At 41.1% G+C, this 1,153,433-nt stretch overlaps 1 protein-coding gene and 1 non-coding gene across 4 annotated transcripts; both read left to right on the top strand.

Moving 5' to 3' along the window:
- The first annotated feature begins 210,683 nt into the window (after nucleotides 1-210,683).
- On the top strand, nucleotides 210,684-1,001,225 carry NLGN1 (neuroligin 1). Of its 3 annotated transcripts, XM_038743239.1 has the most exons (8): nucleotides 210,684-211,142; nucleotides 234,899-235,703; nucleotides 236,120-236,179; nucleotides 445,394-445,453; nucleotides 454,676-454,828; nucleotides 991,332-991,544; nucleotides 995,972-996,761; nucleotides 998,964-1,001,225. In XM_038743239.1, exons 2-8 carry the CDS (start codon nucleotides 235,211-235,213, stop codon nucleotides 999,784-999,786), a joined length of 2,592 nt encoding a protein of 863 aa, XP_038599167.1. In that variant the 5' UTR covers nucleotides 210,684-211,142; nucleotides 234,899-235,210; the 3' UTR covers nucleotides 999,787-1,001,225. The 3 variants fall into 3 exon arrangements, with proteins under 3 accessions (XP_038599167.1, XP_038599168.1, XP_038599170.1); XM_038743240.1 differs by lacking the exon at nucleotides 236,120-236,179; XM_038743242.1 differs by lacking the exons at nucleotides 236,120-236,179; nucleotides 445,394-445,453.
- LOC119935025 lies at nucleotides 986,788-986,923 on the top strand. Its single transcript, XR_005453064.1, has one exon. It is a non-coding gene; the product is annotated as a small nucleolar RNA SNORA7 (small nucleolar RNA).
- Nucleotides 1,001,226-1,153,433: the final 152,208 nt, after the last annotated feature.

Raw genomic sequence — 1,153,433 nt, 5'->3', positions numbered from 1 at the left:
CCCCTAACTGTGGGGGTCCCTCAAGGTTCAGTTTGGGGCCCCTTCTATTCTCTATCTACCCCCACTCCTTTTGAGAACTCATTTGCTCACATGGCTTCAAGTACCACTTCTATGTGGATGATACCCAAATCTACATCTCCATCCCTGATCTCTCTCCCTTTCTCCAACCTTGTATTTTCTCTTGCTTTTGAGACATCTCCACTTGGATGTCCTCTCATCACCTCAACCTTACCATGTCCAAAACAGAACCCCTTATTTTCCCACCAAAACCCTGTCCTTCCCCTGACTTTCCTATCACGATAGATTGCCTCACCATCCTTCCTGTCTCTCAAACCCATAATCTTGATGTTATCCTTGTCTCCTTTCATTCATTCAACCTACCTATTCAATCTATCACTAAATTCTGTTGGTTTCACCTTCACAACATAGCTAAAATCCACCCTTTCCTCTCCATCCAAACTGCAACCATTTTAATCCAATGACTTATCCTATCCCGCCTTGAAAATGGTATAAACCTCCTTGCTGACCTCCCAGCTTCCTGTCTAAGTCTCTTTGCTGACCTCCCAGCTTCCTGTCTTTCCACACTCCAGTCCATACTTCACTCTGCTGCCCAGATAATTTTTCTACAAAAATGTTCAATCCCTGTTTCCCCACTCTTTAAAAACTTCCGATGGTTTTGAACCCATCTCTGCATCGAGCAGAATCTCCTTACCATCAGCTTTAAAGCATCAGTCACCTTGCCCCCTCCTACCTCACCTAGCTAGTCTCCTACTACAACCCAGCCCACACACTTCCCCCCTGTAGTGCTGACATTCTCACTGTACCTCAGTCTCATCCATATCACTACTGACCTCTAGCCCACATCCTGCCTCTGGTCTGGAACAGCCTCCCTCCTCAAATCCAACAAATAATTACTCTCCTCCACTTCAAAGTTGTATTGGAGGCCACATCTCCTCCAAGAGGCCTTCTCTGACAAAACCTCCTTTCCTCTTCTCCCACTCCCTTCTACATCATCCTGACTTGCTCCCTTAATTCATTCTCCCTCCCAGCCCCACAGCACCTATGTGTATACCCATAGTATATTTATTTATATTCATTTCTGCCTCCCCCTCTAGACTGTAGTTGGCAGAGAATGTGTCCCAGTAAGCACTCAATCAATATGATTGATTGATTGATAAGGACAGAGGTGGGGTAGATGGAAACTGTTAATGAGCTATAAATTGTCATTTTTTGAATTGGCATCTTGTCTTTGCTTGAGAAGCAGTGTGGTCTAATGGAAAGAGCATGGAGCCAGGAGAACTGCGTTCTAATCCCACTTCCACCACTAGCTTGCTCTGGGACCTCTGTGTCTCAGTTTCTTCATCTGTAAAATTAGGATTCAATTACTCTCTGTTAATCATTTTAGGGTCGATCTCGCCTGCTGAATTGTAATCTCCATAAGGACAAGCACCATGTCTACTAATAACATTGTAGGTTGCGGTCCTCAAGCCAATCTATTCATTGTGCTTCAGTCTAAACTGTCTTGACACTGACATCTTGCTCTTGGGAGAACACTAAGTATAGAGCAATACAGAAGTTTGTAAACAGTAGATGCTCAAGTACAATGGATTGAATTATTGATTAATTATGAGAATCACTTTTAAGTATGAGGTAGCACTTTATGTAATACTCTATGAGAAGCAGCCTGGCTCAGTGAAAAAGAGCACGGGCTGTGGAGTCAGAGGTCATGGGTTCAAATCCTGGCTCTGCCAATTGTCAGCTGTGTGACTTTGGGCAAGTCACATAACTTCTCTGTGCTCAGTTACCTTATCTGTAAAATGAGGATTAAGACTATAAGCCCCCCGTGGGACAACCTGATTACCTTGTAACCTCCCCAGCACTTAGAGCACTGCTTTGAACATAGTAAGCTTTAAATAAATGCCATTATTATTATTATTAAAATCTAACTTTCTTCCCAATAATTTTATCACTTATTTGTGAATTAATACAAATTTCCAGGGAGAGTGTCTTGCTCATGCCTTAAAAAATAGCTATTCTAGTTAATTTTCAGTATTTGTTAGTTTATTTGGAGGCTTTCGATGCTTCAAGCTTATTGCATAGGAGGTAGGTATAAGGAATTGACAAAGCCATAATGAGCTTAGCTGGTTTTGTTTTTTTCTTTTCACCTTTCTGTCCTGCAAAATTAATTGTGGGTGCTAGATCCAGAGTTTTTTTTTTCTTTCACACTCCTCCCTCAATACTTATGGAATAACTGAGAGAACTGGAGTTGAGGAGTATTGCTCAGCCTCCAATAAGGGTGAGGAGAGAATGTGGGTAAGGAGCATAAAAGGTTGTCACTTTCCATTTCCTCTATTTCTTATTATCCCCTCATTTTGCTCTCTCCATCTTCCATCTAAAAGTCAAAACACTACGTACACAAAGAAACTTTCAGCGTCAATGGTTTTAGTAGTGGCTGACAGACCCAGCTGGGCCAGTTTCTATTCTCTGACACATCCCTTTTTCCCTCTTTCTCTCTCTGTCTTTCTACTCTTTCTCTTTACTCTCTCTCCCTGTCTTTCTATAACTGCCACCCTGCCGTTGCGGGCCCAGTCTCTGTGTGTGTGTGTGTGTGTGTGTGTGTGTGTGTGTGTGTGTGTGTGTGTGTGTGTGTGTGTGTGAGAGAGAGAGAGAGAGAGAGAGAGAGAGAGAGAGAGAGAGAGAGAGAGAGAAACATGGAAAGAAGCAAAGCCACTATCATCATATATGCATAAAGCAAGGACTCGCTTCCAAAGGATCAGCTGGCTCTCTGGAGCCTGGCTTCACACACACACACACACACACACACACACACACACACACACACACACTGGGAAGGAGGGGAATGGGGGAGGAAAGTGGGACTTAAAATCACCACGAAGGCGGTAGTAGGAAGGAGGAGAGTGGAAGATGTATTTTGCTTGGTACTGGAACAAGACATCACAGTGCATGTTGAATAGTGCAGGTCTGCGTGTGTGTGTGTATGTGTGTGTGTGTGTGTGGTGTGTAGTGTGTGTCTACAGGTAGCAGCAGCAGCAGGGGAAGGAGAAGGGGAACTCAACTGCAGCAGCATTTCTGACTGATTTTCGGAGGAGATCGTTCGCTTTGCTGACCGATGGAGAGCCGCCGAGAGATCTCCTCATCCACTTACAATACGCCCCTTTTAAAAATATTTTTTGGGTTTCAAGTGTATGTTGTGGGGCCCGTCTTCCCTGGCCCTTTCAACTAAATCGTCTTGGGAATTCTATCTTTCGAAGCAGGTTTCGTATTCCTGGTACGAAATCGTTGGATATATTTTGCTCGCCAAGTTTACCCCCCCATCCCCCTCCCTTATTATAGTGACATCTTTGGTCCTTTTCTTTTTTGTTTTGTCTTGTTTTTGGATTACCTTCGGGAAATATATATTTATTTCTGTGCAGAGACTGTAGCTATATAAATACACATATGCCTGCCGAACGGCATATTTTTGGCCCATTTCCAAGGAATCGGAATGTTTTGGAGCTAACGGATCCTGAGGACGTTCTAACAGCCTTCCTTTTGAATCGGTTTTAAAAAGGGGAGGGGGAGAGCAGGAAGAATTTGAGTAAAATGCAACCATCGTTTAGCTTCACATTAAGCGCTGCGAAGTATTTATGATGGCAGATCAGGTGCAAACGGGGCTTATAGTATAAGGTAAGGGAGCTCTTCCATCTATCCGAAGAAGCTACGTTTTCCTTAATCCAGTGGATTGCTAGTAACTTGGCTGCTCCTCTCCCCCTTTCTGTCTCTTTCCTCTTTCTTCCTCCTCTAAGGGTCTCTCTCCACCCTCTCTGCCCCCTTTTCCTTTCCTTTTCCTTTTTCCTCTCCTTCTACTCCCCCCTTTCCCTTCTCTTTTCCTCCCCCTTTTCCCTCTTTCCCTTCTCTTTTTCTCTCCCTTTTCTCTCTTTCCTGCCTCCGGTTCAACTGAGTTATGTGGCAGGTTGGAGGAGATAAAGAGGAGTCATTGTGTGATATGTCCCTTTTCATTTTTCTTCATTTGGGGTTTAATAATTTTTTCCTTGCTCTTCAGCTCTATGCCTTATATTTCCGATTGTAACTTCTTATTTTAAGGTTTTTCTCCAGGAAACCCAGTTGGATGCTCAGTATTTTGAGCTTTCTTGGTAACTTAAGCGAATACAAGCTCTTCCTATGCCCTTTTCCACTGGCTCTCCCGCCGCGCGTTGCACTTTGATGGACTGCTCAGCTCCTTTAAGGCTGAGGTTCATTTAACACGCAGATCCCTATTTGCATTTAAAAAGAAAGGATCGCGGTCGAAACTCCCTCGGGAGGACTTGGTAGTGGATGCAAAAAAAAAAAAAAAAAATCCCCTCCAGCAAATGAATTTCATCGAGAGGTTCAGCTAGCAAAGAGTTTCGGAAGATGGTGCTGAGTCTGTGTCTGAGAAAGTACATGAGGTTTGATGGCTTAGTGAAGAAAAGTAAGTCCATGCTTGCTTTAAACTGGGAACAATTCATAGGAGCGGTTGCTTGTCAAGGGGAATGGAGAGGAGAAGGGATAACAAGGAGGGATCCTCTCTCGGCACCCCTTTTCCCACGGCTGGCACTGCCACCCCACATCCTGGTCATCTTGGGCTTCTCGAAGCTAATTTCTAGGTTGGTGAACGTGCCCGCAGCGTCTCCCTTGGTCTGGCTTGCTGAGGTTCCCCCCGCCCCCCACCATCTCGTTTCTCTCGCTTTGGGGGCTTTCCCGGAGCCTTCGACTTCCAGCCCCATCCTCCCGTCCCCCGCTTCCCACCCTTTCAGCTCTCTCATTCTCTCCCCCTCCTCCCGCTCCTCCCTCCTCCTCCTCCTTTCTCCCACTCCCTCCTTCCACCGCCCCCCCCGCTTCTTCTCCCTCCTACTCCCCTCTCCCACTCGTTTCTCCCACTCCTCCCTCTCGCTCCCTCCTCTCTCTCCCTCCTCTGGCTCTCTTCTCCCTCTCCCTCTCCCTCCTTCCCACTCCTCCCACCTATTCCTTTCTCTCCCTCCCTGCTCCCTCCTCTGGCTCTTTTCTCCCTCTCCCTCTTCCATATCCCTCTTCCCACTCCTCCCATCTATTCCCTTTTCCCCCTCCCCTCTCCCTCCTCTGGCTCTCTTCTCCCACTCCCTCTTTCCTTCCCAACCCATTCCTCTTTCCACTCCTCCTTCCCATTCCTCCTACTGACACCCTTCTCTCCCTCCCCTCTCTCTCCTCTGGCTCTCTTCTCCCACTCCCTCCTTCCCATCCTTCTTCCCCCTCCTCCCTCCCATTCCTCCCACCTACTCCTTTCTCCCCCTCCCTCCTCCTATTCCCCTCTCCCCCTCGGTGCTTCCTCTCCCTCCCCCCACTCCCTCTTCCTCTTCCCCTCCCACCTCCCCATAACCGGTTTACCCCTTCGTCCCTAAATCTCGGGGCGCGCGGAAAAGGGGAGAATTGTGTCTCTGATAACGGAACAGAAGGAGATGGACGAGGATGAGGGAGAGGAGTGCAATTTTTTGTTTCCTCCCAGGTTCTGAGTTGAGCAGGAAGCGCATTGGATTTATGTGGAGGGAGAAGGGAAGAGGAGCAGGTCCTGGAGGGTGAGGGTGACATCGGGAAGAGGCAGGATGTTGGTGTCTGTGTGTGTCTGTGGTTATTGTAGAATCAATCAATCAATCAATCAATCGTATTTATTGAGCGCTTACTATGTGCAGAGCACTGTACTAAGCGCTTGGGAAGTACAAATTGGCATCACATAGAGACAGTCCCTACCCGATAGTGGGCTCACAGTCTAAAAGGGGGAGACAGAGAACAGAACCAAACATACCAACAAAATAAAATAAGTAGGATAGAAATGTACAAGTAAAATAAATAAATAAATAAATAAACAGAGTAATAAATATGTACAACCATATATACATATATACAGGTGCTGTGGGGAGGGGAAGGCGGTAAGGCGGGGGGATGGAGAGGGGGACGAGGGGGAGAGGAAAGAAGGGGCTCAATCTGGGAAGGCCTCCTGGAGGAGGTGAGCTCTCAGGAGGGCCTTGAAGGGAGGAAGAGAGCTAGCTTGGCGGATGGGCAGAGGGAGGGCATTCCAGGCCCGGGGGATGACGTGGGCCGGGGGTCGATGGCGGGACAGGCGAGAGCGAGGTACAGTGAGGAGATTAGTGGTGGAGGAGCGGAGGGTGCGGGCTGGGCAGTAGAAGGAGAGAAGGGAGGTGAGGTAGGAGGGGGCGAGGTGATGGAGAGCCTTGAAGCCCAGGGTGAGGAGTTTCTGCCTGATGCGCAGATTGATCGGTAGCCATTGGAGGTTTTTGAGGAGGGGAGTGATATGTCCAGAGCGTTTCTGGACAAAGATAATCCGGGCAGCAGCATGAAGTATGGATTGAAGTGGAGAGAGACACGAGGATGGGAGATCAGAGAGAAGGCTAGTGCAGTAGTCCAGACGGGATAGGATGAGAGCTTGAATTAGCAGGGTAGCGGTTTGGATGGAGAGGAAAGGGCGGATCTTGGCAATGTTGCGGAGCTGAGACCGGCAGGTTTTGGTGACGGCTTGGATGTGAGGGGTGAATGAGAGAGCGGAGTCGAGGATGACACCAAGGTTGCGGGCTTGTGAGACGGGAAGGATGGTAGTGCCGTCAACAGAGATGGGAAAGTCAGGGAGAGGACAAGGTTTGGGAGGGAAGACAAGGAGCTCAGTCTTCGACATGTTGAGCTTTAGGTGGCGGGCGGACATCCAGATGGAGATGTCCTGAAGGCAGGAGGAGATGCGAGCCTGGAGGGAGGGGGAGAGAGCAGGGGCAGAGATGTAGATCTGGGTGTCATCAGCGTAGAGGTGATAGTTGAAGCCGTGGGAGCGAATGAGGTCACCAAGGGAGTGAGTGTAGATTGAGAACAGAAGGGGACCAAGCAGGAACCGTCTTCCTGTAGAGTACCCCTACGTAAACGGTGTGTGTGTGTGTGTGTGTGTGTGTGTGTGTGTGTGTGTGTGTGTATTGTGTGTTGTGTCCTGATGCCTCTAAGGTATACATGCATCTAGAGTGCTGCGTGCCGGGCACCGGAGGCTGCAGATTTTTTGCTCAGAAGCAGAGAGAAGGCGCCAGGGGAAATCAGGAGGCCACCGAACAAAGTGCAAAGACATTACCTTAGTGATCATGAAAGAGTGAAGGGGATTTACTTGAAAAAATATTTCAGCTGAGATGTAGTGACAGGACTAGGTAACCTTCACAATTGCATCCTCAGTGGCAGGTTGCATTGGATGTTTGGCTCCCTATCTTTACTCCAGCCTGGTTCCTGGTGTTTTATTCTTTCATAACCTACTCTTTGATCATCTAGACAAAAGAAAGTTTTTCTGGGAAACACTTTTCACTTTTGGGTCCAAAGGAATGATTTCACTTCGTAGAAACCTTGTTTTAAGTTGTTAATTGCTCATGTACTATTAGCAAAATTCCACAGGGATAATCAAAGACTCTAAGCATTTAAAGTGTTCTGTACTGATTCCTGTTTGTCTTAACTAAATTCTTTGGTGCTGAAAAGGTCCTCGCATTAAATTTAATTACTTTGGTTTGAAACTTTGAATAGGAATCATCCATAGTGGATGGGACTTTACTGGTAGTGTATTATGGGAAGGGAAAAAAAATGTATAAAGCCTGTATTTGGGCCAGTTGAAATTGTCCAAAAATAATCACAAGTTGGTATTCATACATGAATTATATCCCTGTTTTGCTTCCATGTCATAATTAATGATATTAGGTAGAGGACCCAATCAGTTAACAGTTGAATTGGAGCTTATACTGAAGACCAGTGATTTATAACACTTTAATACCTTCCCCTTTCACATTTTTTATAATAAAAGTAAAGCAAACTGAAATTCAAATAAATGAAGCGAGTTACACTATTATAATTGTATATTATAGTCCCTAACTGTATTTCTCAAAATAATGAGCTATATTCAGTTATTAAAAGGTTCTTAGGTATAAAAATGCCATTAATAAAACGTATGGTTACATATGTTCAACTGAAGAACCTATAAAACCATTACAACCCAGCAAAACGTCAGCTCTTTTATGAAGAACTTGTTTTCGTAATACAGGTCATGAATCATCATCAGTGAGTGGTATTTATTGAGAGCATACTATGTGCATACTTAATATTCTAATGCTTACAATATTCTTGGCAAAGACAACCTAAACTTACCTATGTGTAGATTGATAACTGTGTTTCAATGTGAAAACAGAAGATAATTAGTACCCAGGTCTTCTGATTACATGGTTTGATTAAAGAAAGAAAACATTTTCTGTAAGTCCATTGATTCAACTGTTCGCCTTTCCAATCCTCTTAAACATAGCAGGAATTGTGGTGTCCAGTCTTTCAGAAGAATGTATTAGACTTTCAGAAGAATACATTAGTATATGCATTCCTTCCTTCTCTTTCCCACCCCTGTCCTTTATCCTTGTTCTGATACCGTTTTGTATGTCAACTTTCTCTCCATTTATGGGTTTATTTTATTTATTATTCACTCCAGTTGTAGTACTTTCTAGCATTACATAGAGTGTTGAGTTTCCTTCTAGAAGAAGAAGCAACTGTTGGTGAAGATAGTACATCTCAGAATATAGGTGTAATATGTTCCATAAAAACGTGGGTATATTGTGAACTATTGTATGGTAGGTAAGCTTTCCCAAAGAGTTAAATGTAACTGTTTGTTTCCTATTCCAGAACCAAACCTACTTGCTGATTGAGTCCTTCTGGGTACCGATCGATCATATTAAATGATAATGTTAGTATTTGTTAAGAGCTTACTATAGGTCAATTCCAGTTCTAAGCGCTGGGGTAGAAACGAGCTTATCAGGTTGGACCCAGTCCCGGTCCTACATGGGGCTCACAGTCTTAATCTCCATTTTGTAGATGAGGTAACAGAGGCACAGAGAAGTTAAGTGACTTGTCCAAGGTCACACAGCAGATAAGTGGTGGAGCCAGGATTAGAACACAGGTCCTTCTGATTCCCAGGCCCATGCTCTATCCACTAGGCCATGCTGCTAAATGAGTGCTTACTATGTGCAGAGCAGTATAATAAGTGCTTACGAGATTTCAATACATTGTAGACCACTCCCATTGCTCCCTCCCCCCACCCCTTCCCCACCACTATTCCTAGGGGTTTTATTGATCCCCATGTATTCAAAACATGATCCTCAGCACCCCCACCATCTAACCCACCTACCCAATATTTTTTTTAACCAGTGACTTGCATGACATCTGCTTAAGCCATGTGACACTTCCACTGTTCCCAACAGGAAGAAGGCAGGAAAGTGTTCAGAGGGGCTCCAAGTTGGAGTCGCACTGACTGGACACCTGAATCCCAGCCAGGCTTCCTTTTCCAAAAGCATTCCATCTCACTGTTTTTTGTCAGCTCCCTACAGCTTAGAAGCCTCCTGTGTCCACATGGAGGCCAAGTCTTGCTTTAATTCAGGGCTATTTCTGGCTCTGCTAAGGCACAGGAATTCCCCAAACTATTGTTTCTTCCTCTGCCCCACTGAAGGTAGCATAGGATTGGGACAGGAGATAAGTGGAGTGGAGCTGCAGTCAATGACAGAAACTGGGGAGGGTTTCTCATGCTTCAGTAGAGAGCAGCTGCTGGGGCTATGAGGTTGTGGTGTTGAGGTGCTGAACATTTCTGACTGAAGAATGATCTCAAGCCTTCTACTCAAGAAGCAGCGTGGCTCAGTGGAAAGAGCACGGGCTTTGGAGTCAGAGGTCATGGGTTCAAATCCCACTCCGCCAATTGTCAGCTGTGTGACTTTGGGCAAATCACTTAGCTTCTCTGTGCCTCAGTTACCTCATCTGTAAAATGGGGATTAAGACTGTGAGCCCCCCGTGGGGCAACCTGATCACCTTGTAACCTCCCCAGCACTTAGAACAGCGCTTTGCACATAGTAAGCGCTTAATTCATTCATTCATTCAATCGTATTTATTGAGTGCTTACTGTCTGCAGAGCACTGTACTAAGCGCTTGGGAAATACAAATTGGCAACATATAGAGACGGTCCCTACCCAACAATGGCCTCACTTAATAAATGCCATCATTATTATTATTAATATTACTAGGCAGACAGGCCCAGCAGGAATCCTGAATGTCCTCTGGGCAATGTGGGCAATACAGAGCACAGCGGCAACAGGGCGGCAAGTGTAACAGTTCCATCCTAGTATGTGTACCGCTCCACTGGGTCCTGCACATGTTATAATAATGATAATGATAATTATGGTATTTGATAAGCACTTAATAATAATTATGGAACTTGTTAAATGCTGACCATTGGCCAAGCACTGTTCTAAGTTAATCAAGTTGGACACAGTCCCTGTCCCATATGGGGCTCACAGTCTTAATCCCCATTTTACAAATGAGGGAATTGAGGCCCAGAGAAGTGAAGTGACTTGCCCATGGTCACACAGCAGACAAGTGACAGAGTAGGGATTAGAACCCAGGTCCTTCTGACTCCCAGTCCCATACTCTATCCACTAAGCCATGCAACTTCTAAGTGCTTACTATGTCCCAAACACTGTATTAAGAGCTGGGGTTCAAGATAATCATGTCCTACATGGGACTCACATTCTAAGTCAGAGGGAGCACAGATATTGAATAGCTATTTTGCAGATGAGGGAACTGAGGCACAGAGAAGTTAAACGACTTGCCCCAGGTCACACAGTAGGTAGGTGGAGGAGGCGGGATTAGAACCTTGGTCCTCAACTCCCAGGCCCATACTCTTTCCGTTAGGCCAGGCTGCAAACCATTTCTGGGCACTTCACAATGTGGCACAGCCCTGCCCACTTACTGGATGGTCGTTCTTTGTGCCCCAGTGGAAATAGCACCAGCAGGAAAGGGAGAGCGCAAGGGGAACTGTGCATCCCACTGGCACTTTAATTACTGGTTCTTGGTTTTGAAGACTCAGGACAGAGGCCAGTCCAACCTCGATGATGAAGATGGTTTTGGTATTTGTTAAGCACTTACTATGTGTCAAGTTCCATTCTAAACACTGGGAAACATACAAGATAGTCAGGTCGCTGTTGCATACGGGCTCATAATCTAGGTAACTGAGGCACAGAGAAGTTAAATGACCTCACCAAGGTCACACAGCAGACATGTTATGGAACTGGAATTAGAACCCGGATCTTCTGACTCCCAGCCCATATTCTTTCCACTAGGTCATACCTGCTGCTCTTTCTCAGTGGGTAACTCTGTCATCGTCTAGTATGCGGCTATACTATATTGAGTTGTCCTTCATATTCAAAGAAGACACCACACATGCTGAATTCACCTATGAGTGTGTTTATGACTAAATAATAATAATAATAATGGCATTTATTAAGTGCTTACTATATGCAAAGCACTGTTCTAAGCACTGGGGAGGTTACAAGGTGATCAGGTTGTCCCACGTGGGGCTCACCCTCCGCCCTACCTCCTTCCATGCCCCACAGCACCTGTGTATATGTTTGTACAGATTTATTACTCTATTTATTTTACTTGTACATATTTGCTCTTCTATTTATTTTCTTAGTGATGTGCTTTATTTCTATGTATTCTGATGACTTGACACCTGTCCACATGTTTTGTTTTATTGTCTGTCTCCCCCTTCTAGATTGTGAGCCCGTTGTTGGGTAGGGACCGTCGCTACATGTTGCCAACTTGTACTTCCCAAGTGCTTAGTACAGTGCTCTCTACACAGTAAGCACTCAATAAATACGATTGAATTAATCAAGTGAATGAATGAATAATCCCCATTTTACAGATGAGGTAACTGAGGCCCAGAGAAGTGAAGTGACTTGCCCAAGGTCACACTGCTAACAATTGGCAGAGCCTGGATTTGAACTCAAGACCTCTGACTCCAAAGCCCAGGCTCTTTCCACTGAATCGTGCTGCTTCTCTAAAGGCTTGAGTCGAGACTCAGACAGGGACTGGCTAAAAAGGGCAAATATTTATTTATATGGCTAGAGAGACAGAGAAAAGGGAGAATATCTTTCACAAATACCAAACGTGATACCAAACATTGGTATTTTCTTTCTGAAAATAATATGTATAAATAATAATGATGATAATGATAAGAAAAATAACAATAATAATGATAATGCTATTAATAATGGTATTTGTTAATAATAATGATGGTATTTGTTAAGTGCTTGCTATGTGCCAAGCACTGTTCTAAGCGCTGGGGGAGATACAAGGTAAACCAGGTTGTCCCACGTGGGGCTCGCAGTCTTAATCCCCATTTTACTGATTAGGAAACTGAGGCACAGAGAAGTTAAGTGACTTGACCAATTGGCAGAGTTGGGATTAGAACCCATGACCTCTGACTCCCAAGCCTATGCTCTTTCCATTGAGCCATGCTTCTTCTCAAGTGTTAAGCACCTACTATGTTCCAACCACTGTTCTATGTGCTTATAGAGGGGGAATGAGAGAAGGAGGTAGGCTGTAAACTCCTTTTGCATGGATCACATCTACCAACTCTGTTGTACTTTATTCTCTCAAGTGTTTAACACAGTACTCTGCACAGTACTCTGCAATAAATCACATTGATTGAGGAAAAAAGATGTAATAATAATAATGTGTGTAACTGATTTCCTTTTAAAAAGAATATATATAGTGCATATATATATATACATATATATACATACATATTTTATATCACCTTTGGTATTTGGTACTGTTGTATAAATCATTCATTTAGGTTCTTCTAAAGTTACTCCAAGGCAATATGTGGATTTATATAAATTTCTTAAAATGAATTTTGTTGTTCTTTAGGAGAATCCATAGCTAGAGTTAGATAATACTCTTGCTTTTCAGTAGGTTTTGATTACTTGTTAAAATATATACCAAAAACAATGTTAAATTGATGTTGTATTTAACAATATTGACATAGAATTAATCAATTGTGGAAAAGCATCATTGCCTAAAAAGGTTAATAACCCATAACCTTGCTTCTCTAATTTGTACACTTTAAAACAATGCAGCCATGTCAAGAATAATGAACAAATATGACCAGACTTCCATTTTGAGATTTCACTGACCCTGCAGAACTGTTATAATTGTATGATTTCATTCAATTAGTTTCAGGCTCTTTGATCAATGCTTTAACAATCAGAATTAACATATTATATGTTCGTAACAACTATAGGCATTTCTATACCTGGGCAGTTCAAACTGTGTACTTGAGAAAACTGAGAATCCATGATTCTTCAATTTTATTCTTACTTCAACTTTAACAAAAAAAGTTTGAGCCGTAATGTCTTCAAATCCACTGCTTCTGAAAGATATAGCCATGACATGAATAGAGGCAGATGTGATTTAAAACAAAACGAGAAGCAGCATGGCTTTAGTGGAAAGAACACGGGTCTGGGTGTCAGAGGGCCTGGTGTCTAATTCCGACTCCACCTCTTGACTACTGTGTGACCTTGGGCAAGTCACTTATCTTGTCTGTGCTCAGTTCCCTCATCTGCAGAATAGCGATTCATTCATTTATTCATTTAATCGTATACATACCTGTTCTCCGTCCTACTTAGGATAGCGAGCCCCATGTGGGACCCGATTATCTTGTATCTACCCCAGTGCTTAGTACAACACTTGTCACATAGTAAGTGCTTAACAAATACCACAATGAATTAATTGGTCTTTCCCCTTAACCACGACTAGGTGTGTTCATAATGCTAGGAGACATCCATATTTAATCCATTCCCTTGCTATCATTGGGTAATACTTTTCTAGGAGCTTGGGAGTCTGTGACTTGGGCATCCAGCTTGGCATAAATTACTGATACAGGTGCTGGTTTCCATAATCTTCTCTCTGTTTATGTGAGAAATCACTTTCGGGCTCTCATATTCTTCCAACAGAATTTTAAAAATACAGTAATGTACGTTGTGGTAGTTCTGCTAATAAGACTTGAAGCATGAATAAAAATTTACAGATTGAAATTAAATAATATTGTTGATTCAAGTTTGCTACTTTCTCCATAATATATCAAATTTTATGGGAAGGGAAAATCTATTGCTTAAAGCCAATCAATTGTTGTTGTGCACTAAAAAAACTCACACAAACCTATTGAAAATAATATCGCAGAGCAAAAATATTGGTAAACCTCCTTTGAAAATGACTTTTAGTAAGGTGCCAGGTTGTGTTCCAAGTTGAAATTTCTGCAGTGAAAAGAAGACTTGAATGCCAATTTGCAAATGATTTTTGTTGTGACCACTTACAGGGATCAAGTAATTTGGGAGTACATCTTTAAAAATTAGGTTAATATTAACATAATTTTTGAATTTAAATGTATGTAAACAAATATACATTTAATGAGGTTCATTAAGAATGAAATTTTAAATGACAATATTTGCATTTTTATATTTTTTGTAGATGGTTCCACTACATTTAGTGGGTGGCACCACTTAACAACTCCTGACCCCTGAAATTTGTGTTTACCTGTGTGTTTTTGTTCCATTGATTTTTGTCACACCTGAGTTGTCACAAAATCCACCTGGTCGAGGAACAATACTTGGAATTGGTCCGATCATTCCATTGATGTGCAGCATACATGTCGGCAGTCAATTGATTAAACCATATTTGTTGAGCCCTTACTGTGTGCAGAGCACTGCATTAAGAGCTTTGAGAGAGTTCGGCATAACATAATTGATAGAAATGTTCCCTGCCCAATACGAGCTTACAGTTTAGAATGCGAACATGAAAATAAATTACAGATATGTAAATAAGTGTTGTAGGGCTGAGGATGGGGGTGAATAAAGGGAGTATGAAATCCACATCACAAGTATATGCATGCCCTGGTAGTCATTCATTCATTCATTCATGCATTCAATTGTATTTATTGAGCGCTTACTGTGTGCGGAGCACTGTATCAAGTGCTTGGAAAGTACAATGTGGCAACAGATAGAGAAAGTCTCTACCCAACAACAGGCTCACAGTCTAGAGGGGGGAAATAGACAACAAAACAAAACAAAACAAAATGAGTAGACAGGTGTCAATATCATCAAAATAGATAAATACAATTATGGATATATACACATCATTAATAAAATAGAGTAATAAATATGTAGAAATATACACAAGTGCTGTGGGGAGGGGAAGGGGGAAGGGCAGAGGGAGGGAGTGGGAGTGGCGAGGATGGGAGGAGGAGCAGAGGAAAAAGAGAGGGCACTCAGTCTGGGAAGGCCTCCTGGCCTTCAGTAGGGTTTTGAAGGGAGGAAGAGAGCTAGTTTGGCAGATGTGTGGAGGCAGGGCATTCCAGGCCAGAGGTAGGATGTGGGCAAGGAGTTGATGGCAGGACAGGCAAGAACGAGGCACAGTGAGGAGGTTAGCAGCAAAGGAGTGGAGTATGCAGGCTGGGCTGTAGAAGGAGAGAATTGAGGTGAGGTAGGAAGGGGCGAGGTGATGGAGAGCTTTGAATCCAATAGTGAGGAGTTTTTGCTTCATGCAAACGTTGATAGGCAACTACTGGGAGATTTTTGAGGAGGGGAGTGACATGCCCAGAGCGTTTCTGTACAAAGTTAATCTGGGCAGCCAAGTGAAGTATAGACTGAAGCCGGGAGAGACAGGAGGATGGGAGATCAGAAAGGAAGCTGATGCAGCAATCCGGTTGGGATAGGATGAGAGACTGAACCAACAAGGTAGCTATTTGGATGGAGAGGAAAGGGCGGATCTTGGCGATGTTGTGGAGGTGAGAACGGCAGGTTTTGATGGTGGATTGGGTGTGTGGGGTGAATGAGAGAGCAGAGTCAAAGATGACACCAAGGTTGCAGGCTTGTGAGACGGGTACCTTGTGTCTACCCCACTACTCTATGTCTACCCACTTTACATTCAGAGATAGGTCTGGATTTTATTCCCCCTAAAGCCCTTCTCTCTGCTCAGTCTAACTCTCAAGTATATGTTTTTTGTCCAGTGAGTCTCTACTACCTCTCTCAAGTCCTATGCCTCCACAGCGCCAGTAATAATTACAATAATTAAGGTATTTGTTAAGTGCTTACTATGGCCCAAGCGCTGTTCTAAGCAATGGGATAGTTACAAGGTAATCAGGTTGTCCCATGTGGGGTTTATAGTCTTAATCCCCATTGTACAGATGAGGTAATGATGATGATGATGGTATTTGTGAAGCACTTACTACTGAGCCACAGAGAAGTTAAGCAGCTTGCCCAAGGTCACACAGCTGACAAGGGGAAGAGCAGGGATTAGAACCCAAATCCTCTGACTCCCAAGCCCACACTCTTTCCACTAAGCCACGCAGTTTCTCCAGTGTTTCCCCACTCCAGTTCACACTTCACTCTGCTGCCAGAGTCATTTTTCTAAAGAATCATTCTACACACTTCTCCCTTTCCTTCATTCAATTCATTCACTCAGTCATATTTGTTGAGCACTTACCATGTGCAGAGCACTGTACTAAGTGCTTGGGAGAATACAAAATAACATCAACCAGACACGTTCCCTGCCCACAATGAGTTTACAGTCTAAGTTCCCAATTGTTGCCCATCCATCTCTTTATTAAACAGAATAATAATAATAACTGCAGTATTTGTAAAGTGCTTTCTGTGTATCAGGCACTGTACTAAGTGCTGGGCTGGATACAAGCAAATCGGGTTAAACGCAGTCTCTGTCCCACATGAGGCTCACAATCTTAATCCCCATTTTGCAGATGAGGCAACCGATACACTGAGAAGTTAAGTGACTTGCCCAAAGTCATGCAGCAGACAAATGGTAGAGCCAGGATTAGAACCCAGGTCCTTCTGACTTCTAGACCCATAGTGTATCCACTAGGTCACACTGCTTCTCCACACAACTGACTTCAAAGCACTCAGTCAGTTCTCCCCTTCCTACCTAACTTCGCCCATCTACCACTGCATACCCCCTCACACACTTCACTCCTCACACACCAACCTATGTACCGTACCTCAATCTCATCTCTCTTTCCAGTTACCCATGCTCACGTCCTCCTTCCAGCCTGGAACTCCTTCTGACCTGGAACTCCTTCCTCTTTCATGTCTGACAGGCCATCATTTTTCCAAACTTCAAAGCGCTACTAAAATTTTATCCCTTCTAAGAAGTCTTCCCTGACTTAGTTCTCATTTCCCCATTTTATTCCTCTCCCTACTGCACCATCTATGCACTTGGATCTGTATTCTTTGAGCACTTAATAGTCAGTCAATCAATAAATCATACTTATTGAGCACTTACTATGTGCAGAGCACTGTACTAAGCACTTGTGAAAGTGCACTACAACAGAATTAGCACATTCCCCGCCCATTCAGCCCATAAAAGTTATATACAAATCCTTATATTCTCCTGCTTCCCCTACCTGTAATTTATTTTAATGTCTGTAAACCCCTTGAGAAAAGAGATCATGGCTACCAACTTTTCTGTGTTACTCTCCCATGCACTTAGTACATTGCACTGCGTATGGTAACTAATCAATGAATGCCATTGATTGGTTGATAATAATAATGATGGTATTTGTTAAGCGCTTACTATGTGCAAAACACTGTTCTAAGCACTGGGGAGGTTGCAAGGTGATCAGGTTGTCCCATGGGGGGCTCATAGTTTTAATCCCCATTTTACAGATGAGGTAACTGAAGCACAGAGAAGTTAATTGACTTGCCCAAAGTCACACAGCTGATAGTTGGTGGAGCCAGGATTTGAACCCATGACCTGTGACTCCAAAGCCCGTTCTCTTTCCACTGAGCCATGCTGCTTCTCACAATCAATGCAGGGAGTAGGAAACACCATCCTCAGATGGTGTTCTCTAGATGGCTAAGACTCCTGGGTTCTGCCCTCCCTCCTTTTGCCAAGGTGCAGGAACTGGCTTAGCTTTGACCAGCTGGGTTCCCTCTCATTGCTCTCCACCAGTTCTCACTTATACCCAAATATTAGCTTCCAGTTTCAACATCTCAGACTCTTCTCCTCAGCTGCAAATGCCTTTGGGCTGAATCCATATCCGTGTTGATGGACTGGCTATTCTAGTGGAGAGAGTTGAGGAACTGCGATACAAGGAGGGAAGATCAGTGCTGACAGACAGAGGTAAGAGGGGCGGTAGATGGATCAAACCACACTGACCCTCCACCATAAGGGGCAAAGAGGCAGAATCAGGAACTAGGCATCTGTCCAATGGGATCCTGGTTAGGACCCTATAACACTGTCCTGCTCTGTTCCCTGCTGACCACCCCAGTGGTATAAAACTTAGTGAGGATTGTGCCTGATTCTGTTCCCCCCCCTCCGCAAAAAAATAAATATTGGGTAGCAGAGAGGAGGACTGGGTAGGCAAGTGTGGAGAGGGTGCATAGGAGTAAAGAAAGCCCCTAGGAATAATAATAATAACAACTATGACATGTGCCAAGCACTGTTTTAGTCGCTGGGGTAGATACAGGATAATCAGGTTGTCCCACTTGGGGCTCACAGTCTTCTCCATTACTGTAACCACAGTTACAGATGAGGTAACTGAGACACAGAGAAATTAAGTGGGTTGCCCAAAGTCACACAGCGGACAAGTGGCACAGCTGGGATTAGAACCCATGTCCTTTGACTCCTAAGCCCGTGCTCTTTCCACTGAGCCATGCAGAATAGGAGAGGGGAAGGGCATGGAAAGGAAGGGGAAGGGAGTGATCAACAGTGTAAATTTTATTTATTTGGAGGTTTCAGTGCTAGTTCAGGTACAGAACTCCACATATTGCAGGTAAACATATGAGAAAATAAATCAGTCAAATTTTCTAAATATCTGTCAAAAATGTATCTGGGGACATGCCTATAGATGACTTGCAAGTTCCTCCCACTAAATGATGAATTCCTTGAGGGCAGGGTTCATTTCTACCAAATCTATTGCATTCTCCCAAGCAGTCAATATAGTGTTCCACACTCAGTAAGCATTCAATAAATACCACTGGAGATATGCATGTTCTTGGCATTGATGAAGTTTGAGTATGAAAACTCAAATTTTTCTAATACCAGATTCTTCAAGAACATAACCATTGTGCTATAGGGGATCTGACTATACATTCATTGGGAACAGGAGGTAAACATAGATACAGTTGATAAAAAGTTCTGGAAGGGCATGATGTGCCTGACTATCTTTTTATCAGAAAGTCTAATTGCTGCCCCATCCTCTCTGCTTCTTGCTGACCCTCTTTGGATTTTGGCATAGATTTCCTGCCCACCCTGTGCACCCTCAAAGTGGGCTTGCCCATGTCTCCCCAAAATTTCCTCCTAGAGGATTCTTTTAGTTTCTGTTTCATAAATATGTCCAGGACTGAACTCCTTATCTTCCCTCCCAAACCCTGTCCTCTCCCTGACTTTCCTGTCACTGTAGATGGCACTACCATCCTTCCTGTATCACAAGCCCGTGACCTTGGTGTCATCCTCGACTCTGCTCTCTCGTTCACCCCTCACATCCAATCTGTCACCAAAACCTGCCAGTCTCACCTCCGCAACATCGCCAAGATCTGCCCTTTCCCCTCCTTTCAAACCGCTACCCTGCTGGTTCAGTCTCGCATCCTATCCCCACTGGAAGATTGAATGAATGAATCCTCGACTCCACTCTCTCATTCACCCCACATATCCAATCCATCACGGAAACCTGCTGGTCTCACCTCCACAACATCACCAAGATCTACCATTTCCTCTCCATCCAAACCTCTACCTTGCTGGTTCAATCTCTCATCCAATCCTGACTGGATTACTGCATCAGCCTTCTCTCTGATCTCCCATCCTCCTGTCTCTCCCCGCTTCAGTCTATACTTCACTGTGCTTCCCGGATTATGTACAGAAACGCTCTGGGCATGTCACTCCCCTCCTCAAAAATCTCCAGTGGTTGCCTGTCAAACTACAAATTAAACAAAAACTCCTCACTCTCAGCTTCAAGGCTCTCCATCACCTCACCCCCTCCTACCTCACCTCCCTTCTCTCCTTCTACAACCCAGCCCACACCCTCCTTTCCTCTGCCTCTAACCTCATCACTGTGCCTCGTTCTTGCCTGTCCTGCCGTCGACCCCTGACCTGGAATGCCCTCCCTCCACACATCTGCCAAGCTAGCTCTCTTCCTCTCTTCAAAGCCCTACTGAGAGCTCACCTCCTCCAGGAGGCCTTCTCTGACTAAGCCCCCTATTTCCTCTCCTCCTCCCCATCCCCCCATCCTACCTCCTTTCCCTCACCACAGCACTTTTATATATTTGTACAGATTTATTACTCTATCTATTTTACTTGTACATACTTACTATTCTATTTTGTTAATGATGTGCATATAGCTATAATTCTATTTGTTCTGATGATTTTGACACCTGTCTACATGTTTTGTGTTGTTGTCTGTCTCCCCCTTCTAGACTGTGAGCCCGTTGTTGGTTTGGAACCGTCTTATATGTTGCCAATTTGTACTTCCCAAGTGCTTAGTATGGTGCTCTGCACACAGTAAGCGCTCAATAAATACGATTGAATGAATGAATGAATAAAATGTAGCCAAGCTGCCACCACCTGTGACAGGAGATGCTTCCTCAGCTTCTGTCCATGTTTTCTGTGACTGCAGAGTCAGAGAGTTGAAACTCAGCAGGACACTGTAGGACAGGATGGTGATAGTCCCCTCCTTCCAGAAATTTCCTTTTCTCTACTCCTTGTTTGTCCTCCATATCTCATTCAAGAGAAGGGGCTTAAAATAGGGGAAGGGGCTAATGAGGCTATACAGTATATTTCAAATACTATCTTAAGCCCTCTTGTTTGTCTAGTTTCATCTCACTGCACACAGATAAACAGCATGGTTTAGTGGAAAGATCATAAAGCCAGTAGACCAGGATTTTAATCCTGGCTCCACCACTTGCCTGCTGTGTAATCTTGGGCAACGCAAATTGCTTCTCTATGCTTCCAATTCCATCATCTGTAAAATGAGCATTAAATAAATGCCTGCACTGCTTCCATATTAGACTGTGAACCCCATGTGGGTTAGGGCTTATGTCCACTTGATTATCTCATATCTTCCTCAGAGTTTAGTACAGTATTTGCTTGTAGTAAGTGCATAACAAATACCATAATTGTTTTTACTCCACCCAGGAAATTCATATGAAGGAAATAGTCATCACTGAAGGACTGTCTAACACCTATGCTTAGTGTCCTTATCAAATCCTCCAACATGGATGCTAAAAAAAAAAAAGTGTACCCAACGGGTCCTCTTTGTATACTTGTTTAACCCCATTGCCAGTGGGGAATTAATCAGATAGGATATCCCCATTCTGCCACAACCAGCTTTGCCATAATAAAGCAATCTTAGAATCTTAATGAACTTCTCAGGGCAGCCGAATCACTAAACAATTTCCCGAGCCTCGATCTACTGATGTAGGAAAATAGTCAAAGAAAATTAGCGTTAGCGTTGCTGAAGACAGATAGAGAATGTATATTAGTAGCAAAGGCGAATGGGTGTTAAAATTTCTGATACTTGTTCTTTTCACTATCATTGGATCTTAAGGATAAATAAGTTTCCCTCCTGACAACCAAATCCCACCTTATTAACCAGCCAGTGAACTGTCTCTATGATGTTTTTCAAAAGAAAAGGAAGCATTAAAGAGTTGTAAGTTATGAAATGGAATTATGTTCTATTTTTCCACCTGTATAATGCCATTTTACTTTCCTTGGAAAATAAAAACACAAATTGAATATGTCAAACCAGTACCCACCCAGTTCTCCTGTCTTGCCTACCCAGTATGATCTCTCTACCATTTCATGAAAAAGAAAGCACCCTACAAAACCAATTCATTTTCAGGATGGGAACTGGAATAGCCAGCAGCTGGATAACTACAGCAGAGTTGCCAGAAAAAGAGAGGTGGCAGCTGGTTTATGGAGCTTTTAGGAGGGGTGTCTTTGTGCAAAATTATAACATTGCCGGGACATGGTACAAGCTGCTTCCCACAGACAAGATGGTCACATTTCTGGATGATGTTGTAAAAGAAAAGGTAGAGGAAGAGGTAGATTATCTCTTTTGCATGACTTCACCTTCTCAGTCTATCTGCCAGCCAAGGAGAAACTTATGGGTCAAGTAAGTAAATGTAGTAGGTGCAAGTAAATGTAAGTAGATGTAAATGCCATCAACAGATATGTTTAAATGTGTGTGTGTATATATATAGTATATAAATATAATATAATTATATATAGTATATATATATAGTATATAATAGTATAGTATATATAGTATATATATAGTATATAATTATATACTATAATTATATAGTATATAATTGAGAAAGAGAGAGTACTTCATAGATTGTGAGCCCTGTAAGGGACAAGATCTGTGTCTCATTCCCACCTTTGTACCCTTTTCCCAAAACTGAATACCTTGCTTTGGACACAATAAGTGCTTAATAAATATTATCATCATTTCATTTTGGGAGAATAACAGGAGATTGGGGAGGTCCAATAAGCTTTCAGAATGCCTATATACAACAAGAGATTTGGGGAAAGGTTCAATATAAACTCTCTAGAGCCCTGTAAACCATTAAGAAACCCAAGAAAAGCTCCATCTTTGTATCGATGCCCAGACTACAGATTACAGGTTGCAGAGCCCCTCAAGGCATGCAGTTAATCAATCTCTGGTCAGCAATATTTCAACACATCGTACCTAAATTACTTGAGTCTCCAGTTGTGGTCATTCTAGACTGTGAGTCCACTGTGGGCAGGAATTGTTTCTATTTGTTGCTGAATTTTACTTCCCAAAAACTTAGTACAGTGCTCTGTACACAGTAAGCACTCATTAAATGATTGAATGAATGAATGAATTCTCCTCACAGTTCCTGTGTAGTAAAATGTTGTGTTGAGCAGTTTTTCCATTCTGATAAACTAATTTAATTCTAGGATCACACGGTTTATGTTCCACTTTACATTTGGTGTTAGGGAGGGCTCCTAGATCAAGCTAATAAATCATTCTGGTAGCTTAGTCTGGCTTCTGTGACCCCCCCAAAGTCCAATTCAGACCTCATCTTGAAGGGAGACTGAAGCAGACAGAAGTAGGGGAAAGACCACAAGAGCTACACCATTGGTGATGAAAATTTCCAACTGCAGAATAATAATAACAATAATAAAAGTAATAACAATTATGGCATTTGTTAAGTGATTACTATCTGCCAAGCACTGTAATAAGTGCTGGACTGGTTACAAGCAAATCAGGTTGGACACAGTCCCTGTCCCACATGGGGCTCCCAGGTCAATTCCCATTTTACAGAAGAGGTAACTGAGGCACAGAGAATAATAGTAATGATAATGATGGCATTTATTAAGCACTTACTACGTGCAAAGCAATGTTCTAAGCTCTAGGGAGGTTACAAGGTGATCAGGTTGTCTCACGGGGGTGACAATTGGCAGAGTCTGGATTTGAACCCATGACCTTTGACTCTGAAGCCCGTGCTCTTTCCACTGTGCCACGCTACTTCTCGTAAATGAAATGAGAAGTTAAGTGACTTGTCCAAGGTCACACAGCGGACAAATGGCGGAGTGGGAATTAGAACCCATGACCTTCTGACTCTGAGGTCCGTGCTGTATCCGCTACATCACGCTGCTCCTCTGAGCAGAACCATCTAAGGGGTTCCCTGAGGTGGGCAGGATCAGCAGGAGAAGTGGCTAAAGTGGGCGGCAGAGACTATAGAGGATACCAAGGCTTCTCCTTTGACGACAGCCTGCTGATCTATCACACCGTGGCACAGCATCAATAAATCAATGATATCTATTGAGCGCATCTTATGTTCAGAACACTGTACTAATCTCTTGGGAGAGTACAATCCATTAGAGTTGGTAGATATGATCCCTGGCCCACAAGGACTTTGCAGTCTAGAAGGGGGTCTTACAGTACTCTACTGAGGTCATTTTGGCCATAACTGCATTTTGTACATAAAATTATTGTGTCTGCTTGACTCTGGCTATCTACTCAGTTAATGCACCCACAGTAGCGACAATACAGAACCTTACATTCCAAATCATCACAAGGAACACCACTGGTAATCATACTGTGCCCTCATTCCATTATATCATGGGGCCTTACATTCAACCTGTGCCATGCTGGCAGGAAGGACACAAGTAGTGGCAGCCACTACACGATTTAAGAAGTTTGGAAGGCTCTAAACTATAAGCTCATTGTGAGCAGGTAATGTGTCTTGTCATTGTCTTATTGCACTCTCCCAAGAACTTAGTACAATGCTCTGCACACAGTAAGCACTCAATAAGTACGATTGACTGACTGAATGAATGCAGTGGCCGCTGTAGCTTTAGAAATGACTGTGGCTGCAGCTGTGACTGTTAGAATCTGAGCAGCAAGGAATACAAAACTGCTTCTCTAGCCACCTTACCCTACTCCTCTTTTTTTTGTTTTTACCATTTTCCTTGTATTTTATGTTATTTTGTGTTTTTATCATTTAGTCTTTCCTCATACTTCTGTCGTTAATTCCCTCTCCCCACTACTTATTAAATTATGAGCCATATAAGGCCTAGGGATGCTGTCGTTTCTCAATGCCTTTTTTCCTAGTGTTTCGTACAATGCTTTGCACAAAGTAGGCACTTAATAAATACTACTATCACTATTGCCACCTCTCATCACTTCCTCTCTTGGCTTCCTGATTTCCCAACTCAATCCAGCCTGCATATTTTGCTCCTCTAATGTCAACCTACTTGATCATGTCTATCTTGTCACTGATTCCTTGCCCACGTCCTGCTTCTGAGTCCTGCTGCTTCAAATCCCTGCTCCGCCAATTGTCAGCTGTGTGACTTTGGGCAAGTCACTTAACTTCTCTGTGCCTCAGTTACCTCATCTGTAAAATGAGGATTGACTGTGAGCCCCCCGTGGGACAACCTGATCACCCTGTAACCTCCCCAGCACTTAGAACAGTGCTTTGCACATAATAAGTGCTTAATAAATGCTATTATTATTATTATTATTATTATTCTGGCCTGGGACTCCCTCCACCTTCATATAAAATTGACTACCAGTCTCCTTTCCTCATAGCCTTATTAAAATCACATCTTCCTCAAGAAGTTTTCCCTGACTTAGCCCTCATTTTCCCAATCCTTTTCCCTTCTCTCTGCAGTTGGATCTTTAAGAGCTCCTTATTCACCCTGTCCTCAACCCACACCATTTATGCATACATCCACAATTTATTTTTATGTCTGGCTCCACCTCTAGACCCTAAGCTTCTTGTTTTGTGTTGTTTTCTGCTGTCGAGTTGTTTCCCACCCATAGTGACACCATGGACACAGCTCTCCCAGAACACCTCACTCTCCATCTGCAACTGTTCTGGTAGTGTATCCATAGAGTTTTCATGGTAAGAAGGTGGAGCACTTCCTCCTCCTCAATATCCTGTCAGTCCTCAGTTTTGCTGTCATAGAACAGTCTAGTTTCCCCTGCTATCTTTCTGACCACTCCTTCTCAATTTCATTTACCATTTTCTCTTCTATCTCTCATCCCTTTATCATGGCATCCCCTAAATCTCTATTCTACGTCTTGTACTTCTCTTGCTTTACACCCGCTCTCCGGGCAGCTCAGCTGGTCATACGGCTTCAACTTTCACCTGTACACATACCTCTCAAATCTATTTTTCTAGACCAGATCACACATCTGACCTGCAATCCTGAATTTTTTCGTACCTCCAGAATATCTCGTCTTGGCTGTCCTGCTGGCAACTCAGACTCAACTAGTCTAAAACTCTGAATGCCTAATCTTTCCTCCTGAAGTCTCTTCTCCCCCTCACTTTCCCATTTCAGTCTATAATCCCTCATCTTTCCCTACCATCTTGGTGGCATCCTCAACTCTTTGCTATTTTTTACCTCTCTTGTCCAATTCACTGCCAAATTCTGCAGAATTTTCCTGCACAACATTTCCTAGATCTGTCTTTTCCTTTCCCTACAAACTCTCTATCCCTCCAATGCTGCTTCTGTTAGACTATTTCATGGTTCTCCTTGCTGGGCTCCAGCCTCCAGCCTTCAGCCTTTCTGCTTCCAATCTATACTCCATGTTGCTGCAAAGATCATCTTCCTGAAGCATCACTCAGCCCCCACCTTTCCTCTCCTCAAAACCCTCCTTTAACTCTCTGGGTCTCTTCACATCAAATGGAAATTCTCAAAATCAGTTCCATGGCTCCCCCCACAAGGTCTTATCTTACATATCTGTTTTTTCTGAGTAGTAATAGTAGTAGCAATAGTGCTTATTTAACACTTACTTTGTGTAGAACACCATGTTACCTGCTGGAAAAGAATATTTAGGTAGGAATTAGATCCTTTGAGGGGCTCCTTCCCCTCTAACTATAAGCTCATTATGGGCAGGGAATGTGTCAATTGTTATATTGTACTCTCCCAAGAGCTTAGTACAGTGCTCTGCACTCAGTAAGTGCTCAGTAAATATGAACGAATGACTAATTGATTGGGTTCACAGGGGTCACAGGTTCACAGGTTGGGGAGAAAACTCAAGGCAGCCATTTTGGGAGGAATGAAACAATAAGACATTAAGACAGCATAAGGAAAAGGGACAAATACACAACATAAAATAAAAGCAGAATTTAGTATCACTTCATTATTCTGTATTTCAAGGGCATAATACAGTGGCATCACAAAAAGTGGTGCACTCAGTGAATGCTGCTGCAGCTGCTACTACTATCACTACTACCACTACTATTAATAATAATTATGGTAGTTGTTAAGTGCTTACTATGTGCCAAGCACTGTTCTAAGTAATGGTGTAGATACAGGGTAATCACATTTTCCCATGTGGGGCTCACACTTTTAATCTCCATTTTACATATTAGGTAACTGAGGCACAGAGAAGTTAAGTGATTTGCCCAAGGTCACCCAGCAGACAAATGGCGGAGCTGGGACTAGGACCCATGTCCTCTGACTCCCAAGCCTGTGCTCTTTCCACTGAGCCATGTGACTTCTCATACTACTAATCCTTGGTTTAAGGTGGGTAACAACTTATTTGATAATTCCAGCTCTCAAAGTCAAACTGCTTTGTGTGATAACTCTTGCCATGTTGCTTCACTCTCTCTGTCTCTATCCCAGAGAAGCTACTTCCCTTCCAGATTCTATTTTCTTTCTTTTCTGATCCAGGCAAAGACAAATGAGTACTGTGCAGGTAGCAGTATTTCAACACAGCAATTTGTGGTCCAAGAAAATATTGGGTCATATGTAGGATTTTCCTGATGTAGGCCAGAATAGTCTGTTGAGCTATAACAGATTCTTGGCAGATTCTCACACTGCAAATAAGGTTTTTCATTGCTTTTTCAAACAGCGTAACATGAAATGAACTGGGTGGTGCCTACTGCAGTGATTGTCTTTACTTTGATGATCAATCAATAATAACAATAATGGCATTTATTAAGTGCTTACTATGTGCAAAGCACTGTTCTAAGCACTGGGGAGGTTACAAGGTGATCAGGTTGTACCGCAGGGGGCTCACAGTCTTAATCCCCATTTTACAGATGAGGGAACTGAGGCACAGAGGAGTTAAGTGACTTGCCCAAAGTCATACAGCTGACAGTGGCAGAGGCGGGATTTGAACCCAAGACCTCTGACTCCAGAGCCCGTGCTCTTTCCACTGAGCCATACAATGGACACAATCAATAATAGTATTATTTCATTAAGTGCCTACTGTGTGCAGAGGACTAGATTAAGTGCTTGGGAGAAATGGTGATAGGAAAGTTCAGGTAAGACATATTCATTTCTGACTTGACTGTCCTTACCATCATAAAATAATCTTAGAGTGTTGGTAAACAATTCAAGATGGCCAGATTTGCTGAAGTCCAAATCTGCTGATGGTGTCAAATATTTATCAGGGTCTCTGAGTAGTAGCAAAGCCTTGTTACCTACCTTTCTCCGGAATCTAATGTATTGATACAAAGATCATGACTGCTTTTGGGCACTTTATGAAATTCAAGGAATACTGAAGCTACTCCTGTAACTGCCCCACTTTTGTATAATTTTTTTAATCTTTAAAATGGGTGTGGGACTATTATGTGGGTCACATAAGATTTAAGTTCAATGATAAGGAAGGGGGGGAAAAAGGGAAGACAACACTGAAATAATAAGCAATCAGTGAATTAATTCCACCTCTGCTGTGTTCTTGTGGTCTAACACTTCTGTTCCTTCTTCCCTGCAACAGTATTAATGAATCATTAACTCCCCAATCTGCTTTATTATCTTCTCACTCTTTTAATCATTCTCCTCCCCACAGCACATAGTTATAAGTGCTTGTGTGGTACAAAAATAATCATTTTTTCCTCCTTAAAAGTTGAGGTGGGGCAGTGATTCAGTGGGGGCAATTATATAAGTAAAAATTCACTCATTCATTCAATCGTATTTATTGAGCGCTTACTGTGTGCAGAGCACTGTACTAAGCACTTGGGAAGTACAAGTTTGCAATGTATTGAGACAGTCCCTACCCAACAGCGGGCTCACAGTCTAAATATGGTACATAGTTAATGATATTCTTCAGTAGTTTGTCCATTAGCATTGTGACTAGGATCTTGCTGGATACAGCAATGAGAAGTTCAGAAATTTAGTCAATTTTCTCACCTTTAGTCTAGAAGATAGTGATTATAGTGTCATTTGTAAAGTCTAGTAGCGGTTCCTCACTATTCTACCTCTTGAACCCAAAACTTGAATCTGTAGCCTGAAACTTTGAACCTGCATCCCAAATATTTTCCTTGAAAATCATAGGAAATGAGTTTTCAGAAATGCAAATTATTATTACTACTACTTATGAATTGATGCATATTCAAGATAGGTAAATTATACTTCATAAGTAGGAATATTCTCATTTAAGTTGTATTGTGAACTTTCTTAGAATTAAACTTATCTACAATACTTATAATTTTCTACATTCTACACCATTCTCCAAAGTCCCATAAAGGAAATAATCTCTGACACTCTGAATTATCCTCATTTTTTAATGGTTGACACTTTTTCTCTTTGGTGGCAGTCCTGATACTTTAACTTACCCATTGCAATAAGGCCTTCACACCCAAACTTTGCTACATTCAACTTTCTGCCTTTTATTTTAAAAAATGAGTTGGGGGAAATGAATGCCTCTAATTAACCCTATTTATTTGAAAATTAAGCTAAAACTAACTTCAAATGAAATTTCTATGAAAGCAAAGGGCTGGCTAGAGATTTCCATTGTTAAATTGGCAATACCCTTTTAAAAATACAAAATGTTAATTAAAACCGGCTCAGTTGTGGATGAAAAATTCTTGAAAAATTCTTGGACTGTAGAGACTTGGGCGAAAAAAGCCACATGTCAAAATTATGTAAGAGCATTAAACCTATTTCTTTTCTCATTTAAGATATGATAATTGATTAAAATAGTTTGTAAAAGTTCATTAGTTTTCTACATTGTTAATTAAATTTTATATTGCAGCCTGGGGACCTTGAAATGGACAGAGAGATGAGTACACATATTGAATCCTTGGACAGTCTCATTTTCTATCATTGAATTGAACATCATTCAACTTTTTCATGGGCTTATTGGAAGTGTCAAAATGTACAGACTTCTGCAATCAATCAATCAGTCAATCAATGCTATTTAATAAGTGTTTACTGCATGCAGAACACTATACTGACGACTTGGGAGAGTAAATCCAATAGAATTGGTAGACACCATCCCTGTTCACATGGAACTTACAGTCTAGAAGTTGAGACAGACATGAAAATAAATTAATGACAGGAAATATGGAAGAGTGTAAGGATATTCACAGATGTTCTGTGGGGTGGGAGCGGAGGGACTATCAAGTACTTATGGGTCATGTTATAATAATAATAATGATAATGATGGTATTTTTAAGCACTTATTATGTGTCAAACACTATTCTAAGTGCTGAGGTAGATTCAAGTTGTTCCATGTAGGGCTCACAGTCTCAATCCCCATTTTACAGATGAGGTAACTGAGGCACAGAGAAGTTAAATGACTTGCCCAAAGTCACACAGCTGATAAGTGGCAGAGCCAGGATTAGAAACCATGACCTCTGACTCCCAAGCCCGAGCTCTTTCCCCTCAGCCACGATAAGTATGTAGGTGACGCAGAGAGGAAAGGCCTCTGGAGATGTAATTTTAGGAGGGCTTTAATGGTGGGCAGGGTGGTGGTCCATTGGATATGAAGGGAGAGAGAGTTCCAGGCCAGAGGAAGAACACAAGCAAGAGGTCATCTGCAAGGAGAGGAGATGGAGGTCAAGTGAGCAGATTGGAGTTAGAGGAGCAAAGTGTTTAGGTTGGGTTGTAGTAGATTATCAGCGGGGTAATGTCAGAGGAGGAGAGCTTGTTGAGTGCCTTAAAGTCAATGGTAAGGAGTTGATGCAGTGGTGGATAGTCAGCCTTAGTAGATCTTTTAGGAATTGGGAGTCATGGATAGGACTTTTTTTAGAAAAATAATCTGGGACACAGAGAGGAGAATGGACTGGAGTGGAGAGACACAGGAAGCAGGGATATTAGCAAGAAACCATTGCAGCAGTCAAAGCACGATATGATCAATCAAACAGTCAATTGATCAATGGTATTTATTGAATGCTTACTCTGTGCTGAGAATCGTCCTATTTGGGAAAGTACAATACAATGGAATTGATCAGGGCTTGGATCAGAATGGAAGTAGTTAGGATGGAGAGGAAAGGGCAGATTCTATGGATGTCGGGAACATAGAACCAACAGGACTTGAGGACAGATTGAATACGCATGTGGAATGACAGAGATGAGTCGAGGATAACAATGGTTCTGAGCTCATGAAAAGAGAGAGGGTGGTGGTGTTGTCTACAGTGATTGAAAAGTTAGGGGAAGGTTAGAGTTTGGGGTGGGGATGATGAGGTTAAATATACCCTCTGCCTCTCCTTCCTATCTTCCAACTTCCAATGGTAGTTGGAATAGAATTAAAATCTGAATTCCATATCCTTGAACTCCACTGAAGCTGCACTCTCCAAGACTATCAGTGATCTCCTAGTTGTCAAATACAATGACTTTTACTCCATCGTATTCCTCTTTGGCTTCTTGGTAGCCTGTGACACTGGAAACTATTCCCTTCTAGCAACATTATCTAATCTTGGCTTCACCAGCACAGTTCTCAAATGAGAAGCAGCTTGGCTTAGGGGATAGAACACAGGCTGGGCGCCAGCGCCTCTAACCCGGGCTGGTATTGGGAGTCAGAGGTCATGGGTTTGAATCCTCCCGTTGTTGGGTAGGGACTGTCTCTATATGTTGCTGATTTGTACTTTCCAAGCACTTAGTACAGTGCTCTGCACACAGTAAGCGTTCAAACCCTGGCTCCGCCAATTGTCAGCTGTATGACTTTGGGCAAGTCACTTAACTTCTCTCTGCCTCAGTTACCTCATCTGTAAAATGGGGATTAAGACCTTGAGCCCCCCGTGGGACTACCTCATCACCTTGTTAACTCCCCAGTGCTTAGAACAGTGTTCTGCACATAGTACGCACTTAATAAATGCTATTATTATTATTAATAATAAATACGAATTAATGAATGAATGAAGTCCAGCTCCTCCACTTGTCAGCTGTGTGACTTTGAGCAAGTCACTTAACTTCTTGGTGCCTCAGTTACTTCATCTGTAAAATGGGGATTAAGACTATGAACCCCACGTGGGACAACCTGATAACCTTGTAACTACCCCAGCCTTTAGAACAGTGCTTGGCACATAGTAAGCACTAACAAAATGCCATTTGTTGCTGAATTGTACTTTTCAATCAATCAATCAATCAATCAATCAATCAATCGTATTTATTGAGCACTTGCTGTGTGCAGAGTACTGTACTAAGCACTTGGGAAGTACAAGTTGGCAACATATAGAGACAGTCCCTACCCAACAGTGGGTTCACAGTTTAGAAGGGGGAGAATAAAACCAAACATATTAACAAAATAAAATAAATAGAGTAGATATGTACAAGTAAAATAAATAAATAAATAGAGTAATAAATATGTACAAACACATATACATATATACAAGTGCTGTGGGGAAGGGAAGGAGGTAAAACGGTGGGGATGGAGAGGGGTACGAGGGGGAAAGGAAGGAGGGGGCTCAGTCTGGGAAGGCCTCCTGGAGGAGGTGAGCTCTCAGTAGGGCCTTGAAGGGAAGAAGAGAGCTAGCTTGGCGGATGTGGGGAGTGAGGGCATTCCAGGCCCGGGGAATGATGTGGGCCGGGGGTTGACCGCGGGACAGGTGAGAATGAGGCACAGTGAGGAGATTAGCGGCAGAGGAGCAGAGGGTGTGGGCTGGGTTGGAGAAGGAGAGAAGGGAGGTGAGGTAGGAGGGGGCGAGGTGATGGACAGCCTTGAAGCTGAGGGTAAGGAGTTTCTGCCTGATGCGCAGATTGATTGATAGCCACTGGAGATTTTTGCGGAGGGGAGTAACATGCCCAGAGCATTTCTGGACAAAGACAGTCCGGGCAGCAGCATGAAGTATGGATTGAAGCGGGGAGAGACACGAGGATGGGAGATCAGAGAGGAGGCTGATGCTGTAGTCAAGACGGGATAGGATGAGAGATTGAACGAACAGGGTAGCGGTTTGGATGGAGAGGAAAGGGCGAATCTTGGCAATGTTGTGGAGCTGAGACCAGCAGGTTTTGGTGACGGCTTTAATGTGAGGGGTGAATGAGAGAGCGGAGTCGAGGATGACACCAAGGTTGTGGGCTTGTGAGACGGGAAGGATGGTAGTGCCGTCAACAGTGATGGGAAAGTCAGGGAGAGGGCAGGGTTTGGGAGGGAAGACAAGGAGTTCAATCTTGGACATGTTGAGTTTTAGGTGGCGGGCAGACATCCAGAAGGAGATGTCCTGAAGGCAGGAGGTGATGGGAGCCTGGAAGGAGGGGGAGAGAGCAGGGGCAGAGATGTAGATCTGGGTGTCATCAGCGTAGAGATGATAGTTGAAGCCGTGGGAGTGAATGAGGTCACCAAAGGAGTGAGTGTAGATCGAGAACAGAAGGGGACTAAGAACTGAACCTTGGGGAGCCCGCACAGTAAGGGGATGGGAGAGAGAGAAGGAGCCTGCAAAAGAGACCAAGAATGAATGACTGGAGAGATAAGAGGAGAACCAGGTGAGGATGGAGTCTGTGAAGGCAAGGTTGGATAGCGTGTTGAGGAGAAGGGGGTGGTTCACAGTGTCGAAGGCAGCTGAGAGGTCGAGGAGCATTAGGATAGAGTATGAGCCGTTGGATTTGGCAAGCAGGAGGTCATTGGTGACCTTTGAGAGGGCAGTTTCCGTGGAATGTCGGGGACGGAAGCCTACAGTGCTCTGCACCCAGTAAGTTCTCAATAAATACGATTGAATGAATGAATGAACAAATAGCATCATTTTTTTTCCAACTGGTCTTCCTCCAAAATCTTTCATCATTCTTAATTCCTGAATTTTAGGCCATAGAAGAGGCTGTATAGAAAAATGTGTTAGACAAATATGTTTGCTTTCACAAAATTCCACACTTCCCCTGCAATTCTTGAACAATTTAACAGAGCTACAGGCGGGAGTAGTGTAATTTTCTTGTTGACTCATGACCATTGTTCTTCACTGTCATAATTCCTGAGGTGAAGTCTATATAGTCACTTGTTTTCTCTGAGTACAGAGAAAAAACGATATGTTAAGATTATGATTAGTGTTGTAGGCTGTTGTGTTTTAGAATTAATGAAATAAATTGGCAACACTGCAGTGCTCTAGACAAAGCGGAGGCTAAGGAGGAAATGGAAAAAATAAAAGTTTAGCTTAGGTCCATGACTCATGCTTTCAATTCCACTGACCCAGGCAATCACATGACCACTGACCTGGCCTTAATTATTGACTAATAGCTGACCTTTATGTACTCTTTCCTTCAAGGAAAGTAAGTTGTACACACTGGGAGAATGAAGTGAGATGGCATTTATGGAAAAAATGGGTTCCTGGCACCTCCTTTGCCTTGCAGAGCTTGGCTCTGGAAAAAAACAATTGGGCTAAAAATACACTCTTTCTTGTCCTTCTGAAGGGAGGATGTGGCTTCAGGGAGGCTGGAAGGTGTTGGGGTTTAATTTTTGACCTTGAGTTCAGTTTAAGAGGTCTTCTTTGATCACAGTCAAAAGTCGAAGTGACAGCCAGTTTTCTCCTGGTCCTCTGCAATGTTGATCTCTTTCCATTATACCCACTGGGTACACAATCATTTCTGTTACTGTGACTATTGCTGCTATTATTATTACTACTAATAATAGTGGTATTTGTTCAGCCCTTACTATGTGACAGGAATTATATTAAGCTGTAGGGTACAAACAAGCTAATCAAATTGGACCCAATCCATGTCCTATTTAGGGCTCACAGTCTTAATCCCCATTTTACAGATAAGATAACCAAAGCACAGAGAAGATGAGTGACTTGCAAGAGCACACAGCAAAGTGGCAAAGCAAAATTAGAACCCAGGGCCTCTGACTCTCAGGCCCATGTTCTATCCACCAGGCCATGATGATTTATATTGAGAAATTAGCCATCTTCACAGGATATATGAGTGTGAAATTTGTATTAATAGTGGTAGTGGTAGTAGTAGTAGTAGTAATAGTTGTTTTAGCAGTAATGGAGAAGCAGTGTGGCCTAATTAAAAGAGGGTGGGCTTGGGAGTCAGGAGAATCTAGGTTCATTCATTCATTTATTCATTCAATCATATTTATTGAGTGCTTACTGTGTGCAGAGCAATGTACTAAGCACTTGGGAAGTACAAGTTGGCAACATATAGAGACGGTCCCTACCCAACAATGAGCTAACAATCTAGAAGGGGAAGACAGAAAACAAAACAAAACATGTAGACGGGTGTCAAAACCATTAGAATAAATAGAATTATAGCTATATGCACATCATTAATAGAATAGAGTGGTAAATATGTACAAGTCAAATAGAGTAATAAATCTGTACAAATATATACAAGTGCTGTGGGGAGGGGAAGGAGGTAGGGCGGGGTTGATGGTGAGAAGGAGAGAAAAAAGGGGGCACAGTCTAGGAAGCCCTCCTGGAAGAGGTGAGCTCTCAGTGGGGCTTTCACATTTGTATGCTGTGTGAGCTGGAACAAATTTCTGAACTTCTAAGTGCCTCAGTTACCTCACCTGTAAAATGGGGATAAAATTGTGAGCCCTGTGTGGGACAGGGACAGGGTGTGACCCGATTATCTTGTATCTACCCCAGCTCTTAGTACAATGTCTGGAACATAGTAAGCTCTTAACAAATACCACTATTGTTATTAGTACTAGTAATAGTAGCTATAGTGAATGCATACCGGTGCAGGGCACTGTACTAAATTATTGGGACACTACAGTCTACCAAATCTGATAGACATATTCCCTGCCCTCAAGAAATTTACAGTCTAGATGAGGCCTCAAAATAAATATAATGTGGGAAATTGCCCACTGGTTAAAGCAAGTCTCAGGCATTTTCATTGACTTCCTTGGATCTTGGCTAAACCTAATGGTTCAAGATTTGACACTAATTCTTCAGTCAAGAAAAATCCCATTAGTGTCCACTTCCCGTGGATGGTACATAGATAAACTGAGTAATGCTGGTGTAAATGCTTTGAAATTTTCAGAGGAAAAGGGCCAAATGAATTCCAAAAAATGTGTCTGACCCAGTGAGTAAGAGTACTTTATATTGAGCAAGTTATTTCCCGAGCAGTCAAGTGGTTGCTAAATGGGAACATACCTAGTGGTGACTGAAGTGTTGAGCCTAGGCCACCAATTATTTAGCAGCCAGGATTTCGTTCATGTGAAACCATGAGAAGGACCTCTTTCCCAGTTCTTTCTTCTGTCTCAGACAGAGCAATGAGATAATTATTTATAATTTTGAATAACCGTTTTTGCTCTTCCCAACACAAGTTAATAGATCAGAAATAGCAAATAGTTCATAAAGGAAGAGAGAATTATATTTCTAAATTGTTACTCTGCCGATTTCTTAGTACTTCAGCAAGAAGAAAGCACTGAACCTTCCTTAGCAAGTTCTGGTTAAGATCAAATTGATTCCATGGCCTAGTGGAAAGAGCATGGGTTTGGGAGCCAGAGGAGCTAGGTTCTAATCCCACCTCTTCTGATTGCTTGCTTGGGCAAGTCACTTCATTTCTCTATGCCTCCATTTTTTCACTTGTAAAATGGGGATTCAATTCTGGTTCTCCCTCCTATTTAAACTGTGAGCCCTATGTGGAATAGAGAAAGTCCAGCCTGATGAACTTTTATCTACCCCAGCACTTAAAACATTGTTTGACACATAGAAAGCACTAAATAAATACTATTATTAATTATTATTTTTATTATTATTGTTGCTAATATTATCATCATAATCCCCCAAAGCTAGCCTAGGACAGACTCCTATATAGTGAAGTCCAAATAGCCATCCTGAAAATAGCACCAGAGGGAGCTACGAAGCTGCTTTTAGCCCAATCTTCACCCAGAATGTCAAGCAAAAATGATTAGCGTGAGATTTGGAAAAAAAAAATGTTTGAAATAATTTTTTAAGGAGTAATCCACTTCAGTTTCATTCCTTAGGAAAATGGAAAGTGGTAATTAGCTGGGTGCATCACTAAATAAATGAGGTGTAAGAGATCTTGGATGAGATTTGCCTTTAAGAAAGCTTTGAAGGTAGGGAGAGTGATTGTTGGTATGAAGAGAGAGGGCATTCCGCAGCATAGGCAGGACGTGGATGAGAGAACAGCAGTGAGATAGACGAGACTGAAGTACAGTGAGTAGTTTGGCATGAGAAGAGAGAAGTGTGAAGGCTGGGTTGTAGTAGAAAATGAGGGAGGTAAGTGTGAGGGGGCAAGGTGATTTAGTGCTCTAAAGGTGATGGTAAATTTGATGCAGAGGTGGATGCAGAGGTGCAGTGATTATTGGAGATTCTTGAGGAGTGGGGAAGCGTGGACTGAATATTCTTGTAGAAAAATGACAGGTATCAGAGTGACATGTGGATTGACATGTGGTCAGGAAGGAGGCTCATGCAGAAAACAAGGCGGGTTAGGATAAGTGCTAGGATTAAAATAGTAGCAGTTTGGATGGAGACGAAAGGGCAGATTTTAGCCATGTTATGTAGGTTGAGAAGACAGGATTTGGTCACAGATTGAATATGTGCGTTGAGTGGGATAGTTGAGTGACCAAGATTACGGGCATAATATAATAATAATAATAATAATAATAATAATAATAATAATAATAATAATGGTATTAAGCACTTACTATGTGTGAAGCACTGTTCTAAGCGCTGGGGGGGATACAAGGTGATCACGTTGCCCCACATGGGGCTCACAGTCTTGATCCCCATTTTGCAGATGAGGTAACTGAGGCACAGAGAAGTTAAGTGGCTTGCCCAAGGTCACACAGCTGACAAGTGGTGGAGCTAGAATTCAAACTCATGACCTCTGACTCCCAAGCCCATGCTCTTTCCATTGAGCCATGCTGCTTCTCATGAGGAGAGGGCCTGTGGAGAGGGAGGATGGTGGTGCTGTCTCAATAATGAAAATGTCAGGGAGAGGGTAGGATTTGGGTGCTGTGATAAAGAGTTTTGTTTTGGACATGTTATGTTTGAGGTGTCAGGAGGACATCCAAGCAGAGATGTCCTGAAGGTAGGGAGAGATACGAGACTGGAGAGAGGGAGAAAGATCATGACTGGAGATGTAGGTTTGGGAATCCTCTGCAAAGAGGTGTTAGTTGAAGCCATGGAGAGAATGGGTCATACAAGGAAGGTTTGTAGATAGAGAATAGAAGGGGCTATCAGAACAGAACCTTGAGGGGCTATCACAGCTAGTGGGTAGGAGGCAGAGGAGGAGCCCGCAGAGGAGACTGAGAATGATTGGCCAGAGAGATAAGAGGAAAACCAGGAGAGGACAGAGTCAGTGAAGCCAAGGTTGGTTAAAGTCTCCAGGAGAGGCGACTGGTCCACTGTTTCAAAGCAGTGGAGAGGTCTAGGAGAATTAGGATGGAGCTGAAACCATTGTATTCTTCAAGAAGAACATCGTTGGTGACCTTTGAAAGTGCAGATTCTGTGGAGCGAAGGGATCTGGAGCCAGACTGGAGGGGCAAAAAGAGAGAGTTGGAGGAGAGGAGGTGACACGGTGGGTGTAGAAAACTCACTCGAGTGGTTTGGAGAGAAATGGAAGGAGCATCTGGGGCAGTAAGTGGATGGAGAAGTGGGGTCAAGGGAGCATTTTTTTAGAGTAGGGGAGACATAATCCTGTTTGAAAGCAGTGGGGAGGAAGCCGTTAGAAAGTGAACAGCTGAAGAAGGTGGTGGTCAGGGAAGGAAGAAGGGAGGAGGTATGTGTTTTTATAACGTGAGAAGGAATTGGTTTGGAGATGCCGATGGAGGGGGGTGGAGTTTGAGGCAGGAGACCTCCTCTTGAAATACTGCTGGAAAACATAAGGGAGTTGAAGAAGGGGCAGGAGGCAGTAGGGACTGGAGAGGAGGAGGAGGGGGGGGTTTAAGGAAGTCATGCCTGATGGGTTCAATTGTCTCAATAAATTATGTAGCCAGAACATTTACAAATGAGGAAACTAAGGCCAATATCACATAGCACATAGTTGAGAAGCAGCATGGCTCAGTGGAAAAAGCCGGGCTTGGGAGTCAGAGGTCGTGGGTTCTAATCCCAGCTCGCTTGTCAGCTGTGTGACCTTGGGGAAGTCACTTAACTTCTCTGTGTCTCAGTTACCTCATCTGTAAAATGGGGATAAAGACTGTGAGCCCTATGTGGGACAATCTGATTACCTTGTATCTCTCTCAGCATTTAGAACAGTGCTTGGCACATAGTAACAAATGCTAACATTATTATTATTATAGCAGGCAAGTGGCACAGGCAGGGATTAGAATTCAGTTCCTCTGAGTCCCAGGCCCGGGATCTTTCTACTAGGCCAAACTGTTTCTCAGTGTAATTCAGTGATGGTAATTGGTACAACCTGAAACTCTTCCAACCTGAGTCTGAAATGGGGGTTTTGGAGTGGATACAAAGGCAGAGCTTGTGTCACATGGTTCCAGAAGTCAAAAGGCTGTCAAGAAAAAACAAATTAGGAAAGTAAGCATGTCCATGGAAGATGACTGAGGCAAACTGAGGAGATGAAAAACCTCTTGCAATGCCTAATCTTCTTCTCCTTAATCAGATTTCAGTATTGACTCTTCCTCTTCTCCACTGCCTATTCCTTTCCTTGCACCTGCAGCCTGGCCGAACCATGCCCTTTATGACATTTAAAGCCATTCCCCAAAGCCTCCTCCTCCTGGAAGCATTCCCAGATTTGTCTTGCCCCCATTGCATCCCATCAGCCACTACAGCACCTCTGCATGTGTTTATTTATAATTGATTTATTTTTTCTTTGAATCTATCCTCTCACCCTATCAATTCTCACATATTCATAAAAATTATGTCCTTACATTTCAGCCATACTGGTGTAAATTTAATATCAAAGATTGTATTTTTGGATTCTTTTGCTTGTTCCCAAAGTGTCTAGTACAGTGCTGTAAAGACAAGATGTAATCAGTCAATGTTATATATCGAGTGTTCAATATGTGTAGAACACTGTAATAATTTTTTTATGGTATTTGTTAAGTGCTTACTGTGGTCCAGGCATCATACTAACTGCTGGGATAGATAACAATCTAATCAGGTTGGACACAGTACACGTCCCACATGAGGCTCAGTCTTAATTCCCATTTTACAGGTGAAGTAACTGGGGCACAGAAAAGTGAAGTGACTTGCCCATGGACACACAGCAGACAAGTTGGGGAGCTGGGATTAGAACCCAGTTCCTTCGGACTGGGATTAGAAACCAGTTCTTTCTGGCCCATGATCTGTCCACCAGGCCATGCTTGGGGAAATTTAGTTCGGTAGAGTTTTTAGACATGGCCCCTGTCCTCAAGGACCTGACAGCCAGGTGTGGGGAGGCAGACATGAAAATAAATTAAAGATAGGGTAAATGGCAGAATATAAAATGCACACAAGTGCTGTGGGGCTGGGGGTGAACTATCAGAGTGCTTAAAGGATACCCAGATAAGTGTATTTAATAAATATTCTGGAAGATTTCGATGACACGTCCAGTTGCTTGAATGATTCAATAGTGTAATTTACAAACCAAATGGAGTATCATGGCCTAACAGTGAGTTGCTGAAAGGTCCATTAATATCAAAGCAATGAACCTTCTAGCTTCGCTAGGCAGAACCTGTGAGGACAATGCATGCCAGAATAGTTACTGAGACACCTGCTGTACATGGAGCTGAAATGGGGAATCCATGAGTAGAGAGAGCAGAGTAAATGCTTTATTAAATGCGCAAATGATGCAACTAAGGTAGCTATTCATACAATGTCACAATGGACTGTGCAGTTTGCAGCTGGTCTGTCCCCTGTCTAGTACGAATGCAACATCAGGCCCACAAATATGCACTGTCTTTATTTTAGTCTCCCAGCATCCCTCTGATGAAGCTACTGCCACCAAATTGAACTCAGAGAGAAGCAGCAATGTTTGGAGCAACTGAGAAGGGAAATCCAAGTTTCCAAAGCAGGTGGAAAGGTGAGGAATCCTCTGGAGGAGCACTCGAGGTTCGGGCAAATTTGGTATTATTATTAAAAATGGCATGTATGACATTGTTATGTTACACTGCATTCCCAGCATAATGCATATCACATTGCTTCTGTCTAGCTCTGATATTTTTGAGAGCCGGCAGTGGCCACCTTAAAAGAAAAGCAGAAGTAGACTGCTGGGAGACAACAGACCAGTGTCACATTGACACTCATTATGGACTCCCAAAGATATGCTTCTTCCTTGTCCAGAACATCTGACTCGCTTTAGTTCCATAAATTTTCTGTCCTGATTTCTCTGTCATGTGACACAGGAACAATCTGGAATTGCGAGTTTCCTCAGATCCCATCGGTCTGCACCATCCCTCTAGAAAGGGCCCTAGCTGTGGTAGCCTAAAAAAGCCAAACTTCTGACACATTAGATGCCTTAAATTCACCCTCAATCCTATGGCCAAATTCCTACAGACTCTGACTGCCACTGGTCAGCTCCATTCCAGTGCATTTTTCCAGATTGGGGTACAAACACACACAAAAATCAACATACACACAAGGAACAGGCAAAGAAAGGGACAGTAGTACACAGGCAGAGGAGTGTAGTGACAGAGAATAGCAGTAGGGGAAAGAGAGAGGAGCTAAGGAGGTTTTGATAGATGACTTTTAACAACAGGGTGTAGTGGATAGAGCCTGGGCCTGGGAGACAGAAGGTCGAAGGTTCTAATCCTGGCTTCACCACTTGTCTGCTGTGTGACCTTTGGTAAGTCACTCCACTTCTCTGGGCCTCAGTTACCTCATCTGTAAGATGGGGATTGAGACTGTGAGCCCCAGGTGGGACATGGACTGTTCTGACCCTATTTACTTGTATCCACCCCAGCACTTAGTACAGTGCCTGGCACATAGTAAGCACTTAACATTATTATTTAATTGATAGGTTTGTTTTTATCATATTTGATAAGCATTTACTATGTGCCAGGCTTTGTACTAAGCCCTGGGGTAGATATAAGATAATCAGGTTGTACACAGTCCTTGCCCCATATAGACCTGACAGTCCCTGATATCCATTTTACAGATGAAATAACTCAGGCACAGAGAGTCAATCCATCAGTCAATTGTATTTACTTAAACTCAAGTAATTTTAATTTTTTTTAAATACTCAATTGCATCTATTTATTTATTTACTGTGTGCAGAGCACTATACTATGTGATTGGGAGAGTACAGTATAACAGTGGAGCAGAGTTGGTTGAAATGTTTCCTGCTTACAAGGAACCTACAGTCTAGAGACAAGCATACAGTCTAGACAAGTTCTGTGACTTGCCCAAGGGCATAGAGCAGGCAAATGATGGAGCTGCTATTAGAACCCAAGTCCTCTGACACCGAAGTCTGTGGTCTTTCCAAGAGGACACACTGCTTCTCTAGTTGTTACTAAAGTGGGTTATTTTCCTTTGCTAAAATAGCTCTTAGAGTTTTCAAGAGCAGCTACCAATTCACCTACGGTCTCAATGCTACAAGACTGTTTTGGTAAGTACAGTTTACATTGATTATTTCTTGTTATGCCCTTCACTGCCTTAAAGCATGCATATTCGTAAGATTCACAGGTACTAGGAGGTTGTCCTATTTTGGTGTTCCTCTTCTAGCTGCATTAATTTCAAAGATATTGTTATAATCATGAAGCCTTGTTTAAGGAAAAGTTTGAAGACTTTAAATGCACACCTGTGATGGTGTATTAAATGGACACTGACATTTGAATTAATTATGCCAAATATGGACAGATGGGAATTAACTAATCAATCATTCAAGTAATCATAGTCACTGAACACTTACTGTGTGCAGAACACTGCACTAAGCAATTGGGAGAGTACGGCATGTCCGAATTAGTAGACATTTTTTCTGCCCACAAGGGGCTTACAGTCTAGAGGGGGAGATAGACATTTAAATACATTATGGATATGTAAGTAAGTGCGGTGGGGCTTAGGGTGGCGTGAATAAAGGATACAAATCCAAGTGCAAGTGGGACACAGAAGGGAGAGCAAGGAAAATGAAGGCTTAGTCTGGGAAGGCCTCCTGGAGGAGATGTGATTTGAATAAGGCTTTGAAGGTTGGAAGAGTGATTGTCTGTAGGTTATGAATGGGGAGGGAGCTCCAGGCCAAAGGTAGGACATGGGCAAGGGGTTGACACTGAAATTGAGGCACAATGAGCAAGTCGCTGTTAGAGGAGCAACGTAAATGTGTTGGGTTGGAGTAGGAAATCAGTGATGTAATATAGGAGAGGTAAGGTGATTATGTGTACTAAAGCCAATGATAAGGAGTTTCTGTTTGATTGAGAGTTGAATGAGCGACAACTGGAGTTTCTTGAGGAGTGGGGAAGAAAGTCTAAAAAGCTTTATTTCCTCAATATTCTTTTTTTGTTTTCCTTCTTTTTTATTCTTTCCCTAGTCTTGTTTAGATTTCATTTTCACTCAGCATAATTTTTTCCTCATCAAAAATTTGGTTTCCTTTTAGAATTTGTTTACCATATACTTTTACATTTAATGGCATTCTCCACAGTTGATGAGCATATTAATCTTGGTGGTTAAGAAGTCCTTGGGTTTACTTAAGAAATTTTGTATTTGTAGAAAGGGCAATATTTAGTGAATCTTGCTCTCAAATGTCAGTACTAAGACATCATTCTTATATTTAAATGTGGGGAGGCTGGTTGGCTCCCAAATGATCTCTGAATATTTTTTCATAGCACAAGACAGGGAATCAGAGATTAATGACTGCATGGAAAATCACACATAATTCATTCAGTTTAAGAAAGTTAAACAAAAGACAAGGGAAATCACCCAACTTTAAAATGTCATATATGCATGTGTCAGTATTTACAAACCTTAGAATGCTGTAAAATCCATAAAATAGTTGAGCTTCACTAAACTCCCAAACCTGTAAGACGTTCCAAAGAGGTAGTTGTCCTGGGAATTCTAAAATGTGGTGTTAAATATTTCAGAAAAAAAAAAAATTGGTCATGGACTTAGTGTGTAATATAGTGATATTTAAAACTTGGAAAAACTAGAATGAGGTTACAGTCATCCATCTCGAGAATGACAGAAACATGGAAGTAAAAATAATTGACACCTTGTTAAATTCAATGTCTTAGGTGCTGACTTGAGATGTAATTTACTCTTTTTTATGAAACCAAGAGTTAATATCATTTAAACAGCTCCATACTTTCTTAGTTTTGCAAACATAATTTTATATAAAAATCATCAATAATGAACTGCAAAGCCTCCTTATTTGGTAGGTATCCTGTTTTTGGTTTTCAAATAATTACCTTCTTCGTGAGTATCAGCAAGTATCTTTGGTTAGTTATTTAAATAATCGTTAAGACTGTAAGCTCATTGTAGGCAGGGAATATGTCCGCTTTTTGTTGTATTACACTCTTCCCTGCACTAGGTACAGTGCTCTACACATAAGCGCTCAATAAATACTGTTGAATGAATGAATAAGATTCCAATTTTTGTTCATTATTTTGAAAGTCATTCTTAATGTTTTAGTGCACATATCTGAAAAGCAGACCTGACAGAAACAAGACACTTGAAATATTTTTGTGAATATTTTCAACTATTCAGCCTTTATAATCACCCTAGATTATAAAAAAATATATATATAATTTCCTGCTCTCACTTCAGGGGCCTAACACTATAGAGACAAGACAGATTCCAGAACAAAGTCCTCTGGGAATTTTTAAGATTGCAAGTAAGCTCTCCCTATTTTACTGGGGGAGTATTTCAGGCTAATGTCAGACTCTCCATCTCAACACCCCAGAGTCAGAATACAAAATGTTTGCCCATTAGGGACACAGCAAGATACTGAATCAGACCAATGATGCAGCCAGCCCAGTATCACTATTATCGACTGTGGCACGTGGTGAAACAATGGGACACATCCATCCTAATAGCTGGAGAGGCAACGTCTAATATCCCTAATATTTTCCTCTAGTAATTCATTATAAACCACTTGTTCGTGGATCTATCATAACCAGATCGCAACAAATCCTATTCATCTAGAGAGAGATTAAGCCTCAGTAAAAACAAACTCTTGAGAAACAAAGAGCTGATAATCTAATCACCATGTGGAATATTTATGTGCTTGCAGTGTTGCTGATATGGAAATTCATCAGATTGAGGGTGTCCTGTTCAGGAATTGTGCCAATCACTATCTCATAATCAGCACAGTCTTTCAATGAAGGAAATATTGAATATGCATATGTCAATATTTGAAGAGCTGAGAATGCCTTTAAGGTTGAACACTCAACCCCTAAATAGGGGTTCCTCTTTTATTATATCACTGCCAACAGGACTTGAGATATGTTCAAATCACTTAAGTTATGTAAAGTCCTAAGTACTGGCCTAATCATCACCTGGTTCACTTCTGTTCTGACTAGCAAGAATATTTGCAAGGAACTTCATGACAACTCCGTAGCATCCATCAATCCATGGTTGATTGAAGCAGGGGATGCAGTGTGGCTCAGTGGAAAGAGCATGGGCTATGGGAGTCAGAGGTCAGGGGTTCAAATCCTGGCTCCACCAATTGTCAGCTGTGTGACTTTGGGCAAGCCACTTAACTTTTCTGTGCCTCAGTTACCTCATCTGTAAAATGGGGATTAATCAATCAATCGCATTTATTGAATGCTTACTGTGTGCAGAGCACTGTACTAAGCGCTTGGGAAGTACAAGACTGTGAGCCCCCCGTGGGACAACCTGATCACCTTGTAACCTCCCCAGTGCTTAGAACAGTGTTTTGCATGTAGTAAGCACTTAATAAATGTCATTATTATTATTATTGCATTTATTGAGCACTTACTATGTGCAGTGCTTGGGAGAGTATATAGCAATAGCATACTGTGTTCATCAGTAAATTAAGGGCTTTCCAAGTTGCTAAATACCAAACTGTCATAATTGCATGGATACTTACTACAGTGCTCTGCACACAATAAGTGCTCAATAAATATCATCATCATCATCATCAATCGTATTTATTGAGCGCTTACTGTGTGCAGAGCACTGTACTAAGCGCTTGGGAAGTACAAGTTGGCAACATCTAGAGACAGTCCCTACCCAACAGTGGGCTCACAGTCTAAAAGTGATTAATACTAAAATGTAATTCCTCAAGCACCAGTGAATAAGAGATGCAAAAATCCAGAAGTTATTTGGAGGAAGACAAATAATGTTTTGCAGACCACATATTCAAGAAGCAGATATTCATTCATTCATTCATTCATTCAATCATATTTATTGAGTGCTTACTCTGTGCAGAGCACTGTACTAAGTGCTTGGGAAGTACAAGTCGGCAACATATAGAGACGGTCTATTGGGATGAAAACATGGAGTGGTGAATTTAAAGCTCTGCAGTCTAGTATCCTATAACTAACATAAGATCACCTGACCAAGTGGCATAGATCTATACCCATCTTACCAAGTTTCCATCAGAAAATAAATTTTTTCAGAAGAACATTAATGAACTTAGAGAAGCAGCATGGCTCAGTGAAAAGAGCTGGGCTTTGGAGTCAGAGGTCATGGGTTCAAATCCTGGATCCACCAATTGTCAGCTGTGTGACTTTGGGCAAGTCACTTAACTTCTCTGTGCCTCAGTTACTTCATCTGTAAAATGGAGATTAAGATTGTGAGCCCCCCGAGGGACAACCTGATCACCTTTTAACCTCCTCAGCACTTAGTACAGTGCTTTGCACATAGTAAGTGCTTAATAAATGCCATCAGTATTATTATTATTAACTTATCAATCAAGTTGGTACTATTTGCAGAACACCATACTATGAGCTAGAGAGACTACAGTATAAGAGATAGAAAACATCCCTGCCCATGAGGATCTTCTTGCAATATACAGCTTTGCCTCATTTAAGTTTGAGCCAACTTTATGGGAATGTTAGAATCTATCAGTGGTATTTTTTGAGCATTTACTGTATGCTGAGCAAGGTACTGAGCACTTTAAAGAGTACAATATAAGATATGTTCCCTGCCCACAGAAGATTGCAGTCTAGAGGGGGAGACAGACATTAAATTAAATTATTGGTATTTATGTAAGTGGTGTGGGCCTGGGTTTGGGGATGAATATCAAGTACTTAAAAGAATGCAGAATCAAGTATGTATGTGATGCAGAAGGGATCGAGAGTAGGGGAAATGAGGGTTTAAATGGGGAAGGCCTTTTGAAGGAGATATGATCTTAATAAGGCTTTGAAGGTGGGGAGAGTTGCCATCTGTTGTACATGAAGTGGGAGGGGATTTCAGGGAAGAGGGAGAATATGGACAAGAATGACTATTTTAATCAATCAAACACATTTATTGAACATTTACCGTGTGCAGAGCACTTGGGAAAATACAACATAACAAAGATAATAATAATAATAATAATAATAATAATAATAATAATGGGGTTTGTTAAGTGCTTACTATGTGCCAAGCACTGTTCTAATTCCTGAGGTAGATATAAGCTAATCAGGTTGGCCATAGTCCCTGTTCCACTTGGGGCTCACGGTCTTAATCCCCACTTTACAAATGAGGTAACTGAGGCACAGAGAAGTTTAGTGACTTGCCCAAGGTCACACAGCAGACAAGTGGAGCCAGGATTAAAACCCACACCCTCTGACTCCCAAGCCTGTGCTCTTGCAACTATGTCATGCTGCTTCTGAAATGGTAGACATGTTCCCTGCCCACAACAAGCTTCTAGTTTAGAGTCTAGATTTCCTTAGTACTTTCAAATATTTCTCACTATGTAAAACTCCAAGAGTAAGAAATGATTTGTACTCTACTGTTTATAATGTAGTAAGGAGTTCTATGAGGAAGGATACTCTGATATCTATGTAACTTGCCTGTCCTGTTAATGTGGGAATGTTACATTGCCAGAAATCTACAAGGCCTCTCCTCTGTGTCTCTGTCTTCATACCTATCTCCTTTTCTATAGGGTAAGAGGTAAGATTATTACTATTTTCTTCCACCTCTTTGATCTTATTGTAATTAGATTGTAAACATCTTGAGGACAGGGATTAGATCTACCACCTCTACTGTACTGTACTTTCCCGAGAGTTTAGTACAGTGCTCTACCCATAGTAAGTGCTCAATAAATACCATTGATTGATTGATTGATTGATTACTATTCTATTTATTTTATTTTGTTAATATGTTTTGTTTTGTTGTCTATCTCCCCCTTCTAGACTGTGAGCCCATTGTTGGGTAGGGACCGTCTCTATATGTTGCCAACTTGTACTTCCCAAGTGCTTAGTATAGTGCTCTGCACACAGTAAGCGCTCAATAAATACGATTGAATGAATGAATGAATGAATGAATTAATTGGTAGGTTGATGGAGTCGGTGTTGAGATAGATGAGATCGTGTTACAGTGAGTAGATTAATATTAGAAAAGGGAATTGTCTGGGATGGATTGTAGTATGAAATCAAGGAGGTAGAGTAGGCTGGGGAGAGCTAATTTCATGCTTTAAAGCACTATTTTGTCTTCATTATTCAACAGGGAAGGGGTAGCTGAGGCACAGAGGGCTCTGGGGATTTTTCACAGGCCAAATTTAGAGGAAATCTAGGTGTAAGTGTCTAATGTACCAAAATGAAAGTGTATTGTGAGAATTTCTCAAAGTGCTCAATGCTAAGCTCTTGGCATAGAGAGAGTGATTTCAAATATTTTACTAAGAAGCCTCCAGAGATTCAGTTAATGAGATTATTGTTTGTACACTGACTATGGTCTATATACTTTTAGACAATGCTGAAATACTCTAGACTTAGTTTTCTATTTTTTTTTTATTTTAGAAAATGCGGTTGTAGTGTCCAGTGCCTTTCAGCAAATTTTTATTTCTTTTGTCCTTTTTCATTTTCACATGAAAATCTTCAGGTACTTTAGGCAATAAAAGTAATATTAAGCCTTTGGGCAGTTTGTGTTTTAACTTACAGAATCATGCAGTTATGCAGGAGAGGGACTTTTCTTTCCCTCATATATATTTCACAAAAAGGAATAAACATTAATATTTGATGGATATTAATCCTGAAGTAATAGAAATGTCACTGACCTTATTCAACCCTTAGGAGTTTGAAGCGTGCCTCAGTGGAAAGATCATGGACTTGGGAGTCAGAGGTCATGGGTTCTAATCCTGCCTCCACCACTTACCGGCTGTGTGACTTTGGGCAAGTCACTTAACTGCTCTGTGCCTTAGTTACCTAATCTGTAAAATGGGGATTAGGATTGTGAGCCCCACATGGGATAACCTGATCACCTTGTATCCCCCCAGCACTTAGAACAGTGCTTTGCACATAGTAAGTGCTTAACAAATACCATCATCATTATTATTATTATTATTATTATTACAGGTACTGGGCATGGCTCTGTAAAAACACTGAGTATTCCAGTAGGCATTCCCATGTTCATACGTCCTTCTATTCACAAGCAAAAATGTAATTCAGAAGACTGGATTCATCAACAATGGTATTTATTAAAAGCTATTTGCAGAGCACTGTACTAAGAGCTTTGGAGAATATAATACAATAGAGTTGACAGACACAGTCTCTGCTCACGTGGTCTAGTGGAAAGAGCATTGGCTTGGGTGTCAAAGGACATGGATTCTAATCCTGCTCTGCCACATGTCTGCTGTGTGACCTTGGGCAATTCACTTCACTTCCTCACTGTGCCTCAGTTGCCTTATTTGGAAAACGGGGATTAAGACCGTCTCTATATGTTGCCAACTTGTACTTCCCAAGCACTTGGTACAGTGCTCTGCACACAGTAAGCGCTCTATAAATAACGATTGAATGAATAAATACGATTGAATGAATGAATGGATGGGGAGGGTCTCCTTGTCTCCTCATTCATTCATTCATTCATTCAATCGTATTTATTGAGTGCTTACTGTGTGCAGAGCACTCTACTAAGCTCTTGGGAAGTGCAGGTTGGCAACATATAGAGACGGTCCCTACCCAACAGTGGGCTCACAGTCTAGAAGTCTGGCTTGATGGTGGGGAGAATCTAGAAGTCTGGCTGGATGGTGGGGAGTCTCCCTGTCTCCTTAGACCCCTCCCCACTGGGCTGGATGGGGGTTAGGGGGGGTCTCCCTGTCTCCTCAGATACCTCCCTGCCCTGGGCTGGATGTCTATTGTTGGATAGGGACCGTCTCTATATGTTGCCAACTTGTACTTCCCAAGTGCTTAGTACAGTGCTCTGCACACAGTAAGCACTCAATAAATACGATTGAATGAATGAATGAATGAATGACTGTGAGCATCAGGTGGGACAGGGACTGTGTCAACCCGATTACCTTGTATCTACCCCCACACTTAGAACAGTGCTTGGCATGAAATAAACCCTTAACAAATATCACAGTTATTATTACTATTATTAATATCTACATAAGTGCTGGGGGGTAGAGCCCGTGGCAAATATCAAATGCCCAAAGGTCACAGATCCATGTGCATAGATAATGCAGAGGAGAGAGGGAGCTAAGTAAAAGAGGACTTAATCAAAGAGGGCCTCCTGGAGAAAGGCCTCTTGGACTCCGTGGAGAAAGACATTTCAATCAATCCATCCATAAGCTGTGTTTATTCAGAGTTCATGCTGAGCAAAAGCACCATACTAGGTGCTTGGGAAAATAAAATAGAGTTAAGTAGACATGAACTCTTGTCCTCAAAGAGTTTGCAATCTTGTCCTCCTTATCCTCAAATGGTTGGCAATCTAGCAAGGGGGATAGCCATCAAAACAAATTACACATAGGGGAAATAACAGAGAATAAAGATAGAAACATAAGTGCTAGGGAGGTGAGAGGGTGGGGTGAGTACCTAAGAGGTCTGGGATCATGGACTCATGTTAATAGGTGACACAGCAGAGAAGTAAGCAGGTGGGGGGAATAAGAGATTAGCTATGGTGTCCTGGAGATGTGATTTTAGTTGGACCTTGAAGAAGAGGAAAGTGGGAATCTATTCGATGGGAAGGGGGAGGAAATTCCAGAAGAAGGCAGAGCCTGGCCAAGGGTTAGTTATGAAATTATTTTAAAAAAGTTTTAAACCTCTATTTTCTGGCCTATACTTCTCCCACAAGGTCATTAAAGAATCACTACCATGTGGAGATGATTTTCAGCCTGAAAGACAGACACAGTGATCACATTCTGGGTACCAACTGAGGAGTCGAGCCCCAGAGAGGCAAAATGACTCACTACAGCTACTTTAAAACTCCTGCACCTGAGTGGATGGGAAAAGGCCGTCTGGGAGACTTTGCTCTTCCCAGTTTAGTTTTTATTTAGGAAAGTGTGGTCTCAGCAGGAGGCTTTGTATTCTGGTGCCTATTTACACCTGGGAGATGTAGGATGTTTAGTTTTCCTTCCATCCAGTTCCTTAGCTCCATCTCCAAATGAGGTTGAGTGTTTGCAAGATAACACAGCGCAACAATCTGAAGAAAGAAAGAAATGAAGAAAAGGGAGTCAAGGTGAGAGCTAGCATGAACTTTAATTTTCAGAGATGCTGAAACTTAGCTCAGTAAATACCATTGATTAATTGATTAAGAATCCAAAATCAATTGGGTTAAGGATTCTTGGTTGATTGAGCATAGGTTTCAGGTGCTCTGCAAGCATTTAGTATAGTGCTATGCATACAGTAAGTGCTTAATAAATGTGATTGAATGAATTTTATGAAAATATCTATTTTCCCAAAGTGGCTTTGTAACTTCATGCCACTGTCAGGGTATAACTGTAAGTTACTGACTTGTAACCTGGGTTTTTGAAGGGAAGTGTGAATAAATACATATATTCATGTTTAATGTCAGGTTCATTCATTCAATTGTATTTATTGAGCATTTACTGTGTGCAGAATACTGTACTAAGTGCTTGGGAAGTAGAAGTCAGGTTATTCCTGACTCCCATTAACCTTTGGAATATGTGGTCCAACTTTCATGGCTGTTTCCTTTTTTTTTTTTTTTTTGGCTCTATGACTGGATGGAGATTGAAAGGTTAACCAGATTAACACCTGTGTGGGGTTTTTACCATTTTCTCTTGGTTTCAGTTCATGGTTTTTAGTAACATTACTTTAAATTTGAAAGGCATGCATACTTGTCTGTCTTGAAGATGTTAGAGGAATGATGAACATTATCCAGATGTTCTTAGATGGCAAATTTAAATCTTATAGTGATATACTTGCAACTTTCACTAAAGTAAGCAGAAGGGTAGTGTAAAGCAACAGATTTGAACTAAGAGTTGACTGAGTCCCAAAAGTCCATATATAAAGGAAGATTAAGTAATGTATTTATTAAGCACTTACTTTTGTGCCAATCACTTGAAAAGAGTACTCAGATGGGAACTGTTACTTGAGGGTTTAATAGCCCATGAATAGGAGGAGTAGGGTAGGTTTGGGAACACACTGGGAGCAATGAAACACTAAACAGTAAAACAGCATAAGGGAGGACAATTATATAAGCTCACTGGGGGCCGGGAATGTTTCTACCAACTTTGTTGTATGGTACTCTCCCAACCAATTAGTGCAGGTACTCAACACAGAGTAACCTCTCAATAAATATAATTGACTGATATGCCGTGTACCAAATAAAAACAAAAGTCAGTAGGGAGATGTGGCTAATGGTGCAGGATTTCTCCTTGTGATTCTGAGTGTCCAGCAATGGCTCCTGCACCCGCTAGCTTTCCCAAGGTTAGATGAGGCTTTGTGCTGCATGTGATGTTCTCATTCCCAATGGAGCAGTGGAAAGCAGGATGGGATGGGGTTGTTTGCTGTGTGACCTTGGGCAAGTCACTTCACCTCTCTGGGCCTCAGTTACCTCATCTGTAAAATGGGAATTGAGACTGTGAGCCCCATGTGGGACAGGGACTGTGTCCCACCCAATTTGCTTGTATCCACCCCAGTGCTTAGTACAGTGCCTGGCACATAGCACTTCACCAATACCACAATTATTATTATGATTATTATTAGGAGGGAACCTTTTGCTCCCCCTGAGTGGCAGGTAGGGAAGGAAGTTTGCTCAATTGCAATGGGCAGCGGGAGGAGAGGGGTTAAAGCAGTGATGGTACAAAGCATGCAGCTTACGTAGTGGGTAGACAGGGCTTCGTCAGCTGTGGTAGAGGGGAGCACGTTCAGGGGTTCAAGGTTACAATTCCTAAATTATCCCTCCTTTTTAGGATGTGAGCCTCAGCTGGGACAGAGACTGTCTGACCTGATTAAATTATTTCTTTCCTAAAACTTAGAGCAGTGCTTGACACACAGTTAGCACTTAACAAATACTACAGTCATTACTATTATTAGATGCTTCACTCAACTGGAAGCAAATGTGTTTGAAGAGGCACAACAGCTGCTTTAATACCCCGCTAGGGTCAGGCTGAGAGGTCCTCAGCCATGGTATAAAGGCCGAGGCTGGTGTTTCATTCTTCTGTAATGGAAGAGATTTGTTAAAAAAAAATGTTGGTCCAAAACCTAAGCTATCGGGATGGTGAATAGCTGTTCGGTCTTATCAGTGATAGAAAATGCTCCACAAATATCAGTGAATGAACACATAAAAATTCAGTTCTCTCCCTACTTATTTTTTCAGAACTTCCAGATTTGTTCTTCTACTTTTAATGGTAACTGAGGCTCAATTTTTTAATCATCTCTCTAACACAAGAGTCATAGGGAAACGCCAACTTTTAACTCTTGCCATTTTAACTCTTACTGGTTAGACTATATGGTTAGTAGGGGATTGGATTCAGGAAAGACTACAGGTGTAAGTGTGCAGAGCGGAAATACAAGTTATATGGAAAGTCACCACCAGAAATCTAAAAATGTAGTAATAATTCTATGCCACAGAATGGCTGTATTTTACTGTAATGTCTGTTCACTATTTAACTGTTTGGAAGACTGAATCAATGACATTTATTGAGAGCCTACTTTTTGCAGAGCACTGAATTAAACACTTGGGAAAGTACACTATAACAGAGTTATAGTACACTATAACAGAGTTCCTGATTGAGGCCTGCTTTGTACAGGCCTCTTTTCCTTATGGTCTCCTCCTCTCATTGAAATCTGCAATCTGCAAGTTGCAATCCCTGCCCACAAGGAGCAAGAACTCTCCAAATAGAGCATCTAATTTTATACCATGCAGTGAGAGGCCAACACAACTTTTGATATTCCCAAATCCCACAAAGTTAAAGCCATACTTTAAAATAATAATAATAATTTTGGTATTTAAGAGCTTACTTTGTGAAAAGCACTGTTCTAAGTGCTGGGGAGGATATAAGGTGATCAGGTTGTCCCATGTGGGGCTCACAATCTTAATCCCCAATTTACAGATGAGGTAACTGAGGCACAGAGAAGTTAAGTGACTTGCCCAAAGTCACACAGCTGACAAGAAGTGGAGCTGGGATTTGAACCCATGACCTCTGACTCCCAAGCCCAGGCTCTTTCCACTGAACCATGCTGCTTCTCTACTGAGCCATGCTGCCTCTCTAGTATCTCATGCTGTGTTAAAATATCTTTCTGCATGCACAGAAATTGTGTAAAGTGGGCAAGGGACTTAGAGCGGGGAAGGGAGGAGAATCATGGACCTTGTACTCTTATGTTTGCCCATGAGCAGCCAGAAGAAGGACAAGGATTGATGGGGCAACAGGAATCCAGGTGCAAAGGTGCCCCACAAGGTCTGCAGTTGATCCTTTAGCTCATTGTGGGAGGGAACATGTCTTCCCATTTTGTTATATTGTACTTTCCCAAGCACTCAGTACAGTGCTCTGCAAATGGTGTTTAATTTTATCTCGATCCTGTGAGCAGTCTAGATCTGATCCCTCCGTAGCTTAATAATAAGATAGTAATGACTATGGTATTTAAGCGCTTACTATGTGCCAGGCACTGTACTAAGCCCTGGGGTGGATACAAGCAAATCGGGTTGGACACTGTCCCTTGACCCCAGTGGAGCTCACAGCCGGAATCCTCATTTTACATATGAGGTAACTGGGTACCAGAGAAGTGAAGTAACTTGCTCAAGATCACCTAACAGAGAGGTAGCAGAGCCAGGATCAGAACCCGTGACTTTCTGAGTCCCAGACTTTATCCACTTTGTCATGCTGCTTCTGGCTTGCAGGTATAGCTTAGTGGATAGAGCACAGGCATGGGAGTCAGAAGGACCTGGGTTCTAATCCTGGTTCCACCACTCATCTGCTGTGTGACCTTGGGTAAGTCACTTAACTTCTCCTGGCTTCAGTTATGTCATCTGTAAAATGGAGATTAATACTGTGAGCCCAATGAGGGACAGACACTGTATCTAACCTGATTTTGTTGTATCTATCTACCCCAGCACTTAGAACAGAGCTTGACCCATAGTAAGAACTTAACAAATACCCTCAGAAAGATCGGGTCTGACTTCGGACAGGAAGTGACTTAGGCAGCCACCTCAGGGCATGTCAGAGGGGATGGCGACACAGTGTTGGGAAGTCAGTGTGGTGGGATTCTGATGAAAAGTTTGATAATGTCTAGATTGAATCAAAAGTAGTATCTCTGCAAATGAGGACCTGAGAAAGAAATGCATTCACTCTGGGCTAAGTAGCTTGAAATTTCATTGTGGACAGGGAACATGTCTACCAACTCTGTTATATTGTACTCTCCCAATCACTTAATGTAGTGCTCTGCACACAGTGCTCAATAAATATGATCAATTGATTGACTAGTCGTCTTTATGATACCATTATGGTATGCTATGTGTGTTCACAGTCTTACATAATGTCATCTTAAGAAACAAGGAGCAAATGGCAAATTTTTCCCCTCCTCAGGCTAGCCAAACTTCTGAAGCTGATCCTAGTAGTGGGAGAAGCACAATAGTGAATGTTGAGGGGAAAATGGAGGACAGCTGTGGGTGGGAACCAGGATTAGCATTAGGCAAGTGTAGGTTCTGACTTTCCTGATGGTGAGGCAGGAAGGAAGAGATTTAAAGAATGGATGGTTTCCCCAGATCTGAGTGCAGAGTGGTTCCTGATTGAGGCCTGGTATGTCTGGAAATGTGGGCTACTTCCTGACTCTCTTGCCATGACCTTTAGGAAAAATAAGTCGGGGGTTGGGTTTGGTCATTAGGCAGTCAATCGTATTTATTGAGCACTTACTATACTTGTACATATCTATTCTATTTATTTTATTTTGTTAATATGTTTTGTTTTGTTCTCTGTCTCCCCCTTCTAGACTGTGAGCCCACTGTTGGGTAGGGACTGTCTCTATATGTTGCCAACTTGTACTTCCCAAGCGCTTAGTACAGTACTCTGCACACAGTAAGTGCTCAATAAATACGATTGATTGATTGATTGCAGAGCACTGTACTAAGCACTTGGGAGAGAATGCTATGACAGGTACATTCCCTGCCCACAATGGACTTATAGTCTACAGTTCCAGGAAGGGCCTGTGGTCTTGGATCCATTTGACTGTTTCAGAGCTGAAACAGAATGAGAGGAGGAGACCATAAGGAAAATTTAATATTTGGACAAAAATAGGACTCAAGCAGCAAAGTTGTAATGATAATGGTATTTAACTGTGAGTTTAAGTGCTTATTTTGTGTCAAGCATTGGAGTAGATGCAAGATAATCACGGCCCACATGGGACTCAGAGTCTAAGCAGGAGGGAGCCCAGTTCTGAATCCCCATTTTGCAGATGAGGGAACTGAGGCACAGGGAAGTTAAGGGAGTTGCCCAAGGTCACAGAGCAGGTACGTGGCTGCATCAGGATTAGAACCCAGGTTATATGACTCCCAGGCCTGTGGTCTTTCCACTAGGTCACACTGTTTCTCTATTAAGCCCTTACTATGTGCTAAGCATTGGGGTATAGATGGATTTGCAAGGACTTCAGGAACAAAGGTGGCAAAGGCTTATCTATGAGCCATTTTCAGATCCAATTCGTACTTTACTCTGCTGAAGAGATCATTTTTCTACAAAAACTCTTTGGCTTTTATTTTTCCACTCCTTAAACTCCAGGGGTTGCACATCCACTTCCATATCAAAAAGAAACTTCTTATCACAGGCTCTAAAGCACTCAGTCATCTTGCCCACTCCTACCTTACCTCCCTAATTTTCTACTACAACCCAGCCCACATACTTCTTGCCTCTAATGCCAACTTACTCACTGTACCTTGATCTAATCTCTCATCACAAATTTCTTGTCCAGGCCCTGCCTCTAGCTGGGAATGCCCTCCCTCTTCATATCCTATAGACTCTCTTCCAATGTGAAGCATTATTGGAGGCACATCTCCTCCAAGAGGCCTTCATTTCCTCTTTTCCCACTCCCTTCAATGTCACCCTTGCACTTTGATTTTCACCTTTTATTTATCCCTCACTCAGCACCATAGCACTTCTGTACATTTCTGTTATTTATATTAATGGCTGTAAGCTCATTGCGGGCAGGAAAAGTGTCTAACTAATCTGTTGTACTCTCCCAAGCACTTAAGTGCAGTGCTCAGTAAATATGATTGCTTAGTGGATTGATGATTGCCCATAGATGACAGCTTTTGGGAAAGGAATATGTCTGTTATATTGTTAAATTGTACTCTCCCAAGTGCTTAGTCCAGTGCTCTGTGCACAGTAGTGCTCAATAAATATGATTGAGTGACTACACAATCCATTTCTCACGTGGGGCTCACAATCTGAGGGGCAAACAACAGACCTTTAATCCCCAGGTACAGATGAGGAAACTAAGGCAAAGAGAAGTTAAGTGGCTTTCCCAAGGTCATACAGCAGGCAAGTGGCAAAGTTGAGAATAGGACCCAGGTTTGCTGGCTGCAGACAGTAAACTTCTTGTGGAGAAGGAACATGTCTATCAGCTCTGTTATATATACTCTCCCAAGTGATTTATACAGAGCTATACATACGGTAAATGCAAAATAAGTATGATTGATTATCACCTAGGCTATGCTGCTTCTCACTATAACCTAGGTCTAATGAGTCCTATGCTTTTATCAGTAGGAATGATAAATATCATCACTGTTGGTGCTGGTACCTTATTTCTATTGTCTACTAGTTGGGGAATACAAGGAATCTGGGAATATCCCTGATTTACAACTCTTGACTTTTTTTGTGTGTAAAAGAGCATTACTCTTCTTATTATGTGACTTCCTTTAAAATCCATAACATTTCAGTGCCATGAGATAAATGCATTAGTAACAAAAACCCTAAATTAGTCTACGTAGCATTAAATAGGAGCACAATGCATAGGAACAATAAATTCATTTGAAAATGCTGCTCACTATAATAATGGTTCAGACTTGGAACTCACATTTTTAAAAGAGATGTGAAGAAATTGGACAGAGTTCAGAGAAGAGCAAAAATTATTCGAGGTAGAAAATGGGTCCTGTGTGAATGGGTTAAAGAAGTTGAAATCATTTAGGATAAAGTAAAGAAGACTGGACAGTAACTAAAACTTGTTTCTAAATGTAGGCGGGGCAACCAGCTGTTCTTACTGCCATAAAAATAAAAGAGAAAATGCTATTATATTTTGTCGAGGCACAAGAATAAATAAGCTTTAATGTTACTGATGGTAGACGATAAAATATCTTGGTGAGAAAGACTGTAGAGTCTCTTTATTTTCGTTACTGGAGTGTGGAAGGGCTTAAAGAGGATTTTCCTGGAACCAGGGGATGAGTCAAATGACCTCTTGAGGTTAATTCGAGTAAATTCTTGTATTGGGAATTGTTTCCAACAATTAACCATGCACCAACCTCATCAGAAGAAGAGAAGGTCATTATGTTTCAAACAGGGATGCTGCTGATCCAGGCAGCATTCTAGCAGAGATAATAATAATAATAATAATAAAAATGGCATTTGTTATGAGATGTGTAGGTTTACTGACCTGTTGTGCATAATCTGGGAATGGGAAGTATTGGCTTCAAAGAGTTGCACATTTTGCATCAAGTGTACGATCAAGGACAATCTTGCCTCACAGGATAACTATTGCGGGGAATATCTCTCCTAACCACTACTGGCATATTCTAGTGAATCTTCAAAATAATCAGCTAACCAAAAAAAGATACTTCTCGAAAGCAAATAGAGCTTTCGTTCAGGATGTGGTATTAGTGGCATGGTCTTTGCCACTAGTTATATCAAGGACAGAACGAGGGTCTATTCATGGTCTCTCTCACCTTCACCAAGGCTTTCAACTCAGTATGTGATAATCGCTTATAGGCCATTGTTAGGTTTGCCCAGTAAAGTGTGTATGTGCTATTTGTAGTTGAACTGTTGAAAAAGCAATAAGAACAAAATTACTCCAGATTGTAACGAGTCATGGATGTGGATAAAGCCTGCTTCTTGACATACTTTCCTGTCACAAATTGTGCCAACCAAGGTTGCATTATTGTACCAATGTTTTTTACCAAAGTGTTCACAGTCTTGATAACTGATATGTTCAAGTGCTTGATGAAGATGATAATTGTGGTATTTCAATCAATGGTATTTATTGAATGCTTACTGTGTATTCTTGGGAGGGTACAATACCATAGAGCTGATAACCCACCAAGGGTTTACAGTCCAAATGGGGGGACAGACATTAAAATAAATTACAGATAGATGAAATGAGAGAGTATAAGGATATGTTCATAAGTGCTAGGTGAATACCGAGTACTTAAGGGGTACAGATCCGAGTGTAGAGGTGACACAGAAGGGAGGGTGAAATAAGGTATGTAAAAGCTTAGTCAGGGAAGCCTTCTTGGAGGAGATGTGATTTTTAGTAGAACTTTGAAGTTGCGGAGAGTGGTGGTCTGTCATCAGCTTAATGGAAAGAACAGGGGCTTGGGAGTTAGAGTACGTGGGTTCTAATCCCAGCTCTGCCACTTGTCTGCTGTCCGATCCCTGGCAAGCCACTTAACTTCTCTGGACCTCAGTTACCTCATCTGTAAAATGGGGATTAAGAATGTGAGCCCCACAGGGGACAACCTGATTACCTTGTATCTACCTCAGTGCTTAGAACAGTGCTTGGCACATAGTAAGCGCTTAACAAACACCATAATTATTATTATTGTTTTAACCTCAGCACTGTTCTAAGTGGTGATACAAGATGATCAGATTAGATACAGTCCCTGTCCCTCATGGGGCTCAGAGCCTGAGAGAGAACAGGTACTGAATCCCCATTTATCAGATGAGGAAACTGAGGTACAGAGAAGTTAAGTGACTTGAACTAGGTCACCCAGCAGATAAGTGGTTGAGCCAGAACTAAAACCCAGGTCTTTTGGCTCCTAAGCCTGTGATCATTACACTAGTCTATGCTATTTTGCAAGGCTTGGCAGGTAGGGCCTACTTATACTCACTTAGGCTGTGGACTCTTGAATTTGTAACGACTTCATGCCAGGAGAAAGCTGATAAAGACTCATCTGTGAGCTACTATTTGCAGATGATTGGGCATAATGGCTAACCCTTATAAAGACCTACAATTGCTCACTTTATTTTTGGAGTGAGCTGCCAAATGCTTTAGATCAAATCATGTTCTAGCCAAAACCCAGCACCAGAGTGCCTATTCCAGTGGTATCTATTGATACTGTCTTCTTCATTCACTCATTCATTCATTCAATCAATCGTATTTATTGAGTGATTACTGTGTGCAAAGCACTGTACTAAGGCCTTGGGAAGTACAAATCGGTAACATATAGAGACGGTCTGTACCCAATAATGGGCTCATAATATTAATAATAATAATAATAATGATAATAATCATAATGATGGCATTTATTAAGCGCTTACTATGTGCAAAGCACTGTTCTAAGCACTGGGGGATACAAGGTGATCAGGTTGTCCCACGTGGGGCTCACAGTCTTAGTCCCCATTTTATAGATGAGGTAACCGAGGCACAGAGAAGTTAAGTGACTTGCCCAAAGTCACACAGCTGACAATTGGCGGAGCCGGGATTTGAACCCATGACCACTGACTCCAAAGCCCGAGCTCTTTTCACTGAGCCACGGTTCATAGTGTGGATGGGAGAGACAGATAATAAAACAAAACAAAACAAAACAAAAACAACAGACAACAAAACAAAACAAAAACAAAACAAAATAAAACAAAAACCAAACAAAAGAAAAAAACAAAAAAAGCAAAAAAACCAAACCAAACAAAAACAGAAGACACAGTCTTCTATGCTGTGAGCTCATTATAAACAGGGATTATCTCTATTTGTTGTTGAATTGTACTTTCCAAGCACTTAGTACAGTGCTCTGCACACAGTAAGCACTCAATAAATACGATTGAATAAATGAGTGAATAATGTATAGCTTTATAGTGGCAAAAAAATTCTGCCTCTTGCATGCCACGCTCTTGCAACATCAATCAACGGCATTCATTGAGTGCTTACTGCGTAAAGAACACTGAACTAAGAAATAAGGTTAATAGGCACGATCCTTGGGCACAAGGAGCTTACAGAAATGTTATTTTTGTAATAATAATAATTGATAACCATTGTGGTATTTAAGTGATTACTATGTGCCAAGCCTTGTTCTAACCACTGGGGTAGATACAAGGTAATCAGGGAGGACACAGTCACTGTCCCACATGGGGCTCACAGTCTTAATCCACATTTTACAGATGAAGTAACTGATGCACAGAGATGTTGTCAAATTAACTTGTTCAGCTCTAGTTGCACTATGTGATGCATATTGCTGGCATTGAATGACAAAATCACATCCCAATCATCAATTTACTGCAACTTTGTAGAATTGATGGTACCAAGGTGATGATGATCAGAGTTTAGTTCTGATGGTGTGGTCAACTGGTGTTTTTTTTTTTAATGGTATTTGTTAAGTGCTTGCTATGTGTCAAGCCCTGTTCTAAGTGATGGGCTAGGTACAGGTTAATCAGATTGGACATAGTCCCTGTCCTACCTATAAGGGACTCACAGTCTAAGTGGGAGGGAGAACAGGCATTTAATCCCCATTTTACAGATGAAGCAACTGAGGCACAATAATAATAATAATAATGGTATTTATTAAGCGCTCACTAAGTGCAAAGCACTGTTCTAAGCGCTGGGTAGGTTACAAGGTGATCAGGCTCACAGTCCTAATCCCCATTTTACAGATGAGGGAACTGAGGCACAGAGAAATTAAGTGACTTGCCCAAAGTCACACAGCTGACAAGTGGTGGAGAGATGTGATTTGAACCCATGAACTCTGACTCCAAAGCCCGTGCTCTTTCCACTGAGCCATTCTGCTTCACTAAATTAAGTCACTAAATTAAGTGACTTGCCCAAGGTCACACACGCAGTAGGCAATTGGCAGACCTGGGATAAGAATCCAGGTCATCTGAGACCCAGCCCTGGCCTCTTTCCACTAGGCCACACTGTTTCTATTGTTGAACAACTGAAGGATGCAAAAGATGGTCACTCTGAGAAAGCTCAGCTCTAGAAAATAAAGACACTGAAGGAACAACCTCAAAACATGTTACACTGCCATTACAACTTGGAAATCCAGGGCCCAAAACGGGCCCTGTTGGCCTTAAATCCACCATTAGATTATTCGGTCTTATTACATACGTAATGCTGAAGCGCAGAAGACAAAAGTTAAAGGTGATTTTAAGCACTACAAAATAACTAGTGATAGCCTTCACTTGAACAGTCTGCAGTTGTCATACCCCTCCCCATTTAGGTTCGTTTTTATGTGAGAAGCAGAGAAACAGCATGGCTCAGTGGAAAGAGCACGGGCTTTGGAGTCAGAGGTCATGGGTTCAAATCCAGTCTCCGCCAATTGTCAGCTGTGTGACTTTGGGCAAGTCACTTAACTTCTCTGGGCCTCAGTTAACTCATCTGTAAAATGGAGATTAAGACTGTGAGCCCCCTGTGGTACAACCTGATCACCTTGTAACCTCCCCAGTGCTTAGAACAGTGCTTTGCACATAGTAAGCACTTAATAAATGCCATGATGATGATGATGATGATGATGATGATTATTATTATTACTATGTGCACTTCATAACACACCAGAAGTTACAAGACTGAGGCTTTGCCTGGCATTTTCACCTGGAGACTCCATCATTACCATCATCATCACATTAGGGCCTAGATGCTACCTATGGAAATTGAAAGGAGAAACAGAAGTGGGGCCTTTTAAGGGTCTTTTAGCAGCACAGCAGAATCGGGCAGCATCAGGGATGCCATGGCAACCATGGGCCACCCTCCCAGCCTGCAGGCAAAAAGGACAAATGATCATTACTCCTTAGAGCCATTCATCTACACCTTTGCCTTGCTCCCAGGGGATCACTGACTGGCTCTTCTGCTTCCACCCTGGCAAGCAGATAAGAGGAGGGAGTAAGTCTAATGCAGGCTTCCAACCTCTGCTCTCATCTTCAGTCTGCTGAGGGTTCTTCCGTGAAATACAGCCTTAAGAAAACTCACTGTAACTCGAGACCCCGTGGTTGCGCCTTGTTATGTTTTGTGTTCAACAATTGCAGCACCTGGCCCTTTTTCCCCTTTTACTTTTTTATATCTCTTTCCAGGGGCCGTTTATGGTCAGAGAGCCACTCTCTTCTCGATGACAATGTGCCACGTAAATCCATCCTCAGAAATTGACTGCTGCTGGGCAACTGGTATGCAGTATTGTTTGAGACTTTATTTTACCATCTCCTTAAAACACTTCCTTGCTTTTGGGTTTGCCACACAATAAGCGCTTAACTAATATCACCGTTTTAATTATTATTAGACCTGTTCCTACCCAAGGACATTTTTCATAGAAGACAAAAGACTTTTTCAGATAGAAATTTCTAATGCACTCCTAGTGACAATTAGAACCTTCCCTAATCAAGCCCTTTTTTCCCCTAGTCCCTCTCCCTTCCTTCTGATGCACTTGGATCTATATGATGATGATGATGATGATGATGGCATTTGTTAGGCGCTTACTATGTGCAAAGCACTGTTTTAGACTGTGAGCCCACTGTTGGGTAGGGACTGTCTCTATATGTTGCCAACTTGTACTTCCCAAGCACTTAGTACAGTGCTCTGCACACAGTAAGCACTCAATAAATACGATTGATGATGGGGAGGTTACAAGGTGATCAGGTTGTCCCATGGGGGGCTCACAGTCAATCCCCATTTTACAGATGAGGTAACTGAGGCACAGACAAGGTAAGTTACTTGCCCAAAGTCACACAGCTGACAAGTGGCGGAGCTAGGATTAGAACCCATGACCTCTGGCTCCCAAGCCCGGGCTCTTTCCACTGAGCCGCACTGCTTCTCATCTATATCCTTTAGGTACTGGATATTCACCCCATCCTCAGCCCTCTCCCCCCCCCACATTTATGTACACAGAGGAAGGGGAGAACTAATGTGATTTTGTAATTTTCCAATTGAATTTTGTACAAAGCCTAAGGATATGGGCATATCTGCAGACAATTTGCTGTGATGTGATGCTGGAGGGAAGTCTACATGTTGTTTTGTATTTCAATTTCCTCTTAGTTTACTCAGATTTTTTTACAATAAATATTGACATTGAACTTCAAACTGGAAAACATTTGTAAGACAAATGTTTTCATGCATTATACAGATTCTCAGTTGTTCAGCTTTTAAATTGATAAAGCAGCTTCCCGTAGTGCTGTTTTGCAGGTTGAGATCTTTAAATTTTAATTGCTTTAAAGCTTGCTTACAGATTAAGACAATGTATGTTTCACTTTTTGGACTTTAATAAATTTTAATAGGTCTGTATTAATAACTTAGCCTTGGGAATTGTTATTTTTCTGGTTTGAAGTCCATTTCATGTCTATTATATGATATCTATGGTCCCCTTAGGAAACCCAAAATTCACAATGATGATACTCATTTTCTTTGTAACCAATAGGTACAGATCTACTTTTAAAAAATATTTTGTGATATTTTCCACAAATTTTCATACAGTTGTCAAAACACCTCCATGTCTTTCTCTTTTAAATAATCAATTACATTTATTGAGAAGCTATTGTGTGCAGTGCCCTCTACTCAGAACTTGGAGATACAAAAGGATTATTAAACACAATCCCTACCATCAGGGAGCTTACAGTCTAGTAGAGGAAGCAGATACGAGAATAAATTACACATAGGAAGACGTCAGAGACTATACATCTAGGTAAATGTATATATGTCTACATAAATGTTACAGGGATTATAGTAACTTTAAGGCTAAAGAGGCATGGAAGGGCTGAGGTGGCAATTGGGGGAAATAAGATGTTATACTGGTGGGCAAGGATCACGTTTAGTGATTATATTATGCTCCTAGGTGCTTGGTATGGTGCTCTGCACATAGTAGGTGCAGAGAAGCAGCGTGGCTCAGTGTTAAGAGCCCGGGGTTTGGAGTCAGAGGTCATGGGTTCAAATCCCTGCTCTGCCAGTTGTCAGCTGTGTGACTTTGGGCAAGTCACTTAACTTCTCTGGGCCTCAGTTACCTCATCTGTAAAACGGGGATGAAGACTGGGAGCCCCCCGTGGGACAATCTGATCACCTTGTGACCTCCCCAGCACTTAGAACAATGCTTTGCACATAGTAAGTGTTAATAAATGCCATCATTGTTATTATTATAATAAATATAATTGATAGATTGATCATAAAGACTTTGAAGATGGGAGGGTTTGAAGAGAGCTGTAGTTAGTCCAATTTAAAGTGAGGGCAGGGGAAGAGAAAGAAGGAGGGGATGTACTAGGATAGGAGGAGGGTGTTGGCAAGAGGTCTGCAATGGGAGAGATGAGAATGAGGCACAGGGAGAAGGTTCTCTTTTTCTGAAATTTTTCCTAAAGGATAGTTCCCAATTTATCTAGCGTAAACTTAAAAAAAGTATCTTACCTGCAAGATCAATTACAATATTTGAATTCATACTTAAGTACGTTATAAAAGTGAGTGCATTAAATTATTTGGATGTTTAGTTGGGCCACTTACAGGCGTTCTAAATTATTTTTAGAGTTCTCCTTTGAATATTTAATTCTTAGACTTTAATTCTTTGTATCTAATTTGCAGGATTTTCACATGTTGAGAACGAAACAAACAAAAAAATATGGATAATCGACCTTACCTTTCTGATTTCCTACTACAACCTAGCTTGCACACTTCACTCCTCTAACACCATCCTACTCACTGTACTTCAATCCCATCTATCTCACCACTGACCCTTCATCCATACCTTGTAACTACCACAGTGCTTAAAACAGTGCCTGGCACATAGTAAGCACTTAATACATACTATTATTATTATTGTTATTATTATTATTATGTCTTGATTCTGGCTTGAAATTTCCTCCACCTTCATACCTGACAGATCATCACTCTCCCCACCTTCAAAGCACATCTCCTCCAAGAGGCCTTCCCCAACAAACCCTCATTCCCTCTTCTCCCATTCCCTTCTGTAAAACCCTTGTACTAGGATTTTTCCCCCTTTATTTACCCCTTCTTCAGCCCCATAGCACTTATGTACCTACCCATAATTTACATTATATTAATGTCTGTCTCCTACTTCACACTCTAAGCTCACTGTGTGGAGGGAACGTGTCTACCGACTCTATTATATTTTACTCTTCCAAGTTCTTAGTACAATGCTCTGCCCACAGTAGGTGGCTCAATAAATATAAGTGACTGATCATGAACTGTGGTGTGCAGAAAATTTTACCCTGGAAGCAAACCCCCATGTAGATATGTTAATGATTAAAAATGGCTTTACTGCATCAAGCAGGCACATTACCAGCTGACAACAACCTAAAAAAACCCAGATAAAGTATCAGCTTACCTCAGGGAAGCCCATAGGTATAGCTAAAAATCTGTATTTGCAACACAGAGTTACCCCCTCCCCACCCCACAGCACTTGTATATATATACATATATGTATATATATATATATATGGATATCTATAATTCTATTTATTTACATTAATGCCTGTTTACTTGTTTTGATGTATATCTATATCTATATCTATAATTATATTTATTTATATTGATGCTATTGATGCCTGTTTACTTGTTTTGATGTCTGTCTCTCCCCGTCTAGACTGTAAGACCATTGTGGACAGGGATTGTCTCTATTGCTGTATGGTGCTTTCCAAGTGCTTAGTGCAACGATCTGCACACAGTAAGCGCTCAATAAATATGGTTGAATAAATGAATTAAATGTTATCACAGAGTTCTGTTTGCTAGGGAGCATGCTGAGCTGCAATGCTATGATACTAAAGGTAAGACGGCATAACATGTAACAAAATTCTGAAATGAAGTCAGTCTTGTGTTATCAAAGGTATACTCATCAATCCCGCTGCACTGAATTGGGCATTTGAGGAGAATGTCTGCCTGTAGAACATCCTAGCAGTAACTGTATGGTGGGGCTGAAACTGGAAAAGCCAAAACAAGCAAGACAGAGGAGGCATTTTAAGAAGGCAAATAAAACCAAGTTTCATATAATGCTAAATCCCCAAAGAAAAAACGGAGTTAAATGTCACAGATAATCTCAGGGGACTCACTGTAATCACGAAGAGAGTGACTCTTTGACTCTTTGTGAGCAGAAACTTCGTAAGGCTTGAGAGTCAAGTTACTTAGACTGCAGGATGCAGGTGGGACAGGTTCTGTGTCCCACCTGGATAAACCTTTTTTATCTACCCCAGTGCTTAGAACAGTGCTTGACAGATAGTAAGAACCTACCAAATACTATAATAATAATAATACCATAATACCATAAGAATGGTACAAAAGTAGAAACATTGCCAGCCTGTTGGGCAGGGACCGTCTCTATATGTTGCCGACTTGTACTTTCCAAGCACTTAGTACAGTGCTCTGCACAAAGCAAGCGCTTAATAAATACGATTGAATGAAGCTAAATGCATGTGCTGACCAGGAACAGTCTTTGTGTGTGCACAGTGTGGAGGGACCTGTGGATCCCTCAATTTTTTTTTAATTCATTTTTTCAACACACACACACCAATAGTTTAATGTCACAATCAGTTTTGTGAGAACCATAACTCTTCTCTGGTGTTGTCAAACTGTTTTTGAGAAAAGATTGACATTCATCTCTGCTTTTGAACAATTTATGGCATCTGAAGGAAAAGAAAATTTAGAATAAAAAGGGTCTGCTGTGCCACTTTCTGCAGCCCTGTCTAATATTGCTAAGTCACACAGAGATTGTAGAAATTTAAAATAACAGGGTCATGTACAAAGCTTCTTGTTTCATATCTTTCAAACATTTGTACTGTATAATTTCTTAGGCATTAGTAATAAAACTGTGTACATTTGACCTAAAACTGGATTCATGGCTTTGCATGATTGATGGAATTCAGTTTCTACTGTCTAGCAAAGCACACTGGTAGAGTTACTGCTGTGCATCCAGTTTGGCAGGTTGCAATATTTATAAAGTGGAGGATAAAATTTTGGGTGCTAGTTGACATTAAACAGATTATAGTTGTCATATTTCCAAGTCCAGTCCCTATTTTCTATTAGAAGAGCGCACTTTGTTCTTTCATTTTCATCCTCCAATATTTCCAGGATCATGCTGAATCTTCTAAGCCTGTGTCAGTTTATATTTCTGGAGTTCTTAGGGATTTTTTAAGTTTTGTGGGACAGGATGTAATCAAACTGCTTTCTTCATGCTCCATAGCAATCCCGACGCCTGGGGAATTTTTTCATTGGTTTAAAAAAAAGTTAACTTTGAACATGTTCTAGTATCTATTTTTGGCATAGGTGACAATGTAGTAAAACCTTTCCCTTGTTGCTAGCCAGGAGAGTAGTTGAGAAGACTGAGAAAGGAACATCCACTATCAAAGAAGTTATACAGTCCCAGTGAAACCAAGGCAGAATACTTTACTTTCTCCAAAAAGAAGGGGCTTTGTTTCACATTTTGGCACTTGATTTCCTCACAGGAAATGTTTAATGTGCAGCTAGGATTAAGTGGAGGTCATGACCAAGTGTCTTGTGTATTTACAAACTTTGACCTAATTCTTTTTCACTTGACCTTCAGTGAGATAATTTATTTAACTTGTAAAAGTGGTGCAAGTGTTGATTTAGCTTCCTCCTGAGTTTACATTAGGAAAAAAGAACTTATTTTTAAATGATTTGTTGTGATGTTTCTCTCCTGGAATGTGATATGTATGTCATTAATAGATTCAATAGCTTCTCATATGGAACAACAATTTGGTTTGCTGTCTAATTGCCACTTCATTTTTCTGTAAAAACTTCCTGAAAATAGATTTTATGAATGAATGAATGAATATGAATTTTAAATGGACTCTTGGGAGAGTCATGTAGCACATGGCTATGTCCAGTCTCGGCAAAATAAAAAAGAAAAGGAAATTGATGTTTGATATCAATATAAAATATTGTTATTTTGCTACTCATCTAAATGCAAGAGTATTACATTCCTTTTTTCTTTTTTTGGATGCATCATAAACTATATCTGATTTAGAATTGTTTTTGTAATACTGTCAAGTGGGTAGAAAATCAAACAAAGCTTGTTAAGTGAAAAAGACATGACATATTGAAGGATGGAAAATCTTGACTGTTTTCTTAATAACAATACTGATAATTGTAGTATTTGTTAAGCGATTACTCTGTCCTATGCCATGTATCAGATAGATATAAGATAATCAGGTTGGGCACAATCCCTATCCCACATGAAGTGCACAGTCTGAGAGAGGATGGACCAATTTTACAAATGAGGAAACTGAGCCACAGTGAAGTCAAGTGACTTGTCCAAGGTCACATGGCAGGCAAGTAGCAGAGTTGGGATTAAAAGCCAGGATGTCTGATTCTACCCCAACGAGTATTGTTTTTATAAGTAACACATATCAAATATGAATTTTAAAATAGTATTTAAATTGGAGATCATAAACCTTATTTTAAAAAAGGCACATTTCCAGAATTTGTTTGCATTATATGAAGTATTTTTTAGGATGAAACTACACAAGAAGTGATGGAAATCCAACAGAGGAAATGTGCATTGAATAAATTAAATATAAAATGATGTAATTGTATTTGATTAGTATTTTAGTATATAGTATTTGTATAGTATTTTATAATAATAATAGTAATGATGGTATTTGTTAAATGCTTACTATGTGCCAAGCACTGTTCTAAGCACTGGGATAGATACAAGGTAATCATGTTATCCCACATGGGGCTCACAGTCTTAATCCCCATTTTACAGATGAGGTAATTGAGGCACAGAGAAGTTAAGTGACTTACCCAAAGTCACCTCATTTTATGGCATAAAATAGGGCATTTTGGAGAAAGTATATCCTTAGAGTCGCTATGAATTGGAAACAACTCAACAACAATTGATGATAATAATAGTAACAGTATTTGATCCTGGTGTAGTGTTTATTTTGAAAATTTGTGAAGAGGTGAAAAAGCAACTAATATAATGCTTTAAAGGAGACCCAGAGATAACTGGACTTATCAATTTATGTCCTAACTGGATTGCTTAGTTAGGAACTAAGCGTATAGAAGCTGCATTTAATAATAAGAATAATAATAATGATGATGGCATTTGTTAAGCACTTACTATCTGCAGAGCACTGTTCTAAGTGCTGGGGAGAATACAAGGTGATCAGGTTGTCCCACGTAGGGCTCACAATCTTAATCCTCATTTTACAGATGAGGTAACTGAGGCACAGAGAAGTTAAGTGACTTGCCCAATGTCACACAGCTGACAGTTGGCAGAGCTGGGATTTGAACCCATGACCTCTGACTCCCAAGCTCGTCCTCTTTCCATTGAACCACGCTGCTTCTCAACAGCCACGCTGAGTTCTTATTAAGAATACCATGTTCATTGTTTGATGCTACAACTTGAGGGATTCATTCATTCATTCAATCGTATTTACTGAGCGCTTACTGTGTGTGCAGAGCATTGTACTAATAGCTTGGAAAGTGCAATTCAGTAACAAAGAGAGACCCTCCCTGCCCACAACAGGCTCACAGTCTATGTTAAAGAGCTACGGAAATGATTCGAGGCAGATATTTTTTTCCCTTTAGAGAGGTGCTAAAGTAGGATATAAGTCCTCTGGTTCATGAGATAGGAAACAAATACTTAAAGTGTCCAATAAAAAGTCAACAGGAACATGGGTACAGAAGAATGAACACCTCTAGACTGTAAGCTCACTGTGTTCTGGGAATGTGTCTGTTTTTATATTGTACTCTCTCAAGCACTTAATACAGTGCTCTGCACACAGTAAGCACTCAATAAATATGATTGAATGAATGAATACGTAGGCTTAGTGAATTCCAGCTTACAGCTGGGTGTGTTTTCTGAAAATAAAAACCTCATGGAGTACTACTATTAGGAAAGGAGTGGTTCTTTTCCTCCAAATTCAAGGAATTAACCTTTTTGTGTGTCTAGTATTGTTGGGATTGTGGGTTTCACAGTGGCCTTCATAGTCGAACACACAGTCATTGGTGAATTTCACTATTGGTGATATTTTTGAATATGATGGGAAAATATGTATATGCTATGAAAATGAAACTGAAGGGAATTCTCCAGTTTCAATATGAAAACTAAGTTGAGCAGTTTTATTCCTCTGATTTGCCCAAGGTCACACAGCAGACGAGTGGCAGAACAGTGATTAGAACTCAGGTCCTCTTACTACCAGGTCTGTGCCCTATCTACTAGGCAACACTGCTTGTCTCCCCCTCTAGATTGTAAGATCATTGTGGGCAGGGAATGTATCTGTTTATTGTGACACTGTGCTCTTCCAAGCACTTAGAACAGTGCTCTGCATACAGTAAGTGCTCAATAAATATGATTGTCTGGCTGCTTCTCCATTGGATGATGAAAAAGGGTTTGGAATCTTTCAGTAAGCCATCCATTGAGGTTTATATTTCATGGGTTGAACTAGGCATAGCTCATTCATTCATTCATTCAATGGTATTTATTGGGCACTTACTGTGTGCAGAGCACTGTACTAAGCGCTTGGGAAGTACAAGTTGGCAACATATAGAGACGGTCCCTACCCAACAGCGGGCTCACAGTCTAGGAGGGGGAGACAGACCACAAAACAAAATATATTAACAAAATAAAATAAATAGAATAGATATGTACAAATAAAATGAATAATTAAATGGAGTAATAAATACGTACAAACATATATATGTATATATGTGTATCTGTATATATATATATATATATATATATATATACACAGGTGCTGTGGGGAGGGGAAGGAGGTAAGGTGGGGGGATGGGGAGGGGGAGGAGGGGGAGAGGAAGGAGGGGGCTCAATCTGGGAAGGCCTCCTGGAGGAGGTGAGCTCTCAGTAGGGCTTTGAAGAGAGGAAGAGAGCTAGCTTGGCAGATGTGCAGAGGGAGGGCATTCCAGGCCGGGGGATGATGTGGGCCAGGGGTCGACGGTGGGACAGGCGAGAACGAGGCACAGTGAGGAGATTAGCGGCTGAGGAGCGGTAGGGATTGTAGTGATTCTAGTAGTGATAGGGAGAATAGCTTCTCCCTATTGTTTCAAGTAACATATTCCCTCTTTAAGAATCATAAATTTCAGTTAAAATTTGCTCTTGGGTTTAAAATTTTATACAATAATAAGAATAATGTTGGTATTTAAGCACTTACTATGTGCCAAGCACTGTTCTGAGGTAATCAGGTGGCCTCACATGGGGCTCACAGTCTTCACCCCCATTTTACAGACGAGGTAACTGAAGCACAGAGAAGTTAAGTGACTTGCCCAAGGTCACACACCTGACAAGTGATGGACCCAAGATTAGAACCCACAACCTCTGACTCCCAAGCCTGTGCTTTTTCCACTAAGCCATGTTGCTTTAAGGGAGGTCCAGGATGAATTAACATTTAGAGACAGACTCCAAAGTGGACATGAATGATGGAGAGTAATGGAGAACTGAAGGAAGGCAGGAAAAATAAGGGCACACCATTTTTAATGGAAGACTTGTATTCTCAGCCCTGTCTTCTACAACATCCTTTCCCTATACATTTTATTAGAATGCTATTGGGAATCACATGAGAGAAACATGTGCATAAGAATGCATAAAGGTGCTGGGCATAGTGAATACTTCAGCTCAAGTTCTCCTCTTATTAAGGCTTAACACTGCAAGCATGCAACCCTCCCATTCTAGGAGAACTGGGTGAAATGCTAAATAAAGAACAACTTCTCCATTCACATACCACTGCCATTGACTCGCTATGAATTCTGAAAGAGAGAGAACAAATGTGAGAGGTTGGTAGCATAGAGCTCTGTGAATGGAAAGGCAGGAAAGAAGAAAGCAGTGGTCAGATTCATTCATTTGTTGAATCATATTTATTGAGCGCTTACACTGCGCGGAGTCCCGTACTAAGTGCTTGGAAAGTACAATTTGGCAGCAGACAATCCCTACCCAACAGCAGGCTCACAGTCTAGAATGTGGGCAGCCTTTCAGTTCATCTGAATTTGGGTCCCATCTGCCCAGGCAGAATATCTCAGGCAAGTGTAAAATGATGACAAAGTATTTGAAGCACACTAGAGAAATCATCTGGTCATTTTGACTGGAAAGTTCTGGTTTTAGGTTACATCCTCTAGGCCCCTTCCGGCCCTTTGATTCTAGATAGCTCTTGAGTTTGGAGACTGTTATATATTCCAGCCACCCCAAAAGTTTTGCAGAATTAACCCAGCTCATTAAACCTCCACTTCCAAATAAGTGGCTGAGGTTTAATTTGCATTGGAGTACCTGTAGAAATCTAATTTTAAATGAAATATTTTTCCACTCCCAAAATAATTAAAATTTTCAATTATCGGGGTGTAATTAGGATTTAGTTAGCTGGCTTGTTATGCTTATATGCCATTGCATTTGGTGACTACAGAGATTGGGACTATAGTATATGTTTTTGAAGTCTGAGCCAACTTTTCAGCCCATAAAAAGATAAAACAATTAATGAATTGGCTGTTTTTACCACCATTTGCAGATCTTGGAGAACTAATAGAATCAACTTGGCGGGAAAAGTTTCCCATTCACTAATATAGAGGTTGATTATATGTCACTAGAATATTCAAAAAGTGCTGAGTTGGACAGTCCTCCAAATCTTAAAGTACATCCCTCCATAAAGCTCTGTGGATTATATTATAATGCTCCTCATTTCCTCCATCCTCTTCCCATCCTTTAGTTTTCTCTTGGTCTGCCAAATATGTGATCAGTATATGTATCCATTTAGTTACTTTCTACCAGCAATATTTATATCCAGGCAATTTCATCATCAGTGGTGTTTATTGAGCTCTTATGGACATATAAATTATGTGCGTAACTTAAAAATATGTGCGCTAAGTGCAGTGGGGCTGAGGGTGGGGTGATTATCGAATGCCCAGCCAAGCTTCTAGTCTTGCAGTACAGTTAGTATTTGTACTGGAAGACAGTTTTGTGTCAGACATAAGTGCAGCAATGTAGTGTAAGGTTATAGTTACTACTATTACTACTACTACTACTACTACTACTACTACTACTACTACTACTACTAATTGTGTTTTTTAAGTGCTTACTGTGTGCCAGACACTGTATTAAGCACTGGGGTGGATATGGGCAAGTCAGTTTGGACGCAGTCCGTTAACCTACATGGGGCTCACGGTCTCAATCCCCATTTCACAGATTAGGTAGCTGAGGCACAGAGAAGTGAAGTCACTTGCTCAAGGTCACATGGCAGACAAGTGAAGGAGCTGGGAATAGAACCCATGACCTTCTGAATCCCAGGCCCATGCTTGGCATGCTGCTTCTCTTGGTCGGCAACCGCTCCTTAGGCTTTTTGCCCCAGTGCCTGTCTCTGCCACTCCTTGCAACTGGTTCATTTCACCCTCTCATTAGGACCTCTCATTAACTGGTAACACGGACCAAACCCTTGGTCTTAGCCACCTTGCCGTTCTTCCCCGACTGGCAGAGGATATGTCTGTTTATTGTTATACTCTCCCAAGTGTTTTGTACAGTGCTGTGCCCAGAGTATGCACTCAATAAATATGATTGACTGATTGATTGACCCTGTAACAACATTATTTACAAGGTAAAATAGTCTATCATTCCGTTGTTTTCAGTCCCCATCATTGTGAACATAAATAACAGCAGGAAAAAAAAGTTTAAATCAACATTTTATTCTTCCTTTTTCTTGTAAAGCAAAATTGGTCATTGATGTTTTGGATGAATCTTTCATTTACAAAGAACCACATCAATCAGTGGTATATACTGAATCAATCAATCAATTAATCATATTTATTGAGCGCTTACTGTGTGCATAGCACTGTACTAAGCTCTTGGGAAGTACAAGTTGGCAACATATAGAGACAGTCCCTACCCAACAGTGGGCTCACAGTCTAGAAGGGGGAGACAGAGAACTAAACCAAACATAGTAACAAAATAAAATAAATAGAATAGATATGTACAAGTAAAATAAATAAATAAATAAATAAATAGAGTAATGAATATGTACAAACATATATACATATATACAGGTGCTGTGGGGAAGGGAAGGAGGTAAGGCGGGGGTGATGTAGAGGGGGGCGAGGGGGAGAGAAAGGAAGGGGCTCAGTCTGGGAAGGCCTCCTGGAGGAGGTGAGCTCTCAGTAGGGCCTTGAAGGGAGGAAGAGAGCTAGCTTGGTGGATGGGCAGAGGGAGGGCATTCCAGGCCCGGAGGATGATGTGAGCCGGGGGTCAATGGCGGGACAGGCGAGAACGACGCACGGTGAGGAGATTAGCGGCGGAGGAGCGGAGGGTGCGGGCTGGGCTGTAGAAGGAGAGAAGGGAGGTGAGGTAGGAGGGGGGCGAGGTGATGGACAGCCTTGAAGCCCAGGGTGAGGAGTTTCTGCCTGATGTGCAGATTGATTGGTAGCCAATGGAGGTTTTTGAGGAGGGGAGTGACATGCCCAGAGTGTTTCTGGACAAAGACAATCCAGGCAGCGGCATGAAGAATGGATTGAAGTGGGGAGAGACATGAGGATGGGAGATCAGAGAGAAGGCTGATGCAGTAGTCCGGACGGGATAGGATGAGAGCTTGAACGAGCAGGGTAGCGGTTTGGATGGAGAGGAAAGGGCGGATCTTGGCAATGTTGTGGAGCTGAGACCGGCAGGTTTTGGTGATGGCTTGGATGTGAGGGGTGAATGAGAGAGCGGAGTCGAGGATGACACCAAGGTTGTGGGCTTGTGAGACGGGAAGGATGGTAGTGCCGTCAACAGAGATGGGAAAGTCAGGGAGAGGGCAGGGTTTGGGAGGGGAGACAAGGAGCACTTACTGTGTGCAGAGGACAGCACTAGACTCTTGGGATAGTATACATCAGAGTTGGCAGACATGTTCCCTGCCCACAAGGAGCTTACAGTCTAGAGGGCGAAGCAAACATTAACACAAATCAATAAACTGTTGATATGCACACAAACTTTGAGGATGGGGCCAACACTAATTGCCAAAAGGGCACAGATTTGAATGCGTTTCTCATGGTTCCTTTGAGTCTCCAACAGAATATAATGAATTTTCTCCAGCAAATATGATAGGTTCGTATTTTCATACCTCAAGTTTTCTAACTGTATAAATCAAATAAAAGGCCTGGAGAAAGCCATTTTTTTAATTTTCTTTTCAGGAAATGAAAAATTCTAAGATACACTCTGGATTTTCTTAATGCGTTAAGTAGCAGTATGAGGCATATTATTAAAGATGTCGGAAAGTGGTCCTGAAATTAAATAAGGATCCTTTGTATCAATCTTCAGATTATGAGGATAATACAATCTTTTTTAAAATAAATCATAAATTGTTCATTCATTCAGTCAGTCATATTTATTGAGTTGTCACTGTGTGAAGAGCACTGTACTAAGCAATTGGAAAGTACAATACAACAATAAAGAGAGACAATCACTGGGCTTACAGTGTAGAAGGGGGAAGACAGATATCAAAACAAGTAAACAGGCATCAATATAAATAAATAGAATTATAGGTACATACAAATATACATAAATGGTGTGGGGCAGGGAGAGGTGGGGAAGAGCAAAGGGAGCAAGTCGAGGTGAAACGGAAGGGAGGGGGAGCTGAAGAAAAGGGGGGCTTATTCTTGGAAGGCCTCTTGGAGGAGGTGAGCCTTCAGGAAGGTTTTGAAGAGGGGAATAGTTGTTGTTTGGCAGATTTGAGGAGGGAGGGCATTCTAGGCCGGTGGTAGGATATGGGCCGGAGGTCGACGGCGGGACAGGAGAGAATGATGCACAGTGAGAAGGTTAGCACCAGAGGAGCGGAGTGTGTAGGCTGGGATGTAGAAGGCGAGAAGGGAGGTGAGGTAAGAAGGGATAAGGTGATGGAGAGTTCTGAAGTGAGGAGGTTTTGTTTGATACAGAGGTTTACACAAGTCCACTCAATCCATACAAAAAAAACCCCCACAAAAAATTCATTCCTCCTTGAGAACAACTTGCCGTATTTCCACCCTGGCTTCTGATTCCTATTATACCCTTCCACTGAGGCATATAGTTGTCATTTTCTTCTTGAGCCACTTCTGTTTACACCAATGACATACTTCCGACAAATGGTTACCATGGAAGTAGTCAAGCAACCAATGAAACTCACACTTCTGGAATGATGCTATAAGCAAATGTTGTTGACCTATTAATAATTCTATTTCTAAGTGACTTTTTGGCCCACAACACTTGTTCTGATAACTTTTAAAAAGTCAGAAGCTTTTTCCTAAGGCATGTTGATTGGAATTTGACACTCAGATGATGCTTGGAAAGTGGTCCTGGAGATTTTGCTCTATTTTCCTTTACATTTGGAAAAGAAGGGATTTTCCAAAAAAGCCTTTCTGTAGCCTCTCTGAAGAGTCGGGTGTATATAACAAACTACCAGAAAGCAAAATAATGTTGAAGAGCTATGTTAATCCACAGTAAAGGCACTGGGAATTGGCTGAAAGCTATTTTTTTAAAGGGCAGAAATAGAATAGACCTGGCTTCATGGACATAACTGAATATTTTCCCTGGCACATAGATGTTTAGCAAAAATTATGGAATTTGCAGCTAGTTATTCATCACATATAGGTGCCAAGATGTACTGCTAAGATGAGAATGGTAGGGAATTGATTTAAAAGATGCTCAATTAGCAGTGGAGATTTCTAATTTGAGAGGTGTGTGAAGCAATAGCACATTTTTTTGGAGAGCAAATCAAGCTCTGAAAAGGACTGGCTGAGCCTTGAGCAAACCACATAATAGCTCTGTATCTTATGTTTCTCACCTACCAGAGTTAGAGCGGTAATACATATTTAACTTTTAAAATATTTAAAACATTTAAATATTTGTCCTGAGTATAACTGTCTTGGAAAGGGTCTACCAGAGTGCTCTTAAAGCTGAAAATAGTTTTTCTGGTCCAGAGATAGCAGTGAATTATATTAAGTCCCCAATAGAAAGGAAACAATGTGGCCTACAAAAAAAGAGCATGGGCCTCGGAGTCAAAGAGTTCTAATCTTGGTTCTTCCACTTGTCTGCTGTGTGACCTTAGGCAAGTCACTTAAAAGCTCTATGCCTCCATCTCCTCATCCTTAAAATTGAATTTAAATCATATTTGCACCCTTTATTCACCCCTGTCGCAGCCCCAGAGATTATCTGAACTTATTACTGTACTTATCTGAAATTTATTTTAATGTCTACCTCCCCCTTTAGACTATAAGCTCCTTGTGGGCAGGGAACGTACCTACAAACTCTATGTTGCACTCTTCCAAGCGCTTAGTACAGTGCTCTGCACATAGTAAGCACTCAAATACAATTGATTGCTTAATGAATGCTTTGTGTTGAACTGTAAACCCTATGTTGGACAGGGACTGTGTCCGACAATTTTTAGATATGTAGCTGAGTACTTAGTATAGTGTTTAGCACCTGATTGACAGTAAGCTCTTAACAAGTACCATTAAAAAAAATCTCTGATTTTAAAATTGTGAATTGTCATCAGGGGATAGTTGGATGATCTCAGATGTGGTAATGCTTAGGGAAGAGATGATTTCCAAGGTTACTGGAGCCCAAGCAAGACAGACATATGTACACAGAAACGTACATATTCAATTGCAGTATGAGTTTCTCAGTCTAAGTAGGAGGAAGAACAGGTATTTAATTTTTACTTTGCAGATGAGGAAATTGAGGCCCAGAGAAATTAAGTGTCAAGGTGAAGGTCATACAACAGAAATATGGAAGAACCAGGATTAGAACCTGCACCCTGTCCACAGTGAGTACAGTGCTCTGCACAGATTAAGTGCTCGATAAATACCATTGATTGTTTCATGTAGCTGTCCATTTTTCTTTCAAAGAAGGCACTGCTGATGGTAAAATTCACCTATGACCATGTGTGTGTCTGAGAAGGCCTATGGGGGACCTACCCTCCTGGCCACACTGCGCACATGAAAAGCTTGTCTACCAGTCAATCAACTGGTGTGGTAATTATTGAGCCCTTACTGTGTGCAGAGCACTGTACTAAGTGCTTGGGGAAAATGCAATATAATAGTTAGTAGATGTGATCCTTCCCCACAAGGCTTTTACAGCTTACAGGGGGAGGCAGACATTAAAATGAATGCATTATGAAGCAGCGTGGCTCAGGAGAAGCAGTGTGGCTCAGTGGAAAGAGTATGGGCTTTGGAGTCAGAGGTCATGGGTTCGAATCCTGGCTCCACCAATTGTCAGCTGTGTGACTTTGGGCAAGTCACTTCACTTCTTGGGTCTCAGTTCCCTCATCTGTAAAATGGGGATGAAGACTGTGAGCTCCCCATGGGACAACCTGATCACCTTGTAACTTGCCCAGTGCATAGAACAGTGCTTTGCACATAGTAAGTGCTTAATAAATGCCATCATTATTTTTTTATTAATAATAATATAGTTATGGTATTTGTTAAGTGCTTACTATGTGCCTGGCACTGTACTAAGTGTTGGGCTGGATACAAGCAAATCACATTGGACACAGCCGCTGTCCCACGTGGGGCTCATTCATTCATTCAATCATTCAATCATATTTATTGAGCTCTTACTGTGTGCAGAGCTCTGTATTAAGCACTTTCAATCCCCATTTCCCAGATGAGGTAACTGAGGCCCAGAGAATAATAATAATAATAACAATAATAATAATCATAATCATAATGGTATTTGTTAAGTACTTACTATGTGCCAAGCACTGTTCTAAGCACTGGAGGGGTTACAAGGTAATCAGGTTGTCCCACGTGGGACTCACAGTCTTAATCCCCATTTTACAGATGAGATAACTGAGGCACAGAGAAGTTAAGTGACTTGCCCAAAGTCACACAGCTGACAAGCGGCAGGGCCGGGATTAGAACCCATGAACTCTGACTTCCAACCCCGTGCTCTTTCCACTAAGCCATGCTGCTTTTCTAAGTAAAGTGAAGTAATGAGAAGTAAAGTGACTTGCCCAAGGTCACAAAACAGACAAGTGGCGGAGCCAGAATTAGAACCCATGACCTTTTGTCTTCCAGGCCCATGCTGTATCTACTACACCATACAAACTGTCTTCATCTTGATGCTGTTACTGGCACTTTTCCCGTACCTAATGTGCAGCAATGATCACATTCTCTTACTACATAATCAACTGTGGGAGTAACATTTAGAAATGTTTTAGACTAATTGTCATAAAGCAAAATTACATTTGCAAAAGAGTTTATAAATTAATATCTGTGATTTATTTTTATTAATGTCTGTCTTCCCCTCTAGACTGTAAGGTCATTGTGGGCACGGAATGTGTCAGTTTATGTTGTATTATACTCTCCCAAGTGAGCAGTGTGGCTTAGTGGAGAAGAGCACGGGCTTTGGAGTCAGAGGTCATGGGTTCGAATCCTGGCTCCGCCACATGTCTGCTGTGTGACCTTGGGCAAGTAACTTAACTTCTCTGAGCCTCAGTTACCTCATCTGTAAAATGGGGATTAAGACTGTGAGTCCCATGTAGGACAACTTGATCACCTTGTATCCACCCCCAGCGCTTAGAACAGTGCTCTGCACCTAGTAAGTGCTTAACAAATGCCATCATCATTATTATTATTAATAGAATAATAGCTACTGTGGTACATGTTAAGCATTTCTTATGTGCCAAGCACTTGGGACACAATACACCCAGATCAGACACAGATTCTGCCCAACACTTGGCCAGCCTTGCATTCTGGGTTTGTTGATATTTGTGAAACACTTGTACACAAATTATCCCCTTAATAAAATCTTAGTTATCGTTCAATGCTCTAATAATATGAGCTCTTTATGATTTATGTAGTTGTCCTTTGTGCATGAAAAAGTTATAATTGATGGTGAATTTAACATAAGGGTGCATGTTTGACTAGACTGAGCTTCTTGCGGGCAGGTACTTAAAACATTTCATATGAGTGCTGTGCACACAGTGAGAGCGATTGATTAAAAGGACACTGTGGGACATTGACATATGAAGAAATTGGACAAGAGTAAAATACCCGAACAGTAAGTTGAATAGAGAAGCAGCGTGGCTCAGTGGAAAGAGCCTGGGCTTGGGAGCCAGAGGTCATGGGTTCTAATACCATCTCAATCAATCAATCAATCGTATTTATTGAGCACTTACTTGTCAGCTGTGTGACTTTGGGCAAGTCACATAATTTCTCTGGGCCTCAATTACGTCATCTGTAAAATGGGGATTAAGACTGTAAACCCCTCGTGGGACAACCTGATCACCTTGTATCCCTCCCAGCGCTTAGAACAGTGCTTCGCACATAATAAGCACTTAACAAATGCTATCATTATTATTGAAATTGCAAAATACTAATCCAGAGAAATATTTTAAGGATCTGGTGGATAAATACAAAACCTCAATACTTCAACCCTGACACAAGGAAAGGAGAGATAGATTATTCATTCTATCATTCCATCGTATTTATTGAGTGCTTACTGTGTGCAAAGCATTGTACTAATCACTTGGGAGAGTACAACAAACAGACACATTCACTGCCCACAACAAGCTCTCAGTCCTGAGGGGGAGACAGACATGCATATACATAAAGAAATAATGAATATAAATAATTATGATAGAAATAAATAACAAATGTTAGCCTGGAAGCTTTATAAGGATTTTGAAACAAAAGAGATAAAAGGGAAAAGAGGACCAGGTACAGCAATCGACAAAATGTAAAATCTTTGTATGTGCACAAGTGATTTTCACTCACTGATGGTGATGGTAAATTCTCTGATTTTTTTTGTTCACCCTCAGGGGAGTCTTGTTTGAGTTCAAAAGATGAATAGACGTGTGATGTTAACAGTTCTCTAGACTGTATGCTCCTTGTAGGCCGGGAACATGTCTACCATCCCACCTCCATCACTTGTCTGCTGTATGGCCTTGGGCAAGCCACTTAACATCTCTGTGACTCAGTTACCTCGTCTGTAAAATGGGGATTAATAATAATAATAATAGATAATGATGGCATTTGTTAAGCGCTTACTATGTGCAAAGCACTGTTCCAAACACTGGGGGAGGATACAAGGTGATCAGATTATCCCACATGGGGCTCACAGTCTTAATTCCCATTTTATAGATTAAGACAGTGACCCCCAAGTAGGACAATCTGATTACTTGTATCTACCCGAGCGCTTAGAACAGTGCTTGGCTCCTAGTAAGCACTTAACAAATACCATAATTATTATTATTATTATTACCAACTCTGTTGTTCCCAAGTGCTTAATACAGAGCTCTGCATACTGTGAGCTCTCAGTATAGGCCAGGATCGATTGATTGTTGTTGAATATGTGTATGGACAGTTCATGCATTACAAAGGCAATAACGCTAGTTTAGGGGAGGAGAGGCAAGCAGCGTGGCTCAGTGGAAAGAGCACAGGCTTGGGAGCTAGAAGTCATGGTTTCTAATCCCGGCTCTGCCATTTGTCAGCTGTGTGACTTTGGGCAAGTCACTTAACTTCTCTGGGCATCAGTTACCTCATCTGTAAAATGGGGATTAAGACTGTGAGGCCCTCGGGGGACAACCTGATCACTTTGTAACCCCACCAGCACTTAGAACAGTGCTTCATACATAGTAAGTGCTTAAATGCCTTCACTGTTATCTTGGGGATCCCTTTTAGTAGTTCCCTACCCTATCTGGAGTGACCAGTGCAGTACAGGATAGGGCTACTCAGACAGACATCCAGGTTGCTGCCTCTTTGGAGACCAATATCCTGGACCTCCTTGTGTAAGACTTTTTAGAATGCAGGTATTGGGAATGAATTGTGAGTTGGTCGGTTAGATTGTAAACTTTTGAGAGCAGGAATCGTGTCTACCAACTGTATTGTGCTCTCACAAGTGCTTAGTACTGTTCTCTGCACACATGTCCTAAATAACACCATCAATTGATTGATCAGGGTCTGAGTGTGTTGTTGGGGCAGCAAAAACAGGCACATAGCTTTCTGGTTTATATGCAGTTAAGTGAGTAGTTGCCTTTATGTTCACACTGGCTTTGTCAATCGGGGCTTAGCAGGGAAGTGGGGGTGGAATTTACTGTGTGGATATAAACACCAAAAGGAAAGAATCCTCTTTTTTTTAACGGCATTTGTTAAGCATTTACTATGTGCCAGGCACTGTTCTAAGTGCTGGGGTAGATACAAGTAGTCAGGTTGTCCCACATGGGGCTCACAGTCTTAATCCCCGTGTTACAGATGAGGTAATGGAAGCACAAATAAGTTAAATGACTTGGCCAGACAAATGTTGGAGCCTGGATTAGAACCCAACATCTTCTGAATCCTGGCCTGTGCTCTATCCACTGGACCACACTGCTTCTCTCTGGATCTAGACTCAGATCCTAGCAGCCAGAAGACAGTCTAAGCAATGTAAGCCATGTCTAATGTTTAGGTATTTTTTTTCCCCAAGGTTTTCGTCCTCCAGTGGCTTGACCAGGAAAGGGGGTGCTTCTTGGAAAAGTCACCCCTAATTCTCTCAATATCCCCGTGGATTGAGTGAGCAGTTGTCTTCATGTTCACACTGAGCTTTCAGTGGATTCAGGTCAATGGAAAATGATTCACAGAGGCAACATTTAAGGTGGTGGAGCCCTTTGCAAATATCTATTTTTACTAGCAGTTTCAGTAATTACCCTAAAAATTAAACTTCATATAGTTCAGCATTTCCGTTATAATCCCCAAATGATTGGTTTTGAAAGAAACAAGTTGTTTCCATCTGCACTCTAAAAATCTTTTGTTATGAGAGATGGCATGTCATGACTAACTAGACAATGCTAGTATGTAAATCCTAATTGAAACAATGCATCTTAGAGATTCGTTGTTTCACAAAAGGCAGAATATTCCAAAGGAAATCTATTTATTTTAGATAAGTACATTCCATTTCCAAGTTCAAAGTGTAAGAGTCTCTCATGTGAAGAGAAAGCAAAATGCTTGAAAACCAGCAGGGGAGGCAACACATCCTAAAAATTAGAAAGTATGTGCACTGCTCATTAAAACACAATTTCTTTACATCCAGAAATTGTTTTTTCTTCCCCTCTAGACTGTAAGCTGCCAGTAGGCAAGTACTTGTCTACCAATTCTGTTGTATTGTTCTTTCCCAAGCACTTAGTACAGTGCTCTGAGCACAATAAGTGCTCAACAAATAATTCAGGCCTGAATGAGAACTGAGAATGAGAACACCTATATCCTTAATTGCAATATTCTTGCCTTCAGTAATAAAAATGAATGTAGGAATTCTATTTTGGTAATTAATGGAGGCCCCCATTTTCTAATGTATCAGCTCCTTAATGATGGCATTTATTAAGCACTTACTATGTGCAAAGCACTGTTCTAAGTGCTGGAAAGGTTACAAGGTGATCAGGTTGTCCCACTGGGGGCTCACAGTCTTAATCCCCATTTGACAGATGAGGTAACTGAGGCCCAGAGAAGTTAGGTGACCTGCCCAAAGTCACACAGCTGACAATTGGCAGAGCCAGAATTTGAACCCATGACCTCTGACTCCAAAGCCTGTGCTCTTTCCATTGAGCCACGCTGCTTCCCGAGCTCCTTGTGGTCAGTGATCCTGTTTACCTACTCTATTGTACTGTGCTCTTCTAAGTTTTTAATACAGTGCTCTGCACACAGTAAGTGCTCCCTAAATCCCATTGAAGAGTAACTGAACTTTCCCAATGGGATGAAAAGCAAATTCAAAGGGACCATTATTCTCACTGCTTGTAGGAGGCTTGGTTGTTGGGCTTTAAAAAGAATGCAGGGTTTGTGGAAAGGATTAACTCCCTGCTGTGGAAGATAAGTATTGAAATCCTGAAAATGTTGATTTGCAGAAAGGCTATTAAGAATGAGTGCAGCTCTCCTCCTTTCCCCTCCCCAACTTCCTTTAGCCTGCATCCTTAACTAGACAGGATGGCAAATTGGAGCTAGAGGTCTTAACCTTTATGTGACGCTATTTTCCCCTTGGTAATAATATGACACCTTTTTATTTCAGGCGAAATCATTTTTTAAAAACTGCATCTGCTCATAAATAGTTCTGTTTAGGGCCAAATGACAGCACTAGAGATGTATTCCAAAAGGCAATGTAATAAAACCTTAGAGCGTTCATCTTTTCTTTCTTTTTTCTTTCATCAAGCGATCATTTCCGGTCTATTTTAAAGCCTTCGTTTCATGTTCATTCCCCAAAGAAGTGTTGGTTAGTCAGCTGTTCAGCATCTTTTTGCCAGTCATGAGGACAAGTGTACTGTGCTTTCTTTGGATGGTATTGTGCCAGTGGACTAATATAACACAGTGTTCCCTTTAATGAGGTGGCAGATTTCCTGAGTCAGAAAATGAAGAACATTACATTGGTCTGCAGTCATTTGGCAAGGGGATATCCTTTCCATATGAAATTTCTTTCCCTTGGGTGAAAGCAGTTCTGCTGGTATTCTGAAGTCTAGATCTAACTGGCAATACAATGAATCTTTAGTCCAAGTAGACTATAAAACAGACCTGAAGTTTTCAGATCCATTACCATGCTTTTCAGATGGGGTGGGGAGGAAAGGGGGTGGGGAGGAAAGGGGGTGGGGGTGGGGTGGCCAACTCTCTCATTGACCCCCTCCAATCCGGCTTCCATCCCCTACATTCCACGGAAACTGCCCTCTCAAAGGTCACCAATGACCTCCTGCATGCCAAATCCAATGGCTCCTACTCTATCCTAATCCTCCTCGACCTCTCAGCTGCCTTCGACACAGTGGACCACCCCCTTCTCCTCAACACGTTTTACAACCTTGGCTTCACAGATTCTGTCCTCTCCTGGTTCTCCTCTTATCTCTCCAGCTGTTCATTCTCAGTCTCTTTTGCGGGCTCCTCCTCCATCTCCCATCCCCTTACTGTAGGGGTTCCTCAAGGGTCAGTTCTCGGTCCCCTTCTGTTCTCGATCTATACTCATTCCCTTCCTAACTCATTCACTCCCACAGCTTCAACTGTAATCTCTACGATGATGACACCCAAATCTGCATCTCTGCCCCTGCTCTCTCTCCCTCCCTCCAGGGTCGTATCTCCTCCTGCCTTCAGGACATCTCCATCTGGATGTCTGCCCAACATCTAAAACTCAATATGTCCAAGACTGAACTCCTTATCTTCCCTCCCAAACTCTGCCTTCCCTCTGACTTTCCCATCACTGTTGATGGCACTACCATCCTTTCCATCTCACAAGCCCACAACCTTTGTGTCATCCTCGACTCCACTCTCTCGTTCACCCCTCACATCCAATCCGTCACCAAAACCTGCCGGTCTTACCTCCACAACATTGCCAAGATCCGCCCTTTCCTCTCCATCCAAACCGCTACCCTGCTCATTCAATCTCTCATCCTATCCCAACTGGATTACTGTATCAGCCTCCTCTCCGATCTCCTATTGTCCTGTCTCTCCCCACTTCAGTCCATACTTCATGCCGCTGCCCAGATTGTCTTTGTTCAGAAACGCTCTGGGCATGTTTCTCCCCTCCTCAAAAATCTCCAGTGGCTACAATCAACCTACACATCAGGCAAAAACTCCTCACCCTGGGCTTCAAGGCTGTCCATCCCCTCGCCCCCTCCTACCTCACCTCCCTTCTCTCCTTCTACAGCCCAGCCCGCACCCTCTGCTCCTCTGCCACTAATCTCCTCATTGTGCCTCGTTCTCGCCTGTTCCACCATCGACCCGTGGCCCACATCATCCCCCTGACCTGGAGTGCCCTCCCTCTGCACATCCGCCAAGCTAGCTCTCTGCCTCCCTTCAAAGCCCTACTGAGAGCTCACCTCCTCCAGGAGGCCTTCCCAGACTGAGCCCCATCTTAGTTCTCCCCCTCCTCCCCCTCCCCATCCCCCAACCTTACCTCCTTCTCCTCCCCACAGCACCTGTATATATGTGTATATATATATTTGTACATATTTATTACTCTATTTATTTGTTTATTTTACTCGTACATATTCTATTTATTTTATTTTGTTAATATGTTTTGTTTTGTTGTCTGCCTCCCCCTTTTAGACTGTGAGCCCACTTTTGGGTAGGGACCATCTCTATATGTTGCCAACTTGTACTTTCCAAGCACTTAGTACAGTGCTCTGCACACAGTAAGCGCTCAATAAATATGATTGAATGAATGAATGAATGTGTGTGTGTGTGTGTGTGTGTGTGTGTGTGTGTGTGTGTAAATCATCATTACACTATTTAGCTATCTTTTTAGCTGAGTCTAGCCCTAAGAACCCACCTCACATTTAATCCTGGAAGATAACGATTGTCATATCATTATCATTGCCCTTGATTCTCCCATCATTAACATCAAATGTAATAATATTGAGTACCGCAGATTTTGTTTTTCTTACCGGAATACTCAGGCATTTAAACCAATCACCAGTGCCCACTGTTCATTCAGTCATTCATTCAGTCATATTTCTTGGGCACTTACTGTGTTGGGGGCACTGTACTAAGCACTTGGGAGAATACAATGCAACAATAAAAAGACACTGTTCACCCTGAACACAACAGAATGATGTAAAGGGTGCCTACTATGTGCAGAGTGCTTTACTAGTCAGTCAGTATAACATCCCATATCCAGTTTATCTGATACCTAATAATAATAACAACGATGGCATTTATAAAGTGCTTACTATGTGCAAAGCACTGTTCTAAGTGCTGAGGTAAATACAAGGTAATCAAGTTGTCCCACATGGGGCTCACAGAATTAATCCCCATTTTCCAGATGAGGTAACTGAGGCACAGAGAAGTTAAGTGACTTGCCTATAGTCACACAGCTGACAAGTGGCGGAGATGGGATTTGAACCATGACCTCTGACTCCAAATTCCGGGCTCTTTCCACTGAGCCATGCTGCTTCTACCCTCAAGGAGGTTCAGAACTAATGAGGGAGGGTGGAAACACAAAATACTTTACTGCCAGGTGGAAAAAGAGTTGTAGTTATAATGAGAAAATGGAAGAGAATTAAAAAATAAGATTATAAAATAGTATAGTGGACATATCAATGTGTACTTAAGTGATAGGGGTGACTGTAAGCACATATACTCAACCCCAAAAAACCTAAGGGTCCACACTATTCAACCTGCCCTTTCACTCCTTCAACAGTGTCTCCTTAGTACTGATAATAAAAGGGAGAATGTGATCTGCTGAGGAAAAAAAAATTGGGAAAGGCCTCCTGGAGAAGGTAGGATTTCAAGAGTTTAGAAGCAGTATGACCTATTGGATAAAGCATGGGCCTGATAGTAAGAAGAGCACAGATTTTAATCCCAGTTCCACAACTTGTCTTCTGGGTGAACTTGGGCAAGCTCTTTGTGCCTCAGTTACCTCATCTGTAAAATGGGGAGTAAGATTGTGAGCCTCATGTGGGACAGGGATTGTGTCCAACCTGATTTACTTGTACCCACCACAGTACTTAATATATTGCCCGGCACATAGTAAGTGCTTAACAAATATCACAGTTGCTATTATTATTGTTATTAATATTAAAGCTAGGGAGAGTAGTGATCTGGAGATTCGAAGAGGAGAAGGGGTGGGAGTCCAGGTCAGGGGAAGGTATGAACAAGGGGTGGGCAGTGGAGAGGTGAGAGTGAGGGATTCTGGCTGGGCAATAACAGGTGAAGAGGACAGAGAAACAAGAAAGTGAGAGCTGGCTAACAATTCTTGCTTGATGCAGCAGGAAATGGGTCACCAATGGAGGTTGATGAGGAGGATGGAGATGTCACCTCTAGACTGTGAGCGCTCATTGTACACAGAGATTGTCACTCTTTATTGTTGTATTGTACTTTCCCAAGTGCTTAGTACAGTGCTCTTCACATAGTAAGTGCTTAATAACTATGATTGAATGAATGAATGTGAGCTGAATCATGTTTTGGTAGGGATTGGCACCAGGGAGGAGACTGGTTCAGTAGCCTAATAGGGAGGTGACATGAACTTTTTTAATGGTGTTTATTAAGCACTTACTAGAATAGTCAAACACTGTTCTCGTCCCCCTCGTCCCCCTCTTTCCCCCTCGTCCCCCTCTCCATCCCCCCCATCTTACCTCCTTCCCTTCCCCACAGCACCTGTATATATGTATATATGTTTGTACATATTTATTACTCTATTTATTTATTTTACTTGTACATATCTATTCTATTTATTTTATTTTGTTAGTATGTTTGGTTTTGTTTTCTGTCTCCCCCTTTTAGACTGTGAGCTCAGTGTTGGGTAGGGACTGTCTCTATATGTTGCCAACTTGTACTTCCCAAGCGCTTAGTACAGTGCTCTGCACACAGTAAGTGCTCAATAAATACAATTGATTGATTGATTGATTGATTGTTCTAAACGTGGAGTGGATTCAAGTTAATTTGGTTGGACACAGTCCCTGTCCCACCTGGGACTCACAGTCTAAATAGTAGGGAGAACAGGAGAATGGAGGCACAGAGAAGTTAAATGACTTGCCCAAGGTCACACAGTGAGCCAGAGATGGAAGCCAATTCTTCTGACTCAGGCCTGTGCTCTTTCCACTTGTCTGTGCTGCTTCTCAACTTTTTTTTTAATAGTATTTGTTAAGCGCTTACTATGTGCAAAGCACTGTTCTAACTTGAATCAGAGTGATGGCCAGGTGAGAAAAGGAAGGGAGAGACCCTTGAAATATTGTGTAGAAAGGATTTAGAGACAAACTGAAAGTACTGGTTTAAAAGCAGAAGTGAATTCATCCATTCATTCTTTCAATCATATTTATTGAGTACTTACTGTGTGGAAAACACTGACTAAGCGCTTGGGAGAGTACAGTATAACCACAAATAGAAAGATTCCCTGCCCACAATGAGCTCATGTTCTCAAGGGAGAGACAGACATTTATATACATAAATAAATACATTACAGATATATACATAAGTGCTGTGGGGATGGGAGGGAGGATGAATGAAGGGAACAAGTCAGGGTAATTCATTCATTCAGTCATATTTATTGAGTGCTTACTTTGTGCAGATCACTGTACTAAGTGCTTGGGAAGTACAAGTTGGCAACATATAAAGATGGTACCTACCCAACAACGGGTTCACAGTCTAGAAGAATAATGCCGAAGGATAGATAATGCCGAAGGGAGTGGAAGAAGAGGAGAGGAGGACTTAGTAAGGGAAGGGTTCTTGGAGGAGATGTGCATTAAGTAAGGCTTTGAATTGGGGGAGAGGAAATATTTGTCTGATACAAGGAGGGAAGGTGTTCCTGGCCAGATGTAGGATGTGGGCGTGAGGTCGGTGGTGAGATAGATGAGATTGAGGTACAGTGAGAAGGTTAACATTAGAGGAACAAACTGTATGGGCTGGGTTGTAGTAGAAGAGTCACGAAGTGAGGTAGGAGGGGCAAGGTGATTAAGTGCTTTAAAGTCAATGGTGATGAGTTTTTTGCTTGCTATGGAGGTGGAGTTTCTTGAATACTGGGGAAACATTGTCTGAACGTTTTGGAAGGAAAATGATCCAGGCAGCAAATGGAATATGGACTGGAGTGGGGAGAGACAGGAGGCAGGAAGGTCAGCAAGGAGGCTGATACAATAATCAAGGTGGGATAGAATAAGTACTTGCATTAATGTGTTAAATTAAACATTAACAAGCATTGTATTAGTGGGGAGGGGGGTCAGGAGATATTCTCTTTGACCTTCCAGTGCCTTTGACACTGTCAACCACCCCCTTGTCCTAGAAACCTTATTCAACTTTGGTTTCACTAACACTGTCCTCTCCTGGTTCTCCTACTATCTCTCTGGCCCTTCATTCTCAGTCTCTTTTTGTGGGCTCCTCCTCTGCCTCCCACCTGCTACCTGTAGGAGTCCCTCCAGACTCAATTCGGTGCCCGCTTCTGTTTACCATCTGTACCAGTCCCTTTGAGAACTCGTTCACTACCATGGCTTCAACTACCATTTCTATGTAGATGATTCCTAAACCATCTACAGCTGCAATTTCTCTCCCTCCCTGAAATATCATATTTCCTCCCCCCATCAGGACATCTCTACTTAGATGTCCCACTGACACCTCAAACTTAACATATCCGAAACAGAAATCCTCATATTCCCACCTGATCTGTGTCCTTCCCCTGACTTTCCCATCAATGTAAACAGAAACATCATCCTCCATTTCTCACAAGCCCATAACTTTGGTGTTGTCCTCGATTCATCTCTCTCATTCAACCCACATATTCAATCTGTCACCACATCCTGTCAATTCAGTCTTCACAAGATTATTAAAATCCACCCGCTCCTCACCGTTTATTAAAATCCACCCATTCCTCACCATCCAAACTGCAACCAGGTTAATCTGAATACTTACCCTACCCCTTCTTGATTACTGCATCAGCCTCCTTGCTGACCTTCCTGCCTCCTGTCTCTTTCCACTCCAGTCCATATATGATGGTGCTGCCTGTCATGAGCCCATTTCATGCTATGAGGCACTTATTCTATGCGTCTGTCCCTGGTCCTCCCTCACCCCATCAGGCATTTATTCAGTAAGTCCACCTGGTATTATCTCACCCCATCAGGCACTTATTCTATAAATTCATTCCTGGTCCTATCAGGCACCTATCCTATAGGTCCATTCCTGTCTCACCCAGTCAGGTAATTATTCTGTAAGTCCATCTCTGGCCCTGTCAGGCATCTATCTTATAAGTCCATCCCTGTCTCACCCAGTCAGGCACTCAATGACAGGTCAAATCACAGTGAAACCAAACCACCATGGTATATAGCAGAAAGCTTTACTCAATTCTTAGTTTAATTGGAGGGGTAAAAGCATATGCGTGTGAGCACACACATGCACACACACACACACACACACACACACACACACACACACACCCCGCCCCCACCCCCACCCCTACTCTGCCCGACTGTTTCCCTAAGGTCATGAAGGTGGTATCATGTTGGAGGAGTTGGAGGAGTCTGGCTGCTCTCCTCAGGTCATCCTGGTGCAAGTCTTTAGGTGTTTCTTGGCAGCCATGCCGCATACATCTTGGCTCAGGTGGTCTTTGCCACCGCCCGGGTTCAGATTTTTTAGCTAATGGAGACCACCTACTTCAGTTGTTCAGCCCCCTTATTCAGCACGCACATCGTCTCCTTCCTCTCTTTTTTTCTGATTGTCCCCCACCCCCCATCCATTTTATTCACTCATGTTGGTTGTTTCAGAGGGGTTGTGGTGGGTCCTGATTCACTGCTTTGACTTGCCTTTTGTCTCTAGCCTGTTACTGGGTAAACCCCGTGGGCTGTTTTTGCAAGGTAGCTTATCTCGTGTACCTCTGGCAGTCCTCTTTTCATCCGATGGCAAGATGGTTCAGTGCCTCCTCAAGGTCCTCCTCCCATATTATTAGTTCCTCCCCCAATTCCTTCTTTCATGTTGTTGTTCACAGGACCAATTGATGGTAGCATGTAAAATGGTTTCTATGTTACAAAATGAAGTCACTCATGCTCACTGCACTGCCCAGACCATTTTTCTACAAAAACATTCAGGTCATGTTTATCCACTTCTCAAGAACTTCCAATGGTTGCCCATCCACCTCTGTGTCAAACAGAAACTACTTACCACTCGATCATCTTGCCCCATCCTATCTTATACCTCACTGCTTTTCTACTACAACCAAATCAACACTCCTATAATATCAACCTATTCACTTGTACCATGCTCCCATCTCTCTCGCCACTCATCTCTCTCCTGTGTCCTGCCTGTGGCCAGGAATGTCCTCTCTCTTCTTATCCAACAGATGATTACTCTCCCCTCCTTCAATACCTTATTGAAGGCACATCTCCTCTAAGAGGCCTTCCCAACCAAGCCCTCATTTTCTCTTCTCCCAATTCCCTTCTGTCACCCTTGCACTTGTATTTGCATGCTTTATCCACTCCTCCCTCAGCCCAACAGCACTTCCATACATATTTGTAATTTATCAATCAATCAATCAATCGTATTTATTGAGCGCTTACTATGTGCAGAGCACTGTACTAAGCGCTTGGGAAGTACAAATTGGCATCACATAGAGACAGTCCCTACCCAACAGTGGGCTCACAGTCTAAAAGTATAATTTATGTATAAAAGTATAATTTATGTATGTAAAAGTATAATCACAGTATAATTTATGCATTTATATTAATGTTTGTCTCCCCATGGAAGATGTAAGATCACTGTGGTCAGGGAAGGTGTCTACCAACTGTAGTTTATTCTACTTTCCCAAGTCCTGAGTACAGTGCTCTATACACGGTAGGTACTCAATAAATACAATTGATTGATTCATAAAGTATGCCATGGGCCAAGCCAGAGGCTGTGTTTTGCCAGTACAGTGGGAGCAACTGCTTCAGGGCCAGGTCTGCACCTAATTGGACACACAAATAAGAGCTCCCAAATCTCCATGGAGTCCCCAATCCAGATGTTTCAGCTCAGCACTGGAAAAAGAAAAACTTTCTGCTTTAATGTAATTAGAACTGAAATTGGAGCAACAACACATTCTTTTACTAGTGTGCCTTTCTGAACCATTCCAAATTACTTGGGGCCATTCCTTTAAAATCCTCCCTACCTAACTTCTTCTTCTCAATTAACCCACTCAAGGGGGCAGTGATTAACATAAATTGGTACTAGTTACCCCCACCTCCACTTACCATATCCTTTATCCAGTCCTTAGCTCTCCAACTCTGCCTCTAGGAGGATTCTTGTAGAGTTATTTGTCTGTAAGAGGTTATCAAGTAGACAGTGAAAAAGGGTGTTTGATATTGAAGAGGAGTTTGAGGACTAGGGGGAGTAACAGAAGTCTCTTTGCAACAGAGGTGACTCTTGTTTTCAGTCGTGTGTGTGTGTGTGTGTGTGTGTGTATGTTTTACATTTACTTTATGGGGTGCCACCCTCTTATGGGGAGTCACTATGATGGGGATGAAGGAGACTTCCTGCCACTCCTCCTCCTTCCCTTCAATCCCTACTCTACAGCAGCCTTTGTTTTTGGAAGAGAAATCCACAAGAAGAGGCATAGTGAGGAAGGGAGAGGAGAGACACATCACAATCAAATCGTGGTATTTATCGAGCACTTCCTGTATGCAAAACACTATACTAAGCACTTGGACAATACAGCTGAGTTGGTAGTCATAATCTCTTTACCCAAGGAGGTGACACCACGTTAGAGAAGGAACGTGGCTCAGTGGAAAGAGCACGGGCTTTGGAGTCAGAGGTCATGGGTTCAAATCCCGGCTCCACCACTTTGGGCAAGTCATTTCACTTTTCTGGGCCTCAGTTACCTCATCTGTAAAATGGGGATTTGGACTGTGATCCCCATGTGGGACAACCTGATCACCTTGTAACCTCCCCAGCACTTAGAACAGTGCTTTGCACATAGTAAGCGCTTAATAAATGCCATTATAAAAAAAAAGGCGAGATGGACATTTAAATGAACTATAGGCCAGGGAAATACTATATAAGGATATTTACATATCCCTATGTTATATAAGTACTTTCGGGCTTGTGTGAGTAGTTCGGGCTTGTGTGAGTAGGGTTATATAGCCAAAGTGCATAGTTAACAGAAGGCAGCGTGGCTAGGGGTAAAGCCAGTTGGTCATGGCAAGGACTTCTAACTTTGGATCTAGCCCTTTCCTCCTTCCTCAAATGCTATACAAATCAATGAATTGTATGTATTGAGTGCTTACTCTGCAAAGCACAGTACTGAGCCTTTGGAAGAGTAGAATATAAGAGAATTGGAAGACACATTCCCTGCCCACTCTGAACGTATGCTCTAGAGGCAGAGACAGGATGTGTAAATAAGTGCTGTGGGGCTGAGGGAGGGATGAATAAAGGATGCAAATCCAGGTTCACGGGCGACCCAGAAGGGAGTTAGGAGTCAGGGAAGGTCTCTTGGAGGAGATATGCCTTCAATAAGGCTTTGAAGGTGGGGAGAGTAATTTTCTGTTGGATATGAAAGTGAGGAAGCTCCAGATCAGATGCGGAATGTGGGAGAGAGGTCAGCTGTGATCAAGGTACAATGAATAGGTTGGTAATAGAGGAGTGGCGTGTACAGCCTGGGTTGCAGTAGGAAAGCAATGAAGTTATGTAAGAGGGGCCAAGGTGATTGAGTGCTTTAAAGCCCATGATAAGGAGTTTCTTTTTGATGTGGAGATGGATGGGAAACCACTGGAGGTTCTTGAGGTGGGGGGAAAAGTGGAATATATATTCTTGTAGAAAAATGATGCAGACAGCAGAGTGAAATGTGGACTGGAGTGGGGAGAGACAAAGACCTCCTTTCTGATCCTGGTTGCCAGGGCAACCCATGACTTCTCTATATCTCTCATGTGGAGGGGAATGTGTATGTTTATTGTTGTGCTGTACTCTCCCAAGCACTTAGTACAGTAAGCACGTTGCACATAGTAAGTGCTCAATAAATGTTATTGAATGAATCTCTGCCGTCACTGTCTGGGGGCACTAAAATGGCAGCCCAGAGCATCACATGAGAAGGGAGGAGGATGAGGAAAGATGGGTAAGCACTAGATGCCCCAGTCCCAGGACCTGAGGACACTGGGTTGGCCAGGGGTTGTTCCAAAGAAATGTTCTCAGTTGAGCAGACTTCCATGTGATACTATGGCCACACGCATGTAACAAGTGGTGCAACGACATCACACGGAATGAGAGTGGGTGGCCAACTATATGCTTAGTGTAGCATAATGATATCACTTGGAATGTGAGAGGGGGACAGATCTTGCCCTGCTTCAAGGCTGCCAAATATCTTCAACCAGCACTGAATGAAGAGGTGAAAACCTGACTGGAGAAGGCCAAGGAGAGAGTCAGTGGAGAGGAAGCAAAGGCAGTACGTGTAAAAAATAATCTTCAAAGAGTTTAGATAGAATGGGAGCAAGGGGCTGGGTCAATAGCCAGCAGGAACATTGGGGTCCAGAAAATCCACCAACAATCCACATTGTTCAGTTCTTGCTGTGTGCAGAGGACTGTACTAAGTGCTTGGGAGAGTTCAGTACAACAGAGTTGGTTGTTTTAGTGGAAAGGAGCTTGGGCCTGGGAGTCGGAGAACTTGGGCTCTAATCCCAGATCTACTACCCGCATGCTGTGTGACTTGGGGCAAGTCACTTAGCATCTGTGCCTCAATTGCCTCAACTGTAACATGGTATTTTTTAAGTGCTCATTATGTACCAAGCACTGTTCTAAGCACCAGGGTAATGATAATAATAATAATAATTATGGTATTTGTTAACTGCTTACTATGTGCCAAGCACTGTTCTAAGCACTGGGGTAGATACAAGGTAATCAGGTTGTCCCATGTGAGGCTCACACTTTTAATCCCCATTTTACAGATGAGGATACTGAGACACAGAGAAGTTAAGCATCTTGCCCAAGGTCACACAGCAGACAACTAGCAGAAGTGGGATTAGAAACCACATTCTCTGACTCCCAAATCCTTGCTCTTTCCACTAAGCCACGCTACTTGGACGCAGTCTCTATCCCACTCGTAATCCCCATTTTACAGATAAGGTAACTGAGGACCGTCAAAGTTAAGTGACTTGTCCAAGGTCTCACAGCAGGCATGTGGTGGAGCAGAGATTAGAACTGAGGTCCTTCTGACCTCAGGCCTGTGCTCTGTTCACTAAGCCATGCTGCTTCGCTATGGGGAGTCAATAACTGTTCTCCCTCCCACTTAGATGATGAACCTAAAAAAGAACAGGGACTGAGACCTACCTGATTAATTTATATCTATCCCAGGGCTTAGAACAATGCTCGATACATAGTAAGGTCTTAACAAATACCATAGAATAAATATAAATAAAACAAAATTAGAGCCATTAGGAATGTTTGAAGGTAGAGGGAAAGAACCAACTGAGAGTTGAAAGATGACAGTATTATTAAGTAAACAAATGTGTATTGCTACAATGCAATGAAATAGTGTTTGACACGTGGTAAGTTGCTTAGCAAATACAGTTAATAATGTAATGATCATGTCTTAAGCAAGCTAAAAAGGCAGTTTTTATTTTCTCAGAAATTTCCCTCTAAAAGAAACTGACAAAAGTCCTTTTACTGAAGGGAAACAGAAAGAAAGGAAGCAAATTGTTTATTGAGATGTGCTTACTTACATTGAAAACCTAGCAGAAAGAATTGGTGCCTGTTGGTTCACTGGTAATTGTGATTATGAGCCAAAGCTAGATCATGCTCAACAATTGGTAATAATAGTAATGTTGGTATATTTAAGTGCTTACATACCCAGTGCACTGTTCTAAGCACCAGGGTAGATACTAGCTAATCACGATGGACACATTCCCTTTCCCACACGGGGCTCACAGTCTTAATGGTTTTTCTAACTTATTTGAAAAATGCTGTTTCTTTCCCCTTTTTTTGCAATTTAATGCTTATTAGTTCCTCAGTCAAAAGATATGTTTCTTGTAGTCAGACAGTGAAGGGGGTCATTCTGGTTATTTTATATGGTTTTTCCTGTTGAAGCCTATCGTCTTTGAAAGTAGTCCTTCTGATGTGATAAAGCAGAACAGTGCTTCACACATAGTAACTGCTTAACAAATGCCACTATTATTATTATTACCTAGGTTGTCTATAAAATTCTAGTACTCTTCAATACCTGATCTCTCTCCTACTGAAACTGTGAGCCTCATGTAGGAAAACAACTGTTTCCATCCTGATTAACTGGTGTCTACCCAACGCTTAGAACAGTGCTTGATACATAGAATCAAATACCAACCCTCCCCTGAAAAACATAACAAATACCATACCATACTACTGTTTAATACTAGTATAATTTAATCGACTTGGGCAGAGAATGTGTCTACAAACTCTGTTGTAATGTACTCTCCCAACCACTTAGCACAGTGCTTTTCAATCATTCAACAGAACTTGAGTGCTTACTGTGTGCAGAACACCGAATAAGCACTTGGGAGAGCACAGTACAACAGAGTTGGAAGACATGTTCCCTGCCTACAGTGAGCTTAAATGTAGAAGGGAGGGAGACATTAATATAAATAAATTATGGCTATTTGCATTAGTGTTGTGGAGTTGAGGGTAGGGTGAATGGCAATTGCCCAAAGGGTTAAGATCCAAGTACATAGGTGACACAGATGGAAGATGAAAGAGGGTTTTATTGGGGATGCCCTCATGGAGATGTAGCCTTAAAAAGGTTTTGAAGGTAGGGAGAGTGCAGTAAGCAAGCTGATGATAGAGGAGCGAAGTGTGTGGGGTGCGCTGTAGTTGGAGATTAGTAAAGTGAAGTAGGAGGAGGCAAGTTGATTGAGTGCTTTAGAGTGGGTGTTAAGAAGTTTCTGCTTGTTGTGAAGGTGGAAGGGTAACCTGGAGGTTCTTGAGGAGTGAGGAGATGTGGACTTCCCACTGTAAATACTCAACAAATTTCCCTGGATGATTAATTGATTGATCATAGAGAAGCCTGAACAGCTATTTTGTATCAAGCTTTCTTATGTTTTGTTTTAATGATATTTGTTGAGCGCTTACTCTGTGCCAGGCACTGTACTAAGCACTGGGGTAGATACTAGCCAATCAGGTTGGGCATAGTCCCTGTCCCACACAGGGCTCACAGTCTTAATCCCCATTTTACAGGTCAGGTAACTGAGGCACAGAAAAATTAAGTGACTTTTCCAGTCATGCATCAGACAAGTCGAGGAGCTGGGATTAGAATCTAGGTCCTATGACTCTCAGGCCCATCCTCTTTCCACTGGGCCACACTGTTTCCCTAGTTCAGTGTTGGCACACTGTGTCTAACAAATACCCAAATTATGATTTTAATTATTATTAAGGATTGGATCATCCCTAGTTCTGAAGCTCCTGGGATCCAGATCAGTTCTAAAGATTCTCCGAAGAGTTTGGATCTTCTCTCTCCCTCTCTCTCTCTCCCTCTCTCTCTTTCTCTTTTCATGGTACTTGTTAAACAATTTGTACCAAGCACTTTACTAAGCCTTATCATCAATAGTATTTATTGAGCGCTTACTGTGTGCAGAGCACTGTACTAAGCGCTTGGGAAGTACAAGTTACAAGTACAAGCCTTATGTGCCAAGCATTGGACTTAGTTTGCTTGCAGACCTAATCCTGCCTGCTGCTACAATTTTTCTTGTCGACTGGAGCTAACTCAGCATTTGGGTGGCTTTGGTCCTGGATTCAAGAGACCTCCTAAGTGTCCTAGTTCATACCAGTCTACATCCTAATTCAATGAATTCGTCAAAAAACAGGAAAGCCACGCAAGCAGAAAAACCTTGCTAAAATTATATCTGCTTAAGTATACGTAGAAAGGCAGATTGGGTACAATATTGGACCTTGATTGAGGATTGCTTCATATTTCCTTGTTTTATACAGCATCAGTCAACTGTTCCATTTTATGAATATTTGATTCATAAAAAAACAAATACTTGGAAGACAAATCATTTGACGTTTAGCCCCATAAAATATCTTTGTGATTAGGTCTTTTTGCAACAAATATTGTAATTATCATTTATAGTTTCCAGTACCAGAGTTTTATTGTTTACAAATTGTATTTTATCCCTTCATTCTACCCAAGTAACAGATCTGAGATCACTTGAAATGCAGACTAGTTAAACTCTGTTCAATCTACATAAAATGTCTTAACAAATAATAATAATAATGATGGTATTTGTTAAGCACTTACTATGTGCAAAGCACTGTTCTAAGCGCTGGGGAGGTTACAAGGTGATCAGGTTGTCCCACGTGGGGCTCACAGTTTTAATCCCCATTTTACAGATGAGGTAATTGAGGCACAGAGAAGTTGAGTGACTTGCCCATAGTCACATAGCTGACCATTGGCGGAGTCAGAATTTGAACCCATGACCTCTGACTCCGAAGCCCGGGCTCTTTCCACTGAGCCATGTTGCTTCTCCACAAATCAATCAAATCAAATCAAATCAAGTCAAACAAATACACAAAGACTTACTAATTGCTAAACAAAGCTTCGAATTAATGGAAAAAATAATAAAGATACTGAAATAAAGAAAAATGAATTTTCTGTTTATGATTTCATTACAGTACATACTCAGTTTAGAGCAGCCCTTTTCTGAATCCCATTCCATAATTTAGTGTATCAGAAGAATTTACTTTGGTTGAAATGATAGTCAGTTTCCTTAATTTTCAATAGAGAAATCCCATGAAGGCCTGCCAAAGGAAATAATTATATTATTTAATTATTCTATTGGTTATATTATGTAATTATTCTGTCCATTATCTGGTGCCCTGAACTCTTGGATAAATATTCCTGGCTTATTAATGACTTCAGACTACACTGCCAGATGCCATGCTGCTTAGTTCATTCACGATCACTTTACTAGTAAGTTAAGCAAGATCAAAAGGGTACTAAGTAATTAGAGTACTGTGTTTCTCTAGCACAATCAGGTTGTGTTCTAACACTGTTGCTGTTATAAGGTGCTTAGTTCTGGAATTTAGTACCATTGAACAATATAGCAACAAAATCCTGTAGAACAGGCCTGACAACCCTTGGCAGGCACACTGGATTAAGCATGCCAGGCTATTCATCATGACGCACCAACCTGTGGAGCGACTGCCAGTAACTGCCACTTTTTCCCAAGCTCCGGGGCTTTGTGTTTTCTGAGCATTGTCCCCATTATCATTTCCGGGTTCCTGCCATCCAACTTGATTCCCTGTCAGTTTCCATTTCCTCCGTGTGCATGCCTCAGACGGTGAGACTGGGATGCCAGAGGTGGGATATAGACCCAGAGGCAGCAGAATTGTATGGGTGGGAACAGAACAGGCCAGAATCTGAAAGTAGCAGGAGTAGCTGGCTCACCCAAATACTAAATCCCAGGAGATCAAACTGGCAGCAATTTTCGCAGTAGAAACTTTAGCATCTTTTGCAATAAGAAATGAGGTGTAGTGGGGAAGTTGAAGGAAAGAGATGCTGTGGGGAGGGCACAAAGAAAGGATAGAAAGAGGATTGATGTTATTGATGCCTCTCTACCTGTTCTGTTTCGTTGTCTGTCTCCCCCTTCTAGACTGTTGGGTCGGGATTGTCTCTATCTGTTGCTGAATTGTACTTTCCAAGTGCTTAGTACAGTGCTGTGCAAACAGTAAGCGCTCAATAAATACGAATGAATGAATGAATGAATGAAAGGAAAGGAGAGCAAATGGAAAGACAGAGAAAAAAAGGAGCGATGTAGAGAGGGTTAGTGGAAAGGGAAAGGAGGAGAGATTGGAAAGCTCCCTTCAGCATCCTTATTTCTCAAAGTTCTACCAATTGGGCTTAGGAATTTCAATCCTGATAGCATTTTGCCTCATCTCTGCAAGGAGGACAGACAACAGAGGATGGTAAACAAGGAAAAACAAAAATTCTTGGGAGGGTGTCAGTCAGTCAATCATATGTATTAAGCACTCACTCTGTGCAGAGCACTGTACCAAGCGCTTGGGAGAGTAACATATACCCGACACAGTCCCTCCCCACAACGAGCTTACAGTCTAAAGGAGAAATATGTGGATTGCTATGTGAAAAAGTGGATGTTCGGAAGTAAGTGGGGAGTAACTAGGAGCTGATACAGGAGATACATGATAGGATAGGAGCAAGAGTGAATAGACAGGGCATAGTAATTACATTTTGATTAATAGTAATAATAATAATAATAATAATAATGATAATAATAACAATGCAGCATGGCATGGTGGAAGAAGCACAAGTCTTGGGGCCAAAAGATCTGGATGCTAATCCCACTCCATTATTTACTTGCTTAATGGCCTTGGGCAAATGAAACTGCTCTGCCCACAGTAAGAGCTCAATAACTATGATGGAATGAATGACCTCCTCTGGGCCTCATTTTCCTGTTCTATAAAATAAGGATTAAATGGGGTGTTGCTGTGGGAACTGCTGAGTCAGCATGGGCCCGCTTCTACCTCACCAGCAATGCCAAGACCCCGCCAGCTGTCCTAGCTAAGGCATCAGAGGCCATGGTCTGGGAGCAAGAAGCATTGTGGCTCAGTGGAAAGAACCCAGGCTTTGGAGTCAGAGATCGGGGTTCAAATCCCAGCTCCACCAATTATCAGCTGTGTGAGTTTGGGTAAGTCACTTAGCTTCTCTGTGCCTCAGTTACCTCATCTGTAAAATGGGGATGAAGACTGTGAGCCCCCTGTGGGACAAACTGATCACCTTGTAACCTCCCCAGCACTTAGAACAGTGTTTTGCACATAGTAAGCGCTTAATAAATGTCATTAAAAAAGAGAGTCTGTTAGTTTTGGCTGCTGAAGTCTTCCTCACTCCCGTGGAGTGGTCATGACACTTCTGGCCTGAGACCTGGGCTGATGGCCCTTGGCCTCCTGGGGAGGGGAGGAATTGGAGCCACTGGTGGTTCCCCTATGACGAAAATCACCATCATTGACATTGATTTGGAATCTAGACTTCTTTTGGGAGGCAGACAAGCATGGAACTGAGACACAAGGGGACAGGGGTCACACCTCTCTAGCCTCAAGTCCCTTTCCACTGGCTAGATCCATAAACCCAGCAGGGGCGGGGGGACATATCAGACAGACCTCTCTCCCCCTCGACAGAAGCCCCCAACTCTCACCCTAGCCTTTCATGCCTCTCTCGACTTCCACACCCTGTGGTAGCCAGGGCTTGGGAGACGTGAAAGTACATGAGTATGGGAGGCATCTTCATAATATTAATGACGGTGATAATAATAATATTTTATGGCACTTGAAAAGCACTTACAATGTACTTCCCAAGTGCTTAGTACAGCGCTCTGCACACAGTAAGTGCTCAATAAATAAAAAAAAAAGGGCGAAATAATGATCTAAGAGCTGGAGTAGATACAAGTCAATCCGGTTGGACACAGTCCCTGTCCCCTATGGGGCTCAGACCATTTTAAAGATGATGTAACTGAGGCTCAGAGAAGTGACTTTTCCAAAGTCACACAGTGGACATGTGGTGGAGCCGGGATTGCAATGCAGGTCCTTCTGCCTCCAGTCCTGTGCTGTATCCCAAAGCCACACTGTTTTTCATGCCGCTTCTACCTAGTCCAACAGCTCCTGAAGCAATTTGTGTTAGTTTGGGAGGTAGGAGAGAGCACCATCAGCTTTATGGGATGGCTCGCTTTGAGCAGACCTGGATAGACAGCAGTATTTGAAGAGTCCCTTGCCTGAAGGAGTTACTGCCTCTGCTACTTGTCTGCTGTGTGACCTCAGGCAGGTTGCTGCATTTCTCCAGGTCTTTCTCCTCAGTTGCAAAATGGGAATTCAGTTGTTCTCCCTTCCCCTTGGACTGTGAGCCCCAGATGGGACAGGAACTATGTCCAACCTGATTAACTTGTTTCTACCCAGGCACATAGTACAGTATTTCATACATAATAAGTAATACTGAACTCCTTATCTTCCTTCCCAAACCCTGTCCTCTCTCTGATTTTCCCTTCACTATGGATGGCACTACCATCCTTCCCATCACACAAACCTGCAACCTTGGTGTTATCCTTGATTCTGCTCTGTCATTCACCCCCCATATCCAATCCATCACCAAAGCCTGCTGGTTTCACGTTTACAATATTGCCAAGATCCGCCCTTTCTCTCCATCCGAAACCCTACCATGCTAGTACAATTACTCATCCTATCCCAACTGGATTACTCCATGGCATCCTTTCTGATCTCCCAACCTCTTGACTGTCCCCACTTCAATCTATACTTCACTCTGCTGCCTGGATTATCTTTCTACAGAAATGCTTTGGGCACGTCATCTCCCTCCTTAAAAATCTCCAGTGGTTGCCTATCAACCCTCATGTCAAACAAAAACTCCTCACCATTGGCTTCAAAGCTCTCCATCACCTTGACCCCTCCCACCTCACCTCCCTTCTCTCGTTCTCAATTCCAGCTTGCACACTCTGCTCCTCTGGTGCTAACCTCCTCACTGTGCCTTGTTCTCACCTGTCCTGCCGTTGACCCGGGGCGCACATCCTACCTCTGGCTTGGAGTGCCCTCCCTCCTCAAATCAGCCAAACAATCACACTTCCTGCTTCAAAGCCCTACTGAAGTCTCACCTCCTCCAAAAAGCCTTCCCAGAGTAAGCCCCCCCTTTTTTCCTCATCTCCCTTCCATCCCCGTCACCCTGACTCGCTCCCTTTGCTCTACTCCCCTCCCCACCCCACAGCACTTGTGTATACAATGTACATACCTATAATTCTATTTGTTTGCATTAATGTCTATTTACTAGTTTTGATGTGTATGTATCTATAATTCTATTCATTTGTATTGATGTTATTGACTCCTGTTTACTTGTTTTGATATCTGTCTCCCCCCTTCTAGACTGTAAGCCCATTGTGGGCAGGGATTGTCTCTATTGCTGAATTGTACTTTCCAAGCACTTAGTACAGTGCTCTGCACACAGTAAGCACTTAATAAATATGATTGAATGAATGAATTAATTAATGGTATTTAGTGAGTGTTTGCTCTGTGCAGAGCACTATATTAAGTGCTTTGGAGAGTATAATACAGCAAAATTAGAAGACATGTTCCCTGCCCATAAGAAGCGTTTCAAGATTGTGACCTCCATGTGAGATATGGACTGTGTTCAACCTAATTATCTCGTATCTATACTATTGTGTAGCACAGAGTAAGCCCTTAACAAAAACCATTAAAAAAATGCCTAATATATGAAGCCTCAGCACACTGATATTTTGGCATTGATTCTATTTTATGATATGCAGTGTGGAAAAGTAAAATTAATAAGAACTCAGTATTTGCTGACAGATGGATCACTTTTTCACCTTTATTCATTCACTCATTCATTCATTCAATCGTATTTATTGAGCACTTACTGAGTGCAGAGCACTGTACTAAGCACTTGGGAAGTACAAGTTGGCAACATATAAAGACGGTCCCCACCCAACAGCGGGCTCACAGTCTAGAAGGGGGAGACAAATTTATCATTTTTTGCCCCAGATTTATCAGCAGTTGGGGGAAGAAAAATAAAATGGACTGTGTTTTATATACTTGGAGCTGTCTAACCAGATATTATGATAGCTTATTCAACAGAAAGCTACCAAGAATTGCCTTGAAAATAATTTCCCAAAAGGAAATATTTTTGAGGTAGTTCAACCTGTCTTGAAATAAATTGCCATGGGGCTTCAGCTTGATATGATTTAGAGTATCAACAAAAGCTCAGGATTTGTGCAAAAGTATCAATTAATATTTGCACTACCTAAGCTATCGTACAAATCAACTGATAAATAAATAATAGCACAGAGTCATTCATTCAATCCTAAAAGGTCAGATAGTATGGCACTATTACTACCAGGTATGTAAACAGTTAATTCTATGTTTAGCACTTAATTGCAAACAGCACACAATTTATTCAGCTATATTTGTAATGTTCTAGCCTACAAATTCTAGCCTGACAGGTAGGACAATAACAGTAATATACTTAATCATAAAATTTAATTTGTGAGGTCAACCCATATAATAAATAATGATGCCATTTCTTAGGCACTTCCCGTAGACTAAGCGTGTGGCTTAGTAGAAAGAGCACGGGCTTGGGAGTTAGATGATGTGGGTTCTAATCCCGGCTCTGCCTCTTGTCTGCTGTGTGACCTGGTGCAAGTCACTTAACTTCCCTGTGCCTCAGGTACCTCATCTATAAAATGGGAATTAAGACTGTGAGCCCCATGTGGAACAACCTGATTACCTTGCATCTACCCCAGCACTTAGAACAATGCTTGGCACATAGTAAGTACTTAACAAATACCATCATCATTATTATTACTATCGTACTAGATTATTAGATTAGATGTAGTCCATTTACCACATGAAGCTCATTGTTTATTTTATCCTCATTTTATAGATAAGCAAACTGAGGCCCAGAGAGGTTAGCTGGCTTGTCCAGGGTCACACACTCCAGTGGCAGAGCTGGGACTGGAGCCCAGGTTTTCAATCAATGAATGAATGAATCAATCAAAAATATTGAGTGCTCACTGGGTGCAAAGCACCATACTAAGTGCTTGGGAGAGTACAATATAACATTCATTCAATTGTATTTATTGAGCGCTTGCTGTGTGCAGAGCACTGTACTAAGTGCTTAACAGAGTTCTTAGACACATGCCATGCCCTCAGTGAGTCCAAAGTCTAGACGGGAAGACAGACGTTAATATAAGTAAAAACATTACGGATATATAAATAAATGCTGCGGGACTGAGGGAGTGGTGAATAAATGGAGCAAATCAGAGCAACTCATTAGGGAGTGGGAAAGAGGAAATGAGTTCTTAGTGAGGGGAGGCCTCTTGGATGAACTTTCAATAAAGCCTTGAAGATGGAGAAAGAACTCCCTGTTCTGTGCTCTGACCAAAAGGCCACAATGCCTTTCATTCCATATAAATCAATAATTAAAAGCAGTCAATTCCATTTATCCAATTTGGCTACTGTTTGGAGCAAAACTTTTACAGTTAGCATTTCAATATATATACACTATTTATCCACTGTCCATAGACTTCTCTAAAAAAAGATATCAGCCTCTGGTAATACTTATCTTTTGAAAAATATAATATTCATATAAAGCCTGTAAAAAATGAATGAGAACGCTATGCTTTCCTCGTAGCTATGTTGAACTTCTTTGAAATATGTTATCTGTGTATGAAAACATCAATTAAAATATTCATCCCTGACATATGAAGGTTGATTTATGGATTAAAACCTTTTAAGTGCTGTCCCATTCCTTTTACTGGCCTTTTTCTACAAAGAATTACTGCTCTCTGAATGCCATAGCATTTTATTTCCTGTCTTGTACTTTAACTTTAATTTTCAAAACTATCTCTTCAAAGGTTTTCCATGGATTTTACTCACTATTACTATGTTTTAATTCATTTTTCCCCTCTGGCTTTGAGACAATAAAGAATGATAATAATAAAAATTGTGGCATTTGATAAGTGCTTCCTGTGTGTTAGGCACTGTATTAAGCACTGGGGTGGATACAAAAAGCAAATAGTGTTGTACACTGTCCCTGTCCCATGTGGAGCTCACAGTCTTAATCCCCATTTTACAGAGGAGGTAGATGAGGCCCAAAGAAGTGACCTGCATTCGGTCACTCAACAGACATTTGATGGTGCCGGGATAAGTCCCTCGTGACCTTCTGATTCCCAGGCCTGTGTTCTATCCACTATGTCTCGCTGCTTTAGACTAAAGCTGCATGTAGAATAAAATAAATACTACAGGCACTAAAAACCTTTCCCATAGAAGACATTGCACTTCCATGAAATTATTCTACAGTTTGCTATTCAAAAATTAATAGCATACAGTTTAGAGTAACCTTATCTATATATGCCTGTCCTTCAGATTTGAAAGTGCATGACTGATAGATTTTTTCAGTGAATGCAGATCGATCAATCAACTGGATCTCAGTGTACACTGTCCAGAGCACTGTACTAATCGCTTGGGAGAGTAAAATGTAACAGAGTTGCTAGGCATGTTCCCTGCCCACAACAAGTTACAGCCTAGAGGACAGAGTGGGTGGGAAGGCTAATTCATTATTTAAAATCCCTTCCTCGTAATGGGTGAATTAGGAATACTCCTTACCACACTTTTTCATGTGTTACCCACAGTGTCTGACATTTTTGTTTCTTCCTATCAAGATTTTCCTTAAGTTTGTGTCCCTTGAATCATCACGCTTCTGATTGTTGAATACCAGACTGTCCTGGCTCCTTCTGCCAACTGCACCCAGGCACGCTGTTTGGGTTCTTGCTTCATTATATTTTTGAAAAGTATTTTTGCAGTTCATCATTTCTTTAGCTACCCCATTTCAGCTCAAATAACAGTTGTTTAGGTATTCTCCTGTCATCCTTTTTCTTCACATGTCCTGCTTGGATTTCTGCCCACTTGATATCTACCCCACCCTCAGTTCTACAGAACATGCATACATATCTTCATACTCTCCTATTTTCCCTACCTGTACTTTATTTTAATGTCTGTCTTCCCCTCTAGACTCTAACTCCTTGTGGGCAGGGATCATGTCTACCAACATGAATAGAAGCAAACATGGTGTACTGGAAAAAGCATGGGTTAGGACTCAATGAACTTGAGTTCTAATTCTGGCTCTGCCATTTACCTGCTTAGTGACTTTGGGCAAGTCTTTTAACTTCTCTGTGCCTCAGTTCCCTCATCTGCAAAATGTGGATTCAGTACCAGTTCTCTTTCTCACTTAAGATTCTGAGCCCCATGTGGAATCTGAATATCTGTATCTACCCAGCGCTTAATGTAGGGTTTGGCACATAGTAAGCGCTTAACACGTACCACAATTACTATTATTTTTATCACCTACTCTATTCTTATCACCTGCTCTCTCAAGAACTTAGCACAGCAAGTGTTTGATAAATACCACTGATGGAGCAAAGCTGTGATGTGCTGAATACTGAATATTAAAACACTGTTGGTATGGCTGCATGGTCTGTGACTCTGTCTTGCCTTTTGATGTTCAGTATTGAACATAGCTGGTTTTGGTGGAACTCCTCTAGAATTTGATTGTGCTATTTATGATAGGTTTGGATCTCACATTATGAAGAAAGTTGAACATTGCAATTATTCTTTGAATCTTGGTGACTCACTGGCAATGCGCTCTGCCTTTGAGGAGCTCAAAGAAAAAATTACCTTCCTTGGTCCCATCCTTGTTTGTCCTTGCAACATTGCATAACGTGTCACTGATAATAATAATGATAATTGTGGTATTTGTTAAGCTCGTACTATGAGAAGAAGTGGCTTAGTGGAAAGAGCATGGGCTTGGGAGTCAGAGGTTGTGAGTTCTAATCCCCGCTCTGCCACTTGTCAGCTGTGTGACTCTGGATGAGTCACTTAATTTCTGTGTGTGCCTAAATTACCTTATCTGTAAAATGTGGATTAAGACTGTGAACCCCACCTGGGACAACCTGATTACATTGTAACCCCTCCAGTGCTTAGAACAGTGCTTGGCAAATAGTAAGCGCTTAACAAATACCATTATTATTATTATTATTGTTATTATTATGCGAAAGGCACGGCTAAGCACTGGAGTGGATACAAGCAAATTGGATTGGAAACAGTCTCAATACCTACATGGGGTTTAGCGTCTTAATCTCCAGTTTACAAATGAGGTAATTGAGGCCCAGAGAAGTGAAGTGACTTGTCCATGGTTATACGTCAGACAAGTGGTAGAGCCTGGATTAGACCCCCGTGGCCTTCTGACTCCTAGGCCGGTGCTTTATCCACCATGCCACGCTGCCCGCACCAGGTTTATAGTCTAATAAATTATGGATATGCAAATAACGCTGAGAGACTGAGGCTCAGGGTCACGCAGGAGTTCAGTAGCAGAATTGACTTTACAATCCAGGTCCTCTGATTCCCAGATCCGTGCTCTTTCAACTAGGCCACACTGCTTCCCACCTTCTTCAGTTCTCTGCTCAGAGTAGCCAATCGATTAATAAATGGTATTCACCTAGAGTACTGTGCACAGGAGAGTACATTAGAGTAAGTACAGTCTAGCCAGAGGAAAACAGACAGTAAACAATACATTACATTTTTCCCTTTTAGACTGTTAACTCCTTGTGGGTGTGTAACACACTAAACACTCAAATCCCACGGACTGATTGACATGCATATCAATCCTGTGAGGGTGGGAAGCGTAACTAAGTACTTAAGAAATAGAAGGATAGAATGAATGAATCAGATTAAACCTCACTGAATGAGTATTCCAAATGCACATCTTTGTAATTCACAACAACATATCAGCCTCTAGCACTGACATATGTATTTATCCCCTTCAGTATTTACATATATATGTATATTCAATTGTGCATTCAACTTATTTTGATTTTCCAATTTGAAAATACTGTTGCATTTATGTCTCCAATTAGAGTGTAATAACCTTGTGATCAGAGAATGCACCTCATGCCTCTGTTGTAACTTGTTCACTGCTAAATACAATGCATCGCAATGAGTGGGTGTGTAATAAATACAATTATTGCTAATACCCTATCAGGTTCTCTCTTAATCGGCCTTGAATACCATCAAATGTTATGATGTCCTTTTGAGCCTTCAAAATTCAGTGTCCCTTCTGAAGCACTCTCTCTCCCTCCACCTTAATCCCTCTTTTCCAATAAAGGTATGCTTCCATTTAGCTCACACTTCCTATTTTTAGGATTTGATAACAAGGACCAAGTTATATACTAAATCCAATAATGGAAACCTTTATGATTAAAGTTACACGTCCCCAGAACTGTGATTAAAGCAAATCTAAACAGTTTATCAAGAAATGCAAGTTGTTTTAAATCAAGCAGTGTATTTAAATGGTAAAATTATGGGTAAGGTAGGATATTAAAGAGTAGGTGTTGTGTTCTAAAGGCCAGGATTAAGTGAACAAAAAGTATTTTGCTCTTGCAACCAGCAGAATGTTTTATTCAGTTTACATTAAACTAAAATGAAACTCTACTCTCATGGGCTGAGAACACATCTCTTTTGACCAAACTAAACATTTCAAGTGTGGTAGATTAGGAGAAGAGCTGCAATTTCCAGAAATGTAATATCCCACAGGCAGTGCTACTGACACTGATGGACTGGAATTTTGTTTAATATAGCACCTTGCTTACTCAAGGTATCAAAAATTGCTCTAAAAATACAGTACCTGTGTAAGCAAACATAGCAGCCAGTAGGCATTTGGTGATCTGTCATCCATGCTAGTAGGCAGCACAATGAAGTTGTTCTTTTCTAAAAACTAGGAAAGATTAAGAGGCAGATAAAGTCCTCATCACTCTCAGTAGAATCACTATCCTTCCGAGCCATCTTCATTCCCAACTTCTCCTTAAATTCCTTCACCCAATCTATCTCCAAATGTTGTTTTGTTTCCTGTTCATTATTTCTCAGTTCTCCCCTTTTTTCTCTGCCACCGTAGTTTCAGGCTTAGCCACCTCACTCAAGGATGGGTCAGCATCCTTTCAGTCTTCCTGCTTCTTATTTATCCCTATTCCAATCTCCCCTCCACACTCCCACAGTGCTCAGTACAGTACTTGGCATGGAGTAAGTGCTCAATAAATATCATTGATTGACAAAATAGTCAACATTATGCTCCTTGTGATTCATTCTACTTCTCAGAACTCCACAGTCATGTCTGATCCTGGTCTTTTAGACATTCCACATGCCCTTCTTCACCGGATCTCACTCTCTTTTCACCCCAAAGGACATGCACTCCCCAGCAGCCAGGGATACTTATTTTTTTTTTCCTGCAGAAATTATGCTTTGACAATTCCATGCACTCAAACAAGACAATGTCACCACTCTTCCTCCACTCCACCAAACCATCCCCTACTTTTTAACAATTCCATTTCTTAACTCTTTTACTGAATCTTTTAGGATTAGTCTTCTAGACTATAAGCTTTTTTTCTGGCAGAAAATGTATCTACCAGTGCTATTGTATGGTATTCTTCCAAGCATTTAATACAGTGCTCTGTATACAGTAAGTGGTCAATAAATACCACTGATTGATAGATTAGTCCCATCTGTCTCCATTCTCTTTAGAACTCCTCCTTCCTCTCAGATTAACCATTGCTATACCTGCAGTTACTTAACATTTCTTGGTATATCTCAATACTGTTGTGGATAAGGTTTAAGGTGGTTTTTTCCTAGACATTTTCTTTTACACTCATTCTTTTGCAGCTACCTTCCTTCTCCTACATTCTGTATTATAATAATAATGATGCCATTTATTAAGCGCTTACAATGTGCAAAGCACTGTTCTAAGCACTGGGGAGGTTACAAGGTGATCAGGTTGTCCCACGGCGGGCTCACAGTCTTAATCCCCATTTTACAGATGAGGTAACTGAGGCACAGAGAAGTTAAGTGACTTGCCCGAAATCACAGAGCTGACACTTGGTGGAGCCGGAATTTGAACCCATGACCTCTGACTCCAGAGCCGATGCTCTTTCTACTGAGCCACGCTGGTTCTCCAAAGCGTGTGTTATCACACAAAGGATGCCCCTCCTACCTCACCTCGCTTCTCTCATACAACCCAGCAGCATATTTTTCTCCTCTAGTGCTAAATTTCTCACTGTGCCTTAATCTCACCTATCTCGCCACCAACTCCTAACCCATGTCCTTTCTCTGGCCTGGCATGCCCTTCTTTCTCAAGTCCTACAGACAATTACTGTCCCCTGATTCAAAGTTTTACTGAAGGCCCATCTCTTTCAAGAATCCTTCCCAGACTAAACCTTTCCTCATTTCCCACTCCCTTCTGCATCACCCTGACTTGTTTCCTTTGCTCTCTCACACTCCCAGCTCCACAGCACTTACGCACATATCTGTAATTGTATTTATTTGTATTCATGCCTGTCTCCGCCGCCCTTAGACTGTAAACTCATTGTTGTCAGGGATTGTGTCTGTTTATTGTTGTACTGTACTCTACTTAGCACTTAGTGCAGTGCTCTGCACACAGTAAGCCCTCAATGAATATGAGTAAATGAATGACTGGCATAGAATTACAGTGACTAGCCATACAAAAGTCAGCTATAACTGGTCTATCATTGTATTGGGAGGAAGATTCGTGGTAACATTAGATTTTCCCTAAATAATTCTGAAATGAGATATGGATAAATTTGAATTTGAGAAGTCAGATCCAACTGTCAATATACCCCTACATACACAAGCTTTTTTTTCAGCATGCAAGCTATTATAGTTTTATAAAAATATTCAAACTTTTAAGAGGTTGAACCAAAGAGCACATTGCAGAATCTTCTACAAGATAATCATTATCTTTCCGCAGCCAGACACTGCCAGTCAGGGAATGCTGTTTTACAGTGAATATTTTATCACTGAATTTCATTCATTCCTCCCACCCTGAAGAAGGATGGTTGCTGGATTTTAAGATCTGAGTTTTCTGGGAAATGTAGTATCCAGAATGGTAAGTGAGGCCCTTTGACATTATATTTTATGAGCATGAGCATTGTTACTATTCTCCAAGACACCTAAGCATCCCTTCTCAGTCAACAAAGTCACATTTCCTCCTGAGTAAATGATCCCTTTCATCTGTGAAGAATGTAGCCATTAATAAGCCTCTCCCATGAATAACTTATAATAATTACAAGGATATGTAGTTATTTAGGTATTAACCAGTTTTGTTTATTTCCCCTTTGATTTGTGATATCAGATAGAGTTGCCTGCAATTTGCATGTTGAGCAGGAGGATGGATTTGCCTGCATCTGTTATTTTTGTCTGTGCGAAGCTCTCAAAATGAGACCATCAGGAACACTGAGTTCACAAATAGCTGGGTTTCATCTTGCTTTGCTTCTACAAGTTTCCCTTTGGAAGTCAGCTGTGGTGGTAAAATAGCATTCTCTGCAAGCAAGACAGGTACAATAGGCACCGCAGATTGGGAAAAAAGTTTCCTGAAGAATGATAGTGGGTGAATTCTAAGGTTTAGATCCAATCAATCTGCATTCCTATCTGCCACACTGTTATTTTTGTTACATCAGTGTATTTTTCCAGCTTTCATTAACCCTCCAGATTTTGAGAATGTCATACATCCTCTTTGAAGGGAAGCTTATTTTAAAAGTAATTCTTGTTTTATTCTCCACATAAATTGATAGAATAATTTTGGACAATGGCTTTCACATTCCAAATAATAGTAATAATAATCATAACAATATTAATATGTGTCAGAAACTTTATTAAGCACTGGAGTGCGTACAAGCATATCGATCTGGACGCAGTACCTGTCTCTCAGAGGGCTCACAGTCTCAATCCCCATTTTACAGATGAGGTAACTAAGGTTCATAGAAGTGAAGTGATTTGCCCAAGGTCACACAGACAAGTGGTGGAGCTGGGAGTAGAACCCAGGCCCTTCTAACTCCCAGGCCCGTGCTCTATGTTCTAGGCCATGTTACTTCTCAGCACCGATATATATATATATATATATATATATATATATATATATATGCATTTGTCCATCTTTAAAGAAGACAACACTAACTGTGAAATTCCCCCAGTTAGCGTATGTGTGGATGAAATGGCCAGCAGGACACACTATCCCAGCCACATTTTGCACAGGATAAGCTTTTCCCCTGTGGTGTTGTCATGTTTGAGTTCTGCAGCATCTGATGCTGTCTTTTCTTCTGCCTCCTTTTCTCTTGTTGCTTAAAAAGCATCTGTGTGAAAAGAGCCCCTCCCTTCTATACTGAGAAACTGACTTTCAGTTTTCCATTAGGATCCACATTGACTGGGGCTTTGTTATAATGTATCTTTTTTAAAACATTTCCTCTGCCCTTCTTGTAATCAGCTTCCCAATTTCAGCTCTCCATGTAGCTGCTGTTGTGCTATCCTCCTTTTGTTCCTTCTCTTGGCATGTGCCACTTAGCATAGCTGTATTAAGGTGAGTGTAGCTTTAATGCTTGGTGACTGCCTATGCTTCAGAGCTTCACTGAGTGTGATTTTTATCGTACCATTTCATATTGAAAGTAGCCTGTAAATGACACTGATGGAATTGCTCAATAATAATAAAAAATAATAATTATGGTATTTGTTACGCTCTTACTATGTGTTCAAAGTGCTGGGGTAGAAACAAGATAATTGGGTTGCCCACAGTCCCTGTCCCACAGAGGGCTCACATTCTTTATGCTCATTTTTCAGATGAGGGAACTGAGGCAGAGAGGTTAAGTGACTTGCCTAAGGTCACCCAGCAGACAAGTGGCGGAGCTGGAATTAGAATCCTTGACCTTCTGACTTCCAGGCTGGTGCTGTATCCACTAGGCCATGCTGCTCAAGGAGCCGGATGGGGTCTAGGTCTAACAGCTGTAGAGAAGTTTGAATAATACTACAGTTATGAAGAACTTTAGGTTGATCTGAAGCCTGACAGCAGCTGCTACCACAATCTGCTTGACATACCAAGGAACACGCTGGACTTTTTAGTTCCGTTTTCTATTTCCATGTATATCATTGTGATGTTGGTCAATGCACCTTCTGGATGGTAGAATTATTCATTCATTCCTTCATTCAGTCGTATTTATTGAGCGCTTACTGTGTGCAGAGCACTGTACTAAGCTCTTGCACTGTACTAAGCACTTTTGTGACAGCATTTACTTCTGTGTTGCCAATATGCATTTTTTTCATTGTGCATTTGCCTTCCCAGAGATAGGCTGATTTCTCAACTGGGTTTTATTTAGACTTATCTTTTTTATTAATTTTTTTATGGAATTCACTCAGTGCTCACTGTGTGCCAGGCACTGTCCTATGTGCTGGGGTTGGTTACAAGCTAATCAGGGTGGACACTGTATATGTCCCACATGGGGCTCACAATCTTAATCCCCATTTTACAGATGAGGAATTGAGGCTGAGAGAAGTTAAGTGATTTGCCCAAGGTTGCACAGCAGACAAGTGGTAGGGTTAGAATTAGAATCCAGGTCCTTCTAACTCCCAGGCCTGTGCTCTATCCAGTAGCCCATGCTGTTTCTCATGCGTCAATGTGAGGATCACACCTTGTGGTTTATGAGGCAACAACTGGCTGATACAGTGAAATTGTCTACAATCACTTGCAAGTGTTCTAGGTTATTGGGATTAAGGGGACAATAATCTGCATAAGGTAATATGCCACATATATTGTGTAATTTTATTTACTGACTGAGTGTGTAAATGACTAAAAATCATAGGCTCTTCCTTTCTGTTGTTCTCTAATTCTCCTCTACCTTTCTTTCAGCACCACCATTCTTCCTGTCTCACATCCCTGTAATTTTGGTGTTATCCTTGACTCCTCTCTCTCAAGCAACCCACATATTCAAACTATCACTAAATCCTTTTGGTCCCACCAGCACAATATCCCTAAAATCTGTCCGTTCCTCTCCATCCAAACTGCTACCATGCTAATAAAAGCATTTATCCTATCTCACCTTGAGTACTATATCAACCTCCTCGCTGATCTACCTGCTTCCTGTCCCTCCCCTCTCCAGTCCATACTTCACTCTGGTGCTGGACCATTTTTGTACAGAAACATTCAGTTCATGTTTCCCACTCCTAAAGATTCTCCAGCAGTTATCCATCCATCACCGTGTCAAACTGAAACTCCTTACCATCAGCTGTAAATCACTTTGCTCCCTCCTGCCCTACCACCCTACTCTCCTACTCTCCAGTCCACATGCTTCGATCTTCTAATGCCAACCTACTCACTGTACCTCCATCTCATCTATCTTGCCGATAACATCTCACCCATTTCCTTTCTCTGGCCTGGAACACCCTCCTTTTCGTAACTGACAGACAGCTCTCTCCCCACCTTCAAAACCTTACTGAAGGTATGTCTCTTCCAAGAAGCATTCCTTGACTAAGCCCTTATTTCCTCTTTTCCCGCTCCCTTCTTTGACACCCTGACATACTCCCTTTATTCATCACCCACCCCTCCAGCACTTTGTTCATATCCATAATTTATTTATTCATATTAGTGTCTGTCTCCCGCTCTAGACTGTAAGCTCAATGTGAGGAGGGAATGCGTCTGTTATATTGTTCCCCCAATGACTTAGTACAGTGACCTGCACACAGTAAATGCTCAATAAATATGATTGATCCACATTTTAAAACACTGTCCTTTATAGGCTCTATATTTCCATATTTTGAAATCAAAAAATATTGCTCTCCTTTCTACAGTTTTATTGGTATATGGTTCCCAAGATTTTGCATTTTCAACCTCAGACTGAAATTCTGCATGTGTACAGAATGTTATTGTGTGTAAAATCAAGTGTTTTATACTATATTATTCCCATTTGTCTTCTAATTCTGCTTCTGCTCTGTTGAACAATAAGATGTGAAGCTCCATCTGGTTTGTGCCCGCACCACTGAATGTATCTCGGGTCCTATTCATTAATGTACCATGCACTATTTAATGGAATGTACACATAAAAAGTTTAGGTCTTACCAAAAATGACTGTATGCCACAGCTTTACAACTCACTGAGGACTTCTAAACTTGCATGTAAGCCAGTAATTCTCTCCCCTACTAGAGGGTGTACAAGTCAAACAAGATGAGCACTTATTATTAACAAGAGGGTATTCCTTTGGTGACTCTAACAAGAAGAAAAAAAAATGTTCATAGAAAATACAAACCTATTTCAAATTTAAAAGGTTGGTTAGCTCAAGTCAGAAGTACACTTTTCCAGTCTATATAAACCTCACAAATCTGGTACAGAGGCAGTTCTTTGGAGAGGAAGGGGTAGATTCCTGGGTAGGTTCTGTGAAGACAGAACTGCCTGTTTTGATGACTGACTAAATGTGAGGGTTGAGGGAGAGGTTAATAAAGAACAGTAGAGTTTGCAAAATGGGAAAGATTGTGGTGTTGTTCACAGTGATGGGAAAGTCAGGGGGAGGACGGGGCTTGGTAGGCAAGGCAATGAGTTTAATTTTGGATATGCTTAGTTTGAAGCGTCAATGGAACATCCAAGTAGAGCTATCTTGAAGGTAGGAGTAAATGAGAGTTTGAAGAGAAGGAGAGAGAACATGCATGAAGAAGTAGATTTGGGGTTCATATACATAGAGATCATAGTTGAAGTCATGGGTGTGAATAAGCTCTCCAATAGAGTGAGGAATATTACTCTTCAGATCCTTAATTTGTGTCATTCAAGTGGCAAGAAGCCAGCAATACTGCTATGCTCTCTATCTCACAAGCCTTGACATTATCCTGTCATTCAACCCACATATTCAGCCTATCACAAAATCCTATCTGTTCCACCTTTACAAATCAGTAACATTCACCCTTTCCTTTCCATCCAAACCTCTACAATGCTGTATCCAAGCACTTAGAACATTGGCCTGAGAGTCAGAAAGTCATGGATTCTAATTCTGGCTCCAACACCTATCTACTGTGTGACCTTGGGCAAGTCACTTTACTTCTCTGGGGCTCAGTTCCCTCAACTGTTAAATGGGGATTGAGACTGTGAGCCTCACGTGCTACAGTGTCCAATCTGATTTGCTTGTATCCATCCCAGCACTTAGTACAGTGTCTGGCACATAGTAAGTAACAAATACCATAATTATTATTATTATTGTCCCGTCCCACCTTGACTACTGCATTAGCCTCCTCACGGACCTCCCTGCCTCCCGTCTCTTCCCACTCTAGTCTATATTTCACCCTGCTGCCCCAATCATTTTTCTATAAAACTATTGTTCAGAACTGTGAACCTCCAATGGTTACCCATCCACCTCCTTATCAAAAGGAAATTCTTTATAACTGGCTTTAAAGAAATCAATCTCTTTGCCCCCTCCTATCTTACTTCCCTGATCTCCTACAACAACCCAGCCCGCATACTTCACTCCTCTACCTTGATCTTGTCTACCTTGCTGTGGCTCTCTCGATCTTATTTATCTCACTGCAGACCCCTTCCCTAGGTCAAGCCTCTGGCCTGAACACCTTTCCCTGTTGACAGACCTTCACTCTCCCCACCTTCAAAGCCGTACTGAAATCACTTCTTCCCCCAAAATAACAATAATAATAATGATGGCATTTAGTAAGCACTTGCTATGTGGAAAGCACTGTTCTAAGCACTAGGGAGGTTACAGGGTGATGAGGTTGTCCCATGGGGGGCTCACAGTCTTCATCCTCATTTTACAGATGAGGTGACTGAGGCACAGAGAAGTTAAGTGACTTGCCTAAGGTCACACAGCTGACAATTGGCAGAGCTGGATTTGAACCCATGACCTCTGACTCCAAAAAGCCTTCCCTATTTGAGCCCTATATCCCCTACCTTGCCTCTGTGTTGCCCTTGTATTTGTATCCTTTAAGCACTGATATTCACTCCATAGCAGTTATGTGCATATCAGTAATTTATTGTAATGTCTGTCTCCCCCTCCGGACTGTGTCCTTTTTGTGGACAGGAAACACGCCTACCAACTTTGTTATATTGTATTCCCCCAAGCACTTATAGAGTGCTCTGCACACAGTAAGCACTCAGTGACTATGATTGATTGATTAAGTTCCTTGTGGGTAGGAAAATGGTCACTTCTCTATTTTGCGCTATCCAAGTACCTAACACAGTGTCATAAACCAAGGGGGTGCTCAGTAAACACTGCTTTGACCAGACTTTTGTCACATTTTTGGCTAACTTATTTTCTCATCATTGCTTCCTGAAAATAGAATTTCATTTAACTCGGTGAGAGAGTGAATTGAAAGAGCTTATATATATTCATAAACTAGTCCTCAAGGGTAATGACTTATAATGACTTACATGGCATGGATGGTGATGATAATGAATAATCTAACATCTTATTTCTGTATTTTTTGATGCCCCTCTGACCTTTGTTGGAGTGCAACTCTTGTGAGTTATTTGGTTGAGGGATGAATTGCTTTCCAACTAACATGATGTCAATAATTAATAAAATCATGTACAAATAATTGAAAGGTATAACAATTAAGGAAGTAGATTTAACCAAGAGCATTTAACCAAGAGAGTTACTGAATTAAGAAAAATAACCCTAAATTTATGGGAAAAGTGCCAGACTGTTTATTGTAGAGTTTTCAAAAGGAGAACTTCAAGGAACTCCTCACTCTCAGATTCAAGGCTGTCCATCACCTCGCCCCCTCCTACCTCACCTCCCTTCTGTCCATCTACAGCCCAGCCTGCACCCTCCACTCCTCTGCCGCTAATCTCCTCACCGGGCCTCGTTCTCGCCTGTCCCACCATCGACCCCCGGCCCACGTCCTTCCCCTGTCCTGGAATACCCTCCCTCCACTCAGCTGCCAACCTAGCTCTCTTCCTCCCTTCAAAGCCCTACTGAGAGCTCACCTCCTCCAGGAGACCTTCTCTGACCTTCTCAGACTGAACCCCCTTTTTCCCCTCCTCCTCCCCATCCCCCCACTCTGCCCTACCTCCTTCCCCTCCCTACAGCACTTGTGTATATTTGTACAAATTTATTACTCTATATATTTTACTTGTACATATTTAGTATTCTAGTTAGTTTGTTAATGATGAGCATATAGCTATAATTCTATTTGTTCTGATGATTTTGACACCTGTCCAGATGTTTTGTTTCGTTTTCTGTCTCCCCCTTCTAGACTGTGAGCTCGTTGTTGGGTAGGGACCATCTCTATATGTTGCCAACTTGTACTTCTCAAGCACTTAGTACAGTGCTGTGCACACAGAAAGCACTCAATAAATATGATTGAATGAATGAAGGGAATAGGAGTCTGGGGAAAGAGCTTGGGCCAAGGAACCAGAAGACCTGGGTCATAATCCCAGCTGCCAGTTGCCAGCTGTGTGACCTTGGGAAAACCAATTAAGTTCTCTGAGCATCAGTTTCCTCATCTGTAAAAGGAAGATGCAATACCTGTTCTCCCTAATACTTAGATTGAGACCCATATGGGGCAGCAGCATGGCTCAGTGGAAGGAGAATAGGCTTTGGAGTCAGAGGTCATGGGTTCAAATCCCAGCTCTGCCACCTGTCTGCTGTGTGACTCTGGGCAAGTCACTTCACTTCTCTGGGCCTCAGTTACCTCATCTGTAAAAAGGGGATTAAAACTGTGAGCCTCCCGTGGGTGACAGGTGACCGAGGTTACCTGATCACCTTGTAACCTCCCCAGTGCTTAGAACAGTGCTTTGCACATATTAAGCACTTAACAAATACATTATCATAATTATTATTATTATTATCATTATTATTATGTGGTTCAGGGATTGTGTCCAACTTGATTACCTTGTGATTTGCCCCAGTTTTTAGAATGCTTAGACTGGGATTGGGACATAATTAGGACTAATAAATACCATAACAAATATTAAAAATGCTACAAAAGGAATAACTGGATATCATATTCCTAAAAAATCTAGAAATCTTATCCCAATTTAGGCAAATCTTCCCTATCATGGGTCACATTAAAAAATACAATTGATAGTTTATTGTAAGGCCTGTAAGTCATATTTAATGACTATCTGTCATATATGAAGGGGGAAGGAGTACCAGAGGTCAGAGGGAGGACATGGGTGAGGGTTCAGCAATGAGATAGATGAGTTCAACGTTCAGCGAATAGGTAGGCTGTAGGGGAATGAAATGAGCATTCTGCGATGTAGTAGGAAATCAACAAGGTAAAATAAGAGGGAGCAAAGTGATTGACTCCTTTAAAGCCAGTGGTAAAGTGTTCCAGTTTGATGTAGAAGTGGATGAGCACCCACTGGAGGATATTGAGAAAAGATGTGGACTTATTTTTTCTTTTTTTAATGATCCAGGCAGTAGATTGAAGTATAGAACAGATTGAGAAGCAGTGTGGCTCAGTGGAAAGAGCCTAGGCTTGGGAGCTAGAAGTCATGGGTTCTAATCCCTGCTCCGCCACTTAATGATGGCATTTGTTAAGCGCTTACTATGTGCAAAGCACTGTTCTTGTCAGCTGTGTGACTTTGGGCAAGTCACTTAACTTCTCAGAGCCTCAGTTACCCCATCAGTAAAATGGGGATTAAGATGGTGAACCCCACGTGGGGCAACCTGATCACCTTGTATTCCCCCCAGCGCTTAGAGCAGTGCTTTGCACATAGTAAGCACTTAACAAATGCCATCATTTTATTTATTTTTATTTGTAGATTGGAGTGGAGAGAGAAAGGAAGCAGGGAGGACAGTAAGAAGGCTTATGCAATAGTCGAGGTGGAATAGAATAAGTGCTGGGTCAGCGTAATAAAGATACTGCTTCCACAATCAATGCCTAGGCTGATCACGACCTCTTTTTGTGTGCTGCAGATAGGCATTTCCCTACCCCCACCCTGGATCCCACGCTTACATCAGTTGCTTAAATGTTGCCTACTTTTTAGAATATTACTCATTCTGTCCCTAATTTTTTCTCATTTAACTGGCAAAGAGCCAGAAATACCGCTCTCCTCCCTATCTCACAGGCTCGTAACCTTGGTATTAGCCTCGACTCATCTCTCTTATTCAACCCACATATTCAATCTGTCACCAAATCCTGTCAGTTCTACCTTCACAGTAGTTCTAGAATCCACCCTTTCCTCTCTGTCCAAACTGCTACTAGGCTCGTCCGAGTACTTTTCCTATTCTGCCTTGATTAGTGCATCTAATCAAGACTTTAAGACTGTGAGCCCACTCTTTTAGACTGTGAGCCCACTCTTTTAGACTGTGAGCCCACTGTTGGGTAGGGACTGTCTCTATATATTGCCAACTTGTACTTCCCAAGAGCTTAGTACAGTGTTCTGCACACAGTAAGCGCTCAATAAATACAATTGATGATGATGATCTGACTTCTTCCAGCCTGCCAGAGCTGGGGATCAGGGTCAGGCCAGAAGGAGGTAAAGCTGTCTGCAGCAGGTGGGGAGGAAGTGAGCCTGGCCATGCCTCCCTGGAGGTGAGATCCGCCGCCCCTCTTAGGGAGAAGCATTGTGAGAAGCAGAGTGGCTCAATGGAAAGAGCATGGGCTTGGGAGTCAGAGGTCATGGGTTCAAATCCCAGCTCCGCCAATTGTCAGCTGTGTGACTTTGGGCAAGTCACTTAACTTCTCTGTGACTCAGTTACCTCATCTGTAAAATGGGGATTAAGACTGTGAGCCCCACGTCGGACAACCTGATCACCTTGTATCCTCCCCAGAGCTTAGAACAGGGCTTTTAACATAGTAAGCACTTAACAAATGCCATCATTATTATTATTATCCCCAACTTCTGAAGCCAGGAAGTGCCACCTGCTGACGTGTCTGGGGTGCCCAAGGGTGGGGGAGGAGCCTTCTTGCTCACTACCCTGCCACCTGTCTCTCTCTCCACTCCAGTCCATACTTTGCTGCCAGATCATTTTTCTTTAAAAAAAAAAAAGTTCAGTCCACGCCTCCCCATGCCTCAGGAACTTCCGATGGTTTCCCATGCAGCACTGCGTTAAACAGAAAGTCCTTATCATTGGCAATAAAGCACTCCATCAGCTTGCCCCCCTCACTGACTTCCTACGATGACCCATTCCACCCACTTTAATCCTGCACACTTGCTCACTGTGCCTTGGCGCTATCTCACCACTGACCCCATCCCACATCCTCCTTCTGATCTGGAACTCCTTCCCCCTCTCTATATAACAGGCCACCACACTTCCCACCTTCAAAACCTTATTATTCTCCTACTCCCTCTCCCTTCTACATCACCCTGGCACTTGGATTTGTATCCTTTATTCATTCCTCCCTCAGCCCCACAGCACTTATATGCATGTTTCCCATTTATTTTAATGTTTCTCTACTCCTTTAGACTGTAAGCTCCTTGTGGGCATGTCTTATATATTGCCAATTTTTACTTCTCAAGCGCTTAGTATAGTGCTCTGCACACAGTAAGCGCTCCATAAATACAATTGAATGAATGGATGAATGAATTATTAAAATCACATCACCTCCAAGAGGCATTTGCTAATAAAGCTCTCTTTCCCTAACCCTCTCCCTTCTGTGTCGCCTTTACACATAAGATCTTTAGTCTTTCAGCACTAAGTAGACACCCCAGCTTCAGGTCCACAGCATTTACATACATACTTATATTAACATCTCAATACCATGTTTCCCCCTCAAAACCATAATCTCGTTGTCGGCCGGAACCCAATTCTCTTGTACTGTACTTTCCCAAGTGTTTGAAACAGTGCCCTGTGCACAGTGAAAGCACAATAAATACCATTGATGATGGTGTTTTAAATGTAGATGGGGTACAGTGAACTGGCATATTCTCATAAACAGCTTATCCAGCCCTCATTTCCCCTACTCCCTCTCCCTTCTACATCACCCTGGCTCTTGGATTTGTATCCTTTATTCATTCCACCCTCAGCCCCACAGCACTTATATGCATGTTTCCAATTTATTTTAATGTTTCTCTACTCCTTTAGACTGTAAGCTCCTTGTGGGCATGTCTTTCCAAATCTCTTATATTGTACTCCCCCAAGTGCTTAATACAGTGCTCTGCACAGAGAAAGCACTCAACAAATACAACTGATTGATTGATTCTACAACTCTAGCTGGTCCTTTCACCCTCTCAAAGAACTAAAATCATCACCTCCTAACCTAAGGATAAGTGTTCAATCAATCAGTCAATCAATCAATCATATTTATTGAGCACTTACTGTATGCAGAGCACTGTACTAAGCTCTTGGGAAGTACAAGTTGGCAACATATAGAGACGGTCCCTACCCAACAGTGGGCTCACAGTCTAGAAGGACAACAGCATGAAAAGCCAACAAAATCAGGACTGATGTGCAACTCAGTAGGTCACAGTTAATAGATCCTTTTCATCATGTCACATGAATACCTATAACTAGACTCCTATAATTGTATAATATCGAAAATCTTGTCAGATATTTGAATAAGTTACTTGATCAGCGAGTCTTGTCTAATTACTAAAACTGACAGTTGGAAGTAAATGTTAAATGTCAGGACTTCAAGCATTACCCACATAAAATAGTGTCAGTTTGGAGCATCATATTTCAATTTTGTATATGTAATGATATATAAATAGCATTATCAGTCATTTATGAGCCTAAAGATGAGTGACAGATTAGTAGATCAAAAGAGCTACTCAAAACAGTAATGGACACCATTTTGATTAAATCCTTGTGAAATTACTAACGAATGCCCAGGAATGGATTTGCATATATATCAAAAAATGTGATCCATTGAAGCATAAATTTGCATTTTTATAAATTGCATCATTCTTATTTTCTTCCTGAATGGATCCTCTGTTAGATTAAAGTCGGCGTATGCAGTTAGCAGGAGGATCAGAGAAGCAGCGTGGCTCAATGGAAAGAGCACGGGCTGTAGAGTCAGAGGTCATGGGTTCAAATCCGAGCTCCGCCAATTGTCAGCTGTGTGACTTTGGGTAAGTCACTTAACTTCTCTGTGCCTCAGTGACCTCATCTGTAAAATGGGAATTAAGACTGTGAGCCCCCCAGGGGACAACCTGATCACCTTGTAACCTCCCCAGCGCTTAGAACAGTGCTTTGCACATTGTAAGCGCTTAATAAATGCCATCATTATCACTATTATTATTATCAAAGACCCATACATAAGGACAAATTTATCAATAAAGGGGAAGTAATACTTGAAGTAGTGTGGAAAGCAGCATGGCCTAGTGAATAGAGCACAGACCTGGGAGTGAGAAGACTTGGGTTCTAATCCCAGCTTTGCCAGGTTTCTACTGGGCAAGTCGCTTGCTTTCTCTGTGTCTCAGTTTCCTCAACTGTAAAATGGGGATTTATTAGCTATTCTCCCTCATACTTAAACTGTTAGCCCCTTATGGGACAGGAATTGTGTTCAACCTGATTAAGCTGTTTTTACACCAGTGCTTAGAACAGTTCTTGACACTGTAGTAGGAACTTAAATAAATACCATAATAAAATACCATAATATGTGTGTCTTCCAAAACTTCCCATGTATAAACATGTTTTAACCTTGGTTTGTGTCCCAAAATTACCCTGTTTATTATCCATCTTTAGTAATTCAATAAATGTATTCAGTAACCTTTATACTGTTACATATATCCAGAATGACAGAGCCTCAGAAGTGAAATAGTTGCAATCTACACTTAAAAGTCCAGTTTTCACCAATCAAACCTGGAAAGAAAATCCCTCAGAAATTAACCATACCAAGTTCAAATATGATTTTTTAAATAAAAGAATATCAAGCTCATTCATTTATTCATTCAATTGTATTTATTGAGCGCTTACTGTGTGCAGAGCAGTATACTAAGTGCTTGGAAAGTACAATTTGGCAACAGATAGAGACAGTCCCTTCCCAACAATGGACTCACAGTTTAGAAGGGGGAGACAGACAACAGAACAAAACAAGTAGACAGGTGTCAATACCTTCAAAATAGATAAATAGAATTATAGGTATATACATATCATTAATAAAATAGAGTAAAAAATATGTACAAATATACACAAGTGCTGTGGGGAGGGGAAGGGGGAGGGCAGAAGTAGGGATTGGGGTTGATGGGGAGGGGAGGAGGAGCAGAGGAAAATGGGGGGCTCAGTCTGGGAAGGCCTCCTGGAAAGTTTAAAAAAATGACTAGTATCTAGGAAGAGAGTCTTAAACCAATATAAATATATAGCATGTAAGTTTTTAAGGCGGAATTTTTCTTCTTGCCAAATCCGGTGGCCTCTGCTCCACTTTAATCATCCTAGAACACTAAGTCGCCGTTAACACTGTGGACCAACCCCTTCTACTGGAAATATCATCTAATCTTGGCTTCACTGACACTGTTCTCTTCTGGTTCTCCTCCTGTCTCTTTAACAGGCTACCCCTATGCCTCCCACAGCCTCTCTGTGGGAGTCTGTCAGCGTTCTGTTTTGGGTCCCCTTCCATTTTCCATCAACACCCACTCTCTTGGAGAACTAATTCACTCCCATGGCTTCAACTATCATTTTAATGTGGACAGTTCCCAATTTACATCTCTCCCGCCCTACATCTCCAGTCTCATATTTCCTCCTTCATTCTTTCATTCATTCAATAGTATTTATTCATTCATTCATTCAATCATATTTATTGAGCGCTACCTATGTGCAGAGCACTGTACTAAGTGCTTGGCAAGTACAAGTCATCATCATCATCATCATCAATCGTATTTATTGAGCGCTTACTATGTGCAGAGCACTGTACTAAGTGCTTGGGAAGTACAAATTGGCAACATATAGAGACAGTCCCTACCCAACAGTGGGCTCACAGTCTAAAAGGGGGAGAGACAGTCCCTACCCTGTGCAAACCACTGTACTAAGTGCTTGGAAAGGTACAATACAACAATAATAATTCTCATTCCCTGCAGGGCATCTCTATCTGGGTGTCTCAATGACATCTCAAACTTAAAATGTCTAAAAATGAACTTCTCATCATCCAATCCAAATCCTGTCCTTCCCCTCGCTATCCCATCACTATAGTCAGCACTACTCTCCTCCCAGTCTCACAAGCATAACATATGCATTATGCATTGAAGCAGCATGGCTCAGTGACAAAAGCCCAGGCTTGGGAATCAGAGGTCATGGGTTCTAATTCTGTCTCTGCCACATGTCTGCTGTGTGAACTTGGGCAAGTCATTTCACTTCTCTGAGCCTCAGTTACTTCATCTGTAAAATGGGCATTAAGACTGTGAGCTCCAAGTGGGACAACCTGATCATCTTGTATTCCCCCCAGTGCTTAGAACAGTGCTTTGCACATAGTAAGTGCTTAACAAATGCCATCAGTATTATTATTATCCTCCACTCATCTCTCTCATTCCATCCACATATTCAATCTGTCATCGAGTCCTGCCAGTTCAACCTTCACAACATTGCAAAAATCCACACTTTTGTCTCCATCCAAACTGCTGCCATGTGAATCCAAGCACTTATCAGATCCCACCTTGATTACTGCCACAGGCTCTTTGCTGACCTCCCTGTTTCTTCCCTCTCCTGCTTCACTATGCTACCTGGATAATTATTCTACAAAACTATTCAGTCCATGTCTCCTCACCCTTCAAGAAGTTCCAGTGGTTGCCCATCCACATCCACAACAAACAAAAACTCCTTACCATTTCCTTTAAAGGACTCAATCACCTTTCCCCTTCCTATCTTACCTCACTGATTTCCTACTCCAACCCAACATGCTCAGATCACTCTCCTATCACCAAACCTACTCACTGTACTTCAGTCTCATCTATGTCACTGCTCACCTCTCTCCCACATCCTGCCTCTGGCCTGCAACTCCCTCCCCTTCATATCCAATAGAACATGACTTTCCCCACCTTCAAAGCCATTTTAAACTCACATCTCCTTAATGAGTCTTTCCACAACTAAGCCCTCATTCTCCCAACCCCCTCTCCCTTTTGTGTCACCCTTTTTTGTGTATTTGGTAAGCTTTTACTATAGGGCAAACATGAGGACTCCAAGTCTACGTAGGAGGGGGAACAGTAGAACTGAGGCACAGAGAAGTTAAGTGACTTGCCCAAGGTCATACAGCAAAATTTTGGCAGAATCGGGTTTAGACCCATGTCCTCTGCCTCCAGATCCATGCTGTTTCCACTAGGCCGTGATGCTTCTCAAGCCATACTTTTCTTGCAATTGGGTTTCTACCCTTTATTCACCCCACCCCCAGCCCCACAGCACTTATGTAAATAGCCATAATTTATTTTAATGTCTCTCTCCCCCTCTACACTGTGAGTTCCTTGTTACTGTACTCTCCCAAGTGTTTATAACACTACTCTGCATATTGTAAGGGCTCAATAAATATAATAGATTGGTTTCTTAGCTTGGCCTGCATATCACATTCCAAGATTTTGTAGGCCTCTTCTCACTGTGAACATGCTGAACTGAAAGGTGTTTTTGCCCCAAGTGCACTTTAATCTCTGAATCATTTTCATCAAACCTGTCTTCATAAGTGTCCTTGCAGTTCCCAAGTTCTTATTGGCTCTCTGGCAGGCAGTAAGTTGGAAAATTGTCATTTTGGGACCTACCTGGAGTCTCCTTGTATCTTGCATCCACTTCCTATCTGGTCTTTCCAAATCTTCCTGAGCGGATCTTTCTGTACCCCCATGGCTGCCAGGGCTTTCCCCAAGGAATCTAGGGAGCAGATGGTGGTGAGCAGTCTGAGACTGTGAGCCCACTGTTGGGTAGGGACCGTCTCTATATGTTGCCAACTTGTACTTCCCAAGCGCTTAGTACAGTGCTCTGCACACAGTAAGTGCTCAATAAATATGACTGAATGAATGAATGAAAGTAAACTATCAGGAGCAACACAACACTCTGATGTCGGGATGTTTCCAACCTCATCATCAACTCACCTGGGGTTCCCCTCCATTCCTTGTATAGATATCCATGGGCAATTAGTCTTTACACAAAGGGAGTCTTGATAACCTACAGGAAAAGTGTTTTACATATTTCACTTTTCAAATGAACACGTTCTTATTTCCCTGACTTACATATATATATGCACACACAGTTTTGGTTATCTCACACTCATGCTATTAATTGTTGCAAAGAAAATCCTATATTCAGTCATATTTCCTTGCACAGTCTGTCTAGTTAGGACACATATTCTATTTGCATCCCCACGTTTAAAAGGATGTATTCACAGGTATGCAAATTAGCATGGTTGCTATATCAGCATGTAAGCAGGTTTTTCTCTAGCCCTTGCTAGCTGACACAGAATACCATTTTTATTTTTTAGACAGGAGGTTGTGTTATTTATATTTGGCCAGCCTCAACTAGATTTTCCTTCATGGCTAGCTTGCTGTGCTCCATTTAGTTCTGTAATTTTTATGGTATTTGTTAGGCCCTTATTATATGCCAGACACTATACCAGGTGCTGAGGTAGATGGAAGTAATCAGTTTGGACAGAGTCCCTCACCCACAGTGGGCTGACAGTCTAAGTAGGTGGGAGAGGAGGTATTTAATCCATATTTTACAGATGAAGTAACTGAGGCACAGAGAAATGAAGTGCCTTGCAGAAGATCACACAGCAGACAAGTGGTGGAGCTGGGTTTAGGACCTTTTTCTCCCAGATCTGTGCTCTTTCCTCTAGGCCAAACTGCTTCTTGGTTTTTCACATTTTCATTTTGTGCTCAGTTTTTTATTCCAAGATGATGTACCAGTTTTCACCTGAGAAGCTCTACACATAATCCAAATATCTCCCTGGCAAACCAGAAAGTCCTTCTGACACTAAATCAGGGTAACTAGGCAGTGCACTAGCCGATGGAGCATAAGTGATAGAGACAGAAGTTGTCAATACAATTTAAAACTCCATCTTCGTTTTAAGGGGATTGACAGATACAAGTGGACAACCACTGGCATTAAGGTTTATGTCCAGTTGAAGCTGTGGGCTGCCCAACCTTTGCTGGATGGAATGAGAGAGGGGAATAGATCCTGCTGCTGCTATACTGTGAGTTGAAAGGGGGCATTGGAAAACATGGAGGGCAAGATTAGAAATGTAATGAAAGACAGTCTCAAGGATGTGATAAGGCAGAGGCCTGTTAGTAGATGATTACAAAACATACATTGGCCATGCATAGGGCAGGCTGGATGAACAAGATACCAAAGGCAGTTTAGAAACGGGACAGTTAAGCTCACCTGCACCATGACGTAAAGATATTTTTATGCAGTCCGAGGAGATGTCAGTCAGACTTCTAGACCGTAAGCTCACTGTGGGTAAGAACTGTGTCCACCATCTCTTTTGCATTGCATTTTCCCAAGTGCTAGTACAGTGCTCTGCACACGATAAGCATTTATTAAATACCATGTCAATTTATTCTGCTTCATTTGCATGCATGAATAGGATCTCATGGCCAGCGGTGCCACCTTCAGAATCAATAGCATTTATTGATTGCTTAATTAATCAGTGATGTTTTTTGAGCTCTTACTGTATGCAGAACCCTGAACTGAGTGCTTGGGAAAGTTAGGACATATGATACGCACTTGAGTTGTTTTCCCAGTAGTAGTGATGGTTTGCACAGAACCAATCACAACTTCTCACCCGGTGTTCCTGAACAAGTAGCATAGTGCCTGAACCAGTAGCATACATTAAGAGACTGATTTAGGTTAGTGATGTACGCTGTGGAATATAATATCTGTGTGCATTCTCTGCAGGAGCAGACACTGCTGTGATATTTGGCACACCCAATCAGCATATTAAACCATTATAGGGCAAACACGCTATCAGAGCACAGTTCAATTCATTCATTCATTCAGTCATATTTACTGAATGCTTACTGTGTGCAGAGCACGGTACTAAGCTCCTTAAGCGGAATCAGTGTAATAGGTGTGTCAGTCATACGTCAGTGTTTTCAGTCACTCTTGCACACCTGGATAAAATTGCACCATATTAGAAATCATCTTAGAAAATATAGAGTTATAGACAACCTCGGTTTTCTAAGCTGGTGCTATTGATAATATATAGATACACATATATTATGCATGTATATATATGCACACCCATACACATGTAATCAGGTATGTATATTAATATAAACATATTATAATGACATTTTGTTAAGTGCTTCTTATGTGCCAGGCACTGTACTGAACACTGAGGTAGATACAAGTTAATCAGATTGAACACAGTCCATGTCCCACATGGGGCTCACAGTCTTAATCCCCATTTTATAGAAGAGATAACTGAGGCACAGAAAAGTTAAGTAAGTGGCCTGAGGTTACACAGCAGAGAAGAGGCAGAGCTGGGATTAATACTCAGGTCCTTTTCACTTCCGGACTTGTGCTCTGTCCACTAGGCCATGCTGCTGCTTATCTACATATATCCATGTACATATACATAAGAAGCAGCATGGTCTGGTGGATAGCGCATGGACCTCGGAGTCAGAAGGTCATGGGTTCTAATCCCAGCTCCACCACTTGTCTGCTGTAGGACCTTGGGCAAATAACTTCACTTCTCTGGCCCACAGTTCCCTCATCTGTAAAATGGGGATTAAGACCGTGAGCCCCATTGGGGACAGAGACTGTAACCAACCCCATTATCTTGTATCTACCCCAGTGCTTAGAACAGTACCTGGCACATAGTAAGCTCTTAACAAATACCATAGTTACATGTCCATTATTTTATCTAATATCATCTTTGCTTAGATTTTTCTCAATCAAATTTTCTATTCATTAAAAATAGTCTCAGTATGATATGGCTTTTCTTCCCATGCCCCTAAAAATTTGGGACACTGATAGTTTCCTGCCTCAGATAACCTAAACGCCTGACCCAATTTGTTAAATGTGAATAGAATATAACCGAGTTGATAGACATGTTTGCTGCCCACCACAAGCTTACCAGAATGTAGATGCTATTCAAAATAGGGAAGAATTAATCTGAGTGCACCTTTATGATGGTACATAAGATTAAATTTTTTTGGTGATAATTGGATAAATTCTTTATCCTGACCAATACATTATCATTGTTCTTATTAAAATAATGCTATAATGAATGTTTTTCATGAACAACTGTGTCCTTGAATGTTAGAATCTTTGTTGGGGTACCTAAGCAAATTAGATTTTTCTTATTTCCTTGTTGCCCAGCAACCATTTCTAAATATATAGTCTTTTATAGTTCTATATTACTTTAGAATAAAGCCTATACTGGAACTTAACCCTGGTACTGAACAATATGAGATGAGATACACCCGGTTTGCTTATGGGATCGGTTATGTTCCAGGTTTGGCAAAAGAAAGTTTTTTATAAATATATTTGTACTGATTTATTAGGTTAATTTGGTCAAGTATTTTAATTTCTTTGCCTCAGTCATTTGCAATTGTTACATAGAAACACTATTTGATTAATTTGAGTCATTAAAAATGTAAGCAAAAATCGAGAATTTTAGATGAAAAATGGTCAGAGATGTCATGGGTTTATCACTTGAAATGTCTTTCTTCCCCTTAACCCAGCTTCTTATCCCACTACGTGGTTAGCCGCTGATATTTCTGATTTCCACTATTAATCTGTTTTTGGAGTTGATTGAAGTGGAGGGAAAATGTCAGTGTTGTCGGCCAAAAGTCAGTGTTGAATGTCTCACCCAAACACGATGCAATTCAAATAGCTTCATCCAATTCCAGCTGGGTCAGAATGGATGCTCATGGCTAATTGAAAAGTCCTTGTGGCTCCAAATGTGCCACTGGTGGACATCATCAACGTTTGTTCCCTGCCTTGTTGCTGTAACAATTGTCGCAGTCCTTCCAGACCAGTACAAGTAGATGAGTAACACATGCTAGATAAACATGAAGTGTCATGAAAAAGTTCTGAGGTGTTGCGATTTCTGTTAATGTATTCACTTGAATCTTGTCAGATATTTGTCAACCTCTCCAATCTTTTGTGTTTTCAGAGGAAAAGTCTTGTCTATATTTCTTTGACAAAAAATGTGTTTCTCAGCCAGGAAACTCAGACATCCTGACTGTTTTGAATGTTTTGTTTTTTTATGAAAGCATTTTGGTTGTCTTGGATGGAGCATTTTAGACTTTTTGAGATTTTTCTTGTCTTCATGAGGAATTTCCATATTCTTCTGTAACATATCTTGAGAGAAAAAGATGTGGAAAGCTGGCAAATGTCACCTACTGAAGTTGATGGCTGTCATTCCATCTTTGGGAATTTTCTTTCTTCTGAGAATCTAAATTTTAGATTTTGTATTGGGAGCTCATGAATGTATTGAACACTCATTCAATTCTAATTATTATGCCATTACATTTCAGTATTCTGATTCATAGCACTGAACTGCAGCTGGAAGGGTTTTTCTGCTCTGTCTTTCCAATGTGATGTTTAAAAAGGAAGGAGCTTGAACTGCAAATGGTACAGTATGCAAAGAGTTGTGCCTGTACCAGCTCTACTCAAGAATAAAACTGTACATTCAGTAAGTGCTGAGTCTTTTACTAATTAGCATTAAATATTCATTCAGTCATATTTATTGAGAACTTACTGTTTGCAGAGCACAAGGTCTTCATCTCTCCCAGCCACACACTCCGCTCCTTGGCCACTAACCTCCTCATTATGCCTCGTTCTCACCTGTCCCACCATCCCCAGACTGAGCCCCCTTCTTTCTCTCCCCCCCTCCCCATCCCCCCGCCTTACCTCCTTCCCCTCCCCACAGTACCTGTATATATGTTTGTACATATTTATTACTCTATTTTGCTTGTACGTATTTACTATTCTATTTATTTTATTTTGTTCATATGTTTTGTTTTCTTGTCTGTCTCCCTCTTCTAGACTGTGAGCCCGCTGTTGGGTAGAGACCGTCTCTATATGTTGCCAACTTGTACTTCCCAAGCGCTTAGTACAGTGCTCTGCACACAGTAAGTGCTCAATAAATACGACTGAATGAATGAATGAATGAATGAATGAATGAATGAATGAATCGACCCCCTGGCCCACATCCTTCCCCTGGCCTGGAATGCCCTCCTTCCACACATCTGCCAAACTAGTTCTCTTCCTCCCTTCAAAATCTTACTGAGAGCTCAACTCCTCCAGGAGGGCTTCCCAGATTGAGCTCCCATTTTCCTCTCCTCCTCCCTTCCCATCACCCCAAATGCCCTACCTCCTTCCCCTCCCCACAGCACTTGTATATATTTGTACATATCTATTACTCTATTTTACTTGTACATATTTACTACTCAGCTTATTTATGATGTGCATATAGCTATAATTCTATTTATTCTGACAGTTTTGACACCTGTCTACATGTTTTGTTTTGTTGTCTGTCTCCTCCTTCTAGACCGCGAGCCCATTGTTAGGTAGGGACCATCTCTATATGTTGCCGACTTGTACTTCCCAAGAGCTTAGTACAGTGCTCTGCACACAGTAAGCGCTCAATAAATACGATTGAATGAATGAATGAATGAGAGCATAATACAACAATAGACACATTCTTTGCCCACAACGAGCTTATAATCTGAGAAGAGGAGACACATTTGCAGAACACGTTTTAAATGGGAGTAATCTCGTTCCCTTTCTTTTTTGACAAGCAACAGCATTTGTCAGATGGAGTGGTGCCTTGGCCTTTTTTCCTTTTTGGCAAGTTCAGTTCGCTAGTATGTGCCCTTCAAAGGTGCCCAAGAAAACATCCCTGAATGACAGGCACTTTATTGGGCACATCATCCTTGCCAGAAAAGAGGGAGAAAAGATTTACCTCTGGGCGTAGTGAGCATAGTGGCAGTGAGCCTGTGTTCTGCTCTGCTCAGATAACTAGTCATCTGGGTGACTAACATTCAGTTAATTGACAATCTCATTTCCAAATATGCTGGTGGCATTCCACTCTTCCCATATCACGGACAGAAATGCTGGCCAATGGAGCTCTACGATACCCTCTTGTATTTACTCCTTGTCTCTCACTATTTGGGTCCTAGTCAGCTTGGGCATGTTAAATAATCACTACATTAAAAAGTGGTGCAAATGTTAAGTTTTATTATTTGCAAATACAGATGAACAGTGCTATGAGGATGCATTCATTAGGCAGTTATTTGTAGCTTCATTATATTTTTGCATTCCATAAAACTGTTCCTAAAACAAGACAATTCTGAATATGATAGATTCTACAAAATGAAATGCCACAAAATGGAAAAAATAATATTCGATTTCCCATAAGGCTGAGAGAGAAACTGTGAGTCCACAGCTTCTACTTTACCAAGATAAATTCATTTATGAGACTTGTTAACAAATAAGAAAAATAGTTGCTGGGGCCTCAGCTGTATATCCTGAATCCCTTCCGCCCTACTCCCTTTCCCTTTTGTGTGATGCTTGCACTTGGGTTTGTACCCTTTATTCACCACTACCCTTAGATCCACAACCTTTATGTATGTATCAATAGTTTATTTTAATGTCTGATTGTAAACTTGTTGTAGGTAGAAAATATGTTTCTCACTTTTGTTTTAGTCTCCCAAGGGTTTACTGCAGTTCTCTGTACCTAGTAAGCACTCAATGAATAACACTGATTGATTGACGGATTGATTGTCTCCCCCTCTAAATTGTAAGCTCCTGGTTGGCAGGGAATGTGTCTACTAACTGTTCTTTTGTACTCTCCCAAACACTTAGTACAGTGTGCTGCACACTGCAAATGCTCAATAAATACAAATATTTGAATCCCTCTTCTCCACCACGACTCTGTAGAGTACCTGGGACACCAAGGACCTGGGTCGGTAGAGGACTTCCATTCCTTTCACCTTTTTCATCAAAATTATCTCTTCTGTCTCTTCTCCTCCCTCTCTCCCTCCTTCCCATCTCTTGTGCACCTGGCATTTCCAACAGTTTGATGTAATAGCAAAGGAGAGACTGTTTGCAATGTTTTGTCTTTGCTCCAGGCTCAGTCTTTGAGGTACAGAGTTGGGTTTGTGGCAACAGTACCAGTTGCTAGGTGACTTCACATGAAACCTGCCTTAAATTATGATTTTTAAATGGGCATTTGGTGTTTGATAGTAATTAGGGATTGCAAAACTCATATTTTATTGCATTCTCTCAACTGGTGGATTTGGTTATACTAAAGGGATTTGTTCCCATGTCCTCCAATTTAATTTCTGCCTGACTCTATCTCCTCTAATTCTCTCCTTGACCCCCTACAATCTGGCTTCTGTCCCCTTCACTCCAATGAAACCACCCTCTCAAAAGTCACCAATGTTCTCCTTCTTGTCAAATCCAACAGCCTCTACTCCATCCTAATCTTCCTCGCCCTCTCAGCTGCCTTCGACAGTATGGATCACCCCATTTTCCTGGAAACATTATCCAACCTTGGCTTCACTGATTCTGTCCTCTCCTTTCCTCTTACCTCTCTGCCCTTTCATTCTCAATCTCCTTCATGAGCTCCTCCGACTCCCATCCCCTAACTGTGGGGGTTCCTCAAGGTTCAGTTCTGGGTCCCTTTCTATTCCCTATCTACACCCACTCACTCGGAGATCTCATTCACTCCCTGACTTGACTCCTCTCTGTCATTTTACCCACATATTCAATCCATCACTAAATCCTGTCAGTCTCACCTCTACAACATAGCTAAAATCTGCACTTTCCTCTCTATCCAAACCACTACCATGTTAAGACAATGACTCATTCTATCCCACCTGGATTACTGCATCAGCCTGCTTGCTGACCTCCCTTCCTCCTGTCTCTACCTGCTCCAGTCCATACTTCCCTCTCCTGCCTGGATCATATTTCTACAAAAACATTCAGGAGATGTCACCCTACTCCCCAAATGACTTTGGTGGTTGCCCAGCCACCACTGCATCAAACAAAAACTCCTAAAAATTGGCTTTAAAGCACTCCACCACCTAGCCCCCTCCTATCTCACCCAGTTCCTCTCCTTCTACAACCCAGCTCTCACACTTTGTGCCTCTAGTGCTAACTTTTCACTGTGCCTCGATCTCACCAGTCTCGCTGCCAACCCCTCATCCACATCCTGTCTCTGGCCGGCAATGCCCTCCCTCTAAAATCCTATAGAAAATTACTCTTCCTCCATGCACCCTCCACAATCTTATTGAAGATACCTCTCCTCCAAGATGCCTTCCCAGACTAAGCTACACCTTTGCTCATCTCCAACTCCCTTCTGCATAGCTCTGATTTGTTCCTTTTGCTCCCCGTCCCATATCCCACAGCCCCACTCTACTAATGCATGTATCTTAATTTTATTTATTTGTATTCTTGTTTTTTCCCACTGCCCCTAGACCGTAAGCTCGTTTTGGGCAGGGAATGTGTCTGTTTATTGCTTTATTATACTCTCCCAAGTGCTTAGTACAGTGCTCTGCAAGTGAATGAATGAATGACTGAATATCCTCTGTCTCCTTACCCTGGAGAGGAGTCGATGAGAAACCATTAACTTCAAACCATTTGATGAAAAGCTCCTTATGGAGGGAATGTGTTTTATGTATCTCTGAAATATTTTCAAGTTTTTAGGATGGAGATGGTATGTTCACTAAATAGGTGCTCAATAAATTCCATTACTACTTCTACTACAAACACTCAAAGTCGTGAAAGACTTTTTTATGGTATTTTTTAAGTGCTTACTATGTACCAACACTAGAGAAGCAGCATGGCTCAATGGAAAGAGCCGGGCTTGGGAACCAGAGGTCATGGGTTCAAATCCCAGCTCTCTGTGCCTCAGTTACCTCATCTGGAAAATGGGGATGATGACTGGGTGCCCCATGTGGGACATTCTGATCACCTTGTATCCTCCCCAGCACTTAGGACAGTGCATTGCACATAGTAAGCGCTTAACAAATGCCATCACTATTATTATTATTATTATTATCACCAGGCACTGTTCTAAACATGGGGGTAGATGCAAGCTAATCAGGTTGGACACAGTCCTGCCCCACATTGGGCTCACAGTCTAAATCCTCATTTCCCAGATGAGGTAACTGAGGCACAGAGAAGTGAAGTGGCTTGCCCAAGGACACCCAGTGGAAAAACTAGCAGAGCTGGGATTAGAACTCAGGCACTTGTGACTCCTAGGACTGTGTTCTATCCACTAGGAAGTACTTGTATTCCCTTTATCTTAAGTGAAGGAAGATGTTTTTAATTTGCCTCCAGGTCAGAATAGGACAACAAGTGAAGAAAGAGCATGTCTAGTTTATGATTTTGGAAAAAAAAAAGGAATTCAGGCCTTTTTTGTTATACCATATGTACAGGAACCGAAGCGAATGAGGAAAGAGGGAAGAGAGGTTGAGGGAAGTGGGCCATGTCTCCAAAACATGTTTTAATTTGTTTATTTTTCATTTAGTTATTATTTTTTCATCCATTAGTCTCCATTATCCATTCCATAAGCCTCCCAATATACATTGTATATTTTAAAGTAATTCCAGGCCATTATCCAGAGATTGTCACTCTCCTAAAATCAAAATTTCTGTCTCTTTCTGAATTGTGTTTATTTGTACTCTGTTTATTTGTACTCTGTTTATTTGTGCCATATTTTAAATAATCACATTCTGATCAACAATAGAGAAATGTCCTGGATAGGTTATGTGCCATGTTATCCAAACCCAAAACAACTCCTTCCCCGTTCTGGATCCACAAACAACATCGGTGGTGTCCAGGTACTGTCCCGGAGCAGTGCTAAGTATTCAACAGCAAGTGACACCTGTGTTGTGAGTAGAGGGAGTTAGTGATGTTGAGTTGGTGCTCAAGTCCTCTGCAGCATCTTGTTTCCTGATAGAATGCTTTACTGTCCGAAAATCAACTGAATCCAAAAAAACTGCATAACAAGACCCAAAGATCTCCTTAGAAAGAAAGGCCCAAAGACCTCTGTAGGCTATCTTATTATCCCAGACTTGGGCTCACATTTTCTCACCTATGGCTAGTGTGAGCACTGCCCAGAAGGCTAAGTAATGTTGGCCGCTTCTCTCTCCATCCCATTCTACATGGCAGGATCGGTGTGTCCTTCTATGCTACGTACACTTGGCATGACCATTCAAACAAGTATCTTCTTATGTAAAACTCATAACATTTGCCACTCACGTTTACTCATATCACAGATGTCACTTGCTGTTGAATACCTGACACTGCTCCAGGACAGTACGTGGACACCACCGACATTGTTTGTAGATGTAGAACAGAGGAGGAGTTGATTGGGTTTTGGATAGCATGGCACATAATGCATCTAGAAATCCAGAGGAAGGAGTGGATTTTGGAAATAATAATAATAATAATGATAAAAATTAAGGCACTGTTAAGTGCTTACTATGTGGCAAGCACTGTACTAAACTCTGGGGTAGGTTAAAAGATATTCAGATTGGGCACAGTACCTGTTCCACATGGGCTCACAGTCTAAGTAGAGGGAGTAGGATTGAATCCCCATTTCACAGGTGAGGTAACTGAGGCACAGAAAAGTTAAATACCTTGCCCAAGGTCACCCCAACAGACAGGTGACAGACATGGGGATTAGAACCCAGGTCATCTGCCTTCCAAGTCCATGCTCTTTCCACTAGATCGTGCTGCTACTGGAGGACATGAGCTCCCCAAGAGACTGAGTGCAAATTGAGAAAAAAGGGAATCCAGAATCAAGCATTATTATATACATAATGGTATTTGTTAAGCACTTACTATGTGTCAAGCACTGTTCTAAGCACTGGGGTAGATACAAGCTAATATGGTTGAACATACTCCCCGTCCCACATGGGGCTCAAAGTCTTAATCTTCATTTTAGAGATGAGGTAACTGAGCCAGAGAGAAGTTAAGTGATTGCCCAAGGTCACACAGCAGACAAGTGGGAAAACAGGATTAGAACCCAGGTCCTTCTGATTCCCAGGCCCATGCTCCATCCTTTAGGCCAGTTTTGTGGGATACCCACAGTTACAGAATGGGAGGCAGAAGAGGAGCCAGTGAAAAAGATAGAGAAGGATTGTCCAGAGAGGAAGGAGGCGATCCAGGAGTTAACTGGGTAGAAATACTACGGTTTGGTAGTGTTTTGAGAAGATGGGAGTGGGTCCACAATGTCAGAAGCATCTGAAAGTTTGAGGAGGATTAGGATGGAATTGAGTCAGCTAGATTTACATGAAGATCATCGATCTTGGGAAACACTTCTCCCTCTCAGTGGAATGAAGGGGCAGAAGCCCAACTGTAGAGAGGTAAGAAAGGAATTGGAGAAGAGGAAGTCGAGTCAATGAGTTTATATATATATATATATATATATATATATATATATATATCTCCATTCAACAAGGTTTAACAGCAATAGAAGAAAATTGGAGTAAAGTATAGACGGTTCAGTGGAGTCCAGAAAATATTTTTTTAGGATAGGGAGACATGGGCATGCTTGACAGCAGCATGGGAGTAGCCTCAGAGGGTGAGCGGTTGAAGACGGCAGTTTGTAGGAAGAAGAGTGAAGCACACATGTTTTTGTAAAGGTAAAGAGGGATGGGGTTGGGAATGCAGTTAGAGGCAGTAGATTTTGAAAGCAGTCAGGCAACCCCTTAAGAGATGGCTATAGAGGATTAGAGGGGGTGATGAAGCTGAGAGGAGGTTTGGGGGACTTCATGTCCTGACTCACTCCTCTTCCCCTCACTCTGTCATTGTCAGTGGTCCTTTTTCCACAATAGTCTTTCTTCTAAAGTCTCTTCTAGACTATCAACTAGCACTCTACTCTCCTGCAACTGCCCTGATGGCTTCGTCTCTGTGGCCCTGCGTTTTCTGCCTTCCCAGATATCTATTAATAATAATAATGATAATAATAATAATGATGGCATTTGTTAAGCGCTTACTATGTGCCAAGCACTGTTCTAAGTGCTGGGGTAGATACAAGATTATCAGGTTGTCCTACGTGGGGCTCACAGTCTTAATCCCCATTTTACAGATGAGATAACTGAGGCACAGAGAAATTGAGTGACTTGCCCAAAGTCCCACAGCTGACAAGTGGTGGAGCCAGATTTAGAACCCATGACCACTGACTTCCAAGCCCATGCTCTTTCCACTAAGCCACACTGCTGCAATTCTTCTAACCCCCTTTCTAAATTACAACTACTACTCTCCTTTTCTTCTGTGGTCTAACGATCGTAGCCAACAGTTGGCCTGGAGTGATTATTGAGCTAATCTAGGCACTCAGGAATAAGCTCAATTGAAGATGATAATAATACTGATAATAATAATATTTGTTGAGTGTTCACTATATGCCAAGTACTTTAATAATAACAATAATAATGTTGGCATTTGTTTAGAGAAGCAGCGTGGCTCATTTGAAAGAGCCCGGGCTTTGGACTCAGAGGTCATGGGTTCGAATCCCGCTCCGCCACATGTCTGCTATGTGACCTTGGGCAAGTCACTTAACTTCTCTGAGCCTCAGTCACCTCATCTGTAAAATGAGGATAAAGACTGTGAGCCCCACGTGGGACAACTTGATCCCATTGTATCCCCCCAGCGCTTAGAACAGTGCTTTGCACATAGTAAGCACTTAATAAATGCCATTATTTTTATTATTATTGTTATTATTAAGCACTTACTATGTGCCAAGCACTGTTCTAAGCACTGGGGTAGCTACAAGGTAATCAGGTTGTCCCACGTGGGGCTCACAGTCTTCATTCCCATTTTACAGATGAGGGAACTACGGCTCAGAGACTTGCCCAAGGTCACACAGCAGACATGTGGCAGAACCGGCATTAGAACCCGTGACCTCTGATTCCCAAGCATGTGCTCTTTCCACTGAGCCACGCTGCTTTACCAAGCACGAGATAGATACAGGACAATCAGGTCTCACTCCGGGTTCACAGAGTAAGAAGGAAGGAGAATGGATATTGAATTCCCATTTTGCAGATGAGGGGACTGAGGTCCAGAGAAGTTAGGTGACTTATCCAAGGTCACACAGCAGACTAGTGGCAGAGCTGGTATTAGAACCCAGGTCCTCGGACTCTCAGGCCCTTGCTCTTCCCACTAGGCCATACCACTTCCTGGTATTCAGTTCATTGAACTCTTACTTTGTGCAGAACACCGTATTAAGTGCTTACCAAAGGAACAGCTTCTACTTTCTATATGTCAAGGTCTACTTTAACACCAATGTAATATTTCATACAGTGAATTAGCCCCAGCTACGAAATTAGTGTGAACCACTGATTGATTTTAGTGGGGCTGAACCAAAAACAGAACATTTGAGGTGAAAAAGGATAAACACTTGGAAGAAAAAATCATTTAGACAAAAGTAATAGGTTATGTGATAAGCATCACATTAGACTGGAACAAAAGTTTTCACACAAAAAAGAAAGTGGGAAACATTTGCTTAAGTTATCAAATACAATGTATACATAGCTCCTAAATTAAAATACTAGGTTAGTATTGATTTTTCTATTGCTTAATTCCTATTGATCTCATAATCTCCCTTCTAGACTTTTAGCTCCTTGTTCTCAGGGAACATGTCTACCAACTCTCCTTTATTGTACTCTCCCAAGCACTGTGCACACAGTTTGTGTTGAATAATTACAACTGATTGATTGATTAAGCAGACAGTGAATCCAGAAAGAAGAGAGATAATGCCTAATTCCCACCTGTGTATTCTATCCCAGTGCTTAGTACATTGCTTTGTACAGTGCTCTGTACACAGTAAGTGCTTAACAAATACTAATACTACCACTACTATTGCCAAAGAATATTGCCAGTAGGCAAAGTGCCCAAGCAACTCTGCATAGGGATTTAATGCTTATTCTACTTGGGCAAGGGCAGGAAAAGGTGCTGTATTATATTTTCAATGACTCTTTCATATGGTGGACTAACCCCTTCCACAGTGTCATGAAAATGAAGGACAGCTAAAGAGATTCAATAAAGTCACTTGATTAGCTGTTTTTGACATTACATTAGTTGCATGTCTCCCTTAGCAAACTCTACATCTAACAGCAATCTCAAAATTTTGGTCTTAATTTTGGTCTTATTCACAATAGGTAACTGCAGAATGTACTTTTTTTTGCTGACCACAATAAGTTAATATTTATTTAAAGTGAAATAACTTTTCACCATCACTTAATTGCAAAGTTAAAACGATTATTTGAGGTCATGTTTTTCTCTACTCAACCTCCTTGTTCCTTTACTTCTGTAAAGTGTCCAGATTTGAGGACTATTCACTCATTCATTCATTCATTCAATTGTATTTACTGAATGCTTACTGTGTGCAGAGCACTGTACTAAGTGCTTGGAAAGTACGATTCAGCAATAATGAGAGACAATCCCTGCCCATAACGGGCTTAAAGTCTATGTCAGTTGCTTTGAAATGTCACATTATTTCATCTGTTGAACACTAAGTACATCAGAGTAGATGCATAGTTGCAAAGGATTCATTCATTCATTCAATCATATTTATTGAGTGCTTACTGTGCGCAAAGCACTGTACTAAGCACTCGGGAGAGTGCAGTATAACAAAAAACAGACACATTCTCTGCCCACAGTGAGCTCATTGTGTCCACTGGTGGATCCCACTGAAACACATGATAATCAATGGTGGGAAATAGAAACTAATGAGTTTCAGGGATGGTAATGAAAGTAGATCTATAAGGCCTAGACACACTTTCTATAATCACAGTTACTGAATTAAGAAACATTTCTGTCTGTCAGAAAGTACAAATCAATGAATTTGGAAGGAAAACAAAAATTTATGCCTGATAGAGATTTGGTTTAAGGTGTAAATACATTAAATACACTATCTTGTATCTACCCCAGCACTTAGCATTGTGTTTTACACATAAGTGCTTGACAAATACCACTAATTATTATTGTTTTTGTTAATAATAATAATCTCACAGAAAGAGATTAAATTAATTACTGATTTGGTTTCCTTTGATACTAATTTACATCACTGTTTTCTCATAGTTATTGGGTTTCTTGACTCATGAATTAATGATAAAAATAAAACTTTCAGGAATAACATTAATATTTTAAAAATGTAATGAACAATGTTACTAATCCATGGGGAAAATAATTTTAAAGGGGAAAATAAGATGATTATCTTAACTAAACTTAATTACATGTAGACACAGAATATTCCATGAAAGTGTATTTTCATCATGTTTTCTCAGGGCAACAGAACCATAAATGCCTTTCCCAAGCTCTGAAACTTGCTATTTCATAAATCCTTGATAATCAATTGATCTTATGGAAATTGATGTGATGCTGAAAATAATTCAGATGACCAAATCTTTTTCATTATGCGAATAAACTGTGTGCATGCAACTACCCTGAGTTTATAAAACTACTTTTCTCAAGCAGACCAATTTCTATGATCACTGTGAATTTATAACCTGAAAGACATTCTACTCACATTCTATTTCATAGGTTTTAGCTGTGTTTTAATATTGCCCAGTCTCTCCCTTAAAAATTATGAACAGAGAAATTAATAAACTTTAAGGTTTTTTTAAACATTTTAGTTGCTCTAAAATGGGCTTGCGCCCTCTTTGAAGATTAAATTGTGTTTTCGGACTATTGAGGCAGCTAGTCATGGATCTGTTTTTAAGAGAGAAAAATTAGCTGAGGTTGGACTAGTTATCTGTACTGATGGGAACTATTTATTGAAACCTAATGTGTAGTACTGTACTATGCATTTAGACCATCTATATGGAGATGTATTAGACAAATTTGATGTTGGACTCCCTATTCCTACCAACTGGAAATGGAAAAGCCTTGATCCAGCCTTTAAGAATTCTATCCACATCAGATAGATGAGAAGCAGTGTGGCCTAATGGAAATAGCACGGTCCTGGGAATCAGCGGGACAGAGGTTCTAATCCTGGATCTGCCACTTGTCTGCCGTGTGATCTTGAGCAAATCACTTTTCTATGCCTTAGTTACCTTATCTGTAAAATTTATTCATTCATTCAATCGCATTTATCTAGCCCAACTGTGTGCAGAGCACTGTACTAAGTGCTTGGGAGAGTACAATACAATAACAGACACATCCCCTGCCCACAATGAATTTACAGTCTAGAGGTGGGGAGGCAGACGTTAATAAAAATAAATAAATTACAGATATGTTCATAAGTACTGTGGGGCTGGGAAGGGGGAAGAACAAAGAGAGCAAATTAAGGGGAGAAGAAGAAAGGGGGCCTTAGTCAGGGAAGGCCTCTGGGAAGAAGTGTGCCTTCTATAAGTTTTGGAAGTATGGGAAAGTAAATGTCTGTTGGACATGAAAAGGGAGAGCGTTTTTGTGATAACCATGTGGGACATGGACTCTGTCTGACCTGATTTGCTTGTATCTACCTTAGCACTCAGTACAGTGCCAAAGTAGATTCTCAATATATTCTGACAAGGGGGTGAAAGCTCTGCATAGGATTTTAAAGGTTGTGGCCATAGAAGTTACACAAGTTATTGGTAGATTCAATATTGGAACTAGAAACTTTTATCCTTTTGCATCAGGTTATGTGTGATTTTCCTTACTTTTAAGCAGGTCTAAGAATTATCTAATCAATATTCACAAATCCAGTTAATCTCATGATCACTACATTTTTCTTCTTTTTCTCCTAGCACTGATGTATAAAAGGGTTTTACAAAGACATCAACACCAAGGCCTAAACTATTCTTCATTATGCCATCTCCACCTACTCTTATGTTTTGCTACACCTTGCCTGTCAACTTCCTTAATATCCTGCGTTTGGCAAGAGTCAACATCCATTAATAATAATAACAATAATAATAATGATAATAATGACATTTATTAAGCACTAACTTTGTGCAAAGCACTGTTCTAAGCACTGGGAAGGTTACAAGGTGATCAGGTTGTCCCACAGGGGGCTCACAGTCTTAATCCCCATTTTACAGATGAGGTAACTGAGGCACAGAGAAGTTAAGTGACTTGCCCAAAGTCACACGGCTGACAATTGGAGAAGCCAGGATTTGAACCCACTAGCATCACTTGGTGATGACATCATCAGTTGTGTTATTGTGACACAGCAGTAGGGATAGACGAGGTTTTGTAACATTTAGCTGTGGTTTATGGCATTTGCCAAGCCCTTACTCTGTGCCATGCACTATATTAAGTGCTAGGGTAATAATAATAATAATAATACTGATGATAATTATGGCATTTATTAAGAACTTACTATGTGCCAGGCACTGTACTAAGCACTGGGGTTGATACCAGCCAATCAGGTTAAACACAGTCCCTGTCCCAAGGGGGGAATCACATCATAGTCAACCCCATTTTACAGATGGGTTAACTGAAGCACAGAGAAGTGAATTGACTTGATCAAGGTCAAATAGCAGATAAGTGGCAGAGTAGGGATTAGAACCTGTGACCCTCTGATTCGCAGTTCTGTGCTCTATCCAATATGCCATGCTGCTTCTCATGGTGCAGATGCAAGGGTAGATACAAGCTAATCAGGTTGGACACATGCCATATCCCACTTGGGCCTCACAGTCTTAATCCCAATTTTACAGATAAGGTGACTGAGGAACAGAGAGGTTCAGTGGCTTGCCCAAGGTCACATAGAAGACAAGTGGTGGAGTCAGCATTAGAACCCAGATCTTCAAAGCACATCACGCCATCACTATTATAAAGCCAAGCTACAAGGCTGTAATTTGGAAAGCCAGATAGATAAATGACAACGTTAGAAGAAGCAGTTTCAATTTAACATTGGTATAATTTAATGTTCATCATAAATTGAAAATAATACTGATATCAAATTGATGTGTAGGGCAGGTTCTGGCAAGAATTTTGGTAGCCGCCCAAGGCTAAACAACCTTTTCTTACTCTGCTGAATGCACAATTGTTTTGTCTTCTACAGCTGAGACATGATCTCCATGGCTTATAATTATAAAAATATATTCATTTTACTCCCTGAATGGGAAGAGGATGTGCAATATTTAGAGATAGCCAGAGGTTTTTTTTTCTTGTACAGATCACTTGTAGAATATGCACATTGAGTCTTGCAGGAAAATAATGTGGAAGGAACTCAACATAAAGCACATAACTCCCATTGTTAATAACTGATCTAGGTTAAATTATTGCAAATTGCAGGATTAAACATCCCCCTTTTCTCCATCTTAAATTATTTTTGACTTGAACTCATTCTCAAATACACTAATGTACTTTTATATTTGGTTTGAACAGGAAGGGAAAGCAGAGAATTTTAATGTGACAGAACAACTCCAGAGGGCTGCTTACTCTCCCCCTTCTAGACTGTGAGCCCGTTGTTGGGTAGGGGCCGTCTCTATATGTTGCCAACTTGTACTTCCCAAGCGCTTAGTACAGTGCTCTGCACACAGTAAGCGCTCAATAAATATGAGTGAATGAATGAATGAATGAATTATTATTCTACTCATCTCTAGACTGTTGGGTAGGGACCGTCTCTATATGTTGCCAACTTGTACTTTTCAAGCACTTAGTACAGTGTTCTGCACACAGTAAGTGCTCAATAAATACAATTGAATGAATGAATTTATGATTTGCCCTTGTTGGTAATGTTTGATTGCACAACCTATATTAGAAATTGTACAACTACCTAAGAGAAAAAAAAGAAACAGTTTCTCAACTAATTTACTAGGTTTGATCCAAATAAATATGTGAAAATCTACAGCTGGGTCAATCAATTTTCATATCCCTCAGAAAATAATTAACTGGAGGGACCAGCTATAGGCTCAAATATAGTTCTCTCTTTTTTTTAATTTTACATTGCAGATTGTTACAAAAAGCAATAAATTGCTATTGGTTTAACTAACTCACTTTCCTTTTTAATAACCAACCTCAAGGCAAAATAATTTTGCAAAAACTTTAAGGCTCATTTATTGTGAATGACATGAATGGAACAACTCTCTAATCATTTTCATTGTTCTCCCATGTCACAACTGAATTGTAAAAGGAATAAAGACACTTCTGGTATAACACATTCATTTTGCTGGACTGGATCCTGAGGGAGCATCTAGGGTATATTGGTAGTTTCTTTAACTGTCCTCTATATAGTATGTTTATATTGTGTAACATAGCATGTTATATATAATTGGTGTATTATTCCTATATAAAATATAATATGTAGGTACATATAGGGTTCTATAGAAATTATAATTTCCTTTGGTCTCAGTTAAAATGTGCATGCATTTAAATCCGGTGGCCTATTTTCAATTAGAGGTATATGTATCAGCCTAAAAAAAATTTCCATACTATAGATGTTGCCTTTGACTGCATTATTACCTTTGTTACATGTCATACACTAGTACTTACATTATTATTATTATTATTATTATTATTATTATTATTATTATTATTATTTAATCATTATACTTGTTTCACATAGTCCTGGAACGTTTTCGTTTCTTCCATTGAAATCATGATGTTTCCTCTCTGGCTTTGGCTCCCAAACAGTAATGCAATTTATTATTCCTGGGCCAACCTCTGTACTAGTCTCCCACTGTCTTCCACTATGCAATATCATTCAAGATTTCATTTCAAGTATATTTAAAGTGTTTGCTCTTGTCACCTTTTCTACTGTTACCCGATTTTAGCTCATCAAAGGGCAGTTGGTATTAAGGTATTCTACTGTCATCTATTCTTCCCAAAATCCTATACATTCTCCCCACACATTCCACCCAATGAAGACATGATCAGACTAGCATTACTTTGACGTTGGTGATCAGAGAAGCAGCGTGGCTCAGTGGAAAAAGCATGGTGTTGGAAGTCAGAGGACGTAGGTTCTAATCCCGGCTCCACCACTTGTATGCTGTGCAGCCTTGGGCAAGCCACTTCACTTCTGTGGGCCTCAGTTAACTCATTTGGAAAATGAGGATTAAGACTGTGGGCCCCACATGGGACAACTTGATTACCTGTATCAACCCCCATTGCTTAGAACAATACTTGGCACTTAGTAGGTGCTTAACAAATACCATTATCATTATTATCATTATCTGATGGACTTTCAGGACCTCATTTGTTTGTGGTTCTGTGAAATAAATTTAATATTATGTAAATGTACTATTAGTGGAATTGTTCTAGAACTTGAATATAGCTTCTAGGAAAGGTTCAGGTCTCAACCTCCATTAAGGCAGATATTAACCCTGAATTGAGTGAAAAAAATTGCTCTTATATCTTCCATTTGGTTTGAGTTCATTCATTCATTCAATCGTATTTATTGAGCGCTTACTGTGTGCAGAGCACTGTACTAAGCGCTTGGGAAGTACAAGTTGGCAACATATAAAGACGGTCCCTACTCAACAATAGGCTCACAGTCTAGAAGGGGGAAACAGAGAACAAAACAAAACATATTAACAAAATAAAATAAGTAGAATAAATATGTACAAGTAAAATAAATAAATAGAGTAATAAATGCGTACAAACATATATACGTATATACAGGTGCTGTGGGGAAGGGAAGGAGGTAAGGCAGGGGAATAGGGAGGGGGAGGAGGAGGAGAGGAAGGAGGGGGCTCAGTCTGGGAAGGCCTCCTGGAAGAGGTAAGCTCTCAGTAGGGCCTTGAAGGGAGAAAGAGAGCTAGCTTGGTGGATGTGGGGAGGGAGGGCATTTCAGGCCCGGGGGATTACGTGGGCCGGGGATCGAGGCGGGACAGGCGAGAACGAGGCACGGTGAGGAGATTAGCGGCAGAGGATTAGAGGGTGCGGGGTGGGCTGTAGAAGGAGAGAAGGGAGGTGAGGTAGGAGGGGGCAAGGTGATGGACAGCCTTGAAGCCAAGGGTGAGGAGTTTCTGCCTGATGCGTACGTTGATTGGTAGCCACTGGAGATTTTTGAGGAGGGGAGTAACATGCCCAGAGCATTCCTGGACAAAGACAATCCTGGCAGTGGAATGAAGTATGGATTGAAGTGGGGAGAGACAGGAGGATGGGAGATCAGAGAGGAGGCTGATATAGTAATCCAGATGGGATAGCATGAGAGCTTGAATGAGCAGGGTAGTGGTTTGGATGGAGAGGAAAGGGCGGATCTTGGCAATGTTGCGGAGCTGAGACCGGCAGGTTTTGGTGACGGCTTGGATGTGAGGGGTGAATGAGAGAGCAGAGTCGAGGATGACACCAAGATTGTGGGCTTGTGAGACGGTAAGGATGGTAGTGCTGTCTACAGTGATGGAAAAGTCAGGGAGAGGGCAGGGTTTGGGAGGGAAGACAAGGAGTTTAGTCTTGGACATGCTGAGTTTTAGGTGGTGGGCAGACATCCAGATGGAGATGTCCTGAAGGCAGGAGGAGATGCGAGCCTGGAGGGAGGGAGAGAAAGCAGAGGCAGAGATGTAGATTTGGGAGTCATCAGCATAGAGATGATAGTTGATGAAATGTTGCATCACACTTCATCTTTGAGTCTTCCAACAGACATGGTAGCCTTCTTGATTCAATCCACCCCACCCTTTATTATTATTATTATCATCATCATCATTATAACACTTGTTAAGGACTTTCTATGTGCCAAGTATCGTTCTAGGCACTGGGGTAGATACCAGTTAATCAGGTCAGACACAGTCCCTGTCCCAAAAGGGCTCATGGTCTAAAGAGAAGGGAGAATGGATATTGAATCCCCGTTTTACAGTTAAGAAAATTGAGGCCCAGAGAAGTTGTGACTTGCCCAAGGTCCCATACCAGATAAGTGGCAGAGGTAACATTAGAATTCAGGTCCTCTGACTCACAGGCTCATGCTCTATCGACTAGGATTTGCTGCTTACATTGTCAATCCACTGTCAATCCCCCTATGCCTGTCCTTGAATCTGGGCAGCAGGATATCCAGGTAAAAGAGTTCAGTCACAGCACAGTTCTATGATGCTGATATTGATTCATGGCTGTGTGTAGGGTTTGCTAGGAGTGGGCAAAACGTTGAAATTCAGACTAATTTTAAATCTATAATGTGTTTCTAATTCTGAAAAATAACTCATAATCATGCTGCAATAAGGAAAGCATTGTGTTGTGTTTTTGTTACATGGTGGACAAGAAGTGAGCTGCTCTCAGGAGTGGCCTGGTTAGGATTGCTGGATAGAGCACCTCTTTGAGGGGTTTGTTTGGCTTTTATTTATTGTACTTCTGAGTGATTGTGACATCCTGGGGTCCACATAACTTTTCCTCCTGCTGAAATAGGTCTCAGAACCATTTAGGAGAACCAGTATAATAATAATGATTGTGGTATTTGTTAAATTATATGTGCCAGGCAGTGTACTAAGTGCTGAAGTAAATAAAAGATTATTGGGGTGGATACAGTCCCTGTTTAAGGGGTCACAGTCTTAATCCTCATTTTACAAATGAGGGGACTGAGACACAAAGAAGTCAAGTGACTGGCTCAAGGTCACACAGCAGACAAGTGGTGAGCTGGGATTAGATTAGATTAGAACCCAGTCTTTGCTCTATCCACTGGACCACACTGCTTCTCTCTTCTCAGAAGATGTCTGATGATGTCCACCGGGTCATGCAGTGCTCCGGATTTTCCTTTCTAAGGGTTCACAATATTGGGGCTCGATATCAGTCCACCTGTTTAGATTCTACCACCACCCTTGTCTCTCAGGCAAGCATAACCCTGAAGAGCCCTGGGATCATGCAGAGATCCAGTCAGTCATCTTCCCTGCCAAGGTTGGCTGCATGAAGCTGGGAGGAATCTAGTCTTCCCTTCAATCAATCAACCCATCAATCAATGGTATTGATTGAGCACTTAGTGGGTGCAGAGCACTGTACTCAGCACTTAGGAGAGGACAATAGCCTAATTAGACATGATCCCTACCCTTGAGACAAACAGGTCTCTTCAGCACCTCAGAACTGCCCGAGTCCCCACCACAGGCAGACACAAAGGTTAGAACTCTAAATGGGATTTTCATAGACAAATTGAAAAGATTGTTAGTTGGTTAATTAGGAAGAAATTGAGTAGAATTCTGATCTGAAATGCCTTTTGCCTTTTCCTTTTCTGTAATACTTTTTCCCCTTTCCCAGACACTCTCTACTTTTCTGGGACACACATTTTTCTGACCCTTTCTTCTCATCTTCCTCTTTCAAGCAATCACAGGTTGCAATTTACTCTCTCTGGATCCTTCCCACAGGATTTCCTGATTCCAGGGAAGAACTGCTCCTAACCCCTATGATTGTTTCTTTCCCCCCGCCCCCCGCCACTGAAGGATAGGGGTCTCTCTCCTCTGGGATCTTAACCTCTGGACCTTAGGGAGTAATAATGATAATAATGATGGCATTTATTAAGCACTTACTATGTGCAAAGCACTGTTCTAAGCGCTGGGGAGGTTACAAGGTAATCAGGTTGTCCCACGGGGGGCTCACAGTCTTAATCCCCATTTTACAGATGAGGTAACTGAGGCACAGAGAAGTGAAGTGACTTGCTCAAAGTCACACAGCTGGCAATTGGCGGATCCGGGATTTGAACCCATGACCTCTGACTCCAAAGCCCGGGCTCTTGCCACTGAGCCACAGTAGCAGTTACCACTAGTAGGCACCATCTTGGTGCAGTTCAATGTACTAGGCCTATGGGAAATATAGAATAAAGAAGTGTCATGTTCCCTACCCTCAGGGGGCTTACATTCTACCTGCAAGATAAAAGTATAACTTTTTAACAACTGAAGTGGTCAAAATCAATAATGGAGTACACATACGGAGGTGATTGTAAATACATTCATATGTCCCAGAGTTGGCTGAAGTCATGATATGATATTTAATAATTGGGGAATAGGAGGTGAATTTTCAGAGGGCATTGAATATGGTCTGTCTAAAGTGGGGAAGTGGGGAGTTCCCCAAGTCAGTGGGGAGATGGAGGCAAGAGTGATGTTCAGCTAGAAGGTTAGCTTGGGAGAAACAAAGACAGTGAATTGGGGAAATAGAGTGTAAGCAGATGGGTAAGTTGGTGTCATATGGTGGAGCGACTTGTAGCCAATTGTGAGGAGTCTTTTTTTTAATTCAAGGAGATACTGGAAGCCCATAGAGGGCTCTGAGGTGATGCGACAGTGGTCATGTCTACCAAGTCTGTTACACTGTACTGTCCCAAGTACTTAATAGAGTGCTATGCACACAATAAGCACCCAACAAATATCATTGATTGAATGAATACTGTGAGTCGAGAGATGCTTCAGGAAGAACTATCTCGTCCCTTGAGGATTGCTTCCCCAATTTCTTATTTGAAATAACTGAGGTGCGTTTTCCCCAATTACCTAGGCCACTTTTTTTTGCAAATCCTCCCTTGGAATTGGTTGTGATCCAAGGTAAGCACTTGATAAATACCTGGTACTTAATTCAATTTGTCTTCCCTCAGGGTGGAAGTCACTAGGCTTACACTTCTTCCTCTTCCAGGATCTTCTAAAATTTCCTCTTCTCCAATCTCTCTGAATGTGGGGCTAGATTGGGTAACTCATGAAAGAAAATGATTGAGTGGAACTCAGTATAGAGAACTGCACAAAGGAAAGAAAAAGATAGACAAAGATATGTCATAAGATAATCATTATTTATTATCTATGATGACATAGGCATTGCACTTTGTACATCTCAAATTGATATAACAGATATGTAATACATATGCTTGTGTTTTAGAACATCAATTTTATAATTACCAAAAATTTTGTAAGAACTATTTGCCTGAGTCATGGAGAGTCCTCTACTGTTCCTTTAATCCTCTGGACATTGTCTTGATTTTGACTCTGCTGTTTGTGTTGTTTCCATTCTAATGTTACTGTTGTTTTTATCTGCCGTCCACCCCTATTGTGGTGCGAGATTTGCGTGGGACGGATATGTGTCTAGTATGTTATTTTCATATCTACCTCAGTGCTTAGCATGGTATTGGGGACACAAAATTTAATAAATATTGCCACTAGGGGAAAACAATAAGTTTTGTGTAACATGGCAAAATGAGAAATTTGCTTCTGAGCACATGCGTATATTCTAACTAAATGGAGTTTTGACAGAAAAATCCAGTTCAGTGTTATCTACATACTTCTAAAATTTTGAGGTGTCTATCAACTAACTCTGATGTACTGTTCCCTCTCAAGTGCTTATTACAGTGCTATGCATGCAGCAAGCACTCAATAAATATCATTGAATGATGACTCAGTCATGATATTTCCCTGGAAAATTCCCCTGTAAACAATTTATCATATATTTGAAAATTTGTAAAAAGGTACATAGTGTCTATTTCATACTTTGCCTGTTCAAGATGATTGGATCAGCAAACCAAGTTATTTTCTTATCCTATGTCCAATGTCACATTACCTATTGCCAATTTAATTCAGTAGTTCCTAAAATCTAGGTCATGATTTCTAGTATAATTAACTGACTTGATCTAAAGTTTCCTGCTGTTAGTCTAGTTGACCTTTTTCCAGGCTCTTTAACAGAATGAATAAATAGAAATCTCTGTTCAGTTTTTATTCTTACTTTGGTTAGTTCTTTTGGCTAAATGTTTGGCTGGTGTTGCCCTTTTATTAATGTGGAGAATTTATCAATTAATTCTCATTTGGGTTTCAGAATGCTGGTACTTTAATTGCACAACTTTCTACATGTGAATCAAATTTAGTTTTAAGCAAATGCCTTCCCCATTCAATTTTGATGGAAGAGTCTAAATAGTTGCTTCACAGCTTTACTATTTCTTTACACTTCATCACTCTTCTCCTGCCAGATGCTGAGTGTAATTATATTTTAAAACATCTTTGTGTATTAGCTGAGATTCTTTGCGCTATTTGGTGCTCATTTTTCTATTTGACTTTTGCAAGTATTTTTGATTGCCTTAGGCTTTTGTTGTCATTTACATAATCCTGCAGTTTTCCAGATCATCTACCTATTCTAATAGTCATTTCGTCCCTGATATTGTTTTGCTTTCTTTGACCCACATGGGCTCTTCATTTGCAACCCACACTGAACATGTTTTATTCAAACAAGCATTAAATCTAATCTCTTATACTTGATTTTCTAGACCCAAATTCAGATAAATATCCTTTAAATAAACTCTTTCAGTTCCTGCTTTGTCAAAGTTTATTCCTTTAATTCATCGCTTGACCAATCTTTGGATAATCACATAGCCATAAAGCATTTATGAATGTCCCACCTCACAGCTCTCCAAGTTTTCAAAGGCTACTATGACTTTTGGCAAAACAGATTCTCCTGATAGATCCATATATTCCCCCTCATGAATTTTTTTCTCATTCTAGATTATATTCAGTAATCATACTTCTAGGCTCAGGTGCTCCAGAAGGACCAGGAAAAAAAGAAACTGGACTAGCCGAGTGGCTTAGTGGAAAGAGACTGGGCTTGGGAGTCAGAGGTTGTGGGTTCTAATGCCGGCTCCACCTCGTGTCAGCTGTGTGACTCTGGGCAAATCACTTTACTTTTCTGTGCCTCAGGTACGTCATCTGTAAAATGGGGATTAAGACTATAATCTGACAATCTGATTTTCTTATATCTACCCCAGCACTTAGAACAGTCTTGACACACTTAACAAACACTATTATTATTATTATTATTATTATTATTAAAGCCTACAATGAAAATAATTTCTGAAATAATCAAATACAAAACATTCTGTCATTTTATACCTGGTATTCTACTCTCACCTCTCAGGGTGGTACCTGGAGAGTTTACAGTACTCTATCAGTTGACTACAGGAGAAGAATACCCATTCCATTCCTAGCTTGGGCAGTGGCTAGTGAGTGGAAGGCCATCTGCTACAAGTCAAAACTCACCTCTGCTGGGCAGCAGCCGCATGGGAGAGAGTTGAGGGCAGAGACTGTACCAGAATGATTGCAGATGGAATTGGGAGATTCTGGGAGAGATGTATTCATGGCTTCGCTATGGGTCAGATACGACCGAGAGCTTAAGACAACAACAACAACATTCAACTCTATTCAGTGTATCGGTATCGTGCTTGGCTTCCAAAATGATCAGTCAATTGTTCAAATACATTTCAGGGTATTCATTTTTATTTTGATTTCACTGTGACAATTTGAGTTTGCCCATGTTTTCAAACCTTCCCTAGCTACTATACGGTGTTAAATAATTGTTCGGCCTAGAAAAAGTAAAGAAAACCTAGCATCTATGTGAGGATCAGGGGGTCCAGGAAGATCAGAGGCAGACTTCCCCTAAACAGAATAGAGGTGGACGGGTGCATTGTTCATTGAGTGGTGTGAGGGAGGAGGGAGGAATCTTATATGTGAAATCCTTTGGGTAGGAAACCTGTGTGTGCTACTAGTAGTAGTAGCAGTAAGGGCACTTAAGAAGGGCCCACTGGGTGTTCTGTGAATATTATTTCACCAACTTGCCTTCTGATGTAATTTGCAAGGCAAGATTTAGGATCTGAGTTGAGTAACTCACTCACTACTTTGGTTTCACAGAATAACCCAGATATTGAAAAATCAATTTCAGTTTTCTCACTTGTATCATTGGTTCTTGCTCCCTAATATTTCAATAGACCAATGCAATTTTCTCTTATATTGTCTTTTCATTTCAAAAAAGATGGATTAAAACTTCCTTTCTTTCTTTTTCTCACCTACCATATTTCTCTCTGTTTTATTAATGCTGGAATCTGGCCCAGTGCATTGTTTGGCTGCTCATTGCTTATTTTTTTTTTTAATTCTTGTTTACCTTTGCCAGCAGTCTAAACAAATTCATTTTCCTAACATTTATTAGTATATGTTCTGATTTCTCAGAATAGCTTAATCGAATTTACTAGAAATCCCATAGTTCTAATCACTTACTGATAAAGTTGCCAATTATTTAACTGGTCAAAACAATTTTAGTCAATCTAAAGTTCTCCTCTAAATTTTACTTCTTTAATGCCCTGGAAATGGCTCTTATTATTAAATTATTAGTTACCCTGCCTCATGTCACTTATGGCTCCTGTATAGTGATAGAAAACTATATGCCATTCGTGACATATAAAACCAAAATGCCTTATCCCCTGAATTGGTTTCATATGCTGTTTGTCTACATGAATACTTTCAGCTGGCAGTCGAGGTTGATGTATCATATGGGTTCAATTTTTTCCAATAGTGTTGCTAAAAATCTTCAGGATGATTCTCTCAGTTAGAGCTTCTGCTATGAATACTCAGGTCAATGTATCAATTAATGTAGGTTTTCATGTGTGTCTATGACTGTTTTATGTTTAGAGTCCAAGTTCACAAGACTGACCATTGTCTGATATAGTCCAAGATAACACTGGAAAAACAACCCTTTTATTAAAGAGTGGCCTTCAAACCACCCTTCTAGCAGCCTATTTCATAATAATAATAATAATAATAATGTTAGTATTTGTTAAGCGCTTACTATGTGCCAAGCACTGTTCTAAGCACTGGAGGGGATATGAGGTAATCAGGGTTGTCCCACGTGGGGCTCACAGTCTTAATCCCCATTTTACAGATGAGGGAACTGAGGCCCAGAGAAGTGAAGTGACTTGCCCAAATTCACACAGCTGACAGGTGGCAGGGCCGGGATTAGAACCCATGACCTCTGACTCCCAAGCCCATGATCTTTCTACTGAGCCACGCTGCTTCTCTATTTGAGCAAGGATCCCTGCCCATAAGCTTCAATGTAAGTAACAAATTATTATTCCTCTGTGAGACTGTCTATCAGGCTCCTCTCAGGACTAGCTGATGCTGCAAGTCTAGTTTGGTCAATTAATTGTAACATTTCTTAGGCACTCTCAATGTGCAAAGCACTATGATAAATGCTGTGCTGTTGACATAAACAGTATCACCCTCACAAAGATCTAACAATTTAAATGAAAGATAATCTCATTGTGGACAGTGATTGCATCTACAAACTCTATAGTACACTCAATCAATCAATCAATCAATCAATCGTATTTATTGAGCGCTTACTATGTGCAGAGCACTGTACTAAGCGCTTGGGAAGTACAAATTGGCAACACATAGAGACAGTCCCTACCCAACAGTGGGCTCACAGTCTAAAAGGGGGAGACAGAGAACAGAACCAAACATACCAACAAAATAAAATAGGATAGAAATGTACAAGTAAAATAAATAAATAAATAAATAAATAGAGTAATAAATATGTACAACCATATATACATATATACAGGTTCTATGGGGAAGGGAAGGAGGTAAGATGGGGGGATGGAGAGGGGTACGAGGGGGAGAGGAAGGAAGGGGCTCAGTCTGGGAAGGCCTCCTGGAGGAGGTGAGCTCTCAGCAGGGCCTTGAAGGGAGGAAGAGAGCTAGCTTGGCGGAGGGGCAGAGGGAGGGCATTCCAGGCCCGGGGGATGACGTGGGCCAGGGGTCGACGGCGGGACAGGCGAGAACGAGGCACAGTGAGGAGATTAGCGGTGGAGGAGCGGAGGTTGCGGGCTGGGCAGTAGAAGGAGACAAGGGAGGTGAGGTAGGAGGGGGCGAGGTGATGGAGAGCCTTGAAGCCCAGGGTGAGGAGTTTCTGCCTGATGCGCAGATTGATTGGTAGCCACTGGAGATTTTTGAGGAGGGGAGTAATATGCCCAGAGCGTTTCTGGACAAAGATAATCCAGGCAGCAGCATGAAGTATGAATTGAAGTGGAGAGAGACACGAGGATGGGAGATCAGATAGAAGGCTGGTGCAGTAGTCGGCTGGTGCAGTAGTCTCCCAAGGGCTTAGTGTGGTTAAGTGTTTATGAAATACCATTGATTGATTGAACAAGCAAATGCAAAGTTACACAAAAACTATGAGGTATTAGGTGAAAATGAACAATATAAAGTAAATAATAGAATGAATAAAAGGAATAGTTAATGTAGTTTGTTCAGCATTCCATGCAGGTTCATCTGTGGTTCAATTCCAAAACATTCTCAATGTTGTCATATTAAGAAGGCTAGCTTCTGCCTACCCTTCTCCCCTATAGAGGTGAGGCTAAACTCCCATCAGATGGAAGGAGGATGATATCTCTACTCATCCCTCTGGACTGGAAGCTTGTTGTGGTCAGGGAACATGTGTACTGACTCCGTTCAATTGTACTCTCCCAGGTGCTTAGGACAGTGCTTTGAACACAGTAAATACTCCTTAAATATAGTTGATTGATTCATCAGTCACTTCCACCAGACTCCAGGGCTCACTGAACAACATCACTCAGATTAAAGAAGTCCATGTAGCAAAACCAGTAATGCATCAGTGCAGTACCTCACAACTCAAAGAATAGGGAGACTTGGAAGATTATGTGGTAACATCCAAATCAAGCCGAAGTCCAACAAGTAGTAGATGATCAAGCACAAGAAATCTAAAGTTCTATTATCTTTACACAGATGATTCCCAAATCTATCTCTCCAGCCCTGCCTGACCGCTCTCTTTCTCTGCAGACTGTGAGCCTGTTGTTGGGTAGAGACTGTCTCTATATGTTGCCGACTTGTACTTCCCAAGCACTCAGTACAATGCTCTGCACACAGTAAGTGCAGAGCAATAAATGCAATTGAATGAATGAATGAATGCAGACTCAAATTCCTCCTGCCTTCAGATGATCTCCACTTGGATGTCTGCCCAACACCTCAAACTTACATTTCCAAAAGAGAACTCCTAATCTTCCTACCCAAAGCCTCTCCTTTCCCTGACTTTCCTATCACTGTAGACAACTACACCATCCTCCCAGTATCAGAAGCCCCATAGCTTTGGCATTATTCCCTGACTCATCTCTCTCATTCAACCCACACTTTCAGTCTATCACAGTATCACCTTCACAATATCTCTAGAATCTATCCTTTCCTCTCCATTCAAACTGTTACTATTATGATCTAGCAATTGTCATTTCCTGCCTTGACTACTGCATCAGCCTCCTTGATGACCTCCCTGCCTCCTTTCTTTCCCCTCTTCAGTCTATGTTTCATTATGCTTCCTGAATCATACTTTTGAAAAAATAACAATAATAATAATAACAATGAAGGTATTTGTTAAGTGGTTACTATGTACCAAGCACTGTTCTAAGCTCTGGAAAAACAAGAAAAAACAAAGCAACAACAACAACAAAAAACAATTCAGTTTAAATCTTGCTACTCTTCAAAAACCTACACATAAAACACAAACTCCCCACCACTGGCTTTAAGACACTCAATCATCTCTCTCCCTATCTTACCGTGTTGATCTCCTACTACAACCAAATCCACATATTCTGCTCCTCTAACATTGATCTACTCTTCTTCAATTTCTCTCACTGGTTCTGATCCTTCCTCTGACCAGTAGACCAGATCGCCTCATTTCTCCAGGATATCTCCACTTTGGGGTCCTGCTGGCCCTAAAATTCAGCATTTCTGTCCCCATAAATCCTCACTTCCTTCTAACTATCCCATCTCATTCAATAAGATCAACATGCCCCAATTTACCTATATGCTCTCTTCACCTGTGCTTCACAATTAGTTAGGCTTCATTTAATCAGTCGTATTTATTGAGAGCTTACTGCGTGCAAAGCACTGTACTAAGTGAATGTTTGGGAGAATGTAATACAGTAGAGTTCTTCCAGAGCTAACTGAATGAACCGTATCATGTTCTTATACTCTTCACCTTCAAAGTCCTCCTCAAATTACTTCTTAAGGAAGCCTTCCCTGACTAATTATCTTCTCTAAGACTCAGTTCCCCAAACTGTAAAATGAGGATTAAGACGGTGATCCCCATGGGGGCAGAGACTGTGTCCAATCCTACTATGCTGTATCTGCCCCAGGACTTAGAACAGTGCCTAGCACAGAATAATAATAACAATAATGGTATTTGCTAAGTGCTTACTTTGTAGCAGGCCCCATGCTTAGTGCTGGGGTGGATACAAGCAAACCAGGTTGGACACAATCCCTGTCTCACATGGGGTTAACAGGCTCAATCCCCATTTTACAGATGAGGTCACTGAGGCGCAGAGAAGTGAAGTGACTTGCCAAAGGTCACACAGCAGACAAGTGGCAGAGCCAGGATAAGAACCCATGACCTTCTGACTCCCAAGCCAGTGGACTATCCACTAAGCCATGTTGCATAACAAATGGTAAGTTCTTAACAAATACCATAATTATTATCATTACCTTACCTCGCTGATTTCCTACTACAACATAGGCCACAGATTTGATCACTTCACTTCTCTGTGCCTCAGTTCCCTCATCTGTAAAATGGGCATTGAGACTGTGAGCTCCACGTGGGACAAGAACTGTGTCCGACAATTTGCTTGTATCCACCCTAGGGCTTAGTAAAGTGCCTGGCACATAGTAAGCACTTAACAATATCATTATTATTAGTAGTAGTAGTAGAGTAGCCTGCAAACTAAGTGATCAATTATTATCATTATTATTATTATTATTATTATTATTGTTAATAATTTATTTGTTAGCACTTACTATGTCGCAAGTGCCATTCTTTGTGCAGAGCTAGATGCAGATTAATCAGTTTGGAAACAGTCCCTGAACCTCATGAGGCTTACAGTCTAAGTAGGAGGAGAGCAGGTGTTTTATCTACATTTTCCAGTTGAGGAAATTGAGGCAGAGAGAAGTTAAGTGTATTCTCCAAAGGGCTTAGTACGGTGCTTAAAACATAGTAAATGCTCAATAAAAATGATTGATTAAGTGACTTGCTCAAGGTCACACAGCAAGTAATTGGCAAAGCTAGGATTAGAATCATAAGCCTTGACTCCCAGTTCCTTACTCTTTCTTCTACGCCATGCTTCTTCTCAATAAGCACTATGAATTAATTGATTAATGTTTCCATTTCAGTCCCCTTACTCATGGCATTCCCCTTGCTTGGAATTCTCCCCAATCCAAACCCAGCAGAGCACAGCCCTCCACACATTTAGAACCACCCTAATATCCCACCTCTTCCAGTAAGCCTTCCCCAATTAATTCCCAGCACTTTAAGACATATGAAGCCAACAGCAACTTCTTGCACTTACAACTTTATGAATAACCATTCTCAGCACTTTTGTATGTTTTTCCAACCAACTGTAAGTCAATTATTTTAACTACTAAAAATAAAAATAAAAATAAAAATGTTAACACTCTAATGTCTGATTCCACCATTAAAGCATAAACCCCCTATGGCCAGGAGCATGACACTTAGGTTTTCTACTCCCAAGCCTTTAGTATATTGTACTGCATCCAGTGGGGGAATCAGTCAACAAAACTTCTACCACAAAAACTAAAAAATTAGTTCCCAGAATAAAGATAATCCACCAGTATTGAAGCAACTTTCACTGCATTAAATCTTCATTGGGTTAGATGTTCGATGAGATACTCTAAAGCAGTATAACCAAACAGCTGCTAAAGAGTTGAAGACAGAACCACAAATTACTTGGGAAAGTCATGAAATTTGGGATGAAGCCACAAAAGACAATGAACACTGTTAAACATTCTGCTTCAGTCTGCCCCAGTATAATAGTTTTTCCATAGTCTCTCACTTGAGGTTACTTTTCTTCTGTGCCAGACAACAGCTACTGCGGTACTGCTATGCTATGGTATTGTCCGAGAAGCAGCATGGCTCAGTGGAAAGAGCCTGAGCTTGGGAATCAGAGGTCATGGGTTCTAATCACAGCTCCACCACTTGTCGGCTGTGTGACTTTGGGCAAGTCACTTAACTTCTCCGGGCCTCAGTTGCCCATCTGTGAAATGGGGATTAAGACTGTGAGCCCTGCATGGGACAACCTGATCACCTTGTATCCCCCCAACCCCGGTGCTTAGAACAGTGCTTTGCACATAGTGAGTGCTTAACAAATACCATTATTATTATTGTACAAATGTGCAGCTCCTTCTAACCAAGTTAAAGGTAATACAGCTTCAATTTTGAAGGGCTAACACCTCTTTAAGGTCTGCTCATTTGTAATCTTGTTTTATTTGTATTATTAAGTATGCCATATGCATGAATGTTTTATAGTGGATATAAACTTCTGAAATTACATTTCCCTCAGGAAACTTTCTCTGATTAATCTCTCATGTCTATATTCATTCAATTGTATTATTTCACTTCTAAAACGCCTTTTGTGGAGTGGCCAAAGCACTTGAATACCTACCCCCCCCACTCCCAACACACACACTCCATTTAATTTACATATCTTTACTGACTATTGCTTCCTTCTACCTGTAATTTATTTCAGTGTCTGTCTTCCCCACTAGATTATAAGGTCTCTGAAGGCAAGGATCATTTCCATGAATGCTATCGTACTTTCCCACTACTTTGTTCAGTTTGCATCAACAATTTGTGGAGCTAAAAGCTGTAGAAAATCCAAGTCTGGTAGTGTTCTTGTAGATTGGACACAGTCAAGGCTTTGCAGTTTGAACTTCTCTATAGTGTTTTCAAATGATAATCTGGCTTTCTTGATTTAGTTTTATATTCAATTTATCAGAACATTCTGAGTATCTTAGTCCCAGATAGTAGAAAATTATGCTTGCTTTCAGCTCTGTATCAGTAAAAAATATCTTTGGTTGTAAATAGATGTAAACTGGTACATCTAAGGATCTTCAGGCTGATTTTTAGTCCATTGCTCTATTTCTGTCTCTGAAAAGTGCCCGTAATTTTGCATGTACAATTGTAAGTGCACTTCCATTGTACGGCAATCAGAATAAAGCAGATTCTGTACCGTTGTCTCAGACACTTCTTATGATTCTCACAGCATGTTGATCTGGAAGTTTCTCCAAGAATCAAAATTCTATTCTAATACCTCCTTTTAGGTTATTTTTTCCTCAAACATTGCTATGCAAAGTCGATTTTTTAAAATTAGAGCTATTATGTAGCATTGCTTTACTCTTTTATGATGGATGTAGCCCAGACATGAAATAACAGTGTCTCCAGTAGCTGATTATCAGACTATTAATGAACATATTCAGTTTTTCCATCAAAGTTTTGAAAATGTTTAAGAGGTTAAAGAATAATTATTATCATTATTATTATTAAGTGTTTATTATATGCCTAGCACTGTAGTAAGAACTGGAGTAGGTACAAGATAGTGAAGTGGAATATACTCCCTACCCCACATGTGGCTCACCCAGGTATTGAATCCCCATTTAACAGAGAAGGGAAACTGAGACACAGAGAAGCTAAGTGACTTGCCCAAGATCAGACAGAAGGCCCGTGACAGAGCCAGGATTAGAAGCCAGGTCTTCTGACCCCACAAGCCCATGGATTTTCCACTCAGCCATGCTGCTTTTAGAGATCATGCTTTGTCTCCCAGCATGATGTATCTTTGGGGGCCACTTACAACTTAAGGCATTCAGACCCCCATCTGTATAACCTGCTCTTTGCACAGTTTATGAAAATCCTTAGGTTGTAAGGACCTTGAGGATAAGAATCTATGTCTACTAAAGCTACTGTACTCTGCACATAACAAGTGCTCAATAATAAGAATGATGGCATTTGTTAAGTGCTTACTATGTGCAAGGCACTGTTCTAAGCACTGAGGAGGATACAAAATGATCAGGTTGTCCCACATGGGGCTTATAGTCTTAATCCCCATTTTACATATGAGGTCACTGAGGCACAGAGAAGTTAAGTGACTTGCCCAAAGTCACAAAGCTGACAAGAGGTGGAGCTAGGATTAGAACCCATCACCTCTGACTCTCAAGCTTGGGCTTTTTCCACTGACCCAACTGCTTCCCCAGTAGAGTTGATTGATTGATGGAGCATTAAGAATCTGATAAAAAATGAAGACATGCTTCAATTCCTAAATTTGACAAAATCCCTGTGATAGTAAGGCAGTGATGAGTCTCCTTGAGAAATATTTATCAGGTGGTGTTTTATGATTTAGAAATGAGGAGGAGTGTTTATTCAACATACTTGTACAATGCTCTGCACAGAGCAAGCACTCGATACATACCGTTGATGATGATATTGAACAGTGAGGAAATGCCATAGAACTTGTCATCTTCAAGAAAACATAGGAAGAGCAATGAGTGTAGGTAATTTGGGGTTTCCCTTGGCCTCCCTCCATCACTGGCAAGCTCCTAGTCAGAATCATTTTCAACAGTCTACTACTGACTATGTTTTGTTTTGTTGTCTGTCTCCCCCTCCTAGACTGGGAGCCCGTTGTTGGGTAGGGACCGTCTCTGTATGTTGCCGACTTGTATATCCCAAGTGCTTAGGACAGTGCTCTGCACACAGTAAGTGCTCAATAAATACGATTGAATGAATGAATGAATGAATGAATGAAGAATATCATTTATCAGGTCCTTCTGAATTTCTGTGTGGCCTTTGAATAAAATGCAGCCCAACAAATACATGATTTGAAGCAAAACAGATATAGAAGTGCCAAAGCTGATTATTGATAGGAAGTAATCATTAATCTGAATTTTATCTCTAGTAATAATATCAATCAATCACGTTTATTAAGTGCTTACTGTGGTCAGAGCACTGTACTAATCACTTGGGAAAGTACAAATATAACAGGGTTGGTGAACACATTCCCTGTCCAAAATGGGCTTCCAGCCTAGAGAGAGATGATAATAATACTAATGATAATAATATACGCTAAGTGATGATGATTGTATTTGTTAAGCACTTACTATGTGCCAAGCACTGTTCTAAGTGCTAGGGTAGATACCAGGCAACCAGGTTGTCCCACGTGAGGCTCAGACTTGATCCCCATTTTATTCCTTCCTTCATTCATTCAATCATATTTATTGAGTGCTTACTGTGAGCAGAGCACTTTACTAAGTGCTTGGAAAGTACACTTTGGCAACAAATAGAGACAATACAAGGGGCTCACAGTCTAGAACAGGGGAGACAGACATCAAAACAAGTAAGCAGGCATCAATATCATCAATATAAATTAATAGAATTATAGATATATACACATCATTAATAAAATGAATAGAATAATAAATACGTACATATATATATATATACGAGTGCTGTAGGGTGGGGAGGGGGATAGAGAAGAGGGAGTGAGTTGCAGAGATGGCAAGGGTAGGAGGAGCAGAGGAAAAGGGGGTCTTAGTCTGGGAAGGCCTCCTGGAGGAGGTAAGCTTTCAGTAGGGCTTTGAAGGGGGGAAGTGTGCTAGTTTGGTGGATGTGGGGAGGGAGAGAATTTCAGGACAGAGGTAGGACATGGGCCAGGGGTCGACGGCGGGACAGATGAGATCGAGACACAGTGAGGAGGTTAGCAGCAGAGGAGTGGAGGGTGTGGGCTGGGCTGTAGAAGGAGAAAAGGGAGGTGAGGTAAGAAGGGGTAAGATGATGGAGGGCTTTGAAGCCAATAGTGAGGAGCTTTTGCTTGATATGAAGGTTGATAGGCAACCACTGGAGATTTTTGAGGACATGCCCAGAGCGTTCCTTTTGAAAGATAATCGGGGCAGCTAGGTAGCGGTTTGGATGGAGATGAAAGGGTGGGAGGACATTCAGGTGGAGATGTTATGAAGGAAGGAAGAGATGCAAGCCTGGAGGAAGGGAGTGAGAATTTTACAGATGAGGTAACTGAGGCACCGAGAAGTTAAGTGACTTGCCTAAAGTCACACAGCTGATAAGTGGCAAAGCCGGAATTAGAACCCACAACTTCTGGATCCCAGGACCGTGCGCTTTTGACTAAGCCACACTGCTTCTGTATGCCAAGCACTGTACTTAGAGCTGGGGTAAATACAAGATAATAAGGTTCCACACTGGGCTCAGAGTCTAAGTAGGAGGAAGAACAGGGATTGAATTCCCCCATTTTGGAACTGAGGCACAGAGAAGTTAAGTGACTTGCCCATGGTCACGCAGTAGGTAAGTGGCACAGCCAGCATTTAGAACTCAGGGCCTCCGACTCCTCCTGTCTCATCCTCTTTCCTCTAGACTCTGCTGCTTCCCCGTGGCCTAGTGGCTAAAAACAACTAAGGATTTTTTGTTCAAAGTAGCGGCCACAGCACCTGTGATCATACTGATTCTGAGTTTCCCCTTTTCTACTGTTAATCTCTGATTATAAATTAAGCACTTTGGGAGGAGTATAAATTATTTCTAATTCCTAGGGACTCTTTTGTGTTGGTTACATTATGCAATGAATTAAATGGTTCTCTGGTGGTCTGAAACAGTTCAGACTCTTAACAGACATCCCTAGGGACTTTAATTGATGAGAGAGTTGAACTGAATGATAGAGATCATTAAGAAGTAAAAAATTATATAATGCGAACAACATGCAACACACTATTCATAATATAAAATTGTACAAAATAATAGCTATAGGGTTCAGTTTAAAAAAATCCTGATTTCCAATTCTTCCTTATAATTTCAGGGTTTGCACACCTCTGCTTATAAAATGCTTTTGTGCCCTGTGATTTCAGCAGTCAAGGTGCAGCTTTGAAAGGATATATAAGGATATAGGAGCAGATAGAAAAGGGTTATGATAGACTGTATGCTCCTCTTGGGCAGGGATCATGTCTACTAATCATGTTGTATATTCCCAAGCTCTTAGTTCATTGGCCAATATACAGTAAGTATTCAATACATATCACTGATTAATAATTAATTAGCCCATTAATCAATAGTATTGAGCACTTACTGTGTGTAAGGCATTGTATTAAGCACTTGGGAAAGTGCAATATAACAAGAGTTCTTGCACTAGCTAGGTTTTATCAGTGGGAGTAGCAAGAACATGAAAATTTGGTTCTGAAGAGACTCTGCCTTTCTACATGACCATCTTTCCTACAAGGTTATTGGCTTCCTCGAACTGCCATGCAGTTCATGTCCACGATGTCTGTCTCCCCCTCTAGATTGTAAGCTCAATGTGAGCAGGGAATGTGTCTTTTACATTGTTATATTGCAGTGTCCTAAGAGCTTAGAGAAACAGCATGGCTCAGTGCAAAGAGCATGGGCTTGGGTGTCAGAGGACATGCGTACTAATCCCTGCTCTGCCACTTGTATGCTATGTGACCTTGGGCAAGCCACTTAACTTCTCTGTGCCCCAGTTAGCTCATCTGCAAAATGGGGATTAAGACTGTGAGCCCATGTGGGACAACCTGATTACCTTGTATCTACTCCAGCACTTAAAACAGTGTTTGGCACATATTAAACACTTAATAAATACCATAATAATAATTATTATTATAATTACTATTGTTATTATTATTATTACAGTGCTTTGCACACAGTAAGCACTCAAGAAATATGACTGACTGACTGATGGGCATCAGTGGCATAATAGTTTCTAAACTCTGAGAGTATTCAGTAATTCCTTGCCCTGTAAAACAGCATGGAGATAGGATGGTATTAGTGGAATTTTTTTTGCCAAAAAGGAGAGCAGAAAAATATGAGAATGGACTGGGAGAGAGTACAGGAGACACTGGCCCACCATATTTCTTTCAGTCAGTTGTATTTATTGAGTGCTTACTGTGTGCAGAGCACTGTGCTAAGAACTTGGGAGAATACCAATACCACAATAAACAGACATGATCCCTGCCTACAACAAGCTTACACCTTGCAATAGATGACTCGATCCCAACCCATTAAATCAGTCATTCAATCAATGATGTTTACTGAATGCTTACTGTGTGCAGAACATTTTACTCAGCACTAGGGAGAGTACTATTGTGTAAGTAAACATAATCCCTGGCCTCAAGAAGTTTACAATCTAGTCAGGTTATTCAGGCAAGCAACCAAATATAAGAATATGTACCTAAGTGATTTGGAAGGGGATGGGCTGAGAACCTAAGTGTTTAGTGGGATGATCTAAGTGCTTAGATGATACAGTAGGGAGGGACGGTAGGGTGGGGAATTTAAGCATTAGTCACAGAAGGCTTCATCATAATAATAATAATAATGGCATTTATTAAGCACTTACTATGTGCAAAGCACTGTTCTAAGCACTGGGGAAGTTACAAGGTCATCAGATGTGCTTTTTAGTAGGGCTTTGAAGATGGGGAGAGTGGTTGGTTGTTGGATATGAAGGAAGAGGAAGTTTCTGGCAGGAGAGTGGGCATGAGCACGGGGTCAGCAGTGAGAGAGATGAGAGACCTGCACAATGAGTAGGTTAATATTACAGAAGTGAAGTGTGTGGGTTGAGTTGTAGTGGGAAAAGGGTGAAGATACTGAAGGGAGAGCTGATTGAAGCTTAAATTCAACTGTGAGAAGTTTCTGCCTGATGCAGTGATGGTTGAGCTGATATTGGAGGGTTTTGAGGAGTGTGAAGACATGCAGAATGATCTTTTAGAAAAATAACATGGATAGCAGAGTTAAGGACTGGAGAGGAAAGAAGCGCAAGATGATGGGAAGACTGATGCAATAGTGGAGACAGGATATGACAACATCTCGGACCAGATTCGGAGCAGTTTGAATGGGAAAGAAGGGGCAAAATCTAGAGGTAGTGTGGAGCTAACATCAGTAAGATTTGGGGACTGACTAAATAATGTGGTTGAAGGAGACAGAGCCAAATCAAGGACGATGTTAAGGTTGCAGACATGTGAGATAGCGTGGTATAATCAACCATGATGGGAAGTTTGGAAAGAGAAGAAATTTTGGGTGGGTAGACGAGTTCATTTGGGGGCATGTATAGTACAAGCTGTTAGCAGGACATCACTGGAGATGTTCTGAAGACATCCAACATCCAAAGCCCTTTCTCTACTATATTTCTTCCTCATTGGTCTAATGGCCAAAGGAGATAGAAGTAACTGAGGCTAATTTCATCCTTATTATTAATATTATTAAATATTTAATCTTATTTTCTTAGCAGTGGTATTTATCTGTTTCTATTGATACTGACAAAATTTTCATGACATCTTTAGCCCAGATAAGAGAGATGTGAAAAAATAGTCAATTGATGAGAAATTATTTTCATAAAGACTCAGTTGTCCTTAGTAGTAGTAGTTGTAATAGTAGTGATTTCTTTTATGATGTTTGTTAAGCACTTTCTGTGTGCCAGGCACTGTTCTAAGCACTGGGGTAGGTACAAGATAATCAGGTTGGACACGGTCCCTGTCCCACATGCGTCTCACTATCCTCATCCCAGTTTTATAGTTGAAGTAACTGAGGTACAAAGAAGTGAAGTGACTTGTCCAAGTGACTTGTGACGTCACACAGTGGAGCTGGGATTAGAACCCAGGTCCTTCTGACTCAGAAGCCCATGCTCTATCCACTAGGCTATGCTGCTTCTCTGACGTGTTGGTGTTGGTGATGGCGTTTATTGACAAACAATGTGGAATATATTTTAAAAATGCAAATTCAGTGTACAGTGGTTCCATTATTGTAAATGTGCCAAGTAGTTAAATTTCTATACACAGCTCAAAAAATGTTCCCTATTTTGCAGGACAGTTGGAACTTACAGAAACTGTTTACAAACTGGGTCTATGTGATGTAATCAAGTACGTCAGTGACCCTTTGAATTTTAAAAGAGAACAAAATTCAAATATGTGTAAATTCCAAGTTACCCTTAAACTTTTGCATCAGGTAAAGAAGGTGAAATATTTAGTAGAATTAGGATGACACAAAAATATTCGGAGAGTGAGCTTTATAAATGATAGATAATATAGTTCAGTTGATTTCCACGGTCATTTCCTAAACACTGAAGAAACTTCAGGGGAAACTCCAGGAAAGAAACTTGAAGCTTCTTCCCTGGAAGAAGAGAATAATCCCAGTTCCTGTCTTTTTGGTGTCCTTTAACTTTAAATTTTTTTTGTTATCACTTTATTTGCCCTTTTGGCATAATAAGTTTTGATTACGAGGGGTTTTATAATCTGCCCCTGAAAGACAATAAAAAAATAGGTCTCGGACCAATAGTAATAGTTGATTCAAGAGAAAGATGCCTGGAAAATACATTTAGATATTCTTTTTCAGAAAAGTTCCTGAAACCTGATTCTATCAATTTATTGAAGCCCTTTGCTGCGGCAAGAATAATCACAAATGTTTTCATCATCTGTAATGAGATGTTTAAAAATTGCCAAATGTTATCCATGAAGGCTTATTGTTTTCTTTGAAACATCATTTGATTTTGCTGAAACAGCTCAAATAGGGCCATAAGCTTGCCCTGGAAAAAACAGTAATCCATATATAATAGATCAAATATCTACTATAAAATATCTATGTAAAATAAAAATAAATGTCTCTTTTCCCTCTTGCTTAGACTGAAAGATCCATGAGGAACAGGAACCTGAATCCCACTGGGTTATCCTATATCTACTCCAGTGTTTAGCACAATGCTTGACAAATAGAAGCAGTTTGGCCCACTCCATAGAACTCAGGCCTAGGAGTCAGAAGGACCTGGGTTCTAATCCTGGCTCTGCCATTTGCCTGCCGTGTGTCCTTGGGCAAATCCCTTCACTTCTCTGTGCCTCAGTTACCTTATCTGTAAAATGGGGATTAAGTTTGTAAGCCTTCCGTGAGACATGGACTATGTCCAACCCAATTTGCTTGTATTCACCTCAGTGCTTAGTACAGTGCTTGGCACATAGTTAGTGCTTAAGAATACTACAGTTATTATTATTATAGAAAGCACTTAATAAATAATTATTGAATCATTTTAGTATGAAAGGAAGACTGGTTTGACCTTTCTGATCTTACACAGATTGACTCTAATGCTGACTGGCAGTTGTTGTTCCACTAGGGATGTGTTTTGTGGTAAAGGCAGTCATTTTAAGAAAAGTTCAAAAAAATTATTCATAAAATGCCTCTGCAATTCTGCCAAGCCATAGACTTTGTTAGTTGTCCTGGATGGGAACGAGCTTTCATTTTCATGGGTGGTAAAGGGAAATGGGGCCCCATGTACATTTCCATCTAGCCTGAAGAGCTGAGTACCTGAAATTTTTGGAAAGGTAAAAAATTTGATTTTTCAAAATGCTTCCATACCACTTACAGTGATATAGGATTAGAAATGGTCGGCACCTGGGCATTTTTTGACCTATTGAAGTGAAAACTGTTGCTCTCTTCATTCCATTATCCTGCAGTAGGTTGACTCTATTAACTTCATATTACAGCAGCCGGAAGAATTTTCTATTTATCCGTTACAGCCAGGAAAATTGCATTTCAAATGTGATGCAGTATATAAAATTTATGCATTACACTAATACAATTTTACTATTTTTGAGGAGTCAGGATAGATTTGTCCAGCACAAGGCTAAATAGAAATGCCTTAGACATGAGCTCAGCAACAGATTAGCCTATTGAGGATGGCGGAATTTCAGTTCAATTTTTAATAGCTTTTCTTTAAATCTATCAGTGTGAGCATTAGTCAGTCACTTAACCTGCTCAAAGGAAAGCGCTTTAAAGACCCAGGAAGCTGGAAACCAGGGTGAGACTGCAAGTGTGTCATTCCCCACTGGCTTTGGAGGGAGCAAAGCAAGACACGGAACTGGAGCTGCTTATCTCCATCCTACAAGGGGCCTCATACTGGGGGCCTCGTCTGCAGTCTCCGAGTTGAAAGAGGAAATGATTAAGCATTTTACATCTTCAATGACACATCACTGGCTTTTAAGAATTGTCTCAGTGGGACCTAAAAAGAAATCCCACCTGTCTGTGTGTTAGGGGAAGCAGTATGGCTTAATGGAAAGAGCATGAGCTTGGGAGTAAGAGGATGTGGGATCTAATTCTGGCTCTGCCGTTTGTCTGCTGTGTGACCTTGGGGCAAGCCATTTAACTACTCTGTGCCTCAATTACCTCATCTGGAAAATGGGGTTTAAGACTGTGAGCCCCAAGTGGAACAATTAAATTACCTTGTATCTCCCCCAGCACTTAGAACAGTTCTTAGCACATAGTAAGCACTTAACAAATACCATAATAATAATGATAATTATTATTATTATTATTAGTTCTTCTCCTCCAAGAAGGTTTCCCTGACTAAACCCACCTCTCCTCTTCTCCCACTCCCTTTTGTGCCACTTTTACTTGCTGCTTCGTTCATCCTCCCTCCCATCGCCACAGCACATATGTATATAGTGTGGCTCAATGGAAAGAGCCCGGGCTTGGAAGTCAGAGGTCATGGGTTTGAATCCCGCCCACATGTCTGCTGTGTGACCTTGGGCAAGTCCCTTAACTTCTCTGAGCTTCAGTTACCTCACCTGTAAAATGGAGATTAAGACTGGGAGCCCCACGGGGGACAACCTGATACCTTGCATCTACCCCAGTGCTTAGAACAGTGATTTGCACATAGTAAGTGCTTAACAAATGCCATCATTATTATTATTTATTTACTTATCCATTTATTTATCTTAATGTCTGTCTCCCCCTCTAGACTGTGAGCTCATTGTGGGCGGGAATGTGTCCATTTGTTGTAATAGCATGCTCTCCAAAGTGCTTAGTACAGTGCTTTGCACAAAGTGCTCAAAAATATGATTGACTGAATGAATGAACTAGTTAACTTTGCAAGTCAACTTGCACACCACTGGGGCTTCATTGTTCTTACTATTCTTTCTGCCTGTGACAAACCTGGCATACCAGAATTTTTCCCATCTTTAAATCCTTACTAATATCATATGTCTTCCAGGAAGCCTTCCCTGACTAACCTCACATTCCTCCTCCCTATGTTGTCTCCCTACTGCCTCACCGATCAGTCAGTCAGTCAATCCTATTTATTGAGAGCTTTCTGTATGCAGAGCACTGTACTAAGCCCTTGGGAAAGTTCAGCATACCAATAAAGAGACACAATCCCTACCCATAATGAGTTTACAGTCTAGAGAGGGAGACAGACATTAATATAATAAAAGAATTACAGATATGTACATAAATGTCAAGCACTGTTTTTTTGTGCTGGATTATTCATTCATTTATTCAATCGTATTTATTGAGCACTTACTGTGTGCAGAGCACTGTACTAAGGGCTCGGGAAGTACAGTTCAGCAACATAGAGAGACAATCCCTGCCCACAATGGGCTCACAGTCTAGAAGGGGGGAGACAGACATCAAAACAACAGGCATCAATAGAATCAATATAAATAAATAGAATTATAGATACATATACAAATCAGAATAATCAATCGATCATATTTATTGAGTGTTTACTGTGTGCAGAGCACTGTACTAAGTGCTTGGGAAGTACAAGTTGGCAACATATAGAGACAGTCCCTATCCAACAGTGGGCTCACAGTCTAAACGGGGGAGACAGAGAAGAAAATCAAACATACTAACAAAATAAAATAAATAGAATAGATATGTACAAGTAAAATAAATAAATAAATGAGTAATAAATATGTACAAACATGCATACATATATACAGCTGCTGTGGGGAAGGGAAGGAGGTAAGATGGAGGGATAGAGAGCGGGTCGAGGGGGAGAAGAAGGAAGGGGCTCAGTAAGCAGGCATTAATATGAATAAATAGAATTATAGAATATGTAATAGAATTATAGATATTATAGATATGTACATATATGCACAGGTGCTTTGGGGTGGGGAGGGGGGCAGAGCAAAGAGGGTGAGTCATGGCGATGGGGAAAGGAAGGGGAGCTGAGGAAAAGGGGAGCTTAGTCTGGGAATCAAAAAAGTCTCAAAAAAGTAAGTAAAAGTTAAGCCTGATGAACACAGTCACTGCCCCTCATGGGCTTATAGTCTAAGAGGAGGGAGAACAGGTATTGAATCCCCATTTTACAATTGAGTAAACTGAGGCACAGAGAAATTAAGTGACCTGCCCCAAGTCACCCAGCAAGTAAGTGGCATAGTCAAGATTTGAATCCAGATCCTCTGACTCCCATGTCTGTGCTTTTTCTATTAGTCCATGCTGTTTATGATGCTTAAACATACAAAATAGCATATTAATACACTTTTTAAACTTGGAATTCATTCACACACAACTGCGTTATAGGTAAATAAATTAGAAGGGTTTTAATGGTAGAATATCAAGTATTTTTACTAAAAGTTGAATCAAGTAAAAGAATAGTTTGTCTTCATTCCCATGTAGCATGAGGGTAATAGTTTATTATAGGGAGGCACAGACTGGTAAATACAAGTTTAGGCAGTGCCTTCTTACCTGAAAAACCACACTGGTGCTCAGCAATATATTTTGGAGAAATGTACTCAGAAAGTACATTTCTCAGAAAGAAGAAGGTTCCAGCTGATATTTTTACTTGCCCTTATCAAAAAAAAAAAAATCCATAAGGGGAATGGGGAATTGCCATGACTTACTACTTCATAAAATTCTTCCTGTAGTTATCAGGTAAAACCAGCTCTGACAGCTATTTTAATTTTCTAGAGGGACTAAGAAAGGAAGAGAAAAGAATGAGAAATGAGAAGGATTGAACAATGAAAGGGGTGAGAATGCTTCACTCCCACTGCAACACTTTGCTCCTCTAATACCAACCTACTTACTATGCCTCATGATCATCTTCCACATTAGCAACTCCTTGCTCATGCTAGAAAATATTCCAGGTAATGAGTCAGGTTAGACCAGCCTTTTATTCATTTTGTTGCAACAAAAGGTCAGTGGCTGTTTGGTAGCCAAAGACAAACAACTGAGGATGAGCCCATCCTTATATTTCCCGCTGGTCCCCCTTCCCTTTGGTGATGCAGCACCAAATCCCTCAGGTCCTATTTGTTCGTGTACTGGATTGGCACATCACGTGCCATTCTGCCCCTGTTTGTTGTTGTCTTCACTAGCCTCTCATGATACACAAGCTTCAAGCTCCTTCATTATCAGCTCTGGGTCATCCAGCAGTCACCTTGTGGCTGAAGATGTCTTCAGCAAGAAGTCTTCAGCAAGCGTCGGTGTTGGGTTTCAAGGCTATGGGCTGCAGCCAGCAATTCATTGCTGTTAGGGTTTGCTGATAATTTGGGGCCTCAAGGCTGAGGGCTGCGGGCAACAATTTATTGCTATTAGGGTCTGCTGATAATTTGGGACAGCCTGATCACCCTATATCCCCCCAGTGCTTAGAACAGTGCTTTGCACATAGTAAGCGCTTAATAAATGTTATCATTATTATTATTATTCCCCATTTTCCTGATGAGGGAACTGAGGCCCAGAGAAGTGAAGTTCACCTCCTCCCGGAGGCCTTCCCAGACTGAGCCCCCTCCTTTCTCTTCCCCTCCTCCCCCCCATCCCCCCTCACCTTACCTCCTTCCCCTCCCCACTGCACCTGTACATATGTATATATGTTTGTACATTTTTATTACTCATTATTTATTTACTTGTACATATTTATTCCATTTATTGTATTTTGTTAATATGTTTTGTTTTGTTGTCTGTCTCCCCATTCTAGACTGAGCCCGCTCTATATGTTGCCAACGTGTACTTCCCAAGCGCTTAGTACAGTGCTCTGCACACAGTAAGCGCTCAATAAATACAATTGAATGAATGAATTTGGGGCCCCAGGACTACTGGTGGTGGGCAGTGATTGGTTGTTGCTAAGCGTGCTGATAAGGTAGATCATGGCCTAGCCAGTCACCGATTTCCTTGGTGGAACTCAGCACAACTAATAAGTATACATATTCAGTGACAGTAATGCATACACAAGAGCTAATCAATATACATATTCAGTGACAGTAATATTATTATTAATAATAATAATGATAATGATAGTATTTACTAAGCACATATATACATGAGCAGGGTTAAGGCTCAACCACACTCACATCTTCCCTCCTTCCTGCAACTCCCTTGCCCCTCATATGGGTAGGGACCTTCTCTATATGTTCCTGATTTGTACTTCCCAAGAGTTTAGTACAGTGCTCTGCACACAGTAAGCACTCAATAAATACGATTGAATGAATGAATGAATATGTGACAGATCACCACTTTTCCCATCTTTTAAGCACTATTAAAATCATATGTCCACCAGGAAGTCTTCCCTGACTCCCACCCTGTTACCTCTCCCTGTTGCATCACCTTTGCTCTGCATCTGCATCTCCTAAGCACTTTCATTCATTCAATCGTATTTATTGAGCGCTTACTGTGTGCAGAGCACTGTACTAAGTGCTTAGGAAGTACAAGTTGGCAACACATAGAGACGGTCCCTACCCAACAGTGGGTTCACAGTCTAGAAAGTGGGCTCACAGTCTAGGGCTCACAGGCTCACATATTTATCCCATTCCAACCCCCACAGCACAAATGTATGTATCCTTGTAATAATAATAATAATAATGATGATGATGGTATATGTTAAGTGCTTACTATGTGCCAGGCACTGTACTAAGCACTGGGGTGGATACAAGCAACTTGAGTTGGACACTGTCCCTGTCCCTTGTGGGGCTCAGAATCTCAATCTTCATTTTACAGATGAGGTAACTGAGGCTCAGAAATCAGCGTGGCTCAGTGGAAAGAACCCGGGCTTGGGAGCCGGAGGTCATGGGTTCTAATCCCAGCTCCGCCACTTGTCAGCTGTGTGACTTTGGGCAAGTCACTTAACTTCTCTCTGCCTCAGTTACCTCATCTATAAAATGGGGATTGAAAACTGTGAGCCCCCTGTGGGATAACCTGACCACCTTGTATCTTCCCCAGAGCTTAGAACAGTGGTCAGTATATAGTAAACGCTTAAGAAATACCATAATTATTATTATTACAACAGAATTAGCCAACATGTTCCATGCCCATAATGAGTTTACGATCCAGAGGATATAATAATAATAATAATGGCATTTATTAAGTGCTTACTATGTGCAAGACACTGTTTTAAGTGCTGGGGAGGTTACAAGGTGATCAGGTTACCCCAAGGGGGGCTCACAGTCTTAATCCCCATTTACAGATGAGGTAACTGAGGCCCAGAGAAGTTAAGTGACTTGGCCAAAGTCACACAGCTGACAATTGGCAGAGCCAGGGTTTGAACCCATGACCTCTGACTCCAAAGCCCAGGCTCTTTCCACTGAGCCACGCTGCAAGTGCCATGGGGCTGAGAGTGGGTGTGAATAAAGGGGGCAAATCCACTATACCATGAGAAGCTGTACCATATGGTGGTTAGAGCTCTGGCCTAGGAGTCAGTAGGTCATGGGTTCTTATCCTGGCTTCACCACTAGTCTGCTGTGTGACTTTGGGCAAATCACTTCAATTTTCTGTTCCTCAGTTACCTCATTTTAAAATGGGGATTGAGAATGTGAGCCCCACGTAAGACAGAGACTGTTTCCGACCTGATTTGCTTGTATCCACCCCAGCGCTTAGTACAGTGTCTGGCACATAATAAGCACTTAACAAATACCACAATTATTATCATTATTATTATCCAAGTGCAAGTATGATACAGAAGGGAGTAGGAAAAGAGGAAATAAGGGCTTAGTCAGGAAAACTTTCCTGGAGATGTGCCTTTAATAAAGTTTTAAAAGAGAGGAGAGTGATTGTCCACCAGATATCAAGGGGAATGAGGTTCCAGGCGAGAGGCAGGGCATGGATGAGAGGTTGGCTGGCAAGATAAGGATTTTCTGCTTGATGCAGAGGTAAACCTGTTCTGATGTGTATATATATATCTATAATTCTATTTACTTATATTGATACTATCGATTCCTGTTTACTTGTTTTGATGCCTGTGCCCCCCCTTCTAGACTGTGAGCCCGTTAAGGGCAGAGATTGTCTCTGTTGCTCAATTGTAGTTTCCAAGCACTTAGTACAGTGATCTATACAGAGTAAATGCTCAATAAATACAATTGAATGAATGAATAAATGAATGAATGGCCAACAACTGGAGGTTCTTGAAGACTAGGGAAACCATTGTCTGAATGCTTTTGCAATCAATCAATCAATCAATCAATCAATCAATCAATCGTATTTATTGAGCACTTACTGTGTGCAGAGCACTGTACTAAGCACTTGGGAAGTACAAATTGGCAACATATAGAGACAGTCCCTACCCAACAGTGGGCTCACAGTCTAAAAGGGGGAGACAGAGAACAAAACCAAACATACCAACAAAATGAAATAAATAGAATAGATATGTACAAGTAAAATAAATAAATAAATAGAGTAATAAATATGTACAAACATATATACATATATACAGGTGCTGTGGGGAAGGGAAGGAGGTAATATGGGGGGATGGAGAGGGGGACGAGGGGGAGAGGAAGGAAGAGGCTCAGTCTGGGAAGGCCTCCTGGAGGAGGGAGAAAAATGATCCAGGCAGCAGAGTCAAGTATGGACTGAAGTGGTGAGAGATGGGAAGCAGGGAGGTCAGCAAGAAGGCTGATGCAGAAATTAAAGTGGGCTAGGATAAGTTGATTAATGTTCTAGCCGTTTGGATGGAGAGGAAAGCGTGGACTTTAGCAATGTTGTGAAGGTCGAACCAACAGGATTTGGTTACAGCTTGAATATATGGTTTGAATGAGAGAGATGAATTCAGGATAACACCAAGGTTATACAGGCTTCTGAGACTGGAAGCATGGTGGTGCTAGCTATAGAGATGGGAAAGTCACGGGGAGAACAAGATTTTTGGGCATATTAAATTTGAGGTGTCAGTGGGACATACAAATAGAGATGTCCTGAAGGCAAGAGGAAATACAAGAGAGCAAAGATGAAGAAAGATTAAGGCTGGAGAGGTAGATTTGGCAATCAACTCCATTGTTAGGCTGTCGAGTCATCTCCAACCCATAGCAACAGTGTGGACACATCTCTCCCAGATGCTCCACCTCCATCTGCAATCGTTCTGGTAGTATATCAATAGACTTTTCTTGGTAAAAATACAGAAGTGGTTTACCATTGCCTTCTTCCATGTAATAAAGTCTTCACCCTCCACTCTCTCCCATGCCGCTGCTGCCCAGCCCAGGTGAGTTTTGACCTGTAGCAGATTGTCCTCCACCTACCAGCCACTGGCCAAGCTAGGAATGGAATGGGTAGGCCGCTGCTTGACTCTCCCACCCATAGTTGAGACTGGTAGAGTAGTGGAAACTCTCCAGGTGAGACTCTTGAGAGGGACAACTCCATAGAGATGCTAATTAAAGCCATGACAGCAAATAAGTTCTCCAAGGAGTGTAGGTGTAGGAGTTGTGATTTCCAGTTAGGAAGGAGGTGTGAGCAAGAGAACAGCAATGAGAGAGGTGAATGTGAGATACAGTGGACTTGAGTGGACTTGTAAGGTGAGGTTGACTTGAGAAAAAGAAAAATTCCAGGTGGCATAGAGAGGAAGAGGAATGAAAATAAGGAGCTGGGAAAGAGCTGACTAAATGCCCAAGTGTCTGCTTGTTGCTGAGAGAAACGTGAGATCACTGTGAAGGAGTGGGGTTGGGACTAATGGACAGATTTGAGAGTCAGCTGCATAGAAACTGCTGAACTCTCCCAAATGCTTAGAACAGTGCACTGCACAGTGTAAGCACTTAAAAAATACAATTGATTAATAGAAGCGGTAGTTAAAGTCTTGAGAGAGGATGGGGTCCTGGGCTCTTCCCACTAGGCCACACAGTTGACATTTATGATGATTCATCTAATTTGCTGAACAGTTACATTTTAAAAATAACTAAAATTTGGCCTTGCATCATCATCATCATCAATCGTATTTATTGAGCGCTTACTGTGTGCAGAGCACTGTACTAAGCGCTTGGGAAGTACAAGTTGGCAACATATAGAGACAGTCCCTACCCAACAGTGGGCTCACAGTCTTGAAATCAATCGGCAATATATAATTCTGGGCAATTTATCTTACTCTACTCTTTCAGTTGAAATATTTGGCACTCTCTCTTTAAGCAGTAGAGCTTCAAAGAAAAATTAATCCTGAGTCTTGCTGAATCCTCCTTGTTTTCATACTACAAGACATGATTGGTTGCCATCTGAGTTTCATCTCCTCCTTAGTTACAGTTTTATAAATTCTTTATTAACTCAGCACACTCTGAGGAGGCTATTTCAGCCTAATTTGTTCCACAGGTGCTTCTCTTTATAAAGAATAGCCTTCGCACAGGCTCAAAAGAATGATTTGGGGTCATTATCCCTTTGATAAATGGACTCATCACTAAGCAGGTGTTTCCCCGAAGGGACTGTATCATGCACAAAAGTGCCATGTAGGAGCTTCTGACCCCGATTGCCCTAATTTTTTTCAATTTATCCAATATCATCTCCAGAAATATAGCCCCAAATCAGCAATGAACCAACCTGATGATTTTGTGTTGGGGTTATCCACTTATTTTTCCTCAGGTTGCCACTAAACGTAAGTTCTCCTCCCCAAAGTGAGTATTATGTGTCAGGTTCTCTAGAATCAAGTTGTTTATGGGATTTATATGAGAATAAGGAAAATACAGACAATGGGTTAGTGGTTTAAATTCTTCCCAGGCCCTCTGTAATCAGAGGTTGTTAGTGTTCTCTTGAGGACTATGTAATATGTTCGGAGTCTGAATACAATTCTAAGCACTAGGAAAGGATTTGAATTTAGACAGGAAGTTAGGTCTAGGAGTCAGAAGTCTGAAAATTCAGGGATGTAGACAGTGTCTAGAAAAGCCCAATTAATTTTACTTTTGAAATTCTACTATTGTGGCCCAAATCTTTTCTTATGGGGGAAGAGATAGGAATTTTCCCTTTCCCCAGGATTGGGAGTCAGGATGGAACACTGTTTATTTCCCTTTGAGATCAAAGTGATGTAGTCCTGGAGAACAAGGTGTGGGTGTAAGAGACTATCCGATTTATTCCAGATTTAAAGGGTTTCTTTTGGGAGAGTTGCACCAGGGATCGAGTAACTTGATTGCTTTTTGGTGGAATGATCTTGCTTTTTCATCTTTTTTTTCTTTTACCATTGGGCAAATATGTTTTGTCTAAAGGAACCACTTTGTAATTGGAAGTTATAAGTATTGTAATGATAGTGATAATGTGATGATAATAGTATTGTTTAAGTGTCTACTGAGTTCCATGTCATGTACTCAGAGCTTGGAAAATACAAAACAGAGAATTGAGACAGTTCCTGTGGACAAGGAGCTTTCCACTCTAATGGAAGGCTCTTCCATCTTCAACACTTACCTATATCCATTCTCCCCACTTTATTCAATTTTGCATTCAATTATTCATTTGATTAATGTATTTGAAAATATTTTAATGTCTAAGATGGCTGGTGGGAAAGAGTGGCCCAGTGGAAAGCGTTTAAGATTGGTAGTCAGAAGATGCCTGACAGCTGTGTGACTTTGGGCTAGTCAAACATTCTCTGTCTCTCAGTTTTGCCATCTGTAAATACCTGTTCTTCCTCCCCCTCTTTGAGCCCCATGTGTTAAGGGGATTGTGTCCAATCTTATTATCTTGCATCTGCCCTAGGGTTTAGCACAGGGCTTGGAATATACTAAATGCTTAAAAAATAGCAAAGTTATATGTTGGATCTCTTTGATGGGGTGCTGGGAACTAATGGGCAAGTGAGATTGTTGGAGGAGGTGGGATGAGGTAGGATTTCACGAAGATTTTGAATTTGAGAAGTACTGTGAACTTTTGGATTTGGGGAGGGAGGGAGTATTGATTCTGGGGAATAGTTTGGCCTAGTGAATAGAGCATGGGCCTGGAATTCTGAAGGAACTGGGTTCTAATCTGGATCCTCCACTTGCCTGCTGTGTGACCTGGGGAAATCCACTTAACTTCTCTGTGCCTCAGTTACCTCATCTGTAAAATGAGCCCCACATGGGACAACCTGATTACCTTGTATCTACACCAGTGCTTAGAACAATACTTGACACATAGTAAGTGCTTAATAAATGCCATAATATTATGCAGCAGTATGACTTGCAGGGAAGGGAAGTTAGAAGCAGGTAGGCCAGTGAGAAGATAGATGCAATACTTTAGTCATAATAATAATAATAATTTTGGTATTTGTTAAGCACTTACTATGTGCAAAGCACTGTTCTAAGCACTGGGGAGGATACAAGGTGATCAAGTTGTCCCATGTGGGGCTCACAATCGTAGTCCCCATTTTTATAGATGAGCTGAGGCACAAAGGAGTTAAGTGACTTGCCCAAAGTCGCACAGCTGACAATTTGCTGAGCTGGGATTTGAACCCATGACCTCTGATTCCTAAACCCATGCTCTTTCCACGGAGCCATGCTGCTTCTCATACTATAACTAGAGCCTAGACCAAGGAGCAGATCTGGAAGATGGGGTAGCACACAGTAGGTGCTTTACAAATATTATATAAACAAAAATGTGTACACTCTAGAGGGCTACAAGAAAATTGGGTTGGCTACAGGCCATGTCTGACATAAAGTTCACTGTTTTATTTCCCATTTTACAGATGAGGGAACTGAGGCAAAAAGTTGACTTGGCCAAGGTCACACAGCAGACAAGTAGCAGAGGCCTCAGTTCCCTCATCTGTAAAATGGGAAATAAAACAGTGAACCTTATGTCAGACATGACCTGTAGCCAACCCAATTTTCTTGTAGCCCTCTAGAGTGTACACATTTTTGTTTATATAATATTTGTAAAGCACCTACTATGTGCTAAGCACTGTAGTAGATACAAGTTAATCAGGTTGAACACAGTCTATGTCCCACATGGGGCTCACAGTCTTAATCCATATTTTCCATATGGGGTAACTGTGGCACAGAGAAGTGAAGTGACTTGGCCAAAGGTCACACAGCAGACAAGTGATGGAGCTAGGATTAGAACGCAGATTCTTCTGACTTCCAGGCTCATGGATTTTTTTTTGTGGGCAGGGAATATGTCTGCCAACTCTGTTGTACTGTGCCCTCCCAAACCCTTAGTACATTGTTCTGCACATAGTAAGCACTCAGTAAATGCCACTGATGATTATGATAATATCTACCCCTGTGCTTAGTACAGTACCTGGCACCTATGTGCTTAAGAAATACCATATAAATACCATTTATTGAATGTTTGCTGTGTAGGGTAAGCGATTGGATGAGAACAATACAATAGAGTTGTAAACCCTCAAGGATCTTACAATCTAGTGGAGGAGCTTATAATCTAACAGCACAGGCCTGGGAGTGAGAGGACTTGCGTTCTAAGCCCGGCTCTGCCATGTGCCTGCTGTGTAACCCTTGTCAAGTCACTCAACTTCTCTGAGCCTCAGTTCCCTTATCTCTAAAGTGAGGGTTCAATATAATAATAATAATAATAATGATAATAATAATGGCATTTATTAAATGCTTACTATGTGCAAAACACTGTTCTAAGCGCTGAGGAGGTTACAAGGTGAACAGGTTACTCCAAGGGGGGCTCGCAGTCTTAATCCCCATTTTACAGATGAGGTAACTGAGGCACAGAGAAGTTAAATGACTTGCCCAAAGTCACACAGCTGACAAAAGGCAGAGCTGGGATTTGAACTCATGACCTCTGACTCCAAAGCCCATGCTCTTTCCATGGAGCCACACTGCATCTCTGTAGTCTCTCTCCTGTATGTAGTCTCTCTCCTACTTACATTGTGAGACCCTGGTTGGAAAGGAGCCGTGTCTGATATAATTATCTTGAATGTTCCCCGGTGCTTAATGAACTGCTTGGCACATAGTAAACGCTTAAGAAATGACTATTACCATTATTATTTGGGAGTTATCTGCCCAAAGATGCTGGTTGAGGCCACATGAAGTGATAAGATCCCCCCCAAAATTAGTACAACAATAAAGACATCCAGAACAGAGACCTGAAAGTCATCTAAAATGATGAGGAAGAGGGGCAGAAGAGGAGGATTCAGGGAACAAATGAGAAGGAGCTGTTTGAGAGATTTTTGTATACTTTCTTCCCGTTTAAAATGCAATTAGAATTTATTCAGGTTTCTCAAATGTTCTGAGGCCCTCAAACAAAGCTTTTCTAGAAGTTCACAGCATTAGATAGATTCTGAAATAATTCAACTGTTGAAGTAATAATTGCATGTAGATTGGAAGCCATCAAGATGCTAGGAATATGATTTGGTACAGTCGGGGGTATCCTGCTAGCACAAATGCTGCTTTTTCCTGGATCATTATGCTAATGGATTGACAGAGTAGTATGAATATCATGCTTTTGGATGAGATTTACAATTCATAAACTCTATTCTCCTTTTGCGGCTTCAGAGGGCACGACATAAAAAGTGTAGCTTACACCACAGTCTGTTGGTCAAATGCAGTAGCATCTTCCCTGCCTCCTCTCCCTCCCATATTGTCTGCTTGGACGCATCTGGTTTGAGCAGAGACTATTGGGCTCTGATTGCTCACTTGACTTCATTCCTATCTGCTCTAGTAATAATAATAATTATAGAATTTTTTATTTGCTTACTATGTGCCAGACACTGCACTACAGCAGATACAAGCAAATTGGGTTGGACACAGTCCCTGTCAGACATGGGGCTCCCAGTGTTAATCCCCATTTTCCAGGTAAGGTAACTGAGGCAGAGAGAAGTTAAGCAACTTTCCCAAGGTCACAAAGCAGACAAGTAGCAGAATCGGGATTAGACACCGGGTCCTTCTGATTTCCAGGCCCATGCTCTATCCACTAGGCCATGCTGCTTCTCCTATCTCAGTAGCTTCCTGGCACTGGGAATGCTGAATAAGTAGGAACGATCAGCACAACGAGGAGGCTAGTCTGGGCACAGGGAAGTAGCCAAGACTCAGGAATCCCTCATTCTGTAAAAGCTTTAGGAATATGGGCACCTGCATTTCCTGTCCATCTCCCACTCTTTCAAGGCTTGCGATCTTCATTGCAGTGATCTACGGCAGGGGAGAGATGGCTGTGTGGGGTTTGGGTGCCTAAACCCTCCCTGAGGAAATCTGTTTTTTGTTTTGTTCTTGTTTTGCTTTTTTATTGTATCTGTTAAGTGCTTACTCTGTGCCGGGCAATGTACTAAATGCTGGAATAGATACAAGCTAATTCATTTATTCATTCATTCAATCATATTTATTGAGCACTTATGGTGTGCAGAGCACTGTACTAAGCGCTAGGGAAGTACAGGTCGGCAACATATAGAGACGGTCCCTACACAACAACAGGCTCACAGTCTAGAAGGGGGAGACAGTCAACAAAACAAAACATGTAGACAGATGTCAAAATCATCAGAGCAAATAGAATTAAAGCCATATGCACATTATTAACAAAATAAATAGAATAGTAAATATGTACAAGGAAAATAAATAGAGTAATAAATCTGTACAAATATATATACATGTGCTGTGGGGAGAGGAAGGAGGTAGGGCAGGGGGATGGGGAGGAGGAGAAAAAAAGGGGGCTCAGTCTGGGAAGGCCTCTTAGAAGGTGGGGGAGAGGGGGAGGAGGAGAGGAAAAAGGGGGCTCAGTCTGGGAAGGCATCCCGGAAGAGGTGAGCTCTCAGTAGGGTTTGAAGGGAGGAAGAGAGCTAGCTTGGTGGATGTGTGGGGGGAGGTCATTCCAGGCCAGGGGAAGGACGTGGGCCAGGGGTCAATGGAGAGACAGGTGAGAACGAGGTACAGTGAGGAGCTTAGCAGCAGACGAGCGGAGGGTGCAGGCTGGGCTGAAGAAGGAGAGAAGGGAGGTGAGGTAGGTGGGGGTGAGGTGATGGACAGCCTTGAAGCCAAGAGTGAGGAGTTTTTGGTTGATTCGTAGGTTGACAGGCAGCCACTGGAGATTTTTGAGGAGGGGAGTAACATGCCCAGAATGTTTCTGAACGAAGATGATCCAGGCAGCAGAGTGACGTATAGACTGAATTGGGGAGAGGCAGGAAGACAAAGTCCCTGTCCCACATGGAGCTCACAGTCTTAATCCCCATTTTACAGAAGAGGTACCTAAGGCACAAGAGAAGTGAAGGGACTTGCTCAAAGTCACATAGCAAAGTGGGCGAGTCAGGATTAAGACTCTCAGGCCCATGCTGTATTCAGGAGACATTGCTGTTTCTTATCACTGTTGACATCACTGCTTTCATTGTGGGATTAAAAATTTCATTCATCTCCTGCTATGTTGTCAGCAGGAGGCAACCCTTCTTAATTTTATTTTTCTGCTTCTGAGAGTCAGCGCTATAAGTGAATAAGCCTTAGGGGAGGGTCCCAGGCAAGCCAGGTGTGTGACATGAGGGCTCATTTGGTGGTCTTTGAGATGAGATCAGTGATTCTTCCCCAGATAATTCCTTTGTTTGCTGAGGACAAATTGTACAGTTTTCTGTTTGGGCTGTGTGGGGATTTGGGAGGGGACAGTAGATATTGGTGTTTGAAATTTTTTTTTTCCCTGAAGAAAGTCTCCATGTAGATTAAGTTGCGTTAGCTTGGGTACTTTACCCGAAGTCCAATTTGAAAACAAAGGACCTCAGTCCAGCCACTGTGCCTCTACGAGAACTGTGAATATATCATCTTTTCATTCATTCACTAGATCATATTTATTGAGCACTTACTCTATGTAGAGAACTGGACTAGGCATTTGGGAGGGTATAATGCAGCAATTCACAGACACATTCCCTGTCCACAGTGAAATTTAATTTTGGAATCCCCTGGCTGAGTTTACCTAGGGAGGCATTTTTAGAGGATTTTTTTCAGTGTGAATATCTTTTTTTTTTTAATCTGCATAGAACAAGAAAAATTCTCAGATGCTAAATATCATCTGTAAGTGTTGCCCTAGAACAGAGATATGACAGTGGGAATGAGATATCCATGTCACACTCTCCCAGGCGACACCACCTGCTGATCCAAGAGGCCTTCCCTGAGGAAGCCCTCCTTTAATCTTCTCCCACTCCCTTCTGAATAACCTTGACTTGCTCCCTTTATTCATCCCCCCCACGCAGCCCCACTGCATCTATGTACATATCCTTAATTTATTTATTTATATTAATGCATGTCTCCCCTTCTAGACATTAAGCTCCTTGTGGGCAGGGAATGTGTCTTTATAATAATAATGGAATTTTTATTAAGCGCTTACTATGTGCCAAGCACTGTTCTAAGTGCTGGGAAGGTTACAAGGTGATCAGGTTGTCCCATGGGGGGCTCACAGTCTTAATCCCCATTTTACAGATGAGGTAATGGAGGCACAGAGAAGTTAAGTGACTTGCCCAAAGTCACACAGCTGACCATTGGCGGAGCCGGGATTTGAACAAATGACCTCTGACTCCAAAGCCCGTGCTCTTTCCACTGAACCATGCTGCTTCTCATTTTATTACTGTTTCTCATCTGTTTATTACTGTATTGTACTCCCCCAAGTACGGTACTCTGCACGCAGTAAGTGCTCAATAAATACGACTGAATGAATCCAGCAACCCGGCTCCCACTTCCCTGCCCATCTTTAAACTTTCTCTCTCTTCTCGTGGACCAGTGAAAAGATCGCAGGCCTGTGAGATGGGAGACCAAAATTCTCATCCCTGCCTCTGCCACTTGTTTGCTGTGTGATCTTGGGCAAGTCACTTAAATTTCTGTGCCTCAGTTTCCTTATCTGTAAAATGGGGATTAAATACTTGTTCTTCCTACCTTGTTCTCCTTTAGACTAAGCAGGAGAGGGACTGTGTCTAATCTGATTATCTTGAAGCAGCATGGTGTAGTGGATGGAGCTTGGGCTTGGGAGTCTGAAGGGCATGAGTTCTAATCCCAGCTTTGCCACTTGTCTGCTGTGTGCCTTGACCAAGTCACTTAACTTCTCTGTGCCTCAGTTACTTCATCTGTAAAATGGGATTGAAACTGTGAGCCTTAAGTGGGACAAGGACTGTGTCCAACCCAATTTGGGTGTATCCACCCCAGCGCTTAGCACAGTGCCTGGTACATAATAAGTGCTTAACAAATACCATAATTTTTCATTATTGTTATTATTTATTTATTGCATCTACCCCAACACTTACTATAGTGTTTGGCTCATAGTTAACACTTAAGAAATGGCATTATTATTATTATCATGGTTATAGTTACTTTTATTCCCCTCCTCATCAGAGTTTTCAATTTATCTCCCTATTTCCCAACCCATTCATAGAACTTTAGTTTCTCCAACCCCTGAATCCACTTCCTCCATCTCCACAGTACTGCCACACTTTTCCTTTTATCTACAGACCAAGGCCATTAAAACAATGAGAGTTTTTTTAACTTCTTCTAGACTGTGAGCCCACTGTTGGGTAGGGACCGTCTCTATATGTCGCCAACTTGTACTTCCCAAGCACTTAGTACAGTGCTTTGCACACAGTAAGCGCTCAATAAATACAATTGATTGATTGATTGATTCTTCCCAGCAAGGCTGGCCTATTCACTGGATATAGCTCCCAGGACAGCTCTAGATGTAGGGGTCTGACCAAGGCCATAGGGCTGGGGAGCGCTCAATAAATGCAGTTGTTGTGGGCAAGGAATGTCACTGTTTATTGTTGTATTGTACTTTCCCAAGCCCTTAGTACAGTGCTCTGCATACAGTAAGCACTCAATAAATGCTATTAAATGAATGAATGAATGATTAAATGAATGGTATCTGAGAGACTTCTAGAGTCCCTGGACCACCATGCTTATTTTACTTCCTCTGAAGTAAAAATCAGCTAACCTGTCATAAAACTCAGCGAACCAAGTCTATGAAATCACCTACTAATCCTCCTGCAGCCTGAGAGCAGTAAGGTTATTTACCTGACTAACTGCACCTGATTTTATTTGTAAACTCCATAAAGAAAGAGATCATGTCATACAACTCTCCTTTACTCTTCAAAGCACTTAGGTCAGTGCTCTGCACATAAATACCGTTGATTGATTGATTGTTTCTCCAAACTAGATCGCATGCTATTTTTTGGATTTCATGTTGTGCTCAGTACTATGACCACAGGTAAGATTGGGTAGAGTTTTGTTCAATAGATAGATTTTTTTTCTCTACCTTTAATCAATTACTGATATTTGTGTGCTTACTGTGTGCCGAGCTCTGGGAGAGTACAATTCAGTAGCGGAGGCTGAGCTCCAGTGAGGCCTGGCACTGATTAATTCCCAGTAACCAAGTGGAAGAGAATGAAAATTGAAAATTAGAGATTTGCCTACTATTCTAATTCAGAAGGACACTTTCATCCCGCCTGCATGCTGTGCTTAACTTGAAATTTAACTGTGAACTACCATATTGCAGCTGATACTTACATTCTAAATGTGGAAAGAACAAAACGATCCAGTTTAAAGTTTTGAACTATTTATTAATTTTTTTTAATGAAGGAAGGGAGGCAATAGAGAGATCAGGCAGATTCATGAGCATTAAGGGTCACATCCATGCAGGAAATCTGTCTTTCCCAGTAATGTCTGTAGTGTCTTTCATCTAGTCTGTAAACATAGCCCACAAAAAATAGTTGCAGATTTCTCCTTAATGGAATTGACATATGGTACGACCTGTGTTTGCGGCATCAAGATGTGGGTTTACAATTCATTCATTAATTCAGTCATTTATTGAGTGCTTACTGTGTGCAGTTTACAATGTACTAAGTTCCATCAGAATGCAGTTTTTCATGACGTGAAGTGGCTACGACTTTGTCAGGGAATTAGGGAATGTCTACCCGCTCACTCAAACCTGTTTGATTTCAGGATGCCTGCTGTGTCAGGAGGAATTGTTTATGTTCAGTGATTTATGTTCAGTGGGTAAGCAGCGTGGCTCAGTGGAAAGAGCACGGGCTTTGGAGTCAGAGGTCATGGGTTTGAATCCCAGCTCGCCAATTGTCAGCTGTGTGACTTTGGGCAAGTCGCTTAACTTCCCTGTGCCTCAGTTACCTCATCTGTAAAATGGGGATGATGACTGTGAGCCCCCCGTGGGACAACCTGATCACCTTGTAACCTCCCCAGCGCTTAGAACAGTGCTTTGCACATAGTAAGCGCTTAATAAATGCCACTATTATTATTATTATTATTTTTATCTATAGATGTGCATGGGCATTACATGTCATGGGTGCCACAGCATGAGCTTCCTTCTTTTTTTTTCTAATTGTACTTGTTAAGCACTTACTGTGTGTCAGGCACTGTACTAAGTGTTGGGATAGATACAGGCTAGTCAGGTTGGACACGGTCCATGTCCCACCTGGAGCTCACAGTCTTCATTCCCATTTTACAGAGGAGATAATTCAGACGTGGTGAAGCAAAGTGACTTGGTTAAAAAGCAGACAAGTGGCCAAGCCAGGATTATAACCCAGGTTCTTCTAACTCTCAGGCCCATGTTCTATTCCACAGGCCCTACTGCTTCTCTATCATGGATTTACCTAGACTGTGAGCACCATGTGGAACAGGGACTATGTCTGACCTGAACTGTGTGTGACCTGACCTGATTGAGAAGCAGCGTGGCTTAGTGGAAAGAGTACAGGCTTGAGAGTCAGAGGCCATAGGTTCAAATCCTGGCTCCGCCACTTGTCAGCTGTGTAACTTTGGGCAAGTCACTTAACTTCTCTGTGCCTCAGTTACCTCATCTGTAAAATGGGGATTAAGACTGTGAGCCCCACATGAGACAACCTGATCACCTTGTATTTTCCCCAGCGCTGAAAACAGTGCTTTGCACTTTAATAAGCGCTTAACAAATGCCATCATTATTATTACCTTGTGTCCATCCCAGCACGTAACACATGCTTGAAACATAGTAAACACTTAACAAATGTAATATTAATAATCTAATGAAAATGCCATTTCTCAGATTCTAGAAGAACTGACTGTATTTTTTTCAAACCACATTACTTTTGCCCCCTTCCAACTCAGACATGGGGAGCTCACATTTTGTTGGTCTTTTTCATACCATAGGAGGAAGACATGCCTCACAGATGAGAAATTCTTTGCCATCATATTGTCTGTAGATAGCTATGGATCCTTTCAGAAAATTAGGCCAGAAACATTTTTTTGCCATTTTTTTTTGTACTTACCACATAACTTCCAGTCACCACTGAAATCTTGAAAATTAAACTATCTTTCCTTCCAGCAGGGTGGGATTATTCATCCATATCAGCTTTTAAGGTACGTTATTGGCTGCATCAATATGTTGTGCCCCATCCGATACTGGATCTTTTGTAAGAAGAAATGGAAACTTTTGCTTTGTTTCAGCAATAAATCAATGGTATTTACTGAGTGCTTACTGTATGCAGAGCTCTGTACTAAGAACTGTACTAAGGAAAGTAAGCAGCATGACCTAGTGGAGAGAGCACAGGCCTTGGAGTCAGAAGACATGGATTCTAATCCCGGCTCTGCCACTTGTCTGCTGTGTGACCTTGGGCAAGCCACTTAACTTTTATTTGCCTCAGTTCCTTCATCTGTAAAATGGGGATTATTAATAATAATAATAATAATTATAATAATAATTGTATTTGTTAAGCATTTACTAGGTGCCAAGCACTGTTCATTCATTCATTCAATCATATTTATTGAGCGCTTACTGTGTGCAGAGCACTGTACTAAGCGCTTGGGAAGTACAAGTTGGCAACTTATAGAGACGGTCCCTACCCAACACGGTTCTAAGTGCTAGGGTAGATACAGGTAATCAGGTTGTCCCACGTGGGGCTTACAGTCTTAATCCCCATTTTACAGCAGACAAGTGGCAGAGCCAGGATTAGAATCCATGTCCTCTGACTCCCAAACCCGCGCTCTTTCCACTATGCCAAGATTAAGCCTCTGAGCCCCGTGTGGGACGGGGACTGTGTCCAACCTGATTTTCTTTTATCTACCCCAGTGCTTAGAACAGTACCTGGTGCAAAGTAAGTGCTGAACAAATGCCATTATAATTGTTATTATCAATTATTACAATTCAACAGAGTTGTTAGATGTGACAGAGTTGTTAGAGAAGCAGCATGGCTCAGTGGAAAGAGCACGGACTTGGGAGTCAGAGGTCATGCGTTCTAATTCTGGCTCCGCCACTTAGCTTTGGGACCTTGGGCAAGCCACTTCACTTCTCTGTGCCTCAGTTCCCTCATGTGTAAAATGGGGATTAAGATTGTAAGCCCCAAGTGGGACAACCTGATTTTCTTGTATCTAGCCCAGCGCTTATAACAGTGCTTGGCACATAATAATAATAATGGCATTTATTAAGTGCTTACTATGTGCAAAGCACTGTTCTAAGCGCTGGGGAGCTTACAAGGTCATGAGGTTGTCCCCCGGGGGGCTCACAGTCTTAATCCCCATTTTACAGATGAGGTAACTGAGGCACGGAGAAGCTAAGTGACTTGCCCAAAGTCACACAGCTGACAATTGGTGGAGCTGGGATTTGAACCCATGACCGCTGACTCCAAAGCCCGCGCTCTTTCCACTGAGCCATGCTGCTTCTCACATAGTAAGCGTTTAACAAATACCAACATTATTACGTGACCCCTGCCCTCAAGGAGCTTACCCAACATCTTTTACAAACCCTAAATTTACTTTTGAAAGAGATGAAGGAAAAGTAAACATTTCAAACTTTTGAGCAACTGAAGTGATTGTATAATCTGTCTCCTTGTATATCCACTTTAATTTAGTTTTAGCAAACAGTATATTTTTTTCTTGTTTACCAGTCCATATTCCTCTACTTGTCTGTCAATAAAACAGATGCCTCTCATTTTAAACTCAAATTTACTTTCCCTCTGAATGAAACTGGGGCTCTCTCTTTTTTATTAGTTTAAATTATTTACTGGATAAAATTTTAAATCATGAAATGTAGGTTATAAAATCTTTGTCCCAGTTATTTATGAGGCTTCTGTTAGCAATAGAAGATGAACAAACATATTTCAGGACAGAATTCGGCCAGTTGACAATATTAACTCTCTAAAGCCCAAGACCAAGTACATTTCCTGAAAATGATATGAAGCACTGAAGATTAATGTACATTTTCATGTCCACTAAGAATCCGGGTCTTCCTCCTCTGCCACAGAACCCATCATATTCTTTTTCCTGTAAGCAGCCTGTGTCAGTGGTGTACTGCTAACTTGTCACCATTTACTCCATCCAAATGATGCTAATTTGCAAAATGGACTGGGATTATGCTACAATAAAAGGGCTTCTCTTATTGTAGAATGTAGATTTGTAAATGTCCTCCACAGGTCTAGCACTGATTCCAGACAAGATTTGACCATTCTGTAAATTGCCATTTGGACAGCCCAGCACTCTACCCTTTTTTTAAGCCTTACTGAATTCATATCTCCTTCAGGATGCCTTCCCTGACTAATCGCTCATCCTCCCATCCCATTTTCCCTCTTTACTGCCTCATCCGTGCACTTAGTTCCACCTCCTAAGCAGTTAGATATTCCCTGACTCCCTCAGCGCATATGTACATCTCGTTTTTACACAGTTGCTTCCCCTTACCTGTAATTTATTATAATGTCTTTCTCCCCTGTTAGGCTGCAAATTCCATGAGAGCAGGAATCATATCTACCAACCAAATTGTACAAAATGCTTAGTACAAAGTAAGCTCCTGATAAATACCATTGATTGATTTGATTCTGTGCACTGTGACCTTCTAGCAGCCTGAAAGAGTTGAAGTAGGTTCTCAAAATGTCTATTTTCTTGAGGAGACAGTTATTGAATGGGAGAATCTGACTTGCTGGAAGCCATATTTTGAAGTAAAAGTAGTAGTACTGTAACAGTGAAGGATGGGCCTGGGAGTCGGAGGACCTGAGTTCTAATTCTGGCTCTGCTCACTATGCTGTACTCCTGGTGTGGAGCAATTTCCTTCGCCAAACTCAACATTTCACCAGCCTTCCCAGCACCAAAATCTTCCTGAAAGCCCACCTCCTCCCAAAAGCCTTCCTAAGTTATTTTCCCACCATCCCAAGTAATCAGAAATCTTTACTACTTGCATACCTACTAATATCCATCTCCAGCACTAATAGTGTTTGTTTATTCAATTGCATATTGAATTAGTCTAATAATAAATAAAATAAAAATAATAACAATGACTAGCAGGGAATGTTTCCGTTGCTTTGTTTTCTGCTCTCCTGAGCCCTTAGTACTGGACATTGCAGACAGAGAGCACTCAGTAAATGGTATTGATAATCACTGTGGTATTTGTTAAGCATTTACTATGTGCCAATCACTAAACTAAGCACTGGAGTAGACAGAGAGTAGAAAAGGTTTTGAACCCCCATTTTGCAAATGAGGTAACAGGCTCAGAGAAGTGAAGTGACTCACACAGCAGACAAATGGTGGTACCTGTATTAGCAACCATGACATTTTGAATCCCAAGCCTGTGCTCTTTCTGCTACACCATGCTGCTTCTCAGTGGGTCAAGAGAGCAGAAAGGTAAGAGATGGGTAGAGGGTGAGGGGTTTTTGCAAGAAAAATACTGGAGGCAGTGGAAGCTTTGGAAGAGAGGAGGCATGTGAGATGAAAAATGCTTCAGGAAGATAATCTGAACAGCATTTACAATATGAATCGGAGAGAAGCAGCATGGCATAGTGGATAGACCACAGGCCTGGGAGTCAGGAGGACCTGGGTTCTAATCCCAGCTCTACCATTTACCTGCTGTGACCTTGGGCAAGTCACTTCACTTCTCTGTTCCTCAGTTTTGTTTTATGCTGTCGAGTCGTCTTCGGCCCATAGTGATGCCATGGACACATCTCTCCTGGAACTCCCCATCTCCATCTGCAATTGTTCTGTTCATGGATCCATAGAGTTTTCTTGGTCAAAATACGGAAGTGGTTTACCATCACTTCTTTCTGTGCAGTAAACTTGAGTCTTCGCCCTTGATTCTATCCCGTACTTCTGCTGCCCAGCACAGGTGAGTTTTGACTTGAAGTGGATTGCCTTCTACTCTCTAGCCACTGCCCAAACTAGGCATGGAATGGATATGCCTCTGACTGACTCTCCCTCCTGTAGTTGAGACTGGTAGCATACTGAAAACTCTCCAGGTGTGACCCTGAGAGGAGAGTGCCTCAGTTACCTCATCTATAAAATGAGGGTTGAGATTGAGAGTCCCATGTGGGACAGGGACTGTGTCCAACCTAATTAACTTGTGTCTTCCCCAGTGCTTACTACATTGCCTGGCACAGAATAAGTACTTAACAAATACCATTTTTTTAAAAAAAGGTAGAGGCTGGAAGCAGGGAGGCCTGCAATGAGCCAGATGCACTAACCTAGCCTTAGTAGGACCTGAATTTAAACCAAAGTGAAGTTATTTGATCAAGAGGAAGTGAAGGATCTGGGAAATGTTCTGCAGGAAGATCTGGCAGGACTTGGTAATAGGCTGAATGTGGAAGTTGAAGAGTAAGGAGACCAGGGTGACTCTGAGGTTTCAGGCTTCTAGTACAGAGAGGTTGGTGGTGTTTTTGACAGCTAGAAAAGTTAGGAGGAAGAGTAGATTTAGGAAGGAAGTCATAGTAATCTTAAGAAAATGGTGGGATATGCAAATGGAATGTAAATAAGGTGCAATAAGATGTGAAATTTTAGATTACATGAGAGGTCAGGAATAAAAAGGTATATCAGGGAGTCATCTGCAAAGAGACAATAGTTGAAGCCATGGGAAGGGAAGTAGCGTGGCCTAGTGGAAAGGGCATGGGTTTGGGAGCCAGAGGACGTGGCTTCTAATCCTGGTTCTGCCACTTACCTTCTGTATTAAGCATAAAACAGCTGTTCTATCCTCTTTTATCTTGCATCTACCCCAGTGCTCAGTAGCATTCTTGGCACATAGTAAGTACTTAGCAAATGTAATTTTTATTTATTATTATTATCATTGTTTTCCCAAGAATTGGGTGTAGAGTCAAGAGAGTAAGTGATTCAAAAGGGAACCTTGTGAGCACTTACGATTTGAGAGGTGGAAGAGGAACTAGTGAATGAAACTGAGAAGGAGCAATCAGAGACGTAGGAGGAGGAGGAGGGAGGGTTCATAGTACATGTAAGATGCATTTAAATATAGAAGTCCCTTATTTTCCCGGTATTTTCCAATTGTGATGCCCTATGGATTTCAATACAAATAACTTCTATGGTTACAGATTTCTGCAATCCAGTTAGACTGATTCACTCAGTATCCACAGCTCTCATTTCTTTATGATATTTGTTAAGCACTTATATGACATGCACTGTACAAAATAATCAGGGTGGACACAGTCCCTGTCTCACATGGGGCTCAATCCCCAGTTTAATCCCTATTTTACAGATAAGGTAAATGTGGCAAAGAGAAGTGAAGTGACTTGCTCAAGGTCATGCAGCAGAAAAGGGGCCAAGTTAGGATTAGAACCCCGGTCCTTCTGACTCCTGGATCCATGCTCTACTCACTAGGTGACACTGCTTCTCTGCTTCTCACTTGATCCAATTCCCCCATGCTATTTGGGAAGCCGAATGGGGAAGAGGAAGGAAAGAAGGCAACTGTAGCTCTGAATAAACTTAATAATCACATCTTTTATTTCGGGTTTTTTTTTTTTCCTGGAGAAGTAGTAGAGGAACTGGAAACCACAAGAACTGTTAGGTAAAAAAAAAAAAAAACAAGTGAAGACTGTACCTCTTCCATTGCTGCCAAGATAGGCACGGTGATATTCATTCATTCAATTCATTTAATCTTATTGATTGACCACCTACTATGTGTGGAGCATTGCACTAAGCTCTCGGGAGAGTTAAACAGACAAATTTCCTGCCCACAACGAACTTACAGTCGTTCATTGTAAGTAGGTAGGTCATTCCTTCCTACCTGCCACTGAGGGTCCCTGTGCCCATCACACTCGTGCGTGCTCTCTGATTCTCCCATCCCTACCAAGGCTTTGGGCCTATTTTGTATATCTGATTGTGTTTTGTTTTAATATTTATCACTTCTGTTGTTTCTCTGTTTCCAATCCCTTCTCCCGACTTAAAGTCATATTATGAGACTGCTGAAGGACAGGGATGGTGTCTAATTCCCACCTGGACATTCTCTCCCAGCACTAGATACAGCACTCTGCACACAGTGAGGACTTAATATACTATTACTACTACTAGAACTATTACTAATAAGAATAATTGTGGGATTTGTTAAGTCCTTACTGTATGCCAAACATTGTACTAAGAGCAAGGGTAGATACAAGGTAATCAGGTCTCATTTGGGGCTCACATTCTAAGCAGGAGCGAACATAGGTTTTGAATTCCCATTTTGCAGGTGAGGGAATTGAGGCACAGAGAAGTGAAGTGACTTGCCCAACGTCACACAGCAGGTAAGTAGGGGAGCTGGGATTAGAACCCAAGTCTTCTGACTCCGAGACCTGTGTTCCTACCAACTGGTGATCATATCCGTGAAGCAGGCTGGAACCAAATGTAAATCCTCTAGAGTGTAAACTCAATGTGGACAGGGAACATGTCTACTAACTCTGTTCTGTTGTGCTCTCCCAAGTGCTAAGTACAGTGTTCTGCACACAGTAAGCACTCAATGAATACGATTGATTGGTTGATTGGTGTACATGTTTACAGGAAGGCTAGAGTACACAACACCTCAGGTTGCAAGGTTTTGGGTTGTTTTTTTTTTTGTTTGTTGCTTTGTTTTCAAAGTAGTGTTCCTACTGTAGCCACTTAAAGCCAAACAGCATTAGCCTCTAATTTTTGAGGCACTTTGTTATTGCTAAGAAATATTAACATCCTAAGGAAGTGTTTAAGGCAAAAAATACGATATTATTTTGCAATAGAGGTAAATAGACCACAAGGATTTGAATAGAACTAAATATATGTGAGCAACTGTGGTTAACACCATATTAGCTAATTTATTTTATTAATAACTGGTTGTGCGTGTGTACATATATATATATACACACACACACTCAGTATAAGTAAAGCTCATTCCCATAAATATGTACTAAGGGGACTGAGAAGAATGATGCATAACTGACACATTCCACTTTGCTCACATGTAAAGATAGATCCCTCCTGAAATAAAGGTTTGGTGCCTCACAGGGTCTCTATTTTTATTTAGTTCACAGAAAGATTGAAGTTCACCAGACACAGCCCTATGATGAGCCTTTTCCAAATTTGATAAGGCTGGCAGTGTTTAAGCCACCTTTTAAAGACCCTTTGACATTCATTAATTTTTAGACTGTGAGCCCACTGTCGGGTAGGGACTGTCTCTATATGTTGCCAACTTGTACTTCCCAAGCGCTTAGTACAGTGCTCTGCACACAGTAAGCGCTCAATAAATACAATTGATTGATTGATTAATAGCAGCCGAATAGCTTGTGCACAAATCAAGACAGCATGGCTCAGTGGAAAGAGCCCGGGCTTGGGAGTCAGAGGTCATAGGTTCTAATCCCGGCTCTGCCACTTATCAGCTGTGTGACCTTGGGCAAGTCACTTAACTTCTCTGAGCCTCAGTTCCCTCCTCTGTAAAATGCGGATGAAGACTGTGAGCCCCAAGTGGGGCAACCTGATCACCTTGTATCCCTCCAGCGCTTAGAACAGTGTTTCGCACATAGTAAGCAGTTAAAAAATGCCATAATTATTATTAGTATTATTATTATGTGGAGGTGCCAGGGAAAAGCGTGTGTTTATGCTTATGTGTTTATATTTAAACCCTTTTTCTGTGACATCGGACACAGGTTCACTTTCACTTCGCCCTCTGCTGGCTGATCATTAGACCAGAATTATTTTTAACGAAGAAAAGGCAGAATCCTCCAACTCCCAATCAAACTAAGGGCTTTCTCCGTTGATATCTATTTTCCCGGAGGAGATACTGAAAAAGCACAGCTGAGTTTAAAGTGAGACCGTTCAGATTAGTTGTTCTTTCACTCTCCAATCTTTTAAAATAGGAGCAATTCAGTTTCTGCTGTCTGAAAAAAAGCAATGTCTTGCTCCTAAAAGCAAACTAATTATACCAACACTTTACCAAGTGTACGTGTGTATTTACAAATAATTTTAGCTACATTTTTTTTCCGTTGGAGTCTATGAAATACAGAAGGGAAATGAGTTCTTAGAAAATAATTAACAGACTCTACCTGGGACCTCTTGGAAATGTGTAATTTAAATGTGACAGGCCTATTTCAGCTTAGCTAGAGGCACACAGTATGCCTGCAAACAGTAAGCACTCACGAAATACCACTGATTGAGTGAGGCAATAGTGGAGTCAGGGTATGACTGGTATGTGTCCCACATGGGACAACCTGATCACCTTGTAACCTCCCCAGCGCTTAGAACAGTGCTTTGCACATAGTAAGCACTTAATAAATGCCATCATCATCATGTGAAAGGATATCAATTTTGTCACAAATACAAAATATTCTTTCTTATTTCATTTGGGTTGCTCTAATAGCTGCCTTTAAGGAAAAGATAGTATCTTATTGATAGAAGCTGGAGAAGCATAATAGTAACAGTAATAGCATTAAGAGCTTACTCTATGCCAAACACTAAGGTAGGACACAGTGCCTGTCCCACATGGGGCAAACAATCTAAGAAGAAAGGAGACTAGGTATTTAATCCCCATTTTACAGATGATGAAACTGAGGCACTGATAAATTAAGTAGCTTGTCTGAGGTAATACAACAGACAAGCATCAGAGCTGGAAACTAGAATCCCAGTTTCCTGGTTACCCTCTCTGATCTTTCCACTAGGTCAAATACGTATTACTAATTACTTTGTTGGCAAAATTAGACCCCAAATATTTTCAACCTTTTGATACTATGCATTTCTGTGGAATGAGAGACAGAAGGAATGCACCCCCACAGGAGACATAAAATGTGAATGCATTTGAAACAGGGTAGGGGGAGGGAAAACAGGGAAGGAGATCGGTTTTCTGATGGTGTGATCATTTATAAAAGTGAGGCTGAGAAGCTGAAATTTGTTCACAGTTTTGCAGCAACTAAATAGTACTCCTGGAAATGGTATTCAGATCTCTGGATTCCCAGATCAGTATGTTGTCAAGAAGCATACATTGATTCATTGAGGTGTTTTGACAGAAAGAAATGTTTGATCAGCCTTGACGTAGTATAACCTTCCATTGTGCATCAACCTTCCCAAACTTGAAACAAGCTGAGTTGTGTGCTAAAAGGGAAATGTTTGTACTTAATAGGCACCGTAGCACATCATCAAACGATTACATTGACCATGCAATGGATGGCACGTTATCTCAAGCAAGAAGAAGGTGACAGCCCAATCAATCCATTGCTGGCAGAAAGAGGTGTCAGATTGGTGCAGCAGATCCCACTGAAACAAAGGAAATTATGCAGATTGATGTAGCCTCCCTTGCTTCCAACAGTAGTAGGTTGTACCAATCCAATTAATCCCTTCTGCTGGAGGGGAGGAGATACAATTCTTTGAGTAATGGAAGCTGCTCCAATTGGTGAAATGAGATTTGGATGAGTGCAGGAGGGAAAATAATAACAATGTATTATTAATTATTAATCATATTATATGTGCATATATAATAATTATATAGTATACATAATACTTATAAAGGTTATAATAAATCATATTATCATTAATAATTATTTATTAAGTGCTTACTATGTGCCAGGCACTGTACTAAATTCTGGGATAGATACAGATTAATTGAGTTGGATACAATCACTGTCCCACATAAAGCTCACAGTCTTAATCCCACTTTTACAGATGAGGGAACCGACGCATAGAGAAGTTAAGTGACTTGCCCAAGGTCACACAGTAGATGAGTGGCAGAGCTGGGATTAGAACCCATGACCTTCTGACTCCCAGGGCCATGCTCTATCCACTAGGCCATGCTGCTTCCTATGGGATGGCTCTGTAGTCCAGTGATCAGGGTGGGACAGGGGAACTGATGACTTCTAAAGCAGCATGTGAGACCTGCTCATTTTAGCTCGAGAGGGCTGCCACGATAGCAACAAGGTTTTGGGTCACACTGTTTTTCCTGTGGATCATGAACAATCTCTGCAGAGCATCCCCAGAGTCCATGAGCTGATTGAAAGGAAGGGTCCATTCTGATCAGTGTAGACAAAACTCTAGCAGGTGAGGCTGTGACTGCAGCAGCCTTCCTTCGCTGAAAGAACCTGATCTAAGCAGTCTATCTTACACAGATCTTTCTGCCTGATAAGAGGAAGCTGAAGCCAAGTAAATCTTGTTCACTGACAATCCAGATATATATATATATATATATATATATATATATATATATATATATATATATATATTTTATGAAGGAAGTAGACAGGTTGATTTCTAGTTTGGGATATATAGAGATTAGTGTTTTCCCACAGTTTCATTTTAGGTGCTTTATGTTTGAGGATTTTCGGAGGTTTTTGAGCTCCAGAGATGTTTTTTGGTAATATGTAATCTCTCTGGCATTATACCTGTGTTCAGTGGGGGAGAATTAGCCCAGAGTTTACATATGATTTATCAGTGGCATTTGTTAGACAAATACTTTGTGAGAAATCCTGTATTTGGCACATGTGAGCTTTTAGATTGTGAACTCCCTGAGGGAGAGCAATTGGGTCTAATTCTCACCTGTGAATTTTCTTCTGGCACTTAGTACAGTGCTCTGCACCTGGCAATCACTTAATAAATGTAATTCATACTATGGGAGAGTATAATTGAATTAGTATATGTGATCTCTGCACTCAAAGAGGATGAGACAGATACTAAAATAAATGACGGACAGGAATCATAGATTTGTATTAAGTGCCTCCTGGAGGAAATGTAATTTCAGAGCGGCTTTGAACAAGGGAAGAGTGGTCTGCCTGCTGTGACTGGGGAGGGTATTCCAGCATGGGGGAGGGCCTGAGAAAGTTACTGGCAGTTGGAGAGACAAAAATGAGGTTATCTTGAAAAGTCCAAAGAGTGTGAACTGGTGTGCAATGGGAGAAGAGAATGCACAGGTAGGAGGGTGAGAGCTGATCAGGGCCTAAAACCCAATCATCAGGACTTTCAGTTTATTGTGGAGAGAATAAGAAAACATTGAGGTTTTTGATGAGTCGGGAGTTGGACACAGAGTGACGGTTTAGAAGAATGATCTGGGCAGCGGAGGGAAATGTGGACTGGGGAGAGTAGTGGCTGGAGCCAGAGAGGGTAGGGAGGAGGCTGATGCACTAGTCAAGCCATGTTATACAAGTTCTTCAACAAGCCCAGTGGCTGTTTGAATGAGTGCTATAGAGCCCTATATTAAACTTGGGGAAAGCTTGGCCTACTGAAATTTCCCATTAGAATTGGGAGGCTTCCTCCATGGTAGAACATTATAATTAGTACATGCCTGAGTGTATATAAGCTTTAAGACTTCCCTTTCACCCAGATATTCTTTGAAGTTGGAATAATACCTGGAGTAGCAGAAAATGACCAAAGTACAAAGTGCATGTTCTAGTGTCACCCTGCAAAGTCACTTCAGGCTGGAATAAGGAAGCAGCATCACCTAGTGGAAAGAGCACAGGGGATTCTGAGAGACAGAGGATCTGTCTTCTAATCCCTCTCTGCCTTGTGACTTTGGACAAGTCACTTAACTTCTCTGTGCCTCAGTTCCCTCATCTGCATCCATGTGAGCCCCATGAGGGACCTGATTTCTCTTATGTTCCCCAGTGCTTAGTACAGTGCTTGGTACATAGTAGACACTAAAAAAAATCATTATTATTATTATAAGCCACACAGCCTATCTCACCTAGTGCTCCAGTCATGAAACTAATCTTTACTCATTAAAGCAAAAAGGGCATTTTTCCAGTTTTTGTCCTAAATTTGGACTGTTCGCCATTAGACCTCCTAGTTATATATAGGTTAATTGGGCAACAGAGCATATGTTATTGGACAAAACTGATGCAAATCTAGGGCAGGGAATTTGGGAATTAAGTAAATAATAATTAAATAATATTAAAAAAATCATTTTCAAAGTGAAACTTTTCAATGATGCAGCTCATTCAATTGGGAAGGATACCTTTTTTAATCCTTTAATTGCAAAAATTGAAGCATATGCAATCCTTTCTTCCAACTTGGAAACAGTAAGGGAAGGGAGAAATCTAATGGGTAAATGAATAGGAAATGGAAACTGTCTATTTTTGGCAATTGCTGAATCCCTATTTGTTGGGTTTAACAAATTAAGGGGACAGAGCACCCCCAAGCCCTGGGGATAGGCACAGGGATAATTCATTCATTCAATTGTATTTATTGAGCACTTACTGTGTGCAGAGCACTGCACTAAGCGCTTGGGAAGTATAAGTAGGCAACATATAGAGACGGTCCCTACTCAACAATGGGCTCACAGTCTAGAAGGGGGATAATGATTCGGTCGTGGTTTCATGAGCTCAAAGAACTTTGGTGGGGAGAGCAGGCAATGGACAATCAAATCGATCAATTGTATTTATTGAGTGCTTACTGTGTGCAGAGCACTGTACTAAGTGCTGGGGGAGACTCGTTTATAACAAAGTTGGTATAAATGTTTCCTGACCACAAAGAGCGTACAGGTGCGGTGAATGAAGGATGCAAATCCAAGTGCAAGGCGACACAGAAAGGAATGGGAGAAGATGAAGTGAAGGCTTAGTTGGCGAAGGCATCTTGAAGGATATGGGATTTTAATAAGGCTTTGAAGGTGGGGATAGTGGTCATCTGTTGGATATGAAGGGGGAGGGAGTTACAGGCCAGAGATAGGATGTGGGTGAGGGGTCAGAGGTGAGATAAATGAGATAGAGATATAGTGACTAAGTTGACATGGCAGGAAAGAAGGACACTCAAGAAGACAATAATGCAAGTACAACAAAAACAATTAATTAGCAACTTAGACCATAAAAAAACCCAAAGGTGTTTTGCACTTTTATGGGGAAACATACCCACTTTGTTTCTCACAACATTTTGAAGCACCATTTTGGGGGTTAAGAGCAGTTCATTTTCAAGTTTCTATCTGTTACCCAAACACTCATGTATCCCATTTTCACAATAATTTTAGACTCTCACTCTGCCTCCTTCACATAAAAATAACAACCATCTTTCCTTTCTCATAATCACTCCCTCTCCCCTCCCTGTTCAACCTCTAACTGTAGCCATAATTTAAATGTTTGTTCAATTTTGGACCTCAGATTCAGAAGTAGCATAGTTTGGCCCTAAAATCCACAAGGTTTCCTAGATGTACTAATTGATAGCTAAGTACCTTGCTGTACTCCCTTTAGATATTTTTTCCCACCTTCAGTCCTACAGCACCTATATATGTATTTGCAATGTTAGTGTATTTCTTTGTCTATAGACTGTAAACCCATGTTCCATTTGCAGGAAACATGCCTACCTACTCTGTCCTGTTGTGCTAACCCAAACAGTACATTGCTCTGTACACAGTAAGCACTCAATAAACGCATGAACCTAGGAGTCAGTAAAGACAATTAATTCATTGATTAAAAGATCACAGCATGAATTGCAATAGCGTAGTCTAAATGATAACACTCTCCTTTCAGCCCACATGTCCCAAAGCATCTGAATCCATGAGAGTGCCTCTGGGTAGAGCAAGATACAATATCTTTCACTTACCATGGGCCTTTCTGTATTATTTCAGAGATAAACTGAGTACTTGGGGAGATAATAACAATAATTAATAATTATGGTATTTGTAAGCACTTACTTTGTTCCAGGGACTGTGCCAAGTGCTGGGGTGGATACAAGCAAATCGGGTGGGACACAGTTCCTGTCCCACATGGGGCTCCCAGTCTCAACCCCTATTTTCCAGATGAGGGAACTAAGGCCCAGAGAAGTGAAGTGGCTTGCCCACAATCACCCAGAAGACATGTGGCAGAGCAGGGATTAGAACCCATGACCTTTTGACTCCCAGTCCTGTGCTTTATCCACTAAGACAATTTTAGAGGATCCCTGGGCCATTCGGGCAGAGCAGTTTTAAGAACCATTCAAGGAGATTCTCATAATAAACCTTCTTATCATCCATCAATAATCAATGAATTGACACCATGTCAGATTTTGTAGTGAACATAAAGAAAAAAACACATTGACTGCAGGAAATTTTGTGAGAAAGCTATAATGGAGAAATTGAGCTCATTCTATTTTTATATAATTCATCCTGGTATTTTTAGCAGAAAGGGGAAAGAAGGGCAGGGAATTGGAGTAGAGGAAGGCATAAAGCAGAGAAGTTTAGTGTCAGGTCAGTGGAGAGATTTGTTCATAATCAATGAGAGGCAGCACTGCCTAGTGAACAGAGCACAGACCTATGAGTCAGAAGGACTTGGGTTCTAATCCCAACCCTGCCATATGTCTGCTGCATGACCTTAAGAAAGTCACTTAACTCCTCTGTGCCTATAACCTCATAGTAAAGTGGGGATTAATACTGTAAACCCCATCTGGGAACTCAAAATCTCTTCAGGCAGTCAGTCAATAGTATTTATTGAGTACTTACTGTGTGCAGAGCACTGTACTAAGTGCTTGGGAGAATATAATATAACAATAAAGACACATTCCCTGCCCCCAACAAGCTTACAGTCTAGAGGGGGAGATAGACATTAATATAAATGAATAAATTACAGATATGTACATAAGTGCTGTGGGGCTGCAGAGGAGGATGGTTAAATAATAATAACAATGGTATTTGTTAAGCACTTCCAGATATGCCTCCTTTTTTGAGACCCACACTGGGGCAGAGCATTTTTTAAGTGTATATGCTACCAGAAATTTTCATGGTCATACAATTTGAGCTTGGAAGGGAATTAGTGGAAATTCTTGTCCATTTGGTAGTAGAAGTCCATCTAAGCTATCTGAGCTGGTGGAGAATATCCCATTTTTAAAAACATTCAGAAAAGTTGTTCTCATAATCTCCCTGGGAGATCCTCCTGAATGTTTAATAACTTTCATTTTCAGGATTTTTTTTATTTAAACAAACACCTCTTGTAGTTTGGTTTTTATTCTCTGCTCAGAGGAGATGAAAGAAAGTTGAATATCATTCTCTGTGGAAAGACCTTTCCCATATCTGATATTCTTGACTGAAATGTCCTGTTTCCTTCCTTTGTCTAAGTTATGGGGTTTTGTAACCCCAGTTCCTACATAATAAGCTCCTTTAGGGCAGGGATTACATATACAGTGCAGTGCTCAGTCAATACCATTGTTTGACCAATTGATTGATTTAACTCTTCCTTGTAACTCTTAGTTTTCCACTTCTTTTTTAATCATTATTATGGCTCTCCTCTCAACCCTCCAAGGTTTATTCACCCCTTTTCATTATAGGCCTAAAAGATGAACATAGGACTCTGAAGATCTGAGCAGGGTTGAGTTCAATGGTAAAATTTAAGCTGGAGGGATTTATTTTATATAAAATACCCAATGACAAAATTAAACCCAAAATGAAGAAAAAAGTAGCATTTGGCTGAAATATTATTTTGTGAAGCTATTTTGAGACACTTTCCATTCTGAATGAGGTAGAAGAAGACTGAAGAGTCACATTTCACTGCAGCATGGTATGGCAGTCAAGACTGTGAAATCATGAGAAGCAGCATGACTTAGTATGCAGAGCATGAGCCTGGGAGTTAGAAGGACCTGGGCTCTAATCCAAATCTACCATATGTCTGCTGAGTGACTTTGGACAAGTCACTTAGCTTCTCTGGGCCTTGGTTATCTCATCCTTAAATTGGAGATTAAGAGAGTGAGCCCCATGTGGGACAGGGATTAAATCCAACCTAATTAATTTCTATCTACCCTAGTGCTTAGAACAGTGTTTGGCCCATAGTAAGCACTTAACAAGTACCATAATAATTATTATTATGTGGCAGTGGAGTCTGCAGTGTATTCATACATAATACCTTTGAATATATTGATTTACAGACTGTCCTACCTAAGCATTTACTCATAAACATATATTTCCATTGTCTTTGTCCTCCTATTATTTTGTCTGTCGCTCATGTTTAGACTGTAAACTCTTTGAGGATAGGGAATATCTCTTCTTTATTGTACTTAATGTAGTGCTGTACATACAATAAATGGTCAAAATAAATTTTTATTTGATCGTGGTCCAAGGTTAAAAAAACAAGGTGATACTAGGAAGAATAAATAAAAGTTCATTGCACTGAATCATCAAGGGTTATACTCACTTTATACTCTGTTCTGGTTCAAGCTTATTATTGTGTACAAGTAAAATGAAATTCAGAGAACTTGGAAATTCAAAAGTAGATAAAGGTTGAGAAGTAAACCCTATTAGAAAAGATTGATATTCATTTAGCTGAAAAAGAAAATGCTGAGGGTAACTAATAGCTGTCCTTAAGAATATGAATCTCATGTGAACATAAGGGACAATAATGTCTGCTCCTGTCTAACCCTTCTAGACTGGGAGCCCACTGTTGGGTAGGGACCGTCTCTATATGTTGCCGACTTGGACTTCCCAAGCTCTTGGTACAGTGCTCTGCACACAGTAAGCGCTCAATAAATACGATTGATTGATTGATTGATAAGAAACATATTCTGTTTCCCTGAAAGGCCGGTGAAAAGAAAGTAGGACTAAAGAGAAGAAGGAAGAATTTGGATTAGATTTTGGGAGGCTATTCCTAAACAAAATTGGAAGATGTTACAAATCTTGTATAATTTTCTGAACATTTTTAACCAAAGGCTAAGAAACTACTTTTAGGGGATGATTTAATTCAAGTACAATATTGTTCAGAAGCAGAAGAATAAATGTGATTACCTCTGATAATTTTTCATTCTTTTTATGCTAACCCAAGCTGTTGCTGACTTGCTGAGCTTACTATAGTTTCTGAAGTTAAATGTTCCATCAGCTATGTGGAGTTACGGTATCACCAGAATCTTACTGGTCTTCTTGCATGGAAGTATGTGTCAGTTCTTTAACTACTGAGTATTCTGGAAATGATTTGGCCTCTTTGGTGTCTGTCCTATTAATCTGGTTACCATGGCACTATCCACTGATGAGATAAGACCAGAACTATCATTTCACTTGGCAGTGCGTTGATATGTTTCACAAAGACACAGAAAATCATGGATAAAATTACAGGCTGCTTTGTTGAATGAGTTTAAAGAACTATCTTAAAGAATTTCCACCTAGCACCAGGGAAAAACCTCCTGTCAATGATAAGAGATTGGTAAGCTCTTACCAAGTGTGGCTATCTCAGTAATACAATGATAGATACAGAAACATAAAGCAGAATCAAGAAAACTAACATATCTTTGTAAGTTTGCATCAAATCCGGGTCAAGCAAAAGATTAATTGCATGTGTATATTGTCTAATTATCTATCCAAGTGTGTTAGAATATGATACAAAATGTAGGTTGTTGTAGAGAAGGAGCATGTCTAACAACTCTGTACTTTCCCAAGCACTTAGCACAGCACTCTGTGAACAGTAATTGCTCAATTAATATGACTGATTGATGGATGGATTGATAATCCCTGTGCTCGAGGAGTGTATAATCTAGTTGGGGAGATGGATATTAAAATAATTATAGGTCGAAGAAACCAAGAATAAATATCTGTCCTTCAGAGTTGTGGGAGTGGGGAGTGGAGTGAGTTTGTAAATGCTTAGTGAGTTTGGCCTTAACATGCATAGGTTATTGAGGGGAGGGAGGGATGAGACCTTAGTCATATTGCTATATTGCACTCTCCCAAGTGCTTAGTACTGTGGCTTGCACACAGTAAATGCTCAATAAATAAGATTGACTGACTGACTGATTGATTTTAGTTGAGAACTTAGTTTGGGAAAACGTATTTAAGAAGCAGCAAGGCCAAGTGGAAAGACCACTGATCTGGGAGCCAGAGGACTTGGGTTTTAAGCCTGGCTCTACCACTTGTCTGCTGTTTGACCTTGGGCCAGTCACTTAACATCTCTGAGACTCAGTTACCTCATCTGTAGCAGAGAAGCAGCATGGCCTAGTTACCTCATCTATAGCAGAGAAGAAGCATGGCCTAGTGGCAAGAACACAGGCTTGGGAGCCAGAGGTCATGGGTTCTAATCCTGGCTCTGTCACTTGTCTGCAGTGTGACCTTGGGCATGTCACTTAACATCTCCGTTCCTCAGTTACCTCATTTGTAAAATGGGGATTGAGACTGTGAGCCCCATGTGGGACAACCTGATTAACTTGTATCTACCCCAGGGCTTAGAACAGTGCTTGGCTTATAGTAAGCACTTAACAAATACCATAATTATTATGATATTATTATCTGTAGAATGGAGATTAAGGCCGTGAGCCTCGTGTGGGACAGGGGCGGTATCTAACCAAATTGTATTTGCCCAGCACTTAATACAGTGCCCAGCACATAGTAAGTACTTAACAAATACCATAAGAAACAAAGTTCACCTTTTCCCATTCCCAGCACATTAAAAATTTCCAAGTTAGAATTTTTTTAGAATTTTTAAGATTGATAGTATACTATTATAAAAGTATCACTAAAAGAATATTTGAGGAACACCCATGAACTATTAAGCATTTGCTGCCTGGCCTGTGCCTGTTTTAAGAGCCAGACAAAGTGTCAGGAAAAAGCAAGTTGGGAACAACCCTTTTCTCTGCCTGTGCTAAAAACAGTTTTTGCTTTATGCTGGAAATGACTGATAATTCTTTATATGGACAAAGGAGCACCACTTCCCATCTCATGCTGAGATGTAAGTAGCTAGAGAAAAAATACATAGTGTAATAGTGTAATGTAAAATTCGGAACTGTTGAGGGTTTTGTTCTATTTATGCATCTATTTCTCACATTTTTACTGCAAGAAGCTAAATTATGCAGCCATTAGTGATGCCAGGTCTGTAAAATGGTGTCTTGGAAAATTTGCAGCTGCAGTACCCAGTTTAGATTTAAAAGTTCACCAAGTTTCATGAGTTCATGGCTCCATGATGCTCTGAAACACATAACTGTTGGCCACAGAATTTTCCAAATCTTGCCAAAGAGACTGCCTGGATCCTTTCTGCTGCTGAGCCCCAGGCATACCATGTAAAAATCACACCCAACTGGGGAACACCTTTAGACCTTGCTCTACAGCTCTAGGTGCATGAGACCATGATTCTGTTTGCTTGGCTCCATTAGTGTCCGAATTTTAGTACGAGAAGGGATTTATTTGAAATTCATTTTTTATACTGTCCATATAGAGGGAATGGGACTTCAATTTGCAGATTATAGGAAACGCTGTTCATAAAGATGAATAGCTCAGAAAACTATATGGTTTGGACTACGGTATCATTTTTTCAAAAAAAGCTGTCATGTTTTTAGAATCTGATCCACTTTAACTTGGAAACCTTTATTTTCTGAACTTGAGCATAGCGAAAGATTTTACGGGACAAATAGGAAGATTGGAAATTCAATTTCAAGGCCAGTGCCACACATTTGGCAGCCCTGACTCCTCCTGGGCTTGGACTGGGCTGCTTCCAACCTGAAGGTGGGGTGAGGATCGAGGTGAAAGGAGCAGGACAGCTCACTGGTGCAATAATCCATTTTTAAAACTCCCCCTCCCTCCCCCAGCGACTCTCCTTCACACTATTACTTTAGGCTGCCGTGACTTATTTCCCCTGACTGGCATCCTTTGCAAATCCGTGGCCACGGGAGAACACCCTGCCTCATCTACCCCTGAAACTGCCTATGGGCAGAAGCACAACTAAAAGAGTCAAGCTTAAAAAGTCAAAAAGCAGAGGAGAGAAAAAAATTGGAGGCCTCTTATTCGGTAGTCAGACACGATTAAACCTACTTTCTGTCCAGAGCTGTGTTTAATTAAGGAGGCTGAGCTGTCTTTGTGTTTAACTGTCGAGGCAGGATGCTGTTTTAAGGGGGGGAAATGAGGGTGGGAGGGGGAAGAGAGAAAAAATGGGATTATTCGCATTCTAGTTTGTGATCGCTAGGGGTATCTTTGTTCCATTTTTCATCCAGGACCAATTTGGAGTTGAAACCTATATTAGGGGAAAAGCAAGGTCCTCGGCATTTTTCTGCGAGCAGGGCACTCTGAATCCAAAAGATTATTATTTTTTTAAAAGCCCAGTTCTTTCAGTCACCGGAACGGGGCTACGAAATCACTCAACTGGGCATAAGCAAAGGAGATTCCTTTTTTGGGGGGGAAGGGGGGCAGTTTCCCATCGAGATAAATCTATCGGATTAGTAGGATTATCTGATTGCAGCTGAAAGAAGTAACGCTGTTTGATCATTTGTATTTCTTGCCTGATGGTCGGATTTAAATGGAGGTGGCTCTGGGTTCGGATGCTTCTGGATCGTTGGGGCATCTGGAAGGGAAGAACCACCGATCGATACGGTTCGGAAGTGTCCGGGGGTGATTTTTTGGAAAAAGGAAAGGAAAAGAAAATGACACCCCGAGGTTGCGGCTGCTAAAAAAAAAAAAAAAAAGGGAATAACGGAGCACGAAACCACGGGTGGCTGGCATCGCAAAAAGCCTTCTGTGAACTGGTAAATACTTTGATGCTTTTCAGTGTTGGATTTGACAGTGAAGTGCGGTAAGGGACCGTCTCCCGGAAGGATTGGAAAGGGGATGCGGGGGGGGAAGTGGGGGCGGGGGGCTTCTGCCTCCATGGATTGATCATGCAAGGGGTAAGTTGGTGGCTCGTTATTTGGGGAGGGGGAGGCTGCGATGCTCTCTATTCGGGGGAGCTGAAGGTGAAGCCGTTGGGGTGCATTGCAAATTGGGGGGCAGGGGGCAAGGAGGCACTTCCCCACCGCCCACAGGGTGGTCTTTCCGCTAGCCTCGATGGAGCCCCCGAAGACCCGGCCTTGTGGAGCTGGTGGCCCAAAGCAGAGCAGCCCTAACAGCTCGCAACTTTGCGTTTCGACAGCTCCCCCCCGCTCGGCAGGTCCCTTCTGCATCTGGTGTCTTTTGCCCCTCTAAGCCCTCCGAGAGGTAACTTAACGTGAGGAAGCCACGGTGCGGAGAAGCTGAAAAGCTGAATACGGTGGGGGGTTTTATTTTGTCTTTTAAATACCCCTCCTCCACACTCACCCCCTCTAAAAAAAATTAATGAAAGAATTGTCGATGCTGCTGCTGCTTCTCAGGGAATTAATTTTTTTTTGGGGGGGGGATTTGCCTTAACACACACACACACACGCACACACACACACAATCCCTCTTTCTCTCTCTCATACACTATCTCTTTCTCTCTCCTCTCTTTTTCCTCTCTCTATTTCTTTTTCTTTTCTCTCTCTTCCTCTCTCTCCTCTCTCCTTCTTTCTCCTCTCTCCTTCTCTCTCCTTTCTCCTCCTCTCTCATCCTCTCTCCTTTTCTCCTCTCACTCTCCTTTTCTCTCCTTCTTTCTCCTCTCCTCTTTCATTCTTTCTCCCTCTCTCTCCTTCGGTCTTTTTCCTTTTCTCCTTCTCTCTCCTCTTCTCTCTCCTTCTTTCTCCTCTCCTCTTTCATTCTTTCTCCCTCTCTCTCCTTCTGTCTTTTTCCTTTTCTCCTTCTCTCTCTTCTTCTCTCTCCTTTCTCCTCTCCTTCTCTCTCTCCTCTTTCCTTCTTTCTCCTCTCTCCTTCTCTCTCTCTGTCATTTTCTCTCTCTTCCTCACTCTCTCCTCTCTCTGTCTTTCTGTCTCTCTCTGTGTGTCTGTCTTCGCGTCTCTGTCTCTGTCTCTGTCTCTGTCTCTCTGTCTCTCTCTCTCTGTCTCTCTCTCTCTGTCTCTCTCTCTCTCTCTCTCTCTCTCTCTCTCTCTTTCTCCCCCAGTAGCTGATAGAAGGGGCTTTACTCCCAGATACCGTTAGAAGAGCCTCGAGTGGGTCCGTTTGCTTTGTGGAACCTCTTTCCCCCGACATTCAGCAATGAAAGCAAGGGGGAACTTTCCTTCAGTTGAATAAGTCGAAGATGCGCAGGGTCGTTTTTTCCAAGCTCCACGGATACCCTGCATTCCCGGGGGACCCAGTCCATCCTCTCCAACCCCACTCCCCCATCGCCGGCCCGGCTTTCTCTCCTGATGGAGAGATGCGCTCGCTCCCGAGCTTTTCCCGGACATTTTCTGGCGTCTGGATCCTACGCTTTTAAATACTGTTTCTTCCTCTTCCTTCCCTCTCCCGATGGTGGGGGAGGCCCTTCTCTTCAGTCGCAGAAGGAAAATCAATTTTCAGCGGGTTGAATTAAAATGCATCCGTCAGGTTTTTAGTGGCTTATGGCCCAAACTAAAAGTTACCTTGAAATCAGGAAAGACAAAGCATCTCAAAGTCACCCGAGGCTCCTTGTGGCTCCGGAGTCATGACATTAAAATCATTTCGAAGGAAAACAACTGTTTAAGAAAAATAGATTCGAGGATGGCAATCTTGTGACAGTGAAGACTCAAAACGGACAGCTTTTATCTCTGATGACTCGCCTCCCCATCCCCATCCTCTTTTAAGATTAGAGTTTCAGACTGGGGTTTTGTTTAGAGTCCTTTGTTTTATTTGTAAATTTCAGGAATTTAAAAGACTGGCATACAAAATGACCTTAGTTCCATGCAATTTATATGAAATCTACTATTTTGCTACGGATTTTAGTGTTCCAAGCTTTCTTAAGGACCATCACTGCAATATGAGCTCGAAGCAAGTTTAGCACAGCGAATGGTTTTCAAAAGATACTATTTACAGTGCTTTGTTTCAATTCGCATAGCTACACAATGAAGTATATATGTCAGCATGTTTTGGGTAAGACGCTTTATTCTCAGATATGCCCACTGAATGACAACCCTTCAATGTCAGCTAAAAACTATCATAGTGTATATTAGGGAAACTTGAAAGTATTCAGGTTATACAGGAACAACTCTGTAGAGTCTCATAAAATTTACCATTTGATTTTCTTGGTGCAGCACATAAATGGAATTCCAATACCAAGGAAGGACACATGTACAAACCACACTGAGTTAAAAACCAACAGTTTACTACCATCTTAAAGTACATCCACTTTAGGGGGAGAAAACACAGAATTCACAAATTATCCAAATATTTAGATGGAAAATGAAGCCATTGAGCCTTAAATGCACTCATAACTTTTGGGGTGTCTTATTGAAGATAACAGTTGCTAGCCTAGGGTCCCTGTATGATTAAATGATTGATATTGCATGTATTCCTTTATCTCATATATCCTGGGGGTTATTTGCAGGTTGTAACCGGGAAGAAGGATGAGCCATGACATAATTGTACTAGCTGGGCTCACCACTAGATTTTACCAACTCTCTTTTTCTGGTGGATACCTGAAGCAGAGAAGGCAGCCAGTAACTGCCAAATACTCCAAAGCATGCATGCAGAGTATATACCCTTAGGGATAAATGAATGAGGACATTGGGAGACAGGCGTTTTCCCTGTTTTTTTCAGCCTAGCGGAGCCTATGACTATTAATATTTATCACCTTTGACAAAATGGACATGCTTTGAGCTATTTAGTTGAAGATGAGAAAGTCTGTAAAGAGAAGATAATAGAAGGATTACGAATTGATTTGAGAGTGGGAGGAGGATTAGAACTCACTGAAAGGACTAGGGATTTTTGTTCATTTCTCTATCTCATATCAGCATTTACTCTACAATTCAGATAAAAGCAAGTACCAATTGAAAGATGTGTCAATAGTGGGTAAACCTCACCTCTGTCAAGAGTAAACAAATCTCCTACTCTGATTTGCATTTTTATTATGGACCTCAGGCTTGCAGCTGCTAAATGATAACTTTTTTTTGTGCAATTTTCCATGTCTAGCAGATATTTTTTCAACTAAATAAATGCAGGCTTGACGCTGAAAGGCAGGGAAATAATTTTGGGGTGTGAAGAGTGAAAATCAACATACTATTTTGCTAGTAGGACAAAAGCTATTCTATATTCTATTACAAATGATAGCCATTAATAAATGAAATAAAAGATGGTGCACTAAAGTAACTACCATTTAGTATTTATTGACCACATATTGATCTGTTGATAAACCTTAGTGAATAAGAAATCTGATTATGTTTCTTCAAAGTTAGGACTGCTTTGTGGTTCGTAATAAGAAATGGCACAGGATTCTCAACAGTGTCTCTTAAAATACATTTGCACTTATCACTGTGGGTTTTCACATGTGTTTGGGCTTAGATTTTCACAATTGTCAATTTATTTGCTGATTTATTGGTTTCAAAACTGAGAGCAGTGATTTTGAAACTGCACCCCACTGTTATGTTTTGCCATAATGAGGAACCAATTTTTCACAAGAGAATATTCAGACTGTCAAATGCAAAGGGCAGTCCATTTTTAATACTTCTTGAAATTCTCCAAAATGACCTTCCAAAAGATGTCATTGATGCAGTTTTAAATCTCTTCTGATACCTGATATCTTGACACCTAAAGTACAAATTGGACATTAGGGAATCTAGAATTTCGTTCTTGAATATTCTATTAAAGAAAAAAAAGAAACACAATTTCCAACATTTAAAGAAACAGTAAATCAGTTGTACACAGGACCACTTTGACCATTGAAAGAAGAAGCAGCTGATATGGGCCCAATAGTCCCAGGCTGCTTCCAGAGAAATTTTACAGTCATAACGGTAGTACTCTCTTTCTCCTCCCATCTTTCCTCTCCTCTTCACCTCCACGGCATGAGATTACATGGCAGTTCCAACCCTTTTAGGAGATTGAGAGTTTATCGCATAGTGGCCATTGTTTTATCAATACGGCAAAGATTGTATAGCGAGGAACCCCCAATCTTCACATCTGTATGAGTATTATTACAGTTCTCTTTAAATCTCCCTCCTACTTAGGCTGTGAGCCCCATGCATGGAACAGAAACTATGTTTATCCTAATTAACTTGTGTCTACCCCAGTGTTTGAACGATAGTAAGCCCTTAGCAATTACTGCTTAAAAATAAAAGTCCAGCAACAGAACCATAAAGTACAAAAAATTGTATGTCAGCCCCATAAATCAATGAATGGTATTTATTGAGTGCTTACTGTGTGCAAAGTACAAAAGAACAGAGTTGGTAGACATGTTCCCTGTCCACAGCAAGCTTGCAGTCTAGAGAGGGAATGAAAGACATTAATGTAAATGAATTGTTTGTAATATATAATTTATAGATATGTATATAAAGCGTGGCTCAGTGGAAAGACCATGGGCTTGAGAGTCAGAGGTCATGGGTTCTAATCCCACCTCTGCCACTTGTCAACTGTATGACTTTGGGCAAGTCACTTAACTTCTCTGTGCCTCAGTTACCTGATCTGGAAAATGGGGATTAAGACTGTGAGCCCCATGTGGGACAACCTGATTACCTTGTATCCCACCTAGCACTTAGAACAGTGCTTGGCCCATAGTAAGCACTTTACAAATGCTAATATTATTATAATAAAGTACTGTGGGGCTGAGGGTGGGGTGTATATAAAATGGCCAGAGGTCACAGATTCAAGTGCAGATCCCATCCAAGGGCATACAAGCACCTGCTGGGAACTTTAGTTTCAAGATCTGTTCTAGAATGAGAAGTTTGGTTGAGGCCCACAAAAGCACAGCTGGTGCTAATTTTGTGGGATGGTATATTCTTTGAAAGTTGACTCAAAGAAATAAGTTTGGTACTAAACACTCCACATTTGGGCACTTAAATGGTATCTCCAAACTAACAAGTTTCTGATTCCATCAATGTTTTTACCATGGATGGAATTTATGTTGACATAGAATGGTGCTGGAGGAAGATGAAACTGGCTTGCCAGTCCTTTAATACTGTTTTTCCTCATTAGATTCAACCTTGTGTAGTGAGCTAATCTAATTGAAAAATTCACAGAAGAAAATAGTAAGTCACAGGAAGAATATGAAATGATTGTACACCAGACTTTCACTAATGGTTGGTTATGTGACTTTTTTTGAAAGAGAAAAAAAAAATTCTACCTACTCCAGTAGAATAGGATGGATTTTTTTTTGGCTATGGCCTAACACATTACCATTGCCATTACTAAAGACTTTATAGATCAGAGATGTGTCAGCATGTTAGCTTTAGCAGTAACGCTCTTTTGTTTGAAACATTATGGGCCTTACAGCTACTTTCCCATACTGACAGTCATAAAACGTTCAAGTTCTCATATTTATTATTTCATTTTCATTCTATATATAGCAACAAAGCACTGCAATATATGAATGGGTAACCAAAAAATGACAGGCAAGCGTGAATGGGACTAATGAGTTTTAATAATACACATATTAGGGACTGCTAAAGGAAGTTTAATTAAGAAAAACAAGTTAAGCATGAAATTCATTTTGGAACAAATGCAAGTTGCAGCTCCAAATGTATAATCAAAGCACAGCAATGCTACACCACAAGAAATAAATTTCCAACTGAAACATGATCCATTTAATGGAGCCCAAATATTAGAACCTAATATTAGATGATGTATGCTAGTTGTAATATACAAATAGAGAATACTTGTTCAGAGGGGGTTTTTTATCAGTAGATTTTGTAGAAAATTCTAGAGCTAACAACTCTGTATTAAATCAGTCTCCGTAATGCTGAAAATCCCAGTAGGATCTTTCCTTTCCTTTTCAGTGGGTCACCGGCGAGATACTGAACACATAGCTGTTCTGAGTTTTATCTCACTATATTTCTGCCTGTATCTTGTCCTATATGCTCTAGCATAAATTGTGTTCAACTAGTGCTCAGGTGAACAATCCATATGCCATCGTTTCAACTTTCAATTAAACTGCAGAATTATGAACAAAATAGTTTTCTTCATTTCTAGCATTTAATTGTCTAAAATATGAAAAACTGAGTAGTCTTTGGAAAACTTGGCAAACAAATATGCCATAGAAGGAAATAACATCTAACTACATTTATTACATTTTGTCATAAAATGCTAAATGGCTTTTTTCATTTCACATAATGGTTTGTTCAGTAACCAAATTGCACAGAACTAGGGTTGGGTATTCAGGAGATAATTTAATTCTGGTATTATCAACTAGTCAATCAATGATATTTACTGAGCATTCCCTGTCTGCAGAACACTGGACTAAGTAATTGGGAGAGTATGATGCAACAGGAAGTCCAGCTGATTTAGAAGTGACTTTAAAATCCAAATAGCATGGTGGTATTCGGGACGAGTTTTAGAGTTGTTAATGAAGAATTCACAACAGTGCCAACAGTGTCAGTCAGTTGGTCCTCACAATGAGAAATGCTTAGTAACTAGTTGTTGACTGAATTTTTGGTCTGATATAGATAGAACTGGTCTTGGATCACCACCAATTTACAGATTCTTTATGGGGTACTTAATAATCACCAACATCAATCACAGAAATCAAAACACATTATAATAGGTGGGCCATTTAATGGTTAACTATAAGCTGCAAAAAGAATAAAGGCTCACTTCAGTTCGCATTGTGTTCCGAGTCAGTGCACCTGTCATTTTTAATTTAAATCTGTATTACTTGGCTGTCCAAAACTTTACACACAAGTGACAAGTGACAGAGTTATCCATCCTTTTTCTTAAGGGTAAAAATCACCATTTTCATTGAATTCATTTTCTGCACAATGTCATCAGGTTCTAGTGCATCAAGTTAAAAAAACAAAAAAGCCAAGCAGTGTTAATAGAGAGATACTTTACATGGGTGCAGAATGTATGAGGATGCTTTAAGTAAACCTAGATTTATTAAAATAAAAGGAGGAAAAATAATGAAAGGAATCATTTTATGAGCTTTTATACAGACTTTTGTATTTTCATTTTGATAAATTATTCATCATGAAGTGATAATTTGAAATGTAAATATTGGGGGCAATATAATTTTCCAAAAGGTACATAAAAGTCATGAAAAAGATTTGATTGCTCAGTAATTTTCTGCATTTTATCAACCTACTCCCAAATGAGAAGGAAAATGAAACTCAAATTAAAAAAGAAAGAGCAAAGTTTAATTTTTGACTATGAATATTCATTTGTTTCTTGTTTACGGTCTGAATTATGCAAGGTGCATTAAACAGCACATGGTACTGTGTGTGCATGTTTTAATACATACCAATCAACTCATTTATGCTCAGTTAGACACCCTGAAGTGGGATAGATTTCTTCTTTTTGTTAGGGCTTAGGTAGAAGAGGTGGAAGGTTGGGGGAATAGTTAATGAGATATAGTACAGTGCCTTTCACCTCTTAATCATTGACTGAGCTCTAAGGCAGGTGAGGAGCGACAAGAAGTCATTATCATTGGTTGTTGTCATTTGCAAAAGGTCTTGGTGGTCTTAGTTCAGTTCTTAGTAGCAGTTGTTCATTTTACAGAAGCCACCTCTAGATTTGGCAGTCTCTGAAGAGGCTTAGGGCTGAATGAGCATAAAGATTTAACTGCCCTCTCACTTCTAATCATCCTATTGTTAGGTCAAGATAGACACATCCAGGCAATGGAGTGTGTTTAGAAACAAGACACAATCTCTGCCAAAATTGTAGTGATTATTTGCCCAAAAAGGACTTTAATAAAGCCAGGCATCCAGAATAGCAATTCACTGCTCTCCTTAACAAAAAGAGAAAACAGAAACAACTCCCCTAAAAAAAAATCATAGAAAAGGAAATGAGGAAGCTAAGAATGCAGCACTATTCTAAGATTATTTTTCCATCCTGTTAGAAGATGCTGGAAGATAAGTTGGAATTGCTGGCTGGTGACTCAAAGGGAGTCAAAAGTCTCAGTGTATTTTTTAAAAATGGTATTTGTTAAGGATTTACTATGTGCCTCATCTCTCTGGCCATTCGTTCTCAGTCTCCTTCAGGCTTCTCCTCTCCTTCCCTTCCCCTAACTGTGGGGGTCCCTCAAGATTCAGTTGTCGGTCCCTTCTATTCTCCATCTACATCCACTCCCTTGGAAAACTCATTCACTCCCATGGCTTTAACTACCACCTTGATGTGGATGATACCCTCCCTAATCAACATCTCCAGCCCCGATCTCTTTCAGTCTCTCCAGTCTCTCATCTCCTCCTGCCTTCAAGACATGTCTACGTAGATGTACTCCCAGCTTAACATGTCCAAAACAGAGCTCATTATCTTCCCACCCAAACCCTGTCTTCCTCTTGACTTCCCCATCACTGTAGATGGCACCACCATCCTTCCTTCCCCCCAAGTCCATAACCTTGGCTTTATCCCTGACTCCTGTCTATCATTCAACTCAAATATTAAGTCGGTCACTAAATACTGTCGGTCCCATCTTCACAAGATTGCTAAAATCTGCCCTTTCCTCTCGATACATACTGCTATCGCATTAATACAATCTTTCATCCTATCCCACTTAGATTAATCCATCAGCCTCCTTACTGACCTCACGTTCTCTCGTCTTTCCCCAGTCCAGTCCATACTTCACTCTCCTGCCCAGATCATTTTTCTACAAAAACGTTCTGAACACATCACCCCGCTCCTCAAAAAACTCCAGTGTTTGCCCATCCACATCTGTATCAAACAGAAACTCCTCTCCATTGACTTTAAAGCACCCCGTCACCTTGCCTGCTTCTACCTCCTCACCTCACTTCTCTTCTCCTACAACCCAGCCCACACGCTTCACTCCTCTAGTGGTAACCTTCTTACCGTGCCTCAATCTCACCTATATCAATCAATCAATCAATCAGTCGTATTTATTGAGTGCTTACTGTGTGCAGAGCACTGTACTAAGTGCTTGGGAAGTACAAGTTAGCAGCATATAGAGACAGTCCCTACCCAACAGTGGGCTCACAGTCTAAAAGGGGGAGACAGAGAACAAAACCAAACATGCTAACAAAATAAAATAAATAGAATAGATATGTACAAGTAAAATAAATAGAGCAATAAATATGTACAAACATATATACATATATACAGGTGCTGTGGGGAAGGGAAGGAGGTGAGATGTGGGGGTGGAGAGGGGGACGAGGGGGAGAGGAAGGAAGGGGCTCATTCTGGGAAGGCCTCCTGGTGGAGGTGAGCTCTCAGTAGGGTCTTGAAGGGAGGATGAGAGCTAGCTTGGCAGATGGGCAGAGGGAGGGCATTCCAGGCCAGGGGGATGACGTGGGCCGGGGGTCGATGGCGGAACAGGCAAGATGGAGGCACAGTGAGGAGATTAGCGGCAGAGGAGCGGAGAGTGCGGGGTGGGCTGTAGAAGGAGAAAAGGGAGGTGAGGTAGGAGGGGGCAAGGTGATGGACAGCCTTATAGCTGAGGGTGAGGAGTTTCTGCCTGATGTGCAGATTGATTGGTAGCTACTGGAGATTTTTGAGGAGGGGAGTAACATGCCCAGAGCGTTTCTGGACAAAGACACTATATCACCAATGACTCCTAGCCCACATCCTCGTTCTGGCCTGGATTGCCTTCTCGCCTCTAATTTGACAGAGAAGCACTCTCCCCCACTTCAAGGCCTTATTAAAGGCACTTCTCCTCCAAGAGGTCTTCCCAGGCTAAGGCCCACGTTTCGTCATCTCCTACTCCTTTCTGCATCACCCTGACTTGCTCCCTTTATTCGTTCCTCCCTCCCATCCCCAAAGCACTTAGGCATATGTCTGTGATTTTATTTATTTGCATTGATGCCTGTCTTCCCAACTGTAGACTGTGAGCTTCTTGTCAGCAGGGAATGTCACTATTTATTGTTGTATTGTACTTTCCCGAGCACTTAGCATAGTGCTTTGCACACAGTAAGCACTAAATAAATACAACAGAATGAATGAATGTGCTGGGCACTGTACTAAGTCCTGGGGTAGATACAGGATAATGGAGATGGCCACGACATGTCCCACATAGGGCTAACCCCATTTTACAGATGAGGTAACTGAGGCACAGAGAAGTTAAGTGACTTGCCCAAGGTCACACAGCTGGCAAGTGGTAGAGCCAGAATTAGAACCCGTGTCTATGCTTTATCCACTAGGCCGTGCTCCTTCTCATCGTATCACAGTATATCTCACTGATAAGTTCAGGTGGATTTGAAAATCCATCTTAAGGATCTGCACAGATTATTTATTTGTACGAATCAATTTAAGGAGTCACACATTGATTTCTAAAATGCATACTATAATACTTAATAAAAATGCATTTCAAAAAAGAAAATATTTTTCATCTTCTTGTTGGCTATATTCACTATGGCCCAACCCAACATCAGTTTGAAAATAACAAATCATAGATTATCCTTGTGTTATAATGATGCCAAGAGTTGTCTGAATTGTAAATTAGCTAAAATTAGAGGGGCAAATCCCAGTAGTACTTTTTATTGAAATTTAAGGCGTTTAAGGAGACAAACATTTTAGTGGACTCAGTAGGCTCACAGTAAGCACTCCCTAAATACAACTGAATGAATTTCGGTATTTGGCACAGAGAAAGCACCTAACAAGTATCATTATTTTAAGCATCCATAAGTCCATGTATACTGATGCACTAGGTGTGTGGCCGTACAAGGGCATACCAGTGACATAAATTTGTGATTGATGAAGTGGCTGAGATGATAGTTGGTGGACTCTGACCTAGGGAGAAGGAAAATTAATTGGGGAAGGTCTACTGGAAGGCAATCTGCTACAAGTCAAAACTCTTCTTTGCTGGGCAGCAGCAGTATGGGCGAGAGCCGAGGGTGGAGACTCAGGTTTACTGCATAGAAGGAGGCAACAGTAAGCCATGTTTATCAAGAAAGCTCTATGGATACACTACAAGAACAATTGTAGATGGAGTTGGAAGGTTCTGTGAGAGATGTGTCGGCGTCACTAAGGGTTAGAGATGACTTGACAGTGTAAGACAAGACTGGAAGAGATATATCTTTTAAAGGGCTTTGTATTTAAAACTGGGATCAGGAAAACTTGAAGTGGGAGTCAAGTAGGAGATAGGAAATGAGTCAAAGGGTTGAAAATGGAAGATTTAAAAAAATAATGCACAATGACTTGAAAAGAGTGGAGCTGGGGTGTAATTGGAGAAAATCTTTGATAGGAGAGAGTTGAAGGAATGCCTTAAAGTCAATGTTCAGGATGATTCCTAAATGTGGAGAAGAATGGATGACCATCAAAGGTTTTTGAGGAGTGGGGTGACAATGGATTGGGAAAGCAGAATTTAGTAAAGTGGAAAGCCTGAAATTCAATCTAACAATTAGTTGGATGTGCCAATATTGGGGTAGAACGAGTAGCATATGATTCAGAAATATTAATCTTGTTTGAATTGAGCTACCCCTACTGTGTCCTTGGCTCCATAGAGATTTGTATAAAACTGGGACACTTTTCCAGGGAAATTTTCTCCTTAAGTGCCCTGTCTGCTGTTTTCTCTTCAACTGCTCTAACGTGAAACCTAAGAGTGGGTTGGAATCAATAAATCTATTAATAATATTTATTGAGCTCTAATTCTATGCTGAGCACAGCACTAAATGCTGGGGCGAGTTCAATAGAGTAAGTACAAAGAGTCTCTGCCCTCCAAAAGCTTTCAGTCTGGCAGTGGAGACAGATATTACATTAAACTACAGAAAGGGAAGCTACTGATTTTAACAATATGTACATAAATATGGGTTCTTGGAGGATGATTAATACCTAAATGTTTAGGGGGTGGGGCTAATTGCATAGGTAAGGCAGTCAGGAGGGAAAATAGAGTTGAGTAATGAGAGCTTAGTCAGAGATTACTTTCTTCAGGAGAAGGGATTTAAGAAGGGCTAAGAAGATGCCGAGGGTTCTGGTCTATCAGCTGTGAAAGGGGAGGAAGTGTTAGTCAGGAAGGAGGACTTGTGCAAGATGTGGACAGCAGGAAAGACCAGAGAGAGAGATACATTGAGTAGGTTTTGTTGAAGGAGCAAATTGTGTGGGCTGGGAGAGGAATGAAGAAAAGTAAAGCTGAGAGTTGATTCTAACTGAGCTTCGAATCCGATGATGAGGAATTTCTGCTTGATGTGGAGCTGGATGGGCAAATGCAGTGGCAAATCCACATGCTTTCAATGGTCTACTTCCAGCCTGCCTAGCTTCTGGAGATAATTTGACATTTCTGAAATAGTTGGGTATACTTGACTCCCTGTAGTAGTGATGTATTGACATTTTATTGCTTCCTTCCTTCTGCAATTTATTTTATTAATACTAATAATAATAATTGTATTTATTAAGCGCTTACTATGTGCAAAGCACTGTTCTAAGCACTGGGTAGGTTACAAGGTGCTCAGGTTGTCCCAGAGGGGGCTCACCGTCTTAATCCTCATTTTTCAGATGAGGTAACTGAGGCCCAGAGAAGTTAAGTGATTTGCCCAAAGTCACACAGCTGACAACTGGCAGAGATGGGATTTGAACCCATGACCTCTGACTCCAAAGCCTGTGATATTTCCACTGATGTTGGCATGCTTCCTTGAGGATAGGGATAGTGCCTACTAATTCGAAGCAGTGTGGCCTAGTAGGTAGAGCAAGTGCCTAGGAGGCAGAAGAACAAGGGCTCATTCATTCCTTCATTCATAGTCGAGACTGGTAGAGTACTGGAAACTCTCCAGGTGCAACCCTGAGAGGTAAGTAATTAAAGTAGGATAGGATAAATGCTTGGATTAATGTGGAAGTAGTTTGGATTAGAGGAGAGGTGTATTTTAGCAAGGTTGTGCAGGCCAAACCCACTGGATTTAGTAACGTTCAGGTATGTGGTTTCTGACACATTATTCTTGTATACAGGATAATCAGCGTGGCTCAGTGGAAAGAGCACAGGCTTGGGAGTCAGAGGTCATGGGTTCAAATCCTGGCTCTGCCGCTTGTCAGCTCTGTGACTTTGGGCAAGTCACTTAACTTCTCTTTGCCTCCATTTCCTCATCTGTTCAATGGGGATTAAGACTGTGAGCCCCACGTGGGACACTGCATCAGCCTCCTCTCTGATTTCCCATCCTCCTGTCTCTCCCCACTTCAGTCTATACTTCACACTGCTGCCCGGATCGTCTTTGTGCAGAAACGCTATGGGCATGTTACTCCCCTCCTTAAAGATCTCCAGTGGCTACCAATCAACCTGCGCATCAGGCAAAAACTCCTCCCTTGCAGCTTCAAGGCTGTCCATCACCTCACACCCTCCTACCTCACCTCCCTTCTTTCCTTCTACAGCCCAGCCCATACCCTCCACTCCTCTGCTGCTAACCTCACTGTGCCTCGTTCTTACCTGTCCCACCGTCGACCCCTGGCCCACGTCCTCCCCCTGGCCTGGAATGTCCTCCCTCCGCACATCCGCCAAGCTAGCTCTCTTCCTCCCTTCAGAGCCCTACTGAGAGCTCACCTCCTCCAGGAGGCCTTCCCAGACTGAGCCCCTTCCTTCCTCTCCCCTTCTTCACCCTCCCCATCCCCCGCCTTACCTCCTTCCCCTCCCCACAGCTCCTGTATATATGTATATATGTTTGTACATATTTATTACTCTATTTATGTTACTTGTACATATTTATTCTATTTATTTTATTTTGTTAATATGTTTTGTTTTGTTGTCTATCTCCCCCTTCTAGACTGTGAGCCCACTGTTGGGTAGGGACTGCCTCTATATGTTGCCAACTTGTACTTCCCAAGTGCTTAGTACAGTGCTCTGCACACAGTAAGTGCTCAATAAATATGATTGAATGAATGAATGAACAAGCTGATCACCTTGTATCCTCCTCAGTGCTTAGAACAGTGCTTTCCACATAGAAAGCACTTAACAAATGCCATCATTATAATGCTTAGCAACATTAGATTGGAGTTTAGATAAATTTTCTCCTGCACATATTTGTCTGAAGGAGAAGATACTCTCCAGTAATTTACTTTTTTAAAAATATACACAGCCCCATGCAGACATGGCCAATAGGTTTTCAGTTGGATGATGACTTCTTTTAAAGGTTATATAGCCTGCAATATGTGTCTTGCTCTTGTACTCAAAGATGAAGTTAGAATTTTTTTAATCATTAGTTATGGAATGGCAGTAAAGAAGCACCTTAAGGTGCACCATAGAAGAACAATTGAAATAACTTGATTTCAATTACAGTCACATCTATTCTTATTCTTCAGACAGGACCCATCGTAGCAAGCTCATTAGCACTGGAGCCAGAAGTCCAGTTCTAATGAGAAGCAGCCTACTGGCTAATGCATGGGCCTCGGAGTTAAAAGACCTGGGTTCTAATCCCGGCTCGGCCACTTATCTGTTGTGTGACCTTGGGCAAATCGTTTCACTTCTCTGTGTCTCGGTTATTTGAACTGTAAAGTGGAAAGTAAGATTGTGAGTCCCACTGCGGACAGGGACCCAGTCAATCTGATTAGCTTGTATCTACACCAGTTCATATTACAGTGCCTGGCACATAGTAAGCGCTTAAAAAATACCACTGGGAAAAAAAGTCTTAATTTGGTCTAGTAGAGTGCAAGAGTGGCCAGAGATACTGGCCTGGAGGTGAAAGACCTACAGAAAGAACAAATAATCCATCATTTTATATTTAAGTGTGATAGATACTTCTGTTCTCCATTCCTTATCAAGCTTGGAAGCTGGCTGACATTTTAATTACACCACTTTTCTCCTCCTCTGCTGGACATTTGTTAGAGCAAGGAATGATCGATTAATGTCCAACAGAGAGCAGATCTCTCATGAAGGTGTCCATAGAATCCTGGATCATGATGAATTCACTCACTGGGTTATCCTGGATGGGCCTACAAAGCATTCAGGTGGATGATCAGTTGGATGATTCAGTTGGAGAAGCAGCGTGGCTCAGTGGAAAGGGCCCGGGCTTTGGAGTCAGAGGTCATGGGTTCAAATCCCACTCCCCCACTTGTCAGCTGTGTGACTTTGGGCAAGTCACTTAACTTCTCTGAACCTCAGTTAGATCATCGGTAAAATGGGAATTAAGACTTTGAGCCCCCTGTGGGACAATCTGATCACCTTGTAACCTCCCCAGCGCTTAGGACAGTGCTTTGTACATAGTAAGCGCTTAATAAATGCTATGATTATTATTATCATTATGATCAACATCCATAAAGTAACTGGGTACTACCATATTTGCTTTTTTCCTTACAATCTGTTATTGGGTCATAGATAGATCTGCCCATGCTGCTATACCAGTCAGTCATATTTTTTGAGTGATAACTGTGTGCAAAGCATTGTACCTAGTGTTTGGAAGAGCACAATATGACAATAAACAGACACATTTCCTGCCCACAATGACTTTACAGTCATAGATATGCACATAAATACTCTGGGTCTGGGAGGAGGGATGCATAGAAGGGTTGCCACGAGAGGGACAGAATTTCCACTGACACAGGTGGCCAAGAAATATACTTTCCCAAACTGGAAGTTTGTAGGCAGCACCTTGGGGTAGGGGTTACGTCTACCACCTCAGGTGTATTGTACTTTCCCAAGCTCTAGCCTATAGCAAATTCATTCATTCATTCAATCATATTTACTGAGTGCTTACTGTGTGCACAGCACTGTACTAAGCGCTTGGGAAGTACAAGTTGGCAACATATAGAATTGGTCCCTACCCAACAACGAGCTCACAGACTAAAAGGGGAAGACAGACAACAAAACAAAACATATTAACAAAATAAAATAAATAGAATAGTAAATATGTACAAATAAAATAAATAGAATAATAAATCAGTACAAACATACAGGTGCTGTGGGGAGGGGAAGGAGGTAGGGCGGGGGGATGGGGAGGGGGAGAGGAAGGAGGAGGCTCAGTCTGGGAAGGCCTCCTGGAGGAGGTGAGCTCTCAGTAGGGCTTTAAAGGGAGGAAGAGAGCTAGCTTGGTGGATGTGCAGAGGGAGGGCATTCCAGGCCAAGGGAAGGACGTGGGCCGGGGTCGACGGCCCCTGAGTAAATACTCAGTAATTACCATTGATTGATTCATACTGGGAATGCCATACAATACCCTGGTCACCATATTTTAGGAAGAATACTTGAATCTGAAAATGTACAGGGAAGAGGGCCACTAAAATTAACATAGGGATAGAGCAGCTTCTTTTGGAGATTAGATTAAAAATATTATAATTCTTCAATCTGGAAAGACAGGGATTGAAAGGGGGTATGATAAAGTTTTGGGGTTCAAAATGGGAGCTCCTAAAAGTCTTACAGAGGGATGTTGAAGGGGATGGCAAAAAGGGGTGCTAGAAAATGAAAGGCTTAAAGGAGGAGGAAAAGAATAGTTAGGGTAAAAGGAGAAGGAAATTGGAAAGGGAAAGAATACTGTAGAACCTTACCCTTTCCTCTGCCACAGTTTGCAAACAAACTCTTCAGTTGGCATGCTCCTCTGATGGCACTTGATGCTAACCTTTAAGCCAAGCCTTACCTACCAATGTTCACAACTCCAGATTCTCACCTTCTCTCCACTGCTGCTCATTGACTGGCCCCAGCATTTCTATTTGAGTTGGGCAGCCATGCGGAGCTCTTGCAATGATAAATGGGCAAGAATCCGAAGGCCAGTGCCAATTGTGACAGCCATTGGCCTGGCAGTGGAGAAGTAGAGAGGGGATGGAGTGGGGAGTGCTGAGGTTAAATGGATAAAGTCGGGGGCAGGAACACAAACTCCTCCACTTGTCTCCTGTATCACCTTGGGGACTTAACTTCTCTGTGCCTCAGTTACCTCATATGTAAAATGGATATAAAGACAGTGAGCCCCATTTGGGACAGGAACTGTGTCCAACCTAATCACCTTGTATCAGTGCTTAGAACTGTATCTGGCATATAGTGAGTGCTTAACAAATACCATTAAAAAATAATAAAAAAGTAGACGTAGTGCAGGAGCAGGCGTGGCACAGAAGCCTGCATACGATAAGCAGCATGGCATAGTGAATAAAGCTTGGATCTGGGAGCCAGAGGACCTGTGTTCTAATACTGGCTCCACAATCTGCCTGCTCTGTGACCTTGGGCAAGTCACTGAATTGCTCTGTGCCTTAGTTTCCTCATCTATAAAATGAGGATTCAGTGCCTTTTCTCCTTCCTTTTCAGAGGGTAAGCCTCATTTGGAACAGGAATTATGACCAAGTTGATGATCTTCTGTCTACCCCAATGCCTATTGTAGTGTTTGGCACAGCATAAGCACTTAACAGTTATTATTGTTATTATTATTATCATCATTATTCTTATAAGGAGTAGTGTGGGTGGGAACAATGATAAAATGGAATAGTAAGGGATCGGGTCAAAATGACCCTAGCATAACTCTTCTGTTTTGTTTTCTCCTTCTCTTTTCATTCATTCAATTATAAGTACTCAGCACTTACTCTGTGTGAGCACTGTACTAAGTGCATGGGAAAGTACAATATAGTAATAAAGAGAGACAATCCCTGCCTACAACAAGCTCACAGTCTAGAGAGGGGGAGATAGACATCAGTACAAGTAAACAGATATCAGTATAAAAAAATAAAATTACAGATATATGCTGTGCTGTGGGTTGGGGAGGGGGGGAAGAGGAAAGAAGCAAGTCAGGGCGATGTCGAAGGGAATGGGAGATGAGGAAAAGTGGAGCTTAGTCTGGGAAGGCCTCTTGGAGGAGACATGCTTTCAGTAAGTCTTTGAAGGTGGGGGAGAGTAATTGGTGGATTTGAGGAGGGAGGGCACGTTCCAGGACAGAAGCAGGACCTGGGCCAGTGTCGCAGCAAGACAGTCAATATTGAGGCACAGTGAGAAGGTTAGCACCAGAAGAGCAAAGGGTGCAGGCTGGGATGTAGAAGGAGAGAAGGGAAGTGAGATGGGAGTGGGCAAGGTAATGGAGAGCTTTAAAGCTAATGGTGAGGAGTTTTTGTTTGAAAAGGAGGTGAATAGACAACCACTGGAGATTTTTGAGGAGTGGGGTGACATGCCTTGAACATTTCTGTAGCAAGATAATCCAGGCAGCAGAGTGAAGTATGGAATGAAAAGAGAAGGAGCGGGGCGTGATAGGAGGTTGGGAGTTCAGAAAGGAGGCTGCTGTAGTAATCTAGGTGGGATAGGATGAGTGATTGTACTAACACTGTAGAATTTGGATCAAGAGGAAATGTTGTGAAGGTGAGCCCAGCAGGAATTGGTAACAGATTGGCTATGTGGGTTGAATGAGAGAGCGGAGTCAAAGATGATGCCAAGGTTATGGGCTTATAAAATGGGAAGGATGGTTGTGCCATCTAAAGTGATGGAAAAGCTTGGGAGAAGACAGGGTTTAGGAGGGAGAATAAGGAGCTCTGTTTTGGACATGTTCAATTTGAGGTGACAGAAGGTCATCCAAGTAGAGATGTCTTGAAAGCAGGAGGAGATGCAATCCTGGAGAGAGGGAGAGAGAACAGGGGAGGAGATGTAGATTTGCGTATCACCACATCGAGGTGGTAGTTGAAGCCATAAAAGTGGATGAGTTCTCCAAGGGAATGAGTGTACATGGAGAATAGAAGGGGACTGAGAACTGTACCTTGAGGGACCCCCCACAGTTAGAGGATGGGAGGGAGAGAAGGAGCCCATGAAGGAAACTGAGAATGAATGGCCAGAGAGATGAGGAGAGCCCTGCTCCCTCTGCAATAATTCCTCTTTTTTTTACCACAACGATTGTCCAGAGTTTTGCCACTGCTCCTGTCACTATAGTCCCACCCCGTGCCCCTGCTCTATAGGTAGAGTCTTTCTTTCTTTTTCATGGAAAAGCACACATCTGAGTATCAGAGGATCTTGGTTGCAATCTTGCATCTACCACTTGTCTGCTGTGTGACCTTGGGCAAATCATTTAAGTTCTCTGTGCCTGTTACCACACCTGAAAAATGATTTTCTCCCTGTTATCCCTCCCATTTACTCTGTGAGCCCCAGGTGGGACCTGATTGTCCAGCATCTACCCCAGGACCTGGCGCATAATAAGTAGTTAACAAATGCTACAGTTTTATCATTATTATTATTATTACCTCATTGGTACCCTCTTCCTACTTGTACATAGTAAGCAGTTAACAAATGCTACAGTTTTATCATTATTATTATTACCTCATTGGTACCCTCTTCCTACTGCTCCAGCCAACTGACTCCATGGAAATAGTAGCAGTAGTGGTGATTCTTTTTTCTTCTCCTTTCCCCTTATTTCTCTTCCTGTTCTACTCCTAACCCAGGCAGCTATTTTATACCTAATTTTAAACCAATTAGAATGCTTGGAGTTGGATAAGCAGGTAGCAACAGTTAGGAAACATGGGTTACAACTTTTACCCAGCATGCTTGGGATTAGCTCACCTTCTGTCTCCCTATCAATGGTACATTTACTTTTGTTAGCATAAGGATTTTTGTCAGTAGATATAATTTTCAGTACTGCAAAGATGATCTGTACCATATTCTGATATATGACTCCTGAATAATATTTCTTGAACAAATAGAGCCAGAGATTTTATTCTATCCTCTGTTCTTCAACATGAGGGGAATGATCCGGGTTGGAAAATTTAGCTTGTGAAAAACTGGACAATTTCTGATTGTGTAATGGCTTGTCCCCACTTTCCTGGAAATTGAAGAAAATAGGAGAGGGAATATCTGACAAGTCTACTTCTCCTAATGATATCAGGGGTGACATCATCTTTCTCCAAGAATCTTTCATCTAGGACTTACATCATCTTTCTCCAAGAATCTTTCATCTAGGACTTAGAATCAAGGGATTTTAAATGACCAGCTGTGCAGTACTACCCATTTTTGGGCAGGGATTGTCTCTGTTGCCAAATTGTACTTTCCAAGGGTTTAGTACAGTGCTCTGCACACAGTAAGCACTCAATAAATATGTCTGAATGAATACTACTTTGACTCTATTTCAGTACTTTGTATACAAAATAATTGAGAATATCTTAAAAATAATGTGCCATCATACCAATAACATTCATGTTATCAAATTAAGATAAAAGTTGGGAAAATTGATTTGAACATTTAGGGTTGAATATCTAAATTATATTTGTGTCTATTTCAGCAGTTCAAAACAACCCTAATACTTTGTACATAATACCTAAAGTGCCCAAAGCACATCTGAACTCATTTCTTTTAGTGCACTGAAGTTTAGAAAAAAAACTTATTTGAGAGCCTTTATCACAAGGTGTTAAGAAATAGCATGATCGTTCAAAACCAAAGGTTTTTTTTGTATTTGACTCAGGAGCAATGAGACTTTGGTAGTATTAGAACTGGATCCCTGTGGTCTTGTGATCATTCACAAATTTCCCTTCCCCTACTACCAGCATATCATAAACCATGCCTTCCAAAGTACTGTTGTAAGTGAGTGTTGGTGGGAAACACTGATAATTTAACCAATCACTTACTTTCCCACCACTGAACCTGTTGTCACTGATTCCTAGCAATCTCTGTCACTTATCTGCATTTTTCCCAATTTAAGCTCCTAATGCTGGGCTCAGACCGCTGTCGGTACTCAATAAATTTTCCTGTTAAGCATGATTCTGATGATCATGTGGAATGCCCAGGATCTAAAGCAATCAGTCATATTTATTGAGTGCGTACTCTGTGCAGAGCACTGTACTAACCACTTTAAAGAGTACAGTACAACAGAGTTGGTAGATACATTCCCTGCTTCCCTGCCCATAATGACTTCCAGTCTAGAAGGGGAGAACTGTATTACCATAAATGAATGAATTACAAATAAAAATAAGTGCTGTGGGGCTGAAGATAGAGTGAATATCAATTGCATAAGGAGTACAGATCCAAGTAAATAGGCGATGCATCAGGGAGAGGAAGTCAAGGAAAGGAAGGCTTAATGGGGGAAGGAGGGAGGAATTCTTGGCAGAGAGGAGAGTGGTGGTCTGTAGTATATGGAGAATGGAGGCGGAGAGAAAGGGGAACATTCCACATTGGAAAGGAGTTGGTGGCAAGATAGACAAGACTGAGGCCCAGTGAGGAAGCTTGTGCTAGAGGTGTGAAGTGTGCAGGCTGGGCTATATAGTAGGGGAGCAGTGAGGAAAGATAGGAAGGGGCGAGCTGAGTGAGTCCTTAAAGCAGATGGTAAGGAGTTTCTGTTTGATTCAGAAGTGAATGGACAACCATTGGAGTCACCCTGGCTACCCCAGTGGAAATTCCACCTTTGATTAGCAGTCTGAATGACAGAGTAAATAGGGAAGTTATTTGGAAATGGCTTCTTCGCTTGATTTCTCCTTGGACAAATCACAAAAATAACTCGAGATCAGTCAGTGACTTCTAATAGTGGGAGAACTTCCTATCTATGAGTGGAGTGGAGTCTAAATTAAGAAAAGGAGTGACATAAGAACAGTTTGGAGGATTTAAAAGGATATTTTCAAAATGTGAAAGAGCAATGACTAAAATATGAGGATGTACTGTGGTACCATAAGATTGACTATGAGGTAAATGATTGTTGAGAATTATCAGGTTATTTTTCATTTTCTTACCTAGGGTTCCTGAAATATGTCTGTTTGCCTGAGAAAACTATAATGTGAAAGGGGGAAGTAAGAACACTGCAATTGTCTCTCAGTAATCTTACAGCAGTTTAAGCCACATGTAAACATACTCCTAACTTAGGGAACTGATTGGAATAGATAAATCTTGGGTAAGTGCTGTGAGCCTGAAGTAGGAGAACTGTGTTTCTAAGCTTGTCCTTTGTATGCTAATGTAGTTTCACAGCATAGGTATTAGAATTATCACAGAGAGAAATTCTCAAAGAAGTATATCTTCTTATTGCTTTCTGAAGTGGATTGTTGAGATCTAAAGGAACACTAAACACCAACCAAGTCTCCTGCTGTCCTGTTTAGTTTTTATGATCTCCTTTTAATAACACAGTCTGCAGGGCACTTAGACTGCTAGACCAGCACTTCTATAGAAATGTTTCTATAATACAAGAGGGGATAAGAGAATCTCAAATACAAACCAACAATAATATTCCCAGTGTAAGCATTTTACAATGTGGCTTATACAAGGAAAGACTGATTTTCCGAGTTACATACCGTTTTTCAGTTTAGGTATGTTACCCTGGGAATTATATTTCAGTTTAGATATGTTACCCTGGAAATTATATTGCATGGGATGTTACATTTTATTATGTTGTGTTGCAACAGCTGAACCATGTAGAGAACGTTTGGTGCTCAATCAACTTGAATGAGAAAGACATAATGATCAGGTTTGATAGTTCTTCAAAAATTCAACAAACTTACTATGCAGCAAGTATTTATAACTGAAGCAGTATTTAACTTAAGTTCATGATTACAAATAATGTCCGTTTTGACTCAAAATTGTATTTTTAAGAATGTTTTCTGGTACAAAAGTGTTTGTTGGAAGATAATGGTTTCTATGATTATTAAGAATTACAATTACATTTTTCTAAGTACATTTCCTTAGCCAATTAAAAATTAAAAAAAGACTTTTTAAAATGAGCACAGTCAGCAATACCCGGAGCACTATACTAAGCACTTGGAAGAGTACAATACAATAGCACTGGTAGACAAGCTCTCTGCATTCAAGGAGCTTAGAGTTTAGTGGAGAAGCCTTCAGTCTAGTAGTGGAGCCTTCATTTAATCTAAGGAAGAAAATAGAAGTTCTTAAATTTTAGCAGTAGGGATGTTCATCCCCGATTTTCTGTGATAGTATGGAGGAAGAAGCTTCAAAGACCATTAAATAAGAATCCTATCTTGCTAATTATAGCACTGGTACTGAATTTTTTCTAGGCTGTTTATTTCTGAAGTGATAATTTTTTGCTTGAGATTGTTTTAATTTTGAACTTCTAATGATATTTTTATAAGAACAAATGATTGTTTCTTTCATTATGCACCCATATCATTATGATTTCACAACTCGATCTATCATGATCCAGGGTACTTGACATTTTCTGTGGATTTGAAACCAACCACAAATGACTTTGCATAGCACATTGCTCTGTAAACAACTGAGGTGATTTGAGACTGAAAGAAAAACAAAAAACATAATAAAAACAAAAAGCAGAAAACCTTTGAGAATAACTGTGACCTAGTGGAAAGAGTATTTACCTGGGAGTAAGAGGACCTAGGTTCTAATCCCACCTCGGCCACTTGTCTTCTGTGTGACTTGGAAAAGTCACTTTACTTCTCTATGCCCCAATTACCTTATCTGTAAAATGGGGATTTAGATTGTGAGAGCTAATGTGGACAGGGACCATGTCTACCCCAGCACTTAATACAGAGCTTCGAACATAGTAAGCATTTAAGAAAAACTATAAAAAAAGATTTAGTGGCCTGTCTTTTTAAAATTCTGGAAACTCAACAGGCGACTTGATAAAGATAAGACATTAATCGGTATTTCACCCGTCATCTCATAGAATCATAAACTACTTAGGTAGAACTTCACTTACTCTAGCCTCCATTAATGTACACATGTATAGCAACTTGTAAAATATCTAGTCATCACTCTGTCCACATTAGCTTTTTTATACTAACGATTTATTTTCATTTCCTCCAGGATATAGACCTGCAGTTAACTGGATTTGATTTACCAGAAGGGAATCTGTGGTAAATGGCCACTCTCGTTATACTGTTGCCATGGAAAACCAAATGGTCAGTAACAGGAAGCCTGATAAATAGTGCTGAGTCAAGATGCCACTTCAGTAAACGCGAAATCCATGAAGATACCTGCTGAGAAAAAAGCCTTTTTGAGATTTCCCAGCCTGGCGCTCCTTTAGGAAATCTGATCTGTTCTCTTCAGTGGCCCAGGTTTTCTCGTGTGGATACAAATACAATTGCTTCACTGTAACTCTCCAACTGATGTGGAACCATGGCATGGCCAAGATCCATGTGGCTGAACTGCTACTGGAGAGCCATTTCGGTTGGCCGGGCCCACACAGGATTGGAAGTCGCTTTTGCTGCCTGTGTGCTGGGATTCCTGTTCCAGGCTGCAGCTGTGTCCTCCCAAAAATTGGATGATGTTGACCCACTGGTGACTACCAACTTTGGCAAAATAAGAGGGATGAAGAAGGAACTCAATAATGAAATTTTGGGGCCTGTTATTCAGTTCCTTGGCATCCCTTACGCAGCCCCTCCCCTGGGAGAGCATCGATTTCAGCCTCCTGAACCTCCGTCGCCCTGGTCCGATGTGAAAAATGCCACCCATTTTGCTCCGGTGTGTCCTCAGAACGTCATAGATGGCAGGCTGCCCGAAGTCATGCTTCCCGTGTGGTTTACTAATAACTTGGATGTAGTTTCCTCCTATGTTCAAGATCAGAGTGAAGACTGCCTCTATTTAAATATATATGTCCCAACTGAGGATGGTGAGTTCATTGCAGGAAAAACAGGGAGATCGTCTTTATTTCTACTCTAATTCTAACCACTAATAATTCACGTGTACTGGTAGCACGCATGGCTTTTCTTGTTTGCATGCAGGTGTTTTCCATGTGTGCATGCTGCTGTTTTTGTGTGTGCATCTGTTCTTATTTTTCCCTCAATTTTCTTTCCCACACAGCACGTGTATTTAGGTGGAAATTGGTTCCTAATTCACATTTCCCACCCACTGACCTCTGAGAAGATGCATCAACATTGACCCATTGCATGTGCAGGCCCAGCTATTGGGAATCCCTCGAACTCAAATAAATGCAGGAGCCTATTTAAGTTAGATAGCAGTATTGCATGCTCCGACTGTCTGTGATGGAGCTCTATGTTATTTTCTAGTCTTCTATTCATTTTTCAGTAAAAAGAATATCCAAGGAATGTGCCAGAAAACCCGGCAAGAAAATTTGTAGAAAAGGAGGTATGTATAAAAGTGGAAACAGAAAATGGGGGAAAAAAAATACCAAAAACCTTGCAGAAGAAGAACAAGAGACACACCTTAAGGATAATTTGCTGATGTTCTGAAGTGCAAGGTTAGGTGATATCTTGTATTTAATGAAGTCTATCAAGGAATAAAAAGATAGTTAAATGGAGGATGGTTCCAATCAGATGAGCAGATAACATTTGTGGAGTTCAGTTACTTTGATGTATCTCTTACTGTTCGGTGTCGGTTGTATTGACAGTAGTTGTTGTGTACTTCTATCTTCAGTTTAGAGAAGTATGATTTGCTTGAGATGCTGGATTTTCTATTGCTTGGACACAACGTTATTGGTGCCTATAGGCTTGTACAACACCACAGGGTAGAATTGTTCATAGGAAAATAAAACTGACACATTAACGCTAATTTTACAGTTTTAGACAGTTGGCCCATACAGTAGTGATTTTAGTGACTTTTTTGTGGTAATTGTTCATTCAATTGTATTTATTGAGCGCTTACTGTTTGCAGAGCACTGTACTAAGCACTTGGGAAGTATAAGTCGACAACATATAGAGATGGTCCCTACCCGACAACAGGCTCACAGTCTAGAGTTGTTAAGTACTTATGAGGTGCCAGGCACTGTGCTGAATGCTGGAGTAGATTCAAGCTAATCAGATTGGACACAGTTCATATCCTCATGGGGATCACAGTATTTATTCCCATTTTATAGATGAGGTAACTGAGACACAGAGAAGTAAAGTGACTTACCCAAGGTCACACAAAAGACCAGAGGTTGAGCTGGGATTAGAAAGCAAGTCTTACTGACTCCCAGGCTTGTTCTCTGTCTATGAGGCCATGCTGCTTCTCGCACTAACTTTCCTGAGGTATATTCCTGTAACTTTTGTTAATTTTAATGAGTGAGGAAATAGGAATAATTGCTTCTGTACCATCATCTACTGTTGTAGGTTTAGTGAAATGTGGAAACATTTTGACATTGGAATGCAGTAACTTATGTTAGCTTAACCATCACATTTTTTTAAACATAGAAGATTTAGTTTTTCTAGTCAATTTCTAGGGATAGTGGAGATTTCATCTCGAACATTTAGTAAAGCAGCAATCAGAACTATGGCAATATTTTTATATTTATGTTAAACAATTTAAAACATGAGAAATAACTTATGATTCAGAAGCTACAACGAAATCACCCCTTAAAAGCATCAATTCGTTAGAGTGTGGAAATGTAGAAGTACACAGTGCCAGCTGCAAACTTACTGAGATTAAATCTGAGTTTGGATATCCTGACCACACTTCTGGATCATATGCTATCCTCACAGGAAACCATGACTTGCTAAGACAGGAAATTACTTATTTCATCTTTTTAGCACCCTGGGCATCTTTCAGACGATCAAGAAACCATGTTTTTTTATTGTTTTTTAATGGTGCTTGTTAAGCACTTACTATCTGCCAAACACTGTACTGAGCACAGAGGTAAATACAAGTTAATCAGGTTGGTCACTGTCCATATCTCACATGGGGTTCACAGTCTAAATGGGAAGAAACAGAACTTAATCCCCATTTTACAGATGAGGAAACCAAGGCACAGGGAAGTTAGGTGACTTGTCCAAGGTCACACACAAGACAAGTGGCAGAGCCTGGATTAGAACCCAGATTCTCGGACTCTGAGATCAGTGATCTTTCCACTAGGCCACCTTGCTTCTCTGGTGATGATTGATATCTAGGTGTTGCAAACCCCAGTTTTTCATTTCTTGAGAATAATTTTCACCTAGTGTTCTTAACCTCTCGTTTAGACTTTAAGATTCTTTTGGCTGAAGAAAATGTCTACCAACTCTGTTGTGTTTTACCAAGCACTTAGTAAAGTGCTCTGCATATGATACAAGCTCAGTAAATATCATCAAATGATTGACTGATGTCACATTTTGGTAATGGAAATGCAGAGAGGGGATGCAGTTGGTTCAAATCTAATGTTGGGTGTTTGAACAACCTGACAAAAAATCTTATTTACCCCATATGATAATAACTGCAGCATTTTACATGTCTATAACTAATGAACAATGCTGCAGTGATTATTATTATGCATTTCATCAAGCATGTGTAATGAGTTGAGCGACTTCCAGTTCCTGTAACAAAGATGTTGATGCACAAAGTCATAAAGCTGCTTTTTAGAGAATGAAGAAAAATAGAGTATAAGATCATATATTTACAATCAAGATAACTATCAGGATAGAAGAACAAGTTTATGAAGAAGTGACCTTCCTTCCTTTGTCCCTTCCCAATAAGTCCACATTGTGATCCATAGAACCTACTTTTTTCTGTGGTTAATTTAGTCTGTGAAACTTTCACCTGCAGAGTTGCTTATTCTCAATGATATTCACTCAGGAAAGAATCCTCAGCACAGTTGTTCTAGGTTGAAATTAATGATTCAGTTGCAGATATTATTATTTCATTCATTCATTCAATCGTATTTATTGAGTTCTTACTGTGTACAGAGCACTGTACTAAGCACTTGGGAAGTACAAGTTGGCAACAGTGGTATAGACTGAGCACTTACTATACGTAGGCCACTGTACAAAGCTCTTGGGGGAGTACAGACAAGGCTGCCTGCCCTCAAAGAGCTTGCAGTTTAGAGATACAGAATAAAAGTAGTTTTCTGAATTACCAAACACTCAAATATCATATGTTTTTAATTAATCCAAGTCTGACTTGGTAGTAGGAAGCAGATAATGTGTGAGGACAAATTAAAGTTCTGAGTAATGAACTTTATTTGAAATGGTAACGTGAGGACATATATCCTGCAAAAATAGAGTTTTAGTTAGTAAGGAGACCTAAAGCTACAGGAAAGTCCATTCCTGGAATCAACTGATAGATGATGCTTTTTAGGTAGTGTGTGATGCTTTCTAGTTACTTTCTTCTTTGTCAAAAAATTATTATTTAGGCACTCCTGAGCATGTTAATGTGGCCCAAATCAATATTGGTTGCTGTCGATATGTATATATGCAATCTTTCAAATGAAAGCTTTATAGTCTTTAGAGCATTCTAGATATGCCACTAAATATGTGATTTAAGAGAAAGCTTGTTAAGGATAATTTCAACGTGTTAATAAATGTCGACTTATCAATACTTGCTAAATGCCGACTCAGTATCCTCTTGCCCACTCACTTTAGAGTTGGTAGCCAATTAATAAGTGCACGCAATTTTCTGCCTATTTTTTCCAAAGAACCACCCAGTATTTCCTACTGAATCCAGGGTTTGTAATAATTTTCTACTAAACCGATAATGCAAAATCATTCCAAGAGAATTCTGTTCTTCTAAATTATGCTCCAATTGCAATTTTCACTCACATTTCGTACCGTTTTTGTGGTTGTTTTAGTCTTATATTCATTACTTTTTGGATACTTCATCTGATCTCTTTGGTTGAGCTAAATAAAAATTAGAAAGAACACCAAAGAGCAGTTCATGGAAATAGTAACTTAATCCAATTCAACTCATCTTTCACCTAGGGAAAGTGTCAACCAATTCTGTCATATTTAGTACAGTACTCTTCACACAGTAAGTGCTCAATAAATAGATTAGATTGACTGATAATACTTTATCTCTTTGTAAAGCTAAATCTCAAATGTCCAAGATAAATGAATAGACTTGTAGGTCTCCTTCCCATCTCTCTCTCATCCTCCTCCCTCTTTTCTATGGTACTTTTTACACACTTACTATGTACCAGGTACTCTACTAACACAGTCCATGTCCCACGTGGGGCTCACAGTCTTAATCCCCCCTTTTATAGATGAGGTAACTGAGGCCCAGAGAAGTGAAGTGAGTTGCCCAAGGATGCAAAACAGACAACTGGCAGAGCTGGGATTAGAATCCAGGTCCTTTTGACTCTCAGGCCTATGCTCTATCTACTAGGCCATACTGCTGTGTGTGTCTCTCTCTGTCTCTGTCTCTCCCTCCATTCTCCTCTCTCTCTTTCTCTTTCTCTCTCTCCATCTCTCTCTTTCTCCCTCCCCCTCCCCTCTCTTTTTTCCCCCTCCCTCTTCCTCCCTCCAGAAGGTTCTCCATTCTTGGAGCAAGAGAGATTAGCCTGGTTAGATCTCTAACCAGTCTAAAGTGAACGTATATCTGGAAGAGCCTTCAAGTGAAGCGTGCCAAAGGCAGGTAGAGAAAGGAGAGAAAGACAGTTTACATAACTCCCTTTTAAATGAAAGGATTATGTCAAAATCCTAAAATATTTTGAGTAAGGAGGATCTGCCTTTGCTTCACAAGAGGAAATCAATCAATTGTATTTATTGAGAGCTTACTGTGTGCAGAGCACTCGACTAAGCACTAGGGAAGTGCAAGCTGGCAACATATAGAGACGGTCCCTACCCAATAGTGGGCTCAATCTTTTCCCCTTAGCTCACAATCTCATCCTGCCCCACCTTAAGACACTTTAAGTGGTGGATTTCTGGTACAGTTTAGTTGGTTTCACATGCATGTCACATTTTCTTCTAAGATTTTGACATATTTTATTACAACAGAATTAACCTTAATTTGAATAGATATGGATTCATTCATTCATTCAATCGTATTTATTGAGCACTTACTGTTTGCAGAGCACTGTACTAAGCACTTGGGAAGTACAAGTTGGCAACATATAGAAACGGTCCCTACCCAACAGTCGGCTCACAGTCTAGAAGGGGGAGACAAGGAACAAAACCAAATATATTAACAAAATAAAATAAATAGAATAAATATGTACAAATTAAATAGAGTAATAAATGCATACAAACATATATCCATATATACAGGTGCTGTGGGGAGGGGAAGGAGGTAAGGCGGGCAGGAAGCGGAGGGGGAGGAGGGGGAGAGGAAGGCGGGGGCTCAGTTTGGGAAGGCCTCCTGGAGGAGGTGAGCTCTAAGTAGGGCTTTGAAGGGAGGAAGAGAGCTAGCTTGGCAGATGTGTGGAGGGAAGGCATTCCAGGCCAGGGGGATGACGTGGGCAGGGGATCAACGGTGGGACAGGCGAGAATGAGGCACAGTGAGGAGATTAGCGGCAGAGGAGCGGAGGGTGCGGGCTGGGCTGGAGAAGGAGAGAAGGGAGGAGAGGTAGGAGGGGGCGAGGTGACGGACAGCCTTGAAGCCGAGGGTGAGGAGTTTTTGCCTGGTTTTATTATATGGATAATAAACTACATCTATACTATCTTCTGGTGTTATTAAAGTCAAACTTTTTCTAGAACATCTGATAAATTAACAATGCAGGATCCTGTATTTTTCATTTTAAATTATTAGTGTTTTTCATTTTTCAATGTTTGTATTATTTACTCTCCTCACATCAGTCATTAATTTTCTTACATTGTTATATTGTGTGGTTTATAATTGTCTCTGCTGGTGGCTCAAACATCAATTGAGCTGGACACTTTAAGTATTGGATTGTATTCTATTTTTCAATAGTTTTATTTTTAATCATTTTATTTTTCATTTGGCCAGAATTATAGTGTTTACACTTTTTTATGTGGATATTGTGTGGAGCAGTATTGCATAAAGGAAAGGACCCAGGTTCGAATCCTGGCTTTGCCATTTGCCTGTTGTGTGACCATGAGCAAGTCAATTAACTTCTCTGTGACTCTGTTTCTTCATCTGTACAATGGAAATTAGATCCTACACACTTCTCCTTAAATTTAGAGTGCCATGTGGGACAGGGACTGTATCCAACCTGATTATTCATTCAATCGTATTTATTGAGCGCTTACTGTGTGCAGAGCAGATTATCTTATATCTACCCCAAGATTGGCCTAGGGAAGAAGAGTGGCCTACCAGATAGAGCGTGGAGATGGGAGTCAGAAGGACCTGGGTTCTAATCCTGGCTCTGCCAATTGTCTGCAGTGTGACCTTGGGCAGGTCATTTAACTTCTCTGGGATTCAGTTCCCTCATCTTTAAAATGGGGATTGAGACTGTGAGCTCCATTGTTGGATAGGGACTGTGTCCAACTCAATTATCTTGTATCTACCCCAGCACTTAGAACAGTGCCTGAAATATAGTAAACAGTTAACAAATACCACAATTTTTATTATTATTGTTTAGTATAGTACCTGGCAAAGAGTTAGAACTTAAAAAATACCATTAAAAAATACCCCAGTGATTTAGAGCCTTATTAAGATTGAAAACCACTTGGCAAACTGTAAACTGGACAGGGAGTGTGTCCAACCTGATTAACGTATACCTACTCCAGCACGTAGAACAGTGCTTGCCACATAGCGCTTAACAAGTACCATAATCAGTTTACGATAGTTGATTATTTAAACACTTGAGAGAGTATAATAGAGTAAGTTGATTCCTCCTGCCTTAAAGAAGTCCAGAACAATGATCTTTTAATGACATATTTACCTCACTGGAGGTAGATCCAGAGTAACTGAGGCGGAGCATCAGATAGGAAAATGGTCAGGGTAGGAAACTGTCAGCACTGCCACCATCCAAGGAGTGGGGAAGCTGATGGTCCTTCTCAGGTTTGATCAGTCCAGTATGGATATGTTCCTAAGCTGACAAGGAGGAAGAGGTGAAGAAGCTTCTTCATCCTTTGCCTTTCTGCTGTCCTGCTTTTGTGGCCCCAACGGTGGCCACAGCTCCTTCCCATGATTTTAGCCCATTGGTCCTTCCTTAGAAACTAAGGGTGAGATGACAGAACCCCAATTCATGATAATTCCATCCAGCTCTAATGTTAGTACCCCTGCCCTGCCTACTTTCTAAATAGTTAAATCATTTTCCTATTGGCTTCAGTGGGCTAGCTCACTGCCAAACTTGGGATCACAACCAAATGTAAACCAAGTGAGTCACGGACCCATGCGGGTGTTGGCACTTACAGCTGGTATTCCGCCATCATGCCCACTTTCAGCTGCAAATTCTCTGTGCAGCACAGGACATTACCCTCTTCAGTGCTGATACATGTTCTGAATATTTATGCTATTTATATGCCCTGCACTTAGAGAAAGGTTTCTGGTAACTAACAGATGATTTGCCACAGAAATTTGTAATATGTAGATTATTAACGAACCACATTCTAGTTTTAACCTCATTTTCTGTAAAATCCTTTGCAAAACAGATATCAATACTTGTAGTAATGTTGGTATTTATCAATCAATCAATCAATCAATTGTATTTATTGAGCGCTTACTGTGTGCAGAGCACTGTACTAAGCGCTTGGGAAGTACAAGTTGGCAACATATAGAGCCAGTCCCTACCCAACAGTGGGCTCACAGTCTAGAAGGGGGAGACAGAGAACAAAACCAAACATATTAACAAAATAAAATAAATAGAATGAATATGTACATGTAAAATAAATAAATAGAGTAATAAATACGCACAACCATATATACATATATACAGGTGCTGTGGGGAAGGGAAGGAGGTAAGACGGTGGGGTTGGATAGGGGGATGAGGGGGAGAGGAAGGAGGGGGCTCAGTCTGGGAAGGCTTCCTGGAGGAGGTGAGCTTTCAGTAGGGCCTTGAAGGGAGGAAGAGAGCTAGCTTGGAGGATTTGCGGAGGGAGGGCATTTGTTCTCCCTCCTACTTCAACTATGAGCCCATGTGGTACCTGCTTATTTTGTAATTATCCCTTCTTAGTACAGTGCTTGGCACATGGTAAGCACTGAACAAATACTATCTTTATTAATGTTATATTGTTATTATCATTATTATTATTATTGTATCTCTGAGCCCTTTGTGATGGGGTTGCCGTTGAGCAATGAAATGATCATAAAAATCAACCTATGGAAATGCAGAGGAAAAGCATAAGTTCCAGAGTTTCCAAAATTAGAAAATTAGTCCTTGAATAATTTAGTGTCAGCTTTCCTTATGTAACTTTCTGAATTCCTTTGAAATTCTACAGAAATGCCTGTGTCACAATACAATTCCTTTAGTCTCTTCCATTAACCATTTGTTTTAATCAATCAACCAGCGTGGCTAAGTGGAAAGAGCCAGGGCTTGGGAGTCATTGGACGTGAATACTAATCCCAGCTCTGCCATCTGTTTGCTGTATAACCTTGATAAGCCACTTAACTTCTCTGTGCCTCAATTACATCATCTGTAAAATGGGGATTAAGACTGTGAGCCCCACGTGGGACAACCTGGTTACCTTGTATCTACCCCAGTGTTTAGAACAGTGCTTGGCACATAGTAAGCATTTAACAAATGTCATTATTATCATTACTATTAATAATAATAGTAGTTATTGGGAGAGAACAATGTAACAGAATTGGTAGATATAGTCCCTGCCCACAATAAGCTTGCCGTCTAGAGGGGGAGACAGGCATTAAAATAAAAACAAATTATGGATATGTACATGAGGACTATGTGGGAAAGGGTGAATAAAGGGTGTAAATCCAAATGCAAGGGTGACATTATATTATAATAATGTTATATTCCAAAATGATATCAATTTCAAAATTACAATATAATTTTGAAAATGATTTACTGCTCCTTTTTCTTTTCTCCCATATTTCCTTTGCTTACAAAGGTGCTATAAGTGAAAAAGACTGCTAAATGCTGATATTTATTAAGTTAATTATAATATTTATTAACAGATCACTATGGGGATAACCATGTGCTAAGCACTGAGGTAGATTCCAAATAATTACTCAGGTACAATCTCTCTCCCACATAGTGTAAAAGGTAGCATGTGTTTTGAAAAGCCAAGACGGAACTTTTACTTTACACATATTTTATTCTTAATATAGTGGTTATTATATTTTCATTTTTCCTATAAGTGTTCATATTTTAGCACATTCTCACAAACAACTATTTTAAGATTCCAGGTCATACATGCATCTTCTTTTTCCTTTCTGCCCATTTGGCTCTTTCAGGTTCACTTTATTCAAAAGTCTTTAAACTTGTCCCTGACTATTCATTTCCAGCAAACGTTGGGGTTAACATGGTCTAGACTTGCAACCTCTTTTCTGAATCCGGGATGATGGGATTGCTTTCATGCAGTAGATGAGGATCTGGGAGATGTCTTAGCATCCGTACATGGAAACCGGAGATTACCTAGGTTTAATTTGACAGACCTTTTCAATCAGCAAGTACCATAGCCACTCTGACACCTAAGTGTTGGATGCAAACACTGAATCACCTTGTCACACAGAGTGGTAAGTATATAGAATTTGATACTTTAGGAAATGTTTCGGGTCATCCATAGTAGATTATTAGATGGGAAGTTAAGAATGCAAAGAGGACTGTTACGGGTGTTAAGAGAGTAGACCACAGTTCCTCTGTGCATTTTTTGGTCACTATGGGAGACAGAATACTGGGCTGGTTGGAACACATGTCTGTCAATATTGCCTTACTTATCTTCTTATGTTCTTTACCCTGTTGATATTCATTCATTCATTCAATCATATTTATTAAGCGCTTACTGTGTGCAGAGCACTGCACTAAGCACTTGGGAAGTGCAAATCGGCAACATATAGAGACAGTCTCTACCCAGCAACGGGCTCACAGTCTAGAAGGGGGATTTTGAGGAGGAGGCAGGCTAAAATGGTCCCATTTCCTCTCCACTGTGATAGCTGGTAGGTAGGGATCTAGTGTAAACACTTCTTGGTGGGAAAGGCCCACTGGTTGTCTCAGGAATGAAGGACTTTATAGTGAATTTATGTCTTCAGAGACATATTGTTCGACGTTCAAATAGCTGATGCTTTCTGAAATAGATGATTCAAAGCCTACTGCAACTGCCCAAGTTAGCTTTCCGTGGACAGTTGAAAGTATGAAATTTGTGATGAATCTAATAGAGTAATATTAAGATATGGGACCAAAACAAAGTTAGAACTATGTGTACCTAATATATTGATAGTAGAAATAATGCTATTGTCACAACAAATGAACAGTCTATGCTCTTACTGCCACTTTCACATAATTTAATGTATCCTACATAAATGTCATTATCAAATCTAGTTCATAGTAATTCTTGGATAGTATTGTCACAGTTGATGATTCTTTAGAGCTCTTATGTTGTTTTTTTAACTCAAATTGTTTTGGAAAAGTTACTTTGTTGATCAGTATTTTTCTATGTTTGTTTCATTTCTAGTGATCCTAACTAGGTAGGTATTGTCCGTTGTTGCTTACAGAATGATTGGCTTTCATATGTTATATGATTGTTGAGGGCACAAAGAACATAATTGATGCGGAAATTTGCTTGAGATTTTGGAGTGAGAGTTAATATAATCCAGTACACAAGTCTTATCTTTGTTATGTCAAATACAGAATAAAACAGCAGGGATGCACCTGTTCGTTGTTACTAGTCTTTGTAGGTGTTCTAAAAATTGTATTTCCTTTACTGTAATAACATTTAAATATTACAAAATGTTAATGTATTTTTAATAGCTTCAATGTCATCTTGCAAAAACAGGGTACTTTTACATACATCACCATGTATTGTAGTAAAGTAATTCAAAATTGATAGATGGAAATATTTTACCAAAATGCAGGTTTGCTCTAGTTTGGTTTAAAAGAAAATGTTAAATATACCAGTTTTTTTTTCAAGTAATCTTCAATGTTAAATGGTATTTCTATGAATTTTCAAACAGCAACAATAATTCGCCAGTATTAGCCAACACTGCTTTCTGATTCAAGTGAAATTATGCTCTTGTCCAACTGTTATTACTTAGGTGGTGGTTTGTGCAATAGTCTAGTTTTTTTAATGCCCTTATTATGCACTTTTGCTTATCAAATGAGAATTCCCTTTTATTTTCCACTGAAAAATCATATTTACAATTTCCTGATGCTTCCGCAGCCTTGCAGACACTCATTCAGGCACATTCACCTATATTCAGAGCTTCTCACTGAAAATAACAGTAACCTTTTGGAAGACTCATCCAATTGAAATTGAAGACCTATATCAATCCATCAATGGAATTTATTGAGCATTTACTATGATAAAAGCACTATATGAAGCACTTGGGAGAGGCAATACAACAGAATTAACAGACATATTCCCTGCCCATAACAGGTTTACAGTCTACAAGGGAAGACAGAGATTAATATAGATAAATAAGTAATTTATAAGATATAATTTAAAGATATGCTTACGTAAGTGCTGTGGGATTGGGGAAGGGGAGAATATTAAATATCCAAAGGTCACAGATACAAGTGCATTGACAATGTAGAAAGGAGAGCTAGCCAGCGAAAAGAGGACTTTATCAGGAAGGGTCTCTTGGAGAAGTTGTGACTTTAACAATGCTTTGAAGTTGGAAAGATTAGTGGTCTGGCATATATGGAGGTGGAGGGTAATCCTTCCAGGCAAGGGGGAGGATGTGGGAAAGGGATTGGTGGTAAGATAGACAAGATAGGGCTCAGTGAGTAAGCTGGCTCTAGAGGAGCAGAGTGTGTGGGATGGGTTGTAGCAGGGGATTAGTGAGGTGAGGTAGAATAGGGCAAACGTTGGAATGCTTTAAAGCCAATGGTCAGGAGTTTCTGTTTGATGTGGAGATGGATTGGCAGCCATTGGAGGTTGCTGAGGAGTGGGGAGATATGGACTGAACTTTTTTTGATAAATCATCAATGCAAAGAGTGAAGTATGAATTGGAGTGGGCAGAGACAAGAAGCCAGATGTTCAGCAAGGAGGCAGGTGCAGGAGTTGGGATAAGATAAGTGCTTGGATCAGCATGGTAGCAGTTTGGATGGAGAATGGATCCATGTAAAGAATGGATTTTAGCAATATTGTGAAGGTAGAACTGACAGGATTTGGTGACAGATTGAATATGTGGGTGGAATGAGAGAGATGAGTCAAGGACAACGCCAAGGTTACGGGCTTGAGAGATGGGAAGGATAGTGGTGTTGTCTACAGTATTGGGAAAGTTGGAGAGTACAGCATCTGGGTGGGAAAATGGGTTCAGTTTCGGACGTGTAACTTGAGGTGCTGGCAGTATATTAGAGTATATATGTCTTGAAGGCAGGAGGAAATGCGAGTTTGCAGGGAAGGAGAGAGGTCAGGGCTGGATACGTAAATTTGGGAATCTTTAGGTAGGATGATATCCATCATCAGTCCAGAGATAATTCCCTGAGAATCCAATGGGAGTGCAGAGGGCTTGAGTCTTTGTGCTGATGCCAGATATTACCAGTATGATTCAGGACACTGCAAATCCACTTCTTTTAATTCACAGTCTTGCATTGTACTGTAACATTGCCACACCAAAGGCCTGCTGGGAGCTGGACTGTGTTTGGAATAATGCAACATTATAAAACAAAAAAACCAAGGGAGACTGAGCTGCACAGGAACCAGATTTTAGGGTGTATAAACCCATGGAGTCAATAAGAGGTGACTCTAGTTTGAGTCAGTGCCTTTAATGGATTCAGAATGTATCATGTACTAAGCTGTGACACAAAGAAATCAGTATCACTTTGATGGCAACTGGCACTCATGTCTTATGGTTCATTTTGGGAAAAAAACTGGGAATATGGAGATGAAACCCTACGCCCCTCAGTATGTGTGGTACCAGAAAGGTTTGACTCCCCTTTCCCTACTCCTGTCCGGAGCCCTGTCTAAATCAGCCAATGCCGCAGGAGTTTCTACTGCTGAGATGGTTGAATGCTATGCTGAAGGGATGTATGGGCCCCATATTTGAGGTTGGGTGGAAGTACTTCTATCTCCCCTTAATGGATTGGAGGAACTGGCACTCAGCAGGAATGAGTATAAGCTTTTGTCTGGGTAAAGTAGCACGGAGAAGCAGCGTGGCTTAGTGGAAAGAGCACAGACTTGGGAGTCAGAGGTCGTGGATGTGGAGTCAGAGGCCTACTGAGAGCTCACCTACTCCAGGAGGCCTTCCCAGACTGAGCCCCTTCTTTCCTCTCCCCCTCGTCCCCCTCTCCATCCCCCCCATCTTACCTCCTTCCCTTCCCCACAGCACCTGTATATATGTATATATGTTTGAACATATTTATTACTCTATTTATTTATTTTACTTGTACATATCTATTCTATTTATTTTATTTTGTTAGTATGTTTGGTTTTGTTCTCTGTCTCCCCCTTTTAGACTGTGAGCCCACTATTGGGTAGGGACTGTCTCTATATGTTGCCAACTTGTACTTATCAAGCGCTTAGTACAGTGCTCTGCACACAATAAGCGCTCAATAAATAAGATTGATGATGATGATGATGATGATCCCGGCTCTGCCCTTGTCCGCTGTGTGACCTTGAGAAAGCCACTTAACTTCTCTGTGCCTCCGTTACCTAATCTATAAAATGGGGATTAAGACTGTGAGTCCCACGTGGGACAACTTGATTACCTTGTATCTACCCCAGCGCTTAGAACAGTGTTTGACACATAGTAAGCACTTAACAAATGCAATTATCATTATTATAATTAAGTAAAAAGACAAACCAGGGGTAAGACAGGTGGCTGGGGCAAATGATGATAATAATGATGATGAAGATGATGATAGTTGTTAAGTGCTTCTTAACTGTCATGCACTTTTCTAAGCACTGAAGTAGATACAAGCTAATCAGGTTGGACATAATCCCTGTCCCAAATGGGGTTCACCATCTTAATCCCCATTTTATGGATGAGGGAACTGAGGCATAGAGAGTAAGTGACTTGCCCAAGGTCATGCAGCAGACAAGTGGCAGTGTCAGAATTAGAACCCAGTTCCTTCTGACTCCTAGGCCCTTGCTCTATCCACTGGGCTATGTTGGTTCTATGACCACATGACCTCATACCAAATTCCAATAGGAAACTCCAACCCCATAGTTTTGGTGGATATTTGTTTTTTAGTCTGAAATAGAATTGAAACCAATGCATATTTTTAGACCACAATTATGCAGATAATTTTGCCTGAGTAGGCACAGGCTAAGAACTCTAACATCAGCCTTCGTAAATAGACTCAAAGTGGAGAGGCAGAGTATATCAAACTTATTTTAGGTCCACTATCTGAATTCCATCAAGCTTGTTGATAATATCCATTAAGCCACCCTGCATTTTCTAGATACTGAACCCAGTTTCAAGGCCACTTCCCCAAAGTGCCTGTGTGTATTCCAGAAAATATGATAAGCATTTGGGGAGATATTTTAAATCGTTCCTATCACTGGAGGACTGTACATGACACTGCATCTGTGTTTAGATCAGAAAGCATAAACGGTCTCTCTCAGTTGCTTGTTACTTGCTACCAGGAAATAAGAAGTTCACTTTTTACCAAAGCTTTTTTGTTAGATTATAATTCAATACAATAAACCTCACTTTTTGTGGAACAAAATGGTCCTATTTTTTTGAAGTTATCAATTATATTAAAGGAAAAATTGGAGGTACCAAGGAACTGAAAATATTTCTTGAAAAAATCAGATCACCTAATTTTCCATGTTAAGTAAAAGAGAGGAAAATTCTCCTCTGACTGTGGTCTGAATGAATGTTAGAAGTCAGTAAGTAGGAATCTTGTACATAATTTACCCAGTTCCTAGCATGTAACACACCCAAAATCCCCTACAATTTCAAGAACCTTTGTGACATATGTTTTTTTCTAATGTGTAAAGCTGCATTTGATTTTTAAGGAATTGTTCCCAGGAACAGGATTTGTGACATTGAGAGAGCAATGAGAAAAGGATACATAATTGACTAGGATTATTGACTTCTAGAGAAGGTGTAAAAATTTTTGGTTGGAAAGATAAAGATGGTTCCTTCGCATTCAAAAACAACAAAATTGGCTGTTGCCAATTGGAAGAAAAGTTGAATAGTCCATTCCAGACTGTCAATACTATAAAACAGAGATTTGCTAAACTGATACACTTTCTATTTGCATCAGCATTACCTAGTGGATAAAGTGTGGTCCTGGAAATCAGGCACACCTGTGTTCTAATCCCGGTTTTGTCATGAGTCTGCTATGTGACCTTTGGCAAGTTCATTCAATCATATGTACTGAGCGCTTACTTTGTGCAAAGCACTGTACTAAGCTCTTGGGAGAGTGCAATTCAACAATAAACATACATATTTCTTGCCAACAATAATCTTACAGTCTAGAGAAACTTGGTTGGATGCCGTGAGATAGGTGGCAATGCCTTAACCTTATTATATATATATGTATATATACACACACACACATATATATATATATATGTATGTATATATATGCATACATAAATATATTGTAAAGGCCACTAGGACCTCTGCATTCTTCTCAACGGGAGTGCTAAATCACGTCACTTCTCTGTGCCTCAGTTCCCTCATCTGTAAATTGGGAATTAGGACTGTGAGCCCCGTGTGGGACATGGACTGTGTCCAACCTGATTATCTTTTATCTACCCAGGCACTTAATACTGTGCTCGGCATTTAGTAAGTGCTTAACAAATACGATTAATAACAACAACTCCTGCTCCTGTCTTCAGGGCTATCATAATTCCATTTTCAGTACATGTCTGTATTATCACAGCCTTCCCCCAAATCTCTCCTCTTACAGAGACCCCACATTTCTGATCCTGCACATCAGCCTGATCTTTCTGCCACTGTCCCCCACCTGTCTTCAGTTATGCTCCATTTCCTGAGATGATACTACACTTTATACTGAAAACATTGGCTTGACCTTATTGTCTAGGCTTTGCTTTGCTATTCTTCTGTCCTTCATTTTCCTCCTGTTACCTGCCTCACTTAGCAATAATGGAATGAGTGTTACATAGGTTCTCCATACGAGTCATGCACAGATTTTGATAGGGCTTCTTTTAGTGGAAGTTGTGGGGTGTTGAAAATGCATTACTTGTTTTAAGGCTAATAGCCCTTGGTTCCATGGGCTGTTTTCATCAAACCAATTGTGATGGTACTGCATATCGGTACTAACTGTTTACTCATCGACAGATACTAAACTGGTATCCCTTTGCTCTTTACTTTGTTAGTAGCAGTTAAACAGGGCTGTTGTATTGTCCGAAAACCCTTGTGGTCGCCTTAATTCCTTTGCAGTTTAATGTTAACTGACTGAATAGTTGGGTTAATGCCCTGTGGCACACTCGTTATATCACAGGTGCAGTATCAAAACTTATAAATTGGTCGTCATTCAAGTACCCTATTCCTTGGGCAGCAATAATGATACGACAAGCTGTCAAATCACTCTGTCGAGCAATGACAGGTTCCAAAAAGTTTATGAAATAATTGAGATTCTTTGTTGAAAGTTGGAAGATTTATTAGACTAAAAAATTATTAATCATATTTTGAGAACCATAATTATCACATTATTGTAATCGACCATGAATTTATTTTTAGTCTTCCTGGTTCATTTAAGAGTCATTTGAGAATCAATATTAGTCATTTGACTTTTCAATTTTTCCTTTTCTGAATTTTAAAATGCACCATATGTTCAGAAACTCACTGAGCTTTCCATTTTCCCTTTTCCAAGGTGTGTGTGTCTGTACGTTTACGTATTGTGGGGGTGGGAGTTTGTGTGGGCTTGTGAAAAAGACATGTGACGTGGAATACCTAGCTTTTTGCTGCCTCTCTTCTTGCCATTCCATCAGGAAATTTCCTACACAAACTATTATGTATATAGGAAAAGGAATCTGGTGGAACAGGGCAATTTTCTAGACCATTCAAATTCCAGAACAAGTGGTTGAGAGAAAAAGAGTGATTTTGGCTTGAATAATACAAAGAGCATATTCACTAGATAATTGCTCAACTCTCAATTCCACATACTGCACCTTGGTAGGCCAAGCCCCAGTTCACTATTGCCTTGAGAAATAGACTGAGATATGCAATTATTTTCACAAAATAAACCATTAGCGCAATAAACAGATGACATCGTAAAACTTGAATTCAGTTCTTTTTCAGAGGGCTAAATTGGGTAATTTCAGGCCCGTGCCAATCCTAGTCAGTGAATTCATGGGTGGGAGAACACGCATTGAGCTCCTTCACAGTCCTAATTTAATTAAGCTGCAGAGTACAGGGTTTTTTGCTATTGCAGATGTCTATATATCACAAGGTGTTACAGTAACTCTTGATAGCCCCTCCCTCGGACTCCCTGGGTAGAGAAGCAAGATTGCATTGCTTCAGAATCCTTGGGGAATGCATAGGACTCGTACATCCTCACGGAACTGTCAAGAAGGCTGGAGCATCTGTTCCGATGTCATGGAGATTGGGTACTCATGCCCCATTCATCATTTCTTAGCCTTGTTAAGGGGTATGCAGGTGCTCAGAGGGGCTGTTTTACAGTCATGTGCCTGGGCCATCCCTTGGTAAAAATATATTTGGGTTTTAGGCTTTGAAGAAGACTGACTGTACATGGATCTAGAACACAGCCTATATTTAAAGGAACTCTTTTTTTACTGTGGAAAACTGAATGGAACAGAAATGTGTACTATGTTTCCATTGTTAGAAAAATGCATTCACCTAGGCAAGTGCAAGGAGAACATGATAAACACAGATCCTTTTCCTGTGGAAATAATAATAATAATAATAACTATGGTATTTGTTAAGTACTTACTGTATGCCAAGCACTGTTCTAAGCACTGGGGTAGATACAAGGTAATCAGGTTGGACACAGTCCCTGTCCCACATGGGGTTCACAGGATTAATCCCCCTCCTTTTCCTCTGTTCCTCCTCCCCTCCCCATTGCCCCAACTCACTCCCTCTTCTCTACCCTCCTCCCTGCCCCACAGCACTTGTTTATATCTGTACATATTTATAATTCTATTTATTTTTATTAATGATGTGTATATATCTATAATTCTATTTACTTATATTGATTGACTCATTCATTATTGATGCCTGTTTACTTGTTTTGTTTAGTTTTGATTTTGTGAGCCCGTTGTTGAGTAGGGATTGTCTCTGTTGCTTAATTGAACTTTCCAATCACTTCGTACAATGCTCCACACTTAGTAAGCACTCAATAAATATTATTGAATGAATATATGACTGAATAATCCCCATTTTACAGCTGAGGTAATTTAGGCACAGAGAAGTGAAGTGACTTGCCCAAGGTCAATCAGCAGAGAAATAACGGAGCCAGGATTAGAACCCATGCTCTATCCACCACACCACTTGCTTCTCCCAAAGGACAGGAAGCAACATGGCTAATTGAAAGAGCACGGGCTTGGGAATCAGAGTACCTGGCTTATAATCCTGGCTCTGCGTCCTGTCTGCTGTGTAATCTTGGGTAACTCATTTCACTTCACTGTGCCTCATTTATCTCATCTGTAAAATGGCGATTAAAACTGTGAACCTATGTGGGACTTGCACTGTGTTAATCAATTTTATTTATTGTATGCTTACTTTGAGAAGAGCATTGTACTAAGCATTTGGGAGAGTACAGTGCAGCAGCAGAGGTAGCAGACACATTCCCTGCCTATAATGTGTTTACAGTCTGGACCGGGAGACAGACATTAATACAACTAAATAAGTAATTTATAATTTAAAGATATGAACAGAAGTGTTCTGATGTTGGGGTGGGGAGAATATCAAATGTCAAGAGGTCACATATCCCAGTGCAGTGATCTTTCAGAAGTAAGAGCTAGCCAGAGAAAAGAGGACTTTATCAGGGATGGCTTTTTGGAGAAGATGTGACCTTAGTAAGGCTTTGAAGCTGGAGAGTGAGTGCTGTCTGGTGTATATGGAGGGGTAGGGAGTTCCAGACTAGCTGAGGATTTGGGGAAGGGATTGGTGGGGAGATGGATGAGATAGAGGAATAGTGAGTATGTTGGCACTAGAGCAGCAGAGTGTGTGGGCTGGACTAGAGTAGCAGATCAGTGAGGTGAGTAGGATGGGCTGAGTTGATTGAGTGCTTTAAAGTCAATAGTAAGGAGTTTCTGTTTGATGTGGAGGTGGATGGACAGCCATTGTAGGTTCTTGAGCAGTGGGGAGACACTGAATAAACGTTTACGTTGACAAATGATTCATGAAGCAGAGTGAAGTATGGATTATAGCAGGGAGAACAAGGGGCTGGGATGTTGGCAAATCATACTTTCCAAGTGCTTAGTACAGTGCTCTGCACACAGCGCTCAGTAAATATGAATGAATGAATGAATGAATGGCGAGGAGGAGGATGCAGGAGTCAAGTTGGGATAGGACAAGTGCTTGGATCAGCATGGTAGCAGTTTGGATGGAGAAGAGCAGACAGATATTAGCAAGTTCTGAAGGTAGAACTGTCAGGATTTAGTGACAGATTGAATATTTGGGTGGAATGGGAGACATGAGTTGAGGAGCACCTGTTCTGACAAGGCAGATAGTGGTGTTGTCTTCAGTGATGTGAAAGATAGAGGAGGATAGGGTTTGGATGGAAAGATAAGGATTTCAGTTTTGACCATGTTTAATTTGAAGTGTCAGCAGAAACATCCAATAGCTATGTTTTGAAGGCAGGTGGAAATGTGAGATTGCAGGGAAGGAGAAAGAAAGGGCTGGAGGTATCGATTTGGGAATCAACCTGCATAGAGATGGTAATTGAAGTCATGGGAGTCAATGAGTTCTCCAAGGGAGTGGGTGTAGAGGGAGAATAGAAGGACCTAGTCACTTTTAGACTGTGAGCCCACTGTTGGGTAGGGACTCTCTCTATATGTTGCCAACTTGTATTTCCCAAGCGCTTAGTACAGTGCTCTGCACACAGTAAGTGCTCAATAAATACGATTGATGATGATGATTGACCTAGAACTGGACCTATTATTGTTAGAAGGTGGTAGGCAGATAAGGAGCCAGCAAAAGAGACTGAGAAGGAGCAGTCAGAGGTAGGAGGAGAATTAAGAAAGGATAGTGTCAGTGAATCCAAGGTGGGATAAAGTTTCAAGGAGAAGGGGTTTGTCCAGTGTCAAAAATGGCTGAGAGGTCTAGGATTAGGATGGAGTAGAGGCTGTCAGATTTGGTAAGAAGGTCATGGTTATCTTGGAGAGGGCTATTTCTGTGGAGTGAAGTGGGTGGAAGTCCAGTTTGAGGGCATCCAAGAGAGAATTAGAGCAGAGGGAAAGGAGAAAAAGGGTGTAAACAACTCAAGAAGTTTATAGAGAAATGGTAGGAGGGAGATAGAGCGATAACCAGAGGGAGCCATGGGATCAAGGAAGGATTTTTTTATGGTACAGGATTCATGTCCAACCTGGTTATCTTTCATTCATTCATTGAATCATATTTATTGCATGCTTACTATATGCAGAGCACTAGGTTAAGTGGTTGGGAGAGTACAGTAAAATAATAAACAGATTCCCTGCCCACAACAATCTTACAGTTTAGAGGGAGGGAGACAGATATTAATATGAATAAATAAATTACAGATATATACCTAAGTGCTATGGGGCTGGGAGGGGGGAAGAACAAAGGGAGAAAGTCAGGGTGATGCAGAAAGGAGTGGGAGAGGAGGAAAGGGGGTGGGAGGGCTTAGTCAGGGAAGGCCTCCTGGAGGAGATGTGCTTTTAATAGGGCCTTGAACGGGGTGAGGGCAGAGTGATTGCCCATTGGATTTTAGGAGGGAAGGCGCTCTGAGCTAGCTATAGTCCTGATTGTCTCAAGAACAATGAATCTGAAACATAAACCCTCTTAAGAATAGTGCCTTAGGCTAGGTGAGTGAATGACCTGATAACCAAAAATTGAGAGGACTGTGTGGGAGACCAGTTGTCTGCCTTTTATCTTCCTATTTAGCTGTAAAGATCTAGAGGTGAATTTTATTAGTATTGGGACAGATTGGACCAGAAGGAGTATAAAGGTTTCAATTCAAGCAATCTAATGTGAGGAACCTTTCTAGTGTTGAAGCAACAATTTGATCTAGTCATAGTTACATCCAACCTTAGGCTAATCTTGAATCAAAAAAACAGAAAATGCAAACTCATACTTTCTTTAGACCATAAATGAAAATGAAATCTAGTACAGCTACTTCTCTTCAAATTACACTATTAACCAAAAATCGCTAATGGTAAATAATAATAAGAATAATAATAATGGCATTTATTAAGCACTTACTATGTGGAAAGCACTGTTCTAAGTGCTGGGGAGGTTACAAGCTTATCAGGTTGTCCCACAGGGTGCTCACAGTCTCACTCCCCATTTTACAGATGAGGTAACTGATGCACAGAGAAGTTAAGTGACTTGCCCAAAGTCACAAAGTTGACATTTGGCAGAGCTGGGATTTGAACCCCTGACCTCTGATTCCAAAGCCCATCCTTTTACCACTGAGCCATGCTGCTTCCCCAAATGAGAAGTAAATAAGAAGTAGTGTGGCCTAATGGACAGAGCTTAGGCCTGGGAATCAGAAGGACCTGGATTTTACTTCCAGTTCTGCCATTTGTCTGCTGTATGACTTGGAGCAAGTGACTTAACTTCTCCATGGCTCAGTTATCTCATCTGTAAAATGTGGATTAAGACTGTGAGTCCGATGTGGGACACGGACAGTGTCCATCCTGATTAGCTTGTATCTAACCCTGGGCTTAGAACAGTAAGTACTTAACAACTACCATTTGTCCCGAGCTCCCCTGGTTCAAACCAACCAGGACTTCCCTGGACCAGGGAATCCTTGGTGACAGGTAGTAGAATTCAAACCACAACTCTGATCATCAAGGTTACTGTGAAAAGTTTTTGACATAGTTTTACCAACATGCAAGGAAGTGACACATACACACACTCTCACTCACTTCACTCCACCAAGGGTCCAATACCAGTCAGCTGGTCAAAGGAGCTCGTTCTGCCAATGCTTCTTCTTTCTGCTTCCTAGTGCTGCTGCCTTCTGCTGCTTTCAAGTGCTGCTCTCTGGCTACTTTGGCTTCAGTGCTGCCTTCTGCTTCAGGTGTTTCCCTCTGCTTGTGCCTCTATGCGATTCAAAAAGAGAGCCTTTTATCTGCCTTTGGTGTTGCACCTGGTGTATACCTGGCAGTCATTGATCAGTCTATATTGGTCAACCCTCTCTTGACCCCACTGCCCCTTCAAGTTATTACCCTATTTCCTTCCTACCCTTCCTTTCCAAACTCCTAGAACCAGTTGTCTACACTCACTGCTTCAAATTCAACTCCAACTCTCTCCTAAACCCCCTCCAATCTGATTTCCGTCCCCTACACTCCACTGAAACTGCCCTCTCAAAGGTCACCAGTGACCATCTTCTTGCCAAATCCAATGGCTTCTACTCTATCCTAATCCTCCTCAACCTCTCAGCTGCCTTCAACACTCTGGACCACCCCCTTCTCCACAACATGCTATCCAACCTTGGCTTCACAGACTTGGTCCTCTCCTAGTTCTCCTTTTATCTTTCTGGCCGTTCTTTCTCAGTCTCCTTTGCGGGCTCCTCCTCTCCATCCCATCCCCTTACTGTGAGGGTTCCTCAAGGGTCAGTTCTTGGTCCCCTTCTGTTCTCTATCTATACTCACTCCCTTGGTGAACTCATTCGCTCCCACGGCTTCAACTATCATCTCTTAGCTGATGACACCCAAATCTACATCTCTGCCCTACCCAACAATGGGCCTTGTTGTTGTACACGGGATCACAAACAGTCACTAATAAGGCAGCTTGTTGTGGGCTCACCACACCATTTTATTATTGAGGCAGATTAACAACTAGAGTTTCTTTACTACAAAACAGAGGTAGAGACTTTCCTACTGTTCTGTAAAGAAGGAATCATTCATCATTCAACTTTGTGATACAAAGGAATAATGTATTAATTAGTGTCTAAAAAAGGTCATGCAATTTTCAACACTACGTAACTTACTCCAGGAATTTTCACTGGAAAAATTAGCAGATAAAGAAATAATTTATGACCAACATCAAAACATTCAATCAGTGCAAGATTCCATGTTCATTCAGTTGTATTTATAGAGTGCTTTCTGGGTGCTGAGCACTGTACTAAGCACTTAGTAATATTTCTCAGTAACATAAATCAGAGTACTTAGTTTTGTGTTCATGCAGTCTATACTGCTTTTAGTATCACTCAGACTCATTACTGAGTTCTCCCTGAGAGTCTTTCAGTGAGGGGCCGGTGATCCATTAAGCATTGTGAAATACTCCTGAAAGATATTGTTAGGTGCCCACAGGCAGGTACCATGCAAGATTTATAAAGAAAGTTTGTTTATCATTTTAATTACCTATTAAGGCCCTTTGCTATTCCCTAAAGAAAACAACAAAGGGATGGCAATTAAAAAAAGTGATTAACAAAGTATTATATTAAATGTATAGAGAATACTCCTTTCATCTCAGAGGACCTAGAGCCCAAAATGGATTTGCACCAATTGGAAAGGTGGAGTAGTTATATAATAATGATGGTATTTGTTAAACTCTTACTATGTGCAAAGCACTGTTCTTAGTGCTGGGGGGATACAAAGTGATCAGGTTGTCCCACATGGGGCCCACAATCTTAATCCCCATTTTACAGATGAGGTAACTAAGGCACAGAAAAGTTAAATGACTTGCCCAAAGTCACACAGCTGACAAGTGTCAGAGTTGGAATTTGAACCCATGGCCTCTGACTCCCAAGCCCAGGCTCTGTCCACTGAACCATGCTGCTTCTCTAGTTATATTTGTCCCATATCAATAATTATAGTATTTCCTAAGTACTTACATGTACTAAGTACCGCGTTAATTCTGGGATAAACCCTGGATAATCTAATTTCACACAATCCCTGTTTCATAGGAAGTCAAAATCTTAAAGGGAGAGAAGGAGAAAACAGGTATTTTATCCAGTATTTTGTAGATAAAGAAACTGCACTACAGAAAATTCAGTGTCTTTCCCAAGGTCACTCAGCAGACAAGTAATAGGTTTCCTGACTTTCAGTCCTGTGCTCTTTCCACTAGGAGTTCTGTGTCATTTGTTGTTTAGAGGCACCGAAAGAGCAGTAACAAGAGGAGGTTGGGAAAAGGTCAAGTTTTTCTTTGCCCTCTTATGTCCAGTTTCCTAATTCATCCACCAGGCCAAAACAATTCAGGAGATCATTTCTTTGTGTGACTGGGCTTATGTCGTCAATGATATACGATGCAAGCTACTTAGATGTGTTTCATTTATTATTAGGTTAGCATTAAAGTTTCTCTTCTTGAAATTAAATCTTTTTTTATTGGAATTCTTTTCAATCTGTATTCATATTTCAGATGACTTCTAATGATGAAGTTTCTTCAACATTTTGATAGTCTTATTTTGATCAATTTCTCAGCCTATAATTTAATTATTCTCGGGTATTGTATTACTACCAGAGAATTTTAAAAAGTAAGAGACTAGTCACTGTAGTGTCTAGAAAATATTATTATGCTATAACAAGCAGCCTGGCTTATTGGAGATAACATGGGACTGGGAGACAGAAGGACCTGAGTTCTAGTGCTGGCTCCACCACTTGTCTACTGTGTGACCTTGGTCAAGTCACTTAACTTCTCTGTGCCTCAGTTACCACATCTGTAAAATGGAGATTGACTGTGAGCCCAGTGAGGGACATGGACTTTGTCCAAACCGAATATCTTGTATCTACCCCAGTACTTATTACAGTGTCTGGTACAAAGAAAATTCTTAAAAAATACCATTTAATAAAAGCAATCAATCAATGGTAGTTGTTGAGCACTTACTAAGCACCTTGGTGAGTGCCATACAGTAGAGTAGGTAGACATGATCCCTGACCATAATAGATTAGAGTTATTTTATAATTAATTCCACCATAAGGCTTACACATGCTTCCAAAACACTTGTCCCAGTCGGGGTGATATAGGGGGTCAAGGGGTGCTAAATCCTGTGATGGCCTATCTTGAAAAATGCCCAAGCATTCTTCTACCTCACCAGGGATGGGTACGTCACAAGCCCACTTTGTTTCAGGGTGCCCCAAGGAAAGGATGTATGAACCACTCTGAAATGCTCAGCTACCCTGTTGTCATATTTTTTTACATTGTGAATGAATCAAGTTCATGACTATTGCATTGTAATTAAGCAGTGCCAGAGCACTGGAGTTGCAAGTGACTCAGAATTGGGGTTAATACCCATGGGTCCACCTTTTCTCCCTGTGATGGCCAGCTCTCTGGACTCTAAGACAGTCAGAAATGTTGTGGAACCAAGAGCAGTAGAGTGCACAGGACTCTCATAACTAGTCTTTTCAGGCCATGCCAATTTAACCAAATAAACTACTATAGGAGGTAAATGCTAGTTTAGTCACTGAATAAGTGACCTGATGATTCAGTTATTTCTTTAGGAAGTTTCGCATTAATGTTAGCTAGAAAAATATTTATACTGATTACAAGGCTAGCCTTCAACTTGACCTGTTGTTCTAATGGAAAGAACATGGGGCTAGAAATCAGAGGACCTGTATTCTAATCCCAGCTCAGCCATTTGTACTTATGACCTTGGGTAAGTCACTTATCTTGGCTTCAGTTTCCTGATCTGTAAATGGGGATGAAATACTAGTTCTCCCTCTCCCTTAGACTGTGAGCCTTATGGAGGATGGCTCATGTTTGTCATGTTGATAGGGACTGTCTCTATATGTTGCCAACTTGTACTTCCCAAGCACTTAGTACAGTGCTCTGCACACAGTAAGCACTCAATAAATATGATTGATGATGTCACATCATGATAATATTCATGTTATGATTATCATGTATCTACCCCAGTGCTTATTATTGTGTTTGGCACATAGTTATTTTTTATTATTATTCAAAGCAGAATTACTGATTGGTTTTCTGCTTGGCTGAGTAAATAAAGAATGAGACATTATCTGCTTGATTTGCTCCAAGCCCTGAGCCCAGTGGATTATTCAGGCCCCAAAACCCACTTTGAGATTTGGCCAGGTTTTGGCAGAGTTAATTAAGAATCAGGACTAATTATAAACTAAGCTCATGTCTCTGAAAGAAAAGAAAGAATAAAAGTTCCCAATAAATTCTTCATGTTTTTTTCAATGCTGCTATTTCACTGATTTTTTCTTAACTAAACCATAACTATAGATGAAATAACCTATTTGCAGGGTTATGTGGGGGATGGGCTACTGGCTCAGCAAAGTAAAACACTGGCAGAGGTATAAAATGAAATCTAATTCCACATATTTTACAATATAAAGCTATGTAAACCTTTATATTTGTTCTCATAATTAAAACCTGAATTCTTTAACACCATCATGAGTTTATGCCAACATCTAGGACCATTTGAAAAAACCTTTCATTTTTCCACAGCGATGCTCTTCCATGACATTTACTATGACCAAGACATTCAGCTTACAGATTTCAGATACTAACATACTGTCATTATTTGGAATGAAGAAATGCGGACATTGTTACTGCCTCCCATTTTTTTCTGGTTTTATTTTGCCAAAGATCATACATATTTTATTGCCAGTTCATGCCGACTTCCTGGGATGTGATTAATGTTTGTCATAATGACAATTTTGAAAGTTTCTTCATTAGGTAAAACACTGTTGTATGTTCATTGTATTGTTGGTGAACACCATTTAGATATAGTTTTTGAGAGTTATTAATATGAAGTTGTAGTTACCAAATTCAACAGTTTAAGTATCGTTATTCAACTTGTTCAGCTTATTAGATTGTTAAATTTTGCATAGAAAATCATTAGAATGTTTAATGTAGTGAAGGAAATTCTTGGATGTAGAATATGTGGATGTAAATCCATCATACCACATTTTTTTTTTGTCCCTAAAGCTTCACCAAAGCCACTGAAATATTAAAATACCCTGAACTAGTTGAGTCAGTTTTCTGGTAGGATTGGAGTTATGCTCTTGACATGACCCTTATTACAGAAAATGTTCTTGGTAGTATGCAAGCCCATAGCAAGAAAAGGGAGCTTCCAAGTTCCATGAAAGAGAGCTGTCAGGGGGTTTATAGGGAAGGGAGCATGAATTACAAACCTAGGCTGCAAAGGGTTTGTTCTGCCTACACTTCCCAGAAGTTACTGGAAAATTCTAGGAGGAGAGTGACTCCTTTGCCAATAACCAAGAAGCCCAAAACCCAGGAGACAGGTAAAACTCTCTTGAGGAGAAAGTGGCAAGCAAAGTCATCCTCTCCTGAACTCCTGGGTTGGATGCTGAAAGATCGGTTTCTGATTGAGAAAACATTCTACGATTTCTGCATGGAAGTGTATTCCTCTTTGAATTACACTTGGCCAAAAAGTGAAGCTAAGGCAAGTTGAATTGGGTTGATTTTTAGGCTAAGCCCTTTTGAACAGTCACTTTTTCAAGAAAAGCCAACAGGCAAGAATGTGGTGAACCTCATGGGTCCTGATCCATAGCAAACTGATTCTCAAATCGAGCCTTTGCTGTTTTAAAGTACCCGTTAAAGATTACTTTCTAAACCCCAAATTTGGTATTTTTATCTTGTTCTTTCCAATTAGTAGTACTGATTAAATCTTGATTTTGATTGTTATCTTGCTTAGGAGTTAGGTTCAGCTATGATCTATGGGACCTTCACAGAATCATCAATAGGTACTGGCTAGATTTTCCATTTCCATATTTTCTGTTGATCATCCTAACTATAGGGCAGTTAATTTTGGTTCTAGTTTGAAATTTTACAGCTAGTTGGCCCTAATTTCCATCTCATGAAGAAAGAGCTTTTGAATTTAATTCCTCTGTTGGGTGCATGTACACAACTATTTTTTTTTCTGTCACTGCATTGCATTCTATCCAATCAGGTAAGGAATTGTATTTAATAATAATAATGGTATTTGTTAAGTGCTTTCTATGTGCAAAGTACTGTTCTAAGCACTGGGGTAGATACAAAGTAATCATGTTGTCCCACATGGGGCTCACAGTCCCCATTTTCCAGATGAGGTACAGAGGCACAGAGAAGTGAAGTGACTTGCCCAAGGTAGCATAGCAAGCAAGTGGCAGAGACGGGATTAGAACCCACATCCTCTGATTCCCACACCCATGCTTTTTCTAATAAGCCATGCTGTTTCTCTAATTTAGTAAGCACTTACTATGTGCGGAGCACTGAACTAGGAACTTTAGTCTTTCCAAACAGAAGCACGTTATTTCAATCACAACAGCATCCTATCCTAAACTTATTTGAAAACAAACTTTATCAATCAATAGGTCAATCAGTGGTATCTATTGAGTGCTCACTATATGCAGAACAATGTACTAGACTGTTGGGAGTAAGTAGTGGCAGCCCATTCCCTCCCACTCGGAGCCCCGGAGCCCCTCAGCCTCCTTGTCAGTGGCTTTGAAGGAAGCCGTCTTCTGATGGAAGAAGGTCACTCCACTAACCTGGGACCCACCGCTCCCCCCAAGACTTTGAGTTGAGAAGCCCGGAGGAATCTCTTGAGGAATCCAGTGATCCTCAAGCCCAGTTCCATCGCCTCCTCCAGGATCAGTAGGACCCATGGAGAATGAATTTCAAATCCAGTTCTGGGACCCACTAAAGCCGTGCTCGGAACTGTTGAAGCTCTCTCTTTTTTTATGTTATCTGTTAAGTGCTTATTGTTTGCCAGGGACTATTCTAAGTGCTGGGGTAGGTGCAGGGTCATCAGGTTGGACACCGTCCGTGTCCCACATGGAACTCCCCATCTTGATCCCCATTTCACGGATGAGGTAACTGAGACACAGAGTAGTTAAATGAGGGGAAGCCCACTTCGGTTCCATCCCCGTGTAATGCAAAGAGATTCCCCCTGCCAAATTATCTCCGGGTCGCTTGTGACAATTACTTTCCCCCACTTCAAAGCCTTATTGAAGGCCCATCTCCTCCAGGAGGCCTTCCCTAAGCCTCCCATTCCTCTTCTCCCACTCCCTTCTGCCCCCACTCACTCCCTTTGTTCAACCTTTGTTCAAAGAGAAGCAGCGTGGCTCAGTGGAAAGAGCACGGGCTTTGGAGTCAGAGGTCATGGGCTCAAATCCTGGCTCCGCCAATTGTCAGCTGTGTGACTTTGGGCAAGTCACTTCACTTCTCTGTGCCACAGTTGCCTCATCTGTGAAATGGGGATTAAGACTGTGAACCCCCTGTGGGACAACCTGGTCACCCTGTAACCTCCCCAGTGCTTGGAACAGTGCTTTGCACATAGTAAGCTCTTAATAAATGCCATTATTATTATTATTATTACAATACAATAGACATGGTAGATACAATCTCTGCGCTCAAGGAGTTTACAGCCTAGTATGGAAGATAGATGTGAAAATAAATTATAGATAAAGGAAATGGCAGGACATAAGGACATATATGTAAATACTGTGGGATGGGGTGGGATGAGAATCTAGGTGCTTAAGGGACACAGACATAAGTGCATAGGTGACACAAAAAGGTGGGTGAATAGGGAGGGCAAATAATGATAATTATGATATTTGTTAAGCACTTCCTATATGTTGAGAACTGTTCTAACTGCTGGGGTAAACACAAGTTAATCTGGTCCGACAGAGTCCCCAACACTAAGCTCATTGTCTCCCACATGGGACTCACAATCCAAGTAGAAGGGAAAGCAAGCATTGAATCCCCATTTTACTGATGACAAAGCTGAGGGACAGAGAAGTTAAGTGACTGGCCAAGGACACACAGCAGGCAAATGACAGAGCTGGAATTAGAACTCGGGTCTTCTGATGATCAGGCCTGTGCTTTATAATAACAATAATAATAATGATGATAATCAAAGTATTTGTTAAAAGCTTACTATGTGCCAGGCACTGTTCTAAATTCTGGGGTAGATAGAAGGTAATCAGGTTGTCCCAAGCAGTTTGGCCCAGTGGAAAGAGCCTGGGCTTGGGAGTCAGAGGTCGTGGGTTCTAATCCCCATTCTGCCACTGATCAGCTGTGTGGCTTTGGGCAAGTCACTTGACTTCTCTGTTCCTCAGTTACCTCATCTGTAAAATGAGGATGAGGACTGGGAGCCCCAAATGGGACAACCTGCTGACCTTGTATCATCTCCAGCATTTCGAATAGTGCTTGACACATAGTAAGCACTTAACAAATACCATTATTATTAATTATTATTATATTATTAATAATGATAATAAAAATAATCCCCATTTTACAGATGAGCTGAGTCACAGAGAAGTTAAGTGGCTTGCCCAAGGTCACACAGCAGACAGGTGGCAGAGCCAGGATTAGAATCCACGTCCACTCACTCCCAGGCCCGTGCTCTTTCCACTAAGTCATGCTGCATCCACTAGGCCAAGCTGAAAAGAATGCTTCTGGGAGGAAGTTTGATTTTAGTATGGCTTTAAAGATGGAGAGAGCTGAACTCTGTCGTATAGAAAGGGGAGACAGTTTTAGACCAGAAGGAGAACATGAGCAAAATGTTTTTTTCTTTAGCAAAAAATCAAGAAATCCAGTGCATCCTTCTGCAGCCTGACAGCTACACCTCTGAAATTGAAGATCCACAAATCTGTAAAACTGTTCCCCATCTATAGCATTGTAGGCCCTGGGATTGACATAGATGCTGTAGTCTGCTCCGCAAGCAATTTCTCAGCATCATTTAAGTGGCTCACTCAACATAATAACAAATAGCACTAATTGTGGTATATTTTAAGAGCTTACTATGTGCCAAGCCCTGTACTAAGCACTGGGATAGATACAACATAATGAGGTCCCTCATTAGGCTCACTGTCTAAGTAGGAGAGAGAACAGGTTTTGAATCCACATTTTGCAGATGAGGGAACTGAGGCAGAGAGAAGTTAATGATTTGCCCAAGGTCAAACAACAGACAAATGGCAGAACTCAGATCATCTGACTTCCATGCCCCCATTCTTTCCACTTAGACCATGCTGCTTGTGTTATGCCATGCTGCTTCTCATCATGGCAAGGCAAAATCTTGAATAATAAGGTCTGAAATGAAGACAGTTTACCAACATTAAAGCAGCGCTTATCACAGTAGATTTTCTTAAAGAACTGCGGGTGTGTGGAGTGAATGAAACACTAGCCAAGTGTGAAAGTAGGTTTTTCAGCCCAAAGTAGGGGAAGCAGTGCTCTAAGGATTTTGTGAAGAGCACTCTTGGATAATGGGACCTGACAGCTTAATTTTGAGAGGCTAATGCAGCAGACAGACTAGGGTGAATGCTACAATGAAGAGAGGGGTGACTCTTGAACAAAAGCTTCAAGAGGATCGGGGGCTGAGTCAGTATTGAAAAAGCAACAGATTATTCAAACAAAAGACATGTCAGTCCAACTAGTTGTAAATTCCTTGAGAAAGAGGCCAAGTCTTTTACCTTCACTTCACACACCCACTCTGTGGCTGTTGCTTAATATTATGGAATGAATAAATGAAAGAAGAGGGGCAGGCATGGTAGAGACTGTTGGTCATGTATCAGTCTTTCTAATCAAATTCTGATAGGACTGCATCACTTTTCTTCTCAAAATCTTTAATGGCTACCAATTTCTTTTCATATGAAAGGAAATTCCTAATTGCTGGCTTCAAGACTCTCCTTCAGTGAATAGGTTCTCTAACAGTCAACTCCCTCTTTTCTTGTTCTCTTTCTCTGCTACAAGCTTGTTGTGGGCAGTGAATGTGTCTGTAATGTTGTTATATTGTACTCTCCCATGCACAGTGCTCTGCACACAGTAAGCACTCAGTAGGTACATTTGACTGACTTATTGACTGACTCAACTCCTGCTCTGTAGACCACACAAGGAAGTTTCTAACTGATCATTACTCAAGACATGAGAGATCCACATACTTCCAATTACTCATGTCTTTTTTTCTGTGCAGAACTCCCTCCTCAGCTCTTCTAACCATGTCTGTTCCTTCCTTCAAAGAACTTCTAGAAAAGCATATCCTTGGAACAAGATCCACAGACTAATCATTCACTTTGCAGTTACGTCCACTGGCTTCTTTAATATTAATTAGTGCATTTGTTCATTTGTACTTATCACTTGTGTCTGTTCTGCTATTCTTCTGTCTATTGTGCATTCTCTGATATGCATCTATTGTCCCTCCTGGTCGAAGCCAAAAACATGCTTCAATTCTAGACTTCTATGCCAAGTATAATTTTGGGGAGAGAATTCCTGACAAATTTAGAGGACAGGCTGGATGAGGCCTTTGACTTTGTTGCTAACATGTCACCATGAAACACTTGTAAAATATGGAGTGAACAGGAACCATTCCTTTTCATAACGTCAATATCCAAAAAAAATCTTTAATAAATTATTGGTTTTTAAAAGGTTCTTTGAACACTCATCCAGGCTTGTGATGATCTGAATTGATCTTTGCTTCAGAGATTGGCTTTCCACAAATGCAAAAACTATTTGTGAGTTTTAGGAGGCCTTCCCTGACTGAGCCCCTTCCTTCCTCTACCCCTCGTCCCCCTCTCCATCCCCCTCATCTTACCTCCTTCTCTTCCCCACAGCACCTGTATATGTGTATATATGTTTGTACATATTTATTACTCTATTTATTTATTCATTTTACTTGTACATATCTATTCTATTAATTTTATTTTGCTAGTATGTTTGGTTTTGTTCTCTGTCTCCCCCTTTTAGACTGTGAGCCCACTGTTGGGTAGGGACTGTCTCTATATGTTGCCAACTTGTACTTCCCAAGCGCTTAGTACAGTGCTCTTCACACAGTAAGCGCTCAATAAATACAATTGATTGATTGATTGATTCCCAAGGGACATTCTCCTAAGATAAGGTTCTTTGAAAATTTTAGGAGTTCTGGATATGAAATAGAAAATAAAAATGGGTCCTCTGTATGATCTTTATCTACTTATATCTGCCATTGTATTTTCATGGTGTAACCTGCATGTTTGGAACTACTGACTTTTAATGAACCTTCAGAGACTTTTCCTCAATTCAAAATTTTAACCTTTGATCAAGGTTATTCACACATTGCCCAAGGACCTGTGAGGAAACTGCATGTTTTGCTGATAATGCTAGTTTGGTCTAAAGGACTGTTTTTAGCTCCTGAAAGATTTGAGTTAGGAAAGATACATTTCTTTCAAATAATATACCTGCCGCTGTAGATATCCATAATTGGCAGAAGTAGGAAAAAAAACCTGAATGTACCTCTCACACGACCCAGAGCCACAACTCAATGTCAGTTCCTTTCACTTTAAATTTGTATTAAGCTTTAAATCAGTTGAATAGCTTTCACAAACATAGATGTTTAAATCATATTATATCACTTAAAGATCAAGTCCAAGATTGAAATTGTTTATCCCAGTCTGGGTAGAGAACTATGGGATTCTGTGACCTCTGGACTATAATTTTTACATTCATTTTCTAAATTTAAAGCACTTTCCAGGTGTTGAAGGTGTTTCCAAACAAGATAATCTTGTCTCACACACACAGTGTTAAAACAGGGCAAATTTTAACTCATAATGAATTTTTATGTTTTCCTCCTTTTACTCACCATATTTCATCCTTATGCAACTGAGTCATAAATTCTTCAAAAATGCAATTTGTAAAGGAAATGTGGTCATAATTCTAAAATTAGTATCATATAAATGCACTTTCAATCTTTTTAATTTGCTGACAACATAAGGATTGTTTTGGAATATATCTACAATGTTTGTCTTTTAACACCGAAGGTAGAAGAACTAGAATTTCCTCTAATTTAAATTCTGCTTTACTGTGGAACACAATGAAGCATTAGTAGAAATGGGAAACATTTCTTTTTCTATCAGTAGCATTTTCTTTGTGACTTAGATTCTTTGTCATAATAATAAAAATGATCATGATTATGGTATTTGTTACATTCATTCATTCATTCAATAGTATTTATTGAGTGCTTACTGTGTGCAGAGCACTGTATTTTATGCCACCCATTGTAGTAAGCACTTGGTTAGATACCAAGGCAACCAGGCCATACATGGGTCTCACAGTTTAAGTAGGTAAGACTGGGATGGTATCTCACCCGATTTGCTTGTATCCACTCGATGCTTAGTACAGTACCTGGTACATGGAAAGCACTTAGCAAATACCGTTATCATTATTATAATAATAATAATGATCATTAGGAGTTGTCTGTTGTGAATGGTTAAAGAGCTACTTACAGCACTATAGTCAGTAACCAGCATGACTTAGTGCGTAGTACACAGGGCTGGGAGTCAGAAGGATCTAGTTTCTATTCCTGGCTCCACCATATGTCTGCTGTGTGACATTAAGTCACTTCACTTCCTTGTAAAATGGAAATTAAGACTGAGCGCCCCGTGTGGGACAGAGACTGTGTCCAACCTGATTAGCTTGTCTCTACCCCAGCTCTTAGTATAGTGCCTGGTACATAGTATTTACTTAACAAAAACCATTGAAAATGAAAAAGAAATTACTATATAGGGAAATACTATTAAGCTCCCACCTCACTACACAGGTGGCTTGATCTTAAGCAGAGATTTCTTGTGTGAACTTCTGAAGAATATTATTATCAGAATGGCAGAAGAATATTATGAAGAATATTACTGACCATACCTTCTTAGAATTGAAATGCAGCTTCAGACTACAATGGCATCTAATATGCCCTTTGCTGACTATCAAATAAAACAGGAAATCAGGGAACACCAAGATCTCTCACAAAGTGCATAGATTTCAGTTATGCACTGAACACAATTAATAGACATATTTTGGCAACAACAACAACAAAATGATAACTTCTGAAAGTTCATCAGCAATTTTACTCTTGAAGGCTTACTATGTGCAGAGCACTGTACCAGCTGTTGAAAAAATACAATACAACAGAATTGGTAGGCATGTTCCCTGCTTGTAAGGAGGGGAAAACAGGCATTAAAATAAATTGTGGATATGTGCAGAAGTCCTTTAAAGGGTACAGACCCAAGTGCATAAGTGAAAAAGAAGGGAAAGGGAGAAGGAGAGATGTTTCGTTTTGTTGTCTGTTTCCCCCTTCTAGACTGTGAACCTGCTGTTGGGTAGGGACTGTCTCTATATGTTGCCAACTTGTACTTCCCAAGCACTTAGTACAGTGCTGTGCACACAGTAAGCGCTCAATAAACACGATTGAATGAATGAATGAATGAGGGCTTAATCAGGGAAGGCAGCAGGCATCTTGGAGTACATGTGATTTTAATAAGCTTTGAATGTGGGAAGAGTGAGAGCCTGTCATATATGAAGGGGTTCCCTTCTGTGATGAATCAATAGTATTTATTGATTCCCTAACTTGTGCAGGACACTGTACTATGCTTTTAGAAGAGTACAAGATAAAGTCCTCAAGATATTTAAAATTTAGTAGGCAGACATGCATTAAAAAAAATACAGATAAGAAATAGAGGAAATGAGGAACATGACCAAGAGTTGGTTTTTAAGTACATAAACTATGGCCCCTCTCAGGGTAGCACCTGGAAAGTTTCCTGTACTCTACCATTCTCAATTATGGGAGGGAGAGTCAAGCAGAGGCCTACCCATTCAATTCCTAGCTTAGGCAGTGGCTAGAGAGGGGAAGGCAATCTGCTACGAATCCAAACTCTCCCATGCTGGGCAGCAGCAGCATGGAGAGACTCGAGGGCAGAGACTCAGGTTTACTGCATGGAAGGAGGCAGTGGTAAACCACTTCCATATTTTGACCATGAAAACTCTTATGGATCTACTACCAGAACGACTGAAGATGGAGGTGGGATGTTCTGGGAGAGATGTGTCCATGGTGTTGCTATGGGTCAGAGACAACTCGACAGCGTAGGACAAGGCAAGACAAAAGATATGTACATAATATGAGCTCCAGAAGCTTAGTACAGTACCTGGCACATAGTAGTGCTTAATAAATATCATTGAAAAAATAAAAAAAAATACTTGAAAGTGATTAAGTGACTAGGGGAACAGAAGTTATGAAATGGCCGTTGGAAGAGTAAAAACTAGAGAGATTAGTGGGGGAGAGCCTGCTAGGGGATAAAGAGTTAAATCAAAAGATTTTAAGTATTTAGTATAGTGTGTTCTGAACAGAGAAAGCCCTCAATAAATACCACTGATTGATTGATTTACTGATGGAGACAATTGTGCAGTTTAGGATTTGAAATGGGAGCAAGTTCCAGGCACTGAAAGAGGAAAGGAAGAAGAAAGTATATGGGAAAGAAATCAATGATGGAAGAGATAAGAATGAGTCACAGTGAGTAGATTGGTTTGAGAGGAATGAAGAAGGTGACCCAAAGTACTGTGGGAGAAAAGAGTGCGTAGTAGGAGAAAGATTACTGATAGAGTACCATAAAGCCAGAGGCTTGGCATTCCTGTTTGATGTGGAAAAATGGATAACCTCTGAATTTTTTTTCAGGAGTGGGGAGACTCTGTAGAAAAATTATCTGGGAAGCATATCTGACTAGAGGGATAGAGACTGGAAGCAAGGAGAACAGTGAGGAGACTGATGGAGTAGTCAAGCCAAGTTATGGCAAATGCCTGGACCAGAGAGGAAGGGGCTGACTATCAGAATGTTCCACATGGTATGACTGGCAGCATCAGAATTAGAGACCTATTAACCAATAAAGAAGGTAAAGCAGGATTGAACACTTGATCCAGTCCTAGTCAACCTATTCTACCCAGCACTGCTTGTGGATGCAAAAATAAATTGAGTATGAAGTCAAAATATGACTCCCAATATCTGGAAAACTCACCTCAACAAGCTGATTGAAAGAAGCATCCAATCCCCTTGAATCCCTCTTACAGGAGTTCCTCTGTTCTAATGGCCATGCTCTTTTTTCCACATAAGAAAACATGCCAATGTTGAACAGCTTCTCAGAATAATTAGGTTTGCTAGTTATAGAACATCTGAAACCTAACCAGAGCTCAACATGAATGTCTAGTTGAATGTTGTCAATGAAATACATTACTTGAGTAGTGCATTGTGTAGAGATGATAAGAAGATACAAGAAGGTAGCAAACAAAATTAAAAAGTCTAATATTTCCTTTGAGAAGTTTGAGGCATCAAGATTAAGAAAAAAGAGAAGGTTTACACGTAATTCTAGTATCCTGCCTTTTACAAGGGTGTGAAACCTGAACTACCACAAATAAAATATTTGAATTTTAAAGAAGTTTCATGATGCATGTATGTGGCTACATGGAATACTTAATATCAAGTGTCAAGAAAGGATCACAAACCATGATGTCCTGGAGTGTAGAAATTAATCAATCATTGTCATTTAATGAGTGCTTACTGTCTGCAGAGCACTACATTAAGATTTACTAAGCACTTGGATAGTACAATAAAATACTGTTGGTAGACATGAGAAGAGACAACCAATATCAAAGCTGTCTTGCCATACCAACTCCCAATGGCTAGGACATTTGTGAAGAAAGGAAAATAACAGGATGCCCGAACAACCTATCTTTGATGACCTGTAGAAGGGTGGACATGAGAAATAGTCTAAGGAAACAGTAAAGCAAAACCTCAAACAATGTGGCATAACATAGACAGTGGAAAGACAGCACCAGTTGGTGAGTCATATTAGCATGCCGGAATCAGAATCTGATCCTGAGAGGAAGAAGTAAAAAATGCATTAGGCACTTTGGGTAATAAATGTAATTTGCAGAGCAATCTTTAGGTGCACCATTATAGAAGGAATAGCCAATTAGTCACTGGGTCATCAGCATGACCAATTCAGTAATAATATCTTCTTCAATAGGATCTTTGAATTTCAAGGATGGTTCTCTCTATACATACCTATGCATACTGCGTAGAAAATAAAATACTATGTGAGGAAAAAGAGTCATGCATGTATTAGTAGTTTAAATCTCTAAGAGCACCAAGCAACAATTGACCAGTGACCTATAAAGATATCTTCATGCAACTCCCTGAAAACTGTTTCATTTAAATGGTTAAGCTTTTTGCTTCTCTTCAATTCCATTAAGTATAAGATCTGGGAAGTGAAAAAGCATCATCAAGGCTATCTCGGTAACTTTAAGCAAGTTGCTTTTATTCCATTTCAAAGCTGCAAACTTTTTGTCAGAGAACTAGGCTGGAAATCTGATTTACTCTTTGTTTGAGAATACTGCTAAAATTCAATGCAGTCCTCTTAGCTTGGGCAGTAGAAACCAAACAACCTGTCCACGATCCATGAGGCACAAAATTATTTGCATCCTGCTCCTTACCCTGAAAATGAAAGCATCTAACGAGGGAGAAAAATGTGGATGGGAGGCATTAATCCTGAAACATACTGGACAGGAATTTCTTCAGGCAACTTTGAATCCCAAGCCCCATCCCTTCTGGCTTCTTGAATGGTTTCTTGTAACTCCAGAGCCTATGATGTAGTGTTAGTAAATGTGACAATAAATTCACACCTCAAGTGACTGTGACAGTGATAAGTCCAGGTTTAAAAGGACAAAAAGAGTATTTTACCCCAAACTGAGTGAAGAAATAGCTGTCAGGAACTTGCAGAATTGAAATTCTAGGACCATTAATTGCATCCCAGCACCACCTATTAATATTATTGATGTGATTACTGAACTGGAAATCTTTCCCTGAACAACAACAACAAAAACAAACAAGCAAACAAAAAAAACTACACATAAATCTGGCACATACTCCCAAGGAGCATTTTTTTTTTCTTCATGCAGCCCAAAGAGAAAATAAATCAAATCTAGATTTTTGTTTTAGGGTTCTATAATTTCCTTATGACAGAATTTAAAAAATAATGAACTACCATGATAGTTATTTTCATTATTAAAGGACTGAAAGCTTTGGATGAGGACACCAGAATAGGATGTTTGGGATAGTTGGGTAAATCAGTTGCTAAAGATTTACTGACCATAGACCTGAAACTCTAAAGCATAAGGCATCACTGGGATTATCCCAAGAAGACTGTCCAGGGGAAGGCTACTTTCTCTACTGCCCAGATTGAACTTTCTGCCACTGACCAAGTCTTTCAAAGTGGTGGGAGGAGCCAAGCTTCTGCAGATGTCCTAGTACTAAGAGCTTTAGATGTGTGATTTTCCTGCTAGCTTATTTCTTCATGGTTCATGGATGAGAGTGTTAGGAAAGACGCCCTTTGAAGGTCTTTGCCACTGGCCATGTGTGTTTTGGGGAACATAATCAAGGAAGCTGAGAGCCACAGACAGGTGTTTAATAATTTTGCTATAAGATTGTAGTGATAAAGTTCTTTGAGCCATATGAACAACTAACAAGAAGCTCAGAGGCCATAAAATATGGAAGTGATGCCAACTTATATGAACCCATGCAAGTCAAATACCAATCAGTCAGTCAATCATATTTATTGACCACTTACTGTATGCAGAGAACTCTACTAAACGCTTGGGAGAGTACAGTATAGCAATATAACAGATACATTTCCTGCCACAATGAGCTGACAGACTAGAGGGGGAGAAAAACCTATCCTTATTCTTCAGTTTAATTAGCTCTCTATTAGGGTGCTCTTAGGAAGGCCACAGGTGTATTGTTTCAAGTATTCTTTCAAAACAGTTCTAACCAGAGGCTTGTGCAAAAGGAAGCAAAAGCGTGGACTACAAACTTCTCTGCAAATAGGGGGGAAACCCCCACCCACCCAGGGAGCAGAACTGAATTCATTCAAGGAGAACATAGAGACAATGTCAGGCAGTTGGAGTTTCCAGTAGTGGTATACTGTCTGCTTGGGGATCAGGATCTGGCTGGCACCAAATCATAAAAAAATTATGAAATATTTATCTCTGTTGAAACTATACAAAAAAATCTTCATATAGCTTCATGATTGTAACACTTTGGGTCTGGTTTCTGTTTAATCGGATTACCAAGCTTGGCCTTGGCAGTTTTCAATTATGGCTTTAAATATTACCTTGTAAACTTGACTTTGGTATTTTCTATTGTTACACTTCTCAATTTGAGGTACTGATTGAATCCCAACTTTGGTCTTTATCCTGTTTGGGAATCTGACTCAGATAAGGTGGCTGGGACCCTGATAAAACTCTTAACTTGATCCTGGCAGAAGCTTATAACACCATATTTTGTTTGGGTTGCCCTAAATAAAGGTTAGCCAATTTTGGTCCTAGTTTGGTGCTTGGTATTATAAATTATTGATATTATGTCTGTTTCCCCCCTCTTGACTATAGTAATAATACTGATGGTATTTGTTAAGCACTTACTATGTGCAAAGCACTGTTCTAAGTGCTGGGGGGATACAAGGTGATCAGGTTGTCCAATGTGAGGCTCACAATCTTAATTCCCATTTTACAGATGAGGTAACTCAAGCACAGAGAAGTTAAGTGACTTGCCCAAAGTCACACAGCCGGTTAGTGGCAGAGCTGGGATTATAACCCCTGAGCTCTGACTCCTAAGCCTGTGCTCTTTCCACTGAGCCATGCTGCTTCTCTGCTTGTTGTGGGTAGGAAAACACTTCCATCAATTCTGTTGTACTCTCCCAAGTACTTAGTATCATGCTCTGCACACCATGCTCTACACCATTGTGATGATATACAGCTTAACTGCCCAATTTCAATCTCATGAAGCAAAGGTTTCTGAGTGTAATAATTACATAACCAGTACTATTACCCAGAGTTGTTGTTTGGACTACCAAGTAAGATTGACACTAAAACCTTTTGCAAAGGGAATTTGAATTTGGAAGTGCTTAATACCATACCATCTCGTGGAATTTTAATGCGTCAGTTGAAAAACCTATATTTGGACATAGTCATTTGTTACGCAATAACTTTACTATTTTTCTTTAAGATAGGGTGGTTTATTTGAATTTTGTTCATTGAGTTGCTTGCATTTGGAAAGCTATTTCCTTGCTACTGATGTAAAAACAGTGATACCTACTTATTCATTCATTCATTCAATTGTATTTATTGAGTGCTAACTGTGTGCAGAGCACTGTACTAAGCACTTGGGAATTACAAATCAGCATTTAGCTAGTTTCACAACTTTGCCTATACTGGGATATATAAAAATATTAACCATGTATGAGACATTTAAGGATCAACTAATTAGATCGAAATCATTCGACTCTTGGAAATTTCCAGTGTAGCTTTAAAAAAACCAAAATAAACAAAGAAACAAAATAAACCTTTAAACTACTTCTACTTCTTTTGAGATCATTTAGAGTATTTTGTTTTTAACATAAAAGGGAATCAAGGCTCTTTGATCCCAGGTTCTGAAATGTCCAAGCAATTCTATCAAAATGATTTCTAACTTTGTTGGTTTGTCTTTGGGAGTGGGGATTTTTGTTGAATATGCAGTTCTTGCTCAATGGATTGTCTTAAATGCACTAGCTAAGTTGCTTAAACATTGGGCTATATTTAAACAGATTTTTACTCTGTTAACTTCTTTATTAACTGTGCCCCTCATCACCCTCACATACATTTTAGCATGAAATTACAGTGCCTGGAGATCTTATCTTCTACCCTTCATTAGCAAGTGTGAACAGGGTAAGGAGTTCAATTGTTTATTCTACTTAACGAATACAGTGAACATCTTATTTTCCTTGAACTTTGTTGGTACAAAACTCCAATCTTCGGGATACAAAGGTAGACAAGTATTCTAGTAAGTGGATGTCCTAATCATTGTGCTGAAACCTTTCTGACACCGACAGCTAAAGCAGTTGAAATATGTATCATTACGTCATTCCCTGAACTAAATGGAGATTTTATCTTTCTTCTGCACTAAAATATCTAGAGGAATGCAAAGGAGTTTTCCACTGTACAATGACTCACTCATTAAGGTCAATTGACACTTATGGAACACTTGTCCTAGATATCAGTGCTATTGGCAAAAGCTAGTTATCAAAGAAAAGGAAAATTATGGCACCCTTAGTCCAATAATGCTTTTATGTTCTCTTCCCAGGAAGTAATACTTAAGAGTCACTGCATAGAGGAAGAAATGTGCTGGCATTGATATTGCCAAAAAGTTTTAATTCACCAAGGTTAAAGGAGTTAATGAAATATATTTGGGAGGGAGTCGAGTCACGATGTGAAAATAGATCTCCTGAAATAAGAAGCAATGAGACCAATTGACTCTGAATAATCTACACCTTACTTTGCGAGGTATCCTTCTTTGAAATCTGCATTCAAATTCAAATCTTTTAATTTTCCTAAATTTGGTTAAGAACCTAGTTAGTTTTTGGATCAACCATCTTGTGTTCAATAATATGTGAATACCACTTAGGGTAAATTTGAAATAAAGTTTTAGGTGATAGGGAATCTTTTGGGTAATGATCTTTCAACATTGCCATGACCAGTCACATTGTTATAAAGTAATTTAATAATAATTATAATATTTGTTAAGTATTTACTAAGTGCCAAGTACTGTAGTGTGGCTTAGTGGAAAAAGCACGTGTTTGGGACTCAGAAGACATGGGTTCTAATCCCACCTCGGCCACTTGTCTGCAGCGTGACCTTGGGCAATCTACTTCACTTCTCTGTGCCTCAGTTACCTCATCTGTAAAATGGGGACTTAACACTGTGAGCCCCAGGTGGGACAACCTGATTAGCTTGTATCTACCCCAAAGCTTAGAACAGTGCTTGGCACATAGTAAGCACTTAACAAATACCATTATTATTATTGTTGTTACTATGTGCTGGGATAGAGAAGCAGATCTGACTCAGTGGTTCCATAAAAAGGGATTAGTGAATTACAAACCGCGACCTGTTTATCAGGCAAAGCCCTTCACGGTGACCTGATAATCAGCTGCTTTATCACTGTGTCTAATCGATTATGTATGTGGTTGGAATTAGGAAGTCAACAGCCTAGTGACAAAGAGGCAGAGCTAGGAAGGGCAAGGGTGAGTCATTCCGTGATTCCCCACTCCCCGTGATTCCCCCCTCCTAACCCTCCTGCAGCACCTCAGTGTTTTCCCCCCACCACTCTCTGTCTTCTGGAGGAGTGGTAGCAGCACACTACATTTGGAAGCCTCCTGCCTTCCTTTTCTGTCCTTCAGAAGGGCAGCAGCAACTTTGGCAGAACATTCCTGGAACCCCTCTGCATTTCCTTTCTGTTTTCCAGGGGGTCAATGGCAACAGTAGCACAACATTCCTGGAGCCCTCTCTGTGTCTCCTGTCTTTCCTCTAGAGCACTGGCAGTGGCATAACAGCTCCAGAGTCCACCCATGACTCCCCTTTGTCCACTGGAGGAGCAGCAGTGGCACAAAACTCCCAGAGTCCTCCTGAGCTTCTGCTGTTCTCCAGAGAAACAGCAGTGACTCAAGGCCCCAGAGCCCACTGTCTTTCAGGGAGCCAGTGGCATCAGCAGCATGATTCCCCTGGAAACCCCTGCACCCCAATCTGTCCTCTGGAGGAGCAGCAGTGGCAATACCCCAGGAGCCCCCCTGCACTGCCCCTTGGGCCTACCGAGTGGTGGAAGCACACAGCCCTGAGCCCGTTGCATATCTCGTCAACCAGAAGGGTCAAGGCTTACAAGGGCCAGGAGTTATGGCAGCAGACAAGACCACCCCTCCACCTCACCCCCGAGGAGTCAGAATGTAGCATTCTGAGATTCACAGGGGTGTGTGAGGGTCATGAGGACAAGAGTTGGGATGCAGCATTATGAGACTTGAGCACTTTCCAGCCACATTGCCTGAGTCAGATTGCATCCTATGACTGGTCGATGTCACTTAGAAGGGGAGGGAGTTCCTTAGTGGAACCACCTTCAACTAGGTGGTGGGAGATTAGATGGGGTGCCCACGCACATCTGTAATCCAATCGAATGCCTCTTATACAAATAACAACCCTGCCACATGTCTAATTCAGTCCCTTTACCACAAGATGTTCACAATCTAAGAGTGAGGGAGAACATCACTTGAATCCCCATTTTATACATGAGGAAACAGGCGCAGAGAAGTTAGGTGCCCTGACTAAGGTCATACAGCAGGGAAGAGGTGGAACGAGGAATAGAACCTAGGATCCCTAACTCCCAGGCTCATGCCCTAGATCATTCTGCTTCTCTTAAGATCTTAGCGATTACCTCAGGATACCTAAACCTGTTAGAATCTCTCAGATTTCATTCTTACTAGTGGAATCAAATCAATTATATTTATTGAGTAGTTACTGAGTGCAGAACACTACACTAGGTGCTTGGGACAATACACTCCATTAGAAAATAGAACACTATTTTCAACTGTTCACTCTCCAGTGGCTCCTTCCCCACTGTTTTCAAATACGCTCATGTCTCCCTTAGCCTAAAAAAAAAAAAACCCTCCTTCCAGATCAACCCATTTCCCTACTATCATTCCTCGCCAAAATCTTGGAGTGAGTCATCTACATCCACTGTCTCTAGTACCTTGCTCCGATTCCTTCCTTGACTCACTCCACTCTAGCTCTCGCCCTTTTATCTCTGCAGAAAATTCAGTGTTAAAGGTGACCGATATACTCCTTCTTTCCAAATCCAACAACCTCTACTCCAAGCAAATCCTCCTCGACCTTTCAGTTGCCATCGACACTGTCAGCCACCCCCTTATCCTGGGAACATTAATTATCCAGCCTTGGCTTCACTGACCCAGTTCTCTCCTGGTTATCCTTCTATCTCTCTGGCTGCTCCTTCTCAGTCTCTTTCGCAGACTCTACAGTTACATTTATTGAGCGCTTACTGTGTGCAAAGCACTCCTGTACCTACCAAGTCCTAACTGTGGTAGTCCCTCAAGGCTCAATTCTAGGGCCCCTTCTATTCTCCATCTACACCCACAGCCTTGGAGAACTCATTTGCTTCCATGGCTTTAGCTACCATCTCTATTTGAATCACTCCCAAATCTACATCTCCAGCCCTGATCACTATCTTTCTCTGTAGTCTCACATTTTCCTCCTGCCTTCAAGACATTTCTACTTGAATGTCCCACTGACACCTTAAACTTAACTTGTCCAAAACAGAGCTCTTCATATTTCTACCAAACCCTGTCCTCCTCGTAATTTCCAGACCATATTGATGGGACCACCATCCTCCCTGTCTCACAAGCCCATAACCTTGGCATAACCTTACTCAAAACATGTCAGTTCAACCTTCACAACATAATTAAAATCCACTCTTTCCTTTCCATCCAAACTGCTACCACTTTAATCCACCTACTTACCCCTTTAATCCAACTACTTATCCTAGTGTGGCTCAGTGGAAAGAGCACGGGCTTTGGAGTCAGAGGTCAGGCGTTCAAATCCTGGCTCTGCCAATTGTCAGCTGTGTGACTTTGGGCAAGTCACTTAACCTCTGTGCCTCAGTTACCTGATCTGTAAAATGGGGATTAAGACTGTGAGCCTCCCGTGGGACAACCTGATCACCTTGTAACCTCCCCTGCACTTAGAACAGTGCTTTGCATACAGTAAGCACTTAATAAATGTCATTAATCTTAATTAATAATGATAATTAACATTATCATTATTATTATCCTATTCCTTGATCACTATATCAGCCTCCACACTGACCGTCCTACTTCTTGTCTCTCTCCACTCCGACTCCACTCCATACTTTACTTTTCTGCCCAATTTTTCTAAAAAAATGTTCAGGCCATGTTTCCCCACTCATCAAGAACCTCCAGCTGTTGCCCACTCTGCATCAAACAGAAAGTCCTCTACTCAGTCTCCTTGTCCCTGCCTACCATAATAATAATAATAATGATAGCATTTGTTAAGCGCTTACTATGTGCCAGTATCCTGGGGAGAATACAAGGTGATCAGGTTGTCCCACTTGGGGATCGTGGTGTTAATCCCGATTTTATAGATGAGGTAACTGAGGCACAGAGAAGTTAAGTGACTTGCCCAAAGTCACACAACTGATCAATGGTAGAGCCAGGATTAGAACCCACAACCTCTGACTCCCAAGCCCGGGTTCTTTCCAATGAGCCATTGCTTCTCTAACTCACTGATTTCTTACTACAATCCAGCTTGCATACTTTGCCCATCTAATGGTGATCTACTATATTCACTGTACTCAATATCATCTACCTTGCCACTAACACTTCACCCATGTTCTGCCTACAGCCTAGAATTCCCTCCCTCTTCATATTCGACAGACTATCACTGTCCCCGCCTTTAAAGCCTTATTCTACAAAAGGCGTTCCCCAATTAAGCCCTCATTTCCTCTTCGCCCACTTCCTTCTGTATCATCCTTAAAATTAATATAATAATAATGATGGTATTTGTTAAGTGCTTACTATGTGCCAAGTATTTCTCTAAGAGCTGGGGTAGGTACAAGGTAATCAGGTTGTCCCACATGGGGCTCACAGTCTTAATCCTCATTTTACAGATGAGGTAAATGAGGCACAGAGAAGTTAAGTGATTTGCCCAAAGTCACACAGCTGATGTGGTAGAGCCAGGATTAGAACCCACAACCTTTGCCTCCCAAGCCCGTGTTCTTTCCACTAAGCCAATGTGCACACTTTGTTTAATCTTCCCGCATCCCCATAGCACTTATGTACATATCCATGAATTATTAATTTACATTAATGTCTGTATCCCCCTCTAGACTGCAAGCTCATTGTGGACAGAGATTGTGTCTGTTGTATTATATTCCCCCAAATGCTCAGTACAATGCTCTGCACACAGCAAGCACTCAATAAATGGGGATTGATTGGTTGATTGCCTTAAAATTGTTGTGAGCAGTCTCCTACAGTGTCATCAGTTCTGATGCTTAAGATGAGGAGTTGTGATATAAGAATTACAGGGTAAGTTTATAAATCTGGTAAGCATATTTATGATTCAACAAAGTTTTTATAAAATATAAAATGCACGTTTGGTGCCTGTGGATGGCAAAATGACAAATCCACTTATATGGGAGGGCAGATCAACCTAGACTAGCCAGAACAGAAATTTTCCTATTGAAAATAAAGAACTCTACTGACCAATACCAAATTGGGTGCTCTGGGAGATAGTAGCTACCTCTAGAAGACACAGCTTACAAGGTGATCAATCAATTTATTACTTGATAGTATATTTTGAGTGTTTCCTGTGCAGTGGACTGCACTAAATGCTTGGGAGAATATCCCATAACCTGAAGGAAATAATGTCCATGTATACTTTGTGTTAGCAAAATTTTCCTTTTTACACTTTTTTCAATTTTTTCCTTTAGTTCATTAATTTCACCGAGCTCAACCCACTCATTTTCTTCCGAAATCCATTTTTTTCATTTTAAAAGTATTCCCTTGTGTGGGCAGTGATGCAGCTTCTGAGGTGAGCTGCTTAATGGACATATAACATCCTACAGAAATACTGCTAAATTGCCCTTCCTATGTTGAATATTGCTCACATACCTAAGGGAGACATGAGTCTATGGGAAAGGGAGTTCCAGGCCTGAGGGAGAATGTGGGCAAGGGCTCCAGGGTGGGTTAAATGAGATTGAGGTAGAGAGAGTAGATTGTTTTACAGGAATGAAGGTGTGGGTTGAGTTGAAGTAGGAGATCAATGAGGTAATGTAGGAGGGAGAAAGCGCTCTCATGTGAAATCTTCCTGGCCATGGATATACAAACATATCTTTATCCCATATCTACAAAGTGCCAAAAACTGACAGGTTGTTTAGGTTATCAGGTCTCGGTTTCTTCTGGTTGGGCCTGGAATCCCAAGTGGAACTGGTTAAATACAGAAATCATGAAGAGAATACTGGTAAGGCTATGCAAATCAAAATTCAGTTCTCGTAGGCTTATCTGCTCATCATTTCTATCTTCCTGAAAACTAACTCCAAAACCAAAGAGGGAGAGAACAAGAAAAGGAAGGTTATAGTCAATATATCTTAGGCATAACTTCAGTTGGGCCTTACTTAATTTCTTTTAGACTTTGCGTCTATGGACAAGTGCTTATTTTCACAATGGTAGTAATGATTTATTAAACCTCTCTTCTGACAGATCAAGACAATTGGTCTTGACAAGGTGTAGACAGAAAGCAATAAAGAAAACAATCCAGTGAAATCAAATGTAGGGGCCACTGTTACTTCTCCTGAACTTCAAGGAGAGCAACTTGGTGTCCTAGTAGGGTTCTTCCATCTCTCATCCTTTGATGGCACGGCACGTCATCCCCCGGGCCTGGAATGCCCTCCCTCTGCCCCTCCGTCAAGCTAGCTCTCTTCCTCCCTTCAAGGCCCTGCTGAGAGCTCACCTCCTCCAGGAGGCCTTCCCAGACTGAGCCCCTTCCTTCCTCTCCCCCTCGTCCCCCTCTCCATCCCCCCATCTTACCTCCTTCCCTTCCCCACAGCACCTGTATATATGTATATATGGTTGTACATATTTATTACTCTATTTATTTATTTATTTATTTATTTTACTTGTACATTTCTATCCTATTTATTTTATTTTGTTGGTATGTTTGGTTCTGTTCTCTGTCTCCCCCTTTTAGACTGTGAGCCCACTGTTGGGTAGGGACTGTCTCTATGTGTTACCAATTTGTACTTCCCAAGCGCTTAGTACAGTGCTCTGCACATAGTAAGCGCTCAATAAATACAATTGATTGATTGATTGATTGTGTGGTAGAATATTGTTATCAGAGCACCCGAGGCCAGCTATTTAAACAGTGGTTGGCAGTAATATGGCACAACATGAGTCTCACAAGTCAGCATTCAGTTCACTGGTTGCCATGTTAACAGAAAATTATCTCAGAGTAAATTTATCTGTGTTTATATTCTAGAATATTTAGGGTATCTAGAATATTAGAATAATAGAATTCTAGAATCATGCATAACCTAGCATGTTGCAGCTATAGTTTGACACCTTTTCCCTACCGGGCCAGTATGTTTTAGTTTCTGCCCTTTAAATATATTTGCAATCCATTCCTGTGTTCAGCACTTTATACTCAAGACTTTATTTTTCTTTGCATATTCAGTTATTTATTCAGCAATATTTGCATTACTACCTGTTTCATCTCCTTTCCCATTATTTGTAATTGGCAGAAGCAGCATGGCTCAGTGGAAAGAGCCCGGGCTTTGGAGTCAGAAGTCATGGGTTCAAATCCCGGCTCCACCAGTTGTCAGCTGTGTGACTTTGGGCAAGTCGCTTAACTTCTCTGGGCCTCAGTTACCTCATCTGTAAAATGGAGATGAAGACTGTGAGCCCCCCATGGAACAACCTAATCATCTTGTAAGCTCCCCAGCGCTTAGAACAGTGCTTTGCACATAGTAAGCACTTAATAAATGCCATCATCATTATTATTACTGTAAATAATTTATTTCTTTCTGCCTTGGGGTCAGGGAATGTTTATCTTGCTTTGTTGCACTCTCTCAAATGCTTATTTTAGTGTTTCATTTATGAAGCCTAATGGAAAGAGCACAGAAATGGGAGTTGGCTCTACCACCTACTTACTGTGTGACCTTGGACAAGTCACTTAACTGTGCTGTGCCTTTGTAAAATGGGGATTAAATACATGTTCTCTCGCCTACTTAGACTATTAGTCCCATGTGGGAGAGGTACACTGTCTGATCAGATTATAATAATAATAATAATGATATTTGTTAAGTGCTTACTATGTACCAAGCACTATTCTAAGCACTGGGGTAGATACAAGATTATCAGGTTGTCCCATGTGGGGCTCACAGTCTTAATCCCCATTTTACAGATGAGATAACAGAGGCACCAAGAAATTAAGTGACTTGCCCAAAGTCACACAGCTGACAAGTGGAGGAGCCAGGATTAGAACCTGTGACTAATAATAATAATAATAATAATAATAATAATGGGATTTATTAAGTGCTTACTATGTGTAAAGCACTTCTGACTTCCAACCCCGTGCTCTTTGATTATCTTGTTTTTAACCCAGGGCTTGGTTTTGTGCTTGTCCCACTACTATAGCTGAAGTCATTAATGCATTTTTTAGCTGACTGAGAGAAGTAATACATGTAGGAGGACCCCAGCATACTCAAAGAAAGCATCTCCAGAAGTACAAATAATATGCTCTCTTCTCACTTGTAGATAGGGATCAATAAATGCTGGAAGGCTGTTGCATTATTTGAGATGTCTACCAATCAGTTGTGAACAACTTATTATTAATTAATGTTCTCTCAGGAAGAATGCGGCATTTTCTGGTAAGAGTACTTAAGGGGCATATTTTGTGTATATATATATATATATATATATATATATATATATATATATATATATATATATATATATTCAGTAATTTTTTCTCTCCTCCCTAAATATCATTCTTCTACCAGAGGACAAATTAAAGCATCTTTCATTTTAAACATGATTATTATGAGACTAGAAGCATGATTAATTTCAAAGAACAGAAAAATATCTTGAGACATAGTCTTGAAAAAGTATTGCCAAAAAGGTCTTTGACATTTTAGGTGTCAGTTGGGTGTACAGTCTATTACATCAAACTATAATGCAGTTTTAAAATTATATGTTATGCCTATGATTTGGGGGAGCTCTTAGTGATTGACTCAGAGTCTAATCATCTGACATGGAAGAGAAGGAGCATGGCTTAGTTCATTTATTCATTCAATCGTATTAGTGGAAAGAGCACGGGCTTGGGAGTCAGAGATTGTGGGTTCTAATCCCGGCTCTGCCACTTATCTCAGCTGTGTGATGTTGGGCAAGTCATTTAACTTCTCTGTGCCTTGGTTACCTCATCTGTAAAATGGGGATGAAGACTGTGAGCGCTAAGTGGGACAACCTCATTACCATGCATGTACCCCAGTGCTTAGAACAGTGCCTGGCACATAGTAAGCGCTTAACAAATACTAACATTATTATAAATTGAGGGTCCAGTATCCTGAACAGGATATTTCCTTTTTCTGCCAGTCTTGACATGTTCCCTGCCAACAGTAAGCTTACAGTCTAAAGTATAGGTAAATATCATGTACTTAAAACAGGGTTGGAGAAAGTTAAAAGCAAAAAATATGTCAAAACATGATTAAAATCACGGATGATTAGAATGGAATAAATCATTAAGTATAGCCCAAAGGTAGTCATTAAGATTTAAGTGGCAATCAATCAGTGGTCTTTATTGAGCACTTACTGTGTGTGGGGAAACACAATACAATAGCTAGGGTAGACACATGGATCCCTGCTCTCAAGGAGCTTATATTCTAGGGAGGAATTTACAATTCATAGAAAACCACCTCAGTGGAATAAGGAAAACAAAATCCAGATTGTAAGTAAGACACAAGATATAGGTCTCTTGACTGTAAGCTCGTTGTGGGCAGGGAACATGTATTGTACTGTATTGTACTATTGTATTGTATTGTACTCTTCCAAGCACACAGTAAACAATCAGTAAATATCATGGATGGTGACATCATATTTCCCTCTTAATATCTATCTGGGCAATGCTTACCTCAAGTGGCAAGAGGGCAGAAAATCTGCACTTCTTTATTTCCTTATTTGTGGTATTTGTTAAGTGTTTACTGTGCCTCAGGCACTATACTAAGCACTGGGGTGGATACAAGCAAATTGGGTTGGACCCAGTGCCTGTCACACGTGGGGAATTCAGTCTCAATCCCCATTTCACAGTTGAGATAACTGAAGCACAGAGAATTGAAGGGACTTGCCCAAGGTCCGGTAACAGACAAGTAGCGGAGTCGGGATTAGAACCCATGACCTTCTGACTCCCGGCCCAGGCTCGTATCCACACAGTGTGCAAATGTACAAGATACTTCCCTAGCTACCCATTCACGAATGCAGTCTTGCTCTCAGCAGGGTCATCTTCTAACCAAAGGGCAGTCAGATATCAGTGGAGTATCAAAGCTGTGAGAGAAGATGTGAAAACAAATGTTTATAGACTATTCAAGAATAAAGGAGTACCTCTGCTAAGCAATGTTTCAGGTAAACAAGTTTGAATGACCAAATTAATGGTTGATGTGGCAAGGTTCTGTAGCAGTTTATCCAATTATTTCAGAGGACTTCACAAATAAGAGTCTTTCCAAAAGATGGGAATCTTTTTGGGTATGCTTCAGTGATTATAGTCGAGAGAGCAAGAAAGGAAATAGGCAATTGCTGGGGCATGTTGTGGGGTGAAGGGATAACATACTTTGGGGAAGAATATAAGCATGTTTAAAGGTAGAGAATTTCAAAACTGCAGAAGGAGAGCGAAATAGCAAAGAGAATAACAGTGGGGGCAACGATTTAATATGTGAGAGAGTGGACCCAAAAGCTTTCAAGAGCCTTGGAAAGTACGTGGGCCCAAGAGTCAGAAGACCTTTGTTCTTATCCTGGCTCTGCCACACGTCTAGTGTGTTACCTTAATCAGGTCACCTAACTTCTCTTGGTCTCAGTTTCCTCATCTGTAAAATGGGCATTGAATACCTGTTCTCCATCCCATTTAGAGTGTGAGCCCCATGAGGGACAAGGACTGTGTCTGGCTAATTGTCTTGAATTTACCCCAGTGCTTAGTACAGTGCTTGACACATAGTAAGTGCTTAACACATATTATTGTATTATTATAGTAGTAGTAGTAGTAGTAGTAGTAGTAGTAGTAGTAGTAGTAGTAGTAGTAGTAGTAGTAGTAGTAGTAGTAGTAGTAGTAGTAGTAGTAGTAGTAGTAGTAACTACAGGCAAGAGATGTCATAGGAGACATTTGGGGAGGACCACATTAAAGATGTGATGAGGGTTTGCCAAAGGAACGTTGATGAGAGAATAGTTGTACGTACTAATGATGAATGAGCAGAGTTATAACATAGAAAGAGAAATTTCATGAGTTTTGGGTGGATACAACCATGCTCAACCTGAATGAGGGCAAAAACAAAGGACATTAACTATGGAAAGTGATGTAGGGGCAAACAAAAGCGTCAAGAATGCTGGGTGTAGGTAGGTGAGGAATGAAATACGTCAGAGTCGGCAACTTACGAGTAGAAAGTGAATGAGGGCAGACCAATATATGCAAGCTCCTCCATGATTCAAAGACAAAAATAAAGACTGGTGATCCATATTAATGTCAATATAATCTTGGCAACTCTCCATAGGTTGGATTATAATGAGCAAAGTACTCTCAGTTCTGCCAGAATCCATGTATTTTCACTTTATATTTTGGATAGAACCTGGCAGCAGATTTAGGGAATGTTATTTAAACAACGTATATCCACCTGGACATAGGACAAATTGATGTCACATCAACTCAATTCTCTAAAATTAAGTGAAAGGGAAGGTTGTAGATTTAATTATGAGGAGTGACAGGAACAATATCTTAATATGAATTATTGTCCCATAACTAGATTATAAAATCCTTGATGGCAGGCATCTATTGCATTCTCCCAAATCCATAGTACAGTGCACTGATTAGTTGATTGCCTAATATTCTAACTTGTTAATTACAATATAGGGAATGAAGTCTATAGCAACAGAAATGATGGTCCAAAGTAAAGCATTTGCTTATGCATGAAAGAACAGACTTACTCAATTCACCATTTTTAGAATCTGGGAATTAGTAATACTATTATTTTTATTTTTCAGTCAGAAAACGTCTATCTCCTAAAGGAATGCAATCCAATAAATGGGAGTGCACATTTTAATTGCAAAGTGGTACCTAGGAGCTCTTTCCTTTTAGCAACCTATTGGCAAGCTGGAGGAATATTCATTTTGTGGGGTGCTATCATCACATTGCGTACCTTTATGGAATTTTAATTTGTTTTTGTGCCCCCGCCAATATGTTGTTAAAAATGCATACTTCTTCACAAAATGAAACAATTGGGCAGAATCACTACTGAATTATGTATATGTCTGAACTAACAGAGGACACTTCAAATAGTAAGGCCCTATCCTTCTGCAAAAATAAGAATTAGAGTTTTTTATCAACACATTTTCAGTAGCCATTCATACGTTTGTTCACTTCCCAGTCAGACCACAAAGTGGAATTTGAGATTTTCAATAATTCCAACATGTTTGCTGCTGTTTTACATTAATATAGTTACAATTTATAGTCCTTCTTTCTACTACAAGTTAATATGAAAGTTAATAATCCAAATTCTATATATACATTTCCCAAATGGAATTTATATTTATGAACTGTAACAAAATAAGATACTTTGCTATGCCTCTGAAATTATCCACAGAAATCATGTTTGCCTTTTCCTCCTTACAACTCAGAAGGACCTGTGTTCTAATTCCGCCTTTGCCACTTGTCTGCGGCATGGTCTCAGGGAAGTCATTTAACTTCTCTCTGCCACAGTTACCTCATCTGTAAAATGGGGATTAAGACTGTGAGCCCCATGTGGGACAAGGACTGTGTTCAAACTGATCAGCTTGTATCTACCTCATCATTTAGAACAGTGCTTGACCGTAGTAAGTGCTTAACAAATACCATCATTATTGTTGTTATTAAATGATTGAAGATTTTGTCTCTAGGGCTAAATTATGGCAAAGGGAAGAACTAAACTGGTGGTAAAAGTACAAGGCAAATAGAAGTGAATCTGAAACCTCCTTGTGGGTAGGAATTGCTCTTTCAACTTTGTGTATCATACTTCCCAAGCACTTAGTACAAGGCTTTGCACATGGTCAGTGTTCAGTAAATACAACTGATTGCTTGATTATCAGTCAAATGAAGTAGATAATACATGAGGTAGGTAAGGGCAGCGTGGCTCAATGGAAAGAGCACTGGCTTTGGAGTCAGAGGTCATAAATTCGAATACCGGCTCCACAAATTGTCAGCTGTGTGACTTTGGGCAAGTCACTTAACTTCTCTGGGCCTCAATTACCTCACCTGTAACATGGGGATTAAGACTGTGAACAACCGTGGGACAACCTGATCACCTTGTAACCTCCCCACTGCTTAGAACAGTGCTTTGCTCGTAGTAAGCATTTAATAAATGCCATCATTTTTATTATTATTATTAAGTTTGGAACAGCCATTGGCAAAGTTTACATGCAATCAAGATCATTGGCGTGATGCAGAGTTAAATGCTGTTGTTGAATTCAGTTATCTTTTACCTTTTACACAGTGTCAATGGTAAAAGATAGACAAGGAGGAAGAAAGCTAAATGAAAAAGATCAGTGGATCCTTTGGGACGCTCAAAGATAGAGTATGGTGCCAACCTGGTACCGAGATGCAAACTAAAGTGATAATAATCAGGATAATTCTTGAATGCCGCTAACCTTTAGCTATAGGGCAAACAAATACATATACACTCAAACACTATTGTTAGGTAATACCTCGTTAATCAATAATATTTGTTGAACATTTCTTTTTACATTCTCCCAAACACTTACTTCAGTGTCCATCACTTATGTTTTGATGAACACTGAACTAAGTGTTTGGGAGAATGTAATACAATTAAGTTGGTTAATTTGATATTTTATTCTAGGAGTTTACAATCTAGTGAGCTTACAATCTACTCTGTCTCCCTAGGCAGACATTTAAATAGATTACAGATTGGGGAAGATGTAAAGTATAAAGATATGTATAGGAATAATGTGGGGCTGAAGGTTTAATGAGGAGGAGATATAGTTTCAAGGGATGCAGAAGGGAAGGTGAAGAGGGAATATGGTTTTAGCAAGGATTTGAAGATGTAGAAATCTGTCAACTATGAAAGGGGATGCAATTTCAGGCAGGAGAAGGGACAAGAGTACAGGTAAACAAAGAGAAAGACAAGATGAGGTCATCATCATTATCATCATCAATCATATTTGTTGAGCACTTACTATTTGTAGAGCACCATACAAAGTACTTGGGAGAGTAAAATACAAAACAGTGAGTAGAGACATTCCATGCCCACAGCAAACCTACAGACTACAGGGGGAGACATATATTACTATAAATAAATTTTGTATAGTAATAATAATAATAATAATAATAATGACATTTGTAAAGTGCTTACTATGTGCCAGGCATTGTACTAAGTGCTGGAGTGGATACAAGCAAATAGGGGTGGACGCTGTCCCTGGTCCCACGTGGGGCTCAGAGTCTCAATCCCCATTTTACAAATGAGGGAATTGAGGCCCAGAGAAGAGAAGTGACTTGCCCAGGGTCACACAGCAGGTTAGTGGTGGAGCTAGGATTAGAACTCATGACCTTCTGACTCTCAGGACGGTGCTCTATCCACTCTGCCAAGCTGCATCCCATCTGGACTTCCCACTCTTTCCACAATTGAAAGTGCATTCAAGCAGAAATTATCTCTTCTTAGCCCCGACTTGCTTAGTTCTGATTTTAGGTTCAGTGGCACATTTGTTAAAGTACATATGCATTTTGGTGATAGGTCCTGTATATGGCTGTGTCCCATGGATGTAATGTGGGTGATTGGAACATGCCTGGACTTTATAAAAATATATGTGCAAAATATCTCTGAATGGTATCTAGTGTGAATAATTTTGAAGATCCATGGCTTTTACATATATGCATATACACATGCATACATTTGTGTATGTTACAGGTTGCAACGTGGCTTAGTGAAAGGAGCATGGGCTTGGAAGTCAGAGGATGTGGGTTCTAATCCCGGCTCCACCACGTCTGCTGTGTGACCTTGGGCAAGCCGCTTAACGTCTCTGTGCCTCAGTTACCTCATCTGTAAAATGAGGATTAAGACTGTGAGCCCCATGTGGGACAATCTGATTATCTTGTATCTACCCCAGCACTTATTATGTGCCAAGCACTGTTTTAAGTGCTTAACAAATACCATAATCATTATTATTGTGTGTGTGTGTGTGTGTTGTTTCAGTGTCATTACTCCAGGCGTACTTCATGTTTCTCTCACTGGCCTGCTAAAAGATAATTCTAATATAGGTGCCTTATTTTTATGTATGTGTGTGTGTGTGTGTATGTGTGCGTGTGTGTGTGTAAATCATCGTGAAAGCAACTCTATGAAATAAACATGAAATAGGCTTGGTGTATTGATATTAAAGCAGTATATCCCTTTCAAAAGCAAATAGTCTGAGATTAGGAAGAGAGTTGTTCCCTTTGAACAGGGAGTTCCGTAGTTTTAGGCAGCAACAGATATTCTGTCCTACAGCAGTGCTATGATTAGAAGATCAATCATTCCTCAACGGGAATTCTCTTCATGATAGCTTTCGCTTTTGAAGATGATGCTTGTTCTCCTTAGAGTATGCAGTAGAATCATAGATATCCTGAGGGTTAACCTCATTAGTGTTCCAGAAACAAATTAGAAACCACCACTTCAGAAGAGCTAGCTCTATGAGTCCAATAATTTTATTTACAATTTGAGGTGGTGCTACCTTGGTGTCTTTTCAGCTAAAGGAGAGCAGCATGGCCTAGTGGAAAGAGCACCGGCCTATGAGTCAGAGGACCTGGGTGGGTTCCAGCACATGCCTGCTGTGTGACCTCAGGCAAGTCCTATAACTTTTCTGTGCCTCAGTTGCCTCATCTGAAATTGGGGATGCCTATTCTCCCTCCTACGTAGATTGTGAGCCCTGTGTGGGACTGCCTGATTATCTTGTATCTTCTCCAGCACTTAGAAAAGTCCTTGACCCACAGAAGTGCTTAACAAAATTATTGTTATCATTATTATCATTATTCAAAAATGTTGCAGCTTTACCTAAGGGTATAACTCATGACTCTCAATCTTTGTTGATTCTTGCCAGTTTATTTAATCTCCCCACAAGATTTTAAGCTTGTAAGATTTTGAGAAGCAGTATGATCTAATTCCCAACTGCATACTCTCTCACAGCACTTAGTACAGGGCTCTGCAACCATTAAGAATTTCATAAATACTATTACTGTTAATGAAAAAATCATGGACCTGGGAATCAGAAGGGCTGGGTCCTAAATCCGTCTCCACCACTTGTCTTCCATGTGACTTTGGACAAGTTTTATAACTTCTCTGGGTCAGTTACCTCATCAGTAAAATGGGGATTAGACTATGAGCCACATATGGGACATGGAATGTGTCCAATAATAATAATGATAATAATAATGGCATTTATTAAGCACTTACTATGTGCAAAGCACTGTTCTAAGCGCTGGGGAGATTACAAGGTGATAAGGTTGTTCCATGGAGGGCTCAGTATTAATCCCCATTTTACAGATAAGGTAACTGAGACACAGAGATGTTAAGTGACTTGCCCAAAGTCACACAGCTGACAATTGCTGGAGCCGGGATTTGAACCCGTAATCTCTGACTCCAAAGCCTGTGCTTTTTCCATTGAGCCACGCTGCTTCTCTATCTGATTATTACAATCTGATTAGCTTGTGTCTACCCCAGCGCTTAGTACAGTATCTGGCACAAAGTAAGCATTTAACAAATACCATAGAAAACAGAGCTATTGTGGAAGTCGATTTTCAAAATCACCAGCCCTGCACAAATTCTTTTTGGATGGTAAAATTTGCATTGCTCCTACCAGTATTCACTATTGCTTTTCTCCATGACCTAGACTTCCATATTTCCTTTCAATAATCCAAATTTGATTAGGTTAAGAAAACCCTAGCTTCTGTAATCATATTTCACTCTTGGATTAAGTAAACCTGGTGCAGTGTAGGTGGGTTGGTCATAGTCATTAGAAAACTTTCAGAATTTCAGAGTTGTGATTTTCAAAACATTTTTAAGATGTAGAAAATGGTAGTGTGGTATATATGGAGTGAGAGGAAGTTACAGGCCAGAGCTAGGATCTAATATAGGGTTTGGAGCTAAGATAGATGAGTTGGGGCAAGTGAGCAAATTTGTACTTGAAAGTTGATGGTAAGGAGTTTCTTTTTCTTGTGGCAGTGGATGAACAGCAACTGGAACTGTGGATTGAACTTTGTTTAGAAAAATGACTAGGGTAACAGAGTGAAGCAAGAATTGGCATTGGGAGAGAAAGGAGGCAGGGAGGTCAGCAAGCAATAGGCAAGAACAATATGATATGGTAAGTGCTTGGATCAGTGCAGTAGCAGTTTGGATGGAGAAGAAAGGGCAGATTGTAGCGATGCTGTGAAGGTTGCCCCGACTGGATTTGGTGACTATGTGATTGACTATGTGGGTTGAATGAGAGATCTGAGTAGAGGATAATACCAAAAGTATGGTCAGTTTAGATATCCTTATATTCTCTCATTCTCCTATTAGTAATTTATTTCAATGTCTGTCTATCCCTCTAGACTGTAAGCTCCTTGTGGGCAGGTAACATGTCCATCAACTCTATAGGTATATCTCTATATCAATCAATCAATCGTATTTATTGAGCGCTTATTGTGTACAGAGCACTGTGCTAAGCGCTTGGGAAGTACAAGTTGGCAACATATAGAGACAGTCCCTACCCATCAGTGGGCTCACAGTCTAAAAGGGGGAGACAGAGAACAAAACCAAACGTACTAAAAAAATAAAATAAATAAAATAGATATGAACAAGTAAAATAAATAAATAAATAAATAAATAGAGAAATATGTACAAACATATATACATATATACAGGTGCTGTGGGGAAGAGAAGGAGGTAAGATGGGGGGAAAGAGAGGGGGACGAGGGGGAGACGGGTAGAGGAAGGAAGGGGCTCAGTCTGGGAAGGCCTCCTGGAGGAGGTGAGCTCTCACTAGGGCCTTGAAGGGAGGAAGAGAGCTAACTTGGTGGATTGGCAGAGGGAGGGCATTCCAGGCCCGGGGGATGACGTGGGCCGGGGGTCGATGGCGGGACAGACGAGAACGAGGTACGGTGAGGAGATTAGCAGCAGAGGAGCGGAGGGTGCAGGGTGGGCTGTAGAAGGAGAGAAGGGAGGTGAGATAGGAGGGGGTGAGGTGATGGACAGCCTTGAAGCCCAGGGTGAGGAGTTTCTGCTTGATGCGCAGATTGATTGGTAGCCACTGGAGATATACTTCTGTATGGATATCTCATGTTTGTCTACTGGAGAAGCACTGTTGTCTAGTATATAGGCCTGGGTGTCAGAAGGACCTGGGCTCTAAATATGGCTCCACCACTTTTAAGCCATGTGTCCTGAGGAATTCACTCACTGCATCTCAGCTACCTCATCTGTAAAATGGGGATTTAGACTGTGAGCTCCATGTGGGACAGGGACTGTTTCCAACTTGATTAGCTTGTTGTTGTTGTTGTCCTCAACAACAACTCTCTCCTCGACCCCCTCCAGTCTGGCTTCCGTCCCCTTCATTCCACGGAAACTGCCCTCTCAAAGGTCACCAATGACCTCCTGCTTGCCAAATCCAACGGCTCATATTCTGTCCTAGTCCTCCTCGACCTCTCAGCTGCCTTTGACACTGTGGACCATCCCCTTCTCCTCAACACGCTATCTGACCTTGGCTTCACAGACTCCGTCCTCTCCTGGTTCTCCTCTTATCTCTCCGGTCGTTCATTCTCGTCTCTTTTGCAGGCTCCTCCTCCCCCTCCCATCCTCTTACTGTGGGGGTTCCCCAAGGTTCAGTGCTTGGTCCCCTTCTGTTCTCCATCTACACTCACTCCCTTGGTGACCTCATTCGCTCCCACGGCTTCAACTATCATCTCTACGCTGATGACACCCAGATCTACATCTCTGCCCCTGCTCTCTCCCCCTCCCTCCAGGCTTGCATCTCCTCCTGCCTTCAGGACATCTCCATCTGGATGTCCGCCCGCCACCTAAAGCTCAACATGTCGAAGACTGAGCTCCTTGTCTTCCCTCCCAAACCTTGTCCTCTCCCTGACTTTCCCATCTCTGTTGACGGCACTACCATCCTTCCCGTCTCACAAGCCCGCAACCTTGGTGTCATCCTCGACTCCGCTCTCTCATTCACCCCTCACATCCAAGCCATCACCAAAACCTGCCGGTCTCAGCTCCGCAACATTGCCAAGATCTGCCCTTTCCTCTCCATCCAAACTGCTACCCTGCTCATTCAAACTCTCATCCTATCCCGTCTGGACTACTGCACCAGCCCTCTCTCTGATCTCCCATCCTCGTGTCTCTCTCCACTTCAATCTCCACCTCATGCTGCTGCCCGGATTATCTTTGTCCAGAAACGCTCTGGGCATATTACTCCCCTCCTCAAAAATCTCCAGTGGCTACCAATCAATCTGCACATCAGGCAGAAACTCCTCACCCTGGGCTTCAAGGCTCTCCATCACCTCGCCCCCTCCTACCTCACCTCCCTTCTCTCCTTCTACTGCCCAGCCCGCACCCTCCGCTCCTCTGCCGCCGCTAACCTCCTCACGGTGCCTCGTTCTCGCGTGTCCCGCCATCGACCCCTGGCCCACCTCATCCCCCGGACCTGGAATGCCCTCCCTCTGCCCCTCCGCCAAGCTAGCTCTCTTCCTCCCTTCAAGGCCCTGCTGAGAGCTCACCTATTCCAGGAGGCCTTCCCAGACTGAGCCCCTTCCTTCCTCTCCCCCTCGTCCCCCTCTCCATCCCCCCATCTTACCTCCTTCCCTTCCCCACAGCACCTGTATATATGTATATATGGTTGTACATATTTATTAATCTATTTATTTATTTATTTATTTATTTTACTTGTACATTTCTATCCTATTTATTTTATTTTGTTGGTATGTTTGGTTCTGTTCTCTGTCTCCCCCTTTTAGACTGTGAGCCCACTGTTGGGTAGGGACTGTCTCTATGTGTTGCCAATTTGTACTTCCCAAGCTCTTAGTACAGTGCTCTGCACATAGTAAGTGCTCAATAAATACGACTGATTGATTGATTGATTGATTGATTAGCTTGTATCTACTCCAGCAGTCAGAACTACATGTCAAAATTGACACATAGTAAGTGCTTAACAAATACCATCGTTATTTTTATTAACTCTACAGTATCGTTCTTTCCCAAGTACCTAGCACAGTGCTTGGCACCCAGTAAGTGCACAATAAATGCCACTGATGGATTGACCCCTCACAAAAGCCAGGATCATACAATTAAGCACTATAACAGTAACCAAAATCATGATCTACATTTAATAACATTTTAAAGCACCTACCAATGGTAAGAACATTGCAAAATACTCTCTAGGGCTTGTGGTCTTGCACAGAACATTTTTCTCTGTGATGCCTATTTGTTTTGTTTTGTTGTCTGTCTCCCCTTCTAGACTGTGAGCCCACTGTTGGGTAGGGATTGTCTTATCTGTTGCCCAATTGTACTTTCTGAGCATTTAGTACAGTGCTCTGCACACAGTAAGGGCTCAATAAATATGATTGAATGAATGATTGCTCTCCTTCCTATAGTTCCTCTTCATTCTGCCGAGTTTCCCAGATTTCTGCAGTGATTTTTTTTCTCTAAATCTACGTTTCTTTTATACTTTTGAAGAAGGCAGGTCAGTAATTTTCTATCTATCCTAGTAGTTTCCATCTCAAGCTATTTTTTCTTCTCTCTTCTCTTTGATAAGTTGTTCTCTTCAAAGGAATATTTTTAGTAGTATATTCAAAAATACTTCCATCTGATCTTTGCAGAACCAGTTAGAACCCAGCATTTCCCCAGATGTGGAGAAACAAGTTATTTTTGATGTTATCTTGTTGAAATGTCTTTCATATTAAATTCTAGGCCTCACAGAGAAAATACATGGGTAAATAGAAAATAGATGTTTTTCAATATACGTATGGTGTCATTTAAATATTTTTATAAATAGCCCCATGGCTTTCTCCAATTAAATTCCTTGTCACATATGTGCATCCCTCTTCCATTAAAGATTGCTCTGTCATCTCTCATATAGACATTTGACTTGAACCCAAAGACCTTCAACCCGGTGATAAAGGACATCAGGCCCTCATAAATTTGAAGGTGTGTTGACTTATGTTACATTGGGACTAGTGGTCTCTACAGAAAATAAATTAGAACTGCTCTATGGTTATCTGGACATCTCTTCGTGTCTCATCGGTAATGCCAGTAAACTCGAACAGTAGACTGTAAATTCATAGAACAGGAATTAGGCCTTACACTGATTACAGTGGGTCATTCAATAAATATTTATTGATGATAATGGTGATGATGATAAAACTCCTGAACTGAACACACCTTTCAATTACATTTCTTTAAATTTGAAAGTAATGACCCCTAGATCCCCAGTGCTATGTAGTTTCAAATTTGATACTCAAATACAAGTCTTTAGTAAGAGAAGCAATGCCAACAGAGCAATGGACTATTAAATCAGGAGTCAGATTCCATCTCTCATTTAGCAAACGAATAGCTGCTTGGCCTTGAGAACGTCACTAAAACACACTAGTATTTGGATTTCCCTAAAACCAAAATGGGAGTGATGTAGTATATTAATGAGCTCCCTAGTATATTTTGAGGAATAATAATAATAATACCAACTTATCAAGTACTTTGAGAAAGTAAGAGGAAAATCATTATATAAACTACAAATGACATAGGTTCTAATTCACTGCTTTGATACTTTCTAAGCACCTACTACAAAGTGAGTGCTCAATAGACTGAATTTAATTTTTTGTAAATGTGTTATGACCACTACAATAATTCTGTTGTTATGCATTTTACAATGCATAATGGATATAAGATAGGAAGCTAGATTGGAGAAATATTTATTGGCAAAATGTATACTGTTTTCAACAAATCCTGTGCAAACATCAAAATGTCAGCTGCAGTATTGGGTGGGAAAATTAGTAACATTTGAAAATGTATGAGTGTTTCAAGATACCATTATATATGACAACCAATTTTTAGTTTCTCCCCTAAGGGAAAGATGTTTATCATTAAAGTTGATATTAAATGTCCAACAACCTTAGCATGGAGATGAAAGACATATTAAGCCCATGAAGGATCCTTTTTCCTAATATACAAGATATTGTAATATTTCTTTTGCAAATTAAGACGCAAAACTATCAATATTTATTGAGCACTTACTTTATGTGGAGCACTGTAGTAAGGCTGGAAGGAAGGAAAGGAGGAGAAATGACTCAACTTAAGGTCATAGTTCATCCACGATAGAGCTGAGGTTGTCATCCAGTCCTCCTTTCTTCTGTCATGGATTATTTTATAACAGATTCTGGCCTTTGTGGCATTGTCTTCTAATCTTTTTCATGTTTCCTTTAACATGGACTATGTAAATGTTCCTGAAACTCTGTCTTTTGTTTGCATCTTTACCCTCTCCAGTGTCTTCCTGCTTCATGGGTCATTTTAGGATCGGGAAACAATTCTAGAGAATCACAATGAGTTTGTTTTTGATTATTTAGTTGTCAGAAACAGACTTTAACAGAATGAAGAAATTGTGAGAATGTTACAGATTATTTTTAAGGACTCTTTATGGGAATTATCAATTCCAAGTGAACTTGTCATGGTTTTTATAAAGACAATATTTCCTGTCTTTTACTGTACTCCTGGCCTAAGCTAGACAAAGCCCAAGAGTATTTTGGACATACAAATTAGGAGTACCTATAGAGTAAATCTTTGGGTTTCTAGGAACAGGTTGGGTTTTTTTTCCAAATCTGAGTAGTTTAAGCTCATAGAGGCTGAAGATGAATGACTTTCCGGATCTTTATTTCTCACTGTTTTTGCCCTTATCCTGATAGTGAAAACTAAGATGCTGCTTATTGGCAATTCTAATAGTTGTGGTTAACAAGGTCATTAAGAGAAGATAGAATTTATGCAAAGACAGGCACTAAATCATTTTCTGGTAAATTAACTTTTTTCTGATCTCAGAAATCAGTTTTACCCCTTCACAAAATAATTGCAATATCATTAAAAATCCTAGAGTAAAATTAAAGTCATTGAGAATGATGGGATAAGAACTCTGAAATTTCTTACAGCTAAAACACTAATCAATATAAATTTCAAAATATAATATCTAGGTTAGTTAGGGTAACAACTAACATCTTGTCTTATATGGCATCGTCTCTGACCCATAGCAACTCCATGGGCACATCTGTCCCAGAACTCTCCACCTCCATCTGCAATCATTCTGGTAGTGTATCCATAGAGTTTTCCTCGTAAAAATATGGAAGAGGTTTACAATTGCCTTTGTCCATGCAGTAAATGTGAGTCTCTCTCCCTCGGCTCTCTCCCATGCTGCTGCTGCCCAGTATAGGTGAGTTTTGATTTGTAGCAGATTGCTTTCCACTTGCTATAATAATAATTATGGTATCTGTCAAGTGCTTACTATGTGCTGAGCACTGTTCTAAATGCTGGGGTTGATACAAGGTAAGCAGGTTGTCCCATGTGAGACTCACAGTTTTAATCCCCATTTTACAGATGAGGTAACAGAGGTACAGAGAGTTAAGTGACTTGCCCAAGGTCACACAGCAGACAAGTGGCAGAGCTGTTATTAGAACCCACGTCCTCTGACTCCCAAACCTGTGCTGTTTCCACTAGGCCATGCTACTTCTCTACTTGCTAGCCACTGCCCAAGCTAGGAATGGAATGGATATTCATTCATTCATTCAATCGTATTTATTGAGCACTTACTGTGTGCAGAGCACTGTACTAAGCGCTTGGGAAGTACAAGTTGGCAACATATAGAGATGGTCCCTACCAAACAACGGGCTCACAGTCTAGAAGGGATATGCCTCTGCTTGACTCTCCCTCCCACAGTTGAGACTGGTAGAGTACTGGAAACTCTCCAGATGCCATCCTGAGAGGAAACAACTATCATAGTTGGAGCTAATACCCAAGTTCCTTGACTTTAAACCTTGGATTCTTTCACAAAGCAAGACTTAATACTGGGGAAGTGCTGGGTTCCTACAGTCTCATACATTTCCCAGGGACAGGAATGTCTTCAAGCCAAGCAATCAATTAATCATATTTGTTGAGCACTTACTATGTGCCGAGCACTGTACTATGCACGTGGGAGTGTACAATATAACAGACACATTCCCTGCCCACAAGGATCTAATGGTCTAGAAACGTAGACAGACTTAAATGAATAAATTATGGACACTTACATAAGTGCTGTCAGGCTGGGTCGGGGAGGGATGACTAAGGGAGGAAGTCGGGGCGATTCATAAGACAGTGACAGACAAGGAAAAGAGGGCTTGGACAGGGAAGGCCTCTTGGAGGAAATGTGCCTTCAATAAGTCTTTGAAAGGGGAAACGTGAAGTTTGGTGGGTAACGGATCTTGAAGAGGGGATGCTCTACTATGCCCACACTCCATGCCACTCCTAAATGTTTTGCTTCCCATGACCATTAGCAACTAGTAGTTGATCTGGACCTTTCTCTTAGCCTGACTAATTTTGGCTCATCCCCAAACTGTGTGAAGACTCTCTCCAAAAGAGCCAGGGAAGCAGCATGGCTCAGTGGAAAGAGTACGGGCTTTGGAGTCCGAGGTCAGGGGTTCAAATCCCAACTCCACCAACTGTCAGCTGTGTGATTTTGGGCAAGTCACTCTGTGCCTCAGTTGCCTCATCTGTAAAATGGGGATTAAGACTGTGAACCCCCTGTGGGACAACCTGATCACCTTGTAACCTCCCCAGTGCTTAGAACATTGCTTTGCAAATAGTAAGCGCTTAATAAATGCCATCATTATAATTGTTATTTTTAGGGCTTCAAAATAGGTCCCAGTTTTCTGTAGTAAATTCCAGGAATCAATCCCATAATCCCATTTCAAATTAATAACAATAATAATAGTAATAGTATTTGCTAAGCACTTACTATGTGTCAAGCATTGACAGTTGATTTGCTAGTGTTGGGCATCAGGGTCATGGCAAAGATTCAAAGGCGGATGATCAAGTGATCAAAATATTTAATCAAAGACAACAGTAGAGACTTAGGTTTTTACTGTGTGGAAGAAGGCATTTTATATTTTTATATTATATATAATATATATATATATTATATATATTTAATATATTTTATATTATGGTATTTGCTAAGTGCTTTCTATTTGCCAAGTACTGTTCTAAATGCTGGGGTAGATACAAGGTAATGAGGTTGTCCCACGTGAGGCTTACGGTCTTAATACCCATTTTACAGATGAGGTAACTGAGATACAGAGCAATTAAGTGGCTTGCCCAAGGTCACTCAGCAGACAAGTGGTAGAGCCGGGATCAGAACCCATGTCCTCTCACTCCCAATCCCGTGCTCTTTCCACTAAGCCACACTGCTTCTACACTTCGGTATTTTTTACCAAGAAAATTCTATGGATACACACACCAAAACGACTTCAGATATGACAGAAGATAGGACGTTCTGGAGAAAATATATATAGTCGCTATGAATCGGAAAAGATTCAACAGCTTTTGGTGATAATGATGATGTGTCAGGCACTGTACTAAATGCTGGGGTAGATACAAGGTAATCAGGTCCCACATGAGACTCACAGGCTAAGTAGGAGGGAGAACAGGTTTTGAATTTGGCAGATGAGGGTTCTGAGACCTGAGCTGTTGAGTGACTTTCTCAAGGTCACACAGCAGACAAGTGGTGGAGCTAGGATTAGAACCCCGATCCTCTGAATCTGATGACCAGGCTCTTTCCACTAGGCAATATTGCTTCTCTGGCTTTAGAGGAGGAGGACGATCAGTTGCATTTATTTGATATTTTGCCGTCAATCAATTAATCAGTCAATTGTATTTATTGAGCTCTTACTGTGTGCAGAGTACTGTCCTAAGCACTTGTGAGAGTGCAGCAGAGATGGTAAACACATTCCTTGTCCACAACAAGCTTACAGGGGAAGATGACATTAATATAAATAAATAAATCGCAGATATGTACATAAGTACTGTCACCAAAATGCAGAGCATGGATCTGGGAATCAAAAGACCTGGGTTCTAATCCAAGCTCTGCCGTTTGCCTATTGTGCGACATTGGGCAAGCTCTTCTTAAAAAATTAAAACTAGCAAATTCTTCCTACTAACTCTTCTAGTGGAATTTGCACCAAGACATTTCTGGTACCTGATTCCCACAGTGTGTCACTCAATGTATTTGTATTTTTTGAAAATATTTCAGGGGATTTTGTCAAATATTAACCTGACAGTGGTCAAATTCATTAAATGTAACTTTTATGCACTGAAGTTAGTTGGCTCAAAGTCTCCAAGGGTAATATGATGTAAAAGATACACACTACATTACTTTACTGAAAGGCCATTAGCTGTCCTCAAATCAAGCCTTTGAAGTTATTGAGGCTCAAAGGAAATATGTTTGAGCTAGCCAGAAGTTTCAAAATGTCTTAATTTCCTTAGAATATTCAGGTATATATATATTTCATATATATATATGAAATAATAACTGCATAACTTTTTCTAAGTATTTTAGCCTTTTCTCAGGCTAATTTCCACAGCTGTGAAATTTAAAACTTCAAATGATTTATTGTGCACATTTTATTTAAATGTTGGATCTACTTTTTTTTTTCTGCTATATCCTGGAACTAGAAGTCAGAACACTAAGGCATATTTAAAAAGAAAAAATAGAAAAATAGACTGATGTCTGAAAAATAGACTGATAGACAAAGAAATAGGCTACTTTAAAAGACAGTTATTATTTTTTTGAAACTGTTTTGAATCATTAAATACCAAAAAAGATAGGTTGATATTTAACTAAGGCAGCTTAATTCATGTTGGCATTTTAATCTTCTGTGGAAAATCAGAGTCAGGGGATTTCACTGTCATGTTAGCCTTCATTATTAGAATGCCCAAGGGTTTGTTTCTTTATACTGGCCACTGATTTAATAGCTTACAGTTTGCATACAATAAAAGATAGCTGCAGGAGCTGCAGTGGTTGTCCCAGTTGAAAATCAATTATAATAAGTTGTCACTAATGTGATAATAGATTCAAAGTGAGGATTACTTAGTAGTTACTAATTACAACTCTGACACAAGAACCCAATGGACAGAACTGAATCACTTTGGCTGTGAGATTGAGGTGCTCTATGAAGGATAGTTTGTAACCCATCAACGCGTGAAGGTATGGCTTTTGATTGAATGAAGTCACTGATGCAGTTAGAGTCATGAAGAATAGCAGTGCTCCCAGATGTGATGGTATCCTGCTGAAAAATTTAAGCCAAGTGGGGATATTCTGTTCATTTCCTTGCATATACTCTTCCTAAACATAGGGAATCCCGAGGAAATGTCACAATATTTTAAAGGTACAAACACCATCATTACCTTAAAAGAAAGGCGAGAGCTGACTGTAGAAACACTCGGGAGGTCACATTACTCTCAGTATCTAGCAAATTCCTAACCAGAGTCCTCCCATATTGATTCCTGAAGAACATCACTGTCTTATGTTCCTAATCACGATGAAGCTTCAGATCACAGAAAAAAACATTGTCATCTTTGTTTTTAACTACTGAAGGTATGCAAGGAAAAATTTTGAAACAAACGCGGAGATTGTAGATTTTTCAAAAGGTATGCGGTGTAATCAAAAGAGAGAGAGGGAGGGAGAGAGAGAGAGAGAGAGAGAGAGAGAGAGAGAGAGAGAGAGAGAGAGAGAGAGAGAGAGAGAGAGAGAGATTTCAGGTGCTTGGGCACAAATTCCTAATATCTCCTCAGAGATATTGTCAACCTTCTTCATGGGTTTGAGACCTGAATCTACCATGGTGTCAGGCACATTTAACTTCTAGAACCATTCTGCCAATGTCACACATGTGTCAAACCTAGCATCAGTGTCAAGGCAGGATCACAAATATAAGTTGTCAAAATGTTTTTGGTAGCCATTGACATCATCGTCATCATCAATATCACCATCATCATCATTATCTGTGGTTTTTATTGGGTGACTAATTTGAAGATACTAGCAATGAGGCACTTTGTTATATAATAATAATAATAATAATGATAATGGCATTTATTAAGCACTTACTATATCACATCTTTCCTTGATATGAAATTGAAGGAGAGAGGATAACAGCTGGCATATTGCCTCAGTCTCCAGAGAGGTGGACAAAATAAATAGTTTAAATGAATAGTGAACAAAATTGTACAAAGAAAAGAATAATAATAATAATAATTGTGGTATTTGTTAAGTGCTTAAATTGTTCTAGGCATTGTACTAAGCACTTGGGTAGATATAAGCTAATCAGGTTGGTCCCATTCATTCATTCAATTGCATTTATTGAGTGCTTACTGTGTGCAGAGCACTGTACTAAGCGCTTGGGAAGTACAAGTTGGCAACATATAGAGATGGTCCCTACCCAACAGTGGGCTCATGGTCTAGAAGGGGGGCTCATAGTCTTAAACCCCATTTAAGATGAGGTAACTGAGTCACTGAGAAGTAAAGTGAGTTGCTCAAAGTCACACAGCAGACAAATGGCAGAGCTGGGATTAGAACCCAAGTCCTTTTGACTCCTAGGCCTTTGCCTCGGTTACCTCATCTGTAAAATTTGGATAAGGTTGTGAACTCCATGTGGGACATGGACTTTGTCCAATTTGATTATCTTGCATTGACACCCAGTGCTTAGGTCAGCACCTGTCATATAGTAAGTCCTACACAAATAACATTCAGAAACAGATGCATGCTAGCTGTGGACAATAGGGAGCTATGGGACAGATCAACTAAAAGTAATGATTGTGGTACTCGTTATGCAATTACTATATGCCAAGCATTGCATTTACTGGGAATGACACAAGATAATCACATTTTATAGGAATTTGGCTATTAGAAAGGGGATGAAAGTTGTGGATAGAGAACTTGGGAAGTTGTGTCTGGAACAGTGAGTAGCAGTTAATGGTTCAATTTATTTCAAAGCTTAGTATTCTGTATAAGGCTGATGTTAATTATATTTTACGAAGGTTTCTTTTAAGTGATATTGGTTAAGCACTTACTATGAAACAGGCAGTGTAGCCTAATGGAAAGGGCACAAACCTGGGTGTCAGAAAGACCTGGGTTCTAATGCCGGCTCTGCCGCTTGTCTGCTATGTAACTTTTGGCAAATCATTTCATTTATCTGTGCCTCAATTATCTCATCTTTAAAATGGGGTTTAAGACTGTGAGTCCAATGTGGGACAAGGACCGCATCTGGTACATGGTAAAAGTGCTTAACAAATACCATGATAATTATTACAATTGTTATTATTATTAGATACAATATAATCAGGTTGGATGGAGGATTCGTTGTCCAAGAGAGAAAACAGGTCTTGAATTCCCAGATGAGGAAAGAAAGGCCCAGAGAAATTAAATAACTTGCCCAAAGTCATACAGCAAGTGGCAGAACTGGGATTAATTCATAAGGGATTGGAATGGCACGGACTTGCTGAGCAATGATTGATAAGTGTGAAATGGAACCATTTCTAGGCCACAACTATCAACATTTAAAGGTCAAAGCACAGTAAGTAGACGACGACCAGATCATATTCAAGCTGAGATAGGGAGTGAATCAACTCTTTTAGATTTCATGAAAAGAAGTGTCAGTTGATCTTGTTTGGGATGATTTAACCGATAAATCTGGTGGTCTAAACAAAATCTGAGAAATTCTCAAAAAGTAAATTGGCAAAGAAGGAGTAGGCACCAATTTGATAATAATTTTGTAGCACCTTGAGGGCATGGGACATGTCTGCTAACTGTATTATAATTGTCCAAACAGTATAGTGTCCTGCACAGAGTATCACTCAATAAATAGTAATAGTTGAAAAACAATAATAATAATGAATATCATCTTCATCATCATCTTATTCATTAAGCCTTTGCTGTGTGCTTAGCATTTGATTGTAAGTTTGAGTTTAAATTTAGTAGTAGTAATATCATTTATTAAGCATTAGAATGTGCAGAGCCCTGTATTATGTGCTGGGAAAAGACATACAAATGGGAATTAGACACAGATTCTGTCCCTCCAGGCGACAGTATATAAGTAAATAAAATGAAAATAAAATATATTAGTAAATGAGAGTAAAATGGTGACACTGAATATATATATATATATATATATATACATATATATATATATATATATATATATATATATTTACTGAATATATTCTTTTTTCTACCATTACTCCATTTTGGAGATCATTATTTTTCATGGGAATCTGGGTGTTAGAACTTTGCTGTAGTCAGATGTCCTCTTTCTCAAAATTAATGAAGTACACCTGCATGAAGGTGGAGAATAATCCATTGATAAATGAGGATGTGGCCAAAACAAAGATCGTATGCTGAATAGATTATTTCAGGCTATATGATTTTTAATTACCTGACAGGTGTGGTTCACTTTTATTATTTTTGATATGCCTGCAACTACAAAATTAAACCAAACATACTAACAAAATAAAATAAATAGAATAGATATGTACAAATAAAATAAATAAATAAATAGAGTAAATAAATATGTACAAACATATATACATATATACAGGTGCTGTGGGGAAGGGAAGGAGGTAAGATGGGGGGGATAGAGAGGGGGACGAGGGGGAGAGGAAGGAAGGGGCTCAATCTGGGAAGGCCTCCTGGAGGAGGTGAGCTCTCAGCAGGGCCTTGAAGGGAGGAAGAGAGCTAGCTTGGCGGATGGGCAGAGGGAGGGCATTCCAGGCCCGGGGGATGACGTGGGCCGGGGGTCGATGGTGGGACAGGCGAGAGCGAGGTACGGTGAGGAGATCAGCGGTGGAGGAGCGGAGGGTGCGGGCTGGGCTGGAGAAGGAGAGAAGGGAGGTGAGGTAGGAGGGGGCGAGGTGATGGAGAGCCTTCAAGCCCAGGGTGAGGAGTTTCTGCCTGATGCGCAGATTGATTGGTAGCCACTGGAGATTTTTGAGGAGGGGAGTGATATGCCCAGAGCGTTTCTGGACAAAGATAATCCGGGCAGCAGCATGAAGTATGGATTGAAGTGGAGAGAGACATGAGCATGGGAGATCAGAGAGAAAGCTGATGCAGTAGTCCAGACGGGATAGGATGAGAGCTTGGATGAGCAGGGTAGTGGTTGGGATGGAGAGGAAAGGGCGGATCTTGGCAATGTTGTGGAGCTGAGACCGGCAGGTTTTGGTAACGGCTTGGATGTGAGGGGTCAATGAGAGAGCGGAGTCGATGATGACACCAAGGTTGCGGGCTTGTGAGACGGGAAGGATGGTAGTGCCGTCAACAGAGATGGGAAAGTTAGGGAGAGGGCAAGGTTTGGGAGGGAAGACAAGGAGTTCAGTCTTCGACATGTTGAGCTTTAGGTGGCGGGCAGACGTCCAAATGGAGATGTCCTGAAGGCAGGAGGAGATGCAAGCCTGTAGAGAGGGGGAGAGAGCAGGGGCAGAGATGTAGATCTGGGTGTCATCAGCGTAGAGATGATAGTTGAAGCCGTGGGAGCGAATGAGGTCACCAAGGGAGTGCGTGTAGATCGAGAACAGAAGGAGACCAAGCACTGAACCTTGGGGAACCCCCACAGTGAGAGAATGGGAGTGGGAGGAGGAGCCTGCAAAAGAGACTGAGAAAGAACGACTGGAGAGGTAAGAGGAGAACCAGGAGAGGACGGAGTCTGTGAAGCCAAGGTTAGATAGCGTGTTGAGAAGAAGGGGGTAGTCCACAGTGTCAAAGGCAGCTGAGAGGTCGAGGAGGATTAGGACAGAGTAGGAGCCGTTGGATTTGGCAAGCAGGAGGTCATTGGTGACCTTTGAGAGGGCAGTTTCCGTGGAATGTAGGGGACGGAAGCCAGACTAGAGGGGGTCGAGGAGAGAGTTGTTGTTGAGGAATTCTAGGCAGCGCGTGTAGACAACTCGTTCAAGGAGTTTGGAAAGGAATGGTAGGAGGGATATGGGACGATAACTAGAAGGTGAGGTGGGGTCAAGAGAGGGTTTTTTTAGGATGGGAGAGACATGGGCATGTTTGAAGGCAGAGGGGAAGGAACCAGTGGAGAGTGAGCGGTTGAAGATGGAAGTTAAGGAGGGGAGAAGGGATGGAGCGAGAGATTTCATGAGATGAGAGGGAATGGGGTCAGAAGCACAGGTGGCTGGAGTAGAACTTGAGAGGAGGGAGGAGAGCTCCTCTGAGGACACTGCTGGGAAAGATGGGAGAGTAGCAGAGAGTGTTGAGAGCCGGGGGGATGGCGAAAAGGGGGAAGAGACTTTGGGGAGGTCGGACCTGATGGATTGAATTTTGCTAATGAAGTAGGAGGCCAGATCGTTGGGGGTGAGGAAAGGAGGAGGGGGAGGAAGCGGGGGCCTGAGAAGGGAGTTGAGTGTACGGAAGAGCTGGCGGGGGTGATGGGCATGGGTGTCAATAAGGGAGGAGAAATAGTTTTGTCTGGCAGAGGAGAGGGCTGAGTTAAGGCAGGAAAAGATAAACTTGAAGTGAACGAGGTTGGCATGGTGTTTAGACTTTCGCCAGCAGCGTTCGGCAGACATCCAGATGGAGATGTCCTGAAGGCAGGAGGAGATGCGAGCCTGAGAAGCAGCATGGTATAGTGGATGGAGCATGGGCCTGGGAGTTAGAAGGTCACGTGTTCTAACCCTGACTCCACCGCTTGTCTGATGGGTGACTTTGGGCAAGTCACTTCACTTCTCTGGGCCTCAGTTCCCTCATTTTGTGTTAACGACAAGTAGGGTGCAAAATAGGTTAATCGGTGTAAATTGGCCGCAGGGTTCTTGTACCCAGGGTGGTGAAGCGGATAGGAAAAATGACTCGGAGACATGAGTTCAGATAGAGCAGTAAAGAAGAAAAGTGGCTACCAGCCCGTTCACCTCCCGGGAGAGGTACAAGTGATAAGGGAGGGGCATCACCAGAAGTGCCAGCCCTTGCCCCCCCTGCTGCATCGGATGGTCCCTGAGACATTGTGGTGTTCAGTGATGAAACGTGGTAGCAGCCTCACGGAGTCAGGTTCTCTCACTATCTGCATCCAGTGATGATTCACTAGGGCAGAGCAAAGAATAGCGGGGAGCGGTGAGGAGGGGAGAACAAAGGACCGATGCCTTCAGTTCAGGCGTGAAATTGCAGTATTCCACCCTGATTAAAATACCCATTTTGATTTTCAGTTATGAGGATGATGCACAAGAAAATGTAAATGTAAATCTATTTTACTAGACCTATATTGTCAAAGAATGAAATTCAGTCCTCTGGACTCTTGCAGAATCTCAATCAATTGCAATTCCCTGAAACCTCTGAAACTCATATTTGTAATCAAGCAAATCATTCCATCTTTTGAGTTGATACAGGTGTTACATTTTTGGATGAAATTTTAAAGAATCAGTTTGTGTATTAACAGTTTACTGTGTGGTGGGTTGAAGAAATAATTTTCCTAGTTTTCCTATTAACTTCATGAACTCATGAAAATTGCACATTTTCAACTTTTTTATTATCATGAAACGAGATGCTGTAAGCCTACTTATCATTTAGCACTCTTTCTTTGTCTTTGGTTTAGGACCTTGAAAGATTTGGCTAGTTAACCAAGCTTACTTCATGGCACCAGAAAATTTCAACTTTCATACTAAGGTTTTGTGAAATGTATTTTATGAGAAAGAATAGAATATACAGCACTCATAAGTCAATAACTTTGAATTTAACATGAAATAACTAAATAACTGCATTTACTATTTATGATACTTATAAAATATTTACCCCATGTCAAACATTTTGCTAAGCACTAGAGTAGGTGTAAGAGCAACAGAGTAACCACATGGAGCTCACAATTTTAGAGGGAGTGATTTTATTTCCTATTTTACAAATGAGAAAGAGGCATATACGGATTTAGCGACTTACCCAAGGTCACACAACAGGCCAGGGCCGAGCTGGGGCTAAAGTCCTGGTCTCCTGATTTCCAGTCCCAGTCTTTTTCCACTAAGCTGTGATATTTTCCTTCCAACTGATCTTTCAGTGATATTTATTGAGCATTTACTGTGCGCAGAGCAGGGTATTGCCACATGAATGCTCACAACCTGGACTTTTTCAGAGTCAAATACATACAATTTTGATACCCATGCTAATAAGGTGAGGAGATATTATGCCTTATAGTCCCTGTTCTTTGTTTAATGCCATCTCTTTAAACACCTGTGGTTATCTGTAGTTGATGAACTGATGCATACTCACTCATAACTCTCTACATTTGACCAGTTTTCATAATGCATAATTTGTGTCTGCTTGTCTCCATTACTGGACTGCAAGTTTCTTGCAGACAAGGAGCACACCTTCTACTTCTTCTGGGTACTCTCTAGTTTCTTACAGTAGATGTTGTAATGATAATTATAATAAGGTCGATATTTGTTAAGCACTATGTGCCAAGAACTATTCTAAGCCCTGGGCTAGATTGATTACCAGCTAATGAAGTTGTCCCACATGGGGCTCGTATTCTTAATCCCATTGTACAGATGAGGTAACTTAACAGAGAAGTTAAGGGGCTTGCCCAAGATCACACAGCAGACAAGTGGTGGAGCTGGGATTAGACCCATGAGCTCTGACTCCCAAGCCCGTCCTCTTTCCACTAAGCATGCTGCTTCTTGATGGATAAGAACACAGTTGATGTAAATAAAACCTGATGTTGGAATCAGGGTCAGTGACAAACAGGCAATGGGTACCTGATAAAACAATTTTGCTAGCACATTTGTAAATAGGTCAATAAGAAGAGAATGTGTTTTGCCTATGATGGATAATGAACAGGATGGATAATGAACTTACCAGGGCAAGTGAAGAACTGTAGAGTTGAGAAAAACTGCGTTCTTTCATGTTAATTTTGATTGAGTAAGAAGATGCCCAGCAACCAAGGTTATTAGAAACAGCTGGAAGCACTAGATTGAAGGCAGCCAAATTAGATTGGAAAGACAAGCTACTGATGTGGAGGAACTGGTGAGCTTCAACAAAATGGTTCAGGGAGATTAAAGAAGGACAGAGCATTATGGGAGCAATTAACTATGGGAAGTGGAAGGAAGACTGAAGGGTAGAGAGTGAAATGCACTTGAAAGGTAAGAGGGAATTGAAAGGCAAATGGAGTAAATGCATTGACTTTTTAAAAGAAATTTATCCTAGTGAATTGTTATGAAGTTCTGAGCTTTTCTTTTTTATATAAATATTTCTTTTCACTAGATGGCAGATGAAATTATAATGTTCTATAATATTTCCTCTTTGTAATAGATTTCTTGGTGTGTGTGTGTGTTATTGTCCCACCTTGACAAAACATGCCCAGAGATCCTACTGAAACTATACTATTGAAGATGTATAGTGTTAACTCCTGACAGTTTCAGAACAGGGGTTGAAAGGGTTGCTGTGAAGGTAGTGAAAATTGCAATAATTTCCATTTGTCATTCTAAAAACTTCCTCTATTGAAGCATGTTAATTTGCAAATTAATAGAGACTACTCGGGATTGTGATGTGACTTGTTGCAAATTGATAGACTAGAACCAATATTCCACAGGCTTAGGTTTTCCTAACGGTACATACTTTAGAGCTGTAGTTTGTGTAGAGTTTCTATTATTCAAGGAGGAATTGTTTTTTCTTATTCTCTACGAATCACATAAATAAAATCAAACATCTCTTAAATTTCCAATAAGACTAGAATGTCTACCTGATAAATGAACTTATTTTGAATTTGCATGTGATTTTTAAAGAACAAGTATGAGTTATGGCAAGTTTTAACTTTCTCAAAATTCTTTATTCTGAATGTTACTGTGAATCGGTATTATGATTTTATTTAATAGATAAGGGATTAAAGACAAAGAGAAAGTTAATTATTTTCCCAACTCCCCTTGGAAATCTGGCTTACATTTCCAAAGCTGCTGAAAGGGAAGCTTATCTATTTACAAGTGCAATTTTACTTTTAGTGACCATGTTACTTAAATTTTTGCTAAGAAAGTTATTTGTGAATAAAAATTGCAGTGTGAAGCACAACACCTTCTCTGACTTTTCATCTGACAGTCTGGATCAATTAAGATGAGAAGAAATCCATGAGTTTATTTCATTTCAAAATGCCTGATTTTAGATACATCTTGTTGTCTTTGCTCCTAATAGTTTTTTTTCCTCTTTTATTATAAATGGGTTTATTTTTATGAAGGGAGATGTCAGGTTACATTTCTAGTGGGCTTATGTAAGTGAAAACAAGAGTGAGAGGGCACCCCCATTTCTTTTCCTAGACCACATAATACAGCCACACCTACTGCAGCTATCATTTCTGGTACTCAGTTTATTTGAAGAATATGGCCTCTGGATGGAGTGTTGAGGAGTTCATAGGTCTGGTAGATCCCATGATATGTTCCCTCAGTATTCATGATCAACCAGTCAATCAGTGTAATTTACAGAATGCTTATTGTATGCCGAGAACAGTGACGAACCCAGTAAATGGGTTAGTTCTAAAGGTAAAAATTTGGCGGTCTATAGATTGTAAGCTCATTAAAGGCAAGTAACTTGCCTGCTAATTCTAATGAATCATAGTCTCCCAAATGCTTAGTATGGTGCTTTGAACATAGCAAGCACTCAAATTCCCGTGATTAATCTGATCAGATTATAGTTTCCTAATCCCCAATTAGCCAAATGGATAAAACTAGTAGAAGGTACCTTTTATTAAAGTGAATTAAGTGGTTAAAAATGTATGAATTATATCACTGCAGCATTGATGTCTTTGGCTGATCAGAAACTCCATTATCTGGATTAGAGGTTTTAGCCAATCACGCTCACAATACTTAGTAGACCTGGATGGATAGCAGGCCTTCCTCTTCCTTTCTTCTATCCATTTTTCTTCCTATGCCTCTATTCACCATGCTTCCTAGTTACCCTTTCCACTTGCTCTGCTTTCTAGTCAAATGTTCTCTGTATTTTTGTGCTATTTTCAATGTAACTTTTCCCTTCCACCCCAGTCCTCATTCTCCTCCCCTGCTGTGACTACTTACCCATTCCTAATCCTCACACAACACTTCCAAATCCAATGAATGTTATTTTTTTTCAAGGTATTAATGAAGCACTATGTGCCAGACACTCTACTAAGCATTAGGGGTAGATACAAGTTAATCAGACTGGACACAGTCCACATTCCACATGGGACTCAGTCTTAATCGCCATTTTACAGATGAGGTAAATTAGGCATGAAGTGAAGTGACTTGCCCAAGGTCACATCAGACAACTGATGAAGCTAGAATTAGGACCCATGTCCTTCTGCTCTCTCCACTAGGCCATTCTGCTTCTCATGTTCATTTACTGAGCACTTAATGTGCACAGAGCATTCTACTCAGTGCTTGGGAGAATACAATAGAGTGGGCAGGCATTTCCTGTACCCACAAGGAGGGTACAGTCACCAGGTTGAGACAGACATTAAAATAAAAGTCACCAAGTTGAGACAGACATTAAAATAAATTACAGCTATGCTCATGAAGGTGGGGTGAATATTAAATGCTTAAAAGGTACAGAGCCAATTATCACATGGAATATGGAGGTAAATTGGGAGAGAAGGTAGGGGAAATGAGGGTTTAGTTGGGGAAGGCCTCTTGAAGTATTTAAGTAAGGCTTTGGAGGGGGAGAGAGTGGTGGTCTGTTGGGTATAAAAAAAGAAGGGAGTTATAAGGCAGAGGGGCATATAGGTAAGAGGTTGGTAGTGAGATAGACAAGAATGAGGTTCAGTGAGTAGATTGAATTTAGAGGACCAAAGTGCATGGAGTGGGTTTTAGTATGTGAGATAGGAAGCGGACTGCTATTTAATTCTTAGAACAGATGGTAAGGAGTTTCTGTTTGATGTGGAGTTGGATTGGCAATCATTGGAGGTTTTTTGAGGAGATGTGGTCAGAGGTTTTTTTGTTGTTTGTTTTTTTTTTGGTTTTTTTTTTAGAAAAATGATCTGGACAGCAGAGTATAGTTTGGAATGGAGAGAGGAGGAACAGGAGGCAGGGAGGTCAGTGAGTAGGCTGGTGCAATAGTTTGTCAGGATTTAATAAGTACTTAGATCATCATGGTAGAATTTGGAATAGGGCCAAAGGCGTGGATTTTAGAGCTAATGTGTAGGATTTGGTAACAGATTGAATATGTGCATTAAATGAGAGAGTTGATTTAAGGATAATGCCAAGATCATGAACTTGTGAGACAGGGAAAATAATATTGCCTACAGTGATGGGAAAGACATTGGAAGGATAGAGTTAGGGTGAGAAGATGAAGAGTTCTATTTGGACATGTTAGGTTTGTGTTGTCAGTGAGATATCCAAGTAATAATAATAATGATGGCATTTATTAAGTGTTTACTATGTGCAATGCACTGTTCTAAGCACTGGACATCTAAGTAGAGATGTCCTAAAGGCAGGAGGAAATGTGAGACTGAAAAGCAAGTGAGAAATAAGGTCTAGAGAACTAGATATGGGAGTCATAAGAGCAGAGTTGGTAGTTGAAGGCATAGGAGTGAGTAGAAAGGTATCCGTAACTGAGCCTTGAGGGACTCCCAGAGTTAGTGTGGGAGGGAGAAAAGAAGCCTGTGAACTGAGAAACAGCATGGCCTAGTGGAAACAGCTCAGTCCTGGGTTCGTAATAATGATAATAATGATAATTGTTAAGCACTTACTATGTGCCAAGCACTGTTCTGTGTTGGGGTAGCTACAGGGTAATCAAGTTATCCCACTTGTGGCCCACACTTTTCTTCCCCATTTTACCGATAAGGTAATTGAGGCACCAAGAAGTGAAGTGACTTGCCCAACATCACACAGCAGATAATTATTAAAGTTCATGGAAATGGTAACTTAGCTATCTAATTCGACTCACTTTTCACATAGGGAAAGTGTCAACCAATTTTGTCATATTTAGTACGGTGCTCTTCACACTGTAAGTGCTCAATAAATAGATTAGATTGACTGATAGTACTTTATCTCTTTGTAAAGCTAAATCTCAAATGAGAAGCAGCGTGGCTTAGTGGAAAGAGCCCAGGCTTTGGAGTCAGAGGTCATGGGTTCAAATCCCAGCTCCACCAGTTGTCAGCTGTGTGACTTTGGGCATGTCACTTAACTTCTCTGTGCCTCAGTTACCTCATCTGGAAAATGGGGATTAAGTTTGTGAGCCCCCCGTAGGACAACTTGATTACCTTGTATCTACCCCAGCACTTAGAACAGTGCTTTGCACATAGTAAGCGCTTAGTAAATGTCATCATCATTATTATTATTATTATTAAATGTCCAAGATAAATGAATAGACTTGTAGGTCATCTCATCTCTCTCTCAACCTCCTCCCTCTTTTTTCTGGTATTTGTTACTCACTATGTGCCAGGTACTGTACTAAACACTAGGGTCGATACTAGCTAACCAAGTTGGACACAGTCCATGTCCCACTTGGGGCTCACAGTCTTAATCCCCCTTTTATAGATGAGGTACCTGAGGCCCAGAGAAGTGAAGTGACTTGTCCAAGGACACAAAATGGACAAGTGGCAGTGCTGGGATTAGAATCCAGGTCCTTTAGACTCCCAGGCCTATGCCCTATCTATTAGGCCATACTGCTTCTTTCTCTGTGTCCGTCTCTCCCTCCCTCCTTCTCTCTTTCTCCCTCTCTCCCCCACTCTTATTTCCCCCACTCCCTCTCCCTCCAGAAGGTTCCCCATTCTAGGGGCAAGAGAGATTAGCCTGGCTAGATCTCTAACCAGTCTAAAGTGACCACATTTCTGCAGAGCCTTCAAGTGAAGCACACCAAAGACAGGTAGGAAAAGCAGAGAAAGAGGCTAACATAACTCCCTTTCAAATGAAAGGGTTATGTCAAAGTCCTAAAGGTGTTTTGAGTAAGGAGGATCTGCCTTTGTTTCACAAGGGGAAATCTTTTTCTCCTTAGATCACAATCTCATCTTTTCCCCACCTCCCCCACTTCCTCCCTCTGCCCTTCCCCCTTCCCCTCCCCACAGCACATGTTGTATATTTGTACATATTTATTACCATATTCATTTTATTGATGCGTATATATTTATAATTCTATTTATCTATTTTGATGTTATTGACACCTGTCTACTTGTTTTATTTTGTTAATCTGTCTGTCTCCCCCCTCTAGACTGTGAGTCTGATATTAGGTAGGGAATGTCTCTATCTATTGTCAAATTGTACTTTCCAAGTGCTTAGTACAGTGCTCCGCACACAGTAAGAGCTCAATAAATATGACTGAATGAATGAATGAATGACTGAAGTGGAGGAGCTGGGATTACAACCCGTGTCCTCTGACTCCCAAACCCATGCTCTTTCCAGTAAACCATGCTGGTTCTAATCCTAACTTCACTATTTGTTTGCTGTGTGACCTTGGGAAGTCACTTCACTTCTCCGTGCCTCAGTTACCTCATCTGTAAAATAGAGACTTGACTGAGCTCAATGTAGGATATGGACTGTGTTCAATCTGATTATTTGTAATTACCTCAGTGCCTGGTACATAAGCACTTAACAAATACCATAAAAAACACAAAACAAAAAAATAAACTGAGTAGGACAGTCTTGAGAGATTAGAGTGAGAGGACAGTATCATTGAAACCAAGGTTTAATAATGTCAAAGACAGCTACAAAGTCGAGGAAGACTAGGATTAAATAGAGATCATTGGTTTTGGCAAGAAGGAGAGTAATTAAAGAGGGCAATTTCCTTGGAGCAAAGGGTCAGAAGCCAAATTGGAGGGAGTGAAGAAGAGAGAGGAGGTAGTGGGTGTAAACAAGTTGACCAAGGAGTTTAAAGAGAAATGGTTTATTCTCTTCCTCTTAATTTCCCCAATGCCATTTACTGTTTGCAAATAATTGTGTACTTTATTCCTTATCATAAATCTTTAAAATGTGCCTCCATTAACATTATTTTAATTGCTAAAGTATAAATGGTTTTTTTTATATACAATAAGCTCAGTTTGGGAATGAGTTGCATCTACTAGGTCTGTTGTACTTTCCCACATGCTTAGAATGGTCTTCTGAATACAATATCACTGATTTTTATATTTAATACAGACACATTAATGAAAAGTTTTGCTTTACAAAGGAGCTTGATTTCAATAAGCTTTTTTCTTCTAAATAATTTCTCTCTCTCTCCCTGTGGGTTCTTCCATTTTCATGTTGGCCTTACTGTTCTTATCTTTCCACTTCTGTTTATTGTTTTCCCCTTCTTCACGGGTCCCATTGTTCTCATCCTTCCCTTCTTAGTTTGTGGCTCTCCACATTTCCCTTTCTCACTATGCTTGGCCTCCACCACTTTGTCTTAGTTCTTTTTTTTTTTCGATATCAGTTTTCAGGCCATTGACACTCTCATTTCTGTTCTTTGAACCGACTTGCCTCCCTACCCAAACACTTTCTATTCTTTCCCTGCTTGTATACTCACCCTAAACCCCCAGGTGGTGAGTTATCACATTTATATACACGTGTGTATGTTGAAATGTAGAAAAGGGAATATATGAGGCATGCTGTGTATTTATCTACTGGGAGATCATTGTAGTCATTTCACATGAGAGAGTTTCCATTTGGTTGAAATATATTCACTGTAGGCCTGGAAGAGTCCCATGATAGAAAAAGAGCAGCACAAGGTTCTTGATTCAAGAGGTTTTTCCCAGATCTACATCAATGGCTTTAGTGAGAGCAAATATACTGGTGGAATAATAACCAAGACATAGGATGTAATTGTTTAATTATCTCTATACATCTATTTGTTTCACCCCTGGATAATAACCCTTTCCTGTAAGGGATGATAACCATACTTCTAAGGAGTCCAAAATCAGGGCCATTAGATGGAGCATGCTGACTGTGTAAAATCTTAATCTCCAGTTGGCTAATAATGTAATTGGTCTAATAAAAATTAGTGCTTACAAAACAGTCAGCAAGAGAAGAAAGACTAGGGTGTACTATTAACTGCTTTTACAATGAAAGTCTGGTTTGCAGTTGCAGTTTATTATAAATATGATTGAATGAATGAATTAATAATAATAATGATAATAATAATAATGGTATTTTTTAAGTGCTTACTATGTGCCAAGCACTGTTCTAAGTTTACATATTCTATAAACTCTAAGCGCACTGTGGGAAGGGAACATGTCTACTAACTCTGTTGTACTGCATTCTGCCAAGCATTTAATACACTGCTTTGCACACGTTAAGTGCTCAAGAATACTACTGATTGACTAACCTTAGATACCCAGCCTTCCTCCAACCACTGTTCCTGTCACTGAGTTTTGTGGGGGGGCAGGGTGTGTGTGTGTGTGTGTGTGAGAGAGAGAGAGAGAGAGAGAGAAAGATTTTTTTATGATTTTATGTGCTTACTATGCATTAGGAACTCTATTAAGCTCTGGGGTAGATAAAAGCTAATCAGGTTGGACACAGTCCGTGTCCTACACGGGGCTCACAGTATTCATCCCCATTTTATAGATGAGGTAATGGAGGCATGGAGAAGTTAAGTGATTTTTCCCAAGGTCACACAATTCATTTCTATTGATTGAACTTTGAATTTTTGACATTACCTATGAAATATTATTTATATGCTGAGACAGTATTTTTATTCCCATACCAGCTGCACCCCAACTAAAAACTGAGTGTTATTTGCTGAGGATAGCCATGTCCTTTCCCTGGTCTGGAATGCCCTCCCTCTGCACATCTGCCAAGCTAGCTCTCTTCCTCCCTTCAAAGCCCTACTGAGAGCTCACCTCCTCCTGGAGGCCTTCCCAGACTGAGCCCCCTTTTTCCTCTCCTCCTCCCTATCCCCCCCCCACCTCCTTCCCCTCCTCACAACACTTGTATATATTTGTGCAGATTTATTACTCTATTAATTTTACTTGTACATATTTACTATTCTATTTATTTTGTTAATGATGTGCATATAGCTATAGTTCTAGTTGTTCTAATGATTTTGACACCTGTCTACATGTTTTGTTTTGTTGTCTGTCTCCCCCTTCTAGACTGTGAGCCCATTGTTGGGTAGGGACCATCTGTATATGTTGCGACGTACTTCCCAAGCACTTAGTACAGTGCTGTGCACACAGTAAGTGCTCAATAAATATGACTAAATGAATGAATGAATTAGGCTCTCTGACCAAAAGCTTCACATGAATATAGTGGTAAGACAGCAAAAGAGAAGACAGCACCATGTACTGCACACAATAAACATAACACATGAGCCTGTTGTTGGGTAGGGACCATCTCTATATGTTGCCAACTTGTACTTCCCAAGTGCTTAGCACAGTGCTCTGCACCCAGTAAGCATTCAATAAATACAATTGAATGAATGAACCTAGGATAAACTTTTTGGGTGCACCCCGTGTCTGAGATGTTGGGTTATATTCACTGCTTGTCAGCTGTGTGACTTGGGGCCAGTCACTTAACTTCTCTGTGCCTCACTTGCCTCATCTGTAAAATGGGGATTAAGACTGTGAGTCCCACGTGGGACAACCTGATCACCTTGTATCCATCCCAGTGCTTAGAACAGTGCTTTGCACATAATGAGAGCTTAACATGCCATCATAATTATTATTATTATTCAATAATATTAAGCACTTACTGAATTACTCTATTACTCTATTTATTTTACTTGTACATATCTATTCTATTCTATTTTATTTTGTTAGTATGTTTGATTTTGTTCTCTGTCTTCCCCTTCTAGACTGTGAGCCCACTGTTGGGTAGGGACTGTCTCTATATGTTGCCAACTTGTACTTCCCAAGTGCTTTGTACAGTGCTCTGCACACAGTAAGCGCTCAATAAATATGATTGATTGAATGCAGCGCACAGTACTAAGCACTTGGGAAAGTACAATACAACAATAAAGAGTGACAATCCCTGACCAGAACAAGCTCATGGTTTAGAGGCGGGGAGACAGACATCAGTACAAGTAAATGAAATTACAGATATATGCATCAGTGCTGGGGGGCTGAGAGAAGGGGCAAGGGCAAAGGAAGCAAGTCAAGGCAACATGGAGGGGAGTGGGAGATGAGGAAAAGTGGAGTTTAGTTTGGGAAGGCCTCTTGGAGGAGATGGTCTTTTCATCCACTCATGTACTCATAGGTGAGCTTCACTATATTATTTTTTGAATATGAAGGAGATCTTTATAGCTATTTCACTCATGTTTCACCTAGGATTAGGTAGAGATAAAGATGAAGACAGAGGAAGTATCAGAGGAACCAGCAATATAGACCAAATCGTACTGGCAGAGGAGGAAACTGATTACTTAGTATTTGTAGAGGGAGTTTACTGAAAGCTCCCTGAGGACAGGATACATGTTTTTTACTTGTGTTGAACTCTCCTAAGAGCCTAGAACAGTACATTGCGTACAGTGGATGCTCGATATGCATTGCTGAAGGGATGGAAGTTTTAATTCACATCTGCTATACATCATTTAGGTGGGGAACCCTGTGGACATAATAGCTTTATAGTTGAAAGCTGTTCAGGTTTGGGTTGTCGTGAACCCCTTGAGGGTCAGTGGCCATGTCTAATTCCCACCCATGTACCCTTTTTCTGTGCTTAATTCAGTGATCTTTACAGAGTACACATTTGATAAATACTACTACTAGTGTACATCAAGTGGTGTGCAATGAAGAAATGGCAGCAGTTGACGTTCTTTTTTTCAGGTCAGCCCCAAGAACCCATTATAAATCATGGCCTTTAGTTAACAGAGAAGCAGCATGGCCTGGTGGAAAAAGTGTAGGCCTAAGAGCCAGAGAACCTGGGTTCTAATCCCAGTTCTTTCACTGTTGGGTGACCTTGGCTAAGTCACTTGGCTTTTCAATGTCTGTTCATTTGTGAAATGGAGACTAAATATCTATTCACCCTCCTCTTTAGACTGTGAAACCTATGAAGAACAGATATTGTGTACAACCTAATTATCTTGACTACATACTCCCAGTGTTTGGTACAATGCTTGGCACATAGTAAGGACTTAAAAATATTTTTATTACTATTAGCAGGGAAAACTTGGTAAGGTCCTTGAAGTCAGGGATTATATCTATCAACCCTATCATATTAGTCTCTCTCATGTGCTTGTACAGTGCTCTATGCACCATAAGTGCTCAAAAAATACCATTGATTGATTGTGCTAAATCTCAATCTTCCTCAGGTCCTCTTCCACTCTACTGCCACCTTGATGGGCAACGAAGCAATCCTCTGAAGTCTGGCAGTGAGCTGAGAGTGCTTATAATAGTAGTAGTAATGGTATTTAAGTGCATACTAAGTACATTTTAAGTGGATCTAAGGGCATGAGAAGCAGCTTGTTTTAGTGGACAGAGCACAGGTCTGGAGTCAGAAGGTCATGGGTTTCAATTCTGACTTTGACTTTGCCACTTGTCTGCTGTGGGACCTTGGACAAGTCACTTTACTTCTCTCTGCCTGTTACCTCATCTGTAAAATGGGGATTGAGACTGTTAGCCTCACATGAGACAGGGACTGTGTCCAACCCAATTTGCTCGTATCCAGCCCAGCACTTAGTTCAGTGCTGGGCACATAATAAGTGCTTAACAAATAACATAATCATTATTATTATTGTTTTCCAAGCACTCTACTATCAATCATTTATTGCATGCTTAATATAATAATAATAATGATGATTATGGTATTTGTTAAGTGCTTACTATGTGCAAAGCACAGTTCTAAGCGCTGGGGGGATACAAAGTGATCAGGTTGTCCCACGGAGGGCTCACAGTCTTAATTAGCATTTTACAGATGAGGGAACTGAAGCACAGAGAAGTTAAGTGACTTGCCCCAAGTCACACAGCTGACAATTGACAATGGATTTGAACCCATGCCCTTTGGCTCCAAAGCCTGGGCTCTTTCCATTGAGCCATGCTGTGCTTGGGTGTGTACAGTACAACAGAATTAGCAGACATATTCCCAGCCCATAATGAGTTGTGGTCTAATCTCTGGGATAGATACAGTTTGAGCATGATTGGACCCAATCACTGTCCCTCCTGGGACTTATAGCCTATGAACAGCACTGGACAATGTGAAATTCCCAAAGAAAGACTTACAGAAATTCCCACTGGTGAACTGCTCCATTTTGATCAGTCTTTAATGAGAGTTATGTCCTTTCATAGCATACACAGGCCTTTTGAATGTTTGGAAGTTGGTGAGGGAATTGAGGAAAAGGAAAAGACAAACTCTGCAATACTTTTTACCTTAGCTTCTGGCAAGTCAAATAACCTTAATGCTAATGCTAGTGGGTTTGTAGGCATAAGATAAAACTAATGGCATAGTCAAGGTCATGCATAACAGGAAGGCAACCCCGGGGGTCTTTAATAAACCTCAGTTTTCTCATTCTAAAATGGGAACAGCATTGATTTTTTTCAAGAGGTTTGTTGTGAGAAATAATTTTTGAAGGTGATTAGCAAAAGCATTCTAAATGAGCCTTATGCTACCAATGAATTAAGAGGTAAAAGGTCACATTTGGGTGGTAAATTAACTACCTCTATTCATTGGACTGAAGCAGTAATCTAACTGGACCAGAGAGGCCTGAAAGAGCTAATTCACACCCAAAGCTCAGCAAATTTACATGGTTTCACTAGGAAGATGAGATATTTTCAGTTATTCATCTTTTGGGAAATAAATTTATAAAACTCAATATACTACCAAACCAACATCACATGCTTCTGGGAAATGTTTACTATCTCTCTTGGATAAACATATAGTCTGGCTCTACTGGAATCAGAAGACTCAATAGAGAATGTGTGTTTGTGCATGTGAGAGAGTTGTTATAATTTTCTTTACTCAGTGGTCTATTTCTTGGAAAAATATATTTTCATTTTGAAATAAGTCAAGAGAAACATTAGATTAACCTCATTCAATTAAATCATCATGAAAACTGCATTATCATTCATGTGAAAAATTGCCAATAACTTCCTCAAGGATAGAGAAGATGCACCTGGATATTCTACTGAAGCTCACTTTTCAATTATCTTATGGGAATTACCATAAAAATCTACTTTAATGGTGATCAAAAAAAAGCTGAAGTATAGTTGATAATCTTTGAGACTCTTCTTTGCACGTCAACCTTTTGGCTGCATTTTCACGAAATTAAGTACTTGATTTATTCAGAAACATACTGGAAAAAAAAAACCAGTGGTTGCTTGTAGTGTTTACCTGACACGTTTTTGAAAATTTCATACAATTTTCAAAAAAAAATCTGGTAATCCTTTTACATGTGGCAGATGGTGTTTTTGCCTATCTATATTGAAGGAAATGCAGTTGATCTAAAATGTACAGACATCCAAAATCCACAATCCACTATAGTGTAGCCATTGAACATATTTTCCCTCGTATCTTCCCACCAAATTTAAGGAGCAAACAAATATTACAGTAAATGTTCATTATAGTTTATCAGTACTTTTAATAGTTTCTCTGCCAACCCCTTGCCCAAGTCCTCACTCTGGCCTGGAGCTCCCTTCCCTTCCATCAATTAATCAATCAATCATTTATTGAGAGCTTGCTATGTGCAGAGCACTGTACTAAGCCCTTAGAAGTGTACAACAGAATTATCAGACAAGGTCCCTGCCCCGGATGACTTACAGTCTAGAGAGAGAGACAGCCATTAAGATAAATAAGTGATTTATAATATATAATATAAGTTTGTGTACATAAGTCTTCAGGTCACATTTTGAAGTGTGTAGTTGGTGCAGAAGGGAGAGCAATTTGTGGAAAAGAGGGCTTAATCAGGGATGGCCTCTTGGAGGAGATGTGACCCTAATAATGCTGTGAGCAGACCAACAGATCACCATTTTCTTCACACTGAAAGTCTTATTAAAATCACATGTCTTTTAGTAGGCTTTCCCAAACTGAGCTCTCATCTTCCTACTCCCTCTCCTTCCTGCATCTGTATTTGTACCATCTAAGCACTTGATATTCATCCCACCCTCTCCCCAATAGCACTTATGCACTTTAATTTATCTTTAAGGCTTGTCTCCCCCTCTAATAATAATAATGATGGCATTTATTAAGCACTTACTATGTGCAAAGCACTGTTCTAAGCGCTGGGGAGGTTACAAGGTGATCAGGTTGTCCTACGGGGGGTTCACAGTCTTAATATCCATTTTACAGATGAGGTAACTGAGGCACAGAGAAGTGAAATGACTTGACCAAAGTGACACAGCTGACAATTGGCAGAGCTGGGATTTGAACCCATGACCTCTGACTCCAAAGCCCAGGCTCTTTTCCACTGAGCCACGCTGCTTTTCTAATAATAATAATAATAATAATAATAATAAAATAATAATAATAATAATCGTAATAATAACAGTATTAAGTGTTTACTATGTGTCAAGCATTCATTCGTTCAGTTGCATTAAGCTCTTACTGTGTGCAGAACACTGTACTAAGCACTTGGGAAATACAATTCAGCAACAGATAGAGACAATCCTTGCCCACAATGGGCTCACAGTCTAGAAGGGGAGAGACAGACATCAAAACAAGTAAACAGGCATCAGTAGCATCATTATAAATAAACAGAATTATAGATATATACACATTAATAAAAATAAATGGAATTATAATTATAAATAAGTAAATATATACAAAAGTGCTGTGGGGTGGAGAGGGGAGGTAGAGTAAAGGGAGCAGGTCTGGGTAATGGGGAAGGGGAAGCTGAGGAAAAGGTGGGCTAAACATAATACTAAGTCCTGGGGTAGGTGAAAGATAATCAGGTTGGACACAGTCCCTGTATTACATAGGGTTTATAGTCTTAATCCATATTTTGAGAGATGAAGTAATAGACATAAATTCAGTTACTTGTCCAAGGTCACCCAGCAGACCAAGTAATGGAGTCAAGATCAGAACCCAGGTTTGTGCTCTTTCCACTAGGCTATGCTGCTCTAAGCTTCTTATGAACAGGGAACATGTCTACCAACTCACTTATATAGTAATTATATCCTCAGAAATGCTTAGTCCAGTTCTCTGCACTTAGTAAGTGCTCAATAAATGTCAATGTTTGACTGGTACATACCAATAACATTAAAACTTGTAGGCTATAAAGCTTGTAAGGCTATCTTGGTTGAAACGCAACTGATGAGCCAAATTAAATGTTCAAAAATACACTTTTTATTTGGACATAATAATTGAAGAAGGTGATCCTCTGCTGTTCTGCATTTCATATATTGCAGCATATATAAATGATTTTTAAAATAACCCAGTGTTTAGAGTCAAATATAGGGCTCTACTCATGAAGTGTGTTGTTTTTTTTTTTAATATGGGCTGGAGAGCCTGGAACTTGGCATGAAAATGTGCTTTTACAACCAGGTCTATGGAGCAGTTATGTAGGTCCTTAACCTGAAAACTCTCTTGCTTTGTGGAAGAGGACAATTAAAAAGACAATAGTGGTATGGGATAAACAAGGATTGCTGACCTTTTATGTATCTTCACTATCTACCACAGCATTTATCTATCATCTCTTGTTTTCAGAGTAGTGCATTAGGCATTTGGGAACATTCACTGGGATTTAGTCACAGTTACTGCCTTTGAGAAGCGTTAATCTAATGTGGAAGGCAAGTGGAGAATATCTAAAGAATAAGGGCAAGGAAGCAATATTTAAAAACAAAAGTAGAGAGTGAGACAAGGGACCTTGTCAAATTACCCCCCATGTATTCTTTCCCAGCATTTGTTACCGTGCTTTGCACACTAACTGCTTAATAAATAATACTATAATTATCTGAATGCTGAGGGCTGATGATTTAGTAAAATTATCTGCATAATCGATTGGTTCCCCAATTCATTTTCTGGTGAAAATCTGTTTTAGGTATTCATTCATTCTTTCATTCAATCATATTTATTGAGCACTTACTGTGTGCAGAGCACTGTATTAAGCGCTCAGGAAGTACAAATCAGCAACATATGGAGATAGTCCCTACCCAAAAACAAGTTCCCAATGTGGAAGGGGAAGACAGACAACAAAAGAAAACAAGTAGACAGGTGTCAATACCAACAGAATAGATAAATAGAATTATAACTATATACACAATATTAATAAAATATATTAAAATATGTACAAATATACACAAATGCTGTGTGGAGGGTAAGGGGGTAGGGCAGAGGGAGGGAGTAGGGGTGATGGGGAGGAAGAGCAGAGGAAAAGGAGGGCTCAGTCTGGAAAGCCTCATGGAGGAGGTGAGCTCTCCACAGGGCTTTAAAGGAAAGAAGAGAGCTAGTTTGACTAGTCTGACCCAAGCCACATTTTTTAACCTTTTGCTAATTTTTATCCATATGGTGTTCAGTAGGATGAAATGGCAATGAATACGACAATGAGTAGATCACTTAGAGTTCTAAATAGATATGGAATAGATGCAGAATTGCAATCAGTTCAATCAATTGGTTTTTGAGTGCTTACTGTCCTTACACTTAGATCTATGGCGTTCGGGCATTTGATATTGATTCCACTTGTAATCCTTCAGCACTTATGTGCATACCTTTAAATTTTAAATTATATTAATGTTATCTCCCCCTAGAATGTAAGCTCGCTGTGGTCAAAGAACATATCTGCCAAGTCCATTGTTATTGTGCTCTCACAGTTGTTTAGTACAGTGCTCTTCATGATTGCATTGATGTGTATAAAGCACCATCCTAAATGCTCGGGAAAGTAATGAGAATAATTATAATTATGTTGAATAATTATAATTCATTCATTCAATCAATCATATTTATTGGGTTACTGTGTGCACAGCACTGTACCAAGTGCTTGGACAGTACAGTACAGCAACAGAGACAATCCCTGCCCACAAAGGACTCACAGTCTAGAGGACTAAGCACTTACTATGTGTGAAGTACCGTTCCGTGTCCTGGTGTAGATAAAAGTTAGTCAGGTTGGGTACAGTCCTTGCCTCACATGGGGCTCACAATCTTAATCCCCATTTTACAGATGAGAAGCAGCGTGGCTCAGTGGAAAGAGCACGGGCTTTGGAGTCAGAGGTCATGGGTTCAAATCTTGGCTCCACCAATTGTCAGCTGTGTGACTTTGGGCAAGTCACTTAACTTCTCTGTGCCTCAGTTCCCTCATCTGTAAAATGGGGATTAAAAACTCTGAGCCCCCAGTGGGACAACCTGAACACCTTGTAATCTCCCCAGCACTTAGAACAGTGCTTTGCACATAGTAAGCACTTCTGAAATACCATTATTATTATTATTATTATTATTATTATTATTATTATGAGGTAACTGAGGCACAGAGAAGTTAGGTGACTTGCCCAAATTCACACAGCAGACACGCGGTGGAGCTGGAATTAGAACTCAGGTCCTTATGACTCCCAGTCCCCCGCTCTATCTACTAAGCCCCGCTAGTTCTCAAAAACAGTGTGACAGATTTGGTAGACATGATCCCCTCTCACAAGGAGTTTACAGTCCACAGGGAGAGACAGATATTGAAATAGATCAGGGATAAGGGCAGTAGTGGAGTCTAAGAATATCCACATAAGTACTGTAGTTCAATACTGATTTATTATCAAACTTTGTAAATCCCCCAAATGGGAGGAAGCTTTCTCGCCTTAGTTAATTCCAGAAAACACCAGGAATGGTAGACCTCACTGAATGCCCTTGACTTCCTCAGTCCATTCCTGAGTTATTCTTCTGGATATTTCTATTTAATAAAGGAAGTGAAGTCCTGAGAGTACGCAGAGGAAAAGTCATAAGGCTAATCAGAGGGCTAGCTCATAAAATATTTTCCAACTCTAATGTGCAACCATGGAATTAATGGAAGAACACTGATCCAATTTCCTAGGAATTATTTACTTAAAGATTTAATTGACATTTACTTTCTTGTGAGGTATATCACTTCGTTTCATCCCTTAATAATTTTAAAACATAGTGCCCTTATTCTTACAGGCTTATTGATGGTACTCATCTTTGCACCAGTTTCTATGGAGATGCTAATTCTTGTGTGGAGGGGAAGGCAAGCCTGATTTTTTTCCTTTCCTGTGGCTTTCAAACTGCTTTTTGTCTTCTCACATGCAAAAATATAGCACGTAGCATATATGTGCTATATAGCTTTAATTCTATTTATCACGATTTTGACACCTGTCTACATGTTTTGTTGTCTGTCTCCCCCTTCTAGACTGTGAGCCCATTGTTGGGTAAGGACCGTCTCTATATGTTACCGACTTGTACTTCCCAAGCGCTTAGTACAGTGCTCTGCACACAGTAAGTGCTCAATAAATACGATTGAATGAATGAATGAAAAATAAAAACATGTGGTTTTCTTGGGGTAGAGTATAGATTATATGTTCAAATTATATGAACACTTGATTAATCATAAATAATCATAATCAACACTTTGATTAATCAAAGGCTTAGTGAGCCTTTATGGCTCAAACACAACATCATGTACTGCCGTCCATCCACCTACTCACTTGAATTTTTTACACTCAGTATCTTTTGATCACTGTTATTCAGTATATGTCTAAGTGTATTTCCCTATTTCTCACTTTTTCTCCTTGTGTCCCTTTGTTACTGTATCTTGCCATATCGAGCATAAGTCTCTCGATCATTTTCACTATTTTTGTCTTTGTCTCTTTGTAGCTTTAGATTTGGATCATGTGTTTCTTTGTCTCTCTGACCATGCATTTCTTATTTTGCTAGAGAATAAGAACTGAGGGTCAGGAGACCTGGTTTTAACCCCAACTGTGCCTTTTGTCTGTTACATAACTAGGGGCAAATCCCTTAATTTCTCTGTCCTTCAGTTCCCTCTTGGGAAAATGGGACGTAAATATCTGTTCTTTCTCCTCACTACAGTGAGCTTCCTCTTTAATAGGGAAGATAGACAAATATACTCATAAACAGAATAATTGTACAATTGATTAAAGAATATATTCATACCAGTATGGATGTTTGTTATATGTGCTGGGAAGGATTATAAACCAGGAGTAGCCATAGGGCAGCATGAGAAGCAGTGTGGCTTAGTGGAAAGAGCCCAGGCTTGGGAGTCAGAGGTTATGAGTTCTAATCCCAGCTCTGCCACTTTTCAGCTGTGTGACTGTGGGCAAGTCACTTAACTTCTCTGTGCCTTAGTTACCTCATCTGTAAAATGGGGATTAAGACTGTGAGCCCCACATGGAACAACCTGATTACCTTGTATCCCCCTCCAGTGCTTAGAACAGTGCTTGGCACATAGTAAGCGCTTAACAAATACCATCATCATCATTATTAATATTAGTAGTAGTAGTATTTTTATAGGGCTGATAGGCTAAGGGTGTTGGGAATTAATTGAAGGAGATTTGTTATGGAGTTAGGATTTTAAGGGAATTTGAACATGGGGAGAGCAGTTGTCTCTTGTGGGCATCTCCTGAGGGACAATTAGAAATTATTTGGGGATTAAAAAAAGAGCAGTCTGGGGAGTAATTGGTGAAGATTGCTGATATGTGTGATGAAGAAAGTTGGAGGAAAGGTTTGAGGTTGATTGTAAGGAGCTTTACCTTGGTGTGAATTGATATGGAGAGCTATTGTATAATTTTGAGAGGAAACACATTTGCTCAGTGATATATAAAGAGGTTGATCCATGCAGAAATATGAGATCAAGCCATGGTTTTATTGAGCAGAACATTACTGGCATTGTTGGGTGCAGAGCACTGTTCTAAGGTCTTGGGAGAATACAGTACAACTGAGATGGTAAACACTTAAACGTACCATTTTGGGGGGAGACAGACAATAAAATGAGTTATAGATAGGTACAGAAGTGCTACAGGGGAAAGGGTGGGATGAATACCAAGTCAGTCAGTCCATGGTATTTAATCAATCAATCAATCAATCAATCGTATTTATTGAGCACTTACTATGTGCAGAGCACTGTACTAAGCGCTTGGGAAGTACAAATTGGCAACACATAGAGACAGTCCCTACCCAACAGTGGGCTCACCGTCTAAAAGGGGGATTTATTTATTGAGTGCTTACTATGTGTTGCCCTGTACTAAACACTTGGGAGAGTTCAATACAACAAATATTTTTTTGTGTGGTTTTTAAGTACTTACTATGTGCCAGGCTTTGTACTAAGAGCTGGGGTAGATGCAAGTTAATCATGTTGGAGACAGTCCAAAATTTAATCCCCATTTTACAGATGAGGTAACTGAGGAACAGTGAAGTGACTTTCCAGAAGTCACCCAGCAGATGAGTGGTGGAGGCAGGATTAGAACTCAGGTCCTTCTGACTTCTAGCTGACTGAAGCAGCTTGGCTCAGTGGAAAGAGCCCGGACGTTGGAGTCAGAGGTCATGGGTTCAAATCCCAGCTCCCCCACTTGTCAGCTGTGTGACTTTGGGCAAGTCACTTAACTTCTCTGTGCCTCAGTTACCTCATCTGGAAAATGGGGATTAAGACTGTGAGCCTCCTGTGGGACAACCTGATCACTTTGCAATCTCCCCAGAGCTTAGAACAGTGCTTTGCACATAGTAAGTGCTTAATAAATGCTATCATTATTATTACTATTCTAGGTCCACTCTCTATCCACTAGTCCACACTGCTTCTCTAAGAGTGCCTTCCCAACACCCTTAGCTTATCAGCCTTATGGTACCTTGAGAATATAAACTTTCACAGCCCTTGGTTATTATATGTCACACACATCCACACAGGAATGATTTTGTTCAGAAATCACTTGTACACACAATTAGACACATTCCCTGCCCATACCAAACTTCAATCCAGAGAGTGGGCAGACATTAATATAAGTAATTTGAAATATATAATTTAGAGTTATGTACGTAAGTGCTGTGGGTGGGGGGTAAATATCAAATGTCCAAAGGCCACAGATCCAAGTACTTAGGCAATTCTGAAGGAGGAGGGAGTAGGGGAGATGAGAGCTTAGGTAGAAAACACCTCTTGTAGGTGATGGAGTTTAAATAAGGCTTTGTAGGTGGGGACAGTCTTATGCTGTTGTATATGAGGTAGTTCCAGGACAGTGGAAGGGGAAGCTCATAACCTTAGCATTATCCCTAACTCCTCTCTGTCATTCAATCTACATATTCAATGCCTCACTGAATCTTGTCTGCTCCACCTTCACAGCATCACTAAAATCCACCCTTTCTTTCCTTCCAAACTGCTGCCACATTAATACAGTCATTCATTCTATCCCACCTGGATTACTGCATCCTCCTCCTTGCTGACCTCCCAGCCCCCTGTCTCTCCACAATGCTGTCCATACTACATTCTGCTGCCTGGATCATTTTTCTACAGAAACAGTCAAGACATATCAGTCAACCTGATCCTCAGAAAACATCAATGGTTGCCCATCCACCTCTGCATGAAACAAAAACTCCTCACCATTGGCTTTAAAGCACTCCACCACCTTGCCCTCTCCTACCTCACCTCACTTCTCTCCTTCTACAACCCAGCCTGCACACTTTGCTAACCTTCTCACTGTGCTTCGATCTCACCTGTCTTGCCACCTACCCCTAGCCCACATCCTTCCTCTGGCCTGGAATGCCATTCCTCTGCTAATCCAATGGATAATTACTCTCCCCTGCTACAAAGCCCTATAGAAGGTGCATCTCCTCCATGACGCTTTCCCAGATTAAGCGCTGCCTTTCCTCATCTCTCACTCCCTTCTGCATCGCTCTGATGTGTTCCCTTTGCTCTCTCCCCATCCCAGGCCCATAATACTTAGGTACATAAATGTAATTTTATTTATTTGCATTCATGTCTCTCTTTCCCCATCCCCCAAAATGGTAAACTCTTTGTGGAAGGGAATTTGTCTGTTTATTGTTGCTTTGTACTCTTCCAAGTGTATAGTACAGTGCTCTGCACACAATCGTATTTATTGAGTGCTTACTGTGTGCAGAGCACTGTACTAAGCGCTTGGGAAGTACAAGTTGGTGACATATAGAGACAGTCCCTATCCAACAGTGGGCTCACATTCTAGAAGGGGGAGACACAGAACAAAACCAAACATATTAACAAAATAAAATAAATAGAATAGATATGTAAAAGTAAAATAGAGTAATAAATATGTACAAACATATACACATCCATAATTTAATTTATGTGTCTCTTTCTAGACTGTAAGTCTCTTGTGGGCAGATAATGTGTCTGTTGTACTCTTCCAAGTGTTTAGTACAGTGACCTGTACTAAGTACTTACCTGTACTTACATGTCCACATCTCCCCCATCCTAAAAAAACCCCTCTCTTGACCCCACCTCCCCTTCTAGTTATCACCCTATTTCTCTCCTACCATTCCTTTCCAAACTCCTAGAACACTCGCTGCCTCGAATTCCTCAACGCCAACTCTCTCCTTGACCCCCTTCAATCTGGCTTCCCTCCCGTACACTCCATTGAAACTGTCCTTTCAAAGGTCACCACTGACCTCCTTCTTGCCAAATCCAATGGCTCCTACTCTATCCTAATCCTCCTCGACCTCTCAGCTGCCTTCGACACTGTGGACCACCCCCTTCTCCTCAACATGCTATCCAACCTTGGCTTCACTGATTCCGTCCTCTCCTGGTTCTCCTGTTTTCTCTCCAGCCGTTCATTATCAGTCTCCTTTGCAGGCTCCTCCTCCTCCTCCCATCCCCTTACTGTAGGGGTTTCTCAAGGGTCAGTTCTTGGTCCCCTTCTGTTCCCTATCTACATTCACTCCCTTGGTGAACTCATTCTCTCCCATGGCTTCAACTATCATCTCTACACTGATGACACCCTAATCTACATCTCTGCCCCTGCTCTCTCTACCTCCCTTCAGGCTCATATCTCCTCCTGCCTTCAGAACATCTCCATCTGGATGTCTGCCCACCATCTAAAACTCAGTATGTCCAAGACTGAACTGCTCATCTTCCCTCCCAAACCCTGCCCTCTCTCTGACTTTCCCATCACTGTAGATGGCACTACCATCCTTCCCGTCTCACAAGCCCACAACCTTGGTGTCATCCTCGACTCTGCTCTCTTGTTCACCCCTCACATCCAATCCATCACCAAAACCTGCCGGTCTCACCTCCACAACATCACCAAGATCCGCCCTTTCCTCTCCATCCAAACCGATACCTTGCTGGTTCAATCTCTCATCCTATACTGACTGGATTACTGCATCAACCTCTTCTCTGATCTCCCATCCTCCTGTCTCTCCCCACTTCAGTCTATACTTCACGCTGCTGCCCGGATCATCTTTGTGCAGAAACACTCTGGGAATGTTACTACCCTCCTCAAAACTCTCCAGTGGCTGCCAGTCAACCTATGCATCAAGCAAAAACTCCTAATTCTAGGCTTCAAGGCTGTCCATCACCTCGCCCCCTCCTACCTCACCTCCCTTCTCTCCTTCTACAGCCCAGCCTGCACCCTCCACTCCTCTGCTTCTAACCTCCTCACTTTACCTAGTTTTCGCCTGTGCTGCCATTGACCCCCAGCCCACGTCCTCCCCCTGGCCTGGAATGCCCTTCCTCGACACATCCGCCAAGCTAGCTCTCTTCCTCCCTTCAAAGCTCTACTGAGAGCTCACCTCCTCCAAGAGGCCTTCCCAGACTGAGCCCCCTTTTTCCTCTCCTCCTCCCCATCCCTCCCTGCCCTACCTCCTTCCCCTTCCCACGCCACCTGTATATATGTTTGTACAGGTTTATTACTCTATTTATTTTACTTGTACATATTTTTCTATTTATTTTCTTAATGAGTGCATTTAATTTTAATTCTATTTGTTCTGACGACTTGACACTGGTCCACATGTTTTGTTTTGTTGTCTTTCTCCCCCTTCTAGACTGTGATCCCGTTATTGGGTAGGAACTGTCTCTATATATTGCCAGCTTGTACTTCCCAAGTGCTTAGTACAGTGCTCTGCAAACAGTAAACGCTTAATAAATACAATTGAATGAATGAATGAATGAATGAATGACCTGCACACACTAAGTGCTAAAAATACAGCTGATTGAGGATAATCAGAATGGAGGAGACGCCAATTGATTTGGTAAGAGATACATTGGTGACCTTAAAGAGTGTAATTTGCATGGACCAAAGTGGGCAGGGGCAAGATTGGAGGGTGCCAAAGAGAGAATTGGAGAAGCAGTGGAGGCAGAGGGTGTAGACAATTCTCTGAAGAAATTTGGAGAGGAATGGTAGGAGGGAGATGGGGTGATAATTGGAAGGAGCCATGGGGTCAAGGGAGGGCTTTATTAGGAGAGGGGAGACATGAGCATGTTTGATAGCAGAGGGAAAGAAGCTACTGGAAAATGAATGTGTAAAGAGAGGGGACAAGTACTTTGATAAGGTATCAAGGGATGGGGTAGGAAGTACAGGGGAAGAGGGTAGATTTTAAGAGGAGGTGGAAGAGTCAGAGAGAGGGCTGGCAGTTGGAGGGACTGGACAGAGCAGGAAACGTTTTACAGAGGTCATGCCCGATGCTTTCAATTTTATCAGTGAAGTATGTGGCTATGTTATTAGGGGCAAGAGATGATGGGGGCAAGTGGACAGGGGGCTTGAGGAAGGAATTAAATGTCTAAAAAGACATTTTACAGATGAGGAAACTGAGACACAGAGAAGTTAAGGTCACACAGGAAATGAGCAGAGTCAGATTTAATACCCAGGTCCTTTAACCAGGTTTTTGGAAAATAAAAAACAAAGCATTATCTCCCTTTCTTGTCATTTTGTACTTGCACTTGAATATATTTCTTAGATTTGCCTTCACCATACATCCAGTTTTATACCTGATGTGATCTAATTCATTAACTTTTAGAGTTCTATTGATTACATGTCACTGAAATATAGTGACTATCTAGCTATACATACATACATGCATTTTAATAACTATCTGGATATATAAAAACAGAAAACAGGTTTTTAATTTTCTGAGAACTGAGGCTATTGGAATAAACGGGAATATACCCAATAACATTTATAATTAAAGAACATTATTTCATGTGTTAAATGCTAATACAGAATCCATGGAGATTGTGTCATTTTTTGCAGTCTAGGTACTTTTAAGCGGCACGAGGTCTTTCAATATAATTAGCAGAGAATATTGAGCGTAGCCTTATATATGGAATTTATCATTAAATTTAGAGGCTTCTTTATCTCTGTGAGTCTAATCATGTGTGCAGAAGACTAATTGTTAATGGCAAGGTCTTTATTGCTCATAGCTTTCTTTTATTTTAAATGAAATGGTCTGCTTTGTGAGAAATAATTAGGTTTTATAGTCCTACCTACATAGCGTCTTTTGTTGAATGTCTTATGGTTTTGCCAATTCAGATCCCGAGAGCAATTAGAGCCAGTGGCAGTACTATTTCCTTAAATCACACACATATTGTGTTATTGCCTCCTTTTCTTTCTTACTGAAGTAGCAGTTTGAGATAACTCCTTTTTCTTATGAATACACTTAGTAATTGTTAATCAATGCGATGCATTTGGATTGCTGGACACAGACTGGGAATTACAATATATTTTGGAATATAAGATAGACCCTTTATTATTTTTACTGTGGTTGCTATCTGAATTGTAGAAAAAAAATATAAATTATTTACCAATATTTGTCATTTTGTAACTTTAATTTTATAAAGCTAAAATAAGTAACTGTTTTTAGATATTCTACAGCTTTGAAACTTATGAATATAAACTAAGTTTTTAATAGAATACAGTTGGTGCCTTCTCTAGTTTTCACTATGCATTTTGGTTAGAACTCTTTGAGGAATTAGAGTATATTCTTCTGAAAATGTCTCTCTCGATAGAATGTGATTGGAAGAGCATGCAGGCAGTATCCATCTAGGTGCATATATTATAATGTTAGTTTTCCTTAATGAAGGGTTTGTCAGGAATCTAATTCCTCATTATTGAAAACCTCTATCAGAAATTAATGTATTTCTTGGTAACTGTTTACTGCTGAAGCAAATTATGGAGATGATGTAATCAGAATTATTCTAAGGTTGCTTTATATGTGAGAGCTCAAAGTTGTGATAGCCATTCTCTGTTGGAGGATTTTGAAATAATTTGTAAAGAAATCAACTTGTCCTACATTTCAGAATGACATATCTTGGAATGATCATTATTTCTTACATTATAGGGAGAAATAACTATAGGAGTGCTTATTATGAGATATGTGTGTCCTCTTCTTGCTGATTTTCAGTTAATATATTTTTGCGTTTGGTCTTTCTTGCTCTTGAACACACTAGCTGCTGTTTGCCAGAGTCATAATGAATCTATTTTGCAAAGCTTTTTGTTTTGCTTGTAGGGAAAGCACTGACAATACTTTTCTAATTCTACTTGGAGGTAGTTGCTAAGGAAACGACACCAAGGCTTCCATAGGTTTTTGAAAACCTTAAATAAAATCATTTGCTATTAACAACAGACCTAGGCTCTGGCAATGGCTAAACAAAGTTACTGCCCTGTGAAATTCACTGAGATATTGAGGCTATTCCATGACAGTGTAGTTGATTAATTCAATGATGAAAAAATAATGTTGGTATTTGTTAAGCACTTACTATGTGCCAAGCACTGTTCTAAGCGCTGGGGTAGATACAAGGTAATCAGGTTGTCCCATGTGGGGCTCACAGTCTTCATCCCCATTTTACAGATGAGGGAACTGAGGCCTAGAGAAGTTAAGTGACTTGTCCAAGGTCACACAGCTGACAGGTGGTGGAGCCAGGATGTCTATCAACAATGGAATAAAGGAGAGTAGCATATTTTATGCTGTTAAAGTTGTGATATGTAGAACTTGAAGTCAGAACATGCTTCTTATCAGTTGGAAAGCTTTTCCACTCAATGGTCTCTGAGCATCAGAAAAAATCTTTGAAACAGTCTTTGGGAAGCAACATGGCCTAGAGGAAAGAGCATTGTCCTGGGAGTCAGAGCACTTGGGTCCTAATTTCGGCTCCGCCACTCATCAGCTGTGTGACCTTGGTCAAGTCACTTCTCTATTTCTCAGTTACCTCGTAAAATGGAGTTTAAGACAGTGAACCCCATGTGGGAAATAATAATAATAATGACATTTATTAAGCACTTACTATGTGCAAAGCCCTGTTCAAAGCACTGGGAAGTTACTAGGTGATCAGATTGTCCCACGGGAGGCTCACAGTCTTAATCCCCATTTTAAAGATGAGGTAACTGAGGCACAGAGAAGTTGTGACTTGCCCGAAGTCACACAGCTGACAATTGTCGGAGTCGGGATATGAACCCATGACCTCTGATTCCAAAGCCCGGGCTCTTGTACTGTGTCCCACCTGATTATGCTCTAGTGCAGCACCTGGCACATTGTAAGTGCTTCACAAGTACCATTACACATACATGCACATAACCCAAAACGGTATGTAGTAATTACTGAATGCAAAACAAGAAAAACAAAAAACTATGCTGTTCATTCAATCTTATTTATTGAGCACTTACTGTATGCAGAGCACTGTACTAAGCAAAAACATCATGACGTTTATAAATTATTATGGATTAGGCTCAACGTAGGGGCTGACAAGCCTGAAGAAAACAGACTGTGCGTGAGGTAATAGCCAGGAACCCCTACACAAAGCAAAGGTTGTCTTTGGCAACCCCAAATACAATGCTTTCTTTTTCTATGTAGGTATTACACTATCCAATATTGCACAGATTGACAAGAAATAATAATAATGATGGCATTTGTTAAGCGCTTACTATGTGCAAAGCACTGTTCTAGCACTGGGGGGATACAAGGTAATCAGGTTGTCCCACGTGGGGCTCACAGTCTTCATCCTCATTTTAAAGATGAGATAACTGAGGCTCAGAGAAGTTAAGTGACTTGCCCAAGGTCACACAGCAGACTTGGGGGAGTGGGATTAGAACCCATGACCTCTGACTCCCAAGCCCGGCCTCTTTCCACTGAGCCTCTCTGCTTCTCTAAATACATCTTTGGAGCAACAGGCAGTTAATTCCCTAAGAATTCCCTCAGAGATCAAAGAATGTTGGGCCAAAGCAATTGCTTTGGTGGATCTGCCTGTAAAAGTTGTGTCCCAATCAAAAAGACTTTCAGAAAGTCTCTGAGAAGCGGTGTGCTGAAGAACCTTTTCACACTCATATCTCTCTCTAGACACACAACCAGACCTGATCCTATTGTCAGTTGTTTTCGGCCTTATTTTAGTTAGGCCTAGATCTTCTATACACTCCTGATTGTTGGGTCTTCATGCACTTTGATTGTTACTTCATACTAAATAGTTTAGCATTAACCAATCACCTTTGTGATAGCTGGCCAACTGTGCTAAGATATTATCAGTCATTAGTATGGGCACAGTTTCCTAAGCAGATAATAAGTTTCCTAAGCAGGCACATGTACACACAAACACAATCAGTATCAACTAGGGGTCCTTTTTCCTTTCATTAGAAATGATAGGAGTTCTGTGAATTTTTAATTCGCACAGCAAATAGAAAGGCCACTGTTTTAATTCAGGGGGAATGCTTCAATATGAAAATTAGATTCATTACTTCAATGTCAGAAACAGATGGAAAGAAAAACCTACCACTTCATATAATAATATAAGGAAATAGGTCATGGTGCAAATAGTCCTAAATACAATGAACCCATAATTCCTTAATGGTGTCATTTATGGAATTTTCTCACGAAGGTCTTTACTTGTGGTGTCAAATTAAAATAGTATTGGCCTAGTGGAAACAAAAAGATTCACATAAAATCTTGATGTATTTGGATTGAAAACAACATTTCTAAAACTGCATTTGGCAGTTTTTGTTTTTGGAAAAAGATTTCAGATCAAAGTGCCAACTTGGCCTGGGGCAATCAGGGGCCCCAGTTGGCCAACCCCTCACTGGCTATGGCCCTGCCTGGGACGGGCTTCTAGGTCGTTTAGCTGGGCAGCAGTGAGCTCTTGAGACCTCCCTCTGTCAGTGAATCAAAAAGGGACATTTACTGAACATCTCTGGAGCACTAGGCTTATGAGTATATGGCAGGGACAGGTTCCCACCCTCTCCCAAGCACTCAGTCCAGAATTCTGCACTTGGTAGACTTGGAAGCCCCTTGAAGTATGGAAGCAGTGTGGGATTAATAGGTAGATCATCGTCCTGGGGGGCCGAAAGACATGGGCTCAAATCCCAGCTCTGCCACTTGTCTGCTGGGTGATGTTGGCTGGTCACTTACTTCTCTGTGCCTTGGTTTCCTCATTTGTAAAATAGGAATTAGGATTGTGAGCCCCATGTGGGTCACAGGCTGTGTCCACCATGATCCAGTGGCTACCAATCAACCTACGCATCAGGCAAAAACTCCTCACTCTCGGCTTCAAAGCTCTCCATCTCCTACCTCACCTCCCTTCTTTCCTTCTACAGCCCAGCCCACACCTTCTGCTCCTCTGCCGCTAACCTCCCACTGTGCCTTGTTCTCACCTGTCCCGCCTTTGACCCCCGACCCATGTCCTCCCCTGGCCTGGAATGCCCTCCCTCTGCACATCCTCCAAGCTAGCTCTCCTCCCTTCAAAGCCCTACTGAGAGCTCACTTCCTCCAGGAGACCTTCCCAAACTGAGCCCCCTCCTTCCCCTCCCCACAGCACCTGTATACATGTATATATGTGTGTGTTTGTACATATTTATTACTCTATTTTACTTCTACATATTTATTCTATTTATTTTATTTTGTTAATATGTTTTGTTTTGTTGTCTGTCTCCCCCTTCTAGACTGTGAGCCTGCTGTTGGGTAAGGACTGTCTCTATATGTTGCCAACTTGTACTTCGTGCTTAGTACAGTGCTCTGCACACAGTAAGCGCTCAATAAATATGATTGAATGAATGAATAAGAAACCTAAATGTCATGTGGCTAAAGAGTTCCAGAGACCACAGCCAGATATAGACAATTTCTATCATTTCGTACTCTTCCAAATGCTTAGTACAGTGCTCTGCAGAGGTGTGTTCAATAAATTCTACTGATTGATTGAAAGGAGGAGGAAATGTACAGGAATAAGAAGAGATGGAAAAAGGGACAAAGATGAAGGAAGGGCAGCAACAGAGAGTCAGATTCTTTTTATGTTATTTTTAAGCACTTACTATGTATCGAGTACTGTTCTAAACGCTGGGTTGGATGCAAGTTAATCAGAATAGATATAGTCTTTGTCCAACCTAGGGCTTTCAGTCCAATTACAAGGGAGAAAGGGTATTTAATTCCAGTTTTTCAGTTGAAGCACAGAGGAGTTGTGACTTTCCTAAGGTTGCATAGCAGACAATTAGTGGAGCCAGGATTAAAACACAGGTCCTCTGGCTCCCAGCCCTGTGCTTTATTCAGTGGGCTATGCTACTTCCCTGTTCTTCATCCTCATATCTAATAGGGCTAGATAATCTGTGGTCCAGGATGGGTGTGCACTGTTCACTGAGAGTGGATCATTAATGTTCCTGGGAAGAGGAAGATTGGCAAAGTTTGGTTATCAGTGTAACAGAGGGGAGGACATGAGTGGTTTTCTAGCTGGGGCTAAGTGGACTATGATTTATAGGTGTGGAAAGAGTAGGGCTCACCACAATTCCTGTAAGACTGGTAGTGGGCCTTTTTATCAGGCTCATTTTGGCTGCTTTTCTGCGATGCCCTGGCCTGCCCTCATCCAGTGACTGATAAAGAAGTGTGTAGTAGGTATGAAGAGGTGGAATCTGCATCTCCCAAATGGCCCTCCCTTCATTACCTGAGGATTTTAGAGTGGGCCTTAGACTTCTATTGAAAGCCATCACTACCTGGAATCAGATCAGAGCAGCAAAACACATCCAAACTGGGATGCATAATGCTATCAAAAATATCTTAATTTGGAGGACTTACAATATTATGATATCATTGTTCTTGGTCAACAGAAAAAAAAAACCTCCTCAAACTACTACGATCTAGTCAGTATTTGTTTTTTGCTTTCTCCTGCATGAGCTATTTTTGTTTGCATGCTCCTTTCTTTAATTTACATTTCAGGGTTGATAAAAATCAATAGATAGAAGCCATGGAATACCAAGGTCTCCAAAGTACCATAAATCTTAATAGAAGAAATTAAATAAACAATAGTGTTTGGGATATTTTCCCATCTAAAGATGTAATGCTATAGAGTTTATGCAATTAATATTTGCTTTTTTATCAACCCTTAAGTTTAAGAACTCAATGCTTTGCATTGATTAGTTCATTCTAATGCCATTTGTGATTGTCTCTTTGTGATATGTGATAATTACACATATTTAGTATATATAACATTTATAACATGATATATGTATATATATTATGTTCATGTGCTGTATATAACTTGTATTTCTGTCTTTCCAAATATAAACCATTTGTTTATAGTTAGGTGCATGTTTTTCTCTGATCTGATGATATGTCCAAGATCATTTCTTATCATTTGGGCTTTGTTTCAGGAAAAAAATATATAGAATATAAGATATGAATTCAGTAAGACTTGAGGTATTAAGCACCAATTATTAATCAGTGGTATTTACTGAGTTCTTACTGTGTGCAGAGCATTGTCCTAAGAGCTACAGAGAGTACAATGCAACAGACTTGGTAGACATATTCCCTGCCCACAGTGGGGTTACAGTCGATATACCAAGGACGGTGGTTAGAAGAGAATCAGAATCAAATCAGACACAGTACTCTGTCCTATGCAGAGCTCCAATCTAAGATAAAAGAATAGGTAAATTAGTAGCTAAATCTAATTAGGGCACTTAAAAAGCACAGTATGCCTACTGCCAATGCTAAACCCAATGGCCTGTGAGATGATGATTAATATTCCAAAATTATTTCACCATTGTTGAATATTTAGGTGGTTTTGCTGTCTGTGCTTGGGAACTAAAGACTCTGCAATTATAGTCGGTAATCGGTTCATAGTTCAAACGAATGACTTTTATAATAACAAATGGATTATCCTTGGTGACAAAGAACAGGTTTAATTAATAGTGACAAGTAAACTACCTAAATCCAAGGCCTGTTTATCTTAAATTATCAAAGGTATCATACTTGGACCGTAAGACTGGCTTTGCATGGCTGGAATTGCTATATAAAAGTGGTGTGTGCGCGATTCAGTAATAAATGGGATTGACTATAACTCAAAGATGCCAATTTGATTGCCCCATATATTTCTCAAACAGTAGACTGCCCTGATAATTGATATGGTGTATAGTTAATTTTACATATTAGGTACTGTAGGTGCATACAATAAAACATTTATTTAGATAAGTACTATAACACATCATTCATATGCATTAAGTTAATTTGAATTGGAAATAAGAGATCATTACTTTTGGTGGAATCGCAGGGCAGGCAATATTTTGTTGAGCAACCAGAAGGGGGCGCTGAGCACATGAGTGTTTGTAACTGTTTCAGAATATTAATATCATGTTGCATTTCACATCATCTGGCCAATAGTTCTGGAAAAAATTTCTTGGAAAAAAACTAACCATACTGTGTAATTCCGTATGACTGGGTTTTGCAATACTGACATTGTTCACGTATTACTGAAAAACTTTGGCACTAAAGGCTGAGAAAGCATGGGTTCATTCATTCATTCAGTTGTATTTATTGAGCGCTTACTGTGTTGCAGAGCACTGTACTAAGCCCTTGGGAAGTACAATTCGGCAACAGATAGAGATAATCCCTTCATGTGCTGGTTCATGTAGAGATTGGAAAGTCTTCTGGAATTTTTTTTTTAAAAAGCCATGAATCGCATCCATATACTAGGAAATGCCTTGCTTGGCTAGCACAATGTTTGGTGGGCTCTAGCTGTGAAGGGTGGCACTTGCTGTGGTGTGGCTTAAGTTCTCAAAAATCATTTGAAACTCGTATGACATTCAAGAGGAGGAATAAAGGAGGAGCCTTATTCAGAGAGCAATTAGTCTCCATTTCCTTTTTTTTTTTTTGGTGAATTGTAATAATGAAAAGATATTTAAGTGCTTTCTAGGTGCCAAGTACTGTACTAAGCACTGGAGTAGATACAAGATAACAACATCCCACATGGGTCTCACAGTATAAGGAAGGAGGACAGTCCCATTTTGTGGATGAAGGAACTATACAGGATGAAGGAACACATAGAAGTGAAGTGACTTGACCAAGGTAAACATAGCAGACAAGTGGCGGTTGCACATAGAAGTGAAGTGACCTGCCCAAGGTAAACATAGCAGACAAGTGGCAGAGCTGGGATTCAAATTCAGGTTGTCTGACTCACAGTCTGTGTTCTTTTTCACTAGGTCATACTGCTTCATGCTGTAGATATTCTTCATTGTGATCCCATCATATTTAGTGAATAACAAAAAGTGATGGTGTTGATTATTTGTCCTCTAGCCCTGGGCCCTTGGATTAACTTCAAAATATGTGCTGCTTGACTCCCCTTGACCTTTAGCAGCTTGACATTTTTCCAACTTTTCCCATTGGTTTAGAACAACCTTCAACTTTCACTCTAAAAAGTGATCCGCCAAATCATTAAAATCCCATTTCAGTTCTGATTTTTATAAATCTTAGAATACATAGAATCCAGTTGATAACACTTACATAATTTATTAGGAAGTTCCTATTTGCTGAGTGCTAGGAGAGATACAAGATGACATCAGACATAGTCCAAGTCCTATGTGGGGCTCACAAGCTTCTTATTCCAATTTTACAGATGAGGAAACTGAAGACCAGCACAGCTAAGTAATTTACCTGAGGTGACACAGCTCGGTCGGTGGTAGAGCTGGGATTGAAAGCTGCTTTTTTTTAACTCTTTAAATGGTATTTATTAAGCATTTACTGTGTGCCGGGCACTGTAATAAACACTGGGATTAGATACAAACTAATCAGGTAGGCCACAGTCCTTGTCCTATATGGGTTTCACCACTTCCAGCAGTTTACTCTTCCAGTTAGCTCTGCCTCTGTCAAAATGACGCACTCTGTTTTCTACACTTTCTGACTTGTCTGTCACAATGAGTCTATATGTCTAATTGAGTGTCATGTTTGGCACTCAGTATACATTGAGCAATTGAAAATAACAAAAAATACCTGTGAAATGAATATTTTCTCTCCAGATTTCAGAGAGAAAGTACATATTTAAAATGTATTACATATATTCAAATGAACAATGTTAGGAAAATAGTAAGCATTGGCTCTCATCTTAAATTCCTGGAATGCAATGATTGTGCTTCTGTCCTGCTTTCCCAAGAGATTAGTACAGTGCATGGAGTTCAGTAGGTACTTAACAGATACTTTGGTGATGGACAACACTTGTTAAGTCATTCGGCTACATTTCAGTCATATTGCATTTTAATTTGGATTTAATTTTAGCGTTGATTCAAGGGAAGATAGGCAGGTCCCTGAAACAAACAAAAAATGTCCGAGCAAATCAATTCAATGTCAATTCAATTCAAAGTTGAAAATAATATTTCAATTGACAATTAAACCTGAAGGAAATCTCCACTATTTTGTTTTAATGTAGTTTCCATTCCTTCTTTTTTCCTTTAACACTGGTTTAAACCTGAAGGAAATCTCCACTATTTTGCTTTAATGTAGTTTCCATTTCTTCTTTTTTCCTTTAACACTGGTTTAAAGATACTGTCCAGAGAGAGATCCGTCTCCTAAGAAGACTTGCAGAGTTTGAGTATTGGAAAGAGTGACTTTTCTTAAAGCTTAAATCAACTACCTGTCAAGTATGCTTCCCTAAAGAATCTCAGTATTCTTGTATCTCATCCTATTATATTTTTCACATAACATTTTGTTTAAAATATTATGACATGACATAAACTTTTAAATTGCATATGCACATCAGTGATATTTATTGAGTACTTTGTGCAGACTACTATACTAAGTGCTTGGGAGAGTACAATAGTGTTACAAGAGATGACCCTTACCCTTATGGAATTTATAATCTAGTGAGGGAGACATTCATTAAAATGAATACAGATATGTATGGAGAACACTCTAGGATATCATTTCCTTGTGGGCAGGGGATATTACTGTTTATTGTTGTACTGTACTTTCCCAAGTGCTGAGTACAGTGCTCTGTACACAATAAACACTCAATAAATACAATTGAATATTTACACTTCACTAGTGGTGCAAAATAGGAATTCAATTCATTTTATATTTGTTATGCACTTACACTGTGCCAGGCACTGTACTAAGTGCTGGAGTAGATACAAACTAATAGGATTGTGGTGTAGTCCCTCTCCCGCATGAGACTGTTTTAATTCCCATTTTACAGTAGCGATAAGTGAGGAACAGAGAAGTTAAGTGACTTGCCCAAGGTCACACAGCAGACAGGTGACAGAGCTGGGATTCAAGCCCAGGTACTTCTGACTCTCAGTCTCATGCTCTAACCACTAGACCATGCTTCTTTTGAACATTTGGACCGTCTCAATGGTTTTACTTGAAATCAGCCTTTATAGACATTTCTACAATTTACTTTATTTCCTGCAATAACATTTATACTAAAAGAACTATCAAATGCAATGTGATACATCAGTGATTTTGTTTTAATTGACATTCTTTTTAATTTGTAGCAGTTAGAATATAGTTTATATCTGTTTATTAATCCATTATGCATGATTAATGATAATGTGACTATTCTTAACTTACTGTAAGAAAGTCCCAAAGTAGAGCAGTTGATCATTTGCAACAGATGGTAATCTCTTAATATGCAAAAAAAGTACATTTTTATACCCAGGTATCTTTGAAGTAGAACAAGACATTTCCTCTTAATAAAAAGAAAGTGTTACGAAGTTACACAAGCAGTAGCAAATCAAATAGATTAATGATTTTAATGCCTCAAATGAGTTTACAAATATCCAAGTCTAGTCTCTTCAATTTTTAAAGAAATGTCCTACTTCCCTATTTCAGTTTATCTTTACAATATAGGTTACAATATACATTTGTAATTTTGCCAATATTAATGAAATAATAACATTGATAAATTATCGATGAATCATGTAACATTCATTTCAATTTATAATAGGATCTCTTTCCTTATTTTAGCATTTAATTTTAAAAACCTGATATTCAATTGACATATTTTGTCTTGGTATTCTGAAAATTATTGGGGTTCAGTTATGTAGTATGAATCCTACAATTTAACTTTTGTGTGATACAAAATACATTTCAAAGGCAAACACAAGTGTCTGGGGATGTCCTAGTCATAGCAGATAACTTCACCACATATCTACTTTTTAGGTTGGAAATCAGGCATCTAATTGTTGAGTTTCTTCTTAACCTAATTCTATTCCATTTAATCCATTCTCATTCTCTCTTTTACCTCTGTCCCTTTCATAGGGAAGTCTGCTTAACCAGAGGTGGTTTCATTCTTAGTCCACTTTTCCATCTTTCATATCTGTTCTTTATGAAAAATTTTAGTTACTCTATTATTGTTTGCACCTAAGGTTCAAGCTGAGTAAGACTGTTCTAATGAGGAAGTTTTAGTACCCAGTATTCTAGTACTTAATAATACTTCATAGTTATTGTTATTATTGGATTTTTAAAGCACAGTCTGCCTATCTTTGAAAGAGAGAGAGAGAGAGATATCAATGATGGGTCCTCATTCCCGGCAACATCAGGCACAAAAAATGGCTACTTTGTTGTCTTGCCACGCTGATGTCTCTAGAGCTGGCTCTGTTTGTGCGTATGCCCTTCATTGACTGCAGTATGCCATTCTGGTCTAGATATGGCAACTGATTTTCAGCTGGGATGCAACATTGTCTCGGGTTGTTTTGCCATGTCTGTAAAATGTTTTCTCTGTTCTCTTTGCTTCCCATTTCCCAATTTCAGCTTTTCCCTTCAAGGCCCTACTGAGTGCTCACCTCCTCCAGGAGGCCTTCCCTGACTGAGCCCCTTCCTTCCTCTCCCCCTCGTGCCCCTCTCCTTCCCCCCTTCTTACCTCCTTCCCTTCCCCGCAGCACCTGTATATATGTATATATGTTTGTACATATTTATTACTCTATTTTACTTGTACATATCTATTCTATTTATTTTATTTTGTTAATATGTTTTGTTTTGTTCTCTGTCTCCCCCTTCTAAACTGTGAGCCCACTGCTGGGTAGGGACCATCTCTATATGTTGCCAACTTGTACTTCCCAAGCACTTAGTACAGTGCTCTGCACACAGTAAGCACTCAATAAATATGATTGATTGATTGATCCAAGTAGCTGTTTGGGTATTCTGTATGCAGAGCCCTGTACAAAGTACTGGGAAAGTGCATAAGTGGGAATAGACACGGACCTTTTCTGTCAAGGATATAACAATCCGTGTTGGCCTTCATTTTCCTCATATGTCTCACCCAGGATAGCTGTGCTGAGGTAGCTACAAAGCTGGGAGACCAATTTTGATCCTTAACTTAGTTTTTTGCAATCCTGCCCTGCCACTGAAAGTTGAGTATGACCTGCAAATGACTCTACTGAAGGTGGTTAAGAAGTTATATGAGGCTGCTTCAGAGAAGCAGCGTGGCTCAGTAGGAAAGAGCACGGGCTTTGTAGACAGAGGTCATGGGTTCAAATCCTGGCTCCGCCAATTGTCAGCTGTGTGACTTTGGGCAAGTCACTTAACTTCTCTGTGCCTCAGTTACCTCATCTGGAAAATGGGGATTAAATCTGTGAGCCCCATGAGGGTCAACCTGATCACCCTGTAACCTCCCCAGTGCTTAGAACAGTGATTTGCACATAGTAAGCACTTAATAAATGCCATTATTATTATCATTATTTGTTAAGGATCCAGACTTTACATCCTTAGAGAAAGTTGGACAGTGCAACAGATCTGTAGGCCTTGAGTTTGACCTGGACCCAAATACCTTACTGCTGCCATATTCTTCTTAAAAGCATCCAAAAAAAATGTTGTTATTTTTAATTCAATTTTCTACTTCTTTGTCTGTTATGTCATTGGTCAGTGTGCTGTCTAGGTAATAGAATTCTGTGACAGGTTTTAGCTCTGTCTTTCCTCTATTCTCTATCTACACTCACTCCCTTAGAAAACACGTTCATATCAATAGCTTCAACTACCATCTCTATGTGGGTGAATCCCAAACCTACATCTCCAGTCCTGATCTCTCTCCGTCTTTGCAGTATCGTATTTCCTACTGACTTCAGAAAGTGCTACTCCTCAAATTTAACATGTCCAAAAGAAACTCCTCATATTCCCTCCCCCGCAAACCCTGCCCTTTCCCCTGACTTGCCCAACATCACAGCACCAACACCCTCCCCATCTCACAATCTCGTAACTTTGTTTTATCCTAAACTCACTTCTCTCATTCAACACACATTCACTCTGTCACCAAATCCTGTCAGTTCAACCTTCACAGAATCACCGATATGAATCCTTTTCTCTCCATTCGAACTACTACCCTGCATCAGATTTCTTGCTCCCTATCTCCTGTCTCTCACCACCCTGGTCCATATACAGTCTGCTTTCTGGATCAATTTTCTACAGAACCATTCAATTAATGTTTCCCCACTCCTCAAGAATCACCAATGATTGCCAATCCACATCCACATCAGACAAAAAATCCTTATTGTAGTATTTAAAGCACCCAATCACCTTTCTCTTCACACCTTACCTCCCTGATTTCCTACCACAACGCAGTCGGCATACTTCACTCCTATAATGCCAACCTACTCACTGTACCTTGGGTTAGTCTATCTCGTGTTTTACCCCTCTCCTCATCCTGCCTCTGGCCTGGGCTGTCCTCCCTCCCTCTTCCAACAAACGATCACTTTCTCCCCATCTTCAAAGCCTTACTTCATTCATTCATTCATTAATCATATTTATTGAGCACTCACTGTGCAGAGAACTTACTAAAAGTACATCTCCAAGAGGCCATTTCCAACTGAGCCTTCATTTCCTCTTATCCTACTCCCTTCTTCATCACCCTTGCACTTGGGTTTGCACTGTTTCACCGCCCCTCCCTCAACCCCACAGCACTTATATATATTTCCATAGTTCATTTACATTGTCTCTCTTCTAAACTGTATTGGCAGGGGACGCATCTGCCAACTCTGTCATATTGTACTTTCCCAAGTGCTTAGTACTGTGCTCTGCAAACAGTATGTGCTCAAAAAATACAATTGAGCTCCACTATAATTTTTTTGGATATATGTATGGCTTCCCTGGTGCAGTCTTATATATCAGTTATGTGCATACAGTGTTCTAAGTGCTGGGGTAGCTACATTATAATCAGATCAGACACAATCTGGCAAGGATCTTCCAGCAAAGGTGAGGAGCCCCCTGATGGAGAGGGACCATCAGTCAATGTACTTATTATACACTGTGTGCAGATGATGATGATGGTATTTGTTAAGCTCTTACTACATGCCAAGCACTTTTCTAAGCACTGGGGTAGATACAAGGTAATCAGGTCCCATGTGGAGCTCACTGTCTTAATTCCCCTTTAACAGATGATATAACTGAGGCACAGGGAGGTTAAGTGACTTGCCCAAAGATATACAGCTGACAAGTCGCAGAGCTGGGATTAGAACCCATGGCCTCTGATGCCAATGCTCCATCACCTAAGTCACGCTGCTTCTGAGCTAAGCTAGAGAGATTGCAATACAATAGAGTTGATGTAGTGGTGGATGTATTTCCTGCCTACAATGAGCTTATCGTCTAGAGAGAGAGAAGTTAATAGAATTAAATTATGGGCATATGTAGTGTTGTGGGGTACATAATAAGTGTTTCTCATTCCCACCTGTGTATTGTCTCCTAGTGCTTAGTACAGAGCCCTGCACATAGTAAAACCTAAATTAAATACTATTACCACTACTAGTATGATGTCTTAATTGACTGCAGCAATCTGATCTTTCACCTCTATTCTTGAAGATGGTGATGATTGATGCACAGTTTGAAGATAACACCGTAATAACGAAATGAGGTGATTCGATCAGTGGTGTTCATTGAGTGCTTACTGCATGCAGAACAATGTTCTAAACACCTGGGAAAGTACAATCTAAAAGAGTTGGTAGGCACAATCCCTGCCCATAAGGAGATTAGACTCTAGAGAAGGAGACTGCTATTAATATAAATAAATTTTCTATATATACATGAATGTTAGGCAGCTAATGGTTGGGTGAATATCAAGTACTTAATAGGTACATATCCAAAGGCATATGTGATGCAAAATGTAGAGGGAGGCAGGGAACAAAGGGCTTAAAGAATTAGGGAAGGTCTTCTGGAGGAGATTTTTCTTTCTACAGATTATGAAGGTGAGATAGTGGTAGTCTTTCATATATGGAGGGACAGTGATTCCAGGACAGAGGAAGGACAAGGAGTTGATGGTGCGATAGACAAGATTACAAGTGAGTAAATTGGAATTAAGTGGGGTAAAGTGTGCAGACTGGATTGTTGTTTGGAGGGGTGAACAGACTATTGTTTTAAAGCTGGTGGTAAGGAGTTTCTCTTAGAACAGTGCTCTGCACATAGAAAGTGCTTAACAAATGCCATTATTATCATTATTATTATTATTATTACTGTGTGCTCTGCACACAATAAACACTCAATAAATATTATTGATTGATTTTACATGGAGGTGATAGGGTACCACTGGGGATTCTCAGGAGTGGGGAGACATAGACTGAATGTTTTGGTAGAGGAATTATCCAGGCCTCAGATTGAAGTAAGGACTGGAGTTGGGAGAGACAGGAGACAAGGACGTCAATGAAGAGACAGATGCAGTAGTCAAGGCTGGGTAGGATAAATGCTTGGATCAGAATAGCAACAGATTGAATGAGAGAAATGAGTTAAAGATAATGTCCAGGTTTGGGTTTGTGAGAGAGGATAGTGGTGCTGTCTACAGTGATGGGGAGGACAAGGTCTGGGTGGCAAGATGAGTTCTGTTTTGGACATGTTTTTTTATGCAATTCATCACATGCACAATTGTAACATTAAGTAGAGATACAAACATTTTATTTTGATTAGGCTCACTTGTCTCAGAGTTCTGGGACAGTGATCAAGACTGTGAGCCCCACGTCGGACAGGGGCTCTGTCCAACCCAACTACCGAGTATCTACCCAGTGCTTAGAACAGTGCTTGGCACACAGTAAATGCCAAATAAATGCCATCTATATTAGTAGTAGTAGTAGTAGTAGTAGTAGTAGTAGTAGTAGTAATAGCAGTATATTACAGATTCCAGGAACCAGTTGGAACTAAACTGAAAGAACAGTCTCATTTCAAGGACATTGTGCCTTTCTATAATTGTCTCGGACAACCAACAAAGTCCAGCCATATCTTGTCTTAACCTGACCTGTCTGTAATGGAAGCCAATTTTACTTTCCTTTGCAAGTCTATTTGGGGGGAAATCAACCTCTTTCAGTAGAATGTAGGACCAAAGTGTTGTGGAGATTCTGAGAGGATATCAAAAAACAGTGAACTTTTTCAGCTTATATAATTTTATCTGAAAGCCTATGGACACTTTTACACCATAGTTGCATTTCATTATGGAACTCTGACATCAGAGCAGGAATAATTAAAGAGGAGAAAAGTAGGGCTTCAGGAATCTGCCTTTTAAATTTTCCAGTGATTTTTGAAGCAAAAGACAGGTTGAGATCAACTTAAACTTGTGTTTTAATGGCATCCTACGAGTCATCCATGTACTGGAGACAGAAGACAGCAGGAGTTTCACCTCCGGAAGGACCTTGCGGTTGGGCTCCTTTGGAGCTCATCAGGGTTGTTTCATATTTATTCAGAGAGGTCAGTGAATGGATTACATGATATTTCACACTTCCTGAGGCTGAATGCATTATTTCAGTAATACACCCAGCTCCTGCTGGCTTGTGAAAAGTGTTATTTTAATGATGATTATAATGAGGTTCAATGTTGCTGGGAGCCAAGATATATCCTTTTGTCCAAAAGAGAACACGGAAATCAGGGTAAAGTATAATTTAGTTTAGATGATTATTTGATAAGCCTGTCTTTTAATTAGGATTTTTCCCCTCTTCTGCAGTCATTTATTGCCTATTGCTTCAAGATGAATAATTATTACATGTCCTTAGGAAGATATCATAGTTACTGAGACATGGCAAACACAATGAGAGAAGGTTCCCCACACAATCCTGCAGTTTACTCTGACCGACATGAATCAATGAAACTGCAGCTTCGATCTCAAGACCCAAATTCATTTCTTGTATTTGATTTCCCCTCCAGCAACCATTACAAGTTACTTTTTATTAAGTGACTGTTGATGAGCAGATGGCTTTAACCACTCCTTAATCCCTTTCTTGCACTGCTTTATGGTGAGAAAGTGATTAAGGAAACTACACTGATAGAAGTAAATTTAAGCAGCATAATTCTGTTTTGTAATGCCACAGTAATTCTTATAGTTACACAGCACCTTTAGTGAACTTCACTCATTAACAGAATTTGAAGTAATCTGGGTTGAAATGCTAATTTTATTTCCTAGCGGAGTTATAAAAGGCTTCCAATAAAACTGAAAATGTCATGAGAAACAAAAAGCCAGGAAATTAAGGCTGCTTTTTTTCTTTTTTTTACTGTTTCCAGCTGAGGAGGTAGCAATGAAAGGAAACACTTCTTTAGTACTTAATTTTCTCTCATTAATGTCCTTTCTTGGAAAAGTAGTACTGTATCTACTGCCTCCTATTTGACTAGAATATACATAGAAATGAACTAGTTGGATTAATTGAGAGTTTTGCCTAGCCTAAGAATCCAATGTGATTGTGTTCTTATAAAAGAAATGATGGTATGAAGTTTTTATACTGTACCCACCACTGTGCTAAGCACTAGGGGTAGATTCATTCATTCATTCAATCGCATTTATGGAGCACTTACTGTGTGCAGAGCACTGTACTAAGTGCTTGGGAAGTAATAATAATAATAATAATAATGATGGCATTTGTTAGGAGCATACTATATGCAAAGCACTGTTCTAAGCGCTGGGTGAGATACAATGTGATCAAGTTGTCCCATGTGGGGTTCACAGTCTAATCCCCATTTTTACATATGAGGTAACTGAGGCTCAGAGAAGTGAAGTGTCTTGCCCAAGGTCACACAGCAGACATGTGGTGGAGTTGGGATTCAAACTCATGACCTCTGACTCCAAAGCCCGTGCTCTTTCTACTGAGCCATACTGCTTCTCCTACAAATACAAGTTGGCAACATATAGAGATGGTCCCTACCTAACAACAGGCTCTCAATCTAAGTAGATAGAAGATAATCACATAATAATAACAATAATGGGATGTGTTAAGCACTTACTATCACTGTCAATCACTGTTCTAAGTGCTGGGATAGGTACAGACTACTCATGTTGGACACAGTCCCTGTCTCACATCGGGCTCACAGTCTTAATCATAAGTGGTGGAGCCAGAATTAGAACCCAAGTCCTTCTAACTATCAGACCCATGCCCTAACCATTAAGTCATGCTGCTGCAAACACAGAACTCATCATTTCAGACAGAGGGAGGACATTGTATATTAGTCCTGTTATACAGATGACAAAGCTGAGGCCCAGAGAAGTTAGTAATCTGCCACAGAAGGCAAGTGGCAGAGCTGAGTCCATAATCTGGGTCTTCTGACTCAGTCTTGTGCCATACATTCTCCTCCTCATATGCAAAATATGAGTACATAGTCTGCTACATACTTTCTTCTGATTTGAAGTGATTTAATCACCGTACAATCTATTATCATCATTTCCAATGCAAGTAGCTTCCACATGAGCCAGGGATGTTGAGTCAGTTTCAGAGTTTACTTGCTATTTCAAGAGATGTTGAAAGGAATCTTCATTTCTAACCCCGAAAAAAAACTGAATGATAACAAAATAGCTAAGGGAAAGTTCATAAGGAAGATTTGGCTTTTGTCTTTAAACTTTAAAGCACTCAGTCAACTCCTTCCTACCTTTCTTCACTCCTCTCCCACTACAACCAAGCCCCCATACTTATTTCCGGCAACACCAACCTACTCACAGGGCTCCCACTCATCTCTCTTGCCATCAAGAACATCCTCACACCCTCTCTGCCTGAAACTGCCTCCCTCTTCACATCCTTCAGGTCACCTCTCTTTCCACCTTCAAAGCCATATTAAAATCCCATCTCCCCCAGGAAGCCTTCCTTGACTATCTTCTATGTTGACTTTAAAACCAGCCTCCAGTCATCGGTGAAAAATGAGATCAGTGTCCCTTAGCATCTATTCGGCTACTTTAAGAAAACATCTCACAGTCTGGCACTACTTGCCATTCCCATAAGTACAGAATGGCCAGCCATGCCTGTGTACTACTATTTTTAGTGACTCAACCATATTTTACTGCAGGTTGTTCTAAACTCTCAGGGTAATTTAATGTGTTAAGCTTTGATCTGTTGCTCTCAAAAATTTTTCTTTTTTACTCTAGCAATTTCTAGATGGAAAAATGATAAATTAGTATTTGAAAGCCATGTTACAGCATTGTACAGGCAAAAATAACTATATGTATTCAAGGTTTTTATTTACAGAAGGGGAAGTAATAATATTTGTTTGCAAGAATCTGAAATAGTATCATGGGTACTTCAGTACTTTATGCAGAACACTGCACTAAGTGCTAGGAAAGAATTGAGAGGTGGGATTTAGATACAGCCCTTGCCCCTTGGAAACAGTGTGGCCTAGTAGATAAAGCACAGGCCTAGGAGTCAGAAGGACCTGGGTTCTAATCTCAGATCCACCACTTGTCTGCTGTGTGACCTTGGGCAAGTCACTTCACTTCCCTGTGGCTCAGTTACCTCATTTGTGAATTTGGGATTAAGACTGTGAGCCCTATGGGACAGGGACAGTTTTGGAACTGATTTTCTTGTATCTATCCTAGCACTTAGAACAGTGCTTGGCATATAGCAGGTGCTTAACAAATACCAATTATCAGTATTATTATAATTATTATTATTAAAAATGATTACCATTAAAAATGAAAAGAGGTAGAGGGGACTGGAGTCATATACAAAAGATGAAACAAATCACTTTTTGTGAGCTGTGAATGCTTCTATCAACTGTTATACAGTACTTTCCCAAGAGTTTATTAGAGAGCACTATACACAATAAATGTTCAACTGATACCATCGATTGACTAGTTATGCGACCCCCTGCCTCCAGAGGCCTTTCCAGACTGAGCCCCCTTTTCCCTCTCTTCCTCCCCATTCCCCCACCCTACCTCCTTCTCCTCCCCATGTCATTTGTATATATATTTGTACATATTTATTACTCCATTTTACTTGTACATATTTACTATTCTATTTTGTTAATGATGTGCATGTAGCTTCAATTCTATTAGTTCTGACAATTTTGACACCTGACTACTTGTTTTGTTTTTGTTGTCCGTCTCCTCCTTCTAGACTGTGAGCCCGTTGTTGGGTAGGGACCTTCTCTATATGCTGCCGACTTGTACCTCCCAAGTGCTTAGTACAGTGCTCTGCACACAGTAAGCGCTTAATAAATATGATTGAATGAATGAATGGACTGATTCACTGATCACTAAGATAATATGAAGATGAAACCTAAGATAGGTGGGGTGCTGTGGCTACAGGAGCAGGATTTTCAGGCTCCTCATGACTGAGTCACTATCATGGCCACAGAGACCACCATGGCAACCACCATAGTCTTTCCAAGGTTTTGTGGAGACAGTTCCAGGCTGCGGATACTCTTCTCTGGCCCTCCAAAGTGTTAGAAGGCAGGTTCCTAAGAGACATGGTATCCAGGGAAGGCAGGGTGGCGGCAGTTAACTGGAGAAGTCACCTGGTAAGGAGGTCCGGGGCTAGATCAGTTACAACATAAGACAAAATGGGTGGCTTGTGGTACACAAGGCATGCCAGGAACAGAGCCCCAAAACCAAACTAAATACAGGAGAAGTCTGGGGAATGATCAGAGGTGGCCTGAGCCCACGAGGGTGAAGGTTTGCATCATCTCTCCTGTCAGAAATGACACTGAAGTACTTTACACTGCTCTCCAACTTTCATACATTTTACCAATCTCAAGAATTTCCAATTTTTTCCCTTTAGCAATTCCTTATGATTGTTACTTCAAGTTAGAACTCTTCCCTTTGTTATCTAAAGTTATAGGGTATTGCCCCATCCCTTTAAAATGGCATTTTGGTGTTTTAAACAAAGTAGTGAACTGTACAACTAGCAGCTGTCTTAGTGGAAATAGCCCGGGCTTGGGAGTCAGAGGTCATGGGTTCTAATTCCGGCTCTGCCGCTTGTCCGCTGTGTGACCTTGGGAAAGTCGCTTCACTTCTCTGGGCCTTAGTTACCTCATTTGTAAAATGAGGATTGAGACTGTGAGCCTCACATGGGACAGGGGGTGTGTCCAACGTAATATGCTGTATCTATCCCAGCACTTAGTACAGTGCTTGGCACATAGTAAGTGCTTAACAAATACCACAATTATTATTATTTTATTTTTTACCAGTAAAATGCAGTGAAATGTTAAAATTAATAATGTTCAATACACAACAGTAACAAAGACTAAAAGCAGTTTGGCCTAGCGAAGATTGCATGGGCTGGGAGTCAGAAAGACCTGGGTTCTAATCCCAGCTCTGTCACTTGTCTGTTGTGTGACCTTGGCAAGTCATTTAACTTCCCTGTGCCTCTTACCTCATCTGTAAAATGAGGATTAAGACAGTGAGCTCCATGTGGACCAGGGAATGTGTTCAACCTGATTAGCTTGTCTTTATCTACCCCAGCACTTAGAGTGCCTGGCACATAGTAAATGCTTAACAAATGTGATAATTATCATTAGACAATAAACCTATTCATTATCACAGAAGCAGCTTGCTATATCAAAGATCACATAAACCTTGTGGCTGAAACATTAAATTTTGCTTACAATCATTTTTTTTTTCAAAATCAATCTGTCTCTCCATGTAAATGTTGGAAAGGATTGACCACTTATTTGCTAAGAAACTCCCTCTTCACACAAAGAATGAGTGTGATTTTAGAAAATAACACTGGGTTCGATGGAACATAAATAGGATGATCTCGAGAAACACAAATGAATTTACTTGACCAAGTGATCTTCTTGAATCAAGAACATGTAAAAGATGCCTGATTATTATTTTTTTCTTTTTTGGAGTGTTAAGGTTATAGAATTTTGGCTTATAAGGTAATGTCCTCAAACCTGATGCAAAATGTTAGTCATTCTTTTTAACATCCCTGGGAAAAATGTGGCCCCTGGAAAGCCTAATGAGGCCTAAAAGAAAAAGCACGGGCCTGAGAGCCAGAGAACCTGGGTTTTAATTCTGACTCCACCACTTGCCTGCTATGTGGCTCCAGGCCGGTTATGTAACTTCTCTGTAATTTAGTTCCCTAAACTGCTAAATGAGGATACAATGGATGGTTCTCCCTTCTACCAAGCCTATGAGCCCCATGTGGGTACAGGCTGATTGACTTGGATCTATACCAGGGCTTTAAACAGTGCACATAGTAAGCACATTTTTCTTATAGTAAAAGTCACTAAAATTAATTTCATCTTTGGATAAAGCATGAGTGATTATAGTCTTTGAAATGAGAATTAAAGAAACCCTTCCCATTTTTCGATTACTGAAAAAAGTATATTTTTGCCAATATCTTCCAGTTTTACTCTCTCAGCTACCAGCATTTAGTATACTTTGGGTTTTTCATTTGATTGGTCACATTTGACACTGCCCCACTATAAGGCCTTATTTCTTGATGTGTTTTATATGTCTCCAACTGAGCGAGTTTCAGCCATCCCAGACTCAATACAAAAAAAGAGATATCCTTGTCTTTACACTTAAAAAAAACAGAAAAGGACACTTAAAGCAGGCCAAAAATGACTTTTCTTTTTATGTGGTGACTATGTTTAGCAAGCACTGTCAAAAGCTTAAAATGAGCACTAATTTTCTACATATTGACCATTTATGGTGATTTTTTTCCTCAGCTAAAGATGCCAGATTTTGTCATTGTCAAAACCATCAGTTAAAGGTAAATTATGGAACAAGTGTTTCTGAGAAAGGTCAGGATAATGCTCGGGTTGTAATACTATAGGTTGTTCTGACAATGCTCACTGACATATTGCTTTTCAGAATTCCAAGGTTGAGTGCTACTGCTCTGAAGACTTAATGTTTTTTCTATTGTTTGATAAAACTGGTCCATAGTTAAATCCATATAATCGATTTTATGCTCAAGTTTGTGTTCCAACTTTGTATTGGCAGCTTCATAGTTTTCTGTCCACTTTTCAGCAATGCACATGAAGGAAACCAAGGCTGTTGACATTTTACTTTCATGACAGTTCCAGAAAAATAGCAATGGACATTGCAGGACTTGAAAATATTGAGTGAAAAAATTGTACTGAGCTTATGAACTAGTTAGCTTTCTGATACAAACTGCCCTTGTCAGGTTTCAAAAGATGTTGACAGCTCACCTATTAGCCATTGGTTTAACAACGCTATGTGTGGTTGTGTAGGAAAATGAGATCAGGTAGGAACTGTTGGTTCATTCAATTCATACAGTGCAAGTGCTTAGTACAGTGCTGTGCATACAGTAAGCACTCAATAAATATGATTGAATCATATTTTCATTTAATCGTATAATGAATGCTAAGTGCTTCGAAGAGTATAATAGAACAATAAACAGACACATTCCCTGCCAAAAATGAGCTTAACTGTCTAGAGAAATGACCTCTGCTTTGGAGGAGAAAAATGGGAAATGGAAGGAAGAATAGTCTGGAGATATTATGATTATATTTAACACCTACTATGTGTCAATCACAGTTCTGAGTGCTAGGGTAGGAACAAGTTAAGTCAAGCACAGTCTCTTTCCCACATGGAGCTCATAGCCTATGTAAAAGGGGAGAACATGTATTTAATCCCCATTCACAGGTGAGCAAACTGATGCACAGAGAAGTTGTTACTTGCCCGAGGTCACACAACAAGCAGAGAGAAGGTTAGAATTCAGCTCCTCTAACTCCCAGGCCTGTGTTCTCTCAACTAGGTCATGTTGCTTCTATTTGTGCAGTGTTATAAATAAGACATCAACAGCACAATGGGGGTCTAGTATCTTGAGCATGCAGATATCATATAACAGGTCTACTAATTCTGTTATAGCGTACTCTCCCCAGTGCTTAGTAGTATTCTCTGAACACAATACCCATCCAGTAAATATGATTGATTGATGTGTAGCAGCCTTGGGAGCAGGGAGACTGGTAAAACTATGTGAGCCCATTGTTGGGTAGGGACCGTCTCAATGTTGCCAATTTGTACTTCCCAAGAGCTTAGTACAGTGCTCTGCACACAGTAAGCCCTCAATAAATAAGACTGACTGAATGAATGTAACTGAATAAAAAACCAAACATGCAGTTAGTGAAATTATTTTGACTATCTGAATACAGGATATGGATAAAGTAGGGAAGCTTACAGGTGGAAGTGGATGTGAGATAACTCAGTAGCAGAGAAGAAATCAAAGGAGGAAGAAGCTGGGCTGTGGATCTGGAAATCACTCAGCCTTGGAGCTCCAAAGAGGCATTGGAAACAGGCAGCATTCATGTAGACCCCAGAGAGCAGTAGACGCACCACTCATTTCCAATTGCAGATAATTCACCATGCACTTGATGTTAGCCTCACCATCTGGTCACAGCAACATCCACTCTGTGTGTCTCTCAAGAGAGTTTTCTTTAAATTAGTTGCGGCATTTCTGAAATTTTAGGGGTTGCCTGAGCCAATAATTGCCAATATCTCTGTGAGCCATTGTCATTCCCAAAGTTTCCAAAGCTGGCAAAGAGCGCAGCCATATTATATGAGAAAGAGGGGCTGGAAAGAGTCCTCATTCTATTTCTCTCTTATCCACACTTTTATTCGGGATTGACACTCAACCACGCTGACATCTGCCCCAACAGAAAGTGGTGCTGAAAGTGGTACAGAAAGGAACCTGTTACAGGGAAAGTCATATTCCACTGTGCAGGAGTCTCCTTGGTCAAGGGTGCTATTGGAAAAAACAGGAGAAGGGTAAAATCCTCCCCAGGTTTCGATAATGATAGCAAGAAATCAAATGTCAGTGGAGATCATGCACTTCTATTCCAGATGCAGAAGACACTCTAGTATTTTGAGCACAGCTTTGGCATTTCAGCTGAAGATTAACTTTAGCATAACTTTAAATTGTGCCTTTCATTTTGAGGAGGAGCATAACCTAGTGGAAAGAGCAGGGGCCTGGGAATCAGAGGACCTAGGTTCTAATCCTGCCTCTACCATGTGTCTATGTGACTTTGGGCAAGACACTTAACTTCTCTGGGCCTCAGTTACCTCATCTGTAAAGTGGGGATTATATCTTACCCTCTGCTACTTAGTCTCTGAGCCCCATGTGAAATAGAGTACAAATACTCTACAAGTACAAATACTAATTATTGTGTATCTATGCCAAGTCTTACAATAATGCTTGGCACATAGTAAGTGCTTAACAAGTACCATGATTATATTATTCAAGCGCTTAGTACAGTGCTCTGCACACAGTAAGCGCTCAATAAATGATTGATGATTATTCTCATTATAATGAATGATAAACATTTGTATTGAGTACTTTTTAATGGCATTTATTAAGCGCTTACTATGTGCAAAGCACTGTTCCCCCAGCCCTACCTCCTTCCCCTCCCCACAGCACCTGTATAGATGTTTGTGCAGATTGATTACTCTATTTAACTTGTACATATTTACTATTCTATTTGTTAATGATGCTCATCTAGCTTTATTCTTATTTATTCTGGTGACTTGACACCTGTCCACATGTTTTGTTTTGTTGTCTGTCTCCCCCTTCTAGACTGTGAGCCCCTTGTTGGGTAGGGACCGTCTCTATATGTTTCCAACTTGTACTTCCCAATCACTTAGTACAGTGCTCTGCACAAAGCTCTGTGCTCAATAAATACGATTGAATGAATTAATGAATCTGCAGTTCATCTTAATTAGCATTCCTAAAAGTAACAGTGAAAATCAAGATAAGGCTAGAGAAAGGGGATACCTTTTCTGTTATTTTTTTAAGTCCGAATGCTTCAATCTCCCCAAAAGTCAAGCAAAATGAAACAGAAAGATCCCAAACTGCTAGTGTGTGCTGGACTCCATTTTGTCCTCTTCAATTAACATAACTCAATACAAATAGCTATATAATAATAATAATAATAATGGAATTTATTAAGCACTTACTATGTGCAAAGCACTGTTCTAAGCTATATAAATCAACTGTTGTGTACAGCAAGTATTGTCCCTTGAAAAAATCTGATCTCAAGGTGGTCCAGGCACTGATTGGAATTCAAGGAAAGGCATAATTGCAACCATTCTATCCTCAATCAATACTTGATAATTAATTGCCTGGCCTTATGGTGAAAATCATACCAAAAAAAGAAAACAACAAAAACCATCTTCCCTTTTAGGACGGTAGGCTCCATGAGGGCAGAGAACATGTGTTTCTACTGTTGTACTCACCCAAAGGCTTAGTGCAGTGCCAAGCACTAGGTAGGAGATCACTAAATGTCACTAATGGACTGATAACTTCGGTAGAGGATTTTAAAAAATCCCAAACTCCAATTCCAAGAGCTTAGTACAGTACTCTGCACACAGGAAGCGCTCAATAAATACAATTGAATGAATGAATTCTAAGCACTGGGTAGGTTACAAGGTGATCAGGTTGTCCCACGTGGGGCTGACAGTCTTAATCCCCATTTTACAGATGAGGTAACTGAGGCACAGAGAGGTTAAGTGACTTGCCCAAAGTCACACAGCTGACAATTGGCAGAGCCGGGATTTGAACCCTTGACCTCTGACTCGAAAGCCCGTGCTATTTCCACTGAGCCATGCAAAGCACTGTACTAAGCACTGTGCTTGGAAGAGTATAAGAGTAGATAGACACTTTCCCTGACCACAACAAGCTTATTTCTATATTTATTATTATTATTGTTATTATTTCCCTGGCTTATTGTTCTCCCATACTAGCTCAGCATAAAGCAGTTCCTTGATTAAAGTTTTGTTGTCCAGTCACCTCACAAGTTCCACCTCACAAAGGTATTGTCTGTTCAGTCTTGATTTGATGCTGGTAAGTGTCCAGAGTCCCAGTTCTTGTTGCTCATGATTCTTTCTTGCTATTTTCCATTCAGTATATCACCTAAGAAGTACGGATGCAGCAAATGCTCTAGAATTCAGAAAAGTGTAGGTACTACAGTTTTTCAGTAGGTCTTCAGTTTGGTCTAAATCATTATGGACTATTGGCACAAAATTCTCTGAGACTCCCAAAAGAAGAGCTAACTTTCTTGATTCGATTTTCTCTTTGTTATGGTGTCAGTGGGTAATAGAGTCTTAAGGTTGCCGAATGCTAGATCAAGGCTGACACAAACCTTGCCTTTGCCCTTCTTCCTGCCTATTGCTATTTTATTGCACTTTGAACCACTTTTCAACTTCAGCTTTATCATTTGCAGGTTTGTTGGTGACACTATAAAACAGTTTTTTATGGTATTTATTAAGTGCTTACTATTGTCAAGCCTTGTTCTAAGAGTTGGGCTAGATCCAAGATTATCAGGTTGGACACAATCCCTGTCTCACATGGGGCTCAGTCTATATTGGAGGGAAAAGGATTTAATCCCAATTTACAGATGAGGTAACTGAAGCACAGAGAAGTAGAAATAGGACTGACAATGACTCACAAAACTATTGGCAATTATTGGCTCAGGCAACCCCTAAAATTTCAGAAATGCTCCAACTAATTTAAAGAGAACTTTCTTGAAAGACACAAAGAGTGGATGTTGCTCTGACCAGATGGTGAGGCTAACTTCAAGTACATGGTGAATTATCTGCAATCTGAAATGAGTGGTGGTTCTACTAATCCCTTTCCAATGTCTGTCCCTCCTAGACTGTAAGCTCCTTGTGGGCAGAGAATATGTCTACCAACTTGGGTGTATTCTGTTTTCCCAAGCACTTAGTTCAGTGCTGTACACCCAGTAAGAGCTCAATAAATACAATCGCTTGCTTGATTGATCAATTAATTCATTTAATTGTGTTTATTGAGCGCTTTCTGTGTGAATCCTGGGGTCGGCCTGCACAATAAAATGTATAAAACCATGTTGGAACTCCACTAATGATTTCTCCTGCCTTAACATGATGGTATTGAAAGGAATGTAAATATGAATTACGTTCATATTCTATTACAAATGACATACTCATTGTTAATAAATGGAAAAAATATCACCACATGTGGGGACAAGTGGTACTTTCTCTTTTTTTATTATAACCAAATTGGGTACGAATGTCATTATTTCCCAGATACTATATATCAACTGAGCAATAGAATTACTAGACTAGAAACAGGGAAAATGGTTTTTAACATTCTATCTTTTCAATGGATCATCTATTTTGTATTAATCTTATTCAGGTAGTGAGTCTTCATTGCATGCTTGACCCAGTTGAAAGAACAACCTGTGAGTCAGAAAACCTGGGTTCTAGTCCCAACACTGCTACTCACTTGCTCCACATCCTTGGGCAAATTCCTTAACTTCTCTGTGTCTGTTTTCTCATCTGTAAAATGGGAATTAAATATCTGTTCGTTCTATCACTTAGACTGGTAAGTCCCTAGGAGATGGGGCATTGATCCAACCTAATCAACCTAGTATATTTAACAAATGTCACATTTATTATTACTTTTCAGTTTGATAAATAATGAACTCTTTGTATCTGTTCATTATTAATGGCTTCACACTAATCCAAGTGGCACCTTTGTATGTTGGGAATCCTGTTTTCTGCTATAGGATTCCATATCATAAATAAGTTCAACTATTCGTTGAGTAGAATGACTAGTAACTAGAAAGTAATTTGAGCAAGGAATTTATCTATTTTCTTGCCTGCGGCAGACTGCAAGATCCTTGAAGGCAGGGATTATATCTACTAACTCGAATCAATCAATGGTATTTATTGTGTGATTACTGTACTAAGCACTTGAGACAGTTGGTAGATGCATTCCCTCACCACAATGTTGTATTCTCCCAAACCCCTTAGTATTCATTCATTCAATCATATTTATTGAGCGCTTCCTGTGTGCAAAGCATTGTATTAAGCACTTGGGAACTACAAGTTGGCAACATATAGAGATAGTCCCTACCTAACAATGGGCTCACAGTCTAGAAGGGGGAGACAGAGAACAAAACAAAACATGTGGATGGGTGTCAAGTCACCAGAATAAATAAGAATAAAGCTAGATGCACATCATTAACAAAATAAATAGAAAAATATGTACAAGTAATAGAGTAATAAATATGTACAAACATATATACAGGTGCTGTGGGGAGGGGAAGGAGGTTGGGCGGGGATGATGGGGAGGAGGAGAGGAAAAAGGGGGCTCAGTCTGGGAAGGCCTTCTGAAGGAGGTGAGCTCTCAGTAGGGCTTTGGAGGGAGGAAGAGAGCTAGCTTGATGGATGTGCAGAGGGAAGGCATTCCAGGCCACGGGGAGGACGTAAGCTGGGGGTCGATGGTGGGACAGGCGAGAAAGAGGTACATTGAGGAGGTTAGTGGTGGCAGAGGAGCGGAGGGTGTGGGCTGGGCTGGAGGAGAGAAGGGAGGTGAGGTAGGAGGCGGCGAGGTGATGGACAGCCTTGAAGCCAAGAGTGAGGAGTTTTTGCTTAATGCGTAGGTTGACTGGTAGCCACTGGAGATTTTTGAGGAGGGGGGTAACATGCCCAGAATGTTTCTGCACAAAGATGATCCGGGCAGCAGCGTGAAGTATAGACTGAAGTGAAGAGAAACAGGAGGATGGGAGATCAGAAACAGACATCTCTGTACAGAAAGCACTCAAAAAATTCCACGGAGTAGAATAAATTTATTTCTAAAGGCAACCAAGGAAGAAGATTCCATAACTCCAATTACTTTGATTACAAAATGGTAATTCATTTAAATAAGTCAATTTTCTTTTCCTAAGTTTTCAACATATCCTTATTTTGCCTTTTGTGGAGATGGAGAATGCCAGTGACAATTTTTTTTAAAGAATATCTCTAGCCATTTGTTTCCACCTTTTGCCCTCTTTTCACCTTCCTAACTAGTCTGAAGTCTCTCCATTTTCCCTCAGAATCTTAAGCAATTTTTGTGGTTGAAAATCTCCCCAAGGAATGGTCCTAATGTCCTCTGGGTGCTCCTATAGTTTGGTAGACCATCTAACTGCTCTTGATATATACATTTGTATATACGTTTGTACATATTTATTAGTCTATTTATTCATTTATTTATTTTACTTGTACATCTTTTCTATTTTATTTTGTTAGTATGTTTGGTTTTGTTCTCTGTCTCCCCCTTTTAGACTGTGAGCCCACTGTTGGGTAGGGACTGTCTCTATATGTTGCCAATTTGTACTTCCCAAGCGCTTAGTACAGTGCTCTGCACATAGTAAGCGCTCAATAAATACGATTGATGATGATGATGATACCGTGCTGCCAAGACTCAATATCTTCTCCATTCCTCTCAGAGAGGGAAGAGGTTAGCAAGACAATATGGAATTAGATTTTCCAGCATTCTTGGGTGTCTGTACAATCATACTTCTACAAACATCTAAATATATATAAGCTAACATGATTTGAAATCAATGCACTTCTGAACTGCTGTGAGTTACTGGCAGCCATTCTTTCAATGGGACTTCTCCCAAAAGTAACCTTAATTGAAAGGTGCTTTCCAGACAGGTAGCAGTAATAATGGTGGAATGCCTAGTACTACTCAGAGGCTATTGTCTAGAGTAACAAGTTCCATGGGAAGGAGGGAAATATTTTCTGGAAAAAATTACTATAATGTGTATTAACATTATAAGATATATAGACATTATTACAATTGCGTTTTGCAATTTACAAACTATACAAGCACACAACAACTAAAGTAAACAAAGTGACACTTTTCAGTTTCTAGCACAAATTGGGAGTGTCATTTTTCCAAATGTAAGACAAAATTGCTGTGTAAATGATGAATATAAAGGTTGCATGGAGTTCAATGTGAAAAAAATAGCTAAAGAAATAAGCAACAAAGGAACTCGTGTTATAGAATTATCTCTACATGGGCAATCTTCAATGTCTTGATTTCATCACATCCTCTGACTTAGGGGAACCGCTTGATTTGGTAACAGCTACTAGTCAGTCAATAGTATAGAATTGCTTACTGTGTGCAGAACACTGTACTAAGTGCTAGGGAGTGACGGCGCTACCATCCCCGTCTCACAAGCCCGCAACCTTGGTGTCATCTTTGACTCTGCTCTCTCTGTCACCCCACACATCCAATCTGTCACCAAAACCTGCCAGTCTCACCTTCACAACATGGCCAAGATCTGCCCTTTCCTCTCCATCAAAACCGCTACCTTGTTGGTACAATCTCTCATCTTATCCCAACTGGATTACTGCATCAGCCTCCTTTCTGAACTCCCATCCTTCTGCCGTCCCTCACTTCAGTCTATACTTTACTCTGCTGCCTGGATTATCTTTCTACAGAAACGCTCTGTGCATGTCAACCCCCTCCTCAAAAATCTCCAGTGGTTGCCTGTCAACCTTCGAATCAAACAAAAACTCCTCACTGTTGGCTTCAAAGCTCTCCATCACCTTGCACCCTTCTACCTCACATCCCTTCTCTCCTTCTACGACCCAGCCTGCACACTCCACACCTCTGCCACTACCTGCCTCACTGGGCCTCGTTCTCACCTGTCCCACCGTTGACTCCTGACCTACATCCTACCTCTGGCCTGGAATGTCCTCCGTCCACACATCTGCCAAACTAGCTCTCTGCCTCCCTTCAAAGCCCTACTGAGAGCTCACCTCCTCAGGAAGCCTTCCCAGACTGAGCCTCACTTTTCCTCTGCTCTTCCTCCCCTCCCCATCTCCCCTACTCCCTCTCTCTGCTCTACCCCCTTCCTTGCCCCACAGCACTTGTGTATATTTATGCATAGTTATTATTCTATTCATTTTATTAATGATGTGTATATATTTATAATTCCATTTATCTATTTTGATGCTATTGATGCCTGTCTATGGTTTTGTTTTCTTGTCTGTCTCCCCCTTCTAGACTGTGAGCCCATTGTTGGGTAGGGCTTGTCTCTATCTGTAGCCAAATTGTACTTTCCAAGTGCTTAGTACAGTGCTTTGCACACAGTAAGTGCTCAGTAAATGTGATTGAATGAATGAGTATACAATATAACAATAAACAGACACAGTTCCTGCCCACAACAAGCTTACAGTCTACAGAGAGCTTATTGTCCATGGGATGCTTAAAACTACTGTGATTCAAACTGTCCACTCTGCCCATACTCTGCAAGCAGCTTTACAAATGGGTTATTCCCTCTTATACATATTAACAGAGGACAATTTTAATATTGGAGAGCAAATCGTAATTCACCTAAATGATATTCTCCATTAAACACTATACTTAAACTGTAGCTTCCATTAATGGAAATTCTTTGCAAAATAGTTTAAATGCAAGAAAGCATTAAAATTATGAAACTGGATGCCATAGAAATATGGAATAAATTAAACTAAAAGGAGAAGCAATGTCTTGTATTTAGGATAGATTATGGGAAGCTCCACTTAATTAAAAACCTGAGTTAAAGAACACATAACCCAAATAATCTAGCTTCCAAAGCTCCACTTACAAGATAATAAAATTGATTAAGTTATAACTCCAGTCCACTAGTCGGGGAGAGAAAGTAGAATATGAAAGAAGGGGTAAAAATCTGAATTCTTTAGTTCAGCCTTAACATCTAATGAAAGGTCCCAGAGGACCTTCAAATAGCTTAAAATATTTAAACTTCTTTCATTTGAAGCTGAATTAAAGGTGACAGAAAGCTTTCAGGACAGTTTTTTTTTTTAATAGAATTGTGTGGAGAAAATCCTAGTGAAACTTTTTTTTACGAATATTGATCTAGAAATTTTTGAAGTGTAACAAATCTCCAAAATAACTTGTATAAATCTACTAAAGGATTTAGCAATGTAGTATTCTGCACCTCAAGCAATTGCATCACTCCCCACAAAGGAATCATATCAGAAAACCCTCACTTTTCACACTTTCAATCTTATCCATTCTGGAAGAATGGCATACTTCTTGATACCTGATTTAAGCAATGCCATTGTCAGAACACCTTCTTGAAAAATAGTTTTTGAAGTTCTTGGTTTTGTTTTACATAGGGAAGGACCCAAATCAGTTTGGTATGCTTGCTATTTAAATTTAAAACAAAACATTTTGAAATACTATTCAGTTTGGGAAAATAATAAATATACACACATGCAGACTATATAGAAGTATAGTTTATATATGCAAAGATGTAAGAATGCCAATGTCCCTTTACCTCCAATGATTTTAAAGTGTATAATAAATCCTGAAGTGAATTTTATCTATTTTTTTACTTTCAGTCCTCAGTCCAAGTCCCAACCTTACCTTTATATGAATCCAGGTCTTCATTATCTCCTCTGAAAATAAAAGCAATCTCTTCATTAGGTAGCATCAAAATATTTCTTAAGATCATACAAGGCCAAAGAAACATGATTTTTCTACTTCTAAATTAAACATGTATTGAATTTATTCTGCCAAAATGAACTCAGACCCAAATTCTGTCCATGGCATCTTATTTGGAAGAATGCTCCAAACTTATTTAGCAACCGATTTCTTCACTTGAAGCATGTTAGAAAACCAAAATAAATACATTTTTTGACAGTTTTCTATTCCTTATCAAAGCTCAGATCTCAAACAAAGTTGGCAAGTTAATTTAAGCAGGTAATTAGATTCTTCAGGGTTTTGTGCAAGATTTTTAATTGGTCTTGTACATTTTTACTTTATGAACACTGGATGCATATCCCTCTGCGTCTATCATTCATCCAATGATAGAATATTTTTTTTAACCTATAATATTTCCACAGGTTCCTCTCCTCAGGTCCCTAACAGGTCACACACAGTAGGGTCTGAGAGCCCAACTAGATGTTTTTCCATGACTATGATTCATGTTTACAGATCAGATGCAAAGCCTTGAAAATAATAAAGATGGTGACACAATCCCAATTATAATTGCACCAACCGCTCCACTATGATACAGTGTGAGGCTTATATTGAAAAGGAATTTCCCAGAATTGAAGCTCTTCTGATTGCTTTCCACATCACGTTTTAAACAAACACTGTGGTGCTTTAGCCATTACTTGGTTGCCTAGGATACACAGTTAATGTAGGCCTAAGATGCTCCTACCCGCAATACTTTGAGACCATGCCGGCAAGTGCTGCAGATAGCTGCTTTTTAATAAATTAGAGAGTTTTAAGTGAGACTACTAAAAAAGAAAGTTTGTTAGTACGGGGTTTTATAAAACCAAACCACACATGACAAGCAGCTATCTCTTTTGTACAAATGGGAGCACATTTTTTCTCCTCTATCTTTTCTATAAGAAATAGAAAAAGAGAACATGATTGTTTCCAATGAGATGTGACTATTTTTAATCTTTTGATGCAATCCTTGACAAATTCTTAGTAAGTTTAAATTCTAAGGAAAACATTGAGGAAAATCAGAGGTGGTTAGTTGAAGAGACCCACTGTTTCATGGCATCAAATCTCAGTGCTGTCATATCTTTGAATCCAGGTTCAGCTGTTATGAAGCCTTTTTTTGGTGGTTGTTAATCCTGTCCTGCTGATGTTGATTTAATTTAAAGTTGCCATATTAGTAACTACAAATGGTCGAAATTCTATACTTTAAAGGGAAAAATATATTTGTCTAGTGTTGGCATGTGAGATATAAAGAATTTTATTATATCTATTTTATAACATTTGAAGGTGCATAGCTGAATTTTAATGGTATAGTATATCCGTATGTAAATGACCTGTGTATAATGCATGATGACACATCAACAGCTGACATCTTTACTAAATTAAATTCGAATTGTTCTGAATGTATAAGGATACATTATGTCATCCCTTTGAAAAATTACATCACTTTTTGGGCTAACGTACAATGCAAATCAAATAAACCTGAAAATGCTGTTGACTGAATCTGAAGATCAGTATAGAGCCAGCAGGTGGTGCTTGAATTGTAAATGTACTTAGGATAGATATTTGGAAATTGCTGCAAAAAACCTTAAGGAATCGTTTATTCTATTGTCTTGAAAGTTTCATATTTTTAGATATCTGCTCTCATCTCATATCATGCTTGGTGGCTGTTTTGAAGATTATTTTGAGAAACAGTGAGAGTTAATGACTGAAAAACGGGCCTGGGAGTTAGAAGGACCTGAGTTCTAGCATCAGGTCCGCAACTTGTCTGCTGTGTGACCTTGGGCAACTTACTTAACTTTTTTCTATGCCCCTGTTATCACAGTAAAATGGAGATGAAGACTGTGAGCACTGCATGGGATACAGACTATGTCCAACTTGATTAGCTTGTATCTACCCCAGATCCAGAATCCCTATTCCTTCTCTCTCTATTCAGTCCATCTATTTTCTGGATACAATAATTTTGTCTACCAGTGGATTTATATAATTAGATAAAGGGAGAAAAGCCTAATTATGTTGCTGTGTTGGCAGTATTTTCTCAAGCAGGAAAAGGACTGAGATTTGTATTTGTCCTATTATTTTCCCACGGTGTGTTTGATTCCATTTGTCTGGGTCTGCTGTTTGTTTTTGTTGGTTATTTTTGTTGAATATGCAAATATCCTTAATGATTCTTTGTTATTTTAGTCCTCAAACAAGCAGGATAAGAAAACCATAACTAAAACATCATTTCAAGAAACAAAAGAGAATAAGGAGCTAGATGTAGGAGATGTGTTGATCCAGCACTGGGAAAAGGTCCTGGAAAGATGTGATGTAATGTGGACTCTTGGAATTTTCTTATAGACTGAATTATTTTTTTTTTTTCCGATCAGGGTCTCACTTTGGTGCACCTCTTTGCTCTCTTTTCAGAGTTCCTTGAAGACCACATATTTTGGCAGTCCTACTAGATGTAAGATTAGCATTTTCAAGGCCTTGGTAACTGGTTTCCCTTAAATGATGAGAAGCGGCATGGCCTAGTGGATTGGAAAAGGGTCTGAAAGTCAGGACAAGGGTTCGAATCCCACTCCACCACTTGTCTGCTGTGTGATCTTGGGCAAATCACTTCATTTCTCTGGGCCTCAATTACCTCATCTGTAAAATAGGGATTAAGACTGTGAACCTGTTGTGGGACAGACACTGTGTCCAACCAGATTTGCTTGTATCCTCCATAGTTTAGTACAGTGCTTAGCACATAGTAAGTGCTTAAGAATACCATTATTATCATTATTGTTATTGTTATTATTATTGTCATCATTAGTTAGTAGGGACTTTCAGTTGGTGGTTACCTGGAAAGAGATTGTTTTGATGGCTTGTGTTCTCTTCTGTCCCATTTTGAGCATCAAGGTCAAAAGAGAGCATTTCAGTCCTCAATTTTCCCAGTCACCAGCAGATCAGTGGCAACAAATCTGGCATATTATTATACCAAAAACCAAGGGTTTCTGTGCGCTGGGATTGTCTTAAATCTCTTTCAGCTGAGAGGAGGTGATTCTCTTGTAGGAATGGCTGGTCCCTGATGGTTCAGTATTATAGTTTATCGACAACTGAAGATGTGCTACTGAAGGCTCATCTCCTCAAAGAGCTTGTTCCCAGACTAAGACCCACTTTGTCTCATCTCCCACTCCCTCTGCGTCACCCTGATTTGCTCCCTTTGCTCTTGCCCCCTCCCAGCCCCAAAACATATGTATGTGTGTGTGTGCATATATGTATAATATATATATTATACTAATATATATATATATCTGTAACTTTATCCCTTTGCTCTCCCCGCTCTCCCAGCCCCACATTACTTATGTACATACCTGTAACTTGATTTATTTGTATTGACGTCTGTCTCCCCACAACTAGGCAGTAAGCTCACTGTGGAAAGGGAATGTCACTGCTTATTTTTGGATTGTACTTTAAGTGCTTAGTACAGTACTCTGCACAAGGTAAGTGGTCAATAAATACAATTGAATTCATTCATTCATTCAATTTATTGAGCACTTACTGTGTGCAGAGCATTGTACTAAGCACTTGGGAAGTACAAGTCGGCAACATATAGAAATGGTCCCTACCCAACAATAGGGTCACAATCTAGAAGAATCATATAAACTCAGATGCTATACACCTTGCGGTCAGGAATCACACCTACCATCTCTATTGTCTCATACAAGCACTTAGTACAGTACTTTGCACAAGATAAATCCTCAGTAAATACCAAATATTCATTCATGTATTTATTGAGCATTTACTGTGTGCAGAGCACTGTACTAAGCGCTTGGGAAGTCCAAGTTGGCAACATCTAGATAAGGTCCCTACCCAACAGCGGGCTCACAGTCTAGAAGTACCCGGGCCTCCCGCGTGGCAGGCAAGAATTCTACCCCTGAACCACCATTGACTGACATCTGAAAAGCTATTTTCAGTAGGACCTTGGGGGAAAGGTGGAATAGAGGAAATGGAGAGGATATTTTGCGCACATAAAATGGCATCATAATCGATAGGAGGAAGGAGAGACAAAGGAGGGGAATGGAGAGGCTATATTTGATGGGTCGGAGGACAGAAATGGAAGTGTAGATGTGAGTAAAGTAACCAGGGGAAAATCTTCAAATTGATGATCAAGTGCTTTAGTTCTATTCCAGAAACATCAAGAAACCAATGTAGGCTTCTGAAGAAGAGAGGGATGGGATCCAACTGTTCCAGAAAGATCATTTCAGAAAGAAAACTCAGACTCTTTTACAGTGGGAGTTTAGTGGGTAATGACTAGAAGCACAGAGACACAAAGAGGCTGTATGCATAATTGTCAGATGATGATTTGTACTTCTAGTGTTTGTAAGAGTGGTTAAGGAAAGGTGAATATATAATGATGGCATTTGTTAAGCGCTTACTATGTGCATGTATCAGTGAATCTATACATTAAGGAAAATCAGCAGGTAGTAGTAGTAATAGTTATGGCATTAATGGAGCACCTACCTTTTAATGATATTTTTTAAGTATTTACTACATTGCAGGTACTGCACAAAGCACTGGAGTAGATACAAACTAATTAGCCACATGGGGCTCACAGTATTAATCCCCAGTTTACAGAAGAGGTAAGTGAGGCACAGGGATTTAGGGAGAATCATGACAGGATAGAAACAACTATGTTTGGCTATAAAAAATACAAACTAATTAGCCACATGGGGTTCACAATCTTAATCCCCAGTTTACAGAAGAGGTAAGTGAGGCACAGGGATTCAGGGAGAATCATGACAGGATAGAAACAACTATGTTTGGCTATAAAGAAGCAATTTTAAACATTAATAGGAACAATTTCCATAGATTCAGGAAGGTCAAATCCAGATAATGAGACATCTAAAATAAAGAGGAATGGGGATAGTGCTCACGTATTGGTTTAAATGAGAACAGGAGAATGGTGGGGTAAAGTGGACAGATCTAAGCATATTTGAATGCAAAGGGTAAGGAGGCAGGAGTGTGGAAGGGTCAAAGAATGTGGTGAGAGAAATGGGGAAGAATGAAGGGATGAAAAGTTAAGCATCTACAGAAAAGATAGAGGGCTAACCTACTGGAGAAGGGGGAAAAGCAGTTGCCTGAGGGATCGTTGGAAAAGAGAAAATCAAGTAGCTGAAGGGAGTTCTTGGAGGGAGCCTGAGTGTAAAGTCGTCTATTAATGAAATTATCTGTGAGTCACTGTGGGTTCAGGAAGAAGTAAGTAGGAGGGATGAGCTGCTTGAGGAGTGGTTGAAGATCTGAAAAAGCAGCAGAGGTTATGGCTAAGGGAGTCAATGAGGGACAGGAACAAGAACATTTGTTGTATAATTTCATTAAATTATTTGAAAGTCATCTTCAAAATATGTTTGACTAGGTCCTCTTTTTAATGGGCTCATGAATGTTCCTAAAACTTTGGGGCAAAAATAGGAAATTATCATTGTCATATATCAGATCTAGACTGTCGTAGGTATTTTACTTTAAAAATACTACTTTAGATTCTCTGAATGCTTCTATCCTGGAAAATCATATTGGAGTGTCAAAAAATCAACTTATACCACTAACCTGAAAATAATTAGTGCATCAGGCAAAAAAAAAAAAAAATTCTCTTGGCAGATTTTTCCCCCTGAGTTGTCCACGTAATTGTTTCAACTATACTCTTGTCCTAGACATAGCAAACTGCTGAAGATCTGAAAAGTTGCCTGTATATTTCTTATTTTCTACCAGTAGTACTTTTCAGCACCTCCTGTGTGTTCTTGGAAGAGTACAGTAAAATTTGTAATAACAATAATGATGGTATTTAAGTGCTTACTATGTGCAAAGCACTATTCTGTGTGCTGACATAAATACAAGCTAATTAAGTTAGACACAGTCCCTGTGCCATTCTTATTCAATGAGGCCCAGAGAAGTGATGTGACTTGCCCAAAGCCACACAGCAGACATGTAGCAGAGCTGGGATTAAAAAACAGGTCCTTCTGACTCCCAGGCTGGTGATCTATCCACCAGGCCATACTGCTTCTCTAGACTTGTAGACTTTTAGATTTTAAGTTCCTTGAAGGCAAAGACATGTGTACAAGTCTAAAGAGTACATATGTAACATAGAGGACTGAAGTAGCAGTTGTGGGCTATAGCATGAGGAGACTGGAACTAGGGAAGCCACCTTGGAGGAGGTGTGATTTCAGGAGGGTCTTGAAGCTGGGGAGGGCTATGATCCCACTGGACTGTAAGCTCCCTGGGGGCCATGATCTACCAACTCTTTTGTACTATACTCTCCCAAATGCTTACTATCAGTCAGTGGTATTTATTGAGTGCTTACTATGTGCAGACCACTGTACAATAGAGCAGAATTAACAGAAATGTTCTCTGTCCATAATGAGTTGAGTGCTCAGTATAAATTATACTAATAATTGATTGTCAGATAAGAATAAGTAAGAGGAAGGTGGTGGGCAAGTCCCCAAAGGCATAGAAGTCACTGGGAACTTGACAATCATCCCCACCCAGGAATGGGGGTGAGAAGCAGCGTGACTCAGTGGAAAGAGCATGGGCTTTGGAGTCAGAGGTCATGGGTTCAAACTCAGGCTCTGCCAACTGTCAGCTGTGTGACTTGGGGCAAGTCACTTAAGTTCTCTGTGCCTCAGTTGCCTCATCTGTAAAATGGGGATTGACTGTGAGCTCCACGTGGGACAACCTGATCACCCTGTAACCTTCCCAGTGCTTAGAACAGTGCTTTGCACATAGTAAGCACTTAATGCCATTATTATTATTATTATCATTATAATGGCAGTAGAAAGCTTATGGGTCAAGAGCTCCCACCCTTGACATGCTAGGTCATGTATCTACCTGGCACCCCGAGTTTCTTTCCCAGACCCTACTGCGCACAAATTGAAAGATCTGAGATTGCTACAATATTTAATATGTTCCTAACAAGATAACCACCAAAACAAATCCAGTTCAAACTTGCGTTTCTACTACTACTACTTCCATCTCTAGGACACGCCATACTTGACTGTTGGGGTTTCAGACTCAGGTTCTTCTCCCTTTGAAGGGAAGGAAAATTACTCCTCTAGAAGTTGAACTTCAAAACTCCAGAGATTCTCTCTGATCCCTCCTGTATCTGTCCAAGGTGCACAACGTGAGCTCTCCCTTTGTCCTGCTCTTTCAGGCACACAATTTGCTTCCCTTTTCCTCAAAATGGCTGAAGGTCATCTTCTTTCCCCAAACAAACTCCTCTCCTTCCTCCTCAATCCTTTTCCCTGGTTGGTTTGGCTACGTCTTCAGGAAGAGGTACCAAGAAGTGACTCTCCTCACCCGTTCCTCCTGCTTTTAAGTATTGGGGGGGTGTGTGTGTCAGTAGAACTGATTATCACATGGGGATGATAAATAGAGGGGGGATTCTAGAGATCAGAGGGAGAGAAAAGTTGTGCAGAGAGTGGATGGGCTGGGTGCGAAGGAAGTTAGAAGGTTGTGGGCAGAGATGAGGATTTATTTTCATTTTTTATCTGGACCTTTTCCAGTTTATTGAGCAAATAACACAGACATAATAGCTCATACTTTCAGTGATGCTGTAACAATCAATATTTAAAAAGAATATGGAAAATAAAATGCAGTTGTTAACGGGATTTTTCAGGCTTACAAATGAAAAAGAATAAAAATCATAAACATAAATGGAAAAGGAGACACGTAGTGAGAGACTAGAGTTGTTAATTGTGTAAGAATTAGCCAAGAGGTTGTCTTTACCAAATAGATGTTACTTCTCTAGACTGAGTGAAATCAATCAGTCATTGGTATTTTTTGAACACTTACAGTGCTTGGGAGAGTAGAATACAAAAGAGTAGTCACAAGACTGATTGAGATTTAGACCTGTCTAGAGCAGGGATCACCATATTTTTGCTGATTAATTCCTATATATTTTTGCCAAGTGTCCAGTAAAATGACATGGATTCAATGAGCAATTAGTAAATATTAGTTTATGGGACTGATGATTCTAGTTGTGTTCAATCTAATTGACTATCACATCACTCTGCAGTAAATCAGTTGGGTACCCTGAAGTTGATCCTGTCATTCTGTCAATCAACAAGCTTTTATTGATTGCCTCCCTGATCTCCAGTAGTGTATAAGATGCTTGTTGAATATATTAATGATTGGATAAAGTCCTTCGCTTATGGGAGCTTATGATTTAATAAGGAAGTTAAAAAAGACAAATATTCAACAGATAAGCACTTTTTCTCAGTGTTCTTAAAGCAGGATTTTAAAATTAGAAGCAAGTTTTCAGCTCTAATCCTTGCTCTGTCATTGACAGGTAGAATGACCTTCAACAAATTACCCAAATCCCTGTCTTCCTATTTTCTTGAATATACAATCATGGATTTATCTTAAAACAAATCAATATGCTTGCAAATGTTGAACGATGATGAATTTGTGATGGTATCAATCATCCCTGATATTGTTTGTAAAATGATACCATCTCCTGTGGGCCCTTGATAAGATGTACCCTTTACTGACCATGGTAGGAGTGCTAACCTGTATCACAATCTGTCTTGAAGCTTCATGAAGATAAGTTGTAAGGACAAAAGGTCCTTTTGGGGATGAAATTTGCTTTTGCTGTTTTTCTTATTGCTGTTCCACAGGAGGCTGTATCATAATATTCACTCTGGGTGCTAGAATTAATGTTAAATGTTTTCTCTTTAGTTAAGCTGTCACTCTAAAGACAAGAAGTGACTGAGTCTGCACATGGGACTCCAGACACATCCATAGTTATTTACACAAAATATCAAAGGTAAACTGTAGTTTCATAAGTGCCTCTTTACACACTTTTTCAGAAATACTGACCAAATCACCTTCCTACTTAATATCAAATGCTGCTCTGCAAATGTCAGGTAGGAAACCTGTTGATACTTTTGTTTCTCCAGCAACCAATCAATCAGTGAGTGGTATTTTCTAAGTACTTTCTGTGTGTACTAAGCACTTGGGAGAGTACAATATTGTTGGTTGACACGATCCCTGCCCACAGTGAGCTTATGAGCAGTCAGCACTTGTAAGTTGAGCAAAGCATGGTCAATTAGAAATATTTATTTCATTATAGTCAATCGTATTTATTGAGCACTTACTGTGTGCAGAGCACTGTACTAAGCGCTGGGGAAGTGCAAGTCGGCAGCATGTGTTTAATCATTCTACTCCTGTACCTTGCTATGGAACACAGCAAGACATACTGATGTTTCCAATTCTAAATAGTTTTCTTGGGAGGTGACATGCTGATTTAAAGTAGCAAATTAGATGTGCACACCATCATATATTTCCCTTCAGCAGAAGCCTAACCAGGAACGTAGATTCCAGCCCATCATGCCTCTGAACCCACACTGTGTGCACTAAGCCTTTTTTCACAATGTCATCCCGCTGCAACGTAATACTGAATTCCTGAAAATCTCCATGGCAAATATTCATTCATTCATTCAATTGTATTTATTGAGTACTTACTGTGTGTAGAGCACTGTACTAAGCTCTTGGGAAGTACAAATTGGCAACATATAGAGACAGTCCCTACCCAACAACGGGCTCACAGTCTAGAAGGGGGAGACAGACAACAAAACAATTAGGTGTCAATACCATCAGAATAAATAGAATTATAGCTATAAACACATCATTAATGAAATGGAGTAATAAATATGTACAAATATACACAAGTGCTGTGGGGAGGGGAAGAGGGTAGAGCAGAGGGAGGGAGGGAGGTGATGGGGAGGAGGAGTGGAAAAAATGGGGGCTCAGTCTGGGAAGGCCTCCTGGAGGAGGTGAGCGCTCAGTAGGGTTTTGAAGGCAGGAAGAGAGTTAGTTTGGATGTGTAGAGGGAGGTCATTCCAGGCCAGAGAAAGGACATGGGCCAGGGGTCGATGGTGGAACAGGGGAAAATGAGGCCCAGTGAGGAGGTTAGAGGCAGAGGAGCAGGAGAGGAGGGTGCGGGCTGGGCTGTAGAAGGAGAGAAGGGAGGTGAGGTAGGAGGGGGCAAGGTGATGGAGAGCTTTGAAGCCAATAGTGAAGACTTTTTCTTGATTCGAAGGTTGATAGGCAACCACTGGAGACTTTCGAGGAAGGGAGTGACATACCCAGAACGTTTCTGTAAAAAGGTAATCCGGGCAACAGAGTGAAGTATAGACTGAAGCATGGACAGACAGGAGGATGGGAGATCAGAAAGAAGGCCGATGCAGTAATCCAGTCGGGACAGGATGAGAGGTTGAACGAGTAGGGTAGCAGTTTGGATGGAGAGGAAAGGGCAGATCTTGGTGATGTGGAGGTGAGACTGGCAGGTTTTGTGATGGATTGGATGTGTGGGGTGAATAATAATAAAAATAATAATAATAATTGCTTTTGTTAAGTGCTTACTATGTGCCGAGCAGTGTTGTAAGCACTGCGGTAGATACAAGGTAATCAGGTTGTCCTACGTGTGTCTCACAGTCTTAATCCCCATTTTACAGATGAGGTAACTGAGGCACAGAGAAGTGAAGTGACTTGCCTAAAGCCACACAGCAGACAAGTGGCAGAGGTGGGATTAGAACACATGACCTCTTACTCCTAAGCCCCTGCTCTTTCCACTAAGCCATGCTACTACTCTAATGAGAGAGCGGAGTCAAGGGTGACACCAAAGTTGTGGGCTTGTGAGACAGGAAGGGTGGTAGTGCTGTCTGCAGTGACGGGAAAGTTAGGAAGAGGACAGGGTTTGGGAGGGAAGATAAGGAGCTCAGTCTTGGACATGCTGAGTTTTAGATGGTGGGCAGACATCCAGAAGGAGATGTCCTGAAAACAGGAGAGGATATGAGCCTAGAGGGAGGTAGAGAGTACAGGGGTGGAGATATAGATTTGGGTGTCATCAGCGTAGAGATGATAGTTGAAGCCATGGGAGTGAATGAGTTCACCAAGGGAGCGAGTGTAGATGGAGAACAGAAGGGGACCAAGAACTGACCCTTTAGGAACCCCTACAGTAAAGGGATGGGAGGGGGAGGAGGAGCTTGGGAAGGAGACTGAGAATGAACGGCCAGAGAGATAAGAGGAGAACCAAGAGAGGACGGAGTCTGTGAAGCCAAGGTTGGATAGTGTGTTGAGGAGAAGGGGATGGTCCACAGCGTTGAAGGCAGCTTAGTGGTCGAGGATTAAGATAGAGTAGGAGCCATTGAATTTGGCAAGAAGGAGGTCATTCGTGACCTTTGAGAGGGCAGTTTCAGTGGAGTGTAGAGGATGGTTGGATCCACTATTGTTTCAATAGTAAGCCTGATGTCACTGGGAAGATGGTTCAAAAGCCACTGAAACAGCACAAAGAGTTAGAGATGGCAGAGCTTCTCTGTATCAGTTTGTTCCCCAGAGTCTGTATTACGTTTTTGTATGAGAAACACTTTTCCAGATCATTAGCATGTTTTAGGGAACTAGTCTGTAACTGCTTTAAATTCCCTGTTTCCATGGAACATTTCCTATGCAATACTTATGAACTAATACAGTAATTCTGACACAGCCACGTTTTGTAGAAGCCCTGTATATTCAAGTCATGTAATTACAAGTGTTCTGCTGAGATTACTTTGCAGTAACACTTTCATTCATTCATTCATTCAATCATATTTGAGTGCTTACTGTGTGCAGAGCACTGTACTAAGTGCTTGGAAAGTACAATTCAGCTACAGAGACAATCCCTACCCAACCACAGGCTCACAGTCTAGAAGCAGGGAGACAGATATCAAGACAAATTGTAGTTAGAATGTGATTAAGGAATTAGGGGGCATTCTTCCTACAGTGCAACCCTGTTCTTCCCCTCCAGAATGTATGCTCGTTTTTTTTTTAAATGGAATTTATTTAGCACTTACTATATGCAAAGCACTGTTCTAAGCTATGGGGAGGTTAAAAAGTGATCAGGTTGTCCAATGGGGGGCTCAACTTCTTAATTCCCATTTTACAGATGAAGTAACAGGCCCAGAGAAGTGAAGTGACTTGCCCAAAGTCACACAGCTGACAAGTGGGGAGTGGGGATATGAACCCATGACCTCAGACTTCAAAGCCCATGTTCTTTCCACTGAGCCACGCTGCTGCTCATTGTGGTCAGGGAATACGTCTGTTGTTATGTTGTACTCTCCCATGTGCTTAGTACACTGCTCTGAACATGTAAGCGCTCAATAAATGTGATTGATGAGTGACTGAATGTTTGCACTGCGTCTCATGAAACTGAAGAAAAACTGCTTGGGTATCACTTGAGTCTTCAGTGTGGGTGTCAACTACAGCCCAGGTTTTTCTAGTGTGAGGCTTCACAAGAGCACCATCTGCATTGGAGAAAAACTGGGCTGACTCGTGTCTTTGCTGTGATTTTGATAGTAAGCATATTATCAGGAATCTAGCCAAGTTTATTCTGTCTTGCAATCTTGCAAATTAACAAAAATATTCTGAAATACTGGTCAATATTATTACTAGTTATCATTAAATACTGAATTGATACAAGGAAGTAGCACCAATTGTTGAGATCAACAACTGTAAATATCAAGTAACTGGAGCACTTGCCTTCTTCGTAGCAAGCAATAATCAGAGTAGGGCAATTTGATTTTGGAGTTGTTGTGTCCTGGATTGTGGTATCAGTGTTCCTAAGATAACTGGGATATTTTAATCATACTGCTGTTTGGTCAAACCACAAACATCTGAAGAAGCAGGCTTGGTCCTCCAAGGTGGAAGATGAAAATGTGCTAAGATTTAATCCAGATCAACCTCCAGACAGAAGGTTCCTGAGGACCTGGTCTTTTGTCTAGTAGTTATCCTCAGAAAAAAAAGAGGGCAAAGTTGTTTATCTTGACAACTGATGAGGGGTTGTTTGTATTAACTCAGGATTCTATAGAAATCAGGCTAGGCTTCAGGGAGCTGCTGTCACGATGAAAAAGTTATCAGAATCCCTGTGGAAAACCGACTTTAGATGTAAAAGGCTGCATGGAAATGTTTCTGGAGAATGTATAATTAAATGTCGTGCCATGGCAGGAGCAGAGGAAAAAATTAAAGTCCTTTGGATATTTGAAAATCATGAATATTTGACAGGAAATGCTTTTCATGCCTTACTGAAAAAAGAATGTTGCCCTTTTACTAAAGGCATTTGGATTCTGTCATATTGTAAAGGATAAATCCAGTCAGGTACATGGGGTTATTGTCACACAATGCCACAGACTGAACTATGATGGTGATTTGGATTTTTTTATACCACTTCTGCATCATGCAATTCCCCAGAACAGGATTTACATCCCTTCACAATATAAGAAAACTGAGATTTTTCTACAAATCTGACCTTCAGTAGATAGATAAGCAGTATGCTGGCTAATGAAAAGAAATGGCTTCATATTGAACTGCAGCTGCTTAACTCAGAATAGATTCAGGTCTTGACTAGCAATTTATAGTGAAAAGTTGAAAAGTCTAGTGAATCTCTTGATTGAAGAGTTTACAAGCTAGGAGAGAATTTAACAAATTGATGAACCCAGTGATTTGTTTTACCAGGCTATTTAATTTGCAGTGAGAGGATGAAGTAATAGAAACTCGTTTCTTAATTTGCTAGCATCACTTTCAAAACTCTAGCCTGGAAGACAGTTATCTGAGTTGCTATTGTCGGTATAAAGCTTTCTCCTATTAACTATTAGTTTCTAAGCAGTGCTCGCCTAGGGCCTGTATAGGATGTTCCACTGTTTTTCCACGTGAAATTGGATAAGAGCTTATTATCTCAGTGTATTTTTTTAAGCACTTGATATTCACCCCACTGTCGGCCGCATAGGACTCTCTATATATCCATAATTTATTTCAATATCTGTCTTCCCCCCTGGGCTGTAATCTCACTGTGGGCAGGGAATGTGTCTACCACTCTGTTATGTTGTATTCCCCAAGAATTTAGTACTTACTGTTCTGCACAGAGTAAGTGCTCACTAAATACCTTTGCTTGTTTCTCCACCCGTCAAGAACCTCCATGGTTGCTGCTCCACCTCTGTATCAAAGAGAAACTCCTCACCATTGGTTTTAAAGCACTCAAGCAATTGCCCTATCCTTTCACACCTCACTAATCTGCTACTTCAGCCCAGCCCACAAGGTCCAATCCTTTGGCACCAGTTTACTCACTGTGCCCCGATCTCGTCTGTCTCACAACCGACTCCTTTCCCACATCCTTCTCCTAGTCTTCAAACCACCTTCAGACCACCAGTCTCTCCACCTTCAAAGTATTTTTAAAGTCACACCTCCTCTGAGGCCTTCCCTGATTAAACTCTCTTTTCCCTGGCTTGTTCTCCTGTCTGCATCATCTATGTCCTCAGATCTGTGACCTTTGGACATTTGATATTTGCTCCAACTCCACAGAACTCATGTTTAGATATTTTTAAATTATATATTATGAATTGCTTGTTCATTTTAATGTCTTTCTCTAGACTGTAAGCTTATGAACAGAAAACATGTCTGCTAATTCTGTTGTCTTTCCCAAGAGATCAGTACAGTGAGAAGCAGCGTGGCTTAGCGTAAAGAGCAAGCGTAAAGAGCAAGTCTGTCTTAGGGGACAGAAGGTGTGGGTTCTAATCTTGGATCTGCCACTTGTCTGTTGTGCGACCTTGGGCAAACCACTTCGTCATCATCATCAATCGTATTTATTGAGCACTTACTATGTGCAGAGCACTGTACTAAGCGCTTGGGAAGTACAAATTGGCAACCTATAGAGACAGTCCCTACCCAACAGTGGGCTCACAGTCTAAAAGGGGAAGACAGAGAACAAAACCAAACATACTAACAAAATAAAATAAATAACTTATTTATTCTTAATTTATATAACTTAACTTCTCTCTATCTCAGTTGCCTCATCTGTAAAATGGAGATTAAGACTGTGAGCCCCATGTGGGACAACCTGATTACCTTGTATCTACCCCAGCGCTTAGAACAGTGCTTGGCACATAGAAAGCTTTTAACAAATACCATTATTGTTACAGTGCTCTACACATAGTAAGCACTAGAAATGAGAAGTTTATTTCCAGTCCTTTCTGAAGATAAAGGGTGACACGTTTAAGATTGCTGTTTTAGCTTGGAGAGATAATTGAAGGTAAAGAAGGTATTCAGGGTAGAGAATTTCTTTGCACCAGGAATACTCTCCCTAAAGGAGCCAAAGAATCCATGACCAAAAGTGTTCAGGCCATGGGGGTGATTTCTTTTTTTCCAATCTCATAAATCCCAGCTCTAGCTCTGCCATTTTGTTTTTAATCTGATCTTTTCAGAGCTCAAACTTACTATTTTATTAATAATAGTAATAAGTAATAGTAGTAATAATAATTGTTGGATTATTGGATTGTTGGATCGTTTATTTACCATTTGTCAAGGGCTGCAGAAAGTGTTGTGGTAGATAAAATACAATCTGATCAGACACAAACCTCATAAGGACTTCAGAATGAAAGGAGAAGGGAGATCAAGTATTTAATCCTCATGTTACAGATGAGGGAACTGAGGCACAGATAATTTAAGTGACTTTATATTGCTGATTTGTACTTCCCAAGTGCTTATTACAGTGTTCTTCACATAGTAAATGCTCAATAAATACGATTGAATGAATAAATGAATTTGCCCAACGTCACACCAAAGGCAAATGGCAAATGCAGGATTTGAACCAGGTTTCATTCATTCAATCGTATTTATTGAGCACTTACTGTGTGCAGAGCACTGTACTAAGCGCTTGGGAAGTACAAGTTGGCAACATATAGAGACAATCCCTACCCAACAACGGGCTCACAGTCTAGAAGGGGAAGACAGACAACAAAACAACATGAAACAAAACAAAGTATGTCATCATGTGTCGTCATCAGAATAAATAGAAGTAAAGCTGGATGCACACCATCAACAAAATAAATAGAATAGTAAATATGTACAAGTACAAGTAAAATAGAGTAATAAATCTGTACAAACATATATACAGGTGCTGTGGGGAGGGGAAGGAAGTAGGGTGGGGGGCATTCATTCATTCAATCATATTGAGTGCTTACTGTTTGCAGAGCACTGTACTAAGAGCTTGGGAAGTACAAGTTGGCAACATATAAAGACGGTCCCTACCCAACAACGGGCTCACAGTCTAGAAGGGGGAGACAGACAATGAAACAAAACATGTGGACAGGTGTCAAGTTGTCAGAATAAATAGAAGTAAAGCTAGATGCACATCATTAACAAAATAAATAGAATAGTAAATATGTACAAGTATGGGGAGGGAGAGAGGAAAAAGGGGGCTCTCTCAGGCTTGGATACTTTCAACTAGGCCCTGCTGTATCTTGTATTGGAATACTATAGATTCCAAAATGAATAGTGACGATTTGAGGTATGATCTTTTTATCAGTCAAAGTCCTTCAAAGCAAACTATTTGCTTTGGTACATCCTATGTTCTCTAAATGGTTTAAACTTCAAAGTTGCTGGCCTAGCAATGAGGAGACTTTTACCTCTTCTTAGCTACTGTCTGGTCAATTGGAACAGGCTTGAGTATGTTATTAATTGGAAGTGCCCTTGTCAAAATGCATCATATGATTGGCAGATGATTCAAACAAATTAGATCCCATCTTCAGGAACCAGTCAGAGGATGCAGCTCATCAGCCAGTCCTCTAACAGCTCCATCAACTGAGTGGAAGAAGATCAGATAAGGGGACTGGCGTATCTGTATACCAATCAAAATGCCCCTTAGGTCAATAATACCATGTACCCATCCTCCAAAGTCTTATAAAGAATCTGGGTGTGTTCACAGAACCAGAATTTGGCGGGATGGTTGTGCCTCCTACCCAATCAATTAATCAATCAATTGTATTTATTGAGCACTTACTGTGTGCAGAGGAATGTACTAAGTGCTTGGGAAGTACAAGTTGGCAACATATAGAGACGGTCCCTACCCAACAGTGGGCTCACAGTCTAGAAGGGGGAGATAGAGAACAAAACAAAGCATATTAACAAAGTAAAATAGAATAGATATGTACAAGTAAAATAAATAAATAGAGTAGTAAATACGTACAAACATATATACAGGTGCTGTGGGGAAGGGAAGGAGGTAAGGCGGGGGGATGGAGAGGGGGAGGAGGGGGAGAGGAAGGAGGGGGCTCAGTCTGGGAAGGCCTCCTGGAGGAGGTGAGCTCTCAGTAGGGCCTTGAAGGGAGGAAGAGAGCTAACTTGGCGGATGGGCAGAGGGAGGGCATTCCAGGCCAGGGGGATGATGTGGGCCAGGGGTCGACGGCGGGACAGGCGAAAACGAGGCATGGTGAGGAGATTAGCGGCAGAGGAGCAGAGGGTGCAGACTGGGCTGGAGAAGGAGAGAAGGGAGGTGAGGTAGGAGGGGGCGAGGTGATGGACAGCCTTGAAGCCCAGGGTGAGGAGTTTTTGCCTGATGTGTAGGTTGATTGGTAGCCACCGGAGATTTTTGAATCCCTCCTAGATCTTATGATCCTAAATCTGCTTGCTGTGGGCAGGATTGTGTTCATTTATTGTTATATTGTACTCTCCCGAGCACTTAGTACAGTGCTCTGCACACAGGAAGCACTTAATAAATACAATTTGAATGAATGAATAAACAAAACTACTTCCTGCCAGCTGTATTTCTTCCAGTGTGGTTCATAGGGACAGTGACAGTGAGAAGGTGAAGGAGAAGAAAGTTAAAAGTAAAGGTGAAAATGAAAAGAGATTGTGAGTAAAAACAAAAATGCTTCTGGAGTAGAAAAATAGAAAGGGATAGTGACAAAATAAGGAGGGGGAGGAAAAGACCAAATTAATTTCTGCAAACCCTTCTTGAATTTATTGATAATATATGACTGAATACTTTTTTAATTACAGTAATGAATGCCATATGCTTATATGGATATAGTTTTTTTTCAAATTTTTCTAGAAAGTTAGTTAACTTTTTCCAGGGTTAGACAAAGTGGAGAACCTCCTGGAGTTAGCCTTCCTTTGAACGTGGCTCATACTTAGGAAAATTAGTGTTGCAGGTGGATATTTTTATAAAACTGACTTTTATAAAACTGATTGTTAAAAGATGACACTATGGATGGATCCTAGTCAATCATTCAAGTGTAGCGGAAATGATCTACTGAATTATCAGTTCCACCTATAAGTGCTATATTCCAAACTTGCAGGGCCTGTTGCTACATTAAAACTGTCTCTTGATATCTCACTTTAATTTTCTGAAATCTCTGCTCAACAAGAATAAATCCTGATCTAATTTTGATCTAATTCTGCAGTCTGAGCTGCCTGAGCCAGTTAGTAATTATGGTATTTAAGTACTTACGATGTGCCAGGCACTGTACTAAGCACTGGGGTGCATACAAGAAAAATCAGGTTGGACACAGTCCCTGTCCCACATGGGGCTCACAGTATCAATCCCCAATTTACAGATGAAGTAACTAAGGCACAGAGAAGTGATATGACATGCCCAAGATCATGCAGCAGACAAGTGTCAGAGCCAGGATTAGAACCCATGAACTTCTAACTCCCAGGCCTGTGCTCTATTCATTATGCCACATTGCTCCCCAGAACAGCGCTTGGCACATGGTAAGTGCTTAACAAATGCCATTATTATTATTATTATTGTTACAGTGTTTGAGACTGCTTCACCAAGCCTTCAAAGATTTTATCTGCCTTTTATACTTATTCATACTCCCTTAAAGCTGATGCTTGATTATCCAGTTATCAAATTGTGTCGTGGTGATACAATACAATTGAATTTAATCCAGTGCTGTTGAGTTGGACTAAATTTCTAGGACCTTGTTTCTGGAAATCTGGGTGGGTCAATTGACAGACTATGGCTGTTTTCTGGGAGGTTCTCTGGAATCTTGTTGGAGTTAGAAAGCAGTCTGCATGAATCCAATGTCACTGTCTTCATTCTTGAGGATGATATTACTGTGGTATTTGTTAAGTGCTTCCTATGTGCCAGGCACAGTACTAAGCTCTGGGGTGGGTACAAGCACATCAGATTGGACAAAGTCCCTGCCCCATATGGGGCTTACTGTCTCAATCCCCATATTACAGATGAGGTAACTGAGGCACAGAGAAGTGAAATGACTTGCCCAGGGTCACTCAGCTGACAAGTGGCAGAGTCAGGATTAGAACCCATGACCTTCTGGCTCCCAAGCCCATGCTCTATCCACTACACCATGTTCTTTCTCGGCATGTTCATTTCAACATGTCATATTGGTGATGCAGGAATACCATTAGATTCCAGTCTTCTGTCATTTTTCAATATTTTGATTATAGTATTGATTTTTCTCTTGTTTTGGAATAGTCATGCCTTTACTATTTTGCCATCATATAAACTTTCTAAGGGCTCTGACTGATAGTGGAAGATTTCTGGAGGAAATTCTGGTAATTCCCTTGTCATCCCAAGTTTTAGTCTTTTCTGCAATGGCGAGGGTTGCATTGCAACTCTTCAGTAGGTCTCAAGCAGGAAATATCACTTATTTGCTGATGTGTAAATAATCCTTAGTTTGGTGTCAATCTGTGTTTCCAGAACTCTTCAGCATTTGTAGCCTACCCCTCACATCATGTGATTCTCATATTAATCTGCATGTCACAGAACAATTCTTTGTGAGTTTCCCCTTTTGTTATAATCATGAAAGCTATAAGATGTTGATGATATATTTATTTTTTTCTGCAAGTTGTGTTTTCTTAATCATATAAAACCAGACCTCATGGATCTCCTGAATAATAATAATGATGATGATGGTTGTTGTTAAATACTTACTATGTGCTAAGCGCTGTTCTAAGCACTGGGATAGATACAGGGTAATCAGGTTGTCCCACGTGGGGCCCACAGTCTAAATCCCCATTTTACAGATGAGGTAATTGAGGCACAGAGAAGTTAACTGACATGCCCAAAGTCATACAGCTGATAAGTGGTGGAGCTAGGATTAGAACCCACAACCTCTGACTCCCAAGCCCGGGCTCTTTCCACAAAGCCACACTGCTTCTCTCATTCTTTATAAGTGCCTGGCATACCGTGTCTCACGGAAGTGCCAATTTGCAGTTCACTTTAGCGAGTGAAGAATTTAAAATGAACTGATGTGATGGTTTTGATGCTATCTTTTGATTCATATGGTACATTGCCATCTCAATTTCAGAGATTATAACTTGTTGGTCATTTTGCAGAGCTGTAATGATCTGTTCCTCCTGGATACCTGATTAATGAATTTCCATTGTTTGAACTTCGGGTCCAAAGATCCAAATTGTTTGAAATTGTTTCAAATTGGATCCAAAAGACCATGTTGGTAAATATAAATTGATGTTTGGCACCTGCAGTGAAAAGTAGAGGTCTTCCCCATGATACAACTGGGGTATGTTTCTTGTTGCTATATTTTTTCAAACTTGATATGATCACCTAGCTTAGCTAAGTTTTGACAAATAACTTTACAATGTACATCTGCCCTGATCTTCCTGTCTGCTAAATCCTCCCCCTCTGTTCTTTGCAGCTTTCCTGCTCTTCTCATATTCTAACTTCAGCTCCATTGGCCCCATCTACCCAGTTACCCAAAACATCTCAAGCCCTCATGTTTCATTATTTTATTTTCATTATTAAAACTTTAATTCTAGCAAGAACTGGCTCCCTGCTTCAGCCACACGGAGGGGATCAAGAACAGAGGAATAGATGGTGATGGTGGTGGTTATGGATGAGGACTGAGAATTTAACCAGAAGGGGGAAACAACAGGACTACAAGTGGGAAGGAGAAGGAGGAAAAGCGGTAATGAGAGCATTTTCGTCCAGTCACGTGGACAGCAGTGGCCACTGGCCTCCCTTTTTTGAGAAAAGAAAAACAAAATGAGCAAGTGGAGGGTTAAGAGGAGTGAGTTTGTGGTGAGGGAGGTAGGGCAGGAAAGTGGAACATGGGAGAGGAGAAAATGAACAGGGTGAGGGAAAGAGGGAATAGAAGGGAGTTGACCTCCAGTGATTCGATAAAATATCTACAGAAAGGCCTATTGGGTTAAATCAGCAAAGAGGGTGTTACCTGAGATTCATTAATTCAGTCGTATTTATTGAGTATTTACTATATGCAATGCATTATACTAAGCACTTGGGAGAGTACAATATAACAATAAACAGACATTCACTGTCCAGAAAGAATTTACAGTTTAGAGACAAGATAGAATAGATCATTGTCTATCAGTTAATCAGTGGAAGTTTTGGGGTGTTTTACTATGTGCAGAGCATTATACTGAAGTGCTTGGGAAAGTACAATACAGAAGAGTTAGAAGAAGCGACCCTGCTCACAGGAAACTTTGATATTTAAGGTTTTTGCTTTTTAAGGGTAGATGAATTTTTTCACGTTTTCAGCATCACTAGTTATCTAGCCTTTGAAATCTCTAGCGGTCTATACGGAACCTTATAGGGATTTTTTTTTAGGTGTGTGTGTGTGTATGTGTCCTCATGCTGCTTTGCCACTTTTGAAGAATGTGCACTGATGGTGGTAGCAAAGCGATTTTACTCATGGTAAAAAAGATGATACCTGAGGGTGCAGGAGGAAATAGAATGGAAAGGAGAGGAGAAGAATTCCAGGAACAGGTTAGGGAAATTGAGTCAGCACTACTGAAAAGAATGGGGAGGAGGAGCAAGGAGAAGTGGGAATGGGCAAAGGATTGAGATGGGGCAAGGTGGGTTTACAAATTTGGCCTTAAACATATCTGGTAATCCAGAACTTAGAGGCCATGTAATTTCACCAAGAAGAGAAGGTTCATTAATCATTTGATTATGTTTTTGAACTAGTTATCGATAAACATGATTTGAATACAACGGCTGTACACTCTGAAAAGGGGAGGCTTCTTCAGAAGAAAAGTATCCAGAATGTCTGATATTTCCCAGTGCTGTGATATATGTCTAGTTAAACTGAGATAAGTGGTTTTATTCTTTGTGGATGCTTTCATCATTATGTGTGTTGCATGAAGCAATGATTCATTTCATTCTGTCCTTTAGTTCTTTCTATGTGATGGCAAGTCAAGATTAAAGCTCATAAGATGTGATTTTCTGTTAGACTGTACAAATTGAGATGGCTAAGAGCAAGTCTACAATTACTATGTGACATTATTTGAAAATAGGTCTTCCAAGATTAATGGTGGGGGAACCAGAAAAAGATTCATATAATTCTAAACATTTCCCACTAGTTCATTCAATCATATTTGTTTTTTGTGGGGTTTTTTAATGGTATTAAGTGCTTACTACATGGCCAGACACAATACCTGTACAATGTAGTACAGTGTTAGATACAAGATAATCATAATGGACAGGCTCTGTCCAACATAAAACTCAGTCTTAATCCCCATTTTACAGATAAGATAAAAAAGACACTGAGAAGTTAAGTGACTTCCCCAAGGTTATGCAGCAAACAAGTGGTGGAGTGCTGATTCCTAGGCCCATGCTCTTTCCATTAAGTGAAGCTCCTTCTCTAAATGCCTACTGTGTGCAAAGCAATGTACTCAGTGTAGGAAAAAAAAATCACAGATAAAAATTAGACACAGTTTTTGGCTCTTAAGGGCCTCACAATCTAAGAATAAAGGGGAGGCGAGAACTGACAGTGGGCATGTGAAGACAAATGAAGCAATAAAAACTGAAAAAAAATCTAAAAAGATGAGGACAATGGCATGGAATATTATCCTGCCCAGAAACAACTTAGTCTGGCAGAAAGATGTGCTAAACTGAATTATGGATAGGAAGCAGTAATAGTTTTTAAGATCTATATGCAAGTACTACTGGTGATTGACATTGCATTGGTCATTATTTATGTGCTTAGATGGTGCAAAAGTGCTGAAATGTGAGTTGCAGGTAAAAAGGTGGGAAGAATAGAAATTCATTAGTGAAGAGGACTTTATAGATGGGATGATCTGTCAGATGAAGGAGAAAGTTCCCTGCAGGTGAGCGAGCATGAAAAATAGACTGGTAATAGAGAAAAAAAGAGAATGAGGCAAGGAGCCCAGTGGGAGAAAAGTGGATAAGTAGGACGACATATCTGAATGAGTAAAAAGAGTTTCTGCATGATGAGGAGAATGAGTCATCAATGGAGGCTTTTGAGGAGTGGGGAGACCTGCAGAATGATATTTTAGAAAAATGATCCACTTTAAAAATATACAAAAATTAAATATGGAACTGTAGAGGAAGATAACTGAAAACAATGAGAAAACAAGGTTGCTGATGCAGTAGTCCATCTGGAATACATACGGTGGCTGTCTGGAGAAAGAAAAGAAGGATCTTGGAAATGCTGTGACGGGTGACCAACAGCATTTGGTGACAGTGAATATGGAGGTTGAAAGAGAGGGATAACAAGTGCAATAATATAATAATAGTAATAACTATGGTATTTGTTAAGCACTATGTGCCAGGCACTGTACTAAACATTAAGGCGGAAATAGGGTTGGACACAGTCCCTGTTCCACATTGGACTCAGTCTCAATCTTCATTCTACAGATGAGGTAACTGAGGCACAGAGAAATGATTTGCCCAAGGTCACACAGCAGGCTCAGGATAGTGCTGAGAATATAACTCAGGACCTTCTTACTCCCAGGCCTGTGCTCTATCCACTACATCATGCTGCTTCCCAGGTTTACAGGTTTGACAGGCGGAAGGATGGTGATGCCTACTGTGATGGGAAACTTTCATGGGTGGATAATTTGGGAAGCAAGATGCGTTTAGTTTTGGACATACTGAGCTTGAGGTTTCAGGACAGGGCTTTCAGGGAGTGATACTCTGGAGGCAGAAAGAGATGTGAAATTTCAATGAATGAGCAAGGTCAGGATATAGTGTTTGTAGTTGAAGACGAGGGAGCAGAGGAGCTCCTGAGAGAGACAGAGTGTGTACATTGATAAGAGGACCTAGAATGAGCTTTGAAGAACACCCATGGTGTTAGCAGGTGGATGGGAAAGAGAGCCTGCAAAGGACAATGAAAAGGATCTGTGATAGGGAGGAGGTAGGAGAAATAGGAGAGAATTGTCAGAAAAGCATATGTTTCAAGCTGATGGGAGTGTTCCAGAGTTGAAGGCAGATGGGAGGTCAAAGACAAGTAGGACAGAGTACGTTTGAGTAGAATATCATCAGTGACCTTGGAACGAGAAGTCTAGGTGGAGTGATAGGGTGATATGATCTGAACTAAATATTCACCGCTTAACGCCTCATTTATTGATTTCCAGTAGAATAAAATCAGTACTGTGGAACTGGCTACTGCCCATGAATCTCAAAACTAATTTGTGATCCAAAAATAGGTACAGGGATGTACAGTGATTTGTTTAAAAAGGAAAGATTGAAAAGAGGGAATCAAAGGGAATAAGAATTATGGAAAGGAAGGAAGACGCATAGGAAAAAAGCAAGACCAGCTAAGAGAAAAAGCAAGAAAATAGAGCCTGGAAGACAAATGGCATGAGAAAGAAAACATCTAAAACAAAACTCATTTGTCTCTCCCCTTTCTAGACTGTGAGCCCGCTGTTGGGTAGGGACTGTCTCTATATGTTGCCAACTTGTACTTCCCAAGCGCTTAGTACAGTGCTCTGCACACAGTAAATGCTCAATAAATGCGATTGATTGATTGATTGTCTTAATACTTATTTTTCACAGAAACAGAAGCGCATCTCCTTTCAGCTCTTCTTTATTGATGCCTTTGGTGCCAAAGGGAAAAATATAATGCAAAATATTAGTAGTAAGGTGTGATTTTTTTTTTTCAAAAAGAGGAATATTGTGACTGATACTGGAGAAGCAAAATAATGCCGAGTATCTGCACTTTGTTTTAGAGAAGGAATTTGAAGAGATGAGACATAAAAAATGCTGAACTCTGAGAGATTCAGATCCTTTGACCCCAGGAGATAGGATTAGCTTCTTAATTCTACTGAATTGGTTCATATCGAGTGGTGCTTATTGTTTGCTGCTTTAGAGAGAAGAGCTGTGGTTAGATATTGGCTTCATTTCCCTCTCCAAATTGCTTCATCAGCATACTAGTTGCCACACTGAATGAGAATACACAGTTTAGGGTATTTGTTAATTGAAGGTTGGCCTTGGTAAGATGTCAGACTGGATATAGTGAGGAGACATACATGCCAGTATACGACAGGATTAAGGGCCTGGAATTGTGGTTTTATTATGAATTGTTAAATTGTGATTCAAATGCAGTTTCTTGAAAGGAGATAAAATGACATTGCTCTAGCCATTGTTTAGCTGTATCTAGAGTACCCCAATGCAAAAGAGGGGAACCTTTGACAAAGCTGTCAGTGAGTGTTTCTGCCTCATTCCCAGCTCATCTCAGGACTCTGGCAACACCTGGAAATTTCTGAATGAGGCTAAATAGGTCTGGAATAGTAGCCTGTGAACTTTGCCATTTCCCAATTCCTATCCTACTCATTTCCCTCCCCTTTACACCTTCCATGTGAATTTATTAACTGAGCCCTCCAAATGGAATCCCAGATCTAAGTAGAGGCAGCTGCTTGTGTAGGTGATGATAATGATAATTATGGTATTTGTTAAGCACTTGTTATATGCCAGGCTCCGTACTAAGTGCTGGGGTGTATATAAGTAAATTAGGTTGGACACGGTCCTTATCCCGAATAGAGCTCACAGTCTCAATCCACATTGGAGAAGTAGCGTGGCTCAGTGGAAAGAGCACGGGCTTTGGAGTCAGAGGTCATGGGCTCAAATCCTAGCTCCGCCGCTTGTCAGCTGTGTGACTTTGGGCAAGTCACTTAACTTCTCTGTGCCTCAGTTACCTCATCTGTAAAATGGGGATGAAGACTGTGAGCCCCCTGTGGGACAACCTCATTACCTTGTAACCTCCCCAGTGCTTAGAACAGTGCTTTGCACATAGTAAGCACTTAATAAATGCCATTATTATTATTATTATTTTACAGATGAGGTAACTGAGGCACTGAGAAGTGACATGAGTTTCCCAAAGCCACACAGCAAAGTAGTGGAGTTGGTATTAGAATTCATTATTTTTCTGACACTCTCAGGCCTGTGCTCTATCCACTACACCATGCTGCTTCCCATTGATGAAGGCTAAACTCTTCTAGTTGTCTGGGGACAGTGGTCTAGCGGCAAGAACATGGGTTTGGGAGTCAGAGGATGTGGGTTCTAATCCCGGCTCTGATAGTTATCTGCTGTGTGACCTTGAGCAACTGTGCCTCAGTTATCTCATCTGAAAAATGGGGATCAAGATTGTGAGCCCCATGTGGGACGGGGACTGTGTCTAACCTGATTACTTTGTATGTACCCCAGCCTATAGAAAGTGCTTAATGAATACTATTATTATTACTGCATGTATCATTTTAACCTTTTTTACTTCCAGTATTTATCCTTTATTTAGACATACCTAAAATGTATTTTTCTCTAAGGTATTAAAAATTTCTTTGCATGCTTCTACGGGTGTTAGAAGTTCTAGCAAGATAGGATTATTATGTCAAGGGCTAGTTTGATTCCTGCAATATGCAGCATTAGGTGAGCATAACTTCTCCAAATTGCTTTAAGGGAATAGATAATGAATGTTGAGAGGTTTCTGCATAATGCAACTTTTATTTAGTTGACCCTATAATATCAAAATAAACTGCTACCTAAGTAGTGGAAAATGGTAACAGTTGTTTTTGAAGCCCAAATGTAATTTACTTTTATCCTTAATATTTAATAATGTTATTAATATGTAAAACAATGGTGGTACCTAACAAGGATCAGTGACTTGAATAAAATAGCAAGTATCCTGTGCTTGTGTATCATCTATAGTATATCTCCTGTTCATAGCACAAATGTTTTAATTGATTAGTCACAGGGTTTGTACTCTTTTAAAATGTTTGATGTTTTCTTTATTGAACAGCCTGTTCATCATTGCTCATCATCAGGATCCATGTTATTTAAGTGTAATAACCTAAGTTGTTATGCTTTTTAAGTGTAATAACCTAAGTGTGATCTCCTGGGTTTCTGTTCCCCTGCTTTTAAATCACCCCAAAGATGGCACCTATACGTCATTCATTCATTCATTTATTAAATCGTATTTATTGAACACTTATTAGTGTAGAGCACTGTACTAAGCACTTGGAAAGTACAATTCAGAAACAGATAGAGACAATCCCTAACCAACAAATCCTGTCATTCTCTCCTCTCTCCGGCACCAATTCTGAGCGGGATATTCTCGTCCCTACTCCCTCTCCTGATCTATTGGATTCTGCCTCCTGATATGGTTGCTTGCACACTACTTCTTTCTTGCTCCTGCTTCCATTCAATCTATGATATCTATTGAGTGCTGTGTGAGCACTGTACTAAACACAGCCCCCTGCCAAAGCTGGACTCTCTCATCCAGAGGACAGCTTCTGCATTATTCTCTTCCACACCTGTCTGGATCGCTTCTAGGTCCATAGGTGCTCACTCCACAGGGGCAAGGGATGGCCCCAATATCTTTTGGGTGCTGGACTTTGAGCACGCGTGCTCATTCCAGGTTCTGAAAAGACACCTAAGGGTTTCTAATCATGGCTGAGAGACCCAAAATGGTAGCTTTATGACCTATATGTCTTAATTAACTCCCTCTCCTAATCACCACTTCTTCTAAGATTCCTGCCCCTCTAAAGCCTCAGCAGTCAAAATGAAAAATTGGCCCCTCAGATTAGGTTCACGTTTTTCCACCTACCTACTCTCTCTTCCATTTTTCCACCTTCCCATCTTGCAAGTCCTTTTCCTCTGCCCATCCTCTGGATTCTACACCAGAACTAGCCTGAAGTTATGACTGTGGCCAAAGGATCTTATCTACTGACTTTTACCCTATGTCCACAGGGTTAAGAAAATGGTTCCCTCCTTTATGTTCTTTATTCTTTTCAGAGCATGATCTATTTGAAAGAGTGCTAATTTGAGATAATTGGAGTAGTTAGAAGCACTAATCCATCCAGGAGATCTGGGCTCTAATCCCAACTGCTGTCACTGGCCTATTGGGCGACCTTGGGCGAATCACAATTTCTCTGATCTTCAGATTCTTCAGCTATAAAGAATAAAGATGATACTCTACACACCTCAGATTATGAACCACATGTAGGGCACATGCTTTGTCTAGTCTGTTATCTTTACCTATCCCAAATTATACTGCAGCGTAAGAACTGTTTAATAAATACAAAACATATGCCCAAGACTGAACTCCTTGTCTTCCCTCCCAAACCCTGCCCTCTCCCTGACTTTCCCATCACTGTTGACGACACTACCATCCTTCCCGTCTCACAAGCCCACAACCTTGGTGTCATCATCGACTCTGCTCTCTTGTCCACCCCTAACATCCAAGCCGTCAACAAAACCTGCCGGTCTCACCTCCGCAACATTACCAAGATCCACCCTTTCCTCTCCATCCATACTGTTACCCTGAACGTTCAAGCTCTCATCCTATCCCGTCTGGACTACTGCATCAGCCTTCTCTCTGATCTCCCATCCTCGTGTCTCTCCCCACTTCAATCCATACTTCATGCTGCTTCCCGGATTGTCTTTGTCCAGAAACGCTCTGGGCATGTTACTCCGCTCCTCAAAAATCTCCAGTGGCTACCAGTCAACCTATGCATCAGGCAAAAACTCCTCACCCTTGGCTTCAAGGCTGTCCATCACCTCGCCCCCTCCTACCTCACCTCCCTTCTCTCCTTCTATAGCCCACCCCACACCCTCTGCTCCTCTGCCGCTAATCTCACCGTGCCTCGTTCTCGCCTATCCCGCTGTTGACCCCCGGCCCATGTCACCCCCCGGGCCTGGAATGCCCTCCCTCTGCCCATCCGCCAAGCTAGCTCTCTTCCTCCCTTCAAGGCCCTACTGAGAGCTCACCTCCTCCAGGAGGCCTTCCCAGACTGAGCTCCCTCCTTCCTCTCCCCCTCCCCCCCCCTCCCCATCCCCGCGCCTTACCTTTTTCCCCTGCCCACAGCACCTGCATATGTTTGTACATATTTATTACTCTATTCATTAATTTTATTTGTACATATTTATTCTAATTTTATTTTATTAATATGTTTTGTTTTTTTCTCTGTCTCCCCCTTCTAGACTGTGAGCCCACTGTTGGGTAGGGACCGTCTCTATATGTTGCCAACTTGTACTTCCCAAGTGCTTAGTATGGTGCTCTGCGCACAGTAAGTGCTCAATAAATACGATTGAATGAATGAATGAATTATTTACCTTTCCTTCCTGATACATTGCTTTTCTGGAGTCAGTCTGCCTACTGTAAACAGCATGGCATAGTGGATAGAGAATGAGCCTGGGAGTCAAAAGACTGTGGATTCTAATTCGGACTCCACCACTTGTCTGTTCTGTGATCTTGGTCAAGTTGCTTCATTTCTCTTTGCCTCAGTTATCACATTTGTAAAATGGGAATTATGACTGTGAGCCCCATGTGAGGCAGGACTGTGTCCAACCTGATTTGCCAATATCCATCCCAGCGTTTTTACACTGCCTGGCACACAGTAAATGCTTAACAAATACCAGAATTATTATTATCATTATTATTATTACCTGAGCAGCACGGCCCATTGGAAATAATATGGGCGTGGAGGCCTAGTTGTCAGAAGACTTTGGAGTCCAGTCCTAGCTAGTCAGTCAAGGCAGTTATATTTATTGAGTACTTATTGTGTGAGGAGCACTGTACAAAGCTTTTGGGAGAGTACAATACAATAATAGACACATTCCGTGCCCACAATGACCTTACAGCCTAGAGGAGGAGACAGACATCAATATGAATAAATAAATTACAGATATAAACATAAGAGCGTCCCTGGCCTAAAGTAAGAACTTGGGCCAGTTGCAATATCTCTGTGCTTCAGGTTTCTCATCTGTAAAATGGGAATAAGATACCTCTTCTCCCTTAGACTGTGAGGTATGTGTCATGGGGTTTCTGTCCCATCTGATGATCTTATAACTAACCCATTACTTAGTGCAGTGCTTGACAGATAAATATGATTTTTATAATTGCTATCTCTAGTCAAATGCCAAAAATATTATGTGTGAGAACATTATTGATTTTTGATACAAATTATTGATAATTGGTAATTTCAATATCATTCATATTATTAGTAATTATATTTTCTCTTTGGAATCTTCCTGCATTGCCCATTTACTGGCTATATGGGGAGGATGAAAGATTGTGTATCCCTCTTAAACTAGTTGCAAGAGTAGATGGTGTTTTGGTTTGTTTTTATTATATGAATGGGTGGGTTAACTGACATGCATATGCATGGGGGTTGCCCATTTCTCTGAATGTATATGCAGACATACTAGGTGGTGTGTGTGTACGGGTGTCTGTGTGAATGGACATGTGGAAAGCGGACAATTGTAAAGAGAACATTATCTTAAAGGGAGGGAGTCAAAAGAAAAATGTATAGGCCTAACACAGTCCAGCTATCTCTACTATGTTAATATAAAAGCTGCCAGTGAGCTACTCATTGCAGGTTGAAAAAAAATAGCACTTTTTCATTTGGGTTATATTAAGTCACACAGCTGACAAGTGGCAGAGCTGGGATTAGGACCCATGACCTCTGGCTCCTAAGCGTGTGCTTTTTCCACTGAACCACACTACTTCTCTGTAGATGTAAATATACTTTTCCACCTCTGGAGCAGAACTACTCCAAATTCCTTGAGAAAGCTGTCTACAGCCTCTGCCTCCAATTCCTCACCTCAATTCTCTCCTTGACCCCTCAGATCTGGCTTCTGCCCCCTTAATGCCACTGAAACTGCCCTCTCAAAGGACACCAGTGATCAACGTTTTGCCAAGTCCAAATGCCTCTACTTCCTCCAAATCATCCTTGATCTTTCAGCTGCTTTCAGCACTGTCAACCACCCCATTCTCTAGGAATTATTATGCAACCTCAGGCTCACTGACACTGTCCTCTCCTGGTTCCCCTCCTGTCTCTCTGGCTGGTTATTCTCAGTCTTTGTGGGACTCCTCCTCTGCCTCCCAGTCTCTAAATGAGCCTCAAGTCTCAGTTCCAGGTCCCCTTTTATTCTCCATCTATACTCACACTCTTGGAGAACTCGTTCAAACCCATGGCTTCATCTCTCTGTGGATGACTCCCAAACTTACATCTCCAGGCCTGGTGTCTCTCTTTATCTGCTATCTTGTATTTCCTCCTGCCTTCAGACCATCTCTACTGGGAATTCTTACTTGATATGTCCAAAACAGAGCTCCTTATTTTCCTTCCCACCCAAACTCTGTCTTCCCTATGACTTTCTTATCACTATAGACAGCACCACCACCTTCCCTGACTCATTTCTCTCTTTCAACCCACATATTCAGTCTGTCATGAAATGCTTTCGGTTCAACCTTCACAGTATGGCTAAATATGCCCTTTTTTCTCCATCTAAACTGACACCATGTTAATCCAAGCACTCATCCTATTCCAGCTTAATGCTACATCAGCCTCCTCGCTGACCTGTCTTTCCCCTCTTCAGTCCATACTTTGCTCTGCTGCCTGGATCTTCTGTTTTGCAGAACTATTAAGTCCATTTCCCCATTCCTCAAGGACCTCCGGTGGTTGGTTACCAATCCACATCAAACAGAAACTGCTTACCATAAAGCACTCAATCATCTTGCTGTCTCCTATCTCACCTCTCTGCTCTCCTACTACAACACAGTCCACACACATCACTCCTCTACTGCCAAACTATCTACTAAACCTCAGTTTCATCATTTTGCCACTGACATATCACCCAAATCCTGTCTCTAGCCTGGAACTCCTTTGATATTTTTTTTATCTGACAGACGGTCACACTCCCTACCCTCAAAATATTATTAAAGGCACAACTCCTCCAAGAGGACTTTCCCACCAAACCTTCATTTCCTCTTCTCCCATTCCCTTCGATATTGTCATAGCACTCGAAATTACACCTTTTATTCATCTTTCCCTCATCTCCACAGCACTTGTGTTGATATCCATAATTGAATTTATATTTGTCTGTCTCCCTCTCTAGACTGTAAGCTGCTTATGGGTATGGAATGTGTTTACCAACTCTATTACAGTATCCTCTCCCACATACTTAGTACAGGGTTCTGCACATTAGTGCTCAATATAAATATGCTTGATAGAATCTGTAATTATTTTAAATATGTAGTTCAGTACCTTTCCTCCAAATCACCCCTTCCCCTCCTCAATCACCCCTCCTCTCAGCCCCCTCTTCAACTTTACCATCCTTTCCAGTAGTATCTCCAGAAGATATCTCCTGCCTCCTCTCAACTGCCATCCTCTCCACAAGTGCATCAAACCCCATTCCTTCACACCTAATGAAACCTCTCGCCCCTTTCCTCCTTCCCTCCTTAACTTCTGTCTTGAACTGCTCACTCTCTAATAGCTTCTACTCCACTGCCTTCAAATATGCCCATGCATCCCCATCCTAAAAAAACCCTCCTTTGACCCCACAGCCCCCTGTAGTTATTGTCCCATCTCCTTCCTACCGTTCCTCTCCAAATTTCTTGAGTGAGTCATCTAGACTCACTGCCTCAAATTTCTCTCCTCCAACTCCCTCCTGGATCCCCTCCAATCTGTATTCTGCCCCTTTCACTCCACTGAAGTTGCCCCCTCAAAGGTCACCAGTAATCTCCTTCTTGCCAAATCCAATGGCCCCTACTCCATCCTAATCCTCCTCGACCTCTCAGCTGCCTTTGATACCTTGGACCATCTACTTCTCCTTGATGCATTATTCAACCTTGGCTTCACTAACTCTCTCCTCTCCTGGTTTTCCTCTTATCTCTCTGGCTGTTCATTCTCAGTGTCCTTCACAGGCTCCTCCTTCCCCTCCTATCCCCTAACTATAGGGGTCTGTAAAGGTTCACTTCTTGGTCCTCTTCTATTCTCTACCTACACTCACTCCCTTAGAGAACTCGTTCACTCCCTTGGCTTCAACTACCATGATTACACCCAAATCTACATCTCCCCAGATCTCCCACCCTTCCTCCAGACTCATATCTCCTCCTGCCTTCAGGACATCTCTATTTGGATGTTCTCCCACCACCTCAAGCTCAACATGTCCAAGACAGAGCTTAGCAAATAAATATGATTGAATGAATGAATAGTAAACACTTAACAAATACCATAGTAATAATTATTTTTTTTTCCACAATCCTATTTCTGACCACAAAATCAAATGGATAAGAAACAGTCATCTAAGGATCATTTGATATGACCAACCTTTACCTTCTGCTATAATGTCCCCTTCAATCTCTCCTTCGTTGCCAGATCCCTCACTTTGGCTTTGTTTGGTCACAAGCTTGTTGTTTATGGTAATTAGTAAGCACTTACTATGTGTCAAAGACCATTTAAAGAGCTGTGGTAGACACAAGTTAATTAGATTGGACACAGTCCCTGACCTGTATGGGGCTCACAGTCTAGGAAAGAGAACAGCAGCATGATGTAGTGGAAAAAGCACAGGCCCGGGAGTCAGAACGTCATTCATTCAATCGTATTTATTGAGCGCTTACTGTGTGCAGAGCACTGTACTAAGCACTTGGGAAGTACAAGTTGGCAACATATAGAGATGGTCCCTACCCAACAACGGGCTAACAGTCTAGAAGGGGGAGACAGACAACAAAACAAAACATGTGTTCAGGTGTCAAGTCATCAGAATAAAAAGAAGTAAAGCTGTTCTAAGATCTGGGGAAGATACAGGTAATCAGGTTGTCCCACTTGGGGCTCACAGTCTTAATTCCCATTTTACAGATGAGGTAACCAAGGTACAGAGAAGTTAACTGACTTGCCCAAAGTCACACAGCTGACAAGTGGTGGAGTGGGAATTAAAACCCATGACCTCTGACTCCCAAGCCCCATGCTCTTTCCATTAAGCCACAAGCTTTGATGTCTTTCTTCCCAAATCTAGGCTCTAAACTCACTGTGGGTAGGGAATGTGTCTGTTTATTATTGTATTGTACTCTGTGAAGTGCTTAGTACAGTGCTCTGCACACAGTAAGTGCTCAATAAATACGATTGAATGAATGAACAGTAAGCACTTTGAATACTCCTTCCTAATCCTCTTTGACCATTCAGCTACCATTGACTCTGTGGATCACACCCTTCTCCTGGAAACACCTTAATTTGGCTTCACTGACACTGTGACACTCCACCACACTTGTCCTCCGAGAGTTCTTTCCCAACTAAGCTCTCATTTCTCCCATTTCCTTTCCTTCCTGTATCTCCTTTTTAATCAGTTAGTATTTACCACTCCCTCAGCCCTATAACACTAATGCACATCACCATAATTTAATTCCTGTCTGTCCCTAAAAACTGTAAGCTCCTCTGGACAGAGAATGTGTCCACCAACTCTGTTGCACTGTCCTCTCACATTAATTGATTGATTGCCCCTACTATCTCTCTGGCTGCTCTTTCTAGGTCTCTTTGGCCAGCATTTCGTCTGCCTTACATCCCATAACTGTGGGAGTCCCTCAAGGATCAATTCTGTGTCTCCTTCTGTTCTCCATACACACCCGCTCCCTTGGAAAATGTATCCACTCCTACAGATTTAACTACCACCTCTGCTTGGGTGATCCCAATCTGCAACTCAAGGTTGACCTCTCTCCTCTTATGCAGTCTCACATTTCCTCCTGCCTTCAGGACATCTGTCTTGTCTCACCTACATCTCATACCTAACATGTACAAAACAGAACTCGTCATTTTCCCACACAAACCACATCCTCCCTCCTCCTTTCCCATCACTGTAGACAACACCTTCGTCCTCCCTGTTTCCGAAGCCCTCTAACCTTTGCATTGTCCTAAATTCATCTCTTTCATTCCCTTTATCATGAAATAATGTCGGTTCTTCACAACACCTCTATATTCTGCCCTTTCATCTACACCAAACTACCACCACAGTGGCAAGAGCATGGGTTTGGGAGTCAGAGGTCATGGATTCTAATCCCAGCACCACCACTTGTCTGCTGTGTGACCTTGGGCAAGCCACTTAACTTCTCTGTGCCTGTTACCTCATATGTAAAATGGGGATTGACTATGGGCCCCATTTGGGACAACCTGATTACCTTGTATCTACCCCAGTGCTTAGTACAGTGGTTGGCACACAGTAGACACTTAACAGATACCATAACTATTATTTTTATTACTTATCATATCTGGCCTTGGTTGCTACATCAGCCTCCTCACTGACTTCCATATCTTCTATCACTTCTCTCCATGTCTACCACCTCTGTTATGATGTACTTTCACAAGTGCTTAGTACTAATAATGATGGAATTTTAAGTGCTTACTATGTGCAAAGCACTGTTTTAAGCTCTGGGAGGGATATGAGGAGATCAGATTGTCCCATGAGGGACTCACAGTCTTAATCCCCATTTTACAGATGAGGGAACTGAGGCTCAGAGAAGTTAAGTGACTTGCTTAGTACAGACCCCTGCACACCGTAAGCACTCTATAAATACAATCAATTGATATCCAGCCAACTCTGGGGTCAAGGTAGAGGAGAGGGAGAGTAGGGGAAATAAAGGGTTTATTTTGAAGGCTCTTGTGATTGTAATAAGGCTTTGAATGTGGGAAAATTGTTAGAAATAAAGAAGCAGCGTGGCACAGTGGAAGGAGCCTGGACTTGGGAGTCAGAGGTCAAGGGTTCTAATTCCAGCTCTGCCACAGGCCTGCTGTGTGACCTTGGGCAAGACACTTAACTTCTCTGAGTCTCAGTTACCTCATCTGTAAAATGGAGATTAAGACTGTTTGCCCCACGTGGGACAACCTGATCACCCTGTATCCCCCCCCCCAGCGATTAGAACAGTGCTTTGCACATAGTAAGTGCTTAACCAATGCCATCATTTTTGTTGTTATATGAAGGGTGACAGAGTTCCAGACCAGAGGGAGGATGTGGGCAAGAGGTCATTGGTGGGACAGATGAGTTGGAGGTTTACAGAGAACGTTGGTGCTACAGGACCAGAATGTGAGTGTTAGATTGTAGTAGAAATAAGTGACATTAGGTGGGAAAATGTGGGAAAATGTTGATTAAGTGCCTTAAAGCCAAGGTAAAGTGTTCGTGTTTGATGCAGAGGTGGATGGGCCACCGCTGGAAGTTTTTGAGGAGTGGGGGAAATATGGACCAATTCAGGTAGCAGAGTGAAGTATGGACTGGAGAGGGGAGATATAGGAGTCAGGGAGATCAATGAAATGATTGATGCAGTAGTCAAGGAGGAAAAAGATTAATGCTTGGGTCAGCAAGGTGGCAATCTAAATGGAGATGTGGGAAAGGAGAGAGCGGTAACTGTGACACACCATCATTGCAAGTTGTGGTTTGGTCTCTGCCCTTGGGACCTGTGACATATCATTTCCTGTCACCCACAGAGTCTCTCTGCTAAAGTGGAAGAGGAGAGAGTAGTGAGGGCCCCCAGGGCTACTCTGTGGATCTTGGACTTAGCAGGAGCTGAGCAGGAATTGATTTAAAAGTTGATTTAGAGGACTGAGTGCTTACTGTGTGCCCAGCACTCTATTAAGCAACTGGGAGAGTACAGTAAAGTAGACCAAATCCTGATAGACATTAAAATAAATTACAGATAAAGAAACAGAGTATAAAGATATGCACATACATTTTAGGGGTTGGGAGGGGTGAGGTGAGTACCTAAGTGCTCAAGAGGCATGGACAGGAGGGAGGGGAAAGATGAGAGAGAAATCAGGGAAGGCTTCCTTGAGGAGATATGCTTTTAAAAGGGCTTTAAAGATGGGGAAGTGTTGATCTGCTGAGGATGAATAGGAAGGGAGTTCTATGCAACAGGGGAGAAGGACATGATTGCAGCAGGGCCCATGGCTAGAGCACAGGCTTGGAAGTCAGAAAGACCTGGGTTCTAATTTGAGCTTGTTTCATGTGTTATCTTGGGGAAGTCACTTCACTTCTCTGGGCCTGTTACCTCATCTGTAAAATGGGGGTGGTCCTGTGTAAGACAGGGATTATGTCCAACCCAATTATCTTGTATCTACCCCAGCACTTGGTACAGTGTCTAAGTGCTTAACAAATGCCACAATTATTATTATTATTATTATTATTATCATTATGAGAAAAAGACACGTCAGGCACAGTGAGTAGGTTAATTCTTGGCATGGGCATTGTTGTCTCAGCTGCTGTAAATGCAGGTGATTATCCTCTGGGCTATATTACTAATTAGTTCATTGGAGGATTGTAGAGCAGCTTACACTATAAGGATTTCCCCTTCCTTCAGGCACATTCTGCTCCACATCAATTTCAAGGTTACAAAATAGCCTAAACTACAAGTATTTCCCCTTCCTTTAGCCGTTATCTGTTCTAAACATACACAAATATATACCCAAACATAGCGCCCCTCCCCTTTATCTTCTGGCTTCCTCTGCCATTTCTCCTTTGCCATTCAATACAGAAATAGGCAGTCCTTTGAAGTAGAAAACAAAAGTAATGCTTTCAGCAACCTTATAATCAGAATGCACTGGGGAATCCTGCACTCCTGGGTATGCATAGTTGCCCTTGCTATTTGAAGAAGATTAGTCCCAGGTAATGTTACCACACAACGGGAGAATCCCTTCATTTAAAGTGGATGAGGTATTTACTCAGATTCAGTTGCTTACTTCAGTATCAACCAAAAAGCTATTATGATGGTAATAAAAATAGTGCCTAATCTATTAATGAAAAAATACAGGTTTTGGCATCATCATCATCAATCGTATTTATGGAGCGCTTACTATGTGCAGAGCACTGTACTAAGCACTTGGGAAGTACAAATTGGCAACATATAGAGACAGTCCCTACCCAACAGTGGGGTGATGTAGTTACATAAACCTTCATAAAGAGAGTACAATTGATTTATTGTTAGTAATATTGCAATTAACATTATTATTGCTATTGTGATTATTGCATGCTTTCTTCAAACATAGCAGGGTACTAAGTGCTAGAGTGAATAAAAAATGATAAATAAGACTTGGTCTAGTCCCCAAAAGGGATCATTAACATCATCTGTAAATATTGTGTATGAAGCAGTGAAAATATAGCAACTTGTAAGTGATTTGATATTATGATAGAGTTTATTACATTTATTGCCCATTGTCAGGTTTTTCCCTCTGGCTGAGTTACTCCCTGGTGGTAAATTAGCCGTTTTGAAGGTGTATTAACTCTTTTATTCATTCATTAATTCAATCATATTTATTGAGCGCTTACTGTGTTCAGAGCACTATACTAAGTTCTTGGGAAGTACAAGTTGGCAACATATAGAGACGGTCCCTACCCAACAGTGGGTTCACAGTCTAGAATGGTCTTTCAGACCATTATTGCTGCTGTGATTTCAGAGGTACCTAGGTGCTCCCTACAAGTACCTAATATAAGATTAACTTGCACTCCAAAGGTAACAAAACCAGTTATTGATTATACAATAAGAACTTCTGCATTCTTTCATTCCTCTGCCAGAAGAATATTGCGAACATCATCAGAAATAAAAGATGTCTCTCTCATAGAGGAAAGAGGGAGCTAGAGAGACATAGGGAGATTGAGAGACTCAGACTTAGTTGTGAAAGTGGCATAGAAAGAGAGAAAAGGAGGGAAGATTAGACATAATTTTTATTATAGTTACAGAAGTACTGTTATTTGTGTAGATATGCACTAAAGAACAAGAGTATGTTAAATCAGGAAGTAAAGATTTTAGACTAAGGTGTTACAAAAATTAGGTAGGCAGCATTGTCTAGTGGAATAAATCAATCAATCAATTGTATTTATTGAGTGCTTACTGTGTGCAGAGCACTGTACTAAGTGCTTGGGAAGTACAAGTTGGCAACATATAGAGACAGTCCCTACCCAACAGTGGGCTCACAGTCTAAAAGGGGGAGACAGAGAACAAAACCAAACATACTCCGCAGAGGAGCAGAGGGTGTGGGCTGGGCTGTAGCAGGAGAGAAGGGAGGTGAGGTAGGAGGGGGTGAGGTGATGGAGAGCCTTGAAGCCCAGGGTGAGGAGTTTCTGCCTGATGCGCAGATTGATTGGTAGCCACTGGAGATTTTTGAGGAGGGGAGTAACATGCCCAGAGCGTTTCTGGACAAAGACAATCCAGGCAGCAGCATGAAGTATGGATGGAAGTGGGGAGAGACACGAGGATGGGAGATCAGAGAGAAGGCTGATGCAGTAGTCCAGACGGGATAGGATGAGAGCTTGAATGAGCAGGGTAGCGGTATGGATGGAGAGGAAAGGGCGGATCTTGGCAATGTTGCGGAGCGGAGACTGGCAGGTTTTGGTGACGGCTTGGATGCGAGGGGTGAATGAGAGAGCAGAGTCGAAGATGACACCAAGATTACGGGCTTGTGAGACGGGAGGGATGGTAGTGCCGTCAACAGAGATGGGAAAGTCAGGGAGAGGGCAGGGTTTGGGAGGGAAGACAAGGAGTTCAGTCTTGAACATGTTGAGTTTGAGGTAGCGGGCAGACATCCAGATGGAGATGTCCTGAAGGCAGGAGGAGATGCGAGCCTGGAGAGACGGGGAGAGAGCAGGGGCAGAGATGTAGATCTGGGTGTTATCAGCGTAGAGATGATAGTTGAAGCTGTGGGAGCGAATGAGGTCACCAAGGGAGTGCGTGTAGATCGAGAACAGAAGGGAACCAAGCACTGAACCTTGGGGAACCCCCACAGTAAGAGGATGGGAGGGGGAGGAGGAGCCTGCAAAAGAGACTGAGAATGAATGACCGGAGAGATAAGAGGAGAACCAGGAGAGGATGGAGTCAGTGAAGCCAAGGTCAGATAGCGTGTTGAGGAGAGGGGGGTGGTCCACAGTGTAAGTGTGGTGTGGTGGTCCACAGATTAAGAGTGTGAGCCCCATGTAGGACGGACACCATATTCAACTAGATTAACTTGTATCTACCCCAGAACTTAGAACAGTGCTTGACACATAGTAAGTGCTTAACAAGTACCATAATTATCACTATTATTATTACTGAAAACTTTGAGAGACATGAGTTTGCAAAACATGACATGATGGCTTTAGGTGGTATAGTTGACCCCATCCGTTCAAAGAAAATTAACACAATGAGGACATATTGAAATAAAATACACAGTTTAGTGTATGATCTAATTGCCACTTATTTACACTTAAGTTGGTCATGTTCTAAGTCCAATGTCTGTGAAACTGGTTGTGAGCTTCAGCCCAGGTTTCCTACTTAACTATATTTTTTCATGATTATTATCATCATAATTATTATCATTATTTTCACAGAATGTCTTAAATTGCAAAGGGCAAATTGAAAAAGACAAAAGTCCCACATGCACTGAGGCTCATGAAAAAACAATATCAATCTTGGAGGATCAATATCAGTCAGTTCACATATGGCATTTATTAAGTGCTTACGATGTGCAGAGCACTGTACTAAGTGCTTTGGAGAGTACAGTACAACACAATTAGCAGAGACGTTCCTTGCCCATAACAAGATAGTAGTGTTTCATTACTTTGTATGGTCACTTCGCTGCTCTTGGGTCCATGTATATGAAATTAGGCGTTTTTATCTCTTTTGCCTCAGTAAAGGTTTGTGATACCAGAAAACTTTGTTTCTTTTATCTAACTGCAAAATTAAATTATATAGAAAATTGAAAAAAGTGGGGAAATGACAAAAAAATAGAAAATGAAATATTTCAGATTTCATTCAATATTAGCAATAGAAGATGCATTATACTCTGTAGAAGGCACAAAAGCCATTTGGTGAGATAAATATGCCTCATAAAAACCACTGATATAGGAAATGTCATGAATATTTGAGGTATAGTATATTTTAAAAAATAGAAATGTTTAGTTTTTATTAGAGTGACCAAATGATGAAGGGGAAAAAATAACTTTTAAGGCAATGATGACATGAGAGTGATGAGACTAATGAATTTTCATATTTGGAGCATAATTAATTAACAATTATCATGAACGGAATACAAACTATCATGTCAAATTAATGGAAGATGCTAGATTCTTATAAAGCAGACAAGGCCATTTTCCCAGGGAGAAATGGAAAACTGTGTCATGGACGTTAAAGAGTCACCTGGATGAATTATTTTACTTTGAAATTTTACCTCCCAAAATACAATTTTATCCCCAAATTTGTCTTTCCTTTTGTGTTGCCTTCATAGAATTAGAGAAACAATTAGAGCTAATGTGAGGAAGAAGTCAATGAAAAACCTTACTTACTTTTCACATACACAGTCTGTATTTCACTCTGCTGCCCAAATATTATTTTTCATCCATCCATATTTTCCCTATTCTTCAAGAATGTTCATTGATTGTCTATCCATTGCCAGATCCAACATAGGCTTTTATAGGCACGCAATCAGTTTTCTCCCTCCTGTCCTAACTCTGACCTCACACCAAAAGTCAATCTGCATCTTTTACTTGTCCAACATTACCAACTCACTTTCTCATCTATCCAGCTGCTAGTCCATGGCCTCCATCTGTCTCTAGCCTGCAACTTACATCCAACAAACCACCATCACCCCTCCTTCAAAACTCTCCTAAAATTCCATCTCCTCCAAGAGCTCTTTCCTTGGCTAAGTTCTCATTTCCCCTACTTGCCCCCAACTTTTCTCTTCCTTATGCATTTGTATCTGTACTCCTTTAGCACAGACTCACCGCATCCTAAGACCCACAGCACTTATGTACTTAACCATAATTCATTTATATAAATGTCTCTCCCTCTAGACCGTAAGCTCCATGTGTGTCTACCTGTTATATTATTTTGTACTCTCCTAAGTGCTCAGTACAATGTTCTGCACAGAGTAAGGACTCAATAAATATGATTGGGGAAAAAAGTTGTCTTAATATTCTAATGTATTTTAATTTATTATGATACCAGAATTAACCTTTAAGAGATGGGTTCATTTTAGAAGATTTCAGATCCATAATTAATCAATCAATGGTATTTTAGTGATACCGTTTGCAGAGCACCATACCAAGTGCTTGTGACCATGCAATAAAATAGAGTAGATGTGATATCTGACCACAGAAAGCTTACAGGCTGCAGTGGGAAACACTTAGAATAAATTACTGATGGATATGTTTATAAGTGCCATGAAGCTGGGAGAAGGGTGAATTTTAATGTGCCTAATGGATTGAGATCCAAGTCCAAAGATGGCACAGAAGGGATGGTGAATAGGGGAAATGAGAGGGCTTGAACAGGATAGACCTCTTGGAGGAGATAAAATTTTAGTAGGACTTTTGAAGGAGGGGAGAGCAGTGGTCTGTCAGATATAAAGCGGGTGGAGAATTGCAAGCCAGAGGGAAGTCATGTGTGGCTTATTGGAAAGAGCAAGGACCTGCAAGTCAGATGATGTGGATTTTAATCCTGGCTCCACCACTTGTCTGCTGTGTGACTTTAGGCAAGCCGCTTAACTTCTCTGCGCCTGTTACCTCATCTGTAAAATGGAGATTAACACTATGAGCCCCATGTGGAACACCCCCTTCCTCTCACTGCCCCACAGCACTTATGTATATATGACTATATTTATAAGTCTATTAATTTATATTGCTGCCTGTTTACTTGTTTTCATGACTGTTCTACCCCCCACCCCAATACTATAAGCCCATTTTGGGCAGGAATTGTCTCTCTATTACTGTATTGCACTTTAAGTGCTTAGGGACTTACAATAGAATTAGGAGAGCGAACAGGTTTTGAATCCTTATTTAACAGTTGAGGAAATCAAGGCACTGATGCCAAGTGATTTATCCATGGTCAAACAGCCCACAATTAGCACCAACAAGATTAGAACCCACTTCCTATGACTCTCAGGCCTGTGCTCTTTCCACTAGGCCACCTCCCCTCATTCTACCCACTCCACCTGTGTTTCTTACTCCATCCCTTTTCAGATTGTCAAGGCAACTGCCCCCTCCTTTCCTTCCTCCCTAACCACTATCTTCAACTGTTCACTTTCCAGTGACTCCTTCCTCACTCCTTTCAAGCATACCCATGAATGGGGAAAAAAACCCGATAGTTGAGTATGGGGGGAAAAAACAGCTCCCCCATGAGCATATGGCATCTTGCAGTTATTGCCCTATTTCCCTTCTACTATTCCTCTCCAAAGGTGTCTACATTTGCTGCCTCCTTTTTCTGTCTTCAAACTCTTTCTCTCAACCCCCTGCAATTTTGATATGCACTTCATCTACTCCATGGAAAAGGCCTCTTTAAGCTAATCAATGATGTCCTTCTTGCCAAATTCAATGACAATCTGCAGGCTTTGAATGGGGGCGGGCGGCACATGCCTTCTGGAAATATTGTCTAACCTGGGCTTCACTGACACTGTCCTGTCCTTGTTCTGTTATTTTTCTTACAACTCTTTCCATGCTTTCACAGGCTCTTCCTCTGTCTCCCACTCTCTAACTGTGGTGGTGCCTCTAGATTCAGGTCTGGGTCTCCTATTCTCCAATTATCCTCAGTATCATGGAAAATTCATCACGGCTCTGCCACTTGTCTGCCGGGCTAAAATGCATACCCCATTTTACAGATGAGGTAACTGAGGCCCAGAGAAGTGAAGTGACTTGCCCAAAGTCACACAGCTGACAAGTGGTGGAGCCGGGATTTAAACTCATGACCTCTGATTCCAAAGCCCGGGCTCTTTCCACTGAGCCACGCTGCTTCTCCAGTAGTAGGAAAGTAGCAAGGTGATTGAGAACTTTAAAGCTGATGTCAAGTGACTTCTGTTTGATGTGGAGGTGAATGGGCAACTACTGTAGGTTTCTGAAGAGTGGGGAAACATGGACTGAATGGTTTTGTAGAAAAATGTCCCTGGAAACAGAATGAAGTATGTACTGTATTGTACGTTCCTAAGCACATAGTACAGAGCTCTGTACACTGTAAGCAGACAATAAATTGCATTAATTGATTGATTTGAGAGGTAGGGATGTATGGACTAAAGCTTTTCTATAAAAATGATTTGGGCATCAGAGTGAAGTACAGATCAAAGAGAAAGCCGATGCAGTAGTCAAAGTAGCCTTCCCACAGTGAGCCCCCTCCTTCCTCTCCCCCTTTCCATCCCCCCACCTTACCTCCTTCCCTTCCCCACAGCACCTGTATATATTTATATATGTTTGTACATATTTATTACTCTATTATTTTACTTGTACATATTTATTCTACTTATTTTGTTAATATGTTTTGTTTTGTTCTCTCTCTCCCCCTTCTAGACTGTGAGCCCACTGTTGGGTAGGGACCGTCTCTATATGTTGCCAACTTGTACTTCCCAAGTGCTTAGTACAGTGCTCTGCACACAGTAAGTGCTTAATAAATACGAATGAATGAATGAAAGCAGGCTGAAAGTGCTTAGACCAGTGTAGGGGAAAGTGTGAACTCCAGAGTTGTTGTCAAGGTAAAACTGACAGGATTTGTAATCAATTTGTACAACTACATATGTTCAATCCTCTTTTAATATTTTAAATTTTTATTCTATTCTGTAATTTTATTTTATTATAATAGAATCAATCTTTAATTTGAATAGGTCTGTGTCTAGTCCTGTAGAGCCAGCAGCTGGAAGTTTGTGTATTGAAGGCCAACTTTTTCTAAAACACCTGAGACACTAGCTAACAGGAGCATATATTTTTCATTGAACTTAGTATTTTGTAAATTATTTTGATTGCTTTCAATCAACTTGAGGATGCAATTAATTAATTTTCTCAAATGGATATTTTCCCTGGGGCTCATAAATGGCCTTATCTGGATAATAAGCACAAATATTTCCAGTCATATTAAAATTGAAAACAATTTAATAAACTACAAGTATTTCTGTTCATTATTATAGGATTTCTTTCATCCCTGGCCTTGAGCATATTTGACTACATTAAATAGAATAAATGAAAGCACTTCTTAAGGTAATAAAAGGCTTTAATAACATACTTGGGAGTGGGTCCTCACCATCATCATCTATGTGGATGATACCCAAATCTACATCTATAGCCTTGATCTCTCTCCCTGTCTGCTGTTTTGCATTTCATCTTGCCTTCAAGACATCTCTATCTGGATGTCCTCCCATCACCTTAAGCTTAATATGTCCAAATATAACTCCTTAGCTTTCCACGCAAACCCTATCCTCCCCATGACTTTCCCATCACTGTAGATGGCACCACCATTCTTCGTGTCTCACATGCCTGTAATGTTGGCATTATCCTTGACTCCTTTCTGTCACTCAACATAAGCAGCGTGGCTATGAGAAGCAGCATGGCTCAATGGCAAGAGCCCGGGCTTGGGAGTCAGAGGTTATGGGTTCAAATCCCAGCTCCGCCATATGTCTCCTGTATCACCTTGGGCAAGTCACTTAACTGCTCTGAGCCTCAGTTACCTCATCTGTAAAATGGGGATTAAGATTGTGAGCCCCACATGGGACAACCTGATCATCTTGTATCCTCCCCAGCGCTTAGAACAGTGCTTTGCACATAGTAAGTGCTTAACAAATGTCATAATTATTTTCATTATTATATTCAATCCTTCACTAAATCCTTTTGGTCCCACCTTCACAACATAGGAAAAGCAGCATGGCTTAGTGGAAAGAGCATGGGCTTGAGAGTCAGAGGACATGGGTTCTAATCCCCACTCTGCCACTTGTTTGTTGTGTGACCTTGGACAATCCACTTAACTTCTCTGTACCTCAGTTACCTCATCTGTAAAATGGGAATTGAGACTGTGAGCCCCATGTGGGACTACCTGATTACCTTAGTGCTTGGCACATAGCTCTTAACAAATACCATAATGATTATGGTGATGATGATGGTAACATTACTTAAAATTAGCCATTTCCTCTGCATCCAAACTGCTACCACATTAATACAATCACTCATCCTCTCCCACCTGGATTACTGCACCAGCCTCCTTTCTGACCTCCCATTCTCCTGACTCTCCCTACTCCAGTCCATGCTTTACTCTTCTGCTCTGATCAATTTTCTACAGAAACATTCCGGACTTGTCACCCCACTCCTCAAAAAAATCCAGCGGTTGCCCATTCACCTCTGCATCAAACAAAAACTCCTCACCACTGGCTTTAAAGCACTCCACCACTTTGTCCCCTACTTCAACTCGCTACTCTCCCACTACAACCCAGGCCACACACTTTGGCCCTCTAATTCTAACCTTCTCATGGTGCCTTGATCTCACCTATCTTGCCACCAACCCCACACCCACATCCTGACTCTGGCCTAGAATGCCCTCTCTCCTCAAATCCTACAGAAAATTATTCTTCCCAACTTCAAAGCCTTATTGAAGGCATATCTCCTTCTGGAGGCCTTCCTTGACTGAACACCCCACCTTTGCTCCTTTCCCATTCAGTTCTGCATCTCCCTGACTTTCTCCCTTTTTTCTTCTCTCCTCTGAGCCTCAAAGCACTTATGTACATATATATAATTTATTTATATTAATATCTGTTTCCCCTGCCTCTAGACTGTAAGCTTGTTGTGGGCAGGAAATTTGTCTGGTTATTGTTGTATTGTACTTCCCCAAGCTCTTAGTTTAGTGCTTGGCACACATTAAGCACTCGATAAATACAACTGAATGAAGTGAATGAATAATCAACAACAGTTATTGAGTGCTATGAAAATTAGGCTCCTTCTAAGGCCCCTTAAAGAAATGACAGCTAAACTATACTAGTACCAATTGTTGGACAAATTTTTTCTTTTATTTATGAAATTGAAAATTACCCATTTAGCAATTATTTTAATTGGTTTGCACCATTTTGGTTCTGTTTTTTTTTTTCTTGGTAACTGTGCCCCTACGCTCACCTCTTCAATTGTTCACCACTTCAATTGTTATGTTTTTCACCCATATTCGGTCTTTGAATAATTTGTAAGAGATTTTCTCTTGCATTTTATTTTGTTCAAGAAGAATTACTCAATATAAAAGAAATAAAGTGCTATGTAACACCAGAAGATACAGAAACATGCATTACTGATATTTTTTTCCAAATAGATTACAAAAATAGCACCTATTTATAGCTTTTGCTTTGAAATTTATATCTTGTTTCACAATATTGTGCTTCATAATATGGAAAATTTAGATGAGGATACTAAGATGTAGGATTTAAAAGCTTAATGGAATAAATTGTCCATTTATTCAACATAGACAATTATGACTTCATATTCTACAGGGAGTGAAAACCTCTCTGTCTGAGTTCCATACTTTCTCCATCTGGTTTGTAATTCCTTTTTTTAAAAAAATCTTTTAATTATAATTCCCTAAGAGTAGTTGCATTTCAGAGATTATCAAAAAGACTAAGGAACCTTCTGCAAAAACTTCATTTTGTTAACCAATACATAATTTCAGTGTTTGGTGATTCCTTTCATTTTTTTTTTTTTTTCAAACATGCCACCCTCACAAAACCTGTGAACAGAAATATTAGAATTTTTTAGCATTTGTGGCACATTTCGATTCTAGAGAACAGTAGATTAATAACTCTATATGTATTTGGAATTATCATTTTAAACAGAATAACTGATAAATTTACTTGATTTCAGTTCAGTGAATTCATTTACAACTGCTGTACCATGTAAATTACGTATGCCTCTTTGTTAGAGCTTTAGTCTTTAAAACGTTCTCTTTGTATGTGCTTATTAAACTGGTTTTCCATTAGTTTTGATATTCCATTTTATTTTATGACAATTTGACTGAACAGGCAGGTATAGTCTTATAAAAAATACTGTTCTACTCTTTCAGTTCAGATATATCCTTTCATGAATATATCAATCATGGCTATTGATCAGTAAGAAACAAAATCCATAGCTCATTTATATTAGCCACCATAATGTGGTGTCCAATCATTAGATATAGAAAGAAAATTTTCCAATGCTAATGGATTGTTTCCAGTTTCCTTTACAATGACATAATGAAAGGTTGACTAATTTACCTCTTCCGTAAGCACTTTAGAGAGCATTTTTATTTCTATGGATTTTTTATTTTATTTTTGCATTTAGCAAGAAAATGTGTAATAGCTATCAATAATTGTTTTCAATAGTTATGTTTTCACAGCAAACTATAAAACATATTGTTTATGAAGATAAAATGATGTTATGGTTACTTTAACATAAAAATAGTGATATTTTTGCATGGCATTTGCAAAATCTTTCATTAGAAAATATTCTTGTTCTGGACACAGTTTACAAATTCTAATTCCACCAATTTGCATACTATAATGCATAGTTCTAGTCAAACGTTCAGTCAATCAATATTTATTGAGTGCTTAATGTATTCAGAGCACTGTAGTAAGTGTTTGGGAGATTGCAATATGACAGGGTTGGTAGACATGTTCCCTGCCCACAGTCTAGAGCGGGCAGAAGACATTAGTATAAATAAATGAATTACAGATATGTACACAAGAGAAACAGTGTCACCTAGTTGAAAGAGCATGGGTCTGGGTGTTCTAATCCCAGTTCTGCCAGTTTTCTGCCGTGTGACCTTGGGCAAGTCAAGTAACTTCTTCATGCCTCAATTTCCTCATCTGTAAAATGAGAATTCAAACTGTGAGCCCCAAGTGGGACATGAACTGTGTCCAACCTGATTATCTTGTATTTACCATGGTACAGTGCCTAGCATACAGTAAGCACTTAACAAATACCAGAATTATTGTTATTATTAGTGCTGTAGGCCTGAGGCAGGGGTGAATTGAGAGAAATTCAAGTGCAAGGGTGACAAAGAAGGGATTGCGAGAAGAGGAAATTGGGGCTTAGTCGGAGAAGGCTTGTAGCAGGATGTATGCCTGCAATAAGTGTGAGAATGTGGAGAGAGTGATTCCCTGCTGGATATGAAGAGGGAGGTTGTTACGGGACAGAGGCAGAACATGGGCGAGAGGTCGATGGTGAGATAGATGAGACTGAGGAACAGCAAATAGATTGGCATTAGAGGAGCATAGTGTGCGGCTTGGGTTGAAGTTGGGAGGCAGCAAGGTAAAGTAGGAGGGGCTTAGGTTATTGCTTTAAAGCCAATGCTAAGGAGTTTTTGTTAGATGTGGAGGTGGATGGGCAACCACTGAGATCCTTGAGGCATGGGGTAACATGGACTGAACATATTTTAGAAAAATGATCTGGTCAGCAGAGTGAAGTATTAACTGGAGTGGGGAGAGACAGGAGGCTGAAAGGTCAGCATGATCCCCGTTTTACAGATGAGGTAACTGAGGCACAGAGAAGTTAAGTGACTTGCCCAAGTCACACAGCGGACAATTGGTGGAGCCGGGATTTGAACCCGTGACCTCTGACTCCAAAGCTCATGCTCCTTCCACTGAGCCTCGATGCTTCTCTGTAATAGATAGATATGTAATAATAGATGAACTATTAATAATAACTTGCAGCTGTAAGCCTCTTTTGGCTCTATCCCTAACTCATGCCTTTCATTTCCCCATCTTCCATTTTATATTCCACAGCTCCAGTACTACATCACCCACTCTGCAGACCTCCCTGCCCAAGCTGGGAGACTGGTCTGGGTAAGATGGAGGAGGAGAGGTGGGCAGGAAAGATGATGGAAGAGGAGGGTGGCAATGGAAAGACTCTAGGATTTTTTTTTGAGTCCCCATTTTCTAAGTAGTCCCCTCCTTCCCCACCACCTTCAGATTATCTCCACCTCTGAGCCTCGTCGTCAATTACTTCTAGCAGAGTAGAACATTCTAGACTGAGCCCGCTGTTGGGTAGGGACAATCTTTATATGTTGCTGACTTGTACTTCCAAAGTGTTTAGTACAGTGCTCTGCACACGGTAAGTGCTCAATAAATACGATTAAATGAATGAGTGAGATGGGATAAATGCTTAATTAACTTGGTAGCAGTTGGGATCGAGAGGAAAGGGCAGATTTTAGCAATGTTGTGAAGGTTAAGCTGACAGGATTTAGCAACAGATTGAATGTGTGGGTTTTGAATGAGAGAGATGGGTTGAGGATAATGCCAAATTCAAATCTATGGTTTTCTTTTATTTGGTTTTCTCATTTTTAAAAGTAACAATATCTTGAAGAAGGACAGGTAGGAGGGAGTAGTATTGTAATTTTCAAAGGTTTTATACTGTAAATATTCTTTATGAGATGGTTTCAAATGGCTTAAATTGTCCTCATGTTTAGAAGACATTCCATTATACATTAGATGTGTGTTATCTCCTATTTTATACATCTGATTCAATTCTATCTCTTCAAACCAGTGAGCTTATATTTGTCAGCCTCAAAGGGGAAAATAATATAATAACTGTGATATTTGATTAGTGTTTACTATGTGCCAGGCACTGTATTAAGTGCTGGGGTAGATAAAAGATAACCAAATTGGACACAGTCTCCGTAGCCTTGTGAGACTTAATCTAAGAAGAGGGAAAAACAGGTATTGGCTCTTCATTTACTGATGAGGAAACAAAGGCAGAGAAGTTAAGTTCATTCAGTCATGCTGATTTAGAGCTCACTGTGTGCAGAGCACTGTATTATCTATTATTATTGTTACATTTAAGTGCTTACTATGTGCCAGGCCCTGTACTAAGCACCAGAGTGGATATAAGCAATTCAGAATGGATACAGTCTCTGTCCCACAAGGGGCTCACAGTTTCAATCCCCATTTTACAGATGAGGTAACTGAGGCACAGAGAAGTGAAGCTGCCTGCCCAAGGTCACATTGCAGACAAGAGGCATAGCCAGAATTTAAATCCATGACCTCCTGACTCCCATGCCCGTGCTCTATCTACTATGGCATGCTGCTTCTCTGTACTAAAGGGCTCTGTACTTGACTAAGCACTTGGGAGGATACAACAATAAACAGACATATTCCCTGCCCACCACGAAGTGACTTGCCAAGGTCATACAGCACCGTGCCTCGTTCTCGCCTGTCCCGTCATCGACCCCCGGCCCACGTCATCCCCCCGGGCCTGGAATGCCCTCCCTCTGCCCATCTGCCAAGCTAGCTCTCTTCCTCCCTCCAAGGCCCTACTGAGAGCTCACCTCCTCCAGGAGGCCTTCCCAGACTGAGCCCCTTCCTTCCTCTCCCCCTCGTCCCCTTCTCCATTCCCGCCATCTTACTTCCTTCCCTTCCCCACAGCACCTGTATATATGTATATATGTTTGTACATATTTATTACTCTATTTATTTTTCTTGTACCTATCTATTCTATTTATTTTATTTTGTTAGTATGTTTGGTTTTGTTCTCTGTCTCCCCCTTCTAGACTGTGAGCCCACTGTTGGGTAGGGAATGTCTCTATATGTTGCCAGCTTGTACTTCCCAAGCGCTTAGTACAGTGCTCTGCACACAGTAAGCGCTCAATAAATATGATTGATTGATTGATTTATTCACCCTCAGAGTTTCTATCTTGCCACCTTCTTATGTTTCAGATACTGGGACAGGGGACTCTGCCAACTGGGAAGCAGGAGACTTGGGTTCTAATTTTTGTTCTGTCATATCCCTCTCTGGGCCTCAGGCTTCTCATCTATGTAATGAGTTTCTCTACCCCTTAGATGGTATTCCATCCTACTCACTGCACCTACTTTGGGTCTTTGCACAGAGTAATAATAATAATGACAGGTATGGACAGGGTAAAAACAGAACTGAACACCAAATCCCACAACATCAGCTGGAAAGCAGATGGACTGGGGAATTAGAGGACCTGGGTTCTAATCCTGACTCTAACAATTGTCTGCTATGTGTTCTTAGGAAAGTCATTTCACTTCTCTGTGTTTATCTGTAAAATGGGGATTAAATCCTACTCCTTCCTATTTAGAATGTGAGCTCCCTGTAGGAACGGAACTGTGTCCAATCTATACAGAGCTTGGCACGGAGTAAGTAAATAGCAAGAAGATAGGAAAAAAAATGAGTACTAATGGCACCCAATGAAGTTTGAAGATGGCAAACTCTAAACAAATCAAAGGAAAATTTGTTTGCATAATAGATGGTAAGTAGAGAGAACAGCATGGCATAGTGGATAGAGCACGGGCCTGTGAATCAGGTCATGGGTTCTAATCCTGACTCCACCACTTGTCTGCTGTGTGACCTTAGTCAAGTCACTTTATTTCTCTGTGTTTCAGTTCCCTCCTCTGTAAAACGATGGTTGAGATTTCGAGCTCTACATGGGATAGGGACTGTGTCCAACCCGATTTGCTTGTATCTACCCAGTGCTTAGCACAGTGCATAGCTTAACAAATACCATAATTATTATACCATAAGAAGGTGTGCAGTCAAAATATTTGGTTCCAGTATGATTTAGTTAAGTGCATAGATTAGAGGAACCTCAGGTTATTAAAGGAAAAAAAAGAATGTTCAAAAGTAATTCATTAAGGATTATTCTGTTCCTGCAAGAATTTTTTACTGCCACTGTGAGAGACAGAATTTTGGGCCAGATAAGCCATTATACATATGGCAATTAGCTAGCTACTGGGACCTTCCTAGGATTATATTTTCATTTGTAAACAACAGTAAAAGGCTTTGCCAGATGCACCTTTTTTTCAGGGAATAACACCTTGCAAAAATGGAAGGGATTCCCACATCACCACCCTCCTTGACACTGGCACTAACCTGGTCTTGGTTTCAATCATTCTGACACTTTCATGCCCTTCCTTTCTATAGAAAGTATCCTTACTCCCTTGATACAAGCTGATTGAACTAGTCAATTTTTATTCTGTTTTTTTGCCTTCCTCTTCCTCTAGAAGCAAGGGAGAGAGAATCTTTTTTTTTAATAAAAGTACATTTTTCTGCATCTTAAATTCTAATAAAGAAGTTTACTTTCATCTCTCCCAGCTCCTTCTCACTTCCTCATCCACTTTCCCATTGTTACTCAAGAGATCTTCCTCCTGTTTTCAAATTTACCCATTCTGAGGATTTGATCCCATCTCTTCTTACCTCATACAAACACTTGCACCGGATGACTATTGCCTCCATGGCTGCCATTTTCAACTGATCACTCTCTGATACCTTCTTCCTCTCTGCCTTTAGTCAATAGGTTAATCAATCAGTGATATTGAGCACTTACTGTGGAGAACACTTGACCACAAGATTATAGTGTAGAGAGTAAGACAGACATTAAAATAAGAATGCTTTCAGACATTCTCATACTTCCCCTATGTTAAAAAAAACCCAAAAACAAACTTCTCTGGACATTACTGTAGCATCCAGGTTTTTTTCATTCATTCATTCAATCATTTATTGAGTGCTTGCTTTGTGCAGAGCACTGTACTAACTGTACTAAACGCTTGTAAAGTTTTATATAAGAAGCAGCATGGTGTAGTGGATAGAGCATGAGACTGGGAATCAGAAAGTGATGTGTTATAATCCTGGCTCTCCCACTTGTCTTCTGTGTGACCTGGGGCAAGTCACTTCACTTCCCTGGGCCTCAGTTACCTCATCTGTCAAAAGGGGATGAGACTGTGAGCCCCACATGGGACAGGGACTGTGTCCAACCCAATTTGCTTGTATCTACTCAGGGCTTAGCACAGTGCATAAGTTAGCAAAAACCATAATTACTAAACCATTAGATGGTGTATGGTTAAAATATTTTGTTCCAGTATGATTTAGTTATGTACATAGATTACAGATCAGCGCTTAGTGCAGTGCCTTGAACTTAGCATGCCCTTAATAAGTACCAGAATTATTATTATTATTATTGTTATTTATTCCATCTGTCCCCATACTACACTCCTTATATGGACTGTTTATACTCTCACCAACAACCTTCATCTTGCTGAATCTAATGGACTCTCTGCCATTCTAATCTTTCTTTATTTCTCTCGGCTTTTTTCAGGGTTTTTTTGTTATTTAAGTGCTTACTTCATGCTGCACTGTACTAAATTCTGGCATAGTTACAAGATAATCGGGTTGGCCAGGTCCCTGTCCCACATAGGGTTTAGAGTTCTAATCCCTTTTTTACAGATGAGGTAACTGAGTCAAAGAAAAATTAAGTGAGTTGTCCAAGGTCATATGGCAGAGGTGGTATTAGAACCCAGGTCCTCTGACTCTCAGGCCCAAGAACTTTCCACTAGGCCACATTACTTTCATCAGTGGATCACTGTCTTCTAGGAACACTCCCTAACCTTCGTTTCCTGGAACAGTCCTCTCCTGCTAATTTCTCTCTGGATGTTCCTTCTCTGTAATCTTTGCTAGCTCTTCCTTTGTCTCCCAATATTCTGAGTATCCTCTTCCTCTCAATTTATGCTTATTCCCTTGAAATTCTTATCTCCTACCATGGTTTCCACCAACATCTCTCTGAAAATGACTCCCAGCTGACTTCTCCTGACCTCTATTCCTCTCTGCAATCTCTATCTGCTTTGCTTCTTGAGCATCTCTACACCGATGTCCCACTGTCCCCTCAAGCTCAGTATACCTAAAATTGAACTTCCATCTAAATCTGCTCTTACACCTCACTTTTCAATCACAATTAAGACTTACTGTAACCTTGGCATTATCCTTAACTCTCTGCCTCTATTGCACCATTATAAGTAGTCACCAAATTGCATCAGTTTTTCCTCCGCCACCTTTCCAGGAAATGCCACCATTCTGGTTCAGCCCCTGTAACCGTCTTGTTGCTGACCTTCCTGCCTCCACTCAACCAGTTCTATCCCTACTAATGAAGCATATTTATCAGCTCTGTTCTATTGTACTCTCCCAAATGCTTAGTACAGTGCTATACATAGAGTAAAAACTCAATAAATACAGTTGATTGATGACTATCTATCTAAGATTCTCCCTCACACTTAGCTCCTCTAAAATCAACCCATTTATTCCGGTCTTTCACAGTCAACTCATTACTTCTTCCTGCCTGGAACTACCTCCCCTTCCCATCTGACAGACTACTACTCTCTCATATTTTAAGGCCTTCTAAAATCTCATCTCCCTGAGTAAGCTTTTCTTGACTATCTCCCTCTTTACTGCTTCTCTTATGCACTTAACTATTCAGCCCACACCCTCTTACCAGAACACATGTGCCCTTATATTCTATAGTTTCCCCTACCGGTAAGTTATTCTAATGTCTGTTTCTCCTGCTAGATTGTAAACTGGAATCAAATCTATTAACTCAGCCCATACTTCATTCCTCTGCCTGAATCATTTTTCTAAAACGTCAAGCCACACATGTCTCCCAAGTCACAGAAATCTCCTAACAGTTGTCCAGCCCTTTCTACTCTTGATTCTTCTCAAGCCAATGTACTCACTATGCCTCATATTCAGGTCTTCCATTGCCTGCAGTGTGGCTCAGTGGAAAGAGCCCAGGCTTGGGACTCAGAGGTCATGGGTTCTAATTCTGACTCTGCCACTTATCAGCTGTGTGACTTTGGACAAGACACTTAACTTCTCTATGCCTCAGTTCCCTCATCTGTAAAATGGGGATTAAGACTGTGATCCCCACGTGGGATGACCTGATCACCTTGTATCCTCCCCAGCACTTAAAACAGTGCTTTGCACATAGTAAGCGCTTAACAAATGCCATTATTATTATCATTATTATTATCATGCAGACTTTTACTTTCCACATCTTCAAAGCATTCACATCTTCTCCAGAAGACCTTCCCCAATCAATTTCTCAGCTCCCATCTTATATCCCCCTGTTGACACTTCAGCACTTATATGCCAACTATGCACTTTCTGTTCAGTCTTTCCTTAGTAAAACCTATGTACATGTCATAAATTCATATGTTCTCTCCCTCTCTGCAGTCTCACATTTCCTCCTGCCTTCAGGACATCTCTACTTGGATGTCCTGTAAATATCTCAAACTTACTATGTCTAAAATAGAACTCCTTATCTTTCCACCCTAACCCTTTCTTTCCTTGGCTTTTCCAGCACTATCAACAGTAACATCATCCTCCCTGTCTCACAAGTCCATAACCTTGGCATTAACCTCAATGCATCTCTCAACCCACATGTTCAATCTGTCATCAAATCCTGTCAGTTCAATGTTCACAACATCGCTCAAATCTGCTCTTCCTCCCCATCCAACCTGTTTCTACGTCAGCCAAGCACTTCTCCTATCCCATCTTGCTTACTGTACTAGATTTCTTCCTGACCTCCCTGTCTCCTGTATTTCCCCACTTCAGTCTATGCTTCACTCTTTTGCCCAGATCATTTATCTGTAAAACCACTTCCCCATTCCTCAAGAACCTCTTTATATCCACTGTATGTATGAACACTGGATACTGACCATCCACTGTATTGAACAGCCACAAACTCTTTACCATCAGCTTTAAAGCGTACAATCATCTTGTCCCCTCCTACCTCACCTTCCTGAATTCCTACTACAACCCAGCCTGGGCACTACACTTCTCTAATGCCAACCTACTCACAGTATCTTGATCTGGTCTACTTTGCTGCCCACCCATTACCAACATCTTGCTTCCGGCCTGGAATGCCCAACTTCTTTATATCTAACAGATGATCACTTTCCCCACTTTCAAAGCCTTATTAAATGGACATCTCTTCCAAAAGCCCTTCCCCATCTAAGCCCTTGTTTCTTCTTTTCCCATTCCCTTCTGCGAATCCCCTCACACTTGGGTTTTCACCCTTTAGTCACCCCTTCCCCGACCCCATGGCAGTTATGTACATATCCATAATTCATTTATGAGAAGCAGCATGGCTCAGTGGAAAGAGCATGGGCTTTGGAATCAGAGGTCATGAGTTCAAACCCCGGCTCTGCCAATTGTCAGCTGTGTGACTTTGGGAAAATTACTTAACTTCTCTGGGCCTCAGTTACGTCATCTGTAAAATGGGGATTAAGACTGTGAGCCCCCCGTGGGACAACCTGATCACCTTGTAACCTCCCAGTGCTTTGCACATAGTAAGCGCTTAATAAATGCCATCATCATCATCATCATAGTAATGTCTGTCTTCTCCTCTAGACTGTAAGCTCTTTGTTGGGAGCATCTTTATCAAGAATTTAGTACAATGCTTCTGCACGTAATGAGCATTCAATACTATTAATTATTTTTTTCATACACATTTACATTCTTCTATCTGTGACTTTAGTGGCCTCTCTCCCCTGTTATAATGGCAAGGATCATAACTACTAATTCTGTGGTACCAAATGCTTTGTAAAGTGCTCTATACACAGTGGGAACTGAATAAATGCCCGTTGATTAACTATTTGGATGAAATGTATGGTTAGCTAATCTCTCACCATTGAAATGTTTAAATTATCATGGTAATGAAATAAATTTAGTCACAGATTTTTATGCTTCTCTTTTCCCTGAAGAACTCAAATTTCTACCTCATTTTAAGTGAATAACACTTTACCTAAGATACCAGTTCTTGTGAATTTTGAAAATTACATTTTGCTTAATTTTTTATTTAGAATGACAGCAAAGTTTTTTTGGTATCTTCAGTGCTTCACATCCCTTAAACATGTGGGCATTATGCTTAATGGGGTGTAAAGTTTTATCACTCCCCATTTCTTTCTAAGACTCTGGTATTCAGGCAGTAACAATTGCTGGAGGGACCTTCAGTTAAATATACCCAAAGAGGAAAAAAGGAAATTGAACTATTTAGGCTTAGTATGAGTTGCTGAATGAGATTCATTTCTAGAAGCAGAGGAAAGTCTTTAATTAGAATTTCAACCTGTTTTTCTTCCCAATTTTGTTATTATATGTTACCTGAAGATACTTCATTTGCCTAATTTAAAATAGTGTGACCAATTGGTCCTGCTGATAAATCTTCCAGGAATTCAGTGTTGACAACTTAACACAATAGTCAGCGTTCAGAGTGTGCTTATGGGGAAAATTAGTTTCCTAGCCTACAGCTTTCTCCTTCATTGTTCCTTACACTTTCACTTGTAGTATTTTAAATAGGATAGTAATGAAACTAATTGAACATTGATACAGATTTAACCAATACTTATGGCTCCCCTATTTGTATACTAGGCAGTCTTTCAAGACACTAGAAATTTGATATATAATTCTCTAATGATCCAAGAAAGATGTCTACTTTGCAATACAGTAAGAGTTTCTTAATAAAAGGTACTGGAAGGAATTTGATTCCTTACATCTCAGCTAATTACATGTATGTTAAACCAACAATGATACAATGCAAATTGCAGTTTAAATAAAAGGTTTCTTAGGGTGTTTCTTATGGAATACCAATCTAGTGAATAATTAATTCATTTTACAGTGAAAAGTCAAACAGCACAGTGATGATGGAAAACATGACTTAGAAATATTCTAGAGCACTAGAAGGAGTTATGCTGAAAAAATGCTTTTTATGTATAATTTTTTCAACTTTAGACACAAAGCTGTGTTACCAGGCAGTTGCGCTTTGCTTGAGGATCTTTTTAAGTTCAGGAATCTCTTTCAAAGTATATCCAGCCACAAGATGATGTGCTTGTTAGAGGTGCACTAAAATATGATGTTGAGAAATGTCATCCTAACACACATTTGTACTACTTTCCTGTTATATCACTGCTCTTTCTTCTGCTTCCACTAGTTATATATGTATTTTTTTGTCTCCCCCCATTAGATTTTAAATTTCTTGAGGACAGGAAATGTATCTTTTGCTTCAGTTGTTCTTTCCCAAATAATTAAAACAGAACCTTTCACTCCAGCAGACACTAAATACCATTGATCAGTAAACTGAATGAGTGTTATGAAGAATTTTAAGTGGAATGCAAAAGACTACCCAGATGGAAATGTTCGATTATTGTTTTCTAAGCCCTGGTCTTACAAAACAGAAATATGTATTTTTCTCAATCAGTATTTTCATATTAGGTTTTTTTATGACAATGACTATAGGGTTAGGAATGATCAAAGTCATTTTTTTAAAGTGTCATGTAGTATATTGCACTTAAAGGATTTATTCTAAGTATTCTGTTTTCCTGTTTATGTTTATCTGTTCTTGGTTGCTCTACAAAGAATAGGATTACTAACCTGTCACCTCTAAATGTACTATTACATTTGAAGAGAATGAGTGTCTATGGATGACTGTCCTTTTTCTTTCCCATCAGCAATGTGTGAGTTACAAATTAATAAATGGTATCAATAGGATTTAGTTGTGATTTGCGAAGGTTGATGAGGGGTAAAAATGCTCATTTTGCAAAAGAGAAGAAATTTTCTTGAAAGAGATCTCTTGTCTACAGAAAGGGGTAAAGAGTATCTGGCTAGTCATCACAAAGACAAATGAAAGTGATCAAAATGGTCCAGAAAGTGGATGACTGAGACACCTTTATAATGTGAGAAGCAATTTATGGAAGTGAAGGTTGCACTGACTCCTTCAATATAAAGTTTAATTTACAAAGCTTCATCTTGGACAGCAAAACTCACTTGGGTTAGAACAGTTTGACCCCTGGGTCAATTTTCTTCACTTAAACACACACAATAAAGCATCCTCTTGGACCCATTATAGAGGTGCTTTAAAATATGTCAATTGAAAAAAGGATTCTTTTAAGAAAACCTGCATTTGTTTTTTGGCAGGTAGTAGTAGAGAGGGATGGGCATGGATAGCTTCTAGAATTAACCCACCTAGTATGTTTAATAATGAACCAGATCATACCTTATTCAAGGTGCAGAACACAAGTTGGAAATACCACAGAATCCTCCACTCCCCAAGATCAGTTTAATAATGGAAAAAAGCTATTCTTCCCCAACTTTCTTATTTCACCAACTGTTATCTGTCCACTGGTATTACAGATGAACATGTATTGACTAGAAGCAGCATGGCTTGGAGGAAAGAGCATAGGATTGGGAGTCAGAAGAAGTAGGTTCTAATCCCTGCTCCACGACTCATCTGCTGTGTGACCTTGGGCAAGCCACTTCACTTCTCTGGGCCTCTTCTGTAGATTAAGACTGTGAGCCCCACGTGGGACAACCTGATTACTTTGTATCTACCCCAGTGTTTAGGACAGCGCTTGGCACATAGTAAGCATTTAACAAATATATAATTATTATTATGTCCTTGACCCATATTTAGACTTAGGCATTTTGCAGTGCCTTCAATTTATGTTAATAACATGACAAAATACACAGGGATAGATATTTATCTCCCAGTTTTGTGACTTGGTGATTAATTTGTGATTTCAATTTTAATATTAGATGCAAAAGTACTTGTTTTCTAGACAACTGACCACAGGGTACACAATCTTTTTCTTAGTCGTCATTAAAGTTTCTCCATAATTCATGCAGTGATGTTTCTTCTAATGCTTCATTATAATGGGAACTACAGATGTAAACAAGTTAGAATGCACTTGCTTCTATCAGTTTGCTAGTTCTTTTGATAACAAACACTTAAAAATAAATGTACATAAATTGTAAAATAAAAAAATAAAAATTAATAACAAATACACACAAAATAATGATGGTATTTGTTATGTGTTTACTGGGTACCAATCAATCAATCAATCGTATTTATTGAGCACTTACTGTGTGCAGAGCACTGTACTAAGCACTGTTCTAAGCGGTAGGGCAGATACAAGATAAGCAGGTTGTCCCAGGTGGGGCTCACAGTTTTAATCCTCATTTTCCAGATGAGGTAACTGAGGCACAGAGAAGCTGTTACCTGCCCAAAGTCACACAGCTGACAAGTGGTGGAGCCAGGATTAGAACCCATGACCTTTTTGACTCCCAAGCCTGGGCTCTTTCCACTAAACCACACTGCTGCTCTGCATATCTGAGTCAGAAGTGGGGATGTGATTTGTTCAAGAGGTGTTTTGGTGGCTTACAATGTTGTCTGTGTCCTATTCTACTAATCCTGAGGAGAAGGGGTTGAACTGGTCCAACATGGCACCACTTTCCTTTCCCAATCATACAATGCCATCTGACACTGGCCTTGTGCCCACCCACCATGCGGCCCCACTCAAGGCACACCTCCCTCCAACCAGTCATATGGCACAATCTACTGCATGGCCCCAGCGTTCCCTAGTTTGGAATTTGCCTTGGACTGTTGCTGGTCCCAGGAGATTTATTTTAAATGAAAATAAAACAAACACAAATCTTCTCACAGGTGCTTTTCCCTTCCATTTGTGCTTCTTTCACTATTTGAGGGCATCGTTTGTGCATTTTGTCCTTCACCAATGTAGCCTGGCAGTGGTAGTCTCGGAACTCTCTATGATATCTGCTCCATTCCCTCCTGCGTTATTTTTCATGCTACTGGCCGATGAGTAGGGAGATGGTCCTCGGACAGCCCAAAACCTCCAAATAACCCAGATGGGAGAGCCTCAGTTACAGCTACCCCTCCAGTTAATGATGGCATTTATTAAGTGCTTACTATGTGCAAAACACCATTCTAAGTGCTGGGGAGATTACAAGGTGATCAGGTTGTCCCACGGGGGGCTCACAGTTTTAATCCCCATTTTACAGATGAGGTAACTGAGGCCCGGAGAAGTTGTGACTTGCCCAAAGTCACACAGCTGACAATTGGCAGAGTCAGAATTTGAACCCATGACCTCTGACTCCAAAGCCCGTGCTCTTTCCACTGAGCCATCAGGTTCAACCACATACTCTTCCATTTCAGAGGAACTTCACGTACCCCTGTGGTCAGTTTAAAGTCCTTCCTCCCAAGATTTACAGAAAAGCCCACCTTCCTCTTCCCTGGTTGCCCGACTTGCCAGATCAGACTACCCAAGTAATTTTAAAACTCCGAGAAGAAAAATCATTAGCCATTTTAAAATATGGGATTGTCATATTCTGAACGATTTCTCTTGAATGATGTTATAGAACCAAGTGAGACAGTTCTTCTTGGAAGTTATGTGCTTATTGTAAGTTCATGATTTTTAAACAGGAGAACATGTGGGTATTTGATTTCATGTTTTCGTGAACAGAAAAAAAATCATAATTTGTGGCTGAAAGCTGAGTTCCAAAACTTGCCCATTAGATTAACATTTGAGCTAACTGTTATGAGAAGTTAAACTAGCAGGGAGATTTCAAAAGTTAGATTAATTTTTCATGAGACACACTTCAAAATTACCCATCGATGTCATTAGATTCATGTTCACTGATAATCAAAACTATAATACATCAACCTCATCATCCAAACAATGGGCTATTCCTTAAGTTCATTTTAATGAGGATGTATAAATTCAAGATGTTCTACTAATGTAGAATATTCATTAACATTGAGATTGGCTGAAATAATTCAATACAGATTTGTTTCTTGAGTGTCTGTTCAAATTACAGCACCAGTGACATCATTTTGATGATCTCACATTTCACACACTGCTTATTCCCCAACCAGTTCACAGTATGGTAATTTCCATCCAGGGGAAAAAGTAAATTGATCCAAGCTGCTGCTCCCAAAGACAACTGAGACTGGGATTAGAAGTGGCAATCTACTCCCAGACCCCATCATTGTGAATTACTCTTCTAGCTCCAACTGGATTAGGGAGGAGGTGAAAGTACACTGATAACTCTGAGGCAGCCCCAGGAATCATAACTGAATCAGATCTGCCACAAACATAATGAACACAGTTGAGAGTTATGGAGTATAACAAATTGGAAAGAACAGCAACAGCAATTTCAAAAGCTGATGATATTTAAGGCCAACAGGAGCCACTGGACAGATTCAAAGGTGGGGGGAAGCTATGAGATGAATGAAGCATCAGGAAGATGATTTATACAGTAGAGTGTAGTATAGATTGGAGTGGGGGGAAGCTGTAAGCAGAGAGGTCAATGAAGAGATCAATGCAATAGTTGGTAAATGCTATTGATTGATAATAGACAAGGCACATTACGACCAAGGTGGTAGTTATCTGGGGGAACAGGAATGGATGGATACAGAAAATGTTCCATAGGAAGAAACAGCAGGATGCAGCAGTAGCTTCAGTGTGAGAGTTGAAAGATAGTAAGCTGTCAAGGATGTCACTAAGGTTGTAGGTTTCTGGGAATGTGAAGATGGCACATCATTGATGGAGAAGGAAATTTGGGAAGGAAAAAAAGGGGTTAGGAGGGAAATATCCACCACAATCTTCCCTGCCCACTTTAATTGGCTGGTTTTCAGTATTCATCCTGGGCTTTTCACCTCATTGAATTCCCTAAGTGGTTCTTTGGTCAGAAACCTTTTCCAATGATTGGCAGACCTAGAATCTAGGTTTCGTGATTCCCACAGCTGTACTCTTCCCACAGGACTAACAAGCAGAGAAACTACTCCGAGGGAGCTGCATTGCCTAGTGTATAGTGCCTAATGTGTGACCTTGGGCAAGTCACTTAACTTCACTTTGCCTCAACTACCTCATTTGGAAAATGTAGGTTGAGGCTGTGAGCCCCTTGTGGGACCAGGGACTGTGCCCAACCTGATTACTTTGTATCTACCCCAGCACGTACAACAGTGCCTGGCACATAGTAAGCACTTAACAAATATCATTATTATTATTATTATTATTGTCACTTCCAGGTGTGGTGTAGTGGTAAGAGCATGGGCTTAGGAGTCAGAGGACCTGAGTTCTAATCCCAGCTCCACCTGTGTGACCTTGAGAAAATCACTTCACTTCACTGTGCCTCAGTTACCTTAACTGTAAAATGGAGATTAAGACAATAGTGAGCCCCATGTGGGACAACCTGTTTACCTTGTATCTTCTCCAGTGCTTAGAACAGTGCTTGGCACGTAGTAAGTGCTTAACAAATACCATCATTATTTTTTATTATAGAACACAGGCTTGGGAGTCAAAGGGCCTATGGCTCTCTTCCCGACTCTGTCCTTTCTGCTGTGTGACCTTGGGCAAGTCAATTAATTTATTTTGTGCCTCATTTACCATATCTGTACAAATGGGATTAATATTGTGAGCCCCAAGTAGGACCTGGACCACGTCCAATCTGATTAGCTTTTATCTACCACAGCGCTTAGTACAGTGACTAACACAGAGTAAGTGTTTAACAAATACCATCAACTCCCCACCTTCCAAAAAAACCAAAAAAACCCACAAAAAACGAAACTACCAACCATACTAGGTTGTATACTAGGTTACTAGGTTGTACTAGCTTACACTAGTTTGTACTAGTTCACAGTAAGCGCTCAATAAATACGATTGATTGATTGATTGACAATATTGAGCTAGTAAGCAACCTGTTCAAGCTACTGTAGATGACTTTTGAAACTAATACAAAGGGCATTTAAAGACTTGAGATCATGTCAGTTCCATGTATTGAGTCTATCACTTTTTCTCCACCCCATCAGTAAGTTTCCTGTGGGGTGAGAGTAGCATTAGATGTCATTTCAGTGATTATAAAAATGTTCAAAATATTGATATAAAGCATGCTTTTAGTCTAAGTCATTGGAAACTGTGACTAAAATTTGTGAAATAATGACCTATTCCTGAATATGCTTGCCTCATATAGCCTCATGTTTAGCATAGTGCACAAATGACAAAACATGCCCTAGTTGCCAGTTAAAATAAAATCATTTAAAATAGGGGGAAAAAATGACTGCCTGTCAGGTGAGATTCTACATGTTTTAAATGCCTTTCTTAGCTTTTAAGTAACAATCTCTGCAGCACCTGGAAATATTGTTGGTTCCCTTCCTAAGGCAGAGCAAGCTATTGTAAACCCCTGTTTCTGAAAACCATTGTAGGTTTTACAATGGGGAAAGACTATTACTGCTCTATGAATGTAACTATGAAAGAGATCACAATCTGTGCACAGGACTGCACAGATTGAGCCTCTGGTGATTCTTCAGGAGCATAATGCTTTGAAATGTGGGTGTTATCTCTTATTAACTTTAAATGAATGCCCCAGAAGCCACTGAATGTTCAAATTTCCAATGCTGTTGTGAAAGAATTTTGTTGTTGGATTTGGAACATTTACTGGTCTAAGAAAAAACTTGTCATTCGAGAACAGATCTTTCATAATCTTGCAGCTTCTTACCCCTGATGGACTCTTGCAATCAATTTATCCTTAGAAATTTGAAAGGAAATGGCTTCTGCTAAAATGGCTTGTTTTTATTTTGATGATCAGGTAGCTAAAGTTTTCTCATGGAAGCCCAGTTTCAATAGTTTTCAGTTTCATCTTTGAAGTTTTATAAATAACCATTGTAATATGTATAATATAATGCACTGCTAGTTATATCATCCTGAGGCAGTACACTTTGTATTACACAGAGTAACACAACCACGTTTTGAGCATGCTGTAAAATGTCATGTGTATGTGGCTAAGAAGGAATTTGTGAAGATTAGAGAGACCAGGCTGAAGGTCATCTATATTTAAATATTTTAAATGGATAGTCTTATCTGGTGTACATTGTCCTTCCTTCCTTCCTCCAGGGAGACTTGGCATTATCACTAGATAAAGAGTTGAAAATTTGTATTGTTCCTAACCTGTCAACTCTCACCTTAATGAGTATTGTAAAATAAAGAAAAGAACTACTGTGACATTTTGCTTTTAAAATCACTGTACTCTCCCAAACTATACTTTATTCTGTAGCTGAATTTATTTTCATTGGATATTTCCTACTAAACAATTTCAGGTTTACAGCCGTCAATCACTAAATGATCATAGGCCTCGGGCATTGGAGTCAGAGGTCATGGGTTCAAATCCCAACTCCGCCAATTGTCAGCAGTGGGACTTTGGGCAAGTCACTTCACTTCTTTGTGCCTCTGTTACCTCATCTTTAAAATGGGGATTAAGACTGTGAGCCCCCCGTGGGACAACCTGATCATCTTGTAACCTCCCCAGAGTTTAGAATAGTGTGTTACATATAGTAAGCACTTAATAAATGCCATAGAGAAGCAGCGTGGCTCAGTGGAAAGAGTACAGGCTTGGGATTCAGAGGTTATGGGTTCAAATCCCGGTGCTGCCAATTGTCAGTTGTGTGACTTTGGGCAAGTCACTTACCTTCTCTTTGCCTCAGTTATCTCATCTGTAAAATGGGGATTAAGACTGTGAGCCCCACGCGGGACAACTTGATCACCTTGTATCCTCCCCAGAGCTAAAAGAGTGCTTAGCACATAGTAAGTGCTTAACAAATGCCATTATTGTTATTATTATTATTATTGGGTAAAGTCATTTATTCATAACTAACTTAGGTTTGAAGGCGGTGTGGCCCATAGTGGAAAGAAGATGTGGGAGTCAGGAGGCCCAGAGTTACTTTCTGAAGAAAGAATTCTCTGGGAAAGGAGGATTTATTTGTACTTAAGGCTCCAAATCATATTCCTTGTCTCATGTGTATCATGATTAAAACCAAACCATTTTTGGAACTCGCTTAACTAAACTATGTGGCTTGGTCAGAAGCAGTGTCGCTCAATGGAAAGAGCATAGGCTTGGGAGTCAGAGGTCATGGGTTCTAATCCCAGATCTGCCAATTGTCAGCTGTGTGACTTTGAGCAAGTCACTTCTCTGTGCCTCAGTGACCTCATCTGTAAAATGGGGATGAAAACCCACGTGAGACAACCTCATCACCTTGTGTCCTCCCCAGTGCTTAGAACAGTGCTTTGCACATAGTAAGCACTTAACAAATGCCATTATTATTATTATTATTATTATTATTATTATTATTATTATTTCCAGTGTTCACCCATTTCTTCTATAACATGCAGGTTCCCTTCTTGCAAAATCTCCCTTTAAGGTAAACTTGTGCTGTGTTACTTTCCAGCTGTCAAACCTTGCCCTTGCACATCTGCAAATGAATCCTGATATTTCAGCACACACTGTGTACCTAAGGGCTCATGGTATAGGATCAAGTAGCAGCATGGCTTAGTGGAAAGAGCACAGGCTTGGGTTCTAATCCTGACTCTGTCACATATCTGCTGTGTGACCTTGGGCAAGTCATTTAATTTCTCTGGGCTTCAGTTCCCTCAGTCCCTGGGATTGGGACTGTGTCCAATCTATCTTGTATCTACCCCAGCACTTAGAACAGTACTTGGCACATGGTAAATATTATTATTATTATTAATAATAATACCCTAACATTATAACTCAAACATGTAGTGGCAGAACTAATCCTGTAACAGACCACTGATGTACCCAAACCAGGATTCCATCCTCATCATTAGTCCTCTAGACTATAAACTGTTTGTGGACAGGGAATGGATCTATAATCTTTGTTGTATGGTACTCTGCAGCTCAGTGCTCTGCACACAGTAAGCACTCAAAAATACCACTTAATGAAGGATGAACCCTCAAATGTAGTCTCTAAGTCACCATGAATTTATCTCTCTGTAGCAACCAATCATCAATCGATGCTATTTATCAAGCATTTACTATGGGTAGAGCACTGTACTAAGTGCTTGGGAGAGTACAATACAAAAGAATTAGACGTGTTCCTGGTCAACAGTGTGTTTACAATCTAGATGGGGCTATAGATGTTAATATAAATCATTTGTAATATATACATTAAAGACATGTATGTAAGTGCTGTGAGGTTGAGCGGGAAGCAAATATCAAATGCCCAGAGGTCACAGTTGAACTAGTTAAACATCCTCAGTCATTCTAATGTACATTTTTTTCCTCTCTTTTTAATGGCATATATCAAGCGCTTAATATGTACAAAGCACTGTTCTACGCTCTGGGGAGGTAACAAGGTGATCAGGCTGTCCCACAGGGGGCTCACAGTCTTAATCCACCTTTTACAGATGAGGGAACTGAGGCCCAGAGAAGTTAAGTGACTTGCCCAAAGTCACACAGCTGACAAGCGGTGGAGCCGGGATTTGAACCCATGACCTCTGACTCCGAAGCCCGTGCTCTTTCCACTGAGCCACGCTACTATCTCTCTCTAAACCATTGTGACTCTCTTGTCCATTCATTGTTGTAAGTCTTATGTAAACCCACTGTTTTACTTTTCCTATATAGAAACAAATGCCTTATGGTCGCCACCCATTGTGTGGAAAAGTTTTTTCTTATTGTGTGTTTTGAACCCATGGCCTTCACATTTCACTGACTGCCCTCTTGTCCTAGTGTTTGGAACTATACTTTTTTCCTTATTAAGCAAAAAAAAAAAATTCTTGCCAAGGTTTGGGTTCCCACTGACAAGAAAGAAAAATGTATAGCAATGCAGTTTAAAAATTAGATAATCATTGATTCTTAGCATTGTAAAGGACCTTGAAAATCTATAATTTATTCGCTAAGTTTGGTTAAGATCACATTTGTCTATTCCAGAGAGATATAAATCTTCATTATGTCTCTGATATGCTTAGTAACCTATATGAATGTCAATGTTCCAATGTCAATGTTTAGTAGCCTCCATTGTCAGGAAATTTTTTTCTTATTTCTAACAAGTCTTTGGACTTGATATTTTTGTAGCATATTTGATGTAACCCTTTAACTCTCACTATATCTAAATTAACCAAGATACTTTACCTGTGAAACATTTCCTTTTTTTTTTTTTAATTTACTGCTTTTAGGCTTGGATTTATTGTAGATCGTGTTTGGACCAAGCTATTCATATTACAGTAGCTAAGAGCTGAACTCATTGGTTTACAGTTAATAATGAAAATTGGTTTTCATTAATACTTTCTTTTCAATCCCTAAGAGTTGCAATTTTGATTATTGTTTGTCTATCATGTAGGTCTATCTGGCTAGATGAAATAAACAAATCTTTGTGGTAGTTGCTGATATAAGAATAATCACCAAAGAATAATAACTTTTCAAAAAGTTTCTCCCTTGATCTATTTTGTAAATGGTAATTATGAGGTAATGATTGTGATGATTTCAGTGAGTGTATATAGTTGTTCTTCATAGTTGAAGATGCCACAAGATGCCTAAGTGCATGTGAATTTGAGAAATGTACTCAGAAAAGTATATTAAATATCCAAAATACAGAGGTTGTGAACTGAAATGTTTTAAAACTAATTTTAGATGTTGTTCTATGACTTTTCCCTACATATTTGTTACATATTTCAATTTTAGTGGAATTCTTTTTGCCTTCTGAATGACCAAATGATTCATTGTACACCCTGTCTTCCTAGTCTCATGGAGAAATTACCATATCTCATTTGAGAAAATATAATATGGTAGAATGCTATTTAGTTATTCTTCTGTCACCATTTGATAGAAAATGTTATCTCAGTAAGAAACAAGATTGCTCCTTTTAGGAATTCAGCAAGAGATTTATCCAATTAATAATTCATTTAAAATGAAAGGAAAAACATACTTTGTACTTATCTTGTCAAACAGTTTAGAAAGAGGCTATCTCTTTAAAATAAATTACAGATAGGGGAAATATAAGAGTATAAGGATAATTGCTACCGGACTAAGGGTGTGGTGGCTACCAACTGTTTAAAGAGTTCAGATGGATATGTTGAATGGGGCAGTAAATTTGGAAAGATGAGAAGTTCTGGTTTATGCATACTGATCTTATGGTAAAAGCAGGACTTCATGTGGAATTGTCCTGAAGTCAAGAGGGAATGTAAGATTGTGGAAGGTGTGAAACTTAGTGAGATATATTCGGGAGTCATTCATATAAAGATGGTACATTAAACCATGGAAGCTGATGAAAATTGTATGTAAAGGATAATGATCAAAATGAACAGTTGAGCAGTTAAAGTGTAAATTAGTTAGGTTTGTCATTGTTTAGTAAAATGATCAGTTATTAGTTTTCATAATAATTAAGAATAATAGACAAAATCATGTTACTGATGTATAGTGTATATCTTTCCAGGCATTTTTACTCAATCAGCAGTGTTTATAGAACAGTTAGCTCTGTGTTGAGTGCTATATAAGCTCTTAAGAGAGTACAGTGCAAAATAATTGGCAGACATGATCCCTCCCCTCAAGGAATTTACAATCTAGTAGGGGAGGCAGATATTCGATACATTAGAGGTAGTGGGAAGCAACCTAGGTTAAAGATATGCTCACAAGTGCTTAGAGGGTGAGAGCTCAAGTACCTAGGTGACACAGTAATCTGCTATATAGCAGTCAACTTCACCCAAAATGGTATATTCTTGGGAGTTGTCCTTTTTTTATATTTTAAAAAGGAAAATATAATCCTAAAATTTCACACAAATTAAATTCAACTCCTTGAGAATGTCAGAAGAATGTTTGCATCTACTTTAATCCATGAATTCTTTGAATCTCAACTTGTATTTTGAAAAGTGATAAGATTCAAATATTGTTTAAAAAATAAAACTCGGACCCTTTTGGTAAACTTTGTCCTGCAAAGATACAATGTAAAACCTGGTTTTAAAATCTAAATTATGGTCCAGTAGCACTGTACATCCTGCCAATTCTTTCTTTTCATCTAAAGTTTCCTATTCTACATATGACTGTTATATAAAATTATGCTCAATTTGTCCCATAAGACATAAGAGAAATGAAAAGAAGGGGAGCATTACATAGTTGTCATTAGCAAGTGGTTTACAATGTATTGGGATCAGAGCTTTATAAAATCTTGGGAAATTGTTCTTTTTCAAGGGACAAATTTCCCATGACCAACTGAACTACCTGGTGGTCTTCCTCAGATATGCAGGACATAATGTTTAGATTACGTCAGCTGAATCAAACCCATAATGAATGAATTTATAATCAGTTCTCATGTATTTGGGAGCTGAAGCATATTAGCCTTTCATCAAAGGGAATGACAAAAAGCAGCATTAATATGTGTGAATGGTAATTATTTCAGAGCCCATAATTATTCTTCACTTCAGTTATGACTGATAAATGCCGATATTTTCATGCATTTTGAAAGTAAAAGGGACTGTGGTCAGTTCCTGAAGCTTATATTAATGAACTATGAATCTTCTTAGAAGCAGCATGGCCTAGTGGGGAAAAAAAAAGCATGCCTGGGAGTTAGAAGACCTGAGTTCTAATCCTTGTTTTGCTAGTTGCTTGCTTTGTGATTTTGGGCAAGTCACTTAACTTCTCTTTGTCTTGTTTTCCTCAACAGTACTGTGACGATTCAATGCTACTCCCTCCTACTTAGACTGTGAGCCCAATGTGGGACAGGGACTACGTCCAACCTGATAAACCTGTGTCTACCCCAATGCTTAGAACAGTGCTTGACACATAGTAATACCTTAATGAATACTTTCTTTACAAGCACAAGATATTCTGAATTATGCTTATGGTAATAGAGACGGAAATATTTGGGAACTGAGTGAGTTCAAACTTCATTGTTAGATGTTTCTTTGACTCACTGTTATTTCAGCACTGGGCTCATTATCTTGAAGAGGTACAATTATACTCCCTGCCTTTTATCTCAAACTGAAAGTAAATTCAGTTTACTTTCAGGTAAACTTTAATGAGACATATCTATGTCTAAAAATAGGATAAGAATATATCTACAATATCCCTAGATCAAATAAATAGCTTCCATAGTAATGTTTAAAGGACTCATTCTCTCTCTCTCTCAAGAGAATGAGAGACCCACTTAAACTCCTCTTATTGAATGTATAATGAGCCCAATTTCTTCCAGTACCCTAATTTAGTCTCAGATAGTGGATTTGGCAGTTCAGAAGGCGGAAAAGGATTAACTCTTTCAGATAACTAGGGGTATATGTTAAGTAGTGAGTGTAGCGTAATGCACTAAATGGCCTTCTGACAATGTTAATGGTTCTCCCAAAGCACATATTAACACTAGAGAGTAACTTAAGTATCAGAAAAATTGGACAGATCATTTATAGGTTTAATAAAAGAACAGTTATATTTTCATTTTTCTTGAGCACAAAGACTGACTATTTCTGTAACTGCAAATATGTTTTAGGGAAATAGTGACACTGAAATGAAAACATTTTGGAATCCCTAAATCAGATTGTTTTTTTCACCTCTAAGAGTAATCATTAAAAAGTTAGTTCATAGTTTATTTTTTTTTTAAATTCAGGAGTGTAAATTTCATTAGTATGGACAATAGTTCTAATTTTTTGTATGTTAATGTTAGGAAGGAATCATAAACTCATTTTTCTATAGAATGTTTTCCATTTATCAGTGGTACTAATGGAGAGCCTACCGGGTGGACAGCACGATATTAATTTTAAAAGACATGATTCCTGTCCTCAAGGGGCTTAAATTTTAACTCAATTTTTCAAGATGTAGCTAAGCTTAAAGCTTTGAGAATCTTTCAGAGGTCTCCACTCTGGAAATGCTGCCCTGAAAATCTTGGAAAAATTAGAAGTCTAAATACTACTTGACAGAAATAATCCCCTAGATATTTTGGCCATTTCAATTTACCTAGTTGAAGCAGCCTGTTTTAATGGAAAGAGCAATAGGCCCATGAATCAGAGAACTTGAGTTTTAACCCTGACTCTGCCACTTGCCTGCTGTGTGACTTTGGGCAAGTCACTTAATTTCTCTGGACTATTTTCTCATCTGTAAAGTAGGAACTAATTACCTGTTGTGTCTCCTTTAGACTATGAGCTCCATGTGAGACAGGGATTTTGTGTGACACTTTAAATTTTGTCGATCCCATTGCTAAGTATAGTTTAGTTTTGGTTTCATAGTAAGTGATTAACAAATGCCACAGTTATTATTACCGTTATTATTATTATTATTATTATTTTAGAAAAATGTTAACTCCCAGAAGAATCCTTTCCTCACCTCTCAACTAGTGTCTTCAAATATCTGAAGCCATTTTGTCCTTTGACAAAATTGCCCAGGACAATTTGGGGATGCAGGGAACTCCTTTCCCTGTATTCAGAATTTCCAAACATAAATCCAAGCTACCCTACGTGAACAACCATGTTAGAAACTCCTGCTTACCTAAAAAGCAGAAAATTATGTAAAGTCCAAAGTAATATAGCAATTATGCCTCTAATTATAAATGATAGTCTCCATAAGGAAAAGGTGAGCTTAGGTCCTGAGACTTCCCAAGTACCTGTGCACTTTTTTGTTCTTGACAGGCATATTCTGTCTGTGTTATCAAGTTTATCGATTAAGTAGGAAGTCATGGAGTATTGTCTTCATCAGTTTCCTCAAAACAACTTGGTAAAATTCCAAGGACTCTTGAAGCTGTCTATCACCCTGACTAGGGAGGTGGGGCTAAGAAACAGCTGCTGAAGAAGAAGGTTGGACACAAAGAAGCGTGGCTCAGTGGAAAGAGCACGGGTTTGGGAGTCAAAGGTAATGGGTTCTAATCCTGACTCTGCCGCTTGTCAGCTGTGTGACTTTGGACAAGTCACTTAACTTTGTGCCTCAGTTACATCATCTGTAAAATGGGGATTAAGATTGTGAGTCCCATATGGGACAACCTGATCACCTTGTAACCACCCCAGCACTTAGAACAGTGCTTCACACACAGTATGTGCTTAACAAATGCCATTATTATGATTATTATTATTATTAGTAGTAGTAGTAGTAGTAGTAGTAGTAGTAGTAGTAGTAGTAGTAGCAGTATTTAAGTAGCTGTTCCATTTGTGTATTTAGCTGTGCTCGATCATCAAGATGACAGATGGTTCCTTGGTGGGTGGCGGGGAGACTCTCCATCAATCCAAAGGTCTACCAGGGGCTGCTCAGCCATGCCCAGGACAATTTGGGGATGCAGGGAACTCCTTTCCCTACTTCTGCATTCATAATTTACAACAATAAATCCAAGCTACCCTACACGAGCAACCATGTTAGAAACTCCTGCTTACCTAAAAAGCAGAAAATTACATAAAGTCCAAAGTAATATAGCAATTCTGCCTATAATTATAAATGAGAGTCTCCATAAGGAAAAGGTGAGCTTAGGTCCTGAGACTTCCCAAGTACCTGTGCACTCTTTCGTTCTTGACAGACATGTTCTGTCTGTGTTATCAAGTTTATCGATTAAGTGGGAAGTCATGGAGTACACTGAAGAACATATATGCATACTGCATCCATTTTAATCACTTACAGACAGAACTGGGATTAGAACCCAAATCTCCTGATTACTACAAGAGTGCACTTCCCACTGGACCTACAGAATGGTAATGATTGTAAATATATATTCTACATATCGTTTATTTAAGTAGCTACTTTTTTCTTGACTCATTAATAGTTTTAATAGCTGCTTTATTTTGCATGTGATTACCTATCTGTCCAAAGCCTCCAAAAAATATTTGAGGTGGAAAGAGATAACTCCCTTCATGTAATAGGTAAATATGCATTTAGATAGCCTAAATGAATTTCATTTTAAAAATTAATTTTGTTTAAATAAGTTATTGGGATCACAGAGGGATGCAAATATAAGGTCAGTAGAATGCTTCCAAGTTATCTTCAAATATCCTTTACAAAATATAATTGACTCTATCCAATTCTGGGTAATTGAAAGAAAGGAAAATGAGTATTTGAGATTGTCATTTTCAGGTTCTTCTGCAGGTTCTTTGCTCTGAATAGCTCATGTAACCTTTAGAAAATATAGAAGTTTTCAAGAGGAAACTTCTAGCTTTGGCATTTAGGTATTTGTCACTTGGAAATGAAGTACAAGCTTATATAATGCTTGGAAGAGGGAATGCTTTCCTATTTCCCTTATGTATTCAAAAAGTATAATCTTTTCAAAAATATAACAGCTTTGTTGTGAAAGAATCACCAGCCAATCATAGGATATTCTGCATTCAGGAAGAGTCACTCTAAAGAGAACTCAATTTCATCCTGAATTACACTGAGAGTTTTCATTAGTATAAACTATTGCTTTCATTGGTATTTCATATTCAACAGAATGATTTCTTGCAGGTGTAATTGTAAAAATTCTCTTGTTTAATTTACACTGTATAATTTCAGCAGTTGTTATTTGGAATGACCTTGAAACCATGCTCCTTGAATGTTGTAATAACTTAGGTATTCAACCAAGTTTATGAATGAAATAATTCTTTTTCTTTGCCAGTAATACCTCTGCAATATGATTATATTTTCCAGCACGTCTAATGTACATGTTAAAATGCAACTCTGCTGACTTTTTTTTTGCAGTTTCCAGAGATGAAGCCTTTTTTCTATTCACAATGGAGATTGCAGGTTTCAAGTTGAATTGGAACTACTTTGTACTGTAACAATAGAAAAGAATAGAAATTCTAACATCAAAATGTTTAACAGTTCTCTACTGTAGCATGAGTTTAGAGTTAATGCATGGTTCTTAACTATGTGAACTATGAATACTGGCATATATCTTCCATCTTTTTTTTTTTCCTTTTTTTCCTGTGGTTTATGTTACTGGCATGAGAGATTTTGCTTCCACTATGTGCTGGCTGCCTTTTTTACTTGTGTGTCTTTGTGTATTTAGACTGCTTACTTTCTGCATGCTGATTACTATATGTCATAGAAATTAAATGACCATTAATTAAAAAGGGTAATAGGAGGTTCTGACTGGTTTTATGCTATGTAATCTTATGGCACGTACAATTGCTTTCATCATGGCCTTTACTTCCTTCTGGTAATGTCAATGTATTATATCTAATTGTTATCATTTTTAAGAATAAGGAAACATGAAGGATTACAGCTGCTATTAATATTAAAGTTGCTTTACACTAGGACGCCAATGAAACAAACTGTTTTGGGTTTGAAATAATGACAAAAATGAATGCTACTACATTCCTAAATTTGTTCAAGACATAAGGTCTGTCTGAATAGGCATGTTTTTAGCTAAACAATTTTGACTGCATCTTTGCGAGCTTAATGGTACATCTTCGTTTTCCAATGAAAATGGAAAGGGCAGTCAAAGGATGCAGAATTCCTAGGTCCATGGTTATATTTAACCTAGAGCATAAGGGAGGAGTTAAGCAAATGAAACATATTTAAATCGAAGTGAGAAACTTGATTATAGAATAAACAAAGGTTAAAATAGCCCAACTCTAAATCATTAGAATTCTTAAAATAGTTGACTTTTAACTGTTAACTTTTTTGCCAGAATTACAGGCCTATATCTATCTACATATAGATAGATAGATGTATACACATGATATGTGTTATATTTACCTGTTGTTACTTCACAAGAAATGACACAACTTGTTTGACCTACTTTTTGTTGTCAGCAAGAATATTGAGTCAATTAAGATCCATTGGCTAAATTAAATAGCTATTTTTATTTGTGGTGGACCTTTAAGAAAATAAATTTGTTTGCTTTTTGCACTGATATTTTTATTTGTATACTGCAGGATATTTCCCAAAAGAATGTCCTACCTATGAGTATTTTCTTGGGAGGGATTTTTTTTTTCCTTAGAGAGTGATAATCTACTTCTAAACTAACCACTTCCCTCAAAGTTTTCTTGAGTATTCCTTGGGAATTAGCATTTACAATTATAATTTTTTTTCCCTCCTCAGTCTTGTATATTCTTGAATTGTCTTTTTTCCTCCATTTTCTCCGTTCTCAATCCTAGGTCCCCTTACAAAGAAACAGACAGATGATTTAGGTGATAATGACGGTGCTGAAGATGAAGGTATTTTTTTTTTTTGACACCAACATGATTTGCATGATGAGGCCCCCTCTTCCCCTGCTAAAAGTGTTTTTTCCACCCCTCTCTCATTTTGACTTCTTGTCTATTTTTGATGAATACTTTTTAATTCCCATTTTTGATGTGTTTTGTCTTCTTGCTTACTGTTCTATTTAACATTTTTAATTTTTTTGAAGTGTTATTAAGTTCTACATTTTGATGCCAAACATTACACTATTTAAAGAGAAGGGGCTTTTGTATTCTTGAAAACAAATGAATTTTGATGTTTCATTCCACTTTTTTACCAAATTTTGTCTATATTACTGAACTAACACTATATACATTTTAGTCTTCTTGTACACATTTTTGCATGTTTTCTAACCTTTATTCTTATATCAAAAATATCTCTCTAGAATTGCTCAAAATAGTAAAGAATCCCATCCCTATGATCTGAAAATAAATTGAACTGATAACTGTCAAAGTGTTTCTTAAGCAACAAGTGTACAATATAATAATCCTTGCTGCTTTTTTCAGCATATTAACTAAAGAAATATAATTTCAGAAAAGAGGAAAGACATGACGTCTCTTAAATTATCATGTTCTATAGTTTACAAAATTATATAACTCTCTAATATAGGCTGATGTTAATGATTACACCCTTTTTGCAGTAGATGTTTCCAAAAAAAGTAAACTAAACTATAATTTTTTTTTCATGTTGTGGTACATATGTTACTTAAATTCTGGAATAAGAAAACTTTAAAACACATCTGAACCCATTTTGAATTACAGTTATAAACTTTCAGTAAAATATTTGTATGTTAAAATATTAATTAATAGTCACTGAGGTTCATTTACATTGGCTATTGATTACCTGAACAAAATCAGTAAAGGAACACAGCCTATGAAATAGGAAAAAAAAGTAAAAGCCCTTCAAAACATAAAATATCAAAGCAATGTATTTGAATTCAGCCCACTTATCTATATTATTGTTTTTGCTGATTGCTCAGAATCCATCATAAAGTTAAATACTTAGCAAATACATTTTTGATACAAGAATTGTTTCCTCAGTCAACATTCTTAGGCTTACCATTCCAACACACTAAAACCAGCACATTAAAACTATCAGGACTCTCTCACACTTCACATTCCCATACGATTAATGATACTACATTTATGGTCCTCAGTAAATAAACATAGTTACTAAATCTTGTAATGAATAAGAAAGTCATATGTAATAAAAACCTAAGATGCATCACATTTCTAGCATTCATCTGAACAATATTTACAAAAGGCTCAAATCTCCCAAAAACTCAGTACCTTTAGTCATTTTAATTTGTTAAAAAGCATATCTCAGTTGCAAGGACTATACTTGAACTGTGACCCTATTTTGATAATCAGGCAAATCTGAGGTTTAGATGAGATGATATAATTAAAGAATCCCTTAAGCCAATAGGCTTTTCCCTCCTTATATTAAAAATTATTATTTAAACATTTCTACTTTCACAGGCTAAATATCTACATGAATAGTTCTTAGTTAAAATGTATGTATTCAAGGTCATAGTGGATAACATATTGTTTTGCAGGAGTAGAAGTAGTAGTAGTAGCCATATTTAGTAGCCATGCATAGTGTGAGGCATTGCATACTAACTAGGCACTTGGGAAGTACAGAATAAGTTATAGTTACTGACAATTAAATAATTCACAGACCTTTCTTTCCTTTGTGTTCTCATTACTTAAATGCCCTTTGGGAAAGGTCTGAGACTCTATAATCCTAGAAACCCCTTAAAATCCCAGGCTGTCTAACTTGTAAAATTCAACTGAGAGAGGTAATGCTGAGAACTCTTCTTGATTTAGCAAGAAAAAGAAGTGATAAATATCTATGGCAAGTGAAGCTCATAAACTTCCCCTTGCATCATCAGCCCTAAGGAGTAGAATTATTGTACTCCAATGGTCCAGGCTTCGATGCTTAAGGATATGTAATTTCCCTTTATAGTTGAAATGTAAAAATATTACTATGTATTGTAATATTTTTATAATTTATATATATTTACATGTACCTATGCACACACACATATACACAATTGCACCGTGAGATCTTAGGAAGACAGTAAAAATACTTATTCATGGTAGGGCCAACTAGCTTAGAGCCAGGATCATAGAGATTCCAAAGAAAGACATCTAATTCAGATCCTTGACACAGATAAAGTCCAACTATTCAGACCAGTCTGGGTTAGGCAAGGTGAGATAAGAGGAAGGAAATTTTGGTCTTGGAACTGTTCTGTGTTGAAAAATCCTCTTTAGAGGTCCCTCTTTGCTGCATTTTTGTGGTGATGACATAGCTTGTTAGTCAACATGGTATCAAGATTCACACCAATCTGAAGATCTACAGAACAGTTTTTGTGTCCAACCTCAAACAGCCTACTTGTAATATTGTACTCTACCAAGTACTTGGTAAGTGCTCTGCACACAGTAAGCACTCAATAAATATGATTGGCTGGCTGTGGGATCAGAACTACCAACTAAGGAGTTCTATTGACAAACCCATGTGGCTTACTTAGTATCAAATGAAAAGAAAAGGATACATACAAGTGAGGAAGATAATTTAAAAATCTACTACATCTTGCTAATCCATGCATATAGGACCATAAAAGAATTAAATCAGTTGTGAGAGATGGACCGCTAGAGTGCCCTCAAAGGTATTTACAAAAGGAAGGTGCAGATATCTAAGTAATCATTGAGTTTTGATTCACAAAACAATCATTACATTTAAATGGTTATTAATCTTAATCATCTCTAGATGCAGTGCTTTTAAGAAAATGTAGATTTGATCTTAAATCAGTGTTCTCTTGCTGTTTTAAAGTATTGATTTGTGTTTTTCTTAGTAATTATAATTAATTCTTAATTAACATATTATGAAATAGAAAAACAAATAAAACCTTTATTGGCTACTACCACATATGAACTCATTTTGAAGTACAGTTATAAACTTTAACTAAAATATTTGTACCTTGAAATGTTGATTCAAATAGTCACTAGGCATACCTTTAGGTTCCTTTACATTGGCATTTGATTTCCAGAGAAAGTGATAAAGGAATACAGAGACTTTTAAAAGAAAAAGGCAAAAAAAAAAATCATTGTCATATTTACTGAGTGCTTACATTGTGCAGAACACTATAGTAAGCTCTTAGGAGAATACTATATAATAGTGTAACAGACACAATCCCTGTCCACAGTGAGCTTACAGTCTCGAGTGGGAGACAGACATTAATATAAATACGTGAATTATGGATATGTCTACAAGTACTACAAGTACAAGTCAAGCACTTGGTACAGTGCTCTGCACACAGTAAGCGCTCAATAAATACGATTGATGATGAAGTACTCTGGGACTGGAAGAGGCAGATGAATAAAGGGAGCAAGTCAGGGTGATGAAGAAGAGGGTGGAGGAAAAGGAAAAAGAGGAGCTTAGTCAGGGAAGGCCTCTTGGAGAAGTTGTGTGTCTTCAATGAGGCCTTGAAGCAGGGGAGAGTAATTATTTGATATGAAGAAGAAGGGTGTTCCTGGCCAGATGCAGGAAATGGGCGAGAGATTGGTTGTGAGATACACAAGATTGAGGTACAGTGAGTAACTAGGTAAGCATTAGAGAAGTGAAGTGTGTGGACTGCGTTATAGTAGAGGAATAGCAAATTTAGGTAGGAGGGGACAAGGTGATTGAATACTTTAAAGACTGAGCGCTTTAAATTCTTTCAAAAAATAGACTATCAAAGCAATCCATTTGAGAACAGCCCACTGAACTATATTACTGCTTTTGATGATTGCGCAGAATCTACTGTAACAGTCTGAAAATTTAATTTAAAAGTCTGACTGAATTAGACCCTTTCTTGCTTATTATTGGAAGTGATTTTTAGTATCAATTTTAAAGATAATTGAAAAGTATTTTCATATTTTATCCTATATATTCATTCATTCATTCAATCATATTTATTGAATGCTTACTGTGTGCAGAGCACTGTACTAAGCACTTGGGAAGTACAAGTTGGCATCATATAGAACAAAGGGCTCACAGTCTAGAAGGGGGAGACAGAAAACAAAACACATTAACAAAATAAAATTGAATAGTAAATCTGTACAAGTAAAATAAATAGAGTAATAAATCTGTACAAACATATATACAGGTGCTGTGGGGAAGAGAAGGAGGTAGGGCCGGGGGGAGGGGGAGATAAATTTGGAGTTATACCGACAGATACATTTTGAAGCTAACCCAGCAGTTGGTTTACATTACAATTTGAGCATATTTACCAACAGTGAAGGATTTGTTCATAATGATAATGTTGGTATATGTTAAGCTCTTACTATGTGCCAAGCACTGTTCTAATCACTGGGGGGATGCAAGGTTGTCCCACGTGGGTCTCACAATCTTAATCCCGATTTTACAGGTGAGGGAACTGAGGCACAGAGAAGTTAAGTGACTTGCCCAAAGTCATACAGCTGACAATTGGTGGAGCGGGGATTTGAACTCATGACCTCTGACTCCCAAGCCCGGGATCTTTCCACTGAGCCACACTGCTCCCCCTAGTTCATGTGTTATAGTCTCCTAACACTTTTCAAATCCATCTTGAACCACTATTTTCACAGGAACATTGTAAATTGACTGGAACCTGCCAGTTACATTCTTTAACTGAAAGATCTTCAGTAAAGTAGTTAGCTGCACTTCCAGATGCTGTGGGTGTCACTTTCAGAACATCACAAGACAGTAAGAAGACTTCGAAACCTCAGCATAGGTACCACCTGCTGGCAACCAGAATTGTTTTAAATTACATTATAATGTTGAAGCATATTAAGCTTAAAGTAGTGACATTGATCTAAAGTTCTGAGCTTGCAGTACCTGGATATATCAATTTTCACATTTGTCAACATCAGAAATCAAATTTCATCAGTGTTGCGACCCTCATTGCAAATTTAAATTTTCAAACCGCCAAATTCATTGTTTAAACAGAGCAGTTCTAAGATGTTAAATGTTTCACGTAAAACTTGTACAACTCACACTGTTGCCATTTTCTGATATATTTGAGTCAAAGACAAAGTATTCTCAATTGCAAATTAGTAATTAATGGATACTCACGATGTACTTGATGGCCTGAAAAATAGTAGTGACCTTTGTCTTATCTCTCTAGGTACTTTCAAGGATTTGGCATCAAAAAACAGACCTAAACTCTACCAAACTGCAAAGCATATTTGGTTCCTTAATTAATTTATTCAGTAGTTAATTATTGATGGCCCACTGATCCCCACACTAGAAACTTCACATGGCCCTAGTAGTAGTAATAATAATAATAATAATAATAATAATAATAATAATAATAATAATGTCAAAATTGTATTTTCCAAGTACTTAGTACAGTGCTCTGCACACAGTAAGTGATCAATAAATAAGATTGAATGAATGAATGATGATTATGGTATTTGTTAAGCGCTTACTATGTGCTAAGCACTGTTCTAAGCACTGGGGTAGATACAAGGTCATCAGGTTGTCCCACATAGGGTTTACAGTCTTAATCCCCAATTTACAGATGAGGTAGCCAAGGCACAGAGAAGTTAAGTGGCTTGCCCAAGGTGACACAGCAGACAAGTGGCAGAGCTGGGATTAGAACCCACATCCTCTGACTCCAAAGTCTGTGCTCTTTCCACTAAGCCACGCTGCTTCTCAATGTTATTTTACTGTACAGTGTGGTTGACAAGGAAAATGAAAAATACAAGGCCAGTGTAAATCAAGGCAACATTTCTATTGTAAAACTGATGGAGTGAGCAATTAAGATAGCAGTGTACAAAGTTGTAGTAGTGTCTAACCTTCTAAATTAGGAGAATCGACCTCAGATTTTTGAGCAATTTTCACAAGTGCTACCTCTGGATCAAAATTGACACTGGATGCCAAGTCAAGATAGAGGATCTAAAATATAGGCTATTCACTAGTATTAAGACAGTAATGTTTCACTGGGAGGAACATGTGGAGAGTACATTTGATAATTACGGATTAATAATCTGCATGTTGACTTGAAATAGGGCATATACATACAAACAGCTTGAACAATATGTAGGTGGCTGAATACTAAAGTTCCATTTAGTAAGAAAAAAAGGGCTTAAGTGAACAATACGTTACTTTAAGCAGAGCATAGATGAAAATTCCTAGATCATCAGAGGCCAAGAATGTTTAATTTGTAACATTGTCTATCCACATGACTCAACCATTTAGTTAATGGTATCAAATTCAAAGGCCGATTGTATTTCTTAAAATATAAGTACATTTTTGAAATCACCAATATGAAAGAAAGAATACTCAGATGTAATACTTATTTTCATCATCACCTAACCTTTTACATGAATTACAATCAGGGGAAGTTAAAAGGTTTTCCCTGAAAGGCAGAAAAACTTTAGCTGCACTTGTTTGCTGAGTAGGCTATTCAAACCCACACTTATCTCTACATTTTTAGAGGACACCTCCATGAAGTCAACTGGAGCTTATGTTAAAATGAAATAAATGCTTTTCTATATATCTCAGATCAGAGAATCTCACATTCACTATCTCCCAGCCATCTAAATAAGATGAGAGAATATTGCCTGTCCAGTGATCCTGTTGCTCTTCCTGTTTACTAAAATGACAAAATATATATCACTGCCTAGTATAGTTCGAATGGAATACAAAACAGCTCTAAAATATATTTTAAATCTTTTTTGATGGAACTTAATTACAGGCAATAATGAATGTTCAATTTTTCAATGCATAGTCCTCTTAAAAGGAGATATGGAATAAGAATCCCCATAAATATTCAGAGATGAGCTATTTGATAGGAATATACTGTAATTACAAAATGAATGCTTTGATTCCATTAAAATGCCAAACTCATATTTTCCTATTATACTAAGTAAAGACATCATCTATTGCTCCAATATAAAAGTGTTTTAAGTAAATAATTTTGCATCCTTACCAAAAAGAACAGCCTAGGATTATCTTAAAAATGACCATTTAATCTTTAATATCATGGCCATTTTGACCTGAAAAAAGTGAAGTGATACTCAGTCTTGGTTACAGGATTGAGAAGAGACCTTTAACAAACTTTGTGGAAAAAAGTTAATATTGAATTTGTTCTTATTGGCATCATTTGTGATGATATGAAGCACATTCTCTAGTCCTGACAGGCCAAACTATCAGTTCCAAATTATAAAGACACATTCCCCAAAGAATGCACTGAAAGAGCCTTCTTCATAGTTCGGGCCTTCTTATTTTTTGAATGCCCACTTCATTTTGTTATCACAGATAAAGGCTGGCAAGGTGCTGGAGTATTGTCTTGAGATGAGCAGAGTGGGTCTACCAAGATTTCATTACTTTTCACAGTTGGCAGCAGGGTAATTCTATGTAATTTTAATTAAAGAGGAATTCTGAAACCACCTCCCCCTGTGCTTCCTTCAAGCACACAATTAGCAGTGTACAATTTATAATGTGAAGTCAGTTAATGATCCACTTTAATAATTTATTATTGCACCTGTTTTTTCCAGAAATGCTAAAAAAAGAAATGCACATACACAATCATTTTGAAATTTGAAATGATGATTTTTCCATCCCTAAGTATCAACTCAGTGATTATTGTCAGTACACCAAAATACACTTCAATTTTATTCTTAATTTTCTATCACTAAAATCTACCCATTTTAAGAACCTAAATGATGGCAGAGAAATAAAGTGGGCAACTTCATGACATCTGTGAAATCCACAATAGATAATTGCCAACTTAGGAAATGTAGAAAGATCAAATGGATCTACTATCCCTGACAGTGGAATTATAGATGATCAACAAATAGTTTTTACTATTAGAAAACCCAGTGATCTGGATGGCTTTTCTTTTGTCAGCCTAAACCATATGGTTAATCTATACCATCTAGAGAAGTTCCTTGCTCTGAAGATGCCAAAGTCTAATTTTTATCCTCTGCATTTGGCCAAAAACAGGAGCATTATCTGATTGGAGGCCATGCTTCCTGCCATGTAGCTATATTCACTAGTCAGTGTTAGAAGGCCCTACATTGAGCCCTTTGCCTGCAGGGCAGGCAAGTCAGACCCTGAATGACACTGAGAAATGTAATCCCTCATTCTACCTCAGCCTCCCTCCGCACCCCCTTTACAAATACATGATTACTCTTGGAAAGAAGTCTGCTAAATCACCTATTTTTCACAGGAGAGCAACCCATTTACCCTTTTCCTTCTCACCCCCTCTCATTTCCAGATCAAGAGGGTAAGAGAAGATGGGCCCCTTATCTCTCTAATTACTTACATTTTTCATTTATAAACCAATTTTCTCCTTTAGCTTTGAAGACATGTAGGCACTTTAAAATTCTTCTGTTCATCGTGTACTTAAAAATGTGTTTTCCAGCCTGTCAAAACTATGTTAACAATGGAAAATGAATTAAAAGCTGCATATTTTATCAAAATATTATTAATTTGGAGATATAAAAGGTCACTTTAATATCATGTCTTTCCTTGCCAACACGTGACAAAATGATAAGAATAATTTAAATTACTTTTGCTATATTTAGTAACTACAAAAATCTCATATGCCAGTCAAGTGAGGCCAGAAGTTTAGGGTTTTGCTACAAAAGCACTTACAATTGATTCATTCATTTGATAATTAATAGTTACCTTAAGTAGCAAAATTAACTCATTGCAACTTACAACTTGTTTTCATAATTACCTCCATCTCCTAGCAAATCATGGAAATTGAAAGTGGTTTAATATAATCGTGTTGATTATGTAATGGGGAAAGAAGTGTTTTTAATTTATTTTCAAAGATTCAAATTCAGGAAAAAAAATGTTGGAGGATTTTCGAATCATAATAACCCTGTCATGCTTTGTTCATGTTTCAAAATGTTTGACTGAAAATTCGAAATCTGAAGCATGTTTGAGCAAGTATATTAGTTATGCTCTCTTGATGCGCTTATTGTTGTCATCTCAGAAGACATTTAAGGAATACTTAGTCTCCTACTTCAGCTCTGACTATAAATGTGCATGAGATCATAATTTATAATAGTTCTTATGCACAGTGCTAGAATTTCATATGAGTTGCTTGAGAAACACTTCAAGAATAGTACAAGATATGTATGTAATTTTAACCAAGTCTTCAAGATGTAAAATACACCTTGCCTTTTTTTTGTATAATATGTAAATGCTTTTTCTTTTTCCAGACATTCGGGACAGTGGGGGTCCCAAACCAGTGATGGTGTACATTCATGGTGGGTCATACATGGAAGGCACTGGAAATTTATATGATGGCAGTGTCCTGGCAAGTTATGGCAATGTGATAGTCATCACAGTCAACTACCGACTTGGGGTACTTGGTAAGGTGCTTCTTTTTCCATTACCTGTAAATGTGTGTGGGAGTGTTGTTTTTTATTATTTTTATTATTATTATTATTATTATTATTATTATTATTATTATTATTTCATCCTCACTGGCAGTCTTATTCCAAGAACTTCTTAATGCCTTGCTAGCAAAGTCTCAGAAGAAATTTCTCAGAGATTTGAACTCTATTGTTAGCTAATTGTGATTGTGTCTACAATATGCAAGCATTTTCCTTATATTACTCTACTGTATGTTCCAGGACTTCTCTTCCACCTTTTTAACGGTTGCCTAAATGGACTAGAAATAGTTAAATTCCTGTCAGGGTACTGGTGTGACTATCAATAACAAATTCGCCTGAATTGACATTTGTTTGGGAATTCCATAAACTGTATCACACAATCTGTGGAGTCATATTGATAACCATTTTGTAGAACAGAACTGCTTTCTATGAAAAGAGATGTTTTTTCTGGCCCTATACCAAAATTAATTCCTTCCACCAATGATTTCTTGCTGTCATGAGTATGCAGCCTATAAAGCAATGAAATGCTTAAATTAATGCTCTAGATATAATGATAAATGGCAGTGCTGTTATTAGTCTTGGTTAGAAATGCTGCTTCTATATACATTTTATGAATAATGGCTATGTAAGCAATAAGTGATATAAAGAGTTTTGCCTTTAATAACTATGCATTCATGAAGGTATTTTCCTTAGGGATAACATTGGCTGTAATTAATGAAAGAATTGGTAACCAAGACATTATTTTCTTCATTCCTTTCGATTTTTTTTAAAGAAAATAATACTTCATGATGATACTCTGAGGAGACAGTGTTTGTGGGTAGTAAAGCCTGGAGGTTTCCCATTGATTACCCAGGTACATTTATCCAAAATGAAAATGACCGAAGTGTACTACATTTACATTCTACTTTCCATCCTTATGCGGTGCATGATCTCTTTACTAGAATATATATGAATATGAATTGACTCTTCTAGGTAATCTCTCATTTTCTTTTATAATTAAGACTATTATTTTTGATTCACTAAGTAGAACATATTTCTTTGAACTTTAAACCTTTGGCATTGATGAAAATTTGAATTGAAACTGCATCCAATCAAACTTTTTTGCAATAACTTTATGAAGTGTGGTACAAAAGAGTGCTTTTCTTCATTATTGTTATAAACATTTTATTAGACATGGGACTCTACTTGTCTTACAGGTCTTTGATTTAAAGTCATTCTTGGAATTTCATGTAGCTGTTAGCAGTCTCAAATGGCACTCTTTTTTTTTTGTCTTGGGTGCATCAGGCTGAACATGGTTAGGGGTTTTACATTTTAATCATGATAAATGTGAGGTCATTTTTAAGTATTTGTATTTCTGAAGTTGAAAATTCTAACATCAGTAGTCACTAGCTTGCAGGCTGCTAGTTGAAATAGAATGTCAGAGTTCCCAAATGCTTTCTTCAAGTCCAAAAATTCCATCTTTTGATCTTTGTGCCATCCCCTAGTCTGTTTCTTCTCAGTCAATGACTTATTTATTTCTTAAAACTGATGTAAAGTGTGATCCCTTTGGAAGGAAAAAAATGTATATTACGATTTTTATATGAACATATTCTGTTTAGGAAGTCACCTAAGAAAATTGTCCTAGTATTTGAAGTATTTCACAGTGCACCAATCCAATTGATTGACAGTGTTTTGGGGGGGCTGTTATCTTGTGTCAGAAAAAAAATCTAATAATGTCAAGATAAATAATAGTTAAAATATTTTTATATGTTTTCCCTTTTCCCATCTGGTGAACCCTAAAGACCCCATATATACAGATATACTACTCATTTCTTATCTCTTGCAATCACAAAATGGCCACATACATTTGTCAGATCTCTTAGGAAATTCTTTGGAAGCCTTGCTGATACCTAGGAATCTTAATCTTAATTTCTATTTCTCAACCAATAATGCATTCTTTGAGCAATAATAAGTCAAGGGCAATTCACAACATTGATAAAATCTGCCCTTTCCTCATTTCAAACTGCTAACATGTTGATCCAAGCATTTATCTTACCCTGCCTGATTACTGCATCCCCTTTCTGGCTGACCACACTGCCTCCTGTCTCTGCCCACTCCAGACCAGATTTTGCTGCCCAGATTATTTTTCTACAAACCATTCCCCAAAGAACCTCCAGTGGTAGTTCATCCATCACATCGAACAGGAACTCCTTACCATCAGCTTTAAAGCATATAATCACCCTGCCCCCTCCTACCTCACCTCACTGTTCTTCTACAACAACCCAGCTATCGTACTTCACTCCCAACCTCATCTATCTATCCACCGACCTCTTGTCCACATCCTATCTCTGGCCTGGAATATCCTCCCTCTTCATATCTGACAGACAATTACTCTCTCCACCTTCAAAGCCTTAGTGAAGGCACATCTCCTTCATGTGGCCTTCCCTAAGTTCCTCTCTTCCCCTTTTCCCGCTCCCTTCTGTATCAACCTGATTTGCTCCCTTTATTCATGGCTCTCTCAACCCCACAGCACTTATATGCATATCCATAATTTATTTATATTAATATCTGTCTCTCCTCTAGACCATGAGCTCATTGTGAGCAGTTGTCTACCAACTTTGTTGTAATGTACTCTCCCAAGAGTTTAATACAGTGCCCTGCATGCAGTAAGAGCTCGTTAAATATGATTGAGTTGTGCTTATTTGATTGAAGAATCAGATTCTAATTTCCAGATTCCAATTTCCCTTGAAGCATATGACCTTCTCTAGCAATTGCATTTTGCCATTTTCAATAGATTCTATACCTTCTTGATCCTGAGGTGTATTATCATTCTATTGCCATTTCTCTGACCAGTAGAAGGGAGTTGACAATTGTTAGAAAAACATGAATCCTATAGTCAAATTTTAATTTAACCCAGATAGCTCCTTCCCCAGCCTATTTTTTGAATGGTATGAGAAAATCATTTTATAGATTGCACAGCTGAAGTTACTGAATGAAACAATAGCATTTAATAAAAACTTTGATTTTCATCTTACTTTAAGTAATATCTTCTGCAATTGTCTCTTGCACTGGTTAATAAAAGGTGAAAATTCTGGTAATATTGAACTTCTGCCATATGGTTCAGTTTTCTGTGTGAAGAAGTGTTCACACACTGATTTTAATAAAGAAAATTTGCAAGGGGCCTTGAATGCCAAAAAACTAGATTTTAATGTCAGTTAATATGTTGATAAACATAGCTACATTTATTTCATTAGAATGATTAAAAATTGAGTTAGATTATAAATATCATTCACTACAGTAAACTTTCATTTTTAAAAGCTAATAATTTGTGACATTTCAAAAGAAATATGTTATAATATTCGGTGTGCTCATTCTTCCAGTTCAAGTCAAAAAATAAGATAGTGTTTGTTGCCTACTGCCTTAATACCCATTATACTCAGAATTAAGTTGGTGTGTCCCAGAATAGAGCAAGTAAGAATCTTTCACAACCAACGGCTCTAAGAGGTCTTCGAAGAAAAAGAGTTTAAACCTACTCCAGATCATCAAAAGATTGCCTAGAGGCTGCAGCAGTGATTCATGGAAGCTTTTCCCTAGCTTCCAAGTGAGGAACCTTGTTCAACTTCTGTTCATTTAGCTCTCCCAAAGCCTATATAAATTTACCATTTAGAAATATCTACGGTGAGCCTCTAAAGAACTGAGCCGTGTATCTATGAAGAGCAATATCAAAAAGAGGAAGAATGATTTTGTCAGTAGGCTTTCCTCTCTTCCCAAATTGAGGCTAAGAAAAAGCATCTACAGCAAAATTGTAGATAGATGTAGAAATATGTCAATAAAAGGAATTCTTGTGGTTGCATTAGTATAATGAAAGCAATTTTCCCTGCTGGGAAAGGAGGTGTAGTGATTTTGAAATTCTTTAATTATGCCATAGCTCTTTCAATAGATGTAGCTACATAATCAGCTTAAAATAATATGCATTGTTCTCTTAATATATAACATGTGGCTTTCATTAAATGGTGGTTTACCCTGAGACACTTCTATTTTGCGTTTCAAGGATCAAAGAATTTACATTCTGCCATACATATTTGGTTGTACCATGTAGCTCTCTAATTTCTATTCGATTCTATGATATGAAATATAGTATTAGAGATGAGGAACATCTGATTTTAAGATAGGATTTTAATGTGTCCCATATTACAAAATCAATGAATAATTTACAAACATTACAGGGAAACCTATTTTTAACAGTAGATTCCTGGAAGTCCTCAGTGAACTGTGTGTTTAATATGGACAATCTGTTCAAACCATCTCAGTAAGACAGTTGTCAATCATATTAGAGTGAATGTTTCCAACTGGCTTTGTTCATTTATTTCAGGGTTTACAAACTTTACAATATTTACATTATATGTTGGGCTCACTCTCTCCTATCTTGTATCCTCATTAATCATGAAGAACAGCTATGTTATTGTTATGCAGTAACTTTTCATATAGTTAAAGACTTTTTGAGTTCCATTTTAGTACACTTTTTACTCTCTTCAGTCTTCCCAACACAAGCCACCCAAAACATGGGCCTAAGTTTTTCCACTTCTATTTGGTGAATTTAACATTGGTGGCCTGACCACTAAGAAGCCCCAACTGTGTGTAGAGAAGAGGAAGTGCCATTGTCCTTTCTTCCATGTTCTCCATTATAACCCTGGAAATTCTCCATGATTGAAACTGTTCACAACTGTCTCAAAGAACCTTCTCCTCCGTCGTGAGCCACCCCAGGTGAGGACATGGCAACCTAGGGCGATAGTACTTTTCTCCTACTCTCTCCCAGCACCCTGTGTGTGTTTGTTACTGATCCTTGGTAGAAAGTGTTGTGATATTAAAACATTGATGCTATTTTCAAGAAATGCAAAAAGGAAATTTAATTTAGATGTCTCGAGTTAAATGTTACCATTTTCTATTGCTAAAGTAACAGCTGATCATGCACAAATTTAATGGGTCAAAGGCAAAAAGCTTTCAATGGAATTACTCAACATTCATTATATATAATGTGCAAGCAGTTTTCAGTGTCTATGCTCACTTAATGTGTGCATATTACAGGACTCCAACAAGCGCTTGACCTTGGAAAATTATTCACCTAGAACTCTATTACTTATAGAATTCAGTGTCCTAAGGAAGACATTTTTAGTGCATCTAAATAAAGTGTAAAAGTGCAGTTCCTGAATTGTAAGAAAATAAGACCAATGATGTTAGAAATTGCTTATCTAAGTAACACCACCTCAGACAACCAGTCTTCATGGTGCTGGCATTCAGGCAAGGACCATGAAACCTTTCCTTCTTTCCATGACAACCAACTCTAAATCAAAGATGAAACAGTGAAGTGAGCTTGAAAAATTGTTAACAGGGGAAAAAAGGCAGGCATAATTTGTGGGATTACTGCATCTATTGTAACATCAAATTCATGAATATATTCCCTTTGATATGATCAAGTTTTCTTACATCCAACATTTTAGACCAGGAATCGACTTAGGTTAAATTCCCCCTCCAAGAAATATCCTCCCCTAAGCTTGTGGGGTGTGAATGTGTGTGTGTGGGGGGTGTCCCTTGAGTTTGAAGATGATGCTTCTGACTGAGATTTTATTAGTGTGTATGGATTTGACTAATCAGACCAAGGTATGGCTAAACAGCTCTTGCTCGTGATGTTTGTAGAAAGATGACTCTTACAATACTGTTGCATTCTTTAATCACTGGGACTTCTTGGTGTCACGATCTTCCTGACACCTAGGACTGCCTCCCAACTGCCCCTGCTATGCATCATCCACAGTTTTGTGGACAGAGAACTCATCTACCAACTCTGTTGTACTGTACTCGCCCAAGGACTTAGTACAGTGCTCTCCACACAGTGTCATTAATAAATTCCATTTACCTATTAAAAGTTTTTTTTTAATTTTTGCAATCATTTCTGTGATTACCACAGAGTAGATGTTTTGGCATCATCTATTTTCCTCAGTCTTCTCACTAGTGAAGGAGTTCTGTGATAAGGTCTTTGATTTCATGTTGTTTTGACTGAGTTCTTTTTTTTTTTTTCCAGTGATAGTCTTGCTACTTATTGGGGAAGATGATTTCTAAGTCAAAATGAGGGATCTATGGTAGGTTCAGGTCTCATATTTAGTACATTGCTTTGAATGCAGTAAGCACTCAGTGAATACCATTGATTAATCACTCTATACCTTCAGTTTAATGTGAAGGTATCAATCTCTTTGAAACTCACAAAAAATTAAGGATTCAGAAAAACTTAGCAAGGATGATCCTATCTCCTTGTCAATTTGGCATGACCTGAATGCATGACTTTTTTTCCCCTTCCTTCCCTCAAGAAAACTTCAACTTCTTTTGGCATTACATTTCTCCTCTATCACTTTCAACATTTCCTTTTTTCCCCTACTCTAGACTGTAAGCTTATTATGGACAGGGAATTGTTCCATTAATTCTGTTCTATTGTACACCCCCAAGAGCTTAGTACAGTGCTCTGCACATAAGTGTTCAATAAATAACATTGATTGATTGCTCTTCACACTTCAAATTTTTTTAGATTGTATGCAATGAAGGGCTAAAATTTAGAAGAGCTAATTTTCTTGTCCTAAGCAGTATTAAGATAAACAAGTTTTTGTTTTAGATGTCATCTTTTCTCACATCATTCATTTTCCCACCAGTTTTTTCTCTTATTACTAGTTTTCCTTACACTTGTCTTCCTTTTTTTGCATGCTATTATTCACCTTTTATTCTTTCTTCATCAATCATTGCCTTTTCTCAGAAAGGAAATGTACATTCCTTTAGCTATCTGGGACTCACAAATTAATTTAGAGCTTTATGTGTACCAACCAGTTTCATAATGATGATTTCAATTATTCATTACTAAATCTTCTTCTCCATGGAGTTTTTTAAAAGTATTCATATTCTTCATTTTAAGACTTTTCTTTCTTGGCCAGAGTCAGGTCCCGAGTGGCCAACTCGTTATCCGAGATTATATTAGAGGGTTAATTTCTTGGGGCCACTGAGGGAATGATCAGCACAATTTAGAAACTAGATACTTTAATACACTACATGCAATCAACTGAAAATCAAAGCTTCAGCTATAACAACAAACTGTACTCCGTCCAACCCAGGCATAATGTTTTTCTACCACAAAGTGATCATTCTCGACCAGTAATCAGGTCCTTAAAGAGTCAAGATGGCACGGGTGACTCCAGCATAAGAGGTCTTTCAGGCCCGGCCTGTTTCTATCTTCCCTTCAGAGGACAGTGAACAACAGAACCAATCTCCTTCCCCACCTCATCTTATACTATTCTTGTGGACTGTAATATCGAGCTTCTTCCAGGTATGCTCTTATCTATTACTACCAAATAGTCTGTTCGGTTTTTGGCAATATGTGATGGTAGTGCAGTTTTCTTTCTTCTCTGGTTTTCCTTTCTCCTCTCTGCCTTGGCAGCATGTGATCAGCAGAAGAAGGCTGGGGGTCATGTTTGAGAGAATTAATTTAGGAAGTAGATTAGAGGTTGAGTTAATGTTAAAAAGAGCTAGCCTGAAGAAGTGGGTCTAGGGGTTGAGTTAATGCTGGGTTTTTTTAGCTTAGTCTGTTTTTCTTCAACACTCCATCCTGGCTACAGTAAAAGAGTGGCCTGGCTCCCTTCCAGTGTTGCCAGCTTGAACTTCCCAAGCACTTAGTACAGTGCTCTGCACACAGTAGGCCCTCAATAAATGCCATTAAATGAATGAATAAATACAATTGAATGAATGAATGAATACTACTGGCTGACGAGTGCAGTTTGCAACTTGTGTAAACAATGTCTTAAACAAAGTTCTTCAGCTATCACGTCTTGTGATTGCAGGCAGACAGATAGGCTCCAAGAAAGACCAAATGATAATTTATTCCTCCTATCATTATGGCTATCAATTGTCCCAATACTCTTGTTTCTTGCCTGTACGTGACATATGTCAGACTTTAGGCTGCCAGTGGCTATTTATTGAGCACTTACTGTGTGCAGAGCAGTGTACAAAGTAAGAAGCAGCATGGCTCAGTGGAAAGAGCATGGACTTTGGAGTCAGAGGTCGTGGGTTCAAATAGGTCTGCCACTTGTCAGCTTTGTGACTTTGGGCAAGTCACTTCACTTCTCTGGGCCTCAGTTACCTCATCTGTAAAATGGGGGTGAAGACTGTGAGCCCCCCGTGGGACAACCTGATCATCTTGTAACCTTCCCAGCACTTAGAACAGTGCTTTGCACATAGGAAGTGCTTAATAAATGTCATCATTATTACTATTCATGCCTAGGAAACCAAGAAATACTTGTGTGAAACATAACTAAAAACTATCACTTTTAACTATCGGTGAGAATTAAAATAAAGTAAGTTTTAAAATATATGATGAACCCTATTGAGCTTCCTTGGGTCCTTAAAAATGTGTCCTCACCAGGTAACTATTATATTGGTACTCCAGTTAATAGGATTGCAGTGCTGTAAGAATAATCACATTACTAAAGAGATAAATTCTTAAGCTTGCTTTGAAAAATGTATTTTTTACTTTATTTTTTTCATGCATAGCATACTGCTCTATTATGTATCCACAGAATATAGTATTACAGAGGATTAAATGATAAAAGAGCATCAAAAACTATTATTTAAAATGGGTTTAGGGTCATTCTGAGAGTTCCTATTCATTGTCCTATAAACTACATTCATTGTTATTTAGTGAAAATTGAAGACTGGCCAATTTTCTTTCCTTATGTCACTCCTCAGAATGCTTTTTATCTGATTAATGATACCAAATTGTACAATCTTTATTCATACTTGATATTTAAGTCCTGTTTATTCTTTGTTTGCTAAGTACAATTCATAAAATGCAAAACATAATTTTATATTTTGTTCAACATTTTCTCTTTTATATAAAATGTCATTTTAAAACTTGGGTGCTCAAAGAGCATTCATTTCTGCAATTTATTTTCATATCTTCGCTGAATAAGTTTATTTTTAGGTGTAGGATATTGTGGAATCTCCATATGATTAGGCTGAGAGAGTCAAACAGGAAATCCAGCTGTTCAGAGACATTAATCATAGTTTTCCCTAAGCAGAATATATTGGAAAAGTATTTTCTATAAACTAGGTTTAAAGAAACTAATACGGCCATCCTAAGAACAAACTATGATCATATTTTTTTTAATTTTCCTTAAACTGGAACACTATCCCATGTTTGAGTACCTTCCCTTTCCTATTTCATCTATCCCTTCCCCACTTCACCTCTTCCTTCTAGACTGTAAGTGTGCTGTGGGCAGGGAAGATGTCTATTAATTCTGTTACATTGTACTCTCCTAAGTGCTTAATATAATGCTCTGCACAAAATAAATTATAGCAGACTCATTCAAGATGATCTATATATTATGAAATACCCATTCCCTTTAGGGACCTTCCATAGGAGGTCTTTATTGTTGTTATTATTATTATTACTTTTGTCGTTATTATCATTATCATTATGCCATCCCAGCTCTGAAGTCTTCTCCTACCTGGGATAATATGCCTCACCTGCAACTCTAACAAATTTGTTGTGCCCCTGGGGAATCATCCTCAAGAATCCCCACCTCAGGATGAACTTCTTGATGTGGTTCCCCAGGGCATTCTTTTCCAGGAACTCATTCAGTCATTGTCGTATTTATTGAGTGCTTACTGTGTGCAGAGCACTGTACTAAGCGCCTGGGAAGTACAAGTTTGCAACAAATAGAGACGGTCCCTACCCAACAGCGAGCTCACGGTCTAGAAGGGGGAGACAGGCAACAAAACAAAACATATAAAATGAATAGAATAAATATGTACAAGTAAAATAAATAGAGTAATAAATATATACAAACATATATACATATATACAGGTGCTGTGGGGAGGGGAAGGAGGTAAGGCGGGGGGGATGGGGAGGAGGAGGAGGGGGAGAGGAAGGAGGGGGCTCAGCCTGGGCTCAGCATATAATAATAATAATAATAATATCACTCCTATATGCTAGAGCCCAACATTCTCTAGCAAGTTCATTGTTCCTGACTCACCTTCTAGCTTAATTGCTGGCTTCCAACTAGTTTGATTTGGGGAGCAACTCGAAAATATTTACAGATATTTATCCTTCAAGCTGTCAACGTTTAGTGCCAGTAATATAATACTAGTACTTAAGCTTGTATTCTGAGAGAAACGTTCTACTAAACTCTGTAGGGGGTTTCAATCTAAGCATAATGAGGAAAAGGGATTAGACACTAAAGAAAGGTAAAATGATAGGAACAGATAAACAATGAAAAGGAGTATATGTTAAAAACAACTGAATTCCTAATTTGTGCTACTGAGAGCTCCATAAACAAGTTCTAAAGTATTCCTTTTCTTGAATTAATTTTCCAGTGCATGACTGCCCACCCTTTGAGATAAGCAAATTTATCATATTTTCCATATTATGCTGAGACTTACTATTTATATTTTAAGATGTTTCCAATTTTAGGAGATTATTTTCTGAAGAAACTGATACATAAATAGTTTTGGGGGAATATTATTTATTTATACCTATACCATTTTTTTACTTTTTTAAATTAATGTATTATCCATACATTCTCTTGAATTATAAAAAAGTATAAAATTTTAATTTTTACTCACTTTTATTCTTGCTCTTCATTTTTAAGTCACATGCTTTTTTTTTTTTTCTTTGGGAATGAAACCAGGTCAAAACCCCTGGACAATAAGTGTTATTTTATTCTTCCTGTAAAATTTGTTTAATAAGTAAATTGTGAAGTATTTTCTGAAATCCTTCAATCTGGGAAGTAGTTTCATTATTATTAGTATTGTTGTTATCATATTTGTTAAGGACTTGATATGTGTTGGGATAGCTACAAGATAACCAAGTTTTAATTCTGTTTGTTCTGACGACTCTGATACCTGTCTACGTGTTTTGTTTTTGTTGTTGTTCTCCCCCTTCTAGACTGGGAGCCCATTGTTGGGTAGGGACTGTCTCTATATGTTGCCAACTTGTCTTTCTCAAGAGCTTAGTACATTGCTCTGCACACAGTAAGCGCTCAATAAATACGTTTGAATGAATGAATGAAAACCGAGTTTTAATTCTATTTGTTCTGACAACTTTGACACCTGTCTACATGTTTTGTTTTGTTGTCTGTCTCTCCCTTCTAGACTGTGAGCCCATTGTTGGGTAGGGACCATCTCTATATGTTGCCGACTTGTCCACTTAGTACTGTGTTCTGCACACAGTAAGCGCTCAATAAATACGTTTGAATGAATGAATGAATGAATGAATGAATGAACTAGGTCAGTCTGGCCCTACGTGAGACTCGCAGTTTAAGTAGGGAGAAGAACACCAGGCATGCGGCAGATCTGGGATTACACTCCTAGGTCTATACTCTTTCCACTAGGCCACACGGCTTAGAGTAAGGAAGGGTGGATAATGAACCTGCAGAAAGCATGAGGTGTAGAAGAATGAATAAATTCTTGCATTTTGGGCAAGAGAAATCACCTCCACCTAGAAGGTCACTTTTATTCCTGTTATTCTATTCCATCAACCTCCTCACTGACCTCCCTGTCTTCTGTCTCTCTTATCCTCAGGCTATACTTCACTCTGTTGTACAGACCATATTTCTGAAAAACTGCTTAGGCCTAATCTCCCCACTCCTTAAAAACCTCCAATGATTCCACATTCACCTCAGCTTTAAACAGAAACTCTTTACCACTGGCTTTAAGACAAGCAATCAGCCTTCTCCTTCCTATTTTATTTCACTGATCGACTACAACCCAATCCACACACTCTACCCGCCTAATGCCAAGTGACTCTCTGTACCCCAATCCTGTCTATCCAACCACCAACCACTTGCCTATGTCTTCTTTCTCCCTCCACCTTCACATCCTACAGCCTACCACTCTCCCTACCTTTGAAACTCTCCTAAAATCATATTTTCTCCAAGAGATCTTCCCTAAACTCTCATTTCCCTTATCTGCCTTTGGCTGTGTGTTGATCCTGAACTTGGCTGTGTACTCCTTAATCACTTTGATACTGACCCCAATCCCTGAGCACTTAGGTAAATATACATGTACTGTATTATTTTCCTCTGTATCCGTTTTCTCTATCTGTAGAGAAGCAGCGTGGCTCAGTGGAAAGAGCCCGGGCTTTGGAATCAGAGGTCACGGGTTCAAATCCCTGCTCCGCCAATCGTCAGCTGTGTGACTTTGGGCAAGTCACTTCACTTCTCTGGGCCTCAGTTCCCTCAGCTGTAAAATGGGGATTAAGACTGTGAGCCCCACGTGGGACAACCTGATCACCCTGTAACCTCCCCAGCTCTTAGAATAGTGCTTTGCACATAGTAAGCACTTAATAAATGCCATCGTTATAATTTATTTTAATGTCTGTCTCCTGCTGTAGACTGTAAGCTTCTTGTGGGTGGGGATCGGGTCTGCCCACTCTATTATATTTGAGGTACTCAAGAGTTTAGTACACAATAAATGCTTAAAAAATATCATTGATCAACTGGATGGAATTAAATGTTCTTGACACAATATGTTTGATAGGTGATGCAGAAATTGTGATAATGATAATAATTGTGATATTTAGGTGCTTACTATGTACCAAGCATTGTGATAATAATGATGGTATTTGTTAAGTGTTTACTACGTGCCAGGCACTGTACTAAGCACTGGACAGGATACAAGCAAATCAAGTTGGACACAGTCACTGTCCCACATGGGGTTCACAGTCTCAATCCTCCCATAAACTCCTCACTCTCAGCTTCAAGGCTCTCCATCACCTCTCCCCCTCCTACCTCACCTCCCTTTTCTCCTTCTACAGCCCAGCCCAAACCCTCCACTCCTCTACCGCTAACCTCCTCACTGTACCTCATTCTCCCCTGTCCCACCATCCACCCCTGGCCCACATCCTCCCCCTGGCCTGGAATGCCCTCCCTCTGCACATAAGCCAAGCTAGTTCTCTTCCTTCCTTCAGAGCCCTACTGAGAGCTCACCTCTTCCCCACCCCCACGGCCCTACCTCCTTCCCCTCCCCACAGCACCTGTATATATGTTTGTACAGATTTATTACTCTATTCATTTTACTTGTACATAGCTGTTATTCTGTTAATGATGTGCATCTAGCTTTATTTCTATTTATTCTGATGACTTGACACCTGTCCACATGGTTTGTTTTGTTGTCTGTCTCCCCCTTCTAGACTGTGAGCCCGTTGTTGGGTAGGGACCATCTCTATATGTTGCCAACTTGTACTTCCCAAGCACTTAGTACAGTGCTCTGCACACAGTAAGTGCTCAATAAATATGATTGAAGGAATGAATTTAAAATATGAGTTAACTGAGGCATAGAAAAGTGAAGTGACTTTCCCAAGTTCACACAGCAGATAAGTGGTAGAGATGGGATTAGAACCCATGAACTTCTAACTCCCTGGCCGGTGTTCTCCCCTCTGTGGAATGCTGCTTCTTGTGGCAGGACTTGTATAGATGTAAGCACTTGGATAGATGCAAGAACTAATCAATCAATTGTATTTATTGAGCGCTTACTGTGTGCAGAGCACTGTACTTGGGAAGTACAAGTTGGCAACATATAGAGACAGTCCCTACCCAACAGTGGGCTCACAGTCTAAAAGCACTTGGGTAGATGCAAGATACAGCTTTTGACCCTGTGTCAGCACAGACACAGGCCCTGTCCCATTTGGACTGAGAGCAGCATGGCCTAGTGGAAGGAACACAGGTCTGGGAATCAGAGGACTTGTGTTCTAATCCCAGGTCTGCCTTTTCTGCTGTGAGTCACTTCAGTTCGCTGTGGCTCAGTTACCTCATCTCTAAAATGGGAATGAAGACTGTGAGCCCTATGTGGGACCAGGACTGTGTCCAACCCAATTATATTGTATCTACTGGAATGTAGTAAGCACTTAACAAATACTTCAGTTATTACGGGGCTCACAGTTTATGTAATTCTCTTGGACTGAGTAAAGAAGACTACTTAAATATTCTAGACTGTGAGCCCGCTTTCTAGACTGTGAGTCCGCTGTTGGGTAGGGACCATCTCTATATGTTGCCAGCTTGTACTTCCCAAGCGCTTAGTACAGTGCTCTGCACATAGTAAGCGCTCAGTAAATACATTTGAATGAATGAATGAATAAGAATTCCTTTCAAATCTGACATTTTGCTACTGTGCAAAATACAAGAACTTAAAATACATTTTAGTTTTGTGCAGAACTGGATATTTTCCTTTGAAGGGAAATTTTCCTTAAAATAATAAATATGCTTTCCTCTGGAGTAACAGCAACCTCAGAGGTCTCAAGGTGAACCAATGCCACACTTTGTCTACCCCAGTAAAAGTTGCTTTGATTCTCCCAGTCCAATCTTGGTCGACTGGATCTGTGAGAGAATCTTGGGTGAAATGGCTACAGAACACTCACTCACCCACGAGTCCTCAAATCAGGTCCTGAAAATAATAATAGCAATAATATGCCGGTATTTACTACGTATCTACATGTGACAGGCATTTTGCTCAGAACTGGAATATCAACAAGATAATTAGATAAAATCAAGTAAGTGTCTCACATGAAGGGATAGCAGGTATTTTATTCCCATTTTCAGATGAAGAAACTGAGTCCCACAGACTTAGACTCACTGACTTTAATAATAATGATGATGATGGTATTTGTTAAGCACTTACCATGTGCCAAACACTGTTCTAAGTTCTGGGATAGATATAAACTTGTCAGGTTGTCCCATGTGTGGCTCACAATCTTAACCCCCATTTTATAGATGAAGTAACTGAGGCACAGAGAAGTGAAGTGACTTGTCCAAAGTCACACAGCTGACAAGTGGCAGAGGCAGGATTAGAATCCACGACCTCCAACTCCCAAGCCTGTGTTCTTCCCACTAAGCCATGCTGTTTCTCAATAATGATGGGATTTGTTAAGTGCCTACTATGTTCCAGGCACTGTACTAGGCACTGAAGTGGATACAAGCAAATTGGGTTGAACACAGTCCCTGTCCCACTCTGAGCTCAAAGTCTCAATCCCCATTTTACAGATGAGGTAACTGAAGCACAGAGAAGTGAAGTGACTTGCCAAGGTCACACAGCAGACAAGTGTTTGACCCGGGGTTAGAACCCATGACCTTTAGGTTTCCTGGCTCGGGCTATATCCACTAATCCACTCATCCCAGATCATCCAGCAGGAAGATGTCAGGCCTAGAACGAAAACCCCAGGATCCTTACTCCCGATCCCATGTTCTCTCTTCTAGACCACAATGATGATCCCCAGGAACCCTTGTTTGCAGACTGCTCTAGGGTTTCAAGTTCACCCTATTATAAATTCAGGGATCTGGTTTAGTCTGGAGCCTTGTAGGTTCTTCCAGAGTGAATGAAGACCCCGTAGGCCATTCTGGGGTAATAAAACTTCCCTATCCATATAATAATCATATAACGAGACATTTGTTAAGCATTTACTATGTACCAGGCACTGTATTCATTCATTCATTCATACTCATTGAGCACTTACTGTATGCAGAGCACTGTACTAAGGGCTGGGGTGGATACAAGCCAATTGATTTAAACACAGTCCCTATCCCACATGCTGCTCACAGTCTTAATCCCCATTTTACAACTGAAGTAACTGAGGCACAGAGAAGTTAAGTGACTTGCCTAAGGTCATACAACAGACAAGTGGCAGATTTGGGATTAGAACTCAAGTCCTTCTGACTCGCAGGCCCGAGCTCTAAGCCACACTGCTTTTCTTATATCATCTAAGCCTGCCCTCTCAGGACTACAGGGATATGAATGTGAAAGGTCTTTATCAGGGTGAGAGGTTGGGTTGATTTTTGTGTACATTTGGCAAATTTTTTAGATTCAAAACGGCTGCAAATCTCTTTTCCGTGTCATTATGCATTTAATTTATATAGCAGATAAGATCCATTTTTGCAGGTTCTGTTGTAATTCTTTTAATTTTACCTCTTAAATAATTGGATTTCACTGAGCCTTTTGTCATTTCTCCTATGCCAGACCTACTGCCACTGACTGATCTTGCGTCCCCCAGTAATGTCTATACTGCACTATTTGAAATCCTTCTTCAGTGACCCTTTGCAGTGTATCTTCTGTTTTCCCTACCTAAAGCTGCAATCCACCACATGAACCTTTAAAGAATGCGTAATCTAGGAAAAAGGACATCCATTTAGGAAAGAGAGAAGCCGGCTCCATCTTTGCTAGCAGACTACTATGTGACCTCGGTTAAGTTACTTAACTTCTCTGTGCCTTAAATTTTTTAGTCAGTACAGGACAATAACTATATCTGCCTCTTCCTACTTTATGGGGATGTTGTAAAGATAAAAAATGCAATAAGTAATGTAAACTCTGGAAACACATAGGCCATGCAAATAAAAGATATTTAAAGATGGAAAAAACTGAGCCACATAGAAGTTAAACCACTTACCTGAGGTCACAAAGCTGTTGAGTAGCTGAGCCCAGTTCTATTGACTGCCATCCCTATGCACATTTCACTAGTGCACAGAACTGAATACCATGAGAAAAGTTTGGTTGTTTAACTACGGGTAGAATTACAGGATCTCACTGGTGTTATCCTGTCCTGCCACTTGATGTTGAGTATGACGTAAATATTAGTATCACCCTTCACTTATTCAAACTTCCTCATCATTCACTACACCCCTACTCACAGTCTTTTTTTCCAGGCAAACAAATTTAATTACTGTTCCTTGCGTGGTACCTTCCCACATCCCGAGGTGAAATGTGAGTCTGCCCTTCTTTTTTGCCAAATCTCATCCCTCTTTCCTTCCAATTCTTAATAATCACTTATTCTCTGAAGCCACTACAGGAACTTTAGGAACCCTTGATGTATTTTAATGTTTACATTGTGTGCTATTGCATCTGTTGCTTCCACTTTTACCTATATTTTTATGATTTTGATCTTTGTGTTCAGGTATATTTGGGTTTCCCCATTTCATTAATAAATGGTAAGCTCCTGGTACAGTGCTCTGCACATAGTAAGCAATCAGTAAATACCGTCAATATTTTATAAGTAATAGACCTTCAGCCTCTATCATAATGCTCAAACCAATCAATTATTTAGCAGTATGGCCTAGTGGAAAGAGCTTGGGGGTGTGTGTCAGAGAACCTGAGTTTGAATCCTGGCTCTGCCCTTTGTCCTCTGTGTGACCTTGGACACTTAAGTTCTCTGTGCCTTAGTTACCCCATCTAGAAAAGGGAGATTAAATATGCTCCTCTTGACTTAGACTGTGAGCCCCTTGTGGGGCAGGGACTGTATTCAACATGATTAATCTGAACTCTACCTCAGCACTTAGTATAATGCTTTGGCTCATAATAAGTGCTTTACAAATACCACAATTGTTGGACACTTACTGTGTGCAGGGCATTTTATTAAAAGTCTGGGAGACTACAATAGATTTGGCAGATCCTGCCTTCAGGTAGCTCCTCAGTATTTACTTCACCCAAGTGCACTGAACAGCTACTCTGCAAATTCTGTGGATTAGCAAATGCAGACATATCTGCTCTATCTGTATTCATTAGAAAGTAGCTAAAATACCCAGAGCCAGTGATCCAGGATTCACAGAAATGTAAATGAAAGGACAACATGTTTTCTCTTTAAATCCTTAGGTTGCTTTGAAGGCTGCTACCACACTATTAATATTCAGTTGTATTTACTGAGTGTTTACTCTGTGCAGAACACTATACTAATTGCTTGGGAGAGTACAATAGAACAATAAACAGACACATTCCCTGACCACAGCAACCTATGTTTCTTAGAGTTTACAATCTAGAGGGTGAGATAGACAACACAAAACATTTCAGGAAGGGGAAGCAACAGAGTAACATAGGAGAAACTCTATTTATACATAAAGCACCTAAACAGAACATGTAAACAGATGAGAATAGAGTGCCAAAGGTAACACTGGCTTTCTTGATCCTGTTCTCTATTTGATTGGTTCATTGGAGCATTGTTTATCTCTTTTTTCGGCTCTCTTGTTGGCTATGTTCCTTTTGTGTAGACTTGTTCTGACTCAATCTGATCCATTCTTCCTCTGATCCATAATCTATTTTAATGGCTGTCTCCCCCAATAGACTATAAGCTCACTGTAAGTAGATATTGGTGTCAACCAATTCTGTGATACTGTGCTTTTCCAAGTGTTTAATTCAGTGATCTGCACACAGTAAATGCTTAATAAATACCACTGATTATTGAGTAGTATATAACATGGATCATCATTTCTCGTCACTATGCTGTATGTGTGTGCTTTTCCAGAGTCAGTAAGGATGCTAAAAGGACAATCATCATGCTATTCCTCCATGCATTCTTCATTGCCAGAGTTGGAGATACAATGTGGAGCCAGGTGATTGGTTGATTAATTGATCTAACCCTTTGTGGCATTGCTTATGTGCTTTTGTTCTCACAATTCTCACAGGTAGCTAGTAAAGACCGAGCTGACCCTACTATCAGGTGTTTGTGGCCTAGTGGATAGAACCCAGGCCTGGGAGTAGGAAGAACATGAGTTCTAATCCCAGCTCCACCACTTGTCTTCTGTGGAACCTTGGGTGTGTCACAACTTCTCTGTGCCTCAGAGTCTTCTCTGTGCCTCAGAGAAGCAGCGTGGATCAGTGGAAAGAGCACGGGCTTTGGAGTCAGAGGTCATGGGTTCAAATCCCGGCTCCACCAATTGTCAGCTTTGTGACTTTGGGCAAGTCACTTCACTTCTCTGTGCCTCAGTTACCTCATCTGTAAAATGGGGAGGAAGACTGTAAGCCCCCCGTGGGACAGCCTGATCACCTTGTAACCTCCCCAGCTCTTAGAACAGTGCTTTGCATGTAGTAAGTGCTTAATAAATGCCATTATTATTATTATTATTATTACCACATCCGTAAAATGGCGATTAAGACTGTGAGCCCATGAGTGACAGGGACTATGTCCATCCCAATTTTCATATATCCACCCCAGCAGTTAGTACAGTGCCTGACTCATGGTAAGTGTTTAACGAATACCATAGTTACTTGTAGTAAAGTTGCAGTTGAGACAGGTGCAGATAAAGTCAATTAGTTCTACTTTGATAGAATGAATGAAAGAATAGAGTTACAACTGCCACTGCTACCATACAGATACATGAGGGTGAGTGATGGCCAGGACTACATTGGGCCTTTTTTCTTCTCCCTCCCCCTCTCAGCCTCATCTACTACTACTATCTAGACCCTGGCTAGCACCAAGGGGAATATAGCATGGTGAGGAAGGTGACCACCTGCAAACTGTTCCATCTATACATACACAGCCACCATGCAACAATTTACTTCACCATAAATATCCATGGCTATCAGGTTGTCAGGCTGATTAAACTTTTCTGCAGACTCAGGGTAAGTACAGGTTGGTGGTCTGCAAATGTGAGGGTAGTTAATGATAGATATAGAAATCATGCTTATCATCAGCACTTCCACAGTTGTCTATGGAGTGTGATAATAGAACCCACTGAGCATACTGTTCAAGTGAGAATGGGAATATTTGAGGTGTTCCCACATAGGAAGACAGGATTCCTTAATGTTTGTTGATGCTTTGGGATGGAGTTAGCTAGTAAAAGTAGAAGTATTCATTGAGTATCCATTAGGTGCAATGATCTGGACTAAGTGCTTGGGATGTATTAAAAATAGAAAGTGACAAATTCCTTGCCCACAGGGAATCCTTGGTGATGCTCTAGCACCACTAGAGAAGTAAACTAGAAAGGAGATGGGCTGCAGGCACTTGGAACACCGAAAGTGCCTTTCAAATAGGAATTTAATATCATCAACAAAATGACAAAATTTCTATACCATTGTTTTTCAAGTTCTACCCTTGAGTGCAAAGATATTTTTTATTCAGGCTCCATGTTTTTGCCAACATTTCTCCAAACTGATTTTCTTTTTCTTCTCATTTCTTCTTCTCCCATTACATTCTGCATCACCTTCACACATGGATTTATGTCATTTATTCACCCCTTCCCTCAAACCCACAAGGATTAGTAAATACCCATAATTTATTTATATTAACGTCTGTATCCTAGACTGGAAGCTCATTTGTGGCAGAAAATGTGTCCACTAATTCTTTGTATTGTCCTCTCCCAAACAATTAGTGCTTTTCACATATTAAGTGCTCAATAAATACGATTCCTTGTCTGATTATATTGTACTCTCCCAAGCACCAAATTCAATGCTCGGCCCATAGTAAGAGCTCAATCAATGTGACTGATTATTGATTCCATTTTCCAAATAGTCACACTTCATAAGCATATTTCTCCATTTCTCTGATGTTCAGTTTGGCTAATAAAGTCTAGTTCCTCATTCTCTCCCTCTCCCACTATCAAACTCTCATCAGTTTTCGGTTCTTCCTGCCTCTTGCAACCATTTTAAATCTTACTATTTGCTCATTCCATTCTTTTTCCTGTATGCAAGCCTTCACTTTCCATGCCCTTATAATTCTGAAATCTCTGAGTGTCATAATGTCCAAAGTCCACAAATGACAGCTTTATGCTATGCATGAGGAGGTATATAGTTTCAAAATATTCCAGAAATCTTAAGGGAAACACCTCAACTATCAAAGCCACAGTGCTGATTTTAGTCATAAATATTTATTTTCCTGAAAGTGTTAGGCTGTATTCAATTTGGGGAGCCTGAAGTGCTGGGTCATAATTACTACTTTGGGTACTATTTTTTTTTTTACCCTGATATTCATACCGAAATATTTTAGAGCATTTAGGGCTGTGCTTCTGACACAATTTATGTGTGTTTAATACATTTTGTATTTAGTTACCAACAGGGATGAAAATAATTGCTACTTATTATTTTCTTTGGGTCTTAAAAATGAACAACATATAAGCCCGTTTTAGGAATTTTTGTTTCCAAAAAAATGGTTCTATTGGAGTGAATGTCTCTGGTGAATATGTGCCATGCTCTATATATGAATTCTTTTTTAAATTCAATCCACATCATTCATAGGTATAGTAGAAGACCATAGGGACCCAAATAATAGCTTATAATGCTGTTCCATTTTCTTTGGAAATTCCTAACTTCAATAACTTAGTCATTTTACATATTTTAAAAGTTGTATTGAATCATAGAACAGCTTTTTTTTTTTTCATCTGAATTCAAAACTTGGCCTCACCTTTGTAGCGAAACCACTGTAGATAGTAGGTAGATATTACAAGCTACTCTCTATAGTATTCTGATTCTCCCAAAGGAAAATGAGAATGTTTCTTCTTGGCCTAAGATGATAAACCTTTGGGCTAGGTTGAGTATAGTGCTGAAGCTGCAGGCACTCAGAGGCTAGGGAGATTTTGAGCAACTCCAGGACAACCTGGGAATGCAGATCCACATTGCAACAAGCTCTGAGACTGTGGCCTCATTTTAGGAAGGGAAAGTGTCTGTTTATTGCTATATTGTGCTCTCCCAAGAACTTAATACAGTGTTCTGCACACAGTAAATATTCAATAAATATGAATGAATGAATGATCTGCGCTAAAACGAATCCTGGTGTCCTTGTGTGGGCCCTAATGACCCAAGGTGTGAATAATAGCAGTGATAATATTGGTACTTGTAAAGAGCTTACTATGTGCCAAGCACTGTTCTAAACACTGCAGTAGATACAAGGTTATCAGGTTGGACACAGTCCCTGGCCCATATAGGGCTCATATTCTTAATCCCCATTTTACAGAGGAAGGAATTGAGGCCTAGAGAAGTGAGGTGACTTGACCAAGGTCACACAGCAGTCATATGAAGCCAAGACCTTCTGATTCCCAGGCCAGTGCTCTTTCCACTAAGCAACACTGCTTCTCCAAGCTTTCTCTGAGTTTTCCCCTGTGGTTCCAGTTTCCTTATCAGAGACCCCAAGCAACACATAAATTCCCTGGGAAAGCAGGAGCCAGAAATGTCATACCTCTCAGGGACCCTCAGCTAGCCCCCAAATAGACTAGGAGGTCCGATACCAGAGCAAGTCTCCTGACCAACTCTGGTTCAATCCTACCACATTACCCCAGCCCTGATTGTCCTCCTGAATATATCTGTCTCTAGGGATTATGCAAAATAATCAACCAAGTTTTCCTTGCTTTTTGTTGAACAAAACATGTCAGAAGGAATGAGGCTAATCATCTATGCATCTGCATGGCTGAGTCAATAATTATAGAGCAGGAGGTTTCTGGAGATTCTAGAATTAATAATAATGATGGTATTTGTTAAACAGTTACTATGTGCCAAGCAATATTCTAAGCACTGGGGTTGTTTAAGCACAAGGTAAAAAGACTTAATCCCCATTTTACAGATGAGGTAACTGAGGCACAGAGAATATAAGTGGCTTTCCCACGGTCATACAGCAGATGAGTGACAGAGCGAGGATTAGAACCTACATCCTCTGTCTCCCAATCCCATGCTCTTTCCACGTAGCCACGCTGCTTCTCATCAGTTTCTCTCATGGCTTACCTCTACTGGTGTGCATAGGGAACCTGGTTGGACCCAGTAGCAACTTGGGTATTTGTCTAGACAATACCACAACAAAATGAGACAGTGAACTACATGTAAATAGAGATTGTGTCCACTGTACTGTGCTCTTCCAAAAGTTTAGTACAGTGCTCTTCACACAGTAAGCACCTAATGAATACTGTTGATTGAAAAATACCAGGGTAATGACATTTTGTATTTGATGTCAAGATAATATAATTTCTAATTTGAACATTTATACTAATATCCTTCAGAAGATTATGAAATCACACACTTGGGGAAGGTAAATGGACTTTGTACAAATATTTAATAAAAGTGACAAGGCTGAATAGAACATTTTAGTCTGTGTGAATCGATAATCATAGTCTAAAGCCCTGTGATGAAAATCGTTTCAGTAGGTTTGTATACTTGGTAGATTTTAGCATATCCACTTTAAAAATAGTTTCCAGGTGACAGGTACATCATAGAGTGAATAACTCTAAAGTGATGTATTGCAAGAATTGTTTTTTTCTTTTCGTGTCCTTGTTTCATACTAAATACCAGCATCCCCAGGTTCCAAAAACCCAACAATATGTACAATTCACAGACAGATATGTTCAATCCCCTTTGCTAACACAATGTGTAAGCCCCATCCACAATATTGTGTCCAACCTCTGTAAGTAAATCAATTCCCTCCCTGACTCTTCCTGGAAATAGCATTTTAAAGTTAGATAGCATGGCCTTTGTGAAATAATTCTGAAAATGAGAATCTCATGTAGGACAGGGAGTGTGTTGGGTCGATTATATTTATATCTACTCTAGCACTTAGCACAGTACCAAAACTTCTGACTTGCTCTCTTTATTCATGTCCCCCACCACCGCAGCACTTAGGCTCGTATCTGTAATTTGTTTATACTAATGACCCCCTCTAGACTGTATGCTCACTGTGGGCAGGGAATGTGTCTGTTGTTATAGTGTACTCTGTCAAGTGCTTAATTCAATGCTTTGCACATAGTAAGCACTCAGTAAATATGATCGACTTACTGATTACCTAAATTCTCCCTTTATGCTGCTCCATTCCTGCTCTTCCCGAGTCTGAAGTAATGTTCCTTTCCACAATAGTAGCTGAGTTTGTCCATGGGTCCTGATTAAGCTTCTTTGACTTAAATGGTGGGGATCCAGTCTAATTTGACCCTGATGCCTCCTCTACCCTTTCTCTTACCAGCTCCAATATTATGTCCTGAAGCTACATTTTTGCAGGCTCCAGACTCTCAGCAGCTGCCCCTTCATGCCCCGACTCAGACTTCTGTGGACATTCTGGGTCTGTGTTCCTTCGAAAAGCGGGTTTATATCCCTGAGCCTTTTCCCCTAGGATCTCCACTGGCAGCTGTGAACGACTGTGGGCTTATCAACTTCAACGTCACCACTACTCTCCATGGTGAAGTGCCGACCCCTCTTCTAGAGACAGTCAATCACATTTATTGAGTGCTTATTGTGTGCAGAGCACTGTACTAAACACTTGGGAGAGAGTAGAATATAACAACAAAGATACATATTCCCTGCCCGCAATGAGCTTACACATTAATGAGGTTAAGTTCTAGAGGGGGGAGACAGACATTAATATAAATAAATAAATTGCATATATGTATTTGAGTGCTGTGGTACTGAGAAAGGAGGATGATTAAAGATGAAGCAGATATAGGCTGAGAAAGAGGCGATAGAGACAGAATCTGGACTCTATTTGCTGGGGAGAGAAGGGGAAGGAAAGGCAGCCAGACTAAACAGAGGCAGTTCCCTGCCAACTGGGTCAATGAGGGCTGCTCCAGGACTAGACTCCCAGTTAGAATCCAGGTAGGTCTTTAGAAGCATTTCTGGGTCAGCTCGCAATGACAGCATTGCCCAGGTTCAGCAGGGACCCAGGGTGCCAGACCGTAAATGCTTAACAAATAGCACAGTCATTACAATCATTATTATTATTATTACTACTTGCCAGGCACTGTGCTGATTGCTGGGGTAGAGGCAGTACAGTCAGATCGGACACGGTCCCTGTCCCATATGGGGCTCCCAGTTTCAGGAGGAGAGCACAGTGATTTAATCCCCATTTTGCAGTTGAGGAAACTGAGGCACAATAGAGTTGGTAGATATGATCCCTGTCCTCAAGGAGATCATGACATCCTAATACTCCCGTAACTCCTGGTTACCTTTGACACTGGCCTGGAAAGACTATTGAATCTGGACTTTTTTGGGACACAGCCTGCTACTGATTCTTCTCTGTAGCTCTCTGACCAATCCTTCCTCAATCTCCTTTGCCACCCATTCCCTAACTGCAGGTGTCCTTCTAAGCTTTCTGCTGGGCCCCCTTCTGTTTTTAATTCAAACTCATTCTCTTGTTTGTACTCTTCCAGGTGCTTAGTACAGTGTGCAGAGTACCGTGAGTGTTCAATAAATAATATTGATTGATTAGGGAGATCTTGCCCTCCCCTAGCTTCACCCTCCCCTGGCTTCAAAACGAATGACTGTGTTGAAGTCACAGTCTTCTAGACAGTGAGCTCGTTGTGGGCAGGGAGTGTTTCTATTTGTTGCTGAACTGTACTTCCCAAGCACTTAGTACAGTGCTCTGCACACAGTAAGTGCTCAGTAAATACGATTGAATGAATGAAAGTCCATGGAACTGGAGTATAACAAGTAGGTGATGAGAGGCACTGAATTTGGAGTATGCAAGCATCGGGAAATTCCAGAGGAACAGTGCAATCAATCATATTGACTGAGCATTTAGTGTGCACAAAGCACTAAACTAAGTGTTTGGGAGCATACAATGAACAATATAACAGACACATTCTCTGTCCACACGAGTTTACAGTCGAGAGAAAAGGAAGGAATAGGGGAGAAGGGAGCAGGGTAAGGATCTGTAGTGCAATTTTTATAATAATAATAATGGTATCATCAAGTACTTACTATATGTCAGACACTGTATTAAGCACTGGGATGGATACAAGCAAATCACGTTAGACACAGGTCCCTGTTCCATGTGGGGCTCACAGTCTCAATCCTCATTTTACTGATGAGGTAACTGAGGCCCAGACCTGACTTGCCTAAAGTCACACAGCAGATAACTGGTGGAGCAGGGATTAGAACCATGACAAGCTTATGCTCTATCCACTCACTACTCCATGCTGCTTCCCACTATCATGCTGCTTATTTAATATAATGATGGCATTTGTTAAGCGCTTACTATGTGCCAAGCACTGTTCTAAGGGCTGGGGTGGATACAAGGTAATCAGGTTGTCCCACGTGGGGCTCACAGTCTTCATCCCAATTTTACAGATGAGGTAACTGAGGCACAGAGAAGTGAAGTGACTTGCCCAAAGTCACACAGCTGCCAAGTGGCAAAGCCAGGATTAGAGCTCATGACCTTTGATTCCCAAGCCCAAGCTCTTTCCACTGAGCCATACTGCCTGGTCATTATTTCGGGGCTGGTTCTGTAGTGGAACGTAACTAGTTGCATGAAATTCTTTGGGATCCTGGCCCATGGTACAGCCTTTCATGATAATGCTGTATTTTCAAGGAACATATAATGGGGTACATTGGGAGTTTAGTTTTATCCCACATCGAAGAAGCAGAGTCGCCTGGTGGAAAGAGCACAGGTGTAGAAGTCAAAGGACGTGGATTCTAATTATGGCTGTGCAGTCATTTGCTGGGTGACCTTGGGCAAGTCACTTAACTTCTGTGTCTATTATCTCATCTGTAAAGTGAGGATTAAGAATGTGAACCCAATGCAGAAAATGGACCATTTCCAACCGTGTACCCCAATGCTTGGTAGAGACCTGTACTAAGTGCTTTAACAAATGCCACTTAAAAGAAGAAATTAACAGTACCTTAATGTCCATATTCAATTCAGTTTTGCCTAATATATTCATTGATTCATTCATTCAATAGTATTTATTGTGTACCTATTATAAGTACAGCACTGTATGAAATATTGGAGAAAAATGCAATTAGGCATGAATGAAACTCCATCCCATGGAGCTCACAATCTAAAATGGCCTGGGAAGTTGGCCATAGCTACATTAGGAAATATTGAATGCATAAAGGTAAATCAGTATAAGAATACAAGGAAAATAAAAAAAAAAATAGTAACAATGACACACAAGTGGAGGAGTCTGAAAATGCTCCCATATCATCCAAACTTGCACTATATTTTTGCAGGCCTTGCATCACACCGTGATTTAACTTACAGAAATGAACACCCTCCATGAAGCAAATCTGATATTTGTGTTAATAATTTAGAGGGGTAAAAATTTTCCCTTCCACCTGAAGCTCCCTCCCACTTTCATCTGGCAAACTATTATTCTCCCCATCTTCAAAACACTGTTAAAATCATAGCACCTCCAAGAAGCCTTCCCTGACTTCTCTTAGAATGAAAATGATGACACTTGTTAAGCACTTCCTATGTGACAAGTACTGGTCTAAATGCTGGGTTGGAAACAAGATAATGAGTTCAGGCACAGCTCCTATCCCATACGGGGCTTGCAGTTTAAGTAGGAAGGAGTAGGATTTAGTCTACCTATTTCAGATGAGAAAACTGAGGCACAGAGAAGGTGTGATGTTCCCAAGGTGACAAAGCAGACAAGTAGTTTAGCTGGGATTAGAACCCAGGTCATCTGACTTTCATGCCTGTACTCATTCCACTAGGCCACACTGCTTTCCATCTCATATCCGCATCCTATTCTCCTTACCTAGTGTGTCACCTAGATACTTGAGTATGTAACACTTAAGCACTTAGGTACCTATTACACCCCTGCTTCTACATCATTTCTGTATATACCTTTGAACTCTGCTTCTCTTCCTGTCTATAATTTATCTCAATGTCTTCTTCCTTAGCTAAATTCCCACAACCTTGAAGGCAGGAATCTTGTCCACTAACTCTACTGAATCCAAACTCACAGTACAGTGCTATGTACAGATTAAGTGCACATTAAGTACTGTTAATCAATCATTAATAGAGACTCTCTAAACTTACATAGTTTGGTCATTGCTAAATAGAGGGCAACTTGAGAAAATTAGAGAAAAAGGACACTATTACATGGACTCTTTATTCAATTTGAGTTATTGCTGAATATAAATAAAAACAAATTCCATATCATCATCATCATCAATCATATTTTTGAGCACTGTACTAAGCACTTGAGAAGTACAAATTGGCAACATATAGAGACAGTCCCTACCCAACAGTGGGCTCACAGTCTAAAAGGGGGAGACATAGAACAAAACCAAACATACTAACAAAATAATATAAATAAAATAGATATGCACAAGTAAAATAAATAAATAAATAAATAGAGTAATAAATGTGTACAAACATATACATATATACAGGTGCTGTGGGGAAGGGAAGGAGGTAAAATGGGGGGGATGGAGAAGGGGACGAGGGGGAGAGGAAGGAAGGGGCTCAGTCTGGGAAGGCCTCCTGGAGGAGGTGAGCTCTCAGTAGGGCCTTGAAGGGAGGAAGAGAGCTAAGTTGGCAGATGGGCAGAGGGAGGGCATTCCAGGCCTGGGGGATGACGTGGGCCAGGGGTCGATGGTGGGACAGGTGAGAACAAGGTACGGTGAGGAGATTAGCGGTGGAGGGTGCGGGCTGGGCTGGAGAAGGAGAGAAGGGAGGTGAGGTAGGAGGGGGCGAGGGGATGGACAGCCTGGAAGCCCAGGGTGAGGAGTTTCTGCCTGAAGTGCACATTGATTGGTAGCCACTGGAGATTTTTGAGAAGGGGAGTAATATGCCCAGAGCGTTTCTGGACAACGATAATCCGGGCAGCAGCATGAAGTATGGATTGAAGTGGGGAGAGACACGAGCATGGGAGATCAGAGAGAAGGCTGATGCAGTAGTCCAGACGGGATAGGATGAGAGCTTGAATGAGCACGGTAGCAGTATGGATGGAGAGGAAAGGGCGGATCTTGGCAATGTTGCGGAGCTGAGACCGGCAGGTTTTGGTGATGGCTTGGTTGTGATATGCTACATGACCAAAGAGTTATTTTGATTAGAATAACATGTAATGAATTCTTTATTTTGTTAGAATGTTGTATAATTTTTTTGGTTAATAGGCCCCCAATTGCCTGATTCTTTCCAATGTACTAAAAGTGGGGAACATTTTAAGGCTAATTTGTTTAAGGTCTCATTTATGAGCCAGTACAAATGTCTCAAAGCTCACAATACTTTTATGTATCTATGTTTTATACTGATAGGTTTTTGGGAGGGTCTTTACCAAAATAGATAATATTCTCCTTTACTCCTTATGGCTGACTTAAAATAGTTTACTAAGTGAAAACTAATATCCTATTAGATGATCCTTTGGGAAATTATAATTTTTATTTAGTTCCTTGCAGTACACTATGTACCAATCCTAACCTCTTTCATGATGTTTGGTAAAAAAAAAAAAAAAACAAAAACATAAAAAAACAAGATTAACAGAGGACGTCCTTTACATTCGTCAGGTTTAGAATTTGGTGGATTTTCCTAAGAACGTTAGAACTGCTTAGAGAAAGAGAAAAAAAAGGAATTATTGTTGCTGAGTCAACGTATTCTCTTCTTGAAGAATGAAAGGTCTGGAGATTCTGAGAGAACAAGAGCGTGTGTAAAACTATAATGAGCAAGCAGTCTGGTTTAGAGTGATTTGTTTCACATGCAAAGCCCAACTAATATTGACCTATCTTTCCCCTCTTGCATATTTCTTCCTTTTCCAAGTTTCTCAGGTATTTCTTTTATATTGTCGGGGAATAAATTGAATGGGATAACTAAGGAGCTAGAAATGTTCTTTGTTGAGAGCATACACATGCTTGTTCTATTCCCTAATGGAACTGTTAGTTATTTAACATTGGTAAATAGCATCTGAAAGCCATAACAGTGATTGACATATAAAAGAGTCCTAATTTAATGCACTAGAAGACTAGGGTTGCATTTAACTCATACTGACCAGAGGCCAGACCCTAAATCTTAAGAATTTTATCTGGAAATAGACCTACCTCTCTGGTCATCCTCCGCTACGCGCACGGGAGCGCGAGCGCGCGCACACACACACACACACACACACACACACTCCTCTCTCTCTCTCTCTCTCTCTCTCTCTCTCTCTCTCTCTCTCTCTCTCTCTCTCTCTCTCTCTCTCTCTCTCTCTCTCTCTCTCTCTCTCTCTCTCTCTCTCTCTCTCTCTCTCTCTCTCTCTCTCTCTCTCTCTCTCTCTCTCTCTCTCTCTCTCTCTCTCTCTCTCTCTCTCTCTCTCTCTCTCTCTCTCTCTCTCTCTCTCTCTCTCTCTCTCTCTCTCTCTCTCTCCCTCTCCCCCTCTCTCCCTCTCCTTCAGCCTGCCTGTAACTCCTCCCTCAGTGAAATCCTTTGGGTGACAGAGGACTCATCTTCAGAGTCTTCCTAAAATTGCACCTTCTCTGGAGACTTTTCCAATTAATGTTTTTGGCTCCCCCCCTCCCCCAGGTCAGCATGGTGTAGTGGCTACAGCATGGGCCCAAAGGTCCAAGCTCTGCCACTTGGCTGCTGTGTGACCTTGGGCAAGTCACTTAACTTCTCTAAGCCTCAATTACCTCATCTATAAAATGGGGATTGAAACTGTGAACCCCATGTGGGAGATAGACTGTGTCCAACCCAATTTGCTTGTATCCACCTCAGTGCCTAGTACAGACCATGGCACATAAGTGCTTAACAAATATTAACAGTGCCAAGCACTTTCTAAGGACTGGGGTGGATACAGTCCCTGTCTCATGTGGGGCTCCTAATAGGAGGGAGCAGGATCCAATTCCCATTTTACAGATGAGGCAATGGAAGCACAGAGAAGTTAAGTGACTAGCCCAAGGTCACTCAGCAGACCAGTGGTGGAGCTGGGCATATAAACAGGTCTTTTGACTCCAGGCCTATGTTCTTTCCATTTAACTCTATCCTTTACTTATTAACCTATGTATATTTCTATTATCTTCTCCATCTATCAATTAATAGTGACCATAATCGTGGTATTTGCTAAGTGCTTATTGCTGAGCACTGTACTGAGTGTTGGAGTAGATTCGGTATGTGCCAATTGCACACAGCCCTACATGGGATTCTTAGTCTAAGTTGGTGGAAGAACAGCTATTTATTTCCCATTTTAGAGATGAGGAAACTGAGACACAGAGCAGTTGTGACTTCCCTAAGGTCACATAGCAGGCAAGTGGCAGAGCTGGGATTAGAATACAAATTCTCTGGCTCCCAGGTCTGTGCTCTTTCCAATAGGCCACACCACTTGTGTTTGCCTCTTTTGTTAGATTTCAAAAGCCCTGAGGACAAGGAATAAGATCATGTTTTATACTGCTTGTGTCCTTTCCCAAGCACATTCATTCAATCGTATTTATTGAGTGCTTACCTTGCGTAGAGCACTGTACTAAGCATTGGGAAGTACAAGTAATATACAACAACATAATACAGAACTGCACACAGGTACTTAATAATTACCACTGATTGATCTACTTAGTAGTTGTAGAGCTACTCACCGATGTAACAAAAATTAAAGCTATTTTGAAAGCGAAATGCAATCCGTATAATTTTGGAACTTCTAGCTTTACACTGTTTTAATTTTTAAGATGCATGGCATATCAGGGTGATATGTTTCACAGACTGTACAATTTCTTTGTGGGAACTATTGCTGCCTGTTTATTATGTTGTTAAAAGCCACATATGATTTAAGCCTGAATTATAAATGAGACTCTTCATTTGGTTGGAAAGTTCTTAATAAGATGTGATTTTTGAAAACCCATTGGTCCACCAAGGCTGTCTCACTTACAGTGGCTGGCATGCTTAAATTGACATTAAAAGTACAGCAAAGTACATACATTTTCAAAATTGAGCAGAAGGTGGTAGAGACATCCTCTCTGTTCCACATAATGACTTTTAAGATCCCCTTCTAATAGCTAAAAGCAAAAACAGCTCAATTTTCTCCTTCAAGTTAAGGAGAAATACACCAGGCCAAGCAATGAAGGAAGAATTTCCCTTCTGAATTTTCCGTTAGAACTGAAGAGAAAATGGAGAAGTGGGCATAGGAAAGTTATTTTCTCAATCTTTTGTTTTCTTTAAATATTGCACATACTAAAAATAATGGGAAGCAGCAGTAAACAGCTTCATTGCCTGCTACTGGGAGATCATTACTGAGAGGGTCTAGTCTCTTCAAACATATTTATCCACCTCCTAACCTGAAAAAAGTCCTTGACCCTAGGGCTCCCTCCCGTTATTGCCCAATCTGCCTCCTATCATTCCTCTCAAAGTTCCTTTTGTGAGTTCCCTACATCTTCTGCCTGCCCTTCTTCGACTCAAATTATATCCTTGAATTCCTTCCTTTCTGGCTTCTACCCCATTCAAACTATGAAAACCGCCCTCTCAAAGGTCACCAGTAATCTCCTTCTTGCCAAATCCAATGGCCTCTATTCCATCCCAATTCTCTTCAACATTTCATCTGCCTTCAACACTGTTAAACACCCTCTTCTCCTGGAAACGTTATCAAACCTTGGCTTCATTGACGTTGTCCTCTCCACAACTTTCTGACTACTTATTTTCAGTCTCCTTCATGGGCTCATCCTCTGTTCCCACCCTCTAAATGGAGGCCTCAAGTTTCAGTTCTGGGCCCCTTTCTATTTTCCGTCTACTTGGAAAACACATTTGCTTCAATGGCTTCAACTACCATTTCTAGTAGGTGATTCTCAAATCTCTCTCCTACTCTTCGGTCTCACATTAACTGCTGCCTTCAGAATATATCAACTTGGTGACCCACTGACAACTCAAACTTATCATTCCAAAAAAGAACTGTTTACATTCTCCCACAAACCCTGCCCTCCTGTGACATTCTGATCACTGTACACCGTACCACCACCCTACCTGTCTCACAAACCCATAACCTTGGCGTTGTCCTCAACTCATCTCTCTCATCCCACCCACATATCCACTGTCATCAAATTTGGGCATTTCTACCTTCATAACATTGCTAGTCTCCACCTTTCCCTCTCCATTCAAACTGCTGCCACCTGGATCCAAGCACTTATCCTAACCCTCCTTGACTATGACTTCGGCCTCCTGGCTGCTTTCCCTGCATCCTGTCTCTCCCAGTTCCAGTTTATACTTCACTCTGCTGCTCAGATCATAATTCTAAAAAAATCTTTACCACTGGCTTTAAAGTACTCAATCACCTTGTTCCTTCCTAACTTACCTCACTGATTTCCTACTAAAATCCAGCATCCTAACTTCACTCATCTAACACAATCTACTTATTGTTTCTCACATTCATCTATCTCCCCACTGAAGCCTTGCCTATGTCCTGACTCTTGCCTGTAATTTCCTCCCTAATAATAATAATAACAATAATACTGAATCCCTAGTTTACATAAGAGCAAACTAAGGCAAGAAAACTTAAGTTACATGCCCAAGGTCACACAGCCAGCAAGTAATAAAGGCAGGATTAGAACTCAAGTCCTCCTACGTCCACTCCCATACTCTTTCTACTAGACTACACTGCTTCATTTCTGACTGCCCATCACTCTCCACTTTCAAAGCCTTTTTACAATCGTATTTTCTGCAAGATTCCTACCCTGACCAAACCCTCGTTTCTCCTACACCCTCTCCATTCTGCTTCACCCTTTCACTTTGATTTGTATCATTTATTCACCCCATATTCAACCCCACAGCTCTTGTATACATATAATTTACTTTAATGTCTGTCTCCTCCTCTAGTTTGAAATCTCCCTGTTGGCAAAGAAAATGTATAGTTGCCCAAATGCTTGGTACAGTGCTCTGCATACAGTTAGCACCCAATAAATATGACTGGTTAAGAATTATAACTAAATAAATCTCAGAACTGCATTTCTTCCTCATTTTCTCATTTCAACTATTCTATAACTCATCTTGATTGTAGTACTTTGACTTCCAATTTATTGGCATATTTCAAAATCATTTTATTGTGTCTCAGATCTATTATTGAATATTCCAATTATTTTAAGAATGATTCACTATTTCGTATTCAAATCTTGAGGTTTCTTTAGACTAGGCACATACTATAGAACCTGCTTCATCCAACATTGCTATATACCTTGAGAACGTGTGTGTGTATGTGTGTTTGTGTGCGTGTTGCGAGGGCAAAGATCATTGCTAATCTTTAACCTCAACAGGTACACAGTGATTGGTGACTTCCTAATCTAGGATTCTGATAATTAGCAGTTTCCAGGAAACCTTTTCTATTTAGATTCTTCCAATTAAAACATTGATTTATGATCCATTCCTTTTTTCACATCCTCTTTGTGGTTCTTCAGGCAGGATCTAATAGGTGGGAGAATTTATCTGTTAAGTACTTGCCACATCTAGGTCAGACTGGTAGGGAAATCTGACTGCCCTGTCCTCATGCCAGTGATGCAATCCCCTTTGGTTTTGAGCCTGGAAGAGAGTGTACAGTGTGGGGTGGAGAGGGTGCAGTTTGGATGGGCAACCAGGAGCTGAGCTGAGTCAACCCTTGCTCGGGACCCAGCCAGCTTCCACAATTGGGAGTAAATGGGTGGTCTCCAGGAAGATGGGAGAGGGAGGGTAGGAAGATCATTTCTTACCTGGATGGGATTTAGGGAAGGTTTGGGATTTGTGCTGCCAGCTTTTCTTTGGCTTGCCCGCAAATCTCCATGAATGCTCACTTCCTCAAAAGAAGCTGCTGCTTTTCTTTTTTTCTGGGTGCAAGGTGGGGAGAGGTCAGCACACTGGAACCCAGACTTCTAGTTCCAGGAAGCTGGGGTTAAATGGATGGTGTCCAGGGAGGCAAGGAGGTCTCACTCAGGGGAGGTACGTAAGAGCTTTGTGCTGGAAACTTCGCTATCACCAACCTACCCTTTAAACTTTGAACTCATCTATCCCTGCAATCCTCCCTCTGTCCTGGAACTCCCTCCCTCTTCCTATCCGACGGACCACCACACTCCCAGCCTTCAAAATCCTCCTGAAATTACAACTCCTCAGAGGACTTCCCTAAATATCTCTTCATTTCCTACACTCTCCCTTTCCTCTATGTCACCTCTGCATTTGGCTCTGTACCCCTTAAGCACTTGACATTCACTCCTTCCCTAGCCCCACAGCACTTATGTACATAGTTTTATATTCTGCCATTTCCCCAGGTCTGTAATTTTTGTTAATGTCTGTGTCCCATCTAAGCTGTAGGTTCCTCATGAGCAGGGATTGTGTCTATCAGCCTTAATATATTGTTCTCTCCCAATCACTTACTCATTGTGGGCAGGAAATATGTCTCTTACAATGGTATATTGTACTCTTCTAAGCACTTAGTACAGTGCACTGCATATAGTAAGCATTCAATAAATGAGACTGACTGACTTCGACTTCTTTGCACACAATAAATGTTCTGTAAATATCATAGATTGATTTAATAATAATAATAATAATAATAATGGCATTTCTTCATTCATTCATTCAATCAAATTTATTGAGTGCTTACTGTGTGCAGAACACTATACTAAGTGCTCGGGAAGTACAAGTGGTTAAGAGCTTACTATGTGTGAAGCACTGTTCTAAGTGCTGGGGTGGGATACAAGGTGATCAGGTTGTCAAATGTGGGGCCCACAGTCTTAATGCCCATTTTACAGATGAGGTAACTGAGGCTTAGAGAAGTTAAGTGACTTGCCCAAAGTCACATAGCTAACAAGTGGCAGAGTTGGGATTAGAACCCATGACCTCTGACTCCCAAGAATGGGCTCTTTCCACGGAGCTACACTGCTTCTCTGATTCTAGACTGTGAGCCCACTGTTAGGTAGGGACTGTTTCTATATGTTGCCAACTTGTACTTCCCAAGCACTTAGCACAGTGCTCTGCACACAGTAAACGCTCAATAAATATGATTGATTGATTGCTTCCTAATGAATCCCCTAAACAAACACAAACAGAACCCTGACCCTACTTGGTCAAACTTTAGGATGAAAATTCCCTGAATGTAATGTTTTAAGTTGATGCAGAGGTTTCAAGTACAATTTTGATTAGCTACAAATATAAACAATGTGATTTATTCAATCATTTATTGTTATTGACTAGCACTTTCTTTGTGAAGACCACTAGTGCAGTGGTCATGGCTACCAATACCATTTTACTGTAGTCTCCCAAGCACTTAGTACAGAGCTCTCCTTAAAGTAAGCGTTCAGTAAATGCTATGGTTTGATTGATATTAAGCAGTTGGGAGAGGAAAATTCAGCTGGGAGAAATGTTCCTTACCCTCAAGGAGCTGGAGAAAAGAACAGACCACGGTTCAAATCCTGGGACCTTCACTTGTCTACTATGTTACCTTGAGTAAGTCACTGAACTTCTCCATTAGGTTTCTTCATTTGTAAAATGGGAAATGAATACCTGTTCTCCCTTCCTCTTAGGCTGTGCTGCATGTGGGATAGGATTATCTTGCAGCGTGGCTCAGTGGAAAGAGCCCAGGCTTTGGAGTCAGAGGTCATGGGTTCAAATCCCAGCTCTGCCAACTGTCAGCTGTGTGACTTTGGGCAAGTCACTTAACTTCTCTGTGCCTCAGTCACCTCATCTGTAAAATGGGGAATTAAGACTATGAGCCCCTCGTGGGACAACCTGATTGCCTTGTGACCTCCCCAGTGCTTAGAACAGTGCTTTGTACATAGCAAGTGCTTAATAAATGCCATTATTATTATTATTATTATTGTTATTATTGTTATTATTATTATTATTATCCCAGAGTTTGGCCTATAGTAATACCACAATTCCACCCTCTTTCCTTTCATTCATTCATTCAATTGTATTTATTGAGCACTTACTGTGTGCAGAGCACTGTACTAAGGCGCTTGGGAAGTACAAGTTGGCAACATATAGAGATGGTCCAACCCAACAGTGGGCTCACAGTCTAGAAGGGGGAGACAGAGAACAAAACAAAACATATTAACAAAATAAAATTAAATGTAATAAATATGTACAAATAAAATTAATAGAGTAATAAATGCATACAAACATATATACATATATACAGGCACTGTGGGGAGGGGCAGGAGGTAAGGTGGGGGGCAAGGAGAGGGGATGGAGGGGGAGAGGAAGGAGGGGGCTCAGTCTGGGAAGGCCTCCTGGAGGAGGTGAGCTCTCAGTAGGGCCTTGAAGGGAGGAAGAGAGCTAGCTTGGCGGATGTGCAGAGGGAGGGCATTCCAGGCCAGTGGGATGATGTGGGCCAGGGGTCGACAGCGGGACAAGCGAGGCACGGTGAGGAGATTAGTGGCAGAGGAGCAAAGGGTGCGGGCTGGGCTGTAGAAGGAGAGAAGGAAGGTGAGGTAGGAGGGGGCGAGGTGATGGAGAGCCTTGAAGTCGAGGGTGAGGAGTTTCTGCCTGATGTGAAGGTTGATTGGTAGCCACTGGAGATTTTTGAGGAGGAGAGTAACATGCCCAGAGCATTTCTGGACAAAGACAATCCGGGCAGTGGCGTGAAGTATGGATTGAAGAGGGGAGAGACAGGAAGATGGGAGATCAGAGAGGTGGTTGATACAGTAATCCAGATGGGATAGGATGAGAGCTTGAATTAGTAGGGAAGCAGTTTGGATGGAGAGGAAAGGGCGGATTTTGGCAATGTTGCGGAGGTGAGACTGGCAGGTTTTGGTGACGGCTTGGATGTGAGGGGTGAACAAGAGAGCGGTGTCGAGGATGACACCAAGGTTGCGGGCTTGTGAGACGGGAAGGATGGTAGTGTTGTCAACAGTGATGGGGAAGTCAGGGAGAGGGCAGGGTTTGGGAGGGAAGACAAGGACTTCAGTCTTGGACATGTTTCCTCTTCCTTGTTCCTTTTTATTAGCATTGCTAAAATCGAGCATCAGTAGACTGAAAAAGTAAAGCTTCCTCTGAAATGATCACTCTTGGGGAATTCCATAAACTTGAGAATTGCTGTACATAAAGTTGGATTAACACCCTGGTACCTTTTCAACTCCACAAATCACTAACTACATGAGTTAATGATCCTGTAAAATACACCCTGTAGTGTCATAGTGCCATTATAATATAAAATTTTTATAATTACATGCCCTTTGAATAAACTCTTTTACAATATTTCTGTTCTGATTACACCTCCCATAGAAAACAGTGGCTGGGCTTTGGCCTCCACACTTCAGGAACAATAAATTAATCCCAGTGTTAGTAACATGTGCAGTGCCCACTGCATGTTTTCTTCCCTGCCAGTCATGTTCCTGTTGGGGAATGGAATGAAATGAGCAACTGAGCAGGTAGGAGTGCACCACATTTTTGGGAGCAGTATGGACTAGTGGAAAAAGCAAGGGCTTGGGAGTCAGAGACTGGCTCTTCCACTTTCCAGCTGTGTGATCTTGAGCAAGTCATTTAATTTCTATGTGCCTCGATTTCCTCATCTGAAAGATGGGGATTCAATACCTGTTTTCCCTCATACTTAGTAGACTGTGAACCCCATATAGCAGCAGCATACAGCAGAAGCAGCATGGCTCAGTGGAAAGAGCCCGGGCTTTGGAGTAAGTGGTTATGGGTTGAAATCCTGGCTCCGCCAATTGTCAGCTGTGTGACTTTGGGCAGGTCACTTAACTTCTCTGTGCCTCAGTTACCTCATCTGTAAAATGGGTGATTAAGACTGTGAGCCCCTTGTGGGACAACCTGATCACCTTGTAACCTTCCCAGCGCTTAGAACAGTGCTTTGCTCATAGTAAGTGCTTAATAAATGCCATTATTATCATTATTATAGGGCAGAGACTGTATTGACCTGATTATCTTGCATCTATCCCAGCACTTAGTAAAGGGCCTGATATGTAGTAAGTACTTCATACATTCAATCTTAGTCATTGAGAGCGTACCAGGTGCAGAGCACTGTCCTAAGTGCTTGGAAGATAACAAAACAATGACAGACACATTCCCTTCCCAGAGTGAGCTCACAATCTAAAGGAGAAGATAGACATTAATATAAATGAATAAATTGCAGATATGTACATAGGTGCTGTGGGGCTGGGGGAGAACAAAGAGAGCAAGTGAGTGTGATGTGGAAGGGAGTGGGAGAAGAAAGGATGGGCTTAGTCTGAGAAGGCTTCTTAGAGGAGATGTGCCCTCACTAAGGCTTTGAAGGGGGGAGAATAATTGTCTACTTAATAAAAGCCATTTTTTAATTATTATTGTCATCATTATGATTTGCAAGTGATGGGATTTTACAAGTGAGACACATTCTCCCTTCAAAGCCTTACTGAGAGCTCACCTCCTCCAGGAGGCCTTCCCAGACTGAGCCCCTTTTTTCCCCTACTCCTCCCATCCTCCCCACCCTACCTCCTTCCCCTCTCCACAGCACTTGTATATATTTGTACAGATTTGTTACTCTATTTATTTTGCTTGTACATATTTACTATTCTATTTATTTTGTCAATGATTGCATGTAGCTATAATTCCATTTATTCTACATGTTTTGTACATGTCTGCATGTTTTGTTTTGTTGTCTGTCTCCCCCTTCTAGACTGTGAGCCTGTCGTATTTATTGAGCGCTTACTGTGTGCAGAGCACTGAACTAAGCGCTTGGGAAGTACAAGAGTATGGACTCCCAAGCCCTTGCTCTTTCCATTAAGCCATGCCGCTTCTCTAGGCTAGATAGTAACTACATGAGAAGAGAGTGGTTGACAGTTGAAAACAGTCAAGGAGGCTTAGGGCTGAATCCACTAGATTTGACAAGATAGAGAACATAAGTGAAAGGAGAAAGCAGTCTCAGTGTGTGGGAAAAGAAGCAGAAACTGGATTATAGTGGATGAAGAAGGTGGAGGAAAGGAAGTGTTTATCCAGGAATCCATGAAGTCTTGTCTTATGCTGTTGAGTCATCTCCGACCCTTAGCAACACCATAGGCACATCTCTCCCATAATGCTCCACCTCCATCTGAAGTCATTCTGGTAATGTAGCCAAAAGAGTTTTCTTGGTAAATATACAGAAATGGTTTACCATTGCTTCCTTCCGCACAAAAAAACTTCAGTCTCTGCCCATGAGTCTCTCCCATGTCTCTGCTGCCCAGCACAAGTGAGTTTTGAACTGTAATAGATTGCCTTCCTCTTGCTAGCCACTTCCCAAGCTAGGAATGGAATGGGTATGCCTCTGCTTGACTCTCCTCCCTTAGTCGAGATTGGTAGAGTACTGGAAATTCTCTAGGTGCAACCCTGAGGGGGGTTAGATGAGGGAGATGGGAATAATAACTAACTGACTGCCGTGGGGTCCGGATAAGTGCTTTGTTTTTTAACATGTGGACATGTTTACAGGCAGAGGGGAAGGAGCCATCAAAGACTGAGCAATTGAAGATAGTGGTCAGTAGTGAACAAGAGTGGGTGGAAGTGCTTTCACAAGACAAGTGAAAATGGGGTCAAAGGCACAGGTGATGGGGTAGATTTAAAACATAAATAATAGCATTTTGTGCAGATTTCCTCTTCAGAGATGGCTGAGTGGGTTTGGGGTTGGGACAGAGCTGGTGAGGTGATGGACGAGAGTTTTGCTTTGTTCAAACTTCATGTGACCTTGACTTCTCTGTGGCTCTGTTTCCTCATCTGTAAAATGGAATTTACCTGTTCTCCCTCCTTAGACGGCGAGACCCTTGTAGGGACCAGGACTGTCAGGAAAAAAAAAAAGAAAAAGGAAATGAAAGAATAAAATAAAAGATAATCTTGTAACTATTGCAGCATTCAGTATAGTTCTTGTCACATAGTAAACAGTTAATATGCCACTTAAATGGGTGATCAAACCGGATATGGGTGGGGAGAACATTTGGCTCTATCTCTCAGCCTTCCTTACTCTGATGCCCTCTCCACCCTTACCCTTCCTTGTGGACCATCAAGGGACTGGCAGGTGATGGGGAAGAGTGCTGATGGTTTTTTACCTAAGCAAAGGGTAGTGGTCCATGGCTTCTCCCCTTCACCTTGTAGCAGGAGCTCTGATGAGTAGAGTAGGTCGTTTGACACGTTTCCGTCTATTGCATTACTTCTGAATAGAGAAGGGTATTTCCTATAGCTCAATGTCCACAAAGTATATCTAATTACAATGTGGGACCTGTTAGCAGTGATCAAAAGTAGAGTTGGAAGCTAGTTAAAGGAACAAAGTAAACAAACAAAGGGCCAGCAGGATTTTCTTTCTAAAACAGGAGATACCTCAAATAGAACTTCAGGGACACCAGCTGGGCTTATTGCATTTAGATAGTAGCCCCCTTAGCTACCTTTGTATATGACAAGTTTGGCCAACTTCAGCGGCAAGCAGATAGAGAAAATCTAATACCTCCTTGAAATCTCTGATGATCTCTGAGAAAATAAAGGTGATCCAGTATGGTTCCCATGAAAATATAGCCACTAGTAATCAGTTGGTTAATAAACTTACACCAAAAAGTATTTTGATGTCATGTAAATTCAACTCCTCCAAGAAGCCTTCCCTAAACCTTCCTCTCCTCTAATCCCAATCCCTTATGCTCCACTCTTGCTTGCTCCTTATCTCATTCTCCTTCCCATCCCCACAGTGCAAATGTATGTATCTGTATATGTCTGTAATTTATTTATTTATATTAATGTCTGTCTTCTCTAATAATAATAATAATGATGGCATTTATTAAGCTCTTACTATGTGCAAAGCACTGTTCTAAGCACTGGGGAGGTTACAAGGTGAGCAGGTTGTCCCACGGGGGGCTCACAGTTTTAATCCCCATTTTACAGATGAGGTAACTGAGGCACAGAGAAGTTAAGTGACTTGCCCAAAGTCACACAGCTGACAATTGGCGGAGCCTGGATTTGAACGCCTGGCCTCTGACTCCAAAGCCCGTGCTCTTTCCACTGAGCCATGCTGCTTCCCCACAGTCCTCTAGACTGTGAACTTGTTGTGGGCAGGAATGTGTCTGTTGTTATATTGCACTTTACCAAGTGCTTAGCAAAGTGCTTTACATAGGACATCACTTGCCTGAGGGTGTGATGAAGTCAGAGCAAGGGTTAAAAATTCTCCTTCCAGATTTCCAGTCTGATGCTCATGGCAATAGATCATGCTGTCTTCCTTGTGTGACCGCATTTTAAAATGGAGCTATTTCTTTAATAGATCCTTTCATCGTGCCTGTCCTTTGGTTAGTGTCCCTCTAAACTCTTCCCCACTTTTCTTGGGGTTTCTGAAAAATTTGAAACTTTTTTTTTGTCCATGAACCCCAAACACCAAATGTGGATGAATATTTATTTATGAGTTAGGCATGGCAAAATATAGATAAATACAGAAGTTACATCAGTGAAATTCTAAATCTTTCTTAAGTTAGCACATCTTTCTCTAGTGAATGTTTCACTAAGTGCCCCGAGAGGAAAATATTCAATCACTATTGCACCTAATAGTGTTTTACATAGAGGTGACAAAGGTAGATTTTGAGCACGATGTTCTTAATTGTTGTTTTGTTTTGCTTTTTCTGAGTAAGCTGAAGTCGTTGGGGAAACAGATAGTTGAATAAGTTCCTGGGTTATAGAAATGACTGAAATGAAAAGGTTGTTTTAAAGACATCTTGGTATTGCTTTCTGAGATGACAACTGATGAATAGCTTTGTTTTTCTCTTCTTGCCAGAAAGGCCATTTGATATTACTGGGATTTTTCCTTGAGTTTTTTTTTCCCCCACAATTTAAGTTTGATATATTTTGATTCCCTCCAAAGTACAAATTAAATTTTAAAAAATGAAAGAGCAAAATTGGTGATGAGATCCACATTTCTTCAGCCAAACATATGACTATTTGTAGTTGTATTTATCTAAAAGCAAATGGTTTTATCTCTTGGTGAGAATCTTAACAAAGGGCTACTTGAGGCAAGGGAATGTATCTATCAACCTGTGTATTGTACTCTCCACAGTGCTCTGCACAGTGCCCAGACAAGGATTCAATTTGCATGTCAATCGTGTGGTTGATCTCTGAAGTTGTGTGAGGGCTCTATCAAGCCTAACAACCTCAAGGCAAAGGAGTTGAATTACTCTCCTACATGGTTATCACCTCCCTGTCTCCCCTTTTCCCCACTTCTCCCAATCATATGATAAAATCCCTTAGGTGTCTCTGCTTCCTGCTCCCCCACCTTCCCCGTGCACTCCTCACCCTATGGAGAATTAAATTCTAGCTTCTACAGATAATCAGTTGTTTTATCATGAGGAAACTGAAGCACAAGGAAGTTTAGTAGAATGCTCTGCACTCTACAAATGCTCATTAAATTCCATTGATTGATTTGAGGACCCTAAGGACCTGGGAGTCGGAAGGACATGGGTTCTAATTCTGAGCACCACCACTTGTCTGCTGTGTGAACCTGGGCAAGTCACTTCACTTTTCTGTGCCTCAGTTACCTCATCTATAAAATGGAAATTGAGACTGTGAATCCAACACAAGACAGGGACTGTGTTCATCCTCATTTGCTTGTAACCACTCCAGAGTTTAGTACAAGTGTCTGGCAGACAGTAAGTGCTTAACAAGTACCACAGTCAATTATTATTATTGTTGTTGTTAATAAAACTTTCAGCAGGCAGCTGGAGATAATTAAAGGTAGCGTGGGTGGAGGAAGCTTTTTGAAAACCAAATATCATATCTACCTGATAATTTCTTTGAAATGAAATTTATTTTTCTGCCCTTCTTGTAGAGGGGGTTAGGGGGTCTTCTTTCTCTTGCATCTCCTCCCTCACCTAAAGACCCCTGCTAAATCATCAATTAATCAAATTTATGTCTGCTCTGTGGCCTTGGACAAGTCACTTACCTTCTCTGTGCCTCAGTTACCTCACCTGTAAAATGAAGGCTAAGACTGTGAGCCATATGTGAGACTGGGACTGTGTCCAAGCTGATGAGCTTGTATCTACCCTAGTGTTTCGAACACTGCTTGACACATAGTGAGTGCTTAACAAATGCCATTATTGTTATCATAATTATGCACTTCCTGAGTGCAGAGTGTTGTACTGTTTGGGAGAATGCAATATAACAGTTGGTAGACAAAATTCCCTGCTCACAAATTCACAGTTTAGAGTGGGAGACAGACATTAATATAAATAAATTACGGATATGTAAATAACTACTGTGGTGTGGAGAGAGGAGTGAGCAAATAGGAATAACACAGAAGGGACTGGGAAAAGAAGAAATGAGGGCTTTGTCAGGGAAGGCCTCTTGAGGAGCTATGACTTCAATAAGGCTTTGAATGTGGAGAGTAATTGTTTCTCCTCAGACAAGGTGAGATGGAGAGGTGGGGTGTGGTAGCAAATGCTTCCCCCCCGGTCCCCAACCCCCTCTGAGAGGTGTGGGCTGCTCTCTCCCAAAATACATTTGGAAGAAAATAAACCTCAGAGACTGCTTTATCATTTTTTTTAACATTAGGAAACAGACACAAAGTGATTTGCTCCTTGCTTCTCATTCACTCCAGCTAAGCAGTCCCTCCCACTGAAAACTGGATATATTCTCCTCTGTGTAGCCGAGGCTACTGGATGCTAATTGTATCATTGTCTAAAGTTTCTTCCTACCAGCAGCAAGATTTTTAGCATCCAACACCCCTGGCTGTACAGGGAGACACAGCCACCTGGTAGATCTTTGGTAATTTTGTTTGTCAAGGGGAAGGAACATTGTATGTATTAATAAATTCCCTCAAACGTATTGGAAGTTATTTTGAAGTTTTTTGAGAACTTCCGGAATGAAAAAGAGTGGGTTGTCTGATGCACAACTACATCATTAGGGAGGACCCCCTATTTAAGACTTCTACACCCTTCCGCCACCCACCCCAACTCAAAAATCACTCCAGCTTCCTTGTAAAAGTTTTTGGGCCATTCAGATCGATCAATAAAGTAATAATATTTAATGACAGCTATAATTCTATTTATTCTGGTGGTTTTGACACCTGTGTACTTGTTTTGTTTTGTTCAGTCATTCAATCATATTTATTGAGTGCTTACTGGGTGCATAGCACTTTAGAAGTACAAGCTGGCAACATATAGGGACGGTCCCTACCCAACAATGGGCTCACAGACTAGAAGGGGGAGACAGACAACAAAACAAAACAGGTGGACAAGTGTCAAGTCGTCAGAACAAATAGAATTAAAGCTAAATGCACATCATTAACAAAATAAATAGAATAGTAAATATGTATAAGTTGTTTTCCATTACTCCTTCTAAACTGTGAGCACGTTGTTGGGTATGGACCATCTCTATATGTTGCCGACTTGTACTTCCCAAGCACTTAGTACAGTGCTTTGCACAAAGTAAGTGCTCAATAAATAAGATTGAATGAATGAAAGAATAAATAACGGCTAAGAGTGGAGTGAATATCAAGTGCTTAAAGGGAAAGACTCTATAGGTGCCAGAGTCGGCTTAAAATACAAGTGAAAGTCAGACATTTTAGAATAGTCAGAATAATGAACAACTTAAAAGAAAAATAATAACAATCATAATAACTATGGTATTTGTTGAGCACTTACTATGTGCCGAGCATTGTTCTAAGTGCTGGGGTGGATACAAGGTCATCAGGCTGTACCACATGGGGCGCACAGTCTTCATCCCCATTTTACAGATGAGGCAACCGAAGGCACAGAGAAGTGAAGTAACTTGCCCCCGGGCACACAGCAGATGAGTGGTGCAGCTGGGACTAGAAGCCACGTCCACTGACTTCCAAGCCTGGGCTCTTGCCACTAAGCCACAGTGCTTTAATTCACATTGTTTAAGTAGGATGCAACACTTTGTAGTCATCTTTTCCACTGCCCAGAGCAGTACTCAGCGCAAACTGATGACTGATTGACTCACGTTCCAGAGAGTGATGAAAGACAGAGTAAAAAGCAGGTGGCTTCCTATCAATTCCCAAATACGTGAAAATGTGAGGAGAACTGTTCTAACCCTAGTTCCTACATTTATCTGTTATGTGACCTTGAGCAAGTCACTTCTCTTTTCGGTGCCTCAGGTAACTCATCTGTAAAATGGGAATTAAGACTTGCCGACAGGAACTGTGTCCAACCTGATTTACTTGTATCTACTCCAGCACTTAGTACCGTGCCTGGCACATAGTAGGCACTTAACAAATACCATAAAAAAATAAGTATTAGTAAATTCCCCTCTTTTCCCACCTACGCCACTCCCTGTTTCTCCATCCCCATCTTATATCTGGAATGAAATTCTTCCTCCTGGCTCCTGGCCCATAAGACAAACCCTCTCATCTTGCCCTCCTCTAGCTGTGAAAGGCTGAGTGAGGAGACTGTCCCCTGCCTGGGACCTGGGATGGTCTGGACCACAAATTCATTCAGTGGTATTTATTGAGCGCTTACCGTGTGCAGAGCAAAACATGACTTCCATCTCAAAGTCCGGCTTCCCTTTTACCTGGCACCAACCCCTGTTCAGAAAGTCTAGAGACCTCATAATTTAAACTTTGCAAAGACCTGTTGGGGTGATTTCATAAATGGCTGCTTAATGAGATCATCTCAAAAGAAGATCAGCATGTTGTAGAACAAAGTCCAGAAACAAACATTGTGAAACTTGTAAACACTCAAATGTTATTGATTGATTAATAAATTGTTTCAGAAAATGGTTAGATATATCAATATTTTAGTCAGGCTATCAGTGATTGAGTGAAGGAATGAGCATATGCATCACCAATATCCCTGATGTCTCTGTCACACGCTCCTTCTTTGCTCCTGTACACCTCACCCAGTTTAAATACACAAATTGAGACTAAACTTCAGCCTAGGACATTCATTAATTTATTCAATCATATTTATTGAGTGCTTATGTGGGCAGAGCACTGTATGTGTATATAGCTATAATTCTATTTATTCATTTGGTATTGTCACCTGTCTGTCTCCCACTTCTAGACTGTGAGCCCATTGTTGTGTAGGGCCCTTCTCTATATGTTGCCAATTTGTACTTCCCAAGTGCTTAGTACAGTGCTCTCTGCACGCAGTAAGCACTCAATAAAGACGAATGAATGAATACTAAGAGCTTGGAAAGTACAATTCAGCAATAAGAGAGACAATCCCTGCCCACAACGGGCTTACATCCAACAACAGATTTGATATTTTCAATTCAATCAATCTGTGCTTTACAAATTTAGCATATACTACGTTTAGAACACTGTACTAAGTTCTTGGGAGAGTAAGAGACAATGGTGTTGGAAGACATGATCCCTGCCTACAAGGACTTAATATTCTAGAGGGTGAGACAGGCATTAAAATAAATTACAGATCAGGGAAGTGGCCAGAGTATAGGTTGGGTGAATTCCTTCTCCATCCACTTACAGAGTTACTACACTGCTTACCCCCGAATGGAGGAGTAGACTGGAGTGATAAGGTGTTAGTAGTTGTGCAGTGTTGGCAGTCGAACAAGACTATAGATCAGTATCTACAGCAAGTTCTGCTGCTGGAGAACTAGCTATGTGGGTGTCATTGGTCTGGAACTTACTGCCTGACAGGTGTTCTTTCATGTGATGTAATGTGAGCTTTTCCTCAGCTCCCCCTTCTCTCATCACCTCAGCTCCCTTTGCTCTACCCTCCCTCCCTACCCCACAGCACTTGTACATACCTTGCCAAGCACTTGGCATACATTGCCAAGATCCGCCCTTTCCTCTCCATCCCAACCGCTACCCTGCTCATTCAAGCTCTCATCCTATCCCGTCTGGACTACTGCATCAGCCTTCTCTCTGATCTCCCATCCTCGTGTCTCTCTCCACTTCAATCCATACTTCATGCTGCTGCCCGGATTATCTTTGTCCAGAAACGCTCTGGGCATATCACTCCCCTCCTCAAAAATCTCCAGTGGCTACCAATCAATCTGCGCATCAGGCAGAAACTCCTCACCCTCGCCTTCAAGGCTGTCCATCACCTCACCCCCTGCTACCTCACCACCTTTCTCTCCTTCTACAGCCCAGCCTGCACCCTCCGCTCCTCCACCGCTAATCTCCTCACCGGGCCTCGTTCTCGCCTGTCCCGCCATCGCCTCCGGCCCACGTCATCCCCCGGGCCTGGAATGCCCTCCCTCTGCCCATCCGCCAAACTAGCTCTCTTCCTCCTTTCAAGGCCCTGCTGAGAGCTCACCTCCTCCAGGAGGCCTTCCCAGACTGAGCCCCTTCCTTCCTCTCCCCCTCGTCCCCCTGTCCATCCCCCCATCTTACCTCCTTCCCTTCCCCACAGCACCTGTATATATGTATATATGTTTGTACATATTTATTACTCAATTTATTTATTTATTTATTTTATTTGTACATATCTATTCTATTTATTTTATTTTGTTAGTATGTTTGGTTTTGTTCTCTGTCTCCCCCTTTTAGACTGTGAGCCCACTGTTGGGTAGGGACTGTCTCTATGTGTTGCCAATTTGTACTTCCCAAGCACTTAGTACAGTGCTCTGCACATAGTAAGTGCTCAATAAATACGATTGATGATGATGATGATGATGATACCTATAATTCTATTTATTTATATTAATGCTTGTTTATTTGTTTTGATGTGTATACAACTATAATTCTATTTATACTGATGTGATTGATGCCTGTTTACTTGTTTTGATGTCTGTCTCCTCCCTTAGGTACTGTAAGCCAGTTCTGGGAAGGAATCATCTCTCTTTATTGCTGATTTGTGCTTTCCAAGAGCTTAGTACAGTACTCTGCACACAGTAAGCGCTTAATAAATATGATTGAATGACTGAATGAATCATTCAATTGTATTCATTTAGCACTTAATATGGGTAGAGCACTGTACTAAGTCAGAGAAAGGACGGAGCAGATTTCTGTAAAACCAAAGCGTGGCAGCTACCATAGATTCCAATTCAGAGGCTGAAGGGGAGCATGCTGTGCTCCACAGGTAACATGAAAAATGGCCCCAAGGCCTGAACAGTGCTTGGACATGGTCTAGTGAAGGACTATCATTAGCACGGTCTCTGGTCTCTTCAGGATCTTCAGGAACTGTTTATTTTGGATGGAATTACAGTCTTTTATGATAATAGTAATAATAATAATAATAGCATTAAGTAAGCACTTACTATGTGCCAAGCACTGTTCTAAACACTGGAGAGGTTACAAGGTGATCAGGTCGTCCCACAGGGGGCTCACAGTCTTCATCCCCTTTTTACAGATGAGGGAACTGAGGCACAGAGAAGTGAAGTGACTTGCCCAGAGTCACACAGCTGACAAGTGGCAGAGCTGGAATTTGAACCCATGATCTCTGACTCCAAAGCCCGGGCTCTTTCCACTGAGCCATGCTGCTTCTCTCTTACACTGTTGAGTCATCACCTATCCATAGCAAACCCACGGATACACCTCTCCCAGAATGCCTCACCGCCATCTGCAATCGTTCTGGTTGTGTATCCATAGAGTTTTCTTGGTAAAAATGCAGAAGTGGTTTACCACTGCTTCCTTCCATGCAGTAAACTTAAGTCTCTGCCCTCAGCTCTCTCCCCTGCCGCTGCTGCCCAACACAGGTGACTTTTGACTTGTAGCAAATTGCCTTCCACTTCCTAGTCACTGCCCATGGAATAGAATGGTTATGCCTCTGCTTGACTCTCCCTCCCTTAGTCAAGATTGGTAGAGTGCTGGAAACCCTCCAGGTGCTACCCTGAGATGGGGAGAATGACAGTATCCAGCTGGAATAAGATGAGAGGCCCTCTTCATTCAATTTTCAGTATGTTGGTAGAACAGTCCAGCTGCAATTGTGTATACTGTACAGCGTGGCTCAGTGGAAAGAGCCTGGGCTTTGGTGTCAGAGGTCATGGGTTCAATTCCCGGCTCTGCCACTTGTCAGCTGTGTGATTTTTGGGCAAGTAACAACTTCTCTGGGCCTCAGTTACCTCATCTGGAAAATGGGGATTAAGGCTGTGAGCCCCCCGTGGAAAAAGCTGATCACTCTGTAACCTCCCCAGTGCTTAGAACAGTGCTTGGCACATAGTAAGCACTTAATAATTGCCATCATTATTATTGCTCCAGGGAAGGAGGAGGAGGGTGGTGCGTCATGCTGTGTCACAGTGAACATAGCCAGTTTATTTCAGAGATTTGAGCATGTGAAGCCACATGGCTTAGTGGAAAGAGGAAGGGCCCAGGAATCCAAAGACCTGTGTTTAAATCCTGCCCTGCCTCTAGCCTGCTGTGTTATGTTGGGCAAGTCACTTACCTTCCACGTGGTGCTGTTTTGTCATCTGGAAAATGGACTTTAAATACCCCTCCCCTTTGTACCTCATAGGAGACACAGTCTTTGCCTGACCCGATTAACTTGTATTTGCCCCAGTGCTTAGTAAAGTTCTTGGAAAGTCCTGCATGCTTTCGGTATGCAGGATTCATTCATTCATTCAATAGCATTTATTGAGCGCTTACTATGTTCAGAGCACTGTACTAAATGCTCAGAAAGTACAATTTGGCAACAGATAGAGACAATCCCTACCCAACAACAGGCTCACAGTCTAAAAGACGGGCTCACAGTCTAGAAGTTTATGGCCACTGGAGAAAACCTGAAGGATGATAGTTGTGGTTGCACAATGGTTGTCCAGAACACTGTTCATCTTAAACAAAATGCCTTTTAGAGCCAGCCCAGCTTATTTAACACATCTGCCATAAGTTTCATGATAAGCCTCGACTGAATATATAAGCATTCCTTCATTAACATATTCCATTTTATTGAAAAGTTATTTGGAAGGAAACTTTCAGAAAACACTTTTTAATTATGAAGTGCTTTTTTATGGGAAAAAGGAATTTGATAGGTGTATGTGTATATATATCTATATCACGTACATATATATATATATATATATATATATATACACCTACATGTAAAATTAATTAATAAGCTAGCACCAGACCTTTCTTTGATGCACATATTACTTGAATTTTCAAAATCAAACCAAAATTCTCCTCAGAGGTTATTTAACAACATGGAAAATTGAACATTCTTGATTCTTTCTCATAGAAATAGAAATGAATGACGTGCCACCAACTCTGTTATCGATCCAGTTTACATCCTTCATAATTTTGTCAGCTCTCATCATGCTTCCTCTCAGTCTTTGTCTTTCCAGACAATAATCCTCATTTTTCCAGTCTTTCCTTATTCAGAAACCTCTCCATCCTCCTTGACTGTGATCCTCTTAAACTTCTTCAGAACTATTATGTCTACTCTAAAGGGTGGCTAACAGAATGTATTTGAGCTATGAGTGAATCATGTTGTTACCCAGTGGCAAAAATTAACCCTATTGTTTTATTTTCATTCCCCTTCCTAGTGACGCCCAATATTTGCTTAACCATTTTAATAGAAGCAAATGAATATTTCTTTTTATTCATTTTGAACTTATTGCCTTAAAGTTTTAATGTGTTATTGTGAGATTTGGTTAACAATAATTCTGTCTATCCCCTATGAGCTCCTCTCCTTTCTTTATTTTGTAAACTTAAGACTTTGTCTTTCTAAACTGAACAGCCTTAAGGTCTTGCATCTCTCCTCATAAGGAAGCTGAATCATTTCTCTCATTATTTCAATAGCCTACAGATGTGATTTCTCCAATTCTATAAAGCCAGTCCACATTTCCTTCCGACTCCCGGGCCCATATCTACTAGAAAATACTGCTTAATTTTACAGATGGGTAAACTGAGAAGCAGAGAAGCTAAATAACTTGCCCAGGGTCACACAGCCAGCAAATAGCAGACCTGGGATTGGAACTGAGGCCCCTTGACTCTTTATCCAGTGTTCTTTCCTCTAGGCCCTTGCTTTTGTTTTTTGTTTTTTTTTTGTATGCACATTCTGAGAATTTCTAGCATTTTCTTGGCCTCTTTGGGTTCTGTAGCAAAACCTTTCAATGTTGACGAGAAATTGATAATACTTTTAGAAGTTCAAGGTTTCTTTCCGGCTTTGTGACTGATTGTCTAGAGCCCATCATTATATAGTTATAGTTTAGATTATTTTTTACCTAAATGTATTAATTTGCAAATGCTCATGCTGGAGCTCATCAGCCACTTTTCTGAAGCACTTGATCAGCTTTATGAGGTCTCTCTGCAGTCTGCCCAACAGGGCCTGATATCACCAATTACTCAAGTACTTAAGAATTTTTATCACAGGAGATTAGTCTGTCATTTTGGCGAATCATTTTCTTGAAATGTTTTCTGGCCTGTTGAATACATGAGTTTGGATGGTCTGCCTGTGTTTTGTAATCTTCTAAAAATAAATACATATGAGGTGCCTGTTAGAAAAAATATCAGAACTTGTAACATATTCTTATTGTGAAGTTTTAATTTAGAAATACAGAAATTTGTCATATTGGATTATGTTTGAGATTATTTAACTTGTGGATTTTTGGATTTATAGAATTTGTTTTTTTTCCCCTCAACCAATTATCTTTTGCATGATGCATGATTTCAGATGGAGGTGAGGCTTCCTCAACCAATTATCTTTTGCATGATGCATGATTTCAGATGGAGGTGAGGCATTCTGGGGAGGTATATCTCTTATCAGGTTGTTCCATGGGGGGCTCACAGCCTTAATCCCCATTTTCCAGATGAGGTAACTGAGGCCCAGAAAAGTTAATAATAGGCAGAGAGTCCACAGATTGTTTAGTGACTACTTGGTATTTTCTCATCATTAGTTCTTAATGATGACATAATTCACTTGCAAAACTGGTCACTTAATATACTTTCTTTCAAGGCCCTAGCCTAAAACAAAGATCTTCAATACACTGAAGAGCTGTGGTGGGCCAAACCCACCTCCAAGCTAAGACTTCTCAATTCAAGTCTTTGTATCTTCGCATGAATTGTTTGCTCTCTTTAGGATATCACTCTAGCTGTTAGACATTCCCTCCACTTCTTCTCTCTTCTGCATCACCCTCGCACTTGTATTGGTGCCCTTTATTCAGCCCACGCTCAGCCCCACTGCATTTATGTGCACATCCATAATTTATTTTAACATCTGTCTCCCTGTACTCTCCTTGTAGGCAGGAAGTATGTCTTCCAATTCTATTATGCTCTCCCAGTCACTTAGTACAGTGCTCTGTACAAAGTGCACAAATCTCAATGAATATGATACATAAAGCAATACTTTTATCTACAAGTCTATATCAATCTCTAGGGGGATTTTTCACAAATCTGACAAGGATGGATTTGGGCTTTCTATGAAGACTCAGGCTTTGTGTACATTTTTGCTGTTATAGGCAAGCTGTATTCATTCATGGGCACATGTACAATTTAGTTTTTCTTGATTGTTAAGACAATAGCCTCAGAGATAAGCAAGAGACCATCCAGTGCATTGGTTAGCATGCTCATTTGATCAGGCTTTCCTAATCAGCTTCACAATGAAAATATAATTTATCTTTGCAGATTCATTTTTTATTGGCTATTCAGTCTACTGTTCCTTTACTACTTCCTGGAGTGATTTCTGTTTTTAATGTAAAATTCTACACTTTTAATGGTTGGGCTTTTGTAACTTTAAATCATCTTTATTCCCATTATTATTATTTTTTAAATTAAAGCTCAGATGTCTTGGAATTTTTGTTTATATTTTCCTGATTGAGCCAAAGATTGAAGATGGATATAGGGTTAAAGAGATATAGTTAAGGAGATGTGTCTTTAGAATGAGTAATTACATTTAATTAAGGTATTTTCACAGTTACCTTTTGATTTTATAGAACACTTTTTTTCTGAAAGTACTCTCACATCGCCTATCTCATTTTCATCCTAATCCCTGTGAGGTAGGGAAAGGCAGGTTTTATTATCCTTATTTCACAGATGAGGAACTTTAGGCCTACAAAGCGAGTAAGTGACTTGCCCAAGGTCACCCAGCAGGTTGTACCAAAGCTGTGACTAGATTCTGGATCACCCAACCATAACTTTTCCACTCCACCAGCTGCCTGAAATACTGAAACTGCCGATAATACAGTCCATAACTAATTCTTGTATTTGAAAAATGAATAGCTATTCTGACTTATGAAGATTATTAATAATGATAATGATAGTGCTACAATCAATGATATTTATTGAGCACTTGCTGTGTGTCGAACACTATACTGTTTGGGGGAGGACAATATAACAGATTGGTAGACACGTTTCCCTGGCCTCAATGAGATTACTATGAGCTGAGCACTGTTATAAATAGTTTCAAGATAGTCAGTCAATTAATGATCCCTTACTTTAGGCAGAGCATTGTACTAAGCACTTGGGGTTGGTAGACATGATCCCTGTCCACAGTAATCAGGTTCCATATGGGGCTCCATATGGGGAACAGATTTTTAATTTCTATTTTGCAGATAAGGGGACTGAGGCAGAGAAAATGCAATTTATCCAAGATTTCATAGCAAATACGTGACAGAGCCAGGATTAGAACCCAGGACTCTCAGGTCCATACTCTTTCCACCAGTCCACATTGCTTTCGTCTTTGTGAAGTATAAAGAAGTTGCTTTGCCCACCATTTTGCCTTGTAAAAGCGATATAGACATGATAATTATGGTTTAGGAATAAAGTAACAAAATTTTTAAACCACAGCATAGAATTCATTAATTTTTCTTAGTTATATTTATTATTTGCTCTCTGCCAGGCACTGTACTAAGCACTGGAGTAGATATTAGATGATCAGGTTGGACATCATCCATGTACAACATCATCATCATCAATCGTATTTATTGAGTGCTTACTGTGTGCAAAGCACTGTACTAAGCGCTTGGGAAGTACAAGTTGGCAACATATAGAGACAGTCCCTACCCAACAATGGGCTCACAGTCTAAAAGATAGTACACATAGTCTTAATCTCTGTTCTGCTGAGGCCCAGAGAAGTTAAGTGACTTGCCCAAGGTCACATAGCAGACCAGTGGCAGAGCTGGAATTTGTACCCATGTCTTCTGATCACTGGGCCTATGCTTTTTCCACTAGGGCATACTGCTTCTCCTCTTAGCTCCTTTTCTTTGATCTTTTTATCTCTCCATCGTCTTTTATGTGGAAACATCACGATACATAGAACAAGCAAAAATAATTTGAAAACTAAACAAATTCTTAGAATTTCTAGTTTATATACTACTTTGTGTCCTTCAAATAAGCCCTACATATTGCCTAGTCATTTCATTTGTTGTGCTTTTCAACAAGAGTTGCCACTGGCTTGAAGGATTGTTTGTCGAATTGGGTAGGGGGGACTGCCCCGAGTCTCTTATTCTAATGGATTTTAAGTCCATGCAATACCAAAATATATTTTCATTGAAGCAGTCAGAAGTCAGTAGCCAGTCATAAAGTTGAATTGGCCTCTTCTAAATGTGATAAGAATTTAATTTTTGAGAATAGGAATGACTGAATAAAATATGGCAAACATTCCAAATTGAGAATATCAGATGAAATATCTAGCAATTATACTGACACCTCACATGTTATCGGGTTAATGTTAGGGATATTTGATACTGACAATTTAAATCACAATTTAAATTGAATGAATGAATGTAATGATATCTTTTAGACTGTACACTTGTGGGCAAGGAGCATGTCTGCCAACTCCGTTGTATTATACTCTCCCAAGTGCTTATTTAGTACAGTGCTCTGCACACAGTAAGTGTTCAATAAATACAACTGATTGATTGACTTCAACATGATAAATGGTGAGAGCATAATTGTTTTATGGTGGAGTGCCTAATTCCACCAGTCACTTCTGTAATGAGTGAGTCTTGTCTCTAAAGAACCCCACATTAAGGAGAAATCACGGTGTAACAAATGTTAAATTCTTGCAAAATACCTATTTCTTCTGACACTTCATCATGTCCTATCTAGGCAGACACATATACTTCCCTATTTTTCATTAGCCTAACAGAAACAAATGTTATGGCAGAATCGGTTATACTGCTTTATGATGGGCCATGGTGACCACTAAATAATAATAATAATAATAACGATGACGGTATTTGTGAGGTGCTTACTATGCGCCTACCACATATATAAATATCAATCAGGAAGATTGGTACTCTGTGCTAGTTCCCTGTTCTGGATCCAGTTTTCCTGAACTCTGAGATCCATCCTCACACTCCAAAGATGCTATCACAATGGAAGCAGAGAATGTGAGGGATTGAATTTGTGGCATCATGTTAGCAGAGTAGACTTTGCATGTTGTAGGTGGATTTTCATTCCTTTTCCTGGGATCCTATCTTCCCTTGCCCCAAAACCTAAGCTTGAGCCCCTCCCTGGTCACTCATTGCTTTTCTCTGTAGTAGTCATCGTAGTCCCCAGAATTTAGTATAGTTCTTTGCACATAGAAGACTTAATAAGTACAATTGATTTGTTGATTGATATGTGATGTGGATATGATTTGAATTAGAGGGGTTTCTTTGGATTACAAATGTGTCTGGGAGTCTTACAAAACTACCAATCCCTAATAGAGGAGGTTGAATTATGATCCAACATGGCATCACGTCTCCTATGGTTGATATCTAGCAGTCATATGATGCACCCTAACATCATCCTGGGGCCCTCCCCTCAAGCTGCTCCCAGTCACTTCGGAGATGCTAAAGGTGTATCCCCTTCCACTCACACAGGCCCTCGTGGAGCTTTCCCCTGCTTCCTCTTTGTCCTTTCAAGATACGGTAGCCTGGGGGCTGGAGGAAACAGAAGGGATTGTCCCAGTTGGATAAAATCATTCCTGAGGCTCCAGGACAGAGCTGCGTCAGTTATTCCTCTGCCTCTTCTCTGTCCAGAATGGTTTCAGTGACCTGGACAGGGAGTCTGTGACACAGATGAGGCCATAGTTGTGACAGCAGCTGTAGCTCTTCACACTAGGCCAGGTGAGCCCTGGCTCCGTCCCTTCCTGCAGAGAGGTCTGTCCGTCCCTCTTTGTTGCTCCACTCCCCAGAGAACCAGAGTGGCTATAGCTTTAGTTTTTCATTCTCCTGTTCTTCAATGTCTGGAAAGGCTATGGTGGCCTGAACAGCGCTCAGTTCTGGGAGAAACCACATGCAGAGACTTGGTTCCCCTGACCTTGACCTGAGAGTCTGTGGAAGAATGTCCCACCTCCTCCTTCCCCAACTGCCCCGTGATCACAAAATCGGGTGATTTTGCAATTTAAACTCAGAAGACAATAGGTCAGAAGCCAATATCAACCACACATTTATGGGATCATCTTAATAAAAATTATTAATAAAAATAATAACAATAATTATGGCATTTGTTAAGCACTTACAGTGTGCCAGGCACTGAATTAAATGCTGGAGTAGATACAAGATAATCGGGTTGGACAAAGTCCTTTTCCCACTTAGGGTTCCCGGTCTCAATCCCAATTTTACAAATAAGGTATTGGAGGCACAGAGAAGTTGAATGGCTTGTCAGTTGTCACCCAGTAGACAGGTAGCAGAGCCAGAAATGGAACCCGTGTCCTTACGACTCCCAGGCTGTACTCAATCTGGATTTAGCCTGATTTTATCTATATATCTCTAATTTTATTTATTTGTATTTATGTCTCTCTCCCCCACTCTAGACTATAAACTCATTGAGGCCAGGGAATGTCACCGTTCATTATTGTATTGTACTTTCCCAAGTGCTTAGTACAGTGCTCTGCACACGGTAAGTGCTCAATAAATATGATTGAATGAATGAAATATTCACTGTGCTAAGCCCTTGGGAAGTACAAATCGGCAACATATAGAGACGGTCCCTACCCAACAACATGATCACAGTCTAGAAGGGAGAGTTGATGCATTAATGCATCATAGTGCAGAATGTGCCAGTATGACATGGAACCATAATAATAGTACTGCTATTAGAAGTAGCAACAGCCAAAATAGTAAAGGCTTCTATAAGTGATTATTGTGCATGAAGCACTGTTTTAAACACCACAGGGGCATGATTCCATTAAGGGCAGGATACAGAAATGATTCCTTGTCCACAGGGACTCGCAATCTGGGAGGTGAGTGTAAAGAGAAGAAGGGCAGACACCCAGGGAAAGGACAGCAGGGTAAAGTCAGCAAAAACAACAATTCAATAAAAACAAAGCCAATCGCTCTTTATTACTGCCTGGGAGAAATAATCCTCAGGTACTTTACTGTACCATAGAGGGCCTTGAATGCCACAACTTTTCACTGTTCTAAATGTTGTAAATGTTTCTTCTGCTCATCTTTGACTCTGGAAGGAGTGTGGAGATATTCTCGGGCAATGGCGAGCAGCAGGCAGCGTGCTGTCCTAGTTGTCAGGTTGCTTGCACTAAACCTAAAGTCCTAATGTACTTGTGATTTCATTTATACATGTATTATAGAAGCAGCGTGGCTCAGTGGAGAAGAGCCCGGGCTTTGGAGTCAGAGGTCATGGGTTCAAATCCTGGCTCCGCCACTTGTCAGCTGTGTGACTTTGGGCAAGTCACTTAACTTCTCTGGGCCTCAGTTCCCTCATCTGTGAAATGGGGATGAATACTGTGAGCCCCCTGTGGGACAACCTGATCACCTTGTAACCTCCCCAGCACTTAGAACAGCGCTTTGCACATAATAAGCAATTAATAAATGCCCCCAAAAAAACCTATCACTGAAGCACTAATTCATTCATTCATTCATTCATTCAATTGTGTATACTGAGTACTTACTGTGTGCAGAGCACTGTAATAATAATAATGATGATGGCATTTATTAGCACTTACTATGTGCAAAGCACTGTTCTAAGCACTGGGGAGGTTACAAGGTGATCAGGTTGTCCACATGGGGCTCAATCTTAATCCCTCTTTTACAGATGAGGTAACTGAGGCACAGAGAAGTTAAATGACTTGCCCAGTCACACAGCTGACAATTGGCAGAGCTGGGATTTGAAACCATGACCTCTGACTCCAAAGCCCAGGCTCTTTCCACTAAGCCATGCTGCTTCTCTTCTTCTCTTCTGTACTAACCACTTGGGAAGTACAAGTCAGCAACATACAGAGATGGTCCTTACCCAACAATGGGCTCACAGTCTAGAAGGGGGAGACAGACAACAAAACAAAACATGTGGACAGGTATCAAAACTGTCAGAATAAATGGAATTATAGTTATATGCACAGAATTAATAAAATAAGTAGGGTCGTAGATGTGTACAAGTAAAATAGAGTAATAAATATGTACAAATATATATATATATATATATATATATATATATAAGTGCTGTGGTGGGGAAGGAGATAGGGTTGGGGGGCAATGGGGAGGGGAGGAGGAGAGGAAAGAGGGGACTCAGTCTGGGAAGGCCTCCTGGAGGAGCTGAGCTCTCAGTGGGGCTTTGAAGGGAGGAAGAGACCTAGTTTGGCAGATTTGTAGAGGAAGGGCATTCCAGACCAGGGGAAGGAAGTGGGCCAGGGGTTGATGGCATGAGAAGTGAGAACGAGGCACAGTGAGGAGGTTAGCAGCAAAGGAGCGGAGGGTGCGGGCTAGGCCGTAGAAAGAGAGAAGAGAGGTGAGGTAGGAGGGGGTGAGGTGATGAAGAGCCTTGAAGCTGAGAGTGAGGAGTTTTTGCTTGATTCGTAGGTTGACGGGCAACTGCTGGAGATTTTTGAGGAAGGGAGTGACACAATAATAATAATAATAATAATGGCATTTATTAAGTGCTTATTATGTGCAAAGCACTGTTCTAAAGCTCTGGGGAGGTTACAAGGTGATCAGGTTGTACCATGGGGGGGCTCACAGTCTTCATCCCCATTTTACAGATGAGGGAACTGAAGCACAGAGAAGTTGTGACTTGCCCAAAGTCACCCAGCTGACAAGTAGCAGAGCCGGGATTTGAACCCATGACCTCTGACTCCAAAGCCCGGGCTTTTTTCACTGAGCCATGCTGCCCAGAGTGTTTCTGTACAAAAATAATCCGGGCAGCAGAGTAGAGTATAGACTGAAAGGGGGAGAGACAGGAGGATGGGAGATCAGAAAGGAGGCTGATGCAGTAATCCAGTCGGGATAGGATGAGAGATTGAACCAGCAAGGTAGCAGTTTGGATGGAGAGGAAAGGGTGGGACTTGGTGATGATGTGGAGGTGAGACCATTAGGTTTTGGTAACGGATTGGATGTGTGGGGTGAATGAGAGAGCGGAGTCAAGGATGAAACCAAGTCTGCGGGCTTGTGAGATGGGAAGCAAAGTAGTGCTGTCTACAGTGATGGGAAAGTCGGGGAGAGGACAGGGTTTGGGAGGGAAGTTAAGGAGGTCAGTCTTGGGCATGTTGATTTTTGATGGTGGGTAGACATCCTGATGGAGATGTCTTGAAGGAAGGAGGAGATACGAGCCTGGGGAGAAGGAGAGAGAACAGGGGAGGAGATGTAGACTTGGGTGTCATCAGCATAGAGGTGATAGTTGAAGCTGTGGGAGCAAATAAGTTCACCAAGGGAGTGAGTATAGATAGAGAATAGAAGGGGATCAAGAACTGACCCTTGAGGAACCCCTAATTCATGGGAGTATCCTTCTCCTCCTTCTGCCTATCTGTAATATATTTTACTGGATGTCTACACAAGTTCTTTGAGGTCAGGGGTCACAGCTAGAGTGGCAACATGGCTTGAAGAAGCAGCATGGTGTAGTGGATAGAGCACCAGTCTGGGAGTCAAAAGGTCAAGGGTTCTAATCCTAGATCCACCACTCGACTGCTGTATAACCTGGGAAAGTCACTTCACTTCTCTGGGCCTCAGTTACCTCATCTGTAAAATGAGAATTGAAACTGTTTACCCCACAAAGGACAGGGGCTTTGTCCAACCTGATTACCTTATATCTACCCCAGTGCTTAGTACAGTGCCTGGCACATAGTAAGCACTTACGAAATACCACAATTATTACTATTATCATTATGACTACTAATTCTATTACACTCTCCCAAATTCTTAGCGCAGTGTTCTTTCTACACATAGTAGATAATAATATGGAATAGTATGGAAGCTGTGGGCCCTAGTTGATAAAAGCATGGTTCTGGGAGCCAGGGGACCTCTAATCCCAGTTCCTCCACTTGTCCGCTGGGTGACCTTGGTTAAGTCACTTAACTTCTCTGAACCTCAGTTTCTTCAACTGTTCAATGGGATTCAATACAACTGGAATTCAATAACTCTGCTCACTCCTGCTTGAATGGGAGCCCCATGTGGGACAGGGAGTATGTCCCACCTGGTGAACCTTCCAGCACCCAGAACAGTGCCGAACACATAGTAAGCACTTAACAAATACCATTAAAAAAAGGTATTCAATAAATATTGATTGACTGATACTCGGGTGTCTTCCCTGTCACAAGGTGGAAGTTTCCCAGATGTGGAAGGGTAGTCCTCAGAAATTCACATATAGAGTGATTGCTTTCAATGTCGTTATTAATAACTAAATGATATAAATGCAGATGGAAACAGGAAGTGTGATAAAGAAAAAGAAAAATGTCACTGCTGCTTTAGTGTCTAAAAAAATGTAAACCATTCCTAGTCTTTAGACAATTAACCACATAGGAATACATCTTCTCTGATGATCACTTCCTGCTCTACTGGCCTATCAGCTGAGGTAGTTTAGCATCAAGTCAACTACTGTGTCATCATCATCATCAATTGTATTTATTGAGCGCTTACTGTGTGCAGAGCACTGTACTAAGCGCTTGGGAAGTACAAACTGGCAACATATATTGTTTGAGACTGGGTTTGTTTATTTTTGTTTATTTTGTTTATTTTTGTTTGTTTTTGTCTCCCAGCTTGCATGTGTACCCCTTTAGTTTTCTCTGTAGCATCCATCTGTTTGACAATGTAGCTATCCAGTCTATATAACCTGCCAATCCCAGATGTATTACTATAAGCCTTGTTTAAATGCTGATAACTGACTGTATTTTAGGACCTTGGCAAATTTATCCTCTCAGTTGAGGTTGAATATTGTTTACAGTTGACACTGGTGAAACTGCCCAAGGAATGGATGTGTTTCATAGTCATGCAGAAGGTTGGACCTCTTCATAGTCCTTCGTTTTGGTTTGGATCTCGGCACTCTTTGATCAGCACATTCTGCTCATCTCTTCTTTGATTTTCTACTTTGTCTATCTCTTGATAAGTGGATGGCAGAATTTAGTGACTTGTTGACATCCTCATCTCACTAAGGTTGTTAGACATAACCTGTCTTCTGGCAGGTTCTTGTAATATGGCATTACCTATAAATTCTGAGTGGTTGATTTATAATTACTATACATAGTGGTAGTAATGACATTTATTGAGTCCCTTCTTCCTGAACGCAACACACTGCACTAGTTGCTTGAAATCAATCAAATAATGATACTTAGTGAATGTTTACTGTGTTCAAAGCCCTGCACTTCAGTTAATCGATCACTTTTATTGAGCAATTACTGTGTGCAGACCACTGTACTAAATGCTGGGAGAGTATGAGAAGCAATGTGGTTTAGTGGAATCAATCAATCAATCAATCAATCGTATTTATTGAGCGCTTACTATGTGCAGAGCACTGTACTAAGCGCTTGGGAAGTACAAATTGGCATCACATAGAGACAGTCCCTACCCGATAGTGGGCTCGCAGTCTAAAAGGGGGAGACAGAGAACAGAACCAAACATACCAACAAAATAAAATAAGTAGGATAGAAATGTACAAGTAAAATAAATAAATAAATAAATAAACAGAGTAATAAATATGTACAACCATATATACATATATACAGGTGCTGTGGGGAGGGGAAGGCGGTAAGGCGGGGGGATGGAGAGGGGGACGAGGGGGAGAGGAAAGAAGGGGCTCAATCTGGGAAGGCCTCCTGGAGGAGGTGAGCTCTCAGCAGGGCCTTGAAGGGAGGAAGAGAGCTAGCTTGGCGGATGGGCAGAGGGAGGGCATTCCAGGCCCGGGGGATGACGTGGGCCGGGGGTCGATGGCGGGACAGGCGAGAGCGAGGTACAGTGAGGAGATTAGTGGTGGAGGAGCGGAGGGTGCGGGCTGGGCAGTAGAAGGAGAGAAGGGAGGTGAGGTAGGAGGGGGCGAGGTGATGGAGAGCCTTGAAGCCCAGGGTGAGGAGTTTCTGCCTGATGCGCAGATTGATCGGTAGCCATTGGAGGTTTTTGAGGAGGGGAGTGATATGTCCAGAGCGCTTCTGGACAAAGATAATCCGGGCAGCAGCATGAAGTATGGATTGAAGTGGAGAGAGACACGAGGATGGGAGATCAGAGAGAAGGCTAGTGCAGTAGTCCAGACGGGATAGGATGAGAGCTTGAATTAGCAGGGTAGCGGTTTGGATGGAGAGGAAAGGGCGGATCTTGGCAATGTTGCGGAGCTGAGACCGGCAGGTTTTGGTGACGGCTTGGATGTGAGGGGTGAATGAGAGAGCGGAGTCGAGGATGACACCAAGGTTGCGGGCTTGTGAGACGGGAAGGATGGTAGTGCCGTCAACAGAGATGGGAAAGTCAGGGAGAGGACAAGGTTTGGGAGGGAAGACAAGGAGCTCAGTCTTCGACATGTTGAGCTTTAGGTGGCGGGCGGACATCCAGATGGAGATGTCCTGAAGGCAGGAGGAGATGCGAGCCTGGAGGGAGGGGGAGAGAGCAGGGGCAGAGATGTAGATCTGGGTGTCATCAGCGTAGAGGTGATAGTTGAAGCCGTGGGAGCGAATGAGGTCACCAAGGGAGTGAGTGTAGATTGAGAACAGAAGGGGACCAAGCACTGAACCTTGGGGAACTCCCACAGTAAGAGGATGGGAGGGGGAGGAGGAGCCTGCAAAAGAGACTGAGAAAGAACGACCGGAGAGATAAGAGGAGAACCAGGAGAGGACGGAGTCTGTGAAGCCAAGGTCAGATAACGTGTTGAGGAGAAGGGGGTGGTCCACAGTGTCAAAGGCAGCTGAGAGGTCGAGGAGGATTAGGACAGAGTATGAGCCGTTGGATTTGGCAAGCAGGAGGTCATTGGTGACCTTTGAGAGCGCAGTTTCCGTGGAATGAAGGGGATGGAAGCCAGACTGGAGGGGGTCGAGGAGAGAGTTGTTGTTGAGGAATTCTAGGCAGCGCGTGTAGACAACTCGTTCAAGGAGTTTGGAAAGGAATGGTAGGAGGGATATGGGACGATAACTAGAAGGTGAGGTGGGGTCAAGAGAGGGTTTTTTTAGGATGGGAGAGACATGGGCATGTTTGAAGGCAGAGGGGAAGGAACCAGTGGAGAGTGAGCGGTTGAAGATGGAAGTTAAGGAGGGGAGAAGGGATGGAGCGAGAGATGGAATGAGTCAGGGTTTAGGAGTCAGAGGTCATGGGTTCTAATCCTGGCCCCGCCACTTGTCAGCTGTGTGGCTTTGGGCAAGTCACTTCACTTCTCTGTGCCTCAGTTCCCTCATCCGTAAAATGGGGATTAAGACTGTGAGCCCCACGTAGGACAACCTTGATTACCTTGTATCCCCCCCAGCACTTCGAACAGTGCCTAGCACATAGCTCTCAACAAATACCAACATTATTTTTATTATTATTACAATACAACAGAGTTGGTAGACACATTTCCTGTCCACAACAGGTTTACAGTCTTGAGCGGGAGGCAGATAAAAATAATTAAATTATAGTTATGTACATAGGTGCTATGGGAAAAATACCAAATGCTCAGAGGGAACAGATATAGGTGCATAGATGGAATGGTAGGGAGAGAGAGTCTGGAGAAAGAGGCCTTAATTGAGGAAGGCCTCTTGGAGGAGATATGACCTTAGTGAAAAGTATAACAGAAGAACTACATTATCCGAAACTAAACTTCTCATCTTTCTTCCAAAGTCTTTTCTTGTTCCTATCTTTTCTATCTTGGTTGACAACAGTTAATAGCACTATTGATATAAAGCCTGAAGCTCTTATTTGAGACTTCTGTGGGAGTAACAATTCATTCTCCATTGCAGAACAGAAAACAAGTTTCTTCCACTGCAATTTTATTTCCCATTTAAACTTGCTTCAAATGGAGATGTGCTAAGTGCACTTTGAACTATGTTTAGGAAGTACTCTAGGGAAACAGAGCAACACGTGCTTTGCTGATTGCAAAATAACCTGCCACATAAGCCAGTCACCTTGTCCCCTCTGTGGGTGCATGATGCAAAGACCCCTGTGCTCACCTAGTGAAGTGACAACATAAAAGATAATTTTGCTGGGCTAGAGGATTGAAGTTGTATTCAGCTTCTTTCCTTCCCAATTAACATTACAGTCTCATCCCCCAACGGAGAAGCAGTGTGGTTTCAGTGGAAAGAGCACGGGCTTTGGAGTCGGAGGTCATGGGATCATTCATTCATTCAATAGTATTTATTGAGCGCTTACTGTGTGCAGAGCACTGTACTAAGCACTTGGGAAGTACAAGTTGGCAACATATAGAGATGGTCCCTACCTAACAGTGGGCTCACAGTCTAGAAGGGGGAGACAGAGAACAAAACCAAACATACTAACAAAATAAAATAAATAGAATAGATATGTACAAGTAAAATAAATAGAGTAACAAATATGTACAAACACATATACATATATACAGGTGCATAGGGGAAGGGAAGGAGGTGAGATTAGGGGGATGGAGAGGGGGACGAGGGGGAGAGGAAGGAAGGGGCTCAGTCTGGGAAGGCCTCCTGGAGGAGGTGAGCTTTCAGTAGGGCCTTGAAAGAAGGAAGAGAGCTAGCTTGGCGGATGTGTGGAGGGAGGGCATTCCAGGCCAGGGGGAGGACGTGGGCCGGGAGTCGACGGTGGGACAGGCGAGAGCGAGACATGGTGAGGTGATTAGCGGCAGAGGAGCGGAGGGTGTGGGCTGGGCTGGAGAAGGGAGGTGGAGGGGGCCGAGATGATGGACAGCCTTGAAGCCGAGGGTGAGGAGTTTTTTCCTGATGCATAGGTTGATTGGTTGATTGGTATCCACTCATCCCAACTCCGCCAATTGTCAGCTGTGTGACTTTGGGCAAGTCACTTAACTTCTCTGTGCCTCAGTTACCTCATCTGTAAAATGGGGATTAAGACTGTGAGCCCCCCGTGGGACAACCTGATCACCTTGTAACCTCCCCAGCACTTAGAACAGTGCTTTGCATAATAAGTGCTTAATAAATGCCATTATTGTTATTATTATCCCTCCAAGGACTTTCAACAGCTCACTTTTTAAAAAAAAACTGGGGATAGTCAAGCCAAAAGTTAATGGTATGGAGAAGCAGCATAGCCTGATGGAAAGAACTTGAGCCTGAGGACCTGTTTTCATGTTTGTTTGCTTTAATAGTATTTATTAAGTGCTTACTGTGTACTGCGTAGGATACTAAATTGTGGAGTAGATACAAGATAATTAGATGGGACAGAGTCCCTGTCTCACATGGGGTTCCCAGTTGAAGTGGCAGTTAGAAGAGGTATTTAATCCCCATTTTACAGATAAGAAAACTAAGGTATAGAGAAGTAAGTGTGAATGACCCAAGGTCACACAGCAGGTAAGTGGCAGAGCAGAGTTTGGAGCAAGGTCTTCTGATTCCCAGGCCCATTCTCTTTTCACTAGTCTATGCTGTTACTTTGCTTCTCTGTTCTATTCCTGACTGCCACTTACATACTCTGTGACCTTGGGCAAGTCACTTTATCATCATCATCATCAATCGTATTTATTGAGCGCTTACTGTGTGCAGAGCACTGTACTAAGTGCTTGGGAAGTACAAGTTGGCAACATATAGAAACAGTCCCTACCCAACAGTGGGCTCAAAGTCTAAAAGGGGGAGACAGAGAACAAAACCAAGCATACTAACAAAATAAAATAAATAGAATAGATATGTACAAGTAAAATAAATAAATAAATAAATAGAGTAACAAATATGTACAAACACATTTACATATATACAGGTGCATAGGGGAAGGGAAGGAGGTGAGATTAGGGGGATGGAGAGGGGGACGAGGGGGAGAGGAAGGAAGGGGCTCAGTCTGGGAAGGCCTCCTGGAGGAGGTGAGCTCTCAGTAGGGCCTTGAAGGGAGGAAGAGAGCTAGCTTGGTGGATGGGCAGAGGGAGGGCATTCCAGGCCCGGGGGATGACGTGGGCCGGGGGTCGATGGCAGGACAGGCGAGAACGAGGTACGGTGAGGAGATTAGCGGCAGAGGAGCGGAGGGTGCGGGGTGGGCTGTAGAAGGAGAGAAGGGAGGTGAGGTAGGAGGGGGCGAGGTGATGGACAGCCTTGAAGGCGAGGGTGAGGAGTTTCTGCCTGATGCGCAGATTGATTGGTAGCCACTGGAGATTTTTGAGGAGGGGAGTAACATGCCCAGAGCGTTTCTGGACAAAGACAAAGACTTTACTTCTCTGCGCCTCAATTTCCTCACTCAAATCAGGATTGAATGCCTCTTCTCTCCTACCCTTAGACTATGAGGACCTGCTTATCTTGTAACTATTTCACCCATTAAAAACAGAGCTTGGCATGTAGTAAGTGCTTAACAAATATCAATATATTATATTCCCAAGTACTTAGTACAGTGCCCTGCACCCAGTAAGTGCTGAGTAAATTAGATTGAATGAACGAATATTATATCTTATGTTGCTATAATTATGTTGATAGGAAGGATACATATTTTATAATTTAGACTCTATTTGATTATGATGGGTTACGAATTTCCAACAAAGATGCAAGCTCTTGAAATATAAGCTTAACTCATGAGAAAATTATTTCTTTCTTGTTTCAAAGAAAAAGCTTAAAAGGAATACAAAAAGGTCTCCTAAGATTTCTAGCACAGAAAACTCTCTCACATTGCAATAGTGAATGGATTTTTTAAAAATGAATTAGAACACACAGTATTCAAAATGTATTTGATTTAAGAAAACCGAGAAGGGATTTCCCAAATGCTTTTTTGTACTGAATCTCAAACTTTCCATTTAAAGTTGATACCATCATTGGTAACCATTTGCCCATCCACATTTTCAAGTTATGACATAGATAAAAGAGTTGTTATTGAAATGCAACTTTTATTTCCACACTCAAAGGTTATAGTAATATCTCCTTGCTGTTACCAGTAAAGATTCCAGAAGGAAGCAGCTTAGTCTTTTTACTTCCCTTGAATACTTAGATTTTGGCTTTTCTCAAGTGAAAACCTGAACCTTATCAAAATTGGAAGGTGTCAACCAGTATGCATTTTTTTTCCCATGAAGACACTTTCCAAAAACTAAATTTTATAATAATACCTTAGTAAAAGTATTACCTAAACTATGTATTGGGCAATGACAACTATGACCATGTACTATGAGTACTTTAGAGATTGTCCAATATTTCCATTATCCAGTTTGTGATGTCTGACTCATTCATTCATTCAATAGTATTTATTGAGCACTTAAAGTGTGCAGAGCACTGTACTAAGCGCTTGGAAAGGAGAAGTCAGCAACATATAGAAACGGGCCCTACCCAACAACAGGCTTACAGTCTAGAAGGGGGAGACAGACAACAAAGCAAAACTTGTAGACAGGTGTCAAAGTCATCAAAACAAATAGAATTAAAGCTATATGCACATCATTAACAAAATAAATGGAATAGTAAATATGTACAGGTAAAATAAACAGAGTAATAAATCTGTACACATATATATATACAAGTGCTGTGAGGAGAGGAAGGAGGTAGGGCTGGGGGATGGGGAGGAGAAGAGGAAAAAGGGGGCTCAGTCTGGGAAGGCCTCTTGAAGGAGGTGAGCTCTCAGTAGGGCTTTGAAGGGAAAAAGAGAGCTAGTTTGGTGGATGAGTGGGGGGAGGGCATTCCAGGCCAGTGGAAGGACATGGGCTGGAGGTCGACGGTGGGCAGGTGAGAACGAGGTACAGTGAGGAGGTTAGTGGCAGGGGAGCAGAAGGGGTGGGTTGGGCTGTAGAAGGAGAGAAGGGAGGTGAGGTAGGAGGGGGTGAGGTGATGGAGAGTCTTGAAGCCAAGAGTGAGGAGTTTTTGCTTAATTCGTAGGTTGACAGGCAGCCACTGGAGATTTTTGAAGAGGGGAGTAACATGCCCAAAGCATTTCTGCACCAAGATGATCTGGGCAGCAGAGTGAGGTATAGACTGAATTGGGGAGAAACAGGAGGATGGGATATCAGAAAGGAGACTGATGCAGTAATCCAGATGGGATAAAATGAGAGATTGAACCAGCAAGGTAGCAGTTTGGATGAAGAGGAAAGGGCGGTTCTTGGTGATGTTGTGGAGGTGAGACCGGCAGGTTTTGGTGACAGATTGGATGTGTGGGGTGAACGAGAGAGCATCGAGGATGACACCGACGTTGTGGGCTTGTGAGATGGGAAAGATGGTTGTGCTGTCTACAGTGATGGGAAAGTCAGGTAGAGGGCAGGGTTTGGGAGGGAAGATAAGGAGTTCAGTCTTGGACACATTGAGTTTTAGATGGCAGGCAGACATCCAGATGGAGATGTCCTTTAGGCAGAAGGAGATACGAGCCTGAAGGGAGGGAGAGAAAGCAGGGACAGGGTTGTAGATTTGGGTGTCATCAGTGTAGAGCTAATAGTTGAAGCTGAGGGAGTGAATGAGTTCACCAAGGGAGTGAGTGTAGATAGAAAACAGAAGGGGACCAAGAGCTGACCCTTGAGAAACCCCTACAGTAAGGGGATGGGAGGGGGAGAAGGAGCCACAAAGGAGACTGAAAATATCGTCTTGAGAATATGGTTTCTTAAGAGGTAATTGAGGCAATAAACAATAAAAATATCTGGAGGGTTATTAAATATTTCATTAAAGTGGCCAGTACAAAATATTAATAATAATAGAAGTACTCGATAAATTATAGCAGAGTGGTGACAACTTTTTCCAAGGGTAAGACCAAAAATTTCTTTCAAAAATATACTTTCTTTCCTACTTATTTTTCTTTGTGCTTTTTTTCCTCATTTGTCATAACATGACCCCTGAACTCCACAAGGCAGTCCTATCCTTTTCTCCTCAATTCGGAAATAGCAGTGATATTATTGCACTGAACTTTAAAAGCTGAGTAAATGAAGAAACATGAGTTCTGTCAACTTCCCTTCATTTTACTGGGCTATGCATTTATACTATATCCATCCACCAGCCAAAATAAAAGGACAGAAAGATTTGTCATTTCCTCTTCTGGATTGTTGAATTTCAGGCATCCTTTTCAAAGGCCAAAAAATATGTAAGCTACTGCTTTAATATTACAGTTCTTGTAATCAAGCCTGTCTAGTGCCTAGGTGAAAAGCTTAGATTTGATTTATTTCATCCAATATTGTTATTTGAAAAGGTTTCTGATGTATGGGGTTTTCTTTCTTAACAAAGCTGTCTATTAATATGGGGCAATAATGATAGTTTTAGACTGTGAGCCCACTGTTGGGTAGGGACTGTCTCTATATGTTGCCAATTTGTACTTCCCAAGCGCTTAGTACAGTGCTCTGCACACAGTAAGCACTCAATAAATACGATTGATGATGATGATGATGATAGTTATTGTGGTACTTGTTACACGGCACTAAGCACTGTGCAAAATGCTGGGGAAGATACTGTATATGCAGATTGTCATGACCCCCGCCCAGGGATCGCTCCCCGGCAATATTAGGTGCTCGACCTAAGAGCCCTTAACCAGGGATTTGATTTCCTTATTAATTTGGCCGTTCAAATGACATGTCAAAGAGTCAAACCAAACTCCACTGTTACAGTGGAAAGCTTTATTTTAAACCAAATGAGGGGTTAGGCACATATGCATACCCACACACACAAAGCACAACACCTATATTTATCAATCCAACTGGTTTGCCCCAAGTCTTGGTAAAGATGATCCCATGTTGGAATAAGAATAATAATGTTGGTATTTGTTAAGCGCTTACTATATGTTCAGCACTGTTCCAAGCACTGGGGTAGATACAAGGTAATCAGGTTGTCCCACGAGGGGCTCATAGTCTTCTCCCCATTTTACGGATGAGGGAACTGAGGCCCGGAGAAGTGAAATGAGTTGCCCAAAGTCACACAGCTGACAAGTGGCGGGGCCGGGATTTGAACCCGCGGCCTCTGACTCCAAAGCCCGGGCTCTTTCCACTGAGCCACGCTGCTTCTCCGCTTGGAGAAGAGTTCTTCTCCGCTTGGACGGGTTTCAGGGAGTCAGACTGCCCACAGTTTGTTGTCTTCTGGGCTCAAGTCTTAGATGCTGGGCTGCGGCAGTTGTAGGAGTCTCTGTGCATGGCTTAGGTGGTAAATGAAATGCTTCCATTGTGTTGATTTTAAGCCTGCTTAAATGTTTCTTTCTAGCTTGGCCTTCCATTACATATCTGAGCCCACTGTTGGGTAGGGACTGTCTCTATGTGTTGCCAATTTGTACTTCCCAAGCGCTTAGTACAGTGCTCTGCACATAGTAAGCGCTCAATAAATACGATTGATGATGATGATGATGCCAGCTATCGATCTCACTAAGCCATTGAAATGCACAAAATATGTGTGACGATGTACTGGAGTGATTTTTATTTTTAGTAGAGTAAGAAATTTTGCTCTCAGATCTGCTCTTTTTTACAATCTGGGTGAGTAGACAAATACTCAAAAAGCATTGATTCCCAGAATCCTCAGGTTCTTCAAGACTAACAGTCATTCTGACTGATTTCCTGGAAGTATTGGCTTCGTTGGACCAAGGAGGGAGAGTCAAAATAGCAACTTGCTTTCTAAACAGGGTCGGAAAATAGAGCTGCCTCCAAATATGAGAATCTCCATAATCTGGTTTGTCAGCTCTCAATTTAGGTAATGAGTTGTTTCATTGGATTACTAAAGGTAGTGAGAAGAGAGGCTGCCATGAAATGTGGTTTCAGCCTTGTTTATAGGAGTTTAGAAAATTATTACGGAATCCCAGAGGAATTATCTTCTTGATGAAATAAAAATGTTGTAATTAAGAAGGCAAAAATTATGTTTGCCTTCTCTCTAGTGTAAATAAAGTTGTCAAATTAGCAAGACTGTTTTACTGACTATTTACTCATCAGATCTTACACTCATCCTACGGCATTTACATAGATCCCAATACGATATTTTTTTCCACCATCTGAAATTTATTTTAAAGTCTGTCTCCCCCTGTAGACTGTAAGCTCCTTGTGATCAGGGTTAGTGTCTATTAACTCTGTTGTATTCTACTTTCCAAGCACTTAGTACAGTGTTCTGCCCACAGTGAATGCTCAATAAAATACCATTTATTGATTATGATATTTTAAATATTTCAATGTGCCCCATAATTTTGGAAGTAAAAAAGCAGGAAAAATTATTTCATGCCTCATTTGTGGGAATGAGCTATAAGTAATGCATTATAAATTAGACACTGTTGATTGCCATGACAGCTAGTAGGTGTACATATTGGCAATTTGCTTAAAATATCATCATTTACTGTTGGTATTTTCATTATAATGTGAACTTCCAATGTCTTTAATCCTTTTACATTATGAATGATAAATTTAATATTCTTTGGCATAATCCTCTTTTCATATGATTATTTTATCAAGATTGTTGAACAGGAAAGAAAGCCATTATTGGAAATACCTAAATTTCAGAAACTTGGTAATAGTAAAATTGATCCCACTGATTTGCATATATTTTTATGTCTGTCTTCCCCATTAAAATGCAAGCACGTTCTGAAGAGGAATCATGTTTTCTGCTTCTATTCTAATTCTTCAAGCACTTCATACCTTTCAAGCAGTAAATGGTATTTATTGAGTGCTTGCTGTGTGCAGAGCACTGTGTTAGGCACTTGGAAGATTACAGTAGAATAAATAGTCACTATCTCTGTTCATAAGGAGCTTGCAATATGGGCAATTAAAATTAATTATACGTAGGAGAATCAATATTTGCCTAAGTGCTATAGGGGAACTATTCACTCATTCATTCAATCATATTTATTGAGCACTTACTGTGTGCAAAGCAATGGCATGCGCTGTTTCCACCAAACGCTTCCTCACCATCTCAGGTGGGATGAAGGAGACAGTTGGAGCCCCATTGGAGGGTGAAGGGAGTGGAGTCACCTCATCTGTAAAATGTGGATGAAGAATGTGAGCACCATGTAGAACATGGACTGTGTCCACCTTGATTAGCTTGTATTCGACCCAGTGCTTAGTACAGTGCCTAGGAAATAGTAAGCGCATAACTACAGTTAAAAAAATTGCTATGTGGGGTAAGGTATATAATGAATACATACTTAACATATACTTAAAAAAAAATCCCAACTTTGTCCTGAAATTCCCTGCCCCTTCATATCTGATAGGCGATCACTCTCGCTGCCTTAAAAGACTATTGAAGGCACATAATTATAATAATAAAAGTGATGGTATTTGTTAAGTACTTACTATGTGCCAGGCACTGTTCTAATTGCTGGGGTAGATACAAGGTAATCGGGTTGTCCCACCTGGGGCTCACAGTCTTAATCCCTTTTTTACAAATGGGGTAACTGAGGCCCAGAGAAGTTAAGCACTGTAAGCTTCTTGTGGGCAGGGAACATGTTTTCCAAATCTGTTATATTGTACTCGCCCAAATGAACTCTCTCTCTCTCTACTGAACTCAATTCACTCGCTCCCCTATCCCTTCATCGATATTGTACTCTGGATGATGATGATGATGATGATAGCATTTGTTAAGCGCTTCCTATGTGCGAAGCACTGTTCTAAGCGCTGGGGGCGCTACAAAGTGATCAGGATGTTCCACGTGGGGCTCACAGTCTTAATCCCCATTTTACAGATGAGGTAACTGAGGCACGGAGATGTTAAGTGACTTGCCCAAAGTCACACAGCTGACAAGTGGCAGAGTCGGTATTAGAAAAGTGGCAGAGTCAGGATTAGAACCCATGACCTCTGGCTCCCAAGCCTGTGGTCTTTATACTGAGCCACACTGCTTGGGTCACCGGCACAGTCAACATCCTTGTCTGTTTTTCTTGAGCCACAGAGTTCTGCTGTGGAAATCTAAATTTCAGGCCGACTTCACTTCAAGTTGCTTTAACTCTGCCCTCTCTTCTGCCTGGCAAACATTTCGCCACTCTTATTGACGTCCATGCCCCTCATCCTTGCCAGTTGTTCCAGACATTTAACTCCCTCCTCAGGCTCCTTCTCCCCCTGCCTTCCCCATTCCTTACCCCCAATGACCTGGCCACCTACTTTATTAAGAAAATTGACACCATCAGGTGTGAGTTCCCAAAAATTGTCCCAGCTCCTCGTCAGTCCTTTCCCCTTCCAGAGCTCTCTTCAACTCTCCCATCCTTCCAAGCAGTATCTTTAAAGGAAATCTCCTGTCTCCTATCAAAATCCCCCCCTCCACATGCACATAATAATAATGATGGCATTTGTTAAGCTCTTACTATGTGCCAAGCACTGTTCTCTGATCCCATTCCTTCACACCTTATTAATACTCTTGCCCCACACATGTCTTCCCTCCCTAACAGTCTTCTTTAACTGTTTGCTTTCCAATAGCTTCTTCCCCACTGCTTTCAAAGAGTCTCCCTTAACCCCACGGCTCCCTCCAGTTAACAGCCAATCTCCCTCCTACCATTCCTCTCCAAACTCCTTGAGTGAGCTGTCTACACCTATAGTCTCAAATTCCTCTCCTCCAATTCTCTCCTTGACCCCATCCAATCTGGCTTCCATCCCCTTCACTCCAGAGAAACTCCCCTCTCAAAGGTCACCAATGATCTCCTTTTTGCAAAATTCAATGGCCTCTAATCCATCCTAATCCTCCTCGACCTCTCAGCTGCCTTTGACACTGAGGACCACCCCTTTCTCCTGGAAATTTTATCCAACTTTGGCTTCACTGACTCTCCTGATTCTCCTCCTCTTATCTTTCTAGCTGTTCATTCTCAGTCTCTTTTGCAGGCTCCTCCTCTGCCTTCCACCCCCTAAATGTGGGAGTCCCTCAGTGTTCAGTTCTGGGTCCCCTTCTATTTTCCATCTACACCTACTCCCTTGGAGAACTCATTTGATCTCATGGCTTCAACTAACACTTCTAAGCTGATGACACCCAAATCTACATCTCCAGCCATGATCTCTCTCCCTCTCTCCATGCTCGCATTGCCTCTTCCCTTCAAGGTATCTATCTCTGCTTGCATGTCTTCCCATCCCCTCAAGCTTAACATGTCCAAAACGGAACACTTTATCTTCCCACCCAAATCCTGTACTCCCACTGACTTTCCCATCACTGTAGATGGCACCACTGTCCTTCCTGTCTCACAAATCCATAACCTTAATATTATCCTTCATTCCTCTCTCTTTCAACCCACGTATTCAATCCATCACTAAATCCTGTTGGTTCCACCTTGACAACATTGCTAAAATCCACCCTTTCCTCTCCATCCAAACTACTACCACCTTAATACAATCACTCATCCTATACCTGGTTACTGCATCAGCCTCCTTGCTGACCTCCCAGACTCCTTTCTGTATCTCCTCACTCCAGTCCACTCTTTACTCTGCTGCCCGGATCATTTTTCTACAAAAACGTTCAGGTCATGTCACCCCACTCATCAAGGAACTCCAGTGGTTGCCCATCCACCTTCTCATCAAACAAAAACTCCTCTCCATTGACTTTAAAGCAGTCCATCACCTTGTCCCCTCCCACCTCACCTCATTTCTGTCCTTCTACAACCCAGCCCACACACTTCGCTCCACTAGCGCAAACCTTCCCATTGGGCCTCGATCTCACCTATCTCACCCCTGACCCCTGGTCCATGTCCTGCCTCTGGCCTGGAATGCCCTCCCTCCTCAAATCCTACAATTATTCTTGCCCCATTCTAAGCACTTAGTACAGTGCTTTGCACACAGTAAGCACTCAATAAATAAGATTGATTGATTCTAAGCTTTATTCAAGGCACATCTCTGAGGCCTTCTCTGACTACCTTCCCCGGCTTTCTCCCACTTCCTTCTGTGTTGCCCTGACTTGCTCCTTTTGTTCTCCCTCTCCCCCAGCCTCACAGCTCTTATGTGCATATCTGTAATATATTTATTTGTATTGATGTCCGTCTCCCCGCTCTGGACTGTAAACTTATTGTAGCTAGGGAACGTATCTGTATATAGTTGTATTGTACTTTCCCAAGCATTTAGTACAGTGTGTTGCACACAGGAAGTGCTCAATGAATACAAATGAATAAATAAAAGAAATGCAGAGTATAGTGCTCTACACATAGGAAGTGCTCAATAAATATGATTGATTGATGGATTTGATTATCAAGGCTTTTAGGCTTTGCCTTCTAAATGGGATAATACAGGGCTCCTGATGCTTAACAAAGGGCCATTGAATTTTAGTATTTTAATGGGTCCACAAAAGTTGGGTAGTTATATTTTACTCACTTTCCAGTCTCTTTAATTATCAGAGGCTGCTTACATTACATCTTAACTTTATTTATGCCTCTCCACCACTCAACTGTGTAGGGCAGGTGTACAAGGTTCTTTGGGGAAAAAAAATCCCCAGGGAAAAGTGCACCGTCTTTGGGAACCTTTTTGATTCGAATCATAAGGATGGGATGTGAACATTTACTCTCCTTTTAACTTAGGAATGAACTCTCAATAACTTTTCCTGACCTTTCTTTTATTTTCCAATACATCCCAAATTTCCTGCATCAAATAGAGATGCCTCTAGTCTGTATTCCTATTGTTGGAGCTGGATGAAGGTAGCTCTAGGGCTAAGAGAGAGTTTCTTCTTTCAAAACCCTGCAACTTGCTGATGGGGTTGACAAATTGGTTACCTATAAACAAAACAGTTCAGCAGAGAGAACACTTTGATTTAACTATATTAGTTCCTTCAAGGTAGTCTAATCTGAATTATCTTGAAACTTTCATTTTTCTCAATGATAGCAATTAATCGACATTATTTACAGATGCTTAATTATAGGAAGGAAAGTCAGGTATATTTGCCTAAATGCACAGGGGAACTAAGCTGGCATTAGCTCTTTCCACTATACAAAACACTTCCTCACTATCCCTGTGGGAAGAAGGAGACAGTTGAGCCTCATGGGAGAGGTGTGGAGTTCATCATCTGGTCCTACTGTGTGCAGAGCATTTGGAAGAATAGTTTGAGAGAGGTTTTCATTTGGTCTTTGTGACAGCTATAATTTCACATCATTCCACAAGGTCCTGTTTTACTAGCTCTTGTTCTACGCTTTATTTTTGAACCGAGAAAAACATGGTACTTACTGAGCATTTACAGAAAGCAGAGCACTGTACTAAGTGCTTGGGAATATACAGTGTGATAGAGTTTGTAGATGTGATCCATACCCACAAAGGGCTTATGGTCTTCCAGTTTCTTAAAGTAGGACATCCAAATGATGGTTTCAGATGCACTAAAAAGCTAAAATTCTAGGAGGTTTTACCTCAAAATAATAGCTGATCAGAATTTAAAAACTGTTTTGTAAAACTTGTTATAAATCCTTACTGTGTGGCTTTTTAGAATTGGATTTAAGTAGCTTTAGCACTATTTCTGGCCTTAAAATTGTCCCTAGCCTTTGAATTGTTCTTGGCTGTAGACATGTTAAAATAAATGGTGGCCTCCTTAATTGTAATTGCTGATTTCACTACTATAATGTCTCACATTTCAGCCTCTCTATCCTTCTCCTTAACCTCTCTGCTCATTATCTTATCATCATAGTAGTTATTTGTTCTATTAACAGCATGGTCACTTCCAACTGTTTCAATATGGGCTGTGACTTGGCAATCAGCCTGATCCTTATAGTAAATGATAATAATAATGTTGCTATTATTAGTATCATTATTATTATAATTTGTTGTCAAGCACTCACTATGTACCAGGCACCATACTAAGTACTGGGGTCGATGCAAGACAATCAGGTCGGACACAGTCTCTGTCCCCCAGATGGGGCTCACAGTCTTAATCTCCATTTCACAGATGAGGAAACTAAGGCAAAGAGAAGTGAAGTGACTTGTCCAGGGTCACATAGCAAAAATGTGGCAGAGCCAGGATTTGAACCCAGGTCCTCTGACACCCAGGCCCAAGCTCTTTCCACTGGACCACGCTGCTTCTCAATCTCTAATTATTCATGACTGGAGCAGATAGACTGTATCAGCCTCTTCTCCGATTTCCCATCGTCCTATCTCTCCCCACTTCAATCCATACTTCATGCCGCTTCCCGGATTGTCTTTGTCCAGAAATGCTCTGGGCATGTTACTCCCCTCCTCAAAAATCTCCAGTGGCTACCAATCAACCTGCACATCAGGCAAAAACTCCTCACCTTCGCCTTCAAGGCTGTCCATCACCTCACCCCCTCCTACCTCACCACCCTTCTCTCCTTCTACAGCCCAGCCTGCACCCTCCACTCCTCTGCTGCTAACCTCCTCACTGTGCCTCGTTCTCACCTGTCCCACCGTCGACCCCTGGCCCACATCATCCCCCTGGCCTGGAATACCCTCCCTCCGCACATCCGCCAAGCTAGCTCTCTTCCTCCCTTCAAGGCCCTACTGAGAGCTCACCTCCTCCAGGAGGCCTTCCCAGACTGAGCCCCCTCCTTCCTCTCCCCCTCCTCCCCCTCCCCATCCCCCTGGCCTTACCTCCTTCCCCTCCTCACAGCACCTGTATGTATGTATATAAGTTTGTACGAATTTATTACTCTATTTATTTAATTTGTACATATTTATTCTAATTATTTTGTTAATATGTTTTGTTTTGTTCTCTGTCTCCCCCTTCTAGACTGTGAGCCCACTGTTGGGTAGGGACCATCTCTATATGTTGCCAACTTGTACTTCCCAAGTGCTTAATACAGTGCTCTGCACACAGTAAGCCCTCAATAAATATGGTTGAATGAATGAATGAACACAGTTACTGTTTATGAAATGTGTTTTACCCAGACCACCCCATTTCTTGGTCATGAACTCCCATTACTTACATCCCAAGTTCATGTGCATAACGATCATTCATTCTTTCATTCAATCGTATTTATTGAGTGCTTACTGTGTGAAGAGCACTGGACTAAGTGCTTGGGAAGTACAAGTTGGCAACATATAGAGATGGTCCCTACCCAACAACAGGCTCACAGTCTGGAGGGGGGAGACAGACAGTAAAACAAAACATGTGGTCAGGTGTCAAGTCATCAGAATAAATAGAAGTAAAGTTAGATGTACTTCACTGACAAAATAAATAGAATAGTAAATATGTGCAAGTAAAATAGAGTAATAAATCTGTACAAACATATATACAGGTGCTGTGGGGAGGGGAATGGAGGTAGGGTGGGGGGCTGGGGAGGGGGAGAGGAAAAATGGGACTCAGTCTGGGAAGGCCTCCTGGAGGAGTTGAACTCTCAGCAGGGCTTTGAAGGGAGGAAGAGAGCTAGCTTGGCAGATGTGTGGAGGGAGGGCATTCCAGGCCAGGGGGAGGATTTGGACGTAATCAATCGTGTTTACTTCATTCATTCATTCAATCATATTTATTGAGTGCTAATTCTGTGCAGAGCACTGTACTACTGTTACTACTACTAATAATAATAATGGCATTTATTAAGCGCTCACTATGTGCAAAGCACTGTTCTAAGCACTGGGGAGGTTACAAGGTGATCAGGTTGTCCCACGGGGGGCTCACAGTCTTAATCCCCATTTTACAGATGAGGTAACTGAGGCACAGAGAAGTTAAGTGACTTGCCCAAAGTCACACAGCTGACAATTGGCAGAGCTGGGATTTGAACCCATGATCTCTGACTCCAAAACCCGTGCTCTTTCCAATGAGCCACGCTGCTTCTCCAAGTGCTTGGGAAGTACAATTCAGCAATAAAGAGAGACAATCCCTGCCCGCAACTGGCTCATGTCTGGAAGGGGGAAGACGGACATCAAAACAAGTAAACAGGCATCAGTAGCATCATTATAAATAAATAGAATTATAGATATATACTCATCATTAGTAAAAATAAATAGAATTATAATTATAAATATGTACATATATGCACAAGTGCTGTGGGGTGGGGAGGGGGGTAGAGCAAAGGTCAGGGCAATAGGGAGGGGAGAGAGAGAGCAGTGGAAAATGAGGGCTTACTGAGTGCCAACTGTGTGGAAAGCACTGTGCAAAGTGCTTAGGACAGTATCACAGATTTAGTAAATACGATCCCTCTCTCAGGATCTTATAATTTAGCATAGGAGATGGACATTAAGATAAATTAAAGATAGCAATAGATAATAGAATATAGAGAAACATCCATATGAAGCAATGAGACCCAGGGCAGTTAAGTGACTTGCCCAAGGTCACCGTGCAGTTGGGAGGTATGCCTTTGCACACCAGGAGAGGGTGGTTGAAAGAGATTAAAAATGGGATACGATGGGTTGAGATAAAGTGTCTAAGGAATGGAGGTCTCCGTTCATGGAGAGAACAGTTTTTCAGGAACGGAGGGAATGAGTAGGCAAGCAGATTAGAAGATCTGGTTAGAAAACCACCTAACTGTGGGGGTTCAGTTCTCAGTCCCCTTCTATTTTCTATTTACACTCAGTCCTTTGGAGAAGTCATTTGCTCCCATGGCTTCAACTACCATCTCTTCTCTAAATTGATGATACCCAAATCTACATCTCCTCCCCTAATCTCTCTCCTCCTCTCCAGGTTTGCAACTCCTCCTGCTTTCAAGATATCTCTACTTGGATATCCTCCCCTCACCTAAAATTTAACACATCCGAAACAGAGCTCCTTATCTTCCCATCTAAACCTTGTCCTCTGGATTTTCCCATCTCTGTAGACAGCACCACCATCCTTCTCATCTCTCAAGTCCATAACCTTGGCGTTATCCTTGACTCTGATTTCTCATTCAGCCCACATATTCAATCCGTCAACAAATCCTGTTAGTCTCATCTTCACAATATTGCTAAAATCCACCCTTTCCTCTCCATCCAAACTGCTACCACGTTAATGCAGTCACTCATCCTATCCTGCCTGTATTACTACATCAGCCTCCTTTCTGACCTCCAAATCTCCTTCCGCTTCCCTTTGCTGTCCAAACTTCACTCCGCTGCCTGTATCAACTTTCTACAGAAAGTTCAGGATGTCACCCACCTCCTCAAAAATCTCCAGTGGTTGCCTATCAACCCCCATTTCAAACCCAAACTCCTCACCACTGGCTTTAAAGCATTCCATCATCTCACCCTCTCCTACCTCACCACGCTTCTCTCCTACAACTCAGCCTGCACACTTCACTCCTGGTGCTAACTTTCTCTCTGTTCCTCCATCTTGCCTGTCTCGCCGCCAATCCCTGGCCCAAGTCCTACCTCTGGCCTGGAATGCCCTCCCTCCTCAAATCCAACAGACAATTACTTTCCCCCACTTCAAAGCATTACTGAAAGTACATTTCCTCCAAGAGGCCCTCCCAGACTAAGCCCCACTTTTCCTTATCTCCCCCTCCATTCTGTATTGCGCTGAGTTGTTCCCTTTCTTTCCCCCCACCGTCTCCCAGCCCCACAGCACTTATATATCTATCTGTAACTTTATATTGATGTCTATTCATTTGTACTGATGTCTGTCTCCCCTTCCCCCCTCCAGACCGTGAGCTCATGTGAACAGGGATTGTCACTCTTCATTGTTGTATTGTACTTCCCAAGTGCATAGTACAGTGCTCTGCACACAGTAAGCACACAATAAATATGATTGAGTGAATGACTGACTGAATGAAGAGTTGGATTTTGGAGAGGTTAGGTGAGAAAATTACGGAGTCTGTGATGATGAGATCTAGTAGGTAGCCAAGTGAGTGGGTGAGATGGGATAGGGCAGGATATTTGTGGAGTTAAGGAATGTGATAAAGTGGAAATTCAGGGAATCATCAGTAATTTCCAAGTGGTCCTCCACTGAGGATCAGTAAAGGAGAGGAGAAGGAGAGGAAGAAAGAGTACAATGGAATCAAAATTGCTTAAAAAACTGGAGGTGCGCAAGGAAAGCAGTAGGTATCAGTGAGTAGCTGTAGCACTAGATAGAGGGTGGGATAATTCTGCTTTAAAGAAACAGAGGACAGGAACAGAGAGACTGATATTGTGAAGAAGTGGAGGCAGGAGCACGGACAAAACAAATGGCTTCCATTTCCACAGTGAGCCAGAAAGAGTGGGAGAAGTTAAGACCCTCCGGAGACAGGGGGAGACATTATCATCTGAGGTGAGCCGTCTCAGTGATGGTGAAAGAGGAGCAGTGACTGGGCTGAGAACAGGTCACAGATGAAGGGGACTTTACCCATGATGGAACAAAGGATTATCTCAGGCTGTGTTTAGATGAGGTAAGAGGGTGGAGGCTGGGAAAGGGAATGGAGTAAGGGGTGGAGAATGGATGGGAGTGAGTTGGTGACAACATGCCTCTCTGTAAGGATGTGGGCTGATATCTGGGGACAGAATTAAGGCACAAGCCAGGGTCCCTGGACAAGATGCACGGGGCAAAGGGCCACTCCATGTGGATTCCCATACACAGGCTTCAGGCTGATGTCAGCAGAGAGTATGGAGAGCTCTCCAGGACATGAGTGAGTGTAGATTGGGAAGACTAGGGGACCGAGAACAAAGCCCTGAGCAGCACCCGCAGTTAAGAAGCAGGCAGCAGAAGACGAGCCGGTGAAAGACACAAAGGAGGATTGATCAGGGAGGTAGGAAGAGAACCAGGAGGGGACAGTGTCAGAAAAACTCAGGTATGTATTGATAATTTCTGCTCACCATCATTTTGCATTTAGGGTTTGACATCTACAGCTATAAAGGATTGTGGTTTTTTTCCCCCTCTATTGAGCATTCCCAAGCACTTAGTATAAAGCACTGTACTAGTGAAATATTCAGGAACCTTAACTAAGAGTTGTATGAGTCAGCTTTTGGACAACTACCAACTTAGGCCTGAATGAGATGAAATACTACAGTGGCAGTCACCATGTCAGTATACAGAGCTAGATAGATTTAATATGTGGACAGGCTAACTAAAATGAAAATATTTGTTATCATGTGTAGCAAAAGAACAAGTGCATGAATCCATTTTGATGGAAAGTAACATTGTGTGATGAACTGTATACCGACAGGGTGCCTTTGGAAAGTTTGTGTTTTCTAGGAAGTCATTTCATTGGAGTAAGTTGACCTGAGAAATAAGAACTACATCATTGCTTTGACTTTCTTCAAACATCAATTCTTTATTCTCACTTTCCCTCCAAGTAAGTCTAGAAGCAGCTTGGCTCAGTGGAAAGAGCCAGGGCTTGGGAATCCGAGGTCATGGATTCTAATCCCAGCCCTGCCACTTGCCAGTTGTGTGACTTCTGGCAAGTCACTTAACTTCTCTGTGCCTCAGTTACCTCATCTCTAAAATGGGGATTAAGATTGTGAGCCCCGCATGGGACAATCTGATCACCTTGTATCCCCCCAGCACTTAGAACAGTACTTTGCACATAGTGAGCACTTAACAAATGCCGTTATTATTATTATTATTATTCAATAAATACCCTTATTACTACTAATACCATATGTGGCTATTTGGAAAGAGAATGACTTGGTTTGTAAAAAGGAAACAATTCTTATTCTACCATCTTCATTTCCTGTCAGTTTTTCATTTCCAGGATAAGAATACAACAAAGGTAAAAGTGCAGTGTATTTGAGCAAGTAGAAAGGTAATTGTCACTAAAACTAATGAAGAATGTGCTTTCAGGTGAGAGCAAAGAAATTAAAGAAGCAACAGTAATTTTTAGTTCAGAATTATGATCCATAACTTAATGGTATTTATTGAGCAATTACTGTGTGGAGAGTACTGTACTAAGAACTTGGGAGGTTACAAATCAAGAGCGGTAACAACAACAACAAAAATAATAATAATAATAATTATGGTCTTTGTTGAGCGCTGACTTTGTCCCAGAAACTGTATGAAACACTGAGGTGGATACAAGCAAATTGGGTTGGACACAGTCCCTGTCCAATTGAGCGCTCACTGTTTTCATCCCCATTTTACAGATGAAGCACCTGAGATACGGAGAAGTGAAGTGACTTGCCAAAGGCCACACAGCAGACATATGGCAGAGCCAGGATTAGTATCCATGACCTACTGATTCCCAGGCCCGTCTCTATCCACTACGCCATGCTGCTTCCCAGACACAGTCTCTGTCCTCAATGAGTTTAAAATCTAGAGGATGGGACAGACATTAATATGAATAAGTAATTTATAATATAAATTTAAATATGCATATATACTTAAGTATATACATAAATTTAAATATATAAACACATAGGCACTGTCAGGTTAAGGGTGGGGCAGATATCAATGCCCAAAGGTCACAGATCCAAGAGCATAGACAATGAAGAAGTGAGAGGGAGCTGGGGAAAACGGGGTTTAATCAGGGTAGGCCTTTTGGAGTAAATTCATTCATTCATTCAATCGTATTTATTGAGTGCTTACTGTGTGCAGAGCACTGTACTAAGCACTTGGGAAGTACAAGTTGGCAACATATAGAGACGGTCCCTACCCACCAGCAGGCTCACAGTCTAGAAGGGGGAGACAGAGAACAAAACAAAACATATTAACAAAATAAAATAAATAGAATAAACATGTACAAATAAAATAGAGTAATAAATATGTACAAACATATATACATATATACAGGTGCTGTGGGGAGGGGAAGGAGGTAGGGTGAGGGGGGATGAGGAGGGGGAGTGGAAGGAGGGGACTCAGTCTGGAAAGGCCTCCTGGAAGAGGTGAGCCCCAGTAGGGCCTTGAGACCTTAATAATGTATTGAAGGTGGGGAAGGTGATGGTTTGGTGTATATGGAAAGGGAGGGAGTTCCAGGCTAGAGGGTGGATGTGGGAAAGGGGTCAGTGGCAAAATAGGCAAGATAGGGGCACATTGAATAAGCTGGAGCTAGATAAGCAAAGGGTATGGTTTGGGCTGTAGTAGTAGAGGTAAGGTAGGATGGGGTGATCTGACTGAGTGCTTTCAAGCTGACAGTAAAGAGTTTCTTGTTGATGCGGGGATGGAAGCAAAAACTCCTCACTATTGGCTTCAAAGCTCTCCATCACCTTGTCCCCGCTTACCTCACCTTCCTTCTCTCCTATAGCCCAGCCTGCACACTACACTCCTCTGCCACTAACGTCCTCACTGGGCCTCATTCTCTCCTATCACACCGTTGACCCCTGGCCTACATCCTATCTCTGGCCTGGAATGTCCTCCCTCCTCACATGTGCCAGACTAGCACACTTCCCCCCTTCAAAGCCCTAGTGAAAGCTCACCTCCTCCAGGAGGCCTTCCTGGACTGAACCCCACTTTTCCTCTCCTCCTCCTCCCCATCACCCCTAATCCCTCCCTCTGCTCTACCCCCCCGCCGACCTCACAGCCCTTGTGTATATATGTGCATATTTATTGTTCTATTTATTTTATTAATGATGTGTATATATCTATAATTCTATGTATTTATATTGATACTATTAATGCCTGTCTGTTTTGTATTGTTTTCTGTCTCCCCCCCTTCTAGGCTGTGAGTCCGTTGTTGGGTAGGGATTGTCATAGTACCTTGCACATAGTAAGCACTTAATAAATGCCATTATTATTAGTAGTAGTATTATTATTGTCTCTGTTGCCAAATTGTACTTTCCAAGTGCTTAGTACAGTGCTCAGACAGTAAATGCTCAATAAATATGATTGAATGAATGAATGGGCAGTCAGTGAATGGGCAGTCATTGAAGGTTCTCTAGGAGTAGGGAGACATGGGCTGGGTGTTCAAGAAAAATTGTCTGTGCAGTCAGAGTGAAGTATGGACTAGAATGGGAAAAGACAGAAGACAGTGGGTTCAGCGGGAAGGTATATGCAGTAGTCAAGGAAGGATAGGATAAGTGCTTGATTCAACGTGATAACAATTCAGATGGGGAAGAAAAGGCAGATTTTAGCAATGTTGTGAAGGTAGTACGGATAGGATTTGGTGACAAATGGAATATGTGAGCGGAATGAGAGAGATGAGTTGAAGACAATGCCAATGTTATGGGCTTGTGAGATAGAGAGGATAGTGGTATTGTCTACAGTGATGGGAAAGACGAGGAGTACAGAATTTGGGTTGGAAGATAAGGAGTTCAGTTTTAAACATATTTAATTTGAAGTATCAGCATTACATATTGGCAGAGATGTCTTTAAGGCGTGTGGATATGCAAAATTGCAGGGGAGGAGAGAAGTCAGGGCTGGAGATGTCGATTTGGGAATTATCTGTAAAAAGATAGTTAAAGCCATGTACCCAAAGCCATCATTTACAGGCTGAAAGAGTAATCAAGTGCTCAGAGTGTACAGATCCAAGTCACATAGGTCACACAGAAAGGAGAGGATAAGGGAAATGAGGGCTACTTTCGACAAGGCCCGTTAAATCAATCAGTGGTTTTTATTGAGCGCTTACTATGTGTGCAGCACTGTAAAAAGTGTCTTGGAAGGTATAATGCAACAGAGTTTACGGAAACATTTCTTGCCCACGAGGAGCTCACAGTCTGGAGAGGAAGACAGACATTTATTTAAATAATTAGGTATATGTACCTAGGTGGTGTTGGACTAAGGGTGGGGTGAACATCAAGTGCCTAAAGGGGTCAAATCCAAGTGCATAGGAGACACAGAAGGGAAAGGGAGACAAGCAGAATAGGGCTTAATAAAGGAAGGTCTCTTGGAGTAGTTGTGATTTTAATAAGTCTTTGAAGGTAGGGAGAGTGGTGGTCTGTGGAATTTTGAGAGGGAGGGAGTCCCAGGTCAATGTGAGAATGTGGCAAGGCATCAACAGAGAGATTGATAAATGAGACTGACGTACAGTGAGCAAGGTGGTACTCGAGGGATGAAGTGTGTGGAATGGCCTTCAGTAGGAAATCAGTGAAGTAGCAACAATAATAATAATAATTCTGGTATTAGTTACTACGTGCCAGGCTTAGAACAGTGCTTGGCACATAGTAAGTGCTTAAACAAATGCCATTCTTCTTTTGTATCCACTGGGGTGGATACAAGCAAATCAGGTTGGACACAGTCCCTGTCCCACAGGGAGCTTGCAGTCTCATTCCTCATTTTAAATAAAGTAACTGAGGCACAACAAAGGGACTTGCCCATGGCCATAGAGCAGACAGGTGGAGGAGCTGGGACTAGAACCAATGACCTGTTGAATCCCAGGCCCATGATCTATCCACTATGCTGTACTACGTCCCTTTGTAGCATAGGAGAATGAGTTAATTAAGTTGGACACTGATGAGAGTTTCTCTTTGATGCAGAGGTGGATGAGCAACCACCGGAGGTTCTTAAGGAGTGGGGAGATATGGGCTGAATTTTTTTTAGAAAAATGATCTGGGCAGCAGAGTGAAGTATCTACTAGAGTAGAGGAGTCAGGAGATAAGGAGATCATCAAGGAGGCTGATACATTCGTCAAGGTGGGAGGTAAATGTTGGATCAGCATAGTAGCCATTTGGATAGAGAGAAAAGAGCAGATTTTATTGATGTTGTAAAGGTAGAACTGACAGCAGTTGGTGACAGATTGAGAAGCAGTGTGCCATAGTAGATAGAGCATGGACCTGGTAGTAAGAAAGTCATGGGTTCTAATCCCATCTCTGCTACTTGTCTGCTGTGCAACCTTGGGTAACTCACTTCACTTCTCTGTGCTTCAGTTACCTCATCTGTAAAATGGGGATTGGGACTGTGAGCCCCACGTGGAGCAGGGAAAATGTCTAACCCAAATTGCTTCTATCCACCCCAGTGCTTAGTACAGGGCCTGGCACATGATAAGTCCTCAACAAATACCATAATTATTATTATAATTATTATATGTGATAGGGAATTGATTTTAATAAAGCTTTGAAGGTGGGTTGTGGAGGTCTTGTATATGAATGGTGTGGGTGGAAGTTCCAGGCCAGAGGGAGGACACCGGCAAGGGGTAAGTGGCAGGATAGATGAGATTGAAGTACAGTGAGTAGGTTAGCTGGAGATGTAGATTTGGGATTCATCCGGGTAGAGAAGCTAGTTCATTCAGTTGTATTTATTGAGTGCTTACTATGTGCAGAGCACTGTACTAAGTGCTTGAAGCCATGGGAGCGAATGTGTCCTCCAAGGAAGTGTGTGTAGTTAGAGAATAGAAAGAGATGGAGGACTGAGCCTTGTGGGACTCCCACAATTACAGGGTGGGAGACGGAGGAGAAGTCTGAGGAAGAGACTGGGAAGAAGTGGTTGGAGAGATATGAGGAGAAGCAGGAGAGGACAGTATCAGTGAAACTAAGATTAGATAATATTTCAAGGGGTAGGTGATGATCCACAGTGTGGAAAGCAGCTGAGAGATAAGGAAGATTAGGATGGAGTAGAGGCCATTGGATTTGTCAAAATCATTTGAATGAAAGCTATGGAAATCAAATATTTTAGTCATCTATACTTTTTTTGAAGTTTTATATGTCATGATAATCTGAAAAGAAAGCAATTATGGACAAATCTTCACTTTTGAATCTAATAAAAATTAAGATTGAAAGGTAACATTTCCACTTCTATTAGTACCTATCTTTTTTATGTGTTTGGGAAGCACAGATATGAGTTTACAAATGACAGGTAACTTCTTAGAGTAGTACCTCCAATAATGCTTATAAGAACAGTTTAGGAATTTCAGGTTGCTGTGTCAGAAAGAGAAGACAAAAGCAAAAGCACAGTTTAAAATCATTTCAAGGAGAAATCAAGGTAATTTTGGCTCTGATGATAATGATTCATGAATGTTATAAGATTAGGTGAAAAGATCACTCAGTCAATTAGTAGTATTTGTTGAGTGCCTCCTGCATGCTGAGCACAATATTAAGCATTTGGGAGAGTTCCATACAATAGAACTGGTAATCATAATCCCTGCCCTCAAGAAAGGTGACAAAAAGCTGAAAAATCAAATTCATCCCTGTGGAAGGTGGGATGGTATTACAAAATGTCAAACTTATGTGGCTTGCTGAAGGAAACAAGATGTACAATTTTTGAACGAGGGCCTAAGAAGGATATGAAGATGATCATTTCTGACAGTGCTTTAGTGATTTTTATGAGCTTGAATTGGTATTTAAGTTCAATGGCTTGTATGTCTTTGGCTAACTTTCTAAAGTTTAATAGATCTTACACCCTGAAAGTGAGTTGTTTCTGCGATATTTTATAAGTAAAAATGAAATTAAAATAAGTTTCTGAGAATGCCACCCTTAGTGTTTCTTTCTTTTTTCTCAGTGCCCTTTGAGTACATTTAATTGGTGCTCTTTGACTAGGTTTAGTCATTTGAGACTATGCTATTTAACTTGTCGTAATCTTAAATAAGTATTTTAGGTCTGGTTTTCATAATCTCTCATCTTTTTCCCTTCTCTTTCATTTTTTTTGCACATCACTTGTCTCTCTCCTCATGACCTCTCTCTCCCCAAGATGACCATTTCTTCCTTCTTCCACTACTTCATTCCTTTTTTCCCTCCTCTAGTGTATTTATTTCACATTATTTCATCTTAATTATTTATTTTAATCAGCACTTAACACCCCTGACATGCCACCCTGAGGGAACTGTGGTAGTTTTTCAGGTTGTAAGTAAGAATATTGTTTCTACTACAATGAAATATACACACAAATATCATTTTCTGAGAGCTAGCAACCTATGCCTTCCTAAGCCCTCCTTTCCTCTACTCCCATTCTCTTCTGCATCACCTTGACTTGCTCCCTTTATTCACCACCCAAGCTCCACAGCATTTATGCATGTATCTGTAATTTATTTATATTATTGCCAGTCATGGGCAGGGAATGTCTGATGATTATTGCAATTTACTCTTCCAAATGCTTAATACATTGCTCTGCACTCACTAAGTGCTTGATAATAATGATGGTATTTGTTAAGCGCTAACTATGTGCCAAGCACTGTTCTAAGTGCTGGGGTAGATACAAGATTATCAGGTTGTCCCACGTGGGGCTCACAGTCTTAATCCCCATTTTACAGAAGAGATACCTGAGGCATAGAGAAGTTAAGTGATTTGCCCAAGGTCTCACAGCTGATAAGTGGCGGAGCCGGGATTAGAACCCATGGCCTCTGACTTCCAAGCCCATGCTCTTTCCACTGAGCCACCCTGCTTCTCTTGCTTATTCCAGTTAATTTCCAAATACCGAGGATTCTGAGAAGAGATTCTTATATATTTGTCTATCTTTTTCTCGGTCTACTTCAGAGCATATCATCATTTTACACCGTAAGCTTGTTGTGGGCAGGGAACATTTTCTACAAATTCCATTGCATCGTACTCTCTGAAGTGTTAGTAAGCTCTCAATACCACTGATGATGATGACTGAATAGGAGCTCCTGTGTCAATCAATCAATCAATCAATGTTATTTATTGAGCACTTACTGTGTGCAGTAAGTGCTTGAAAGAATACAGTTCAACAACGGTGGACATGATCTCTGTCCTCAAGGAGTTGAGTCTAGAGGAGGAGGCAGATAACAAAATAATTTACAAATATATGCATAAGTGCTATGGGGTTGAGGGTGGGATGAATTAAAAAGTACAGATTCAAGTGTATTATCAACACAGATGGGAGAGCAAGAAGGGGGAAATGTGGGCTTAGTCAAAATGGGCCTGGAGGAGATGTGATTTTAGTGGGGCTCTGAAGGTGGGGAGAGTGGTCATCTGTGATATATGAAGGTTAAGGGAGTTCAAGCCTAGAGGGAGAACATGGGCAAGGTGTTGGCAGTGAGAGAGAAGAGATTGAGGTACAGATATATGTGTATATGTTTGTATATATTTATTACTCTATTTTACTTGTACATATCTATTCTATTTATTTTATTTTGTTAGGATGTTTGGTTTTGTTCCCTGTCTGCCCCTTTTAGACTGTGAGCCCACTGTTGGGTAGGGACTGTCTCTATATGTTGCCAACTTGTACTTCCCAAGCGCTTAGTACAGTGCTTTTCACACAGTAAGTGCTCAATAAATACGGTTGATTGATTGATTGATTGATTGAGAGTAGGTTGGCATTAGAGTGAAGTGTGTGAGTAGAAAGTCAGCAAGGTAGGGTAGAAGGGAGAGATCTGTTTGAATGTTTAAAAGCCAATCAATGGTAAGGAGTTTGTTTCGATGTGGCACTGAATGGGCATCCAAAAGAAGTTCTTAGGAGTGGGGTGATTTTGGACTGAATGTTGTTTTTGAAAAATAATCCAGATGGTAAAGGAAGTAAGGATTGGAGTTCCTCTAAACTGAAAGCTTGTTCATTCAGTCATTCCTTCAATTGTATTTATTGAGTGCTTACTGTGTGCAGAGCACTGTACTAAGCGCTTGGGAAGTACAAGTCGGCAACATATAGAGACAGTCCCTACCCAACAACAGGTTGTGGCAAGGAATAATAATGATAGCATTTGTTAAGCATTGCTTACTATGTGCCAAGCACTGTTCTAAGCACTTTGGGGGGTGGTGTTACAAGGTGATCAGGTTGTCCCACGTGGGGCTCACAATCTTAATCCCCATTATACAGATGAGGTAACTGAGGCACAGAGAAGTTAAGTGACTTGCCCAAAGACACACAGCTGACAAGTGGCGGAGCCAGAATTAGAACCCATGACCTCTGACTCCAAAGCCACACTGAGCCACGCTGAGACACATTACTTCTCTGGAATGTGTCTGTTATGTCACAATAGTTACATTGTACTCTCCCAAGCATTTTACAACAGTGCTATGCACATAGTAAGTGCTCAATAAATAGCACTGAATTAATGAAAAAGGCAGCAGGGAGGTCAATGAGGCAGTAGTCAAGGCAGCAGATGAAAACTGCTTGGATCAGTGTTGTAGCAGTTTTGATGGAGAGGAAGTGTTAGATTTTAGTGATGTTGTAAAAGTAGAACCAACAGGATTTGATAGCAAATTGAATATGTGGGTTGAATAAGAAAAATGAGTTGAGGGAAATGCCAAAGTTACAGACCTGGGAAACGGAGATCCCAGGCCTTTTGTTGATGCTCTTAGTTTATTTTGACACCATTTCAAGATCCGTTTTTTGGATCATTGAGCATAAATGTTTAGAATAAGTTGAACAGGTTGTTAGAACTAATTTCCATGCCATGCTATACCTCACTGGTGATAGAGAAAGGAACTCATCGTATCTCTCATCCTGTCCGTACTGGATTACTGCATCAGCCTCCTTTAGGATCTCCCATCCTCCTATTTCTCCCTGATTCAGTCTATACTTCATTCTGCTACCCGGATTATCTCTGTACAGACAGGCTCTGGGCATGTCACTCCCCTCCTTGAAAAACCTCCTGTGGTTGCCTATCAACCTTTGCATGAAGTAAAAACTCTTCACTATTGGCTTCAAAGCTCTCCATCATCATCATCATCATCATCATCATCAATCGTATTTATTGAGTACTTACTGTGGGCAGAGCACTGTACTAAGCGCTTGGGAAGTACAAATTGGCAACATATAGAGACAGTCCCTACCCAACAGTGGGCTCACAGTCTAGAAGGGGGAGACAGAGAACAAAACCAAACATGCTAACAAAATAAAATAAATAGAATAGATATGTACAAGTAAAATAAATAAATAAATAAGTAGAGTAATAAATATGTACAAACATATATACATATATACAGGTGCTGTGGCAAAGGGAAGGAGGTAAGATGGGGGATGGAGAGGGGGACAAGGGGGAGAGGAAGGAAGGGGCTCAGTCTGGGAAGGCCTCCTGGAGGAGGTGAGCTCTCAGCAGGGCCTTGAAGGGAGGAAGAGAGCTAGCTTGGCGGATGGGCAGAGGGAGGGCATTCCAGGCCCGGGGGATGACGTGGGCCAGGGGTAGATGGCGGAACAGGCGAGAACGAGGCACGGTGAGGAGATTAGCGGCAGAGGAGCGGAGGGTGCGGGGTGGGCTGGAGAAGGAGAGGAGGGAGGTGAGGTAGGAGGGGGCGAGGTGATGGACAGCCTTGAAGCCCAGGGTGAGGAGTTTCTGCCTGATGCGCAGATTGATTGGTAGCCACTGGAGATTATTGAGGAGGGGAGTAATATGCCCCGAGCGTTTCTGGACAAAGATAATCTGGGCAGCAGCATGAAGTATGGATTGAAGGGAAGAGAGACACGAGGATGGGAGATCAGAGAGAAGGCTGATGCAGTAGTCCAGAAGGGATAGGATGAGAGCTTGAATGAGCAGGGTAGCGGTATGGATGGAGAGGAAAGGGCGGATCTTGACAATGTTGCGGAGCTGAGACCGGCAGGTTTGGGTGACGGCTCGGATGTGAGGGGCGAATGAGAGAGCGGAATCGAGGATGACACCAAGGTTGCGGGCTTGTGAAACGGGAAGGATGGTAGTGCCATCAACAGAGATGGGAAAGTCAGGGAGAGGGCAAGGTTTGGGAGGGAAGACAAGGAGTTCAGTCTTCGACATGTTGAGCTTTAGGTGGAGGGCAGACATCGAGATGGAGATGTCCTGAAGGCAGGAGGAGATGCGAGCCTGGAGAGAGGGGGAGAGAGGAGGGACAGAGATGTAGATCTGGGTGTCATCAGCGTCTCTCCATCACCTTGCCCTCTCCTACCTCACCTCCCTTCTCTCCTTCTCCAGCTCTGCCTGTACACCCTGCTTCTCTACTGCTAACCTCTTCACTGTGCCTCGTTCTCACCTTTCCCGCCGTCAACCCTTGGCCACGTCCTACCTCTAGCCTGGAATGCCCTCCATCCTCACATCCATCAAACTAGCTCTCTTCCCCCCTTCAAAGCCCTACTAAGAGCTCACCTCCTGCAGGAGGCCTTCCCAGACAAAGCTCCCCTTTTCCTCTGCTCCTCTTCCCCTCCCTATCGCTCTTACTCCCTTCCTCTGCTCTACCCCCTTCCCATCCCCACAGACATTGTGTATATTTGTACATATTTATTATTCTATTTATTTTATTAATGATTTGTATATATCTATAATTCTATTTATTTTGATGCTATTGATGCCTGTCTACTTGTTTTGTTTTGTTGTCTGACTCCCCCTTCAAGACTGTGAGCCCGTTGTTGGGTAGGAATTGTCTCTATCAGTTGCCGAATTGTACTTTCCAAGCGCTTAGTACAGTGCTCTGCACACAGTAAGTGCTAAATGACTATGATTGAATGAATGAATGAATGAATGAATGAATGAACTGACTTAACAGCATGGTCAGGTATATAAACTGAGTGTGATTCCACCAGATTCTTTCCCTCTGTTTCTTCTCTTGCTCTCCCCCCGCCACACCCCATTTCTCTCTCTCGCTCGCTCTCTCTCTCTGTCTCCCTCTCTCTCCTTCTCTCCCCCCCCCTCCGTTCCTCCTCCCTCCCCCCCACCCTCTCTTCAAGCACTCAATCACTACTATTCCAATAATACACTTCTGTTTGCATCACCCATGTTTCTGGAGCTCTGCCTGAGTTTTTGTGAGGTAACATTCACCAGAACACTAGGATCTTGTGTTGTGTTATGCTATTGAGTCATATCTGACCCATAGCGATGCCATGGACCTACCTATCACTCCCAGAACGCCCCACCTCCTTCTGCAATTGTTCTGGTAGTGTAATCATAAACCTTTCTTGGTCAAAATACAGAAGTGGTTTACCATTGCCTCCTTCTGCACAGTAAAACTGACTCTCCACCTTCGACTCTCTCCCACACTGCTGCTGCACATTACAGGTAAGTTTTGACTTGTACCAAATTGCCTTCCACTCGCTAGCCACTGCCCAAGCTAGGAATGGAATGGATATGCCTCTGCTTGACTCTTCCTCCTATAGTCAAGACGCGTAAAGTACTGGGAACTCTGCAGGTGTGACCCTGAGAGGGGGAAGACTAGAATAGAGTGACCCCTTCTAGACTGCGAGCCCATTATTGGATAGGGACCGCCTCTATATGTTGCCGACTTGTACTTCCCAAGCGCTTAGTACAGTGCTCTGCGCACAATAAGCTCTCAATAAATACAATTGAACGAATGAATGGAGGTTCTAAAATTGAATGTCCTGCCTCAAATCTTAATTGGCTCCTTCCTACAGATACCAACTAAACAACACAGAGTCATTATTTACCATGCCTCAATCAAGCACATTTATTGAGCACTTACTGTGTGCAGAGCACTGTACTAAGCACTTGGGAGAGTACAATACAACAATATAACAGACACGGTCTCTGCCCATATGAGCTTACGGTTTAGAGGGGGAGATAGACATTAATAAAAATAAATAAATTATGGAATGTACATGAGTGCAGCGGGGCTGGGAAGGGATGTGAATAAAGGGAGCAAGTCAGGACGATGCAGAAAAGAGTGTAAGAAAAAGAAAATAAGGCTTAATCAGGGAAGGCCTCAAGGAAGAAACATGCTTTCAAATAAGGCTTTGAAGAGGGGGAAGGGTAATTGTCGGATATGAAAAGGGAGGACGTTCTGGGCAAGAGACAATAAGTGGGTGAGATGATAGCGGCTAGATGGATGAGATATAGGTACAGTGAGTAGGTTGGCATTAGAGGAGCAAAGTGGGCTGGGTTATAGTAGGAGATCAATGAGGTGACATAGGAGGGGGCAAGGTGGTTGAGTGCTTTACAGCTGATGGTGAGGAGTTTCATGCAGAGGTGGATGGGCAACAACTGGAGTTTCTTGAGGAGTAACGAATCATGCCCTGAACGTTTTTGTAGAAAACTGATCTGGGTAGCAGAGTGAAGTATGGACTAGAGTGGGGAGACACAAGAGGCAGGGAGATCAGTACACAGTAAGCACTCAATAAATACAATTGAATGAATCAGCAAGGAGGCTGATAGGGTAACTGAGGTGATACGGGATAAGTACTTAGATTAACACAGTAGCAGCTTAGATACAGAAGAAAGGACAGATTTTAGTGATGTTGTGGAGGTTGAACCAACAGGATTTAGTGATAGATTGAATATGTGGGTTGAATGATAAAGAGGAATTAAGGATAACACCAAGGTTAAGACTTGTGAGACATGAAGGGTAGGAGTACTGTTTACAGCGATGGAAAAGTCAGGGGAAGGATGGGGTTTGGGTGGAAAAATAAGAAGTTCTGTTACTGGTATGTTTAAATTTGGCGTGATGGCAGGACAACCAAGTATAGATGTCTTGAATGCAGGAGGGAAATGCAAGACTGCAGAGAGGGAGAGTGATCAGGGCTCCAACCCCAACTGCATGTGTATATTTTTATTTATTTTTTTAATCTGACCAGTACATTACCACAGGATTGTCATGTTTCCTGTCTACTTTATGATCAAATCTTCCAGTACCATCACCTGCTTAAATTCCTAACTCTCTGTTCTGAGGGGACTTGCCTCGTGCAAGAGGATCCTGTAACAGCAGACAGAAACAGCATGGACTTGTGGCTAGAGCACAGGCTTGGGAGTCAGAAGGACCTGGGTTCTAATTCTGGCTCTACCACTTGTCTGCTGTGTGACCTTGGACAAGTGACTTCACTTCTCTGTGTCTTGTACCTCATCTGTAAAATGGGGATTAAGACTCTGAGCCCGATGTGAGACAGGGACTGTGTTCAGTCTGATTGGCTTGTAACTGCTCTGGTGCTTAGTATAGTGCCTGGCACATAGTAAGTGCTTAACAAATATCACAATTACTATTATTATAAATATTATTATTATCATTATTGTACCATAGTGGGTGTCACCTCTGGGTTCACTTCTCTTCTGTTGACTTAGATATTTTTCTTTCCTGGAGGAAAGGAATCTTTAAAACTTCAAGGCTGCTGTGAGGAAGCTAGAACTGCTTGATAATAATAATAATAATAATAATAATAATGACATTTATTAAGCACTTACTATGTGCAAAGCACTGTTCTAAGCACTGGGAAGGTTACAAGGTGATCAGGTTTTCCCACAGTCTTCATCCCCATTTTCCAGATGAGGTAACTGAGGCCCAGAGATGTGAAGTGACTTGCCCAAAGTCACACAGTGGTGGAGGTGGGATTAGAACCCATGACTTCTGGCTCCCAAGCCCGGGCTCTTTCCACTAAGCCACACTGCTTCTCTGAACATCAGAGTTCTTTTTCCTTTAGGACTTCTAGTTCAGCAACAATTGTCTATAGAAACCTTACATGTCCTCTGATGGTCAAGGGTTTCCTGCACTGGAGACATGTTTGGGGTTTGGGTGGAAAATTAAGAAGTTCTGTCATTGGTATGTTTAAATCTCCAGTGTCTACCAATCAACCTACGCATCAGGCAGAAACTCCTCACCCTCCCTCCCTCCCTCCCTCTGCCCATCTGCTCTCTTCCTCCCTGCAAGGCCCTACTGAGAGCTCACCTCCTCCAGGAGGCCTTCCCAGACTGAGCCCCCTCCTTCCTCTCCCCCTCTCCATCCCCTGCACCTTACCTCCTTCCCTTCCCCACAGCACCTGTATATATGTACATATTTATTACTCTATTTATTTTACTTGTACATATCTATTCTATTTATTTTATTTTGTTAGTATGTTTGGTTTTGTTCTCTGTCTCCCCCTTCTAGACTGTGATCCCACTGTTGGGTAGGGACCGTCTCTATATATTGCCAACTTGTACTTCCCAAGCGCGTAGTACAGTGCTCTGCACACAGTAAGCGCTCAATAAATACGATTGGTTGATTGTGACCTTTATCAACTTCCTATGTTTACTGAGCCAAGTGAGCTTCTGCCTGGCAATACTGGAGCATATTCATAATCGTGCTGTTGCCATGGCAGCTTGGAGAGAAGCCTAGATAGTCACATGGTTAATCTACAGCCTATTCCCTTGCAACAAGCATATAGATCCTGTGTGTTCTCCATGCATTGAGTTAACGGAGCTCTTTTGCAGTAGCATTTCGCTCCATAAAGTAATTGCAAAGTGCCACTGCCATCTCAATCTCCTGTTCCTGTGCCATGATCACATCCCTCCTGTGGAGTAATCAATCAATCACTGGTATTCATTGAGTGCTTATTTGAAAACCCCTGGGGGAGTACTATACAACAGAGTTGGTCAACACATCCCTGCCCACAGCGAGGGAACCAATACCCCATATTCTCCAAATATACACAAAACGGCCAAGTCCATATATTTTTGGAGAAGCAGCATGGCCTACTGGATAGAGCACGGGCCTGGGAGACAGAAGGATCTGGGTTCCACCACATTTCTGCTGTGTGACCTTGAGTAAGTCACTTCACTTCTCTGTGCCTCAGTTACCTCATCTATAAAATGGGGAATAAGGCAGTGAGCCCATGTGGTACAGGGTCTATGCCCAACCTGATTAACTTGTTTCTACCTCAGAGTTTAGAACAGTGCTTGGCACATAGTTAATGCCTAACAAGTAGCATGATAATAATTATCACTATTAATAATAGTAATAATAAACTAATCAATCAATCAATCAATCAATCATATTTATTGAGCACTTACTATGTGCAGAGCACTGTACTAAGAGCTTGGGAAGTACAAATTGACATCACATAGAGACAGTCCCTACCCAACAGTGGGCTCACAGTCTAAAAACTAATCCACTCATCCCTTCAGGGTAGAGTCTAGCTCAGTTTTAGGTTTAGTTCCTTAAGAAAATTTAAATACACGTGGGCAGTTGCTATTTTTTGGTAGGAATGTGAGCAAGAGAAAGCATGAACATTCCTCATTGGGATGCATTACGAAATTTTGAAGTGACAATTAGTAATTTATTATAAGTGAATATCATCTTTAATATCAAATATGCTAGATTCAGAATGTCCTCATCAGTTGGGAAGTTCTCTGAACAAGGAGTAGGCTATGTCCCTCCCCGGCCATAAAAAGAGGGCTCAGGAATTCAGTAGCCTTACAGATCTCTTCAGGCAAGCCAACCAGGAATTGAATTCAGCTCTCATAACTCTTGCCCCTTGTTTTATTCACTGGACCTTTGGTTTCCCTTTATGGTTTGTAATAAACATTTGGCTGTGAGGAAGGGGCATCATAAGGATTTTAATACCACTGATCCCTCAAAAGTGTTTGTTCAAGAACAATATTGGCTCCGTTTATTCTCTGCTGAGCGTGTTCACTGCTGTGCAATGGCCCAGATTGGTGATGTCCCAGAATGGCTTATAGCCTGAATTTTTCTAATGCCTGAACAAGGCATAGCCAATTAGAGGCAGTAAGAAAACTTAAATTGATTTTGACACATGCACTTGCAGTTCTAAGATATAAGAGAATCAGCATAAGCCCTACTGAGAGCTCCATCCTCCAAGAGGACTTCCCAGACTGAGCCCCCTTTTTCCTCTCCTCCTCCCTATCCCCCCGCCCTACCTCCTTCCCCTCACCACAGCACCTATGTATAGGTTTGTACAGATTTATTACTCTATTTATTTTACTTGTACATATTTACTATCCTATTTATTTTGTTAATGATATGCATCTAGCTTTAATTCTATTTCTTCTGACGACTTGACACCTGTCCACATGTTTTGTTTTGTTGTCTGTCTCCCCCTTCGAGACTGTGAGCCCATTGTTGGGTAGGGATCGTCTCTATATGTTGCCAACTTGTACTTCCCAACCGCTTAGTACAGTGCTCTGCACACAGTAAGCGCTCAATAAATATGATTGAATGAATGAATGGAAAAAGCATGGGCTTGGGAGTCCAGAAAGACCTGGATTCTAATACCGACTCTTCCACTCGCCTGCTGTGTGACCTTGGGTAAGTCACTTAACTTCTCTGTGTCTGAGTTACCTCATCTGTAAAATAGGAATCAAGACTGTGAGTCCCATATGGAACAAACACTGATTTGCCTGTACCTGCCCCAGGACAATACAGTGGCTGGCACATAACAGATGCCACAATTTTTAAATTAATATTATTATTATAAGAACAACAGTAAAGTTGGTTCTCCATAATGTGTGTTTTCACAATGCATCTGGAACAGAATGCTGTTGGATAATTAGGAAACTTTCTTCCAACCCATGTTTATCAGTAGTTGGAATTATAATGGTAATGACAATTATTAAGTACCCACTGGGGACACCACATTGAATTAAATGCTTGGGAAAGTGTAACAGAAGGAAGAGACGTGTCCCCTATCGAGAAAGAGCCAGTGGGTGAAACAGACAAAATAAAGAGAGTAATCAGAATGAATAACTAAATTTATAATTGAAATACATTGATAAACACATTCTGAACCTTAGTATAAATGAATACTTAAATGGTAGAGGTGACTGTTAGGTTGATCTGAATTGCAGTGTTGAAAATTTTTTAGGAAATGCTAGTTAGATAAGGTGGAATTTAGGAGTGTTTTGAATACGAGGGCTTTGATCCATTTGCTTTGGGCAGGAAATGTAACTACCAATTCTGTTATACTGTACTCTCCCAAGCACTTAGTATGGTGCTCTGCACACAGTAAGTGCTTAGTAAATGTGATTGATTGAATTGGGGAAAGAGGAAGTTTTTGTCTAGGAGAACAGTGGGAGGGAGGAGATGGAGACAGGAAACCTGAGAACGAGGTACAGTTAGAAAGTTAGGTTGATAGAACGTGTGTCATATGATAAGAAACTCCTCATTATCAATTTTTATCTTTCCACCATCTTTCCCCATTTTACAACTCGAATCTCTTCATCTGATGCTCCTCAGCTCCCTGTCTTGGCTCCTCCCAAGATCACCTCCTAACTTTCTAGGGTTAGCCTGGAATGTACCCTTCCCCTTGAATTAATCCAACTACAATTCCTCCATTTTCAGTGTTCCTTTTGTTGCGAGCCCCCAGTTTGTACCAACCAGGACCCTCCTCGACCAGGGGATCCTCAGTGACACGTAGTAGAGTTCAAACCACACCTCTGATCACCAGCGTTACCATGGAAAGTTTTTTACTTAGTTTTCCAGCGTGTAAGGGAGTGACAAATATGCACACTCACTCACTCCACTCCCCCAAGGGTCCAATACCACCAGTCTGTGGTCAAAGGAGTCCATTCTGCCAATGCTTCCTCTCTCTGCTTCCAAGTGCTGCTACCTTCTGCTGCTTTTGGGTGCTGCTCTCCTACTGCTTCTGCTGCTTCTCAATCAATCAATCAAGCAATCGTATTTATTGAGCGCTTACTGTGTGCAGAGCACTGTACTAAGCACTTAGGAAGTACAAGTCGGCAACACATAGAGACAGTCCCTACCCAACAGCGGGCTCACAGTCTAGAAGGGGGAGACAGAGAACAAAACCAAACATACTAATAAAATAAAATAAATAGAATAGATATGTACAAGTAAGATAAATAAATAAATAGAGTAATAAATTCTCTGTGTTGCTTCCATGCCTCCATCCTGTCTCCACGGGCCCCGGCTTTTCAGCATGCCCCCTTTTGATTTGAAATGGCCTCCTTTAATGTTGCAGTTATTGATTTTCCAGGCCCATTACCAAGTAGAACAGGGAGAGGCCTTACCTCCCTCCATGCTCCAACCCCAAAAGCCAGCAATTACCTGTCTCAGGTGGAGCCCATGGGTGCATTTAAAAAGTGCTCGGCACATAGTAAGCACTTAACAAATGCCATCATTATTACTATTATTACAAAGTCTCTTCCTTGTTGTTGTTTGTGGGATCACAAACAGTCACTGGTAAGGCAGCTTGCTGTGGACTCACCGTACTCCTTTTCTTCAAAATTCTCCCCGTCTCCAATATTTCCTCAATCGTCTATGATCTCCCCATATTAAAAGTCCTCTTTAAATCCCTCCTACTCGAGGAAACTTTCCCCAATTAATTCCCAACACCCTCATCATGTCAACCAACAGCCAGCCTTAGCACTTATATATTTTAATCCTATCCTCAGAGTTTATTGCCATATGTATGTGGGGTAGGTGGGGAGTGTGGATGTCTATATATAACAGAAAATACTGATATAGAAGTATATAAGTATTTGAAATTATTTATTCAGCTGTTTAATCCCAAAAGTTTATATTACTTCATTATATATCCTTGTTCTTCTTTCCGCCTCTACTACTTGCAAATATTTTGTATCTGTATCACTGCATTCAGTTCTTATTCTATCTGTATCTAAATCATGGTAATGCTCTGCATAAAGTGCTCAATAATACAACTGAATGAATGAATGGTATTTTTCCAAATTAAACTACCAGTAAAAAATTTCCACTCTTCAAGGACACAAGTTGTAATATACAAATTGCTTCTACTGATTATCAGCCCTGAAATAATTACCTTTTAATCTTTATTTTTTTGTTTGTTTGTTTTTATCTACCAGTCAAGGAATTTGGAAAAAAAAATTGAAACTCAGAAATGAGGACCAGCAACTCTCCATTTGCTCAGTTATTGAGTTCAGGTGTTCAATGATTAATAGAATGTGGCTTTTGCAATTTGAGATTTGCTATATGCAAGCAGGCACGTTTATGCTCAATGTTGTCTGTTTGAAGCAAGAATTTACCATTGCATCATTTGTCCCAGATTGCTTTTCTTTCCTTATTGTTTATTGGTAAAGGTGAGTAAAGAAAAGTGTTCCAGATACCATAGGTTCAAGCACTGTTTCAAGTTTTCCAATGTGTTAGTGACTCTAGACTAACTAGACTCAAGGAAGCAGTGTGGCGCAGTGGAAAGAGAGCAGGCTTTGGAGTCAGAGGTCATGGGTTCAAATCCCAGCTCCACCACTGGTCAGCTGTGTGACTTTGGGTAAGTCATTTAACTTCTCTGTGCCTCAGTTACCTCATCTGTAAAATGGGGATTAAGACTGTGAGCCCCCCGTGGGACAGCCTGATCACCTTGTAACCTTCCCAACACTTAGAGCAGTACTTTGCACATAGTAAGTGCTTAATAAATGCCATCATTATTATTGTTATTAGACTGTAAAATCATTGTGGACAACAAATATGTCTTCCAACTCTGCTTTAGTAGTATGTTACTCTGCACACACTAAGCACTTAATATATACCACTGATGGTGAAGATGATGATCACTGAGACTGGTCTCTTTAGCTGTTACAGATGTTTTATTTTTGCAGAGGGCAGGAGCACGCGCTTAGTGTTGAGAGAAATGAGGAACCAAGTTTTTGGGCTGGTTTGTAGCAGAAGAGGAGTGAGGATAAAGGAGGGAAGAGTTGATTCATTGCCTAAAAAGAGTATCTGCTTGATACAGAGTTGGTTGGGCTACCCCTGGAGAATTAAGAGGAATAGGGAGATGTGCATAATGATGTGCAGTGCTTTAGAAAAATGATCCAGGCCGCCAAGTGAATTAAGGACTGGAGATGAGTGTGTCTGGTGGCAGGGAAGTCAGCAAGATGGCAGGCAGGTCAGCTTGCAAATTAGCCATTTTAGCTGGAAATTTACCCCTGGATCCAGCATAACACATCCATTGTAAATGAGCATTTTACTGAAACTTTGCAAAAGGCATATCTATTTCTCATTAAAAAGTAACATGCCTTTGATGCACTTGTTTATTGATTTCCAAAGGAGTGTGTGCCATTGGTTTAAGGAACATTTATAATGGCATTATATACATAAGGGGTCAGATGATCGACTCTCTTGGCAAATACAATGAATGAGTGTTGACACTGAGTCTTCAGAACTAGGAACCCACACACAGGAAATTGTTGTGATGACCATGGTTTGTATTGTGATCCTCAATTTCTCCTCTGCCACATATGTTCCTGCTGGGCCTAGTATGCAACAAGTAAAGAGGTAGGCACAGGTGCAGTACCCTACAAAGTGTGAGCAAAGAGTATTTTTTTCTATACCCCCAAAATCTATTTTCCCTAAACCGACTACAGTATAATGCTATAAAAGCCCTAGTAGCCACAGTAGCCTTAATGCAGCAACAGTTGTATTGACAGCTACTATGTCTTTGCTGCCATAGTACCAGATAATTTTTCTGCTGGATATGTGCACCTTATAGAACCCCTAAGAATATTTCATGGGCGAGAAACCTTCTCCATTGATGGTAGAGCCCCAACAGCAGATCCGGGAATAGAACCCAGAATTACTGATTCCCAGAGCAGTGCTTTTACCTTGATCAACAGTGGGACAGAATGGGCAAAATCATTGGTCCATGTGAAAGTAGGCCAGTGGCATGAACAATAACAATAATAACAACAACAACAACAACAACAATAATAATAATAATAATAATAATAATAATAATAATAATAATAATAATAATAATAAGTTCCATCTCGTGGATCAGTGGAAAGAGCACAGGCTTGGGTGTCAGAGGTCATGGGTTCAAATCCCAGCTCCACCAATTGTCAGCTGTGTGACTTTGGACAAGTTACTTTACTTCTCTGTGCCTCAGTTACCTCATCTGTAAATTGGGGAGTAAAACTGTGAGCCCACGTGGGATAACCAGATCACCTTGTATCCTCCCCAGTGCTTAAAACAGTGCTTTGCACATAGTAAGCACTTAACAAATGCCATCATAATTATTATTATAATTATTATTATCTTTTGGGAGAGGGTTTTAATAAGTATAATTTTTAGTCCTGCAGATCAACAAAAATAACCTTTGCCCATAGGTGGATGTGACAAGTTTGGGAGATATGACTGGAGACCTGTCTACTTGTTTTGTTCTGTTTTATACCGTCTGTCTCCCCCGTCTAGAGTGTGAGCCTGTTGATGGGTAGGGACCGTCTCTATATGTTGCCGATCTGTACTTCCCAATTGCCCAGTACAGTGCTCTGCACACAGTAAGCATTCAATAAATATGATGGAATAAATGAATGGTCAGTGTGCCACTAGCCCACCAACAATCATTTTTTATAATGGAATTTATGGAGTTCTTACACTGTGCAAAGCATTGCATTAAGTGCTTGGGAAAGTACAATAAAATCGAGTTGATCAGTGTGAAACTTCCTCACAAGGAGCTTACAGTCTACAGGGAGAGGCAGACATTCAAATATATTGTCTTTTATACTGTTGAATCATCTCCAACCCATAATGACTCCATAATAATGATAATAATAATGGCATTTATTAAGTGCTTATTATGTGCAAAGCTCTGTTCTAAGCACTGGGGAGGTTACAAGGAGATCAGGTTGTCCCACGGGGGGCTCACAGTCTTAATCCCCATTTTACAGATAAGGGAACTGAAGCATAGAGAAGTTAAGTGACTTGCCCAAAGTCACACAGGTGACAATTGGCAGAGCTGGGATTCAAACCCATGACCCCTGACTCCCAAGCCCACGCTCTTTCCACTGATACACGCTGCTTCTTCTGTTTCTCTTTCATGAACACGTCTCCCAGAAAGTGCCATCTCCATCTGCTATCATTCTGATACAGTCTCCATAGAGTGTTCTTGGTAAAAATATGGAAGTGATTTACCATTGCCTCCTTCCACACAGTAAACTTCAGTCTCTGCCCTCAGCTCTCTTCCTTGCTGCTGCTGGCCCACACAGGTTAGTTTTGACTTGTAGCAGTTTGCCTTCCACTAGCTAGCAGCTGCCCAAGCTAGGAATGGACTAGGTATGCCTTGGCTTGACTCTCTCTCACAAAGCTGAGACTGGTAGAGTACTGGAAACTCTCCAGGTGCGATCCTGAGAGGGGCTCAAATAAATTACAGATAGGGAAAATGGTAGAAAATAAGCACATTACATATGTCCTGTGGGACTGGAATGAGTATCAAAATGCATATCATAGCTTCTGGGCCATTTCTTCTGCATAAATATAGGTGATAGCTGAAAGTGTATGTCCTCATTATTCAACTGGTGACTAAGAGAGTCATCCTGAGGTTCAAAAAGTTTATTATAAAGTCTAATGATTTTCTTAGTAAGTTGACCTATGTTGTTTTAAATTGCCTGGTTGTGTTTTCTTTTTATAAAAAAAAATATTTCATGTCAAGGAGAATTTTTTTTTCCAATTATGTTTTCGAAAGCAGCACAGCTTATGCGAAGGAAGGTAACATTCCTTCATCAACCGCAAGGCAGTGCTCATGGATGAAAAGAATTAAATGAACAAAACAAACATAAGGTCTGGCAAACGACCATGATAGCTTTTCTGTAGCCAACAGGCTCAGTAATAGGGACTACATGTTCTGAAAAACAAATCTGTTTAATTTTGGTATGTTCAATATAATAAGGTTCCTTTAGGTAAGATATACTGCACAAACTTATCAAACAACACAACACCCGAATCCCTGCGATGTTTGGCAAAAACATTAGAATTGCTTGACTTTTCTTTCACTGAAGCAAGAAGAAAAATTTTGAACTAGCAGGAAGAACAAATAGAAAGAGAATGAATGAAATTGGGATAGTGGAATCCTGTGCATATTCTGTGGTGGCTTAAGTAAAATTTTTTGATTAGGGAACATTTTGATAGGTTTTGGGGAATATATTTCATCTTGGTGTTACAGAAGTTGCTGGTAATGAAGAATGCATTCACATTCTTATCATTCGACTGATCCAGGGGTGGGTAGGAACTGGAGTCTCAATTGATATTTTACATCCCCTTGGCCCAGATGATTTAGGAGGCTTTCTCCATCTTGTAAGAAAGGTCACTGTGCATTTAAAGTTAAATAATCTCTTTATTTTCTCTTGAGGAAAAAAGCCCCAACTCCCATGAAGCAATTATTTCCTATAGTGTTAAAATGAGGAAGGTGGGCACTTGTGGGAACCTAGAGAAATATGAGAAAAAGGCATTGGGTGGAAATTGTTACTGCCCTCTGAACTTCAAGAAAAATTGATTTATTACTATGAAATAACAAAATACTCTCAAAGCCTAAACCTTTGGTGCCCTAGTTCGAATTACCAAAAGGGTTTATTTCTAAGTTATAAACCCACCAAAGCAGGGCTTGTAATTGAAATTTTGAGAAATCTTTACAAGTGGCAAAAATACATAGCTAAAACTTTTAAAAGCTCTGAAAACTATATGTTCTATTGCAAATTTTAGTAAAAAAAATATAACTGGTTTCCGAAGTAGCCTTAATTCGTCTGAGTGGACTTGATAATGAAGAAAAAGATAAAGGCTTGCTGGCTTTTTGATGGGTACTTTTAATGGCGACTGTTGTGACGATCCTTTACAACAGTATGAGATAGTTTGGCATAGTGAACAAAGCTATTGCGCAAATTAGACATCAGGAAATCTAATTTCTCTTTCCTGCTTTATTGATGGATTATATGTGATTACATCACATTCATTCATTCAATCATATTTACTGAGCACTTACTGTGTGCAGAGCACTGCACTAAGCGCTTGGGAAGTACAATATTACTGTGTTCTTGGCTTTTATACTGGTGAAATGTTGGTAATACTACATGTTATGAAAATGGTTCTTACCTTTATGGACCTCATTGGGGGATGTTTTTGTGACCTACTTTAAGGTAATTCTCAATAATATTTTAAGAAAAAAGTTTGAAATACTGTTACTTTTATTATTACTATAGTATTTGTTAAAAATTTACGATGTGTTCAGCACTGCTCCAAATGCAAGGTAGGTCAGACACAGTCTCAGTTCCACGTGGGGCTCACAGTCTAAGTAGGAGTAAGAACATGCTTTGAATCCCCATTTTACAGATGAGGAAACTGAGGCACAGAGAAGTTAAAAGACTAGCCCCAGGCCACAGAGTAGGCAACTGGCCGAGCTGGGATAAGAATCCAGTTTCTCTGATTCCCAGGACTGTGTTCTTACCACTAGGCAATACTGCTACTCTACTTCACTCTGCTGCCCAGATTATTTTTCTACAGAAATGTTCAGGGCATGTCACTCCCCCACCCTTCAAAAATCTCGAGTAGTTGCCTATTAGCCTCCATATCAAACAAAAACTCCTCACTACTGGTTTCAAAGCTTTCCATCAACTTGCCCCTTCTTACCTCACCTCCCTTCTCTCCTTCTACATCCCAACCTACACACTCCGCTCCTCTGGTGCTAACCTCCTTGCCATGCCTTGATCTCACCTTTCTCACCACCAACCCCTGGCCCACCTCCTACCTCTGCCCTAGAACTCCCTTGCTCCCTCAAATCCATCAATCACTCTTCCCCCCCTTTAAAGACCTCCTGAAGGTGCACCTCCTCCAAGAAGCCTTCCCAGACTAAGCCCCCTTTTCCTCAGTTCCCCTCCCTTCCATGTCACCTCAACACTCCCTTTGCTCTTTCCCCCCTCTTCCCTCCCCACAGCACTAAAATTCAATTTATTTATATTGATGTCTGCTTACTTGTTTTGATGTCTGTCTTCCCCCTCTAGACTGTAAGCCCATTATGGGCAAGAATTGTCTCTTTATTGCTGTATTGTACATTCCAAGCCTTAGTACAGTGCTCTGTATATAGTAAGTGCTCAATAAATATGACAATGAATGAATAGATGGATAGAGGGAGCCTATGTAACTGCTGAACTCTTTGTAAAAAGCAGTCACCTGATGATCACATATAATTTTCAACAATATTCAGTAACGTTCTTGTATAGCATTAAGATAAATATCCAGTATCATTACTATGGTATTTATTACTTTTTTTATTGTGTGTCAAACATTGCAACAAAAGCTGAAGTAGATACAAAACAAATTGTTTGGATGCAGTCTTTGTCCCACATGAAAATCACAGTCTAAGACATAAGTAGAGCAAGTATTATGTCCATTTTATAGATGAGGAAATTTAAGGCACATAAAGGATAAGTGACTTTCCCAAGGTTACCCAAAAGGTCAGTGGCACAACTAGAATCAGAATCCAAATCTCCTGACTCTCAGTCCTGTGCTTTTCTCCTGATTCTCACTTTTACTATCTTATATTTCATGACATTGCAATATGTCAGGTTATTATCAAAACTCTACATAATTTTCTCTGAAATTTTATTTGAATTTTCTCCTAAATGTCATTGTCCTACCAATCTCCTAGTGGAAATTACCTGCATCCCCAGTTAACTGGGAATTATCAAAGTTGGCCAGCATAGCTTGCTCCTATCAAGGAAGATTTGAGCAAAATCTTTGTCACATCTTTCATCTGCCCATTTTCCCAATCTGAATTTATTTGATACTTGTCTCCCTTCCAAACTGTAAGCTCTTTGTGGACAGGCAGCAGGTCTACAAATTCTGATATATTGCACTTTTCCAAACAGTGCAGTGTTCTGCAGACAGTAAGTCCTCAATAAATACCACTGATTGATTGATTGTGTGCACAATATGACTGGAATTATGTATCCCACATTTTCCTCTTCCATGACACATGCACTCATAGCTGAATTTCCCCATCAGTGATGTCTTTTTCAAAAATAAAATACAACTACGTAGAAAGTGATGAAGTCAAGAGTCCTTGATATCTAAGTAATCACTATTAATGGAATTTCAAGCCATATTAATGAGCTCAGACTAATATCTCAAATACAGGACTCAAATCCAAATTAGTTGAGTCCAGTCCTGTTAATATTATAGCTGCAAATTTTCTTATGGATATGTTGACATTTTTGTTTCTTAAATACCTAACAAAAAGTAATTTATAGTAGCATAGCATCTTCTGCTAAAGCATTTTCAACTCTAATATATGATTTTGCCTTCCACAATATCAGTGAAATATAGAAGAGCAGTACAAATATAATTTTACAAAATGGGAAATTGAAGAATGGACATTAAGCAATATCACATAACAGTACTAGAAAACACTGAAGTACAAAGATGCTGTTACCCAATAGATCAATCACAGACATTTTTTGAGCACTTGATGATTACTAGTGCTGCTCTGGAGAGTATAACAGTATCAAGGAACACACTCCCTCTCTTCAAAAAATGTTAAATTTAATGAGGGGAAAGAGAATAGAATTCTGTATAACTAGTTGAAGATGAAAGAACGTTTCAATGACTTGTATTTGTTAAATGCACTGTACCAAGCACTAGGTTATATGTAAAATAATCAGGTCGGACCCAGTCTCTATCCCACATAGGGCACCTACTGTAAAGGGAGGATGAATGGGTAATTAATCCCCATTTTGTAGTTGAGAAATCCGAGGCAGAGAAGTGACTTGCCTAAGGTTACCCAGAGGATAGTAGAACCCAGATCTTCTGACTTTCACTAGACCACCTTGGCAGAATGCAGTTCAAATATATCAGGATGAAACATCTGAACAAATATGTGTATGGGTGAACATAAAAGTGAACATAAAGTTAAGAATAAAAACGTACATATGTACATGAATGCTTTTCTACAAAAATGGTCAGGATATGTCAACCCACTCCTCAAAAAACGCCAGTAGTAGCCCATCCACCTCCACTTCAAATATAAACTCCTCACCACTGACTTTAAAGCACTCCACCACCTTGCCCCCTCCTACCTCACCTCACTTCTACAATCACACATTTGGTTCTTCCAGTGTTAACCTTCTCACTGTGCCTCAATCTCTCCTATCCCCTAGCCCACTTCCTGCCTCTAACCTGAAACACCCTCTCTCCAGAAATCTAACTTTACTCTCTCCCTCGTTCAAAGCCTTATTGAAGGGACATCTCCTCCAAGAGTTCTTCCCAGACTAAGCCCTACCATTCCTCATCTCCCACTCCCTTCCACGTCACCCTTTGCTCTTCCCCCCCTCCCAGCCCCACAACACTTTTGTACATATCTGTAATTTAATTTATTTGTATTGATGTCTGTCTCTCCCTCTTTAGACTGCTAGCTTGTTGCAGGCAGGGAATATGTCTGTTGATTATTATATTGTACTTTTCCAAATGCTTAGTACAGTGCTCTGCCCATGGTAAGCACTCACTAAATAGGATTGAATGAATGAAGGAAGAGGGTATGATTAAAGTCATTCATTCAATCATATTTATTTATTTCATATTTATGCTTGGGGTCTTGAGAAACTGGGGTTTTGTTCATGAATCATGAAGACTTCTAGGAAGAGGTGGGATTTTAGTCAATCCGTCAACTGATGCCATTTCAAGACTATTTATCCATTGTTAGCAAAATGCAAGGATTGGGATTTTCATCTCTTGAGTTTTACCATAGGCACTCATTTGTCTTGAAGGAACATTCCAGAGAGAATCGGTTCGAAAGTGGCTTTCCATGGAGAGAGGATCCAGAAGCTCTGGCTGGATCAGTTACATATAGCTTTCATGAGCCCTCTACTCTTCAGTCAAGGGAATTAACAATCAGAACCAGCTCAGCTCTTGGAAATACAATGGCCAGGAGAAGTAGAGCCCAGCAACATCCTGTGGAATTGAAAAGTCTGGCTCCATATAAATGTAACTGTCCTGGTCAAGATGGATGGATGGAGCATCAGGGTTATCCATTCCCCATCCAGATTTTGCTTTAGGAAATATGTTCCCAACAATCAATGCATTGTTTCCCATTCATCTCCTTTGTCAAGTTCAGATTTTGTGCAATATTGCACCCTTCACATCCCAGTATAAAATGAAGAATATCAAATAAGTTCCGTAAGTCATTTCTACAGTGAATACTGAAGGCAAGATACACATAGATATTTTACAATGGAAAAGTCATGTTCATTGAACTGAATAAGCTTCAGGGACTAACTCCTGCAAGTCAAACAATTTGTTTTCTTGTCATGTACATACACTACTCATCTTTTAAAGCAATACTAATGGCATGGGACAATGTTCATCCTCCTATTAGATTATATGTCTCTTCAATCAGTCAGATTTACATATATAAACACCCAGATAGGCAGTTAAAAAGTTAAGAAAAAGCAAATCAAAAGTTAAATAATGGGATGAAAGTCAACACATTTTGTAGTGAAATTAAATATACAAATTAAGAGTATTGAACATGAGTATTTCCGCCATGGTTTACCATGTCAGATATACTGACCTGTACAACAAATTCTTCAAGTGTAGCATTTTTTAAAAATATAATTTGTATTATTATCACACATGCAATTTAGGCACTGGATATTACTTTTCACTACAGATTATTCTAATCCCATATAGCGGCTTGAAGCTTCAGAATATTTGATCAATGATGTTCATGTTCTTAGAGAATTATTGAATCCAAGTTATGCTGTTGTCACTGGATTGATTTTATAATGACTATGATTGTCACAAGAGCACCTATATTTTGGAAGAGTGTCTTTGAGGAAAGAGTTTGCATATACTTTCAGTAAATAATTAGAAATAGGAACCCTGAATTATCTTAGTATAGTCACACTGAGAAAATCTATCACACCCAGGTATGACAATGATGACACAATAATTGTCCATTGGCCACACCACGGCAGAGGAAGAAGTAAATATCTAGCTGCTTCTTTTTTATCTTGAGAACTGACTATATGCCAGACATTGTATTTAAGTTCTGGGGTTGGAACAAGATAATTGGTTGGACATAATCCCTGTTCCACATGGGATGCACTGTTTTAATCCCTATTTTACAGATGGGGTAACTGAGGCACAGAGAAGTTAAGTAACCAAGCTCATCACAGGAATATTTTCTGTCCAGAAGTATTCATTAAGATCCAAAGATCTCTCCATAGTGAAATCACCAGTCAAGTTAGAGTTGCTCTGGTACTTTTCCTATTGTTGGGAGGCAAGGTGGTCTAATGGATAGGGATTGGGAGTTAGGAAACTTGGATTCTTGTTCTAGGTCCCGTATTTGCCTATTGTATGTCCTTGGCAAGTCAACCTCTCTGTGTTTCAGTTTCTTCATCTCTAAAATAGGGATATAATATCAGCTCTCCATCTTTGTTAAATTGTGAATCTTGTGCGGGATAAGGACTTCTTGTGTGCTCTGATTAGCTTATATTTACCCTAGGACTTGGCAGATAGAAAGTGCTGAATTAATGACATATAATCTATTTTTCCTTTTGTACTGGAGCAAAATAGGCATAAATGGTAAGTTTTGGTGATTCAATGCTGTGTTGCTGATGATCATATTTTATTTGTGAATGTGGGTGGAGCTGATAAAGCCAATGTAAGATTGACAATCCTCTTGGTTGACAATACTGAACATACTAGCACTATTGTTATAAAGCCTGGAACTCGTCTTTGAAGCACTTGTGAGTGGAATAATTCAGCAGAGAAGAGGTTCCTCTGGGATTAGAACACAGATGCCCTGAAATGTAATCCTCTGCTATTTCCACAGTGTTTCATGATTCTCGATTTTCTTTTTCCTCTCCTTGAATCTTAGTACAATATAGTGAAGTGTGGTATTTGTTACCCTACAATAAGATGAAGCACAGTTTCTGTTGCACAGAGAGCTCATAGTTAAAAAGGGATAGAGATAGTCCTTAATCTCCACTTTAAACTGAGGCACAGAGAAGTTAAGTGATTCATCCAAGGTCACACAGCAGGCAAGTGGTATAGCCAGGATTGGAAGCCAGATCTCCCACCTGTCAGTCCTGTGATCTTTCTATTTGACTTCATTTTATTTATATCCCAACTGGACTACTTCATCAGTCTCCTCACTGACCTCCCTGCCTCCTCCACTGCGGTCCATACTTCATTCTGCTGCCCAGATCACTTTTGTCAAAAAATGAAAAGTCATCCCATGTCTCCCCACTCCTCATGCATTGCCCATCTACTTCCACATTCAACAGAAACTCCTTACCTTTTGGCTTTAAAGCACTCAGTCAGCTCATTGTCTCCTACCTTACTTCACTGATTTCCTACTACATCCCAGATGGCACATTTTGCTCCTCTAGCAACAGTTTTCTTACTGTACCTTGATCTCATCCATCTCATGGCCAAACCCTTTCCTACATCCTTTCTTTGCCCTGGAATCCCTTCCTCATCCATGTACGACAGATCATCAAGCTCTCCAACTTAAAAGCCTTATTAAAATTACATCTCTACCAAGAGGCTTTTTCTAATTAAGACTTCTTTTTTCCTTACACATTCTTCCTTCTCTGTCACCTGTCCATTTGGATCTGGATGGTTTAAGCACCTGAGATTCACTCCATCCTTATTTCCACAGTAATTATGAACAGATCTGTAATTTATTTATATCAATGTCTGTCTACCCCTCTAGAATGTAAGCTCCAAGTGGGCAAGGAATATTTCTACTAACTCCATTGCTTTGTACACTCCCAAGCACTTAATACTGTACTCTACATATGATAAGCCCTTATAAAATACCATTGGTTAATTAACCACACTACTTCTCTTGATTCATAATATTTTTTTTTTCTATCTTCTTGCAATATTATCCAATGTGTTACCCTAGAAATGGAATTCTGTGACAACACTTAACCTTGGTTGCTAATATCACTTGGTGGCATATAGGTTTCCAGGATGGAGTGGTGTTTAATTATGATTGTCAGATTAATTTAAAGTATATATATATATATATATGTATATATATATATATATATATATACAGTATATATGTTTATATATAAAAGATATATGTTTGTATTATATATGTTTATATGTTTTTCTGTTTCTGTTAAATGTCTCAAGTATCTGCACATCTCCTTGTGTATGTGATGTGTGTCCAGAAAGCAGAGAGAAGCCCCGGTAAAGAGCAAGTCATACTCATTCCTTAAAAGCTTTAAGCTTTTTGTTTGGGAAGAGTTACCCAGTAGAATGGAATCATACTCCGATGCCAACTTCCAGATTTCCTGTTACATCCTCCAGCATGGCAGTATAGCATTGGTGGAGCAAGACTGAATCTGGTACACTGCCCTATTTCATTATATTGGGTAATGCTGGTCCTGGGACAATCTGGCAATGATAATGGTGGTGTCTTTCAAATCCAGTCTCATTTCCTCAGTGTTCCAAATATATTGAGGAAGAAGTCTGTGAAAGTATCTAATCACCTACATCTCTTTCCTGGTTGTGTGCCTCAGTTGACCTACCCTCGAATCTGGGTGGTGAAAAAACTTTCCCACTAATCATAGGATGCAGTATCAGCAGTTTATGAGTGTATTTGAAAGCCTTTGAGACATTTTTCCAAAATTGCTAATACTTTCTTTTGGGAATTCAATGTGTCTTAAACAGTTTCTGGGCCCCTTCAAAGTAATCTCTGTTTCTCTTTTTGCCAATATTTCCCCATTTCTTACCATTTTATGGGAAGTAATCAGACATTTAGATATTGATTTTTATAACCCTGAAGTTCTTAGGAGCACTGATCACATCAGATTACGGATGTTTCTCCCCATATGTGAAATTGTAGAATCCTAAAACTAGAAGGAAACAGCAGGATCATTTGGTCCTTTCCTTTCTCCAAGTCAGATAGTTGTCTATTCTTTGCTTTAAGATTTCCAACATTGGATACTCAACAAAATCTCTCCATAGCCTGTTCCAGTGCTCTACCTTTGGGATAATCAGAAAGATCTTGCTTAGGTCCAATTATGTGTCTCCTGCTTTATTTTAAGTCTGATCACAGACTTCTGTAGGTTTGGAGAAAATTGTGTTGTCATCTACCCTGTAAAGCACTTTAATATAGTTGGAAAGTGATAAAGTCATCCTTAGGTTAACCAAGCCCCATTCCTTTAACCCTACTGTCTCATGGGATCCATTTTCCATCATTTTCATCATTTTTGTTGCTATTTCTACACAGCTAAGATCACTGAGAGCACTCCAGCTGAGGACTCTTAAGTTCCATCAATAGAGGCAGAGTACTTTCAGCGTACAGGCTTGATCTGGGAATTTTCTAACTAGTCTAATTCTCAATTTAGTCCTTTTCAGTGCACATAACCACTTATCTTTTAAAATTGTCTTTTAAAATAGCATTGTTTTTCAGACTGACAAGTAAAATTAACCAAGGAGTAAACTAATGCCTGGCAGATAATTGAGACCTACCAAAAACTCACTGCACCCTTTCAGCCCAAGTGCATAATGAATATGATTTATTGGGTAATTGATTGATTACTGTTGTTATTATTGTCACTTATCAAGGAATTTATGTATAGTTCACTTTTATAAATATTTTAATTCTACATATCTTCCTTGAGAAGATTTCACAAAGGACATACACACAAAAATCCCAAATCGATAAATGAAAGAAACTGGATACCTTTACAAAATCAACTCGTTATGATGGAATATATGGATGGGTTAAAAAAAATAGTATTAAACTGCTTATTGTACTCTAGGCACTGTATTAAGTCCTGGGGTACATGCAAGCTAATAAGGTTGGACACTGTCCCTGTCCAAAGGCTCATAGTATTAATCCCCATTTTACAGATTAGGTAACTGAGGCACAGAGAAGATAAGTAACTTGCCCCTGTGGGTAACTGATGGAGTTAGGATTAGAACCCAAGTCCTTCTGATTCCCAGCCCTGTGCTTCACTCGCCACACAAAGGTCTTCAATGAAAGGACTTGAGCAGCTGTGTTTGTGTAGCTCTCTGAGAACTTATTTGTCTTCAGAGTCTGTAAGCTAAAAAGAAAAGCCAGTCAGTTGAAATTGATCAAAAGACATAAATCAGGACAACATTAATAATAATTATAATAATTATGGTATTTGTTAAGCTAGTTATGAATACTAGAGGGAACACCTCCTCTCCTCATGGATTATACTCATCTTTTTCTCCTCTTTTTGCATTCCTGTTCTTTTCCCTTCACCCTTCCTGCCATTCACATATTGGATCCTTCTTGCTATATTTTCTTCCACTATTTCTTTGTCGCTGGTGTTTGGTTCTACAGGCACCTTTAGGTGAATGGGGAAGATTTGTTTATCACTGATTTTGCTTTTATTTTTCATACTATATATTTCCCGTAAATGTACTGCTTTCCCTCATCTTCTCACAGATGAAGCATCCTCACTCTTCTGTTCAGTTACGAGCACTTACTTGTTCTAAACTCTTTGTATAGAACGTTACACCTACTAAGTGCTCAACAAATACAATTGACTGATATATTTAGTCCTTGCGCTTACTGCCTAGCCATTCGAAGTCTTGAAGTAATGTGAACTAACTGATCAAGTTGGAAACCTCCCTCTTTGTTTGGAATTTCCCCATTTTACAGATGAGGTAACTGCGACATAGAGAAGTTAAGTGACTTGCCCAAAGTCACACAGCTTACAAGTGGTGAGCCGGAATTAGAACCCACGACCTCCAACTCCCAATTCCGGTCCCTTTCCATTAAGCCCACTGCTTCGCCAGTGCTTAGTACTGTGCTCAGTACGTTGTAAGCATTTAACAAATAATGTTATTGTCATCATATCCAACCCTGTTTCCCCCTATTCTCAACTGCCTATACAGACCAGGATTCCCAATAGTGAGAGGGGAATTGCAGAATTGTGCTTGGAATAGGACCAGAGTTTTCCACCATCTGCAAATTCACAAGCAGTCTGTAAGAATGAGCTACAATGGATTGTGTTCATAAAATCTATAAAAATGTTTTACTGTCCGCAAATGCAGATGGCTTCCATGCCAGGGTAACTGTGGGAAGAATACCAGGCACCTCAAAACCTCAGCCACTGCCACCTTGTTCTTAAAGCAGCAGTAGCCCAGATGTGGCTTCTGATAGGAAGCAGTGTCGCTTAGAGGATAGAGCATGGGCTTGGGAGTCAGAAGGACCTGAGTTCTAATCCCATCCCTGCCACATGTCTGCTGTGTGACCTTGGGCAAGTCACTTAGCTTCTCTGTGCCTCAGCTACCTCATCTGTAAAATAGGGATTAAGATCCCCATGAGGGACAGGGACTGTGTTCAACCTGATTAACCGGTCTCTACCCCAGGGCTTAGAACAGTACTTGGCACATAGCACTTAATATGTACCATTTTATTGTTAGTGGTACCATTAACCATTACCATTTATTATTAATATTATTTCATACGAAATGAGCCAGGCTACTCCCACATGACTCGCTGCTATCCTCCCGTCTTCTTTTTAAGGCTTGTTTTCCACCACTTTTGATCTGCTGACTTTCTGCTAGAACTACAAAATAACATCAGTAAGATATCAGTCAATCAATAACATTTATTGAGCACTTACTGTGCACAGAGATTGTACTAAGCTCTTGGGAGAATGCATTGCAATAGTGTTGGTAGACACATTTCCTGCCTAGAAGGAGCTTACAGTCTATAGGGAAGGCAAACATTAAAATAAATTATGTATCCAGACATAAGTGCTGTGGGGTTGAGGGTGAGGGGAATATCAAATGACTAAAGGGGGTAGATCCAAGTGCACAGGTGACACAAAAGGGAAAGCTAGTAGGCAAAATGATCAAGGAAGGCTTCATGGAGGAGATGGGTGCACTTTGTAGGGATAGTGGTGTGTCTGTCAGATGTAAAGGTAGAGGAAGTTGGCTTGAGGTGAGGATATTGCACACGGAGACACAGCAGGGACAGCCCCGGTGATACAGTTAAGCCAAGAAAGTTCCAGGAGAGCCCGGCTGGGTAGGAAAGATCTGGGGAGTCCAGATCTCTGGGATAGAGGGAGCCCACCAGTGGGGAGACTGGCTCTGGGCCACGGTCAGGCCAGGGGCAGCTCTGCAGGACTCCAGGAGGGGATATGGATACAAAATAACTAATAATAATAATGGTATTTGTTAAGCGCTTACTATGTCCCAAGCACCTTACTTAGCACTGGCGTGGATACAAGCAAATCAATTTGGACACAGTCCCTGTCCCATGTGGGGCTCACTGATTCAATCCCCATTTTATGGATGAGGTAGCTGAGGCACAAAGAAGTGAAGTGACTTGCCCAGAAGCACACAGCACACAACTTGCAGAGCTAGGATAAGAACCCATAACCTTCTGACTCTCAGGCCTGTGATCTATCCACTAACCATGCTGATAGTTGGAGGAGGAGATAGGAGAAATGGATACGAAGAGTCAAAGCCAAACTCATGTGTCGGTGGCGAGCCAACAGGGATAGGAGTGTTACAGGTTAATAATAATAATAATAATAATAATATAATGACAGCATTTGTTAAGTGCTTACTATGTGCAAAGCATTGGTCTAAGCACTGGGGGGGGATATAAGGTGATCAGGTTGTACCACGTAGGGCTCACAGTTTTAATCCCCATTTTACAGGTGAGGTAACTGAGGCCCAGAGAAGTTAAGTGACTTGCCCAAAGTCACACAGCTGACAAGTGGCAGAGCCGGGATTAGAACCCATGACCTCTGGCTCCCAATCCTGGGCTCTTTCCACTGAGCCAAGCTGCTTCTCATGTGCTTAAGCCTGGCAGCGAATGGGGCAAATGTGGTTATGTGGCAGAAATCAAATCAGTCAGTGGTATAGTTGAGTGCTTACTCTGTGCAAAGCAGAGTCTAATACAAGAGAATGAATAGACATGTTTCCTGCCCACCAGGAGCCTACAGTTTAGAGGGTAAGCATCAGAAAGGTGATTAATCCAGGCAGGCTTCCTGGCAGAGCTGGGTTAACAGAATCAATCAATCAGTCGTGTTCATTGAGTGTTTACTGTGTGCAGGGTACTGTACAAATCACTTGAGAAAGTACAATAGAATGGTATTCCCTGCCCCAAACAAGCTTACACTTTAGAGGGGGCTTACAGTCTAGAGGGGCCTTATGGAGGGCTTTGACAATGGAGTGAGCAAGGTCAGATGGAGGTGAAGTGGAGAGATTTCCAGGCTGGGAGAGGGAACGAGTCAGGAGGGATCACTCCTCTGGACTCTCAACCATGCGGGATTAACAAACGTTTTGGGGTAGGGGCCATGAGGAAACATTTCAGGAAGTGGGACCACTTAGTCTGGGGGAAAGGGGGATGCTCTTTTGTGGCAGCCTGGTGGTTTGGGAGAAGTTTGGATGTGTGTGTCTGGCAGAGGCCCATGGGGAACTGAATGCCGGTTTCCCCATAGCAGCCTGGAGCCCGGAGGCAGGTGCTGGGCCAGATGAGCTTTGCACATAGTAAGCGCTTAATATATGCTATCATTAATGAGCAATGTGGGGGTCCACTTGGCTCTAGCATTCTATGAGCCCCTTGCGGATAGGGATCACATTTCCCCTATGAGCCCCTTGCGGATAGGGATCACGTCTCCCCTGTTATCCTCTCCCAGGCACTTGGACCAATGTCCAGCATAGAGTGGTCTGCTAGTGCTAGACTCTCGATTAAGCAGGCCAATACCTCAGCCCTGCCCCGAGCTGGTCTCCAAGTCCAGTGCTTTGCACTCGGTAAGCGCTCACAAAAAATGATTGAATGAATGAAGCCCATCGGGGAGTGGTCATACTGGACTCCTCTGAAGGGCAGGCTGGACAAAACCAGAGGGAGCAGCAGGTGGGGATCAGATGCACCAAGCCTGGCAGGTAACTACAGTGGAGGTGCAGCTGGAGATGCAATACCGGTACTCCCAGATGCTGTTGGTCCTATACAGCACCTGCATCATGCTGCTGGTAATGATAATGATGATATTTGTTAAGCACTTGCTATGTGCCAAGCACTGTACTAAGCGCTGGAGTAGCATGTAATGGGCCTGGGCGTCAAAAGGTCATGGGTTTTAATCCCATCTCCACAACTTGTCTGCTGCATGATGTTGGGCATGTCACTTCATTTCTCTGGCCTCAGTGACTTCATCTATAAAATGGGGATTCATTCATTCAGTCATATTTACTGAGCACTTACTGTGTGCTGAGCATTGTACTAGGTGCTTGCAAAGTACAGTTCGGTAGCAAAGAGAGATAATCCCTGCCCATAACGGGCTCACAATCTAGAAGGGGAGAGGAGGAGGGGGCGGTTGAGATTGTGTCCAACTTGATTTGCCACCTCAGCGCTTACTATAATGCTTGGCCCAAAGTAAGTGATTAACGAATACGTTATTAATAATAATTATTATTATTATGGTATTTGTTAAATCCTTACTATGTGCTAGGCACTGTACTAAATTCTGAGACACTGGACTAAGCGCTGACGTTATTATTATAGAAGATAATCAGATTCCACGTGGGTCTCACAGTCCATCTAGAAGGTGAACAGGGATTGAAGCCCCATTTTGCAGATGACATAAATGAGGCACCGATAAGGTAAGTGACTTGCCCAAGGTCACACAGCAGACCAGTGGCAGAGCCGGGATTAGAGCCCAGGTCTTCTTGACTCCCAGGACCAATCTCTTTCCACTAGGCCATGCTGCTTCCCTAATCCTGTCCCAGTGTGGAGGCCATCATCAATATCCTCAAACTCAACTCCAACAGTGAGTTTCCCCAACAAGAGCAGGCACCTCTTGCGTCGTGCTGGCCTGGGGCTTCTCCACCTTCCTGGACCTTCTCTTCTTCCAGGACAAGGTAGTCCTTCTGTGGCTCATGAATTTCTTGCCAATGGACAGAGTCGGTGGTCCACAAAAGCTGGAGGACCATGCTGGTCTGCTCCATCATCCTGGCATCCATGGGGCTCATCTTTGTCACGTTCAGCTAGTTTGAAAAATAGTCTGGAAAAAAAATGCAAAAGGTTTGAAAATCAGCCAATTTTATTACAAGTTGTAAAAATCAATTAGCAACTCTGTAGGGGGTGGTTTTCTTCCAACTTCCTTTGGCCTGCCACCACAGTCTCATCACTACTGTGAGGAGAAGCTTCCTCAGGGTTGGCATACTGGCTACAATAATAATAATGTTGATATTTGTTAAGTGCTTACTATGTGCCAAGCACTGTTCTAAGCGCTGGGGTAGATACAAGGTAATCAGGTTGTCCCATGCAGGGCTCACAGTCTTCATCCCATTTTACAGATGAGGTAACTGAGGCACAGAGAAGTTAAGTGACTTGCTCAAGGTCACACAGCTGACAAATGGCAGAGCTGAGATTAGAACCCATGACCTCTGACTCCCAAGCCCGGGCTCTTTCCACTAAGCCATGCTGCGTCTCTATAATAATGACGGCATTTGTTAAGCGCTTACTATGTTACTATGTTAGCACTTACTAAGAGAAGCAGTGTGGCTCAGTAGCAAGAGCCCGGGCTTTGGAGTCAGAGGTCATGGGTTCAAATCCCAGCTCCGCCAATTGTCAGCTGTGCGACTTTTGGCAAGTCACTTAACTTCTCTGGGCCTCAGTTCCCTCATCTGTAAATGGGGATGAAGACTGTGAGTCCCCCATGGGGCAACCTGATCACCTTGTAATCTCCCCAGAGTTTAGAACAGTGCTTTGCACAGAGTAAGCACTTAATAAATGCCATCATTATTATCATTATTATGTGCCAAGCACTGTCCTAAGCACTGGAGTAGATACAAGGTTAGCAGGTTGTCTCACGCGGGGCTCACAGTCTTAGTCCCCATTTTACAGATGAGGTAACTGAGGCACAGAGAAGTTAAGTGACTTACCCAAAGTCACACAGCTAAGAGGCAGAGCTAGGATTCAAACCGACGCCCCCTGACTCCCAAGCCTGTGCTTTTTCCACTAAGCCATGCTGCTTCTTGCTATGGCTATAGGAAAGGAGCCCGGGACCAGGACACACTTCACAGATATTTTCATTTGTTTGTTTCCCGGCCATGAGGAACGCAGCAATGGTAGTGATAGAAGGCTAAAGAGAGGAAGGAGAACAGCCTCGTCTATCATACCTTCCTCAAGACTTGTTGTGTCCGTGAAGGAATTGGTATTGACAGACCAACGGAGGTAGTGATCCATACTTCAATGCTGCCAGGGCTCACACTGAGGCAAGAATTCACACTGGGAGAATCCTATGACCTGTTTCGGAGCCCAGTCACCCAAGAGGAGAATCATCATCATCATCAATCGTATTTATTGAGCGCTTACTATGTGCAGAGCACTGTACTAAGCGCTTGGGAAGTACAAATTGGCAACATATAGAGACAGTCCCTACCCAACAGTGGGCTCACAGTCTAAAATCCCTATGCTTGTTAGTTCCTGAAGGAGTGCTGGCTTGGTCTGTGACAATCCCAGTGTCCTGTAGACACTGAGGAGTACTGAGCACCCAAGAGCTATGAGAGTTTTGGCAAAACATTCTTTTTCCCCTTTTATTAACCATAATAATATTAATAGGAGTAATGATAATGCTAATGATTCCATTTATCACGTGTTTACTACCTAAGCACAGTGGCAGGTACAAGGTTACAAAATTGTACCCAATCTATGGCCCAAACAGGGGTCACCCTCTATCAAAACTCCATTTTATAGATGAGGATACTGAGGTATAAAATATGTCATGCTCGTTGTGGGTGAGGAACATATACACCAACACTGTTGTACACTTTCAGGTACTTACTACAGTGCTCTACACATAGTAAGCACTCAATATATACCACTGATGATAATAAGCACTATATGTTGCCAACTTGTACTTCCCAAGTGCTTGGAACAGTGCTCTGCACACAGTAAGCGCTCAATAAATGCGATTGATGATGATGATTATTTTGAAGTTTGGGACTTTCTGGAAAGTGGAGTAGAGGATTTTTGTTGCAGTCGAGTCTTTATAATGATAATAAAAACATTTTTATTTCAGTGTACCATATTTTAATACTTTGCATATTGGGTTTGGGTAATAGAATTTTAAACTTAAAGAATGCAGTTTTACTTCTCATTTTGGCATTATTCATTCAATTATCTGGTTTCTAATGATTAGACTCTGTAAGTTTACAGTGGCATATACAGGTGTGTGATTATCCAATTTTCCAAAAGTCTTATGTGAAGTGAAAGATCTGTTTCTAATTTGCCAAGCTCAAGTGCAAAGTTGAGGTTTTCTGTGCTCTGGGATTTGCATTATGATTTATCATTTCAGTTTAGAAATTAAATTAGGAAATGATTTGATTTTTGCACAGATTCCTTTTTAAAAATGAATCCTAAATTGCCATTGAGTCATGTTGATTTACTCTGAGAATTGCTATCCTGTCCTTCATGTAGTCTGAGTTGAATTTAAAGGACATTTTCCAATTGCTGTGTCAGAAATGGAGTCATTTGCTTCAGAACATTACTCAGTATGCATTGGAATCTCAGACACATTCTGTCACTCTGAACATAACTTTACACTAAAATCATTTTAATAACAATGCCTTATGAATTTTATGAGCTGGTCTTATAAATGATAATCAAATTGTTCAGTATGTGCTTTTGCCCCCAAAATGTTTGTGCTTCAAATAGTGCTCTACATAAATTGCCATACTGTGTCCTCCAGTAGCTAACTTCCCTGTCTTTCCACTCTTGTTTGGTCCATTCCAATTTCCCTTCCCTGCTGTTCCAATAACTTGGTGACTTCTGGATTGTAAGCTATAGAGTGTAAGCTCCTTGTGGTCAGGGAAAGTGTCTACCGACTCTGTGCGTATTGTATCTTCCCAAGTGCTTAAGTATATTGCTCTATACATGATAAGCACTCAATAAGTACCAGTGATTGAATTTCATTCATTTTCAATTGTATTCATTGAGCGCTTACTGTGTGCAGAGCACTGAGCTAAGCTCTTGGGAAGTACAAATTGGCAACATATAGAGATGGTCCCTACCCAGCAACAGGCTCACAGTCTAGAAGGGGGAGACAGACAACAAAACAAGTAAATAGGTGTCAATACCATCGGAATAAATAGAATTATAGCTATATAAACATCATTAATAAAATAAATTTAGTAAATGTACAAATAAAATAAATACAGTAATAAATATTTACAAATATGTACAAGTGCTGTGGGGAGGGGAAGGGGGTAGGGCAGAGGGAGGGGGGGTGCAATGGGGAGGGGAGGAGCAGGAGGAGAGGAAAAATTGGGGGCTCAGTCAGGGAAGGCTTCCTAGAGGAGGTGAGCTCTCAGTAGGGCTTTGAAGGGAGGAAGAGAGCTAGTTTACTTGCCCTTGAAGAACTTGCAATCTAGTGTTGGAGGCAGAAACGGTGTTGGAGAAGCAGTGTGGCCTAATGGACAGAGTATGGGCCTGGAAATGAGAGGACTTGTGTTCTAATTCAGATCTGCCAATTGCTTGCTGTATGACCTTGGGCAAGCCACTTAAATTCATCTGGTCTCAGTTCTCCTGTTCTCCCTCCTACTTAGACTGTGACCCTCATGAGGAACAGGCACTGTGTCCAACCTAATTCACCTATATCTATCCCCTTGCTCAAAACAATGTCTGACACCTAGTAAGCACTTAACAAATACCATTTAATAACTACAGATAAGTGCTATGGCACTGTGAATACTTAAAAGCTTGTCAGACGTGGGGAGATATGAATTAGTTAAATAAGACACTCATTTAGGAGGGTCTCTTGGAGATGTGATTTCAGAAATGAAAAGGGATATTTCAGGATATTTGGAGGGTGTTAGCAAGATGTTAGTGGTGGGAGAGAAAGGAAAAAGACCCAGAACAAGACCTGAGAGAAATGAAAAGCGTGAGTTGGGTTTTAGTGGCAGAACGTAGTGTGGAATTTGGAGAAAGATTGCTTATTGAGTTCCTTTAAACCAATGGACAGGAGTTTCTGCTAGATCTTCCCTAATGATGATAATACTTTGTTTTTTTACAGCATTTCCATTCCCAAAACACCCTCACATGACTTATGTAATTTTTGCCTTTCCAACAACCCTGTAGGGAGGAGAGCAGGTATTTTTATCTGCAGATGAAGAAACCTAAGAACAGAGAGGTTAAGTGACTTGGTCAAGGTCACACAGCAGAGAAGGGCAGACCTTGGGCACGAACCCAGGTACTCCGGATTCTGGACTGGTATTCTCCTATTACATCACACTGTTGAACCACACACTAGTCTTAAGATTGGAGCCTGCCACCAGTCCCCCTACCCCCCACCCCCCACACACAGCTCCATGGGACAGGAAACTGATGTGAATTAACATTTCTTAGCTTTCCCCAGGGCTTAATTCATTTTTCAGCATAGAACCACAGCCGGCACTCAGATTCTAGTCCTTGCTTCCCAAACGGTTCCAGTACTTCCCCTGGCCATTTCTCTTCTTTACTCTTTTTTTCCTTTTTAAAAAAGAGAGTGGATGCTGTCTTGGATTTCCTCAAGAGCCAAACTGAAGCCTGGAAATAGCTCAGGTGCATCTGCTGATGGTATCCCTTTCTTATCCCCCCTTATCCCTTTCTTATCCCTTTCTTATCCCCCCTTTTAGACTGTGAGCCCAATGTTGGGTAGGGACTGTCTCTATATGTTGCCAATTTGTACTTCCCAAGCGCTTAGTACAGTGCTCTGCACGTAGTAAGCGCTCAATAAATATGATTGATTGATTGATTGATTATCCCTATTTCTTATTAGTGAGATTGGGTGCCTGGAAAACAAGTTATGGGTACCTCCCCGAGACAGACCAGAATCATTCCTCAGGATTCCAGAATTTCAGGGGAATAGCTCTGGTTCACCTGCTGGAGATGGCCATTTCATATTTTCCGGGGACACAACCTCAATTGAAAGAAGAAGTGGAGGTGGGTACGGAGAGTCAGTCAGTAATAATCAGAGTAATATATACTGAGTTTCCACTGGGTAAAATGTCCTATACCAAGTTCCCGGGGCTTGAGAAGCAGTGTGGCTCAGTGAAAAAAGCATGGGCTTTGGAGTCAGAGGTCATGGGTTCAAATCCTAGCTCTGCCAATTGTCAGCTGTGTGACTTTGGGCAAGTCACTTAACTTCTCTGGGCCTCAGTTATCTCATCTGTAAAATGGGGATGAAGACTGCGAGCCCCCCGTGGGACAACCTGATCACCTTGTAACCTCTCCAGCACTTAAAACAGTGCTTGGCACATAGTAAGTGCTTAATAAGTACTATTATTATTATTATTACAAAATAGAAAAGCAACATGTTTCCTGCCCTCAGGGAGCTAGAGAGAAGCTGCTAGAATTGCGTTAGAGGCTCTCAGGCTAGGGTGGGTGCTAGGGCTAGGTCAAGGTCCATGGTTCAGGGACTTTATTTACCTAGCACCTTCAAAATTTGTCTGGCTTACATAGAGATCGCAATGTTTGGGGGCCTGATAGAGTGGTACTATTGAAATTGCTGTTTTCATGAATTCGAAGTAATGTTATCCTTGTTATAATTTCTTTAATTTGCATTTATTACTGAAAGACGGAGCAAGAGGGGACAACGTTGTGTAACTTGGGGAAGGCAATTGGGGAAGAGATGATCCCAAGTGACTACAGTCCAGAAGGGATGAGACCCGGGGACTCGAGAAAAGTTCCTAGCATTGGAAGGAACAAAAGTTCACTGGTTGTTTGTCAGAGTCAATGTTCTTGGTTTTGAGAGATTTGAGAGAATGCATGATGTCTTCTTTATTAATTCCTGAAGCTTATTAACATTCTAAGCCCAATCAGGAAGTTTGAAAGTAATGGGGAGGGTTCCCCCAGTCCTCAAGGTACTGCCCAACCCAGCCACATAAACTGAAGTGGAGATTAGACAGTTGCCCAGTTAATTTGGTCCTTATAGACCATCCACTTGAGAAACAGCATGGCTCAGTGGAAAGAGCAGGGGCTTTGGAATCAGAGGTCATGGGTTCAAATCCTGGCTCCGCCAGTTGTCAGCTGTGTGACTTTGGGCAAGTCACATAACTTCTCTGTGCCTCAGTTACCTCATCTGTAAAATAGGGATTAAGACTATGAGCCCCACGTGGGACAACCTGATCACCTTGTAGCCTCCCCATGCTTAGAACAGTGCTATGCACATAGTAAGCACTTAATAAATGCCATTATTATTATTATTATAATTAAAACCAAACAAATCCTTTAGCAGACCTGAACCATGGTCGAACACATTCATTCATTCATTCAATCGTATTTATTGAGTGCTTACTGTGTGCAGAGCACTGTACTAAGTTCTTGGGAAGTACAAGTTGGCAACATATAGAGACGGTCCCTACCCAACAGCGGGGTCACAGTCTAGAAGAGGTGATCAGGTTGCCCACATGGGGCTCACAGTCTTAATCCCCATTTTCCAGATGAGGTAACTGAGGCACAGAGAAGTTAAGTGACTTGCCCAAGATCACACAGCTGACAAGTGGTGGAGCGGGGATTTGAACCCATGACCTCTGACTCCCAAGCTTGTGCTTTTTCCATTGAGCCACGCTGCTTTTCATGACCTCTGACTCCCAAGCCCACGCTCTTTCCACTGAGCTACACCCAATAGTCTTTCATAATATATCAAATTGACTAAAGATACACCAACTTCACGTTTGGGGTAGGCTAAATCTGTGAGCTGAACACATTTATATTTGATCTCATACCCAGTTGCTTCAATTCTGGAAAACCTGAAGGAGCTAGGGACACCTGGTCTTTTCTGGAGCTGCTTGGGGAATTTGGATGCAGTAGCAAAGCAGTCATAGTGCTCTCTCTCTGCCCCATAACATCTAAATTAGGGGTGAATAAGTCTCTTTGCTCAAGGGCTATTTAGAGATTCTGAAGAAGCAAATCTTGTCACTGCAGTGCCTGGGAAATTTCCTCTTCCACTACCTTTGGCTTACATATCTAATTCAGATTTCTGCTTTACTCTATCCATTCGGGATTCACCATATCCTTGGGCCAAAATTATGGGAGACATCATTTATCAAGAGCCTTGGAAACGGTAAGTGGGTCCTTAACCAAAGGGTGGCATCTTTTTAAACTGGAACTGGCCATTGGCCCGGTGGTTTTGAAATGAGTCCCCTGAGATGCAGGAAGTTGACAGCTTGAACAGCTGATTGGGTTTGGCTACATCAGACCGTTCTGAAAAGGCATGTGGAGTCGAGGCTGCCCCATTTAGGGCCGTCAGGTCTGAGCCAACATGGAACATGACAGAATGCCTTCAGGCATGCTACCCAGATTAACTTTTCATAACTTTGGCCAAGTATTCCATATTTCTGGGTTACCTTGATGATTCTCTTTGGGTCATTCTGCTATTTCTCCTTCTCCCCCTTAAAGAGCTATGCTACTAGTTATTTTTCATTAAGGGTATTAATTTGCTCTTTGACCATTTGAATCTGTTTCATGATAGTCTAAGATAAATAATAACCTTTTAGAATGCATTTTATACTTTTTATAAAACAATTCCTTGCATTATTAAGGGTAATATTTCTGGGGTGAATTGCCATTTGTAATAATATCATCTTTAATGCAGTCCTTCTTTTGTGTTTCCAGAATCTTTTAAAAACCATTTCATACATTTTATAAACAACCCCTTGGAGTGTTAGGAATAATGTTTCTGGGGTGAACTGTCATTTGTAGAAACACCATCTTCAATGCAGTCTTTATTTTGTGCTTCAAGATTACTGGAACATTTACTGAAGAAGACAAATTTTAAAAAATATTCTTAGTATTGCACTTTGTAAAGCGCCAGGAACATAGTAACTGCTTTAGAAATACCATAAAAATCCAAAGAACCAGCATTCATGCAGCATTAGAACTGGATTGGTCCACTTCCCCAGGACCTTCCTTCTTCAGCCCACCACTTTTCTATTTTTCCCATTTTCCCTCTGGCCCCTAATGAGAGCAGGAGGTGAAAAAATGGCTAAGAGAAGATGGAGGTTTGATTAATAGTTTGATTGACTTTTTTTGTATTAAGAAATTGTAGGCAGGAATTGTTTTTTGCTTTTGGTGTACTTTTATGAACAGTGCTCTGTTCATAGTAGGTCCTCAGTACAAGTCTACCGAATAGCATGGAAAAAAACCCCACTGCATATATTGTACTGTGGTTCTGAAAGTATGGTTGGTAAACATTCTCCAGGTGGTTGGTTTATGGAGCACACAATAATAATAATAATAATAATAATAATAATAGTAATAATAATGGTATTTAAGTGCTTACTACGTGCAAAGCACTATTCTAAGTGCTGGGGGGATACAAGGCAATCAGGTTGTCCCACGTGGGGCTCACAGTCTTAATTCCCATTTTACAGATGAGGGAAACTGAGGCACAGAGAAGTTAAGTGACTTACCCAAGGTCACACAGCTGACAAGTGGCAGAGTTGGGATTCGAGCTCATGACCTCTTACTCCCAAGCCCGTGCTCTTTCTACCGAGCCATGCTGCATCTCTAGCACATCTCTATCAATTTTGCAGTTGGGTAACTATGACCCCTTTGACCTCTTTTAGTAGAAAGCTTGGTTAGCATACTGGCTGATTGTTATGGGAAAACTAAAATTATCCAGGTGTGGCAACAGCTATTGGTTAGAAAGAGAACCAGGTGAGCACAGCAATATTGACTGTAGCAAAACTGAGATGCCTCCTGAACAAGGGATTTAAATGCTTTAAATTGCGCTAACTATGTAATGTGATGCTGTCATTGCTGTACCCAGGATTTATCACATAAATCTGATAAATTTAATTTCCATCTCTTCTCCTTCCCCTGTCTTCCCTGTGGTTTTGGTGCATTAAAAGAGCCAAAAGACTGTAATGTTGTTGGGAGAAGAATAGGTTAATGTTTGAATAATCTTGAATTGGCTCTACCTCTGATCTGACAGTTTCATCTAACCCTAGTAGTGCCTCTATTTTATTTGATGATTTTCACACCTTGTAAATGATAAATATGATATGTGTTAGCTACTACAAAAAATACACACATTGGATCTCACTTAGACTAGTTCAGAAACTTCAGTATACAGAGAATAGAGAAGCAGTGTTGCCTAGTGGAAAGAGCCATGTCTGGGAGTCAGAGGAGATGGGTTTTAATACCAGCTCCATCACTGTCAGCTGAATGCAAGTTACTTAATTTCTCTGTTCCTCAGTTCCCTCATCTGTAAAACAGGGATTAAGACTGTGAGCCCTATGTGGGATGTGGATTGTGTCCAATCTGATTATCTTGCAGCTACCTCACCATTTAGTAAAGTGCCTGACACATAGTAAGCTCTTAATAATAATAATAATAATAATAATTATTATTATAATACACAAGATAATTCATTGGCATATGCTAGCTCATATTAATACATGCGTATGGAATTATGTGCTTAAACTCAGGATTTCAGTAAATTCCTATATCTGCTCTGTATCTCCGAAAGTAAACTAGGATATTATAACCATATTACATTTATTAAGAAAGATATCCTGAAAACCAACACAAGTTTTTTTTATTTACAAGGAATAATGGGTTAAGCCATTTCAAACTCCAATGATTTTATGGTTAACACATTTTTTTTTCCTCAGGTATTGTGCAATTCAACAGCTTTTTTCAAATATCAACTGACAGTAGGATGAAAAGATCTGGGACTGAAATAAATCCATATTAACCTAAAACAAGAAACAGACTCTCATCAAAATGCACCCAAAAAATCTGTTCAAACATAAAGCAGGTCTTCAGCAACGTTGGCAAATATTAATGAAATATCTGGGAGTACTCACTCATATAAGTGAGTCCAAAACTATTTTCCCATTTCTTTCTAGGTAAATGTTAAATGTTAGCTTGCCCATCAGATATGTTCAATCAGGTGTTAGTTGCAAAATATACAAGAGGTACCGTCTTGGACATCTAGACAAACCAAAGACTTACTAGAGACAGGCTAATTCATCATAGTGCAGTTGCCATAGCAACAACAATTCTTGGCCATCATGTGATCCAAGCAGTTTCTGTTGACTGGATCTAACTGACTGTCACTTCAGCAAAGGTTCCACTGTTTACCCGTGAAAGAGAAGAGGGAGCATTGAGACTTGTTGAAAAGGCATAATAATAATAGTGTATCTGAAGCTCTGAAAGCATCTCTTTGACTCGATGGCATTTATTTTTATTCTTGAAAAAAAACCCTCTAATTTTTTCACAAAGCTTCCTTATTTATTCACATGTTAAATATGTGTTTCTTTGTTTACTGAAAGAGCAATCCATACCAATGGATTCACAAAACCACAAATATTTAGTACTCTATATGGATATTTCTTTCTGTTCCATTTGCACGCACTGGTAAAATTCCAGTTGGTAGCATCCTCTTTAAGCAAAAGACAACTATATACGTATATGGTACAGGCTGTGCAACATGTTTTTATAGGTTATTTTAAAACTAGATTTTTCCAGCATGATTCTAGTCTCAGGCATGATACTGGAACCAGTTTTTTAAATACCCCTTGGTACCTCATGTTTGATCAATTAAAGAATGGAGGAGAAGAGTAGTCCTGAAAAGGGATTTGAATACTGAATTGAGTTTTTTATGCAAAGTCTAATAAAAATGAAAGACAGTGACCTGGGTGATCAAATTGAAGTATTTTTTTGTTATTTGATTTTGTAATGAAGTAAAGCTTTCCTGGTAAATGGCATTTGTGATCTCTTCAAACATGGTAAATAATTGGGGATGGGGCATTTAAACCAGCATTAACAACTCTTCCCCACTTCTAGACTGTGAGCCTGCTGTGGGCAGGGATTGTCTCTATTTGTTGCTGAATTGCACTTTCCAACTGCTTAGTACAGTGCTCTGCACACAGTAAATGCTCAATAAATATGATTGATGATGATGATGATGGTATTAAGCACTTACTATGTGCCAAGTACTGTTCTAAGCTGAATGAAATGATTCTTGTCGAGACAAAATCCTTTACATGAATGGCAGAATTAAAACACATGCTAATACACATACTCTTATTTTTTAAACTTTACAATATAATTTCTGTGAAAGGTCATCATTTGTTAAAGGGCGACTATTGGTTTAGTCCACTAGAGCACTACTGATTGCTCTCAAGAAGAAACTTGTGTTGTCTGAACACTTTTTAAATTTTTTTATAAAATATTTGTTAAGCATTTAGTATGTGTCAGGCACTGTACTATGCACTGGGGTAGGTGCAAGATCATCAGGTTGGGCACAGCGATGGCCCGCCAGGGGCTCACAGTCTTAATTCCATTTTATAGTTGAGGTAACAGACATAGAAAAGTGAAGTGATGTGATTTGTCCAAGGTCTCAAAGCAGAAAGTGGAAGAACTGGGTTTAGAACCCAGGTCTCAGTACACCAAATTGAGTAACAAGAACAAAACTGTAGACAACAAGATTAATTCATCTCTATTCATTAGAATAGGAATATTATTTGAATGTCAGCCACACATACCAAGATTTGAGAAGCAGCATGGCGTAGTAGATAGACTGTGGGCCTGGGATTCAGAAGGTCATGGGTTCTAATCCTGGCTCTGCCACTTGTCCACTATGTGACCTTGGACAAGTCACTCGTCTGTGCCTCAGTACCTCATCTGTAAAATGGGCATTGAGACTGTGAGCTCTGTGTGGGACTGGGACTGTATTAAACCTGATTAGTTTGTACCAACCCCAGTGTTTAATACAGTGCCTGGAACAGAGTAAGCACTCAACAAATACCATCATTGTTGTTGTTGTTATTATTATGTCACTTAACTCCTTTATGCTTAAGTTTTCTCATCTGTAAAATCAGGATTCAATACCTGTTCTTCTTTCTTCTTAGACTGTGAGCCCTGTGTAGTGCAGGGGAATCATGCCAGTGCTTACTATGGTGCCTGGCACATAGCTCTTAATAAATACCATTATTATCATTATTATTATTATCATTATTATTATTAATTGTAACATTAGTGATAATAAAAATAATAATTTTAGGCAGCACTGGCACAATGGGTAGAGAGTGCAAAAGAGGAGAGTAGAGAGACATATAAAGAAAGGGGGAAAGGATGATAAGGAAGGAGGGAAAGAAAGGAAAAAAGAGAACAGTGCACTTTTTCATAGCTTCCTGAACCATCTCCTTGTACAATCAAGACCAAGGCAGAAGAAGGAGCAGTAGCCTCCTGGATCATCCAAGTTATGACCATTAAGGTCTTGTCCTGACATTTCAGGTAGTTGGTTTTGGTATTGATTAAGCACAAAGTCTGCACTATGCTGTGGGGTACCGCAAACAGACACAATCCCTTGCCCTTACTTGGGGCCCGTAATCTAGGCAGGAATAGGGAATATATACAGATAGTGATGATAATGAATTGCAAAAAAAAAAAAATGAATGTCACAAAGTTAACAAACCAAGGTAACAATGTTAGGGCCAGTGAAAGAATTGATCTTTGAAGTGAGAGTGATCAGACTATCCATTACTTCAGGTAAACAGTCCATAGTAATAATAATAATAATAATGACATTTTATAAGTGCTTACTATGTGCAAAGCACTGTTCTAAGTGCTGGGGAGGTTACAAGGTGATCAGGTTGTCCCACGGGAGGTTCACAGTCTTAATCCCCATTTTACAGATGATGTAACTGAGGCACAGAGAAGTTAAGTGACTTGCCCAAATTCACACAACCATCCCAGCTACCTTAGGCCTCTGGCCTAGCAGGGATAAAGCCCCACCATTCTGGTCTTAAAGGGACTCTGAGACAATTGTTTTAGTCCCTGCCCACCTCCTGCCATACGTGTAATGGGGCTACTGGCACATGATGATACATTAGTCCTGTCTCCCCATCCTAAAAAAAACAACTAGCCATTCCCTTGATCCCACGGCTCCCTCCAGTTATTGTTCCACTTCCCTCCTACCATTCCTCCCCCAAATCCTTAAGTGACTTGTCTGCACAAGCTCCAGTGGGTAAGAAGGTGTCTACCAGCTCTGTTATATTGTACTCTCAAAACACTCAACATAGTGCTCTTCACACAGTAAGCACTAAATATGATTGTTTGATTGTTGGTGAAGTCCAGCACCTCTAGTAGAGGCTACATCCCCAGACATAGACTTCCACATGTTCTAAAAGGCAGAAAAGTCTTACTCTGCTGCTGCATTGTGATGTCCCAACTATTGAAAAATCAATCAGTACTTGCTATTTACTGAGCCCTTACTTTATTGAGCGCTTACTGTGTGCAGAGCACTGTACTAAGTGCTTAATAATGATGGCATTTGTAAAGCACTTACTATGTGCAAAGCACTGTTCTAAGCGCTGGGGAGGTTACAAGGTGATCAGGTTGTCCCACAGGGGTCTCACAGTCTTAATCAGTATTTTAAAGATGAGGTAACTGAGGCACAGAGAAGTGAAGTGACTTGCCCAAAGTCACACCGCTGACAACTGGCAGAGATGGGATTTGAACCCCGGACCTCTGACTCCAAAGCCCGTGCTCTTTCCACTGAGCCATACACTTGGTAGATCTGATCCCGGCTCTCAAGAGGCGTATAGTCTATAGGAGGAGCTTCAGTCTAAGCCTTCTCAGGTGACACCCTAATAAGGTGAAAGCAGCAGCCAACACTAGAGGATAAAGTTGGAGACAGGTGTGAGATAGAGAAGCAGCATGGCTCAGTGGAAAGAGCCCCGGCTTTGCAGTCAGAGGTCATTGGTTCAAATCCTGCCTCCGCCACTTGTCAGCTGTGTGACTTTGGGCAGTCACTTAACTTCTCTGGGCCTCAGTTACCTCATCTGTAAAATGGGGATGAAGACTGTGGGCCCCTCGTGAGACAACCTGATCACCTTGTAACCTCCCCAGTGTTTAGAACAGTGCTTTGCACATAGTAAGCACTTAATAAATGCTATCATTATTATTATTATTATTATTAGATATTACTCTCATCCTTCCTCAGGAAAGTAGTAAAAAAAATAGTGCAGCTTACCTCTCAGGCCACAATTTCTACATTTTTCCATGGGAATTTCCATACCTAGCCAGGGTAAACCTTCAGTCTCCTGAAAACTTGCTCTGCAACAGTGACCAAGAGGTCAGTGATTTTCCTTTTGAATTCTAACTTCCTAGTTTCCACTCCTTCTACCTGTTGGAACTTTCTTATCTTACAGGACATCTTTTCTTATCCCCAACCATAGTTGTGTTCACAGGAGCCAAATTTTTATTTTAAATATTGGAGCAAAAGTTAGGAGGAACTTTTGGGTGAGGGGAGAACTTTGGTAGTTGGGACTTTAGGGTGGGAGATAGAATTGGAAGTTTGGGGGTCTAAGTTCTCAGATACTGTTGTAGATCAGGGATAGGTAAGGCTCGAAGACCAGATGAAAATCCAATTGCTTTGCCTAGGCAGCTTAAATCCTGTAGCGGAGTGGGCTCCAAAACTTCACAGGATTGACTCCTCTAGACTGTAAGCTCCCTCTCTAGACTGTAAACTCATTGAGAGCAGGGAATGTATCCATTTTATTGTTATATTGTACTCTCCCAAACTCTTAATACGTTGTTCTTCACACAGTACACATTCAATAAATCAATCAATCAATCAATCGTATTTATTGAGCGCTTAATGTGTGCAGAGCACTGTAATTGATTAGTTTGGAGCTGACTTCCAGTTTGTACCTTACCCTGATGCTCTCTAGTCTGTGTTCCAGGGTCCAGGTTGTAACTATAAGGTCTGTCACTTTTTGAAGATGGCATGGTAACTTGCTTCTGGCCTCTTTGACTTGAATCCATTTGGAAAGTAAGACTAGGGTCACAAGAAGAGCTCATTGTCAGAGGAGTTGTCACTCAACCAGTCAATTATTGATATTTGAGTTATTACTATGTGCAAAACACTGTACTAAGTGCTCAGGCAAGCACAGTACAACAACATTGGTAGACACATTCCATGCCTACAAGGAGTTTACAGTCTATAGGGAAACTCATTTCCCCTACTCTTTCTTCTGTATCGCCCTTGCACTTGGATTTCTACCCTTTATTCACCCACTCAGAGCCCCAGAGCACTTATATACAAATCTATAATTTATTTATTTATGTCAATTTCTGTCTCCACCTTAAGTCTGCAAGCTCCTTGAGGACAGGAAATGAATCTACCAACTCTGTTATATTGTACTCGCCCAAGTGCTTAGTTACAGTGCTCTTGAAGTAGATATGATTTACCAAAAGCTTTAAAAGCTTCTTAAAGGCTTCAAAATTGAGACAGTGGTGGTCTGTTCATGAAAGAAGACATAGAATGCACCAGAGGGTAAAATGTTTCCTTACTCCAAAGCCTCAATATCTTCCTAGGCCCAACTTTCCCCCTTCCAAAGTGATGTTTTTGTCTATTCATATGGAGTGACTTGGAAGAGCTGTTGTTTTCATTGTTTGTCACCCCAATAAGGCAAAGTATAGATGATATCCTGAATCTTACTCTCTAAATAAATCTGGTTTATTCAGTCAGAGATAAAATGTGTGTATATGTATGTGTGTATATGTGTGTATCTGACTTTCACACTTGAAACTACTAAAATTGATGGCTTATTCATGTATGCTGATGAAAAGACCAACATAATACGTGAATGCATACTGCCCTTTGCTATTTTCAGGACACAAGAGGAAAGTGGTTTAGTGGAAAGACCATGGACAGGGAGTGAGGGCAAATGGAATCTACTCTTGGGTCCACCACCTGCCTGCTGTGTGACCTGATAATAATAATAATAATAATAATAATAATAATAATAATAATAGCATTTGCTACGAGCTTATTTTGTGGGAAGAACTGTTCTAAGCACTGGGGGGATACATGGTAACCAGGTTGTCCCACATGAGGCTCACAGTCACTTTACTTATTTGTGTCTCAGTTTTTCTTTTGTCATTGCTGGGGCAAATACATTAATAAAGGAAGCAAAATTTGTGCTTGAGGTGAAAGAGAATAGACAACCACTAGTAGTTTTTGAGGAATGGGGAGATGTGGCAAGACAAGCATTTTAGAAAAATAATTTGCTTGGCAGAGTGAACTATGGCCTGGAGAGGGGAGGAATTGGAAGTAGGGAGAATGGTGATAGGGTAGATAATAATAATAATAATAATAAAAATAGTGGCATTTATTATGTGTTTACTATGTGCAAAGCACTGTTCTAAGCGCTGGGGAGAATACAAGGTAATCAGGTTCTTTCAACTGAGCTACGCTCCCTCTCTAATGAAATAGATGGAATCGTCAAGCTGGAATATAACAAGTGTCTGAACCAGCATACTAGTTGTTGAGATGGAGAGTAAGTAGCAGATCCTGATAATATGGTGGAGGGAAAAGAAAAAGGATTTGGCAATATATTTAATATGGGTTTTGAAGGAGAGTTGGGGGTGAAGGACCAGAAAAAAATTTCAGGACGAACTTGAGATACAGGGACAACAGAAGTATTGTCGAATGTAATAGGAAAGTTAGATTAAAAGAGAGGATGTAGGAGGCAAATGAGTTCAGTTTGAGGCATGTTCAACTTGAGGTCATCATCAATCGTATTTATTGAGCGCTTACTATGTGCAGAGCACTGTACTAAGCGCTTGGGAAGTACAAATTGGCAACATATAGAGACAGTCCCTACCCAACAGTGGGCTCACAGTCTAAAAGGGGGAGACAGAGAACGAAACCAAACATACTAACAAAATAAAATAAATAGAATAGATATGTACAAATAAAATAAATAAATAGAGTAATAAATATGTACAAACATATATACATATATACAGGGGCTGTGGGGAAGGGAAGGAGGTAAGATGGGGGGATGGAGGGGGGACGAGGGGGAGAGGAAGGAAGGGGCTCAGTCTGGGAAGGCCTCCTGGAGGAGGTGAGCTCTCAGCCGGGCCTTGAAGGGAGGAAGAGAGCTAGCTTGGCGGATGGGCAGAGGGAGGGCATTCCAGGCCAGGGGGATGACGTGGGCCGGGGGTCGACGGCGGGACAGGCGAAAACGAGGTACGGTGAGGTACGGTGTTTAACTTGAGGTGCCAGAGGGACATCTAAATAGACATGTTCTGGAGGCACAAGGAAATAGGAGAATGCACGGGTGGGATATCAAGGGCTAGAGAGACAGATTTGGGAATCATCCTCATAGAGGTAGTAGCCGATGTCATGGTGTCATGTTGTCTTTTTGGTGTAAATAATAATAATAATGGTATTTGTTAAGTGCTTACTATGTGCAAAGCACTGTTCTAGGTGCTGGGGAGGTTACAAGGTGATCAGGTTGTCCCACAGGGGCAAAGTAGGGAGATCTATTGAGAGGCGACTGAGAATGATGAGGGACTGCTTGTGGAGGTGGGAGGGAGTTATGGGTATAAAGGGGAAACCAGGGGAGTTCAAACCTAATGGCTTGGATTTTGCCAACCAAATGGTTGCCAGGGTCATCAGAGGTAAGGAGTTATCAGGGGTCACAAGGTTTAAGGAAGAAGTTAAAAGTCTGAAATATTTGGTGTGGATAATAAGAGTCAAGGAAAGAGGGAGGATAGCATTGCCGTGCAGATGACAGAAAGTGGAGTGGTAGCAAATAAGAAGGAATTTGATGTGGCCGACGTCAGAATATTGCATGGATTTCTGCCAACGGCACTCTGCAGCACAAGGCCGAGACCAGATAAAGGGGACTGTGAACATAATCCAGGGCTGGTGTGTTGTGCAGACATGGCAGAGTTGAGGGTGTGAATTTGTGCACTGAGAGAGGGCAAGTGTGGTTACAGGGTAGAGTAGCAAGTCAAGGTGGGACGTGATGATCTGGAATGAAAGGAGCAGGGCTAGATGTTAGATACCTCTGTGTGTTTGTGGCTTAGTTTTATAGGAAGGATTAGATTGGAGAGAAAGCAAGTTAGGAATTAATAGTAATAATAATGATAGTACTTGTCAAGTGCTAACTAGTGCTAAGCACTGTTCTGAGCGCTAGAGTAGATACAAGTCAATCAGGTTGGACACAGTCCCTGTCCCACACTCTTATTCCCCATTTTTAGAAGTCAGATAACTGAGGCCCAGAGAAGTGAGGTGACTTGCCCAATGTCACACAGCAGACATGTGGCAGAGCCAGGATTAGAACACAGGTCCTTCTGACTTCCAAGCCCATTTTCTATCCATTAAGCCATGATTCTGACTAGTGATTATGGTGAGGTAATTGATAAGCCATGTTGAACCTTAGGTACCAGTAATATAATTCTCAATCTTCTATTCCCAAAACGTTCATAAAGTATACATTTTTTACTGAAAGTACTAAGAGAGAGATGTTCAGATACTGGTAACACATGACAGCCACAGATGTCTTGATAAAGAAGTGTTCATATTGACGGCTTTTATGAAATTTGATGAAGCATCACATTTTAAGGGTTCTTAAGTCCAAAGTTGACATAGTCTCAGGGCAATATGGAAAGTAATAAAAACCAATGTAAATTCAATCTTGTTTGTGTGGAAGATTTTTCTTATGATGGGAAGTATCACACTCTTATTATAAAGGAATTATGCTGTTGAGGTTGCTACATTCTTTTCATGGCTCATTGCTTATGCATTTAGCTGTGATTGTGTTTTACATCGTAATAAAATGCAAAAACTCCCAGTAGAAGGAATTAAATTCCCCATACCTTTTTGTCAGTCAAAACAAGATTACTCTAAGGAAGAATTCCTTTGCTCCACATCGATGCATGAACGATAGGTGTATTTTCGCTTTTACTGTGTAAATGTTTTACAGGCTTCATTGTTCAGGCAGCTCCCAAATGAAGACATAACATGAACAAGATGAAAAATGTTGTAAAGAATACGGCACTTAGATACCTGTTCTCCCTCGTACTTATACTGTGAGTCCCATGTAGGACAGGGACTGCGTCTGACTTGATTATCTTGTATGTACTCCGGTGTTTAATTCAGTACCTGGCATGCTTAATAATTGCAGTCATTATTTTTTATGGAACATTAGTTATTTCACAATTTTAAATGGAATTCCCCTACCTAATGCCATTACACGAGTAATGGAAGCTACCTGAGGAGTATTACTCTATTACTATTACTCTATTACTCTATTTATTTATTCATCTATTTATTTATTTATTTATTTATTTATTTATTTTACTTGTACAGATCTATTCTATTTATTTTATTTTGTTAGTATGTTTGGTTTTGTTCTCTGTCTCCCCCTTTTAGACTGTGAGCCCACTGTTGGGTAGGGACTGTCTCTATATATTGCCAATTTGTACTTCCCAAGCGCTTAGTACAGTGCTCTGCACATAGTAAGCGCTCAATAAATACGATTGATGATGATGATGAGTGAGACTCACTCCTCTGCATATACGTAAATATATTTATAAAATCATCCATATATGAATATATGCATATCAATGTATTTATACACATACATAGTACAATGATAGTACTTGTACCAGACACTAAAAGCTTCAAACTCACTGAGGTGAATAGGAATTAAATTAAAAGTGAATTGGATTTCACTTATGGACAGTGAAATCCACTGGACTTATCCATATGGACTTATTCATTCAATTGTATTTGTTGAGCGCTTACTGTGTGCAGAGCACTGTACTAAGCACTTAGCAAGGGGACCTGGGCCCCCTCACCTACTCCGTCATCAGAGAAACAGTATTGTCTAGTGGAAAGAGAATGGGCCTAGGAGTCAGAGGACGTGGGTTCTAGTCCCAGCTCTGACACGTCTGCTGTGTGACCTTGGGCAAGTCACCTGACGTCTCTGGGCCTCAGTTCCCTCATCTGTGAAATGAGGATTAAGACTGTGAATCCCAAGTCGGGCAGGGACTTTATCCAACCTGATTAGTTTGTATACAAACCAGTGCTTAGAACAGTGCTTGGAACTTAGTAAGCGCATAACAAATACCACAATTATTGTTTATTTAAAAATAATAATAATAACGGCATTTCTTAAGCACTTACTGTGTGCAAAGCACTGTTCTAAGCGCTGGGGAGGTTACAAGGTGATCAGGTTGTCCCACGTGGGGCTCACAGTCTTAATCACCATTTTACAGATTAGGTAACTGAGGCACATAGAAGTTAAGTGATTTGCCCAAAGTCACACAGCTGGCAATTAGTGGAGCCGAGATTTGAACCCATGACTTCTCACTCCAAAGCCCATGCTCTTTCCACTGAGCCACACTGCCTCTCTAGTAACAATAATGACATTTATTAAGTGCTTACTATGTGCAAAGCACTGTTCTAAGCACTGGGGAGGTTACAAGGTGATCAGGTTGTCCCACGGGGGGCTGTGGTCTTAAGACTGTGGTCTTAATCCCCATTCTACAGATGTGATGTAACTGAGGCACAGAGAAGTGAAGTGACTTCAGCCCAAAGTCACACTGCTGACAGTTGGTGGAGTCGGGATTTGAACCCATGACCTCTGACTCCAAAGCCTATGCTCTTTCCACTGAGCCACGCTGTTTCAATGGTATCATTGAACAAACTTACAAGTTAAATGATTCATTTATTTCAGGGAAACTCTGTGAGCAGAAAAAATAGATTTTATTCAGATTGACAGCACGTATTATGACAAGGTAAGAAGGTTTTCTACAAATGATACACCGTCTTGTATCTTTAGTAGTAAAATCTATTCAGTGTCCTAGCAATGACAGCGGTCTGTATTGTCAGGCGAACAGGTTTAGGTAAGCAAAGGTCAAGTCTTGGGTGTAGTTAAAAAGTCCTGGGTGCATAATTTAGACACCTGCATACTTGTCTTTGGGCCATGGGTGCCTACAACAAACTTTGGAGCAGGTAATGTCGGTGAGCACTGCACTGAGTGAATGAATAAAAAACTGTCCTGTAGCTGTTGCTCCCCTCCCTCCCCACTCTGTTTTTCAGCCTTGTCCCTCTATGCCCACTCTCCATCATCATCATCAATCGTATTTATTGAGCGCTTACTGTGTACAGAGCACTGTACTAAGCGCTTGGGAAGTACAAGTTGGCAACGTATAGAGACAGTCCCTACGCAACAGTGGGCTCCCATCTCCTTTAGCCTCAACTCTAACCAATTCTTCTCCACCCAAGACAACTTGGATGCCTTTGTCCTCCTCACTTATTGATGACACATTGATGACACATCTCCTCCAGAAGGCCTTCCCTGCTTAATTTCTCATCTTCCCCTCCTTACGCCCCTCCAAAAATGTCACTTTGGCATTACAATTTCACCTAAACTCTTAAATAGCACATCCCACTGAAGCACTTGGGTGCTTATCTTTGTTCTCTATCACTTCTTCCTACTCACAATTTATTTTAGTATTTGTCTTCTCAATTGGATTGTAAACTCCTTGAGGGCAGGGATCACATATACTAATTCTACAGTACTCTCACAAACACTTAGTGCCCTGTCCTGCACACAATAAGTGGTCAGTATATAAACATTGTTGTTTGATTAAAGACAAATGTAAATAGACAAATAAACATTTGTAAATAAACAAATGTAAATAGATATTTTATATAAGTTATACTATTTTATAATACAATACAATGGGAAGCAGCATGACATAGTAGATAGAGCATTGGGCTGGGTGTCAGAAGACCATGGGTTCCAATTCCCGCTCTGCCACTTGTCTGCTAGGTGACCTTGGTCAAGTCACTTCACTTGTCTGTGCTTCAGGCGCCTCATCTGTAAAACGGGGACTGAGACAGTGAGCCCAAAGTGGGACAGAGACTGTGTAGACTTAGCTTTCCCTTAATATGTCTGTATAGGTGTGTGGTTTGAAATCTGTTGCAATCAATCAGTGCTAATCAATGAGCAATTATTGTGCAAAGAACACTGTACAGAGTCAATCAATCAATCAATCAATTGTATTTATTGAGCACTTACTATGTGTAGAGCACTGTACTAAGCACTTGGGAAGTACAAGTTGGCAACATATAGAGACAGTCCCTACCCAACAGTGGGCTCACAGTCTAGAAGGGGGAGACAGAACAAAACCAAACATATTAACAAAATAAAATAAACAGAATAGATATGTACAAGTAAAATAAATAAATAGAGTAATAAATATGTACAAACATATATACATATATACAGGTGCTGTGGGGAAGGGAAGGGAGTCCTTGAGAGAGTACAGTAAAGTTGGTAGACATAATCCCTACCTTCACGGAGCTATATAGCAAGAAAGACAAGACATCATAATAAGCAACCGAGCACAATATACATAAAAAAATTGAATTAGTTTGTTGTATTTTTCTAAATGCAATATTAATTAAATATCACATTAGGACATTATTCTCTTTGGGAATTGAGTTCAGCATGGTTACTGAAGCTTTGTATTACTAGCAAATAGATCCTAGTCCATTCCTTAATGTCCTTTTGTCTTCTGGGGCGCTCTGAAAATAGTAAGGGTCCTCCGGATTCGAATCCTTGTACTATGTGGTTGATCTCCAATCCCACAGAACACTTGCTTCAGAATTTAATAATTTTGCCCTTGTTTATTTTCTTGGATGAATGTCCAGGTCTTGTCTTATGCTGTCGGGTCATCTCCCTTAGTGACTCCATGGACACATCTCACCCAGAAAGCGCCCCCCTCCATCTGCAATCATTCTGGTAGTGGATCCATAAAGTTTTCTTGGTAAAAATTCAGAAGTGGTTTACCACTTACTTCTTTATCACAATAAACCTGAATCTCTGCCTTCAATTCTCTCCCAAGCTCCTGCTGTACAGGTGAATTTTGACTCTTAGCAGATTGCCTTCCATCCGCTACTGACCAAGCTAGGAACGGAATGGGTAGGCTTCTCCTTGACTCTCCTTCTTGTACTCGAGACTCATAGAGTAGTGGAAACTCTCCAGGTGCAATCCTGAGGTGGGAATGTCTAGGTACTATTGAGCAGTTATTCCAATTAGAACGGTAATTTTTATTCATTTAGAGCCAGAATTGCACTATTTTAGACAAACCACGAAGTGATTTTTCTCTTGTTGGGATGTTTTATTTTGTTTGAATGTGATATAAATCTCATTATTTTGTGTGGAGAAACTCAATTTTTGTAATACGAGTTGAAGTGATACTGTGTAGTCTCTCAGGTGAACGTCTCATAAAACTTTTCCTTTGGGATTTTTATTCTCATTTTGTAAATGAGAGAATCGAAGTGACAGTTTACCATCAGTTGTTAGAGAGAACCTGTTTGGAGGCTCTAGAAGTTTGGGGTAGAATTAGACCTTCTTGTCTTGCTATTTAGTCTCTTCATCAGACAACATGGTTAATATTTTATTGAAGGAGCTATGCTGGGCCAGGCTAAAAGTTTTATGCCCTATCTGGTCAATTCCTTTTGTTGACCAAAAGGTCAAAATGTATGAAATTTCAGTAGATACCTGAAAAATAAACTCTTGTTTTAAAGGCCAATTCTTCCAGGAAATCCACACACATGCAATTTATTTGCCAGTCATCAGGATAAAGAAAAGTATAGATATCAAATTGACAATACCGCTCTAGCTGCTATATTTACCTCAAGAAGTTCAGAGAGAATTAAGACTTCTTTGCATAGTAACTTCTTATCAATGATTCAAGAATGATTGGCCTAAAAGTTCCTAAGCCACTGCCTCAGGGTAGAAGACAATCATGTTTTACTGGTAGCAGGCAGTTAGGAGTCCCAGCTGAGTTGTTGGCACTATATTTTACCCTGATTCATTTCTGTAAAGAAACATCATAAATATATCAATTTTAGAACTTTTTACTATACTTAAGCTAAAATTGTTGCAAGTAGAAATAGACCCATTATTTACATGGCATGAAGCAATATATTTCAAGAGAAATAGCTAGAGAATGAATAGGGAGTAAATTATTTTAGTGGAAGAATCTTTTAAATCAAACAAGCTACAAAGAGGGTGGTCCAAAGAAAAATTTAACCTTATTTTAGCACATTTAGTATAGGCTTATTATGTCAAAGCTGAAGTGCTCCTTCTCGCTCTTATCACCTTAAAACTGTATTAGAGAAAAACTGGTCCCTCATTTCTTACTCCTCTTCCTTCCAAACAAAAGAAGATAAACATAAACAACATTTTGTACTAAATGCAGGGAAGAAATGAATCCATCTCATCTTCTATTCTTTGCTGCCAGGATCAACTTTCTAAAATGTGTTTGGCACCTTCTTGTCCACGTTTCAAACACCTCCAGTGGCACCTTTTTTACTTTTCACCAAGCAGAAAATCTTTTTGAAGATTTTTCCCTCACTGTCATCATCCCCTAAAATCCCTCACCACCTCTCACCCAGCCATGCAAAGGCTGACACATGACACATCCAACTTGTACTTCCCAAGTGCTTAGTACAGTGCTCTGCACGCAGTAAGTGCTCAATAAATACGATTGAATGAATACATCCCATTGTTGGGTAGGGACCATCTCCATATGTTGCCGCTGTGTACTTCCCAAGCTCTTAATACAGTGCTCTGCACACAGTAAGCGTTCAATAAATATGATTGAATGAATGAATGATTCATGTGATGTGGCCACAGGATCTGAGTAAGAAAGAAGCAACGTGGCCTAGTAGGAAGAATATGGGCTTGGGAGTCAAAAGGATCTGGGCTCAAATCCCAGATCTTCAATTTTTCTATTGTGTGATGTTGAGCAAGCTCTTCTCTGTGCCTGTTACCTCATCGGTAAAAACAAGGATTAAGATTTGGAGACCAATGTGGGACAGGGATTGTATCCAACCTGTTTGACTTGCATCAACCACTGCACTTAGAACAGTGCCTGTCAAACAGAAAGTGCTTAACAAATATCATAAAAATAGAAAATCCCAGAAACCTAAGAACAGAGCCATCAGAAACAGAGACCCCGGACCCATCGCTCAGCTATAGTGATGATCTCATCCAGCTCCCACTCCCCACCGCTCCACTGGCCAGAGGAAGAGAAGCAGCGTGGCTCAGAGAAGCAGCGTGGCTCAGTGGAATGAGCTCGGGCTTTGGATTCAGAGGTCATGGGTTCAAATCCCTGCTCCGCCACTTAGCTATGTGACTTTGGGCAAGTCACTTAACATTCTGTGCTTCAGTTACCTCATCTGTAAACTGGGGATTAAAATTGTGAGGCCCCCCGTGGGACAACCTGTTCACCTTGTAACCTCCCCAGCGCTTAGAACAGTGCTTTGCACATAGTAAGCGCTTAATAAATTCCATTAAAAAAAATAAAAAAAACAAATGTGGGCTTATGCTGAAGAGGCTTTCTAGCATTTACTTGGCTTCCAGCTGGTTCCAACAGTCCCAGAGTCCCAAAGTCAGAGTCCACATCAGGACAGTTTCCTTACTCCTGTTTGTGGCTGGAACAGCGAATGAGGGTTCTTGTGGAGCAATAATAATAATAATAATAATGATAGCATTTATTAAGTGCTTACTACATGCAAAGCACTGTTCTAAGCTCTGGAGAGGTTACAAGGTGATCAAGTTATCCCACAGCGGGCTCACAGTCTTCATCCCTGTTTTACAGATGAGGGAACTAAGGCACAGAGAAGTGAAGTGACTTGCCCAAAGTCACACAGCTGACAATTGGAGGAGTTGGGATTTGAACCCATGACCTCTGACTCCAAAGCCCGTGGTCTTTCCACTAAGCCAAGCTGCTTCTCTGAATAGGAACTTGTGAACCTCCTTCCCACTCTCACCCACACTCAGCTGTGGCTCTTGTCAACATACTGGGTCCTTTCTGCTTTTCCAGGCCTCTGAGTGATAGTGCAACCTCCAGTAACCCTCACCACTTCAGGGCCAGCAGTCCAAGGACCCTCCTGGCTAGATGGCCCACACTGTCACTGCCTTGTCAATCAATCAATCAATCAATCGTATTTATAGAACACTTACTGTGTGCAGAGCACTGTACTAAGTGCTTGGGAAGTACAAGTTGGCAACATATAGAGACAGTCCCTACCCAACAGTGGGCTCACAGTCTAGAAGGGGGAGACAGAGAACAAAACCAAACATATTAACAAAATAAAATAAATAGAATAGATATGTACAAGTAAAATAAATAGAGTAATAAATATGTACAAACATATATACATATATACAGGTGCTGTGGGGAAGGGAAAGAGGTAAGACAGGGGGGCTGGAGAGGGGGAGGAGGGGGAGAGGAAGGAAGGGGCTCAGTCTGGGAAGGCCTCCTGGAGGAGGTGAGCTCTCAGTAGGGCCTTGAAGGGAGGAAGAGAGCTAGCTTGGCGGATGGGCAGAGGGAGGGCATTCCAGGCCCGGGGGATGACGTGGGCCAGGGGTCGATGGCGGGACAGGCAAGAATGAGGTACGGTGAGGAGATTAGCGGCGGAGGAGTGGAGAGTGCGGGCTGGGCTGTAGAAGGAGAGAAGGGAGGTGAGGTTGGAGGGGGTGAGGTGATGGACAGCCTTGAAGCCAAGGGTGAGGAGTATCTGCCTGATGCGCAGATTGATTGGTAGCCACTGGAGATTTTTGAGGAGGGGAGTAACATGCCCGGAGCGTTTCTGGACAAAGACGATCCGGGCAGCAGCATGAAGTATAGATTGAAGTGGGGAGAGACACGAGGATGGGAGATCAGAGAGAAGGATGATGCAGTAGTCCAGAAGGGATAGGATGAGAGCTTGAACGAGCAAGGTAGTGGTTTGGATGGAGAGGAAAGGGTGGATCTTGGCAATGTTGCGGAGCTGAGACTGGCAGGTTTTGGTGACGGCTTGTCTTGCTCTGCCTCTTCCCCTCCCTCAGTCTGAGGCCTGTCAGCTCCCGCTCTGCTCCTCCTCATCACCTAGGCTCACCACTGTGCCGGTGGGCCAGGCTCCCGCTCTGCTCCTCCTCATTACCTTGGCTCACCACCGTGCCAGTGGGCCAGGCTCAGGAGAACCCTCTTCTTGCCCAGTGAGCAAGTTCAGCTCTGACACATGCAAGACCTGGATGCTGAAGCCTGGGAAGAGCTGGGCAGTGGCCACTGAGTAATCCAGGGCAAAGAGAAACTCGTAAACTGTGCTTAAGACCTGGAGGGGGTGTCATGCAGGAAAATCTTGAAGCTTTCCTACCCCACCCAACCCTGCCTTTTTTTTTCAGGTGGTATTTGTTAAGTGCGTATTATGTGCCAGGCACTTTACTGAACTCCGGGTAGATCCAAGGTAATCAGGTTGGACATAGTCCCTATCCCACATGGGGCTCACAGTCTTAATCCCCATTTGACAGATGGAGTAACTGAGGCACAGAGAAGTGAAGTGTCTTGCCCAAAGTCACACAGCAGGCAAGTGGTGGAGCCAGGGTTAGAACCCAGCTCCTTCTGAATCCTGGTCCCTTGCTCTATCCACTGGGCCACACTTCCTTCTCTGTGAGGAGCTTCTTGGCTCTGCCCTCTACACCCCCTGATCCCATGGCTCAGTGGAAAGAGCCTGGGCTTTGAAGTCAGAGATCAGGGGTTCGAATCCCGGCTCCACCACAAGTCTGTTGTGTGACCTTGGGCAAGTCACTTAACTTCTCTGAGCCTCAGTTACCTCATCTATAAAAATGGGGATTAAGACTGTGAGCCCCACATGGGACAACTTGATCACATTGTATCCCCCCCAGCGCCTAGAACAGTGCTTTGCACATAGTAAGCGCTTAACAAATGCCATCATCATTATTATTATTATTATTATTATTATCTGAGGCAGAAGTCAGGGATTGGCTGTGCCCCACCAGGCTCTAATCCCAGTTCCTGGTTGGTACCTTGAGGTGCATGAAAATCCCCCCAGTAGCCTCACTGCCTAGCTAGGAAACCATCAAAGGGAACCAGTCATTCAGTTGTATTTATTGAGTGCTCACTATGGGCAAAGCACTGTACTAAGTGCTTGAGACAGTACAATACAACAACAGACATATTCCCTGCCCACAAAGAGCTCACAGTCTAGAAGAAGAGACAGGCATGAATATTCATAGACATAGAAGTAAATGAATTATAGGTATATACATACGTTCTGTGGGGATGTGAGGAAGGATGAATGAAAAGGACAAGTCAGGGTGACATAGAAGGGAGTGAGAGAAGAGGAGAGGATGGAAGGTGGCCAGTGGGAGTGGGTTCAGGCCTCCAGTTCCCAAGAGAAGGCACTCTCAGCTCTGGGGTCAGTGTTGCCCCACTCCACTGGGGCTAGGGCAGGAGCTTCCTCCTAGGGACCCAAGTTGTCCCTTCCCCAGCCAGTGGAGAAGCCAAATCTGAAAAGCAATGCTCAGGACACACAGTCAGTGAGTCATTGCATTTATTGAGCACTTACTATGTGTCGAGCACTGTACTAAGCACTTTGGAGAGTACAATACAACAATATAACAGACGCATTCCCTGCCCACAATGAGTTTACAGTCTAAAGGGGGAGACAGACATTAATATAAAGAAATGACAGATATGTCCATATGCTGTGGAGCTGGGAGGGGAATGAATAAGGAGGTGACGGTACAATCCATTCATTCAGTCATATTTATTGAGCGCTTACTGTGGGCAGAGCACTGTACTAAGCACTTGGAAAGTACAAATCGGCAACATATAGAGACGGTCCCTACCCAACAATGGGAATCCATCCCCACAGCTCTCCAGACTTCAATCAACCATATTTACTGAGTGCCTATTGTGTGCAGAACACTGTACTAAGTGCTTGGGTAAGTACAGTACAACAGAATTGGTGGACACATTCCCTTCTCACAGTGCACTTACAATCTAAAAAGTGAAGAGCTGCAACCTGACTCAGAATTAACTGCCTCTTCTGGTTCTGACCTCTAATTGGGATAGGACCTAAGGGAAAACTACTTAGTATTCATCCCACACTCAGCTTCATAGCACTTTATATGCTTGTCCACAATTTCTTTTAGTGTCTACTTCCCTCTCTAGACTGTTAGCTTTTCATGGGCAGGGAATACGTTTGCTAATTCTGTTGTAGTTTCCTAAGTGCTTAGTACAGTGCTCTGCAGGTAGTAAGCGCTCAACAAATGTCACTGATTACTATTGATTGGGGCTGGAGCCAGCACTGAGGGGCTGTCAAGGCCTGGCCGGGCCAGGCCAGATATTACAAGAGAGTCTGCTGTCTGACACCACCCACTAGAACCTACTTTCAGGCTATTTCCCCTGAAGGGGAGAGAAGACAAAGGACGACACAATGAGGCTCCAGCTTCACTCTCTTCCAGGAGCCAGAGTTGCTCCCTGTAGGGCCACACTGACAGGGATTTCTGCATTCCGGAGTGAGGATTTTGGGCAGTACCCCTCCAGAAGTAGCAAGTGCTCCAAGAAGACCTGCCCCATGGCACATGGATCGGGACAGCTGTGCAGAGTCAGGGCTTCCAGGGCTTAGAGAAGCAGCGTGACTCAGTGGAAAGAGCCCGGGCTTGGGAGCCAGAGGTCATGGGTTCTAATGCCGACTCTGCCACTTGTCAGCTGTGTGACTTTGGGCAAGTCACTTTACTTCTCTGTGCCTGTTACCTCATCTGTAAAATGGGGATTAAGACTGTGAGCCTCATATGGGACAACCTGATCTCCTTGTATCCCCCCCAGTGCTTAAAGCAATGCTTTGCACATAATAAGCAGTTAGCAAATGCCATCATTATTATGAGGAAGGTCTTTCTGGTGTGGATGTGGGCAGGGTCAGCCAAGAGGCAGTCAGGAGGGAGTCGGTGTCAGAACTGGACTCAGCTTCCTTGTGTGGCTCCCTCCTTTCATCCTCCAAGGAAGGGTCACCCAAACCAGACTGGTCCTCTGCACTCCAGGAATTCAAGGGCCAGAGTCTCATAGGAAAGGGTCTGAAAAAGTAGCTCCAGAGCATGTACTCCTTGAGAAGCAGTATGGCTTGGTGGGAAGAGCACGGGCTTGGGAATCAGAGGTCATGTGTTCTAATCCTGGCTCCACCACTTGTCTGCTGTGTGACTTTGGGCAAGTCACTCACTTCTCTGGTCCTCCATTACCCCATCTGTAAAATGGGGATTAAGACTGTGAGCCATGTGGAACAACCTGATAATCTTGTATCTACCCCAGCGCTTAGAACAGTGCTTAGTACATAGTAAATGCTTAACAGATACTATTATTATTAGTAGTAGAGGAACAGGAGTGTTGGAAGGGAGGAACAAGGAGAATCTCCTGAAGAGAGCACAAGCGATAGCCACTTGTTCAAAGTTTAATACTAGAAGCCCACAAGGGCTTTGTGGTTGCGTGAAACTTTCTGGCACTGGTAGGGCTACTGGATACAAAATTAGTCATGTTCAATAGGCCCTCCTTCACTTTGGGGCTCAATGCAAGAAGGACAACTTCCATGTGGTTCTTACAAGGATTCTGAGCCTGTCAAGGATAAAACACTGCTGGTGCTCCAGTCCAATAAGCACTGCCTCTGTCTCTCACTGTAGAATGTGTTGGAGGCTAAATACACATTAGAGTAGGCTGGTGAGCCCAAAAATAGTGATAATAATAATGATGGTATTTGTTAAGCACTTACTTTGTGTCAAGCACTGTCCTAAGCACTGAGTAGATACAAGCTAGTCAGCTGGGACATAGTCCCTGTCCCACATGGGCCTCAAAATTAATCCCCTAGAACAATCTGCTTCCCTTGTTAGCTATGGATGACACTCCTAAACTCCCCTGAAATTTATCAGTGACTAGATATGCTGCCCTGGACTAGAAACTGCTCGTTCCTGAGTTTGACTTGTTCTCTAGAGCTAAGGGTGAGACCCAGAGCCAAAATGGAAGTAATATTCTAGGAATATTCTAGTTCAGAGATCAGTCCAGTTCAGAGAAGCACCATGGCTTAGTGGAAAGAGTCCGCACTGGGAGTCAGATGGTCCTGGGTTCTAATCCCGGCTCTGCCATTCATTCATTCAATCGTATTTATTGAGTGTTTACTGTGTGCAGGGCACTGTTCTAAGCACTTGAAGTACAAGTCGTCAACATATAGAGATGGCCCCTACCCAACAGCAGGCTCACAGTCTAGAAGGGGGAGTTAGGCAACAAAACAGAACATGTAGACAGGTGTCAAAATCATCAAATAAATAATAATAATATAATAGTGATGGTATTTAAGTGCTTACTACGCGCCAAGCACTATAATTCTATTCTTATAGCTATTTATAGCTATGACACTTGTCTGCTGTGTGACCTTGGGCAAGCCACTTAACTTATCTGTGCCTCAGTTACCTCATCTGTAAAATGGGGATTAAAAGTGTGAGCCCCATGTGGGACAACCTGATTACCCTCTATCTACCAGCTCTTAGAACAGTGCTTGGCACATAGTAAGCATTTAACAAATACTATTATTATTATTATTATTATTATTATTATTATTATTATTATTATTATTATTATTTGAGCAGCAGAGTGGCTCAGTCAGTCAATCACATTGACTGAGTGATTACTGTGTGAAGAATACTGTATTAAACTCTGGAGTGAGAACAATATAACAGTGTAAAGGACACATTCTCTGCCCACAGTGAGCTTATAGTCTTGAGGGGGATACAGACATTAATATAAGAGTCCAGGCCTGAGAGTCAGAGGTTCTTATCCCAGCCCTGACAGTTTCCCGTTTTATTACCTTTGGCAGGTCACTTAAATCTTCTGATACATCTGTATGGAATGATATACAACTGTTTTTCTTATTGATTGCTTCCAGAAATATCAGCGGTGATTATCATTCCTTTAAATTAAAACTGTATTTGCAAGGCATATTACCCTGAGTGATAGCAGATATTGGGCCACACTTTAATAATGTCAAATTTATGTCAATTTATGTCACAATTTAGAATCTGACTTCCTGTGTCTGTCTTTCTACCTCCCTCCTTCTCTTCCAAAGTTTCTAAGTTCTTTGTTTCATCAGCATCACCTGGTTTCCTTCATACCTCTTTTTCAGATCTTTTCTCTCTCTCTCTCTCTCTCTTTTTATTGTTTTCATGGTATTTATTACCACTATTAATGAGACATTAATAGTGATGTGCCAGTCACTATTCTAAGCTCTGGGTAGATACAAACTAATGAATTTGGACCCAGTCCCTGTCCCACATGGGCCTCACAGTCATAATCCTCATTTTACAGATAACTGAGACCCAGAGAAGTGAAGTAACTTGTCCAAGGTCACACAGCATTCAAATGGCAGAGCCAGGATTACAACACATGTCCTTCAGACTCCCAGGCCTGTGCTCTATACACCAGGCAATGCTGCTTCCCTGACTTCACTTCCTTTCTGGGAAACCCTCACCCCAATTGTTTAGCAACACGTGGGGCAAATCTGGTTAAGAGATGATTTACATAAGGCAAAGATCCAGGACCATCCCCAGTGGTATTCATTGACCATTTACTGTGTGCAGGAGGGTGCAGAAAGAAATAGAGATAGTAATCAATCAATCAGTTATACTTACTGAGCACGTAACAGTGTGCATAGTACGGTACTACGCACTTAGGAGAGTTCAGTGAAACAGAGATATATTTATATTAAAGTCTATCTCCCTCTCTAAACTGTAATCTCACTGTGGGCAGGGAATGGGTCTGTTTATTGTTCTATTGTACTCTCCCACTTGCTGTTCACTCTGCACACTGTAATAATTATGATTGATGATGATGACAATGACGAGTTGGTAGGCATATTCTCTGCCCACCAGGCTCTTACCTAAAGTCCCTCCTTTGGGTCAATGTGGCAGTCAGTTGCCAGTGGAATTTCTCCATGGAAAGAAAGTGGAATATCAGTTCCACCCTCTTTGGACCAGAAACCAGTCAGGGAGAAGACATGATATGGAGCCAGGAGAAAAAGAAACTATGAGGCGTTTGTGGTATTGGCCTACGTCGGAAGTGGTCGGTTCAGTTGGGCTGTTTGGTGGATAACCTTGGAGGCTGAGGTTTGTGTTATGCAGGAAATGGTGCCAAGATCATAGGAAGCAGCAGCAAAAATAAAAGGATGAGAAACACACCTGTACATAGTTCAATCCAATTATAAACCTATTTGCTCTTTCACACCAAATCACAGGCTAGCTTGATGATGATTAGTACTAGTAATAATGAGCATAACATGATAGTAGTCATTAAATGCTTAAAGTGTGCTGGGATAGATACAGGATCATCAGGTCCCACAGGAGGCTCCCAGTCTAGGTTGGAGGGAGAACAGGTGTTGAATCCTTATTTTACAGATGAGGGAACTGAGGTACAGAGAAGTTGTGTGGCTTGCTCAAGGTCTCATAGCAGGTAAATGAAAGAGTTGGGATCAGAACCCAAGTAAGTCAGAGAACTTACAGGCCCATGGTCTCTCCTTGAACACTGCTTTTTATTGTGCCTTAATCCCTTTTCTCTTGTCATCTAACCCTTGATCACACCCACCCTCCTGGAATTCCCTCCCCCTTTATATGCAATACGCCCTCACTCTCCCCATCTTCTAAGCTTTCCTCCAGGAAGCCTTCTCTGACCAACCTCTCATCTCCTCAACCTTCCTTTGTCTCATCTGTGTCACCTCTACCCTTGGGCCCTTCCCCACCTTACCAATTTTATACCTACCCCAACAGCACTTATGTACTTCTCCTTATTCCTGGCTTTTTTCCCTTTTCCATAATTTACTTTAATGCCTGTCTTCCTCAATAGATTGTATGGTACTAGAAGGCAGGGATCATGACTACCAACTGTACTGTACTCTCCTAAAGACTTAGTACAGTTCTCTGTACACGGTATCAATCAATAAATCAGTGGTATTTCAGGGGTGCCTATCTTCTGCAGAACACTGTTCCATATGCTTTGTATAGTTCAATAGATATAATAGGGTTGTTAGGTACATTTCATAACCAGAAGGAGCATACGGTCCAGATGAATTTTTAGAGTCTAGCTTTCCCCCTTCAGGATAATCCTGTTTAAATCACAAAACTTTAAAGTGAGGTCTGACCTAAAGCAGATGGAAAGGTTTATCTCTCATAAGCTCTGCCCAGCAAGTGAAATCCTGTGCTTTCTTTCCCTGTCAGTGAATAATACGGTCCATATTTTCCAAGTTGTGCAGCTTCCTTCACTGTTTGACTTGATTCTTCGGCTCCTGTGAGGGAGATTTCCTTCTGTCTGTATATAAAATGGGGAAGATAATGGGGAAAATGGGAACGTGGGTACATAGATGAGTTGTTTTCCCCACAAATGGGAACAGAGCCAGATAGGGAAATGGTAAGACTTTGCCCTAGTTGTCCACTCATTTGCTCCTACATTTTTTGCCCTGCACTGAAGAGAATCACAGTTGTGCACAGCAGTCCAGCCGGAGGAGACCGTGATTGGGGGTTAGATAAGCATCTGCATCTCGATCAGTTCAGGGCCAGCCACCCAGGAAGATGGACACTGAAGCAGGACACTGAGCCCATCTCCCTTGGCAAGTTGAAGAAATAACATAATTATCCTGTCCACCATAATTCCTGAATGCAGTTGTTGTCACTGTCTCTCATCCCTTTCACCATAACATTCTTATTTCCCATTACTGAGGGCCCACAAATTGAATGTTAAAACCATTTTTCATATGGATATTGCAGGTTAAGACCGGCATAAATGTGGAATAGTGGGGAAGGGTCAGAGAACCAGCATTGCCTAGTGGATAGAGCACAGGCCTAGGAGTCAGAAGGACCTGGGGGTAATCCTGGCTCTGCCATTTGAATGCTGTGTGACCTTGGGCAAGTTACTTCACTTCTCTGGGTCTCAGTTACCTTATCTGTAAAATGGGGATTATGACTGTGAGGCTCATGTGGGGCAGGGATTGGGTCCAAATTAATTAGTTTGCATCTACCCAGAGCTTAGAATACTGACTGGAACATAGTAAGCACTTAATAAATACCATTAAAACAAAAGAGAGAGAGAGAGAGAGAGAGAGAGAGAGAGAGAGAGAGAGAGAAAGGAGAGAGAGGAGAGAGGAGGGGATGGTGATGAAACAAAGAACTTGGAAACTTTTGAAGAGAAGGAGGGGGAGGTAGAAAGGTAGACTGACACAGGGAGGGAGGAGGAATCAATCTATCAATGAAATATATTTATTGAGCACTTACTGGGTACTAAGCATTTGAGAGGGGCCAAAACAATAGAGTTGGTACTCATACTGGAGTTATTCTACATTAGCTCCACTGATCTTCCTGCTGCTTCTACTGCCTCCAAAAAGGCCACTGAGGCCAAAGGTGGAGATCTTTGTAGGTCCCTTTAGGCCCTACAGATATCTCTATTTGTGGGTTTGCAGGGGAGGACCATGATATAATAATAATAATAATAATAATAATAGCATTTATTAAGTGCTTACTATGTGCAAAGCACTGTTCTAAGCACTGGGGAGTTTACAGGGTGATCAGGTTGTCCCACGTGGGACTCACAGTCTCAATCCCCATTTTACAGATGAGGTAACTGAGGCACAGAGAAGTTGTGATTTGCCCAAAGTCACATAGCTGACCAGTGGCGGAGCCTGTTTTTTGAACCGATGATCTCTGACTCCAAAGCCCATGCTCTTTCCATGGAGCCACACTGCTTCCCCATGGCAATAGTAGGCAAGAGGACATGTGCTGAGAGCAGACTGCATCTGCCATCTCTTAACTCAACTCTTCATCCTTTTCCTGTCCAAAAGCCAGTCAGAATGCTTCAGATTTCCATAGCTCTCAGCCAGGTGAAAACCCCTTCCCTTTTATAAGTATAGATATTGTTTGAACAAACGATGGCACCAAGGATTAACTTTCCTTTTACCCCATCTAAAGGGAGCCATGTAGAAGTAAAAGAAATACAGGAATTAGGAGGTGGAAAATAAAGGCATTGAATTATGCCGCTAAACGAGGTAAGACTGACATTTAATAATGGTCTTTCAAATATATAATTGAAGATGGTTATCTAACTCCTTGATATTCTCCTTACAATGGAACAGTGGGAAATGGGTTTCCACTCCTGTAGGAAGGATTAAGGATTAGAACATAACAATTCTGTCACTGAGTTGTACCAGTTGCCTCCCTATGCACTAGATATTTTTTAGCAGTAGAAATGAGATGGTCATGAACAATGTGATTGCTGCACCTACTAACTATGAAAAGTACCAAAAATCTGAATACGTTAGTGAGCGAATCTCCATTTTGAGGGCTCTATAAAAGCAGAATAGGTTCATATTACTCTGAGATGGTTGAAGTTGCTTCCTATGTGAAGGCAAGGGGAATGAACTAGATTTCTTTCTCAAGCAGCCTTACCATTCTTCCACCAGTCATTAAGTGTGGTTGTAGCAAAGCTTGATCATGAGCCTAGTTTTCTTTCCATCTCGATTCATTTCACTTCCATGATTTCTCTTCATTTACACAGTTTTTCATATCCAGAAAGCCAAACCTGACCTCTGACGTTTTCCTCTCCAAACTACATTTCTGCAGGTTTTCAGGACATCTATCCTTGGATATTCTCTATCTACATGAAATTTAACTGAATTAAGACAGAGATCAAACTCACTTTTTCCTGAATTCCTCAAAGCTGTCAGCATTTTTGTTTGCATATTCTTTTTGTTTGCTTTATTTCCTCAGTGTTTATTTTTCTCACTGTTGCAATCAATCAGTCTTATTTATTGAGCTCTTACTACATGTTTCTCAGAGACATGTTTCTCAGAGTCAACTGTGGATTCTTCTCTCTTCCTCATTACCTTTTACATCCCAGTCATCATCATCAAGTCCCCTACAAAATACATCTTTCTCTTTTGCTTGACTTTCCAGTAGTTCAATTACTTGTCCACATTTTATTGATACAGCTCCGTCTTTAAAACCTCATGCCTCTAGCAGTGACAATTATCATCTTTGAAAACTTTTGATTATCTTATTCTTCTTTTCATAAGCCTATCTATGCTAAAAAATAAAACTTTACTTCTTTACCGTGTATATCTGGATCCTCTATCGATCATCTTCACTCTTTACTTGACAGATTTCAGCTCTGCTCATGCCTTATTTAGAGAAGCAGTGTGGTTCAGTGGAAAGAGACTGGGCTTTGGAGTCAGAGGTCATGGGTTCAAATCCCAGCTCTGCAAATTGTCAGCTGTGTGACTTTAGGCAAGTCACTTAACTTCTCTGGGCCTCAGTTCCCTCATCTGTAAAATGGGGATTAAGACTGTGAGCCCAACGTGGGACAACCTGATCACCTTGTATCCCCACAGCACTTAGAACAGTGATTTGCACATAGTAAGCGCTTAACAAATACTATCCTCTGGCCTTACCTCCTTTCCCTCCCCACAGCACCTGTATATATGTTTGTACATATTAATTACTCTATTCATTATACTTGTACATATTTACTATTCTGTTCATTTTGTTAATCTGTTTTGTTTTGTTGTCTGTCTCCCCCTTCTAGACTGTGAGCCCACTGTTGGGTAGGGACCGTCTCTATATATTGCCAACTTGTACTTTCCAAGCGCTTAGTACAGTGCTCAGCACACAATAAGTGCTCAATAAATACAATTGAATGAATGAATGAATGAATTATTATTATTATTTGAGCCAGGTGAATCTGCTTTCCATTGTTTCCTTTCTTCTTCCCTTCCTCCTCATCCCTCTTGCCCCAGCACTCCCTGTTCCACCATAGATCCTTTTCATGTCCATCCCTTATCTAGAATGCTTTCCTCACTTCTTTTAAAATTTCACCGTTTCCCTTCCCTCCTTCTAAACTCTACTTGAAAATGCACCTCCTTCAATAATATTTCACTGCCAGTTGTGATAGACTCTTGACAAGCATTTTTAGGGCAGCCAACCTCTTCAATAATTACCAAAACCCAAGTCTAATGATAATGTCAATTGCATTTATGAGGCCTGCAGAGATTGAGAATCTCCTTGGGGCCAGAGAGTGTATATAATTCCCAGGGGTACGCAATACAGGTGTGAGCTGTCTAAAGTACATATGTTTGGAATTTTGGCAATCTCTGGGAAACCATATCTGGTTATCCTACATACTATTGAAGGGATCGATTTATGACATGCTCATGAACCTTGTCCTCTGATTAGTTCCTTTAAAAAGGATATGAGTGATTGGAAAATTTGCCAAACTTTCGATGCAGTGAAATCATAGTGAGTTACAGAGACCAAATGAGAGTGACAGAAAGAATGTCCTAAAATGTCAGAATTAGCTTCCTTCTCCATCACCATCCCCATTGCCCTGCCACTTTAATCTTTGCCCAGGCTTCAGATTCTGTGTCCAGGTTTCTTTTCAGGGCAAGGAGGCTTTCATGACCACCACCACTGCTCCCACTGTGAGCTGTAAAGCAGGGTCTCGATCATTGGAAGGTGGCATTGTCTCCATCTGGCTTAGTACAAGCGCTTAGTATAGTGCTCTGCACACAGTAAGTGCTCAATAAATACGATTGATGATGATGATCTGGGTTTTTCCCCTCTGTAACCCCAGCCAGTACAGTTGCCATTCCTCAGATCATCAGAGAGGAGGTGGAGGGGGAATTCCAGGAGTGGTTGTGTTGGTGAAGAGATATATAGAGGCTGCTGCAGAAAGGTTAGGAGCCAGGATCACCATAATGTTCAATCGCCTGATTCATTTATTCATTCATTCAATCATATTTATTGAGTGCTTACTATATGCAGGGCACTGTACTAAGTGCTTGGAAAGTACAATTTGGCAACAGAGACAATCCCTACCCAAAAATGGGCTCACAGTCTAGAAGGGGGAGACAGAAAACAAAACAAGTAGATAGGCATCAAAAGCATCAAAATAGATAAAAAGAATTAAAGATAATACACATCATTAATAAAACAAATAAATAATATATATGTACAAAAATACATATGTGCTGTGGGGTGGGGAAGGGGGTAGAGAAGAGGGAGGGAGTAGGGGTGATGGGGAGGGGAGGAGGAGCAGAGGAAAAGCGGAGTTCAGTCTGGAAAGGCCTGCTGGAGGAGGTGAGCTCTCAGTAAGGCTTTGAATGGGAGAAGAGAACTAGTTTGGCAGATTCATTCATTCATTCAATCATATTTATTGAGCACTTACTGTGTGCAGAGCACTGTTCTAAGTGCTTGGGAAGTACAAGTTGGCAACATATAGAGACAGTCCCTACCCAACAGTGGGAGACGTGAAGAGGGAGGGCATTCCAGGCCAGAGATAGGACATGGGCCAGGGGTCGATGGCAGGACAGGTGAGAATGAGGCCCAGTGAGGAGGTTAGTGGCAGAGGAGTGGAGTGTGCAGGCTGGGCTGTAGAAGGAGAAAAGGGAGATGAGGTAGGAGTGGGCAAGGTGATGGAGAGCTTTGAAGCCAATAGTGAGGAGTTTTTGCTTCATGCAAAGTTTGATAGGCAACCACTGGAGATTTCTGAGGAGGGGGTGAGATGTCCAGAGCATTTCTGTAGAACATTAATCCGGCCAGCAGAGTGAAGTATAGACTGAAGCAGGGAGAGACAGAAGGATGGGTGAGCAGATAGGAGGCTGCAGTCAGGATATGACAAGTGACTGTACCAACATTATTGTTTATTTATAATAATTATTATTATTATTTACTTATTTTATTTTTACATATTTATTTTATTTATTTTATTTTGTTAGTATGTTTTGTTTTGTTGTCTGTTTTGTTTTGTTGCCTGTCTCCCCCTTATAGACTGTGAGCCTGCTGTTGGGTAGGGACCGTCTCTATATGTTGCCAACTTGTACTTCCCAAGCACTTAGTACAGTGCTCTGCACACAGTAATCGCTCAATAAATACGATTGAATGAATGAATGAATGAACAAGGTAGTGGTTTGGATGGGAGAGGAAAGGGCGGATCTTGGTAATGTTGTGAAGGTGAGACCGGCGGGTTTTGGTGACGGATTGGATGTGTAGGATGAATGAAAGAGCAGAATCAAGGATGACACCAAGGTTGCGGGCTTGTGAGATGGGAAGGATGGTAGTGCCATCCACAGTGACGGGAAAGTCAGGGAGAGGACAGGGTTTGGGAGTGAGGATAAGGAGCTCAGTTTTAGATATGTTGAGTTTTAGGTGGTGGGTGGACATCCAGGTAGTGATGTCCTAAAGGCAGGAGGAGATACGAGCCTGGAGGGAGGGAGAGAGAACAGAGAAGGAGATGTAGATTTGCATGTCATTACATAGAGATGACCTCCCCCTTGTCACTAGGCTGGTGACTACCATAGTTTAAACCACATAAACAATGGATAAGGTGGTGACATACTGAGGCAGGTCTTCCATTGATCTTGGAAGATTTCACCAGCTTAATGGGCCATAGTTCAAGATGATATTTTATGAAACCATTCCCACTTGTTTATTAAATCCTAACACTTAGGTTTCTGAACACAATAGATGTTTAATAAATACTAAAATTACTACTCCCTGAAGAAATAATTATATTGACTCCTTCATTCTCATGCATCCATTGAGAAAAAAAAATAATGTCTACTGTGTCCAGCAGCGTTTGGGCATTCTGAAAGATCATTGCTGAAGTAATTCTTCAGTAGTAAGTTATGTAGGATTTGTGTTCCTGAAAAACATTTTGTTACAGAAAACATACTTGATAGGATTTACTACTTGACCATCATGTCCACATGTAAAACAAATTGAAAGTTCCTTGAGGTCAGGGATAGGGTCTTCAAATTTTTCTTCTCTCCTAAGGCCTCAGTACAGAGCTCTGCACATGTTAGGTGCTCAATAAATGCTACTGATTGATTCATCTTCCAACACCACATCACATTCTACCCAGACAAATGTGTGTTGTAGAAAGACTTTGCCTAAATTCCTCAAGAGTCTTTTATAAAGAAAATGAAATATGCATTGTCAGATTGATTTAGAACAGTGCTCAGCACTTAGAACAGTGCTTTGCACATAGTAAGCGCTTAATAAATGCCATCATTATTATTATTGACTCTAGTTAATTAAATAGAATGCTAGCTGGGATCTTGCCAGCAGTGGAGACCAAAGAACTACCCAGAAAATTTCTGGAGTCACTTCTGTCACTCTTAGGTACCAGTGATAATCGTTAAGACAGAAAGGGAATGGGTAAGGTGAAGAAGAATGTGCCTAAATGCAAAATAAATTATACTCTAGGATCACTGCAATCTTGTGGCATTTTCCCACAAAATGAATGAGGAAATACCTAAGTAGATTTCTGCATGGATTATCTCCTCCTTGGTTTTAGATTGTCAATATCAGGAGTTCTGCCAATCGTCATGTTTTTAAGTGTCATGGTGATTTAAATATCAACCAATAATTGACATTTATTAAGTGCTTACTACCAAGTCCTTAGGAGAGTAGACATGATCCCACCTTCAAGGAGTTTATTATCTTGTCTTTACATATTGGTAGATTAGCCCTTTACAATTTAATTTTTAAGTGTCATCCAGTTTCATACTGGACAGTCTGGTTTTACGGTCGGTTCCCTATTAGGCCTTTTCATAACTGTTTTTTTTTAAATATTAGATACTGAGACACCCTCCCTACCAAGGCCACTATGACCTGGTCTCCACTGGTTAATCTAGAAACATGCATCATACACCTACTTTATTTCTATTAGCCTCATATTGCATTTTCCAGATGATCAGGGTTGAACTGATACAAATACTGATTTCTCTTCTCCACCCACCCCCTTTTTTAAAATAAATTGAAGATGTGGATAAAATCATGATGGCCATTATGCCGTGATTGGTACTCACTCAGATTTATTATATCTTTTCCCAAACTATGCCCCATTTGCCAGGTGGAGACAAATTAGGAGAGAGTATACGGTAGAAAAAAGGGTTTAGGGATGAATTTTGAAATGAACTAGTCCACTTGTCCTTTATATTAATATTAATATTTTTCAGTAGTTAAATTGGTAGTGGAAAAACACGAAAAGTCTGTAGTATTCTGATGAAATAGTCAAGACCTCTACACCAAGAATCACAGACGCCTTTTATCCAAGGTATTTAACTAGACAGGTTCAATTTTTGTCTCTTCCTATCCATGAGAGGTACATAAAGGTCTCTCTTTTTTTTGCCCCCCTGTTTTGAAAAGAGCAAAATTCTCCTTTCATAATTCAGTGCCAGGAGGTTGTTTCAGCTGAAAGAAAAACTTGTCTCGGTGGCAAGCAGATCAGTTACCTTCTTGTCATAAAAGATTCACAAATGGAACACCATATGGTTGGTGTAATTTCTTTTGCATTTAGGCACACTCTTCTTCCCCTTCCCCATCCCCTTTTTCTCTTCTACAGATTGTCAGCTAACTTGTACATTCCCCTTAAAGAATCAAAGGTATGTCAGATTGTCAGTTTTGCCCACACAGTAGAAGATGTCAGACTTCCCACTGTGAGTATTTAATTGGAACTACCTTTAGATGAGTGCATGTGCAGTGTGTGACTTTTGATTCAATTATTGTAATGAACTAAGTTTCATATATATCTGTCATTCATGGAAAAGAATGCAGATGTGAGCTAGTGAAACTTCCCCTGCTCATCTACAGAGGAGGAAATCTTTTACTGATCCTATGTTACTGGCACCACCACAAGTGGATTGATTTAGCACTTGGTTCAATCACAAAACTCTCCTGATAGAAAGAAAGATATTGGGCGCTTATCATAGAGAGATTCAAATTCTTTTCGGGTCTGAAAGCTTTCCAAAGAGATGGATGTTTTAGCTATGAAATTGCACCCATTGAGAGATTTATACTTTTGTGTCCTCTATCAAAAATGTAAATTGTGTGTAGCTTCAGGGTAGAGAACGATTATTCTAATTATTATTATTTATTGTTTTGATCCCCAACAGTGCTGCACCCAATGACCTGAAAATATTCGAGTTTAAGAGAAGCTATTAGTTTCATAAGTCCTAAGTGATATTGATTTGTATGGCTAATATTTTAATAATAAAAAGCAAAATGTAAATTTGTAACCTGCTGTGAACGGAAGTCTACACTTTCAATGAACACTGCAGGGACCAACTCATAAATATTCATTAAGCGGTGTCTCTTAGAAAATAAAATTTAAGTACTTAAGGTAATGGATTACAAGTAGGGAAAAAGATATACTGGATCAGCTAAAACGGGATGGAATTAGATTAACCAAATAAAAGAAATAGTTAAGGTTAATTTTTTATCCTAAAATTAAAAAAACCCACAATATATAGGGTTAATAGAATGTGATTACTTTTCCCCAAATTTTTAATCACATATATATGATGAAAAGATTGAACATATCTTTGACCAGGTATTCCTAAATCCAAATATTTTGCATCGTTCAGAGCCATAGCTCTAACCTTATTACTCTGCTCTGGATGATTGATTTTCATATTAGCTTTTTATTTTATGATTTCTAATTAGTAAAGGGGGAGTTTGAAAATTACATGAGAATCAATCTTAAAGGATTATAGGGTTTCTTTAAATAGTACTGCTCAGAATTGGTCAACTCCAACTATATTTGTGCTTGTATGCAAATTATCCAAACAACTTCAGAGTCCCCTTATTCCTTAATAGAGTTTGGCCTGAAGAATAATAATGAAAAGAACTGGGAACATGTCTGCTAATTCTGTTGTGTTATATTCTCCTTAACCCTACGTGGACAAGGACTGGGCCCAAGCCAAAATGCTTGTATCCACCACAGCGCTTAGTACAGTGCCTGACACACAGTAAGTCCTCAACAAATACCATAGTTATTATTATTATTTGATACTGTGTGCAGGGCACTAAGCTAAGCACTGGAAGAGACTATACAGGTGAGAATTAAACACAATCCCTGTCATCATAGAACTCACAGTTTGAGAAGTAGGAGGGAGACCAGGTATTTTATCTCCATTTTTCTGGTGAGGAAATTGAGGCCCAGAGAAGTTAAGTGACGTGCCCAAGGACACACAGCAGGCAAGTGGTGGAGCCAGAATTAGGACCTAGTTTGTAGGCCCTATGATTTCCAGGCTTATTCTCTTTCCATGAATTTAGACTGCTGGGAAGTAATAGGAAATCAGCAAGGCAAGGTAGGAAGGGGAGGGCTGACAATGCCTTAAAGCCAATGATTAGGAGTTTCTGTTCGACTTAGAGGTGTATAAACAAACACTGGAGATTTTGATAAGTAGGGGGATGTAGACTGAACAGTTTTTGTTGTTGTTTTTTTTAGTGACCCAGCATCTAAAGCTATTTTTGTTTATTTCACATGATCCTTTAGAATTCATTTGCTTGACTTTGGTAACAAGAAGATCAGTTGACGCAGAACCCTGGATAATATGTCTACATCTCTCCATACTCCTTTTTCTCATTCAGCTGTCATACCATGTTGCCTGAGGCTGTGTTTTTGCATATTCTTAAAGTGTTTCCTCTGTCCTTGCTTCCAATCTCTTAATTTCAGTTCTCCATAAACGTTTTCTCCTCTATGTGTTATGATGAACATAACTTTACTAAAAGAATAACTTTGTGCTAGGGCCTTTTTGGGGAAGGTGGGGCAGAGTGCTACTATCTTGCCACTGTGTTGACCAACTGGACTTCACATTTAGAAAAGGGAGGAGGAAGCCAGGAGTGCTACTGCCCTCAAACCAATATTATAAGAAAGAGTGAGCTGGAAGATGTTTAGAACCCAGCAAAGGCTGACCAGAATTCAGGCTCTCTTCAAATGACTCTGAGGCGTCTTTCAGGCCTGGATATAGACCTGAAAACTCCTAGTCACAGTCACATAGCTGAGCCTGGCCAGGTTGGTCATTCCTCTGATTTCATACGGGGCTGTCTGACTTGCAGCTCACCTGTAGTCTAAACAATGCTTCTATGTCTGTTTTCAAAATTATAGGTCCTGAGTCCCTCAGCCCCTACAATTCGAGTGCCATAGTCATAACACTTTTCCAGATTTCATGCTGGCCTAGGAGGGGAACACAAAGCCCCTGGAGGAAGTCCCCCAAACTGGAGAAATGCTCTAGGATTGTAATGAATCCGCATATTTCCAGAAAATGGAGACCCTCTAGTCACCAAGTTATATCAAACACCCAGCCTAATACACATGACATCACAGGAATCTTGCTGTCTGGAATATTCGAAGGCCATCAGTGACCACCACCCTAAGTGTACACATAAGTGACTCTGATAGAACAGAAGTATCACCTCTATCTGGCATTTGTGGTGGCTCTAGTTTTTACAGTCACATAGAAGACTGACCAGCATTACAGCTCTGATGAGTTATAGTTTTGTATGAAGTTCCATGCACATTGATGGCACACTGAAATTTTCTGGAATGACAAGCAGGTTGCCTTGATTTCTTTGTCCAACGTTGCATAGGAAATGTGCTTTCTTAACCTATCTAGCTTTGGAACTGAGCCTTTTGCAAGACTCTTCTTTTCTATGCTTTATTCCTTGTCTTTGACCAGTTCATAGCAACAAACAGTCCAGTTTTTAATGCATTCCACCCTGCTCACATGTTCCATATCCCAAACTGGACGTTAGACCCCAAGGTCATGCATCTTGATTAGCGGCCTTCACATTCTTAGATGAGGTGTAGGCAGAGGGTTGACATTTCGTAATGGAAGCTAAATAATAATAATAGTAATGATGGTAATCATAATAATAATAACAATAATGATAATGGCATTCATTGAGTGCTTACTGTGTGCAAAGCACTGTTCTAAGCACTGGGGAGGTTACAACATAGTAACAATAATAATGATAGCATTTATTAACCGCTTATTTGTGCCAAGCACTCGTCTAAGCACTGGGGAGGTTACAAAGTGATCAGGTTGTCCCATGTGGGGCTCACAGTCTTAATCCCCATTTTGCAGATGAGGTAACTGAGGCACAGAGAAGTTAAGTGACTTGCCCAAAGTCACACAGTGGCAAGTGGCAGAGCTGGGATTTGAACCCATGACCTCTGACTCCAAAGCCCGTGCTCTTTCTATTGAGCCATAATAGTAATTTGCCAATTACCATAACGAAGTGCTTGTGTAGATACAAGATAATCAGGTTGGACACAGTCCCTGTCCTACAGTCTAAGAGAACAGGTATTTCTTCCCTATTTTACAGATAAGAACTCTGCAACACAGAGAAGTAACTTGCCCAAGGTCACACATCAGGCAAGTGGCTGAGCTGGGCTGAGAACATGGGTCCTAGATGAACTCAAGTTCCCGTAGCTGAATTGCCCCTCTTGATCTTTCCCCTGGTTTCAACAGTCCAAGATATTCCTTTGCATTGCGCAATCCAATTAAGCAAAATTGCCAAAACAATTGCAAATTCAAGGTGAATCTTCTGATAGAGCCAGACTCCTTGCCTTTTTCACCTGTTGGAACTCAGATTGCACAACTGAAGCAGGTATCATAGATGTGGAAACTGGCAAATTTTGTCAGGGCCAGAGTCACCCCTCCTGATTCCCTTTTGTCAACTATCCAATAAAAGTTTATCCACTTGTGTATAGGATACAATGATTTTTTATCCTTTGGCCTGAAAGTCAAAAGATGGTAGAACTATTGGAACAAAGGGAAAGTGCAATAACAGTGTTCCACACACAAAATATATATATATACATATATATATATATATATGTATATATATATTTCTAGCTACTACAATTGCCTGATGTTTAGTGGCCTTACTGATCACAAATGCTACAAGAGTGTAATCTCTTAAAGGTAATATAGATTATTTTGAAATGTGTAAAATAAAGGGTGGGGAAACTCATTGTTGGCAAAACAAGTTTAGTGTGTCTGTTGCCTTTTCCCAAGTGCCTACAAGAATACTTTGTGCCAGTAGGGAAGTTCAGTAAATATACTTGTCTTACACTGTCAAGTGATCTCCAACCCATAGCAACACCATGGACACATCTCTCCCAGAATGTCCCACCTCTATCAACAATCATTCTGGTAGTGTATCCATAGAGTTTCCTTGGTAAAAATATAGAAGTAGTTTGCCTTCGACTTTTTCCACACAGCAAAATTGCATCTCTCCCTTCGACTCTCTCCCATGCCGCTGCTGCCCAGCACAGCTGAGTTTTGACTTGTAGCAGGTTTCTTTCCACTCGCTAGTCACTGTCCAAGCTAGGAATGGAATGGGCCTGCCTCTGTTTGACTTCCCCTCCCATAGTCAAGACTGGTTGAGTACTGGTGCGATCCTGAGAGGGGAGTAAACACTATGAACCTCACCAAGACCACTTTGTTATTTAAGTGCTTACCCTACACCAAGCATTTCACTAAGCTCTGGGGTAAATACAAGATAATCAGGTCCCATACGGGGCTCACAGACTAAGAAAGACAGAGAGCAGGTAAAGAATCTCCATTTTACAGATGACTTGACCAAGATAACAGAGCAGGATGTGCTGGAGCCAGGATTAGAACCCAGGTCCTATTACTCCCAGGCTCGTGCTCTTTCCACTAGGCCAGGTTGCTTCTCAGCTGACTACAAATGGATGCAGCTTCTGTGTCTAGGCTTCCTAATCTGTGAAATGGGAATTAAATTAATTTTCCCCCTACAACTTGGACTACAAGCCCCCCTGTAGGATAAGGACTGTGTACAACCTAATTATCTTGTATATACCCCAGCAGTTAATACACTGTATGGCACAGAATAAGCACTAAACAAATACTATTAAAAAAAGAAACTTAAATGCCACAATCATTATTAGTATTACTCATAGTATCAGTAGTAGAAATAGTAGCATTTATTAAATGCCTATTTGGTTCTGTGAAAAACTCTTGGGAAGTACAGAATGAAGAACTGTCATGTTCCCTCCTTAAAATATGCTTTCATTTTAATGGGAGAGACAAACATAAAATTATTTTCAGCTACAATTGTCAAAATGAATAATTGAGTGCTAAGGAGGGAATAAATAAATCCGTAGCATGTTACATTCCAAGAGCAAATGTAGTCAAGCCTATAAAGCTTGATAAACATAATATCATTTATTGACAGACTACACGACTTCATTTGAAGAAAGTGAGAATTTTCCAATACGATTTTTTTGCAATCCCAAGCTATTCACTCTCCCCAGCAAGGAGTTCAGTAAGACATTCTTCTCTATTCCAGGTACCTACAGTAAATTAGGAAATTTCGACCATAAAATGATTAAAGGATTGAAAAATTTAACCTAAAATGGAAGGCCAACAGAACTTAGATAATTTGACTTGGAGAGAAGAATTATCAGGGAATATTTATTAGCTCTTTTCAAATACATGAGGAGTTATCATTTAGATAGTACCCAACTGTTCTATCAAGGATTTAATGCAGCCTGACATATTTAGGTTAAACGTAAGGAAGAATTTCTTGACGATGCAGTTAGAAAGGCACATGGACAGCCATTATCCCTCTTTATATTCTCCAAGCCCACAAAAATGGTAATTGTAACCATGTTTTTCCGTCCTGTACAAAGGTTTGGGTACAATTATGACAACTTTCCTTTGCTCAGGATAAAGAAGCCTATTAGGCAAAGGACGTGCAGAAGAAATAAAGGAGGTAAGGAGTAAAGAAATTCTCCAAACGAAATAATGTTCAGCAAATAATATTTGGCTCTGAAGAATGTCTATGCAAAAAAGTGCAAGAGAAAGTTTAAACTACCAATCCAGAAATTACCCACACATCTGGAAACAGCATGGCTTAGGGGATAGACCACAGGCCTATCAGGAGATCATGGTTTCTAATCTAATCCTGGCTTGCCACCGGTTTGCGATGTGACCTGGGCAAATCCCTTCTCTTCTCTGTGCCTCAGTTACCACATCTGTAAAATGGGGATTGAGACTGTGAGCCCCAGATGGACAGAGAATGTGTCCAACCAGATTTACTTGTATCCACCACAGCAATCAATCAATCAATCGTATTTATTGAGCGCTTACTGTGTGCAGAGCACTGTACTAAGCGCTTGGGAAGTACAAGTTGGCAACATATAGAGACAGTCCCTACCCAACAGTGGGCTTACAGTCTAGAAGGGGGAGACAGAGAACAAAACCAAACATATTAACAAAATAAAATAAATAGAATAGATATGTACAAGTAAAATAAATAAATAGAGTAATAAATATGTACAAACATATATGCATATATACAGATGCTGTGGGGAAGGGAAGGAGGTAAGATGGGGGGGATGGAGAGGGGGACGAGGGGGAGAGGAAGGAAGGGGCTCAGTCTGGGAAGGCCTCCTGGAGGAGGTGAGCTCTCAGCAGGGCCTTGAAGGGAGGAAGAGAGGTAGCTTGGCGGATGGGCAGAGGGAGGGCATTCCAGGCCCGGGGGATGACGTGGGCCGGGGGTCGACCGCGGGACAGGCGGGAACGAGGCACAGTGAGGAGATTAGCGGTGGAGGAGTGGAGGGTACAGCACATAGTACAGTGCCTGGCACATAGTAAGCACTTATAAATACCACAATTACTAGTATTGTTATTATGCAGAAACCCAGCCCCATGTTGCTTTGCTTAACCATTCCTACAAGGATTAATAAGGAGTTGAAGATAATTCTCACCATGTATGGGAATGGATCTGTGGCAGGTTTGGAAAACACGACAGCATCTGTTCTTTGCAAAGTCACAGGTGAAAAGTGACTCAGGGTTTGGGATTTTTCTGTCCAAAAGAACTCTCAAACTTGGCTCCACCTCAAAAGCTACATATATTTCCCAATGGCTCCTTTGTTCACTGGATAGTGTAGCTTTCCCACTACCTTCCCTTCAACTTCCTTGCCACCTCCAGAAGATATTCTGATCGGGTGTTTTGAATTCACACTAAGAATGGTACTTTCTAAGATATAATACAAGAAGCAGCATGATGGAATGGATAGAGCACAGGCCTGTGAGGGAGAAGGCCATGGGTTCTAATCCCAACTCTGCCACTTGTCTGCTGTGTGACCTTGGGCAAATCACTTTACTTCTCTCAGCCTCAGTTACCTCCATCTGTAAAATGGGGATTGAGAGGGTGATTCTCACGTGGGACATGGACTGTGTCCAACCCAATTTGTTTGCACTTAGTGAAGTGCCTGGCACGTTGTAAGCGCTTAACAAATACCGTAATTTAGAAGCAGTGTGGCTTAGTGGAAAGAGCATGGGCTTGGGAATCAGAGGATGTGGGTTCTAATTTTAGCTCTGCCACTTGTCTGTTTGTGACCTTGGGCAAGCTACTTAATTTCTCTGTGCCTCAGTTACCTCATCTGTAAAGTGGGGATTAAGACTGTGAGCCCAACAGTGGTCAATCTCATTACCTTGTATCTATCCCAGTGCTTAGAGTAGTGCTTAGCACATAGTAAGCACTTAATACCCTAATTATGATTATTATTATCTTCCAGGAATTTCTGAAGTGGGCCTGAACCCTCTTCTGAGTGATGTTCCAAGTTTCCCCATGTACCAAATGTTATCAGATAAGAAATGGGTATAAATGTCTTTCTGCAAAGATGCATGCAGAGAACATGATGACCCCTCAGAAACAGATTTTTGGCCATTTCTACTTTTGATATCCCTTTGTCTCACAGACATAGGAATTTAGGAGAAAAGGGTGGGTATATAACTGTGGTGGGTCCAAGCCTGAATAGCCTTGGCTTTGTGATAAATCAACCTGGCCCCCGGTCTCCCATCCCATAGAACTCCTACCTAGCAAAGTCCATTTCGGGCTCTAGCCTCAACTTAATGACACAAATGAAATTTAAAAAATAAATTAAAATTATTTACCCACTTATAAAATATCCTTGACATTATGCCTAAAATATTTAATGGGCTAGTCCCAACTGTATAGTTTACAAACAATGTGTTTGTGGAGAAAGAATCTTAAATATGCTAATACATGAGAATTACCAAAGCAGGGTAGAGTTGCATTTTAACAAAAGTTTTCAAATTCCAATTTTTATCTGATAAAATATCACCAGACTGAAAGAAATGACCTTTACAGTCAGATAAATGTTTTAGTTCTTATGAATTAGTATATTGAATTTATTATTTTTCCAACCCTTTAATGTGAATGCCTCATTCTGTTGTACCATTCCAGTGATAATATTACAGCTTTAAACAGGCGCCTTTCTTTCCTCCTGACACCTATCTTACTGAAATTGGTGCCCCGTTTCAGCATTATATTATTACCACCATATGTTATGTAGTCAGCAGAATAATGAAATGGATTTTTAAAATAGCTGTAACTCCAGTGACCTGGCACATCTAGATTGTTTTGTGATGGCTCTGGTACTTCTTTATGTTCCCTGAGAAGAAAATAAGGTCATTCAAAAAAAAAAGCCAATATGACAGGAATATATGATATAAGTAGTGAATGTGTTAAAGATATAGGGACAAAAAGAAGAGGTTGGTCTACACAAAAAATGCTACATGTTTGCATCTGCTAGACTCTCTCCTTGAGGGAAGTGATTATGCCTATCAACTTTGTTGTATTGTATTCCCCTAAGTGCTTACCCAGTGAAGTTCTGTGCCTCAGTTGCCTCATCTGCAAAGTGGAGATTAAGCCTGTGAGCCCTATGTGGGACAGGGTCTCTGTCCAACCTGATAAATTTGTAGCCACCCCAGTGCTTAGTACAGTGCCTGGCACACTTAAATGCAATCATCATCATCACAGTGCTCTGCACACACTAAATGCATAATAAATACCATTGGTTGATTCCTTCTTACTTTCCTCTTTTACTTAAAATTGTATACTAGCAGCTCAGGTTTGACCTGTTTAGCCAACAGAAATGTGCCTGAATTCCTGGACTACAGTATGGTTTTCCAATATTAATCCCTAGTGAAACCTCAAAATGGATCCAGCGGTGCCTTTTTTTCTCTCAGTCCTGGAGCAGCAAATTAGGTGGAATGGCCTGAGTTTCTCAGGAATTTTCTCCTCATGTTGTGTTCAGCAGGTAAAATCTCCGAAAAAATTTTTTCACTTTATGATAACAGTGGGAAGAGCAGAAATCAATTTTGTATATTGAGCCCTTACTGTGTGCAGAGCATTATACTAAGCCCTTGAGAGGGTACAATATAAGAGAGTTGGTAGACACCTTCTCTGTCCACAACAAGCTTATAGTCCAATGGAAAGCTCTACTCATGATCACCCCCACTTTTCCGTATTTCTACTGAATATTGATGATGAAAAAAACCATGGATCTTAAAAGGTAATATAAATAATAATAATAGTAATAATGGCATTTATTAAGCACTTACTATGTGCAAAGCACTGTTCTAAGCACTGGGGAAGTTACAAGGTTATTGGGTTGTCCCACTGGGGCTCACAGTCTTAATCCCCATTTTACAGATGAGGTAACTGAGGCCAAGAGAAGTTAAGTGACTTGCCCAAAGTCACACAGCTGACAATTGGCAGAGCTGGGATTTGAACCCATGACCTCTGATTTCAAAGCCCATGCTCTTTTCCACTGAGCCACGCTGCTCCTCTAAATGAATAAATGAATTTTCCAAGTCACAATGGAACAAAATACTGGGAAAAATTAAAATTATTTTATTTTACAGGGTCTCAGGTCCCACAAACAATTCTTCAGAGAAATAGCCTCTGTCTAGGCCAGTTTCCTAGCTTAGGGAACTGAAGAGCCTTTCTCTTATTCCTATCCGTCTCCTCTTCAGAAAGTGCAGATTTCTCAACCCACTGGCCATGTAGGATTAATTAAATGCAAAAATTTTACCCATTGCATGGGAGGAAATATTAGAGCACATAAAGACAATACTCAGCTATTGCAGTGGAACCAGGAAAACGGAAGCAAAATCATCAAACTTACATGCTTCTATGCTCTCTTCCAGCAACACATAGAGAAACAGTGTAGTCAAGTGAATAGAGAACAGGGCTGGGAGTCTACAGGACATAGGTTCTACTCCGGCTCCATCACTTTTCTGCTGTGTGACACTGGACAAGTTACTTAACATCTCTGGGCCTCAGTTATCTCATCTGGAAAATGAGAATTAAGACTGTGAGCCCCCTAAGTGGACTGGGATATGGGTTATGTGACAAGCACATAGAAAATGCTTAACAAATACCAAAAAAACCCACTTCATCCTGGGCTTTGTGCCAGAACTATATCCCCTAAACATGTAAATGAATAGTGCAGTAGAGAATCTTTACCTTAACTTACAAGGGCTTCCTTAAGTCCTACTTTACTGTGGCAGTATAAAAGAGTAAAGGGGAAAATTTGAGCTATTGAAGGATTTAAAATATAGCTGGTGAACTTTACTTCTGTACCATAAATGTGCACCTGACAGAAGATCAGAAATCACCCAGACAAATCAGCATCTGTGTAAATAGTCATCTAACCAGTTAACATTTCTTCTGAGATTGGCAGGTAGCCTTTTCACTGTACCTTGATCTCATCTCTCTCACTGCCAACCTCTCTCCCACTTCCAGCCTCTGACGTGGAACTCCATCCCTCTTCCTACCTGACAGACATTTATGATCTCCAACTTCAAAATCTTAATGAACACACATCTTCCCAACAGGCCTTCCCTGACTAAACCCTCCTTTCCTCTTCTCCCACTCCCTTCTGTGTCATATGGATTTGCTCCCTTTATTCTTCCCCCTCCCAGCCCCACAGTACTTATGTGCATACCTGTTATTTTAATTATCTATATTAAGGTCTGTCTCCACCTTTAGACTGTATGCTTACTGTGGGCAGGGAATGTAACTATTATATTGTAGTTTTGTACTCAACTGAGTGCACAGTAAGTGCTCAGTAAATGTGATTAGAGCACAGACAAACAATACTCAGCTATTACAGTGGAACCAGGAAAATTTTCTTGTTGACTACCATGAAAAGTATTTAACTGCATGCGCCGTTAGTTTCAGTAGGATTCTTGTAGGATTAAGATACAGTGATAATGATTGGATCACAGTTTTGAAGAATATTAACTATATTAATATTTTAGAGTTTTGCAGGGAGAAATTCAGCCATCTAGTTATTTGAGGAAGAGGTGTGACAGTAGAAAGAGCATGAGGAAGAGCATGGGCTTGGGAATTAAAGGCTCTGGGTTCCAAATCCACATACCTGCTGCTTGGCCTGGGGCAAGTCATTTCACTTCCCTGTGCTTCATGTTACTTCATGGACAAACTGGGGATGCAATACCTATTCTCCCACCTACTTAGGATGTGAGCCCATGTGGGACCATGCTCTATTCGTTAGGCCATGCTGCTTCTCTTAATGTATGTGTGAATGTGTGCAAATGTGTATAACCAAAGTTGTGTGAAACTCAATATTGGTCAGGGACTAATGGATTTTACAGGGTCCCTCACACGACACCCCCTCCCATCCCCAATCCCCAATCCCTGTCCAATCTCCTAAACCATTGCTTTTCCTATGACCAAGGCATTGCTCCCATTAAATCCCCAATCTCCTGCCAATTAACACTTGTTAATTGTTGGAGCTGATAGCTATTAGTAATGAGGATAGTCATAATAATAATAATTTTTTGTAGTATTTGTTAAGTTTACTGTGTGTTGAGTAGTTATTCTTTGTTAACAGTTACTATGTGTTCAGCACTGTTCTAAGCACTAGGGTAGATTAAAGGTAATCATTTTGATTGCAGTTCCCACCCAACATGGGGCTCATAGTCTAAATATAACAGAGATCAGGGATTCAATCCCCATTTTATATATGAGGAAACTGAGGCACAGAGAAGTTAAGTGACTTTCCCAAGATTACACAGCAGATTGGGGGCAGAGTTGAGATTAGAACCCAGGTCCTCTGAATTCAAGACCCAAGCTCTCTCTCTAGACTGTAAGCTCATTATGGTCAGGGAACATGTCTGCTTTTTTGTTGTACTCTGCCACGCTCTTATTACAGTGCCTTGCACATAGTACTCAATACATACCACTGATTGATTGCTACAAGGCCACAATGCTGCTCCATGTGTTCAGCCCTGAGCAGATGGGCAGTACAACCTGGGTTTGCTCTCTTTCATTCATTCATTCATTCATTCAATCATTTATTGAGCGCTTACTGTGTGCAGAGCACTGTATTAAACGCTTGAGAAGTACAACGGGAGCAGGGGAGAGGGGATGGGGAGGACAAGACGGGTGTTCCTGTGAGTATGGGGACCCATTTCCCTTCCTGACTGATGGAAGTTGAGTCGGAGTCTTCTGGACCAGAATGGCCAGGACTGCAGCTCCACACCTCTCCTACACCCTGGCCCTGAGCAGCAGACGGAATTCTGCTTCAGGAAGGGGAATGATTGGGAACACAGTGGACTCCATCAAGCTGTACTTAAGGCAACTCACTGTTGGGGTGTTTGGAACCCCCCCCCCCCAACCTTGTTCTGGAGCCCCCATAGTAACCCGGTTCTGGGGATGACTGTGGTTTGTGCTGAGATTCCTGTGGATGTGCTCATTTAAACCTTGAAATTAATGGTGATGTTTGTGCCCAAAGTAAGTAGTACCAACATAAAATAACAAATATATCACATACACTGAATTAACAGCATTCTTTAGAATGTTTCTGAGTCTCTCCATCTGCATATCCAATAATCTACTTATACATGTTCAGTTGTGCACTGTCCTCTTAGCAGCATAGCAACTCAGTAGCTTGAAGAAGCAGCATAGCTAAGTAGAAAGAGCATGGGCTTTGGAGTCAGAGGTCATGAGCTCAAATCCCGGCTCCACCAACTGTCAATTGTGTGACTTTGGGAAAGTCACTTAACTTCTCTGTGCCTCAATTACTTCATCTGCAAAATGGGTATTAAAACTGTGAACCCCCCGTGGGGCAACCCGATCACCTTGTAACCTCCCCAGTGCTTAGAACAGTGCTTTGCACATAGTAAGTGCTTAACAAATACCATTATTATTATTATTATTAGCAGAATGCTTAAGGAAAATCAAATATGTCTTCTGTAGTCTTTTATCGCTTTTGCCTGTTTATTACTCTGAATCAAAGAAGCATGAATTTGGAATATGAACCAGACATTTAAAGACCAAGTTTATCAGTTGTTAATGTAATGGTTACCTAAAATTGAATGTCTAGATGACTAAAAGCACCTGTAATAAAATACTTTACAGTGTTATTTTTCTGTCTAATCAAAAAAGGTGACTAAAGAGTTCAGCTGAAAACTGAAATCTGAATTTAAAACTAGAGATCATAGTTGAATTGTGATCACGTCACCCAACAACATTGATTTCACACATTCCTCTCCCTTCAACTGACCACTGAGTTAGATTCAAGGTAATCATTTCAGACACAGTGCCATCTCAGAATCTGGGGGACAGGAAAACAAAGTAGTCCTTAATATGAACTTAGATACCCTACTGCATTTATCTTTAGGGTTAAAATCCTTCATTGATCACTAATCACCTGGAGGTGTTTACATTCAACACAGTTTCCCTGAATAGCACAAAACCACAATAAGGATTTTATATACCACAGGAAAAAATCAATGCAACAGACTCTTGGTGATCTTCCTATGAGAAAACTGAACGAGATTTGCCCTTTGTGCTGATGTATATGAGCAGTAGGATTGTCAAAACAGGCAAATGTTTCCAGCTGACTAGAAAACAGTTTTTAACATTTGTTCACCTGTTTCTTCTTTAGCTAATGATATTGAAGAAGAAAAAAGTCAGACCTCCCACCAAAGAAATCAATATAATACAAAGAAAATTAGTTTCAATGCCATCAATTTTCAGCCAAATATACACATTTGCATAAAATTTAGTTCTCCTGAAATAATACTTCCTCCAAAAGGCATTTCCAGATTAAGTTTCATCATCCCAGGTTGTATCACTCCAAAAAGTCACCATTAGCACTTGTGTATGCCTGAGTTAGTGCTTCATTCATTCACTATGTATTCCTTTTTCTATACTCTGCCTATTGTCAATTGTATGTTTTTCTTCCTGTGCCTTTTGATTGTCAATAGTTTATTTCTATCTCCCCCAAAATTGTTACCCTCTCAAGGTGATCCTTGGATCTACTGTATTCTCACTAGTACTTGTATTCTGTTCTGCAGAAAATAGGAACTCAATACAGACATCAGTCAGTCAATCAGTTATATTTTTTAAGTGCTTACTGTGTGCAGAGCACCTTACTAAGCACTAGCGAGAGTACAGCACAACAACATAACAGACGTATTCCCTGCCTTACTATTGATTGATTGCTATTCTTAATATGTACTGTCACCTTAACATTGTGCCTGATCTCTCCAGTGCAACCATTTTTTAAAAGAATTTGCTAACTCTGCCTAGGACATATCAATATTATGTAGCAAACTAACATTGCCCAGGTTTTTTTCCTGTCGTATATAAAATGGTTCTGTGCTATTCAGGGGAACTGGGTTGTATATAAACAACTCCAGGTGAATTAACCCAAGACAAGACTGAGGTTTTTGGAACTACCGAACATTAGTCCTGTTGGAAACCTTATCAGCACTCTTCAGATTGTCACACTGCCTCTCTGGCTTTCCCAATCAATCGATTGTATTTATTGAGTGCTTACTATGTGCAGAATACTGTGCTAAGCACTTGGGAGAGCACAATATTATAGAGGTGGTAGACTCATTCCACCAACAGCACTGTTCCCACACCACACTGTTGTATGAGGCTCTCAAATCCAGCATCAAGACAGGCTGGCTATGCAGATGTTCTTGTCTATCCTGCCATCGACCCCTGGCCCACGTCCTTCCCCTGGCCTGGAATGCCCTCCCTCCACACATCTGCCAAGCTAGCTCTCTTCCTCCCTTCAAAGCCCTACTGAGAGCTCACCTCCTCCAGGAGGCCTTCCCAGACTGAGCCCCCTTTTTCCTCTCCTCCTCCCCATTCCCCCCACCGTACATCCTTCCCCTCCTCACAGCACTTGTATATATATATATATGTACATATTTATTACTCTACTGTACTTGTACAAATTACTATTTTATTCATTTTGTTAATGATGTGCATATAGCTTTAATTCTATTTGTTCTGACGATTTTGACACCTGTCTACATGTTCTGTTTTGTTGTCTGTCTCCCCCTCCTAGACTGTGAGCCCATTGTTGGGTGGGGACCGTCTCTATATGTTGCCAATTTGTGCTTCCCAAGCTCTTAGTACAGTGCTCTACACACAGTAAGCACTCAATAAATATGATTGAATGAATGAATGATCCAGAATCACCAATACTTCTTGTCACAGAACAATCATTTTTACAAATAAAGGTGTCTACCTGGAGACAAGTACAAAGAGAAAACAATCTTGGTCATCTCAAACTAATGTTTTTCTGTTCTTCCCTGCTTAATTCCAACAAAATACCCTGGCTTCAAAACTATAGAGGAAGATACTAAGATAAATATAGAACTGGCCACTTTTATTTTCCCCAGCATGTATTCAGTGCTTTGCACCCAGTAAGTACTCAGTTAAATACCACTGATTATTATTGTGATGTTATGATTTGAATTACTATAGTAAACCCTAAACAATAGTTCATTGGTGTTTATTTTTACAGCACTTTCCATTAAGGAGTCCTCTTTTGTATTTCCCAAGGTTCTGAAACAGATCCCAATTTATAATGTCTAACATCCAGGTTTAGATAAAAAAAATTGGGATCTGTTTCAGAACTTTGGGAAAAAATATAATAGGGGACTCAATGTACGAAATACAAGAATTAATGGTACAGTCACATTTTCAGTCACTAGGACCTATTAAGCACTGAATTGTAAGCAGTGGACCGTGTGTGGCACTGTACTTACTTTTTGGGAGAGTACCACAGAGTTAGAAGATGTGCTCCCTGCCTTCATTGAGCATATCCTAGTTGTACTGTTGGGTATGCCTGTAGACATATCCTGATAAGTGTATCTTCTGTATCAAATTGTGTAGACTAGACCCTTTGTAGCCTGAAACTCTGTGGTACTAGTTTTCTGGGAGGGTTCTGGTTACCATTTTGCTTGTAAATGAAGAGCCGTGAGATCCCATTATAGTTTGTGCACTCATCTCTCTCTTTCTCCTCTTCTTATAGTGGATAATAATGGAGGTATCCTTGAAGTCTTTGAACAGGGCCTTACAGTTCCTTAATGTCTTCGGTATTTCATTAAGTACTGAACTAAGCAATCAATCAAACAATCAATCATATTTATTGAGCACTTACTGTGTGCAGAGCACTGTACTAAGCGCTTGGGAAGTACAAGTTGGCAACATATAGAGACAGTCCCTACCCAACAGTGGGCTCACAGTCTAGAAGGGGGAGACAGAGAACAAAACCAAACATATTAACAAAATAAAATAAATAGAATAGATATGTACAAGTAAAATAAATAAATAAATAGAGTAATAAATATGTACAAACATATATACATATATACAGGTGCTGTGGGGAAGGGAAGGAGGTAAGATGGGGGGGATGGAGAGGGGGACGAGGGGGAGAGGAAGGAAGGGGCTCAGTCTGGGAAGGCCTCCTGGAGGAGGTGAGCTCTCAGTAGGGCCTTGAAGGGAGGAAGAGAGCTAGCTTGGTGGATGGGCAGAAGGAGGGCATTCCAGGCCCCGGGGGATGACGTGGGCCGGGGGTCGATGGCGGGACAGGCGAGAACGAGGTACGGTGAGGAGATTAGCGGCAGAGGAGCAGAGGGTGCGGGGTGGGCTCTAGAAGGAGAGAAGGGAGGTGAGGTAGGAGGGGGCGAGGTGATGGAGAGCACTGAGATAAGATACAAGAAAATCAAGTCAGACCGCAGCCCTTGTCCCACCGTGTAAACAGGAGGGCGAACAGGTACTGAACCCTCTTTTTATAGATGAGGAAACTGAGACACAGGGAAGTTAAGTGACTTGTCCAAGGTCACACAAGCAAGGAAGTGGCAGGGGCAGGATCAGAACCCAGGTCCTGTCACTACCAGATCCATGCTCTTTCCATTAAGGTGACACTGCTTCTCTAATCAAGCTGTAGAACCTATTCCTACCATACTCTGAAGCTGCACTATCATTCTGAGAAGGTTCTGGCTAGGGTCTGGGCTGCAAATAAGGAATATTTGTGAAGGTGACTGTGAAATGTAGCCTGCCTTGCTTGTGGTTCTCAGTGGACACAACATCCAGGCTTTGCCATTCTATAAAGGTGGAGTGCAATGGCCACTTCAGCAACTGTTGGAGTGGAAGTTGGGTCTTCACATATTGACAAGAAAGCTCTGACTGAGTATTGTTTCCAGTGGTGATCACAGTGTTAAGAGTATTATTAGAGTGTTCTTCCTATTTAAGAACAGAATCAGCATGGCATATAGAGTACGGGCTTGGGAATGAGAAGGACTGGAGTTCTAAACCCAGCTTCACCAATTGTCAGCTGAGTGACCTTGGGCAAGTCACTTCACTTCTCTGTGCCTCAGTTACCTCATCTTTAAAATTAGGATTGAGACTGGAAGCCCTGTGTGGGATAGGGACTGTGTCCAACCCAATTATCTTGTATATACCCCAATGTTTAGTACGTGCCTGGCACATAGTAAGTGATTAACAAATACCACAATTATTATTATGATTATTAAGACTCCTTCTTTACCTGTGATGAGGGTGGAGCCGCCCTCACCTTTTAGTGGTCTGTGATCCCATACATATTCCTCAAAAATATATTAAAGTCCTTAGTATGTTTTGTTCTGTATCGCTCTGGATATTTCCAGCTTTGGGGTTCTGTCATTTATGATGGCATTTATTAAGCACTTACTATGTTCAAAACACTGTTCAATACACTGGGGAGATTACAAGGTGATCAGGTTGTCCCACAGGGGGCTCACAGTCTTAATCCCCATTTTACAGATGAGGTAACTGGCACAGAGAAGTTGTAACTTGCCCAAAATCACACAGCTGAAAAGTGGCAGAGCTGGGAATTTGAACCCCTGACCTCTGACTCCAAAGCCCAGGCTCTTTCCACTGATCCATGCTGCTTCATTTGTCACATATATGTAGTAGACTGTTCTGATTTCCATGGGGCAAATTTTGAGAAGTATCACATTTGTCAGGGTTCTGAAGCAAGAAGGGAAGGAGGCCCTGTCACCCATTGTCCGGGAACAGGTTCATTCAGTAATCGGTGAGGCAAGAGAGAGAGAGAGGCTGAGGGATGGAAAGCCTGAGTTTTATATAAAAATTATTCCTTGAGGCGAATTGAACTATTTAGTTGTTTAGGTGCAATGGATTGAGCTTCCCTTTAGGGAGGAATGTAATCAATTATCAATATTCAAGCTTCCCTAATGGAAGGAACACAATCATACGTTAATCGCCATGGGTAAGGCGGCTAGCTCTCACCCATGTGCACTTCCCACTCGGGAAGAGTCCACTTACTTTCCCACATGGGAGGAATTCATTCCATTACCTGCGCACATGGTGAGCGGCTAGTTCTCACCATGTGCTCTCCCTACATGGGAGGAATCCACTCATGATTCCCATCAGCAGCGGGGCACCTGGGTCCCACCCACGAGACACTCACCCATCCAGTGGCTCTTGACTTAGTGTGTTGGTTCTGGTTGCAGAGCGGGCATCTGGCTTTCTGGGTAGAGAAAGACATGGGGGCTGCTGCTGCTGCAGCAGCTGCTCCTCCTGCTGCTGCGCCTATTGGTATTCTAATCCTGAAGGTCAGAGGTGACAGGTATTTATTACCTGTGCCCCTAGGCCATTCCAGCTTCTGGCCTCACTCTATCCAATCTCTGCCCTCCCCACTCCTCCATACCTAATTTGATTGGCATGGGGGCAAGGGACACCTTCTGTATTCCTGGCTTGGGCTGTCAATCTAGCAGTTTTGGTTGTGGGGGTGGTATCCCACCCTCACTTCCAAGTTCCGCCTGCTGGCTCCCGTGGCCATGAGATAGTATTTGACCTGGAGATGGCCGGTACCCCAGGGTCACCTGGGGACAGGCCCCCAGTTAGGGTCAGGCTGAACTCCCCCCACCACTACTTCTAGACTGTGAGCCCACTGTTGGGTAGGGACTGTCTCTATATGTTGCCAACTTGTACTTCCCAAGCACTTAGTACAGTGCTCTGCACACAGTAAGTGCTCAATAAATACGATTGATTGATTGACTCCAGAACACATGCGGTGAGGGGGAATTGAAAATGCAGCTTTGATCTCCAAGGAGAGGGGACTAGGGGTTGTTAGTTCTGCAGCAGCCATAGCTCTCCATATGGTATACATGCCCATTCTCATCCACACCCAGTTACAGACCCAAAGTTGTCCTCCCCGGCTCCTGCTTCTGCCCACCCCTATCCCAGACTCTACAGAAACCCAAAGTCCCCTGCCCTCCCATTCTTGCTGCTGACCCTGCTCACCCACACCCCAGGGAAGCCCCCCCAGGCCACTGTAGACACACCCCCAAGGCCGTAATCCTGGGCATCGCCAACAAGGCTCAGGTGGATGGCCCACTTCACCATCAACACTGGGTGGAATTGCCACATTTACAACGACCTTTTAGCTCCTAAGGGCATTTAAATTGCTTCATTCAGTAAGCCAAAAAACTATGTTGGGGTTGGTCACATATGTGCTATTTGACCCAGTCTCTCCCAAATTAGACCATTTTTTTGTCCAAATTCCCAATCCCATACTGTCCAGTGATTTTTTCTACTTATTGTGCATCACTGCTCATGCTCACTTTGAAATCTCCCCAGAGAATCAGCTTATCAAACCACTGGGATAAGCCTGTTTAGACCTGTATGGAATATTTCTTTCTCCTCACTTGTTATCCTACATTTTTTCCAGTTATGGTGTGGTGTTATTAAGGACTGTAGCTGAGTACTTCCTTTTAAAGATTATACTTTACTAAATGCCTCTTGCAGATTACAGAGACTTGAGACAAATGATTGTCTGAATATCAAGTTCACACCTGAGATCTTTAGCTACAGGATGGAAGATGGCATTAGAAAATGGGTTGCCTGGCACCTCTCTTGGACAGCTGTACTTTATCAGTAAATCTTGTTTCTCTTAGTGCAACTCAATGGCCAACCTTAGTACATATTTGTATATGTTGCTCATCTTTGGCACCTGTGAATAAAACCAGGATAGTCATAGAGAGATAGCATCACCCTAGCGATCAATCAATTGTATTCATTGAGCACTTAATGTGTGCAGAGCACTGTACTAACAGTTTGTGAGAGTACACTAGAACAGAGTTGGTAGACACATTCCCTGCCTACAACGAGCTCACAGTCTTGAGGGGAAGATGGACATTAATGTAAATAAATAAATTACAGATACAATAAATAAACTATAGAATAGTGGGTGGGTGACACTGTAACAAGGCAGCCTATCCTACTTTGAAATGATTTTCCTATTTCTAACTTTTGAAGCATGAGCATTTTGAGATCTAATTAACTGTCAAATTGAACTAGTTAATAGATTACATTTATCACTGCTTTTTGTTATGATATTCTTAAAATATGTTTGGGCAGATTTATATTTATTCAAAATGTCCATATGATATTATGTTCTGCTGCGAGCCCAGAGTTACATGTGCCTTGTCACTTAAGTCAAGGTGGTCACCCAAGGAAGGAGATGTCAAATGATTCCTCACCTCAAGAGGTTTAGTGGAAAAAGTGTGGGCCTGGAATTCAGAGAGCCAGGGTTTTAAACCTGGCTCTGCCTTTGCCTGCAGTATGACCTTGGGTAAGTCACTTCACTTCTCTATGCCTCAGTTTCCTCTTCTACAAAATGGGGACTTAATGTCTGTTCTCCCTCCTACTCAGACTGTGAGCTCCATGTGGGACAGAGATCGGGTCCAACCTGATTAATATGTATCTATCCCAGGGTTTAGAATAATGGTGGACTCTTGGTAAGCGTTTAACAGATACCAACTGAAAAAACAAAATAAACAAAAAAAACCCCCATGTATCTAAAGCCTGGTCTGCAGATAATAATAATAATGATAATAATGACATTTATTGAGTGCTTACTTTGTGCAAAGCACTGTTCTAAGTGCTGGGGAGCTTACAAGGTGATCAGGTTGTTCCACAGGGGGCTCACAGTCATAATTCCCATTTTACAGATGAGGTAACTGAGGCACAGAGAAGTTAAGTGACTTGCCCAAAGTCATACAGCTGACAATTGGCAGAGCAGGGATTCAAATCCATGACCTCTGACTCCAAAGGCTGGGCTCTTTCCATTGAGCCACACTGTTTCCCCTAAGCCACGCTGCTTCCCCTGTAGATATGTATAATCAATTGTACATTTAGGCAGTTATTTATTCTGCTACTTGATCATGTCATATTTGTTCTACTACCTCTTTTATCCTTACTATCACCCTCATTGTTAGTACATAGTTATGTATCATTTGTATTTATTGAGTGGTTACTCTGTGCAGAGTCCACTGGTAGATGCTTGGGAGAGTAAAATAGAATAAGCTGTCATGTATGACCTAGAGGGGAAGAAAGACATTAAAAGAATTTACAGGTAGGGGAAGCAATCAAGTAGAAAAATAGGTATCTTAGTGCTGTGTTTTAGAGTGGCAGGGTAAGTGGCATGAATGCTTAGGGGTTGAGAACTTACATGCAAGAGTGATGCAGTAGTGGGCAAAGTTTAATAGGGAGATAGATTAGTCAAGGAAGACTTTCCGAAGAAATGTAATTTAAGTAGGGCTTTGCGGAATTAGAGAGTAGTTATCTGACAGTTGGGAATGGTGAGGGACTTCCAAACAGGTGGAAGGATTTGGGCTAAGAGGCCAGGTCAAAAGAACAAAAGGCACATTTGAGTAGATTGGTATTAGTAGAGTGAAGTATATGGGGAGGGTTGTAGTCAAAGAGGAGGGAGATGGGAAGTGGGGAGCGAGTTAATTGAGTATCTTAAAGATGATGGTGAAGAGTTTCTGTTTGACTTGAACTCAGAGGTGGATGGGCAACCAGTGGGGGCTTTTTGAGGAAGTGGGGAGATGTGTGTGGAACTATTAGAAAAATAGTATGGGCAGGAGAGTGAAGCATGGATTGCCTGCCTCCCATATTAGACTGTAGGTTGGGATCATGTATTTTGCTTTTGTTGAACTTCCTTTAATGTTTACTGCTCCTCTAGACTATAAGCTCATTGTGGGTAAGGAAGACGCCTACCAACTCTGTTGTATTGTACTCACCCAAGTGCTTAGTTACAGTAAGCACTGTAACTTAGCACACAGTAAGCACTCAACAAATACAATTGATTGATTTCTTAGTTATGTACTTTGTAATCTGTGAACACTAAGAACTACTGATTGAGGCATTCTATCATTAAATGCCACCTTCTTAGATTGCTGCCATTCAATCACTGCCATTAGCACATATGCTTAATTACCTTGGCTTTTATGCATATTTTTCAAATATTCACATGCATTTGTTTATATATTTGTTCTACCATACTTTCGTTTTCAATAGCCTTAACAATTGTAAATAGTCTGCGTCTGTCAGTGTCCCCCATTAGATTGTAAGCTCCTTGAGTGTAAGGATCATGTCTCATTCAACTGTATGCTCTGAAATTTGTTTGACATATGATAGGTGATCAGTAAATCCCACTGATTTACTGAGGGTAACTTTGTATATAATTAACTCACATGCAACAGAGTGCTTTTCAGATGACTGCTATTCCCATCTTCACTGAACACCCTGTTGTTCCACGATGCAATTGTTATTGATTGGTAGAAATACGTTATTGACTTGTTTAAAGATTCTGCAGTCAGACAATAGCAGTCTTGTAACTGCTGAGAAATCGCAGTCTTTTGCTCTAAATCATATTTTTTTAAAAGGAAAAATATGAACTTACAAGATAGAGAACATTATGCACGTAATAAATATGAATTGCTTAGCAGCCAAATTTTATTTTCAGTACCTCCAAAACTGCATGAATCTGTTCATTATTTTTAGAAAGATGGAAGACTGAAGAGTTTAATATTGTATGTATTTTTTTAGAAAAAGATGATGTAGAGATTCTAAATGTCAATGGAAAAAAAAGAGGAAGAAATTCTCAAATTATGCAAATAAGCTGTTAGGGGATATCCATTAATATAGGCAGTGGATAGTTCCTTGTACTGCTCCAATTATCTGTGGCTTGATCACAGTATGTAATCATAATTTGTTCTCAAAACTAGCCAGGCCTGTCAGAACACTGCCTGGAATTAAATCCCTGCTTCTTGTGTGCAGCTTATGAAAGATTTGAATGGCAGGTCATTTTCAGAACACATGACAAACATAAAAGAAATTATGAATTAATTTTAAATTCTGCTTAGCAGAGTCTTATCAAATTGATGGAGCTCTTTGTCTAGCTGAAGTCAGGCATCAGAGCTGATATGCTTAATTAGTATCAGGCATCTCTAAACATTTCTGAATGACAGCTCAGATCATCTAGTCTACCCCCTATGATTTGAAGTCTCTAACATAACAACTGGCTTAAAAAAGTTGATTAGATATGACTTTTGTTCACACCCCCTGAATTAAACACATCTCAAAATTGCTCAGAAGAGTGGGAGTTAGGTAAACAAAAGCCCAGCTCTCACCCTCCACTCCTCTGCTGTTAATCTCCTCACTGTGCCTCATTCTCACCTGTCCCACCATCGACCCCCGGCCCACATCATCCCCCTGGCCTGGAATGCCCTCCCTCCGCACATCCGCCAAGCTAGCTCTCTTCCTCCCTTCAAAGCCCTACTGAGAGCTCACCTCCCCCAGGAGGCCTTCCCAGACTGAGCCCCCTCCTTCCTCTCCCCCTCCATCCCATCCCCATCCCCCCCGCCTTACCTCCTTCCCCTCCCCACAGCACCTGTATATATGTTTGTATTTATTTATTACTCTATTTTACTTGTACATATTTATTCTATTTATTTTGCTAATATGTTTTGTTTTGTTGTCTGTCTCCCCCTTCTAGACTGTGAGCCCGCCGTTGGGTAGGGACCATCTCTATATGTTGCCAACTTGTACTTCCCAAGCGCTTAGTACGGTGCTCTGCACACAGTAAGTGCTCAAGGAATACGAATGAATGAATGATTTTTTTTTTTCCCTTCAACCCAGAATCTCAGCTGCTGAACAGTTACTGTTTCTAAATCCAAGAGGACTATCTCCTTGGCTTAATCTGTCTATAGAATTCTAATTTTCCTAAATGCCTGGCCAGTTAAGTTGGAGAAACATCTGCCAGTGTTGAAATTCACTCTCTTCACTAGAGATTTCCGGGCTTCTTTTCTTCAGGAATTTTAGACACTCTTCATGCCTTCAGGATTGGGCGTAGACCTTTTCAAAGCATTTTTATCTACCTGTCATGAGTCTCTGTGGGGCAACATTCATGTTAAGTGCCAACCTGAAGTACTAAAGAACAAACATTAAGGAGACATATATCATTAATTATGTCTCAAAAACCCTGCTCTTCTGAGCATTTTAAGATTTTTTCTCTCTCCTGTTTCTGCCTTATTCCTTATCATCATTAATGGTATTCATTGAGCACTAAGTGCTTGGGAGAGTACAATATAACAGCACTAATAGAAACATTTCCTGCCCACAACAAACTTATTTCTCAGATAACCTGAGAGCTAATAATAAAATAATTATGGTACTTGTTAAGCACTTACTATGTGCCAGACACTATACTAAGCACTGGGGTGGATACAAGTAAATCGGGTTGGACACAATCCCTGTCCCACATGGGGCTCACAATCTCCCCCGTTTTACAGACGAGGGAAATGAGGCACAGAGAAGTGAAGTGATGATGATGATGGTATTTAAGTGCTTACTCTGTGCAAAGCACTGTTCTAAGTGCTGGAAAATAATGACATTTATTAAGTGCTTACTATGTGCAAAACACTGTTCTAAGCACTGGGGAGGTTACAAGGTGATCAGGTTGCCCCATGGTGGCTCACAGTCTTAATCCCCATTTTACAGATGATGTAACTGAGACACGGAGAAGTTAAATGTCCTGTTCAAAGTCACACAGCTGACAACTGGCAAAGCAGGGATTTGAACCCATGACCCCTGACTCCAAAGCCCATGCTCTTTCCACTGAGCCACGCTGCTTCATAATAATGACATTTATTATGCACTCACTATGTGCAAAACATGGTTCTAAGCACTGGGGAGGTTACAAGGTGATCAGGTTGCCCCACGGTGGCTCACAATCTTAATCCCCATTTTACAGCTGATGTAACTGAGACACAGAGAAGTTAAGTGACCTGTCCAAAGTCACACAGCTGACAGTTGGCGGAGCAGGGATTTGAACCCATGACTCCTGACTCCAAAGCCCATGCTCTTTCCACTGAGCCACGCTGCTTCATAATAATGACCTTTATTATGCGCTCACTATGTGCAAAGCAGTGTTCTAAGCCCTGGAGAGGTTACAAGGTGATCAGGTGTCCCACGGGGGGCTCACAGTCTTCATCCCCATTTTACAGATGAGGGAACTGAGGCCCAGAGAAGTGAAGCGACTTGCCCAAAGTCATACAGCTAACAGGTGAAGAGCCAGGATTTGAACCCATGACCTCTGACTCCAAAGCCCAGGCTCTTTCCACTGAGCCAAGCCCAGAGTCACGGAGCAGACACGTGGCAGAGTCGGGATTAGAGCCCATGACCTTCTGACTCTCGGACCTGAGTTCTAGCAACCACACCATGGGGGGAGGCCTCTGCCCCTCCCTTAAAAGAAGCCACCCTAGGGTCAGGACTGAGGAGCAGTGTGGCTTAATGGGAAAAGCCTGGACCTAGGTGTCAGAAAGACCTGAGTTCTAATTTCGGTTCTGCCATTTGTCTGCTGTGGGACCTTGGGCAAGCCACTTAACTTCTCTCATTTCCCCCATTTACAAAATGGGGACTAAGACTGTGAGCCCCATGTGGGCCAGGGACTATCATCATCAATCGTATTTATTGAGCGCTTACTATGTGCAGAGCACTGTACTGAGCGCTTGGGAAGTACAAATTGGCAACATATAGAGACAGTCCCTACCCAACAGTGGGCTCACAGTCTAAAAGGGGGAGACAGAGAACAAAACCAAACATACTAACAAAATAAAATAAATAGAATAGATATGTACAAGTAAAATAAATAAATAGAGTAATAGATATGTACAAACATATATACATATATACAGGGACTATGTCCAACCTGTTTAGCTTGTCTCTATCAGTACTTAACATAGCGCTCCAGGAGCCAGGGAGGTGTGGATGGGAAGTTGGGAGAAAATCAAGGCCATTCACCAGCACCTGTGAAGCATTTATATTTATAGACCATCAAAAGGGCTTTACCTGAAGTCATATCACTATATAGCCCATAAAGTCCACAGAGGAACATGCAACATGACAATGAAATTATTAGTTACTAAGACAACTTTCTTTGGCCTGAAAACAGGCTTTATTGAGAAATCAATGGGATTAATTAACTTTTTTAAATTGCTGTGCAAATGCATTCACAGGATCTTCATGGAAACTTTGTATCCTCCAAACTTCCAATCAGACGTAGCATTGTCCTTTTTCATTAAACGTATTTGCAAGTGCAAGTCTTTTAGACTGTGAGCCCACTGTTGGGTAGGGACTGTCTCTATATGTTGCCAACTTGTACTTCCCAAGCGCTTAGTACAGTGCTCTGCACACAGTAAGCGCTCAATAAATACGATTGATGATGATGATGATGAAGTGCTCTGAGCCAGTACTAGTTCATGTGGTTTTTTTTCCTCCTTAAGGATTTTGTTTCTCATCTGTAGAAAAATCAGGTAATCAATCAATATTATTTACTTGAGCGTACCGCTTGCAAAGTACTTTAAAGAGTTCAGCAGTGGCCACGAGGAGCAGCTTGGCTCAGTGGAAAGAGCCCGGGCCTTGGAGTCAGAGGTCATGGGTTCAAATCCTGGCTCTGCCAATTGTCAGCTGTGTGACTTTGGGCAAGTCACTTAACTTCTCTGTGCCTCAGTTACCTCATCTGTAAAATGGGGATTAAGACTATGAGCCCCATGTGGGACAACCTGATCACCTTGTAACCTCCCCAGCGCTTAGAACAGTGCTTTGCACATAGTAAGCGCTTAATAAATGCCATCATTGTTATTAGTAGTGGCCATGCTCTCTGGCCTCACTATATTGTGGTGAAAGAAACACACTAAAATTGTAATTTAGACTGGAGTTCCACTATTTATTTATTTATTTTATTTGTTCATATTTATTCTATTTATTTTATTTTGTTAATATATTTTGTTTTGTTGTCTGTCTCCCCCTTCTAGACTGTGAGCCCGCTGTTGGGTAGGGACCGTCTCTGTATGTTGCCAACTTGTACTTCCCAAGTGCTTAGTACAGTGCTCTGCACACAGTTAGTGCTCAATAAATATGATTGAATGAATGAATCAATGAATCATCATCATCAATCAATTTCATCAATGAATGAAATGATAGGGACTGTATCCAACCTGATTAACTATCCCACCACTTAGAACAATGCTTACACTTAACAAATACAAAAATGATGATAATAAATTACCTTTAGGAAGAACAAGGAAAATGGGACTTACTAGAGTATATAGGTTAGGTTCTCCTGATCATACAGAAATAAGGCCTATATAATTTTAAGCTATAACATGCAGACAAACTAAGGATCAGTGTGTGATCAGTCATGAGATATAAGGCTGAAGTGATTTTGACTCTAATCGGTTTGCACAAAATCATGGATTTTTAATCATTGCTGGAAATGTCAATGGGATCCATTCACCTGGCAACACAGTTTTAATAAGCATATGTGGCTTTCTACACAGTTAGGACAGCCCTTCCTATTCTCCCACAGACGCGACGAAACTAGGATTCAAGATAATTTAAAAATGCTTTATACTATTTCTATTCGAGTGATTTCCTAGGAGAATTGCTTAATCCAGTTGCTTATTCAAATTTAAATTAGAGTACATACATTTATTTGATCACTTCATTCACACATCAATCCTTGTTGAGCAGATTATTCTTTCCAAGCCTTTATCAATTGACAGTCATTCAAGATTCAGTTCAAGTCTTACTATTTTCTCTAGGAAAATAAACCATTCCACGAAAGCATCTGAGGCTATAACTCTACTCAAGTTGAAGGCCATTCACAAGCAATTGTATTTTTTATTTTCCCTCTTTTAAAGGTGCTTTGTATCTTGACTTCCCTTGAGTTGGAAAGGAGTTCTTTATCATTTTTATCTGCCCTAAAGGGCAACCTCTATAAACTAGAAAGACACTTATTTTCAGTTAGCTACCCTAAGAAGTCTGGATGACTCTTAGCACAGAAAAGCAGAGAAATCGGGGAAAGTGTCGAGTGAAATAAGTATCTAAAATCACAGCTTCCTGCTGTGCCCTTACCATCATACTTTTAATCACCACTTCTACTGCATCCAAATACTGGAAAGAGCATTTGGAAACTAAACAATGATTTTAAAGTGCATAGCTGTGACATTTTGATATTCTAGAACCACTTTAGGGTGGATGTTTTATTTCTGTGTAATCTTTAGTATCTTGCAGCTGTTGAAGATTTGTTCATTGATTTTTTCTCTGTGTTTTTACTTAATATGTCCCTTCCATCATTAGTAATAAATATTATTTTCTTGTATTTTTTCCCAAGAGATGTTATAGAAAATACAGATAACAAGCCACATGATGAAGACATATTCTGTAGCTGTTAATAATGGCAAATTACTAGAAGAAATACAGGATTCAATATAGGATTGAATTTTTCACTTTTACATTTTAGTATCTCAATAATAATCAGTTTTCTTTTGTTATTTGCATAAATCATGGATTTGAATTGAGCCTTTAAAAAGGCAGTCTGGACTTGGGGTATAAGAATTAACTCCTCCCTCCAGCAAGCACAGAGATGCTAGAGAATTACTTAAACACACAGTGATTTTTCCAGTGAACAGACACAGAATTTTTCAGTCACTGCCCGCATCACCACATGCTCCAGAAATGATAGTGGATTTAGCCAGATGTGGGGTGAATGTGATTTACATATTAATACTAAAAAATTAGGTATTTGTGAAACACTTGCTATTTAATAATAATAACAATGATGATGGTATTTGTTAAGCAATTGCTTTGTGTCAAGAACTGTTCTAAGTGTTGGGGTAGATACAAAGTAATCAGGTTGTCCCATGTGGGGCATTCAGTCTTCATCTCCATTTTACAGATGAGGTAACTGACGCAAAGAGAAGTGAGGTGGCTTGCCCAAAGTCACAGAGCTGATAAGTGGCGGAGGCAGGATTAGAACCCACGACCTCTGACTCCTAAACCCGTGCTCTTTCCACTAAGCCATGCTGCTTCCCAAGCCAAGCACTGTACTAAGTGTTGGAGTAGGTACAGGCTGATCTGGTCAGACACAGTCCTTGACTTATAGTCTAAGTCAGAGGGAAAACAGGCATTTCATACCCATTTAACAGATGATGAAACTGAGGTGCGGAGAAATTAAGTACCTTGCTCAAGATCACACAACAGGGAAATGTTGTGGGACAGCCAGAATTAGAATCCAGGCTCCATGTCCCTAGGATCACGTACTTTCCACTAGGCCACAAAGTTTCCCCATGTTCCTGGGCTCGGCTAAGGTTTGTAGCAGGAGGTGATGTTAGCGCAGGTCAAAATGCACATTTTCAATCCAGCTCTGTGGAATGGTAAAGTCTTAGAAGCAGTCAAGATGATTTAGTAGGAGGTACCCAAGTTCAAAACTCACATTGTATTTCATCGATTTGTACAACCAATCAATTAATCAGACACATTTACTAAGAGTTTTTTGTGTGTAAAGCACTCTACTACCACTATCATTATCAAATATATTTATTGAGCACTGTGTGCAGAGCAGGGTAGTAAGCGCTTGGGTGAATACAATATAACAGAGTTGGTAGGTTCTCTGCCCACAGCAATAATAATAATAATAATGATGATGGCATTTATTAAGCACTTACTGTGTGCAAAGCACTGTTCTAAGCATTGGGATGTTGCAAGGGAAGCAGGTTGCCCCACAGGGGGCTCACAGTCTTAATCCCCATTTTACAGATGAGGTAACTGAGGCACAGAGAAGTTAAGTGGCTTGCCCAAAGTCACACAGCTGACAATTGGGAGAGCCGGGATTTGAACCCATGACCTCTGACTGACTCAAAGCCCGTGCTCTTTCCACTAGGCCATGCTCCTTCTCACTGACAAAGCTCCATCGCTCAAGGGCGAGGCTAGTCGGAGAATTGATTCAAATGTGCCCATACAGCAGGGGGATGGGCCTCAAGACTGGGGTGATGTATTGAACAACCTCTGTTTGGTGTGTAATAGTCGTTTAGATTCTCCCAAGTCATCCTACCCAGAGCCGTGCACTGCTGTGGTTAGTACCGGGCGGTGTCTTTCGGTGCCCGAGCTGACTGGAGAGACTCATACTCTCCTTCACCACCCCATCTACCCCCTCCAAAACACCAAAGCAAGCTTAGAGTCTTGAGGGGCAGACCAGAAATGAACATAAACAAATAAATAATAACATATAGTACAATGGAGTAGGTAGAAAAAAACCTGTCTTCAAGGATTTTATAGTCTAACAGGGGAAGCAGACCTTAAAATTAAATGCAGGTGGAGGAAGCAACCAAATATAAAGATATGTACATACAAGCCAAGGGCTGAAGGTTCAAAACTTGTCTATACATTAACATAATCCCCTGTAGATTATAATGATGTGTAGGGGCAATTAGTTTCAAGTAGACATGGTAGTAGCATCATGCAAAGAGCTGAACTTATTTTTTAGCCTGTATCTACATATGCAAAGTGAAATGGAAAACTGAAGCACTTTTCCAGAAATTTCAGGCACGGATACCATACTGTGAGCCCGCGTGGGACAACCTGATCACCTTGTATCCCTCCCGGCACTTAGAACAGTGCTTTGCACATAGTAAGCTCTTAACAAATGCCATCGTTATTATTATTATTAAGATCGAGTGTTGGGCAACCAGAAGCGTGAACTAAAGGGGTAACAATGATTTAAGGAAAAGATTAATTAGTGAGGAGGGGTGACCCGGGCTCCCTGTGGGACCGGCAAATGGGGGAGTGGACTGGCCCACAGACACCGGTCCCTCCAGCTCTGACCATACGGCCAGAGCTCAAGGCAGGAGCATCGCCTTTGGGGATGCTCTGGCTTGCTGCTGACGGGCTGGCCCAATCGGACTCGGTGTGACAACATTCACACTGCTGATACACGTGGGCATCCCTGGATGTGGTCAGATCCGTGGATCAAAACACACACAAAAATACACAAAAACAGAGAAACAGCATGGCTCAGTGGGAAGAGCCCGGGCTTTGGAGTCAGAGGTCATGGGTTCAAATCCCAGCTCCGCCACATGTCTGCTGTGTGACCTTGGGTAAGTCACTTCTCTGTGCCTCAGATACCTCATCTGTAAAATGGGGATTAAGACTGTGGGGCCCCCCATGGGACAACCTGACCACCTTGTAACCTCCCCAGCGCTTAGAACAGTGCTTTGCACATAGTAAGCGCTTAATAAATGCCATTATTATTATTCTCTGAGCCTCAGTTCCCTCATCTGTAAAATGGGGATTAAGACTGTGAGCCCCCTGTGGGACAACCTGATCACCTTGTATCCCCCCCAGCGCTTAGAAAAGTGCTTTGCACATAGTAAACACTTAACAAATGCCAACATTATTATTATTATTATTATTATTAATTGTTCTTTGTATTTTTACTTTGAGGACAAATATCAAGAGGAGGGGTCAAGGAGATGAGACAAGCACAGAGAGAAGGGGAGAAAGTGAAAGAGATCAGGGAGAGAGAGAGAACAGGGGAAAGAAGGAGAGCTTTGTCATCGTCATTAAGTGCTTAGTACAGTACTCTACACACAGTAAGCACTCAATAAATACTAATGAATGAATGAATCCTCATTACCAATCTCCACTTCCCTCTGTCTCAGTCAGTATAACGAACCACAGATATTTCTGGAAGTCAATGTCATTACTGTCATTAGAGAAGCAGCGTGGCTCAGTGGAAAGAGCCAGGGCTTGGGAGTCAGAGGTCATGGGTTTGAATCCAGGCTCCGCTACTTAGCTGTGCGACCTTGGGCAAGAAACTTAACTTCTCTGTGCCTCAGTTACCTCTGTAAAATGGGGATGAAGACTGTGAGCCCCCCGTGGGACAACCTGATCACCTTGTAACCTTCCCAGTGCTTAGAACAGTGCTTTGCACATAGTAAATGCTCAACAAATACCATCATCATCATTATCATTGCTCTAGGGAACTGCTGCTCCAGCCCTGGCTGAATTGGCTCTTCCAGAAGTTGACCCTGGGGACTTTTCCCCTGTGGTTGGAAATGCAACCGTGGTCAGAATGCTAAGGTCTCTAAGAGTAATGTTAATGTTAATGGTGGCCACAGTGCAATGACTAGGGGAAGCAAGAGGAGGTAACTTATCCCTTCCTCCTCCATCTCCTCTGCTGCTTCCTAGTTTTAGGTTTCCTCCCATTGTCACTGAAAATGGAAACTTAATAATGACCATGACAACTTGTTGGATAGTGGACCAAAATTCCCAAATCATGACTTCCCTGTCACATATCAAGGATTTCTAATTATCCCTATCCTATTATTATTATTATTATTATGGTATTTGTTAAGCATTTACTACACTTTTCCAATTGCTGGGGTGAATACAAGTAAATTAGGTTGGACGCAGTCCATATCCCATGTGGGACTCACAGTCTCGATCCCCATGTTACAGATGAAGTAACTGAGGCACAGAGAAGTGAAGTGACTTGCCCAAAGTCACAGCAGATAAGTGGGGGAGCCGGGATTAGAACCCATGATCTTCAAACTGCTAGGCCTGTGCTCTCTCCACTATGTTCATTCATTCATTCATTCATTCATTCATTCAGTCATATATATTGAGCGCTTACTGTATGCAGTACATTTTGGCAACAGGTAGAGACAATCCCTATGCAACATCAGGCTCACAGTCTAGAAAGGGGAGATAGACAACAAAACAAAACAAATAGACAGGCATTTATAACATCAAAATTGATAATTAGAATTATATATATATATATATATATATACACATCATTAATAAAATCAATAGAATAATAAATATGTATAAATATACAAAAGTGCTGTAGGGTGGGGAAGGGGGTAGAGCAGAGGGGGGAGTGAGGTGATGGGGAGGGAAGGAGGGGCAGAGAAAATGGGGGGCTCAGTATGGGATGGCCTCCTGGAAGAGGTGAGCTCTCGGGATTTAAAGAGAAGCGGCATGGCTCAGTGGCAAGAGCCCGGGCTTGGGAGTCAGAGGTCATGGGTTTCAATCCTGGCTCTGCCACTTGTCAGCTGTGTGACTTTGGGCAAGTCACTTCACTTCTCTGAGCCTCAGTTCTTTCATCTGTAAAATGGTGATTAAGACTGTGAGCCCACATGGGACAACCTGATTACCTTGTATCTCCCCCCAGTGCTTAGAACAGTGCTTGACACATAGTAAGCACTTAACAAATGCCATTATTATTGTTATTATTAAAGGGAGGAAGAGAGCTAGTTTGGCAGATGTTGGAGGGAGGACATTCTGGGCCAGAGGTAGGACGTGGGCTAGGGGTTGATGGTGGGACAGGAGAGAATGAGGCACAGTGAGGAGGTTAGTGGTGGTAGAGGAGTAGAATATGTGGGCTGGGCTGGAGAAGGAGAGAAGGGAGGTGGGGTAGGAAGGGGCAAGGTGATAGAGAGCTTTGAAGTCAATAATGAGGAGTTTTTGCTTCATGCGAAGGGAAGTTTGATAGGTAACCACTGGAGATTTTTGAGGAGGGTAGAGACTTGCCCAGAGCTTTTCTGTAGAAAGATAATCTGGGCAGCAGAGTGAAGTATAGACTGAAGGAGGGAGAGACAGACGGGAGATCAGAAAGGAGGCTGATGCAGTAATACAGTTGGGACAGGATGAGAGATTGAACCAGCAAGGTAGTAGTTTGGATGGAGAGGAAAGGGCAGATCTTGGCGATGATGTGGAGGTGAGACCAGCAGGTTTTGGTGACAGATTGGATGTGTGGGGTGAATGAGAGAGTGGAGTCAAGGATGACACCAAGGTTGCAAGCTTGGGAGACTGGAAGGATGGTAGTGCAGTCCACGGTGATGGGAAAGTCAGGGAGAGGACAGGGTTTGGGAGGGAAGATAAGGAGCTCAGTCTTGGACATGTTGAGTTTTAGGTAGCAGGCAGACATCCAGGTAGAGATGTCCTGAAGGCAGGAGGAGATATGAGCCTGGAAGGAGGGAGAGAGAACAGGGGAGGAGATGTACATTTGGGGGTCACACTTCTTACTGGTTCAACATTGATTCAGTGGAGTTCTCAACTGCTTTGCTGTACATCCCTTTCTTCAACCAGGATACATTTCTATTGGAAAGTTTTGATTTAAGTGTTCTGCCAAAAAAAATAGCAACAGGAAATGTACTTTTCTCTGGATAGAAAATGGGCTTTCATTCCTGTTATTCATTGTTATTAATTTGTTTGATTACACTATTGAAACCAGTTTTATTTTTGAGCATTTGAGTTTCAGATTATGAACTCTTTGAGGGTCAACCTGGGACTGTACCTTCATGCATTTGTACCTTTGTAAGTGTCTAATAAATTGGTAAATTGTCATTCCTTTTGAGAATAGAGACTACCTTTTATTGTACTCTCCCACTTAATGCAGTGATCTGTTGAACATAGGGGCTCAATAATAAGGGTATAGGTGAACATGGAAACCAGATCTACCCTGAAAACATGAAATTGAGCAATTATTCAGATCATTCAGACCAGAAAAATCAATACTGCTTTTATGTGTAAAAAAGCAAAAATACATCTTTTTTATTTGAATTATCCTAATCATTGCCTCTTTTCTCCACTTCACTTTATCTGAGTTGCTCTAGCTATATGGTCATTTAGTGAAGGAGTCAAACATATATTTCCTTTTTCTATTTTATGGCAGAAGTCACATTTTGAAAACCTGAAAAATATAGTTCTTTTAGGGTCACATTTTCAGAAATGGGCTGAATGAATGGGAAGAGTAACTGGAACGAAAAACCATACACCAAGTTGTGCTGGTCATACATGTGCTTCTTTTCTCTCCATCATAGTGAATATGTTTTTTCACGTAGGTGAAAGTTTAGTTTTTCTTCAGTTGCTATTAGTATCCTCATGTTACACAGAGCTGGTTGGCTTTGAAACTAAGTGGTTTGGATACAAAGACTTTACTTCTCATCATTTGCCCAGTTCATACTAGTGAGTTGCCAACCCCTGCCATAGTATTTGTGGTGCCTGGAGACCATCTATGTTGAGTTTCTGTTATGATACCTGACCCCACTTAATGACCCTTAATGAGCCAGGAGGCCACTGTTACTATAATAATTATGCACATATTTTATATGCTAATAGAATTATTAATTTTATGCATATATAGCATCTTTGAATTCAGTTTTTTGTTTAAACAAAGAACATCTTAGGAAATTTATGCAGTGCTCAAAGTGGGCCATTTTTTAAACATGCATTTAAATCTGATTCAGTGCCCAGTGAAATTGAAGACGGGAGAGTACCCACTTGGTTCCACTAGGTTTGTTTTCTCCTCCACTTCTGAATTAGTTTTTAACAAGCTGTCAATCACACATAGACGGTATAGTGTTTGCGAGGAAGAGACAAGAATAAATGTGAATTCAACTTTATGTCTGAAACACCCTAGGTGGGGAAGATTGATGCACCCCCTCTATTTAGAGTCAAATACAAAAAGAGCTTTACCAAACTGGCCACGAGCATATTATATATTTTGGCTATCATGGATTATAGCTATTTAATTAAACTGGATATTGTCAATTTAGCTTTAGTAAACGGTTGGATCTTAACAATTATTTGCAATCTACCAGGTGTTATCCTCTCACATGTTTCATTATAGGTCAACAGAATGGAGTTGAGGGTGAGAGGAGATGTTTTGAGCAAAGAAAAAGAAATGAAATCTCACATACAGGTGGCTTATCTAGACCTGGTGTAGGAGTAAAAGAAATACCAAGGAAGAAGCTATAATCAAAGGTAGCACTTAGGATAGTAGCCCCAGTCTTCACTCATGCTTAGTCCCTAGACTGGACTCCATTAAAAAAATTTTAACTAATATAATAGTTGTAATCAGGAGCCATTATTTATGCTGCCTATATAAACTAATAGTCATTGCTTCCTTTTAAAAATGTACTGAATAGCCTTCTGAAGCTAAGGGTTCAGCATTTAGGGGTTAGTAGTCTTAAGCATCAAACAACGTATTTTCAATTGGACTTTATGGTTTATTTTAACTATGTATGCAATAAATACTCACATTTTAAAATATGAATATTCAAAGATATCTCATTATCTTCCCTTCAATTATTTAGTTATTGGCTCTGAAGAGACATTGGTTCTAAGCTTGAGACAACCAAATGAATCCATTTTCTCTCCTAACAAAAGCAATCAGTTTCAGAAATACATGATGATGTCTGAATCTTCTGGGAAGAAAAGCCCCATGCTGTAGATAAAATATTATTTAAAACTTAATCTTCCTAAATGACTTTGGGCAGGTTATAGAATTTCTGCTTCTTCCTGTTTATGCTTTCAGAGACGAACAAGCTAATTACCACTGCTGTAACTTTTTTGGGAAAAAAGTGGGTATTGATGAACAGGAACTGGGAATATTCATAGCTTTATGTGGAATGCCGTTTATGTTAATTAGCCTTAACAATAATGATAATAATAATAATGCTATTTGTTAAGTGCTTACTATGTGGCAAGCATTTGTTCATTCAATCATATTTATTGAGCGCTTACTGTGTGCAGAGCACTGTACTAAGCGCTTGGGAAGTACAAGTTGGCAGCACTGTTCTAAGTGTTGGGGGAGATTCAAGGTAATCAAGTTGTCCCACGTGGGGCTCACAGTCTTAATCCCAATTTTACAGATGAGGGAACTGAGGCACAGAGAAGTTAAGTGACTTTCCCAAAGTCACAGAGCAGATAAGTGGTGGAGCTGGGATTAGAACCCATGACCTCTGACTCAAAAGCCTGTGCTCTTTCCACTGAGCCACACTGCTTCTCTAATGAGCCTTATGAGGGTAAACCCAAGAAGTAGTCGTGGCACTTACTGAGCCCCTGTTGGGTACAGTACAATGAACTAAGCATTTGGGAAGTTCAAACGAAGCAAGTAAAACATTTATTCATTCAGTCATATTTATTGAGCACTAACTTTGTGCAAAGCATTGTACTGCCTGCCCACAAAGAGGGAGAGCCATAATAGTATTTAAAAAGTGAACAAAATGAACAATTGACTGTTCAATTAAATGTATGTACATAAGTGTTAGAGATGGCTGATGGGTTTTTATATTTGGGATTTGGGGAATTAATCAGAGAATGCACAGTGGAGCAGGAAGTCTTTGAATGAAGGATTTGCAAGAAAAGGCTTTCAACCAATTGAGAAGTTTACTAATCCAATAGTCTTAAAGAATCTACATAGTTTCATGTGATAAAGTCGAATATGGCACTGCATTGTTCTAAAAATACAGTTGAATAAACTTGAAATTTACCAGAATTTAGTACTTAGGATTTGCCAGAGTATTTGTTAAATTTGATGGGATCAGAAATGAAAGCAATGATAATGCCTCGCATAGATAGGCCAGTCATCTCTGAAATTCGAATACACTTTATCTTCTGATTTTTAAGTACGTCTAGCCATCTGTTTATGGAGAGATTTTCATTTCCAGAGAGACGTAATGTTTGACAGAAGTTGTTATTAAGTGTATGCAATTGAAATATTCAGATAGCTACTGGGTATACATGCATCGGCTTGCTCAAGCTTTTGAAACAATTTGACCTTACTATTTCTGATGTGAATTTGAAGGCATGAAAAAGACCGGAGAAAATAGACTTTGAAAACTAAAGATATAACTGGGTAAAGCATTAAAAACAGCAATTTTTTCTTTGATTTCCCTGGCCAGAATTTTTGTTCCGTCATAAAATGGAAATTCTCTAAAATGGTGAATTAATATAGCAATGCATCATGCATTTTTGAAACGTGGCAACCAAATATAGATGTTTCACATACATTTCAGAAGGCATATAGAGATATTAAAGATTAAGCTTTCCGGGGACAGATGCTTTCCTCTCATTAAGAAGTGTCAGATAAGCATATTCCACCCAAGTCACTGAACAGTATATGATGATTGAAAACTATAAAGACTTCTCAGCAGAGTTTTAAAAAATATGTGTGGTAGAAGTACAGGATTCCCCTGACTTCAGACATTTTGAGGTGACGAGCAACACTCAAAATGTTGCTAAATTTCACCCTATTTTAGATTTCAAAATGTTGGTTTCAACTTGACATCACTAGCTTCCTTTAATGCAAGCAGATCCAGAAATTTGGGCTCTGAGGGAAGGTGAATGGAAGATATTGGGAAATAAGGAAACAATAAATACAAAATAGGTGCGGGGGCAGATAGAGAAGTTTAAAGTGGGAGGGGGCAGAGCTTTAAAGCCCTGGCAAAAGGGAGAGGAGGTGAGATCATGTAATTAGTCGGATCTCCAGACAGTAGTAATAGTTTAAGTAGTAATAGTAATAGTAGGGCGTACCTAAGTTGTTAAAGTGGAGTGGAGCATCTTCCATTGTTTGAGAATATAGTTATGGTGATTTTTTAAAAAACAGCATATTCTGCCTTGTTCAGGAACCATCTCTGTCATTTAATACCATTGTTCCTATGAGAAAATTCATTCACACTTGGCAATTTTTTGACTTGAGACAGTTTTAAAGAAACATATTTGTTCATAAGTCTGAAGACTGTCTATATAAAAAAAATGCTTACAGTTGTGGATGATGTGAGATATTTTCTTTTTGTTAGGAACAGGCAAGTAGAATCTTTATGTCTGAAGATGGAAATATAACTGTATGTCATGACAGATTTTAAATTAAATCCCCAGGCTGTATATCAATATTTGACACATACTGTAATGAGCCAGATTTCCCCAGTGACTTGATCTACTACCTATTTGAAATCAGACACCTTTGGAAGCTACAGCGACTCTTTCAGGTCAGGAAATTAATGCTTTCATACTTTAGGCTCTTCACAAAGTGCCTGAGATCACTAGAAGCAGTGGCATGTGGTAGATTTTAATATAGGACATTTAATAAGAATATAACATTACCCATGGAAAATGAATATGGTTTGCAAGAAGAACTATAATCCTGGCTTCCCTGAGCAGCCATTAGTGGAGATGAAAATAGAATTTAAACAGCAATAGTATTCATTTATTCTAAAGTAAAACCACACACCAGCTTGGCTACTGCATCACATATCTCCCTGCTTTCCTCACTTTGTCTCTCCTCCTTCAGTCTATAATTTACTCTGTTGCCTACATCAGAGAAGCAGCATGGTGTAGTGGATAGCACATGGGCCTGGAAGCCCAGAGGTCATGGGTTCTGATCTGGGCTCCACTACTTGCCTGCTGGGTGACCTTGGTCAAGTCACTTACTGCATCAGCCTCTCTGATCTCCCATCCTCCTGTCTCTCCGCACTTCAATCCATACTTCACACCGCTGCCCGGATCGTCTTTGTCCAGAAATGCTCTGGGCATGTTATTCCCCTCCGCAAAAATCTCCAGTGGCTACCAATCAACCTACGCATCAGGCAGAAACTCCTCACCCTGGGCTTCAAGGCTGTCCATCACCTCGCCCCCTCCTACCTCACCTCCCTTCTCTCCTTCTACAGCCCCGCCTGCACCCTCCGCTCCTCTGCCGCTAATCTCCTCACCGTCCCTCGTTCTCACCTGTCCCACCGTCGACCCTGGCCCACGTCCTCCCCCTGGCCTGGAATGCCCTCCCTCTGCACATCCGCCAAGCTAGCTCTCTTCCTCCCTTCAAGGCCCTGCTGAGAGCTCACCTCCTCCAGGAGGCCTTCCCAGACTGAGCCCCCTCCTTCCTCTCCCCCTCTGCCCCCTCCCCATCCCTGGCCTTACCTCCTTCCCCTCCCCACAGCACCTGTATATATGTTTGTACATATTTATTACTCTAGTTTATTTGTACATATTTATTCTATTCATTTAATTTTGTTAATATGTTTTATTTTGTTCTCTGTCTCCCCCTTCTAGACTGTGAGCCCACTGTTGGGTAGGGACTGTCTCTATATGTTGCCAACTTGTACCTCCCAAGTGCTTAGTACAGTGCTCTGCACACAGTAAGTGCTCAGTAAATACGATTGAATGAATGAATGAATGAACTTAACTTCTCTGTACCTCAGTTACCTCATCTGAAAAAATGGGGATTAAGAATGTGAACCCAATGTGGGACAGTGACCTTGACTAACATAATTAATTTGGATCTACCCCTGCATGTAGAACTGTGCCTGGCATATAGTAAACACTTAACAAGTACCGTTATTACTATTATTCTTTCTAAAGCATCATTCTCCCATGTTTTCCCACTCTTCAGAAATCTCAATCAGCTCTCCTATTCCTAATAATGATAAACACTGTGACACCCAATGTGGGACAGGGACACTGTGCACCCTAATTAGTGTATATCTGTACCAAGGCTGAGTGGAATAAGAAGATATGTGTTCAAATTCAGCCTTCTCCACTTGTCTGCTGTGTGATCTTGTGCAAGCCACTTAACTTCTCTGTGCTTCAGTTACCTCATCTGTAAAATGGGGATTAAGACTGTAAGCACCACATGTGACAACCTGATTATCTTGTATCTACCCCAGCACTTAGAACAGTGCTTGGAACATAAGAGCTTAACAAATACCATAATAATAATTGCAGTGCGTGGCATATAGTAAGTGCTTAACAAATACAACAATTATTATTATTATATCCAAAACAGAACTTCTCATCTCATCTTCCACCCCAAGCCCTTCCTCCCCAGGACTTTCCCATCACTATAGGTAGTGCCACCATCCACCCTGTATCACAAGTTAATAACTATGGCATTATCCTTTACTTGTCTTTATTGTTCAACTGACATATTCGATCAGTAACCAAATCCCACCAGATCTACCTTCTCAACAATCTCTAAACTTTGTCTTTTCCTCTCCATCCATCATCCTCCCTGCTGTCCTCCCCACCTCGCCTTTCCACACTCCAGTCTGTACTTCAATCTGCTACCCTGATCACTTTTTCTAAAAAAGTTCAGCCCATGTTTCCCCATTCTTCAAGAACCTCCAGTAGTGCCAATCCACTTCCACATCAAACAGGAACGCATTACCATTAGACTTAAACATTCAATCACTTTTCCCCTAACTTTCTTATCTCTCTGATTTCCTACTACAATACAGCAGCCTCTCTTCACTATATGTAGGTCTTCTCTATCTTGCCATAAACCTCCTCACTACATCTTGCCTCTGTCTGGATCTCACTCTCCTTTCATATAAGATAGCCTTTTCCTCTCCATCCAAACTGCTATCATGTTAGTACAGTCACTCACCTTATCCCACCTAGATTACTGCATCAGCCTCCTTTCTGACCTCCCAACCTTCTGTCTCTCCCCACTCCAGTCCATACTACACTCCGCTGCATGTATCATCTTTTCCTTCTCTCTGATCTCCCATCCTCGTGTCTCTCCCCACTTCAATCCGTACTTCATGCTGCTGCCCGGATTGTCTTTGTCCAGAAACGCTCCGGGCATGTTACTCCCCTCCTCAAAAATCTCCAGTGGCTACCAATCAATCTGCGCATCAGGCAGAAACTCCTCACCCTGGGCTTCAAGGCTGTCCATTACCTCGCCCCCTCCTACCTCACCTCCCTTCTCTCCTTCTACAGCCCACCCTGCACCCTCCGTTCCTCTGCCGCTAATCTCCTCACCGTACCTCGTTCTCGCCTGTCCCGCCATCGACCCCCAGCCCACGTCATCCCCCGGGCCTGGAATGCCCTCCCTCTGCCCATTCGCCAAGCTAGCTCTCTTCCTCCCTTCAAGGCCCTACTGAGAGCTCACCTCCTCCAGGAGGCCTTCCCAGACTGAGCCCTTCCTTCCTCTCCCCCTCACCCCCCTCTCCATCCCCCCATCTTACCTCCTTCCCTTCCCCACAGCACCTGTATATAAGTATATATGTTTGTACATATCTATTACTCTATTCATTTATTTATTTTACCTGTACATATCTATTCTATTTATTTTATTTTGTTAGTATGTTTGGTTTTGTTCTCTGTCTCCCCCTTTTTAGACTGTGAGCCCACTGTTGGGTAGGGACTGTCTCTATATGTTGCCAACTTGTACTTCCCAAGCGCTTAGTACAGTGCTCTGCACACAGTAAGCGCTCAATAAATATGATTGATTGATCTTTTAACAAAAACATTCAGGACATATCACCCCTCTCCTAAAAAATCTCCAGTAGTTTGTCCATCCACCTTCGTATCAGACAAAAACTCCTCACCCTTGGCTTTAAAGCATTTCATCACTTTGCCCCCTCTTCCCTCACCTTGCTTTTCTCCATCTATAACCCAGACTGCATACTTCACTTCTCTAGTACTAACCTTTTCACTGGGCCCTGATCTCGCCTGTCTCACTGCCAACCCCCGGCAGTGTCCTGTGTCTGGCCTGGATTACCTCTCTCCTCAAATCTGACGACCCTCCCCAGCTTCAAAGCCTTATTGAAGGCACATCTCCTACAAGAAGCCTTCCCAGAATAAGCCTCTCTTTTCCTCATCTCCCACTCCCTTCTGCATCACCCTGACTTGGTCCCTTTGCGCTTTCCCAGGCTCCCAGCCCCACAGAACTTATGTATATATCTGTAATTTCATTTATTTGTATTGATGTCTGTCTCCCCTGCTCTAGACTGTGAGCTAGTTGTGGGTAGGGAATATCACTGTTTATTGTTGTTTTGTACTTTCCCAAGCACTTAGTACAGTGCTCTGCACACAGTAAGTGCTTAATAAAAAAGATTGAATGAATGAATGAATGAGCCACCATTCTACCCATCTTCAAAGCCCTATTAAAATCGTATGTCCTTCAAGAGGCCTTCCCTGACTAAGCCAACATTACCCCTTTATCCTCTCCCTTCAGCATTGCTTATACACTGGATCTGTACCCCTTGAAAATTTGATATTCACCCCATCTTACGTACTTATCTGAAATGTATTCTAATAAATATCTCCCCTTCTAGACTGTTAAATTCCTTGAGGGCATGGAACATGTCTACCAGCCCTGTAGTCTCCTAAGTGCTTTTTACAGTGCTCTTCACTCAGTAAGTGCTCAATAAATATGATTGATAGATTGACTGAGAGAATCTGAATTAACATTCGGTAAATTTGTCCATGCTATTCTTGGCACATAATTTCAAATATTGCCTTTTAACATATTTGTTCTTGCTTAGAAAACGTTAGACACATTCAAAGTGAAAAATGTCAGTTGTAAAAGGCGCACCAACTCTTACCTTCTCTTACTCAAGCACTGAATCAGCTTACCCCCCTCTACCTTACCTTAATGATCTTCTACAGCCCAACCCATAAACTAAACTCCTCTAACATCAGGTTTCTCACTGTGCCTCAATATCACCTATCTTGCTGCTGACTCCTTTTCAACCTCCTCCCTCTGGCCTGGAATCTCTTCCCCCACTACATATACTCTTTCCAATTTCAACATCTAATTAAGGTCACATCGCCTTCAAGATAAGTCCTCTTTGCCCCAAAGTCCTCTTGCTTCTGTATCATCTATTCACTTGCTTCTGTACCTTCAGACACTTGGTATTCACCCCATCCTTGGCCCCAAAGCACCTACCTACGTAAATTATTTATATTTGTGCCCGTCTGCCTCTCTTGTCTGTAAGCTCAATGTGGGGAGGGAATGTGTCTACCAACTCTGTTATATTGTACTCTCCCAAGCACTTTAGTACTGTACACTGCACAAATTGCTCATAAATGCCACTGACTGATTTACTGTTTACTAGCTATAGTTCTCTTTTTGAAGATAATCAAAGCAGCATGGCCTAGTGGAATGAAGACATGCCTCTGAGTAAGAGGAATTGGGTTCTATTCCCAGCTCTGCCACTACCTGCTGCCTGACCTGGGACAAGTCTCAACTTTTCTGTGCTTCAGTTCCCTCATTTGCAAAATGGGGATCAATACCTTTTCTGCCCCCTACTTAGACTGGGAGCCCCATGTGGCACCTAATGATTTTGTTTACAAATGCCATTACTGTAATCAGAAATTATTGAAAAAAGGAATTGTCTTGTAGGTGTTATTTATCTTTTCACTTTTGAGATGAATTAAATCGGATTTATACAAAAAAACTCCCCAAACAATGATGGTGTCTATTAAGTGCTTACTGGGAAAGTAGCTGCCTCTCTTGGAAAGGAAGTCAGAAGATCTGGGTTTTAATTCTAGCTCTACTGCTTGCCAGTTGTGTGACCTTGGGAAGGTCAAATTAACTGCTCTGTGTTTCAGTTTCCTCATTTGTAAAATGGGAATTCAACACTTGTTTTCCCTCCCACTTAGACTGTGAACTTTCTTTGGGACAGATAGCATGTCTGACCTGATAACTTTATGTTTTTCCTTGTACTTAGTACAGTGGTTAGCACATAGCAAATGGTCATAAAATACCAGTATTACCATTGTTATTATCTTATTAGTATTATTATTATGTGCCAATTGAGGTACAGAAATATTGTGATATGTCTGAGGCCACATAGAGATCTATAGTTCTATTTATCTATTTTTATGGTACTGATGCCTGCCTACTTGTTTTGTTTTGTTGTCTCTCTACCCCTTCTAGTCTGAGAGCCCGTTGTTGGGTAGGGATTGTCTCTCTCAGTTGCCAAATTGTACTTTCCAAGTGCTTGGTACAGTGGTCTGCACACAGTTAGTGCTCAATAAATACAACTGAATGAATGAATGAATAAGTGGAAGAGTCAGGAACCATATGCCCTGAATCCTGTTCCTGTGAATTTTCCAAAATTATACTTCAAGGAAATTGTCACAGGTCACCAGGTCTATGGTCATCAATGGTCCCACTGTGAATCTCACCTGGTGCCATTATGACAATATCCTTTACCACATCTTTTGCCTGCCCTGGAACTCTTCTTGGCCAAAGATAGGAAGTGCAGGGGAAAAAAAAGTCCACGTACATAATTAGGGTTACATGTGCTCTTTGGAAGAGGAAAGAGAAATAAAACTTTGGCCTAAGTGGCCTTATGTATTACAACTGGTTTTTAGTCTCTTGGGAACTTGAAGTTCACCATTTACCTGTCTGTTATATCTAGGCCTACAGCATTCCAAGAAAAAAAAAAAAGAGAAATAGGGATAAAGGTACTACCAGTGCCATCATAGCAATGGGATACCTAAGGCAAATGCAGATTCCACTGAAATACTTCACTGCTGAACTTATCAGGCTAGCAGTTTAGATCTGCTTGCCCCGGTGAATCTTAGAAACTGATGAATGATATAGAAATCAGATTTCTTTTTGTTTTTCTTCCACGGCTTCTTTATCCTGAATGCCCTTCATTCTTTCTTTATGATGCTGTAAGTGTAAAGGAGAATGGTATTTTTTTGTTTTTAACTCTAACGTCCAAAATTAGCACTTGCTTCACTTTGTTTATTCATGTGGAAAATGGCACGAGGCAGCAAGTAAAATACAATTAAATGTGTTGCGCTCAATAGCAAGTACAGCCATTACTATGTTTATACTTATACATTTAAGAAAATGGGACATTTCATTAATTACCAGTTAAATTGTAGAAGTCTGTTAATTCACTAAATCTGGGTAACTCAATCCACTCTATCAAAATTTTCCCTCAAACAGTATTATTGGATCATTACGAAAAAATAACCACAGTGTACATTTTTTCATTTCAGAAAATATTTTATATGACTAATCCTGCTACCAGAATATATGAGTAGGTGGTATAAGGAACTAAAAAGGGACACCCATCAGTAGTGTGGACAGAATAAACATTGAAGCAAATTCTCAAATGATGCGATATAGGAGAGAACTATTGATCAAACAATAAACAGTATTTATTGAGTGTTTATTCTATGCAGAGCTTTGTACTAAGCACTTGGAAGAGTATGATAGTAGGCATAATCTCTTTTTTATGTTATTTGCCAAGTGCTTACAATGCCCCTCCTTCTAGACCATAAACTCGGTGTGGGCAGGGATCGTCTCTGTTGCTGAATTGTACTTTCCAAGCACTTAGTACAGTACTCTGCACACAGGAAGCGCTCAATAAATGTGATTGAATGAATGAATGCCATGCACGGTACTAGGCAGTGTTGTAGGTGCAAGATAGTCAAGTTGGACACAGTCCCTGCCCAACATGGGGCTCACAGTCTTAATCCCCATTTTACAGCTGAGGCAACTGAAGCACAGAAAAGTTAAGTGACTTTCCCAAGGTCACACAGCAGACTAGTTGCAGAACCAGGATTAAAACCTAGGTCCTTCTGACTCCCAGGACTGTGCTTTACCTGTTTTCTTGTCCTCAAGTTGTTTGCAGTCTAGTGGGCAAAACGGGAAAGATGGACACTTAAGTGATAAACAACAGAGTATAAAGATATGTTCATAAACCCTGAGGGTGGGCTGAAGGGAATGAGTACTCAAGTGGAAGTCGAAGTAGGGGAGGGAATTCGGTTAGGGGAAAGGAGAGGTTAATCTAGAAAGGTCTTCTGGAGAGGATACAATTTCAGAGGGGCTTTGAGAAACCTCTGCAGCTGACAGATTTAGCCTGCTGGCACAGGTGAAAAAGGAGTTGCTGTTCTTGAGAACAGTGGCTTCGTGAATATTAGGATAGCACATACCAGTGGCAAGCCTAGAGAAATTTACAATCAAAAAATGCATCAGCAGAAAAGAAGCTGACTTGATGTGTCTGTGAAGGAGGTTCCCAAATATGAAATGGGAAATGGCTGAGTAACAATAATAACAATAATAATAAAAATAATGGTATTTGTTAAATGCTTACCATGTGCTGGCACTGTACTGAACACTGGAGAAAATTCAAGATAATGGGTTGAACACAGTCCCTGTCCTATTTAGGGCTCACAATATTAATGCCTATTTTACAGATGCGGTAACTGAGGGACAAAGAAGTGAAGTGGCTTGCCCAAGGTCACACAATAGACAAGGGGCAGAGCTAGGATTAGAACCCAGGTCCTCTGACTCCAAGGCCCAAGCTCTTTCCTCTAGGCCACCACTTCTCAGTATAGACATTGTTGAATAGAACTATATTACAGTCATTTCCTTTTGTTGGATTTAGTAACAGTGGATTATGGACCTGTTTATTTTTATAATAACTTATTCACAACATGTTTTATAAAAGTCTGATCCATGAAGGGATTTATTATTTTATCATTACTTTTATGGGTCAAATACCATACTAAGTGATGGGATAGATACAAGATAATCAGTTTGGATAATCAGCCCCTGTCCCATATGAGGTTCACGGTCTGAAGAGGAGACGGAAGAGGCATCGAAACCCCATTTTACAGATGAGGAAAGTGAGGCACAGAGAAGCTTAGTGACACCCAAGATTTCACAGCAGGCAAGTAATAGAGCTCCAGTCTTCTGACTCCAAGGCCCATACTGTTTCCATTAGGCTATGATTCAAACTCAGTTGATCTTTTAAGAAATACGTTTCAACGATCCTAAAAAGTACAGTATTTATCTGGTTAACTTTCTCCACATGGAATTTAGGACACTGATATAGTAGTTCAGTTTTTCTTTTCATTCTAATAATAATAATTATGCTGATTATTAAGTGCTTACTCTGTGGTTAATACTGTAATCAGAGTAAGATAATCAGATTGGACCGAGATCCTTGTCCACAAAAGGCTCACAGCCTAAGAGGCACAGAAATCAGGTACTTATCTCCATTTTATAGATGAGGAAACTGAGACCCAGAGAGGATGGTGGATTTGCCCAAAGATGACATGGCAGATTAGTCATAGTGTTTAGTTAGAACCCAAGGCTCTTGACTCCCAGCCCATACTCTCTCCACTAGACCACACTGACACCCATGGCCTAGATAAGTAAAGTAGATTGAATTTGAATATATTCATAGCTCAAATAATGCCTTGGCATTTGTTAGCACTGCCCCTGAAGACAGAAACTCCATACCATCAGATTTGAAGTACTCAATCACTTTACCCCCTCCTATATTACCTTGCTCATTTCCTAATAATAATTTTGGTATTAAGCACCTACTATGTGCAAAGCACTGTTCTAAGCGCTGGGGAGGTTACAACGTGATCAGATTGTCCCATGTGGGGCTCACAGTCTTAATCCCCATTTTACAGATGAGGCAACTGAGGCACTGAGAAGTGAAGTGACCCACCCAATGTCACACAGAGGACAAGTGGGGGAGCCAGGATTTGAACCCATGACATCTGACTCCCAAGCCTGGGCTCTTTCCACTAAGCCACACTGCTTCCTACTACAACCAATCTTCTCTAATGCCAACCTACTCACTGCAACTCGACCTCACCTATCTCACAGCCAACCCCTTGCTCACATTCTCTCTGTGGCCAGGACTTATCGCCTGCTTAATCTACAACAAACCACCACTCTCCCCACCTTCAAAGCCTAATTACAATCAGTTCTTCCCCAAGAGCCCTTCCCAACTAAGCCCTTATTTCCCTACTCCCTCTCCTTTCCTCATCACCTTTGCACTTTGATCTGTACACTGTGCCTCTATCTTGCCACCAACCCCCTGGCCTATGTCCTACCTCTGTCCTGGAATGCCCTCCCTCCTCAAATCCACCAAACAATCACTCCTCTCCCATTCAAAGCCCTACTGAAGGCACACCTCCTCCAAGAGGCCTTCCCAAACTATGCCCCATTTTCCTCAGCTCCTCCTCCCTTCCCCGTCACCTCGACTCACTCCCTTTGCTCTTCTCCCCATCCCTACCCCACAGCACTTATGTATATATATATAACCCAGACTGAGCTCCCTCCTTCCTCTCCTCCTCCTCCTCCCCCTCCCCATCCCCCCGCCTTACCTCCTTCCCCTCCCCACAGCACCTGTATATATGTGTGTACATATTCATTACTCTATTTATTTTACTTTTACATATTTACTATTCTATTTATTTTATTTTGTTAATATGTTTTGTTTTGTTGTCTGTCTCCCCCTTCTAGACTGTAAGCCCGCTGTTGGGTAGGGACTGTCTCTATATTTTGACAACTTGTACTTCCCAAGCACTTAGTACAGTGCTCTGCACACAGTAAGCACTCAATAAATACGATTGAATGAATGAATGAATATATATATACATATATATTCATTCATTCGTTCAATATTTATATTTATATTATATATATATATATATATATGTGAATATATATATTATATTCATTCAATACTTATATTTATATATATGATTCTATTTATTTATATTGATGCCTGTTTACTTGTATTGATGTCTGACATCCCCTCCTAGACTGTGAGTCCACTGTGGAAAGGGTTATCTCTCTTCATTGATGAATTGTACTTTCCATGCCTTAGTACAGTGCTCTGCACACAGTAAGCACTCAGTAAAAATGATTGATTGAATGAATGAATGAATAAATGAATACCCTTTAAGCACCTGAAGCTCACCCTCCCTCAGCCCCATAGCATTCAGATACATAGCTGAAATTTATTTTAGTATCTGTCTCCCCTGTAGACTGCAAGCTTCTTGTGGACAGGGAACATATATATCAACTCTGTTGTACACTCCCAAGTGCATACTTAATACAGTGCTGTGCACACAATGAGCACTCAATCCATCATCATCAATAGCATTTATTTAGTACTTACTGTGTGCAGAACACTGTGCCAAGCACCTGGTAGAGTACAATATAAAAACATTCCCCTCCCTCACCCCTAAAAAATACTATTGATTGATTTCATTAATGTCTGTCTCCCCATCTAGACTGTAAGCTCATTGTGGGCAAGGAATGTTTTACTGTACTCTCCCAAGTGCTTAGTATAGTGTTCTGCACAAAGTAAGCCCTCAGTAAATACGATTGACTGAGTGACTGATACTAGTCAAGTCATGGATCAAGAACAATGGGAGACTAGCTATTGTAAGATGTTATTACAATTAGAGAAGTAGCATGGCTCAGTGGAAAGAGCCCGGGCTTGGGAGTCAGAGGTCATGGGTCCCAATCCCAGCTCCACCACTTGTCAGCTGTGTGACTTTGGGCAAGCCATTTAAGTTCTCTGTGCCTCAGTTACCTCATCTGTATAATGGGGATTAAGACTGTGAGCCCCACATAGGACAACCTGATTACCTTGTCTCCCCTCCCCAGTGCTTAGAACAGTGTTTGGCACATAGTAAGTGCTTAACAAATACCGTTATTATTAATTTGTCTGACTAGAGGATCCTAAGGCACATCCATGTTTTCCAAAGTTCCGCAAGGCGAATAAATTCTGTTCGACTATGGATGTATGAGAGTCATTTACTGAGCACCCAAAACTAGTCCCACCTCCAATCATGCCTCAGCAATCCTGACATGATCGCAATTGATCTGAGGGTGGAATTTCAGGCTTTTCCATTCCCTCAGTTCTGATCCCTTAATTTCATCATCCCCAGTGGGGTAGTTCATGATTACTCCCAAGGTTCTAGTAGGATGGAAGCATTAGGGAAGGTTTTGGAGGTTGAGGCAGCTCTACCAGCATCCTAGGACACAAATTTCCTAGAATTCCTAAATCAACTTTAAAGTATGCATGAAGAATCAACTGTCATGCCTCGTCAAGAAAGAAGTGAGCAGTGTCATAGGAAATCTGGCTTATTTAATGATGAATATCATCATCATCAATCGCATTTATTGAGCGCTTACTATGTGCAGAGCACTGTACTAAGCGCTTGGGAAGTACAAATTGGCAACATATAGAGACAGTCCCTACCCAACAGTGGGCTCACAGTCTAAAAGGGGGAGACAGAGAACAAAACCAAACATACTAACAAAATAAAATAAATAGAATAGATATGTATAAATAAAATAAATAAATAAATAAATAGAGTAGAGAATATAGAATATCACCCATTCCAAATAGCCGCCTAGCTGGATTATCAATAAAGTCATGAACTATTGAGCCATTAAGCAATGAGCAGCTTTTCTCAGCTGCTGAGAAATTTTGGGGCAACTTTATTGTTGCTTCGTGCAAATATCTGTAATATCCCTTGTAAATGTAGTGCATATCAGTCTTCATTACTCATCAGGAGAGTCTTCTTTATATGCCCTAAAATGCTAATGTTGCAGATTGAATTTCTCAGAATGGCCCATCCTAAGCCTCAGGCAAATATTCAGCATCAGAGAAGCTATCCAGCTTGACAAAAAAGACATGCAATTTTTCAGAAGGAAAAAAAAATATTCAGGAAGGATAAACACTATTTCTTCTTACCTCACTGACTAGGCAACTAAATTAATTATATATAGGTACGGACTTCATTTTTTGCTTTAACATAGTTTGATCTTCACAAAACACCTTCATATCTCATTATAGTATTTTAAGACAGTACTATACTTTGTAATATCTGTACAGGAAGCTAGCAAACTTTGCATGACCACCTCAAATACTTAGAGGTGTCAATAGCAAAATGTTCTGAATTTTCATGTTTTCCTTATTTTTGTAGAAGGAAAATAAGCATTTGCATTCTGACAGTTCCGTCTTAAATTAGCACTACTACCTTTACAGTTGTGATGTACTTGTACGTATTTACTTGTATATATCTACTATTCTATTTATTTTATTTTGTTAATATGTTTTGTTGTCTGGCTCCCCCTTCTAGACTGTGAGCCCGTTGTTGGGTAGGGACCGTCTCTATACGTTGCCAACTTCTACTTTCCAAGCGCTTAATACAGTGCTCTGCACACAGAAAGTGCTCAATAAATACGATTGAATGCATGAATGAATGATGATATTTGGTCCCCACTTTCCCTGCCTCTTAGATTGTGATTTCCACATGGGAGCAGAATGGCCTAGTGGATGGGAGCCTAGGAGTCAGAAGGAACTGGGCTCCAGTCCCGACATTACCACTTCATCATCATCATCATCATCAATCGTATTTATTGAGCGCTTACTATGTGCAGAGCACTGTACTAAGTGCTTGGGAAGTACAAATTGGCAACATATAGAGACAGTCCCTACCCAACAGTGGGCTCACAGTCTAAAAGGGGGAGACAGAGAACAAAACCAAACATACTAACAAAATAAAATAAATAGGATAGATATGTACAAGTAAAATAAATAAATAAATAAATAGAGTAATAAATATGTACAAACATATATACATATATACAGGTGCTGTGGGGAAGGGAAGGAGGTAAGATGGGGGGGATGGAGAGGGGACGAGGGGGAGAGGAAGGAAGGGGCTCAGTCTGGGAAGGCCTCCTGGAGGAGGTGAGCTCTCAGCAGGGCCTTGAAGGGAGGAAGAGAGCTAGCTTGGTGGATGGGCAAAGGGAGGGCATTCCAGGCCCGGCGGATGACATGGGCCGGGGGTCGATGGTGGGATAGGCGAGAACGAGGTACGGTGAGGAGATTAGCGGCAGAGGAGCGGAGGGTGCGGGCTGGGCTGGAGAAGGAGAGAAGGGAGGTGAGGTAGGAGGGGACGAGGTGATGGACAGCCTTGAAGCCAAGTGTGAGGAGTTTCTGCCTGATGCGCAGATTGATTGGTAGCCACTGGAGATTTTTGAGGAGGGGAGTAATACGCCCAGAGCGTTTCTGGACAAAGATAATCCGGGCAGCAGCATGAAGTATGGATTGAAGTGGAAAGAGACACGAGGATGGGAGATCAGAGAGAAGCCTGGTGCAGTAGTCCAGACGGCACTTGTCTGCTGTGTGATCTTTGGAAAGATACTTAACTTCTCTGGGCTTCAGTTCCCTCATCTATAAAAGAGGGAGTAAGACCTCCATTTGGGACATGGACTCTGTCCAATCTGATTACCTTGTATGTACCCCAGCAATTAGAACAGTGCCTGTAGAACAGTGTAATTCATTTATTTATAGTAATGCTTGTCTCCCCCTCTAGACTAGAATTATCTAGAAATATAGAAATTTCTATAAATATCGATTTATGTTTCTAGAAATACCTGAAATTCATTGATTTAAGGACCTGGGTTCTAATCCCACTCCACTGCTTGTCTTCCGGGTGACCCTGGGCAAGTCACTTCACCTCTCTGGTCCTCAGTTACCTCATCTATTAAATGGGGATGAAGACTGTGAGACCCATATGGGACATGGACTCTGTCTAACCGGATTAATAATGATGGCATTTGTTAAGTGCTATGTGCGAAGCACTGTTCTAAGCACTGGGGAGGATATAAGGTGATCAGGTTGTCCCACATGGGGCTCGCAGTCTTCATCCCCATTTTACAGATGAGGTAACTGAGGCACAGAGAAGTTGTGACATGTGGCTCAGTGGAAAGAGCCCGGGCTTTGGAGTCAGAGGTCATGGGTTCAAATCCCGGCTCCACCACTTATCAGCTGTGTGACTTTGGGCAAGTCACTCAACGTCTCTGTTCCTCAGTTGCCTCATCTGTATAATGGGGATGAAGACTGTGAGCCCCACGTGGGACAACCTGATCACCTTGTAACCTCCCCAGCGCTTAGAACAGTGCTTTGCACATAGTAAGTGCTTAATAAATGTCATTATTATTATTATTATTATTAATGTCTGTCTCCCCCTCTAGATTGTAAACTCCTTGTGGGCAGAGAATGTGTCTGTATATAGTTACACTGTTCTCTTTCAAGTACTTAGTATAGTGTTCTGCACAAAGTCAGCGCTCAGTAAATGCAATTGACTGACTGGCACATAGTAAATATCTAGTAAATACCATAGGAAAAAAAATGAGAGGAACTTGTGTCTGATCTGATCTTGAGTCTTGATGTATGCTAGAGCTTGTCCCAGTGTTTGTCACATAGTATGTGCTTAATACACCAATCAATCAATGAAATTTATTAAGAACTTACTGAGTGTAGGGTACTGGACTAAGCATTTGGAAGAGTACAATACAGCAGACACATTCCCTGCCCTCAAGGAGTTTACAGTCTAGTGGGGAAGATGGACATTAATATAAATAAATAAATTACAGATATATATGTAAGTGCTGTGGGGCTGAGGGAGGGGTGAATATCAAGTGCTCAAAGGGTACAGACCCAAGTGCATATATGACACAGAAGCACTAGGGTGTAGGGGAAAAGAGGGTTTAATTTGAGGAAGTCTCTTGAAGGATAATGCATACCATAACTAATTTATAGAGAGGCAAATTAATAATTCTAGATCATTCCACACTTGGTTCAGTTCATGGCACAGTTTGGGGAACAGGCTAGGAAGCAATAGCTCTTCCCCCATATTCTAGTTTGAGTGATGAGGATATTGTTCGGGCAGTTCCCCATGGATGCCTTCCCATGTTTTATAAACCATTACATTCACCCCCTTGTCTGATTTTGTGGAAATACAAGCCTTATTTTGAGTGTCACTGGGTCCACAACATTGCATTGTCTACCAACCCATTTCCTCTCAATGCAAAAATTCCTTATCACAGCCCAGGTGATTGTAAGAATATCAAACTCCACAAATTTAGAGTTGTGGGGAACCAAAGTGTCAGTAGGAGGGCAGGTGTAGAGAAAAGTAAGGGAAAAAAGTCACTGGAGAGTCAATGATCAGCAAGTTTCAATACACTGCATGATTTGCGATGGGAGTGTGATTTGCATAAGACGCATTTGTTGGCTTACAAATTTGTCTGGGCATCCTATGAATTCTACCAAACCTGAGGCAAAGGGGTTGCACTATAATTCAACATGGCACTGCCACGCCCTGTCTGTTATATGGCACAATCGGAGCCAGGCAATGATCGCACCACACAGTCGCTGACCCCAGGGGATTTATTTTTGTTCATTTTCTTAAACAGAAAGTAAACAAACACTAGGTTTGTCATCTCATTTCTTTCTACATGGGGAGATGGATCTCGGACAGCGGAAACCCTTCAGAGGAACTACAGCAGAACTGCTTGTTCCTACTGCTTTCCTGATATGAAGAGAGGGAAAAGGGGTCAAGAATGGAAAGTTCCCCTCATCCCTAGCATGTCTTTTCTGTTCCCTGGTCCAGTATCATCATCATCATCAACATCATCAATCATATTTATTGAGCACTTACTGTGTGCAGAGCACTGTACTAAGCGCTTGGGAAGTACAAATTGGCAACATATAGAGACAGTCCCTACCCAACAGTGGGCTCACAGTCTAAAAGGGGGAGACAGAGAACAAAACCAAACATACTAACGAAATAAAATAAATAGACTAGATATGTACAAATAAAATAAATAAATAGAGTAATAAATATGTACAAACATATATACATATATACAGGTGCTGTGGGGAAGGGAAGGAGGTAAGATGGGGGGAATGGAGAGGGGGGCAAGGGGGAGAGGAAGGAAGGGGCTCAGTCTGGGAAGGCCTCCTGGAGGAGGTGAGCTCTCAGCAGGGCCTTGAAGGGAGGAAGAGAGCTAGCTTGGCGGATGGGCAGAGGGAGGGCATTCCAGGCCCGGGGGAGGATGGGGGCCGGGGGTCGATGGCAGGACAGGCGAGAGCGAGGTACGGTGAGGAGATTAGCGGCAGAGGAGCGGAGGGTGCGGGCTGGGCTGGAGAAGGAGAGAAGGGAGGTGAGGTAGGAGGGGGCGAGGTGATGGACAGCCTTGAAGCCCAGGGTGAGGAGTTTCTGCCTGATGCGCAGATTGATTGGTAGCCACTGAAGATTTTTGAGGAGGGGAGTAATATGCCCAGAGCGTTTCTGGACAAAGATAATCCGGGCAGCAGCATGAAGTATGGATGTGGAAATGGAATGACAACTACCAGCCACTACCATTTCCATTACCAACTACCAACTTCCATTTCCAACTACCATTTCCACTACCAGCAGTGGAAATGACCCCCGTATGTTCGTCTCCCTTCACCCAAACAGTCTCCCACAGTCCAGAGCATGGTGGCGGTGGCGAGAGCAGCGGCAGTTTTCTGTGACTGGCCTGGAGGACCTGGATGAAGGAATCCCAGAATAGGGTCCCCATTGCCTCTGCTGCAGGGAGCAGCCTGGGAAAATGAGCCAGGACACTCTCCTGCTTCCCTTGCTCTGGTCACTGCTCTGGAGCCTGGGAAAATGAGCAAGGAAAATGGAGGAAAATGCACCTGTAGTCAAATTTGTCTCCTTCCCAAGCTTATGGAAAAGTCCCACTTTGTCTTACCCCGGTACTACCCCCTCCATGGAAGACTGGGCCACCTAGTAACTGAACTATAAGATGGCTCCATGAGTAGCCGTTGAAATTTGAGAAGCAGCTTGGCTCAGTGGAAAGAGCACAGGCTTTGGAGTCAGAGGTCAGGGGTTCAAATCCCAGCTCCGCCAACTGTCGGCTGTGTGACTTTGGGCAAGTCACTTAACTTCTCTGGGCCTCAGTTCCCTCATCTATAAAATAGGGATGAAGACTGTGAGCCCCATGTGGGACAACCTGATCACCTTGTAACCTCCCCAGTGCTTATAACAGTGCTTTGCACATAGTAAGTGCTTAATAAATGCCGTTATTATTATTATTATTATTATTATTTGTACCTGCTTGTCATACCGTCTTTAATTGATCAATCGAATTTACCCAGCACTTACTATATGCAAGGCACTGTTCTGCACACAGTAAGTGCTCAGTGAACATCAGTGATTGATTGACTGATTAATGTAAATAGCACTGATTGATTCTAGATCTGGTTTGATTAGATATATTGCAGTTGCATGGAAAAAACATTCCAATTTGTCTTGAAGTAGAGGCATCTGAGAATATCAGATTTAATCTTACATTACAAATAGGCAAGGCCTTCCCAGACTAAACCCCCCTTTTTTTCCTCAGCTCCTCCTCCCCTCCCCATTGCCCTGAATCACTCCCTTTGCTCTATCCACCCTCCTCACCCAACAGCACTTTTGTATATATTATTTATTTATAATTTATCATAAATAAAGAATTCATATTTATATTTATTTATAATTAATGTTCTTTATGCTTAATTCCTGTTTACTTGTTTTGATGTGTATGTATCTATAATTCTATTTATTAATATTGATACTATTGATGCCTGTTTACTTGTTTTGACATCTGTCTCCCCTCTTCTAGACTGTAAGTCCATGGTGGGGAGGGATTGTCTCTCTTTGTTACTGAATTGAGCTCTTAGTATAAGCTCTCAATAAATACAACTGAATGAATGAAAGAATGAACTGCATGAAAAAAGCATTACAATTTGTCTTAAATTAGAAACACCCAAGAATATCAGATTTAATCTTACATTATAAATAGGCACAAGAAATAGTGAATTCAATAATTTATTTGAGTGCACATTCAGATCAATTTTAGAAGAACTATTTAGGTGGGGACAAGATTCGGTCACAGAATCAGATATGAGATGATGCAGATGACAAAGGACTTTGTTCTATTACCAGAGATATAACTTTCCATTCCTCTTCTAAAATAGATGATCTGGCCTTTATGGGTGGACTAACTGATCTATTGCAGCCACATTTTAGAACGGACATCTTGTAGTTCATAAAAGGCTAGGACCTAAAGCACACATGAAGGAATACACTGAAGTATATTGAATCTTCTTTGACATCTTCTTATTGGATACTTTACAACTATAGACAGTGGGTTTTGAATAAAGCACTGTCTTGAATGGAGGAAGGAGAAATTAGGACAATCCCTTTTGCTATAAAAGAAAGTCTTGCATATTGTAGAATAATATACTTGAGTAATAGAATGCATTACATTTGATTTAAATGAAAGAATGTTACAATGTTTGAATCTCTGGTAAATCATTTTATACGGTTCATATTTTATCATTAAATTGGAGGTGATACTTTATGTGAATTGTTTTATAGGCAGCTCTCCTTTCATTCTGGCAAGTTCTTTCTTCTCCCCATATTTTTTCCTCTTTCTCTTTCTTTTCTTACCAGGAAACTTCCATTCTCTCTCTCTGCCTTTGTTTTTGAAGTCTCTCCTCATCTACTTTAATTGCCTACTTAATGATGTTAATTATTAAGCATTTACTATGTGGCTAGCACTGTGCTATGTACTGGGGTAAATATGAAATAATCAGATCATACTCAGTCCTTCTCACTGTGCCTCGATCTTGCGTGTCTCACCGTCGACCCCTGGCCCACAGCGTATCTTTGGCCTGGAATGCCCTCCCTCCTCAAATCTGCCAAACAATCACTCTTCCCCCATTTAAAGCCCTACGGAAGGTGCACCTCCTCCAAGAGGCCTTCCCAGACTAAGCACCCCTTTTCCTCAGCTCCCCCTCCCTTCCGTGTCACCTCGATTACCTCCCTTTTGCTCTTCCCCTCTTCTCCCCGTCCCACAGCATTTATGCATCTGTGTATATATGTATAATTCTATTTATTTACACTGATGCCTGTTTACTTGTTTTAATGTCTGTCTTCCTCCTTCTAGACTATAAATCTGATGTGGACAGGGATTGCCTTGCTTCATTGCTGAATTGTACTTCCCAAGTGCTTAGTACAGTGCTCTGCACACAGTAAGTGCTCAATAAATGCAATTAAATGAATGAATGAATCTGACATGCGGCTCATAGTCCAAGAAGGAGGGCGAACACCCTAATTTTACTGATGAAGTAACTGAGGCACAGAGACGTTTAATGACTTGTCCAAGGTCACACAATGGGCAGTGGCAGAGCAGGGACTTGCACTCCAGAATCCTGGCTCCCAATCCTGTGATCTTTCCACTCAGCCATAATTGCTTTCCATGAGAAGCAGGTCTGAGATTGAACTGGAAGCAACTTGGAGGAGATCCAACTAATGAGTGGATGTCTAGTGGACAGAGAGAAGGGAATTGTCAGAGCATTACTGTTGAGGAAATAGTTAGTAACATAAAGTCCCAGGTGTGAAAAAAGTACATTTTGTGCAACTCCAATGTCCAGCACTCTTCAATCAGCATGCCACTTGGAAGCCTTCCCGATCAAATCAGTGAACCAAGAGATAATCAATCAGTTAATCAAGCATATTGATTAAGTGCTTACTATGGGCACATGAAGTACTATGCTCTTGGAAGAATACAATACAACAAAGTTGGTAGACACATTCCCTGCCCACAGTGAGCTTAGTCAAGAGAGGGATACTGTAAATAAATAAATGATAGATATGTACTTAAGTGCTTTGGGGCTGAGGGTGCAAATCGAGTACAAAGGCAATATAGCAGGGAATGGGAGAAGAGGAAATGAGGGCCTAGTCAGGTAATAATAATAATAATAGTGTTGGTATTTGTTAAGCGCTTTCTATGTGCCAAACACTGTTCTAAGCGCTGAGGTAGATACAGGATAATCAGGTTGTCCCACGTGGGGCTCACAGTCTCAATCCCCATTTTACAGATTTTGCAGATGAGGTAACTGAAGCACCGAGAAGTTAAGTTACTTGCCCAAAGTCACACAGCTGACTAGTGGTGAAGGAGGGATTAGAACCCACAACCTATGACTCATAAGCCCGCTGCTTCTCAAAGCTAGAGGACATCTCAAAGGGAAAGCTTCCTCTGGAGGAGTCCCTCAAACCCGTGTACACTGGGTCCCAGCTAGTGGGTTGATGTGATCTAAGCCACCAAGCTGGTGCTGAGTGGGAGTAGAGTCAGGGATGAGGCATTTAAAACTCGGATTCAAGGTGAAATATGCCATCTTAATATTTGTTTAATTGTATGATTGACTTTTGGTGCAACAGCTGCTCAGAGGTTTCATTTTGTTTGGGTCTTCTGCAAAAAGGCCACCTGCCAGCCCCTGCTCTACATACTCCAGCTCTGGAGAAATGGAAAAGCAAAAACATAATAATAATAATAATAATAATAATAATGGTTTTTGTTAAGCACTTACTATGTGCTGAGCACTGTTCTAAATGCTGGGTTAGATACAAGGTTATCAGATTGTACCAGGTGGGGCTCACAGTCTTAATCCCCATTTTACAGACAAGGGAACTGAGGCACAGGGAAGTGAAGTGACTTGTCCAAAGTCACACAGCTGACAAGTTGCGGAGGCGGGATTAGAACCCACAACCTCTGACTACTAAACCCAGGCTCTTACCCCAGTTTACATTTACAAAATGTAAATTACATTTACAAAATACTCCAGGTTACATTTTTAATTCACCTCAAGTTAACCCATGCTGTTCATTTTGCTCTTTCTTCTCTTGCTGACAAAGCTTGCTCACAGTCCGCTCCACTGCCTGGAACTGGAAATGAAGCAGTTCAGAGCAGTAGTGTGGCCTAGTGGAAAGAAGATGAGCCTGGGAGTCAGAGGAGCTGACTCTTCCACTTGTCTCCTGTGTGACCTTGGGCAAGTCACTTAGCCTCTCTGGACCACACTTACCTCATTTGTAAAATGTGGATTAAAACTGTTTGCCCTATTTGGGACATGCACTGTGTCCAATTTGTTTAGTTATATCTATTCCAATGCTTACTACAGTGCCTGGCACTAGTAATAGTAATTATAACATTTGTTAAGTGCTTACTATGTGCCAGACACCATATTAAGTTCTGGGGTGGATGCAAACAAATCAGTTTGGACAAGTGCCATTAACAAATACCATTAAGAACTTCTTACTTCTTCACATCTGGCAGTCCACCATTCTTTCCATCTTCAAAATCCTTCAGAAATTACATCTCTACCGAAAGACCTTCTCCAATTAATTTTTAATCTCCCCAGATTTTAGTCCCCAACTGCCAACTAAGTATTTCTGTATCACTCATAAATGTTTGTACTCATAATCCTTCACAGCACTTATGTTCTCATTTTACATATGCTAATACTTTTTCCTATGTATAATTTATTTTGGTCCCCACAAGTCTGTAAATTCCTAGAAGGCAGGGACCATGCCTACTAATCCTTTTTCACACTCCTCCAGCACCTAGAATTGTGTTTTCCATGGAATAGATACCCAATAAATACTACTGCCCCTCTCAGGGTCACACTTGGAGAGTTTCCAGTACTCTACCAGTCCCATCTACGGAGGGAGAGTCAGGCAGAGACATATCCATTCCATTTCTACCTTGGGCAGTGGCTAGAGAGTGGAAGGCAATCTTTTACAAGTCAAAACTCACCTGTGCTGGACAGCAGTAGCATGGGAAAGAATCGAGGGCAGAGACTCAAGTTTACTGCACGGAAAGAGGCAATGGTTAATCACTTGTGTATTTTGATTGAGAAAATGGATGGATACACTACCAGAACGATTGCAGATGGAGGTGGGATATTCTGGTAATAATAATAATAATGATGGCATTTGTTAAGCATGTACTATGTGCAAAGTATGGTTCTAAGTGCTGGGCGGGATACAAGGTGATCAGGTTGTCCTACATGGGGCTCACAGTCTTAATCCACATTTTACAGATGAGGTAACTAAGGCTCAGAGAAGTTAAGTGACTTGCCCAAGGTCACACAGCAGACATGTGGCGGACACGGGATTAGAGCCTATGGCCTCTGACTTCCAAGCCCAGGCTTTTTCCACTGAGCCAGTTGGCCATGACTGGACAGCATAAGACAACAACAAACAAATACTACAGATTAAGTGATTGTTTGAATGAACAGTGAAGCCAGAACACTCAGAAACTGCCAAAGCAAGATAAATTTATTTTTTCCTCAGTTTTATCCCCCTACTCCTACAACACGTCTTTTGTGCCAGTGAAGCGCATAAGTAAACTCTTATGTATAAGTGAGCTCTTACGCATAGTTTTTATACCCCATTACTTCCTCTTCCATACTTTGGTATCGGTCTCCTCCACTAGATGGTAAGCTCATGTCCACCAATTCTAATATACTCTCCTGAGTTCTTAGTACCCCGCACTGCACCAAGAAGGTGTTCAATAATCACACTGATACAACTGATTGAACAAATAATAAGGTTTAATATTTGTGAAAAGTAGTTCCTTCTACCATTACAGTAGAACACATTTGGATCTTGATTGTTTCTTGCAACTGTTGAGGTCAGAACAAGTTTCATCTTAGTCTTGAGGCAAGAGGCATGCAACTATTGACAATAAACCAGAAAGAAGGAAATACTTCTCTAAATGAAACCCAATGAGGCCCTATTCTATACAACATATTTTAGTAAAGATTTCATTCAGTCTTTTAAATAGTTAATTATTATGTAAATTATCAGTGTGTTTGGATGGAGAAAGATTTAGAATTCAAATCCTACTGACTCTGCCATTGAATGCCATTATTGCCCCCCTGCTTTCCTCAGTCTATATGAGAATATAATAATCCTGCTTCCTAGGCATATTGTAAGAATGTATTTTTAAATGAGTTGAATTTCTTTCACCTTTAGTAATTATATACATATTATTTTTCTATTATTTTTAATAAGGTTTGGAAAAGACAGATTCTTTTTCCACTTTTTTTGCATATTCCATATTTGAACTTGTAAGTCAAAAATGCTGATGTAGTGATGTCACATCTATATATAAAAATATCTACATCACCATTTGATTGACAGAAATGTTCGTTTTGGCTGAAAATCACATCATATTTTGGTCTAATGAAGCTTTATGTTGACAGCTTTTCAAAAATGCAATTCCACGATCCATTTAATGATTCCTACTAGGGAGTTGATATATATATATATATATATATACGTATATATATATATACGTATATATATATATATATATATATATCAACTCCCTACTAAAATATATATATATATAAATATATATATTTTAGTACAGTAATGATCATTATAGTCCAGGGAAAGTTTATTTATTCTGGACACTTTACTAATGTGTGGAAGCACATTTTAGGGAATTACTCTGCCAAAGGATTTCTTTGTATCTTAGTAGTAAATAGTAGAACAAAGAACTCTTGCTGGAAGTCAGAGAACCCGGGTTCTAGTTCTAACTCTGTCACCTGCCTGTTCTGTGACCTTTGGCCAGTCACTTTATTTCCTTATGCCTCAGTTTCTTTTATAAAATTGGAATGAAATACCCACAGTCTCTCCTACTTATATAGTGAATCCCATTTGAGACAGGCATCATATCTGACTTGCCTATCTTGTATCTACCCCAGCAAATAGTACAGTGCTTTACACATAGTAAGTTTGAGAAGATACCGTTTATTAAATTTGTGTCCTAAGGGCACCTTGATCCCTTGAATTATTTCATTCATTCATTCAATGGTATTTACTGAGGGCTTACAGTGTGCAGAGCACTGTACTAAGAGCTTAGAAAGTACAGTTCAGAAACAAATAGAGACACTCCCTACCCAACAATGGGCTTACAGTATAGAAGACCCTTGCTACACCTCACTAACTTTTTGAACTCTGGCCATTCATTCTCGGTCTCTTTCTCTGCCTTCTCCTTTGGCCTCCAGCCCCTAACTGTAGGGATCCCCCAAGGTTCAGTTCTGGGTCCTCTTCTTTTCTCCTTCTACACCCACTAACTTGGAGAACTCATTCACTCCCATGGTTTCAACTGCCACCTCTATGAAGATGATACCCAAATCTAAACTCCAGCCTTGATTCATTTATTCATTCATTAAATTGTATTTATTAAGCACTTTCTGTGTGCAGAGCACTGTAATAAGAGCTTGGAAAGTACAATTTGGCAACAGATAGAGACAGTCCCTACCCAACAATAGGCTCTCTCTCCTTCTCTGCAGTCTCTCATTTCCTTCTGCCTTCAAGGCATCTCTACTTGGATATCCTCCCATCAACTCTGTCATGAGACTCTCCCCCTTGTCCCCCTCTCCATCCCCACATCTTACCTCCTTCCCTTCCCCACAGCACCTGTATATATGTATATATGGTTGTACATATTTATTACTCTATTTATTTATTTATTTATTTATTTTACTTGTACATTTCTATCCTATTTATTTTATTTTGTTGGTATGTTTGGTTCTGTTCTCTGTCTCCCCCTTTTAGACTGTGAGCCCACTGTTGGGTAGGGACTGTCTCTATGTGTTGCCAATTTGTACTTCCGAAGCGCTTAGTATAGTGCTCTGCACATAGTAAGCGCTCAATGAATACGAATGATTGATTGATTGAGACCTCCCCAGGGGATTGCTTCCCTAAAATTTCAGCCACTCTAACTATGAGCTCCTAACCAAGGATTTGACTCCCTTTTTAATTCGGGTGCTCAAATGACATGTTCCAAAAATAAATCCGAACATCATTGCTACAGTTGGAAAGCTTCATTTTATAATAATACAGAGGACCATTTCAGTAAAGCCAAGGTTGGATAACTTTCCCTAAGAAGAGCAGGGTCCACAGTTCTTAAGTAATAATAATGATGATGGTGGTATTTATTAAGCACTTACTATGTGCAAAGCACTGTTCTAAGCACTGGGGAGGTTACAAGGTGATCATATTGTCCCACGGGGGACTCACAGTCTTAATCCCCCTTTTACAGATGAAGTAACTGAGGCCCAGAGACGTTAAGTGACTTGCCCAAAGTGACACAGCTGATAATTGGCAGAGCCGGATTTTGAACCCATGACCCCTGACTCCAAAGCCCAGGCTCTTTCCACTGAGCCACGCTGCTTCTCTAAGCCAATCAGTCATATTTATTGAGTGCTTATTGTTTGCAGAGCACTGTACTAAGTGTTTGAAGAGTACAATGTAACAATATAACAAACATGTTCCCTGCCCACAGGAAGCTGAGAGGTCAAGGAAGTTTAAGTCTAGTAGAAGCCATTGGAAGTGGCAAACAGAAGGTCTTTGGTGACCTTAGAGAATGACATTCCTACCCATTTGGGCAGGAATTGGGTCTGATCTAACTGTGTTTACCCTAGCATTTAACACAGTGTTTGGCACATAGTAAATGCTTAATGAATACTATCATTATTGTCACTATCATCATCATCATTTTAGGAAAGAAATGGCAATGTGGCACGGCATATGGCATGCTGTGGGAGAAAAGAGAATATAGGTAAGAGAGAGGTAAGAGAGAGGGAGAGCTGAATGCTTTAAAACCAATTATGAGAAGTTTCTGTTTGATTCATAGAAGTGCATGCAGAATGATAGTCGATAAAAAAGAATCTGGGCAGCAGAGGGAAATATAAAATGGAAGAGAGAGAGAGAGAGAGAGACTGAGGTAGGAGGATTACTTAGAATCTTATGTGGTAGTAATGTGGGATATTAGAAGAGTCTGAACCAGCATGGTGGCTGTTTAAATGGAAATGAATTGGCAGGTCCTAGAAGTGTTGAAGAGGAGAAACTGATTAGATTTGGTGGCATACTGAATATGGGGGTTGAAGGAGGACTTAAGGATAATACCAAGATGTAATGTCATCTGTAATGGGAAAGTTATGTGGAGGAGAAGATTTGAGAGAGAAGATGAGGAGTTCAGTTTTGAACATACTGAACATGAAATGCCAGAGAAAATCCAAATATAGAGGTCCTGGAGGCAGAATAAAATTTGAGATTGTAGAAAATGAGAATTGTCAGGGTAATGAGGTAGATTTAAAAATAATATTAATAATAATGATAGTATTTGTTAAGCACTTACTATGTGCCAGGCACTGTCCTAAGCACAGGGGTGGATACAAGCAAATTGAATTAGATACAGTACCTTGTCCCATGTGGAGCTCACAGTCTCAATCCCCATTTTACAGATGAGGTAACTGAGCCACAGAAACGTGAAGTGAGTTGCCCAAGGTCACACAGCAGACAAGTGGTGGAGCGGGGATTAGAACCCATGACCTTCCAACTTTCAGGACCATGCTCTATCCACGGTGCAATGCTGCTTCTCTTTAAGAGATTTAAGAGTCATGCGCATAGAAGTGGAAGTTGGAACTGTGAAAATGAATGACTTCCTCAAGGCAATGAGTGTAAATTTAGAAGAGAAGGGAAACCAGAGCAGAGCTCTGAGAGCCACCTAACATTATTGGGTGGGAGACAAAGGAAGAGTCAGCAAAACACAATGAGAAGTGTTGGCCGCAGAAGTGAAGAACCTGGGAAGAATAATGATGTCAGAAAAACCAAGGTTAGAGAATGTTTCCAGGAAAAGGCAGTGGCTTTGTGACAATTGACTCTTTATGCCTTCACAAAATAAAGGGTACGTGAAAAATGGGGAACGGTGGAGAGCCATCATCACTTTCAGAAAATGAAGCAAATGTAAGAAACAATAATCCAGCTCAAAAACGCAGCTCAGGAGAGTAGTCCCTGGGTTATTGAGAGGCAACATTGTCATTTAGAAGTTGCTGTGTTTACGATTGCATGCTTCAGTGCATACAAAGTACACACCTGTAACTAGAAAATGTGATATTCCACTTGTCTTATGCCATTGAGATGCTTCCGACCCATAGCTACATCTTCATTTTCCTTTCTCATTTTCTCAAGGATGTGAAACATTCACTCTATTAGGTGAATTTCTTCTAGGTGAATAAAGATTAAGAATTTACTTTTTTTTTCCACCTCTGTAGTTCCAAGGATGACAAAAATAATACTGGGAACTGGTGAATTTTTAAATTTCTTCACAGGTCTAGGTGGCGTAGGAATTTTATGGTTTATTTTAGTTTCCCAGTAAAAATTAAATCATATTTCAGGCGGTACAGTGAACTTAAATTCATCTTAGAGGGTATATGTGTCAGATTTCAGTCCTTTAAGTCTAATTTGATCTATTTTTTAAATGAAAACCTGCCAAAATAAAATCTGATTGTCCTTGTGGAGACTAGAATATAGAGTATTCATAAACATAGTAACTAGCCAAGCCAAACTGGTGATGAGGAATGTTGCTAATGTCCATCTTTCCACATAAGACTAGGATCTGATACAGATATCATATTTGGCTAGTTTAGCAATCCTACCAACTTGACTTATCACATATATTTAAATCCCAAGAGCAAAACAAGGTCACTAACAGCATGATCTGGGAGTACCATCAGTAAGGAAGTTGTGCCCACTGAGATTCAGATTCATTGGGTTGGAGTCTGGAAAATGGATGACAGCAAGGCACCTAAACTACTGATGTATGAGCTGAAATAGAATGATCACAAGCACTGTAGGCAAGAAAAATACTTTAAGGACTTCAAGCAATGTGGACTAGCTGCTAGGTGCTGAAAATGATAGTAGCAGGCTGCGCAAGGTGGCATGCAGCAATCAAACATGGAACGGCTCCCTTCGATCAAGCTACCGTGGAGCCGATGAAGTGAATTTATTGAGCTGCAAACAGCGACAGGCTGTATTTTCAAGTATTTCAGGTTTGAATGATTTGTGCTGCTTTATATTGAATACAAACTACTCGGTCTTATGCCCCTATTACCCATGTTCTTGTCCCTTCTATACTGTGAGCCCATTTTTGGGTAGGGACCGTCTCTGTTGCCGATTTGTACTTCCCAAGCACCCAGTACAGTGCTCTGCACACAGTAAACGCTCAATAAATATGATTGAATGAATGAGTGAATGGGTCAAAGTGATCTTCAACCTGGCTTATAGCAGCCTTCTCACTAACCTCTCCTGGCCTTAATCAATCCAAGGTACTTATTAAGCACTGTCTGTGTAAAGAGCACTGTACTAAATGTGTGGGAGTCAGGACAATAAATTAGAGTTAGCAGACCCACTTCCTGCCCAATGTTTTTGTTTTGTTACCCATCATTCAGTATCAATGGACATTGAAAAAATATGTATTTATCATGCTGATAAACTCAAGGAAATTGAGTTCTCATCCTATCCCTGGGTGGCCTTGGGTGAGTCCTTAGCCCTTCTATGTCTTACTTTTTTAATTCGTACAATGGGAAATGCAAAGCTATCCCTCCTATCTCTTGTACCATGATCACTGTGTAGAATTTGACTGTGTCAGATCTGATTATCCTATCTCTAACTCATCACAGTATTGTTGCTTCTCCCAACTTCTCCAAGCCAAAGAAACCCCAGAGTCCAGTTGCTACTGCCTTAGTATCAGAGAACTCTGTTTCTCTTCCCTTTCTGAAACATGGCACAAGGTAGAAGTGTTCCAAAACCTCACCTTGAAATCTCTGCCAACATCACCTTGATTTTTCCAGTTAAGTACCACAAAGACAAGGTTATCTTAGGAGTTTAGCCAATCTGTCCCTATTTCTGGAGGGATTGTGGGTCATAGCTTGGTGCAAAACCTCCTTTCATCATTCTCTACAATAGACAGCATCCTTTTCCTGCTTTGTGCCCTGGTTACATAGAACCAACTTTTCAATATTAATAGAGTGTTTTAATGTGTATATAGCACATGAAAATGAATTACATTTCATGTGCAGTTAACCATTAGAACAAAAATTCAAATCAAACCACCTGGTCCTAAATAGTTCCTGTTACTAGATTCAACTCTCTCTTTCATCCTTGTCTTCCTTACATTCTTCTTCTTCTTCAGGAATTCTGGGGCTCTGTCAGGTCAGTCATCACCAGTGACTTCTAAATATCTTATTAATATTTTTATCCTTCAGAGCAAGGTCCCAAAGAAGGCTCAGACTCATTATCCAAAGCCTAGTGATATCATTTTTGTGCCTCATTTTAATGTAATTTTTCCTTTTTCTTTCTGCTGGCCTTTCCTAGTCCTCTTCTGATTGGCTTTTCAGATAGTTTAGGTGGGTCCAGCTGGTAGAAGATTGACACATTTCATTAACTTTTTTAGTGCAAAACTGCCTTCCTCTATGTGAACACGATTTTGCCTTTCCTAGGGTCATGGCTATTGTGTCTTGATTACTTCCCACATATCTCACTCATGAGAAGCAGCATGGCTTAGTGGAAAGAGCCCGGGCTTAGGAGTCAGAGGTCATGGGTTCTAATCCGGCTCTGCCACTTATCAGCTGGGTGACTTTGGGCAAGTCACTTCACTTCTCTGGGCCTCAGTTAACTCATCTGTAAAATGGGGACCAAGACTGTAAGCCCCACGTGGGACAACCTGAACACCTTGTATCCCCCCCAGAGCTTAGAACAGTGTTTTGCACATAGTAAGTGCTTAACAAATGCCATCATTATTATTATCGTTATTACTTCTAAATCACCCTTATGTCAGCACTCAATTTACTAGCTCTATTTAGCCAGGATTGTTGGCTTTCCTCCTTGTGTGCAATCAAATTTTGGAATATTCCCCCCACCTCCCCAGAAGTGACTCTGTGGAAGGTATTGCTAGGAACACATAGGCCTTTTGAGTCATGCTCTCTGGGATCAGAAGTATAATTTTCCAATAAATGACAGGTATACAATTATGATGACTGTAATGCCACATTTCACCTAGGAGATTTAAAGATTTATTTGTAGCCCTGGAAACTTTATCTTTTTTTAGCATTTCCGGAATCTTAATTTATTCTGCATCAAGAATGTTTGGATGAATATCTGAATGTGTTTTAATTTTAAAATTGCAAGACTACACATGTCATTTTTGGGATTTGTGAAAATAGATCTTTCTGTCCCTTTTATTGGGTGTTCATGCTGTGAAGAAATTGTGACAAAGTGGGTTAATTGAAAAGCTGGTAGGCACTAGATGGATAGCTTGTTGCGGGCAGGGAACATGTCTACCAAACCTATTATGTTAGACTCTCCCAAGTGCTTAGTATAATGCTCTGCTCACAATAAGGTTCAATGAACATGATTGATTGATTGACCTACTTTTACAGTAATAATAATAATAATAATAATAATGACATTTGTTAAGTGCTTACTATGTGCAAAGCACCGTTCTAAATGCTGGGGAGGATACAAGGGGATCAGGTTGTCCCACGTGGGGCTCACAGTCTTAATCCCCATTTTACAGATGAGGTAACTGAGGCACAGAGAAGTTAAGTGACTTGCCCGAAGTCACACAGCAGACACTTGGCAGAGCCAGGATTTGAACCCTTGACCTCTGAATCCCAAAACCATGCTCTTTCCACTGAGCCGTGCTGCAGTAAGCCTGTACACTTCAGTTTCTATGTATGAAAAGTAGGCATTCATTCTTTCAATCATATTTAATGAATGCTTAATGTGTACTAAGCACTTTACTAAGTGATTGGGAGAGTACAATATGAAAATAAACAGGCACATTCCCTGCCCAAAAGGAGCATACAGTCTAGAGAGGGAGACAGACATTAATAGAAATAGATAAATTATAGATATATACATAAGTGCTTTGGGGCCGGGAGCAAGGGGATGAATAAAAGGAGCAAATCAAGGTGATGCAGAAGGAAGAGGGAGAAGACCATAGGAGGGCTTGCTCAGGGAAGGCCTCTTGGAGAAGATGTGCCTTCAATAATGCTTTGAAGGTGGAGAGAGTAATTGCTTGTCAGATCAATCAATCAATCAATCCTATTTATTGAGCGCTTACTGTGTGCAGAACACTGTACTAAGTGCTTGGGAAGTACAAGTTGGCAACATATAGAGACGGTCCCTACACAACAGTAGGCTCACAGTCTAGAAAGTGGGCTCACAGTCTAGAAGGGATCCAAGGATGGAGGGCATTCCAGGCCAGAGGTGGGATGTGGGCGAGAGGTTGGTGGTGAGATAGAAGAGAATGAAGTACCGTGAGAAGGTTAGCACTCGAGTAGCGAAGTATGCAGTCTGGGTTGTAGTAGTAGAGTAGCGAGGTGAGGTAGGAGGGGGTAAGATGATTGAAGGTTTTAAAGTCAACGGTGAGGAGCTTTTGCTTGATGTGGTGGTGGATGGGCAACCACTGGAGTTTCTTGAGGAGCGGGGAAACATGGCCTAATTGTTTTTATAGAAAAATGACCCAGGCAGCAGAATGAAGAATGGGCTGGAGTGGGGAGAGACAGGAGGCTGGGAGGTCAGCAAGAAGGCTGTTACAGTAGTTAAGGTGAGGTAAGATATGTGATTTGGATGGAGAGGAAAGGGCAGATTTTAGTGATGTTGTGAAAGTGGAATCAACAGGATTTAGTGAAGGATTGAATACTTCAGTTGAATGAGAGAGTGGAGTCATGGATAATGGCAAAATTACAGGCTTGTGAGATAGGAAAGATGGTGGTGCCACCTACAGTGATGGGAAAGTCAGGGGGAATACAGGGTTTGGGGGGAAAAATAATGAGGTATTCTTCATTAATTGATTACAGGAGGACTTGTGAATTGTTCAGTCACTATCACTGACCATAGATCTTAGACCATAGACCTTAGACCACTGCAAAGTCACTGAAAAATTCTTCTTTTCTGTCACCATATTTGTAGTTCAATGATCTACATAAAGAATAATGATTTTTCATTTACCTTTGCTTCAGTTTTGTTGTCAAGAAAAGATTCATGTATCCTAACAAACCATTTTTTAAAGAATGAGGAATGTACATTATTTTAAAATGCATTAAATATAAATGTAGCATAATTCTTCTGTTCTGTCAGCTTAAATTTGGTTTCATTTTTAAAGTACTAAAACAGTTATTTTCCCCCAGTATGAGACCCTAAGTGCATTATTTATTATATTCAAGGCATAAAATAGGTTACCAATTCATTTACTATGTCAAAAATTCTATATTGCAGTGGTATTCCTGTTTAAGTACACCATCTTTAGATAGTCTTGAAAATAAAATATATGCTAGACAATTTTTGCCATTTTGGGACTTTAGAAAATAAAAGTAAAAGAAGATTGATTTGAACAGTTTTTATAGATATAGGACACGAATTATTGAGCTATGTACAGAATGCTGTTTGTATTCTAGTTGAAGTTACATACAAAGTTCTCTCAAGCAGCTGTTGCTAGGAAACAATGCCAAATATGGTAGCAAATGAAGGTCAATTTTTCTAAAAGCCATAGCGATTGTTTACACCTTTTTAAAATAAAATTTCAATTTATTCATTCATTCATTGTCAGTCATATTTATTGAGAGCTAACTGTGTCCAGAGCTCTGTACTAACCACTTAGGAAAGTACAATACAATAATGAGTAGTGACATTTCCTGCCTACAATGAGCTTACAGTCTAAAGGGGGGATACAGATATCAATATAAATAAAATTACATAAATGTACATACGTGCTGTGGGCTGGGAGGGGGAAGAGCAAAGGGAGCAAGTCTGGGTGGCGCAGAAGGGAGTGGGAGATGAAGAAAAGCACTGCCTAGTCTGGGAAGACCTCTTGAAATAGATGTCTTGTGAATTCCATCTTCACATGTTAACTTCCATCTTCAACCGCTCACTCGCCACTTGTTCCTTCCCCTCTGCCTTCAAACATGCCCACGTCTCCCCCATCCTAAAAAAACCCTCTTGACCCCACCTCCCCTTCTAGTTATCACACTATCTCCCTCCTACCATTCCTTTCCAAACTCCTTGAACGAGTCATCTACACCCGCTGCCTCTACTCCCTCAATGCCAACTCTCTCCTCGACCCCCTCCAGTCTGGCTTCTGACCCTACATTCCACAGAAACTGCCCTCTCAAAGGTCACCAGTGACCTCCTGCTTCCAAATCCAAGGCTCCTACTCTATCCTAATCCTCCTCCGACCTCTCAGCTGCCTTCGACACTGTGGACCACCCCCTTCTCCTCAACACACTATCCAACCTTGGCTTCACAGACTGTCCTCTCCTGGTTCTTCTCATCTCTCCAGCCATTCATTCTCAGTCTCTTTTGTGGGCTCCTCTTCCCTCTCCCATCCCCTTACTGTAGGGGTTCCTCAAGGGTCAGTTCTTGGTCCCCTTCTGTTCTCTACACTCTCCCCCTTGGTGAACTCATTCGCTCCCATGGCTTCAGCTATCATCTCTGTGATGATGACACCCAAATCTACATCTCTGCCCCTGCTCTCTCTCCCTCCCTTCAGGCTCGTGTCTCCTCCTGCCTTCAAGACATCTCCATCTGAAAGTCGGCCCACCATCTGAAACTCAATATGTCCAAGACTGAACTCCTTATCTTCCCTCCCAAACCCTGACCTCTCCCTGACTTTCCCATCACTGTTGATGGCACTACCATCCTTCCCATCTCACAAGCCCACAACCTGCCATCATTATCATTATTATTCAGGACATCTCCATCTGGATGTCCGCCCGCCACCTAAAGCTCAACATGTCGAAGACTGAGCTCCTTGTCTTCCCTCCCAAACCTTGTCCTCTCCCTGACTTTCCCATCTCTGTTGACGGCACTACCATCCTTCCCGTCTCACAAGCCCGCAACCTTGGTGTCATCCTCGACTCCGCTCTCTCATTCACCCCTCACATCCAAGCCGTCACCAAAACCTGCCGGTCTCAGCTCCGCAACATTGCCAAGATCCGCCCTTTCCTCTCCATCCAAACCGCTACCCTGCTAATTCAAGCTCTCATCCTATCCCGTCTGGACTACTGCACTAGCCTTCTCTCTGATCTCCCATCCTCGTGTCTCTCTCCACTTCAATCCATACTTCATGCTGCTGCCCGGATTATCTTTGTCCAGAAACTCTCTGGACATATTACTCCCCTCCTCAAAAACCTCCAATGGCTACCGATCAATCTGCGCATCAAGCAGAAACTCCTCACCCTGGGCTTCAAGGCTCTCCATCACCTCGCCCCCTCCTACCTCACCTCCCTTCTCTCCTTCTACTGCCCAGCCCGCACCCTCCGCTCCTCCACTACTAATCTCCTCACTGTACCTCGCTCTCGCCTGTCCCGCCATCGACCCCCGGCCCACGTCATCCCCCGGGCCTGGAATGCCCTCCCTCTGCCCATCCGCCAAGCTAGCTCTCTTCCTCCCTTCAAGGCCCTGCTGAGAGCTCACCTCCTCCAGGAGGCCTTCCCAGACTGAGCCCCTTCTTTCCTCTCCCCCTCGTCCCCCTCTCCATCCTCCCGTCTTACCTCCTTCCCTTCCCCACAGCACCTGTATATATGTATATATGGTTGTACATATTTATTACTCTATTTATCTATTTATTTATTTATTTTACTTGTACATTTCTATCCTACTTATTTTATTTTGTTGGTATGTTTGGTTCTGTTCTCTGTCTCCCCCTTTTAGACTGTGAGCCCACTGTTGGGTAGGGACTGTCTCTATGTGATGCCAATTTGTACTTCCCAAGCGCTTAGTACAGTGCTCTGCACATAGTAAGCGCTCAATAAATATGATTGATTGATTGATTGATTGATACTATTTTGAAAATTTCACATTTTTAACGTTCAGAATCATCTTAATTTGAAACACACAATAAGCCTTTTATTAAATCCAATTGATCATTGACCAGATGTTTCATTTTTTATCCTAAGGTTATATTGTTGAATCTAAGCTGCTTTCCATAGTTGTAATTATTATATGTTTTCATTAATCTGATTGTTAGCTTGCTTTTTATTTAGTTGTCTTAGTGTCAATCAATTATTCTGCTAATCCATGCATCAAAGCAATGAAATGTGTTTGGACTTCCCAGGTCTAATGATTTGGTTTAATTTATAACGCATTTATAACCTATTACATAGTTTAACTTTACAAAGTAGCTTTTAAATATGGCATTGTCCCAATACTGTCACTGTGACTAGGAATACAGTGTGCTTTTCCATGTAAAAATCAAAATCAGTGGGGCTATCAGTCAGCACATACTACTCCATCTTTTAAAATTTCAAAATAATAATAATGACATCTGTTAAGTGCTTACTATGTGCCAAGCACTGTTCTAAGCACTGGGGGAGATATAAGGTAATCAAGTTGTCCCATGTGGGGCTCACAGTCTTCATCCCCATTTTACAGATGAGGTAACTGAGGCTCAGAGAAGTTAAGTGACTTGCCCAAAGTCACACAGCTGAAAAGTGGCAGAGCTGGGATTAGAACCCACGACTTCTGACTCCCAAGCCTGTGCTCTTTCCACTGAGCCACACTGCTTCTCTTTTATTTACTTATATTTAGAAGTAATATAAATGGTCCTTTCCTTCTACCTTAGTTCTTTTCTTGCCTCTGTACCTGCCTCACACTTACTCTCTCTTCAAATCCACCAGCCTGAAACTCTCCCCATCTACAAAGTCCTCTTGAAATCCCCATCCCCCAGGAGGATTTCCCTGATTTTCCTTCTCACCATGTAAGATCCTCTCAATGATCAGCTCAACACTTTAGTACTTTTAGACTCTCAATCTCTTATTACAATTTCTATACTGCCAAGATTGCCAAGATCCGCCCTTTCCTCTCCATCCAAACTGCCACCCTGCTCATTCAAGCTCTCATCCTATCCCATCTGGACTACTGTATCAGCCTTCTTTCCGATCTCCCGTCCTCTTGTCTCTCCCCACTTCAATCCATACTTCACACCGCTGCCCGGATTGTCTTTGTCCAGAAACGCTCTGGGCATGTTACTCCCCTCCTCAAAAATTTCCAGTGGCTACCAATCAACCTACGCATCAGGCAGAAACTCCTCACACTTGGCTTCAAGGCTGTCCATCCCCTCGCCCCCTCCTACCTCACCTCCCTTCTCTCCTTCTCCAGCCCAGCCTGCACCCTCCGCTCCTCTGCTGCTAATCTCCTCATGGGATCTCGTTCAAGCCTGTGCCACCGTCGACCCCCAGCCCAAGTCATCCCCCTGGCCTGGAATGCCCTCCCTCTGCCCATCCTCCAAGCTAGCTCTCTTCCTCCCTTCAAGGCCCTACTGAGAGCTCACCTCCTCCAGGAGGCCTTCCCAGACTGAGCCCCCTCCTTCCTCTCCCCCTCGTCCCCCTCTCCATCCCCCCGCCTTACCTCCTTCCCTTCCCCACAGCACCTGTATATATGTATATATGTTTGTACGTATCTATTACTCTATTTATTTATTTTACTTGTACATATCTATTCTATTTATTTTATTTTGTTAATATGTTCTGTTTTGTTCTCTGTCTCCCCCTTCTAGACTGTGAGCCCACTGTTGGGTAGGGACTGTCTCTATATGTTGCCAATTTGTACTTCCCAAGCACTTAGTACAGTGCTCTGCACACAGTAAGTGCTCAATAAATACGATTGATTGGTTGATATACTGGATAGAGGAGGGGCCTGGGAATCAGAAGTTCATGGGTTCTAATTCCAACTTCACCGCTTGTCTGCTGTGTGACCTTGGGCAAGTCACTTAACTTCTCTGTGCTTCGGTTCACTCATCTGTAAAATGGGGATTAAGACTGTGAGTCCTATGTGGGAAAGGGACTATGTCCAACTGGATTATCTTGTATCTTCTCCAGCGCTTAGAAAAGTGCCTGGCACATAGTAAGTGCATAACAAATATTATCATCATTAATATCAATTTGGATAATTTGCTCTTTGAGTCTTTGTTCATTGTATTATTTCTGCTCCTCCATTTTATTGTAATTTTACTTTACCAAGCATTTAGAATGAGCTCTAACTTAAGTGCTCAATAAATAAAATTGATGGATGTGTTAAATGCCTTTAGAGTACAATACAACTGATTCACCGGGCCTACAAGGAGCTTACATTCTAAGGGAGGAAACTGACAGAAGTATTGAATCAGAATAAATAAAATTTAAAGTTCAATTAAAATTGTAATTATTTGGTATCTGTTGAGCGCTTACTATGTGCCAAGTACTATACTAAGTGCTGGGATAGATGCAAGAAAATCAAATTGGACACAATCCTCTGAAATGGGTCTCACAGTTTAGGTAGGAGGAAGAAGTATTGAATCCCTATTTTATAGATGAGGAAATTGACACAGAGAAGTTAAGTCACTTCCCCAAGGTCAATCAGTTAATTGTATTTATTGAGGGTTTTGCTCCATGAGTGCAGAGCACTGTACTTAAACAATCTTTAAACAGTCTTTTAGACTGTGAGCCCACTGTTGGGTAGGGACTGTCTCTATTTGTTGCCAATTTGTACTTCCCAAGCACTTAGTACAGTGCTCTGCACATAGTAAGCGCTCAATAATTATGATTGACGATGATGATGATAATTAGAAAATTACAGTACAATAGATTTGGTAGACACATTCCCTCCCTATTAGGAGCTGACAGTCTAAAATAAATTGTAGATAGGAAAAACAGTGGAGTATAAGGATGTACACAAAAATGTAGTGAGGTTGAGGTGAGTATTAAAGTATTTAAAGGGTATGTAAGTGCAGAGATGACACAGAGGAGCAACACGGAGGAAGGGGTGGGTAAGGGAGATAAGGGCTTAGTCAGGGAAGACCTCTTGGGGGAGAAATGATTTTAGGAGGGTTTTAGAGATGGGTGAATAGAAGGGGAACCTGAATGGAACCTTGAGTGATCCCCCACTGTTAGCACTCACCACATGCCATGTACTGTACTAAGTGCTGGAGCAAATACAAGATACTCAGGTTGAAAACCGTTCCTGTTCCAAATAGGGCTTAGACTCTAAGGAGGAGGTCAGGTGTCAAATCTCCATTTGGAAACTGAGTCTCAGAGAGAAGTTAAGGCCTTTCCCTAGCTTCCATGAAAGGCATAAACAAGGTCAGTGGAAACTGAGCTTGAGGACAGGGGGCTCCCCCAGTCTTTCCTAGTTTTCAGGACCCATCCCATTGGGAAGGGGGAAACTAACAGGACATACAATCAATCTAAGATGCACGGGCCTCATGTTTACTTGATCCTAACGTCACCCCAGGAGTCCCAAACTATCTCCCATTTCATGTTTCCAGATGGAACAGAGAACATCGATCCTCAATTTTGAGCCCTTCCTCTCCGCCTCCGCTTCTATGTCAGCTTCACTCCATGACACTTTGACCGTGGAAAATATTTTTTGGTGTGGGCAGGGAGGGGCTAGATAGGACTAGACACCCTGTTTCTCATCTGCCCTCAGCATACATATCCTCCTTGGGCTAGGAGCACTGTAGGACAGTTGGACCAAGAAGCAGGAATCAGGGCAGTGCTGAGAGTCAGAGAGAGCTAGGGGTCAGATTCAGGTGAGGATATGTGAATGGGAGGCCAGAATGAGTTAAATGACTGGGAGGTGAGGTAGGTAGAGGTGCTGGAAGTCAGAGTGAGGAGAAAGGAAAGGTGATTGGAGGCTGGTGGTTAGAGAGATGGAATTGAGAGCTGGGGCATAGGGAGAGAGGATTGGGGGCTGGGACTTTGGTTGGCAACAGGGGGTTGAGGGCCTGGGGGATTCAGGAAAGGAGAGGGAATGGTGGGATGGGGGTGAGCTTGGGGAGAGGGGATTGGGAGATGGAGGTGAGGGTGGAGAGAGGGGTTTGAAAGACAGGACTCGTGGGGTGAAAGACTTGGCAGGTCACACTTTTCACATGTCTGCTGTGTGAGCTTGGGCAAGTTACTTCACTTCTCTGCACCTCAGTTGCTTCATCTTTAACATGGGGATTAAGACTGTGAGCCCATGCGGGATAGGGGCTGTGCTCAACCTGATGACCTTAGAACAGTGCTTGGCACATAGTAAATGCTTAATAAATGACACAATTATTATTATTAACTCAGATCCTCTGACAGTCTATCCACTAGGCAACACTGCCATAAATAAATATGCTAGTATAAATTATAGCAGGAAGTTTGATGAGATTAGAGATGCTGATAATTAAATTAGGGAAGGTTTACTGGAGGATGAAGCAGGAATTCATAAGGACTTTAAAGGTAGGGGAGGATAGAGAGTTGAGAAGTATGTGATGGCAACTGAGGCACAGAGAAGTAAAATAACTTGCCCAAACTCACACAGCAGGACTACCATAGATTATATTATTCTGATTAATTGTTTGAGTGTAATGGTGATTGTCTTTGAATGTTCACCTTTATTTGAGCATTGTTTCTTGCCTTTTATCCTGTATACAGATTTTTCCAAAATGTAAATTGAAAGGATTTCCACAAAACCACTGGACCCTAAAGAATTTCAAATTCTATATACTTTTCAAAAGTTATGAATCTTTATTGTTTTTTATTTTTATTTACTGCAGGACTACAGTCACTAACAAAATCAAAACTCTGACCGAATCTCTTATTAGAACATCATTGTTTTAGAGTACGTTTTGATGTTATATTTGATTTTCAAAATAAGAAAAGAAATCCACCCTTAGTTATTAGTCAACAACCGCATTTCCAAATTGTGCCTAGGGGATATTCTCCTCTATATTCCCCTCAGACCCAGAAGGATGCTAGAATGGGCCCTATTGAATTTTCAAGTGTGGGAAACTTCCAATTCTGTACAAATTTTTTGTGCCTGATTTCTCTTACCAACTCAGCTCTCTAGATCAATATGTCCAAGATGCTAGTCATATTTTTCATGCAACGCTTCTTGAAGTTTGAGAGATTGACTTCTTTTCTCTTTGACATCACATCCCTGAATACTGAATAGTCATCCCTATGTCTCTAACCAACATTGAAGCATTACATCTAATTTTCTGTAACATTATTGTCCCATTTATTCCTTTTAGCATTTATGTCTTCCATATTTCCCTGACCATGATTTCTCTTTGATACTGTTTCTTCCTGGACTGCGAGCTTTTTTTCCCCCTGAAGAACTGCGTTCTTTATTCTGTGAATTTTAAACTCTCTGAATCCTTATTTTATTTGCATCCATTATATATCCATAAATTTCCAATTTGCTGTCTTTCTAAATTTCATTAATGTCCTATAGCAGATTAGAGGAAAACACAAAGCAAGATTGTATTTAGGATCAATTCTTGAGATATCCCCACCAACACAGTCATAATCAATAATCTTAGTGGGAAGCACTGAGAAGCAGAAGTGAGAAGCTGAATTGAGAAGCAGTAGGGAAAAAAGCATGAGCATGGGAGTCGGGGAACTCTTCCATATGTCTGCTATGTGACCTTGGGCAAGTCACTTAATTCCTTTGTGACTCGGTTATCTCAACTGTGAAATGGGGATTAAGACTCTTGAGCCCAGTGTGAGACAGAAACTGTGACCAACCTGATTAGCTTAATATATACGCTAATATTGTATCACAATTTTTATGGTATTTGGTAAGCACTTCATTTCAGGCACTATTCTAAGATAAATATATGCCTAGCAAATACCATAAAAAAATGTTTGTTAAGCAGTTACTAGTGCCCAACACTGTATTAAAGGTTTAGGGAGCTACAAGATAATCATAGGTTCCTGACCCACAAGGGTCCCAGTCTAAGGGGAAGGGGAAATAGGCATTTAATCTCTATTTCTCAGATGAGGAAACTGAGGCACAGAGATTGACTATGAACTTTTTGTGGGAGGAACGTGTGTATCAACTCTATTGTACTCTCCCAAGCTCTGCACACAGTAAATGCTCGATCAATAAGACGGATTCATTGACTGATGTTAAATGATTTGCTCAAGTTACAGAGCAGGCAACTGGAAGATCTGCGATTAGAACTCACATCCTCTGACACCCAGGTCTATGCTCTATGAAGGAACAGTACCAATAGAAACGCTTTCCACTTGGAGCAGCATGGCCTATTGAAATTAGCATGGGCCTGGGATCTGAGTTCTAATTTCAGCTCTGTCACTTGCCTGTCAGGTGACCTTGGGTAAGTCACTTAACTTCTCTGTGCCTTAGTTTCTTTAACTGTAAAATGGGGATTCAATACCAGTTTTCCCTCCTACTAGACTGTGAGCCTCTTGTGAGAGAGGGACCGTGTCCAGCCTAATTGACGTATATCTAGCCAAGTGTTTAGAACAGTGTACGTGCTTAAATATTATTATTATCAATCTTAGTAATGACAATAATAATAATAATGGCATTTGTTAAGCACTTACTATGTGCAAAGCACTGTTATAAGCGCTGGGGAGGATACAAGGTGATCAGGTTGTCTCACATGGGGCTCAGTCTTAATCCTCATTTGACAGATGAAGTAACTGAGGCACAGAGAAGTTGTGACTTGCCCAAAGTCACACAGCTGACAATTGGCGGAGCCGGGATTTGAATCCATAACCTCAGATTCCGAAGCCCGTGCTCTTTCCACTGAGCCATGCTGCTTCTCTAGTACAAATACCATCATTATTATTCTATATAATATAATTAAAATAAATAATATAATGGTGGTGTCTGTTCGGCGCTTAGTATGTGGTAAACAGTGTTATAAGCAGTGGGGTAGATACAAAAGAATCAGGTTGGATAAAGTCCCTTTCTCACAGTCTTAATACCCATTTTACAGATGAGGTAACTGAGGCCCAAAGAAGTCAAGTGATATTCCAAAGATCACACTGTAGACAAGTGCCGAAGCCAGGATTAGAACCTAGGTCCTTCTGACGCCCAAGCCCGTGCTCTATCTACTAGACCGCATTGATTCTAAAATCATCAGTGTGGACACAGTCCCTGTCCCACTAGAGGCTTACAGTCTTTATCCCCATTTTACATATGTGGTAATTGATGCCCAGAGAAGTTAAGAGACTACCCCAAGGTCACACAGCCGACAAAGAGCGGAACTAGGATTAGAACCCAGGTCTTTCTAACTCCCAGGCCTGTGCTTCATCCATTAGGCCATGCTACTTCAATCAATCAATCGTATTTATTGAGCGCTTACTGTGTGCAGAGCACTGTACTAAGCGCTTGGGAAGTACAAGTTGGCAACATATAGAGACAGTCCCTACCCAATAGTGGGCTCATGGTCTAGAATGCTACTCCCATTATCATTTACACTAGGCTATACTAGATTTAAGCAAATTTTTGGTTTGTACTTCAATAACTGAATTGCACTTTTCCCAGCTAATATGCTGATAGTTTATAGAACTAACTTGCCTTAAAAAAATTGCATTTTTTAAAGGAGTTTTTTCGGATCCCGCATTCTTGGGTTGGTAAACTTTTTAACTTACTATTTTCATAGCTACTGACCTCTGAAATCTTACACTTAAATAGGTGAAATTCCCAGCTGGGCTGATGACCTAAGAAAAAAGTATCATGTGTAAAAGTGATGCATGGTTTGGCAGGGTAGAAGGAAGTAGCAAATGGAGAATTCTTTAATGCATAGGGAGAAAAGGGCCAGTTCCTTATTAACTAGCCAGGAAGTAACCTCTGCCACCTACCACTGAATTTTAATTATCAATTCACTATCCATTCAATATAGTGACATGGCTGTCACATTCAAGGGTTTATCTCTGTTTATAGCTCTTCCTTACAAAATGCCCAACACCTCAAGAGCCATCCCATCTTTTCTTACTCCATGACTATATGGTCTGCCTGCCATTTCTCAGAGGTTAGCAGCTATGTCACGTGAATTAATTTTCAAGGCATTTATGAAAGACCTAACCGCATACACTTCTATATGGTCTTCCAGGTTAATAGATGAGGATGGGCCCCTGTTCATTTCTTTTAGATTGTAAGTGAATGAAAAAAACACACACAGACCACGATCATTTACTTAATTGTTGGGAGACTTCCTTTAACAATGACCAGTGAGCCTCGGTTCTGAACTTCAGGATCAAATACCTGAGCAGAGGAATAGATTATAATGCTAATGGCTTACACAGTGCTATTCCCTTCCTGTTGTCCCTGCTCATCAGTTCCTGCTATGAGAGAATAGGTGGGCAATGTGCAGCACATTATGTATTGGGACCAAAGTGACCAGACATCATCTTCTAGACTGTAAGCTCACTGTAGGCAGGGAATGTGTCTACCAACTCTGGTATTGTACTCTCCTAGGAACTTGATTCAGTGCTCTTCAAACAGTAAATGCTCAATAAATACCATTGACTGAGTGATTGATATTTCCCCATTGTGACCTGTTAGGTGTGTTGCCTTGGTAGTCACTGCAACTTTTGCCACAGTGTACTACTTTTCAGAACCCCTTTGGTCCTTTCCACTTTGCAGAATTCCTTGGGTGGATATTTCAATAATTAAAAAAACCTTTCACCAGTAGTGATATAGCCTTCTGCAAGTAGAACAAAGTCAACAATCCAAATATTCTTATTCCCAGAAGATAGTGCTCTCCACAAGATCCAAAGCTGGGGTATTTATTTAAAAGGCAAGGCAGGTGAAAGGATATTGTTTTGCATCCAAATAGCAAATAGTAATGAGGAGGGTTAAATACTTGAAAAACTCCATATAAAGAAAACTTCGCATAGAAGTATACCATGCCAAGCTGATTCACCCAAGCAAAGCAATCATTTCTTCCACACCATGGCACCAGGCTTGCATGGTCTGACAAACTATTCCTAATTCCCTGATAATATTCTAGGCACACAAATTGTTTAAAGACATGTTATGCCAGAACTGAGTTTATTTAGTGTTTGAATTAAACTTTTGCTAGAGGGAGTTTGAGGTTGAAACACAAGAATTTATTGGGAATAAGAAATGAAATGAAGGAAAGGAAGTCACTTGGTGAAGCTTCATGTGATAGTCACTAAGCAATAATAATAATAATTGTATTTGTTATGCACTTACTTCCTTCTAAGCACTAAGGTTTATACAAGATAACCAGATTGGTCACAGTCCCTGTGGTGATATTTGGTAACCACTTTCTTGTGCTAAGCACTGTACTAAGTTCTGGGGTACATACTAGATAATCAGGTTAGTCACACATGGGGTTCTAGGTTTAAGAGGGAGAGAAAGCAGGTATTAAATCCACGATTTACAGACGATGAAACTGAGGTGAAGTTAAGTGATTTGCCCAAGATCATACAGCAGGCAAGGTGAAGAGAAAGATTAGAGCCCAGATCATCTGGCTCGTAGATTTGGACTCTTTCCCTCAAAGAGCTATTGTGGCACATCCAAATTTTCAGTTATAAAGACACTTTTTACTGCTTATATTTTTGTCTATGCACAATTTACAGCATAAAAGAAGGAAACAAAGCCCCTGAACTCCATGGAGTCTTTCATTTGCTTATCCCTGTGGCAACTAAATTTTGCCCATCTTCCCCTTCAAGTTACAGGGACACATGGGTATGCATTGAAAGGGCTCAATGAGCAATCTTGACATGGGTCTCTGAGACTATGGTATTTTGAAAACTGCATAAATGATCCAGCACTTAAAACAGTGCTTTGCACATAGTCAGCGCTTAATAAATGCCATTATTATTATTATTATTATTATCTCTGGGATCAGGCATTCTAGCACAGTCTTTACTCTGCTAATGCATTTCAGTTTCAACTATAATGAACAACAGAAAACTCAGGGGAAATTATAAATATTGGGTAAAATTAAAGGAAATTGAATTACTTTTAGTGGCAGTGGAAGCCACTGTATGACATAAGATTTACTAAACAACATTTAGGGAAAAAAACACACATTCTAAAAGTGTAGTAGGAGGCAAGGAACACTTAAAAAAAAAGGAACAGAATCTTCACCAAATTACTGCTGTTATTGTCATTGACATCTGGAATAGGCTTCAGTATCCTCTGTATGGGCCTTCAAGTTGAAGAGATGTAGTGCCTTTAAAACTACACTTCTAACAAAGGAAAAGGTAAAATTTCTGTTGCCACTCATAGTTTCAAATGTGCCAATTAAAATTCCCTTTGATTCTATAGTTGAACTATGGTGGGATAGTTGAAACATTAGTTTGTAAATTCCTTGTGGGCAGGGACCATGTTTATCTACTCTACTATATTGTTCTCTCCCAAATGCTTAGTACAGTGTGCTGTGCCCAGTAAGTGCTCAATAATTATCATTGATTGATTGATGGACAGAGCCTGGTTGAAAACTCGCAATGCCTTGTATACAAAACCTTACTTTAAAAGTAGAAATGAGACCTCAATACCTTTATCTAAATTTCAATTTTACTCAGCTCTGCCCTGTCTAAATTACAACTTTTTCCCCCAGTGTCAAACATAAATAGAGGTATCCATTCATTCAGTTGTACTTCTTGAGCATTCACTCCATGCAGAGCAGTGGACTAAGCACTTGGGAGAGTACAATATAACCATGAACAGACACATTTGCTTTGCCACAACAAGCTTACCATCTGAACAGGAGTATCCAGGAAAACAACATCTTTTAGGCTCCAAATATCCTATAGTGTGGCAAAAAGTATTTCCTTATCTCCTTCTATTTCTCCAAAACTGCTCTACACCAGAGAATATATGGCACATAATAAGTGTGGCCTCCTTCAAATTGGTTGTCAGGGAACCAGCCAATATGCCCACCTTTTAAAATTCTCTCTGAAGCCTAGGAATCGGGAATTTGTTTACCCCACACTTAATACAGTACTTTGCAAACAGTAGCTGCTGAACAAATACTACTATTTCCACTATTACTACTACTGTTATTGTTACTACTACTACTATTATATCATTCTTTCAATAATATTGTAATTTGACTATATGCAGAACACTATCAAAGGCACTTAGGACAATAAAATAAGAATAAAGGACATGGTGATCTCTTGAGTTACTTGAGTCATTCATTCATTCAATCGTACTTATTAAGTGCTTACTGTGTGCGCTTGGGAAAGTATAATATAATAATACAGAGTGACAATCCCTGCCAGAACAAGCTTACAGTTTAAAGGAGGGGCGAAAGACATCAATACCAATAAACAGACATAAATACAAATAAATAAAATTATAGTTATTTACATAAGTGCTGTGGGGCTAGGAGCAGGGGGAAGATAAAAGGGAGCAAGTCAGGGCAATGCAGAAGCTAGAGGCAGATGACATAAACTGGGGCTTAATCTGGGAAGGCCTCTTGAAGGAGATGTGCCTTCAGCAAGGCTTTGAAGTGAAGGAGAATAATTGTAGGATTTGAGGTGGGAGGGCCAGAGGCAGGACAATGGCCAGGGGTCAGCAGGGCGAGATCAAGACACAGTGAGAAGGTTAGCTGGGTTGTAGAAGGAGAGAAGAAAGGTGAGGTAGGACGGGGCAAGGTGATGGGGTGCTTTAAAGGCAATGGTAAAGAGTTTTTGTTTGATATGGAGGTGGATGGGCAACCCCTGGAGATTTTGGAGGAGGGGTGTGAAGTCCTGAACATTTCTATACAAAGTTGATCCGGGCAGCAGAGTGAAGTATGGACTGGAGTGGGGAGAGGCAGGAAGTTGGGAGGTCAGTAAAGAGGCTGATGCAGTAATCTAGACAGCATAGGATGAATGATTGTATTAAAGTAGTAGCAGTTTGGATGGGGAGGAGAGGGAGGATTTTAGAGATGTTGTGAAGGTGGGACGTCCTTATGAAGTTACAGATGTCACTTTTCTCTGAGCCGGTCCATGACACTTCATTTTTTTTTTGTTTTTTTTATACCTATACATTCCCTGCACCTTAACTCGCTCCCTTTGGTCTACCCACCACTCCCTGCCCCACAGTACTAGCCCCATAGCTATAGCCCCATAGCTATAAATCCATTTATTTATATTGATGTCTGTTTACTCGTTTCGATGTGTACGTATTTATAATTCAATTTATTTACCTGTTTTGATGTCTGTCTCCCCCCTTCTACACTGTAAGCCCGGTGTGGGCAGGGATTGTCCCGCTTTTTGGCTGAACTGTAGTTTCCAAGCACTTAGTACAGTGCTCTGCACACAATAAGCACTCAATAAATATGACTGAATAAATGAATCCATGTTTAAACACTTAAGCTCACCACTGAGTCCCAAACTGGATTGTTCTACCAAAAACCTATCTTGAAGACACAGCTTGGCAACAAAACTCAGATAATGTGTAATAACAATGCTGTTGTTGTGTTTAAACAAGCATACTTGTGAAGCACATAAAAAGTGATACCAAGTAAAGCAGAGAGGCCTAGTGAAAAGAGCGTAGACCTGAGAGTCAGGGGACCTGGGTTCTAATCCCCCCTCCAGCACTTGTCTGCTGTGTGAACTTGAGCAAGTCACTTAACTTCTCTGTGCTTCAGTTAACTCATCTGTACAATGGGTATTACGACTGTGAACCCTATATGGGACAGGGACTGTGCCCAACCTGATTATCTTGTATCTACCCCTGTGTTTAGACTAACGCATGGCAGATGATAAGCACTTAATAAATACCACCATTAAAAAAAATCTTACAAAGAATAAGATAATGATGATATTTGTTAAGTGCTTACTATGTGCAAAGCACTGTTTTAAGAGCTAGAGGAGGGGGGTACACAAAGTGATCAGGTTGTCCCACGTGGGGCTCACAGTCTTAGTTCCCATTTTACGGATGAGGGAACTGAGGCACAGAGAAGTGAAGTGACTTGTCCAAAGTCACACAGCTGACAAGTGGTGGAGTAGGGATTAGAACCCATGACCTCTGACTCCCAAACACGTGCTCTTTCCACTGAGTCACGCTGCTTTTTTTCTAAGTTTAAACAAATTTGAAGAGATGCAGTTCTAATGATCCCTAAACAACTCAAAGGAAGCAAGGTATAAACATATCCACAGAAAAATTGAATGTTGAAAAAATTTGCATTGGAAACATGTGGCTAATAATTGACCAATAAACTTCAATATGAGAAAATGCAAAGTAATGCAAATTTGTTTAGCAATGTCCCTGGGAAAGGAAGATTATGCTACTCTACATGGGGTGATTGGCAATATTAATGTGTGACATATGCTCTTACACGATATGTGCGTTTCATTCATTCAATCATATTTATTGAGTGCTTACTGTGTGCAGAGCACTGTACTAAGCGCTTGGGAAGTACACGTTGGCAACATATAGAGACGGTCCCTAGCCAACAGTGGGCTCACAGTCTAGAATTCCACTTTATTGCCCACAGTTCCTGGCACTGTTTTTCCTTCTCTTCCTTTGTGCTATATGTCATCCTGAAACCTCTACTCAATGATAGTCATCCCAACTCTCTTTTATTGGCTATTGAAATTAATAGTTTTTTCCCCTGTTTCACTTGTTCAGTCAAAGAAAACAGGTTTTCTAGAATTCCCAAGATCAAGAATCTAAGTCCCCATAACCGAAAACCCGTTTTAATATTGTTTGATTTTGTAATTCACATGTTCAATTAATCAGTAAAATTTATTGAGCACCTACTATGCATAGGGCACTATACTAAACACTTGGAAGAATACATAATAATCAGTAGACATGACCTGATCCCAAGTAGTTTACAGTCTCGCAAAGGAGGTGGATACCTAAATAAATTAGCTATATTGAGACATAACAGAGAGTAATATACTAATGGCATTTAAAATTATATGCACCTAATATGTAATAGAGAAGTAGCATAGCCTAGTGGCAAGAGAATGGGCTTGGAAGTCACAGGACATGGGTTCTAATCCAGACTCCAACCACTTGTCTGCTATGTGACCTTGGGGAAGTCACTTAACTTATCTGTGCCTAGTTACCTCATCTGTAAAATGAGGATTAAGAATGTGAGCCCACGTGGGACAACCTGATAACCTTGTTTCTAGCCCAGCACTTACAGCAGTGCTTGACACATAATAAGCACTTAACAAATACCGTTATTATTATTATGTGTAATTTTAATGATTGTCACTTGGGAGTTCCATCCCCTGGCTGCTCTAGCAGGGTAGATGACAGGGATGCAACTTGCATAGGGTGTGTTGGATTGGAATATGGGTTTATCTGGGCACCCATATCTGATTGTTTTTCTCCAAGTCAGTTGAAGGGGTTGATCAGCGCTTAGAACAGTGTTTTGCGCATAGTAAGCGATTAACAAATGCCATTATTATTATTATTATTATTGTTATTATTAATGAGCCATGTCCTCATGGTCCTCAAAAAACTCCTCAACACTGGCTTTAAAGCACTCCACCAACTTGCCTCCTCCTACCTCATCTCACTACTCTCCTTCTACAACCCAACCTGCACACTTTGCTCCTCTAGTGCCAACTTTCTCACTGTGCCTCAGTCTCACCTTTTTCCTGCTGACCCCCGTCACAGGCCTGGAACGCCCTCCCTCCTCAAATTCAGCATACAATTATTCCCCCTCCATTCAAAACCTTATTGAAGGCACCCCTCCTCCCAGACTAAGCCCCACTTTTCCTTATCTCCCACTCGATTCTGTGTCACCCCGACTTGCTCCCTTTGTTCGTCCCCCCTTCCCAGCCCCACAGCACTTATGTATACATCAGTAGTTTATTATTGTATTGATGTCTGTCTCCCCCAATATGACTGTGAGCTCACTGTGGGCGGGGAATATGTCTGTTTATTGTTGTATTTTATTTGCCCAAGCATTTAGTACACTGCTCTGCGCACAGTAAGTGCTCATTAAGTACGATTGAATGAATGAATGAATTTTACAGATGAGGGAACTTCACAGAGAAGTGAAGTGACTTTCCCCAGGTCATGCAGTAGACAAGTGACAGACCTGGGATTAGAACTCAGTCCTACTGACTCTCAGGCCTGTTCTCTCTCCACTAGACCTCACAGCTTCTCAGTGGTCCACTGGACCTGCGGTAGCAGCCACCCTCAGTTCTTGGACTGCGGGGCCTAGAAGGGAGCCAGAGAGGAAGCAAAGGGGGTGCTAGGAGGGGTTAGAAGTTGTGCTCATTGAATGTTCCACTAGGCCTAGGACCAATTGCAGCCCCCCTGGATCCTTGGGGTGCAGAGCCACAGACCGGGGAAAGAGAGGAGCAGCGTGGCTCAGTGGCAAGAGCCCGGGCTTTGGAGTCAGAGGTCATGGGTTCAAATCCAGGTTCTGCCAGTTGTCAGCTGTGTGACTTTGGGCAAGTCGCTTTACTTCTCTGGGCCTCAGTTCCCTCATCTGTAAAATGGGATGAAGACTGTGAGCCCCCCGTGGGACAATCTGATCACCTTGTAACCTCCCCAGTGCTTAGAACAGTGCTTTGCACATAGTAAGCGCTTAATAAATGCCATTAAAAAAAAAAAGGAGGTGGAAGGAAGGCAGGTAGAAGTTGGCCTCACCAGTGCCCGGGGATTTAGCTTTTAATGATTTTAAATAAAAAGAATTCCTGGCACTAGAGTAGCAGTGTGACTTAGAAGAAAAGAAGATGAGGTAACCGAGGCACAGAGAAGTGAAGTGGCTTGTCCAGGGTCACACAGCGGATGTGTGGCGGCGCCGGGATTGAAACCCAGGACCTCTGATTCCCAACTCCATACTCTGTCCACTAAGCCACGCTGCAGTTACTCTGTGCCAGGCACCATACTGAGTGCCAGAGACTGTGAGTCCGTTGTCGGGTAGGGACCGCCTCTATATGTTGCCAACTTGTACTTTCCAAGCGCTTAGTACGGTGCCCTGCACACAGTAAGCGCTCAATAAATACGATTGAATGAATACAATCTAATCAGGTTGGACACAGTCCCCATCCCACGCGGGGCTCCCGGCCTGCACGCTTTTCTCCTCTAATTCCCGCTTTCTCACTGGACCTCGATGTCGTCTAGCTCACCTCCGACCTCTTGCCCACGTCCTGCCTCTGGTCTGCAACGTCCTCCATCCTCAAATCCCCCAGACAATGACTCTTCCCACCTTGGAAGCCTTATCGAAGGCCCATCTCCTCCCAGAGGCCTTCCCTGACTGAACCCTCCTTTCCTCTTCTCCCACTCCCGTCTCCCCTCCCACTCTCTGACTTGCTCCTTTTATCCCGGCTCTGCCACTTGTCAGCTGTGTGACTTTGGGCAAGTCACTTAACTTCTCTGGGCCTCAGTTACCTCATCTGTAAAATGGGGATTAAGACTGTGAGCCCCCTTGGGACAACCTGATCACCTTGTAACCTCTCCATTTCTTAGAACAGTGCCTTGCACATAGTAAGCGCTCAATAAATGCCATTATTATTACTAGTATTATTATTATTATTACTTAGCGGGTAAAGCACAGGTCTGGAAGTTGGACCTCTCCTAAGAATCAGTGTCTTTTCATGGCGGGAGAGTTTATGTTTTGCTGACGAAGCTTCAAGCTATGCCACATAGGGCTACCCATAATGGAAAGGTCTAAGCCGCAGCATCAGACAAAGTCAATTCACTTGCGCTTGGCGGCAGGGGCATGGGAAAGAGTCAAAGGTGGATGATCCAGTGATCAAAACATTGATCAAACACAATGGTGGGGACTCAGAAGAAGGCAATGGTAAACCACTGCGTATCTCTACCAAGAAAATTATATGGATACACATACCAGAATAACCTTAAGACAGAAGATGGGATGTTCTGAAGAGGTTGTGTCCACGGAGTTGCTGTGGGTCAGAAACGGCTTGATGGCATTTGAAGAAGAAAGAAGTCAGAAGGACCTAATCCCAGCTCTGCTACTTGTCTTCTCTGTGACTTTAGGCAAATTATTTATTGTCTCTGTGCCTCAGTTACCACAACTGTAAAATGGAGATTCAGATTGTCAGCCCTATATGGGATAGGGACCGTGTGCAGCCCAGTTTGCTTGTATCTACCCCAGGTCTTAGAACAGTGTCTGACCCATAGTAAGTGCATAACAAATGCCACAATTAGTAATTATCACTTCCTCCCCACCGCTGATCATATCCACAGGCAGGGGAGGTTTAGCCCCCCAAAAATTCATTTTTTTTTCCTTAGGGCAGCAGCATTGGCAGCTCTCTCCCTTGCTTTCCCTTGCTAGAGAAGAAGCAGCATGGCTCAGTGGAAAGAGCACAAGCTTGGGAGTCAAAGGTCATGGGTTCTAATCCTGGCCCCACCACACGTCTGCTGTGTGAACCTTGGGCAAGTCACTTAACTTCTCTGAGCCTCAGTTACCTCATCTGTAAAATGGGGATGAAGACTGTGAGCCCCACGTGGGACAACCTGATTACCTTGTATCTCCCCCAGTGCTTAGAACAGTGCTTGGCACATAGTAAGCGCTTAACAATTATTATTATTATTATAATTATAATAATAATAATAATTATTATTATTATTATTTCCCACAGTCACAGGAGGGAAAATGGTGGCAGCCAGAGCAACAGCTTTCCGTGCCTACAGTGTCCCAGACTGGGGTTCCCCTTGCTGCGAGTATCAATCCAGTTCACCCGCAAATGCTGTGCTTTGGTTTCAGAGGAAATTCCACCATCATTTTGGGTTCATTCCCTTTGAGTTTCTCAGAAAGTCCTGCCCCCACCTTCCCCAGTCATCCCCTTGCTCGCCAGATCAGGTGATCTAGTAATTCAAACTGAGAGACAGATTGTACCGTAGACATTTTAAAATGTTGGGTGGTATATCATCTTGAAGGATGATATCAACCAGCCTATTAATCAATCGTGTTTATTGAGTGCTTACTGCGTATCAGAAACAGCATGACCTTGTGGATAGAGCGTGGGCCTGGAAATCAGAAGGACTTGGGTTCTAATCCTGGCTTCAGTAATTGTCTGCTCTGGGACCTTGGGCAAGTTGCTTAACTTCCCTGGGCCTCAATTACTTCATCTGTAAAATGGGGATTAAGACTGTGAGCTCCATGTGGAACAGGGACTGTGCCCAAACTGGCTTGTATCTAACATAGCACTTTGGCACATAGTGAGTGTTTAACAAATACCATTAAAAAAACAAACAACAAAAAACACAAAGGCTCTCACCTGAATTCATTCATTCATTCAATCAATCATATTTATTGAGATCTTTCTGTGTGCAGAGCTAAGCGAGATATTGCTGCCCTGTCATGAAAGGGTAATATTCCCTATTCCTTTCTCCCCTGCTTTAATCTTGAAGGATTTTAATGCTAGTTCTCAGAAGACAGACATCAAAAGCGGGAACAATGGAAGGAAAAATTGATAAGACTCAGTTCTGGATCTCCTTCTATTCTCTAACCACACCCTCTCCCTTGGAGAACTCATTTGTTCCCATAGCTTTCAACTGCCATCTCTGCACAGATGATTCCCAAATCCGTAACTCCAGTTCCTTCCTCTCTTGTCCTCTGCAGTCTCTTATTTCTTCCTGCATGCAGGACATCTCTATTTGTTTGTCCCTCCTTCATCTCAAGCCGAATATGTTCAAAACAGAATTCCTCATCTTCCCAACCAAACCCTGTCTTCCCTCTTATTTTCCCAGCATTGTGGAGAGCACTGCAATTCTCCCTGCTTCCTCATCCTGTAACCTTGGGCATTATCCTTGACTCATCTCTCTCAGACAAACCACATATTCAGTCTGTTATCAAACTCTTCCAGTTCTACCTTCACAATATCTCTAGAATCGGCCCTTTCCTCTTTATCCAAACTGCTACCAGGCTGACCTAAGTTCTCTTCATAGCCTTCCTTTTACTGATTTAGCCTCCTCTCTGCCTTATGTTTCTCCCAGCTCCTGTCCTTAGTTTACTGTGCTACCTATATCATTTTCTAAAGAAAATGTTGAATCCATGTCTCCCCAATCTTCAAGAACCTCTAGTGGTTACCCATCCACCTCTGCATCAAACAAAAACTCCTTGTCATCAGCTTTAAAGCACTTAACTCCCCATATCCTACCTTAGCTTGCCAATAATCTACGTACAGCCCAGTCAATACCCTTTGCTACTGTAGAGCTCACTGTACCTCAGTAGGTCTTGTCCATCTTGCTGCCAACCCCTTTGCCCATCTTGCCTCTGGCACGGAACTCCCTACCCTTCCCCTGTTTTGGGAAGCCGCATGGTATAGTGGATGGCATTGTCTCCCCCTTCCAGACTGTGAGCCCACTGTTGGGTAGGGACCGTCTCTATATGTTGCCAACTTGTACTTCCCAAGTGCTTAGTACAGTGCTCTGCACACAGTAAGCGCTGAATAAATACAATTGAATGAATGAATGAATGAATGAATGAATGAAAGAATAAAGCAAAGGCCTTTGAATCAGAAGATGATGGGTTCTAATCCCTGCTCCACCACTTGTCCTCTGTGTGATCTTGGGCAAGTCACTTCACTTCTCTGTGCCTCAGTTACCTCATCTGTAAAACGGGAATTAATACTGTGAGCCCCACGTGGGTCAGGGATTGTGTCGAACCCGATTGGCCTGTATCCACCCCAGTGCTTAGTACACTGCCTGGCACACAGTAAGTGTTTAACGAATCCCACAACTGATATTATTATTATTATTACCCCTTCATATCTGACAGATCCCCACTCTCTCCACTTTCACAGCCCTATAAAAAGTCTTCCAAGAAGTCTTTCCTAAAAAGCCCTTATTTCTCCTTTTGCATCATTTTGTACTTGGATGTGTACCCATACTTGATGTTCATTCTGACCTCATCCCCACAGCAATCGATCAGTCTTACTTACTGAGCACTTACTATTTGCAGAACACTGTACTAAGTGCTTGGGAGAGTACAATACAACAGAATTATTGGACATGTTCCCTGTCCACTTGTGTGTGCATCCATAATTCATATTCATGTCTGTCTCCTCCCCTAGACTTGTGGACAGGTAATATGTCCACTAACCATTGCATTATACTCTCCCAAGCCCTTACTTAGTACAGTGTTCTGCACACAATAAGATCAGTAAATGCCATAATTGACTGACTTATTGATTGACTGATACTCCTTTCCGTACTTTATCCTTCCACTCTGTTTCTCCCCTCTATCCTCCAATTTTTCTTACTCTCCCTTCTCTATTATCCCATTTTTACTCTTCCAAGAGATTTAATCTGATTTGACTATCAGCTGGGTTCATGGGTCTCCTTCTAATTGTTTACTCTATTGGCAATTTGATTAATCTGCAATTATAATGGTAATTAGAGCAATATGTGTCCTGTTGAGATAATGTCATTATGATTTAAATGGTTAATTAGTAAACAACTTACAGTTTCCTGGTGTGAAATATTTTTCTATAGCTTCACACTTACGGATTTATTCATTTTGCTTTTTTTTCTAAGAAAAAGCAGGTCACAAAATTAGCATGTAGTAATTAAAATTGCCTTAAACATCTACATGAGTGTATCCTTTAAGATCATATAATTCGTTTGAACACAGGCACTTGTGCATAGACTATAAGCTCATTATGGGCAGATAATGTGTCTGTTTATTTTTATATTGTAATCTCCCAAGCACTTTCTAGACTGTAAACCCGGTATGGGTAGGGATTATCGCTCTTTACTGCTGAATTGGACTTTCCAAGTGCTTAGTTCAGTGCTCTGCACGCAGTGAGTGCTCAATAAATATGATTGGCTGACTGACAAAACTGGATGAGAGCATGGATGAGAGGCAAAATACGAACTACAAGAACTATTAGCAATTGTCTCAGAGATATTCTTAGTATTATCTTTTGTCCATTGAATAAACAATTTTCTGAATGGTACAGTGTTCTGATTGCTGTGTTAATGTACCACTCAGTGGTGTTTTTGCATATTTACTGGGTGCAGAGTACTGCATTAAGGTCTTCGAATAGGACAATACAACCTAGTTAGTAGAAACTTTCCCTGCCTACAACAAGCTTACAGTCTAGAGAGAGGGACAGACATTAATATAAATAAATCATTTAAAAATATGTACCTAAGTGTTAAGGGTGAGTTGAATATCAGATGTCTAAAGAGTACAGATCCAGGTCCATAAATGAGGCAGAGCCCGCTGTTGGGTACTGACTGTCTCTATGTGTTGCCGACTTGTACTTCCCAAGTGCTTAGTACAGTGCTCTGCACACAGTAAGAGCTCAATAAATATGATTGATTGATTGATTGATTGAGTGGGAGGTCGGGAAAAGAGGATTTAAATGGAATAGGCTTCTTGGAGGAGATGTGACCTTAATAAGGTTCTGAAAGTGAGGAGAGTGACAGTCTGGTGTATATGGAGGCAGAGGGAGTATCAGGCCAGAGGAAGGATGTGAGAAGGGTGTGGGCTGGGCTTTACTAGGAGATCAGTGAGGTAATGTAGGAGGAGAAATATCTGAAACTATGGAGTAATGTCATTGATAACGTTTGATATGACTTGATCAATTTTATGTTTACAGAAATAAAATTTAGGAAGGAGTAAATCATTTATTTTGGAGATGGCAAAACTATTAAAAGCATTTATTTCATTTATTAAAGTCAGTTTATTATTTTGTGTGTGGTTGATGATTAAGTATTTACATGACATTTGAATGGTCATTTTATGATTGATTGGTTGGACCTAGAAATGTTTTCAATTCACTTGCCCAGTGAGTATTAGATGGGTTCTTTAATTGCTTTTATCTTTCAACAATGTGATGCTATTAACTCTACCGAAAGGATAAAACCTTCTCAAGAGACAAAACACCACACCTTCCCTTTAGATCATATATCTTGTTTGTCAACTCTAGCTATAAATATTTATTATGGATTCTTATTCTGACTAGAGGGGCAGAATAATTATAAAGATTATCTGGTCCTGACAGTAATTCTTTTGTTGCAATGTGTCTTCATTTTATTCATGTGAGTTTACTGCAGTGAAGCAATTAAAATTAATGATGATATGGAATTAAGGGGCAAGAAGATTTTCAATCCCTGTGGTATAAACAATTATTTCATGGCCGTTTATTTCATCATCATCATCATCAATCGTATTTATTGAGCGCTTACTATGTGCAGAGCACTGTACTAAGCGCTTGGGAAGTACAAATTGGCAACATATAGAGACAGTCCCTACCCAACAGTGGGCTCACAGTCTAAAAGGGGGAGACAGAGAACAAAACCAAACATACTAACAAAATAAAATAAATAGGATAGATATGTACAAGTAAAATAAATAAATAGAGTAATAATAAATAAATAAATAGAGTAATAATTTCATTTCTTAGTTCTTATTAAATCATGTAAATAAACGGTGAACATTCTGCAGACATATTCATTCATTTTCAGTATCACTAAGAAAATTTTCAAGTTATTGTAATGAATGACATGCAATACTTGAACCTAAATTTCAGTGTCATATATATTCATTATATATGTATATATTTAGTGTCACTATACATCAGTGAGTATATTCAGTATAGTGCTTGATAGTGGCTTATGTGATGTGAAGCAGCGTGGAACATGCCCTAAAAACACAAACTCACAGAGATTTTTATTCAGTCAAGGAACTCTTGTCTTAGTCATTCAAGTGCTACAGGTAGTTTGTAAATGTTACACGGTATGTGCGCTAAATGATCCATCCCATGCTAACCGTATTTGTAGCATGATGTCAGAATGGATTTGGATTTCTGGTTCACAATCCTTGCTTCTGAGAGGACATAAGTCACCGTACCATAAAATGAATATTACTGTTTGTTATCGTGTCAAGTGTTTAAAGATCCTGTTATTTTTTTTTCCTTCTATATGTATGCTGTGGAAGCATTTGGTCAGTAGATGGAGTAGCAGGTTACAAACTTGCTAATTTTCCCATGTGACAATGTTTTTATGAGACCTAGGCAGAGTATACCATTTATTTTTAGCTTTTCTGAGGAATAACTCATGTTTCATAGTCATCCACGTTAGCCTGTTTTGTATTAGATTGTCATCAAAAAAGTAAAACAGCTAAATTATATTTGGATAGATAAATTATTAATAATAACGACATTTATTAAGCGCTTACTATGTGCAAAGCACTGTTCTAAGCGCTGGGGAGGTTACGAGGTGAGCAGGTTGTCCCACGGGGGACTTACAGTTTTAATCCTCATTTTACAGATGAGGGAACTGAGGCCCAGAGAAGTGAAGTGACTTGCCCAAAGTCACACGGCTGACAATCAATCAATCAATCGTATTTATTAAGCGCTTACTGTGTGCACAGCATTGTACTAATCCCTTGGGAAGTACAAGTTGGCAACATATAGAGACGGTTCCTACGCAACACTGGGCTCACAGTCTAGCAGGGGAAGACAGAGAACAAAACAAAACATATTAACAAAATAAAATAAATAGGATATGTACAAGTAAAATAAATAAATAAATAGAGAAATAAATACATATAAACATATATACAGGTGCAGGGAAGGGAAGGAGGTAAGGTGGGGGGATGGAGAGGGGGAGGAGGGGGAGAGGAAGGAGGGGAATCAGTCTGGGAAGGCCTCCTGGAAGAGGTGAGCTCTCAGTAGGGCCTTGGTGGAGCTGGGATTTGAACCTGTGACCTCTGACTCCAAAGCCCAGGCTCTTTCCACTGAGCCACGCTGCTTCTCTCATTAGAATTAGAATAGCAAATGCAAGTACAGGATCACGAAGAAGAAAATAAAGTGAATTAAATATTTCATTTGAACCATTAACTATTAGTGTAGAGGCCTGAATGGCAAATATTGCCCTCAGGTTTAAGAATATATTCACATTGACATTTTGTTTTTTTATATTTGTACTTTGATACAGAAGTTTTAGTATGAAAAAGGCATCTTGTATCTCCTTGTGTTTGAAATACAGGTTGTATTAATTCATTCCCTCATTCAATTGTATTTATTGAGCGCTTACTCTGTGCAAAGCACTGTACTGAGTGCTTGAGAAGTACAAGTCAGCAACATATAGAGACGGTCCCTACCCAACGATGGACTCACAGTTTAGAAGGGGGAGACAGACAACAAAACAAAACGTAGACAGGTGTCAAAATCATCAGGACAAATGGAATTATATTCACAGAGACCCCAGCAAGGCTATGTTCCAGATGACTTGAATATATATTTTATCCCATCCTAATCCTCCTCGACCTCTCAGCTGCCTTTCACCCTTCTCCCAGAAACAGTATCTAGCCTTGGCTTCACTGACATTGTCCTCTCCTGGTTCTCCTATCTCTCTGGCCAGTCTCTTTCATGGACTCCTCCTCTGACTCCCGCCGGGTATTTGTGTGGGTGCCACAGGACTCATTTGTGTGTCCCTTTCCATTCTCTATCTATACCTACGCCCTTGAAGAACTCATTCATGCCCATGGCTTCAACTACTTCTCTAATAATAATCATCATCATCATGGCATTTGTTAAGCGCTTACTATGTGCAAAGTACTGTGCTAAGCACTGGGGGGGATACAATGGGATCAAGTTGACCCACGTAGGGCTCACAGTCTTAATCCCCATTTTTAGAGATGGGGTAACTGAGGCTCAGAGAAGTTAAGTGACTTGCCCAAGGTCACACAGCAGACTTGTGGTGGAGCCGGGATTCGAACCCATGACCTCTGACTCCAAAGCCCGGGCTTTTTCCACTGAGCCACGCTGCTTCTCTATGCTGATGATTCCCCAATCAATATCCCCAGTCCCTACCTCTCTCCTTCTCTGTAGTCCTGCATTTCCTCCTGCCTTCAGGACATTTCTACTTTGTTGTCCCACCTACACCTCAAACTTAATATGTCCAAAAGAGAACTCCTCTTCTACCCTATACTCCCCCTGATTTTCCCATCACTATGGAAAGCATGACCATTCTCCCTGCCTCACAGACCTATAACCTTGGTATTATCTTTGACTCTTCTCTCTCATTCGATTCACATTCAATTTGTCACCAAATCCTGTCAGTCTACTTTCACGACATTGCTAATATCTGCCTTTTCCTCTCCATCCAGACTGCTACTACATCGGTCCAATTAATCAATCATCGCTTACTGTGTGCAGAACACTGTACTAAGTGCTTGGGCAAAATACCATATAGCATAGTTGATGGACATCTTCCTTGCCTACCATTTTACAGTTTAGAGAACCAGCTTTCCAGCCTTAACTGCATCTTCCTCCTTGCTGACCTCTCTGCCTCCTGTATTTTCCCACTCCAATCCAATAAATCCAAAAAACTTTATTATCCAGATCATTTTTCTGAAGAAATTCTTCAGTCCATCTCTTCCCACTCCTCAAGAACTTCCAGTGGTTGCCCATCGACCTATGCGTTGAACAGAAACTTCTTACCAATGGCTGTAAAGGCCTCAATCATCTTCATCATCAATCTTATTTATTGAGGGCTTACTGTGTGCAGAGCACTGTACTAAGCACTTAATCTTGCCGCCTCCTATCTTGCCTCACTGATTTCCTACTAGAACTCAGTATTCTCACTCGCTCCTCTAACACCAACCTACTCACTGTAGTGCTTAGAACAGTGCTCAGCACTTAGAACAGTGCTTTGCACATAGTAAGTGCTTAATAAATGTTATTATTATTATTATTATTATTATTATTATTATTTATTATTACTCCAGTCTCAACTATATCACTGCAGACTCCTCGCCCATATCCTCCTTCTGGCCTAGAACTCCCTCCCTTTGCATATTCATTCTTTTCATTTAATCGTATTTATGGAGCACTTAGTGTATGCAAAGCACTGTACTAAGCGCTTGTAGCACTGGACTAAACACTTGAAGCACTGTACTAATATCCAACAGTTAACCACTCTCCCCACCTTCAAAGCTTTATTGTAAATCACATCATCTCCAAGAGGGCTTCCCTGTTGTTAAACCCTTATTTTCCCTACTCCCTCTCCCTTCTGTTTCATCTTACACTTGAATTTGTACCCTTTATTCACCCCCACCCTAAGTCCCGCAGCACTTATAATAATGATGGTATTTGTTAAGCACTTAATATGTGTAAAGCACTGTTCTAAGCTCTGGCGGGGGGTACAAGCTTATCAGTTTGTCCCACGTGAGGCTCACAGCCTTAATCCCCATTTTACAGATGAGGTAACTGAGGCACAGAGAAGTTAAGTGACTTGCCCAAAGTCATACAGCAGACAAGTGGCTGAGCAGGGATTGGAACCCATGACCTCTGACTCCCAAGCCTGGGCCCCTTCCACTGAGCTACGCTGCTTCTCCGTGTACATATCCATAATATTACTAGCTCACTTCCCCCCTTCAAAGCCCTACTGAAAGCTCACCTCCTCCAAGAGGCCTTCTCAGACTGAGCCCCTCTTTTCCTCTGCTCCTCCTCCCCTCCCCATCACCCCTACTCCCTCCCTCTGCTCTACCCTCCTCCCCTCACCACAGCACTTGTGTATATATGTACATATTTATTATTCTATTAATTTTATTACACATGTTATTTTATATTATGTTTTATTATATGCATATATTATTTATATAGCTATAATTCTATTTATTAATTTTGATTCTATTGATGCCTACTTGTTTTGTTTTGTTGCCTGTCTCCCCCCTTCTAGACTGTGAGCCCGTTGTTGAGTAGGGATTGTCTCTACCTGTTGCCGAATTGTAATAATAATAATGATAATGGCATTTGTTAAATGCTTACTATGTGCAAAGCACTGTTCTTGCAATTGCAAAGCATGTCTTATCTTATCATCTTATCTTATCTTATCTTATCATGTCATGTCATGTCATGTCTTATCTTATCTTACCTTACCTTACCAGTTACCTTATCTTACATGTCCAAGACTGAGCTCCTTGTCTTCCCTCCCAAACCCTGCCCTCTCCCTGACTTTCCCATCTCTGTTGACGGCACTACCATCCTTCCCGTCTCACAAGCCCGCAACCTTGGTGTCATCCTCTGCTCTCTCATTCACCCCTCACATCCAAGCCATCACCAAAACCTGCCGGTCACAGCTCCGCAACATTGCCAAGATCCGCCCTGTCCTCTCCATCCAAACCGCTACCCTGCTCGTTGAAGCTCTCATCCTATCCCGTCTGGACTACTGCATCAGCCTCCTCTCTGATCTCCCATCCTCGTGTCTCTCCCCACTTTAATCCATACTTCATGCTGCTGCCCGGATTGTCTTTGTCCAGAAATGCTCTGGGCATGTTACTCCCCTCCTCAAAAATCTCCAGTGGCTACCAATCAATCTGCACATCAGGCAGAAACTCCTCACCCTCGGCTTCAAAGCTCTCCATCACCACGCCCCCTCCTACCTCACCCTTCTCTCCTTCTCCAGCCCAGCCCACACCCTCCACTCCTCTGCCGCTAATCTCCTCATCGTGTCTCGTTCTCGCCTGTCCCACCATCGACCCCCGGCCCACGTCCTGCCCCTGGCCTGGAATGCCCTCCCTCTGCCCATCCGCCAAGCTAGCTCTCTTCCTCCCTTCAAGGCCCTACTGAGAGCTCACCTCCTCCAGGAGGCCTTCCCAGACTGAGCCCCTTCCTTCCTCTCCCCCTCGTCCCCCTCTCCATCCCCCATCTTACCTCCTTCCCTTCCCCACAGCACCTGTATATATGTATATATGTTTGTACATATTTATTACTCTATTTATTTATTTTACTTGTACATATCTATTCTATTTATTTTATTTTGTTAGTATGTTTGGTTTTGTTCTCTGTCTCCCCCTTTTAGACTGTGAGCCCACTGTTGGGTAGGGACTGTCTCTATATGTTGCCAACTTGTACTTCCCAAGCGCTTAGTACAGTGCTTTGCACACAGTAAGCGCTCAATAAATGTGATTGATTGATTGATTGATTGTAGTTTTTAAGCACTCAGTACAGTGCTCTGCACACAGTAAGTGCGCAATAAACACGATTGAATGAATGAATGAATTTCCCCTCTGGACTGTAAGCTTTGTGTGGACGGGGAACATGTCTACCAACTGTGTTAAAGTGTACTCTCCCCAGTGTTTACTATAGTGCTCGGCACACAGATTTGTAATAGAACCTGATTGAGTCAATATCAGACTTGGTCAGACTCTGCGACACACAAGGACTGTTTCTTAGTGTGAGCACGTGTCCTGTCAGCCATTTTTTCTTTCTTGGCCTGCTGTGCCACTGATCCTAGGAGTTGAAACTAGCAGCTATATAAGGGAGAGGTGATGGGTTGATAATAATAATAATAATAATAATAATAATAATAATGGCATTTATTAAGCACTTACTATGTGCAAAGGGCTGCTCTATGTGCTGGGGAGTTTACAAGATGATCAGGTTGTCCCACGTGGGGCTCACAGTCTTAATCCCCATTTTAAAGATGAGGTAACTGAGGAACAGAGAAGTTAAGTGACTTGCCCAAAGTCACACAGCTGACAGTTGGCAGAGCTGGGATTTGAACCCATTACCTCTGACTCCAAAGCCCATGCTCTTTCCACTGAGACATGCTGTACATGTTTGCGTCCCCTGCATTGAACAAGGAAAGACCATCTGTACCTATGAGCCACTTAACTGTGGGATTGAATCTTGTACATGTGCCCGGCAGGCTCTACAAAACTGATGTACTTTACAAATGTTAAATAATAATAATAATAACATAAAGCAGAAGGCTAATCTGCCAACAGTGGCTTTGCTTGAAAAATAAAAGCCTGTCTCTCTCTTCTGGTCAATTACCAGTTGTATAAAGTGATACTGACTATGGTTAATAACATGTTTGTACAGTATTACCATTGGATGTAACACAGCACAGCTGTGAACTCACTGGGGTTTCCCTAACACAAAACCAGGCAATTAGTATACTCAGAAGCTTTCCCGTTCTAAAATTGAGACTGAGGCCACTTAATTATATAACTCTAAGACAAGATTGGGGATGACCATTTTCTATTCAGTATCATTCAAAGGAAATGCAAGATTAGATAGACACTCAGTCAATCACTGGTATTTTTTGAGCACTTAATGAATGCAGAGCATTGTACCAATGCTTGGGACAGCAAAATGTAATTGAGTTGGTAGACAAGAGCTCAGCCAGCAGGGATCTTAAAATGTAGGGGGAAGATAAACATTAAAATAAATTACAGATAGGGGAAATGGCAGAGCATAAGGATGCAAAACTTAATTGCCTGATTATTAGAGACCACTATGCATGAGCCCCCCCATAGTCCTAGTGTGTGGGGAAAGTACATGATAAAGGATTTACATTAAAATAATCCCAAATAAAATCAGCCTAGGTTTCTTTTTGCCTACGCATAATTTAAGCAAAGAGAAATACAGCATGGTCTAGTGGAAAGTCAGTCAATCATATTTACTGAGCGCTTACTGTGTGCAGAGCACTGTACTAAGCATTTGGGAGAGTACAATATAACAATACACACCTTCCCTCGCCACAACAAGCTTATAGTCTAGATCACAGGCATGGGAGTCAGAGGACCTGTCTTCTATTCCTGGCTCTGCCAAATGTCTGTTGTGTGAACTTGGACAATTTATTTACCTTCTCTGTGCTTCAGTTTCCCCATCTGTAAAATGTGGATTAAATCCTATTCCCTCCTACTTAGATTGTGAGCCCCACGTGGGACAGAGACTGTGTCCAAGCTGATTAATTCATATCTACTCCAGTACGTAGAACAGTGCTTGGCACATTGTAAGCACTTAACAAGTATCATTATTATTATTATTAACAATAATAATAATAATAAATACCTCACTTTATAGAACTCTTCTTCTGGCTGGAAACCAGGATGTAGCAGGCAGGAGCTATATACCAGAATAACTAAGGCTTTTTTTCCAAGTTCTTTCAAGGAAAAACTTCCCCTGCCTTCAAGGAGTGGAGTTGTTCCACTGTTCACTTCCACTATTAGCATAGAAGGCAAACTCGTCCAAGAATATCCTGATAACTTCTGTTAGATGAAATTGGTCCCACTGAATCCTAGGTTTTGTACTGCATGGAATCCATTCTTTCTCCACAATTTTCTTGCCAGCCTAAGCCTTTTTGGCTAAGCTCGTTTAGAAGCAGCATGGCTCAGTGGAAAGAGCCCAGGCTTTGGAGTCAGGGGTCATGGGTTCAAAACCCCACTCTGCCAATTGTCAGCTGTGTGACTTTGGGCAAGTCAATTAACTACTCTGTGCCTCAGTTACCTCATCTGTAAAATGGGGATTAAGACTGTGAGCCCCCTGTGAGACAACCTGATCAGCTTGTAACCTCCCCAGCACTTAGAACAGTGCTTTGCACATAGTAAGCACTTAATAAACATCATTATTATTTGAAATCACACCATGTTAGCTATAACTTCATTTTCTAATCCCCACAAGCAAGACTCATCTACTGGACTAGTTTTAAAACGTAAAAAATGCTTCTAGTTCCCCACAATTCTGAGACTTCAACCCTTTCTGTATTCTCTAATTTTGGTAGTTCATTGTTACAGAATCTCCCAAGTGCAATGCATACATCATACTGAGGTTAGGAGCTACAGAATTACACAGTGTTATTGTATCTGAGTATCTGAAAAATACAATGGAATGCAAGGACATTAAATGAGTTGAACTGAAAGTGGAATAAAGCATTCTATGCAGCATGGCTCAGTGGAAAGAGCCTGGGCTTGGGAATCAGAGGTCATGAATTCTAATCCCGCTCCGCCACTTGTCAGCTGTGTGACTTTGGGCAAGTTACTTACCTTCTCTGTGTCTCATCTGTTACCTCATCTGTAAAATGAGAATTAAGATTGTGAGCCCCCCGTGAGACAACCTGATTACCTTGTCTCTCCCCCAGTGCTTAGAACAGTGCTTGGCACATAGTAAGCACTTAACAAGTACTATCATTATTATTATTATTACTATTATATCTGAAAGCTACAATAACTGCTCAAAATAAATTAAAAAATGATGATATTTGTTAAGCGCTTACTATGTGCCAGTACTGGGATAGATACAAGGTAATCTTTCTAAGCGCGTACTATGTGTCAAGCACTTTTCTAAGCACTAGGGTAGATACAAGACAATCAGGTTGTCCCACTTGGGCAGTGTTAATATCTATCTTACAGATGAGGTAACTGAGGCATGGAGAAGTGCCCAAAGTCACACAGCTGACAAGTGGCGGGGCCAGGATTAGAACCCACTTAGAACAGTGCCTGGCACATAGTAAGTGCTTAACCCTTAAAAAAACAACCCACAACCTCTGACTCCCAAGCCCATGCTCTTCCCACTAAGCCACACTGCTTCTCAAGAACCTGGTGTCCCCCTTAAAGCTGATGGTCAGGGGTTTCTGCAGATGTGGAGTTGGCTGGACAACCATTGGATATTTTTGAGAGGTGGAGAGGCCAGTCAATCAATCAATGATATTTACTGAGCATTTACTGCATATGCACAGAAAAGCATGCAGTAAAGGCCCAGGAGAGTATCATGCAGTTGGTAGACACAATCACAGCCCTCAAAAAAGAGTTGAAGGAAAATATGGGCATCTCAGTTTGATTAGACATGTTGGGCTTGATGTGTAAGAGGGAAACCTATTCTTGGAAGCAGGAGGAAATGCGAGACTGTAAAGCGGAAGAGAGGCCAGGGCTAGAGAGATAAATTTGGGAATCATCTGCTGACAGGCTTCAGATTTGCCAGAAAATATTTAAAGCCCCTGATGTTCAAGACTGTCAGGGCCAAGCTGAGGATTTGATTAACAGATATCAAACATTCCAGCCGTGCATCCAGCCAGAAATCTATGATCGTGGGGGGAAAGTCTTGAAAAGAGAGTTTTTGTCCAAAATGTCTCCCTAAATTGGATTAATGACTTGTTCTAGCTTCCATTTTAGTCCACGTATAGCTTAGGTAGAGAGACTTTGAAGTTACCAAGTGAAAGATTCTTCTGCCTGAGTCTCCAGGATAGCAGGCAGTAGCACAGTTAACAGTCACTTCCAAGTGCTAAGTCATCCTCGCTGTGTCCTCCAAAGAAATTGGCTTTGTCCCAAAGTGAGGGGTAGCTTTTTTCCCTCTAATGGCAGAGGAACCAGCCTCCTCCCAGAATGTACTAAACAAGTCAGGGCATGAATACAGTGGCCTTCCACCAGCCTGTGACTTTGCCTTCTGGTGCTACTGTTGACTGACTGATTGATTGTTTGACTGATGCTCCAAATTAGCAACTGATGAGCAGCCAATGTACTCGCACTGGTGATTCTAGGAACTATTGTACATGAAGTATTTTACCTGACATCATATAATTATGCACTGTACAATTTGTCCTCCTGTACATCTTGCCCATGGCAATAATCTATTCTGGAAATTATGAAAGGAAAAGAAAAAAGACCACAACCTCTATGTTAAACATAACTGTGCAAATGTGAAATGATCCTCCCACCCACAGCCCCCACTGGAATGTAACAGCAGCCGGGGTCCTAAGACTCATGCTCGAGATATGATGAGTGTATCAAATGATATTTTTTGTGTCCTCTTCAGTGCTCTCACAGCACTTCCATTTTATACAGGGATCTGTTGAATTTAGTCTAGACTTAATAATAATAATTATGGTATTTGTTAAGTGCTTACTATTTACCAGGCACTGTATTAAGCAACGTTCTCATCACTACCCTCTGTACTTAACTCAACTCACTCACTCGCCTATGTCTTCATCAATCTCATACTACTAACCCACAGCCCGGGATCACCTGCACAGGCTGCCTTCTTCACTCTTGTGCTCGAGCCCCAGAGAGCTCTCGTGGAAATTTAAATATCAGGCAGACTTTGTTCACTTCCAGTTTATCCTTGCATGCTTTAACTTCTGCCCAGCAAAACCATTTCTCCACCGATATTGACACCCCTGTCCATCGCCCTCACCAGTTGTTCCAGGCATTTGACTCCCTTCTCAGGCCCCTTGTCCCCCCACCACCCCCATCCCTTGTCCCCAGTGACCTGGCCACCTACTGTATTAACAAAATTGACATCATCAGGTGTGAGCTCCCTAAAATCGTTCCTGCCCCTCTGCAGTTCCTCCCCATTCTGGCCCCCTCTTCAACTCTCCCATCCTTCCCAGATGTAGCTCTAGAGGAGCTCTCTTGCCTTCTCTCTAAAGCCATCCCTTCCACATCCTCATCTGAACCCATTCCTTCTCACCTTATCAAAAGTCTTGCAACTCCCTTCTTCCCTCAGCCATTCACTCTCCAATGGCTTCTTCCCCACTGCTTTCAGACATGACCATGTTTCTCGTATCCTAAAAACCCCTCCCTTGACCCCAATGTTCCCTCCAGTTATCGCCCCATCTCCCTCCTACCATTTTTCTCTAAAATCCTTGAGCGAGTTGTCTACACCCGCTGTCTCAAATTCCCCTCCTCCAATTCTCTCCTTGACCCCATCCAATATGGTTTCCATCCCCTTCCATCCACAGAAACCGCCCTCTCAGAGTTCACGAATGATCTCCTTCTTGACAAATCCAGCAGCCTCTACTCCATCCTATTCCTCCTCAACCTCTCAGCTGCCTTTGACATTGTGGACCATCCCCTTCTCCTGGAAATGTTATCCAACTTTGGCTTCACTGACCCTGTACTCTCCTGGTTCTCCTCTTATCTCTTTGGTCACTCATTCCAAGTCTCCTTGGTGGGCTCCTCCTCTGCCTCCAACCCCTGAACTGTGGGAGTCCCTCAGGGTTCAGTTCTGGCTCCCATTCTATTCTCCATCTACACCCACTCCCTTGGAGAACTCATTTGGTCCCAGGGCTTCAACTACCATCTCTATGTGGATGATACCCAAATCTACATTTCCAGCCCTGATCTCTCTCCCTCTCTCCAGTTACCAGCCTTCAAAATATCTCTACTTGGATGTCCTCTTGTCACCTCAAACTTAGTACGTCCAAAAAAGAGCTCCATATCTTCCCACCCAAAGCCTGTCCCTACCTGACTTTCCTATCACTGTAGGAGGCACCCCCATACTTCCTGTCTCACAAGCCTATAACCTTGGCATTATCCTTGACTCCTCTCTGTCATTCAACCCACATATTCAATTCATCACTAAATCCTGTCAGTCCCACTTTTACTACATCACTAAACTGCTCCATTTCCTTTCCTCCCAAACTGCTACCATGCTAATATAATTACTCATCCTACCCCACCTGGATTAGTGCATCAATCTCCTTGATGACCTCCCAGCCTCCTGTCTCTCCCGACTCCAGTCCATATTTCAATCTACTGCCTGAATCAATTTTCTACAAAAATGTTCAGAACATGTCACCACACTCCTCAAAAAATTTCAGTGGTTGCCCATCCACCTCTGCATCAAACAAAAACTTCTCACTATGGGCTTTAAAGAACTCCACTACTTGTCCCCTCCTACCTCACCTCACCATCTCTCAGGGTTGCTCCTGGTGAGTTTCCAGTATTCTACCAGTCTCGACTACAGGAGTGAGAGTCAGGCAGAGTCATATCCATTCTTGGACAGTGGCTAGCGAGTAGAAGTCAATCTGCTACAAGACAAAACTCCCCTGTGCTGGGCAGCAGCAGCATGGGAGAGAATAGAGGGTGGAGACATAAGTTAAGTGCGTGGAAGGAGGCAATGGTAAACCATTTCTGTATTTTTACCAAGAGAACTCTATGGATACATTACTAGGACGATTGCAAATGGAGGTGGGGTGTTCTGGGAGAGATGTGTCCATGGCATCCCTATGGGCTGAAGACAACTCAACGGCACAAGACAGGGCAAGACACTTCTCTCCTTCTCCTTCTACAACCCAGCCCACACACTTCACTTCTCTAATGCTAACTTCTCACAGTTACTTGATTTCACCTGTCTCACCTCCATCCCCTAGCCCACGTCCTGCCTCTGGCCTGGAACACCTTCCCTCTTCAAATCCAATAGTCAATTATTCCCCTGCTCCATTCAAAGCCTTATTGAACTCACATCTACTCCAAGAGGCCTTCCCAGACTAAGCCTTACTTTTCCTCATCTCTCACTCCCTTCTGCATCACCCTGACTTGTTCCCTTTACTCTTCCGCCCTCTCATCCCCATGGCACTCATGTACATGTCTGCTATTTTATTTATTTGTATTGATGTCCATCTTCCCCCTTCTATACTGTAAGCTCGTTGTGAGCAGAGAATGTGCCAGTTCATTGTTGTATTGTATACTCCCGAGTGCTTATTGCAGTGCCTTGCACACATTAAGCACTCTAAAAATATGATTGAATGAATTGAATGAATACAAGCTAATCAGGTTGGACACAGTCCCTGTCCCACATGGGGCTCACAATCTCAAACCCCATTTTACAGATGAGGTAACTGAGGCACAGAGAATCAATCAATCATATTTATTGAGCACTTACTGTGTGCAGAGCACTGTACTAGGCACTTGGGAAGTACAAGTTGGCAACATATAGAGACAGTCCCTACCCAACAGTGGGCTCACAGTCTAGAAGAAGTGAAGTGACTTACCCAAGGCCACACAGCAGACAAGTGGCAGAGCTGGAATTAGAACCCATGACCTTCTAACTCCCTGGCTCATACTCTATCCGCTACGCCTTGCTGCTACTGCCTCATGTTGTTGTTGGATGTTTATACAGCCACTCACCGTGGTAAGCAATGCAGCATTTGGCATGCAACAACAACAAAAAATGCCATAAGAGGGAATTTGTGTGGTAGAAGAGGAAATGTGTGTGTGCGTGTGTGTGTGTGTGTGTGTGTGTGTGTGTTTATATATATGTGGTGGCTAGAGGCAGATGCAAATCTTTTTGCATCCCCCGATTTCCTTCAGCTGGGCAAATGCTAAATAATGACTATGGGTGCCAGAATATTATAATGTGACCAAGACAACCCCAGAGCTGCAGAATTCAAGAACACATTGTCACCTGTCTTAAATATTTTCTTCTAACTACTGCCTTTTTCTGGAGAGGGCAGGTCATTTCTTATTACTGTATCTGTCTTGGTCTGACACATAGAAAGCTTAGGAATTTTGTTACCTGGATAGGATTAGAAATATGAAGGCAAAAACTCCTCACTCTCGGCTTCAAGACTGTCCATCACCTTGCCCCCTCCTACCTCACCTCCCTTCTTTCCTTCTACAGCCCAGTCCGCACCCTCCAATCCTCTGCCACTAACCTCCTCACTGTGCCTTATTCTCTCCTGTCCTGCCGTCGACCCCCGGCCAATGTTCTCCCCCTGGCCTGGAGGGCACTCCTTCCACACATCCACCAAGCAAGCTCTCTTCCTCCATTCAAAGCCCTATTGAGAGCTCACCTCCTCCAGGAGGCCTTCCCAGACTGAGACCCCTCCTTCCTCTCCCCCCACACCCTACTTCCTTCCCTTCCCCACAGCACCTGTATATATATTTGTACAGATTTATTACTCTATTTTACTCGTACGTATTTACTATTCTATTCATTTTATTTTGTTAATGATGTGCATCTAGCTTCACATATTTATTCTGATGACTTGACACCTGTTCACATGTTTTGCTTTGTTGTCTGTCTCCCCCTTCTAGTCTGTGAGCCTGTTGTTGGGTAGGGATGGTCTCTATATATTGCCAACTTGTAGTTCCCAAGCACTTAGTACAGTGCTGTGCACACAGTAAGTGCTCAATAAATATGATTGAATGAATGAAGGAATAGCCAACTGCAACCACCACAGATACCAACTAAGGGGATATATGTGACATCGTCGTAAGATATCATAATGGTCATTTTACAAAATCAATCAATCAACGGTATTTTTGGAGCATTTTACTGTGTACTGAACACTGTACTAAATGCTTAGAAGAATACAATACAAAAGAGTTGATTGACACTATTCTTGCATATAAGGAGCTTACAGTCTTTACAATGGGGAGACAGACATTAAAATACATTATAGATAAGGGAAATTGCAGAGTAAAAGCAAAAGTACCATACATACTGTGGAGCAAAGGATGTGGTGGGCTTCAAAGTGTTTAAGGAGTTCACACTCAAGTGCAAATAGGGTAGGGACATGAGTTTAGTTAGGGAAAGCCTCTTGGAGGAGATATGATTTTAACAGGTTTTGAAGATGAGAAGACTGGTAGTCTATCTGATATGAAGTGGGAGGAAGTTGCAGGTCATAGAGAATATGGGGGCAAGGAGTCAAGCAGTTATTAAATGAGCACTTAATATGTGCCGAGCACTATACTAGGTGCTTGGAAAAATACAATATAATATAATTGGTGGGCATGAACTGTACCTACCTTGAGCTTATAATAATAATAATAATAATAATAATAATAATAATAATGGCATTTATTAAGTGCTTACTATGTGCAAAGCACTGTTCTAAGCGCTGGGGAGGTTACAAGGTGATCCGGTTGTCCCATGGGGGGCTCACAGTCTTCATCCCCATTTTACAGATGAGGGAACTGAAGCACAGAGAAGTGAAGTGACTTGCCCAAAGTCACACAGCTGACAATTGGCAGAGCCGGGAATTGAACCCATGACCGCTGACTCCAAAGCCTGGGCTCTTTCCACGGAGCCATGCTGCTTCTCTAGTCAGCTGCTTCTTTATAGTCAGTCAGTCCATTGTATTTATTGAATGCTTACTGTGTGCAGAGCACTGTATGAGAAGCAGCATGGCTCAGTGGAAAGAGCCCGGGCTTTGGAGTCAGAGGTCACGGGTTCAAATCCTGGCTCCACCAATTGTCAGCTGTGTGACTTTGGGCAAGTCACTTAACTCCTCTGTGCCTCAGTTACCTCATCTGTAAAATGGGGATTAAAGACTGGGAGTCCCCTGTGGGACACCCTGATCACCTTGTAACCTCCCCAGTGCTTAGAACAGTGCTTTGCACATAGTAAGTGCTTAATAAATGCCATCATTATTTTTACTAAACATTTGGGAGACTACAATATAAAAATATAACAGACACATTCCCTACTCACAGTGACTTTACAGTCTAGAGGTGTACTCTCCCAAGCCCTTAGTGCAGTGCTTTGTACACAGTAAACACTCAATAAATTCAATTGATGATGATGACGAGGAGACCAACATTAAAATGTCACAGAATGGGAAAGTAGTGGAGTTTAAGGATATCTACATAGGTCCTGTGGAGTTTTAAGTGGACTGAAAATCAAATACTCAGGGTGTACAAATCGAGTGCATAGATGACACAGAAGGGAGAGTGTATAGAGGAAATCAGGGCTTAGTCAGGGGAGAGCTCTTAGAGGAGACGTGATTTTAGTATTCATTTATTCATTCAATTGTATTTATTGAGCACTTACTGTGTGCAGAACACTGTACTAAGCACTTGGAATGTACAATTCAGCAATAAAGAGAGACAATCCCTGCCCACAATGGGCTTAGAGTCTGGGGATGGGGTGGGGAGACAGGTATGAAAACAGGTAAATAGGCATCAATATAAATAAATAGAATTACAGATATACACATATATACATAAGTGCTGGGGGTGAGGGAGGGGCACAAGGGTAAAGGGAGTGAGTTGAGGTGACGTGGAAGGGAAGGGGAGCTGAGGAAAAGGAGGCTTAGTCTGGGAGGGCCTCTTGGAGGAGGTGCACCTTCAGTAGGGCTTTGAAGTGGGGAAGAATGATTGGTGGATGTGAGGAGGGAGGGAGCTCCAGGACAGAGGTAGGACGTGGGCCGGGGGTCGGCAGCGAAGCAGGCGAAATCAAGACATAGTGAGAAGGTTAGCACCAGAGGAGCGGAGTGTGCAGGCCGAGATGTAGAAGGAGAGAAAGGAGGTGAGGTAAGAAGGGGCAAGGTGATGGAGAGCTTTGAAGCCAATAGTGAGTTTTTGTTTGATATGGAGGTTGGTAAGCAACAACTGGAGATTTTTGAGGAGGGGGTGGTGACATGCCCTGAATGTTTCTGTAAAAGATAATCTGGGCAGCAGATATGGGCAGCAGATATGGACTGGAGTTGGGAGAGGCAGGAGAATGGTAGGTCAGAAAGTAGGCTGATGCAGAAATCCAGTTGGGATAGGATGAGTGATGGTACTAATGTGGTAGTGCTTTGGATGGAGAGGAAAGGGTGATTCTTGACGATGTTGTGAAGGTGAGACCAACAGGATTTGGTGATGGATTGGAACTGTGGGGTGAATAAGAGAGTAGAGTCAAGGATGACCCCTAGTTTGTGAACTTGTGAGATGGACAGGATGGTTGTGCCATCTACAGTGATGGGAAAGTTCGGGAGAGGACAAGATTTGTGAGGGAAGATAGTAAGATAGTAGGGCTTTTGAGGTGGGCAGCTTGTGGTCTCTAGGATAAAAAATAGGAGGGACTTCCAGTCCAGAGGAGGTGTGATTTCAGTAGGGCTTTAAAGGTGGACAGAGTTGTGGTCTCTAGGATAAAAAGGGAAAACCTTCCAGGCCAGAGAGAGAATGTGTTCAAGGTGTCAGTGGCTAGACAGATGACATCAAGGTACAGAAACAAGGTTGGCATTAGAGGAACTGCATGCGTGGATTGAGTTGTACTAGGATTCAGCAAGATAAGGTAGAAGGGTTAGAGCTGGTAAGAAGGGGAAAAAATGATTGAATGCCTTAAAGTCAATTGTAAGAAGTTTCTACTTTCTGTATAGATGGAGTGGAGAGGCTTTGAGGAGTGGAAAGATGTGGATTGAAATTATTTTAGAAAAATGATTCAGGCAGAAGAGTGAAGTATGGACTGGGGAGGAGATAGAGAAAGGAGATCAATCAATCAATCAATCATTTTTATTGAGCACTTACTGTGTGCAGAGCACTGTACTAAGCACTTGGGAGGTACAAGTTGGCAACATATAGAGATGGTCCCTACCCAGCAGTGGGCTCACAGTCTAGAAGGGGGAGACAGAGAACAACACCAAACATACTAACAAAATAAAATAAATAGAACAGATATGTACAAGTAAAATAAATAGAGTAATAAATATGTACAAACATATATACATATATACATGCATGTCAGCTTTCCATCCAAACTGCTATGTTAATCCAAGCAACCAATCCAACCTCGATTACTGTCTTGGCCTCCTTGTTGACTTCTCAGCCTCCTGCCTCTCCCCACTCCAGCCTATAGTTATTCTGCTACCCGGATCATTTTCTCCAAAAATGTTCAGTTCATGTTTCTCCATTCTTCGAAAACCTCCAATGTTGCCCATCCACCTCTACATCAAACAGAAACTCCTTGCCATTGGCTTTAAAGCATTCGATCACCTTGTCCCCTCTTACCTCACCTTGCTGCTCTCCTACTACAGCTGACCTCCCTCCCATGTTCTGCCTCTGTCCCTGAATGCCCTCCCTTATTGTATCTGAAAGACAATTACTCTTCCCACCTTGACAGCCTTATTGAAGGTATATCTCCAAGAGGCTATCCCTGACTAAGCTCTCATTTCCTCTTCTCCCACTCCCTTCTGTCACCCTGCTTTGCTCCCTGTATTCACCACCTTTCCAATCAGCCCCACAGCACTTATGTACATATCCATACTTTATTTATATTAATGTCTTTCTCCCCCTCTAGACTGTAAGCTCATTTTGGGCAGGGAATGTGTCTCTGTTATATTGTTACGTTCTACTCTCCCAAGCACTTAATATAGTGCTCTGCACACACAAAGTGCTCAATCAATACAATGTGATTGATTGATTGATTGACTGATGAGTGAGCAGGCTGATGCAGTAGTCAAGGCAGAATATAAGTGCTTAGATCAGCATAATGGCTGTTTGTATGGAAGGGCAGGATTCTAAAGACATTATTAAGGTAAACTAAGAGTATTTCCTGGCAGACAATATGCAGGTTGAATCAATCAATCAATCAGTGGTATTTTTTGAGAGCTCACTGGGTGCAGAGCACTGTACTAAGCACTTGGGAGAGTACAATACAACAGAGTTGGTAAACATGGTCCCTGCCCACAACGAGCTTAAAGTCTAGAGGGCGAAACACACATTAATGTAAATAAATAATAGATAGATATGTGTATAGGGAAGCAGCATGGCATAATGAATAGAGCATGGGGCTGGGAGTCAGAAGATCATGGGTTCTAATCCCAGCTCTTCCACGTGTTTGTTGTGTGACCTTGGGCAAATCACCTAACTTCTTTATGCCTCAGTTACTCATCTGTAAAATGGGGATTAAGACTGTGAGCCCCATGTGGGACAACCTGATTACCTTGTATCTATTCCAGCCTTTAGAACAGTGCTTGGCATATAGTAAGCACTTAACAAATGTCATCATTATCATCATCATCATCATCATCATCAAGATCAGTGAGGTAAGGTCAGAAGGGGCAAGCTGACAGTGCTTTAGAGCCTATGGTAAGGAGTTTATGCTTATTGCAGAGGCAGATGAGCAATCACTAGAGTTTCTTTAGGAGTGGAGAGACATGGACTGAACTTTTTTTGGAAAAATGATCCAGGCAGCAGAGTGAAGTATAGAATGGAGTGGAGAGAGGCACGAAGTTCAATGAGGAGGCAGTTGCTAGCTCTCTTCTTCCCTTCAAAGCCCTACTGGGAGCTCACCTCCTCTAGGAAGCCTTCCCAGACTGAGCCCCCTTTTTCTTCTCCTTCTCCCTATCCCTCCCACCCTACCTCCTTCCCCTCCCCACAGCACTTGTAGATATTTGTACAGATTTATTATTCTATTTATTTTACTTGTACATATACACTATTCTATTTATTTTGTTAATGATGTGCATATAGCTATAATTCTATTTGTTCTGATGATTTTGACACCTGTCTACATGTTTTGTTTTGTTGTCTCTCTCCCCCTTCTAGACTGTGAGCCCATTGTTGGGTAGGGACTGTCTCTATATGTTGCCGACTTGTATTTCCCGAGCACTGTACTAAGTGCTTACTGCACACAGTAAGCGCTCAATAAATACGATTGAATGAATGATAGGATAAGTTTTTGGATCAGCATGTAGCAGTTTGGAAAAGGAACAAATGAAGGATTTTAGCAATGTTGCGAGGTAAAACTGACAGGATTTGGTGTCAGATTGAATATATGGGTTGTATGAGAGTGTTGATTAGAGTATAATGCCAAAGTTACAGGCTTCTGAGACAGGGAATATGGTGGTGTTGTCTAGAATTATGGTAAAGTCTGAAGCAGGACAGGGCTTGGGTTAAGGAATTCTGCTTTGGGTTGGCAGTGAGACAGGTGATATCATGGTGAGTGAGAAGTAAAACAATTGAAGAGTGATTGTATGCGCTGGATTTAAGTAGGAGATTTGTGAGGTAAGGTATAAGGGGGAGAACTGAAGCCACACTTAAACCATAATGTTTCTCCAGTGATATTCCTGGAGATCCTTCCAAGTTGCAGGACACAGTACCTGGTGCCAAGGTGATGGGTGGCTGGGAAATCAAGATAAAAATTCAGACACAAAGGAGCCTATGCCTTATGCATTTCATGCAGGGGACAGACCGACTGCAAATCAGATGGTCTCATGTAAAATAGTATGATTAGCCACTCTACCTACAACCAAACTGGGTTCTGAACATTTGCCATCAGCAGAAAGTTTCAGTTCCAGCAGAATGTTGATTGTTGAGACCCAACCTTTTTCTTCTTCTTCCTCTCCTTCTTCTTCTGGTGATGATGGTATTTGTTATATGCTTACTATGTGTCAAGTATTGTTCTAAATGCTGGGGCAAATACGAGCTACTCCTTCATGAGACTCACAATCTTAATCACCATTTTCCAGATGAGGTAACTGAGGCCCAGAGAAATGAAGTGACCCGCCCAGGGTCACATAACAGACATGTGGAGGAACCGAGATTAGAACCTAGGTCCTTCTGAATCCCAGGCCCTTGCTCTAAACCACTAGGCAATGCTGCTTCCCCAACTGCTTTCCCCAGCTGAAACAGACAGTTGCCTAAAAATATATTTCCTCGTGTTTGCAGCTCTTGGTGACTATGTCCCAAAACACTAGTAGAATCAGTGGTACAGAGAGAGGAGTATGAAGCCCGCAAAGTAATGAGACAGGCCTTTGGGGTCATAACCCAGAGATGAGGTGAGAAGTGGACAGATAGGCCATTCTTTCAACACTCCTCTCCATTTCAACACCTTTCCATGCCAGATTTAGGGTATTTCTTATTTTAGGGCATTGCCATTTTGTCTGAGGAGGGAGCTCTGAGCCCTCTCTAGTATTGGTAGTTTGTTTCAGTCATAGCTATTTGTCAAACACACTGTCAAAATCCTCCTCCAAATGCCCTGTTGAAAAGAAGTGATAATGAGAAAGATTGGCCAGTTGGGTCTATTTAAAAGAAAAGCTGCCTGGCCTTCTAGAAAGTGTCTAGAGCTGGAAGTCCCATGAAACTTGGATTCTAATTCTGGCTCTAGCACTACATTCATTCATTCATTCATTCATTCAATCACATTTATTGAGCACTTACTGTATTCAGAGCACTGTGTTAAGCAGAAGGCTAATCCATCAACAATGGCTTTGCTTGAAAAATAAAAGCCTTTCTCTTTCTCCTGGTAAATTACCAGTTATATAGAGTGGTACTGACTATGATTAATAACATGTTTGTACAGTATTAACGTTGGATTGGAGAAGCAGCGTGGCTCAGTGGAAAGAGCCCGGGCTTTGGAGTCAGAGGTCATGGGTTCAAATCCCAGCTCCACCAGTTGTCAGCTGTGTGACTTTGGGCAAGTCACTTAACTTTTCTGTGCCTCAGTTACCTCATCTGTAAAATGGGGAATAAGACTGTGAGTCCCCTGTGGGACAACCTGATCACCTTGTAACCTCCCCAGCGCTTAGAACAGTGCTTTGCATATAGCAAGCATTTAATAAATGCCATCATTATTATTGTTATTATTATTGGATGCAACACAGCACAGCTGTGAACTCACTGGGGTTCCCCTAACACAAAACCAGACAATTAGTGTACTCAGAAGCTTTCCCATTCTAAGAATGAGACTGAAGCCATTTAACTATGTATGACTGGGGTGACCATTTTCTATTCAGTACCATTCAAAGGAAATGCAGAATTAGACACTCAGTCGATCAGAGGTATTTTTTGAGAACTTAATGAGTGCAGAGCATTGTACCAATGCTAGGGACAGCAAAATGCAATTGAGTTGGTAGACAAGAGCTCAGCCCCTAGGGATCTTAAAATATAGGGGGAAGACAAACATTAAAATAAACTACAGATAGGGGAAATGGCAGAACATAAGGATTTGTACATAACTGCTGTGGGCCCCAGGGTTGGGGCATCGAAGTGTTTGTGAAACAGAATCTTGATAATTTTGTGAATGATCCAGGAATCAGGGCTAAACCAGATGCCTAAATAGAATCATGGCCAAAGTAAAGCTTTAATCAGTATGAGAATTTGGAAAGACTACCAACTGATGTTAAGAAGGCTAAGAAGGCTTAGAATAATAATAATAGTAACAAAAATAATAACAATAAATTAAGTGCTTACTATGTCAGGCACTGTTCTAAGTGCTGAGGTGGATACATGCAAATCGGGTTAGACACAGTCCCTGTCCCATGTTGGGCTCACAGTCTTGATCCCCATTTTACAGATGAGGAAACTGAGGCACAGAAAAGTAAAGTGATTTGTCCAAGGTCACACAGATGCACTGCTCTAATACACTAAGCAATGCTGCTTCCCCAACTGCTTTCCCCAACTGAAACAGACAGTTGCCTAAAAATACATTTCCTCATGTTTGTAGCTCTTGGTGACTATGTCCCAAAACAGTAGTACAATCAGTGGTACAGAGAGAGGAGTATAAAGGAAGCAAAGAACATTATATATGAGACAGGCCTTTGGGGGCATAACCCAGAGATGAGGTGATAAGTGGATAGCTAGACCATTCTTTCATCAGCACTCACCTCCATTTCAGCACCTTCCCATGCCCAACATAGGGTCGCTCTTGTTTTAGGCCATTGCCATTTTGTCTGAGGAGGGAGCGCTGAGCCCTCACTAGTACTGGTAGTTTGTTTCTGTCATAGCTGTTTGTCATACAAGCTGTCAAAATCCTTCTCCAAATGTTCTGTTGAAAAGAAGTGATAATGAGAAAGAATGACCAGTTAGGTCCAATTTAAAAGGAAAGCTGCTTGGCCTTCTAGAAAGTGCCTAGGGCTGGAAGTCCCAGGAAACTTGGATTCTAATCCTGGCTCTAGCACTTTATTCATTCATTCATTCATTCATTCAATCATATTTATTGAGCACTTACTGTATGCAGAGCACTGTGTTAAGTGCTGGGGAAAGTATGATACAGCAATAAAGAGAGACAATCCCTGCCCACAATGGGCTCACAGTCTAGAGAGGGGGAGACATATATCAATACAAATAAACAGATAATCAATATAAATAAATACAATTACAGATAAATACACAAGTGTTGTAGGGCTGGGAAAGGGGGGAAGAGAACAGTGAGTAAGTCAGTGTGATATGGAAGGGAGTGGGAGATGAGGAAAAGTGGGGCTTAGTCTGGGAAAGCCTTGTAAAGGAGATGTACCTTCAGTAAGGCTTTGAAAGTGGGGACAGTAATTATCTGGCTGATTTGAGAAGGGAGCAAGTTCCAGGCCACCAGACATAAGATGTGGACCAGGGGTTGGTGGTGAGATAGGAGAGATTGAGGCACAGTGAGAAGGTTAGCAGCAGTGGAGGGAGTTATGAGGACTGGTTGTAGAAGGAGAAAAGCAAAGTGAGGTAGGAGGGGGCAAGGAGATGGAGTGCTTTAAAGCCAATGGTGAGGAGCTTTTGTTTGATATAGAGGTGGGTAGGCAGCCCCTGGAGATTTTTGAGGAGGGGGGGTGACATAATAATAATAATGGCATTTATTAAGTGCTTTCTATGTGTAAAGCACTGTTCTAAGCACTGGGGTAGATACAGGATAATCAGATTGTCCCACGTGGGGCTCACAGTCTGAATTCCCATTTTCCAGACGAGGTAACTGAGGCACAGAGAAGTTAAGTGACTTGCCCAAAGCCACACAGCTGACAATAGGTGAAGCTGGGATTTGAACCCATGACTCTGATTCCAAAGTCCGTGCTCTTTCCACTGAGCCACGCTGCTTCTCTAGCCCTGAACGTTTTTGTAGAAAGAAAATCCAGGCAGCCAAATGAAGTATGGATTGGAGTGGGGAGAGGCAGGAGGTTGGGAGGTCAGAAAGGAGGCTGATGCGGTAATCTAGGCAGGTTAGGATGAGTGATTGTACTAATGTGGTAGCAGTTTGAATGGAGAGGAAAGGGCAGTTCATAGCGATGTTGTGAGGGTGAGACCAACAAGATTTGGTGATGGATTGGATATGTGGGCCCCTGAGAGAGTGGAGTCAAGGGTAATGCCAAGGTTACAGACTTGTGAGACAGGAAGAATAGTGGTGCCATCTACACTGATGGGAAGGTTTGGGTAAGGACAAGGTTTGCGTGGGAAGATAAGGAGCTCTGTTTTGAACATGTTACATTTGAGGTGATGGGAGAACATCCAAGTAGAGAGATACCTTGAAGGCAGGAGGAGATGTGAGCCTGGAGAGAGGGAGGGAGATCAGGGGAGATGTAGATTTGGGTATCAGCCCACTGTAGATGGTAGTTGAAGTATTGGGAGCAAATGACTTCTCCAAGGGAATGAGTGTATATGGAGAATAGATGGGCCCCCCAATGTTAGGTGGTTTGACGAGAGGAAGAGCCTGTGAAGGAGACTACGAATAAGTGGCCAGAGAGATAAGAAGACAATCAGGAGAGGACAGAGTCAGTGAAGTCAAAACTGGATAATGTACCCAGAAGAAGGGGCTGATCCACAGTGTTGAAGGCAGCTGAGAGATTGAGGAGGATTAGGAAGGAATAGGAGCTATTGGATTTGGCAAGAAGGCAATCACTGGTGACCTTTGAGAAGGTAGTTTCAGTGGAGTGAAGGGGATGGCACTTGTCTTGCTGTGTGACCTTTGGAACACCAAATGACCCTTCTGTTCTTCAATATTCTTATCTATAAAATGAAAATAAAATTCATCTTCTCTGTTCTCTATCCTGTGAGTCCCTTGTGGGACAAGAACCTTGCCTGATTCAATTGTGCTGTATCTACCATACTGCCTATTATGGTGCTTGGAACATAGCAAGCATTTAACAAATCCCACAATTATTACTACTACTAATAATAATAATAATTATGATGGCATTTGTTAAGCGCTTACTATATGCGAAGCACTGTTCTAAGCACTGGGGGGATACAAGGTAATCAGGTTGTCCCACATGGGATTTACAGTCTTAATCCCCATTTTACAGATGAGGTAACTGAGGCCCAGAGAAGTTATGAGACTTGCCCAAAGTCACACAGCTGACAAGTGGCACTTAGTACAGTGCTCTGCACACAATAAGCGCTTAATAAATATGATTGAATGAATGAATGAATGAAGTGGCGGAGCCGGGATTAGAACCCATGACCTCTGATTCCCAAGCCCGTGCTCTTTCCACTGAACCACTCTGCTTCTCTATTACTTACTTTAAATACTTTATTTTTATTACTTACTTTTACTTTTACTTTTACTTATTACTTACTTTTACTTTTATTACTTCCTTTAATTACTATTAAAGGGAACAGTTGCTAAGGGTATGGATTCTTCATGATGCCCTTTACAACAGTGCCTCAGCATTACCTCCTGTCAGCGGGACCAAAATCTCCCCCTCTGCTCTTTCCATGTTGTTTTTTTGTCTCTCCTTGGAAATTAATAGTTTTTATAAGAATACCAAAAATAGCAAATAGTGTTTTGAAATGTGGATGCTACAACTCTCTTGGCAGTATGGAATTTGGTTGATTCACTTTTGTTGAATAGCACTTAGACGGGGATTCCTCTGACAGCAGTGCGGTAACCCCAGGCCTGGACAATAAGCTTTGAGGACAAGGATAGTAATTGTTACTAAAATAACTGCACTAAGAATAATGTTCATTTTTATGGCTTAAAGAGATTTTTGAACATATCGTCTTAAGTAAGCAAGACTGGATTTGCTCCCCTTCACCTTTTCTCAGAATCCTTTCCTATTATAAATCAATTCATAGATTTTTTTATATCTGACTACACATTGAAATGTTTTCGTCCTAAATTTGAAATTTTAACCTCAAAATACACTTCTGGGTGTGAACAATGATTGACCTAAGAGAGTCATTTTTCTGTTGTGAGAAAGGTATGGAACGATATATGCTTGCAAATGGGAGTTTGGAGAATAAGTCCGCTAGACTGTACACTCCTTAAGAGTAGGGATCATATCTACCAACTATACTGAATTCTCCCAAGCATTTAGTATAGTGGTCTGCAGAAAAGGAACACTCAGTAAATAACATTAATTGAAATCAAGGTAGGGATTGTATGGGTAAATCTTAAAATCATTGTGTAAGCTTTAGAAAGGGTATGGATTAAGTTCAGTATGAACAGTGACTCTCAGAAATAACATTCAAGATGATGATTATTTGTTTTAAAAGGTTAGTGTGAAATTCATATGCTGCCTGAATCTTATATTACTCTGAGATCTTCTAAGACAGTAGCCTTATAGAATATAGATTTGTAAAGAGAGAATATAAAGGCTTATGAAGGGAAAAATTAATCACATTTTCTGATGGAGATGGAGGCAAACTAGACAAGTGGAAAGATGGACCACAAATCATGCAATAGCCTCCTGCTAGAGAAAATCTATTTTGGGTAAGCAAGCATTAGTAAATATCCTAAAATGGGATTGAATGTGTAGAATCAATGCAGAAGTATTATTTGTGTTTTATTTATGACGTGGCTCAAATAATTAATTGGATAATTGCCATTGATTGATTGTAAATAAAAGAGGAATGCCATTAGCTGGAGTTATTGACTTTTCTTGGCTGGCAAGTCCTAAGCATTCTAGCAAATTGTATCCATTGTATCCAGCAAGTTGTAACATATCCATAATTTATTTATATTAATGTTTGTCTCCCTTCTCTAGGCTGTAAACTCACTGTGTTGTACTGTATTGTATTGTACTCTTCCAAACTCTTAGTACAGTGCTCTGCACACAGTATGTGCTCAATGAATACGATTGAATGAATGAATGAATAAATGGAAGGCCTCTTAGGAGAGATATGCCTTCCATAAGACTTTGAAGAAGGGGAAAGTAATTGTCTGTCAGATAGGAGGAGGGAGGGAGGGAGGGCATTCCAGGCCAGAGGCAAGATGTGGGCAAGAGGTTGGCAGCTAGAAAGAAGAGATTGAGGTACAGTGAGAAGGTTAGCAATAGAAAAACAAAGTGTGCAGGCCAGTTTGTAGTAGGAATTGAGCAACAGTTTAGGGCCTGATATCCCTGAGATGGGATAAATCAAGACAACTGTCCCGGACCCCTATGCCTTTAGTAGCTTCACCCTTATCACTGGAGCAGCAGAACTCTCTGATGCATGAGAAATTAATTGGTAAGAAAGAAATCAACCCGTGTGGATCTACACTGCCTCTCAAAACAGTGGCTCACACATTCAGTCCAGGAAGGGCAGGGAGATGGGGTATATGTTAGGAAATTTAAGTATTCCAATCACTGAACGTCCTCCACCTACTCTGTGACAGGCGGTTCGGCACTACTGATGTGTCTTGGGATGCCCACCACCCAAGAACGTCCCTGGCTGGATATGGATCATTGCTAGTAAGATTCTAGAGGATGGGAACCATGTGTTTTGCTACTGGTAAATCAGTATCATAAAAGGCTTTTGATGCATTCAGTAGGTACTCTGCAGACACTCAAATAATACCATTTGTTGATTGATAATATTGGGAAACTAGTTATGACTAATAATAATTTTCGTATTTGTTACAGCATTTACTATGTGTCAAACACTCTTTTAGGTACTGAGGTAGATACAAGGTAAGCAGATTGGACACAGTGCCTGAAACACAAGGGGCTCGCTGTCTAAGTAGGAGAGAGACCATGTATTGAGTCCCCGTTTTACAGTTGAGGAAGCTGAAGTACAAAAAAATTAAATAACTTTCCCAAGGTCAAGCAATAGGTAGGTGGTGGAGCTGGGATTAGAACTCAAGTCCACTGATTTCCAGCCCCATGCTCTTTCCACTAGACTAAAGTGCTTCCATAAAGAAGCCTAAAGAAGAAATATAAATCCCAACTCCAGTGGCGAATGAGAGGGGAAGAGCATGGGAAAACTCTACTTCTCTTCCCCTCTTACTGAGAGTTTGGAGAAAATGCTGAGTAACTAATGGAAACATTTCTAGACTACTCCCCACGTGGGACACATATTTTGCACATGGCTCAGTGGAAAGAGCATGGGCTTGGGAGTCAGAGGTCATGGGTTCTAATCCTGGCTCTGCCATTTGTCTGGTGTGTGACCTTGAGCAAGTCACTTAACTTCTCTGTGCCTCGGCTACCTCATCTGTCGAATGGGGATGAAGACAATGAGCCCCATGTGGGACACCCTGATCACCTTGTATCCCCCCCAGCTCTTAGAACAGTGTTTCACACATAGTAAGTGCTTAACAAATACCATTATTATTACTATTCTTTCTCCCAAAGCAAACGGGTTTTTCTATCATTTTTGCTTAACATGGCAATTTTCTGTTCCTAGTAACTCTAGCAATGCATTTTTTCCATTTTTTCAACTTTGAATAATAATATTAATAATAACAATGATAATAGTGGTATTTGGTAAGCGCTTACTGTGTGTCAGGCACTGTACTAAGCACTGGGTTGGGTACAAGTAAACCGGGACGGACACACCTGATGAACTGACTTGTTTTCTTTCACATCAGTTTTCCAGAGTAGTACACACCTCTTGAAGCCCATCCTTCCTGCTTTCCTTTCTACTTGATTCAAACAATGTTAATCAGCTCAACATCCAGACCTCTACATATAGAGGTAACCCAAAACTAGCTTCAAAACATCTGCACAAAATAATATTCATTCTTCATGAAAATAGTTCCACACACCATGTTATTAGGTGGTCTTCTTATTGGGGTGGGTTCGTTATTCCCCTTGATCCCCCAAGCTCATTGTGGACAGGGAACATGTCTGCAGACTCTGTTGTGTTGTACTCCCCCAAGCATTTAGTACAGCATTATAAATAGAATAAGAAGTGCTCAATGAATACTATTGATTGACTGATTAATGATTCACTTACATAAATCTCTGATCACATTATCTCAATATGTAATTGTAACAAACTGTGAAGTCTTAATAACAGGAAGCTGTCATGTATAAGAAATTCTAGGAGAAAATTGGACAAGAGGATAGAAAATCTATTTATCTTCATTGCTTTTATCTCACGCAGAATTCTTTGTCTTTTTTTTTCTAATCGACAGGTTTAGCAAAGCAGAATTCCCTAAAATGTGGGACTTGGGTTTTAGAGATAATGATGATGATAATAATAATAATAATAATAATAATAATAGTAATAATAATAATATTTGTTAAGCACTTACTATGTGCAAACCACCGTTCTAAGCGCTGGGGAGGTTGCAAGGTGATCAGGTTGTCCCATGGAGGGCTCACAGTTTGAATCCCCATTTTACAGATGAGGTAACTGAGGCACAGAGAAGTTAAGTGACTTGCCCAATGTCACACAGCTGACTGTTGGCAGAGCTGGGATTTGAACCCATTACTTCTAACTCCAAAGCCCATGCTCTTTCCACTGAGCCATGCTGCTTCCTTGCTGCTTCTAGAGATTTGCATTTTGAACTATGAAATTTTGGTAGCAGATTTCTGAAAAGACTTTCAAGTTGAAATTTCTTAATCTGGTTCAGTGACAATTTTGAATGCCTTTTTAAAGAATTTGGCCATCAGCTTCTAAAATTTTTTAGTTATCAAGGTTCTAATGAATAGTATACACTCAGTTTTCACTTTTGGATGGAATTTTGAAGGGTATTAAGGAGTATTTGCTAGGCCACACAAACCTTTTCGATATGTGTTCTGCCGCATTGGAAGAGTGAGTTTGTACATGTTCATTCAGTCATTCAATCACAATTTTTCATTCATTCATTCAATCGTATTTATTGAGCGCTTCCTTTGTGCAGTGCACTGTACTAAGTGCTTGGGAAGTACAAGTCGGCAACATATGCAGTCCCTACCCAACAACGGGCTCACAGTCTAGAAGGGGGAGACACCGTATGCAAAGCACTGTACTAAGTGCTTGGGAAATGCAACAATAAAGAGTGAAAATTCCTCCCACAACAAGCTCGCAATCTAGAGGGGGGGAAAAGGACATCAATACAAATAAACAGACATAAATACAAATAAATAAAATTACAGATCTATCCATAAGTGCTGTGGGGCTGGGAGAGGGGAGAAGAGCAAAGGGTGACACAGAAGGGAGTGTGAGATGAGGAAAAGTGAGGCTAAGTCTGGGAAGACCTCTTGGAGGAGATGTGCCTTCAGTAAGGCATTGAAGCAGGGGTAGAGCCATTTTCTGGTGAACTGGTTGGGAGGGCATTACAGGCCAGAGAGAGACTGGATATAGCATAATAAGTGCTTAATAAATGTCATTATTATTATTATTATTATTATTATTATTATTATTATTATTATTATATAGGCCAGGGGCCGGCAGCAAGACAGGCGAGATGGAGGCACAGTGAGAAGGTTAGCACCAGAGGAGTGAAGTGTGCAGGCTGGGTTGGAGAAGGAGAGAAGCCAGGTGAAGTAGGAGGGAGCAAGGTGATGGACTGCTTTAAAGTCAATGGTGAAGAGGTTTTGTTTGTGTGCCACTTTGGGCTGAGTGAATGCTACAGCAGGAGTAATCCTTAAAGCATAGTTTTACAAGAATACAACCCTTTCATTTCTGGAGAACCATGTTCACTTTCTTTGGTAATTTTAACTCTTAAAACCTTCAAAAAATGTTCAATCAATCAATCAATCATATTTATTGAGGGCTTACTGTGTGCAGAGCACTGTACTAAGCACTTGGGAAGTCCAAGTCGGCAACATCTAGAGACGGTCCCTACCCAACAGCGGGCTCACAGTCTAGAAGGGGGAGACAGAGAACAAAACAAAACATATTAACAAAATCAAACCAATCGAATAAACATGTACAAATAAAATAGAGTAATAAATCAATCAATTGTATTTATTGAACGCTTACTGTGTGCAGAGCACTGGACCAAGCGCTTGGGAAGTCCAAGTTGGCAACATCTAGAGATGGTCCCCACCCAACAGCGGGCTCACAGTCTCGAAGGGGGAGACAGACAACCAAAATATTAGAGAACGTAATGGGAAATAATGACTTTTAAAAAAAGTAGTTGAAATGCATTTCCGGCAGTTACTGATAAAGAATGCGAAGTAGAACTTCCTCACATTAATAATAATAATAATGATGGTATTTGTTAAGCGCTTACTATGTGCAAAGCACTGTTCTAAGTGCTGGGGGGGGTACAAGGTGATCAGGTTGTCCCACGTGGGGCTCACAGTCTTAATCCCTATTTTACAGATGAGGTAACTGAGGCACAGAGAAGTTAAGTGACTTGCCCAAGGTCACACAGCTGGCAAGTGGTGGAGTCAGGATTCGAACCCATGACCTCTGACTCCCAAGCCCGGACTCTTTCCACTGAGCCACGCTTATTGCTGATCCTACTGGAAAGAGGACATACCTGGAACTCAGGAGAGCTGGGTTTTAATTCTGTTTCTCCACCTACCTGTTGTATGATTTAGGACAAGTCACAACTTCTTTGTGCTTCAATGGACTTATCTGTAAAATTGAGGTTACATAACTGCCCTCCCTTTCCCTCAGATAGGGACTGTGTCTGACCTGATTGGGGGAAGCAGTGTGGCTTAATGGAAAGAGCACGGACTTGGGAGTGAAAGGTCATGGGTTCCAATTCCGACTCCACCACTTGTCTGCTGTGTCACCTTCGGCAAGTCACTTGACTTGTCCGGGCCTCAGTTCCCTCATCTGCAAAATGGGGATGAAGACTGTGAGCCCCATGGGGGACAACCAGATGACCTTGGATTCATTTATTCATTCAGTCATATTTATTGAGCACTTACTGTGTGCAGAGAGCTGTACTAAGCACTTGCAAAGTACAAGTTGGGTCTCCCCCAGTGCTTAGAACAGTGCTTGGCACATAGTAAGCACTTAACAGATACTCTTATTTGAGAAGCAGTGTGGCTCAATAGAAAGTGCATGGACTTTGGAGTCAGAGGTCATGGGTTCAAATCCCGGCTCTGCCAATTGTCAGCTGTGTGACTTTGGGCAAGTCATTTAACTTCTCTGTGTCTCAGTTACCTCATCTCTAAAATGGGGATTAAGACTTTGACCTCCCCGTGGGACAACATGATCACCTCACAACCTCCCCCACACTTAGAACAGTGCTTTGCAAATACTAAGCACTTAATAAATGCTATTATTATTATTATTATTATTATTATTATCTGATTGTATTCTATCTAACCCACGGCTTAGAACAATGGTTGGCATATAGAAACATTTAAGAAATTCATTATTATTAAATAAATAATAATAATAATGATGGTATTTCTTAAGTGCTTACTATATGCAAAGCACTGTTCTAAGCGCTGGGGAGGTTACAAGGAGATCAGGTTGTCCCACGGGGGGCTCACAGTTTTTAATCCCCGTTTTACAGATGAAGGAACTGAGGCCCAGAGAAATGAAGTGACTTGCCCAAAGTCACACAGCTGACAAGTGGTGGAGCTGGGATTCAAACCCATGACCTCTGACTCCAAAGCCTGGGCTCTTTCCACTGAGCCACGCTGCCCCATAATAATAATAATAATAATAATAATAATAATAATATACTATATTATATAATGTATAATATGATATATAATTATATATTACATATAATTATATATAATTATGGTATTTTGGTTTTGTTCTCTGTCTCTTTGGTTTTGTTCTCTGTCTCTTGGTTTTGTTCTCTGTCTCTTGGTTTTGTTCTCTGTCTCCCCCTTTTAGACTGTGAGCCCACTGTTGGGTAGGGACTGTCTCTATATGTTGCCAATTTGTACTTCCCAAGCGCTTAGTACAGTGCTCTGCACATAGTAAGCGCTCAATAAATACGATTGATGATGATGATGATATAATATTCTATAGTATAATAATAATAATAGTAATATTATTACTATTACTATATTAACGTTCACAGAGTATCCCCCTCTCAGGATCACACTTGGTGAGTTTCCAGTACACTACCAGTCTCAGCTATGGGAGGGAGGGTCAAGTAGAAGCCTACCTATTCCATTCCTAGCTCGGGCAGTGACTAGTGAGTGGAAGGCAATCTGCTATAAATTAAAACTCACCTGTGCTGGGCAGCAGTGACATGGAAGAGAGTAGAGGGTGAAGACTCAAGATTACTGCATGGAAGGAGGCAATGGTAAACCACTTCTATATGTTTACCAGAAGCAGCGTGGCTCAGTAGAAAGAGCATGGGCTTTGGAGTCAGAGGTCATGGGTTCAAATCCTGGCTCTGCCGATTGTCAGCTGGGTAACTTTGGGCAAGTCACTTAACTTCCCTGTGCCTCAGTTACCTCATCTGTTAGATGGAGATTAAGACTGTGAGCCCCCTGTAGGACAATCCGATCACCTTGTAACCTCCCCAGCACATAGAACAGTGCTTTGCACATAGTAAGCACTTAATAAATGCCATTATTATTATTATTATTATTAAAACTCTATGGATCCACTACCAGAATGACTGCAGATGGAGGTGGGGCACTCTGGGAGAGATGTGTCCATTGCTGGGTAGGGACAGTCTCTATATGTTGCTGACTTGTACTTCCCAAGCCTTAGTACAGTACTCTGCACACAGTAAGTGCTCAATAAATATGATTGAATGAGTGAATGAATGAATGTGTCCATGGAGTCACTATGGGTTGGTAAATGACTCAATAGCATAAGAAAAGACAATCACTGAGCATAAGAAAGACATTTGGTACAAGTTTATTACTCTATTGTACTTGAACATATTTATTATTCTATTTATTTGTTACTGATGTGCATCTAGCTTTAATTCTATTTATTCTGATGACTTGACACCTGTCCACATATTTAGTTTTGTTCATTCATTCATTCATTAAATCGTATTTATCTAGCGCTTACTGTGTGCAGAGCACTGGACTAAGCGCTTGGGAAGTACAAGTAGGCAACATATAGAGCCGGTCCCTACTCAACAGCGGGCCCACAGTCTAGAAGGGGGAGACAGACAACAAAACAAAAAAAAGTCTGTCTCCCCCTTCTAGACTGTGAGTCTATTGTTGGGTGGGGACCATCTCTATGTGTTGCCGACTTGTACTTCCCAAGCTCTTAGTACAGTGCTCTGCACACAGTAAGCGCTCAATAAATACGATTGAATGAATATAGCTTTAATTCTATTTGTTCTGACGACTTTGACACCTGTCTACATGTTTTGTTTTGTTGTCTGTCTCCCCCTTCTAGACTGTAAGCCTGCTGTTGGGTAGGGACTGTCTCTATATGTTGCCGACTTGTACTTCCCAAGCTCTTAGTACAGTGCTCTGCACACAGTAAGCGCTCAATAAATACGATTGAATGAATGAATGAATTTGCCCTTAACCTCAACTAAATTAAGCCTAAGGAGATAGATATCTGTCCTTTAAAACTAAACATGACCTCTTGTATTTACATATTGGAAAAATGCAATTTCAGAAGCATGCATAACTCCATTAAGAATAATGGATGCTTATCATATACTAAAATTCAGGCTTACTTAATATTTTATAGTATTAAAATAAGCCTATGAAAAACATCCACTTTTTCTTATATTTTAAAGTGATAATTAAAAATTTCAAAATGGCATTTGAAATCTTACAGAGCATCAGAAATATGGGCTAATATTTCAAGTTTTGATATTAGGTCATCTTATCAAAGAGTGAATGTTTTTTGGATATAAAATATAAACACTTTGCAACCTGGCTAAAAATGGTTGCTTTGGAAACTGTAACTATTTGCTGAATTGTAGTTATAGCGAATCTCAATTATAACATTCCAATATGGTAGGTTTTTCATATTTAATTAACTTCTCATTTTACAAATCACTTCTTTATTGCTGCTGGAAAGCTTTGTAAAGCCCCTAAGGATTATTCCATGTATTTAAAATATCATCATCATCATCAATCGTATTTATTGAGCGCTTACTATGTGCAGAGCACTGTACTAAGCGCTTGGGAAATACAAATTGGCAACACATTGAGACAGTCCCTACCCAACAGTGGGCTCACAGTATAAAAGGGATATGTACAAGTAAAATAAATAAATAAATAAATAAATAAATAGAGTAACATCCAATTGGATCAAATCCAGTAATTAATACTTCCCAACTAGCCATAAGACTTGGGTTTCTCAGTATTAAATGGAATTATGTACAATATGAATTCATGCAAGTATGAAGAAATATCAATAAGTGCTCTTTTTTTAAGAGTATGATAGTGTTTTTTCAGTATTGACCCCCCACCCATTGATGGGTGAACTGTGATAATGGGAAAAGAGAGTAAATTTATAGGATGATGCATTGCAAAATCTAGGATTAGAATACATTATTGATTTCAGATATCAAGTTATTATGTCTAAATCATAAAGATTAGGTAGCAGTCTCTTTTGGTGGGGTCCAATATTTTGATTCTTAGATAGATCTATGGCAGTTTGAGCGGAAATATTGCTGGAAATGAAGAAAGTCATGATCGCAAAATTGTACTGAATGGAGTCTTCCAAAGGGTAGAGATTCTCTGCCCAGACATCTAACTGGAATTCTGCATATGCTGCAACATTTTTTAGTCGAGATCATTAATAACTCGTGCATATTTAATTAATCTGGTGTTAAAAAGGTCCTTCTGTGGTCTCTTCATGACTTTTTTCGTGGTATTTGTTCTGTGCTTAACCATGTATCAAGCACTGTTCTAACCACGGGGGTAGATAGAGGTTAATCAGGTTGGACATAGTCCCTGTTCTACCTGGGGACTCATAGTCTAAACAGAAGGCAGAAAAAATATTTAATCTCCATTTTACATGGTTGAGAAAACTGAGGCACAGGGAAGTTAAGTAACTTGCCCAAGGTCACACAACAAATAGCAGAGCTGGGATTAAAACCCAGGTCCTTTGACTCCTAGGCCTGTGTCCTCTCCATTAGATCATACTGCTTCTCTGAGAAAGATGGGTTTGGAGAGCTGGGCAAACCCGGGGTCAGCCAGGGAAGGTCTGAATCTTCGAGAGGTACAAAGAATCTTCCTTTTCCTCAGCATCCAAATCAGAAGGTACTAGCTAATTCCCAAATTGGAACATTCACTGCTTAATTTACAGTTATTTGAAAGGGTTTATATTCCTAAATGAATCCTGATTGCCCAAACTCCCCCAAATATGACACAACTGCATGAAAAATAAATTCCTCAGGTGACTTTTTTCTGGGCAGGAGGATATTAGTAAGTCCTGAGCTATGTGATAGCACATTCCTGGGAAAGGATTTCATTGGAGACAATTGATTTACCTGTCCCAATCTGAACTGATTCTCTTTTTGTTTAGTCTCTTCCCTTTAGTCTTTGGGAGAACATTAACAATAAGGCTGAGAAAATTAACAATAAGGTTGCTTTAATCACAATGCAAAGCCTCCGAAGGCAACATCATTTGATCTTCCTTGCTTAGGGCCAAGTCTCCGGGTGCACAAATTACCGTGACTGCAATTAGCTAGTTGCTCCCTCAAAATGAGGGTATAGTTGTCTAATCTAGCTTGTAATTAGCCAATTGCATGTAAATCATTTGTTCCTGAAGATAACTGATGGTGTACAATGAAGACATTGCCCTTTTTAAAATTTCAGTCCTAAATTTACATTTATTTCATTCAAGATATGAATATATTATCCCTACAATTTTAATGCAAAAGTAGAAAAATATCAAAATCTTTTCAGTGGAATAGACATGTTGCTCTACTGCTAAAAAGAAGCATGCTTAGGGATTTATCAGTAATATTGCATATTGTATGTATTTTATTTATTGAACCAGTCTATTATATGTACTAGAGTATCGTTACTGTTCTTGTGACTGATTTTAAATAGCGTCCAGATTTCTTATTGGTTAAATGTTTTGTGGCTAGGAAAATGCAAAATTAAAAAAAATGAATCCCTGTGAATTAAACTTGAGCTTCATCAATATTTCTGGTTTCAACATGAAAATTGATGGTTCTATTGATGATTCATTACACCTTCAATTTGGGTAAAATTTTATTTAGCGTCATTACATTCCCATATAAATCTACAAGTCTAGAAAAAATGAATGTGGGATCCCATTTGTTTTTTTGATGGTAAGGAAAGAAGATAAAATCTAAACCTGAATCTTCAAGGTCAAAAGGTTTTTGTGGCCGGATGCAATTATGCTCAATTTAATGGCAGTACTGGAGTTGAGCCTCTCTCTTATAATTTGTCCAGATCTTTGTTGTATAAATAGAACACATTAATAGAAACCATTTAACACAATTTATGTGTGAATAGTCCATTCAGTAGACTGTTGCTTCTGTCATTTGCTAGAATGAGTAGCTGTAACAGTTTTGCATTAATTGCCAGGCATTGAAGAAAACACATTTTTATTAACATAGTGGCCCTTATCATTCAAATTTACTCTTTAAAATTGACACAAATCCATTCTATTAAATGTTAATACATTCTCCATGCAATTACAATCATAATATTTATTAGATGAATGTATTAACTTCTTTTTTTGTCAGTTGGCTTCAGAAATATTTGACATTTATTTATCCTGTTTAGAAGTCAGTGGGAAAAAAAAACTGTGGTTCTGAGTTATATGTGAGTCATTTCTTACATTTCCTTGGCACTTTTCTGAGAAAAAGTTGTATTACAGAAATGTCTTCACCTGCTGTAAAGTAAATATTTAGAATACATTACCACAGGAAACTGTGCAGGCAGAAAGTAGCAAGAAAGTTTCAGATCAAATCAGTGGTCAATAAATCCACTATGGATTATTAGAACAGAGTGATCTATCGATGCTACTATCAATTGACATTTATTTAGAACTTACTATGTTCCGAGCACTGTACTAGGTGTTTGGGATAGTTTAATATAACAGAGTTGGCAGACAGATCTCCTGCTAACAAGGAGCTTGCAGTGTAGTGAGAGAAGTAGTGTGGCCTGGTGGAAAGAAGATGGCCTTAGGAGTCAGAGACCATTCATCCATTCGTTCAAACATATTTATTGAGCGCTTACTGTGGGCAGAGCACTGTACTAAGCGCTTGGAAAGTACAATTCAGCAACAGATAGAGACAGTCCTTACCCAACAACAGGCTCACAGTCAAGAAGGGGGAGACAGAAAACAAAACAAGCAGACATGTGTCAGTACCATCAAACCATTCATTCATTCATTCAATCATATTTATTGAGCACTTACTGTGTGCAGAGCACTGTACTAAGCGCTTGGGAAGTACAAGGCAGCAACATATACAGATGGTCCCTACTCAACAATGGGCCCACAGTCTAGAAGGGAGAGGCAGACCATAAAACAAAACATGTTGGCACATCTCATCAGACCGGTGTTTTGATGCTGGTTTTACCACTTATCTAATGTGTAACATTGGGCAAGTCACTTACATTTTCTGTGCCTACATTACTTTATCTTCAAAATGGGATTCAATACCTGTTCTCACTCCTATTTAGCTTGTATCTACCCCAGGATACCCCAGTGCTTGACATATAAGAAGTGCTTATCAAATAGTGTGATTAATATTATCATCATTATTATTATTAGAGGGGGATACAGACATTAAAAAATTACAGTTAAGGGAAAATGGAGATTAAAAGGATTATTATTTGAACGAATAAGATTATTCAAATAATCAAATAAGATTATTGTTCGAACGAATGGATGAATGGTCTCTGACTCCCAGGGCCATCTTCTTTCCACCAGGCCACACTACTTCTCTCACTACACTGTAAGCTCCTTGTTAGCAGGAGATCTGTCTGCTGACTCTGTTATATTAAACTATCCCAAACACCTAGTACAGTGTTTGGGATAGTTTGTTTAAAAGTGCTGTGGGGCTGGAGTGAATAGCAAGAGCTTATGTGGTGCAATATAAAGGCGGCCCCTTACATAAAGGATGTAAATCCAGTAAGGCAACAATTAGACAATTTTTCCAAGTACTTCGGTGTCAAAGAGAGAATGCTGACTGAGCCATTGATGTGATTTGGTGTAATGGTATCTGAACTAACAATACCATGAGTTCAATATTCAAAATTCACTGCACATCTAGAATTCCCACTAAATCTAGTTCTTTCACAGTCCATACAGTCAGCTGTGATGGATTGAAAATTATCTGCTTAATTCAGAAGTCCCAGCACCCAAAAACAAAATGCCTGATATTTTTTTCTGTGACAGAAATAATACTCTGCCATAATTTTAGCCCAATCTCTAAACTAGTGAGTGGTTTCTATGTTTCTCAGACCCACTTAACACTTCTATTGATAGACAAATAGTCAAAGTCTGCTTTTCAAACAAAACTGTGATGCTCCAGTGTGAGGTTTAAAGCATTTCTTATGATAGGACACTGAGACTGATACTCTAGCGCTATACCTGGAAGGCAAACAGGTTCCTTTATTTGCACGATCAAAATATGACAGTAGTTGGATCATTACATTCATTCAATATAAATTATATGTCTTAGGATCCTCCAAATTCAAAATGCAGTTTCAGCCAAATATACACCTCCACATCATATTTCACATCCCCATAGAGAGGATTTGATTTTCCTTATCTTACTCTATGCCAAGTAAGTGTTGGAATAGAAATAATACAAGCAGATTGGACAAGTCCTTGACCAACATGGAGTTCACAGTCTAAAATAGGCACAGAGAGACCCAAAGAAGTCAGCCAATCAATTAGCCATGTTTCTTGAACGATTACTGTGAACAGAGCATGAACTTGGGAGAGTATAGTGACCTGCCCATGGTGAAACAGCGAGCAGGTGGTAAAGCCAAGCTTAGAATCCAGGTCTCTTAACTCCCAAACCCATGTTCTTTCTGTAAGGCTATTTATTAATATCTTGAGTGGCATTATGTATTCAACTGAGCACATTGTCATACTGCAAATAAATTCCCCACCTATGTAATTTTTCCGGCATGTTTTACAGTGTTCTGCACTATGAACAAATTATTTGTCACTATAAGATTTTTAGTCACTACAGAAGCCTGATATAAAGACAGGATATGTAAATGTATGAAAGACATAAAACACTTAAAATTAGAACACTTGGAATATATTCCTTGCTTCCTTTCTCAGCACCATGGAAATGTCTTTATCTGTCTAGCCAGAGTATTGAGTGAATTAGTAGTAGCAGCATGGCATAGTGATTAGAGCAGGGGAAGGAGTATGATGTAGAAGAAAAAGCATGGCCCTGGGAGTTAGAAGGCCACGGGTTCTAATCCCCACTGCACCACATATTTGCTGTGTGACCTTGGGCAAGTAACTTCACTACTCTGTGCCTCAGTTACCTCATCTGTAAAATGGAGATTGAGACTGTGAACCTCACACGGGACAATGACTTTGTCCAACTCGATTTGCTTGCATCCACTCCAGAGCTTAGTACAGTGCCTGGCAAATAGTATACACTTAACAGGTGTCATTATTAGTATTAGTGGTAGTAGTATATATTAAACACAGTGGAAGAAGTAGCCTATGTTAATATGAAAAAACATTATTTTAAACATGACTTTTCAAGGCATATTAGATAAATCAGAAAGTAGTCCCATGTATTGCCTCAAAACATATTGACCACGTGTGCGGAGATATGTAATAATCCCTCTCTAGATTGTAAGCGCATTGTAGATAGGGAACATGTGTTCCAACTCTGTTGTATTCTACTCTCCCACGCATTGGTATAGTGTTCTACACAGTTCCCTCTAGACTGTAAACTCTTTGTGGGTGGGGAATGTCTCTTTTATTTTAATGGCATTTATTAAGCGCTTACTATGTGCCAAGCACTGTTCTAAGCACTGGGGCAGTTAGAAGGTGATCAGGTTGTCCCACAGGGGGCTCTCATAGTCCTCATCCCCATTTTTAGGTGAGAGAACTGAGGCCCAGAGAAGTGAAGTGACTTGCCCAAAGTCACACAGCTGACAATTGGCGGAGCCGGGATTTGAACCCATGACTTCTGACTCCAAAGCCCGTGCTCTTTCCACTGAACCACGCTGCTTCAGTTCGTAGCTATATTTTACTCTCCCAAGCACTTAGTACAGTACTTTGCACACAGTAAGTGCTCAAAAAATTTAATTGAATGAATGAATCGCTGATTGATGGACAACACTTCATTGTCAAAAAAGTTGAGTCCACATCTCCCCACTTCTTCCCACTGCCCATCCACTTCTGCATCAAGCAGAAGCTCCTTACCAATGGCTTTAAAGCACAAAATCATCTGGCTCCTTCCTACTTTACCTCACTAATCTCCTACTACAGCCCAGCCCACTCATTCCACACCTCTAACTTCCTCACTTGGCCCCGATCTTATCTGTCTTGCCTCTGACTCCTTTCCTACATCCTCCCTCTGTCCTGAAACTCCCTCCCCATCCATGTACATCAGACTCACCACTCTCCCCACCTACAAAGTCTTATTAAAGTCACCTCGCCCCCTCCTACCTCACCTCCCTTCTCTCCTTCTACAGCCCAGCCCGCACCCTCCATTCCTCTGCCGCTAATCTCCTCACTGTGCCTCGTTCTCACCTGTCCCGCCATCGAACCCCGGCCCACGTCATCCCCCGGGCCTGGAATGCCCTCCGTCTGCCCATCCGCCAAGCTAGCTCTCTTCCTCCCTTCAAGGCCCTACTGAGAGCTCACCTCCTCCAGGAGGCCTTCCCAGACTGAGCCCCTTCCTTCCTCTCCCCCTCGTCCCCCTCTCCATCCCCCCCATCTTACCTCCTTCCCTTCCCCACAGCATCTGTATATATGTATATATGTTTGTACATATTTATTACTCTATTTATTTTACTTGTACATATCTATTCTATTTATTTTATTTTGTTAGTATGTTTGGTTTTGTTCTCTGTCTCCCCCTTTTAGACTGTGAGCCCACTGTTGGGTAGGGACTGTCTCTATATGTTGCCAATTTGTACTTCCCAAGCGCTTAGTACAGTGCTCTGCACACAGTAAGCGCTCAATAAATACAATTGATGATGATGATGATTAAAGTCATGTCTCCTGCAAGAGGCCTTCCCTGTTAACACCCCCTTTTCCCTGACTGCCTTTTCCTTCTGCATCATCTACACACTTGGATCTTGGGGCATTTGGTATTCGTTGAGAAGCAGCATGATGTAGTGGATAGAGCCCAGACCTGGTTGACCAAAGGTCACGAGTTCAAACCCCAGCTCTGCCACTTGTTTGCTGTGTGGCCTTGGGCAAATCACTGCACTTCTCTGTGCCTCAGTTACCTCATCTGTAAAATGGGGATTAAGATTGTGAGCCCTATGTGGGACAAGGATTGTGTCCAACCCAATTTGCTTGCATCCACCCTAGCACTTACTACAGTGCCCAGCATATAGTAAGCACTTAACAGATACCATTATTATTATTATTATTATTATTATTATTATTATTATTATTATTACTATCCCAGAACTTGTGTACATATCTGTAAATTCTTTTTTATATCAATGTCTATCTCCCCCTCTAGACTGAAAGCTCACTGTGAGCAGGGAATGTGTCTACCAACTCTGTTGTATTATGCCCTCTCAGGGGCTTAGAACTGTGCCCCACCTACACCGAGTGCTCAGTAAATACCATTTTTTGACTGATTGATCTTTACTATCATCCTTTTTCCCTCATTTTGCTGTGATTTGGTTAGACATCTCTAATGGGGAGACCAAATTTCACTATTTATTCACCATTGCTTTCTATGACTTTGAAGAGTCAGGCTGCCACTCTGACATCTTGCTTGATGTCAGGTTTATGAATCTGAACTGTATAAAACAATTTATGTGGTTCTTACTGTCAATCATCTGTTTGACAGGTGTATTACGATCAGTTGACAGATATCAGTGTGACATGTCTTTAGTGGAGTTAAGAGAGCAGGGACAGTTTACAATAGCTTTAGAAACCTGTTGTCAGGTAGGAACCGTCTCTATATGTTGCCAACTTGTACTTCCCAAGCGCTTAGTACAGTTATCTGCACACAGTAAACACTCAATAAATATGATTGAATGAATGAATGACGATGTTTTTTTGAGGTTTGGTAGTTCCCTTGCTTTTGAGTCTGAGGATCCCGTGATTACTTCTGGAAGCACTTGCTTAAAATGAGATAAAATAATACATCAATCAATCAATCAACAGTATTTTTGAGCTCTTACCATGTGTGGAGCAGTGTATTAAGTGTTTGGGAGAGTACAACAGAGTTGGAAGACATGCTCCCTGCCTACAAGGAGCTTATAGTCTAGAGAGGCCTGGATGCTACATAAACTCTTAACCAGTTAATACCTCTTGGGCTCTAGTAAGCTGCTATTGATCAAATTAATTTTGTATATGAGTGTTGTACCTTGGGCTTCGCCCAGGGCTGGGAAGCAGTATGGCCTGGTGGAAAAAACAAGAGTCTGTGAGTGAGAGGTCCTGGGTTCTAATTTCACCTCTGCTATTTGTCCGCTGTGTGACCTTGGACAAGTTCCTGAACTGCTCTGTGCCTTGATTTCCTCACCTGTAAAATGGGGGGGTGAAATATCTATTCTCCCTACTACTTAATTGGAAGTCCTATGTGGGACAGGAACTATGTCCAACCTGATTATCGTGTATCTACCCCAGCTTAGTACCGTGTTGGTACATAGTAAGCACTTAAATGCCATAATTATTATTAATTAATTCATTCATTCATTCAATCGTATTTATTGAGTGCTTATTGTGTGCAGAGCACTGTACTAAGTGCTTGGGAAGTACAAGTTGGTAACATATAGAAATGGTCCCTACCCAACAACGAGCTCACAGTCTAGAAGGGGGAGACAGACAACAAAACAAAACATGTAGACAGTTGTCAAGTCGTCAGAATAAATAGAAATGAAGCTAGATGCACATCATTAACAAAATAAATAGAATAGTAAGTATGTACAAGTAAAATAGAGTAATAAATCTGTACAAACATATATACAGGCGCTGTGGGGAGGGGAAGGAGGTAAGGCGGGGGGATGGGGAGGAGGAGAGGATAAAGGGGGATCAGTCTGGAAGGCCTCTTGGAGGAGGTGAGCTCTCAGTAGGGCTTTGAAGGGAGGAAGAGAGCTAGCTTGGCGGATGTGTGCCGGGAACGTGGGCTGGGGGTTGACGGTGGGACAGGCAAGAACGAGGTACAGTGAGGAGTTTAGCGGTAGAGGAGTGGAGGGTGTGGGCTGGGCTGTAGATTGGAGAAGGGAGGTGAGGTAGGAGGGGGCGAGGTGATGGACAGCCTTGAAGCCGAGAGTGAGGAGTTTTTGCTTGATGTGTAGGTTGGTAGCCACTGGAGATTTTTGAGGAGGGGAGTAACATGCCCAGAGCGTTTCTGCACATAGATGGTCCAGGCAGCAGCGTGAAGTATAGACTGAAGTGGGGAGAGACAGGAGGATAGGAGATGAGAGAGGAGGCTGATGGAGTAATCCAGTCGGGTTAGGATGAGAGATTGAACCAGCAAGGTAGCAGTTTGGATGGAGAGGAAAGGGCAGATCTCAGTGAAGTTGTAGAGGTGAGACCGACAGGATTTGGTGACTGATTGGATATGAGGGTGAATGAGATAGCGGAGTCAAGGATGACCCCAAGGTTGTGAGCTTGTGAGACAGGAAGGATGGTGTGCTGTCTAAAGTGATGGAAAAGTTCGGGAGCAGACAGGATTTGGGAGGGGAGATAAGGATATGTCTTGGATATGTTACTAAACTATTACCACTTTTCTTCTGTGTGACCTTGGGCAAATCACTTCACTTTTCTGTGCTTCAGATACCTCCTCTGTAAAATGGGGATTAAAACTGTGAAGCTTATGTGGGACAGGGACTGTGTCCAACGCTATTGGCTTGTATTCATCTCAGTATTCAGTACAGTGCCTGTCACATAATAAGTGCTTAACAAATACTAGAACTATTGTTATTATTATTATTATTATCACCAACATCAGAGAAAAAGATGTAATACCTGCTCATTAATATGTGATTATATTTGAGATTGTGTTAGAGATTGGGCAAGATATATTATTCCAGTTGGAAATTCAGCATAACAATTTACCGTGAAGGCTCTATTATATGGCAACTTGGGGAAACTAGGAAGCACCAGTTAGTCCAAAGTTCTGGTCAACTAAAAACTAAGATAAGGCTTGCCATTGTCATTTAAAGGCTAGCGACAGACTGACGCATAGGATAATGGGAATTAAGTTTAAGAGATTGCTGCAGAGTGTTGGGAGAGGTGGCTGGAGAGAATCAACTTGGATACCTTTTTTAGCTTTAAGGCGAAACAAAGGAGAACCACTTCCAGGTATACAATTTGGGAGTAAATTGGATTTGATTTGATGGGATTATGGGTGTACCTGGGAGTCCCTATGTGATTGTCGTTGAACCCAAGTTAATTGACAACAAGCTCATGTCTCTGATAGGCTCCTGTAGACAGGATCTGATTGATTGGAAAATTTGTCACTCGCACAAAATTTTTTTCTCTTCAATTGCTGCTTAACATCACAGCTGGTAGGAAAAAAAATTCAGGCCAGTAATTTTTATTTCCTATAGAAGACCTGTGCCCCTGTTTTTCAGGTTGGTGGGGACGGTGTGAGTTATCTCCATGAGACTCGCACACCTCTTCAAACCTCACACCACTATATCCCAGCTCCTTTTGATGGGTCAGAGAAGTCTAGGGTATCCCTATAGGCCTCACACACTCCAGATGTTTGGAGGGAATCATGTCTGCTTCCATGGATAACAAACAGAGAGGAAGTTCCAGTGGGCTCTGGGGTTGTCATGCTACTGCTCCTTTGGGAGAACAGAAAGAGGGTGTGTGGAATTGCGGGAGCACTGAGCAACTGCAGGGGGATTAGGAGGAGAGCTCACCGAATATCATCATCATCATCATCAATCGTATTTATTGAGCGCTTACTATGTGCAGAACACTGTACTAAGCACTTGCATCTGTTTTACCCTCCCTCTTCTCCAGGTATACCCCCATATTTCTAGGCTGACTATGTAGTTTAAACCACTTAGATAGTGGAGGAAGCAGTAAGATAAGTAAGTTGCTAATTGGGTCATCTCGAAGAACTTCACCCATAAACCAACAAACCTGATCAACCTGATGAAGGAGCAGCAGCATGGTTTAATGAATAGACCACAGGCCTCGGAGTCAGAAGGTCATGGGTTCTAATACCGGCTCTGCCACTTGTCTGCTATGTGGCCTTGGGCAAATTACTTCACTGCTTTGTGCCTCAGTTACCTTATCTATAAAATGGAGATAAAGAGAGTTGACAGGAATTGTATCCAACCCAACTTGCTTGTAATCACCCCAGCTCTTAGTACAGTGACTGGCTCATAGTAAATGCTTAACAAATTCCATAATAATAATAAAAAAAAAAAACAGGTTGTAGTTCACAATAATGCTAATCCTTCATGGAACCCCAGCTGCTATTCTTCCCAACCTTTTCTGGGCTGATTCTCTCCCTGACCCTTAAGCAATTCATATGATCGTTGATTTGTCAGAGTCTGACACGGGAGTTTTGGATAACAACCATATCCATGCCACACTAATGTAGTAGGTATAAAGAATGGAGTCTTTTGCAAATTGAACAAAATATTTTCAGTTGGACTTCCTGCCAATATTTTGTAAAAATCAGTTTATATCCAGCAAAAATCTGACCATGTATATTCATGCATAAAGTCTCATAGACATAATTTAGTCCAGAAAAGGTACTAATAACTAAAAATATAATTGGGAGGCACTGTGGCCTAATATAAAGAGCAGGATATAGGTCCCAGGCTTACCTGCTCTGTGACCTTTAATTAATCTTAACTTCTCTGTGCCTCAATTTGCTCATGAGAAAATGAGAAGAAAGTGTCTCTTCTCCCTCCCTCGATCAATAAATAAATTATATTTATCAAGTGCTTAATGTGAGCAGAGCACTGCAATAAGTGCTTAGGAAAGTGCAGTCCAACATAGTTAGTAAACATGTTTCTTGCCAAGAGGGAGCATAGAGTTTAGGAATTTACAGCCTAGAGGAGGTGTGAGCTTAACGAAAAACAGGGACTATGTCTGATATAATTATCTATCTATCTATCTAGTGATCTGGTTATATTATCTAACTCAGTACATAGTACAGTACTGTACAAGCACTTAGTACCATGCTCTGCACACAGTAAGTGCTCAATAAATACGATTGAATGAATTATTACAATTATTATTCATTCATTCATTCATTCAATCGTATTTATTGAGCGCTTACTGTGTGCAGAGCACTGTACTAAGCACTTGATTATGACCAAAATCTAAACTGTAGAGCAAAGCAGAGCTTTTATTTGCCATGATCTTAGTTTTACATGGTAGGAAGTATGGCATTAATCTACTGCAAGAGAAGCAGCGTGGCTCAGTGGAAAGAGCCCGGGCTCTGGAGTCAGAGGTAATGGGTTCAAATCCTGACTCTGTCAATTGTCAGCTGTGTGACTTTGGGCAAGTCACTTAACTTCTCTGCGCCTCAGTTACCTCATCTGCAAAACAGGGATTAAGACTATGAGACCACTGTGGGACAACCTGATCACCTTGTAATAGTAATCTCCCCAGCACTTAGAACAGTGCTTTGCACATAGTAAGTGCTTAATAAATGCCATTATTATTATTATTATTACTACTGCAGCCTTATTAATTTTGGAATTACATTTGCAAAGATATTGGGAAATTAAGATGACTGTTCTAGACTTCTGTTGTATTTCAGTAATTTTGAATATGTGTGGTACGAAATTAAAGCATTAAAACAAAGAACTTATTCACCATATGTATTAGGGATGTGCACCTGCCAATGTCTTTAGAATCTCCTTAAAATACCATTAGAATATGTTACATTTCCATTCCTAGAAAGCATAGGACACTCCAACCTTCTCCTTGCAATGTGCCCCTCAAAACAAATTAAGAATGCCACAATTATAATAATAATTACTGTTAAAATATTTTGTGAGTTTTCATTTGCCCTGTTGAAGACCTTCTGTTTCTTAATCAATCAGTGATGTTTATTGAGTACTTACTATAGTGCAAACCACTGTACTAAGTGCTCCTTATAAAGATCCTCTTATAAAAATAGGATCTTCTTCCATATCCAAACAGATACTCTTGAAAGTTTTAAAACATACCTATAATTCAGTATTAATATCAAAGCTTATTAGGAGCCAAGTGACACAGGGATATAAATTATAATAATTATGGTGTTCATAAGCACTTACTAAGTACTGTACTAAGTGTCAACAATTGTACTAAGCACTGGGGTACATAGAAAATGATCAGGTTGGACACAGTTCCCATTCTTCATGCTGGTTCACAGTCTAAGTAGGATGGGAGAACAGGTATTGTATTCCCATGTAACAGATGAAGAAACTGAGGGAGAGAGAAGTGAAGTGACCTGCCCAAGCTTACAATAATAATAATGATATTTGTTACTCGCTTACTTTGTGCCAAGCACTGTCCTAAGCCCTGGGGTGAATACAAGCAAATCGGGTTGGACACAGTCCCTGTCCCACAAGGGGCTTTCAGTCTCTATCCCCATTTTACAGATAAGGTCACTGAGGCACAGAGCAGTTCATTCATTCGATCATATTTATTTGAGCACTTACTGTGTGCAAAGCACTGTACTAAGCATTTAGGAAAGTTTAATATAATAACAAGCACACATTCCTGCCCACAATTAGCTCACAGTCTAGAGAAGTGACTTCATAGCAGACAAGTATGTGTCTTCCCCCTTCTAGACTGTGAGCCCACTGTTGGGTAGGGACTGTCTCTCTGTGTTGCCAACTTGTACTTCCCAAGCACTTAGTTAAGTGCTCTGCACACAGTAAGTGCTCAATAAATATGATTGATTGATTGATTAATTGAAGTAGGGGAGCCGGGATTAGGACCCATGACTTTCTGACAGCCAGGCCTGAGCTCTAGCCGCTAAGCATGCTGCTTATCTAAGCAGGCATGTGGCACAACTGCTATTTAAATTCAAGTCCTCTGACCCCTAGTCCCATGCTCTTATAACTAGACTATGCTGCTTCAGTAAAAATAGTAACGTAAATAATAATAATGAACAATAATAACAATAATAAAAATGAAATAATAATAATAACAATAATAAAAATTGTCATTATCATCATGCTGGAGAAGCAGCATGGCTCAGTGGAAAGAGCACAGACTTAGGAGTCAGAGGTCATGGGTTCTAATCCCGAGTCCACCAATTGTCTGCTGTGTGACTTTGGGAAAGTCACTTAACTTCTCTGGACCTCAGTTACCTATCTGTAAAATGGGGATGAAGACTGTGAGCCCTATGTGAGACAACCTGATTACCTTGTATCCCCCCAGTGCCTAGAACAGTGCTCGGCTCATAGTAAGCGTCTAACAAATACCATTATTATTATAATTGATGATAATTGTAAGCACTTAATGCATGCTACATGTTGTATTATACTCTCCCAAACACTTAGTACAGTTCTCTGCACACAGTAAGCACTCAGTAAATACAATTGACTGATTTGGGATAGATATAAGATGATTAGATTGGATACAGGTCCTATCCCACATGGGACTCACAGTCTATTGGCAAAGAGAGGAATCTAGGGGTTAAAATACTAGATTCTTTCTCCAATTTCTTTACTAAAATGCACCCTAAAAGGGACCTATCAGTCAATCAGTGGTATTTATTGTTTTGGATTCCTACCAACAATATGTTAGAGAATTGTGGTCCTGAGAGACACTCTGATATTGTGACCATGCAGGTTGAAAGAGAGATAAGGGGTTAAATCAGTGAATCAGTGTTATTTATTGAGCAATTACTGTGTGCAGAGAGCTATCTAAGTGCTTGAACAAATAACTTGTTTTCAAATTCAGTAAAACCCCTTAAAACATATCTTGAGAAGACATAGATTTGCCAAGATACAGCCTACATGTTTCTACTAAGCTCCAGGAGACCTGATTCTCCCACTGAGACCTAGTTAGATGAACTAAATTTAAACTAAAAGCAGGGGGAAGTTAATTTGGGAAAAGGCACAGGGGGTGGAGAAAAATCACCTTCTCAATGAGCCCGGTATTAATGTGAAAAAGCTTTCTGCAGTAGGTTATGTGGTTCTGAGAGAAAAAATGAAACCTGATGAAAATTAGCTACACATAAGTGGAACTGAAAAACTAAGAAAATTAAAAAAATGATTCTAACACGATAATGTGAACAAAGGAAAAAATGGCAGAGAAAGCGTGCTCTCATTAGCACTGAGGTGGAATTAAATGGCCAAGCCAAGGAATGTAATCCAGTGCAGCTCTCAATATCAACTAGGACTGGTGTAAATCAATCAATCAATCAATCAATCGTATTTATTGAGCACTTACTATGTGCAGAGCACTGTACTAAGCGCTTGGGAAGTACAAATTGGCATCACATAGAGACAGTCCCTACCCAACAGTGGGCTCACAGTCTAAAAGGGGGAGACAGAGAACAGAACCAAACATACCAACAAAATAAAATAAGTAGGATAGAAATGTACAAGTAAAATAAATAAATGAATAAATAAATAGAGTAATAAATATGTACAACCATATATACATATATACAGGTGCTGTGGGGAAGGGAAGGAGGTAAGACGGGGGGATGGAGAGGGGGACGAGGGGGAGAGGAAAGAAGGGGCTCAGTCTGGGAAGGCCCCCTGGAGGAGGTGAGCTCTCAGCAGGGCCTTGAAGGGAGGAAGAGAGCTAGCTTGGCGGATGGGCAGAGGGAGGGCATTCCAGGCCCGGGGGATGACGTGGGCCGGGGGTCGATGGCGGGACAGGCGAGAACGAGGTACAGTGAGGAGATTAGTGGTGGAGGAGCGGAGGTTGCGGGCTGGGCTGGAGAAGGAGAGAAGGGAGGTGAGGTAGGAGGGGGCGAGGTGATGGAGAGCCTTGAAGCCCAGGGTGAGGAGTTTCTGCCTGATGCGCAGATTGATCGGTAGCCATTGGAGGTTTTTGAGGAGGGGAGTAATATGTCCAGAGCGTTTCTGGACAAAGATAATCCGGGCAGCAGCATGAAGTATGGATAAATAAATAAATGATAAATGATACAGGTGGTATTACTGGGTCATATTAGACAGCTGATTCAGCGACAAAACCTGGCCTGGAAGCAGCCCACAGCAACACTTGATAGCAAATGTGAAAACTGCGGGAATCAATCAATCAATCAATAGTATTTATTGAGCGCTTACTGTGTGCACAGCACTGTACTAAGCGCTTGGGAAGTACAAATTGGCAACATATAGAGACAGTCCCTACCGAACAGTGGGCTCACAGTCTAACACAGTAGTGTTAACCCTACTATCTAATCCAATACTAAGTGAGAATACTAAGAGAAGCAGCATGGCTCAGTGGCAAGAGCCCAGGCTTGGGAGTCAGAGGTCATGGGTTCTAATCCCTGCTCTGCCACTGGTCTGCTGTGTGACTTTGGGCAAGCCACTTAACTTCTCTGGACCTCAGTTACCTCATCTGTAAAATGGGGATTGAGACTGTGAGCCCCATGTGGGACAACCTGATCACCTTGTATCCCTCCCCCAGCACTTAGAACAGTGCTTTGTACATAGTAAGTGCTTAACAGATACCATTATTACTATTATTATTATTATTATGTGAAAATATAATTTTAAATATATTAAAAAATGGAAATTGCTTGTGTTTTGGGGAAGAAAATTTCGGCATGGAGCTTTTTTTATATGTGTGGGGTGTTGGAATATTATTAGCAATTCTAAAGCAGTTGTCACTACTTAAGATTCCTTCAGACATGTGTTTTGTCTTCTGTAGTGGCAGCGACAGGGCGATGGTTCCTGCTTTAGTCAGTCAGTTGTATCTATTGTGCACTTATTGTGTGCAGAGTACTGTACTAAGTGCTTGGGGGATATAATATAATAATATAACAGGTATCTTCCTTGCCCATAACGAGCTTACAGTATAGGGGGTTGGTGCTTGCAAGGTTGGTGTGGCGGGGCTGGCCTCAGAGCAGCGCTTAGAGCAGTGCTTTGCACATAGTAAGCACTTAATAAATGACATCATTATTATTATTATTATAGGTGAGTGAGGTAGTCATCTCAAGGGCACTATTAGTGGAGTGACTGATGACATTAAAGTGCCCAACATCCCTATGCCTAGATCAGAAATGGTGCCTGAGAGAATGTTGGCCTTGGAGGGAACTCAATAGCTCTGGAGCAAGGAAGAAAATAGAGGTCCCCACTTTTCCAGAGAAACTCTCTCAGCTTGGATTTTATGCAGATTTCTGTAGTCATTCATTCTTTCAACCGTATTTATTGAGCACTTTCTGTGTTCAGATCACTGTACTAAGCACTCGGGAAGTACAATTCAGCAACAGATAGAGACAATCCCTACCCAACAACAGGCTCACAGTCTAGAAGGGGAAGATTGACAACAAAACAAAACAAGTAGAAAGGTGTCAATAGCATCAGATTGGATAAATAGAATTATAGATATATATACATCATTAATAAAATAAATAGAATAATAAATATGTACATATATACACAAGTGATGCGGGGCAGGGAAGGGGATAGAGCAGAGGGAGGGAGTGGGGGCGATGGGGAGGGGAGGAGGAGCAGAGGATAAGGGGGGGGTTCAGTCTGGGAAGGCTTCCTGGATAAGGATGTAAGTGCTCTGCGGGAGGAGGTAGGGTGAATATCGAAGTTCTGGGTGGGGGATGTGAACACCAGTGCATAGATGATGCAGCAGGGAGAGTAAGGTGACAAAGTGTGTGGCACAGGTTAAGCTCTTGGTAAATACAACTGCTATTATTATCAATTCAATCATATTTCTTGAGCACTTACTGTGTGCAGAGCACTGTACTAAAGTGCTTGGGAAGTACAAGTTGGCAACATATAGAGACGGTCCCTACCCAACAACGGGCTTACCATTACTAGTTATTATAAAACTAAAACCACAACTACAATGTACCAATCTAAAGTAAGGGAACTTTTCAGGAGTACTAAAAAGAGAAAATAGACAATCAGTGCAGTATTCTGTTGATTAAAAAAGGCTAATGTAAGTTGAGACAAAAGGAAAGTAAAATAAAGGAGAAAAGAAAGAAGAGGAAGAAGAATTTTTGAATTTAAGAACAAGAGAGTGTTGTTGCAATTTTTCAAGTAAAGTTTGTCGAGATTGAGAATTCAGATACATGCACATTTTAATAGGAAAAAAGATTGTGGGCTGAGGCCATCTATAGAACTGTAGAAAGTTAAATGAGAATAATAATTAAATCAGGTGAATAAATATGTGAATTCTTTCAAGAAGCAAGTCATAACAGAAGTGTCCAAGGCTCTTGATTACTGATTAGTTGCAGAAAAACATTTGAGTATATTCGCACATCATAATAATAGATTGGTTTTCAAGTTTTCAAAAATCAAGAAATGATCCTTTAAACTGAGTAAAAAATGAAGGATACTAGCTCAAGGGAAGCAACTAGCCTTGAGAAAGGCCACACCATCACTGAACAAGGTCAACAATTTAATTCCACCTAATTTCAGTCTTTTCTTCCTTAACACTTATGTGAGTAAATGCAAAATTCATTGTGCATCCAGTTATTTTTTTTGCTTCATTTTAAGACTTTTTTAGGTCCATTTACCCCATTGATGTGTAACCTCCTTGTGGGCAAGAACAGATCTCTTGCTTCAGACTTACCTTCCCAAGTGCCTAGTACAGAGCATTGTGTGAAGTGGAGACTCAATCAATATCATTCTTCCTACTATGATTGTTAGTGTTAAAATGGTTACTAATCAGTGAATGCCTTTGAACCCATTGGGAAGAAAATCATTATTCACTGTGATGTCATAGGTTTTGCAATTGTAATAATGGGATTAGACTATTAAACTTAATCTTCTTGACATTGAGAGAGTGTAATAATTGGGGAAAAAATCCTAAAATGTGGGATTATCACTTCCTATGACATTCAAGACTCGGACAAAATAAATCACCAAAGTCTATTTTTGGCAAAAAAGGGACTTTTTTGGGCCCACACTTAATTTTTAGATTCTTGGAATGAAACTGCAATGAGATCAACAGAATAATAATAAGTATGTATAGCAGCAATAAGTTTCTGTCTCCCTTGACCCCAGGAAAAGATCCCTTCTTCCTCTCACTGGAGATAAAGTTTTTCAGTTACCTCACCCTGTTTTTTACACTTAGCTTGAAGTTTAAGATCCCAATAAAGCCTGCAGTTGGGAGTATAACCCCATTTTTCACTTGCCAAATCACACTCACAAAAAATACTATCATTCTTTCTGTCCATAAACCAAACATTCAAAGCATCAGTTGGAGAATGGGAAATTATCTTTTTGAATATTTTGTATTTTTTTATTAGAACATAAATTATTATGCTAAATTTTCAAGAATATTAATTTATAGTGATATCAGTCACCAGTCTCACAATATTCTCATCATTCTTAATATACTTTTTTTCCATACAATATAGAAGCAGCGTTGCTCAGTGGAAAGAGCACGGGCTTTGGAGTCAGAGGTCATGGGTTCAAATCCGAGCTCCGCCAACTGTCAGCTGTATGACTTTGGGAAAGTCACTTCACTTCTCTGTGCCTCAATTACCTCATCTGTAAAATGGGGATTAAGACTGTGAGCCCCCTGTGGGACAACCTGTTCACTTCCCCAGCACTTAGAACAGTGCTTTGCACATAGTAAGTGCTTAATTAATGCCATCATTATTATTATATATCCTTCTTTGTAATTAACTGGAGATGACAGGAATTTCAGAATGTGCATATGCTCTACCTCAAAATGATCATCTCAATGTGGATTTAAAATGTAAAGAATTAAGGAGCCAATAAAATAAAGGATAACAGAACACTGTCCATTTTTTTAGATAGAATAGTGGCCAACGGAACACATAATTTATTGTTCAGTACAGGTGTCAATACCTTATTTGGAGATGATACATTTCTCATTATAAAATTAATGGGGCTAATTGAGTTAAAAGTTAGCATTTTGTTTGTTATTGTACAGTTTGTTTTTTAAAGAACAAAGGGCAGTTAATTTTATGCTTCTATTAGATGATGTTTCCTTTTGCTGTCCAGATGGCTGACACTTACGCCAGGGATCTATGTGATTTTTCAGTGTTGTAAATTTGAAAACAAAATTCAAAATCAATAGCCTTGTAATAAGTTTCTCAATTTTGACTGAATCAATAGAGGTCATTACTCTACAGTGCAAAAGGGCTTTGTATAAATTATATATCAACATCTTCAATGTATATATATGCGTGTATTTATTATTCTATATATATATATATAAATATATATATTATTGTCCTTCATACTCAAAGATCCCTGTAATGGGGAAATTCACCTCTGAGAGCATGTGTGACTGAGAAGGCCAATGTAGAACCCTGGGTATAGGCCAAACTATGTGCAACAAAAAAGTCATCCCCAATAGTGTTGTTATGCTTTTTGTTAAGCTTCTTGTTTGCAGTGCTCAGAATGCTCTCACCTTTATCTCTTGATCCTTACAAATCTTTTTTCTAAAGAGAGCTGCTACTTTCTTGGTAACCAAATACCATGCTGTGCTATATGCACCAACTAGAGAAGCAAATGCCATAGAGGACAGAGCACGGGCCTGGGAGTAAGAAGGTCATGGTTCTAATGCCACTTCTGCCACTTGTCTTCTGTGTAACCTTGGGCAAGTCATTTCACTTCTCTGAACTTCAGTTTCCTCATCTGTAAAAGGGGATCGAGACTGTGAGCCCAATGTGGCCAGGACTGTGCTTAACCCAATTTGCTTGTATCCACCCCAGAGCTTAGTACAATACCTGGCAAATAATAAGTGCTTAAGAAATACCACAATTATTATTATTATTATTAACTGACTCCCATTTTCACTCGGGGTGTCTTACTGTGCCTTAAGCTATTTTCTCTGTCTCCTTGATTTTGGTTTCCCAATTTCACCTTGCATTATTTAAGTGAACTGCTGTTGTTCAGTCTCTCTGTGCATACAATGAAAGCCTAACTTCAATAATTATGGTATTTGGTAAGCATCTTACTTTGTGCCAACACTGTAATTATAGTAGGAGCTTCAATAATAGGAGACTGTTTTTTTTTCATTCCAGAAGTGCATTTTGTTGATCTTGCCTTGCCTTTTGATGACGAGTGTTGTCCATAAATTACATGACAAAACTGCTCAAGGAGGCATATGAGCTGTTCATGTATTCATTCATTCATTCATTCAGACGTATTACTGTGTGCAGAGCACTGTACTAAGCACTTGGGAAGTACAAGTTGGCAACATATAGAGACGGTCCCTACCCAACAGTGGGCTCACAGTCTAGAAGGGGGAGACAGAGAGCAAAACAAAACATATTAACAGAATAAAATGAATAGAATATATATGTACAAGTAAAATGAATAAATAGAGTAATAAATATGTACAAACATATATACATATATACAGGTGCTGTGGGGAAGGGAAGGAGGTAAGGTGGGGGGGATGGAGAGGGGGACGAGGGGATATGAGTCCTAGCCACACAGCAGTAGAGAAGCTTGAGCAGAACCTCTCATCTGCATACTTGCAATAATAATAATCAATCAATCAATCAATCGTATTTATTGAGCGCTTACTATGTGCAGAGCACTGTACTAAGCGCTTGGGAAGTACAAATTGGCATCACATAGAGACAGTCCCTACCCAACAGTGGGCTCACAGTCTAAAAGGGGGAGACAGAGAACAGAACCAAACATACCAACAAAATAAAATAAGTAGGATAGAAATGTACAAGTAAAATAAATAAATAAATAAATAGAGTAATAAATATGTACAACCATATATACATATATACAGGTGCTGTGGGGAAGGGAAGGAGGTAAGACGGGGGGATGGAGAGGGGGACGAGGGGGAGAGGAAAGAAGGGGCTCAGTCTGGGAAGGCCTCCTGGAGGAGGTGAGCTCTCAGCAGGGCCTTGAAGGGAGGAAGAGAGCTAGCTTGGCAGATGGGCAGAGGGAGGGCATTCCAGGCCCGGGAGATGACGTGGGCCGGGGGTCGATGGCGGGACAGGCGAGAGTGAGGTACAGTGAGGAGATTAGTGGTGGAGGAGTGGAGGGTGCGGGCTGGGCAGTAGAAGGAGAGAAGGGAGGTGAGGTAGGAGGGGGTGAGGTGATGGAGAGCCTTGAAGCCCAGGGTGAGGAGTTTCTGCCTGATGCGCAGATTGATCGGAAGCCATTGGAGGTTTTTGAGGAGGGGAGTAATATGTCCAGAGTGTTTCTGGACAAAGATAATCCGGGCAGCAGCATGAAGTATGGATTGAAGTGGAGAGAGACACGAGGATGGGAGATCAGAGAGAAGGCTGGTGCAGTAGTCAATACGGGATAGGATGAGAGCTTGAATGAGCAGGGTAGCAGTTTGGATGGAGAGGAAAGGGCGGATCTTGGCAATGTTGCGGAACTGAGACCGGCAGGTTTTGGTGACAGCTTGGATGTGAGGGGTGAATGAGAGAGCGGAGTCGAGGATGACACCAAGGTTGCGGGCTTGTGAGACGGGAAGGATGGTAGTGCCGTCAACAGAGATGGGAAAGTCAGGGAGAGGACAAGGTTTGGGAGGGGAGACAAGGAGCTCAGTCTTCGACATGTTGAGCTTTAGGTGGCAGGCGGACATCCAGATGGAGAGGTCCTGAAGGCAGGAGGAGATGCGAGCCTGGAGGGAGGGGGAGAGAGCAGGGGCAGAGATGTAGATCTGGGTGTCATCAGCGTAGAGATGATAGTTGAAGCCATGGGAGCGAATGAGGTCACCAAGGGAGTGAGTGTAGATTGAGAACAGAAGGGGACCAAGCACTGAACCTTGGGGAACCCCCACAGTAAGAGGATGGGAGGGGGAGGAGGAGCCTGCAAAAGAGACTGAGAAAGAACGACCGGAGAGATAAGAGGAGAACCAGGAGAGGACAGAGTCTGTGAAGCCAAGGTCAGATAGCATGTTGAGGAGAAGGGGGTGGTCCACAGTGTCAAAGGCAGCTGAGAGGTCGAGGAGGATTAGGACAGAGTATGAGCCGTTGGATTTGGCAAGCAGGAGGTCATTGGTGACCTTTGAGAGCGCAGTTTCCGTGGAATGAAGGGGACGGAAGCCAGACTGGAGGGGGTCGAGGAGAGAGTTCTTGTTGAGGAATTCTAGGCAGCGCGTGTAGACAACTCGTTCAAGGAGTTTGGAAAGGAATGGTAGGAGGGATATGGGACGATAACTAGAAGGTGAGGTGGGGTCAAGAGAGGGTTTTTTAGTTTTTTTTAGGATGGGAGAGACATGGGCATGTTTGAAGGCATATAATATATATATATATAATAATAATAATAATAATAATGATAGTTTTTCTTAAGCAGTTAATATGTGCCACACACTGTTCTAAGTGCTGGGGAGGATACAAGATAATCAGGTTGTCTCACATGGGGCTCACAGTCTTAATCCCCATTTTACAGATGAGGTAACTGAGGCACAGAGAAGTTAAGTGACTTGCCCAAAGTCACACAGCTAAGTGGCAGAGGTGGAATTAGAACCCTCGACCTCTGACTCCAAAACCTGTGCTCTTTCCACTAAGCCACACTGCTTCTCTGGTCCTCCTGGGGCTAATATTATGCTGCTGCCTCTCGTTGTTTGACAGTCTCCCAAAGGACATGTTAGCTTTCATGATTCAGTTTTCTACTTCCTGGGCAGAACCTCTCATCTGCATACTTTCAATGTGTTCCTGGGGCTAATATTATGCTGCTGCCTTTCTTTATTTGACAATCTCCCAAAGGACATGTTAGCCTTCATGATTCAGTTTTCTACTTCCTTTCGGGCAATCAATAGTATTTATTGAGCCTTTAATCTGCGCAGAGCACTGTAGTAAATGCTTGAGAGAGATTAAGTTGTCATAATTCCCTGCCCTCGATGACCTTACAATGTAGCAGAGGAGATAGACACTTAAATGAATTGTGTAGCCTGTGTAAGAATTTTGAGGTAGTATTTAACTCTTTGTGTCTATGAATATGCCTTTCCCAGACCAGACAGGTATTCATCTCAGTTTTCTTTATGTTTATTATCATTCCTGAATGTTTGCCTTATTTGATGAAACTGCTCAAGAATCCACCTCTTTCTCTCCCATCCAACCCCTCCATATCCCGCTCACTCTGTCCCACAACCTCAGTGGACTCTGAAATCCCTGCTCCATCATGAAAATGCTTGTCTTCATCTGTGACTTGTTCCTGACACAGTAACTTCTTGTCCTCACCACCACTGAACTCCGGATCTCCTCAGATAACACTCTCTCCCCTACTGGTAGGGGAGTCTCTAAAGGGGCCCTCATCTTCTCCCACTCACAAGACTCAACAGGAAAGGAGGAGGAGTTGATTTCCTTCCTGCTCTTTAAGTTTGCTTTTGCACCATTCCACCGCCCGAATCTCTCTTTCCCTTCCTTTGAAGCCCATACTGTTTGCCTCTACCACACACTCCTGTTACTAGTCATAGTCATCTATCACCCCTGAGGATCCTCCTCCAACTTTCTGAACCATTTTTATCCCTTTTTCACATTTCTTTTCTCTCTATCTCGTCTCTCTCTCTGTCTCTCTGAATCTCTCTCTCTCTCTCTCTCTCTCTCTCTCTCTCTCTCTGTCTCCACTGATCCTTGAGGTCTTAAGTATTCATTGCGACATTCTCAATGATCCTTCCCTTGCCTGATTTCTACTACACCTCAACTCCACTGACTTCCTGCTCCGTTGCTCCTCATGAGCTCCCCAAGTTGGAAACATGTTTATCTCATCATCTCTAGTCATTGGACAATCTCTATCCTCACTAAATCTGAAATTCCTCTATCTGACCTAAACCTCCTCATCTGCCACATATTCCCTTCCCAGAAAACTGTGTTGTTCCCCAACAGAGACCTCCAATCTTCAGAACCACACCCATTTTCTAAAGTAATCGTGTCCAGTTTGGTCTTTATACCTAAATTACCTTCTCTTAATGAACAAATCAACACTTTCAATCATGCCTCACCACTGAACTCAACTTCCCCGCTTCTCTCAAATCAGTGGTATTTATTGAGCTCTTACTATGGCAGTGTATGATATAGTAGAATTAGCAGCAATATTCCCTGCCCATAACAAGCTTACAGTCTAGTGGGGGAGACAGACATTAAAATGAATAATTAAAATTTAAAGAAAGTGCTGTGGGGTGGGAGGTGGAGTGAATATCCAATGTAAAATGGTGGCAGATCCAAGTGCAAAGACAGTGTGGAAAGGTTAGTAAGTGGGGAAAAGAGGACTTATTTGAGGAAGACCTCTTGGAGAAGATGAGACTTTAATGATCAATCAATCAATCAATCAATCATATTTATTGAGTGCTTACTATGTGCAGAGCACTGTACTAAGCGCTTGGGAAGTACAAATTGGCAACATAAAGAGACAGTCCCTACCCAACATTGGGCTCACAGTCTAAAAGGGGGAGACAGAGAAAAAAAAAACAAACATACTAACAAAATAAAATAAATAGAATAGATATGTACAAGTAAAATAAATAAATAAATAAATAAATAGAGTAATAAATATGTACAAACATATATACATATATACAGGTGCTGTGGGGAAGGGAAGGAGGTAAGATTGGGGGGATGGAGAGGGGGAGTTCTAGACTAGGGGAGGACAATGATCTTCCTGATAAATCCAAGGCTTCTACTTCATCCTAATTTTCCTTGACCTCTCAGATGCCTTCAAAACTGTGGACCAGCCCCTTCTCCTGGAAACATTATCTAATCTCGGCTTCACAGAGACTGTTCTGTCCCAGATCTCATCTGGTCACTTCTCAGTCTTTTTCACAATATTCTCATCTGCCTCCCATTCTTTACCTGTGGGAGTGCTTCAAGGTACAATACTGGGTCCCCTTCTTTGCACTCTCCATCTACATCCATTCCCTTGGAGAACTTATTTGCTCCCATGGCTTCAACTACCACCTCTATGTGGATGATTGCTAAATCTACCTCTCCAGCCCTGAATTCTCCCCTTCTCTCCAGTCTCACATTTCCTCCTGCCCTCAAGACATCTCTTTCTAGATATCCTGCTGGCATCTTGAAATAAAGATGTCTAAAACATACCTACTGATCTTCCCACACATACCCTGTCCTCCCTTGTGTTTTTCCTATCACTGTAGATGATACCACTATCCTCCCTCTCTCACAAATACCTGAACTTGTCATTTTCCTTTTTTTCTGGTGGTTTTTAAGTGCTTACTCCATGCCAGGCACTGTATTAAGTGCTGGGCTACGTACAAGGTAATCAGGTTAGACACAGTCTATGGGTCCCCTACTCCCTCTCTGAGGAGACACCCCACCGCCCCACACCAGCCCTCTTTTTTGTTATGGTATTTGCTAAATGTTTACTGTGTGCCAGCCACTGCACTAAGCTCTGGGGTGCATACAGTTTGGACACAGTCCATGTCCCACATGGGACTCAGTCTTAATCCCCATTTTACAGATGAGGTGAGGCCCCAGAGAGGTCAGATGACTTGCTCAAGGCCATACAGCAGACAATTGGCAGAGCCGGGATTAGATCCGAAGTCCTTCCAACTTCCAGGCCCGAGCTCCATCCACTAGGCCACACTGTTTCTCCCACCTTGTTTGCTGCTTTCAGCCCAGGGGGCAGAGGATCTCCAAAGATACTTAGGACAGGGACTGGTCCTTAGGGTCTGGCTAAACCTGGTCAGGTGGGGGCCTTTGTAGCAGAAAGCTCAGCTCAAAGCTGGGAAAGCAGCCCTAGACTTGGAGGGATGGAGGATCGGGGGCAAAGGGAGACCCGGGGGGAGTCCTCGGGGAACCTGGGAGAATCTCGGATTGGAGCATGAGCAGCCAAGGAGGGTGGGGAGCTGGAGTGATGTCTTAGGGGTCCTTTTTAGCTGCTCTTCACCTCTGTCAGCTCACCCTACTCTCTGACTTTGGGTTCCCAGCCTTCTCTCCAGACTTACCTGGCTTCCCGGCGCTTGGTACAGTGCCTGGCACATAGTAAGCGCTTAACAAATACCATCATTATTGTTATCCTCACTCTCGGCCTCAATATCTCAGGCCCTCCCACCTCTGCCGACCTATGGTCGACCTATGCCGACCTTTAGACTGTGAGCTCACTGTTGGATAGGGACTGTCTCTATATGTTGCCAGCTTGTACTTCGCAAGCGCTTAGTACAGTGCTCTGCACACAGTAAGCGCTCAATAAATATGATTGATTGATTGATTGATTACTATATGGGGCTCACAATCAATCCCCATTTTAAAAGATGAGGTAACTGAGGCACAGAGAAGTTACGAGACTGGCCCATGGTCACATAGCAGACAAGTGGTGGAGTGGGATTAGAATCCAGATCATTCTGACTCTCAGGCCTGTGCTTTATCCACTAGGCCATTCTGCTTCTTCAACTCAGCTTTCTCGTACAACCTACATATTTAATCTCTCACCAAGTCATGTCACTTCTATCTTTACAACATCTGTAAAATCTGCTCTTTCCTTTCCATCCAAAATGGTACTACTCTGATCCAAGAATTTATCCTGTCCTGCCTTGACTACCGCATCTGTCTCTTTGCTGACCTCCCTGCCCCCAACTCTCCCCGCTCCAATCCATACTTCACTCTAACTCTTGGATCATTTTTCTAAAAAAAAAAAACAGAAAAAAACAACAAAAATAGTTGAGTCCACATCTCCCCGCTCCTTAAGAACCCCCAGTGGTTGTCCATCCACCGTTGCATCAAATAGTGGAAAGGGCACAGGTTTGGGAGTCAAAAGATGTGGGTTCTAATCCCAACTGCCGCTTGTCTGCTGTGTGACCGTGGGAAAGCCACTCATCATCATCATCATCAATCGTATTTATTGAGCGCTTACTATGTGCAGAGCACTGTACTAAGTGCTTGGGAAGTACAAATTGGCAACATATAGAGACAGTCCCTACCCAACAGTGGGCTCACAGTCTAAAAGGGGGAGACAGAGAACAAAACCAAACATACCAACAAAATAAAATAAATAGAATAGATATGTACAAGTAAAATAAATAAATAAATAAATAAACAGAGTAATAAATATGTACAAACAACTTTTCTGTGCCTCAGTTACCTCATCTGTACAATGGGAATTAAAAGTGTGAGCCCCACGTGGGACAACCTGATAATCTTGTATCTACCCCAGAACTTAGAATAGTGCTTGGTACATAATAAACACTTAATAAATACCATGATTATTATTTTTATTATTATTGTCATTGGCTTTAAGGCACTCAACCAGCTTAAACCCACCTATCTTACCTCAGTGATTTCCTACCACAACCCAGCCTGTATTCTTTGCTTCTCTAATGCCAACCTACTCACTGTACCTCAATTTTTTCAATCCCACTGCCAACTACCTTGTCCATATCCTGTGTCTGGCCTGAAACTTCTTCTTCCTTTCATATCTGGTAGACCACCACTCTCCCTATCCTCAAAGCCCCAATAAAAGCATGTAAGCTCCTCCTGGTCAGACATCATATCTAACAACTCTGTTTTGTTGCCTTTTTCCAAATGTCTAGTACAGTGCTTTGCATAGAGTAAATGCTCAATAAATACCATTGCTTGAATGATTTAACTGCCTATAAAAAATTTTTGTGAGTTAGGAGAATTTCCCATTGGTACACAAGCATATTCTACCACCTGCAACCAAGTATCTTTTTGCATGACTGCATGGCATAAATTGAATGGGATGGGACCCATCTATCCTTTATTGTATTGATTAAAAGAAACAGAAAGGACCAGATAGCCTTGTTTCTGTTCTAGCCATGATAGTCAAAATTGCTAAGTAATTGCCAGATACAGATAATAATAATAGTAATAATAATAATACTAATAATGAAATGCATTAAGTACTTACTATGGGCCAAACAGTGCAATAAGAACTGGGGCAAATATGAAATGATCAGATCTGCTGATAAACCAATCATATGTATTGAGCACTTACTATGTTCAGAATACTAGACTAAGTGCTTGGGAGAGTACACCACAACAGAATAAGCAGATATATTCCTTGTCCTTAATGACTTTACAGTCTACAGGGGGAGACAGACATTAATATGAAAAAATAAGTAATAAATAATTTAGAGATATGAAATACATGTTGTGGAGTTGGAGGCGGGGAAGTATCAAATATCTAAAGATCACAAATTGAACTGCATAGATGATGCAGAAGGGAGAGCAAGCCAGGGAAAATAGGACTTAATCTGGGAAGTGTCTTGGAAGAGATAGGATGTTAGTAATGCTTTGAAGGTGGAGAGAGTGGTGGTCTGATGTATATAATAATAATAATAATGGTATTTGTTAAGCACTTACTATGAACCAAGCACTGTTCTAAGCACTGGGGTAGATACAAGGTAATCAGGTTGTACCACATGGGGCCCACAGTCATAATCCCCATTTTATAGATGAGGTAACTGAGACACATAGAAGTTAAGTGGCTTGCTTAAAGCCACACAGCTGATAGGTGGCAGAGCCAGGATTAGAACCCATGACCTCTGACTCCCAAGCCTGAGCTCTTTCCACTAAGCCACACTGCTTCTCATGTATAAAGGGAAGTTCTAGGCTAGGGGGAGGATGTGGGAAAGGGGTTGGTGGAGAGATAGACAAGATCGGAGCACAGTGAGTAAACTGGTGCTAGAGGAGTGGAGTAGGTGGGCTGGGATATAATTGGAAATTAATGAGGTGAGAGGATGGAACAAATTGAGTGATTTAAAGCCAATGGTAAGGAGTTTCTGTTTGATAAGGAGGTGGATGGGCAGCCATTGGAGGTTCTTGAAGAGCGGGGAGACATGAACTGAACATTTCTGTTGATAAATGATTCATACAGCAGTGTGAAGTATGAATTGAAGTGGGGAAAGACAGGAGGCTGGGTACTCAGTGAGAAGGCAGAAGCAGTAATCCAGGTGGGAGGACATAAATGCTTGGATCAGCATGATAGCAGTTTGGATGGAGAGGAAAGGAAGTATTTTACCAGTGTTATAAAGGTAGAACCAGCAGGACTTGGTGAGAGACTGAATATGTGGGTGGAATGAGAGAGAGGATTCGAGGACAATGTCGAGGTTATGGACTTGTGAGGTAGGGAGGATAGTGGTGTTGTCCACAGTGATGGGAAAGACAAGGGAAGTACAAGCTTTGAGTGGGAAGATTAGGAGTTCAGTTTTGGACGTGTTTAATTTGAGGCATCAGCAGGACATCCAAGTTGATTGGTCTTGAAGGCACGAGGTAATGGAAAATTGTAGAAAAAGAGAGAAGTCAGGGCTAGAGATGCAGATTTGGGAATCATTTGCATAGAGATCATAATTGAAGCCACGGGAATGAAAGTGTTCTCCAAGGGAATCGGTGTAGAGGGACAATAAAAGGAAACCTAGAACTGAGCCTTGAGGGACTCCTACTGCCAGAAGGTGGGAGTTAGAGAAGGTGACTCACCAAAAGAGACCAAGAAGGAGCAGTCAGAGTGATAGAAGAACCAAGAGAGGAAAGTGTCAGCGAATCCAAATTTGGTTATGGTTTTAAGGAGAAGGAGGTGGAATGTGTCAAAGGCAGCTGAGAGGTCTAGGAAGTTAAAGAATGAAATAGAGGCTGTGAGATTTGGCTAGAAGAAGGTTATTAGTTACTTTACACGTGGCTGTTTCTGAGGAGTGAATGGTGTGGAAATCAGATTGCAGGAGATGTAGGAGCATAGGAAATGTAGACAGCGGGTGTAAACAACTCTCTCTAGAAGTCGGGAGAGAAATGGCAGGAGGGAGATGGGTCATTAACTGGAGGGAGCCGTGGGGTCAAGGAAGGTTTTTTAGGATAAGGAATACATATGCATGTTTGAAAGCACTTGGTGATGAAACCTTTAGAAAGTGAAAAGTTGAAGATGGTAGTTAAAGAGAGAAAATGGGAGAATGCAAGTGTTTTAAAAAGGTATGAAGGGTTGGGGTCAGAAGCTCAGGCGGAGGGGGTAGATTTAGAGATACTGATGGTATGAAATGCTTTGGTAAGGTCTATGAAAACTGCGAAGAGATCTTGCTACTGTTTGCTGTACATAGCCTGATTTTACATGCTGCAATTTCATGTCAGGGTGTGCCATGATAAATGCTAAAGCCACAATCTGGTGTGGGAATATTCAATCGATGGTAGTGTTTACTAGCTGATCCAGGAGTATTCTGGCTAGGTTCTTGCTGACAAGACTGTGAGCCCATTGTTGGGTAGGGACCGTCTCTATGTTGCCGACTTGTACTTCCCAAGCACTTAGTACAGTGCTCTGCATGCAGCGCACAATAAATACGATGGAATGAATGAAGGAGAAATTAATGAGATGCCAAATGTAGTAGCAGGACTGGCTGTTTGATTAATGATATTTGTATAATAGACATAAAGTGGTAAAGTGTTTTAAATCTAGCTCTTTAGTCATCATAGTGTAAAGATTATTACAGGAAGCTGCTGAGAAGATTCTTCTAAATATGCTTATCTTCTTTTCCATATTTATGTGGGATCCCAGAAGAAAACTGGAAATCGAGGGGTGACTACTCCATGAGGGTTTGAAGAAACATTCTACCACAAACCCAAGAGGGGTCTGACACCCAACAGGGGTGGCTACTCAAACTCACGTAATTAATAAGCTTTGTTCTCCTCTCTCCCTCTCCTCTCCGACACAGCAAGTCAGAAGCCTGGGTTGGGTGGGGTATTAGATGTCATCTCTCCTCTTTCCAGAGCCTTGGGAGCTAGATGACAGCGACTAGAGTCTCTCCCCAATCCTGCTTCAACAAGTCAATTTGATTCCTACCGGGCAGCATGAGGGATAGGCAGCCCTATGGCTTGGAGTGAGTTGTACGGCAAATGGCAGGATGGCAGAAATCCAGACAAGGTGTGATGAGGACCGGATCATGGGAATTTAGGGTCTGGGGGTTATGGAGGACACAGAGGAATCACAAAAAGCCAAGGGGTAGGGCAGGATAGGTGAAGTGGTGGTGGGTAGAGGGTGCGACATATATGAGTCAAGAGCTGGGAAAAGGGTTGCGTGCATGACGGGCTTGGACAAAATGTGAAAAAAGTCATGCGTCTATCATCACAAGGTGAAAGATGCCCATCTGCCATGCAGTCTTTGGATTTGCAGCCCTTAACAGCTTGTTAAAACTCATTAAGAGATCTTCCAGCCCAAACAATTGTCCAAGCCTGAACTAGAGGGAAAAGCATTAATACTAGAAAGGATTTTGTAATAAAGCCCCTAAAGTGAGATATCCTTATAATTAGCAACTTGGATTCCCTCATGATCCCAAACAGACCGGATTCTAAAATTCAAGTAGCTTTTCAGAAGGATATTCTATTACTGTCATTAGCATAGAAACAATGAGCTCCTGGGACCCTAGTGGAAGTTAATGAATTCAAACCAAATTTTGTTACATTAGACTGTTGAAATAAGGTTGAAAAACTTTCTTGTGTATTTGGATATTAAGGGATTAATTTCATACCCTATGTTTAACCACTAATATTACATTTGCCCTTTGTGATTTTGTTTTTGCTGGGTTGGAATATTAATGTTCTTCACTCCCCTAAAGATATGTGCTAAATAGCAAAATGATTACCATATGCATTATTATTATTATGTCCTTGCATAATACAAATACTAGTTCATTTTCAGATTAATATAATGCAATGATCTGTTTTATAGATTAGCAAACTGGGAACTCCTCAGAAGAGTATTTTTCACTTTTCAGTACAAGGGAAGTTGTGGAAATTTTCACAGTGTAGAGGCCCTTTGCTGCTACTGCAGTCACCATGACTTAGCTTGCAAAAGGCTATTATAGTTGCTGCTCAGAAGATAAACTGTCAGCCTCATTTTGCCTTCCTTCATGAATCATTTCAAAATAGAAAGATTAAATCTCTTTGTGCACACATAAGTGATAGATGAGGAGAGCATTTTCCTATTCAGACAATTTTAATAAATCAAACAACTTGCTATTTAATATGGTAAATATAAACTTGATCAAATTAATACTAAGGGGCTACCACTTATCTTTGAATGATTTCATTCCCTGAGGGGAATACTGTTCTTGTAGTGTGACTTTTAAACCATTTACATCTTCTTTCCATTTTTCTACATTAAGATTAATTACTTTCTGATTGACATTTTGAGTTGTCCTATTTTCCTCCCACCTAATTACATCCAATCATTTTGTTATCCTTCTGTAATTCTATGACAACTGAAAGTATTGTGCCTATAGATTGATGTTCCACAGCTTCTTATAGTCTTGTAATTTAGGGTCTATTAATGGAGGGCTGGGATTAAAAAAAACCCTACAAGAACTTAATTGGCTTTAAATTGGTCTTAAATTGTGATTAGAATCAAAGAGAAGTAAGTCATTACTTTGGTATTTTTTTATCACAACAAAATTTAAAGTGGTTGTTCTGTGAGGGCGTTCTTCTGGGGGTTTTCCTTAATTATGCAAGCACTGGCTGTCTGACAATAATAGATGAAAGAGTATCGGCTAAAATCAGTCCCTGGATTCTTTTTTTATGAGGCTGGGTTTTCCAAAATAAATTCTAATATTTTAAATACTAGAAAAGGAATTCCTCCTTTTTTGACAATGAAATTAAAATATTGATACTGACAAAGGGTCATTTTTCCACAATCTAGGAGCAAACATCCAGTAAGTAATATTTCTGTGTGTATATATACACACACATATTTGTAGATCATCTGTACACATAAGTGAAAGTGGCAGTCATTTTTTTAACCAAAGATAACAAACACTACATTGAAGTTTCGTATATGCATTTGGCTGTTGACTTAAAAGATTTATACACCAAATGAAATCTTGTCCCGAGCTGTGTTTTCCACTTGCCTGACATGCAAATGTTTTCACAACTGCCTTTTCACATTCCAGTCTTCCTCAGCTTCTGCTAAAGGAAAATCCCATTTTTCTGGATAATTACAAGCTAGGCTGGGTTCTTAGATTCTATCATTTCACAAAAGACCACTGTTGAATCTCTTTGCTTGGGAACATGGCTTCAGCAGGACTTCAGAAGATTTGGTCGTCCTTGTTGTGCATTCCATCTTTCAGTTTACATGCATCGGCAGATTTTGTAACCTGGGTATTATCCATATTTTTCATGTGTACCACCCAAGGTATCTGTGATGAAATGATGGGGTTCCAGATTCATTCATTCATTCAATCGTACTTATTGAGCTCTTACTTTGTGCAGAGCACTGTACTAAGTGCTTGGGAGGTACAAGTCGGCAGCATATAGAAATGGTCCCTACCCAACAACGGGCTCACAGTCTAGAAGGGGAGACAGGAAACAAAACAAAACATATAGACAGGTGTCAAAATCATCAAAACAAATAGAATGAAAGCTATATGCACATCATTAACAAAATAAATAGAATAGCAAATAGGCACAAGTAAAATAAATAGAGTAATAAATCTGTACAAATATATACAAGTGCTGTGGGGAGGGGAAGGAGGTAGGGCAGGGGGATGGGGAGGAGGAGAGGAAAAAGGGGGCTCAGTCTGGAAAGGTCTCTTGGAGGAAGTGAAATCTCAGTAGGGCTTTTAAGGGAGGAAGAGAGCTAGCTTGGCAGATGTGTGGAGGGAGGGCATTCCAGGCCAGGGGAAGGATGTGGGTTTGGGGTTGATGGTGGGACAGGCAAAAATGAGGTACAGTGAGGAGGTTAGCAGCAGAGTAGCGGAGGGTGTGGGCTGGGCTGTAGAAGGAGAGAAGGGAGGTGAGGTACGAGGGAGTGGGGTGATGGACAGCCTTGAAGCCGAGAGTGAGGAGTTTTTGCTTGATTTGTAGGTTGACAGGCAGCCACTGGAGATTTTTGAGGAGGGGAGTAACATGCCCAGAGCATTTCTACACAAAGAACTCTTGGTAATTTTGTCCCTCTATTTGATGTTGCTTGTGACTCAGAGGTAATCACGGTAAAGCTGTTCAATAAACCATGTGTGCCTTCTGTGGTAATTCCAATTTTCACAGACCATTTCAATTGCAAAAGACAAAAACAGAAGACTTGTACCTGGAAGACAGCATGGCCTAGTGGAAAGAATGTGAACCTGGGAGTCAGAGAACCTGGGTTCCAGTCCCAGTTCTGCCACTGTCTGCTGTGCAACCTTCTCTCTGCCTCAGTTCCCTCATCTGCAAAATGGGGATTCAAAGCCCATTTTCCTTCCATCTTAGATTGTGAACCCCATATGAAACCTGTTTATCTTGTATTTACTTCAGTGCCTAGCACACAGTGAGAACTTAACTAATAATAATAATAATAATAATGATGGCATTTGTTAAGTGCTTACTATGTGCCAAGCACTGTTCTAAGCGCTGGGGTAGATGCAAGGTAATCTGTTTGTCTCAAGTGGGGCTCACAGTCTTAATCCCCATTTTACTGATGAAGTAACTGAGGCACAGAGAAGTCAAGTGACTTACCCAAGTTCACACAGCAGAAAAGTGGGGCGCCGAGATTAAAACCCACAGCCTCTGACTCCCAAGCTCGTGCTCTTTCCACTAAGCTATGCTGCTGCTTCTACTACTACTACTACTACTACTACTACTACTACTACTACTATTATTATTATTATTATTATTATCATTATTATATGTCATATATTGTGCCAAGCTGATGGTAAGGAAATTTGTCTAGAGATGACTTCACAGTCTAAAAGCCTTTAAGCATAGATTCCAGCTTTTCCATTGAAAACACAGACTTGATAGGGGGAGATTTGGGGGATGCACAAGTGGGAGGGTGTTTGGGAAAGGTTGATGGACTCTGAAAGCCAACAGGTCAGAGAAACGTGATTTAGAGTTTTTCAACCCTACCCAGATGTTCTGAATTTTGTCAGAGACCTAGAGTGCATGTCTAGGAGCTCAGCCTCAAAAGCTGGGTGGGGAGGTTGCCAAGAATTTCACTCCCTAGCTTGAAAACCCATGTAGGCAATTGGTCCCATTGTCTAGAAGCAGCGTGGCTTGGTGGAAAAAGCACAGGCTTGGGAGTCACAGGTCATGGGTTCTAATCCCCGCTTTGCCACTTAGCTGTGTGACTTTGGGAAAATCACTTAACTTCTCTGTGCCTCAGTTACCTCATCTGGAAGATGGGGATTAAGACTGTGAGCCCCATGTGGGACAACCTGATTACCTTGTATCTCCCCCAGTGCTTATAACAGTGTTTGGCACATAGTAAGCGCTTAACAAATACCACAATCATTATTATTAAGCTCTCTGTGTTGCTTCGTAGCCTTTTGAATTGCAGGAGAGTCACAGTGAATCAGAGGTGAATTCTAACTCTATCTTCCAAGAGCATCTTTGCATCTTCAAATGTGTTAGCAAATACTAGAGGTAAGAGTACTGAAGCTATTATAGCTCTGTTTTACACATTCATTCATTCAGTCAGTCAGTCATATTTATTGAGCGGTTACTGTGTGCAGAGCACTGTACTAAGCGCTTGGAAAGTACAATTCGGCAACAGAGACAATCCCTACCCAACTACAGGCTCACAGTCTGGAAGGGGGTGGTGTGCGAAGGATCAGAGAGCACATCTTCAACTTAACTCATCATACTGTAATGAAATAACCTAAAGATCTTGAACAACACTAATGAAAATGATAATTATCATCATTACTGTTACAAGGATTAGAGCCCTTCCTTCATTAAATATTTCTGTAGGAATGCCATCAGATCCAGATGATTGGCCACATTTCACGGCCTCGACAGAGGTGATAACGTTTTCAAAAGTCAGCATGGAAAATCATGCCTAGACATATTGGAGTTTTTCTACACTTTGTCAGGCATTCTCATAGATGGCAGAAGGCATTTTAGAAGGCTGAGAATTGTTGTTGTGCAATCCCCCCGGCATATATAATCTGAGTGAAAATTATGGGACTTCTTTAGTATGAGTAAATTGCTTTGCCTGGTGGTAGTTAGTGGATTCCGGGACTTTGTCAAACTTGGCGTATGACCACTGTTCATGCTTGCTATTAGTTAGCCCTGCATGTCACATTACAAGGTTGTATATCATACTGAGATTTTGAATCCCAGTTTCATATGGCCAAAGAGAAACCTTGACTTTTTTGTCTGCTTTGACATTTCACAATGACACACTGGATTTTGGAAGTTCCATGAGGTTCTCGTCAGACAAAAATTCTCGAAATAAGATGCAATTTACTCAGAAGCTTACATAACCCATTTCTTAAGATATCATTATTTATTATTATAAAAATACACATTATAATTATTAAAGACTGTTAGGAAGATACAATTATTTATTTATGTTGTTGCCTGTCTATCCCTCTAGACTGTAAGCTCATTGTGAGCAGGGAATGTGTCTACCAACATTGTTGTTTTGTACTCTGCACACAGTAAGCATTCGATAAATACCATTGATGATGATGATGATGATGATTTGAATACATTTTTTGGATTTGATCAATTGTTACCTCCCCAGTTCAACAACCTCTTTGGCTTATCTGCTCTGGTGTGTTTTCAGTGCTTTACATATGTGGCACAAACTGTGGACAGGCACACATCCAAATACATTCATTGCTGATTGTTTAATTTCAGCTCAAGTGGGGAGAGGTTGGGAGAGGATTCACTGTAGCATTCAGTATGAATGTCTGAACTAGTTGAGCATATGCATGGGGAAAATCTTCAAACAGTACAAACTGTTTCTCCAGGGTTGTTGCGATGTGGTAAAAAGCCAGGATAAGACTTCAAGCAATACTTCTTCAATCCTTGTCCACATTATGGAGTGACTGTAATTAGGGAATGCTCAGGAAGCAGAATGACATTGTGGATAGAGAACGGGCCTAGAAGGTCATAAGTTTTTATCCTGCCTCTGACACTTGTCTGCTGTGTTAACTTGGTCAAGACAGTTCACTTCTTTGTGCCTCAGTTACCTGATTTGCAAAATGAAGATTCAAACTGTGAGCCCCAGTTGGGACAGGGACTGCATCCAACCTGATTTGCTTGTATCCACCCCAGCACTTAGTACAGTGTGTGGTACATAGTAAATGCTTAACAAATATTATTATTATTATTATTATTATTATTATTATTATTATTATTATTATTACTAGGTCTTCTCTAAAGACAGTTTTTCTCTTAGGACCACTCACTTTAGTAATGGGATAGTCTTGTATATTTGCAACAGTTGTATATCATTTGCACTAAAATATCATTCCATTTTCTTCTAGGTATAATAAAAATATTTAAATTCATTTTACTTATATAAGTATGTAAATATAAAATATTAGTTGATTAACTGAGTAAGGATGATTTGGCCCAGTGAGGTGACGAAAAACCAATATCACTTGTTCTTTGGAGAGAAGACTACGTGATTGGTGAGTTAGTGTTCTTTGCATCCATAAGGAAGTGCAATTGGAAACTCAGTGGATATATGAGGATGGGGTTTAGGAAAAAAAGGTTTTTAGGAACAAATCATCAATTTGCTAGTGTTATTGCTCATGAGTTTTACCCTGATAGGATTCAATTAGTTTGAAGTTATTGAACTTTGGTTAACTGTTCCATTCTTCTTTCAAAACTGTTAACATTCAAGACCCCTCCCAAATACTGCAATATATTCTTAGGACAAGGTGAGGCATTTATCTTGGAGAGAACCTGCTTCAGATAAATTAGATTAAAAGGCCCTGAATCTGACACATTTCCCATCCAAGTTGAGCATAAATCATCCTTGTATGGATTTAAAGAAAGGGCATTGAGAGTTCAGTGTTGCACTAGAAATATCATTTAGATTTATATGTTTAATCAGCTGATTACAGTTGATTAAAAATGTGAACCATAAATCACACTAGAAAAAAAAGTATCATCTCATCTCCCTTACCCCCACACCCAGATGTTACTCTCCATATCCATAGGAAGCAGAACCTTTTTTAAAAATTTCAAGTAACATAAATAACTGCATTGGTGGGCTACTGACAATTGCCCACTTTCAAGACTTCCCCCAATGACCCTGAAACATCTCTTTAACTATTCTCCAACCCTGGGGGGGTTTGCACCAGCAGGTGTTATTTCACAAAGATATAGAAAGTCATCTGTGCTGGAGAGCAGCGGTATGGGAGAGAGTCGAGGGTGGAGACTCAGGTTTACTGTGCAGAAGGAGGCGATGGTAAACCACTTCCATATTTTTACCAAGAAAATTCCATGGAGACACTACCAAAACGATTGCAGATAGAGGTGGGGTGTTCTGGGTGAGATATGTCTATGGCATCGCTGTGAGTAGAAGACAGCAAGACAGCATAAGACAAGACAATACGGGGGAAAACAGTTGAGAAGCAGTTTCACCTAGGGGATAGAGCACTGACTTCAGAGTCAGAAGGACCTGGATTCTAATCCCTGCTCCCCCACATGTCTTCTGTGTGACCTTGGGCAAGTCACTTAACTTCTCTGTAAAAATGGGGATTAAGATTGTGAGACCTTGTGGGACACGGACTTGTTCAACTTAATTAGCTTGTATCCACCCCTATGCTTTGTAAAGCATCTGGCACATAGTAAGCGCTTAACAAATGCCATTAAAAAGTGTTTTCTAAGTTCTCTGAAAGTTAAGGGCTCATGGGATAACTGCTTAGGCATTGCCTGACGGAAGCATAGAAGAATTCTTAAACCTGACTTGCCCGGAGCCCAAGATCTCACACTTTGTGTGTGATAGGGGCTTAGTACAGTGCTCTGCACATAGTAAGCGCTCAATAAATACGATTGATGATGATGATGATGATGATAGGGGCCTTGTTCTATTCTTCAGATGTAGGGGAGAAAGATGAAGTAGATTGCCTGGACTGGCAAACAGTAAAAGTGAATATTATGATGATAGGGGCAGCAGACAAATAGCCACTACAACTTAGACAATAGATAGTGGAAAAATACGGGGGAATGCTAAACTAGGAGCTGCTTGCTTAGGTGGCTGTGGCAATTCCAGCTTCAGAAAGAATGGCAAGAGAGAGCAAGGAAAGAAATAAATAGAGGTGATGGAGTGTGTAACTAAGGGGAGAATGTGAGGAAAGAGGTAGCAATGAACTGTGTTGCCCATATCCAGTTCTGGAGGCAAGTTCTTGGGCTGGCACTCCATTATCACCTTGATTCTCCCAGGGTAATTCCATATGTCAGTGTAATTATCTGTGTTTTTGATGCTTATCTGGCATATAGTCTGGTTCCAACCACGCTCTTTCACTGAAAACTGCCATCTATTACACTGTGGGAGCCTCTAAAACTGAAGGAAAAGGGTAGAGTTTTGCCATGCAATTTAAAGTTAATTCATGGAAATAAATGTAATAAACAGTACCTTTACTTCAAGTGAAAAGAGAAGTGAAATAGATTCCCATGACCTCAAATCACAAGGGAAAAAGGTTAACTATATTGGGATACATTTGGGACAGTTATATGACATGAAATCATACTAATTTCATAGTATGAACACATTGAACTCTCACTGAAAATGGATTGTCACACTTGACTGTCCATAGTCTCCTTAGTTCCTAAGAACCCATCATCCCTTAGTCCCTTCCAGGAAAACAGGATGTCATTAGACTACTTGAAGCAATTAAGTATCTGGGGCCCAAGAAAAAAAAATGGGGTGGGAGGTGTTAGAAAATGAGCTCTTTGTACATTCCACTGAGTATTTTTCTCAATTAAAAACCACAGATAGGAAGTGACACTGCCTGTTGATGATTCATATTCACCATTTTGAAGTATTTACTCTTGTGGACTGATTTTTTCAGTGACTCATTATTGGCATGAATTATGCTATGTGGTATTTTAGCTGATCCAGTCTCATCATTTATTAATAGAGGCAATCCTCTTAAAAATTCAGATTCTGAAAATTATTTTAAATTTCCACCAGAAGTGCTTGAAAATGCTGGGTTTTTTTTTTTTTGGGGGGGGGGTGCGAGTGACATAGATCAAGAAAACAAGTCCTCCATATCAGTCATGTGGAAATCAATAAAATGAAACTCACCTGTCTGTAATCTTAGGACACACAATTGGAATATGATAATGGAAGGAGAAAACTGGGCACCACAAGGACAGGGCAATAAGGTGATAGTCAATCATATTTATTGTGTGGGGAGCACTATACTAAGTGCTGGGTAGAGTACAACACAACTAAATAACAGACACATTCCCTGCCCACAGTGAGCTTACAGTCTAGAGGATGAGCTTACAGTCCAGGAGATATAAGAACACTGCCATGATTCTGACAGAGCAGGACAATAAGCACTGCTGAAAGAATAGGCAGGGATGTCCAAACCAGAAATCCTCATCTTCCCATCCGAACTCTGTCCTCACTATGACTTTTCTTTCACTGTATACCACACCACCATCCTCCCTATCTCACAATCCCTGTAGCTTTGGCCTTATATTCGACTCATTTCTCTCATTCAACCCACACATTCAATCTGGCACAAATTTTTGCCAATTCTAACTCTGCATTACTAAAATCCACCTAGTCCTCTCAACCAAACTGCTAGCCCACTGATTCATTCATTCAATCATATTTATTGAGCACTTACTGTGTGCAGAGCACTGTACTAAGTACTTGCAAAGTACAAGTTGGCAACATATAGAGACGGCCCCTACCCAATAGTGGGCTCACAGTCTGGAATGGGGAGAGAGAGAACAAAACAAAACATATTAACAGAATAAAATAAACAGAATAAATATGTATAAGTAATTATCATCTCCCATCTTGACTACTGCATCAGCATCTTTCTTCACTGATCCCCCCCACCCCACCCCCACTTCCTGTCTCTCCCTACCCCATACTTCACTCTCCTGTCTGGATCTTTTTTTTCTGAAAAAAGTGCTTTGTCCATATATCCCTAATTCCTAGCTCCAGCCTTTATCCAACTCCAGAAGTTGAATTTCATTTACTGAAAAAAGTGGTTGCAGTTCCCATCCCATAGCTTATTTTTTTTTTCCATTTCCATCTCCTTATGACTCCTTTGTGACATCACAAAACAATTATCTTGCGCAGGTCAGGGATGTTCAGTGACTTCTTGGAATACAGTTTTGCAAATGTGTAATAAGAACCTACATGACTTGGGGTATTCATTGAACTTTTTATCTCCCTTAGGCCATGAGAGATTTGTGAAAATGTAGGCCTTCTTGAACTTCTGTCATTGTTGTGAGCTGAAGAGTTTAGTAAACATCTTTCTGACCCTCCTTTTGGACACTGACCCATTTGGTACACCTTAGCAGGTCTTATCTTGGAAAATCAGTGTCATCTTGAACATGGATACTGTTTTGTGCTTTCAGCACTTGATAACGTAGCTCACTCCAAAGGTATTATTTCTCCAATGGTTTTTTTATTTTCTGTTTCCTTAAATGAGGTCTCACTATCTATTCTGGAGGTGTTTGAAAAGTTCTCACTTGGGATCTGCTGTGACCTTGGTGTTGTGTGCCATTTGTGCATCATTAAAAGGTTGTAATGAAGTTCTGCCGCATACAGATTGTAAAAGGTCAAGCAGAAAGTTGGGAGCCAATGAGGTTGGGAAGAAAAATTGTGCTTGCGGCAGAGGTTGAGGGATTCATTATATTGATGCTATGGGGTTTTCAGCAGAGTAATAACTGGGTTAGCAATAGAATGTAAATCTTCTCAGCCACTTAGTCTGAATCTGCTTCTTCTTGATTTGTGGGGATATATTTTTAACAGAGTACAGGAAAAGTCATTACACTCTCAAGAAAGCCAGTGGAACTGGTAAATGCACTGAAGATGGAAAGCCCCCCGCCCCAAAAGCAGTATTACAGAGATACCTACTAAGTTCCTACACAAGTAGTGTAATCAATTATTCGAGATGAAAAGAGTTATCTTTATGGAATTTAGGAAAAAAAAGTCGATAATTTTTCTATAAAATGGTTTTTAGTGATGCCCTTTACTTGAACCATTCAAATGTAATTCTACATTGCACCAACTAAAATATTTAAAATAGTCAACAACCAAATGAGTAAAGCATGAAGACATATTCTCAGTGTTTTCTCAATCCTTCAAAAAGACGGCAAAATTGAAAAGGTGGGGCTTTCCAGGAGATTAGGGAATTCTAGAGGTTTAGCATCTCTGAGGTAAAATCAGAAAATAAATCAGTAAGCAGAGCCCATGCAGTGTAACTTTGCATATGGAGAAGAATGGTTTCGATTTTAACCACGGCACAAACTATATGTTAATTGAAACCGCCATTTGGAGACTAGATTTCACTAGCAGCACAGAATTTATAAATCTGGGAATAGATAAACTGAAGAAATCAAGTGACTATACTTTCTGGAGCTCAGAGTGAGGCAATGGCCAAGACATTAGAGAACAGGACTATATCCATTAGGGGCTTTCTTGGGGAGGGTCAGTGGGAGACAGAGTAAATCCAGACACTGCATTGGAAAACAGAGAGAGAAACATTTCACTCTCTCTCTCTCTCTCTCTCTCTTTCTCTCTCTCTCTCTCTCCCTCTCTCTTTATATATATATAGTTACCATGGCCTAGTGGCAAGAGCATGGGCTTGGGAGTCTGAGGGTGTGAGTTCTAATCTCGACTCCTCCATTTGTCTGCTGTGTGACCTTGGGAAGTCACTTCTCTGTGTCTCAGTTACCTCATCTGTAAAAAGGGGATTAAGATTGTGAGCCTCACATGGGACAAACTGATTTCCTTGTATCCACCCCAGTGCTTAGAACAGTACTTGGCCCATAGTAAGCACTTTACAAGCACCATAATAATAGTTATTAGTATGTATCAAGCACTTTCTAAGCACTTGGGTAGACACAAATTAATCAGGTCAGACAAAGTTCCTTTCCCACATGGTACTCAGTCTAAGAAGGACAGATATCAGGTATTGAATCCCATTATCCAGATGAAGAAACTAAGGCCCGGAGAAGTAAAGTGATTCTGTCCAAGGTCACACAGCAGGAAACTGGTGGAGCTGGGATGAGAACCAATGTCTTCTGATTCCCAGGCCCATGCTCTTTCCTCTAGGCCATGGTGTGACTGGGGACAAAGCCCCAATATAATCACCACAATTGCAAGCACACACATATACAAATAACCAGACATGCAATTACAAACACCTACGAAAGCACTATTTATCTTTGTCCTTAGAAAACACTAACGGGAAAATGACAACCAGTACAGTTCCTATACACAGCCACTGAGCTCCTGATCTTCTTCAAGTCAATAGTCTCTACTCCACCTTAATTCTCTTCGACCTCTCAGCTATCTTCTACACTGTCAACTACCCCCTTCCCTTGGAAACATTATACAACCTCGACCACTGACACTGTCCTCTTCTGGTAACTGTCCTCTCCTGGTTTTCCTTCTATCTCTCTGGCTCTTCACTCTCACTCTCTTTCGTGGATTCCTCCTCTGCTTCCCACCCCCTCAAGGTTCAGTTCTGGGTCCCCTTCTATTCTCCAGCTATACCCACTTCCTTGGAGAACACATTTGGGCATTTCCTGCCCAAATCCTGTTCTCTCTGTAACTTTCCCATCACTGTAGGCAGCAGCTCCATCCTCTCTGTTTTACAAGCTTGTTCATTCATTCAATAGTATTTATTGAGTGCTTACTGTGTGCAGAGCACTTGTATCAGCAACAATAAACCTTGGTCTTGTCCTTGACTCATCCCTCTCATTCAACCCACAGATTCAATCTGTCATTAAAACGTTTTGGCACAACGTTCATAACATTGCTAATATCTGCCCTTTCCTCTCCATCCAAACTGCTACCACATTAATTCAAGCATTTTCCCAATCCCGCCTTGATTACCGTATCAGCCTCTTTTCTGACTTCGCTGAACCTTCCCACTCCAGTCCATACTTCACTCTGCTGCCCGGATAATTTTTCTACAAAAGCATTTAGTCCATGTTTCTCCATGCTTCAGCAACCTCCAGTGGTTGCCCATCCACCTCTGCATAAAAGAAAAACTCCTTACCATTGACATTAAACTATTCAGTCACCTTGCCCACTTCTACCTTACCTCTCTGCTTTCCTATTACAACTCAGCTGGAACACTTTGCTCTTCTAATGCCAAACTACGTACTGTATCTCAGTCTTGTCTATATAGCCAATGACCTCTCACTCATATCCTGCCCCTAGCTGGAATGCCCTTCTTCGTAACTGACGGTCTTTCTCCCCATTGTCAAAGCCTTAAAGCAGTGTGGCTCAGTGGAAAGAGCACGGGCTTTGGAGTCAGAGTTCATGGGTTCAAATCCCGGATCCGCCAATTGTCAGCTGTGTGGCTTTGGGTAAGTCAGTTCACTTCTCTGTGCCTGTTACCTCATCTTTAAAATGGGGATTAAGACTGTTAGCCCCCTGTGGGACAAACTGATCTCCTTGTAACCTCCCCAGCGCTTAGAACAGTGCTTTGCACATAGTAGCGCTTAATAAATGCCATCATTATTATTATCATCATCATCATCAATCGTATTTATTGAGTGCTTACTATGTGCATAGCACTGTACTAAGCGCTTGGGAAGTTCAAGTTGGCAACATATAGAGACAGTCCCTACACAACAGTGGGCTCACAGTCTAAAAGGGGGAGACAGAGAACAAAACCAAACATACTAACAAAATAAAATAAATAGAATAGATATGTACAAGTAAAATAAATAAATAAATAAAATTATGAAATAAAGACATTCTCCAAGAGGCCTTTCCCAACTAACCCTTCATTTTCTCTTTTCCCACTCCCTTCTGCTCACTCTTGCTCTTGGATTTGCATCCTTTTTTTACCCTTCCCTCAGCCTGACAGCACTTATATACATAGTCATAATTAATTCATTTTTATTAATTCTTGTCTTCCCCTCTAGACTGTAAACTTGGTGTGGGCAGGGAACAGTCTAGCAACTTTTTATATTGTACTCTCCCAAGAACTTAGTATATTGCTCTGCATACAGTAAGTGCTCAATAAATATGATTATTGTCCTGATCCTGGGATTTTTTTATGTGTTGTCCCAGACTATTCCTTGTTTTTCCACTTCCACTAACAACTTTATGCTGGATGCTCTCTGTGACCACAGTTAATCTCAGTATACAAGGAACTGAACTATTGCTGTGCTCATAGAGTCTTCTGAAATTGGAGGAGTATAGAGTCTTTGTATTTGCAAAGCTGGTTCTATAAGAATAAGAAGTCCATACCTTCTAATTAGGTCACAAAAATGAAGGTTAATGATTTATGTTGGAGTGTTCTTGTGTCCATCCTAGTTTGTGTTTTAAATTGCTATTCAAATTGTTTTGCATTATTTTAAATGGTCTCTGTGATTAAAATATTATTTCTCAGCAGATGTGTTTAATCAGGGTTAATCTGAGTTTATAGGTCTTCAGAGTCTTTAGGCCAATTTCCTTATCAGATTCTGGACAGATCCCAGACTTAGCCCTGTTTTTCCTTTCCTCCTCCCCATCCCCCCACCCTACCTCCTTTCCCTCCCCACAGCACTTTTATATATATATATATTATATATATATATATATATAAGTATATATATATGTATACTTATATATTTGTATAGATTTATTACTCTATTTTACTCGTACATATTTACTATTCTATTCTATTCTACTATTTTGTTAATGATGTGCATATGGCTTTAATTCTATTTGTTCTGATGACTTTGACACCTGTCTACATGTTTTGTTTTGTTGTCTGTCTTCCCCTTCTAGACTGTGAGACCATTGTTGGGTAGGGACCATCTCTATATGTTGCCAACTTGTACTTCCCAAGCACTTAGTACAGTGCTCTGCACACAGTAAGCGCTCAATAAATGTGATTGAATGAATGAATGAATGAAATTCATAATGCTTTTATTCTGTTTGAATGCCTGATGTAGACAGTGAGATCCCTCTAGACTGTAAACTCAGTGTGGGCAGGGAATGTGTCTGTTATTGTTATATTGTATATTGTGCCCTCCCAAGTGCTTAGGTCTGTGCTCTGCACACAGTAAGCACTCAATAAGATTGAATGAATGAATGAAAGGGAAAGGCTACTATGACTTCAGATTCTAGGTATTGTAGTGAGGTAAATTCATTAATTAATTAATTCAATCGTATTTATTGAGCACTTACTGGGTGCAGAAGGCGTGGGAGCATACAATACAACAATAAACAGATACATTCCATGCCCACTGGCTAAATCCCACTGTTCTGCCCACAGTACTTGCTTAATAAATACCATCAATTGACCATTTCTTTAGGAGGTTGTGAGTATTTTACAGCCTAGGTGGTGTGGAAAGATTGAAGAGAAAGTGGGGGATTAAAATATGGAGAGATTAGGTCATAATTCGTAAAGGCCTCCTGGAGGAGACATGATTTCAGAAGGGCTTTGAAGATGGGGAGAGTTGAAGTATGAATATGAATTGAGAGAGTTCCTGGATGGGGCGAGGTATGAGTAAGACGTCAGATGGGAAGACGGAGAAAGAGGCACAGTGAGTAGCTTTGTTTGTAAGGTGGAATATAATGGGAAAAAAGAGTGGATGAAAGGGAGACAGAATTGAGTGCCTTAAAATCAAAGGTCAGAGTTTCTCCTTAATTGGAGAAGATTGGATAACTTTTAGAAGGGTATGAGGAGTGAGAAAAAGAGCACAGGCCAGAGAGCCCACTGTTGGGTAGGGACTGTCTCTATATGTTGCCAACTTGTAATTCCCAAGCGCTTAGTATAGTGCTCTGCACACAGTAAGCACTCAATAAATACGATTGATTGATTGATTGATTGAGTCAGAGGACCTAGATTCTAATCCTGGCTCCACCACTTGTCTGCTGTGTGAGCTTCAGCATGTCACTTCACACCTCGGGTCCTCAGTTACCTTATCTGTTGAATGCAGATAGAGACTATGAGCCCCATGTGGGACAGGAACTGTGTCCAACCCCACTTGCTTGTATATATTCCAGCACTTAATATAGTGCCTGGCACATAATAAGTGCTTAACAAATATTATATCATATTATATTATATCATAGTCTGCATCATAGCACAATAATGTATTATACATTACATTTCATATAATACATGTATATTCTATATATGGAATACAATTGCTACAATTGTTTCAGTGCTAAAATCTGCACAGTGCTGGAAAAAACATCATATATTGGTCCAGGTAAATCCTACAGAAAGGAAAAAAAACAATAATGATTAAATAATGAATTTTATTATGCTCAAGCCCACAGTGGGAAAATCAGCTGCTTTTCTCTCCATAATCCAGATATACTAAAATGCAGCTTAATGAAGCCATCCTCTGTATATTCATTAATCACCCTGCAAATACCCACATTCAATACTGCTAGGATATTTTTTGGAGTGGCATCATGAGTAACTTACAGGAATTATTGCTTTTTGGGAAAAGAAACAATGTATTCAACTCAATATAATATTAGGAGAATTTAAGAATTGTTTTGTGATAAATTAAAAGAAGAGATCTACAATTGGTTTAGAAATGGATTTTAAAATCCAACCACCAAATCAGAGATAACAGTGCTAAAAATATTTAAAAACTGTTATCACCAATTGTATTTATTGAGTGCTTACCATGTGCAGAGCACTGTATCTTGGAAGCTATAATACAGTGGAGTTATATCCACTAACATGTTTCCTGCCCATACCAAGCTGGCAGTGCATAGGGGAAGACAGTCATCAATATAAATTAATAATTAATAATATAAATTTATATAATATAATGTAAATCATATAAATAAGTGCAGTGGGGCATAAATAATAATGATAATAATGAGAATAATAATAATAATTGCATTTGCTAAGTGCTTACTATGTGCAAAGCACTGTTCTAAGCGCTGGGGAGGTTACAAGGTGATCAGGTTGCCCCATGGGGTGCTCACAGTCTTAATCCCCTTTTTACAGATGAGGTAACTGAGGCACAGAGCCATGATGCTTCCAAAGCATGGACAACATAGAAGGGAGAGGGATCTGGGAAAAAGAGGGCTTATCTAGGGAAGGACCTCTTGGATGAGAAATGATCTTAATAAGGCTTTGAAGACGGAGAAGTGGTGGCATGGCATACCTGGAGGAGAGGGAATTCCAGGCCAGAGGGAGGATGTGGGAAAGGGGTCAGTGGGGAGAGAGCACATGAAGTGAAGGAAAAATTAGCTGATGACCGGGACAACAGGGAGAAAGAAATGATGAGCCAGGTCTGGGGATAGAAAAGAAACAAAGATCCTAAATTTGAATCCCTGTTTCTCTGTTCTCGACAAAAATATGTCCAACACTTTTTTAAACCTATTGAAGTGCTTTATATTGCAATTGCCTCTGCTTCAACTGACATGTCTCTCTGCAAAGTCTTTGGTTGGGGAGAATCTAAGATAAGGTAAGGTAATCAGTAATTCTCCATTTTGAGAAAATCCATACTCAAGATAAATGATCACATGAGGATAGTAATTGCAGTTACATAATACAGGTAGATCATTAGTACAGTGCTCTGCACATAGTAAGTGCTCAATAAATACGATTGAATGAATGAATTAGCTGTTCTGACTAATCTCTCTAAATCCAAAGTGATAATCAGAACCTGAAATACAGAAACAGCTTTGAGCCAAGCCTTTAGATTAACAATTTAAAAGCTCCTTTTATTTGAGATTGTCACAAGATAGAGCAAATTTTGGCATTTGATGATTTGACTGCAGTGAAAATTGCACAACTATTAAAAAGGCCACTTATGAATGACTGCCCACAAAAGATACATAGGTGATTTTCATTTGACACGATTAAACAAATATTTTGAAATTTAAAATAGTAACAGAATGATCATGATAACATTTATTAAGGATTTACTACATACCAAGCATATTTGGACATGCAGTCTAAGAGGGAGGCTGTTTTAATCTCCATTTTACAGATACAGAAATTGACACCTAGCAAGGTTATAACCCAAGGTCGCACAGGCAAATCAAGTAATCTTTCCAGATGTCACTCTTTTTTATTTCAACTTGCATATTATTTAGAAAGTCAGGCAGACATATACATTAATGTTCTGCTTTTAAGACTGAATTTATAACATATCACCATTACTACTTTCACAATATTTGATTAAGGCTTTGTGGGGCAATGTTCTTTTCTTCACATTCTATTTTCTAGTTACTCTCCCAAGGTCACAGTACAGTGCTTTGCAATCAATCAATCAATCAATCGTATTTATTGAGCGCTTACTTTGTGCAGAGCACTGTACTAAGAGCTTGGGAAGTACAAGTTGGCAACATATAGAGACAGTCCCTACCCAACAGTGGGCTTACAGTCTAAAAGGGGGATAAGTGTGTCCTCTTTGCAAACAGAGGACACGCATATACAACCGATTTTTTGAGTACTGCTCAGTACTTCTTTGCCACCTAAGCCCTTAGATTCCACAGCATTACTAAAGCATGTATCCATCCCTGCTTTTCTTTCTTCGTCCCATCTGCAGTTTATTTTAGTGTCTATCTACCCTGCAAGCACCTTGAGTCTAGGGATCTTGTTACTAATTCTACTGAACTCTTACAAGCACTTAGTGCAGAGTTCTGCACACAATAGATGCATAGTAAATACTGATTTAATTGAGCTAGGACGATTTGTTTTGCATTTTACGTGCCCAGTTTTATTGAATTTTTTATAGTTTACACAGTTCAGAACTAGGTAGGTTTGAAGAAATGTGTTTTGTGAGTACATATTTACTTAAACATTCATTTTGTGTTCATATGTGTGCATATATAGGTGTCCAAAGTATTTGAATATGACACAATTGATGGGAGAATTTGGCGGTGTGTGTGTGTGTGTGTGTGTGTGTGTGTGTGTGTGTGTGAAGTCCAATGTGGGACCCACAGTCTCAGCCATGTTATGTAATGATGATGGTATTTGTTAAGTTCTTATTATATGCTAAGCCCTGCACTAAGCACTGGGGTGGATACAAGCAAATCAAGTTGGACACAGTCCTTGTCCCATGTGGGGCTCACAGTCTCAACCCCCATTTTACAGATGAGCTCACTGAAGCACAGAGAAGAGAAGTAACTTACCCAAGGTCACACAGCAGACAAGTGGTGGAGCTGGGATTAGAACCCATGACCCTCTGACCCCCAGTCCCATGCACTATCCACTACACCATGCTGCTTTCCTTTCTATGTACCCAAAAATGTTGTCTACTGTGCTGTTATTCATTCATTCATTCAATCGTCTTTATTGAGCGCTCACTGTGTGCAGAGCTCTGTACTAAGTGCTTGGGAAGTACAAATTGGCAACATATAGAGATGGTCCCTACCCAACAATGGGCTCACAGTCTAGAAGGGGATGTTATGTTTGATGTTTTGCAGCATTTAATAAATCAATCAATAAATCATATTAATTGAATGCTTAGTGTGTGCAGAACTCTGTACTAAGCACTTAGGAGAGTACAATAAAATAGAGAAGTTCCCTACCCACAACAAGTTTACAGTCTAGAGGGGATGATATATAGTCTTGACACACTTCACATATTTGCCTTCTTGTTCTTTGCATATGTTTTACCGAGAGAGCCATTCCTTCCTTGAAAAGAGTATCCAGTTTCAGCAGTAAATGAGGTAGACAACCAATTCAGAGTACCACATGGCAGGAGAAGCTGTGGTGTTTATCACAATTTTACTAGCAGGACGGAGAGTGAATGACTAGTGGGGATTGAAGTTGGGATCTTTGAATCAAGCTGCTGGAAATTCTGCTCCATTTGGAGCAGTGGGGTAAGGGCAGGCAGTGACAGCACAAAGGCAGAGAAACTCTCTTCTAATGGACTTAAACAAATGGCATATGGCATAGTGGAAAGGGCATGGGACTGGGAGTCAAAAAGTTATGTGTTCTAATCCTGGTTCCACAACTTGTCATCTGTTTGACAGTGGGCAAGTCATTTCACTTCTCTGTGCCTCAGTTACCTCATCTGTAAAATGGGGATTTAGACTGTGAGCCCCATATGGGACAGGGACTGTGTCCAACTCAATTTGCTTGTATACACCCCAGCACTTAGTGCAGTGCCTGGCACAAAGTAAGTACATAACCAAGACTATCATTATTATTATTACTATGTTACTCTGCAATACATGCAGCATCCCATAGTATCCCATCCCAGCATAGTATCCCAGCATCCCATATTTGTACATATCCCATAGTCCATCTTGTACATGTTTACTATTCTATTTATTTTATTTTGTTAATATGCTTTGTTTTGTTCCCTGTCTCCCCCTTCTAGACTGTGAGCCTGCTGTTGGGTAGGGACCTTCTCTATATGTTGCCAACTTGTACTTCCCACGTGCTTAGTACAGTGCTCTGCACACAGTAAGCGCTCAATAAATACAACTGAATGAATGAAATGAATGGTGATTTCATTTGAAATAGAAAAGGAACACAACGCCTGATCAATCAATCATATTTAATAATAATAATGATGATAATAATGATGGTATTTTGTTGAGCACTCCTTGGTGTCATCATTGACTCCGCTCTCTCATTCACCCCACACATCCAATATGTCACCAAAATCTGCGGATCTCACCTCCACAACATCGCCAAGATCTGCCCTTTCCTCTCCATCCAAACCGCTACCTTGCTGGTTCAATCTCTCATTCATTCATTCAATCGTATTTATTCCTATCCTGACTGGATTAGTGCATCAGCCTCCTTTCTGATCTCCCATCCTTCTGTCTCTCCCCACTTCAGTCTATACTTCACTCTGCTGACCGGATTATCTCTGTACAGAAACACTCTGGGTATGTCACTCCTCTCCTCAAAAATCTCCAGTGGTTGCCTATCAAACTTCGGTACAAACAAAAACTCCTCACTCATGGCAGCGTGGCTCAGTGGAAAAAGCCCGGGCTTAGGAGTCAGAGGTCATGGGTTCTAATCCTGGCCCTGCCACTTGTCAGCTGTGTGACTTTGTTCAAGTCAATTAACTTCTCTGAGCCTCAGTTACCTCATCTGTAAAAAGGGGATTAAGACTGTGAGCCTCACATGAGACAACCTGATCTCCTTGTATCCCCCCCAGCTCTTAGAACAGTGCTTCGCACATAGTAAGTGCTTAACAAATGCCATCATTATTATTACCATTATTATTCAAGATCTCAATCACCTCGCCCCTTCCTACCTCACCTCCCTTTTCTCCTTCTACAGCCCAGCCCGCACACTCTGCTCCTTTGCCTCTAACCTCCTCACTGTCCCTCGTTCTTGCCTGTCCCGCCGTCAACCCCTCGCCCATGTCCTTCTTCTAGCCTGGAATGCCCTCCTTCCACACATCCACCAAGCTAGCTCTCTTCCTCCCTTCAAAGGTCTACTGAGAGCTCACCTCCTCCAGGAGGCCTTCCCAGACTGACCCCCCTTTTCCTCTCCTACTCCTCCCCTCCCAATTGCCCCCTTCCTTCCCTCTGCCCTACACCTTTCCCCTTCCTACGGCACTTGTGTATAGTTGTACATATTTATTACTCTATTTATTTAATTAATGATATGTATATAGCTATAATTCTATTTATTCTGATGGTACTGACACCTGTCTACTTGTTCTGTTTTGTTCTCTGCCTCCCCCTACCAGAATGTGAGCCCTTTGTTGGGTAGGGACCATCTCTATATGTTGTCAATTTGTACTTCCCAAGTGCCTAGTACAGTGCTCTGCACACAGAAAGTGCTCAAAAAGTATGATTGAATGAATGAATGAATTATATGCTAGGCATTAAGTGCTGGGGTGAATACAAGCAAATTAGGTTGTCCCTGTCCCATATGGGGCTCACAGTCGCAATCCCTATTTTACAGATGAGATACCTGAGGCCCAGAGAAATAAAGTGACTTGCTCAAGGTCACAAAACAGATGAGTGGCAGATCCAGGATTAGAACCCATGACCATTGAGTGCTTACTTATTGAGTGCTTACTGTGTACAGAGCACTGTACTAAAAGTTTGGGAGAGTACCACCCAAGAATATCACAAACACATTCCCTGCCCACAGTGAGCTTATAGTCCAGAGGGAAAGTCAGATATTACTATAAATAAATAAATTACAGCTTTGTTTATAAGTGTTGTGGGGCTGGGGGCAGGGGTGGTGAATAAAAGGAGCAATTAGGGAGACACAGAAGGGAGTGGGAGAATCAGAAATCAGGGTATATTCAAGGAAGGCCTCTTGGAGATGTGCATTTAATAAGTCTTTGAAGGCGGGGAAAGCAATTATCTGTCAGATGGGGGTGGGGGGGGCCTTTCCAGGCCAGAGGCAGGACATGGGTGAGAGGTAAGTGGTTGGATAAGACGAGATTAAGGTGCAGTGCATAGATCAGCATTAGAGGAGCAAAGTGTGTGGGCTGGGTTGTATTAGGAGGTTAGTGAGTTGAGGTAGGAGTGGACAAGTTGGTTGAGCTGTTTAAAGCCAATGTTTGATGCAGAGGTCGATGAGGAGTGGGGAAACATGGACTGATAGTTACTGTGGAAAAAAGATCCGGACAACAGAGTGAAGTATGGACTGGAGAGGGGAGAGTCAGGAGGCACAGAGTTCAGCCAGGAAGCTGATACAGTGATCAAGGTCGGATAGAATAAGTGTTTAGATTACTGTGGTAGTTTGAATGAAGAGGAAAGGATGGATTATAGCTATGTTGTGAAGGTTGAATTGACAGGACTTAGTGGTAGACTGAATATGTGGGTTAATTGAGAGAGGAGTCAAGGATAACACCAAGGTTAAGGGCTGGTGAGAGAGGAAGGATGGTGGTACAGTCTACAGTGATGGGGAAGTCAGGGGGAAGACTGGATGGGAAGATAAGTAATTTTGGTTTAGACATAAGCTTGAGGTGACGCGAGGACATCCGAGTAGTGCTGTCCTGAAGGCAAGAGGAAATGTGAGAGGGCAGACAATGTGAGAGATCAGGACTGGAGATGGAGATTTGGGTAGCATCTGCATAGAGGTGGTAGTTGAAGCCCTGGGAGCAAATGAGCTCTCCAAGAGAATGGGTGTAGATAGAGAATAGAAGGGGACCCAAAACCAAACACTGAGGGATACCCACAGGTAGGGGGTGGGGAAGCAGAGGAAGAGACCATGAAAGAGTCTGAAAATGAGCAGCCAGCCAGATAGAAGGAGGACCATGAGATAACAGTGTCAGTGATGCCAAGGTTGGATAATATTTCCATGATAAACATAATCACTCATATTTTTATACTAATACCACAAAGAAACCATAACTGCATCCGAACCTTAAAGTCAAACTTCCTGCCTTTAAAGACTGTGAGGCAAAGGTATGTTCTCAATTGAGGTATGGAGTCCTTTTCACAAAGGTTAAAAAAATCAACACTTTTCAAAATCGATAATGCATCTCCTGCAACCATCAACTAAAAATAAAGCATTACTCAAAACGCATCTTTATGGTTTTCTGAAGCCCACATTAGAAATGTAATCTTTAGCTCTGAGAGCTTTTGGAATCATACTTTAGAGTGTACTCTCTTCTGTGTAAACTATCTAGGAAATAGGAAATTCATCTATAAAATCAGATGAGTAATGATTCTAACCAAGTGAAAAGTGGTTATCCCAATCAATTTTTGGAGTTGTTTTTTTTTTTTTACCTAGGAGAAGAATAGCTCAGGAATCAGAGCTACAATATATTGCCTTGATTATTTTATCAACCACTAGTCTGCATGGTCATGTGTCCATATGCCACCCAAACTTATCAGTCCAGGGTGTATTATTCAATTTATGTTCTTTAATAGGCAATAGACTCTTAATCAATACTACCAAGATAAACCAAGGTCTACATTTCTCTTGTGTAGCAAATTCTCATCTAGATGAAGCATGGTGACCTAGGGGAAAAGAACACAGGTCTTTGAGTCAGAAAACTTAAATTCTAATCCTGAATCTAGAGTCTTTTCATGCCGTAGTATTAGCAATGAACTCTAGGTATTTAAGGTATCACAGAACATTTTGGCATTTCCTACTCACATAAATCAAACCAGTCAGCTTTATTTATTGGAAAACCTATATGAGCAGAGGAATCATACTACAGGCCTGAGGAAATATAGGGAGTTAGAATACACCACTCATGTCCTCAATACCTGTCCTCCCTCCTATTTAGACTATCCAACCTGAGTAAGTTGCAGAACTTGGGGCAGTCCTTGTCTCATAGAAAGTGCTTAACAAATGCCACAGTAAAAATGATGGTGATGATGATTAGGGGTTTACAGTCCAGCAGAGAAGGCAAATATAAGGTAAAGGAATGGAGAGATTGATATGTGATGCATAAGTGCTGTGGATGAAAAGTAGGATATGTTAAGATGAAATGTTCAGAAGGCTACAGTATATAAGTGGTCCAAAAATGTTAAGGTGGTAATTGGCAGGATATAATCTGGGAGAATATATAATACAGGAATCAGCATGGCATAGTGGATAGAGCACAGGCATGGGAGTCAGAAGGTCATGGGTTATAATCCTGACCCCATCATGTGTCTGCTGCATGACCTTGGGCAAGTCACTTCATTTCTCTGGTCCTCGATTACCTCATCTGCAAAATGGGGACTGGGAGCCCCATGTGGGAGAGTGACTACGTCCAACACAATTTTCTTGTATCCACTGCAGGGCTTAGTATAGTGTCTAGAACATAGTAAGTGCTTAACAAGTACCACAATTATTATTATTATGATCAAGGAAAGTATTCTGGAGGAGATGGGATTTCCAAAGGGCTTTGAAGATGGGGAGAGCAGTGGCTGATCAGATGTGAAGGTCAAGTGATAACTTGTTTTGTTTCGTTGTCTGTCTCCCCCTTCTAGACTGTGAGCCCATTGTTGGATAGGGACCATCTCTAAATGTTGCTGACTTAGTATAGTGCTCTGCACACAGTAAGCACTCAATAAATATGATTGAATGAATGAATGAATAGCTCATTGAGGGCAGGGAATGTGTCTACCAACTCAGTCACATTGTACTCTTCCAAGCACTTAGTACAGTACTCTGCACATAGTAAATGCTCAATAAATGCCATTGATCAATAAATACCATTTATTGATAAAGCCATTCCAGGGGCGAGGAATGGTTTAGCAAGGAGTCTGAAATGAAAGAGAGAGAGAGAGAGAGATGAGAATTAGGTACAGTGAAAATAAGTTAGCTTTAGAAGAGGCAACCGTGTTTAGTGAGAGAAGACAGAGGGGAAGTATGAGAGAGAGGGAGGTGAACAAGAGTCTTATAAAACCAGAGATCAGGCATTTCTGCTTGATGTAGAGATGAATGGGCAGCCATTGAAGGTTTGGAAGATGTGTGCTGAATGACATTTTAAAAAACTTTGTTCCAGTTCTTATTGTAAAGATTGAAAGTGTAAAGAAAGTGTAAAGAAAGTGTGAAGTGTGTGACTTTGGGCAAGTCACTTAACTTCTCTGGGCCTCAGTTACCCCATCTGTAAAAAGGGGATTAAGACTGTGATCCCTTGTAACCACCCCAGTGCTTAGAACAGTGCTTTGCACATAGTAAGCGCTTAATAAATGCCATCATTAAATTAAATTAATTAAATATATTCAGTGTCATAAAGCAATATATCCAGGCAATGAATAGTATTATGTGCAATTATGTTTCAAAGTAACTTAAACATTAATGCATCTGTAAGGTATTCACTTTTCAACCCAAAATCTGATATTTCACTATGATTTAGATATCCTCCCTCTTCAATGCTTGTGACTCAAAACCTTTTCTTACAACTTGGTGACAATAAATATTTAAATTCTGATAGGATTCTAGGATAAGATTCTTCTAGATTGTGAGCCCGCTGTTGGATAGGGACTGTCTCTATGTGTTGCCTACTTGTACTTCCCAAGCGCGTAGTACAGTGCTCTGCACACAGTAAGCGCTCAATAAATACGATTGATTGATTTGATTGATTTAGGCCAAAACTTGTTTGCCAGAATTATCAAGACAAGTGTTTCATTCATTCATTCGTTCAATCATATTTATTGAGCACGTACTGTGTGCAGAGCACTGTACTAAGTGCTTGGGAAGTACAAATCAGCAACATATAGAGACAGTCCCTACCCAAAAATTGGCTCACTGTCTAGAAGGGGGAGACAGACAACAAAACCAAACGTGTAGATAGGTGTTAAAACCACTAGAATAAATAGAATTATAGCTATGTGCACATCATTAATAAAATAAATGGAGTACTAAATATGTACAAATATATGCAAGTGCTGTGGGGAGGGGAAGGAGGTAGGGCGGGGGGCGATGGGGAGGAGGAGAGGGAAAATGGGGCTGAGTCTGGGAAGGCCTACTGGAGGAGGTGAGCTCTCAGTAGGGCTTTGAAGGGAGGAAGAGAGCTACATTGGTGGATGTGTGGAAGGAGGGCATTCCAGGCCAGGGGAAGGATGGTGGGACAGGCGAGAACGAGGCACAATGAGGAGGTTAGCAGCAGAGGAGCGGAGGGTGTGGGCTGGGCTGTAGAAGGAGAGAAGGGAGGTAAGGTAGGAGGGGGCAAGGTGATGGACAGCCTTGAAGCTGAGAGTGAGGAGTTTTTGCTTGATAAATTTCCATTCTTTCAATTCTTCATATTGTCTGTTGGATGCTCAGTCAAGCCTTCTCAATTTTTAACATGGGTAAATATTAGTGATGGCCATATATTTACTATCACTAAGAAACCTTGCTTGAAATATATTGAAAGAAAAAATGTAAAAATTCCTACTCTGAAGAAGTGAAATAAATATAGTCTCGGTAGTGTGATTTTATGAAAATCATCAACGGGATTATCGCATCATACCAGAATGAGGTGGAACAGTGTATTGTGACCACTTCCACAAGTTTCAGTCAGTCATTTTATCAAATCTTGGTTCACTGGTCAGAGTCACTCTTCAGATGGTAATGTGAGGTCTTAGGTGGCTCATGTTTCAAACCCATCTGCCTTAAAAGATTATGTAGTTTCATTTTTCAGAAATCAGAGAGCGATTTGCATGGGTGATAAAACTGAAGGCAGAGAACTAACATAATAGTTAAAATTGTTAATCAAAAGTTATAAAATAGAATAATTATTGTAAACTGAAAAAGAAGAGGGTAATGTCAGCCTATTAATAAATTCCCTGAGAACACAGATGTTGACATTAAATACACTAAAGCTTTCCTATGAATTTACTGTTTCTTATATTTAGATAAAGTAGTGTCTTATTTTACTATTATTTAATAATATGTCATGTTTTCATGGTGGAAAATTCCATTTAATGAACTTCAAATTCATGACTGACATACCATATTGCCTCCTATAACCTGGAAAAGTCTTTCATTTTTACTGAGATCCAGACACATTAGGAGATTTATAAATTTTATGAACTATTAAATTATATCCTTTTTGCCACCAAACAACTATTTACTTCCAAGAAAAATTAAGATTGTTACCAATGGCCCAGTTTGGAATTCACTATATTGGTAAATTCTTTGGCAAAACAAGATTTCAATGAAAAAGTGTGTTTTCCTATGATTTTACTTTAAATCAGTTTTCAATTTGAATAGTGTTCCTTAGTTTATTTTTTGCTTATACTTAGAAAATGCATGAACAAATTGCAGCATGTGATCTGATTATTTAAATTAAATAAATAATTTTGGCCATACTTGAAATGAAATAAGTGAAAAATACAATGAAAATATGGGAAATAGTGGTAGGTTTACTTCTGCCTTGATCCTTGATATTCAAATTGTGGCAATTTTTCGTACATTTTCTCCATAATATTACAGTGTGTTACATTCCCACCAGCGTGTTCTTTCCAGTGCTTAGTACAGTTTTCTACACAAAGTAAGAACATAAATAATGATAATGATGGCATTTATTAAGCGCTTACTATGTACAAAGCACTGTTCTAAGTGCTGGATACTAGTACTATTAGTACTAATACTACTACCACTACATAGCACCAATTATAGTATGCATTTGTGTGTGTATGTGTGCGTATGCATGCATCTTGTATTTTTTAAAAATGAGACTAAATAAATTTGACTTTGATTCTTTCCTTTTTCAATACAATTTTTCATTTTTCTATTTCCAAGTAAAATTTTGCACAATTTTTGTTACACTTTACTTATAATAAAGTTGTTTTGTTACAGTAAAGTTACAATATAACTGCTATAGTGTATTCTCCCTAACATTTGATACAGTGCTCTACCCCCAATAAGTGCTCAATAAACACAGTTGATTCAGTGATTGATTTTTGGATAGTCCTAGTAATTGTGTTCATGTTTAGGAATCTGAAAATATATCCTGAGGAAATGAGTGGTTATACTATACCATGTATTTCACTGGAAAATAACCTACTACAGGCTCTCAGTGCAATTATGTGTTTTTTGACAATTGTTTTATTTCACTTGATATGCATCCCTGAAGGGAGGCTTAACATTTCTTATAGCTTGTGGAAGCTACTCTCCACAAAAAACAATTCATATAGAGACGTCACAGATTGAATGAATGACTGAAATTATTTTAAAATGGTGCTGTTGTCTTGAAACAGAGAAATCATTTAATGTTTACAAGGATTTGGGGAATTTCACTGAATGTCTTTTGTTTTTTTAACCATAACTTTATTTTATACCCCTTGAAGTAAAAAAATAAGGTGATATGATATCTGCAGTAGGGAAGCTGCGTAGTTGTTGAATCCTTCCATAAATTGGTGCTGTCTCGGGAAAGGGTACAGAATGCCTTTATCATCTTGAACTACAAAGGCAACATGAAAGAAAATGTATAGTGCTGCCAAGTTTTAAGTTACTCTCTCAAAAGATGCCAAAAAACAAACATGCACTTTAGCTCACTGCACTTCGCTATTCTCTAGGATTTTTCATTCTTGTGAATATAAGCAGGCCGGAGTCAAAGGAGATATTTTTTGTGAAGTTTAAGGCTACACTTAGTAGAGAATTGGTTAGATCATTTTAACTACTTAATACAAGCGAACTGGCAGGTGAACAAACTTGCAGAATTCTACAAGCCCAAATGATTCTACAATTCCATAGTGTACTACTATGGAAATTAGGTAATTAATTAATAACATTTATTCATTCCAAAGATAATCATTAGAAAATAACAAGAACAACAACAGTAATTATAATGACAGAGGTTTTTGTTAATTGATTGAATACTATCAAGCACTAAGCCCTGGAGTAGATATTAGGCAAAAAGGTCGACACAGTTCCTGTTCCTCATCGGACTCATAGTCGAAGTAGGAGGGAGAACAGGTATCGAATTCCCATTTTACAGATGAGGAAACTGAGGCACAGAGCAGTTAGATGACTTACCCAAGGCCACCCAGAAGGCGGGGGACAGGGCTGGGATTAGAAACGGATCCTCTGACTCCTAGGCCTAGCCACAAGGCGAGTCACCAAAAGGGAACTTTGACTGCATACATCTACATTCTAGTAGTAGACGTGGTTCACAAATTGACTTTTCCCTTTTAATTATGTAAATAATATTAATATTGTCCAGGAATGAAGTACAGTTGGAATTCCTATTTTGTTTCCTTTAATCCTGCTCTGAAACCTAAATGCCAAAAGAATCTTTTTGTTCAAGATTAACTTTGTATTAAGGTTAAATGAATAATTTTGCAAAGGTTCAATTTGAGTTTGTTCATTTGTGCTGTCCTGCAACATACCTGACAAACAATCAAAAGCAAAAACAATGCAAAATAAAACATACCTTCATTAGTCTCTTTTTTAAAAAAGGGCCCAGTTCTTCAAAGATTTCCATTAAAGATGGGGCCTTAAACACATCACTGATTACCAAGTGTTGGTTAAGTTATCCTGTAAATAGAGGTTTTCTTTAATGACAGATATTAAATAGATTTTGAGCAGGTCAGAGAAGAGGAATGCCATTTCTTAAAAAAGAAAAAGAAAAAGAAAAGGAGAAAAAAAATCGATAGCTTTTAAAGCTCAGAACAGCTTCACTACTGAGATTAATAAAGGCCAAGAATCCATTCTGAATGCATGTAATGACTTCTATTACAAAGGGAAAAATGAAAAAGTTGTTATTACTGACACAGTCAATAGATCCCATCTTAGTATATACTGTATTCTATATATTTTTAATATGAATGCATATATATTTAGAAACTGGTACGTGAACAGCATTCACTTGCCTCGAGACCATAACAGAAGACATTAGGACTTGTGTAATAAATAAAAGAAACTAAGTAGCAACTTCTTTTAGGAGAAATATGAGCACAGAAACAAATATGGTATCCCCAATTTTTCCTGGAATGATTTTTTGTAGTTCTGTATGATATTTATTTTCCCCTATTCTCCATTTGTAAATATTCTATAAATGTATACACTTAAGAACACAAAGAAGACACCAAATATAAACAGTGTCATTTTTTTTTCTGTCTTGGCTGTAAATCTAAATGCCAGTATTTAACTAAAATGGCTATTCTGTTAGAATGAGGACAAATGTTTCAATTATCATGTTTCAATGTAATTATATATTTTATATTGTATTTGTATATATTAGTCGTATCATTTTTCTGAAACTAAGTAAAAATCACTTGAGCACTGACTGTATGTAATAAATATATAGTATATATAGTCATCCTAAACATAAAACTATCTTGCTATACCACATTCATTCACTTTCTTATCATCTAATCATCTTATTTACAGAAGCAGTGTGGCGTAGCAGAAAGAACCCGGGCTTGGGAGTCAGAGGTCTTGGGTCCTAATCATGACTCTGCCACTGATCAGCTGTGTGACTTTGGGCAAGTCACTTGACTTCTCTGTGCTTCAGTTACCTCATCTGTAAAATGGGGATTAAGACTGTGAGCCCCACATGGGACAACCTGATTACCTTCTATCTACCCCAGCGCTTAGAACAGTGCTTGGCACATAGTAAGTGCTTAACAAATGCCATCATCATCATCATCATCATCATTGTTGTTCTTCCTCCTGCCCACAAGTTTAAATAGAAGTGTTAGCTCTAATAATAATAATAATAATAATAATAATAATAATAATACCATCATTATTGCGGTATTTACTGAGTTCTTTCTATGTGCCAAGCACTGCACTAGACCCTGAGCTAGAGACAAGATAATCAGGTCAGACACAATCCATGTCCTATCTGGGCTTAAAGTGTGATGGTTGACTGGAGGGCTGGAGCTGGGTGATTTATTGTCTGTCAAGTATGCTATATCAGATAGACAAAAAACAGCTTCAAATGCATTCAGTCGATCAATCAATGGTATCATCTGCCCTTTCCTCTCCATCCAAACTGCTACCACAGTAGTACAATCACTCATCCTACCCTGCCTGAATAACTGCATCAGCCTCCTTCCCAGCCTCCATCTCTCGCCACATCTCTCCATACTTCACTCTGTTAGATCAGTTTTCTACAGAAATGTTCGGAACATATGATGACATTTATTAAGCACTTACTATGTGCAAAGCACTTTTCTAAGCGCTGGACATATCACCCTGGTCGTCAAAACACTGCAGTGGTTGCCCATCCACCTTTGCATCAAAGTCTCCCCACTATTGGCTTTAAAGCAGTCCACCACCTTGCCCCTTCCTACATCACCTCGCTTCTATCCTTCTACAACCTAGCCCACACACGTCTCTCCTCTAGTGCTAATCTTCTCACTGTGCCTCGATCTCACCTATCTCACCACCAACCACTAGCTCAGGTCCTGCCTCTGGCCTGAAATGCCCACCCTTCTCAAATCCGACAGACAGTAACTCTCCCCTGCTCAAAGCTTTATCTATTGAGAGCAGCAAGAGACCTTCCAGGAAAGTCCAACAAGAGATCTTCCCAGACTAAACCCTACTTTTTCCTTCATCTCACACTCCCTTCTGCATCACCATGACTTACTCCCTTTGCTCTTCCCCTCTCCCAGCCCCACAGTGCTCATGTACATATCCGTAATTTTATTTTTTTTTTGGATTGCTGTCTTCTCCCCCCACCCTCAGACTGTAAGCTCATTGTGGTCAGGGAATGTGACTGTTGTTGTAATGTGTTCTCCCAAGCATTTAGTGCAGTGCTCTGCACACACTAAGTGCTCAATAAATATGATTTAATAAATGAATGAATGAGCAAATTATCTGAGTGCTTCTGAGTGCAGACCATTGGACGAAGTGCTTGGGGAGGGTGCAGTACAATAGAATTGGTAGTCACGATCCCTGCCCTCAAAGAGTTTACAGTCTAGTGTAAACTTCCTTTAGCTAGTAATTCTTTTCAGAGTACATTAGAAGTTCCACAGTGTAAGGCTGAATTTTACATCATAGAATATTTCAGTACATTAGGCCAAATTTAAACTTAATTCTTCAGATGATGGAAAATGTTTACTTTGTGTGTCTAATAAACTGGAAGCATTAAATAAGAATACTTCATAGAAAAAAATTTCACTATATGCGGTAATCACAGATATCAAATGGATTTTACTTCTATTTAGTATCCAAATCAGCATATGAACTACTGTAAACCAGTGCTGTTTGAAATGTTTTAACTGGGCAACCCCAATATTTTAAGGATATTACATGACACTCTTGTGGCTAAATGAAAAACATCTCTCAGCAACCAGTTATGAGGTAATGATGCTTTGATCGCAGTAAATTGGTAGTCTGAAATAGTGTCATGATTCCAATCTTTAGGGTCTTCTCCTTTTCTAACTCTGGTGACCTTAGTAGTTTTTCCTCTCAAGCAATCAGAATTCAAATTATTTACCAATTTATATAGTGCATGTATCCACTTCAATTATTTCAGAGAATAATGTTGATAGCCACTTGAAGGTATACTATCTTCTTTTCTACATCTCAAAGATGAAATATCCCATTATAGATCTTACAATAAGTATGCCTTTGAAAACCCTGGTGTTCTTTTGTTTTGCTTGAGAATTCAAATTATTTTTTAGTGCATTAAATTGCAGGACTAGACTAATTTAGAATTGTAAAATTGTCCTTAACAATATTCGATTTATAAGACCTTCCCAACTCACTTCCGGGGAATGGAAATAATTTTAAGCACAAAATAGAAATAAAGTTTCTAATTAAAACGATTCATTATTTATCATTCATAATATGTAAGGCATCATTTATTTTTTATTAATTATATCAAGCCTCAGCTAAACCTTAATTATTCTAGGGAAAATGATCCAGTGTGGATAATCTATGTACCTTGTTTATCCTCCCTCCTCCTTCTGCTGTCCACAGTTTGGCTATTTCACTGCTCATTAGCCCTGCTTTTAAATAGTTGGAAGTGGGGTGGGGTGGGGGGGATGAAAGCAGTGCTGAAATTTAATCAATTTTGGTACTCATTAATAGCTGTGGTAAAAGACTTGATGGGAAGGATGAAGTTAATGGCTCAATTGACATTTGAGATTATCAGTGAATTTCATGTATGCAGATCTCTCTGGCCATTGCATAAATGAATAGTTGAATACTGACTATATAGAAAGAGAAAATCACCTTACAAATAACAGGAGAAAGAATTCAGATTTACTTTTAGGAAAAATCTAAGCAAACTTAATGCTCATAAAATACCATATTCTTATTCTGGCATTCATATTAGCTACACCTGAACACATCCCAGCTATGAATTAATTGGGTTTGCACCAATTTAAAAGAGATGTGTCTTTTGTCTCATGATGAAATTAAAAATCCCCCTCAAAAATCTTTACAATTATGAGTCCTTATGACTGTCACTCTTTCCTTTTGTGCCTCCTCTGACTATTTGAAATTATCATGTTTTAGTGAAAAGTGTTTCCAGCATTACATTCCATGACTAGGAATGGGCACCCAATACAATATTGTTTAACTGATGGACTTCATTTAATATTGTGTGCTAATTTGAATATCAGAAAATTCAAATGTGTCTGTTATCTATATAGCCTCAAATCCACGTTCTTCAACGAAATGAGATGTTTTGCAAGATGCAGACAATCACTTCCAACTCATTTGAAACTGAAACCATTAAGTTTTCAGTATTTTAGGTCATTTCGACAAGCTGAGTCTGTATTAGAATGCCAAGAGAAAACATGTCATAAATCGTTATTATCTGGTGAAAACTTCACAGGATATTTCATAATAATAATGATGGCATTTGTTAAGTGCTTACTATGTGCCAAGCAGTGTTCTAAGGGCTGGGGGAATACAAGGTGATCAGGTTGTCCCACGTGGGGCTCCCAATCTTAATCCCCATTTTACAGATGAGGTAACTGAGGCTCAGAGAAGTGAAGTAACTTGCCCAAAGTCACACAGCTGACAATTGATGGAGCTGGGATTTGAACCCATGACCTCTAACTCCAAAGCCCAGGCTCTTTCCACTGAGCCATGCTTCTTCTTCATAATGCCTCCTCTCCACTCTCTCCTCTCCTATACTCCCCCCAAAACAAAGAAGCAAACACATGCTACACTACTTTTTAAAATTTCATATTTTATGGGACTGCAGTATTAACCTTGTCTGGAAAATCAGGTAGCTGAAAGAATACACTCTCCCATTCATTTGCATTAGCTGGAGAGGCAAAATGCCAGCAAGAGAGACACAATTTCAGCAAATGTGATTTTGCATAAGAGAAAGAAAAGAGAAAGCTGAGGTATCTCCCTGAAATAGATTTAATCTTCTGAACAATCTTATTTCAATTAAATACCTGCAAGTGCTAGAGGTACATATTTTAAAACTAATGCTTGATGTCATTCCACTGTTGAATATTCTTATGGGAGCAATCTTTGAGTGAGAACTGCAAAAAGTGCTGCAAGCATAATATTGGAATATTTTCCTTTGGTTAGGAAAATATGTGTTTTAACAGAGTAAATGAGAAAATGACTTTGACTCACACAAGCTCATAGTGGGCAGGGAATGTGTCTGTTTAGTGTTATATTGTACTCTCCGAAGTGCTTAATATGGATGCTTTGCACCAATAAATACGATTAACAGAATGAATGAAGTGTGGCTCAGTGGAAAGAGCATGGACTTAGGAGTGAGAGGTCATGGGTTCTAATCCCAGCTCCGCCACTTGTCTGCTGTGTGACTTTGGGCAAGTCACTTAACTTCTCTGGGCTTCAGTTCCCTCATCTGTAAAATGGGGATTAAGACTGTGAGCCCCATGTGGGACAACCTGATTACCTTGTATCCCCCCTAGCGCTTAGAACAGTGCTGGGCACATAGTAAGTGCTTAACAAATGTCATCATTGTTATATACATATCCTTATACTCTGCAACTTCTCCTACCTGAGGTTTATGTTCTCCAATAGAACGTCAGCTCTTTGAGGGCAGAAATCATTTCTACCAACTCTATTATATTTCACTTTCCAAAATGCTGCACAGTAAATGTCATTGATTTATATACACGCACATATAAGAGGTTGTCAGGTCATATTCACTATCTTTGGAGCTCTTATCAAGTTGTAGAGAGTGTTAGACCAAGCGCTTAGTACAGTGCTCTGCACACAATAAGCTCTCAATAAATATGATTGAATGAATGAATGATAGTACCTTTCAATCCACTGAGACCATACTCTTTAAAGCCATCTCCTCATAGTGTAATCCAATCAGTCAAATCGATCAAATGAAATTTGCTCACAAAAAGTAAGTAGAACTTCCTGTACAGAGGAGCAAACAGAGTCTAACATATTCAGATGAATCATCACAAAATAACCAGGAATCTAACACACTTCCATACTTGGAAAGAGAAGGTAAAGGAGCCCTAGAAAAATAGCAGGTATTATTTTAATATCAGGCTCATGAATATCCAGGGTGTAGTTTGGATATAAAAGATGAAATCGTCTTGAAATTGTTAGACCATATTTGAAGAGAAAATAATGAGGGTGCTTTTGTGGGAAATGAGTCAAGGGCACATGTGTGTGAATAAGATTAAGGAATAATTATCTAAATTCACATATTAGTAGCCAAAGTAATCCCAATGCATTAAATGCATAAAGAAAATCCAAAGGAAAGAGATGATGTTGGTTACGGTCCAGAGAATGTAGAGTGGAAACTATTTGTATAGCAGCAAATGCGTGTTTGATTTATTTGAGCCAAAACAGGACTTGTTTTTACGATGCTTGTATATTAGTTTGTTATAACAGCAAACTGTTTATTTGGGGAGAGAGCACTAAGTGCAGGTTACCTTCTTGGTCTAAACATTCTGGTGGACCAAGAAACATTTTCTCTGTTCCTTCTTGACATATCGCTAGCATTTTATCTTAATGCCTTTCTCCAAATGACTATTCGAAATTTCATTAACCCAGTGGTAATTCCTCAGTAACTCTTCCACGGAAGCATGTCATCAGTCTATGAGGTACTATGTGGGTTGCTGGTTCACTACCTCCATTTTGCAAAATAGAATTAAGCATAAATTGAGCCAACTGAATTGAACATTAAAGAATCATCAGCTTATATGGAATACATTGGTTTTATGTGCTGAGCTTTCCCAACTTACCACTCACTAAAAGACTACTGAATATTGGAAAATACAGAGATATACCTGAATTATGCCTTCCAGAATTATCTTGGATAAATCAAATAACCATTCAAATTTCATTCATTCATTCAATTGTACTTATTGAGGTCTTACTGTGTGCAGAACATTATACTAAGTGCTTGGGAGAGTACAGTACAACAATAAGCAGACACATTCCCTGTCCACAGTGAGCTTACTCAAAGAGCTTCAGAACAAATAGCACCAATTCTTTGACTAGGGTTTTAATTTTCCTTAAAAAAAATAGATGGAATTTGTTTGCGACTTGTTTGAGACAGTTTTCAAAAGGTTGAAAAATAAAAACAAATTTACATATTGAAAAAGAAATGGAAATTGCATATTAGCCATTGGGAACTGAAAAATGTAACTAGTCTTCTGTGACCTCCTTCGGGGCAGAGACGGTATCTAATTTTCATGTGGGTCTTTTTCCCAGAAGATGGGACAGTACTCTACACGAAGTCAATAATCTTGGATTTAACATTACTGATAACTGTAGTAGTAAGATCTGTGTTTGGTGAATTCCTTGAATTTTGATATTTTTCATTCAAATTACTAAAAAAAATGAATCAAATTGTAGAAAATATGAAAAACGTAATTTAGAAAATAATCAATAGAACTTACTCTGTATGTATTTAATAGGGAAAGGATATATTATTTATTCCTTCAGTTGATTCATGTCTAAATAATAGAATCTTCTGCTTAGGGTGAAATTCCAAGGCCTGGCAAATCTGAACCTAGCCCAAGTCAAACCCATGCACAGAGCCTGTTCTAGCCTAATCCCCATTAACGTGGCCAAAAGTGACAACTTGTAGACTCTAGACTGTGAGCCCACTGTTGGGTAGGGACCGTCTTTATATGTTGCCAACTTGTACTTCCCAAGCGCTTAGTACAGTGCTCTGCACACAGTAAGTGCTCAATAAATATGATTGATTGATCTTGTGGGACAGGTAGGGAGCAGATTGGAGAAGGGGTCATACAGGTATGATAAAGACACTATGTGTGACTGTCATACTAGAGGTAATGATCTAGTATTTACTATCTTTCATTCATTCATTCAATCGTATTTATTGAGTGCTTACTGTGTGCAGAGCACTGTACTAAGAGCTTAATAATGATGGTATTTGTTAAGTGCTTACTATGTGTCAAGCACTGTTCTAAGCGCTGGGGTAGATACAAGGTAAGCAGTTTGTCCCACGTGGGGCTCACAGTCTTAATCCCCATTTTACAGATGAGGTAAGCGAGGCACAGAGAAGTTAAGTGACTTGCCCAAAGTCACACAGCTGACAAGTCCAGAGTCGGAATTAGAACCCACAACCTCTGACTCTCAAGCCCGTGTTTTTTCCACTAAGCCATGCTGCTCTGCCCCTGTCCCTGGTTCCAGTGAAGACAAGATCTGTAAAATGAGGAGAAACAGCAGAATACTAGTACTAAAAATAATAATAATTATGGTGTTTGTTAAGCACTTACTATGTGCCAAGCACTGTTGTAAGCACTGGGGTAGATACAAGGTGATCAGGTTGTCCCATGTGAGGCTCACAGTCTTCATCACCATTTTACATATGAGAGGACTGAGCCCCAGAGAAATGAAGTGACTTGCCACGTCACACAGCAGTTCACACAGTTCTCTCCTGCCTCTGTCCCCTTGCTCATGCAGTTCCCCTGTCCTGGAATTCATTCCCTCCCCAAATTTGAGTCACCACAACTTTCCCCATATGAAGACCGTCCCCATATTCCACCTTTCCCAACTTTCGAGTCTTGTCCACAAGCTCGAATCACCAAGGTAATCCAGGCACTCAAATTATCCTGAATTTTGCAGCATTTCAGACAGAATGGGTTTATGATCTTGGAATATTTGGGTAATTCACCGCAGAGTATTTTTTCAGTTCTTAATTATCCTTGCAATTTGTGTTTCTAAACCAATGCCTAACCATATTTAGAACACCACAAGGGACTCCATAGTTTTGAACTCCAAGGTTATAAATATAATTTTATTCAATAAATAAATAATATTCATCAGAAGCCTGTATTGTGTACAATGTACCAAGGACACTGTACTAATCACAGAACTAACTGCACTGGGAGAGTACACTTGAAATTATTTCTCATGATTCCTGGTCTCAAAGAACTTTAATATCCTTTGACTGTGAATATTTAAAGAATGATTTTTATTTATCCCTGGGCATTTTCAATACAATTTCTGTCAAGGGTAATCTACGATAATATTATCAAAGTCCATAAGTAACCCCCCCCTGCTTCCTAATTTGCCAATAATGAAATGTAAAGCTATTTATATTGATATGAATGTAGAACAAGATAATACGTAATTGGGAGGCACTGTATCCAACTGTGAATAAAACTACCATGTAAAATTCCTGCCTAGGGCTTAGGGAGATAGCAGTTAACGAAAAAAGAAACTGAAACAGCTTCTGGTGATTTTTATAGATCAAGTACTGATGGATGTGGTTCAGAGGTATGGTAAAACCTCTAATTAAAGACAATAATACCCTCTCATTATTCCTTCCATCCTTCCATACTGGTTCAGACTAATAACAGTGATTCATTTTTAGTAGAGAGAGGAGCAGTTAGATACCTAACCATCAACCACTTAACCAATATAGCTGCTATCAGCTATTAATCAGCTATTAAGAGCTATTAGCCTATTTTGTCAACCAAGCCTTCAAACACCTTCACTGCAGCTATGATTGACTTTCTGTTAACATTCAAATGTTGAAGTCCAGATTTGCTTTCAGTGAATAGGAAACAATAGGACCTTCTAAAATGGGGCAGATTTATCCAGCAGTTTAGTACCTGCCTCTTTTCTTGTGGGTTTTAGTAAAGTAAATAATGAGTTCAGTTTTTTTAATTTCCCATCTTTTATTTCAAATGGGTTTGTGTGACAGCTAGAGGAAATCATCTCAGAATAATCCTAAATGACTTCGTGTTCAGACAATTTGGATTCTTCCCTTTACTCCTTTAGCATTCCCAGTGAGTAGAAAAAGAAGAGAAAAAAAGGTGTCAGGGTAGTTTTGTAAGTCTGAAACTGAGCACACAAATCCCTTCTGTGCAATGTAGGCCACTCCCTGCAATGGACAATTGTCTCTTAGCATTAGTTAGTCAATTAATCAGTAGCATTTTTTGAGAGTTTACTTTGTGCAGAGCACTGTCTGGGCACCAGGGAGGATATAATAGAATTAGTAGGTATGATCCCTGTCCTCAAAGGGGCTTTAAAACTAACTAGGTAGCCAGATATTAAAATCAATTATGGGTAAGGGAAAGCATCTTTTCACTCGTGGCCAAACATGAGATTGCTATCAGAGAGGAACATTGAGATGCTCAATAATCCAAGTTACACAAATAATAATAATGGCATTTATTAAGTGCTTACTATGTGCAAAGCACTGTTCTAAGTTCTAGGGAGGTTACAAGGTGATCAGGTTGTCCCATGGGGGGCTCACAGTCTTAATCCCCATTTTACAGGTGAGGTAACTGAGGCACAAAGAAGTTAAGTGACTTACTCAAAGTCACACAGTTGACAATTGGCAGAGTCAGGATTTGAACCCATGACCTCTGACTCCAAAGCCCGTGCTCTTTCCACTGTGCCACGCTGCTTCTCTACAAATGACAAGTAGAATTTCCCTAGGTCTTCCCAAAAAATTGGCTTTCTCTGTGACATCGGTCAGACTGTTAGACAATCATATTTACTGACCGCTTACAGTGTGTAGAGCAGTATAGTAAGTGCTTGGGAGAGTACAATACAACAATATACCAAACACGTTCCCTGTCCACAACAAGCTTAGAGTCTAGAGGGGAAGGCAGACATTAATATAAACAAATTAGCAGGTACATATCTATGTACATAAGTGCTGTATAGCTGGGAGGGGGAATGAATAAAGGAAACAAGTCAGGGTGAAGCAGAAGGGAGTGGAAGAAAAAGAAAGGAGGAAGGCCTCTTGAGAAGATGTGCCTTCAATAAGGCTTTCAGCAAGGAGATATTGCTCAAAGATTGTATCTGTTGGATGCAAAGAGGGAGGGCATTCCAGTCCAGGGGCAGGACGTAGGCAAGAGGTTGGCACAGAGAGAGATGAGATAGAGGTACAGTGAGAAGTTTAGTGATAGAGGAGTGCAGTGTGTGGGAAAGATTGTAGTAGGACAGTAGGGATGTGAAGTAGGAGGCAGCAAGGTGATGGAGTGTCTTAAAGCTGATGGTAAGGAGTTTCACCAACACCCACCAACAGGTGGGTTTTTTTGTAGTCGGTCAGTCATTGAGCACTTAGGCTGTGCACAGCACTTTACTAAGTGCTTTGGAGAGTACAATATAACAATGTAACAGATACATTCCCTGCCCACAATGAGCTAAGAGCAACCTAAGAACACATTTTGTTGTCTTATGCTGTCGAGTCATGTCTGACCCACTGCGACTCCATAGACACATCTCTCCCAGAACACCCCACTTCCACCTGCAATCATTCTGTTAGCATATCCATAGAGTTTTCTTGGTAAAAATATGGAATTGGTTTACCGTTGCCTCCTTCGACGCAGTAAATGAGTCTCTGCCCTTGACTCACTCCCATGTCACTGCTGACCAGCAAAGGTAAGTTTTGACTTGAAGAAGATTGCCTTCCACTCTCTAGCCACTGGACAAGCTAGGAATGGAATGGGTCTGCCGCTGCTTGACTGTCCCTTCGGTAGTTGTGACTGGTAGTATACTGGAAATTCTCCAGGTGCGACCCTGAGAGGGGAAGAACACATTTACCAGTCTTATTTTGTAGGGAGGTGTCTTCAGGTTGTGAGTTCCTCAGAGGTTTATGAGTTGGAATCTTGCAATCTGTAGTAAAATGACCACCACCCAATCATTGAAGAACGAAAAGGTACTAAAAAGTAATATACAGTGCAGTACACTGTGTCCAAGTGAAGGCAGTATGCAATGGAGATGCCATTTTGTGCAATAGCTGTAATAACTTTCTTCTGTGCATTTGATCACAATAAATAAATAAAATTCAATCCAAGATAATCATTCATATCAACCCTCCTTTATCAAATGGCCTTCAAGAGAATGAAATTCAAATTTCTTTTAAATAAATAATACCTAGGCTTTTTTTTTTATTCCTTTTTCCAAATCCTACAGTTACTTGTATAACTATATGCCGAAATACAATGCACTAAAATGTTCACTGATCACAAAAAGAAAGGAGAGGCTTGGCATGAATTTTGTGGATAGAAATGCCGTGCATGGAGTGTATATATAAGGAAGTTTTTGTTGCACCAACCAATGGCATGATTATGTATAATGACTATATTTAGTTCCTTCCTCTGAATGCTTAATCTACCCAACAGAGTGGGAGTATGGAAACCAAACTGAGTTCTGTCCAATTCGTCTTTGCTGTGAACATATGTTAATGTGGGTATGGATGAGTAATATTTATTTGGTCTGCAATTATTCATTTACATGTTAAATGAGTTTAAATGGCATGCCACATTTCCACGGATTTGTAGTGTTGGAGTCAGTGTGGACCTTCTTTAAACATTTTAAAAGCAGAAGATAGAGTGCATTTGAATATATGTTTGAAGAGTTGCTGAAAATTAAACGGTTAATAATGCCAAACCCTGTGCATATAACCTTGATCTGCTTAGGCTGCATATTTAGACTGACCTAGGTAGCAGAGATGCTGGAATAGCTGGTAAATAACCTCGGTTTTCAGGCCATTCTGATTTTCTAGTGTGGTTTATAATCACCTGATAATTCTTTGGCTGAGCTTTAAAAGCACAGTTATCAGTTTAGTTGTCAGTGTATACTGTTTCAAGGATATTCAGGATATTCTTAGCTATCTGAAATAAAAAGTTGTCAGTTTACAACTATTTCAAGGATATTCAGGATATTCTTAGCTATCTGAAATAAAAAGTTGTCAGTTTACAACTATTTCAAGGATATTCAGGATATTCTTAGCTGTCTGAAATAAAAAAGTTGTCAGTTTACAACTATTTCAAGGATATTCAGGATATTCTTAGCTATTTGAAATAAAAACAGAAGTTTCCAGTTCCTAGTTGCACTCAACATAACTCCGGCCCCATCCCTTCACATTCCTGATTACAAAAATACACATGCCCACGCTTCTTCCTTTCCTTCACCTATTCTTCAGTGGTCCATAGCTCTCTGCTTTCAAACATGCCTAGGACTCTACTATATTTAAACAAAACAAAATAATAATAAAAAAAACCAACTTTGTGAAACCCGCAACACCATCCACCTAGCACCTCATTCCCTCCACCCAATTCTCTTCAAATTCTTTTATTCACCCACTATGTCTCCTCCACCAAATCCTATCCAGCTTTCACCCACCTTTCATTCCACTGAAACTGCTCTTTTAATTGACCAGTGACCTTCTTCCCAAATCTAGTGGACTCTAATGCATCCAAATCTTCATCTATGTTATGTCTGCCTTTGACACCAAAGAAAAAGCTACCTTCTCCAGGGAAAAAAAAAACAAAACAAAAACTTTCCAGTCTTAATTTTACTATAACAGTCCTCTCCTGGGATTTCTAGCTCATCTCATTCTCTTTAAGTAGCCCTTCTTTGGCACCAACTCTCTAACCATAGGAGGGGAGGACTCAAGTTGTGGGTTCCTTTCACTTTTCTACTTAAAATTAATACTTTGGGGAGCTCATCTATTCCCATAACTTCGACTACTTCTTCTATGCTTAAAACTCCCAAATGTAATCCATCAACAAGTGATATTTACTGAGTGCCTAAGATATGCAGATCACTGTATTAAGTGCTTGGGAGAGTACGATTTAACATAGTTGGTAGACATGTTCTCTGACCACAGTGTGCTTTCAGTCTAGAGGGGAAAGCAAGACACAACCATCCCTGGGTGATCTCGAATCACCAGTCTTCCAGTTATTTAGATGGTGAGCCCTGTGGCACTGGGACAGTGTCTAACCTGTTTACCTTCTATCTATCCCAATGCTTATAACAGTGCTTGGCACACAGTTTAGCCCATTCCACACAAACCTTCCCAACAGTTGACAACACCACCATCTTCCTGCCTTTCTTGCCTTCGACTTTGGCCTCACCTTCTCCCTCTCTTTCAATCCCCATTATTTAATCTGTCCCAATATCCATGCATAAGAATGTGGAGAAGCAGCTTGGCTCAGTGGATAGAGCCCGGGCTTGGGAGTCAGAGGTCATGGGTTCTAATCTTGGCTCTGCCACTTGTCAGCTGTGTGACTTTGGGCAAGTCACTTAACTTTTCTGAGCCTTAGTTACCTCATCTGTAAAATGGGGATTAAGACTGTGAGCCCCAGAGGGGATAACCCGATCACTTTGTATCCCCCCCAGTGCTTAGAACAGTGCTTCACACGTAGTAAGTGCTTAACAAATGCCATCGTTATTATTATAACACCGTCAGAATCCACCCCTTCCTTTACTCCAAAGTGCCACCATCCTAGTCCAGACACTTGTCATATTCCCTCTCAACTACTGCATCAACCTCGTCACTGATCTTTTGGCTTCCAACCTCTCTTCCCACCTTACTTCAGGGATCCCACGTCATCCCCCGGGCCTGGGGTGCCCTCCCTCTGCCCATCCGCCAAGCTAGCTCTCTTCCTCCCTTCAAGGCCCTACTGAGAGCTCACCTCCTCCAGGAGGCCTTCCCAGACTAAGCCCCTTCCTCCCTCTCCCCCTCGTCCCCCTCTCCATCCCCCCCATCTTACCTCCTTCCCTTCCCCACAGCACCTGTATATATGTATATATGTTTGTACATATTTATTACTCTATTTATTTATGTATTTTACTTGTACATATCTATTCTATTTATTTTATTTTGTTAGTACGTTTGGTTTTGTTCTCTGTCTCCCCCTTTTAGACTGTGAGCCCACTGTTGGGTAGGGACCGTCTCTATATGTTGCCAATTTGTACTTCCCAAGCACTTAGTACAGTGCTCTGCACACAGTAAGCGCTCAATAAATACAATTGATGATGATGATGATGATCCCTTTTCTAAAGCATCATACTGTGCACAGCTCGCCATTTCTCCAAAACCTCCTTTAGTATTTACTCTGGTCTGCCTCAAACTCCTACCTACAAATTTTGAGGCCCTTGATCAAATCTTGTCGCCTGTACTTATGTTTTGCCTTTCTCCACTACAGCCCAGTTTGAAAGCTTCACTCCTTCCAAACCCATCTACACAACTTTACCTCTCTCTCATATAATAATAATAGCAGTAATGATGGCATTTGTTAAGCACTTACTATGCGCCTGCTGGCAACTTCTTGCTCACATTCTTCCTTCTGCCTGAAATTCCTTCTCCCTTCACAACTGGCAGACCACTGCTTCTGAAATTATGTCTCCTCCAGGAGGCTTCCCCTGATGAAAATGTTATCTTCCCATCCTATTACCCTCAAAACTGCCACTTCAGCACTTCCATGTCATCCAAGTACTTAAATCTTCATGCACTCCAGTAGCTCATATGTACCTATATTTATAGTCTATGGTTTCCTCCTGCCTGCAATTTATTTTACTATCTCCCCTGTTAGACTGTAAAGTCCTTGAGGGCAGGGATGATGGCTACTAATTCTCTTGTACTCTCCTCTTTGTAATCCTAAAGTGTGCATTATATCAAGTAATCATTGATCTTGCACAGAAAGCTGCAGAGAGCAGTAGTATTATGAATATCCTCCAGGGTGGATCAGAACTCTTCACGACCATGGCCTGAACCTCTGCACTCTGGGGTTTGACTTTTTTTTTTTTTTTGCTTTCTATTTCGCCTTATCTCCAAACCACTTCTTAACAACAAATTCACTTCTCCCTTCTCTATTCACTATCTGCTTAATGACCTCTCCCAACCAAGATATCAACAAGATTCCTCCTGAGGGAACTTAAATGAAGAGTCAGGGGGGACTGATTAATACCAGTGATTAGTGGTTAAACTGTTGCTACCCACCACCCTCCAGAACTGGGGAGAAGGAAGAAATGGAGATTACAGACATTTAAAGGAGCAATTCCCCCCCACCCCCACCCCAACTCTGGGACCACTAGGTTACCCTCTCATGCCTTTAAAGAGTTCAGCAGTGGCCATGAGGAGCAGCTTGGCTCAGTGGAAAGAGCACGGGCTTTGGAGTCAGAGGTCATGGGTTCAAGTCCCAGCTCCAGCAATTGTCAGCTGTGTGACTTTGGGCAAGTCACTTAACTTCTCTGTGCCTCGGTTGCCTCATCTGTAAAATGGGGATTAAGACTGTGAGCCCCACGTGGGACAACCTGACCACCTTGTAACCTCCCCAGCGCTTAGAACAGTGCTTTGCACATAGTAAGCGCTTAATAAATGCCATCGTTGTTATTATTAGTGGCCATGCTCTCTGGACTCACTATATTGTAGTGAAAGAGAAACACACTAAAATTATAATTTAGACTGGAGTTCCACTATTTATTTATTTATTTTATTTGTACATATTTATTCTATTTGTTTTATTTTGTTAATATATTTTGTTTTGTTGTCTGTCTCCCCCTTCTAGACTGTGAGCCTGCTGTTGGGTAGGGACTGTCTCTATATGTTGCCAACTTGTGCTTCCCAAGCGCTTAGTACAATGCTCTGCACACAGTAAGTGCTCAATAAATATGACTGAATGAATGCCACCCATTCCCTGTTAATCACAGGGCAATGTTACCTATAAGATGATGATGATGATTTTGTTAAGAAATTCCTATGTGTCAAACATTGCTCTAAACGGTGAACACTATTCTAAGCTATGAGATCCAGACATGATAGCACAGCCTGCCTTGCCATGATGGCTTTGGGAAAAAGTCCATCTTCATCGGGCCCCAAGCAGGAGTTATGTTAGTGAGGGCAAGTGGGGTGCGATTTGTGGCTGAAGAAGCCCTATCAGCCCCTGCTTTGATCCAGCCAGGTTTTTGGGCCAGGTTTCACATGTGAATTCTTTTTCATGTAAACACTTGAAAGAATGCCTTGTGCGTGGTGTATGCTTAATAAATGTTAGTAATAATAACAATATAGTAATGCAAACTCCTGTTTCAGCTACTCAACCCTTAATATAAAGGTCACTTAGCAAAGAGACTTGAAGAGATATTAACCTTTCTCCTCCTATCACTAAAGTTCAGATTCAGAAAAGATAGAAGAGTACACTAGCAAGATGAAAAGAAAATGAAAGGAACGTTATTGTTAATCAACTTAGACATCACACACACACACACACACACACACACACACACACACACACATTTTGAAACCCCCATCTATGGATTAAATTATCCTAGGCAATGGTCATGTGTTCTGAAGCTTTAAGGGTGTCTAAATTCTCATGTAAAGATGAAACGTGTTCCTTCTTTTGTGTTGTGCTGAATCTGTGCTTTTCAGTGTCAACTTCAGTACCACAATTCATGCATCATCTTTACACAGGGCGTGTTTGGGATATGTTGAGAAAGGACGTTGTACTGGCAGAGGACAGAACAAATGTTTAATGAATAGAATAAAGTTTCTGATGTGAGGGGTTGAAGATTGGATTTCAAAAACCTCCGATTCCAGTTAATACGATTTAGCCTCTCTCCTAAGAAGATACAGTTGTCAGATTAATGACTCTTCCTTTTTATGTGTAGGAACAACAAAAATGGACTCAAGGTAATCTTATTTTTTCCCTTACCTTGTCAGGTTTCATTTTGTTAATGCAATGATTTCTAACTATGACTTCTGATGAATTGGAAAAATAGTGTGACTTCTTTTTTTCTTCTAAAATCAGAGGAATATATTTGCTTTGACAAGTTCTGAGTGTTTATAGCATCCGATTATTTTCAAAATATTACAGGTTAAGGTAAGGGGTAGAATTAGTTTTGTGGAAAATTATGGCTTGCCAGTAGATAACACAATCAACCTTTCAAATGCAAACACCTCTTTCCAAATACAGTAGTTAGGAAATGAAAGCCTTATTTAAATGCTAAGTAAGAAAAATGATGACAGGAATAGAAACTTCTCTGAAGGTGAAAAAAAAAGAGAAACTTGGGAAATGGACTTTAAAAGATCTGTCTAATTGTGGTGGTTATCTAGATGTTGATCGGCTGATTGGAGAGCTTCACAGATGTTGACAAGCTGACAGACCAGGGAATTCAAGTTAATGGACAGCTAATATCATGATTGAATGGTAATCGTGGAGTCTGCTCTCTTTGAGGATGGAAAATCAATAGTCTATTAGATTTGTCAGGGAAAAAAAAGGAGGGAGAAAGCACACTATATTTGCTTGCATTGCCAAGGCTACACTAATTAAGCATCCACCTCAAGATGGAGAAGAGTCTGGAGAATTGAACTGGTAATGAGATTCAGGCTTGAACTAAATGAAGCAACCTCACCATAAGGCACACTGACAGACAATTAAACCTCTTTATCAACGAAGAGCCCAACCAGAAATAAAATCTCATAGGGCTGCTATAAAATAAACAAAAAATTGAAATAATTATAAATCTTGGTTCCCCTTGTAGATATGTTTTCTACTTCTATATGGCTTTGGCTTAGTAGTTTGTCATATAGGGTAATGAAATTCTGGTTGTGTCACATTTTTAAGGTTTTTTGTGGGAGGATTTGCTTAGATATAAAAATATTTTCTTCAAGATTTCTGGATTCTTTGGAGGGAATGGTCTCAAAAGAGGACTGCTAGACCCAATTTGAGGGCCTTTTTTTTTCCACTTAGAGGGACATGAAATGAAATCATTCTTTCACCAATTAGAAATTAGGTAGAATGTGGCCAAGGGACTCCTCCTACATCTCATCCGCAAGACAGAATTCCTTTTATTCCTCACAGTCCTGAGACCATCTCCTTGTCAAATTATTTCCCTGATAGGATGAAAGGATGAATGACTGTTTAAATTCTGAAAAAACATTCTGCGAACTATCTAAGGCATTGAAAATGCCATGACTCGTTGGGATAATGGTCTCATTAGCCCCAGGAGTGTCTCTCTGAGTGTGTGGATAGAATGCTTGATGGGAACACAAAATGACTGCCCCATGCACCATCCAAGCTGCCCAAGTTTCGATCTACTAATCAACTATGGACAACTGAACAAACTTGAAGTTAGCAATTGCTTTGAGTCAAGGACTACGTCAAATCAAAACTCTGTAAAACAGAGTTAGTTCCTGTAATGTATCTCATGTGCATTCAATAAAAGTTGATCAATGATGTCAAAATGTGACTTGGCTATTTAGAATAGTATTTATATGTATTTTCCCACCTCTTTTAGATGGTGGGCCACCTGAAGTCTGGAACTATGTTGTTTTCTACTTCCTCTATAATTTCCCACTGTAAGCTCTTCACAATGTCAGTTAATGCTTATTGAGTACCCAAGGTAACTTGGAAAATTCACTATTTAATCATTTGATTAAAATAAGAACATTATTTCATCAATTCTACAGGCAGTAGGTCCCCAGTCTCCAAATCCCCAAAGACTATATCTGTTGGGTAGATGTGTCACTTTCATCAATAAATCAATTGCATTTATAGATACATGCTGTGTGCAGAGCACTGTACAATGTGGTTGGGGATTACATTTAAGGTAGAAGGTCATTTATTGAGAGCTTATTGTGTGCAGAGCACGGAACTAAGCACTTGAGAGAGTACAATATAATGATAAACAGTCATATTCCCTGTCCACAATGAATTTATAGTCTACAGCTTAAAGTCTAGAAAGCAATTTCCCTACCCTCAAAGACCTTACAATGTAGTAGGGGGGTGGGGGTGTAAAGACAGAATGGATGAGATGAAGAAAATAGTGGAAAGAAGGATAGTGAATTTGTAAATGCTTGAATACTACTCTTTAAAGTGGTAGATAGAAAAATGTTATGGTTGGCCCTGAGTACATAAGTAGTGGTGAGACAAAAACCTAATCAAGAAAGCTTCCTGGAGAAGGTGGAATTTCAGGAGGACTTTAATGAATGCATCTACTATTTTCAATATCGCCTGCTTAATCAAAGAGCTGAAGCAACTATTAACCTGCCATTTCTGGTTCTAAACTATAGGCTCAGACTTTTTATGTAGTTTGTTAAGCCTTAGTATGTGCCAAGCACTGTAATAAACACTGGGGTAGATACAAACTAATTAGATTGGACACAGTCCATATACCACCTGGGGATCACTGTCTAAAACCTTATTTTACAGACTAGGGAAGTGAGGCACCAAGAAATTAGATGACTTCCCGAAGGTCACACAGAAAACAAGTGGCAGAACTAGGATTAGAATGCAGGTCCTTCTGTCTCCCAGGCCGTGCTCTATTCACTAAGCTGCTTCTTCCCTGGCAGATACGACAATCAAACTGATTCATTATTATCAATCAATCATATTTATTGAGAGCTTACTGTGCACTGGACATTGTGCTAATCACTTGGAAGAGTACAACCAGCAATATTCTTTGCCCACAACAAATTTATATTCTAGAGGGATCATTGACATATATAAATGAGCTGTAATTACCACTGAACTATTGAATTTAAAGTTATAAACAGAAAAATATTAAATGACATGATCTCTTCCAATCTCCGAGACTTTTAACTTACCCTTTCTAATTTGGAGTCTTTCTTACAGGGGCCAGGGATATTTCAGGTGGCCCAGTGGAAAGTGGAATCTAGATTAGTGCCAGACATGTGACTACAGTCAAGCGAGCTGACACTGGCATTTTACTGGCAGTAGGCATGCTTACATTTTTCATCAGGGTGTAGGAATGTGAAAAGGGAGTTAATAGGGTAGAACTATTGGAGCAGCAGGTAGTTCGTTATGCTCAAAAGTTTCTAGGGCTACTGTGCTGTAGAAATTTAGCCATTAAATTTGTACTGCTGTTAAATCACTCTGAGCCAGTTTTTTTGTTTGGTTTGGTTTAGTTTCTGGGGTGCGGGGGGGCGGCGGGGAAGGTAGGATGGGGGCTGCTGAAAGAGGGGCCTAAATCCAGCCATCATGAATAGAACAAATTTGACCGGTCACAACCCCTTAAACTGGGTCTGGACACACAGTAGTTCTTGATTTTCCATCTGGTTTCCTTTTCTGTAGCTTGAACAGCCAACTAATCTGATCATTTAATTACATGAGAAGATCTCATTTGGATCTGATAGTAATTTTACTGAGTGATGCGTTGCTAAAAATCAACCCAGACCTCCAAGGTGAATATAATTATAATAATAATAATAATAATAATAATAATAATAATAATAACAATCTTCATTAAGCACTTACTATACATCAGGACTGTACTAAGTGCTCAGGTAGATACAAGATAATTAGGTCCCACAGTGGGCTTCCAATCACACAAGTGAGGGAACTAAGGCACAGAGATGTTAAATGTCATATCCAACACAGCAAGTAAGTGGCAGAGCTAGGACTAGAACCCAGGTCTTCTGACTCCCAAGCCCATGGTCTTTCCACTGGTCCATGCTGCTTTTGAAGACTGCTGCAGCTAACCCTGGCCAGTTTCTGTTGGTCTTTAGTGCTGTGGAAGAGCACTGGCTTTGTCACCTCAAACTTAACATGTCCAAAATAGGTCTCCTTATCTTCCCACCCAAACCATATCCTCTCCCTGACTTTCCCAGCCCCGTAGATGGCACGACCATCCTTCCCATCTCACAAGCCCATAACCCTGACGTTATCTTTGATTCCTCACTCTCATTCGGCCCACTCATTCAACCCATCACCAAATCCCGTCAGTTCCACCTTCACAATATCACTAGAATCCGCCCCTTCCTCTCCATCTGAACTATTACCACGTTAATACAGTCACTAATTCTATCCCTCCTAGATTACTGCATCAGCTTCCTTGCTGACCTTACAACCTCCTGCATCTCCCCACTCCAGTCCATACTTAACTCCATTGCCCAGATCATTTTTCTACAGAAGTGTTCAGGACATGTCACCTCGCTCCTCAAAAATCTCCAGTGGTTACCTATCCACCTCCGTATCAAACAAAAACTCCTCACAATTGGTTTTAAAGCACTAAATCACCTTGCCCCCTCCTACCTTACCTAACTTTTCTTCTTCAATAACCCAGCCCTCACACTCTGCTCCTCTGGTGCTAACCTTCTCACTGTGCCTCAGTCTCACCTGTCTCTCTGATGACCCCTGGCCCACATCCTGCTTCTGGACTAGAATGCTCTCTCTCTTCAAATCCACCAGACAATTACTCTCCCCCCTTCAAAGCCTTATTGAAGGCACATCTCCTCCAAGAGACCTTCCCAGACTAAGCAACATTTTTCCTCATCTCCCACTCCTTTCTGCATCTCCCTGACTTGCTCCCTTTGCTCTTCTCCCTCCCCACACACATGGTCCCACAGCATTGATGTATATATATGTAATTTTATTTATTTGTATTGATGTCTGTTTATTTATATCAATGTCTGTCTCCCCGCCTAGAGCTTACTATGGGCAGGGATTGTCACTTTTTATTGTTGTGTTGTGCTTTCCCAAGCACTTAGTACAGTGCTTTGCACTCAGTAAGTGCTTAATAAATACAATTGAATGACTGAATGAATCTCCTTATAGTAACATTACTTGAGAATGAGAAATCAATCCATCAGTCTATAGTAATTCAGGACTTATTGTTCAGCACACTGTACTAGGCAGATAGGATAGTATGTACTTGTGATCCCTTTCCACAAAGAGCATACAGATAGAGTGGGAGAGAAACTGCTGTTTTAATGAATAGTTGTTTGTTTCATTTTTCCTTTCTGGTGAAGATATAATGACATATCTTCATACTTGTACATATCTATTCTATTTATTTTATTTTGTTATTATGTTTGGTTTTGTTCTCTGTCTCCCCCTTTTAGACTGTGAGCCCACTGTTGGGTAGGGACTGTCTCTATATGTTGCCAACTTGTACTTCCCCAGCACTTAGTACAGTGCTCTGCACACGGTAAGTGCTCAATAAATACGATTGATTGATTGATTGATTGATTGATTGATTTGGGGGTCTGCAAAGCTACTTGGCATTTTTGTGACATTGAGTGTTACCACAGCATATTTTTGAACAAACTATTTCAGTGGTTAATTCCTTTATAAGAGTAAGGAATCAAAAGCATGTTTTATCAATATAGTAAGAAGCATATGAAATATGAAGATTTAGTTTTAAATGTAATGATTGTGATGATGGTATTTGTTAGGGGCTTCTTATGCGTCAAGCACTGTTCTAAGCACTGGGGTAGATACAAACTAATCAGGTTGGGCACAGTCTTTGTCCCATATAAGGCTCACAGTCTTAATCCCCATATTACAGATAAGGGAACTGAAGCACAAAGAATAATAATAGTAATGATAATTGTGGTATTTGTTAAATGCTTACTATGTGTCAAGCGCTGTTCTAAGTGCTGAGGTGGATACAAGCAAATCAGGTTGGACACAGTTCCTGTCCCACATGGGGCTCACACTCTCAATCCCCCTCAGTAGTCTTAGGACTTTCAGTCTGGTTCTGTGGCCTCTGGTTGGCAGTTGAGCAGAAGTCGGCATCCCTCGTTCTCCAGTGGTACCCATTTATCAATCTTAATCCCACCTCCAACAGTCTGTTCATCTCTGGCACTATCTGTCATCTTGGATCCATGTGGAGGGAGAGTGGGGCAGACGGGAGAGTACCCAAAATACCAACACACTGGGGAAAAACGGGGTACTAGGTTAATCCAGAGCTGTGGTAGGGCAGGGGTTTGAGGTGTCTCATGGTAGCAGTGGATTCAGGAGCCACTGCAGGCTGCACTCCAGGACTGAGGGTCCTGGGCCGCTGAAGCCGGTCAGACAACAGAACCAGGCCCTGGTTCTGGTAATAGTAGTAATAATTTCGGTATTTGTAAAGTTCTTACTAAAACCAGACACTATACTAAGGTCTGGTGTGGATACAAGCCAAACGGGTGAGATTCAGTCTTTGCCATTCATTCATTCAATCGTATTTATTGAGCGTTTACTGTGTGCAGAGCACTTTTCTAAGCGCTTGGGAAGTACAAGTTGGCAACATATAGAGATGGTCCCTACCCAACAACGGGCTCACAGTCTAGAAGGGGGAGACAGACAACGAAACGAAACATGTAGACAGGTGTCAAAATCGTCAGAACAAATGGAATTAAACTCGATTACGGAACAGGTGAGAATGATGTGGGGCTAACAGTCTTAATCCCCATTTTACAGATGAGGTAACTGAGGCACAGAGATGTTAAGTAACTTGCCCAGGGTCATAAAGCAGGCAAGTAGCAGAGTCGGTATTAGAACCTATTAACTTCTGATTCCCGGGCCTGTGCTTTATAATAATGATCTTATTTGTTAAGCACTTATGTGCCAAGCACTGCTCTATCCACTATGCCATGCTGCTTCAGTGGGTGGGAGGCACTGTGGGTCAGCACGGGGACCCCTGCCAAACAACGGGGAAGCGGCCCTCAGTGGGCACCACACATGAAAGGGGATGGGCCAGGAGAGAGAAGAGGTGGTGTCAGTGGGTCGGCACCCCCACTGTGTGCTGCTGGCCACCTTGGACTTGGGGGGGCAACCATGCGGCTTGAATCTCCCACTCCACAATGCAGAGTCATCCCAGATTGTGGTTTTGAGTGGAAAGGACTGGCAGTGGGGTGGGGAAACCACCGTGGCAACAGAGGTTCTTTGTGAGGGAGTCCATGTTAGAAGTAATCAATTAATCGTATTTATTGAGCATTACTGTGTGCAGAGCACTGTACTAAGTGCTTGGGAAGTACAAGTTGGCAACATATAGAGACAGTCCCTACCCAACAGTGGGCTCACAATCTAAAAGAAGCAGCCTGGGCCTTATCTCTCTGCCCAAGACCCCAAACCTGAGGCAGGCAAGAGTAACACCATGACATGGTGGAAAGAGCACAGAACTGGGAATCAGAGGAACTGGGTTCTATTCCCAGCTCTGCCTCTTGTCTACTGTGTAACCTTGGGAAAGTCACTTGACTTTTTTTCTGCCTCAGTTTTCCCTTCTGTAAAACGGGGACTAAATGCCTGCTCTTCCGACTACTTAGACTGAATCATATGTGTGATAGGGATTTTGTTGGATCTGCATTTACTTTATCTATCAATACTATTTCCTCCTCCTCCTCCCCTGTTTCTTCCTCTTCCTTCCACCTCTTGCAGAATGACATGCAAAGGTCACCATTGCAATGGCTATGGGGCTGTTCCCCACCACCCCAGCTGAAAACAGACCCTAATTAGGTGACCTAATGTGGTCACCTAAAACAACAAACATTTGACTCACACTTCCACTTTGGGCCAAAATATTAACATAGATTAAACATTACTTCTGATGTGGAGATTGATTCTCAGTATAGAATTCTACATCCAAATTTCGATTTCAGCTTGTACCAAAATTGAGGAATACTTTCCTTAGGAAATCTACTTATTTTTCTCTTGTAACTGCCTTATTTTAGGGTAGTATTAAAATAAGAACAAAAAGATGGTCAGAACTGCACAAAGCAAATGAAATTCAGTTCAATCATCCACAAAATCATTTTCATGGATTTCCCATGCATTGTAAATGGAACCTATTAAGCATTTGCAAACAAGAAATCCTAGATTATTTTGAGGAAAAGAAAATCAAAGATTGGGAAAAGAGGCCTAATTGTAGGGCAAGAATAGAGAAAGTGGAGATCCTGATACCCAGGAGCTGGGAAGAAATGAAAGCACCTCAGCAAGAACAAATGAAAGATCACAAGAGTAAAAAAGCCAGGAGTAGATGCTTTGGAGGTTCAGCATGGTACAGTGGATAGAGCACAGGCCTGGAGGTCGGAAAGATGGGAAAACAGTGGTTTGGCATATATGAAAAGCGAGGGAGTTCAAAACAGGTGGAAAAGTATAAGCAGTGGGTCAGAAGCAGAAGAGATAAGAGCAAGGCACAGTGAGTAAGTTTGCTTCAGAAGAATGAAAACTGGGAGACAAGGGATGAGAGACAGAGGTACATGCCATGAATGATGATTCAGATTTAGAAAATTAGCAAGGCCAAGACAAAAACAAAAATAGAGACATAGAAAAAAAACAGAGGAACAGACAGACTGGAAAACAAGGAAATCAGAGGAAATAGAGGCCAGGCAAACCTGGAAACACCTGAGCAGAGAAGCAGAGGCAAAGAACTGGAATCTGAGAAAGATCCCAACAAAGAGATGTAGAGTTTCAGAGTTAGTCTGATGGAATTATTGAACAGTAGTCAGAATACAGAGGTACTGTGATTTTGGTGGGGGTTCTCAGCACTAAAACCCTGCCTAAAGAGCCGAAGGAGGTCTTGTAGCAGTGTGGCTCAGTGGAAAGAGCCCGGGCTTGGGAATCAGAGGTCATGGGTTCAAATTCCTGCTCTGCCACTTGTCAGCTGTGTGGCTTTGGGAAAGTCACTTAACTTCTCTGTGTCTCAGTTCCCTCACCTGTAAAATAGGGATTAAGACTGTGAGCTCCACATGGGACAACCTGATCACCTTGTATCCTCCCCAGCACTTAGAACAGTGCTTTGCACATAGTGAGTGCTTAACAGATGCCATCATTATTATTGAAGCAGTGTGGCTCAGTGGAAAGAGCCTGGGCATGGGAGTCAGAGGTCATGGGTTCAAATTCCGGCTCTGCTGCTTGTCAGCTGTGTGGCTTTGGGCAAGTCACTTAACTTCTCTGTGCCTCAGTTCCTTCACCTGTAAAATGGGGATTAAGACTGTGAGCCCCGTGTGGGACAACCTGATCACCTTGTATCCCCCAGTGCTTAGAACAGTGCTTTGCACATAGTAAGCACTTCACAAATGCCATTATTATTATTATTATTATTATTATTATTATAGGAACAACTGGCCCCCGTCAGTCTAAGCTGAGTCCTAAAGCCCTCCATCTCTTCCAGTCTTCTAACACAGTTTTGGAATGTAAGTGGTATCTTCCGCTCGTTGCTCCACGAGTTCCTGAACCCTACTGTTTCTACCTCCCTTCGACTAAAGCCCTGGTATCTCCCAGAAGGTTAAGGGGTCATCAGCCTACCACCCCCTTCCAATCACTGGACAGAGCTCTAGTCCAGTAACAGAACCCATGACAACAAGCTCTATTTCACTGATACTGATTTTTTTGTAACCAGTAGCATTTGCCAGGTGTGGATTGGGGGTAAAGAGCTGAGCTTTCTTCAGACTAATTGTCATTCTTCGATTCTTTGCTATGCTTTTCATTGAGTTTTGCTGAGAAGAAAATGTACGTTGCTCAGTTTTGCTGAGCTTTCATCATGTGACATTCCTCCATTTTACAGACAGTCTGAAATCCACATAAATAGAAGCACTGTACTAAGCACTGGGGTAGACGGTATATAAGGATTGGACACATTCCCTATCCTACGTGGGGCTCACAGCCTAAGCAGGAAGGGGGAATATTTTTATTTTACTTTTTTATATTTTGTAGTATGTGCTAAGATCTAAGTATGTGTCAGGCACTGTACTAAGAGCAGGGGCAGATACAAGATAATATGACTGGACACAGTCCCTGTTCCATTTGGATCTCACAGTCTAAGTTGAGAGAGGAGAATGTTATCTTGTTTTACAGGTCAGTACGTGAAACATAGAGAAACTAAGTGACTTTCCCCAAAATCATACAGCAGACAAGTGGCAGAACTGGGTTTAGAACCCAGGTCCTCTAAATGCCAAGTTGTAATTTTTCCACCAGGCAGTGCTAATAACAGGCAAGTGACATAACCAGCATTAAAACTCAGGTTCTCTGACTCGGCCTGTGCTGTTTCTGCTAGTTCAAACTCTTTCTTACTAGGCCAACATTCATCTCAGAATAGAGTGGCTCCCCCGGCCCTACCTCCTTCCCCTCCCCACAGCACTTGTATATATTTGTACAGACTTATTACTCTATTTATTTCACTTGTACATATTTACTGTTCTATTAATTTTGTTAATGATGTGCATATAGCTTTAAGTCTATTTGATCTGATGATTCTGACACCTGTCTACGTGTTTTGTTTTGTTGTCTGTCTCCCCCTTCTAGACTTAAGCCGGTTATTGGATAGGGACCGTCTCTTTATGTTGCTGACTTGTAGTTCCCAAGCGCTTAGTACAGTGCTCTGCACACAGTAAGCACTCAATAAATATGATTGAATGAATGAATTAATGAATATCCAGAAATTGTTTCATGACCAAAAATATTAGGGATACATGTACAAAAATATTTAAGAGTTTACTTAGCAAAGTAAGCTATACATTTTGAACATCAAGTGCTTAAAATAGTACAACTAATTTAAATTTCAGTCTGAAACCATGTAGGCCATATATTTGTCCAGAACTGCTTCTTTGAGGCAAGTTATAAATCCCAGAAAATAGCAATTTATAAATAGCAGCACAGACAGGCCTTAACTTTAGCACACAAGTGGCACCACTCAAAAGATTTTTTTAACTTGCCAGAGATGCTCATCTTTATCACTACCTCCCTCTCCCTCTCTATTTTTAGATTAGAAGTTACACAAATCTGCCAAAAGATCAGGCATAGGGTAAAGGAAATGAATCTTAAAGTGAAATGTATTTCCAGTTTCCCTGTTTATTTAGGCCTATGTTTGGTGCAATTTGGGGAATATTCTTGAATGTCCTAATGCGTGTTTTCCTTGTTTTTTTTTTTTTTCATTTAATTGTATTTCTCCTTGCTTGTTTTCATCTAGCCAGCTTTTGGATTCCAAAAAAATTTTTGATGGATTTGAATTCTAGAGAAAACCTACTGGTGGCATCAAGCATTTCCATTTAAAGAGAAAATTTTCAAGTAATTCATTTAAATATGGAACTCAAGAAATTATTGTAAAACCAATCCCTACTCTATTGATTGAAATAATCCCTAATTTTAGAAGATAGGGCAAACGCTCTTAAAATAATAATTATATTTAAATAATGCATCATTATTTAAAATTATTTAAAAGTAGATGTTCTGCATTAGTTTATGTTATTTTTTCTTTGGTGTGTTTCTAAATTTAACTAGATCCATGCCACAAATCAATTATTCTGTTGGAAAAAGGAAAATATAAGACCTTGCTTTTGTTGCAAATTCCAAATTGTACTTCCTATTGGTCACACCTTAAACTATCCAGTCATATTAGCTCTAACATGGGGTTTCTAAAAGTAACAGTGTAAATTTAACCCTAAGACTCATTTATGTACTTTGGTTTGAAATGTAATTTGTGTTCTTCGGTGAAATTCAAGAAGGAAAAATCTGGCTAGATAATCATTTCCCTGTGTATTGGAATTGTTGCCTACATTTTATAGTTTAAGCAAAGATGATGCAAGAAGCAGCATGGCTTAGTGGCAAGAGCCCTTGCTTGGGAATCAATCAATCAATCAATCATATTTATTGAGCGCTTACTGTGTGCAGAGCACTGTACTAAGCTCTTGGGAAGTACAAGTTGGCAACATATAGAGGCAGTCCCTACCCAACAGTGGGCTTACAGTCTAAAAGGGGGAGACAGAGATGGGAGGGGTCACAGGGTAGGATGGGGTGGGAGGGGAGGAAAAGAAGATGGTATTGTGGGCAAGAAATGTGTCTACTGACTGTGTTGTACACTCCCAAGTCACCTGTACAGTGTTCTGCACCACCAGTTGTCAGCTGTGTGACTTTGGGCAGGTCACTTCACTTCTCTGGGCCTCAGTTCCCTCATCTGTAAATTGGGGAGTAAGAGTGTGAGCCCCATGTGGGACAACCTGATGACCTTGTATCTCCCCCAGTGCTTAGAACACTGCTTGGCACATAGTAAGCGCTTAATAAATACAATCATTATTATTATGATCATATTGCTAGTGCTTTAACATTATCATCGACATCACCACCATCATAGTATCAGATGTGCACTACCACCTGCCCAACTCTCTCCAGGTTTGAAAAAAATAATGATGAGGAGTGTATTGGCTTTGCACCTTAAGACCTCACAATCTAAATTGGGGGGACACTACACTCTGAGGAAAACACAATAGAGAACAAACAAGTCACACACTATAGAACAATGAAAAATAAAGCACAGCAGAAACCACTTGATTCGGAGCTAGCAGTGTCGGTACGACTGATCAACTATTCAAGTTCTCAGAAGTTCACGTTGCCATAACATCCCCTTAATCTCCCCTATTTTGAACAATGTGCAAGAAGTGAGTGTGAATCCTTAATTGTGATGGGATTTTTGTTTCCAATTTTAATATTAATCCATAATACCTTGACCCTTCACTTTAGGGGAGAAATCTTTGACGTAGGGAATAGAAATCTTGGGTGTTATCACTGGTTAATTAATTCAAGTGTTCAGTGCTAAGTTATTTGACTTCATGTATACTTTGAAATACATAGTAAACTGGTCTTAATTCACCATAATTAAGGCATTCTTATCAATTTGATTGTTCTTTTGTTTAAAAAGAATATCCATTCAAATATTTTCCAGTCCTCCTCAGATTTTATTATCTGCATTATCATTTGGACAAAAAGGTACCAAACAGCAGTGTTAAAAACAGCCTATTGCAGAACTGAAATTATTTGGTTCAAAGCTCACTACTGTTCAACCATGAAAATCTAAGCATTATTAGTTTTTTCTTTTATTTTTTCTCAAATGTTTCTGCCTTGTTTTCCTTTACTTCGGATTCTTTTATCTGAGAGCACTTTGGTATAACTGAATTCCTTTGAAGATTGCAGTTCAAGGCCAGAACTTCTGTGGTTTTAAGGGAGTTCTCTGGTATTCAACTAAATGTGAAACCATCATTTTACTACTCTGGGATTCAGAGGGCCACATTTGAAACAACTATTTTTTTTATTTCTAATCACTTTTTAAATGTGTTGCAGTTTCAGGATATGAAAGTTATAAATTATTCCCATTTCTTGAAAATTTAAAATTTACATTTTAATAAATTAAATACTAAATATATATGCACATACATGAGCACACACACATTATATAATCCCAGCTCCACGAACTGTCGGCTGTGTGACTTTGGGCAAGTCCCTTCACTTCTCTGGGCCTCAGTTACCTCATCTGTAAAATGGGGATTAAGACTGTGAGCCCCCTGTGGGACAACCTGATCACTTTATAATCTCCCCAGCACTTAGAACAGTGCTTTGAACATAGTAAGCACTTAATAAATTCCCCCTTCTAGACTGTGAGCCCACTGTTGGGTAGGGACTGTCTCTATATTGCCAACTTGTACTTCCCAAGCGCCTAGTACTACAGTGCTCTGCACACAGTAAGTGCTCAATAAATATGATTGAATGAATGAATGAATAAATGCCATCATTATCATCAAAAAGTGATATAAGTAACACTCACACAACCTTCAGTTCATCCATCCACTAATACATCCATTCCTGTGAAATAAAAATGCAAAGCTATCCCATTGTTGGGTGGGGACTGCCTCTATCTGTTGCCAAGTTGTAGTTTCCAAGTGCTTAGTACAGTGCTCTGTACACAGTAAGCGCTCAATAAATATGAATGAATGAATGAATGAATGGCATATTGGAGAGCACATGGTAAGTGAAGAGGAATGCAATGCCCAATGAAAGGTAGAGAAGAATTTAAAACAAAAACAATTACCTTTAGATATTAAAGCATCTAGATGCACAGCAAAAACATTTTTTGGCACCTTATCAACCCGAAAGCGCTATGCATGGCTCTTTCCCCATACAAGATTACTTTTAGTAAATTTAGCCAATTTGTAGAACTTTAAAAAAGTAAAATAACAAAAAAGAGTATGCATTTCTAATGTAGAAGGTTAGTCATTCAATAAATCAGTAATGCTTACTGTGTGCGGAGCAATATAGTAAGCACTTAGAAGGTTATAGTCCAATATAGTAGGTAGGTGTCGATCACATGCCCAAAAGGACCTTTTTTATGGTATTTGTTAAGTGCTTACTATGTGTCAGGCACTGTAATAAACCCTGGGGTAAATACATGTTAATCAGATTGGACACAGTCCCTGTCCCACGGAGGCTCACAATTCCCGTTTAACTGAGGCACAGAGAAGTTAAGTGACTGGCCCAAGGTAAAACAGCATACAAGTAGAAGAGCTGGAATTAGAATGTATAGACTAGAGGAAAAGACAGACAATAAACTAAAGTTAAGAAGGGCATGTACATAAGTACTGTGGGTCTGGGGTGAATATCGAAGTGCTTAATGGGTATATATCCAAGTGTATAGATTATATAGAAGGGACGCAAAATAGGGGAAGTGAGGACATAGGGAAGGTTTCTTGAAAGAGATGTGATTTTAGTAGGACTTTGAAGATGAGGACAGTGATGTCTGTCGGACATAAAGGAGGAGGCACTTCCAGACCATGTAAGTGTAACTAGTGTGTAACTAGTACACACAGTAAGCAGTCAATAAATACAATTGAATAAATTAATGAACTAGTGGAGGTTTTTTAAGATGGGGGAAAAATGGACTGAGTTTTTTTTTTTTTTAATAATCCAGCAGCAAAGTGACGTATGGACTGGAGATGGGAAAAATAGGGGTCAGGGTGGTAATTGAGGAGAGTGACCCACTCGTCAAGGTGGAATTTGATAACTGTTTGGATCAGTGATAACAATTTGGAAGAGAAGAAGGAGTGGATTCTAGAGATGTTGTGAAGGTAGAATTGACAGGACTAGACATAGACTGAATATGTGGGTTGGATGAGAGAAATTAGCCAAGAAAAGGGCTAAAATGATGGGCTTGTGAAATGGAGAATGGTGGTGTTGTCTATAGTCATGGAAAATTCTGGCGAAGGACAGGGTTTGGGTTGTAAAATGAGGAGTTCTGTTTTTGAGAAGTCAGAGGAACATACAAGTAGAGATATCCTGAAAGCAGGAAAAAAAGTGAGACTGCAGAAAGCGGGAGTGGTCAGGACTGGAGAGGTAGATTTGGGAATCATCCATGTGGAGTTGTCAATTGATGTCATGGGAGTGAATGAGTTCTCAAAGGGAGTGGCTATAAGTGGAAAATAGAAGCATATCCAGAACAGAGCCTTCGAGGGACCACCATAACTATGTAGGAAAGGCAGAAGAGGATCAAGCCAAAGAGACCAAGAAGGAGTGGCCAGAGGGCTAGAAAGAGAACCAGGAGAGGACAGTATCAGTTAAGCCAAGGTCAGATGTCCCCAGGAGAAGGGTTTGTCCACTGTGTCCAAGGCAGTAGAAAGGTCGAACATTCCTCCTTCCCATCCCCCTCCACCCTACCTCCTTCCCCTTCCCACAGCACTTGTATATATTTGTACAGATTTATTACTCTATTTATTCTACTTGTACATATTTACTATTCTATTTATTTTGTTAATGATGTGCATATAGCTATAATTCTATTTATTCTTACGAGTTTGACCCCTGTCTACATGTTTTATTTTGCTGTCTGTCTCCCCCTTCTAGACTATGAGCCTGTTGGTGGGTAGAAACTGTCTCTATATGTTGCCAACTTGTACTTCCCAAGTCCTTAGTACAGTGCTCTGCACACAGTAAGCGCTCAATAAATATGATTGATTGAATGAATGTATGAATGAATGAATTAGGATGGAGTAAAGCAGTTTGGCCTAGTGACTAAAGCATAGGCCTGGAAGTCAAAAGGACCTGGGTTTTAATCCTGATTCGACCGCTTGTCTGCTGTGTGACCTTGGGCAAGTCACTTCACTTCTCTGGGCCTCAGTTACCTCATCTGTGAAATGGGGGTTTTGACTAAGGGACGTGGACTGTGGTCAATCTGATTAACTTGTATTTACCCCGTTGCTTAATATAGTGTGTGGCACATAGTACTTAACAAATACCATTAAACATAATAATAATAATAATGGCAATTTGAGTGGAGAGGATGAAAGCCAGCTTGCATGCTCTTGAGAAAAGAATAGGAGGAGAGGAAGTGGAGACAATGGGTGTAATCACTTCACTAGAATTTGGAAAGAAATGCTAGAAGGGAGATTGGGTGATAACTTGGAGGTGCAGTGGGACAAGGGAGGGTTTTCTTATGATTCACTTGCTTACATTAAGGTCATTATGGGCTACTAATTCTGAACTGTACTCTCCCAAATGCTCAGTACAGTGCTCTGCATATAGAAAGTGCTCAATGAATACTATTTATTGACTGACTGATTGGAGTCAAGATGCTAGACCAGATTTCTCTCCTAAAATCTCACTTCCTCCTAAAATCCCAAATAAACTCTCACATCCCAAGTTCAACCTACTCACCAATTATTTCCAACACATGTATTTATTTACGCACATTCTCAGAACTTGTGTGTATGTTTATTTAATTTTATATTTGATTATTTTGATAACTTCAACTGTAAGTATAGTGTAAGATATTAGTGAGTATTGAGCATATCTCATCTCAGTTTATGTGCTTCCTCATGCACTTTTGGAGTTTATCGCGGCCAGTGTAAACTCAGTAAATACAACTACCACTCTCATTTTTTTGCTATATCCCCCATGTGTGTAAATATATTACAGGGAGGAAGTATGTCTCATGCCTTTGGTACACCTTCCCAAGGGCTAGGGGCAGTCACTGAAGTAGATGATCAGTTAATGCCATCACTACTATTACTACTACTATCTTCCAGTTTTATAAACCTGAAATGGTGACTGTGGAAACTGTGATGGATACATGACAGATGCCTGAGTTGTGTTTTATTGGATTACAGGGATGTCTGAATGTCCCTAGATGATTGTCTTCTACCTAGTCGAAGGGCTTGATTTATGACATGCTAATGAGCCATGTCCTCTGAATGATTCCTGCAGAAAGGATCTGAGTTATTTGGAACATAGGCCTATCACACGAGGTAGTTGGACACAGATTAGGATTCAAGCACTTAGTACAGTGCTCTGCACACAGGAAGTGGTCAATAAATACTATTGAATGAATGAATGGGAAATACAGGTAATTTCCCCATTAACCTCACAACACCACAACCTGGCTCTTCAAGGGTTCAGGGTTGGTCATTTCCATGAATCTCACACACTCTTGGGAGCCTCACAGTGCTGTGTCCTGGCACCTTGGAGGTGGTACAGTGTTGGTATGGGGCGGGGTGGGGGCTGTCTTGTGAGTCTTACACACCATGTGAGTGTCACAATGCTATGTCCCAGCTTTCGGGTGTGAGTCGCCATAGCCCATGTTACCTGATACTCCAGAGGCCAGAGAGAAGGCGGGTGAGGAGGAAAAGATCCAGGCAGTGCCGGATGAGTAGGAACAATGATCATGGCATGACCAAACCTTCCTCTTCCTCTGTTCCTCTCCCTTGTTGCTAGGGCAGTGGCTACACAGTTTAAACCACTTAGATCCAGGAGAAGACGGTGAGATATAAAAGCCATATATCTGATAATCTTGAAAGATTTCACCTTATAAATGGGTCATAGTTCAAAATGATGCTGATCCCTCATGGACCCTCAGTGATTACTGCAAATCTGTGGTGAAATGATCGTATTATTGAACTTATCCAATCTTGGCTTCACTGACACTGTCCTCTCCCGGTTCTCCTAATCCTGAATGTTCTTTTTCCATCTCTTCTGCAGGCTTTTCCTTTCATTCATTCTTTCAATCGTTTTTACTGAATGCTTACTCTGTGCAGAGCACTGTACTAAGTGCTTGGAAAGTACAATTCAGCAACAAATAGAGACAATCCCTACCCAACAACGGGTTCACAATCTAGAAGGGGGAGACAGACAACAAAAGAATACAAAACAAGTAGACAGGCATCAATAGAATTATAGACCTATACACATCATTAATAAAATAAAAAGAATAATAAATATGCACAAGTTCTGTGAGGCAAGGAAGGGGGTAGAGCACAGGGAGGGAGTCAAGGTCATGAGGAGGGGAAAGGGAGTAGACTTTTCCCCTAACTCTGCTAGTCCCTCAAGTTTCAGTTCTGGGTCTCCAATTATTCTCCATCTACACTCACACAGAGAACTCATTCACTCCCATGGCTTCAACTACCATCTTTACATGGATGATTGCCAAATCTATATATCCAATTAGTCAGTCAATCATTTGTATTGACTGAGCACTTATTGTGTGCTGATGACTCTACTAAGCACTCCGGAGAGTGCAATGCAACAGAGTTGGTAAACACATTCATCACAATTAGCAACCCTGATCTTTCATCTTCTCTGCAGCCTCATATTTTGTCCTGACTTCAGGGTAGTTTCCAAACGCATAGTACAGTGCTCTGCACACAGTAAGGCCTCGATAAATGCAATTGAATGAATGAATGAATTCTATTTGGATGTCCTACTTCTACCTCAAACTTCATGGGTCCTAAGCAGAACTCCGAAACTTCCTACCTGCCTTTTCCGTGACTTTCTCATCTTTGCAGACAGTACCACCATTCTTTCTGTCTCAGAAACCCTTAACCTTGGCATTACCCTCAACTCATCTCATTCAGTCCACATATTCAACCTTCACTAAATTGTGTCCATTCAACTTTAACAATATAGCTAAAATCTGACCTTCTTTCTCCATCCCGACTGCTACTATGTAAATCCAAACACTTACCCTATCCTGCCATGATTCTTGTATCAACCTCCTTGCAAACCTACTTGCCTCCTGTTTCTCACCACTTCAGTCCATACTTCACTCTGCTGTCTGGATCACTGTCTGGATCCTGTATATATGTATATATGTTTGTACATATTTGTTATTCTACTTATTTATTCATTTATTTTACTTGTACATATCTATTCAATTTATTTTATTTTGTTAGTATGTTTGGTTTTGTTCTCTGTCTCCCCCTTTTAGACTGTGAGCCCACTGTTGGGTAGGGACTGTCTCTATATGTTGCCAACTTGTACTTCCAAAGCGCTTAGTACAGTGCTCTGCACACAGTAAGCGCTCAATAAATACGATTGATGATGATCACTTGCTTACAGAACCATTAAATCCATGTTTCCCTACTCCTCAAGAAACTCAAGTGGGTGTTCATCCACCTCTGCATTAAACAGAAACTCCTTTTCATTGGCTTTAAATCAAATCACCTTGCCCCTTCCTACCTTACCTCTCTGATTTCCTACTAAAACCCATTCTTCAATCTTCTAATGCCAATCTACTCAGTATACCTCCGTCTCTTCCATCTCAACACCAACCTCTCACCCATTTCCTGTCTCTGGCCTGGAACTCCCTCCCCCTTCATATCAGACAGACAATCACTCTTTCCACCTTCAAAGCCTTATTAAAATCACATCACCTCCAAGAGGCCTCCCCCAACTAATACCCTCATTTAATCCTCTACTTGTCCTTTCCAAATTGCCTTTGTGTTTGAATTTGTATCCTTTATTCACCCCACCCTCAGCCTCACAGGACTCCTTTACATAAATGTAATTTATTAATTTATATTAATGTTTTATCTCTTCTTCTAGATTGTAAACTTCTTTCTGTCTTAAATAAATTTATTAGGCTCTTTGTGTCACGCACTGTACTAAGCACTGGGGCAAATACAAGATAATCATGTTTGACTCAATCCCTGTCCTACATAGGGCTCACAGTCTTAATCCTCATTTTGCAGATGAGGGAAGGGACATAGGGAAGTTAAATGATCAGTAGACAAGAAGCAGGGTTGAAATTGGACCCAGGTCCTTGACTTCCAAGCCTGTACTCTTTTCACTATGTCACACTGCTTCCCCTGCTTCTTGTGGGCAGGGAGCATGTCTAACAACTTTTTTTATATTGTATGCTCCTAAGAACTTAATACAGTGCTCTGGACACAGAACACACTCAATACAATTGATTAATTGATTTTCTTAACTGTATATTATTGTCCAGAAAGTAAATTTAGCTTCCAAAGCCTCCAATTTAAATATAATTTTTAGTTTAGACACCAGGAGAATACAACTCATTGTGTGATTGCAAATTCCTTTGTCTGTGTCCATACATTTAACTATCATTTCCATGATTTGTATTCTAGAAATGGTTAATTGAGGGTTTGAAACAAAATAAAGAAGTTCAGCCTGGAAGCCAGTTGACTGCTTAATGCATTTTGGCCTCTGTCATGATTTCTAAGTAAAATGAGTTGATATATTGAAGATAAGGTATATCCTTTTTCAAGTCCTTTGACTGCTTTTTTTTAGTGGAAAGAGCAGTTCTCCAGGAATCGAGGTATGTAAGTTCTGGGCCTAGTTCTGCTGCTTAAGGTCATGAAGATTGCCCATGAACTGGTAGTGTGCTGCACTCCTGCCTGACTATTCTCTTGTTGCACTCCAAATGACTACTTTGTACTGGAAAGAGTAATCAGCAAGGTAGAAGCCAAAATGCATTCCACTGTGCCAATTCTTCATTCTGAAATCTCAGATCTAAGGTTCATCAAATACTCCTGAGGCGAGACTCCATCACTGTCGTCATCACTACTTCTAGTCAATCCGTGTCTAACCAGCCACTGCCCATCTCCCCAACATAGATTTGCTCATCAAATTGAAATTATTGGTCTTTATTTTTAAAGTGTGTTTAATTAACACTGTTTATTACCCTCTCACCAGCAGTATATGCTTTCATGTTACCCATTTGTTTCGGTTATCCTACAATAACCTTCATCTATTATTTCATTCCATTTTACATAACTGAAATTCACATAGGATAGTTTCCCTTTTTTTAGCTAAAAATCAACTTTCTTTTTTCAAGAGTCATCACCTTTTAGTGATCGTACCCTGAAGAAGGGATGAATTAATAGATTTTCTGAACCCTGTAAATATGATCCCAAAATGACCCAAACCATGGTATAATCTGGGTATAATTCATGGTTTTCCTTTAAGAATAGAAATGCTGTGAGTATAGTAATTTTCTCATGTAAGAAGTTACTTTTTTTGTAAGGTACTTTTTTATGGGTCTGGAGAGGGCTGGACATATGGAGAGGGAATAATAAAAATAAAAATATAAAATAATAATAGAATGAAATAGAAATGTACATCTTCACTGATTCTTTGTAGCACTTAAGTAAAAACAGGGTTTTCTTTTCACTGTTATAGATGTAAATCTATCAGGACTCCTAATTCTTTTATTATCTTCAACCTAGACTCAGGGAAGATTTTTTTTCCGCACTTGTTTGAATTCTTATTCTGCAGTAATATCCTCACATAAAGGAATAAATGCAATTCATGATATCCCCAGGACCACCTATCAATCTATCAAATGGTGGTATTTGTTGAGCACTTACTATGTACAGAGCATTGTACTAAGTGATTGGGTGAGTACATTAACAACAGAAATGGTAGACTCATTTTCTGCCCACAGAAAGCTTACAGTCTATAGGGAGCTTACCATGTAGAGGGTATATTTCTCTTTCAGATTTAACACTTTGCCTTTTAAAATAGGATTAGGTTTATATTAAAATGGAGCAAGATCACCAGATATAATATGCCCTTTTATATTGATTATACTTTACTTTCTTTGGAAGATGATAATTACCACTAATAAAACTGAAACCAAACTACTATTCCTTCCCATTTGACTAGGCATAACATGTTGAAATTGTATAGACAGTTCTGTCAGTAGATTGAATCGAGGGCTTAAACATATTTTTCCCTTCTTGGTGATAGATAGGATATCAATTATAACAATTATAACTATGGTATTTATTAAGTGCTTACTGTGTGCCAACCACTGTTTGGAGCACTGGGGCACATACACAATAATTAGGTTGGACACAGTTCCTGTGCCATGTAGGACTCAGAGACTAAAAGTGAGGAAGATTTAATAAACTTTACAGTTGAGGAAACTGGAGCACAGAGAAGTTAGGTGAGATGTCCAGGGTCACACAGCAGATAAATAGTGAAACCAAGATTAGGTCCAAGGTCCTATGACATCCAGATGTGTGCTCTTTCCACTACAACACTCTGCTGGGGTCTTGGAGCATTATTCAAGATACTTAATCAAAATGGTTCTTTCTTGCAAGAAGTAGTAAGATATTTGTGTTATCACGACTCCTTAAGCTTTAGACTGCTTTTTTATTTTTCTGTTTTAAGGTCTCTTAAATGTTGTCTAAACTACGTCCTTGTTGACCAGCTGTGAAGTCACTTCTGTAAAAGGTTTTTAAGGCCATTTTTATGTATGAATGGCTGCCTACTCTTTCAGAGATGATGCTAAGATCATTGATAATCTATCCAGGAATGCAAGTATGACAACTAATTCCTGGAGTTAAAGAAAGGGGTTTGGGGGATATTTTTGTTTTGTTTTGTTTTTAAGGATAGGGAACATATAGGCATGTTTGAAAGCAGTGGGGAAAGAGCTATTGAAAAGTGAATGGTTAAAAATGACATTCAGAGAGGGAATAAGGGAGGAGGTAAGTGTTTTAACAAGGTGCAACTAGATGTGGTTAGATGAGGGGCTAGATTTTAAGAGGAGGTAGGCTCTCCTCTTAAGATACTGCTGGGAAGGAATGCAGACTCAAATATGGAGGAAGAGCATGGTGGAGCTGGAGAGGTGCATGTGAAATTTTTAGGGTGATCAGGCTTAATGGTTTCAATTTTATCAATAAAGTAAAGTCATTAAGGGCTAGAGAAAGGGGAGACAGGAGTGGAGGGGGTTCAAAGAGAGAGTTTAAAGTTTGAAATAGCTTGAGTGAGCATAGGCAAGGTAGTTCAAAAGAATGGAGATGTAATGTAGCTTGGCTGAAGAGAGGGCTGAGTTAAAGTAAATGGGAACAAGTATGAGATGAATTAGGTCATCCTGATGTCTGAATTCCTGCCGGTAATACTGCAGCTCAATTGCAAGAGTGGAGGAAGAGTGCTGTGGGTTGGTGGTAAGAGACCACCAGAGGGAAGGGGGACTAAGTCAATTGATTTTGTTGGTGAGGGTGGAGTGAAGATTTTGCATTTATAAGTTAAGAGAAGGCAGATTTGGTGTGGAGACTAAATGGGGGGATGATGACTTTGGAAATTTGGAGGGGATCCAAAGACTGGATTGGATTACTGCATGAACCTCATTTCTGACCTTCTAACCTCCAGCCTCTCCCCACTTCAGTCTGTACTTCATGCTGCTTCCCAGATTATCTTTCTATAGAAAGGTTCAGGGCATGTTACCCCCCTCCTCAAAAATCTCCAGTGGTTGTCTATCAACCTCCATATCAAAGAAAAACTCCTCACCATTGGCTTCAAAGCTCTCCATCACCTTGCCCCTCCTACCTCACCTCCCTTCTCTCCTTCTACAGCCCAGCCTGTGCACTCTGTTCCTCTGGTGCTAATCTTCTCACTGTGCTTCAATCTCACCTCTCCTGCCATCAATCCCTGGCCCATGTCTTACCTTTAGCCTGCAACATGCTCCCTCCTCAAATCTGCCAAACAATCACTCTTCTCTCCTTCAAAGCCGTACTAAAGGCTCACCTCCTCCAAGATGCCTTCCAAGACTAAGACCCCTTTTCCTCATCTCTCCCTCCCTTCAGCACCACATTGCTCCCTTGTCTCCCCCCTCACAACAGCACTTATGTATGTATGTACATATCTATAATTCTATGTATTTATATTGTTGCCTGTTTACTTGCTTTCATGTCTGTCTTCCCCCTTCTAGACTGTAAGCCTGCTGTGGGCAGGGATTGTCTCTATTGCAGAATTGTGCTTTCCAAGTGCTTAGTATAGTGCTCTCCACACAGCAAGTGTTCAATAATATGATTGAATGAATGAATGAAAGCCTGGAGAGCTCTGTTGGAAGAAAAGACAATTCTGTGGGAAGATGTGTTTGGGGATATAGAGCAGGTGAGGAGGTTGTCATCAAAGAGCAGAATTTCAGAGTTGATAAGCTAGAGATGGAGCAGATAGAAATGATGAAATCAAGGGTGTGTCCAAATTGGTGAATGGATGAAGTTGGTTGGAGCAGGAGACAAGTGGAATTGAGAAGTGAGAGAAAGCTGGCAATGGAAAGGTCTCCAGGAACACTGACGTAGGTATTGAAGTGTCTGAGGATCGGTATAGGGATGAAAAAGGAAAGAAATGTGAAGAAATGATCAAAATGGTTCAGAAAGTTGGAGGTGATACCTGGGCAAGGCAGTAGACAATGGAGATTAGTACTTGGAGTGGAGATTAATACTTGGAGTGGGCGGTAGAGGCTTCAGAGGAAGAGAAAGGGAAATGGGAATGGAGGCTTGGGATTGTATGAAAGCAGCAAGAAAGAAGCCAACTCCCTCTTTCCCAGTGAGTCTTGGGGAGTGGGAAAAAATGAGACCCCTTAGTGATCTTGTCCTTCCATTTGATCTTGCATATAGTACAATTTAAAATGGATTGAGATGGAGTCCTTACACTCTGTCATTTCCAGCAGAAGTGAAGTGGACCATATTTGTTGTTTTTCACTCCCACTTTGATCTTTGAAGACTATTTAGCAAAATGAGAGATTAGGGTTTGTATCAGGAGACCTGGATTCCAATCCCATCTCTGCATGTTGCTTGTTATGTGACCTTGGACAAATTACTCAGTCTCTGTATGCCTCAGTTTTGTCATCTGTAAAATGGAGATTAAATACCCATTGTTATGTTTGTATTTTCTCTGTACATACTAAGTATTCAGTAAATACCATTGATTGATTGGTCTTCCCCAGTTCCTAGTGCAGTGCATCACACATAATAACTGTTTAGTTGGTACATAATTGCAGTTTTCTTAAGACTTATTATCAGTGCGTGGGGAAATACTAGGTTCACAAGGCAATTCCTAAGCATCTTTTTGGTCTTCTGAATGTGCTTTAAGGAAAAGGTTGTTAGCATATAAAGTTCCTGGATGACTGTGTCAAAAACTTTTTATTATGAGTTTCCCCTGTGACTCAGAAGCATATTAGGAATCCAGATCATGTATCCCTTACTGCATTCACAAGCATAGTGAAGAGGGCTGGATTTCCAACAGCCCTGCTTCACTCCAGCAGGGAAGGAAGGAAAAAACATCAGACTGATATCTTTAATCCTGACTCACTGACCAAACTGTTGTGGGGAAGCTTAAGATGCTTGGTGAATTGCTTAATCAGTCAATTGTATTCATTTAGTGCTTACTGTGTGCAGAGCACTGTACTAAGAGCTTGAGAGAGTACAGTATAACAGTAAAACAGACACATTCCCTAACCACCATGAGCTTACAGTCTAGAGGGTAAACAGACATTAATATGATAAATTACAGATACGTAAATACGTACTGTGGGGACAATCCAAGTAGTTTAGAATTTGCCAAATGGTAACAGTACAGGCCAGGGATTTGGTGGTTCTCTGCCACTTTGTCTGCTGTATCACCTTGGTCAAGGCATTTAACTTTGCTTTGTGCTTCAATTTCCTTAACTGTAAAATGGGGATTCAGTATATGTTCTCCAACCTAGATTGTGAGGCCCCCTGGGACAGGGACTGTGTCCAACCCAATTTGTTTGCATTTACCGCAGTGCTTAGTACAGTTCCTGGCACATAGTAAATGCTTAGCAATTACCACAGTTATTATCATCATTATTATTAACTGCTCCCTGATGATAGTCTAACAAAACAACTAGTGAAAACATGCATAATGGTGGAACTGCTTGTACTGCAATCAATCAATCAATCAATCATATTTATTGAGCACTTACTGTGTGCAGAGCACTGTACTAAGCACTTGGGAAGTGCAAGTTGGCAACATATAGAGACAGCCCCTACCCAACAGTGGGATCTTACCTTTATGCAGCATAGTAAATACCCTTCCTAGACTGTAAGTTTCTTGAGGGCAGGGATCATGTCTACTAACTCTACTGAATACTCTCCTAAGCACTTTGCACAGTGTTCTGCAACAAGTAAGAACTCAACAAATACTATTGATTGATTTTGATTTGAAGCCAAACTGAAATTCAACGCAGTAGTCTTTCCAAAGGGATTGCCATAAGAATCTTGCCTGTAATGGAAAGCAGTGAGATGCTCCATTACTTTTCATGGGGAACTTTCTCACCTTTCTCCTTGAAATGGTGATTGGGGTGGCATCTTTAGAAACTGGTGACATTTCTTTAGAGTTCCCTATGTTGAGAAAGAGCTCAGGTGGACTCTTAGGCATCAGGTCCCCTCTTCATTTATAAATTTCTGCAGGTAAGGCTATCAAATCCAAGTGCTTTGCCATTTTTCATAGCTACAGTGGCAGTTGTGGCTTGTTCCCAGAAAACTGCTGTGATGTTACCACAAAGCACCCATCAATGTCGTGTGTTCTTTAAGACCCTTGATTTTTTTAAGCTTTTCAAATAATGGCATCATTTCATTTTCTAATTCCTGTTCTCCTTAGTGATAAAGACAGTATTTCACAACTATTCAAATTATTTCTGAATGTATATGTTCTCAAATGCACATAAATATGAGCATACTTGATGTGTATTCTTAGTAGTAACTGTAAATGACTTAGGTAGTCTTGTATTAGTGTTAGTAGTAGTAATGGTATTTATTAAGTGTTTACTATGTACAGAACAATGCACTAATTGCTGGGAGAGAATGCACAGTGAGGAATTAGACATGGCCCCTGGCCCTCAAGGGGCTCTCAATCTAAGGCTGATGGACTTAAGAATGGAGAGTAAGGGGTGGATTGGGGAAATATCATAGACTCTAAGCTCCCTCTAGACTCTAAGCTCACTGGGGGCAGGAAATGCATTTGTTTATTGTATTGTACTCTCCCAAGTGCTTAGTACAGTGCTCTGAAAACAGTAAGCACTCAATACGATTGAATGAATGCTCTGAACACAGTAAGCACTCAATAAATATGATTGACTTTTGAAAGGAAAAGCTCTTCTGAGAAAAGAGATAAATTGGAAGTGTTTTTCTTCTCCCTCAAGTGTTCAGTACAGGACTCTACACATAGTAAACACTAAACAAATGCCACTGATGATTAAATGTGTTGACATAAGCCCAGGTGGTTACAGTTTCCAGTTTTGAAAGATTATTAGCTTTCACCAAATTCCTGGCTCTTGTGGATACTGCTTTTTCCAATCAAATAGCTCCCACACTGCTCCAATCACTATTTATTGTGCAGCCAGACTAGCCTCCTCACTGGTTTCCCTGACATGAGCCTCTCCCTGCTCCAATCCATACTACACATTGCTACACTGCCAAATCTCTGCTTAGCACACTTCTCTCCCCACTCCTCAAACCCTTCACTGGCTTTCCATCTCCCTTGTCATCAAGCAAAATCGTCTCATGGTGGTTCTTGGGGAGGGAGTAAAGAGGGTTAAGAGAAATACAAGTGTTAACATCAAAGATGGGAAAGAGGGAGAAGAGAGAGTGACAGATTTATGGTAACAAAACAGAATAAGGGAGATTCTGTGTGACATCAATGGTGCTTGTTAAGCACTTACTGCATGCAGAGCACTGTGTACTATGCATATGGGACAGTACAATATAACAGAAGTGCCCACAGGGAACTTACAGCTCTAGCTTACAGCAATTCATGATGTAAAGTGAGAGAATGTAGAGGTTTGTACTAACAAGGCTTGTAATTGTATGTTGCAATATGTTGTATAGTTTGTAAATAATTGTAGCATTGTGGTATGTGTGAATAGTGTGGTATGCTATGCATTTGGTATGTTGGTCCTTAGGCAGCCAGACTAATTCAAGGCTCTAGAAAAAGGTGTCTTAAAGCCTATGAGAGGGGCTTAACAGAACACAGTTTGCTAGACACTTACTGCAGCAACAAAGATATGTCCGTGTCTGGAGGAAGCTTTACCTGTGGGATTGGAGAAGAGAATCGCGGATAGGGACAGCAGAATTCAACCAAGGAGGGACATGGATGGTGGAGAGGACAAGTGAATTTCCAGGGAAAACTCTGGAAACCAGGGAATAATATGAGGGAAAGTTTATGTAGGTAGGTGAGCTGTAGGTGGATACTGATGAGGGTCAATTATCCGGTAGTTACAGGAGTTTACTAAGAGGGTGGCATTATGCTGTGCAGTGTGGATGGGAAGGCATTTAACAAAAAATAAAATTAAAGCACTGGGTAATCTGGGATCTTTCAGCAGCTCCACTGTGGCTCCGTCCAGTGGTTCTCCTCTCGTAATGGGTAGAAGAGGGAGGAGGAAGAGGGCAATAACCAGTGACCCCTGCAACTGCAGCTGCTGCTCCTTTCACCACTGCCAGCCCAATACCCAGATTCACCAAAAGCTGCCCTTCCAGCTTTGCCTTCCCTTAGGAAGCTAGTAGATGCAACACTAAACATGGGGAGAGAGAACAGAAAATTCATGAAGACAGAAGAGCCAAGGTTCTGCAATACTGGCCTTATGAGTCTAGTGTCATAAAACTAAAACAGTATAGATCATTCAGAGATGATGAGAGTGTTGTCTGTTACAACTCAAACAGGGTAAATTGAGTGATTTTGGTAAACTCTTTGCTGTTAGAGTATAGAGACTGAATTGGGTCTTTCAACCTATATATTCTGTGTCCATGTCTTGTCAATTATAGCTTCACAACATTGTTAAAATCCATCCTTTCTTCTCCATCCAAACTGCTGATTCAAGAATTTATCCTATGTCACCTTGACTACTCCATCAGTCTCCTCACTCACCTCCCTGCCTCCTGCATCTCCCCACTCCAGTTCTTACTTCACTCTGCTGTCCAGATCATTGTTCTAAAAAAAAAATCAGCCCACATCTTGCTATTCCTCAAGAACCTCCAGTAGTTGCCCATCCATTAAGTTCTCTATCCATACCTTACCTCGCTGATATCATACAACCCAGCCCGCACAGTTTACTCTCTAACACCAACCTACTTCTCCTCCTTATCTAATGGTCTAGACCCCTCCTCACCTTCAGAACCATCCTAAAATCACATCTCCTCCTTAAGGTTTTTCCCAACTAAGCCCTCAATTCCCCTATTCCCTCTACTTTCTGTATCACCTACTTACTCAGATCTGCAGCCTTTAAGCTCTTGATATTCCCCTCATCTCCACAACACCTATGTACATATCCAAAATTTATTTTAATGTCTGTCTCTTCCTCTAGACTAAACTTTTTGTAGGACAGCTATCTTCATTATTGTTATAATCATTAATAACCATGATTAAGAGATGTGCAATATAATGACTTTGCATCTGTGTGACCGTTATAGTTTCTGAGATAGATCAAATCTCTTTATTTTCCTCTGATCTTTGGGATCTTCTCAGTCACTGAAGAGTACATGCTTGGGCCTCCTTAAACAAGGGGGTGAATCAAGACCATTATTTCTGATTACGCTTTGAAAAAGGTTTTAAAAGAACTTTTATTATAAAAAGGCAATTTACTGTTCTACAAAATTTCTCAGATTGCTAAAATTGTTTCCCCTAATGTCTTTATTATAAAACCATCATTCTGTTCTTCCCACACATAACATTACTGCTCCACAAGGTTTCAAATGCTTCTTTCAGCAAAGACACCAGTTTCCAGGTTAACCCCTTTTTTATGTTCAGGCAGAATTAGCTCGATAATTTTTTTCAAAGTCTTACCTGCAAATAATCATTAGGTTAATGCTTAATTTATTGAATTTATTTGAGATGAAGACACATTTTTCAGACCCCTGCAATTACCAACTTATAGCTGGACAGTAGATATTCCTTGTTAAACGTGGTGATGAAAAGGAGATCACCTAAATTTGTGTCATTAGAGAAAAGTCAGTGAGATAGTTTTAAGGTAGTAATTAAGACAACAGGTAAATATTTGGTAAATACAATTTTAAACCTTAAAATCATTTATTGGTTCCAATGAATAAAAAACACAATAACAATCTTTTAAGTAGCAAATGCATTAGGTATTCATTTATATACTGGGGCAACTGATTTGAAGTTCAATAAGGTCTGACCTTTAAATGTGGCTCAGTAAAAAGAGCACGGGCTTTGGAGTCAGAGGCCATGGGTTCAAATCCCAGCTCTGTCAATTGTCAGCTGTTTGACTTTGGTCAAGTCACTTCACTTCTCTGTGCCTCAGTTACCTCATCTGTAAAATGGGGATTAAGACTGTGAGCCCCCCGTGGGACAACCTGATCACCTTGTAACCTCCCCAGTGCTTAGAACAGTGCTTTGCACATAGTAAGCACTTAATAAATGCTATTATTATTATTGTTATTATTAAGAGCATATTTGCCATTTCAAAAATATGTTCCAGAACACAGTACATCAACAAAGTTATTCAGAATGATACTCTTTGTTTGATAGTTGCCAACTTGTCCTTCCCAAGCGCTTAGTACAGTACTCTGCACACAGTAAGCGCTCAATAAATACGATTGATTGATTGATTGATTGATTGAAAGGGTAGCTTGTCCAATTTCAGGGTGTTAGGGATCCGGGATCCAAGTGTCAGTGTTCTCATTCAGTGGCTAGGTATCTTCTGGATAAGCATGTGATTTCTGTAGAAAAGTTACTCATGGTCTGAAATCTCCAAGAAGCAGATGGAATGTTGAAAACCAAGGTTCCATTAATTAACCACTGTCCCATGCAAACAAGGTCAGCATTTTGGGAGCCATGCCACATTAGTTCTACTCCAAGTCCACCCAGGAAGACTGATGTAAGCTTGTCTTCCTGATAAATTAGAACTTTATACAAAGACAAAATCTCCTGGTAAAAGATTTGTTCTGCCTGACCACACTCATGATGTTTTGACCTTTGGACAATTCCCCTTTTGTCAGCACCACTGAGAAAGAGTTGTCTACCCTTAAGATTTCCTTTGCCACCATTGTCAGTGTTCTATTTCCATAAAAAAAAATGGTAGGCGGTTTTAGTGAAGGACTATCATGAATGTTTTGGATTCTGAAATATCTAGACTTCTGTTACTCAGAACTGTTCGTAAGTTGGGATGACAGAAATGATTTTTTGAAGTTCCAATATAGGTCAGATGTGATGTTTTTGAGAAAATTGTGAATTTTCCGTTACTTAAGAAACAACAAACTTTAGGGTACTTTAAAATATCATCCCCACACCAGTTTTTCACCTCTCCAAATGTTGTTACATATTTTCTTGCTACTATTGGCACTTTATAACACTTCTTGCTTTCTCACTTTTGGCAAGTGTAAGTATGGGTAATGATATTATTTTTTAAGTGCTTCTAGTGGGCAGAGAGTACTATACTCTGGGAAAGTAGACAGAGATGGGAATTAGACATGATCCCTGACTCTCAAGAGATACACAATTTAAAATTTTAAGGGGAAGAAAGGACTGGTGGTAGACATGTAAGGAGCAATGAAACAATCAAATACTAAAATAGCCTACAAGACAAGGACAAATGCACAAAATAAGAACAAAAAACAGCAAAAGTAGCTAGAGGTGCTGAATTTCAAGTTCCTCAAGGCATAGCATCTAAGGCACAACTGTAACCCCAGAGAACACTACAGCAGTCACCAGTCTTTCCAGGGTTTGTGGAAGCCACATGCTGAGGATGCTATTCTCTTTCCTGCTGGGATGGTGGAAGGCAGGACAAGAGGGGGGTTTCTCGATGGGACAGAAAGCAGGTGCTGGTTCCCAGGGATGCAGTAAGTCTGTCCACTGTGGGGAAAACAAGGGTGTTTAGCCTCAGCTTAAATTCCCACAGCCCAGAATGTGCAGACCACACTGGGATCAGGACATCTGAACAGCACGGAGGAAAAGCAGCAAGGTTCTTAGGTGATTCAGTCGGCCACAGTTGTGTATCAAGTAACTTTAGGCCTAGTTGTATTGAAAAGTACAACACCAAGCTTGCAATTTCTGTTTAAAACCTAAAGAAACTAGGCTAACTGAAGGTATTTACTGCCCTTTCCCCCTCCCCCCCTCAGGGTCGTACTTAGAGAGTTTCCAGTCCTCTACCAGACTCGACTAAGGGAGGCAGAATCAAGCAGAGGCATATCCATTCCACTGCTAGCTTGGGCAGTGGCTAGCAAGAGGATGGCAATCTACAACAATTCAAACCTTCCCTGTGTTGCGCTGCAGGGACATGGGAGAAAGTCAAGTGTAGAGACTCAAGTTTACTGCGCAGAGGGAGGTAAACAAGTAAACAAGTATGTAAACAAGTTCCATATTTTCACTAAAAAAACTCTATTGATACACTACTAGAGCAATCGCAGTTGTAGTTGGGGCATTCTGGGAGAGATGTGTTCATGGCATCACTGTGTGTAGGAGATGACTCAACAGCATAGAGAAGCAGTGTGGCTTAGTGGAAAGAGCCCACGCTTGGGAGTCAGAGGTTGTGGGTTCTAATCCCGGCTCTGCCACTTGTCAGCTGTGTGACTTTGGACAAGTCACTTCACCTCTCTGTGCCTCAGTTACCTTGTCTATAAAATGGAGATCAAAACTGTGAGCCCCACGTGGAGCAGCCTGATTATCTTGTATCTCCCCCAGCGCTTAGAACAGTGCTTGGCATACAGTAAGCACTTAACAAATACCATCATGATAATAATTATTATTACTGCAACTAAAACCATTTTAGCCCCTCTTCAAGACAACTGGCCTTTTCTTAAAACAAGGCCACAAAGAACTCATTCATATTTCTCAGTGATATGACAAAGGGGGGCACTTTTTCTCTGATCCTCTGTCTCCCCCTTTTAGACTGTGAGCCCACTGTTGGGTAGGGACTGTCTCTATATGTTGCCAACTTGTACTTCCCAAGCGCTTAGTACAGTGCTGTGCACACAGTAAGTGCTCAATAAATACGATTGATGATGATGTTCCCACAGGCCTGGTATTCCCCAACCATTCAGAATGGATTCTGTGTGGCATGGTTTACATAGACTATAAGCTCCTTGAGGGCAGGGATTGTTTCTAACTGTATTATGCCCTCCTAAATGGTTAATATGGTGTTGTGCACAGTAAGTGTTCAATAAGTATTATTATTATGATTATTAAAAATCATATTTATTGAGCACTTACTGTGGGAAAAGCACTGTACTAAGCACTTGAGAGAATATACTATAACATCGGACACATTCCCTGACCACAACGAGCTCAGAGTCTAGAGGCGAAGACAGGCATTAATATAATTTAAAAAATAATGAATAGATATATAAATGAATAAATAAATAAATTACAGATATATACAGATATTTGCATATGTCCTGCGGGGTAGGGAGAGAGTATGAATGAAGGACTAAGTGTGGGTGGCACAGAAGGGAGTGGGAGACAAGGAGAGGAGAGCTCAGTCAGTCGTTATTCTAGGAAGCAGGCAGAAAGACTGACCTATAAAGATCCACTCCCAACCCATGATCCTCTTTCTCTTTTTACATATATTAAACCACGGTGGCACCAGAACTGCTTAGAACATGGACTACGGCATCATGCCTCTTAGAGGGATTTTTGAGTATTAATAGAATTAAATGTATGTAGACTGTCTAAAACAGTACAAGTTTTAAGCCTAGGATATTACTGTGCAGTTCTCAAGCCAGTTCCATATTTGGTTCCTAAAGAGTCATGAGCAAAACATTTATTCATTCATTCAAACAATCCCTGCCCACAAAGGGTGCACAGTCTAGAAGGGGGGAGACAGATATCAAAACCAGTAAACAGGTATCAGTGGCATCATTATAAAATAAACAGAATTATAGATGTATATGCATCAAAACAAGTACACAGGCATGAATGTAAATAAATAGAATTATTGACGTACAAATATACACAAGTGCTGTGGGGCGGGGAGGGGAGGTAGAGCAAAGCGACTGAGTTGAGGTGACGCAGAAGGGAAGGGGAGCTGAGGAAAATGGGGGCTTAATCTGGGAAGGCCTCTTGGAGGAGGTCAGACTAAAGTACAGCTTTGAAGGAGGGAAGTGTGATAATTTGGTGGATTTGAGGGAGGGCGGGCTTTCCAGGCCAGATGTAGTACGTGGACCAGTGGTTGATGGAGGGACAAACGAGAATGAGGCACGGTGAGGAGGTTAGCGGCAGAGGAGTGTAGTGTGTGGGCTGGGCTGTAGAAGGAGAGAAGTGAGGTGAGGCAAGAAGGGGCAAGGTGATGGAGAACTTTGAAGCCAATAGTGAGGAGTTTTTGTTTGATAGAGAGATTGGAGATTTTTGAGGCAGGGGGTGACATGCCCAGAAGGATGATTCTCATCTTGGATATTCCCCTTTCCTCCTGAGTTAAATTAGTTGACTTGTATCTACAATTATGAAACTCAAATATTAGTTAAACTTACTTTATCTCTTACTTCAATCAGCACTCAGTTGGGGTCTTAAAGTCAGTATGGTTTAGGGAGAAATTTTAGTAAATAAAAAAACTGGAAATAGTGATAATTCTTGGGATCCTCACAAATATGCTCATTGGCTAGATAATAATAATAATTATAATAATTGTGGCATTTGTTAAGTGCTTACTTTGTGCCAAGCCCTGTTCTAAGTGCTGGGATAGATACAAGGTAATCAGGTAGTCCCATGGGGGGCTCACAGTCTTAATCCCCATTTTACAGATGAGGTAATTGAGGCAAAAAGAAGTTGAGTGACTTGCCCAAAGTCACACAGCTGATAAGTGGCGGAGCCTGGATTAGAATTCAAGACCTCCAACTCCCATACCCAGGCTCTTTCCACTCAGCCACACTGCTTCTCCGATGAGCAGCAGCAATAGAAAGAACAGTGGAAATGAAATGGTAAAAGAAAGTTTTTATGATTTTCCTCTAAAGGTGTTGCTTTGAATGACACTGTTTCCATAATTTCTTGTGAAATTTTAATGGAAAACTCCATGTATTTTCCTTGAGAACAATTCTATAAGGAGAAAAAGGAATTCAGAAAATATAATGTAACAACTAAGGTAAATGCCTTGCTGAAACAATATAGTTTTTATCTTTCAGTAAGGATTGAAAACATGAACTTGATGAAATGGAAATAACGGTGCTAGGACCCATAAAATAAGGGAAGTGTTAGTGGTCTGCATCAGCGAGACTGTTTTAAACACTAGAATCTGTGATCCCTAAAAGATTTCACCTGCTTACACCACACATTCAATATACAGAGGAACTAAATTAAGGCTGCTTTTTTGTCATACTCTGTCACCAAAAATAACTATTTCTTTATCATTGTTCTGCTCAGTGTACTTACAGACTTTCTGAAAGATAAATTGTATATGACTTGATATCCTACTTTCTCCTACAGTCTAAACATAGCAGCCTCCACATTTCAATCTGGAATCTCATGCATAATTATGTATAAATGGAGTTTACAACTGATGAGACTAGATTTACAAATCTACGTGATAAGCTAATTTTTGGTGTCCTTGACTGTTTTCTTTTTATAGAAAGAAGGTATAGTTCTAAACTCTTAGAGCAGAAGCTTGACACTGATATTTAATGACTTTGTCTTTTCTAACAGTTTGAAGGGATTGACTTTGTTAAAATGCTAAAGTCATTTATATTACAATCTTAATGATAGAATGGTCAATGGTTTTATAATCTGTCCAATCAATGCTCTGCCAACTAACTCACTGGATCAAGCAAAATTGAAAATTGCTAGTAACTCATGGGATTGGAAAATGTTTCAAGTAGATTTCACTGACATTCTGAAAGGTCATTAGATTTTCTGATGTATTTATTATGATTATTATTGTTATTATTATTAAGGGTCATCAAGTCATTTAATAATAATAGATTTTCTAATTGATCTTAATTTTCCAAATTGGATTATTTTAAGGAGGAATACATTTTATCCAAGAGGGAACATTCTTAGAGAGTATCTTTCACCCTATGCTAATGGAGTACGCCTTTTCTAATCTATTTTTGCTGCCATGTCATTTTTAGCAGGCAGAAGTTTAATGGTAACTTTACAAATTGTTTTTGGACTTTCAAATAATTCAGTAAGCATAAGTATTGCTTCACCAGAAAAAATGTTGTTGATTGATTTAAATATCAGTAACATATTAAATGTTTGTTCTCTTGCCATAGAGTTCATATTGAGAAATAGTTATTGCAGTATTCATTTGTACACACTACTTTATTTTCCCACTTTGGACCACTTGAAGTTCCTCTCAAACCTCTTTAGTTGCTTTATGTTTCCATAATATTTGTTATAGTTTTCATAATCTTTTTGCCAGGTTATTTACAAGGGAACTATATATACTACTCTCTTGGTACCTTAAAATTATTTTGGAGTGAGTTGACTGTGACTGTTAGATCATTCAGGCAATTTGCAAGTGAAAATAGATTCATTTTCCTATCCAGTGATAACATAGATTAGAGAAGAAGAGTAGTCAAAGTTTCTCCTAATCAGTACTTTAAAAGCCAGAAATCAAAAGGTCCTTTAAAGAGATCAGAAATGAGTATATCAAATGTCCTTAGCAGAAAATGTTGTTTACAGCATCATTTTGCTTTTTTAATATCATCATTGTATAGCATCTTTAGTTCCAATGAGTTTCTCAATTTAATTTAGAGGGAGGCTGTGGGGATTTAGTCAGTGGTGAAGATTAATTTTGAGGATCAGTATCATGCTCCTTCCAGGGATTTAACATGCAGCTTCACCCTGCATATAAATTCCCCAAACCTGTGGGGTATCAATATTTAACAAATACTTCACAGCAGTGTTGTGAAAATTCATTACAGAATTTACTATAGTCTAATAAAAAAGCCACATGTTTAATTTTTGGTCCTTCCCCAAATCCACAAGAAAGTGAAAAGGATAGGGGATTAAAGAAAAGAAAAATCATTGAAAAACATTTACTATTAAATATTGTTTACTGGGCCTCTGTTTTAAAATTTTCTCCTCCTTTTCTTTTGTGGTCCTTCTTAAGTGCTCACTATGTGCACTATGTACTGAGTGCTCCCACTCACGTTTTGGGTACCCCACTCACATCCCCCCAAAACCCTGCATCCCTATCACTGACATTCCTCTATAGCTGAAGCTTAGGCAGATTCCCAGAGGTGTTGAGGTTATTGGGGATTAGCCAACTGCTCATCTCCCAGGGCTAGCTGCAAGAAGTTCAAAGATAAAGTGTTCTTTCTCCTACCCATGGGTCTCCCTGGCACCTGGAGCTTCTCCTTCAGACAGAAACCAAGATCTGACATCTCAATAATATTTAATAAGCTTTTAAGAAGTTAAAAAAATGAAAGCAAATTCAGTTCAAGTCACCTTACTCTGGCTCTACTAATTCCCCCTCTAGGACTCTCTGAATTTCCCAGTTATGTTACGTTCTTCTTTCCACCATGGGCAGGAGACTCACCTTTCCAGAGTCCTAGCTGCTGGACTTTGAAAACCTAGGGAACTACTTCGATCCTTCCCTGTGCCCTGTGTCCATTTAGATCCCACAACATGAGGTCTCCCGATGTTCCTACCTACAGGGAGCTTACAGACTGAAGGGTGAGACAGACATTAAAATAAATTACAGATAGAAGAAATAGAAGAGAATAGGAGAAGCAATGTCCCTTGGTGGATGGACCTTGGAATCAGAAGGATCTGGGTTCTAATGCCAGTTCCTTCACTTCTCTGGGCCTCAGTTACCTCATCTGTAAAATGGGGATTAAGAGTGTGAGCCCCATGTGAGACAGGGATTGTGTCCAAACTGATTAACTTGTATCTACCCCAGCGCTTAATAATAATAATAACATTTATTAAGTGCTTACTATGTGCAAAGCACTGTTCTAAGCACTAGGGAGGTTACAAGGTGATCAGGTTGTCCCACGGGGAGCTCACAGTCTTCATCCCCATTTTACAAATGAGGTAACTGAGGCCCAGAGAAGTTAAGCCACTTGCCCAAAGTCACACACCTGACAAGTGGCAGAGCTGGGATTTGAACCCATGACCTATGACTTCAAAGCCCGGGCTCTTTCCACTGTGCCACGCCCCTTCTCCAGTGATACAGCTATCACTTAAAATAGTACTTAGCACGTAGTAAGCTTAACAAGTACCATTATTAGTAGTAATAATAATTGTGGTATTTGTGAAGCACATAGTATGTGCTAGATACTGTATTAAGCGTTGGGGTGGATACAAGCAAATAGGGCTGACCACTGTCTCTGTCCTACATGGGGCTCACAGTCTCCATCCCCATTTTACAGATGAGGTAACTGAAGCACAGAGAAGTGAAGTGACCTGCCTAAGGTCATACAATAAACAAGTGGCAGAGCCAGGATTAAGTCCCAGGTCCTTCTAACTCCCAGGCCCATGATGTATCCACTATGCCCCACAATTATGTGTACAGAGCCCTGTACTATGCACCTGGGAAAGTCCAACAGAACAGACACGTTCCCTGCCCACAACAAGCTTACAGTCTAGAGAGGGAGAGGCAGACATTGCTATAAATATATGAATTTATATTGACTGAGACTGAGCCCCCTCCTTCCTCCCCCCCTCCTCCCCCTACCCCTCCCTCCGGCCTTACCTCCTTCCATTCCCCACACCACCTGTATATATGTATATATGTTTGTACATATTTATTACTCTTTGTACATATTTATTCTATTTATTTTATTTTGTTAATATGCTTTGTTTTGTTGTCTGTCTCCCCCTTCTAAACTGTGAGCCCGCTGTTGGGTAGGAACCGTCTCTATATTTTGCCAACTTGTACTTCCCAAGCGCTTAGTACAGTGCTCTGCGCACAGTAAGTACTCAATAAATATGATGGAATGAATGAATGAATTATTATTAGAGTAGAATTGCCTTTAGAGTAGAATTGCCTAAGTATTATGGGGATGGGATGACTATGAGAGTGTTTCAGAAGTACACACCAAGTACTTTGATGACCTAGAGATTTCAGTGGATGCAGGAATGAGAGCTCCCCCAGATCTTCTGATCTTTTGGGACCACAGTTTTCTCCCAATACCTCAAGATGGCCGTAGTCTCCTCCGTCCCCCAACCTGGCCCCCACAATCCCTGTCTCTGACTCAGCTATGACTTAAGGAAGGGGCATTGTTGAATGACTCTCCTGGCATCCTCCTCTCTCTCCTAAGTGTGGGGCCCAGTGGAACTCTTTCCCTCCCCATCGTCCCCCTCCCCACCCCCTTCCTCTACCCACAGCACTTGTATATATTTGTAAATATATATTACTCTATTTCACTTGTACATATTTACTACTGTGTTTTATTAAAGATGTGCATATAGCTATAACTATTTATTCTGATGGTATTGACACCTGTCTACTTGTTTTGTTGTCTGTCTTCCCCTTCTAGACTGTGAGCCCATTGTTAGGTAGGGACCGTCTCTATATGTTGCTGATTTGTACTTCCCAAGTGCTTAGTACAGTGCTCTACACACAGTTAGTACTCAGTAAATACGATTGAATGAATGAATTAATGAATGAACTGGTAGTCACAACAATACAATTCCTGCCCACAAGGAGTTTACAGTCAATCTCCATGACGTTTCTTCCACATGTGGTTCACATATAAAGGCCCCTTCCTTTGGATGGCCTTGTCTCTTCCTCATCTAACCAAGCTATGCAATATTTGTTTCTGAACTTGATTATCCAGATACATGGCAATGTTTGTAAGAAGGTCCAGCCCAAAAGCATCTGACTGTATGACTGAATAATACTCAAAATCCATCTCTTGACTGTATACCCAATTTTCATTGAATCTCTAGTCTTAGCCCTAAATCCGAGAGATGAATCTACAATGTTAAAAGAAATTGATTGAAAATGGACTTTGCTATTCCACTTAAGATATAATTCAAATAGTTAAATCTAATCCATACATCCTTAAGTGCCTGATTATGTTAGAAAGCTTATCTCTTTCTGTGTGCCCTCATGACAATTGTGATTGGCTAATGCATTTCTGCTTCTAACAATTGAATTCCTGCTATATTCTTTGTTCTTCACTCAGGCCAAAATTCAATAGAACCACTTGAATGCAGACTTGAAGAATGGTCTAAGCAGGGATCACAGAATACAATTAAGCCCATAGTTCCATACTAGGAGAAAACAGGGGACCGGAGGATGCATGGATTAATCTGATTTTACAAAAACAGTCTCCTTAATATATTTAGAGGAAATATCTCAACTGCAGACACCGTAATATGAATAGTATACAATAATGACACCTGGATTACTAGATGCCAAAAATAAACAAACCGCAGCATTGTAGTAGCCCATTAAATCTTCCACTCTCAGTTGCATAACATATTTGCATAACCGAATTGCAAACAGAACAGTATGCATATAACAAAAGAACATTTCTATTAAAGAATATGTGTCATTCAGCAAAGAATATGAAATAACAGTGCTTCAAGCTACCCAACAGAACAATTAGTTTATAAATTAGTTAGAGACAAACATGGCCCATTCAGCAGTCTGATTATAGGAGTGTGGGTGTTTCAGTACTTGTACCAGTTGTAATCTTGCTTGAAAAAATTGAAAGGGACCTTTGAAAAAGATTCATTTAAGAGTGTTTTGATTATCCCTTCAGTTTTGGCAGCTTATAGTCAAAACAGACACAATGGGTCCTTGTGTGATGCACATTGAACATTCCACACATTACCTTTAGAAGTGGAAGTGAGTAATTACCCCTAAATGAGAAAAATTTTTTCCAATATTACTGATAGAAGTGAGAATCTAGCAGCTTGCCTAACTGTATGAAAATTATTTCAAAATGTGGTAAAATCATGTTCATTGGAAAGACTATCCTTTCTTCATCTATCTCATTATGAATTTTTTATTGAATCTGTTAGTAAATTCACTCCTTCCTGGATCACCATGGAACTATGTACTGCCCTCACAGTTCATCTACAGCTTTATTCACACTGGAAAAAAGCTTCAACTGTAAGAGATAGTTACTTTAGTTCAGCCTCATCTTGAAAGATTTTTTTTCACTTTCTTGGATGGTATGATTATGCATATGCTTGTGAAATTGGGCCAGACTTGAACAACTAAATTTTCCTTAAATCCTTATCAGAAAATTTAGAACAGCTATAATTATAGCTCTTTTAATTCCTTTTGATTGGTTTACTAGTTTAGATTACCATTCTTGACTATATCTCCTCTCTAGACTGTAAGCTATCCCGGAGAATGTAAGGAGCAGTGAATATGTCTACCAACTCCATCGTGTTGTACTCTCCTAGGCATTTAATATAGTTCCCTGCACGCAGTGAATCATTCAATAAATGACACTGATTGATTGATTCAGATATAAGATACATGAATACACACACACACACACACACACACACACACACACACATAGGAAGCAGCATGGCTCAATGAAAAGAGCACGGGCTTTGGAGTCAGAGGTAATGGGTTCAAATCCAGGCTCCACCAATTGTCAGCTGTGTGACTTTGGGCAAGTCACCTCACTTCTCTGTGCCTCAGTTACCTCATCTGTAAAATGGGGGATTAAAACTGTGAGCTCCCCATGGGACAACGTGATCACCGTGTAACTTCCCCAGCGCTTAGAACAGTGCTTTGCACTGTTAATACATGCCATCATTATTATTACTACAACCCAGCCTGCATACTTTGTTCCTCTAATGCTAACCTTCTCATTGTACCTCTACACTGTCTATTTTGCTGCTGACCTCTTACCCGTGTCCTTTCTCTGGCCTGAAATGTCCTCTCTCTTTATATCCAACAGACAATTACTCTCCCCACCTTCAAAGCCTTATTGAAGGCAAACCTCTACCAAGAGGCCTTCCCTAATTAAGCTTTCCCTTCCTCTTCTAATCCTTTCTGCGTCACTCTGACTTGTTCCCTTTATTCAACACCCCTGCCAGTCCCACAGCACTTATGTATACATCTATCATTTTATTCATTTATATTAATGTCTATCTCCCCCTCTAGACTGTAAGTTTGTTGTGGACAGGGAATGTGTCTGTTGTATTATTATTTTGTGCTCTCCCAAGCAATTAGTACAGCTCTGCACACAACAAGCAAGCTCTGCACTCAAAAAATACAATTTACCGACCGACTGCTTCGAAATAGACAAAGCACAAACAGAACCACCCTAAATTGTGGGAATACCCTCTGTAAGTCATTTTTTTAAAATGGTATTTGTTAAGTGTTTTCTGTGTGCCAGTCATTGTCTTAAACACTGAGGTAAATACAAGGTCACCAGGCAAGATCACAGTTCATGTCCCACCTGGGGTTCACTGTCTTAAAATCAATTTTACAGATGAGGAAACTGAGGCACAGAGAAATGAAGGGACTTGTCACACAGCCAACAAGTAGCAGAGCTGGGATTAGAGCCCAGGTCCTCTGACTCCCAGGCACAGGCTTTTTCCACTAGGCTACACTAATAATAATAATAATGATGATGGTATTTATTAAGTGCTTACTATGTGCCAAGCACTGCTCCAAGTCCTGAGGTAAATACAAAGTAATCAGGTTGTCCCAAGTGAGGCTCACAGTCTTAATCCCCATTTTACAGATGAGGTAACTGAGGCACAGAGAAATTAAGCGGCTTGCCCATGGTCACACAGTAGACAAGTGGTGGAACCAGGATTAGAACATACATCCTCTGACTCCCAAGCCCACACTCTTTCCACTAAGCCACACTGCTTCTCTAGTGTGGTGATGTGTTTGACTGTTTGCCTAAAATGACATACATTTCTTTACACTCCCCAGTCGAATCCTTTTAAAGGAAAAGAGTCCATTTTCATCCATTTCCTTTAAAGAAATCCAATGATTTAAAGTAATGCAGACCCAAATCCTAAGGAATGGATTTTGTTAAACTGTAAGTCATATTTTGCAATTGCCTTCTCTACTTAACACCTTGAATAGTCTTTTGTAACTTGCATTTTTAGCCATAATACTTTCTTATTAGTAATTGTCATTTCTGACTAATAAGTTGGAATTTGAAAATTTTAGAACTCTTTCAGCCACTCGGTATATTTAGAGCTGAGCTTTTGGTCATTTTCTCATAAATTCTCATTAAACTCATTCTAACAAGAAGTTCTGCCTGACTCTGTATAGGTGTAATATCTTTTACTATGTTTCATAACAAAGGCTATTTTTGACCAGCTAAAAAAATTCATGATTACATTATTATTCCTTGATTTTTCCTTTTTGTCAGCTTAGTCCTCCTTGAAAATGAGTGGTGTATCAATTACCTTTGAACAATTCCATGTGGCAAAAGTTGGGTAAACATGCCCAGACTATTATGTTGTAACTCATGACTTTGTCCCATGCTGTTCCGAAGAACCTAAATTGAAAACTCTATCAAATAGGGAGTAATTGAATTTATTTTTCTTTCTATCATTTAGATAGGCTTCTATAATAGATGAGAGTCTTTGATATTTTCATGGTTCTCCCATACCTAAGGTCACATACATGCATAACCTTAAACTAAATCAGCTGATTTCTTTTTGTCTACACTGAGTTTACAGGGATTTAATTTAGAGAAGCAATGTGGCCTATTGGAAAGAGCACAGGTCTGGAAATCAGGAATCGTGAATTCTAATCTTGGTTCTTCCACTTGCCAGCTACATGTCCTTGGGCAAGTTATTTAACTTCTCTGTTTCTCAGTTTCTTCATCAATAAAATGAAGATGAAATAATTGTAATTGGGACTGGGTCTGATCTAATTGTAATGTATTTACCCTAGTGCTTGACATTTAACAAATACCATCATTATGGTATTGAATATTTGGAACTTTTTAAGGTAAATGCTTGCAAATTTGGGAGGGCTTTTTTTTATTTTTGGAATTTTTAACAAAATGACATAAACATAGAGCAGGAAAGCTAAATGTAGTATACATTGTGAACCAGTTAACATTTTCATAGAAAGTTTAATCTCTAGATGTCCTTCATTTTAAAAGTTAGGTTTCCATTTTGATGATTACTTTCTTGCCCTAAGACCTGTAAATTTTGTGTTTCTTTATAGGATAGAAATAGGCACCACTCTGACTTGTACCCTAATTTTATGTTACTTTTTAATTCCTTGCCTTGAAACATGCACATATATAATTCATCTTTTGCATGCAGTTTTTATGAAGGGAAATGAAAAAATAAAAGACTTTGGAGTTTCTAATATATGCTACCATTATATTTAAGTTCATTGATGATATATTGTTGGCACAATATGCTGGAAAGCAATTTTCAGAAATCAATAGTTTTATTCTCAATTGCTTTTATTTTTTTAATTCAACTTAATTTTTAATTCTAAATCTTGTTTCAAGCTTCCATTTTCTTGGAACATATATTTTTTTAGGTATTAGTGAAAAATGTTCAGCTAATTTAACCTGAATGACTTTTTTCTCTTAATCCTCTGGCAAATCAAGACAGTAGCAGTCATTTTCTTCATACTGAATTACTCTCTATCCTTCCCTATTATTAAACATTGAAGTGGAATTGGCTGAAATGAAATTGAAATTTGACAGAAATTGAGCTTCCGTGCAACCCTTCTTCCAGACATTTGACTCATTACAAACTTAAGAGACTCACGTGAAGTAAGATGAATTTTGAAAGACCAAAATGAGAAAGTTTGCAAATATGTTGCTATTTTAAATAAAAATGCTAATCACTCATATGCATAAGTTTGCAAATGCCATCGTGAACAGCAGGTGTATTAAAAATGAAACTGATTACTCTTTAACACCAAATAAAATAGTTTACTTGAGAAATTCCACAGTATATCTAGTGCTATCATTAATAAAAATGATACATGTTAACATGATGAAACAATTTTAGAACCATCACATGTATTTCAAAAATTTTAATGGAGAGATGAGATTGACTTTTTTATCAGTTTCTTTTATGAATAACAGACTTCAAAGTAATTGTGGGAAAATTGGCATAGAATCATGTTCTTTGTTCAATTAAACAAAGTATTTTTAGGACAAATCTTTCCTGAAGGTTTACTGTGACAAGGACTTTAACTGAGCCTGAAAATGTGATAGAAAGATCATTGTTGAAATGTGTTGAAAGGAAAGCTTACTGTGAAGTACTGTTAAACTAAAATGAACTTTGCCTTTTCTTGGGGGCAACTGTGATTTAAGGAAATGTGGCAGTCAAGAAAGTGAAATGAATTGAGCATAATCCCAGGAAGCTTCATTTTGCAAGAAGCATGAAACTGATGATGGTAATAAATTTTCCAAAAATATTCCAAAAATAATGTTGTAGCTGCTTGAAATAAAATGCATTAAAAGACATTTTAATGCATTTTTTACTCTGTGTTTGAATGGATTTTCCTCCAACGATTTTGGAGAAAAGATAAAAAATGTATTATAACTCAAATAGCATCATTTGAATGTTTTGTTTTTCCAGAAAAAAGATGCATATGGTGTCTTTGCTCAAAGATGAAAATATTCACATTCTAAGGTGATAGCTGTTTATGGCTCTTCCTTTCAAGGGATGTTTGACAGCTGATCCCAGGAGAGGGTCTCAAACTATTTAAATTTTCATTAGGCTACAATATTTGAAATTTTGAAGCTAGACATTAGGCTTTGAGGTGGAGTATTTGATGGTATGAATCTTTTAAGCTGAAGAGCTGGAAGAAATTATTTTAGTGACTTGCCACAGATCATTTGTCAGGGGAACAATGAAGTGCTTGTGAGAACTATAGAGTGGGAATGTACCTGCAAACTTTTCATATATCAGTATAAGGAAAAGTTGCTGGAATGTTGATATAGTTCCAGTGGTGTTTCAAATAGCATAACCACTTTAGAAGAGTTTGGGGTGCTTCTTCCATTTAAGCTGCAGGTATGCCACAACTCTCTCTTCTCTTCTGCATCATCCATGAACTTGGATCTGTGTACTCTTTGGGTACTTGGTATTCACTCACCCTCAAACACACAGCACTGACGTACATATCTGTAATCTATACTGATGTCGGTCTCTCCCTCTAGACTGTAATATCATTGTGGTTAAGGAACATGACTACCAACTCTGTTATAATGTACTCTCCCAAATGCTTAGTATGGTGCTCTGCACAGAAAAAAATTATTCTAGAAATACCATTGATTGATTAATTTCCCTTCTAAGCCCTACTGAGAGCTCACCTCCTCCAGGAGGCCTTCCCAGACTGAGCCCCCTCCTTCCTTTCCCCCTCCTCCCCCTTCCCATGCCCCCCACCTTACCTCCTTCCCCTCCCCACAGCACCTGCATATATATATATATATGTTTGTATGTATTTATTATTCTATTTTATTTGTACATATTTATTCTATTTATTTTATTTTGTTAATATGTTTTGTTTTGTTCTCTGTCTCCCCCTTCTTGACTCTGAGCCCACTGTTGAGTAGGGACCGTCTCTATATGTTGCCAGTTTGTACTTCCCAAGTGCTTAGTACAGTGCTCTGCACACAGTAAGCACTCAATAAATATGATTGATGATGATGATGATGATGTTGCCAACTTGTACTTCCCAAGTGCTTAGTACAGTGCTCTGCACACAGTAAGCGCTCAATAAATACAATTGAATGAATGAATGAATGAATAAATAAATTTGAGATAAAGAAAATAAACTTCTCTATGGGAATAAAAAACTACTGAATTTTTAAATGTTAATATTAAAATGTGAATTTTAGAATGTGAATATTTACATCTTTGAGCAAAGACAGCATTTTTTGTTGAAAAAAACATTGAAGTGATTGATTTGATATCAAGAGAAGGAGCCTCTCTTTGGAGGTAAAAAAAAAAATTGAATTTTAAAATTTAGAAAAATAGTATATAACCTAAGAGAAATATTCTGTTGGAATAACTGGGAGGATTTAACAACAGATTGAATAAGAGAGTTTCAGTTTTAATTTCCTCAGTAATCCTCCTGTTTCCCTACCCTCTCATCTCTTCTCCTTAATGAGGTGCCCAGTACTTCATCAATAAATTTAAACCATCAGGCATGATCTACCTAAAATCTCCCCTGCCTTTCTTCAGTCCTACCCTCTTCTTTCTTCCTCTTTGACTCCCATCTTTCCTGGCAATATCTCAAGAGGATGTCTCTCAACTACTTTTAAATTCTACCCTCTTCATCTGCTCCTCCAACCCCATCCTGTCATATCTTATCACTACTCTTGTCCTTTTTCTTCTCCCTTCCCTAACTGCAGTTTTCAACCACTCACCATCCATTGGCTTGTTCCCTACTCCTTTCAAATATACTCACGCATCTAATCATAAATAGCAAAAACAAAAATCCTCCCTTGACTCATGGACCCCTCCAGCCCAGTTATTGTCCCATCACGGTCCTACCATTCTGCTCTCAACTCTTTGAATGAGTTGTCTATACCAGCTGCTTGTCATCACCTGCAGCCTCTCCTCTGATTCAGTCCTTTACCGCCTGCAATCTAGCCTCAGCCCACTTCACTCCAGAAAGACAGCTCTCTGTAAGGTTACCAGTGACCTCTCCCTCATTCTAATCTTCCTCGACCTATCCACTGCCTTTATCAAAAACTCCTCACTCTTGGGTTCAAGGCTCTCCATCACCTCACCCCCTCCTACCGCACCTCCCTTCTCTCCTTCTACAGCCCAGCCCGCACCCTCCACTCCTCTGCCACCGCTAACATCCTCAATGTACCTCATTCTTGCCTGTCCTGCCATCGACCCCTGGCCCACATTCTCCTCCTGGCCTGGAATGCCCTCCCTCTGCACATCTGCCAAGCTAGCTCTCTTCCTCCCTTCAAATCCCTACTGAGAGCTCACCTCCTCCAGGAGGCTTCCAAGACTGAGCCCCCTTTTTCCTGTCCTCCTCCCCATCTCTCCCCGCCCTATCTCATTCCCCTTCCCATTTCACCTGTATATGTTTGTACAGATTTATTACTCTATTGATTTTACTTGTACATATGTACTATACTATTTGTTTTGTTAATGATGTTCACCTAGCTTTAGTTCTATTTATTATGATGACTAGACACCTGTCCACATGTTTTGTTTTGTCGTCTGTCTCCCCCTTCTAGACTGTGAGCCCGTTGTTGGGTAGGGACCATCTCTATATGTTGCTGACTTGTGCTTCCCAAGAGCTTAGTACAGTGCTCTGCACACAGTAAGCACTCAATAAGTATGATTGAATGAGTGAATGAATGATATGATGGGCCAATCCATCTCCTGGAAACATTATCTAGCCTTGGCTTCCTGGATACTGTCCTCTCTGGGTGATCATCCTATCACACTAGCCTCTACACCTCAGTCTCATTCACTAGCCCTTCCTCTGCCTCCCATCTATTAGCTGTGGAGTCCCTCAAGGATCAGTTCTATTCTCCATCTACACTCATTCCCTTAGAGAACTCATTCTGTCAGAGAGTTTAAATAGCCATCTCTATGCAGATGAGCCCCAAATATGTCTATCTAGCCCTGAATTCCTTTCTCTTTTTCTGCGGTTTCACATTTCCTCCTGTCTCCAGGATATCTCTACTTGGATGCCCCAGGGACAGTTTGAGCTTAACATAACAAAAACACAAGTCCTTATCTTCTCCCCTTCTAGAGTGTAAACTCCTTGTGACCAGGAGTGTCTTACCAACTTTGTTATATTGCATTCTCTCAAGAACTAAGTATAGTGCTCTGCACACTGTATGCACTCAATAAATACAATTGTTTGACTGATGCTCAGCCAAACCCTGTACTCTGCTTGACTTCTCTATCACTACAGATGACAACACAATCTTCCTGGTTACACAAGCTCATAACCTAGGAATTATCCTCAACTCATCTCTTTCATTCAAACCATAAAGTCAATCTGTCACCAAATCCTGCTTGCTCTGCCTTTAAAAAAAAGGGGGGGGCATGTATTTGTTATGTGCCAGGCACTGTACTAAATATAGGGATAGAATCAAGATAATCAGGTTGGACAAAGTCCGGGTCCTACATCGGACTCACAGTCTTAATCTCCATTTAATGGGTGAGATAACTGTGGCACAGAAAAGTTAAGTGACTTGCCCAAGATCATGCAACAGACATGTGGCAGAGACATGATTATTACCCAGGTCCGCTGACTCCAGGCCTGTGCTCTTTTCACAGGACATACCACTTATCACTCTTTCTGAGTTCTGTAGAACCCACCCTGTAGAGTGTAGCTCATTCTAGAATCCACCCTGTCCTCTCCATCCAAATTGATACCATGCTTAATCAAACACTTATCATGTGCTGCTTTAACTATTGCATCAGCCTCCTTAGTGACCTCGCCCTGTCTTTTTCACTCTATTGACTGGATCATTTTTCTAAAATATCATTTAGCGTATCTCTCCACTTCTCAAGAACCCCGAGTGGTTGCCCAGCTACCTCCGCATCCAACAAAAACTCCTTACCATCAACATTAAAGCACTCAATCAACTCTTGAAACAGAAATCAATGCTTTCATCCCCTAAAATACAGGAAGACATAGAAGACAAAAAAATACATATAAATGAGAATGCAAGGGTAGCACTTTTGTTTCTGGATGAATTCTTTGTTAATATTCCTTTCATGTATTTTACAGGAGGAAAAAAAATGTCCTTTCAAATCTTTTCTTTAATCTGCTTTGCATTTGGAATAAAGTAATACAATTCACATCATCACAAAGCTTTTCAGAGATAATAATAACTAGCAGGATGCCAATTTAAAGCCACTCATTAATTGTTTGAAGCCACAGAAGAGGCAAACTATGAGGATGAGATTTAAGGTTTTACCCTGTGGGGATGTAGAAAGCAGTGGTGATAGACAAACTTATTACATCAAGTGATGTGAGAGAGGGAAGGGTTCACTTCAATCGATTTAAATTGAAAATCTTTAAATCTCTAGGAAGGAAGGGTAGTAAAATTTCTGTTTAACTGTAAATGAAGCTTGAGCGTTATTATATGGGAAGTTAATGTTATGGCATTGATTTGGCCAGTAGTTTTTCTAGCAAATCTACAGGGCTATAGTTTTCTGTCATGCTCATCTAGCAGAGGAGTTGGTATGCCATTAGTGTGAGAAACTATTGCTAATCTAAACTTTGCTTTTGAAAAACCCTGTCTATTTGAACTTAAGATGAGCACTGGGTTTTGAAAACTCTTCACTCCCTTTCTCAGATAGTACTCTATCTGGCACACTGAGATCTATAATGATATCGTTCAATAATGCAGGTAATAACGTTTAATAATGTTTAATAATGCAGAGAGGTTTTCCAATTGAAGCTCTATAATATCATAAAATCTCAAAAACAGAAACAAAAACAAGGTAGTGGGTAAGGCAGAAAATGTAGTATTGTTGAGAATCAGAATAAATCTTGAAATATCAAGTGGTATGTAATTTGATATACTAAAAAAAAGTCCTATTGGTAAGAGATTAAGAACTAATTCAAGAACTCCAGTTTCAGTGCAAAACACAACACTGTGAGGTTTCTTCATGAGTTATATTGGCCACTTTTGGCCTGACAACTTCCAAACACTGGAGACCCTGGTTATTTCTATCTGAAAGTTAGGACCATTTTGGCAGTAGATTTGGACTTGAATCAGTTTGCTCATATGTTTCCCTACGGCTTTATAATGCATACACGAACTTGACAGAAGTATCTGATTTTTTCACTTGGCACATAATAAAACAGTCTGGCCTCTCTTCGTTTGAAAGGGTCTGGAGGATTTGGCACTCTTTAAGATATTTATTCCCAAAGGAGATTATGAAAGCTAGTAAATGCTAGTAGCATTCCTCTTAAGCTCCTTGAAAGAGGTGACCACAAAGCTGACTTTGTAGGGTAAGGAAATTCTTCAGTTTCCCGATCTCTTTACAGATTTCAAGAATTAACATTACAACTGTGTTTCTCCAGAGCCACTTAGCTCCTGGAGAAAAATGAAGACCTCTCTCCTACCTCCTATCCCCGCAGATTCAGGACTGAAGTGAGGCTCATACTTGATTCAATCACAAAATCTCTGGCCAGAGTAAACATGGTGTGTCCATATCAACTCAAGCCTAAGAGAGGGATGTTACCAAAGATAACATTGGCAAGTCTTGGAGAGATTCTGGGTAAAACCCTGAGAAGCCTCACCAGACGTGTGACTGCTTCCTCTTTGATCTAGCACAGAAATGTATTGGGGAGGAGGGAAGAAAGGAGAAGGTGGAGTCACCCTGTTGACTAAATAGATAAAAGTTTTGGAAGTGGCCCTAAGTCTGGGGCAGTAGCAGAACATTATCCAATTTCACCATAATAGTCAATCAGTCAAGTTCCCCAAACAGGCAAATAGCTAGCCCTGGGGCAGGTGACCCTGAGATCACTTCTGCTTGAAACAGGCCCATTAAGGCTATCTTAAGTTTGAGAGCTGCCAGATAGTTCATCATCAATTGTATTTATTGAGCGCTTATTGTGTGCAGAGCACTGTACTAAGCGCTTGGGAAGTACAAATTGGCAACATATAGAGACAGTCCCTACCCAACAGCGGGCTCACAGTCTAAAATGGGGAGACAAAACCAAACATACTAACAAAATAAAATAACAGTTGTGCCATGGTGGAGCTAACAGTGTCTGTTATATCTTTATATTGTTTTCTCCCAAACTCTTAGTACAGTGCTCTGCACACAGCCCCACCACATGCCTTCTACGGGACCTTTGGCGCGTCACTTCACTTCTCTGTGCCTCAGTTACCTCATCTGTAAAATGGGGATTGAGACTGTGAGACAGACAAGAATAACATGGATGAGATTGGGAAAATGAGACAGGGACTGTGTCCAACCCGATTTGCTTGTACCACCCCAGCGCTTAGTACAGTGCCTGACACATAGTAAGAACTTAACAAATACCATAATTATTAATATTATTATTAAATATTATTGAATGACTGACTAACATTTCAGTGTGGGATTGTGTTTCCTATTCATATGTTTGTGAGGGTGGGAGAAAAGGACAACATTCCCATTCAATTTTAATCTTGAAAACAACATCACATCAATCACCAACTATCAAATAATTAAAAGTAATGATGATAAGAAATGTGGAATTTGTTATAATCTTACTATGAGCCAACACTGTATGAAGCCCTAGAGTAGATACAAGGTAATCAGGTTACTCACAGTCCCCCTACCAAATGGGGCTAGGGAGTCAACTCTGTTATATTGTATTCTCCCAAGTGCTTAGTTCATTCATTCATTCAATTGTATTTATTGAGCACTTACTGTATGCAGAGCACTGTACTAAGCGCTTGGGAGGTACAAGTTGGCAACATATAGAGACGGTCCCTACCCAACCATGGGCTCACAGTCTAGAAGGGGGAGACAGACAACAAACAAAACGTGTAGACAGGTGTGCTCTGCACACAGTAATCTCTAAGCAAATACCATTGAGTGACTGATTGATGGTCTAAGTAGGACAGGTATTCAATTGTCATTTTATAGATGAATAAACTGAGGCACAGAGATAACTAAGTAACTTGTCCATGGTCTCACAGTTGGCAACAGATCGAATGGGGTTTGAACCCAGATCCTCTGACAACGAAGCCCATGCTCTTTTGATTATGCCATACTAATTCTCCTATATAATAAATGTATATACTGTGGTAGTGTGAGAAGGTCATTTCTATAAGAATGAATAATATCAGCATGACAAAGAACTAAAGAATAAGAAGAACTAAAGAATAACATGGATGAGATTGGGAAAATATTTCAAAAAGAGAGGGATAGGAAAAAAAGGAATTGTTCTTTGTCTTCAAAGACCATACAACTGGTGGTAAATTTTACTTATAAAGCAAGTGTGACTGAGAAAGAATGCAGGACCCTTGGGCCCAGCCATAATATGCAAATGAAAAAGCTATCCTTCATTGTGTTCAGTTTAATATTTGCAATTCCTACTGCTGTTTTTGCTTTTGCATTCCAGGAATACAATAGAATGAAATGTAAGACAGAATCTCCATTGATAGCTGAGAAGTAAAATGTTTTGCTAAAATGAAATTATAAAATATGTGCAGTCTTTTGAATTACTGGCATGAGAAAAAGATTAGAGTTGAATTCAGATGATACAGATATATCCTAAAGACTCCGAGAGTCATCAAGCATGAAGTTGCCGGACATAAATCTTTATCAGAAAAGGTATTACTGGCTTAACACCCAAATACTATAATCTGAAAATATAAATCTAAAATTCTAAAACTGAAAAAAATTGTTTACCACCTCTAATTACTAAAATATTTTGAAAAAAAAAAACATTGATTATCCCTGAATGAGGATATCTACTTGTTTGATAAGAAAATTCCTGTAAAAAACGCTCATTGGGATACAAACCTGTTGGTCTATGCCTTATCCTTGCTTCTGCCTCACCTAGCCCTCAGCCTTTCTACCTCATCTTTTCCTCCCCCACCTGTCAACACTTTCCCTGAAGAAGCTTCTTCCACACTGAATCAAAAACATCTTCCATCTATGGCTACAGTAGGATGTCTTGCAGAAGAAGGAACAGTAGTAGAGAAGCAGCATGGCTCAATGGAAAGAGCACGGGCTTGGGAGTCAGAGGTCATGGGTTCTAATCTCAGCTCCACCACTTATCAGCTGTGAGACCTTGGGCAAGTCATTTAACTTCTCTGGGCCTCAATTACCTCATCTGTAAAATGGGGATTAAGACTGTGAGCCCTATGTGGGTGAGTTCACTGTTGGGTAGGGACCGTCCCTATATGTTGCCAACTTGTACTTCCCAAGCGCTTAGTACAGTGCTCTGCACACAGTAAGTGCTCAATAAATACGATTGATTAATTGATTGATTGACAACCTGATTACCTTGTATCTCCCCCAGCGCTTAGAACAGTGCTTGGCACATACTAAGTTCTTAACAAATACCAAAATTAGTAGTAGTAGTAGTAGTAATAGTAGTAGTAGTAGTAGTAATAGTAGTAGTAGTAGTAGTAGTAGCAGTAATTGCAAACATAAAATCATGGCAACAGTGATTTCCAACTCTTCCATTATGAATATCAATATTATTATTATCATTATTATTATTATTTTCCTGGTTCCACACTCTCCTGCTGTGTAGCCTTGGGCCTGTCATTTAACTGATCCGTAATGATGATAATATTAATGATATGCCTCAGTTTTCTCATCTGTAAATATCTGCCCTCCCTTATCCTTAGACTGTTAGCTCCATGAGGTACAGAGACTGTGTCTGACCTGGTTCCCTTGTCTCTGGCCTGCTCTTAATATTGTGCTCAGCCCATAATGAGCACTTTTGAAATCTTTATTATTATTACTTTTATTATTATTACTTTTATCATTATTACTTTTATCATTATTACTATTATTATTGTTCTGGTGGTTGGTTGCTATTTGTACAAATTCAGGTAGCTTCCTTTTACAACCACAAGTACTTTCACTACATGAAAGGTAGTAGCTGTGCAATTTTTTAAAATAAATTTTCATGAGTTCCTCTTGATAAACTATATAATGTTTAATTATACCAGAATAATTAAGGAGAGTTGGCATTGAGGAATTCGAGGCAGCAAGTGTAGATGACTCATTCTAGGAGTTTGGAAAAGAAGGGTAGGAGGGAGCTAGGGTGATAACTAGAAGGGGAGGTGAGGTCAAGAGAGGGTTTTTTTTAGGATGGGGGAGATGTGGGTATGTTTGAAGGCAGAGGGGAAGGAACCAGTGGAGAGTGAGTGGTTGAAAATGGAAGTTAAGGAGGGGAGGGATGGGGAGAGATTTCATTAAATGAGAAGGAATGGTGTCAGAAGCACAGGTGGATGGAGTAGCACTTGAGAGAAGGGAGGAGATCTCATCTGAAGATACTGTGGGGAAGGATGGGAGAGTAGCAGAGAGGGTTGAGAGCTGGGGGGATGGAAAAGGGAAAACTTTGGGGAGCTCAGACCTGATTGAGTTAATTTTACTAATGAGGTAGGAGGCCAGATCGTTGGGGGTGAGGGATGGAGGAGGGGGAGGAAGAGGGGACCTGAGAAGGGAGTTCAATGTATGGAACAGCTGATGGGGATGATGGGCATGGGTGTCAATAAGGGAGGAGAAATAGTTTTGCCTGGCAGAGGAGAGGGCAGAATTCAGGCAGGAAAGGATAAACTTGAAGTGAACGAGGTTGGCTTGGTGTTTAGACTTTCACCAGCAGCGTTCAGCAGCTCAAGCATAAGAGCGAAGAAGGTGGTCAGTGGAAGTGATCCAAGGCTGTGGGTTAGTGGTACAAGAGCGACGAATGGAAAGGGGAGCGAGCTAATTGAGTTGAGTGGAGAGGGTGGAGTTGAGAGCAGTAATCTGATCATCAAGATTGGGTAGAGAAGATAGGGAGGCGAGGTGGGGTGTGATGTGCTGAGAGTGAGAATTAGAAAAGGATAAAGATGTCATACAAGATCATACTGCAGATCAGATTCCTCTAGGAAGTTTCTTCCCTCTAGGTCATTCAGAAATGATTCAGGCAGAATTATAAATTATTTTAAAAAATAGCATGTGTCCATGTGCTATAGGGAGAAACTTAGGGTGCCTTGTTAAATTATTCATTCATTCATTCAATCGTATTTATTGAGCACTTACTGTGTGCAGAGCATATTCAAAACTCTATACAATCCTTTTGGAAATAAATTGGCCTCATGCGGACTAAATGGTGACTAATTTTAGCTCAAATGGTGTAAAAACATTTTAAAATTCCACTGAAACTAGTGGCATTACCACCCTTAAATATGACTGTTTTTAAAAACTGAAACCCAACTCAGTAGAAAAATAGGATCATTCATTCAATCAATCAATGGCATTTATTAAGTACTTACTGGGAGCAGAGCACTGGACCAAGAGCTTTTTAGAGTCTAATAGAGTTGTTATCTCTAAAGAAGTTTGCAATCTAATGCACTCATCAACTAGTTTCTCAAATAAAAATGGTGAGAAATAAATGAATATATTTATATCTACAATATTGGTCAATCCATGTCTTTTTTGTAAATATGCAGGATTTAAGAAAATTTGGAAACTTTTCTAACCCATCCACAGATTCTCGAATAATTCTGTGTTCCATTATCTTGAAAACAATTTATAACACAGGCCAGTTTGAAGTTCTTTCTTGTCAGAAGTTGCACTGATGAGGTAATACGCAAATATATCATCAGACTAATAGGACCCTGATAATCTATTACCATTCTGTATCATCCAAATTCTATTGCACATTGTAGCACCTGATTGCTGAGCTACATCATCAAAGCACACTTGGCAAGAATTAGAGTCCTGGAAACAAAACTGTTTGGTTAGGTTTTATTTTAAAATGCTTAACACAAAAATTGTAGGGCATGCTTTCTGAAAAAAATATAGACTATTTAAAGCATTTAACAACTGGTGTGTTAGCTTCTTTTGCAACATGAGTGAACGGAAAGGGATTGAAACGGAGGGAAATGCAAGCTGTCTTGTAAATCAGAATGATTTATCACCAGGACTGGAGGAAGGGGAGATGGATGAATGAGGCAGTTGTCCTTTGCGTGAGGCCTAAATCCCGAAGGCTAGGAATCCGGTGGCAGGGACAGCAGTAGAGATTATGCCCGCCAAGCATCTGGAAGGCAGGCAGTCTAGTTAGGGGAAAATGAAGAGGATCTGGGAATGTTTAGGGAGTGGATTTCGGTATAATTCAGAGCCATTAATAATTCCAAGAGTGATCAAGTCTATGGTCAATTTTAGTGTGTTATTTTTCAAATTTACTCTGAGTTCCAGCAATACTTAATAGTTTCTAGAAATTATGTTGGAAATCCCATGAATAGATATCCTCAAATACATCCAAATGGATGCTAAATATGCCTCTACTGCTGATGTCCTAGCTGGTCTTTCTCAGTATGCAATTGTTGCAATATAGAGTATTATTATTATTACTATTATTACTATTATTATTCTGCTGCTCAAAACTGCACTGACTTTCTCTTTCATCTGCAGTTCCTAATGCTCCATGAGCCAGGAACTCCTTAACCTAGAGTCTACCAGATATAAATGTTTCCCATCTTCAGAGCGCTCTGAAATGATCCCACTTTCTCCAGGAAAGCATCCATAATGAATTCAAGGCAACCTAATCACATTAAAGCAATGCTTATCTTCGGTACTTATCATGTAATCTATTCCTCTCCTCATCACTTATATCCACATATGTATTTTATTTGTATAGTCAATTATTTTGTCAGCTATTTCTTTACATGATAATCTCATTGCATCAGGGACCATATCTAGCAACTCTGCTGTATTGCACTTCCCGACGTGCTCAGTATAGTAGGGTGGCCTGGTGGATAGGGCCTGACCCTGGGAGTCAGAAGGACCTGGTTTTTAACCCCTGCTCCGCCACTTGTCTGCCGTGTGACCTTGGGCAAGTCACAGCACTTCTCACAGCCTCAGTTTCTTCCTCTGCAAAATGGAGATTAAGACTGCGAGCCCAATGTGGGACAGAATTGTGCTCAACCCGATTTGCCTGCATCCACCCAAGCACTTAGTACAGTGCCTTCCATGTACCACAGCTATTATTATTATTAGAAGAAACAGTATGGCCTAGTGGATAGAGCAAGGGCTTGGGAGTCAGAAAGACCTGGGTTCTAATCCTGGCTCTGCCATTTGTCTGCTGTGTAACCTTGAGCAAGTCACTTCACGCCTCTGTGCCTCAGTAACCTCAGCTGTAAAAGGGGATTAAGACTGTGAACCCTCATGTGGGACAGGGACTATGTGCAATGTGATTAACTTGTATCTACCCCAGTGTTTAAAACAGTGCTTTACACATAGTCAGCACTTAACACATACCATCATTGTTTGCAGTAGTAGTAGTAAGGTGCTCTGCACACAGTAAGCAATCGATACATAATATTGATTGATTGACTGATTGATTCAACCTGATTTTCACCCTGGTATCTGAGGAAAAGGGAGGTTTCACACTCGAATCACTGGGAAAAGTCTTAAAAATCTGTCCAGAGGGAGAAGCGACTGTCTAATAATGCTACATTACCCCTGAAACCAATGCCATAGGCCTGCATGAGCCTTAGTGACACCCCTAATATTTTCTAGGTCTGGTTAATAATAATGATGGTATTTGTTAAGTGCTTGCAATGTGCCAAACACTGTTTTTTTTCTTAATGGCATTTATTAAGCACTTACTATGTGCAAGGCACTGTTCTAAGTGCCGGGGAGGTTACAAGGTGATCAAGTTGTCCCACGGTGGGCTCACAGTCTTCATCCCCATTTTCCAGATGAGGTAACTGAGGCACAGAGAAGTGAAGTGACTTGCCCAAAGTCACACAGCTGACAATTGGCAGAGCTGGGATTTGAACCCATGACCTCCGATTCCAAAGCCCGTGCTCTTGCCACTGAGCCACGATGCTTCTCTAAGCACTGTTCTAAGTGCTAGTGCTGTACTAAGCACTAGGTAAGATACAAGGTTAATCTTGTTGTGCATAGGACAACCATGCATTTTTCTGTTGCTCTTGTTTTTGACTTTGTGTTTCATTTCTTTTTCCTTTTTTTCCTTTTTTTTTTTTGCCTTTTCCCTGGCTTTTTCAAGTACGTGATCAAGCAAAGCTCTTTTCCAATCCACACAAAACAACACTGAATGTCTGTGGGTGAGGGTACAGTGGTGTCTGCTGCTGTTGAGGTCTGAGAGAAATTTGATTCTGTGATCTCAGACTGCATCTGCCTTCCAACAGCATCTGGGGAAAAAGATTTTGAATGACCCAGTTCAAGCCATAACCATTTCTGCAAAAACCACTCAGCCTCATGTCTGGCTGGTGCTAGGTCTTTTCTTTTCTTCTTTTAGACTCTGGTGTCTGAGCAATGATCACCTTATTACACAGGTCCAAGAATGACAAACTAGTATATTTTCATGGACAACGTATCTCAAAGACATTCACAGTCTTAGACAGAGTCCCACTGTCTGCACGATCAGTCCAACTTTGAACTGAAAGACAGCTCTATAATTTGTACTACTTAATGATGGCATTTATTAAGCGTTTACTATGTGCAAAGCACTTTTTTAAGCACTGGGGAGGTTACAAGGTGATCTGGTTGTCGCACAGGGGGCTCACAGTCTTAATCCCCATTTTACAGATGAGGTAACTGAGAAGTTAAGTGACTTGCCCAAAGTCACACAGCTGACAAGTTGCGGAGCCTGGATTTGAATCCATGACCTCTGACTCCAAAGCCCAAGTTCTTTCCGCCGAGCCATGCTGCATTTTTCCCCATGTTCCCATTATTTGTAAGCTCCTTGAGGGTAGGGAACACAGGTTTTGTTTCCTAAGGGTATAGTATAATGCGTTACACTCAGTAGATGCTCAGTAAATACCATTTGCTGATGGTTTATTTCTGAGGCGTGCTATTCTTATGTTGCAGAGCCCGCTCTGCAGTGATCAGTTTGCTTTGGGCAGGAAAATTTCAAGGAGTTTTGTAGAAATGGAGCCTATAAGTTATATTTCAGGGAAGTCCTCTACCCCAAGGCAAACAAGTTTAGTTGGAAAGCTGGAAAGAACCCTAGAAAGAATCCACGATCCACCTCACATGCAATGAACCTTATTTAAGTCAGTATAGTCCCCTTTTCTGTGACCTCAGTGGGTAGCTGCAAGCTTTGAGCAAGGACCTCTGAAAAGTCACTTACCATTAGCTGTGTCTCAAACCCACTGAATTGCTACTGCTGGACATAGATAACAAACACAAAACAGAGAATGAACGAGCATGGCACGCTCTCATAGAGTTTTATTTTCAGAGGATTTTTTTTTAAATTGCATTTGTTGATCTGCACCTATGTGCCAGGCACTGTACTAAGCGAAGGGGTAGATAGAAGGAAATCTGGTTGGGCACAGGCCATGTCTCACATGGGGTTAATCTTAATCCCCATGTTACTGATGAGGTAGCTGAGGCACAGAGAAGTTAAGTGACTTGCCCAAGATCACGTGGCAGACAAGGGGCAAAGCCGGGATTAGAATCTAGGTCCCTCTGACTCTCAGGCCTGTGCTCTGTACACTAGGCCATGCTGTTTCTCAGGAGTTGTAGAACTCCTCTTTCCCATTTTCAGTGTCTTGATAGTAACAATTTTGTATAGCCAAATGGTGTTCGGTGCCCCATGACCTAAGCATTTTGGGGAACATTTAATAGCTAATTTCTCTCTGAACCTGTCCATCAGTTGTATTTATTGATCACTTACTATCTGCAGAACATTGTACTAAGCTCTCTGAATGTCTCATCCAGAATCCCTAATAGATGTTCACTCACTTTTTTATAGAGTTTTCTTCTCTTCCAACGTACTTCTTTGACTCATTCTCTTTTTAATTTCAATTTGGACATGGGTTCTAAGACGTGGCACTGCCTCTTGAGCATTTGCTTTACTTTTTGTTTTGTTGCACATGCTTTCAATTTCTCAGTACAATTCCACCATAAAACAACTTATCTGAATACAAATTTCACCCAGTTAATCAGCAGTTTTGCTTAAGGGCTTACTTGGTGCAGAGCACTGTTCTAAGCATGTAGGAGAGTACAATATACTTAGTAGACATGAATACTGTCCTAAAGGGGTTTACATTATAACATGGAGATGCACATTAAAATCAATTGTAGATAAGAAGAGATAATACAGTGTATACATAAATGCTGCAGAGGATATATGAAAACTCAAGTGATTAAGTGACACATAATTGCAGAAGTAGTGGTTGGGGAGATGAGATTTTAACCAGGAAAGGACTCCTGCAGGAGATATAATTTTAAAAGGAAATAAAAAATGGAGAGAACAGTCATCTTCTGGATGTGGATAGGGTGGATGTGAGCAAGAGATTGGCAGCATGAGAAACAAGAATGCAGAGAATAACTCATCAGTACTAATTGTTAAATACAACTATTTATGATCCAGGTGCATGGGCATAATTTATTTGGGGTTCATTAAGCATCATTCAAGGAAGTGAGAGCTTTCACATCCCCAGTAATTGTGCAGTTTGCTAATTTACAACTCCCTTGACAAATGCAAGGTTTCTGGAAACCTTTGGTATTTGGATTCTTCCAATTAAAACATTTTTTTATGATGTGTCCCTCATACCCCATCCTCTGATAGGCTCCTTCAGACAAGATCTGATTGGTGGGAAAATCTACCTGTTGAGAGTTTGCCATGATCTGGTTAATGGGAAGCATCATGACCTGGTGGAAGGAATATGGGCCTAGAAGTCAGAGGATCTGGGTTCTAATCCCAGCACCACTGGTTGTCTGCAGTGTGAACTTGGACACATCAACTTGGCTTCTCTGTGCATCAGTTTTCTCAACTGTAAAATGGGAATTTCATACCTGTTCTCCCTCCTACTTAGAATGTGAGCCCCATGTGGGACAGGGATTGCATCTGATCTTATTGTATCTACCTCAGGGCTTAGAACAGTGCTTGACACATAGTAAGAACTTAATAAATACCCATAAATATAGAATCCACTTTTTGAGTCACCTGCTTTGGATAAATTACCCCTGGGAATGAACCTGGGCCAGTTTGGATAGGTTTTTCTCCCCCTTACAAGTATGGTGATATTTCAACTCCCTCTGTTAATTAAAATATCAAGGCATTTATTAAGTGTTTACTATGTGCAGAATACTGTACTAAGCACTTAGAGTCTTTAGTCTGTACACTCCTTGTGGGCAGGCATCATGATTACCAACTCTATTGTATTGTGCTCTCCCAGGTTTCAATAAATGCAATAGATTGAGTGATTCAAATCTGATAATAAACTGCAGAGGCAGGTGGTAACTAGCACCGGTTACCTCTACCCTTAGGAAGGGAAGGAGGAAGCCAGGAGAGTCCCTTCATTTTACCCCTTCCTGAGGGAACAGCATATACATAGATGAGCCAGTAAAAGAGAATAATAATAATAATGGTATTTGTTAAGTGCTTACTATGTGCCAAGCACTGTTCTAAGCACTGTGGGGGGATACAAGGTCATGAGGTTGTCCCACATGGGGCTCACACTCTTAATCCCCATTTTACAGATGAGGGAACTGAGGCCCAGAGAAGTGAAGTGACTTGCCCAAGTAACATAGCTGACAAGAGGCAGAGCCGGGTTTAGAACCCATGACCTCTGACTCCCAAGCCCAGGCTCTTTCCACTGAGCCACGCTGCTTCTCTAAGATTGGGGAGGATGTAGACTGTGATCCTGCTATTGGGTAGGGACCGTCTCCATGTGTTGCTGACTTTACTTCCCAAGTGCTTAGTACGGTGCTCTGCACACAATAAGCACTCAATAAATATGATTGAATAAATGAATGAATGTAGTAGGACCTAGTAGTTGGAATCAGTCAGTCATTCATGTTTGTTGAGCAGTTACTCTATTCAGAACATTGCACTAAGCGCTTGTGAGAGTACAATACAATGTAACAGACATATTCCCTTTCCACAACAAGCTTATAGTCTAGAGAGGGAGACAGAAGTTAATATGAATAAATAAATTACAGATATGCACATAAGTCCTGTGGGGCTGGGATGGGGGATGACTAAATAATAATGATGGTATTTGTTAAGGACTTACTATGTGCAAAGCACTGTTCTAAGCACTGAAGGAACTAAGGGGAGCATGTCAGGGAAACACAGAAGGGAGTTGAAGAAAAGCAAAAGAAGGCTTAGTCAGGGAAGGCTTCTTGGAGGAGATGTGCATTCAATAAAGTTTTCAAGGTCGAGAGAGAGCAGTTGCTGTCATATATGAGGTGGGAGGGAGGGCATTCCAGGCCAGAGGCCGGGTGTGGGAGAAAGGTCAGCGGTGAGATATAGGAGATCGAGGTACAGTGAGAAGGTTGGCATTACAAAAGTGAAGTGTGCAGGCTGGGTTGTAGTAAGAGAATATCAAGGTGAGGTAGGAGGGGAAAAGATGATTGAAAACTTTAAAGCCATTGGTGTGGAAGTGGATGGGCAACCACTGGAGGTTCTTGAGGAGTGGGAAAACATGGTCTGAATGCTTTTTGTAGAAAAATAATCTGTGTAGAAGAATGAAGCTTAGACTGGACTGGGAAGAGACAGGAAGCTGATATAGTAATCAGGCAGGATAGGAAAAGTGATTGGATCAACGTGGTAGCACTTTGGATGTAGAGGAAAGGGTGGATTTTAATGATTCTGTGAAGGTTGAACCGATGGGACTTACTACTGGATTGAATATGTGGGTTGAATGGGAGAGAGGAGTCAGGGATAATGACGATGTTATGGGCTTGTGAGACAGGAAGAATGGTGGTGCCATCTACAGTGATGGGAAAGTCAGGGGGAAGGCATGGTTCAGATGCAAAGATAGAGGAGTTCTGTTTTAGCCATGTTAAGTTGGAAGTGATGGCAGGACATCCAAGTAGAAATATCTTGAAGGTAGGTGGAAACAAGAGGGTGCAGAGAGGGAGAGAGATCAAGGCTGGAGATGTAAATTTAGGAATCATCTGCATAGAGGTGGTAGTTAAAGCCATGTGAGTGAATGAGTTCTCCAAGGGAGTGGGAGTAAATGGAAAATAGAAGGGGATCCAGAACTGAGGGTCACTGGGTCCCTCAGGGCCCACTGAGCCAAACTGCTTCTCAGTTAAGAGAAGTTAAGTGACTTGCTCAAGGTCACACAGCAGTCAAGCAGCAGTACCGGGATTAGAACACATGACCTTCTGAACCCCAGGCCCATGTTCTATCCACTACGCCATGATGTTTCCCCAAATCCATGTGGATAGAACATGTCCCTGGGAGTGAGAAGGACCTGAGTTCGTATCCTAGCTCCCACATTTTTCTGCTGTGTGAGCTTGGGCAAGTCAATTAAACAATCTGTGCTTCAGTTACCTCAGCTGTAAAATGTGGATTAAGACTATGAGTCTCATGTGGGACAGGGACTATGTCCAACCTGATGAGCTTGTATCTACCCAGCATTTAATACTGGCACCCAATAAGTGCTTAACAAATAACAACAACAAAAAAGACATGCTGGTCGGGGTGAGCAAAGGTTGTGATGAGAGTGAAGGAGATGAGGAAGGGAAGGAATTGACCAAAGTTAAAGACTGGAAGAGGACGGATGAAAATCAGTCTTTTTTTTCTCTCCCAAGAAAGTGCATTTGCCTTCTCTAAACTCAGAATAGGACATGCTGAAGGAGAGACAGAATGGGATACTTTTACCCTCTCAATCATTCTCCAAAATCTGTGCATTCAGAGAGTGTTTGTTTCTTTAGTTCATCCATCAGCACACCCCACTTAGACACTTTCCCTCTTCTCAGTGAACATGCCAACCTACCCACTTTCACAACAAGAAATTCGGCAATCCAGGAAATTTGACTCTTACACGCCTGATCTAGAAAATATGTTTCAGAAATTGAATTGAAGTGAAATGAAAAGAAAAAGAAAACAGGTTGAGACTAGTAGATGTCCCTTTTATTTACGGGTTCTAATATAGAACTGTACTTAGAGACAATTTCTGTGAAATAGTATATTTGAGTTGAAAGAAAAGTTCTACCTTGTAAGATAGTAAGAGGATACTAAAGTGAACCTGAATAAAAATATATCATGCTCAATAGTAACCAAAGGAATCCACAGACAAAAAAAAAATATATAAACTAAAATAATTTCTATTAATTCTTCTCTGGATATTTTCTTGATATGGAAATCAAACATAAAACATTGAGTTAGAAGAGACTAGATGATGCACATTCAACAAAGAAAGGCATTGGAAGCCATCATTCTTGAAGGCTGAAGAAGAAATAGGGTTCGTTAACTATTTAGAAATATAGATAAATTGGAGAAAACATTAAGCACTGTAACAAAGCAATTACAATGATAAGCAATCAATCAATGGTATTAATTGATTGCTAAGTGTTCAGAACACTATATTGACTCCTTGGGAGAGTGAGATACAATAGAGTTGGTAGACATGATAGCTGTGCACAAGGATTAAAATTTGCCCCAGTAGGGTTGGGAAGGATATGCAGCCAGGGAAAGTTTCTAGGACAATGAATCGGCACAAAATGCATGTATTCATAAAATAGCAATCAATCAATCAATCAATCAATCAATCGTATTTATTGAGTGCTTACTATGTGCAGAGCACTGTACTAAGCGCTTGGGAAGTACAAATTGGCATCACATAGAGACAGTCCCTACCCAACAGTGGGCTCACAGTCTAAAAGGGGGAGACAGAGAACAGAACCAAACATACCAACAAAATAAAATAAGTAGGATAGAAATGTACAAGTAAAATAAATAAATAAATAAATAGCACATGGTTCAGGGGATGATTCTGCTTCCAATACTCTAAATTAATGGAAAAGAACAGAAAAATCTATTAAAATTCTGGTAAAGAAAAGAATCAAGGGCAAAAGTTACAGAAAAATATTAAATAATCAAATTTCAATAGTACCAACATGATTAGAGTTCACAGAAAAAAGGTATCCATTGTGGAGGTTGTGAGTGGAGTTCACCATTAAATCATTCTACAGTAAATACCTTTTTTGTGCCTCTGCAATATCTCTGAAAATCCCAAAAATGCCATCTCAAATAATTTTTTCTTGCTATTATTTCAGTTTTGTTTGATTTCCCCATATGTTTCTATGACATTGAGAATGTATTTTTCTTATGCACACTGAGCGTGTTAACAAATGAGCCTTTTCCCTGAGTCAAATAAGGAGGTTTTGGTATTTTTTCTCATGTTAGTTGGGTTAACTGTGCAAGTATAAAAATGATGCTGAGAACTAATCAGAATGAATTGCAGGATTCTTTCCTAATGACTCTACTAAAGAGCCATTGTTTTGAACACTGGAGATAATTTATCATTTATTATAGCTTCTAGTGAAATATCTCATTTATGTAACAGAAAACATGGCTTGTAAGATAAGATTTGTAATGAATTAGATCAGCATCTTTCAAGTTTGTTAATTTTTTTTTTGCAAAATGCCAGGTATGTGTCCTCTTCCACATTGCTCAGGCTTTTATTTTGAAAAAGGCAGATTGCAGTTGAACTGGTGTATTTTTTTAAGCATCATAAACTTCTGTTCTCTGCCCTATGATACTGAGCCTAGGGTAAAAGGGGAATGCCACCCAACTATGGGAGCTAGGATCAAACTGAACAATTCTAATCTCCCATCAACCAAGCAAATCAAGAACAAGTCTGAAAGTACCAGGAAGCTTTAATAAATGTGTTCTTGCATAGAAGCATTTTTTTAGCTGCTGTTCTTTAACTGTACGCCATTCACGGAATTGTTTAATCTCTATCACTTGGTTCTTTAATGTTTAGAAAGAAGATAATGGCTGGCTTCTACTTTTTCTTCGAATTTTAAATACCTGTGTCTCAGTTTTTTTCTATTTCTGTTTTAAAACAAATGCTATTATGAAAGCTTATGTTTATACTATGAATGGTCAAGCCAATTATTAACAGTTAGTAGTAATGTTTATTTAATATAATTAATAATTTGTCATTGCTAATTCTCTGTAATTCATGAGCACTCATAATAATTGAAGTGGTCAAAGTATCACATGGCAGCCAATTAGGATTTAACAAGCTCCATCACATCTGATGTCAGAATTTTTAAAAAAGAAATTTATTTTGCAAGTTATAACCCAATTTTTGTAAGTGTGCATTCTTGGAAATGTTTGCTATTTCATAAATGAAGAGACATAAAACATAAATAACATGCTATCTGGACTAAGAATAAAATTTTTTAATAAAGAGACTTAGTTTATGCAAGGCAAGATATATTATGTTAGGTCCCCAGGGAATAAAAGAGGAAACAGGAATTAGTCACTATGCCCGTTGCCAATATTTAAATATCAAAAATACGGGGTTTCTTTGTTTTTCTGTTTCCTAGGTGTGCTTTGTATTAAAAAGAATGCATTACTGATAATGAAATTCACCTAAGAGTGTTTCAGATTTAGAATTTGAAGCATGGCTGATGCAATTTTCTCTTCTTCTTCCTGGTCATTTGTTCTTTCCAAAGGTTTTTTCTCAAAAAGAGCCACTCCTTTCTTGATAGCAGTATACTATACTGGGTCTGTATTCAGCTACTTATTCTCAATTTTTCAACTGGGGTACAGCATTATCTCATATTATTTTACTCTGCCTAAAAAGTTCCCTCTATCCTCCTTGCTGTCAATATTTTTTACCATTTTTGACGCTTTTCAAAATTGTTAAAATTGGCAAAAAATGCATCAAACACCAAACACTATGAGGGTTTAGGAATGATATAAACTCAGATCTTGAATAGGTGTCACAGACCAAAGTGCCTACAACAGAAAATGAGTTAAGAGGCCTCTATAGAGCTCTGTCTCATCCATGATTTTGTACTGGGCGAGTCTGATGCTCAGAACCACATGTATAGTATTTGCCTTTGTGGACACAAACAATCAGTTGATTAAAATCATTTTTTAAAGCACTTACTGGGTGCAGAGGTGCAGAGCACTGTACTAAATACTTACAAGAGCACAATAAGGAAGTAGGCATAATTCTTGTCCTCAAGGAGCTTATTGTCAAGCAGGTACAGACACTAAATTAAATTCCAGATTGGCATAATAGAATATAAATCAATCAATCAATCAATCAATCAATCGTATTTATTGAGCGCTTACTATGTGCAGAGCACTGTACTAAGCGCTTGGGAAGTACAAATTGGCATCACATAGAGACAGTCCCTACCCGATAGTGGGCTCACAGTCTAAAAGGGGGAGACAGAGAACAGAACCAAACATACCAACAAAATAAAATAAGTAGGATAGAAATGTACAAGTAAAATAAATAAATAAATAAATAAACAGAGTAATAAATATGTACAACCATATATACATATATACAGGTGCTGTGGGGAGGGGAAGGCGGTAAGGCGGGGGGATGGAGAGGGGGACGAGGGGGAGAGGAAAGAAGGGGCTCAATCTGGGAAGGCCTCCTGGAGGAGGTGAGCTCTCAGCAGGGCCTTGAAGGGAGGAAGAGAGCTAGCTTGGCGGATGGGCAGAGGGAGGGCATTCCAGGCCCGGGGGATGACGTGGGCCGGGGGTCGATGGCGGGACAGGCGAGAGCGAGGTACAGTGAGGAGATTAGTGGTGGAGGAGCGGAGGGTGCGGGCTGGGCAGTAGAAGGAGAGAAGGGAGGTGAGGTAGGAGGGGGCGAGGTGATGGAGAGCCTTGAAGCCCAGGGTGAGGAGTTTCTGCCTGATGCGCAGATTGATCGGTAGCCATTGGAGGTTTTTGAGGAGGGGAATATAAATATATATACATGTGTGCTAAAGGTACTGTGTATACTCAAGTGCTTAGGTAAAGATGGAACTGCTAAAATGGGAGCAGGAATCATGTAACATGAAAGGCCTACAGGACAAAATTTGATTTTAGTAAAGCTTTGAAGATTGGTGATCTGTCAGCTGTGAAGAGGTAGGGAATACCAGGCAACAGGGAGAATGAAAAAAATCAATCAATATCATTTATGTATTTATTTATTCTGTAATGGTATTTGTTAAGAGCTTACTATATGCCAGGCACTGTTATAAATGCTGGAGAAGATACATGGTAATCAGGTTAGACAGAGTTCCTGTCATCATCATCATCATCAATCGTATTTATTGAGCATTTACTGTGTGCAGAGCACTGTACTAAGCGCTTGGGAGGTACAAGTGGGTAACATATAGAGACAGTCCCTACCCAGCAGTGGGCTCACAGTCTAAAAGGGGGACCCACATGGGACTCACAATCTTAATCCCCATTTTACCGAAGAGGTAACTGAGGCCAAGAGAAGTGAAGTGACTTACCCAAGGTCACACAGCAGACAATTGGCTGAGTCAGAACTAGAACCCAAGTCCTTATAGGCCAAGCTGTTTCTCTTGAGTGTTTACTCCTTTCAAAGCCCTACTGAGAGCTCACCTCCTCCAGGAGGCCTTCCCACACTGAGCCCCCTCCTTTCTCTCCCCCTCCTCTCCTTCCCCTCCCCGCAGCACCTATATATATATACATATTTGTATATTTATTATTGTATTCATTTATTTTACTTGTACTTATTTATTTATTTATTTATTTTATTTTGTTAATATGTTTTGTTTTGTTGTCTGTCTCCCCCTTCTAGACTGTGAGCCCACTGTTGGATAGGGACCGTCTCTATTTGTTGCCAACTTGTACTTCCCTAGCACTCAGTACAGTGCTCTGCACACAGTAAGCGCTCAATAAATACGATTGAATGAATGAATTTGCTGTGTGCAGAGTTTACTCTGTGCTTACTGTAACAAGCACTTGGGAGAGTGCAATGTAAGGGATTTGATAAACATGTTCTTCACCAACAAGGAGGGGACAACGGACATTTGAATAAATTGCGTATGTGCACAGACACGCTATGGGGCTGCAGAAGGAATAAATAAAGTGTACAAATTGAAGTTCAAGGTTGATGCAAAAGGGAGGAAAGGTAGGGGAAATGAGGGTTTATTCTGGGATGGCATAAGGCTTTGAAGGTGGAGAGAGTGATGGTCTGACAGGTATGACAGAGGAGGGAATTCCAGGCCAAAGGCAGGATGTAGAGTAAGAGTTGGCAGTGAGATACATGAGATCAAGGTGAAATTGACATTAACGAAGTGTCTTTTCCGGGTTGTATTAGGAAATCAGTGAGGTATGAGAGGAGGCAAGGATACTGAATGCTTTTAAGGTCAATGGTGATAATAATAATAATGATGGTATTTGTTAAGTGCTTACTATGTTCCAAGCACTGTTCTAAGCACTGAGGTAGATACAAGGTAATCAGGTTGTCTCATATGGGCCTCGTAGTCTTAATCCCCATTTTACAGATGAGGTAACTGAGGCACAGAGAAGTGAAGTGACTTGCCCAAAGTCACACAGCTGACAAGTGGTGGAGCTGGGATTAGAACCCATGACCTCTAACTCCCCAGCCCAGGCTCTTTCTGCTGCTTCCGTAAGAAGGGTCTGTTTGATTTGGAGGTGGATGGCCAACCACAGTTTTTTTAAAGAATGGGAAAACATAGACTGAACTTTTTTCAGAAAAATGATCCAGTCTATCCAGAGAGTGAAGGATAGACTGGAGTGGGGAAAGACAGATGGTAGGGAGGCCAGAAACAAGACTGATGTAGTACTGGTGTAGTAGTCCAAGTGGCATAGGATAAGTGCTTGGATCAGTATGGTAACAGTTTGGATGAAGAGAAAAAGTGGATTTTAGCATTGTGAAGCTAGAGCCCACAGGAATTTGTGGCAGATTGAATATGTGGGTTGAATGAGAGAAATGAGTTGAGGATAATAAGTTATGCTCTTGTGAGACAGGGAGGATGATGGTGCTGTCTACAGTGATAGGGTTATTCATGGGAAAGATAGGGTTTGGGTGAGTAGATGAGGCATTCTGTTTTGACAAGTAAATTTTGATTTTAGTGTGACATCCAAATGGAGATGTCCCAAAGGCAGGTAGAAATACGGACTTCAGAGAAGAAGAAAGATCAGGGCTGGAGATGTAGATTTGGGAATCATCCAAATAGGGATGGGACTTGAAGACATGCGAGTGATCGAGTTCTCCAAGGGAGGGGGTATAGATGGAGAATAGAAGGGTATATAGAACTGAGTCTCGAGGGATTCCCATAGTTAGGGTTTGGAAGGCAAAGGAAGATCTCATGACTAAGAATGAGCTGGCACAAAGATATGAAGAGAATCGCACACAATAGAGAAGCAGCTTGGCTTAGTGGAAAGAGCAAGGGGCTTGGGAATCAAAGTACATGAATTTTAATCCCGGCTCTGCCACTTTTCTATTGTGTGACCTTGGGTGAATCACTTAACTTCTCTGTGCCCCAGTTACCTCATCTGTAAAATGGGGATTAAGACTGTGAGCCCCACGTGGAACAATCTGTTAACCTTGTATCTACCCCAGCACTTAGAACACTGCTTGGCATGTAGTAAATGCTTAACAAATACCTTAATAATAATACTTATTATTATAATTATTTATGAAGGAGGTGGTCCAAAGTGTCAAAGGCAGCTGAGAGGTTGAGGAAAATTAAGATGGAATAGAGGCCATTGGATCTGGCAAGAAGGAGATCACTGGTGACTTTTGAGAAGACAGTCTATTACTGCAGTCCAGCTCTCACCCTTCACTCTTCTAATGCTAATCTACTCACCATACCTCAATCTCACTGCTGATGTCTCATCCACATCCTGCCTCTGGCCTGGCATGTCCTCCAGCTTTGTAGCCAGCAGACAGTTACTCCCTTTAAAGGCTTACTGAAGGCATATCTCCTCCAATAGGCCTCCCGTAACCAAGTTCTCCTTTCATTTTTTTCCACTCCCATCTGCCTCGCCCTGACTTACTCTCTTGACAAACTGGTGGAAACTAGAAGAAAATAGATAAGTAGGATGAAGTTGATTGGGTGTCATAAAGCCAGTAACAATAATTGTAATAATAACTATGGCATTTGTTAAGAACTTACTATGTGCCGAGCACTGTACTAAGTGTTGTGTAGATACAAGATAGTCAGATCAGACATAGTCTCAATTCCTCAAAGTCTAAGTAGGAGGAAGTAGTATTTAATCCCCATTTAACTGATGAGGAAACTGAGGCACAGATAAGTTAAGTAACTTGTCCAAGGTCACACAGCAGGCAAGTGACAGGCCTGGAATTAAAACCCAGATCCTCTGACCCCCTGGCCAATGCTTTCTACACTAGAAATGCCATTTCTGCTTGAAGTGGAGAAGAATTAACAACCATCTCACTTTTGGGAGGGAAAGAGAGATCATATACAGAAGGATTTTTTCCAAAGATGATCTGTGCAGGGTAATAATATATAAACTGGAGAGAGGAGAAACTGGACCCAAGGAGAACAGTATCATGTCAGGCTGTGACCATGCCTGGACCAGTGTAAAGGACATTTAAATGGAGAGAAAGAGGTGGAGTCTGGAAATGTTTTGGTGAAATAATTTAAAGAATTTGGTGATAGACTTGATAAGGATAAGTAGTAGTGGTGGGCTCGTAGTAGTATTAGTATTAGAAGCATCATGGCAGAGTGGATAGAGCACAAACCTGGGAGTCAGAAGGTCATGGGTCTCAATCCTGACTCTGCCATTTGTCTGCTGTGTGACCTTAGGCAAGTAATTTCTCTTCTCTGTGTCTCAATTACCTCATCTGTACAATGAGTTTTGAGACTGTGAGCTCCACATGAGATAGAGACTGTGTCCAACTCAATTTGCTTGTATCCTCCGCAGTGCTTAGTACAGTGCCTGGCACATAGTAAGCACTTAACAAATACCATCATTGTTAGTAACTTGCATTGGGTGACCACTTGGTGCATTTATTCATTCATTCATTCAATCATATTTATTGAGAGCTTACTGTATGCAGAATACTGTACTAAGTGCTTGGAAAGTACAATTCAGCAGTAGAGACAATCCCTGCCCACACCAGGTTTACAGTCTAGAAGGGGGGAGACAGGCATAAAAGCAAGTACACAGGCATCAATATAAATAAATAGAATTATAGATGCATACCTGTCAAAACAAGTAAAAAGGCATTAATATAAACAGAATTATAGATATGTACATATATACACAAGTGCCTTGGGTGGGGGAGGAGGGGTAGAGCAAAAGGAGTTAGTCTTGGTGACACAGAGGGGAGGGAGAGCTGAGGAAAAGAGGGGCTTAGTCTGGACTGTGGCCTGCACTTTACAAGGCCTTAGGAAATACAGAATAATGGAGTGACAAATTCCCTGCAATCAAGGAGTTTATACCCCAATAAAGGAGGCAAACATAAAAGTTTTTACAAGTAGACAAGTCAGCAATTAATAGTCATCTATACTCGTGTATTAAGGAGGATGTTAATAAGTTCATAAGTATTATAGTTGAATGGATGATGAGGCTCAGGCTGCTGGGAAATTAACTGGGGGAAGTTCATTGGAGGAGGTGGGATTTTAGGAAGAATTTGACTGGGAAGAATTGTGTTCTGTCTGATGTAGGTGGAGAGAGAGGGAATTCTAGGCTGGAGTAACAGCATGAAAAGTTAAGTGACTTGCCCAAGGACACAGAAATCAATTGTTGGAGCAGAGATTAGAACCTGGATCTTGTAGACTGGAAGACTAGTGAGTAGGCCCATTATGGGAAAATGCAATGCTAGAGAAGATTTGGGAGGGAAGAAGAGTTCAATTTTGGACATATTATGCTTGAACTGCCAACCGGATAACCTTGTAGAGATGTCCTGGAAGCAGGAGGAGATGTGAGATTGAAAACCAGGGTGGTCAGGCCTAGTGAAGATTTTGGAGTCAGCTGTTTAAAGGTAATACTTGAAACTGTGAGAAGGGGTCATTCACTCAATCAAGGGAATACGCAAGGTTGAGGAAGAAAGGGGATCAGAACAACCACAGTTGGGAAGTGAAAGGCAGAAGAAGAACCAGCAAAAGACACTTAAAAATGTCAGCCTGAATAGGTAAAGGGAGGAGAACTAAAGCGTGACTGTGTTAGAAAACTCAATTATTTTGTATGTATGTTCATTCGTTCATTCATTCAATCATATTTATTGAGCACTTACTGTGTGCAGAGTACTGTACTAAACGCTTGGGAAGTACAAGTTGGCAACATATAGAGATGGTCCCTACCCAACAGTGGGCTCACAGTCTAGAAGGGAGAGACAGAGAATAAAACAAAACATATTAACAAAACAAAATAAATAGAATATGTACAAATAAAATAAATAAATAAATAGAATAATACATATTTTGTATGTTATTTTGTATGTAAATGTGAAGGGAGTTTAAGTCCACAGTCCTTGAAGGCAGCTGGGGGGTTGACGATTAGGACAGGGGAGCATCTGTTTGATTTGGCAAGAAAGAAGACATCGTTGACCTTGGAGAGAGTGGGTTCAACAGAGTAGAGGAGAAGAAGCAAGATTGAGATAGTCAGTAAGGAAGTTGGAAGAGATGAAGTAGAAGCAGTGGGTGAAAAAGCCTATTTAGGGAATTTGGGCAAGACTTGGGAGGAAGGAAATAATTACAGTACTTGTTAAGTGCTCACTACATACAAGGTACAGTTCTAAGTGCTGGGATAGATACAACTTAGGTTGGACGCAGTCCCTCTCCCACATGGGGCTCACAATCCCTATTTTCCAGATGAGGAAACTGAAGCACAGAGAAGTGAAGCGACTTGCCCAAGGTCACACAGCAGAAATGTGGCAGAGCCAGAATTAGAACCCAGGTCCTTCTGACTTCTCAGGCCCATGCTTTATCCACTAAGCCACGCTGCTTCTGGGACAGTAGGCAGTTAGTGCAGTGTGTCCAGCGAAGGTTTTCTTTTCTTTTTTTTTTTTAATAGGGATGGGGGTGAGGCAGCGTCATGTATAAAGGCAGAAGTTGGAGTTGAAGATAGATGTGGGTGCAAGTGTTTATAAAACATATAAAGGGCTAGCATGGGAGACCCAGGTGTAGGTGTATATTTTGAAAACAGGAAGGACATCTCCTCTTAAGAGCTATCCAAGGGGGAGAGAGTAAATGTAGGGTAGGTCAAATACAAAGACATGTGCAGGAGATTTTGGAAAGTTCACATCTAATTATTTGATTTTGTTTGTAAGTGGTTAACAGTGTGATCAGGGACAAGAAGGAAGAGGTGGGAACAATGTGGGGTTTGAGTAGGGAGTTAAAATTCTGAAACTGTTGGTGAGACAAAGGGCATAATAATAATTTAGAAAACTGATAACTATGGTATTAAGTGCTTGCTATGTGCCAGCTAATGTACTAAGTGCTGGAGTGGAAAAAAGCAAAAAGGGTTGGACACAGTTCCTGTCTCATGTATAGCTCACATTCTAGATCCCCTTTTAAAGATGAATAACTGAGGCACAGAAAAATTAAGTGACTTGCCCAGGGTGACATAGCAGACAAGTGGAAGAGATGGGATTAGAACCCATGACCTTCTGATTCCTAGACTTGTGTTTTATCCAGTAGGCCATGCTGCTTCTTGGGAGCTGATGAGAGAAAAGTAATGTTGCTGAGTGGAAGAGAGGGTAGAGAATAGATGAATTTGAACTCAGCCTGGGGCCTGCCACAAGCAGCACTCTACGCTCAAACTAGGAGTGGAAGGATTACCATTAGAGGAGTGAAGTGTACGGGTTGCGTTGTATTAGGAGAGTAGTGAAATACAGTAGGAGGGGGCAAGGTGATTGATGGAAAGAAGAATGTATGCTTAGAAGCTACCTCAGCATTAAAAGGAAGGAAAAAAGAGACCTCAAAAAGCCTTAATTCTCCCCTAATTTAGAGGGGTATAAATTCAGCACACTAAGGATTCATAGGATATAGGGAAATAGTTACTCTATTTTAATTCAATTTATTTTAATATTTTCCTCACAACCTGTTGCACCAGCATTTGCATAGCTTTCAAAATAGTGATGGACCTCAAAGATTTTTTAACTTCTTAGGTTGCCTGAACATTAGTTGTAGGTAATTGAATTGGTTCTATTTTTGAACAACAAAAGAATGGTGAAAACTGCCTATTCCTTCCAAAATTATTTTTAAGTGGAAATTTAAAAATGGATGGCAATCCTAATCAGATAAGCATTCCTTTTAAATTTTGGGATTTTATTTTTAGATGCCCAAATTTCTCCTACATATAACTTGTACTTCCCAAGCGCTTAGTACAGTGCTCTGCACACAGTAAGTTCTCAATAAATACGATTGAATGAATGAATGAATGAATGTTTCAAAATATATGGGTATAAAAGTGCCTTTTCATTTGATAAGTGAACTCATTACACAAATAGTATTATGTAAATGTTTTCACCCAGAAATCTAGTACTCGTAAGTATTTTATCCTCTACATCCCTAATGTAATGTATCAAACAATAACTCATTTGTCAATGAGAGACAGTTTATTAAAATTCAGCAGCCATTTGGCCAGAATAAAACAGTAACAATGTAAAAATTAATGTTGTGAAACTTAACAAATGAGGGAATAAGGAAAGCCTGATTCAGGAAATTGCGTACTTGCCCTCCAGGGCCATTTTTGGGTCACTTGTCTGAAATTTAATATTCCAATTGTTTTACAGGAAGTCTCCAAGTTATTAGGTCGGGAGGGAAGCCAATTACAACTAGGTCACTTCACTATCAAGGCCATTCAATACATGAGAACATGATGTCATTTGGGACCTAAAGGTGAAAAAGCTATAATACGGTCGATCAGTGTATTGCAACTCAGTTTAACAACTAAATTATCACATGACTAAGAACATACAATACTCATATGTTTGTTTTTTTAAAAGAATGTTTAAAGAAGGCTATTTCCTTAGCAGCTTTGAATCACTCCAGTACAAAGAACATGAAAATTTAGCAACCCAAACTTTTCTGAAACAGTAGAAATGGCATAGAGGTTTTTAAGTAGAACTAATTAGTTTCTGGTGACAGAATTAGATTCTGTTTACATGTTTATATTACAATTGATGAAACTAGGACAGAAAAGTGTTTTTGCCCTTTCTAAAATGAGAATAATTGTGAAATACCAAAATACCAAGTCCTGTTATTGAACATGATTAGTATGGGCTTCATCAACCTTGAAATCTTTTTCCTGCTATTCTCCCCTTCACAAGCCTACTATTTTAGCTCTTGTCTTGGCACAAACACAGTTTGAATTCAATTTACAAAGTTTTTCTCAGTTCAGCAAATGTGTTGCCCTAAAGAGTTCATCACTGGATGTTACAATGCCTTGTTTTTTGTTTTTTTGTAGAATTCTCAACGTGTTTCCACATAGCTTATTTTCGTCCTCACAATATCCCTCTTAGATAGGACAAGGTAGGTATTATTACTATGCCCATTTTGCAAAGGAGAAAACTGAGGCATTTAAAGTTTAGTGGCAGTGGTGGAATTAGAAGCCAAGTCCTCCAATTCCAAAAATCTCACTGTTTCTGTGGCACTACTGAAAGGTAGTTGGCCTGTAATCCTAGCTTTGGCCATTCTGAAAGATTCTGAAAGAGCAGACAGTCAAGTGAATGGACTTCACTCGCTAGACTATTCATTTTTTGTGGGCAAGGATTCTGTCTACAAACTCTATTGTAGTGTACTCTTCCAAGCACTCAGAACTTTGCTCTGCACACATTAAGTGCTCAGTAAATACCACTGATTGGTTGATTGAATGATTAATGGTTTGACTATCCCTCTTTTTGGTTCTGTGTGAAAAAGAAGTTGGGATATGTTGGTCAATGATAACCCTTGGCCTAGGACTGACATAAAACAGTGATAGAAGGAAGTTCTTAGAGTCTAGCATTGACAAAATTGTCACTGAAGAAGGAAGGCAGGATAGCAAATTATCACTTTTCATTAGAGTGAGGCTCCCTTTTTTTCAGAATGTGAATTTTTCTCAGTCTGTAAATTGAGATATTTTCAACTTTTGAATACATGAGATATTACACGGTACATTATCAGACGCTTCTAGTCCTATTTTGTAAAAAAATGCTGTTCTCAGCAGGACTATCTGGAGACAGGTCAGAGGCACGTCATTGGCAGTGTGTCCCAGTGCAGAGGTCACAGGACTGGGAGTCAGGAGATTGGTTCAACCTTTACAGCATCGCTAAAATCCTTCCTTTCCTCTCCATCCAAACTGTTATCACAGTATGGTCCCCAGGACTGGTCTATGCAGAGTTCAACATTGTATAAAAGCTTTTGTATGCACTTAGGTACATTTATATGTGTGGGAATCTCCACAGTGTATTTGCAGTCTATCACAGTTCCACCTGCTGTTTTAAAGTAGCAGTTATGTCACCAACACTGTTCTGTTGTGCATGTGGAAAGCCATAATCAAAGTATAGTAAATAGTTGTTTATTAGTCCATAGTAGGTTGTTAGAACTGGGTATTCTTTTTGCTAACCTTGTTAGTAAAAACATAATGAAAATAAGCAGAATAGCTACCTATATCTCCCCACTTCAGAACAAAACATGTGCCTATGCGGGCTATTCATTATTCTTTCAAAAAGGCCCTCTAAGGAGCTACTACTTTCAAAGAACCGCATAGCCTGTGGAAACAATATTGTATAAAATTTGTACCTGTTTAGAAAAGGAGAATAGGTTATGCTTGCTTAGATTTTGACCAAAAAGACCATTACAATTGCTACACTGTGCATATAATTCAGAGTGATAGGGCAACCAAATTGGGAAATTTACTTGTTTAGTGATGCAACCACACTAAAGAGACAGATTATTCAGAATTCCCAAAAAACTCCTTGTTGAGTGAAGGGCAAAAAGTATAATTTATAAATAAGCATGCAGGCACCCGTATGTCCTAAATCGCAACATCAGACAGCACAGTGAGTTGGTAGTAGGAGAAAGGTTGACAGCCGCCTGCTACAAATGCACATGAGGGCAGCTGAAAAGGTTTTCAGAGCAAGTATGTTAAAGTCCCCACTGAATGTCCACACATTTTCTCTAAAAAAGGAATATGGGAGCAAAAGGCAAAATGGAACTACAAATAAGATCACACATTCAATGATGATCAACCAATCAAATGATAACGAGCCTTTATATGTTGTACATATGTGAAAAAAAGCCAAGAATCAAAGCTAAAAGCAAGATACTGTTTGTTATTCCCATTAAAAGAAATCTGTAATTGCAATCCCTCACTAAGGGCCCATTATTTGACTGACTAGTGAAGGAGGTAAATTATGTGGGAAATTTGACTTTTTGGCTAGATAATAATAATGATGGCATTTGTTAAGCGCTTACTATGTTCAAAGCACCGTTGTAAGCGCTGGGGTAGATACAAGATGATCATGTTGTCCACATGGGGCTCACAGTCTTAATCCCCATTTTCCAGATGAGGTGACTGAGGCACCGAGAACTGAAGTGACTTGCCCAAAGTCACACAGCTGACAAGCTGCAGAGCTGGGATTTGAACCCATGACCAATGGGTCATTATTATTAGGTAATGATAATTATGATATTTCTTAAGTGTTTACTATGTGGCAAGCACTGTTCTAAGTGCTGGGTAATGAGGTTGTCCCACGTGGGGCCCACAGTCATCATCCCCATTTTACAGATGTGGGAACTGAGGCCCAGAGAAGTCAAGTGAGTTGACCAAGGTCACACAGCTGATCAGTGGCAGAGCAGGGATTAGAACCCGCAACCACTGACTCCCATGCCCGGGCTCTTTCCACTGAGTTACACTGCTTCCTTTAAGCCTGGAACTGGAAAAGACTAGCAAAGGGAGCTTTGAGAGGGTGCAGAAGGATCCCCTCTTCAGGAATTTGGAAGGAGAAGGATTTGTCTCAGCCAGAGATAACCATCTTGTGGAGTCGGATATTACTCTAAAGCAAACTGTGGGCTGGGCCACAGAGATAGGAACATGCTGACATGTTGTCTCTCCCTTTTAGACTGTGAGCCCACTGTTGGGTAGGGACTGTCTCTATATGTTGCCAACTTGTACTTCCCAAGCGCTTAGTACAGTGCTCTGCACGCAGTAAGCACTCAATAAATACGATTGATGATGATGATGCTGATGTCAGCCTGAACAGAGATGGGTCCTTATTATGGGTCCTTAGAGAAGCAGTATGACTCGGTGGAAAGAGCATGGACTTTGGAGTCAGAGGTCATGGGTTCAAATCCCTGCTCCGCCAATTGTCAGCTGTGTGACTTTGGGCAAGTCACTTAACTTCTCTGTGCCTCAGTTACCTCATCTGTAAAATGGGGATTAAGACTGTGACAACCTGATCACCTTGTAACCTCCCCAGCGCTTAGAACAGTGCTTTGCACATAGTAGGTGCTTAATAAATGCCATTATAATTATTATTATTATTTCTTGGTTTGGGGGTTGAAATAGGGTTGACACCCCTGACCTCCCCAAGCATTAGGCCTAATGCTTGACACTGTAACACAAGGTTTAGGCCTCAATGGAGGATCTAGGAGTGGTCCCAAATATTCAGTGAAGAGCAGCTCAAGTTCTCCAGAGGTAATGGGTTGATTGATAGCTTTACCTGGAGAGTTTGAGTTAGTTGAGCTAGTGAAACATTAGTGAAGCAGTGTTGCCTAGTGGATAGAGCACAGGCCTGGGAGTCAGAAGGAGCTGGCTTCTAATCCTGACTCTGCCTCTTCTCTGCTGTGTGACCTGGGCAACTCACTTCACTTTTCAGTAACTTCATCTGTAAAATGGGAATTGAAACTGTAAGCACTATATGGGACAGGGACTGTTTCTAACTTGACTAAATGGTACCTACTCCAGAGTTTAGGACAGTGCCTGGTACTTAGAAAGCACTTAACAAATACCATTTAAAAAAACCAAAAAAAAAAAAAAAACCCTGAATGGTTGCCAATCAATCAATCAATGCTACCTATTGAGCACTTACAGTGTGCAGAGCACTAAGCACACTTGAAGAATGTAATAAAATAGAGTTGACAGACACAGCCTCTTCCCATAGGAATAAAATGTATCAGACTGTCAGCAAAAGAGTTAAGGAAAGATAGGGTCTACCCTGGGTTTTGGGTAATGTTAGTGCCTCACCCTTGAAGGTGCCCGAAATCAGCAAGTGACAGTTACCGGTTACAGGATCCTTAAAGAAATAGCCATTTAATCAAGACACTCCTATGTGAAGGATTATGTGAAAGATTTGTTTATCCTTTATATTTCTGATCCCTTATGAGGAGCCAGGATGGAGATTCTTCAGTTTGTACCTGCTCCCTGTTTCAGTAGAGGAAACTGTGGGCTTTCATCCCCTCACCCACACAGCCCCTCCACCATGTATTGGTTCGCTGGAGGGGCGACAGCCCTGGGCATCAGGGAATATGAAGGGAATTGCCCCAGGTGGGCCTGACGGCCTGAGGTGCCGGGACAGATCCTTTTCAGTGTGCACACATACCTGCTCATCTCCAGAGAAACCACATTGGCATGATTCCAGTGGACATTTTGCTCCCAGGCATCCAGCTTGTACTGGATATGGAACATCCCTGATCTGCAGCCTGAGTCCCTTCCTCTGGAGCTCCCGGGAAAGTTCAACTTCCCCCTTTCCCTTCGCCACCCTGCGGTCAGACAATCAGGTGACTTTGTAATTTAAACTATGGAGACAATCGATCAGGAGCCATTATAAACCACCCATTTATCAGATCTTCTTGAACGATTTCATCTGATTAACATGTCATGGTGCAAAATGCACCAATCCTTCATGGGCCCTGAATATGGCCTGAACAAGGAGGTCATATTGAGAGAGTTGAGAGAATGGAACAGAGAAAGAGCGAGAGAGAAATAGAGAGCGAGAGAGAGAGAGAGAAAGAGAGAGCTTATGGGAAAAAGGAAGAAAGAAAAGAACAACTAGACAGAGGTTGTGAATGTCTTCTACCACTCCTCAGACCCTACTATTCATTCATTCAGTCAGTCAGACGTATTTACTGAGCACTTACTGTGTGCAGCACAATGTACTAAGAGCTTGGAAAGTACAATTCAGCAATAGCAAAAGGGGGGAGACAGAAATCAGAACAAGTAAACAGACATCAATAGCATCAATATAAATAAGTATAATTATAGATCTATACACATCAATCAATCAATCAATCAATCGTATTTATTGAGCGCTTACTATGTGCAGAGCACTGTACTAAGCGCTTGGGAAGTACAAATTGGCATCACATAGAGACAGTCCCTACCCAACAGTGGGCTCACAGTCTAAAAGGGGGAGACAGAGAACAGAACCAAACATACCAACAAAATAAAATAAGTAGGATAGAAATGTACAAGTAAAATAAATAAATAAATAAATAAATAGAGTAATAAATATGTACAACCATATATACATATATACAGGTGCTGTGGGGAAGGGAAGGAGGTAAGACGGGGGGATGGAGAGGGGGACGAGGGGGAGAGGAAAGAAGGGGCTCAGTCTGGGAAGGCCTCCTGGAGGAGGTGAGCTCTCAGCAGGGCCTTGAAGGGAGGAAGAGAGCTAGCTTGGCGGATGGGTAGAGGGAGGGCATTCCAGGCCAGAGGTAGGATGTGGGCCAGGGGTCGATGGCAGGACAGGCAAGAACGAGGCACAGTGAGAAGATTAGCGGCAGAGGAGCGGAGGGTGCGGGCTGGGCTGCAGAAGAAGAGAAAAGAGGTGAAGCAGGAGGAGGCAAGGTGATGGAGAGCTTTGAAGCCATTAGTGAGGAGTTCTTGCTTCATGCGAAAGTTCACACAGCAGACAAGTGATAGAGGCAGGTAGAGACCAGTCGAACCCAGTGAAAAGTACTAGTAGCACATTAATTAATTCATTCATTCATTCAATTGTATTCAATGAGCACTTACTGTGTGCAGAGCACTGTACTAAACACTTAGAAAGTACAGTTCAGCAATAGAGAGAGACAATCCCTGCCCACAATGGGCTTACAGTCTAGAAGAGAGGATAGCATCAACATAAATAAACAGAATTATAAATATATACATCAAAAGAAGTAAATAGGCATTTACATAAATAGAATTATAGACGTACATATATACACAAATGCAGTGGTGCAAGGAGTGGGATAGGGCAAAGGGAAGGGGCGACGGGAAGGTGAGGGGAAGCTGAGGAAAAGCGGGTCTTAGTCTGGGAAGGCTTCTCAGAGGAGGTGAGCCTTCAGTGGGGCTTGGAAGGGGAAAAGTGTGATTGGAGGATTTGAGGAGGAAGGACATTCCAGACCAGAGGTAGAACATGGACCAGGGGTCGATGGTGGAATGGGCGAGAACGAGGCACTGTGAGAAGATAAGCTCCAGAGGAGTGGAATGTGTGGGCTGGGATGTAGAAGGAAAGAAAGTTGGTGAGGTAGGAGGGGGCGAGGTGATGGAGAGCTTTGAAGCCAATAGTGAGGAGTTTTTTGCTTGATACTGAGGTTGATAGGCAACCACTGGAGGCTTTTGAGGAGGTGGTAAACATGCTCAGAACATTTCTGTAGAAAGATAATCCAGGCAGCAGAGTGAAGTAGCCTGAAGTGGGGAGAGAGAGAAGGTTGGGAGGTCAGAAAGGAAGTTGATGCAGTAATCCAGTGGGGATCTGATAAGTGATTGTACTAACATGGTAGCAGTTTGGATGAAGAGGAAAGAGCAGATCTTGATGATGTTGTGAAGGTGAGACCAGCAGGCTTTGGTGATGGATTGGATATGTGGAGTGAATGAGAAAGCAGAGTCACAGATGACACCAAGGTTATGGGCTTGTGAGATGGGAAGGATGGTAGTGCTGTCCACAGTGATGTGAAAATCAGGGAGAGGACAGGGTTTGGCAGGGAAGATAAGGAGCTCTGTCTTGGACTTGTTGAGTTTTAGGTGGTGGGAGGACATCCAAGTAGAGATATCCTGAAGGCAGGAGGAGATGCAACCCTGGAAGGAGGGAAAGAGAAGAGGGGAGGAGATACAGATTTAGGTATCATTCGTGTAAAGACGATAGTTGAAGCCATGGGAGTGAATGAGTTCACCAAGGGAGTGAGTGTAGATGGAGAATAGAAGGGGAACAAGAACTGACCCTTGAGGAACTCCTACAGCTAGGGGATGGGAGGGGGAGGAGGAGCCTGAGAAGAGGACTGAGAATGAACCTCCAGAGAGATGAGGAGAACCAGGAGAGGGTGGAGTCAGTGAAACCAAGGTGGGATAACAGGTTGAGGAGAAGGGGATGGTGGACAGTGTCATTTCACTTATTGTAAGCTGGCCACAGAACAGATTTTATTAGTGTTAAAAAAAATGAATTCTGCAATTATTTACAAACTCTTGTTAAAAATTAATAGTAATGACTCTGGCATTTAGTAAGTGCTTATGGTGCACCAAACACTGTATACAAGATATAATACTAGATACAAGATAGTGTATTGAATTTGTCCCACTCGGACATGCACATCAATTAAATACTAATACTAATTTTTGGAGAAGCCTTTACTAAGGCAGCATGGCTTAGTGGAAAGAGCCCAGGCAGAGGACATGGGTTCTAATTTTGACTCTGCCACTTGTCTGCTGTGTGACCTTGGGCAAGTCACTTAACTACTCCATGCTTCAGTTACCTCATTTGTAAAAGGGGAATGAAGACTGTGAGCCCCACGTGGGGCAACCTGATTACCTTGTATCTACCCCAGTGCTTAGAACAGTGCTTGGTACATAGTAGGTGCTTAACAAATACCAACATTATTAGTATTATTCTCATTATTATTATTAAGAGTTGTTCTCTTGTCTGTTTGCACATAGATAAAATTTCCAACACGTTATTAATATGTGGATAGGAAAGTATACTTCAAGAAAAGCTACCAGAGCTCAACTTCTTTCCTTATGATTCATTTTGAAAATTAACTGTAAGAACCCAGTGGGCACTGGTGTGTTCAGAGAAAATTTCATTTTTGTCTGATCATTTATCCCTGTATGTAGTTAGCCTGCAGAATTCCACACCTAAGTTCATTTATGGGTGTTCCTATTCAACGATTCAATGCACTCTTTTTCCTTCTGTTATTTCCTCCTATAAAAGAACTGTTACCTCCCTTCATCAATTCCCAAGATTAGTTATCTACAGCTTTTCCCAAAAAAATATTGAGAGCCACCGAGCTGTCAGACAAAGAAAAGCCCTCCACAATGCCTGCTTTTTTGTATTCCATTCCTTTATGTTCTCCTTTGGCAGTTAAAATGGGTTATTTAGATTATGGCAAGGTCTGGCAAGATATTTACATTTCTTCAATGGAACACTGCATTAGCCTTGATTTAGAAGACGTTTTAAAACAAAACTCACTGTGATAAGCAAATTTTCACCATTTTAAGATAAAATATAAAGACTCAAAAAAAGAATATTTTTAATGTGCACTGTATAAAATAGAAATTCTTGAAGCTGTATTGTTCTAAACAGAAAATGTTAATATGCCCTTTGAAGGGTGTTGCATTGTTTAAAGGAGAGTCAGTGACTAGTAACATACTAGGAAGCCATTCTTTGTTGAAAAATAAACCTTTTACCAAATGTAAATTTTGTAACTTATAGGCAAAATGCCCCCAAGTCCTAAATATCCATGCAAACTTTATCATTATGTAATCAAGTTTTACATATTGCTGTCACAAACTAAATGATAATTTAAACATTACAGAAGTAGATTAAAAAGCTTTCTTTTCATGCCCTCTATAATCATTGCCATGAATTAAAAATGCAATGTCATTGAAAGGCTATTTGCTTTCCATCCTAAAACTACCACTTGTTTCACTGTATAAGTGCCAAAGTTTGTGATGGGTAGAATTGCTAGGCTTACAAATTTTGTGGTTTTGTTTAATTATCTTTCCAAAAATGAGCAGCTCTAACTGTATGAATATGGAACTGATTTACAAGATGCTCAGACATTTAGTTCACTTGCATTGTAACAGGAGCTACCAAAATAATTTTGATTAAAATAGGATGCCAAAAGGACAGATAGAACACTTATTGCCCATATATTCTGTGCTATCATTTTGATTAGTAGTAGGTTGTGACTGAAACCTCGAGAACAGGTGTGCAATGGACAAGCAAGCTTTTAAAGTTTTCTGCTTGACAATAACTGTCATCAAATATATCGCTTAGTAAGACTGATTATCACAGTGCCTCAATTGTAATTCATAGGGCGATGTTTAGTAAATTAGTGTCTGAACACCTGAGTGCATGTGCAGCTCCGAGCACATGGCGTGATTTTGGGCACTGGTACATCTCCTAGCCAGGGGTGAAAGTAAGCTGGAAAGCCTGGGGACTTCACACTTATTAAGAAAAAAAAGAAAGAAGCCCTGGGGCAGGCATTCCAGACAGCTCAGTGGCTCAGTGGAAAGAGTATGGGCTTTGGAATTAGAGGTCATGGGTTCAAATCCCCACTCTGCTAATTGTCAGCTGTGTGACTTTGGGCAAGTCACTTAAATTCCCTGTGCATCAGTTACCTCATCTGTAAAATTGGGATTAAGACTGTCAGCCCCAGGTGGGACAGCCTGATCACCTTGTAACCTCCCCAGAGCTTAGAACAGTGCTTTGCACATAGTAAGTGTTCAATAAATGCCATTATTATTATTATTAATATTACTATTATTATTATTGCAAAGCAGAAGCAGTTTCCCACTCTCTTCCCTTCTTCTCCACCAGAGAAGCAGCCATCTCTGACTGTTGCATATAGCTTTAATTCTATTTGTTCTGACAGTTTTGATACCCGTCTACATGTTTTGTTTTGTTGTCTGTCTCCCCCTTCTAGACTGTGAGCCCATTATTGAGTAGGGACCGTCTCTATATGTTGCCGACTTGTACTTCCCAAGTGCTTATTACAGTGCTCTGCACAGAGCAAGTGCTCAATAAATACGATTGAATGAATGAATGAATGTTGCCTTTCCTTCAGTGCTGGTGACAGAGCACAGAAGCTGGGTAGAATCCTTATAATAATATTAATAATAATAATGGTACTTGTTAAGCTCTTACTACACACTGTTCTAAGCACTGGGGGAGATAAAAAGTAATCAGGTCATCCCACGTGGGGCTCACAGTCTTAATCCCCATCTTACAGATTAGGCAATTGAGGCCCAGAGAAGTTAAGTGACTTGTCCAAAGTCACACAGCTGACAAATGGAGCAGGGATTAGAACCCATGACCTCTTACTCCCAGGCCTGTGCTCTTTCCACTGAGCTTCTTGGTATCTCCTTCTCTGTAGGAAGCTGTGCTTTTTTAGCACCTTATGTCCATAGGAAGCAACATGGTCTAGTGGAAAGAGTATGACCCTGGGAGTAGGAGTACCTGGCTCTGCCAGTTGTCTTCTGTGTGACCTTGGATAAGTCACTTAACTTTTCTGTGCTTCAGTTCCCACATCTGCAAAGTGGGGATTCAATACCTGTTCTCCCTTCTATTTAGAATATGAGAGAGGATCTGATGATCTTGTATCTACCCAACTTTTTGATTCAGGTCATCTAGCTGATCAGATCACTTGGGGCGATGGAGAAGAGCTGACACCTCCGATTTAGGATGTTAGACTGGCAACTCCAAGGTGGCTCTGCCACTGGTCTGAAGTGTGACCTTGGAAAAGTCACTTAACTTCTTAATGCTTCAGTTTTTCCATCTGTAAAATGGGAATTCAGTGACTGTTATCCCTTCTATTTCAATTATTAGCCCATGTGCGACAATACCTCAGCACTTAATGCAGTGCTTGGCACATAATAAACACTTAGCAAATATTACCATGATCATCATCAATGGGACACCACCCACGTCCTGGCAATGTGAGCCATAACCGTTCTCACTTCACTGGCCCCACATTGTCCACTTGCCATTCAGGTAAAAGGCATTTTATATTTTTTCCCCTCGTCTTAGTTTTTCACCTCGCTCCCAGGGGCCACCTGGTTTATCTCCCATAATGAAAGCTCTTATGGAAATGTAGCTTCTTCTAAATACGGAGACTTAGAATCCATCAAGTTGAGTCTGCTGCTGAGCTTCAAGTTTGACTGTTCAGCATCGTGGCTCAAATAGACATTTCTTCTGAGAAATTCAATTGGGAACATTGCCACTTCTTGATGAGAGCACAGACGCTGTGTGATAGAAATACCAGCTTCCCTTTTTTCCTAGGTAGGGTAGTGCTTTCGACTGAAATAACTGTAAAGAATAATTTTCAGATGAAGAGAATCTTTTTCCAAAAGGTCAGGGACTAAACAGAATTCTATTTTCCTTTCACTTGTTATTCTAAGTACCTATTTTCTGCGGTATTTGCTGCAATGTTTTTGTTTTCAGCCGAGGTTCGCTATGTCCTCTTACTGTTTGGTTGTGCACTGAAGTCATAATACTAACTGCTTTACAGCACATTCACTTTGCCATGGCAACAAGAGATTCAAATAAAGAATTATGATGTTACAGTGAGGCTGGGCTGAAAGAGAACTTGAGTTGTGCCTCAGACAAAAACCTTTTATTCAAGAATAAATATCTGCAGTTATAACAAAGGTCAACACACTTCTCTCAGCTACTGAAGTCAATGAGAGCTTCCAGTAAAGTAGCTGAGGCTAGAAATTTGGCCCAAGGACAATGCTGAAAGTGACTGGTCAAGTAAATTGCCCTTCTTCTCCTTGTAAAATAGGAAAAAGGAAACTTTCTTTTCGAAGTTTTCGACAAGTTTGGAAGTGGAATTCAAAGTGGAATTACCAGAACAGATTTTTCCATTTAGCATATGCACCTATATGCCAAACACAGATTTAGGATCACCCCTCTGGTCAATGGTTGTGTGGTATTAACTAGCCATCCTGGAGCCCTGCCACTATTGAAAAATCCTGACTCTACACAGGGGAGGAGGTTTTTTTTATCAGCAGCCTTACCTAGCAGAGGGGACTGACTGACCCAATAGGAAGGAAGCATTTACCTCCAACACAAAATCTTAAATCTGAGAAATAATGTCATGTCTTCATTCTCTGGGAGGACTGTCCACTTAATTAATTTTAATAATGACAGTTGTGGTATTTATTAATGATAATTACTATTATCATTATAGTATTTGTTAAATGTTTACTATGTGCCAGGCAATAAGCGCTAGGTGGGAGCTCAGTAAAGTGCTCTGCACACAGTATGCGCTCAATAAATACGATTGAATGAATGATACAAGCAAATCAAGTTGGACATAGTACCTGTCCCATGTGGGGCTCACAGTCTCAATCCCCATTTTACAGATGAGGTAACTGAGGCACAGAGAATAATAATAATAATGGCATTTGTTAAGTGCTTACTATGTGCAAAGCACCGTTCTAAGTTCTGGGGAGGATGCAAGGTGATCAATCAATCAATCAATCAATTTATTGAGCAGTTACTGTGTGCGGAGCACTGTACTAAGTGCTTGGGAAGTACAAGTTGGCAACATATAGAGACAGTCCCTGCCCAACAGTGGGCTCACAGTCTAGAAGGGGGAGACAAAGAACAAAACCAAAGATATTAACAAAATAAAATAAATAGAATAGATATGTACAAGTAAAATAAATAAATGGAGTAATAAATATGTACAAACATATACACATATATACAGGTGCTGTGGGGAAGGGAAGGAGGTAAGATGGGTGATGGAGAGGGGGACGAGGGGGAGAGGAAGGAGGGGGCTCAGTCTGGGAAGGCCTCCTGGAGGAGGTGAGCTCTCAGTAGGGCCTTGAAGGGAGGAAGAGAGCTAGCTTGGCGAATGGGCAGAGGGAGGGCATTCCAGGCCTGGGGGATGACGTGGTCCAGGGGTCGACAGTGGGACAGGCAAGAACAAGGCATGGTGAGGAGGTTAGCAGTGGCAGAGGAGTGGAGGGTGTGGGCTGGGCTGGAGAAGGAGAGAAGGGAGGTGAGGTAGGAGGGGGAGAGGTGATGGAGAGCCTTGAAGCCCAGGGTGAGGAGTTTTTGCCTGATGCATAGGTTGATTGGTAGCCACTGGAGACTTTCGAGGAGGGGAGTAGCATGCCCAGAGCATTTCTGTACAAAGACAATCCGGGCAGCAGCATGAAGTATGGATTGATGTGGGGAGAGACACGAGGATGGGAGATCAGAGAGAAGGCTGATGCAGTAGTCCAGATGGGATAGGATGAGAGCTTGAATGAGCAGGGTAGTGGTATGGATGGAGAGGAAAGGGCAGATCTTGGCAATGTTGTGGAGCTGAGACCGGCAGGTTTTGGTGATAGCTTGGATGTGAGGAGTGAATGAGAGAGCGGAGTCGAGGATGACACCAAGGTTGCGGGCTTGTGAGACGGGAAGGATGGTAGTGCCATCAGCAGAGATGGGAAAGTCAGGGAGAGGGCAGGGTTTGGGAGGGAAGACAAGGAGTTCAGTCTTCGACATGTTGAGCTTTAGGTGGTGGGCAGACATCCAGATGGAGATGTCCTGAAGGCAGGAGGAGATGCGAGCCTGGAGGGAGGGGGAGAGAGCAGGGGCAGATGGAGAACATGTACTCTACTCAGAAGAGTTCAGTCTCTTTCACCCAGGCTTAGCTTCTGTGGCAACTTTGGTGATACTGGAAGGAGGGTATGAAAGGAGGTATTGGGAATGGAAGAAGAGGTAAGGGGAACTGGACTGTAGAATCAGGAAGGTTCTTGGGCTGTTAAACCAGCATTTCCTTCAATTTGCGGGGTTTTATAGATATAGCTAATATATAGTATGAACTCAACTCTGCTATTCTTTTGTTTCTATGTGAAAAATGTAATTCCATAGCAACATAGACCAGACAAAAAATTTTATTTGAAAAGATAAAGTTGCAGTTTTGTGCTTTGATAATAATGTTGAAGTCGCTGAAGTCATTATTGTACAAGAATGATGGTATCATAAGAATACATGAGTTTTAATATAAAGTCATTTCAAGCACTTAACCTGGGTGAACACTTCTTTTAGTGGTATTACTATGTATCAGTCAATGACTCTGTGTCAGACACTGTACTAAGTGCTGGGGAAGATATAAGCTAATCAGGTTGGACATAGTCCCATGTCCCACTTAGGGCTCATAGTTTTAAAACCCATTTTAGAAATTAGGGAACTGAGGCATAGATGAGTGAACTGACTAGTCCACGGTCAGGCAGCAGACATGTGACAGGGCAGGGATTAGAACTCAGGTCCTTCTGATTCCCAGGCCCATGCTCTTTAATATTAAAATGGAACATTGAAAATTCATCCAGTGAACACAAGTCGTGTGGTCAGTCAAAAATTCACCTTTAAACTCCTTTTTTTCTCTTTGATAGAAACAGGTTGTTTTGTTTGTTTTTTGTTTTTTAACCTCAGCTATCTGGATAACTGACACAACTTTTCCACTGCACTCTATATAAAGCCATAGGCCCTTGGTTGGAAGAGGCCTTATTTGTGTATAGCAGAGCTAAACATAGTTTAAAATGCAATTCTTCAAGCTCCGTAGGGCCTCTCACTTTTTTTGGAAAGGAGAAATATTTCTACAACATATCAATAAGGTCACTTTTTTTAAGTCTGGCAATTAATTTTGCCAGGCAATCGAAGAATAAGGTTGCTCCTGTCTAGAAAACATCCTTATTGAACTTTCCAGCTGGTCAGCAATTGGATTGCTGCCCTTGCTAACACTCCTCCACAGTTAAAATTGAAAAGTTGAATTTGAAACTATTAGTGTGCACTATGCTAAGCCTAGAAGATTTTCAGGGCAATGCTGAGTCCCAGAGCAGCATAGGCTTATGAAGAGGTGACTGTGTCATCCTCAATCAAAATTAGGATTTGTGTGTGAGAAGCCTTGTAAAGTTGCAGACATCTGTGATTTAACATCCTTAGAAAATTTGAGCAGTGAATATGAGGCCCGAGTTGTCAGTGCTTTAATACTTATAGATTTTCATCTGCAAAATAGCCTAGGCCACTGCCTAGCTCCCGTTTTCCAAGTTTTAACTATCCTGGCTGGTAAAGCCATTAAAATGCAGATAAACTAAATTTCAAACAGGCTTATTTTAGAAAGCTCCTGTAAATGCTGTGGGATTACCTACTTTCAGGTATCACTTCCAGTTCTATACCAGTTCATTTGGTGAGGATTTAAATGTGCTAGATAATAGAGGACCAGCAAGAATATACTATTGGAACTTATTTATGTAATCATACTGGATAAAATTTCATTTTAAAAATGATGTCCTTGTATTTACAGTATTATCTTTACAGTTATGATTCTGTAATTGTGATGGTTATTGAAAACTTCAAGATGATAGTAAATTATGTGAGAAAAAAATTGATTTTCATCTCTCAGAGTATTTAATTTCAAATACTTCAAGATGCAGCATGGCCTAGTGGATAGAGCACGGACCTCGGGGTCAGAAGGATGTGGGTTTTAATCCCAGCTTCACTGCTTGTCTCCTTTGTGCATCGGGCAAGTCACTTCACTTCTCTGTGTCTCAATTACCTCATCTGTAAAATGGGGACTAAGGCTGTGAGCCCCATGTGGGACAGGAACTGTATCCAGCCTGATTAGCTTGGTATCTACGGTGCCTAACGCATAGTAAGACCTTAGCAAATACAGTACAAAAAAAAAAAAGAAGACAGGCCTTAAATGTTTCCATTCCCAGAGAACACACTGACTTCTACTGCAAGAATGCTCAGATTCCAGATATTAGAGTTGATAAATTACATCTCTTTCTGTCATAGATCTATTTCAAAATATAATTACTTTGAGGTTGCATTTGATTATTTTAAATATGAAAACAGATGTTTAGAATGATATTATTCACTAATTATGCAACAATTTCTTTTATTCATTATGTCTATATTTCTCTAACACCCCAAATCCATAGTTGCAACCAGATTTAATTAGACATTGATTTTGTTTTTCCTTTTTACTCAAAGGGGCATTACAACACCTACTTTAACATTTAAAAACAAGTTTTCATCTTCTTGAAATATTTATAAATCAATAATTTTGAAATCATGGCTACAGTCCACATTTCAATATTTATTTTATTTTGTTAGTATGTTTGGTTTTGTTTTCTGTCTTCCCCTTTTAGACTGTGAGCCCACTGTTGGGTAGGGACTGTCTCTATATGTTGCCAATTTGTACTTCCCAAGCGCTTAGTACAGTGCTCTGCACATAGTAAGTGCTCAATAAATGTGATTGATGGTGATGATTTCACATCCTTCCACATTTCACTTCCTAATACCATATTCTTTTAAATCTAGGATATTTTAAAATGCAACTTTAAATGTCCTTGGAAAAAACTCTCCTTGTCTTTCCACCCTCCTTTTCACAGTCTCCTTCATCTGTAAGAATAAGCTTTAATGTTTAAAGTGAAAAACTGATAAGCGATTGTAAAATTATGGAGCCTTCCAATTTTTAAGATATTCAAAACTAAATTTAGTCTAGGAACATTTTGTTTTAGATTTTCCCAAAACAAATTTAATCAATCCATTGCATTTATTGAGCAGAAGCTAAGGCATTTTGGGAGAGTGATAAAAAATCTTTTAAAACTTGAAAACATTTAAAGAAGTACCGTGGTTCCTTGTGCCATTGACTTCTGAGTTTAAGCCAGGTTTTGAGACCCAGAGAATCGGATGAAGGAGAAGGTAAATATTAGAGTATTGGTCCCGGAGACTTACATACTAAAAATAAAAACAAAAGAGAAACAAAAAAAAACCAGTTTCTGAATCCCAGTTACCCCTTCTCAGAATCTTTCAATTACCGTTCCACTTTCCTACTCCTATTTCTGTCCAACCTCCTCAAATGGATTATGTTTTCCAGCAGTTTCTACTTCCTCTCCTCCTTCTTGACCCTTTTCAGTATGGTCTCTGCCTTTTTATTTCCACAAAGATCATATTCTCCAAGGTCACCAATGATGTCCTCCTTCTTGAAACTAATGCCCATTTCTCTATCCAAATTCTCTTCGTGTTCGTATTTGTTGGGGGGGGCTTATGTGTGTGTGTGTGTGTGTGTGTGTGTGTATTCCCATCCTTCCCAGTTTAATAAGATGCCACTGGATATGAAATTCACCCGTGAGTCCTAGCCTTGTTTGGAATATACAGAGGCTGACCTTTGTTGTACTTGATGTACTTTTTTAGACTGTGAGCCCACTGTTGGGTAGGGACCGTCTCTATATGTTGCCAACTTGTACTTCCCAAGCGCTCAGTACAGTGCTCTGCACACAGTAAGCGCTCAGGAAATATGATTGATTGATTGATTGATGTATGTCGCTTGCAGCACTTAGTGCTGTTTCTGCTTTTGTCTATTGGTTTCACAATCTCTTGAGTGTCTGCTTCAGTAGAGTAGCTACACTCTTCATTGCAGTGCATTGTACTGGTCTATCTACAGCAACTGTTGCTCAGCTTTCAGCTGGGAAGTAGCTTTGTCGTGAGTTTTGTTAGACTGTATCCTTGTACATATGTACATATTTACTATTCTATTTATTTTATTTTGTTAATATGTTTTGTTTGGTTGTCTGTCTCCCCCTTCTAGACTGTGAGCCCACTGTTGGGTAGGGACCATCTCTATATGTTGCCAACTTGTACTTCCCAAGCGCTTAGTACAGTGCTCTGCACACAGTAAGCACTCAATAAATATGATTGAATGAATGAATAAATGAATGAATCCTTACAGAGTTTTCTCTGGCCCTCTGGCTTGGTTTCCCAGTTCCAGTTCACCATATGGTACTGGCTTATGTGTCCAGATGTTAACCCAGTCTGCTCCTGTGTCCAAAGTCTGCTCCTGTTCAGTATAGCTGGAGTGAACATAGCTACAGCATCAGAAAACTGACTTTGGCAGGACTTCAGTGTTTATGACCTTTTCCTGACCTATAATGTTGGTTTCAGTAAGTGTTTAACAAATACTGTAAAAAGCAAAATATAGAAAGAAGGAAACAACAAAGCAAACATGACATACTTATGCTCTAAATGTCTTTAGAGCATAAGTATTGGCTAACCCATTCTTTGACTCTGAGATCTTGACTTTCCCCATTGGCCCACCAACTCCACAAGCACTTTCTATCAGGGTCACTTACAGGCTATACTTCATTCATTCATTTAATCACATTTACTGAGCACTTACTGTGTGCAAAGCACTGTACTAAGTGCTTGTGAAAGTACAATATAGCAATAAACAGACATATTCCCTGCCCACAGCTAGTAGTAATAATTCTGGTATTTGTTAAGCGCTTACTAAGTGCCAGGCACTATACTAAGCGCTGGGTGAATACAAGCAAATCGGATTGGACACAGTCCTTGTCCCACATGAGGCTCACATGGTGCTCACAATCTCAAGCCCCATTTAACGTATGAGATAACTGAGGCACAGAGTAGTTAAGTGACTTGTCCAAGATCACACAGCAGACAAGTGGCGGAGCCGAGATTAGAACCCAGGCCCTTCTGACTCACAGGCCTGTGCTCTATCCACTAGGCCCTCAGAGAACTTCATCATCATCAATCGTATTTATTGAGCGCTTACTATGTGCAGAGCACTGTACTAAGCACTTGGGAAGTATAAATTGGCTACATATAGAGACAGTCCCTACCCAACAGGAACTTACAAGTCAACAAGTAGCTTAGAGTGTGGCTTCTCAGATACAGCACAGATCTGAGATTCAGAAGACTCCACTATTTCTCTGCTGTGTGACCTTAGGCAAGTCACTTAATTTTTCTGTGCCCCAGTTGCCTCATCTGTAAAATGGGAATTTAGACTGTGATCCCCATGTGGAATAGGAACTGTGTCCAACCCAATTAGCTTGTATCTACCCTAGCACTTAGTACAGTGCCTGGCAAATAATATGTCCTTAACAAATACCACAATAATTATTGCCTTTATTATTATATAGTAATAGAATAATGATACATAATAATTTATTGTTTTGAGTAGTGCAATACTGAGGGGAGAAGCAGAAACTAAGAACAATGAGTTATTGGTGATGACAATAGAGCCAGCACCTTCGAGACAAGTAGGTACCTTCCAGGATTTGGGCAGTAAGATTATTTGTATCACTAAAACAAAGAGCCTAATATACTTTTATTCAGGAAAGGGTGAGGGGGATATGCACAGTTGGAAAAACTGTTCTCCAGCTTGACCGAGTCTGAATTTGAATATTTTATATGCAGAAATATACCTGGTGTCTTAGTTGTCTTCCTTAGAAATTGAAAGTAAAAATAATCTGTATTTAAGGACACGAAAGTTGGAAATGGACAATACCTTTAATCTTTAGTTTCAAAATCACAGTTGCCCTGGGAAAATGTCTTTCCGACATCATCAAGGAAACTGAAATTATTAGACTGTAAACTCTAACCTCCTTGTGGGCAGAGGAAATGTAATGCCAACTCTATTATATTGTACTTTCCAAGTGTTTAATATGAGCAAGCACTCAATAAATGCCACTAATGAATTGACTGATTGATAACAGGCAAGGGGATGAATAGAGCCACAAGATGCAGCCTGGATAGGGCACAGTCCTAGAAATCACCCGCTGTTGGGTAGGGACCATCTCTATATGTTGCCAACTTGTACTTCCCAAGCGCTTAGTACGGTGTTCTGCACACAGTAAGTGCTCAGTAAATACGATTGAATGAATGAATGAATGAACCTGGATCCCAGATCTGTCACGTGTCTGCTGTGTGACCTTGGGAGAGTCACTGAAGCTCTCTGTGCCTCACTTACCTTGTCTGTAAAACCAGCATTAAGACTGTGAGTCCCGTGGGGAAAGGGAAGTGTCCAACCTGATTAACTTCTATGTGTCCCAGTGCTTAGAACAGTCTGGCACATAGTAATGGCTTAACAAATACCATTTTTAAAAAGTCATTTCTTAGTGGCCTAATGTCATGTGTCAACCTTTAGTCTCTCACTAACCTTCCCCTATCCTTCATCTCCATCACTCTCCCTTTCAATGTTTCTTGCACATCACCCCACTCTTCGGCTTACACTGCAGGAGAGGGTAAATAAGAGACTCACTGTAAACTCTGAGGAGTAGGACTGTGTGCTCCTTGTGACAGGGATCACCTCTACCAACTCTTGAACTTTCCAAAGTGCTTAGCACAATAATTATATGATGGTACTTGTTAAATGCTTACTATGTGCCAAACACTGTTCTAAGCACTAAGTGCACTGCACATAGTAAGTGCTAAATAAATATGATTGATTGAAATATGATTGATTTGGCCAGAAGGGAAAGGGTAATGCGGGAAGAGGGATGAAATTAGAACATTCTGTCCCTTTACTGCCTTTCTCTTACTCTGTGGAAAGAGCATGGGCCTGTGAATCAGAGGACCAGGGTTCTAATTCTGACTCTGCTACATGTCTGCTGTGTGACCTCTGGGAAGTCCCTCAACTTCTCTGTGCCTCAGGTGCCTCATCTGTGAAATTGGGATTAAGGCTGTAAACCCCATGTGGAACAGGAACTGTGTCCACTCTGATTATCTTGTATCTACCCCCGTGCCTAGTATAGTGCCTGGCACATAGTAAACACCTAACAAATGCCACAATTGTTATTATTATTATTATTATATTCTCTACTTAGTCAGTCATTCATATTTATTGAGTGCTCACTGCATGCAGAGCTCTGTACTAAGCAGTTGGGAGAGTATGATATAACAATATAATTATAACAATTATAGTCATATAATTATAGTTATATAATTATGATTATGATGTTATATCATATCCCTGCCCACAACAAAGTTACAATTTAGAGGAGGAGACAGCCATTAATATAAATAAATAAAATTACAGATATGTACATAATTGGTGTGGGGCTGGGTGGGGGATGAATAAAGGGAGCGAGTCAGAAGGGAGTAGAAGAAAAGGAAAAGAGGGCCTAGGCAGGGAAGTCCTCTTGAAGGAGATGTGCCTTTCATAAGGCTTCTTAATTCTCAACCCTTCTATCTGGTGTATCAATGGTAGAAACTCAGCCCTGAGTAATAATGCAATTTGTAAGGAGAAATAGAGCCAAGCAAAATAGAAATAATTTACATTTTTAGGTTTATTTTAATGTTGAATTCATGGGATCAGAAGGACGAGACTTCCCAAGCTTGAATAGCACATCCTAGGTATTATCCAATATTCACAACCCAGACCTTGACAATGTACTAGAAGCTCTCACCCTTCACAGTCAGAACATTTTTATGTCTAAAACTAACTCTTTCCTGCTGGAGCTAAGCTCATATCTTCTTGTTTCTACCTTGATACAAATGAAGAACATTACCTCATCATCATCTATAGAATTGCTTTTCATATACTGGGTGACTTTGATCATCCTATTTTAAGCTTTCTCTATTCTGGGTGTGTCATTCCTCATAGGTCTTTTAATCCTTTGCTCTGCTCTTTGCTTAACCCATTCAATGATCTCTATAGTCTGCTTAGCTTGTGGGCTCCAAACTAGAGACTGTGCAGTCTACTTGTTCATGTGAGGGGTAAAATGACTGATATTAAATACAGTAAAATGATTTTCTACACCCTATTCTCCACTTAATTCAGCTTTATAATCTGCTGGTTCTTTCTAATCAATCAATAAATTGTATTCATTGAGTGCTTACTGTGTGCAGAGCAATGTACTAAGCACTTGGAAAGGAAAATATAATATTATGACAGACACATTCCCTGCCCGCAATGAGCTTACAGTCTAAAGGATGAGCACACAGTCTAGTACTTCTTAACTGATAACATTTATGTACATATCTTTGCTCCCCCCCTATCTTTAATAAATTCTGGTGCTGGCCTTCTTGAGGACAGGAATCCTCTCTACTAACTCTATTGTTCTCTCCCAAATGCTTACTGCCGTGCTCTGAACAGAGAAGGCATGCCATAAATAAAATTAATTGATTCAGTAGGACCCCAAGGTCGTCAAATTTCGATCTTTGTTTACAGTCAGTCCTGGCTTGATTTCTGTTGTGTAGTAGTGCTGTTTAGTCAGGACTTGCAACTCTCGCTGTGCATTGCCAACCAGAAGTCGAAAGGGTGGTAATGACACTGTTTATTAAAGTGTTTCATAATATGTGCCCATTATGCTTCCTCTTAAGGACCTGAAGTGGTGTGAGTATACTATCAAATTTCATGCCATAATATGGGTGAATGGAATGTGTCTGTTTATTGCTGCATCATACTATCCCAAGCACTTAGTACAGTGCTCTGCACACAGTAAGCTCTCAATAAATACATTTGAATGAATGAACGAACTCCATATGATTTTCCAATACTTCTCTTTCAGGTGTCTTTCATGACATTAAGCCACACCATGGAAATTTCATCTTAAACCATGCTAGGTTACTGTAGCTTTGGTTTTGCAGATATATTGTACTGGTGACTATGAGATTGTGGCCAAGGTTGTGGGGGTCCTGCCTTTTGTTACTGCTGGGTCACCCTTGAGTAAGGAAAGGAAGGAGGAGGAGACTTGAGCAATGGTGTGGCTGGTAGCCTGGCTGGGACCATTTGAGAGGGGTTTTTTTGTTGGTTTTTGGGGCTTGGTTTTTTTGTGATATTTGTTAAGCCCTTACTATGTGACAGGCAACATACTAAGAGCTGTACAAGGTTGGCTACAGTCCACGTTCCACATGGGGCTCACAGTCCTAATTCCCATTTTATAGATGAGGTAACTGAGGCCCAGAGAAGTTAAGTGATTTTCCCAAGGTCACACAACAGAGAAGTGGTGGAGCTGGAATTAGAACCCAGGTCCTTTTGATTCCCAGGCCCATATACTTTCCATTATATGAGGCTGTTTCTCACTATGCCACACTGCTTCTCAAGGGTAAAGGCAATGGCCATTTGCTACTGGTATCCTACTTTTGGTCCCTACTCAAGTTACTGCAGGGAAGCCGAAGGCTGCATTTGAAGGGATTTTACTTTTTATTTTTCTGAGATATGTGACAATGCCTGTTGCGACAGTGTTCTTTCTGTGAGATAATTTAAAATACACCATATGTGAACTCCATTAGCCTTTTCCCTAACAACTTTCCTCCAATTTTTTCTGCTCAGTTTTCCAATTTGTCTTTTTTATTCTTTTTTTTTCGATTCTCCAAGGTGCTAGTCACTCCTCTCATGGAATCCCTGTGAAATAATATGCAATATGCCTCCACCGCACAAACGTTATCGTTAACCCATTGAAACTGCTCTGCCATTTGCAGCAAATCCCTGATGTGAATTTATAATGCCTCAATTTTAATTGGTTTTCATTATCTAAGACACATGTTTGCAAGAGGAATATAAATAGAGTGTTTGCTTTGCTTATATTTTCTATAGTTTAGCTTTTGTTAGCATAATTAGTTCTCCATATTCTCTCTTTTTCCAGGCATTTGAATTGTAGCTTTATATCTTTTTACATATATGAAATATTTAGACTGCAATTAGTGCTGCACTATAGTGTATTAATTACTTGTTTTTTTGTAAAGTAATGCACCAACAGTCTCCAAACAGTGCCGCAAAAGTGCTCTCCAGCAGTATAAGCATTTGTGTGTTTTTATAGATAAGTCCATTATATAGAGTCATTCATGTAGAATAAATGGAAAGCAAAAATAGGATTTATCAGTCTAAAGCCCCTAAGGGTTGTACACTACACAGGAAAATCCAATTAGAACTGCAGGGAGCTTGTTCAATCTCTTAATCGGCATTGCAGCACTGCAGATTAATATTATTATCCTCTATTTAAACTTTATTGCTCCATTTTTCTGTCGGTAGCCCTTTGCTTTGCCAACCCACCTTGAAAAGATGGCAAGCAGAACCATATAATACTTTTTATGACTTTTGGCATCGGTACTGGTGTGTGGCTTGAATGATAAGAGCTATTCTGGAAAAGATGAGGAAACGGCCAACACTTCTGAGTTTCTTTTTTAAGGCATAGCTGAGGACTTCTAATCAAGGAAGCCAACTCGTCTCCTTGCTGGCTACTAGCAACCAATGACTGAATGGTGAACTGAATTTTCTCTGGGAATTCACATAAGGTCCTAGGCTGCATGTCATGCGGGGGTGGTGTGTGTGTGTGTGTGTGTGTGTGTGTGTGTGTGTGTGTGTGTGATGCACTTGCATCATCTCTGACCCATAGCAACTCCGTGACACATCTCTCCCAGAACGCCCCACCTCCATCTGCAATCATTCTGGTAGTGGATCCATAGAGCTTTCTTGGTAAAAATATGGAAGTGGTTTACCATTGCCTTCTTCCATGCAATTAACTTGTCTCCACCTGCGACTTTCTCCCATGCCACTGCTGACCAGCCAGGTGAGTTTTGACTTGTAGCAGATTGCCTTCCACTCACTAGCCACTGTCCACGTTAGGAAAGGAATGGGTATGCCTCTGCTTGACTCGCCATCCCATAGCCGAGACTTGTAGATTACTGGAAATTCTCCAGGTGTGATCCTGAGAGGGGCATATCGGCTGAATGGGTCCTAATATAGATTGGGTCTCAGGTTGACTGAATGACCTTGGATTAGTCACTTGACTCCTTTGTGTCTCAAGGCAAGTAGCAACATGGATTAAAGGCTGAGAATCTCAGGGAACGGGTACTCATTCCTAAGTAAATAACATACTGTTTGGGTTTTTTAAATGAAATTGTTGTCTGACATTTGAAGGTGGTTTTCCCCGATTATCCCATTAATACATCCAATGTTTATTTTCATTGATGAGCTACTAGATATATGCATCAAATATTGATAGGATCTGATTGAGTTTATGGTATAGTCATTTCCCCAGAATGCATTTATTATGTTTAATCAATCAATCAATCAATCATATTTATTGAGCACTTACTGTGTGCAGAGCACTGTACTAAGCGCTTGGGAAGTGCAAGTTGGCAACATATAGAGACAGTCCCTACCAACAGTGGGCTCACAGTCTAGAAGGGGGAGACAGAGAACAAAACAAAACATATTAACAAAATAAAATAAATAGAATAGATATGTACAAGTAAAATCAATCAATAAATAGAGTAATAAATATGTACAAACATATATACATATATACAGGTGCTGTAGGGAAGGGAAGGAGGTAAGACCGGGGGGATGGAGAGCAGGACGAGGGGGAAAGGAAGGAAGGGGCTCAGTCTGGGAAGGCCTCCTGGAGGAGGTGAGCTCTCAGTAGGACCTTGAAGGGGAGAAGAGAGCTAGCTTGGCGGATGGGCAGAGGGAGGACATTCCAGGCCAGGGGGATGACGTGGGCCAGGAGTCAACGTCGGGACAGGTGAGAATGAAGCACAGTGAGGAGATTAGCAGCAGAGGAGCGGAGGGTGGGGGCTGGGCTGGAGAAGGAGGGAAGGGAGGTGAGGTAGGAGGGGGCGAGGTGATGGACAGCCTGGAAGCCGAGGGTGAGGAGTTTCTGCCTGATGAGCAGATTGATTGGTAGCCACTGGAGATTTTTGAGGAGGGGAGTATCATGCCCAGAGAATTTCTGGACAAAGGCAATCCAGGCAGCAGCGTGAAGTATGGATTGAAGTGGGGAGAGACACGAGGATGGGAGATCAGAGAGAAGGCTGATGCAGTAGTCCAGACGGGATAGGATGAGAGCTTGAACCAGCAGGGTAGCGGTTTGGATGGAGAGGAAAGGGCGGATCTTGGCAATGTTGTGGAGCTGAGACCAGCAGGTTTTGGTGACGCCTTGGATGTGAGGGCTGAATGAGAGAGCAGAGTCGAGGATGACACCAAGGTTGCGAGTTTGTGAGACGGGAAGGATGGTAGTGCCGTCAACAGATGGGAAAGTCAGGGAGAGGGCAGCGTTTGGGAGGGAAGACAAGGAGTTCAGTCTTGGACATGTTGAGTTTTAGGTGGCGGGCAGACATCCAGATGGAGATGTCCTGAAGGCAGGAGGAGATGCGAGCCAGGAGGGATGGGGAGAGAGCAGGGGCAGAGATGTAGATCTGCGTGTCATCAGCGTACAGATGATAGTTGAAGCCGTGGGAGCGAATAAGGTCACCAAGGGAGTGAGTGTAGATTGAGAACAGAAGGGGACCAAGCACTGAACCTTGGGGAACCCCCACAGTAAGGGGATGGGAGGGGGAGGAGGAGCCTGCAAAAGAGACTGAGAATGAACGACCAGAGAGATAAGAGGAGAACCAGGAGAGGATGAAGTCTGTGAAGCCAAGGTTGGATAGCATGTTGAGGAGAAGGTGGTGGTCCACAGTGTCGAAGGCAGCTGAGAGGTCGAGGAGGATTATGATAGAGTATGAGCCGTTGGATTTGTCAAGCAGGAGGTCATTGGTGACCTTTGAGAGGGCAGTTTCCGTGGAATGTAGGGGACGGAAGCCAGACTGGAGGGGGTCGAGGAGAGAGTTGGTGTTGAGGAATTCGAGGCAGCGCATGTAGACAACTCATTCAAGGAGTTTGGAAAGGAATGGTAGAAGGGATATGGGGCAATAACTAGAAGATGAGGTGGGGTCAAGAGAGGGTTTTTTAGGATGGGAGAGACATAGGCCTGTTTGAAGGCAGAGGGGAAGGAACCAGTGGAGAGTGAGCAGTTGAAGATGGAAGTTAAGGAGGGGAGAAGGGATGGAGCGAGAGATTTCATGAGATGAGAGGGAATGGGGTCAGAAGCACAGGTGGCTGGAGTAGCACTTGAGAGGAGGGAGGAGAGCTCCTCTGAGGATACTGCTGGGAAGGATGGGAGAGTAGCTGAGAGTGTTGAGAGCCAGGGGGTTGGAGAAGGGGGGGGAGTGACTTTGGGGAGGTCGGACCTGATGGATTTAATTTTGTTAGTGAAGTAGGAGGCCAGATCGTTGGGGGTGAGGGAAGGAGAAGTCTGTGAAGCCAAGGTTGGATAGCGTGTTGAGGAGAAGGGGGTGGTCCACAGTGTCGAAGGCAGCTGAGAGGTTGAGGAGGATTAGGATAGAGTATGAGCCATTGGATTTGGCAAGCAGGAGTCATTGGTGACCTTTGAGAGGGTAGATTCTGTGGAATGTAGGGGATGGAAGCCAGACTGGAGGGGGTCGAGGAGAGAGTTGGTTTTGAGGAATGTATGTTGCCAACTTGTACTTCCCAAGTGCTTAGTACAGTGCTCTGCACACAGTAAGCGCTCAATAAATATGATTGATGATGATGAGGAGGAGGAGGAGGCAGGGGAGGAACCGGGGGCCTGAGAAGGGAGTTGAATGTATGGAAGAGCTGGCGGGGATGATGTGCATGGGTGTCAATAAGGGAGGAGAAATAATTTTGTCTGGCAGAGGATAGGGCTGAGTTAAGGCAGGAAAAGATAAACTTGAAGTGAACAAGGTTGGCATGGTGTTTAGACTTTTGCCAGCAGCGTTCGGCAGCTCGAGCATTAGAGCAAAGGAGGCGGACAGTGGCAGTGATCCAGGGCTGTGGGTTAGTGGTATGAGAGCGGCGAAGGGAAAGGGGAGTGAGTCTAGCTGATTGGAAAGGGTAGAGTTGAGAGCAATAATCTGATCATCAAGACTGGGTAGAGAGGAGAGGGAGGCAAGGTGGGGTGTGAGGTGCTCAGAAAGATGGATGGATTCAAGAGAGCGGAGATCTCTGTGAGGGAGTAATATGGATTTACAGGGGAAAAGAGTGTGAGTGAGGAGGCAGGTGAGAAGATTATGATCAGAAGGAGGGATATCAGAGTTGGTGAGGGTGGACACAGTGCAGTGATAGGAGATGATGAGGTCAAGGGTATGACCAAGTTGGTGAGTGGGTGAGGTGGGGTGGAACAAGAGGTTGGCAGCGTCAAGGAGAGATAGAAGGCGGGAGGCAGAGGAGTCATCAGGGATATCCATGTGGATGTTGAAGTCTCCGAGGATCAGAGTGGGCATGGAAAAGGTGAGGAAGGGGTCAAAATCGTTAAAGAAGTTGGAGGTGGGGCTGGGGAGGCGGTAGATGATGGCTACAAGAATCTGGAGGGGGTGGTAGAGGCGAATAATGTGGGCCTCAAAGGAAGAGAAGGAAAGGGAAGGGGGAGGAGGGATAGTGCGAAAGCGACATTGGGGGGCGAGAAGGAAACCAACACCTCCTCCTTTTCCATTGAGTCTGGGGGAGTGGGAGAAGAAGAGGCCTCCACCGGAGAGAGCAGCAGAAGAGACCGTGTCGTCGGGAGACAACCATGTTTCAGTTAGGGCAAGGAGGAGTAGAGAGCTTGAAAGGAATAGGTCCAGGGTGAAAGGGGTCTTACTTAAAATTGAGCGGGGGTTCCAGATGCCACACTTGGCAGTAGCTGTGGAGGGAGGGGAGGGAGGGGGAAGGGTGCGAGGGGTGGGGAGGGTTTGGATTGGGGGGTAACTGCAGAAAGTAACAAAGTTTTCACAGGTTTTTTTCTCTACTTATATAAAATATGTTTTGAGGATAAGGATTGCTATGGTGAAGAGTTAACTGTTTTGTTCTGTATCAGGCAAGGCAAAATATATTATAATTAATACTCCAGAAAACTGAAGAATTATCCCATTCAGATTAAATCAATTTGTGCAATATTTTATATAGTAAACAGATGGAATGGGTGGCTTATGATGCAAATCATTCATTATTTCATAATAAACATATTCCTCACTCAATCATTCTCTGAGCAAAGGCTCCGAGGTTCAGTTTTAAGTACATATGAAGTATTCTGTATTGGCACACAGCATGAGATGCACCACTCTAATGAATTGATTTGGTAAATATGCCCAGCAAATAAGAATCCTCTTTAGGCAAGAAAATGGTTCCTTTTAGGAGTTTTTGACTTTATTGCCTTTTTCAGGTTGCCTTTTCACATATAAGCTCTCCCTACAATAGAAGCTAATATCTTTCTTCCTTGCCTTCTAGGTGTTGATTATAGCACCCTAAACTGTTGTCTTAAATTCCTTTTCAGTGGAATATTACTGAATTGATATAAATGCTTGGGTTTATTTCTTTTAAAAAATGTCTGCTTTCTTTGCACTATGGGGGATCTGAAGTTTCTTATTTCTGTGTAATAGTCCCATTATTCATTTTTCACATAACAGTTTCCAAATAACCCTAGATGTCCTCCCAATTCCTTGTCTGATTCAACACTCATGAATCAACTATCCTTATGATCCATACATCATAACCGTGCCAGTAATTCTTATTTCCATTCTGGCTTCCTTCATGAACCACAGAAACAGAAAGCTGGAAGGTCTTTGGGAGATCATAGAAGCATAAAGGGTAAATAGTCATCGATGTAGATAAATGCTAAGGGGTTTTGAATATCCTACTTGTCAATACAATAGTGCCATGAGAGTAGAATTGACTTTTTCTAAAGACCTACAAGAGAAACTGATTTGCATGTGTTAACCCATTCCCAAGCAGCAAGTAGCTGTGGGGTACCTAATTTGAGTGAGGTAATTTACCTCATTATGTATTCTTACTAGGAGGTCTTTGTTCAAGTCCTACAGATAGCTTTCCACAGAGATATGTTGTTTTTATTATTCTCTTAGTGCTAAGCTTAATTTCTTTTCAAAACCTAGAGAAGATGTGTAGGGGGAATATTGCTTTGTTAAAAGTTTCAAAGCATTGCACTTTTCCACTGAGAAGTGCATTAGGTGATGGCAAGAAAGGTTGGTTTGGATAACAGTTGCCCAGGCAAAGTTCCTCCCCTGCACCTTCTCTCCCTCCCCAAGCTCCACTTAGTGGATAGACGACGGGTTTGGGAGTCAAAAAGACCTGAGTTCTCGTCCTGGCTCTGCCACTTGCTTGCAGTGTGACCTTGGCAAGTCACTTCATTTCTCTGTGCCTCAGTTACCTCAACTGCAAAATGGGAATTAAGACTGTGAGTCACTTGTGGGACATGGATTTTGGCTAAATTGATCACCCTTTACCTACCTCAGTGCTTAGAATAGTGCCTGGCACATAGTAAGTGCTTGAAAGACAACATTAAAAAAAAATAAAAATCATAGAAACATTTCAATAGAAATGTTTATCAGCTACCTAGATCATTGATTTCTATCTTGTTAGCAATATTCCAGGTAGTTTTCCCCTCTGACTAAATATTTTCAAGCTTTTACTCTGGCTTATTTAAAATGACTCTAGCTTTCTCTTCTTTTGGTTTCTTACAACACTCTGGACTCCAGCTTTTCCAGAACTAGTACATTAATTGCACCAGTAAATGATTCTCTAGGGTCCCAAATAGTTTGTGCTTCACAGTTGCAATAAAAGCAAAATAAGAAATGAGAGAGGAAATAATACCAGAAATCTGGATGTTTTGCGTTTTGGGGTTTGTTTTTTTTGTTAAAATGGCCTGCTCTGATCCACAGTTAATCAACTGAGCACATAGATTTTAGGAATCTAGTAAAGCCAAACAAAATCACACAGATTATATTAGTCAAAACACACAATTAGAATGTTAGGATGCACTGGAAGCCTGGCAAGGTAGACAGACTTTGTTTCAGACAAGGGAACAAGTCCACCTTTTTCTCCCCAGTGTGATATCTTCCTTGCAGCTTTGGGGAGTTTCAAAAAAGATAGTCATGGGCCATTTCAAAAACACTAAAAGTGGCTTTAATTTTCTTTGTACATGTGGTAATTATTCCTTAGCATCACAGAGTATCCATATGTGCTTCACTTCTCTGTGCCTCAGTTACCTTATCTGTAAAACAGGGATTAAGATGTCTACATGTTTTGTTTTGTTGTCTGTCTCCGCCTTCTAGACTGTGAGCCTGTTGTTGGATAGGGACCATCTCTATATGTTGCCAACTTGTACTTCCCAAGTGCTTAATACAGTGCTCTGCACTCAGTAAGCACTCAATAAATACGATTGAATGAATGAATAATAATAATAATAATGATGGCATTTATTAAGCGCTTACTATGTGCAAAGCATTGTTCTAAGCGCTGGGGAGGTTACAAGGTGATCAGGTGGTCCCACGGGGGGGGATCACAGTCTTCATCCCCATTTTACAGATGAGGGAACTGAGGCACAGAGAAGTGAAGTGGCTTGCCCAAAGTCACACAGCTGACAATTGGCAGAGCCGGTATTTGAACCCATGCCCTCTGACTCCAAAGCTCAGGCTCTTTCCACTGAGCCACGCCCCATGTGAAACAAGGACGGTGTCCAACCCGATTATCTTGTATGTACCCCACCGCTTAGTTCAGTGCCTGGCACATAGTACATGCTTAACAAATGCCACAGTTATTATTATTATGACTATTTTTTATTAAATGAATAGTGTTTGCTTTTACCCTCTGCCCCAAATCATCTTTTTATGGTCCAGAGCCACATCAAAATATTCTGACAACTTTTATATTCTATGTCCTTTTAGTATTTGTGATCTCAGGAACTGCTGTTCTTTTGTGACCCATGTCTCTTCATGATTTTCTCAGGCCTTTAGCTTGACATACACAAAGTCTCTTTGCCCACCTTTATGTCAAGGTGAGATTGTGTTGCCACTGTGTACCACGTCGTTAGTAGACTAAGTTTGTTCTCAGACTTTGCTGCTATTTATGTTGGCATCATGAAGGTCAGGATTGGTTTTAAGGGTCTCAACCAGTTCCCTCTACACTTCCTCCGTTGTGAGCCTTTCCTCTCTATCCAGACTGCTTCCACCCTGATCCAAGCACTTATCCTATCCTGCCTTGACTACTAATAATAATGATGGTATTTGTTAAGCGCTTACTATGTGCACTGTTTTAAGCGCTGGGGAGGTTACAAGGTGATCAGGTTGTCCCATGGGGGGCTCACAGTCTTAATCCCCATTTTACAGTTGAGGTAACTGAGGCCTAGAGAAATTAAGTGACTTGCCCAAAGTCACACAGCTGACAATTGGCAGATCTGGGATTTGAACCCCTGACCTCTGACTCCAAAGCCCGGGCTCTTTCCACTGAGCCATGCTGCTTCCCAGATACAGATACTACATCCGCATCCTCACTGACCTCCCGGCCTCCTGTCTCTCCTCCAGTCCATACTTCACTCTGCTGCATGGATCATTTTTCAACAAGAATGTTCAATCCATGTCTACCACTCCACAAGAAACTTCAAAGACTGCCCATCCACCTCCGCAACAGAAACTCCTCACCATTGGCTCTAAACCATTCAGTCAGCTCACACCATCCTACCTAACCTCACTGATCTCCTACTACAGCTCAACCCACGCACTCCGCTCCTCTAGAGCCACCTTACTCACTATGCCCTGATCTTGTCAATCAATCAATCAATCATATTTATTGAGCACTTACTGTGTGCAGATCACTGTACTAAGCACTTGGGAAGTACAAGTTGGGAACACATAGAGACAGTCCCTACCCAACAGTGGGCTCACAGTCTAGAAGGGGGAGACAGAGAACAAAACCAAACATATTAACAAAATAAAATAAATGCAATAGACAAGTACAAGTAAAATAAATAAATAAATAGAGTAATAAATATGTATAAACATATATACATATATACAGGAATATGTATACATATATACAGAATATCTATCTCACCACCAACCCCTTTCCCACATCTGGGCCCTTTCCCCCATCCTCCCTCTAGCTTGGAACTCTCTCCCCCTCCATCTGTGTAGAGAAACAGCATGGCTTAGTGGATAGAGCACAGGCCTGGGAATCAGAAGGTCATGGGTTCTAATTCCAGTTCCATCACTTGTCTGAAGTGTGACTTTGGGCAATCACTGCACTTCTCTGTGCCTCAGTTACCTCATATACTAAATGGGGCTTAATAAATACTGTGAGTCTCATGTAGGACAGGGACAGTCCAACCTAATTTGTTTGCATCCACTCCAGTACAGTGCTTAGCACACACTGGGTATTTAACAAATGCTATTATTATTATTATATACCAGACTACCACTCGCTCTACCTTCAAAGCTTTTATTAAGGTCACATGTCCTCCAAGAGGGCTTCACTGATTAAGACCTCTTTTCCCCAGCTGGCTCTCCCTTCTGCATTGTCTATGCTCTTCGATCTGTGACCTTTGGAAATTTAATTTCCACCCTACCCCTAACCCCACAGCATTTATATACATATCTTTAAATTATATATTATAAATATTTCTTTATATTAATGTCTGCCTCTCCCGCTAGCCTTTTGGAGGAAGCAGCAGGGCTTAGTGGAAAGAGCCCAGGCTTGGGAGTCAAAGGTCAGGGGTTCTAATCCTGGATCCACCACTTGTCTGCTGTGTGAACTTGGGCAAGTCACTTCACTTCTCTGGGCCTCAGTTACCTCATCTGTAAAGTGGGGAACAAGACTGTGAGCCCCATGTGGGACAACCTGATGAACTTGTATCTACCCCAGCGCTTAGAACAGTCCTTGGTACATAGTAGGAACTTAAGTACCATTATTATTACTATTATGTAAACTTATTATGGACAGGAAACGTGTCCACTAATTTTGTATTCCCAAGAAAATAGATGAAGAAGGGTAATGAGGGGCATGAGAGTTTAGTCAGGGAAGGCTTCCTGGAGGAGATGTGATTTTTAGGAGGAATTTGAATAATGGATTCTGTCAAATATGAAGGGGGAGAGAGTTCTAACAGGAGGAAAGGTGTGATCAAGGGATTGATTGTGAGTACAATATAATTAGTAGCAATAGTAGCATTTATTAAGAGAAGCAGCGTGGCTTAGTGGATAGAGCATGGGCCTTAGTGTCAGAAAGTCTTGGGTTCTAATGCCAACTCTGTCGATGTCCCCCGGGTGATCTTGGACAAGTCACTTCACTTCTCTTGGCCTCAGTTACCACGTCCCTAAAGTGGGAATTAAGAATGTGAGCCCCATGTGGGACAAGGACTGTGTCCAACCCAACTAACAGTGCTTAGAACAGAACTTCACCCATAGTAAGCCTTTAACAAGTACCATCATTATTTTTATTGAGCATAGTCTGTTAGGAAAATTCCTAATAAACAATGGTGTTGGCTTACTTATATTTGAACTTACTGATATTTGAGGAATTTGTCGCAAGTGAGAATAGATAGGAATGCTTTGCTCTGGGTATCAAATGAGGTTATGAACTCTTCTACTCTAGGATCCTTTATAATCTAAATATATTCTTATTGTTCTGGAATGGTTATTCATGAGTGACTGAGTTCTGCTTTCTTGTTGAGATGTTTTTTGATGATCTTTGCACCATTTTTTGTAAGCTCAGTGTGGGCAGGGAATGTGTCTACAAACTCTGTTGTACTGAACTCTCCCAAGCATGTAGTAAAGTGTCCTGCACATAGTAAATGCTCAATAAATACCATCAATGACAATAATAGTGATGCCTGAAGACAATTAGCAAGCGCTGATGATGTAAATATAATTTGGGTGAAGTTTCTTCCATAGTATTCCACAATTTGTTTTCCCAATTTAGGTACCAACTTCTGCTGAAAGAAAGGGGCTACTGAGAGAACATGATTTCCTTGAGGTTAGAGATCAATGACATTGCACAAAGAGAGCATTCAATAATGCACTGATTGATTGACTGATTGGTATAAAGTACATCCTGGCTAATAAGAGTACTGGAGTTTATCCAATCAAGGCGTGGGAATGATGGCCTTGGATTTAACAGTTAGCATCTGCCACTGAACATTGGGCAGCCTCCCTCCTACATCTAATCCATATGTGTCCAACATAATTTGCTTGTAACCATCACAGCACTTAGTACAGTGCTTGGCAAGTAATAAGCACTTAACAAATATCATAATTATTATGATTATTATCATTAGTATATTAGAGCATATATTATATCCTCTCCTGACACAACCCTCTCTTCCCCTACCTACTGAGAGTCATGATTTCTGCATGTGTTCTCCTCCTCTAGACTGTAATCTCGTTGTGGGCAGGGAATGTGTCCGGTTATTTTTATACTATAATAATAATAATAATGATGGCATTTATTAAGTGCTTACTATGTGCAAAGCACTGTTCTAAGTGCTGGGAAGGTTACAAGGTGATCAGGTTGTCCCACAGGGGGCTCACAGTCTTAACCCCCATTTTACAGATGAGGTCACTATTGCACAGGGAAGTTAAGTGACTTGCCCGGAGTCACACAGCTCACAATTGGCAGAGCCGGGATTCGAACCCATGACCTCTGACTCCAAAGCCCGGGCTCTTTCCATTGAGCCACGCTGCTTCTCCCAAGCTCTATGGGACACACACCAGAATGACTTTATGACCGAAGATGGGTTGTTCCGAAGAGGGTGTGTCCACGGAGTCGCTAAGGGTCAGAAATGACTCGACAGCATTTGAAGAACTCTCCAAAGTGCATAGTACATTGCTCTGCACACAGTAAGCACTCAATAAATAAAAAGAAGCAGTGTAGCTTACTGGAAAGAGCACAGGCTTGGGAGTCAGAGGTTGTGGGTTCTATTCCTGGCTCCACCACTTGTCAGCTGTGTGACTTTGGGCAAGTCACTTAACTTCTCTCTGCCTTAGTTACCTCATCTGTAAAAATGGGGTTTCAGACTGTGAGCACCCCACGGGACAACCTGATTACCTTGTATCTACCCCAGCACTTTGAACAGTTCTTGGCATAAAATAAGCATTTAACAAATACCATCATCATTATTATTATTGTTATTAAATGTGATCGAATGAATGATTCACCCGCTTGGTAACAATTCTATTTTTTAGGTTATCTGTCATGACCTCTTTGTAAATGACCTGGTGGACTGCTTTTTCCCATCCTCATCAGTCTGTTCTTGGTATGGATCTTGGCTCAGAAGTGTGTCCCATCTCAATGCCCTGGGTCCTGATAATGGAAAAATAATCTTCCTTAAAATGTTGCTCCAGAACTGTGTTCAATCAATCAATCAATGGTATTTCATTCATTCATTCAATCGTATTTACTGAGTGCTTACTGTGTGCAGAGCACTGTACTAAGCGATTGGAAAGTACAATTCAGCAACAAAGAGACAATCCCTCCCCAACAATGGGCTCAGTGTAGAAGTGGGGAGACAGACAACAAAACAAAACGAGTAGACAGGCATCAATAGCATCAATATAAATAGAATTAGAGATATATGCACATCATTAATAAAATAAATAGAATAATAAACATGTACATATGTACACAAGCGCTGTGGGGCGGGGAAGGGGGTAGAGCAAAGGGAGGGAGTCGGGGTGAAGGGGAGGGGAGGAGGAGCAGGGGAAAGGGGAGGCTAAATCTGGGAAGGCCTCCTGGAGGAGGTGAGCTCTCAGTAGGGATTTAAAGGGAGGAAGAGAGCTAGTTTGGTGGATGAGAGGAGGGAGGGCATTCCAGCCCAGAGGGTAGGACCTGGGCCAGGGGTCATCATCATCATCATCAATCGTATTTATTGAGCGCTTACTATGTGCAGAGCACTGTACTAAGCGCTTGGGAAGTACAAATTGGCAACGTATAGAGACAGTCCCTACCCAACAGTGGGCTCACCGTCTAAAAGGGGGAGACAGAGAACAAAGAGGCACAGTGAGAAGGTTAGCACCAGAGGAGTGGAGTGTGTGGGCTGGGATGTAGAAGTAGAGAAGGGAAGCGAGGTAGGAAGGGACTTGTGCAGTCCACTCCACTAATTACTGAATTCTATCTCTGCCTCTCTTCATAGACACAAGTTAAAGTATCTAACCTTGGACCTTTTGTTCTAGAAGGGTTTTATTTCAACTACTGAAAGTTTGGCATCTGATTGGTTTACTTTAAATCCTGGCTTTATCTCTTATTTGAAGTGTAGATTAAAGTTTGTTTTTTCATTGTTTTCTAAGAAGCCCTTAAGTGTGCTATGTAGATAAGATCACCTGATGGCAAATGCCTTATTTAGTAACTACAGTGTGCCTAGAGTGTTAAATAAATTTATACTTTCTCTCCTAAAAAGCCGATGTTTTACTATTTTCTTAGTGAATCTATTTCAAGGGAAAGGCAGGATGATAAATTATTTAACAAAATGTCCACCGAACCGCCAACACTGGGCTGGCTAACTTATTCAGTTTCATCTCTCTATTTTCATCACCTCCCATTCTCTTTCTTCTGCTTAAAGGTAGGAGTTAAGAAATAGGTGGGTGGAATAGATAATGCCTAAGGGCCCTTCTAGGTTTATGCTTTTCTCTTGGCCTAATCTCTTAGCTAGCCAAACCTGTTACTAGCTCTGCATTGTTAAAGAAAATCCAAATCAATCAATTATTTAGCACTTTCTGTGCCCTGCAAATTAAAATAGATGCTGTTATTTAAGATTAAAAAAATTAAATTCTTGTTGTAATAATAGTATTAATGATTTACTTTGGGCAGAGCATAATATTGTGTGCTGTGAAAAAATACACTTGTGAGGGATCACAAGCATTGCTTTTATTATTGAAAAATAGTGGTAAATTCACATGATGCTGTGTATGATTGTAAGGTTGCATATGCATTTCCACTTAGTTGCCTAGGGATATGAAAGCAATTCTACTGCACAAGGGAACTGGAGACGATTGTGGTTGTGGTTCTTTGGCCATGCCTTTACACATGAAGCAATCATCAATAGGGCCGTCATCCCTTCAGAGATGATGTTTACAGAGAGTACAATATAATGGATCTATATTGTACTCTCCCAAGGGCTTTGTACATTGCTCTGCACGCAGTAAGCATTCAATAAATATGATTGATTGATTCAGAATAGCTATCTCTCTTTGGTGGGCGTATTCCTGGAAAAGTCCAAGAGAATTCATGATCTGTCTCGCTCTCCACTATTCCCAATATTTTTTTTCAGACATTTCATAGCATCCTGATGTGGACTTCCAGGCATGCTGGTGAAGGAAAAGTCCTCTGATAGCTCCTGTTGTTTCTGGAAGATTCAGGATTTCAACCCTTAAGATTATTTTATATGTTACAGAACCCAAGCCCTTTGCATAGTGTTTTAGCCAAAGTAGCTACCCAATAAATACTGTCCTCTCAAAAAAAAGTGCAATACAAAACCTATCTCCAATTAAAATAAAATACATGATTTATAGTCCTCAAGAGAGCTTACAATATAAAAATTCAGGGGACAAGTTGGGCAAATTGAAAACATTCAAGACAGAATACTAAGACCACCGATCCAAGTGATAAAAACAAAAGTTGGCAATTAAATTAAGAAATAGCAGACGTATGAATGAAAAGATAGTTGATGCAGGGACCACGCCAGGAAAGTGTGTTCCATTGAGGAAATGCCTCTTTGAAGAGGTAGCTTTAGAGGAGGATTTTGACCCTGCATACAGTAAATAATAAAAACCACTGATTAATCAAAGGTGGAGAAGATCATAGCATTGCAGATTTGAGTAGTAGGGAGTTCTGTGCTTGCTGAATCAATCATTTTTTGAGTGCTTACCGTGTGCTGGGTGCTATACTGAACACTTGGGAGAGTACAATATAACAGAATTGGTAGACAGCCAACAACAAGCTAGAGGAGACAGAAGTCTAGAGGAGGAGACAGATAATAATATAAATACATAAATTATGGATATGTACATAAATGCTGTGGGTTTAAGGGAATGGTGACTAAAAGGTGAAATCCAAGTGCAAGAATGACTGCAGAAGGGAGCGGGAGAGGAGGAAATGAGGGCTTAGTCAGGGAAGACCTCTTGTAGGATTAATGGGTAGACCTACTATGGCACTTATGTACATACCTGTAAAATTATTTATTGAATGCTTGTCTCCTCCTAAATGCTATAAGCTCAGTGGACAGTAATGTGCCTACAAACCTTGTTTCATTGTAATAATAATAATAATAACAATAATAATGGCATTCAATCAATCAATCAATCAATCAATCGTATTTATTGAGCACTTACTATGTGCAGAGCACTGTACTAAGCGCTTGGGAAGTACAAATTGGCAACACATAGAGACAGTCCCTACCCAACAGTGGGCTCACAGTCTAAAAGGGGGAGACAGAGAACAGAACCAAACATACCAACAAAATAAAATAAATAGGATAGAAATGTACAAGTAAGATAAATAAATAAATAAATAGAGTAATAAATATGTACAACCATATATACATATATACAGGTGCTGTGGGGAAGGGAAGGAGGTAAGATGGGGGGATGGAGAGGGGGACGAGGGGGAGAGGAAGGAAGGGGCTCAGTCTGGGAAGGCCTCCTGGAGGAGGTGAGCTCTCAGCAGGGCCTTGAAGGGAGGAAGACAGCTAGCTTGGTGGATGGGCAGAGGGAGGGCATTCCAGGCCCGGGGGAGGACGTGGGCCGGGGGTCGACGGTGGGACAGGCGAGAACGAGGCACGGTGAGGAGATTAGTGGCAGAGGAGCGGAGGGTGCGGGGTGGGCTGTAGAAGGAGAGAAGGGAGGTGAGGTAGGAGGGGGCGAGGTGATGGACAGCCTTGAAGCCCAGGGTGAGGAGTTTCTGCCTGATGCGCAGATTGATTGGTAGCCACTGGAGATTTTTGAGGAGGGGAGTAATATGCCCAGAGCGTTTCTGGACAAAGATAATCCAGGCAGCGGCATGAAGTATGGATTGAAGTGCTTCATTAAGCGCTTACTATGTGCAAAGCACTGTCCTAAGCGCTGGGAGAGGTTACAAGGTGATCAGGTTGTCCCAAGGGGCTCACAGTCTTAATCCCCATTTACAGATGAGGTCACTGAAGCCCAGAGAAGTTAGGTGACTTGCCCAAAGTCACACAGCTGACAAGTGGCGGAGCCGGGATTTGAACCCCTGACCTCTGACTCCAAAGCCCGTGCTCTTTCCATTCATTCAATCGTATTTATTGAGCACTTACTGTGTGCAGAGCACTGTACTAAGCGCTTGGGAAGTACAAGTTGGAAACATATAGAGATGGTCCCTACCCAACAACGAGCTCACGGTCTAGTGGGAGAGACAGACATTAATAGCCACGCCACTTCTCAGCGTGTACTCTCCCAAGTGTACTCTCCCATTGTACTCTCCCAAGTGCTCAGTACAGTGCTCTGCACACAGTCAGGGCTCAATGAATATGACTGACTACCAATCAATGATTATCGAGCGCTTTCTCTTTTTAGAGTATTGTACTAAGCATTTAGGGGAATATAGCAGAGATAACAGAGATGAGCCCATCTGAGACCTGCAGTGCGGCCTAGTGAATAGAGCAAGGTCCTGGGACTCAGAGGACCTGGGTTCTAATCCCGGCTCTACCATTTATCTACCTTGGGAAAGTCAATCAGTTTCTCTAATGCTCCAGTTCCCCCATCTGCAAAAAAAATGAGGAGTCAATACCCGTGCTTCCTCCTATAATAATAATAATGGCATTTATTAAGCGCTTACTATGTGCAAAGCACTGTTCTAAGCGCTGGGGGGGAAACAAGGTGATCAGGTTGTCCCATGGGGGGCTCACAACCTTAATCCCCATTTTACAGATGAGGTAACTGAGGCACAGAGAAGTTAAGTGACTTGCCCAAAGTCACACAGCCGATAAGTGGCGGAGCCGGGATTCGAACCCATAACCTCTGACTCCCAAGACCGTGCTCTTTCCACTGAGCCATGCTGCTTCTCACGCTGCTCCTATTTAGAATGTTAACCCCATCTGGTACTTGATTATCTTGTGTCTACCCCAGAACTTATTACAGGGTTTGGCATATAGAAGTGCTTAACAAATACCAAAATTATGATTATCATTATTATTATTAACAAGACCAGGAGCGGGTGTCTTAATGAAGTTTTTGGTCCTTCAGATTCTGCCACAAGAGTATAAACTGAAGCATAAGCTCACTGTGGGCACCAAACATATGTACCGATACTGTACTTTCCCAGGCTCTGAGTCCAGTGCTCAGAACAGTGTTTGGCACATAGTAAGCGCTTAACAAATATCATTATTATTGTTATTATTATGGTGCTCTGAACATAGCAAGAACTCAATAAATATCACTAAGAAGTGGTGTGGCTCAGTGGAAAGAGCACAGGCTTTGGAGTCAGAGGTCATGGGTTCAAATCTCAGCTCCACCAATTGCCAGCTGTGTGACTTTGGGCAAGTCACTTAATAATAATAATCATAATCATAATAATGGCATTTGTTAAGCACTTACTATGTGCAAAGCACTGTTCTAAGCACTGGGGAGGTTACAAGGTGATCAGGTTGTCCCACGGGGGGCTCACAGTCTTAATCCCTATTTTACAGATGAGGTAACTGAGGCACAGAGAAGTGAAGTGACTTGCCCAAAGTCACACAGCTGACAATTGGTGGAGCTGAGATTTGAACCCATGACCTCTGACTCCAAAGCCCGTGCTCTTTCCACTGAGCCACGCTGCTTCTCACTTAGCTTCTCTGTGCCTCAGTTACCTCATCTGTAAAATGGGAATTAAGACTGTGAGCACCCAGAGGGATAACTTGATCACCTTGTAACCATCCCAGACCTTAGAACAGTGCTTTGCACATAGTAAGCACTTAATAAATGCTATTATTATTATTATTATTATTATTATTATTATTATTATTATTATTATTATTATTAATCAATTGATTCAACATAGCACAAAAGGTAATGATTCCTTTCTGTATCAGCTAAACCCAATTCTGGCTCTGCCACTGCCTTCTGCCTCCCTTGGGCAAGCACTAAACTTCTCTGAGCCTCAGTTTCTTTATTTGTAAAATGGGGATTCAATACCTGCTCTCCCTCTACTTAGACTGGGAGTCCTGTGTAGGATAGGGATTGATTATGTCCGATTTGCTTATCTTGTTTCTACCCCAGTGCTTAGTACAGTACTTGGCACATAGTAAGCACTTAAAGGCCGTAATTGTCTACATGTGTATCCTGCAACATAAGAAGCTGGTGTTTTAACTGTTTGTTAAAGTAACTGTTTAAATAACTTATACTCCTTTGAAAATTCCCTTGACGTTATAAAGATGAAGAGTGATTTTTTTTTAGGCAACTATGCAAAGCTGTAGTCAGTACATTATTCAGCTCCCCAGTAAATAACTTTTCTAACTGTCTTGTTTGCAATGATTAGTGATATTTATTGAGTGCTTGCTATGTATGGAGCACTGGAATGGTATATGTTAAGCCCTTACTATGTGCCAAGCACTGTTCTGAACACTGGACTAAGCGCCTGGGAGAACTTTTAGACTGTGAGCCCACTCTTTTAGACTGTGAGCCCACTGTTGGGTAGGGACTGTCTCTATATGTTGCAAACTTGTACTTCCCAAGCGCTTAGTACAGTGCTCTGCACACAGTAAGCGCTCAATAAATACGATTGATGATGATGATGATGATGATATTGGTACATATGTTCGTTGCCCACAATGCATCTTTATGCAGGAGAACTTCAAAGTGTTGTAAACAATGACATTTTAGATCCAAATGAAGACATAAGGTAAAGCTCCTTGTGGACATGGGAATGTATCTCCCATATCTGTTGTGCTGTAACTCTCCCAAGCGCTTAATAAGGTGCTCTGTACATAGTAAGCGTTCAATAAATACCAATGATTGATTGATTGAAAGCCTCCAGATCTATCTCTTATTCACTCAGAAAGAAACACTCCTTAAATATGAGGAACAACTCTGAGTGAGTAGTAAAGAATGCTGATTCAATTTGTTCTTAATTCTCAAGTTTGGTTATAAGAAAGTATAAAGTGTTTATACTTCTTTGCAAGATTTATCTGTACGTCATTTAAAGGTACTTCAGAATGTGTGATGAGTGTTATGTTCAATGCAATTTACTGTGAAACTTATTTCAGTGTGATTAGGAAGTAAAAATAGGCCTGAGCAAACTTGTTAGGACATTTTCACCTTATCCTTTGACTGCCTTGCATACTCTCTTTTATTCCCCTCTTACTCCCTTAATTCTATGTTTGATGTCATGAACATAATTGTTTGGAGATTGCCAAACATCCCAGAAATGACCTTTGTTTTGAGAATTCAAAGATTCTACTTCTCTTGCTGAAATTACCATGTTCTAAAGGTTTTCATGTACTAGAATAGAGATGGAAACAACTGTGTACAAAACACTCAATTTACAAACCGCTGATTGAATAACAACAGACTATTCTTTTTACTTTGTTCTGCATAATGCAACAAATCGCTTTCCTGTTTATTATTTGGATGAGTTCAGAGTCTTTTGGAAAACAGAAAAATAAGAAAAATATAAATAAACTTCACTCCCTGGCCACATTTGCATGGGGTAGGTCTAATAGATTGAAAAATACTCATGTATTTAACTCTGGACATCTGTTATAAAGGTTTGATCGGGACAAGAGGCAGAATGAACATAAGCATATGTCTCTTCCCTGTCATATTTGTATTGGTACATCCCAATAACATGTTTTTTTTAAGTAACTTCTGGTTGTTTTCTGTCTCCCCCTTCTAGACTGTGAGCCCATTGATGGGTAGGGATTGTCAATATCTGTTGCAGAATTGTACTTTCCAAGTGCTTTGTACAGTGCTCTGCACACAGTAAGCTCTCAATAAATATGATTGAATGAATGAATGAATGAACTATTACTTTCCCTAATAAGAATAATGGCATTTATTAAGCACTTACTACCTGCAAAACACTGTTCTAAGCACTGGGGAGGTTACAAGGAGATCAGGTTGTCCCACGGGGGGCTCACAATCTTAATCCCCATTTTACAGATGAGGGAACTGAGGCACAGAGAAGTTAAGTGACTTGCCCAAAGTCACACAGCTGACAATTAGCAAAACCGGGATTCGAACCCATGGCATTTGACTCCAAAGCCCTTGCTCTTTCCACTGAGCCACGCTGCTCCTCTAAGTAGTAAGGACTTCCTTCTAGTCCTTACTACTTCACACAGGTCTTTGATATTTTATTTGTGACTAGACATTTTGTCCCTGTCTGCAATGTACTCAATCAGTTCAGTCAAAAGTATTTGTTGACCCCTTACTATGTATAGAGCACTGTACTAAGTGCTTGGGAAAGTACAATACAACAGGATTAGCAGGCATGTTCCCTGCCCATAATGAGCTTATGGTCTAGAGGGGGAGACAGATATTAACATGAATGAATAATGTATAACATTCATTCATTCATCCACTTGTATTTATTGAAGAAGCAGTATTATTGTATCATTATATTATAATATATAATATAATTATAATATAATAATATACAATATAATAATATAATATATATTGTATTGTATTGTAGTATTATTATTGTAATATTATAATATTATTGTATTATTGTATTTATTGGAGAAGCAGCGTGGCTCAGTGGAAAGAGCCCGAGCTTTGGAGTCAGAGGTCATGGGTTCAAATCCCGGCTCCGCCACTTGTCCGCTGTGTGACTTTGGGCAACTCACTTCACTTCTCCAGGCCTCAGTTCCCTCATCTGTAAAATGGGGGTGAAGCCTGTGAGCCCCCCGTGGGACAACCTGATTACCTTGTATCCCCCCAGCGCTTAGAACAGTGCATTGCACATAGTAAGCGCTTAATAAATGCCATCATTATTATTATTATTATTGAGCGCTTACTGTATGCAGAGCACTGTATGCAGGTGCTCGGAAAGTACAATTTGGCAGCAAATAGACAGTCCCTAAAAAACAATGGGCTTACAGTCTAGAGGGGAGAGACAGACAAAAAAATAACACAAGTAGACAGGTGTCACTACCATCAAAATAGATAAATAGAATTATAGATATATAAACATCATTAATAAAATAAATATAGTAATAAATATTTACAAATATACACAAGTGCTGTGAGGAGGGGAAGGGGATAGGGCAGAGAGAGGGAGTGGCGGCATTGGGGGGAGAAGAGAAGGAGTAGAGGAAAAAGGGGGGTTTAGTCTGGGAAGGCCTCCTGGAGGAGGTGAGCTCTCAGTAGGACTTTGAAGGGAGGAAGAGAGCTAGCTTGGCGGATGGGCAGAGGGAGGGCATTCCAGGCCAGAGGTAGGATGTGGGCCGGGGGTCACAGGTAGGACAGGTGAGTATGCGGTACAGTGGGGAGGTTAGTGGCAGAGGAGCAGAGGGTGCGGGCTGGGCTGTACAAGGAGAGAAGGGAAGTGAGGTAGGAGGGGATGAGGTGTTGGAGAGCTTTGAAGCCAATAGTCAGGAGTTTTTGCTTCTTGTAAAGATTGATAGGCAACCACTGGAGATTTTTGAGGAGGGGAGTGACATGTCCTGAGTGTTTCTGTAGAAAGATAATCTGAGCAGCAGAGTGAAGTATAGACTGAAGCGAGGAGAGACAGGAGGATGGGAGATCAGAAAGAAGGCAGATGCCATAATCCAGTCGGGGTAGGATGAGAGATTGAACCAGCAAGGTGGCAGTTTGGATGGAGAGGAAAGGGCGGATCTTGGCGATGTTGTGGAGATGAGACCGGCTAGTTTTGGTGACAGATTGGATGTGTGGGTGAATGAGAGAGCGGAGTCAAGGATAGCACCAAGGTTGCGGGCTTGTGAGACGGGAAGGATAGTAGGAGGGGACGGGAAGGATTGAGTATGTAGTACAGTGCTCTGCACACAATAACCACTCAATAAATATGATTGAATGAATGAATAGTGCCGTCCACAGTGATGGAAAAGTCAGGGAGAAGACAGGGTTTGGGAGGGAAGATAGGGAGCTCAGTCTTGGACATGTTGAGTTTTAGGTGGCGAGTGGACATCCAGGTGGAGATGTCCTGAAGGCAGGTTAAAGATATGTGCACAAGTGATGTGGAGTTGTCAGTGGGGTGAATATCAGATGTACAAAGGTCACAGATCCAAATGCATAGACATAGCAGAAGGGAGAGTGATCCAGAGAAAAGAGGGCATAATCAAGGAAGGCCTCTTGGAGAAGAAGTGACCAGCGTGGCTCAGCGGCAAGAGCCCGGGCTTGGGAGTCAGAGTTCATGGGTTCTAATCCCAGCTCCACCACTTGTCAGTTCTGTGACCTTGGGCAAGTCACTTCACTGCTTTGGGCCTCAGTTCCCTCATCTGTAAAATGGGCATTAAGACTGTGAGCCCCACATGGGACAATCTGATTAACTTGTATCCCCCCAGCGCTTAGAACAGTACTTTGCACGTAGTAAGTGCTTAACAAATACTGTTATTATTATTATTAATATTATTATTATTATTATTATTATTAACGGTTTAAAGGTGGAGAGAGTGGTGGTCTGGTATATATGGAGGGAGAGGGAGTTCCAGGCTAGGAGAGGACATGGAAAAGTAGTTGGTGGTGGGATAGATGAGATCAGAATGCTCTGAGTGTAAACTGATGCTAGAGTGACAGATTGTGAGGGTGGGGCAGTAGAAGGAGATTAGTGAGGTAAGGTAGGAGGGGGTGAGTTGATTGAATGCTGTAAACAATAATAATGTCATTTATTAAGCAATTATCATGAGCCAAGCACTGTTCTAAGCACTGGGCACTGTTCTAAGTGCTTTAAAACCAATGGTAAGGAGTTTTTGTTTGATGTGGAGGTAGATGGGCAACCATTGGAGGTTCTTGGGGAATGAGGAGACATGGACTGGATGTTTTTGTTGATAAATGATCCGGGAAGCAGAATGAAGTATGGATTAGAGTGGGGAGAGATAGGAGACCAGGAGGTCAGTGAAGAGTCAAGATGGGATAGGATAAGTACTTGGATAAGCATGGCAGCAGTTTTGATGGAGACGAAAGGAGAGGTTTTAACAATGTTGTGAAGGTAGAACCGACAGAATTTGGTGACAGACTGAATATGTGGGTGGAATGAGAGATGAGTCAAGGACCAACGCCAAGTTTATGGGCTTGTGAAATAGGGTGGATAGTGGTGTTGTCTACAGATGAGGAAAGACAAGGGGACAGACAAGGAAAGACAAGGGGAGGACAAGGTTTGGATGGGAAGATAAGGAGTTCAGTCTGGGACATGTTTAATTTAATTTGAGAAGTAGATATGTTTTGATGGCAGGAGGTAATGCAAGATTTCATGTGAAGCAGCGGGGCTCAGTGGAAAGAGCACAGGCTTTGGAGTCAGAGGTCATGTGTTTACATCCCAGCTCCACCAGTTGTCGGCTTTGTGACTTTGGGCAAGTCACTTAACTTCTCTGTGCCTCAGTTACTCGTCTGTAAAATGGGGATTAAGACTGTGAGCCCCCCGTGGGACAACCTAATCACCTTTAAACATCCCCAATGTTTAGAACAGTTCTTGGTACATAGTAAGCACTTAATAAATGCCATTATTATTATTATTATTATTATTATTATGTAAGGGGAGAGGTCAGGTTTGGAGATGGAGATTTACTTTAGTCTGTAAACTTTATGTGGGCAGGGATCATGTATACCAACACTATTGCTTTTTACTGTTCCCAGTGCTTAGTACTATTTTCTGTACACAGTAGATGCTCAGTTAATTGCATTGATTTTTATCCCTATTCATTAATTCAATGGTATTGAATGCCTTGTGAGTTCAAAACACTGTTCCAGGTTATGAGGAAGCATAAGTGGAATACCATGAACTTGTCTCTACTAAATTTGAAACTATATTTCTCAGAACATTTGTCCAGGCTATGTATGGCTTTGAATTATATTGTTGCTTTTAAAAGGAGTAACTAAAACTTCTTAATTTGGTATCATCTACTATTAAGTGCTCAATAAATACAACTGATTGATTGATTGGAAAAGGTATTGAATAAATCAATTAATTGTATCTATTGGGAGTTTACTGTGTGCAGAGTACTGTACTAAGCACTTAGAAAATACAACAGAATTGCTATATATGTAATCCCTGTCCACAAGAAGTTTATAATCTAGAGGGAAGCTTACTTTCTGGTTCACAATCTACAGTTTGAAACACTGTTTTCAATCATATATATTGAGCACTTACTGTGTGCAGAGCACTGTACTAAACACTTGGGACAGTAGAATATAAGAGTTGGTAGACATCTTCCCTGCTGACATCTATGTTTAATGTAAGATATAAAAATGTGATTTTATTTTTGGTTTGGAAAAAGGCCCAAAATACCATGTTTCTCTTTTGAAATAGAGAGATGTACTTGAATGTAAGCCATTTCAAAATAATCTATTTCCTTGCTTTCCCTTGGATATGTTTGGATTTACCACAAATACAGGAAAAGAAGATCTCTGGCCAAGTACAAAAAATGTTATCTGTCTGTCACTCTGGCAGTTTTGTTTATATTCAAAGGGTAACAGAGAGCATAGGGTTCACCTGTCTACGTGTTTTCTCACCTGTCTACGTGTTTTGTTTTATTGTCTGTCTCCCGCTTCTAGACTGTGAGCCCGTTGTTGGGTAGGGACCGTCTCTATATGTTGCCGACTTGTACTTCCCAAGCGCATAGTACAGTGCACTGCACAAAGTAAGAGCTCAATAAATACGATTGAATGAATGAATGAATGAAGTGTAATTTTAAATCACCGGCTGCGATGTTGCTCTTCTTGGTTCTACCTGTGTCACTGTTGAAATACATCTTTATTTCCTTGTTTACATATAGGGTCTTGTAAATTTAATACTCTCTATTTCCTTTTTATCTACCTCTTTACCTATCTACCTCTAGTTTGTATCTGAACTAAGGAACACAAAAATGAATTATCCATGCCAAATTGATTATGTTTCATTTTTTGCAAAATAAAATCTCATAATATATCATCAATCAGTCAATCATATTTATTGGGTGCTTACTACATGCAGAACACTGTACGAAGTGCTTGGGAGAGTACAATATAACAGAGCTGGTAATCACATTCCTGCCCACAGCAAGCTTACAGTCAAGAGGGTTCGGGATGCTTCCCACCCCCAATACTATGTCAGGCCAACACAGGACAATGTTTGTTTTTCTTTTTTTTAAATCTAGAAAGGGAATATCTCAGAGTACCCAAACTCTTGAAATTTAAATAATTTCCTTTTAATTCCCTATAATAGGAGAGAAAGGAAGAGTCTTTGTTCTCTCTCTAGGATATGACCCAACCTGATTTGTTCAGGATCAACACAGCTCAAAATCAATGCATAGATCACAGTATTTTACCCAGGACTCTACTGGACTGAGTTCAGATTTCCCAGTTCTTACCTGTAACTGTTCACTCTGATATTACTAGCCATGCTGCATCTGATTTTCTCAGGAGTATAGAATTTGAGAAGCAATTTGCACCCACCATGACGGAAGAAAAACAGACTAAATTTATAAGTGTACGTTTTGTGTAGGAGATAAGAATATGTCCAGAGCATTGTCAGACACAAGTCATTTTCTGGACTGAATATTGTTTTTGAAAGTCACTGATGTTCAAATACCTTATAAGGAATATCCAGATCATAGAATGCAACATTTTTTACAGAAACAGCATTAAGGGACGCTACACAAGAGCAGAAAATAGAATTGAATTTTCAATTAAACTATCAGGCAGTCAATCATATTTATTGAACTCATACTGTGTGCAGAACACTGTACTAAGTGTTTGGGAGAGTACAATATAACATTTGTGTAGACATCCAGGCACATTCCCTGCCCACAACTAATTTACAGTCTAGAAGGGGAGACAGACATGCCTGACTGTTCACTTCCTCTTTAATTTTTAGGAGAAGGAATTATACAACTGCTTTTATTAAGTGTCTAATATTCCTTACATTCAGAAGTGCATCCTTTTAAAGCTACTCTTTCTTTTGTAACTTATGAGTCCCTCAAGGTTCAAGGTCTCTGTATAATTTCCACTTGTTTACTCTTTACCAGCACTTTATACACTGTTCTGTATTCAGGGAGTGCTTAATAATTGCTTTTACTACTTCATTTCTGTTGGTACAAAAATAAGTACAAGGCACACTTTACTCCTTCCATATCAACATTTATTCATTCATTCAATCATATCAATTGAGCACTTACTGTTTGCAGAGCACTGTACTAAGTGCTTGGGCAGTACAATTCAGCAATAGAGACAATCCCTCCCCTCACCAGGCTTCCAGTCTAGAAGAGGGGAGACAGACATCAAAACGAGTAAACAGGCAACATTCTTTCTTCCACCCAGAAACACTCATCTAGATCCCAACCACTTAATAGTTTTTCTCTTATTTGCCATCATGCTTTTTCAGAATGTGTTTTAGGTAATAAAGTCTAAATGACAGTAAAGATACACCTTTTGAGCTAACCATCTCTCTAGAAAGTAAGCCATTTGTGAACAGTAATGATGTCTAACAACTCTATTGTATTGTACTCTCCCATATGCTTAGCACAATGCTTTGCATGCCACAGGCATTCAAATAGGAGAAGCAATGTGGCTAAGTGGATAGAGCACAGGCCTGGGAGTAAGAATCAATCAGTCAATCAATCATATTTATTGAGCACTTACTGTGTGCAGAGCACTGTACTAAGTGCTTGGGAAGTACAAGCTGGCAACATATAGAGACAGTCCCTACCCAACAGTGGGCTCACAGTCTAGAAGGGGGAGACAGAGAACAAAACCAAACATACTAACAAAATAAAATAAATAGAATAGATAGGTACAAGTAAAATAAATAAATAAATAGAGTAATAAATATGTACAAACATATATACATATATGCAGGTGCTGTGGGGAAGGGAAGGTTGTGGGTTCTAATCCCAGCTCTGACACTTGCCTGCTGGATGACCTTGGGCAAATCATTTAACTTCTCTTGAGCCTCAGTTACCTTATCTGTAAAATGGGGATTTAGACTGTGAACCCCATGAGGTACAGAACCCCATGTGGTGCATGGCCTGTGTCCAATCTGATTAGCTTGTATCTACCCCAGCCTTTAGTACAACACCAGGCGCATAGTAAGTGCTTAACAAATACCATTTAAAATGCACCATTGATTGGTTTATTGATTGAATGAATAGATGGCTTGGGACAGTGACATTCATTTTTCAGTGGTCTGTTTATCCACCTTTCTAGAATAGTTTCAGATGAACGAGATGAGATTGGGATATAACCTAGGAACACAAAGTACTACAAGAAACATCAGTGCTTAGAACAGTGCTCAGTGCTTAGAACAGTGCTTTGCACATAATAAGTGCTTAATAAATGCCATTAAAAAAAACACAGTCCCTTCATTTGTACATCTGTGCATATAGCTTTAATTATGCATATAGCTTTAATTGCGCATATAGCTTTAATTCTATTTGTTCTGATGATTTTGACACCTGTCTACATGTTTTATTTTGTTGTCTGTCTCCCCCTTCTAGACTGTGAGCCCGTTGTTGGGTAGGGACCGTCTCTATATCAATCAATCAATCAATCAATCGTATTTATTGAGCGCTTACTATGTGCAGAGCACTGTACTAAGCGCTTGGGAAGTACAAATTGGCATCACATAGAGACAGTCCCTACCCAACAGTGGGCTCACAGTCTAAAAGGGGGAGACAGAGAGCAGAACCAAACATACCAACAAAATAAAATAAGTAGGATAGAAATGTACAAGTAAAATAAATAAATAAATAGATAAATAGAGTAATAAATATGTACAACCATATATACATATATACAGGTGCTGTGGGGAAGGGAAGGAGGTAAGACGGGAGGATGGAGAGGGGGACGAGGGGGAGAGGAAAGAAGGGGCTCAGTCTGGGAAGGCCTCCTGGAGGAGGTGAGCTCTCAGCAGGGCCTTGAAGGGAGGAAGAGAGCTAGCTTGGCGGATGGGCAGAGGGAGGGCATTCCAGGCCCGGGGGATGACGTGGGCCGGGGGTCGATGGCGGGACAGGCGAGAGCGAGGTACAGTGAGGAGATTAGTGGTGGAGGAGCGGAGGGTGCGGGCTGGGCAGTAGAAGGAGAGAAGGGAGGTGAGGTAGGAGGGGGCGAGGTGATGGAGAGCCTTGAAGCCCAGGGTGAGGAGTTTCTGCTTGATGCGCAGATTGATCGGTAGCCATTGGAGGTTTTTGAGGAGGGGAGTAATATGTCCAGAGCGTTTCTGGACAAAGATAATCCGGGCAGCAGCATGAAGTATGGATTGAAGTGGAGAGAGACACGAGGATGGGAGATCAGAGAGAAGGCTAGTGCAGTAGTCCAGACGGGATAGGATGAGAGCTTGAATTAGCAGGGTAGCGGTTTGAATGGAGAGGAAAGGGCGGATCTTGGCAATGTTGCGGAGCTGAGACCGGCAGGTTTTGGTGACGGCTTGGATGTGAGGGGTGAATGAGAGAGCGGAGTCGAGGATGACACCAAGGTTGCGGGCTTGTGAGACGGGAAGGATGGTAGTGCCGTCAACAGAGATGGGAAAGTCAGGGAGAGGACAAGGTTTGGGAGGGAAGACAAGGAGCTCAGTCTTCGACATGTTGAGCTTTAGGTGGCGGGCGGACATCCATATGGAGATGTCTATATGTGGCCGACTTGTACTTCCCAAGCGCTTAGTACAGTGCTCTGCACACAGTAAGCGCTCAATGAATACGACTGAATGAATGAATGAATGAATCAAGCTGAAAAGGTCACAGCAGTCATCTTAAGGATATGATGAAGCATTGTTTCATGCAATACCATATAGCAGGGAACTGTTGGGGGACTAGTCTAGCTTATGGCAACCAGGAGAGGGGATCTATCTTTAGGCAGAAGCCTCTGGAAGATTTCAGACAGCCTCCAGGATGGCAAGCAAACTTCAAGCAAAAGACAATCTCTCAGGGATATATAATATGAAAGAGAAGGCAAAAGGGTGATGAAAAGAGTGGACATCGAGGAAAGGGAGAGAGCTGTCCTTTGGATTTGTGTTTAAGAGAAGCTGATATGATAAGTTCTACTCTGACAATTCATTCTACATTATGTGAATGTCAAGGTTTCCCCATGCTGAATTGTTGCATTTGCTAATAGAAGTTCCTGGCACCACTTTCATTTCTACCTTCCTTATGACATATTCTTCTGAAGCCTCTAAGATCATCATGCCATTTCTAATTGACAGATAGCAGGCTGATCTGTCTTCTCTTGCAGTTTTTTGCAAGGTCCCTTTATGTATTTTTTTCTGTTCAGCCTGCCTACGGTTCACAAAAAAGCAGCTGTTGGAGATCCACTGTTTCTGCATATCCCATCCAGCAATGGCATAATGTAAAATGCTGGTGGATTTACTATATTTTAGGACCGTATTGTTTCAGATCTTGTTGTCCCATTTGATGTTGAGCAATGAGTTCAGGTTTGGCTTTAGACATTTGCCACCACCTCTCTAATAAAATTGGATCCCCTTCAGGAATCCTTCCCTGATTAACCTCTTGTTTCCCCACCCTCTTCCTGCTCCCTTCTATGTTATCTGTGGGGTAGACCTGCACTTTTTAAGCACTTTGATACTCACCCTATCTTAGCCCCTTAGTATTTAGGTACATAACGTTATGCTCTTCCATTTCCCATAGGTGTAATTTATGTTGTCTGTATTCCCTACTAAAGATTGAGAGCTTCTTGAGGGCAGGACTCATATCTATCTACTCTATTGAACTGCACTCCTCTGAATACAGTAAGTGCTCAATAAATACCGTAAATTGATTGATCAATCTTTTTAACTTTACTATAACCAAGTTCATTTGCATAGATTTCCTCTCTTCTCCCCACCACCCCGATCTACTCTGGAAATTCTTTTGCACCTACAATACTTGATATTATAGGGATTCTGCAATTCATTTAGGTTTTATGGAAGCATCCAATGCTGTTCACCAAAGAAAAGCTACCAATAATAATAATAATTATGATGGTATTTGTTAAGCACTTACTATGTGCTGAGCACTAATTTGAATAATTCGACTATGTATTGCATTCTAGTGTCCTGGGATTTCTGTAGCACCTTGTTGAGTTCCTGAGACCCATTTTCATTCAAGAAGTAAACAGTCAAATAATAGAGAGAGAGGCTAATTAATTGTCACCCAATTCCAACCGTACAAGAGTAAATATTATTTCAACCACTTCCTAGGTGCTTGTCCATCTTCCCAAGACCTGGTCCTGTAGGATTCATTTATTCATTCATTTATTCAATCGTATTTATTGAGTGCTTACTGTGTGCAGAGCACTGTGCTAAGTGCTTGGGAAGTACAAGTCTGCAACATATAGAGATGGTCCCTAGCCAACAATGGGCTCACAATCTAGAAGGGGGAGACAGACAACAAAATAAAACACGTAGACAGGTGTCAAACTCATCAGAACAAATAGAATTAAAGCTATATGCACATCACATTAGGTTTTCACTTGAGGTTTTCTAAATTCACTGGTGGTCAGCCTACTTCCAGGAGGCTCCCTCAGAGAGCTGTGACAGTTTGAAATAAGCAATGTCAGGAATCTAGAGTTCTACCTCCAAATGTGGATTTCTTGTCAGCTAACCACCCACCCAGCGTTAGATTTCTAATGACTGCCTTTCAGAATTCTTTACCCAGCATTGAATACTCCAAATCCCAACTCCCAGAGCTTTCCTTTTCTTGAAAGCTCATTAAATTCAATCTCTCTGACACCCTCTGTATCTCTCCATCCAGCTGAGCATTGCAGATGTTCCAATCACTTTGGTGTCTAGGCTCTCTGACAGGCAGAGTAGATTAGGAGATTGGCAGCATGAGATGGGTGCCTAGGTGTCACAGAAAGAGCCCTCTTCTCATGAAAAGGACCTCAGGATTCTCTTTTGATTTGAAAGGCTATTAGGAGACCATTTATTGAAGGTTTAATACTATGTATTTAAATAATGTTATACATAAATTACAGCTGGTGGCTGTTAATTATGCTGCCATTCTTGAAATTAAGGAGAGGGAAAAAAACTTTTCTTATTCATGATTGATTGATTTGGAATTTATATAGGTTTTGGCTCTTTATATAATTCACGTAAGCTACTAATTAATGAGGAACAAAACTCACTACATCTATCTGCAGGAGAGGCAAAAGATGGTCAAATAGAATGGGAGGAAGAAGTTAAGATTATCAACTACTCAGATCTAAATTCAATTTTCAGAAAACAGCTATTGGAGATCTAGTTTCAGTGTGGCTATTGCATGCTGATAGATGAGTTACTGATTTTCATTGAGAGGAAATATTGGCATAGATGCAAGGTTATGAGATTGTCCCAATCCCTTATGGACTCATCATCTGTGGTATCCTTACCTTGCAGTTAAGGAAACTGGTACCCAAAGAGATTACACTAGTTGCTTAGGGCCACACAGTAAACCAATGGTGGATCTGATATTTGAACACAAGTCTTCTGCCACTTGCCCCCCATTAGGGGAAATATCTTCAAAGTGGCCTCTAATGTCCAAGACAGCCCTCCCTATCTAGAATTCATTCATTCATTTAATCATATTTATTGAGCGCTTACTATGTGCACAGAACTGTACTACGTGCTTGGGAAGTACAACTCAGCAATGTATAGAGACGGTCCCTTCCCAACAATGGGCTCACAGGGGGAGACAGACAACAAAACAAAACATGTAGAGAGATGTCAAAATCATCAGAATAAATAGAATTATAGCTATATGCACATTATTAACAAAATAAATACAATAGTAACTATGGACAAGTAAAATAAATAAAGTAATGAATCTATACAAATGTATACAAGTGCTGTGGGGAGGGGAAGGAGGTAGGGTAGAAGTGGGGGATGGAGAGGAGGAGAGGGAAAAGGGGGCTCAGCCTGGGAAGGCCTCCTGAAGGAGGTGAGCTCTCAGTAGGGCTTTGAAGAAGTAGGGCTTCTTCTAGACTGTGAGCCCATTGTTGGGTAGGGACCGTCTCTATATGTTGCCAACCTGTACTTCCCAAGTGCTTAGTACAGTGCTCTGCACACAGTAAGTGCTCAATAAATACGATTGAATGAATGAATGAATGGAGGAAGAGAGCTAGTTTGGTGTATGTGAGGAGGGAGGGCATTCCAGGCCAGAGGAAGGACATGGGCCGGGGGTTGATGGCGGGACAGGCGAGAAAGAGGCACAGTGAGGAGATTAGTGGCAGAGGAGCAGAGGGTGCAGGCTGGGCTGTAGAAGGAGAGAAGCGAGGTGAGGTCGGAAGGAGGCGGCGAGGTGACGGAGAGCCTTAAAGCTGTGAGAGAGGAGTTTTTGCTTGATTCGAAGGTTGACAGGCAACCACTCAAGATTTTTGAGGAGGGGAGTGACATGCCCGGAGCGTTTATGTACAAAGATAATCCGGGCAGCAGAGTGAGGTATAAACTGATGCCAGGAGAGACAGGAGGATGGGAGATCAGAGAGGAAGCTGATGCAGTAATCCAGTTGGGATAGGATGAGAGATTGAACCAGGAAGGTAGTGGTTTGGATGGAGAGAAAGGGCAGATCTTGGTGATTTTGTGGAGGTGAGACCAGCAGGTTTTGGTGATGGATTGGATGTGTCGGGTGAATGGCATTGCACTGCTCACCCCAGGAGAGGACGATGGAAGGTGGAAACATTTCTCCTCAAGCTTTAGGAAGTTGTGGAAATTTGAACCTATGGGTAGTCCAACTTGGAGCAAGTAGTATGGCTCCAGAGGGTGAATTCTATGCAGTCATAATATACTGCCATTCATAGCACTGCTGTTAAATTGTTGTTCTTCCTATTGACATTGCCCTGTTCTCCCCTGCATATCTATATTTTCCACCTCCCAAGGGGTTCTCTCTGAATTCACGTCTTCGTATCTTTCCTGAGTGCCGAGTGCAGCATTTGCAAACTAGGCACACTCAATGTGATTTCTATTCTACGTCTTCTCAACACATTGTCGAGACAGTTTAGAGTATGAAATGAAAAGTGATCAGAAGTGTCAATCAATGTATTTTTGCCAAAGTTTCCTTATTCCTAATTTCAAATTTCACAGATAATTTTCTTAAATGAAATTATCAGGAAAAATAAATGATTAAAAACAAGGTGGCAGATAAAGTTGAATGGTGGTGCATTATTACGGTACAGTAATGAAGATACAAGAAGGATATTTCAAGATTGAAATTATGAATTTGGAAAAATAGTCATGTTTCTGCCTAAAAATCAATGTGGAATGGTGACAAAGAGAACCCACTGAACTGATCTGAGGCACCTTAAAGAAGCTTACTTAAAGCTAATTAGCCATTTTTCACAGCCAACATCTAATCCATGTGTACTCGAATTATATCTTAATTGGAGTGCACCAAAGTGGAATTGCCATAAATTTAGCAGAAGTGATTCTAGCCTCAGTGGATTTAGTGTGGCTGTAGCTTTACCTCACTATCTTTACCCCCAGTTTGGGACTGTGATTTGACAACTCATACTCCAATCACTAAAAATGAGAGGGTGAGTATTTGTGATAAGATGGTCGAGAGTTCTATAATCCTTTTGCTGAGCAAAAAAAGGAGTATCTACACAAGCCCCTTGTATTTTAATCTCTATGCTCTGAAGGTTATTATTTTGTTTAACAGATGTGCAGCCAGAAGTAGCTTAATCTCTCCTGATTTCATTTGGGCAGAATAGTTTAATAGCTGTTATTTCTTGAAGTGGCATTTTTAGCATCTGTTATATTCAATTCAAAACGAAATAACCATATTTTATCACCTAATTTAATGGCAAATTTATCATTCTTTAATGTACAAAATATGAATGATCAATATGAGCAAAAGGAGAAAAATTATATGGTAATATGCATAGAGTGTGTTCATTATCAAGGGCTCAGGACTATGTGACGAAAGCTTGGATTATAATAAAAAGAGCATTCAAATCAAATTTTAAAATCCAATTGTTAAAGACTACCATTTGGTGACCCGTAGCCTTTTGTTGTTGTTTTTTTGTATAAACTATTCTTATTCTTTAACCCTTTATAATGCATAATTTCTTGCACAACCCTTTACCTTCATGGCTTTCTCTAAACCTCAATGAATTCTTCCAATGTAAAATGTACTGACCCCAATATCAGAATCAGTTCTGGGCAAGCCTTTGTGTAGAATGGATACAGTGTGGTTGTTAAATGCTCAACACTTAGTATCCAGTTCTCTTTTTTTAATAGTAGTCATAAATTCCTGATTGATGGTCTATTTTGAAAAGGGCTATTAGTGAAATTGTCCAAATTTGCCCTTGAATCAATCGTATTTATTGAGCGCTTACTATCTGCAGAGCACTATACCAAGCTCTTGGAAGAGTACAATAAAAACTGAATGCTGGTTCAATCTCTCATCCTTCCTGACTGGATTACTGCATCAGCCTCCTCTCTGATCTCCCATCTTCCTGTCTCTCCCCGCTTCAGTCTAGTGCCCGGATTATCTTTGTACAGAAACACTCTGGGCATGTCATTCCCCTCCCCAAAAATCTCCAGTGGCTGCCTGTCAACCTATGAATCAAGCAAAAACTCCTCACTCGTGGCTTCAAAGCTCTCCATCCCCTCGCCCCCTCCCACCTCACCTCCCTTCAATCCTTCTCCAGCCCAGCCCACACCCTCCACTCCTCTGCCACTAACCTCCTCACTGTGTCTCGTTCTCGCTTGTCCCGCCGTCGACCCCCGGTCCACGTCCTTCCCCTGGCCTGGAATGCCCTCCCTCCACACATCCACCAAACTAGCTCTCTTCCTCCATTCAAAGCCCTACTGAGAGCTCACCTCCTCCAGGAGGCCTTCCCGGATTGAGCCCCCTTTTTCCTCTCCTCCTCCCCATCCCCCCACCCTACCTCCTTCCCCTCCCCACAGCACTTGTATATATTTGTACAGATTTATTACTCTATGTATTTTACTTGTACATATTCACTAATCTATTTATTTTGTTAATGATGTGAATATAGCTATAATTCTATTAATTCTGACAATTTTGACACCTGTCTACATGTTTTGTTTTGTTGTCTGTCTCCTCCTTCTAGACTGTGAGCCTGTTGTTGGATAGGGACCAACTCTATACGTTGCTGACTTCTTCCCAAGCGCTTAGTATAGCACAGTAAGCACTCAATAAATACAATTGAATGAATGAATGAATGAATAAAACTGAAGCATTGTTAAAGTCACTCTTCAGCTTTCCTTTTGTCTATTTTTTATAAATATTTATTAATCACATCCTTTATGCTAAGCACAGGGGTAGAACTACAGAGCATGAGTATATAGAGAAGAAGCGTGGCTCAGTGGAAAGAGCATGGGCTTGGGAGTCAGTAGGGCTTTGAAGGGAGGAAGAGAGCCCTACTGAGAGCTCACATCCTCCAGAAGGTCTTCCCAGACTGAGCCCTCCCTTTTCCTCGCCTCCTCCTCTTTCCTCCCACCGCTCCCTCTCCCTCTGCCCTACCCCCTTCCCCTCCCTACAGCACTTGTATATATTTGTACATATGTGTTACTCTATTAATTTTATTTGTATATATTTATTACTCTATTTTATTAATGATGTGCATATAGCTATAATTCTATTTATTCTGATGGTATTGACACCTGTTTACTTGTTTTTTTGTTGTCCAGCTCCCCCTTCTAGACTGTGAGCCTGTTGTTGGGTCGGGACCATCTCTATATACTGCTGATTTGTACTTCCCAAGCACTTAGTACAGTGCTCTGCACACAGTAAACGCTCAATAAATATGATGGAGTGAATGAATGAGTGAACAATTTAGTGGGAGAGACTGACATTTAAATCAATTTCCTGTGTAGGAGGCAATAGTATAAGACTATGTCCCTAAGGGCAGTGAAGGGAAACATCAAGGGAAATACATAACTGCATAGGTGGTATGGATTTGAGTACATACGTGATGCAGTAGGGGTGTAAAATAGGGCAAGAAGTTGAGAAATTACTTAAGGAAGATTTCCTGGAGGAGATGTGATTATAGTAGGACTTTGAATATGGGAAGAGTAGTAATCTGTCAGATGTAATGACGGAGGGAATTCCAGGTAGTAGAAACAGCATGAGGAAGGATTTAAAGGCAGGTGAGACAAGAGCAAAACATAGTGAATAATAATAATAATGATAAATTTGGAATTTGTTAAGTGCCTACTATGTGAGGTTCACTATCTTAATCCCTATTTTACAGATGAGGTAACTGAGGCACAGAGAAGTTAAGTGACTTTCCCAAAGTCACACAGCTGACAAGTGGCAGAGCTGGAATTCGAACCCTTGACCTCTGACTCCCAAGCCCGTGTTCTTTCCACTAAGCCATGCTGCTTCTGGTGTTAGAGGAGCAAAATGTGAGCCTGGAATGGGGTTGGAAAGGAGGCAGGATAGATAGCGGGAAGCAACATGGCATAATGATTAGAGCAAGGGCCCAGTAGTCAGAAGGTCATGGGTTCTAATCCCAGCTCTGCCTCTTGTCAGCTGTGTGACCTTGGGGAAGTTACTTCACTTCTGTATGGCTCAGTTACCTCATCAGTAAAATGGGGATTAAGACTGTGAGCCCCAGTTTGCTTGAATACACCCCAGTGCTTAGTACAGTGCCTTACAGCACATTGTAAGTGTTTAACAAATGCCATAATTATTATTGTTATCATTAATTAGTATTATTAGATGGCAGGGAGTGAGCTGATGTGTTCCCCAAAGCCAATGTTTAGGTGACCGTGCTTGATGTGGAGATGGATGAGCAACCATTGGAGGTTTTGGAGGAGTGGAGAGACTGGCGCAAAACAGTTTATAAGAAAAATGATCTGAGCAGCAGAGAGGTGTGTAGACTGGAGAGGTTGAAGCAGGAAGGTGAGCAAAGAAGCTAATACAAAAGATGGGATGGGTTATGGCATCTGATTGAACCAGCATGATAGCGGCTTGAAAGTCAAGGAAGAGGTGGATTCAAAAGATGTTGTGAAGACAGAGCCATTGGTGACTGATGTGGGTTGCAAGAGAAACATTAGACAAAGATAATTCCAAGTTTGTGGGGTTGTATAACGGGAAAGTAAGTGTCCATTAGCTAACCTGAAAATGTTCCAGATATGGGGCAGTGAATGAAGAGTGGGTAGGCCTGAATTTGTTTGTCATCTTTGGAACTAGCAAAGTCATACCTCCATGAACTCTGAACACTCTGGAAAGAGTGTTGGGGACATAGGGATCAAAATAGAATGAATATAATTGCATATCAACTTCATAAAGCAGAGTATATGATCAATCAGTACAGAGCACAGTACTCAGCAGTTAGGAAAATACAATATTACAAAGAGTCGGCAGACATGTTCCCTGCCCACAGTGAGTTTACAGTCTAGAGAGGGGGACAGACATTAATATGAATCAATAAATTACAGATAGGTAGCTCTATGGAGCTCAGGGAGGGGTGAAAAAAGGGAGTAAATCCAAGTGCAAAGGCAATACAGAGGGAGTGGGAGAAGAGAAAATGAGGGCTTAGATCAGGGAAGGCTCTTGGAGGAGATGTACATTGAAGGTGGGGAGGCTGATTGTCTGTTGGATATGAAGAGGGAGGCCTTTCCAGGCTAGTGGCAGGACATAGGCAAGAAGTCAGTGGCTAGTGCTTTGCACATAGTAAGTGCTTAATAAATGCCATCATTATTATTATTATTATGAGATCTAGGTACAATAAGCAGGTTGGCATTAGAAGAGCACAGAATGCAGGCTGGGTTTGGGAGAGCAGTGAGGTAACGTAGCAGGTAGCATGGTGATTGAGTGTTTTAAAGTAGATGTTAAGGAGTTTCTATTAGATGTGGAGGTAGACGGATAACCACTGGACGGTCTTGATGAAGAGACTGAATGTTTTTGTAGAAAAATGATCTGGGCAAGAACAACTACTGGAAGTTCTTGGGGAATGGGGAAACATGGATTAAACATTTTTTGTAGAAATATGATCTGGGCAGCAGAGTGAAGTATGGACTGGAGTGGGGAGAGGCAGGAGGCTGGGAGGTCAGCAAGGAGGCTAATACAGTAATCAAGATAGGATAGATAAGTGATTACATTGCTGTGGTAGGAGTTTGGATGGCTAGGAAAAGGCAGATTTTAGCGATGTTGTGAAGGTTGAGAGACAGGGAAGGTGGTGATGAGAAACAGGGGTAGGATATGGTTTGGGTGGAAAGATGAGGAATTCTGTTTTGGACATGTTAAGTTTGTGTTGTCAGTGTGATATCCAAGTAGAGATGTCTTGAAGGCAAGAGGAAATGTGAGACTGCAAGTCTGATAATAAAACCCATATATTTTCAATCCTTTTTGGAGAGAAAATGTTTCTTCTCCATATAAGGACAAGTTACTAAAGTTTCTTTAAGTACATTAAAATGCTCTAGTCATGCACCTCCCACATTGGAATACAAGTTGAGGAAAGTTACATAGCACTTCATTGTGACAGTGTAATATATGATGCCTTACTACCACATCCTTCTGCCTTCCATGTTTTCTTGTGGTATAATGGCTCCACTCTGCTGTGAGGCAAAAGAACTCTTTTCCTCTAAAGGTTCTCCGGGGGAAAAGCCCTACTCCCTTGAGTGCTAGAAATTTTAATATACTGAAGAATGGTAGCAGCAGTAGCCAAGGCAAAAAGCAAAATGTTAGACCATATGCCATTGTACGCAGAGGAAAAGATAAAATGGAAAATCTTAGTTCTTCTCTAAAAGAAATAACCATGAACAAGACCACAAAGCTACAACAATCTATTGCTCAAATAATGAGATTCTGATGTGGCTAGGCCGTTGCTATAATGAGATATACCACACAATTTGTCTAAAATGATAGGATCCATGAAGCTAATGTATAATGGAGGGGCCCAGATGATTGCCTAAAGTGGTCAGTAACAATCTGATAATGGTATAAATTGAAAGATCTCTATCACAGGTAGAGGAACACTTTTGAAATTGTTCTCTGAGCAAATCGAAATGAATGGGCGTGATTTACCTACAGTGTGAAAAGTAATCAATTCTGCTCCTAACACAGAGTTGATTGGAGGTAAATTGAAATACATATCCCAAACCTTTTTCAGAATTGGCCATGGTACGATTAAATGGAAGATTCTAAATGAAGCAAGTGTACCCAAAGACATTGTGTTATCCCAAAATATCATTTCCTTGCTCCGTGTCACTTAGAGTAAATTGAAGTGGAAAGAAAGAATCCTGCAGTTTTGGTGGATTAGGGATCTACTAGACCAGTAGGTCCCATAATGCTTTGAAAAAGTGGTTGAGGTTTTTTGACTCCCAGATCTGTGCTATTTCCCTTATTCCACATTGCATCTCATCTTGGAAATCCTTTTATCATTATTTTTGTACCTTGGCTGTAGCAAGGAGACAAAGAAAAAATAAAACCAAGTACTACAGACACTAAGTACAGCAAGAAACTATCTCTTTGGGTTCCCAGAGTGGCTGGAATGGTATATGCCATATTGACCTTTTCAGTCACAAATGCACTCATAGATGATCTTCACTGGAGGACACAACATGAAGGTGAACTGCTTAAGCTACATTGATTTGAACGGTAGCAGTCCTGAGTGCCCCCTTCTCATTTTCCTTCACTCAGATGAAGAGGTTAGTTTACGGCAAATTATTAGTTGCATCCTCTAAATGATTCTGCCGTCACGAGCCGCGACATTTTATTGGTTCCTGCCAAGATCTGAAATTTTATCCAAACCGTCCCTAAGAGGCTGAGAGAATGCTTCTGAAAAATTAAAATCAGTATGCTGCCCAGCAATTAGTGGGGCCTTGCTTAAGCTTTAGTAAAATCCCCCTTTATCCAGGTAATTGCAAGATCGTAGTGGGACACAGAGACTGAGAGATCAATCAATCAATCAATCAATCAATCATATTTATTGAGCTCTTACTGTGAGCAGAGCACTGTACTAAGCACTTGGGAAGTACAAGTTGGCAACATATAGAGACAGTCCCTACCCAACAGTGGGCTCACAGTCTAGAAGGGGGAGACAGAGAACAAAACAAAACATATTAACAAAATAAAATAATTAGAATAGATACGTACAAGTAAAATAAATAACTAAATAGAGTAATAAATACGTACAAACATATATACATATATACAGGTGCTGTGGGGAAGGGAAGGAGGTAAGGCGGGGGGAATGGAGAGGGGGAGGAGGGGGAAAGGAAGGAGGAAGGAGAGAGATGGAGAGAGTGTTCCTGATAAAGTCAAAATCAGTACCATTCCCCATCCCCAACCCCTCTACCCGGCTACAGGAGGACTTTGGAGCCCATGTTGCCAAATCTTCTTGCCCGCAAACACCCTGTCTCCTCAGGGCACAGAGTCATGCAGGGGAATGTAGAGGAGGTGGATTGGGGCTGGGAGGGATAGACGCTAGGCTTATCATTGCTGGGGAATTTATTTTTTTAATTTTGAATAGAAACAGTATCCTCTGCCACTTCCATCTGACCAGTCAAAACCACAGATCAGGGAGCCCCAGCACCAGGTGATTTATTTTTTATTTAGGGCAGCAGTAATGGCAGCTCTCCAGCTCCCTCCTCTCCCCTCCTGCAACCCCAAGAACAGCAGTAATGGTAAGAGGAGAATAATAATAATAATGGCATTTGTTCAGCACTTACAATGTGCAAAGCACTGTTCTAAGCACTGAATCAGTTCTCCACAACTGGCAAGTTGAGTCCCAGCTGTGGGTTCCTAGACTGGGGTCCCCCCTGCCAAGCAGGTCAGTTCCAGGTTCCCCCCCACACACTTTGGTTTGGGAGGAATTTTTGTGTGCTTCTGCTGCTATCAACCCGAGTTCCTTCCTCTTGTGCTTTTAGCTTTGATTCTATTTGTTCTGATGACTTGACACCTGTCCACATATTTTGTTTTGTTGTCTGTCTCCCCATTCTAGACTGTGAGCCCATTGTTGGGTAGGGACCATCTCTATATGTTGCCAACTTGTACTTCCCAAGCACTTAGTACAATGCTCTGCCCAGAGTAAGCACTCAATAAATACGATTGAATGAATGAATGAATGAATGCTTCATGGAAAGTCCCACTTCCATCATCCCTGCCCCTATTCCCTCCTCACCAGATTGGATAAGTTAGTAATATAAACTATGAGACAGTTTGCTCATAAGAGAAAAATGCTATCTGATGTATTATCTTGAAGGATTCACCTAAATATTGTGCCCTAGAGACAAAATGGGCCTCCTGTTGTGGAACCACAAATGATCAGTTGTGTCTTCTTCAAATACAAAGGCAAATATGTGGTGGGGTGGGGGATGAGGGGTGTGCACACACGTGTACCAGAAGACTACATCAAACCAGCTGAACTTCAACTGTGGTGTTCTTAATGTTCAAGATTAGATCTTGACATTTTATGCCAGCATCCTGCCCCAGACATTGTATATAGAGCTAAATTAATAGTCATAGAGAGATATTGGGTAGACAAAAGCAGAATGGATGTCAATCTTTGTCTTCAAGCTGATTACTCTTTCCTTCCAGAGCCAATGTTTCATCTTTCCCACCATTGGATGACTTGACACCTGTCCGCATGTTTTGTTGTCTGTCTCCACCTTCTACACTGTGAGCCCATTGTTGGATAATCAATCAATAGTATTCATTGAGAACTTACTATGTGCAGCAGACTGTACTAAGCACTTTGGGATGCCTTCTGATTATATACCTTTAGGTTTTTGATGTTATTTTGCAACTTAATTTTTTAATGGTATTTGCTAAGCGTTTGCTGTGTGTCAAACACTACTCTGAGTGCTAGGTTAGATACAAGTTGATTAGGCCAGATATAGATTACGGCTCACAGTCCAAGTGGGTGGGAGAACAGGTATTGAATTACCATTTCGCAGTTGAGGAAATTGAGGCTTGAAGAAGTGAAATGGCTTGCTCAAGGTCACACAGCAGGCAAGTGGTGGAACCAGGATTAGAACCTGAGTCCTCTGGCTCCCAGGCCTGTGCTTTATCCACTAGGCCACCCTGCTTCTCTAAGGACTCTCCTGCACCCTGAAGGACTCCACTCCCAAACCTTAATTCAAAAGGCAGTTATCACAGATAGGTTTCAGTAATATATATTTGCCAGCTACTGAGCCTTGAAATTAGGAAAGAAGTTAGTTTCCAATGCAGACCGTCCCCTTGGATTCAAACAGCAGTAAGCAGTGAAGGTGGGAAAAAAGAGTGCAAACACCTTCGTTTCCATCCTTTTATTGCTCCCTCTTTCTCAAAAGGCACACGACATTCACCCCTTGCATAGTCACCTCTGTGGTTTCAAGTATTCCTCCTGTGCACCGAGTCAAGAGAAGTTTCAGGCATTGAAATTTAGCAGGGCCCTACTGCATCCTCTGAGACTCTACACACCAGCCTCAATCAGTCAATCAATTGTAGTTATTGAACACTTAATATGAGCAGAGCACTGTACTAAGCACTTGGGAGACTACAATACAACAGAATTAGTGGACATGTTTCCTGCTCATCCTATATCTAGGCTTCAGGAAATACACAGTCTTGGGGCCTCCCTTAGGCCAGAGTCTGGAGAGAAGGGGATTGATTCCCCACAGCAGAGATGATTAAATCACCAGTCCCATGACAACTCTTAGTTTTTGGCTGGGCCCTGCCCAGGATTCGAAGCTGGTCTTAAAAGGGCTTTCCCAGGTGTTAACGGGGCTTTTTCTGGGTACTAGTGTCTAAGTTCTCCTGCAGGACATCTCCTCAAGGACAACACAGTCCATTTCGCCTCTTTGTTTGTGACCAGGGGCAATCCCCATTCACAAAGCCACTCACATGACAGCCTGTTTGCTCACTCATTGCACTTATTGCTCTAACAGGAAAGGGAAGCCGGGGTGAGAGAGGGCAACTGGTGCTGCCCAAATCACGTGCACGATAATGAATTCCTCTGCACGGGTCTCATACTGAAGTCTCAGGACTGAGACAATTTTGTGAGAACACGGTGCTCAAGAGTAGACTATTTTGACAGCTTTAAGCTGTAGACCATTGATGGGCTTAACTGAGCTTCAGTTAGAGCATGATTTTACTATTTTGCAGACCAATTTTCATCCCAAAGTTTTAGCAGGTTCTGCGAAACATTCAGTATATGCCTCCAAGAGAGCTGGAACCATTGCATATTCATATGCAAAGAATCATGGATGATAGTCTGGAGTATTTGTAGGATGGACTGCGGTGTAATACTACTACTACTAATAATGTTGGTATTTGTTAAGACCTTACTATGTGCCAAGCACTGTTCTAAGCACTGGGATAGATACAAGGTTATTAGGTTGTCCCACTTGGGGCTCACAGTCTTAGTCCCATTTTACAGATGAGGTAACTGAGTACAGAGAAGTGAAATGACTTGCCCAAAGTCACACAGCTGACAAGTGGCAGAGCAGGGATTGGAACCAATGACCTCTGACTCCCAAACTTGTGCTCTTTCCACTGAGCCCCACTGCTTCTCTAGTCATGCTGCTTCTGTGTAACAATTTTAGACAGACCCAAACAGAGCCTAATGATAAATGTGGTATTTGCTAAATGCTTACTATATACCAAGCATTTTACTAAGCAGACAAACTAATCAGGCCCCACGTGGGCCTCATGGAGTAAGTAGGAGGAAGAACGTGTTTTGAATCCCCGTTTTGCAGATGAGGGAACTGAGGCACAGAGAAGTTAAGTGAGTTGCCCAAGATTACACAGCAAGGAAGTGGCAGAGCTGAAATTAGAATACAGGGCCTCTGATTGCCAGGCCCATGCATGCTCTTTTCACTAGTCCACGTGCCTTATGAAATGATTGTCAATTCATTTTAGAACTGAATTAAATGTTTTGTATGATGAGAGAGATCTTGATTGCAAAACAACTCCAATTGTTCGCCACTAATGAAGTGGTTTGCTGATGCAATTAAAAAAAATCTGTCAAGCAGTCAATCATATTTATTGAGTGCTTACTGTGTTTACAGCACTGTACTAAGCACTTGGGAGAGTACAATGTAACAATAATAATAATAATAATGATGACATTTGTTAAGCGCTTACTATATGCAAAGCACTGTTCTAAGCACTGGGGTGATCAGGTTGTCCCACATGGGGCTCACAGTCTTCATCCCCAGTTACAGATGAGGTAACTGAGGCACAGAGAAGTTAAGTGACTTGCCCAAAGTGGCAGAGCGGAATTTGAACCCACAATCTCTGGCTCCCAAGCCCGTGCTCTTTCCAATGAGCCCAGCTGCTTCTTGACACATTCCCTGCCCAAAATGAGCTTACAGTCTAGAGGGGGCTATAGGCATTAATATAAATAAATAAATTCATGACATTTAATAAGTGCTGTGGGGCTGGGAGGGGGTGATGAAAAAAAGGAGTAAGTCAGGATAATGCAGTAGGGAGTGGGAGAAGAAGAAAGGAGGGGAGGGCTTAGTCAGGGAAGGCCTCTTGGAGGAAATGTGTTTCCTGTATGGCTTTGAATACAGAGAGAGGAATTGTCTGTCAGGAGGGAGGGTAGAGGCACATAGTAAGCGCTCAATAAATACGATTGATTGATTGATTGATTGATTGATTTGGACGTGGTGTTAGAGGCGAGACAGACAAGAGGTACAGTGAGAAGGTTAGCATTAATGGAGTGAAGTGTGTATGTGCTGGGTTGTAGTAGGAGAGTAGGGAGGTGAGACGGAGGGGGAATTGTTTAAACCTATGAGACAGCAGCCCCATTAGTCTACACTGCCCACATTAACCAGTTCTTCTCAGGATTCCTGCTGAACCTGCCCACCACGTGAACTGGCTTGCATGGTGCCCTGGGGGAAAGCCTTCACAACTGAAGGTACAGTCCCTACAATAACTCCCCTACTGCTACCTGGTGCAACCTTCCAAACTTGGTTTTCTCTCACATGGACAAAGGCTGTGAGAGAGAATTTTCCCAAAAGGCGGCAAGCACTGTCAGTACCAGAAAACAATGTAGATGATTTCTGACTCTTCAAATTCTCAGGATGAGTTTTATGCTAAAATGGAGTATAACAAAGCTCTAAACTTTTATTTCACAGTTTTATTTCCTGTAATGACTACCTCATGAGAACTTTCAAATTATAATAATCCAAAACCCTTTCACGGTGCCATATTAAATGGAAAGGGCTTTGCCTTCCATTACCCTAATTGAGATTTGATGGATCTAATTCATTTTTTTCAATACTTTATTCATTAGAAGAAAAATTTATTACGTTTAAATGGTAAACACTTTTACCTATTACCTAGCTTGTAGCAGTGCTGAAGACCAAATGATGATGATGATGATAGCATTATTGTTAAGCATTTATGTACCAAACACTCTACTAAGGCACTGGGGTAGATAATCAAGATAAATTGAGTCAGTAGTATAGTCAGGACTAGAACCCAGGTCCTCTGACTCTCTGGCACATGCTCTTTCCACTAGGCCTTGCTGCTTTCTCTGTGCGTGGTGCACCTATCATTAAAGTTGATCATATTGATTAAGTGCTTACTGTGTGCAGAACACTGTGCTAGCATTAGGGAGATGACAATACAATAGACTTGACATGTAGACATGCTCTCTGCTTTCAAGAAGCTGTCAATTTAGTAGAGTTTACAACTTACACCTGAATGCAAACACGTCAGTATCTTTAAATTGCATGACCTTAGAACAGTCCTTTATTTGACTGAGTAGATGGTTCTGCACCCCAAGAGCGCACCCCTACAACCCCTTTTCTTTGTAAATATTGTTGAAGAAGTCTCTGATCGGCTGAAGCTCTCTACACTTTTCCTGTAAAATTAGAGGCCAAAAGAGACCAGATACTTTAACTACTTATCTACTTTATAAAAAGTGATTTCTGTTCTTAAATGAAAGATAAAGTAACTACAAACTGCCATCCAGGTAACACTTCGATAAGGGGTACATTTACTGTCAAATTGTGTTTAAAAGAGGGGCATTTTCTTTCACCTTTATCCTTAGTTATTTTTCTCTTCCATGATAATGCCTTTGTAGCCTTTGAAGGGTACTATTGTGTTCCATTTTCCCATAAGAGTCATACAACTGTTATGGCGTGTGACCTCTGGAAAGGAAAGGATTATATTACCATGGGAGAAATTTGAGGCTTGTATTCATAGGAGGGGAGTTTGAATGTTTATTAAAAAATGAAATGTTTTCGGTTGCTATAGATACCTTTTTTCTAAAATGATATTAAATATGATTTATGGCTATCAAGTACCACATTGCAATGAGTGCTAGAGAGCAGCACTAGAACTTAGGGAAAACTGGTAAAATAGAGTATAATAATATAGTAATATATCTTTTTTTATTTGTATGGGACTACAATTTTGCAGATTACATGATAATTTCTGTGCAAATGAGACCACTGAGACCACCCTTATTTTAATAATGATTTATGCAGCTGTCCCTGAGGGCAGAACAAGAAATAGATTCAAGCTGGAGCAGCATTTAAACTTGCTATAGAGAGAATTTCCTTGAAACTAAAGATGTTAAACACCGACTCTAGTCACTAGGGGAACATTTATTTTGGAATTGTGATGGGAAAGCTTTGCATATAAGGATAAAAAAAGTTTTACTCAAAACCCTATTTTAAATGAGCCCATCTTCACTGAACAAGTTGTGGTGATAATAAATAAACTGAAGTCAACACTTTTTTTTCCACTCACTGAGATTAAATTATATTTGCAAGAGATAATTTGTAAGAATAAATACATACCTATTTCTCTAGGATAGATTAAGTGCAAGCCTATAATCGGGTTGGAGGCTGAGTGCTACGCAAATGGCTTCTTAAAATCATGTATTTGATTTGATGACTATGAGGCATAATACTACAGAAAAGTGGAAAACCAAATTACAGAAATGTATTGGGAGGTAAAAGAAAAAACAGAGAAAAAATACTTGCCAGGGAGAGAAGCAAATGAAGTGATGAACCTTAGAGAGCATATGAACTCCTGAGAAATATGGGCTGGACCAATATCAATTAATGTCTTTATTTATTTTAACTAGGATGGTGAAAAAATACAATGATTACTTAATCCATTGGTATGGAATTAATGTTGTGATATAAGAATGATAGTAATAATGATAATAATTGTGGTATTTCTTAAGCATTTACTAGGTGCCAAGCACTGCACTAAGGACTGGGATAGGTACAGGGTAATCAGGTAATACAGCCTCCGCCCATCACGGGACTCACAGTCTAAAAGGAAGACAAAGCAGGAATTTAATCCCATTTTATTAATGGGGAAACTGAAGAACAGAGCAAGCAAGTGGTGGAGCTAGGAATAGAATCTAACTACCAGGGCTGTGCTCCTTCTTCTAGTTCCACTGTACCAATGAAGTGTTTAAAATATATCAGAATAAATAGTAGAAAAGGATTTTTCAGGCATATGTTACTAGACGAATTCTATTTTGTGGAAAAGATTAATATTTTAGATGAGAGTGCAGTCAGTCCTGGAACATTAAAGAAACCACCTGCCCTGAATTTTGGTTTTGGGAAAAAAAATCCATCACAGACATCTGATGTATCAAGGGCATCACAAATGTGTATTGTACCCAGCTCTGCCAGATGTCATTTTTCAGCTCTTTGAGTTGATTCTATTTATTGACTATGCATCATACTCAGCTTGTAAAATAGTCTTTGGGCCTTGGGTATCATAGAGCAGGACATGATTTTATTCTCAAATACCACAATTTTGTGCTTATCCATATTAAAACAGTCCAATAATGTAAATTCATTGTATTTGCAATAGTTGTCACTGTGTTCTCACGAGGCATTTGTTTGAAGGACAGTGGGTTAAAATGAGCAAGAAAGTATATGTCCTCTATCCAGATGATTCCCAAAACTGTATCTCCGCTGCCTCCCCTTCTTCTCCTCCAATTCCTTCACCCGCTCCCTTCTGGCTACTGCCTTCTTCACTCCACGGAAACTGCTCCGTAAGGTCACCAATGATGTCCACCTTGGCATGTCCAGTAGCCTCTACTCCACCCTAAACCTCCGATCTCTCAGCTCCCTTGGACCCTGTGGACCACCTCCTTTCTGGAGACATAATTCAACCTTGGCTTCAGTGATGCTGTTCTGGTTCTCCCACGATTTCTCTGGCCGCTCATTCTCGGTCTCTTTTGCAGGATCCTCCTCTGTCCCCCACCCCTTAACTGTGGCAATCCATTAAGGTTCAGTCCTTTGTCCCCCTTCTATTCTCATCTTCATCCATTCCCTTGGAGACCTTGTTTTCTCCCCAGGCTTCTACTACCATCTTTATGAGGATGTGTCCCAAATCTACATTCTCTAGTCCTGATCTCTATTATTTTCTGCAGTCTAATTTTTCCTCCTGCCTTCAGATAATCTCTACATGAATGTCACTCAGACACCACAAATTAAACATGTCCAAAACTGAACTTCTCATCTTCCCACCCATCTTCTTATGACTTCCCTATTTCTGTAGACAGTACCACCATCCTTCCTGTCTCAAAAGCCCATAATCTTGTTGTTATCCAAATCACCAAATCCTGTCCCTTCTGCCTTCACAAAGTCCCTAAAATCCACGCTTTCCTCCTCATCCAAATGGGATTATGTTAATCCAAGCATTTATCCTATCCTGCTTACTGCATCAGCCTCCTTGCTGACCTCCCTGTGTACTGCCTCTCACCACTCCAGTCCATACTTCACTCTGTCTGGTTCATTTTTCTAAAATAAGTTCAGTCCACGTTTCCTCGCTCAAGCGGTTGCCCACCTACTACTGCATCTACCAAAAACTCTTAAATATTGGCTTTAAAGCATTAAATCACATTGTCCCCTCCTATTCTATCTCACTGCTTTCCTACTACAACCTACACTTCACTCCTCTAATGCCAACCCATTTACTGTACCCCAATTTCAACTATCTCACTGCCTACATCCTGCATCTGACCTGGAATTCCCTCTCCTTTTATATCCAGCAGATCATCACTCTCTTCTCACCTTTGAAACCTTATTAAAGAAAGTTGCATCTCATCCAAAAGGCCGCCTTAGACTAAGCCTTCATATCCCCTACTCTTTCCCTTCTGTGTTGCCCTTCCACTTCTCAATCGATCAATAGCATTTGTTGAGTGCTTACTTTGTGCTAAGAGCATTATACTAAACTCTTGGGAAAGTACAATATAATAATAATGATGGCATTTACTAAGCACTTACTATGTGCAAAGCACTGTTTTAAGTGCTGGGGAGGTTACAAGGTGATCAGGTGATCAGGTTGTCTCACAGAGGGCTCACAGTCTTAATCCCCATTTTACAGATGAGGGAACTGAGGCACAGAGAAGTTGTGACTTGCCCAAAGTCACACAGCTGACAATTGGAAGAGCTAGGATTTGAACCCATGACCTCTGACTCCAAAGCCCATGCTCTTTCCACTAAGCCATGTTGCTTCTATAGCATTATAAGATGCACTCTGCCCACAACGACCTTATGTTCTAGAGGAGGAAGCAGATATTAATGTAAATAAATAAAATTACAGCTATGTATGTTCATTTATTCATTCTTTCAAATCATATTTATTGAGCCCTTACTGTGTGCAGAGCACTGTACTAAATGTTGAAAAGTACAATACAGCAGTAACGAGAGACAATCCCTGCCCACAACGGGCTCACAGTCTACAGAGGGGGAAACAGACATTCATTCATTCATTCAATCATATTTATTGAGTGTTTATTGTGAGCAGAGCGCCATACTAATTGGCAACATGTAGAAATTGTCCCTACCCAACAACAGGCTCACAGTCTAGAAGGAGGAGACAGACAACAAAATAAAACAAGTACAGGCCTCAATATAATAGAATTATAGATATATACATATATATACAAGTGCTGTGGAGCGAGGGGGAGGTGGTAGAACAAAGGGAGCGAGTCAGGACATTGGGGGGGGTGGGGGAGCTGAGGAAAAAGAGGGCTTAGTCTGGGAAAGCCTCTTGGAGAAGGTACGCCTTCAGTAGGGTTTTGAAGGGGGGAAGAGTGATTGACGGATTTGAAGAGGAAGGACATTCCAGGCCAGAGGTAGGACATAGGCCAGGTGTTGACGGTGGGACAGGCGAGAATAAGGCACAGTGAGGAGGTTAGTGACAAAGGAGAGGAGGGTGTTGGCTGGGCTGGAGAAGGAGAGGGGAAGTGAGGTAGGAAAGGGGCAAGTTAATGGAGAGCTTTAAAGCCAATAGTGAGGAGTTTTGGGAGGTGAGGATGAACAAAGGAAGCAAGTCAGGACAACGCAGAAAGCAGCAGAAGAAAAGAAAAAGAAGGCTTCCTCACACTTTTTCCCTCATTCTCCATCCCTACTTTGATCTGTGGGGTCTTCAATAGTCATAGGAATGTTCCTGATGATATTTCCACTGTCTACCTCCTCTCACGCATCTACTCCAGTGACCTCCTGTTCCACCCCACCTCACATACTCACCAATTTAAGCACACACTTGATTTTATAATCTCCAGTAACTGTTCAATCTTTACTCTCACCAGTTTTGGAATTCCTCTATCTGATCACAACCTCCTCATCTGCTCTCTTTCCCATTCAACCACCCCCCACAAATCTGTCCTTTTCCCCCACAGAGAGCTCCGTTCTTTTGATCCCCAATATTCTAGAGCCATTCTACACAATTTTCTCTCCATACTCAAACTACCTTCTCCTGATGCACAAATCAACATTTTCGACACCACCATCTCCACCAAACTGAACTCCCTTTCTCCCCTGTCCCTCCTCTAGTCTCCTACCACTAACCCAAGACTCAAGATCATCTCCATAGTAGGCTTCTTCCCTCCTGCGGAGAGGATGTTGGAGGAAATCCAGACATCTCCCTGACCTTGTCCATCTTAAACTAATTCTTATCTGCTTCAATTTGGCCATCTCCACTGCCCTACAACAATAATTCTCCCTCCTAATTCACTCCCATATCCACTGCCCCCACATGCTGTTCCAAACATTTAACTTCCTTCTCAAAACTCCTGTCCCCCACCCCCACTATCGCTTTGCCCTAATGACCTGGCTTCATATTTCATCAACAAAATCGAAACTATCACTCAAGATCTCCCTAAAATCTCCCTGCTGCTTCTCTCCAATCCCCCACTCTCCTCCTCCACCTTCTTTAACTCAACCTACGTTCCCTGTTTCCCTCCCTTCTTCCCTCATGACTACCATTTTCAACTGTTCACTTTTTAACAGCTTCTTCCCCAGTGCTTTCAAACATGATTATGTACCTCCTATTCTAAAATACCCTCCCTTGACCCCATGGCTCCCTCCAGTAATCACCCCACCTTCCTCCTACCTCCTACCATTTTTCTCCAAACTTCTTGAGAGAGTTGTTTACACCTGCTGTCTCCACTTCCTAACCTCCAGTTCTCTCCTAGATCTCCTCCAATCTGGCTTCCACCTCCTTCACTTCACAGAAACAACCCTCTCTAAGGTAACCAATGATCTTCTTCTTTCCAGATCTGATGGCCTCTACTCCATCCTAATCTGCCTTGACTTTTGACATTGTAGACAACCCCCTTCTCCTTGAAACTTCAATTAACTTTGGATTCACTGACACTGTCCTCTCTAAGTTCTTCTCCTATCTCTCTGACTGCTCCTTTTCAGTCTCTTTTACTGGCTCATCCTCTGCCTCCTGCCCTCTTACAGTAAGAGTCCCTCAAGGCTCAGTTCCAGGTTACCTTCTATTCTCCCTCTACACCCAGTCCCTTGGGGAACTAATTCTCTTCCATGGATTCAACTACCACATTTTTGTGGATGATTCCTAAATCTCTATCTCCAGCTCTGACTTCTCCCTTTCCCTGCAATCTCACACATCTTTCTACATTCAAAAAATATAATAATAATAATAATAATGATAATAATAATGACATTTATTAAGTACTTACTATGTGCAAAGCACTGTTCTAAGCACTGGGGAGGTTACAAGGTGAGCAGGTTGTCCCACGGGGGGCTCACAGTCTTAATACCCATTTTACAGATGAGGTAACTGAGGCCCAGAGAAGTTAAGTGACTTGTCCAAAGTCACCCAGCTGACAATTTGCGGAGCCGGGATTTGAACCCATGACCTCTGACTTCAAAACCTGCACACTTTCCACTGAGCCATGCCGCTTCTCTAAATATCTACTTGAATGTCCAGCTGACACCCCAAATTAAGAATGTCCTTATTTTTCCACCCAAACCTTGTCCTCCCGTTGTCTTTTTCATTTCTATAGGCAACACCACTATCCTCCCTACCTCACAAGCCTTGGTGTTGTCCTCGACTTATCTCTCTCATTCCAACAACCTAGTCTGTCACCAAATCCTGTCAGTTCTACCTACATGACATTGCTAAAACTCTCCCTTTCCTCTCCATCCAAACTGCTACCATGCCTAAGCACCTATCCTACCCCGCCTTCACTATTACAGCTGCCTCTTGGCTGACCTCCCAGCCACCAGTCTCTCCCCACTCCAATCCATACTTCACTCTGTTGCATGAATCATTTATCAACAACAATGCTCAGTTTGTGTCTCCGCACTTCTCAAAAAGCTCCAATGGTTGCCCATCCACCTCTGCATCAAACAGAAACTCCTTACCATTGACTTTAAAGCACTTAATCAGCGTGCACCATCTACCTCACCACATTAATCTCTTACTAAAGCCCAGACCACACACTCCACTTCTCTTGTGCCAGCTTACTCATTGTGCCCTATTCTCATTTATCTCATCACCAACCCCTTTCCCACATCCTCCCCCTAGCCTGGAACTCCCTCCCCATCTATGTATGCCAGACCACCATTCTCCCAACATTCAAAGTATCTCCTCCAACAGTCCTTCCCTGTTTAAGCCCTCTTAACCACTCTTTCTTCTGTGTCCTCTATGCACTTCAATCTGTGACTTTTAGACATATGATATTTGCCCCACCTCCAACTCCAAAAGCACTTATGTGCATATCTTTAAATTATCTAATAAAATTACTCATTTATTCATGTTACTCTCTGTCTATCCCTCTAGATCATAAGCTTGTCTTGGGCAGGGAACATGTCTACTAATTTGTTTGTATTGTGCTCTCCCAAGCTCTTAGTACAATGCTCTGAACATAGTAAAAGCTCAATAAAAATGACTGATGATTGCTTAATAGATTCAATAAGGATTTGAAAGGAGGGAAGAGTAATTGTCTGTTGGATATGAAGGGGGGTGGGAGGTGTTCCAGGCCAATGGCAGGATGTGGGAAAGAGGTCAACAGTGAGATAGACAAGATCTAGGTATAGTGAGAAAGTTGGTGTTAGAGGACTGAAGTTTTTGGGCTGGGTTGTAATAGGAGAATAGTGAGGTGAGGTAGGAGTAGGCAAGATGATTGAGTGCTTTAAAGCCTATGGTAATAAGTTTCTGTTTGATGCAGAGGTAGATGGGCAACCACAGGAGGTTCTTGAAGGGTGGGGAAACATGGCCTGAAAAAGGATCCGGGAAGCAGACTGGAGTGGGAAGGGACAGGAGGCTGGGAGGTCAGCAAGGAGACTGATACAGTAATTTAGGCAGGATAGGATAAATGCTTGGATTAACATGGTAGCAGTTTGCATGGGGAGGAAAGGGAGGAATTTAGTGATTTTGTGAAGATCAAACCAACAGGATTTAGTGATAGATTGAGTAAGAGAGAGGAGTCAAAGATAATGCCAGGTTTTTGGGCTTGTGAGACAGGAAGGATGGTGGTGTGCCATATACAAGGCTGTCCATCACCTCGCCCCCTCATACCTCACCTCCCTTCTCTCCTTCTACAGCCCAGCCCGCACCCTCCGCTCCTCTGCCACTAATCTCCTCACTGTGCCTCGTTCTCGCCTGTCCCGCCATCGACCCCCGGCCCACGTCATCCCCCGGGCCTGGAATGCCCTCCCTCTGCCCATCCACCAAGCTAGCTCTCTTCCTCCCTTCAAGGCCCTACTGAGAGCTCACCTCCTCCAGGAGGCCTTCCCAGACTGAGCCCCTTCCTTCCTCTCCCCCTCGTCCCCCTCTCCATCCCCCCATCTTACCTCCTTCCCTTCCCCACAGCACCTTTATATATGTATATATGTTTGTACATATTTATTACTCCATTTATTTTACTTGTACATATCTATTCTATTTATTTTATTTTGTTAGTATGTTTGGTTTAGTTCTCTGTCTCCCCCTTTTAGACTGTGAGCCCACTGTTGGGTAGGGACTGTCTCTATATGTTGTCAACTTGTACTTCCCAAGCGCTTAGTACAGTGCTCTGCACACAGTAAGCGCTCAATAAATACGATTGATTGATTGATTGATTGATTTATATACAATGATGGGAAAGTCAGGGGAAGGTCAGGGTTTGGGTGGGAAAATGAGGAGTAGTTTTGGTTATGTTAAATTTGAGGTGACAGTAGGGCAATCAAGAGATGTCTTGAAGGCAGGAGGAAATAAAAGACTGCAGAGGAGATGAAAGTTAGGAGCCGGGGATGTAGATTTAGGAATCATCTTCAAAGAGGTGATAGTTGAACCTATGTGAGCAAACGAGTTTTCCAAGGGAATGGGTGTAGATGGAGAATTGAAAGGACTTTCCTGTCACAGTAGACGGCAGTACCATCCTTCCCGTCTCACAAGCCCGCAAACTTGGTGTCATCCTCAACTCCACTCTCTCATTCACACCTCACATCCAATCCATCACCAAAACCTGCCGGTCTCACCTCCACAACCTTGCCAAGATCCACCCTTTCCTCTCCATCCAAACCACTACCTTGCTGGTTCAATCTCTCATCCTATCCCGACTGGATTATTGCATCAGCCTTCTCCCTGATCTCCCATCCTCCTGTCTCTCCCCGCTTCAGTCTATATTTCACTCTGCTGCCTGGATTATCTCTGTACAGAAATGCTCTGTGTATGTCACTCCCCTCCTCAAAAATCTCCAGTGGTTGCCTGTCAACCTACGCATCAAGCAAAAACTCCTCACTCTAAGCTTTAATCAATCAATCAATCAATCAATCGTATTTATTGAGCGCTTACTATGTGCAGAGCACTGTACTAAGCGCTTGGGAAGTACAAATTGGCATCACATAGAGACAGTCCCTACCCAACAGTGGGCTCACAGTCTAAAAGGGGGAGACAGAGAACAGAACCAAACATACCAACAAAATAAAATAAGTAGGATAGAAATGTACAAGTAAAATAAATAAATAAATAGATAAATAGAGTAATAAATATGTACAACCATATATACATATATACAGGTGCTGTGGGGAAGGGAAGGAGGTAAGACGGGAGGATGGAGAGGGGGACGAGGGGGAGAGGAAAGAAGGGGCTCAGTCTGGGAAGGCCTCCTGGAGGAGGTGAGCTCTCAGCAGGGCCTTGAAGGGAGGAAGAGAGCTAGCTTGGCGGATGGGCAGAGGGAGGGCATTCCAGGCCCGGGGGATGACGTGGGCCGGGGGTCGATGGCTGGACAGGCGAGAGCGAGGTACAGTGAGGAGATTAGTGGTGGAGGAGCGGAGGGTGCGGGCTGGGCTGTCCATCACCTCGCCCCCTCCTACCTTACCTCCCTTCTCTCCTTCTATGGCCCAGTGTGCACCTTCTTCTCCTCTGCCACTAACCTCCTCACTGTGCCTCATTTTCACCTGTCCCGCCATCGACCTCCGACCCATGTCCTTCCCCTGGCCTGGAATGCCCTCCCTCCACACATGCGCCAAACTAGCTCTCTTCCTCCCTTCAGAGCCCTACTAAGAGCTCACCTCCTCCAGGAGGCCTTCCCAGACTGAGCCCCCTTTTTTCTCTCCCCCTCCCCATCACCCCCCCTGCCATATCTCCTTCCCCTACCCACAGCACATGTATATATTTGTACATACTTCTTACTTTATTTATTTTACTTGTACATATTTACTATTCTATTTTATTAATGATGTGCATATAGTTATTATTCTATTTATTCCGAAGGTTTTTGACACCTGTCTACTTGTTTTATTTGGTTGTCTGTCTCCCCCTTCTAGACTGTGAGCCAGTCATTGCATAGGGACCGTCTCTATATGTTGATGACTTGTACTTCCCAAATGCTTAGTACAGTGCTCTGCACACAGTCAGCACTCAATAAATACTATTGAATGAATGAATGAATCTTGAGGCACACCCACAGTTAGGAGGTGGGAGGAAGAGGAGGAGCCCTCAAGAGATTGCGAATGAGTGGCCAGAGAGATAGGAGAACCAGGAGAGGAAACTGTCAGTGAAGTCAAGGTTGGATAATGTTTCCAGGAGAAGGGGATGGTTGAGAGCCTTGAAGGCATCTGAGAGGTTGAGGAGGTTTAGGATGGAGTAGAGGCCATTGGATTAGTCAAGAAGGATTTCATTTATGACCTTGGATTTGTACCATTTATTCACCCCACCCACAGCAAGCCCCACAGCATTTATCAGTAATGTATTTAAATTTATGCCATTCTCTATCTAGACTGTAAGCGCCCTGTGGCAGAGAGCATGAATACTGTGTTATACAGTACTCACCCAAGCACTTAGTACAGCTCTGTGCACACAGTGAATGCAAAATAAACATGAATGATTGAAAACTTTCTCTGGGAGGGGATCTGAACAACGTCAATGGGAACTGAAAATATAATTTTCTCTTTTGCTTCTTGTTATGAGAATAATGGTTCTTTAAAAACAGCGCTAGAGAAACAGTGTGGCTCAGTGGAAAGAGCACAGGCTTTGGAGTCAGGGGTCAGGCGTTCAATTCCCGGCTTCACCAGTTGTCAGCTGTGTGACTTTGGGCAAGTCACTTAACTTCTCTGTGCCTCAGTTACCTCATCTGTAAAATGGGGGTTAAGACTGTGAGCTCCCCATGGGACAACCTGATCACCTTGTAACCCCCCCAGAGCTTTGAACAGTGCTTTGCACATAGTAAGTGCTTAATAAATGCCATCATTATTATTAATTCTGAACTTTTAGGCTACCGCTATCTCTAACTAGCACTGGAGTGTTTCCTGCTCCAGGGACTGCTTATTTATGGCTTTGGACACTCAAGAATCTTTTTTGTTTGAAATGGGATTCTTTGAGCTAATAAGTGTGACTCTCTGGTAGGAAGTGGCATGTTTTCAGGAAATCTTGGATTTAGATCTTTGCTGGCCAACACAGTGGTTCTGTCATAACCCGAAGTTGATAGTAGTGAGCCATTCTTCACAGCTTCATTTGGCAGTGGTGAGCCATAAGGGTAATGTTCTTTCAACAAGACAACATACCGTGTGGCTGTTGTAGAATTGCTAATTAAGACATATTTCCTATTCCTTTGGCTTTAATAGATAGGAATACCTGGGGCTAGCCTGCTGGTATAGTTTCACTGGACGCTGGAATTAGCGGCTCGCCTCAGGATATTTCAGATCTCTCTTCCAGCACCGTAGGGTATTGTGTATGCTTAGCAGATGTACTCAATTGCAGACCATATGGCTCAGATATTAGGTTCATGAGCTAACTTGAAACAAATAGAATTCAAATGCATTAGAAAATTAAAAACAAAAATAAATATTGGGAGAGCCATAAACTTTATGAATTTCAGATTAACATAGTAAAATCGATATAACCCCAGATTTGGGAGAAAATAATATTTGTACTTTTATTGCTGCGGAGCCAAAAGATATTTCTAGATTATAGCATTTGTTTTTGAGCCTTTCTTTCATATGATTTAGAGCCTTACGGGTTCACAACTTTGCTTCTGATTAATATGAACATTTCTAATATTGTGGCTTGGCTGGAACCACCTTGTGGGCAGGGATCATGTCTAATAATGATAATAGTGGTATTTGTTAAGTACTTACTGTATGCCAAGGACTGTGTTAAACACTGCATTGAATACAAGATAATCAGGTCTCAAATGGAGTTCACAGTCCAAGTAGGAGGGAGAGCAGGTATTGAATCCCATTTTGCATATGACAAAACCAAGGCAAAGAAAGTTAAGTGACTTGTCCAAAGTCACCCAGCAGACAACTAGTGGCGTTGGGATTACAACCCAGGTCCTCTGATTCCTAGGCCTGTGCTGTTTTCACTAGGCCCACTACTTCTACCAACTGTGTTTTATTGTACTTTTCAAACACTTAGTACAGTGCTCTACATACCATAAGTGCTCAATAAATGCCACTGGTTGGTTGATTTAAATTCAGTCATTTATTGAGCAATTACTGTGTGCAGAGCACTGTACTAAGTGCTTGGGAGAGTATGACAAAACAACAAACTGACACATTCCCTGCCCACAGTGAGCTTACAGTCCAGAAGCAAGATTACAGTCTCATGGGGTTCATTTCTAAAATTAAGAAAATTCCAGATGACCATTTTTGAATGTGTTTCTTAGGTTTAGCATACTCTGAGAAAGGGTCATGTCAATTCTACACAGTGAAGTCCTTCAGACCATTATGGAAATGTACTAAATGATTCCCCAGTGGTTTGAAGACAGAGTTAATTCTCCTCCCAAAGCCAAAGGATTCAGGAAGCATTGATGCTGCTTTATTATGATGGATTACAACTGTGGATTCTGATTTAGCCTTACAGTCTCTCTCTAGCTCTCTTCCTTTCTCTTTCTCTCTCTCTGTCTCTCTCTCTCTCACACACACACACTCTCTTGTAGAAGCATGTAATTGTTAGTAATGTGTTTGAATATGGATTAATATTCCTGGAGATATATCTGTGAATATATGTTGTCATATATATGTGTATATATATGTTAGTGTTTTATTTTAGTCATGATAATAAGAAAATATGCAGTTAAAATCACTACAGGATCTGATTTACTCTTCATGTTTCATCAAACGCTTATAGCCAAAAAGGTGTCTGGTTCCTCTCTTAAAGTCACACTGGCATGCTTCAAAAGATAGGCAATTGATAGTATACCACAAAAATTGGCAGTGTTTGCAGGTATGTTACTGAAGAGCTGTTGTAGTGCTGTAGTGTATTAAAGAGTTAATACACAGAAACAACCAAGGAGTAACACAGATAGTGGTAGAAACAATTTTAAGGAAGCCTTATAAATTGTCAATAAATTTCAAATATGAGAGTCTGTGGAGGTGCTTATTGAGGAGAAGGAAAATTCCCCTGCATTGGGGAGCTTTCAAATACACTTTGCATCATATGGGAGGAAAGGTATGTGGAGGAAGGGTGATGGAAGAATATTAGATTATGCTCTTCTCCAATTTCCAAAAATGGCCATGCCTCTATTGGTAAATTAATTTATTTCCTAGGGTTTGGAAACTTGTTTGGGTTAGAGGCTCTAGAAACATTTCGATCCCAGATGAGCGTCCTTTGTGGGTCTGAGGCCCGCAGAGTCTGTTATGCATCTTCACTCCCCTCCAAAAAGGGAAGTGTCTGAGTTTCAGACATTCATTTGTGATTGTTCAGAAAATATTCCATTCATAGTTTCCATGATTTGTGTTTAGTCATTTTCTTCTAGTTTAATTCTAGGGGACTTAAATCTGTACTCTGATTTAATTATACAGGAAGTTGTCCTTCCTTTGATTATGTCTTTCTCATCTCACAGAAGTTAGAGTCAATCAATCATCAGCTTTTTTATTGAGTTCCCACTATATACTTAGTATTGTCCCGGGCACTGAAGAGGAGAGCTGTAGATTGTATCATCTCATTTAATCAGTAAGAATTAAAGTAGTCCATTTGTTCTACTCTGTTCATTATTTAACTACTCTTTTTTATAGATGCAGGTGATTTCCACTTTAAACCATCTTTAGCATCTACAAAGAGTTATTCCTATGTTGCGATAAAAGGGGAGAAAAACACATTAGAATGCTTTTATTATATCAGAAAAAGATGTCTTTGGTAAAAACCTTATTTTGTTTATAAAATATTGAGGATATAGGGTGGAGAATGTGAAACAAAAATTTAAGAGTTCTTTCTGTATGGACTATTCCAACTGACTTTCAGCTTTTAATAAATTGACACAGTAAATGACTCCTACCATCAGTTGTCTTCCAAAGAGTACTCACCAGGCTCAATATTACTCTTACTTTACTAAAAAGCCGGTGGATCAGCTTAAAGCAGAGTTGAGTAGTAATCGCCTAGTACATATAAAATTCCCCTCTCAGGGTCACACTTGGAGAGTTTCCACTACTCTTCCAGTCTTGACTATAGGAGGGAGTCAGGCAGAGGAATATCCATTCCATTCCTAGCTTAGGCAGTAGGTAGCAAGTGGAAGGCAATCTGCTACAAGTCAAAACTTATCTGTGCTGGGCAGCAGCGGCATGGGAGAGAGCCGAGGTCAGAGACTCAAGTTTACTGCATGGAAGGAAGCAGTACTTCGGTACTTTTACCAAGAAAACTCTCTAGATCCACTACCAGAACGACTGCAGATAGAGTTGGGGTGTTCTGGGGAAGATGTGTCCATGGCGTCGCTATTGGCCGGAGATGACTCGATAGCATAAGACAAGACGAATATAAAATTAAAAGCACTCCCCACAACACTCATCAACATAACTAAGTAGTTAAAATGGCTGTGCTTTTATATGGAACTCAGCGACTGCTTTTTATTTGTCTTGCTACCATGAGAAAACCGAGGCACAAAGAAGGAAAATAAGGTACCCAAGGTCATTCGGCAGGCAAGGGGTGGACCCGGGTTTCCTGCCCCTTTCTATAGTGCCCCCAGCAGTAATAGCACAAGCAAAAAGATGGGGCAAAATACTCCCCTTTCAACCACCATTGCTACTGGTGCTGCTGCCTTTGTCACCATCGCTTCTCCTGCCCACACAATATGGGTGAAGATGTTGGCAGGGGTAGGAAGGCAACCCTCCAGCCAGCCCTATTGGCAGGCCTTGTGCCATGTCCTAATTTACCATTTGTGGACAAATCCACCTGTAGTTTATTTCAATATTCATTCAGTCGTATTTATTGAGTGCTTACTGTGTGCAGAGCACTGTACTCAGAGCTTGGGAGAGTACAATACAACAATAAACAGACATATTCCCTGCCCACAACTATCACTTCATCCAGTTTGTGAGCTCCTTGAGGGCAGCATCAGCTATACCTATTCTTCTGTATTGTGCTCTCCAAAGCACTTACTATAACATTCTGCACATAGTCATTCTTAATAGGTACTACTAATTGACTGGATAAGGAAGTCCTGGTCCCTATGCTGGGTGAACTTGGGTCATTCACTTAGACCCTCTGGTATAGTTTTTTTCTCCCCACAAAAGGTCATCCTCAACTCAGAGGGATCTTGGGAAGTGAGATGAGCTCAGGTAAATTTCCTATGAGTTTGGGTAATAGGAGCCTCCATACATTCATTCATTCATTCATTCAATTGTATTTATTGAGCGCTTACTGTGTGCAGAGCACTGTACTAAGCACTTGGGAAGTGCAAGTTAGCAACATATAGAGACAGGCCCTACCCAACAGTGGGCTCACAGTCTAGAAGGGGGAGACAGACAACAAAACAAAGCATATTAACAAAATAAAATAAATAGAATAAATATGCACAAATAAAATAAAAAAATGGAGTAATAAACACGTACAAACATATACAGGTGCTGTGGGGAGGGGAAGGAGGTAAGGCGGGGGGATGGGGAGGGGGAGGAGGGGGAGAGGAAAGAGGTGACTCAGTCTGGGAAGGCCTCCTGGAGGAGGTGAGCTCTCAGTAGGGCTTTGAAGGGAGGAAGAGAGCTAGCTTGGCAGATGTGTGGAGGGAGGGCATTCCAGGCCAGGGGGATAGCCAGCCATTCTTGAAGTATGACTCTGGGCAGGCAGAGAATTAGGATTTTTGTTTCAGAAAAGGCACTCCTGGTGCTGGCTGCCTTTCAAGAATTTTTAAGTGGTTGATCTACTTAATGCTACCCCCAGATGTTTCTACCAGCTCTACTTTCTCCTTGTTCCCTTCATTCGATACTTCCTCTGCCAAAATTTATGAAAGTTTTTTAGTCGGAGTTCTAGGAGGGGTAGGGGAAGACCATTATCATGGAAATTGCATTGCTCCAGGGAAGGTCTCACCTAAAATTACATTGGAAGGGAGGAGCAGGAATGGGCGCTGGAGAAAAGTCCCAGAATGGATAGATTGGGGGTGGGTCTCTAGATTGGACAGTCAAGGTGTGCATTAGAGGTGGAAAAGAAGCCTCCTCTCCCTCTCCTCCAGATCTAGCACCTCCTGCAAATACCAATCTTCTCTCCAGCTGCCTGGTGAAAGTTTTAGAATTCCCCAGTTTGCTCAGAAAGTCACTGGCCAGTTGGATCAATCAGTGTTATTTAAAGAGCAGCATGGCCTGGTGGAAAGAGCACGGGCTTGGGAGTCAGAGTTCATGGGTTTTAATCCCGGCTCCTCTGTTTGTCAGCTTTGTGACCTTGGGCAAGTCACTTAACTTCTCTATGCCTCAGTTACCTCATCTGTAAAAGGGGGATGAAGACTGTGAACCCCACGTGGGACAACCTGATTACCTTGTATCTACCCCAGTGCTTAGAACAGTGCTTGGCACATAGTAAGTGCTTAACAAATATGAACATTTTTTTCAATTGGGCACAACAGTGTAATAAGTGCTTGGGAAAATGCAGTAGGGGTAGAGTGACTATCAAAGTGCCTGGGAGCATGAAGTACTTAGACAACATGGAAGGAAGGAAAGCATTGTGGTGACAGCAACTCCAGGAGCAGGAGGAAACACTGGATTGTGGGGTTATATTTTTCTGTGCATAAAAAAGAATTTAGGAGTCCTGGCGAGAGAGAGAGAGAGAGAGAGAGAGAGAGGGAGAGAGAGAGAGAGAGAGAGAATACTTCTGAAAAGTCAAAATTAACATTCTACCCCAGCCCCACTTCCTCAACCACAAAATCTCAATCCTACAGCCACCCTGCTGTTGTTGCTGCTAAAGCTGCTTCTCCTCTTGCTAAGCATTAAAGCTATATTCTACAGTAGCCAGGACAGAGAGGAGGAAACAGAAAGAAAAAAACTGAGGTGCAGCAGCTGTGGATCTCTGTTGGCCCTGTCCCTCAGGTGAACCACCCTGGATTGAGACAGAGAGGTGGTTCTGAGAGGAGTTCTAATCCCATCTAGACCACTTGTCGGCTGGGTGATCTTGGACAAGTCACTAAGGAGTGTGGCCTAATGGAAAAAGTGGACTAGTGGGAGTCAGAGGACATCAATCAATCAATCAATCAATCAATCAATCGTATTTATTGAGCGCTTATTGTGTGCAGAGCACTGTACTAAGCGCTTGGGAAGTACAAGTTGGCAACATATAGAGACAGTCCCTACCCAACAGTGGGCTCACAGTCTAGAAGGGGGAGACAGAGAACAAAACCAAACATATTAACAAAATAAAATAAATAGAATAGATATGTACAAGTAAAATAAATAGAGTAATAAATATGTACAAACATATACACATATATACAGGTGCTGTGGGGAAGGGAAGGAGGTAAGACGGTGGGGATGGAGGGGGGATGAGGGGGAGAGGAAGGAGGGGGCTCAGTCTGGGAAGGCCTCCTGGAGGAGGTGAGCTCTCAGTAGGACCTTGAAGGGAGAAAGAGAGCTAGCTTGGCGGATGGGGGGGGGGGGGGGCATTCCCTGTATCTGCCATATATCTGCTGTGTGACCTTGGGCAAGTCACTTCACTTCTCTGTTCCTCAGTTACCTCATCTGTAAAATGGAGAATAAATCCTCCTCCTTCCTACTTAGACTGTGAGCCTCATGTAGGACAGAGACTATGTCCTACATGATGAATTTGTATCTAGTTCAGTCCTGAGAACAGTGCTTAGCACATAGTAAGCACTTAAGTACCATAATTATCACGATTATAATTATTATTATTCTCTCTGCCTCAGTTTCCTTATTTATTAAAAATGGGGATTAAGACTGTGACCCCATGTGGGAGAGGAACTGTGCCCAACCCAATTATCTTGTATGTACCCCAGTGCTTAGTACAGGGACTGGCACATAGTAAGCACTTCACAAATACCACAATTATCATTGTTAATCATTAAGTCTAAATCTAGTTTTGGCTTCTGCAGATGAGTAAATATTAAAACATTTCAGATTTACTCTGGCTGACTAACGTGCATGCAAAACATTTTGAGATTCACAGGAAAGGACTCACTGGTCCCATATAAATTTGTTAGTGATAACAGTATAAAATGCTAAATACCAAAGGATTTACTGTAATAGTCCACTGTCCAAAAGGGGCATGTTCCCATCTAAAAAAGGGTGAAGGTTGTCCCAGTCAAAGCAAAATGGATGTTGAAAAGTTCTCTAGTGAATTTAAGGTTTTGCAGACATCCTGGATTTCTGAAATTCTTTTTTTTTCCAAACATAAATCGTCAGGCTTATAAATAAACATTTTTACCATAGAAGGTACATTTCTTTCTTGCAGGTCCTAAAATCCAGCACACTGCCTTAGAAGAGATTTATTTTGAAGTTACTCTCCAGCCTTAAAACAAGCCTTTGACAGAGGAATATGCCCTTTCTAAAGGGTATCTTAGTTTCCCCGACTCACTTGTGCTCAGATCCCCATCGCCTATTAAATTTGAAGTATTACTAGCGTTGCTTAGTGTGGTGTGTGCTATTCCCCAGGAGTGTTTAATAAATAGTAGTTGCCTGACAGTTAAATAAAATGGTTTCAATCTTTTTCTCATTTGTGTTTTTGCAGGGTTCTTGAGTACCGGAGATCAGGCTGCCAAAGGAAATTATGGGCTCCTTGACTTAATACAGGCTTTAAGATGGACTAGTGAGAACATTGGGTTCTTCGGCGGTGACCCATTAAGAATCACTGTTTTTGGATCCGGTGCTGGTGGTTCCTGTGTCAATCTGCTGACCTTATCCCATTATTCTGAAGGTAACCGTTGGAGCAATTCAACCAAAGGTATTATGCAGGTTGCAAATTTTGACAATTTTGGTGTCTGCATGCCACCAATGTGATATCCCCCATTCATCTTGAGTGTTTAGTTCAACCAAATAATAGCCAACCCTGCTTAATGCATGTTTAAATTGAAGGTGGTAAACACTCTCCTAAGTCTCCTATAGAGCAATAGCAGAATTCTGAGCAACACGTAGTAGTTGGGTTTGCCTAGGGCATATATATTTCCGCAGGAAAGGAATTGTCTGTAAATAGCTATTTTGGACCTGATTCTGCAAGGCATGAACAAGCATTTCTATAGAGAGTGGTGTGCTGAATGAAAATATCTGTAAAAAAACTGCCTAAGAGTCCTCTACCTTCTCACCTTAGACCAAGATATCTGCTTGATTGCTAGAAGGCATTTCTGGTTTCTGCACCTGCAAACTTATTTTTCCTTCTCCCTGACTAGAAGTCCTCATGACAATTCCAGAGCATAGGCAAAGTGGCAGCAAGTGAAGTGAGCTGGGCAATCCTGGCTGCCTGTGTCTCTATTCAGCTATTTACAACTGATGAATAAAAATGTCTGCAATTCAAATTCTGTAATTATTGATTACAACTACAAAGTTATTTGTTAGGCATGATCTACATGCTAACTCCTGAAGCAAACAGAATATGAATCATAACCAACAGGAGACTTAAAATCTGAGGCAGGATCTTCAGGTATATTATCCTCATTTTACAGATGAAGAAACAGGTCTAGAGATGTTACGTTACTTGATTTACCTATGGGGATTCAGCAGGACAGTGGAAGACCTGGAAGTAGAACCAGGTCACTCGGTATCCATGGACTTCTATCAGGCCATGGTTTCTCTCTTTGTTTGACTGAGAACAAGACCGTGAATGTTTATGCCTATGTATGATGTTTAGGGATTTATTTTGCTCCAACTAAGCATTAAGTTACCGAGTGCAGAGATTGTCATTAAGGAGTTCCTTTCAATTGTTTTTCTTGCAATAAATCATCAATCAATCAATCACTTTTACTGAGTTTTTACTGGGTGCAGAGCACTGTAATGAAGAGCTTGGGAAAATATGATATTACTGAGTTGGTAGGCATGTTACAGACTAGAGGAAGAGACAGACATTAATATAAAAGAATAAATTGAGGATATATACATAAGCAGGGCGGGGATAGGGGAGGGGCTGAATTAAGGGGGCAAATCAGGGTGACACAGAAGGGAGTGGGAGAAAAGGAAATGAGGGCTTAGTCTGGGAAGGCTTCTTGGAGGAGATGTGCCTTCAATAAGGCTTTGAAGGTGGGGAGAGTAATTGTCAGTCAGATATGAAGAGTTAGGGCATCCAGACCAGAGGGAGGGCATGAGTGAGTTGTCAGCACTGAGATAGATGAGGCTGAGGTACAGTGAGTAGGTTGGCATTAGGGGACTGCAGTGTGTCAGGCTGGGTTGTAGTGGGAGAACAGTGATTAAAACTGTGAGTCCCCTGTGGGACAACCTGATCACCTTGTAACCTCCCCAGCGCTTAGAACAGAGCTTTGCACATAGTAAGCACTTAACAAATACCATTATTATTATTATTATTATGTAAGATAGGAGGGGGCAAGACAATTGAGTGCTTTAAAGAAAGGATTAAGGCATTTAAAGGAAGGAGTTTCTATTTGTTGTGGAGGTGGATGGGCAGCTACTGGAGGTTCTTGAGCAGTGGGAAAACATGGACTGAACATTTTTGTAGAAAATGATCGGGACAGCAGAATGAAGTATGGATAGACATAGGGAGAGACAGAAGGTGGGAAGTTCAGCAAGGAGGCTGATAAGGTATTCATAGTGGGATAGGATGAGTGCTTTGATTAGCTTGGTAGTAGTTTGAATGGAGAGGAAAAGGCAGATTTTAGCAATTCTGTGAAGGTTGTGCTGACAGGATTCAGTGATAGATTGAATATGTCATTGAATTAGAGAGAGGAGTCAAGGATAATGCCAAGGTCATAGGCTTGTGAGGGAGAAAGAATGGTGGTGCTGTCTACAGTGATGGGAAAGTCAGGGAAAGGACAGGGTTTGGGTGGGAAGATAAGGTGTTCTGTTTTAACCATGTTAATTTTGAGGTGATGGAAGGACATCCAAATAGAGATGTCTTGAAGGCAGGAGGAAATGCAATACTGTCAAGAAGGTGAGAGATTAGGACTAGAAATGTAGATTTGGGAATCATCTGCATCGAAGTGGTAGTTGAAGCCATGGGAGCAAATGAGTTCTGCAAGGGAATGGGTGTGGATGGAAATAAAAAGGATCTCAGAACTGAACCTTGAGTAACACCCACAGTTAGAGAGTGTTAGGCAGAGGAGGAATCCTTGAAACAGACTGAGAATGAGTGGCAGAAAGAAAGGAGAAGAACCAGGACTGGACAGGGTCAGTGAAGCTCAGGTTGAATAATGTTACCTGGAGAAAGGTGTGGTTGACAGTGTTGAAGGTTTTAAACAATTGCTTGTTCATATGAAGAAATAACAAGCAGGTCAAAACAACTCTCACTGAAAATGCACATTTTTCTCTTCACATCTGAGAAAATAATTATTTACTGCTGTGCATGCCCAATCCAAAAATTGTTGTGCAACAAGATACAAATGGAGCTGTTCACTTTGTAAAAATTCATTTATTTTATTCCCTTTTCTACTTTAGAAATGTTAACTTAATTAGGATTAGACTGTGAGCCCACTGTTGGGTAGGGACTGTCTCTATATGTTGCCAATTTGTACTTCCCAAGCACTTAGTACAGTGCTCTGCACATAGTAAGCGCTCAATGAATACGATTGATGATGATTAGATAAGCAGCATTCACGATTCTGCTTAAATACATGAATTATTTTCACTGGGGTTTTTTTTGCCTAAGATGACCACATTTTTGTTCACGTGGTTATCAGGGTATAATTTTTGCAGGAAATCAGGATATCAGAATATCAGTTCTAGTAAGTATAACTCCTCCTGGGAGACAATGCAGTCATGTGGAGGGAATAGTGACGTTAAATCCCTGCAGTCAATCAGAAGCTGTATGGCCTATTGGAAAGAACATGGACCTGGGAATTGGGGACCTGAGTTCTAATCTCTGTTTTGCCACATGTCTACAAAAGCAAGTCATTTAACTTCTCTGTGCCTCAGTTGACTCATATATAAAATGGAGATTAAGACTGTGAGTGACCACTGAGGCTCAAAGAAGTGAAATGACTTGCCCAAGGTCACAAAGGCAGAACCAGTATTAAAACACAGGTCCTGCAGCCTCACAGCCCATGCTCTGTCTACTAGGCCATATAACCATGAAATTTTGTGCGAGAGCTTCTGAAAAATCCCACTACCTCTTTCAAATCTCAAATATTCTAGAGAGATGTTTTATAATGCATATGTATTCTTTGTATTCTAATTTGAAAACAATTTGAAATTCCAAATGTATATGAAAAATGTTGGTATGAGTGATTAATTAGCCCTTACTACTGTTTCAAGTATATTTGTATTTTATTTACATTAATAACAAAATAGTTTCTCTAGGGCCTTTTATGCTGTAGAACATTTGCATAAACTATCCAATAAGTGAGACTGAGTAGAAAACCATGATTAAATATAACTTATATATGATGTTACCAATATTAAATAGTTTATTAACTTTCAAATAGACTCTTGTTTATGCAGCTTATGTAGTCAGTGACTAATTTACAGCAATCTCCATTTAAGATACGTACTTAAAGAAAAAATGCTGCATAATCTTTTTATGGTTGAGGCTGCTTTGGAAATCCTGCAAATATAGTTCTTACTTAATTTTCATACTTGAATAGTTGAGCATGTAGTCAATTCACAGATCCAGGAAGTAGTATTTGAAAAATGATTTGAAATATGCACTTCCCTTTTGTTGAAAAGAGCTATTCATCAGTAATAATTTTAAAGTCAGACACTTTATATGAACAGACATTCAGAGCTAAGTCATATTATGAATTCAGGACATTTTACTGCCTACTTCAAACTATACATAGCAATATGATATGCAATTTGTAAATGCAATAAAATACTATGCATTGTTCATTTTTATTTTAAAACATGGTTCTGAACATTTTATCAATTGATAAATTGAATCATTTCCATTATATCAAACTACTGAGGACTTTTCCTTCAACCCCTGGATCACATTTTAGTGTACTATTTTTCTAAATACTGAAAATTCATTTTACTTTTAATTACATACACCACTGAGGGCTATCTTTGTAAACTGATATTTTGTTATGTGTACTGTTTATTTTAGTAAAAGTTTCTCTATCCATCTTTCCTTCTAGCGATACTTGTAGAATCTTGTATAGGAGTTCTATGAAATAACAGCTATTTTTAAGAAGGAGATCAGACTTTAACTGCTGTTCTTTCCCTTACCAACAATTTGAGATCATCTGAGTATTTTTCTGTTGTTTTCCACAGGACTTTTTCAGAGAGCTATAGCTCAAAGTGGAACAGCTCTTTCCAGCTGGGCTGTGAGTTTCCAGCCTGCGAAATATGCCAGGATGTTGGCTACAAAAGTTGGTTGCAACATGTCAGATACTGTAGAGTTAGTAGACTGTCTACAGAAGAAGCCTTACAAAGAACTTATTGACCAAGATATTCAACCAGCGCGATACCATATAGCCTTTGGACCTGTAATTGATGGTGATGTAATACCCGATGATCCTCAGATATTAATGGAACAAGGGGAATTTCTCAACTATGACATAATGTTGGGTGTTAACCAAGGGGAAGGGTTGAAATTCGTGGAAAACATAGTTGACAGTGAAGATGGCATATCAGCTAGTGATTTTGACTTTGCAGTTTCCAATTTTGTTGATAACTTATATGGATACCCTGAAGGCAAAGATATTCTGAGGGAAACAATCAAATTTATGTATACTGATTGGGCAGATCGTCATAACCCTGAAACCAGAAGGAAGACATTATTGGCTTTGTTTACGGACCATCAGTGGGTGGCCCCTGCCGTGGCTACTGCAGATCTTCACTCAAACTTTGGTTCACCGACATACTTCTATGCCTTTTACCATCATTGCCAAACAGATCAGGTACCTGCTTGGGCTGATGCGGCTCATGGAGACGAGGTTCCTTATGTGTTAGGAATCCCCATGATTGGTCCTACAGAATTGTTTCCCTGTAATTTCTCCAAAAATGACGTGATGTTGAGCGCAGTAGTGATGACATACTGGACTAATTTTGCTAAAACGGGGTAAGTATCAAAATAAAGGAGTACCTTGAAATGAGTTAAAGATTTAGCTCCTCAAGACCAGATATATATTATTTTAGAAAATAGAACAATGAAATTTTTAGTTACCACTAACATTACGAATGAGAATATTCAAATAATTTATTTTAATGTTGGTCTCCCATTCAAGATTTGAACTCCTTGTGCTAGGGAACAAGTCTACAAGCTCTATTATATCGTACTCTCCCAAGAGCTTTGTTCACTGCTCTGCACAGAGTAGGCCCTCTATAAATACCATTGGTTGATTGATTAACAGGCAGGGTTTTGGCAAAAGTTGATTCTTATAACATTATTTTTAAAATGAATTCACTTTGTTTTCCTTTGGAGAATGTTTTAAGACATTATAATGGCTCTTTCCCCAACTTGACAACAAAGAGAGTGATTGCACTTAGAAGAGCATTCTATCCACCTTATTTTTTTGAGAAAAACCTGTAGTTACTTTTCAGGACCTCATTTGAAATGATGATGCATATTTCACATGAGAGTCTAATTGATTTCTATTAGTTCCTAATCTACAACTGTCTCCAGGGTATTTCCGAGTGGCAACAAGAACAATAAGGCATAATAATGGAACACTCAATCAATAAATGGCATTTATTCAGTGCTTACTGAGTGCAGAACACTGTAATAGCCACGTGGGGAAGTACATTACAACAGAGGTGTTAGATATGATCCCTGCTCATAGCCTACAGTGGGAAGACAGACATTAAAGTAGATTAGGATTAGGGGAAAATAGTAGAATATGAGTTATTTACGTAAGTATTGGGGGGCTTGGGTGAGTATCAAAATACTAATGGGGTATACTGCCTAGTGCATCACTGACACATGAGGACAGATAGGGGGAATAAAGGATTAGTCTGAGAAGGGTTCTTAGAGAAGATGTGATTTTAGGAGGGTTTTGAAGGTGGGAAAAGTAGTAGACTGTTGGATATGAAGGGGGAGGTAGTTCCAGGCCTAAGGGAGAATGTAAGCAAAGGATTGGTGGTGGGATAGCTAGATCAAGGCTTAGGTTGGTGTTAGAGGAGCAGAGTGTGTGGATTGTAATAGGAGATCGGAGAGATTAGGTAGGAAAGAGAGATGGAGTGCCTTAAAGCCGATGGTAAGGAGTGTAGCTTGATGAGAACATGGATGGGAAACTATTGGAGGTTTTTGAAGTGTGGGGAGATGTGAACTGAATGTTTTTTCAGAAAATTCATCCAGGCAGCGGAGGAAAGTATGGCTTGTAGATGAGAGAGAGGATGCAGAGAGATGAGTGAGAAGGTTGATCCAGTATTCAAGGAGGGAATTACGATGTGTTGGATCAGAATGATAGGATTTTGACCAGATAGAAATGGCTGGATTATTCTATGTTGTGAAGGTAGAACCAATGGGATTTCATGACAGATTGAGTCCATGAATTTAATATGATAGATGACTTGAGTAAAATGCCAGGTTTGTGGACTTATGAGACAGGAAGGCTGGCGGTGCTGTCTACAGAGATAGAAAAGTCAGGGGGAGACAGGGTTTGAGTGGAAAGATGAGAAGTTCTGTTTTGGACATGTTTGAGGTGTCAGTGAGTCATCCAAGTAGAGATGACTTGAAGGCAGGAGAATATAAGAGACTACAGAGGAGAGAGATCAGGGCTGGGGAGGCTCAACCAATCAATCAATCAATCAATCAATCATATTTATTGAGCACTTACTAACCAGAATTTAGGGACTCTTTGGTTGAAAAGCAGCTTGGCCTAGTGGGAAGATCACTGTCCTGGGAGTCAAAGGACCTGGATTTTTATCCCAGCTCTGCCAATTGCTTGCTCTGTGATCTTGGGCAAGTCACTTAACTTATCTGTGCCTCAGTTCCTCATCTGTAAAATGGGGATTCAATATCTGTTGTCCCTCCTACTTAGATGTGGGACAGGGACTGTGTCCAACATGATTAACTTGCATCTATCCCAGCACTTAGAATAATGCTTGACACATACTAAGTGCTTAATAATTGCTATTATTATTGCTTAACTTAGGTGTCACCCTGTCTGACCTCGGCCTAGTCTACCAAGTTGGAATACACTTAATACTACCATATTGACCCACACAGACTTTACACCCCATGCAATATGCATCTTCAGTAATTTTTGTTTTGAGGAGGATGAAAAAGTTTAAGTACAAATTCTCATCTTTTCTTCCTTAGTGATCCAAATCAGCCTGTCCCTCAAGACACAAAATTCATCCACACAAAACCGAACCGTTTTGAAGAGGTAGCATGGACCAGATATTCCCAGAAAGATCAACTGTACCTCCATATTGGATTAAAACCAAGAGTAAAAGAACATTACAGGGCCAATAAGGTGAACCTTTGGTTGGAACTGGTACCTCATCTGCACAATCTCAATGACATTTCTCAGTATACCTCTACGACAACTAAAGTGCCATCAACAGATATTACTTTCAGACCTACAAGGAAAAACTCTGTCCCTGTAACTTCAGCCTTTCCTACAACCAAGCAAGACGATCCCAAACAGCAACCAAGTCCATTTTCAGTGGATCAGAGGGACTATTCCACCGAATTGAGTGTTACTATTGCAGTGGGAGCATCTTTGCTGTTTCTGAACATTTTAGCCTTTGCAGCATTGTACTATAAAAAGGACAAGAGGAGACATGATGTTCATAGGAGGTGTAGCCCACAGCGTGCGACTACCAATGATCTTACCCATGCACAAGAAGAGGAGATAATGTCCCTCCAAATGAAGCACACTGACTTGGATCATGAATGTGAGTCCATCCATCCACACGAGGTGGTTCTTCGGACCGCCTGTCCCCCAGACTACACACTAGCTATGAGGAGGTCCCCTGATGATATTCCTTTAATGACACCCAACACCATTACAATGATTCCCAACACTATACCAGGGATTCAGCCCTTACACACATTCAACACATTTACTGGAGGACAGAATAACACTCTGCCCCACCCTCACCCCCACCCCCATTCACATTCAACAACCAGGGTATAGCCAGACAAGATGAAACAAACTCTATTTTTTGATGGATTACAGTCAGTGATATTACTGAAGATTACTTGGCTTTCAACCTACAAGACTTACTATTTAAATAAGGAGGAATACTATGTGAATATACATATCAAGAACTTTTGGGGTTTTGAAAAATGAATTGTAAATATACGAGTGAACTTGAAACAAAACTGATCTTAATTGCTTGAAGCAGTTGTTCTGAATGATACTTTTTCATTCACATTCAAGTATTACTTTTTTGAAGATTTAAGTTACATAATGGAATTAGGCATGTGCAACACCAAACAGGAAAGACCTATGACTGAAATTCAAAACAACAAAATATATATAAATATGCACAAGGGACACACTAATGGAATGTAAAACTGTCACCAGTTTTAATTTGGAACTGTTTTATTGTCTAGACCATATTTACATGTTGGAATAAATACACAAAGCACCAATGCTGTTAAAGCCTTAGTAGGGGCTTATGCTGAAATCTGCCAGTAAGACAAAGAAATCCAAACCCTGGCAGATTCAACATTATCACATAAGTGCTGTCAGTATAAAGTTGTGGGGGCAAAGGAAACTGGATATTTTTAGCACGATGTGCATGATAATTTTATATGCTTGGTGGCTGTGCTGCTGATTGACGTAATTAAAATTCTTCTCATCCCATTGGAGTTTTTAATAGAAGCTTCCTTCATCAATTGGCAGAAACTAAAGAAGATTTTCAAGGGTCAAAAGTAATTACAATAAAATAATTCGCAGTAACTTGGATAATAGCAAGAATTAGTTAGTAAGGGTACTTGATGATATTGTAGGTAGAGCAGTGAACACTCGCTGTTGCAAATCCCAGAGAAAAGTCTTTCTGTGTTTTCAATGTTCTTTTTCATTTCCATATAAATAATTTATAGAACTATAACCGCAATGGAACTTGTGCTGAAAGATCTATAATTTGCTGTGGTTTAGTTACACTGTATTTAGGTCATATTGGTAAGGTGAAGTGTGTCCAAAGATTTATTTTAACAAGATAAAGGTGCCCCGGTATTACCACTCTGATTACAGCTCTCAATTATTGATTTACTCATGATGCATGTCAAAATGTTTACTAATACTATTTCAATATAAAACTCATTTCCCTCCTCACATTGCATCTCCTTACCACTGAACTTCATTCACCAGAATTTACTAATGAGATCTACATAGAGAATGATGTAAATGGGGAAGTGATAAGGGAAGTTGACAACTGGAAATTTTTAGTCTTACATGTATGTGTGATTTTAAATGAATGTTCTAAAATCACAAGAAATTCTTCATTCCCCTGTTGTTTACCAGTAACAGTATATCACAGACCTTTCCAAATGTTTGTATATGTAATCAGATGTACATTTATATATAAAAAAATTGAGATGGACTTAAGAGCACATCCCTGATAAATACTTTCTCTCTTACCTGTACTATATTTCTATTAGACTAAAGTTATGTGATTTTTTTTTACATTTTTTCAGATTACTAGCAATTTTGATAGTTTGTAAGATAATGCAAAGAACTTTCTCTGACAAACTAACTGCAGTAACAGAAACATTTCTTTTCAGTTACTCTTTTTCAAGAATGAAAGCTTATTACACACAAAAATTGTATACTACTTGATGGAAATTACTTTGTACTTCTTGGCCATGTTACTGGTCATTGAGTGAAATAAAGATAATCTGGATAATGACTACTGTTCCAATGCTAAGAGACCTGATCTTTGCTCATTAAAGAGCTAAACTGTTTATTGCTGTTTTGTCATTTTTTTAAAACAAGTGATGATTGTCTCGAAGAGTCATTTCTCTAGACCAGTCGGGTTTTTGAAGACAGGTTCAGGCCTTCTACATACAAATCAATGGCATAGTATACATTTATATGATAGTGTATATATATGTATACGATATGCCCCACCTCTATGTCAATCTCATTCCAGTGTAAAAGCAGAATGTACCACTACTAACAGTACTGGTTTTCTATTTTCATTGTATAGTATTCAAAGATATTGTGCCTCTGAAACTTGTAAGTGTTTTCAGCTAGAAAGAAATGAAATCATGTTTCAAATAGTAAACATCAAGGATCAGTAGAGTGTCTCATGGCATGAGAGTGACCTGGTCATAACTAAACTTTCATTTAGTGATAGATAGAAAGTTATCCTTCTAAGTAAATTTAAGAGAATTAAGATATTGAAAAGGATCATAAAAGATGAAATCCTGAAATTTTAAGCACTTTGTTTCATTTTAAACACATACCCACATGCATATTCATGTAGGTGTCAGTCCCCAATTTTAAATGAAAAGTTGAAAGTCTTCAAAATCCAGAGTGGTCTATGTGCAGTTTCTGCCTGATGTGGTTGTACTTTTAGACTGTGAACTGCCAATGTGAACAAATAAAGAGAATTGTTTGCCATTTGATCTTGTTCGATAGGAAGATTGTATTTGCTTTGTTGAGTCAACAAAAGAAAAAAAGGACAAAAATAATGGTAGCCATTAAATAAGAGATAAATGAATATGATTTATTGTGGGTTATTTAACCTTGGCATAACCAAAATTGCATTCTATTTTGTTGGTGGCCAAATATTTATATTTCTATAAAACTAGAAATATATATGTATATGTATGCATATATACATGTATATGTATGTATATATATTATATATACACACACACACAAACACCATATCAGATACTTGTTTGCCTCAGTTTAGAAAAGCATGATTTAAGAAGTAAAACAGAGACCTTTGCAATTTTTATTTCTGTCACACAGAATATCTTATTGGATTGAGCTGGAGTACAAATGATATACCACAAAAATGGTTCTGTTTTCTAATTTATCATTACAGTGACTAAAGTTTCTGAAAGCAAAATGATTTCTCATATTTTAATAGAGAATTTAGAATTGTTTTTAAAGCTGAAACTTAAATAATGAGTAAGATAAAAAAATTCATATATTTTAAAATCAATTTTTAAAATGTAAAATCCAAACTTGCCTGTTCTTTTTACCTGCCAAAACTCATCATGAATAACCAAATTATGTGTGGAATTTTCATTGGTTGAATCAGATTAAACATCAAATAAGCAAACGTTCTTAAAATTGGTTTTTGGAAGTTCACAAAAACAATTTGCACTCATTATTTATTCTAATTATGTCATTTCATCACAGGATATTGTTCTTTTGGCTTACTTAGTTGCTTCAAATAGAGAATTAACACTGATTTCTTTTTCTCCGCTTTCCAGTGAATTTTCTGGCAACTATGTTCGAACCCTTTTTGCCAATGATGAGAAAGGCAATACAAAAACAGTGAAAGTTAGTTGATATATTATACTAGTATTTCAAGGTGAAGTCAGAAAAAAATTGTTGTTTCCTTTCCTTGAGGGCAGAGATTATGTCTACCAACTGCATTGTGCTCTCCCAAGCACTTAGTACAGTGTTCCGCACACAGGAAATGCTCAAAAGATATCCATGATTGATTGAATTCTAACTAAACATCTTACACACTATTCCACTATCTGAATTGAATTGTGTGTCTTAAAGGGAAGTAGCCGCTCAAGGAACAAAGCCATTTACACACACTTTCCCACAGGAAAGCAGAATGCAATTATTTTAGTTGGGTAACCTACTCCAAATTAGATTTTTGAATCCAAAGTAAATTCTTCTCTATTGTATTTAGTGCTTGTTAATACTGATCTAAATATTAGTATTATTGTTCAGGATGAATGGATGTAGGGAATGCTATAAATACGTTCCAGCTTTAAAGACACAACTGTACAAAAGTTACTAGGTTTCTTTCCCTTAGCAAGTTTTACAGAAATAGTTTACAGACAAAAAAAATGATAAATGGAATTCCTGGGAAGGTGTCAAGCATCATGGTAGTTCTTTGATGTTTGTAATTTTGTTTTCCTGTTGTGTAATTAGTTCAAAGTATTGGACTTGTTTTCTTCCTTTTACAGTAATTAGTTGTTATAGACTCACCTTTTAATGTAAGTGAAAATTAGATCATTTGGTTTTATTTGTGGAAACATGATCCCAAATAAATTCAATTAATGGGTACTTCCCTGCTGAGATTTTGTTATCATTCATTTAATTTCCTTGTCAACCTTTCCTTTGGAACAGTGTCTTTTGAGTCAACTCAAAGATAGTCTGGAACAAACATAGCCATATCTCTTTTTCACTTGATAAAAGAACAATATAACCTTCAGATTTCCTTCAGAGGTCTCAAAAGAACTTTCCCAACCAATTGATGTAAGGAGGCCAGACTTTTTTTTCATAAACTTTCAAATTTGATTTAATTGTAGCACTTTGTATGTGAGCCAGAAATTAATAAAATCTCAAAACGGGATGTGCAGAAGATTGAAGGGAATAATCATGTGCTGCACATGAAGAGCCTTCTGGCTAGGTTTTATTTATACTATTGGGTCATTGATTTCTTATTTGCAGATTCTTTGAAATGAAATGGTAAGAGATGCAATGGGATGGTAATGTAAGGGCCCACTATTCTCTAATGAAATGCTTTTCTTGGAAAGGACTTTTTCTTCCAATTTAACTTGATCCAGAAACAGATGAATCTAAATTTCTGTAAAATAAAAAATGCAGCTGTAATATTTTATTTTCAGGAAAACAAAATAAACAGGCAATCAGTATATGAAGTAAAGTATACTACGAATTGTCAATGGTTTGTAATTATTAACTAGAATTAACTTAAGTAACATGGGAACTCCAGATCCAGGAGAACATTTGATTAAGTCATTGTCATTTTTTCTTTCCAGTGGTGTCACTACATAGTAAACCTCTTGCACAGTCCTTACAGATACAGTTTTACATGTCTACCAATGTGCTGATTGAACAATATTAAAAGCTCTGAAGCTATTCAGGCCCAAGTGGTAGTATTTTGTCTGGAATTGAAATTGATATTCATTAAAGCTTCAGTAAATTTTTATAAATATCAAAAACTCAGCAGCTGGAATTATTGCAAAAGGAATGTTTACTAAATGCCATTCAATGGAGTGGAACTATATTCTATATGGTACATTTAAAGGGATTTTTCAGTGAGTGTTTTGAATTATCCTTTTTTCCCCACTCCTACCATAAAATGAAACATATTTCATGTTTTTTTGTATGAGATTGCCATAAGTGATTCCGTTTGTGTTTGAACATCCATGGCTTTCATAAAAAACCATTTATTCTCATTAATAAATATTATCATGTTTTTCAACTGGTGTTGACTATTTTTAAACTCGTGGAATACTGTTTTTGGTTCTTTTGTGCATTTTTATTTTTTATGGTATTCGTTACATGTTTACTATGTGCCAGGAACTATACAGAGTGCTGGGGTTGATACAAACTAGCAAGATTGGACACAGCCCCTGTCCCAGGTGAGGCTCACGGTCTTAATCCCCATTTTGCAGATGAGGTAACTGAGGCACAGAGAAGGTCACACTCACAGAGCAGACAAGTGGCAGAGCCAGGATTAAAACCCAGGTCCTTCTGACTCCCATGCCAATGCTTTATCCACTAAGCCATGCTTTGTTCTGTCATCAACCTGAAACCTAGTTACTAAGATGAGGCACTTTCAGTTTCTACATGTCGCCCACATACATCTGTCAACTTTCTGAATAGATTAGCATAAAACTGGCTTTTTGTTCTATTAGTTCCTTTTGTTAAAGCGTGAATTGCTCTTAGAATCGACTTTCTTAAAAGAGGCTTAAGTGTGTCTGATTTAAATGTTTCCATGAAAAGTTCAATTTGCCAAAGGCAGAGATTTTGCATACTTGTATGAGAAATGTTTCAAGACCCGCTGCAGTTTATGGGTTAGGAACTCTCCAGTAGCTTTATAGGTCTATGCATATGTTAAAATAGTTGATATAACAATGTATTATACAAACAGTATAGTCAAAGTTTCCTTAACTGAGACCCCTAGACTGCGGAAATCCTGTAAAATTCAAAGCAAGATAAAAAGTCTTGTAAATTGGTTATAAATAATGTATTGGTTCCAGACTACCCTAACTGTGGCATTAGGTGCCCAGAAACTATCCTGATAGACAATCCTTCCAATCAGAGTCCATCTAATCAATAATTTCTCCAATGGAGAGGATTCTCTGTACTCCTCCTTCTTTTGTAGAAAATTGATCTCAAATGCAGATTGATCATTTTAGCATTTACGCATCATAGAGATAATTAGACCAAAAATAAATGACTTAATAATCATCATAATCATAATGATCATTGTTAACACCTACTATGTGTAACCAAACAGTGTAATAACAATAATAATTATGGTATTTTTTAAGCACTTCATATGTGCCAGGCACTGTATTCTACTGGGATGGATACAAGCAAATTGGGCTGGACGCAGTCCTGATTCCACGAGGGGCTCACAGTCTCAATCCCCATTTTAGAGATGAGGTAACTGAGGCCAGAGAAGTGAGGTGACTTATCCAAGGTCACACAGCAAACAGGTGGTGGAGCCAGAATTAGAATCCCTGACCTTCTGATTCCCAGGCCCTTGCTCTATCCTCTTCGCCCTGCTGCTGCTGAGGTAGATATAAGATAATCAGGTTGGATACCGTCTGTGTTCCACATGGAAATCACAGTCTAGGTAGGCGGGAGTTGGATTTAATACCCATTTTATTGATGGGGAATTGAGGCATACAGAAGTTAAGTAACTTTCCTAAGGTTAAACAGCAGAAAGTGGCAGAGCCAGGATTAAATTCCAGACCTCTGACTCCTAGTCCCATACTATTTCTACTAGACCACACTGCTTCTCACTTAGGAAATATTCATATTTCCCATGCACTGCCAATGATTAAACTTTTGATACCTATGCCTTTATGAAATCTGGTAAAGAATTTACAGTGGTTTATAAAATTATTTGGCAGCAAAAGAAAATGATTCTTTTTTAAAAAATGGTATTTGTTACATGCTTACTGTATATCAGGCACTGTACTAAGCTCTGGGGTAGAGACAAGATAATCAGGTTGGACAAAGTCCATGTCCCAGATGAGGATCACTACCTCAGCACCCATTTTACAGATAAGGTAACTGAGGCCCAGAGAAGTTGTGACTTGCCCAAGGTTACAGAGAGCAGAACTGGGATGAGAGCCCAGGTCTTCTAAATCCCAGGCCTGTGTTTTTCTACTAGGGCACACAACTTTTCATAATAAATAAACTAAGCAAACTAAATAAATAAATGACATCTCAAATAAACACTGAAAAACATGCTTTTAATGTAATATTTATGTTTTATTTTGGTGGATAGTTATGGAAAGTATGTAGTTTTGCTATGTCATGTATCTAGAATGTGATTTGTTTCTGTTATTTCAGTGTGCTTATCAAGTAGTAAATCTTCAATTTTTTTCCCCTAACAAATCCACTCATGATATTGTTACAAATTTGATTAACATTTGCTAGCATGATTACAGGGTAATACTTTCAAATGTGATTAATCCATCCCAGGAAAAGTAGCCCTTATGAACCCAGAAAAGGCTAATGGGTTACCAATTAAATTAGACACTGAATTGTGCATCTGATGAGGTGGGGATAAGAGAAAGTGCTCTAGGCTACCCTGGATACTACGTTTTGACTAAATGGAGTTCTGTGAAGTGCAGGCTTTTTGCAAAGCATGGAATATGATTTACAAAGGTCACCAAAAGATTCTTCCACAGACCACGGAGGTACTACTTCTCTTAGTACTACTACTCACAGTTTTGTCTGGAAGGTAATGGTTTAGTGGATAGAGCTTGGGCATGGGAGTCAGAAGGACCTGGCTTCCAACCCCAGCTCTGCCACCAGTCAGCTGTGTGACTTTGGGCAAGTCATTCAACATCTCTCTGCTTCAGTCATCTCATCTATAAAATAGCAATTGAGACTGTGAGCCCTATGTGGGATAAGGACTGTGTCTAATCTGATTATCTTGTATCTATCCCAGTTCTTTGTATAGTGCCTGCCATATAGTAAGCACTTAACAAATGCCATTAAAAAAAAGTAATAATAGTGCAGCCTTCAGAGTCCCAGAAACCTGGTTCTACCTCTGGCATCTCAAGCTCCAGTTCAGATTTCCTTTCCTCTTGAATGTTTGGGGTGTTCTCAGAGAGTTTAAAGGCTTCTGATGACAGAATGAAACCTGGATGGGTTAGGACAGAGTAGTAGCAACAGAGAAGTGGGAAAAGCAAAAGTCACAGATTAGAGGGGAGTGTTTGCCCCATCATTGTTGTCTTCCCTGAATCTCCATTCTGTATTGCTGGGGTGTCTTCAGTTGACTCTCCTTGGAGATATGAGTGAAAGAGTTGCAAGACATCAGGAGATGAACCAGTTTGGGCTACTCCTCTGGATTCCAGCTTGAATGCTTTCTTTTTCTCTGGAAATCATGGTTCTTTGGCTAATTTAAGGCTAGTGAAATCCCGGTAGCAAGCTGGACAGAAACAAGGTGATTAAACATTTCCCAGATGGTACAGTCCCCAAATTTGATACAGTCATATGATCCGAAAAGAAAAATCCTCAGTCCAGCTATATTGGGTCCTACTTCAAGTGTGGAGGTGACCCAGTAATAATAATGATGATGATAATAATAATAATGGAATTTAAGGGCTTATTATGTACTGTACTAAGCTCTGAGGTAGATAACAGGTAGATCAGACACAATTCTTCCCCTAAGTGGATTCACAGACTAATAAGGAGGGAAAACAGGAATTTCATTTCAATTTTACGGATGAAAGGGAAGCAGCGTGGCCTAAAACTGTGAGCCCTGTGTGGGATAGAACTGTGTCCAACTAAATTTGTGTTTATCCAACCCAGCACTTAGTACAGGAACAAAGTAGGTGTTCAGTAAATATCACAGTTATTGTTAGTGAATAAAGCAAGGGCCTGGAAGTCAGAAGGACCTGAGTTCTAATCCCAAGGCCTCACCTGGGAGTCAGAAGGTCTTGGGTTCTAATCATAGCTCTGCCACTTGTCTGCTGTGTGACCTTAGGCAAGTCATTTCACTTTTCTGTGCCTCAGTTATCTCGTATGTTAAATGGGGATTAAGAAAGTGAACCCCATGTGAGACATGAACTGCATTCAACCCGATTAGCATGTATCGCACTTTAGTACAATGTCTAACATGTAGTAAATGCTTAACCAAAACCATTTTTTAAAAGTATCAAACCCTCCCCCTCAAAAAATATGAGGAAACTGAGGTACAGACAAGCTATATTACTTGCAGGGAACTGCCAGGATTGAGCTGGCAGGGATGGGGTTGCTACACTGGACCCAGGAGCAGTGGTGGGAGCCCTGCCATAGGAGTTTCAGAGGTAAAGGTAGGTTTGTGTGTGTGTGTATATTTGTCAGTCATTCAGTCAATCATATTTATCACTAACTGTATGCAAAGCACTGTATTAAGTGCTCGGGAGAGTACACTATAACAATAAACAGATGCTTTCCCTGTCCACAATGAGCTCAAAGTCTAGAGGGGGGTCAGACATTAATATAAATAAATTACAGGTATATACATAAGTGTTGTGGGTCTGGGAGTGAGATGAATAAAGGGAACAAGTCAGAGCGACACAGAAGGGAATGAGAGAAGAGGAAAGGAGGGCTTTCAGGAAAGGCCTCAAAGGAGATGTGTCTTCAATAAGGCTTTGAAGCTGGGAGAGAGTCATTGTCTGTGTACACAAGGAGGGAGGGCTTTTGAAGCCAGTGGCAGGATATGGGACAGAAGATGAAGGCAAGATAGATGAGATCAAAGTACAGTGAGAAGGTTAACATTAGGGGATCGAAGTGTGAGGAGTGGGTTGTAGTAGGAGAGTAGTAAAGTGAGGTAGGAGGGGGAAAGGTAATTGAGTGCATTAATGTTAATGGTGAGGAGTTGTTTGATGTGAAGTTGGTTGGGCAATTACTGGAATTTCTTGAGGATTGGGTGAACATAGCCTGAATGTTTTTGTAGAAAACATGTGAACGCTCCCATGTGAGTATGTATCAGTATGTATATTGCTCCTTTGCATTCTCATCCTTGTATTCTCTCATTGTTCCCCATTCCCTCCCAAACGGCTCCTCTCATTCAACCCTCTCTTCTGGCCCCTCTCAGAAGCCTTCCCTTTCTCTCTGGCTCCCTCCTTGTCTGACCCACTTCTCAGGTCATTTTCTTTATCTTTTTTGCAAAGAAAACTAAATGAACCCAGAACTCTGAGTCAGGATTACAACTATTTTTCTAAATTACTCAGTTTCTTCATTTTTTGATGCAAAACATATTTCCCGTGTGACAATTTGAGAGGCTAACAAAGATCAGAATTATTTTGAAACCCATTGCAGAGGTACAACAGATTTCTGTAGCCCTCTCTCACTTTCTAATCATGGCACAATAAAACACGTTCTCTGAAAACTAATACTGTCTACCGTACGGAATCAGGTTTTTAAAAATTATATGTGGAAACTCATATTTTTCCCTAATTGCTGGTTTACAGAGATGATATATACTTTAATAGTGCTGTAGACAAAATGATATTTTTCTTTTCATGTCAGTGTTTCAAGACATAGGCCTTAAAAGCCCAGTGATCCATCACCATGGTTTGTATTCATACAAGCATGAATTAGGAGTTTTCTTTGATGTCTTTGGCCTGTCATATATAATTGTCCCTGCAGTTTAATCTTCATTCAGAAAACTCACCGCTCAAACTGAGGAGATAGCTAAACATTTAAATATTTCATCTTTATTCCATGTTTTAAATTTCTAATAGGAAACAACCATTACAGAACTCTTCGAGATAAAATTTTTAAAAAATCACCAATAGAAAAGCTACTTGAATTTATTGCTGTTCTAAAATACATTTTGAATTCAGTTCACATTAACAATCAAAGCCTATCATTATGTTGCCTTAATTTGGCTTTCCTCCACCTGCCCATCCTTCCACTCTATCTTTTTAGACAGGGAATAAGCCCCTTCTTTTTTCTGTATTGTTCAAGCACCAAGTAATAATAATAATAATAATAATAATGGCATTTGTTAAGTGCTTACTATGTCCAAAGCACTGTTAGTATAGAGCATCACACCAAAGGAGTGCTCATTAAATACTGTGGTTGCTACTGCTTCTACTGCTCCTAATAATAATAGTGATAATAGTAATAGTAATTATTATGGTACTTGTTAAGACCTTACTTTGTGCCAAGCACTGTTCTAAGCACTGGGGTAAATAGAAGTCAATCAGGTTAGCCACAGTACCTGTCCCACATGGGGCTCACACTCGTAATCCCCATTTTATAAATGTGGTAACTGAAGCCCAGAGAGGTTAAGTGACTTGCCCTCCTCCTCCTGCTCATCCTTCTCCCACTACTAACACTGCAAGGATGATACCTGATTAACTTAGTACCAAAGAGTATAAAACCCCATTTTCAGGCACTTAGCTGAGAATCCCCCAAGTTTTCACACTCTTCTACCCCATTGGTCCCTGCCTACTAGCTCTTTCATTGTGCCCCATTCAACCTGCCCAACTGCCAACATTAACACTGAAGACCTCTCCTCTCTTCTGTGGCATCTGTTCTTCATGTCAGATTCTTCTTGGGAAATCCTTCTCCCCTGCTTGCCTTCCCCATAGCTCTTCCCAGGGTCCATGACTATGAACTATTTTCTCCATGTTCTTTGTCTGATATTCTCTTGTCATGTCTCTGCCAGAAGGGAAAAGTTATGCTAATAAAGATATGGCATTTTTCCCCCATAACTTGGACTTGCCAAGAGGCGAAACACAGGGCCGGAGGCTGGTATTCGGCTGTCCGTACTCAGTTTTGTGAAGCTTTAAGATTCCACCCTAAGTGTCCCAGGGTCAAGGCCTATGAGTCGGGAACACTGGGAGAAGGGGCGAGTTAAAGGCTGTGAACTACAACAAATGACATACAGGGGAAAGGTCACCAGAGTGACAGGGAAGGGGTAGAAGTTGCTACTCTGGGAAGGATTTTGTGAACTCAACCGCAAGCTCCTCTTGCTCCGTGGGTGGACAGTGGGAAGTGGACAGTTCTATAACCCCAGAAAGGAGTAGTGGTGGGCAGGGAATGTGTCTGTTATGTTGTCATATTATACTCTCCCAAGCTCTTAGTACAGTACACTACACATAGTAAGCACTTCATAATGATAAGTAGAGTACTTGCTAAGTAATTATTATGTGCCAAGCACTGTTCTTAGTGCTGGGGGTAGATATAAGTTAATCAGGTTGGACACAGCCCCTTTTCTCACATGAAGCTCACACAATTAATCCTCATTTTACAGATGAGGGAACAGAGGCTCAGAGAAGTGAAGTGACTTGCCCAAGGTCACACAGCAGATAGAAGGTCACACAGCAGCACAGCAGAATTCCTCTCCTCCAACTCTTTCCTGGACCCTCTCAAATTTGGCTTCCAACCCCTCCACTCCACTGAAACCACCCTCTCAAGAGTCATCAATGACCTCCTTCTTGCCACATCCAATGGCTCCTACTCCATCCTAATCCTCCTCAACTTCTCAGCTGCCTTTGACACTGTAGACCATCCCCTTCTCAACAGGTTAGCCATCCTTAGCTTCACTGACTCCATCCTCTTCTGGTTCTCCTCATTTCTCTGGTTGTTTATTTTCAGTCTCCTTCGTGGGCTCTTTCTCCCCTCTCATCCCCTAACTGTAGGGATTCCTCAAGGGTCAGTTCTTGGTCCCCTTCTATTCTCCCTCTATACTCAATTCCTTGGTGAACTCAGTTGCTCCCATGGCTTCAACTATCATCTCTAGGCGGATGATACCCAAATCTTTATCTCCTCCCCTGTTCTCTCTCCCTCCCTCCAGGTTTGCATCTCCTCCTGCCTTCCGGACATCTCTACCTGGGTGTCCTCCTGCCACATACAATTTAACAGGTCCAAGACAAAGCTCCTTATCTTCCCTCCCAAATCCTGTTCTCTCCCTGACTTTCCTGTCACTGTGAAGGGCACTACCATCCTTCCTGGCTCACAAGCCCACAATCTTGGTGTCATCCTTGACTCAACTCTCTCACCCCATTTATTCACTCCGTCACCAAAACCTGCCAGTCTCACCTTCACAACATTGCCAAGATCTGCTCTTTCCTCTCCATCCAAACTGTTCCACGTTAGTACAATCACTCATCCTATCCTGACTGGATTACTGCATCAGCATCTTTCTGACCTCCCAACCCTCTGTCTCTCCCCACTTCAATCTATACTTCACTCTGCTACCTGGATTATCTTTCTATAGAAAGGTTATGGGCATGCCACCCCCCTCCTCAAAAACCTCCAATGGTTGCCTATCAAGCTCTGTATCAAGCAAAAACTCCTCCCTATTGGCCTTAAACCTCTCCATCACCTTGTCCCCTCCTACCTCACCTCCCTTCTCTCCTTCTACAGCCCAGCCTGCACACTCAGCTCTTCTGGTGCTAACCTACTTTCTCTCCTGTCCCGCCATCAACCCCTGGCCCATGTCCTAACTCTGGCCTGGAAAGCCCTCCCTCCTAAAATCCACCAATCATACTTCCCACCTTCAAAGCCCTACTGAAGGCTTGCCTCCTCCCAGAGGCCTTCCCAACTAAAGACCCTTTTCCTCATCTTCCCCTCCCCCTGACTCGCTTCCTTTGCTCTATCCTCCTCCCCGCTCCGCAGAACTTGTGTATATATGTACATATATATAATTCTATTTATTTACATTAATGCCTGTTTACTTGTTTTGATGTGTATATATCTACCATTCTACTTATTTATATCTATGCTATTGATGCCTGTTTACTTGTTTTAATGTCTGTCTCCCCCCTTATAGACTGTAAGCCCATTATGGGCAGGGATTTTCTCCCTTTATTGTTGAGTTGTGCTTTCCAAGCACTTAGAACAGTACTTTGTGCATCGGTAGTGCTCAAAAAATACGATTGAATGGATGAATGAATGTGGCAAAGCCAGCATTAGAACCTCAGTCCTTTTCCAGTGCTCTATCAACTAAGCCATGCTATTTTTCAATAAATACAATTTACTTACTGAGTTGGGTAAGGGCTTTGTTGGGGGGTGGGGACTAGGCATGACTGGCTATGGAAATTGCTATTTTGCCACATGCAGCAACACAATTTAATGATTTCATGATGTGGCATGATCACGCTGCACTATGCATGCAACAGGTTGCTATATATCCCATGTCACCTGAGGCACTTAAATCTCTTCCTGCCTCAGAATGCAGAATTGCTGAAATAGCTTACACACAAGACCAAAAATCTGCCCCATTTTAGTACTGTAACCAGATATGACACTGATCACATCCAATTTGGGGGAAAATCAGTAACAGCTTGGCTATTCTCAGTGCCACTATAGACCTCCTTGGGTAGAAGAGAGGTGTGGTTCATTGTATCCCTTATGTTTCAGCTTGATTTAATTCCTTTAATCTTTTCTCAATAATGTTCAAATCCAGAAATTAGAAACTAAAGTATAAAAAGATTTCTCTACAAATTTAAATGTCACTGGCAGTAGTGTTGGGAAATAGTCTTTCCATCAGCCCTTCATATTCACTCCACTTCAGCTCCTCAGGACATTTGCACATATCTGTAAATTTAATGCCTGTCTTCCACTCTAGAAAGTAAGTTCCTTATGGGCAGGGACCATGTCTATCAACTCTGTTATACTGTGCTCTTCCAAATGCTTAGAACAGTGCTCTAGCAACACTAGGTTCTCAATAAATACTATTGTTTGATCAAATCGATTGAAAATTATACTCATTTGTCACTCTAGCTGGGAGAACTGAGGAAGACGGACCATTAGAAAGTGGGGAGAAGGAAAGGGAACAAACACTATTTGATTCACTCCAAGTCATGTGGCATGGCTATTGTTTTTCCTAGTGTGCATCCAGATTTCTCTCTCAGGCTTTCAAATAGAACAGTTTCAGGAAGTAGAACTGTCCATGTTTTGTATAACAGATAAATCAACAAAGTACTTCTGACACCAAATGCTGCTTCATGTTTCCCATCTGCTACAGTCCTTTTAGCTGGTCACCTGGCATCAAAAGACATCCTGGCTTCTGAGCATTTATTATTTCAGAATTGACAGCTGTTGCTGGTGATTCCAAGTTTTCCTTTCTCTTCACCAACTTACTGTCCACCAACCTGCACTCCTTTAGGGGGACTGGCACCTAACATTAGGTCTGGGGCAAACTTGGTGATTTCATCAGAAAAACTGAAGGGGAGAGCAGAAAAACTGAGTTGCACTGAAAAACTGACTTTTGTACAGGTCAGTTCTTTCCAGAAATGTGGAATTGGATGTGTATACAAGATATTTTGGGGTTTTTTCCACAACATCAAAAATGGTTTATTACTAATCTTCCTGCCATCCATACTCACTAAATGTACATCTCCATTTGGTATGTTACCAAAGCTACGGATTAAGGAACTTGCTCACAGTCATGGAACAAGTTAGTGGAAGGATAGAATTGAAACCGACATCTCTTGTCGGCTTTAACAAATGCTTGCTCCAGCAGAGCAGTAATCCCCATGTTGTTCTCTGCCATAAACCTCTTTCAGAGATTGACTATTACATGTTTCACCCACAAAAAAATGTTGCTAGGCCTAAGCAGATGTAACGGGTCAAGTGAGTGAGAGGGTGGGGAAGTGAGTTTCCTAATATTAGAGACAAGAGAGGGCTTTCAGGAGCACCTCCCAAGGCATTAACTCTCACTCTGTAATCTGTTGGGAAATGAACATTATATGACCTAGGATAGACAAAACGTCCTATTGACAGTTGCTTATCTTGTTTGCAATAACAGTCAATCAGTCTGATATTTACTGAGTGCTTGCTGGGAGCACAGCATCATGCTAAGTGTTTGGGAACACACGATGCAACAGAATTGGAAGTTGCTATCCTGGGACACGAAGAGTTTACAGGGAAGACAGACATTAAAGAGGATAAGGAATAAGGAAAATGGTAGAGTATAAGAACATTTATATAAGTATTTGTGGGCTGGGGTGAGTAACGAAGTGCTTAAGAGGTACACAGCAGAGGACATTGTCCAAGCAGAGGGGAAGACAGATAGGAGAAATAAAGGAAAGTAAATAAAGTAGCCTAAGCTGCTTCTCTATTACATGAAATGGCTGTATTTTCTTCTTCTTTGCCTATTGACCAGGTATTATAAAGAAAGGTTATTGGTAAGGACAAGATGTTCTCTATGAGAAGTTAGGCAGAAGGAGAGGAAGCTGTACTTTGAGGGTTGCAACTCGTGGGAGAGTCCTGATTGTGTGAGTTAGATAAGGAGTTTTTGTACCAGAGGTGAAAAAGGACTCCGCTGAACTTGGAAGCAGTAGCTGAGCTGTGTTATCATTCAGTAGATTGAAGCAGCTATCTGTGCAATAAGGAAGATAATGTTTTCTAAAATATAAGGCATTTCACAGGGCTGAACTGAGAAAAAAGGAACACAGATTGGATGCATTGAAACTGAAATTTCCCTTTGATGTGAAGATGTGTAGGCAACTACTGGATTTTTTTGAGAAGAGGAGAGATATGGACTTGTTCTTTTTTTAGAAAAATGATCCAGGAAGCAGAGGGAAGTAGGGACTGGAGAGGGAAGAGACAAAAGGTATGGGGGTCAGTGAGATTAATGCAGGAGTTAGAGAGGGATAGTCTAATGCGTAGATCAACAAGGTAGCAATGTGGGTGGGAACAAATCTACCAACTCTGCTATTTTGTACTCTCCCAAGCACTTAGTACAGTGCTCTTCACACAGTAAGTGCTCAGTAAATATAGTTGATTTAATGATTGATGGGTGGAGAAAAAGGAGCAGATCCTGAGGGATTTGGTGATAAACTGAATATGTGGATTGAATGAAACAAATGAGTCCAAGATAATATAGTAGGGGATAGGGTCTGGGTGGGAAGATGAAGACATCTGTTTTGGACATGTAAAGTTTGAGATGTCAGTGGGACAGCCAAGAAGAGATGTCCTGAAAGCAGGAGGAAATGTAAGATTGCAGATAAGGAGAGAGATTAGGACTGGGGAGATGATTCATGTTAACCAGTTTGGTGTGGAAATTTTCTTATTCCATCTCTATTAAGTGAAATGAACAACAGAAAATGGATTGCTAAGATCAATCAATCATAATTATTGAGCACTTACTGAGTGCAGGCACTTTACTAAGCCCTTGGGAGAGTACAACACAACAATATAATGGACACATTCCCAGCCCACAATGAGCTTATAGTCTTGATGTGGATATAGCCATTAATATAAATAAATACATTACAGAGGTGTACATACTTGCTGAAGAGTTGTGAATTCATTCAATCGTATTTATTGAGTGCTTACTGTGTGCAGAGCACTGTACTAAGTGCTTGGGAACTACAAGTTGACAACATATAGAGATGGTCCCCACCCAACAGCAGGCTCATAGGTCCAGATGGAGCGGCATGGGGGGGAATAGGTCCAGACAGAGCAAGGTGGGGGGAATAATAATTCCAGATGGAGTGGGGGGGAATAGGTCCAGATGGAGCAGCGGGGGGATAGGTTCTGATGAAGCAGGGGGGGAATAGGTACAGACAGAGCAAGGGGAGGGATAGGTCCAGACAGAGCAAGGGGGGAATAGGTCCAGATGAAGCAGGTTGGGGGGAATATTTCCAGATGGAGCTGGGGGAGAATAGGTCCAGACAGAGCAGGTTGGGGGGAATAATTCCAGATGGAGCAAGGTGGGGAATAGGTCCAGGCAGAGCAGGTTGGGGGGAATAGTTCCAGATGGAGCAGGGGGGGAGTAGGTCCAGATGGAGCAAGGTGGGGGGATAACAGGTCCCACCCAGATGGAGCAAGGGGGGGGAATAGGTCCAGACAGAGCAGGTTGGGGGGAATAGGTCCAGACGGAGCAGCGGGGGGATAAGTCCAGATGAAGCAGGAGGGGAATAGATCCAGACAGAGCAGGGGGAGGGATAGGTCCAGGAGGAACAGGGGTGGAATAGGTCCAGACAGAGCAGGTTGGGGGGAATAGTTCCAGATGGAGCAAGGGCGGGGAATAGGTCCAGACAGAGCAGGTTGAGGGGAATAGTTCCAGATGGGGCAGGGGTGGAATAGGTCCAGACGGAGCATGGGGGGATAGGTCCAGATGGAGCAGGGGGCAGTTAGATCCAGACGGAGAAGGGTGGGGGGATAGGTCCTGATGGAGCGGGGGCGGGGGGGGAGAGTAGGTCCAGACGAAGCGGGGGTGGGGGGAAATAGGTCCAGATGGAGCAGGGTGGATAGGTCCAGACAGAGCAGGGCAGATGGCTTAGTGAAAAAAGCCCGGGCTCTGGAGTCAGAGGTCACAGGTTCAAATCCCAGCTCCACCACCTGTCAGCTATATGACTTTGGGCAAGTCACTTAACCTCTCTGTGCCTCAGTTCCCTCATCTATAAAATGGGGATGAAGACGGAGCCCCACGTGGGACAACCTGATCACCTTGTAACCTCCCCAGTGCTTAGAACAGTGCTTGGCACATAGTAAGCACTTATTAAATGCCATCATCATCATCATCAGGTCCAGAGACAGTTCGGGGGGGGGGGGGCAGGTCCAGAGTGGGTGGGGGTGGGGGCACAAGTCAGGGTGATGCAAAAGGGAGTGGGAAAAGAGGAAATGAGGAGGGCGTAGTCAGGAAGGCCTCTTGGAGAAGATCTGCCTTCAATAAGGCTTTGAAGGTGGGAAGACTAATTGGATATGCAAAGGGAGAGTGTTCCAGGCCAGAAGCAGGACCTGTGTGAGAGGTCAGCAGTGAGCTAGATGAGATCTAGGTACAGTAAGTAGGTTGCCATTAGAGAAACAAAGTATGGAGGCTGGGCTTTAATAGGAGAGTAGTGAGGTGCGGTAGGAAGGGGTATAGTGATTTAGTTCTTTAAAGCTGTTGGTAAGAAGCTTCTGTTTGATGTGGAGGTGGATAGGCAACCACTGGAGGTTCTTGAGGAGTGGGGAAACATGGACTTAGTGGTTTTTTTTAGGCAGCAGAGTGAAGTGTTGAGGGGGTGGAGAGATAGAAGACAGGGAGGTCACCAAGAAGGCTAATACAGTAACCAAGGCAGAACAGGGTAAGTGATTGTATTAACATAGTAGCAGTTTGGTTGGAGAGGAAAGGGCAGATTTTAGCTATGCCATGGAGGTTGAGCCAACAGGATTTAGTGATAGATTGAATATATGGGTTAAATAGAGAGGAGTCAAGGATTATGTCAGAGACATGGGGTTGTGAGTCAGGAAGGATGGTGATGCTGTCTACAGTGATGGGACAGTCAAGGGGAGGACAGGGTTTGGTTGAGAAGATAAGAAGTTCTCTTTTGGACATAAGTTTCAGGTTCATTCATTCATTCAATCATATTGAGCACTTACTGTGTGCAGAGCACTGTACTGAGTGCTTGGAAAGTACAATGCGGTAACAGATAGAGACAATCCCTACCCAACAATGGGCTCACAGTCTGGGGTAGGGTAGACATCCAGTTTAGAGATGTCTTGAAGGCAAGAGGAAATATGAGACTGCAGAGAGGGAGAGAGATCAGGGCTGGAGGTGTAGATTTGGGAATCATCCCCATAGATGTGGTAGTTGAAGCCATGGGAGGGAATGAGTTCTCCAAGGGAGTGTGTGTGGATGCAGAATAGAAATGAACCTTGAGGCACTTCCACAGTTAGGGGGTGTGAGGCAGAGGAGAAGCCTATGAAAGGAACTGAGAATGAATGGCCAGAGAGATAAGAGGAGAACTGGGAGAGGACTGTGTCAGTGTAGCTGAAGTTGGATAATGTTTCCAAGACAAGGGGGTGGTTGACAGTGTTGAAGGCAACTGAGAAATTGAGGGGGATTAGGATGGAGTAGAGACCACTGGATTTGGCAAGAAGGAACACATGTATGACTTTTGAGAGGGCAGTTTCTGTAGAGTGAAGGGGATGGAAGATGATTGGAGGGGATCAAGGAGAGAATTGGAGGAGAAGAATTTGAGGCAGTGGCTGTAGACATTCAAGGAGTTTGGAGAGGAATGGTAGGAGGGAGATGGAACAATAACTCGGGGGAGCTGAGTGATCGAGGAAGGGATTTTTAGAAATGAGCATGTTTGAAAGCACTGGGAAAAAGCCACTAGAGAATGAACAGTTGAAGATGGTAGTCAGGTAGGGAATAAGGGAGGGGTCAAGTGTTTCGTTAATCAATCAATCAATCAATCAATCAATCGTATGTATTGAGCGCTTACTGTGTTCAGAGCACTGTACTAAGCGCTTGGGAAGTACAAGTTGGCAACATATAGGGACAGTCCCTACCCAACAGTGGGCTCACAGTCTAAAAGGGGGAGACAGAGAACAAAACCAAACATACTAACAAAAGAAAATAAATAGAATAGATATGTACAAGTAAAATAAATAAATAGAGTAATAAATATGTACAGACATATATACATATATACAGGTGCTGTGGGGAAGGGAAGGAGGTAAGATGGGGGGTGGAGAGGGGGACGAGGGGGAGAGGAAGGAAGGGGCTCAGTCTGGGAAGACCTCCTGGAAGAGGTGAGCTCTCAGTAGGGCCTTGAAGGGAAATCGTTAAGATGCGAGGGGATGGGATTAGATGTGTTGGTGAAGGGGGTGAATTTTGAGAGAAGGCAGATCTCCTTTTGAGATACTGCTGGGAAGGATGAGAGAGTTGAAGAAAGCGCAGAAGGAAAGAGGGACTTGAGAGGAGCAGTGGAGATATTAGGGCGATCACGCATGATAGTTTCAATAAAAGTAAGTAGTCAAGGCATTAGGGACCAGCAATGGGGGAGGCAGGGGACAGGAGGTTTGAGGAGGAGGAAATTAAATGTCTGGAATAACCGAAGAGGGCATGGGTCTCGATAAGGATGGAGAAATAATGTTGTCAGACACAGGAGAGGGCATAGTTAAAGCATGCAAATGTGATTAACTTGAGCTAGATGAAGTCAGCCTGATGTCTAGATTCATTCATTCATTCAATCGCATTTATTGAGCGCTTACTGTGTGCAGAGCACTGTGCTAAGTGCTTGGGAAGTACAAGTCGGCAACATATAGAGACGGTCCCTACCCAACAAGGGGCTCACAGTCTAGAAGGGGGAGACAGACAACAAAACATGTAGACAGGTGTCAAAATCGTCAGAACAAATAGAATTAAAGCTATATGCACATAATTAACAAAATAAATAGAATAATAAATATGTACAAGTAAATAGAGTAATAAATCTGTACAAATATATATACAAGTGTTGTGGGGAGGGGAAGGAGGTAGGGTGGGGGGGGATGGGGAGGAGGAGAGGTAAAAGGGGGCTCAGTCTGGGAAGGCCCCCTGGAGGAGGTGAGCTCTCAGTCGGGCTTTGAAGGGAGGAAAAGAGCTAGCTTGGCAGAAGTGTGGAGGGAGGGCATTCCAGGCCAGGGGAAGGACATGGGCTAGGGGTTGACAGTAGGACAGGCAAGAATGAGATACATTGAGGAGGTTAGTGGCAGAGGATAGGAGGGTGCAGACTGGGCTGTAGAAGGAGACAAGGGAGGTGAGGTAGGAGGGGGTGAGGTGACGGAGAGCCTTGAAGCAGAGGGTGAGGAGTTTTTTTCTTGATTCTTAGGTTGAGAGGCAGCCACTGGAGATTTTTGAGGAGGGGAGTAACATACCCAGAGCGTTTCTGCACAAAGATGATCCGGGCAGTAGAGTGAAGTATAGACTGAAGTGGGGAGAGACAGCAGGCTGGGAGATCAGAGAGGAGGCTGTTAATAATAATAATCATAACAATAATAATGACATTTATTAAGTGCTTACTATGTGCATACGCTGTTGCAGTAATCCAGTCGGGATAGGATGAGAGATTGAACCAGCAATGTAGTGGTTTCTATGGGGAGGAAAGGGTGGATCTTGGCGATGTTGTAGGGGTGAGACTGGCAAATTGCCGGTGATGGATTGGATGTGTGGGGTAAATGAGAGAACAGAGTCAAGGATAATAATAATGGTATTTGTTAAGTGCTTACTCTGTGCAAAGCACTATTCTAAGCACTGTGGAGGTTACAAGGTGATCAGGTTGTCCCACAGGGGGCTCACAGTTTTAATCCCCATTTTATAGATGAGGTAACTGAGGCACAGAGAAGTTAAGTGACTTGCCCAAAGTCACACAGCTGACAGTTGGCAGAGCTGGGATCTGAACCCATGACCTCTGACTCTAAAGCCCGTACTCTTTCCACTGAGCCACGCTGCTTCTCCAGGATGACCTCAAGGTTGCGGGCTTGTGAGACGGGAAGGATGGTAGTGCCATCTACAGTGATGGGAAAGTTAGGGAGAAGGCAGGGTTTGGGAGGGAAGATAAGGATGCAAGCAAAGCTCTGTGGCTCATGCACGTGAATGAAGGAAATGGACTTTGGAGGTGATTCAAGATAGTACATGGACTTACTTTGCCATGTCACATTTTGAACTTCTGTATGGTCCCTACATCTAGTAGATATGTGCTAAAGATGACAGGCTTCTGAAAGATTCTCTGGAACCATATTTAGGTAATGTTTAAATAAATGAGAACTGTACCTTTGTTAGCAAGAATGAAGTAAATAAACTTCGGAGTTAAAGATTAAGTAGGTGGTTATTTTCCATTCAATTGAAAGTGTTCTTGGAGGTTTCTAACAACCACTCATCTCAATTATTCAGCATTCATTCATTCATTCAATCGTATTTATTGAGCACTTACTGTGTGCAGAGCACTGTACTAAGCGCTTGGGAAGTCCAAGTTGGCAACATATAGAGACGGTCCCTACCCGACAGCGGGCTCACAGTCTAGAAGGGGGAGACAGAAAACAAAACAAAACATATTAACAAAATAAAATAAATAGAATAAATATGTACAAGTAAAATAAAGAGTAATATGTACAAACATATATACAGGTAATCCTTGGAATTGTTTGAATTAATAATAATAGTATTTGTTAAGCACTTACTATGTGCCAGCACTGTACTAAGTGCAGGGGCAGATATAAGTTTATCAGGTTGGATACAGTCCCTTGTCCCACATTCTATCATTCATTCAATCGAATTTATTGAGCACTTACTGTGTGCAGAGCACTGGACTAAGCCCTTGAGACGTACAAGTTGGCAACATCTAGAGAGCAGTTGAAGATTAAGTTCCATTAACACTAAGGAAGCTCATAGTTTTGAGAACAATGTGCTATCCTCTCCTCGAAGGTTATTCAATCCTGTCCTCAAGCTGATTTCAAGGTGGATCAAAGCCCCTTTATGTTTTTTGAGTGTCGATAGAAATAAATTATTTTTAGCATATTAATTACTGATATTTTATTCAATGATTTAAGAAGAGTAGCCATACTGGTTTTTTTAACAGAAATTCTTAAAATTGTTTCATTTTTCTAGTAAGTTCATCAACATGTGTAGTGGTTCCTAACTTTTTTCGCTCCGTATTCTTTGGGCTTCATGAATAAAGTTCCTGAACGACATTTTCAAATTCTCATCTCTAGTTCTTCCAGAAATCCTTCTTAGAATGACCTCTCTTTTCCTTCCCATTTTATTCTCTTTCTCCTCTACTTTTCCCCTCAAATTGTACATTAACAGCTTCAGATCCTGAGTTCTCCGCACATACAGCTGAAGTCCCTTGGAAACCATCAGACTCCATAATTTAATGTCTTTCAGGAATAAAAAGAATACTGTATTGAATCATTAATTTCAGGGGTTTTTCTTTTACATTTTCCCCTAGGTATTTCTGTGAAATAACAGGAGGTAAAGCCTATGGTTTTTGAATCATTTCATGGCTTCAATCATTTGGAGTGTGATGAGGCTGATGATGAATATTTATAATGATAATGACATGGCAAGTAGGGAACCTATGTCTTCCATCATTAAAACTATGATCTGTTCCCATTTTTAAGGAAGTTTTAGTTTCATATACCCAATCCTCTTTCGTCATTCAGTTACTGTTTACCATTGTTCCTTCCTGTCAGTTTTGGAGAATTTCAAATTCTGCACATTTATTCTTAGCAACTGATTCTGAATTTGTTACCACTGTTTGCACTTCATAATTTTGTCCAGTTCTTGTTGACTCAAAATTTGGTCCCTTAGTAGACAAAGCTCTCTGGTCCACTAAATTAATGCAATTTATGATTCTTATTACTGATCTCAATGCTACAACATGGGACATTGTCACATGAACTGAGGTTGAATAGGTGTGTGGCACGTTTAATCTTCAGATTATCTTAGTTTATTTTACATATACTGAAGATTATTCTTAGAAATGGGATTGTTGAAGACTTCCACCTTCTTGATTTATGTCTTCTCTTCTAGGAAGAACAACACCCCCATGTCCTTCGCTTCTTTTCTCAGAAGATATTTCCATCTCTTCTAAGTGACCAGCCTTCCCAATGAGGCATAGTCTACTTGGGATTAATTGCATAAATCATTGGCAGTCCCTTTGGTATTGAAGAATAAAAACATTACAATTATTTATGGCAATCACTCATTGCAGTAGAATGCAAGCACCACAGCTTTTATAGGACAACCATCTGGATCACTGGGCATGCTAGAAAGCTCATACTGCGATGATGAGGAAAATGATCAAAAGTATGAATTGACATTGGGAATGTCTCTATTCAATATGAAATAGAGCCTCCAGAGCTCAATTTTGGCTAATGAAAACATTATATAATACAAAACTCCCTTAAAATATGTTTTTATACCCATTACAAAGAAAATTTTGAGGTGGGATGGATAAATTATACAGAGAGAGGAAAAACTAAAAAATTAGAGTGTGTTAAATGGGAAAGTTTTTAAAAGATAGCAGAAGAAAATCCCATCAGACTCTGTCCTTAACAGAAATGACAGCCTAAAGTGGAGGAAAAGTGAATATTTAACCTCCATTTTACAAATGAGTGGGTAGGGACTGTCTCTATATGTTGCCGACTTGTAATAATGATGGTATTTGTTAAGCCCTTATTATGTGCAAAGCACTGTTCTAAGCGCTGGACTTGTACTTTTCAAGTACTTAGTACAGTGCTCTGCACACAGTAAGCGCTCAATAAATATGATTGAATGAATGAATGAAATGAGTAATCTGGGTCACCGAGACATCAATTAACTCACCCAAGGTTGCACAACAGGCACATAGTTAAGCCAGGATATTATGGCTCCCAGTCCTGTGTTTTTTCCACTTGTCTTGTCTTATGCCGTTGAGTTGTCTTTGACCCTTTGTGACACCATGGACACACATCTTCTAGAATGCTCCACGTCCATGTGCAATCATTCTGGTAGTAGGTCCATAGAGTTTTCTTGGTCAAAATATGGAAGTGATTTACCATTGACTCCTTCAGCGCAGTAAAACTGAGTCTCCATCCTTAACCCTCTCATGTGTGGCTGCAGCCCAGCAGAGGTGAGTTCTGACTTGTAGCAGATTGCCTTCCACCCACTAGCCACTGCCCAAGCAAGGAATGGGTAGGCCTCTGCTTGACTCTCCCTCCTACAGTCAAGACTGGTAGAGTACTGGAAACTCTCCAGGCGTGAACCTGAGAGAGACTCTTTCCACTAGGTCAAAGTATATTTTAAAACTAATTCAAAGATGTAAGCGCTTAATGCAGTTCTCTGCACACAGTAAGTGCTCAATAAATACGATTGAATGAATGTAAAAGTGATCATTTATCCTAAATTAAGGGATGATGTAGTCTAATGGAAAGAGCATGGAACGGGGAGACAGGAGGCAGGATCTTAATCCCAGCTTCATCACTGGTTAATCTTGGGGAAGTAAAAGCTTTTTGGAGCCTTATCATTCATCAATCAAACAATGGTATTTATTGGAAGCTTACTATGTGCAGGGCACTGTACTAAGCATTTGAGAAAGTACAGTATGACGATTATTATTATTATGATAGCATTTATCCTTTAAGTTAATATGTCAAACTCAAACAACCATGCTAAGGCTTGTTTTTATAAATAATACTAATGGTTGTGGTACGTTCCCAGCACCGTACTAAGTTCTGGGAGAGACAAAATAATCCAGTTGGACGCAGTCCCTGTCCCACAAAGGACTCACAGTCTTTATCCCCATTTTACAGATGAGGTAAATGAGACATACAGAAGTTAAGTGACTTGCTCAAGATCACACAGCAGATAAGTGGCAGAACTGGGATTAGAACCCAGGTCCTTCTGACTCTCAGGCACCAACACTTCTTCAGAAATAAGTATTGTAATGATCTGAAATTCTGTGGGCCTAAAATATGCAAAAATATAATATGTATATATAATAAAAAGTAATATTTAAGTACTTAGTATGCAGAGTAACTCTATGAGAGACTACACAGGTGAAATAAGACATGGTACTTGTACTTCGGGGAGTTCGCAGTCTAAGAGATTAACAGGAGAGAAGAGACTGGAAACAGACACATTAGGTATAATGAAAGATTAGAATGTAATACAGACAAATACACAAAATGGAAACAAAATCAGTAGGGTGCTGTGTCTGGAAAAGCATAATTTCAGTTTTCTCAAGGCTTAGAGTTCAGGATATACCTGCAGTCACTACAACCACTATAACCCTGTCCTCTCCCCCTCCTCCCACTCCCCATCCCCCCTGCCTTATCTCCTTCCCCTCCCCACAGCACCTGTATATATGTTTGTAGCATTTATTACTCTATTTATTTTACTTATACATATTTATTCTATTTATTTTGTTTTGTTAATATGTTTTGTTTTGTTGTCTGTCTCTCCCTTTTAGACTATGAGCCCATTGTTGGGTAGGGATCATCTCTATATGTTGCCAACTTGTACTTCCCAAGCGCTTAGTACAGTGCTCTGCACACAGTAAGTGCTCAATATATACAATTGAATGAATGAATGAATGAATGAATGAATGAATGAATGAATGAAGTAAGGGAAGCAGCCAAGGACAGACCGAGTCAGATCTCTTGCCAGTTGCATGGTAGCCATGGCTGGAAGCTCTGGTCTGGGAAGTAGAGCAATGACTGTGTGTCCCTGTGGGGTTTAAACAACTCCTGCAGTGATCCCAGATTCTCCTATTCCCTTCGTCCTGTGGAAGTTCTGGCATGCCTGCATAGACTAGGATTGAGATGTATGGATAGAGCATCTTCTTGAGATGCCTGCTGATGATTAGAGGAAACCCTTGCAGCCACAGCAATAGCAAAATAGGAGATAATAATGTTATTGTTATTTGTTAGGTGCTTACTTTGTACCGAACACTGTACTAAGCTCTGGAATAGGCACAAAGTAATCGGGTCAGATACAGTTCCTGTCCCATATGGAGACCTCACAGCTGAAGAAGGAGGGAGAACAAGGATTGAATCCCCATTTTACAGATGGGGAAACTGAGGCATCGGTAATTTAAGTGACTTGCATAAGGTCACAGAGCAGATGAGTGGCAGAGTGGGAGTTAAAACTGAGGTCATCTGACTTCCAGACTTATGCTCTTTCCACTACATTGTGATGCTTCTCAGGAAATGATTAAGGTAGGTAAGGAACATGTTTGTTTATTATTATATTGCACTCTCCCAAGCCCTTGATACATTCTTTACACACAGTAAGTGTTCAATTAATACAATTGAATGAATGAATTATTCTTCCTTAGCCCATCTTTCCCTTTTCTCCTTCTCTCTCTCCACTTATTTTAAAAACCTCTCCTGCCTTTCTTCTTTCTATCTCTCCCTCATTTTCCTCCATTGCCTTCGTTACCCACTTCCCAACTGCTTCAGCATTCCACACCCCTCACCTCTTCCCTCCTGGCCCCTCATTCATGTCCTCCTACTGGATGATAGTTCCCTCTTCCTTCACTTTTGTCAGACCACAGTTTTCTCAGCCTTCAGAATTTTTCAAAAATCCCACCTCTCCAGAAGGAAAGCATTTCCCAGATCACATGCTCCAATTACAGCCTTAGCTCTTACACATTTGCTGTCCTGGGAATCCTGCCCTGGTGACTGAAGGCTCACATAACAGTCTGCACTGCAGCAAAGAACCTGAGCACAGTAATAATAATAATAAAGGCATTTGTTAAGTGCTTACTATGTGCAAAGCACTGTTTTAAATGCTGGGGAGGATACAAGTTGATCAGTTTGTCCCACGTGGGGCTCACAGACTTGACCATTTTACAGATGAGGTAACTGAGGCACAGAGAAGTTAAGTGACTTGCTCAAAGTCACACAGCTGACAGGTGGTGAAGCCAGAATTTGAACCCATGACTTCTGACTCCTGAGCCCAGGCTCTTTCCACTGAGCCACGCTGCTTCTCTAGTTGGTGCAAGATAACCTTTATTGCTATGTTCCTGCTGTCTCTACTTAAAGTGCAGTTAACTTGGACTCAATACAGGCTGAATGACTTTATTATTGATACATTCCTAAAACTGGCTCTGCCCTTTCCATGACAGGGTAGCATACCACGGAATTTTCCAAGCTGCCTATTCATCCCAAAGGAACAGAGCAGGAAGAGGCAGGTAATTTCAAGGGTGGTCAGGTGGGTCTCTCATTCACTGATCCTTGTCTTCTCTACAGGACCCCCGACACCTCGTTTCAACAGGCTTCAACTACAGGCTTGTGGTGTACCCTCTCTTCTATGCCTCCTGACTCTGCTTCTCTAAGCCTTATTGAAGGCAAACCACCTCCAAGAGGCCTTCCTGACTAAGCTCTCATTTCGTCTTTTCTCTCTCTCTCTTCTGTATCACCCTGACTTGTTCCCTTTATTTACAACTCCTCAGCACTTTATGTACATATCCATAATTTATTTATTTTAATGTCTGTATCCACATCAAGACTGTAAGCTCATTGTGGGCTGGGAATGTGTCTGTTATATTGTTGTGTGGTACTCTCCCAAGTGCTTACTAAAGTGCCCTGCACACAGTAAGTGCTCAACAATTATGACTGATTGGTATTAGCAATCCATTTACAGTTGCTCATTTCACTTAGAGATGAAACAAGAAAATGTCTACCCCTAACTGGTTATCACCAGACAGCTCTTCAGTCCCAATCTCTCTCCTAATGGTGCAATCTTATGTTTCTTCCTGCCTTCAGGACACCTCTACTTGGCTGTCCCACTGACATTTCCCCCAGATCATTTCTCAACAAAAACGTTCAGTCTGTATTTCCCCAATAGTCATTCATTCATTCAATCATATTTATTGCGTGCTTACTGTGTGCAGAGCACTGTACTAAGCGCTTGGGAAGTACAAGTCGGCAACATATTCATTCATTCAATCATATTTATTGAGCGCTTACTGTGTGCAGAGCACTGTACTAAGCACTTGAACTTCCAGTGGTTGCCTATTTTTCTCCATATCAAAAAGAAACTTTACACCATAGGCTTTAAAGCACTCAATCATCTTTTCCCCCAGCTTTGTTACTTTCCTGATTTCCTCTATCAATACAGCCCTTCTATTCTCCAACTACACTCACTCCCTTGGAGAAGTAATTCCCTCCCACGGTTTCAACTTCCATCTCTACGTGAATGACACCCACATCTACATCTCCTCTTCTGTTCTCTCTCCCTCCTTTCAGTCTCGCATCGCCTCCTGCCTCCAGGACATCTCTACTTGGATGTCCTCCAGCCCCATCAAACTCAACATGTCTAAGACAGAGCTCCTTAATTTCCCTCCCAAACCCTGTCCTCTCCTGAACTTTCCCCTCTCTTGTAGACTGCACAACCATCCTTCCCATCTCATAAGCCCATAACCTTGGTATCATCTTTGATTCTGCTCTCTCACTCACCCCACATATCCAATTCATCACCAAATCCTGTCAGTCTCACCTTCACAACATTGCCAAGATCTGCCCTTTCCTCTCCATCCAAACTGCTACCACATTAGTGCAATCACTCATCCTACCCCTCCTGGTTTACAGCATCAGCATCCTTTCTGACCTCCCAAACCCCTGCCTCTCCCCACTTCAGTCCATACTTCACTCCGCTGCCTGGATTATCTTTCTATAGAAACATTCAGGGCATGTTACTCCCACCTCCTCAAGAATATCCAGTGGTTGCCTATCTGTCTCCATATCAAACAAAAACTTCTCACTATTGGCTTTAAAGCTCTCCATCACCTTGCCCCTCCTACCTCACCTCCCTTCACTTCTTTTACATCCCAGCTCGCACTGCTCTTCTGGTGCTAACCTTTTAACTGTGCCTCGATCTCACCTGTCTCACCACTGACCCCTGGCTCACGCCCTCCCTCCTCATTTCTGCCAGACAATCACTCTTCCCCCGCTTCAAAGCACTATTGAAGGTATGCCCCTACAAGAGGCTTTACCAAGCTAAGCCCCACTTTTCCCCAGCTTCCACTCCCTTCCGCATCACCCTGACTCGATCCTTTTGCTCTTTCCCCCCTCCCCACCCCACAGCACTTATGTATATATCTATAATTATATTTATTTATATTGATGCCTGTTTACTTGTATTGATGTCTGTCTCCCCCTTCTTTAGATCGAGTCAGTTTTGGTCGGGGATTGTCTCTCCATTCCTGTATTGTATTTTCCAAGTGCTTAGTACAGTGCTCTGCACACAGTAAATGCTCAATAAATACGATTGAAGGAATGAATGAATGCACACTTTGATTCTCTAATGTCAACCTACCCACTATACCTTAATCTCATTTATCTCCCCACTGACCTCTCTTCCTCAGCCTGCCTCTGGCCTGGAATTCTCTCCCTCTTCATACCTGACAGATGATCACTTTGCCCATCTTCAAAGCCTTATTAAAAGCATATCTTCTCCAAGAGGCTTTCCCCAAGTAAGCCTCATTTCTTCATCTCCCACTCTCTTTTGTGCCACCCTGACACTAGGATTTGCACCTTTTATTCACCCCTCCCTCAGTCCCACAGCACACACACACACACACACACACACTCATATATATCCATATTTCATTTATTCATATTAATGCCTGTCTTCCCCTCTAGACTGTAAGTTTTTTGTGGGAAGGGAACAAGACTACCAACTCTATTTTATTGAAATCTCCCAAGTGCTTGGTACAGTTCTCCACACACAGCATGTGTCAAAAAAAAGTCCAAATATAAAGCTTTAAATTTGAATATGATTTTGTTTTGTTGTCTTGACTATCATATTTGTGGTGTTAATGCTACATTAATGTTAACATAAAAAGGTTAGCTGGGTAACAGAGATGCATTTCTTAGACTATTTTCACCTGTCTTGCTTGGACTTTAATCTCACTTGATTCTTAGTTTGTATGCCAGACATTTCTAGAGGGTCTTTTTATTCTAAAAGAAGTAATATTACAATTTTGTGAAATTTTGATAAAGGTTTAATGTTACTCCAATTTTAACATTATATTAAAGTCTGGAGTTCATCAAGCCTGGGAATCAGAAGACTTGGGTCCTAATCCCAGCTCTGCCACTTGCCTATCATGTGACCTTGGGTATGTCAGCTACCTTCTCTGTCCCTCTGTTTTCTCACCTGTAAAATGGAGATCAAATGTCTATTCTCCTTCCCCGTTAGACTGTGAGCCCCACATGGGACAGGAATTGTGTCTGATTAGTCAGTGATATTTACAGTGCTTGACACACCGTAAGCACTAACAAATACCATAATCGTTATTATTACTATTATTATTATTATCATTATTATTATTATTGATTGCTTTATGTGTGCAGAACACCATCTTTAGTGCTTGGGAGAGTAGAATACAGTAGAGTTGATCGACATGATCCATGCCCACAAGGAGTTCACAAGTCTAGAGAAGGAAGTTCTGGTTGTATTGTATCTACCTGTGTGCTTAGTACACTGTGTGTTTGGCACATAGTGAGCTTAAATCATTATTATTACTGTCATTGTTATTGTTTCTGTGGAATATAATCCAAAACAATAAAAATTCAGATATTTGGAACAAATTGAATTGATTAAATTTAAAGTGGGATAGCAATATGAATTTCAAGGAAAAGGATATATTTTCTTTAATATTATGAAGTATATGGAGCCCATATTCTAGGAAAATATAACATCTGAGGGCAGAATGACAGTAATGAAAGAAAATTGATTTTGATGATGAACCTGATTTATCAACAACTTAGAGAAGCAGCTCAGAGCTGCTTAGAGAAGTGGCATGGCTCAGTGGAAAGAGCCCAGGCTTGGGAGTCAGAAGTCATGGGTTATAATCCTGATGCTGCAACTTGTCAGCTGATTGACTTTGGGCAAGGCACTTAACTTCTCTGGGCCTCAGTTACCTCATCTGTAAAATGGGGATTAAGACTGTGAGCCCCCCGTGCGACAACCTGATCACCTTGTAACCTCCCCAGTGCTTAGAACAATGTTTTGCACATAGTAAGCGCCTAAGAAATTTCTAGACTGTAAGCCCATTGTTGGGTAGGGACCGTCTCTATAATGTTGCCAACTTGTACTTCCCAAGCGCTCAGTACAGTTCTCCGCACACAGATAGTGCTCAATAAATATTGAATGAATGAATGTGACCAATAAATATGACTGATTGATGACACTCTATAATGCTACCAATTGATGATTTCTACATAGACAAGCAATCTTTTTGAGGAAAACAGAAGCTAAAATAGGTTAAAGTTGAATTAAATAGTAATAGAATGCAAGAATAGTAGAAGGGGTCCTTCTTCAAGAACTGGTGGAAATTTGGGTGGGACCCAAGAAGCCAATTTATGGGGAAAGATTAGGAAAGGGGAAAAGGTGCCTTTTTTTGGCTTCAGTCCTCCTCTTCCTTACTCCATCCCCAATCTAAACATACGGGATCTCCATCTCTACAGCCGGTTCCAAAGTTAGGATGTGAAGGGAGATGGCAGAAATTGTAGTGGGAGGTCCCTTTCCCTGCGCATTTTGGACAGAATGTATGCCATTGACTCTAAGAGATATTCATTCTAGACAATCCCCCCCACCTTTGAGAAGATTACATTGAACCATCCCAATTTTTTCACTCTTTCCTCAAACAATTCAAAGCAGGTGATTCAGTCAACCACACCCTTTCCTCAGTAATGTTCTTCTATTTCCTAATCCCTTTGCTCAGGAAGGTTTTTCTATTATTAAATTGAAATCCTTCTTGCATCTTTTGAAACCTGTTCTTTTCTGCCTGCTTGTTGGGAATGGAGATCAGCTGTTCACAATCAGTGAGATAATCTCTCTTCATATACTCAAAGACTGTTATTAAACCACCTTTCACCCTTCCCTTCTCTAGGAGATATAAATCAAATTTCTCAGCTTAAGACTTAAGGCCTATTTCCCCCAAATTGTAATATGTTTTCTTCTCTACCACATTTCCTTCCTGGCCCTCCTTAACTTGTAGAGTCCAGATCTGGACTCAATACTCTAAGATGAGTCTTTTCAATGCTCATTGTTATCTTCAAAAAGAATTATATTAATAAATTATTCATTGCTTAGGATAAATTGGGGAAAAAAACAAGCAAGCAGTGTACTTTCAATAAATTGTTAGCTTTCCTAAGAGATGACTGACAGAGAAAAGTACTGTTTCAATTACAGAACTAACTAAAAATTGTTGAAGCATACCTTCCCTATTACTGTTCTGAGAACATAAGAATGAAAAGCAAGGGATTAAATTCATTCATTGACTACTTTCTCCTTTGTAGCTAGCCTTTGTTTTTCATTGGGACTATTCTACAACTATACAAAAACAAAAGGGAAAGATGTGAGCATTTATCTGCCAATAAAAATCCTCTCCCCACTAGAATCAATCATTGCTCTAGACTTTTGAGTTAATACTTTTCCGCTACTCTTAATTTTGGATCACCCAGGTATTCTGGAGCTGCCTTAGCAGCATAATTTAGAGCTACTGTTTCTCAGACCCCAAAGTGCCGGAACCAAAGGGGGTCATTTAATGAATTTCAGGTGAACTTCAGCAAGCTAAATGAAAAATCAATGGCTCTCCACAAAAACTATCTTCTTCTGTGAGCCGTACACTTGCCCTTTGTTGATGAATGGGTAAAGCAAAAGCCAAACCGATGCCTACTAAAAAACAAAACACAAAAAATGTGCAAAGGAGACAAAGTAAAAGACTTCAATATTCAGGCATATTTTAGTCAAGAACTATTATGCTTTTTGAATTTTGTTAAGTATGTGTATTGCATTAGTAAGAACAGCATGGTCTAGTGGATAGAGCATGGGCCTGAGAATCAGTACCTGGCTTCTAATCCCAGCTCCACCACCTGTCTGCTGTGTGAACTTGGACAAGACACTTCACTTCTCTGTGCTTCAGTTCCCTCATCTATAAAATGGGGATTAAAACTGTAAACCCATCTGGGCTCTGGGCTGTGTCCAACCTGAATATCTTGTATTCATTCATTTATTCAATCATATTTATTGAGTGCTTATTGTGAGCAGAGTGCTGTACTAAGCACTTGGGAAGGTCAAAGTTGGCAACATATAGAGATGGTCCCTACCCAACAACAGGCTCACAGTCTAGAAGGGGGAGACAGAAAACAAAACACGTAGACAGGTGTCAAAACCATCAGAATAAATAGAATTATAGCTATATGCATAAATCCTAGTACTTAGTACAGTGCCTAGCACATAATCAAAGCTTAAGAAATGGTGTTTAAAAACTCTATTCACTCTGATGTTTCATCCAGGCATAGTCACTCCACTACCTGATTTTGTCCTTCCTTCTGATCCCACTCTTTATAAATAATGTTGTATGTCCATCTCCTCCAGTAGATTCCTCATGGACTGGGAACATGCTTTGCTTCTGTTATGCTTTCCCAAATGCTTGATGCTAATCAAGATGGAACAATAAGAGTAATGTCTACTTGGCACATACTGAAAATATGTAATTGTGCATTTGAAAGTCATGTGATAAATCATGTGCCTAGTGCAGTGTACAGCAGCGAGTGACCAATAAATGCTACTGTCATTATATAAGCCTAATACCTACCTCTCTAAATCAATGGATCAATCATTAGTATTTAACAAACTCTTACTCTAGAAACAAACTCTGCTTTAATGCATTAAGAACAACAAATATTCTCCATGCCTAGTATAGTGTGAAATCAAAAATGCCAAACAATTACTTCTGAAAACTTGCAGATCTGGGTATTTAAACCTAGCATGTAGTAAGCCTGGTCTAAGGATCCCAGACCTCTAATGTCAGCATAGGTCAGCAGAAAATCCAGCTCAGCTAGGCTTGACTGGATTTAAATAGCATTATTAGGGACTGCCCCTCTCAGGATCACACCTGGAGAGTTTCCAGTACTCTACCACTTTCAGCTATGACAGGGAGAGTCAAGCAGAGGCATACCCATTCCATTCCTCCCACACCAAGTGCCCCTTTTCCTCCACCCCCATTGCTCTGACACACTCTCTTTGCTCTATTACCCTCCCTGCCCCACAGCACTTGGGTACATCTGTACATATTTATAATAATAATTCTATTTATTTTTATTAATGATGTGTATATATCTAGAATTCTATTTATTTATAATGATGCTACTGATGCCTGTTTACTTGCTTTGATATCTGCCTCCCCACCTTCTAGACTGTGAGTCCATTGTGGGCAGGGATTCATTCTATTTGTTGCTGAATTGCACTTCCCAAGTGCTTAGTACAGTGCTCTGCACACAGTAAGCACTCAATAAATACAACTGAATGAATGAATTCCTAACTAGGGCAGTGGCTAGCAAGTGGAAGATAATCTGCTACAAATCAAAACTCACCTGTGTTGGACAGCAGTGGCATGGGAGAGAGTGAGAGCGGAGACCCAACTGAACAGAAGGCAATGGTAAACCACTTTTGTATTTTTACCAAGAAAACTTTGTGGGTACACTGTTCATTCAATTATTCAATTGTATTTATTGAGTACTTATGTGCAAAGCACTGTACTAAGTGCTTACTATTGCAATAGTATGCTACCAGAATGATTGCAGATGGAGGTGGGACATTCTGAGAGAAATGTGTCCATGGAGTCTCAATGGATTGAAAATGACTCAACAGCATAAAGTCAAGACTGGGCATGCAAAGCTTTTCATTTCAGGTATTAATCTTGGCACAGTACCTCTTCTCACCCAACTCTCCCCCACCAAAAAAAAAAAAAAAAAACCAGGACTCATATCCATACGATAGTAGTAATAATAATGATGATGACTGTGGCATTTGATAAACATTTAGTAAGGACCAAGTACTAAACTAAAATCTGGGATCGATACAAAGTCATCGGTCACTATCTATAGACATAGAGAAGCAGCATGGCTCAGTGGAAAGAGCACAGGCTTGGGAGTCAGAGGTCATGGGTTCAAATCCCTGCTTCACTGCTTGTCAGCTGTGTGACTCTGGGCAAGTCACTTAACTTATCTGTGCCTCAGTTACCTCATCTGTAAAATGGGGATTAAAACTGTGAGCCCCTTGTGGGACAACCTGATCAACTTGTGTCCTCCCCAGCACTTAGAACATTGCTTTGCACATAGTAAGCACTTAATAAATGCCATTATTATTATTAAAGAGGAAAGAGAATAGATATTTTATTCCTATTTCACATGAGGAAACTGAGGCACAGAGAAGTTAAGTGACTTGTCCAGAGTCACACTGCAGGCAACTGGTAGATTAGAGAGGTATGTAGAAACCAGGCCATTTGAATCCCAGGCCCAAGTCTAACCAATAGGCCTCTCAGCTCTACTTACGGTACTTATCCAGGGGCAGGAAGCATATTCCTGTAATCTTCTTTTTGTGAGACCTAAGTTACCAAACAATTCTCTGGGACATTAGAATCTTACGCCAGATGAGATCAGCCAACAAGGAACTTGAAAAACATTCAGCCAGAGAGCCAGGCACATCTTTTAAATTTGAGGAAGGAAGAATGTGGTCTCTTTCTTTTACTCCTATGAGGGGTAGAGTTCAGTCAACTCCCTGTCTGTGGTAAAGTGTAAGTACATTTGTTGGAGTCTGAGGAAAACTTGTGTTTCCTATAACTCCTGAAGGTTTTCAAGTTTGTCAAATGGGGACGTATGAGAAGTTAGATTTAGTCATCCTTCCTCTCTCTCTTTTCAGTAGAACAAATTCCTCAGTTTGGCACTCTTGAAGTGTAAGCTTGTTATGGGCAGGGAATGTTTCTGCTAATTCTGCTGTACTCTTCCAAGCACTTAGTATAGTGCTTTGCATGTACTAAGTCTTCAATAAATACAGTCAATTGATTTGTTTGAGAATGGTTGGAAAAGCCATAAACCTTTCCAGATTTCATATTTAGCTGGTCAGCCAGCTTTCCACAAAATGCCCCAGAAATATAGCTGCAATTGTGTGGTGTGGAACTGGGCCTCGACAGACTTTTGGAGAAATTAAGATTTAACTGTGTAATCATTCTAGGGACTACAATGCTTAGTACTCATTTAACTGTGTAATCAGTCTAGGGACTACAACTCTCGGTACTCCTTAGGGAAACTGTGTTCATGTAAAAGATGCCTTCTTAGGTATTTGAGGTCTAGTTTATCTGGACCCACTTCCAGGTCAGTTTGGTGTAGCAACACTGTCACCTGGGACCACTATGAGCCTGACTGGGTGTAGGGAGGGACCAGTTTGGGTCAGGCATTGTCAGAACTGGGGCTAATTTGGCTCTAGATTTCTGTCTTTTTTTGAGGTGGGGGGGGGTTCTACAGTATATGACTTGTGTATTAAATACTTTGATAAAACCAGTCCCATGTATTTCTTTGACATTAGGTGCTATAGTTATACTTCACACTTTATAATTGAAAAATCAGGTAATAATCCCTAACTTTTGAGTAGATGAAAAATGTAGATCACTTTGATATGCCACAGGTGGCTTTTCTTTCTCCTCTAGCCACAGAGGGATTGGGAGAAGTTGATCAGTTTAGGCTGTCAGAAGTTGGTGTATAGGATCTACCAGGTGTCCTCCTTTAAAGGGATGTGTACTTTTTAATGCTGTGTCCCACTGACCCAAAAAGATTTCGTTCCCTTTTCCTACAGATAGGAAAGGAAATGAGAAAATGTCTGTGCTTCATAAAGACTTAGGAGTTAAATATATGGCTATGGATAAATTGTCTGACTTTGTTATTTCTGAAATTGAAACCATAATACTCCCTTCAACTTCTGGCAGTGATTCAAACCCATATATGCAAATCCGCAAACAAACTCACCACACACACACTGAATTTTGTTTTAATCCTGGAATGCTAATTTACTACAATATTGGAACTACTAATTAATTGAATCAATGTTGTCCTTGTTTGAGCTGGAGGAAAATCAAACCCTCTCATTATTAGTAGTAATAGTAGTATTATTATTGTATTTGTTAAGCGCTTATTATGTGCCAAGCACTGTTCTAAGTGCTGGGGTAGATACAAGGTGATCAGGTTATCCCACATGGGGCTCACATTCTCAATCCCCATTTTACAGATGAGGTAACAGAGGCACAGAGAAGTTAAGTGACTTGCCTGAGGTCACACAGCAGACAAGTGGTGGAGCTGGTATTTGAACCCACGTCCTCTGACTCCCAAGCCTGGGCTCTTTCCACTAAGCCACGCTGCTTCTCATCTATAATACATGTAAAAATCACTCAAACAAGACTGATAATTTGGTTAGGGTATCATCACATGTTTTCCTTCAGTTTCATGTTCACTTATATTGTTTACCACTGGCTATTGAGCAGTGACGGATGTACTAAGGGATATTATTCTGATGCATGTTGAGTGCTTTAATTTTTTTATGGTGTGAAGGGCAGGACAGCAAGCAGAAGAGAGGGGATCCATTTGAGACCAGAGAAGGTGTGAAAGAGCCCAAGGAAAAGGAGCAGAGGAACTAATGATCAGATAGGAATAGGACCAAGATACAAAGAAGTGGAACATATCCTTGTCTGTAGATTCAATTCTAGAGACCCCTGAGGAACAGGCAACATATTTAAGTCCTACATCTGCATTCTCACCCAGCACTAAGTACAAGGGTCTTGAAGCAATATAGACAGAACTCAGGCCTGGAAGTCAGGTCTTGGGTTCTAATCCTGACTCTGCCACTTGTCTGCTGGGTGACCTTGGTTAAATCACTTAACTTCTCTGTGCCTGTTACCTCCGCTGTAAAATGGGGATTGAGACTGTGAGCCCCATGTGGGACGGGCTATGTCCAACCCAATTTGCTTGTATCCACCCCAGTGTCTACAGCAGTCAGTTGTCTGCTTGATATTAAACATGGACTTTAACCCAAATTGTGGAACCTTGCTTGAGTACAGAAAAATCACCGAAGTCCATATTATCCTTGAAAAGAAAAGGAAAGTGTGGTACTTGGCAAAACTGGTCAGAATCTAAAAATACATGTTACAACAACTGCAGGGGGTTTGTGAAAACACAGGCTCTTGAGATGAAGTGTTATTCACTGATCACACATGTGATCATTTTGCCTGTGGGTTTAAGTAAAACGTCTCTCTTCTCTGCATACTTCACCCAATTTTGATAGCCTTACGCAACTCCAACTCTTTTAAGGAATTACTCCTAATTGAAGGGTCTATATTCAGTTAAGGTTACAAAAAAACACACATTTGAAAAAATGAAGCAAGTAACTCAAGCCTCACTATACAGGATAAGATAGATATTTTTCTCCAAAGCATTGCTTACACCTGCTGCTTCCACTTCCTCTCCTCCAATTCTCTCTTTGACTTCCTTTTCCCTCATCCTTTCCGTACACCCCTACCCCCAAACCAAATCTGGCTTCCTCTCATTTCATTCTATGAGAAGTGACTTCTCTAAGGTCACTAGTGACCTCCTTCTTGCCAAATCCAATGGCTTCTCCTTCACCCTATTCCTCGTTTTCTCAGCTGTCTTCGACATTGTGAACAACCTCCTGCTCCTTGAAACATTGTCAAACCTTGGCTTCATTGACACCGTACTCTCCCGGTTCTCCTCCCATCTTGCTGATGCTCCTTCTCAGTATGTTTTGCAAAGTCCTAGTTTCAACTACTGTCACTATGCAGGTGAATCCCAAATCTAACTCTACAGCTCAGACCTTTCTCCTATGAAGCCTCACATTTCTTCCTTTCTTTAGGACATCTCCAGCTGGATGTCTCACCAATGCCTCAAATTCAACATGTGTAGAACAGAACTCATCTTCCCACCCATACCCTGTCTTTCCCATCTGAGTAAGCATCACCACTCTCCTCCCTATCTCACAAGCCCATAACTTTGATGATTTCCTCAGCTCTTCTCTCTTTCAACCCACATATCCAATCTGTCAGCAAGTCCTGTTTGTTCTCCCAATCAGTCAATCAGTGGTATTTGTTGAGTGCTACTGTGTCCAGAGCAATCAATCAATCAATCGTATTTATTGAGCGCTTACTATGTGCAGAGCACTGTACTAAGCGCCTGGGAAGTACAAATTGGCAACACATAGAGACAGTCCCTACCCAACAGTGGGCTCATAGTCCAAAAGGGGGAGACAGAGAACAGAACCAAACATACCAACAAAATAAAATAAATAGGATAGAAATGTACAAGTAAAATAAATAAATAAATAAATAGAGTAATAAATATGTACAACCATATATACATATATACATGTGCTGTGGGGAAGGGAAGGAGGTAAGATGGGGGGATGGAGAGGGGGACGAGGGGGAGAGGAAGGAAGGGGCTCAGTCTGGGAAGGCCTCCTGGAGGAGGTGAGCTCTCAGCAGGGCCTTGAAGGGAGGAAGAGAGCCAGCTTGGCGGATGGACAGAGGGAGGGCATTCCAGGCCCGGGGGATGACGTGGGCCGGGGGTCGACAGCGGGACAGGCGAGAACGAGGTACGGTGAGGAGATTAGTGGTGGAGGAGCGGAGGTTGCGGGCTGGGCAGTAGAGGGAGAGAAGGGAGGTGGGGTAGGAGGGGGCGAGGTGATGGAGAGCCTTGAAGCCGAGGGTGAGGAGTTTCTGCCTGATGCGCAGATTGATTGGTAGCCCCTGGAGATTTTTGAGGAGGGGAGTAACATCCCCAGAGCGTTTCTGGACAAAGACAATCCGGGCAGCAGCATGAAGTGTGGATTGAAGTGGGGAGAGACACGAGGACGGGAGATCAGAGAGAAGGCTGGTGCAGTAGTCCAGACGGGATAGGATGAGAGCTTGAATTAGCAGGGTAGCGGTTTGGATGGAGAGGAAAGGGCGGATCTTGGCAATGTTGCGGAGCTGAGACCGGCAGGTTTTGGTGACGGCTTGGATGTGAGGGGTGAATGAGAGAGCGGAGTCGAGGATGACACCAAGGTTGCGGGCTTGTGAGACGGGAAGGATGGTAGTGCCGTCAACAGAGATGGGAAAGTCAGGGAGAGGACAAGGTTTGGGAGGGAAGACAAGGAGCTCAGTCTTCGACATGTTGAGCTTTAGGTGGCGGGCAGACATCCAGATTAAGATGTCCTGAAGGCAGGAGGAAATGCGAGCCTGGAGGGAGGGGGAGAGAGCAGGGGCAGAGATGTAGATCTGGGTGTCATCAGCGTAGAGATGATAGTTGAAGCCGTGGGAGCGAATGAGGTCACCAAGGGAGTGGGTGTAGATTGAGAACAGAAGGGGACCAAGCACTGAACCTTGGGGAACCCCCACAGTAAGAGGATGGGAGGGGGAGGAGGAGCCTGCAAAAGAGACTGAGAAAGAACGACCGGAGAGATGAGGAGAACCAGGAGAGGACAGAGTCTGTGAAGCCAAGGTCAGATAGCGTGTTGAGGAGAAGGGGGTGGTCCACAGTGTCAAAGGCAGCTGAGAGGTCGAGGAGGATTAGGACAGAGTATGAGCCATTGGATTTGGCAAGCAGGAGGTCATTGGTGACCTTTGAGAGTGCAGTTTCCGTGGAATGAAGGGGACGGAAGCCAGACTGGAGGGGGTCGAGGAGAGAGTTGTTGTTGAGGAATTCTAGGCAGCGCATGTAGACAACTCGTTCAAGGAATTTGGAAAGGAATGGTAGGAGGGATATGGGACAATAACTAGAAGGTGAGGTGGGGTCAAGAGAGGGTTTTTTTAGGATGGGAGAGACATGGGCATGTTTGAAGGCAGAGGGGAAGGAACCAGTGGAGAGTGAGCGGTTGAAGATGGAAGTTAAGGAGGGGAGAAGGGATGGAGCGAGAGATTTCATGAGATGAGAGGGAATGGGGTCAGAAGCACAGGTGGCCGGAGTAGCACTTGAGAGGAGGGAGGAGAGTTCCTCTGAGGATACCGCTGGGAAGGATGGGAGAGTAGCAGAGAGTGTTGAGAGCCGGGGGGATGGAGAAAGGGGGGAAGAGACTTTGGGGAGGTCGGACCTGATGGATTTAATTTTGTTAATGAAGTAGGAGGCCAGATCGTTGGGGGTGAGGGAAGGAGGAGGGGGAGGAACCGGGGGCCTGAGAAGGGAGTTGAATGTACGGAAGAGCTGGCGGGGGTGATGGGCATGGGTGTCAATAAGGGAGGAGAAATAAGGGAGGAGAAATAAGGGAGGAGAGCACTTAACCAAGTGCTGGACCTTAACAACATTGATAAAACCCATCCTTTCTTCTCAGTCCAAACTGTTGCTAAACTAATCCAAGCACTTATCCAATGGTTCCTTGACTTCTGCATCAGCATTTCAGTCCTTACTTCACTGTCCTGCCAGGATCACGTTCAGTCCACATCTTCCCCCCAAATCAAGAGTCCCCAATGTGTTGCCTGTCAACCTCCGCATTAAGCAGAAATCCAGTCCCTCCTGTCACATTAGTCAAATTAGTCATCTGCAAAATGGGGATTAAGATTCTGAGCCCCAGGTAGGACATGGACTTTCTCCAACCTGATTAATTTGTATCTAACCAGTGCTTAGTACAGTACCTGGATCACAGTAAGTACTTAAACATCATTAAAAAAAACCATGAGCATGCAACTCATGCTACTTTGCCCAACCACTTTGTGCAATGTTAACATGAGAAATTTAGTACTAGGCTTCCTTCGTGTAAATTTGGAACAAGTTTGTTTTTTGTTTTGATATTTATGTGCCAGTCACTTTACTAAGTGTCTGGGAAGCATCATGGTTTATTGGATAGAGCATGGACTGGGAGTCAGGAGATTATTGGTTCTAATTCTCGCTCGGACACTTGTCTGTTGTGTGCCCTTGGGCAAGTCACTTAACTTCTCTGTGCCTCAGTTACCTCATCTGTAAAATGGGGTTTTAGGCTGTGAGCCCCATGTGGGACAGGGACTTAAGTGCTTAACAAACGCTAAAATAATTTTTTATTAGGGTAAATACAAGCTAATCTGGTTGGACAGGGTCCATATCCCACGTAAGGCTCACAGTCTTTATCCCCATTTTACAGACGAGATAAGAGAGACAGAAAGTGAAGTTGCTTGCCCAAGGATAGACAGCAGACAAGTGACAGATTAGGGGGTAGAATTCAGGTCTTTCTGACTCCTAAGCCTGTGCTCTATCCATTATGCCACACTGCTCCTCAAGTGATGTCACCTGAAAAATCATCTCCAACCGACAAAAACAAACTTGTATATTCATTCAATCATATTTATTTTTGCACACAGATGCTAAATGAAGAAAAAAGGATTACATGCAAACTTGTTTGAAGCAAAGTTCAGAAACAGAAAGGAAGCCCAAGGACAGAACTCTTCATAAGGAGGGGTTTTCAACAATTTGCTTAATATTTTAAAAGAGTAAAAGTGTAATTTAAGAAAATACCATCTTAGATGCTAATTTAAAAATAATTATCTGTTTTAAAGTGAAGTTGGCTCCATCGTTATTTTCACAGCACAATAATTGACCTTAATATGCAATCTAAAGTTCAAGAGCATGTTGATTGTGAAAGTTCATACACATGATTAAAGATCTCTTTGGCTTCAGAAAAGGAATTGGAAATACATTTTAGAAATAATAAAACTACTTGCAAATATGAAAATCCATGGTAAATTACAGTAAGTAATGGTTTGCCATTCACTCATTTCTTCAGATGGTTCCTTCACCACTTTCTGCAAACTCTCTTGCTTACTCTACAGCTATCCATCCCCTTCTTCTCATTGATGTCCAAATGATGTCTCCTTGAATGAGTTGTATAAAGCTGCTGTCTCCACCACCTCTTCCACCTCCCTTCTTAATCTTCTACAATCTCATTCTTGCCCTTTTCAATCTAAGAACACACACTCCACAGTTGCAAATGACCTCCTGTTGTGAAATTTAAGACTCTACTGTGTTCAAATCTTCATCGACCTCTCTGCTGCCTTCCACTCCCTTTTTCTCCAAACACTATCTAACCATGGTTTTACAGCTACAATTCTCTTAACGTAAATGAACTTCTCAACATCCCTCCCAAATTACTTCCAACTTTTAGTCTGTGAGCCCCTTTTAGACTGTGAGCCCCTTTTAGACTGTGAGCCCACTGTTGGGTAGGGACTGTCTCTTATGTTGCCAACTTGTACTTCCCAAACGCCTAGTACAGTGCTCTGAACACAGTAAGTGCTCAATAAATACGATTGATTGATAATTTTCCCATCACGATGACAACTGTACTATCATCCCTCTCACTCATCCCTAACCTTGGCATTATTTTAGATTCCTAATAATAAAAATTATGATATTTGTTAAGCAATCGCTATGTACCAAGCACTGGGTTAGTTACAAAATAACAGTTTGGACCTGGTACCTAGCCCACATGAGACTCAGAGAGAGAACACACATTTAATCCTCATTTTACAGATGAGAATACTGAAACAAAGAGAAGTGACTCACCCAAGGTTACATAGCAGGTAAGTGGGATCAGAACACAGGTCCTCTGACTCTCAGACCTCCTCTTTTTCCACTAAGCCACCTTTCTTTCCTCTTTCAACCTCATTCAGTCTGTCACCAAATGCTGTTGTTGTTTTCCTCACTCCATCTAATAACAATAATGATAATAATAATCGTATTTGTTCAGCATTTACTATGTACCGGGCACTGTACTAAACACCTGGGTGTATAAGCAAATAAGCTTGGGCACAGTTCCTGACCCACGTGGGGCTCATAGTCTCAATTCCCATTTTATAGATGAGGTAACTGAGGCCCAGAGAAGTGAAGTGACTTGCCCAGGTCACACAGCTGACAATTGGCGGAGCCGGGATTTGAACCCATGACCTCTGACTCCAAAGCCCGGGCTCTTTCCACTGAGCCATGCTGCTTCTCTAAGCATCATCATTCATCAGCCTTCAAGTTTTGCTTCTGTCTCTCCCCTCTTCAACGAATATCTCACTCTACTGCTTGAATTATTTTTCTAAAACATTATTTTGTGCAAATCTCCCCACACCTCAGAAGCTTCCAATGGTTGTCCTTTCCTCTATGCATCAAGCAGAAACTCCTCACCATTGTCTTTTGTTGATCTGTTTTCTTCTGGCTGCTGACCTGCAGTCCTCTACCACTAAACCCCAGCTCATCATTGTGCCACATTTTTGCTCATGTCACTGACCTCTTGCTCATATTTTTTTCTTCTGTAACTCCTCCAGCCTTCTCTGTACTCTTGCATTTACTCCTACCACCATGATATTTCTACCTGGATAGTTCACCATCATTTCAATCTCAATATGTCCAAAACTGAACTAGTCACCTTCCCTTCTAAATGATCTCTTCCATCTAATTTTCTTTCAATACTCCTGTTCAGTCTATTACCAAATCCTGTCTACTTATACTCTAGAACATATCCACGATTTACACCATCTTCTCAGTCCAAATGTTGGTCCAGGCAGTTTTCATATAATAATAATAATAATGATTGTATTTGTTAAGTGCTTACTATGTGCAAAGCACTTTTCTAAGTGCTGGACACTGTTCTAAGCGCCCAGCTTGAATACTGCACTAGCCTTATCATTAATCTCCCTACCTCCAGTCTAATCCCACTACACTCCCATAACTCACTACGCCGCTGTATCATTTTTCTGCAGTCTACATCTTCACATCTTTCCACTCAATCCATCATATTTATTGAGCACTTAACTGTGTGCAGACTGTTTAACTATGCACTTGGGAGAGTACGATATAACAGAGTTGGTAGAAATGTTCCCTGCCCACAAGGAGCTTAGAGTCTGGAGGAGGAGAGAGACATTTAAAATAAATTATAGATTTGTAGATTAGTGCTGTGGGGCTGAGGATAGGGTAAATAAAGAGTGCAAATCCAAATGCATGGGTGTCGCAGAAGGAAAAGAGATTAGGGAAATGAGGCTTAGCCTGGGAAGGCCTCTTGGAGGAGTTGTGGTCTTACTGGAGGAGATGTGAGTTTTGAAAATAGGCAGTGTGTTAGCTTTCCCTATTTTCAAAGTCCTTCTGAAATTATATCTTATCAATCAGTCATATTTATTGAGCACTTTCTGTGTGCACTGTACTAAATGCTGGGAAAGTACAATGCAACAATATAACAGACACATTCCCTACCCACACTCTCTTAGATTACTATTCCTCCCCTGATTAATTTCTAATGTCCCCTGCCTATGTCTCCCTACTTGCCTTGTTTCCATTACCTCCCATAAATCTTTTGGATAAATTTCAGCACTAACAGTTATCTAATAGATAGCAACTTGTAGTGCTCTGCACACAGTAAGCGCTCAATAAATATGATTGATTAATTGTCAAAGGCTGGGATAATATCTACTAATTCTGATGAACTCTACCCAGTGGAGCTTGATCAGTACTATTGATGGCTATTCATTTCCTTTTCTAAAAACAGTTTTCATTTGGAAATTTGGTTTAGGATATCGTATGCATCAATTTCTATTTAGATGACTTTAAATTTCAGGAATTTAGAAAACAGGTGTTTGGTGAGTAGTGCTAAACCAATTCCCTTTTGTAATCCTTTTGCCTCACATTCTGTCCAGTTCAGGTCATGAATATCCTGTTATTTTCTAATTCCTGCCACTGCTTCTTACATCTATCATTGCTGGGCTGTTTCATCAAGAATGCTTACAGAAAAATAGCAATTATTCCTTGCTATTTTTCTCTGATCATATGTTTCATATTGACAATTTTATTGATCTGCTGATCCTGATTTCAAAAACTTATGTTTTATGGTTCACTTATGTGATTAAAAAAAATATTGATTTAATGTCACTTATTTGTAAGGATTCAATAGCATATCGATTGTAATAGAAAATAAATGTGTACTCACTGCTCATATGGATAGATTATGAATTATACTGATTTTCTTTGACTCAGAAGGCTTCAGAAATCTAATTCTGCTTAGAGAGTATTACAATTAATGGTGATTTGAGTGCTTTCTGCATACAAAGCAATGTTGTACTAAGTGCTTGGGAAAAGTATAGTGTGACTGAGTTAAAAAATAATTCCTGCTCACAAAGTGATGCTAGCATTCAATGTTGAAAGTCACCTTATTTTCCAATTTGAAGAAAGTATGGTTTTGTTCAAGTCCAGGTGACAATATACATCTGTCCTCCAGTTTGAGAGTCCATCTCTGTGGGGTTGTTGATATTACATTTCACATCATGAGTATTCACTGTCTTCAGGTCTGGTCCCCATTTTCAGTTTGGCTTCTTATTATCACATTCATTCTGAAGTCTTCACTCTGAAAGAGTCAAGCCAATAGTAACTCCTGGGATGATCTATCAGTTGCTGCTCCTCCCTCCCCTATCACAAAAGTCCTATCGTTGGTGGTGCTCGGGGAGGATCATCATGTTTTCTGATGTGCTTTAAATGTCTTCTATCTTGTTTGGTTATGTTTCCTCACCTTCGGCCCTCCTCCAAAAGCTCTCTGGATACTTTGCTATCATCTATTCTCTTGCCTGACCGATTCACTGGCACAGCTATGATGTGGCAAACCTCAATTGCTTTGGTTCTGATGAAGTGACAGCTCCAGAATAATGGTGATATGTTATCTCTTATTGTTATTTGATTTTGATCAAGGCTCATAAGTGATGCCCATGAAATTTCTCAAGCAGTGGGATGTGGTGATGTTGATAGATTCAGGCCTAGCAGCTGTAGAGATGATTGGGTAGTACAATTGTGCTACTGTTCACTGGGGTCTGAAGGACACCACGGGGATTTGCATAATAGGGGTTTGGTTGGCTTGTGAAGTCGTCTGGGTGTCCTATCAATTCTATTCTATTCAATTCTATTTATTTTATTTTGTTAGTATGTTTGGTTTTGTTCTCTGTCTCTCCCTTTTAGACTGTGAGCCCACTGTTGGGTAGGGACTGTCTCTATAGGTTGCCAACTTGTACTTCCCAAGCGCTTAGTACAGTGCTCTGCACACAGTAAGCACTCAATAAATACGATTGATTGATTGATTGATTGATTCTAGCAATTCCTAGCTCAAGGAATCAACTACGGTGCCGCCTCAGCCTCCCCAACCAAGTCATATCATGTGAAATGATGTCAGCCTGGTGCTTGCCCCATGTGCGGCCCTACTTGTGATGCCCCCCAGGCCCCCCAACCCGCCCGGCCAATCATACAGTGCCATCTGACACACCCTAGTCTCTCCTCACCCCTCCCCAACCAACAGTACATGGCCCAGTTCATTCATTCTTTCATTAAATCGTATTTATTGAGTGCTTACTGTGTGCAGAGCACTGTACTAAGTGCTTGGGAAGTACAAGTTGGCAACATATAGAGACGATCCCTGCCCAACAGTGGGCTCACAGTCTAGCAGTTGTTTAGCTGCTGATGCTACCACCACCATCACCAGGCTGTGTGGGTAAAGGTAGATGTCTGGGGTTATGGGAGAGTCATGCATTCAATTTTTTAATTGTATTTATTGAGTGCTGGCTGTGTGCAGAGACTGTACTAGGTGCTTGGGAGAATACAACAATAAAGAGATTCATTCCCTGTCCACAATGAGCTTACAGTCTAGAGGGGTCAACAATCAATCGATCAATTATATTTGTTGAGCACTTACTGTGTGCAGAGCAGTGTACTAAGCGCTTGGGAAGTACAAGTTGGCAACATATAGAGACAGTTCCTACCCAACAGTGGGCTCACAGTCTAAAAGGGAAAGACAGAGAACAAAACCAAACATATTAACAAAATAAAATAAATAGAATGGATATGTATAAATAAAATAAATAAATAAATAAATAGAGTAATAAATATGTACAAACATATATACATATATACAGGTGCTGTGGGGAAGGGAAGGAGGTAAAGTGGGGGGTATGGAGAGGGGGGCGAGGGGGAGAGGAAGGAGGGGGCTCAGTCTGGGAAGGCCTCCTGGAGGAGGTGAGCTCTCAGTAGGGCCTTGAAGGGAGGAAGAGAGCTAGCTTGGCGGAGGGGCAGAGGGAGGGCATTCCAGGCCAGGGGGAGGACGTGGGCCGGGGGTCGATGGTGGGACAGGCAAGAACGAGGCACTGTGAGGAGATTAGCGGCAGAGGAGTGACCTTTCCCTCTCCTCAAAGCAGGAAGTCAGTGTAAACTAGTAGTTTTTTACTACTAGTCCATGTTATTTTAGATCATGCTGGACCTAGGGCAGCTGAAGTGTCTCTGTAGTAGCTCCCAAAGACATAGTTCAGAGAAGCAGCATGGCCTAATGGGGAGAGCATGGGCTTGGGAGTCAGGGGACATGGGTTCTAATCCTGACTCCACAGCGTGGCTTAGTGGGAAGAGCACGGGCTTGGGAGTCAGAGGTTGTGGTTTCAAATCCCATCAACGCCACTTGTCAGCTGTGTGACATTGGGCAAGTCACATAATTTCTCTGTGCCTCAGTTACCTCATCTATAAAATGGGGATTAAGGCTGTGAGCCCCACATGGGACAACCTGATAACCTTGTATCTACCCCAGCACTTAGAACAGTGCTCGGCGCCTAGTAAGTGCTTAACAAATACCATCATTATTATTATTATTACTTAGCTGCTGTGTGACTTTGGGCAAGTCACGTAACTTCTCTGTGCTTGTTGCCTCATCTGCAAAATGAGTATTAGTAATAATAATAATGATGGTATTTGTTAAGTGCTTACTATGTGCAAAGCACTGTTCTAAGCACTGGGGGGATACAAGGTGATCAGTTTGTCCCACGTGGGGCTCACAGTCTTCATCCCCATTTTCCAGATGAGGTAATTGAGGCACAGAGAAGTTAAGTGACTTGCCCAAGGTCACACAGCTGACAAGTGGCAGAGCATGCATTCAAACCCATGACCTCTGAATCCCGAGCTGGTGCTCTTTCCACCTAGACACGCTGCTTCTCCTGTAAGCCCCATAAGGGACAGGGACTGTGTCCAACTGGATTACTTTGGATCTACCCCAGCGCTTAGAACAGTGCTTGGCACATAGTGAGCACTAAACAAATACCAACATTAGTATTATTGGTAAATACGATTGAGTGAATGAATGAATGAATGTTATTGAATATTGAATGAATATTACTCTATTATTTATTTATTCATTTATTCATTTATTTATTTTACTTGTACGTATTTATTCTACTTATTTTATTCTGTTAATATGTTTTGTTTTGTTCTCTGTCTCCCCCTTCTAGACCGTGAGCCCATTGTTGGGTAGGGACCGTCTCTATATGTTGCCAACTTGTACTTCCCAAGCGCTTAGTACAGTGCTCTGCACACAGTCAGCGCTCAATCAATACGATTAAATGAATGAATGAATGAACAAAAGCAGTAGTAGTTCCATGTTTTACCACAGGGTAGCGCTCCCGGGCCGGGGCCTCAGCCTTTGGCCGAACCGTCAGTCGATCGTATTTGTTGAGCACTTCCTCAGTGCAGAGCACTGTACTGAGCGCTTGGGAGAGTCCAATACAACACTAAACACTTGTACTTGCCAACTTGTACTTCCCAAGCGCTTAGTACAGTGCTCTGCACACAGTAAGTGCTCAATAAATACGATTGATTGATTGATTGATTGATTAAACAGACCCATTCCCTGCCCACAAGGAGCTGACAGTCTGGGGGGCGGGGGGTGGTGGGTGCAGACAGACATGAACAGAAATAAAGAAATTCCAGATAGAGCCCAAGCCTGGGAGTCAGAAGACCTGAGTTGTACCGAATTGGGAGTCAGAGGTCATGGGTTCGAATCCCAACTCCACCACTTAGCTGTGTGACCTTGGGCAAGTCACTTAACTTCTCTGGGCCTCAGTTCCCTCATCTGTAAAATGGGGGTGAAGACTGTGAGCCCCCAGTGGGACAACCTTGATCACCTTGTATACCTTCAGCACTTAGAACAGCGCTTGGTAAGTGCTTAACAAATACCACCATTATTATTATTTTATTATTATCTTGACCCCCGCCCCTTGTCTGCTGGGTGACCTTGGGCGAGTCACTTCACCCCTCTGAGCCTCAGTTCCTCCATCTGGAAAATGGGGATTTTCCCCATCGCCTTGGAAGGGTCCCTGATTCAGCCCCCTCATTTCCTCTTCCTGCCATTGACCCCGGCCCCTTTCCTGCCTCAAGCCCTGAAGGCCAAATCCCACAGACTATTGCTCTTCCCTTCCTTCAAACTCTTACTGCACATGGCTCAGTGGAAAGAGCACGAGCTTTGGAGTCAGAGGTCATGGGTTCAAATCCCTACCCTGCCAACTGTCAGCTGTGTGACTGGGAAAGTCACTTAACTTCTCTTAACTTAACTTAACATACAAACTTAACTTCTTAACATACAAAAATATGTATATATGTTTGTACATATTTATTACTCTATTTTACTTGTACATATCTATTCTATTTATTTTATTTTGTTAGTAGGTTTGGTTTTGTTCTCTGTCTCCCCCTTTTAGACTGTGAGCCCACTGTTGGGTAGGGACTGTCTCTATATGTTGCCAACTTGTACTTCCCAAGCGCTTAGTACAGTGCTCTGCACACAGTAAGTGCTCAAATAAATACGATTGATTGATTGATTGATTGATTCTCTGGGCCTCAGTTACCTCAACTGTAAAATGGGGATTAAAACTGTGGGCCCACCGTGGGACAACCTGATCACCTTGTAGCCTCCCCAGCACTTAGAACAGTGCTTTGCACATAGTAAGCACTTAACAAATACCATCATTATTATTATTATTATTATTACTGAAATGCCTGCCTACTCCAGGAGGCCTTCCCGGATAAGCCCCCCTTTTCCTCAGAACATTTTCCCCTCCCCATCACCCCAACTCACTCCCTTTGCTCCACCCCCAGTGCCCCCTCACAGCACTTGTGTATAGATGTACATCTCTATCGTTCCGTTTATTTCTATTAATGCCTATTGACTTGTTTTGACTTGCATAGACCTATAATTCTATTCATTTGTATTGATACCAGTTTACTCCTTTTCATGTCAGTCTCCCCCTTTCTAGACTGTAAGCCCTGTGTGGGCAGGGATTGTCTCTCTTTATTGGTGAATTGTACCTTCCAAGTGCTTAGTACAGTGCTCTGCACACAGTAAGGGCTCAATAAATACAATCAAATGAATCTACCCCAGCACTTAGAACAGTGTGTGGCACATAGTAAGTGCTTAACAAATATCATAATTTATTATTATTATTATTATTATTATTATTATACATGCTGCCTGAGATACAGCACAATATCATTGCTGGCGTGATGCCGTTTTGGCACTACGTAGAGAAGCAGCATGGCCTAGTGGCAAGTACGCAGGCTTGGAATTCAGAGGACATGGGTTCTAATCACGGCTCTGCCACTTGTCTGCTGTGTGACCTTGGGCAAGTCGCTTAACTTCTCTGTGCTTGTTACCTCATTTGTAAAATGGGGATTAGGATCGAGAGCCCCACGTGGGACAACCTGATTACCTTTTATCTACCCCAGTGCTTAGAACAGTGCTTGGCATGTAGTAAACACTTAACAAATGCCATAATTATTCCAGAGCTTAGAACAGTGCTTGGCACATAGTAAGCGCTTAAGAAAAATCATCATTATTATGTGCTACATGAAGCAGTGTAGCCTAGTGGAAACGACACACGCCTGGGGAGTCAGAGGACCTGCATTCTAATCCGAGCTCTGCCACTTGCTTGATGTGTGATCTTGGGCAAATCACTTAAATTCTCTGGGGCTCAGTTTCCCCATATAAAATGGGCACTCAATATCAGTTCTTCCCCGTATTTACACAGTGAATTCTATGTGGGACAGGACTGTGTCTGACATAGTGATGATTGTGGTATTTGTTAAGCTCTTCCTATGGGCCGAACACTGTACTAAGAATTGGGTAGATACAAAGCAATCAGATCAGACCCAGTCCCTGGCCCACTTGGGGTTCACAGTTTAAAGGGGAGGGAGAACAGGTAATTAACCTTATATCTACCCCACACAAGTGCTTTAATAAATACTACAGCTATTAAGTCTTGGTTTGAATTTTATACATCTTGGTAAAAAATGAAGATCTGCTAAAGGGAATTAAATGTGTTAGATTATAAAATGATCCAAAAGCGGGGCAGTGAAAAAACAGGATAGAAAGAACATCGATTCTTTTGAAACGTGGTGTTGGAGAAGGCTTTTGCTAATGTCACGGACTGCCTGAAAAAAAAGTGAGTTTGGGAGCAAATTAAGCCACTGTGGCCTTTGGAAGACCAAGTGACTTAGATTAGCATATATTTTGGACACATCATCAGGACTAATTCTCTGAAAAAGACACTAAAGCCAGGAAAAGTCCAGGGAAAACATGGAAGAGGAAGTCCAGCAGCTAGAAGGATAGAAACCATTACAATGATAATGGCAGAACTGTTAGCAAGGTTACTGATTATGGAAGAAGATAGGTCGTTTTGGAGAAAATATATCCATAAAATTGCTATCAATAGGAAATGACTAGTTGGCATTTTGATAATAACACCATTATTCCATAAGACCATGTAGATGTTATTTAAGGAAAGTGCAAAAGGTAGGTGAGGAGAATTTTAAAGGTGAGGAAAGAAGGAAAAATTAAAACAAATAGGAAGGGCAAAGATAGGACAAAAATCAAGCGGTTCAAAAAGGCATGAAAGTGAGATTTTTGAAAAAGAAGCTCATATAGAAAATACAGAGAAAACTGCTGAGGAGACTATGCTGTTTTAGCAGTCATGCAACTTCCTTCTTCCTTCAATCATATTTATTGAGCGCTTACTGTGTGCAAAGCACTGTACTAAGCGCTTGGGAAGTCCAAGTTGGCAACATATAGAGAAGGTCCCTACCCAGCAATGGGCTCACAGTCTAGAATGGGGAGACGGACAACAGAACAAAGTATATTAACAAAATAAAATAAATAGAATAGTAAATATGTACAAGGAGAACGCCCACCTCCCGAGGGGCTGCTAATGCCGACCGATGCCCTCCCCTCACCTTTCTCCTTAAAATCCGCCTTCTGCAATTCTGGGATGAGAAAACTGTAGACTAGCTCGGCCACAATCTCTTCCGACTGCAGGTGCGTCCGGCAACTCTCCATTTCATAACTTGTGACCAAGGGAGGCAAAGTGAGATGATGCAGTCAGTCTTCACAGGGGAGTCACAGTCTAGCTCACTCTATCACCCTTTAAGATTCATTCATTCAACCGTATTTATTGAGTTCTTACTGTGTGCAGAGCAGTGTACTAGATGGCACCAGCTCCAGGTTAGTATTGTCTAAAACTATGAAAATGCAAGTAATGTTTAGCCAGTGAAAAGCAAAATCCCTGAAGAATAGAGATCAGAAAACAATGTCCTTTTTTTGTGGCAAGATACTCATCCTGAATAACTTGCATAGTAGAAAATGTATATGTGATAGAGTGAACTTCGAAACAATTACAAATGACACTTTCACTAGAAGGACAAATGAAAAACTGCATAAGTATGAATGTATTTATGGGTATATAGGTCCACCCCCCCTTTGTAGCAATTGCTGCAAATAGTATTGCTACACAGAACTCTGAAACATGCAAAATAATTGTATATAAATTGAGTCATAAAAGCATTATATGAACTCAGATTAATTACATTATCTTTCTACCAGGATGTCATAAATATCAGAGAAATCCTTTATAGACCTGATGGCAAAAACCTAATCAAAATACCAAGAAGTCTATAATGAAATAATTTTAACACGAAATGTTATTGTAAAAAACATTGAATTTCATGAGTGGGAAAGGGTGGCAGAGAAAGCAAATATCTAAACAAATCATTTTATACAGTTTTATATGGAATTGTTTTATAAGAAATGCTCTATTCAAACCTGTCCCTACTAAACTTTTACCCCATCTTCCTATTCCACTCCCTTCTGTTGCTCTGTGTCTATCATAGCCAAGTTCTGCCTAAGAACCTAGGCAATACAGGGTCTTGTGAAAGAAGGTAATACAAAAAAGTGAATGTTATGGCTTCTCCACACACACCTTCCACTTCTGGATGCTTTTTAAGAGCAGGTGGTTTTATGTAGTAATAATAACGAAAATAACTTGCTTTTTTGGTCATTACAGTGTGCCAATAACAGTGCTTTGAGTTAGAGTAAATGCAATGCAATAAGAACAGACACAGTCCCTGTTCACCAATAACCCCTCACCCATATCCCGCCTCTGTCCTGGAATGCCCTCCCTCCTCAAATCATCATCATCATCATCATCATCAATCGTATTTATTGAGTGCTTACTGTGTGCAGAGCACTGTACTAAGCACTTGGGAAGTACAAATTGGCAACATATAGAAACAGTCCCTACCCAACAGTGGGCTCACAGTCTAAAAGGGGGAGACAGAGAACAAAACCAAACATACTAACAAAATAAAATAAATAGAATAGATATGTACAAATAAAATAAATAAATAGAGTAATAAATATGTTACTCTCCCCTCATTTCAAAGCCTTATTGAAGGCACATCCCCTGTAAGAAGCCTTCCCTATGATCTCTTTTCCTCTTCTCCCACTCTCTTCTGTGTTACCCTGACTTGCTCCCCTTATTCATCCTCCCTCCCAACTCCACAGCATTTAAGTACATATCTGTAACTTATTTATATTAATGTCTGTCTCCCCCTCCATTCATTCAATCGTATTTATTGAGCACTTACTGTGTGCAGAGCACTGTACTAAGTGCTTGGGAAGTACAAGCTGGCAACATATAGAGACGGTCCCTACCCAACAATGGGCTCACAGTCTAGAAGGGGGAGAAAGACAACAAAACTAAACATCTGGCCAGGTGTCAAGTCGTCAGAACAAATAGAATTAAAGCTCGATGCACATCATTAACAAAATAAATAGAACAGTAAACATGTACAAGTAAAACCAAATCTCACCCTATTTACTCAAAGGTAATTATTATAAAGTTAAAAAAAAAACTAGACTGTACTCTAGACTAGACTCTAGACTTTAAGCTCATTATGAGCAGGGACTGTGTCTGTTTATTCTTATTTTGTACTCTCCCAAGAACTTTGTTCAGTGCTCTGAACTCAGGAAGCACTCAATAAATGCGACAACGAATGAATGAAAGTTCACATTTGTTCATTCAATCGTATTTATTGAACGCTTACTGTGTGCAGAGCACTGTACTAAGTGCTTGGAAAGTACAATTCAGCAACAGAGACAATAACTCTCCATCTATGGGCTCTTGGGAAAGTACATTACAGCAATAAACAGACACATTCCCTGTCCACAACAGGATTACAGTCTTGAGAGGGGAGACGGACATCAAAACAAATAAATAAATTACAGACACATACCTACATGATGGGGGCGGGGGTGGAGAGGGGAGGAAGGAGAACAAAGGGAGCTCACAGTCTAAAGGAGAGGTGTAACATGTATTTAATCCCCAATTTTCAAATGAGGAAACTGAGGTACAGCAAAGTCAAGTTACCTGCCCAGGTTTGCGAGGCATGTGATGTCTGGTCTGATGTTATCACCACATGACTAAGACTGAAGACGGGCTCTCCAGGAGGCATGGCCCTTCACTGGACCTGTCTGAAAGTCAATGTGTCCCAACGGACCAAAACCAAAGACGATACAATCTTAACCACAAAATTTTTAGGCAGAAAAGTAACCAGGAGCAGTGAGAAGCAGCATAGCTCAGTGGAAAGAGCCCGGGCTTGGGAGTCAGAGGTTATGAGTTCTAATCCTGGCTCCTCCACTTGTCAGCTGTGTGATTTTGGGCAAGTCACTTAACTTCTCTGTGCCTCAGTTCCCTCATCTGTAAAATGTAAGACTGTGAGCCCCATGTGGGACAATCTGATTACTTTGTATCCCCCCAGTGCTTAGAACAGTGCTTGGCACATAGTAAGTGCTTAACAAATGCCATCATTATTATACAATTGATAAATTTTGAAATAATAGCTTTTGCAATAATATTTAACAATTATTTTAAGGTGTTATTAAAAATTATTCATTATTATTATTATTATTGTGTGTTAGGCTAACTGTCTGCTGAAGTTGTCTTCCAACAGTCTGTTACTACACCACATGCTTTAAAAGTGTGCTTCATTGTATCTTTTAAATGTTTCCTCTAGACCGTAAGATCAGTGTGGGAAGGGGTGACAGAGCCAGCTAGACTGTATCACCCTTGTGAGAGCTGCCTGGTTTGTCTCATCTTGTCCCCTATGGTTGCAAGTTGCATGATTGCTAAAACAGGCAGCAGTTTCTGCAACAGTTTTCTCTGTTTCCTGTATAATTTATGTTGCATTGTACCAAGTGCTTAACACAGTGTTTTGCACACAGTAAGAGCTCAATAAAAACCACTGGTTGATTATTCTGTCCTCAATTCTTATTCACAGTGCTGTAACTAGACAACAACTAGGCTCCAATAACAAGAGATAAATTGCTTTACAGAATTTCATCATAGGTGATTCCATCTTGCTCCTTTGATAGCAGTATCGCTCACTCTTAGATGATAAAGAAACTTCCTGAGAAGTTAGATATGTCTCTTATGGAAGGAACAGTTCTCAAAATTATGGAGAGAAGAATCAGAGAGTATGACCTAGGAAATCTGTGTCCATACACATTAGTTGTTGAATTTGAGATGAATATTGTAACTATCTGCTATTAGTACATGAATTGATGGATGTTCTAAGCAGAGGGGCTTAATATAAAGTGAATAATTCAAAATTTCCCCAATATGTCCTGTAACAATAATAATAATAATAATAACGGTATTTGTTAAGCACTTAGTATGCACCATGCACTGTACTGAGTACTGGGGTGGATCCAGGAAAATCAGGTTAGACACAGTCCATGTCCCACATGGGGCTCACAGTCTCAATCCCCATTTTACAGATGAGGCAACTGAGGTACAGAGAATAATAATGATGGTATTTATTAAGTGCTTACTATGTGTCAAACACTGTTCTAATCTCTGGAGTAGAAACAAGGTAATCAGGTTGCCCCACATGGGGATCACAGTCTTAATCCTCATTTTACAGATGAAGTAACTGAGGCACAGAGAAGTTAAGTGGTTCGCCCAAGGTTACAAAGTAGCAGAACTGGGATTATAACCCATGTCCTCTGACTCCTAGATCCATGCTCTTTCCACTAAGCTGACTTGCCTGTCACACAGCAGATACATGGCAGAGCCGAGGTTAGAACTCATGACCTTCTGACTCCCAGCCCGTGCTCTATCCACTGTGCCATGCTGCTCAAGACTGCATAAAAACTCAGTACTGTTTTTAATATTCTCTACTTTCATAATTTTCAAGCACCCTTGGAAATCAGTATTCCTCCATTGCTTTACAAAAGATGTAGGTAAGGCATAAAGATTCCCTTCAAAGCCCTACTGAGATCTCACCTCCTCCAGGAGGCCTTCCTGGACTGAGCCCCCTCCTCCCTCTCCCCCTCCTCCTCCTCCCCATCCCCCCGGCCTTACCTCCTTCCCCTCCCCACAGCATCTGTATATATGTATATATGTTTGTACGTATTTATTACTCTATTTATTTATTTATTTATTTTGTACATATTTATTCTATTTTATTTATTTATTTATTTTATTTTATTTTATTTTATTTTGTTTGTTTTGTTGTCTCTCCCTTCTAGACCGTGAGCCTGCTGTTGGGTAGGGACCGTCTTTATATGTTGCCAACTTGTACTTCCCAAGCGCTTAGTACAGTGCTCTGCACACAGTAAGCGCTCAATAAATACGATTGAATGAATGAATGAATGAAACAATATACTTTGGTCATGCAGAAAGACAGTGGAAAGTTCATACATGTGATGCTTTCTTTCTCACCAAATAGCAGAATGTCAGGAACTAATTTTAATAATACTAATCATTGTGGTACAAAGTTCTTAATGATAACAATTGTGGTATTTAAGCTCTTACCATGTACTGAAAACTTCTCTGTTAGGGTAGATACCTAATAATACATTTGCACCCAGCCCTGTCCTACCTAGGGATCATTAAGAGGTCAGGAGAGTAGGCATTTTATTCCTATTTTTTCGATGAAGAAACTGAGGTCCAGGAAAGTTGTGATTTACCCAAGAGCACTTTGCAGGTCAATGGAAGGGCTGAAATTAAAATCCAGGTCTCTTGACTCCCAGACTCTTTCTCTTTCTGCTGCCAGAAAGTTGGAAAAAAAAGTATTTTGTTCTCCTTCAATGAATCCATGAACATCTACTCATCATCATTTATCATGGCCACACAACCATTTTGCTGAGTTGTTAAAATGACTCCCCACTTGCCCAAACCTCTTTTAATGACCTCATTATTCTAATAAAGTGATTAGACCTCCTTATCCCTGCTGTGGTGGCTGCTAAGCGATGTGCAAATCCCTATCATGCTGGGATTATCCTCCCAGCAAAATTCAAATGACCCACCAACAAATAAATCTGCTGTAACTTGACTTTCTGTGCCCTTGTTGCTTTTTCAATTCATTCTTAAAGAATCTGCACTATTTCCCATAGAGCTCTGAGTTATTTGTCTTAGTTCTTGAGGTTAATTGTACATTTGCACATTTTCTTCCACTATTTCAAAGGTCACAATTCCTCCTTCTGTACCAAGTAGAAATGATCATGAGAATTTTATTTTAACATTTTATTTCAATGATTATAATGACCAGTGGAAAGTTTGTCTAAAACTAGGATGGCTAGTATTGACCTCTTACTTTATGGATTTCATTTAATTGTCCTAGTTACTGTAGCTATAGTTGGCAAAATCTAGCACCAGAAGAAGCAAATTACTTGAGAATCATTATTACTTTATTCATTTAGTATTATTTACTGAGCTCCTACACTATGAAAGCACTGTACCATTCACTTGTGAGAGTTCCATAGACGTAAGACATGGTCCCAGATCATATTATCTAGTGGGTGAGACAAGCCCATATAAATTAACAGTGAGAAGAAGACAGGAGGGAAATGTCATGTATACGACTAGTCATAAGGATACTATAGAAAAATATCTTGATGATAGTAAGTGAAGGAAATACATCTATCCATGTGGTGAGAATGGTACTTAAGATATGACCAGAAGTAGCACAGATGGAATTGGGGAATATCTCCTGGAAGAAACACATTTCCAGAAGAACTTAGAAGATGGAGATCATTGTCGTCAAGGGAATTTGAAGGTCTAGGATCTGTAGTCAGGTCTGCAAGCTTCTTGTGAGCAGGGATCGTGTCCACTAAATCTATTGTTTATACACTCCTAAGCACTTAGTACAGTGCTCTGCATATAGTAAGTGGACAATAACTAGATGTGTAGGGTGTGTCAAACAATGAGTTTGTTGGAGAGGATAATTCAGAGTGGGTCAGGAATGATATGGTGTCTGATAATGATTCATTCATTCATTGAATCATATTTATTGAGCACTTACTGTGTGCAGAGCACTGTACTAAGTGCTTGGGAAGTACAAATAGTACACATAGAGACGGTCCCTACTCAACAACGGGCTGACAATCCGTGTGTGTCCATGTTGGGAGTAAGAAGCAAGAAGTCAGCACAGTTGAGTTGTGGGAGATGCAAATAGCCAGGGGCACAATTAGATCCTGGAGGTTTTAGTTTGAGGTACAGGGTAGGAAGGGCACCAATATCTAGGAACTGGAAGAACATGGATTGATGGTAAGTAAGATTAGCTCTTGGTTTGCTTTGTAGTAAATAGCTCGACCATAAGGTGCCACACTCTTCCATTGTTCTGAGAGTTGGGAAGACCTGGATAAGGGCTTGGATTAATGCGGTAGCAGTTTGGATGGAGAAGAAAAGGAGGATTTTTAGCAATGCTTTGAAAGGTGAATGAACAAAATATGGTGATAGATTGAATACGTGAGTTGAGAATAATGCCAAGGTTACAGGCTTACGAAACAAGGAGAATAGTGGTGCTGTCTACAGCTATAGGAAAGTCAGGGGGTAGGTCAGGGTTTGGGTGGGAAAATAAGGAGCTCTGTTTTGGATATGTGAGGAGTCAGTAGAGATGTCCTGAAAACAGGAGATAATGTGAGGCTAGATGCTAGGGGATAGAGAAGAAGAAAGATAAGGACTGGAGAAATTGATTTGGGAATTCTCTGCACAGAGATTGTAGTTGAAGCCATGGCATTCCTGAACCTTGAGGGATTCCCACAGTTAGGGGGTGGAAGGCAGAGGAGGAGCCTAAGAAAGAGACTGAGAACAAGTGGCCAAAAAGAGAGGAGGAGAACCAGGAGAGGTCAATGTCAGTGAAGCTAGTGTTAGATGATGTTCAGAAGAAGGAGGTGGTACACCATGTCCAAGGCAGCTAAGAGGTTGAGGATTAGGATGGGATAAACTAGAGGGAGGATTTGGGGAAAGGATCAATGGTGAAATAGACAAGATCGAAGTACATTGAGTATGTTGGTGTTAGAGGACTGCAGTGTGCTGATTGGGTTGTAGTAGGTTGGGGAGAGCTGATTGATTTATTTAGGCCTTACTTTTCTCATATGAAAAATAGGAATTTAATACTTTTTCCCCTTCCCTCTCAAATTCTGAGCCCCATGTGACACAGACCCTGTGTCTGATCTGACTATATTGTAACTCCCCCAGTCCTTACTACAGAGTAACTACTTATTACTATTATTATTATTTCTGTTTAAGAAGGTAACAGAATCTTGATATGGTGTTTTTACTTTTACATTGCTTACCACATCTTGTCCTCTCATTATCCCCATGAGAGAGGGAGAAGCAAACATTTTAATTCCCGTTAGCTCAGGTAATTGAGGCTCAGAGAAGTGAAGTGAGTGGCCTAAAGTCGCACAGCAGCCAAGTGACAGAACCAGGACGATAATACAGGTCTTCTCTCTCTCATTTTTTTCTCTAGGCAGTGGAGTTGAGGGGAAGGGGCTTGGCCTGGGAGCCAGAAGACCACATTCTCACTCCTTAAGCCCTGCACCATCTAACCATTCAGTCCCTGAGGATGGAGGGGTGGAGTGAGAGAAAAGAAAGGGAGAGAGAGCATCTCGCAGGCAGCTTGTACTTTATTCCTGGTTTTTTTTTTTAAGAGGCCCCTGAGGCCCCTATGGCCCAGGGTTACAGGGGTGGGGGTGGGGGGGATTTCTGGACCTGGAGGTAGTAGCATATACAGGAAGGGAATGGGGATGTCCAAGACTGAACTCCTTCTCTTCCCTCCCAAGCCCTGCCCTCTCCCTGACTTTCCCATCACTGTTGACGGCACTAACATCCTTCCCGTCTCACAAGCCCGCAACCTTGGTGTCATCCTCGACTCCGCTTTCTCGTTCACCCCTCACATCCAATCTGTCACCAAAACCTGCCAGTCTCACCTCCACAACATCGCCAAGATCCACCCTTTCCTCTCCATCCAAACTGCTACCCTGCTCGTTCAATCTCTCATCCTATCCCAACTGGATTACTGTATCAGCCTCCTCTCTGATCTCCCATCCTCCTGTCTTGTGCCAACTTGTACTTCCCAAATGCTTAGTACAGTGCTCTGCACACAGTAAGTGCTCAATAAATATGATTGAATAAATGAATGAATGAGTGAATGATGGAAATCACGATATGTCTTTCATGGGGGAAACACTTCTCTCCTTCATTATCCCAATACCCTCTCCCCTGAAAAAACCAAACTCAAACACCAAAAAATGGAGGCAGAGGAAACTTTCTAGTCCCTGTGTTTCTGCCAGAGCTGAGTGAGAGGGGCTTGGGTGGGGGTAGCTGCTTCCTCTGTTTAGTTAGTACCAAGCACTAAAATATATTTGGGGATAGGGAAGGTAAAATCAGATTGGACTCTGTACCCATTCCTCATGAAGTCACAATCTGAGAGATGAAACTGGGGACAAGAGTGGTTCAGTAAGTTGTCCAAAGTTCTTCAGCAGGCCAGTGGCAGAGCTGGGACTAGAATCTGGACCGCCTCACTCTCAGGTCCATGATCATTCTGCTATTTCACACTGCCTCTCAGATCTTAGGGATTATTTGGAGGAAAAACTATCAGAATTTAGTGATAGGATGAAGGAGAAAGAGGCTTTGAGGACAATACAGAGGTTGTGGGCTTCAGGAAAGGGGTTGACAACTGTCTTGGCTGGCTTAGGTGGAGGAAAGTACTTGATCATGAAATTGAGGGTGCCAGAGGGAGATGCCCCAGAGATAGGAGAAAATGTGAGACCGCAGAGAAAGAGGGAGGTCAGGTTTTAGGACTTATTTTGAATAGAAGTGGTAGCTGAGGATGTGGATGTGGGTGATCTTCCCAAAAGAGTAGGTGTAGATTGAGAATCAAAGAAGACTGTAAGCTCCACATTCTGGACTGTAACCTCCATGTGAGCAGGGAACTTGTCAACCAACTCTGAGGTATTATACTCTCCCACATGCTTAATAGAGTGCTCGGCACACAGTAAACACAATATTCATTCATTCATTCAATCGCATTTATTGAAAGCTTACTGTGTGCAGAGCACTGTACTAAGCACTTAGGAAGTACAAGTTGGCAACATATACAGTCCCTACCCAACAACGGGCTCACAGTCTAGAAGGGGGAGACAGACAACAAAACAAAACATGGGGACAGGTGTAAAGTCATCAGAATAAATAGAATTAAAGCTAAATGCACATCATTAACAAAATAAATAGAATAGTAAATATGTACAAGTAAAATGAATAGAGTAATAAATCTGTACAAACATATATGCAGGTGCTGTGGGGAGGGGACCATCAATTGAGACCAAGAACTGATTCCTGAGGGACACCTACAGTTAGGAACAGGAAGGCAAATGAAGAAGTGGAATTAGAGACTGAGGAGGAATGAACAGAGAGGGAAAAGGAGAACCAGGAGTGGATGCTAGAGGGTGCTTGCAGAAGAAGGAAGTGATTCACAATGTACAAGGGAGTTCTGAGGTTGATGACGATTACAATAAATTAAGTCCATTATATTTTGCAAGGTAATCGATGACCTCGGAGAGAGTGGTCTTATTGGGGTGGAGAGTGGAAACCATATTATGGGGGTCAAGCTGGGAGTTGGAAAAGAAAGAGGAAATGGAGGCAGTGGGATGTGTAAACTCCTGTGAGACTGGACAGGAATCAGATAGGGAGGCTAGGGCAATAACTGTAATTTGCAGAGGCATCCAGAGAAGGGTTTTGTAGGTGAGTGGAGATGTGGGAATTTTTAAAGAGAGGAAGATAAGTTGTGTCATAACAAAGCACACTATTTTGGAAGTTTCTAAAGGTTTAAATTGACTCTGTTTCTCCATAGTAGAGAACCTACTATCTTAACTTGTAAAAAAAAAATACATGACTAATTATCTAGATGGATTAGATGCTTGAAAAATACCTCGATCTGGAAAAAAGGAGAATTTATCTTCCATCTCCAATTGGCACAAATGTATATAAAAGGTTATATGTATGTATAGAAGAGGTTACTTGAGTGAAAGTTGGACAAGAGTCTTGGGAAGGCCAGATTTTCTAAGGATTCAGATAATTTGAGAGCTCTGGAGCTCATTCAGGAAGAAAGGGAATCTTTGTCTCCAGACTTTACAAAAAGGAAAACTTCTCCCTCAGGTCTAAGTTCCTAGTGGGCAAGGATTATCTTTACCTAAATTTTGGATCATACCCTCCAAGTTCTTAGTATAGGGCTCTACACTCAGTAAATCCTCAATCAAACACCACTCATTGGTTGATTAAGGAATAAGAATCTGCTTCACAACAAAGAGAGGATGAGTATATTTTGCTGTTAGGTTAAAGTGACCTGAGCTCCTGGTTTGGGTGGGACAGCCCCAATTTGAGGGATTCCACCTACCATTTTTATCTGTGCCCCACCAACACTTTCAATTCCTCATCATGTTGACAGTTGCCACCTCTGAGCTGGAGCTGTATAGCAGTTACTGGGAATGCTGAAGAGAGAATCATTAGGAACAGCAGTAAATTGGACAAAAGTGTTGGGGTTAGTGGAGGACAGAGAAGATATTGGTAACTAGCAGCTGTGAAGAAAAATGCTGTCATCTGTCTTAGACTGTGAGCCCACTGTTGGGTAGGGACTGTCTCTATATGTTGCCAATTTGTACTTCCCAAGCGCTTAGTACAGTGCTCTGCACATAGTAAGCGCTCAATAAATACGATTGATGATCTGTCAACATGTCTCAGTTCCTGGCCTTGCCCTGGCCAACGTGGATATTTCCTTTATGGACACTTGACAAGTTTGCTCTCTTAGTAGCTGCAGAAGTTTGGCACAGTGACTAGGGCCTCGATAGTGTTTTCTTGGACAACCAATTATTTTTCCTAAGACTAGAATTCAGGCTAGGAATCCTGCTCCCAGCCCACTATTCCTAAGGTACTGTCAGAGAAATGATAGGTTGGGGAAAAAAGACTCCCACAATGGCCGCCTTCTACTGAATGAGAAGCCAAGAAGGGGAAGGAGCTGGAAGGGAACTAGCCATTGCTCTCATCCCACGTTTGAAATTGCTCCTTCTGTGACTGTCTATGTAATTACTCTTTATTGAGGAAGTAAACAAAATTCATCACAAGTGCCTGCTGTAATACGTGTTATTACAGGACAGGGACCATGTTGAGTTCCCACCTGAACGATCCACAGCTCTTAGAAGAACGCTCCATACACAGTAAGCACTCAGCACAGACCTGGGAGTCTGAAGGACATGAGTTCAACTCCTAGCTCCACCGCTTGTCTGCTGCGTGGTCTTGGGCAAGTCATTTCTCTGAACCTCAATTACCTTATTTGTAAAATGGGGATTAAGATTGTGAGCCTACTGAGCCTACTGAGAGCTCACCTACTCCTACTGAGAGCTCACCTCCTCCAGGAGGCCTTCCCAGACTGAGCCCCTTCCTTCCTCTCCCCCTCTCCATCCCCCCATCTTACCTCCCTCCCTTCCCCACAGCACCTGTATATATGTATATATGTTTGTACATATTTTTTTTACTCTATTTATTTATTTATTTAATTTATTTGTACATATCTATTCTATTAATTTTATTTTGTTAGTATGTTTGGCTTTGTTCTCTGTCTCCCCCCTTTAGACTGTGATCCCACTGTTGGGTAGGGACTGTCTCTATTTGTTGCCAATTTGTACTTCGCAAGCGCTTAGTACAGTGCTCTGCACATAGTAAGCGCTCAATAAATACGATTGATGATTGATGATGATGATGAGCCCCACGAAGGGCAGGGACTGTGTTCAATCTGGTTATCTTGCATCTGCCCTAGCTTTGAAAACAGTGGTTGACACATAGTAAGCACTTAAAAAATGCCATAATTATTACTACTGCTTCTGTCCCCTTTTCCATACCTATCTTTCCTACCATTTACCTTCTTCCTATATTTCTCCCTCCTATTTGCAGATCCCTTTATACTCTCAGAATAAGTACATTGCTGGCTTTTGTTTATGATTATTTGATTTCTACTTTCTTGCAACATAATTCCTAATTGAATGTGAAATGATTATTTCCCTTAGCTCGGTTTTCTCTAAGTTATTGTGAACCTGGATTGGCACCATTAAGACTACTGAGGAAATAATATTTGACTTGCTGTGTGTTTTGCAATTACTATGGATGAGCAAAAATAGTCAACACAGGGGAAATTTTTGAAAACCATACACAAGAGTCTTTTGAATGATCTTGCCTACAGCATTCTGAGAATGGGGGAGAAGTGAAGTGAATGCATTTTAATGGATAAAAATAACCTATGATAAAGTTATCACTGTACCTCGCTCTCGCCTGTCCCGCCATCGACCCCCGGCCCACGTCATCCCCCGGGCCTGGAATGCCCTCCCTCTGCCCATCCGCCAAGCTAGCTCTCTTCCTCCCTTCAAGGCCCTGCTGAGAGCTCACCTCCTCCAGGAGGCCTTCCCAGACTGAGCCCCTTCTTTCTTCTCCCCCTCGTCCCCCTCTCCATCCCCCCGTCTTACCTCCTTCCCTTCCCCACAGCACCTGTATATATGTATATATGGTTGTACATATTTATTACTCTATTTATTTATTTATTTATTTATTTATTTTACTTGTACACTTCTATCCTACTTATTTTATTTTGTTGGTATGTTTGGTTCTGTTCTCTGTCTCCCCCTTTTAGACTGTGAGCCCACTGTTGGGTAGGGACTGTCTCTATGTGATGCCAATTTGTACTTCCCAAGCGCTTAGTACAGTGCTCTGCACATAGTAAGCGCTCAATAAATACGATTGATTGATTGATTGATTGATTATCAATTTTTTTCCCTTTTCCTAATAAAAATGGATCTATCAGAATTTTCCCATTCAGATTAAAAAGCATATATTTATGTTTATTCCTCTAAAGTGTGTGTGTGTGTGTGTGTGTGTGTGTGTGTTTGCGCGTAAGTGTGTGCGTGCATATGTGCACCATTTCACTGAGTTACAGATGTGGAGACTTTCAATTCATTCTATCTGGGCCCCGGGTGGATTGCACCTAGTTGAGCTGCTTCAGTTGATAGTAGAGAAGCAGCATGGCTCAGTGGAAAGAGCACGGGCTTTGGAGTCAGAGGTCATGGGTTCGAATTCCGCTCCGCCACATGTCTGCTGTGTGACCTTGGGCAAGTCACTTAACTTCTCTGTGCCTCAGTTACCTCATCTGAAAAATGGGGATTAAGACTGTGAGCTCCACGTGGGACAACTTGATCACCTTGTACCCCCCTCCTCCCCAGTGCTTAGAACAGTGCTCTGCATATAGTAAGCGCTTAACAAATGCCATTATTATTATTATATTGTGTCAGATTAATTCAGTCATGTTTCAAATGGTGTTCTGATCAGGGTTGATGCCTACCTGACTCCATCTCTGTTTAAATATCCTAGTGGTCTCAGTTGATATTGGTGTTTACAGGCTTGTAAGCTTCCTGTGTCTATTAGTAAGACTTGATTACTGTCTCAGCCTCCTGCCCTGTCTGTCTTTTCCCACTCCAGTCCACAGTTCACTCTGCTGCCCTGATCATTTTTCTACAAAAATTATGTTTTCCCAAGTCCTCAAGAACCTCCACTGGTTGCCCATTCATCTCCACAGCAAACAAAATGTCCTTACCATCATCTTTAAAGCAAACGATCACGTTGCCTCTTCCTGCCTCACCTCACTATTCTCTTGCTACAATCCAGCACCCTCACTTTGCTCCTCTAATGCCAAACTACTCATTTTACCTCAGTATGTAACTTGCCATCGACTTCTTTCACATGTCCTGCTTCTGGCCTGGAACACCCTCCCTTTTCATATCCAACAGACAGTTACTCTTCCTGCCATCAAAGCCATATTGAGGACACATCATCTCCCATGAGACCTTCCCTGACTAAGCCCTCGTTTCCTCTTTCCCCACTCTCTTTTGCGTCCCCCTGACCTGCTCCCTTTATTCACCACCTACTCCTCCCAGCCAGCCCCACAGCAAAGTATATATCCATAATTTATATTAGTATCTGTCTCCCCCTCTCCACTGTAAGCTTGTTGTAGGATGGGAATGTGTTCGTTATGTTGTTGTATTCTACACCCCCAAGTATTTAGTACAGTGCACTGCACACAATAAGTGTTCAATAAATAGGACTGAGTGATTGTGTGGCCTACTGAGGTTCATGGTTTCAGTGAGAGGTGCATCATTAGGCTCAGCTTACCTAGAAAGAAATTGATCAGGTGAGTAGGAGACCCTAAAATATAAATCAATATTCAGGCAAGGCTTCCATGTGAGCTCCCATTAGAATGTGAGCTCACCGTGAGCAGGGATTGTCTCTCTTTATTTCTGTACTGTACTTTCCCAAGCACTAAGTACAGTGCTCTGCACACAGTAAGCACTCAATAAATACGATTGAATGAATGAATATTAGGAATAATTTGTGGCTGCCCTATTTTTAGATCAGGGATGTTGATAGCATTTTAATGTTAATGGTTTCTTGATTATTCTCCATTTAATTTAACTCATTAGCATGTCATTCTGAAGGACATTGATTCTCTCCTCTTTCCTCTATGTATTCTGGTAAGCCCAGTGTGGGCAGGGATTGTCTCTCTTTATTGCTGAATTGTACTTTCCAAACAGTACAGTGCTCTGCACACAGTAAGCATTCAATAAATATGATTGAATGAATGAATGAATAAATGAATCTTTCTAAAGCTTGGAGTTAGTCACGGGTTCTAATTCTGACTCTGCCACTTGTCTGCTGTGTGACCTTGGGCCAGTTGCTTCACTTCTCTGGGCCTCAGGGACTGTGTCCAACACAATTTGCTTGTATCCACCTCAGTGCTTAGAACAGTGCCTGGCACATAGTAAGCACTTAACAAGTACCTTCATTATTATTATCACTACTACTACTTAAAAACAGGCAGCCTCCACCTAACTGTAGAACCTCAAGCTGCTTCTTTTCTCTTGATTTTGTGTCCCCAGTTATGCTACACAATTTGAAGTTTCACATTACTGAAACTGATAAGAGGAGAGAAAAATGTTTTAATGGTCTGGATAGACTCAAGCCAATGCTGCATATACGTGATGAACTGATTGCATTTTGTTTTCCTGTGCTTTCAAAGTGGAAACCTGAAGAAAATTCAATAGACCTTGGGGCATTGTACAGATAAATAGTAATAGTTACCTTAGCCTCAATAAGTGTGCCAAATGTTCTTCTTCTTGTTGCTTTGTTTAGGATCAGTTTGGACTGTCTTGGAAAGTTTACTCATCATCATCATCATCAATCATATTTATTGAGCGCTTACTATGTGCAGAGCACTGTACTAAGTGCTTGGGAAGTACAAATTGGCAACAAACCTAGTCTCCATCCCAAACTGGGTTCATAATCATGGGGGTGGGGGACAGAAGGGGGGAAGCGGGTATTTAATCCCTGTTTTACAGATGAGGAAACTGAGGCACAGGAAGTTAAGGAACACACCCAAGGTCATAAAGCAGTCACTGGGAGGATCTGAGAATAAAAACCTAGGTCTCTGGATTCGGGCTGTTTCTCCTAGGGCACTCTGGTGGTTGGTATATGTGAAAAGAACAGTTATCCTTTTGTCATCATGTTGAGATGGCAAGTGAGGAGGGACAGGAGCAGAAATGAGAAAGACAGAGGAAATGATTTAAATATAAGCCACAGGGAGCCCTCCAATATTTTACTGAAACTGGTGTGAGAGTCAATAGAGTGCATTTCCTGCCAAGGCAAACTCTGTGAAATCAATAGGCTTCAAATGCAAAAATCTCATCTAACAATCATAAAAATGTATTGAAATTATAAAAGTTTAATAACTCATTTGTTTTAGATTTATAATGTGCTGTCAGCCAACAGTACAATTTCCCTAAAGAGTAGTTTTGATCTGTTAAACTGTTTTTCATAGCAGGGTGGCATAAGACAATAAGTGTCTTCAAGTACTAAAGGAACCAAATTATGATCTTGAGCCCCTGTGCGGAGTGCTTACTGATGGCAATGGGCCTATTTTGGTAGTCTTTTCTGAGCCAAGTCTGCTGCTGAAGCCTGGATGTCTATACAAGCTCAGTAAAACAGTAAACTCAAAATAAATACAATTGATTGATTATAGGATTATGTTTTTGATCAGTCAGTCAGTCATTTATCAAGCACTTACTCTGTGCAGACCACTGTACTAAGCAGTGGGAGAGTATAATACAACAATATAACAGAAACACCCCCTACTCACCATAAACTGACACTCTAGAGGAGGAGACAGACATTAATATGAATAAATGAATAGTATACATGTTCATAAACACTATGGGGCTAGGAGGGGGTGATGAATATAGGGAGCAAATCAGGGCAATGTAGAATGGAGTGGGAGTAGAGGAAGGGGGGGTTTAGTCAGGGAAGGCCTCTTGGAGATGTGCCTTATTGAGGACAGATCTCCATATCTAAGGAATCAAGATGGGCACCACAAGTATTTTCCAAACATGCCAATGGCTTGTTAAATTTCTAAAGTTTAAGATACGCAAATATCAACAATTGTTAAATATAGAAATGACTCAGATTATAGAAGCAGCATAGCCGAGTGGATAGAGTTCCGGCCTAGGACTCAGAAGGACTCAACTCTCCGTGCCTCAGTTACCTTATAATAATAATAATGACATTTATTAAGTACTTACTATGTGCAAAGCACTTTTCTCAGCACTGGGGAGATTGCAAGGTGATCAGGTTGTCCCACATGGGGCTCACAGTCTTAATCCCCATTTTACAGATGAGGTAACTGAGGCACAGAAAAGTTAAGTGACTTGCCCAAAGTCACACAGCTGACAAGTGGCTGAGCTGGGATTTGAACCCATGACCTCTGACTCCAAAGCCCAGGCTCTTTCCTTATCTCTAAAATGGGGATTGACTGTAAACCCCATATGAGAGAGGGACTGTGTCCATTCCAATCCACTAAGCAGCATGGCTTAGTGGAAAGAGTAGAGGCTTGGGAGTCAGAGGTTGTGGGTTCTAATTCCCACTTATGCCACTTGTCAGCTGTGTGACTTTGGGCCAGTCACTTAACTTCTCTGTGCCTCAGTTACCTCATCTGTAAAGTGGGGATGAAGACTGTGAACCCCACGTGGGACAACCTGATTACCTTGTATCTACCCCAGTGCTTAGAACTGCACTTGGTACATAGTAAGTGTTTAACAAATACCAACATTATTATTATTATTATTGTTATTATTACCTTGTATCTACCCTAGTGCTTAGAACAGTGCCTGGTACATAGTAAGTGCTTAACAAATACTATTAAAAACAATTAAATATGAGCACTGTCAAAACTCCTAGCATATATGAGAGACCACGATATTTGCATGTGTCATACATACAAATATAGTAATCAATGGTATTTGTGAGTGATTACTGTGTGCAAAGCAATACACTAAGCCTCTGGGAAAGGGCAATGCAACAGAGTTGGTAGACATTATCGCTGCCCCTGAGAAGGAGACAAAGTTTAGAAATTACACAGATTAAGTTCACAGATGGAGATTGACCCCAGAGCATTTATGTACATATCCAGAAGCAGCCTGGCCCAGTGGATAGAGCACAGGCCTGGAAGTTAGAAGAACCTGGGTTCTAATCCTGGCTCTGTCACGAGTCGGCTATGTGACCTTGGGCAAGTCACTTTAATTCCCTGTGCCCCAGTTCCCTTATCTGTAAAATGGGGATTAAGATTGTGAGCCCCATGTGGTACAGGGACTGTGTCCAACTGGATTAGCTTGTACCTGCCCCAGCACTTAGTACAGCGCCTGGCCCATAGTATGCGCTTAGCAAATACCATAAAAAAAAATTCCAAGTGCTTAAAGACAGTTCTATGATACCGTGTTTCTGGATTTAGTTTTATGATACGTTAATGAAGTGTGATCCTTAGAGATGATCCTGTTAAGCAGCGGTTTGTGGCGTCACCCCACCAGATGTCTTCAAATTTTACATTGTGAGGTTGCCGGACTCTCTGAGTTGTGGGGAGGTCCTGGGGAAGAGGGAGGGAGGGGCTTAGAAGTGAAACGCATGGCTCAGTGGAAAAGAGCCCCGGCTTTGGAGTCAGAGGTCATGGGTTCAAACCCCGGCTCTGCCAATTGTCAGCTGCGTGACTTTGGGCAAGTCACTTCACTTCCCTGGGCCTCAGTTCCCTCGTCTGTAAAATGGGGATGAAGACTGTGAGCCCCACGGGGGACAACCTGATCACCTTGTAACCTCCCCAGCGCTTAGAACAGTGCTTTGCACATAGTAAGTGCTTAATCAATGCCATCATTATTATTAAGTGAAAGTCATGTGATGTGATCCAGATCCAGATTCTAGGCAGGGGAAGGTGTCTTCACTCTGCCTTCCACAGCAGTTGCCTGCTGTCTGAGCAGGGTAATGTGGAAGTTGCAATTTGTGGGATGGGTGGGACTTGAGAGTAGAGCTTCACCCAGGAGATACGATGAAAATGGAGAAACAGGTGCAGAAGAAAATTTACAAATACTTAAATTACGCACTCTTTATATTTTCAAGTATTTGGTAATTAATAAGAGGCCACCTGCTGAGGATCCTATCTTTCATCTCTCTCTGGAACATGAGTGAGTCAATTATCAATTTGTGTTAAATACTGTCCTAGGTGCTGGAGAAGGTGGCTGCAAATTGTAACATACTACTTAGAATGAATTAGCCTTTTTTTGTTTTGATTGGTTCACTGTTGCTACCATTGTTCATGTCTAACCTTCATTTGTATTTTAAGCCAACTCTGGCTGATACAAATAGAGTATTTTCTTTAAGCACCTGATACCCCACCCTCAGAATTTATTCACATACCTGTAATTTATTTTAATATCTACCTCCCATTTTAGACAAACTGCTTGAGTAGGTCTACCAATGTGTTGTGTTGTATTTTTCCAATCCCTTAGAAATAATACGAATAATGACGGTATTTGTTAAGCACTTACTATATGTTCTAAGCACTGGGGGAGATATAAGGTAATCAGGTTGTCCTATGTGGGACTGACGGTCTTAATCCCCATTTTACAGATGAGGTAACTTTTCCTCTGCTCCTCCTCCCCTCCCCATCACCCCAACTCCCTCCCTCTGCTCTACCTCCCGCCCCACAGCACTATTATTTCATTATTTTATTAATGATGCCTAATCCATTATTCTATTTATTTATATTGGTGCTATTGATGCCTGTTTACCCGTTTTGTTTTTTGTCTTGTCTCCTCCCTTCTAGACTGTGAGCCCATTGTTGAGTAGGGACTGTCTCTGTTGCTGAATTGTACTTTCCAAGTGCTTAGTACAGTGCACTGCACACAGTAAGCACTCAATAAATATGACTGAATGAATGAATGAACTGAGGCACAGAAGTTAAGTAACTTGTCCAAAGTTACACAGCTGACAAGTGATGGAGCCAGAATTAGAACCCATGACCTCTGACTCCCAAGCCACTCCTTTTCCACTAAGCCACACTGCTTCTCTATAGTATTGTGGTCTGCACTCAGTAAACATTCAATAAACACCATTGATGGATCGATATGAAACTCAATGACTGCTTTATCAATTGTTTTGTTGTCATGAAGAAACAGGCACAAAAAAGTTGGGATATGCCTCTTGCTTCTCTCACTACACCCTAGCTAGCAATCCCACTCATACCAACCCCACCCACCACATTTTCCCTAGCATTTAGTGTACTGATGTGCACTCACTAAGTACTCTGCTGTTCATTCATTAATTTTTATCTGCGTGGCCCTAAAACTTCCAGCAGGTTGCTGGAGAGAATTGAAGGTGGGGTGCGTGGAGGGAGGGAGTGGAAGTGTTAGTTCAAGGTACTTCCCACCCAATGTAGTTTTTATTTTATTTTTATTTATTAAGTGTGTCCTGTGGGCAGATCACTGTACTAAGCACTTGGGAAAGTACAGTACAGCAATAAATAGTGACATTCCCTGCACACAACGAGTTCACAGTCTACAGAGGGGGAGACAGACATCAGTACAAATACATACAGTGCTTAGAACAGTGCTTGGCACATAGGAAGTGCTTAACAAATACCATCATTATTATTATAAAGACAATTACAGATATGTATATCTGTAATTATAGATATATATATACAATACAATTATACAATTATTGATTATATGTATATATAGATATACATAAATGCTGTGGGGCTGGCTGGGGGTGGGGAGAGCAAAGGGAGCAAGTCAGGAAGATGCAGAAGGGAGTGGGAGATGAGGAAAAGTGGGGCTTAGTCTAGGAAGGTCTCTTGGAGGAGATGTGCCTTCAATAAGGCTTTGAACAGGGGGGAGAATGATTGTCAGTCGGATTTGAGGAGGGTGGGCATTCCAGGCCAGAGGCAAGACGTGGGCCAGGGGTAGGCAGTGAGTCAGGCCCTCTACTACAAGGAACAATACAATTTCCATGATTTTGGTTCTTCCCTGCCTCTCCCAGAACTCTGATTCATGTTAATTCCGATGCCTTTACATCCTAGAAGTTCCCCCCCGCCACAAAACAGCCTCATATGACTTCCAAAGCCTTTAAGAATTAATGCACACATTCAATGTGCTAATGTTAAACCGAATTACCAAATGACCTACAAGTAGCTGTGTCTTTATATATAGCCCAGGAGGTTGGGAAGCTAAAAACCTTTCAGCTAGTGGGAAGAAACTTTTGACAAAGAAACATTAGCATCCAACACCTCCAGTTACACGGAGGAGAATGTATCTTAAGTATTCCGTGGGTGGAAGTGAGGTTGCTAGCTGGGGTATAGTGAGAAAGTGAGAGCAAGGAGGAAGTCACAACTTTTATGCTTCAGTTTTCTCATGATAAGGCAATTAATGAAGCAGTTAGTGAGTTTCATAACAATCAAAGAGGTGAGCTACAGAACCCTCACCCCTCCCACTGACCCTACCCACATGATTATTATTATCATTATTATGATTATTATTCTTAAGTGCCGTCGAGTCATTTCGGAATCGCAGCAACTCCATAGATATAGTTTCTCCAGAATGTCCTGTCCTCTGCCATAATCCGCAACCTTTCTAACGGTTCTTCCATTATCATTGTTATGGTCTCTATCCATCTACTTGCTGATTTGCCTCTTCCATGTGTTCCCTGGACTTTTCCTGGCATTAGTGTCTTATCCAGAGAATGTTTTCCTGATTATGTATCCAAAATATGCTAATCTAAGTTGATTATTTGGCCTTTGAAATATTACTTTGGTTTAATTTGCTCTAAAATACATTTGTTTGCTTTTCGGGCAGTCTATGGTATTCACAAAAGCATTCTTCAGCATCACATTTCAAAAGAATCAATGTTCTTACTACCCTGTTTTTTTCACTGTCCACCTTTCAGATCCATACACTGTCATTGGAAATGCCATAGAGTTGGCCCACCTGGTATTGTCTTCAAAATGTATTTTGGGAGAGAGAAGCCCAAACCCTTCCAAGTACCCTGATGTCATCCCCCACTTTTTCTGCTATTGCTGATACACTTTACCATCTACCAGTCCTTCTCTAGGGTGGGGGGAGGCCTTTGGTGAGGAATAAGATGCAAGTTATAATAATTGTGGTATTTGTTAAGCACTTACTATGTGCCAGGCATTATACTAAGCGCTAGGGTGGATACAAGCAAATTGGATTAGACACAGTCCCTGTCCCCCGTGGGGCTCATAGTCTCAATCCCTATTTTACAGATGAGGTAACTGAGGCACATAGGACTGAAGTGACTTGCCCAAAATCACACAGCAGGTAAGTGGTGGAGCCGGGATTATAATCCATGACTTCCTGACTTGCACGCCTATGCTCTATACACTTCAAACACTTCATCCTGCAACAAGTGCAGAAAAAAAATTAGATTCTGAAGAAAGTATCAGGTGAATAACATTTTTGCTTTTCAGGGTACTTTCTCCACACATCCCATCTCATTCCCGTTAGCTGCCTGCTAAAAATCAATCAATATATCTGTGGCATTTAAGGAGTATCATACTACATGCATGGCCACTCCTCTGACTGCTCATTTTCAATCTTTCATGGTCTCCTCTTCTCCCTCCCACCCACTAACTGTGGATGTCCTTCAAGGCTAAGGTCTGGGTCACCTTTTATTTTCTATCTGAACCCACTCCCATGTAGAACTCATTTGCTCCCATGGCTTCAACTATGGTCTCTTTGCAGATGATTCCCCAAGTCTACATCTCTAGCCCTGATCTCTCCCCTCTCCAGTCTCATATTTCCTGTTGCCTTCAGGACATCTCTACTAGGCTGTCCCTCATCACCTAAAACCTAATATATACAAGGCAGAACGCATATTCGCACCTAAATCCTGTTCTCCCCTGACCTTCCCAACACTGTGGACTGAACCACCATCCTTTCTGTCTCAAAAGCCCATAACCTAACCATGATTGCTATCGTGTCAATCCAACATTTATCCTATCCTATTTGATTACTGCATCAGCCTCCTTGCTGTGCTCATTCATTCATTCATTCAGTTGTATTTATTGAATGCTTATCATGTGCAGAGTATTGTACTAAGTGCTTGTGAAGTACAAGTCGGCAACAAATAGAGATGGTCCCTATCCAACAACAGGATCACAGTCTAGAAGGGGGAGACAGACAAGAAAACAAAACATGTAGACAGGTGTCAAAACTGTCAGAATAAATTGAATTATAGCTATATGCACATCATTAACAAAGTAAATAGAGTAGTAAATGTGTACAAGTAAAATAATAGAGTAATAAATCTGTACAAATATATGCAAGTGTTGTGGGGAGGGGAAAGAGGTAGGGCAGGGTTATGGGGAGGAGATAAGGAAAAAGGGGGCTCAGTCTGGGAAGGCCTTCTGGAAGAGGTGAGCTCTCAGTAGGGCTTTGAAGGGAGGAAGAGAGCTAGTTTGGTGGATGTGTGGAGGGAGGCCATTCCAGGCCAGGGGAAGGATGTGGGCCAGGAGTCGATGGTGAGACAGGTGAGAATGAGGCACAGTGAGGAGGTTAGGGGCAGAGGAGAGGAGGGTGCGGGCTGGGCTGTAGAAGGAAAGAAGGGAGGTGAGGTAGGAGGGGCCAAGGTGAGGGAGAGCCTTGAAGCCTAGAGTGAGGAGTCTTTGCTTGATTCGTAGGTTGACAGGCAACCACTGGAGATTTTTGAGGAGGAGAGTGAAAAGCCCAGAGCATTTCTGTACGGAGATAATCCGGGCAGCAGAGTGAAGCAGGGAGAAACAGGAGGATGGGAGATCGAGAGGAGGCTGATGCAGTAATAATCCAGTCGGGATAGGATGAGAGATTGAACCAGCAAGGTAGCAGTTTGGATGGAGAGGAAAGGGCAGATCTTGGCGATGGTGGTGAGACTGGCAGGTTTTGGTGACGGATTGGGTGTGTGGGGTGAATGAGAGAGCAGAGTCGAGGATGATACCAAGCTTGCAGGCTTGTAAGACAGGAAGGATGGTAGTTTGGCTACAGTGATGGGAAAGTCCAGGAGAGGACAGGGTTTGGGAGGGAAGATAAGGAGCTCAGTCTTGGACATGTTGAGTTTTAGATGGCGGGTATACATCCAGATGGAGATGTCCAGAAGGCAGGAGGAGATATGAGCCTGGAGGGAGGGAGAGAGAGCAGGGGCAGAGATGTAGATTTGAGTGTCATCAGCATAGAGATGATAGTTGAAGCCGTGGGAGTGAATGAATTCACCAAGGGAGTGAGTGTAGATAGAGAATAGAAGGGGACCAAGAACTGACCCTTGAGGAACCCCTACAGTAAGGGGATGGGAGGGAGAGGAGGAGCCCACAAAAGAGATTGAGAATGAACGGCCAGAGAGATAAGAGGAGAACCAGGAGAGGACAGCGTCTGTGAAGCCAAGGTTGGATAGCGTGTTGAGGAGAAGGGGGTGGTCCACAGTGTCGAAGGCAGCTGAGAGGTCGAGGAGGATTAAAACAGAGTAGGAGCCATTGGATTTGCAAGAAGGAGGTCATTGGTGACCTTTGAGAGGACAGTTTTGTTGGAGTGTAGGGAATGGAAGCGAGATTAGAGGGGGTGTAGGAGAAAGTTGGAGTTGAGGAATTTGAGGCAGCGAGTGTAGACGACTCATTCTAGGAGTTTGCAAAGGAAGGGTAGGAGGGAGATAAGGTGATAACTAGAAGGGGCAGTGGGATCAAGAGAGGGTTATTTTAGAATGGGGGAGACATGGGCATGTTTTAAGGCAGAGGGGAATGAACCAGTGGAGAGTGAGTGGTTGAAGATGAAATTTAAGGAGGGGAGGAGGGAAGGGGCGAGAGTTTTCATAAGATGAGAGGGAATGGGGTCTGAAGCACAGGTGGATGGAGTAGCACTTGAGAGGAGGGAGGAGATCTCATCTGAAGATATTGCTGGGAAGGATGGGAGAGTAACGGAGAGGGTTGAGAGCTGTGGGGGGGAAGGGCGGGGGGATTGAGAAGAGGGAGGGGTGACTTTGGGGAGTTCAGACCTGATTTAACTAATGAAGAAGGAGGCCAGATAGTTGAGGGTGAGAGATGGTGGAGGGGGAGGAACAGAGAGCCTGAGGAGGGAGTTAAATGTATGGAACAGCTGATGGGGATGATGAGCATCGGTGTCGGTAAGGGAGGAAAAATAATAATAATAATAATGGCATTTATTAAGCACTTACTATGTGCAAAGCAGTTTTGCCTAGCAGAGGAGAGGGCAGAGTTAAGGCAGGAAAGGATAAATGTAAAATGAAAAAGGTTGGCTTGGTGTTTAGACTTTCTCCAGCAGCATCAGCTCAAACATAGGAGCGAAGGAGGCGGACAATGGTAGTGTGGGCTAGTCATACCAGAATGGTGAAGGGAAAGGGGAGTGAGCAAGTTGAGTTGAGTAGAGAGCATGGAGTTGAGAGCAGTAATCTGGTCATCAAGAGTGGGTAGAGAGGATAGGGAGGGGAGGTGGGGTGTGTTGCACTGAGAAAGATGGATGGGACCGAGAGAGCGGAGGTATCTGTAGGGTAGTAATATAGATTTACAGGGGGGAGGAGTGTGAGTGAGGAGGCAGGTGAGAAGGTTATGATCAGAGAGAGGGATTTCAGAGTTGGTGAGGGTGAAGATAGTGCAGTGGTAGGAGATTATGAGGTCGAGGGTGTGACCAAGGTGGTGAGTGGGTTAGGTGGAGTGGAGCAAGAGGTTGGCAGAGTCAAGGAGAGATAGAAGGCAGGTGGCAGAGTCACCAGGGACATCCATGTGGATGTTGAAGTCTCTAAGGATCAGAGTGGGCATGGAAAAGGAGAGACAGAAGGTGAGAAAGGGGTTGAAATTATTCAAAAAGTTGGAGGTGGGGCCAGGGGGTGGTAGATGATGGCTACAAGAATCTTCTCCAGTTTCTTCCCACTCCAGTCCATACTTCACTCTGCTGCCTGGATCATTTTTCTACAAAAAGATTCAGTTCACGTTTCCCCACTCCTCAAGAACCTCCGGTTCATGAGCCCATTCAGTGCCAGCCATGAAAACGTTTTCCTTTTTTCGTTATCAGACTTAATGTTTCCAGCACCTGGTATTTATTTCATGTCCTACCTCTTCAGCTCCATTTCCTTACATAGTTTTCACTCAAAGTCTCTCTCTTCTAGATGACAAGTTTGCTATGCTGGTCTATTCTCAGCAACTGCTTTCCAGTTTTCAGCTGGGAAGTAACATCGACAGTGCCTATTTTTAGCATCTCTTTAAAATATTTCCATTCAGCAGCTTTTGAGTATTCTGCTTTTGCTCATTTTCCTAAAATGTTCCACCTGTTGTAGTTGTGTTAAAGGGATTATAGCTTCATTGCTAGTAGACTGACCTCATTCCAGGCAACATAGGAAACGTGGCAGCATTTTTGTCAGTTGTTTTGGAACATTTACTACTACTAATAATAATGATATTTGTTAAGTGCTTACTGTGTGCCAGGCACTGTTTTAATTGCTAGGATAGATATAAGATAGGTTGGACAGAGTCCCTGTCCCACACAGGGCTGAGTCTTAATCCCTATTTTATAATCAAAGAAACTGAAGCCCTGAGAACTGAAGTTACTTGCCCAAGGTCACACAGCAGACAAGTGGCAGAGCTAAAATCCTCCCTTTTCTCTCCATCCAAACTTCACTCTGATGCCCAGATCATTTTTCTACAAAAACTCTCAGGACACATTTCCCCTCTCCTCAAGAAACTCCAGTGGTTGTCCATCTAACTCCCCATCAAACAAAAACTCCTCACCGTTGGCTTTAAGGCACTCAGTCACCTTGTCCCCTCCTAACTCACCTCATTACTCTTCTTCTACAACCCAGCCCTACACTTCACTCCTCTAATAATAATGATGGCATTTGATAAGCCCTGACTATGTGTCAAGCACTGTTCTAAGCACTAAGGGGGAATACATATGCAAACCTTCTGCCTTGATCTCATCTGTCTCACTGCTGAACCCTCGCCAACATCCTGCTCTGACCTGGAGTGCCCTCCCTCCTCAAATTCAACTGACAATTACTCCCTCCCATTCAAATGTGCCTTATTGAGGGCACATCTCCTCCAAGAGGCCTTCCCAGACTAAGCCCCCTTTCCTCCCCTTTCCTCTTCTCCCACTCTCTTCTGCATCACCCTGACTTTCTCCCTGTATTTACCACCCCCCAGCCCCACAGCACTTACGTACTTATCTGTAATTTATTTTTATCAATATCTGTCTCCATCCCCTCTAGACTGCAAGCTCACTGTGGGCAGGAGATGTGTCTATTATTGTATTATACTCTGCCAAGTGCTTAGTACAGTGCTCTGCAAACAATAAATTTGATTGACTGAATGAACCCAGATCCTTCTGACTTCTAGGCCTATTCTCTATCCACTAGACCACACTGCTTTACACTGCATAATCACTAATGATTTTAAAATACGGCACTTACAGCACCTGAAACTTACATAAAATTGAAGAAAATAACATACTAGAGTGCCATTCATTATTTTCCAGATCCAATCACATGATGAACTCTGTTGACCTTTATTGATGAGCTTTATTTTTTAAAAATAAAAATCTGAATTTCCATCTGAAATAGTTTTAGTCTTCAGCAAGTATTCAGAGTAGACATATCAGATTTTAAGCACTTTCCTATCTAGAATGTGTTGGGTTTTTTAAAAAATTTTGAAAGGATTCAGTCATTTTCAAGGAACATTGCTTACTTCCCTACTTCTTTACTCCTAGCTTGCAATTTACATTTAAACCTAAACTCACATCAGCCCCTTTCCCACTATGAGAAGTCAGGAACTCAATTCTGGTTTGGTCCTATATAGCCATTGGACTACTTGTTAGGATGGTGGGGAAATGCCTCAATTATGTAACTAGATTGTTTTACCTATGCTAGAATGAATCGTTCACTAACATCTGCAAGAAGCTATTAATAGCATTGGGAAAGGGTAAGACAGTTGACTTTCATGGATCAATATGTGTGCCAACATCAAAATCACCTAATATATAAAGGCCTTAATCAGTGCTTGAGAGCTTGCCAGTAGAGGGGAAACAGCACATTTTCTCACTGCCCATTTTATGATAGAATCATAAAGATTATGTATCCCTGATGGTGGTACTTGGCCTACAGGAAATATTTCCTAAAAATCACTTTTAATGGATTTGGGAGTGAAGTTCATGATACTTGCCCTTGACTAGTGTAAGGAATATGAACTATGGTTGGTTCCCATGACCTCCATCAATCAATCGTACTAATTGTGCATGTACTGTGTGCATAGCACTGTACTAAGTGTTGGGAGAGTACAAAACAAAAGAGTTGGTATGTACATCCATGCCCCCAGGGTGTTTACAGTCTAGAAGGCTTTTTACACTGTGAGCCCACTGTTGGGTAGGGACTGTCTCTATATGTTGCCAACTTGTACTTCCCAAGCGCTTAGTACAGTGCTCTGCACACAGTAAGCGCTCAATAAATCCGATTGATTGATTGGAAGACTACCATCATAACATCTTGACATTATTTACTTCCAGTTAATCATAAAATTAAAAACGTTTACTGAATGCCTACTCTGTGCTGAGCATAATACTAAGCTGTTGATGGTACACACCACAAGTAAAAAACCTGATTTCTACCCTGAAGAAATGAAAACCCTAATAGGGAGCAAGGCAGGCACAGACTGCTAAACTAACTTGGCTGTCATTTATTAGGAAGGAAGAAGAGGAAGAGCAGGAAGAAGGACTAAGAATATAAATACTAGTTTCAAGTATATGTAAGGATGAACGAAGGCGTGACAAATTACACATCTATTTAATGAATGCCAGATTTTTTCATAATATACCTGCCCTGCCCGTCAGTCAAGTAAGCAATTTTCTTTCCTTGCCTGCCCTAATTTCCCGTTTTATGAACCTCCATACTTGCAGTTCCTCATAAACCATAATCTCAAATCCTCTCTGTGTGACTGTTTTTAAACCTTCCTTTGTCATAGCTGTCTCATTCATTCCCTCTTGGGCAGTTCCCTTCAGTCTCCCAGGACTCTAAGGTAGGGAGGAAATATAATAAAATAACTGAGGGTATAAACAGGAAATAAGATACCCTTTGGTTGTGTATGGAGTTCCTGGCTATAGCCGTTTCCTTTATTGCTTATGGGAATGGGTGAACAAAGCTGACTCCCCACATGATATATCCCTGACCATTGCTTCTATCTGAAAGGCCCAGTGTTGCTCCCCTGATCTCCTTTGGCCTTGCTGACAGTACTTGGCTTTGGCACAATATAAGCTATCCTCCCACTGACATTTTGCCCACAGGCTTGGTCAGTAATGGTTATTTCCTAGCTGCCTTCAGTGCAATAATTCTCTCTGCAGATTTGCTTGGTGAATGCTTGAAATTCTTCCTATAACCTTCTGCATGACTAACCTTAGCTTTCTAGGAAGATAATGTGGTAATAAGCTCTAGCAATTATTGGGGATATTAGTTCATTCATTCAACCATATTTATTGAATGCTTACTGTGTGCAGAGCACTGTACTAAGCGCTTGGGAAATACAAGTTGGCAGCAAACAGAGACGGTCCCTACCCAACAACGGGCTCACAGTCTAGAAGGGGGAGACGGACAACAAAACAAAACATGTGGACAAGTTTCAAGTCACCAGAATAAATAAAAATAAAGCTAGATACACTGGATTAACAAAATTAATAGAATAGTAAATATGTACAGGTAAAATAAATAGAGTAATAAATCTGTACAAACATACACAGGTGCTGTGGAGAGGGGAAGGAGGAGAGGAAAAAGGGGGCTCAGTCTGGGAAGACATTAAACATCAAAATATTTTTCATTCTCTAGCAATAGACTATCAATAATAATAATTATAACTGTGGTATCTAAGTGCTTGCTCTATGCCAAGCACTGTACTAAGAGTTGGGTTAGATAGAAGATGATCAGGTAGGACACAGTCCCTGTCTTAGATGGGGCTCACGGTCTATGGGAGAGGAGAATGGTATTTAGTGTCCAGTTGACAGATGAGGTGTTTCACTGTGGGGCACAGAGAAAGCCTTGTCCAGTCACCTGGCAGGCAAGTGGCAGAACAAGAGAGTAAACATCTAGGGTAGCTGTTTTGTTGAGCTTTTTGAATAGTCACCCAGATCCTGCCACCACTAAACAAGTGTCAGGACTCTGATCTCTCATCTCTAGACCTTTGCAGTCCACACCACTCTTTCTCCTCTTTTAGTCTTCTTCCAACCTTTTTTGAAGGCAAACGCAGACCCAGAAATAGACAGTTCCTAAATGTTTATGGCAGAGGTAAAAGTAAAGGTCATAGCCCTGCTGTGACTGATAACAAAGCCTACATATTCTATCTCCTAATGTGGAGCTCTTTCAATTGATCATGTTTCCTATGCTTACTTTGTGCAGAGTACTGTACTAAGAGCTTGGGAGGGTACAATGTAAGAGTTGGTAGATACTTTCCCTGGCCACAAGGAGTCAGTTAACTTTTCAGTGCCTCAGTTACCTCATCCGTAAAATGGGGTTTAAGAGTGTGAGCTCCACGTGGGACATGAATGGTGTCCAATATGATTGGCTTGTATCTACCCCAGCACAATGTCCGACACATAGGGAATGCTTCTGTAAAATTGTTATATCATACTCTCCCAAGTGCTTAGTACAGTGCTCTGCACATGGGAAGTGCTCAGTAAATATGATTGACTAGTAATCACTCATCAAATACCATAAAAAGGGGGCTTACAGTCTAAAAGTGGAGGCAAGCATTAATATAAATAAATTACAGATACGTACATAAGAGCTGTTATACTCTCCCAAACGCTTAGTACAGTGCTCTGCATATTAGTGCTCAATAAATATGACTGATTGCTGTGGGGTTGAGGGTGAGATAGAGAGGCATAGGGAGTAGGGGAAGAAGGCTTAGTTGGGGACAGCCTCTTGGAAAAGATTTGATTTTAATAAGACTTTGAATAATAATAATAATGATATTTGTTATGTGCTTACTATATGCCAGGCACTGTACTAAGCACTGGGGTGGAAACAAGTTAATCAGGTTGGACACAGTCCCTGTCCCACGTGGGACTCACAGTCTTGATACCCATTTTAAAGATGAGATAAATTGAGGTGCAGAGAAGTTGTGGGTTGCCCAAGGCCACACAACAGACAAGTGGTGGAACTGGGATTTGAAGATACGGAAAGTGATGTTCTACCAGCTATGAAGGGAGAGGACATTCCAGGCCAGAGGCAGGATGTAGGTGAGGGGCTGGTGATGAGATAAATGAGAACAAGTTACAGTTAGTAGGTTGGCAATAGTCGAGCAAAGTGAGTGTGCTGAGTTGTAATAGGAAATTTGTGAAGTAAGAAAGGAGGAGGCAATGAGGATTGAGTGCTTTAAAAAGCCAGTGGTAAGGAGTTTCTGTTTAAATGGGCAACCACTGGAAGTTCTTGAGAACTGGGGAAACATGGACTGAATGATTTCATAGAAAACTGATCTGGGCAGCAGAGTAAAATATGGACTGGAGTGTGGAGAGACAGGAGGTGCAGAGGTCAGCAAGGAAGGTGATGTAATCAAGATAAGCTTAGATCAGTATGATAGCAGTATAGATGAAGAGAAAAGGGCTGATTTTAGCAATGTTGTGACAGTTGAACCAACAGGATTTGTTAACAGATTGAATATGTGGGTTGAAAGAGAGAGATGTCAAGGATAATTCCAGTGTTATGGGCTTGTGAGACAGGAAGGACCTTTTCAGTAGGTTTTAGGAAGGCTGGATAATGGTCAAGCTGAGAGGAATCAGGTGCAAGTGGAATGAACCTTTTGTTTCCCTTCAAGGAAATTTTAGGATTCACTTAGCCTTTCTTGACACTTGCCTTCAAACATGCCCATGTCTCCCCCATCCTAAAAAAACCCTCTCTTGACCCCACTGCCCCCTCCAGTTATCACCCCATCTCCCTCCTACCCTTCCATTCCAAACTCCCAGAGCAAGTCATCTACACTCACTGCCTCAAATTCCTCAACTCCAACACTCCTCCGGACCCCCTCCAATCTGGCTTCCATCCCCTCCACTCCACTAAAACTGCCCCCTCAAAGGTCACCAATGACCTCCTTCTTGCAAAATCCAATGGCTCCTACTCTATCCTAATCCTCCTCGACCTCTCAGCTGCCTCTGACGCTGTCAACCATCCCCTTCTCCTCAATCTTGGCTTCATGGACTCCGTCCTCTCCAGGTTCTCCTCATCTCTCTGGCCATTCATTTTCAGTCTCCTTCATGGGTTCCTCCTACCCCTCCCATCCCCTTACTGTAGGGGTTCTTCAAGGGTCAGTTCTTGGTCCCTTTCTGTTCCCCGTCTATACTCCCTCCCTTGGTGAACTCATTCTCTCTCACGGCTTCAACTACCATCTCTACGCAGATGACACCCAAATCTACATCTCCTCCCCTGTTCTCCCTCCCTCCAGGCTCATATCTCCTCCTGCCTTCAGGACATCTCCACCTGGATGTCCACCCTCCACCTAAAACTCAACATGTCTAAGACTGAGCTCCTTATCTTCCCTCCCAAACCCTGTCCTCTCCCTGACTTTCCCGTCATTGTGGACGGCACTACCATCCATCCCATCTCACAAGCCCGCAACCTTGGTGTCATCCTCAACTCTGCTCTCTCATTCACCCCTCACATCCAATCTGTCAGCAAAACCTGCCGGTCTCACCTCCATATCGCCAAGATCTGCCCTTTCCTCTCCATCCAAACCACGACCTTGTTGGTTCAATCTCTCATCATATCCTGAATGGATTATTGCATCAGCAACCTTTCTGATCTCCCAACCTCCTGCCTCTCCCTGCTTCAGTCTATACTTCACTCTGCTGCCTGGATTCTCTTTCTACAGAAACACTCTGGGCATGTCACCCCACTTCTAAAAGATTTCCAGTGGTTGCCTATCAGCCTTCGCATGAAGCAAAAACTCCTCACTATTGGCTTCAAAGCTCTCTATCCCCTTGCCCCCTCCTACCTCACCTCCCTTCTCTCCTTCTACAGCCCGGCCCACACACTCCATTCCTCTGCCACTAACCTCCTTACTGGGCCTCATTCTCGCCTGTCCCTCCATCGACCCCTGGCCCACAGCCTACCTCTGACCTGGAATGCCCTCCGTCCACACATCTGCCAAACTAGCTCTCTTTCCCACTTCAAAGCCCTACTGAGAGCTCACTTCCTCCAGGAGGCCTTCCCAGACTGAGCCCCCCTTTTCCTCTGCTCCTCCTCCCCTTCCCATCACCCTTACTCCCTCCCTCTGCTCTAACCCCTTCCGCACCCCGCAGCAGTTGTGTATATTTGTACATATTTATTATTCTATTTATTTTATTAATGATTTGAATATATCTATAATTCTGTTTATCTATTTTCATGCTATTGATGCCTGTCTACTTGTTTTGTTTTGTTGTCTCTCTCCCCCTTCTAAACTGTGAGCCCATTGTTGGGGAGGGATTGTCTCTATCTGTTGTCAAATTGTACTTTCCAAGTGCTTAGTACAGTGCTCTGCACACAGTAAGTGCTCAATAAATACGATTGAGTGAATGAATGAATGACTAAAATCCACAGAGCGAACCAAAGGAAGTGAGGCACATATGACAACTTGGAAGAGTAAACTCTTTCAAAAACAACTTGTCTTTTTCATGTATAGCGTAATCAAACATGTTAGGATATACTCACCAACACTTTTAATTGTTCAGAAGGACGTCATGTTGACATGACAAAAGTGCCACTAGGGCCTCGATCTGGTTGATGATGAATGGATTTTCTTGTAAGGACACCCCTAAGATGATGTTAAGCCCTTAATATAGTGCACTGCGCACAGTAAGCGCTCAATAAATATGATTGAATAAACGATGCTATAAAATAGATGACCCAAAAGGCTAACTGGCCATTTAAAATACTGGGAGCAAGAGCGGTGTGTAAGACTTGGAATAGATGTCTTTTCCGAGACTCTTATGGTGTTTTGCAGCAGGAAAATAACAGACTGTTCGCTTATGAATGATGAATGACGTTCTGAGAAGCCCAATTCTAAATTTAGAGGACTTCTTTGAAAGGAGTGTGTTTTTTTAGTTGACAATATTCAACAGATTCAAGGAAGTGATAGAGCAAGGAAAAGTCTGTGAGTCACATGGGAAAAGAGTTATTTTTCATTCCTTGAGGATACTTGTTTTATAGTACTGGTAGTAGTTATAGTGATGGCATTTATTTGGGATATTGAGAAAGAGAGAAGAATAGAAATAGATCAAGGAGCAGTTATCAATGAGTTTATATGGTAATGAGGGGAAGCAAAAATAAAATAATTTCAAAGTATTAATTTCAAAGTATTAGAGAAGCACCATGGCTCAGTGGAAAGAACCCGGGCTTGGGAGTCAGAGGTCATGGGCTTGAATTCTGGCTCTGCCACATTTCTGCTGTGTGACCTTGGGCAACTCACTTAACTTCTCTGAGCCTCAGTTACCTCATCTGTAAAATGGGGATTAAGATTGTGAGCCCCATGTGGGACAACCTGATCACCTTGTATTCCCCCAGCGCTTAGAACAGTGCTTTGCACATAGTAAGCACTTAACAAATGCCGTCATCCTTATTATTAAAGTAATCAAAATAAATATGAGCTTTCATTGGTCTTGGTAGAAAGATGGGTAGGGTTGCCCATCGTAACAGTGAGTGATGCTCTCATAGAGAAACAGCGTGGCTCAGTGGAAAGAGCACGGGCTTGGGAGTCAGAGGTCATGGGTTCTAATCCTGGCTCTCCCACTTGTCAGCTGTGTGATTTTGGGCAAGTCACTTAATTTCACTGTGCCTCAGTTTCCTCAACTGTAAAATAGGGATTAAGACTGTGAACCTCACATGGGACAACCTTAATTACCCTGTATCTCCCCCAGCACTTAGAACAGTGCTTGGAACATAGTAAGTGCTTAACAAATATCAACAGTATTATTATTATTATTATTATTATTATTATTATTGTTATTATTTTCTCCTCACTCAGTCTATCTGTTGAACTACTACTCCCCACCTTGATCTCTGTATTACTAACAACCACACCCACCTCTATTCTCTCACTCATTTTGTCCCCTCACCCCTGGAACTCTTCTCCCCTCCTCTTCTCAAATGAGTCAGACCACAGCTCTTCCCAGCTTCTGAGTCTTTCTAAAATTATACCTACTCTAGCAAATCTTCCTTTCTTAATCCCCACCATCAAAAATGGTTAAATCTCACCAGCCATTTATAGTTCTCATGTATTTTATTTACACCCATCCTCAATTTTGTGTGAGTATATAAACAAAAATATTCTTATTACACTGATTTTAATTTATCTAGTTAATAATATTTGGGGGTTTTAAGAGTTTACTCTGTTCCAAGTTGTTTACTAAACCATGTGATAGATACCAGGCAGTCAGTTCAGACTCAATCCCTGTTCCACATGAAGCTCACGGTCTAAGGGGACAAGAGAACTGGTAGTTTATGCAGGCATGCATTTTATACCCATTTTACAGATGAGAAAATTGAGCCACGGAGATGTTATGTGACTTTGCCAAGGTCATATTCATTCATTCATTCATTCAATCGTATTTATTGAGCACTTACTGTGTGCGAGCACTGTACTAAGCACTTGGGAAGTACAAGTTGGCAACATATAGAGATGGTCCCTACCGAACAATGGGCTCAGAGTCTAGAAGGGGGAGACAGACAACAAAACAAACATGTGGACAGGTGTCAAGTCATCAGAATAAATAGAAGTAAAGCTAGATGCACATCATTAACAAAATAAATAGAATAGTAAATATGTACAAGTAAAATAAATAGAGTAATATATCTTTACAAACATATATACATGTGCTGTGGGGAGGGGAAGGAGGTAGGGTGGGGGGATGGGGAGGGGGAGAGGAAGGAGGGGGCTCAGTCTGGGAAGGCCTCCTGGAGGAGGTGAGCTCTCAGTAGGGCTTTAAAGGGAGGGAGAGAGCTAGCTTGGCGGATGTGCAGAGGGAGGGCATTCCAGGCCAGGGGGAGGACGTGGGCCAGGGGTCGATGGTGGGACAGGTGAGAATGAGGCACAGTGAGGAGGTTAGCGGCAAAGGAGTGGAGGGTGCGGGCTGGGTCGTAGAAGGAAAGAAGGGAGGTGAGGTAGGAAGGGGCGAGGTGATGGACAGCCTTGAAGCCGAGAGTGAGGATTTTTTGCCTGATGCATAGGTTGACTGGTAGCCATTGGAGATTTTTGAGGAGGTGGGTAACATGCCCAGAGCATTTCTGCACAAAAATGATCCGGGCAGCAGCATGAAGTATAGACTGAAGTGGGGAGAGACAGGAGGATGGGAGATCAGAGAGGAGGCTGGTGCAGTAATCCAGTTGGGATAGGATGAGAGATTGAACCAGCAGGGTAGCAGTTTGGATGGAGAGGAAAGGGTGGATCTTGGCGATGTTGCGGAGGTGAGACCGGCAGGTTTTGGTGACGGATTGGATGTGAGGGGTGAACGAGAGAGCGGAGTTGAGGATGACACCAAGGTTGTGAGCCTGTGAGACGGGAAGGATGGTAGTGCCCTCTACAGTGATGGGAAAGTCAGGGAGAGGGCAGGGTTTGGGAGGGAAGATAAGGAGTTCAGTCTTGAACATATGGCAGAGAAGTGTCTGAGCCAGGATTAGAACTTGAGTCTGTAGAATAATTTTGTATTTATTAAACTCTTACTATGATCCAGATCCTGTAATAAGCTCTGGGGTGGGTGGATACAAGCAGATTGGGTTGGACCTAGTCCCTGTCCTATATAACAATAATAATAATAATGGTATTTGTTAAGCACTTACTACATGCTGGTCAAAACGTTGGGGTAGATACAAGGTAATCAGGTTACCCCATGTGGGGCTCACAATCTTAATCCCCATTTTACAGATGAGGAAACTGAAGCACAAAGAAGTGACGTGACTAACCCAAGGTCACACAGCAGACAAGTAGCAGAGCTGGGTAACGCAGGTCCTTTTGACTCCCAGGCCAGTGCTCTATCCACTAGGCCATGTGGTTTGAGATACATACTTCTATGCCGATCTCCACACATTATACTGAAAGCTATTTGGGGACTGGGGATGGACAAAAGCATTCATGTCTCAAGAAGCAGCCTAGTGGAAAGAGCACCAGATTGGAAATGCATCGCTTTCCTGTGTTGAACTTTTCCTAGTACTTAGTACAGTGCAGTGCACCAAGTGAGAGCTCAATAAGACCAACCGCCACTACTAATAGAGTCTGATAGACTGGACAAAGAGAAGATCGTTCGTGGTGATGGAGAGAGCAAGAGTATCAGTGAAGTGAAGAGAACAGAGGCCACAATGTGGAGGGTCAAGAAGGGAGCTGGAGGAGAGGAAATGGAGGCAGCAGGTGTAAACGACTCATTTGAGGAGTTGTACGTACTTGGAAGGAGAGAGTGGGGGAAGTAACTGGAAGGTGTGATGGGTTTAGGGGAATTTTTTTAGGTTCAAGAGGCATGTTTGAAGATTAAGGTGAGGGGAGCTAACACAGTAAAGATGGTATCAAGAAGGAAAAAGAAAGCATATGTATATTTTTAGAAGTTGCTTTCAAACGTTTTCATGTCTCCCTTATCCTGAAACAATCCTCCCTCAACTCCATAGCTCCCTCCAGTTATCGCCCCATCTCCCTCCTACCATTCCTACCCCATTTGTTCTGCATTCCCAAACTACCTTCTCCTGATGCACAAATGGAAACACCAACCACTTTTTGGAACTGAACTAATTCCCCTGAGACTGTGAATCTGAGCATTAAGAGGGGAGTTTAGGGAGTCAAAGTGAGGCATGAAGACTCTGAACAAATTTATGGTGTGTAGAGATGACATGTCCAATAGGAAAAATCATTCTCGTGGGTTGTAGAAGTCTAGGAGACAAGGCAAACAAGAAAATTGTGGTCAGCATACTATATTTCAGAGGTGATCATGTTTGAAATGGGGCAATGACTAGCGATGATGAGACCTAGCGTTTGTCCATTTGGGCCACTGGGTGAGGTGGGGTGGTATAGTAGGATTCAGCAGGGGGAATCATTAGGAAATTTAACATGAATGTATGGGGATTAAATTGACCTCCCTCTTATTTAAACTACCTCTTACTTAAACCACAGACCCCAGTGTACAATCTGATTATCTTGTATCTGCTCAATGCTTCTATGAATCAATGCCTTATCGTGGCAGGAGAGTTTGCATACACTAATGAATCTTAGAGCTATGCCACTTAAGAGAGATTCTCTCATCAGAGTTACCTATAATGGAAAGGTGTGAGCCAAAGCATCAGATGAATCTGATTCATCTGTGCTGGGCAGCAGCGGCATGGGAAAGAGTCAAAGGCTGAAGATCAAAATGTTGATCAAAGACAATGGCAGAGACTTAAAGTTTTACTGTGCAGAAGAAGGCAATGGTAAACTGCTTCTGTATTTTTTTACCAAGAAAACTCTGTGGATATACATAGCAGAATGACTACAGATATGGCAGAAGATAGGTCGTTCTGGAGAAAATATGAACATGGAGTTGCTATGGATCAGAAATGACTCGACGGCATTTGATATGTTACTCAGTGCTTAATGCAGTGCTTGGGGCATAGTAAACTTTTAGTTAATACTGTTTAAAAAATGACAAGTTCCCTTTATGAAGAGTGGTCATAAAGGCATTAACATCTTAATAAGGATAATAGTGATATTTAAGTGTTTATTTTGTGCCAAGTGCTATCTAGTGCTTGGTATAGCTACAAGATTTTGTGTTTATTTCATATTTAGCATATTTTTGAGCACTTACTGTGTGCAAAGCACTGTACTAAACTCTTGGGAGAGTATAACACAACAATAAATAGTCACATTCCCTGCCCACAATGAGTTTACAGTCTAGAGATGATCAGGTTAGACACAGATCCTGTCCCACATAGGGTTCACCATCTTAGAAGGCTCCCTACACTGTTCCTCGGGAACTTGGCATCCATGTTAATGTTGATGGTGACTCCCCTGGCTGCCTGCTTCTTCTCATTTCTGAATACCAGAGTTTCTTTCCCAGAAAAGGAGGTGGAGCCAGAGGGGCAGTAGATGATGACAACTCATAACTGTAGGAAATCAATCAATCAATCAATCGTATTTATTGAGCACTTACTGTGTGCAGAGCACTGTACTAAGTGCTTGGGAAGTACAAGTTGGCAACATATACAGACAGTCCCTACCCAACAGTGGGCTCACAGTCTAGAAGATGACAGAGCAGGATGGCCTAGTGGAAAGAGCATGAGCCTGGGAATCAGAGGAGGTGGGTTCTAATCCTGGCTCTGCCACTTGTCTGCTATGTAACCATGGACAAGTCACTCAATAATAATAATAATGATGGTATTCGTTAAGCACTAACTATGTGCCAAGCACTGTTCTAAACTCTAGGATAGATACAAGGTTATCAGGTTGTCCCACGTGGGGCTCACAGTCTTAATCCCCATTTTACAGATGAGATAACTGAGGCACAGAGAAGTTCAGTGACTTTCCCAAAGTCACACAGCTGACAAGTGGTGGAGGCAGGATTAGAACCCATGTCCTCTGACTTCCAAGCCTGGGCTCTTTCTACTAAGCCTCCATGTCTCAGTTCCCTCATCTACAAAAATGGAGATTCAGTACCTGTTCTCCCTCCTACTTGGAATGTGAGTCCCATGTGATACCTGATTATTTTGTGTCTATCCCAGAAATTAGAAAACTTCTGGCCACATAGTAAGCACTTTACAAATACTATTATTATTATTACTATGTTTAAGTCAGAGATCAGGGCAGCATCACCAAAGGGGAAGTCCAAAGAGTAGACCAACTATACCTCTTTCCTCTTGAGTTGGAGAAAATAAGACCCCCTTGGAAGAGCTTGAAAGGACGAGAGTCTATCAACTGATAGGTCAGATTTCAGTAATGGTGATGAGCATTGACTGGGTTTAGGAGAGATCAGGGGTGAAGATAAATTTGTCCACAAAAGAACAGGAGTTCTACAGGCTGCATTGTGGTGGGGAAGTGAGTTGGGGGACAGGGGGTGGGGTAGAATAGGTGATGAGGGTAGGTTATATGGGAGCGAGCTCATGAGGTATGTTGCTGGGGATAGTTGTAAGAGAGAAGAGCAGCACTTGGGAAAGGACAGTGGACTGCTCTAGTTGTACAGATGCATACGGTTGTCTTTTCTGAAAGAGTGTAAACTCCTTTTGGGCAGGGAATGTATCACTTCATTATGCTTTATTTCCCAACCATCTAGTACAGTGTACCAACCATTAGTCCTTAATAATAGTAATAATAATGGGATTTATTAAGTGCTTACTATGTGCAAAGCACTGTTCTAAGCGCTGGGGAGGTTACAAGGTGATCAGGTTGTCCCACGTGGGGCTCACAGTCTTAATCCTCATTTTACAGATGAGGCCCAGAGAAGTGAAGTGACTTGCCTGAAGTCACACAGCTGACAAGTGGCGGAGCTGGGCTTTGAACCCATGACCTCTGACTCCAAAGCCCGGGCTCTTTCCACTGACCCATGTTGCTTCCCTAATAATAATAAATACTGCTGCTGTTATTGCTATGAATGTTTGCCTCACCTTGGCTTAGTGGATAGAGCACTGGCCTGGGGGTTAGAAGGTCATAGGTTCTTAGCCCAGCTCTGCCACTTGTCTGCTGGATGGCCTTGGGCAAGTCACTTCACTTCTGTGCCTCAGTTACCTCATCTGTAAAATGGGGATTAAGACTGTGAGCCCTATGCGGGACAGGGACTGTGTCCAACCCGATTTGCTTGTATCCACCCCAGTGCTGAGTACAGAGTCTGGCACACAGTAAGCACTTAAATGCCATTATTATTACTAATTCTACTGCACTCTGGGCTCTATGGTGTTCTACACATTGTAGATTCTCAATAAATACAGATGAGTGATTTGAAAAATTTCACATACACTAGCACTTTGTACTAGTAATAATGATTGTTGATGTTTGTTAAGCTTCTACTATGTATAAAGTGCTGTACTAAGTGTAAGGGTAGATTCAAGATAATCAGTTAGACACGGTGCCTGTCAGACACAGGTTCACTGTTTAAGCTCACTCTCCCCCTCGTCCCCCTCTCCATCCCCCCATCTTACCTCCTTCCCTTCCCCACAGCACCTGTATATCTGTATATATGCTTGTACATATTTGTTACTCTATTTATTTATTTATTTATTTATTTTACTTGTACATATCTATTCTATTTATTTTATTTTGTTAGTATGTTTCGTTTTGTTCTCTGTCTCCCCCTTTTAGACTGTGAGCCCACTGTTGGGTAGGGACTGTCTCTATATGTTGCCAACTTGTACTTCCCAAGCGCTTAGTACAGTGCTCTGCACACAGTAAGCGCTCAATAAATACGGTTGATGATGATGATGAAGTAGGAGGGAGAACAGCGAAGCAGAATGGCCCAGTGGAAAGAGAACAGGCTTGGGAGTCGGGAGCTGGGTTTTTTTGTTGGTTGGTTTCTTACTCAGAGTAGCAGCATGGCTTAGTGGAAAGAGCCTGGGTTTGGGAATCAGAGGTCGTGGGTTCTATTCCTGGCTCCGCCACTTATCAGCTATGTGACTTTGGGCAAGTCACTTAACTTCTCTGTGCCTCAGTTACCTCATCTGTAAAATGGGGATGAAGACTGTGAGCCCCACGTGGGACACCCTGATTACCTTGTACCTACCCCAGCACTTAGAACAGTGCTTGGCACATAGTAAGCGCTTAACAAATACCATAATGATGATGATGATGATGATTACTTTCATTTTTTTATGGTATTTGCTAAGTACTTACTACATGCCAAGCATTTTACCAAGTGGTGGGGTAAGTACACAATAATCTGGTTAGACAATGTCCCTGTCCCACATGGGGTTTACAGTCATAATCCCCAGTTAACAGATAAGGTAATTGAGTCACAGAGGAGTTAAATGACTTAATGATAATAATGATGGCATTTATTAAGCGCTTACTATGTGCAAAGCACTGTTCTAAGCACTGGGGAGGTTACAAGGTGAGCAGGTTGTCCCACTTGGGGCTCACAGTCTTAGTCCCCATTTTACAGAGGGGGTAACTGAGGCACAGAGAAGTTAAGTGACTTGCCCAAACTCACACAGCTGACAATTGGCAGAGCCGGGATTTGAACCCATGACCTCTAACTCCAAAGCCCGGGCTCTTTCCACTGAGCCACGCTATTTCTCGCCCAAGGTCACATGCAGATAAGTAGCAGAGCCAGGATTAGAAATCTTTTTTCAGTACTTTTGAGTGCTTACTATGTCCCAGGCCCTGTACTAAATAAACCCTGGAGTAGATTACACTCTAATCAGGTTGGACACAGTCCATATCCCAGACGGAGGTCACTTTCTTAATCACCATTTTACATAAGAGGTAACTGAGGCACAGAGAAGTGAAATGACTTGCCCAAGGTTACATAGCAGAAAAGTGGTGGAGCCGGAATTAGAACCCAAGTCCTTGTGACTCCTAGGCTCATGTACTGTCCATTAGGCCAATTTTAATCCTGGCTCCACTGCTTGTCTGCTGTGTTACCTTGGGCAAATCACTTAGCTTCTCTCTGATTAAGGTACCTCATCTGTAAAATGGGGATTAAATCTTCATCCCTCCAATTTAGACTGTAAGCACCATGTAGGAGAGGGACTTTGTCCAACATAATTATCTTGTATCTCCAGGAGGCCTTCCCAGACTGAGCCCCCACCTTCCTCTCCCCCTCCTCCCGCTCTCCATCCCCCCGCCTTACTTCCTTCCCTTCCCCACAACACCTGTATATATGTATATATGTTTGTACGTATTTATTACTCTATTTATTTATTTATTTTACTTGTACATATCTATTCTATTTACTTTATTTTGTTAATATGTTTTGTTTTGTTGTCTGTCTCCCCCTTCTAGACTGTGAGCCCGCTGTTGGGTAGGGACCGTCTCTATATGTTGACAACTTGTACTTCCCGAGCGCTTAGTATAGTGCTCTGCACACAGTAAGCGCTCAATAAATACGATTGATTGATTGATTGTATCCACCCCAACACTTTTAGTACAGTGCCCGTAAAATAGTAAGCTCTTAATGCCCAAACAGCAACAGTAAAAAAGGTGCAGAATTCCCATTTTAGTTGAGGAAACTGAAACCCAGAGAAATTAAATGACTTTTCCAAGGGCATATAGCAACCAAGTGATGGATCCAAGAATAGAACACAGGTTGACATCCAGACGCATGTTCCGTGCCCACATGAGAAATACTAACCAATGAATGGCTAAGATCATCATCATCATCATCAATTGTATTTATTGAGCGCTTACTATGTGCAGAGCACTGTACTAAGCGCTTGGGAAGTACAAATGTGTTTCTGCTCACTGTTATAAGGTACACAATTATTAGATCCTGTGGGGAAGTACTAAGGTTGGGTTCAGTTCAGTGTTATAGCAGAATCATGTTCAACTCTGGTGTAGATCTGTCCCATCTTTAGTGGCTACACAGCATCTGGAGGCTTGTCTAGACCTTTTCCGCTCACTATTAAATTCAATTCGGTTGTATTTATTAAGTGCTTACTGTGTTTAGAGCACTGTACTAACCACTTGGATACTACAGTTCAGCAACAAATAGACAATCCCTGCCCACAATGGGCTCACAGTCTAGAAGGGGGAGACAGACATCAAAACAAGTAAACAGGCAGCAATGGAATCAATATAAATAAAATTATAGATATATATGCATCATTAATAAAATGAATAGAATTACAAATATGTGCATATATACACACAAGTGCTGAGGGGCGGGGAAGGAGGTAGAGCAGAGGGAGGGAGTGGGGGCGATGGGGACTACTACCTTTCACCCTGTCCATTCACTAGCCCCCAGGAATTCAGGGACTTATATCCTAATGTGCCACCTTCTTCAGGCCTTTAAAGACAAGATCTAATCTCTCCATGTGTGATCTAAGACAACACTCAGAACTATAAGAATGTCCTTCCCCAAGTCAAAATGATGAATCCATTGAGATCTCTGAGTAGCCATAATCCTGGCAGTATGGTGGTGTGCCGACTGATATAGGTTCATAACATTATCTGTGACAGTCCTTCGGTCTGACCTATTTCTCAGTGATTACTACAAAATATTCATTCAAAAGTATTTGAAGGCCTACTGTGAAGTGCACTATACCAAGTACAATGGGGTAAAATGAGGACAGGTCTCTGGCCTTTCCAGAAACTGGCAATCAAAGAATAGGGGAGGAGGGAGTAAGGAAAGGGCAACGAATGCACAACAAAAGATTGGAATGCTCAAACCAGAAAAGTCATTTATTACAAGACCTACAATAAAACAGCTTATATAAGTTACAAATAGGTGAGCCATTTTCAGTCTTCTGATCACTGTGGCAAGTCAGAGTCCAACTGGCATTCCAGTCCAGCCATGGACAGATTTGCAGTGTTTTATCTAACAGCTGACAAAATGGCAGTTTAATATTGTCATGAAAATAGGATATTGCAGTTCACACTAAAATTAGTATGGGTTCTAATTTTTTATAATACAATAAAAAAAAGACTACCCACCTAAGGACATCTCTTTAGGGTATACCTTCTTAATTTTTTACTTATAATAATAATAATAGTGGTATTTAAGTATGTACTAAACACTGAGGTAGATAGAAGATAATCAGGTTGTACACTGTTTCTGTCCCATATGGAGCTCACAGTCTAAGTTGGAAGGAGAACAGGTATTGAATCCCCATTTTTCAGATGAGGAAACCAAGGCCCAGAGAAGCTCAGTGATTTGCCTAAGGTCACACAGCAGGCAAATATCAGAGGCAGGATTAGAACACAGGTCTAATTGGACTCCCAGGCCTGTGCTCTTTTCACTCTGCCATGCTGCTTTGCACTAATCAATCAGTGGAATTCATTGAGCATTAACAAAACACTATATGAATTGACAATACTAAGGAAATATTGTCAATTAAAGCAATATTCTAGTTTAAGACTTGGAAGCATAAAAGCTGTTTAAACGTGACATCTGAAGAAGCAATTATAGGGGGCACACATGAGGTCTGTGTTTCTAGTCTCATTCCAAAAACAACTGGAGGTCAAGTTGTGTGAGAAGCCCCATGATGAGTTAAATGATAAGGACCCAAACAGCCTGGGGCACAGAGTGTGTAGTGCTTCTTTTCCTCTTGGAACAAATTATCCTTCCCAGATTCAATTCTCAATAGGGGTAAACACAGATTTGGTTTTCTATTTAGACCTAATGTTGTGTAAACTACCCCACCTGTGTTCTTTGCCCTTCTGGAACATGTGAGCCCTGCAGGAAGCCAATTTGACCACTTTCAGTGTTGTCCATATCTTTGTTCTGGAGCTGGCATGGACTAGAAACCAAGCTGACCTTCTTGAAATGGGAAGCTTGGGATTGGAGTAGCTTCATATTTGGAGGAAGATGTGAATTTAACAGAGACACTCCAAAATCAGAATGATTTTGTCTGACAAATCATTCTGTCTTATTTAGTGTAATATTTATTGAGGGAATGTGTCTGTTATATTGTTGTCGTACTTTCCCAAACACAGTAAGTGCTCAATAAGTACAATTAACTGAGTGCATACTATCTGCAGAACACTGCAACTAAGTGCTTGGGATTTCATTCAGTCGTATTTATTGAGCGCTTACTGTGTGCCGAGCACTGTACCAAGTGCTTGGGATAATAAGAATAAACAATTCTTCCAAGAATATTGGGATAATAAAAAGTAATAATAATGATGCTGTCTGTTAAGTGCTTACTATGTGCCAAGCACTGTTCTAAGTGCTGGGGGAGATACAAGGTAATCAGGTTGTCCCACATGGGGCACTCAGTGGGGCTTCCCATTTTACAGATGAGGTAACTGAGGCATAGAGAAGTTAAGAGCCTTGTCCACGTTCACACAGCAGACAAGTGGTGGAGCTGGGATTAAAAGCCACGACCTCTGGCTCTCAAGCCAGTGCTCTTTCCACTAAGCCATGCTGTCAACAGAGTAGAGATGATTCCTACTCACAGGTTTACAGACTAGAGAGGCGATCACTGAATATGGATGCTTTAACTAAAGATGTGTTGTCTAAAAGAAAAATTAAGGCCAAAAAGTGAAATCTTGCTCAATTTTGAAGTCAGACAAATCCCAAAATTACATTACTCCTCTAAGTAAGCAAATCTTTGAACAGAATGGAGTATCAGTAGTTGAATTTAATTTATGTATACATTATACACACATACACACAGTTACACTACCAACTCTCCATTCTGTTCAAAGATTTTCTTAGATAAGGAATAAAATTTGGGGATTTGTATGATTTTCTATCTACATACCTGCTCCCCCCCAACTCTCTCTCTCTCTCTCTCTCTCTCTCTCTCTCTCTCTCTCTCTCTCTCTCTCTCTCTCTCTCTCTCTCTCGGACAGATTTGAGTAATCCCTGCCTGTGTAGCATCCTTAGTTTAGGGGAAGAAAATGATTTACTGCAAGCACAATCACAATTTCACCCTTGCGCTCATCATCCTGCTCTAAGTTTACTTTCTAGGAGCTCCCAAAGACACTGTCTGCTGGGGAAGCAGGAGATGGCCACGGCATAGGGGAAAATAGCAGTGCCTTCCTCCATCAAACCCGATGCTGTCCCTACTCCACAGTCTATCAGTCAATCAATTAATGGCATTTGAGCACTTAATAATAATAATGATGGTATTTGTTAAGTGCTTACTATGTGCCAAACACTGCTCTAAGCTCTGGGGGGGTGGGGAGGTACAAGGTAATCAGGTTGTCCCACATGGGACTCACAGTCTTAATCCCCATTTTACAGATGAGGTAACTGAGGCACAGAGAAGTTAAGTGACTTGCCCAAAGTCACACAGCTGATAAGTGGCAGAGTCGGGATTAGAACCCACACCCTCTGACTCCCAAGCCCATGCTCTTTCCACTGAGCCACACTGCTTCATCTGTGCAGATCACTATACTTGGGAGAGTATAATACTGTTGGTAGACATGATCCCTACCCACAAGGATCTTACAGTCTAGTCGGGGTGGGGGAGGGGTGTTTAGACAGGGGTCAGACTGACATTAAAATTAATTACAGGTAGGGGAAGCAACAGAGTAGGCTATGTATTAGATGTTGGCGTAGATATACATGGGGTGCAGAGTCTAAGTAGGAAGCAGTAGGGTTTAACCCCCAATTTACAGCTGAGAAAACTGAAGCACAGAGAAGTGAAGTGATTTGCCCAAGGTCACACTTCAGGAAAGTGGCTGAGCTGAGATTAGAATCCAAGGGCTCTGACTCGCAGGGACTCACTCTTTCTATTAGACGACACTGCTTGATGGGAGGAAGGCCGTCAGAAGTGGAGTGAAGGGATACTGAGCACTCTGTTCTGGGAATAAGAGGAGGGCCAGGTGTAGCCTTGCCAGATGAAAGTGGAACACCAACTCACATTTGGAGGGACAGATGTGAACCGGTTCCACCTTGATTTCTAAAAATTGACTGGAGGAAAATATTTCTAGATTCACTTTGTCAGGATAGTTGAAGGGGATGTGGTGGCGGCTGCAAAACCGTAGATAAATCAGTGGGAGAAGATTTTCCCAGAACATTCTTAGGACAACTGATTAATCATTTCAGGCATGGAAGCTTTTCCATTCTCAAGAGGTTTAAATAGTCAAAGATTTCCTCAAACCTCCACATCAGGAATGCGTTAACTGCAGCATGACATGTCAAGTCACAATCACACAGGCACATGCACGCACGCACGCGCGCACACACACACACACACACGCACACAATATGTTCCGCATCCTGATCAGCCGCTTATGAAAAGACTGTGTCCAATTTGGGCATACTTTATGAAGTATATGGAAAAATTGAGGAGAGTCCAAACAAGTGACAAAAGTGATTAAAGACCCGGAGCATTGGCACTGAGAGGGAAGGATAATGGGATTTAGGCAGGAAGACTTAATATTGATTTTCAAGTACAAGTTCTTTGTATGAGCTCCTTTGTGTCTTTTCTTCTTCCTGGAACTCCCTTTCCTTTCATATGTGATAGACCACCACTCTTTCTACCTTCAAGTTCGTAATAAAATCCTATCTCCTCCAAGAAGCCATCTCTTACTAATTTCTCATTTCCCCTCCCTTATGCCTCACCTATGCACTTAGGTCAGTACCCCCTATCAATCAATCAGTGTATTTACTGAATACTTACTATGTGCAGAGCACTGTATTAAGCTTTTGGGAAAGTGAAGTACAACCGGGTTGGCAGGCATGTTCCCCGCCTACAGTGAGTTTTACCATTCATTCATTCATTCATTCGGTCATATTTATTGAGCATTTACTGTGTGCAGAGCACTCTACTAAGCGCTTGGGAAGTATACAGTGGCAACATATAGAGATGGTCCATACCCAACAACTGGCTCACTGTCTAGAAGGGAAATCTACCATCTAGGGGAAGTTTGATACTCACTCCAAGCAGCGTGGCTCAGTGGAAAGAGCCCGGGCTTTGGAGTCAGAGGTCATGGGTTTGAATCCCGACTCTGCCATATGTCTGCTGTGTGACCTTGGGTAAATCACTTAATTTCTCTAAGCCTCAGTTACCTCATCTGTAAAATGGGGATTAAGACTGTGAGCCCCACGTGGGACAACCTGATCACCTTGTATCCCCCCAGCACTTAGAACAGTGCTTTGCACATAGTAAGCACTTAACAAATGTCATTATTTTATCATTATTATTAACTGATATCTGTGTCGCCTACTGAGAAGCAGTGTGATGTAGTGGACAGAGCATGGGCCTGGGAGAAAGGAGGACCTGGGTTATAATCCCAGCTCTTGATCTCATCATCTGTAACCACTTCACAATCTCTACCCTCACCAACTTTGAAATCCCTGTATCTGGCCACAACTCCCTCTCTTGCCTCCTCTCCTACACACCTCCTCCCTGTAAATTTGTACCTTTCCCCCACAGACACCTCCGATTCCTGGACCCCATCCAATTTTCTCAACTCATCATGACCCACTTATCCTTCATACCCAAACTATCCTCCCTTGATGACCAAATAGACATCCTCAACACCACCTCTCTACTGAACTCAACTTACTCACTGCCCTATTTCTTCTTCAATCTTATACTACTAACCCACAGCCCTGGACCACCTTTACAGTCCACCTCCTTCACTCTGGTACTTGAGCTGCAGAGTGTTGCTGGTGGAAATATAAATATCAGGCTATCTTTTCTCACTTCAAGTTTATCCTTTTATGCTTTAACACTGCCCTCTCCTTTGCTCAGCAAAACTATTTCTCCACCTTATTGACATCCATGTCTCTCCATCACCTCGACCCCTCCTACCTCACCCCCCTCTTGACAATGTGACTCCTTTATATGTGCAAGACTGACTGAAAAGACTAATATCTTAATCCCCTTACTTGCTACTAATTTAGATTTTCCAGATTTGAGAGGTGTGGCCAAGTATAAACTGTAAACTCTTTGTGAACGGAGAATGTGTCTGTTTACTGTTATAATGTGTTCTTCCAGTGCTTAGTACAGTACTCTGCACACTGTAGGCACTCAATAAATACAATCGACGGACTGATAATGATGAATGGTTAGACTGAGTCACATCTGAGAAGCAGCTTGGCTTAGTGGAAAGAACATGAGATTGGAAGTCAGAGGTCATGAGTTCTAATCCCGGCTCCACCACTTATCAACTGTGTGACTTTGGGCTAGCCACTTAAGTTCTCTGTGCCTCAGTTACCTTCATCTGTAAAATGAGGATTAAGTATGTGAGCCCCACGTAGGACAACCTGATTACCTTGTATCTACCCCAGTGCTTTGAACAGTGCTTGGCACATAGTAAGCGCTTAACAAATACCATCGTCAGCATCATCCTCTATTGTCAGTCCCTCAATGTCCAGCGCCCTGTGGGTGTGACAAATTCTGCACCTTTTCACCAGCAGCAGATTTCTGAGCTCTTATCCACTTAAAGCCACTCAGAGTGGAGCTCATATCCAAACAAACCACTACTAAGATCTATGCAATGCATTTAGTACAAGGATACTTGCCCAATCCTAATGTAGTGTAATGAATGTGTCTACCAATTCAGTTATATTGTACTCTCCCAAGCACTTAGTACAGAGCTCTGCATACAATAAGCACTCAATAAATATAATTTATTGGTAATGAGAGAATTAGTGGTACACCAAAGCAATAATAATAATAATGATATTTCTTAAGTGCTTACTATGTGCAAAGCACTTTTCTAAGCGCTGTGGAGATTACAAGGTGATCAGGATGTCCCACGGGGGGATCACAGTTTTAATCCCCATTTTACAGATGAGGTAACTGAGGCACAGAGAAATTAAGTGACTTGCCCAAAGTCACACAGCTGACAATAGGCAGAGCCGGAATTTGAACCCATGACCTCTGACTCCAAAGCCTGTGCTCTTTCCACTGAGCAACGCTGCTTCTCCAGCATTTGGAAGAATTAAGAAATACATTTTATGGAAACCATTCCTTGCTCTGATCTTGTTCCTTTAGTTCCCTATTACTACACCTCATATATTGTAATTTAAAGTAAATAGGACCCTGCAAGTACAGGGCATTGGCTAGAAACTAAGCATGTGTTCAGTTAATTTTTATTTGCCTTAATCACAAGAAACTCGATTTGTAAATATGTGCAGAAAGCAGCAAGGCATATATTGGCAAGTCTTTGCTTCAGAATCTGTTAGCAGAATATCACAGGATTATTTTCCCGAAGATGGTGTATTGAGTTCTCAATTTCACAAAGTCTGTAAATGCTGAAGAATTGGCAGCATCTTTCAGCAATTTATCACTGTGCTGGAAATCAATGAGCATGATTTACGAGTTGTACATGACAGGGTAACTGTTCATAGTGCAAATTCAGCCATGAAGATGCTCAATGAATAACATGGGGAGCAAAACTCCTAGGCCATAATGAACTCCATTCTTGATGTCACCCAGTCATCTAAAGGACGTCATCTAAATGTCACCTTGATGATATCTAAAGGAGAACCTAGTGCTGCACAATTCTATGGATGTGGGAATACTGAAGAAAGTCATTGCCCTGAAATTTGTTTTGTTTCTGAGAACATGTGTGGATATGTTGAGAAGCAGCATAGTTTAGGGGCTAGAATATGGGCCTAGAAATCAGAAGGTCCTGGGTTCTAATCCCAGCTCTGCTACTTTTCTGTTGTGTGACTTTGGCCAAATCACTGCTTCTCTGTGCCTCAGTTATTACATCTGTAAAGTGGGGATTAAAACTCTGAGCCCCATGTGGGATAGGGACTGTGTCCAACCTCATTTCCTTATACCTGAGTTGATAAATTCAACATGTCCAAGACTGAACTCCTTGTCTTCCCTCCCAAACCCTGCCCTCTCCCTGACTTTCCCATCTCTGTTGATGGCACTACCATCTTTCCCATCTCACAAGCCCGCAACCTTGGTGTCATCCTCGACTCCGCTCTCTCATTCACCCCTCACATCCAAGCCATCACCAAAACCAGCTGGTCTCAGCTCTGCAACATTGCCAAGATCCTCCCTTTCCTCTCCATCCAAACTGCTACCCTGCTCGTTCAAGCTCTCATCCTATCCCGTCTGGACTACTGCATCAGCCTTCTCTTTGATCTCCCATCCTCTTGTCTCTCCCTGCTTCAATCCGTACCTCACGCCGCTGCCCGGTTTGTCTTTGTCCAGAAACGCTCTGGCCATGTTACTCCCCTCCTCAAAAATCTCCAGTGGCTACCAATCAATCTGCGCATCAGGCGGAAACTCCTCACCCTGGGCTTCAAGGCTGTCCATCACCTCGCCCCCTCCTACCTCACCTCCCTTCTCTCCTTCTACTGCCCACCCCGCACCCTCTGCTCCTCTGCCGCTAATCTCCTGTCCCGACATCGACCCCCGGCCCACGTCATCCCCCGGGCCTGGAATGCCCTCCCTCTGCCCATCCGCCAAGCTAGCTCTCTTCCTCCCTTCAAGGCCCTACTGAGAGCTCACCTCCTCCAGGAGGCCTTCCCAGACTGAGCCCCTTCCTTCCTCTCCCCCTCGTCCCCCTCTCCATCCCCCCCATCTTACCTCCTTCCCTTCCCCACAGCACCTGTATATATGTATATATGTTTATACATATTTATTACTCTATTTATTTATTTATTTATCTTACTTGTACATATCTATTCTATTTATTTTATTTTGTTAGTATGTTTGGTTTTGTTCTCTGTCTCCCCCTTCTAGACTGTGAGCCCGCTGTTGGGTAGGGACTGTCTCTATGTGTTGCCGACTTGTACTTCCCAAGCGCTTAGTATAGTGCTCTGCACACAGTAAGCGCTCAATAAATACGATTGATTGATTGATTATTGCCCCTAATGACCTGGCCACCTACTTTATTGAGGAAATAGAAAATTTCAGGCATGATCTCCCTAAAATCTCTGCTGCCCCTCCCAGCCCCTCCCTCCTCCTGCCCCTTCTTCAACTCTCCCTTCTTTCCCAGCAATATCACAAGAGAGCTCTTTCCTTCTCTCAAAATGCACAGCTTCCACCTGCACATCTAATCCCATCCCTTCACACCTTATGAAAATACTTGCCACCTCTCTTCTTCCCTCCCTAACCATCTTCAGCTGTTCATTCTTCCTTGACTTTTTCCCCACTGCTTTCAAACATGCCCAAGTCTCCCCATCCTAAAAAAAAAACCCTTCCTTGACCCCACAAATCCCTGGAGTTATCACCCCATCTCCTACACCTGCTGTTTCAAGTTCCTCGCCAATTCTTTTCTTGATGCCTTTCAAACTGGCTTCTGTATCTCTCAGTCCACAGAAACTACCCTTTGACAAAGATCACCAATGATCTCCTTTTTGCCAATTCCAACAGCCTCTACTCCATCCGAAAACTCTTTGACCTCTCAACTGCCTTCAGTACTGTAAACCATCCTCTTCTTGAAACATTATCCACTGACACAGCCCTCTCCTGGTTCTCCACCTATCTCTCTAGACATTCATTCCTAGTGCCTTTTGCAGGATTCTCCTCTGCCTCCCATTCCCAAACATGTAGGAAGCAGCATGGCCTAGTGGATAGAGCATGGGCCTGGGAATCAGAAGGGCCTGGATTGTAATCCCAGCTCCTCCATTTATCTGCTGAATGACCTTGGACAAGTCACTTAACTTCTCTGTGCATCAGTTACCTCATCTGTCAAATGAGGCTTAAGACTTTGAGTTTGATGCGGCTTTGAGTTCCAGAGGAAGCAGTGTGGCTCAGTGGAAAGAGCATGGGCTTTGGAGTCAGAGGTCATGGGTTCAAATCCCGGCTCCGCCATTTGTCAGCTGTGTGACTTTGAGCAAGTCACTTAACTTCTCTGTGCCTCCGTTACCTCATCTGTAAAATGGGGATTAAGACTGTGAGCCCCACGTGGGACAACCTGATCACTTTGTAACCTCCCCCGTGCTTAGAACAGTGCTTTGCACATAGTAAGCGCTTAATAAATGCCATTATTATTATTATTATTATTATTATGCGGGACATGGACTGTGTCCAACCTGATTAGCTTGTATCTACCCCAGCATTTAGAACAGTGCTTGACATGCTTAGTACTACACATGGTAAGCACTAAAAAAAATTATTAATATTATTATTATGTCCTTCAAGGTTCAGTTCTGGATTGCCTTCTATTTTCCATCTAACCCAACTCTCTTGGGGAATGAATTTGCTCACATGGCTTCAGTTACCATCTGTAAGCAGATGACTCCCAAATCTACATCTCCAGCCCTGACCTGTCTCCATCTCTGCAGTTTCACATCTCTTCGTGTCTTCAAGACATCTCTGCTTGGATGTCCTGCTTTCACCTCAAACTTAACATGCCAAAAATGGAACTACTTATCTTCCCACCCAAATCTTGTCCTTCTCCCAACCTTCCCATCACTGTAAACAGCACCACCATCCTTCCTGTCTCACAAGCCTGTAACTTTGTCATTATCCTCAACTCTCCTCTCTCATTCATCCTACGTATACAGTCTGTCACTTAATCCTGTCAGTTCAACCTTCACAACACTGCTAAAATCCACCCTTTCCTCTTCTCCCACTCCATTCTGCATTGCTCTGACTTGCTCCCTTTATTCATCCCCACTCCCAGCACCACAGCACTTATGTACATTATTTTTATTTATATCTGTCTCCCCGTCTAGATTCTAAGCTCGTTGTTGGCAGTTAATGTGCCCGTTACATCGTCGTATTGTACCCTCCCAAGTGCTTAGTACAGTGCTCTGTGCACAATAAACGCTCAATAAATGTCATTGGTGGATGTGTTGTAACATGCTTGTAGAATGGAGGGTGGCCCCTTCTGGCTCTTGATCACCCACTTACATTAGTAGAAGTGATGTGTTTCACCAATAGATGGATTGGATTGCTTGACTTGTGGAATACCCTATCTATGAAGGATTCTTAAAAGGAAGATGCTGAGTCCTTGTTCCCATGTGCTCAGGAGACTAAGAGAGATTAAATGGGCTTGAATTAAAGTGGAGAAGATTTTAGTTGGATGCAGCTTCCACACCACTGGGATATTGAACTCCTATTAAGGGATGCTGCAAGATTTCTGTCTCTGGAGAAGGACAAAAAGAATACACAGTAAATCAGTTGTATTTATTGAGCACTTACTGTTTGGAGAGCACTCTACTAAGAGTCTGAGGGAGTACAATACAACAGAAGAAAATATAGATGTTCCCTGCCCACAAAGACTTTATAGATCATATAGAAAGACAGATACTACCTGACTGTTCACAACACAGCCAGAGAGTGAACCATGACATTTCCTAATCCTGAGTTTCAGCAACTAATTTTCAGACCAAATTAACTCCAGCAAGCCCTATCTTTTCCTCCTAAATCGAGCACAGCACTCCTTTACTGACCTCACAGACTCCAGAAGGTAGGTGAACTCACCTGTGGGTGAACTCACCTGTCTCTCTGAGAGCCTGCACTGAAGCCAAGTCCTGGTTCCATTTTGTAATAGGGACAGTGACTGCTGGAGGGGGCAAAGCAGGATGAAGAGACAGGAAGGACCTTAATTATAAAATGTCTCAGATGTTTTATTTATGTGGAAACCTAACAGATCATACAGCAGGGAAAAATAGAATATTCGGATGCACTTCATTACTTTGATATTATCCTGGTTTTTGCTCCTTTGTAGTATTCAGAACTTTTTGAGTTATTGTTCCCACAATACCTTTTCATCAAGCCTTCATTCTCCAAAGAGAGTGGCCTAAAATTTTGCATCTCATAAGAATTGTCCATTTTGACAACATTTTGCAAGGTGTTGAGTGATGTCACTAAGCAGCATGGCTTAGTGGCAAGAGCCCTGACTTGGGAGTCAGAGGTCATGGGTTCTAATCCCGACTCTGCCACTTGTCTGCTGTGTGACTGTGGGCAAGCCACTTAACTTCTCTAGGCCTCAATTACCTCATCTGTAAAAGGGGATTAAGACTGTGAGCCCCACTTGGGACAACCTGCTTATCTTGTATCTACCCCAGTGCTTAGAACAGTGCTCGGCACAGAGTAAGCGCTTAACAAATACCATTATTATTATTATTATTATGTCCCAAATTCCAAATATTTGATACTTAAGGAAAAAATACACAGCCAGCAAAATAATTTACCCAAAACATTACAATCAAAAAATCAGTAAATCAATAAATATTTGCCTATGCAATTTGAAAGATATACCTCATTCTCTTGTAGTATTAGAGTTGCCTTATTCATTCATTCATATTTATTGAGTGCTTACTGTGTGAAAAGACTGTATTAAGAACTTGAGAAAGTACAATATAGCAACATCAAATGCAGTATCATAACTTAAGTTGCAGCCCACTGTGTCAGATGCCCCATGCTTGTACACAAATCTTTCCACTGAAGAAGCAGCAGCATTGTTCGGTGAAACCCTGAATGTTTAAGTAGCACTATTTAAGGATGCAATACTCATCCCAAATGAGGGAGAAGCTAGAACAGTGCTTTAAACATTGCCTGCCTCATCAACCTCAAAATTAACTCAGGAGAGGACTGTGTTTGGTGAACTTTAATCCTGCAGTGAAGTAACTGCGTACTTGTAAGCAATGCATGAGATTGGTTTGATCCCGTACTGCCCTTTTCATTCACTTTCACCCACATAGATTGGAAGTGTCATTTTTGCACATGAAAGACAGCAATAGATATGTGCATCTTCCTACACCATATTGCACTTTATCGAGATGGGTTTGAGATTATGTTGTAGATATTATGTTCCCTAACTCCCAACATTGTTCTAGCCACAACATATAATTAAACAACACTGTTATTCTATCTGATTAATCAATAGGAATCCTGAGAGTGGAAGAGGAACAGAGATGGCTTGCTCCCTTTGCCATTTCTACCCACATGAGCACATAAGATGGGGTTATTCAAGTTGAGTTGGCAAAAACACCACTGTTAGGTTAACCATGCGCATTTTACATTTTTATCTCAATTGGTTAAAACTGCTAGATCATGACATTCCTTAGATTCAGAATTCCCTTTCTATAAATATCTACTAAGAAATAAAGGCTCTACAACAGGGTGGCACATTTTTCACTTTGGCATGTTATTCGGGAGAAATCCTTCAAGACGATCTATAAGGCAACATTTTTAAAGGTCTTCAGGACAGTCTGTCCCTCAGTTTGAATTACTAGATCACTGGATCTGGTGAACCGGAGGAGATGCTGGGGAGGAGGGCGGCAGGAGTTTCTGTGAAACTGCGGAGAAAGGGATCCAGGATGATTTTATTTTGTTAATATGTGTTGTTTTGTTGTCTGTCTCCCCCTTCTAGACTGTGAGCCTGCTGTTGGGTAGGGACCATCTCTATATGTTACCAACTTGTACTTCCCAAGTGTTTAGTACAGTGCTCTGCACACAGTAAGCGCTCAATAAATATGATTGAATGAATGAATGAATTGTGGGATTTCCTCCAAATCCAAAGTGTATGTACCTGAACCTGGAGCTGACTATGGCAGGGGGTGGGGAACAGCAGTCTAGGCTGCCACAGCTGGGAATTTCCCAGTCAGTTGCAAAAAGCCACTACTATTCCTGTCATTGTCACTGCTCTCTGGACTGCTCTCAGGACTCTGAAAGGGGAGGACAAGTGTCAGAGAGCCATTGTAACTGCTGTCCTAAATAAAATATAAATCCCCTGGTGCTGGATTCTCCAGTCTATGGATATGACTGACTGAGGGAGGTGGCAGTGGGCATTCTTTTCCCTTAAAAATGAAGAAAAACTAAATCCCCTGGAACTGGGAAGTCCACCTTTGACCTCTCCTGGCCTTCCTTATGCTTCCCCTCTGTCCCCCTCTGGGACTCTGTGCTCTGAAGGACCAGGGTGGCTGCAGGCAGCACTATCTGAAGAAAAAATAAAAGATGGTATTTGTTAAGTGCTTACTATGTGTCAAGCACTGTTTTAACCTCTGGGGTAGATACAAGCTGATCAGGTTGGAAACAGTTTGTGTCCAACATGGGGCTCACAATCTTAATCCCCAATTTACAGATGAGGTAACTGAGGCACAGAGAAGTGAAGTGGCTTGCCCAAGGTCACACAACAGACAAGTGGCAGAGTAGTGATTAGAATCCACTTCTCTGACTCCAAATATGTTCTCTTGCCACCCCACCATGCTGCTTCTCTCATGAAAAGTTTGGAGAACCCCGAACACTTTTACTCACCCTGCCAAAGTCTTTCAGCTGGTGTAAGGATTGCAAATGCTCATGAAGGAACTGTACCTCGTGCCTTTCAAATAATTAACTGGAAAAGGACTAGTACCAAAAATAAATTCATTCGTTCAATCATATTTATTGAGCACTTACTTTGTGCAGAGCACTATACTAAGCACTTGAAGAGTACAATTCAGCAATAAAGAGAGACAATCCTTGCCTACACTGGGCTTACAGTTTGGAAGGGGGGAGACAGACATCAAAACAAGTAAACAGGCATCAATATAAATAAATAGAATTATAAATATATACACATCAAAATAAGTAAACATACATCAATATAAATAGAATTATAGATATGTATATATATACTTATCATCATCAATCATATTTATTGAGTGCTTACTATGTGCAGAGCACTGTACTAAGCGCTTGGGAAGTACAAATTGGCAACATATAGAGACAGTCCCTACCCAACAGTGGGCTCACAGTCTAAAAGGATATGTGTGTATATATATACATATATACTCAAGTGTCATGGGGCAGGGAGAAAGGGGTACAGCAAAGGGGGCAAGCCGGGGTGACACATAGGAGAAGGAGAGCTGAGGAAAAGGGAAGCTTAGTCTGGGAAGGCCTCTTGGAAGAGGTGAGCCTTCAGTAGGGCTTTGAAGGCGGGAAGTGTGATTGTTTGGCGAATTAGAGGAGGGAGGGCATTCCAGGCCAGAGGTAGGACGTTGGCCAAGGGTCAAAGGGACAGCTGAGAATGAGGTCCAGTGAGAAGGTTAGTACCAGAGGAGCGGAGTGTGCAGGCTGGGATGTAGAAAGAGAGAAGGGAAGTGAGGTAGGAGGGTGCTGCAGAGCTTTGAAGCCAATACTGAGGAGTTTTTGTTTGATTTGGAGGTTGATAGGCAACCACTGCAGGTTTTTGAGGAGGGGGGTGACATGCACAGAATGTTTCTGTAGAAAGATAATCTGGGCAGCAGAATGAAGTTTGGCTTGAAGTGGGGAGAGACAGGGGGTTGGGATGTCAGAAAAGAGGCAGTAATCCGATCGGGATAGATGAGTGATTATACTAACCTGGTAGCAGTTTGGATGGAGAGGAAAGGGCGGATCTTGGCAATGTTGTGAAGGTGAGACTGACAGGCTTTGGTGACAGATTGGATATGTGGGGTGAGTGGGGGAGTGGAGTCAAGGATGACACAAATGCATTATCCATGAAGGTTTTCTTTAGTAAGCTGTGACCTCTAAAACTAAAAATAAATAAATCGCCTAAGCTGCATCTGTTCTTATTTTTGTCAAAAGTTGAATCAGAAATGCATATGCCAACATAACAATAGAATCCTTGGCCTAGTAAAAGTATTTCCCTGCCCTTTCTGGGATGTCAATCACCCCAGGAAGTTGGCTGTCTATTATAAGAATAATAATAATAATGATAGCATTTATTAAGCGCTTACCATGTTCAAAGCACTGTTCTAAGTGCTGGGAGGTTACAAGGTGATCAGGTTGTTCCACGGGGGGCTCACAGTCTTCATCCTCATTTTCCAGACAAGGTAACTGAAGCAGAGAGAAGTGAAGTGACTTGCCCAAAGTCACACAGCTGACAAATGGCGGAGTTGGGACTGGAACCCATGACCTCTGACTCCCAAGCCCGGGCTCTTTCCACTGAGCCACATCTACCATATTGTTCTTACAGAGATTCTGCAACTTCCTGGCTGCTTCTGTCAACATCTTAACACCTTACTGGTAGGGCATGGTTTCCAGACTAATTCCCTTGTTACTTCCCTGTGAATCATTTTGAGAGGTGAAGCACAGTAATGACTGTTTTACATAAAGTCTCCTTATAAAGGGAATCAATTTTCCCTAGGTTCCAGGGTAGTGCTGACTTAGGAGGGGAATCAAGGCCTGAATCTGGGAGAGAAAGGGGCCCTCACCCAAGTTCAGTCTTAGCCGTGGCTCAACCACCGAGGCACTACGGGAACTTAAAGTGTAAGGGTCGATGGTGAGATAGATGTGATCGAGGTACAGTGAGTAGGTTGCCGATGGAGGAGTGAAGTGAGGGTGCTGGATTGTAGAAGCTGATTGGCACGATAACATGAGGGGGCAAGGTGATTGAGTATTTTAAAGCCAATGGTAAGCTCCAGAAAGAAAATTATACAAAGTACAAATGGCCAATCCTACACTGGAGGTGCTTATGAGTTGTTTTTTTTTCAAGGTATTTGTTAACTGTTAACTATGGGCCCCCTCTCAGGGTCTCGCCTGGAGAGTTTCCAGTACTCTCTCTCAACTATGGGTTAGAGTGTTGAGCAGAGGCATACCCATTCCATTCCCAGCTCAGGCAGTGACTAGTGAGTGGGAGGCAATCTGCTACAAGTCAAAACTCCTCTGTGCTGGGCAGTGGCAGCATGGGAGAAAGTCAAGGGCAGAGACTCAAGTTTACTGCATGGAAGGAGGCAATGATAAACCACTTCCATAGTTTTCCAAGGAAACTCTATGGATACGCTACCAGAATGATGATAGATGGGGGGGGGGGGGTGTTGTGAGAAAGATGCGTCCAGGGCATCGCTATGGGTCAGAGTTGACTAGACAGCATAAGACAAGAACTATGTCCCAGGCACGCTTCTAAGTACTGGGGTAGATACAAGCTAATCAGGTTGTACACAATCCCTGTCTCACATGGGACTCACAGTCTTATTCCCCATTTGACAGATGAGGAAACCAAGACACAGAGAAGTGAAGTGACTTGCCCAGTGTCACACAGCAGACAAGTGGCATGGCCGGGGTTAGAACCCAGGCTGTATCTGACTCCCATCATCATCATCATCATCAATCGCATTTATTGCGTGCTTACGGTGTGCAGAGCACTGTACTAAGCGCTTGGGAAGTACAAGTTGGCAACATATAGAGACAGTCCCTACCCAATAGTGGGCTCACAGTCTAAAAGGGGGAGACAGAGAACAAAACCAAACATACTAACAAAATAAAGTAATAGAACAGATATGTACAAGTAAAATAAATAAATAGAGTAATAAATATGTACAAACATATATACATATATGCAGGTACTGTGGGGAAGGGAAGGAGGTAAGATGGGGGGGATGGAATGGAGACTCCCAGGCTCCGCTCTATCCACTAGGCCATGCTGCTTCCCATAGTGAGTTGCAACTGCAGGGGAAATTAACTCAATCCACTATCAGACCAGGTTTTTAATCCTGGCTCAGACACTTGCCTGCTTTGTGATCTTGGGCACATCACTTAACTTACCTGTCCTTCAGTATCCTCACCTGTACAATGGGGATTCAATACCTATCCTTCCCACTTAGACTGTGAGTCCCACCTGGGACAGGAACAATGTCCAGGCTGATTTTCTTGTATCTATTTCAATGCTTAGAATGGTGCTTGGCACATAGCAAGTGCCTAAAAAATATATTATTATTGTTATTCTTTTCTCTTCCCTTTAGACTCCTAAGAATGTTATGCAAATTTCACCACATTGCTTTTCAATTAAAGAATGTTTTAAAAACATCATTATTTAAAATGATAATCAATCAGTAGTATTTATTGAGTGCTTACTGTGTGTGGAGCACTGTACTAAGGGCTGAGGACAGTACAGTGCAACAGAGTTGGTAAACGTATTCCCTATTCACAGTGAGCTTAAAGTGCAGAAGGGGAGAAATACATCAGTATAAATAAATAAATTACAGATATATATGTAAATGTTGTGGGTCTGAGAATGGGCTGAATATCATATGGTCAAAGGGTATAGATCCAAGTACATAAACAATGCAGAAGGGAGAGAGAGTCTGGGACTCCCCCTCATCCCCCTCTCCATCCCCTCATCTTACCTCCTTCCCTTCCCCACAGCACCTGTATGTATATATATATATATATATATATATATATATATATATGTATGTTTGTACATATTTATTACTCTATTTATTTATTTTACTTGTACATATCTATTCTATTTATTTTATTTTGTTAGTATGTTTGGTTTTGTTCTCTGTCTCCCCCTTTTAGACTGTGAGCCCAATGTTGGGTAAGGACTGTCTCTAGATGTTGCCAATTTGTACTTCTCAAGCGCTTAGTACAGTGCTCTGCACATAGTAAGCGCTCAATAAATATGATTGATTGATTGATTGATTGATTGGGAGGAAAGAGCGAATAATTTGGGAAGGCTTCTTGGAGGAAATGTGACCTTTATAAGGCTTTGGAGGTGGGGAGAGTGGTGGTCTGACATATCTATGGAAGGGGTAGAGAGTTACAGGCCAGAGGGAGGTTCCAGGCTAGAGAGCATCAATCAAGGGTCCTAGGTGTGTGGTGGGTAATATATAAAAGCTTTGTGTTGATGAAATGTCACCTCATTTAATATCAGACCTCACATTTGGATCAGAGCACCTGAGAGGCTGCAAAAGTGTGAGCTTGTGGATTTCCATAGAAAAAACGCAGAAAAGTTTTAGGGACATTGAGTAGAAGGTAGGAGGAGGAAGTTTCTACTAGGATGGAATCAATCAATCAATCAATCGTATTTATTGAGCGCTTACTATGTGCAGGGCACTGTACTAAGCGCTTGGGAAGTACAAATTGGCATCACATAGAGACAGTCCCTACCCAACAGTGGGCTCACAGTCTAAAAGGGGGAGACAGAGAACAGAACCAAACATACCAACAAAATAAAATAAGTAGGATAGAAATGTACAAGTAAAATAAATAAATAAATAGAGTAATAAATATGTACAACCATATATACATATATACAGGTGCTGTGGGGAAGGGAAGGAGGTAAGACGGGGGGATGGAGAGGGGGACGAGGGGAGAGGAAAGAAGGGGCTCAGTCTGGGAAGGCCTCCTGGAGGAGGTGAGCTCTCAGCAGGGCCTTGAAGGGAGTAAGAGAGCTAGCTTGGCGGATGGGCAGAGGGAGGGCATTCCAGGCCCGGGGGATGACGTGGGCCGGGGGTCGACGGCGGGACAGGCGAGAGCGAGGTACAGTGAGGAGATTAGTGGTGGAGGAGCGGAGGGTGCGGGCTGGGCAGTAGAAGGAGAGAAGGGAGGTGAGGTAGGAGGGGGCGAGGTGATGGAGAGCCTTGAAGCCCAGGGTGAGGAGTTTCTGCTTGATGCGCAGATTGATCGGTAGCCATTGGAGGTTTTTGAGGAGGGGAGTAATATGTCCAGAGCGTTTCTGGACAAAGATAATCCGGGCAGCAGCATGAAGTATGGATTGAAGTGGAGAGAGACACGAGGATGGGAGATCAGAGAGAAGGCTAGTGCAGTAGTCCAGACGGGATAGGATGAGAGCTTGAATGAGCAGGGTAGCAGTTTGGATGGAGAGGAAAGGGCGGATCTTGGCAATGTTGCGGAGCTGAGACCGGCAGGTTTTGGTTTTGGTGACGGCTTGGATGTGAGGGGTGGTGGAATGGAATTGGTGCATTGGTGCATTGGTGCATTGGTGCATTGATCAGAAACAAAGTCTTGAAATGAGATTTAAAAATTTTCCAACAAAGGTGGTTTATATAAAGGAAAAAAAATCTTATCCATAAAAGGTTTTCCTTTCTGTGGGAATGATAATGACAACACCACTGCTCTTTACAGTCTCTCTGGGAGCCTTCCTCAGTAAGGGTCTCACAGAAGAATGAAAGCTTCAGGCCTTTGGGGGGCTGAAATTTTATGTTGGGAGCTATTCTATCAGGTCACACTGTTAAAGGCACAGTTCCTTCCTGAGGGAGAGACTATTTTCTTGCTTCATAGCAAGGTCTTTCATTTCAGCCAGCAGCTGCTGGTTTCCCAAGCACTTGGTACATCCAAACCCTATTAAACCACATGAAAATACATCTACACAAAAAGCCCACTACAAGAGGTTTAACCAGCAACTGTAATAAGAAATAGAAACCTGATACACAGAAGAAAGGGAAAGGGTACAACAGATTAAATTTTAGTCATCACTGAAAGTGAAAGGAAAAAGACGACACTGCTGCAGACAGTTGCACAGCAGGCAGTTTGGCTTTCCCTTTACAGAGCTATTCATTTCAAGAAAAGGTGCAAGAATAGCTTCATTTCTCCTGGAGAACAGGAAAGGAAAAAAGAGCCCGGCTTGAAAAGCCAGATTCTCAACTACCAGAATATGTCAGAATGTTAGAATCCTCCTCACAGATCTAGAAGGAATAAAAATTGACCTCCTCATTTTCTCCCTTAGAATACATATTCCTTTTGCTTAATATCAAAAATAGAATGTTGAATATGCCCAAAGTACGTATGTTGAACAAAATGTAGTTCTCTTCCCCGCAACACAAGCTTCTCTCTATTTTCCCTCAGAATATTTTTAGTGTCCTAAATTCAGTTCTCTTCTGAGAGTCCACATTTTAGGGTTTCCTTCAGTTCTATCTTTGGCATAATCTGGTGATTATATCAACTAGACAATTATGATTATAACAAAAGTTTGTGAAAGAAAAAGAAAGAGATGAACATTCAATAATGGGGAATGCATCCTGTGTAGAGGGCTCAAACTCTTGAAACTCTTTCACTCTTTTGCAACATATGATTGTCTTTAGCATTCCCAATTCTTCATTCATTCATTCAATTGTATTTATTAAGCAGTAACTGTGTGCAGACCACTGTACTAAGTGCTTGGAAAGTACAATACAGCAATAGAGACAATCACTGCCCACAACAGGTTTACATCATCATCATCATCATCATCAATCATATTTATTGAGCGCTTACTGTGTGCAGAGCACTGTACTAAGCGTTTGGGAAGTACAAATTGGCAACATATTGAGACAGTCCCTACCCAACAGTGGGCTCACAGTCTAAAAGGGGGAGAGTCTACAGTCTAGGGGGGCGGGGGGGGGGGGGGCGCAGACGGAGAAGCAGCATGGCTCAGTGGAAAGAGCCCGGGCTTTGGAGTTGGAGGTCATGGGCAGAGGAGCAGCGTGGCTCAGTGGAAAGAGCATGGGCTTTGGAGTCAGAGGTCATGGGTTCAAATTCCAACTCCACCAATTAGCTGTGTGACTTTGGGCAAGTCACTTAACTTCTCTGTGACTTAGTTACCTCATCTGTATAATGGGGATTAACACTGTGAGCCCCCCTTGGGACAACCTGATCACCTTGTAACCTCCCCAGTGCTCAGAACAGTGGTTTGCATATAGTAAGCACTTAATAAATGCCATCATTATTATCATTACATCAAAACAGATAGACAGGCATTAATGCAAATAAATAGAATTATCAATATGTACATAAGTGCTTTGGGGTGGGGAGGCAGGGAAGAGCAAATGGAGTGAGTCAAGGTGACATGGAAGAGAAGGGGAGCTGAGGAAAAGGGGGCTTAGACTGGGAAGGCCTCTTGAAGGAGGTGTGCCTTTAGTAGGGCTTTGAAGAGGTGAAGAGTGATTGGTGGATTTGAGGAGGGATAGCGCTCCATGCCAGAGGTAGGATGTGGGCTGGGGTTGGTGGCGAGCTAGGCAAGATCAAGACACAGTGAGAAGACTAGCACCAAAGGAGTGGAGTGTGTGGGTTGGGATGTAGAAAGAGAGATGGAGGTGAGGTAAGAAGGGGCAAGGTGATGGAGAGCTTTAATGCCAATAATGAGGAGTTTTTGTTTGATAAAGAGGTTGATAGGCAAACACTGGAGATTTTTGAGGAGGGGTGTGACATGCCCAGAACGTTTCTGTAGAAAGATAATCTGGGCAGCAGAGTGAAGTATGGACTGCTGTGGGGAGAGAAAGGAGTTTGGGAGGTCAGAAAGGAGTCTGAATCAGTAATCCTGTTGGGACAGGAGGTGTGATTGTACTAACATGGTGGAGGTTTGGATGGAGAGGAAAGGGAGAATCTTGGTGATGTTATGAAGGTGAGGCTGGCAGAATTTGGTGAAAAATTGGATATGTGGGATGAATGAGAGGTCAGAGTCAAGGATGACACCAAGTTTGTGGGTTTGTGAGACGGGAAGGATGGTGGTGCCATCTACAGTGATGGGAAAGTTGGGGAGAGGACAGGGTTTGGGAGGGAAGATGAGGAGCTCAGTCTTGGACATGTTGAGTTTGAGATGGCAGGTAGACATCCGAGTACAGATGTCCTGGAGGCAGGAGGAAATGCAAGCCTGAACGGAGGGAGAAATAGAGATTTGGGTGTCATCTGTGTAGAGATGATAGTTGAAACCGTGGGAGCAAATGAGTTCTCCAAGGGAATGAGTGTAGATGGAGAATAGAAGGGGACCAAGAACTGAACCTTGAGGGGCCCCTACAGTTAGGACATGGGAGAAGGGAAGAAGAGCCCATGAAGGAGACTGAGAATGAACTGCCAGAGAGATGAGGAGAACCAGGAGAAGACAGTCAGTGAAGCCAAAGTTGGATAAGATATTGAGGAAAAGGGGATGGTCCACACTGTCAAAGGCAGCTAAGAGGTCAAAGGCGATTAGGATGGAGTAGGAGCCGTTGGATTTGGCAAGAAGGAGGTCATTGATGACCTTTGAGAGGGCGGTTTCAGTGAAGTGAAGGGGATGGAAGCCAGCTTGGAGGGGATCCACGAGAGAATTTGGAGGAGAGGAATTTGAGGCAGCAAGTGTAGGCAACTGAGAGTTTACTAAGTAAGATGAACTGTACTAAATCTTGGAAAAGTGCAACATAAGCACATGACACATTCCCTGCCCATAACACGTTTACCCTCCAACAGGAGTGATGCATGCAATCTTTAAAAGCAGTGGAATCAGAACAAATAAATTGAATTTCAAGGGAATGTACGTATATAGCAAATGCTGAGGATAAGTTTTAAGGCAGTCAAGCCTACTTACCCATGCTTCTCAACCAACTACACCTTAGTTTATACACTTCATTCCAGTCAAATCAGCCTACTCACTATGCCTCTTTGTCAACTCTCTCACCACCAGCTTCTTGCTTGCCTCTCTCTTGCCTGGAATTTACTGCCCCTTCACATCTGACAAAGCACTCCTCTCCCTCTTTACAGAGTTCTTCTGAAATCACATCTCCAGCAGGCCTCTCCTGATTTAATCTCTAACTTTCCCACTCCCATATTTCCATTTCAGTACTTCTGTCCATCCGCTTCCTCGTTCCACTTATATATGTATCCTTGTCAATCTAGTGTATTTATTGAGCACTTATTATGTGTAGAGCACTATACTAAGTACTTGGAAAAGCACAATACATCAGAGTTGGTAGACACAATCTCTCCTCTCCCCACTGACACCTCATTAATATAATAATAATAATGGCATTTGTTAAGCACTTACTATGTGCCAGGCTCTTTACTAAGCACCGGGATGGATACAAGAGAAGTTGCGTGACTTAGTGGAAAGAGCATGGGCTAGAGAGTCAGAGGTCATGGGTTCTAATCCCCGTTCTGCCACTTGTCAGCTGTGTGACTTTGGGCAAGTCACTTCACTTCTCTGTGCCTCAGTTCCCTCATCTGCAAAATGGGGATTAATATTGGGAGCCCCCACGTGGGACAACCTGATTACCCTGTATCTACCTCAGTGCTTAGAACAGTGCTTTGCACATAGTAAGTGCTTAATAAATGCCATTTAAAAAATCCCCGTTTTACAGACGAGGTTACTGAGGCACAGAGAAGTTAAGTGACTTTCCCAAGGTCACACTGCAAAGTGACAGAGCCAGAATTAGAACCCATGACCGTCTGACTTGCAGGCCCATGCTCTATCCACTAAGCCATGCTGCTTTGGGCCTGAAACTCCATCTCCCTTCAAATGTGAGAGACCATCACTCTTCTCATCTTATTAAAATCACATTTCCTCCAAGAGATACATTCTATACCTCTACTATACCCTTACTAAACACTCATTTCCCCAACTCCCTCTCCCTTTGTGTTGCCTTTGCACTTGGATTTGCACCCTTTATTCATCCCATCCTCTACCCCACAGCTCTTATGGACATATCTGTAATTTATTTATTTATAATAATGTCTGTCTCTCCCTCAAAACTCCTTGTGGACAGGCAACCTGTCTAGCAACTTTGTAGTATTTACACAAGCACTTAGTAGAGTGTTCTGAACACAAGGGCTCAATAAATTGAGTGCTTGCTTGCCACTGTTGGGTAGGGACTGTCTCTATATGTTGCCAACTTGTACTTCCCAAGCGCTTAGTACAGTGCTGTGCACACAGTAAGCACACAATAAATACGATTGATTGATTAAGGAGCTTGCAATCTAGTTAGGGAGATAGAAATTAAAATAAATTACAGATAGGGGAAGTGAGAGAGTGCAGGAATGTGTACTTAAATGCTGTGGGACTGGGGTGAATAACAGGTGCTTAAGAAGTACACAGCCAAGTTTGTTGTCTGTGTTGAGGGGAAGGCGGACAGGGCAAATAAAGTGCTAGTTTGGAAAGGTCTCCTTTGAGGAGATGTGATTTTAGGAGATTTGAAGCTGGGTAAAGTGGCAGACCATCTGATATGAAGCAAGAAGGACCTCCAGACCCAAGGTGGGGATGTGGGCATGGATTTGGTGGCACAAAAGACAGATCGAGGTATGAAGAGTAGGTTGGAATTACAGGAGTGAAGTATGCAGGTTGGGTTGTAATAGGACATCAACGAGGTTAGGTAGGAGGAAGAGGGATAATCTTTCAATGCCAACCTACTCACTGTATCTGATCTTGTCTCTTCACTGCCAACCTGTTGCCCATGTCCTTTTCTTTGGCCTGGAACTCCCTTCTCCTCCATATAGGAGAGAACACCACTCTTTCCACCTTCAAAGAGTTACTGAAAGCATACCTCCTCCAAGAGGCCTTCCTTGACTTAGTCCTTATTCCCACAACTTAGAGCAAGCAGTATGGCCTAGTGGATAAGCACGGGCTTGGGAATCAAAAGGACCTGGGTTCTAAACCCGGCTCTACCTCTTGTCTGCTGCGTGACCTTGGGCAAGTCACTTTACATCTCTGTGCTTCAGTTACCTCAACTGTAAAATGGAGATTAAGACTGAGCCCCACATAGGACATGGACTCTGTCCAATCTTGTATTTACCTCAGTGTACAGTGTGTGGCACCTGTGGAAGCACAATGGACAAGGTCCTGCATTTGTCCACATTTCTCTCTCACCTTTCCCTCTGCCTGGGCCCACTTGACCACTTTGGATGTGCCTGATGGGTTGATTGACTCCAGGCTTAGTTACTTGATTCAACCAAGTCAAGCCCAGTAGTTTGATTAACCCAAACTGCCTGGTTACTTGATTCACTCAAAGCCAAGCCCAGTCATTGATTGACTCAGATAACTTGACTATATGACTGACTCAAAAAAACTTGGTTTCATGATTGACTCCAGCTGAGTAGCCAAGTTCGATCTCAGTCAAGCACATTACGACATGGTTGATAAGCGGCATGGCTTAGTGGCAAAAGCATGGGCTTGGGAGTCAGAGGTCATGGGTTCTAATCCCTGCTCTGCCACTTATCAGCTGTGTGACTTTGGGCCAATCACTTAACTTCTCTGTGCCTCAGTTACCTCATCTGTAAAATGGGGATTGACTGTGAGCCCCACATGGGACAACTGATTACCTTGTATCTACCTCAGCACTTAGAACAGTGCTTGGCACATAGTAAACACTTTACAAATACCATCATTATTATTATTATTATTATTAAAACCACACCCTTGAACCAGTCAAGGCCCTGGCCCTACTTATCACCTTATCAAAGGAGGTCCATGACTAAACAGAAAATTCCCCAGGGACTCACTGATTTCTATCCTAAAATATTTCTCCTATTACATTGTTCTGATCATTATGAATGCTGTACTAATGGTATATAAAGAATCTCTGTTTTTCTTTAAGTTAGCTGTCCTTGACTACAGGGGAATCTCTGCCACTCAACACCTCTCCCAACTAGTTCTGGGTGAAGTGCAAGTAGTAATTAAACTTGTCTCTGACATACCTTTTTCTGAACACGCAGTCTGTAATTTTGTTTTCACACACCATAGTAAGAGCTTAACAAATATCACAACAGCAACCACACACAAAAAAAAATCCAACTTCCCTCTCCCTTCTGTGTCACTTAGATCTGGATACTTTAAGCATTTGATATCACCCACTTTCAGCATCACAGAATTTATCCATAATTTATTTTTAGATTTCTTTCCCCCTCTTGACTGTAAGCTCTTAATGGGCAGTGAAGAAGCTGCATGGCTCAGTGGAAAGAGCCCGGGCTTTGGAGTCATAGGTTATGGATTCAAATCCCGCTCCACAATTGCCAGCTGTGTGACTTTGGGCAAGTCACTTAACTTCTCTAGGCCTCAGTTCCCTCATCTGTAAAATGGGAATGAAGACTGTGAGCCCCCCATGGGACAACCTGATCACCTTGTAACCTCCCCAGCTCTTAGAACAGTGCTTTGCACATAGTAAGCACTTAATAAATGCCAACATTATTATTATTATTCTTACCAACTCTGTTGTATTCTCTCATGTACACAATAGGCACCCAAATGCCATTGGTTGATTAAAGCACATGTAAGATCAAACTGTTTTATTTGAGTTGAATGGGCAACCATTGGAGGTTTTTGAGGAGTGGGGAGATATGGACTGAATGTTTTTTCAGAAAAATGATACAGGCAGCAGAATGAAGTATGGACTGAAGAGAAGAGAGATGGGACTCAGGGGGGTCAGCAAGAGGGCTGATGTAGTAGTTAAGGTGGGAAATAATGAAAGCTTGGATCAGCATGGTAACACTGGTTGGAAAGGAAAGCTCAGATTCTAGACATGTCATGAAGGTAGAATCGACAGGATTTCATGACATATTGAATTTGTGGGTTGAATGATAGGGATGACTCGAGGATAGTGATAAGATTATGGGCTTGTGAGATAGGGAGGATAGTGGTGCTGTCTACAGAGATGAAAAAGACATGGGGAGGATAAGATGTGGGTGGGAAAACGAGGAGTTTTGTTTTGGACATGATAAGTTTGAGGTGTTGATGGTGCATCCAAGTAGAGGCTGGAGGAAATGTGAGACTGCAGAGGAGGGGAGGTCAGGGCTGGAGAGGTAGATTTGGGAATCATCTATGTATTGATGGTAGTTAAAGCAGTGGGAGTGAATGAGTTCTCCAGGGGAATGAGTGTAGATTGAGACTAGAAGGGTACCCAAGTATGAGCCTTAAGGCATGTCAGTTGACGGATGGGAGGCAGAGAAGGAACCTATGAAACAGACTGAGAAGAAGTGGTCAGAAATAGGAGGAGAACCAGGAAAGTAGTGTCAGTGAAGCCAAGATTAGTAGGACAGGACAGGGTGTGATCCTTGTTCAAGTGTTCAAGGCACTCTATTATTGCTTCTTCCTACCTCTAATTTATTTGTCTGTCTCTCCTGCTACATTGTAAACTTCTTGAGGGCAGGAATCACGTCTACTAAATCTATTGTAACAATGGTATTTATTGAATGTTTGTTGTGTGAAAAGCACTGTAATAAGTGTTTGGGAAAGTACAGTAAAACAGAGTCGGTAGACGTATTCCCTGCCCACAAGAAGCTTACAGTCCATTTTCAGTCTAAAGATTTGGGATAGGAGAAATAGTAGAGTATAGAAATATTTACTTAAGTATTGTGGGGCTTGGGTGAATATCAAAGTGCTTAGTGGCTACGTGGCTTAGTGGAAAGAGGATGGGCTTGGGAGTCAGAGGTTGTGGGTTTTAATCCCAGTTTTGCCACTTTATCAGCTGTGTGACTTTGGGCAATTCACTTAACTTTTCTGTGCCTTAGTTATCTCATCTGTAAAATGAGGATTTAGACAGTGAGCCCCATGTGGGACAACCTGATTACCTAGTAAGCACTTAACAAATACCATCATCATTATTATTATTATTATCATTATTATTATGCAGCCAAATCTGTAGTTGACACAGAGGGGAGGGAGGACAGGGAAAATTCAGGACTAAATCTGAGATGGCCTCTTATACTCTTCGAAGTGCTCAATCCAGTGTTCTACACAAAGTGCTCAATAAATACTATGTGCTAAATGCAGCTATTTGTTTGATATGAGAGCAAAATCCGCAGGTCAGAAGTGAGCTAGATAAGAGCAAAAGGTCAGAAGTGAGCTAGATAAGAGCAAGGTACAGGTTGAGGTAGGGCTTGGGGCAAAGCAAGAGTCTGAGCTGGAATATAGTAATGAGGGGAGCCAATGTGTAAAATATATGTGAGAAAACTGAGAATGACGCTAGATTTAAGATCATTTTACTGGTATGCCATGCCATTGAGAGCATAAATTTAGCAGAACTTGTGAAATGCTTTGAAGACTTTTAAAAAGTACTTTGTGATTAGAGATTAATAGAAAGGAACAATTTTTTTCACATGCCTGAAACAAAGAACTATTCATGAAACAATAGAATCACAGTTACAGATGCATTTGTTAAAATAAAGCACAAAGGTCTTAATTTATATTTAATAAATAGCCCTTTGAGAAGACTTTGTGTTCATACTAAGTGGCATAGCATATTTTGGAATTTGAGAAGAAGATATATTTTAGATGGTATAGTTTCAAAAATCCCAACAACGCTCCATTCCCTTTCTATTTGCATTCAATTCTGACGAGACGTTGGCTTTCACTTTATGTTTTGGTTAGAACAGTGTTAGGGAAATAGGAAACCTTCATCCAACCAGGAGAGCCTCTTTGGACATCGTGAACTATGGTGTTGGTAAGAGCAGGTTGTGGACAAAAGGTGAGAGAAAAGCACAAAGCTTTCCTGTACAAGAACATAGCCCTTACCTGATAGAACTGCTTCTATTTTATCGTAGTTTTTCTTGTGGCTGAAATTTGAGCTGGAACAATACACCTTTCAAATCTTAAAAATAATTTCTCTAATGCACAGCAAATTCAGTCCTGAAAGAAAGCTGGAACCAGCCTGAACTAAGCTCTAGTTGGAGGAGATGTTCAGAATAAGCCTGCAGTCCTTGCAAACTGCTTCTTGTCTGGTCATCAACAGTAACATCCCCATATCAATCAATCAATCAATCATATTTATTGAGCGCTTACTGTGTGCAGAATACTGTACTAAGCGCTTGGGAAGTACAAGTTGGCAACATATAGAGACAGTCCCTACCCAACAGTGGGCTCACAGTCTTTCTGCCCCAAGTTCCTGAACTTTCCAACTCCCTCACCGCTATGGCTGTTGCAAATCCCTCTCCTCTCCGCAAAAAACCCTGGTTCTGCGGAGCACCAGCATTCTAGTTAGAATTTTTTTTTTGCTTTCATCACCAAGTCAAAATATGGCAATTTGCATGAAAATGATTTGAATCCAAGCACCATAAATTCTCCCAACCTAGTTCAATGGATTAAACTTTTGGCATTTTCAACGTTTAACGCTTGTGTGATAAAATGGTTATAGTGTAGATATCACATTTTTATATACTGCAATCAGGAAATGCCTGGAAATTCATCACCGATTCACCAGATGCCACTATTTCTCCACTATAATGGAGCAAATCAATTTTTTTTTGGCAGTTAAACACAAATTGTTTGCTTAAAGAGAATTATAATTGGAAGCCAAATGACTGAGTTCTTTCTGTTTTTCCATTTCTTGCAGTATGGCTTGATAAATAGTATTATGTTAAAAAAACCAAAGCCAAGGTGGTTGGTTGAGGTTGTTAAAACTTGCTCCAACATTTGCTCAGTTTGCTTAGTGCTTTCAGAGCGCAATTGGTTCTACTGGATTTAGAAAATTCTGACTACACATGATCTCCATTTAAAAACCTGTGGGAACAGGATGGATTACACGAATCTTGATAGTTTGTTACGCTTGCCATCATTCTATTCAATCACGAACATAATAATAGTAATGATAATGATCATAAAAATAGTGATATTAAGTGCTTAAAGTGTGTCAAGCATTGTGCTAAATGTTGGAATTATCAGCTCAAGCACAGTTCCTGTTCCACACAGGGCCCACAATTTAAAAAGGGAGCAGGGAGAAGCAAATAGTTTATCCCAGTTTTTACAGATGATGAAACTGAGACAAGGAGAGATTAAATGACTTGACCAAAATAACGTAGCACACGAAAAGTGGAGGTAAGACTAGAACCTCAGTCTTTGGACACCCAGTCTGTGCTCTTTCCTACAGGCAATACTACCTTTCTACTTAACTGATTAACAGCAGGGGGCTGAGAATGATAAAGAAGAACATCCTGAGACATCCTCATCAAAATGATGACTCTGTAATGTAGTGTGATTTGCATAAGGGGTGTTTGGTGGGCTAACAGAGTTATCTGGGGTGACCCATCAATTCTACCAATCCCAAGGGGAAGGGGTTAAACTATGGTCATTCATTCACTCATTCATTGACTCATATATATTAAGTGCTTACTGTGTGCAGAGCACTGTACTGAACACTTGAGCGAGTACAATATAACAATAAACAGACACATTCCTTGCCCACAATGACTTTACAGTCTAGAAGGGGACACAGACATTAATATAAAGAAATAAATTACAGATTGCACAAGCGTGGCTTAGTGGAAAGAGCATGGGCTTTGGAGTCAGAGGTCATGGTTTCAAATCCCGGCTCCGGTAATTGTCAGCTGTGTGACTTTGGGTAAGTCATGGGTAAGTCACTTAACTTCTCTGGGCCTCAGTTACCTCATCTGTAAAATGGGGATTAAGACTGTGAGCCCCCTGTGGGACAACCTGATCATCATCATCATCATCAATCATATTTACTGAGTGCTTACTGTGTGCAGAGCACTGTACTAAGCACTTGGGAAGTACAAGTTGGCAACATATAGAGACAGTCCCTACCCAATAGTGGGCTCACAGTCTAAAAGGGGGAGACAGAGCACAAAACCAAACATACTAACAAAATAAAATAAATAGAATAGATATGTACAAGTAAAATAAATAAATAAATAAATAGAGTAATAAATATGTACAAACATAAATACATATATACAGGTGCTGTGGGGAAGGGAAGGAGGTAAGATGGGGGGGATGGAGGGGGGACGAGGGGGAGAGAAAGGAAGGGGCTCAGTCTGGGAAGGCCTCCTGAAGGAGGTGAGCTCTCAGTAGGGCCTTGAAGGGAGGAAGAGAGCTAGCTTGGCGGATGGGCAGAGGGAGGGCATTCCAGGCCCAGGGGATGTTTTTATTTTTTTTATTTTTGATCACCTTGTAACCTCCCCAGCACTTAGAACAGTGCCTTGTACATAATAAGCACTTAATAAATGCCATCATTATTATAAGTCCTGTGATGCTGTGGGGGCAGGGCAGTGAATAAGGGAAGCAAGTCATGGAGATGTAGAAGGGAGAGGGAAAAGAGGAAAGGAGGACTTAGGCCTCTTGGAGGAGATGTGCCTTCAGTAAGGCTTTGAAGTGGGGGAGAGTAAATTGTATGGTGGTACTATGGTCCAACCTAGTCCCTTCCCTTCCCAGTCTTCTGATGCAATCTGACGCAGGTCTTGTGCCCACCCCCAACCCAAGGCCCAGTTTCTGGTGCCACCTCCACCAGAGACATTCTGACGTGTGGCCCCAATACTCCCTGGTTTGGGATTTGTTCCTGCCTTGGATGGCTACTGGCCCGGGGAGCTTTACTTTTTTATTTATTTTTAAGCAAAGATAAAAACAATCACAAGGCTTCTCACAGATGCTTTCCTGCTTTCCCCACTCCAGTCTGACAGGTGGGAAAACAGACCTCAGGCAACACGAAACCTTCCCTGTGCCACTTTCCTGCAGCAGCAGAAGCATCGCATCTCTCCGTGAATTCTGCCCCCAGTCCTGTCCTGCAGTGCTTTCTGTACTGAGCCTGTAACAAGTTGCTTTACTAGTGACTGTGATCTTGAGAATGTCAACAGTGAAGAAGCTTGCAAAAGAACTGGGCGGCTCTACTCCAGGGTGGGTTGTTGCCAGCCCGTAGGGTCGGAACATGAAAGGAAATTTGGCCTTCCTTCCCTGCTCTACCCCGTAACGGGCCTGGACCCATCAACAACTGCCACATAGAGCCACAGCTGTGACTCCTAAGGCAGATAAAAGGCCGTCCTTTGAATCGCGGAGAAGCCGTAGAGGAAGCAGCATTCATGAGAAGCGGCATTTGAGAGAAGCAGCGTTTGGGGGAAGTGGCATGTGGAGGCTTGCAGCATCAGTCATCTGTGTCACCAGGAACTTCTCCCAACCGTCCACCATGGGATCGGCAGAATGGGCTTTCTTGACCAGCAGACTGACACCGGACCCTTGGTGGAGTGGGTGTGAGTGAGAGTCTGTATGTGTCACTTCCGTGCACATGGGTAAAAACTAAGTAAAAAACTTTCCACGGTAACCTTGGTGGTTTGTGGTGTCGTTTGACTCCATTCATTCATATTTATTGAGCGCTTACTACATGCTGAGCACTGTACTAAGCGCTTGGAAAGTACAATTCGGCAACGGATAGAGACAGTCCCTACCCTACAACAGGCTCACATTCTAGAAGGGGGAGGCAGACAACACTGAGTCTCCCCCGGCCCAGGAGAGTCCTGGTTGGTATGAGCCAGGGGCTCATGATACTTTCCATCTTCCCAGCTGATTAGTGGGACATAATAATAATAATGATGGCATTTATTAAGCGCTTACTATGTGCAAAGCACTGTTCTAAGCGCTGAGGAGGTTACAAGGTGATCAGGTTGCCCCACAGGGGGCTCACAGTCTTAATCCCCATTTTACAAATGAGGGAACTGAGGCCCAGAGAAGTTAAGTGACTTGCCCAAAGCCACACAGCTGACAATTGGCGGAGCCGGGATTTGAACCCATGACCTCTGACTCCAAAGCCTGTGCTCTTTCCACTGAGCCACGCTGTTTCCCTAAGGGACATGGACCTCAGACAGCAGTAACTCCCTGGAGGAGCTGAGAGAACATGGCTATGGAGGCCCAGATGAAGGTCAGTTCCAGGTTCACCCACACATGCTTCAGTTTCAAAGGGAAGGGTGTGGGCTCCTGCAGGCAACCTGACTTCCTTCTTCCTGAGCTTCACAGAAAGTCCCACAGCATGGATAGAGTATGGGCCTTGGAGTCTGGAATGTCATGGATTCTAATCCCGGCTCTGCTAATTGTCTGCAGTATGGCCTTCGGCAAATCACTTCACTTCCCTGTGCCTCAGTTACCTCATTTGTAAAATGGAGATTAAGACTGTGAGCCCCGTGCGGGACAGGGACTATGTCCAACTTGATTTGCTTGTATCCAACCCCATCACTCATTGCAGTGCTTGGCACACAGTAAGTGCTTAACAAACACCACAACTATTATTATCGTCTTCCCCAGGGCCCTGCTTGTCAGCGTGGGTGGCCTATTAATCAATCGACCAGTAGACATTAAAAAGCATGCAATTGTAATTTCATCTTGCAGGATTTTGCCTGAATAATGTTTTGTAAGGCAAAGTTTCCCCATCTTGGAACACAAAATAACTTACTGAATGCTTTTCCTGCTGATAATAATAATTATTATGGTATTTGTTAAGTGCTTAGTATGTGCCAAGCACTGTTCTAAGCGCTGGGGTGAATACGAATAGGGTTGGTCAAGGTTCCGACCCCACATGGGACTCCCACTCTCTCCAGGCACTGTTCTAAACACTGGGGAAGATAAAATCTGATTAGGTTGAATACAGTCCATGTCTCACATGGAATTCTCAGTATTAATCCCCAATTTACAGATGAGGTAACTGAGGCATAGAGAAGTGAAGTGACTTACCCAAAGTCATACAGCAGAGAAGTGGGGGATTAGTCAGGATTAGAACCCATGGCCTTCTGACTCCCAAACCCGTGCTCTATCCACTTTGCCATGCTAGAATAGTTTCGGCAATGAACATAAGATTTGGATTCGGAGAAGCTTTGCAATCCTCAACTGTTGTCTAGCTAACAGCAGGTGATCTTCTGACAACCCACCTTGCATACTTCGCTCTTCTAACTCCAAGCTACTCTGTACCCTGATCTTGTCTATCCCCCTGCCGACACCCACCCGCATCTTCCCTTGGGTTAGAAGTCTCTCCCCCTTCACTCCACCATTCTCCCCACCTTCAAAGCCCTCAGAAAATCACATTTCCAAGAGGCCTACCTGCCTTAAGCCCTCTAGACTGGAAACAGCTCTGCACACAGTAAGCGCTCAATAAATACGATTGACTGACTAAACCCTCATTTCCCCTATTCACACTGCTTTCTTTTTATGTCACCTAGGCACTCCATGCCATTTAAGCACTTGATATTCACCCTATCCTCAGTCTCACAGTACTTTGATGTACATATCCTTACAATCTCCCATCACTCCTGTCTGTAATTTATTTTAATGTATGTCTTCCCCTCTAAACTGTAAACTCCTTGTGGACAGGGATTGAGTCTATTGCATTATACTCTCTTGAGCACTTTGTACTGTACTGTGCAGACAGTAAGTGCTCTGCACAGAGGTAAGTACTTAATAAAAAGAGTCAGTTGGGTGGTTAAAGGATGCTGTTTCCTGGTTTTCGTGGTGTGACAGTGCACAATCATGTAACTGATAACTTTGTAGGACACTTCAGACTTACAAGGGCAAACAGATATGGAGTTGGACTGCTGATTGATCACTAAAGAGTATGGGTTTAGATTGGTGTTGTCTAGTAGAAATTGCTTTGGTCTTGGCCATTCTAAGACTTCCAGGCTTGAAGCATCTCATGAGGTCTGACAGAACCTTGGTTTGGAAGAAGGGTTTCTAGAGAAGCAGCATTATGTAATGGATAGAGAGTCAGAGGTCATGGTATCAGAACACTTGTATCATGGTATCTGACCTAGAAGTCAGAATTCATTCATTCATTCATTCAATCGTATTTATTGAGCACTTACTGTGTGCAGAGCACTGTACTAAGCGCTTGGGAAGTACGGGTTGGCAACATATAGAGACGGTCCCTACCCGACAGCGGGCTCACAGTCTAGAAGGGGGAGACAGACAACAAAACAAAACATAGTAACAAAATAAAATAAGTAGAATAAATATGTACAAATAAAATAAATAAATAGAGTAATAAATACGTACTAACATATATACATATATACAGGTGCTGTGGGGAGGGGAAGGAGGTAGGGCAGGGGAATAGGGAGGGGGAGGAGGGGGAGAGGAAGGAGGGGGCTCAGTCTGGGAAGGCCTCCTGGAGGAGGTGAGCTTTCAGTAGGGCGTTGAAGGGAGGAAGAGACCTAGCTTGGCGGATGTGGGGAGGGAGGGCATTCCAGGCCAGGGGGATGACGTGGGCCGGGGGTCGACGGCAGGACAGGTGAGAATGAGGCACAGTGAGGAGATTAGCGGCAGAGGAGCGGAGGGTGCGGGCTGGGCTGTAGAAGGACAGAAGGGAAGTGAGGTAGGAAGGGGTGAGGTGATGGACAGCCTTGAAGCCGAGGGTGAGGAGTTTTTGCCTGACAAGGTCATGGTATCTATCCCAGTGCTTAGTAATAACTGTGGTATTCTTTAAACTCTTACTACATGCCAGGCACTGTACTAAGCACTGGGTTGGATACAGGCAAATCTGGTTGGACACAGTTTCCATCCTGCGAAGAGCTCACAGTCTTAATCCCCATTTTACAGATGAGGTAACTGAAGCACTGAGAAGTGAAGTGACTTGTCCAAGGCCAAAGAGAAGACAAGGATGCTATTTCCTGGTGACTCAGAGCACAATCGTGTCACTTTGTTGGATGCTTCAGACTTAGAAGGGCAAACAAATATCACAGAGCTGGATTGCTGATCACTAAATAATGTGGGTTTAGATAGGTGTTGTCTAGTAGAAATTGTTTTGGTCTTGGCTATTCTAAGACTTCCAGGCTTGAGGAACTGGGGTGGTTATGAGCAAAGCAGCATGGCTCAGTGGAAAGAGTTCGGGCTTTGGAGTCAGAAGTCATGAGTTCAAATCCCAGCTCCGCCAATTGTCAGCTGTGTAACTTTGGGCAAGTCACTTCACTTCTCTGGGCCTCAGTTCCATCATCTGTAAAATGGGGATTAAGACCGCGAGCCCCATGTGGGACAACTTGATCACCTTGGAATTTCCCCAGCGCTTAGAACAGTGCTTTGCACATAGTAAGCACTTAATAAATGCCATCATTATTGTTGCATCTGGTTTGACACAGTCCCTGTCCCGCATAGGACTCACAGTCATTCATTCAATTGTATTTATTGAGCACTTACTGTGTGCAGAGCACTTGTACTAAGTTCATTCATTCATTCAATCGTATTTATTGGGCGCTTACTGTGTGCAGAGCACCGTACTAAGTGCTTGGGAAGTACAAATTGGCTACATATAGAGACAGTCCCTACCCAACAATGGGCTCACAGTCTTAATCCCCATTTTACAGATGAGGTAACTGAGGCACAGAGAAGTGAAGTGACTTGCCCAAGGCCACACAGAAGACAAGTGAGGGAGCCAGGATTAGAACCCATGACTTTGACTCCCAGACCCGTGCTCTATCCACTAGGCCATGCTGCTTCCCCCGTACAGTGCCTAGCACAAAGTAAGCGCTTAACAAATACTATAAAAAAATTACGACCCCTTAAACAGCCTCAACTGGATCAGTGAGTGAATTCATTCATTCATTCATTCAATCATATTTACTGAGCACCTACTGTTTGCAGAGCACTGTACTAAGTGCTTGGGAAGTACAAGTCGGCAACATATAGAGATGGTCCCGACCCAACAACGAGCTCATAGTCTAGAAGGGGGAGACAGACAACAAAACAAAACATGTAGACAGGTGTCAAAATCCTCAGAACAAATAGAATTAAAGCTACATGCACATCATTAACAAAATAAGTAGAATAGTAAATATGTACAAGTAAAATCGAGTAATAAATCTGTACAAATATATACAATGTTAGTGCTCTCAGAATATTCCAGATAAACTGGTATTTTGCAGAACTAAGATAATGGAAATTGTATTCTGCATACCACCTCTCCCCCAGGTTGAGCCTGAGACAATGTTGTAACCCAGAATCAGTGATTCCTGGGCTCGAGATATTGTTCCTGTCGTACTGCTGTTTGAGTGCTCAATCCTGAGAAATGGTGTGCACGGTTCACATGGACCTTATACTCTGAGAGAGACAGATATAAAAATATTTACAAATAGAGCAATAAAAACAAGCCATTGAAGGTACAACTGAATAAACATATAGATGTAAGTACTGAGGTTGGGTATAAGCCAGTATGTTGAAGCTTTAAATGGCTGATGGACTTAGGTGACTTGGGGTACTGTGAGCTCATTGGAGAAGGCTTGTGGTAGGGGTGAGATTAGAGGAGGGAACTGAATGTGGGGTGTGTTATGGCCTGTTGGATTTGCGGGAGGGGAGTTCCAGGCTGAGGGAACAGCACATGCATTGCACCAAAGCGTGGCTCACAGCAAAGGGACAAAGGTAGAAGCGGTTCCTCTAATGTTAACTTTCTCACTGTGCCTCGTTCCCATCTATCTCACTGCTGACCTCTCGCCCACATCCTACATCTGTCCGGGATTGTCCTCCCTCCTCATTATCAGACAAATAATTGTTCTCTGCCACTTCCAAGCCTTATTGAAGGCACATCTCCTCCAAGAAGCCTTCCCTGACTAAGCCCTTCACTCCTCTTTTCCCACTGCCTGCTGCGCTGCTCTTACTTGCTCCTTCATTCATCCTCCCTCCCATCCCCACAGCACATGTGTATATCTGTATATAGTTGTTATTTATTTATCTGTTTATATTATTGTCTGTATTCCCCTCTAGACTGAGAGCTCACTATGGATAGGAATGTGTCACTTTATTGTTATATTATACTCTCCCAAGTGCTTAGTACGGTGCTTTGCACACAGTAAGTGCTCAATAAATATGATTGAATGAATTAATATCTGTCTCCCCCTCTAGACTGTGAGCCTGTGGTGGACAGGAATATGTCTGCTTGTTGTTACAGAGCACTCTCCCGAGTGCTTAGTACAAGTAAGTGCTCAATAAATATGATTAAATGAATGAACAGAGTGAGAGTAAGGCGCAGTTACATGATTGGTTGAGAGGAGTGAAGAGAGCAAGCTGAAGGGTAATGGTTGAATAGAGCAGATGCGCTGAGTTGGTTGAGAGACTTGAAGCAGAATGTGAGGATTTTTTGTCGGATAGGCGGGATAAGAGAAGCCCATAGAGAGTCTTGAAGAGGCTTTGGATCCTACTGCACAACATGGATAACTGACCATGAATTGATTCTGTATGTAAACCTCTTTCAAACACCTGCTTGTTGTATCCTGGGCCCCCTTGCCATTCCTCCCCGTGGAACCTCATGAATGAGTAGCACTGTCCAAACCACTCCTACTACAATCAAATCCTTCACAGGTTCTCAATTCCATATTGAGGAAAAAATGCAAATTCCACACCTAGCTTCTTGTTCTTAAACAATCATTGCTATAAGATAATATTCGTGAATGTTTAAAACCCAGAAAGTCTTATCAAGCTTCTTGGGGAAAAGAACATACCATATGAAAATTGATACTTTTTTTAAAAAGCACAAAATAAACCTGAATGTCTTCAGTGTATTCAGAATATTAAACTCCCTATTTTTGCCCATTAGGTAGCACTTTTGAACCTTTTGTGAATGTTGAATTTTAAAAATTCTGTGAGTCTGCAAACTATATTCTCAGGTTCATTACTCATTTTCTTTCCCTTTTCCTCCACTTTCCCTTCTTCCTCTCCCTTAACTCTATCCCCAGCATATGAATTGGGGGTCATAAACCTAAAAATGAGTTAGGAGATATTCTGTTACCGGTTTCCTGGAACATTAGTAGGGTGCTTTGTTTTCAAGAACAGCTAAAGTTTTCCTGAAGGCTTGGTATCTATTCCTTAACCTTATAATAACTTCAGTAATCCAGTAGTTTGAATGTTGGTGAAAGAGAATAATAATGGTCTGCTTCTTTAAATTTTGCTTCAATATCCTGTTGTGTTATTCAGTAATCCTGGAACAAAGTGTTCTGAGCTAAAAACTCAAGTATTTCTTGGCAAACACACACCTTTCGGTCACAGCTTCAGGAACCTCCCAAACTAAATTTGCTTGACCTGTTTACTGTCTTTGTTTATGTTGAGAATTAGCCATTTGTTATCATCAAAAAGCCAACAAGAAATTTGAATACTGTGCCCTTCTCATCCATTGAAAATATAAGGAGACAGAAGAAATGACATAGTCCTTTTAAATCAAATTAGCAACTCTAGTGGGACATCTATTTCAGTGTAAACCTTACAGTTTTAAAATAATGACTGGAGTCTTTACAATTATGTTTGCGCTGAAGGCACTGAGCATAGGAATAAAATTGATGCAGCTTAATCATCAGTAGTAGTACTAGTATTAAGTGCCTATTGTATGCTGAGCACCATAATAAGCTCTTGGGAAATGTATTCCAAGTGGGAATTAGACATGGATTCCATCCTTCTCTGGGCTCATACCAAGAAACTAATCACAGCAGCTTCAAATTACTAGGACGGTACATTGTTTGCCTGACAAACAGTTTTGATTCTTAAACAGGCATTTTCCAAGTGAACAAAATATATACCTCCAACAGTTATTTTGCTCCAGCTGTGACTCTGAACCACACTTATTCGATGTACTTCTTTGACAAAGCTTTAATAAATCATTTTAGTCAAGCATGATGATGATTGATGATGATTATACTGTATTGGTTAAGGTACCTTCTAAGTGCTTACTCTGTGTCAAGCCCCGTTCTGAGTCCTGAGGAATCAAGTCAGATACAGTCCCTCTTACATGTGCTGCTTACAGTCTAAGTGGGAGGAAGAACAGATACCGAATCCCCATTTTACATCCATTCATTCATTCAGTCAGTCATACTGTACTAAGCGCTTGGGAAGTACAAGTCAGAAACATATAGAGACGGACCCTACCCAACAAAGGGCTCACAGTCTAGAAGGGGGAGACAGACAACAAAACAAAACATGTAGACAGGTGTCAAAATCGTCAGAACAAATAGAATTATAGCTATTTGCATATCATTAACAAAATAAATAGAATAGTAAATATGTACAAGTAAAATAAATAGAGTAATAAACCTGGACAAATATATATACAAGTGCTGTGGGGAAGGGAAGAAGGTAGGGCATTAGGTTTATGACCCCCAATGACCCACGCTCTTTCCATTTGGCCACACTGCTAAAGCATACTCTAAGCATAACAGCAGCCTATTTAATTCTTGCTTCTCATAAAAACTTGTAATGTTACTGAGTTACTACTGAAAACTTCTTCTAAAAATCTTTTAAACAATTCTAAATGCTTTCCCCTGACCCGGGAGGCAAGACTGCTTCCTCCAAGAAGTGGTGACTGTGTTATGTCTCCTTGGCCCATCTTTTCACTAAAAGGCCTGAGGCAGCATGAATCATCTCGATTTCCATACAGAACAATTCCTCTCCCAGCTTCTCTGGCGCTCCTTAGAATTGTGGCCCAGTTCGTTCCTGAAAACTGCATCTTAAATTGAATTGTCCCTGAACCGATTTTCTTATAGGAACAATGTTATTTATAAGAGGATTAGTTCATAAATCAAGGTTGGATATCCTATTTTTTTTTTTATCAAAATACCCAGAATGATCTACTCAACCAGTTAGGGATGAGATAAAGTTTCAAAAATGTGTTTATATTGAGTTAAGGTTTTTCATAGCATTTATATCGAATCGAGTTTTCCACAGTAGAGTAGCCTATTTCTACTTCATTGTAATAAAATGAGTGCGTTGATTCTCCTAGATGACTCTGTCGCCTCCCGCCTCCTTTAAATTTCCCCTCCATTTTCCCCCCATGGCGGATTTAAAAAATTATTTCTCAATTTCCCTGTGGCTCCCATCATCATCATCATCATCATCAATCGTATTTATTGAGCGCTTACTATGTGCAGAGCACTGTACTAAGCGCTTGGGAAGTACAAATTGGCAACATATAGAGACAGTCCCTACCCAACAGTGGGCTCACAGCCTAAAAGGGGGAGACAGAGAACAAAACCAAACATACTAACAAAATAAAATAAATAGGATAGATATGTACAAGTAAAATAAATAAATAGAGTAATAAATATTCCAGGAACTGCCATCCTCAATAAAGTGCTGTTCTAGACTGTGAGCCCGCTGTTGGGTAGGGACTCATCATCAATCGTATTTATAGAGGGACTGTCTCTATGTGTTGCCGACTTGTACTTCCCAAGCGCTTAGTACAGTGCTCTGCACACAGTAAGCGCTCAATAAATACGATTGCTTGATTGATTGATTGTAGGCAAACATACTTGCCATGAATAACTCCCTGGCAGTGTGTCCATCTACTTTATTTTTCACTTCACTACATTATTGTGTTAAAAACTAACATAAACAGGAAATCAAAACAAGGAAATAATGGGGGAGGGCCATCCTTCAAGTGTTAAAATTGTAAACGCGGAAGATGAAATCCTGGCTCCGCCACTTCTCAGCTGTGTGACTTTGGGCAAGTCACTTAACTTTTCTGGGCCTCAGTTACGTCATCTGTAAAATGGGGATGAAGACTGTGAGCCCCTTACCTTGTATCTACCCCAGCGCTTAGAACAGGCCTTGGAACATAGTAAGCGCTTAAAAAATACCATCATTTATTATTATTATACAAACCTGCACCAAAAAACAAACATAAAGCAAACAAAAAAACTTCTTAATGAGGATCACCACTCCAATTCTCCAGTGCCAAGACTTGAGATGGGCTGAAGGAGTAGAGTGACCGCGGCTCAGCCCTTTAAACTCTAAAACTAGAACGATTCCATCTGTCCCGGTTTACAGGAATCCAGCCCACTAATTTTCCTTGTGGACTGGATGAGTCACCTCCTCAAGCTGACGCGCCGGGAAGGAACGTCCTCATTTTTGCAGTTCGGCCAAATCTCATTCATCGGAAAGGGACCATCCCTCGTTTTCGACCCACGTTTCATCCCTCATTGATTCATTCCGTCGGATTTATTGAGCGCTTACTGTGTGCAGAGCACTGTCCTAAGCGCTTGGGAAGGACAAATCGGCCACATAGACGGTCATCATCATCATCAATCGTATTTACGGTCATCATCATCATCAATCGTATTTATTGAGCGCTTACTGTGCAGAGCACTGTACTAAGCGCTTGGGAAGTACAAGTTGGCAACATATAGAGACAGTCCCTACCCAACAATGGGCTCACAGTCTAAAAGGGGGAGACAGAGAACAAAACCAAACATACTAACAAAATAAAATAAATAGAATAGATATGTACAAGTAAAATAAATAGAGTCATAAATATGCTCACAGTCTAGAAGGGGGAGACGGACAACAAAATTTATTGATTCTTGGTTGTTCGTACTTTTGTGTTTTTTTTTTAAGAAAATCTCCCTCCCTCCCCGTGATCAAGGTCAATCAATCAGTCGTATTTATTGAGCGCTTACTGTGTGCAGAGCACTGTACTAAGCGCTTGGGAAGTCCAAGTTGGCAACATATGGAGACGGTCCCTACCCATCGTATGGCACTGAGTCATTCCTTCATTCAATCGTATTTATTGAGCGCTTACTGTGTGCAGAGCACTGTACTAAGCGCTCGGGAACTCCAAGTTGGCAACATATAGAGACGGTCCCTACCGATCGTATGGCATTCAGTCATTCCTTCATTCAATCAATCGCATTTCATTCATTCATTCGTATTTATTGAGCGCTTACTGTGTGCAGAGCACTGTACTAAGCGCTTGGGAAGTCCAAGTTGGCAACATATGGAGACGGTCCCTACCTATCGTATGGCACTGAGTCATTCTTTCATTCAATCGTATTTATTGAGCGCTTACTGTGTGCAGAGCACTGTACTAAGCGCTTGGGAAGTCCAAGTTGGCAACGTATAGAGACGGTCCCTACCCATCGTATGGCATTCAGTCATTCCTTCATTCAATCAATCAATCGTATTTCACTCATTGAATCGTATTTATTGAGCGCTTACTGTGTGCAGAGCACTGTACTAAGCGCTTGGGAAGTCCAAGTTGGCAACATATAGAGACAGTCCCTACCCAACAGTGGGCTCACAGTCTAAACAAGGTGGGTGATGCCTCTCTAAGGAGGCCCTGACCCTTTCTGCGGGCGCTTGGAAATCTGTTCCAACAAGAGCCCGGGACTCCAGCCCTAACTTCCCTAACTTCCCTCCCCTTTCCCGGGGACTCCCCTTCCTTTCCTCCGGCCGGGCTCCGGACTCCATCCCTTCCGTCCGTCCTCGGCGGCCCTCCCTTCCTTTGCTTTTTTCCTGGCTCCCTCCGACGCTTAGAACAGCCCTTGGCACATCGTAAGCGTTTAACAACTCTCATCATTATCACTATTTAACAACCATCATCATTATCAATCAATCAATCCCCGGCTCACGTCATCCCCCGGGCCTGGAATGCCCTCCCTCTGCCCCTCCGCCAAGCTAGCTCTCTTCCTCCCTTCAAGGCCCTGCTGAGAGCTCACCTCCTCCAGGAGGCCTTCCCAGACTGAGCCCCTTCCTTCCTCTCCCCCTCGTCCCCCTCTCCATCCCCCCATCTTACCTCCTTCCCTTCCCCACAGCACCTGTATATATGTATATATGGTTGTACATCTTTATTACTCTATTTATTTATTTATTTATCTATCTTACTTGTACATTTCTATCCCATTTATTTTATTTTGTTGGTATGTTTGGTTCTGTCCTCTGTCTCCCCCTTTTAGACTGTGAGCCCACTGTTGGGTAGGGACTGTCTCTATGTGTTGCCAATTTGTACTTCCCAAGCGCTTAGTACAGTGCTCTGCACATAGTAAGCGCTCAATAAATACGATTGATTGATTGATTGATATTGAGCGCTTACTGTGTGCAGAGCACTGTACTAAGCGCTTGGGAAGTACAGGTTGGCAACATCTAGAGACAGTCCCTACCCAACAGTGGGCTCACAGTCTAAAAGGGGGAGACAGAGAACAAAACCAAACATACTAACAAAATAAAATAAATAGAATAGATATGCACAAGTAAAATAAAGTAATAAATACGTACAAACATGTATACATATATACAGGTGCTGTGGGGAAGGGAAGGGTGAAGACTGTGAGCCCCCCGTGGAACAACCTGATCACCTGATCACTATTTAACAACCCTCATCATTACCACTATTTAACAACCCTCATCATTATCACTATTTAACAACCCTCATCATTATCACTATTTAACAACTCTCGTCATTATCGCTATTTAAAGCCATCTCTTCAATCAATCAATCAATCAATCAATCATATTTATTGAGCGCTTACTATGTGCAGAGCACTGTACTCAGCGCTTGGGAAGTACAAATTGGCAGCACATAGAGACAGTCCCTACCCAACATTGGACTCACAGTCTAAAAGGGGGAGACAGAGAACAAAACCAAACATACTAACAAAATAAAATAAATAGAATAGATATGGACAAGTAAAATAAATAAATAATCAATCAATCAATCAATCAATCGTATTTATTGAGCGCTTATTATGTGCAGAGCACTGTACTAAGCGCTTGGGAAGTACAAATTGGCAACACACAGAGACAGTCCCTACCCAAAGGTGGGCTCCCAGTCTAAAAGGGGGAGACAGAGAACAGAACCAAACATACTAACAAAATAAAATAAATAGAATAGATATGGACAAGTAAAATAAATAAATAATCAATCAATCAATCGTATTTATTGAGCGCTTACTATGTGCAGAGCACTGTACTAAGCGCTTGGGAAGTACAAATTGGCAACACACAGAGACAGTCCCTACCCAACATTGGGCTCCCAGTCTAAGAGGGGGAGACAGAGAACAGAACCAAACATACTAACAAAATAAAATAAATAGAATAGATATGGACAAGTAAAATGAATAATCAATCAATCAATCAATCGTATTTATTGAGCGCTTACTATGTGCAGAGCACGGTACTAAGCGCTTGGGAAGTACAAATTGGCAACACATAGAGACAGTCCCTACCCAACAGTGGGCTCCCAGTCTAAAAGGGGGAGACAGAGAACAGAACCAAACATACTAACAAAATAAAATAAATAGAATAGATATGGACAAGTAAAATAAATAAATAAATAGAGTAATAGATATGTACAAACATATATACATATAAAACCCTCCCGGTGATGCCCAGGGGCATCTTTTGAGTCTTTTGTTAGGACTCAGCCTTGCAAAAGACAGACTGATCTCTGGCTCCATCCCTGACTTCTCTCTCTCCCTCTCTCTGTTTTTTCCTCTTTTTTCCTTTTTTTTTTTTTTCCCCTGCCCTCCTTTTTTCCTTCCCCCCCGTCCCGGGCCCCCCTCTCCCTCCACTTTACGACTGCTGAAAACCCCGGCCAGCCCCCGGCCGCCTCGCCGCGGACCAGCCCGCTCCTGCTAAGGTAACGGGACCTCTAGCTCGATTTTCAAAGTTTTGCAGAAGAAAAGGGAAAAGGAGAGAGAGGCGGGGAGGGAGAACAAAGCAGCCACAGCGGCAGGGGCCGCGCCGTTACCCCGCCAGGCAGCGCGCAGGGCAGGGCGTAGAGCGCAGGGCACAGGGTGTAGAGCGCAGGGCACAAGCACAGAGTGCAGGGCACAAGCATAGAGCACAGGGCGTAGAGTGCAGGGCACAGGTCATAGGGCACAGGGTGCAGAGCACAGGGAACAGGGCGTACAGCACAGGGCACAGGGTGTAGAGCACAGGGCACAGGGCATAGAGCACAGGGCGCAGAGCGCAGGGCACAGGGTGTAGAGCACAGGGCACAGAATGCACAGGAGCAGAGCGCAGGGCACAGGGTGTAGAGCACAGGGCACAGAATGCACAGGAGCAGGGCACAGGGCGTAGAGCACAGGATGCAGAATGCACAGGCACAAAGCGTAGGGCACAAGTGTAGAGCGCAGGGAGCAGAACACAAGGGCGCAGGGCACAGGGAGGACAATGCACGGGCGCAGAGCGCAGGGCACTGGGCGTAGAGTGCAGGGTGCAGAACGCACAGCGCAGGGCACAGAGTGTAGAGCACAGGGCACAGAAGGCACAGGAGCAAAGCTCAGGGCGCAGGGTGTAAAGCACAGGGCGTAGAGCAAAGCAGCATCTCTGAGCTGGGCCGCTGGGGTCCCCTCTCCGGCGGGGGTGACCCCAGTGGGGTGGTTCATTCATTCATTCATTCATTCATTCATTCATTCATTCATTCAATCCAATTGTATTTCTTGAGCGCTTACTGTGTGCAGAGCACTGTACTAACCACTTGGGAGTACGTCAGCAACTTATAGAGACGATCCTTACCCAACAACGGGCTCACGGTCTAGAAGGGGGAGACAGACAACAAAACAAAACATGTGGACAGGTGTCAAAATCCTCAGAACAAATAGAATTAAAGATGATGGTTCCCGCCATCCCTTTACTTGCCGAGGGTTTTCGAGGAACTCTTCTGGCCACAAAAACCTCCCCAAACGTGCCCCTACCCAACGTTCCCCATTTAATAATTGTAATACTGATAATAATAATGATATTTGTTAAGTGGTTACTATGTGCCAAGCACCATTTCTTCCTCCAAACCCACTGTTGGTTAGGGACCGTCTCTATATGTCGCCAACTTGTACTTCCCAAGCGCTTAGTACAGTGCTCTGCACACAGTAACCGCTCAATAAATACGATTGATTGATTAGGTAACAGCCGATGGAGCCACTGCTGCTCTTGATGATAATGATGACGATAATGGCATTTGTTAAGCGCTTACTACGTGCAAAGCACTGTTCTAAGCCCTGGGGAGGATACAAGGTGATCAGGTTGTCCCACGTGGGGCTCACAGTCTTCATCCCCATTTTACAGATGAGGAACTGAGGCCCAGAGAAGTTGAGTGACTTGCCCAAAGTCACACAGCTGACAAATGGCAGAGACGGCATTTGAACGTGCAACCCCCGACTCCCAAGCTCGGCCTCTTTCCACTGAGCCACGCTGCTTCTCTTGACACACGTTGGCAAACACGTTGGCACACGTTGGCACACACACACCCCTCTGGCCCTAGGAACTTTGACACTTGCCCCCCTAAAGAGGCAGAGCTTCCAGCCCAGAAACATTTGTTGCACCGGAATGTATTTCACCAGAGTGCTAACCCTTTTCTAACCGGAAATGCGGTTCCAGGTACCAGATGAGCGTGGGAGGTGTTCTCTGGAGGAAGCGTATTAAGGGCTAAATGAAGAAACAGGCCATGATTATCTGTTTTACATATTTCTACTCCAATAGCCCGGGCAAAGCCCACACAGAGTAGGTGGCATGATGCATAGTGTTGCTGATATGGAAAGATGCCTACTTAGAGAAGGGAGCAAAACAGCAACAGTTAAGGCAAAAGAAAAAAAAAATGATTTAAGAAAGTCCCACAAACTATAGGAAGTTGCTGTTTTGGGCTATTTTTTGGGGGGGGGGGGGGCGGTACAAGGCCACGATTGTATAAGGAGTGAAGCTTGGTAGATTATGTAACATTTGCTGATTGAGAAATGTTGCTCGTATTTTCTATAGCAAAATGCAATGATTTATTGTCTGATTTGCTCATTAGAAGTCACCAAACTGGAAAACTGGGTAGTCTGTCTTGCGTGGTTGCATTCATTCATTCAATCATATTTATTGAGCGCTTACTGTTTGCAGAGCACTGTACTAAACGCTTGGGAAGTACAAGTCGGCTACATATAGAACGGTCACAACCCGACAGCGGGATCGGTGCGTGGGATGTTATTCTCAGATAAAACTAGAGTTCTCCTGGCATTTTAATCTGAGTAATGCAAGTAGAAGGTGACTGGACAGGCCTCTAGACTGTAAGCTCATTCATTCAGTCATATTTATTGAGCGCTTACTGTGTGTAGAGCACTGTACTAAACGCTTGGGAAGTACAAGTCGGCAACATATAGAACGGTCGCTACCCGACAACGGGATCAGTGCATGGGATGTTATTCTCAGATAAAACTAGAGTTCTCCTGGCATTTTAATCTAAGTAATGCAAGTAGAAGGTGACTGGACAGGCCTCTAGACTGTAAGCTCATTCACTCAGTCGTATTTATTGAGCGCTTACTGTGTGCAGAACACTGTACTAAGCATTTGGGAAGTACAGTTCAGCAACAGAGACAGGCTCGTTGTGGGTAGGAAATGTGTCTATTGTTGTATGTACTCTCCCAAACGCTTAATATAGTGCTCCACACACAGTAAGTGCTCAATAAATACGACTGAATGAATGAATTAATTATTCTTTGCCGGAAAATTCAAGTTTTTTTAACCCTCAGTTTGATTTTAGCCACGTGGTGCATGTCAAATTTAACTTTTCTGAAATATGAAATTTACACCATAGGTATCAATTGGAAATTTGTGACTTCAGATTTCAACCAAATGAAAAGTTAATGATCAAAATAGATGGTCCCATTTCCTTATCTGAGAGTTTCAGTGAATACAAAGGAAGAGATTTTCTCAAGTACTAGGAGCCTCCAGTTTGCAGGCACACATTGTGTGAGATTGCCTCAGGCACAAGACACTGGCCTGACTCCTTGGTTGAGCTGTGGAATTATTAACGAGGTTTTTAGTTGTGGAATACAGAATATTTTCGATCCTGAAAACTGAACTATTGTGTGTTTCATTTGCTCCCTGTGACAGAAGTTTGAGTCATTCATCTGCCATGTCATACACAATAATAGCTTCTGGGTCAGTGCGGAAGTCATAATAGTAGTTACAAATTTATCTCACATTGAAAATGGACAGGAAAAGAGTTTCTAGCCATATGGGGCCAATGGCTCAATCCATGGGAGGTATAGTGGAAGGAGCGGGAGAGAAGAAGAAAAGGACCCCGGTGACTGCACACAGCGCTCAATAAATACGATTGATTGATTGATAGTGCTGTCAACATTGATGGGAAAGTCAGGGAGAGGGCAGGGTTCCTAACTTTGATGCTCTGGAAACTAATTTTACTCGTAATAACTCATGGATTGCTTGTTACTTGTTTTGATGTCTGTCTCCCCCCTTCTAAATTGTAAGCCCGGTGTGGGCAGATATTGCCTCTATTTATTACTGAAGTGTACATTCCAATTGCTTAGTACAGTGTTCCACACACAGTAAGTGCTCAATAAATACAGTTGAATGAATGAATGAATGGATTATTCATCCGGCCTCACTATAAGTGACCCCTTTTGGGTCTTCCCGAGGCTCCCACTGCCTCTCCTCCATCCTCCCGCCTGCCACCAGAATCAAACCAGGATTGCCCCTAATCCTCAAAGGCAAGCATGGGGGTCCCCTTTTCCAAGAATTTATCCAAACTCGTCTCAAACCTATTAATACATTCTAGCTGCATAACTAACTTCCTGTGCTAACAAATTCCATATGCTAACCACACGCTAGTGTAAAAGTGTTTCTTTGTGTTTGTGTTGAGCCTATAACTCTCAAGACTGAAAGTTTGTCTCCTCACCCCCTGGTTTTGTGGGAATTGATGAATAATTCAATTTTTGCCTTAAGCAATTTCAAGATTTTATGCTTGCTTGAATTAGGGTTACCCACATACCCCAGACTTCCAGCAATCTGGCTTAAGTAAAATTGGGATTGTGAATGTGGGTTAGATATGACCTGTAATTTCAGGATAACAATAATAATAATAATAATAATAATAATAATAATGGTATTTGTTAAGTTCTTACTATGTGCCAAGCACTGTTCTAAGCATTGGGGTAAATAGAAGGTAATCAGGTTGTCCCATGTGGGGTTTAGTTTGCTGTATAATTTTGCCGAGATGGCCCAGTGAGAGAGGAAATACAGGTGGAATTAGATGTGGCCAATGTATTTTTGATTTGTTTTAAATTATGCTTGTCCAGGTGAATCCATATCTTACTAAAATGAAGTAATTCTGTCCTTGAAGCTCCAGAGATGAGCCACACATTCTATAGAGTGGAAAAAAAGGAGAGCCTTTTAGTCTTTTTATACTCTCAACTTGAGCCATGCTTGTATCTTTTTGTTTTCTAAGAGCTGGGGTCACAACTCATTTCCCAAACAAGGTATGATGACTTTAAGGTAGAAGAGTCTGGTATTGGAGTGTGAATAAACCTACCTGATGTCTGAATTCAAAATTTCCTAGAGGCTTTTTAGTAAGTGTTGTGATAAGGGGATATCAACTTGCGGGTCTTGAGGAGAGTCTCTCTCTCTCTCTCTCTCTAACAATAATAATAATGATAATAATGGCATTTGTTAAGCATTTACTATGTGGCAAGCACTGTTCTAAGCAATGGGGAGGATACAAGGGAACCAGGTTGTCCCACATGGGGCTCACAGTCTCAATCCCATTTTACAGATGAGGTAACTGAGGCCCAGAGAAGTGAAGTGATTTGCCCAAAGTGGCGGAGCCAGGATTAGAACCCTTGATCTCTGATTCCCAAGCCCAGGCTCTTTCCACTGAGCCACGCTGCTTCTCTCCCTCTCTCTCTCTCTCTCTCTCTCTCTCTCTCTCTCTCTCTCTCTCTCTCTCTTTCTCTCTCTCTCTCTTTGTCTCTCTCTCTCTCTTTCTCTTTTTCTCTCCCCTCCACTCCCCAAAAAGGTGAGAAGGTATCTTTCACAGAGCAGTAGTATCCCCGACCTTGGTTATCTGCAGCGGCTCCTGGGTTGGAGCTGGAAACCAATCAATTCATCAGTGGTATTTTTTGAGCACTTTCTGGATGCAGAGTGCTGAACTAAGCACCCTGGGAGAGGGCAGTAGAATAAATTGGCACAATCCCTGCCTTCAAGGACCTTACATTCTAGGAGACCACTTTTGGGGCAGGAGCCAAACTGTGAGCCCACTGTTGGGTAGGGACTGTCTCTATATGTTGCCAACTTGTACTTCCCAAGCGCTTAGTACAGTCCTCTGCACACAGTAAGCGCTCAATAAATACAATTGATGATGATGATGATGAGCCTAGCTTGTAGTCCAGGCTACCCAGACTTCTGTCCACTGAAAATGTCCCTAGTGGGTCCCCCTGGAGCTCCAGCTGTGCCCTCCCTGCCCACCACCCAAGCTAGGACTGCCCCCTCTCCTCAGAGGTCAACATAGGGGGCCCCTTTTCCAAGAGCAGATGGGGCTGCCTCTCTCCAGCACTCAAATACAGATCAGCAGGTGTCCTCTTACCTGATCCAGAAAGTCTGGTTGGTGCTGCTCCATCCCTCTTAGAGGTCATTGATGGAGGATTCTACAGAAGTAGTATAACCTAGTGGTAGGAACTTAGGCCTGTGAGGTGCAGGATCTAGGTTCTAATCACTGTTGCACATCTTGATTGTTGTATAACCTTGGACAAGTCACTTCTCTTCCTCATCTGTTAAATGGGGATTCAATTTCTCAATTCAATATTCAATACCTCTTATAGACTGTGAGCTTGTTGTTGAGTAGGGACCGTCTCTCTATGTTGTTGACTTGTACTTCCCAAGTGCTTAGTACAGTGCTCAGCACACAGTATGCACTCAATAAATACGATTGAAAGAATGAATGAATCTACATCTCCAGCCTTGATCACTTACCTGCTCTGTAGTCTCACATTTCCTCTTGCCTTCAAGAAATGATCTCCTCCCTTCACCTCAAGCTTAACATGTCCAAAACTGAACTCTTTATCTTCCTACCCAAACCGTGTCCCCACCGTGATTTTCCCATCAAATCCCTACTGGATTACTGCATCAGCCTCCTCTCTGATCTCCCATCCTCCTGTCTCTCCCCACTTCAATCTATACTTCACGCTGCTGCCCGGATCGTCTTTGTGCAGAAACAGGCATGTTACTCCCTTCCTCAAAAATCTCTACTGGCTACCAGTCAACCTACGTATCAGGCAAAAACTCCTCACTCACGGCTTCAAGGCTGTCCATCACCTCCCCCCCTCCTACCTCACCTCCCTTCTTTCCTTCTACAGCTCAGCCCGCACCCTCCCCTCCTCTGCTGCTAACCTCCTCACTGTGCCTCATTCTCACCTGTCCCACCTTCGACCCCAGGCCCACATCCTCCCCTGGGCCTGGAATGCCCTCCCTCCCCACATCTGCCAAGCTAGCTCTCTTTCTCCCTTCAAAGCCCTTCTGAGAGCTCACCTCCTCCAGGAGTTCTTCACAGACTGAGCCCCCTCCTTCATCTCCCGCTCTTCCCCCTCCCCATCCCCCTCGCCCCGCCTTACCTCCTTCCCCTCCCCGCAGCACCTGTATATATGTTATATGTTTGTACGTATTTATCACTCTATTTATTTTACTTGTACATATTTATTCTATTTATTTTATTTTGTTAATACATTTTGTTTTGTGTCTGTCTCCCCCTTCTAGACTGTGAGCCTGCTGTTGGGTAGGGACCGTTTCTATATGTTGCCAACTTGTACTCCCCAAGCACTTAGTACAGTGCTCTGCATATAGTAAGCGCTCAATAAAAATGATTGAGTGAATGAATGAACTGCACCACCATCCTTCTTGTCTCACAAGTCCATAATCTTGGCATTTTCCTTGACTACTCTCTCTCATTCAATCCACATATTCAATCCATCACTAACTCCTGTCGGTCCGACATCACTAAAAACCGTCCTGTCCTCTCCATCCAAACAGCAACCACGTTAATACAATTACTTATTCTATCCCACCTGGATTACTGCATCAGCCTCCTTGCTGACTTCTCCACTACAGTCCATACTTCACTCTGCTGCCCAGTATGGTGAGCAAGAGTGACTTTCTTCTAAAAAAACCACTCAGGACATGTCACCCCACTCCTCAAAAATCTCCAGGGGTTGCCATCCTCCTCTATGTCTCGCTGCTGACCCCTGGCCCATGTCCTGCCTCTGGCCTGGGATGTCCTTCCTCTTCAAGTCCTACAGACAATTACTCTCCCCTACTTCAAAGCTTAATTGAAGGCATATCTCCTCCAAGAGGCCTACCTAGACTAGATTCCCCTTTGCCTCTTCTCCCATTCTTTTCTGCATCACCCTGACTTGTTCCCTTTGTTCTTCCCCACTCCCAGCCTCACAGCACTTATGTCCATATCTGTAATTAATTTATTTGTATTACTATCTGTCTCCCCCATCTAGACTGTGAGCTCATTGTGGGCAGGGAGTGTGTCTATTGTTGTATTATACTTTCCCAAGTGCTTAGTTCAGTGCTCTTCACACAGTAGCACTCAATAAATACGATTGAATGAATCTATTTCACTTAGATTGTGAGTCCCATGAGGGACAGGTGCTGGGGCCAACCTGATTAGCTTGTATTTACTCCAGTGCTTAGTACAGTGAGTGGCACATAGTAAATGCTTAACCAACATTGTTTCTCATTATTATTAGTGGAAAGAGCACCACTGATCTGTTATGTGACCTTTGGCAAGCCACTTAATTTCTCTGTGCCTCAGTTACCTCGTCTGTAGATTGGGGATTAAGACTGTGAGCCCCACGACGGACAACCTGATTACCTTGTATCTACCCCAATTCCCCAGTTAGAACAGGGCTTGGCACATATTAAGTGCTTAACAAATATCACTATCATTATTATTATTATTATTATTATTATTATTATCATTATCCACCATCATCATCATCATAATTATCGGTATGCAGCAGTAAATCAAATTGTCCGTATTAGTTATCCTAACATGATTTGAAGGGGGGCCTTTTGTGATCATGGAAAATTGAAGTAATGGAATATTTGGTAATATTTATCACTGTTCTGGTCTGTTCAACCCATTTCCAGCCTACTTGGCTTTGGGGGATTTCCTGAGCTCTTCAGGGTGACAGTGAGATGGGAAGATGGGGTGGGGGATTTAGAAACCCAAAATGCCCATCAGTTGGGTTTGCCGATTTCAGGGCTCCTACAGTAGTCTCTGAGCTGGGACTATTTATGTGTGTCTCCCAAAGACAGCCGATTTGGACGTTCAGGGAAATCTCTGCCAAAATTAGCTTGAGGCTTGAAGTTAGATTTTCCCCGAGCAGATACAGGCAAAGCAGTCATTTTCCACTAAAATATTGCCTGTTCCTACACAGCCAGAGGAAATGTTTCATAATAAAGTGGTGGAGATGCCAGGTCAGTTAGGTTGGCTCACTAATTCAGTAAATATTTAATTAGGGTTTGTATTTGAGAGGCCATACAATGCTTGATTCTATTATACATAGTAGAATGAGACCATCATTTTATTTTTTCTTGTGGAGAGATTTTTGGAGTTTGGGATCTATTACATTGATTAGTGACGGGATGAAAGGGTATCTTTTCCCCCTCCAATTTCCCCTTTGATTTTTATCTAAAAATTACTTGTACTAGTGGTTTGATGCCAGTGTGAAGATGTTTTAGCTATCATGTATGTGTATATATAGACATATAGAGTGTATTATATACTGCCCCCTCTCAGGATCACACCTGAAGAATTTCCAGTACTTTATCAGTCTCAACTGTGGGAGGAAGAGTCAAGCAGAGGCATACCCATTCCATTTCTAGGTTAGGCAGTGCTAAGCACTTACTACAGTGTTCTGTACACAGTATGCGCTCAATAAATACGATTGAATGAATTGAGAGTGGAAGACAATCTGCTACAAGTCAAAACTCAGGTATGCTGGGCAGCAGCGACATGGAAGTCAAGTGTGGAGACTCAAGATAGAAAAGCAGCATGGCTCAGACTGTATCATCCTCCTCTCTGATCTCCCATCCTCTTGTCTCTCCCCACTTCAATCCGTACTACACGCCGCTGCCCAGATTGTCTTTGTCCAGAAACGCTCTGGACATGTTACTCCCCTCCTCAAAAATCTCCAGTGGCTACCAATCAACCTACGTATCAGGCAGAAACTCCTCACCCTGGGCTTCAAGGCTGTCCATCCCCTCGCCCCCTCCTACCTCACCTCCCTTCTCTCCTTCTCCAGCCCGGCCCGCACCCTCCGTTCCTCTGCCGCTAATCTCCTCACCGTGCCTCGTTCTCGCCTGTCCCGCCGTCGACCCCCGACCCATGTCATCCCCCTGGCCTGGAATGCCCTCCCTCCCCTCATCCGCCAAGCTAGCTCTCTTCCTCCCTTCAAGGCCCTACTGAGAGCTCACCTCCTCCAGGAGGCCTTCCCAGACTGAGCCCCCTCCTTCCTCTCCCCCTCCTCCTCCTCTCCATCCCCCCCCGCCTTACCCCCTTCCCTTCCTCACAGCACCTGTATATATGTATATATGTTTGTACATATTTATTACTCTATTTATTTTACTTGTACATATCTGTTCTATTTATTTTATTTTGTTAATATGTTTGGTTTTGTTCTCTGTCTCCCCCTTCTAGACTGTGAGCCCACTGTTGGGTAGGGACCGTCTCTATATGTTGCCAACTTGTACTTACCAAGAGCTTAGTACAGTGCTGTGCATACAGTAAGCACTGAATAAATCCGATTGATTGATTGGAAAAAGCCCGGCCTTTGGAATCAGAGGTCATGGGTTCTAATCCCGGCTCTGCCGCTTGTCAGCTATGTGACCTTGGGCAAGTCACTTAACTTCTCTGGGCCTCAGTTGCCTCATCTGTAAAATGGGGATTAAGACTGTGAGCTCCCATGGGATAATCTGATCATCTTGTAACCTCCCCAGCACTTAGAACAGTGCTTTGCACATAGTAAGTGCTTAACAAATGCCATTAAAAAAAATTTACTGCATGGAAGAGGGCTATGGTAAACCCCTTCCATATTTTTGCCAAGAAAACTCTGTGGATACATTGACAGAATGATTGCAGATGGAGACAGGATGTTCCAGGAGAGCTGTGTCTGGAGTTGCTGAAGGGTTGGAGGCACTTCGACAGCATAAGACATTATACTACACATCCTTTTGCTAAAATCTCACTGCCATGTGAAGGAAGACTGCATGCAAAAGAATTGAATTTCTGAAAGTGTATGTGCATAGATGTCTATTACCCCCCACCCCCCACTCTGCCGCCTTTTTGGGGGGGGCAGGATAAATCATTTGCCTTGGTTGTATGCAAAATGAAGAGTATTACTCGAGTATATACACTGACGGGTGCATGAATCAAATATTGATTTTTCATATATCATATCTTATTGAAAACAGCAGTGCGGTAATTGTCCTTTTCAATCTTGAAGTGAAAATCGATGTTTCACTTTCCTGAACCATGTTTGATTTTAATAATTTCCTCCTTTAAATACATTTTATCACACTGGAAAATAAGATGACAGTGATCTAAAAAACATAATCAACAAAGAATTTAATAACTCCAAAATGACTAAAGATATAAATTCTTTTGCCCCGTGCTCTTTTTGTCAAAGATAATGGTA

The sequence above is a fragment of the Tachyglossus aculeatus genome, chromosome 1 (assembly GCF_015852505.1).
Source record: "Tachyglossus aculeatus isolate mTacAcu1 chromosome 1, mTacAcu1.pri, whole genome shotgun sequence".
In the NCBI taxonomy this organism is placed as follows: Eukaryota; Metazoa; Chordata; class Mammalia; order Monotremata; family Tachyglossidae; genus Tachyglossus; species Tachyglossus aculeatus.
This window is presented reverse-complemented; position numbering and strand designations above follow the sequence as displayed.

Bases quoted from the DNA above. Each gene is read 5' to 3' on its own strand.
- NLGN1 (XM_038743239.1), top strand. From the start codon at position 235,211: ATGGCATGGCCAAGATCCATGTGGCTGAACTGCTACTGGAGAGCCATT. The intron at 454,829-991,331 runs GTAAGGTGCTTC...GTGTTTTTGCAG, and splicing joins CTACCGACTTGGGGTACTTG to GGTTCTTGAGTACCGGAGAT. The intron at 991,545-995,971 runs GTATTATGCAGG...TGTTTTCCACAG, and splicing joins TTGGAGCAATTCAACCAAAG to GACTTTTTCAGAGAGCTATA.